The sequence below is a fragment of the Athene noctua genome, chromosome 1, assembly GCF_965140245.1.
Source record: "Athene noctua chromosome 1, bAthNoc1.hap1.1, whole genome shotgun sequence".
In the NCBI taxonomy this organism is placed as follows: Eukaryota; Metazoa; Chordata; class Aves; order Strigiformes; family Strigidae; genus Athene; species Athene noctua.
This window is the reverse complement of record NC_134037.1, coordinates 209455643-210609075: the sequence shown is the minus strand read 5'-3', so window position 1 is coordinate 210609075 and position 1153433 is coordinate 209455643. Positions and strand designations below refer to the sequence as shown.

Genomic DNA, 1153433 nt, shown 5'->3' with positions numbered 1-1153433 from the left:
GTTTTATACATCTTATTCTTTTTAGATTAAATAGAAGTTATATCTCTTATAACTTTCACCACTAACTGCCTGAATCCTATACCATAGATTTTTAGTTTATTTTCCCAGTAGGAACTAAAGTAGCAGGAAAGGTCCAAATTACTGCATTTATAAATCTCACAATTCCAGTTTATAGCATTTCATCCTGTACTGCATATAATCATACAAACTCTTACTATCTCCACAGGTCAGTATTATTTTATTTATCTTGTAAAGTATCTAGAGATTATTCTGTAAAAAAGTTACACATAAATATCATTTACCATCAAAAATATGAATTGCCATTCCAAATCATGTCACTGAGTATCCAGTCTTTTTCAGCGGATAGATTTAGATATTTTTCAAAAAGGACTTTCATTAAAATGTTCATGTGTGAAATCTGGTTTATATAAAGGCAGTAATTTTATTTTTTTTTTTCCAGGTACAGATTAATATTTTTTCAAGACATAGTATATTATCAACATTTTTCTTATGCTTACTATTTTTTTGGTCATGACTACATGACCAACTTCAGGAATTACAACTCCTTTGGAAACTCAAGTGACATAGCAATGGCTGTATAAATATACTGGATCATTCCACTATAGACTCTCCTGCTAGGCTCAGGGAGACCTGAAGATGAACCTTACAAGTGAACACTGAAGCAAGGAAGACACTCTATTCCTTAATCTTTTCCATGTCCTTGGTCAGTAGGTCCATTGCCCCACTGAATGGAAGGTCTGCACTTAGCCTTTCTTTAGCTGCTGTTGTACTTACAGTAGCTCTTCCTGCACTTCACAATACTTTATAGATTTGGCTCCAGCTTTTGGGCAATGTCTCTATTCCACTTCAGTAGCCCATTTCTGTTTCCGCTTTCTGTTTACTACTTTTTTTTTTTTTTTTTTTTTTTTTGTGGCTGAGCTCATTGGGGAGTTCCCTCTTCATCCATGCTGGCAGTTTGCTGAATTTGCTCAGCTTTCTTCATGTTGGAATGGATTGATCTTGTGCTGTGAGGAGGTTGTTATGTTGTTTTTGATAAGAAAATGGCTCCTGGGCCCCTTCACTCTCTAGTGCAGTTTCCCAATGGCTCTTGCCAAACTGAAATTCCCAGAGGAAGCTGAGACCTACCATCCTGACACCCAGGGCTGTGCTTCTACCGTTGATCTTTCTCACTTCTTCCAGGATTTTAAACTCCCTAATCTCTTTGCTACTGCTGTGAAGGTTGCCCTCAGCCTTCGTATCTGTAGTGGGATCTTCCTTCTTTGTAAGTAGCAGATCCAACAGAGTATCACATCTATTTCACCCATAAATCAACTGCATAAAGATAGCAAAAAGTTATAGTAACATAAACTTGCCTGGTGTCACTAACTTAGAAGAACCCTGACTGTGCATCTGATGAGGGTCTCACTCAATATACTTTTCAGAGAAATTATTTTCCGAATGTGATTTGTTCACAAGGTTATATCGATTACAATTCTGCTTTTAAATCTGTTGTGGAAAGATCTATGTATACATAAAATAGCTTTTAAACATTATTACCTTTTAAATTAGATGCAAGTGCGTTTTTGGAGAGGAAGTATAGGTTGACTGACAGTGAAATTAAGAAAGCTATGTGATTCAGTTCAATGTTATATTTATTTCAAAAGCCAATTCTGAGGTGAAATGGTAAACATTTTTAGTTATCACTCATCAGTGGTCTACAGGAAAAAATTTTATAATAAACTAGTCCAGATCAAAAAACCTCCTTTTCAGCTTTTATATTTTTCCTTCCTGTTTTACTCCTTTTAATTATTTTAAAGGCTACTCTATTTAGTAGCCTCTCTAAGGGAATTTAAATTCTCTCATTAAATTCTTCTTCACTATTATAATTCTTATAAACTGGAGCCAGCCTCTCACTAGTTTGTCATGCAGTCTCATAAGGGTTATCTATTTTAATAATCATTATTATTATACCAATAGAGCCATTAATTTGCAGAAATAATTACTACTCAATAGTAAATATATGTTCATTTTTCCTATAATTCAGTGGCTGTAGAGTACCACTGTGAAACATCTGGTTTTTGGAGCTTGTCTTGGAAGTATAGCAAATTAAACTACTACTGTGCTTGGCAATTTATTCATTCAGTTATTTATTTATATAGATAATTTCTTTAAGTTTTTAGCACTTAATTTACTCACATTGTACTTTACCTTATTCTTCTGTGGAAGATTCAATCTTCTCATGATTGATAGATTCCAGAACAGCTTATGCACACTCATCTAGATTGTTCATTGCTGTTTAAATGGAAAGGGTGACCTCTGGGAAAAAAAGAGGGTTTGCTTATTAAAAACTTTAAAATATTTAAGTTAATACAAAAACAATTCATACTGATGACAATACTCATTTTCTTTTAACAGTTACTTTATTTGATACACTCTTTTCAAAGGAAGAAACTCTTGCAGATAGTACTTCTGTAACTATTTCATGCTTAGCCTAGACTGAAATTACGATGTTTGTACAAGAGGTGTCTTTAACACTGTAATCCTGTAAATGTGTTAATGAATACATCTGTTTCCAAAACAAATAAATACAAATTCTAATGACCTTCAAATATTTCTTAAAAAGCATCAGTGGTGTATAAAATTGATAGATTTACAATCTGACTACTGTTTACATTTATATGTTGTCATGGTTTAACCACAGATGGCACCACACAGCTGCTTGCTCACTCTCCCCCAGTGTGATGGGGGAAAGAACTGTAAAGGGTAAAAGTGAGAAAACTTGTGGGTTGAGATAAACTCAGTTTAACAGATAAAGCAAAAGCCACACACGCAAGCAAACCAAAGCAAGTAATTCATTCACTGCTTCCCATCAGCAGGCAAGTATTTAGCCATCTCCAGGAAAGCGAGGCTCCATCATGCATAGTGGTTACTTGGGAAGACAAATACCACAGTCCCAAACATTTCCCCCTTCCTTCTTTCCCCAGCTTTATATGCTGAGCATGACCATCATATGGTATGGAATATCCCTTTGGTCAGCTGGGGTCAGCTGTCCCAGCTGTGTCGCCTCCCAGTTTCTTGGGCACCCCCAGCCTCGTCTCTAGTGAGGTGGTGTGAGAAGCAGAAAACACCTGTGTAAGCACTGTTTAACGATAACTAAAACCTCCCTCCATTAGCAACACTGTTTTCAGCACAAATCCAAAACACAGCCCCATACTAGCTACTATGAAGAAAATTAACTCTACCCCAGCCAAAACCATCACAATGTGTAGTAAAGAATATATGAGATCTTACAGCAGAAGTCAAATCCAAAATCTCTTCTGTAAAAGATACAGAAGACTGGATTTTTCCTCTTACAAAAAAGTTTATATTCTTAGAATATTCATGTCAGAATGCATATAAACACATATCCTGCAAGAGCAATACTGAGGTTTGATATACCTGCATCCTCAGTTTTGAAAGAGAGATCCAAATATGCATGTATTTGCTAAATTATTTTTAATGAAATATTGATTGTCATGAATAATGCAAACTACTGAAGATGATCAATGCCCTTAACAGATATTCAACTGCATTGTATTCAAGTGGGTGTATGATATTTAATAAAGTAACTCTGAATCTTTTTACTAATATCCTGGGGTTGAAGTGAATTTTTTAAGATAAAAAAAAAAAAAAGTGCAAATATATATACACAAAAACCTAATAATGTGTGTAATTACTTTGTAGAAACATGATGAGAAGCAAATCCAAACTCTGATTGAAAAGTAAACCTATGTACTTTGCAGAGGCTATGATCTCTCTTTTAAAGCAAAAAGAGAACCCACATATTTTAAAATCTAGGATTCATCAATGAGACTGGACATTACATGCTTTTCAGTGCTCTAGCTAGTCTTCTGCCTGATAAACCCAGATGGAGCAGAAACAATAAATGTTGCGTAAAACAGCCAATCATTAACTTGCATATTAGAGTTTAATAGAAGAAAGGCTGAGTGATCAGTTGGGAGTAGAGTTGGACCAAATGCATGCATTGTTCTTGACTTGAATATCCTGCAAAAAAACTGGTGGTTATTAACAGGAAAAATTAAACACACACTGTTATTTTCACTGTAACAGAGGGATTATTTTCATCCCATCTCATAATCTCACTTTCCCGTTTATTTTTTACCCTCTAACAGAATTTGGGAAATGGTAACAAAAGTTATATAGAAATTGAGACATCAGCTTTTCCAATTATTTTTCTTTGTTTTAATTTGCTTGCAGTATCTTTTACACCATCTTTATAAATTTTTATTAAAGTTGTCTTTAGTTTTTCTTATTTTGGATATAAATAACCTGCTTTTAGGAAGTTGAAGGGACAGTTGGGTCAAGTAGATTGAATAGAAGCTGGTCTTTGCTGTATCAAAGTGTCTCATTTTGTATGGCCTCTGGTTCTAATCCCAAATATCCCCTTATCTACACCATTCCTTTATCACAATGCTTTCTTAAGGGGAAAAACATGAAATGTGACATGTTGAAAAAAAAAATTAGAAAAACTAACGGCTGGAAATTGTTTGGGGAAGCTTTAATAGCAAGATGATAGTGAATATACTTGCATAAAGCACACATGATCAGAACTTACTCTGATGTCTTCATTGCCCACTCATTCACTTTGTTTGTTTAATTACAGATCAGATAGAGCCCTAAATCACATTTTGAAGAATAGTGATTACAGTAGGTGTGACAGTTTTTAACTTTATAATAATCATCTGGGTGTTCTGTACCATTTATTCCTCTATGCTTTTAAACAGAAAAATGTCTCAAAATATGCATCAAATTCCTGGCTGAAAGATGTGTATACATATATACATACATAATTTTATACACATATATAATACATATACATTTCTCTGTATATTCATATTATATGTGTGTATCACACACACACATATGTAGGAGGGCTTTTTAAGTCATTTAAATTGTCACAAATGTTAACCCATTTAGGCTTCAGCCACAAGGAATACGATCCTTAAAGAATGAAACTCATGTCTCCTACTCCTGGAGTCTGTCAATACTAATGGCAACTATGTGAATTACTGCAAATAATGCAAAAACAGAAAATTAAGAGAAGCTATGTGGGTCTCAGAAGATTCCTTAATTCATAGAAGAATCCGACTTCTGTATTATACTGAAATTTTCATAAACACAAAAAAATCTCAGATTTTTTTTTAAGGTATGCTTTTGAAAAGGATTTAACAAACGGGCAATAAACATTTTAGATTATTAAACACGCTGGTTTAGAAACATTCTTTTCCCAGGACCATCTCATGTATCAGATCACTCTCCTTATGAAGAAGATATTTTCTTATCCACTATGTTAAATTAAAAGAAGAGAGTGGAAACTTTTTGACTCCAAACTGACATTAATCACAAAGGATCTGAATGCTGAATTCTAGAGAAATCCAATTACTCCGTATTTCTCAGAAGTAGTCATCAAGTTACTTCCTGGCTCTTCTTCTAATATCTGCTTTACTTCTCAAGGTATAGGTGGATGTGTAATAAATATTAAAAATATTTTTATCAATGTTGTACATTTTCTGAAATGCCCTCTCTACGTTATTCATTCTTTATCTCAAGTCATCAAACTCACACACAGAAAACAACACACACGTATATGGATGCATATATACCCATATGCATGTTTATCTGTCCTTAATATATCTGTACATATAATTAAATTTTTTGAATAAAATATTATAAAATGGCTGATATAGACAGGTTTCTTTCAGACGCTGGGATAGAATGAGGAACTGAACTTCAAAAGAATTTTCTGAATTTATAAGTGATATCTCCATTGGGGTGTTTTCAGTGGAAACCTCTATTTAAGTTACACCTTTCTTGTCAACAAAGAGATAGAAATACTTTCAAAACAGGAGCAATCTAGCCTTTATATCTACATGCAATTGAGAAGACTCACTCTCTGAAAGTATCTTACAAAAGAACTAGGGGTGACCGGGTGATGCTTGGATGAAGATTCCTGCCCTGTAGTTACCTGCATTGTGCCACATGAATTCCATCCCATTTCTCCTGAGTAAGTTAATAGTATTTACAAAGGTCACTTAACTAATTAGATTTGCTGTCTTATTCATAATAGTTGTGTGCATAAAAATGACTCCTAGTTATGTATCTTAATGTAACATTACACTGTCATAACTCATTGAAGTATTACAGGGAATTGCAAATAAATTATTTTTCAGATCACCTATAGATTCAACAGAAGAGTATTGTCAATGAATTGTTACTCATTTAGCTGATACACATTAAGAAAAAGAATAGCATGGATAACTACACCTTTACAGTATAAAGTTTTCTCTTTTTCTTTGGTTGTCTTAATTTCTTTTTTTTTTTTTTTTTTTTTTTCCTCGATGCTTAGCCATTTAAGTAAGATTCCTTTCATCAGACCAGAGAATAGATGATGGCTGGCAGGAAGTTGCTCAGGTTTGATGTATGAGGTGACAGCAGTATTAAGGGAGAAGTGATATCTTGCGTCACACAATTATAATCTCATAATGAAGCAAAATTACTCAAAGGGAGAGACCCTTGTTGAGGAAATATAGTCAGTATGATCTCAAGAAAATAGATGGATCCACTGACCAGTTGAGTTATTACGTTATGTGTACATGCAATCTTATTTTTCCACAGTGTCCTGGATTCTTTCCACCCTCATTTTAGTAATTTAATTCAGGGTGGAAAGTTAATTTCTTAGTTATCCCCACTTTCTGAGTTTAACAGTCTTTGAATGACAAAAATACATTCTTACCAGATGTATTAGAAGTTCTATGCAGAATTTGGCCCATGGGAGCATTCTAGATTTAGCATAGATAACAATGACTAGAATTAATATAGCATGGGCTCTCAGTCCTCACAGCAATTATTTCACTCCATAGGTCCACTCAAGTTGTGCTGCACTACTTGCTAATTTAGGCGCAGTCTTTGACATCTGAGTTTGGAGGATAGTGTTGTTAACTTCCCATTGGAGTCAGTTGGAAAGAATGGATACCTTCAGAGTTTTTTTCCATCTCCATAATATCGGTTACTCTTCAAAATACTGCATATTCTGCACTCATTATGAACAGTTAGGCTAAGGTTACATGTCATTTATAAGTAAGTGTTTGAAGTGAAACATCTTGAAGCTGTGTCTCTGTTCCCATGTAGACCTACTCCTTCCTGCAAAACCTACATCTTAAAATGAAATAACCTACTCACATCCTTTGAGCTCAGAGTTCCACAAGTACATTCTGTAAAGCTGCTGCAAACCATCCAGGATAGATGATATTAAAAACCTTGTAATTAGATTCAGAGAAATGTGCTATTCTAGCAAGTGGGAAAACTATATAAACTAACCATCACAAATATAATCTACAAAGTAATCCAATTTTTATATTACTTAGAGAATAAATAGTCCCATACAGCAAGACTAGTGGTATTTTTCTTTGACAAATTTATTAAAGGCCGAGGGAAAATCCTTGGCAAGATATTGAATTAATCTGCAATTAAGATGCTGCATTAATATCAAAGAAAAATATGTCAAAAATATCAATTTTTTAAAAAAATTGGATGAAAATTAAGATAATCTCTCTGTTAGATTAACCTTTAACATAAATTAATAAAAGTGATCAGAACTGAGCAATAAATGAGCCTGCTTTCTCTTTTTAGTCTTTCATCTTCTATGTTAATACTTTCTGTAGTTCTTAAGGTACAAGTCACAAGAAGTCATTTAAGTTTACAGATACAGGTTTGGTTTTTTAACTTAAAGGAGCTATTTTATTTTGTACAGGCTCCAGGTAAGGTAGTTAGAACAGAAAAACTGGAGTAGGCAACCATCAAGTTCTTATATAGACAGTATACAATTCATATACTGAAATAATAAATTCATCACCAAGAGCTCATATATTTTTTGTTATGATTTATGATTCTATGCCTGAATATTACCTGAACATCAGTTTTTGCCAATCATAATAGTTTCTTATTGCAAGTGGACTTCCAGATATTATTTCTTCAAATGGGAATGCCATTGAAAGTACAACCTTCATAGTCTCTCCAGCCAATACAATCTTTACTACTTTACTCTCATTTCATTTTTATCTATAATTCATTACTTTAGAAGGTCAAAAGTCCTTCAACTAGTGTGAAAAAACTCCACAATTTAAAATCCCACAGCAGAAGAAAGTGAAAAAATATTATTTAAAGATCTTTAACTTTCCACTCCTCCTGTCTTTTGGAAAGTTGATCAGTCTTTCTATGACAGCAATGTTAATGTTGATTTCTTGAAGAGTAGATGTGCTCAATTATACAGTATAAATTGAAGGTAAAAACAAAACTCTATTAGTATGCATCCCTACAGTCCTTTGTCCCTCCACAGTTTCTTCATAACAATACACCTTCTTTTCTACTCACTGCAAAGAACTATTCCCTTAACTCCTCCAGAGACTTTGAAACAGTAATACATTAAGCTCAAAACCACCTAGATTTTGGTATTTGAATATCTCAAGGGAATTTTTAGTTCCCTTCATATTTTTGTCTTAAACAAAAGAGGAATATTAAATTCAATATTTGAATGTCACAAGTACTGAAAAATTATTCAAAAACATCACCTGTAGAGAAGCAAAAATTACCATCTGTATGTAATTTGAAAAACTTGCTTCTGTGTCATAATGTATTTGGTTTTATTTTAATTCAGATATTTGTAATTAATGAATATTATTCATTGTAATTAATGAATAGTGCTAAGTTTATGGACACATCCATGCAGTCATCTCATTCTTACCTTTTGTTCAATGATGGTCCCCCATAAAACGTGAAACCAATCTGACATGGCAGACTTTGGGTGCTGCAGCTGTAACAGAACCACATCACTCAGTGTCTCAAATTTATTTACTAAGTAGTATAGCAGCTGGTTACTGATTTCTGTTACAATGCACACACACTTTGCAGGTGTCAATTTAAAGGCTCCAGCCCCTCTGGTCCATTTTAGACCTCTACCATGGACCCAGGGTATCCCCATACATAGAGATAATTACCATTTTTACCTAAATCATAAGCACAGCCCCCATATGAGTGACACAAATCTAAAGTTGTTAAGAGTTACATGGCAGTTTGGGTCATCTGTGTTCTGTTGTTTGGGGTTTTTTTTCCTATATGTACCAGAGTAACCTAAAAAGGCAGAACCTGTTAGGCAAACCGGTCTAATTTACCTGAACAGTGATCTCAGGGGTAGGCTTTATCCCATTACAATAGCAAAGTTATGACCTATCTAGGTCAAAATTCAATACATAAGGCTTGCATGAAAAATTAATGATGAAAATCTAGAAAAATATATGGAATTATTGGAGTGAGTCCAGTGAAAAGCACAAATTGGATTAAGGGACTGGACCATCTTTCATATGAAGAGATGTAGAAAGGGCTGGGACTGTTTGGCCTGGAGAAGAGAGGTTCAGGGAAATGAAGAGGGAGACAGACACTTCTCAGTGGTGACAAGACACAATCTGTATAAATTGAAACACATGCTATTCCATCTGAACGTAAGAAAACAGTTGATTACTGTGAGGGTGGTTGAACATTGGAACAGGTTTCCCAGGGAATTTGTGGTGTCACCATCTATGGAGATAGCCAAAACCTGACTGAGCACAGTCTTGGGCAAAACATGCTGTAGGTGACCACACTCTGATTTGGGTAGGGGGTGGCCGAAACAACCTCCACAGATATTCTTCAAATATTCAGAAGATAAACTTCAAACATTCTATGATTCAGTGATCCAGGTTTCCAGCCTTCCTATCCACCCACACCAGTATTTTTATTGATGCTCTTTTATGTCTCTCAAAAAGGTATCAAAACCCTAGTGGACACACTTGCTTGAATGTCGTGATTTAAAGCCAGAGGGAAACAGAGCACCACGCAGCAGCTGGCTCACTCCTTTTCCCTGAGAAATGGAGCAGAGAAAAGTGAAACAAAAGTACAAAAGTCTCAAGGACAAGGAGGGATGACTCACCAGTTATGGTCAGGGGCAAAAGACAGACTCATTAAGGGGAGAAAAAAAAGAACATCAGTTTAATTTGAACACCAGCACCAATACTAATTTACCAATGAAACAGAGCAGGATGGTGAGAAATACAAGCACACCTTAAAAACACTTTCACCACCCCCTCTGCTTTTCCCAGGCTCAGCTTTGTTCACAATTTCTCTACCTCCTGCGCAGGGAAGCAGAGGATGGGGGTTGCAGTCAGCTCATCACCCATTGTTTCTGCTGCCCCTTCCTCCTCAGGGAGAGGACTCCTCACACACCTCCCTGATCCAGTGTAGGGTCCCTCTCATGGGGAACAGTGCTCCACAAACTGCCTCAGTGTGATTCCCTCATGTGTCACAGTCCTCCCAGCAACCAACTGCTCCAGCGGGGGCTTCCCTCAGAGTCCCGGCCTTCTTCAGGCACAGCCACCTGCTCTGGTGTGGGGGTCTCCACAGGCTGCAGGTAGCATCTGCTCCAGCAGTGACCTCCATGGGCTGCAGGGGCACAGCCTGACCTCTCACCATGGGCTGCAGGGGAGGCTCTGCTCCAGAATACCTCCCCCTCCTTCTTCTTCTATCTTCATCTGACCTTGGTGTTTGCATAGGCATCTCCCTCACAACTCCTCCTCCTCTGAGATTCCTCTTCTTAAATACGTTTTCACAGAGGCAAAGCCACTGTCACTAATTGGCTTGGCCTTGGCCAGTGGTGGGTCCAACTTGGAGCTGGGGGAGCTTCTAGAAGCTTCTCACAGGAGCCACCTCTGTAGCCCCCTCCCCCAATACTAAACCCCTGCCAGACATTGACACAATGTGTGCCACCTCTAATGAGTTCACACTTGTCAGTGGGACCCTAATAAAAAATGCACCGAGGTCCCTGGGCCAGTTTGCATGATCTGCATCATCCCCTTGGATTCTTGCATTTGCAACTGTGGAGCGGCTCAGCTTCAAAAAGCAGGGTGGGGAATGCCCATTTTGGAGTGCTAGAATGTTCCCTATCCCTAAATTCTTTTTATGACCACATATAACAATGTCAGGTACCTTAAGAACTTCCTGCTTGGCCATGTACACATCAAGGAAAAGATTCATCTTTCCTTAAACATAGATTTATTAAAGTGAGATAATCAAGTTTGCACTGGTTTAAATAGGCTCACTTTGAAGTGAATAAATACAAACTGAGTTCTGGAGGGTTAGAATTTCAGAAACTCAAGATCACGTATCAAAATAATTAATCAAAATCAAAATAATCAAAATAAAAATAATAATTTTGAGCTGACTTTACAAACAAACTATAAATTAGTATCTTGTACTACATTTTAAACTGTATTAATCAATGATTCTGATTCACAGCAGAAAGGCTGCATAATTACAAAACAGAAGTCACACTAAATATTATTTAAACGAAATTTTCATTTCTGACCAGAGTTAAAAATATGAATTAATCTATCAGTGATAGCCACTGTTTGGTTTTAAATTCACAAATAACTTCCTTATCTTGGTCACCTTGAGTCTTATTTATAATTTTGATTGGGTTTTCTTTCAAGAGATGATGAAATACCACTTCATCTGATGAATCCAGAGCTTGATTTAGCAAATTCTTGCTTATGCAGACAGCTGTACTAGTTTTAAATTATATGGGTTATGAAAAAATAGTTACATTGGTAATGAGTTCAAGATATTTCATGGAACAGAGATGATGTGAAGTGAATGCTGAAAATAATTAGCAATACTCATTGTTACGTTTGGTATGTAGTAGTAGTAAAGCAATTAAGACCTAGAATCAAATTTTCTAACTTAGGCCTTACTGTCATCTTATTCGATATTTAATCATGGATTAAATATGAAGCATTTATTTTTGAATGGTAAGCAAAATAAAATCTGTTTAGGTGGTTCAAGTGTAATACTTTTGGTATAAAAAATTCTTAGAAAAGAAACATATTTGAATAACAGTATATCACTTTAAAAAACATAAAAAGCAAATGAAAAGGAACACTGTTAGAATGATTGAATCTATCAAAGTAAAATTGTTATGTTCTTTAACAATTTTTGTTGTGTATGAAGCTAAAGAATGTTCTGAGTAAAACACTGTGTCATGATTTAACCCCAGTCAGCAACTAAGCACCACACAGCCACTTACTCCCTCACAGTGGGATGGGGAAGTGAATCGGAAGGGTAAAAGTGAGAAAACTTGTGGGTTGAGATAAAGACAGTTTAACAGGGAAAGCAAAAGCTGCACATGCAAGCAAAGCAAAACAAGGAATTCATTCACTACTTCCCACTGGCAGGCAGGTGCTCAGTCATTTCCAGGAAAGCAGGGCTCCATCACACATAACAGTTATTTGCAAATAAAAACACCATCACTCTGAACTTCCCCCCTTCCTTTTTTACCTCAACTCCTTATTGCTGAGCATGACATCACAAGGTATGGAATTTCCCCTTGGTCATTTGGGGTCAGCTGTCCCAGCTGTGTCTCCTCCCAACTTCTTGTGCACCCCCAGCCTCATCGCTGGTGGGGTGGTGTGAGGAGCAGAAAAGTTCTTGACTCTGTGGAATCACTGCTCAGCAACAAAAACATCCCTCTGTTATCAACTCTGTTTTCAGCTCAAATCCAAAACAGTGTCCCATACTAGCTACTATGAAGAAAATTAACTCTACCACAGCCAAAAGCAGCACACATTGGTAAACTGAATTACGTTGACAAGGTTTGATTCAACAACCCATCCTCCCTACCCTCCAATCCCAAATACTTAGTACTTCCACATTAAACAGATATAATTCTTCTGTAGTGTGAAGTCCAAAATTAAGACTTAAGCAGTGCTTAGCTGTTTCAAAATATGACACATACTTTATTAGACAAAAGCTACCTACAATTTGCTAATCGTAAATGTCATTTTAATATTCACATATAGGTGGGTAGATATAGATATGTAGATACAAAACATTGCCAGAGGTTGACATGCTCTTTTGGGAAGTGGAATACCTTGATCTTTTTGCCTTCATCAGACTGAAGATACAGGAATATTATTGCAAAACAGGTGTGTAAATTTCCACCAAATGAAACACTTTGGATAAATTCTACTTTCTGCCCAGTGTTTTTTGACTACAATAATATAAACAAAACACGCAAAAGAGCAATAAGAGTTCAATTTCTCATACGAGCTTCCTTACTGCAAAGACATTATTCTTTTCATCTTTTTATTTTTTCCCCCTATTTATGAGTCTTCGATACTTTTCTACATGTGACTTTGCTTCAGTAGGAATTCAAAATAATGATACAAGGGCTTCTAGCTTTTAATCACCGACCTATATCTACCACAACGAACCAAACATTTATAGGAGACCGGAAAGACAGAGTGAAACAAGGACAACTAAATTATTGGAAAAAAAGATGTTACTAGATGAAGTAATGTCTAAAGGTAGATAATTATCAGACTCAACATCATATACAATGGCAAATGTGAGAAGTATACAGGGCACTGCTTCTTTGCTTTCCCACTCTCTCACCCATTTCTTTTCTGTTCTTTAACAGAGGTGCACTACCAGGGAAATCAAAGATGTAGAACTACTAGGTCACCTCATCTGCAAAGACTGTATGAATCTTAAAAAATGCATAAGCAGGGCATGGTTCATTCTAGAACCTGTATTTTCTATTTCCTTTATTGCATTTTACAAAAATTAGCAAGCAGTACAGATGTGCTTATTAAACTAAAATAAGTTATTCTGTGTCTTCTGTTTATTTATCTTCTGTTGTAATTAAAACCTGTTTTTTTCAAAGATTTTAGCTCTTCTGAGAGCATCTGTGAAATGGTCTCCTTTTCCTTTTTAAGTGTACTGTGGTTTGTCTAAGACTTTTTCATGTTTCATCCCCATCCCTATTTTATCACTTTCATGAAGAATTAGACTAGCCAGTTTAATTTTGAAAGTGTTAAATGTTCTCATTTGAAATCTAATTGCAGTCCATCTGGCCTTAGTTAAAGCAACAGCTAAATAGAAGATATTATGTAGAACATAATCATATATTACTTTTCAAAATCTGAAAATTAGAAAGTAACTTGATTGAACAAACTGTGGTACAACAATATATACCCCTTGGAAAATGAATTCATTCCAAAAGTAACTGCTAACTAGAATAATTTATATAATCACTATCGTGTGCTTCCTCTTTCTGAATTTTTCTCTGACATTTTTACATTAAGAAATCATTAAGTTTTGTATTTTAATATAATTTTCAATTTAAATTACTAAGCAGTTACTCATTATGGTTCTGACTGTGCATGGCTTTTGGCGCTAATATATCTCTTTAAACATATTGTTTATAATTCCAAATCCTCAGCTTTAACATTTAAAATTTTAACTCCTCTCTGAAGCTGGAGTAATATTGTTCCTCTGTCTTCAGCAAAACTCGTCTGGTTTAGAGAAGCTAGGGAAATAGCTCTTTTTTATTGCACCTTTCTTTCTTGTAGACTTTAATTCAGTAAAATAGTTAAATATGCTCCTATAAGTAAGAAATGTATATTTCCTATACCTGCTCTAGAACTTCCCATTCTCCTTTCCAGCTGTGAAAGAATACAGACTCTTCTAAATGCAACATTTTAAACAATAGAAACTTGATAGAGGAGACAGCAGAATTTCTCTGGACTTCTCTCATACGAAAGACTACAAACACTTTAGATGCTAATCCACTCCTGTTTAACATCTTTATTGATGATCTAGACGAGGGGATCGAGTGCACCCTCAGTCAGTTTGCAGATGACACCCAGTTGGGTGGGAGTGTTGATGTGCTCGAGGGTAGGGAGGCTCTGCAGAGAGACCTGGACAGGCTGGAGCCATGGGCTGAGGCCAACTGCAGGAGTTTCAGTGAGGCCAAATGCCGGGGGCTGCCCTTGGGCCACAACAACCCCCAGCAGCGCTACAGGCTTGGGGAGGAGTGGCTGGAGAGCTGCCAGTCAGAGAGGGACCTGCGGGGGTTGATTGACAGCCGGCTGAACAGGAGCCAGCAGTGTGCGCAGGTGGCCAAGAAGGCCAATGGCATCCTGGCTTGTGTCAGCAATAGCGTGGCCAGCAGGGACAGGGAAGGGATCTGACCCCTGTCCTCGGCACTGGTGAGGCCGCCCCTCGATTCCTGTGTTCAGTTTTGGGCCCCTCACTACAAAAAGGACATTGAATGACTCGAGCGTGTCCAGAGAAGGGCAGCGAAGCTGGTGCAGGGTCTGGAGCACAGGTCGTACGAGGAGCGGCTGAGGGGACTGGGGGTGTTTAGTCTGGAGAAGAGGAGGCTGAGGGGAGACCTCATCGCCCTCTACAGCTCCCTGAAAGGAGGTTGCAGAGAGCTGGGGATGAGTCTCTTTAACCAAGTAACAAGCGATAGGACAAGAGGGAATGGCCTCAAGTTGCACGAGGGAAGGTTTAGACTGGATATTAGGAAGCATTTATTTCCAGAAGGGGTTGTTAGGCGTTGGAATGGGCTGCCCAGGGAGGTGGTGGAGTCCCCATCCCTGGACGTATGCAAGAGTCGGGTCGACATAGCGCTGAGGTATATGGTGTTGTTGAGAATGGTCAATGTTCGTTAATGGTTGGACTGGATGATCTTCAAGGTCTTTTCCAACCTTGATGATTCCATGATTCTCTGATTCTGTAATCACGACATATTCGAAACAGTAGGCTATAACTACCCCTGACATACTGTACTATTTTCATGTGACAGAACAAAGTACCAGGGAAGTGTATGTCAAAACTCCCATCAATTTTATTTATATTAGGATTTAATCCTAGCACACATATCTACATTTCAGAGTAGAAGTTAATGCTCAACTGTGTCTGCAGTGGTCTGTGTATCAGTTAAACAGCAAAAGAAACAAAAACAGAATGTAGGCACACACAGTATTTGGTGATTTATCACTTTAAGGTCCTGAAGCAAAGGCAACTGAGAAATTGCACCATTCACTGAAATGTGTTGCCTTAAATATGTTCCATAAAACTGGAAAAAAAAAAAAAAAAAAAGTAACTGAGAACTCTTCACACTTCATCAAATTTATCAAACTGTGTTTACAGAGAAAGATCTGAATATGCGCCAGGTCACAAAGAAGTGTTTCATATAAGCTAGTAAATAAGTGAACTGCTCAGTAGTAGGTACTCTTTTTCGTTTCTCCAGCAGAGAAGTTAACTATGTAATTTTTTAATGTTCAAAGAATGCTAGGAAAGTCTATTTTGTTTCATGTAACATGATTTTATTCCTCTTCTTAAAAAGAAAATATTATGTTCACCATTTGACTTAGTATAAGGCATTAACTTCTAAACTGATTACATACATAAAAGTCAAGGTTTGTTAAAGTATCTCTTAAACCAGGCATATGAATTTCAGCAACATGAAAGAAGTGTACATAATATATTTTCCTCAGAATTTTTAGGAAGAACACTAAAAATGAAGTGATCCATAACATGAAATAGGGGCATTTAAAGTATCAGGAGCAAAAAATACTTGACCTTGGAAGATTGCTGATGAGCCGAATGTTACACTTCTGCTCTGAAAAGAGAAAAGCCCTAAAGCCTGTTCAGATCTGCATAATGATCTGCTTTTGATTGTAACTTTCTGCTGTTACTGAAGAAATCTGTGGTGGCAAATCACATTTAAAAATGGGACTTATCTTTTTGGTATAAAAAGGGTTACGGTCTTCAAAGAAACACATCATATAAGTCAAGTTGCACATACAGAGGGTTTGTCCAAGGTTTTTGAGGTTGTTTCAAGGTAGCAATGTGGCTACCCTTGTTCATTTTTTGCAGTATTTTCTCACACTTATTATTCCATCTGTTTCCACTGAATGACAATCTAATTACATTCAGAAAAGTTTCTAAGGGTTTAGCTCTAGGCATATAATTTATGAGTGACATATGAATAAATGCATTTGTAAACAAAGATTAATTTAGATACATATCTGCTTTGCTGCACCAGTAACTCAGGTATTAGTACACTGGAGTAAGAAAATAGAATTCCATAACAGTTTGAGACACCTAAAAAAGTATGTTTCTTTATGTAGAATCAGAAGTACTCTCTAGGTCAGGCAGGTGTCTACATGAGTTTGGTGTTGGAAGGTCCAATTACTCATATCAGCAGCTCAATTACTTGCCTAAAGATGGGTATCTTGTGCTATTTGAGATGTCAGACTGATAGATAACTTCGACAGATATGCTTCAGGACTGACCATGACTTTCTGGGATGACAATAAGGAGCCAAGTAGGTCCATAACCACCACGGATGGCACCCGCATTTTGGCAGTTGATTCAGATGTAGACTGCCAAACGGCAAAATGAGTGTTTTCTTTTGAGCCTTTAAAAAGTTCAGGGAAAAAAGCAAAGAGCTTCAGATCAGTCAGTTTCTTAATCCAACTCAGAATTAAAATACAGAGGTTTAATCCAGTCTTCCTTTTTATTTTCCTACCTCAGCAAACAAACCAAACTAAATGAACCAACCAACCAACCCAAAAATCAAAAAAACAAAGAAACCTGCAGGTTCAGAGATATCAAATATAAATATGTACCATAGGACAAAAGAAAGACTTCTCAGCAAGTGACTTGCTTTTATATATATATATATATTTTATTTATTTTTTTAAAAAATTTTGTTTTAGGCTAAAAAATAAATCACACAGAAATAACACAGTAGAATTTCTCCACAATTTCATTCAAATGTGACTGTAGGCAGAACACAAATGGGTATGCCTGACTAGACCTCTGAATACCATAGTAAAACCTAAATGGCAACTAGGCAGTGTGGAATAGGAACCTATGACAAGAATAACTCGTGGGATGGATTAAATGTCTTCCAAACCTCTGTAATTACAAGAAATAGCATGTATCAGCAATGGAAGGGTCATCCCTGTTTCATGGTTATGGTATGAATGGGATGAATTGCCAAGTCATCCAATGATACCTTTTTTACTCTAACTTTCTGAAAATAGCGTACATTTAGCCACCAGCATGTATAGATTTTAAATATTTAAATGCTGCTGTGATATTTTAAATGTGGATCTAAAACACAGAACTTGCTAATATTTTCCTTGGTCTGTTTTTTGACATTGTATTGAAGAAAGAAGTCACATTCAGAATTAAACTTGGGGGAGAGGAAGGCATTTAGCCTGCATTACCATCTAGTCAGTTCAGTTAGAAGGAAAACAAACATGATGATAATGTGGGTTGTTAGTATTTTTCTCCTCTGTAGTTAATACAAATGTGTCTTTTTAAAATCTGCAATGCCTAAAGCATTAGTGTTAGGCAAAATTACTTAATGCAACTTGAAAATCAATGACAGAAAACACAGGAAGAAATAAAAGAGCTTGTTCATGAAGAGTGTTATAAAGAGATTATGGAAGTCAGGGCATGTTCATCAGAAGGAAAATTATGACATAAATGTATTGTCCAAATGTTCTGAAAGCAGCTTTTGGTTCTTGTACTTATTCCACTAGAACACTGTAGACCGTATTTTTTCTAGTGCTTGCTCTTTACAAAGTGGCCAAAATCCTCAACTGGCTGTAACTCAGATCAGCAGGGCAAAGTCCCCTAATGCCAACAAAGCCAACCGTGGAAAGAGTATTCAAGAGAGGTCTTCTACTAAGTAGCACAGAGATGACATAAAGAGTATTGAAGGGAAAAGGTATGATATCTGGTGCATTTTCCCACACTAACCTATGAATTCCAAGTGCTACATTTATCCCACTGTCTAAGTGGACAGAAATTATTACATTAAAGCATTTGGTTAACCAAAATGATACAAAAAATAAGTCTTCAGTTAACTTGAAAGCCACTAAAGTATTTGTGTGAGCAAACTATAACATGAGTTGATGTAATTATAAGGTAATCAGTAGTTGATCTATGAATTTTCTGTCCCCAGGATACTGCTCCTTATGAGAGGTATTAGCTTCACACTTGTGTGAATGACTATGGAGTTTCCCTCAGAAGGCACATTATCATCTGGGTATATCAGGCGAAAAATGGAAAATCCAGGAACACTTCAAACTAAAAAAGGGACTTCATTTATAGTTATGCAGAGAAGTATATTTCTTTGAATATCTATAGGATATAGATATTCAGAGAAATCGGGCATAGTTTGACAATGAATATTTGAAGTCAACAAAAGCCCACCCAGAAATATTGTCCTGATGTAGATAACCCTGACAGAAAATAGTAAACTAAGAACCACCAGAAAGGCAGAGGCATGTAATTAGCCTACTGTCTGTTTAAGCAGAAGCAGAATAAAACCAGGAATAAAATGAGAAGACCTTATTTACTTGGGAAAGGAAAACTAAAGGAAACTTTTCTCTAGAGGGCAACATTCTGACAGGAATGGAGGGAATGGATTCTCATGTTAGTATAAAATAGTGCAATAGATAATAATTGCAATGGATGCAGAAAATGAAAAAAACTACAGCCAAAAACTATAGATTTTTGAGGAGCTTGTAAAAAAGAGTGATAGTAATTTAAATGGAGCTACAAATATACCATCAGCCATTTCTTCAGGACTGATTTCTGATAAGACAAAAGCTGATTCTCAAATCTCAAACAAAAAAGTTACGGGATAAGAAAATGCTACATAAGAAATTAGGAAAGATGTAAAAGCCAGAGGACATTCATGAAATTAAGCACTGTGTTGGTTTAGGCCCTGCTGGGACCAGAGACCACATTGCCGTTGCCCGTCCCCCACCCTCAGCCAGTCAGGCTGGCAATGAGGCACAAACCCCAGGAGTTGAAATAAGAAGAAATTTAATACAACAGTGTAATAAGCAATCTGAACAACAACAGTAGTAATGATAACAGCGATAAACAGTAATAACAGTAAACAAGACAAAAGATATACAGAGAAATACCGCAACGGTTACAGACAGCCCAGTGCTCCCCGCGACCAAAGCCACAAAGGAAAAAAGTTGCCATGCTCCCACGCCCAGACCTGACGCCAGCATGGTATGAATAAACCACCTGGAGATCCCTTCCCCCTCTCTCTCTGCTGGGGAAACTTAACCCTATCCTAGCTGAACCAGGACATAATCCACCCCTTTATTCTATACCATCTGCGTCATGTCCAGCTGCCATTTAGCAGTTAACAATAACAAAGTAATAATTTACAAAGGCACAGCATATTTTACTGCATGTTCTCACCCAGAATCAAGTCCCCCTGTGGTACGCATCGGACCTCTCCATTGTCCTGCATCACCCACCAGGTACACTCAGGTCCTTGGGCTAAAGCAATCCCGTGGATGGGTTTGCCTTTACCTTTGCCTGGCGCAGGACTAAACCAGACCATTTTTCCCAATATATTCCTCATGCGCACCACAGGGACTTTATCCCCATCTACAGCACGTGGAGGTTTTGACTGAGCCGGGCCAGCTCGACTGGCAGATCCTCTTGTGTTGACTAGCCAGGTGGCCTTTGCTAGATGCATGTCCCAGTCTTTGAAGGTCCCACCTCCCAGTGCTTTCAATGTGGTTTTTAACAGTCCATTGTAGCGCTTGATTTTTCCAGAGGCTGGTGCGTGGTAGGGGATATGGTAGACCCACTCAATGCCGTGTTCTTCCACCTAGGCTTTTATGAGGTTGTTTCGGAAGTGGGTCCCGTTGTCTGACTCAATTCTCTCTGAGGTGCCGTGTCGCCACAGGACTTGGGTCTCAAGGCCCAGGATGGTGTTTCGGGCGGTGGCGTGGGGTGCTGGGTAAGCTTCCAACCATCCAGTGGTTACTTCCACCATTGTGAGCACGTGGCGCTTCCTGTGGCGGGTCTGTGGCAGTGTGATGTAGTCGATCTGCCAGGCCTCTCCATATCTATATTTCAGCCATCGCTCTCCTTTTCTCTGGGGCTTCACCCGCTTGGCATGTTTGATTGCAGCACATGTCTCACATCCGTGGATGATCTCTGCAATGGTGGCAATGGTGAGGTCTACCCCTTGATCTCGAGCCCACCTGTATGTTGCATCCCTACCTTGGTGGCCCGAGGTCTCGTGGGCCCACTTGGCTATGAACAGTTCACCTTTGCGCTGCCAGTCCAAGTCCACCTGAGCCACTCTAATCTTAGTAGCTTGGTCTCCCTGCTGGTTGTGTCGATGTTCATCAGTGACCCGACTCTTGGGTACATGGGCATCCACATGGCGCACCTTCACAACGATGTTTTCCACACGGGTTGCAATGTCCTGCCATACTTCAGCAGCCCAGACAGTTTCACCCTTACGTTGCCAGTTGTTCTGCTTCCATTGCTGCAGCCATTTCCACAGGGTATTCGCCACTGCCCACGAGTCGGTGTAGAGGTAGAGCCTCGGCCACTTTTCCCACTCAGCAATATCTAAAGCAAGCTGAAAGGCTTTCACCTCTGCAAACTGGCTCGATTCACCCTGTCCCTCAGCAGCTTCAGTGACCCGTCGTGTGGGACTCCATACAGCAGCCTTCCACCGTCGATGTTTTCCCAAAATGTGACAAGACCCATCAGTGAACAGGGCATATCGCTTCTCCTCATCCGGCAGCTCGCTATATGGTGGGGCCTCCTTAGCATGTGTCACCTCCTGTTCTGGTGACATCCCAGAATCTTTGGTCTCTGGCCAGTTCGTAATCATCTCTAGTATTCCTGGGCGGCTGGGGTTCCCTATTCGAGCCTGTTGTGTTATCAACGCAACCCATTTACTCCATGTGGCATCGGTTGCATGATGCGTGGAGGAGGCCTTTCCTTTGAACATCCACCCCAGCACCGGCAGTCGGGGTGCCAGGAGGAGCTGTGTTTCAGTGCCGACCACTTCCGAGGCAGCCCGAACTCCTTCGTACGCTGCCAGTATCTCCTTCTCAGTTTGTGTATAATTCGCTTCAGAGCCTTTGTATCCCCAGCTCCAAAAGCCTAGAGGTTGGCCTCGGGTTTCCCCAGGTGCTCTCTGCCAGAGGCTCCAGCTAGGGCCATTCTCCCCGGCTGTGGTGTAGAGCATGTTCTTAACCTCCTGCCCTTCCCGGACTAGCCCGAGCGCTACTGCTTGGGCAATCTCTCGTTTGATTTGTTCAAAGGATTGTTGTTGCTCAGGGCCCCATTCAAAATCATTCTTCTTACGGGTTACATGGTAGAGAGGGCTCACAATCAGGCTGTAGTTCGGGATGTGCATCCTCCAGAACCCCACAGCGCCCAGGAAAGACTGAGTCTCCTTTTTAGAGGTTGGTGGGGCCATGGCTGTGATCTTGTTTATCACCTCCATTGGGATGTGGCGACAACCATCTTGCCATTTTATTCCTAGGAATTGAATTTCCCTTGCAGGCCCCTTGACTTTCTTTTGCTTAATGGCAAAACCGGCCTTCAGGAGGATTTCAATTATCTTCTTCCCTTTCTCAAAGACTTCCTCGGCTGTGTCCCCCCATACAGTGATGTCATCAATATACTGCAGGTGTTCTGGGGCCCCACCTTTCTCCAGTGCAGTATGGACCAGTCCATGGCAAATGGTGGAGCTGTGGTTCCACCCCTGGGGCAATCGATTCCAGGTGTACTGGATGCCTCTCCAAGTGAACGCAAACTGTGGCCTGCACTCTGGCGCTAGTGGTGTGTAGGTTTAATTCCTGCCGGGATCTGAGAGCACGTTGCCGTTGCCCCTCCCCCACCCGCGGCCGGTCGGGCTGGAAGTTAGGCACAGACCTGGGCTAAAGTAACAAGGAGTTTAATACAACAGAGTGATAGAACAATCTGAACAACAACAGTAACAATGATAATAACAATGAACAGCAATAACAGTGAACAAGATAAAAGATATACAGAGAAATACCGGTAGCTGGTTTACAGACAAAGGATTCCTGCCACCGAGCCCGCCAAAGAGCAAGGTGAAAAAGGTTCCACCCCTGGACCTGACGCCAGCATGGTATGAATAACCCGGCTGGAGATCCCTTCCCCCTCTCTCTCTGTTGGGAAGCTTAACCCTATCCTAGCTGAACCAGGACAATAGGAATGGAGAAGAACGCGTTAGCAATGTCAATCGTGGCGTACCACTTGGCTGCCTTCGACTCCAGTTCATACTGGAGCTCTAGCATGTCCGGCACTGCAGCACTCATTGCTGGCGTAACTTCATTCAGGCCACAGTAGTCCACAGTTAGCCTCCATTCGCCATTAGGCTTTCTCACTGGCCATATAGGGCTGTTGAAGGGTGAGTGAGTTTTGCTGATAACCTTCTGGCTTTCTAGTTGACGGATCAGCTGATGGATGGGGACCAGGGAATCTCGGTTGGTGCGGTACTGCCGCTGGTGCACCGTCCTGGTAGCAATCGGCACTCGCTGCTCCTCAACCTTAAGCCGCCCCACCACTGAGGGATCCTCTGAGAGGCCGGGTAAGGTGGACAACTGTTCAACCTCCTCCAGGGCAGCTACACCAAAAGCCCACCGGTACCCTTTTGGGTCTTTGAAGTACCCTCTCCTGAGGTAGTCTATGCCCAGGATGCACGGGGCATCTGGGCCAGTCACAATGGGGTGCTTATGCCAGTCCTTCCCAGTCAGGCTCACTTCAGCTTCCAGTAGGGTCAGCTGTTGGTATCCCCCCGTCACTCCGGTGACGCAGATGGATTCAACCCCACTGTAGCTCGATGGCATCAGGGTGCACTGTGCGCCAGTGTCCACCACAGCCTTATATTCTTGTGGGTCTGACGTGCCAGGCCATCGGATCCACACTGTCCAGTAAATCGATTATCCCTTTCCTCCACCTGGCTGGAGGCAGGGCCCCTCTAATCCTGCTCATCATCACTCACTTCTTGCAAGAATGATTTACTGGTCCCCTCAAGAGGGTCAGACATAACGTTCACCATTCTGCGCTCCTCTTGGAGGACTCCCCTTTTGTGAAGGTCTTCCCTTTCAGCTGCTCTACTCGTGCAGCTAGGGTGGCAGTGGGCTGTCCATCCCACCTCCTCATGTTTTCTCCATGGTCGAGGAGGAAAAAAACACAGGATGCCTCGTGGTGTGTACCTTCTGCTGCCTTTCTCTTGGATGGGGAAACGTTTACTTCTAATGGCTGAGACATTAACCCGTGTAGGTGGAACGTAGGACATGTCCTCTTCCATTTTCTGGAGCCTCTGAGACAGTTCCTCCACAGCTGAGACCCAGGAATGCTGAGATGAAGGGAGATTTCCCTCATATTACCGGAGCTTGCCAACCACTCTATCCACTGTTGGAGTGTGGGTGTCTGTCCACCAGGACACTATTGCCGATGCTTTCGAGTGCGCTTCTGGTGCGCTCTTCAGGAACTTTCACCACATCAGGTGTGTGCAAAGGGCCTGATCTGGGTCCATGGGTAACTGCTCATCATTCAGATCACCATGGATCATCTCAAACACATCCAGTTCCCTGAGGTTCTGGATGCCTTTCTCAATGCTGGTCCATTTGCCTAGCTGACATAGGATATCATCCTCGTAGGGGTGCCTCTCCCTTACACTGAGCAGGAGTCGCTTCCAAAGGCTGAGGGTTTGAGGCTGCTTCCTTATTTCCCTATCAATGCCAGCATCCTTGGCCAAAGATCCCAGCTGCTTGGCCTCTCTCCCCTCCATCTCAAAAGCACTGGCTCCATTGTCCCAGCGTCGGAGCAGCCAGGTGCAAATCTGCTCACCTCCCAGGCGGCCGAAATCTCTCCGCATATTTCGCAGCTCAGTCGGGGATAGAGATCGGACGATCACCACTGGCCCTTCCTCCTGTTCCCCTGATGGGCCTGGCTCATACCCATCCCCCACTTTGCGAGCTGACTTTCTGGTATATTTTGTTTTCTGTATCGAGGCGACTGACACCGGCACTGGCTGGCTCTCTGCCTCAGTCGCTGTGCTGGTGGAGGTGACTGAGACTGGTTCTGCCTGTTCCCCCAGCCCAGATACTGTACTAGGAACTTCACTCTCAGATTCTGCAGCCTTTTCTCCCTCTTGAGGGCAGTGAGTGGTATTAAAGAGGACACAGTAGGCATGGGCAAGTCCCCAACACATTGCAGCGATTTGTGTCTCCTGGGTTTCGCCAGTTTGGTAACACACCCTTTCTAAGCACTCCATCAGCTTCTCAGGGCTCTGCACTTGCTCAGGAGTGAAGTTCCAAAGCATTGGGGGTGCCCACCGACTCAGGCCTTTGCCCATCTTTTCCCACACCCCTTGCCACTCACTATCATCTGACCTCGGGGCAGGTTTCCGGGCACTGCTATTGTTAGAGAAGTGCCACACGGCCAAAACCAAAATCAGGCAGGCATTCAGAAAACACAGTGCCGCAATCACACTGCCCTGCAGGCTCCAAGGGTAACTGAAACTCCAAAAAACTGAGAGAATCTCTTCCCCTGGCTCACCCATAGAGGGGGTGAGACCCCTAACAAAAGCCCAGACAGCAAACAGGTACCGCCCCCACCCCCCCACCCCCACCCCCCCCCAGCGATACAAAGGCATTAAAAGCAGTCAGTAGCCAGTACAGCAAAACAATCCCCTTTATACATTTTCCACTGACAACAAACACCAGCACTGGGAACACACAGTGGATATAAGAAATAATCCAGCCCCACCACGCAAACAAGTGGGCCAGCATTGCGAACAAATCTTATCAAACAAATACAAATAGAAAAATTACACCCAACAGATTGCTCTAACACACTCTGGTCAGGGTCTGTCCCTTTTTGATTCTTATTTCAGCCCTCTTGTGCCATCTTGTGCCCCACGCTGGTGCGCCAAAAAAAGGCTGTAGTGGTTTAGGCCCTGCTGGGACCGGAGAGCACGTTGCCGTTGCCCCTCCCCCACTCTCAGCTGGTCAGGCTGGCAGTGAGGCACAAACCCGGGCTAAAATAAGAAATTTAATACAACAGTGTGATAAACAACCTGAACAACAACAGTAGCAATGATATCAACAATAAACAACAATAACAGTGAACAAGACAAAGGATATACAGAGAAATACCGCAATGGTTACAGACAGGCCCGTGCTTCCCTCAACACAAGCCACAAAGGAAAAAGTTCCCACGCTCCCGTGCCCGGACCTGACATCAGCATGGTATGAATAACCCGGCTGGAAGGGAGATCCCTTCTCCCTCTCTGCTGGGGAAACTTAACCCTATCCCAGCTGAACCAGGACATAATGTAGAACTGTGGGAAAAAAATTAAGTCTCAGAAAAGGTGCAATTTTTCCCTTCATAAGGAGTTTTAGTCAAACTCGATATCAAACTTCAGAACTACACTTAGTGAGATTGTGTTGAAGCAGAGATTGCTCATTTTCAATTGACTAGGCAACAGGAACATAAGTATTTAATTTTATTTGAGGCAAGGTAATATTAGAATGAAGTATAATTTGAAATAAAACCAAATCTCAAACAGCATTTTCATTCATACTAAGAAAAAAAAGTTATCACTTTTGTTATAATAATTATGACTTAAACTCAGATGTGCCTAAAAAATGTAGGCAAAGGATAATCATTGCTCATATTTTGAGTTATTTCTGAACTAGATGATTATTATTGGTTTAACCAAGGTATTTGACAGCAGCATTCTGATTTGCCCTGCCACATTGTACATAGTATCCAGCTGCTAGTCCAGAAAGCACAGCTTTTCCTTAAGTCCTGTGTCTCATCTCCCAGAGCTGTTCAAATATCTTTGATATGCTACTGTGTACCAATGGCTCTAGACATTGTTCAAGCACGTGAATATTTTCTGTACCAATTAATGATAGAAAAGCATGGAAAAGAATGCTATGGCTGACACGCATAATCGTTATCAAAATAAAAACACTTTTTGTGCTTCAGAAAGTAGAAAACTGACCTTTTCACAAAGGTTGTCATGGCGGAATAGCCTCTGTCATAGTGTAGAGTGTTACCATAAGTCAGCATTTTAATTACCTGACTGATTTACACTTCCAGTTTATTTACCTCTTTTCAACAACAATCTCATCTTTCATCTTCTGTGTGCAATCACAAGCAGTGTGAAATGTTATTAAAATGCTTTGGCATAATTGATAAAGAGGCAATTTCTCAGCATGCTTAAATGACTTTCAGCAGGACTTGTTTTCTTAAGTTATTTTTAAGATCCTGCCCTCAAGGTTTTCTAAAGCCTGGCTTCCAAACTCAAGATAGCTGTGGTTTCCTACCGAAGACACTGCCTAATTCTGTGGATTAATGTAAGGGACTACTGCAGAAAAAAATCTCAGTACAGAGGCAGGGAATGCAATGCAAAAGAAACAACTGGGAGGGAGAAACAAACCTGTCACTCTTGCAAAAAAGATAATACAGAACTATACTATTTTGCATCATCCTAATTCATTTGCAATTAAAGAAACTGGGATAACTGCCTCCTTAATAGTGATTCCAGAAGTGTAGCCCTGCTTTGTCTTTTGCATAGCTGTCCATTTTCAGTCCAATGTGGTCCATAGTCTTACCTGATTACCTAAAGAGGTAGAAACAAATTTTCTTATCTTACTTCAGCTATTTTAAAACCATTTTTCCACAATATTCATTAAAGTTGATTTGTCTTCCAAAGTGATTCTCATTTTATGGTGCCATCAAGTGGACATAGAACTAAAGGCTTTGATCTGCATGTCTTGTTCTGAGAAGTATATTTCATTTAGACAAAACTAAGGTCCTATTACAAACAGTAATTTCTAATTACTACATTCTGAGTAAGACGCTGGTTTTATTCTTATCAGCAGAATTTTGTTAAATGGGAATCTACAGTCTTCAGCAGACAAGAAATATTATCTGAGCTCTGCCTTCATCACCTAATCAAAGCAGATTTCTAGAAAATTGTGTATGTCCAAGGGACTGAGTATTTTGTTGAAATGCCTGTATTGCAAAAGAATGACATTTACAACATCAAGGACAGAATATTACTAGATTTATAAGCTACCAGGCATCATAAAAAAATTGCTGGCTGAAGCCATATACTGTTTGCCATGTGATGTCACGCTGGATATAATGTAACAGGATCTGGCATATCAGTGATATGATTAAAGGATAATATTAGTCTTGTGCTTTTTTAACTAAGGATTAATTCAGTTGCTAGGTGGATAAATGAGGAGACTGAAGAGCTGGTATGCCCTGTGATTACTACAAGGAAAAATAGTTCATGACTCTCTCTTCAACTTTTATTTTATGACTGTACATCAAAAGTTGGGTTGATAATTGACATTAGCAACTACTCCTGAGTTTTAATTATGTATTTAGAATTTTCTTTTTAATTAGATTTACTTAAAATAGTAATTTTGTTAAACCTTGAAACATTAATTTTAGAAGAATCTGTGTTTAGAATGTCACTTGAAGTGATGGCACTTCAGTCTCTATTCACCAAGGAAGTCCATTTATAAAGGGATCACAATATATAACTGTGCTTCAGATCCCCAAGCTAATACCTTTCTCACAATTTTTTTCTGAAAGCCTCAGTTTTCTTGAAATGAGTTACGTCAGTAATGTGATGCTTCTTATAGGTAATTGCTTACTTCATATATTGAGATGTGAAACCTTAAAATATAAAGACTGATTCTCTCCCTTTGGTCACTGTATACATTTTACTAAATGTATAGTTCCTAGCATGTGTTCTGTGCTTACAGCTGTAGAGACAGTACATGATGCTCTAATAATACAGATAGCAGACTGGGAACATGTTTTACTGAGAACATAATCTCCTTGGCTTCCACTCTCAGTAGAATCACTGATTCTAGAAATAATTCAATCACAGGAAAACAAACCAAAGTCCTAATACTCTCAGTGGCAAAACTGTAATTATCTTCAGTGAATCTAGGAATATATCTTTTTTTTTTTTTTTTTTTTTTTTCCCCCTGCAGATGGTATCTATCAGCATTCAGGCCACTGTTAAGAAGAGCTAATCACATACAGAATCAATCAGCAAAATTAGGTGTATCTCAGCATATAAAGCATTTTTACCTTATGCTTGGAATAAAAACAACTATCCTGTGATACGTTAGAGTGACTAGTTAGGTACCAGCCCATTGCTAGTAGAGACAGGACTCACAGGGGAATTTGCACAGGTTCCAGTCAAGGCTGGCACCTAATTTTCCTCAGCACCCTCCCAGAATCAAGCCATGAAAACTCAGCAGCTGCCACCAAGAAATAACACCAAAAAAAGCATACAGCAACCACCCTAAAAAATGGCAGATAAGTAAGAAGCTGAACCCAATATTTCATAAATGACTTAGCTCTCAAATGATTTAGAGTGACTGGCACATGGGAAATAGAGCACTGCAATGGGATTAGGACACCATCACACTATTTCTTCTTCAGTTGCTGCTGCTGGTCTTAGAAGCTGTGCTTTTACTAGGAAAACTAAACAGCACCAGAAAATGTGCTTCTGCTCAGACATTAATTCAGTGTTATGATGAACTAGCATGACTTTGTCTTGGAGTAGTAGCCTCCTCTCAGACAATTCAGGGGCACTGTTCAAGGAACAGCATATACAAGATACTGTTGCTAATAAGCAACCTAAGGTGAACCATCATGGCTGGGGTATGTGGGGCACAGAAAAGAACCTGGGATGGAAGCTGTGCATGCTGTTTGGCCCTAGAAAGAGTTAAATGTTCCTGAACAGTTTATTTCACAGTAGAAATTTAGCCTGGAATTCACTTTAGTTCTCACTACTCTAGTTTTAAGATACTACTATCAAAGCCTTTTGCAAAGCACTTTGTCATTTACTTAGAGGAAAATATTGGTTAAAATGAGATTTTCATTATTATGTTCTTCCAATGCAGCTAACATTCTATTAAGGAAATTCTTACTCTTTCACTATATTAAGGTTTTATTCCCATTTTCAAGAACTTTCCTAGCTGAGCTCCCCACTACTTACAGATTTTAATCTCTTATGACATTGCCATCAATACATTCCCTCTGTTCTGCAGACAATGACAGCCTTAGTCATTTGCTTGCCTACTCCTGCCCAAAATATATCTGCACTTCCTACTGAGACAATGTACTACAGCTAGGTGATTAATTTACTACATTCCTACCTTCAGCTGTCTCTGAGAGCCCACTTTTATGACATTTTTACAGTAAGTCAGTCAATACATAACTTAGAAGGGGACAGCTAGAGAACATTAAAGTTTATTATGCAATCACTAAATAAAAAAAAAAATAAACAAACAAGATGTATGTGTTCATTTCTTGTGTTAAGTCCGTTGTTGCTTTTTCAACTTTAAAATTAAAAAAAAAAAAGTGACAGCTACCGTGCCTAACTCTTTAAGTTTATAAGCCTAGAAATTCAAAGGCTCCAGTCAGAGTGGTACAGAAAAACAATCATAAATTGCCACACAATTACTTAGTGCATTTAACTTTTCAACAAACTACCACACCAGTATGATCCAGTTGTAGACATAATATATATTCTGACTGTGTTCTGTGAGATCAGGTTTATCTACAAACCAAAAACTGCAAATATTGTGGGTTTAGGTTTATTTCAGATTTTTTTAACTAGAACTTGAATATGTTTATAACAAATTCATAATCACCAATTCCTTTTCCCAGTTGAGAAGAGTAACAAGTGTAATTTTGTCCTAATTTTCAAATCACTTGCCACTGCTTTGTTTTTAAGTTGCATGAAATGCTTTTACAATTTATACCTGCAGTCTGGTTCTTTGTACTTCCCAGTCTTTAATGTCCTTGTTATGCTTCTCTAATAAGTCTCCTTCCATACAGCTGTATTTTTCTTCTCAAATGTATTACATCTCCAAGACCTGTATTTCTGTTTCTTCTAACATTTTCTTCTCAACCCTCTGTTTTCTCATCTACATCACTGTTCTTCTGTGAAGCTTTTCTGACATTAAGGAAGAAACAGAAGGTTTTCTTTTTGGAGTTAAATATTTTTCTACAACTTTCTTGGTAATCAATAGTTTCTCTATTACGTGGATTTTTCATACTTTAGTCACAACTAGCCAAGTCCACCAATCACTCTGTGCAAAAGTACTATAATTACTTATAAGTTTCATATGTTATGGAATATATAGAATCCTAAAACATTATTTTTGGCCTCAAAGCATTGTTATTAAAAGTAGCTCCCAAGTGTCACTGAAATAAACCTACAGTCATTACATTACTGTATGTAACCTGCCATATCAGTTCACTTTTCTTAAAATTATCAGTGTAAAATATCATGATTCTGAAGTAGAGCTGAAAGCAAGGAGGAATACCCAAGGGTATCTCAAATTTTACAGGCTGTTTATCTCAGGATAATTGAATCCAACTTCTTTTGCTCTTCACTTTGGACAGGTGAGAATTCTTTCTGAGATTAAGACACCTAAATCTAATTAGCTACCTGTGGGCCAGGATATTTTCATTTGAAAAAAATAAAAATAAAAATAAAAAAACTCAAATAAAACAAACAGCTATTTCTACTCTCATGGGAGAAATATGAGGTCTGCTGAAAGAATACTTCTGTCCATAGTATCTAAAGTTATAAGAAAAAATGGAGTTACAGGAATATTTAATATGTAGTACTACTGCCAAGCATTAAGCAACCTCCTACCACCTCCTACTTTGTGACCATGTCTAATAATTTTCCTAATTTAGCTGTACAAATCAAGACCAAATTTCTTTAAAAAAAATGTTTTTTGTTCTTTTGAGAATATAGATTATATATCTTGTTTTATAATGAAGAATTATGTATTCAAAACCAAACATGGCTCTAATATTTTAAAGTAAAAGACTAGAGGATATTTGCTTAACTGCCCCTTTGCAGGTCCCTGTTTTAGGTCAAAGTAATTTCAGCCAATGCATAAATATATTTAAAGCTCAAGTACCCATATATATTTAAAATAGCATAACAGCAATAACTCTTACATGTATATTTAGCATCGTTGTGCATAATCAGATGCTCTAGACCTCTTAGTCAAAGCAGGTGATAGTAAGAAGGAAATAATGTGCTCTTATTCTATCCAGTGGCTGACGGCTTAAAGATCTCACACAGGATACAGATGAAGTAGTACTTTTTACGCCTGGTGAAGGGACTTAAGCCTGCTATCATCACTGAAAATACATAAAAAAGAGGATACTATAAGATGACAGAGGTGAGAAGATTCTTAATACCCTGCAACAAAACAGAAGCGTTGTCTTTGTATTCTGCTTTAACTGGAATAACTCACTATCCCCTATACGACTGTACCTAGGAGAGAGTGCTGTGTTACAGGTTCTATTTCAGTTACTTTAAAAATTGTATTCATAAAAATTCGGTAGTGCTGGAAATGGAAGTTGGAATGTTCTCTAATCACAAGCCCATAGAGGGATACTAGATAGGTAGAAAAGGAAATGGCAAACATTAAAATTATGCTTCTTTCCAGGACAGGACTAGAGCTGCTGTTGAATTCCTGCACCCCCCATACACACACACTGAACTGAGATCATTAACCTTAGGAACCAGAGGTGCAATGAAAGAGTAAACACTGCATGAAGGGAAGGAGTGGAGACTAGGAGCTGTGTGTGTAACACTGTCCTGACTTTTTTCACTGCATTTAGTAAAGACATTGTCCGTGCTTGTTGTTCTTTGAATGAGTACATACAATTGTAACAGCTGAATTAATCTGAAAAAAAGCACTTTGAAAAAGGGGGATTCTCATTCCAAATTCAGTGTTAAGTAGATTTCTGATTTTTCAGTTTTAACTTTTGCTGTTAAGTGAGAAAATATTGGCAAAATATACTCACATACACATCATACCTAAGAAAGGAAAGACATGGTATTTAAAAACAAACAATTCATTTATATGTTGCTTTTTACAGGATTGTGTTTCTGTTGAAACTAGATTGATTGCATAGACTCTAAATATTAGAGCTTCCAGTTCTGAACATTTTTAGAAATTGTATGTTCAGAGTGATAAAGCAATCACTAGAAAAAGCAAGGATTTTTATCCCAAGGACAAAATTATACTATTAAAAAAGTATTTAACATTATTGTCTAAAAACCATAGCTCATTTAGACAAAGGACCTTTTTCACCACCAGAGTTTCATATAGTTACAGTCCGGAATTTCCTTAAAGAACTCTTATACAGCTCTCTCTTTTTGGGTGGAGAATAGTTACTGCATGATTTTTATTTAAATGAACACATTCTGAAGGATTTTTCTTTCCTGATAAACTAATACAAGTCTGAGACATTAGGGAAGTGACTGTAAAAGTTATTCGAATAAATAATTTCAGTCATCCACCTTTCTTTGTAGATAACATTTCAGTTAATAATGGAAAAATATGGAACGCTGTAAAGTATTAAACCTCACAGAATATAAGAATACAAGCTGGTAGCTAGTTCCATCAGTTTGATACCTTAATCATATTGACTAGCATTTTGTTTTAAGGATAACACTGGAAAAAAAAACAAAAAGTAACTATTTGTGCTAATTGCTGCTTAGCATTTTTAAAGTTTCCACATTTTCATCCCTCTTATTTATACAGAACTCAAAGAATATATCAGTTCTAGAAAGTTTTAATTAAATTTGTCACATTAGGAACAAATTTCGAGAACTGAAAAGTTAACTTGGAGAACTGAACTTTTGAAATCAAAGTCTTACTCTGTGATTGCTGTTCTATGTAATGCTTGTATCTTCATCTTACAGGAAAATTGGAATAGATTATTACAGTTGGTTTTGATCATCCTGGATGCCATTTGCACACATCACTTGGATTAACTCTGCAAGTATATATCTTTGGGAAGGAGTTAGTTCATAATGGTGACAATATTTTTTTTTGACAGAATTGTTTGAGGCAGAGTAGAATCCAGTTTGATGAGGCCTTTGAAAGCTTTTCTGTATGTTTTGGCAGTTTCTGAGGAGTATGAATGACAATCTTTTCTACATAGCCCAAGACTAGTTTTGTATAAATCTTTTGAGTTACAATCTGTTTGTCTTATCTAGTGTTCTGTCACTGAGTGCTCCAGTTTCTATCCTCCCCAGCTCCATCCATTGTTAGAAGCAAGAAACTTCTGACCATTCTAAGAACGCAGAACAAGTAGCAATTTAAGATATAGTGTATAAATATGAAGCATCAGTGTGTGGCAATAAAGACTCACCACCTTTTCTACCATAGGTCTTTCCAAATAACATTTAAATGAAAGACATGTAATAAAATTATCTGTCATATTTTATTTCTTTGGTTATATCAATACTATAAAAAAAAAAAAAAAAAAAAAAAAGGGCTAGGAGTTATTCCTGGAAGAGGATGGCTTGCATCCATGCCTCTTAAAAAATCTCTCCAAAAGAGAGGGTCATGTCACTACTTATTAACCTGCTTTTGGCATGTTACCAGTGGGTCAATATTCCTACATTACGGTTCCATTTAATAATGACAACAATATAGTATAACCTTTGTATATATCTACACTCTGAGATAATAAAGGAAAAAGGAATTAATAAATCCAGAATTTTCCATGTTGCTTAACAACTGGCTTGTTCTCAGCTTAGCCTTGGGCTGCTCCAGTGTGGTCCTTCCAGTGCTCAGGCTCCACTCTGCTAGACCTCACTCTGAGGCTGCAAGCTCTTCATCAGTGTAGATGAGACTAAACTGAACCTGGCTCCCCACCCTCCAGTGGAGGATGTAGCTGTCTCCACCAGGACCTCTGTCAGACCTGTCAGTTCCATACATGTGACTTCACAGTGGTACTGCATGCCAGTTAGCACTGAATGCCAGTGTTTCTGAAGGTTAATTCAGCCAGTACAGCTGGTCACCTGTCTGCACAGGTCTCTCTGCTTCACAGTTAGATTGCCATAAATATTTGATACCCCAGAGGAAATTCTACCAGACCTTCAGCCGCTGCTCCTAAAGGACACAGACTTGTTCTGTGCCATATCTGCCAACCCCACACGGATATCTTGGTTGTTCCTTTCTACGATTTCAATAGCTGAATCTAATCCTTGGTTTCCACAGGGACCATAAAATTTTAATAATAGTTTACATGAAGTTCCATATGCAGTAGACTCCTATTCGAAATCTGGAATAGAAACCCATCTGTGACTGAAGACAAAATATGACAGTATTAATAAAACATTAACTTCTATCATGTGTAGTCCAAGAACCACAAACATGTCTGAGGTCTGATAAAATCAGTGTCATTACAATCATTACAATCTAATGAGATGATAAAGAAGTCATGTATGTAAGATAAATTATTATAAGTGCCTCTGCATATGAAAAAACTCTAGCTCTTCTTCTGTGTCCTAGCATAGCATGTAAAGAGTGGAGAAATCCATTAGCAGTGACAAGTTTCTCCTACTATGCAAATATTATTATAAAAGCTCACTGGGTGTAAACACAATTTCAGAGCCCACAAGCCCATGGAAGCCACTGTGAAGCAAAAACTAATTTACTAGATTTTCTTCACAGCTCCATGGTTACACCCGTGGTGTACTGTTCTATACAAGAGGATGTTCTATTCCAACATATCTGGTGAGAGTAATTTTTAGGGAATTACCCTGGTCTTTAGCTTCACTTCAGTACTTTTGTTTAACTATTATTTTTTTTATTGGAAAAGACTGTAGACAGATGATATCCAGATATAAAACTTTTTGGCTAAGTAACTCTGTGCTTTGGTGTTGAAAGTTTTCTTCACCACTATGCAAGTTATGCTCGTTTACACTTCTTATGATACAGTCACAATATCTTTTTTAGAGTTGCAGAACAAGAATATAGCTCAGAACCTCAGAGTACACTGGTTAATAAATTTTGTGCAGAGGTTTTGAGGTTTTTTTAGTAAACAACAGGATAAAACCAACAAAATCCTTTTTATTATGTTTAAAATGCAGATCACTGAACTGTTATTAATTTTAGGGTAGGATGAAGGGAAATAAAGACCAAAGTTTCAAAATACTCGGGTACTAAAACACTTGCAGTAAAACTAATTAAAAACCTTTATATCAAACATTGCTGCATGTCATGGGCATATTTTTTTATACTTATCTGCAAGTACCACATTACAATCTAATGAGTCAGAGATAAACAATTTTTGATAGAAGCCATAAGTTTCATAAGGGATACACTCATTCTAATATGTTAGGCATAAGCATAATCTGTAGTTTGTCTTCTCTTTAAGACACAAATAACCTCTAATGAGAAAAAAATCTCAGCATGTTCCAGTTCTTAAACATTTCTAACATTAGGAGTTCTCTTTGATAATGGCATATAAGAGCAATAAAGGTATCTCTACTTTCCATAAATGCAAGATAACTTGGAACACTGGGTAAAAATTGACATTTTTCTATCTTACTCAGAGTCTTGGGATTCTGAATTGAACCTTCTGATATTTAACTGACTTGCAGGTCACATGTCTTTTGGAAAACATTCTATGGACTCAAAAAAAGGTTAGGGGTTTAGTTTATATCCAGTACTACTTCATTTAACAGTTGCAAAGGTTTAACCTATAGAAATTATATAGCACACTATTTAGTATAGAATATTTTTGCTGTCACTGTTCAAAATCATATAATGTGTTTTTGAACATTCAGGCCCTGATTCACCTTTTGTCTAATGATAAATATGGTAATTCTTTCAGACATCTCTCATGCTAGAATGTAAGCATCCTACTAAATATTTACACTTCAACATCCATCAATCATAAAAGTAAATCCCCTTTATGGATTTTTGTCTCTTTTCTATTCTTTGAAATACAGGATTTCTGCCTCTTTCATTAAAAAAAAAAAAAAAAAAAAAAAAAAAGAGGTTTTGTTGAACACGTAGTTTTTTACATATATTTTCTGACATGTTTATTACTAAGAATTTTAAGTGCTTAATTGCCAATTTAATAAGGGATTTTTTTATCCTTTTATTGCAGAAGGGAACTATACAATACATAGCTCAATATAAAGCTCTTTTAACAGAGCAATCATCATTTTTTCTTCTCTATAGCAATTATCATCTATTCCTTTGCTGTCATTTTGTCCTACCTGTATAAGCCGTCTTAAACATCACTGTTGTATTTCTGAGTTGGGAATGATTTAATGAATGTTCATAATCAGGTTTTTCTGTGAAATAATTCCCTCCTTTGGCTATTCTAGAAGAAATTAATTTCTTAATAATGACATTAAACATAGAATAAATTAAATGTGTTTTATTATTGATCTATCCAGTGTTTTCAAGTTGTGTAGACTGTATTGTTACAACTAAGTAAAAATAATTTAAATAACACAGTATTTATTAATATTATACAACAAAATATAAAAGGTTTCATATAATTCCTAAACCAATAAACTTAGATAATGATAAATTTGCCACTATAGGTGACATGACGTTTGAGAAATTGACAAAATGGGGATATAATCCATACTCTTTGGTATTTCAGGTATGGCAGGAAAGCATTCAGATACTTTGATAATGACAGTGAACTTTAAATATATATGGAAAGCCAGATGATTTGTAAAAGCAAAACTTGGAAAAGTATGGAATGATGAATTAAGGTGATTAGTGTGAATATTTTGAAACTCTGATAAATCATACAATGACTACACTGTAGTGATGTTTTGTTCAAAAAACATCACACATCTGTTAAAATCAGGTTATCCCATTTTGAACTTTGTCTAATGAAAACATTGTTAGTGTGAACACTATGGACAGTCTATGATGAGATTATATGCCATATTTGAATGCACAGTCCTTAACATTCATATTAGAGTAAGTAAAAAACCCTCATCCTTGAGCTTCGGATCTTCATTGTGTCATTGCAATGGCACATAAAAACTCAAAAGTCAAGCAAAGGGCACTTGACATCATAATATAACTAAGAGACAGAAATTGGTAAAAATATTTAGCAAAAAATTTATTTGAAATAAACTGCTTTTAATTGGAATGCCTTGCAATGCACTTTAAAAAACTACCATTCTTGTGATTGTGGGAACATCTATAGACTTTACTGAATTATACAATGCAAAGTGATACAATGTAATAACAGAGCTCTAGGATTAAAGCGGTGGGTAAATGGAAGAAAACAGAGAAATGTGGGCAGAGGAGAAGAGAGGGTAGAAAATTATAATGGAGGCAGATGAGATTGCACAGGTGACTGCTCTAAGGGTCTCAGAATAACTGACAACAATCAATGGCAAAACAGAGAGGATACTCAACAAAATAAATTAGGGAAAAGAAAAAGCACGTGTGCAGCATCTGGCATTTTTGCACAGCTGCTACAGGATCCTCTTGCTGATTAGAAGAAAAACGCAAACAGTAGGTAGGTTGTTTCATCTTCAACTACACAGCCACTGAAGAAAGGGAACATGCTTTTCTCTCCTACCTCGCGTCATTTATAGTTTGCCTCCACAGCTGGTGGCTGAGATATATTACTGTACTATTTCTCCAAGCTTCCCTCTGACCTTTGGTGATTTGTATTCTATTAACTATCTTACTCTCTTGGATGCGTCAAGAAATTAACTGAATTGCCTGTCTGAAACAAGGGAAAAAACTAATACTAGCAAGGTGAGTAGTATCACTTGTTCACTGAGACTTGCAAACGTTCTCCTTACACTCATTCTTCCTTGGCTTTATTGTGTGGTTTTGACTTTTTTTTTTTTTTTTTTTTCCTCTCTCCACAGGACAGAATGTCTCATTACATACCAGGCACACTCTGCCTTTGAGCTCTACGTGAATAAGTGGCTTTGTAAGTCTGCATGATAGTTGCTGGTAAACTAAAAATCTGAATAATCAATGTTGTGCTTTAAAACTGGTTCCTTTACTCACATACCCTCCTGGTTTCTCACAAATAACATTATGGTCTTCCAGAGTTGGGAACTTGTGTCTGGCTCATGAACAATTCCAGTGTATGTTACATAATCAGAACAAATTAACTATATGCACAATTTAGTGTTAACTCATGTTAAATGTGAAAAGCTGTAGAAGTTAAATACATAAAATTGTTTAAATCTCATTATCTTGTATTGGGTAACCTATATAGTAACCTAATAGACGAGCAAGTTGATACATGTAGGAGTACCTAACAGGCAACCTGTTAGATTTTTTCACTGTTTTTTTTCACTCATTTTTGTATAAGGTATAAACAGCAACACAGACCGAAAAGACAAGTGATTGCAACAGACTGTCTTGGCTTGAGCATTACAATGGTGATCACACACAGAAATACATGTATTTGAATATGCATTTCAGTAGCTTACTAAGTTCAAAATTTGCACATGATAAAATGGAGAGGAAGACAGTCTCTTCTCTCTGAAAATATGTAACAGTAATGGAGTTACTTTGAGGATACTGCCTCATCAAGGATTAAATGGCAGCTATAATTCTGCATTTTCCAGTATTTATAATGTTCAATAGAATCTCTAAGTGTTTGCTGATTTGCTTTTGTGATGAAAGCTGCATAGAAGGATTATTTATTGCCTCTTGAGTTCTGTGCTGTTATCCTTTTGCTCTTCAAACCTTGCCAGGCCAATTAATATTCCTTATCTCCAAGAAGGGTAGTTCTTATCCCTAAATAAATGTGGTTTTACAGCAGCTCCCAACACACCAATTATTCTAGAATACCAGTATGATTCCATTATATTATGGATAAGTGCAGACTTTGCTCTACTTATCAAGCTAAAAAAATTCAGAATGTGTTACATAAAGCATCAATAATACTTGAACATTTTGCTTTTTGCATTCTACTTCAATTTTCCTATCTTAACCATTTTCTAAAAATGATTACTCAACAGAGCTAAAAGCAAGAATCTAAAATCTAAATATCTAGTGAAACTATAATGATTTTTTTTTTTCAAAAGGAATATTCTAATTTTCCGTTTGTTCATATTTGAAGCCAAACTGATGAGAAATTATTCAAGTAACTGACTGATGGGGAAAGGGGTACCTAAAGAGCTCAAATCGTGCACAGGAACTGATATTCAGCTTCACACATGCTGCTCAACCCAGTAACCTGGATTTTCAGCAGATGTCACGTAGCTCTTCTAGACCTATTCTAAAATGGATCTGTATTAATAATTCATTACTGCTTTTTGTCTCTAACCACTACAAATGTTTATGTAATATTAAGAAACTCCACCATCTTACATAAAGAAAAAGACAAAGAAATGTACGTTTACCCTACTTCTCCTTTCTCCAGGTATTACAACTGTGAGTACTTTCTTGGATGCGAAATGATCTTATCCCGTCAGTACTGATGAGAAATGAGCACCATCACTCGATAGCAGTACTGAATATGAATAAAACAAAAAATACATTATATTTTGATACCTTATAAACAGCTTGACAAAACAATGTTTGTAAATTGACAGAAGATGCAGATAAAATCCTGTTCCTACATGGGCACGGCACTACATTTTGCAGAATCCATTTTGTGTCTTTTTTTTAGACACCCTTTTACAAGTTTCTTGTTTGTACTCTGCTCAGAAGGCTGCATTATAGTATTACTTAAAAATTACAGTGGATTCACCCTAAAACATGAAAATCTCAACTCAAAACTATATATAACTTACATATAAAACCAGTCCAGACCACAACTTTATCAATGTGAGAGTTCATAGAATTAATTCTATGTAATTAATTATTAAAATTCACACTGGTTCAGAAATCTTCAAAATCATTACATATTCATCGAGGTATAACTATATTTAAGAGCTGTTTCTTATAGCACCAATCATTTCAAAAGGTCAGAATATAACATTCATTGCCCATTTTTCTATTTCCAAAATGTTTCAAAGTAATTTACAGTTGTGACCTTCTTCATACCTTTAAGTTTTAGGTATAAGTAACTAACTGAAAAGAAAAAGAATCCTTGTCAGTGATTTCCTAAGTTTTGCCACTCATAATGACCAAGGAAGGGGATGATAACCCTGGCTCTGCAATAAAATGAATGCATTTAGTTTTGAGAAGCAATAATATTGACATTTTATCCTATTTTTTATGTAAAAGCTGTTTAAGGCTACAAGTGTAACTATTTAAAACAGTGATTCAAAAAAACCCAGAAATTTATATTTACATTTATTTATATTTTTGTCCCATCACCAAAATTTCATGTCATGGTTTGAGCTCAGAGAGCAACTGAGTACCACACAGATGCTCACCTCCTCCTTCCCTCCCAGTGCTGGGAAGGAGGAAAGAAAAAGGCCCAGGAAATTGAGATAAGTATAGGGAGGGATGATCTTATCCTTTAAGGCACAGGCAAAAGACAGACTCATTAGAAGAAAAAAAAAAATAGAAAATTTAATACAGACACTAACAACAATACTTAACAGACAGAGTGGTACTATGAGAAGTGTTACCGCTTCTTGAAAACAACTTCCCCCATACATCACCTTCTTTCTGGGCTCAGCTTTGCTTCTGATATCTCTACCTGCCCCCCCCCACAGCGGTGCAGGGGGCAGGGAATGGGGGGTGCAGTCAGTCCTGCTGCTTCTTCCACCTCGGGAAATGGGAAACTTCTGGCATTCCTTCCTTCCCTGTTCTAGCACAGTCCCCGTCTCACAGGACACACTCCTCCACAAACCAACTCCGACATAATTCCCTCCCACAGCTGTGTGGGTCACCCCTGTGTTTTGCAATCCTTCCAGCACCCAACTACACCAGGACATTCTTCCCACAGTGTCCCAGCCTCACCTGCTCCACCGTGGGGCCCCCCACAGGCCACAGATAGGTATGTGCTCTGCTGCGGACCTCCATGAGCTGCAGAGGGTCGGCCCTGCCACCTCACCACGGGCTGCAGCGGAGTGTCTGCACTGGTGCACCTACCCCCCTCATCCTTTCTGTCACTGAACTGGGTGTTTGCATAGATATTCTCCTCACAACTTCTCACAACTCCCACACCCCCCTCCCAGGTGCCCCTTCTTAAGTATGTTGTCACAGACATGTAGCTCATTGGCTGAGCCTTGGTGTGAAGTTGGGTCAAACCTGGAGCTGACGGAGCTTCAGGAAGCTTCTCACAAGGGGCGACTGCTGTAGCCAACAACCTCTGCTCACTCAAACCAGGACATCTCACCAATATAGGTTTTTTTCTGTTTTGATGGAAACTTCAGATAGAAAATTTCCTCATGGGAATCACAGAAGGTATGATCTATCCCACTCAATTTGGGCATATAAATTCAGGCCACTAAGTTTAGTGATTCATCAAGCTCCATGCATATTCAGTGGAGGGAGCTAAGTACCTCCATTTACAGAATAAAAGAGATTTCTTTTTTCCTAAATGTTTTTCTCACTCTACTTACTGAAGTGAGGCTGGTTAATACTCCCCCATAAGAACAATTTGTCATTTTTAAAACATTTCCATTTCCCTCTACAAACTTTTCTTCATCAGTAGGACCTTTTTCTAAGATTTTCCTTCTGAAATAAACAATTTGACAATCTTTGTCTATGTACATTTATATTTTGTGATCCATTCTGAAAGTGTTTAAAAAGCATGGGGACTACTCCCTGTCTTGAAGGACCAAATTATAAAGAAAATTAAAATGTTTTCACACATTCTCTGTATCTATATCTGATTTGATATATGATTACATGTGAAAATACATCTCTGTGTGCAAATTATGAACACTCTCAAAGATATATATTCTGTTTTTCTTCTCTCTTTCTTCTGAAATGGCTTGTACTCCATTTATCTGAAACTGTTCTAGAGATGAGTACAGGATTTATGATATTACATCCAAACCAGAGTCACTCCTTATAACTCTGATCTGTGAAACGGAGTCACTTATTTTACATCAGAACATTCCTCTGTCTTCTATAATGTTTCTGTAATGTTATAATCTATAATGTTTTGGTTTTTTTTATTTTAAACTTTCAGTTCTTGTTCAGGAAAGTAGATTTCATGTCTTAGGTTCATGCTGCAGAATGCCACCAGCACTATCTATTTATATAGAAGAAAGTCCAGATGTTGTCACTTAAAAACACATGGATGGTAAATTGGAAGAACTTCTCTGTGTATCCATAGACAGGGTGTTAGTTCTCTTGCTCTGCATGGTAGCTGCATTATTCCATAGCATGGTTAGGAAGAGATGTTCATAGTGATGTCAGTGTAGGCTGACATGAAAAGGTAACGAAAAGAGAAGAAAACTGAATTTTAAACATTCTCTAAAGACCAGTTCTTAAACTTCAGGCTGGGGCACAGAAGACTGACATAAGTAAGGAAAGGACATACTAAATCATCTATGGGATAAGTGTTTTGCTTTTTGAATTCTGAAGAGTATACCCTTTTTTGGAGACCTTGTAAATTCTGAGGTTATCTGGGAAAGAGTGGAAGAGTGTTGACAATGGCCAGCTGGGAATACAAAGCTTTTCCAATATTTTCAGTTAAAGAAAGAGAGCCCAGCCATACTTTTTATTTTGGTGTCATCAGCTGCTTTAAGTTGCCCGGTTGTAATATAAATTTTTTTTGTATTTTCTGAACTCTCAACACTGCACTGTTAGAAGGTTGGAATCAATGTACTTTCATTAGCTGCTGAGACATCAGGAATATGCTCATCTGATGTCAAATATAGCATCGCAACCACCACAAAGGAAGCTTAAACAGTAAAAATAACATAGAAACCTGTGGGTTAATATATTGCACCTTATTGTAGAAATATCCATAGAAAGTTTGTGTCAACAGACATTTCACTACCACATCCAACTGTATCAAAGAAGCTTTAGAAGTGGTGGGAAGATGATTTTTTGAAGTAAATCTACAGTTTGACTCACCTAAATCATATTAAGAATTGGAAGAATAAGGCAGAAAGGTACAATTTTAATTAGTTATATGTATAAGCCATTCATTGTATAGGAAATGAGAGGTTTAGGAGAATTTTAAATGTTTACATTAATTACTCGTTTAGCAATCAAAATAAGACAAGTTATCACTTCTATGGGTAGGTGATGTGTTCCAAGAGAGAAAAGGGAAGCATGATCCAGTGAGCAAATTAGAGGGTGAATCATGTTCTAATTTATATTTTAATGGCAACTTTTATTTCCATGGATGTTAAAGCCTAGGTTTTGGGGGGGGGGGGGGGGGGGGGGGGTATCTTTTGAGATTAACTGTCTTTTCAGAAGAAAAATTATTTATTTGGAAGAGTTACAGTAGATTCTTTCAGTTTCTTGTTCTTTGAATATAGAGGTCATAATGGAAAGAAGGAATTTTAGGTTGCTTTGATTGTCCATGTAAAAGAGATAATACCTTCATTTTGGTTGGAACCTTATTTCTATAGAAAACAGCATGGGATAAATCAAAATTTTGAGAAGGCAGAGTACATGAGAAGGCCACTTTATACAAACCGCCTTATTCGTCTACCTTTACTAGTTTTACTGCCTTTTAAAATGTTGCAGGCTAGTTAGGTCTTTATTCTGGGCCACATGTTCATTATTTTGACTTCTACCTCCACATGCAAAACCCTATTCATGGTGTTCAGTTGTCATGCTTGTAATCACATACAAATGGGCAGATCAAAATCATGTATAAGGAGAACCACTTGTTGCAATGTATTTTCTTTGTATGGTGAAAGGGTTAACCTTAACTGGCCTGAAGTGGAATAGTTCAGCATCAGGTGTCAATACATCATATCATGTACAAAATTCTTGATTTCACATATGTACAGATTATTTCTCAATGTTACTTTTTTTCTTTCTTTCTTTAGTCACAGTCAGTGATATAAAGCAATAGTTCCTGAATGCTAAGGTGTTACTAAAGGAAATAGAATCATGTGTATAGTTAAATATATATGGTTTATATGTAAAAAAATATATACACCTTCAAAATAATTATAAAAATGCTCAAATTGACTTTTAATTGTGTTTTCCAACAGCCATTGGTGATTTGCACCCACTTTATGCTTTTGATAGCAGCAGATTGACAGTCATGTTATCTCATTAGAAAATTATGCAATAATTAAGATTGTTTTCAGTATCAGGACATTTCATAAATTCTAGCATATGAAGTCGTCTTCCAGAATATGAATTTATGTACAGGACACTAATTTATTTTTTTAACAATAGCAACAACATTACTCCTCCTGTCTTTCATGCAGGTTTTCATAGACTAGACTAAATTCAGATTTCTTACCAATGTTGAAAGAATATTTCAGAAATATATTGACAAGAGAGGGAAAAAAAAAAAAAAAGAAAAAGAAAAAGAAAATTAACACACAGGAGTAATATTTGTGTAAAAAATATTGTTATATGATCTGGACAGAATTATGAATTTTTATTCATTCACATTAATTAGGCATAACCTGTAATAAAAGGGGAATTATTTATCAGAAACTTAAATTGTTTGTTAATTATAAACCATTGGACTTTTTTTATTTCAGCAAAAGATTTTACATTATCTTCAGTTTGTAGGACTAATGCTAATTACTACACAGATTAATAGCTGTCAAGTATGTCCTACATTAGTCTTATATTTAGGAAATAAGTAAACCACACTGTACATAGACTGCTTTTAACTCCTACATACCTACATAGTCATGACACTCAGAGAAGGCATTCTAACATCTTTTGGATTTATAAAGGTAAGAAAATACATATCTTATAATGTCATAAGGCAAAGTAAAGTGACCTTGGCTCAAGGCTTATAAAAGAGTAAGCCCTGTTATAATAAACAGGCTCTTGCTAGTTTTACTGGCAGCTGCTTGTATAATCTTTATACTCTCAGCAATTTAATTCCATCAAGTGCTACTCTCATCCTTAGGATGGCAGAGACTAACTGCAGTAGTAAGCAAACATATGTAAGAAACTTGGTTAACATCCTTGTTATTCCTTTGGATTTTCTCCGTTTCATTATGAATCAGGATGTTATTTTTAAAGTATGCAGGTTCCCAGCTGTTATGCACAGGTATCCATGGGCATGTCCAAAACCACCTCAAGTTCCTATAGGAGCAAGTTATATAAACCAGCTTTCTCTCTTTGGATAATTGACTGCAGCATTGAAAACCATCCTTGAATACCAGTTTTCTAATCCATAAATTAATGGTCATGGTATGAGCTGGGAGTGAGAGGATGAGAGAAAAGAAGTGTGAAGCGACAAGTCTGGGAACTGACTTAAAAAAACCCAAAAAACTGTGTTCCTGTGAGAGAGAAATCATTTTTACATTTTTTCATCTGCAGTGAAATATATATGACAAGTACCAGCTGATAGTAATTTCTCTGCTCTACACATCAGTCTCATTTTTATCATTTTAGGCTATATTTTAGTCACTGTTGCCCATGCAGATTTGGAGAGGGTAAGAAGTAGCATTTTCAAAAGTAAAGTGGGTCCTCAGGTTCACTCAAGACCACAAATGAAAATACTCCTATGATTATTGCATAACATAATCTTGGGGAAAATTTAAATTGTATAGAGAATTTTACTGTGGTTTTCTACGTTTTAATAGTTTTGGAATCTTTAAGTACTCTTTTTTTATAGTTTAATTCATGGATAATAATAATATATTCCAATAATCATTTTGGAGAAAAGAGTTTGTTGTTTTGGGAGTTTTATATAAATTATTTACATTGTTTCACACAGTCTCTTACACTTAAATCTGCTACAATAGAGATTTTCTTTCTCTGGATTTTTTTCTTCCTGTCTGCTCTTTCTATGAGACCACAAAGGTGGGTATTATTTTTCCCTCCAGAGCTTTTTTTTTATTTCTCTTTTCCCATTATTGCCTGTCTTGAACATGTGTTTGCTCCTCTGGGCTTCTGTAACAACAAACCTAGAGGCTTGTTGTAGAATGCTTAGCCTCTGAATCTGACCTTTCACACATGGGATGAATTTCATATAAGAACTCTCTTCTAACAGGGATAGTCAGTCAGGTACAGAGCTTTAACTTGTGTTGAAAAAAATATTTTCAGTCTACATTTTTTGTTGACTAAAGCAGGCTGTTGTGTTTTGGTGGGATTTAATATCAGTGGGGAGATTGAAAGTCTTAACATTTGTGCACCACATACAAACAGACCACTTTGGGAATAAAATTTTTAAAAATATATAAAAAGATGTATCTGGGATATATTCAAAGGATGGTTCTATTTAGGAAAGAATTGTAAGGGGTTTTATCTTATTGGGCATGTATGATACAAAAACATGGAAGCTACATGCAATCAGACAAATTGTTATAAGCTTGCTACTATAATAATAATTTTTAAATGTCTCTGTATTGATAGTATAGTCTGTTCACTAACTAAAATGTGGGGTGTTTTTTCTGAGTCTGGGAAGAGAACATTTCTTTCCACTCAGTTGTAGAGAATAGAATCCATGTAAATAAAAAAGAACAAGCTTTATTCTGTGAGAGGAAGTGTCAGGGTTCAGATTTTGTGCCTAAGGCTTTTTCTCCCAGCCCAATGTGACCTCACCCAGACTGCATATTGGAGACAATCTCCAGCCTCTTCTGAACCCTGAAACATATCTATGTGCTGGCAGATTTCTAGCTGGCACAAACATAAACTGTGCTTCCTGACAGTTAAAGAATACACACAACCACAGGCTCATGCTTGAGCTGAATGCTTTGACTTTTGTAAGTTTCCCAGCATGGGTATCATTCTTCATACTGTAAATGGACCCCAACCTTTAAACAAAGGCAGAGCAGCCAGTGCAGGAGCACTGTCTCCTGTTAAATTTTTTTCAGTGTTGGAGAAGAAGAACTATAATCTGCAAGAAGATTCACACCAGCAAGGAGTAAGCCTTGAGTAATGTTGTTGTGATTCCCTCTGCAGTGCAAAGGCTTCTCTTCTTCTTCAGGGAAACATGGTAGTACAGCACAGGGGATCAGGATACTGCTTTTACTGAAGTCCACCTATAAACTTTGTCTGTTTAGTACAATGTAGTGGGTTAGAAAAATGCTGTAAAAATAGTCCTTAACAGTGTCATTTTCTTTGGTAATTGAGAATATGGCAGGGTATGGCAGCTGTTACTCAAAAATCAAGAAAATTGTTAATTATGGCATCTCTTGAAGGAATATTTAGTGCCTTGACATTGCCATTATCATCCATGGTTGAGAAAAGAGTATCATATTTTCCCAATACAGTGACCAGATCCTTCAGAGAAGGATCACTGTATTCCATAATAACAGGAGAAAGAATCACAGAAACACTGCAGGTTTTAAAATAAGGGCTGTAGCCCTACAGGGGGAATAATGAAAAGGAGGTTGACTGTGGTAATCATAGGACCACTAGTTAGGAAGACCTGTATTCCAGTTTTTGCTTCTCTGAAATATCATTGGACAGATACTGAAGGACATACAGAAATACGTAAAAGGAAGAAAACGCCTGCTGTTTCCAGGCAATGTGTAAATATGTATCAGTTTTGATGAAATCAGTTGATTTACACAAATTACAACTAAAGATGGTAAGTCTAGAAGCAAATTTCATGGCTTTGCCGAGTGTATCTTGTTGTTCCCTTTCTCAGATGAAGATGTTACAGAGTTAAATTTATATTTGAAAAAGTAGTAGACTTTGGAGTCTGTAGTAGACTTGTACAAGTAGTAGACTTGGCTGAGTCTGATGATAGTTGAAACACATACACACTTCTTGATCTAGAAACTTCATGTTTATTGGCTTCAGAAGCATTTGTTACAATGTAGAGGTTGTTTACAAAAGAAAAAAATAACATCATAAATCATCAGTGTCACTGTAACTTAAATAATGTAGGATGTGATAAGCTCTCATGAGTTGTATGGTTGAGACATAGAAGTAAAAATTCACTAATAGATTTTTTTTTGCCTCTACATGTGTCATTGGCAATATGGTCAATCAAAGAGGAGCTGTTTTCTCTGCAAAGTTACTCCATCTTTAAGGATAAAATATATTCATTTCACTTTTAGATAAAATGTTTCAAGTGTTTTAGAAGATAATTTCCCAAATAAAATTCTCACTATTCTGAAAAGTGCACAGATGTCTAAATAGACAATAGGGCAGAACTTGAAATTTGCTTACGCTTTTTTAAGTATATTTGAATGCTTGTACAATTTAAGAGTTTAAAAGAACCACAAACCCCATCAAAAACCTTGAAATGAATGTGTCCCTGAATTGTAACTAATGAGAACAATGAAATGGAGATTGTTCTCAACAGCCACACTGAGATCTTTAAACACAATTTAAACGTTCACTATCAGACAGGTGTTTCTGATTTGACACTATGACTCATTTCATAATGCAGTCCCTGAGGCTCTGTAATTAGATCCTCAGGTGGCAACGGCAGTGTGCTCGAGCGACATGAAAATACTTACTGTTAATGTACATTAGTTTAAGATCTGACAGTCAAACAAAATACAAAATCTCTTCAAGGAGATTGAATGTGAAAAATGAGATTTTGTGTGCAAGATATGTCAGAGTTCTGAATCTTTCCTTAAAGCAAATATATACTTTTTTTTTTTTTTTTTTTTTTTTTTTAAATTGGAATATGTGAATAGTATTTGTGTCATTTGCTTTTTATGTGTATGTATGGATTAGGATTCCCAGGAACAGCTGATAAATAAATACTGAGCTTGCTTCTACATAATGATAGAAAGCAAAACACACAAAAGGACATTGGCATTTTGCCAATTAAAAAATACTATATTTAAATAAACTTTAAGAAAGTTATATTCTTAAAGGTAGCAGGAAAGACTCTCCATTTAGGATAAAATCTCCATAATTAAAATGAAGACTTTATTATAATTCTTACTTACTTAATAGGCCAAACAATCAACATTATCCATATCCCAGGTGAATGTTTATACAAAGCCTACAGGGTATAAAATCAGCACCTCCTTCACTTTTATATATTATGTTTTGTATATTATGTTATGTATTAAAAACATGTTTGATCTAAAGTCACCTATGATATCAGTTCCTATAGACAACATTTAGGCTGTTCACTAGACAAAGACGTAAGAAACCTGACACCATCTTGAATATCAAACAACAGTTGAGTGACATTTATAAAAATCAACATTTTGGATATTTTACCTGCTGTGACAACCAAAATGCATTTTAATTTCACAATTTAATGTCACAATTAATTCACATACTGTGAATAGATTATCTGTGTTTAAATATGTATATATTTCTTCTCACTTCTTCTCTATATTTCACTCCTGTTTAACATCTTTATTGATGATCTAGATGAGGGGATCGAGTGCACCCTCAGTCAGTTTGCAGATGACACCCAGTTGGGTGGGAGTGTTGATGTGCTTGAGGGTAGGGAGGCTCTGCAGAGAGACCTGGACAGGCTGGAGCCATGGGCTGAGGCCAACTGGGGGAGTTTGAATGAGGCCAAATGCCGGGGGCTGCCCTTGGGCCACAACAACCCCCAGCAGCGCTACAGGCTTGGGGAGGAGTGGCTGGAGAGCTGCCAGTCAGAGAGGGACCTGGGGGGGTTGACTGACAGCCGGCTGAACAGGAGCCAGCAGTGTGCCCAGGTGGCCAAGAAGGCCAATGGCATCCTGGCTTGTGTCAGCAATAGCGTGGCCAGCAGGGACAGGGAAGGGATCTTACTCCTGTCCTCGGCACTGGTGAGGCCGCACCTCGATTCCTGTGTTCAGTTTTGGGCCCCTCACTACAAAAAGGACATTGAATGACTCGAGCGTGTCCAGAGAACGGCAACGAAGCTGGTGCAGGGTCTGGAGCACAGGTCGTACGAGGAGCGGCTGAGGGGACTGGGGGTGTTTAGTCTGGAGAAGAGGAGGCTGAGGGGAGACCTCATCGCCCTCTACAGCTACCTGAGAGGAGGTTGCAGAGAGCTGGGGATGAGTCTCTTTAATCAAATAGTAAGAGATAAGACAAGAGGTAATGGCCTCAAGTTGCACCAGGGAAGTTTCAGACTAGATATTAAGAAACATTTCTTTACAGAACGGGTTGTTAGACATTGGAATGGGCTGCCCAGGGAGGTGGTGGAGTCCCCATCCCTGGAGGTGTTTAAGAGTCGGGTTGACATAGCGCTGAGGGATATGGTGTAGTTGGGAACTGTCAGTGTTAGGTTAATGGTTGGACTGGATGATCTTCAAGGTCTTTTCCAACCTAGACGATTCTGTGATTCTCTGCGAGGCACTGATTGCTAATATTGCTTTCCAAACCATAGTATAAGGAGCACTAAATATCTCTAGTCCATGAGGTGAATGCAATAAGAAAAGGTCTTACATTGACTCAGGAAATCACAGTCTTTTGTATTTCTCAGCCTTTTTCATTCTTTATCTGTGTATTTGTTTTTTCAGGTGTAGAATTTTCTCTTTTCCACAGTCTAATAACATCTTGTGATCTCTGTATAAAATTGTCTGAAGTGCAGTGCAGATTCTGATTTGTTTAAAAAATCCCAAGATCCTTTCATCAAGCTATTGCTGTGATTTCACTATTCCCGCTCTACGTTAAAATTACTGAAGAAATATTCTGTGGTCAATTATGCCAAACCAATAGATTTTAAAATGTGAGTTAACAATCCACAAGCTGTATTTTTTCATTCGAGAGAGAATAGAATCCCTAAATATCCCTTCATAGATCACTTCAGATTTGGAGGATTCCCACAGACTTCAACATTATTATTCACCATGTTCTGTTTTAAACTGCGTAGTGGAATTGTTTTTGCCATGTTCAGCTTGAGGGAATGACACCCTTCCATACAGGATACTATTTGAATAGATGTTTTCGTTGTAAGAAGTATAAAGCATTTGGGGTTGGTTGTTGATGAAATGCAGAAAATAAATATATTTTAAGCATTTGCTTTTTTTAGGGGTTTGGCGTCAGGGCAGTAAGCATCTATGAAATCAGTTATATGTTTGATATCACTACTGTATATCATTCATTGCCAGGTTGCTGCTTCTGTTTCATTAGATTACAGGATGTTTCACCTAATAGTAGAGATATTAAGCATTGTATTAGCAGTATTAAAGAAAAAAAAAATATGTAGTATCTGTATTATGTTGAACTCATTCTTTTAATTAATTCCATTTCTAATATTCTCATCACAGTAAAAAATCTAATTACTGTAAAATTCTCCCAGAACAAGTAAAATGAGAGCATCCAAAGAAGACTTCCTGAACAATATCTGAGTCAGAATATATCACCTAAATCCATATTCAGTCAATCACCTACATCCATATTCTAGATCAAGCAGTAGTATAACACTTTGCTTCAACTAAGTATTGGTGCTAAGCAGAAAATTTGACCTGGGACTCCTATTAGCAGGACCTGTCATTATTATTGCTTTTCCTATCAGGATACATCTGAAAGTGGAATCTTCTGCTTGAAATAAGGAAATGAAAAAATCACATATGCTTCAAGGGTGACTGAGACTCCATAACATAAATAATCCAAATTCATATGCCAATATAAATTCTAGCTCTATATCCAAATACAGGATATAAAATGTATATTGGGTCAAAAATATCGTTTAAGCAGATTTAAATTTTATGTATAATAACATACTCATATCACTATATATTTGAAAATCTTTAAAAAATAAAGAATGTACAATGAGTATATGTTTAGGGTTTAAATTAGCAATATATCCTAGTCATTTTTCTTGACATCCATTGCCATTTAAACGTATTGTCTATAAAAAATAAGTTGTTAGACAAACTTTTAATTGGCATTTATATTTTAATGCAAAACTAAAATAACTCTCACTTTCAATGGACATAAAAACTTTGATGTGACATTTCTTTCTGGGTTAAGTTTTATAGTGCATTCTAAAATATCATTATTTTCCAGATGGCTGGAATAATATCAAAGATATAGGGTGCAAAGCTGTTTAGAGAATTCTTTATTGCACCTGAGAAGATGAGAGAGCAGGCAGCTGACATTTCCAATGCCTTGATAACATCTGTTTTTTTACACAGTATCACTTCACTAGGCTTGCATTTTTTTACCCCACTGCTACCAACTTCTCAATACTTTAAAAAGAATCATCTGCAACATGCATTTTCTGCCCAGATTGTCTGATGTTATCCTCAGTTTCTGCAGTAATTTATGACTAGTCCCTGACATTTATTAACTTCCTGTTACTGATGCATTTGTTTCATTTCTAGAAAATTGTTTTCACTACTTTTAATCTTCTACAAGGATGACAGTATTGCTCTTGTTCTTTAAATTACCTTGTTTCAAGCTTTTTTTTTTCTTTTTTTTTTTTTTTTTAGCTATTTTCTTCCTTGTAAATCATCAGTTTATGGAATAAAGGGCAATACGATATGACCCCTTTGATTTTGCAGAGAGCAAGGCAGTGGAAGTATTACATTTCAAAGTCATGTTCATTTTTATATTTTTCTATGCAGTCTTTCACCATCTTCATATTTATGTAATAATTGGCTGATCAAACTCCCCCAGGTTTTCTAGTGCAACTCAAAGACTTTGAAAATCACAGACACTTATGATTCTTCTCACTCGACTTTAGTCATATCGATAGCTTAAAGAAATATGTTGAACTATGCAAGACACTCTAGGCTCTCTATTTAACCTCCTGAAAAGAAAAAGGAATCTGTGCAGAGGTGCCATCCTGGACACTTATTCTGGGATGAAAAAAAGTAAACCCTTTCTAGAGGTTTTTCTCTACTTGCTAAGAAGGGAATCTGGTATTTCTATCTCAAAAGCAAATGCCTGACTTAGGATATCTAATACAGCTGGATTCTTTCTCAAGTAATTTAGCTTTATGCTTCTGCTTTTCAGTTATTTGGCTTAATTTTTTTAAAGTTTTATTTAAATTTCTGATAGGGTGTTTGTAGCTGCAGCTGAGATTTCCATACCCAACCTTTAAGAGTAAAATTGATTAAAAAAATGTGAGAACACCTTCATTGCCAGTTGGATTTTAAAAAGCTTTTTCAGAATGAAAACATTTTGAATTATGATTATACGTCTATTTATTCTTCAGTGAATTATTTTATCTGTAATTAGAAAAGGCATTTCATAATTGATACCCATTTTTTTTGTTCTGATTTTTTATTTAATGTTTTATTTAATTTTTTTTAGAGACATGTAGTATATAAAATAATAACATATGTAATTTGGTAACAGCATAATCTGAGTGAGTTATAATTAGCAAAATTCTAATAGGTAATCTGATACATGTTTGAAAATAAATTTTTGTACACTTATATATTTGGTACCCTTAAAAACCTAGCACCAAGCAATAATAATGTTAAGCACAAGAATTCAAGGGGAATTTATACCAGGTCAACTATACATCTTCATGAATTTATCCTAGCTAACTTTATATTGTTTACTGTCAAATCTGCTCTGGGACCTTGTCACCTCTCCACTACCTGTTTGCAATAAAGGCTCATGGTACAATTCTGTAAACTGCTTTTTTTTTTTGCTTTTCCCTTTTTCCTAAAATGTCTTAAGCAAAAAGGTAGTCTCAGTAAGAATAGCCTTTTCATTAAAAAAAAAAAAAAAAGATGTTTTTAAAGCATCTGCTTTCTTTCTGACTTTATGTTTCACAACTGTGTCAAGAAAAACAAGGTCAAGTGGACTGCTAATTAACAGAAGTCAAAAATTGCTGAGTTATGAGAGAGAGATGATGAAAAAAATAAAGGACCAAGAAAATAATACAAAATTTAAGATTATTCTTGACTTTACCATCTAAACAGTTGTCTACAGTTCAGAAAATGAATAAAATTACCAGATAATGAATAAAGATTTTTGTGCGTGTGTGTGTGCCTTGATCTAGATGTGTCATTACTAGATACAATTAATTGACCTCAGCTCATGTGTGACTCTTTTTCTATGCCTTAAGGGAAATAATTCAGATGTACACGTTGGTTATCATATGGCTTGAAGATGATGAGTCTTCTCTGGTTTTGAAGAACTGATTTTTTTTTTTTTTTTTTTTTTTTGAGCGAAAGAGAGAGAGAGAAGAAACAGACAATTAGGCTTTAGAGAAATACTGAATGTGTGGGCAGCAATTCAGAAATTAAGGACATCATCAGGATTAGATGATTAATCAATAAATTAGGGCTAATATTTTGAATTAAAGTGATGTTTCTTAAATCACTGACTGGTAGGTAACATTAAAAGTAATTTTTCTACTAAGAAAGAATAAATAATATTAATACCTAAGGTGTTTACATTTATATGTCATAATTTGAGCAAGTCTGAGCTGGTTATTCAATTTTTTCAGAACCAAAATTTTCATCTCTGTACCTTTAAACCATTCAAAAACAACAAGACCTCGCTGTGATGCTTGAGTAGTTCTACTGACTTAATGACTTCTGATATAAAGAAGCCAAAAGACCTAGCAAACTTAAGAGCTAAACTCTATTTAACCAATTTGCCAGAGACAACCAATCTGTATCATGTCACGAGGAAATGGGGTGGAAATGCAAGCTAAGGAGTAACAGGTGCAAAGATTTTAGATGTTATGATGTGGCAGAACAGGTTAACACCCACCTGTAAATCAAAAGAGATTTCAAATGCAGATTCAGTTTTCCTCTTTTGTTATGAAAAATCACTCTGTCTCTTTACCATCTGAGTATAAAATAGAGCAAATGAGAACAGTCCTGTATTATTTTGCACCTGAAAAATTTGTGTATATATACACACAGAAAGAAAGAACAATCCTGCTGTGATGAGAATGCTTAGAAGACAAATAAATCAGATCATTTAAAACTTTAACATAAATATCTGCTAAATTCATTAACAGCACATTTTGTGTTAATGATTAGTTCTTGCACGTTAAAAATCATCAATTTTGACACAGAATGTATCAAAGTGTCAATACAAACAAAGTGTCTTCAACACTTATATTCTGAATTAGATGTGTGTATATAACGCCGCATCACTGATGCCATGTTCTGATGCCACTGATGACTATGGTTCACGGTGGTCCCTGGTGATACTAAAGTTATCAGGCTTGAGAGCTCTTTGACAGGCTGTCAGAAGTGCAGTGTCTTGTCTTGTTTCTTCCACAATTTTCCTCATTTTCATACTATTTGCCACATCCCTCCACACCCCACCCTCATGGGGGGATATCATCTGCACCTGATACTACTCATTTGGGGTGGGGGGTGTCTTTTCAGTTATTCTGGTGTATTTGGTAGGAAGTTTGTGAATTTGCAGTCCCTTGTGGTTGCATTCTCCTCTGCAACTTTTTCTTACTTCATTACCTCCTATATGCAACTTGTCTTTTTTCCTTGGGTGGTCACATTATTCCCATACTTACGTAAAATGCTTAAGGATTGTTTCTGTTTATGCTGTCATGTGTTACAAAATGCTTACATACTGTTGTTGGTTACATTATTCCAGTATGCTTATATTTAGGTTATTATTAATTATACCCTAGTCAATACGTACATAATTTCTTGATGTCACAGGTCTCTGTTTTGGCTACAATTAGTTGTAATACACTGTCCTAGTGCCTGCTATGGAACTTACAGGCTTCTCAAAACAAAACAAAAACCTCTCTATTTTAGCTATTCAAACCACATAGAGCTTTTCTGGCAAAGGAATTTCAGCCATCCCTCTAAACAGAGTCAGTAGAAATCTCCATATTCTGGCCTTCTGTCTTGTCATAATTCATATAGTTTATCAAATGTTATTTATATTCATTTCCTCTTTTCAAAGATTATTTCTAGAATTTTGTCTAGACCACGGTGTAAATCATGAGGAACAAAGAAGCATGTGGATTTGAGTTGTACAGTTTAGATACTGTGAGTTCTTTTTGTCCTGAGGTTTTTTACTTGCCAGAAAACCTTTAGTCTTGCTATCTTGCTAAAATACATCACCTCCATCTATGCTATTGTAACTTGTCTCCCATTCCTTCTAAATAAAAAGCATATTATAGCATCAGGGACAATTCAGCATCAAACGCCAAAGAGATTAATGTCCGCATTGAAGAGTCTTGGCTGAGCAAAGGTGAGTGGTGAATGGAAGGTATGAGCCTGTCTGCAAACAGAAGGAGACTGAAATTGAGTGTGGAAACAAAAGTGGAAGTACAAATTAAATGTGGTATTTGTAATTCTACTGACCCTAATTTTCCTTTCAGTTTTTCACATTGAACCTGCACAGTTATTAGGTGCAAAGTGGTGATATCAGCTGCACTCTTTTCTTGTAATTTAATGGAAAAAAGCCATGAAACTCCATCCCATAGGTCACCAGTAGACCTGTTTATATAAACAACTAAGTTTTGCTCAAATTATCCTTTACAACTAAACTATGTATTCATGGTTTTTTCTCATTTAATAAAGAGCTGCAAAATTATTCTGGTTTCTCCGCATGTGTTGGAGATTTAGTTTTCAAAATTATTCACAAAATAGTATGAGTAAAGCAAATTAATCTCTGGAATTCTTCACAAATTTTGCACGTTAGGTATTTGCAGTCAGTGTTACATGTTTTTATTATGTGATGACCGATTAATTGTTTTTGTTTCTGGCTGCTTTGTCTTAATTAGGTGAGAAATAAAGAGTAAGCAGTGCATGAAAAATGTTATGTCCACATTGGAAATCAATTTTGTACCATTATAGAGGCTCTTTAGACCATAATACCAAAGGTAAAGTGACTACATTGGCAATATATGCAATATTTCTTATGCAGTATGGCTTTTTCTTCCTCCAGATTAGATTTTATCTGATCCACTGGATAAATGTCCTCACCATCCTTCTGGTTTGGAGATGTCCAAAAAGACAAATCATTGGCTCAGACAAACCACAACTATTCCTCCAAACACCTTATTTATAGGAATCTCATTCCTAGGAACTAAAAGGGGTGTGATCCAGGTTGGAGAATAAAAACATGTGCAATTCAAACAAATAATCACAAATTATCATATTTTGCAATTTCCATTAGTTTCTTTATTTTTACTGTTATTTTTTTGTTTTCTTTCAGGGGTATTTTAATAAATATAGTGTTATTACTTGTGGCATATCAATGCCTAATTTAACTTTTGCTAATTTAATGCAACTTCACATCTTGACAGACTTTTTATATTTTTAAATTCATAATTTCACTTAGTTTCTTTGAATTTGGAAATAATTTGGGCTGTCTTAAGAGTCTTCCTTAACTTTGTCTAAATAATACTTTAACCTATGATGATTAGTACATATAGCAGTCATTTAGTCAAAAATTGTAACTATGCCCTGAAAGATTAAATTAATTACCATCTTAGAATACATTTCTTTTCAACTTGAGCCATGATTTATTGAGCTAAAGACGCAGATGCATGCTTCTTTATGCAGCTTCTCAACACAGCTAATGAAATGACATTAGGAAAGCATCAATTACTTAACTATAGCACAGAACATAAAAAGTACATCTACAACAGAATTTATTTTGCACCTCATAAATTGCTTTTTTAGCTTCTTATATAAGTAGCACTCTAGTACTGTGTTCCCAGTGATAATCTATAAATTAATATACCATAATGCAACACTATCCATAAATGCAAAATTTTCATCAATAAAAGTAGGATAAAAGTTTGTTTGCATGAGTTTATAAAAATTGATATAAAATATAATGGGTATTATATTGGCAGGGATAATGTAATATTAAAAATATAGATGCACTTGAAAAATTAGTCAATATGGAAGTTTACTGAAAGTATGTGTAAAATGCTTTACTGTATGAAGTAATGTTCTTTTCTTTTTTCACTTTTGTCTATGAGTTTGATCCTTTTATGAATTTTTTTCTATTTTCTAGCAACAAGATTTATACTAATGGAATGATCTTCTGATAATTTTTATCTTTATGAAGTGTTTCAACTTAAGGCTAGAAACAGTTGAGATGCTAGTGATTTTATCGTCTGTGGAAATAATGTTGATTTAATATAAAACATATTTATTTAGTAGGAAGAAATACCTCAGTCTTTAGAAATACTTCTATTTATGCTTTCTCCTATGCTGAACTGTGTTATGGCTCAAGTCTTCCCACTGTCCTTTCCAAGTGCTGGCACCACTAACTTGTTGCCTCCAGGAGCAAAGGGAAGAGTGTTATTACCTGTATTTACTAAACTGTTTCACTCAAGATTTGAGTGTAAAATACATGATCTCAAAGGGAAAAAGCTGTTTCATGGAAAAACATGGTATTTCCTCTGGAAAAAATGAGATTTATTAAACGCACTCTTATGTCTTCCTCTGGGCAGTGCAAAGCTGTTTACAGATTACCAACATTAACATCCAGCTGGAATTCTGAAATCAATCCACTGAAGACTCTTTTTTTTTTTTTTTTTTTTTTTAAATCAGCACTCCTGCAAGTGATGTGGAGGAATCATTCTTCCATTGATTTTGCTGCCTTCATGCTAGGTTTTACCTTGTTTAGCCTTAGTTCAGTTTCATATTTTGTTGCATCAGCCCAGGTGCTCTTGCCTGCCATACTGTACTGCTGTAGTTGCAAAATCATCTTGATACTGTTAGAGAAATGCATCCCTCTTTACTGAAGCCAGGAAAAAGTTTAACAGTCTGTTTAAAATCTCAGCATATTCATTGAAGAAAGAGAGAGAGACAACAACGCATCTTTAATTCATCCTGTTTAATGATAAGTGTCTCTGAGAGAAGACATGAATCAGCCTTTGGAAGAGCCCTCTACACAGACGATCGAGAAAACCTAGGTGATTACATTAGATTCAATTCCTAGCTGTTACAAGGTTAAAGTGAATTAGTTTGAACAAACTTTTATGCCAAAGCTACCATAGCTTTCTCTAGCCCTTATCTTAACTCCTTCCATGCCTCTTATGTATTGGCTTCATTTTTAAAACTCTTCTGTCCTTTAGTTATCTCAGTCTCTCTCCTGCATCAACTTTTTCCATTCTCCCCTCTCACCATTCAAACGGGTCATAAACGAATGCTGAGTTTTGTTCCTAAGAAAATGTCTTCCTCTGTCCCTTGAAAAGTTTTCTGAATGCTGTAACAGCTAGTCTAGTTCTTCCTTGTAATTTCACAATCTGAAATCACTTTGATAATTTATTTATTGCAATTCTATAATTCTTCCTTCTGTGATTCATTTAATTCTTCATTACACTGCTATTGGAAATGGAAAACATTTTGTCTTTCAGGAGCTCTTCAATTTAACTCAGTGACCTGAATACCATTTCAACATATTGAAGATAAGCATGAAAAAAATATCTGTTTATTGAATAGCATTTTCCCTACAACATTCTTAGAATAAATGGTGTCATAAATGCATTAACAGCAACTAATCTCAGAGGATGAAGTATGCATCCCTAATAAGCTCTTTACTCATGTTAAAGGAAAGTGAATGACAGGGAGTGCAAGATCTTATCTAAAAGGCAAAATACATTACGGTGCATAATAATGCGCTTAACAGGTCTGCTCAGATATGAGCTATGGAAAAATGCAAGAAATTACTACAATAATATGCCTGAAGACAGAGCACTTATTCTAGTTATGGGTGAGTGTGCTGTTGAGATCAATTAGATCATGTAACTCCTGCAGACAGTGAGAACAGCAGTAATAAAACCTAAAGCAAAGAACATATTGCACAGTGTGCCGACAAGGTCAAATTGATAGTAATGATGTGTGATGGCAGCACTGCAATAAGGTTGTCTAATACTGTATGCATCTGATATTGGTTTTCATTACCTATACCCTGAAGTACAGTCAGAAGCTCACTAAAATGGTAGTGATTACCCAAAGGGCAAAGGCAAATAAGACAGGCAGTTCAGTACTTGTGCATCCTGCAAACTACATGAAGGCAGACAAAATTGTACCTGATGCTAGATCTATAAGGCTTACTACCACTGGGATCAAGTTGAGTTTATACCACCTTTTACTCACTTTTAAACTGATGCACTACTTTAAAGTGTATGCTTAGTGAGTTTATTAGACAGTCCATCAGAGACTGTGATAGCTCTCTTTGGAGCAAGTCTATAATCTACATTATAAGTATGTACTCTATATCAGTCTGTAATGTGTATCAGATACTAGATGTACTGTTGTTCTGGAAGCTCATGCTTCATCTTAATACTGGGCAGGTACTTAAAAGCTTGCGGTTGTGCCTAGTTTGAATAAACTCCAAATGTTTGGATGAGTGTCTGGTACTTTTGCAATACAGCTTCTTTTTCATTCTTTGAAACCTAACAAAACCAAATCAAACCCAAACCAAATCAATCCTGTAACTTTCATCCAATAAAAATACCTTCTATCACTCTCTGAAATCCTTTAGTATCTTTTCTTTACTTCTTTCTCACAAAAGAAGTGATTTAAATGTACGTAGCTTTAGTTTCTACTGAATAAGACATACTCCTAAACAGAAAGCTTAATAAAAAGTAAAGAGTCCCTTTGGAAGGGTATATCAAATGTTGCAAAGAAATACATCTGGGAAGTTACTTCTGGTTTTATCTGATATCCTCACAGCTCATGTAAAATGTGAATAGTTGAATAAAATTAAGCAAAGAAATTTCCATGGGGTACTTCTCTGACTCATTTAGACATTTAGACAAATAGTGAATTTCATAATATGACCATGTACATTACTCCATCCCCGACACCTCCCACCCCCCACACCCCCCCAAAAAAAAAATAAAATCCCAAGCTTGAAAATTTTGGAGTGAAATACAAAGCAGAGGTAAACTTTCAGAAAATGTGAACTTGTGAACTTGACTGCTCTTGACTTTTGTCCTCATACCAACAGTGACATGAACACTTGCTCTTTCCAGAACTGCATGGCATTTCCTGGGTGTTGTGACTCTTCTCTTTTCAGTGTTAACTGTAAAAGGAGTCAAGGATGGCATAACAGAATTTCAGTGAACTTTAATAATCGTCTGTGTGCATATACTCTGCATCATCCTGCCTGTGCACATGATACTGCTATGAAATTTTGTCTGGCTTCTCTGTCACAGCTTAGAGGATTTTTGTGGCTGTGACTTCTTTTACAGCTCTGAAGAAGTAGGGGGAAAGGAGTTGTCAGGTTGGGGGAAAGCCTCCTGTGAGGAAGGAGATGGATGATGACCCCTATTCAAACATGGTGGAGACGGGTAGGTGTATTGGGTTTGTGTATGGTAGGATTTTGGTAGCGAAGGAGGGGACTACAGCAGTGGTCCCTGTGAGAAGCTTCTTGAAGCTCCCCCAGCTCCAAGTGGGACCCTATCTCTGGGCAAATCTGAGCCAAATAGCGACAGTGGCTGCACCTATGTGATAACATATTTAAGAAGGGGAACCTGGGAGGAGGAATTGTTGGAGTTGTGAGGAAGAGTTGTGAGGGAGACATCTATGCAAACAGCAAGGTCAGTGGAAGAAATGAGGAAGGATGAGAAGGGGAGGTGCACCTGAGCAGAGCCTCCCCTGCAGCCCGTGGTGAGAGGTCAGGCCGTGCCCCTGCAGCCCATGGAGGTCACTGCTGGCGCAGATGCCCCCTGCAGCCATGCCAGAGCAGGTGGCTGTGCCTGAAGAGGGCCGGGACTCTGAGGGAAGCCTGCGCTGGAGCAGTTCATTTCTGGGAGGATTGTGACGCATGGGAGGGACCCACACTGAAGCAGTTTGTGAAGAGCTGCAGCCTGTGGGAAGGACTCCTGTCAGAGAAAGTTTGTGGAAGACTGTCTCCTGTGAGAGGGACACCATGCTGGAGCAGAAGAGGAGTGCAAGGAGGAAGGAGTGGCAGAACTGACGGAAACCCCCATCCCCTGACTCCCTGCACCACTGGAAAGGAAGAGATAGAGAAATCAGAAGCAAAGCTGAGCCCAGGAAGAAGGGAGGGATGGGGGAAGTTGGTTTTAAGATGTGGCTATATTTTTCACTGTCGTACTCTGTTTTTTAAGTGGTGGTGGTGGTGGTAGTGTTTGAATGAAATTATGTTCTTTTTCTTCCCCTAACAAGTCTGTCTTTTCTCTGACACCATAATGGGTAAGTCATCCCTCTCTGTCCTTATCTAGATCCTGGATCCTTTTTCTTCTTCCCATTCCTGGGGAGGAAGGAGTGAGTGAGTGGCTGCATAATGCTTATATTCCCTCTGGGATCAAACCAGGACAGTAGGAACAACAGGGAAATGGTGCCCATGGCATTTGGATTACCCAGATGAGCCACCTCAGGTATTCAGTTGTTACAGAAGGAAAATAAAGCAGTCTGGCTCCTTCATATTTCAAATCCTAATTTAATGTTTTAAATAAAGGCTTCTCTGTATCAGATGACTCATGCCAACTAGAGGCTTCTGGAGAGTGGGTCTTTAAACCAAGGAAAGTATATGTCACTTCTCTCTTACTCGATGATGGCCCCCTTTCTACCCCTCAACAGTCTTACTATGCAGCATTGCCATGACTGTATCTGTAATGCTATCTCCTACCATCATATTCATAACTCTGTGTTCTTGTCAATCTCCTGTCCCTTGCCTCCTTCAAAAACTTATTTTAAAAAGTGTGTGGGCTCTCTCTCTTCAGTCATTACTTAATTGGGTAATTATATTCTGTTTGGAGAATCATTACTGGGTATACACATTCAGGAAAGCCAATCTCATTGACATTATGTTATATGTTCTGGCTTAAATATGCTTGATATGCTATCTGAATGCTGATTAAGGTTATATTTTGCCTGGATATACCCTTTTTCCTCCCAAAGGCCTGGGTTTCTTACAGAATTTCTTGGGGAACAACAGCAAAGTCTTAGAAAATCCCACACTAACTTGTCCTTGTAAATAAGTGCCTAAGAATTAATTTTCGTATCTACATTCAGAAAAGTTCATGTAAATTACTTCTTAACTTAAGCACTTCTTAAAAAGTGTCCAAATTCATAAGTGCATAAAGTCTTTTAAAAGTATTAACAATTTTTCAATATTACTTTTTAACCTACACGATTCCTGTAGTAAATTATACATACTGCACTTTTATTACTAAGCATAACTTTTTTTCCCCTATGTTTTCTTTCTAAAAGGAGAAAAGCCACTTTCTAAATATGTGTGTTTTATTATTTTATTCTTTTTCAGCTTACCTGTAAATAGCCCAAGTCATCACCTATGCAGATACAACAGTTTGAAAATTTCCTAATATCAGTTTATTATCGACAGAGAACTATCTTAACATCTTCTCTTACATATATTATGCACCTTCAATTAAACAAAAAGCCTAAATAAGAGTTGTCAGCACTTCAGTTATTCTAAACACTCTGCTTGTAACAGCAGGTATGATTATGACTAATGTAGCCTGCATCAAGATCAGTTCCCCAGAATGCTGAGATTAAAAAGGAGAAACAAAACCACATTCATTATGTTGCAACTCCAAGTTTTTGTGCTGAATAAGAAAACATATACATGTAAGCAGTATTACAATGGTTGTAATTAGTTCTGCAGTAAGAAATGTATTAAAATTTACTGTTCTTTATTAAAATTTACTGTTCTTTATCAGCTGGGAAACTCTTCTGAAGCACTGTATATACTTCTGTGAAGGACAGAACAAGAGAGACTCCTGCTGGCTCCAACTCTATACAAATTAACCTTTTTTTGCTAACTTTATTTTTTTTCATTCTTTATGTACTTACCATTACTCATTTGTTCTATAATAACTCCCAAAGGCTATGAAAATTAGTAAGTGCACTAGACATTCTCCTGCAGCTGAAAACAGTTGACTATTAGAAATTTTTTCAAATTTCTGAGATGAAGTAGAAGGAAGAAGGGCAGAAGGTGAGGTAACATACATAAAATAACATAAACTAACATCTAGTAGCTTCTGTGGTCCTAAAACTTCTGTAGTGAACTATGAGGCTACTTATTCAGTGCATGCTGCTGTTAGTGTAGAAAGTTATTGTTTGGTGTAAATATTTATATATGTATACATACATTCTATGCCAAAGTAAGCTAAATCAAATCATCAAGAAGTGAACAGTTCAGAAAATTATTTTGTTCAACTTAATCCTAGTCTCAGGCTAAATTCTAACTTATTCTGACAATGTATTAGGAGTAGCAATGACATTATCACATACTGTTGTTTTTCTTATAGGATGTTTGCTTTATGCTGTGCACAGGATAATAGCCACTGCTCAGAAAATGAAGCAACAGCGGCTTGATATTGCCTTATCCTCCTCCTGCAATATGTTCCTACATACACTATGCAAAGCTGCACTGAATAAAGAATTATTCAGTTCCTCCTGGGCTTTTTTATAGTGCTTACCTCTGTATCTGAGGGCCAGATCCTTAAAAGGATTTAAGGGCTGTGTTGAGAAAAGTATTTAATATCCAAATCCCAGTTAATGTAGTGGGAACTACACTGTACAGAAATACTTCTGTGTCTTTGAGGACTACAGTCCAGGAGCGTGAACATCCACTAGCAGAGCATATACTGCACCACAGAAGCAGCACAAAGACACCTATGCAAGCCCCGAATCTGGGATGATATTTCTAAATAAAGGAGCAAATGGCTATGCAAAGACAGTAGCTGCACTCTACAAAATATTGAAAGTGACAGTCCACCTGAACTGCTTATTCCTGGTTCTCTGAAGGACAAGTGATCTCAGTAACACTTGCTTTTAGGGGTAATAAGTGTTTTTCCCCCTTGCTGGGTTTTGTACACTGCAAGGAGATACCCCAGTTCCAAAATTGAGGTTCTCAAACCATTTGTTCAGTCCGTTCAACCCTAGAGGTGCATAACCTTCACTGGTAACGTTTTTTGGGCGTGTCTAAGTATCTGCATCAAATTATTGTGTTTTGTCAACAATGAATAGACCTTGCCCACTTCTCAGCCACAACTGAAATATAATATTAAGAACTTTACTGATTATGTGAACTAGGGTGAAAAATACGTTTTCTCAGAGATGGTTAACCTCACAGAAAATATAGCTGGGAATAACATTTTATTTTATTGAATAACTTAGTAGTTAGGAATTCTTCTGAAAAATGGCACATTGTCAGTAAAAACCCTTCAATTTAAAGGGACGTGAATGCACATTTTCAGAGCCTTCCTGGCTCTCACTGATTTAGGATTGCAGTTGTCAAGATGAAACATTTCTGAAAATAAATTTTATGTACTCGGTCTTGAAAAATGCAACTCTACAACATTAAAGCAAAGGGAGAAGTGTCAGTGATTTGCTCAGTATCACATAAGATATTTATAAAAGATTTTACCACAGAATCCATTTTCAGAATATTTCAAAAACTTTCTTAAGTTCTGAGTCATCTCTCCCTCTCTTCCTCCCTCTCTCCTTCATCTTTGATGTCTTTCATCTTCTTCTAGGAATAGGGTAGTGACTTCACTGTCACATACAAATTACAGGCAAAAAGACAGCAGTCAAAAAGGAAAGATGATATAACATCATGCAATTAAATTTGGCATTATAGTGAAGAAGAGCATATGACTGCAAAAGGTATGGTGCAGTAGGGTTACCACAACACACGTTGTGAGGTGAGGAAAGGCTCAGACAGTTTCTATGGTCATAAGTGTTAGCTCAACATGTTACATCCCAGCTGGGAGATCTGAAAGCACCTCCAGGTTCCTCTGTTGGGGGCTGGCTGCACATGGCTTCCTGTCAGGATGTACTCAACCCTGTCAGGCCTTTCCTGGGGCAGAAGCTGCAAGCTACAAGCCAATGGGGAGCCTCAAGGCACAGGGTCCAGCTCCCCAAAGTGACAGCTGTCCCCAGCACTGCCACCACACGCAGCCCAGCTGCAGCTAACATGGTCTGCTCTGCCATCGTGGAGGCTTACCAAATGGGGCAACAAAGCTGGAGAAGGGTCTGGAGCACAGGTCGTACGAGGAGCGGCTGAGGGAACTGGGGGTGTTTAGTCTGGAGAAGAGGAGGCTGAGGGGAGACCTCATCGCCCTCTACAGCTACCTGAAAGGAGGTTGCAGAGAGCTGGGGATGAGTCTCTTTAACCAAGTAACAAGTGATAGGACAAGAGGGAATGGCCTCAAGTTTCACCAGGGAAGGTTTGGACTAGCTATCAGGAAGTATTTCCTTACAGAACAGGTTGTTAGGGGTTGGAATGGGCTGCCCAGGGAGGTGGTGGTGTCCCCATCCCTAGAGGTTTTAAGAGTCGGGTCGACTTAGCGCTGAGGGATATGGTGTAGTTGGGAACTGTCAATGTTAGGTTAATGGTTGGACTGGATGATCTTCAAGGTCTTTCTCAACCTAGTTGATTCTGTGATTCTGTGGAGGGAGAATGAATAAATAAAGAAGAGAGTCTAGAGCAACATGAGCATGGTGAGATATTCTGCATGAGGGGAAAAGTTTTTGTCTCTCCTGTAGCTCACGGATCAGAAGTGATGGTGAAGACAGGAAGCCAATTTTGTTTCAGGATGCTACTGATTATGTTTTTTCCAATTATGTGAACCAGGTTAGTAGTTTCTTTGTGGGTACAGCTGCCTGTAAGTTTACTACAATATATGATTTCTGAATAATTATTGGCTATTCTATTATTTAATATCACCAGATTTTATAACAATCAGTTAAAGTGTTGACTCACACTGCATCCATGGGCTAAACTAACTTTCAGCGACTCTATAACAGTAAATTATCTAAAGCACTACAGAGGACCTGGGTTTTCTTACTGCTTGACAACTTGAGAAACAGGAGATAAAGACTTAGTAAGGGTGGGAACTTCCATAACAAAAGTGGGAGATCACAAATATTTTCCTCCGAAGTCTGAAACAGCCAAGAATAAAGGTACTTGTGATAGACAGCTGACACCTGCTCTAATACATTTATGTTGCCTTGCCCTGGTGACATTGGAAGTGCAAATAGGCTCATCGAACTTAAGTCTGTATTTAGGTTTTTAACGGTGTGATATTTAGAGCTTTAGCTTAGCCTTCAAAGCAGAGCTGAAGCTAAATATATGTTGCCACCTAAAAAGTTAGGTGGAACCTTTATATATTAAATTGAAAATTCAGATTCAGGCAGGAAGAGGAATTCACTCTGCTCTAGGGAGTCAGGGACAGGGGCAGGGACAGGACAGTGGTGGGGAAGAAACTCTCTCTTGATCCTTTCCCATCGCCAAAAGAGGAGATGAAGAGAAGTTCCAGGTCTTCCCTCAGTTGTTTTGCTCTTCATATCCCAGAGGAAGGGCAGATGAATCTACTCAACACTATGAAGGAATGGTTTTACTGATATCAGTATTGCCATAAATACTTCAGAATTTGCAGTAGGAAACTGGTACTCCATGAGCAGGCTTGACATTGCTAAGCTAGGTGTTAATAAAAAGCTAAGCAAAATTTATTTGTAAACAAAAAAATCATTAATGTTAAAGTTTCAAAGGCACTGCTTAGATTTTCTCAGTCTGTGAAATTTCTGCAGTTGGGAAATTTGGAAGGGTTCATTAAATAAAGAAATGATTTTGTATTTCATAAAAGTAAGTTCATGTATAAAGCTCATTAATGTTGCATTATTTACAAATACATCACCACAGTAACAAACAGATCCTCTTGTAATGCTTTTCTACTTTTGCATGAGTGTAGTTAACAGCAAAAACTATTGCCAGTTGCCTAAGCTTTCTAAACATAAAAATAAACCAGAGCTAGGTCTTATATAAATGGGAACTATCATCTGCCATTGAAAAATTCTTAAAAAATACAAAAAATGTATACATTTTCCTATTACAACTGCTGGGCCTGATCCTGAGGCTTTTAATCACATCAAAAAGATGTTGAGATACTTTTTCTTGGCTCAGGGTGTAGCCAATAGTAACTTTAATATGCTACATGTGCTTATTAATCTTTGCCTTGCTTTGGATTAGAACTTCGGACTCATTAAAAGGAACAGTCTGGCTTTTAAATGGAGCTGTGAAAGTTAGGTTATAAATGTTATTGCTAAAGAAAGAGCAACGATGTATTTATTTCTGTGTTTGACCCAGAGGGATTGGCACACGTTTTCATATTAATGTTTTTAAAATAAATTATAGCATCCCTTAGGTCACCATAAATTTAACACTCCCTTGTTTCTACTGAGAATATGCTAATTTCAGATTTCTTGCTGATGTGCATCATATTGTATAGTAAACACATGAAATTTTATGTGAAGCAGCCTTTCTTTTCAGCATACTTGCATGCAGAGGACATGCCCTAAACAGATTCAAATTAAGAGAGAAAAAATACATGTTGGTTATAACTAAAAATTTATAGTTATTTTGATTTACGATTTCTGAACAGAATGGCTTTACAAACATTATTTTTAATGCAGTTGAGAAATACAAAATTAGTAAAAGAATTAGATTCACCTGCCTCAGCTAATAACGTGTTTGTCCTCAAGTAGTATGACTGAAATTGGTAGGACAACTTGAAGGGAACAGTACTGCTGAAGCTGACTAAGTGACATGACCTAGTCCAAACGTACTGTACTTCGATGATCACCCTCAAGTATTTTTATGCTGAAGCAAACATTCCAATTATATTAAGATAAAATGTTTTATTATAATTAATATTAATTAAATAATTAATTTTTTTTTTCTCATCCTAATTGTCAAGATGCTGCAAGTTCCATTCATGCATAGAAATTTTGGTAATATTCATGTCTCTTATATTTAGAAGAGACTGTACTTCCATCTGCACATTCGCAGCTCATCTTCTCAAATAAATAGGAAAACAAAATTACTATAGTTATCTTTTCCATTACATTTGAAACAGAGCTTTAAGAATTCTGGTCTGGAAGCAATAAGAGATGAAGTATGGGATAGAAAGATGTTGATAAAACTCAGACCTCACAGTAGCAGAAACATGTTTGGTGTCACTTTTCAAGAAGTCAGCACAGACTATATACAAATTTTCAGCATGTGAGCATAAGAGCACACAAATCAAGAATAATAGTCCTGGTTTCATACCAATTGTTTCCCATTACGAACGTGTAAATTTTGGTTGTAATAATGGGTGTGTGTATGTGTGTGTGTGTGTGTGAAACACCAAAAACAAAAGCAGAAAATTAAAAAAAAAAAAAAAAGTCTCATCATTTGCATTATTTGTACAGTATAACTTTTACAACCAGGATATTAAAAAAAAAAAAAAAAAAAAGAAGGAAAAGTAAACAATAGTAAGAGGAAAGAAGTATACTGTCTCGTTACTTATTACACTGTTTTGGTGTGTACAGATTTTTAAAAGGCTGTTTTTATCCTGTTCCAGGTAAAGTGCTGTTTGATAAATGAGTTTAATACGTAGACATCTGCCTCAGAGAAAATTCTCCCTAAGTTTTCAAGAGGAATTTGTGCATAAAATCTGCTTATCACATTGTCTAAGCCAAGATGTAAATGAGCTCTTCTACCATGGAAAAAAACAAACAAACTTCCCATTAGTCCTTACAACAACCTGTTTGTATATTACAGAAACTAAAATAAATATAACTAAAGACCTCATGCATTGAGAAACATCATGATACTTTTATTTATAAGTTGTTTCAGGAAACAGACACATATATATGTATGCAGAAGATAGTGCCTTCTTGGCAACCAACATACTAATCCAGCTCTCATTTCACAGGAGACCAGAGTAAGTGGAGCTTTGTTTGCTTGGGGGTATTTAGTTTGGTTTGTTGTGGGCTTTTTTTAATAGTACAAGGCCCACTTCCTTCAAAGTAAAAACTTCTTACTAGATATATCACCTCCAATAATAGTACCATCTATTACTCTTTGCTTTGTTGCATCTTCATATCACAAATCACAATATAAACAAGTTCCATAGAACTTGCATTTTGTGATTTTCCCTTGTTAAAGACATTATTGTTTCATATAGATCCTGCTCATATATTCTTAGTGTAACTACCTACATCCAAAAATCAGTGAAGACTCCATGTTTTTCAGTTTTCTGCGGTACTTCAGACATGGCTATTAAAAAAAAAAAAAAAATAAAAAAAAAAATGCTATTTTAGCAGTAGTTCTTATACAAGTAAGATAAAGCATATTGCTACAAAATCACATGCCTCTATTATTGCAACATAGTAGGTAATGCATTGTTTTTGAAACAAGCAGAGTACAGAATCAGAGGTTATAAAAAGAACTGGACATTACATCTCTTGATATACTTAAAATAAAACTCTACAAAACATTAAAAAAAAAAAACATTTGTAGAAAATAGATGAACTAGTGGAACTATTTTTAGGAACTCTGTAATTTAATATTTTAATACCTCTTGACTTCCATGTATGTCAAACAAGTCCACATTCAACATTTTCTCAATAATGACAATTTGTCTTTAATCGCAACATTTTAAAAATTTGGTTGATGTAAGGCTGACTGTGGTCTAAACAGTAATGGAGTCCAACAACTTTATAAAGTTTTACTGAGGCAGTAAGAAAGATGAGCAACAATGTACTCACATGGTGACTCACTCAATGGCCAATACCAATCAGAGGATCACAAGTGATGCCACACCCAGTGGACTGCCAGGGATGGTCATTGTCTGGGTCATCTGGCAGCAACAACCGATCACATGAATGGTGTGTGAAGGTAAGAGTGACACCACCCCTTGGCCCCACCGGTGGCGGTGTGATTTGATAGAAGCTTCCCTTACACAGTTAACGTGGGTGGCATCCGGGCTACGCTGCCAGTGTTGGTCAAAGGGCAGGGTACCAGGGGACAGAGTGTCAGCAGTCTGCCTATGCCGATGATGTCAGCCAATGGGCAACGTGTTAGGAGGCAAGGTGTCACTTCCACCCCTTGATTCTCTCAAATCATCACTTGACATCAAGTTATAGGCTAAGGTTAGCTATATAATAACCTAGGTGAGGTTAGCGTTCTGAAACCTGCAGGGTACAAGTTACACATAAGTTGAAAGCTGGTGCGTCACAAGATGAGTACCAGGAGCATCACATACCAAGTAACTCAAAAGTCTGGTATAGCTGTAAATCACAATGAAATATCTCTGAAAAAGCATTTTCTGTGATTTCTTATGATACTTAATGCCATTCTCTGGAAACTGATACTTATAAACTATGTAGCATGACTTACACATCTCAACACACAGCTATGTAATGTGGTCTGACTGAAAGGCAACTAAGTTAATTGACAAAATCCTGCTCACTTCAGTGGATCTTCATTGGTTCATATGATCATACATCCCTCTGATGAATGGGAAAAAAAATGCATCCAATGTAATTTATAGACATTTATGATCTTTAACTGTGACCTTCACGAAAATGAGGTCACTCATAATTTTAACTCTAAAATTTCAAATTTGGTAAACTCTTCAAATTCTGTTTTTCATGATAAAGATAATAATAAAAATTTCTGTGCACAAAAAGAAATAAAGGATGAGAATCTATTTAACTGACTTAATGTGTTTTTTTATGGAAATTGGTAATCACAGTTTCAAAATATTTTTCTCTAGGATCTTACATCAGATTCTCAGAAGATGTAAGCAACTTTTTAGCTCCTACTTTAACCGGGCATTTCCTAAGTTTTTAGTGATGCAGAAAAAAAAAAGGAAAAAAAAAAAAAAAAAAAGCTTTGAATATGAATAGTTTGTACATTATTGGTGAAAATACCAATTTGAAATGAAAACTATTTCTGTCTACTGTTGTCATCTTAGTTACACACATGCTACTTATATCTACTTTCCTTCAGAACTCTTAGGGATTCAGAAAAGAAAAAGAGTATTTTCTGCCTTTTTTCCTACATTCTTTAAAGAATTCTTCAATGGATTTCATCTTGCCTTGCAGTCTTATCAACTGCTAGATGTCCTAATTACTTCAGCTCTCCTGATGTGATTACTCTTCGTATATCTCCTTCTTCCTCCTCTGGGAAATTTATGTCTCTTTCTTTGAGCTATCCTCGGTCACCCTATTTAAACACTGAAGAGAATCCATTTTCTTTTAAGTGATATCTGCCTCTTTTGACAATAAATTACCTTTGCCATCTTTCACAGGGTGTGCTGTTCCTCCTGCTGAAACTTTGTTCCTCATATACTTGAAAATTTTCTTCTTAATCATAGCCCGTTCTGTGACCTTCCTTCTACCTCCCCACCTTTGGTTTTCTCATCTTCTTTTACACTCATTTTGTGGTCCTTTCTCTTAATTTTTGTGTTTGGTGTTTTTTACCACTTAGAAAAGTCTGGTTTACCCTTAATTATATTTGTCTATATTAATCCTCCTTCATTGCTAATGTGATTTCAGGTTTGTTGTTTGTTAGTTTGCTGTATTTGTTTTTTAATTCTACATAAATTGCACCTACATTGTCTATGTGCACATTTTCAAAACTTTATTTTTCCTTGTGATTTTAAACTATTCTCTTTCTATGCTTATTTTGAAGACTGGACACCCAACCTAGGTTTTAGAGATGGTATTCTTCCCTTTTATTTCTAATCAGAATCATTATTTTAGCAGATGAGTATCTTTGTAGTTTAAGGTGCAATTGAGTTTCCTTCTTTTAAAATATCACATTGTATCTGAGTAGAAAAAAATGTTTAGTGAATTTGAAAAGTTTTTCTTAAGATAGACAGGAACAGTATAGCCACTGATACACAATAAGTCTTCATTCTGCTAAATTTTCCACTAAAGAAAAAAAACAACAGAGGCACCATTTCAAAAAGTCCTTAAAACAAAAACAAGTGTAGAAACACTAATACATCTGCTTTTACAAAATAAGCCTCTCTAACTTCAGTTATGTTATTAAGTTGAAACTCTTCACTGAGGTAAGAACAGAGCTTCGCATGGAAATTTCTGCCACTTTGTCAAAATGTGTGCATTTTTGGGAGCCCTAACTTTCCACTGTCTTTGGTTTTGTCTCTTATGACTATATAGCAAGATGCTTTCTATGTCAGTCTTGAAGACTAAAGGTGCCAATAAAGAAGGCATGTAGCCTTCAGTGGAATTAAAATGCCACCACTTGAAATATGGTTATATAAGGATCAATTTCTCTTTTAAAATTAACCAAGGCAGCTAAAAGGAGCTACAGCTTCTGGGTACTTATCAGACCTTAAATAATGACTGAGGTTGGAGAAAGCATATCACTAAAACAATGAAACATTAGCTCTATCATTTTTGGACAGATTAAGTTTTCATTCTGTTTAAAGCAAAAAGGTGTAACAAAAAGTTATTGTAATGCCAAAAATAGAAAAGAGACATCTCTTCTTATCACTGTTATCTAGGGTTATCTAGGGTCTACATCCTTGCTTTTGATAGGAAACACACATGTTTTTTCAGAGGGAAAAATAGGAAAAAAAAAAAAAAACAAACTAAAAGGAGGTTGCAGAGAGTTGAGGATGAGTCTCTAACCAAGTAATAAGTGATAGGACAAGAGAAGGTTTAGACTAGATATTAGGAAGCATTTCTTTACAGAAAGGGTTGTTAGGCGATGGAATGTGCTGCCCAGGGAGGTGGTGGAGTCCCCATCCCTGGAGGTGTTTAAGAGTCAGGTCAACATAGCGCTGAGGGATATGGTGTAGTTGGGAACTGTCAATGTTAGGTTAATGGTTGGACTGGATGATCTTCAAGGTCCTTTCCAACATAGATGATTCTGTGATTCTGTAAAAAGTGATCATTTAAATCAATATTTTTTATTATTTTTAATAGTGAATTGGCTAAGGGGACAGAAAGCAGCTATTGACCTAAAGTTCATGTTCTGGTAGGTAATAAAGACTAAATTAATAAAATAATGGTTTTCACTTTAGCTTTAAACACAATATAAAACAGACACAAGAAGAACAAAGCAAACAGTATTATCTTTGGATTACTGTCTTACACAGAAGTCCAGAACTCTCAATATTACTTTTGAATATAAAAACAAATAACATGTTACCACAAAGGTGACTTTAGTTTCTTTGCCACTGAGTCCCCAATTACATAATCACAGCAAATGCAGCATGACTAAAATTGAAATTTATTATTTCTGATACTTTCTCCAAAATAGAGTGACAAGTTAGTAATAAAATACTTTAATCATGCATACAAATACTTTCATCATTTGAGAGTTGCTCACAGTATCTTGGCCAAAGATACTTTATGTCCACATGACCTGGATGCATGGTTGCACGCTAACATTTCAAGAGAATCATGTCCTTTAAAACAATTGGATTGAACAAGTTAAGTGATGAAAACTTTTATTTCATGGGTTCTCCTTCTTAGATGTGGACTCTAATACACTCCGTAGTTAAATCTCATCCCCACATAAGAAAATAAATATAGTTTTAATGACAACATCGGGAGTGGATCTGTATCCAAATATGTTTCTTATTACAAATACATGGTCAGAGAAAATCAGTTTAAATAGAATATTGATATTCTTCAGATATTTACTTCATTTTACTTCTAGGGTCATTCTAATTATTTTAGGAAGACTTATTCTACTGTTTTGTTTTCTATGTGCATAATTGCAATAGCCCTTGTTTTCTAATCCACTCCAACACCTTGGGTGTGATCCATGGAAACCATGGGGAGACTTTCCAAGGAAATCTCCAACTGAAGTTCTCTTAATCTAATTCTTCAGTGCATGGCAATAATTCTCCAGAGGTGAAGACGTGAGGTATAACTGTTATTCTATTTAGTTCTTATGAACATTTGGAACAGATATAATTTGTACTCCCACAAAACATCATAGTGTCTTCCTTTGTGTACAGCTTAAAATGAACAAATCAATCCAATAACCTTGTTGCACATGTGAAAATCCTTCGGTTTAATTTTGTCAAAATATATAACAGCAAATACTTGCTAGTTGACTATATAAGAAAAACTTCAAGGAGGGAAGAATAGCTAATTCTCAACACTGGTAGCTTAATCTAACTAATTTTCTGATAACTGAAAAATAATCCTGTGTTCAATTCAGAAACTATGAATCCACAACGCTGTATCAAATTACTGCTATAACTGTGTTTAAAAATTCTTGTTTAGAACTAGGATAGCAAGCTGTTTGTTTTCCTGTTACATTTAATAGCTTGATCCTGAAAACGCAGAATTCAGTAGTTCCAGTGAATGTAATGAGAATGCAAATGTAAGTGAAGTTACTTGCCTGAATATATGTTTGCTGAATTGGGTCCCAGCGTCTCAATTTTCAGGGTAGAGTGTGTTCATTTAGATATGTGATATATTCTAATGGGAGTCATGCTATTAAATCTCTGTGAATCCACTTGAAAATTAAGACATGGAAGAAAAGGTATTTGAAGCTTTTTTTCATAATAGTACCATAGTTATTATGACAGATAAATTGCTTATTTGACCTTCTTTATGAATAGGTCTAAATCAACTTTGTCCCTTTGCTACATAAAAAAAATGACTTTTTTTTTTTTCTTTTTTGAGAAGAATGGGTTGTTCAGTTTACCAGAAATAAGTTTTTGTATAGTGCAAATAGTGTTCACATTATGTAATTCTATACTACTTTTTTTTTTTTTTTTTTTTTCTTTCCTGTGTTTGGGATTTATATGGTTACTTAATAAAGTCTGTAATTTATAAAAGACTCAGAGTCTTGCATCTTGTTTAAATTATTTCAATGTTTTTCACTATAAATTTAATAACTTTGAAGACAAAGTTTAAGGCAATGGCAAACCAATAGTCTTGAGAAGATACAGGAAAACATTACTTTGTCTAGATTTCTCTCTAAACTTCTTCTCTTTAAATAATATTAGTCTGTGACTCTTGATGAATAAATAGCTAGTACTGAGTAAACGGGGAGGGTCTTATGTCTTTTTTATGTTTGGAGAGATTTCTTGCAATTCTTTGGCCTTCCAGCTACTTGCCTGACAAGTAGCTCATCTCAATTCAGCAAAGAATCTGTTGGACATTATTTTATCATGTTGTATGAAATGCTTTTCCTGCTAGCAAATTCATTTACTCTGAATAGTCTCAATAATATTGAATCAATAGCACCTGATGTATTTCTCTGTCATGAATACTACGTATTATTGCGCGCTCTTGGTGACTTGGATATTTTGGATATCGAGACACTGGCCTCAATAACAATGAGGTTAATGCCTTTTCTTTGTGTAGGCCTGGTAAACTGCAGATCACTTCAGCAATATTGTCCATCTGTGCCATTTTCTTAACTACAACTCAGCCAATGTTATCAGTACCCTTATACCCACAACATGTCTGGAATTTATCTACACCACCATCCGTACAAAAGCAACTTACAACTATCCTCAAAGGCATAGAAAAGATAAGTGCAGCAGTTACGTTTTTAGATATATCGACCATATTTCAGCTTTTACTCCTTTTTTTAATTTTTATTATTTCCCTTTGGCTAATGCCGTCCTGTTGCTGTTGCTGCAGAAATCTTCTCTGCAGTTTTCACTGTCTCAAGCAGAATACTTCTATTTCTCATTCATTTATGTGTCTTTATTCCCTTCTCATTTGAAATCTCCTATATCTTTTTATCTTTTACTAGAATAACATAGGTGAAATTAAACTTACTCTAGAAGTATTTATTTTCCTCCAATAGCAATAAATTAGGCCTTGGGTGAGTCACTGAGGTAGAGGTTCCAAGACTGTCGTTCTATTAAATATGTAAAATTAACATTATCTAAATGTCTTTCCAAATTCTAACCAAAAATTCCATGGCAGTAAGTCTTGATCAAGGTACACATTAAAATAATGCTTCTTCGTTGCCTTCTCCCTTGCATCTTAAAAGTTCAGCTCTGTAAGGAAATTGCTTTAGCTGAATTCATCTCTTGACACTAGTGTTTTAGTAAATTATTAGAGTACAAAAATGTTTCTGGGAATATTAGAAAATACTGCTAAAACATGGATTTTGAAATCAGTAACATGAATATTCAGTATAGAAATACAGTCCCAAGAGTTTACTTCTGTAGTAAAGGAATTCAAAGAGTTGAATAACCAAAAACCTACATTTAACTCTAACTTATTTATTGTCCCTGAGTAAAACCCAGAGTAGATCAGTCAACAAAGGAAGAAAGTGCAATCCATGTGTTCCTGATTGCATGATGCTAGTTGACCAAGAGGGAATCTGCCCCATCATAACATAGGTGTGTATATAAATATGTACATATACATATGTATATGTATATGCAGACTTATATGTGAGAATGTAGAAGGGAACACTTGATTTATGATTTTCTGGTATATTTTGCTCCTGAACTCAACTGCAAATAAATTGAAAATAGGAGAAAGAGAGTCTAAATCTCTAGTCATTAAAAAAATACTGATCACAGGCATCTGGTCCATTAAGTTATAGAGAGGTTTTTGTAAGTGCAAAGCCAAAGAAACCCAGAGATTTTTTTTAAGAAAGGAAGCCATAAAGGAGAAAGATTTCTTTTGGATGAGGCCTTGTATATCAGGGCTACAATGTGCTGCACATTCTTGTACTTCCAGAAGACTGTAGGAAATTAGATCTTTAAAATCACTTATTTGGCATGTCATCATTTCTTGAGGGCATCATAAATTGGTTCTGTTGGATTTATTTGAATGTGTTTATGCAGTTTCCTTTTCAGAGTCATAACTGATTGAAAATGTGCACTTATCTTTAAGATAGATATTTCTATTGCTGCTGTTTAGTATTAATAAATTAATTACTTTATCACATATGTCTACATTACATTCAGATATTAAAATTAAATAGTTATATGAAGACATGAATCACTTGCCAAAAAAATGCCCCTAGCAAAGCTAAAACACTAAAAAGAAGCTTTGAGAATATGCTTGTGAGGAGATATAAATAAGAAATATATCTGTTTCCTCTGCAACCTATTCTGTTTAGTTTTGAAACACTGTAGAAACTTCTCTACATAGTTGGCAAGTTACTCACATTCCAAAAGTGACTGTATTTTTTAAAGGAAGGACATCTTCAAATATTTATTGTGCTAAACAAATCCATCAGTAAGACTCTTTTTTCTTAATTAATTAACTTTTATTATCTGAAAAAGAAAAAGATAATATAATATTCTAGCAACCTTTTGCACAAAATCTTTTGTGACAGAAAATTGACTATAGCACAAAACATTTATTGCAGGACTGAAGAGTCATTTTCATATGAGGTGAAGAATTAGAAGCTATGTATATGTTGTTTCACTACTGCATGTTCCACCAACATATGATGGGTTGAGATGATATCTACTATTTTTAAGAACAAAGAAGGATTTGCATGTGAAAAAGAACTATTAACAACGAAGAGAGGAAATCAACACATTAAATGTATGACTTGCAGCAAACTTAAATGCCTTGATTTTTGTGATTAATACTAGTGTGAGAAATATTCCAACCACCACAATTCAAAAGCAGCAATATTGTATAAGAATTTTTACAGTATGGATTAAATTTAACTGCCTGTTTGGCAGCACAAAGTGCTTTCAGTATAGCCCTGGACCCTTTCCATAACCTTATTTCTGTTGGAAATTGCTCTCCAGTGTTACCTTGTACACTATCCGGCTTTGACCTCACCATTGAAAACAAGACCATGTCTATTCCCCCTTGTACTCTGACTATTCTCACACATCACAAATGTCCATGTGCCCTTTTCAAGTATATCTTTCATCCATCTTCCATCCCAAGACTGCAGCCCTCTCCTCAAAACAAAAATATCTTTTAGAGGATGAACTGAAACAACATCCTATACTTCATGCTACTACAGTCAAACTTGTACTACCTGCACTATATCCATTCCATTGAGAAGGAGGTGGAGCAACACTGATAGTCCAGCTGAGATAAAAATACCTTATCTGAAAAGAGCTAATCTGAATTCTTATACTAAAATACAAATCTTTAAATATTTTAAAATAACCAAATCATTGCTTAATACACGGTACTCTTTCACATAACTTGCATATTACTCACCCAAAAGAATTACCTAAAATGTAGTCTCTATTACTATAACTTTAAAAAAAAATTATTTACTGTTCATTACCTTTATTGGGTTTGCTTCTAAAATCCTGAGCCACTTGATTCAGCATACAATAAATCCTTGAAGCACAGTGAGGAAACAAAGTAGGAAGGCATTTTATTTAACAGTGGATAGTTTTTTTAAGAAAGTTTTATCTTGCTTGTTAAAGTAAGATGAGAAGTTTTCTATTAACTAGGCTGGGAAGCCTTAGGGGCCACTGAAAGCTTTTTAATTGCATATTTAATTAGAAATGTGCTAGAGAGCTGGTGTTCAGCTTTTCTGAAGCTCATGGCTCCTGACAAAATGTCTGCTTTTAAGCCATTTTGTCTCTTGAAATGTTTTTCTAAAAAGTGGGTTAAACAAAAGAAGCTTTAATTTTGGTTATTTTCACTTCAAAGGGATTTACTGTCTTATCAATCCTACTGTAAAACCAAGGTGAAATGACATCTTCAACAGTAAGCATTTTCAGGTAAAATAAGACCTCTAAAAGAACAAACTTTAAAGATTCTAACTTGTTTTTCTGTCTAGCTCACTAGCAATGGTGGTAGATGAAAGAAGGAAAGAAGAGGGGGATCAATGTCTGGCTACTACAGGTATAGAGTTTGCAAAAGCAAACCATCAGCCAGTTTATCCAGCACCCAGTGGCTGGAGCTGAAGAGAAATACATACATAAATATTTTCTTCATATTTATATATCTGTCAGCAGTGCTGACAGTACTGCCTGAAATTGTCAGGGTTCCCAGCATTTGCTCTAAACATGGACAAAACATGACAAGCCCAGTATGTCTTCTGCCCAGTGCTTAGTCACACTGCTTTTACAAAAAGGTTGTCTGACAGAAGTTTGCTTGAAATTTAGGTTCCCTCAGAAGTGTTACCTTCCCCTGAGGTAATTTAATGGATAAAGGAGGGCAGCCCCAACAAAAGCTGACAGCTCTTCAACTCCCAGCATTGCAGGTATGAATACACATTAGTTATGGCTGGATAAAAGTGCTTCTGAAACATACTCTAAACCACTAAAGTAAGCTGCTGGTTTTTTAATGACATGCAGTATTTTTAAATGAAACACAAACTTTTAGAGGAAGAATGGAAAGATGTTTGATTGTTTTACATGACAAGCCCTGGTTTCAAGGTGTTTGAATTAAATAAAATGTTAGAAATACATGGAAAATAGTTACTTAAAAGTGTGATTTTGTACACTGAAAAATAAATATATGCTGAAAGAGAACTAAATAATTAAATTACATGTTATATTAGACAGTACAGGTAAGTTAATAGAATGTGCAAATGTCTTTTGATACACAAAAAAGAGAAATCCACCAAGCTTGACATGATATATCAGTGGTCACAAAGCTTTACAAAAACATAAACGTACTAATGCATTACTGTCCTTATTTCACCTTCACTCAATAACACAGCCAGAGACTCGAGATTCCCTGGAGTATGTCTACTCACATAACTTAATCTATGCCTTTCACGACTAGTTAAATCCAGCAAGTAGTGTCCAGACCTTGTATTAACTCCAGAACAGGAAAATTATTTATTCTGAGTGAACCACATCCATATTTTAAGACATCCCATGTGTTTGATGATAGAACATGGTAAATATATTTGAAACATAGGAAATATTTGAGGATATAGGCTTGAATTTCACCCAATCCTAGGTTTTATAAGGCACACTCATTTCATTTCTGTAATCCACTATTAGTTATCCAAAATGAAATTAAGAAATAAAAATATTTCAGCTTTACATTTGAATGCTTAAGAGAGTAATAATATTTCGAATTTTTTCACACTCTGCAAATTTACTATTTATTTATTTATTCATTTACTCATTTATTTGTTAATTTATAAATGGAGAATGTCTTTAATATGTGTTTATACACTAACTCCAACAGTAGAGACTACGCAAATGCTTCAGACTTGGTTATGGAGAAAAGATTATTAAATCTGATTGGTAGATGTATTCACACAATAGCCAGAAATGACATTTTGTCTAACATTAAGTGTAAGAACAGTATTCATGTTTTTAGTCATGATTTATACAAAGTTAAATTACAGATCTGACACTTTTATGAAGTTAGAGTAGGGTAACTTCATTCATACCTTTTCTTATGGAATCAGATATGTTGGAATCAGAGAATGTCCATTCATTGTTCCTCCATTCTTAAGATTAATACAAGCAGCACTTGTACAGTTCAGTCTTGTCACTTGCCACACAAACCTGTAAAACACAGGTGTCAGGTGAGATGAGCTCCACTGTCATCAGTAATCCGGTGATGTTCACTTCTGTTTTCCACATCAAAAACAAACACAGCTGATTTTTCAGTAACTCTGTGTCTGGCATATAAAGAGTCCTGAGGGAAAGCTGGCTAGTTTAGCCTAAATCCTATTAAAAAGATATGATGAGGTCTGGCAAGAAAAATTCTTTGAAGTAGTGGCTCATGTCAATGACTGCACCTTCTGCTGAAAGCATCTGCCAATGTAGTCCCAAGGTTATGGACAGTCCTGAACTCTTACTAGATTAGTGTTGATCTTGGACACACAAATACTCACAATGGCTGAAAAAATGAACTCCAAGAGGCCAAGAGTGACTCAAATTTTGTCATATCTTTCCTTGTTCTCTCACATTCCCAGGCAAAGTTAAGTTTCTCTAAAAGTGTCTGGGTAGGATGACCCTTTTAATTACATTTTTGCTTATATGGGGTTCATTATATATTAGATATTACACAAAGAGAAATTGAAAGAAGTCTCAGGTGATTATGTTAGGCTTAGAGCTTATTGAGAGAGAGCAAATAATATTGTCATAGTGGCCCTCCAATTTAGGGACATCCAGTGCATCTACTGAAAACCCATTTGCAAAGATTCCCCAAAGCTAGTGCAGTATCCACTGAAAAGGCACATGCAATGAATTTGAAGTTATCATCTATCTGTATCCTTTTCATTAAAAAACTATCATGAATGAGTTATCCTGCAAAAGGAAGATCCACTAAGTATTTTGTTGCACCACAACAGCAGATTTGAGAATCAGACTCACTGTCTTAATCTCCAATATTTTTGATCTAGATTGACATTTTAGAGATGAACAATGGAGAATGAGATGAAGTTGAAAGCACTATGAATAAATCTTAATGGTTTACTGATTTCATATTAGTTCTACATTCTTAAGCCTATTAGTAACCAAATTAGTTAACACATCTCTGTAGATACGCTTAGTTCATAAGGCTTAAAATAATAAATGCCTTAAATGAAGCAGAATTAAAAAGCAGGCTAGTTGCTTGCCATACTGGCTTGGGTTACTGACATATTTACCCAGTGCTACAACATTGAGTTTTACCAGTTACAGATGGACAAAACACTGTCCTGACTAAAATCCTGCTTTCAAGTAATGACTTATTTATTCCCAAGATAAAACCTCACAACTGGGAAAAAAATCAGCCTGAAGTATTGAATACATCCCAGATTAAGTCCTTTATTTTAGAAAGAAATACTGTCTTAACACTGGATGAGAGCCTCAGGCATTGTACATCAAATTCAAGAGTACCCTATTGACATGTGTTGCTTTATTAGTAGGAAAGGCATAACCCTTTCAACATATTAAACAGGCTGAACACCAATGCTTCCTATTTTCAGTTCTTCTAAACTGTTCTGGATAAAAGAAGGTGATGCTATTTCCAATATTTTTTTTCTTGCTGTCTCTGAAGAAAGATAAAGTCTTCCTGGTTTTTTGGGGGGGTTTTTTTGGGTCTTGTTGTTTTGGGTTTTTTTTGGTTTTGGTTTTGGTTTTGGTTTTGTTTTATGGGCCATTGCTCCAGAGCTTGTAGAGCATGTTTCTAGTTTTAAGCTTCAGGAGAGAGGTGTGTCCCGATCCGATATCAGGGAGGGTTCTTAAACGATCCCAAGAGCAAGATTAAGACACAAACAAGGTCAGATGTCGTACAACCTTGTGAACTTTATTTAGTATACAACTGGTAATAGCGATAGGACAGAGAGGAAAAGGAAGGAAGGAAAAGTCAGAATCCCTAAGTAAGAAAAACAGCAGAGATGCAGCAAGGCTAGTTACAACTAGCTACATGTACCATTGGCTCGATTCTGGTGCAGATGATGGTGCTCCAAGTTTCAGAAGTGATGTCTGAGAGGGAGGGAGAGGAAGAGGTAGAGTACCAAGAGATGAATACGCAGTCCTCTTATTGTCCCAGAGTTCTCCAAAAGTCCGCCCATTTCCACGGAACTCATTATCTCATGGTCCTCCAAGTGCGCATGCCCTGGCGTTCATGGTGGTCATGCCGGCCTGCATGGTGTCTTCGTCCCAATTTAGCTTCAGGCGGATGTCGTGGTTTCGTCTGGGACAGTTCCTCTTCTCCTGAGTGTACTTCTCACCGTCCACAGGACACCGAGGCCAGGCAATGGTGGTGGTGTGATAGCAATGTTGAGACAGACAAAAAGTCCAGAAAGTCCCTTACAAGGTGGGTGCCTGCTCATTGCTCAAGGAATGATGTCCTAACATCAGCAAATAAAAAACGCTGAAAGCATAGCTCATTCATAGCCAGGTGGAATCTACAAAAGATTAGAGGACATCAAAAATATGTTAAGAGAAAAGTGAAGAAGCATACTTCTATATCAGAGATCTGAAATTAGGTATGGAAGCCAAGGAAAATCTGAAAGGATTCAGCATAGGAGGTGAAGCTGGGTGGTATATCACTCCACTTCATTTTTAAACAAAGATTTGGATTCTCAATGACAATTTCTGTATTTTTCCTTTTTTTTTTTTTTTTTTTTTTTCTGACAGCACACAGAGCTTTTGCCTCACAAAGAGAAAGGCAGTCTGCTTCACAGAATCGGCAAGAATTCAGCAAGAGTGGGAAGCCTTTCCTCTTCCAAGAACAGATGATTGTCTACATCTAACAAGGCACCTGCTCCTATATAATGGTTTCTATAAACTTCCCATTTTGCACAAACTGACAGCTTGTGGTATGAAAGGCAGCAGTATTCCCACAGACAGGAGCTCAGCAGGAGTTCTGCAGAGTAAGATACTGTCAATTAGTTGATCACAAGTCAGTAAGTGCAAGGGATGCTGCTTTGCACAAATCCCAGCATTATCTTTTTGCAAAACATTAGATATTGAGTCAACAGGAGCTCAGTGACATACTCTCACTTGCCCCCTTACCTAATTCATTAGAATTGCTAGACGAATTATAGCAAGCTGAACACCTATGTTTATATGTGTGCGCATGTCTTTGTGTGTATGTCTGTGGGGGGGTATCTCTGTACACAGACCTGTGCTTCCGGATATGTTGTAACTGGTTTTTTTTCAAATTCACTTCCTTGATATCAAAAAGGATGCTTGTAATATAAGTGATCTTGTTGTCTGATCATGTCTTCCATGTCCCAAATTCACCTCTGAATTCATCAGGTATTTGCAAGGAGAAAGTCAGAGAAGCCAGTGATTTGCTTTTTTTCATCAGTGTGGAGTTTTATTAGTGCTGGATTCCTAACACCTTTGAGACAGTGAAGTGTAATTTCATATATTCAAATTCAAATATTTGAGTTTTAAGTCATTTTACATTTTCCTTATTTAATTAAAAGAGAAGCTACCTGATGCACCACAATAATTTGCAAAATGTAAGTACTTTATTAAAGTTGATTGCAACATATGCAGTTGGAATGAAGGATTTTTGTTTTGCAATGTAACGTTCACTTCTTCCTTCCAGACCTATGGAGGTCTTGGATTTTGTCATGACATCTCTACCTTTCAAATTTATCAACCTTTTTCAGCTATACAGCCCCATTTTGTTGATTCAGTCTCACGGAAAAGTAGTTTTATTTTTTCTTTACAGTCAGCAATTATATTCTGCTTAGTGGATATTATGTACCAATAGATTACTTTAAATTATTGTATATGTTTCTTGGTAGGAGATATGACTTCATAATAGATTTTTTTTCTGGTGTGTTATTATTTAAAAACAAGAAACTTAATTTTAAGCTTTAGGAAAGTGTTGGGTTAATAGATAGAAACTGATACTTGTGGTAGCATTCTAATGGCTGTAATTTGTCCACTATGAGCTTAAAATGCATGACAGTTGCACTTATATATAATATGAAAGATAACTGTTAAATGCATTGATTACTTTAATCCAACTATCAATCATTTAAGAAGTGAATTATTTAAGAATTTTTATTTATCTTTCACTTGCTAATTCTCTCTTTTTTTTCCTCATATCACACCATTCCAAATAATTAAATCAAAATAATGTACATATATAAATTTGCCCCCGAAGTATGTACTAATTATTTATTTGAGGGCAAAGTGTTTCTGGAGGGATTCTTGGCAATGTACCAGATGCTCACTATGAAAAATACATGCTGTCTATTTTTGTAGGAAATTCCAAACTAGCATTTAAAGCCTTGGGACACTTGTGGTTTTTTTTTCCCTGAACAGCCAAGAACAGCCACAGATATTTCATGACCCCTAGATTTGCCTCAGTGAGCAAGAAGAGACCACACAAAGGAACTGTCACCCTCAATTGTATTAACTGTGTAAGTATTTGACCTCTGAAATGTAGTTGAAAAAGAAACACCTTCCCACTTTCCTGCTGTGACTGAAATTTTCAGAGCAAATGATGGTGAAGCTGCTTAGCAGGACTAATTAAAGACAGTATAAAAGAACAATTAATTATTAATTAATTAATAATCTGAATTCTACTAGCACTACACATGATATTTAACACTATGAAACCTTACACTTCAGGACTTTGATCCTGCCTGAGACTTCATACAGAGAGTATATAGCTGTACTCTGAAAATGAATAAGAGTGATTACTTATGCAAAACAAGCACATAAAATTTGCTACTGTGACAAGTCTAGAAGCTGTGGTATATTTAGTAGCAAATTAATAGTGATATGGCCTTCAGATTCCTCTGAATGCACAGTGGGGAGCAACATCAATCATTTTTCTTGATTCTATCCACTCTCTCAGTTGACTCCAAAGCATGCATCTAATCCATTTATATCATACTTAATCCTGGCATTCCCTTAACTGTTATTCTTTTCTACTCAATATCCTCTAATTCTCTGTCCTGGTCCAGCTAGTATAGGGTTAAGTTTCCCCAGCAGAGGTGGGGAAGAGATCTCCCGCCGGGTTATTCATACCATGCTGATGTCAGATCTGGCACAGCAGTGTGGGAACTCTTTTCCTTTGTGGCTTTGGTCGCGGGAAGCACGGGCCTGTCTGTAACCATTGCGGTATTTCTCTGTATATCTTTTGTCTTGTTCACTGTTATTGCTGTTTATTGTTGTTATCATTGCTACTGATGTTGTTCAGATTGTTTATCACACTGTTGTATTAAATTTCTTCTTATTTTAACCCGGGTTTGTGCCCTACTTGTGTCCGAGGGTGGGGGAGGGACAACGGCAACGTGGTCTCCGGTCCCAACAGGGCTTAAACCAACACGCTCCCACAAATTTATTAAGATGCATCAGAGAATAATATTTTGATTGTAAAAGAGACCATACAAATCTTCATATGATCTACATATGAAAAAGCCTATGGGAAACTGTATTTGTGATATTTTTTTTTATATTTGATAAATCATAGAATGATTTGGGTTGGAAAGGACCTTTAGAGATCATCTAGTCCAACTCACCTGCCATGAGCAGGGACACCTTCCACTAGATTAGGCTGCTCAAAGCCCTATCCAGCCTGAACACCCCCAATGATGGGGTATCCACAACTTCTCTCACCAACCTGTTCCAGGGTCTCACTATCCTCATTGTAAAAAATTTCTTCCTTATATCCAATCTAAATCTACCCTCTTTCAGTTTAAAACCATTGCCACTTGTCCCATTACTGCATGCCTTGGTAAAAAGTCTCTCTCTGTTTTTCTTGTAAGCCCCCTATAGATATTGAAATGCTTACAATAAAGTGCCTGGAACCATCTCTTCTCCAGGCTGAACAACCCCAACTCTCTCAGTCTGTCTTTGTAGGAGACATGGTCCTTCCCTCTGATAATTTTAGTGGCAGTCCTCTGGACCCACTCCAACAAGTCCATGTCTTTCTTGTACTGGGGGGCCCAAAACTGAACACAGTACTCCAGGTGAGCTGTCATGAGAGTAGAGTAGAACAGGCCAATCACCTCCCTCAACATGCTGGCCATGTTTCTTTTTATGCAGCCCAGGATCAACTGGCTTTCTGGGCTGTGAGTGCACAGTGCTGACATATCCAGCTTTTCATCCACAGGTACTCCCATGTCCTTCTCCACAGGACTGCTTTCAATCCATTCATCCCCCAGTCTGTATTGATACTGGGGATTGCCTTGACCCATGTGCAGGACCTTGCACTTGGCCTTGCTGATCCTTAAAAGGTTCACATGGGGCCACTTCTCAAACCTCTCAAGATCCCTCTGGATGACATCCCATCCCTCAAGTGCATCGACTGCACCACTCGGCTTGATGTTATCTGCAAATTCACTGAGGGTGCACTCGATCCCACTATGTATGTCATTTATGAAGATATTAAATAGTACTGGTTCCAGTACAGACCCTTGAAGAATACCATTTGTTACTGGTTTCCACTTGGACATTGAACTATTGACTGTAACTCTTTGGACACGGCCATCCAGCCAATTCATTACCATTCTAATGGTTCATCCATCAGTGCCATATGTCTCCAATTTAGAGGTAAGAATGTTGTGGAGGACCATGTCAAGGGCCTTTGAGAAGTCCAGGTAGGTGACATTTGTAGTTCTTCTCCTGTCTGATTCAGTGGACAAGGTAAAATGAAAGGGTACATCATTTTATTCCCCAAACTATTTCTATGTCAGGTAGCAAAGCTATAAATTAGAACTGGGTCATATCTGACAAACAAGCAAAACTCTTATACACAGTTAAAAGAGATGGTGAAATAATTGTGCAGGGATAGTATGGGATTTAATTATTTTTTTTTTTTTTTTTTAGCACATCAGCAGATAGATCAGAGAAGAAGCACAGAATAGGAATCTAAACTCTCTGGATATCTTCTACACTGTCATGGTTTTGCTCAGTTATTATTTTGGACAAACAGCTTTTACATTCCTGGAATCATAGAAGTTCTCTTTTGACAAAAAGACTGGAGTCTCATCAGATATTCCCTGTTAATGAAAAGACTAGTGACTGAATGAAAATGTGCAGATTTTAATCCTATCAAGACTATTAGAAAAAACATAGTTACTATCAAACTGCTGTGTTTCGAATGGTATTTCTGAACACAACCATACTTCAAAGACCTACAAGGAAGACCTCTACTTTGTGGATCTCAAACACCCTCAGACAGAAGATATTTGTCCAGATATCCACCTATCTCTCTCAGAGTTTTCAACAGAAGTCTTCTCAGATGTCAAAAAATGCTGCAGAGGTGAGGGCTTTTGTGACTGATCTAAAATCTTTCATAATTTAAATCTAAGTGTTCAAAACCAATTTGGATCTTATCATAAGTGCAAAGATGTTCTTTAATCACTAAAAATTACTTACAACATTAAGAGAAATTAGGCAATTGTGGATGCATAGACTGGCAACCAGATCCACTGATAAATCTGAGAAGGTAGTCCTAACTGGGAAGCCATTACAGACTTGTGTGATGTCTTCTTTAATAAATATGTGAAATAAAATCACCTGGGTTAAAATCTTATTTTAAGAGCCTTTAAATTCAATATTTATTTATTTATCTATCCATATAAGTGTAATCTGTATATTAAATCTTATTTTTATACTTTTTTTACTTGTTTTTAAGATATAGAAAATGAAAGGATTTCTATTTGCTCTATCATCCACAGGTTACAGACTCCTATGATATGGATCCTGTGAGTAAAAAGTTATTGGTTTTGGTGCTTCATTTTCTTCTGATTTAACATTTAACATATACACTGATAATAATTTCACAATGTCATGGGCAATGTCAAAGCATTTTCTAAGCTGAAATGTGACTTATACAAAGCCCATATTAACCTCTATTAAAATTCATCTATATTAACAGCAGTATTTGGCCACTCTCTAAGAATTTTGTTTCTAATAGAGCTTTAATTTATCCAGAAAGACTAGTCTGTAATGCATGCATTCAGGACATTGCACTAGGAATTTAATCATCTTTTGCATGTCAGGTAAGGAAGAAACAAAATGTAATTCAACAGGATACTACTTCACTAACCTAGATCTGTTGCCACATAAAAACAGAAGGCTGATGAAAATATTTATTTAAATTCCACAAGTGCCACAAATGTTTTAAATTTAAATAAAAGATTTTTTTTTTCCTACAAATATAATGTTGTTGAAGAGCACTCAGTTTTGAAAGATGCTGGCTGTTTGCAACCAGTTGAGAAACCTCCCTTCCTCCCCTGAAATTCAGCATGAACTGAAAGATGCTCAGAACCTCGAAGGAATAAGCCAGAAGAAATTACTCAGTATGAAATTTGTCCAGGTGCCTACCAAAGATGCTGGTGAGTGGGAAAATTTATTTTTATACTGTAAAAAGTGTGCTTTATGCTTCACAGACAGAATCAAGAAAAACTGTTTGCTCTGAAGATCTCACAGGTTACTTAAAAAAAGCTTTCAGTCTTGCACCTTCCGTGTGAACCCTGGGGAGTAAAGATACTTGAAAATTAAGGAAGAGTCAGAAAATATATAAACTATGTCATCAAAAAGGGCAAGAACAAGGGTTTGTATTGTAAATGCTAGAAACCCTTCCTGTTCCAGGCTGGTAAAAGAAATTGAACATAGGAGTCAAGAAATATAGAACCTGATATAAATCACAGAAAGAGAAATAAAAACCTCTCATTACTTTCCCTGAGCTTTGCACAGAGGCTACAGTTACCTGTTTAATCAGCATGTTATCCCTTCTGTTAGTCCCTCTGGAGAACTGGGAGCAGCTCCACGTCTTTCAACAGACACCTCCCAGTTCTCTTGATTAATCACTGTTTTACTCAGTGCTCTGGAAATAAAAATGAATACTTCTGTCATCTTTCTTTACAAAATAATGTTTGATACCTTTCTGATCCTTACAGAAAGAAAAAAGGAAGGACTTAGAGAGTTAAGAATATGTAAGTTTTTGCACAAATTATATTAACCTACATTACTAATGACTAGAAAGACAATTTCAACATTCCTGAACTCACAGGAAAATAGATACACATTTTGGCTACATTAAGGAAAGTTAGCACTTGTGAAGTTCATTGAGGATTATACTTTGCTCTAGAAACCTCTATTAAAAAAATCAGACCTCCCTCTGAATTTTAAAATCTTAAATGTTCTTTCCCACAGTTATACCATAATAATAATAATAATAAAAAAAAAAAACCCACACCAACCCAAACATGTATATGTTAATATTTTAAAATACTGTTGTATCTAAAACCATCTTAAAATCTTTAAATTAATACTCCACATTTTATAAGGTATATCTCTTTGCAGCTTACTATTGTCACATTTGTGAAGAGTTGAAATAACATTATAACAATTGGGATCAAATTTTCATCAAAATAGTCTCGATAGTTAGAGAGAGGATGACTAATTTTTTTCCCTTCTGAATCTGAAATGAGGAAATTTTAAAAAGTTTACTAGTTTTCCTCTAAATAAAAACTTGACAGCTGAGTTTTTACAAAGATAATATCTTTGTAACTACCTCATATGATCAGTACTTTTTTGTCCAGTGAGGGAACTGAAAATTAATGTGAAACTTAAAACTAAAATTAAGGAAATATATTTTACACCTAGCTTTATATTATCCTTCCACTAAATAGTCTTCTGAACAAAGAGGAAGACTACTATTTAATTTCCATCGTAAAGCATTTTATAATATCAGTCCACTAAGCTTATGGCATTGTCTTGACTCTCCTTTTTGTTGCTTAAACCTTTTAAAGTTGAAAAACTGACATCAATTTTATGTTTTCATCACAAGTAACAGAAAACTGTTGATTCCAAAAGCCTTGAATATTTTATCCTGCTATTAGGCAATGCTCATGTGTTCATAATGATGTTAAGGAATTACCAGTTAAGTAGAAGGAAAGAGATTCTCAGACCATAAGACCTTTCCTACAGGAGAGATGTAACATTATTATTTTTGAAATATGACCTTCCCAGCAGCATTTGTAATTATACTTCCAAATTAGGACTAATATACTCTCAAAAACAGTCTCTCAGTTACTGAGCATATCAATTCCATTCCACAGGAAAAGTAAGATTTCAGAATAATGTTGGACAATTTATACTACAGAGAAATGAAAATATTACTGAATTCTAAATAACAATATGTATCATCTACTTTTTGAGGCATTAGCAATGAATATTAAATGCAGAGCCATCTTGCTGTCAGACTTGAAAATAAGATGCAAAATGAAATAAAATTTACTATTAGGAACATTCTTTACTCTTCTGCCTTCTTCTATATATTAGTATAATAAATAGTGAAATAAAAATATCTGTATTGTTCATAAGCTAGCATATACAGTTACTTGTTGCCAGATTTCTTTTTGCAGATAATTGAACATATACTGCATTATATTTATGGTGTATAGCTGAATCCTGAATCGTAAGTTAATTGAGCCTTTATAATAGCAAAAGGATGAACAACACAGTGGAAAGACAGTGGGATATTCTAGATGTTGTTACTGTCTCCTGTGGTAGTGGATCTTCAGAGTAGAAAAAAATATTATTCAGGCTAGTGAAAAAAAATTTACTTTGTGACACTGAAATGATGGATTACTTGAGTGAGAAGGTAAATATTTCTGAGAGGTGTGCAAACCACTTTCTGTCTTTTTTATTTTTATTTCATACTATAAGATTTGGTTTGATTTATAAAATAGTAGGAAAAGAACATCTCTGTAAATTTTCTCAGACATTAACACAATTCAGATAGCGATTAGCGGTAAGAGATTTCATCTTCTATCTCTGAAGATAACCTGATGTTCAGCTTGCAAAAACGTCATGTGAGTACCAGGTACAGATATTACACACCCAATGGCACTCATCTAGCTTCCAAAACAATTATTGCACATACAAAGTCACATGCACTGTACACAATATATTTTGAACAAATGTATGTACACCTTTCACACATAGCCCTCAGAGTCTTTGACTGTAGAAGAGAGATACATCTAGAAGGAGGACACAAAAACCTTTCTCACTAGCTGTACCTTAGCTGCCAGGACTATAGACCAATATATCTGATCTCCTGCTCTTATTTTGTTCCTAACGTTCTTATATGTGCACCTCTATAATTATTCACCACAGAAAAAAGGCAGGAGACTATTTTGTAGTGCACAGACTAGTCTTTTAACTGCCAAGGGACTTTCTTGGAGGAAGGCAACAAATGATGTAGGAGTAGAATCAAGCTGTTACTCTTCTCAGGAAAACATTTTTACCAAGAGTCACACAACAGTATTTCATCCGTCTTTCTTTTGCATTGACAGCAAATGGAGCTGCTGTGCACCAATTTCACTACTACCTGGTGTGCATACACCTACATTTGAGTTTTAGTTTATTTTGAAGCGAATCTCCCAGTTTCCTCCACTTATTATGCTTTGTTTCATATCACAGAAATTAGGGGTTTGTCTGGAAATGAAACAAGAAAACACACTCCAGAACGATACCTAATGTGGTCTAGTTGCTAACAGACATTCAATTCCTGGGACCAGACAAGAACTACTCCAAAATTAAATACCACAACTGTGCAATGGGGACATCAGTTCTTCAGCACCAGCTGTTTTACTCTGTAAGTCTCCACTTATTCCACCACACTGCTTGCTAATGCAGACATAGCTTATGTGCATTGTCCACTCAGAGAAAGACTAATTAATATTGCCATTTCAGAGATGCAGAAAAAATTGAGGTACTTTTTTAGAAACTAATGCATGACAGAGTTCAAGCAGGAGCCTAGGAACTTGGATAAGCAAACTGGTTAACTTTTGTAGTGATTAGCATTTAGTGCTTAGCCTGTACTAGCAAATAAAACAGCATAAGGACATGGGTACAGACACAGGTACAGGGTCATCTTTACAATTTCATCATTAACATACTTACAACATTTTGGTCTGTGCAGGTTAAAACATCTCTTAGACATGGGCACACACAGAACAAGGAAAGTGAAGCCCAAAGACTCTTCCCAAAGTTGCTGATGACATATTCTGAGGGAATAGTTCACTCATCCATAAAAGGTGTTGAAGATACATGGTATCTTTCTCATGTAATACTGTCGTGATACACACCAATTCTTCTTCACATCAGCTGGGCTACTCCAGGAGAACGGGTTTTGAGACAAGGGGAAAAAGTCTGCAAGCAGGGACCTATAAGAAAAGAGTTCATACAGTCTGTGAATTCTTTACTAAATTCCAGTGGTTTATTTCTTGTATCTGCAAGTAAATTATCTGATATCTATTGAGAAACTTTTATGATACTAAATACTTAGCAATAAGAAGAGTGAAAACCAAATCATCCTCCCAATACTGGTCAACTTAACATTGACACAGAGTTAATATCTATCCATAAATAAGCTTTAAAGAGTAAATTAAAAAAAACAACCAAACAAACAAAAAAAAACACACAAAAAAAAAAACCAACCACAAAACCAAACCAAAACAAAAACAAACAGAAAAGATAAGTTTCCAGTTAGACAAAGATTAAAAAAAAAAAAAAAAAAAAAAAAGAAAACCTGAAAAATCATTAATTAATGTGAAAAAGGCCATTCTAAAAAAAAATATATGAGGCAGTATAATAAATCCAGTTTCCACAGCATGGCACTTATTTGGGATTCATGAGACATTAATAAGATTATTACCTCATACGTTCAATTTTCAAGTGCTTATTTTATTTAGAACAAAGGTTTCAAGCGTGTTTTGGAAATAGGTTCTGTTCTCCATAATATTGTTTGGAAAAAAATGGGCTAGCAATGTCTGCAGTCAATAAATGTATAATTAGTGCATATAGTAATATGTACCAGAAGTATAGCCTTGAATGGATACTTCTAAGCATTGTTTGCTGTTGCTTATAACTTTCAAAACAGACCATAAACCCTTTGAGCTAAATTTTTTCATGCTCATTTTCAACTTAAATGTGATTTTTTTTTAAATGTAGAAAAATATGTATTAACTACTTTAGAGTTACCTGAACATGAAAATGTGTTTTTCACACCTAAATATGATTTTTTTTTTTTTTTTTTCACTCTGATGATTCAAAAATAGTTTCTTTTTCAAACTTGGCACACAGCATGTATGTCACCTATAGGAAGCATATGTTTCAAAAAAAGAGTTGAAAATAAATATAAATAGTTATCTAGAGAAAAAATACTTTTTATATGAACCATAGTCAGTTCCTGAATTTGTTACTGTTGCTCTCCTTCTGTATGGTGGGAACAATCCTGCTAAAAAGTTTGTAACTGTAAAATCTGGTGCAATTTTACTGTTGACCATGTACATATTTGGAAGTAAAGGAAGCAAAACAACTGCATCTGTTGTTTTATCTGTGCCAAAATGCAGTAATGTTAGCATATAAACCAAGACAAAACAATCATATCTGCCAATAAACTAAGCTGTAACTTTCAGTACCTTGCCTTATGGATACCATATTACATTGAAGTGTTTTATTTTGTCGTGGGTGTGTTAAACTTTATAAATTATTTTAATCATGAAACATCTCACAATAAGCAAACCCTTCTTTTGAAAAATGAATTTATAAATTATACAACTGATTTAATGCTTGGACTTGATTATCATCAATAAATAGGTCAAATTTTCATAACTGGAACAGTCAGTAGCAAACTGTAGCATCTAAAGACACTGTGAAAATACTTTGAGCAACATAAGGATAAATCCATACTATACAATAAGATATTTTGAGGCATGCTGAAACAGTCTGGGGTGTGTCTCTAGCATCAGGTGGTACAACCAGATCTTGGCAGAAGTTGAATTAGCTGCATCACCTATGCTGGAGTCTCATCAAAGAACAGGACTGCACTTGGCAGCAACATTATTCTCCCACATGTTACGATGCTTGCAGTCATAGAGCTAGTGCCATTGTTACCAGCTGAGAATGAAGGCTGGGGTTGAATGCAGCATGTACCCCCACTCCATTATGTAGATAAAACTCTCGAAAGACAAGAAAACAGAATATGAGTAAAAGGTTAGTTGTCACAGTGTACAGAAATCACCTAAAGAGCTTCAAGGTTATTTTAATATATACATATAAGTACATACATATATTAAAATAGCTGTGTATATATATAAATTAAAATAGCTGTATTTTATATATGTGTGTATATATATATGTATAAAAACATACAGAAAGGTGAGCAAAGAATGGAAAGGCAGCTGATTTTATCAAGTTATTCAGTGGATTAAGGACATGGCAGATTACAAAGGATGTTATGAGGTGTTATAAATCAATAAATTGGAAGAACAAGTTGACTGTATATTAATGTAAAATGTAGCACACATGGAGAAACTATTCCAGCTTCATATAGAGCTTGTCAATGATCATTAGTATTCAGAAGCAAGTGTCCTGGTTCAGCTAGGATAGGGTTAAGTTTCCCCAGCAGGGAGGGGGAAGGGATCTCCAGCCGGGTTATTCATACCATGCTGATGTCAGGTCCAGGTGCAGCAGCGTGGGAACTTTTTCCTTTGCGGCTTTGGTCGCAGAAAGCATGCACGATGGGCTAGCTGTATCCTTGCTGTATTTCTCTGTATATCTTTGGTCTTGTTTACTGTTATCACTGTTTGTAGTTATTATCGCTATTGTTGTTGTTGTTCAGATTGTTCATTACATTATTGTATTAAATTTCTTCTTATTTTAACCCGGGGTTTGTGCTCTACTTGTGTCCGAGGGTGGGGGAGGGACAACGGAAACGTGGTCTCTGGTCCTGGCAAGGCTTAAAACTATCACACAAGACAGGGAGTTTCATAAAAACATCAGCTCAGTGCTTGGCAGAAGTCAGAAGAAAAAAAGTGAAGTGTAAAGAATTATTAGAAAAGAACTAAAGATTATAACCAGAACATTATGCCACTGTGCAAACTCAGTGTCTGCCCACAGTTGTGAGGTTCTTGTCCCTTCAAATCTAAAAATGAAACAGGAGAACTTGAAGAGTTCCAAAGGGCTACAAGAGCTAACTTAACCTAAGTTTATATTATAAAAAATTGCAAAATTAGTGGTTTTAAGAACATGGACAACAACCAACTGTTGTCTGTTTTCCCATGGAAATTTTAGGACCATGAAATGAAGGGTTTGAACACTATATAAAACATAATATTGGCTAGATGGATCCTTTATGTTAGTCTTTATTATATTTTGGTGTTCTTATTTAACAGACATTTTAATCCTTCCTAGACAGACCTTCATCAACCTAGACAAAGCAGGTAGTTTATGCATGAAAGGATAAGTTGAGATCCTTTTTATCAAGTGAATGCCCTAAAATAAAAATTTAAAAAAAAAAAAAAAATCTGTTTACGTTGCATGTTTCTTTGGCAACCATCAAAGTTTAGTATGGTGATGGCTAGGGTTCCTGAGTATTGAAGGCAACATATTACTGAAGTCCACAAACTGCAAGGCTCTGAAAGGAGCTGCATTATCATCATGCCCCTCAAATGAATAAAGTTATCAGTGCACATAGTCATAGAATGGTGCAGAGGGTTTGGTGGTCATCACTAGGTACTATTTCCACTTGCCAGTTTGTTTCCCATTTAATATTAATAATTTTGTGTGTACATTATACTGTAGAAGAATACTGTTCCTTTAATGGCATCTACAATAATCTTCACATTCGTGTAGCAAGGTAAAAAAAAAAAAAAAAGTGTTGGGTTTTTTTTTAAAAAAAGTGACTATCATTTTCCTATATGAGAAGACCTCAGATCCACCCACACAAATATCCAAAATTATTTAGTCATACCTGGGCTTAGCATTTCAATACTCAAGAAATTTGAAGAACAATGTCCAGAGACAAATTTAGGTGGAATACAGATAACTAAATCTGTATTGTGACCCTCAAGCTCTCTTAAGAATATTAATCCTTGAGATGCTCAAATTGCTCAGGTACCCAAAATTCAGCTTATCTTTTTGTGTAAAGGCACTTTGAACTTGACAGTAATGATTTACTGCCTTCTACATCAACCCTATCTTCCACTAGAATACACAAAAGCTTCTTTCTTTTACTTTTTTCACTTTCAAGGTCAGAGGATTGAGAAGAGCACAGTCAAGAGGGTGTTCATAGAATACATTTATTGGATGAGCTCCATAAAAAAAAAAGCAGAGTTAACTACCATTTCCCTGAAAAAGGAGACCAGAAGAGTTGTCAATGTCCTTTAGATAAGGATTTAGTGCTTAGGACATTCATCCAGGACATGAGGTATCTTGCTTTAATTTCTTCTCTGCGTGAGGAGACTGAAAACCAGAGTTTCTCTTTCTGCACTTTACACTTCAAAGACTTAATCAACCCTCAGAGCTGAATCCAAACTCCAGATGTCCCAGAGGAAAGTCTTAGCCACTAAATTACAGCCCTTATTCACTCAATTTTCCTTCATCCCATCTCCTTTTCTCCAACACAGTTAGTCCAGAATTTCTTTAGACCAAGTGAAAAGACTTCAGACAATGCAGATGGGACTCCTCACATATTCACTCTTCATTCCTCAGCCTAGCCCACTGTTACATGGCTCTAGAGGTCCAGCCCACTGCTCTAGATGTAAAAAAACCCTGCAACCCACAAGTTGTGCACTCACTGGGCACTGCATTGTTTCAGGACTTGCGCTGAGAGAGTTTTAGTCTATGCCTATTGCCTAGACTGTTTTAGCTTAAACTGTGTTTTAGATCTGTAAAAACCCAGCAGTCACTGCATAACTGCATCAAAAGTCCTGTTGTGCCAAGGGAGAGGGGGAGGCTGTTCTGCAGCTTTCACGGTTCAGCCAGCAGTTAATGAAAAGAAAGCAGGCTGTTTTAAGAAAATATATCAAAAGTCATCCAGGCAGACCAGACTGCAGTGGAATGGGCCCTCATGACCAGTACTGGACTCCTTCAGGCCAATACCTTTGGACACTGATGACTTGCTGTGTTGACCCATATCTCTTTCTGAGTAAGACAGTCACCACTGACCTTAAGATCCAGAGGGTCTTTGGAAGGGTGAGCCTAATGCAGAGAGAAAAGAAGACACAGTAGGTTCTGTGTAATTGTTTTAAATATATGAAGTTCTTATGTATTAATTCAAACTATGACTGTTAGAGTTACTGTGCCTAGACTAGTAAAACTATTTAATTTTTTTTAGACTACTAAAACATTAATAAGATTTACAATGAATTCTTGTCTACCTATACATGTGATGTTCTTTTGTCCATAATAAGATTTTGATTATAAAAAAAGAGAATTATTACTGTCCAATATTTAAAGAAAAACTGTAGGCTTTTGTTTTGGAAGAAGGATACAAGCTATGAGGACAAATGGAAGGAGATGCTAAATATCCATTATGAATACTTAGCATCTTCATTCCATTTGTTCCATTTCATAATGGAAGGGGATACTAAATAAAAACCTAATCCAAAAAGGACAGGGTTTAAGACACATCCTGTCTTTATTACTTTGCCTTTGGATTCCCATACAAAGTTCTTGATTAGTTTCTTACCAGTCTACCATTTCTTATTCTTACTATGTTCTTGTGAGAGACCTCTTCCAGCAGTCAGGCAACTGATACTTAACATTGTGGTGCTCAGTATTACACTATTTACATTGCTCTTGGGTTTGGACCTTTCTTTCACTTTCAGAAGTCATCTAAAGCTTACAAACCCATTCAAGATAGAGTTTTAAGTCAGATTTCTTTAAAAAAATATTAATACATTAACATTCACATAGACTAAGAGTACTTACAACAAAAATACTACATATCAATGTTGCATTTAAGGTAATGTATTAATGTGGTAAGAGATAAATCCCCTTGCATTCTAGCCGGTCCTAAGAGATTAGAGGGGCTAGGGGCAGCTGGATTTATCTCTTAATAGGTATGTCAATTATTGCCATAACTATAGGCCTGATACGAGATGCAGAAACAGCCGGTGTGCTGTAAGTCTGGTTGCATTCAAGAGAAGTTGCATTCAAGGCATAACCAAGGGCATAAATCTTTTCAAAAAGTGTCCCTTCTTGGGAGGGGTGAGGAGAACAAACCTGTCAATCTGTCCCTCTGATTTGGTATCAGATTGTCATCCCTCTGAGTTAGATATAAACTCAGTGTAGTAATTATCTAAGTATTTATTCGTGAGTGGGTGGAACTGTGGTCAAGCCATTGTTTCTTGAGTAAGGACACAGTACAGTCCTTGGTGCAAGGTGTGTGCAGTTTTTGTGGGTAAAAAAGGAAGAATAAGATAAGGTCCACAGAGTTGTGCAAAATAGTCCTTGGGAGAAGAGGAAGAGCAGGAGATAAATCTCCAAAGTTGTGTCAAATATTTCTTGAGAAAAGTGGAAGAAGAGGACTGCATGGCCTCCACCTCACTTTGCATTCCTCCTTGGTGTCATGGCAACACAGATCACTAGATCTTCATGTGTCCTGTGCTTGTTCTGGGCACCATGTGTTAAGGAAAAGTGTGTTTTGCAGGTTTTTTCCCTGTTTTGCTTTTCCCACATTTCCAACAATTGAAGTTGTCCTGAAACCGGTAAGAATTAGACACTTAAATAGCCAAATTGCACAAGATGGTCTTTATATTGCCTAAACAGTGGAAGTATCTAAACTACAATGAAAATACTAAGGTATCTAAATCATGTAAACAAATTTGAGTATTCAATTTCATATATATTGTCATATATTACATACTTAACAGTCCTCCATAAATTTGGAACAATCCTTGAAAAACATCATTGCACAGATTGATATACTATGTTAACTATAATTTAATTTGTGAACATATAGCTCTTATTCAGCTTGGAAAAAAATCAGGAAAGTATTTTGTGAAAGCTCCAAGTTTCAGAGCCTAGACACAAAAGAATTGTGTTTATTGACAAGTCTTTGTTATTAATTGCTTTTTTACTTCAAATATTCAAGCTGCTTAATCGGGATGCACAAAAAATATGTAAGCAATTAAACTTCATGCAAAATCTAAGTGGTGACAAATGTAAATTATTTGTTTGTAGACCATCTACTAGAAATTATTTATCTAACCTACACAGAGAATATTGAACAATGCACTCAGAAAAAGAAAATTTCCAAGAATTTGCAAGAGATTTGTTGAGAAAATGGACTAAATTTGGTTTAAATATTAAATATTGTTCAAACAACCTTTGTTATTATCTCCTTTTTTTATACAATGAAAGAACTACTGAAAGGTAGTTCTGGTTTGGGTTTTTTTTTAACTGAATTTCAATACCCCAGAATCACACTGGAGAGCATGTGTGGTCTGAAAAATAAAAATGGTTTCAGAATTCTCCTCAGGTCCTCTGTTACACAAACAAATGCAATTTAAAAACCACATTTTGTAGTCTAATATTAAAGCGATGATAATAAATGTCACTATAAAAAGAACATTCAGATACTTAACAAATTTGTAAGTCAATTAACTATTAGGTCTCTTCTTAAGAAATTGCTTCTCAAAATCTTTTGTTGTCAATTAATAGCTGGTATATTAGCTAATGGGCAGAAACAGTTCCAAGGGCAAAGATAATAATAAAAAAAGCAACAAAGTTTAGCAAAGATGGATTTTTCCAAAGACTGATAATATTGTACACAGTAGCAAATATTCTGTACAATGAGAGCATTTTGCAACAAGAAATACTGCAATGTATATATGTAGCATCATTAAAAATTTATCCGTTACAAAAATACAAATAGTTTTATTAAAGTTAAGAAGGCATCTTGATTCAAACATTACTATTTATATTTACTGTAGAATCTTGGACATTAATTTGATTCCAGTAAGAATATTCAGCTCTTTTACACATAAAAAGATTGTTTTCTTAAATAGCAAATGGTAACAATATTAATACAGACACTGTCAAAAAGGCAAACTTACTACCAGTGTAGTAATTTCAGCAGTGAACCCACAGTATGTTTTGTTAAAAGAAAAGTGTGCTAAAGTGAATTAAAACTTGGTATACTGAATTCATGGTTAGGTGTATCTTTGAAAATATAAGAAAATGAGTACTGTTTAAAATTAATACATAGGAATGAAAAGCAGGGTAAATGGAAGTAAACTTTAACACTGTTCTTAAAATCTGTTTGGGATTTTTCTTTCTTATTTTGACATTTTTCTATTTAAGAAAACCTGCAAACTGAGCTATTTTAAAAGTTCTAAACCTATGATGTTCAAACAATACAATGTAGGGGGTTTTTGTTTAAAAAAGTATATGTTCATACTGGGAAAAAACTTTCATTATAATTTATCATTCATTTTATTTATTCATTCATTATCGTTTATCTTCATCTTTAAAAAAGCAACAAGGGAGAAGAAGTTTGCAAATGTGAAAAGCATAAGAAGTAATTTCAAACTAATCCTTTTTTCCCAAAGTGAACAACTACAGTTTTCAGCCAGAATGTACCTTTTTGTTTTGTTTTGTTTTGTTTTGTTTTGTTTTGTTTTTCTCTACAAGGTTGAAACAACTAGCTGGTGACCACTGAAGCTTTATGTCAGATTTATAATATGGTTGCATAATTTGTTACCTCCAATAAACTTAAGAGTTACAACAACCAAGGGGTTGGCAGCTTTTTTCATGAATATGCAGATTTTCCTGGCAAAAAATAATAAGACAGCAAAGTCTGTTACATTGTCTAATAAACCACTTGATCCGTAGATTTTTTGCTCATATACCGTATATATTAAGAATAACCAATTAGTTATTTATGTGAACATAAGGGTTGCATTATATATCACCTCGTTTTATTTATTCACTGGAGGTCTGACTATGGAATGACAAAATTACATTTAACTTCCAGCAGAACTCTAACTGGTTGACAGCTGTTATTCTTCAAAATATTTTTAAAATGCAAGCACTGTAATAATTAATAATATTTATAATTAATAGTGTTGAGACAATAGAAAGTTAAATTCATAACTTCAAATAAAAATAATAGGTAGAATTTTGAGTCAAAGACAGCTTGATACTAGATTACCCAAGAATTCCTCAGTAAAGCAAAGAATGAAAAACTTTCCATCACTTATTTTTTGTTTCCAAGATAATTTTCAAAACCAGTTTTACTTTTATTTTGCAGCATGTCCTGAAATACAAGACAGATTTTCACTATGGGTCATAGCATATTTTGATGGTGTACCTCCATAATCACGTATGCTTCTGTTTCCACAGTGTGTAACATAAAGCATGAAAACATTGAGCTATTGTGATACTAAGAGAAGGTCTAAGCAAGTCATCTCACTACAGATTTCACAACTGATTTCTTTCCATGTCCTGACTGGTTTATTCCCTGACACAAGCAAATCACTAATTAATTCTTTAAAAATAAATGTCCAGATACATTGATTACTTCTAGAAATAAATATACATTGAAAGATGCTTAAAATTAGATCTCACATGAATTAATTAATTATTTCACCCTGTTATTCATATCTGAACACATCTGAAAGTAGCAAAAATTGTGACAAATGCTGTCACTGACTCTCCTATCTTTATTTCCTCACCAGTGTAATGAAAATATATGACCTACACAACACCAAACAAAATAGAACAAATAATCAGTATATTTCTATATTGTACTTGAATCTTCCTTTACACCTTTAGGAAGAAGTACTGCTAGCAGTTACAGAGATCTTCTGTCATTCTGATGTAGAGCATGTCCCACTTGTAGAACAGAAAAATGATACTAGAATAAGCAGTGCAATATTCTAGTTTGCCACAACCTTGCAGAGAAAGTTTTGTTCTCCATTTCAGTCTCCATCATTTGGTTCCTTATAACACCAGTTATATGCATGAGCACTGAAGTAAACCTATTATTGAACTGATAGGATATTGCCATCTGAGGATGTTCATTTATGTAACCATACCTTGAGTAATTTTTCTTTATTGCTTCATTAAGTCATAACTTTTGCCCAACATATTACTAAAAAATAATATATGCTTCCTTAATCCTTTTATGAATGATTATGTGAGAAACTGTAAGACTCATTAGTACCCTTTGCTTCTCTTGTTAGTTATGGTTAATAGTCTGGGAAGGACGTTATGCATATTATTTAGTTGTAGACACCTGTGTTTAAGTGGCTGAAATAAGCCCTAGTACACTAAGTACAAAAAGAATTTGCAGACCATAAATACGTGTAGACACTTCATTTTGATGTCTAGCTTTGAAACAAATCTCCTCATCTCTCTTTTCAGATGTTTAGATACATCACTCTTGTAATCTTTTAAGGATCTTTTTAACATCAAAATGCTGTGGAATTTCATGTCACACTGACACTGACATTTAATGCAAAGTTATCTGCACCATCAAGATATATCACCTGCCTGTACATCTGTAGCTACATAACTTCTAAAAAATAGACAGAAATACGAACAAAGCACATATGCAGTAGATTTTATCCAAGATTCTGAAATAACACCATAAATTTTGCTCCTTTTTACATTATCATAATCTATTTTAACATCATAATATGAGGTAGGAGGAGGCTTTGAACAACCTGATTTAGTGAAAGTTGTCCCTGCTCACAGTGGGGGTATGAACTAGATGATCTTTAAAGGTCCCTTCCAATCCAAACCATTCACTATCTATGACTCCACAATCTTTGTATAATTTGCAACACATGTAAATTACTTCTCAAAAGGCTAGAGGGAATTGAATTATACCTTCTCAGACAGGATTTACTGTTAATATCATGTAGCAATATCTTTTAATTCCAGTGTTAATTCCTATTATGAAAACATCTACCAAAGTGAGATAGAAGAAATCATGTTTTGTCCACATTTTTTTCTAGGTGAATTACGTCTCTCTGACACCAGGGGTCACTATGATATTCATTCGACCCTGAGAATAGCTAAAGTAGGTTGTCTACCTTCAGACAAAATGGCACACAGGAGACATAAAGACTATAGAGACTATAACAGACATGCATTTGATATCTGATTACCTTTTGTTCTTCCCTTTCTTATTATTGACCTTTCTCTGCTTCACAGGTACTAAATACCCATGTTTTCCTGTCGTCTAATATTAGACTAAGAAGAGTATTAGCATCTTATATTTAATAGAAAATTCTTTTTCAGACCTAGTGAAAAGAACATATCTGAAATACACAACTGTTTTTTCCAGATAAATCAGTCATTCCTCCAAACTTTTATTTTCTTTTAGGCTATCATGGCTACAAAGTTCTGCTAGTAACACCATGAAGAACAGTAACTTGCCTCTAGTAGATACTAATATGAGGAAGATAACAGTAGGTTAATTCTTTACTTATGACTTAATTCTGGCAAGTTCATGATTAAGGTAAGAGCTTGATAATTCTTCTGCTGGACTTATTTACAAATATTGAATAACCCACTGCAAATATGAAGGCCAAGGGCAGCCTTGGCTGCAGTGTCTTTGAGACTATGGAGCTAAAATCCTGAGAGATATGAGCAAGACAGTTGGCAGAATCACAGTCATGGACTTCAGGAGAGCAGATTTCAGCTTAGTGATACAAGTTGCTCAGAGAGGCTGCAGAATCTCCATTGCTGGAGATGTACAAAACTCCCCTTAAGACTATCCTGAACAAACTTATAGTTGGATGTCCTTTGATCAGATATCTCTAGCATTCTTTTCCAACATAAATTACTCTATGCCTCTGCAATAATTCTTCTCCTCTATATTGTTTCCTCAGGATATATGTAAACCACTCAGATTTAACTGTGCTAAAACCAGTAAAAGTTGCCTTTTCATTACGTTATTAGACCAAGCTATAAAATGAATGAATTACAAGAAAGCAAATTGAAACTAGGTTTGTAATATGTGGCATTATTAGCCATTTTAAGTGAATGAGGAGGCAGATAAACTTGTCATTATTCTTGTGGAAATTGTTCTTGGCATGTCTGTGGACAAGTGGTGTACTTAACACGTCATTGTCTGTGAGAAGAACGAAAGCGTCAGAACTCAACTTTTCTCAGAACCCATTATGATGCTAAACAGAAATCTGGAGAAAATTCTTGCAAAGAAACTTTTGCTGTCACAAACCTGATGGACATGGCTTCTTAAGAATGCTAGAGGCAGTAGAGGTATATTTTAACACTATAATTTCCCAAGGCCATTTCAGCTATTCCTGAAGTCTTGCTGGTATTTATATGGGAGAGACTATTAACTGACAAAATTGTCTACCCTGTACTTGCAGAACTAAGTACGTCTATACAATTAGCTCATATTGGACATTGGCCTATTTCAGCCCCCAAACTGTGATGCACAACTTTTTGACTTCTTTCAAGAACTGATTTCCTTTTTTTAATATGCATTTTACACCGATTGCATTTTTTCAGAATCACATACACTCACATCAATTACATCTGGGGCCAGGAACACAACCAAAACTGAAAATGAAGGTAAATATACTTTTTGGAAGAATTGGAACTTCTGAATGCTAATTTAAAGCATCTGTGTTGAGAGTAATAGAACAGGTAGGACAAGAATCAATGCATTTTAATATTATTATTATTATTATTATTATTATTATTATTATTATTATTATTATTATTATTTCTATTCACGGCTTGCTAACGGCTCATGTTTGGAAGTGGACTATGGATTTAATTTTTCAGTATCATCTAAATGAGTGTTTCATTTCTTAGTACAGCTGAAATCAAGGTCTTATTTTATTTCATTATATCCTTCACTATATCCTCAGCTCTTAAATCCCTAAGTATTAAAAAATATGCTGAAAATATGTATGAATAGGAAATATGCTCAGAAAATTCTGAAGCACATAGTACAATACATATTTCTTACATTGTCAAGTAGTCCTTTAAACTTTCTTACTTTGTTTAACAGTATTAACAGAATGTCCCAAAAATCTAAGTACTCAGCACATATGAATTTGAGGAAAGATCTATTTTTGCATAATACACCTTGTTAAGTCAAAGGTTTTTAATTATTGGGAATGTGATATGTTATTTTATGTTAAAATAATTAAAAAAAAAAAAAAAAAAGAATAATCCCTCAGCATCTCTGGGACAATGAAGGAATGTGAGGTACTTGTGAGAATTATTTTCTTTAGAATTATTTTAGAAAAAACAGCCAAAGGATAAATGCAATATTAACAGATATGCATGATTCAAATGCAAATTATTCTTAGGAAGAAGGGATTTGTTACTGTAGAAAGCATACCAAGTTACCAATTGTTCTACTATTCAGTGATGAAAAATGGGAGAAACAATCCCAAGGCTATTATTCCATAAACAACATCACTGACAATTTAAGAGTTCTGTGCCGCCTTCTAGCTCCACTATCTGTTAGAAAAAAAAATCTGATTTCCCATCATAGATAATTGAGAAGATACATAGATTCCATTGAAATTAAATTGAAAACCATATGAAAAAGCCTGAACTGAAAGTTTTAATCTGCTCTCACTTGATAATAAAATAATGAACTTGCATGAATTGCTACCATCTTGGAACTTCATGCTCTAGGGGAAAAAAAAAAAAAAAAATCAATCTGTGTATATGAGTTCATCTATTTGTGCAGAGAAAAATAAAATAAAAATATAAACTTTTTTTTTTTTTTTCCCAAGAATGGCAAATTAGGAGTTTGAACTCTAGATGGTAATCTTCAGTGGGCTAAATGTTAATTTCTGTACAAGATGGTTTTATGGGCAATAATAATATAATATCATCCTATTTTCTGTGAATTTTCTTGTTTTCTTCTTGGATATCTTTACCAGTTTTGACAACAAAAGTTACAGTGATAAATTGGGACCAAATAAATATCCTTTTCACAAATTAAATCTGATTTTTTGATTTGTATTCAAATTACTGGAAGTGTGGAGCTTTGCCCAAGGAGTATTTTGAGTGTATAATTTGAATTTCATATTTTAAACAGATAATTTCAGGGATAGAGCTGAACAACAATATAAATTAATGGCTTTTGCAATGTTTTCTTTTCTTTAGCTGGAATACTCCACTCCAATATGGAATAAAATGCCCTGTTTTAGTTGTAGATTTTTTTGTTTTAACTTCTACATTTTCCTTCACTATCTTCCCAATAAATACAATGTCCTGGTGGGTTAAATTTTCATCCTTTCAAACATTCCAGTTAGTAATGCATACCTCCACCTTAACACAGATTATATCAATGGCATCTTTCACCCTTATTTGAGTTTCTATATATATTCAAGTCTCCCATCTTAATTTCCATAGATCTGTCTATGGTAAGAGTAACACCTAGCTAGGCAGGAGACATGACTTTCCCTTGTGCCGGCACAAGTTTGAAGGGCCAGCTTCATCAGGAGCCCAGGACTTTCTCAAGCACCACCATTTTTTTTATTCTATCTCAAGAACCACCATTTATTCCATGACAGGCATATATTTTTAATCTTGCTTTATGTAACAAAAAGATATAATAAATATATCTGTAAACAACTCTTGTCATTTTCTCACCGAGAAGAAACCAAGATCACATCTGACAAACATGAATCACCAAATGAACAAGGCTTTCTGGGAGGGAGTAATAATAACTATATGAATACAGTAGGATTCTATTTTACGTTTTACCAGTTTTCCAAAATCAGTGTAGTCCATGCAATAGTATCTGCTTGCAGTAACAATTGTATTTTTTCTGATGATCGTAGAATTGCAGAATCGTAGCATCATTTAGGGTTGAGAAGACCTTTAAGATCATCAAGTCCAACCATAAAACTAACACTGCCAAGTCCACCACTAAACCATATCCTGAAGTGCTACATCTACACATCTTTTAAATACCTCCATGGATAGTCACTCAGCCACTACCATGGGCAGCCTGTTCTAGTGCTTGACAACCCTTTCAGTAAAGATATTTTTCCTAATATCCAAATTAAACTTTCCCCAGTGCAGCTTGAGGTCATTTCCTCTTGTTCTATCACTTGCTGCTTGGAAAAAGAGACCAACACTCACCTCACTGCACCCTCCTTTCAGGTAGCTGTAGAGAGTGATAAGGTCTTCCCTGAGTCTCCTTTTCTCCGGACTAAACAACCCCCACTCCTTCAGCCACTTCTCATAGGACTTGCTCTAGACCCTTGGCCAGCTTTGCTGCTTTTCGACAGACATGCTCCACCACCTCAGTCTTTGTTGTAGTGAGGGGCCCAGATCTGTACACAATATTAGAGGTGCCTCTCTTAATGTGAACAATTTCCACATTATGTATCTATGCATAGCTTTACTCTTGTCCTTGGTAGAAGTGCGAAACAGAACCTGATCACCATTTCTCAGTAAAGACCTCACATTTTCACTTTCTGTAGCAGAAAGTAAATTAATTTTCCTGTGTGACCATAAATTCCAACTGGATCACTCCTATTTACAACCTATTCTCCAATTTCAGAGATGTTATTACAATTATAATATATAATACCAACATTATCCTTGAATGAGCGATATTTATCTTTACCTATGTTAATGCATATTATGACACAGATGTTAAGTTCTTCACCATACAGAGTAAAATGACCCCACTGTATCACTCGCTTATCTCACAGGATGGGTATAATCAATTCCTATTTAGAAATGATTTTGTGATTTTCAAAAAAAATTGCAAAGATCTAACTACTGTTTTAAGAAGTCAAAATTATCAAAATAAATATAGAAGCTGAATTCACAAGGCTGAAAAATATATAAATTTAAAAGATAAAAAACTCTTTGCATGGTGACATGAATAAATCATAGGATTGACTAGGGAAAAAATAAAAAATCAGTAAGGCTCTACAATTTTATTTTTCAGTTTCCTCGTATTTGTTATTGATGAATGAATTACCTGGGATTCCAGTTTCCAGAAGAATTTTTAACCAGGTGTTTAGGTAACAGCAAATACATTGGTGCTTGTGCATATCAAGATCTATTTTACTTTTCTTTCAAATAAAAATTAAATTAAAGATATCATATTTATATGTGATATTAGAGTAAGCCTATTTATTCTAAAGAATGTAAATGTCTTGCCTGAAGCGAAGTGATTTGTCAGGTTATGCAGCTATTTAAAAAATCCACTGTGTAAATAAGTATATTTTTAATTTAATTCATATTTGTTTTCAGCTTTGTAAGCAAATGAGTTTGTGTATCTCTTTTCTCAGAGATTCTGTAATTTTCAGATGTTAGCCATGACTCATAAAAAAAAAAAAAAAAAAAAGTGCTTTTAGTACTGTCTTGTCACTAACTTAAGTAGAAATAATTGATTTAATGTAAGCAAATTATAATGCATTAAAACAGCTCACTAAGTCTCCTGTTGTAGAACTGAGCCAAAGTTAACATTTTTTTTCTAAGGCTGCTGTGTCAATTTTAAACTTTAAAAATATGCTTTTCTTCTGAGGACAAAAGAGTTACTGTTGCTTCTATAAGATGACATTATCACCTTTTTCTGGCAGAATTTTGGTCCAGTGACAAGTGTTATGTATGTTCATATCTATGTTTGGAGACTCAGAGAAGAAACAGTCAGAAGTTGTCATATCTTGGTCATTTCCTTGAGTTTCTTTGAGATCCACTAGGTATCTCTCTCCAGAGATTACTGGCAAAGTATGATGAACAATCAGTTGTGAACTTAAAGATATTTTTTTCTCTGAACAGGTGAAATCATATAAACAGAGAGTTTTCCGGAAGATGATATAATTTTTTCAGTTCTAATACCATTCTAGTTACATGAAAATAATTATTGAATTATTCAAAAGCTGAAGTTACCTTTTGGTTTAGTATTGGTCTTGGATATAATTTGGTTTTCCTTCAGAAACACAGGCAAAAATATGGCAGCCCTGAAAACTGAAGGGAAAAAAAAAAAAAAAAAGCATAAGTACATACAAAATGAAAACCTTGAAAAGTGCAAACAATTCCAAAGCTTGCATGCCCAAACAAACCTAGCCTCCAGATACTCCCAATTATTTTTTCTCCTTATATAAGGGATTCTGTTAATATCCTAATAATATCAACACATTTAATTCTAACCATACCATACTCAGACTGAAATACTTATGACTATCACTTCTGAGTCTTTGTTTTGAATATCTTTTTTTTTTTTTTCATATTTCTTCTCTATCGTTGTTCACGGTAAGATTTATTTGAGTAGCATATGTCTCCAGATGAAAAGATAGTTTCAAATTTTTAGTGGTATTTAGCCTTACGTGCTACATGGTCTGACATCTTAAAACTGAGGCCAGACCTTAGAAACACACTTTGTCATCATGATAACCAGGTATTCAAGGCCTAAAAGTTAGACAATTAGGTACAAGATACTTATATTTCATAAGTTTGAGTTGGACTATAACTTCTCTAAACATGAAAGAGGAGGTAGTCTAACAATCTGGGATTTGCAATATCCACTGGGTAAGAACCGTAAAAAAAAATCACAGAATCACAGAATGGTGGAGGTTGGAAGGTACTTCTGGAAGTCATGTTGTCCAACCACCACTGCTCAAGCAGAGTCGCCTACAGTAAGTTTACCAGGACCAAGTCCAGATGGCTTTTGACTGTCTCCAAGGATGGAGGCTCCACAACCTCTCTGGGTAGCCTGTGACAATGCTTGGTCACCTTCATGGTAAGAAAAGTATTTCCTGATGTTCAGACAGAACCTCCTGTGTTTCAGATTGTGCCTACTTTCTCTGGTCCTGTCATTGGACATCACTGAAAAGAATGTGACTGTGTCTTTGTTACACCCTCCAGATATTTGTACACGTTTACGAGACTGACCTTGAGTTTCCCTTCTTCAGACTAAAAAGTCCCAGCTCTCTCAGCCTTTCCTAATAAGAGAGATTTGCGAGTCCCTTAATCATTTTTGCTGGGGTCTCTGCAGTATCTCCATGTCTCTCTTGAACTGATGAGCCCAAACTGGACCCAGCACTCCTGGTGTGGTCTCACCAGTGCTGAGTGGGGGAAAGGATCACCTCCCTTGACCTGCTGCAATATTTTGTCTAATGCATTCAAAGATACCATTCACCATCTCTATAGCAAGGGCACAGGTGCTGACTCATATTCAATTTGGCGTCCACCAGGACCTCCAGGTCCTTTTCTACAAAGCTGTTTTCCAGCTGGGCTGCCTCCAGAATACACTGGTGCATGGAACTGTTCCTGCCCAGGTGCAGGACTTTGCACTTTTCTTGCTGAACTTCAAGAGGTTCCTGTCAGCCTATTACTGACGAGGTCCCCCTGGATGGCAGAAGAACCATTTGGTGGATCAGCCATTCCTCCTCATTTTCTATCATCAACAAATTTGCTGAGAATAGACTCTGCCCCATCATCCAAATCTTTAATGATGTTGAACAGGATTGGACACTGTATTGACCCCTGGAGTACACCACCTCCAATTAGGCTTTGTGCCACAGATCACAACCCATTGGGCCCAGTCATTCAGTCAGTTTTCATCCAGCCCATATATCATCAGCTTCTCTAAGATCTTAGGAAGACAGCATTGAAAGCATTAATGAAGTAAAGGTTCCTAAACCGGGTAAAAGTAGACACTAACAGATATCTCAGAGATGTCTTTCATGGACTGAGGTGTTTGTCTCAAACATACATATAAGTATCTCTGCATATGGGGATGTAACACCTAAAACTCAAATATAACACCCAGCTGTTTTGCACAGACATTCAGCATTGCAATAAATTCAACATTTTCCATACTAAACATAGTATCATCCTGAGAGAGTTTGAAGGTACTCTTTAAGCAATGGAGCACCTTGAGTAAAAAATATGTCCCCTCTTTTGTTCTACTCTGAAGCTGAAAAAGAACAAAGTACCAAAACATGGAGGTCCAAATAAAAAATATGTATTTGTCAGGATGGGAAAAGATGCTCATTCCTGAATTAGATAGTCTGGACTTTTTTTTTTTTTTTTTTTTTTTTTTTAATGGAGAGGTCATTGTTCTACCACATCATGTCTGGGCATTCTTCAGTCTGATCAGAGATGTAATTTCATCCTCTGTGGGCAGAAAAGAGACTTGAACACTGACTGCTATTTCATGGTTTATCAAGAAAAAGCATTGTTATCAGCATTTCCTCAGGCTTGGCTTCTAGGAAGGTTATATATAATTTGGCCATGCTTATGAGCCTGTAGCTCAATGACATATTCAAGAATACCTTCTGTCTTAAGTATGAATGGGCACAAAGTCAATCACATCACTGCTGTCAGGACTTCGCAATTTTGCCCTTTACCAGTACTGTGTAGGATTGCACAAGCAGTATTAGTTTTGCTATACAAAAACTATTCAAGTATTTCAGTGCATAGAAAAATATGTAACTTTTCATTTAACTTGCTGAATATATAACTTATATTTACATTTTTTCTTCTCCAATTCATAATAGAAAATAACTTGTTATAGAATAAGAAGCAATAGAAAGGTTTGACTCATAAATATCGGTACCTTTGTATTCTTCTCACTGCTATAAAAAGAAAGTTACAAAGTTATTTCATGACATAAAAATACAGAAATGATAAAAAAATTCAGTCCGATGGTTCTGAAATTAACAGCCATTTTAAACTGTCACAAAATAATGTTTTGTTTATTCACCTGCAGCAAAGTATTGAACATCAACTGCAGTATACCAATGTGAGACTAAAAAAATTAATTTGAGCAACACTATTTTAATAGATTATTAAGACTGTGTTTTACGAATGCACTAAAGACTGTTTGAAAAACAGAAGTTTATAAAGATGCCTAAATAAATATATAATGATACACACACCACAGAATCATATAGCACAATAGCATGCTATTTCTTTCAGAAACGGTTATAAGACTGACAAAATCAGATAATAGACATTTTAATACAGAATTACAAAATAAAATTATTGAGTGAAATTGTAAGGACTTCACATCTGAGATATGGGGATAGAGGGGCTAGCATGTTATACAAAGCTGTCCTTATCAGTTCAATTCTCTTGTCTCAGAAGTATTCACAGCACTGTTTGTTCTAGCATTTTCTATCCTTCCTGTTCTTTTACTTCAACTAAAAGATAATCTTTATTTCCTAACTCTGGTTTTGGTCTCTATTTCTTTGTTACACTGATTTACCTTCCTTTTAGTTCTGAGAGCAATCATGCCAGTTTTTACCACTAGAAGGAATGTATGAGTAAGAATCCTGAACCAGAATCTTTAAAAGCATTAAATTCCATTATTATTTATTTTTAAAGTTAGTACGGGTGTGGAATTTTGTTTACATTGTAATGAATACATATTGGCTAAGGGTGATCCTTTTCCTACTAAAATGAGTGGATGTTTCAGTAGATATAAATCTCTGAAGGAATCCAACAGGCTAGATATCCAAACATAGCAAGATATAAGTCATGTATGACATAGTATGCTTTAATGTTTTTTAAAAATTTCTAATTGGTAGTAAACCACATAACATGAATCTCCTAGTTAACACTGTTCCAGCTTACTCCACATCTGGAGTATCAACATTTTAAATCCTGCCAAACGTAAGTCCAATATCACTGAAGTGCTATGTCACTAGATTTGGAGTCAGAAATCATGCCTCCTTAGTAACAAAAGAATACACATGCATCTTTAGTGAAAGCTTTCTCATAATGCTCTCCCTGATAAATAGTCTTGGTCTTATACACACATATAATTAATTTCTTATACTCCAAGTAGTTCTACTGATGTCAATGCTACTACTAAGAATCTGCATGCTTAAGGACATGAACAAGTCTTTGTCTACTCCTGTACAAGGTTTCAAATAGCACCCTCTACAACAGTATCTGAGCCTTTTCTCCTTCCCTTAAAAATAAATATTTATTATCAGTGTCAATGGTGGCATGTATACCTGCTTTCTAAACACCAAGCTGTGATCTCAAGTCCATTTCATCTCTCCCAGTGGGGAGCAGCTGGCCCACAGGGCACCCTGGCAGTCAAATACAACCAGAGTGACCTGTCCCTCTCTCAGGACTGGTGTGTATTAGAGGATGGCTCACATTCTTTTTAATTCAAGTAATGAGGGTTTGGCTGGTTGGTTCATTTTCTTTTGCCAAAAATCTGTGTAACTAAAAATAACTCAAAATTCACAGTGTTGCCTTTGACTTTGAATTTCCACTACTTTTCCTTTGGACAGTTACAAACCCAGCTTTGGCTGTATCTTGTCTTGTATAATTTAACTTCTAAAACTGTGTGGGGCAGGCCAATCTTTCTCATCTTGTAAGCCAAAACCAAAAACTTGCATAGGACTGACAAGTCGTGTCTTGTTTGGTCCTATGATAACTCCTTAGGTCAGATCTTTGGTTATACCACAGTAATTTAGGAAATGTTTCATTCTTTTAGTGAAAACCTTATGCCTTCAGTTTTATATATTCCCTTCAGATACCTTGTTATAACTGTAAAAATGAAAACATTGTGTTGTGGCCTGTTTCTCTTAATCTTCCTAACACAATGCAAAACACATCCCTTACATCAGTGAATAACCTGAAGTGTTGCCAACACTTTGTTTTTTGTTGCCAACACTATTGTTTCTTTTAGCAAATACAAACTAAATATATTAATCCAGGGTAAAAAGTTAAATGTTGGAGGATGAAAGCTGTTACAGGTGTACATTTTACTAAGGTATTAACTGAGAAGCACATGGAGAAAAGCACATGTCACAAGCAGCATGCAAAAGGCTGTTAGGGATAAAAGCACAATGTAAATCTGGTGCTTGGGCCCACCAAAATTTAAGGTGAGTTAAACTATTATTCTCTGTTCTAAAAAATGTACATGCAGGAAGGTAGCTGCTATTCTTGAAGTCATGTAGGTTTTGTCTGTGTTTATATATCAGTTTAAAACTTTTGCTTAAATTGACACAAAGTAATTTAGAGGGATCTTTTTTTTCTCTGACCGCTTTTTGCATTGTAGATTAGTACTTATTGAAAAATGGTGGGAAAACCTCATTTTATATATTGTATGGATTTAATACAAACATGCTGTTTCTAAGAGGTATTTAATAATTGATATTCTGTAAGAGAGAAGAAGCAATTCCTCTGATGATAGAAAGGTAATAGAAAAAGAATTAATGCAAACCAGAGATATCGACAGGTGTAGAAGTAGTGATTAAAAGCAGTGGAAGCATTCTTTCAGCATCTTATGATGCTATGTGTAATATGATGGAGTCAAAGTATCACGTTTCTTCCCTTGGTTTCCCAGTCAAGAGATGTCATCCCACTGTCCTGAGATGCAATCTTTGCCAGCTTGCTGCATTTTTGATTCCCTTCTTATTTTTCCAAGCATTTAAATTTTTTTTATAATGAATACAAAGTCTTCAAGGAACTATACCTTACATAGTTCTTGTCACTAATGCAATTGTTGCATAATATTAAGTGAAATGTAGTGGAGTCTCAGATAAGAAGAAGAGAATGAAGAATTCAGGTGTCTATCTGCTTTTTACATTAGTTTATTAGAGATTTTAAAATAACATAGTAAAACCAAAACAGCAATTAAGAGATCTTTATCTCAGTTCTCCAGATTTGCTGGATCCAAGATCATTTATGTCTTCTTTCTCCCTAAATCCTTTTTTGACTCTGCAACCTTCAACAGGAACAATGGATGAAGTTCCCATGGAAATCATGTAAAACCCATTCATTACAGCACTTAAGCAGGTAAAGATTTCCCTTTTCCTCTGTGATTTATGTAACTGCTAGCCTCTAATTTTATGTTTTCAGTGGAACTTAGCTGACTTGCAGATGGTCTGTCTACTTAAATTTATTTCATAACAGAGGGAGAGGCAGGAAGATAAAAGCACCTTTCCACCTGTCTCTTCAGAATAAGTACTTCTAAATACATCTGGAAGACAACAGTGCATCATGTAGTCAGGAGCCAAAAGAAATATTTATAACATTCTTGTATAACATTTAGTAACACCACTTGGGCTAAAAAGACTACAAAACCTTGTAATGCTCACAGATAGCTTGGTTTTATTGTATTATTTGGTCATAAATCTGAGTTGGTAGAGTTGGCAAGAATCCAGTTTATAAGAAAAGGAAGAAGAAATTAGTCATGTGAAACACTGCAGTTAAGCTCTGTAAAGACTATGAAAGTCACACATCCTCTTTTGTGGAGATTCACACAAGTAGCCTTATTGTTGCATCATAAATTTGTGCATGTTGAAATGTTAAACACAGCCTAATCTGAGAAGTCCTAGTTTTATAGAACATTTTTCTTTATCATTTTGCTACCTTTCTGCATTTGTAAGTCTTCTCCCAAACTTCATTCTTGACACTGGGAACCTTGAAATCTGGATGTATATTATCTTTGGGAATTCTTACATAGAACCAACTGATACGACATAACAGTTTTAGAATGAGATCGTTAGTGTCTGCCAAATTATGTTATTCTGGAAATAACATGCAAGGTAAAAACACTTGACATGCATACTTAATCAGAGCCTTGACAAAGTTTAACTATGTTCCTATAAAATTATTCTAGTTCACAATGTAGAAGGATCATCCTACAGTGGCTTAAAACATTTGCATTCATTTAAGAGTGAATTCCAGTAATTCCCTTGTTATTGCTTCCTCCATCCCTTAGCAGAAACTATTCATTTTACATATTGCATATTACAAAATAGTTCACAAGATACACGTCAGAACACTGTTGTAAATGCTCAAAGTGTTAGATTCTAGCCTTTTCCTTGCATATTTTATGTTTCCCAAAAGGTCAGCTAACTCCACTGTGCTTCAAATCTAGCCCGCTCTTCAAAGGGGTCTGGCTGGACACGTAGGTCTCAGGATTTCCCTTCTCATTAAACTAGGTTTGAGACAGAAAAACACATATTTCCTAATATACATATATACATAACTAATTTAACTCTTTGTCTTACTCACGTGCCTATTTTTCTAATATAGTTTTCCATATACCACATATACCATTGTTGCAATGGAAGTTCCATGTAAATACAGGTAAGTCTCCAAGTCAATATTATTAATAAAATGTAGTTCATGCTACAAAAAAATAGCACTGTAATAGGCAGTATTGCCTAAAACCATCATCCTTAGAATTACATTAAATAGAGTGTACAGCTATATTTTTAATACATTTTAATACATTTACTTGATCTTCTTTCTGGTTTTCATTAAGCTTTAAAATGTTTAAGTTCCTTGTGCAACCCTGTTGGCCTAATGAACTATTAGGCAGAGACTGTGGATTCAAATCTTCTTTGGAATATACAGGGTTGAGGGGGTTTTTTAAGCATATGGAGTATTTTCCTTATTCAATCATGCAAGAGGCAGCATGCTTAAGTGAGTAAATCTAGTGTTTATTGTGGCCCCAGTGACCACTATTACGTTAAACAGATGTCTGATATTAAACCTGTTATCTGTATCTGTGTCTTTCTGTTCAGACATCCTACAAGTTCCTAAACTGGGGCTGATTCTTATTTTCACTAATGTTTTCACTCATAGTACAAGTTTGCGTAGAAGATAGTCTCAAGTACTCAGTCTGAATTTTAACAGAAGGCTAGTTAAAATGCTCAGGTTAGGAAGCTTCATCTTCATTTTCAAGACTGGCTAAAACCAAGACATGTCCTATACTTTGGCATTTCTTTCTGTTTATACTTCCAATTTTTTTTTTTTTATTTTGGGGAAAGAATTGTCTTGTATTATGTATATATAAAAGTGAGTCATAACAGTACACCAGTATAAATATTTTTAAGTATAGCAAGAAAATTTTAAATTAGGTGTCATTAGGACATCACTTCAGACAAATAATTTTTGGTATCTAGAGTCACTGAATTGCTCTAAGATATAGAGTTTGGCATTCAGGAGCCTGTCTGGAAAGATGCATGGTTTCCCTGGGTCCTTTGTTATAACTGCCAGACTGTGCAGTTGCTATCACCATTGGCAGAACTGGCAAATACAAGACAAGACTAGCCATCTATAGCACTAGACAACTATTCTTAAGCAACTGAATAAAAGCCCTTAAGTTCACCCATAAGTCGGATAGATATAGGCACCTCCATCCCAAGATAGGTATATATAAACTTCCTGAGCTTTTAAAGGTGGTAGTCTCTGTCTACATATTATTTGTAAAATAATAAAAAACTTCCTTATTTATTTTATGTTGGGTTTTTTTCTTCTGAACAGTTCAAGACAGTGAGATCAACTGACCATAACAGATTTTCTACTAATTAAAAAAATCAAACTTAGAAGGAAGGTTAAGAAAATTAATTTAGAACAAATAAGCTGACCCCCCAACTCCCAAACTCCTAAACATGAAGACTAAATAAACATGTGACTAAGATGTCAACTCTAAATTGCAGTTCTCTCTAGAAGTGACATTTTCTCCTGATCTAAATAAATATTCAGATTCCACCTTTCAATGCATGCTGTCATATAAGGCATATTTGGTCACTGAACTACTAAAGTAGTTGAAGGTTTCCAGAAACGTGAAAATCACAACAGTCACTCACATTCACAATAAGCACTTGACTAATGTGCTGAATTTGATCCGTTTTGAGGCTGAAGGTAATGCAAAGGAGGAATGTACTATAGCAGCAGCCACATGAATCCTGACATTTAGATGTATGTCTTTTAAAAAGCACATACCGTGCAAAATCTACTATATAAGAAGAACTATTAGATGGCCTTTCAATGCTGGAGTCTACCTTCCTCATCTCTTTTTTTTTTTTTTTTCCCCAAGGATATTATTCCATAGAAGATATATTTTTATAAGGTTCTAAATTAATTTATCAAAATTTTAATGGGAGCAAAGTGTAGTAAATTTCACATAATGCCAAATTACTTTTTAAAACAAAGTTTATGTGACTGCTTTATAACAGTGTATAACTTTTTAATTGCTAATAAGAGCGTCTTAAGAAATTGTAAAATACAAGAATGTAAATTGGTTGGCTCAATAAAATCAGCTTCAGACATTTTTGTGCATTTGCTCATTAAAAAATCAGGAAATATATTAAATCAAGGCTCCAATAAAACTAGGAAATCCTTGTCCTCAATTGAGGAAACTTATTATTGTCATCTGAGAAACAGATCATCCAATCTGATACTGTTTTAGAAAGCATATTTTATTGTTTATTGATATATGTAGACAAACAACACACATCAGATTAGGTCCTTATAGTAATACACCTGTGTTACTCTGCAAATGGCAAAGACTGACTAAAGAAAAGGGCATTCAGAAGGCACAGAAATCAGTACTAATTGGTAATTGAAAATTATGTGTTTTATTGGAAACTGCTGAGAATACTGCTTTGTTTCAACTGAAGAGAAAAATAAAGTAGGCATTAAAATAATAAAGCCTTTTCCTTCCTACGTTCAATTGATCTTAATTTTAAGAAACAGCAACAGAGAACAATGAGTACAGTTCTTCAGCCTCAAAAATCTCTCAAGACAACCCAGGAATGTTAGAAGACTTATCCTAAGATTAGCTAGATAGCATCAGACAATTCAGATGGAATTATTAGGTTATGGATGCATAGACTTAGATTCAGATTAACAGTAATGAAATATACCTACTAAGAATAATAGCCCTTTCAGAAAAGAGTACATCTAATCAAGTGTGTTACGCACCACTGAGTTTTTGTTCAAGAGGTTTGCTGTTTAATAGCTGTCTGGTGGCATTTGGAACTGGATGCAGTTATTAAACAATGTAAAAAGCTAATTTGTTTCTTGGCAAGAGGAGTTAGCCCTTTTACTTTCACTCAGATTCAAATAAAATGACCATCAAGCGAAATAACTACAGAGAAGGTAAAACATACATATGTGATAATGAAAAAACTGACAGCCTATTATTCCCAATCTTGCAATCTTCTGCTGGAAGATTTCACTAAAAATAAAATGTAGATATATTTCAAAGTACTCTGAACCTGAAAGCACTCTGAAAAAAAAAAATAAAGAGAATGGGGACAGAATAAAAAGTATTGTCTGTAAGGAAATTGGTTTGGTTAGTTTTCATTTGTCTAATGTGAATATTCTACAGTGTGGCTCATAATAGTACATCATAAGTTATCACAGTGACATCAAAACTATAAGATGGCAAGGTGTCCCTGGCCTGGAACCTTTATTTAAGCAAAATCCCTCTGAAATCAGTTTATGGTTATGATATAGGAACAGTATTCATAAGAAGTATACAACTCTTTCATTAGTGAATCCTTTCAGCAACTGAAAGATTTCATTTTATTTTTACTTAGCTTCCCAATACCAAACTAGACTTCAAAATCTAGGTGAAATGAAGTCACAAAAACAATTAGCTTCTTCCAGACATTCAGAAATAATGGAATCATTCCTGGTAGCTCCTTTATAAAATAATAATTTTTAAAAAAATAACTGATGACTGAAAATCTCATCACTTTCACTCAAAGATAGTCTACAAAGACAGTTTAGAAAGTTATGGTGAGCATTTCCTAGCTGCAACACAGCAGTGTGGCATATTTTTAATTTATCATATCAATTTTTGTGAAACTTGGAATTCATCTCACCAAAAGGTGTAGCTAAACAAGTCATTGCAAATACATTTCATTCTAATATGGATTTGAATCCAATGGCTAATTTAACATTCTAATCAAAATAGATCAGATTAATTTTGTACAAGGTCACATTCACTTGCTTAACCTCAGGTATCTAATGCTAACTGAGATATACTAAGATGTTCCATTTCATCATCATCTGCTAATTCTAAAGGTTGTACCTCGTAAAGGACTTCTTTTGACATATGCCAGTCCTATGCAGATAGACATCCTAAAGCTCTAAAATGGTTCAAGATGTCTATGTTTAGACGGTTGAAGTGAACCCACAGTGCCTATTCATCTCCACTTTATGAAAAGTTTGAAATGCCTAGTTCAGATTTCGCTGTCCACATTTGCTTAAACGACTTCCAGTCACAGTTACTATGTACATCTGATCCTGATAAGGTCAAGGTCAAAAATGGACAGTTTAAATTGCCTCTGAAAACTCACATATTTGATTTTGCCCTGAAATAGACCAAGAAAATTCACAGAAGCCTAGATTCATTCTATCTAACTGTGTATACTTAACTAAAGAAGGTCCACCTGATCTCCCTGTGTATGCCAGCCTGTCTAAAGCCCAAACTGATGGGGATCAGTCTGGCCTCACTGTAGATGATTGTGGTAACTGAAACTATGTGGAAGGGTTTGTCACTCACTCTTGTGTAAATGTGGATGCTCATATAATCTGTTTAACTCAGAACAAGTTAACCATCCAATTTTACCCCTCATTTCTATGAATATATTTAGTAATAAAACAGGGACAGACCACTGCTTTCAGCAGTAATATGTGGCTTCCATATTGTTAATTTCTTAGCATTGCCCTTCATTCAGTTTTAGCCTGTCCTAATTTGCAGTCTTGAACCAGTACCCAGGCAAGACTAAGTCCTCATACAACAGACATTATTCTCAACGGATAGTTCAGTTATGGCCACCCTGTTTGATCAACATAGACACAAGACACAAGTTTTGCTCTGCAAGTTATTTTTAAGGTCAGAGGACAGTTTCTGGTCTGTTTTATTTACTAATATAGGCATAATCTGTATGAATAACACAGTTCCTGGCTCATTTTGGACCTTTAAAACTAATTCTTTCAGAAGGCAGTATGGACTAGACTGTATCAATTTATGTTCCTTCTATCCTCTGCAATCTTCTAACAGGTGTTGGCCTAAGGCACAGCTTCCCTTTACTGCAGACACTCCCAACATGAACACACAGTTGCGCTTGAGCCTTAAGGTCATCACATATGTCCTGGAGGAAAACCATAGTCAAGTACCATGAAGACATTCAGACTTAAACTCAGGTTTAAAGAAGAGTGACAGGATCTGTATTACATAGCTGCCGATCCAAGTTTAGTTATCATTCATCTACACTGAATTATGTCGTTTAAAAGGCATGGATGGACACTTTACCAGGCATGCAAATCATCATAATGAGCATCATAAAGAACTTGAGACAGTGATTTTTTTTTTCCATATTTCAAGATTAATATTTTGGCATTACTTTTGCTTCAGAATTTAAATAATAAGTCAGAATACCAATATTACACAAAATTAAAGGTTTCAGCAAAAATCTGTTGAACAATGTTAAGAAATAGATGAAAATATTCTTTTTAATGATTACTCATAAATAAATGAGATCACAGAAATAAGAAATCAATGGTCATCGTGATTCTGAATAAGAGACTAGAAATTAGTAAACTGATTTACCTGAAATCACTGCTAACTGGGAAGGTCCCATTGGACTGGAGGGTGGCAAATGTGACACCCATCTACAAGAAAGGCAGAAAGGAGGATCCAGGAAACTGTAGACCTGTCAGACTGACCTCGGTGCCAGGGAAGGTCATGGAGCAGGTCATCTCGGGTGCCATTAACAGTCATATAATGGACAACCAGGGGATCAGGCCCAGTCAGCATGGGTTTATGAAAGGCAGGTCCTGCCTGACAAACCTGATCTCCTTCCACAACAGGGCGACCTGCTTATTGGATGAGGGAAAGGCTGTGGATGTTGTTCACCTTGACTTTAGTAAAGCCTTTGACACCGTTTCCTACAGCATTCTCCTGGCAAAATTGGCTGCTTGTGGCTTGGATGGGCACACACTTTGCTGGGTAACAAACTGTCTGGATGAGCCAGCCCAAAGAGTTGTGGTGAACGGAGTTAAATCCAGTTGGCGGCCGGTCACGAGTGGTGTCCCCCGGGACTCAGTTTTGGGGCCACTCCTGTTTAACATCTTTATTGATGATCTAGATGAGGGGATCGAGTGCACCCTCAGTCAGTTTGCAGATGACACCCAGTTGGGTGGGAGTGTTGATCTGCTCGAGGGTAGGGAGGCTCTGCAGAGAGACCTGGACAGGCTGGAGCCATGGGCTGAGCCCAACTGGAGGAGTTTCCATAAGGCCAAATGCCGGGGGCTGACCTCGGGCCACAACAACCCCCAGCAGCGCTACAGGCTTGGGGAGGAGTGGCTGGAGAGCTGCCAGTCAGAGAGGGACCTGGGGGGGTTGATTGACAGCCGGCTCAACAGGAGCCAGCAGTGTGCGCAGGTGGCCAAGAAGGCCAATGGCATCCTGGCTTGTGTCAGCAATAGCGTGGCCAGCAGGGACAGGGAAGGGATCTGACCCCTGTACTTGGCACCGGTGAGGCCGCACCTCGATTCCTGTGTTCAGTTTTGGGCCCCTCACTACAAAAAGGACATTGAATGACTCGAGCGTGTCCAGAGAAGGGCAACGAAGCTGGTGCAGGGTCTGGAGCACAGGTCGTACGGGGAGCGGCTGAGGGAACTGGGGGTGTTAGGCGTTGGAATGGGCTGCCCAGGGAGGTGGTGGAGTCCCCATCCCTGGAGGTGTTTAGGAGTCGGGTCGACATAGCGCTGAGGGATATGATGATGTTGGGAACTGTCATTGTTTGGTAAATGGTTGGACTGAATGATCTTCAAGGTCTTTTCCAACCTAGACGATTCTGTGATTCTGTGAAACTGTTTTAAGGATGCACGTTTTCAAATAATCTGAAGTCATGCAACCATGCTGTACTGCTCATTCATCCTATGTATAACCCTCACCATGGTTGGCCAAAAACCCAGCCTAGTTAATCAGTGGATAGATTAATTGAAACCCTTAGTTTAGGTGTGTTTAATAACACACCTGATTATAATATTTTAACTGCTATAGACATAAGGGTGATAATTAAAGAGTCTAGTTTTAATGTTCTTAAAGGTTATAATATTAACTTCTCAGAAATTAGAAATGTTAAATGGAACATCAAGAAAAGGTTGTGGAAGACAGATGAAGAAAGAGGGTTGTTTGTAGGTGGATGACTTGATGACCCTGAAATAGACAAATAGACAATGGGATCAGGAGCAGAACCAAAGACAAGAATGAAAAAGACTTGCTGACTAATGGAAATTTATGGACATTTTTGATCACTGAAATAATAAAGAATTGGAACATCAAGGGAAACTAACGTAGACTTTGTATGATGTAATGGTTTAGAATACCTATGTAAGAAGTACCAGGGACTGGTGAAAGTTGCCATTCACTGAGGTGGTGGCCCAGCTCCGAGTTGTGTATGTGATAGTAAAGGCAAACCCATTCTGTTACCAGTATAGTTTATTTGTGTTTATCAAATGTCATTAATTTTCTTCTTATTTTTTTTTAATTTTAAATAAAAAAATAGTTTAGGAATGCTTCAGTCTTGAAGGAGATGCACTGAGATATTTCATACATCCATTCTCTTTCATGTGTCAAACACTTTAGTCACACTATGTCTAAGATTACTGTAGCATTATGCATTTATTTTCCTTTGCATAAATCCTTATGCACCTATATGGAAAAAAAAAATCCAGTATGATAATCTACTATTACTATTAGCTTGGTTGATATTATTTACTGTGTGATATTTTCTTTTGAAGTATTTTAATGGATGTCTCTGAAAAAAATTCTGTCTGTGGGGTGTGGCACAAAGGAGGTGAAGATGGCTTCTAGCAATCACCACTTATGTCCTGATAACAAAAAATGCCAGGACTGCAGACTCAGAAGGCCCCGAGTTAATTGTCATCAAAGCCTCAGATGGTTTTTGATGAAAAATTGACACTGAAGAAACGTTGAAGAATAATTGCTTATGGGATTTACAAGCATACTTTTAGAGCCAGAAATCAGAAAGGACAGGTTAGTTTGAAAGGACACTTAGAACCATTCATTGTGTTAGAAGAAAACAATCCCTACTACGTCACAAAAACATTTCACATATAGGCTATTCTTTATTTTCTCAGTCCTTTCAGATTTTGTATAAGTCTTTTGGAAAATATTTAGTATACTGTAATAGTAAAGGGGTAGAATCCTAAAAGATTTGGATGTTTTATTTGTACTAATCTTACAGGAAATACAATTTCTGTCCTTGTAAAGTATTTACATCATGAGTATTTACATCCAAGATTTCCCAGACAAGAAAGCAAGACATTTCTAAACTTATCACCTCCATTTCAATACATAAAGGGATAAAATTTTGTTAACCTGGAAAATACACTTGTCACATTTTCAGCAAAATTTTACTGAAATATATTTTATGATTTACTCAAAAATTCACATGGGACTTTCTCCTCTTTTCGAAATGCCAGCAGTGAATAAGAAATTTTAGCCACTTCAAATTCTACAGAATATGGAATTAGGTATCACTTTACATAGAAAATTTATTCTTTTTAAAACCATGAACCTATTTGGAAAACAGTTTCCAGTCCTTAAGGGAAGCAACATCAATACAAAATCATCTGAATGGTCCAGAATACTTACAATGTTGAATTCCTTTTATAATTATTTCAAAGTAACGAGACACTTTGACAGTGAAATACGTTGTTTATCAGACTGATATTTATGACAACCAAGGAAGTCCTATTTGGAGAAAATCATACATAAACCTATTAGTCTCATCAAGCTGTCATTTTCTGTGGTATCTACCTCAATTGTATATAAGCATTGTTCTGTGAATCCACACAATATGTAAATTAAAATGTTAAGTAGGTTAGCTGGTTTTAAGATTCTGATATGTTCAGTAGGAATTCAACATCAACAAAGTGTGAAAGAATGTGTAATGTTTTTAATTATCAATTCTAATATTTGTATGCTTCCATTTAGTGATGTTATTGCCAAATTACAATTTGAAATGCAAGAGAATATATTATCTGATAAAAACTACATCCATTTAACAGATTACAAAGCAATCTGGCACCAAATATTAATGCTGAATATTGGGTGAGCTCAGCAATCACACTCTTAGGGATTTGATCAAATGTTCATCCCCATAAATGAAATAAATAAATGAGGTTTTGAATAATTTAATTAGAATACACCTGGGAAGAGAGATATTTTTTCCTATAAAACACAGTATTCCAGGCTCTCATATCAAGAGACAGCTAATAACACCCCCAGTTAGAAATACTGGTCTTGACTCTGCTTCAGTCTGAATTATATTTTTGTACCAAGCACAGTCCAGTAGCAATGCTATTATAACTCTATATTTCTTTTCTAGGTCATGCCCAAAATTAACCACAGACATGGTTTAGGATTGCCTACACTAAATCCCTTACACACAGTATTTAACTGTCAGCTCACTGTCAGGATCATTTTAGACTATCATTAAGAGTGCTCTTCAAAACAACATGCCACAGAAAAGCCCACTCCTCAGCAGTGTGGGTGCAAAGCAGCTTGTTGTCCTTTGGGTTTGGACCAAGGACCAAACGCCAGCCCTCCTTTATTTAGCAACATCATCATAACTGTAGGATTCTGCTGTCTCTGAGACATACACAGTGTCACAGTGTTTCGGCACATATCCCGCACACCCTAAAGGGAAACTCAAGAATATTTCTTTCCCTTGGCTTTATATCACCAGTGATTTTCATTTTATAGAGAGAGTTAAAAATGGGATTTTTCTGGTGAAAAGTTATAGCCAGAATCCAGACTGCAGAATACAAAGATGGTGGAACACAGTGCAAAGTCTAGGTGAACTATGTAAGAGACTTAGCTACTTTTTTCATCAGGTTTTCAATCATTTCCTGCCTCTTTATGAATATACTGCCTTTTTTCAAAATTGATAATAATTGATATTTTCCGTTTGCTTTTCAAGACAAACCTGTTTATCTTGTTAATGGCTATATTCCACAAGTATTCTCTTCTTCAATTTCTGCTGAAATAAAGTGAAACTGTTAGCAAAGACTGTCAGTTTTTTAAAACTGATTGAATTTTCATGATTTGACAAATTACTTGGTTTAGAATAATGTAGAATAGGTAATAATAGAAGTCAAGCATACATAGAATGATGTTTTAAATGCGTCAGCAGACTTCAAAGGCACCTAAAACATTTACTATTAGCTATTTTTTTTCATACTGAAAACTACTTAGTACTTATACTACTCTTGTGATGTCATGTCATATTTTGCAACTGTTCTTTTCCAAGTTAATTTTGCCCCCATGTCTGTTGCTCTTTTATTCCAGTAGAGTCATGTTGGATATTGATTAATACAAACCACCAAGAAATTTGAAGTCTAAAAGTCTAAACAAAGGGAGATTTTGCCAAGGCAAAATGTTAAACCATTTTGAATTTTCAAACCCAAGATATAAGACCAAACATTGTTCTCCATTTTAAGTGACTCTGGTCATGTGATAAATGTTCCTCCACTGTAATGAGATATTTTTAAACAGTAGGTAGAAGCAATCCACTTGGGGATTTCACTTTAGTCTATGTTCATGGTGGTGCAAATGATTAAAATGCAATAGACTAAGAAACATGCAGGAATAAGGATAAATCTTTGCTCAGGAGTGTTGTAGAACAGAAAAAATTGCATGAACAATTAACTAGAACAGGCATATAGTATTAATGGTTTTCAATTCTATTGCATAAATATAGCTTCTATTGCATCTATTCTACATTTTAAAAGATAGTTGTGAAACACTACTCCTGGAAGAGCCACTTAACAGGAAAATTAATGACTAGTACAATCAGCATTCACTTTTGTGCTTTTCTTTCTGACAGTCTCTTTGCAATGGCGAAAATAAGTAAACTGGAGACTTTGCAAAGTTTTTTTTTGCTCTTTAAGGCATTTTGCAACTTCTAGAAATCTGTTTCAGGGATCTGTCAATCTGACAGTGCTCTACTTTTTCTCATATTAAGCAGAAAAGATTTATCCACAAAAGAAAAAGATGCTAGTTCCATATGTAAAAGAATCTGAGGGACCATGTGCAAAATTCTCACAGATTATCAGGTTAATAGTGACTTTGTTACTAAAACTTATATTAAATATTTCCAGTTGTTTGGTTTTATTTGCTGTTCAGTACTTCACGTGTAACCCTGAGCAAGTGCATGGATACAGACACATGTAACAGAGTATGTTATTTTAGTTAAAATATTTTTTCCTTTAGTAAAACCTTATGTCTGAGCAGTATAGTATCATATTACTTTCATTTCATTGGAAGTGACATTTTTAATGAAAGTTTGTTTGAGATTTCTACAACATATTAGCTCATTATGTCATTTTATTGAAGAGAGAATATTTCCTGATTTTCTATTTAAAACCAAATTATTATTAGGAGGAACTGGAAATAGAACTTTCTTATGACTACTGAAAGAACAGAAAAAGAAAAAAATATAATGCTTTAATCTATCATGCTATTCCTTTCTAGACCTCTTCTTCCCACATGTAACTGTACATGCTAAGCAAAACTACCTCCATGAAGCATAGATGTCCTATAGGAACACAGATAGGGATGAGAGGATTTTTGCCCTTATTCATACACTGCAGTTCAAATTAATTAATTAAGAATTAATTTAGGGTTGTTCTATGACCTGATCACAGTGCTCCCTTCTGATTTGTTGTTTCAGGAGTACACAAATATAGAGAAGCATAACAGATGTCCCAGCTTTGTATAAAAGAACCTACCTACCATATATTTCTACAGTGTCAAGAAGATCTGTAGGGAAATGTCTAGACCATATGCTTGATGTTGCATATCAGGCAAGAACTGACCTTCTAGATAGAAATATTCAAGCCAAAAGCCTTAGCAGTGTCCTTTTCATTTTCTTTACTTACTTCATATTCAGTATACAATAAGCACACTAGAGGATTGAGAGCTGATGGCTGTCACATCAGAGAGGTGGTAATAGCTCTCATTACATCTGCCACTGTAACTAAAAATGCAGATTCAGCTGACAAACCATCTAAATTTGGCTGAAGGATGGAAAGCAACTTGGCAGATCAGAAATTAAAAATACTATGAACCTTCACTTTGTTACTCCAACTTTACACAAGTACTGGACAGAATTCAGCAAACGTACACTTGCAAAAAACCAGCAAGTCAGGCCTATATGTTTTATTATGGGAAAAGAACTGTATTTCTTAAAATACACCCATGATCAAAACCACAAGTGGCTCATTTGTAGAAATGTCAACTTTTTTTTAAATGCTGCCTTCTCCTTTGTAATGTCACATAATCAGTAAAAGTCTGTAGAAGTGTGGTTAAAAAGGCCTATACATTGCAAGTTGTCATAATCTTAAGGATCCTACTGTGAAGACTCAGGATGATGGACAGTGATTGTAAAGACCCTTATTTCAGCTTGGTAAAGCGGTAATCACATGTTTTCCAAATTCTTCCAAAGAGACAAAATGGGCTAAGGTGAGCAAAAAACACCTTCTTGTTTCATAGCAATACTACATCTATTTAAATGGATTCTCTACTGATTTATCTCACTGAGAAATGTGCAGCCTACAGACTTTCAACTATATGCAACTACAATCTGGCCATCTCATATTCCATAATTTGTTGGCATGAATGCATCCTGCTTGAGGGGTTAAGGGATGTCAAAAGTACTTCTCTGCGTCTCGGTGAAATATTTCTTAACACACATGTGGAATATTAAGTTGCCTTTTATTTCTGTCAGCCACTCTTTACACCTAGCAAAGTGAATGCACTAACTGCAGAGCATTCTAATTTACAGATTTTATTATCTGGAAGCTCTACCTACATATAAACCTGATGGCTGAGGTTTAAACTGTATGCAAAACCCTCCCACCCTCCAACAGGATTTCAAAGAACTCCAGGGAAGAGAACAACCCTAAAAACCGAGTAGCTTGAGTGGCAGATGGGGTTGTGGAAAACAAAATGGAAAGGCCAGTGGGTAGGCCTTAGACATGACTACTTTGATTGTAATGCATCACCATGTTTAAAAGGCATTCCTGTTAAAAAGCCAGCTATAGCATAAGAGTGTTTGCAAGATTAGCAGTGCACCTAAATCTAAGCCACTTAGCTCTACCTAAGTGTAGTAAGGTGAGTTTCCATTCAGCCTAAAGAAATAGCTTACGGTACTGGCATGCAAAAATCCCAGAGGCAAAGAAATCAGCAGCTTTCTATAAGTTTCCTTTAAACTGGGAGGAAATAGAAGAAGTTTTTCATGCACCTCCTGTGTGATGGGAGATGTCATTTATTTTTCCAATTCTGTGAATATTCTTTTAAATATAACAACACTTTTATTTTTAACTACATAAAAAAGTGTTAGTATATACTTTTGAGTTTTCTAGAGGCACCAGAAGAGTGTAGAGTCGATAGAGCCATGGATAGAAGACATAGCAGCGGCATAAGGGATGGGCAGCAGTAGCTGCTAGTAGAACAAAGAACATCTGGTAGAAGAGGCTATGTATGTGAGTACAGCTAACAAAAGCAATTCCCACCAAAAAGTTGTAAAAGATGTAAATGAAGGTTACTGCAAGAAGGGCAAGTCAACTAGATGGTCTAACTGCTTGCCTTCACAAAGGAAAGACTATAAACCCATTATGATGATATACTAAGAATTATTTATTATTACCCTGTTTATTTATACCTTTGTTAGTGTTTCATATATCCCTTGAATAAAAATATCATTTATTAAACATTAATTCATGTCTGCGCATTGGAGACTTTGAGTACCAAAAGCTTAATACAATTATCCAAGGTTTGCTGATAGATGCTTGAGCCGGTGTTTTAGAAGAAAGTTCTTAAATTTTATTCTAGCCCTTGTTGCTGTCTGTCAAGTCTTGGCAGAAGAGTTACACAACCACGTTTTTAGAAAAAGGATTATATCAAATTACAAAATTAATCCAATTATCACATTGATAATATCCTTTCTAAATTAATCCATTAAGCTCCATAAGACAGATTTGGATTCAAGTAGTTCTGCTTAGCTATGAGTCCTCAGAATAACAAAGTATTATTAATTCAGTGACATTTGATACAGGAAAGTTCCAGCCATGTAGTTGATGCAGGATGAATAAAGTCATTCTCAGGTTAAAGTAACTGTTGAGACCCTGGCTTAAAGGTAGCCTGCCTGACTTATAATTTGATTAGGGTCGGAGGATAACCTGATTTCCCAACACTGAACCTGCCTACATAGGGTGTATTGTAGGTAATATTTAAATGACTAATATAAATTGAAGAAATAATTAAATGGTACAGATTAATAAATATCTGCTGCTGAACATACAGAAACATTATTGTGTGAAAATGTTGAACATGGATCAACACTTCCTGCTGAACTTAGACTTTTGAAAAAGTTCTGGTCTACAAAAAGTCCATGCCAAACACAGTTAGAACTCATGTAGTCCATCAAAAAATAATAAAATATAGGCAATAAATAATGAAGGAAACAATGTGTCCTTAAAATGACTGGGGGGCAGGGTGGAGAGTGCAGAAGAAAACCACACACAACAGAGAGCTTGGTTCTTTTGCAGAATAGTGGTCACAGAAGGGGAAGGTCAATAACTTTCCGGAAATTGATAATTTAGAACTTTATCTAATGACTCCAGGATTAAATGTTGCAGAATATCCTGATTGGTTCAAGGTTATTTGCTTGCCATGTCTAACCACAGATGCTGCTGAAACCAAACAGAAAGCAAAACTGGTTTTGAATAGAAAATTTTATTTCTTCTTTCATTTTTAAAACAATGGTTTGGTTTCTCCTTGACGATTCTTCAAGCTCTGTTTAAAGAACTAGGGGCCACTCTTCTCACCTTAATAATTTCCCAGAAGAATAACTCAATATCAGAAAAGGTCTTCCCATTTCAGTCATTTGGGGTGAGAAAAAAAAAAAAAATAAAAAAAATTATACACACACACATATACACACACAGTTATATATGTATATATATATATATATATATATATACACAAAAATAGATTTATTGGATAAATTGGTTGTCAGAGAGATATTGGAAACTGGAAAGGTTATAGCATTATTTTTGTTTCCTTGAAAGCCCTAATTCAAAATTAAAGACTCAAAATTTAAAACCATTTTTAAAATACAAGTGAGCAAAACAAATTGCAACCAGAGGAATACACCAGTTATGCATTAATTCTGCTACAAAAAAAGACAGATAGTCTTTATATATATTTATGCAATGTGCTTTTAATTCTCCTTTAATTTTGGAACTCAGCTTTTCAACTTTTCAACAGTATGCTTGACATACAAAACCCAACAGAAATGTTATATACTAAGTAAATCAGTGTGAAAAGATTTTTCCCCTAAAATGATATTTTGAGAGCTTAAGATTTATACACTTGCATGCTTCAAAGGGACAAGATTCATGTCTGCTACATGTCTTGTAAAAATTTATCTGGTGAAATTCTTTTTTATGTCTCAAAACTTGATTTAAAAATAAATCTTCAGATTTCTTTTTCAGTATTTTTTATCAAATATCATTATGACTGTGATCATAAGCATAATAAAATTTTAATATTCCCAAAAAGGGACAGGCAAAATATGGATCTAAATTGCTAGCATGATTTATATCTGTGAATATATAAACATTTAAAATCACATTTCTGTTACACAGAAAAAAGATATTTCCCTAGTGTGTATGTTCAAATAAGGAAGACCAGACAAAAGTTATCTCACAGAGAAGATGGGAATTGTGAACTGCTTTTGAATTAAATGCAGTTTCCCTAATCTTCAGCAACCTAATAAAGTCTCTTGATGAAGCCTATTGCCAAGACAATCTCTTCTCAGCAAAGTCTGTAGGAAGTAAGTTTAGTCTGGAAATAAGTGAAAGGATCTTCCTTGCATTAGGAAGAAGCTTTGCCCTTTTCATTCTGCTATCCTTCAGCTCACATTTTAGTGGGCAGCTTTTATCTTATCATTCTCTCCAGACCTCCATGACTTTAAAGATCAAGCTGAAACACTTGCTAAATTAATTAGTACCACATAAAGAAGTTGCAGTCAGACTGAGAAGTAGTATAACACTCAGTATTTAACCTAGTATCTAGAAAGAAAAGGAAGGAGCAGCCTTCCTTCTCTACCCCATCTCTGCTTCTAGCAGTTATTCTCATCCTTCCATGCAGCTGAAATGTAGCTCTAGCTATAAGAATTTTCTGCATATTTACCCCTCTTTATAGATTCCTTTCACGCTGCTTTTACCACCACATCTCTGTCTGAAGGTACCTGACACACTTATTTTGTAATACACCTAAGTACAGAACAGTCTGGGTTTTCATCACTACAGTAAGTCCAGGATGATTTCTTATGAAACTGGGAACTGGGCTTTCAGAATTTTTCTCATTTTCCTCAAACCCCTGCTTGGTCCCACTTTACTGCAATTAAAACAAACAAACAAACAAACAAACACCTTTATTTTAAACTGTTACAATTTGGACACTAGATAGATTTAAGAGCCATAATGTCATAAATTATTTGCTTCACTGAATTTTGTAAATCATTACTATGGCACCTATACCTTAAAATACATTTACAAACATGACAAATTTTGCTGGTTCAACAAATATTTCCTATTGCTAGTTAATCTAGTCTTTGAGAAGTTTTTAATTGTCTCCCCTTTTTCTACCACCTGCCACTGTATTAGGCAGGTAGGTATCTTGTGGTGATTAAATCATACATAGTTTCAAAGTAAAGTACAGTCAGAAACAGTCAAATGTAAGAATAAAAAAGGTGGCTGTCATGTCAAAAATGCTACAAGCTCCACCTGTTAAAAGTGCAAGTCAGCAAACATTTAGAGGAAATCTAATAATTTTATATTATTAAATTGTGTTTCATAATTATATATAACTTGTATGTAAGCTAAATGTGGAGTTAGATCCATATAGAGAGAGATAGATATATATACAGCAGAGGCATAGTTACTGGCATTAGTGAGGACTGCTGTAGAGTTCCCTTTCTACAGTTAGTTCTTCCCTGAAGGATGCCACACGCTTCATTCCACATGATGGGAAATGCTGTGACACTGCATGATCTCCACAAATACCAGGCCTGTCTACCTCTAGCCCTGACCAATTTACGCTGAAATTCTTCATGAGGATACCAAAAAATACTCTTTTATATTTGATAACTAAAAATTTTTTTTCATTTCCTTCTTGTTAAAGATTAAAAACTTAACAGAAGCTTTCCTAATTCCTTTACTAGAATTATGACTACATTCAATGGATTTATAAAGAGAAAAATGAAAGGTAATTTGAAAAAAAACATAAATTTACAAATAAAGATCCTTAAACCGTATATATTTGACACATAAATAATAACAGATAAAAAGTACTGGCAATTGTAATTGAAATTATATAAAACTCATTTTTGCTCATCATTTTGCTACTCAGATATCTGTAAAGTTAACTATAAAATTCTCAGTGTAATTAGTTGGTCAATTCAAGCTGGAGATTTTTTTTTATGTGAATGAAAGTCCATACAGTTTGCAGTGGAAGAAACCAGAACTTTTGGGGAAGGTTTTTTGCCTCTTAGACCAAATATATTTAATACATTATTCAATCAATTAATGCATTTGAAACAATTATAAAACATAATTTTTAAAGCTTTAAAACAGTTATGAAAACTGTCTAAAATTATTGAACTGATTGTGTGAAGTTAATGAGACTTGAGATGCTTTTAATATGGAAAGTTTATATTGCATGGATGTCCAAGATTATCATGTATCAGCCACCACAGAAGAGAACTGCATGTATAAAGTCACACATATAATGTCAAACCTGAGAATGATTACAGTAGGAGCTTCTAGCACTAAAGACCTCCTGACATCTTTTTTATTTCCGTAGATTAGTCATGATACTTTTCTCAGTTATTAGTATGTAGGTTAGAAGACTAGCAATTATAAATTGTTAAATATAGTGAGTCTCATTCAGGCCTCAGTTTCATTACGTCACTAACCATTCATGCAGGGCAGAGGGTAATCACGTATGTCTGGAGTTAAGTCTACAATGATACTTCACACTTTGGATAACAGTCTTAATAAAAACACACAAAAAGGTAGATTAATAGGGGGTTTATGAGTTTTCATATCGTGTAGTAGAGTAAGACTGATTTTACTAGGCTTAATAATTGCTCTATTTAGGATTCTTTTAACAATAAAGCCCTTTTTCTTAAATAAGCTGTGAGGTTCACAGTAATTTTTAACTAAAAGGGTATGTCTCCTATAATTCTTATCAATCCTGTCATTACCTTATCAGTCAGGCATAAACAGCTAAATAATTAGAAGTTTTCTTTAGAGCAGTTCTATACACACTTCCGTGTCATTTAAGGGCATCTAATTCTATTGAACTACAAATTCGTCACAGAAAGATTAGAATCGTCTTTAATATTCTTTCCAAGAAGTTTCTAAATAACTTCTGTAGGATTTTGCTGTATTTTTTTTTTTTTTCAAAAGAACAGGACTTTCTTATTGTAGATAACATCAAACAAGCACTTGCTTATTACATTAGGTATCACTTCTACCTGGCAACCACAATTACGTTTGCTCAGGAGAGATGGAGAGAATTGCAGGACTATTGACTATTATGAAACAGTCATGTAACGGTTATTGTAGTCAGGACAAAATAACCTGTTATTGTCCTTAATTCAATTTTGGTTTTTAATACCAGCTATTCAATAGGACCAACAGACTGGGCCTTAAGGAAATTATTTTCACCTGTGATATTTTTATTTCAGGTGATTTGTAGCAATCATTTAAACTCACATCTGAAGGCATGTGAAAATCAAACACTTTGTTGTTTTCAGGTCTGAATAGTTGCACTTTCTATTGATGATATTTAGGCACTTTTCTCAGAAATCATACATCCATCCTCACAAGCTTTCACAAGCATAGCAGTATTCTGAATATTGGCTTGCCTTGGTCCAGATGAATAACCAGAAACATTATCTATAATAATTTTCAGTTGCCACTAACATATGGACATTAACAAGCTTTGACTTCCTTAAGGCATTCATATAGTAGATACTCCTCTGATAACATGAAAAATAAAATCGTTATCTTGAGAATCCTACTCCAGGCTCTGGGACTGATGCTAAAGTGAAATCTCAGAGAATAATCTCAAAAGCCAGGTGATTTGCACATGCTAACTGGCATGTACCTAAGGGACTGGGATTTGGCTAAATGGGGTGGGATTTGTTTCACCTAAATTTAAATAAATTCAATACACACATGTACATGCTAGCTAGGCACCTGTATCTCCACTGTAATTAGTAGAGATCACCAATACAGTCAGTGTAGTCTAGTCTGATGATAGTAATTCTCTAGAGTCCATTAAGTTAGATTCCTAGCCTCATAAGTAGATATATTTTAGATATTGTAGGCAGGACTACAAAATCTCTAAAAATTGATTTCTAATACATTTTCTGTACCTTATTACATCTTGTGCAGTCTCAGCTGCCAACAAGAAAGCCACAGGTCTTCCTTAAGTTCTGTGGGTTTGTTTGTTTTTTTTCAAACATCTGCAAGTGCCTCAGAAACTATTAGAGCATCAGTAATGATACTGAACAGAGATGCTTAGGCAGGTGAATCCCTCATGAGGCTATCTGGATACGAACTCTATTATTCTGGCTGAAAATCTCATTCCCAGGCTCATACTGGTTTAAATCAGATATTAGAGCATGAGGAGTTCAGCCATACTTTTTCAGAGCAGAGGCTGACAACACCCATGTTCTGATGACAGATAGCAGTGAGGGTTTATAGAAAACTACAAGAAAAAACTGTATGATGGAAAGGGTACTGAAGTACTGGTAGAGCTGATCTCAGTCTTCTTTACAAGACATTTTTAAGGGACAGATTAGTCAAATGTCTCTGACAATGACTGCAGGGATGTGAAATTAATGTCTGGGCTTGAATTAGATCATTTCTTGAAGTGCATTTCTCTTTCAGCTGTATGTTGCTCGAATGGCAGCTGAGTGGACAGCAGAAATTAAGATTATGGATTTGGCTTTGTTTAGTTTTTTTTTTTTTCTTTTTCTTTAGGCTGAAATGGAAAAGGCTTCATCAGACAGAATATTTTACATTCCTGAATAATATAACAAATATTCCAATGCTCTGAACATTTATAAAAATGTGAAAGAAAAGTCAAATTTTAAAATATAAATATACATATAAAAATTTACCACGATTCATTTACAAAATTATGATAAATTCTACTAAAAATCCTTACAATTTTTCAGAATCAATGGAGGCTGACCTTAAAAAAAGAATAACTCAGCAACAGTAGATCTGATGATAATGGTTATTTATACTCATCACTCCTGGAAAAGGACAAGATATTCACCAAATACTGATAGGTGAATTCATATTTCTTTGATTTAGACAGATAGGGCGTATTTAGGGAATTATTTATTTGCCCATGCGAAAGAATTTAAGACTGCAGATAAACCCTTCTTTTCTTAAATGTATTTTTAATTCACTCATGGAGTTCCTCTACTTTTTATGAAGACAAATATTTATGTGCTTAAGTCTATCCTTGAAAAAAAAGTGTTTCTACATAGTCCCCTAATTTTCACTCAGAAACTGAATGAACACAATACTGCATTCACCACTGTAAGTTGGGGAGAGGGGTGTCATGTTCTTTAATCACTTCTAGTTCAAGATGCTTGATAGAGATCCGCTTTATCTTTACAGTCAGGCAGTATTAACTACTTTAACAGAACATATGCTTCTGTGCTATCTTTTCTTCAGTGCCTTCTCTCTGATATGAAGAAGCTCTATCAGTTAAGAGTGTAGTTTCCAGTCACATAGATAGCACCAAATACCAGATATCTCTATATATTGCTAAATGAATCCAAGTTCCAACAGATCCTTTCCCTTCTTTTTGTCATTGGTTTTGTTCTATCTAGCTGGAAAGTAAAGCAAACTTCAAAATAATTACAGAAATACCGTAGAGTTTGTCTCCTCATATGAATCTATATGCTAGATCATACCTGTCAATAAACAGAAATAAACAAATTTACAGGATTAGAAAACAAAGTGTGTTATCTTCGGGAATTATATTTTTCATAATATCTAGGTGTGACAGTAGCCCTGTCTGATAGATATAGATATAGAGATAGATAGATAGATAGATAGATAGATAGATAGATAGATAGATAGATATACACACAAATTTGCATGTTCTATTTCTTAAAAAACAAACTCCATTTCTCAGCAGTGAATCAGGGAAAAATCTTATGATGTCCAAGATGAGACTAGAGAAAGGGCAGGAGACAATGAGTCCATGTCATCTTTTGCACATTCCTGATATTTGGTTGTTCCAGGACCTGAATGCCAATGTGCACACAAAGCAGCATTTAAAATTTTTCTTTGGCAGTTACAAGAAAGATCATCTTAATAGGAGAACCACAGCATGAGAGAAGAACATGCTTCTTATCAGAGAGATATGCTACTTTCTTATTCTGTAAAATGTATATAGTTAGTTGACAGATCTGCCAGTTCTTTGTCTTCTCTCTCTGTAATCATTTTCTTGACATTTAGAATACAGAAAATATCACATATTCTGTTTACTGTGTATATATTTGAAGAATCCATAACTACTTGACATACAGTGTTTTGCAAAGAGGCATTCATTCTTCTTTGTGATCTGGAACTAGCTACTATTTATTTTTATTTCTGTATTAAACCTCCCCACTAGCATACTGTTTAATTTTTTAGTAGCCTGAAGCTTGATATCACTTTTTATGTTCCTACTGATGTAAACTGACCTCTGTTTTTCTTTTTGCTCTTCATACTTCTCCGGTATACATTTCAGTTAAGGCCTTTCCAGCTATTTCTAGAATCAAAGCTGAAGCCTCTTGGAAAATTTTGTAATGCATTCTATTTAAAATCAATGACAATTAAAATATTAATGTTTGGAGACTCCTACTTTGTTAAAAGCATTTGGATAAAAATTATTTCTTTTCTTTCTAGTATTTTGCATGTTCTTCTTTCCCATATGCATGTCTGCTCTTTCTCTAGCTTGTAGAAATAAACATCTGTACCAGCAGAGATAGGGGAGCTTTTTAGTTCTTCAGCGTTTGTCCTATACAGATACTGATGCCACAACACAGAAGGACACAGTTCTCTGCAGGCTCCTTCTGGACCCTAGCTTCCACAGAGGGAATCTTGGACACATTTTCTAGAGGGAAGCCATAACACATCCCAAAAAGACCCTTCATCTTCTTTTCAAGCTGCTCTGTTAATTGTCTGACATACACCATTACTTGACACTGTGCCCATGTCTTCTCCTTCAACAATATTTTACCCTTTCCCCTCAAGCTGATCATAAAAAATATCAACGTAGCTTTCAGTCACAGGTTTTTTTTCAGACCCAGCCTATCTTTACTGACAGTTATTATTCTGTCTCATCCCCTCTTTCCAATGTTTTTTCTCCACTACTAATTTTAAGTATATATTTTTGGAGGGCTTCCCTTGACATTGCCTCCTTCAGAAGCATCAAAAGCAGCTCATCTAAACATAGATACACTTAGGCTTTTTAAGGTATTGATAAAGTTTATTAGAAGATATTTATACTAATTTTAAAACTTTCTCAAAATATAAATGCAGTACTTATTATGTCAAACACTTTTAAGAACTGACTGCTATCTCCCAAATACTCACCAATGAAAAATCATCATCAAAGGGTGGTTTCCCTGGGTTCCAGAGGAGTAAATACATTTTCAGTGTTGTCCAGAAAGAAAATACAGTAACAAAGAACTTCCTGATGCCAAAAGGCTGATAGAAAGGTAAAGAGCAAAGAGAACAGAAAAGTCAGACTGAATGAATTTGAACAAATTTAGCTATTCAAACAAAATTAATTCTTGAAGATCAGGTAAAAGCAATATATTTAGGAATAACTAATGCAAGCTAATGGAGTATGTACTCTGGAAATCCTTAACTAGCCATGCAATTAAACCTGAATTACTACAGCAATGCCATAGACATGTGACTAAATGTCCTACTTATTTTAAATCAGTGCAGAAGAGTACTGATTTTATCATTATATATGTCACTGATGATACAGTATGGAAAAATTGTTCCGGAGTTGCCATTTTCAAAAAGATATTAAGAAACAGGAGAAGGTGGAGGAAGAATGGGAGGAAACATTTTTGTTGATAAATATAAATCATTCTCTCTAGCATATTAAAATTGATGTTTCCTTGAATTGTCCAAATGTATCCATAACCAGAAAACTCTAATACTAAATAGTTTTTGCTCAAAATGCAAACAGAATATGAGAATACAGCAAACCAACAGTGAAGCACACATAATCACTTTTATAATAATAATGATCATGAGAAGCCCTTGGTTTTTTGTATCTGCAAATTCATCATCAAGTTTTGTGTATACATATATATATTGTAAAGGAGAGTTTACTGGTTCCATGCTTCTGTTGGGGAGCAGTCTCTCTGGATGTTCACAGTCAGCTGCTCTCATAGTGAATGTAATGAGAAAGCATAGAGGTTTAGCCTGAAGAATTAACAAAAGGGCAAACCAGACAGCATACAAAGTAATCTCCTGACAGCTTTTCACATCTGAGAGAATGGAATTAGACCATGTAGTTCTGAGTCACATCTTCATAGTAGTGTTTTCTGTGAGTGAGGATTTGACTGTGCTTTTCCTATGTTGACCTTGGACTGCCAGATGGAGGGAATGATAAATACACAGGTATTTCAGTTCTGCTTTATTCTACTTGTTCCATGACAAGTTTTCCATCTTTCTTCTATATTCCCTTCCTGTTATCTCTGACTGCAAGACTGTATGCTCTACATACTTCTATATTTGAAGGCTCATATTCCTTTGATATTATTTTGGTTTTTATCTTTCTCATTTACAGATTTCACTACAATTTTTACTCATTGTTTTCCATATCTTTTGGAAAATCTAGTCTGTCTATCACCCTGGATTACTTACATACTAGCTGGCTCCCATTCTTGTCACCTACCATCTCTCTTGGTGTATCTTTCTCCATCTGTCTTACATGATAACTCTTGTTCCATACAAAACAAAATAAAACTGATAGTGTTATGTGCCCAGAAAGCACACTGATATTTTTTTCTCTAAGTAATTTTGCACAAGTTTAGTTTTTTCTTCCAAACAGAAGAAACTACCATATTTCTAAAACAGGTAGCATATGATCATGTGAAAAGATATTTTTTTTTTAAAGGATACTAGCCCTAAAGATAGTTTTATCTGCCTGCAGCCATGGAGAATGGAACATGGAGAATGCATTTATTTCTGTTCCTCATTGACATAACGAGCAGTTGGAGGACCTGCAATTCAGACATTACCTGACCTAGATGTCTGGCCTATGCAAAAAAAAATGGAAGCAGACAGAGGTGGTGTAAGAGTCGGTCATAAGATCAGCATTGTCTCAACATTGTCATCAGGGACATGGACAGTACGGTACCTGACAACGGCCTGCTTGGCCTTGCCGATCCCTGGAGTGGGATGTGGTGCCGAGGCCCCTGAATGCAGAACTGTGTGGCACAGCGAGTGCTGGGCTGTTCTCCTGAGCACTGACCGTGCGGTGCAGGCAGTGCTGGGCTGTTCTGCAGTGCCTGAGCCGGGCAGTACAGAGAGTGCTGCGCTATTGTTTGGTGCCTGGGCCTAGCCAGAGCTGTTAGAGATAACCGCATAGCCACTCTCAAAAAAGATGGATCACAACTGTTGCCATAACATCGATGCAGAAATCATGAACCTTAGACGAACTTTGCTTCATTATCATACCAAAACACACCTCCTGGTGGAAGGCTGCCCGCCTCCAAGACTGACCACGCCTCGGACGCCCCTCCCTGCGCATGTGCGATGGCCTCGCTCGAGAAGGGCGGAGACCCCCGAGGCGGAGGTGGAGCAAGGTGTGTGACTGAGCATAAAAGGATGACTTCTGGACAACGAAAATTGGAAGCTTCCCCACCAAGGACCACGACGATCGACGACGCAGCATCAGATGGACCCGGGACCGTTAGGACGTCATGAGATCAGCGGTGGTAGCTATAACCACTCTCTCCCTCCTCGCTCTAAATCTTTACTTTACTTGTTTCTTTTCTTTCACCCATCTCTGTCACGTGCCACTTCACGGGCAACACAATCAAGTTTCACTGGTTTATTACTGCTATCCCCTTTGGTGTTGGTCACCTTAATTTTGCACTTTAGAGATCGTAGCAAACGAACCATCACGAGTACACGAGTGGACCGTGACAGGTGGTAACTAGCAGCTTAGTGCAAAAATGGCATTGTAAGCAGAATAAAAGTGACAAAAACCCCCACATTCATAACACTCCCCTACCAGTCACCTACATACAAAGCTGAACTATCATCCTTATTAATATTCCAATTCAAAAGTTGAGACATTTGGTTTTCCTTTGGTGTTGGGCATGTGCTCAATCCCTTGTGAAATCAGCAGCACTTAGAATTTGGTTATTGTGTTTTACTTAATAAAGATGAATTTAAGAATATACTTACAAGATATGATTGAACTGAGGTCTAAGACGATACACAAGATTATCCTAGTGTCTGAAAAGTCTCACTGACTGTTAAAAAATGGTAGACATTACTCCGATAATGGTAGACTGTGTGCATGTCTCAATTGTCTCTATGTGTAAATCAAACAAAATATAATCTGAATTATCTGAAGAACTGTCAAAGCAGAAGAGATTGGGTAAAGGGAAGATAAGAAATTTTTACTGAAAAAAGGAGACTGTAAAAGCAAAGCTGCCACTAGATAAATCAGCGGAGACTGACTTTGAGATCTAAGTCATAACCCCATCTAAGAAAAATACGGAATGGAACACTATCTTTCCATAAGACTAATTTTTCTTTTTTTTTTTTTTTATTACACAATTTCATATTAATCTTTTAGAGCAGGAAGATTGGCTTACTCTCTGCCAATACTATGAAAAGAAAGGAAAGCTTTTATAACTTTCCATCTGAAACCATGTGTGGTCTTCAGTAAGTTTAAACAACATGTGAAAGATGGATTCCCAAGGTTGGTAAGACATTGAAATATAGTTCATGAATACTAATGTGACTTTTCATGTGTGTCCCAGTATCTCTGAATTTAAATTTAATACCCTGATTAAGTAGAATTTCCAGTTTTGTGTGTCTCAAATAAGTATGCTATGCTATATTATTACTATTGCTTCAAAAAAGCACTAATAGTTCTGTTAGATTCTTCAAACTATCTTCTTGCTGTAAATTAGAACTGCTCAAATAAAGGGAGAAGGAAAATTTTCCTTTTAAAAAAAAAACCAACAACAAAACAACAAAATAATTGATTCTTCTCTTCCCCTCCTATAGTTTTGATTTCTGAAAATACTCTAATGATAAAGTTTGACGGGGAAAAATATTTAGAGCCAATGAATTCTTATACGAACATTTTTGCAAGAATTCCATTTTAATTTAACATGAGGAATATATGTGTCAGAAATGGTTTATACTTAATCAAAACTATTTATCTGCTCAATCACAGCTATAAAATATAAATAAAGCTTTGAAATATCACAATCAATGCAAAAAAGTTAAAACACAAAGAGGAGAGTAAGCCCCCAAAATTAAGCTCTGGCCTTAGATATGTTACATAAGGTGAAAGAACCTGAAAGCTAATTGCATCTATTTCTTGTGAATTCTTAGTGCAATTCTATGAGTTCTAAGCCTTTCTCCAGGTTTAGCTTTATCTTTTTATCTGCTTTTTGGTTTGTTTGGGGTTTTTTTTCTAGTTAGCTAACAAAGATACCAGCTACTAAATTCTATGTTGAATGTGTCAGCTAATTAGAAATATTTGAGAATACAACCTAAATTAAGACAATGTGCACCGTGGGGCAAAGATTCCTGTTTTTACTGTCCTTCCAATACTGTTTTATATATTTGCAAAACTAGCTTACAACTGCAGTAGTATAGAACACATGGTAATAAAAACTTTAAGGCTTACAAAATGTCATAAAAAGCTCATGGACTATTTCTAGAAAAATCATGAATTATTTATGAAGCAACTTTCAGAATTAGGTTTTTTTCCTGCTTCCATTTATACTGTATGTCTCAGGGTCATCAATTGCAGTTTATTTAAGTTATGAATTATAATCTTTCACTTTTGCACTATAAAGGAATAAACTATGGGCACAGTGTCAAATAAAAGGAAGCCAACCATTTATGGCATATATGTAAGATATGTATATTAGTTAAACATAGACAATTTTAAAGAGGAAAAATTTAAGTGTTCACAGCTTTAAGGCAGCTTAAAATTAATTAGAGCTTTTCTAAATTATTTATTGCAGTTTCATCTGATAATTGAAGTTGAATAAACAATTTGCAGCTAGTACTTTTATTTTATTTTTTTTTTTACTATCAAAATCATCCTCTTCTTCTGTTTGAAAACTGAGTCACAATATGTGGGTTCCTGTGGTGGGTTGACCTTGGCTGGATGCCAGCTGCCTACCAAGATGCTCTATTACACCCTCTCCTCAGCAGTACAGAGGGGATAAAATAAGAGGGAAAAAAAAAAAAACCAACACCTTGTGGTTCAAGATAGAGACAGTTTAATAAAGACAAACAAAAGCTGTGTGCAGAAACAAAGGGAAACAAAAATATTTATTCTCCACTTCCCATCAGCAGGCAATGTTCAACAACTTCCTGGGAAGTAGGGCTTCAGTACATGTAGCAATTTCTCCAGAAGACAAATGCCTTAATAACAAATGCCCCCTCCTCTCCTCCTTTCTTTTAGCTTTTATTGCTGAGCACAATATCATATGGTATGGCTTACCAATTTGGTCAGTCTGGGTCAGCTCTTCTGGCTACATGCCCTCCGCACCTCTTGCTTACCCCCAGCCTACTGGCCATTGGTGGACAGGTTTGGAGAGACAGCCTTGATGCTGTGCCAGCGCTGCTCAGCAGTAGCCAAAACACTGGTGTGTTATCAACACCTTTTTAGCTACCAATACACAGCACAGCACTATGAGGGCTGCTATGGGGAAAATTAACTACATTCCCACCAGACACAGTACAGTTCCCTAATAAGGTTGCATGCAAGTGACTTTGATTACATCAGCATATGAATAGAAACAGCAGAGTTTCTGTGGACTAAAATGCTAATATATCACATGGTTGAACAGACCAACCATGGTCCAACCTTACAGCCTAGGCATACACTTCGAAAAATATTGTTCCTCTCTAGCAGAGCTGTAGCACCAACAGGTGCAGGAATATCCCCATCAGAAACAGGCCAAAGACTAAAAACAGATTTAGAAGGCATGTTCATTGCTGAAATGTTAGCATCTCCATGTATGAGGGAGTTTTCAAGTTAAGTTCACGAACCATTTGAGGGAAGTTAGTGAAGGACTTGGGGATGAGAGAAGCCTGAACTTGAGAAAAACAGGATTCTCAGTGTTTGTGAGCTGAAAAAACAAACTCATCAGCTTTGCAGTGGGAGGGGAAGGAGGGTTTCTGTTTTCATTTTAGTGTAGACATGTATCTCGGATCATCTGTTTAGACTCTCCTTATAGAAAATGGAGAGCAGTTACAACTTCTACAGTACATTCTAAGGGGGATGGCTACATTGGTCAGATGAGCTATGTAACAGATGAACATATTTCACTCAGTTGAACAGAAACAGAGCTTAGGGCAGCCATGCCAACTGTAGATGTTTAAAGCCAAGTGAGATCAATCCTGCCTGGGGTCTTCGCCTTCAGAGTACACATTAACTTAAAAGTTCTCTTTCAGGATAACATCAAAATGATTTTCTAATAATCTCCATCAACTGCACAGACTGTAGCATATGGTAATGAATCATCAATTGCTGACTTCTGTTGAGTCATTGCACATGCAAACAACATTGTTTTGCACTTCTGAAAAGATCAGTGCTTAAGAACTATTCAAATAATAAAATATTTTGGTAACAAAGCAATGAAAATGAATTATTGAATAATTTAAACTTTACAGAATATATATAAAACATTCCTGGTACGAGTTGGCTAACTTCAGAATTCGATATAGTTTATTTAGAATCACCAGCCAAATATTTCAGAATTCTATATAGTTTATTTAGTGTCACCAGCCAAATATTTTTTTTTTTTACTCAAAATGTTCTGACCTATCTGTCTCAATAAGAAAATATCAAATTATACAGCACTAAATATAATGTGGAAGGAAGCTGAATTGTCTAGCTCAAACACTGAATTCTCTGACTTCTAGTTAATGTTGTAGTAATTTACCTAAATCAATCTAGGCATTGTAAAGTCATTATCAGAAATGGAAGCGGAGAGGAGGGCAAGCAGCCAGGAGTTAAAAACCTGTTACTAAGCTTAACATAGTCACCTTTCCTGCTGAACACAGGATTGAATTTCTCAAAGTAATAATGTGTTCTTTAACAAGAAAAGCAAGCTAGACCTGGAAGAATCATAAAGTCATAGAATAATATCTCAAGTTGGACAGGATCCATAAAGATCATCAAGTTCAACTCCCTCCTCCTCTCAGGACTACCTAAAACTAAATTATATGGCTAAGAGCATCATCCAGATGCACCCTGAACTCTGACAAGCTTGGTGCCATGATCACTTACCTGGGGAGCCTGTTCCAGTGACTGACCACACTCTCAGTGAAGAATCTTTTCTGATGTCCAATCTGAACTTGCCCTGACACAGCTTCATTCCACTTCTTTGTGTCGTATCACTGTTCGCCAGAGAGAGGAGTTCAACACCTCTCCCTCCACTGCCCTCCTTGAGGAAGCTGTAAACTGTGATGAGGTCACACCTCAGCATTCTCTTGTCCAAGCTGAAGAAACCAAGTGCCCTCAGACACTTCTCTTAAGTCTTGGTCTCAAGACCTTTCACCCTCTTTGTTGCCCTCCTCTGGACATACTTCATTTGCTGTCCTTCTTGTATTGAGACACCCAAAACTGCACACAGTACTCAGGTGGGCACCCACCAGTGCAGTGTAGAGTGGGACAATCACCTCCCTTGACCAGTTAACTATGCCATATTTGATGCACCCCAGGACACAGTTGGTCCTTTTGGCTGCCAGGGCACACTATTGACTTATATTCAACGTGCCATCAACCCAAACCCCCATATTTCTTTCTGTGAGGCTGTTCTCCAGCCTCTCATCCCCCACTTAGAATGTATCACCAGGATTACCCTGTCCCAGGTGGAGAATCTGGCACTTGCTCTTGTTAAATTTGGTATGGTTGGTGATTGCCCAGCTCTCTAGTCTATCCATACCTCTCTGTAAGGCCACTCTACCCTCAAGGGAGTTCATAGCTCCTCCTAATTTAGTATCATCAGCAAACTAATGTAATGTACATTCAATTCCTGCCTCCAGATCATTAATAAAGGAAAGGCAAATAGAAGTGGAATAAAGGGAATGGAAATAAAACTTCTTTCTTCATAAATACTATTTTTAAATGCCATGAAAACAGAAATTTTTGACTCTTTGATTACAGAAAATAAAAGAATGCAGTTAATTTATAAATTTAATTACTGGTGATGTTAGTTGCATTTAAAATAACATTGTAATTCATTTCTTCAGTTATTTCAGTATACATTTGCACGTACATACTATTCCAAATCAAAATTAGGTCTTTGATATTTTTACTACTGTCTTAAATTAGCTTTCCATTTGGAAGCTTTTAGGTAACCAAAAACTTTCCAGGAATAATGTCGTTCCAATCTTAATAAGTTACTCATACACGCACTAAAATAGTTAACTATAATAGCGCTAAATGATGATGATGTTAGAACCATGTATTCTGATTACAGCTTGTCAAAGAACTTTTCAAATAGTGATAAAGGGTAATGTCCTTTGAGTGATGTATAAAGAGGGTTGTCTAGTTATAAAAATGGTGTAGTATGTGTACATACTACATTATTCCATGGTTCTGCATTAAACTATAGATCCATCTCCATTATAAAAAGCAGGTAGAAATACTTCCCAAATTTCATATGGAGATACAAACACTATAATTATTAACAAAGTTATATTTTCTTTTTATATCTCCCCATAGAATTATAAACTATGTTTTTATCCTTCCACACTGATGAATTGCTACAACATATTACCTCAAGTACAACCAGAAAATTCTTACAATTTGATCTATTTATTTTTTTAAAAAAGTTTTAGTTCCCCTTCACCCCTGAATATTTTAGGGTATGGAGCCCAGAAAATCAGATAAGTCTACACCATTTTGAAGTTCATCTAATGTAGGGCCTGTCAACTTTACTTTGTTCTAACACTCTATTTGATATCCACTGCAACTATAGAATCCGAAATACACTAACTGCCTAAATTTTCTCTGCAATTTTGTAACACCCTGTAATTACTTTAGTCTATGTCATCAATGACTGCAGATCAGCTCTCCAAAATATTTCTTTTTTAAATTCTAACAGGCACATAGAAGTTTGTTTGCAGTATAGCAGCTTAGGCTTTAGACAGGGTTTTCCAAAATATGCATATTCAATCACTATTTCTTCACTCTCTGATATACTGTCAAAATGCCTCTAAGACATCACTAAAGAATTCTAATGACACTGTCAACCTGTTGCCCATAACTGACAGTTTTAACATTTATGTTTTGAGAAGCATTCAATAGTTCTTCCCATACCACTTCCCAATAATATCTATTTTCATGTTTCTGGAAGATGTGTTTCAGCCAGTCTCCTGCATGCCAGGTTATTCAAAGCTGCAATATAACCCACAGTTAAACAGAGAATTATATGACATAGATTTCACCATCTGGCATAGGAGTTTGGTCATTTTTAGATGTTCTAAAATTATTTGTCAACCAAGAATGTTTCATTAGATAGCTGTTATGCAGTCACGATACTCTTCACTATATGAAAGTATATAAAAATAGCACTAAAATTCAGGGTTTACACATTTTAGGCACATCTGTACAATTGGGTACAAAGACATTTGCAATTATTCCAAAATACCTAATGTATGTGGGAACTTAGTCCTGCAAACATTATAGCTACATTTGAATAGCAACATGCTAAAGTCTGTAAATCTAGTCTAGAGGGAAAGCTTACAAGAGTACAACACAATTTCATATTCACAATAAGTATATTGATTTCAGGTAGGAGTTGATCCAGACATTATTGTACAACACCATTAATGCATGCCAGCTCTTCACTAACTCAGAAATTTTTCAACCATACTTGAATGTGTAAACATGTTTTCTGACATCATTCTGAGTTGACAAGACTAATTAAAAAGCTAATATGGTCTAAAATGCTTGTTAAGGTGATGTCCTACGGTCACATAAATAAAATAACCCCTTGGATTTCAACAGAGCTGTATTAATTGAGTTCTGTCATTCACTGACTGAAAGAGTAAACCTATTTGAGCATTTATTTTAATTTGCATTACCATAAAGATGGGATGTTTTGCTTAGGAATCCAAAATTAGAAACAGGTCATCAGTGCTTTTTACTAGCATTACATGCTTTGCTACAGTACATTCTGGGGAATCACAGACTCCAAAAGTGGAATATGATAAACTGCTGAAAATTTTTTCAGTGTGTTTTTAGTGATTTAAAATAGATTTAAATACAAGAAGAACAATGGCCTCTGGTAGCAAAGAATGTATGGACAGTTTTCAAGAAATACAAATGTCTAAAGTCACAGAGAAAAACCTGTTAGAATTGTTCAAGATAAAACTTAGAACTTCCAAGGACTCCACCAAAAACCTCAGTGAGTTCTCATCTGCTCTTACAAGTACCTTAATTTCTTTAAATCTGGCTGAGAGTTCTTAAAAATTACACCGATCATGCCTATGCACATCATTCTCAGTCAAACTCTGACAAATCTTTTTAAAAGTAGATTTCTTAAAAAGTATACCTAGATATATTCTTTCAGTTCATGAGAAGTTATTTAAACTCCACAATAAAGAAAGTCAACAGATCAGTCAAATACCCTGCTGCTCTGGTGTCCTGACACTGCCAGACTGGTAGTTCTTCTCAGTAACTATAGAACAGTGGGTCCTGGTCCTGAGTAATCAGAGAGGAGGCTGAAACAAATAAAAAAATGAACTGTATAATGGGGGAAGGAGGGTAAGCTTCAGGCAGAAAGGGGGAAATTGCTTTTGCTCCAGGAATCTAGCATTCTGAGGAGCCATTGGTGCTTGAACAACTCATGACTGATTGCACACAGAAACAGCCAAGTCATTTGTACTATGAGTTGGCCACCTAGGAAGAAAATCTGAACACAGGTATGCTCATCTTCTCGACTGCAGTACAAGGGCTCCTTCAGCTCGCCAAGTACGTACGCTGTAAACAAATGGTACTGAATGCAAACAAACACGTGATGGATTCTTATTACCACCTCTAACCTAGGCAACTTCTTCACCTGGCAGATGGATAAATACAATTGGTATATTTTACCTGACCCTAAGACTGTGAAGACAAAAGCACACTAACTGACTACATAAAATCAATCCTCACTGCAATCATGAAATTATCAGGGCAATTACCTACACTGTCATCTCTGTTTTAAAATACATGATAAGTAGCCAGGAAAGTGAAGGCAGGAATCCTTCAATTTAAGCCTTCTTCTCCCAGCATGCATATCTTATTTCTACTAAAGCATTTATAGATTACTTTCTGGTTGTCTACAGAAAGCTCAAGATATTTTAATACATCATTAAAGATTCTGATGACCTATATCCACGTGTGATGGTAAAGTCCCATGTGCTCTTTTAAAACTCATATCATTACCTACTTTAACTCTACAAGATATTTAAAACACATCTGTTATGCTATTGCTTTTTTGCCATCAGGCATTTGACCTGTTCAATTATATGAATGCAGTCACCTAAATGTTGCTAATTTTTTTACAATTGTTCTCTGACATGACATGAATAGTATTTTGCTAAACCGAAGAAACTACATTTATGTAGTACCTGTGCTTTAAAAACAGTAAATATTGTTTCAGCTACACTATTTTAGAGTAATTGCCCTTCTATAATCTGGAACTTTTGAAAAGAAACTTCTCAATGTCCATGCTGAGTTATTAACATGAGTAAGAGTTTCAGCATTTGGTCCTCAATCCAGATTACATTTCAAACTGTAAATTTTTGCTAATGGACTTTTCAAAATCCATTTGATGCAGAAAAAAAGAAAACATTGTTCAAGATCCTGAACTACTTCTGGCAAAATGCCTTATGAACCTAATGAAAATATCTGAGCAATAAATACAGTGATGGACCTTTTTAGCTACATACAGCTGAAAATGAAACTAAATCCTTTGAAGAATCTTATTGATATGAAAAAAATAAATCACAAAGCTAGTATTCATAGCATGTCTACTTTCTATTGATAGAATTAATCTCATTTGTGCAGGAAGGTAGGGCAGGGATGAGTAATGCAATAGCATACTTTATTTTTGTACACAAACCACACTTTATTCGGAGCTTGCTTTCCTTGGCTGAAGCATGGCTTTGCCCAGTAACTAGTGTTATTAAACTATATTTCTTTTCTCACTTTCAAATATTTTATCCAGCTCACCACAAGTTTTAAGACCCCAGAGGGACCTAAAACTTCTAAGAGCTTTTGCAAAAATAGATGCCTCAAACCAAAGAGCATCTCAACAGGTAAGTTATTTGAAGTTGGTTTCTCTCAAAAAGGAGTTCATCTTTCAAGGTGAGCCAACGTTTTAGAAACATGAGTTCATTGTCAAACTCAAATTCAAAAAGTCTCCAACATCTCTGTAAAACTGGGAAAAATTTGTTCTTGTTTTTGATCTGAGATACTTGAATGTTTTTCTTGATATTTATTTGATCTTTTTTCATTTTGCAAAAATATGTCTTTCATGCTTACCTAAGATACTTAAAATGGATACAATTGTTTTCATTGCGTAAGTTTCAGAAGCACTTCACTATAATTGTACATCCTTGCTTCACCCCAGTGTCACTGAAAATGTCAGTAGTTATCTGGGATTAGTCAACTAACGTTTCAAAAGCATAAAAGGGAAAATAAGTTACTTTTTCTGGATGAATTTTCTTCCTCCTGGGGAAGAAATTAAGTTGAAACATTTAGGAAGAGAATTTATTCTGTCTTTTTCATGGTGATATAAGGGTACAAAGTGATATGATTAAAAGCAAGTGATCTATTCTACCCTAAATACAAGCACAGGAGAATCTGAACTAGAAGACATTGAAGAACAATTCTTTTCTGCACAAGAGATTAGAGAGACAAAGAGACTGCATGGTTAAAACAAATCCATGCAAGAAAAACCCTCAGCTGATCTTCCTGAGAAGAAGTCATCATCTTCAGTGTATATAAAGGCAATCGAATGAAATACAGGAAGTGTCTCACTTTTTTTCTTCTGACAAAGCAACTGTGTCATACAAGAACAATGGTTTTATTCCTCTGAAATAAAAGAGGACTCAGTCTTGCTCAAGTAATCATTAAATACTTTATTTAACCCACTCTATTTTGGTGAAAGCTGTTAGCATTTTCCAAATGTGGAATTATTCATAATAGTTCAAAGAAAGTCCATACATCTAAGATAATCTGTTTGCACAGATATGAGTAATCTCATCCATGTGATTTAAAAATGTTTGTAAAATTAATGTCTTCATACACATATTTAATGTGTGTTACTTAACAGGATTTTATTCTTGTAATCATTTTGTGGCAGGCTGAATTTAAGAAAAAATATTTCTTTTGAACAAAATAAATAAATAAGATGACATTTCTATCCTTCAGAGTAGAATAACCTACCTTTCAATCAGTATTATAGGTTTTTTTTAAATGTCCTGAATAATTCAAATGAAAACCATGTTTTCTGACAGCAACAATGTACAAGAAAACGCAGACAAGTAAAGCAAGGGAGACCCCTTGTGGCGATATTCTCATCTAATAAAAAAACCATTCAGAGATTCTAATATCGATTGTAATATACCATGGAAATAATTATATATTCTATAAGTAACTATGTTAAATAGTAGTCAAGCAATCCTAAACGCTTCATAAAATCAATATATAGATTTTTTTTTCACATAAATCAGCATATCTTGGTTTTACTCATGGAGTATATAGAAATATGTACTTCAGTCTTTAAAAATGAGATTGCTGTCAGATAATTCATCATCTAAAAATTCTAATTGATGTTGTTAACCGAAATGAAACATATCATTCCAGTTCCACGTTTTTAGGTGGATTTTTAAATCAAATTGTCTTTTTGAGGCTGTAAGTTAAAACATTGCTCATTAAAATATCCAAATAAAACTTTCTACCTTTTCTGGAAAAAATTGTGTGTGAAATTTTGCTCAGATACCATAATAAGCATGGTCATTGACAAAAATTCTCTTCACAAAATACTTATTAACTGGGTAAAAAAAAAAAAACAAACCAAAAAAAACCCCAAACAAACCCCAACCAAACACTTTTGCCTGGCAATTTTTCTGGTAAAGCAGAATGTCTACCAAAATTGCTTTTTTTTCTTTAACGTAACTAAAGAGAGTTTGCTGTAGAGAAGGAGATAGCCCATAAGCATTTAGACAACCTCAGGCAGAAAGACCGACCTCTGGAACAGAATGAAGGGAAAGAGAAAGCAAAAAGATTAGAAAAAGACTGTCAGGCCCTCAAGATGAATTCATAAGCAATAGAAAAGGGAATTCATGACTTTACAAGATGAGGAAGTATCTGATAAAAGAGTAACTATCATCCTATCTCAGTTAGGAGAAAAATTATAAAAGCCCGGTAGCAGTCAGAGATAAATGCTTTGGCAGTGCTAGTTAAAGCTACGGGTGCCTTAGATTTCTGAGCAATGTGATCTTCTCAAAGGGGAATGGGGGCATCAGAGAAATAAGCCATTCTGTTCTTAGTTAAAATGGTCAGCCTCCACATCTTTCCTCTGTGGTTCTGTTGTAGTTAACTCAGTTCAGACACAGGAGCAGCAAATTATAATTGAGGCAGTGTGTCAGGCGCACCCTCCCAGTGAGAGCAGAGCTCCTTGGGTGCTGAGGTGCCGCAGGTCGGGGCTGCCTTTGCTCTCAGGGCCTCGAGGTAGTTGGGGCCTTTGGGCAGTGGGAGCCGCTATTGACTGCAGGTCAGATCGGGCCTGGGGATCAATGGAGTCCCCTGGGGAGACATTGGGAGCTCATCCCCTGGAGCAGCAGCTGCGGTCGAGGACTCTCCCCTTGGGTCAGGACGCTGCCCAAGGAAACTCCTCGAGGGGCCTTGGGTCGGGACGCTGCCCTGAGCAGGCCCTCGAGGGTGAGAGCCCTCACTTGTCAGGTGAGTGATAGAGCATTTTGGTTTGCCGTTAAACCCTAGGTAGCAGGGCTTTGTAAAGTGTTTGGGGTTGCTGTTAAACCCTAGGGAGTGGGGCTTTGTTCTGTGGTTTGAGTTGCTGTTAAACCCTAGAATGTTGTTCTGTTCTCCTCTCACAGACATTTGAACCTGTAATTTACGGAGAGCTAGCTAATTGTGTTAATAATTTTTTTTTGGTAGTTGGTTGTTTATTTGGGAGCCTCTGTAACAGGGAGACCTTTTGAAAAGCACAGATCTCTTCTGACCACAGTTCTAGTCACTGCATTAACATTCTGCTTAACCCAACTTGAAGAATTTGAGGTATTTTCAGAAAAAAACACTTTAATAATTCATGGGGCACTAGTAAAACAAATAAACCGACAGACACTGCATGACTTGATTCCTAAGGCAATTCTGCTAACTCTTTGACTCTTGCTTTGCTTTATATAAGTATTCCGGTAAGAAACTGGTGGCTGTTGTTGCCACATAGGCCTGGAAAAGAAACATGTATAACTTAGGCAGATCACCTGCTGTATTATGTCTTCACCAAAGTAGTTACAGTGTACCTTAATCATGTTATGACTCAGACTGTCTTGGAAGTGTAATGCTATATGGAAATGCAAAGATCAGCTGCTGCATTAATATATAAAGTTAAGTTATTACACTATGAAAACTGTGTCTCTTCTTCAAGACCATCTCTATGAGAATTTTCTTCCTTCATTATTAATGCCAGGGAGCTACTCCGGTGTGATGCTCCAGGCCCTGTAAACACCTGTGGCACCAGGCCTGGGGCAGATCCACAGCTCTTGCAACACTCAGAGCCTCATTACAGACAACTGGGAACACACCACACATATGAGCCAGGAATTATTGCTAGCCCAGTTAATGTTTTAACAGTCCACATTATCTAATTATTACAGAAAGGCCCATTAAGCATCCTCTTAAATCTGTTAAAGAGAAAATCCTTCTTAGATTCTTCCCTTTTTTTCTAGTGTTACACTCCTGTGGGGGTCTGAAGGAGTTAATGCTTCAAACATTCATTGACATGGAAAGCCTCAAGGACAAATTGTGGCTTTTGTGGTTAGTCTAAGGAATTAATTATCTGACTAGAGAAGAGCAAAGTGTATCTAAGGGTGCATGGCTCTGCTGCCTTGCTGTTGCATAGACAAATTCCCTAGATAAGCCTCAAATGGGGTGGTGGGGTGGTGGTGGTGGTTATAGACTGACTAAAACCATATGTTCAGGTTAACGCCTACTTTAGTTTATGACTATAGCCTTGAAGAAGAGCTAGAAGATTAGTAAGAGAGAAAACATCTGACACCAGATGGAGCTAATGGCTGGATAATTGCCCAAGGAACAAAAACTAAGGAAAAGATGATAGGGGGAGATGATGACCACCAACTTAATTGGTCAAAAGTGTTAATGCACCCCATTCCCCCTCAACACACAATGCACATGCAGAACCCATGCTCCACCTTTTCCCTGTCTCTCATGCAAATGAGTTTGTGGAATACCTGCCTTTTTGTCTAGTGCGCTAACCAGCTGATAAGATCAACTTAAAAATTCGACAGAAAAGTTTGCTGGATATGCACCCACTAGCCAAGATTACTGGACCTGAGACAACGCTGGAACCTGGGGTGGTGATCTGGATTCTTTAACTCTTTCTCTCCCTTTCGTTCTTTTTCCCTTTCTTTCTTATATATCTATCAATAAGAGACCGCATTGTTTATTATCCTTTTCCAAATTTAAGTTGTTTCTACCTCAAGTAAAATATTTTAAGCGGTCATTTGGTGTTTTTTCATCTTAACCCACGGGGATCATGAAACCTTTACAAATCCCTGGGCTCCCTGTCTAGGTCATAAGTTTCCCTGTCCAGTGCTTCTGGAGCATTTTCTGTTGACCATTTCAGCCTCAGGAAGGCCAGGGCCTAGGGACATGGTCATGTTGCTGGTGCTCTGTGGTCTTTGCTGAGATGAGTGGGGCACACTCAGTGGGTGTGGACGCCTTGACCAGGGCCCTGCTTGTGTCTCTGGAGGTGAGTTTCTTCTTCCTCTGCAATTTCCATCTGGGGGCCTCTTGGCAGAAGGCAGCAGGTACTCCCCTCTCTGCTGGCAAGAGATAATACATCTGTCCTCCTTAAACTTCAGATTTTCATGGATGAGTATGCCTATCTTTCTCTTTAAGAGTCATGCCTTGCTTGCTTTCACATAACTCATTTGGTTAGGACTATAACTGCATTCGTATATGCACATCCATGCTGGAGCAACCCAATAACGACATTCCAGAAGTGACTTTTCATGGACTCCTATGAAGAGTAACAACTAGATAAACAGGTTTCCAGTACTCTGCCAGTCTCAGATTGTTTTCAGCTCACAAACACCATTGATGGATTAAGGGTTGTTTTAAGCCTGTTGAAGCTTCTTTACAGTATCCCACATTTGATCAGTCCTTGAATACTTGTCCAAGTTTCTTGAGTCTTGCATATTTGAATATGCAATACCCCTCGGCAGAGTTCCACAGGTTACAGGCAGACATTGTCCTTGAACACTTTTCTAGTTCTTGCCCCAGAAAAGACAAATAATCTTTAATCCACCCTCTTCATGCTACTTATTTCACAGTTGTTTGCCACATGTTTCCAAAATTGGGCCAGATTTTAAAACATTTAAGAAGATAGAAACTTTCTAAGCATTTAGAAACTGTTGTGCATGTAAGTCATGCCACAGAAATCCCACTGCATGACTTTCTTTATCTTGGTATGTCTAAACTCTTATAAAAAATCTGCTCAAGATGTGTAGAAAGATGAAAAGCAAAAACATGTCTCACTGTTATTAGCAGTTCAGATTACTTTAAGCTATGATACTGAAAGGGGTTTATATCAGTCTGACTGAATTTACAATGTGGCCAAATGATTGCTAGGATCAGAAAGACAATCCTTCTCAGAAGAATCCTGACAGACACTACTTCTGAGCTTCCTTTCACTGTGGTGGCATGTTGGCTTCATATATCCTTTATAAATTACATTGATTTGAAAATGAAACAGACTTGTGACCTCTAGGTTCTGCCATGCCTTGGTTCTCATTGTCCCCTCCCCTTCCAATTTACTCTGTTGTCTTCCAGACTTTATGAAATGGATGAAAAGCACTAACAATTTGAGCATAATCATATGGGACAGAACTAATGCAAACCGCACCTGAGACATAGACATGTCCAAGCAATCGTTACAAGGAAAAAAATTCATATGTATGCCTGTAATTTCTAGTCAATATTTATTCATCCTAGTTATATTTTCCTTTAATATGGGATCAACTGAATATGTTACGGAAAAAACAACCTTTTACTTCCTGTGTTTTCAGATCATCTATGAAAAGGAGATATCACCTTGAAATTTTAAGAAATGGCAAGGCAGAAATTCTGTTTGTGCACAAAACATAATTCCAAAAAGTGCAAGACACGATTTTATTGCATAATGTAGCATGCTGAGAAAGCTGAAAAATTGTTCTGTAGATCAATGTTACAATAACTAGTTTTGTTGTTCTGTAAGCTGCCTAGGAATTCTGATAACTGTGGTATCATTATAAAGTATAACTAATACTATAGTTTTGGAAAGTGTTGTTTCCTTTTTTGAATTTAGTCTGGACAAATATTTAGGTCTACACATTGCCAATGTTGAATCAAGGCAATAAATTCAATATACCTTTCTTTTCAAGAGTTTTAATGGCTTTGTAGCCAGCATGTAACTCTCCCTGGGGCATCACATATCTAGAATCTGTCTTTTGTGCTTGTATGGCCCTTTGCACAGCCTTTTTATGGCCCTAAATTAAGAGTGGTCTTATATGAGCATTCCTTGTTTTCCTGAGAGTACAATGTCCCAAGTACTACATGCACATTACCTGTGTAAGTCTCATTAACCTTTTTTTCCCCAATAAGTTGTTTTGTTGTTGTTGTTCACTGCTTTTAAGCCAAAATACTAACACTGAAGCCGCACACAGTCTGTAATACATGTAGAATTCACAGTTGCAGGATGTTGTGAACTCCACAAGCATATATGAGTTCAACTCAAGTAGACAAATTCATGAAAGGAAAATGCAAGTTGCCTATTAGAAACAGTGGGCAAAATGCAACATCTTGCTAAGGAAAACAAGAAACCTCTGACTTCTACAAGCTGGAATGATATATGATGTGAAGAATCAGTCTGTATATCTTTTGTTGGTTACAATATTTTTCTAATCATCTGTTACCATCTCCAGTAACATCAGTAATAGGCTGAATTTTAATCTTACCAGCATCTCGACTTTATATTCTTATGTTTAACAGAAGAGAAAAAAAAACCTTTGAGCAATAGGAACATGAATAGTCCTGATTAATTCAATAGGACTACTCAAATATTACAAGTTAAGAATGTGTGCACACCCTATACTGGATGAGCTTTTTCTCATGTTTGAAGTATTATTTGTTCAAAAGCCAGTATAAGGCAAAATTTTTATAACATCAAAACTATCATAGAAAGACAGTGCTTTCTCATATTTTTTTCACGGGGAAGTACTTCATTTGACTTTAAATATATGGTTGTAACTGAAGCTCAAATCACAAATTGATTTTATCACATCTCTTGACAGTAAAAGAGTTTTTCAAGGACTAGTAGTACCACAGATGGCTGAACTCTGAGTGGTTTGTAGTGCCTTGTTGTAGGCATTCTGGAAACAATTATTACTTCCTGTTAAACATTCTGTGACAACATTTTAAACTGCCCTCAAGGTAAAGATTTCAGTTCTCAGAAGGTGACTGGACTTCATTAACCAATTCATCTCCACGTAATATTCCAATAGAAGTCTGTTCTGAAAAAAGTCTACATTTTATTACTGTAATATGCAAGATTATATGCTAGTTAAGGTCATATATTGTGTTGTTTAAAGAGAAAATAAGAATGGTCAATGTCTTCTGTCACCTGAAGCCATTATAGACACCTGAAAGCACTATAGAGCTGTAGCGATTGATAAAAGAAGTGAAATCATTAAGTTGCAAACAATGCGAGATTGCTTATAACCAGATTGAGAAATCAATGAAACTAATGCAATATCAATGAAAACTAAAACTTTAGTGTAAAAACATAAAGAAAAAATACTATAATTGTTTTTTACCAGTGAAAGTGTTAGTAAATGTAATGAATATGTATGTTATTTACTTGTCAAAATACTGGTGTTTCTTATATTTCTTACTGATGGTAGCACTTAGGCAGAACAAATAATAGGTGTCTATTCAAGTGTCAAGTCACAGAATAGGTGGTGTGAATTATTAGTGACTAATAATTTGGCAGGTAGAGCTTTTTTTGTCTCAATAAATCCCTTATGCTTTGATGTAAGTTACTTTAATCATCATTAATATAATTGCAAATTTTCATTATTCATAAATATTGAAATAATAGATGGCTTCATTACCCAGGCAATTCCAAATTATTCACTTCAGTTACTAATACATGAATGAATCATTCTTGGAGATTTTTTTATTTCATGATGGATTTTTCTAAACAAGCTCAAAATCAAATGAGCATCTATAGTGTCTTTTGATTATATTCTGTTCAAAAAATAGCAAACTGCAGGAATATTTTTAAAAAAAAAAAATAAAAGATTTTTATTTATGTGTATTTCAGTGTGCTTTGCCATGTTTGATTTCAGAAAAAAAACCGTAGTTCAGCATATAGAATAAGTAGACAGCTTTTCTGCCAATCAGTGTGGTCACCAAGAAGCTGATGGTTCATTATTAAGGGAAAAAAAATTAAATTTACAAATACTCCAGGAACTGTTAAGCTTTCTAGCCCAATACAAGGACCCCCTTATTGAAACATGCATATTAATGATCACAAATTAGACTTACCTTGCATATGAAACATAATTGGTCCAAGTTAGCGTCTGGACCATACTAGGCCATTTTCCTCCTGAAATCAGGTGCAGTTTGCGGTTTTTTTTGTGATACAGGCTCTAATCGGTCATTTTCTACAGTTCTGCAATAGCTGGTATGTTTTAAGATTTGGCAGAAATAGAATAATTTACAAAACCTAAAAAACAAAAAAAGTTTGGCAACTGTTTATAAAGTAAGAAACATTCCTCATTGTTGTTACTTTTTTGTAATAATAAGAGGAAAAATCAAATCATAGATGAGAAAAATCTACCCTTTACAGGTATCTCTGTGGTGGTGCAATTCTTACCCCTCCCCACATGTCCTTGTTGGGATGTTTGGTGTCAGGTGTGATTTCACCCACATGCCCCGAGCTATACACCAATCTGTGGAGATTAGGACTACTAATGTTAAGGTGCCCCCTTAACGAGCCTGGCTCCTGCCCCTCCTGATTGCTCAGAAACGGTTATAATGGCCCATCATCTCCTGATGGCCTGGCACACCTGTGCCTGGGATGTGGTCAGATGGGAAAAATAGCACATTCATCAAGTTCTCCTGCAACTGCTGGAAGGCACCTGAAGGTATCTGACAAAAGTCAGATATCTTGGACCCTATGAATTGCGACCACCAGAGAGACCCTTTGAGCTCTCCTGGATCGCAGCGGGCCTGTGGCCAGCATCTCCCCTGAGCTGGGACACCTCTCACGTACCAAAACCCTTAAGGTATCATCTGCTGCCAGAGTTGACAGAAGGCCAGGGCAAAGTCTACCCACTCAAGTCTCAATTATTGCCCGTGGAGGAATACCAAGGCATTGTGAGTATTTGCTCTAAACTTGAGAGGGAATTTTTCTTTGAGCTAGCTTCTCTTTCACCTGTTCTTTCTGTTTATTGGTGGGTGTGTTTGTGGGTATGTACCCTTGTTCCAGTGTGTGTGTGTTTGTCCATTTTGTGTTCATTTTACTGAATCCAAACACCTTTGTTCCTGTATGAATATGTCCATTTTGTATATATGCATGTATATACATATATATAAAGTACCATTAAGTAAGTTACAGTGATTCTTGTAATTTTAGAATGTGTGAATAAGTCACTTTTCTTTCTGAATTATTTTGTATTGATAAATTGCTGTTAGTTATTAATAAATCTAGATTTCTTACTAAATCATTACTGTGTCAATACTTTCATCTGTGACAATCTCATAAGTATATTCAAATTGTAACTCTTAAAACCAGGCTTGTTCTTATTTTTCCCTATCTGCAATGCTCAGATGCATTTCAGTTGTTGTATTATTTTTTCAAAATTATGATAATATCTTCTAACCACTTTTCAGTTACACGAGCCTTCTGTAAGATTTGGCACACAGCTTACTAGCCTGGGCAGGACTGAATGCTGTTTCTCAGTACAACTTTACAAAATAAAATCCTGTGAGAGATATGCAAGTGTTTATTTGAATCTCTAAATGGCTTTGCACTGTAATTGCCTTCTGCATACCTGCTTGTGCCTCTAACACATAGCTGTAAATATTTGCCTATTGTTTTTGAACAGGATTAATTATTAACAGAAAATGACACTGCTACTTTGCACTCCTCATGACAGGCACTGCTGGTACACAATCCACTTACTTGGACCTACGCTGTTTACAATTCTTCCTCTCTCTAAACTCTCCAGTTCTAAATTAAGTTTTTGCTTGAAAGTGAATGTATTTTGGCTCCTCTCTCCTAGATTTACTTTTTATTGTATCACCTCAAAAAATAAATATCAAAACAAAGCCTGACAGAACTTTTAAGTCACTTCTCTAGCCAATAATTTTATGCTGGGATGTTGTTTACTGTTATATAAGTGTAACATTTATGGTCTTCCTTGACTTAGTAGGTCACCTTTCTTTTTCCAGAAGAGTCAAAACATGAGAAAAAATGTTCAAAGGCATTATGAAATTAAACGTTACATGGGGTTTTCATTTTAAGGATTTTTGGTTCGATCTCAACGAGAAACAGAAACTGTGTTTCTTGTTATACAGATACTAAATTAAAAATAAAAAACTCATTGGAGCAAATATAAGAACATCTATTTCTCAGGTGAATTCTTTACCTACTAGGTTACGCACAGGATTTTTCTTGTGTTCTTCATGGCCCCATCAATTTTTGTATGCTGATCTACTGATGAAGTGTAAATAGTCCTCAGTCTGGTTTTGATGATCTTCTCAGCCTAAGCAGGGAGGCTATAGGCATAACCTTGAATTTTCCTTTTTCTAGTACACAGGAGAAAGGAGTAATTTAACCAGACCTTGCACTTCATGCTCACACTGATACTGAATAGAGCTATGTACTGCCTTTTTTGAAAGTGGAGAGAAGACTCTTCCTTTTTCTGCAAGAATGGTTGTAAGTGTTCATCATAATAAAAGGATTCAAGGTAGATTGTCCCAAAAAATGTAAATGCCTAACCTCTTAGGACAGGTAGGATTTCAAATCAACCTGTGTGCTTAGCATTTATTCTAGGTTACACCTAATTCATCTAATGTCTGGTATGTAATTTGGACAAGTCTGAGACTTAAAACCCTACTCATGCACTGAATAAGGCACACTGACAGCATCATCAAGATACTGGATTCTATTTTTGAGGTGTAAAAAGTGAGGCACTGACTTTGAATTGAACTGTTATAACTTTTTAGCCAAATTTATTTGAGTAAGTTAAAGAAAACAATAGCAGTTTGCGTTTTGATCAAATCGTTAAATAAGATTGGGAAGAAAAAAACAAAATTACATTTTAAGTTAATTTTAATGATTTTTTACTTCCAGCTACGTAACCATTTAGCAGCAGTGAATTATGTAAATAATTTCCTTTGAAACAGAAATGCTGGGTTTTTTTAATTTAAATGCCATAGACAAGCCGGTGAGATGAGGAGTTAGGAAATTAAAATAGAAATTAGGCACTCAGGAAATGAAGGCATAACTAAGTTTAAAGATAAAGATGGAAGACTTAGAGATCAGGCTGGGAACTAGAGGCCCATTAGTTAAAAGATAACTAAGATTAAATAGGACAATAGATCATAGTTGATGGGCCAGAGAGCAGAACAATATAGAAACCTTGATTAATAGAAGCTGTGAGGGAACGCTTCCTGATGGAATAGAAAGAGCCCTAAAAACTGGTCAAAACCAACCCTATGGTCCAGCCTGAGTCCAGGAGGCTACAGAGACTGCACAAGAAACCACGGTAAAAAGTTCAACAGTGAGGAAGAAGAGCTAATTCATCTCTGTGACCCCAGCTCACAACCATTGGGACACACTGCGCAGATGCAACTAGGAGGAGACTGGGGCGGAACATATGGCAAAGACTTTCAAGCTCATTATAATACAAAACAGGGATAGGTTATGCATATGTATAGGTGTATTATGAATATGTGATACTTTGTAGCATAAAGCCAAGACAAGGTGCCATGAGAGGTGCGCATGTTTGTGGTGGAACGATCCCCCCTGTAAGCCTCAGCGCTGCATAAACATATCCACTTTATAACCTTAGGGGTTGTGGAGTCAGGTTTCTGCAAGTACACCAGGATTAGATTATTCCAAATCCTACATGTACTTTTTTCTTATTTATAAGTCATGTTAACTAAAAAATTAGACTGTCTCACCACTTTTTATTTTGCTTACAAACATTTCTAGTTCCTTGCTGTTAATTAAACAAAGCCAGAATTATTTATGGTTGTGAGTCTCATGGAGTTAGTCTATAATAATTAGTAAACTGTTTCACAAACACAGAAATGTCTGCCCTATCAATAGTAAGGGTCAGGGGGCAAGTCTGAGCAGTAGGCCCTTTGTCATGCCCATAGTTGTTAGTCCTTGGCAGGTTTAGGTCGGCTCTTTGCCTCATGCAATAACTGGACATGCTTTGTGGAATTGTTCATCACAGGAACTGCTCCTGACAAGTGATAGGGATAAGGGCTGCTCCTAAGCTGTCCTCTCACGCTGACTCAGCAGGCTTTCCACTCCTAAAAACTCTTACATGCTTTTATGTGCTAACCTACCCCCAGGATACTTAGCACTTATTCTTTGTTTTGCACTGCAGTAGGTTACAGTAAAGTCCTCACATTTTTTTCAATACCTGTAACTGGAGGAAAAAAAAAAAAAAACAAAACAAAAAAACAACAACAAAACAACCCACCCTGGTAAATAATAATTACATCATTGGGTCATTTGGCACCTAGAAAAGACCTAGGGCTAACTGCTATGAAGTGTGAATGAAACTCATCTGCTGCGTAGGGACCTAATATTCAGTTCGGGCATTGTTGGCTTTGAGGCCAGTAATTGATCCCTCTTTTATTTACCAGCATAGATGTAGTCTTCTGTGTAGTATAGTACATTGAGTGTAGAACAAAGTTTTCAAGCTGAATACCAACATATTTTTTGTTTGGGAACAGATATGAAAACACAGTCTTCCTGACAGTTCTATTGAGTAATTATCTGGATTAACTGCTCATTTTAATCAAATAAAATAGCATAGAAAAAAGCTTAATAGAATTGAGGGTTATCACAGAAGCAACAGAACATCCAATACCTTAGGACCAACAGCAAATAGAGTTTCAGAACTTCTGAATTTGGCATTAGCCACTTCAGAATCAATAACATTATCAGTTAAATTGAAACCAATATGATCCAGTGAAATTCAGAATGAAACCTGAAGCCTAAATCTTACAAGTTATATAGGCAGTTTCAAACAGAATTTTAAGATGTCCTGTTCATTTTCTGGAACTTCCCCAAGTCTAACCAACTATGTGTTATTATTATATTTTCCTTTTCCTTCTTTGACAATTTATGACAGCCAGTAGCCAAGGCATTCTCACCAGGGCCCAGGGATTTATTTTTTTTTCTTATCCTATCCATCTAGCTAATTCTATTATGATTCTTGAAAAGTACTTGTGTCTACAACAAGAGCTTCATTATTTTTCCGTGTACTTAGAGTGGTTGCACAATTCAAATTATATATTTGTATTTCTAACATAAAAAAATATACACCTTCACTTCAAATTGACCTAGTTCTTGAGAGAAAGAAAGTTAGGGGAAATAAAACTAAACAAAATGAAAGCAAACAAAAACCTTTCTGCTGGGATATTTCTGTAGAGTAATTCAAAGTGATTTACATTTTTCTTTGCTTGGTTTTATTGTGTTTGTTCTGTATCTCTTTTTCAAAAAATAAAATATTTTGTTTCCCATCTTCTTAGTCTGTTGTGTGAATAGCCAGAGATTTTTTTCCAGGTGTAACAGTGTAACTTAGTCTTGGAATAAGGCTTTGATTCTTTCTTTTATTTTTTGTCAGTTGTTTTCTGCACTGGTTAATGCCACTAGAAAAAGAGAAGAAACTTTAATCACCAATTTAGATAGGTTTCTATCCAGCTGGATCTCAGACTGACCAGGGACACTACTTATCAAAGACAAGACAAGAAAATTTTTCCTGGAACTGTCAAAAATCTTCATGTTTTCCATCAGTCCTTGAGAGAGAAACCTTTTTTCTCTCTCTTTTTAAAATGTTTTCCTCTGGCCTTTCTTGTTAATATATGTTCTCTGATCATAGCTGACTTTGGAAACTGATTTATTAAAAAAAGAAAAACATTCCTTTTTGAGTAGGCTAGGAACAGTTCAGTGTAACCCAGTTAACACTTCTACCATGTAGAATTGACTAAGAGAAAAATAAAAGTTTGCAGCCTGGTTATTTTCCTCTTATGGTAAGATTACACAGAAAGAAAGTTCACAGGGAGGGTTAATACTAATACCAGTTGCCACAGAACAAATAGAAAATTACTGTCAGGCAGATAGGATGTGATGGACACAGAAAAATAAACCAGACTGCAGCACTGTCTTGACTCAGCACTGATGAGGCCGCACATGAAATGCTGTGTCCTGTTCTGGGCTCCCCCAGTACAAGAGAATTATGGAGCTACTGGAGACAGTCCAGTGAAGTGCCACAAAGATTACTAAGGGACGAAAGAATTGTTTCAATGAGTAAAGGGTAAGAAAGCTGGGACTGTTCAGCCTGGAGATGAGAAGGATCTGGGGTAATCTCATCAATGTCTACAAATATCTGAAGACAGAGCCAGCCTCTTTCCAGTGGTGCCCAGTGACAGGACCAGAGGCAATGGGCACATACTGAACACAGAAGGTTACCTCCGAATATCAGGAAACACATTTTCACTGTGAGGGTGACTGAGCACTGGCACAGGCTTCCCAGAGAAGTTCTGAAGTCTCCATTCTTGCATATAGTCAAAAGCTGTGTGGACATGGTGCTAGACAACCAGGTCTAGGTGATCCTGCTTTAGGAGGGGGTTTGGACAAGATGAGCTCTGAAAGTCTCTTCCAACTTCAATCATCCTCTGATTCTGTGTTTGTTTACTTTTCATTTTTGCTATATATTTAACTTTTTTTTTTTTTTTTTTTTTTTTTACCTTTTCAGCAGTTCAGACATGTGGACTGAGCTGAAATGCTCTTTAACCAGAGCTGACCAACTGTTAATAGTTCAGAGGTTACATATAGCCATGGAAGAAAATTTATCTGGCTTCAAGGAATGCATTTCTCAGTACATGTACTGCATACAAAAATATTAATATAGAATTTCACTGTATTATTAACTATACCTTTTATTTTAAATTACTATGCCAAGAGTCACCAAAGAACTTACAATCTCCAAAGCTAGAAGATATATCAAATAGTATCTATTTTCATTAACAATAAATCTATATAAAATTATGTATTTATGATATAGCTATAAAACAATTCTTCTGTTATTGAACATAAGTTGGAAAAAGGTGCTGCAGCTGAATATATGTCTGTATACACATACACCAGTTAAAGAATTGATCATTCTCTCAGAAGGCAATGAATCAGGCAAGTTTTTAAAACAAAATCTTACTAAATGGATGTGATGGATGGATGACTCAGTGGATAAGGAATCAGCTGCGCTTAAAGTGTTGCAGTCAATGGCTCGATGTCCAAGTAGAGAGCAGTGATGAGTGGTGTTCCTCAGGGGCTTGTGTTGGGACCAGTGCTGTTTAACATCTTTGTTGGACATGTGGACAATGGGATTGAGTGCACCCTCAGCAAGGTCACTGATGACACCAAGCTGTGTGGTGTGGTTGATACACTGAAGGAAAGGGATGTGTCATCCAGAAGGACCTTGATGGGCTTGAGATCTGGGCCTGTGAAAACCTCATGAAGTTCAACAAGGCCAAATGCAAGTTCCTGCACATGGGTCAAGGCAATTCCAAGCACAAATACAGGCTGGGTGAAGAATGGATTGAGAACAGTCCTGCAGAGAAGGACTTGGGTGTTGTAGTGGATGAAAAACTGAGTATGAGTCAGCACTGTGTGCTCACAGGCCAGAAAGCCAACCATATCCTGGGCTGCATCAAGAGAAGTGTGGCCAGCAGCTCGAGGGAGGTGATTCTCTCCCTCTACTCTGCTCTCATGAGACCCCACCTGGAGTACTGCGTCCAGCTCTGGGGCCCCCAGCATAGGAAGGACATATAGACATGCTCAAGTGGGTCCAGAGGAGGGCCACAAAGATGATCAGGAGGCTGGAGCACCACCTTTTATAAGGACAGGCTGAGACAGTTGGAGTTGTTCAGCCTAGAGAAGAAGGGAGACCTTAAAGTGGCCTTCCAGTACTTAAGGGGGGCCTAGAGTTGGGGAAGGACTCTTTATGAGGGAGTGTAGTGATAGGACAAGGGGTAACAGCTTTAAACTGAGAGAGGGTAGATTTAGATTAGATACTAGGAAGAAATTCTGTACTGTGAGTGACAGTGGTGAGTCACTGGCACAGGTTTCCCAGAGAAGCTGTGGCTGCCCCCTCCCTGGCAGTGTCCAAGGCCAGGCTGGACGGGGCTTTGAGCAACCTGGGCTAGTGGAAGGTGTCCCTGCCCATGGCAGGGGGGTGGAACTAGATGATCTTAAAGGTCCCCTCCAACCCAAACCATTCTATGATTCTATGATCTCTACAGACACAAAACCACTAGTCTTTTAACAATCGTATCCCAAATTACCTGTGAGTATGTAATACTGTGGAGCAGATGTCATATAAGTAGCACTGATGGCTATGGTCTATGGTAGGTCTTAGTAACAGGAGTCAAGGTGATCAGACCTGAGAACTCTTTAATGAGATAATTTCAAACTGAAAAAGACTCATGTTCTTTAATTTGCATCTTCCCTGGGTCATACTTAGTGTTTTATGCTTCTTACCCTCCCTCCCTAAAAGGAGCACCTCAACTGTCTGTTATACTGCTTGTCTTGCTTTCAATTTTGCTGTGCGTCCTTGTGTTTTCAGCATGATGTTCTGAGTATTTGCAGTCACCAGTCTTTATGCCATCTTCCGTATTGCAACTTTTGTTACTTGGATATTTCCCACATGCAACTGAACACTTAATTGTTTAACACTTTTGTGAGCACATTGCTCACATACTTACATAAAATGCTTATTGATTTTGTCTGGGTGTGACAATATAGTGTTACAAAATGTGTAGCACTGGTGGGTGCACTATTTCAGTTTGCATATATTTGTATTCAACACACACTACATTACATATTGATTAGTGCATATTTAATTTATACTTGTCATATGTATCTGTCTTGGCTACAAAGGAACTCATTAAAATTGAGACAAATCATCTTCTAGATGAGACAAAACAATAGGTTGGACAACAATTCCTCCTGCCCACTATGTCTTCATGGGATGGGTTCTTCTCATCAATACTCAGTCCAGCAGTTTTCATGTTTTCCAAAGGCTGCCTAAACTCCACATATTCTTTTCCAGGTCACTGAATCTTTCTTATTGTTATATTCAAGACACATTTCTCAGTTCTGGGTTTACTTCCTTGTCGTGGTTTAAGCCCAGAGGGCGACTGAGTGCTGCACCAGCACTCAGTCACTCCTTCCCCCTCAGGGATGGGGAGTAGAAACATGAAACAAAAGGCTCCAGGATCCAGATAAGGTCAGGGAGGGATGTCTCACCAATTATGTTCATGGGCAAAAGACAGACTCCCTTGGGGAAGAAAAAACATCAATTTAATTTGAACACCGAGACCACCACCAATGATTTTCTAATCAAACGAAGTAGGACAGTGAAAAATACAATCACATCTTAAACACACCTCCCCCTCACCCTCCCTTCTTCCCAGGCTCAGCTTTGCTCCCACCTACCTCCTCTCCCTCAGTGGCACAGGGGTGCAGGGGATGGGAGTTGCAGTCAGTTCATCACCCATTATCTCTGCTGTTTCTTCCTCCTCAGAAGGAGCACAACTCACACTTTTCCCCTGCTCCAGTGTGAGGTCCTTCCCATGGGAGAGAGTCCTCGAGGAAATTTCTCTGATGTGAGCCCTTCCCACAAGGCTGCAACTCTTCACAAACTGCTTCAGCATGTGTCCTTTCTGCAGGCTGGATCCCTCCCAGCAAATCTGCTCCATCATGGGCTTTCCTCAGAGTCCCAGCCTTCTTCAGGCACAGCCACCTACTCAGGTGTAGGGTCCTCCATGGGCTACAGGTGGGCAGCTCCGCTGTGGGACTCCATAGGATGCAGGGGCACAGCCTGACCTCTCACCATGGGCTGCAGGGGATTCTCTGCTCTGGCACAGCTTCCCCACATCCTTTCTTCAACCGACCTCGGTGTTTGAAGAGGTAGTTCTCTCAAAACTCCTCCTCCTCCCACGTTCCCCTTCTTAAATATGTTATCACAGAGGCACAGCCACTGTTGCTAATTGTCTCAGCCTTGGCCAGGGGCATGTCTGATGTGAAACCAAGGATGTTTCTAGCAGCTTCTCACAGGAGCCACCACTGTAGCCCTCTTCCCCCACTTCCAAAACCCCACCACACACGAACCCAATATGTTCCTAATACTAGCAGGCAAGTAGAAATTTTCAAGAGATGGATGATCACTGCTTCTGTTGCAGTCTTTTTTCCTGATATCTTATTTGTTACCTTTCAGCCTGTCCCCCAGAGGTTCCCCAAAGTCTAACATACACAATTTCTTTCAGTTGAACCAGAGGGGTTTCAGCTAGCCAAAAATGCAATTTCATAATCAAGCCAAGCAAAGTCTGTGCTTCTGTACTTGGCTATCTACCTCACACTGTCACCAGAACTTGCACACAGTCGTGAAATCCAGGAACTGACCCAGCTGAAACACACCCCTCTAGAAAGTAAAAATAAATAAAATAAATGTTTATTTTCAGCCATATGTGATTCAGCTACCTTGCAGCCACAGAAACATTGGTGCCCAAAGAAAGAGATCAGGGGCTAAAGAAGAGGGAAGAACCACTTCTTAGCAACATGAATGCTGACCAACCGTGAAACAACACAGCTAGTTTTATTGTAGCCAGAGTGGTACAAAACATGCAACCCTATTCTCTACCACCCAGCTATTCCTGTTCTGAGAAAATGTCCTGCACCATGAACATGTAATAAGCCACAAGCAGAGAGTAAAACCATCCATAAGAAAGACAATTTTATTACATTCCCAGACACAAAAGAACTGTAGAGTCAGGCGTAGAGACATCCCAATATATGCAGTCAGCTTCATTTTAGCAAGGCTTATTATATTAGTTCTGCCTCAGTCTCAGCTTTGCAGGGCTCAGACAGCTTCTTGCAGAGCAACTCAACTGTTTCTCCTAAGCTCCACAGAGTCAGGAGGGCTCATTACCTGGGACACTGGAAAAATACACAGAGCCAGCTCTTCCCTAGTATTGTAACTGACCTAATAAGCTTGCTCAGAACTTAGTGCTCTAGAGACCATGGACAAGCACAGCTGACATTGAACCAGAGCTAATAAGCTGTGTAACTCTGAAACTGATGGTGTGTTTGGATCTGTTTCTGCCATTCTCCCTCATGCTCCTCATTTTAGGAACACACTAGACTGGTATCCGTGACTTTTTACACCTGAGCTACCTCTGGAAGTAATAAACTAATAAAGCATAATAAATGCATAACATATTGCAGATCCTTTATGAATGCATACACATACAGTCCAAAATGCTACAAGCTTGTTTGGTTTGTACTCTTGTTTCTGTGCCCCTCCATCATACTCGGCAGCACTCACAGCTGCAATAGCACAGCGTAGGGATACTTGAGCTGGCTGTGAAGTTCATGTAAAGGGAGGAATTAAGGGCTTCAGTGTCATGGTATACTGTGACTCCCAGTAACTACCGTTTCTACTGTTTTCCCTTCTCTTTTTCTTACCTATGAGGTTCTTGCCACATTTCCTCCAACGTTACCTTTAGCTTTCTCACAGAGGACAGAGAGGCAGATGGATTAACTGTGGAAAGAAGAAACATAAGAAGTTTCAAGACATGGAAGGGGGAAAAAAATGTAACAAAAGGAAACTGAGCTGCTAAACAATTCTATGCTGAGAAACCCTGAAACTGGCATCTGACACATGAACACATATGCTAAAAAGACAGTGTTGGATGAATGTAAGAGAGAAGTATATAATCCCATATAATAAAAAAGTTTCAACTAATATGAAAAGTCCTGTTAAGGTAATAATGCAATTAATAGCTATTATTAATTACATAGACAATTTTTATTTTTTCTAAATAAAATTTTTTAGAAGTTGCATTTACTTGTTGCACATAATCCTCTTTTCTTGGTTCTCAGAAATTTTTTTTACTTTGGCTTTCTGTAATCTTTCTTATTTCTTTTTAATCATCCTTGGTTTTACTTCAGAATGCTCAGCTATGGCCATTTTAACTTTGTCTTTTTTTATTTTTTATTCCATTTTTTCCTATACCAATTTCTTTTTTCCCTCCTCTCTCTCCAGTCACTTCTGTTCATCTGTGACATCCTCTGTCCTAGTCTTCCTTCAATCTGTTGCTTAGAACTTCTTTTTCCCTACTCCTTTTCATACTGAAACAGGTTCAGGAATTACCTAGAATGCCTGGAGACAAGAATTTAGCATTACAGGTTAAAGAAATAGGTGTTGAAGCTGACACAGACATCTGAAGTTAGAGACAGTTTGCCCTAAAGTCAGGAGCCAAAAGTATGAATCTCAGCATTCAGTATGCTACAGGGAAAGAAGTCCTATGTGTGGCTCCTTAGGAACTGAGAGCAGCAAACTCCCTAACCAGTTAACAAAGTTTCAAGGGTGAATTTCAGAGAGCTGTGACTTAATATAAATGCACATACTCCAAATTAGCTGGAAAGTCTGTGCGTATGAACTAATTTTGATGGGAGTGAACTTTATATTCAAACATGTCAGTGGCATTTTTTTGGGACCTAGCAGCCCTGTCAAAAACCTTACCATGGTGGGTTTTTTTTAAAAAAAAAAAACACACACACAAAAAAAAAAACCAAAAAAACACGAAAAAAACCAACCTAGGGGTTTTAAGTCAGGCCTTATAAGAGTCAGTCTACCAAGTGTACTGAAAAAGGCTGGAAGAAAAGTCTTTATTCTCTATAAATAATGTGTAGGGAAAAGAAATCTGGTATTTGAGAGTTCTTTGATCCAGAAGACAAAAGCAGAGTCAAATCATGTGGCCAGCTGTCACTACTGAACTTGTTTATCCTTGACATGAGTTATTTCCATCTTAAACTTTGGAGTTGGTTCCACAAGCACGGCGGAAGTTGTTGGCAGGGTATGTGCTTGCAGAACCACTTACTGAGAAAGGATATGAAGAGGAAGACTAAGTGACCATGCACCAGATTACACTATGTGACCTCTGACTTCTGGGGTGACAGAAAATATCACTGAATGGGAACACATCTGGGCCCAGAACTCAGCAGACCCCCGAAGAACTATGAAATTCCAGGAATATGCTTCTCATTTGGAAATAACTTATAGATAACAGCAAATAATGCCCTACAGTGTTCCCAGCAGGATATATTATCTCCCTTTATATGTATATTTCTGATTACAGATACCAAGTAAAGAAGCAAGCCTAACTGAAAATTGCTAAATAGAAAATCCCATGCCATTTATAAACTTGATTACGCTGTTTGTTATATAATTTTTCATTTTCAAAGACACTACAGTAAAACAATTAAGTTTGAGAAGTATCAACATGAAGTTCAGAAAATAAGTGTTTCTCATTTAGCATGATATTAACTGTAACAAAAATATGAGGAAGTAGCAATATATAGGGAACAAAAATTATAGCACACAGTCTAGAATCCTGAAGCAATCAAAAACAAGCGTGAGGGTGGGGGTGGGAAGATACTTATAGTAATTATTTTACACTGTTATGGTCAAGGTAGATAAAGATATCAGCCAGACTGAAACAATGCCAGTGAGACTTAGGAGGTGCTTAAGATGATGTAAAATGATGCCAGGGTCAATGGTATCTGGAGAAGATGTTAAATTGAGTAAAATGAGCCATGAAAGGACATTGTTAACAGCTTGAAGATGAAGAACGTTGCAAAGATTTTCAAGGGCAATGTTGGCAGAGCACTCCCATTTTAAATTAGCACTATTATCAGGAGATAGTAGGTATGGAAGAGAATCCCTAACTGTGTTCTAAAAACTTTTTTTCAGCACCTCTCTAGGAAAATTAATCAGTTCTGTTTACTGATAAGTCTTGTAATTATTAAAAATATTATAACACTTAAATTACAGAGGTTAATGTAGCTTTAACTATAAATCTATAAGGTATTACCCTCACTAATAGGAAAACAAAAATTAATGTATTACAAAGTAAAAACAAGACAAAATCGAGAGCAAATAATAACATCACATAGTAGAAATACAGGATAACTTCTTCCATCCATAAAAGGACTTAAATATTATAGAGTGCAGGTGCAAGGAAAAAAATAGATTTACATTAGAAATGTAAAAATTATCATAGTAAATGAATGTTTGAGCATTGCTAACAGCTTTTTGTGGATTATAAAAAATATATATGGGATACAATCTATTTCCTAATAGTCAATGAAATATAAAATCTGGTGTGTATTTTTTAGCTGTCACTATGTTCAGCAACATGAATGATGTTTCCACAAAACCCACAATATCCACTGCACAGTTGTTTGAAAGAAGATCAAGTAGCTCCATGCTAAGGACATAATCTTAGATGTATCCTGATTTAAATGGGTTAAATTCTACCTGTGTTGTCTCTGGGAGTGTTTACATTTAGGAGCTTCCACTGGCTTACAGCCCTCCCAGTGGAAAGATGAGGAACCAGGGATTTTATTGTAATTGAAGCCATTTGAGCTGACTACACAGGGAACATAGTACTTGTACACAATCTAGGCACTTCAGTCAGGTGCTAGCTAGCATCTGGTGTCACGGGCCTTATCTCAACTGTTCAGGACAGCTCTACAACCTGAAAACAGTATTTTTTTACAGTGAGAGTAATCACTCACTGGAACAGCCTCCTCAGGGACATGTTAGAGTCCCCATTGCTGGAGATTTTCAAGATGCTCTGGGAGAGGGTGCTAGCTAGCCTCATCTAGGCTCTCTTTTCCATGAAAGGTTGGACCAGATGATCATTTGAGGTCCCTTCCAACCAGGTACTCAATCAGAATTAAAAAAAAAAAAATGAAATGTTGATAGCTGGCTTTCAGATACCAGTTCCCCCTGTGTTCATTGATTCAGCCACTAAAAATCACTAGTGATTTTGAAAATCTTAATTATTACACTTATTTGGAAAACAATTGGACATAAATGTCTGGGAAAAAAAAAAAAAAAAAAAGTCATCCAGAACTCAATCTAAGCATATAAGTCTGAAAACCTGTCTTTTCTTAGTTACATATTCTCACTTACAGTGTTCTGAAAAAAGATATTTTTTCCTGACACAGACCAAATTACAGTTCCTAGAAAGAATTATAATATCAGTGTCATAGTGGCCACATCATAGTCAAAATTCTAGAAAAGTTAGAAAATTATTTATGAGACAATACTAACAGAGCAAAAGTTAATATTTTAAACATTCATAAACAGTAATCTGAAAATAATATTAAATATGTGTTGCTGTGGGTTGACCTTGGCTGGCTGACAGATCCTCACCCAGCTGTTCTCTCACTGCCCCTCCTTAACAGGACAGGGGGAGAAAATAAGATGGAAAAGCTTGAGCATCAGGACTAAGACAGGGGATCACTTACTGATTACCATAATGGGCAGAACAGGGGAAAAATAATTTGATTCATTGCTAATTAAAATAGATTTGGATCATGACAAACAGACAAATTGAAACTCCACCTTCCCCCTCATCCACCTCCTTCTTCCCAGTCCAACTTCACTCTCATTCCTGACTGCTCTACCTCCCCTCTACAAATGGTGCAGGGGGCTGGGGAGTGGGGGAGTTATGGTCAGTTTGCAACAGTTTTTCTCTACCCCTCCTTCCTCCTCATGCTTTTCCTCTGCTCCAGCTTGGACTCTCCACAGGCCACGGTTCATTCAGGGTATATCCACCTGCTCCAGCCTGGGGTCCTCCAGGGCTGCAGTGTGGATATCTGCTCCACTGCATTCCTCTCCATGGTCTGCAGAGGCAAACCCGCTTCACAGAAGTCCCACCACAAGCTGCAGTGAAATACCTCTTTCTCCATGGTCCTCTCCGCTGGCTGCAGGGGGATTTCTGCTTTGGCACTTGGAACACCTCCTCTCCCTCCTTCTCTGACCTTGGTGTTCACTGGGTTGTTTTTCTCACATATTTTCTTCAATCCTCACTGCTTGCACATAATTCTGCCCTTACTTAACATGTATTTTCCTAGAGATGCCACCATCTTGGCTGATGGGCTCAGCTGTGTCCTGCAGTGGGTCTGTTTTGGAGCTGGTCGGAAATGTCTGTATCCAGTACAGGGCAGCCCCATGCCTCTTCTCACAGAGGCCACCCCTTCAGCCCTCTGTGACCAGCCCCTTGGCACCTGAACCCAATAGAAGTGTCCAAACTGTAGTGAGTATACAATACTTTGCTTCTTTTTATTCTGTGGTACATTTGCATATGGTTATGGATATGATCACAGTATTTGCATTATTTTCAAAAATTCTTATTTCTCACCCATACGCAACTACTGAGGCTTTTTTTCATAGTCCACTTGTTGGGTATAAAGATCTGCAGCATATAAGCCCAAAGAAAGAAACACTGACATTCAAATTAAAATAATAAAATATTCTATTTTATTACCTGTGTTAATAGATATGAGGGGAAGATACTGAGGAAATAATGACCTTCAGTTCCTGCTCCTGTGGTCTCTACAGACAATGGGAATAAAAACAGTAATCTTGGAAATTTTGTGTAAATAAATATTTACCATTATAATATATTTATATTATGCATTTTCACAAATAAATGCTTTATATAACTCCTACCCTGGGACATGATAAATCTGCTTTTACCAGATAAATTCTTAATGATGACTGGGTATACAGGATACTCATACTTTGTTTAGACAGTAACAACATTAAACATAACTATCTATCGCTGAATTCTCAGTCTTGTAAACTTTTATTCAGGTACCCAATTTTACTAGTGAAAAGAATGTGGTTAGGTAATAAAGATAAGTGCACATTAAAGTGACTGTAACACCAGACCTGCCATACAGATTTTAATTTAAGAGTAAGTAGAAATCAATACAGAATACATATGGTAAGTGTCTAGATTTTCTCTGAATCCACAATGGTTTAGTTATGATAGTTATAATAACAAGTATCTGTGAGCTTAGGACAGTGTATGTTTTGTCTCCACTGGCACTGTCCTTTGTGAGGAGACTTAGTAGTATTTTTGTTGAGTGAAGATGTAGTAATAGTCGGTTTATAATTCTGTTATCTCTGACTCTTTCATGTCAGAATCAATTTACTGAATGTCATGCTTTTTGTTCTGTTTTAATAAACTACATCTCAGCTGATATCGTCAGTTCCTTGTATCAAGCCAACAGAATAAGTAAAACATCAAATACATGTTTTATAATAGAAATGTTGACAAACCATTAAATATAGCAATGCTGTTGGGCATCTCTCTTTTTCTTTTAGAGTTTCTCAGTAATAATTTGTCCTGTGATGAATGATGTTACAATAGAAAATATATCTATTCAATCTGAAATACGTCCATTTCAATTTCAAAGGAGAATTTGATATCAAGACTGCAAAGGAAGCAAATTAAACCAAAAAATAACATCACTTCAAGGCAACTGGTTTGCTCTCTTTTCTACTATTATTCTATTTGATGTTATAGATAAGCCCAAAGCAATATTATAAATTGGAACAAACTAAGAGCTTGGCAGGTGGTTAGACTCTGGAATACTTACGTCTCAACTGTCTCCAGTTGTTTTATTTCACATTTTGAGATCTGAAAGACCTTTGGAGGCAGAAATTCATTATCCAAACCTTCCCTGAAGCAGGCAGAGCCAGGAAAGATCTGGTACTAGAACAGAATGAAGAGAAGTGAGAAAGATCTGAGCAATTTTGTAGTTTCCTACCAGTTGTAGTCTCATCATCTGTTACTTCTTAACGGATAGATTTTGTGTATAATTTTGAACTCCTGTTCATAAAGTAATGATGTGCTGCACTTTGTGCTGTGGTTCCACTTATGGTATGCCAGCCCCATTAGTCTGTCACCACTCCAGGTCTTCCTTGTCCTTTCCTATTCACTATTATTATTTCCAGATACAGCTCAAGCTGGAGTTCCTCCAGTCTGTGCATGCTAAGTGCATAAAGCACAGAATTTTCCTGGGCACCTGTGCAGAAACACCAGGAAACCAAAAGATAAAGAAACAAACTTTTTTTTTTTTTTTTCTTGTGGGGAGCCATGTAAAGAGATAGCATCAGGTTTTCCAGTCTCTTAAACATGAAATAGGAGTGACAGAAGCACCTAAAATAGTATGCAAGCATTGTACAAAGAGTTCAGTTAATACTACTGCATATATAAAAGAAAACCTTGAAAACTGTGTTAGTGTGCTATTTGAAGGCATTATTCCTATTACTGGAAAGCAGTTTATTGTGATTTTTTTGACTTAGCTAGTAGAATTTCACTGACCCGAGGGACATTCATTTCATTCACCTGCAGAATGGTTTGAAAGAACAATTTATTTACAAAATTAATTTTTCTTCCTTCATGATGATGACGATAAGGTAATCATTTTACACACACTGAAGCAGTATTGCAGCTTATACCTTTCTTCACAGAATCATCGAGGTTGGAAAAGACCTTGAAGATCATCTAGTCCAACCCCTGACCTAACACTGACAGTTCCCAACTACACCATATCCCTAAGCACTATGTTGACTCTACTCTTAAACACCTCCAGGCATGGGGACTCCACCACCTCCCTGGGCAGCACATTCCAACACCTAACAAGCTGTTCTGTAAAGAAATGCTTCCTAATATCCAGTCTAAACCTTCCCTCGTGCAACTTGAGGCCATTCCCTCTTGTTCTATCGCTTATTACTTGGTTAAAGAGACTCATCCCCAGCTCTCTGAAACCTCCTTTCAGGTAGCTGTAGAGGGCGATGAGGTCTCCCCTCAGCCTCCTCTTCTCCAGACTAAACACCCCCAGTTCCCTCAGCCGCTCCTCGTACGACCTGTGCTCCAGACCCTGCACCAGCTTCGTTGCCCTTCTCTGGACACGCTCGAGTCATTCAATGTCCTTTTTGTAGTGAGGGGCCCAAAACTGAACACAGGAATCGAGGTGCGGCCTCACCAGTGCCGAGGACAGGGGTCAGATCCCTTCCCTGTCCCTGCTGGCCACGCTATTGCTGACACAAGCCAGGATGCCATTGGCCTTCTTGGCCCCCTGGGCACACTGCTGGCTCCTGTTCATCCAGCTGTCAATCAACCCCCCCAGGTCCCTCTCTGACTGGCAGCTCTCCAGCCACTCCTCCCCAAGCCTGTAGCGCTGCTGGGGGTTGTTGTGGCCCAAGGGCAGCCCCCGGCATTTGGCCTCATTGAAACTCCTCCAGTTGGCCTCAGCCCATGGCTCCAGCCTGTCCAGGTCTCTCTGCAGAGCCTCCCTACCCTCGAGCACATCAACACTCCCACCCAACTGGGTGTCATCTGCAAACTGACTGAGGGTGCACTCGATCCCCTCGTCTAGATCATCAATAAAGATGTTAAACAGGAGTGGCCCCAACACCGAGCCCTGGGGGACACCACTCGTGACTGGGCGCCAACTGGATTTAACTCCGTTCATCACAACTCTTTGGGCCCAGCCATCCAGCCAGTTTTTTACCCAGCAAAGTGTGTGCCCATCCAAGCCACAAGCAGCCATTTTTGCCAGGAGAATGCTGTGGGAAATGGTTTCAAAGGCCTTACTGAAGTCAAGGTGAACAACATCCACAGCCTTTCCCTCATCCAATAAGCAGGTCGCCCTGTTGTGGAAGGAGATCAGGTTTGTCAGGCAGGACCTGCCTTTCATAAACCCATGCTGACTGGGCCTGATCCCCTGGTTGTCCATTATATGACTTTTAATGACACCCGGGATGACCTGCTCCATGACCTTCCCTGGCACCGAGGTCAGACTGACAGGTCTACAGTTTCCTGGATCCTCCTTTCTGCCTTTCTTGTAGATGGGTGTCACATTTGCTACCCTCCAGTAGGTATCCTTCATGTGAACATGCATGTTCTTTTCATGAATCATCCTACATTTAATATTTTTCAAAGTATATATCCTGGAATTTTAAGAAAATTAAAGCTCTCTGCATTTATTTATTTATTTATTTATAATGGAATAGGTGCAAAGGAAATGCTGCATGGGAAAATATATCTCTCATGCATCTAAAAATTAGCAAGTTAAAAAAATTTGAAGCCTCAGAAATTGGATACTTTAATATTCTTACTATTTGATACTTTCAATCTTATAGTTGAATGCATCTCAATGCAAAATCAAAATGTGGGAATATGTCTGGAAAGCAAAATTTATAGGCATAGATTATCAAAATATTTTTAAATTATTTTTTGTATTTAACGTAGTTAGACGTGTAGTGTATAAAGTTTTGTGTCACTAAATTTCATATGTATTTCTGGACACTGTTAGGATTATTCTTGAAATAATCTTACTTGCTTCCTTAAAATACACGAGCAATTAAAGATTTCCTGTGAGTCTTTAATGAAGGTTTGATTTTAATTATATTCACTTACTATGTAAATTAGTTCTAAATTACTCAGTTTATTAATAACATATCTGGAGTTGCAAAATAAATGCCATTTAAATTTCATTAAGCATGCTTACATTTTTGAGCTTTTACAGAATATGCATATTTAATTATGTCACAAATTAACATTGTTTTACTGTTAAAACAATGTTTCTTGTTAGCTAATTTGCAGATATGGTACAGAGGTAGGAATTTTTCTCTCAAAGCTAATATGAAAGATACCTATACATTTCATTTTTGTTTCAAAATGCAAATTAAGCTACACTAATTTCCCTCTTGAATTTCAATCTGTAATCATATGAAATTAATACTATGTTCCTTCATGGTTTTCTGAACTACATTTTTTGATGTAAACTTTTTCTTGTGTGTGGATCAACAAGTTCTAACACTGTTGCATACTATTTTGACTTTTAGGAATGAAATATTTTGGATTTAATTTTGTCTGACCATTTTTTTCAGAATAAGTTTCATTTCAAGATTTGAAAATGGGGACAGATTATATATCAATGATGTAATACATGATTCAAAATTAAAAGTTAATTAATGCATTTTTCTATTTACTTATTGTAATAATGGAAAGAGATGATAAAAATAATTCTTTCTATTTCTATTGTAGTTTCTTTTTTAAAATCTGAAATTAATTGACAAATATTAAATAATCCTTTTGATTATATTCCTATTTTCAAACACCAGAAACTATTCTGAAAACGTTAAGAAATTTGTTTAATGCTTCAGCCAGCTAGTAGCAGAACTAACAATAAAATGTCCAAGCTCTTTAATAATAGGTCATACAAATGTTACCCCCAAAACACAGCAACTTCACTCTGGTATATGCAGACAAGGCTGCACTTTACATATTTGAATCTGTTCAAGTAATAAATCTAAATAATTTTTATATTTTCCCTTAATCCTGATTCTGTCTGTAATGTGGAAGATCTTAATCCTGCAAATTTTTCATGAGGTTCTACACAACATGTACTGCAGGGAAGATACTGGAGCAGCTCACAAAGAATAAAGCTCAACATATGCAAATATAAACACAGGCACAGCTTCAGTACCCCTATCATCTTCTATGTGCTGCAAATGACTTCTTTGCTGCTTTTTATAAACAGGTTTTCAGAAAGTCACTGTATTATATTGAAATGGTAATTAATATTTAAGTAATTTAATTTAATTAGGAATTAATGTGAAAAGTCTCTTATACATATCTGCATTAAATCAAATGAGTTCTTCATGATAAGTACTGTTACAGCACATGACTAATGAAGGCAGAATTAGAAGGCAGAATGAAATTCTGCTGATATTTTACTTCTACTTTCAAAGCAAATAAAGAGACCTTATGAAGCTTTTGTATCTCCATTACTAATATTAGTGCAGAACTGATAACAAGTATCCAGCCATTATTCTGTATCAGGAAGGTGACAGAGTAAAGCAGCTTTTCTCCTATCTCACAAAATATGTCCCAGTCTCCAAATCCTCCCATTTCTAAAAACTCTCCCTGATGTGATTCTGTACAGATAAAGGAAAGTTCAGTCAAGACATGTCTGACTAAAACTCATAGTATCAAGCAGCTATTCAGTCTGCCTGCTTTTTCAGGTTAGCTAACTGTTAATTCCTTCTTTTAAGTTAAAAGCTAATTGTGTCACCCAAGCATGATCAGACCTGCTTGTTCAGAGGAGATAGATGCCGGACTCTTAAAGACAACAAAACTGAAATTCAGGTTTAGGAAAATAGACACCTATTTTGTGGAATGTGTTTTGAAAAATAATCTCGTGGTAAAAATGCTGATCCGCAGTGAAGGAAAACCTGAGTTTTCCCCCTAAATTTGAGAGTGTTTGAAGATGCATAGCAGAATAGTGACCTGGAGCTCCTAATAGCACTCCCCTGAATGCAATTTACATTAGATGAATATTGAATACAGAGCAAAAACTTTCTCAGGAGTGAAACAGAGACTTAGATGTCTTTGACCACCCAGATGACTGACCTATGTATTATATAATAAAAGTGCTATATAATAACAGGGCTCTTCCTTACTGGTTTTGGGTTTTTTGTTTGTTTTTTACTTCATGATACCTGGTTACAGCAAAAGTTTTGATTCAGTTTCGGGTTAAAAACAACATAGAACTGAGTTTTTCAACTTTCAGAAGGAATGGTTCAATGAACTAAATGATTATGGGAAACGTGGAGCATACAGCCACTATGCTGCTTTATTGTATTGCTCTATATGACTTCCCTCACCAGAAAGATACTTACCTTGTACATGCCTACAGGACCGTTCTGACATATCTATGCTCCTCATAGTCAATGCAAAATTACTGCTGCAAGATTTCAATGAGAATAGAGAGAAAGTATTTACATAAACTAAAGAGTAATTGGGAGATCTATTTACAGACAGAAGAATCGGAACTATTGGGCTAATTTTTAAAAATCTTTAGTTTTCCTATTATTTAATGAAGTAAAACTATACTTAGAATTGTTGCCCAATTACTTCATGTTTAAAATTAGTGTCATTTTAGAAATTTTTGTTTAAATATTTAATTTGCCTCTTCCTCGGTAGTTTTGGTTCTTCATTTAGTCGTTGATCACACCACACTAAAAACACTTGGTGTGAAACTCCTATGTGAAACTAACCTAAATGTCAATACCTTGTATTTCTACCTGTGTATTTGTTTTGTGGGGTTGATATTGTTAGGCATATTTTAGCTGCCAGGTGACTACATGCTCAGAAATGGCTTCTGTCCTTCTCAAAGTGGAAGTTCATTTATGTTAATACGTCTTTGTTGAATATCTTTCTCTTTTAACTTTGTTCTTCTCAGTTCTATTTTCATTATTACAGAATCACAGAATCAATCATCATGGTTGGAAAAGACCTTAAAAGAACATCCAGTCCAACCATAAACCTAACATTGATAGTTCCCAACTACACCATATCCCTCAGCGCTATATCGACTCTACTCTTAAACACCTCCAGGGACGGGGACTCCACCACCTCCCTGGGCAGCCCATTACAACACCTAACAACACATTCTGTAAAGAAATGCTTCCTAATATCTAGTCTAAAACTTCCCTGGTGCAACTTGAGGCCATTCCCTCTTGTTCTATCACTTATTACTTGGTTAAAGAGACTCATCCCCAGCTCTCTGCAACCTCCTTTCAGGGAGCTGTAGAGGGCGATGAGGTCTCCCCTCAGCCTCCTCTTCTCCAGACTAAACACCCCCAGTTCCCTCAGCTGCTCCCCGTACGACCTGTGCTCCAGACCCTGCACCAGCTTCGTTGCCCTTCTCTGGACACGCTCGAGTCATTCAATGTCCTTTTTGTAGTGAGGGGCCCAAAACTGAACACAGGAATCGAGGTGCGGCCTCACCAGTGCCGAGGACAGGGGTCAGATCCCTTCCCTGTCCCTGCTGGCCACGCTATTGCTGACACAAGCCAGGATGCCATTGGCCTTCTTGGCCCCCTGGGCACACTGCTGGCTCCTGTTCAGCCGGCTGTCAATCAACCCCCCCAGGTCCCTCTCTGACTGGCAGCTTTCCAGCCACTCCTCCCCAAGCCTGTAGCGCTGCTGGGGGTTGTTGTGGCCCAAGGGCAGCCCCCGGCATTTGGCCTCATTCAAACTCCTCCAGTTGGCCTCAGCCCATGGCTCCAGCCTGTCCAGGTCTCTCTGCAGAGCCTCCCTACCCTCGAGCACATCAACACTCCCACCCAACTCGGTGTCAAACTTACTGAGAGTGCATAAAGATGTTAAGCAGGAGTGGCCCCAGAACCAAGCCCTGGGGGACACCACTCGTGACCAGCCACTGGCTGGATTTAACTCCATTCACCACAACTCTCTGGGCCCGGCCATCCAGACATTTTTTTACCCAGCAAAGCGTGTGCCCATCCAAGCAACAAGCAACGAGTTTCACCAGGAGAATGCTGTGGGAAACGGTGTCAAAGGCCTTGCTAAAGTCAAGGGAAACAACATCCACAGCCTTTCCCTCATCCAATAAGCAGGTCGCCCTGTTGTAGAAGGAGATCAGTTTTGTCAGGCAGGACCTGCCTTTCATAAACCCATGCTGACTGGGACTGATCATCTGGTTGTCCTGCATGTGTTGTGTGATGGTACTCAGGATGAGCTGCTCCATCAGCTTCCCAGGCACCAAAGTCAACATGACAGGTCTGTAATTTCCCGGATCAACCTTCCACCCTTTCTTATAGATGGACGTTACATTGGCCAATTTCCAGTCTGTTGGTACCTCCCCGGTCAGCCAGGACTGCTGGTAAATGATGGAAAGCGGCTTGGCGAGCACCCCAGCCAGCTCCTTCAGCACCCTTGGGTGTATCCCATCCGGTCCCATAGACTTGTGTGTGTCTGTGTGATGCAGCAGGTCACTGACTGTCTCCTCCTGGATTTCAGGGGGGGTCGTTCTCCCAGTCTCTGTCTTCTGGCTGAGGAGGCTGGATTCCCTCAGTACAACTAGTCTTGTTACTAAAGAGTGAGGCAAAGAAGGCATTAAGCACCTCAGCCTTCTCCTTATCACTTGTTACCATGTTTCCTCCTGCATCTAGCAGGCCTTAGAGACTCTCCTTCATCTTTCTTTCTCTGCTGACATAGAAACTTTTCTTGTTATCCTTGACTACTGAAGCCAGATTAATTTCCAGTTGGGCTTTAGCCCTCCTGATTTCTGCCCTGCATAGCCTCACAGCCTCTTTGCAATCACTGTGAGTGGCTAGCCCCTTCTTCCAAAGGCTGTAACCTCTCCCTTTCTCCCTGAGTTCCAGCCAAAGCTCCCTGTTTAGCCAGGATGGTCTCTGCCACTGCCTTCTCTTACAGCACCTGGGGACTGCCTGCTCCTGTGCCATTAAGACTTCCTTCTCCCTTCAGGACCATCTCCCAAGGTATTCTGTCAAGCAGGTGACAAAACAATTCAAAGTCAGGCCTTAGGAAGTCCAGGATGTCAGTTCTGCTTAGCCCTCTCCTGGCCTCTCTAAGAACAGAGAACTCTATTATTTCATGATCACTGTGCCCTAGTTGGCCTCCAACCGCCACATCATCCACCAGTCCTTCTCTGTTCACAAAGAGGAGATCCAGCAGGGCACCTTCTCTGGTCGGTTCTCTCACCAGCTGTGTCAGGAAGTTCTCTCCCACACATTCCAGCAATCTCCGGGACTGGTCCTGCTCTGATGTGTTGTATTTCCAGCAGATGTCTGGGAAGTTAAAGTCACCCACAAGAACAAGGGCAAGCAATCGTGAAATTTCTCCTAGGTGCCTATAGAATAATTCATCCACCTTTCTGTCCTGGTTGAATGGCCTATAGTAGACTCCCACTATGACATTTGCCCAGGACCTTCCCCCTGATTCTAACGCAAAGATACTCTACCTTGTCTTCACTACACTTGTGCTCAAAGCAATCGTAACAGTCCCTAACATACAGCACCACCCCACCACCTCTCCTTCCCTGTCTATCCCTCCTAAAGAGCTTGTAGCCATCAACTGGCACACTCCAGTTGTAGGAGACATCCCACCATGTTTCTGTGATAGCCACTACAGCATAATTTTCCTGCTGCATCATGGCTTCAGGCTCCTCCTGTTTGTTACCCATGGGTTGATGTCCCCAGCACCTTTTCAAATTTAGAGGTCCTAATTCCAGCCTGAGCTTTCACAGGTGTTACCAGAGTTACTGATCCATCAGTATCCCTTGCACCTTTGTTGTGCTGCTTGTCTCCATCCTTGCCTCCACGGAGATGGCAGGGTGAGGGTCGTTGCTGGCACAACAGCCCACAAACTGTGCTAAAGTACCCCGAGGCCTGTGTCTGGGAGTTCCAATTTTGTCCCCTTCCCCCTTCAAATCCAGTTTAAAGTCAATGAACCCAGCTAACTCCTGCCCCAAGATCCTCTTCCCTCTCTGGGACAGGTGCATCCCATCTGATGCCGAAATGTCTGGTGCCCTGTAAACTAACCTGTGACTGAAAAATCTGATGCCCTGCCGGTAACACCAGTCTCAGAGCCACAAGTTCATCTATTGAGTTCTCCTGTAATCTTCTTCATCCATCCCCACAACTGAAAGGATGGAGGAGAACACTGTTTGTGCCCCTGACCCCTTAACCAGTTTCCTCAAGGCCTTGAAATCTCTCTCCATTGATTTAGGACTTCTCCTGGTAATATCATAAGTACCTACTGGAAAAACCAAGAGAGGGTAGTAGTCCTTGGGTCTCACTAGAATGGGGAGTTTTTCCGTGAGGTCCTTGACCTGGGTCCCAGGGAGGCAGGAGACTTCCCTATGAAATGGGTCCAGTCTGCATATGGGGCCTTCGACACCCCTCAGAATGGGGTTGTCCACTACAATGATCAATCTGGGGTTCTTTTAAGTACTGGTTTTAATACCTGCTCTAGAGCGACCTGGCCTTGGTGGACCTTGATCTTCCTCCTTGTTTAACTCATTCTCTTCATCCTTCTCAACTTCATTTGAAAGTTCCAGGGCCCCATATCTGTTGTGAAGGGTCATCATGGAGGGTGAGGGAGGTCAGGAGGGAATTTTCCTGCCTCCCTGAGAGGGGACTTGTTTCTAGTCTCCCCCATTTCTTAGGTCCCCTCCTGCCTGGCAGCAAGAGGGTAAGGGATCGCCTGCGTCTTTAGAAGCCTCCATTTGCTCCTTTTGCTTCAGGCGTTCTAGGGTGTTACTCCACCAATCAATTTCCCTTTTGCACTCCCTAATACTTCTTAATCTTTCGACTTCTTCTCTGAGTCCCGCCACCAGGCTGAGCAGGTCACCCAGCTGACCACAGCGCACACAGGTGCTGTCCCTGCTGCTCTCCGGCAGGACCGACAGGCTCAGGCACTCCCTGCAGCCCGGGACCTGTGCTGCTGCATGTTTGCATGGCAGCTCCATCTGGGTTGCCACGTTCTTCCTGGTGGTGGTTCTGATGCAAGTGGAGACCATAGCTCAGTCTGCTTGGGGAGGATGATAACTTGACAACTAGTTGAGATGAACTCTGGACCCAGAAGAAGGGCCACGCCCTGCCTACACAAACTGACGCTCCACACCCTTCTGACGTGCTCCTGGCCACTTGCTCTCCCTGGGGGCTGCTCTTGTCTGTGAGGGGCATTGGGTGTCATGACTCCAGTCTCTGCCCAACCTGAGTCCCCAGTGCTGTCATTTCCAGCTCACTCCTCCTGCTCAGGGGGAGACTACTTGAGGCTCTCCCTCTTCCTTGGGCTTCTGCCTTCTCGGCTTGTGGTTTTGCCACGGGGTTTTTTTAGGGCAAGGTCAGATTAAAAAAATCCCAAAGTATCCATCTTAATAGTTGTGAAATTCTTTCATTAAAAGCTTCTGGAAAAGATTTTGAAGGGAAATCAGGTTTTCTATTTAGATTTAACAGATTTAATTAATTCATATTTAACAATCAAATTAGTCTAATCATTTAGGAAATTAAAGGAGCCATGACTGTTAATATTAGTACAACTTTAGGTCCTATGCCTAAAATTGCTTTTCAAGCCACCAATAGAAAAAACATGCTGTGGCACAGCACATTATTAAGCAGCCTTTCAGTCCATAATACTGCTAGTTTTCTACAGATGCTACTTTTGAAAGAAGTAATGTTAGAGATTATTTTTTTATTATTACTATTTTTAAAAACGTACTGCCGTTGTTCCTGTGAATTTTATGGTGTCAGTAACTTTTGGTTTGTATTTTGTGTAGGGTATGCTGTTTTACTTATTCCTTAAATGTAAAAAGAAAACAGAAATATTTGAAATCATTATGGATTAATTTATCTAATTATGTATATGCAGATAGGAACAAAAACTATTTGAAACCAATCATTTATGTGTCAAACTGTTATTCAGCAGCCATTATAAATGGATTTTTCAGACTTATATAATTACATGTATATCATTAGAATACTATATTCAACAACTGCCAGGCCACAGAATTTTATGTGCCTTGGACTACATTTCTTGGGCAGGCTATCAAAATAATTATATTCCATTGAGAACTGATAATCAGGAAAAAAAAAAAAAAAAAAAAAAGTAGAATACCCTCTCTAGAGTTAAACACAGTTACTATTTTCCCCTCTGAAATTAATCTTGCTCAGCATTAGACTGCTTATGGCATGTGCCCTTAATCACTGACACAGAACCTCTTCACAGACTTACCACTTGGAAGTGTTAGATGAGAAACAGAATGAGAACAGATTTCTTTGAAAAGATGGTGTAGCAGTGTCTTCTGAATATAAGTATATCAATTCTGAAAGGACAAAACTGTGATCTAAAAATGGCATTAGAAGGAATCAAGGAAGAAAACTTATATTTCTCAAAATGGGCAACCCCAAAGGGAAAGCTACAAAATGTAGATCTTTGGCTTCTGTCACTTCATTCATTCAAAATAATCATAACAATTACACAATAAGGCAATCCCTGTGTCTGTGAATTTCTAGATGATATAGTTGCTCTTATATTAGTCCCCAAAATGATGGTATAAGGGACAAAGCCAGAGTCTTGGCCAAGAGTTGAATGCCGTTGACTGCAATCGGTCTAAATGAGTGGGATATAAAATGTTCCTAACTGATCCCTTAAAAATATAAACATAGTATAAAACGTATATTTCATTTTGGGGTTTGTTTTTTGTTGTTGTTGTTTGCTTATATGTTTGTTTTTATATCTGTTTGTGTCCTAGTTACTGTATAGGCTCTAGCACTTTGAGTACATTTGTTGTAATTAGTCTGATGCAAAGATTAAGATGTTATTTTTCATTTCCACACAGCTTCACAGCTTATTGGAAGTAGTCACTCATCACTTCTCTGGCACAGATGCTAGCCTTACAGTCACATGTGGGATACCATTCTCCATTATTATAGGATATCCAAGCTATGTCCTTCACCTCCTTTTAAACATTTCTTTCCACTCTTTGGTTTTTTCTCTTCATTCTAACACAAAGCCTCAGTTAGCTCAAGGCACTGGTCCTGGAATAAAGAATCATTTGTTTTCAAATGGCCTTCTTGCTGTTCAGTGATCTGTGTGAAACCAACCAGTGGCTGAAATTAAATTCCTGCAACACAATTGATCCACAAAAAGTAAAACTATCACCAGTTCCATTGGAGGGATTAGGCATACCCTTACAGCCAGTGTTAGCACTGGGATATCTTTCTATTAAGCAACTTGCAATACTATTTCCTCTTTGTATTACTCTGTAAATACATGGAACACTGCAGCCATAAATATTGCCAATCTGTCAACCTGCAAAAGCAATACTGTCTCTGCTTCTTGAAATGAGTTTTTTGCTGTAGGCTTCAGCTTGTTTTGGTTTCTGAACAGCTAACATAACCTCTTGAAATTTAGGATTAAAAAGAATGCATACTGTGCTGGCATTATAATGTCAGAATTCCAGATATAATTATTGTCTTTAAATTTTTCTTTCTTCTTAGTTTTACATTAGTTGGTCTGCACACTTCCTGAAGGCTTGTATTACTTAATCGAGAAATGTATTAACAGTTCAAAGTTTATTTGACTTCAGTGATGAAGTATGTCTCTTGAAGGCAATTTATCACATATGGGCTTAAAGATTTCTAGATTTTTTTTGTTGATAGGTTACAGAGCTTAAAACATGCAATGAAAAATTACTTCAATGCAACTTTTGAAGTATTCTGTCAAAACACTTTATCATTCAGCTATTGGGACTAGCTTTGCTGCTGTGAATTAGCCCCTCCTTTCTTCTCCATCTTAAGATCTCATGATGTGAAAGGGTGAATGTTACCACATTAGTCATCATCAAAGAAAGGATCAAAAGTTTAGTATAACGTCCAATGTGAGATATATCAGGGTGCCAAGTGTTATTTTAGCAACATTAAAAGGAGATAAATTTCAATTGCTTAAGTATGAGTTATAAGCAATACAGTAACTAGATAGTACTGAGATAGCCTGAGAGCACATGTGCATGATTTCTGTTCTTGCCAATTTCTGAACTTAGTGGCTGTGTTTAAAAGACATCAGATCACTTATATATAACACATTAATTATATATCTATGTAACATGAGTTAGTTTAAGGTTTTTTTTTTTCTTTTTTCCTAATGATTCACAATGCAATGAATATAACACAGGCACGTTATTTTTCATACTGTGAATATAATTGAAAGACAGATATTGGAAGCTATGTTGTACATGGCCCAATTGTTTTAAATTACTTTTTCAGTTATGTTACTGCAAACTAAATACCAGTACCCTATTGAATATTAAATATTTTGGGTTTTCTAGCAGAATTACTAAAAAGTATATGAGTAAATAGGTTTGGAGAAATACAACAGGAGTGTAACAAGGCCTTCTGAGAAAACTATCTACATTCTGTCATTCAAATTTTTATGATCTTTGAAGAACCCGGGAAGACTGTAATAACTTCTCTGTGTGCAGAAGTCTTCTAGATCCAAATCTATAAACATTTTCCTTGTAGAATTCTCATTTAAGTCAATGTAGTTTTGAATCCTTATCAAAAGCAAGATTAAACCTCATTTCCTCTCTGTTTTCTACTCTATAATTATTTCTTTTTTACTTATTTAACACAAGTAGAAGCACAGAATTTAGACATTTTAAGGGAAAGACAAGTTGAAAGGTTTAGTCCCTCCAATAGTTTGGTAAATGTATCATTATATCTGAGTATCAGGTTCCTTATTTAGAAGTCTGGAAATAATCAGAGAAGTTATTCAGAACCCTTCTTACAAATTGAAGCATTATGACTGCTGTGGGTTGACAGCTTAAAGGAGCTCACTACTTGCTAAGAAGGACTGGCTGTCCCTAGGACTTAAGCCAGTCATGAAGAGAAGCGTTCCCAATGTCAGCAAAGCAGATTTTTCTAACGGAGTTACTTTTATTTAAAGCAAAATATTTCAAACCTTTAACATGATCAAAATGATGGGGATGTTACGCAACTCCAGTGTAATTTTTTTCTCAAATAAAAGGCAGTGTCTTAGAAACCTGTTGCCTCCAGTGTTGTTCTATACTATTACAAGATATCAACAGGATGTGCTGATGATAACTTTCCAGTAACCTGGAAAAGCCAAGATATTGAGCCTTTTTATGGAAGGTCTATAACTGAAATGCTCTGTGAATTTAATAATATTATTTTCTATCATTCCATAAACTAATTTGGCTATAGTATTGGTTCCTTGCTTACTGTGAGAACCTGTGCAACTTTCTTGTATTTAGGATTTGTCATCTTTTTCTCTCTGAGAGGAGGAATTTTTCTTTACTGTTTTTTTAAATCTTCTCAGGAAGGCTAAGTGTACACCAGTAAAATAAAAAGGACTCAGACTTGGACCCTAGCAAAGACACACAACTGTCCACACTTTTGACTATTAGCACAGGCCATGGCATATTTTTAGCACACGCAGACTGGAATTTTCCAGATTAACACATGGACAGGTTTGAGTTTATCTGTTAGAACTACTACTAACAGACAATTTAGGAATGAAGGAAAACGTAAGCATAATATATTTATGTCAGATGAATATATGTATGTCAACCATGTCAGTTGGCCCCAGAATCAAAAAAAAACTTTCCAGACCATATTAATAACTAGAATAAATGTAAAATTTCAGTAACACATTACACATTATAAAGTATTCTTTGTATCAATTTGAAGAAAAAGTAGTTATTGAATAATCTATGATAAATTTCCATGTTAGCGTTTTATCAATATTTGCATGCTAATTCTTTACACTATTTAAAATCAGTTGTAATGAAAAATAAATAAACAAACAAACAAATAAATAAATAAATGGACCTACAAATGTAGCAGTGGCATTATTCCTGCAAATAAGCTATTCAATCATTTTGTCTCTTTGTTCTCTTAGGAATTTGTTTGCTAACAGATGCTGATTTCTATGAATGTGGTCACATTTACAGATGAGCTGAAATACACAATACATTTAATGCGCACAATACATTTATTGAACAGGTGAAACAAAGTACAATTTGTCTTCACTGGAGTGGTGTGCACATAAGAATATGGCTAGTGGTTTGTATTAGAAATAATCAAAGATATATTACACTGAAAGGAATCTGCATTAAAGAGGAGTGTTATTTTTACAATGGTTTACTGCCCTTTTGTTTAAGAGTACACTGATACAAATGCAGATGTGTGATGTTTTTCGAGTTTATAACAATGAATTTGAGGTATCATTGATTTCAGTCTATGGGTGGAACTTAAAATCTTAATGTAGGAGAAATAAACAAATATTAGGTTTTGTGTTTGCATTTTTTTATTATAATGTCCTTATTCTCTAATTGTCATGAAATTTAAATTTTAATTTAAAATGTTCTGAGTTGAACTCTAAAGAAGGAGTTGAACATGAAAGGATTAAAGTTGCTCATTTTTAATTGATAGAAGTGATATTTGACACCTCATTCTCTAAGGAGCTATTGTGATACTCTTCTTGTATATCTTCAGTTAAAGTATTGCTGACATTTAAAAAATTATTTTCTGATTCAGCTCTCCTAATTTCAATACATAAATGGGATAAATCAATAGAAAGGGCTGGGATTTTTCAGAGGACAACTCAGTCAAAGGACATTTTTACACGTATTTATGTTGGATTTCCCCATTATGAAAATGTTGCAGAAAATGGGATAGAAACCAATAGAATTCTGTATGATTTGGTAGTAAGAATGTCCTTTCAGAAATTCTATGGATACATTTAGAAAGCAGTGCAAAAATAAAATGGCTATTACATTCTGTAATAGAAGAGTTCTTATTCCAGTAAGTTCTAAATGGCATGCTATTTCACCAAACATTTTTTTCATGGCAAACAAAATTATTCCTGTATTACTTTCTCAACATTTCAAATAATCTTCTAGGAGAGTTTTATTAAGTTGGAAAGTTTACAGCAAGTTCCTCCAGTCAGATCTACCAAGAGAATCACCGTTTTCAGTGCCTTTATTTCCACAAATCATTTGCACTTAAGCTGTTGAGCAACTTCAGTAGGGACTTAGGACCTAGGGAATTGACTGTGACTGGTAATAGGAATCTTCTTGCTTAACCTTTTGTTTACTTTTCTACATGGCTTGTTAAGTAGCCTGAGTCTGCATTAATCCTTCAGTATCTACTTTTGACAGTTCCTGTCAGGGAAAGGATAAGGATGAACATAATACGTGGTGGCATTGGCACCCCCGAGGAATAACAATTTGTTGCTCTTCTGATGCTCTGTAGGGGAAATTGCTGAAAATTGTAACTGAGTCCGTACTAAAGAAGTAAAATGCTTTATAACCTGCATCAGTTTTCCCGTTTTAGGCACCAAGTAGTTCCTGTTATTTTTCTAGTTTTATGAAATTCATAAATTCATGTACTTTTAATGAGACTGCAAACAAAATTGAGAAGTGATGGAGATTTTGACTTTAAAAGATATTATTTAACCAGTCTTTGCTAAATGGAAGTTATTATATAATCTTGTATCTAATAAGAATTTTTAACTTCAAATAAAATTGTTTTCAAAGCAAATTCTACCTTTTATTTTCCTACATAGCATTTTCTTCACACATAAAAATGTACATGGAGAAGGAAAACACATCTTTTCTTGAATCTAAAATATATATCTTTTCAATAATTGTGAGACTTTTTTAAAAAAAAAAAAATCTACAAGTAAATAGTCCACAATAAAAGTGAGGCAGCAGATAAAGAAGGGATTCTTCAAAGGAGACGATGGGGCATCACACAGTAAAAAATGTTCATGTTCCACAGAAGATATGAGTAGTAACAGTTTTGAGGTCTGTTCTATTTTACACTGAACTATGAAACCGAGAAACTATCACTCTGCTGAAGGAAAACCCACAGAGATCCAAGGAAGTGCCAAGGCTGAATAAAGTGTGAAGCTAGAATGAGACTCAGTGCTGTAGTTCCATAAAACCTACATATTTCTCCCCAAGATAGGCAATCTGTCAAACAAACACTATCATTGAGACTGCATAAATATTAATAAGTTATATGTAAAGGGAAATATACTATGCGTCCAGAAAATTAATGTATGAGTCTGCATGGGGAGAATATGAGAATCTTTATAAAGATCTGAATTATCGAAGAGGTATTTTTTTCACAAGTCTTTTATAATACTACATCAAACATCAGAGTGTAGAATTAAAAGAAATTTACAAAATTCTCAGTTCAGGGTTATTTATCTGCAGACAATATATCATATGGCCAATTCCATAACATAACCTACTTCATACTTAAAGCTCTTATCTTTCCCATTTTTTTGTCCTTCCACCATTGTGTTTAGAAGGCTGTTTTAAAAACTTACTCTTCTGACTATTACAAATATCTTTTTTCTCTCATTCTTTAACATTTCTCATGAAGTTTAACTGACTGGGTTAATTCAAATCCAAATCCTTTGGAAACAAAGCATCGATATCCAAAAGTTGTATAATTTTTACCAGTTTCACAGTTGATGTAACACGTTTGAGGCAGGAGACCAAGAGGGTGACAAGAAGTATGGTCACAACTGCTAATTGGCCTTAGATGTAAATAAAGCCCAAGAACTTGGCCTGAGGTTACATGATTAGTTATGCCATTGGAGGCTTAAGATGAAAATCTAATTTAGAAAGCAATACACACTATTAGGAGTAGACCTACTAACATTTTTGCTTCAAAAATTAAATTGAGTCTGAAAACTGGGTTTAAAAATCAAATTTCTGGACAACATTTCTCCAAATAGAAGAAAGAACCATCAACTAGTAACAGCATGAAAAAAATGAGAGTAGATCATGACACAAAACCAAAACATAAAATTTATTTCTAGAACTGAGAGGTTGTGGAGTACATTCATAGGATAAAGTTCTGTTAGCTAGTTTTTTTTCACCCTAGTTATCTGGCAAAGACTTACTATGAAAAGATACACTGTCACTTAATCATAGAAATATATTTTTTAGAATCAAAAATAATGTCCTTCCTTGTGCTATGTAGTGCACTATGGGATCGATTTAACAGTATATACTTGACTTGAAGAAATCCCTGTTTTGTACAGAAACAGTTTTAGAGCCCTAGTAACCCATAAACTGCACAAATTAAATGATAGAACTAGAGGGAAGTTACATTTACATCTAGTCTTGTTTTGCTGAAACTATGGCTGCTACAGTTTAACTGAAAATGTAGCAACATATATAACAGCAACATGACACACTTCAATAAGTACTCTGTGTATAAAATTGAGAAAAAGAAGGTGTATGACCTATCAAATAAATACAGAAAAAACACATACAATATATGTGAGTATTTATAAAAATATGCACAGGTCCTCCTCACCTGTGCCTCACAAGTTGCACAGCAACTCATAAGGCTGTTGAGAAATATGCTTAACCAACCAGAGTATCAAAAAATTCAATATTCATCCAGTTGTGGATCCCAAGAACAGTTGGCAGTTGTCTTCGAGTGACACTTGTGGCACTTCTTTCTGAGAAAACTGAAAGAATATTCGTGGCTAATCACATATTTTACCCATAGGTCTCTCTTCCAGAATAAATTTGTTGGTTGCTTAAGGAACTTAAGTGTGTCCATGATGTTTCTCATACCCATCTTTTTTTTCTAGTCTGAGTAAAATATTAGAGCAAATAATTCAATACTGACAATGACTTGATATCTTTGCAAGACACTATTAGGAACATTAAGATTAAGGTGATGGAAGGCAAGATCTGGTTCAAAGACCTGCAAATGGTATGTACCTATGCTTTATATCAAGGGTTCATTTCCACTTTTTCTGTGGATTTTCACATTTTATTCTTTAATTTCTGTCATGTGTACCTCCAGCTAAATTTTATTGTTTTGGATAATTAACAGTGCAGTACACCTTTGGAAAGATAGTCAAGAGCTAACTAACCCTTACATCACTTCTACTTGGTTGCCTTGCATAAACATTTCACCTTGCAGTGGAAGTCTACCTTCCCCAGCAAATAAAATTAGAATATACTTTCCCTACATTCTTTACTACCATTCCCATACTCTGCAATAAGCATGGAAAATGCATGATCAGTATCTCTGCTGTGTTCTCAGTAACCCAACAAATCTTTTTGCACAAGCATCCCCATTATCTGTGCATTAAAATTATGAAAAATGATCAGATAACCAGGTGTCTGCACTTCCACAAAAAAAAAAAAAAAAAAAAAGAAAAAGAAACAGCAGAAACAGTATTCTCTAATAAAGAATTAAGTTCTTATTTTTACTAGAACAAATGATGCATACTAACCCAAAATGTGTGATAAAGACAGCACCTAACCTTCTCAATCTGAGAGAAATACAAGGTGCATTTTAAAGCACAGCAAAAACTCTTGTACATCATCCATCAAAAGTTACTTTTAATTTATTCAGTAGGATGCCATGGTTAATAAAAAACAAATTATCTTTTAATATCCTACAGCTTTGAGATGTGTCTAAAGCCTCAGCAGAGATATTCGCATCATAATATAAAGTTCATGGTTTATTCAACCACAGCAGCTGTTGTAAACCCTAGGTTGTCATTTCTTTTCCAGCTCTTGAAAAAGATTTATAATCTGATTTATAAATGCAACACATATTTAGCCCTCAGATTTGCAGCAAAAACAGTCACATTGACACTTTAACAGGCCAAGAAAAAGAAGGGGGGAAATATCTTCATGGTAATAAAAAAACAAAGTAAAAATAAACGGATTTAACTTTTTGTTATCTTTTTAAACTCCTAAATCTTCAGGTAAAAGAGAAAAAAAAAAAATCCTCATTTCTTCTTTCTTTCCTAGTTAGAATTATTTTTATTTGGCAATCTGGGGCAGGCAAATAGAATCGGAAAGTTCTAAACCATGCAATGATGCAATTATGCTTCTCATCATTCTCATTATTCAATCGGATTGAGTAAGATTGCTATTTTCTCCAAACAGCATGGTCCTACATTTTTATATTTTAGAAATTGACATCAGATTGTACCTTTTCTCTTAAAGATCCATACCCCTGTTACTTATACGTGCCAAAATGTCTCATATTTCCTGAGAATTATATGCTATTTCTAGATGTTTTCCCAGCTGCAACCACTCCACAATTATTAGAGGCAAATCCATGTCCATTCTGTGTGGGCCTCTATCTCCATACCTCCATACCTAAGCCACTTTTTAAACTATTTCTAGTGGTTTTCTGCCACTGTAAAAGTTTCTTTGCTGTTAACAAGACAGGTTTATGTTAATATTGTTATACATCTGACTCTCAACTAAATCCATCCTTTTCCTGCACATATATGAGAGTTTTACTTCTGCTATAGAATCAATTACATAGTGGCTTCTCTAGGATTTAAAGCATACTGAGATATTACCAGAATGATTTGGTTTACTTATTGCCATAAAGTATGGAAAAATATGTTTAACAAGGATTTTCTCTGTACCTCTAAGTGATGGAGAGATGTGTTAAAAATCACAGTGATTTAGAATGCAAGCTGGCATTCATTAAAAAAATAGAGATGGATTTACATATTTTAAATAGATTTTTTTCTGTTTTAAAGTAAGAATTAAACCTTGATCTGTGATGCTTTTGGAAAATTTTAAAGGTATTTTAAGGAGTAAAGAAACATTCTCTAAGATCATTTTAACAGGGCAGCCTTTCTTAAATCCAGAAGGAAAGATTTAGTTGGAGAGAAAAAGATGTCTTGTCCGAAATAATAAATGTTTGTGCATGACTAAAGTTATAGGTCAAAATTTGGAACCAGCAAAAAAAAGCAGCATAGTATATGAGCAGTCATTACAGTACATACGCATATCCATCACTGTGTATTATCTGATGCATAGTTTATCATTCTGTGAAGTCTTGGCACCATGGTTCTAAAAGATCACACACACCGATGTAAAAACAATAAACTTTTATACATTAATCGACCAATTTTTTATATTAAGACATTCTGTTGAGTCTAATACGTGAAAATGTTAACAGGCATAAATAAGCTCCTTTTTACAGGAGACAGTACCTCCTGAAATGTGTGGAAACAGAAGTGCTCTTACAGATTGTTCTTCATGCGGAAGCCTCTATCCCAGTGACACCACAGCAAAGCCAGTCTCCACCTCCCCAAAGCTCAGCCCTGCCCAGACACCCATGGCCCATGTCGCAGCCTGGCCTTAGCACATTCCTGTCCCCAGGGAGGTGCCCGACATCTGAGGCTGGGGTTGCCCCAGTGCCCGTGGCTGCCCTGTTCCTGGCTGGAGTGCTGGGACAAGCCCTGGCTGCCAGACTCTGCCCTAACATTCCATAGGGACCCACCAGTGTTCCCAGCATCCCAGCAAGCTGACAGCACACAAGGTAACTGATAGAATAATAATTACAGTGACAGAGGGTAATCTGTACTTTAGACTACAGATTTTAATTACAAGATTCATAAACCTGCAAAACTGAGCTAAATACATCTAGGTTTTTTATGTTTGTATTTTTAAAGGATAAATGCCTAGAAAGTAATCATATCAAAACTTCCCAAAACATGATTTTTTGCTAATATAACCAGATATGCTACTATAGAAAAGCTACATGAATACTGACAGTAACTGTCAAATTTACACTGGGTTCAATAGCAAAAGACACGCATAAAATGAAAGTATTTTCACGTGAAGAATAAGAACATGTTGGAGAACGGCTTGCGGAGAGCAAGGCCATGGGTCTCTGCAGAAGCTGATTGCAGCCATCTGAGGTAAACAAAGGAAAAAACCCAGGGTACAGTTATGCTAACAACAGACTGTTATGTTAACAAAGAGAGAAACCGAGGTACACAATGGCCTTGATGGTAAAAACAACCTTGGGAAAGGAGGTAGGCCAGAAGAGGGAAGATGTTGTGACATGTCTGAGATGCCACAGGGGGCTGGGACATTATAATGTAGCCTTTTACATGTATCCAATAGATTTGTGAGTAGTATGCATGATTATTGTAGAGTGCTTATATAAGGTGTGATTTCTTTCAATAAAGTTGAAGCTTGCTCTATCATTCACATTGAATCGGCTGCTTGCTTCCTCCGCCCATCGCAAGAACATGCTGAAATATCCTTTCCATGTCTAACACAAGCTACAAATGTATAATTTTCATCTGTATCCCTAATGACTCACTCTAAGCCAAACCTCAGATCCATCCATGCAAGTGATCCACCTCCTTCCACAGGCCAACAGAAAGTTGATACACAGCAAAGCTTACTCTTTGGATATAAACAGTCACAATTCTGCATCTTCCCGTGCATTCTTAGAAGTGCTGTGGTTTAATTAATACTCCTTATTTGAGCATGTTTGGATTCTGTGGAGCAGTAGCTCAATAAACAAATAAATTACTGGGGTTTGTATTAATTTTCAAGAGGTAGAGGCATTGTTGAAACAGCAATACACAGCATACATAACATTTTCTCGATACGATTCTAAATTGGATGATTGCGTTTAAGCTTTTAAAAAATTATTTAAGGCCTCTAGGTAAACTGTCCATTTCCAAAATCATATAATGCAAAAGAATGGATAAAATGCATAGAATGAAAAACTAGGCTGTCACCTTCCTTTATCAGTTTAAAATAAGAAATATTTTCAGAAAGTTATTGAACTATTTTATCAACCGTGAATGAATTAGGCAATCTGGTGCTGGCTCCCCAGGTCATTTAATGAAGGAAGTTATGACCCTTTCAGTTACAGTATTTTCTCCAGCCTGTTAACAACTGTATATCAGAGCTGCTGATTAAAATAAATGTGTAATACCATAAATTGTCTTTTGCTTAGTGGCTTCAGCTACGTCACACGTATTTGTTATCAATTTACTTTTTTATCCTCATTTGGATAAATTAAGCAGATTGTTTTACTGTCTGTCTATATGAAGCAGGTTTTCTTGTGTATAGAATTTATAGTACTTTTCTGAATCCACATGTATTTCCAGTATTTTTCACATATGCAGCCAGAATATGTTCACTGGTTTAGAGACAGTGATAATGACACCTTCCTAGTGTTTTTTTCTCTAATATTATCTGTTTGCACATTTATATGTTACTTAGAACACCTGAATAAGAACTCTTTCTGAAGTGTTTACTGACAATCTAACAGACAGGGTGTTTTTTTTTATAAATGTGTTCATCATCATTCTTAGTTTGGATCTTAGAAATTGTAGGTCAATTTCTGTGTTAAATCTCAACTTTAGAAAGTTAGATTAGGTAAACAAACATAATGCTTCAATTTTACAGCTAAACCTCTGAATGAAGACAACAGAGGAGTCACAGGAAATAAGGATATGCAATGATGAAAGCACAATTATCCATCTAAATATATAGCTTTATGAAATAATTCAAATATTATATAAGGCTTCTACAGGAGATATTAATAAATGTTCCAAAGATCACTTTGGCAAAAATGTTGGTACTGGGTTTATAACATTGGGTTTATAATCTTAGTGTAATTCAGGATTAAAATTCTGATAACCTCAGTCCTTCAATTGACCATGTGTGGAAGCCTACTACCTTCAGTAGATTTCAGTATATGCACAGTATCAAGACCTAAAATGTTAAAGTTAGTAGGAGCCATAATCAGTTGATGTTCTAGATATGCAGCTACACCCCAGGTTCCTAAAGTGTCAAAGAAGTCTGTGTTTCATAGGTTTCCTATTCTCTTTCCTTCTGTACAGAATAATGAGGGAAGCAACAATCAAATAAACCACACTCTTCAGTAAAAAATAAAATGTGCTTTCTGATTGATTCCACTCTTACTCTCCCAAAACAATTGTGACCTGTTCTCCAAGTCTGAGATCAATATCAAAGCTTAGTGCACATAAGTATTAGTGCTTATCTCTTGCTTCTCCAGTTTTGATTATTCGGCAGTATCGCACAACATATCTTTTCTAGTGTTTTAATCAGTACATACTTATAGATTATTTTAGTGCTGTCTTTTGCCCTTTTTTTCTCAGAAGGGCTGTTCTACTCTTTTCACGCTTTTTTCTAAGGCATTCTGGATTAACCTCCTATTGCATACATTATATCTGTCATTTTCTGATTAGTATTTTTAATATACATTTTATGTCATTTTTCTTCCTGCAAATTTTTTTTCTTTCTTTATTTCCAAGTAACGTGTTTACTTTCAAGATTTTTTTTTTTTTTTTTTTTTCCTTCTGGAGCTATTCACTTGACAGAGGGGAAGAATTTTTTTCAGAAATATAATTTCCTGGCTGGAAATGAATAGTAAATGCAAATGAAAAATTCAAATCTGAAGTTATGTATCCATTATATTTTTCCCCTGATACACAGATGTATTTTTTATGTATTGCTTTAAAATGACTGAGTCTCCATGTCATAATCTATGTTAATCATTATATAATTTCATTCTTTGTCTTCACTAAATTCTCACTGCCTTTTTTTTCAGGATTGCTCTGTTTCATGAATACCACAAGATCATTTTCCCTATTTTTAAATTCTTTATTGTTATCGGTTGGCTTTCTTACTATTCAGCTTTTGATCTGCATGATTCCCACAAAATTTACAAAATTTTTGGGTCCTAGGGGGGTCCCTAGATTAAGGTCATAAAGTTCCTGAGTGTAGGCCCACCTTTATAGTTAGTAGAGGGGGAGACAGGGAGGGAGAGCTAAGATCAATACTGTTCATTTAAATCTTAATAGCCTATGTGTTTCTTTGCCTCTTTCTGCTGACAATGTGTGGTGGGTGAACTCTGGCTGGATGTCAGGTACCCACTAAGCCGCTCTATCACTCCCCTTCCTCAGTTGGACAGGAGAGAGAAAATATAACGAACAGCTCATGGATTGAGGTAAGGGCAGGGAGATCACTCTGCAATTACCATCATAGGCAAAAATTTGGGAAATTACTTTAATTTATTGCCAACCAAATTAGAGAAGGATAATTAGAAATAAAAAACCAAATCTTAAAAACATCTTTTCCCCATCCCTTCGTTCTTCCCAGGCTCAACTTCACTCCTGATTTTCCCTACCTCCTCACCCCAAGCAGTGCAGGGGGAAAGAAAACAGGGTGTGTGGTCAGTTCATCACACATTGTCTCTGCTGCTCCTTTCTCCTCACGCTCTCACCCTGCTCCAACATGGGGTGCCTCTCATGGGGTATCCCATGGGAGACAGTTCTTCTTCAATTTCTCCAATGTGAATCCTTCCCACGGGACGCAGTTCTTCATGAACTGCTCCAGCATGGTCTTTCCTGCGGGCTGCAGTCCTCCTAGCAATGAACTGCTCCAGCAGAGGCTTCTCATAGAGAAGAGAGAAGCTATTGCTTGATCTATCATCTTGCTCTGATGTGAGGTCCTCCAGGGGCTGCAGGGGGGGCATCTACTCCACTGACAACTTCCACTGAATTGCAGGGGGACAGCCTGACCTCTCACCACAGGCTGCGGAGGAGTTTCTGCTCTAGTGCACCTTCTCCTTCTCCTTTTCGCTTCACCTGACCTTGGTGTTTACATAGGTGTCTCCCTCACAACTCCTAAATTCTCCTTCTTAAATATGTTATCACAGAGGCACAGCCACCATCACTAATTGTCTTGGCCTTGGCCAAAGGTGGGTCCATCTTGGAGCTGGGGGAGCTTCAAGAATCTTCTCACAGGGGCCACTGCCGTGGTCCCCTCCCCTGCTACCAAAACCCCACCACACACAAACCTAGCATAGTCCCTCATGCCACACTTAAGAAAATGCAATGCATACATTAAGTTTCATGTTACACAAACACAACTCTGATAGACCAAAAGATAATTTTACATTATTTTAAGCACTTCTAACAGAGAAAAATCATGAGCACACACATTAATAATTATGACCTATGTCCAGAAAGGCACAACACAGGACACAAACGAGACCCAGGACCAAATGTTGTGTTACACAGATGTGATGAATCTCTTCTAGACTGTGTTAGCCCTGTAGAGCAAATGAGTGAGACACACTGAACCAGGGAGTTTCTGGTAGTTAAAGTCAGAGTTGCCTCAAGTCATTTCTAAGTTCCTTCTTCCCTTAGAAAATGCAATTAATCTAATACTAAATGGCTAAAAATCTGACCAGGTATTCCTTTCTGTTACTATTATATTGACTTTGGCAACAATGACTTTCGCAACTGTTGAAAATACTTACAATGAGTAATGAGTGAGAGAGAGGATATTCACTCTTCCAGATGAGATGAAAAAGCAAATTTCTTGATAACAGTAAATTTAATTCATTCAGACTCTGTGGATACAGTTCATCTCCAGTTACAGAGATCTAAAATTGAGTACCCATATGTAGTCAGCTAAGTACATCTTTAGATTACATTCACTAGGGTGTCTAGGGACTTGATTTACTTCCATTCATGTGGGCATATAGTGCCTGTTCATATATGCCGGGGAACAAAAGACGAATACATATGGCTGGCAGATGCCACACAGAACAAACAAAAGACCCGTGCTGTTCTGAAGATATGGTTAGAGAACAGTTAGAAGGATATCGTGGGGCACACCACAGGGTACTGGATGGCTGTGTTTGGGCAACTGAATTAAGCCCTTGACTTCCAATGACTGTAAGACCTTTGACACATAACTTGGATATAAATGCTTTTTTCCTAATTTGGAAGTGAATCCCACTCTGGGCATCTACAGTCTGAAGTTTATTTGAAAGCCTTAGTGATTGTTCCATTTGCATAAACACAGGCATCTAGATTAATTTCAGACATCTAAGGTATCCAAGACATATCACACAAGACTGTCATGGAAGGGAGTGCAAAGCCTTTCTGGTCAACCTGATAAGCAAGAATGAGTGAAATGGCACCAGACACATTATTACATCCATTGGCAGAATGAGATCTCATAAAAAGTGCCATAGGAACATTGCTAATAATATCTGGCAGAATTCACCTAAGTTTTGGTCAGCTTAATTTCAGTCAGTAAGTGTTATATCAGGTGACTCATAGATTCTGTAACATTTTATAGCAATTGTGCTAATTGAATTGCAATTCTCTAAATTGCAACCTATATACCTAAAAAACTCTCTGGGCACTCTATACAACTGTTTTTTCAGTTCCTTCCCTGAATTATTAAATAATTATCTTGCATACCTTCTGTAGTCAGCTGCAGATATCACTCCACTGTAGGTTGCATTTCAGTAATCAGCTGCATTATTTCTACATAGTCTTTATGTATCTCTAAGGGATGCTGTGAAACGTAAATAATGTGTTTGAAATATTTGGAAAAAATAAAATGAAAACCAATGGAGAAAATTAGAAAAAATTAAAAAGCAGATGAGAAAAATTGAGAATAATTTTTCAATTTCAAATTTAAGTTACAAAATTTGGAGTTCAGCAATACTTAATACCAATGGAAAAGTGGTGATGACATTATCTAGGCAAAAATGTCACAATCAATAGAAATTAATGAGTGGTTAGGGACATATGTACATAATTAGAAATTTTCACTTCCTTGTGAGGTTTCAGAATATGTAAAGCTGTAAGAATAAGGACAAAGAGAGATAGAAGCATTACTGTAAGATATGAAAGTGTTCCCTGACTATTCAAATGACAGTACGAATACATTTCTCTTGTAAACCCTTGGATTTCAGAAGCCTACAGAATACTGGGGAGAAGTTAGTACAGAGTACCAAAAATCACACGAATAAATATACCATAGTACAGCAAGAATCAACAAGGGGCAAAAGGAGTTGAACTCTTAACTTCATAGCAGTCTACATCTATCCCTTTTCCACTTTTGCCTTCTCTGTAAAACTGGCTCTCCCTTGTTAGTCTGTTTTCTTCCATTTCTTTCCTCTCTAACTCCTATAAGTTGATTCTCTTCACTTAGATATTTATTTCATTTATTCTGCCCAGACTTCCTGTCCAGTCTATATCACACAGTTTCTCAAAGGTTTCACTCCAATACTTAGATTTATCGGCATGGATGTTTTCTCCTTGCATTGATCTGTAGAGATACCATTGTCATCCAGAACAAGTGGAAATAATAGGAAGAAGCAATAGGAAATTTCACAGAAAAAAAAAAAATGAAACTGTCTCATATAACTTGATCTAGTCCTCCTCTCTGCTGCAAAATGTTTGAAGAAAACCTAAGAACAAGTAATACTTGATTATGTACTTAAAAAAGAGGGCCTACAGGAAAGATGAGGAGGTACTCTTTATCAAGGATTCTAGTGACAGGACAAGGGGTAAAAGCTTTAAACTGAGATGGTAGATTTAGATTAGATATAAGGAAGAAAGTCTTTAATATGAGGGTAGTGAAGCACTGGAACCGGTTTCCCAGAGAAGCTGTGGCTGCCCCCTCCCTGGCAGTGTTCAAGGCCAGGCTGGACGGGGCTTGGAGCAACCTGGGCTAGTGGAAGGTGTCCCTGCCCATGGCAGGGGGGGTGAACTAGATGATCTTTAAGGTCCCTTCCAACCCAAACCATTTTATGTAATTCATTAGAAATATCATGTACATTATATATTCTAATTTATATGTATATATTTGCAAATAAATTAATCAATATGGAAGAAAAAGAGTAGAAAATAAAACTGCACTACCATGGAGCCATGAATAACACCAAGAATTTTAAAAATACTTCACATCTCTATGTTTAATCATATTGAAAATTTTTAGCCTCGTTTATTATTAAAAAAAATAAAAAGCAATGCATCGATTTCAACTCACTGATGCTCTGAAAAGAAAATTTACTTTCCAATAATCATCTTTGAAGTATTTCATTTTAACTGACAAAGTTATTGATAGAATTTTATAGCTTGCTCTAAGACAACTTCCTTAACAGACATTTTAAAAGCAGGTTTCCATGGCTTCCATTTCTTCAAAATAAATGCAGCTAGTCAAATAGTATTCAAAAAGCACTCTCTCTTGAAAATAATTGCTAACATGGCAAATTGTTTTGAATAGTTCTACACTTTATACTATCAGTAAATTCACAAGTTTTCTCACATTTAATTTTATATTTATTGCTTTTTTCTGTAAGCTTACACCAAATGTCAAGAAAAATCAATGGGATAAAATCAACTTAAAGATACAGATGGACAGTTTCCATTGCAGTAAAAAGAAGTCATGTATGCATACCTGAGAGCAGAATTTGACTTACTGAAAAAACCTGCCAAAATTATGAATTTATGTGGACAATAGAAGTCAAAGAAGAAGCTCTCACTCCTTTTCCATATTCCAATCATTAAAGTAATATTCTAAATAAGAGTGCAGAACTGTGATGCAAGTATCATTTAATGGTAAATTCCATATTGTTGTATGTTTTTCTAGTAATCTGTTGCTGGTCTATGCTAGAGAGATAGACAACCTAAACATCTGGTCTGAAACAGTAAAGGAATTCTATTATTCTTACGGCTAAGTACTCAGAAATCAAGAAGTGTGATCTGTTTATTGTGCTACCAACTTCATATGAGAATGGTTGAAATGGAAGAGTGCATTGGCAGATGTTATTATGCAGGATTGATGAGGGAATTAAGGAGGAAAGTAAGGACTATTCATTTGTATTTAGAAGGCAAAGAGCATAGAACATTGCCTATGAAGCTGACCAGAATGGCCCAGATGAAATAGTTGGCTGCTATGTTGTCTGCTATGCTGAAAATAGATTGTGCTATGACATGGAATTTTGTTACTTGCAGACACAGACTATACAATACAAATAAGACTATTTTAAAATGTACTTTAATTTCTGTATGATTCTCTGACATTTCATCTACTTGTTTCTTACAATTTGCAATATTTAAGTATGGATCTGTTTACAGAGCTTTCATGTACTTTTCCATAACATTATTCTCTTATTCTATAATTAACCTTTTGTTTAGCAATAGCAATTATAATTAAATTATCATGCTGAACTATATAATATTTCATGTTTAGCCTGCACTGTTGACTTTATTTCAGTTTCAATATAGCCAAGGTACTGAAATAGGTTTTCACCATTTTATCTTATTAAAATAATTATAGACGTCTTTTTAAAAGTAAAATCTTAATGAACTGAAATGAACTTTTAATTTGAACAACTGATTTTGTCATTAATATATTACAGATGTTGTGGCTCACAATGAAACATCAAACGTTTAAGGAATTAAATGGAACACAATTGTAATTAACTTTCACTTACCAATATGATATACAATTGATTCTGCTTTAAAATCTGTGTTAAATCCACTGTTTGGTTTTTTTTGTCTAATCCCTTATAATTTCGCTTTCTTTTTCCCTTGTAGCCTTCTTGACAATCTCCTTTTTCACAGAACTGTTCAAACATCTGTTATTAAGACTGCATCCCATAACTGTCCAGTAAGATTTATCTGCTGAATATTCTGTTCTGCTACATTAGATGACAGTTCTTACTTCTAACAAGAGTCTTTAGTTCAAATCTGTTTTATTTTATATCACCTCAGCTGTCATTCACAGCTTCCATCCTCCAGAGTCATCTACGTCTACACACTTTTTTTTTCCCATTCTAGTTTTGTGAATGCAATATCTGGTTTGAATGAGTTCATTAATTCATTCTCAACTTTTAAAATATAATTTTATATCCCACCCACAGGGGGATACTATAATCCCTTCAAGCATCCGTCTGGCTGTCACATAGCAGGAAACTAAGAAATATGTGGGCTTACTGCTAATTACCAAATATGTATTCCCAAAATGGAATCTTCTTCTGCTGTGTAATAATGTTGTCAGCTTTTCAGTTCTCCAAGACATCCCACAGTTACCTACTTTGTTCTTCTAGCCACGATAAATTTCTTATATTTAAGCTTCTTTTTAGCTGAACCTCCACTGAAACCAGTCCACACTTACTGACACAAAGCATGAAATACATCTGACTGAATAGTAAGAAATATATTTTGAGAAACTCATTAGTATAGAAAACTAGAATAGGTTAGATGGCTCATATTCTATTTCTCCTATTCAATACAAAGGGACAATACATATTACATGAATTACCTGAAAGTATTCTGCTTTGGATAATTCCACAGTAGGATTTAGCTACTGGAAACTTTTCTGCTGTGTGATAGGTTGACCACAGACAGCAGCTAAGTAAACATACAGTTGCTCACTCATTTCCCCCACACCTCTAATGGGATGGGAGAAGGATAGGAACTTACCTGTTCAGTAACAGCCAAAACACTGATGTGTTATAACTTGGTTTTAGTCAGATATCCAAAACACAACACCACACTGGTTGCTTCAGTGAAAGTTAACTCCATCCCAGCCATACCCAATCCACACAGCCGTCTCCAAAACTCTTTGGTCCTTATGTCCAGTCACGGTAGTCTGAATGGTAGGGAGTGTGAAGGGAAATATTATCGTACAAGCCAAATTTCTGTGTCTATGGACACAGCTTTTGCCCTATCTCTCTCATGTTGTATGGCCCCTCCTACACAGAACATCTTTGTGCCCTTCCTTCTACTAGCAAAAAAATTGTTTTAAGCAAAGTAACTACTATTCTCATCTCCTCTATCCTTCCCTGTATCAAACATATCAAAGGCAGTAACAGTGAGCCAGTTTTCATGCAGAAAACCAAAGCAAGACTTTAGTACTTCAAATATAAAGTCATTACAGAGTTCTTTTTAACTGGGCATGTTTTCCAAATAAACTCAGCTATAAACCAGGTACAATTTTATAATTGAGTTATAAATCTTAGAAATTAAAAGCAGACATAACACCTGCCTATAGATAAAAGTTTTCAGACTTGTGCTTCCTCTCTCTATTTACTATTCACTGTTCTGTGAAGGTGCTTTCTAAAGCATCTCTGCTCCAGAAACAAATAGACAGTGCTCCAAAATGGTATTTTACTCTATAGTACAAATTGGTCTTACTTTGGGGATAGTTATGCTAATTGCATAAAACCAAACTGAGCTCTGTAATTCCCTTTTCCACCTCTTTAAATCTTTAGTGGACTTGACGACCAGCCTAAAATAAATAAACCAAAAATGCCTTTCCAGTAGGATTTCCATCACTCTGCAAAAGTTTCCCATCTGATTTCTTTGAATGTAAGTTACCCCTTTATTTTTAAGATTTCTTTGGCCATATTACTGCATGCTTTATTTTTAGACATCTAGTTGTCTAGTGGCGTCTCTTTTGATATATCCATGCTAAACATTCAAGCTCTGTATTCACTGCATAAAAAGAGCTATTTAGTTAAGAAAACAAGACCCTGCACGCTGCAAGACTCACATAGATGGGACAGCAGGGATGGAATTCAACTGCCTTATGCCCAAACTATGCACTCATTATAATCACTAGAATGAAATAGATATGTTCAGAGACTAATTCACCTGTCCTGTCTCAGCTTTTTGACTTACAAGGAGATGAATTACCCCCTAAAGACAAAAATTTCTCTCTTTTGAATTTAAAGGTTGAATGGAATGGCCTTTTAGACAGTGAATCAGAACAGAGGACTCTTGGGCTTAAGAATGCGTCTTACAGCATGCTTGGTCTATACTCGAATTCACAGCTTTAAGAGCAGAACAGCAATGGATATTTCAATCGTTCTTCTAAAAGGTGACTTGCTTCTTCCAAAATATTTCAGGAGCAGCTGGAAGTAAGATTTTAATTCCAGTCTTTATTCTTGGGTTTTTTTCATTTATGTACACACACAAGCATAGATATATAGTGATCTTTGATTGAACACATAATCTACCATGAAACAAGGACTTGGACCTGGAAATCACACTCTTTTTGCTTCATGAAAGTGCTTCAAGGAAAGTAAAATAACCTTCCAAGATGAATCACAATAGATTTATAATAGAATATATTATGATGTAACAGGGTATCTATTGGATAAAGTAGGTTCAACCAACCATAGCCCCAACAGAAAACGGGACTCCAGGGTCTGCAATTTTAAATCTAAGTATTCCTTTAGCTGTGGCACATTTTGTACCAAACAGACCAGTGGCCCAGAACAAAGCACAATTCTAAATGCAAAAAAGACTGTGTTGGATGCTTCTGTAGTGGTTCCTGTTGCTGGAGTCTCTACTTGGATCTTTCCACTGTCTCTCTTTCATCAAAAGCCTGTTTTATTAGCATCTGAAAACACAGGACAGATCTGACTTGGCAGACAAGATATGCAAAGGAGAAGGCTGTATATATTACAGTAGAGGCAGACTTATTCTGAAGAACTAGAAGTAAAATGTTTTTGGCAGACTGAGATTCTGGTATTAAAGATCATTCTGTTCTGTAATAACAAACATTTTCAGAGTCAGTCAGCAGCTAATGCGGGTTGAGATGCAGGAGTTAGCAGTTTTGTATCAGGAAAACATGAAGAGATAGTTACATACTTAAATCCCATGCAAGTCACCATATGGATCTAGCCAGTAGGCATTTTCTAATATTTAACACATAGAGGCAATTGTCTCTGGTCTGTATTGATTAACAGTTTATCCATTTCCATCTAAAATACTCCACAGAAGGACTAATTCCTTTTGAAGACAAGCACCGTAACCATTATGCCAAATGTTGACTGACAGCCAATCTGGCCAGGGTCAGTTTCTGAGCACTCTTTCTAAAAACATTTAAACAACTCAAGCCTCCACCTAGACACCCAGGAAATTACCAACAAGAGTTCAAAGTCATGTTAGCATAGAAAAATTGGTTGGTAATTACAGGTCACATATCAAACACTTAAAGAAACCAGTTCTGTTCTTGTTTCAGTGCCATATTCTGCTTCAGACCAAAAATTGTTGTTGGAGCAACACCACAGCGTCCCTGACTTGATCCTTTCCTTCCTCACTTAAGGGAGTCATTTCAACTGGATTATAAGGAGGGACTGTTCATTTTTGCGTTCAGAGACACCATTGGCAAGCCTCCCCTCCCCCAGCCAGGCCCATACTTTCTAGACATCACATCACAGGATTTACACATACCTCACTGAAAAGTATGGGCATACACTTTGAAATACTTCATGCTACCACTTTTGGTTAATCTATTCATTAATACATATTAAATATCATCTTTAAATCAAACAGATTGCTCCAGACATACTATTAAATATTAGTTAGAATTGTGCAGTCTTCCAGGTACTTGATGTAATTATTCTTGATTTACATCAGAATGACTGAAATTAAAGTCAGTCTAGAATACCAAAAGTTTTAAAGGCCAGGAGATCAAAACCTTATTCTTGGCAAGTTCTTCAGAAATTAAATGAGCAACACTGTTTAGAGGAAATTCCCTTACTAGCTACTTTTAAGAACAATTATATAACATAGAAACTTAGGACTGCTGTTTGTATAAATACTTGAGTTTAAAAAAGCATTTCATACTAATTATCTGCAGTTCAAGCTAAGAACTATTATGAGAAAGAAATAGCTTTTTAGCTGGCCTAAGTCATCATGGTCCATTAACATCAGCACAGATAACTTTGTATAGATTGCCAGATTTATACCAGCTAGTAATTTTAATTTGTTTTTTCTCCCTTCCCTGGAGTGGATTGGTAGTTTGGATAGATTTGAGGTCACTACCTAGCACTGCCTTGGTTTTTCTCTGAAGATGAGCTGCACTGTAAAATTAAATTATGCTGATAAAAAAGTGACATCAGATAGCTCTTGGGGAAATTGCTTTGTCATGTCACCCAGATTTAATTAGGCAATACTAGAAGAAGGAAAAAAGAAAAAAAAAAGCTTAGCTTACATTGAATGCCATTCATGTATTTCTAAGATTAGAATTCACTGTGGCTTGGTACTTAAAAAATAGGAAGTCATCTTATACTTCATTATGATTCAATTTTAAGAAAAAACTTTATTTTTTCAGTGTAATTATACTGAATAATGAAAAAGATATTCATCAATTCCATTATGAAAGTCTTTTTGCATCTCTCAGATTGTTTTTATTTTAAAGTATATGTTATCATTTCTGGGTTTTGGCAGGGTCAGGTTTTTCTCCCCATCTCTTTTTTTTTTTTTTTCTTTTTTTTTATAGTCTACATTGTACATACAGCACCTACAGAAATGTCGTTAGTATCCTTTCTTGCCCTTATGGAAAAGGATGTCACTGAGAACCTCATTCTAGCTCAGAACATTTGCATATTTGCTTAACTTTGGTTTCACATAACAGCCCGATTGAATTTATATATTAGCACTGAAATTCAGTGTAGATAATTTTTTAGTGATGATAGCTATACACCAAAAAAAAAAAAAAATCCTTCTAAAACAATGGGCTCTGAGATGATTATTGATATTCAAGAACAAGATCCCAATGTGTGTTTCTCTGAAAAGATCAGTCTAATGTTCAGTAGTAATCCAAAATTACTACTGAATTTTAGGAGTTTCTAGGAAAGATGACAGATAAAGAGAAAAAAAATGCCACTGCAATTTCGTGCTGCATGTGGATCTTTAATAGTTTGTACAGCTCTTGTGCTTCCATTTCAAAAAGGATATAATAAAAAAAAAAATGTTCACAGAAGAGCAAAGAGATCATCAAAGAAGATTTTAGATTAAGTTGGAACTAAGAATCTTTAGACTGGAGAAGTGAAAAGCAAAGAGAGAGAGATGACAATGATGATGAAATCTGTGGTCATGAATAGCACAAAGAAGGTGAACTGTGAGTATCCGTTCATTGCCTTTACTTTTCAAGTACTAGAAATACCTTTGACTTGGCTTCTGGTGCAGAATCTTGAGCCTTTCCACATAAGAAAAATAAAGACACATAAAAAATTTTTCAAATAAAGTGATCTTAATTTCTAACTTCTATGCTCTAGGCAGAGGCAGAAGTAATTTACACAGTATAGCCACTGGCCTAGTAAATCATGAAATTTGACATATTTGAGAGATATACTTCTTGAATTTGTTCAAAAACCTGTGAAAGTCTGACTTTTCATAGGAGCCTATGGAATCCAGATCAGAGATTTCAGACACTGTAGGGAATATGAAGACTTCATTCATTAGAATTAAATTTTGGTAGAAATTATTTGCAAGATCTTTTTCTCTACAATCTGTTCCTCTGTTTCTGAAGGAAATCAGGTTGTTCTCTTTCAGTCAAACATTGTGAACATAACAGATTTTCATATTACATGATTTGGCATAGGGTGCCAGAAATTAGGACATACTGGAGGGATAGTAAGGGAAGGACAATCTGGAAGAAAAAAATCAATAAAATAGATAATAGGAATGTGTTTTGCCTACAAAAAGTAATTTTCCTTTACTATTCCTTTACAAGCAGTAGTCAGTGTCACGATTATGGTTCCCAGCTCAGTCTTCCATGCTATTAGGCCAGATGCTGAGATAATTCAGGTTTACTTAAATCACAACAATGTAACAGTTTAATTTTCCAATGCTAAAATAGCTTTTCAAGAATATGATGTTTCATGTTATATGACTGCTACATGAGCTGGGAGGCCTTTTAAGAAATACTTTTTTTTTTTTCATTTAAGTAATTTCAATGGGGAAAAATTAATCAAATAAGAATTACTAATCTAACTCATTAAACTGAATGATTTCTGACATAAGCTACAGTAATTGCTAGATGGATAATGCAGTAGCAGCCATTCTCTTGGTTTCAAAACTGCAAGCTAAACATTTTGCAGAAGGACGCTATTACAGGAACACTCTCATCATATTCAAACACTTGTGGTTTTCTGTTTGTCAGAGTAAATTATCTGTGCTGGGTACCTCATGGACTTCACATAAATAAAGATCCTAAAAAGCCAACTGGACCTTTAATATATTATTTAAAAACATATTCTTCTATTTTTTCAACATTTTTTTTTTTAAATCTTGTGGGAATCGATTCTTATAGCTAATCTAAATATTACCATTTTACTTAATTATTTCCTTCATTATATGACAACTTTTTTCTAGAGAAAAAACAATGAATCATTATGAGTAGTATGTAAATAATGTGTATGTAGCCATTTATAAAACTTTTTTAAAAGTTTCATCATCAACATCAACTTTTTTAAAAATAGCTTACAGGAATCCATATGCTTACAGGAGTTGGCCACTTTTTTGTCACTACCACCATTATCTAGCAAATCACTTCTGTTACTTTTAAAACCTATGTGAATTTAGTAGCTTTGCAATTTGGTAATACTAGCTTGAGATTTGCTAAAGTGAGTGGCTGTTTTGTAAGCTTTCCTTGCAAATTTTGCTAGTCCATTCCCACTGGCGGCCCCAGAGGCTTGTTTATGTGCTCAGATCCAGGCCATCCTCTCTATTTAAAAACAAAAGCAAAGCAGAGATTTACACATGTGAATAGCAAAGAATCCAGTTGACTTGATGTACTCTTTGAAGCTAAATGCATAATAGGGATGAATGAGCTATGTGTCAGTTTAACTAAATTTGATTAATTAGTCTTATAGGCTAAACTGTGTTATGCTGTTTTGAAGAAGTTGTGCAAGTGTGCAAAGTTTCTTTGTGACTGAATGGAGGCATGCAGTTTTTCTGCTCTTCCTACATTCTTCATAGGCTTAAATAACTTAGACTGATAACTTCAGTTTTGGGTAATCCAAGGGTCTGTTTTTTTCTGCTAAAGAAAATATGTTCAAGCCTGTAATGCTGATCCACACAGCATTTAGAAACTGCATCAGTCCCTTGTTCTGTTCTGGGGTGCTGAAATGACTCTCCTGTCTCCAGATAGGGCACATTCTGGAGAAAGTTCATGCCACACACTGCTTTAAAAAGGGCCACTTGGAGAAGACCCATCCAGGTTTAATTCCCTTACCCTCAGTAGCTCTCCAACACTACTACAAATTTTGTGCCTGCAAACAACCTGTGTGCCTTAATGCCATATCAGATAACAATGTTTAGTATTGAATCCAGCCCTTCTTAAATTCAAGAGCAAATTTCAGCTCACTTATATGTAGATGACTATGTTTCTGTTATACTCAGTGAAAATTTAGTGAGTAGGTGGAATTGAGGCATATTTATCATACAATAAGACAGACTTCTGTTATCTGAATTTTTTGTTATATGACTATCCTTCTGAACTCATGCCTGTATTGATCAGGGGCTTATTTCTGTATAAAATACTTGAAGATATCCAAAACATCTGCCTGGGGCCGACAGACTCAAGATAGGACCTATAGGAAACCTATGCTTGCAAGTGAACCTAGCTCAATGGGGCCTGTGGTTGGGCAGGGCAGGGCTGTGGGGAGTTGAAGTCTGTCCCTCCGATGACATCCCTGGGGCAGGGACTGATGGCTCTGTGGGGATAGCATTGGGTCCTGGGCCATGGGCAGGGTGGGGGAGCCCCAGTGGAAGGTGGGCTGGGACAGTGAGGACTGGTGGTTCCCTCAAAGTCCTGACAAACTGAATCTTAGTCACCAAGTGATCGTGAACTGAATACAAAGCTAGATGTTTCCAGTTAAGTAATAGTCATGGATGAGAACCTCCTAAGTGTATATTTTGGATGTGGTATTTAAACACATTAGATTTTAGTTATTTACATTTAGCCCAAATGTACATAAGAACTAAGTTTAAGAGCAGATCTAATGGAAAAAAATACAGAGTGAAAGGAGATAATAACTTGAGGTTGTAATAGTTTGAGATTCCCATCAAAAGCAAGAGAAAGGAATGAGAACATCTCATTCAAGAAAGACTGAGATGGCTAAAGAAGACACAATCCCATAAACCAGGGGAACAAGACTTCAGACAGCAAATTTCTGTGTCAAAACATGTCAAAACACAAAAGTCTTGATATTAGACCATGCATAAATAACTGAAGTCTATATCTCAGTCTAAATTAGCTGTAAGGTGTCTGCATTCCAGTCAGTAGAATTTAGGATATTAAAAAAAAATCTAAAAACCAGTTACATGATACCCATATTAATATAATAGATTCTCACATAGACTGTTCAATGGAAAGTCAAAGAGATTTTCTGATGTAAGATTGCACAAGCCTAGACTCAGCTGATAAAATTTTAAGACACATATGGCCAAGATTTCCTATACATTTATTTTTCAAAAGCATTAAAATAACTAAAAATTTCAGAGGGACCAAAAAAGTAAATTTCAGAAAAATCTACTTGGAAGCTTCTTTTTATGAATAAGTATCTTACTCAGTGACAGAACCATGGTGTTAGTAGTTTTGCATTATTATATTATTCAAATTTTAAACATATTCTTGAGGCACTGAACAAGTTTTTTTGTGACAGGAAAAAATATAAATTCTTGCTTAGGCACCCACAGACATGACAGAGTTAAGCAAGAAGCAATGAACTGCAAATTTTACAGAAATACCCACTGTATATATCTGGAGATAAATTATAATTTAGAGAATACATCAGATGAATTTGAAAGAATCTGGAAACAATTTATAAAACACATGTGAAGGGATTCACTTAATTCTAGATCCCAGACTTAACAGCTAGCATATGGCTTAACAACTTGTGTAACATACACGTGTCGACTGTTGGAAATAAAGCATTTTTTTTAATTCTTCATTCATTTATGACTTACAATTTCTTTTACCTTTAAATGTGTACACAGAGAAGTGTTTAACACAATCCCAAAAAGATACCTATAAAAATTATGGCTCTTATCATGCCAAGACTTATTTGTGGCAGTAGTGGTTTGGTTGCTAGCTAGACAAAATGAATACTGAGAAACCTTGCTTTATAAATTGGAAATTTAAAAATATTTACTTCAATATTAGCTATTATGGCAGCTGTGATTATTCTAGCTACACCATCATTACTTTTACGAGGACTCTTTATTTCTGAAAATATTAGTGTAATTTTAAATTTGAACATTTTCTGTGCTTCTCTCTGGTTAGGTTCATACAGTGTTTATTTAATTTATAATGCTTATTTTCCACTAATTCTGGTACACTTGAAATGGATATAATATTGTATGTGTTATAACTTTTTTTTATTCAGTAATACTCTTTCATGTTACCTGAAATCATTCTGGCTGCTCAAAAACTCAGACAATAGACCTTAAAGAAGTTATTTTCTTATTATAAGTAATGTTGTTGACTTAAAAAAAAAAAAAAAAAAAAGGAAAATAAGACATTTTGGCAGAATCATGTTCAAGTATGCTGCATGCACAGAAGCACTGTGTATTTCTGTTATCATGTTACATCAAGAGCACAATCTTTTCTCAGGACTAACACAGGAAGGGAACTATAGTTTGCCTCAAGTATCGCTTGGTCTTCTGTTGATCTTTTCTGTTAAAACTGCACAGGTTCTTAAATATGTAAGATTACTTGCGTTTGCAGGAATGAACCTTTAAAAAAACAGCTATAATGCTTTCTTCAAGTCTTATTCAGTGAATTGGCAATTATTTCAATGAATTATTCTAATTAAACTCCATTTTTGTCCAGGTGAGGACAATAAAGTGTTGGAGGTCTCAATTACTTGGGTTTTAGTCTCTATCAGAACCTAGCCTTCCATATATTAACTCTTTTAACTTCAGTGAAATCTATCAAACAACCTATATTTTTCCCATAATTAATGTTAAAATATTAAATGTCGTGTTTGTTTTAAAAAGGCAAAATAAAGGAAGTAGTAACTTAGTTTTCCAGACCTTGGCTGTTCCATGGAGATTTCATATTGTCAGTATTTTTACTTACCTGTCTTCTGTCTCTTTCATCATCCTGAGTATAGTCTCTTCTGATTTTATCAGACTACCAAGTAATAGATTTTTATGCCCCAAAAAATTTCTTCGCAGAAACAGCATGAAGTTTAGCTGGGAGTAGAAGTTCAGCGTCTGATATTTCTTTGATAAACCTTCTTTGATCTGCTTAAAGTCACTGCTCCAAGTTTCTGTCCCAAGGTTAAGATTTGCACACTAAAAAACCCATTTCACTGAAATTATTTCTCTCTCACTTCTGACTGCCTATAAATCCTCTTATGGCACTAGTATTGATTAAAATGTCAATAAGTATTTTACCTGACTATTGTTCATGGTCTAATTGCCAATAATGGCATGTGAAATGATAATACAGAACAGAATGGAATTTGGTTTATATTTAGACTTATTTATGAGTACAAGATTTTTCATCAGCCTGAACCCAAATGATTTGATGGGTGAAACCTTATACTGAAATCATTCAGGCAGCCAGTATAGTGTGGTATTTTTAGTAGCATCTTCAGTCAGAACAGATGAATAATTGGGAGTGGTGGTGGGGTGGGTGTAGATACAAGATGTTAGAACAGAAAAAAAGAAATACGAAATTCTTCTATATGTAAAAACTTTTTTTTTTTTTTAATAGGAATATGGATAAATATTACAGTGGTATATTGTGTCTGACATCTGAAACTGATCTTTGAAATCTGAGTGAAACTTAATATAGATCTTACTATGACTTGTCTTCTTTTTAGTAAGCTAATAGGAATAATCAATGAATTAGTTTTTTTCCCAGGTTTTATGGGATTCAAAATTTCTTTCAGCACCTCTTCTAAGTCCACATTTACTGTGTATCATATTTCCAGATCACATTTTTCTTCAGTGATGACATTTTAGGGATTTGAGGGTCTCTCAAAAGCTAGACTAGAGTTGTAGACCTAAAACTCACTGTCAAAGAAATTGTTTGGTGGTTGTCTTTAGTACTGACCAACAGCTAATAAAGACGTTGAAACTAATGTCTTCTATATCTTGCAACTGTGTGGTACAATTTCTATATAGATTTCAGTATATGAAGTATTCCAAAAAGATAAATTGACAGAAGAGTCTTCTCTTCCTCACCCTGATAGTATTCACAATTGTGCTGAGTTTCTGTGGTGGGCTTTTTGGTAGCAGAGGAGGGGGCTACAGCAGTGGCCCCTGTGAGAAGTTTTTCAAAGCTCCCCTGGCTCCAAGTTGGATCTGCCTCTGGACAAGGCCAAGACAATTAGTGACAGTTGCTGCACCTCTTCAATAACATAATTAAGAAGGGGAATCTGAGAGGGAGTTGGAAGGACTTCTGAGGAGGACATATGTGAACACTGAGGTCAGTGAAAGGAAAGAGAAGGAAGGGCGGAGGTGTGCCAGAGAAGAGACCCCCCCTGTATCCCATGGCAAGACAGCAGGGCGACCCCCCAGCCACCCATGGAGGCAACCAGAGGAGCAGGGATTTGACTGTGGCCTGTGGAGGACTCCCAGGATTCTGTGCAAAGAAGAAGCCCCCGCTGTTGTAGTCTGGCACTGGAAAGATTGAAAAATGTGGAGGTGACCCATGCTGGAGCATCTCAAGAGGAATGCATTCCGTGGGGAGGACTCATGACAGAGAGGGTTCATGGAGGACTGTCTCCTGTGAGAGAGATGCCACATGGATCAGGGAGAAGAATGCAGAAGAGTGCTTCCCGCAGCCTTCGAGGAAGAAGCACCGAACTGACTGCACCCCCATCCTCTGCGCCCATGCTGTTGGGGAAGAAAGCAGAAATATCGGGAACAAAGCTGGGACAGGTAAGAAGGGAGGTATGGGGGGAGGTGTTTTTAAGATGTGGTAACAGTTATCACTGTCCTATTCTGTCTGTTAAATAGTGGTGTTGCTAGTGCTTTGAATTAAAGTGATGTCCTCTTTCTTCCCCTAACGAGTCTGTCTTTTGCATGCAAACATAATGCTGAGCTACCCCTCTCTGTCTTATCTCCATTCCAGAGCCTTTTGATTATTTTTCTCCTCTACAGCACCGGGGGGGAAGAGTTAAGTGAATGGCTGTGTGGTGCTCAGTTGCCCTCTTGGCTCAAACCACAACAACAATGTATTAGATATTTGTTGTAGCCTAGTCAATTACCGGGAGTATTATCAACAATTTTCATCTGTAATCAGGATGGGAGATAGATCCACTTACTTATGCCTAACTGACATTTACAGTGGAATGATAACATCACTTTTGAAAGATAAGAAGTGGTAGTAAACAATATTTCAGGAAACCTGACAGAGTTAATATTCATATTTAGCTTTGAGAATCTGTAGGAAGGAGTTTTTAATTGGTGCTTGCCATAACATGTGAATTTTCAAATCTTATTCAGGGAAATAGTGTATAAGACAAATACTATTAAAAAAAAAAAAAATAGGGATGAGGTATCAGCCTCAAGAAGCCTTTGTCATCATTCTGACTATTTGCTAGTTGAATGAAACAAAAAAAGAAACTCGGAGCTGATGTAAGGTACAGGTAGCTGTGAGTTTGATTTCAAACAGTGCATAAAGTGTAGAATAAAGTATTGTTTTCTTTCTACTCAAGATTGTCTCGTGTAAAGAGTAATTTCAGGATAAAATAGCGAAAAGTGGTACCTTCCATTCTTTAATGTAGAAAAAAAAATCATAAAACACAGGTTGTAAACCATCTTTTCAGTGTACAGTACTCCACAACAATCATTGAGCGTCACTGTTTTCTTCTTAATAATTTCTTAATAATTACCATGAAGCATTTTGTGTGCAGAAGCAATGTAGCATGCTGTTCTTAAAGAGATTTTTCCCAGTGCCTGATCGTAAACATAAATTTTTAAACATGTAGCTAGACACTGGAGAATATGTCTAAACATCAAGATTTCCCAGGAAATTTGTAACCCATATGAAAAGCAACCAGCTATTTTTCTGTTTTCTTTAACAAAAAGAAAAATTCTGAGGATTTCTTTTTGCCTTTTAAACTGTCAGCTCTGGCAATTTATTCTAGTATATGAGGTTAAACTGGGTTAATTATCATATACATAACATTGCCATTCTTTTCTACTTAATTTTTCCTCTTCTTTTAGCAGTAAACCCTTTTACCAAACTGCATTCTAATGTAACTATGTTGGGTTTACCATTATAGAGTTCTGAGTGCATACACTGTTAACAAAATTGCTGAACACAAAAAATGTTTCAAATTTTGCCAAGCACCTTCAGCATTTCCCTTTAAGACTTTGTCTTGACTCAGAATCCAACTTCCCAGTCAGCAGAAAAAGCCTACCTTAATACCAAATTGCTTAGTTCAGTTGTGAATTAAATTGTGTGAAGTCTCTTTTTATGCAACACAATTAATATGGCCGACAATATTTTCAGGTTCAGCAAGTTCTCTTTGAAGCCACCCCATGATCCTTCTGCCTCCACTAGGATTTAGTGTTTTCAGAAACATCAGCACCACTGCAGAGATATATATGTCTGCTGTTTATCTGCATCCACAAAAATAATTTTCCCATCCATTTATATTCACATGCCGTAATATTCATTTTATTTTGTGTAGTCTTGTAAGAAAAATTTCTTGAATAGCTCATTTAATTAGAACTTGAAATGATGCCTCTTAATTTATGCCATTAAGTGTACCATGGCTGTAAATTTTTCAGCTTACTAATATATATGATGATAGTTATAGGGGCTTTTAAGTCTCCTGTTGGAACATCTGTGGATAGATGTGCCACAAGATAAACATATTCCTTAAAAGAAGAAAAAGCGCAAGTTCAAAGAAACACAATCATTTTACAAAAATGTATTTGTTAGAAGCTATGTGATATTTTTTTTATATATATTAGCATTACTTAATGTGCTATTGCACATATACGTCCATTCATAACAGTCTATAGGTTCTTTATTTAATTAAATTATTTTGGTGTACCTAATGGATCAGATAGGTGATGCTTTATGATTTTATACATTTTAAGTATGAAATTCTCTCCTAGTGCAAAGGGAGCAAAACTTACCCAACTGACTAAAAATCATCAAGGTCAGTGAAATGGATTATTCATCCATCTGTGGGAGGTAATCTTACAGCACTGGTCTGTGTTCCAGTATATAAAGGGTGGCTACAAAGAAGATGGAGACTCGCTTTTCACAAGAAGTCACATGGAAAAGATGAAGGGTAATGGGTACAAGTCACTTCTGGGGAAATTTCGATTGGACATGGGGAAAAATTTTCACAGTGAGAACAATCAGCCATTGGAATAATTATTCCAGGGAAGTGATGGATTCCCCAACACTGGACACTTTTAAGACTCAGCTGAACAGGGTGCTGGCCCATCCTGTCCAGACCATGCTTTTGCCAAGAAGGGTTGGACCAGATGATCCATGAGAGCCCTTCCAACCTGGTAATCTATGATTCTATAATTCTATGCTAAAGCAAACAGTTATCAGTTTTGCAAAGCTTTTATCAGCAGCAAGACCCCATTAAAGTGCTCTGTGTTAGGTCTTTTTTTTTTTTTCTTTAATGAAGACCATCCAATCAATTGGCACATTTTTAAAGGGTTTCAAGAACATGTAATTAAGTTGTCAAGGAAGATTTAGTACTTGCACTAAGTAAGCAACTTTTAATGTCTGTATTACAGTGCTGCTAGCTTCACACTAGTCTTAACAAAAAATCTTTTAGTTCTACCAGAAATATATCTCTGAATTTCTTTTTCATGCAACCTGAAGAAAACATGCTTTACATGGCAAGCTCCAACTCCTTCTATCATATATGGTAAAGCACAGATGATTTACAAAAAAAAAAAAAAAAAAAAAAATCATACAAAATAGATTAACTAAATTATTGTGTACAGGACAGAAAAAATAAAGAGCTTAAAAAAAATCTCACAAATGTTCCATAACAATGAGAAAAATGAGAAAAAAAAAAAAAAGAGAAACATATTGATGACTTTTAGTTTTACTCAAAGCAGATGATTAGTGGATACTTTTAAAATAAAAAATAATTGACAATTATTGTTAGAGACAGCTATAACACTGACAAATGGCAAAATATAAAGGAAAAAAAATCTCATCATAGATACCAAAGTCAGAATAGGAACATGAACATAGGTGCAAATTTTAGATTTTTAAAGTCTTTGTCATGAACTACAGTCGGGGATGCATTTCAAATCCAGACCAAGACAGCCACAGTCAGGTTTTTAAAGATATATATCTGAGGCCCACGCTTGGAATCTTCACTCAAGCACCACTTTTTTTAAAGTTTCTTTTGATTATAGGTGTAGAATTTTTATTGGTACCCTTCTATATAGCTTTTCATAGGGTATGGGTACAGATCTGATTTTAGTAATGTGATTTAACTTGTATCACAGAAACCCGTACTACTGTCTCTAGAAGTCTCCAACTCACATTCCCAGGGTCTGCCAAGATAAGGGCTGATACATATAAATTTGTACAATGAGCACATATATACGCTTAGTTTGCCTTGGCTTTGCAAATTTATGTAAATTTTTGCAAATCTACTCTCTCAGCAAAGCTAAAGGTGAGACTGAAGGGCAACAACGTAATCTGGTTCTTTTAACATCTGGAAAAGAATTTTTAAAATTTTTCACCAACAATATCAAACTTAATTTGATCCCTTGTAGCTCTGCTACCTGGGTAACAAAAGAACCTGGGTATCAGCATCAATCTGCTGTCTCTTCACTCCATATTGCACTTGTAACACACAGCCTGAGTATGTCCTAGTATAATCATTCCAGGATGAGGTTTGGTGTTTGCAGTTGCAATGTTGACAAAGCTTGATCATAATGAGACTTCACAGTATTACCAATTAATAGTAAAGAGAAACACACAGTTCACACAAGAGTTTGCCTCTTTTCTCTCTACATTGTACATTATTTATATTAGATAATGTATGTTTCATTTCAGTAATATTCTCTTAGCCTAGGATAGAATACAGAATCACAGAATCACAGAATCATCAAGGTTGGAAAATACCTTGGAGATCATCCAGTCCAACCATTAACCTAACACTGACAGTTCCCAACTACACCATATCCCTCAGCGCTGTGTTGACCCGACTCTTAAACACCTCCAGGGATGGGGACTCCACCACCTCCCTGGGCAGCACATTTGTGATGGTTTGACTCTGGCTAAATGCCAGGTATCCACCAAGTCGCTCTATCACTTCCCCCCCCCCCCCCCCCCCCCCCGCCTTTTCCCTTTGTTTTCTCAACAGGGTAAAGAGGGGAAAGAAGATAAACTAACCCTTGTGGGTGAACCAAAAACAGTTTTAATATAAGCAAAGAGAAGCAAAAGTCCGCGCGTGGAAGCAAAAGCAAACAGATTTATTCTCTACTTCCCATGGACAGGCGATGTGGGGCCTTCTCAGGATCAGGGCTCCCATACGCGGAGTGGTTGCCTCGGAGGACCAAGGGTGACCCCACCCCCTTCCTCCTTTCTCCCAGCTTTATCCTGAGCAGACGTCATATGGTCTGGAATATCCCTTTGGTCAGTTGGGGTCAGCTGTCCTGGCTGTGTCCCCTACCAAGATCTCACCCACCCCGTCCCACTGAGGGGGGAAATGTCGGAAAGAGCCTTGGTGCTGTGTAAGCACTGCTCAGCAGCAGCCACAACACCAGGGTGCTACCAACACCCTGCCAGCTCCCAGCATAAAACACAGCACTGTGAGGGCTGCTACAGGGGAAACCAATTCCAGATCAGCCAGAGCCAGTACAACATTCCAAAACCTAACAACTCGTTCTGTAAAGAAATGCTTCCTAATATCTAGTCTAAACCTTCCCTGGCACAATTTGAGGCCATTACCTCTTGTCCTGTCTCTTCTTACTTGGTTAAAGAGACTCATCCCCAGCTCTCTGCAACCTCCTTTCAGGTAGCTGTAGAGGGCGATGAGGTCTCCCCTCAGCCTCCTCTTCTCCAGACTAAACACCCCCAGTTCCCTCAGCCACTCCTCGTAAGACCTGTGCTCCAGACCCTGCACCAGCTTCGTTGCCCTTCTCTGGACACGCTCGAGTCATTCAATGTCCTTTTTGTAGTGAGGGGCCCAAAACTGAACACAGGAATCGAGGGACGGCCTCACCAGTGCCGAGGACAGGGGTCAGATCCCTTCCCTGTCCCTGCTGGCCACGCTATTGCTGACACAAGCCAGGATGCTATTGGCCTTCTTGGCCCCCTGGGCACACTGCTGGCTTCTGTTCAGCTGGCTGTCAATCAACACCCCCAGGGCCCTCTCTGACCTCTCCTTAATATGCCAATTTAGGTTACTGCTTCTTCATGTGTGTATAGAACTCAGGTGAAATTTACTTGAGATTAAGAAACCTGAATATAGATAAGAATATCTATGTATAGGTACTCACAGTAATGAGTGGAGATCCATGGTTCAGTTCAGTTGTTTGGACATGGACCCTTAGTCCAATTTGGGATGCACTGAGGTGTCAAGATGTCTGCATGAAACTGTCAGATAGAGCAGAGTGTTTCCAGGGGTTCCCAGTCTTCTGGGTACAGTCGGAGGCCAGGTGAGGCACTTTATGCATCTCAAATGGCACTAAGTGCCATGCATAAGAAACTGAATCCCACCCTGAAAGCAGTAAAATGCAGACTGATAGGGGTGACCATCCTGAGAAAGGGTCCAAGGGAGCTGCACAAGCACAGTCCATTAGCATTGTCTGGAGTACTATCAGTTACCCTTCCTGACTCCTGGTGAGTGCTGCACAAGTCCCCATGCATATGTCTTAAACATTGAGATACCGCTAACATCCGCCTTGTTTTCACAGGGAGGAAAACTGTGGAGGAAGGCCGGAGAGGATGCCAGTACAGTCCTAATGACAGGGAAGGTGAGGGGTCTGGGAGCCTGTAACTCACTTCAGCTGACATGTGCAGCCTGGGTGCTAGTAAGGGAATGCACAGGACCTCCATTGTCATCATATGCATCCTCTGCAGCACTTACTATGGTATGTACTAGTAAACATAATGTGTTATACAGATTATGGACACAAGTTTTAGGGACTATTGCTACAAGAACATTTACAATATAATTCTAAAATTATGTTCAAACATTTATTTGGAAGAAAAAATGTAGGTTTATTGGCAATCAGAAGGAGACCTAAAGGACAATGCTTGATCTCCTCTGAACACTTATGTAACACGCATCATCTTTTTTTTGTAAATTCACAGGGATCAAGGAATGACTGCAGTCCTCAACTATGCAGATAGCAGACTAAGCAATAATATTACATTCCAGCTACACAACGAAAGCGTACATGTAAGGAATCAGGTAGAATATAATTAGCATGATGTTCAAAGTTGTTAAGATTTTTATATACATGCAGGAACATGCTGAAAATATGTTCAGAAACAATAAATTTTCTGTCTCAGAAAGATACTGTAAAAGATATATGGAATGGGAATACTGTTTAAAATTCACTTAAGAGTCTAAACCTATAGACTGTGTACCAACAGAAGAGTGAAGACATGAAATACCAGATCACAGAAAAGATTCAATAGATTTTAGTAAACATATTTTTATATTTAAATCTTGGTTTGAGCCCTTTAAATAATACAAGATAACCAAGAGTAACATAAACAACTGGAACTGAAAAAAATGCAATTTGTCTTAACTACTTCTCAGCAAACCAGAATTTTTCTTCAGTATTTTATTTTTTTCCTAGAATAGCATACATAAGTCATAGCATTCTGTATTGTCATTAAGAATTAATGGAAAAAATCCATAATTCAGGGAAAAAAACACAACAAACATGATGCTTAAGTCTCTATGTTTATTCTCTGCAAGATAGCATCTTATTTTATGATTAAAAACATAATTTGTTTCATAATTTCTAGATTTCCAACATATACTTTAAAAACAACAGAAAAACCTATACTGTCCTTTACATATAATCTAGAGAAAAACTTTTCATAGACAGAATTCAAAATCTGATTTATTCTGTTCAAATCCTCTCTCTCTTTTTTTTTTTTTTTTTTTTGGTAAATTTTAATTTGGTCTTTTGAATAAGAAAATTTTCACCATTTATTTCCTTAGTAGCTTTAAAAAATTGGTTAAAGGATGTTTGTTCTGCTTTGTAGCACTAGACTAAAGATTTTTTTTCCCTAGCATTTTTCCAAATAGAGGTTATCCTATGAAACTGCATAAAACTCTGCAACACCATTTATATTTCCATTGATATTTAAAGACCATCTAATACTCAAAATTTAAGAGGTCTATATTAAACTGTTTGCTGGGGAATTGACCTCAAAGGAACAATATATTTAGAATTATGCTGTTTCTTTAAATTTTGTAAAATGTAACATTGGTTCACACACAATGTTACCACTTTACAAAACTGAGTCAAATAGATCTGCAAACAAGGAAGCTGTAGTAAATGGAAATCACTGTGAATCGGTACACACTGACGCAAGAGAAAGAGGAAAAAACTATATGCACATTTTTGCCTCCTTATTTTGGGACTTAATCCAGCTTTCATTGAAACCTGTTGAAATTTTTTCAGTCTTCTGAGACTTTGGAAGAAAGTTTATTATGTCTGTCTTTGATATTTATAGTATTCATATCATGCTGGTACACAGGACTCACATTTTCATAATCACGCGAAATCTAATTTCCCTTGATCATTTTTGAAACCAGGGGAAATACCCACAAAATTAGATGCAATTTCTTATGAGTAAGAATATCAGAATTTTGTCCTGGTATTTTACAAGTTAAAAGCTCTAGTAGTTTGGGTTTATTTTTTTCTCTATTATTATTCTGCAAATAGACTAGAAGAGCATGTGTAAAATTATAATCTATCTAAACTAGCTATTACCTACAGCCAATGTGAGCTTGACAAAACCAAATCTATTAGATGAGCAGACCCTTAAACACTATTTAATTCAGACTTATAAGTTAAAAGATAATAGTTATTAGGTTTTTTGACCTCTGGTGCATCTCCTATTACAGTATAGAAATATTATTCTGCTAGAAATGCTATTTACCATTGGAGATTTGGGTAACCAAACTAGTGAATTCTCAGAAGAAAATTATATATGCTTTTATTAGTATTAACCTTCTAACATATGTTTAATCTCTCCTATTAGCACTACTTCTACCAAAGACACAAAAGGGTGATTAGGAGTGGAGCATTTACCAGTAACACAGACATGAGAAATGAGATAAACCCAAGGAAACTTCTTTGGCATTTAAATTTCTCATTGTGATTGAATGCATGGCTCAGAAAAGCCAGGCCACTAATTTGTTCATCCCATACACTTTTATTTCCTGTTAACTAATTGCCCTGAACAGCTTTATTACAAGTAAATGTTAATTACATAGTGATGGCTCCATAACTTATTTCTAGCATTACATACAGATTTAAAATCTCTGTTCTGTCATGAATAGATCCTGATTTTTTTTTTTTTTTTTTTTTTTTTTTTAAATAAAAATGCATTGCTAGTCCAATTCATTCTTCTTAACCCATACATAAGACTGCAGTCCTGGGAGTTCAGTGTGCGTTACTGAATTTTAGCCTAAACCAAATGCTCCACAAATATTATCTGGTTAATTTTCAGTCTCTGCATTCTTCAGTGTGAAACAACAGAGACTATCTTTGCCTTTCTTTTTAATAGCTTTTCAGCTTGTCATGTTATTGTCCATGCTCATAAAGGAACTTAGGTACCTAAATATTTTGCTAGGTTTAGCCCCTTAACCAGAGTTTAAACAAGATTATAATGTGATCATAGTGTGATTTAAATCCTCAGACCCCTAGCTAAACCTTCAGGCATCTAACTCTATATTAGAGATGTCAAAACCCCAGTCATTTTTCTCTGCAAGCCTGTAGTCTTCACATATATTTCTTTTTCTAAGATCTGTTGTTCTGCACAAATTGAGTCGACTTCTAAGTTTCCCCAAGAAGCTCAGTCTGGAGGGTATTATATTGAATCCAGCATGCTGTAGACAGTAGTTAAATTGCTTTACCACTTCAAAGGATTGATGTTTCTGCTTCCCATTTACTAGGAGCTTGCCCCAGCTATCAAGCATTCAGGCTGGGATAGCTGATTGGCTGTACTGGTTTTGGCTGGGATAGAGTTAATTGTCTTCATAATAGCTTGTATGGTGCTGCATTTTGGATTTGCGATGAAAACAGTGTTAATACTACACCAATGTTGTAGCTATTGCGGACAGTGCTTACACAGAGTCAAGGCCTCTTCTGCTTCTCACACAATGAGCAGCACCAGCAAGCACCACCAGTGAGCAGGCTGGGAATGCACGAGAATCTGGGAGGGGACACAGCTGGGACAGGGGACCAAAGGGATATTCCATACCATAGGACATCATGCTCAACAGTAAAAGCTGGGTGGGAAGAGGGAGGAAGGGACGATCTGTCTTCCCAGACAATCATTACATGTGATGAAGCCCTTCTTTTCTGGAGATGGCTAAACACCTGTCTGCCAATGGAAAATAGAGAATTAGAGAATAAATCACGAAAACTTCGTCTTGCTTGGTTGGGTGCATGGCTTTTTATTTCCCTGTTATAATATGTCTTTATCTCAACCCACATGCGTTTGCACTTTTACCCTTCCCTCTGGGGAAGAGTGGGGCAGATGTGTAGTGCTTAGTTGCCGGCTGGGGTTAAACCACGACATTCACTTTGTGTACAAGAGATGATTTATTGAACTAAAAGGCGACTGAAATGAAATGCAAGACTGTTACTTTCACCAAACATATGGGCTATGCAACTGTGTGGAAATCTGTTTCAGATTTCTGTCCCCTCTCCCAAGACTGTTGATGAAGTCTATGAAGTGTTTAGGAGTGAAGAGTTCAATTTGGTGCTTCTTGCTAAATGGTAGCAGAGTGGTAACAGAAGGCCTTAGAGCCTCCAGAAAAGATGGAGCCCTCTGTGAGGACAGTTGATTGAATGTGTCAGACTGTGTACCTGCTCTGTTACAGTTTAGGATAAATGTTTTTAAACTGAAAACACCAATTATTTAGGTTTGATAGTAAATTACATCAGGAGGGAAGGTATTGGCAGGAAAGATTACCCTACACAGTGCCAGTAACTGCAGTGATGATTTATGGGTGCCAGAAAGGAAAACCAGAAAGGGACAACACAAAATGCCTCTGTTCTGCAGTAAGGAGTCAGCTGGGATCTTGCTGAACACTTTTTTTGCACTTCAGAGAGCTGGCACACAGCAAATGTTGCTTTGGCTGCCCAGCAGCATTGGCACACAGATATTAGTAAACTAAGTAGAACAAGGAACCATTCTCTGGCCCTGAGGTCAACCGACATGTCATGGCCACCTCTGCACAGCATAGCACTTGGCTGCAGATCTTTTCTAGGTCTTATGTGGTGCATTGCTGGCAAAGAGACCTGCTTGTTACTTTTTATCTATTTTTATCAGCCTGAAATCTCTGGGAAAAAAAATCTACAGCTGACTCTGAGATTACATGATACATACGCTGAAGATCTTCAGCTTATAAAAACACATGGGGGAGTTTGAGGATTCAAAGTCTGCTGAGATAGTGCTGGAGCAGAGGGACTCAAACATGGAGCAGGGCTGTCCATAATGCCTTTTGGGAGTGTTCCTTGGAATCTACTCTCTCCAATCTGTACTCAGACAAAATTAGAGAGAACGCTGTTTTGCACAGCCAAAACTGTACCACTAAGAAATAAGTAGTGAAAACAATCACAGGTTAGTGCTGAAGACCATCCTCTTGCCCTGTTTTATTTTTTTAACATAGACATAGTCAGCGAGGGTTTCAATGAAGTCACAAAATGAAGTTGGTAAGAGCTGCCCTATTTCAACTAGGAAAGACAATAGAGTTATGCCAAAACTGACATAATTCTTGCTGATCTAGTAAAGTTTTCAGACTAAACTAAAGGCTTGGCGCGATTCATGGGACATAACCAGAAGGACAGATTGGATATATAGGGGTAGATAATATAAACGTCAGCATGCTGGCCTTTCCTCACAGTGTGTAAGCGCAGAGTTGTTTCAATGCAAAGAGGTCCCACAGACCTCTAATAGAAAGATACTCTATTCCCCTCATTCTCATGATAGTATCCTCAACCTTGCACTCTTTTTTGTACACTCTGTGTGTGAAAAGCCTTCGGTCTGTATCACAGACTCAGACCCACCCTCTATATATGTGGTAAACTTAGTCCATATAAATCCATGCAGCAGTGAAATAAAAGTAAGGTGAAAAAGTACTGTAAACTCTGGATTTAAAGTAACTGCAGGGGTTAACTGGATGTTCCCCTCACAACAAACAGTACGGACAGAATTGAATACATATTCTATACAAGTTCTAGCATGCAGTGGTTGAAAGGACAATAGAACTTTTGAGCTTCCAAAGCTTTTTAGGACTGACACAACGAATTCACCAAGATATACAGCTCTAATATATGTGGATTTATCACATGCTGAACTGACAGCTACATTAGAAATGGCCTTTGATTTTAGTTACTCTGTTGCATTTTTGGTGAGATGGGAGATCTGATGACAGTATCATTATTAAATTTTTACCCCTCTTAAAAACTCATCATTATTTTTAAAATCTTATTGTACAGATTCTGCAGATTCTAAAAGCATTCTTTATCACTATTCAGGTCTTTATCAGTAAATGCTTTTCCCTCTGCAGTAACTGTCCTTGTGATTTGAAAAACTAAGTCTTTGCATTAGCCCAGCTTAAAGTAGTACGAAATATTTTTCCTCTTTATTTAGTGTTCCCAGAAGACTTCTCATTAACTTCTTACCTCAGACTTCTTAGAATATCTTCCTCTAACATCTCTCTGCTTTATCTTAGCTACATTAGCAAGTAGCACACATTTTAATAACAGTTTGTTTATTAACTAGAATGGCTTCCTTTTCAGCCGAGCAACAACATACCTCTTTTGATTTATTCTTTATATTTCTCTTATCCTCTTTCATAAGCTATAACATTTGCTTTCTTTTGTCTATATTCATACACAGTTCCTCTAGACTGAGGGTCTTGTATTTTTTCTTCCTCTGACAAGGAACTACCCATGCCATTTTCATTTTCATCTACTGCATTAAGTGCAACTAGTATTGGCATTTAAAGCGCTAGCATAGAGCAACAATTAATTATAAACAGTCAAACTGCTTTGCCAAAGGACAGGAATTTCTCAGTTAAACCGTAGGAATGGACTATGAGGGCAACTAGTACTGCATAAGCAGGTCATCCGTATTATTGCTTGAAGATTGCTTGTATTAAATCAAACTGCTATCATTTTGGAACAAACCATTTGGCCTTCCACCTTTTCTGCTATAGCCTCAAAGAAGATGAAAACCATCCACTACCCAGCACTCCTACTATGACTACCAATAACTGAGTGCTTAGAAGTACATCACATGTCCCAAAAGTCAAAAAAATCACTTCAGTTTAATAAATACTGATATGAGTTGTAGCTTTTCACAGAAGCCATACATACTGCCTTTCAAAACATCCTTTCACCTCACCTTCTTCACTCTTTATCATTCCACATTCCTCATGATGTTGAACCTTTATCTGGTCCCATTTCTTTTAACCATCTTTCCTGTCCATTGACAGAAGTGCATTCTTAAAACTGAATGAGCAAACGAAATTCCTCCCAAGAAAAACAGTTTGTCTGAATTTCCCAACTGTTTTACCATTTGGCATTAAGAGTGTGAAAACCTCCCCTTTATCTGGGAATATTCTTTTGTTGTTTCTTGCTTCTCATGAATTGCCACTCTTCTGTTCCATTGTTCAAGCTTTAGATATTAGGAGCAATTCAGAACCTCTACTGATTCAAATTACACCTAAATGCAAAGTAATGAAGCACAATATAGACACCTAAAGGCGGATCTGGAAGGCAATGTCTATATTGGACCCAGGTCCAACAGTTTTCCTTATTTCCACACATTTCATCCAAAAGTTGAAATACAAGTATATGTATTGATGGCCTTGCTTGAGCAGGAGGGTTGAACCAAACTATCTCTCTTTCAACTTCAACCATTCTGTGATTCTGTGATATACCTGTTTGTTGACGCTGGGTTTATGTGGCCTGACTCTAAAAAAAGCTGTCTTAAAGAAGAGTAGGTGAAAGACAATGTTGGATGATACTAGATGACAAGAAATGGTGAGGTCTGGACTTCCAAAAAACACATCCTTCAGAATAAATTTCTGCAATAGAGATGTGTTTTCCCTTAGTTTTCTTTCTGTTGACAATAACTGGTGAGACAGAAGTTTACTGGAGCTTTTGAGTGGGCCTTCTGGCCAGTACATGAGCTGCCTATTACAAGTGTCTTGTGTATTGGAAAGCTTTCTGAAAGTGACTTGAGTCTTTCAGAATCTTTTTGAACTTGTTTCCGTCTAGTCTGATCAGTGCCAGTGAGATGTCCCACAAAGCTTCCAAAACATGTCACTCCAGTGTAGTAGATTCTGAGAAGAAGACTGCAGCAGAAGGCATTTAAATCAGTGCTAGTGTGGAAAAGGACCAAGAGTTCAAAATTATACTCTATATGATACGGCTAATGTGGATTTGTTAAAGCATTTGTATGAGAGGTGGTTTCTCCAGCTGGTTCCTCCTCCATCTCTCCAAGGAAGTTTTACCTAAACAGGAAATAAACTGTAATTTAGATTCATTGCTAGCAAAGAATAATCTGGGATATGTTCAAATGCTGATCATTTCTGTGCCTTTCCTACAAATTCTGTAAAATAAAACAGTAAAAACTGCAGAACCTTAAATGTCTTGGTAATGGGACTCCCATTTTGATTCCAACAAAATGTGTTTCAGGTTAAAATGTCAGAACTTTGATTTTAGGTTTTCAGACTATTTTAACCACGCTGTTTCTCTTATACATAGAGATAGACTGTTTTTCTTTCTTTCCTTTTAAACCAGATTATTTCTTTTCATGGTTTCGTCAGAGTATAAGGAAGATATAACTGTTAGAGCATGTATTGTGTTCAAACAAAATACTTTCAGACTTCTCAGATAAGTGGCTTATATGTAGGAAAAAAAACTATTAAAAGAACCCAAGGACAATGAAAGGGAATGCATACTAAGTGGCCTTGCATCACACAGGAGAAAGAAGAAATCTCCAAAGCCTGCCGAGTGATACTTCAGAGGAGTAATAAAGCAAACAAGAGTAGAGTGCACAATAGTAGGGTGCAAAAATGGCATGAGTAGATACAAATAAAGAGAAATTAATGAAATGTTCTTCTAAAAGAGACTGAATTATATGTACTATTCATATTTCTAGTTATCTCCAAAGAGAGCTTACTGGAAAGGAAAAGTAACAGCAGGGAACACAGAGGGTAATATAAGAATTCAGGCTGTTATAATAACTGTTCAGACAGTTAAGACAAAACTCTGTATAGGAGAAAAATGTGAGGTTGGCCTATTCTAGTGGTGGCACAATTCTGAAAACAGTTTAAATTACTCTGAATCTTAGTCATGGCTATTATGTACTAACACCAGAAAGTTACAGTGAAGACTTCTTAAATATTGTGAAATGTTTTCAAAGTAATTACACACATTTTTGAACAAACATGTATGCACTATTACAAATGAATAAAGCAAGATTGTAGTGTGTAGATACATACAACATACATGTTCCTGCCTTCAGATACACCACAATTCTAGGAGTCCACTTTTAAAAGATACAGCTGCCATTCTCTGGGTAACCGGGATGTGACAGCTTAAAGAGAACAGATCTATACAGTACTACATTCATTTACAGACTCATTTGATCTCAGGCCTCAAACATGCAATAAGGAAGAAGGTGGATGACTGAATACTTGCCTTCACCCCACACATCTTATACCTTACCATTGGAAGAAGACAGACTTAGGTATGTCCATGCTCCCTAGTGGAGTCCTCTGCTTACCAAAGTCTATTGGTCTGTCCTTGTATCATCCTGTGAGTGCTGGTGAAGCAAGTCACACAAGTTTTCATCTGGAAAAGCCTCCCGTATCATCAGATTTGTAAGAAGGGGCATTTCATGCATGTGAGGACATATTGACTATTTACAGTGATAAGTAGTAAAAGAGCAAGGGATAATCCTAAGCAAAGTGTCATCAACTGATTTGTATCCACATTGCTTAACTTTAAATCCCTGTACATGAGTTTTGCCTTGGGAGAGAGCCAGCCCAGCTCGGAGCCAGCGAGAAAGCTCACATTTAAGCAATGAGGGCAGTCATGGATCCAATCCCTGACTGCTTTTGATCTAGTAAGACATACATGCTTTGTGGAAGGCAGATCAGAGAAATAACCATTTGCTTTCTGAACCATTCATGTAACTGAATAACACTTGTAAACCAACTCTTTAATGTTTCAGCTGTGCTGTATCACAGTGCCTTTCTCTCCCCTTAAAACCATAGTCCCACAACAGCTGTTCTTTCTAGGATTAAACCATGTGGTTTTCCCTCCTTTCAGTGCACACCAGGTTACAAGTCCAGTTTTTTCAGATCTCTATCACTTCAGTGAATTTGTAACTAGTAGAAAAGGAGACCAGATATTTAAAGATACTGAAAAATAAGTTGATTAAAACTAGAGGAAGATGAAGACCCGGATCCCTACACTATCCCCATCAGAACTGAGCAATAACTCATGCTACAGTATAGAATTACAGTGGCTTTGTAAATTTAAAGTGTCAATGTGCAGCTGAAATATAAAACTCCTCCTTGTTTCATAGAAGGAAAGGAAGTGTAGAAACAGCATTTGTTTTTATGAGTTTCATCCAGAAGTCAGAATGGACACAAAGGTTCTAACATCGGACAGCACTAAAGTAATCTACAAGCAGAGCATCACTACCTGAAGGAATAAAGCTGACAATACTTTAAAGAGAGTGTCAGGCTTAAGAAGTCAATATGATCAATATGTAAATAAACCATTTCCTTTAGTTATTTACCTATTCCTAGAAAAAGGCTTTTTAAAATTTAGCTGCAATTCATCAACATCCTAAGGAAAACTATAATTTAAACTCAAGTATTTTACCCAACAAATTATTATCTCTGAACTAAAATATATTTGTGTATGCAGTGCAGAGGGCAATCATCTCCACTCTTTAGTTCCAGTTCTCTATAATACATGATTAATGGTCTAAAGTACTGACCAAGATTCAGAATCTTGCTTTATAAATTCAGCTTGAATGTTTTAACATAATACCATTTATATTCCAAGCACTCAATAAAAAAGATGGATTTTACCCATTATTATAAAGATAAGAGCTTATAAAATGATTTGTTTTTCATGAGATATAACTGAAACCGTAGCCACAGTTAATCATTTTGCTGTAGATTGTAAGCAAGCCTTCAATTTTATTTACAAAAATTATTTCATGAACTTTAAAGAGATTATTCTTTTATATAAAAGTATGCCTATGCATAATTATTGTTAGGATTCAGTACTGAGTCTGTGGTATTTTGGTGATGATTGTCCTTTTATTTTTGTTTTACTCTTTGCTTAGTTAGAGCTACTAACCTGATATTTCAACAGGTACCTTTGCTAACATTTTTTATATTTGCTAGCAGCAAATATATATACACACATACATATAAAAGCAAGGTTCTAACTTGACAAGAGAGTGGGATTTCACAGTTCTTAAAAAAACCATGGATTTTGCTACCAGTCAATGGAAAATATGAAAGAAAAACAATTCAATGACATCTTTATCCCAGCTGAAAGTTGAGGGAGGGGAAAATAATGTCATACACATTATTAAACAGATCTCATCACTGCAGATTTAATGAAAGATGCACCACACTAAACCCTAGCTTTTCATTACTTATAAAACACCTATATGCTTACATGAGGAAAATAAATGAGACTGAGACCGCCAATAATGCTGCAGCTTTAAAAAGTCTAGAGCAATAAAATAATTTTCATTCACTTCAGTCATATGTACATAATAATAGCTTTTACCAATTTTATTAATCTACTTTTAAAATAATTCATTTCCCAAAGCAATAAGGACAGTGATTGTTTTCTATCAAGAGTGAAAACATAATAAAATGAGAGAGATACATGGGCAAAAAAGGAACAGAATCCTCAGTTAGCACCCAGAGAACATATTGCTGAAAAAAAAGAGATCATTTTGTTACTTGAAAAGCACCTTTCTTATACAGAAAACTCAGTTAAGGTTATCTGTGAGGTAGGGGATGGATTTGCTATATCTGTTGTGACACGTATCTTTGTCCTCTGTTCCCAAGGCAGTATGTAGATCACACAGGTGGGAACAATCTGTGTTGTTCTATACTCTTAAACAGAACATCTGCTAAAATTATTCCTATTTCAAATAAAAAAAAAATAACTTGAAATTGGTCTTGTACTCTATCTACTTCTTCTGCAGTAGATGTTCATAATAAATCCATAGAAGACACATTTTTAGGATGTCAGAAAATCTATTGAAAATTATACCAGATAAAAGTCATGCCATGGAAGCAATGTACAACTAAAATGTTGATGCTTAATGAAAACAAAATGCATTTATTTAGAGCAAGTAAATAACTAAAGAGAGATAACAGCAAGGCTATCATTAATGTATAACAGTAATGGAAAGATATTTAATCTCTTTGTTGCTGTACATAAAATATCTAATCTGAATATTCTGAGATATAACTACTGTATGAAACTTGCTAAAGGTACAACACTAATAAAAAGATAAAACCAGCTAAGAGATGGTGACAAAGGAAAAACAAGGGAGGTAAAATATTTCCATTTAGTGACTTTCCAAACAGCAGTGTATGGTACCATGGTGTAATATTCGATTACTTTGGATTACATTTGGTTGTGATTAAAATGCATTAAAGTTTTCTTTGGTTATGGTAGGATATTAATGTTTTGAATTTGTAATTTTTATGAAAACACCTGAAAAGTTGAGATGTGGAATTCAAATATGCAGGGCAGTTCCTGCAATGGCTGTTATGTAATATAATTTAATGTATGTAATGGCATTTCATATCTAGAGAAATATATCTTCACAAAACATTCATTCAATAACTTGAGAACAATACAGTATAGGAAATTGGAAACTGGATTTCCTTCTGAATAAACTGAAGAGATTGGCAAAGAGTTTTAGCACTTCTAAATCTTATCTTGTTGTCAATTAAACAATACTGTAAGGATTATTCTCACTAAAGCTTTTTAAGCACCCTAGATCACCAAAAGTCTCAACTTCCAGCACTGGCTCAGGTACAACCTGTGTCAGAACAAGGGTGTAAGATTGCATTCTTCTTCAGCAACTTCATTCAGCAGCTGTTGTTTTGTCACTCTTCTGATTCAAATTCAAGAGGCATTCAAAAAACTAGTGAAAAAATTTTTAGGCATAGGGAAAAATTGTTTCCAGTGTTCTATTACCATTATTTATCAAAATTTTTTGGATAAAGCATGCTTATGTCTTGATTGTTCAATCACTCTGTAGTTATGGTGTTTCCTGGATTTCTCTTACTATTCATTCTCACACTTTCTTTTGATGCTATAATAACTTTCCAATATGTTTATGTAAGACTGCAATGATTTGATAGGCTATCATGACTGTCCACCCATTATGAAAAATAATAATGGGAATAATCAATTGTTAATGCATAGAAAATGTGGGTCCTTCATCACTGATACCTCACCTGGAAGAGGCAGTCAATACACAAACCTTCCACCTACCAGCAGTCTTTCAGGTTACCTGCTAATTCATACATTAGACTGGCAATCTTTCTTCTTTTCTGTACTTAGGAATTAATAGTCACTTTCATTTTATATGACCTTGTTCCTTAACTAAAGCTTTATACGAGTAAGGTTTTTCTCTGTTTTCAGACCCTCTGGATTCTTTGTTACACTTGATAACATCTCTGACTTCATAATCTGAAGAAAACTGCAGAAAGTTGTCAGAACATTCCTTCCTGCTTGGGGAACATGGGAGAACCACCATGCTTCATTGAACTGATTCTATGAAAATTACAGTGTTTTCCGAAGAGTAAACCAATTGTAAGATCCTGAACAATCCTAATGCTTCCTTCTAAACTACCAAGAGAAACCAGCATAGCAATTTGCCCCCATTTGATATGCAGTTTCTGTAGCCAGACAATCCACTACATTCCTGTTTCTGTATTTTATTCAACAAACTTATGACTTTTTCCTTATTCTCTCTTGCTTTCTCCTCTCATTTTCTGCCTTTTGAAACTTACCAGTCTTGAATTCTCTTTTGCATAATATTTCAGCTCAGCTGAAGAGCTGAAAGGTGACTCCTTCCATACTAATTTATAATCTCATACCAAATACCCTGTCAGGGAATATGTGTCTTCAAATACTATAGTGCTGAGTGCTGAGAAGAACACCAAATTCAACTCTCCAGTTCTCACCTTCTCTGAATTTCTGACTAAATTGAGTAATCTGGACTTTTATTAAAAAGCTAAGTAAGAGCACTATCAGAAACTTTCTTACAAGAGGAGATTGAAGTTATTACCCAAATTAGAAGAAATACGTTCTTGAGTGCAACAATCGGTTCCAGACCTGAATCCAGAATCACACGACTCTTAACTCAGAGGTAGTTACGTTTATCTAAGAGAGGAAGGTGATTTCAAACATGCCTTTATCTTCACATTTTTATTGGCTGACATAGTAATCTGCTTTTTATAAAATTTCTATCAAAAATTTGGGAAGGGTGTAAACTGAATATTTATGTTCTTTATTTTCTCTGGGTCTCAAACTTTCTCTTTAAATGAAGATATCTACTCTTCCACCTTTTATTTTTCCTTTGAGGCATAAGCAGTTTCTTTAAAAAACACAAAGCCCAGTGAGAACCACAACATCCATCAGGGTTTATACATGCTGTTATACAGCATTTACTTAACATTAATTGTAACCAGTCCATGAGGTACAGTCATTGACTGAGGTAATTAATGGTCAGTTGCTGGCTGATGCTAAGTGAAGCAGTATGATTCATAGATATCTATCCAAGTACAAAACTAATGATTCACGGGTCACAGCTGCATTATTTCTACATGCTTAACAAAAATGTATTGTTAACAGGGCAAACAGGGAATTTAAGGGATGGATGCTTTTACTACCCACTTCTACATGAGGAACAGCCAGGGTACCTGAAGAGCAGTAAACTGGTCTCTTTCCTCCTTCCAACAAATCTTTTTTAGCAATGGTAGTGGAAGATAGCCTGCTGAACTAATTTTCTGACTCTGCATCTTCTCTCATCTCCTCCACTGGTCTCCGTTTGCACAGAGGACTGGCCATAAATTTTCTGGGTGCAGCTCTCCACTTCTGCAGAGATGGGCTATGGCAGTGCAGTTAATTAAAACACTTTTGCTGCAGTTATTTTAATGCTCAGCTCTGTTTCTTATGAAACAAATAACATGAAGATATGCCTATAGAGACTCTGAGTGTTCAAAGGCTTCACTTGCTTGTGGCAGTCCTTTTTGCTTCTCTCTCCCATTAGATTCCTTATTCCTTATTAGACATTTCATGCTTGCCATGTTTAATAGGAAAATATTATTGCCGTGTTTCATATTGTCCATTTCTTTCTACCAGTTATAACTTCATTTTAAATTAGGCACTTTTCTTTCATTTTCACCCTTTGAGCCAGCCTTGAAAGATGTGACTTCCTGTGCCCCTGGTATTGAGACCACATAATCCAGTTGTTAATTTACCAAGATCCTCTTAAAAGTAGTGAAGCTGCTGGCTTCTAGTACTTTTAGCAGAAGGCTGTTCTAGGACTTCATTCTTCTCTTCTTATAATTAGAATCTTCCTGTTCTCCACTCTAAACATATTAAATGGCAATTTTCAACCCTGTTTCTGAGTCTTTTTTTAAGTAGGTTTTTCCCCTCCCCAGTATGCCTCAGGTTTATATAGAGAGCAGTCAGTCTTCTTCCCAATCTCCACTAAACAATATATGTTCTTTGAATGACTACTTCTTGGATTCACTTTCCATTCTCCTATAACATTCTAGCAGTCCTTCCCTATGTCTTTTGTAGTAATTCTTCTTTCCTAAGGACTTGTGACCAGCTTCATACAGATACAGTTGCATCCTGTGTTCTACAAAAGTATCAGTAATACTGATATCAATTCCGTTGGCAATATTTTGCCTGATGACGTCTGTCTCTCCTACCTCATTTACATCTGGTCTGACTACTTCTAGATTTTAGTAAAGGTGAGCTCTCCATGCCCTGCAGCTTTACATTCCCAACTACAGGGATTGAAGAATAATTTGGAAAAATCTATGTCCCTAAACTGAATTTTACAAATAAACCAGTTCATGGTTGTGGAGTCAGTCTGATAATAAATCAGAATACATTTCAGCACATAGCTGAAGATAATCATGGGAGCAATATCAAGTATCAAATGGTAAACCTATTTTTTTCTTTTTTTCTGTTGAAAACTCTGATCAAAAGATAAACCTGAGTCAAAAGTGTAAGTACACATCTTTCTTGTATAACACAACCCCCACCTCCTGAAAAGATCTTGTGGATCACAGCATTATCTAGTCAAGTTCAATCAGTCTTAACAATTAATACAGTTACCAGCATTATCTGTTTAATATTTATCAGATATTTCTGGAATTTCTATGTGGAAGTTAAAGCTTTCCAGGAAAAAGTGTCATCAAATAAAAACAAGTTTCAAATACATTTTAAGGTTTTGTTTTCAAACTCCAGTGAACACAGTAAAGGAAGTAATTATTTCTGCCTAACTATCTGTCCCCTGAGGATGAACAGTTGGTGGCATCGATTATTCAGTGAATTTCACATTTTTTTACCTGCAAAAAGATTCCCAGTCTTGCCACAAGCAGTCCTGATATATCGAGCAAGAAGCATGCACACTATAATTTTTCACTACATTATAATAAAGTGAATGTTTTCTAAATGTCACAGTTTAAATTTCATGGGGCATGAAATCTACTTTTGAAATTAAATTTAAAGCCATTTTCCAAATAAGAAGTCTAATCTTACAGTCAAAAACACTTAATATTTCCTGACATTATTAACCTTGGAGGGCTGTCTGTAAGATGATAACACTATCTGGCATAGTAAAACTGAATTTGCTTTTATATAATTATGTTACAGAATATTTAAAATAGATAAGGTTCCAAGAAAAAATGTTAATGTGCATTTAGCAGTATTTTCATTTACTAATAATAACTCTAACTGCCCTTCACTTTAACATGTTAATGTTAACATAAATACTAAAAAATTACTTCTAAAGAAAACTATTTTTGGACTAATCATGGTGCTTAATGTCAAAAAAGATAACACTGCAGTAATCTCAAGGAAGCTCAGCATTAAATATACTCACTCACCATTGAACCTAAAATACATGTTGCATTTTCTGTTTGCAAAAAAAGAACAAAGATTTTTATCATATTCTAAATAGCTGTAATAGCTCTCATATTTATATAGCAATCCATAGTTAATTTATTCATTACTGTGACACATAAAACGAGGCTTTTTTTATACCCCTTTTAAAATAAACATAAACAGAACTGTAGATTTTCACAGGCTTCAACTCTGAGTTTCTAAAACCCAGACTAGGAAAAAAATGATGATAAATGCATAAAACACAGATGCAGTAATATCTCTTTGGAGGCTATCAGGTCTTGATAAGAATAGAAAAATATTTTGCCTTTATTTTTGGTTTTGAACATTAGACTTAGTGCTATTTCCCTTTCAACATTCTGTTGTATAAGCAGAGCAGTAAGATGTATAAAAATAAAGATTACTTTTTATGTCAACATAGCATTCTTCTTTGATGCAGAAGACATAGTGAAGACTTTGATCCCATGTTATTTAATATCTTACTTTACCATAAAGCAGCCATATATTCAAGGATAACACAACTTGAGAAAATAAGCATGAAATATCAGTTGTGTTAACAGCTTTTAGTTTTAGTGGAAAAGTACTGGAAAGTTACCGACTTTTCTCATAGGTATCAATAAAATGTACTTCCAGTTAGAGAAACCAGATGTTTAACTGGAAAGGAAGTAGAAGTCTGATGGCTTAGACACCAGACTGAAATTTAGAAAACCTGGATTTAATTTCTAAATGCAGTTCTGCTCGCTCTCTCTATTCATATGGTTGTTAATTTTATCATGATCTTTCTCCAGCGAATTCTAGTAGATTGTCCGAAGAATTGGCCCTGGATCAGGTCCTTCATGGCCCGTCTGAGAGAACTGTGTTTCACTTGTCCCTTTAGACTTGCAGATTTTTTTACCATTTTTTGCAGGCAATGTATCCTTCTCAGTTTTGTCCAGGATAAAGCTGCACTCAAATCAGTCTGTTGGAAACAGGTACAGCACTCAGAAAAGCTACTACCACTGAATGTTTGTGTCTCAGGTCTATCTTTTACCTGGGGTGTAGTGGGATCCATCCCCATCAGAAGCTGATAGCTCTCAGTAAAATCTTGTGGAGTTTCATTTCCTTCTCAGGCTAAGGGCAGATGGCACATGCTAACACCAACGCAAACACCACAACACATCACAAGAGGAAGTACACAGAAGCACAGGGAGCCTAGACCTCAGCTGGGATTCCCCTGGCTGCCCCCAAAGTCAGAGATACGTACACAACAACATGGGCTGAGCATGAAAAACAGTGAGTTGCTTAGTCCTGCTACCCCATTTATCCTGTGATTTCATGCATGAGGTGATTTGTGAGACTGTATTTTCTAACTGTGTGCTTTGACCTTTCTTTTTATGATAAAATTTAATGACAGGGTTTTGGTGCTGAAAAAACAGGTTCAGCGACAGCACTATGGAGTTCCCACACTTTCATGCACCTGTGCTGTAGGCCTCAGTGCTGCTGAGGCCTGGCTGTCCCCAAGTTCATAGAAATGGGCATGTGGCATCATGGGCTGACCGTGAAAAGAGGCGAACAGGAGAAAGCAGCAATGTCTTTTAACTTCGATCAATGTCATGTGGGGGGGCTCCAACATGTTATCATTAAATATCCTCCTTGAGGTAGTATCATCATGACATGTGATTTATATTGTTCATGTTTCGTATGACAATGTTCTCTTAAATTTCCTGTGTCTTATACATAAGTGTGCTCAGGCACACACACACCTACCACAAAATATTCTTTTGAGATCCCCACTAGACAACAAGCACTTGAGCCACTGCCACTTGCAGACACCCATTTGCAGTTACCATCTCTACAACAGCCATCTGTGACAGCTACTTATCCCAATTAACAAAAAAGAAATTAACCAAAGTATAAAATCATCTTTATCAGCTGTTAAAACTCCACTGTATTTGACATGAAGCATTCACAAGATCCTTTGTTCCATCTTAAGTTTCTGGGGTCTTCAGATATCTAAGTCTGGAAGAACTCAAGGACAGGTTCAGCATAACTAATTTCAGACTTGAAAAAGTTACATTCATGCCTGATGCTAGAGGCTCCTTGCTGAGAGAAAGACATGCTTCTAAGCAATTCGGGGATTTACTTCAAACACCCCTTAGGAATGAATCGCCCTTAGGGAGTACTTATCTTTCTTACTTGTCTGACAGGGGAGTCTAGGCTGACTAGCTCATATTTAAGCATCTGCCTTTCAGATGCTTAAAGGACGATGAAGCCAACCTCATTTGTCTATGGCTTTAATTGACACAATGAATTGCTGTAATAGAAAAACCTAACTGTATTTCTAAGGAATGTTACTTTCCTGTCATTAAGAATTTTAGGTTCACCACAATGGTGATAACATCCATTAAAGAAAAAGATTTTATCCAATATCCTCTAAGATTTCTTATGTGATCTGAGATTCAAAACCTGTTATATGTGCAGACAGAGGACATCCTTTTCAACTGACAGATAAGGTAAAAAAAGACAGCAAGGTATAGGTTGAGACATATCTGCCTGAATGCTGTAAAACCTGCAGAAAATGTAAAGTTGTTGCAAGTTTGATACACGCCAAAAATGCGTGTGGCATGCCACAGGATATCTGTAAAGTATGGTAGCCAAAAATATTTTGAAGATGTCAGATCAAGGAGAGTACATTCCCATTTTATTGGAAGCATTTTCAAGTTACAGCTCTGTCTCACTGGCATGAATATAAAGCTGTGACTTCCTTTGGTTTTCTACATCATTTCATGCAGATTTTCTACAAAATGTTTGCAAGACATAAATGTTTTCTGAGACTAGCCCTATCACAGAAGCTCCAACTGAGCTTTCATGCAGATCAAAAAAGTATTCATTTGAGCAGCACTGACTTTTATCACATTTATTATCTGTTGTCTTTTCTGCTGCAATCAGTAAGGTGAATGTCTATGCAAATGAAACTTTTTCAGTGCTAAGCAGAGACATATATCCTGCAGGAGGTCACTATACAAGCTTTACCTATCTGATGCAAACTGCAGCATTTTGCTGTTGAAATGTAAGGTGCCTCTCAAACTCTTACTTTCCCAGACCATGCTGTCGAATAAAGAAGTAAAATTAAAGCAACCCATATTTGCTATAGTCCAGAAAATTGTTTGAATTTAATCTCCAGAATAATAGATTATTTCTAACCTGGTGTAAAAATAATCATTAAAAACTCTAATTGCACATTTTCAAGGTCCTGGTGGAAGTGAAAAGGGAAACAAAAGGTGACAAGCATTGCAAAGGGTGAAAATAAACAGAAGATCAAATTTGAGGTTTCTTTAAATCTTCCGAGAGGACTTTCCAAGGAACAGAGAAAGGAAACATTTCTTCTATGATCAATCTGTGATGACGGATCTTGCTTTCATTAGACATGCTTTATATCTAAAATCCTAAGTTAGTACTGTTTCACACTGTGCTTCTGAATATGTCACCCTATAGGCATAATATTACAGTTTAAATCATTTTTCCATATTCTTTGTGAACTCAAAAGATCCAACAAAAGTCACTAACTTGCCAAATAATCACAACTGAGCTAGATCTTCCACAGGCTCACTCAGTTCCAATGATTTCATACTATATCACTTAATGATATGATCAGAATATTTCAAGGTGTGGTTTTTTCCAATATTTCTTGATTTTCTCTGTCATCTGACTGATAGTTTAATTGTTGAAAACTGTTAGATCTTATACTAGTGGACCTTTATAGCCAGCCAAACTAAAGTCATATTACTGAATTAATGTGTTTTAAAGGGAGTAAAACAGAAAATAAGTTAATATTTATCCCCATATTCTGGAACAATGCAGAAAAGACAGAACTAAAGCTCTACTAAAGCCAGTGACCTACTTTTTTGAAATCATACCCTTAATCAAGTAAAATAAAGAATTAATTTTGCACTACCTAAAAGTCTCCCTCTCTTAATCAGATCAGGCCTGCAGCTTTATATGTTTCACATCTGTTTATACTGAAAGAGAGGTATAGTCTGTTGCTGTCTGTTTTTGTAGAGCCTGGCAAAATGAGTCTGTGAGCTCAGCTGGGGACTCAAAATGTTATTACATTGTTTTTCAACATATTATTGATCAAAATCATTGATGACAGTAATAACAAATAATTGATGCCAGTGGGATCTCTATACATAAGAACTCATGAAAGCATTACAACTCATCCTTCTAATTTATAATTAGAATTATAACAAAGATAATTATAATAATAATATTAACAACAACTAACACTAATAGTAACCAAAATTATATCTCTAGATGCCACACTTAAAGGCATTCTATAAATATATCTGCTGAAACTAAAAATAAAACTATTTTTAAAGTCCAAATAGTTGGACTTGATGCCTACATAGATTTGTGTGCCCTAAAGTCTGAAGCAGCTTCTTAAAATTTAATGGATGTAAATATCAAGAATTAAGAGTCCCCTTACCACCATTATCATGATTTACATGGTAATTGAGGGAATTAATCTGTCACCTGAAAACCCTTTTAGACCACCCTTACAGCTTCCAAACTGAAGAATACTCTGCAGACAGGTGTACGTAGCTCTTTGGACTTGTATTTTGCAGCCAGGTACATCATGTGCCAAAAGAAAGTGAAGGCAGCCTGTCTCCAATATTGGGATTTCACTTAAGTGTGTTCCTCCCTTTTCGAATAAGTCCCAGAATTTAGAATAAATATGTTGAAAATCCAGTTTTATATACCTGCCAAAAGCCCAGAAAGACTTTCAGTTCCTAAAAGAGGCTGCTGCTTCTCATAGTAATGATGAGCTTAGTGTGAATGCATCAGCTAAGCGCCCTGTGTAAGAGAACTGGCTTCCCTTCTTCCCCTTCTCAGATTTTCTCATCTATTCCTTAGTGGACTGAACACCTGAAACCAAGGCTGAGTACAGATAATTAATAGCCATGATTAAAAAAAAAAAAAAAAGTATTCATATATTTGGCTCAGATTCTTTCAACCTAACTTCAGCTTCCTAAATGTGTGTTATCATTTCATGTTTCTTCTGTTGTCAGTGGGAAGGAATTTCCATAGGCCAATTCAGATTTTACTTGGGCTGAGTTGTCCTCTGGCAGCGTCTCTCTATGGACTGTAGAGAGATCATGCACCTCTGACACCCAAAAGTTAGTTGTCTAAATTCAGGTAGGCCAAATCTGGGTCTTAATGAATAAAGTTTTTTGAATTAAAGCTTTAGTGTGCCTACTTTTAGACAAATAGGTATTTAGAATAACAAAGTAAATAAAGTTAAGACAAATAAAGCCAAAACATCTTTTTTAAAATATCCCCCTAAATCTTTGATTATCTTAAGTGTCATTTTGGTAATTAAGGCCTGATTTCTGAAGGAATGAAAACAGGTCAGTTAATGGAAACTGGTGACAAAAGGGACATATCCTCTTTCTAGCCGAGATTCTGCACTCCTGTTTCTGTTCCTGTATCTGCTAACTGTATCTGCTAACTCTTCACTTCAAAACATAAAGAATGTTCCTACATCAATGCCAGGGCTGGAGCCTTGTTTAACCTTCCCTAGTGGAAAGGTCTGACTACAAGGCCACAGCCCTTCTTGGATTGTCTCCTAGTGGTCCATGGCCCACATTTTATCTCTGTTAGTGGAACAGCTTCCATCAGGACAGGGAAAAAATATCCCCACCTCATCCTTGCAGTACCTTATATTTTCTATGACAGTGTGAAAAACATAAGAAGCTTACCAGTCTCTGCATCTGCTACTCAATTTTTAGAACAGCATTTTTATATTGGTGATTCTGAAAGTCTTCCCTGTCCTATTCCCACCTCTCTTCCCACCTCCTACACACACAGATGGGTGAAACAGTTTTATTGTTCACACAGCATTGGAAAGAGTTTTCTTCAAAGTCAATCTTCATTTTTCCTTTCTATTAGTGTAACTGTCTTGCATTGTTTCAAACAACTTTTGGACTAGGATATTTTGATTTCCTTTATGAATAAAAAAGTAATGTGTCTTTCTGAAAATACACAGGCAATAAGTATTATTCAGGCTCATGGTGAGGTGACTTGCGGGAGAGCTGAGCACACACACGACCAATGTGATCAAGCAATGCCCGTTTATTACAACTAAGAAAGCCCTTTTATAATGTTCTCCCACACACATGAGTAACATGCAGTACAAGTCCTCAAGACTGGACAGTTAACTTAGCCCGCGCTTTAAACCTTCTTATGATTGGATAAAAAGTGCCACATCAGCCTTGCCAGGCTTCCTGCCTTGTGTAGCTTCCTTTTCCATCCCAACCCCTTCCGGGGGTTGTTTGTCTCGTCGAGTTTCTCCCCCCTCATTCAGGGTCACATCCTTATCGCATTCTTGCTCAGGCTGAGGCTCTTATCAGTCTTGTTCTCACGCAGGATTGCTCACATGTCCATTCTCTCGCAGAAAGCCCTCTAGAATCCCAACAGTCACTTTCAGGTTGTGTCTACTAATGAATTCATTTCACATCCACAACATGTAAGAGCAAGCTCACAGTCCACACCAAACTACAGAGGAAGCAGGGCACTGGGCGATTTGGGCTCATCCTGTTCTTAAATGTAAGTCAAAGACTATTTCTAGCTGCAATTTAGACATGTACACACAGTCTGCTGAATTGTCTATACTAAATAGACATCCACTCAGTGTAATTGTCCTTCCCAGCAAAACAGCAACGCATAATATGCTTAAAAAAAAAAAAAAAAAAAAAAAGTGAAACAAAACCAAACAAAAAATCCTATGTAAACATCTGAAGATCTGATTCAGAATAACAGCCCAAGATGTTTTCAGCTATCCCAGATAATTATCTTCTTGCTTGAAGGATGACCATGAACAAAATACATTCAAGAATTTAAATACAGTGAGCAGAATTAAATTAGCATGACTGTGCAGAGTCAAAGCAGATGGACTAAATCTACAGGAATCTCAGTGTTTAATTTGAAATAAACATACTTCCAATTTATTTTCACAATCTCAAATTAATGTTGGCAGTAACATTTTAATATATGCATACAAATGGAGACATAGTTAAACATAGGGCCTGAATAGTCAGAAAAGTGAAAATAAGAAACCATTGCACAGTAATCCAAAGCAAATGAATCAGAATGCAGATTTTAAAAATGCACTACAATATGAATATGTATTTAAATTAAAAAATGCAGTCCAAGGATTAGATCAAATCTTTTCTCTTTGGGGGCAAGCATTAATGCATTTAGTTGCCTTTCTGGGAGGCAACTAAAATCAGCAGTCATTTTTTAAAATATCATTAACTTTTTTGGTCCATATTTTTATTCATCATTACTGAAAAGTGCTAGTGGCTGAAGACTACAATCTGTTATCTTAGTAAGAGACTGGATTACATTTGAGTTTTACTGAAATCTAGAATTTATAACTGAAAAAAAAAAAAAAAGGTGTTATTTTTTTATAAAAATAAGGTCTATCCTTCCTTAAGACAAATCTAAGGCCAGATTCTTACAAGTCTCATAAAAGGTGCTGAGATGGAAATCTAGACTACAATTACTATTTTACTTTCTTCTCAAGGCCATTTTGTGGTTTACAGGAAAGGATCCAGCTGTTCCACTTTTGTTCATGGAAAGGTTTATCCTATGAAGTCCCCACCACCACAGTAAATAGTCAGCAGAGGTGTCAAGAAACAGAGATGAGAGGCAACCTCTTACCCTAAGCAGCTCATGAAGGAAGGTTTAGCTTTATTATAGACATCATTGTATATGTGTGGGGTTTGGTGTTGGGTTTTCATTCTGTGGATGAACGAAAATCCATGATTGCCGTGCCTTCTTGTAATTGTATTTGAAATGTGCTTTAGAAGCTATAAAGCCCTCATTCAGACATTACAGGGAATAAAGACAATTTGACATTCAAAATGTAACCCTTATTTTTCTTCATACAAATTCACTTCTTGGTTTTTATTTTATATAGTGATTGTAGACTCTGAGAATGATTTTTGCTTTGTCTTTACAGTACCGTGTGTACTGGGATTACTGGGACTGTTATTCTTAGATTCTATAATAATACAAATAAAATAATTATCTGTAAGAAAAATAGAAAACAAAAAACCTGATTCAGTTATTCCATTTTCTTTTGAGGGATGAACAAAATATTTGCTTCTTTCTTTGTTAGCTGAAGGAACAAAATTACATTGAGATTTCAGACTCCGAATGGCCCTGTAACAGGAATAAGGCATACAAATGATCTACTTGATATTGCAAAACAATACAAATACATTCAACTGATATTAATTGTTATCAAGAATCTGATCAAATGGAATCATCTTTAATTTGGATAAGAAGAAGGTATGATGAAGAGTGAAATCTATAAAGAGAAGGATAATGTGCTTATTTATTTTTTTTTTTAGCATAATTACAGTAAAATACAAAAGAGGTTTGAATAGGATCCAGCATCACTGCTTTAACAGGTTTTGTTCTTGGTTGCAAGACTTCTCATCCATTCCATTCACAGGGATAATTTTTATATAAAGTGGTCATTCTGCTACCTAAACAAGAAGAATTTATTATGCTTACATATTCCAGTAGATATCCTTGGTTCCCAGCAATAGCAATCATACAAATGTGTATCACCCTTGGCTAATATGATAATACAACCATCTGATGAGCAAGGACCAAAGGAATGAAGAAAGGAAGAAAAAAAAAAAATGGAATGCATTTTCAAGATAACATACTTGCTTCCTGCTGTAGAATTTTAAATAATCCTTTCAAGAATATTGACACAAGACTGCAACAATTAATGACTTAGAAATTGTATAGAGTACAGTATAGAAGTTCCTTCCCATTCCCACTGTAATTCTACTGATTCCATTGCATACCTATTAAATAAGCATCTATCAGTTCTGTATTCACATACATGAGTTGAAATTTCTGTAAATATGCTCTCATAGGACAATGGTGCTTCATCCTTTTGCAGAAGACCCAAATGTTCAGAAAATACAGCTAAGAAAAAAAAAAAAAAAAAATAGATGTCCTACCACAGGAATTAGAGAAATCATCAGATTGCTCTAATTACAAGGCATATTTCTTGGAGTGCGCCCTCTCTAGCACGTATCACTGTGAGCCTGTGCATTGCTTTAATTGCCAGTAGAAACTCTCTCTCACACACACTTGTCTCCTTGGGAGAAGCCGACAGTACAAATGTGCAGTGGATGTTAATTATTCAATGCACTACCATGAGGCACTCAGGTATCATGATGATAAGCACAGTGTAAAAGCACATATAAAAAATAATAGAAGAAACCACACTGCAAGAGTTTGACAAAGTTTGTATAAATTAAAAGCTGAAGCAGCAAGCAAACATTAATATCTCTACTAGAAAAATGTTCTTGAACAGATTTCAAAAAACTAATGCCCATGCTTCTTTCCTGACATTCATATTAGCACTAATCTTTATTGTTTTTCAGAGCGATTCACTTTTTGTCTTTCAGAGTACATAATTATGAGACTCTGTGAGGTCACCTATGTCTCAACAAGACACGTACAATGCCTGCCATGTTTCCATTAGCTGCCACTGAAAATACATGTGTAATACTTTAATTTGGTCTTTAAAATTCTGCAAGTCTATTCTAATCAATAGGGGTTCTATACTGTTGCATAAAGCCACCGGAAGAAATTAAACCGGGTTCAGACAACATATTGCATGATAGATCTATTATAGCATAATGCTTGTTGTATATGAAAGTAAATGTTCTTTTACAGAAACATTTCTGCTCTTACTTAACTCCAGGAAAATGAAAACATAAGGAATGAACAAGTCTGACTTCAAGGTTAATGCAGCAGAAATAATTTAATTCCAATCCATTTTCTTCCTAACCTGTGATTTATTTTTTTTCTTTTCAGCATTTTAACCATTTAGTGGTACTTAAAACAGAATTATTTAGGAAGAAATTAGATTTTTAAGTTGCAGGTGCTCCTAAACACTAATACATATTTTTAGAAAATAGGATAGCCCTCCTGTTTAGATATTGAAAAAAATTATATTATAAAGAAATATGTAGTCTACATCTGCCATCTACTGTAAAAGGAAAATACTGCGGGTCTTCTACTTGAACTAATTTCTTTTTTTTTTAAATAGATTGTCTTGATCATTTAGAACTACTTCTGAAATCAAATTGAAATTCATTTAAATACACATCAATAAAAAAGGGATGACAGTATAGATGTATCATAAAAATACACAGAAGTCTGTTGTTTAAAAAAAAGACCACATTTTCATTTTGTTGTAAATTTTAAAATGGAGATTCAAACAGCACCAAAAAAAATCTTATTATTTTAGAGGTTTTGGCGCTTCTGAGAGTGTGTGAGTAACCTCTACAAGCATCACAGTGAAAGTATGAACTGCTATACTTTTTCTTCAATGCTTGAATACTTCTCAATATATAAATATAATTGAAGTTTTAAACCTCATTAATATCCAGATTCCAGAAATAGTGGGCAAAGATAATTTAATTTGTGGTGCATTTGGTTATTGGGCAGCCCTATAGATATGTCCACACTCCAAGCAGAAATTCAAGGAGAGGTTTCAAGCCCTGATTTCTCTGTCATCTATACCATTTTTTAGCTTTCTCCCTGGGCTTAGCTGGATCAGGCCAAATACATATCTGCAGGTTTATAGGCTTTGAGGTCATGAATCTTTCTCTGACCATCCTATTTAGCAGCAGAGACCCAATTGGTGTGAACTGACCGCAGTGACACCGAGTCATCAGCTTCTTTTACCTGGTTAGGCCAGTAATAACACAGCCTGGGAAAGAAGATGGTGTCAAAGTGTCAGAGTGCTGCAGAGCTTTCTTTAGAGTACAGGCAAAATTTTAGTGCCTACCTAGGCAGATTTGGGTATGTTCCCTGTTGCATACGCATCAAGGGACTCAGATCCTGAGCAGTGAAGAAGCTTCTTCAGCGGTCAGCTCCTCCTAATGACTTCTCACTGCCAACTTTGAGGAAAACAAAGATGATTTTCTCAGGTTTCAAAAATCATTTTTTAGAATCCCACCTGAAGAAGAGCATTAAAATAAAATCAAGTCAACCTGGAATAAGACTGTGACAAGCCTTCACAGAGGTATTTCTTCAGTGCCTCTTCTCTGCAGCATTCAAAGGTAGACATCTTTGTCTTACCACACAACAGAAATTTGAAAGCTACCTTTCAACAGACTAATGCCTAAAAAAGGCCATCTGCTATCTAATTTAAACTTATGCCACATCACACATATCAGAATTCTTTTTTTTTAATCACAAAAAAATTCTTCTAATCTCTTTCTACCTGGGAAGATAATATTTTGCATTTTCAATGTATGTATCTATAAATTTATAACAAATTTTTATGCACATAATAATTATAAGACGTTTATATCATTCTTTGTGTGTGTGAATGTCTCATAAATGAGCCGTCTACCTTGAAAAATACAATGTTTTTGAGAAAGAGCAACTTTTACAGAATGTGTTTCATTTGAAAAACGTCAACTGTTTCAGAAATATATATAGAATATATACATTTTTCTAAAAGCATCTAAGTTTTATGCGCTTTTTTTTTTTTTTTTTTTAAATACTGCTCAGAAATGCTTTTAAATTGTGATCATACAATGTGCCAGCTGGGGGGATTACATCAAGCAAAATTTAGTCTATTCTTTTCCTCCTCTGCTCTTGGTTAAATTTCAGTTCCCACCCTCATTGTCCAACTATCATGCTGGTCTCTTCTCAAGAATTAGTAAGACTCTCACTAAAATATCAGAATGAAGTTACTTCCATTATTTATTTCAGTTCTCCTGAGAAGGAAAGGGACACTGAGGATTTTGCTTTTGCTAACACTATTGGCAACAAGACAGATCAACATGACAGGCTGCTACCAGAGCTATCTGATGGGTGCTTCATGCTCCGAGGCACTCATTTTCCACTGTTTTGGATCAGGGAGATACTGAGACTCATTCCCAGCTCAGATAATCATCTTTTTCTCTTCCATGGAGATTGGGGAACAGTACTGCAGAGAGTGATGTACACTGCACATCACACTTTCATACAAAATCAGGACATGGCAGAAGCAGTCACCTGGACTCAAAAAGTAGTCTCAGGTCTAGCACTTCATTTCTGTCCCACTTGCTGCTTCTTCTCAGCTACTCAGTGAAAAGCCCAACCCCTCTTACATAGCACTGCACTCATTTTTACTATAAAAAAAAAAAAAAATCATACTAATGTCAAAAGGCCTATCTTTTGCTCAAAGACCCAATATGAGCAGAGTGTCTGAATTAATTCTGCATGACAAGAATCCCTCCCAAACATGGCAGGAAGCTACATTACCTGAATAATAAGGATTTCAGCTGTGGTAAGTCAGGGAAATGCATGGACTAGTAGATGCAAATACAATGCCTCATTTAATGTCTAGAACATACAGACAAGTCCAAGAAGGCTCAGTGTTAATCAAAGAACGTTAGAGGATTTTGAGAATATTCAAAATCCAATCACATTTTGCAAAAGACATACCTGTCCTAGAAATTCAGTATAGCCTTTAGGGAATTTACTGTATATTTCTGAGCAGCAGAGCAAGTAGAGCATGGTTTATAAAGATTTGCTACCATAAAAATGCAGAAGGCAGTGACCTGTATAACTGCTTGTAAGGTTGCTATCCAAGCTTTGCATTAAGAGGAATTTTCTCTCCCTCTGGGGAAGGGGATTTGAATTTCAGATAACATCACTTACTATAGTGCAACACTGCTAACCACCTGTGTATTTCAGGTAGTAGATACTAATTTCAACATAAAACTACTCTACCAGAAGATGTAACATCTAAGAAATACTCTCTCAGTTTTCCTTATCAGGAGTTTGCTTCTGCCTGGTCTTTCAATTTCGGAAGAGTTCTTCCTTAACCACTTTGCTTATACCAAGAGGCATTGGGAACTTCAATACTTATGGAGGGGGTTGCTTTGAAAATCACAGCTGAACACAGTCAAAACGCCCAGTCTCATGGCAGGGGAGTGCCTCGCTCCATTCACAATTCAAGTGGTAAGTGCATGTGGGAGAAATTATATGCCTAAACTTTTGCTGCCAGTGTACTGAGAAGACTACACATCTGGCTTTTTTCCCAAAACAATCATTCCCTCCAAAATAGTTCAAAATGTAAGACCACATAAGTTAATTGTTTTGATTTAGTTACCACTGTGAAGGACTTATAGCACAAATTGGTCTAAATACCACCTACCATTTGTTTTTTTTATTTTTCAGTCTGCAGGTGAGTATACAAACACCCTTTCTCACATACAGTTGCAGCATCCCTTTAAGACAGCCAAGTAACTGCAGTAACTTGCTCTCCCAACTGCTAAGTTTCTTAATAATTAAAGGATTTAAACACAAAAGCAAGAACAAGTTGATGAATTTCTCATTAAAAGAAGTATGGTTTGAAGTTATTTCAACCACTGACAGAGTTCAAAATACATAGTTATTTTAAAAAATATTTAAAATATTATCTGATATATATTTAAGAAATATTCACGATGTCATGAATCATAACCTGCATTGTAATTGCCGTAGGAGGTAGAGAGGAAAGTTGCTTCTGGTTTTTATCTTCTACATTTTGATCCAAGTCCTGACTTCTCTATTTCTGACATAGAACTCAAGTTTCTATCTTACATGCATGTGTAAACCTTGCTGCTTGTTTTGTTCCAGAGATCGATTCTTTATCACAACGGGTCTACATTTGACCCAGTACTTTGCTGCAAATCATGGCAAATGCCTTTTAGAATAGCTGGTGAGCTCCTAGGCATCTCTGTCTTTGGGCCTCTTTCTTCAAAATTGAACATACAACAAGTTAGCAATGCAAGACAAAAATATGTTATAAATAAATGATGCTTTAAAAAAATTAGGCTTCCGAAGCCTCCATCCCAGACTGACTTGTGCTTTTAATATGTCACTTAATTTAACCTGCAACTGAGGAAACCATGAGAAATAGATCAACCCGCTGAGTGTCATGGCCTCACAAAGACCAGACTATGTTACAAAAGGACTCTTTTCTAATAAATTACCAGGTCTCAGGGTTACCACTGGAGGATACAACAAAGACACAAATCCTTTGAAAATAAAAATGTCCATTGTTACAATCACAAAGAATGGACTAATTCCCTCCACTCCCTTTTCTCTAGTCCTTGGTCAGTGAAGAATTCTTGCTCCTAGTTACAAGGGCAATATAGTAGAATCATTCACCTTACCTTGTGCTATAAGGCTATAAAAAAATAAAGTAAAAATCTGGATGCTTTATTTTCCACATCTATTGATAAAGCAAGCCACACAGCTACTTTCTCACCTAGAATCCCTATGTGTATTTTATCATTCAGATTAAATGTATTATCCCAAACAAAACACAGACACACATATGAATCACAGTTTCCCTCCTGAAAAAAAAAAAAAAAAAAAAAAAAAAAAAAAAGCAAGCTCCTTTGTGCTGCTCTTGTGGAGCAAAATACTGACTGAATCAGTGAATCCATCTCCTTTAGGATCCCTGCTTCCACAGGGACAGCATGGATGGCACTCATTTACTGCAATTACTCCTATACTGCAAAACCCTTCCCTTTCCCAGTGAGGATGGAACTGCAGGGAGTACCCAACTGATTATACACCCTTATTTTAGAACATGAAGACTCTCAAGGAGAAAACAAGTCTTCAAAAGACTGTTAGACTCATCATCTGTGGTTTACCAGATGTTTTACAAAAAGTCTGCATTGCTTTGCTGTTAAATGAGAAATTTACCTAGAAAATCTATTGTATAGGAAAAATAAAACGCATTTTAATTGCCATAGGACAGGTCCTCCTGAATTCCCCTACATTTCATAGCTTTCTTATCCATAAGATACAGCGTTCAGATGCTACTCACTGGGAACCAAGGCTATATAAAATGTGGCTTTGCACGTATCAACCAGCAGAGGGGGCAGGATGAGCAGGGGACATTCAAATAGAGTAAAAGCAATTTGTCTGCGCTTTCATTTTCAGGGACAGTACTGAAAAAGTTATTAAAATAAGTTTTGAAAAGTAATTAGTTCCTACAATTAGTGGTGTCTTCTCTGTGTACAGTTCTGATAAAGCGTATAACTTCATGTCAGTAGTTCTGCACTAGCATATACACCTCTCAGTGTAAATGAAGACTGGAGGTGATGGATTCCACAGTAGATCCATACATCTGCCACATAAATGAACCAACTTCATCATGGTGTATTCAAAAGAGATAGGTAGTCACACACAGCTCTTTACATGCATTAAAACCTTTGAAGAATTTTATTTTACTTGAAGTGATACTTGTTTAGGTGTTTCTACTTTAGAGATAAGATTTATGGCATGAAATGTTACTATTAGTATTAAAATTAACAGAAAGATAATGTCACTTGACAAGAAATACTATGTAAATGCTTCTGTCTCAGAATTAATATTTCTAAAAGCTTAATCTTTATCATTACTGATTAAAAGTCAATGATGGAACACCTATGTGTTTTACTCCCTCACAAAGACTGTGGCCCGTGAGCACAGATATAAAACCACCAAAAAAAAAAAAAAAAAAAAAAAGTAGTATTATTATATTTTACTGTGCAAATACTTACACACAGAGCAAATTAGCAAGGGGGAAAAAACCCACATGCAGCCTACAGCAATGGCTAGATATCACAAAATCAATCATATTTATTATTATTACATACAGCACTACGACAGCGTAGCCTCCACACACACACATTGAGAACTGGTCCTTTTGTGTATTTTGCTCTGCCGTACCAACACAAAGGGCAGGGTTTGTCTCACCTAACGTGAGATGCCAACAGCGTGAGCTGCTCATTGAAGGCTCTGTATATAATCCAGTGAGACAAATAGGCAGTTTGAGACACAATCCATCTGACTTCACAGAATCACAGAATCATCTAGGTTGGAAAAGACCTTGAAGATCATCTAGTCCAACCATCTGTATTATCTATATTACTGAAGATTATCTAGTCCAACCATTTGTATTGGCAGGTCTTTTAGGATGTGGAATAGAGCTGTTAGGCTATATATAAGTAAAATTTTGTTTTCAAGACTTTGTTCAGGCTATATTTTAAAAACTGTAAAAAGAAGGATGGCAATATGAAACATTTTGCATCCAACAGTATTTATTAACTGTACTTATTTTATATTATATTTGAGAACAGTCAGTGTTAGGTTAATGGTTGGACTAAATCATCTTCAAGGTCTTTTCCAACATAGATGATTCTGTGATTCTGTGATTTTAGGCCTACAAATTAGGATAAAATGATCTTCACCCTAGAAAGGGGCCTAGGGTGATTAGATCAGAGGTAGAAGGCTGCATTTGGTAAATGAACCCCACCCACACTGCTCTGGAGAGTCAGTCCCCTCAAAAGACTAGGCAGGCAAAGGGCAAAAGCTGAAGCACTGACAAACCATAGCAGCGCTCTTCTGGCTCACCGTTCTATACACAGAACACACTGGCTTTGGGGGATTTTTGCACATAGTGTCTTTCTTATTTTTAATTAAAGGATTCCAACTTCAATGAGTGAATTTGTCCCAAATCCAAATGTAAAGAAATAAAAACCTAATAAACCACTATGATCTCCAAAACTGACCTATGCTCTAAAGCTGTCTTCATGCTTCACTGAAGAGCCTCCGACTAGAATTTTGCTCCAGGCTGGCTCATTTCCCAATACAGCTGTAGAGAAAGATTACAAATATGGTCACAATTTGTACTGTCATTACCCCTCTACAACCAGCGCATTAAGGTTGTAATTTACCTGCTATTGTGAGACTCGGAACATTCCAGCCACTATTTTAGTAAACTGCCTTAATCATCAAAGTGATGGAGTGATAAAAAATTTAAAAAGTCTGGGATTTGGGGATTCTGATGGTCATTTTGAACTCAGACTGAATTGCAGCATGATAGGCAGGGTTAGAGTGGGTAGAAAAATGATATATCTTCCTGTGATTGCAAAATATAAGAGTTGTATTCTATACTAAAGGGGTTTCTGAGGCTCAGAAGTTACATTTGATGCTAATGTTGAGCTAATAGTTTTGTCAGTTAAATCTCTCTGAGACATCCAGACATTCCCAATTTTTAATAGTGATTCTCCAAATAGCAGGGAGAATGTTGTGTAGTTTGCTGACTGCTTCATTTTTTTTTTTTTTCCTGCCAGTTTTAGAAGTTTATTTCCTTTCAGACAGTTTATTTCTTTCTAATAAGTCTATCTCAAAAGCAGTGGCTAATGTACTTATTAGGAGAAGTGGCTGCTATTTCTGTAGGACTGCTTTTTAATGATAATGTTAAGTAAAACATTCATCTGAAAGCAGAGCATAACACTGTTGCTTTCTATACAATATACAGCAATAAAATCATCACTAGCATTTTTAACTACACAGAAAATGTGTCTCTTTGCCTATGGTATTTCACATTTAGTGAAATCACTTTGAATATGCAGAGGATAGAGGAGTTTTGGCCCAATATTGAGAAGAGATCAATATTTATTAAAGAAGTATTGATTTTCTGCAGATCTTGTTGACATGGCATATACCATATGGCAATCATATTATTTTCTCAGGGTGCATTATTCTAATACTCCATTTCAATACTATTCTACAGCTGTACAGTGGCATAAAAGAGGTTAATTAATATCAAGGCTCTGCAAAAGCAACTCATATGCTAAGGTTTTGATTAACTGGGGAATGTTAACAGGTAGCTAACTTCAGGCACACACTCTTTAATTTCAGTGGGACTATTTGAAAATATTTGAAGTAATGTACCTCCTTCGTTACGCTAGGGAACTGGGACCTAAGTGAATAAAAGGCTGTTATGCAACCAAATATATCAAGGTTATTATGTGTTCTTATAGTATTGGTTTGGGTTTCAAAGAAGACAAATATTGTGCTCTCCCTGAAATCAGTTTAGTGGATGTTACATCCACAGAGTATAAGTGGACTATAACAGCTCTTCTAAAAAATCTGGAACTGGAGCTTTGCTCTAAAGGATAGCAAAATCCTTCCATTGAATTTTCATGAGGAAAATTACATTTTCAACCAGCTATATTCTTAAGGTGGCATGTAAGGAGATTTGAGCTTTAATGTACAGCACAGTCATATCTGTATGCAAATCAAACAGATTTAACTTTCCCAGAAACAGCTACTCATTTGAATTAGGACAGTTACAATTTAGACATACATCTACAGACACATGCCACTAGGGCTTTGCTCAGACAAAAGCTCAATACTAAGCAAGTTCCTCAGACAATGCACCATGCACACCAATGTAGTATACTTGTACAGTCCAGTAGTTCACATATAAGCTCTGTTTTTTTGTAATACTAATCATCCCACTGTTAACATGAATTATTTTGTACTGTTTTAGTATCAGAAAATCCTCACTCTAAGCATCAAAGAGTTAAGTTAGGTATTCATGGCTTCAAAAACGTGTAATCTTACTGTTTGAACTCCTTACCCAGGTCTTACAAAAGCATGTCAAGCTGACCCATAATAGTCAATTCTTATTGCCCTTATCTAAAAGGGTTCCCTGCTGCAGAACAGTCCTGTGCTGCAATGGGAATGGCAGGAAACTGAAAACAGACCCTTTTATAACAACAGGAGCTTCATTTATAGTGCACGCATACTGTAAGAGCAGTCCTGGGTTTCCTACCAGCATGCCTGAGCCTAATTACACCTGCTGTAGTCCTGAATCACCAGCCAAAGGCCTGGAGTAGTACTTCAGTGCCTTGCTGAATTCAAAGAATAGCTGAGATGGAGCCTGCAGACAACTAATGTGCTCTAAGAACAGTGAGACAGTCGTTTCATGGGGTGAACTGAGGGATTTTGAGGGAGCTGCTGCAGAGACTGCACATTGTTGCAGAGCAAGAGGTACTGTTTTGTGTACTGCACTTCACTCTAACACTTACACTTGAAAACTAAGCTATTCAAACCCAAATAAAATGCCAAGTCTCCTGGACTAATTTTTAACATCAGGGGGTTGGTCTGTTTGTTTTTACACTTGCTGCATTTTTTTTTTTCTGTATATACACCCATCATTTTTCTACCTTGTAATTAGGAGTGTCTTTCCAGTTTTCCTTTTTTCTCTAGTTTTCTATGTTTTCTTCAACTTCTGTGTGTTTGTTATGATTCCTAACACACTCACTGCTCTCAATCCCACTTGCTGCTGCATGGCACAAGTGAAAATTTGGGCAGCATCCTGTTTCACCCTCCAGAGTTATTTCTGTAGTCTGAAGCATCTGCTCCTTTTTCATTACACCTTTCTCATAATGCAAGGGTAGAAAGTCTCTGGCTGTTGGGTAACTTCTGACTCTTGAGATCTTCAAGTCATTTAAGACATTCAGGTTGCTACTGGCACAAGCAACATATCTTGCTTGTGAAGGCCAGTACCCTCCATGAGGTGAGATTCCCCATCTGGCCTGGCTTTAAAGAGGAGAGGGTCCCTCTCTTCAGGTAGTCATTGTAATCTCTGGTGTCCCTGCAGCTGTATTCAGCATCTGGAATGTGTTTTAAGGCTCTCAACCAAATAAAAATATTTATCCCATTTTCAGGAAAGTTGTGAAATCCTACTCTACTGTATCCTTTTTGTAACTGCCTCTTGACCATACTCTAACATAGGTATTGTTTGTGCTAGATCAGATAAATGATTCATTTTGTTCACAGTTCTGCTCTGTTAAACTTCTCAGTTCTTCATTCTGATAGAACCTTAGTTCTACATAAAACACAATTGTAATTGCTGACTGAAATCTCTCTTCCACTGCAAAAAATAACTGTTGCAAATGCAACAGAATAGAAACACAGACCATAGTGAAAAACACTGACAAGCTACACACAATTCCTGTTTTCATATGAGATTATACACAAACTGCAAAATACTCCAGCCAATACAGGATATTTTACATCTTCAAGGCACAGAAAATGGAACAGATATCACATTAAATAAATTTTCAAGGGTTTTTCTGGAACAGCAGACTAATAAAATTAAACATATATTCTAGAGAAGAAACAATGAAGGAGTAAGAGGGGATCCTCATATAAGGACTGAAAAAATATAGGGAAAAGGAACTCTCTGGTTAGCTTACCCTAACCTGAATCAACTTCAAAATATAAACATGTCTTTATGAATAAAAGAATACTTAACCATGCTTGACATGCATCACATTTTTATCTTCCCCAGAAACTGAAACAGAAGCCATATTATAACCTCAGTGAGAAATCAAGTTTTTATTTTATTTGTACATGTGAAATACTGCTAAATAAAAACACTCAAGGCAGGAAGCTTGAGCAGTGGTGGTCTCGTCATCTGAACTGCTTAACTCTTAGCTACAGAGGTCAGGTTTAGCCTGTGCCAAGTAACAGCTGCTGGGGCAGTGCCTGAGCATAGTTCAGGAGACAGCACATGCCGTCTGCCATTCACAATATGTAGTCTGAACTAGACTGCACCAGGTTTGGCTCCCTTCACACTCCATATCTCAGCAGGATTTGCAGAACCTCAAGCATCCCTGCTGGCCCTCATGCCACATCCCAGAGCTTGCAAAAGATATTGTCAGATTTATGGTGTGAAAGTACCAACCCAGTGGGCTGTCCTCATATTGTTTCAAACACTGCGGGAGAATATATTTAAAAAAAAAACAAAACAAACAAACAAAAAAAACAACACACAAATCTACCACAAAATGAAAACTAGGTCCCAGGGACAAAGAAAGCATGGCATGAAGCCCAGAAGAGACCCAGAGCCAAAAGAAGTTTGGTTGCAGCCAAGATGGCCTCAAGGCCAGAGAAAGGTCCCTTACCATGTTTTATTTATCAGTAGAGATTCAGTCATTGCATCCATCTAGACTATCATCTCCTCAACAGTAGCTAATAGCAGATGTTAAGGGGAAATGTGTATGAAAAACTTCCACAGGCACATCTTTCCAAATTCTAGCCAACTTCTCTTTTAGGATTTCCAGGTTCAGATGTTGAATCCAGACCACTGTGCTCAATTTTTGTATTTGTTCAATGTTCTTTTTTGGACTAACATACAGTTTTGGCTTCCAGAATGTCTTGCCACAGATGAGCCCTACAATTTAATTTTTCTCTCTGTAGAAAAAAAAAAAAAAAAAAAAAAGTCCTGCTTTTTAAAAATCTGCTGTGCAATTATTTCATTGGGTGACACCTTGGATTTTCTTTTGACTAAAGAAATTTTATCTACAAATCTTCTTTTCTCTGAAACTCTTCCATACCTTGGTCCATTCTTCCTAATATTTCTTATCTTCCCTGATTCTCTTGTGGGTCTTCTGTGTCTTTTTAAAATCTTGTGGACTTTGACTGTATGCATTAATCAAGATCTGGATGCATCTTGTATGGATGCACCATTGCACAACGATGTTCTTTTCCAATAAGTCTAATAACTCCTAACGTTGCACTGCACTTTTCGATTGAGCATTGAGTTGATGTTGTCAGAGAACTACCACAAGGTCTTCAAGACTTCTGCTGGGAGGTAATAGATAAATTTCACCTATATTTTACATAGAGAAGGTATTATCAACAGTCTATCATCTGCTTTTACTGTCCATTTTTAATAACTTGTAAAGCACATACCCAGGGAACTAATTAGGTTAAATTTATTGTCAATGTACAAGATTATGCATTTATCTGAAAAATATTGATTTTCTTCATGCTACTAAATTCATTGAACTAGTAATGTTTATCTACAACAATAAAATGTGTACTTTAGTTCATTAAACAATTATACTTCTAAGTCTTTTAAGTCTATGATCCTGTGTTGTACTGATGCCTTCAAGTTGATTCTGCGCTACTTGCAAGTGATATAAATCAAGAGTAGAATAACTTAGATAATATGATTGGTCAACACAATATACAAGCTGCAGCTGCACCTATTTATTTCTCTATATTACTCATAACAAAACAGTAGCATTTTCTGTTGCCTTTGCACTCATGCAAATTACTTCATAAGCAACAAAACAATGATGAAGTGCTCCTTTTTTGACTCTTGCTGTGTGCCCCCTGGGGCTGTACAAGACAAGCAATTTTGTCCCACATAACTTACTTTTAGATGGAAAAAACAGCAATATGTTAAAAAAAATAAAGATTAAAGGAGATTGTGTGAAGAAAAGATTTTCTTTTTAAACAAGTAGGAACAAAGAAAGAACTATCCTGGCATGTTATCAGCATGCCCTGGCTACTACTTGTTTTTCTTTGACTTAGACATTAATGTAAAAACACTAGTTCAGCAGCAAGAAAAGAACAAAGGAATTTCATGTGGCAACAGTTTCCCAAATAGAGGACCAAAGAAGTCCCTATGGACCTGTACATTCCTGACAGACAACATTAATATAAGGTATATTTGAAGCAACTGAACAGAGAGAGTATCCAACTTTTATTCAAAGCAAATTCATAATATATTTAATCATTAATTACATTTTTCCTTATCAAACTATATAATTTACTATTCCGAAACTATAATTCAAATATAAAATAAAAGGAAACATTTTTTAAAATTCATAATTCAACTATCATTTTATTTCTCTTCTACAGAATTACATTTCATCGAGCAATAACTGTCTTTATCTGTACTTAACTCATTTTTCATATTATCCAAGTGGTTTGGGGGTTTTTGCATTGTGTTTCTGGGGTTTGATTTTATTCATTTTTAATACAACCATTTTACAGAGTCTCCAAAGAATAATTCAGACAAGGAGTTGACACAATAAAGTGCCTCGCATTGAAAAGAGCTGATTTTTGGAGAGACGTTTACTCTGAGGTATGAAAGTTATCATTATCCTTATAGGGTCAATTCAATTTATAAATTCTGAAGTCAGTTATGCACTTTAAAAGGTATTCCAAAGAACAGAGGAAAGATTATTTGGAGCTTTCAGAAAATGTTGGTGACATTAATATGGAAAAATAACCACACTGTCATATATTTGTTTCAGCACATTACCTTGTGTAAACAGAACTATTAATTTCTATTTAGGAGTAGGTAAATACTAAATAAGCTCAGAAATTGGAGAAAGAGCTTTCTATGATTTTCTAGGTGACTTTACTGGATATCAAGATATTTAAAGGATCTAGGCAAAAAGAGTTGGTTTTAGTTCAGTCTTTCCTCACGGTTGCTTGTATTATATAAATGGACATTGTCAATAGGAATCACTACTTGCTCTTGCAATGCAGTGCATAGACTCATCATGTATTTCTTAATGTTTAAAAGAATATTTAAAAGAGGGATCAAAGCATAGTGAAATTCAAGTGCTGAAGTCAACCCAGGTGTGCCCAGTAAACACTAGGCTTGATTATATTTCACAACCTAAGGAGAAACCCACTGCTTATCCTCTTCTGTAGAGGAAGTCACTGCATACCTGAGTACAACATTCACAGTCCTGCAGGAGGAGCAGAGCCTGGGCTGCTCCCAGGCTATGGACTGCAGGTGGAGACTTGCAGGATCCTCACTTTCTGGATCAGAAGCCATATGTCATTTTTTATGTCATTTTTAGGTACACACTATTCAGATTAGGAGAATAGTTGCAGTGTATTAAAATCCCATTTTTTTACTAACCTTAAGACATACTTTTTCTTGAGGTTTTAAACACTATAAATCTAAAACAGAATCATAATAATTTTAAACACGTAAAGCTTATAAGGTATGTAAGAAGATATGTTCAGCCCAATGATGCTTAAAACTATGGCAATGTAACACACTCGCTGGTTTTCATTGTCCACAAAAAATTACAAGGTTTGGTTGGAAAACAAGCATAAAATACTTCACAATAGTGGTCTCTATGTATCTGGTGGATGGAGACCTAATCCATGTGCAGTTCCCCTATTACATTCAGCATGCCTGGAGCTTTTCAATCAGTGGAAAGCTAACAATGAGTTTGTCACAACCTTGTACCATGTAGTTAAGAAATAATACCAATCCTTTAACTTTGCTCTCAGGCTAAATTAAAGACCCTACACCAATGCACATTTATATATTTCATTAAAAAAGCATTTATACAATTTCTTCATAAGAAAAGACATATTGTTTAGTGCACCAGCATTCACCTTCCTCTTTCTTCTAAACATATGTAAACACAACCCGTTGGGGTGGTAAATTGTGTGCAACCTGAAAGATGAGAACTCAAATCTAAGACCAGGAAGAAATCAGTTTTATTTAGCTATTTCTTGATTATGTAAAAACAGACACCATATTCTTCCTATCTGCTGAATGTAGTAACCAACTTTCATATTTTTTTCCCAGGTGAAATGGTAAAATTACTGACCTCCAGTCTGAAAATTTAATGTTTACATACTGGCATGAGGCTTTTCCAGACATAGATTAATAACAGAAAAAAACTGCCCAGACATAATTACTGTACTAAAAGACAGCAGGTAGCAAGTTTTTTGAAGCATTTTTTATTTAGAATACAGCAGAGGATAAAATTAATTTCTCGGTTATCTTAAGCCAACCTGTTACTATAACACACTTCTGAGTCATGGGTACACTTACAACAGCATCAATTTTTCACTAGACTTCTCCATTTTTTCAGTCCCAAAAATGTTAGGTAGACCTACTGTTGAGCATTAATCACAGTTAACATTGTGCACTTTTTCAAAGTATACTTTTTCAAAGCCAAACTGTATTACTCAGTAGGAGTGAGAAAATATATCGAGGGGTTTTTTGCTATTCACTTTTCTCACCTCCTCCTTGTCTCTCCTCCCACTTGCCTCTCTCACCCTTCCACTCATCTTTCTCCAGGAGAGAATCACATAAAAAACTCCACAAGTTCTTAATTAAACTGTGGTTGATCAGAAATTATTTTTTAAAATAATATTACTGAAATCTTTCAGAAAACTAAATACACCTACTTATGTATTAAAATGTTTCTAAAGCTGATCAATTCTTTTTTTCACAACAAAACCCTGAATACCACAAAGCAAAATGACTGACATAGTACTCAGTATACAGGTGACTTATTCAGCACCTTGTTCATGGTAGCAACCAATTTAGTATTCTTTACATGTTCATGAGAATACTTATGTGAGCACTTGGCAAACTGTTGAACCATCCAGTAAACAACTTATAATATCTATAAAACATCTGAATATCTGAATTTTTCACTTTCTGATTTAGACAGCAGAGTGATGAAGATAATAGTCAAAGTAATCTGACTCTGGCAATCTTTATCTATGGAGAAGTCTCATTCAGTTGATTAGTAACTATGTGACCAGTTGTTGGAAGTGTGGGAAAAGCAAAACAAAAAAAAATCTGCAACACACTTTTCCTTAACACATGGTGCCCAGAACAAGCACAGGACAGGATGGACATCCAGTGATTTGTGTTGCCATGGCACCAAGGAGGAATGTGAAGTGAGGTGGAGGCCACACATCCAGGTACTTCTACTTTTCTCAAGGAACCACATGACTATACAGATTTATCTCCTGCTCTTCCCCTTCTCTCAAGGATTGTTTTGCAGTACTTTGCTGCCCTTATCTCTCATTCTTCCTCTTTTCCCACAAAACCAGTGCACACCTTGCACCAAGGAATGTGCTGTGTCGTTACTCAAGAAACAATGGCTTGACCACGGTCCCACCCACTCACACATACATACTTAGATAAACACTACTCCAAGTTTGTATCTAACTCAGAGGGATGATAAACTCATACCAAATCAGAGAGACAGATCGATGGGTTTGTGCTCCTCACCCCACCCCCCACCCCCCAGATGTTTTTGGTAAGATTTGGGCCCTTGGCTATGCCAAGTGATTACCCAGGAATTAAGTGTGTGTGATGGCAATCGGGTTTTTGTGTGTAGTGCTATGTGGCCAACCTGCATTTTGTGCATTTATCATAGGCAATCTCAAAGAATCTGTAGATGTTACATAAGAATAAACCATACTATTCGTGAACCTGACTGCTTCCCTTGAATGCAACCGGACCTACAGCACACTGGCTGTTTCTGCATCTAGTGTCAGGCCTATAGTTATGGCAATAATTGGCATACCTATTAAGAGATAAATCCAGCTGCCCCTAGCCCCTCTAATCTCTGAGGACCAGCTAGAATGCAAGGGATCAATCTTTTACCAGATTAATTCATTACCTTGAATGCAACACCAGTAAAAGACACAAAAGACAGGGAAATAAACGAATCAAAGTATTTTCAGAGTCACCCACGGGCTACAGCATTGTGACTTTGCCTAGGATTAAGATTTGCCAATTATGTTACCCATGATAAAAACTCAACTTGCCTTTTGAAACTAACATTTAAGACCGCAATTTCCTAGAAGAATAAACGCAACTCTGGAAGAAATTAACCTCTTCAGAAAATGTTTAAAGAAGCTTTTTATTAAAAACACTGAGACTGAATTATTGAAGTACTTCTTATGGGTTTTGGCTTGATTAATGTAGTCTGCAACTGAATAAAAATGGTATCAGTAGCAAAGTAGAGCTCAAAACCAGATTGCCAGTGGTAGATAAGGGACACTGTATATTCTTTTGGAAATGTAGGGAAGTAGCATATCAATAGAACCCCTGAAAACAATTAGTACTTCCCATATTTTTCTTTTCCCTGATAATGTGTGGAAGCCATCATTTAAGTGGCATATACTGAGAGGCAAAAAAATTAAGATATGACACCAGCCATGTTACTGAACTTAAGTGGGTGAACTGCTGACTTCACCGTAATTTGGTGGCTATTGAACAGCTTTGTGTGCTGCAGGCCCAGGAGCAGGGTCCCGTATGATCTATGGCTTGCATGCCTTATAACTATGGATGCAGCTCTACAGTGTCCATGGTGGGATGACACAGATTTATGTCCAGGTAGCCTGGGACAAGCTTTCCCAGGCCATTCCCATTGCTGCTCTCAGCTAGTACTTTCTATGTCTATGCCTAGATCTGGCACTGAAAGATTCATAACCGCAGTGAGGACTGCAAATGATTCAACTTAGAGAAGAAACTCTTCCTCCAGTTTTTCCACTTGTCTTAGAGCAAGAATGTTAACATTTCTTTAGTTTACCTTTACCATGTATAATACAAAAGTTATGCCATCCTTTTTAAAAACACTTTGCGATCTACTAATGTGAACAACTACAGAATTGCATAATGATATTATGCAGGTGGTTTACCTGCATGAGTTTCAGAGGCATCAATGAGAAGAGGCACACAGCACTGAAAACAGCATGCCACAATTATAGCCAATGAGCCTCTGTTATTGCATGCTTTAAATTTCAGCAGTCATGAAAATGATAATGGAAGATCCAACAGTCTTTCAGCTGAACAGAGATGTTAAAATTTACCTTTTTTTAGCTTGTGAAATTCTAGGTCTGAATACAGTATTTTTCTTCAGATTTTTAATGTGTGAATATTCAGTCATTGTATAGTTACTTACACAAACAAAAAAAAAAAAAATAATCCCAACCTGCTACTTCTGTTTCCATGGAATTCTTCCGTACATAAATATGTGGATGCACACACACACACCACAAAGACAATCTTGTTATGGTACCAACCTTCATGAAAAATAAAAAAGAAACAAACAGGAGTTATAAATTAGATACAAATTTTAATTTTTCAGGGCATATAATACTAATGAGGTTAGAGAAAAAACTTTTTCCCTTAGGCACACTGTATCTGATGTCTTTTTCTATCTGATTTCCTGCATCGAGTATCTGAGATGAACCAGATTTAATGTCAGAATAATGGCTGTGCCACAGGTACATTTAAATCTGACATTTCATATGATCCCAATCCCACGTATGAGTAAGGAGGAAATAAATATTCGTTATGGGGAAGTAACTTATCAGCCTTTTTTTACACATACCAAAGGGGAAATATGTACAGTAGAGAAGTAGTCTTGTCAAATAACCTCATTTGGAATACCAAAGTTATGTCCCGTGTCATGGGTTTTGATACAAAACCCAGTAATCACTTCATAGTCAGCATGTGACAGAAAGTGGGAATAAGACATTATGAGCAAGAATGTCATGGATTCTACTTCACTGCTGCTCTTTATTGAAAGAAATAGTCACCTTAGTTCAGTTTGATTTCTTACTTGTATTTGTAATACTCAGACATTGAACAAGCTCAACAGTGACATGTAGTTTGAGGAGCAAGACTATATCTTAATACTAATCTATGATTATCACTTAATTCTCAGAACACCTTTTCCTTTTCTTTTTTTTTGTTCCAGAAAGACTAGAGAGCAAGCATCTATCTTACACTTCAAGGGAGAAACATTACTTCCCTGCACAATTAATCCCATAATAATTTTTAGGGTTCTCAAGATTAAATAAAGGAATTAAGGTAATAAACCATGTAAATGGGCATTAGAGAAATAAGACATTTTAAAAATCAGAAGAGACTGGAAATTAAATGAAATTAAGAATTGCTATCAAATATAATAAAAGACAGGTGTTTAGCAATTAAAAGGGATGATTGTTGTAACTGAGGCAGCTGAAAATGGTAAGAGAACAGCTGTTCCTTAACATTTCTTCTATATTAGTTCTATATTAACAAAGAATGCTTGTTTTTCATTTGCTTTCCTGAAAATATTATATTACTTCTAACTCAGAAAAGAAATTGGAAGATAGAGATAATACTTTAATTAGCAGCTTCATAATACTATAAAATTGCACAATAAACATAATCTCTGAACATTTGTGCATTGGTTTTAAGCATCAGTTGGGTGGCTATTGCATAGTTATTCATTATACTGACTGAACATTAAACAATGCTTCTCAACACCAATTTCTAAAGAAATCATTATATTGTGGAGGAAAAAAAATATAGTCTCTTAGAGAATCATCTGTTGACTTAATGAATGTGCTTTCTTCCCTCATCCTTTCTCGTCCAAGCAAGCCCTAATGATATAATATCTCCCTTAGTATTAGTCGCTTTTTCCAGAAGACATTTTAATGACCACATATTTTACATTATTTTTTTTCCAACTGGTGAAATATTTAGAAGAATTATATTGCCACTCCAGCATTTCATAGTGCTAAACTCACAAGGATGATTCACATTTTATCAGGGTAGTTTGAGAGAGGTTGTCTAATGACCATTGCTGACATTATATACATCCAAACATACAACAATATAAGGTTAGATTTTTCAGCCTTAGCTTCTTAGTTTTGCAAATGCCATTTTGCACACACAGCTTGATTGAAAAGCTATTTTTATACTCTTGATTGACTACCCTACCACCAAAGAATCTGACAGAAAGATGAAAAGACTTCTGTATTGGGTCTGGCTGAACTGGAATTGGTTTTCCCCTATAGCAGCCCTCACGGTGCTGTGGTTTATGCTGGGAGCTGCAGGGTGTTGATAGCACCCTGGTGTTGTGGCTGCTGCTGAGCAGTGCTTACACAGCACCAAGGCTCTTTCTGATATTTTCCCCAGTGGGACGGGGTGGGCAAGATCTTGGTAGGGGACACAGCCAGGACAGCTGACCCAAACCGACCAAAGGGATATTCCATACCATATGACGTCTGCTCAGTATAAAGCTGGGAGAAAGGAGGAAGGGGGGGGGGGGGGGGGGTCACCCTTGGTCCTCCGAGGCAACTACTACGCGTATTGGAGCCCTGCTTCCTGAGAAGGCCCGACATCGCCTCTTCATGGGAAGTAGAGAATAAATCTGTTTGCTTTTGCTTCCGCGCGCGGACTTTTGCTTTGCTTTGCTTATATTAAAACTGCTTTTGTTTCACCCACAAGGGTTAGTTTATCTTCTTTCCCCTCTTTACCCTGTTGAGAAAACAAAGGGAAGGGGGGGGGGGGGAAGTGATAGAGCGACTTGGTGGATACCTGGCATTTAGCCAGAGTCAAACCATCTCAACTTCCCACTTCTATAGAAAGGAATACTGATTTACGTCTACATCCAGAAATCATATTGTAAATAATGTAGGTATAGATAACACAGATTATGTCAAAACCCTCTTTAAAAAATAAGTGAAATGTAATTAAGAAAAATACACATGAAGTAAAATATTTACCTCAAACTTATCTGTACCTTATAAGAATTTTTCTTTTTTTTTTCTTTTCTTAATTTAATTCTCCTCTACCTTTGGTGTCTCTGCCCAGTCTGCTTTTAAAAAATGTGTGAACTATACTGGCAGGATTGAACACACTGAGAAAAGACCTGTGCTGTTTTGTGATAACATGATCTAACATGCAAACCTTAAGTGAAAAAGTACAGATATCAGCTGTTGATTGTATTGGTTGCTCCAAGGAAGAGACTTCAGGTGGGACCACAACAACCATTTATTGACTCTTTTATGAGCTGATGTTGCCAAAAGTACAGCCCTAACTGTGACAGAACTCCCTACCAAACCCCTGGCAACCACTTACTGCTGCACACCGGCAGTCACCTATGTGTTCATGTCTTCACCACTCTTAAGCAGCATTTTCATTATAAACTTTATTCCTCATACCAGTTCTAATCTTTATACTCAGCCTATGAAGAACTGGACATGCTTCTCCTCTGAACTCACCTAACATGCTCTAACATTTATCATAGAAACTGGATCAATTTTATGTTGGTCTTTTCAGTCTTGGGTCAGGATGCATTTCAACTTTATCTTAGTTATTCACATAGTTATTTACAGTTATTGTATGCCTTTTTTTGTGTATGGTTGTTCACAAATTTAAGATAATTATCAGAAAACTATATCTAAATGTGTTTATTTTTATGCAATTACAGTTTATCATACATGAACTAATTTGAGGAATAAAACACTAACTTTTTATAAAATATACTAAACATAAATGTTCAGAAGTAAAATATCCATATCTAGATTTGGCCTGTTGAAGTGTATTTAAGATAAACTGAGATTTCTGTCTTCAGTGTCATTAGTTAGATCTAATACAGCACATATGTGCTTAAAAATCAGAGATGACAACACACAGAATTCAGATGCCTTGTGGGTGATTTAAGCTTATATACCACACGAGGAAAATGTTGGGACAAAGAAAATAATCCTTGTGTCAAAGTTGAACTGTTTTATTTTTTAATTTCCTGAAATTAAATTGAAAGTTTCATTCTGAAAATAATTAAACTGATGTTCAGTCAACAATTGGTACCATCAGGTTCTAATGCCAGTTTTTGGATGGGAGATAGAAGACAATGATACGATAATGGAAGACATGGGAAATGTTAAAGACAGGTGGGAATAATCTAAGGCAGAAGATAAATATGCCTAATGATTGAGCCAAAACTTTAAAGTGACATGGCTTTCTCAGTCTGCTTCAATGAATATGGTTAAACAAAATACATAACAATATTAAGAGGTCTTTTTGCTTTCAAGAATGAATTTCACTAATAAGTATTTAGAAATAACTGTTAAAAGCAAAGCAGCAGTATACTGTTCACATCATAATTAGCAATGTAAATTGGGACATAATTTAAACATTTAGTGATGCACAGATTGTTCCAGTAGTATAAAGAGACTTCTGGTATGAAAAGTAACTTGGCACGGAGATTAAATAATTGTATTGTCTAAGACTTCTATCTTAATAGTGGAATTTAAAAGAGATTCATATATTTCAGTGGTTCTAAATCAATTATAAATTACAAAACCAGTATATTTACATGCCCACCCTGAAGTGTTTGGCATTTTGTTCATATAGTTAATAGCACATTAAACATAAAAGGCCTTTCATGCAGTGATTCCAGTGTACTTTGCAGTTATTAATAAATTCAGATTTCTTAACACCATATGAACCAACAAATATCCTGAGATTAAGCCATTCTTTCTACTGATTATGGGTTTTGCTGGTTTTGTACCACTGACCTAAATGGGACAAATATTTTACACTTTTGATTACCTATACCTGAGGAAATATAATTTATTCTTTTTCAAATGGAGTGACTATCACAGAATAAGGAATAAGTGTGAGACGTCCCCAAACTATTTTTAAGACACTTTACAGTCTGAATGCAATGAGAACAAGGCCTTTTAGCAACTGCATTTCAGCACAGTGAGATAAATGTTTTAATGATTTCATACTGTTACTTTCTCCTGGTGTACACAATAAAAGTGAGTCTATGCCAGAACAATATTTATTTTGATTCACCAAAAGCCATTCACTTAACAGCAGGAGAGATGCCTATATGAGGTATTTGGAACAAAACTTACCTTTAGGGTTATGCTTTGTATGGGGAATATCTTAATTAAGTTCCGATGCAATATTGAAATCTGAGAATGAGGTCGTAGCCTGCTGTAGCATGAAAGCCTGTAATTTGCACACTTCTGTTCTATTGAACAATCAAGGAAAGTTTAATTGAGAACTCTAGAGCCCTGGGTGTTCAGAATTTCTGTGTACTTATCTTGTGTTCCCTGTGCTGTGGTTTAACTCCACATAGTTATTTAGGAGCTCATTTAAGGCAATTAAAAACTACAGCTGGGGTTTTGTTGGACTGGCTGTGCTCAACCTGGTTGGGTAATTAGGCTCAAATGTATACCTTGCACCCACTTCAGTCTTAGACTAGCAATGCTTTGTGTGTGAAACAGAAAATCTTTTTTTTTTTTTTTTTTTTTCCCAGTTAGAGTTTTTATTCTTACAAAGAACAAGCAAATATGTGTGCTTTACACTTGAGTCATAAAAATAATTTCTTCACTGCTGGTAGCAATTCACACTACAGTGACATTTTGAACAGAACCCAAGGTATCATATATTCAAAATATTTTGGGACCTCTTGGGATTTCTTAGTATTGGCCTAAATCCCATTCTAGATTCTGTGAAAAGCTTACTAGCTTCAGACCTCAATAACTTGAAATGTTAGCTGGGGCTCATAAAACCACAGAAGTGCCATTTATCTGTCAGTAGTTGCCTACGTCTAAAAAGTAGGTCCTCAGGAGCCTGTATCAGCTGTGGGGCATCCTCAGGGCTCTTGCATTACTTACACAAACAACTTCTGCAAAGCAGGTAGGCTGGCAGCTGAGCCTTTGCTTCCAGACATGCTCACAAATCCCCTGGCAATATCCTATTCATGGCCATTAAGATTATTTCACAACTATGTCCTACAGGGATTTACAAACTATATACTGTCCTACCTGCTCTTCCTCAAGCATCTGGGAGGCACAAAGAGGGAGGCACTCCAGGGACATCTGTGCTATGAGGTAGACAAGGGCCAGGGAGCCATCTCAAGCTCTGGGCTCTTGAGCATCAAAACTGCCTCTTCATTTACTACCTGGCCATGTTTTGTACCAGCCCAACTAACTCCCTTAAGGATAAATCTGCAATATAGGGTGCTAGCCCTCATTAGACTGGAGGCAATCAGCACCACCCATCTTGTAAAATGAGTGGTCAGTTTTTGACTCGTGACTGACCATAGCCAGTGAGACGCCACCCGTTGCACTGAGCTTCTTCCTAAGTGCAGCCAAGGAAGGCAGCCAGGTCCATGTCATGCTGTGATAACATTCAGAGGTTTAATTCCCAATTCTACCTGAGGAGATGTGGAACATCATCAGCCCACAGGTTATTTTAAGGCAGAAATCCCTTCCTGAAATTCCTTCCCGAAATTACTTAGGAGGTGGGAAAAAAATCACCCAGTAAGAAAAGGAAACACAAAACTGATTTTACAATCTTGGAGTCTGTCCCTGAGTTGACAAGATTCAGCTGGAACATAAGAGACATAAGATTATTAAAATAGCCATGTTCCCCATATACTACATATTTTGTATGAAGTGGAATGAATTAATCCAAGGTGATGCACTAAGAATAAGCTGCCTCAAAACTCCCCATATCTTGGCAAATAGTGAGCAGTTTTGGAAGGCTGCAGTTGGGATTCAAGCACCTACCCCAAATCAGTCAAAACAAAGGCTGAAAAACAATTTTCTGATATTCAAAACTAGCTGTCTTAAATCTTGTTGTGTTACTTCATTGAGGAAAAGCTTGAGGGACCTATGCTTCTCTTTAATATTTTCTGTTCATTAACTGATACGTCATCCTTCTCAACATAATGACCTCTGCTAAACTCATCCACAGAACCTGACTTTCCCCAGGCATACTCACAGACAAATGTAGCTCGGAGACTTCAAATGGCAGAAAACCTGCTTGCAGCAATTCAACACACTGCCATGCCAATCTACACTGAGTACTAGAAGTAGTATAGGTATTTTTTTCCCCATTTGAATTCACACAATATGCTTCACAGGGTTGGTTAGCCTGCACTAACTGCTGCAGTAATGTCACTATACTGCTTCTTGATCTGAGCTCCTTTGCATCTTTCCATAGTATTGTTATAATATATAGAATATATAGAGAAATTTCTAAAAATAAATCATCAAAATGTCTATATCAAATTTGGGCTTCTATCTTTAGTTTTCCGAAGAGCATATTTTTAGATAAAGGGTGTAGATGTTAGTTAAGTAAATAGTTAAGTAAAGAGCCAAATATTCAAAGGGTTGTCAAAGAGAAATATAGTAAGAAGAACAGAAAAATAAATCTAATCCTAAAGGCATATTTAAATGTTCTGAAGAGAAATAAATATAGGGGGACTAGAAGAAAAAACAAGATAGTTGCAATAGCAGGACAGAAAAAAAACCTACTCAAAGAATACAGGAGAGGATGCATGAGAGTTGCCATGAATTTTTTTTTTTCCTGTGAAGTACTGTAGTTATGACTTGCATCAGAATGAGATTGGATATTAAATCTTATTTGCTTTATTGAAGAGGTTTACGATTTCTGCTCCATTTAGTTATTCGTTATGATACCAAACTCTGAAGAAGAGAGATCAAACTGATAATCTTATGATGTAAGACAATATATGAATAGTAAATGTATCCAGCAAGGAAACAATAAAGGAAAAATGCTTTTTAAAAAAGATTCTTTGATGATTTCAAAGAAATATGAAGAATTTGTTTTCTTTCAAAGTCACAGAATTACTCCAAATTTATAGTAGTATAACTACAAATGCAATTTTGCTTAATCTTTCTGCTTGATTCTTTTCCTACATTTACTTTAAGAGATGTATGTAAATTGCACCAGTTCTGCATTGTTATTTTCCTCACAGGAAATCTAAGAAAATTCTGATTATAGCTTTCACTTTCATGTTAACAAGTCAAAATTAAAAGAATTCTGAAGGGAGATTAAAAAGGATGTGTATGTATCTGCATGCACATTCATCGTGACTTAGTTATGTTGATAGGGCAGAAAGTTGCAATAAAACTGAGGCAGCCCTAAAATCCTCCCAAACTGTTATCAGTAACAAAGTCATAAATCACTCAATTTCGTTATTAATTTCATACTCAGTAGCATCAGATCACACAGTTGTGGAAATGTAACTAGAAGTACACAACATCTAGGATTTAGAGATAACCAAAGAGAAGCCAATAAGAAACAAAAGATTTGTATGGAAAGTTTTCACAAAAAGAAATCTGACCTTCAGGCCAGCAGATTTGTCATTCAGCATTATAACAGGAACAATGTGCATTTTTTAATTGGCTTGTGATTCCTTTCCAATTTCCTGAAATTATGTTGATTGAGACAGTTAAGAATATAATCAAGTTTGCAACAGTAGCTGATAAATGACCTGTATGATTAATGTATAACATTAGGATTAAAATCTTAATTAAATAGACACAATTAAAAGACAGCTCGTGTATGCCCCAGTGTTCCACCAATGAAAAAGGATTTTACCAAATGTGTTCAGTGAAGGAGAACTTGTTTTTAGAAAAGAAGATTAGTTCGAAACTTGATTGATACTCTGCACAGTTTTAACTTTAAGGTCTTGAAAGTGGATAGTGCAAAACCTTAGCAGATTCAAAGTCCCTTTAACTACCAGTTAGTTTACTTCTCATTCATTACTTTCCCCTACATGCTTTAATATCTTCAATTTCTCCTCGCTTTTGGCCTGTACTCAGAAATGAACTGTTTATTAAATAAACATTGACTGTCTTCATACTTAAGAAAAGCAAACACTCTATGTGTTCACACTCTTATACTGGTTCAGAATTCATTGTTATGTATTATTTAGTACATGATGGGGCAACTGGATTGACTTGTCAAAAACTAAAGGGTAAGAAAGTGTAAGCCTTTTAATTTTATAAAAAAGTATTTGAGAATACTAGTTTACATCAAAGCAACTGACCTGTTCAGGACAGCAGTCAAAAATTCTTAAGACATATAATGTTTGCTAGGTAGAAACCAAAGAAACAGTGAAAAATGCAACTGTACGGGGTCTGGCTGAGCTGGAATTAGTTTTCCCCTGTAGCAGCCCTCACAGTGCTGTGTTTTATGCTGGGAGCTGGCAGGGTAGCACCCTGGTGTTGTGGCTGCTGCTGAGCAGTGCTTACACAGCACCAAGGCTCTTTCCGACATTTCCCCCTCCGCAGTGGGACGGGGTGGGCGAGATCTTGGTAGGGGACACAGCCAGGACAGCTGACCCAAACCGACCAAAGGGATATTCCAGACCATGTGACGTCTGCTCAGGATAAAGCTGGGAGAAAGGAGAAAGGGGGAGGGTGTCACCCTTGGTCCTCCGAGGCAACCACTACGCGTATGGGAGCCCTGATCCTGAGAAGGCCCCACATCGCCTCTTCATGGGGAGGAGAGAATAAATCTGTTTTCTTTTTGCTTCCACGCCTGGACCTTTGCTTTGCTTTGCTTATATTAAAACTGTTTTCGGTTCACCCACAAGGGTTGTTTTTTTTCCTGTCTTATTTTCTTTCCTCTCTTTTCCCTATTGAGAAAAAAAGGGGGAAGGGGGGGAAGTGATAGAGTGACTTGGTGGGTACCTGGCATTTAGCCAAGGTCACACCACCACAGCAATGCTGGCATAATGACAGCCTTCTGGTTTGCTACTCTTCATCTTGTGTTACAGTGAAGTTAGACCCCACTCCTACCTCAGCCCTATCACATCCATTTGCCTGAGTTCATATCCTATCCTTCTCTGTCAGTGGTGTTAACTTCAGCTGGAAAATGTATGTGTGACAGTGAATTCAAAACATTTAAACCTTCACATAGGAGTTCAGCACCAACATAATTTTATGTTTTTTGAAGGAGTTGCAGAATGAAATCTTATGACCTGCTCTGTGCAAGGGGTCGGCTAGCTGGCCTTAAAATCTATTATTACTAGGATTCTTCTTATCAGGATACATTTGAGACATCATGCACAGTGCATAGGTCAGGATTTTTTTGAACACAGCTTTTATTTCCTTGGGTAAGAAGAATACTTTCAGTTGTCATGAGTCAAGTCCTGTACAAGTGCAAGATATTTCCAGACGTGTTCACCAGAAAGCCAAAACAGTAAAAAGTCCATAGCATATCTTGAAGAGCTGTTGCTTTGCAAACTCAAGGGAGCAGAGGGCTTGGGTAACAGCACATCACAATGTCGGCGGTATATCCACAGATATATCCACTGTGGTGGGACATAACCTGTCCACACACAGCACTGCACACACTGTGTGCCTGAAATCTGAGCAGATCTGCAGTTATTCTCCTCACTTTACAAACACACAGGAGGTGGCTCAGCTCTGGCTCAGAAGACTATATATTACCAATAACTTTATAAACTCTAACTCTTTGGGTGTGATGTCAGCATTGCTGATGTCATCTCAGTGTAACCCTGCACTCTCACTAAGCTCAGATCTGCCTTATACCTGCACCCTGTATACTACATCACTCTACAGAAAAATAAGGATGTCCTAAAAGGCTGTATTCTCATCGCTTATTTATAGCTACTTTTTTGGCTACCTAGGGAATATTTTAATGAACATTAGGTAATAAGGAGAATAATTCTGATGCATCTTCTTTCATCAACTGCAAATGTAAGAAATGTCACAATTAAAATCTACTGAATCAAATCAGTACTTACAGGAAGTTAGAATGATTAAACTGGAAGAAACGTATATAACAGGAGCCACATATAAGAAAAAAGTAAAGCTCTTTGTTGAATATATAGAACTCCTAATTATGAAGCTTGGATAACTGTGGAAAAGTGAATGAGGTAAAATTCATTAATATTTTGAGCAATCTGTATTTCTGCAGAGGTAGTAAAATCACACAGTAAACAACTTACTTTTGTTAAGATAGAAGAATTCTGCCAGACACGAGAGAAAAATAATAGGCCCAAATATGTCAAAAGTATGAAGAAAATAGATGTAAATATCTTAGAGGTGTCTGAAACTCACTAGTTGAATAACAGTTAAAAGTAATAAAATTAGAAAGAATCTTCTATTTAAATGTGCTGTAGCTAAGGGCTGTGCAGGAGCAGTAGGCTGTACTGCAGTCTTCACATTTTGAAATATACATGATGACAAATTTACATTTTAAAAATATTCCCCAATCATGACAGTAATTCCTGTTCTGTGCTTTGGTTTAACATTAATGATTACTAAGACAGTCCTAACACGAGAGAGAGAGAGAGAGAGAGAGTATTTAATAAGCACATTTTCAGTTAGTGTTGTCTGCTGGAAAAGAACGAGAAAAAGACTGGTCTAGGGAATGGTAAAATACAGAACACCCTGTGTTTTCTTGTGATGAGAAGTCATCAAAATTTAGATCTGTAATTGCACACACGTTACTCTGGGTGGATATACTATATTCTTTGACAAAACTAGAAAATGTAGCAAGGTTGCAACATCAGAAACAGTTGCTAAGTCACAAAAAGAAGTTAGTGGCTACAAGCCTAAATTTTTAAGTACAAACATGGAAGACCTAAAAGAAATCTAGGAAGTATGATTAGAATGATACCAAAGCATTTAAATCCCTTTATTCTAATAATGTCCTGGAGTGCTTCTTTCTGCTTCACCTGGACAACTCAACATTTTATCTGACAAATTCTTCTGACATTTCCACATGCTTTTAGAGGACTTCGAGAAAGGATAGCTCATCTAGATATACCAGCACGTGGTCTTCTCGGGCAGTTTATACCAGATGGACCACAGAAGTAACTACCCAGGAAAACCAAACCATCAAGGTTTAAGTGGCTTTGCTTTTTTTCCCAAAACACAAACAAGTTCCTGGTGCTCTGGGACAATGACTGATTTCCCCATCACAATCTCTATATTCCTACACTTTTCAAATTATTTTGTCATGTCTGGGACTATTAGCCTACGTCAAATGCCTGTCTGATCAAATGTTGCCACAGGATGAAGATGATAACTTAGATACCAGGATGCTGGAGTATATTGAGTTTGCATGGCAAGATTTTGGTAGCAAAGGGGCTACAAGGGTGGCATCTGTGAGAAGCTGCTAGAAGCTTTCCCTATGTCTGATAGAACTAATGCCAGCCAACTCCAGGATGGACCTGCTGCTGGCCAAAGCTAAGCACATCAGCAACTGTGGTAGCATCTCTATGATAATGTATTTAAGAAGGGGAAAAAAACCTGTGCAGGGGCAATTGCAGACAGAGAGAAGTTAGAATATGTGAGAGAAACAGCCCTGCAGACACCAAGATCAGTGAGGAAGGAGGAAGAAGAGGTTCTCAGGCACCGGAGCAGAGCTTCCCCTGCAGCCCGTGGTGCAGCCCCTGGAGGTTAACAGTGGAGCAGATAGACACCTACAGACCGCGGAGAACCCCACACCAGAGCAGGTGGATGTACCCAAAGGAGGCTGTGACCCCATGCTGGAGCAGGCTCCTGGCAGGACCTGTGCACCTATGGAGAGAGGAGCCCACACTGGAGCAGGTTTGCTGGCAGAATTTGTAATCCCATGGGGGATCCACACTGGAGAACTCTCTTCCTGAAGGACTCATGGAAAGGTCCCACAGTGAAGCAGTTCATGGAGGACTGTCTCCCATGGGAGAGACCTTACATTGGAGCATGGGAAGAGTGTGAGCAGGAAGGAGCAGCAGAAACATCATGTGATGAACTGACCGCAGCCCTCCATTCCCTGTCCCCTTGCGCCACTCAGGGAGAGGGGGGAGTAGAGAAATTAGGAGTGAAGTTAAACCCAGGAAGAAGGGAAGGTGTTTTAAGATTTGGTTTTATTTCTCATTGCCCTACTATGATTTGATAGTAAATTAAATTTATTTCCCCAAGTTAAGTCTGTTTTGCCCATGACAGCAATTGATGAGTGATTTCTCGCTGTCCTCATCTGACTAAGGAGCCTTTCATTATATTTTCTGTCCCCCTTTACAGCTGAGGAGGGAGAGTGATAGAGTGGCTTTAGTGAGCACCTGGTGTCCAGCTTCTGTATGGAAGAACAGAAAACAAACAGTTGAGGGCCAGTCTGTGCAGCCTTCAGCCATGCAGTGTGGTACCTGTGATGGATGCAAGCTGACTGGTTTCCGACGAGTATAGTGTTAAAGACTCACTTGACCTGTTCTATTGATATACGTTACTTTTTGCCTATTAAAGAAATTCTCAAAATCAGTAGAAGTTTAACAATCTCTTTTTTTCCTTAGCAGGTTGCTCTCTACAGTCTGGCCCTAAATTAAGGTGATCCTCTGAATCTTTCAGTCCTTCCTGTCTCTGTACATTTCCAGCTGTGTTCTGCTCAGCAGGGGACCCCTATTGACCTGGGCTTACGGATGCGCTTTGACTAGAAATACCTCAGAGAAGAAATCTAATAACAATCCTACATCACCTCCGTAACAAAACTCAGAATACTTTTTTATTTAAAAATATTATAGCCAGCATCATCTGATTTCTACCTCTTCTGCATAATTTTTGAGGTATATGCAAGATTTTTACTATAAGCAAAAAGAATAGGTAGTACATATGTAGTTGGTTTATGTATAGGTGTCCAGATTTTGGCAATGTGGAGCTGCAGATGTGGCCTCCGTGAGAAGAGGGCAGGGTCTGACCCATGCCAGACACAGCTGGCTCCATAACTGACCCACTGCCAGACAGTGTTAAGCCCATGAGCCAGGCTTGTGGTGCCGCTGTGACAACATATTTAAGAAGGGGCAAAAAAGCTGCAAAGGCAGAGGGAAAACAAGCAGAGGGAGCACCAAGCTAGAGAAGAAGGAGCAGAGAAGAAGGAGGGGAAGGAGGTACTCCAGGCATGAGAGCAGAGATTTGCCTGCAGCACATGGAGGACCCACACTGAAGCAGATATTTCTCTGCAAGCGGTTGAGGACCCTATGCTGGAGCAGTTGGATATTGCCTGAAGGAAGCTGCAGTCCATGGGGAGAGCCCATGCAGGAACAGTGGAAAAGAGTGATGAGGAAGGAGTAGAACCACAACTCTCATTTGCCACCCACCCTGCTCTGCTGTGGGGGAGGTAGAGAAGTTGGGAATGGAGTTCAGCTTGGGAAGAAGGGTGAAGGAAAATTGTTGGTTTAATATTTGTCTTTTTTTTCTCACTACTACTTATTTTAAAATGTTTAAGAAAGCAAAGATGATAAAGACTATCATGCATAATATTGTATAGAAGAGTGTATTTTTGTCACCACAAATACACCTAAACATCCTGAAAACACTACAACATGATTCCTTTGATTTAGAGTGTCAATAACCTGATTCATTAAGCTAATGTAATGTGTGTCTCCTCCCAATTATTACTATAATTATTTAAAGATTAACGCTCCCTAAAGGTACACAATATGATAAACTACAGTACTTCCTCTAAAATGTACTGGATAAAATGTTAACAGATAATTTATGGTCTGTTGGTAAGATGTGCAATTCAATTGCACTTTGGAACATTCCTAAAGCAGCAATCATCATGTCACAGAGTACCTGCAAAATGTCAGACTCTAATTATTTCCATGACAATGTTTCTCAGATTTGACTCTAGTAATCCTTCACTCTGAAGCTTATCCACAGAAAATGAAGCATCAAATAAATTATGCTCAGCTGTCATCTTTACCATGTGCCATTTTGTCTAAATTTTGCCAGAGTGTGAAAACATGAAGGTGATCTGATCTGTTATGGAGCTAATTCTAATTCCCTTCACACTTAGCTTCAGTTAGTTTAGACAACTATGCTGGGGAATTGATAGGTAGATGCATAGACAGAAACTATATTTATCTGAGGAAAACAATAAACTCCTAATTTTTAGCCCTGTTCTCACATTCCAGCCTGTTTTCCTGTATTTTGACACCAATGGAACTGTACTGCTTTTAATGGAATTAAAGTATACACCAGTGTACATCCTGTCAGAATTAAGTCTACCTTTCTCAATTTCATCAGGAAAAAAAAATAAATAAAACCACCAAATTAGCCACTCTATGGTATTCCCATCCCCTTATCTCAGTCTAAGTTTGCAAACAAATTAATTCAGTCTATCATTTTCAAGTAGATTCACTGGCTCTCTCCCAGTGCTTCTCTATGGTGAAGTCTCTGATGCTTTTTTTTTCTTTTTTATTCCCATTTGGAAGTGCCCCAGAGGTTTCCCCTGTATCTCATAGCTACACTTTGATCTTTCCCTCACAAGATTAGCTCTTCAGCCAGTGCTGCAGGTCCATGCTGTGATTATCTCTGGATACACTCCTCCCTAGTATCCACATGGAGATTGTTACTGGCTGTCCTAGAGGCATGTTAGTCACACCAGTGCAATTCTAACAGGAGCCTGAAAGCAGATTTTAGTTTGAAATTCAGTAATTGTGAGCCTGCATGAATTTATTACTCATTGCTATATTTATGTCACATGCCTCTAAAAAATCTCTACTCATGGGCACACACCATAAATTTGGAATACAAAAATAACAACCCTGAAAGGCCTACAATCAGAAGAAATGGGGGGAAGACAGGAAATATTATCTGAAGGTCAGCAATAAAAACTGTGGCAGAAAAGTGCTAGGACTTGAGTTAAAGCAACGGTATTTTGTGTCTGAGCAGTGCAAATCAGTGCAGATGGCTCTCAGATGAGGCACTGCCCCTGTGTGTACACTTTACCCAGGAGTGACTTAATCACAGATATCAAAGGAAACAGAGAATTAGTCCCCTTCTTTAAAATCAATGACAGCTATGTGTAAGTTGATTTTTAAGCCATCTGAATATTGCATGAAGAACTGGTGGAAATGCAGAGGTCGTTACTATAAAGACATATTCTTACAACAGTTTATGCAACCAGATCTCAAAGAAATTCCAGAGACACTTTACACTGTGTTTGTCATTGCATGTAATACAGCTTGGTTGCAAAGGCTTTAAGGTTATATTTTGTGTAAAGTTTTTCTAATCAAAGATAAGCAAAACAGTTTCTTTCCAGGACTTACTGCTTAGGTGCCACTAAAGGATTTTGAATTAATCTTTTGCATGATTTGTTAGTGCTCTACCACTGACAAACTGAAGACACAAGGGAGAAGGAAGCATTTATCTGAGAGGAGGGCTGACTCACCTGGGCCTTGCAGGTGAGAAGAGTGGATAAAGTGTCCTGTTTCTGTATTCCACAGTGTTTTAGGCACTGTGCTGAACTGCACAGCAATATAAATAAAGGAACACAGAGAATTTTCCTACTGGGTGCATATTAGATACTAAAGGTGGTACAGATGTTAAACAGGAATTTTGAGAACCTACATTTTGCACATAAATTTCCTAAACTTCTTTGTGATTCTTCCCCTTATTTCTTACTTATGGCACTGTATAAAGACCTGTTCTTCATGTATGTTTATGTATAGGGAGAAAGAAAACAAGTCAATATTCTCAGCTGCATGAAACAAATGGTTTTCTTGTTACACTTTTATTGATGAGCTACCATTGTAACCCTTAAAAGAAACAATTAAAAACCATTTGAGGCAACAGAGGTATGTTGCAAGATAAGAGCATTTCTCACTGAAAAGTGTCCTGTAATGTAATATTAAGCTCTAGAATTTATGGCTGTTTTCTTCCTTGTGGTGTTTTTCAATACACTTTTATTACAGGCTCTAAATTATACTTTCACAGAAAAAGTCTCTCTCTAAACCTTTAGGTCAGAATTGTTCAGATCTTTTCCCACTGAATCAGTCAGTTTTAAAGCTGGCAAAATCCTTGGCAGACTTGTAAATCTTTCAAAAGATCTTATCCAATTACCCTTCATGCTCCACAGGCTTCTACAGTGTGACTGTTTCCTTCTATGTGAGGAATTAAGTGTTCATGAAAGGTTAGGAACCAATGGAGTTGAAAAGTAAGCCAGCACATTTTTCTACAGTTCAGATACTATGGCTATATCTACAGAGACAGTGTGGAGACCTATAAAGAAACTCAGTCATGGTCAAGAACATTGATGGCCCTTTGAGACCAAAATGCTAAGGCCAGAAATTTTTAGTTTACTTGTTTATCAATGACAATCAGTTATGTTAAAACTGAAGAATTCTGCATATGCATCTAAGGTCTTAAATTTTGCCTAGGACCACAAAACACATTTCATTTTATCTGTACCTATCATAAGCTTTGGTCTTTGCTATATGTAATATATATACTTCAAGAAACGTGGCAAGAGGTCACAGACATCCTAGGATTTTTAATATGGAAAGGAATATAGTGAGGCACGATCTCTGAAGAAAGTACTTTTTTGGTTATTTATATACTTATTTAACACCTTATTTAACTAAGGCAATATAAAAGATAAATATTTACTAAATTTTTTGTTAATATCAGAAAGAATTTTAGCTCTCAGCAGTTTTTAAACTGCAGGATTTAGTCCAGTGACATATAAACTGCAATTACCAGGCTATAGCAGAAAGGGAAGAAAATCACTAAATCAGTTTCATATGTAGCATAAAAATATTATTTGATGTCTCTGTGTTGGTCAGGATTAGTAGAAAATGCCCCTTCAAAAACATTGCATGGGTAATAAAATCACAGTTGAGAACAAATGAGAAAATTAATGTCTTTTTGAAGGACAGCTTAAAAAAATCCTTTTCTTTGTAATGTAAAAAAAAAGGAGGTTGCAGTGAGAGAAATGCAGCTTCATCTTGAACCTGTGTTAGTGACCTGTAACTAAACTTTGACATGCTGTAATTTCCCAAATATATATATATACACATATTAAGATATACATATTTTGTTGGTACTCATGTATATAATGTTCTTTTTTTTCCACTTCACAGTGAGAAGGACTTTCTCAATTGATGATCTGAAGAATTACATAGCAAACAACTTCTATGTCTGATTTTCAATTGTATCTTTTGTAATTATACATTTATGTTGGTGCAAGACAGAAGGATCTTGAAATGTGGAATTTCACACAGTGGAACTAACTGAAAAGCAATCAAGTCAAGCAGAATTAGGTCCTTGTTAGTTCTGCTGTTTCTAATACATTTCAATTCTGAATAGGGAAATTAAGTTTAAAGAATTTTCATGTGCAGCTTTTTAAAAGCTTTCAATTTTACAGCTTGTGTGCTTCATTGTATTGTTACCTCAACAGAACTTGTACTCATTTCAAACAAGAACATGAAATGGAGGAAATAAAATAAAAGCTTAATATGAGCCCAAAGTCTATAATTAGGGGGTTTATGTAGGTAAGGAAAATGTGGTTAGTGATTAAAAAAAAAAAAAAATAAAAGATATGGGGTTGTTTTCTGCAGAATACAACCTTTCTGTGACTTTCATGTTCATAGATAAAAAATGTATTTCATTTAGTGAAATTTTGTCCAATTCACATTCCAGAGATCTTGTCAATGTCACCTCTCCCAAGACTAAACTGCATTTATAAACTCATCTGCAAATAAATAAAAGGTCACTGCTTGGTTTCCAGCAAGAAATTGCTTATTATTTAAAAGGAAGTTTCCAGATCTAGTGGGAGAAATGTGCTGCATTCTGAAGAGAGGCAAGTGCATTACTAATTTTGTTGCTTGTGGTTATTTCACAAAATTACAAATTATGACACAGAGCTAGAATGAAGCAGGCACATTCTTTTCTACATGTTTTATTTACCAGTGCTGTACTTCTTCACATTTTGAGTTGCCACCATAATTTGCTGACAATTGCCCAGAAGTTTTATTTTATATGGTGTTTAATCATAACCTTGGAAATTTTCGTCCTGATCAAACCAGGAAAAGAAAAAAATGGAATAAAGAAATCTGCATGGGAACACTAGACACAGATTATAAATTTTGTGCTCAACAGCTAGATGAAGTATCTGAAACTTCTGACTACAATTGTACTTTATAAAAATCACTTGCTGTACTGGGTCTGGCTGAGCTGGAATTGGTTTCCCCTGTAGCAGCCCTCACGGTGCTGTGTTTTATGCTGGGAGCTGGCAGGGTGTTGGTAGCACCCTGGTGTTGTGGCTGCTGCTGAGCAGTGCTTACACAGCACCAAGGCTCTTTCCGACATTTCCCCCCTCAGTGGGACGGGGTGGGCGAGATCTTGGGAGGGGACACAGCCAGGACAGCTGACCCCAACTGACCAAGGGATATTCCAGACCATATGACGTCTGCTCAGGATAAAGCTGGGAGAAAGGAGGAAGGGGGTGGGGTCACCCTTGGTCCTCCGAGGCAACCACTCCGCATATGGGAGCCCTGATCCTGAGAAGGCCCCACATCGCCTCTTCATGGGAAGGAGAGAATAAATCTGTTTGCTTTTTGCTTCCACGCCTGGACCTTTGCTTCAATTTGCTTATATTAAAACTGCTTTTGTTTTACCCACAAGGGTTGGTCTATCTTATTTTCTTTCCCCTCTTCGCCCTGTTGAGAAAACAAGGGGAAGGGGGGGAAAGTGATAGAGCGACTTGGTGGGTACCTGGCATTTAGCCAAGGTCAAACCACCACACTTGCGTAAAGATTTCACCTCAACTAGTGATGTGTGTTACAGCAGGATCAAGAATTATGTGTATAATAGATGTAATCAAAGTCTGGTAGAATTTGGTGTTTGTTAAAGAAAAAAAAATGAAGAAGAATATTTCACTTTATGAATTCAGAAAGGAACATAATTTTAAAGAAGGAACAAAAATAGAAATACTTCCCCAAAAAATAATATATTCATGCTTTTATTCCTCCTTTATTTCCATCTCTTTTTTTACTAAAAAATAAGAAAACCATTATTGTATTCCATAAACATTTCCCCAACATTTTTCATGGGTTTGTTCTGACAAATTAGTTGAATGATGATTATTTAAGAGAAATGACTGAAGACTAAATAATCAGTTTGATCTTGATACTATTGCAATGTATAAAATTCATTCTGTGTCCTGTATTTTGAAGTCCAGATATAACCACTCTTGCCTCTCCTCTGACCAGAGATCCTCTGTAATCAATCAAATGACCCTGTTCAGTACTCTATAACAGAAAGAATCTTCCATGAATCTGAGACTGGGTCTCATGATCCAGTAACTCATTAGACTGTGTTCCATCTTACTGACTCTCTTACTGCTTTTCCAGGTATAAAATTTTAGTAGACTTTTACTCCTTGAGGAGCAGTTTGTTGAAATCAGATGTATCCAGTGGACATTTTTATCAGTGTTCTTTTCCCTACTAAGGTATTATGTACCATGAAAGATTACAGAAAAAAATGGGTAGATGAAGAAAACTTTGCTGACTTCCTTAAAAATCCTCTCTATCTTTTTCAAGTCTGGACTTATTTCTCACGACAATTGGACATCTCAGTTTATTTGGAAATAATTCTTAATTTATTCAGAAAATGAGGCAATCTTTTGAAACATTTTCAGAAATATTCTTAAATTTATTTCTTCTATCTAAAGCAATGAATATGATAGTTGAAATCTAAAACAGAATCATAGAGAAAATGATCAGAATGAAGTGAGCAACTGAATATTCTAGCCTAATTTTTGTTTTCTGTACTCTCAGACTCTGACTCAACTGATTTAAGTAAATATGGAAGCCCCAAGCATAAAGAAAACTTGTGTTTACCTCTTGTATCTACAGTCATTCTAGTTTCCTTACAAACTGCCTATATTAAGACACCTACAGTGCTCAGTTATCTGATTTTGACTATGCAGACAGCAAGATTAAGTTATCATTTACTAGATATGGTTTTGGGTAATAGCTTTTATTGTTATTCCATCCCTTTCCCTTGCTTGGATTGGTCACTGAATGAACCCTTAGTATATTACTTCTCTGGAATGGAAAAGGTCATAGATCCTCAAATCACTACTGTTTGATGTAAAATCATGTCACCATTCCAAAGATTATATAGCTATGCCAGTCATAAAGATGGAAAGTGTCTGTTCTTACTGTTAGCTTTTGCTAACACCTCTAGTCATTTGGAGTATTTTTTCACTTCGCTGAGGGTGGGTAATCATTGTTGATGAAAATGTATAAACTGCCAGCTCAAGCTGTATGCAGCTATCTGTATGTCATGGGAAATGCTCTACACATTGAAGGATTAGTCATTATGAGGAGGGCAAGCGCAAAACAAGTAGAGGCATAGCTAGACACACAAAAGAGAGATTGCAGTTCCCAGTATAATCCAGAATGGATTTTGAGCTAGTCCAACTTGTGAGTGGCTACTTACAACTCTAGAGACATTCAACGATGGCCAGGTTTTTGGAAGACCTATTTGCATGATCTTCAGCCCAGTGAAACAGCAGAATGTCATTTCTGTATTATTCCTTCAGTGTGAACATTCACTGTGAAATTGAACTGAGGTAATCAGGTTATTCCCCAGAGACTGTTTAAGAGGTACAAAACTTTTTATTCACACTTTCTACGATTTCAAACTGTCCGTCTGTCTTTTTTAATTGTTAAGTTTTGATTAAATTTAAGACAAAAAAAGCATTCCATATTTTGCCAAACTTATGACTGACTTCAGTAATTACTCTGTCGGTTTGTATTGTTTTATTTCATCTTTATTCTTGATTTATTAAACTGTGACTAGTACTAAATAGAGTAAAATATATAAAACGTCAAACAGCTTTTTAATGCGATCATTCAGGGAAGTTAAAGTTCATTAATTTATTCTTTACTATTTCAGAAAAGTGGAGGTAATTTATTTTTAATTTTAAAGTGTTCATTTCTTGTGAAATCCTGACTCTCTTCCTCATGCTTGTCTACGTATATCATTTATATTTCCCAGGATTCGTGTAAGGAAGGACTATTCTTCACTCCTATCTCACAGAATCACTCAATGGTTGGGGTTGGAAGTGACCTCTGAAGGTCATCCTATCTAATCCTCCTGCTCAAAGTAGGGCCAGCTAGGTCTGGTTGCCTAGGAGTATATCCAGTTGAGTTTTGAATGTCTTCAAGAATGGAGGCTCCACAGACTCTCTGAACAACTTTCTCCATTGTTCCATGGCCCTCACAGTAAAAGATTTTTCTTCTGCTTAAATGGAATATCATGTATGGGTTGTTTAGAAATTAATTGCCGATTTCAACCTGTATGTTTGAAGTGGTATATCTCAGCTTAGAGCAAAACTTCTGAATGAAAATAAAAACTGTTAGAATCCACACATTTTTGCCAACGAGAAACAAACATATTTATTCCGGTTGCATAAAATTCTGGACTTCTGGAGGCAATGAAGTCATCGAAGGCAGTTACAGCCTCCCCTTGGTTTCTGAAGCATCTCCCACACAGGAAGCTGTCGAGATGCTTGAAGAAGTGATAGTCGGTGGACGAGAGGTCTGGTGAGTATGGTGGATGAGGCAGAGTTTCGTAGCCCAGCTCATTCAACCATTGCAGCATCAAAAGTGCAACGTGTGGCCGCGTGTTATCGTGAAGAAGGATTGGACCCTTTCTGTTGACCAGTGCTGGGCGCAGCCATTGAAGTTTCTGGTGCATTTCATTGATTTGCTGGACGTACTTCTCCACCATGATCGTTTCACCCAGATTCAGGAAGCTTTGATGGATTAAACCAGCAGCAGACCACCAGATAGTCAGCATGACCTTCTTTTGGTGCAGATTTGGCTTTGGGAAGTGCTGCGGAGCTTCATCACGGTCCAACCGCTGAGCCGATCGTCGCCAGTCATCATAGACCATCCATTTCTCGTCGCACGTCACAATACGGTCGAGAAACGGGTCATTCTGGTTGTGAAAAAGAAGCGACAACGACACTTCAAATTGGCGATTTCTGTGATTCTCATTCAATTTGTGCAGCACCCATTTGTCAAGCTTCTTTGACTTTCCAATCTTCTTCAGATTCTCAGAAACAGTCGATATGCTTACCTCGAGCTCTTTTGCAAGGTCTGGAACAGTTGTGCATGTATCTGCTTCCACCAGAGCCTTCAATTCATCTTCATCAATAGCAGAAGGACGTCTGCAACCTTCTTGATCTTCAAGGTCAAAATCGCCATGTCAAAATTTTTGGAACCAAAGTCACACTGTCAGTTTGTTAACACTTCCCTGGCCATATACCTCATTGATGTTTCGAGCAGCTTGCACTGCATTACGTTCAAGTTTGAACTCGTAGATCTGTCGAAATTGCTGTTTTGACATCTGAACTTCAAACCTCTAAAATTTGTCAAAAGTGCAGTTTATATTATAATTTAATTATATAGCATGAAAGTTCATAACATGAGCTTTTCAAAAATATATAACAGTACACCAGTCGAGAAGGTACTATTCCTGAAACATATACAATGAAAATCACATTACGAAACAGAAATTAATTTCTGAACAGCCTATATTTTAATAATGCTCATTGTGGTGGATTAACCTTCACTGTCTCACAAGTTCCCACCAAGCCACTCTCTCACTCCTCCTCCTCAGCAGGAAAGGGGGACAAAATAAGATTTAAAAGCTCATGGAGTCAGATAAAGACAGGAAGATCATAGAATCATAGAATGGTTTGAGTTGAAAGGGACCCTAAAGATCGTATAGTTTCAACCCCCTACCATAGGCAGGTACACCTTCCACTAGACCAGGTTTCTCCAAGCCCCGTCCAACCTGGCCTTGAACACTGTCAGGGAGGGGGCAGCCACAATTTCTCTGGGCAACGTGTTCCAGTGCCTCACCACCCTCACAGTAAAGAATTTCTTCCTTATAACTAATCTAAATCTGCCCTCCTTCAGTTAAAAGCTGTTATCCCTCATTCTATCACTATATTCCCTGATAAAGAGTCCTTCCCCATCTTTCCTGTAGCCCCCATTAAGTACTGGAATGCCACTCTAAGGTCTCCCTGGATCTTCTCTAGAAGGCTGAACAACCCCAACTCTCTCAGGCTGTCCTCATAAGGGATGTGCTCCAGCCCCCTCATTGTATGTGTCTCTCCTCTGGAACCGCTCAAGTGCCCCAGAGCTGGGCACAGCACTCCAGGTGGGGTCTCATGAGAGAGGAGTAGAGGGGGAGAATCACCTCCCTTGACCTGCTGGCCACACTTGTCTTCATGCAGCCCAAGATACAGCTGGATTTCTGGGCTGTGACTGCACATTGCTGAATCACATTCAGTTTTCCATCCATTAATACTTGCAAGAGAAGGATCTCTGCAGGGCTGCTCTCAATGATGACTTACCAATTACCATCATGGGAAAAACAGACTCAGTTTGGGGAAGATTATTTGAATTTATTGCCAATTAAAACCAGAGTAGGATAGTGAGAAACAGAAACAAAACTCCCTCCCACTTCTTCCCAGGCTCGTCTTCAGTCATTCATTTTCAACTCTTCTGCCTCCTCCTCTCCCACCCCAAGCAATGCAGGGGGGTTGGGAAGGAGGGTTGCAGTTCTTAACACTCCATCTCTGCCGGTCCTTCTTTCTCATGATATTCCCCTGCTCCAGCATGGGGTCATTCCTACAGGATACAGTCCTTCATGAACTGCTCCAGCGTGGGTCCTTCACATGGGTTGCAGTCCTTCTTGAACAGACTGCTCCAGTGAGTCCCCCCATGTTCCACAGTTCCTGCCCAAAAACCCGATCCTACATGGGCTCCTCTCCACAGACCACAGCTTCTGTCAGGAGCCTGCTCCTGTGTGAGCTCTCCACAGGCTGCAGATTCCTTCAAGGCGGAACCACCTGCTCTGGCATGGGGTTTTCCATGGGCTGCAGTGTGGATATTTGCTTCACCATGGTCCACCATGTGCTGCAGGGGTACAACCTATGTCACCCTGGACTTCATGGGGGCCTGTAGGGAAACCTCGGCTTCAGCACCTGAAAAACCACCTGTCCCTCCTTCTCTGACCTTGGTGTCTGCAGGGCTGTTTCTCTTACATTTTTGTCACTCCTCTCTCCCAGCTGCTGCCCAACATTTTTTACCCTCTCTCAAATATGTTATCACAGTGGCACCACCAGCTTTGCTGGTGGCCAATTTTGTCAAGTGATGTGTCCATTTTTGTGCTGGCTGGAATTGGCTCTGTCTGACATGGGGGAAGCCATGGTCTCTTCTCAACAGAAGCCAGCCTTGCAGCCACCCCTACTAACAAAACCTTTCTATGTACACCCAATATATTCTTCCTAATACAGCCCATGAAATCAATCTCCTTTGTGATAAGAGAATGTTGCGAGCTCATGTCCAACTTGGTGGCCACGAGGGTGCCCAGATCCTTCTCTGCAAAGATTCCTTCTAGTCAGTCAGTCCCAGCATACTGGTGCATGGTGTTATTCTTCCCCAGGTGCAAGACTTTGCACGCACTTCCTGTTGTTGAACTTAATGAGGTTCATGCCTGCCCATTTCTCCAGCCTGCTGAGTTCCCTCTTAATGGCACCACAGCCATCTAGTGCACCAACCACTTTCCCCAGCTTTGTATCATCTGTGAGAACTTGGAAAGAGTATACTTGGTCCCATCATCCAGGTCATGAATGAAGATGTTAAACAGTATTGTCCCCAGTGTCAACCCCTGGGTTATGACAGTAGGAATTGGCCTCCATCTGGACTTCATGACACTAATCATAACCCTCTGAGCCCAACAGTTCAGACAGTTTTCAAACCACCTCACTGCCCACTTATCTAGCCCATGCTTCATCACTTTGTTAGTGAAGATGTTATGGGACGCAGTGTTGAAATCCTTGTTAAAAATAAATCTTAAAAAAATTCTACTGCTCTGCCCTTATACACCAAGACAATCATCACATCACAGAAGGTTACCAGGTTGTTCAGGCATGGTTTTCTCTTCATAAATCCATGTTGACTACTCTCAGTCACCTTCTTGTCCTTCACAAGTTTTGAAATGGCTTCCAAGATTGGTTGCTCTGTCACCTTCCCAGGGACCAAAATGAGACTGGTTGGCCTGTAGTTTTGCACATCCTTCCTCTCACCCTTCTTGAAGAAAGGAGAAAAAATTTGCTTTCTTCTAGTCCTCTGAAAGCTCCCCAGATTGCCGTGACCTTTCAAAGATAATTTAGAATGGCCTTGCAGTGACATCAGCCAGCTCCCTGATGGCTGTATCCCATCAGACCCTACAGACTTGAGTATCTACAGGTTGTGTAAATATTTCCTAGCTTGATTCTGCTCTGCCAAGGGTAGGTATTTCTTTCTCCAAACTCTCCCACAGGTCACAGAGGACTGGGATTGCTGAAGGCAAATCTTACCAGTAAAGACTGAGGCAAAGAAGGCAATTAATACATTAGCCTTTTCCATATCCTTTGTCACCAGATCCCTTGCTCCATGCAGCAGGAGGCCTACATTTTCCCTTAGTCTTCTTTTTGTTGTTTATGTATCAATATTAGCCTGTCTTACTGCCATTCACATACCTCATGTCTAGCTCTAGACCATTTTTGACCTTTCTTACCCCTTCCCTGGATGCCTGGACAGTGTCTCTATATTCCTCACCTGACTTTATTTCCAACCCTTGTGTGCTTCCTTCCCACATTTGAGTTTTGTTCATCTGTGCAGACCTCCTGCTGGTTTTGCATGATTCCTGCTTGGGGGAACGGACTGTTCCTGAGTTTGGAGGATTTTATCCTTTGAAAAACAACCAGCTCTCCTAGACCCCCATTCTTTCCAAGGCCATTGCCCTGTGATTCTTCCAAGCAGGTCCCTGAACAGGCTAAAACTCCGCTCTGCTCTCCTGAAATTCAGGATTGTGATACAGCTATTTGCCTTTTTTCATTCTTTCATGACGAACTCCTGAGAACTCTTCTATTTCATGGTCACTGCCAGGTCTTCCTTGTTTGTTAGCATCAAGTCCAGCAAAGCACCTCCTTTCATCAGCTCCTCAATCATATGTGTCAAGGAAGTTGTCATCAATCCACTCCAGAAATCTGCATTGCTTTTGCCCTGCTGTGTTTTCCCATCAGCAGATTTCAATGAAATTCATGACCTCTGAAAGGACCAAGCGAACTACAAACAGGAGACTTCCTCCAGTTGCCTGAGGAAAATTTCAGCTACTTTTTCCTGATCAGGTGGTCTGTAGCAGATGCCCACCACATCACCCACAATGGTCTGCCCACTAATCCTGATCCCACTTTGTCAGGTTGATCCTGTTTCTTACAAGCAGTCCTCAATCCTCTAAGATGTTTCCATGGTCACAAAAAAACCCCAAACAAATCCCTGTTGTTGACACCAGCTGTACAACCAGTTGAACGTGAAGCATCCATCCACTCCTCCACAACTCTTCCCTCCTAACCAGAAAGACTGAGAATACCAAATTTTCAATTAACAAATAAAGCACCGCTAAAATGAAGCAGGCAGAGATTCTAATCTGAGTTTTGAAGATGTAAATCTCATTTTAAAAGAAATGCTTTTGAATTATGGTGTTGTAAATCAGAATATGCTCCCTGAACTATTAAACAAAACAAACAAAATAAGATTTCTATTTTCCTCTATTCTAAATCCTTTGTTGTGAATTTTCTTCTTGGACTGTGAACTTGTTATTGATTTTTTACTATCTGCATTGCTCTTTCAATAAGCTTATCACCAAACTTGGCCCTAAAAGATGCCCAAAGCAAATGAGAAAGTGCAGTATCTATTCTCTTTCAGTAGTGACTGAATTCTCCTTTGTTTCAGAGGAGTCTTTATGGAAAAAATAAGACTCTAGCAAAAAGTTGGAAGATAGACTCAAGCATCATATTCACCAGCATGAGCACATGAAATCTGATCAAAGGATGAAGGAAATATTTTGCATGGATATACCCTTGAAAATAATATTTTGATAGTTAAGGTTTACTGGTTCTCCCAAAGGTTTAAAAGCTGGAAAAGGAGGAGTCTGTTTTAACATAAGTGAGTAGATTCTTTATGTCATGAGATACACTTGGATCATCCCCTTATAACCTAAACCAGAAAAATCAAGAAAAGACCTTACAGGGATCCTCCGGGATCACATGGCAGGTGACATGATGTACTGTCTCCTATGAAAAAATAAAAATAAAAATCCCCAAACCAACACATGGATAGTCCTTTAATTTTAGGAACTCTACTAAACCTGCATGTATCTATGGGTCGTTTACCTCCACACAGGCAGTCATAAATCCCCTGAGGTATTTTATGATTTATATTTTTTTTGTTTCTATGTAAAGTATTCCTAGTCTCTAGGTTTTCAATGTTTCACTGTGTATTTTAAACAGTGTTAAAAAGATACCCTTCCAAAATCCGTAATATCTTTAAAGATTTTTATAAATGTAAAATAGCATCAAAAGTATCAAGGTGCTAAAATCTTTCTCTGTGATGACTTTCAGATACTTGACAGCATCACAGAGAGTGAAGGATCTGTGTTACTTAAAATGAAAATCATCTATGATACAATTTATCTATTTGAAAAAACATGATTTGTCTGAACGGAATTATAAAAAAGAAACAAGCCAGAAATAAATCATGTCAGAGAGAAAAACCCAGAAGTCCAAGAAACCCTAAGAGATAGAAAGGGTGAAAAATCTTTATTTGAATTTTACTAGTACAGTGACCAGCTGATGTCTCCAAAGTGAGATATTAATGTTAGAAAGCAAGAAAGAAAACAAACAAAAATTCTACTAAGCTGTTAAAATTTCCAGCCTGTAGGTAGAGAGAGAAAAAAATTTTGAGAGACAGGTACTGATAAATGCAGAGCAAGGAGCAGATGGGTGGGAGCTACAAGCCACCTGAGACAATGGGATTCACTTTGTCTTGGAGAGAACTGAAGAGGTACAGATGAGTTGCAAACATCTCCGAGATGTGTACACAGTGGGTATCACCCTATCACTTTGGCTGTGTTCCTTTGAGTGAATAAATAGTACATCCATTTAGAATGAAGTAATCTGGATCACCTTCAATCAGCTCACAGGCTTCAGGAAAGGGGTGTCCTAAAGGTGATAAATACTGTTAGCAGACAAATATGACCATTATGTGAGAAGATGGAGGAGGGGAATGGTATTTGGTGTTCTTTATATGTAATCCTGACAAGAGAGCAAACGAGTGTGTTTGCAGAGGTGTGCTCCAGATTCAACCCACCAAGAAAAAGGTACAGGATGAGACCTGAAACTTGGAGGAAGTGTTCAGTGGGACTACAGTGTTCATACACTAAATTTTCCTGTAAGTTGTTACATGAACTAAAAAAATGTCTTATTTGTCTCTGTTGCTAAAAACTTTCAGAACTCTAAGAATCAGTTATTTGGTATGCTTGTAAAAAGGTCTTTCATCTACAGAAAAACTTTCTATACAGCTCTTTTTAGATATCTCTTGATGTTGAATATCTTCTGATTCAGTAAAGCACTTATTCAGCAACAAACTCCCTACAGGCAAATCCTTTGGGAATTTTCTATGTGGGATTTCTCGCAAGATTAATTCTGGCTTCTTTTTGTGAAGATTCCTTGGTTTCTTGAACATATCTTTATCTACAGACACTACTTGATAAAAAAAAAAAAAAAAAAAAAACAACTCTGAAAAATATATTTCTTATTTATTCCCAGGAGCTGAAGGGAAACTAACAGATATAATGTTTATTTTGATGACAGTTAGACTTGAAATTCTTTATGAGTTATTTATTCTAAGATATCTTCTATCTAGGCTTTACTGTTGGATACAAGGAAATCTTTAAGACTTATGTATGTGTGTAAATTTATATTAAAAAAAAAAATGCATTCTCAAAGCTGGGCAGAAGGTTATCATTGTGAGGAATTCAGGCAGGTTTTTCTACATAGTAATTGTATTTATTTGATACTATTCTACTAATATGCTTCAGTATCAGTGACAACAATTACTCCAAAATATCAGTGCAGCAAGTTCTTCTGCCTTGATGCTGTAGAGGCAATCCCAAATTAGGGAAGTTAAAAACCAGTGCAGAGTTGAGAAGTCCAGTAACAACCTATGTTTAGGTAATCACCACTACACCTCCTACTGGCCTTCATAACTTCAAAGGAAAAATTTCTATAAGAACTTATCTAGAACTGTTTTGTGCTGGTCAATGACTTCCTTATGTGACAACATGGAAATCTAAAGAGTTACAGAAATCTGACCCCTTCATTTCAGTACTGAACCTAATTTAACAAGCCTATTGCCAAAATAGAGAGTGACTCAGGTAAATAGCTCTAGAATCTACTGGTAGCACAAAAGGATTAGGGACTGATATTAAGATGTTTTGAGGCCCAGAAACTCCAGCTGAATAACACAGAAGATTAATGTTCAACATCTTTGGGGAAAGAAAAAAAAAAAAAAAAAAAAGCCGCTTTTATTGTGGCTAGCAAGGGAAATGCTGGTCTACTTATTAGGAATTTGCAGCTCTCTGTGTCCAGGGATGCTCACACATGAATACAGATTTGTGCAGGATAAGTTAAACCCTCCAGAACAAAAAAAAAAAAAAAAAAAAGGGAAATGGAGTCAATATTTTTGTGATCTTACAAGCTTTCTGATGGTTATGCTTCGGAGTATATAATTAATTATTTGTAGTACTGTAGTGTCTAAAATCTCTCTAAGGGATTATGAAAGGAGTCCATTGTGTCAGGAGCAGTCAAATTCAAAATAGAATACAGCCACCACTCCAGAGAATTTTCTACTGTGAAGATTAGATCAATAACCTTTAATCTACTTCTCTTGCCTTCATAATTCTGTTCAAAACACAGGAAGAGGAATTATATACTTACAGTACCAGAATTAAACCAGCTGAGCTAAAGTATCCTGTGACATGCCAATCATTTTCTCCCAACAAAGAACTAACCCACTGCTGGAGTGTCACCTGTGATCCAGGAAACTACTATCATAAAATGAGGCACCAAATATAATACATCACAGAGAACACCAGGAGTCATCCAGAAAAGGAGAGCAGAGAAAATACAGATGAACTTCACCAGAGGTCATCACCTTCACCTGTTCTGATGAACATTCCTCCTAAACCCATTTTAGCCTTGGATAACTTGTTTTATTTCCCACTGGACTCAAAAGAGATCCAGCTGGTGTTAAAAGAGAAATGTGAATTGTTCAGGTACTTGAAAGTGCTGAAGTGGCAATGGTCACATTGGGTGTAAGGAAAATGAAAACTTTTTTTCAACTGACTACTTCAATGACAAATTTTGTCACTAAGTCTTTTAAAATTCCTCAACCAACAAAATGCTAAAACTATGTTACATCTTTGTATGATCTTTTTCAGATCACCTGAGATCTTCCCTGAACAGTACAAGAAAATAGTCACTAAATAGTAAATTCTCTTTCTCCGGACAAAACAAATCACATCTCAGATTATTTGATATTAACTATTTCTCCTAGTTATCTGTTCATGAAGAAGATAGTGACACAGAACAAGGTAGTATGTTTTACTTCCCCTGGATTTTTTAGTCAGCTCTAGGATTTTTCTTAGGTAAGTTGGAAACCTTTCAGATTCATAGGAATAGATAAATCTCATGATTTTCAAGAAGGCTATAGAAGTCATATGAAGATTTCATTGACAGTCTTTTTCTTGACCTTAATGGATGGCAGATTATGCAGAGGAGCAGGTTATGCAAATTTTCATGGTGGACCATACCCTTTCCACACATAAAAAATATCACTGTGTTGGATAAATTCTTCAAAAGTAGAGACATACGGTCTTGGAATGCATTTGATTTTCCAGAGACAAGTAGTGGCAAAGACAGTTCATACATGGCCAGTTACAATCACGTTTTAAATCTATGGTTATGCTTTTCAGCATGATTTTACTTGCCCATGATTCCTGTGATAATCTCCCCTTAATTCCTTTATCTGAATTTCAATGGTCCTTAAACATGTTGAATTATCAGAATTGGACATTGGGTGATTCATGGATTTTAAGTCCACAAGTGACGGCTGGACACAGCTTTGACCTTTTCTTAACTGTAGATCACTAACTTTCACCTACTTATTACTGATCTTAATAACCTGCCTTCATTATATCACTTCCGTGGAAGTTCATGCTACAATTCGTCCACTCTTGCTATGAAAATCTTCTGTTTATCCTTTCCTTTGTCTTTTCCTGGTTGTCTCCAACACAAAATTACAGAGTACAGGCTATCTTCCCTCATGTGCCTGGATAAACAGTACTAAGCACAGTATCCATGGTCACCACTGCTGTAAGTCTAGTATCACCAATAATAAAAAGTAAAGCTCTGTCTGAGTGTGTGGGTTACTTCCAATACCAGCACTGCAGTCTTTTGGACAGCTAGCAGTCTTTTGGAGGGTTAACTGAAGCCAAATGAACCTAACAACTCAATGAAATTGTGGGCGGGCTCATTTCCTGATGCTGAGCATCCCCACTTAGGCTATTTCACTGAACAGGAGGCTACATTCAGGGTTTCTTGTAGTCAGACAAGTTCTGGAGAGGTCAAACACTCTGCTGCAGTGTCCGCCTTTGAAATTGAAAGCGCGAGGGAAGCCTCAGGGAGTCAAGCCTTTCCTGGAGTGAAGGCTGCAAAATGGTCTTTGCTCTGTATGCGCTACCATTTGATTATTGTTTCTTTTGTTCTTGTGTTAGCGGGCCTGGTCCTACCCATCTTCCCAGAGACAACCAGCTTGAATTCAAAGAACTTTTTGCTTTTCAAGACCAACAGGTTTGGGCTTAGGCTTTCTTAGTGGAGTGAAAATAATGATCTTGCTTTGCCACAGTGATGTGTTTTCTGTATCAAAATGTAGGTTTATTTTCTTTTCCTTGAGGATATATTAAGACAATACTTAAGCAAGAGGTAGAATGATCAAAAATTAACCAAAATTATTTGTATAATGTGTAGATTCATTACTTTCAGGAAATGTATAAATTCTATAAAATAGAATATATCTGAAAGTCATACTCCCATATTAGGTAAGATTTTTATTAGGCTTAATGACCCATGAATATATCTGTGTGACAGCATTTGAACTCATATTAATTTTTCATTAACTGGACTTAAATTTTCTGTTGCCTTTGTAACAACCAACAATAAACACTTATGAAGTGACAAGCCACTATACCACCTCTAACCTGATATTTTAGAAAGGGTAACCCTACAGCAAACTAGTAAAGTTAAAAATCGTAAACCATACCAGTATGGATTATTAAATCAGAGTCACTCAAGAAGCTTATTGCAAAATTCCTGTTGATTTGCTGGAAATCCCGAAGAGTTTTACTACTTGTGCTGAATTTCTAAAAAAGTCTATATTCCTCAGGAAAAGAAATGCAGAGGAAAGAGGAGGCTATTTTAAAGTAGATTTGAAACTGTTTTATCTACAAAATGAAAGGTTTGCTTTGTGCTTGGAAACAGTGTGGTAGTTTTTGTGTTCCTAAATGTAATGCAAAGAGATTGATACTAGCATTAATGTAATTCAGAAGAGGTAGCATGAATAAAAATGAGAATTAAAAAATGGAAATATATTCTACATAAACTCACTAATAATATGTTTTTGCTTTAGAATTCTGCTTTAGAAAAGATTAAGAGCATAATACACCTCTTTCTACAGAAAATAAAGTGGAATTACAAACAGAAATTTATAGCTCATCCATTGAGGGAGTGCCAGAGGTAAAGAGTATATTTTGGGACTCTCTTGGCCCTTGGACCTCTCTGGCACGCAGGAATAAGCAGAGATGGGACTTCCAAGGAAGTCAGCAAGGTAGAAACCCAGCCTTTTTGCCTTTGCTCCCCTAAATGGGAAAGTTTCAAAGGCAGCCACTGTTGCAAACCCTGTTTCCAAAATCAATGTGAGAGGATCACACCATAAAGACCCCAAAAGTAAGAGATTTTAATCTGAGTCATATGTGACCCAACAGCACTTATTTGGAAATGCATAACTGTATCTGAAAAACATATTTGTTACATTTTATTCAGCTGTCAAACTGTAAAAAAAAAAAAAAAAAAAAAAAAGACACATTATCTCTGACCTGAAGTAAAAGCATCTTGAAAGTGAACTTGACCTTAGAATAACACAGAAGACCCAATTAGCAAGGTATAAGCAACTTGTTCTTACATGAAAATTTTAAAGTAAAACTTTTGTTCATCACCACTTGTGCCCCTTTTACCAAATGAGAGAAGTAAGCATTTTTAGGAGGTGATACATCTAATTTTAAGACAGATGTGTGAGATAGATGTGCTGCCTTTAGGACGTGACATTTTTTCTCTTCATTGATCACTAAGGTGACCTAGGATGAAATAGATCGTGTTTTGATGTCTTCTCTGTAGATAAGTTTAGAAGAAATGTTTCTCAAGTTAGTTTTTTGCCATTTTTTTCTGAAATAAAATGTTTCAGTCCCTCCAATCACAGAGCAGTCATGAGAAATATTTTTCTTTAAGGCTTATACTTCTCTTTCCTGGCAATATTTTTAAATGTCCATTTACTCTTCAGGAATCAAATCACATACATTACCAAAAATATAATTAAAATGCTTTAAAATAATTGAAAATAAAGAAACATCTTTCACCCAAAGACCAATCTTCTCTACAATATTAAAAACCCTCTCCCAATCTTTTTTTTTCCACAAGCATATTAAGAGTTTCAGAAGATCAGCTGTGACAGAGTCCTAAGATATTGCATTTCTTTCCCTTATTCCTTTGAAAACACATTAAGGACTTTTACCATGATGCTGTGTGTTCATTAAAAAAAAAAAAAAAAAACACAACTCTATGAAAAATAGCTACTCCTATTGAATAGGTCATTCATTTACAACTATTATGGATTCACTTAAAAAATCCATTTTAAAGAAAAGTATGATTTTCAAAACAAGGAAATGTACAAAATATCCTATATTTTTCAGTGGTGAAAGAGAGTCAAGGGATCGTTTCTTTTTTATTTTTTTCCCCCATGTATTGCTGAAGGAGCAACTGAGGAAAATAAGTTAATAAACTCAGCTGATTTTTGCTTGTTAGTATAATGATATTGTGTGGCCCTGTGTGGAATACAGGGTTTTGACCATGTTTTCATTTTTCCCCCTCTTGATTCCAATATCTTGTACCACACTGAGGTGAAGTGAAAATTAGGTCCAAAACACAGCCCTTGATTTTTCTGCTGTTCTTGTTGAAAATGACACTTTCAAATTCATCCTACTTCTTGTCTGAGACTGTTTCTTTAGAAATCCTAGGATCTGGTGCTAGACCAGTTACAGCAAAGGAAAACGTCTGTTAGGAAGTCAGAGAACTTTTAGACTGTCTTTTTCAAAACTAGTCTCTAGTGGCTGAATCTCACTGGCACTTCAAAGTCAGGTGAACTAAAAAGATGCTTTTGGTAAACATACTATAAACTTACCACAAAACAGGATCATGAAGACCTTTTCTGATACAGCTTTACACTTGAGATAGAGGTGTACTAAAACAAAACAAAAAACAAAGCAAGACAAAACAAAACAAAAGCTATTTCCTGCCATTCATTATATGAAGATCTTGAGGGCTTCATATCAGAGGCAGAAAACCAGAACTTATTCATTTCTTTTGTGGTGGTTCTCTTTTGTCCATGCTTGATCACTCCATGTCAAAATGCTGTTGATGACGGTGGGAAATCTTCATAAACAACATTTGAAATTTGTGGTGTAAATGGTCCACTGATGTAAACAGTCACAGCTATAAAGTAAAAAAAACCAGGAGTGTTTATAACAGCAGAAGATCTGCTTCAGTTAAATATGTTATCTTCCTTTAAAATGGCTTGATAGCATGGATGAACCCTGTATTTCCTTAGATTTCTGAATGGATGGGTTTTCCTCTCATATGAGAAATTTATACAGGCTTTAAGGAAGATAAATGGATCTTATCCAGACACAAGTCCATACGGTAAGTCTTCAGTGTGATTTGAGAGGCTCTGAGTACATTTTTCTGATTAAATTATTTAGATAATTTAGAAAAATAAATAATGTAGCTAGTAATTTTTTATTTCTTGATTTAGAAGGTTCATTTCACTGTATTTAGTGCAGAAAAGAGTAATTGCTGTTCCAACAGGTGAAATAGCCTGAGGAGATAAAAATGTTACATGTTATTTTTCCCTAAGAGAATGCCTATGGCATTCCACTCAACAAGTTATGGATTTTTTTAAATGAAAAAAACAAACAAACAAACAAACAAAAACACCAAAAAAAACCCCACAAACCACCTTTAAAAAGAGAAAAAAGAAAGGAAAAAAAGAGACATCTATGAGTTTGAAGAATTCTGTGTAGTTCTTGGTAACTAAAGGTTATATTCAAATGCCTGGAAATTTTCTTGGTATGACAAGTTATGCAAATATTGCCAAAATGTGAAAAAAAAGACTGTATTTAATGGGTGTTGGCCTTAGTTCTGCATATGCTATTGCAATTGTCCTTTGCAATGATACATTATTTATTGATATACTTTTAATCTGAGAAACTTTGGCTTGATGCTTTCAATATAATAGTCCAAAACTTTAAAACATTTTTAGTTTGAAGATTTGTCTTCTCCAAAGAATAGGTAATTTTTATTTGAATATATATGCAGGAGAGTTCTTAACCTGACTAAAAGGAAGCAAGAAAAAAAATTATACAAAAGGGGAGTCAGTAGCAGGAAGGAAGGATGTTAATTCTTACTTTCTTCTTTCACAATGCATTCTACCTTTTTCTTAGCCAGAGAATAAAAAGAGGCACGTGGTGCTAAAAATCAAATAATTTGTCTTCCTCTTCCTAGACTAATAAAAATTTAATTAAAAGGTTAAGACTGAATTTTAAATTTCATAATTTAGACATAAAAGGTGTGATTTGTAAAAGGAAAATTACTTTGCAGATTCAATTTATCCTAAAGTATCCATTTAAAGCAGGTCAGCTAAACGGAACCTAAAAAGTGTCAATCACAGAATTACAAAATGGACCTCTGGGAGTCAGCCGGTCCAAACCCGCTGCTCAGACCACGCCACCTAGAGTCAATTGTCCAGGACCATGTCCAGATGTTTTTTTAATGTCTCAAAGGAAGGACACTCCACAACCTCCCTGGGTTGTCCCCTGGAGTTGTCTCACAACCTGTGACAACTCTCAGTCACCCTCACAGTAAAAAAGTGCTTCTTGATGTTTGAAGGGAACCTCCTGTGTTTAAGTTTGTGCTCATTGCCTCTGGTCCTATCACAGGGCAGCACTGAAAACAGCCTGGCTCTGTTCTCTTTACACCCTCCCTACACTTATTTATATATATATTTATACATCGATGAGATCCCTCTGAGCCTTCTTTTCTCCAAGCTAAAGAGTCCCAACTCTCTTAGCCTTTCACCATATGTAAGGTGATCCAGTCCCATAATCATAAGTCTATTTTCTCTATTTTCACTTATAATATTTTTTTAAGGATTCTGAGATTATTAACTCAGACATAGACAATGGGGATATCTACATTTAGTCATATTCAAGAGCTGAAATTACCATACTTCTTAAGACAACATTGACTTGATTAAATAGTGCAACTGTTCATTTCTGCTATATACTTCAGACTTACTATCATGTTTAACAGAGAAAGCTTTACTGGAATATTTGGCATATATAATGTACAGCTGTTCTAGCAGTGTATGTTTTGAAATGTACTAACTTATTTCCTTGCTCTAGAGGATTTCCTGTCTCAATGTTTAAAAAATGCCTTCTTTTCATGTGATTCCCTTCTGATCACCACAACGAATAGTCAGATACTTTCTTCAAAAATACTAGTTTGTTCTGCCTCAGTGGATGATCTGGTCCCTTCTTTGAAACTTACAGGTTGAGCCACAGACAAAACCCAACCAAGTATAGTTTAACATGACCACTGACCTTTCCAGAAGTTCCATTATAGTAACCTGGTAGTGAAGACACTGTGAATCCTGATATATGTGTGATACATGTCCTGATATATATGTGTTATAACATCTTTGGACTTTATAGTCTGTATAAAGCAGAAAGAAGCAACATATCAATGTAAACCAGAACCTTTTACTTTTAACATTTAAAAACTCCTGATGGTTTAATAATATGAACATATTAGAAAAACATAAATTGTAATCAAAGAACTTCAGAAATACAGAGAAATTAGATTACTAGAAATTTTATATTAAATTTTAAAAATATTAAAAAATCTAAGAATATCAAAGCTTAATCACATTGAGATCTAAAGAATAAAATTCCACTTTTTTTTAATTGTGTTTGCATTATGAAAAATCTGATGAAGTGGTGATGTGCTTTTGCCTCATGCCTCACTACACAGCTACGATGTGCATAAATCTGCACTACTTGATGCTCTGTCTGGCCTTGCCCTGATTACTTAAATGAAGGTTTATTGGGGAAACTATAGTAATAAAGACTAAGCTGTATCTCTGAACCACTTCTGCAATGTATGACATAACAGGACAAGGATCTCAGAGGGTTTTAGTGTGTGGGGTTTTTAGGCCTGTAAAAAAAATAGTAGAGAAGTGATAAAATAGTAATGTTTAAAATAAGAAAGAAATGAATGTATAGAAATACACAATGCCTTAACATTTCCACAGCGCTGCAAAGGTACTGACATGTGCGCAGTGCCATCTAATGGGGTTTTTTGAGATTAGCAGGCACTAATATTCACAAAACTGCCTTGAGCAGCATTCTCATGTTGTGGCAGAGCACCTATCTGAACGTTATTAAGAACGTTAAGAAAACATTTATTGGTAGAATCCTGCATTGTCATAATTTAGAGGAATGACATTTTCAATATAATCTTATTTCAGATACTGTTCTTATTTTAATATGTAATATTTAAACTTGATTTCAACATGAAAAAATCACATAGCTATTTGTTTTAAAAATAAACTGCAAACTTTTGAATATTGAAACCACCAAAAAAAATATTTTCAAACACTAAATAAACATATTTTTTGATCTAGAGGTCAAGAAATAAAAGGTCAGAGTGGAAAAGAGAGGAGGTATTGACAAAGCAGGAAAACAGGGAGAAACCTCTTAATTATATACATTATATATATATATATATATAAAAGTTTTTAGCTAAATGTAAAAACCGAACCACAATAACTGAAGCACTCCTACTTCTTCCCGACTGTTCTCAATCTCTAGCTTCTTACTCTATCTTCCTCTAACCCTAAAATATATACCGGGGTGGTTCTATTTCATTATTTTATTTCACGTTGATTTTTGCTGTGCAATAATATTTTCAGCATAGTGATGTGTTACAAGAATTACACAGCAGGAATATGTCTCTATTGCACTAAAATGGCTTAGAATAAATAGAAGAAGAAGCTTCCTATGGAGCTTTAAGCCACCCTATAGAATCAAGTATTGCTGCCACAGAGTTCTGTAAAAATCTATAGGGATGATACCATAATCTTAAGGCATACAGCATTTTTTCCCACAAGAGAAAAAAAAAAAAAAAAAAAAAAGAACAGTAGTCACAAAGTAAACCAAGGATGATCACTGTAATAAAACTACATGCCATGTTTTATGAAGCTATAAACACAAGCTTCAGCCACAAAATAAACTATCTGTCTTTAGCCTACTCAACAAACAAATACATTTCCAGACCCTACAAAATATCTCTGAGCTTCTAATTAATAAAATTTCAAGCTATAACCTGTGCACTTCAGGTAATTTGGTGAATATCTAATAATGATGTGTACTCGATGCTACTGATACCTATGTTGCCATATCTAGAGGAACTTTCACAGCATTTAATGAATTGTAATTATAGATGACCTTGCTCTTGAGGTCTTGAGCTGTGCATGCATTGTGCATGCATTTTAAGAGGAAATTCTATCACAGCATTTCTATTAAAGGAGCTCCAGTGCTCTTCAATCCTTACAATGCAGAACTGCCACTCATGTTAGAGGAATATAAAAAAACAGATGTGGTTCATATCTGCCATACCATAGAAATGAAGGTCTGGAAGATATTTCAAGAGATCAGAGAGTACAGAGGCAGACTCTTCTCAAAACTTACAGTATGAAAATTCAGCGAAGTACATTGCACAGTCTTACAGTGTTTCACCATTCTCAAACTTAGAATATTTCTCATACTAAATATAAAGCTTATTTTTCCTTCGAATTCAACTGTCATACTCTTCTTCACTATACTTACATTTTAGATACAGGGAACAACTGATCACTTCCTAGTAATTCCAGTCTTAAACGTCTGAAAGATCAAATTGTGCACACTGGGCTTTATCCACCTTCCCCCCCACACCCCCCCACACCCCCCCGAGTTCATACTTTCCAAATCTTTTAGCATTTTTTATTTCTCTCTTCTGAGTTCTGTCTAAACTGTCTATGTCTTCTTTAATATAGGGTGCAAAAAGTGGAAAGCGTACTCTGAGACCGCTCCCATTCTGGATAAGTGTGATAATTAATTTCTCCCCGTGGTTCATGTGCAGTGTTGCTGCTAATGGATCTCAGTGAGAATCGACAGTTTTGCAGTACTTGGTATGGATGACTCATATTTAAACTCTATTCAAGTATGATTTCAAAACTGTTTTCTTGAGTACTGCTGCAATCCAGGTTTTCCTCATGCTGGGGGCTCCCTACAGGGCAGGGGCCATCCCATCCCCTGAGCCAGGGCAGGGCAAGGTGGGGGCAGCTGGACAGGCCCCGCCCTGGGCATTGGGCACTTCCGTGGGGACAGTGACTGGCCAAGGCCAACACGGGACATCAAGTCAGCAAGACTGGGTCAGGCTCAGGATCAGCAGGAATAGGCCAGGCAGAGTCATGGTAGCTCAGGCCAGGATGGAGGGCCTTAGCTCCAGTGCTCCTCCCAAGAGCAGGAAGAGGGAGCACCACTTCTCTCCAACTTCTGCCAGCTGTTTCTCCTCCCACTCTTCCCCAGCAGTCTAGTTAAAGGCCACAGACCCATGTCGTATCAGAACTGACCTTGTGTGCAGGCTGCCAAACCCCTTTCTGGGGGCAAGGACCACAGACGTCCCCAGGGGTGGTGTTGATCGAAGCTGGGGCCCAGGACATGAACACTTGCAATCCCACCTAAAACTAACCCTCACTTTGACCAGAAGTGGCCAAAATCTCCTCTTTGTCTATGGTTTTGTGACCATATTGGACACTAACTTCATGGTAATTTCATCACCATCATGAAATTTTGATTCATCATCACAACTCATTTTTTGTTGAGAAGGAACAAGATGAAGAGCCTTGCTAGGTCGAGATAGCACATTTCTTATTTGCCCTCTGTTGAACAAGCAGGTTGTGGTCACAAAGAAAAAGGTTACCTTGGTTTGCAGTTAGAAATTCACAGTTTTGACCAGTTCATTAGGCTTCAGCTGCTTAGAGATTGATGGCTTAGCATGTTGCTCTCACATCTTGTTGGGAATTAAAATTTGGCCAGCAGTTCTGTGACAGGTATACAGTCAGATGGATCTCAAGGTAAAAGTTTCTCCTGAAGCAAGTGTTCCTAAGATTTGGGAGTGACTCAGCTGAGTGAGTCGTTTTGCCATCAAAGCATCAGCATCTCATGAGTCAAGCAAATAAATTATAATGACACATTTTTAAAACCCAGGCACCGGGCAATGACTGCATAGCTTAGGATTTCATCATTGTCAATTATAGAAACAATATGAAACTTGAATTCAAAAAGACTGATAATTTTTTATTTAAATAGTGGTAAGTCACTGAAGGTGAGTCAGTTAAATGACCAATACATCACTAATACAGATATCTAAGAAGTGAAATCTGCTGGTTTGATGCCCGGGTTCTTTACTCAAAACCCTGTGATCTCCCATGCTTTTTCACTAATCTCCACTGTTTTTTCTGGCATTCCCTGTCACCTCTCCAAACTTTGCTCTTCATTTTAAAATTTGTATACCCTTTATTCCTTTCACCTATATCAGTCCTGTATAAAGACGTTGTTCCTTTTCCTTCTTTTCATTCTCATGTCTTCTTATTCATGTGTTGTGGAAGCATTATTTGCCCTTGCCTGTACGCTTACACAAACAGAGATTATGCTATGAAGATATGTCCTGGAACCTACATACATACGTACTTACAATAAATATTTGATCTGAATTCTCCTTCAAAATAGGACAATAAAACCTATAAATAAATGTTTCACACAATTTTCTGAGAGTCTTTTTCCCTTAGTAAAATACCGTACTGCAATGAAGTCTTGAATAGGTTGATTAATACTGCCATCTAGCGTCCGTTAGAAAAATTAAGTCCTTCACTCAAATATATGCAGTCTTCCAGCTCCCTGACCTGTTTAAGAGCTATTTAGCTTTTTCCTAGACTCAATTACTTCAGAGCAGACATTCAGTGAAGTGTGTAAGGAGTTAGCTCCAACACTATCATTTAACATTATATTCTGGTTTCATGTGATTAATTTAGGTTTTGTGCCAAATAGTGCATTTGCTAGAAATATTTTAGGTTTTTTTCTCCCATAAAGGAATACAGACAAAATGAAAATAAAAGAAATCAACAACTTGATATTTAACAGATATATGTATAGGTTTATCCTAACACTTTGTACATATTGGTTTTCTTGGAGACCTATCTTTCCTACCATCAGTTTATATGAAAAAAGAGGTTTTCTCTTATGATCTGTGAAAAGAAAGAAAATCACAGGCAGATAAATACCATTGATTCCAGATGAACAAGACCAGACCTATCTCGAAAGCTATAAATTTTTTGCAAACATATAGTTTTATTTTAGAATAAATTTAAGGCATGTGTTCCAACTTTTTCATGGTAAAAAAAATCCATATTAACAATTTATCGATCATATTCTTTTTCTCCCAGGATAACTTAATTTTTGTCTACATTCGAAGTTAGAATATTGAACAAATATCTCTCAGGAGTCTTTCAATGACATCTGCTTTTCTCCCTTAATTTTACAGGTAGTTAAATGTTAACTTTAAGAGGACTGGATCCTAAAACTTGAAACGCCATATTCTAACAGAATCCCTGTTATAGTGTTTTTACCGCTAAGAGGCTCTGGCATAGATTAAAGGCATTTGCCTACTAACCAGTGCTGCACTCCTTACAAATATTTTATGTCAATGGATGGATTAACAAGCAGATAGTTTGGTGGACTGAAGAGAGACTGAAGTGCTGAACCTCTTCTTGGGCTGAAAGATCATAAAAATATTACATCCCTGAATGCATATGAAAAGCCAGAGCAGAATATACTCATTATCCTCCTAAAGAGGTTATAATTTGTTAATTCCAAAACTTTTTCATCACTAGAGCATTATTGGTCTTCCTCCTATATTTCTGTGATGACTTCCCTAGAAAACAAATCTTTACTCCAATTGCTATATTAGTAAACAACATAGACATTGCCAGTGCAGCTGCTTGTCATCAAAAAGTCATCTTCCCTAATTCATACAATTCTGGAATGGAAAGGGGATCTATTTTCTAAAAGCCTAGTTTCCATGCACTTCTGTAATGTAAATTGAACAGTTTTATAGAATTATACCGTGGGTTAACTTAGCTATAAGCCTAACTATTTGAGATACTTTTAAACCTAGTCATAATACTGTGAATCATTATTGCTGTGCTAAACAGCTTCTAGAAAAAAACAAGGGCAAAACAGTTCAGTGCATTTAATAACTAGGCTTTCATTCAGATGTGTTGTTTTATTCCTTCCTTCCTGACAACCATCAAAATAAAACTAGCATTAGGAGCAGTTCATAGGAAAGGGGATGGGAAAATGGCTGTTTCTATACCTATGGCTGTTTCTATATTTCTTTCCACCATTTTATCCACAGTGATGATAATCATCTGCCAAATGAGAAAATTGTGACAGGCTCAGACAGATGACTGGATGAAAGAGGTGACAAAGATCTCAACTATATAAAATCTAGTAAAACCTTTGATGTGATTCCACATTGAAAAGTTGTTCATTTAACCGAGGACACTGAGATTAGTAGATAAACTAGTAAATTAGTTGAGCTCACAAATTAAATTCATAAATTAACTAAGGGACTGGACAAAGTGGAGGGGGCAAGAGGCTATGCAGAAAGGGAAGCTTCACCAGCCAGATTGAAAGTAGGTGAAAAATAGGTTCTTCTAGGTCATTCTTGAACTAGATTTTGATTGTAGGAGCCTCACATTAAAAGTTGGTATTTTTAGATGGAATCTGATCATGATGGAGGTATTCAATATTGGTATCAATATCAAAGGCTGGACTACTGAAATGAGAAATAGAGAAGTAAGAAATGTTTGATCATGCATATAGAGACCCATACAAGAAACCTCATAAGGTAAACAGAAAATGTATCAGCTTAAAATGACAGAAGAAGAAAAAAAATGTGTTTCCCTGGATCTTATAAGTTGCCAGTGTAGCACAACCAAAGCAAATATAATCCTTTACATCTAAGAAATTATTAGTTCTGCCATCCTGCTGAGAACCTGAGGTACCGTGCATAATTCTGATTAACATGTTGAAGAAAGATTAACAAAATTGCAAATAGATATAGAAGACATCACATGGGCTTAAGAAGACAAGGAAAGAAGCCCAAAAGACCAGGCTTGCTTAATCATAGCTTTTTTATAAAGTTATTTTTTGCACTGCACTACCAGGATCTTGCGGCTTTCACTCTTCAGCTGTGCCTACCATGAGCTGAATCACAATGTAAATGTCTAATTATATCAACTAATGTCATGCGTTCAGACTGCAGATCTCTCAGTTATTCACCTAAGGCTCCCTTTACAGTCAACAGAAAGAAGTGGAACTTATAGGAACAATTTATCTGCCTCATCTTAAATTTGTGCTGCAACATTAGATAAATGGCATCCCAGAAGTGCATATTGGGTGATTATCTGAGAAATGGACTTCTAAAGTACATTAGGTGAGGTGAATCTCGGTGTATATTTCTAACATACACCTGTTAAAATGAAGGCTGTGTTGGGTACTGCACTCCCCAGGTACCACAGACTCAGGAGAAAATGAAAGCCATTCTGTGACAGAGATGCAGAAAAAACTCCGAACAGCTGTGGTTTGAGCCATTTATTTAGTACATATGCACATGCTATCTGCAATTCTCACAGGATAAAAAAATAGCTCCAGAATTAATGCCAGGAATGAAATTATTTAGGGAGTCCTTTTATCATCATAAGCTATCATCATGAGAACACAACTGAAATCAGTTTATATGAATCAGCAAATTCAAAGCAATGAATGTAGCTATGCATGCACTTTGGGACCATATTGTGCCTTTTATAATTTTTATTTACAGTTTGGCATTCTGAAGCATCATATGAAATCAACAGCCTTCACCATTCACTGTACGGGGCTCTGAAATGCCATGAAACACTATGATGAGCAGGAATGAATACTGCCCAATTAACTTCATTTATAGACACATTCTGTCCTTGCAAGCCCATTACATACAGACTACGCTTTTGATATTTTCCTTCTTTTATGCACAGACTGCAAAGGAATGAACATGCTTCTGTGTTTGTAGCTGTGATCACAAATTATTTTAACCTCTTTTTGTCAGCTGTATGTAAACAACAATGATAATGACTGTGGGTTGACAGACGAGCAAATAAGTGAAAACTTTCCTGTGCTATTAACAGTTGTTTAATTAGCTCTAAGATGAATTTTTAAAATTCATTGAAAAATATAGTCAGTTAATATTCTATAACTAGTAGTTATTCCTTTGTGTATGCATGTAGAATGTTGGTCACTGGAACTCTCATTTCACATTTTTTTTCTGAATTCAATACAAAACAAAATAATCACAATTATCACTGTGAATCAGTGCATCCCAACTACATACACCTGTAGATAAAAGGTATTGAGTGGATATCTCCCCATTATCTTTCAAGAATTTTGGGGGGTTGTAAAGCTCGATTTTCTGACACTTTATTTTCTATTTTGAGTAGCACATGAATTTGCCATAAACAATTTCTTGTTAATTAACAAGCTAATTTCTTGTAATGTTCAATGAACCTCAGAAAGAAAAGTCATGAGTTTGTGAAGAGCAACTACCCAAGTGGCCTATGATACATTTAATTTAATAAAATCCTATAATCTAATGAGGCAACTATTCTTAAAATTATACTCCTTGAATTTCAAATATCCTATTGTCTTTTATTGAATGAAGTGCATCAAAATAAACTTCTTTATGCAGTTAAAAAATGACATGCAGAGAGAACTATATGCCATGTGAAACTGAAGATATCTGTAACATCGAGTTTTTTATATTTTTTTCTAATAGACTGACAATATACCTAAGAGTTCATCCATCAAAATAAACTCTGTCAATATGAGATAATACGGTACTGTTGTAGAGCAATATATGTCTATATGCAAAATGACCCAGGCATTTAATTCCTCTGAGATCAGTAACAAGGTGCTTGTTTATGTCAGCTGAGGAGTTGATCTAATATAAGTCAGAAATTAAAATATTCAGTTGTCTTATCTCTCTTGTCTAGTTAACAAGGACCTCATGTATTTTAAAAATAACAATTTTATTCCTTGCATTTCATTAGATGATGCTGTGGGGTTTTTAAAAGAACACTTGTAGGAGAGCAGAATGGATCATACAGGGTTAGTAACGCCCTTTTCAGATTTCCTAAAATCACTAACTCTTAGCTTCAAAGAACTTAAAGACCAGCTTGCTTCTGATACCAACCTAAATGGATTTACATGCACATTTCCTCAGATTTCATGCTGACCTAAGATACTGGATGACTGGTTTTGAGATTTTTCAGAGAAATAACATTCTGAGTGTGGGGATTTTCTTCACCATAAAGTATTTGCTGATTAGTGGGAATAAATTTAGGGAAAAAAATATCCTTGATCTTGTAATTAAGTTATTAAAAAGCAAATGATTCCAGGTTCTGACAATCACAGAAAATAAAATAATTAGAAACTTACATTTTGATGTTCTGAACTAATTGTACTAAAGCAACTGATGTATTTTAAATCCAGGAAGTTTTCCCACATGTACTTTAAGTTTTGGTGTTATGCTAATTAATAAAACTGTAACTAATGTAAAATGTAATGTATTATCTAAATTATGTCATTACTCTGTTGTTTTTGTATGATTGTCCCAAGTTTTAATGGTAGGTCAATGATAAAACATAAATAAAGAGAGGGAAGAAAACAAAATAAACTGTGGATCAGCTCATTTGTGTTCATATTTCATATGAGATCAGAGCTGAATTCTAAGTGAAATCCAATTTGATCTCTCTTGCCCGGGTTATCCTGTCTAGAAACTACATAGCCAAGAAAAAAGTCAGTCATGTGGCTGATCAAAGAGCATGGGCTATGAGTTTACATGATCATAAGCAGCTTGGGTGGACTTTTTAGGTACTTGGTTTGGAAAAGACTTCCTTTTCTCAGCTTCTTTTCAGTTCTTATTCACAACTTGAAACATTTGGAAATTATGTTTGATGCAATCAACTAAAACTATCCAATTCAAGCATTAAATTATTATACTGGCTTTTCATACCTGGAAATGTGATTTTAAAGTCCTCTGAGATAAAACATGAAAACGAATCAGTAGATGGATCCAATAACTAGTTTTATCCACACTTGAAAAATATCTGTCTTTAGGTGAAACTGGGAGTTCTGTTGAGTCAAGACTCAGGAATAAAATGGAATTAAATCGTCTCAGGACTCTTAGCACAAAGTTGCAGTTTACAGCAGACATGGCCATATTAATAAGTACTTCACAGTTTGTCTCAAGTTTTAGTTGTTTCCTCCTATAAGACAGGAATGCATTTTCAAAAGATTATAAAATAGTAAGAGGAACAGTAAATTGTACTCCAAAACATGTTTTTAAATTTCTATTACAGCTAGTATCTGTATAGAATTATGGTAACATAAAATATTTACTCCACAGAAGCCAGGACCAGCTTTCAGCAGCTCTTAATAGTGTAACTTCCCTGGTCTGCAATTAAAAGAGGACAATTTACAAAAAAACCTGTGTTTCTTCAAATTCTCTGACGACTTTAAACCAACTGCAGGGACTTTGCTCTTGGTACAGAGATCAAGCATGAAACACTTCAGCTCCAAAGGGAAATGTTTCAGAAAGTTGTGAGAACACTGGAACATCATGGAAATTGTTCTATGACCTTCACAACAGTAGAGACAAGTAACAGATGTTGCAATTAAGGAGTCCGGTGGAAGCAAAGTGACAAAAATCAAACTGTGTGTCATTTCTGATCTCTGTGCAGTCCTGATGCAGAGATAATAAGCATGTGGGCCAAATTCTATCACTGGGATGTTGAGCTTCAGAAGAAACTCCCATTATACATACCTGTAAGATAATTAACACTTTGGGTCACACTGCCACCATCAGCTCTGACTTTAAGATAACTATTTTGTCCATTATATTGTGTGTGATGCATTATTTTCACTTCTATGAAAACGGATTTGTACATTGACAAATCTCTGCACATCAAAATCACACTTCTGTTTGTTTTAGTTGTATTCTACACAACCTTGAGGGTGTAATTTTGCTATTTAAAAGAATATATAAATTAAGTTTTGTTAAAAAATCGAGAGTTAGAAAAACTCTGTCAAATCAGAAAAACATGAAAAAGAGTATGGAATGGATGCAAATTCTAAGTGGATATTTAAATATTTACCTAAGAAATTATTAACATTTTTTATCTTCAAGTTCTTCTTATTTTTATTATTTTCACGAATTTTCATAAGTTTTCTTAATTGCTAAAAAATTTAAAATTTAACTCTATTTTTTTTCCACTTCTATTTAAACTGAATCCTTGAATCACTTCAGCTCATATTATTTTCTTTAACCAAATTTTTGACATTTTTCTCTACCCCACTTCTTAGACTTTTTATCACATGCAAAACAATCAAATCTATCCGGAATACTAGGCATATTTATTCTCCACATGACAACTGGAAAGTCAGAATCTCTCTTAACCACTTAATTATGAGGATTGTTCAGCTGTCTTTCAAAACTAATACCTCTATTACTATCTAAACCTGACCCTGAGATCCCACAGCTGAGACTCTGTGCAGGTAGTGCCAGAATTGTAGTTATTACTGCCAAGAATGATTTCAGATGTGCTGAATACATGTGCCTTCATGCACAACTCAACAGTTCCAGAAAATGTGCTCTCTTAGTGGTATTTGTAAATACTAAAACCAAATCGTATTTGCAAATACTGCTAAAAAATTTTAAAGTCCTGATCTGACAAATAGATTTTTCACCAGTGCTAATCCAGAATCTATTCCTAAATTTAATGGCCTGAGTAGGAATCCACCTAAACTGTCTTGAATGTGAAAACCTATGAAGTTACACCGCTGATGTAATGGATTGCCCTGCTGTGTGGTTCAGTGTTTTTCCCTCTGTCTCACTAGGTGGCAGACTCAAGTGGCTGATTTTGAAAGCATCACCCTTGCGAGGGTCAGAAGGGAGTTTCATTGTTACATAAAATATTGCTCAAATAACCAAATGTAAATGATTTTTTAAGACACCCACTTAAGCTGAACCAATTCATGAATACTCAGCCTCAGGTTACTGTGAATTATTTAACAGAGTAACTTCCCAAGACAGTTTATTACATCTGGTGGATTTTTGGCACGTGCCCACTACACAAATCCTGTGCGAGGACACACTGTACTACATCTTACACAAAATAGTCAGTCTTACCCTTAAAATAACTAAAGGTACTTTCAGCATTTTGTTAAGGGCTTTCAATCTCATGTGTAGAAAGACTGGCCTTAAATGACACTGAAGGAATAAAAATAACTATGGCTACTATCTTAGCTGAGAAAAAACAAACCTAACAACAACAAACAAACAAACAAACAAACAAACAAAAATGCATATTTTTTTCCTATTACTATATCGATTTTTTTAAATCTTATTCATGATTTTAAAAATCTTGAAAAGAAAACACATTCTGGACTTAAAGGAGTATTAATAAATTAGTTCCTTGAAAAAACTGTAGGTCTGAAAAGATGTGTTAATTTAGTGCTCCCATGCTCCCACTCCAGGCCTGCAACCACTATCTGATAAACAGGTTTTAAACTGAGGATTTTGTAAATTGTGAATGTGCCCAAACTCCCATTATTGCTAATGGAAGCTACCTACACACTCCCTGGCGCTTTTTTTTTTTTTTTTTTTTTCCTTGAAAAGTACATTATCCAAAGCACTTAGCACTGTGGTAGCTAATAGAAAACACGATTAAACAGAGAAGCACTAATAATGTGTAAAAGGAATCTCAGTTTGCCTGCTCTACGTGATTCTGTGCTTCCACAATCTTCTCTCATTTTTTTCTGTGATGTGAAACTTTTTAATTTACACTGAATTTATAAATGATACAAAAAAGCAAAATTACCATTAGCAATAACTTATTGCTCAGTTGGGAAAAGTACTAAGATTTATGGCCATGGATCGGATGTTTCTACTGTATTTTAAAATTTATAGCAGAAATTTATAACATTATCAGTGAAATAGGAGCCTCACCCTGTTTAAGCATAGAAGAGTTGTCCTACCAACCTCTGCCAGTGTGACCCAAGGAGCTCTATCCACATGGGGAATCTCCTCCTTGTAATAAATGGCATTACCCAAAAATCTTCATACACCTTGTACAAACACTTTCTTCAGCCAAACTGCAGGACTAGAAGTGTATGAAAGCCCTGTATCACTAACAGGAGAATATGGCAACGTTTTACTTAATATTTTTATTTTATCCCAGGGAGAACAGGTTTGTGTAATATATACATACCTCTAGACATACCAGCACAGGAAACAACCTACTACATCACCTACAAGTAACCATGCCTTTAAGAATCTACATTTTCAGGTCAATATACTTAATTTACATATTTGTATGTATCCTTCCTTCTAGTGCACAATTTTATCTCTGATCTTCCCATTCCGTGAGGGCAGGTAGGAGCCAGCAGTCCCTCCTCCCAAGGCCATGACTAATATCCCTTGCATGGCTCAGGGAAGATGATAGTCTTTCATTGTGTGGCATCTTCTCATGTAAAGCTTTATAAGATCATCACACAAGCTGGGCTGGCAGGCTTATTTCCCCCCAAAGAACAATGCATATGTCTTTAAAAAAAGTATGATGTGGGATCTGTATGAGTGGAAAAGAAAGAGGTACAGAGGCAAAAGGTTTATTATTCAAAAGAACTGTATATTCTTTTTGTAACATGCAAGAACATGCTTTGATTCAAATTGCAATGATTAAGCTATATTTTTTAGTATAAATTATTTTCAAGTCATATTCCTGAGAAGTGCTCCTTTAGATCTTAACCCAAATGTAAGTGGGTGATATGCAAAGATATTTACAAAGATAAGTTCTGAAACAAGCTGTTATTGCTGTTGGAAGTGAACCAATATTAATTGTCTTGACAGGTTGTCCAAAACAAAACAAAACAAAAGGAGAAAGAAAAAATCTTATTTCAGGTATCCCTTTAGTACAATTCTGCTTATTTTCAAAGGAAGATTACAGAGTCTCCTTTCTTCAAATAGAATAAACAATAGTAGACCATCTCTTTTTTCAGAAAACCAAGTCTGTTTTTGCAGTCAGTTCTGTGCCTAAAAGAAGCTCTCTCTGTCTCTCTCTTGGCTTCCTCCTGGAGCAACACTGTCACTGCTTCCCTCACTGTTGAGTTGTTTTCAGACCCATGTAAATATGCCCTGGCTTCATACTTGCTTACACATGGATACGGATGTATGAGTACATGCAGTCCTTTGTTCATTTTAATTTAAATACTGCAGTTACAGTCTCCATTTATGCAAAAGAAAATACCTTCAGCTCCTTGGGCCGGTTTCTGTTCACAACTTGCGATGCTGACGTATGTCTGGGCACAAGTGTCTTAACATTTCAGACACCAATTTAAAAAAAGCACTTCACCCTCAAATAGCTTGAATAAAACAGGGATTAGCAAGTTATTCTATGCATTAGACTGTCAGCAATATCTTTTAACACCATGATTTCCATCTTTCTGTCTCCCCACAATATTTGTCTGAAGGCATGTATTTAAAAATGGTTATTTATTTTGCAACAGATATGAAATATATCTGTATGAAATCCAGCCAGCATACAACAAAATATTTGATCTAATTTTTGTTTAATTATTATGTTAAAAGAAAAGGTGATTTACTGGAAATTACAAAGAAGTATTTTCTTAGGAAAAAATCTGGTTTGCTTTCTTTTATATTCTTTGTTACTTTTGTGGAATAATGGTGGAAAGAAGAAAGGTCACAGGGAGTTTGTTTGCTATATATGTATTTGTCTTTTATTTAGAATTGTTCATTTGCTATTGTGGTATGTATGTGTGTCTAGAATGGATGCTAACTGGGAGACACCTCACCTGTACTGTCCCTGTTTTCCCCAAATATTTTTTCATATGCTACTGTGATGGTTTTATCTCCATCCTACCTCTTAAGTCCCTGTACCTGCACAGAAGGCACTTCCCTCTGACTCTGGGCATATCTGCTGATCTATGCAGGTCTATTCCCTCTGACTCTGGGCATATCTATGCTGGAGCTGTCTTTATGACACCATGCAAACCTTTATGCCTTCTGAGGAAGGATGTCTCTGCATGGGATAGTCTTCTGAGCTGTTGATTGAAGTGGATTGAGACATGGACCCACAAGGGGGAAAAGGTAATTTACTGCTATCAGTGTAAAAACAAAAAAGAAAAAAAAATACCGGTAAGTGGAGACTTAAAGCTATTACTTGCATAGTTGACTTTACATAGGCTCATTTGCTTTTTAGGGTTTACCTGATTTTTTTACTGTCTCATCAGTTCTCAGTCTTGGTTACAGAATGAAACTCTTTCCTTGCCAACATTGTAGCTCTAGCCCTCTATTTTGATATTGGTTTTGATTCAGCAACAAAGGGTCTGAAAACATTTGAGTTTTCAGATGATCTTCTAGATCCTTTAGCTCAAATATAAATCAACTTCAAAAAAAAAAAAAAAATCTGCCTTCTAAATAACTAAAACTCCTGTAGTAGGAGGGAAAAAAATAAAATATTTATGACTAGTCATTTTTTAAAAGTCAGTTTTTTAAAAATTAAGTTAAAATGAGTCTGAACCATTCTGTTAAGAATACTTAGGGATGAGAGAGCAAGAGATACATTTACTTTTTCTTATATTCACTTTCACATTCTCAGCTCTCCTCTTCAGCATGAAAGGCTAGACACTTTCATGACCTCATTTCAGACCTTAGTACCTCTTGTTCTATTGCTCTACAGCTGAGAACTGTAGAAAATGGATTAGAAGACATGGATGAGAATTGCTGTGTCTAGAAGCAGCAATATGGCAATGAAAGAAAAAAGCAGCAGATGATAATTAGCAAGTAATGACGTAAGAGATGGTAATCAGCAAGGTTTTTTTATCCCTCTGAGTCTTGCTGTGATGCATGTATCTTGCATGTGATGCTGTACTGATTTTCCATTCTCAGCAAACAAATTTCATAATATACCTACAGGAGTACTATGCTTTCTGTCACACCCTGGGCTTCAGAAATTCTGGAAAAGTAAGTTGCCCATCTTGTCAGTGATGGAACCAGTCAGAATGACTTGGCTATATCAAGTGACAAAAGCATTTCCTTACTGGAAGACAAATTCATAGCAAACATCCCTTAAAATAAGTTGTCTGGCAAGGACTGAAACAAACACCTTTATTTCTATGATCATCACTGACATTTATACATTATCTATCGTACCACTCTGTTATGAAAATCTGACAGAAGATGAGCACAACTTTTATCCTTCAAACAAGTGTTGTCATTCAGTTCTGAGAACTTAAAACAATTAGTTGTCCTGCCTGTTCTTTGAAAATGCCATTGCTTGGCTTTAATTGCCTTTTTCTGTCTTACTTCTCTTTTCTTAAAGATCAGTTAAGCCAAAAACATCAGTCTTACAATTCATTCAGTTTCCAAGATCCAGTAATTACCAGATATCTGGGCATGGGCCCCAGATTTGTGCCTGTACTATGTAGAATTATTTAGTGCTGCAAGGGAGAGGTCCATATGGGCCGCAATCTAGACACCAGTGCCCCAAAGACCGTGCCTATATAGACATATACATGTTTTAACACGCTGCAGTCCTCTATTAAACCAAATCAGCAGCCTTGGGACTGGAGCAAATGTGCCAACTCACACTGAGATCATGCAGATCAAACATGCTCTTAGAAGTTCAGCCTGCTATGGACATAGCTGTTATTGTAAGAGTTTCCTAATGAAATATTAACAGAGTTAATAGATTATTACGAGAGTCAATGAAACCCTTTATATTAAGATATCAGTCTGCTTCTCAAATACACTTTTCCTGATGGAGTTCTTCTGAAGTGTACATGACTTTGTTCCTATCTAAAAGTTCTCATTACACTATTTAATTTTTCAGTACTGCATTCAGTTTATTTTTATTTCTTATTGTAACTTAAAATATATTTTTTCTCTATTTCACAACCTGGCATTGTTGTTGGAAGACAAGGAAGTTCACAGAAATGGGACAAAGCCAGGCAGATTCAAAAATCTAGTTATTTAACAGAATATCTAGCAGTCAGTACTGAATCTATAATAAGTATAGCATTCAAGTCACTACAGACTGTTGCATACGTTATTATGTGTATACACAAAGACTTTCTTTTTTCAATCTGTAAAATGGGAGAATTAATACCTTCTCAACTCATGGTACTGGGAATTTAGGGCTACTTCTGTATTTTAAATTGAACTTGAGACTCATGGATTCTAGTATAAAATAAATTAAATTACTCTGAGTAGCCTGTGTCAATGAGGTCCTTAAACTGATGTCATCAGGCCTCTGCTGAATGACATATGTAGTTATACGTACATAAAATGTGTGTCTCTATAAATAATGTACACAAAGTAGTTAAAAAATCTAGCATCATATGCTGACTGCTCAGTGTTTTTACAATGTACTATTGTACTTCTTTTTTGTACATTCAGTTTCTTTTTGCAAACACCAGTGTTATAGTATTATTTTATGCTGTTGAAAAACAACCATTAAATTAGTTACCGTTAGTAACTGTTGGATGCTATATTCATCAAGAATGCTCCTTATCCAAGGTGCATTGGTTAATTTTATAGATAGAATAAATATGCTGTTGCTTCCTTTCCTATTGGCTAAATATACAGGATGCATGAGTTACTGATTATTTAATGTAATGAGAAATGCTGAACAAGCTTCTGCAGTCTTGCTTCATTTTATGCACAGTTATTAAAACACACAGTTCTTAAAAGTTGCTAGCTAGTGTGGAGAGTCACTCTTTTTGAGGCAACTGGTCTTTTGATTTTCTGTGAATGCACCCATCTATGTTGCATTCAGGACTTGTCAACAGTAGGGAAAAAAATGAAAAGTAAAGTCTAAATTTTACTTGTTAGAATTTTTTTTGTTTTTCTTTGGCAAAATTATACCAAAATCCTTCATTTTGAAGGTATTTTTAAAACAGAATATTTTTTCTTAAATTTTGGAGATGTACATAACAATATTATTTCAACAGAACAAAAAATCAAAGTGCTTATTTAAAGAATGTGAATACATAACTTTTTTGTCGTTTCTTTTTTTAATAAGAACTCATGTTTTCTTTTTACTTAATGTAATTTTAGAAAGCCTATATGTATTCATAATTATCTAATTCTGGACATACAATGTGGGATGCAACAGGAGTGTAGTACTGGATACCACCCCATTTCATTGTTGTTATTTAGTTTATTTAGCAAAAAAACCTCCTAAACTTCTTTCTCTCCAGTTTTCTTTTTTTTTTTTTTTTTGGTAAATTACAGACTTATAATATTCACCCATCTCTCAAGACTTTGAAATATAAATTACTTTTGTTTTCTCTATAGATCATAAACATGTAGATGACTAGCCTGTAGATAACATAACATATTCATTTACTCTAAAGCAAAGGTCAACATACATACACCAGCAGTGGTTTGGAGCATTACAGGAGTGAATTAAAATCTTCATAAAACAGGAAAAGATAAGCATGATTGAGAATGTCTGGAAAATGCCTTCTGTGTGTCCAGGTCATTGTCCATGACTCAGTTGCTTCAGCATTAAAAATCAAACAGTTGCTGCCGTGCTACACTCAGCTGCAAGTTAAAAAGCTCAGTTTCTCATTTTCATCTCTATTACTGCATTAAAATTTTATTCAATTCCTAAATATCTGTCCAGAGGTTGTAGAAGGTGTCCTTCTGAGTCATCGAGATGTGTCTTGTATGCAATACAACTGAACTGAAACCCCCCGTCCTCCTGGAGACAACGGCCAGCAGTAATTGGATCCAGTGGTAACATGTTCTTCCGGTTGTGATTGACATGCCTCTCACCACATCCTTTAAAGTTTCCAGGTTTTATAATTACTTGGGTTTGAGGGTTCAGTTATGAAATTAAAGCAACAGTCTTAATTTGTGTTTACTTAATTTAGTTGGATATGCTAACCAAGCTAGATAGCTAACCAGCTAACTAAGGCTAAGACTGTTGTTAACATTCTCAGGAGTAAGAGGGTCAAAGAGTTTATATATACATAAATATATATATATATATATATGTATAGATATATAAAGATCAAAAGCAATCTGAAGATGGTTGTGGTAGCAGTGAAGAGGACCTACTTAACAAGACCAATGAAGTGTACTTAGCTCTGATTTATTAAGAACAATGGAGAATAATCAGTTATTGTTTTTTCAACTAGTCCTAATTACAAGAACTAAGGATGGGGAAAGGGAGGAAGAGATAAAGGTCTCCAAGGACAGAATGAGAACTATATCCCTTTTGGCATCTTATTAGCAAGTAAACATGTCAGGAACTAAGAATAACTATAGTAAAAAATCTGAAGCTCTAATTTTTTAATGAATAGGAACTTTTCAGCTGTGAAAAACCAATGGAAAACAATACCAAATTGGAAATAAGCTGGTTTGTTCCATTACAGTCAATAAACATAAGAGCTAAAGGTTTCCATAGAGCCATTAACTCATCAAATGCACAAACTATTCATCGAAGTACACAGTAGTCCAGTCAACAGTTGCAAACACTTCAGATCCACAATACTGGTAAACTACTATTGCTATGGAAACCTTAATTTGCAATCTCCGTTTATTTTTATTGTAGGTTACTATGTAAATAGCCCACAATATAATTTTCTATTTCACTTTCCCTTCACCGCCATCCAATTACTTAAAAGGAAAATGAAAAATTTACTAAAAGGTGGTTTACCACAGCAAACTATGCAAGTATTAAGTTTCCATACACTTTTCTTCAGCCTCAGCCTACAAAATGTTAGTTCTTCTCTTCTTATGGGTTCAAGTCTTCCTCTTAAAATGTCTGTATTTCTTCCACTTGATATCAAAAAGGTAAGATTTAGAAAAAGGAGAGAAATGGAAGGTATTTCTTTAAATATAGAAGAATCACAGGCTCGTGCATACAGACAAAATTGCTATCTGGGTTACTGACAGAGGCCAGAAAACCACTGAAAAAACTATTTCACCTAAAAGGTGGAAAGAGGGTCATGGGAGTCCAGAATCAGTGAGGAGTTCTGAGTTTAGATTACCACAGATTTTCGCCTTAATTTTGTTCAGGAATATTTTCAGGGATTTTTCATATTTCAACAGGATTTCAGATAAATCACAGGTAATGCATGGTAGCTCCACCAATATATGGCAGACACAAATGTTCATATTAGATAGGTGTTCCCACTGTAAGGTCCTCAAAGGAATAACTTTGTTGTGCAGGTGGATAGGTTGGAGAGTTAGTCTGATGCTCCCAGGAAATGTTGGTGGGGTTTTTTGTGTAGGGCATGGGTTGCCTGCACATACACTGGAAGTTCAGTGCTTCCAGGTGTGGATTTATCAGTCATGAAGAGAAGCACCTGTGCACTGCATACACAGTACCATACATTGAACCAATGCCATCTGTAACTTCCAGATTTATTGCACGCAATTCTATAAAGCATTCAGCACTATTTCCATCTGGGAATTCTCACAGGAAACATTCTAGCTTTAGCCTGTGCCAAGCATTCTGTTGCACACATGCAAACCAAAATCTATCAAATTATGCCAATGTAGGGACAAGCCCCAGCATCTCTTTGTGCTTCCTTTTTCATTAATTAGGGCCCATCCCTAATGACCTCTAAAATCCAAGCATAACTTCAGATGCTAAATTCTAATCACTCAATTCCCTATAGCACAGTATCTTGCCACTTATGGGCAGCCTGAGCCCAAAGCAATAAAAGAAAAAAATATCACATGTCTCTGGTCCATTTTCCCAGCACTTTTGGTTTTGGCCTGAGGATAGACAAAGCCTGCTTTGGTGTCTCCAGCTTGGTCAGTGATATCTTTTGATTCACAGCGAACTGGTTCATGTTAACTAATTATTAAGAAAGGAAGAACAAGTAAATCTACCACCATTATACAGTGCTTAAATAAAATCATGGAATCAAATCTGAGTGTCTTATATAAATCTTGCACCCTTCTTACACTTGTAAGAAAAGGCTTATTTGTTCAGTTAAATCAGAGATACCACAGCTGTGAAACTCTCATTTTATTGTGACATTTCATTTTCCAGCCAAAACCAAGAAATCTACAACTTGTGAAAGAGAAATTAAAATATTTTCCAGATCTTTGGTATTTTTGCTTTCTTTATTCTCACTGAAATTCACAGCCCAGTAAGAATTCAGTTCCACCTAACGGTCTGCTACTTCTTCTAATCGTTTCACAAGTTTCCTTAACCTGGAATATCATGAACAGGAAATGCCTTGCCACTTTCAACTAAATGTGTTATCATATCTGGAGGCAATGATGTTAGCAGATAATACATCAGAGCAGATGGCAGTTGGTGTTCAATGCAAACCACAGGTCAATGTGGTATACTGTTAGTAGCCATAATAAATCATTAAGAGGAACTACCTATGACACTTGCAGGATGTGTGTTAGCCCTACATGGAGTTTTTATATCACAAACCATAAATATCTTCTTAATTACATGCAAAGTGACAAAATCATGTGCAATAATCTATAGATGTTTCAGTTTTAACTAGAAATTACCAAAGAAACAGAAAAGGCTTTTAGGTTTTTGCCATTTTAACCTTTCAGGCTAAAATGTTTGACTTAGGCAATTCATTTTAACTGTTGAAATGAGTACTTGACCTATGTGTGAAATGTACAGTCCTTCTCTTAATATCTGCATGAAAACTAATTAAATGCAAATTGATAAGCAAATTGCCAGTAATCTTGTGTATAAATTCTTCCAAAGCTGACATCCCAATTCTGTTGGAATTAAAAGGGTCTTTTAACACTAGGAAAAGCCATTCCTAGGTCTAATATTGTAACACATGATGTTGTTATAAAATAAAGCTTTGTTTGCACAATAGCAAACACTCAGTAGATTCCTAGACTCTAACAGCTCAACATCATCGTTGGTGAAGTGCAAAACAGCTACTCTTCACCTAAATTAAAGGACTTTCCAGATACATGTCCTTGTGCTCTCTATTTAGCATTTGGTCTGTATGATCCCACATGCATACTGTAATCCAGTTTGGGTGGACTACCTTCGCTCTGTGAGGGACATCTGAATCTGCTGGACTCAAGGGGACCAACAACCCTGTAACCACTGCAATAGATTTCAGCATGAGTTAATTACTGACTAAATATTTTTAATACCCATTTTTTAATGGATAGAGAAATTTCATCACTTTGGATTATTTACAAAACTTTTGGCGTACTACTTAAATAGTACTTAATTATTACAGACATTTGTGCTTCAGTTATATTCTGAGATGCAGTCTCTGCTCACAGGGCAAGTAATCCACTTCCAACCATCCTGGTGGCCATCCTCTAGGTTTGCCCCAGTCTGACAATACCTTTCTTGCTCTGAGCAAGGAACTGTATGCAGTAATATGTATATGACCTGAAAAATGGAAGACAAAGAGGAGTAGTCAGTAGTCTGTCTACAGTCACTCTGATACGTTGTTAGCCTTCATTGCTGACAGGGCACACTGCTCACATTTGTTTAGACACCTATCACTTCCAGAGCTCCATGATTTTTCCAGAGACCAAAGGAAGGAATGTCCTGTGAAAGGACCACCCTCCAGTTCACCAGATATTGTCCTTTTTCCTCTTTTAAAAGATGGGTGCAACAGTTACCTTTTTCCATTCATCCATTCCCAATCTCCACAACCTTTCAATTACCATAGAGTAAAAATATCACATATGTTGCAAAGCAACAATATTCCCATGAAAGCATGTCTGTCTGGCAGATGGGTGCCTCCATGTCCTGCAGGAGCAAATCTCTGACCTCTACTACCCACCACTTCCTTCTGGAGCTTGTGCTCGCAGAATACTTTGAAAATCCTAGTCAGCATGTTAAAATTTCTAAGTAGAATTTTTTTTAAAAAAAAAAGCCTCGAGCTACGGTTTAGATCTGTTGCTTTTGAAACTGAATTACAAAACCTGCAGTGACCATGAGAAAATGAGTTGGATCAAAACTAAGAGCCCTTTGCAAATTCAACTCTGTGTGTGCAAGCCTCTTCCACCACTGGAGTAAAATAGTTAGCAACTACTTCACAGAAATTACTCTTATAATTTTGGTTGAAAAGTTTTAGCTAATTCTCACTTCAATGATTTCACAGTAAAAAAGGAAAAAAATCTCATTTCCCTGCTGTTCGACAATGCCTATGTGCTGTGAGTAACTACCGTTTCTCCATGTGTTTCATTTTCAACACATACTGAGTTCACAATGACTAGCTATTCAGACTTCTTTCCTATCAGGTTATTTTTACCTATATCTTCCACTAAAAAACCTGTCAGGCTCATAACTTCTGTGCACCATAAATTTTTACTTTATATACTCCACAACTGGTGTTGAATGACTTGACTTCAATGGTCTGTGGAATCAGCTTGAATTCTCTTTTGGAGAACATCGTATCAATCAAATACAAACACTTTATCTGCACAGGTTGTCCTAGTAAGATCTATGAGACTATTCATATTATTAAAGGAACTTATCCACAGATCCTAATACAAAATGAAAAGCATTTATTTGATTGTATGCATTGTACTCAGTCGCATTCTACAAATGCATAATATAAATGGTGCCTATTAATTACTTGGATTTATTAAAATTTTTTCCCTCTATTTCCCTCATTTTTTTACAGCTATCCATGACTATGAAATCTCTTAAGAAATGCAGTTCTGGTTTCCCCCACTCAATGAATTCAGTAGCACCATCTAAACCTTTCTAAACTTCTAAGGTTATTCTTTATTTAAATTGTAAGGGTTTCACAATATAAATTTCCTTCACTGTGTGCACACAGGGCCTCATAAATGACTGCCTTAAAAATAGTCATTTTTTTCCTCTGCTCAAACAAATCTTTCTGAAAGTGAGTTCATCCGACAGATAATGACAGGACATATTTTGTCTTCAGTTTTTACATTTATTGCTCTCAAAAATAACATGATACAAATATATTTAAATTGGAAGCAAGGAGAATGTTCCTAAGAGAAACGAATCTTCTTGGCTCCGTAAAGAAGCAATTGCACTGGAAAACAAAATAAGAAAAAGAAGGAGAAAAACCCAAACCAAAACAAAAACAAAACCCCCATAAATTTCAAAACGTTGAAGATATAACATATATTACATTTCTTCTTGGTGACTCAAAAATATTAAAACCATATATAACCAAAGAAATAGAGAAGAATTCTGATAAAACAAACTCTGATAGTTACAATGTTCCCACTTCTTAGCCTTCTCAAGACATCTAGAGACCTAGTCTCTTTAATACTTTGTAATCAATATATAGCAAGTTTAATTATTTTTCCAAATTAAGATATGACTCCTGGGATTTCCAGAGGTAGTCATAGTTCTAAGGTCACACCATAATACATAACTAGAGTTTATATGGTCTAGTTTCTAATTATTTTTCTTCATTTCATATTCTGTGTAATGGTTGACCTTTGGATTGATAATATAGTTCTAAGGCTTATTCCATTTCTACGGATATCATCTCCTGCAAAATAAGAAAAAGCTTCAGAAAGGAAATGTGTATTGGGTTAAATATTACCTAAAAGTAAACATTAAACAGTTTACCAGATAAACAGATAAATTTCACCAACTAAGAAATGGACTTCCAATTTTAAGACTTTCCCATTCATCTTCATAACTGTCACAGCTACTGCTAATTATTTGTTAGATGCACACTTTTATCCAGATATTTGTGTGGACTCTAAATTGATTGTGCATACACCATAAACAGTATGTTTCTTGGGCACTTTCTGGGAAATTATTATTACTTTTTTTGCATCTCATTATTTTATTATTCTGAACCCATACAGTTGGCCAAGATTTGCCTTTAGCTTAGTTTTCTTCAGATCTGAAGTACAGATTTGAAAAGGATAATGATGTAAAAAATACGGTTCTTCCAGAACCGTATGGAATAAGGTTGAGCCTTGCCTTCAGTAATTTCAGTCTTTTGTGACTCACAGAGACAAAAGACTCACACAATGACTACAGCTAGTGACTGACTGAGGTCCCAAACACATTGTGTTCTTGCAAAGACATAAACATGTTCTGTGTTCCTACTTGCTCTAAGGATAATAAGTACAATAGGACGACTCATGTAGGTTAATGCAAGCATTTGCAGTTTCTTAGTGCTCTCTCATTGTGTTAAACCTAACAACATATTCCCTTCTTTTACAGGACTACTTCTCCTGCTCATTATTGTAACATAAAAATTGAAAATATGGAGCTTCTTGGTTTGTTTTTGTACAGTTTAGCAAACCTCTGAATTCTGTTGAACTGTATCAATGGGCTTTGGATCACATCTTTTGCCCCCAGTCCCAACTAAATTGGATATCATACACAGTACATTGTTTTCCTAAAACATCCCTGTCCAATCAGTAAAAGCAAGATACAACGTCAGGAAAAAAGTGCATTTTTAACTGAAGGGGTTTTGTTCCCTAGTCCATAAGATGGGCTTAAACAAATAAATAGAAAGAAGAACTTGTGCTGAAGAGCCTTTTCAATTTGCTTCAGTTTAGCTAAAGTGGCAGATGGCAGCTATCTCTGTTCTTCTCCCAGTCCTGCTCTCTGTATGGCTTCTCTCTGCTGTTCAAAGGAACTCCACACTCTATACAAATTATTTCAGAAAAAGGAATATTAAGGTGCTAGCTGAAAGAAGTGCTTTCATGAAAAGCAGGAAGCTGCTTTGGGGAGAAAAAACAAGCTCTTTGTTGGTGGAACAGGACGGGGCAGGGGGCAGAGCAGTGCGGGTTTGAGTGGCAACAGAATGCACCAGAATTTTAGTATCACCCTAAAGCACTTACTAGTATTCTGACTAAGCCTAAACTACAATAATATTGAAATAAAAATTGATGCAAACATTCTGAGTCTTTTACTACACTGAGAACAAATGCTCACCTCACAAGATGTTGTGATGAAAATAAAATTCAGCTTCTTCATTTCTCAGGATGCATTGTATATTAATTTTTTGTGAATGTTCATTTGATTAAAAAACAAACAAACAAACAAACAAACAGTTCCATGTACTTCTTTAGTGCTCTTTAATTAGCATGATAAATTCAAACTCATGGCATTTCTTTCAAAGCAAGTGTAAAATTCTAATATGAGTATGTAGTGTCTTGAAATACTAACTCCTCAGAATTTCTTTAAGTAAAAACAGCTTCTACATTATTATTTCTACCTATTTTTGTCCATTACAAAATCATTAAAGATTGTATTTCCTACTGTTGCTTTATTTATTAACAGTTTTCTTCTGGCATATCTAAGGTTTTGAGCAGCATCCAGATTACACTGTGCTGGGTGCTGTACATATGCGATAATAAGACATCCTGAGCTACCATGCTTACACTAAACACAGGAAAAAACTAAGAGGAGAATAGAAAAAGATTATTTTTAAGTTACAAAAGAATATGACTAAATATGAGTTATGCAAAATGAATTTGAGAAATATTATCATTTTGAATTATTTTTAATTCTTCTAATTTTGAAACAACGATGTTTTAAAGGGGATGTTTTTCCTTCCACATTCACTTTCACTTATCCATTAGAAAGACACAAGACAAGCTTAATAAAAGTTAAATTAGAGAACAAAACCAAAACACTCTTTCCCTTTTCCTCACTGAAAAATAAAAAGTGTAACACTCAGAAAACTGAAAGACAGAGTAAGGATGAGAAGTAGAAGGTAAAAATGAGATTTGAAAGGAATGTTTTTAATTAGTTTTCCAGAAGATAGAAAAGGGCGGTAAAAGCATGGAAACAACATTTAAAATCTTCAGTTTTTCTCTGGTTATTTTTTGCCACAAATATAGCTTCTTCTCTAAGATAAAGAAAAATAACCATGAGACACAAGGAATCAATAGAAAGAAAAAGAAGCCCTGAAATTCTAAAAGGAAGTTATGATTTTAAAAATAAATATATTTTTCTGTTTCAAAAATATTTGTTATTTTACCATTTAAAGCAAAAAACAATTCAAGATCAAAGTGCTGACTAGACTATTTTTATGTGATTTACCTTTCTCATTAAGTTTATACAGCTACATTCATCCAACACCATTTATCTTTGAAGCTGATCAGGATGTACATAACTGATGGAACAAACAAAATTGCTTCTTTATCATTCAATTAGAAGAATCAGAGAAAAAAAAAAAACAAACAAACAAACAAACCAAAACAAAACAAAACACATTTATATCTCCCTTCCTGTGCTTTTCTCCATATGAAATTTCCTAAGATGTAATTTTCAGGAATCACCTGATGAGAGAGATAAGATAAACAAATTCTGAAGTATCAAAGCATCTTTTCTTTTTAAATAAGTTGTTTAAAGAAAACAAGCGTGTGTTACCAGTATTTGCATCCACAGCTTTTTCCATAATGAAAATTCATCCTCTTTTTAACCAATTAGCCAAACCTATGGTTTTATAAGGTTATTTATCTATTCGGTAAACATAAGTAAACATAATATTTTTGTGATATAACATCTGTTATTTCTAAATTATCTAAATAATACCTTTTTTCTCTAAATTTCAACAAATTAAAACAACCATCACTGCTTAGAATCCCAGATCTCATTTTTGCTAGCACTCTAGGCTCTCGTAGCTAAGCAGTGGGCCACAAGGTAAGGGTTTATGTGTCTGTTTCTGGGTCTTCCTTGATGTTTTCCATAGGTAGGTATTTTTTCGAGTTTGTTACACATATAGTCCAGAAAATATTGGCACAGTGCCCCATTTGAATTTCTGTTTTACAGAAAAGACTCCCAAAACAGAGTTTACTTCCACCTCTGTGGCGGCTGGTCTGTGTTTTAAATGCCAGCTCCTGTTTTTTCTGTTACCTATTCCATGAACCTACGTATTTACATCTCACATTTATCCTGAATATAGGGCAAAAATTATGTTCATAAGATTCAGAAATATTTCTGTTGACCCTGGGGGCAAATATTCTATCGCCCATATTTCAGGCTATGGTTTCGCAGCATGGCCTGAACTGAACAGCTTTCTCTTTCTCAAAGGAGAAACTTTGTGCTTCCATCTGCACTACCCCACACTCTTATAGCTTACTTAAAACAAGTGCTGATGTTAATCTGATCACAAGATAAACTGATTCACCTCATTAAAATGGCAAAAAAACCCTAACTTTGCAGAAAAGAAAAAATAATGGGGGCTGCAGGCGGGGGTTGGCAAGGTTAAAGAACTGAATCTGCTGCAATCACATAAAATGCTAAAGCCAGCACAAGGCAGGAGTAAATAATGAAGAAGAAGGAACCAAACAAAAGCTGAACCAAACGAACTGTAAAAAAAGGGAAAGATTTTTTTTTTTTTTTCATTTCTGTTTTCTTTTTCTGCTCCTGCTAGCCAGCAATTTGGCACAAATGTAAAGAGAAATCAATACAAATTAAAGTGAGCAGGTGTTGTCAATTCATATTTAGCTTTGAAGTCTGTTGCTTCTACACCAGATTTAAGGGTTTGTATGTTCTTTTTCCAACTATATAGGCTATTCTAAGAAATTACCTCTATCTACAAGCCATGTCTTTTCTCAGTACAACTGACTGATTGTTTTGGTTACTATGACAGGACTCATAAGGCTGCCTGTAATATGCCAATGTATGGACATTAAAATTGTTAATTTTTGTTGATGCTGTCAGAGTTTCAGCTGAAGGCATTAAGCAAGACAGTAATAGCTATGTCCTCCTTATCAGAGACAAAGCCTAGGAGTCACATTTTTTAGGATTAGGGACTGTGGCAGTTTGCAGAGGTTAACCAGGTACTGCTTAAGACTTCTATGAAATGATGCATGTTGCATTACCAGTGTGTTAGAGAACTCCAGGTAGATTGGAGTTTGTTAATACTTCTGTAAGCAAGCTTCAACCCTTTTCGGAAGTGTAGGAGAGGATGCATGAGGGTTTCTCGAAAAAAACAGGTGTAAAAAGGCTGAAGATGCAACTGAGGTATGGAATACGTTACAAGTGGGGAGCTAGTTGGGAAACTACAATAAAAAAAAAAGTGTGCCAAAAAAATTGCAGAAGTCTTAGTTAGTTGACAAGACCTTCTAGTTGAGTCACCAGAAGAAAACTATTGATAATTTTCTATGGGAATGTGTGAAAAAAAATGGATCTTGGTGTCAGGTAAAGAAACTGGTGGCTCTGCTCTCATTGACAGGGATATAAGCCTCACTATAGAGAAACAGTGAGAGTCTTAAGCCACCCCTAAAATCAACAATTCTAACCAACTATTCAACTTACCTATGTTGCCAAATTCATTTGATATACATTCTGTTCAGAAAAGGTCACGGAGAAGAGTGTGCCGGTGATGAATCCCATTGCTCTCCCCCTATGGCTTAAGGCCAAAACAGTTCCAAGGTCCTGACTATGGGAATGCCAAAGGTCATTCTCAGAAATGCCTGTTTGAGAAATGTTTCATAAATGGATTCTCAAAAGCATCACATAGGCAAACTCAGGAGAATTGAAGGAAACCTCAAGGTTGTTGACCGGGAGAACAAACAAAACAAGTCTTCTACAGCCCAGAGGGAGTGAAAGAAACAAAAAGTTGCCAGATTCTACATGTTTGGGGTTTTTTTTTCATATATGTAACAAACTTCTTTGTTCCATTTGATTTGGTCAGTTCTATCCCTGCTTTTTCAAAACTGCAAAACTCATCACTACAGTCTCAGAATCACATTATTTGTTTTTAGTAGAGCAAAAGATGTATGCTGCGGTCAGCGTTAAAAGACACTGAACCCCTTAAGCTTACAAGATAGCGCTTTGGGTAAGTTATATAGTCTTTCTTCTTGCCAAATCAGTATTGCTTGCTTTTATACCTCTACTACATATTTGCCAATTTGCTTTTAAAAATATCAAGTATTTGAGTTTTCACTGCTTCCCTTGAGACACTGTCCCACAGTCTAATACATTTTGCTGTCAAGAAGGAAAAGATTAATTCTGAGTATTTTCAGTTTCAGGCTGAATCTTTTGTTCTGCCTACATTCATACTCAGGCCTACATTAGCTACTTTTTATCCTGAAAATTTGTTTCAGAATTTTGCTATACTAGCATTGCAAGTCTTAAATAATACATGAGTAACCCACATCAGGGACCAACTGGAAGTACTAAAGCTGGAACTGCTGACTGTTTCTAAATATTGTATAATCTTGAGAGAACGAGAGGAAACACATTTTCTTTCAAAGGCCTCAGCAGAGGGAGGCCTCTTAATATGTGTCAGATTACATCTCTGACATCCCTCCGGGTGAGCCTCAACACTGTTTAACTTCCTTTCAGAGCAGTATGTAGCTTGAGGTAGATGTTTACTTTTTTTATTAAACTGCCTGCAATCTTTTTCAGTGTATTATATTTAATGTTGAGAGTTCTTTGGAAATGAAGTCCAGTCAACTTGAATGAATTTCTACTTTATATTTTATTTATCTCAATCTAATCAATCTAAAAATATAACCAAATTTTTTAATATATATTCAACATGATCTTTCAAAAGTTATCCTTTCAGTCATCCTTTAGACAGATTAAATACACAGAAAAAAATTTCTTTTTTCTTTTTGGTCTATTTTAAATAACTTTGTTCATTAACTCTGTGCTTAGCTGTTTTGTCTTTTACAATTTGGCATCTCCATTACTGCCTACTCATACTCTGGTATTATGTCTCAAAGTTTCACTGATTTAATGGATTTTTTTTTTTTTTAAGTATACATATTTTAAAAGTAAACAAATTATTCTGCCATATGATTCTTTCAATAAGTCAGAAAAAAATCATCAGAAAGTAAAGGGATGGATTTGTACTAACTAATTTCTGCTTTGCTTTAACAGTTCATGGCTGCTACAGTCTTAAAAAATAATAAAAATAGAAGACTACTTGACACATAGTAGGGATAAAGCACTGTGTCACTGGAGTGCTCTTTGGAGCCTTAATGGCATGAGAAGGTTCAAATTTCTGATTTGATAGAAGCTAGTATCTATAAACTGATACATTCTAGCTGATCAGACCCCAAGTTTTGGTTCATCCAATTTTAGAAATAAGGATCTGCCATGAAGTTCAGGGTTATCCAGAAGGATCCAACCCAGCCTCAGAGGATGCAAGGTCTATCAGCCAATTAGCAGCTGACTCTGGTCATGGTCAGTTCAATGAAGGCAGTAGTTGAAGGTTTTGGTCTCTTTTCAAAAGGTTCACCACTAAACTGTTCCTTGCTTAAAAACAATTATATATTTTCTGTGAGTAGTGAGATGTCTGTTCTCATATTTTAATTCAGAAAAAGTCATTAAATGTGTTTTGAAGTACTTGAATAAGAATATTAAATTAATCCTTTCAAAGATTTCTGTCTTGTTCTAAATGCAGAGAAGATTGTCTTATTACTCTTTTGTGACTAAAACGAACTTGTACCTTCCCAAATCTGTGGGTTTGGACCTATATCTTGGTGTTAAGTTTAACTGGAAGAAACCTAAATTATTTCTATAAAATAATCTGTCCAAGTGTCCTGTGAACAATGGCAATCTAAACTCTTGTCAGTAACTGATATTAAGGTTAACCACCTCCTCAGGAATTGCGTTAAGCCTGAGGTTGATAGATATAACCAAAACCAATTTAAGTAAAGTAATTTAACAGGCAGCAGATGATATGCGCAGATGGGATTTCCCAATTGTATCACTTAAGGGATACAGCTAGTATTATGAAGAAAATAAATGATAACATTTCATAGATGCCTTCCATAGGAACTCACCTAAAGAACACTGGAACTGACAAGATTTTTGTTTCAATAGATTTAATCAATGCTTTTTGACCTGGAGGGGGGACAAAGGTAGAAAACCTTTCCAAACAAATCAGCATTTAATCCAACTTAATTTATCCCTTTCCTTTTGGACAGTAATATGTCCAAACTGCAGAGAAAACATATTGATTTAGTTGCCTTCGTTGATTACTTTTTTTTTTAATCAGCTTGTTCACCCTTGCCTTACACCCTAATGAGCAACTGTCCCACTTAAACTCTTAGATAATCTGTAAGTAAAATTAACATCTAAAATTACATAGTTCAGATATAACAACAGAAAAATTATGTTTAAAATACAACCCCATATTTTATTCTAGATATATAAGTACATATACAGACAAGTATACAATTCTCTGACTTCCAGTGTTCTTGTTATGTAAGGGTGTGAATCTAAATAAGAACTGGGAATTTGTACCATCGAACCCAAAATATAAAGGACATAAATATTTATGGTCCTTATTTAAATAAATATAATTGCTTATATGAGGTAGCAACAGAAGATCAGGGTCCCAGTCTACAAAATATCCCACAAATACAGAAGAAAACACTTGGCATATCCCCATTCCCCAGAAGCAAGGATAAAAGCCCTCCTCATAACTTCCCAATGTTGAGTATTTACAGTTATGTCAGCAACCGTGTTTGTTTGTTTGTTTGTTTGTTTTTAAAACCATACCTATAAGACAAAGATATTGGATATAACATTACAATATATCCTAACAGAAAGACACACACACATCCCTCCTTACCCTGCTAGCTGAAACCTACATGTTCCCAAAACCTAACAATCCAGGGCTTGTTCACGCTGTAGATTGTGCTTTATCCCAGGCTTCACATAACATGTTCCAGAGAAGATGGTTGAAACCCACTCCAAGCCACAGTTGAGGCTTACCTTTAAAATAGGCAAATGCTTGGTCAGCAACATTTTTCTTTAAATCATTAACACACTGCAATTTATAATATTGAAAGAACATGACAAACCATGGGAAAACTAGCTTACCATTAGCATCAGCTCTCTACAGGCAGAAGTAGATTATTCATAACTTCTTGAGCAACTGCTGTTTTGTTGGTATTTCAGGTAAAGTTACATTACTATACCTGACTCAACCTTAAAACTCCACTGCAGAGTTTTATTTTCCTTTTATCTGAAGTAGACTCAAATATTGAGACTGCTTTACATTCTATGTTATGCAATTGCTCTTCAAGCATCTTAAAAACTTTATTATACCACCCAATGATCTGCAGAGTTTGCTTTTCCACATTTTTCCCTACTCTGTACAGCAGGACAAGCCTTTGAATTTTTCAGTGACAGAATATATTGAGCCTAATTTGCAACTGAATATCCCAGTTTTATGACAAATGGGGCTTCACTGAAATCAATGAGATCCAATTGCAACTCGAAATTGTTCTTTGCAGGCACAATGCCATTTGGAACAGGGAGGCATAGGGAGTAAATTACTTTTTTCTAGCTATGCTCACCTATGAGGGGAAACAATATGGGTAAATAGAGACCCCCCAGTGTTTATAATTGTGAACTTGAACTGAAAATGGTGTGCGTTATGTTTTACACACATGACTGTAAACTGCACCTGCTCAGGAACAAATGCAATTTTGTTTAGTATAATGCCATGAGAATGGCAGGCTTTGGGAAAAACAAGTGGGTTAGTCCCAACCAAGCTAAATCCACCCACATATTTGAGTCACTGTCCTAGCGGTTAACAGCTAACTCTTTAGAACTCAAATTAAATCTCTCCCATTCTGATTCTCTTCAATGGAGCCAGAGGCTTCTTTTTTCAAAAGCCATAATACACAGATTACCATTCAGTCTAATGACTAAACCAGAAATCTATCAAGTTAAATGTTGGTGTCTGGAGTGTATAATTGGAAGGTAATGTCTATAAACACTTCATTTTATCACATTGAACCTTATTGTGTTTCAGGTATAAAATAGAGGGGAAATAGAAAAAGAGTTAAGTACAAAAGAAAAAAGGGATGAAAGTGATAATTGAACACAACAGAATGACAGTGAATTAGCAAATGTTCTCACTGTACTGTCTTCATAACAAGACGAGAAGACATATTCATTTGAGTGAGGGGTTCATTTTGTAGACCAAATGATGTTAGGGATTTTCAGTAACCTTTTTGCGCAATGGCGTTGAAACTGGCACTAGTAATAGACAGTACTGCACTGTGCCATTGCAGCTGGGTATGAACCCGAGTGCTAGCTTTTTGAAAACCTAACAAAGATTCTTTTGGACTCTTTACATTTCAATTTAACTGAATTGAAGTACTGACACATTCCAGTTTATCTGCCATCCTTTCTGCCAATGTGGGAGCTTTAACAGTAATGGTTATTGCATCTTCCCTGGATAGTTGCTTAGAAAACATTAACATTTTCACTAATTTTTGTCTTTAATAACTGCTGTATCAACAAAATATGTTAGAATCAGTAACTGCTTTAAAAAAAAACAACAAATAAAACCCACAGTGAAATTCTTTGTGTACCAAACATATAAAGAAACAATGACGATAGAAAATTTCCCCTCTTCTTTGGCTATATCATAAAGAATTTAATATATACAATTGAAAAATTGCTCCTCTGATCATTTTTCCCAAGGTAACAAGATCTTTTCTAAATAAACTGTGCAAAGATACACATTAAGGACAAGATTACAACACCCTTACTCACTCTGAATAGTAATGTTCATCATAACTGGTTCCACTGTAGTCAAAGGGATTGCTTACAAAAAAAAAATGAAAGCAGATTTTATCTGAGGAAGAACAATCTAGATCTAGGAAAGTAATAAGAGTATGTGACTGAAAAAAAATACACAGATAAATACCATGGTGATATTTACTATTTTCTACAAATTGAACCATGAAACATCTTTCTACAGGCAACCAAAAAATATTGTGACAAAAACCAGGTATTTAAAGAAAAACATGTATGTCATACTCATCAAAGACAACACAAACACTTTATTTTGTTTTGTTTTATCACAAAAGGAGCAACAAAGTATAACTACGGGTGAGGGGGATCAATCCAAACCCCTATCTTTTAGTCAGGGGAGGAGGGAGCAACCCAAACCCCAATCTTTCAGTCACAGCAGCTTCTACACAACATCTCTTACAAGCCAACTTGTCTTCATTTTTTAAATTATGATGCCTAAGACATTGCTCAATCAAAACTCCCTCTCGGACTACTCTGTGCTTGGTGCATTCCTGTCAGTAACATGCAGAACAGTAGTACTATGAACTACTAGCAGAACATGCAGTAACAACCAGAAAGCTGTTGCTGAGTACTAACAACTCATTGCTTGCATGGCAGAGAGCTGTAATTCCTGACTGCACAGTCCCCTGAAGTGGCTACATGTCTGCTAGTGACTAGAGGGAGTTTAACTATACTCAGCCCAGTAGATGCTTCTTACTTCCTCACTCAGAAGGAACTGAGCTAATCCTAGAAAGAGATCAGAAAACATTTGTTTTCTTTTTATAATTTTTATAATTATTTTCACTTTTTAAAATTATCTAAAGTTTTCTAACACTTTGTGACTTGCTAGCACCTTCCTGTAACACCCTGGCATTGAGAAATGTAGCCCTTGCTGAACTATGCTACAAACAGAAAAATAGGAACCAGACTAATAAATTCTAGCTACTCAACAACAGTATTGTCTTTTTGCACCATTTGTTCTTAACAATCTCATAACATGGAAATTTTCATCAAGTTCCCTCTGGATCCCTAATAACAGACTGAGAAGCTCCCTCTTGCAGCAAGTCCAAATGATATGCACATCAATGCCCAAAGATCTATTGACAGGGAGAGATTATTTTTTAGAAAGCGATCTCTGTTTTATTAGCTAATCTCAGTTCCTGTAGCTTTGTTCTCAGCCACATTGTTTATCAGCCATTCAGAGGGTTCTTATAGACCCACAGGGATAGGGTCAGGATCCAACCAGCTCCTGTAATGTCATAAGATATACTCAGATCAGTAGTGTTTATAGTCCTTTCCAATGTTTGTGCAACAAATGGAAAGGCTATCTCTGCTCTTAAATGTTCCCATTATGTCTCTATTATAGATCAATGGCAATCCTTGAAAAAACATTACCTTTTCCAACTGTACAGAGGAGCTTGTTTCAAAGTCCAAATTTCTTTGACCCCTTCAGTACCTCCCACAGAGGAGTTGATGGGTTTCTTTGCTCGAACTCATGGATTGGGCGTAGAGGGGCATACAGGGTGTTCTTATTGACTGTATACTGGAAAACCCCTGGAAAGAAATGCAGCATACCAGCCCTACAATCTTATGCCCTCTTCAAGACAAGGGGCCATCTCAAACATTCAAACCCTACTGAGCCTCTTTAAGCATCATCACAGTGTAATGTCAATAGGATTAAAAAATCCAACAAACCCTAGTGATTTCTAGGTGACTATTTGCCAAATCATCTCCCAGACTACAATTTTGTTAGCATGATCCTGATTTTGGTAAGTTTTCATTTCTCTGAACACCATTCCTGCAGTCAGCAAGATGAGGCAGAAAAATTTTCAATTCTGAAATTGTAAGACAAGAATTAATCTTTTCTGTACCCAAGTAAACATCTCTTCCAGTAGTTTCTCCCTTTCTTGCTCACAGCATTATAATTAGTGTCGCAACAGAGCTAATCTTGTATTAGGTTTTTATGTGTTTTTTAAATCATTAAACATAGGTTTATTCTAGTCTCTTCATGAGTTGCCCTCATTATTATTTCTGTATTTAAAGACCTGTATTGAGATGCACATTTGACCCTGAACAAGAACTTTATCTCATGCAAACAGTGAAAAAAATGTTCCCCAGCTTTCAGAAGTCCTGAGAACTCTTTCATAGCATAATAATTTATATTAGGACAATTTAGAATTGTGTTATTAAAAAATCATTCTTGTAACTGCTCTCAAACTATAAGCAATAGTATTTGTTTCCAATACAAAAGGCTTCCTGAAGCAGTCACAAGAGTACTAGTAATGGTCAAATCCAAAACTGTTACCTTAATCTTTTAAAGGCATTGTCTTGCACTCACCTGTGCACTAGTTTTGCAACATGGGCAAATGCAACAGTCCATTTCTCTAACCAGTTCTGCAAACTTCTTCGTATCTAGCGTGTTTGAGAGTCTTCTTGTGCTGCCCAATCTCAGTCTTCTTTGTTTTATTTTTTTAATGTGCATTAATGAAAAAGACCTTCTCATAGACTGTTCCTTTTCCAGAAGCAGTTTACACTTTGAGGATTTATGGGTTAGAAAACTGTCTGCAAATAACAGTATGGTTACTACAGTGGGCCACTATTAACAGTCATTTTCCAAAACTGTAAAAAAACCCATGATCTGTAAAAAAAAAACATGATCTGCAATCAATGCTCTTTCTTTTTTCTTTTCTTTTTCTTTTTTTTTTCCTTTTTTTCTTTTTAAATAACTAGCCGTAAAAAACAGTCAGAGAAACAAATAGTTTAACTTGTTCCCCATTTTAGTCCTGTTAAGGCTTTGGCAATTTGGATTCTCAGAGATTCCTGACCTTGAACCAGAATTGCATCATTCCATATATAGAATATATAACAGTTTCTGTTTTCCTGGACTCATAAGAGAAAGGTAGGAAAGTATATACTTTACCTTTCCAACAAAAAAGCAGCTTACTAAACAGTTAAGTTTAGGAGATGAAGAAAGAGAAGGAAAGGAAGAAAGGCAGAATAGAAAAAAGTAAAGGTAGAAGGTAAGAAGGGAAACAAAACAAGAAGAAAAGAAGCAAGAAGAAAGAAAGCATGAAAGCATGAAAGAGAAGGAAAGAGAGAAAGAAAAAGAGAGGACAAGCATGAAAGAGAAGGAAAGAGAGAAAGAAAAAGAGAGGACAACAAAGAAGGGAGAGAGGGAGGAAGGGAGGGAAGAAAGAGAGAAATAAAGAGAGAGAGGAAGAGAGGAAGAGAGAAAGAGAGAGAGAGGAAGAGAGGAAGAGAGGAAGAGAGAAAGAGAGAAAGAGAGAAAGAGAGAGAAAGAGAGAGAAAGAGAGAAAGAGAAGAAAGAAAGAAAGAAAGAAAGAAAGAAAGAAAGAAAGAAAGAAAGAAAGAAAGAAAGAAAGAAAGAAAGAAAGAAAGAAAGAAAGAAAGAAAGAAAGAAAGATATTTTCATATCTCTGAAAGGAAAACAAATCCTAGTTAAGAGGAGGGTCAGGCTGTCTTTAATTGCACCCATGAAAATAGTTTGAAAAGAAGATTGCTTGTAAGAGCTGGAATAATTGACACCCAGACAAAGGCAGTCATGCAAGAAGCCTGCAGGTAAGGAAGGTCAGATTACTGAAGCAGAGACTTTACATGACTTTAGTTTATCTAGATTAAATTCATATTTTGTTTAATTTGTTCCCTTATGTCTTTTATAAAGAAATATTTTTCCTTTCTTTTTCCTTATCCTGGTTTGGTTTAAGCTATCTGTGTAAGAATAAAACATTCTTCACTAAAAGGTGCAACAGAGGTATGATTAAAAGTTCAGAGTACACCAGCTCCCCAGCACATCTCACACTATAGCCAAACGATAAGAGTGACAGCTAAAATGAATAATATGGGCTAGCAAAACAGCAGGTAACACGGACATCACAGAGGGCACAAGTATCTTCCAGTGGCTGTAGCAGGGACTAGAGAATTTCCAGCACACAGTAAGATACTCAGACATCCCACTGAATCTTGAAGATCCTAGAGGAGATAGTAATATAGTTTATCTTATCTGCTCAAATTTCCTTTCAAATATGGATTTTCAGGCAGACCATGCTCTATTTCTGCTCTTTACACTTACAACCAGTTGAATAGTTTTCTTTCATAACTATTATCGACTAGATCATTAATAAAGCTGGACTTAAAACCTTCAGTTTCTGCATTTGTCCAATATTTTTTAAGCTTTCCAAGATGTTGTTACACATTCCTATCATTATTATTCAACTATGAGAACTTAAATAAATAAATAATGGCAGAAGAATATTTTTTGGCCAGCCTCTGCTCCTCCAGTTTTTGCTGGTTTAAGATTTTTTAAAAACTAATGATGTTCAGGTCTGGCTGACTCCATATTTTTAACAGCCCTTTTTGTGGATATATTTTCGTCACTTACCAACTCTTAACTATTATATTTCCATTACTGCTACACTCCCTTGTTCCACAAATTTAATTTAATATGATTTGTCTGCTTATTCAAAAAGCCAAAACCATTTTCTGTCACAGGTCTGTACTTCTAAGGTTTGTAGCTTAGTAAATTTCACAACTCAGAATGACCTAATTTTATTTTCCATCAATTTCAAGTGCAATTCCAGTTCTACCTAAATATTTAAAATTGATTCACTGCAGATTGAATCTGCTTCAGGAAGGAAGTCTCAGTTTACAAAAAAATAGATACCAGTTGCAAAAAACCCAATGCTCTGCAAATTCTTTGGGTGGTCCAAATGTAAAACCAAGTAGTTCTTTTTCCATGAAGATTTACAATGGACTGAGTTTTCAACTCTGTCAGTCTTTTCCTGCAACTCATCTTTGTTAGCAATTAGACCAATTTTTTCTTTGGAGAAAACCTTTTCTAAAATGCATTTATGTTGCTGACCATCTATTCTATCTGCCTGTTGTACTCTGGAAGTTTTTCAGTTGTGCTCCCCTGGCCAGCTAGCGAAAATACAGTAGGCCACAATTTTCAAGAGATATTTTTCTTAAAGAAAATATATCTCCAATCTCATTAGAACACCAAGTCAAACAACATACCTCATGAAAGTGCAGAACCCATCCAATAGGACAGTTGAGACAAAGTATAGAATAGTCTTTTGCCTACAACATCTTTCCAGTCTTGCTCTCAATTTAACAACTTTCAATGGTTTGCACTGGTTGCAAAAAAATGTACACACTTCATCTCGCGTCGTCATCCCTAGAAAAACCCTCTTGATCACTGTCTTGAGTTTGGCAACTGCTCTGTTCCCTCCTTAGGGATCACCCTACACGTTTTCTTTAATTCCCCTCTTCCATAATACTGTACAGTAAAAGCTTCCCACCCAAGCCTACCCTGCCCCTGTTGAGTGGCTCTTCGGGAGGGTGCTCCCCAGCACGCTACCCTGGGATTTGCCTTGACCCATTCTGCTCCAGCCTGGACAAGGTAAACAGGCAAATTAGCCTTTCTGGCCATCCAGAGAAATTTCTGTATGAAATACATATCCAGTAAACAAATAAAGCAGATGCCTTTCATCATACTGTTCCAGGAAAGACTTTATTACATCTCTCTTTCTGCACCTTCCTTTGCCCATTCTAGATTCCCACAGCCATTTTCCCTGAATCACTTATCCATTTTGGTTCAGCAGAACTTGCTACCAGGTCTGGTTTTTTAAAGAAGTCCAATCAGTGACACTTCTGTTATCTTTTCTGTGAGCTAAATCAATAGAAAAAAAAATCACAAAACAAAAACTGTTTCCATTCAGAAAATAAACTAGTGGTAGATTCAGTCACTTCTTTGGTGTAATATTACTTTTTTATATATATAAAGAATGTACAAAGTCTTTCTCCTTAGAGTTGGAAAGTTGGAACTATTAGCATTCAGCATAAACTCTTTCTTTAGCCTTTCCTCAGCTGCAGATACATTATAAGGGGTTTTCTGTCATGCTTTGTTACTTCCTTCTTTTATGCTCTTGGGGATTTTCGCTCTCTGAGGGCACAGTTCAGTGACGGATATGAGCCAGTTGCTGCTACAGGAGGTGGCCGTGGACACCCAGCCTTCTCCTTGGCTTCCTCCTGCATACTCAACTGTGCAGCTCACACGCGTCTTTTGCCATGTTCTGGATCTTCCTAGAAGTGCCCTCCTTGCTGATTTCAGCTTCTAAAAGAGCTGAAAACTACTCCCTTCTTTATCATATTAATTTTCTTCTAATTTATCAGACAATTTTTTCAGCACATCTGTTAAGTGCTGGGGTGGGTACAGAGGGGGACCACAGGGGTGGAGTAGGCAGAGTAGAACCATCCCACTTTTGTGGCAGTTGGATATTACATTAACTATTTTGTTGATTTGTATCTGTATACATGCAGCTTTCCATTAGAACAATATCCACAATCTCTATACCTACTCTATGTATGCCTATATACCTACTTTATACCTATTTACATTTCTGTGAAATAACCTCACATTTGTGTTGGTTCTGGGTGCTGACATACAGGTATGTTTGAGCTGTGGGCTCTTTCTGTTATGGGCAAGTAATTATGAAGGATCTTAAGAGGCCCTTAAAATGAAAACTTTTATTATAAATGAAGAGCAAAGGCTTCACTCACACACCTCACTCCATGCACATTAACATATCCAAAATTTGCTGTGCTCCAATTGATGAGGCCAGTAGTAGGCATATGTTACAAATCTTTGTTGATAACAACTCACCACCACCAAAAAAGGCATTAAAAATATTCAAATAATACCCCCAAAAAAGCATGGAAATGAATATACATTGCCAAAAAATGGGTAACAGTGAAGACACAAAGTGGTATTTGGTGACAGTATAGAGGATATGCAGAATTCTCTACTTGGCCACATAGTGCCTCTTCCTTTTACTTCCACTGGGAATATTTTATCTCTGACCATGCTTTATAACATATTCTGGTTTTGGATGTGGTCCCTCCACTTTTATTCATTTTTGGACCACGTTACTCCCTCCTTGTTGTTGTTATTTTCTTTGAATGCTATTGTTTTTCTTCGTTTGCCAGCTTTAGCTCTTGCTTGATGCTAAAATTTCACTGTTTGGTTCTTTCTATTTAGCAATAAAATACAGCATTTAGCTAATGTGTTTGTGCCAGACATAGGTGGAGGAAGCTAGCTGCAGGCTAGTTTTTGTTCCCTGAAATCCTGACAAAAACCGAGGGCTCATCTGTGTGCTTTTGAGCTGTGTGGTGTTATGCCATATTGTATAAAATGATACACAAATAGAATTTTGGCACAGTATTTCATCCATTGCTTATAATGTGTCTGGTTCTTTTTAATATTTTTACTGATTTACCTTGTCATGAATAGGATAACACTATAAAAATAATTTAGATCTCAGTAACTAGAAAGCCAACATTTGTCTTGGGTTTTTGTTGTTGCTGTTGTTTTACATTCTATATTTTGTTTTCTTCACTTTTTGCCTCCTAAAATCAGGTACAACAGCTGGACTTGTGGCTAGCACTGCTTTCTTCCCCTTTAATAGGTGATATCTTTCATGACATAGATTTAGGAACTGGGACACTGTGTTAGGAATACAGTCAAACATAGAAGGAATACAAGTTCCCTATACACAACATAGGGAAAAACAAGCAGATTAAAAGGGTGATTCAACCCATTTACAATTACTCTTGTTCTGAAAAGTATTTACTTGGGTACTTAATTGGATATTCAGGGAAATTTGAACAATTAGACTCTCGATTAGGCACTTCTTTAAGTTAGCTGGGTCAATCTGTATTTAAGCACTGTTAGACACAAAATGCATCTTTGCCAGCTCCTTTGCTAATCAAAGTAAAGCTCTTGTTTTACAATTATGTGTTCAAACCTTGTCCAATGATGTTCTGTTCTGTAAAGGAAGTAACTCCTTTACTGTCTCCGAAAAGAAAAATCCATTCTCAACATATGGAAGATGAAGTTTCCTTCATAGTAATCACATGTCAGGTAGTTTCTGTTCCATATTAGGAGCATGCTTTTCCATTTCTGTTAATTTAATTAGTTTCCATGATGTACAGAGTTTTAGCAATTCTGAATTTGTTTTCACTTTTACAGATTGATTGATACTTACATATTTGGCAGAAAATTTTGGCAGAATATTATCCGAGTAACATACTCAGCTCTTTGGAACACTATTCATGTAGCACTGACTTGAAAAAATTTTCCATCTGTGGATTTCAAAGTATTTCCTAAATATTAGCTAATTATGTCTCTTTATACCTCTGTGAAAAATTATTCCCATTTTACAGCTGAGGAAACTCATGCCCAGATCATTACAAAAAACTTACAGAAACATATTCAAGTATTCTGACTTTTAAAATATGTGACTTTGAAATAACAGAAACTTTTTTTCCCTCCGTTAAGCAAGAAAGCAGCTACTGATAACAACTCAATGAAAATAAATTGAACTATTCTGATACATTTTATTTACTATCTCTGTCTGATGTTAGAATAATTTGTATCTTATTATCTGGGTCCTACTAGGGGAAACAGAACCCCTTGGCAAATGGTGTCTTAAAAAAATATCTGAAGTTATAACATTTTCCATCACTCCTTCTAGGCAGTCCTAATGATCTGTCATATATAATTACCCTAGAAAAGTAAGAGTTGAGTATTCAGCAGACAGACGGAAGCCCAAATGGGAAAACAGAGGAAGAGATTGCTGTCTGACCCACTGAGTTTGTTTTTTTCTTTAAATTAGAAGTATATTGTCAGAATGTTTGACTGATTTATCTTCTTTTTAACTGTGTTAAAGGACATTATTCTGAAAGTTTTAACACTTTTTTTCCACAGGGATTTTTAGTAGTATGATGAGAAGAACATACTGGCTGTGTGAAACTTTGAACTATGTTGATGCAGACTAAAGACACAGTTACTTTAAACTAAATTGACTTTGCTTATGAGAAGGTCATCCTTCCCTCCCTCCAACTGACTTCCTTGTGCATACAGAAGGATTCAGGCATTGAGACACTGGGAACTGACAGCACTGTGGCCAGAAACAAGCTCTTCCTTTGTGGTGCTAGGTCTCTGCCAGAGTAGCTCCCTGATTTGGCAATGGTCTTGCAAACACTAGTACCAGGAAAAGAAAAGTAGTAGTAGAAATTGTGGTGTGGTCAGGGGAGGTCAGACACCACTTTCGGAAGAGAAAGGCTAAGTATCATTTTCTCATTAAATACGTTAAAGATATCATGACAATTCACTTTAATACTTGCACAAAACTTCAGATTTAAGCATCCAGAGTAACATACTTAGCATAAATCGAGCCATGCTGTACTCTATCTACTTCTCTGTGTGGGGATAACTGTATGTAATCCTCTGGCTCAGCAGCTGGTATCATCTGAAACAGCTCAGCTGTGAACACTGCTGCCTAGACTTGGGATTTTGTAAAGACTCTGGTCAAATGCCAGACGTTAGTCCCCTTTTAAGTTCAATGACAAAGTCAAATGAGCCTATACATAAAATACAGAAGAAAGACCCTTTCTGAGCTGGTATTGCAGAAAGCTGTCTAGGATTTTAAGCAGTGGTTTGAAAACATGGATGAATATTGGTACAGCTCACAATCCTAACAACAGCCACCTTCTATAGGATCTACTCCCCCAAATCTATGTTGAATTTTGCTAATTCCTGTTATTTCAACCAGATGCTAGTATTGTACGTAATGCTTTGGCAACCATCTTTTACTTTCTTTTTAAAGGAGTCAAAGATGTTCCATACTTTCTAGAAACTGCAGCAGGTACTTAAATATGTATAGATAGTACATGAAATCTTTAAGAATATAGATAAGACATTGTGAATTTCAAGAAGGATACATTCACTGTTATTTCAGAGGTGACACAAGAAGAAACAGTTCTTCAAAGGGAATCTACAGGATGAAATTATCAGAAAGGATTATTTCAAGAGGAAAAAAAGTTTCTCAGTGAATAACTGCATAATAACTGATCTCGCACTAACATAAAAAACCCAGATTTCTTAAGGTATAGTTCATAGAAGTAGTTTCTCCTCTGAATATGGAGTAAAAAAAAACAATTATTTAATGAATTCATTCAATTTTGCACAACCTTTTGCAGCAAGGTAATATCACTGTTGTTATCTTCTTTGCCCTTTATCTCATTTACTACCCCTCTTCAAAACAAGTGTTAAGTGAGTACATACTGCTGTTTTACAGCATTTTACATTCAAACTTAGCACAGATGGAAATGAGTTTAAAAGCTTCAAGGCAGTGGAGTATTATTTTCAGAGCATCTAAGGGTCTGTCTTCATTAGAGAAATTTCCATATGAAAATATCTAACAAATTCAGTTGCCTTAGTGCAAAGCCCAATTCAGATTAGCAAGTGTATATTATGAACTAGTACTATTCCAAGTAAAATAGGGTGACGTTATTTAATGTGGTAGACGTTGTAACAATATTGCAAGCCAGCTCTTCCTCAGTGTGAACTTCTGTAACTCTGATGTAGCTTCATTAGAGTCATAATAAAAGTTCTCATATATATAGATCTTACAGCAGTTACTGGGATTTTTGACAATACATACCAAATCTGACTAGGGCTGTTCAGAGCAGACGTTGAGTGAGATTCACTTCAGCTAAATTTAGCATCTAAAACTAGTCAATAGAAAGAAATGGTCACTTTCTGGTCAAATCTGTCCTAAATGCTTAATTTAGGATGAAATTAATGACCTTCTGGATCTTCCTGTTTTTTCATCATAACAATCAAAGAAGTCTGAGGTAGAGACTTTCAACAATGGATGACTACCTCTTAGAAATCTAGTTTAGCCACCTCTAATTTATAGTTAAATTTAGATCACACATATTTTTCTAATTACCAATTAACACTTCAGCATAATAATTCCCTGTTCTAATCTAAGCAATGTATCTGCCAAAGATGGTGGTGGCAAAGACAGTTTGATGTTTTTGTTACACAGCTCACTAATTTCAGAGACAGGGAAATGTGGCAAGGTCTCAGTGCTGATAGGAGAAGCCTGAGACTTATAAGTTATACTACAGGGCTGATCTAGCAGCTGGAGATCACCAAAGTTCAGCAGGTTTCAAAATACATTTCCTTTAGGTGTATCGTAACAGCTGTACCACACCTGGGCATTCGTACCACCCTAAACCCTGAAGAAAGCAGCCTCTTGAGTCACTGGAGAAAGAAATGAGACAATGGGAAGAACAGGCATCTGGTAATTATATGTCTATATTCTAGATCAGGGGTTGGATATTTCCTTTATCCTAGTCCTTTTCACTTGCTCTCCAATAAATTTATACCATGATAAATATCCTCCAGATGTGCACTATGGCACAGAGGCCATGTGCATGACATACCTGTACTACTACAGCCTTGTACAAAGTCTCAAACAAAGCCTCATGCAAAGGGCTTCACTGGTCTGTCTTAAATGTGCATATTTCTTCACTGTCAAGGGCAAAATTTTATTAAGCGGTACTGTTGTGGATTAACCCCTGTTGACAACTATGCACCATGCAGCTGCTCAGTCACTCTCCTCCTCCCCTTGTGGGATGGGGAGGAGAACTGGGGAAAAAAAACACCTAAAAGAAGAAAAATCTTGGGGTTAAAAAAGAAATAAAACTTGGGATTGAGATAAGAACAGTTTAATAATTGAAATTTTAAAAAATATTATAATAATAATTGCAATTAAAAGAAAGGTAACAGAGAGAGAAATAAAACCCAAGAAAGACCAGTAATGCAAAATGCAATTGCTCTCCACCCACTGACTGATGCCCAGCCAGTTCCCAGTCACCAGCACCTCCCAGCCAACTTCCTCCAGTTTATATACAGATCATGAAGTTCTATGGTATGGAATACCCCTTTGGCTAGTCCAGGTTGTCTGTTCTGGCCATGCTCCCTTCCAGCTTCTTGTGCACCTCCTCATTGGCAGAGCATGGAAAACTGAAAAATCCTTGATTTAGGATAAGCACTATGTAGCAACAACTAAAACATCAATGGGTTATCAAAATTATTCTCATACTACATCAAAAACACAGCACTGTGCTAACTACTGGGAAGAAAATTAACTGTCCCAGCCAAAACCTGGTCACATACTTTGATGTTTACTTCCTACTAGCAGAAGCAAGATCACAGCTTTAACTCCTAATGGCAAGTATGGTATTGCTAATTCATTACACTAGATTTTTAAGGACTTTAAGAAAGGAGAAGTAATGCATGAAACATATTCAGACAAACACCTTCCACAGAAGATGCACCACCACAGCAATGTCACACCCTGTCTCTTCCCATAACTCACCAAGGATTTCACCACAGAGCTCAGCCACAGTGTTGCCTGCATTTGCAGTACTTTGTTGCTGGACACCACAGATTCCAGAAATCTGAATACGACACAGTAACTCACCATATTCAACAGTTTCCAAAAGTGCGACCATTCAAAGGGGGGGATTTTGCATTCTAACTAGCTAAGACAGACCCTAGAGTTCTACCTTTTTTCCTTCTTTTTGCACTAACTTCCCTGCTTCACTTTTTGTCCACAGAAAGATGTATAGATCTCCCTAAGCTATTTTTGCTTTACCCTGAACAGCTCAGCCCCTCCACTAATCTTTTAACCTCCAGGTTTTTATCTCAAAGAAACCAGCTAGCAAACTCCTCTACTGCACTCTTAACTCTCACAGATCTGTAGCTTTTATCTGTTTGCTACAATGAAATCAGCTAGCACTTTTTCCGCTCTTTTCCATGCTTGAGTCATCTTAAAATCAGTAGAGTCAACAGTCATGTCCTCTTCATCCTTTTGCTATCTCAAAGGAAATGCCTACAGCTTTTCCACTATTAGTATCCACCAATGCCCAGCTGTTTTGAACTGTGCCTTCTCCTTCCATATATATTAGCCTCAGATACCACCCATTCCTCCTAATCAGATCCAAAAGATAAACAATACCAGCTCAATACAAGACTTCTAGACACATCCTTTTCAAGATGGTAAATATACAGTGATGAGAAATCTAGCCCTAAACCCACACAGTTTTTCTGAGGCAAAGTATATGACTAACTTCTTACATAAATTTGCAGACGTGTTGCCATAAAACTGCCATTTCGGGCACCTTACCCTGCCTTCTCCCATTCTTTCTTATAGCCATACTTCACAGCTGTTTGATCTCCCCAGCTGCAGAGCTTATCCTCAGTGTTCTCATGATCATGCCATCAGATCATCTCTTCACTTAACAAAAGTGAAAGAAAAGCATTTCTTTTGAGTAATTCCTTGGGAATCTGTACCAAAAATTTCAGGGGAAGATAAACGACAAATAAACCTCCTAGGCTGATTTACTGTTCTGTCGGATTCTACTGAAAAGAGTGAAGCTGAAAATCTTCCAATAAAGTATCAGCATTTATTTTTCTTTTTATAGAGAAAAAAATCAAACACATGTATAGAAAAAAGGATATCTCAAGTGGGTTAGTATAGCTGAATTCAAATAGTGTCTCGGTTCATTTATTTTTCTGTAGGTGTATACAGTATTTTCTAAAAGCATACATGCAGATATATAAAATCCAGATGTCTACATGCTGGTGAATTGCGATCATGAAACCCCTGAGTTTCTATTTAATGTTTTCAAGACAATACAGTCTAACTTTTTAATTATAGTATGCTAGAACAGAAAAATAATAGCCAGGATTAAAATGTACAGACAAGGGGAAAATACAATATTACTATTTTTGACTGAGATGCCTAGAAACATGTCTATTTTAATGCCCTGCTTATATCAACTGGTGTAAGATACTACCTCTCCTGACACATTATATTTTTGCTATATTCTTAAATCATCACATCTACAACATTTCTACCTCTAATATATTGTAGTCATTTTTCATATTGAAACATTTTGAACAGCATTGAACAGTTTTGGAATATTATTTTTACTATGTGGTATTGTAATTAGAGATCAGACTAGAAAATGTAATGAGTCTGTATGGAATTTTGAAGTCTTGATATGAAAATGTACAAGCCCTATTTCTTACTGTAATGTATGTGAAAAATACTAATATACTTGGGCAATACTTATACAGGTTAGCTTGATATAAAAGTCCATATGACCATTGGTTATAGGTAAGTATTTAAGTATTGCCTGTATTATAACCGATGGTTTTATTTAATTCATTTACTTCTTCCAATTTTATACCTCTTTTCTTCATTATTTATGGTGTTACATTTATCAACCCTCAAAAAAATTCAAGCAAAAGAAAGAGTAATTTCACTTTAAATACCTTCTGGAGACTGTCAAATTCAATGTTTAAAAGTACTGCAAACAGATTGACAATATTTCTTGCAATACATTGCCATCTAGAGGAAAAAATGTATGTTGCTACAAAATATGAGTGTTTAGGTGTTATTTATAATTCCTATGTTTTACCCTCACATATTCCTATGTGAAAAACATACATTGTGTTTTCTAGGGAAAGTGATTTCATAAAATCAGCTGAACATAAATGCATAAGCACAAAACATGCAATAACACATATGCATGCATATGTTGAATACTGTATGTGACCCAGTCATGAATATATGTCAGCCAAACAAATGTAACTGGAATTTTCAGTCTGTTGCAACAAATAAAAGAAAATGCTTTCTAAATAGATCACTTTGTGCATCTAAAATCTGTAACTGAATTTCTAATTAAGGCTTAGTAGCACTCTTTTCTGATAGTGGCACCAAAAATATTAAACTTACTGATTAGATGAATGAAAATAAGAGAGATGCACTGCAGGATAGCTGTGTAGCCACAGAGTTGATTATACCTAGAAATAAATGGGATATACAAGTCTAATACAAATAACCAAAGGTATTAGGTATGAGTTCTGACTCTCATGTAACATAGAATTATACAGTACATAGTACTGAATCAGTTTAGACAATTAATTCATTTGGACTTGAAACTAAATTATGTATTTAAAGTACTTTGCTGAGTCAGGATCTCTATTTTCAACTGTGTTCTTGATCACAAATATGACTACCCTAAGTATATTTAGATATGAACTAATGGTTAAAAGAATTATTCTGTTTTATTTACTGTTCCTTTGTATTAAGCATTTCTAGTTATTTTTTAAATGATTGAAAAAATATGTTCAAGTATAACAGAACATTTTAGGAAAATAGCAAATTGAGTATAAAAACCTCTAAACCAGTATTAGGTCAATTAGCGCAACATATCTCTCATATAGCAAACTCCATTGCAAGTACTCTATCTCAGATTCCTAAAGTGCAGTTAAACACAGGCTGATCTGTATGTGTGAAGCAGTGATCTTACTTTTGCAAAAATGTGGCAAAATGTACATGTATTAACTGTCTCAAAGAAGAAGGAATGTGAATTGCTTCTATATAATTTAAAAAAAAAAAAAATAAATAAATAATGCAGACACTAGCATTTAACCTCATGAAGTTCCACAAGAGGAAGTACGAAGTCTTGCACCTGGGGAAGAAAGATCCCAGGCACCAGTACAGGCTGGGGGCCAATGAGCCAGAAAGCAGCTTGGCGGGAAAGGATCTGGGGGTCCTGCCTGCACACCAAGTTGAACGTGAGCCAGTGATGTGTCCTTGTGGCAAAGAAGCTAATGGTATCCTGGACTGCATTAGGAGTGTTGCCAGCAGGTTGAGGGAGGTTATCCTTCCCCTCAGCACTGTGAGGCCACATGTGGAGTCCTGTGTCCAGTTCTGGGCTCCCTGGTACAAGAGAGACATGGAGAGTCCAGTGAAGGGCCATGAAAATGATGAAGGGACTGGAGCATCTCTCCTATGAGGAAAGGCTGCGAGAGCTGGGATTGGTCTCAGAAAGGGGATCTCATCAGTGTCTACAAATATGTGAAGGGAGGGTGCAAAGAGTACAGAGCAAGGCTCTTCTCAGTGGTGGCCAGTGACAGACCCAGCAGCAATGGGCACCAATTATAACACAGGAGGGTCCCTGTGGACATCAGAAAACACTTTTTCACTGTGAGAGTGGCCAAGCACTGGCACAGATTGCCCAAACTAGTTGTGGATTCTCTCTCCTTGAAGATATTAAGAAAATACCTGGACATGGTCCAGATAAATCTGTTGTAGGTGGCCCTGCTTGAACAAGGCAGTTGGACCAGCTGACCTCCAGAGGTCCCTTCCAACCTCAGCCATTCTGTGCTTCTGTGATATGAATACACATATCTGGTATTCTGCCATTTCGAGAAGGAAAAAATCTATACATTGACAACCAGTGCAGACAGTGGGGGAAACCTCAACCTCCACTGCTTTTTATTATTGTCTTGGTATCTCTCTCAGAGGAGATGGAGAACTCACTAATTTTTACTTCTGGTTTCCTTCTGAGACATACCTTATAAATTTAGTAAATTCTTTTTCACTGATGCAAACCAATACAGGCATATAATTTTATATTTTGTCAGGAAATGAAGAAAATCATGCATCCACAGCAAGGAGTTTTTTCAGAGGTCATTTTGCTCCCAAACCCACCAACTGATAAGAACTGATGTCTTTTACAGATTGCTTCCTTGCATTTGAGGCTATTTGACTTCCAAAACGAAAAACCAGGCCACAGAGAAATGTGGATCTGGGTAGTTTAGCAGGAGACTAATAGAATGATTTGTGGATTAAAACACCTAGACTTTTTCAAAATACAGGAAAATAAAAACTTTCCTTTGTTGATATGAGTGCTGCATTTGGAATTTAGATGGCCTCTGGAAACTAAATTATTCAGTTACGTTTTTTTCACTTTTCTTAAAGCTGTTATTTTTATAAGATAATCAGTAGTATTTTAGGTAATACCTGTGACAGAGACTTCATGAAATCTGTCAGTATCTGTTTGGATTAAATATCAGTTAGTAATATAAAATAATTTAATCATAAAAGTCTAATTATATTCTTTTTTCACTTTTAATTGTCATGTAAAAGCAAATTTTATGTTTGGTTATCTAAAAATATCTCAAAAAATGACATTGGAGTTTTCAATGAAGAAAAATTCTAGCTAGTAGTATAACTACCTGAAAGAGCAGAGGGGGAAAGAAAAAAAAAAAATTAAAGCAAAAAGTCTAATTTTTTATTTCTTGTATTATTACTAAATTAAATAATAAAGTAAATAATTTTAAGACAGAAGACAGTAAATAATATACTTCAAGAAAACGTTATAAGAAGACAAAATAAAAACTGTTTTTTAGACAATATGCAGAGACTTACTGGGTGGTGATTAATATGTAGGATAAAACAAACTAGCAGTCTGAAACTAGCAAAAGGCACAATATATGTTACAGTTCTGTGGACGTAAACGAATACAGTACCCACCTAAACAAGAAGACAAGTGCATTTATAAATGGTTGATATTGGTTTGTTATCTTGCCTACACGTGCTTTGGCATTGCTAGGAGCTAACATGTCCTGACACCAGTTTTGAAAATACTGGAATTGCTACATTTTGTGATTCTTTTTAATTTTCCATAATATTTTCACCTTGTTTATAAAATATATATTGTATGCACATTTTATTTATTCCTGTGTTGTTATTACCATATAGAACTTACAGCTGTATCTAAACTGAAGGGAAAGGTACTCATGATATGCTCTGCAGTCCTGATCCTCCACCTTCCAGACCAAGACACCTGCTGGAGAGCACTTCGAACCATGCAATTTTTTCAGGGGCATCCAGAAGAATGTTAAGAAATTAGGTGTGATGTACAATCAGTTATTACTGTACATGCCATTGATCCATTGAGACTTGTTAAAAACAGCACAAGATTTGTTTTGAGTGCTGTAATTTGTACACATGAAGAGAAACATAAAGAAAATAAATGTTTTACATTCCAAAGCTGAGTGAATCTAAGATCAAAGATTGGCTAGGCTTGATAATATCCATTAATTTAATAGCACTGGTGTTTCATAAAAAACAAACCACAGCCATTTAATGCATCACTTTGCCAAGTTTAAGTAATCATTGCTTACAGAGCATATTCTGATAGTCAAAACCAAGTTTTTCAGAAGTTACTTTTGGCTGTAGTGATGTGGCTGTTCAGTCCTGAAACTGAGATGCTGTAACAGGATCTAACTAGAACAGATAGAGAATTAATTCCGAAAATCGTGGTCCTGCCTACCGGCAAGAAACCAAACATATAGAAAAAGATGAGGATAAGTACAGGGTACTTATGGTACTTGACAAACTGGTATGCTCTTGAAAGCAAAGATATATATAGGTATATAGCATGTGACTGAAGCACTCTCACAGTAAGTGCAGTGTAAGTTCCTTCACCTTGTTCAAACATCATCTCTAAACCTTTATCATCTCACAAGGTCTCCAAAGGCACTTCTTCCTTCCTTATCAGTTAGTTTAGTGATTTCAAAGAATAAGAGAGCTAGAATGCTTTATATATATAAACAAACTCATTATGTTCCATGTGTTTCTTCTTTTGTCATACCAAATCTAGATTTAGCATGGAGGTAATGTTTTCTTTTTTAAAAAACTCAGTGCAAAACATAATAATAACAATAACTAGCCATTTGATAATTAATAACTGGCTATCATAGAGGGTGCCAGTGAAAGAAGTGACAGTCAAGATCTTTGAACATTTTTCTAACAAGAGTCAGAAAACTCTAACAAGAGTTTGAATATTTTTTGTTCCAAGAGTCGCAAGTAACCCATGAGGCCTTTTCCCTCATAGTCCTATATGTCATTACAAGCAATGTTCCCCTTCTTGCTGTCTCTGCATAATTTTCTTCAAAGTGCTTCATGGCAACCTATATTTTTTTCCTTGGCTTCATTTTTGCATCTTTCTCATGTTTCGTGTGCCACCTTCTTTGCACTGTCACTCTTCTTCTGGGACTATATTTGCTGTAAAATTCCACCTGCACTGCTGCCCTCACTGTGCATCTGTAATTAGGGACAGCCTGCTTCAAATTTACTGGAAACAACTGACTGTAGTAGCCATTTTTCCTAGTAGAAAACCAATTTCCTTCTCCTTTGAATTGGGAAAAAAATGTGTCAGTTTTATCTGAAACCTTGTTTCAGTTCAATTGAAGACACTGCAAAATCATCTGCTCTAGAAAAGGCACACAGGAAAGATCCTGCCACTTCTGATACTACAAAGAAGTTTAAAAGAAAACAAAACAAAACCCCAAAACCTACATAAAACCATGTCACTCATGGTAACACTGAAGTATTGCCTGTTTTCCAGCTATATTTTATTGTTTTGCCACCTCTTATCATTATAAGCATGAGTATTGATGGCTTCAGCAAAAATCCTCCGAATTTCGTAGTCAACAGGGAAAGAGTAAAATAGAAATACCTTCTAGATAGGCAAATATACTTAAAATTACTGTTTATATCTTATTGGTGATTTATTTAGTACTCTGTTGTTTTAACTGCAGTTTTTAAAAGAACACTGAAAAGCTGATTTTCATACTAGAACTGAGTTCATCTTTACTGTTGCTTCCAAGTTAACTGACATTTGTGTGCACTGTGAGAAAAATTGCAGGTGACAGAGGTCATCTGGAGTGAAAGAGAACATGGGACTAAATTACCTGTCTTTAATAGTCGCATATAAAAAAAAACATGCCAATGATAGGGATGAAATAAAAAAAACAAAACAAAAAAAAAAACAAAAAACACACACAACAAGAAAGCAGATTAAAGGAGATCATACCAGAAACATCAGTTATCACCTTACTCTCAATGAAGTTTTAACACTTTATGGAAACTCTTGATTCCTTAAGGAAAATCTAAGTTGCCACTTGTAACAGTTTAATCTAATCAGGCCTTCTTTGTCCATAGATACATTATCCAAGCATTTAGCCATATTTTCAAGGAAAAGTAAGTAAATAGTACGGTAAACAGATAATATTCTTTTTAGGGATAAGGTGGCCAAAAGCACTGCACAATACCAGCCTGTAAATTCTCTAGAAATTTAACCTTATTATAAAAGCTATCCCAGATTGTTATCCTGCACCAATTCCCTTTGGTGGTCAAGTGTTGGTGGTCAGACTTCAGTAGCTTTGGTCCTCATTCCTTTATGGTCAAGGCTGAAGTCAGAACATGCCAGACTGAACTCCTCGTGTTGCACACTGCAGGTGGGGAGAGACAAAACCCGTCATAATTATGGTCTGGGTGCCTGTGCAATTCATACAAATACATGGGTGGAAATGAAGAAATGCTCTGGCATCTGGGTTGTTTTAGTTTGCTTGTTTGTTTCAGGTAGATCTCAGAATATATGCTTCTTTATGCTAAAATCCTCAAATGTCAAGAATATTAATGTTTTACACATTCCTACATGCTGCATAGCATATACAGCTCGGAGAAAGCATGCAATCTAAAAGAGTTTGAATGCACCCATAACAGAGTGAAGGATATAATTCCTTCTTTTTCTGTAGACTTCCTGTATGTTCTTCAAAAAACACTTTTTACCTGAGAGAAATGAGCAAATTAAAAATCAACCTTTAAACTTAAGGAGTGCTATAGTTATAGTAAGACAGCTGCAGTAGCCGTTACACTTCTTAATAGAACTGGAAAGCTAAAGGGAAATGTTAAAGGTCCTAATCTTAAACAGAACATATTTCCTGGTTTGGAAAATAATCTACTTTTCTAATATTTTATTTCATCCCTAAAATGAGTACCACCGATCTTTTCCAAATTTTAAGTTTACTGAATATCTGGGAGAGAAGCAGCAGCAGGAGAGCTGTTTCTGAAGAGAAACACTAATGGCCATGGTTCCTGAGAGTGGGCATGGTTCTGCTCTCCTGAGGCCATAGCAGAACTGGGATTGCACCAAAAAAGTAATTTTGTAGGGCTCCTCAACTGCTGTTTCTTCAGTTCTGAGTCAAACTTCAAAGTCCTGTTACTCAGGATCCCAAATCAGTCCTGGTCTAAGTAGTTGAGATGCTATTTCTAAAATTGCCAAAGAGGTAAAGAAGCCAAGTTTTAATTGTTAGATACCCTGTGGGGGGAAAAAAGTTCCAAATGGCAGGATATCTGTTATGCAACTACTTACCAAAGTAAATCAAATTTACTTTTATCATGAGTATATTCAGATCAAGAGGTAGAACCCACCCCCTTTTTTCTTCTGGTTTCCTGTTATTGTTGCTGCAGCTGTATATTTCTTCTTCCATTCCTCTTTGTGTTTTCAATAAAGAGCAGAGTTTTCACTCTTGGCTTAAAATTGTGTTAAAATTGTGAATACTGATTTTACATTTCTTTACTAACCGAAGATCGTTATCAAAGTGACTGTTTCTTCTTAAGAAAAGAGGTAAGAATATATCTGTTCTACCTACAACATGTTCAGATGCTTGAAGTTCCAGGAATCTCTTTTGGATTTGATAAATTGAACTTGGAGTGATTGATGAAAAAATAAGGTGATGATAAATACTTGTCTGTCATCAAAATATTTAAAACATCTTTCCTCAAAGTTTTCAGTTTATTACTAGAGCAAGTTAAAGCTTCCTTCTCGTGGGGATTTTTTCTGATCTTACAGTACAACCATAAAGATGTGGGTAGGTTGGTAATATCCATAGGAAATTGCTCTCATTTCCACTGCATTTTACTGACAATCTGTAAGATAAAAAAAAAAAAGTTAGTTTTAAAGCAAACAAAACATCTATATGTAATCTTTCTTGCTACGCTGTTTTTCAAGGAAAATGGTTACATTTCTTTCTAGACTGTTCTTTTCTGCCATAATCCAGATATTTTCACATTCTTCAGTTTATAATACAGGCCACTAAAACAGCTGACAACTGAAAAACATTAATTTCTTCTTTCACAGCATAATTGAAAATACATCTTTCACCTGTCACAGTTATAGCATAACATATGCAATCATATATCCATGCACAAATACAAATGTACATTATACAAATAAGAACATTTTCACATGAAAAGTTTAATCATTGTAGGAAAATATTTATTTGTTATACTTTTTCTTGGGTTTTTTTGGTTTGTTTGGTTTAATTTTGGTCGAGGATTTTTTTGTCTTAATATCTTATTTGAATATCATCATACCTAGAGCTTTTTCTTTACTGTTCTCAAATTAACTCAGTCATTTGCTGTGGAATGCTTTGAAATAAAATACTGCAGGTTCTTGACTGGTTGAAAATATTTTCAAAAGGAAATTAGTAGAACTTTTTAGGGGGAAAGTATTATGATGTATTTCCTCAGTGATCAGGAACGTGGGATTTGGAAAAGCAGTAACATTTGGAATCTAGACTAAAAAGCATACCACCTCCTATTTGGCTACAGCTAAGCAGTCAAGATTTTTATTTTTTTTTTCCCATTCCTTCAACATCTATGACTTTGTTTCCTTTCCAGATTATTCATCCAAGGGGAAAAAGACAACTCTTTAAACGTGTAAATACAGGTTGGCCTCATACCTCAAATGCTATCGGGCATAATATGACTTCCCCTAAAGAACACAAGTCCACTGACATCACAATCTCTCTTGTCATTTAACATTAGTCTAGGTCCACATTAGCAAGCATACTGTGAGAAGGAATAATTTTCTATCTTAGTATTTATTAAAATATTCTGAAATTACAGTTTCATGAATGTGAACCTTGAGTGCAATTCATATGATGAGGTTGTTTTTCACACCACCTGTGCAGCTGATACTTTCTTAGGTGCATAATGAGTGGTACCTATAGCTGATATGGGTAAAGCTGACAGGGTTAAGAATATTGAGACATGAGAGGGTCTAAACAGGTTGTTCTCTGACAGGCTTTAGATCATATTCAAACTGCCTAGACGCAGCTCTTAATTTTTACTTTGCAGGACATGCAGGGCAGCCATCTAAACCCAGCAACCTGATTCTTAGCACATGAATTAGAAGCCTGTATTCTGAACATAATCAGCAGCAAAAAAGCAACATAACTGGTTCTTGAAGAAGCTTTGGTTGAAATTTACCACCCACTATAACAAACTACATGTTGTTTGTTAACGTCAGAAGCTGGGATGACTGAGACATCTTTCTCCTTCCCTCACAAGCCATTTTTCCTGAATGTTTTTCTCCTACCTGTTGTTATATGAAACACTCATCAGAGTTAAAAACATTAATTCAAACTCTTTGCTAGTCTATCAGTGAAGAAAACTCTACAGCCTCCTCCTAAGGCATCTCTGAGATCCTACAAAGAGCAATTTGGTGTCTAAATTACTCAGCTTACTGTAAGCCTTGGTGTCTGCAGAGGGATGGAGTGTGACCATGCTGCACAGCGAGTTTCCCAAAGCAGGCCAGCAGATGTTAGGAGCAGAAGTGCAACTGAAAAAGGTCCTGACCCCAGCACTTCTCTTTATTCAGGAGGCAAAATCCTTTTTCCAGGGTGCGGTGTAAGAAAAGCAGGAGTATTGGTGGGGGAGATGCCCATGGTTATATCACCCACTAGGGAAATGGAGGACCTGTGGTGCTGACCTGCCTTCGTCAGAGGGAATTTCAGTCAGTAACTGTTTTCCTGGGAGGTGCCTTAAAAGCAAGTATGGAAAGGTCACCCCATGGGAAACTGTACCATGAGCTTGAGAGAGAAAGCCAGCGAGAAGCAGCCTCGTTCTCCAGGACCGGTGGGAAAGCGGAAGCCCTGGGGTCTGCTCACAATAACTGAAAAGAGCAAGTAGCTTGTGACTGGTAATAAAACCAGGATTGCTGGCAGCAATGGTAGCAGCATGAGAAATGTGAGCTGGGGGTACCAGGGAGCATAGGGCAGATTGTGGTTGTGATTACAAAGCTCCAGGAGCTGGAATAGAGGGTGACTTTTGGCTTACTTGGGTTCCCAGGAGGTGAAGGGGTACTGCTTTGCACAGCAAAAGGGCGTTAAAAGAAGCTGTGCCCCCATGGACAGTGAAAGCTGTGTTTCCTCCCCCATCCTGAAGTTTGAGAAAGGTCTATAAACTCTTTCACACCACATCAGCAGCTTGCACGGGAATAAAACAAATCATGATGAGCCTTTACTCCAGTCATTCTCAAGGGTTTATGAAAAAAAGGGGGAAACATAACCCTAAATCAGTAAGTATACACAAACTAGATCCCAACCAAAATTACACATTTTGTTTACTTTCTTGAAAACTAGCTTTTCCCTAAATTGTATACACAGATTTCTGGATTAAAAAGAGATTTAAGTAAGTGTAGGTAGTAGGGCAAATCTGTGGCTTCCCTATTACAGAGGAATAAGGTATCATAAAACACCTCCTACTCGCCTGCTGTGAGAACAAGAATACGTGAGGCAATTTTCCCCTTTCCCATGCATGTGGGCAGAGGGTGGGTTGGCAAGGGGAAAAAATAGGCGAAAGACTGATTGATACACTACTGAAAAAGGCAAGATAGACTAAATAGGGCTAAAAAACCAATTAGACCAAAGGTAAAGATAGACCAGTCTGCCCAGTGTGTAATAGGAAGAACAGAAATAATCCATTGGATAGTTCTTATCAGATGGTTACCGGAAGATTTATTTAAACCCTGAGTTTGATAAATAAAACAAAACTGTTCCATCTATTTAAGGGTGATAAATGAGTTTAAAAATGTTTGTTTATCCAAACCACTCCAAAAATGAAAGTTTGTAATAAGCAATACACCACTTGGACAAAATTACTTCAATGAACTTCCTTAAAAATCATTTTGGTGTCCAAAACTAATGTTAATTTGAGTAAAGTACTATATGGTAACACCAACGTTAGGCAGGATTTGTGTTGACTGATTTATGCCATCTGTTCACGACTCAGATGTCACTTTCTCTAGCTTTGAAAAAGGGAAAACAAAAACAAAACTTGCTCTTCCCAATTTCCATTAGGTATTTGGTGAACTCAGTTGCATTTTCAACATTTACCGAATTGTCGCTTTGAAAAGTAGCACTGATACCGTAACGTTGGGTTACACTTAAACGAAAAGCACGCTCTGCAAGATATCAATGTTTTAAAGAGCACGAAGGAATAAGTATTGTAATTAGCAAATGTTTTGCTAACAGCTAGAAATGTACATCCACTCTGTAGACTTGTTGGAACATAAACTGCTTTTTTTCCCTACATCTGGTATCCTTAAAAAAAAAAAAAAAAAAGGGACCTAGCAACGAAACTTTACACATAACATTTTAAAGAGGCAGTACACAATACATCACTCCCCTCTTTAAATAATACAGGAGCCTTTTCCTGAAACAAATAAATAGAAGTAACAGACCAGTGCTTATGTGAAGTGTCAACCAATTTAGATATAAAACCGCTACAGATTTTCATTTTGCTGACAGCAGTTTGAGTCTGGGATTACTGACAATCACAATTCGCTGACAAAATTCCCTTCTGGCTTGATTCCTTTGATTTCATCTAATTCCCCTGATTCCCTTTGAGCCGTTTCTTCCGAGGGAAGCCTGGCTGCCCTCGCATCCTTTCGCTCACTGGCGGCGGCGGGAGGAAACGATCCGTTACCGCAGTCCCGTAACGGGCACGTCCCTGCCGCCCGGTGCCCTCCCCGCCGCCCGGGGGAGGGGCCGAGCGGGCGGACCGGGCGCCCCGGCCTCTTCCCCGGCGCTCCCGCGGCCGCTGCCCCGCGGCGAGCGGCGGGGCCCTGTGGGGCAGCGCCGGGGGGCCCCGCCTGCATCCCGCCGCGGCCGCTGGGGGGCAGCAGGCGGCGGCGGCGGCGGGGCCGGGCAGGACGGGCCGGGCCGGGCCGAAGCGGGGCTAGGGGGTGTCGGGGCCGCCGCTGGAGTCGGCGTGGAGGCGCGTCTCGCCCGCTGTCGGTGTCGGCCCGTCAGCGCCGGGGAACGGGAGTCGGGCGGGGGTGCTGTGGCGAGCGGAAAAGGGCCGCGAGGTCAGCAGCGGGCGGCGTTTCCCGGACACTTTTCCTGGGCAGGTGAGGGCCCTGGGAAGGCAAAAGCGAGTCAGAGCCCGGCCTCGGCAGGGAGACCCCGACCGCTCCGTAACTGCGCTGCTCGCCCATGTCCTCACATCACGCTACTTTCAGTTTCGAGAACAAAGAACTCTTACTTTCAAACAGTAATCGCTTACATATTTCCCATCTGGTAGTGCTGCCAGAGTAATTAGTTGTTCCGTGTTAGAGCACAGGCCAGAAAGCCCCCAAGAGTGGTTGGGGCCGACAGAATCTGCTTGGGTTTCTTTCCCCGTCTGTGGAAGGACCAAGGTCTCCGCACAAGGCGGCATCACCCTGCGTGTGGCCCGCTGCTCCCTGAGCAACTGGCCCGGGCCTGGCCTCCGGGGAAGCACTGGCTGTTATGGCAGATGCTGTGGCTAACGTGAGCCCAGAACATGTTTTCACAGGCCGACCACATACTGGGCTCCATGATGAGGAGGTTGGCCAACAGATTGAGGGAAGTTACTGTTCCCCTCTACTTGCCACTGGTAGGCAGGAGCTGGCGTACGACAGTCAGTGTCAGGCCCCCCCAGTTGCAAGCAAAACTGGTCCAGTCATGTGTGACTGAGATGGTCGGGGCCTAAAACATACCCTACAAAAAAGGGATTGAGGGGCCGGGCTTCTGTGGCCGTGGGAAGAGGAGGCTAAGGAGGCACCTAGTGATTGCTGTGTGAAAGGCCATTACAAAGATGGCCATAGTGCCAGGTGATATAAAGCATGGGCAAATACTACACATTTATTCTTGGGAGGTTCAGTGTGGACATGAGGGGGAAAAAAAGTCAGGAGGGTTTTTCAAGACTAGAAGTTTCCAGGGACATCAATGAATCTGTCCTTGGAGGGTTTCAGAAAACAAATCTGACCTGGGAGTGGTGTTAAGAGTCCTGTTACAAGCAGGAGATTGGACTCGATGATCTCCAGAAACCTCTTACAGCCAGTGTTTAGTGACTCCATGATTTGTATGCTTTTCAAGTTTGACAATTTTGTCTTTCTACACAAAATAAGAATATACAGAAAAGCACAAACATCTACTGTAATTTACCAACAAGCTTTTATATTTTTGTTGTACAAAGTATACAGTATAACACATGGTTTACTACTGTTGCACACTACTGCTGTGCTTCCCAGAATTTGCAAATGCATTTATATCTGGGTGAATGAGATGAAGCATTCCTTTTTTTCTGTGATGGAGGAAAATTATTTTGAGATAAACCTTAACACAGGAGTTACTGGTTTATAAGCATCTCTGTCCTGCAACTAATGAAATAAATTAGTTGACCTATTTTGAATCTTTCGGCTAGATAGGTATGGGTAGGATTTTTAAAGCACTTTACATCTTAGTATTAAAAAGACCATAACTTTGCCTTAGACATCACATGCTGTTAAAAGACAATAATTCTGTGAAGTAGGTGTTATGTTTGCCTCCTGTTTGCAAGATGTAGATCTCAATATATACTGGGAGTAATCAAATAATAAATCTGAATCTAGACTACACAGAAATTTTACCTCAGTATCACCAAGGACCAGCACTACTGATGAGAAAGGTAACTATTAACTCCTGACTACAGAGCCTAATTTGTCAAGATGCCATATAAACCACAAAATTAATTCAATTTGTGATTATACACTTGACTATATTTAAGCTGTCTGCTCCAGAAGCAGACATGAATCTTGAACAACAAAAAAGCTAATAAAAAAAATCCAGTTTAGTCCTGAAAGGTGTGGTTTTTTCATGCTTTTCATCTTATGAAGCAAAATTAAGTTTCAGTTTCCTTTGAAAGTGTAGCTTGAGTTAAAAGTAGAAATTTGAAGCATTACTTTCGGCATCTACAATGAAAAATATCCAACTGCAGTATTTAGCATGGAAGGAAAGGGTAGGCAGCTAAAATCTTACATTTTTGCAGATAGTGTTTAACAGTGACAGTTAAGAAAGTAGGGTGTTTTTATCAAATCATTACTGATCGATAAATAACGGTCAATACATGCAATGAGGATCCCAAGTTTGCTGCATTTTAGCCAAGAAAAAGGGTCCTTTTTTGTAAGATCCAAAAGTGTGAGAGTTCATGATTGAAGTAACAAAGATTTGATCTGAGAAATTATCTCTTTATGATTCAATAGTCATGGACTCAACATACACTTAAAGGTGTTAATAAAAAATTACCTTACAAATTAAGTCTATAACTTAGAATATCTTTTTTTCTCATTCCTCAAAAAGCTCATTAACATAAGGGATTTAACACAGCCTACAATATTTTTTTCTTCAACAGCAAGATACCTGAAAATTTTTTTTAGGATTAGTGTCTCTGTGTTAATTGGAATGGTTGGAAGTAAAAATGAACTCATCCTACATCAGATCTCATGCTAAATAAAGTTTACTATTAAACAATTGTTTACTAAACATTGTTTACTACATCAGCTCTCTGCTCTGAGCCCTCAGATGGCTTCCACCAGGAGTGCTGTGGCTTAGTCTGTTAGCTTCATCCATGGAAGATCATGAATATCAGGTTTTCCTGAGGAAGTAGATACTACCTACAGAAGTTCCTTTCCAATATGTAAGATAACTAAGCAAGAAACATGCACTAACACACTTCTAAGAGATTAAGAATGGCCTATGGGGATTCCTTACCCATGGATGTGATGGCAATTCCCAATCCTCTCTGAAAGCAAAGTGGTAATAGAAAAAAGTAATATGACTGAATTTTTCTTCACCTTATTGACCTTAATACTATTCTACAGGCTGTACTGAAGCACAAAAAAATGCAGATTTTATTCAAGCACTATTAGTCATGTTAAGTATTTTTGAGGAAAGACTTCATGTCACTGCACAAATGGAGAAATATGGGAATATCTGAGAGCACAGAGTAGCATCAGAGAATGACAGAGGGTGGAAGGGTTGGGGTCCCATCCATACAGCCTCTGCAGTCAGCCAGGGGGTGGTTCTTCCTTTGCAGATGGTGGGGTCCATCCCCCTCAAACCTTTAGAAGCCCTTGTAGAAGCTTTTATCAGTGTGACTTCCCTTTTGAGCTATTATAATTGTAGACAGTGCACACACTAGCAACAAGCCTAGCACGGCAACACGTGGGAATGAGATGCGAACACCAGAACGGGTCTGTGCCGTCCTCCATGGGGATTTCACCAGCTGTTTCCAACTTCACCAAGACAGGCATACGGCAGCTCAAGCTCAACATGAAAAAGGGAGCATAGGAAATAGTTATAAAGTCCTTTACAGGATAAAGGCCATATTTTATGTTTTCCAACATAAACCAATGGAATGTTCTGGTTTTGTTAGGGTTGTGGTAATGAATAACCAGTACTGATTTTGCCTTGTACAGATTTGGTTTATCAAACCTCTGGTGTGGATATGCATTTGCATGCATGCACAAGTAGGCTACAAAGTTTTCTACTAAGAGCCATATAGTGTTTACACCTGAAAAACATTAGAACTGACAGTGTGTGTGAACTATCCCCAAAACTGTATCTGGCTTTATTTCAGAATAAACTGGATTATTTTTTTTTTCCCGGAAGAAAGCCCATAAATGAGCTAACGTTTACACTGTGTGAATGATGAGGAGATGAGGGCTCAGGGGGTATGCCGTTTGATACTGTAGATGTACCTCTTGATATTTAAAGATTTCCACAAGCATCTGAAAACAAATTTAAATAAAGTTTAATGGTTCATATGGATAATTATTTTTTTTCAGCTTTTCAAAGTAATAAGGAAATACCAACACATGAATGATCAAGTCAACACGTAACTTTTATAATGGAGAATGGAGTTGAGCAATTCTGTAATTAAACACAGCTGACCTGTAAGTAGCCTTAGACAGGTGTTTTTAATGACATTTGGACAGTGATCACTTTCCCAGTTACACCAAATGGAAATTTTTACTATTAATGATAGATTCTACTTTTTTTATATGGGAGTATATTTTTGAGGCAAGTCAACAGAGTGGTTTTATTTTAGAAATGTTTCAGTAGTTACTTAATAATTTCAAAATCCAGTCATATATTAAATTTTGAAAAGCTTTCTAATAATCAAAGGGTCGTTCTTCATATTTCAGAATGTGCCAGTTATTCTTCATATTTCACAATGTGCCAAAGGCCTTATGTTTAAAGTTTATGAAATTAATGAAACAAACACCACCTTATGGGTTTACTAAAAGACAATGTATACATATAAATATGGAAGAAATTAGGTTTAATGGGAAGTATAATGTTGGATCTCTTCGGAATATAAATAATTTTTAAATGGTAGAAGTAATTTTACAGACTGTATTATGTATTAAGACAGGAAGGTGGTGCTTACAAATATTAACAAAACAGTCTTTATTCATTATGTGGACAAAGTGGTAATTAAGAAAGGAATTTTAGAAAAAAATACATATTTGGAGAAATGCATTGCATTGTTAATTGTATAAATAAAACAAAGTTAATGCCCCCAGTTTATCCCAGCCACATAGAGAGCATAATTACACTCCATACATTATATGCATTACTTTCAAAACAGCTGGAAATAGTACCAGCTCACATCACTGCTTTTTAAAATTAAAACTGGAAGACAAACTATTCTTTCCATGAATAGGTTACTTTACATGTTAAATTAATCTCTAAATTAGTAAATTCAGGTTTCATTAGAAACCTTCATAAAGTTTTCAAATTTTTTACACTTAAAATTTTCAGGTATATACAAGTGATGAAGCTTCGTTCCATAGTGATTTTTAGGGTAAAATTTCTCTCAGAAGATTTTAGACATCAGTCTTGTAAACAACTGCGCCTGAGCTGGTCATCCTAGGCTCTCCCTGTAATCAGAGAGAACTTTCGGGGTACAATTCAGCTGCCCAGCTTTAGGTTTCTTTATTAATATGTGATAAATTACACCAAAGAATCACCTGTTTCTTTCCACTTACTGTAAAAGAAATGACTGACACACATCCTACCCTTTGTCACCCAGCTGTCCTTTAGTGCTTTGCCTTGTATCTAATCAGTAGAGTAGATTTTGCCTGCATTCCTAGAAAGCTATATTTATTGGATTATCTGTTTTGACATGTAACAGTTTCACCATCGTTTGAATTAAGTCTATTGAAGCCTAAATTACTGTGAAAATACACCAGCATTACTTTTATTTAAAGTACCTTGGATTAGTGAATATTAGCCTTTGTTTTGTTTTGGTTTTTTTTTTGGCTTGGTTTTTCCTCTGTAATTTTCAACAGTTGTTCTGAAATATTTACAGGTACTGTAAAGTAATTTCTATGGGTGTCTGTGTGTTTCAAATGAAATTCTTCATCACATCAAGAGAACGAATGCATGCATGAAAACCAAAATTAATACAGAAATACCTGAACAGGAAGATCTGTGTATGTAAGTGGAACTGTGCTATATGATCTAGTATTTGAGTGTGTGTTGTACTAAATATTGAGCTTGGGAAGGACATAGTGTAACCAAAACACTTTCAAAAGCTGCTTTTACCTGGGGCTTCTCTGTGCTTGAAAGATGTCGTCACTACCTCAGATACATATATATAAAAACAGTACAGCACTCACAGTCTGTAATTTTAAGGTATATCTGATCAGTAAAACTGACAGATATAGCCGTTTACAGAATTTTACCTTATAGCTTTATCTTGTAGGCAAAGCTAGAAAATATGAACACAGCTATTACAGACTGTTAAGGTAAAGAAGGATTACATATATATAAGCTTTTGTGAAGAGTGAGCATCCACTTGTACATCAACAAAATACAATTCCTTGTAGAAAAAGAAGCCTGAAAAAAAAAATTTAAAAGAAGATTTATTTTTATGTAAATGTGAAGATATATTAAGGCATCTACTTCACCAAAACCTAAAATACCCACCCTAGTAAAATGCTTATTGGCTTTAAAAAAAAAAAAAAAAGCATTAATGTCACATGACATTCTAACACAACTAATTTTAAACAGATCATATAGACCTATTTCCATGTTTCTATAGCAGTATGGAAGGAAGAGAGAAATCTTCAATAAAGTAAATCTAACTTTTCAAACTAAACATCCATCAGCCTGATGACCAGGGAAATTCTGAGAGGCAGTTGGACTACCTGATCGTTGTAGGTCCCTTCCAACTAAAATATTCTATTCTGTTCTCACATTATTCCCTTTTCTACTGTCTCCTCACAGTTATTTCCATGTCTGAGGTTCTGACTGCATTGTCTTGCTCTGCTCTTCTGTTTTATCCATTTTACATCAGAATTACTTCAACAAAATCTCAAGCCCAGACTTCCGGACACAAAAGGTTCAGAAGCATTCATCTTTTGAATGTTTTTTTCTGGTCCATCAAATTTTTAGGAGACTCACTAATCATGTTCAGCTATCCACTGATCAGCATGAGAAGCTGTTTCAGTCTTTGTTTTACAATACATCCATTCTGTTAATATTTCCCCTGGTGGAAAAACCTGCAATATTGGGTGATTATAGACTGAAATCTACTGTAAAGATAGTCATAGCAGGCATGGAGTGATCCATCAGATATCAGTTTGAAACTGATTAATACATTATTAATATTTTCATAGATAAATAAATATATCTGCTCAAGGCTGAGCCTTTAATTTCCCACCCTTGCAGCTCTAAAATTTTCAGTAGTACTGTCATCTTCCAGTGACATCTTTATCAAAATATTGCCAATAGAAACTTTCAAAAAACTATTATTTAACTTACTAGATTTCCTATTTTTAGAAAGCATAATTATAGAACTGACAAAGTATGTGCAGTGACTGTTGCTATGTCTGTTTGGAAAAGTAATTTCATTTTGGCTGGCTTTGCACCTACTTACTTTGCTTACCCTAAAATTTCTGTCTTTCTTAAACAAATGGTTGTCCAGAAACCAAAAACTACATGGATCAGTGTTACTTAGTTTCACTTCAAACTGCTTGAATTTTACACAGTGTCACTAGTAAATAGTTTTGGCTGAGGAATTAACAACCTAGTATCATACATATCTGTTAAGGATACTTGAGCTTATTAGAAGAAGTATTGTGTATATGACATAACAGACAAAACTTTGCCAACTAAAACTGAATTCCAGTTGAATTATTTGTTACCTATTCCTTTCCAATGAGTAAAAGAGAGATCCCGGACATTATAGGTTGAAAAAGCAAGCTACTGAATCCTTATATAAACGTTGAGTAAGATGAAATCCTGCTTTGTGAGTTAGAATCTCAGCCTTCAGACAGCATTGACAGTGGCAGCTCATCTGAACCAGATTCTTTAAAAACCCATGATGAGCTAAAACTCTTGATTCTTGGTTTCCAGCCAAAAATTGTACTGCTGAAAATATAGTGTTGAAAACATAGATCCATTTCCAAACATGTCTGTTCTTCTGTATATTTCATTATTTTTTTCCTGAAGTGTAGAATTTGATGAATGCAGTCACTTATGAATACTTTAAAATATTTTAGGTATTTTGTGACATACCATAGCTAAGACAAGTAATATGTTGTATATTATTAACCAAAGTAATTGGTTATTCTGAATATTTTAAGAATACAGCTATCTATAATGTAATGTAATTTAATATGTGGGGGTTTTTTCTCAATACCACTAATTAATAAAGCTGGTCTTTTTTACATGTTTTAAGTGGGAATTTCTATGTAACTCCACTGCTATTCTTTTTTGGAGCTTGGTTTTGGTTTGATATTGGAAATAGTGACTCTATGTTAAAGGTTGCCATTTCCCTCTATTTTTTTCTAGCATGCATTTGGAGGAAGGAGATGGAGTTAAAAACAGGCTTGGAAGAAACCCTAAAATATTCACGGGGAAGTGGACGGTATTGACATTTTGTATTTTAGCTCTACTTCATAGCTCCTAGTATGGAGAAGTTCTATTACACAACAGAGACAAATGCTGTAATAAGGAAATTAAGGAACCAGAATTGTTAAAAATGCTATCCCCTGAATCACTCCTGGACCCTGCTGCTTTGTCTACAGTACTAGTAAACAGGGTGAGAGCATACAGCAGATGCTTAAGTGCTATTAGTATGCGATCTCCTGTACAGTGTGATTTGCCAGCACATAAGCTCCTCCACTTTTGGTCCTTGCTAACTAAGGCTCTGTCAAGACAATATTTAGGTGCTGTCTAGGAAATACCACTGGACGGAGACTGTTCTCTGCTAGGCAGTAAGTAAGAGGCCGTCCTCTCTGAGAACGAGAAGTGATTTTATCTTTACGGGTGTGTTTGCCACTGCCATCAGGGCCAGTAGGCCAGCCCTTGTCCTTTCTATTTATTCGTATAGATGTAGCCTCGGGGTTTGCCCATGATGATTAGTAGTCAGAGGATGACCAAATAACAGAGCATGAATTTAATGGGAGTGCTTGTGACCTGTTTGTCATCTGAGATTCTGCTTAAGGTTGCAGACAAGGCTCAGTGAGCAAATTGGGAACAAAGTTCCAAAAGCCATATAAATAAATAAATAAACAAACAAACAAATAAATAAATAAAGGGCAAATTTAGAATATGCCTTAAAATTAAAGTCTGCTCATTCTTGTCCATAGGGATTTTCTAATGTGTATGTTAGCCATAAAAACTGAGGAAAAAATTCAGCTACAATCCATCCCAGAGTATTGCCTTTTGGAATTAGTTCCAAGCTTCTCCAGGGATGGGAAAACATTGCCATTTCTCCTAAGCCTCCACAGTGCTGCAGACTTGAGCAATTTTATTTCCCTTTGGTACAAATGTATCCTCTCTTTTTTTTTTTTTTTTTTTTTTTTTTTAAATCTGCTATTATTTTCAGCCTGACTTACCCTGCTGTTCAGAGCAAATAATTCATCAAGTAGGCCTCATCCTACTATCCTACTTTCAGGAAGGTTGTTTAATTCCTACTGTATTATCCACACATTGTTTCTAGCTTAAATGACCTTCTAGTTGACAAGATGTTTTCAAAACTCCTATAACATTTTATGAATGTACCTAAAGAAGTATTTATATATGTGTGTGTGTGTGTGTGTGTGACATCCTTAAACTTTTGTTTAAATCTTCACAGCCTAAACTATGAAGAAGGTGTGTCAAGCAAGCGGCCTTCTTGAATATACTACATCTTCTTCTCTACTCTTCCAAAGGGCATAATTGCTGTCACCCAATAAGGAAGCAGCTGGATTATACACATAGATCTGCTAGCTGAGAAGTGGTCCTATGTTCCTCAATTTGGAGAAGTCGTTAGGGTTAACAAGACAATTATGTTTATAATATGGGTGAAAAATTGGACATTTTGGAATGTTTTGTCTCCTCCTGCATGCCTTTTGTCATTTTTTGATTTTCTGCCATTGTAGTAACAGGTGGTAAAAAATTACCGTGTAAACATCAATTTTAATATTATATATTAAACTTTAATAGCTCTAATGATGATAAGGTTCTTCAGTGAGCACCAGAACTAATGAAGTCTGAAAGAGAAATCTGTTCACCTTTATCAGACACCTTACATCTAAATGCCCTGAGTTTGCTGAAGCAATCTTTCTAAAATAAGTGCTTAAGTTTCCTGGATAGTCAATAGTAAGAGTTTGTTTCATGTAAAAGCCTCAAGAGGGTGATTCTGCCTGCTTCAGTTTAACAGGCAAAGTTAAGCTAATTGGATTTCCTTATGGTATCTTCAGAAAAACCTAGCCTTCCTCATTGACTGTACAAGGAACACAGGTACCCTGAGAGCAGTTCAGTAGCTTACAGGATGGGATTAATCATACCTAATTTAAACTGTTTAAAAGCTGATTGTCTAGTCTAAGCTTATTGCTTACATTTCAACTATGATCAACAGCAGAGGTAAGTCTTTCTGAGGATAATTCATCTCACCCTCTGGAGATACCCATTAGCTCCACTGACTATAGATACCCTACTGTGAAACTGTAAGATTGTCAGAGAGTGAGCTCAAACACTGGATACCTACCTACCCACACTACTTAACTCTTTACTCTGTTCCTGGAAGTGCCTTAGATTGTTACAACTTGTTTTTTTTTTTTCCCCAGCCAAATCCACTGTATAAGATGCAGATGCAATTAATTAAATTAAAGTTGTTCACTGAGCACCAAAATAATTTAAAATCTGAAGCAGAACTCCATCCATCTTTATTATATTCCTTACACCTAAGTTTCATGTGTTTGTAGAAGCAGTCCTTCTCAAACAAATACCTAAGTTTCCTGGAGACCCAACAGTGCTATTAGTCATGGCTATACAATGCTATTCATTCTCAGGGACGAAGGCATGTCCCTAGCCCTGTTTCATTCATCACTACAGACGTAGCCTGTATGACTAGTTTGGGATAAATAACTAACTTTCAGATGGCCAGTGCTGGCGAGGTAACACTTACCTAAGCTGTAGATGGAAATAAGTTGTCTAAATCAGGTAAACAGAATTATCTTACTGACAAGTTTGTAACTGGCAGCGAATTGAGAGCCCTTACCGAGAGTGTTTGGTTTGTTTTTTTCCCAGTGGTACATATACTATATACATATACATATACATATACACATACTCTGCATTCCCTGGCCTTTATGACGGTCTGAGTTCATGCTGAAGCCTTTCTCTTCTTTAGATTAATATGGTCTTTTCTTCCCAAGTACCTATTTTTATGAAAACCATAAGAACTTACATATTTTTGATACTTCTAGCTCTCTGTCAGAAGTGACTGACATTAAGCAGTAAGTGACTGAAATTAATGTAGTAGCATATACACTACCATACCCACACAGTGACTGTTGCAACAGAAATCTTGTTTCCTATAGGAATCATCTGAAAACTTTTTACTAATAATCAGTAAAGGCAATGGCAATGTAATGTCCTGATAAGTATTGCAACTGGTTTATTGTGATGGTATAAATACCCTTATTACTTTTGGAATCTTTAAAATGTTGAGAATTACTTTCTTTCTGGCATTATCTCTTTATTGATAGCTGGTTTCAGACATCTGTGAAGAAATAAGTGTTCTTTCAAGATGCCTCTGGCTTTTATGAGAATGCATGCTCAGTTAGGCTGATAATAATCTACTATCATGTATCATGCTTGCTTATTTATACCAGTATTTTTATAAAATGGGTTTATTAAGAAAGAACTGAAGAAGAAAAACAGTTGGAATAATAAAGCATGTTAAACGTACAGAAAGGTATCAGACATTATATAATAAAATTTTTGGAAAGTTATCATCATCTACCTCCACCCTTCAAGTCACAGGAATGGTCACTCTGAAGGTTTTCTACATATATTCACTTACATTGAGTGTTTGCAAACTATTACAAGTGAGAGCCCAACAGGGTGATAATAGACTCAAACATCAGTACATTTTTTCCAAGAGTTACTTCAAAATGAAAGCTTCATAACTATAGTTGTTTCACATATCACAAAACACACAAAAGCCCTGAAATGTGCTTTTCTTCCAGCTTATCATGCTGTAAGGTTACTGACTCCTTTTAAAAGACCTTTCAACTTCGGCTAGTGTCATTTATACCATTTCATAAGACCAAAGGCCAAAAAAGCTGCAACCAGCTGGAAGCAGAAACATCCTATTAACAAGAATGGAAAAGAATTTTTTTTGTTTCCATTCCTTCCCATAAAACTTCTGTCTAAACCAATTCATTTTAAATTCTCTTACCTTCAGTTTCATGGTTCCTTCTACGCTGTCCTTTCTGTATAGAAGAAATTAATACCACTGAAATATTTCTTTAAAAAACTTTTATGCCTTTCAGCAGAAATCCATGTATAATCAAACTTAAAATAAGATGCACATGAATTTTAAACTTGGTCTTTAAACTGAACAGCTGGGAAATTTTCTGTTTGGACTGTGTTATCTGTCTAATTGAACTGCTTTCTGAGCAATGCAGACTGTGGTGGAAGGTGCCCTCTAGCAAGATGGCATTTCTAATTGACTCATCTGAACTGTAGCATTATTGCTGTCTTTCATTTGATTGGGTCATGGTGAGTACATCATGATGCTTATGATCTTTAGGGAGGGTGGATCACCTTCCTAAATTTAGGATGTTATGAATTATGGGCTACAAAATTGTCGTTTACATACAAACAACCAACTGAATTTCTTCCTGACATGGTCTGTTACTACAAAGACATTAGAGATGCTATTTTAAGTCACATGTGCAAGCTGCCTGGTGACTATAATCAGGTTGAATAATCAGGTGGCATGACAAATTTGGACTGTTGTATGGTACATTGAGCCCACTGTCTTTGTATTCAACTCTAATATTTTTTACTTACTAGGGAAATAAAATCTCCTTTCTCTTCACTTCCATTTAAATTCACTTCATCTAGAAAAGTGGGTATACAGTTACATTAAACTCTTGTCAGTTTTGTGTAAGCATCAGATATAGGATAAAACCTTGTAACTAGGGGCTCTTATGAGAATTATTATACTGCATCTGCTCTTCTTTCAGAGCCTTGAATAAAGATAGAATGAAGTCTGTGTTGCTAATGGTTTGTTGGTTTGTGGCTCATTTGCTAGTTCTCCCTTTCCAAAATATTGCTTGCATATTTTGTAGTCCATGATTATGCAGAAACAAAACCACAGATGTTTATATTACTGAGGTTTCCCTCTTCTAACTGCATTCTCTCTTAAGCACGTCCTGTGAAAAATCTGTGCCTTACCCAATCATTTCATAATCACGTTAGAGATCTTCTAGAAGCAGAATTTTATGGTCTTTTTGTGATTCTCCTCAATCTCTTTGCCTTCCATTCTTAATATCTTTCTTTTCTTCATGTCTCCTTCTATCTCATTGGCATGTCTGACTGCTGGCAGCACTGTCAAGTCATCCATCCTCTTCTGTTGCTGTGCTTCAGATTCATTATACAATCACTGGGGTGATTATCCAGTGGCTAAACCTTGGCTTGATGTTCCTCACAATGTCAAACTAGTCCCCAGTGGCACAGTCATACCAATGGTAGATACTTTGGAACAAAAAAGTTTTATTGTCCTCCAAAAATATGATATGAAGACATAAGAAATTTGTTTTTGCCTTCCATCTAATCAAAACATTTCTGGAGGAAAAGGGGCTTGGGAAGAATAACTAACGGCAGTCTAATTCCTGAGAATGGAATTAACATGGTCCAACTGTAGCAGTCTGAAACTGTAGCTGGCCTATACTAGTCATCCAGGCTTGTCAGTGTAGAGAAATGGGAACATCTAAGGGTGCTACATGCCAGTTATCCTAAACAGCTATCTTAGAAGACAGGAGTCATCCATTTGAAAGACCATGCATCACTGCCTACAGAGGGAACTAGCTTAAAATTCTAGTTGCATCTGCAACCTTAAAATTATGTTCTGCTTCAAGAACCAGTGGAGGAAAGGCTAATTATTCCAGACATCTTCTATGGCTCTTGGGAAAAAAGTAACGGGAAGGGATTTCAAGCTACAATGACAGCAAAAGGAAGCTTGCTTTATCAAATAATTTCAGAACTCGTGGATCTCTTACTGAGTTAAGAAAGCATATTTCATCACTGTCCAGAAACTGCCTAGAGTGAGAATAATGACAGAGCAACTGCTATGCTGACAAGAGGCTGTTGCATTATTCAAGGGGCTTGAGATAATACTGAGTGTATTTAATCACACTTTTCTTGTAATTTATTGTTTGATAAGGACATAGCTGTATACTCTTAAATGTTTATATAAATATTGTTTTTCTATCTAAATATTGTTCTTTCCATTAAAGTGCTATTGTTCTCTTCAGTTTCAAAATAATCTTGAAATACATTTTTCTTTCTCTAGCCTGAACAGCACACCTGAAAGAAAGAAATGAAAGGAAGTAGAAGTGGGGATGAAAGGACAAGCTTGTCGGTACCACAGCTACCCTCATCTGATACTGAGATTGGAGGTTAGTAACATGTCAAATTTTCGTAATACTGTCCATGGTAATTATAAAGAAAATACCTTCTTCTTATGGGAATGATGTTCCAAGCCCTTGCCATTTTTTTTTTCAGTCTGAACAATTTCTATCAAGTTATGTCATATCATATCTTCACAATCATTCAAGTTACAAAGCTGTATATTTCCTTGCTTTAAATGGACCTATCTGCTCACATCGACATTCTCCACAACTGATCATAAAACTAACAATGGTAGGGCATCAGAAGATCATTATTTCTGCCTCCGCTCCTTTCTGGTAACATACCTTGAGCCTCTTTATATTTTTTCCTACATGAACATCCTGTCTGTGTAGTCCTAGGCTGAAACTGTGGAGGTATACTTTGACACAATTCAGTATTCCTCCTCAAACTTTTAAAGCTGTACAGTTTTCTCACTTTAGTTTGAAGCTCTTCAAAATTCTTTTATATGCATACAGTAAGTACACTGATGTAGCAGTAATAATCCTTTTGTTTCAAACTAATAATCCTGTTGTTTCAAACCCTAGAGACATAAAACCTGAAGAAAAATTGAGTGAACTGGGAACTAAGGAACTTGGAAGTTGTACCGTATTTGGTCAGAGTTCAGATCAAATATAGTATATTGTATGCCAAAGCATAAAAAAGTGTTCGAAGATCCATAATATATCAATTATTGTGAATGCCTACATACAGTATTAACTTTTTGGAAACAAAGTGTGATCAAAGGTACTTGTGGTTTGCAGGGCTGAAAGATACCTTTTTTTTAGGTTAGTACTTGGTGGCTGATATGCAGATACATGAACACATGCTGTTTTGAGTGGAAAACAGAACAAAACGTCTTGCAGTATGTAGGAAATACATCTCATGTAGTTTTAGCTATCTACAATTTCTAAACTTGAGCTAGTCAGAGTAAACTTTCTTTATACTTAAAGGAAAAGTCACTTTTTTATGGACTTTAGTATATAAAAAGTCATTTACATATATGAATTTAATAAAGTTAATACCAGCAACAGTGCTGGAGCTGACTTCACCTGCCAACAAAGGTCTTGACTTACCTTATATTGGCTGACCACCTGATAGTAACTAAACACTGGAATTGTTTGTCATTTAGTGACTGATGAGAAAATGGATTGGACTTCACACTAACTCTACTTATTTTTTAGTGCAGGAAACATTTAACAGTTTGTTTGTTTGATTAATTGTTTTTTAATCAAGTTTGCAGTAGAACATGGGTACATAGTCCTTATTAAAAAACAACAAATCCAGCATGTATATAGCAAGTTAACATCACAAGAATATTAGAAGGTAGAGGTAAGCCCTGTAGATTTTAGAGAAAAACTAAGACGAATTCTGCATGGGGTGGAAAAACCACCAAGACAAAACATACTGGATTTTACCAAAAATTCAGTATGTATTAATGGCAACAAAGGGAACCATTCTGTAAAAACCACATACTATAGTACTTCCCACTTGGTGAAGTAGGATGAAAAGTGGGCAATATAGAATTCATTGAGTATTCAAGATCCACATCAAAAAAGTATCTTTACATGGCAAAAATTAATGCCTTCATATATAACTATAAAATGTGTGAAATGGTATTGAATGTTCTAAGCTAGATTCCCTTGGTGTTGATCGGAAGGACCTATGGTCCTATGAATTCCTGGAATGTGTGGGAGAGAACTTCCTGATGCAGCTGGTGGGAGAACCGACCAGAGCAGGTGCCCTGCTGGATCTCCTCTTTGTGAACAGAGAAGGACTGGTGGGTGATGTGGCGGTTGGAGGCCAACTAGGGCACAGTGATCACAAAATAATAGTGTTCTCTATTCTTAGAGAGGCCAGGAGAGGGCTAAGCAGAACTGACATCCTGGACTTCCTAAGGTCTGACTTTGTCATGTTTGGGCACCTGCTTGACAGAATCCCTTGGGAGATGGTCCTGAAGGGTATAGGGGTCCAGGAAGGCTGGGCACTCTTTAAGAAGGAAGTTTTAATGCCACAGGAGCAGGCAGTCCCCAGGTGCTGTAAGAGAAGCCGGTGACAGAGAAGACCACCCTGTCTGAACAGGGAGCTTTGGCTGGAACTTGGGGAGAAAAGGAGAGTTTACAGCCTTTGGAAGAAGGGGCTAGCCCCTCACAGTGATTACAGAGAGGCTGTGAGGCTATGCAGGACAGAAATCAGGAGGGCTAAGGCCCAACTGGAAATTAATTTGGCTTCAGCAGTCAAGGACAACATGAAACGTTTCTATAAGTATGTCAACAGCAAAAGAAAGACCAGGGAGTGTCTCTATCCCCTGCTAGATGCAGGAGGAAACATGGTAACAAGTGATGAGGAGAAGGCTGAGGTCCTTAGTGCCTTCTTTGCCTCAGTCTTTAATAACAAGACTAGTTGTACTGAGAGAATCCAGCCTCCTCAGCCAGAAGACAGAGACTGAGAGAACAACCCCCCCACAGTCCAGGAGACAGTCAGTGACCTGCTGCATCACATAGACATACACAAGTCTATGGGACCGGATGGGATACACCCAAGGGTGCTGAAGGAGCTGGCTGGGGTGCTCACCAAGCCGCTTTTCATCATTTACCAGCAGTCCTGGCTGACCAGGGAGGTCTTGACAAATGGGAAATTGGCCAGTGTGATGCCCATCTATAAGAAGCATTGGAAGGATGATCTGGAAAATTACAAGATTGTCAGCTTGACTTCAGTGCCCAGGAAACTGATAGATCAGCTCATCCTGAGTACCATCACACAACACATGAGGGACAACCAGATGCTCAGGCCCAGTCAGCATGGGTTTGTGAAAGGCAGGTCCTACTTGACAAACCCGATCTCCTTCTATGACAGAGTGACCTGCTTATTGGATGAGGGAAAGGCTGTGGATGTTGTTTACCTTGACTTTAGCAAGGCCTTTGACACCGTTTCCCACAGAATTCTGGCAAAACTGGCTGCTTGAGGCTTGGTTGATCACACACTTTGCTAGGTAAAAGACTGGCTGGATGGCCGGGCCCGAAGAGTTGTGGTGAACGGAGTTAAATCCAGTTGGCGGCCGGTCACGAGTGGTGTCCCCCAGGGCTCGGTTTTGGGGCCACTCCTGTTTAACATCTTTATTGATGATCTAGACGAGGGGATCGAGTGCACCCTCAGTCAGTTTGCAGATGACACCCAGTTGGGTGGGAGTGTTGATGTGCTCGAGGGTAGGGAGGCTCTGCAGAGAGACCTGGACAGGCTGGAGCCATGGGCTGAGGCCAACTGGAGGAGTTTCCATAAGGCCAAATGCCGGGGGCTGCCCTTGGGCCACAACAACCCCCAGCAGGGCTACAGGCTTGGGGAGGAGTGGCTGGAGAGCTGCCAGTCAGAGAGGGACCTGGGGGGGTTGACTGACAGCCGGCTGAACAGGAGCCAGCAGTGTGCCCAGGTGGCCAAGAAGGCCAATGGCATCCTGGCTTGTGTCAGCAATAGCGTGGCCAGCAGGGACAGGGAAGGGATCTGACCCCTGTCCTCGGCACTGGTGAGGCCGCACCTCGATTCCTGTGTTCAGGTTTGGGCCCCTCACTACAAAAAGGACATTGAATGACTCAAGCGTGTCCAGAGAAGGGCAACGGAGCTGGTGCAGGGTCTGGAGCACAGGTCGTACGAGGAGCGGCTGAGGGGACTGGGGGTGTTTAGTCTGGAGAAGAGGAGGCTGAGGGGAGACCTCATCGTCCTCTACAGCTCCCTGAAAGGAGGTTGCAGAGAGCTGGGGATGAGCCTCTTTAACCAAGTAATAAGTGACAGGACAAAAGGGAATGGCCTCAAGCTATTAGGAAGCATTTCTTTACAGAACGGGTTGTTAGGTGTTGGAATGGGCTGCCCAGGGAGGTGGTGGAGTCCCCATCCCTGGAGGTGTTGAAGAGTCGGGTTGACATAGTGCTTAGGGATATGGTGTAGTTGGGAACTGTCAGTGTTAGGTCAACGGTTGGACTGGATGATCTTCAAGGTCTTTTCCAACCTAGACAATTCTGTGATTCTGTGAAAAACTAACATTAGCATAACACATGATACAGATACTTATAACCAGCTCGACACTACCCATGCTAACTCTGTGGGCCAGTAGTCATTATTAAGAGCTCTCCAGAACTCCTGCTTTCCTGTAGCCTGGAGATGTTAAGCCGTGATGTACTGAGGCTGTGCAGTTCCACATGCTCTGAAGCTTTAAGGGTTAATTTATTTCATATCTCCACTTACTTATCCACAAGTAGAGAAGACTCTGGCACTCTTGCTTTCAGTTTCTGTTGAACAAATGTCAAGAGAAGACAATACATGCTTTGTAAGTGCCATTTCACAATTTAAATGGTAAATATGGACTCGAATTTGGTTTGCCATCCATTTTTACCAAGTACTTTAATAATGATCATATCATATTAGCTAAGGTAAATGTGGACTCATGTTTACATATCTAAACTCATATTTCAAATCAAAGAAAGAAATGTCATGATCATTAAATTACAATTAAATAGTGTCAAGCATCTATAAAAACAGATCAGACGTGCACTCACCTGTTTAGTTTCTAGTTGAGCTGTTGCTTGATAATGAGAAAAAAAGTCTAGAACAAGTAAAATAGTCAGGTTTCTATTATATTTTTTTTTAAATGTAGAAATATATATGCTTTGAGAGCATTTTTCCTCTGTCATCCACATGGATTCTTTCACCTCATTTCACTTGTATGTGGCCTTTACATTCTGTATTTATAACTATGAATAAATAAACTCCATATTCTCAGGGTACAGCAAAGCATTTTCTAGATCTTCTTTGGCAATAGTGGTATTTGTTTTCTGATTAATGTCAATTACTATCACATTCCCCTCCATAAATAGAAAGATTACATGCATGAAATAAAACCAAAATTTCCTCTCTATTTGAGCTTGCTGATGCTCAGGTATTGTTAATATTGATGCACAGGCCATGTGTTCTATTTCATCCGTACAAAAAGAGACAGTTTCTAAACATTTCTGGAGTCATCCAGCATCAACTTAGATAACTGCATGAATTTTCATATTATATCAGCATTTGGGCATCTAAGTTATGCCTTCAGTTTCGTAGCTTTTCCTAGCTGAAGATGTCAATCTTGCTGCTTACCTTCCATTTTCACTGGGTATCTTTGCACAGAAACAAGATCTGGTTGACAGTTAGTATACCAATATTAGTATAACTAATTTTGATGCACAGGTTAACACTGTAAGGATTTATATGTAGCATCCATTATTTGATAGCATACAATGCTTGAAGTGCTTGAGAATTATTTTTTTATTCTCTATCCATTTCCAGCTATGTATCTATAAAGACAGAATATTCAAGCAGGCTGTCCACCCTGTCTGGGAATCTTAGTTTATAATGGCAGTATCATAAGCAGCAGCCGTCTCCTATTTTTCCATTTTCAGGGTTTATAAGTTCTGATTTATTATCAAATTAGATATTCATATCAACCTATCAATTAAATCATTATTTATAAGAGATGATACATCAATACCAAATAAAAGATACAAAGTCACAAAGATGAAACATCAGTCAAAACTTGAAATCATACTAAGCCCAAATTGTTAAAAAATCACAATACAGAATCAAAATACAGCCCATCAAACCAAACCAAAACACTGATGCAAAGTAATAAGAATTAAAATTATTTTCTTATTTACATTCAGTTTTAAAGCATATAGGGCTTCAAGTTTTATTCTGCATCCAGGAAAATGAAAACTTTTAAAAATGAAAGTTGAACTATCATATGATTGAGGAGGCACCTAAAAAAACTACCACAGAAATTGTCTGTATTTGGTAAGACATGGAATCAAATAATGAGATAGCACGCTATACAAATTTTAAATGCAGCTCTACTTAGCAGCAATTCATAATTGGAGGACAGTTAATTCACAAAGCCACGACTGAAAACATGGTGAATTCAGAGAAAAGCCATAAGTAAGCTCATACAGCCACTTCCATACATTTCAAGGAAGTAAGTAAAACAGATTATTATGTAAAAGAAGATGCAGGAACGAGGAGAGCAAGTCTTACATGTGGGAAATTATATGTTTGAAAATTTAGTGTTGAAAACCTTGAATAGTACAGATTTGTTCATACTAAAAAATTCAAAGATTTCAAAACAAACAAGATGAAGATACCAGAAAATGTAGTGGCATCAACAAAAAGGGGTAAAAGTTTTGGGACAGTAGATTCTTTTTGTTGCTGTAAGCAAAGATGACAAAAATAAAATTACTATAATAAATAATTCTGTTTACCGACTTTTAAAGTCAGGAACTTGTTTTTAACATCCATGAATGTAGCACTTATTTGATCTGCAGAAGATTTCTTATAAAACAATAGGGAAGCAGATGCTGGTTTTGAACTCACACAGAATATCAAGCCAGGATGTCAGAAAAATATAATAGGCAGTTTGTAAAGGTTAAAACATTTGAATTAGCAAGACAAAAAAATATGTTTAGCTATTTGAATAGTAATTTACAGAAATGTATGTCTATTTATATATGTGAAAGGAAAAAAAACATTAGTACTTTCTAGACTATAATGACATTAAAGCCAACACTATCATAATGTAATGTCTGGTGTCTTTAAACATACATGTGCATATGCACATACATATTTTTCTGAATAGACGATACTTTGGAATTTGCTTTCCATAAAGCTATAGCATGGCTATTTGAAAAAATTCCATCCATGTATCATCTTTTTTTTTCAGAGAAAACCAGTAGCGATTAATGTCTTAGTGTATGTAAAAGTCTATGTTTGTTGTTAATTTTAATTGTATATATTTGTCTTAGAGACCCATAAATGCTGTCATTCTGGATCATTTGGCATATCTAGCCCAGTCTATTTGCCTTCAATAGCTGACAACAGATGTTGTTATGTCTTGTAACAGATGTTGTATTTCCTGTACATTAAAGTACAAGTGGTGCTGAAGAAATCATCAAAACAGAAAGAGAAGGTAGAATTCATTCTCAAAGATCATTTCTTAAGATCCACAGGTCTGAATAACAGCACACACTAAGAATACTACTTAGCTTTCTGTTGTGGATCTCTTTACAACAGACCCTGGGGACCAGTTCTGGCCTGACATCTCACCTTGGTTTCCTATCTGGTCACTTCTGGTGTTTTACTTAAGTTGTTCCACAGTGTGGGATTTTTGATAGAATCATCCTAACCAGAATCCTAACCAGATTACCACATCCTAACAAGAATCAAGGATTTACAAATGTGTTGAAACTCATTGGAAAATCCAGTTTAATTAATTAGTTGACCTTCTACTGAGGTCAGAATTTCTAGGTTGTTTTTTTTTGTGTGGTATTTTTTTTTCTTTTGTATGCATAAAGATAAATAATTAAATGCTGTGGGTGTGTGTTTTTTTGGGTTTTTTTGTTTTGTTTTGTTTTGTTTTTTTAAATAAAATCTGCAATTAAGTGGGAAATTTCTAGAAGACAGATTTCAACAGAGTTTTCCAAAGAGCTGTCTCCTCATTCCTCTTCTCCCCCCAAATCAGCATATTGGAAGTATGCATTTGTTCTGTAGTAATGAGAAGATAATTTACAGTTTCTTCACTCCTTATTTGGAGAAATCCATATGAAGAGAGGAATCTATTTTTGGTCTAGGAACATATGGAAAGAAATGGGAGAATTCACATCTCACATTAACCATGATCATCTAAATCAGAGGAAAGACAAAGATATTAAAGATGAATTAACTGAACATCTTTGTATCTTTTGAAAGTATAGTTCAATATCATCGTGTTTCTCCCATTGTTCTCTCCAGTTCTCCTTATTATTGTGATTACATCTACAACATTCTTATTCTCTTCTGTTGTCTACGAAAGTTGATTCTTCAGTTTGATAGAGCATAAGGACTTGGGTTGTAATTCACTTTATATTGTCAATATCAGTTTGACTACACCCTTTTCTACATTCTGCAAGGAATTTGTTTTTATCTTCAGTCTTGAATTTGTTGGATCAAGTTGCTAGCTACCATAAGGTGTCAAAAGTCTACTAAATTTATGCTATTGATAAATCTGTCCCACGTTACTGGCCAGGAAAAGCTATTGAGAAGACTCAATGTCATATTAAATATTTTGCTTAGCTACTGGGCTGTGGAAAAAGATAGAGTAGTGCAACTTTTTTTGGTAAAGCAGTATCTTAAAATGGTTTAGATTACAAAATGGAAAAAAAAAAGAGATAATTTGCACATATTCTACAAACTCATTATTTCATATTACTTATGTTTTTTGTTCACAAGAGTTTTGAGCCTGAGGTTCTCAGTTCAGAGGTCCTAAAAATCTTCTTCCTGATTGTGATAAAAATTAAACACTTTTGCAGCTGCCACAATGGCATAGGTATATTTCAAGCCTCAAATATATCCAGTTTATCCTAAACAGAATGCAAAAGTTTAAGTTCAGATTAGTTTTAAACTGTTTATATTGCTTGTCTGTTCACCAGTTAAACTTATTGGAGGAAGTTGACTGGTGTAATGGACCAAAGCTGAAATTGTTTTGGAAAACTAAAAGGTATGGATAATTTTCTGTGCTGTATTCACCAGAGAAAAATGAGACAATCTCTAAAAAAAATTCCACTTTCTAACCACAACTGTCACTGCAGATTTCTTGTCATCAATATTGTTTTATCAATAGCATATGCATATGTGCATTGTGAAAATAAAATTGTATATTTTTTATTTTGACATTACATCAAAACATCATTTTGCCTTTGAGACTGAAAGACACAGTAAGACATGGTGACCCTATCAGTGTGCAAATACAGGTATATGGTAAATATTCTAAGTTCATTTCTGAACTTTGTAATAATGAAGGCAGATGCTGTGGTCAAAATGTTGTGCTCGGATTTCTGATTTATTATTTGGGCACACAGGGAGGCAATGAGTGTATTTAGACCTCAGCGTGAGCAATCAGGAGCAGGACACTTAGCATCTTGCAAGTTACTGGTGCTCAGCACTTTTGAAAAAAAAAAAGGGCTTTGCAAGTGGGTCCACAGGGTTCTACAACACGGTGTGATGCTGCGGTACCTAAAGTAGCTGTTAGTGAGTTTAGTTTGTGTACCAGAAACAGTACTACCATGCTCGTTATGCTTGGGCTAATTATAGAGCTGAAAAGTTTTTTTGAGGGAAAAGCCTAAGGAGTGGGATGCAGATGGAAGGAGGGAAGATGATGGAATAAAATAAAATGAGAAAATACTTTGAGGATAAGTAGAAAAAGTATATATTTGAGACTTTTCTTGAAAATGTTTTCATTGAAACACATTTTATAAGGTGGAAAAAGATTTTCTCATTTTGATTCATGGGTTTAAAAAAAAAAAGTCAAGATACTTTTGGACAATTAGCATTTGATCAGAGCTGAAAATATAGAATATAATATTGTCTGCTCACATAGGGAAATAGTGGAGCTGAGGTCAAAAATAGCATTACTGTTGCTCCAAAAGGAACATAACTAAGCTTAATTAATAATTCTAAAAAACATTCTTTTTAAGGGTGTATCTAACAGTCAAAACCATTATGTGTCCTAATAACTACAACAATTTCTACTGTAGTTAGAGAGGGATGAGATATTTTTGTTTCTTTCTCTTCATAAAAATTCTGGTTTTACCTCTGCATTTGTCTTATATTTGTTCCATTTAAAGCATAGTGGTAGGTTAAGGTATTTCAAATTATTTGGTCCATCAGTTAAATTATTTAGCACATTTTTAATTTTTAGTGTATTAGTTCATGACAAAAAGAAAGATGCCAGATTTCTTCACTAACGTCTATAGTTTTTTTTCATTTTAATAATTCTGAGTGATCATAGTCTACGTATTGAACTTACACTATTGTCAGATTTTTTTTCCATTGTGAAAATGACTGAACAACCAATTGACACTGCAACAGCTCATTCATTTTCAAAGCTGCTCGATCTTTCTTTTTACATGCACACATGTATAATGCTGACGATTCATCATTACTAGCTTCAATTTTTAACTTGACAGTTAAGATTAACAGTTACAACCCATTGTCGCGCAAGTCTCTAACTTTATTCATGTACTTTCTTTCATTTAAGGAAATTCACCTATTGAAACATATGTAGTTAAATTTTCCTAAATAAAAAGATGAAGACAGGAAATGTAATTGGTTGCATAAAAGTTTGGGCTTTTTTTTAAATCTTTAAGTAGTGGCTTCTGAATGTTGAAATATATGAACCTATGCTGTTGGTTTATGTATCTGAATAAGTAAGCAGCTTTTGCAAATTAAATTCATTTAACAGCTCTGTTGATGAAAACAAAATTGAGAAAAATATATCACAATTTCTCATAGACTTTTTTTTTCTTTGAGTTTAATGAATAAGGATTATATCAAACAAATCTTGTTAATCAATACAGTAGATATGACATGAATTATATGCGAGGAGCAAATCCACTGAATAAGCAGAGCCTATTTCTACAATCATACTTCACACTATAAAATAGCATGGTCAAATTCAGTCCTATTGTAACAAAACAACTCCCTAAGTGCCAGCAGAGTTTTGCTTTCTTCCACTAAAACAAACTATAGGCTCCCTTATTGTCTTTGAAGACATGCATAACAAATTAAAAATTTTAAGCCAATGTTAAAGTCTGGTTTAAAATTTGAAGGAGTCTTTTAAAGCAAAAAACCGTTAACAGCATGTTTGAATAAACAAAATTATGTTTTAAGTTAATTCCGTTCTATTATAGCATTTAATAAAAAGATATCTGTCCTCTGAATATGGAAGTTGTGATTTCTGAATTTTTAATTTTCCAATAATATTTGTTGGATCCTTCAATACAGCATGTTTGTGACATCACTGTATCTGTATTTTCATTCAGTACATTCATATTTATAATTGTTCCTATACTTTCCTATGTTCAGATAAATTGATGAGATTAAAAAATGTGGATTTATTTTGTTCTGAAAAATCAATAAGATCCAGATTCAATTTTTTTCAAATTTACTCTGCTAATAAACACCATATGTAAAGGGTGTGAAAGTGACTTGTAGTATCTGAAAGCTTGCGGAACGTGACATTTGTTTTGCTGTAGTTCAATATTTTAAGTTCCATGCTACAATTTGGCACAGCTCTTGAACACACATACTATATTCAGTCAAGATGAATCTCTATTCACGAAAGAATCTGGGCTAGCTTCAGAGTAGCTGACTGCAGACTGTACAGCAAAAATGTTAACAACTGAGATGCAACAGGGATGTGCACAACTGGAGGAGGGTTTGCTGACAAAAAGATGATAAAATTTGCCTAAATGTAGTTAAAGATGCATCTTTATTTGTTTCTGATAAATATGTATCTATCTGCACAAATAGATTACATATCTAAAATATGTGTCACAAATGATCAAACTCATTAATCAAAGGTGCTGACAGAACCATTTTTTCTCCTTTTTCCCCACTCTGCCATTGCAACATTAGCTGACCAGATAGCTCTTGTCCAAGCCTCCCTCTCTGGCAGACACTGAATTATCTTTTCTACTAAAGCAATATGAATCATAGAAAAGGAGACATGGGGAATGGCAAGTTTTGTGTTGTCAGCACAGTGACAGCATCTAGTCCAGTATCTTACTTCTAAACTTCTCAGTGGTTTCTCTGCCACTCTGAGTAGGAGGAAATAAGAGGTGGCAAGAAATAGTCATAGAGTTAGGCAAAAAGTCTACTCTACACTTACTGAATACTATGGGCTAATCAAGAATAACTTCCAAGAAACAGAGAGTTCCTCAAGTCAGGTGAACTGACTGATACAGACAACAGAAAACCACCATTAGAATAATGAAAATATTTTTAGTTCAATGCCTGAGCCATCTGAAATGGGAGTTAAGCAATTCAGAAGAATTTCCTCTTATGAATGATCCTTCTCTTCTAGAATCAGTGTATTCAATCCAGCTTGCAACAGTCGTAAATTCACACATGTTGCTGACCTGACAAAGGTTATTCATCTATGTGCACAATGATGTCACCAAAAAACATTAGTCTCACTGACATGAAGCTACTGAGAATCTAAAATCTTGGCCAAATAGTCTACAGTAGACTAGGGGCAAGCTGAATGCTTATGGCATCACTACCATTTTTTATTGGTGAATACATGCCTCCATACTTATTTCAGTATAGTATTTTAAGAACAGTCCCACAATGAAGGGTAGACTCACTGTGATCTTCAATCACATATTACATATCAACAGCGATCCACTTGAATTTACTGAGTGACTTTCCTCACTAACAAGAGAGAGTGCTTTTTAAACGTCTGCAGACAGCTAGTCCAGATGCCCAGGTTATATTGAAAAGAATAAAATTACTATATTTTGCTGTGATAAAGACAGTTGAGATAAAGCTATGTCAAAAGAGGAGGAAGTAAGGGCGTTTTTTCTACCTGGACTAATTTCTTAAAATTATTTAAAATGAAAAGAAAATACAGGTGTGTGTATATCCTTTTCATCTATAGCCTTCTCACAGTTTTTCACATCAGAAGGGACGGTTGCATCACAGGGCTTTGTAGATGCTGAGGATGGCACGGGAGAGGACAGGAAGGACTGACTGTTTTCAGAAGTTCAAAATGAGGGTGTGGGGTCTGACATGATGAAGAGCATACAGCTTGCAGAGGCTGGACAGCCTCATTTTCCCTTGGGATGAGGACACCCTGCATCTACCCAGCTCCAGATGCACCCTTGAGGAGGGGTTGTCAAAGGGTGTCTTAGATGTGTAACAGTCATGGCCTATAGAGATGCAGGCAATAAGTGGAAGTATAACACTACTGCACATTCTCTGTGATCAGATGTTTCTCAAGTCATCTCAGTCCACTGTGCAGCCCAAATATTCGGGCCTCTGGTTGGACTGCAGGTTTATGCTTGATCAGTAAAGTTGCCAAGTACTTCAAAAAAACCCATCAGCATCGGCTTCTCTGAAGAATTACTTTGGTTCTGGTGCCATGGTGGTGCTTTACTCTTTGACTCATTCCAGGGTGAAAGGCCACCAACAGAGCAGGGATCTCAGAAGAAGACCTGAAGTACAATATAACATTAGTCCTGCAGATTCAGGAGACAACCAGAGGTGTCATATTCTTAAATATAAATATCAAGAGTTTATAGATATTATTCTGAAGAATATCTGTAATCATATCTGGAGGTGTTGTAACATTCAAAAGGCCCCACTGTGCCTTTGTATTTTGCTATCATACGAACATATAAAGTCTCCCAAATCCTCATTTTTTTTCACCACTTGTAATTTTCTCTTCATTACACAATAATTCCCTCTTTTATACTAATTCTCTCTCTCCCTTGGTCTATTAATCATCATATTCCCAAATCCCTACAGTTCATGTGTTGTCCCAGTCCTTCCATCTATCGTTTTCATCCTTCTCCACTCCTTCATTGTTCATCTTCATTCTCTAATTAATCCAGGAGATGGGTAGCTGTATGAAGCATTTGGGTTAGCTAACCCAGGCATCCCTGAAAGATAACCATGTCTATGTATTTCAGCAATTGTTCTTATACATCTGTGAAGGTACATTACATAATTATATGCATTAATGCACCAGTATTCATTCCTACAAAACAGTGGAAAAACTACCTCATGGAGTGTGGAGAGGGGATTTTGGGGAAGGGTACAACAGCCATTTTACTTCATTTCTCCTGGCATGTTCTTTTATTTAGCCTCAGTAAATCACTGTGAGGCTTCAAACCATGCTCTTAGTCATTCTGAATGTTCGCAAAGCAGAAAAAAAAAAAAAAAAGTACATGCTTTTTGCATGGATTAAATGGGAACAAAAGACATTAAAACTAGCAGTACCTAGAAAGGCTAAAGTATGGATGGGTTTACTGGACATTTGTAAAAACACTGTAAGAGCACAACTTTATCCTGGAGAGATCCTGTCCCTATTGCTCTCAAGTTTTTCTTCCCCCTTTTTCAGAGCCTCTTGTTTAGCATCTTTTTCTTACTTTCCAAATCCCTTCTTTATAAAGACCACCCTTACACCTGTGTTTCCTCCCCCCCCCCCCCCATGTTTTTATATCTGATTTGCTCAGAAGTAAATCCTGTGGCTTCTCCTATTTTCCAGATGTTCAGTGCTTTTCATGCTACCTCCTTCTAGACTGCATATTTAAGAGAGCACAGGGGAGATGATACTTAGGAACTGAGAGAAGGAAAGGCAGTGAATGGCTTGAAACAGTAAACAGTGAGCATTTCAACAGCCAAGAAAGTAAAATTGTGAGACGGAGGACAGAATGGCTGAAGATGAAGCCGCTTATCTTCAGTCTTTCTTCTCCCAGCAACACATTTGCTTCCTATAGCCGTGTCTGGATCGTACTAATGGTAACATCTCTCCAAATGATTTCAGAATAGCCCTACTTCTTAATGAGAAGGAGTATTTCCAGTTTCTCATTAGGATTCTCAAGAAACCTAAGGCACACCTCGAGCAAAACCTGACTCCGTAAAAAAATCACAGAAGCAGACACTTTTGGCCAGCTTGAGGGATTGGGGGTGGGGGTGGGGGTGGGGGAATAAGTCCTGCCTGTACCCAGACACTCCAGCCTCAGAGCATGCAAATCTTGAGCCGCAGAGGAGGACAGAGGTAAGGGAAACACTGCTGCAAATGTAACACTCTCCAGTTATAAATGTTCCTTCTTTCCATGCAGCTTCAGCTGTTACATTTTCATCTCTCCGCAGATGCTGAAATGTACCCACAAATTAGAGACTTCTATACCTCAGCTTAAACTAACATATAAAGGGGAACATTTTTACAAGTGAAATGAATAGGTAGAGTCTGTGCAAATGCTGATCTCTAGATAGGATAACATCATAAACACTGGGAAATAAAATTAATGGTTGAATGATAACAGTACTAAACTCCCAAGAATAATAATCAGATGTAGATGTTTAACTGCCTGTGACCGAGGATGCCTATCTCTTGTTATAACTCACCTCCCTACAGAGTACACGCCTCCTTCTAAATATAAATATTTGAAATTATGATTCATGTGTACTCGAATATAATAAAAAGTGCAGGAATTAAAGGCTTGATTCTTAAAAAATGGAATGACTGGAAAGCATATTTTAATCCTAAAACCAGAGAAGCTTCTTTATACCAATTTTTGTTTGCAGTCCTGTCAATTTCGTTTAGTGTTCTTGAAACTATAAATGGAATAGTAAGAATTAGCTCTGAAAAAGCAGTAATTCCAAAATTTCTTAAGAGAAGTTAATTATTTTTTAACTGGTGTAGGAGTGGTAGGTATATATAAAAGGTATTTGGGGGATTTTTCATCCTGTTTTCTTCTTTCTGAGTGAAATCTACTGAATCTGCAACCTCTGCTACAGATACCCAGTTTGTAAAATTTGGAAATAATAATACAACTTTTAAAAAGGAGAATTTTTAATGTCGGGAATAAAATACCAAATTAGAACACCTTCTGTTGGCTTGTCACTACTCAGTTATTTTTCCAGAAACAAATGACCTTAAAATCACCAAAACAATGTTGCAAATTCTTTAATAACCCTCACTCTTTCGTTTAGGAACTGCAAATGGACAAGAAGCTGGCATCACTTCTCTACATCTCATTAAGATAATGATGTTTGTTTAACAAACTTAAAAAAATTTAGTTTTACTTGAGATAGGGGTTTGGTTTTTTTTTTTTTAGGGACAGTTTGCTAAATTAGCTATTTCCTAGGATTTCTTAATAGCGTGTATTGCGTAACATACACACCACCTGTGATCTTCAGTGATGTATAAAGGATACTGACTCATTCCATATTCTTTATATCAATTAAAACAGAGAAAAGTGGCCTTAGTTAAGGTGCCAACCTTGGCTTTGAAATAGCTAACTTCTGTTCCTTATTATGTCAGATTCTTCAGTAATTGCCATGTCATACTGTATTGTGAAGGTAAATATTATAGATGTGGTGTGCTCAGCTACTGTAGTAAAGAAAAATAAGATGGGCAGCACTCCATAAACGACAGATGACTTACTACATGTTAAAGCAGAGTGACCATAGGCCTTCGTTTCTGAGCATTTTCTGCAAGATATGGAACAGTATTTACTGTTTTAAGAAATTTCCACTTTGTGGGAACTCATAGTGTTGTCAGTTTTTCTCTTAGGAAATCTGTTCTCATTTAGTGGATTCTACTCCAAAGCTATAGTCAAAGAAAGCAGGAGAATCCACTAGAGATGTGAAACACAAGTACAGAGACACGTGTGCTCGTGGATGATCTACGTGCCCAGGAGCTTTATGAAGACCAATGTTACAGTGGGAGCCAGATTGGGTCCTATGGGCGTAAGCATTTGGATCAGTGAAATAATACATTTAATACTCTACACCAATGGTAAGTTTCTTCTAGGCGTGGTGAGACACTTAGGTTCTGAACTCAGTATATCCTCGCTGTTGCAAATTAATAAAGTGACTGAAAAAAAAAAAAAATCAGTCTTGTACTCTTTCTTGCTTACACTTTCATTGGCTTTCAGCCAGTGGACCGTTTGGTATAAAGTGACATTACTTTCCCTATCACTTTATTTACTGTTGATTCTGAGGAGACAAGATACTTGCCCAGTTTTGCAAAAGCCATTTGGAATCTTTGGATATAAGAGAAGAATTGAAATCTTACCTGTTCAATCAGCAGGACTGTTGCCACCAACTTTGGTAAGGCCTGCAGTTCATCCAAAGTAGTAAGAACAAAAATATGCTCATATTTGCACCTTACCAATTACCTTTTGTTGGCCTTTTTGTCAAAAGTTACAGGAGAATAGCAAGAAAAAAATAAGGAAAGAAAAAAGGAAAAATAAAGAAATGGAGGAGGGGGGTGTGAATAGCTTGAGTGAGATAGGAGCTTCAGCTGCAAGGGAGAACTTCCAATATTACTAAAATACAGTACTAAACCAAGGACATTTTGTATTACTGTGGTTTTAAAAAGCAGCTATGAGTTTTCAGTTGAAATGATCCCTTATCAAATATAGTGTTGTAAAATAAATTTCTGTGTATATCAGTAAATATATATTTAAGGTAAAAAAAAAAACAAACTAAAGGGTGTGGATGAAAAAAACCTCACAACTTCAGTGATGTTCGACATCACATGTGATTTATTACTTTCTCAAGGCTTAAACACAGCAAAGCTACCTAAAAGACAATGTTGCATCTTTAATGAAATGTACTTACGAGCTTAGGAATGACTAGTGTCCTGTTCCAAACAACTACGAAACAAGGCAAACTGAGAACAGGCAGACTTTGTCTGCTGTATACTGAAGGTAACTAGAATAACTGATAAAAAACAAATGTTCTGTTACCTGCAGAAATAGTTGGAATGATACGACAACAAACAGCACCTCGAAGTTCTTTGAAAATGGCAAATTCAGACTACAATTTTTATGGTCTTTTTATTCAGAAGACGACACGATTTCTCCATTTATAATAACATAAGGAACTGTAGAAATGTCGATCTATAAAATATCATCGTTGTGTAAAATATACATAACTAAAGGTAGTTTCACCTTTTAAACCACAGAATTAAGCAAGTCTTTGTAAAATCAGCATCTATGTCATGGAAAAATCTGTTTATCTCCCACTATCGTTTTCCGAGTCCCAGAAAACTGCGGCGAAAGCAAAGATGACACAGGGCCACAGGAAATCCTAGCAATTTTTTTTGCCCACGTCACTTAAAACACTTTTCCCCGCTATCTACCCAGCTTTGCTGCCGAGAGCATCGCACGTGTCCTGGCACCTCTCGCTCCTGCAGCACCACGTTGCCCAGTTCCTGCTGCCCCCGGCCCCGGGTCCCCGCCCGCGCCGGGGGAAGCCGCACTTAATGGTGGCTCCAGGAAGGGCACATCTGCTCGGGGAGAGCGCGCTGCTCCCGGCAGCCCGCCCGGAGGGAGGGAGGGGAGCTGCGGACCGCGGCCGGTGCCGCCGGCCAGAGCCCAGAGCAGCCGCCGCCCCCCCCCGCCCCCCGCCCCGGGGTGCCCACCTGGGACCCGCGAGTGGCGGGTGGGACTCCCCAGCCGACAGCGGCGGCCCGGCAGCGGCGCGGGATGCTGCCGCTCGCCCTGCCCGCCGGCTCCGCGCTCGCATCCTTGCGATGCGGATTCCCTCTGCCCCTCCTTTCAGCCAGGCACAAGTGCAGGAGTTTCCCTCGGACAAGTGCAGCCACGCGCGGGACCACCCCTTCCCCTCCGCGGCTCCTCGTGGGGCCGGGGACGCGGGCTGGGGCGGGCGGGGGACGGACGGACACAGGGGCGCGGCGCCCCCCGCGTTCCCACCGCGCACAACTTGGCGGGGCAGCAGCGGGCGGGCCCGGCCCGGCGCGGCCCTGCCCGCCCCCCGCGGCCAGGCCTTCCCCCCCCCAGCCCCCCGGGCCCTCCCGCGAGCGCGGGGCCACCATGTGCATCCCCCACCCTGCTCCTGCCCTCCCCTCCCCTTCCCCACCGCCTGCGCAGGCAGGATGCGCGCAGCACCGCCATCCCCCAGCGGGAGCCCTGCGCGGCTCGGCGGGCACCGCGCTCCCGCGCCGCGGCCCGGCACCCAGCGGAACGGCGGAGACAAAGTTTGCGGCGGCGGAGGTGCCCGGGCGGGCGGCGCAGGCCGGGCGGGCGGGCGGGCGGCTGGCTCGATGCATGCCTGGTGTGTGGATGAATCGCAGCAGGCGGCGGCGGCGGGCGGGGGCGGGGGGCCGCGGCCGGCGATTGGGCGGCGCGGCGCTCGGAAGCACTTTGTTTTCTATTCTAATGAGGGCGGAGCGGGGCTTGTGGATATTTACGTTGAGGCGGGAGCCGCCGCCCTTCATTCACCCACATGGTCCCCGAGCCCGGCCGCCGCTGCCGCCGGGACCTGCCTTCGCGCCACTTCCCTCCCTCCCCCCGCCCCACCCCCCCTCTCCCCCCATCCGCCCCGCCGGAGGAGCGAGCGAGCGAGCGAGCGGCGCGGCTCCCCTCGGCCGGGCCGGCCCCGCCGCGCAGGGCGCCGGCGGGCGGAGGGAAGATGGTGGCGGCGGCCGCCGCTGGCTGGTGAGTGTCGCTGCCGCGCGCGCGTGTCGCTGACAGGAAACCTGTTGTGGGGCGCCGGCGGCTGCCCGGCGCGGGGGGCGAGCCCGGGGAGGCAGCGCGGCAGGGGGCGGGCGGCGGCGGAGCGCGGCGCGGAGGCAGCGGTAGCGGCGCGGAGGGTGCTGGCGGGCCGCTGTGAGTGGCCGGGGCGGCGGGAGGGGGTGTGGGTGGGCGGCGGGGGGGGTGGAGGAGGAGGAGGAGGAGGGGGGGGGGGAGCGGGAGCAGGGCGCATGGCAGCGGCCGCCGCGGCGGCGGCGCCTCCCGAGCTCGCACACGGGGCGGGAGGGGCCGGAATGAGGGAGATTTGAAAAAGCGTGCGCGCCGCTCGCTGCTGCAGTGAGTCCCGCCGCCCCCTTCCCGCCCCCCCCCCCCCCCCCCCGCCGCGCTCCGGGCCCGGGGCCGCCCGCCGGAGCGGCGCGGGGAAGCGGCCGGCGGCGGCCGAGCCCCCCGGGCGGGCAGGGCGGCGCGCGCGGCACAATGGCAGCTGCTGCCGGGGGCCGGGGGTGGGAGCGGGCGGGCGCTTCTGCCCCCGCGGCCGGCGGGGGAAGGCCCGGCCGGGAAAGTTTGCGCCGTGCCCGCCGCGGCTGCGGGGGGGAGTTGGCGGCACCAGAACAAAGCCGCACGTGGGGCAGAGGCCGCGGCGGCGCGGGGGCTCCGCTCGCCGCCCACGCCCATCTCGGGGAACGGCAGCGGCGGTAAAAGAGGCGGCGGCGGGTGGGGAGGGAGGGCGGGGGGGGGGCGGCTCTCGGGGAGTTCCCGGCGGAGGCGCTTTGTGCTCCGCCGCCCCCCGGGGGAGGGGGCGCGGGGCCCCGGGGAGGGGGCAGCGCCGCGGGCTGCGAGCGCGTCCCGGGCCCCTCCGCATGGGCTTTTGTTCGCAGGAGGGGCGGGGGCGGCGGGCCCTCCTCTTCCCCCCCCCCCCCCCCCCCTTCCCTGCCGGGGCGCGGGCGGCCGGGCGCGGGCTCCCCGCCTTTCGCGGGCAGCGGGCGGGGGGCAGCGGGCGGGCCCCTCGCCGCCGCCGCTGCTCGGGAGCCGCGGGTTTCATTACGAAATCGGCGCGGCGGCAGCTGCGGGGCCTCGGCGGCGCCATGTTGCTGGGGAGGGGGAGGAGGCGGGGGACATGGCGGCGTCTGCGTGCTGGGGCCGATTGTTCCCTGTTAGGCCCGGAGCCGCGTGTGGGCAGCGGCGGCCCGGGGAGCCGCTCCCCCTCCCCCCGCCGCGGCCCGGGCGGCCCCCGGGAGCGGGCGGGCCCGGTCCTTTCCCTTCCGCCCGGGCCGCGGGGCTCGGTGGGCCCGGCCGGGCGGCGGGCGGGGGGGTGGGGGGGGCGTCACGCCGTAGCCGGGCTGTGACCTCCGCGCTGCTGGGCGCGGCGCCCCCTGGCGGGCGCGAGGCGCGCGGCCGTCCCTCTGTTCTCGCAGGAGCACGTGCTGCGCGGTGAGGGGAGCGGGCCCGGGCCGGGGCCTGCGCCCCCCTCGGCCGCCGCCCCCCGCCCCGCCCGGCCGCCCTGCGCCCAGCCGGGCCGGTCGTGGGGGCTCCCCACCGGAGGGCTGGGGGACGACGACGGGAGGGGGTTTGGTTCTCCGGGAAGGGCGGGAGCCCGCGTGTGCGGCGTTGCACGGGGCGGTTTCTGGCTGCCTGAAGGGGTGCCGGAGCGTTTCGCGCCCTCCGCGGGGGTGGAGTGGGGATGGGGAGCTCGGGCGTTCGGGAACTCGCTCGGTGACTTTGTTCTCTCCTCAGCAACAAAAAGCAGATAACTTGGTGTTTCTTTTGCAGTATCGACACGTGCAGCAGGAAATAACGAAGCGCTCTGTGGATGTTGCAGTAGTGTATTTGTGGAGGAAGTTAACTTTTGACAGAAAGCGGTGAGTTCTTAGGTTTTTAATAATCCTTTTTAAAAATCGTAGAGCCAGAACTGGTGTGTTTAAGGCTGAGCCTGAGACTTTGGTTAGGAGCAGTACATTCCAAAGAGTTCCTTGGGATTGGAGGCACGTGTAACAGTTCACAATTTCACTTGTTTAGTGGAGGTTAATTGAAGTTTTTCAAGCGTTTGCTTGTCCAACTGAAAAAGCTGGACAGTGGGCGAATATTAAAAATGTTTACATTTGATATCTGTTGTTTGGGTTTTTTTTCTTTGCGGAAAGCTCCTTTTTAAGTCTAACAAAAGTTACGGTTTTCTTGTAGTTTTAAAGTATTATGTTAAGCTTGCTGTAAGTATCAGGTAAGAGACACTTCACGTTCACACGATCCTTTTAAGTCCATATTCCTCTTAAGGAATAAAGTGTGCTTTCAAATTTTCAGTACAGTGCTGTCCTGCTTTACTGAATCCCGGTCTGTGATAAGTAGCTCTAATTTAGTTGTTGTGTATTTTACAGCTATCATTAGAACCTGCTTTTTGTTGCTAGGTAGGCCAATCTAAATACAATGGTAGGAATTGTATTTTGAGGCAGGGTGTCTGTGGCACTAGCAGCAAATGTTCTAACCTGCCAGCAAAGCGAGTAATTGGAAAACTTGAGGGAGCACCTGGCGAGTCATAAGGTGCTTTCTGGACTTCAGAAAGCTGATGGTGTGATCTGTTCAATGTAATTTTTAAACTCCTGGTTACCTAGAATTGGGCATAAACTTTGTTTTAATACTTACTGGCCTGAGTCTTTTTTTATTGAGGAGAGGGTGATGGGAGTTCTTATCCTATTTCGCTCAGATTGGTTTTTGAAAAGTAATAGTTATTTTTATCTCTACAAGTTGTGATGGCCTTTTGAGAACGTTAATTCATTTTTACATTTTTTACAATTGGGCTCTCCTACTGTCAGTCAGCATTGATTTTAATACTCTTGGTATTCCGTATCGGAGTCCTGGACTGGGCCAGTGTGCTGCTTCAGCTTACTCTGAAAGAGGTCTTTAGCCCGGAAACAAAAGTGTGATTATTTGTTCCAAAGCTTTGTTGTCAAAGGTGTGCAATTCAAAACCTGATCAAATACTCACTTTGTTTTTTTCTTTCAGCAGGTACGAGGTAGACAACATACCTTGATTTACTAAAAACGCTGGTTGTGTCAGAGTAATGTCAAAGTGCTTACAGTGCAGGTAGTGACATACAGAACCTACTGCAGTGAAGGCACTTGTAGCATTATGTTGACAACTGCCTCAGGAGATCTTGCAGGACTTCAGAGATTGGAAAGGTACAGTGTGGTGGTGTCAAGTGCTTTTTGTACTAAGGTGCATCTAGTGCAGATAGTGAAGTAGATTAGCATCTACTGCCCTAAGTGCTCCTTCTGGCATAAGAAGTTATGTCTTCATCCAGTCACTCAGGTTAAGACTGTAGATGTTCCAGTAGTTCTCTGCTTTGCAGTCTTCTGTTAGTTTTGCATAGTTGCACTACAAGAAGAGTGTAGTTGTGCAAATCTATGCAAAACTGATGGTGGCCTGTTATAATCTACATCAAGGAGTTTGAATTACTTTCTGCTGGTTATGAGATATTTTGTGGCCTTCCTTATTGTAACAGCAGTCTAGCGAATGACAGCTCTTGTAGCACTAAAGTGCTTATAGTGCAGGTAGTGTTCACTAATCTACTGCATTATAAGCACTTAAAGTACTGCTAGCTGTAGAGCTACATACTCAGCATTCTTAAATTTTATTTGTTGTTTAATTGAACACTGTTCTCTGGTTAGTTTTGCAGGTTTGCATCCAGCTGTATGATACTCTGCTGTGCAAATCCATGCAAAACTGACTGTGGCAGTGACAAGTCAGTCAGTGAGTGTGGAAAAATTGTACCCCTTTCTACACAGGTTGGGATCAGTTGCAATGCTGTGTGTGTCTGTGGTATTGCACTTGTCCCGGCCTGTTGAGGTTGGTGGGGATAGAGGCTGAAACACCTTCGTAGCTTTAAGGAATTTCTCCTTCACTGGTCCAGGAAACTTAAGATTTTTAAGTTTCTTCTTTTTTAAAAAAAAAAGTCATGTAATTTCCTGTGTAACCAGACTTTCATTTTCTGTATCTAGCTTCTTGTTTGTATGTACTGGATTTGTTGCTGACAATATGTATTTACTGTAATCTTTGAGTGTGGATTTTTTTTTTTTTTTAAGGCTATTACTGGCTTTCTATTAAACTGAGGTGGATACTTGTGTACAGTTTATTGATGAATTTGTTGGTAAGAAATGGATCTTCGGTATCAAAATCTGGATGGAAGTTCTAACTTTTTCAGTGTAAGCTTGCTTCTCACACGAAAGATTCAGCAGCTTTTTTTTGTAATGCTTTTTATTATATTGAAACTTTGTGTATGTTCTAATTGGTAATAGAGCACATTTTTAGCCTTAGTTCTTCCATCCACATTTTGTCAAATTCAAGAGTAACAAACTTGTTCATGGGCAGGGCCTTAATCATTCCTTAGCTATGGAATCTTTAATACTAGTCAGGTGTCCGCTTCTTGTGGAGTATCTACATTGGTGGTGAGTGTAACAGTGGTCAACTAGTAACCTTTGGAGTGAATCACTTAGCATGTGATGCATATCAATGAAATAAACCATCTATTAAGCTACTTGAAGAACTTACCTGGGGGAAAACTCATCCATATAACTGCTTCAAAGAAGCTGAGGCTGGCGGGGGAAGATCTGGCTCCATAAGGAAGTCTCACTGTAAAATCTGCAAGTGGAGCGTTCAGCGTGTCCTGTTTTTTGAATGAGCTATGTGTTGGTAATCTATACTTGTAGTTCAGACATCAACGGTTTTATTTCCTAAAACAGGCTTTTAAAGGACTAAGGCTGTAAATTCAAAGCATGCAATTTGTTGCTTGTAGCTGCCAGACTATATAGTACTCTAAATTTCCTTTGTTGTAGGAAAATCGAGAGTATTTGGGTCAATGCTGCCCTTGCTATTCTTACTTCAATTTAAAACGGAATACTAAGCTAAATGGGTCGTTGTTCCTAAGAGTGTTCAACACCGTTTTCCAGAGTCAGTGAGTGCATATCGCAGAGCTGCCTCTGTCCTCTAACAAGACTTGCAAAATCCTTAGGTGGGTTTGGCATCTAGGTCTCTTTCTGAAGCAGCCAAGCCAACTTAGGATTTTACTATGTGCTGCTCAATTTCTGCCCCTTTTCCTACCCTTATTTCTAAAGAATGTATTGCTCAGATTGGTTTCTTATTCAAAATACTCGCAAGCTTAAAATTTTCTTTTTAGTTTTGCTCATTAGCGGAGGTTTGTGTTGGTGAAGTCAGCAGATCAAGATGTGTGTCTTGTCCCAATTTCTGTATGATAAGTTTCTGCAGTAATCTGGAGATGGCAGGTTTAACTCCTTGTTGAGTGTAAAAGTGATATTCTTACAAGTTGAAATGCAGGAAGCAATTTAATACGTAATCATGTTTATACTGCCATGTAAGCATCACTTTTTGAAATGCCTGAAGATGTATATTACAGTTAGACAATGGAGCTTGTTAAATCTGAGTGCTTGCAGAAGCAGTTTTTATGCCCATGAAGCCTTAAAATGTCCATCAGGTATTTTGTAGTGTACCTAGTTTTAATACCTTCATGTGAAAACAAACTATGTGACATTTGTTAGCGTTTCCCTCATTTAATCTCTTAATTGCCCAGACTCCAAAAAATAGTTTTACATGGTGCAAGTCTGTGAGGAATAGTTCTGTAACTGTCATATGGCATTTTAAAGATGTGGTGAGCTGTGCTTTAGTCAAGAGGCAATTACAACAATGCCTCTATAAACTGTGGTATCAGTCTTACTGCATGCTTTCAATATAGCTTTGTCTTAATAATTATGTAACTTATATTCCCAGAGGTTTCAAGTTAATCACACGTGCTCTATTCTGAAAATATCTGCAATATTTATGTATTCTGTTTCAACTCATTCTGATGTATCAGTAACTTTCTCATGGGTATGTAATGAGTGATACAGTCTTGCCTTGTAAGTCAAGTTCCATGTAAATTTTTTTTTTTTAGTTGCTTCAGTGTCTCTTAAGAAACCATTGTTAATCCTCTGTGTGTGTGTTAGTTTCAGTGTAGCTGAGACACTTAACTCTAGTTGAGAGAAGACTGTAGGGAGAGAAGTAATGCTGCTAAGTTTATCTGGTTTTACTGAAATAAGCTGAGCCTTGTCACTCATATTTCTGTAGAAGGTTGACTGGAGTGATTAGGTAGCCAAAACAAGTGCCAGTTTAAAAATCCTGCAGAAATACCAAGAAGCATTTTCTGCAGATGTGTTCAGCTGAGTCTGTTAAATCGCTGCCATGTGGATGAGCAGCTTATTTCTTTCTACTGGCTTTTATACAGGTAATAATTTTTTAAGTGAACTGCTGTGAATTAGTCTGAGCCATATCAACTTCTTTGAGCTTAGCACTAATGAAGATATGCCTTCATGGATTTTTAGGAATTTTCTAAAATGTTTTTTAATGTATATTTTACAGGAAAAGCATAACTTAGTCTGTCTTTCTAAACAAAAAGTAAGAAATTCCAAGCAGTTTTAATACTTGCCTGAATTTCTAGTATAGTACAGTTAGCCTTATAAGGAAAACCTTATCTGTTAACCATAGTAAACTTTTCTCTGTATACTCTTGGTATCTGAAAGCATACTGGGAAATTAAGCAGTTGTTTTTCACTAATTTGTCACTGGATGATACTGAAAAACCATCTCAGTTCGTTAGAACTGACTTTCTTGTGTTGACTTTAGAATATCAAAGCAGCTAGTGAGATGACTGTCAGGAGCAGACATTTTGAGTAATAGCTAGTTCATAGGCATTAAATGAACATAGGACTAGAAGGGGACATCCCCTGCTGTGGCGGCACAGCATTGTATCTCTCCTGCATAGCTGACATACTATCATGAGAAAATAAAACACTCCATGTCACTAATTCTCATCTTTTAAAATACACCACTTGTATTTGTGTAGTCTGTAATCGGTCTTGTCTACAATGTCTTACTTAAAGACCCACAGCTTTTTTCAAATCCGGGACTTGGTTTCCAGGGTTTGTTTCCACACCACCTTTCTCCTCCCTGCTGCCCCCTCCTCCCCCGCCAAATCTCTACACTAGAATTCATTCCCTGAAGCCTTCTCTCTAAATGTTTTGGTAGCTTCGGATGAATAGGCAAATAGCATTCAGTATATAAAACACAGAAATGTCATGGATATAGGAGATAAATCAACTTATCATAAATGGACTACATCACGTTGTGACTTCATCATAGCCTTGCTACGAATTACAGTTTTGTTCTCGGAGTCTAAATTCCTGATCATTCACTTTCCTGTTTGCCTTTTTGGCTGGTCTAAATGAGAAGGTACTGGGGGAAAATAAAAATGTGCCATTAGGATTCTCTAGTCCATTTACTACATACTACTATTCCTGGTGTATTATCTGCTGCGCTTGTGTCTTTTACATCTGTGTAGCAGTGTTAACAAGCATCTGTCTTTCCTCAGTTGATAGAGTCAGCAGAAGAGTTGAGACTGTTACCTGTTTACATGGTGCTTGAAGGAATCAGCGAGGCTAGACACATGTTCCCACCCTGGCATTGATGTATGCTACTGGTTCTGAAGCCTCCTGTTTTGGAAGGTAGTTTGAAACAATAAACAAAAAATGTTGCATACACTGAGTGAAGTTAGGTTTTTAACAGGATTTAATACAAGGCTGTTAATTGCTACAATCAGTAGGATTCCTAGCTGGAGGGGAACCGACTAGTGGCCCCACGAGTAGAGACAGAGTTGTAAAATGGATCTTCCCCAAGTTATTATAGATTTTTCCATCTAAGAAAAAAACAAAAACAATACAACATAGAATTTCATCATTACTGTTAAATAGAACTTGTTTGCCTAAGTGATTTAATGGATGAACAATTTTGTCAATTCGGTTTTAATTTCAGTCTCACCTGGGTTTTTTTGGTTTTTTTTTCTGGATTTTTTTGTTTGCTTCTTGGCGTGGGGTGTTGTGGGGTTTTTTCATTACACTTAACTCACTAGGGTGACATGACACCTGAGTAATTCAAGTCATAAGTGTCCAAATACAGAACGCTTGGTTACAGGCTGACTTCAGGCTCCTTAGGACTAGATTGGGTTCCTTAAATGCATAGCAAATGGTACAGACAAAGCTGTAAATGCAAATAGCTGTAATCTGGGTAGCCTTAGATGTCTTTCTGTGATTTGAAGAGATTAGAACTTGTGTTTATCATTAAAAGGACTGATTCTTTCAAGCATCACATTGTACCAAGTTTAGGCACCTGCTGTGGCTGAGGGAAGGAATCTCCCTAGTTAATTAAAAAAAAAATTATTAGTGGCTTTTACATGTGGCCAACATGCTTTGCATGAAACAGAATTTTCATACAAGTTTGGTGAACAGAGCTATGTGAGACTGCTCTAACTGGAGAAATGCTTAGTTTGGTGGTGGGTGTTTTGCCTGTATCTGGGATTCGGACTGTGATTTTGGTTACTGTCAGCTGGGCTAGCTTGTGAATGCTAACTGTTAATGTATAGTCTGAATTAGTGAAGCAATGTTTGATGAGTAGCCTGTGACAAATAACTTGAGTGTTAATCTTTGTATATTGTAGTCACTGGAAAATGCATTGCTCTCGCGAGTTTGGTTGGAGATGTGTTTTGGGGAATCTGACCTTCAGGTAAGGTAATGTCCCACCTGCAGTAGGAATACACTGGCATGTTTCCTGCTGGAAAAAGTGTGATGTTCCCTGGCAGATGGGATGTAATCAAGGATGTGATTAAAGGTAGGGAAGATGAAACCAAGAATGGATAGGAAAAGAATAAGAGCGGAAAGTTCAGTTAAGGCAGGAGACTAGTAGAACTTGGATTACTTAATCTGTATTTTCTATGCCTTGTACACTGCTGTGACTGACAAGAATGTTAGAGAAACTATCCTGCTGTGGGACATGTCAGCAGTTTGGATAGAAATGGTCTGGATTTTAACAATGGATAAGGCATTGTACAACAATAAGAAATCGTTTGGGTGACTTGTTATAGAATCGTTAAAAGATTCCAGATACCCACATCTTTTCAGTGTGTTTATGTCAGCGCTTTTTACTGCTATAGAACAAATTAACTAGTTCCCTGCTTAGTGTACTTGATGCAGAAAGCAAGCTGCTTCTACTTTGTACAGGACTGGCACTTCTATCGCTTCTCTCTGCAGAGATGTAAAATACGAGCACTTGGGAAGTACTGGGTCACTACTTGTGTGTAGAAGTGAAAGGTTTTGTAATGAAGCAAGAATGATTTAGGGACAACTTTCTTAACTGAATATGAGAATGTGTGTGTGAGATAAGCTCTGGTAATGTTTTTTTAATTTAGGTAAAAATCTTAATTCTTATCTAGCAAGAACTCTAAAAAAACCCATGCTGATTGAATGGTAACTGATACCTAGAGTTTATGATTGGAAGTTACTATATGTAGGGTGGAGCTCTGTGGTGGTGTTAATGTTAAATAGTTCCTGATAATGATGTAGTATAATGAGTGAGAGGCTACAGGTCTAGGATGTAGTTTTTTTCATTTGCATCAGTATTATCAGATGAAGCATAAAAGCAAGTCATGAGTATGTACATAATCTGTGTGTGTTATCAAAACAACTGTCCCACTGCAAGTCATTAATCTCTTCAGAATTATATTATGCTCATGTTCTCAAGGTCTGTGGCAGGAAATAGTCTTTCTTAGTGTTTTGTGTGAAGAAGTGTTCCCTTCTAGCCATCACATAGAAGTTCTGCAAGCCCCTGTTGCAGTATGATACTGCACGGTGTGTTTAGCTTTCATGAGAGTTGTGCCTTCTGAACTACTCAGTTCATAATTTGGTTCCAGTCTGAAGGCTAGACAGCTGGTTTTTAACATTCTTCTGTAAGTCAACAAATACGTGCTCCTTGCATTTGTCAGCATCTTCCAGTAGTAGATTTATCCCTGATCTTACAGTAACACATAGCTAGTGTTTCTCAAAGTGGATTTCTGTGCAGGTGAGTATGCTGTGAGAACTGGTTAGGTGTTAGAAAGCTCACATATGCTCACTGACATAACTGAAAGAATTAATGTAGAGAGTATTTTGGAGTTGTCATGATTAACAAACATACCAGAGGTCCTTGGAGTATTTTCAACAGTCATTCTGTAAGCTTGGAACACCTTCAACTTTGTGGCAAACTGGGACTAGAGATGCTGAAAAAATTGGCTCCTAATTCTGCCTTAGTCTCTTTGCTTTAGTATCTGGGTGCATGGGGAAGTAAGTAGGGAAGTAGCTCTTTCCTGTTCTCCCCATTCACGTCTCCATTTGCAGAAACTCTGTGATCCCAGGTGAAATCATATGGTTTAATTATGAATAGATCCTAGTAGACATTTGAGAGACTTCTTTAGCAGAGTAGTGAAAGGAAGTTTTGGTCAGGGAGACTGCATGAGCAATCTGTAATATGGGTTATCCATGGAGAACAGTGCAAACAAAAGTGAGGATGTTCTTTGTCTGGCCAGGTCTGAGTCAGCTCCTGTTTGAAGCTGTATTCTGAATTAGGGTGCTTGCTTTTTACCTTTATTTCCTAGCAGCTCATGTCTGATTGTACCAGTCACTTTGACAACAGATGTTCACTTGTTGGTATGTACTGTTCAAGTTATTTTTGTCCCTTTTAAAAGTTTGTTTATTTAATTCAGCCAATAATTAAACACTCAGTCGTAAGATGCAGTTATACATGGATTCAAGTATGTGCTGCACTTGAAATTTGGAGGAGAATAATACATTTATTCATATCATACTTGTGTGACTAAAGCATTTCTAAGCATGAAGAGGAGGTTGAGATGGATGGGAGTTAAAACTTGGGGCTAGAATAGGGGAGGAAAGGGGAGAAAAATATTTACTGGAAGAGAACTCTGTATGTTGGGGAGACTAGAATGAAGCTTTCTCCAAGAAAGTGTCGAGGTAGACTGCTTGGTAAGCAGTGTTTTGCCACTCTGGGTTTGTAAATCTGCAACAGTTGTACATATGGCAAAACTAGTTTCGTTAAAAGAGTGAAAGCCACTTTTGTGCTCAGTGGTTTGTTAGAAGTTTTTTGGGGGGGTTTTATGTTTTGGTTTTGGTTTTTTTTTTACAGGAAAGTGTGGGATGGAAAAAGCCTGTAGAGTTTTGTCTGCTGGACCACTGGACTATTCTCATTTCTTAGTCATTGTCACATTGTAACATGGCTGTTGAGTGTGCCGAGGAGTATTTTGACTCTTGTAACGTCCCATTCTGCTCTGGTGATGTATTATATATGCTTAGTGGTTTTGGTTACAGTTTTGTGTTTTGAGAGGGGTGTGGGTTTTTTGGCACACAGAGGAGGAAATTGGGGAGTGTTATATTTTTGAACTATTCCGTGAAGAGTTCCCATTGTGACATGAGTTGGTTTTAATTTCTTGGATACTGAGAATCCTTACAGGTTGCTACCTCAAACCGGTGGGTTTTGTAATTTTCACGGAAGTCAAAAAACTCTCATAATTTTTTACAGTGAGAAATGGAGAGTAGTGGTTAAAAAGAAATCAAAGCCTTAGAGAATCCATTCTGCAGTATTTTGCAATGCCGTGTTCTAAGACTGTCCTGGCTTCCAACTGAAGATCACTGTACTCTTGCATTAACACTACTTTTCTCTTTCTCCTCAAATCGCAAAGTTGTTTCCTGGTAGTATAGCCTAGTATATCAAAAAGTATGCCGCCTTCCACTGATTGGGTGCTTCTCCGGGTTACTTCCATGCAGCAGTTGTCAAAATAGCATGTCTGGACACAACCTGGAATCTGAGTTTTGCCCTTCATCTACTGGTATAATTCCCACCCAAACTCAAGCAGCATCAGTGGCCTTGACAGATATACTTTATGCTCTGACATGTGAGTGGTTACCTGGGGAAATAGTTTGTGGGAGCTGTGAACAGCACTGTATATACATTCAGTATTGACAGATGGGTAAGTGGTGTCTCTTTTGAAGCCGCATTCAGGTATCTACAACCACGTGTAAGTTACACTTGAAAATGATTTACACCCTCTGCATATGTGTAGTTCCACTTGGCAAGTGCACCTCTAGTCCTAAATTAGGGTTTGGTCTGAAATGTGTATGGATTTGTAGGCTTGTTACCCTTTGTGGATAGGGAAGCTATTGTACATTGGGGATCACCTACTTCTCGAAATCTACAGATTTTTAGGATGTTTAAATTGGGTTACATTCCACCTTTTATTCTCTTAAAAGAAACATGGGGAGCCAACAAGAATGTAAGCATATGCTTGCAGGCATTGCAGAAAAAAAAATGTCTAGCATTCAAGAAAAATTCTAAGTGATTTGCTTTATTCGCAAAATATGGACTACGTGTTTCAGAGTTCTGCTACTGATAAACTGAGTCTCCCCTCTGTAGCTTGAAGGATCTTGGAAAGTCTGCCCCTTCCTGCTCCTCTATAAAAGTTAACTGCAAGGGAGTCTCTCTAAACAACCAATGGGTAAAAAAGGCTGTTAGCAGTCTTCTAGAGAGTTCTGATAAAGCATAGTGGAACAATGTAGCAATGTAGATTGAAGTTGTATAAAAACGTGCATCTGTTTCTTCCCTGTCTGCTGAGAGACAGGGAGAGAGGGAAATAGAATAGCTAGATGCTGTAGTGGGGCTGCCAAAGTAATGTTAAAGTGTCTCAGCCAGAGACTCCATGCAGAGCTACATTGGGGGGGGGGGGGGGGGGGGGGGGGCGGAATGGAGGATAGTAAATGTCCCTCCTTGGTAAGGACTAGAATTTGGAGAAAAGCCATAAAAGTTAAATGAAATTAAGCTGGGAATTGAAATACCTGTCTCTTTGACCCTTCTCAAGTTTGTGGTTTGTTATGTTGTGGTTTTTGTTTTTTTTTTTTTATATTGGCCTCGGGCAATGAGCAACAGTGAGAAACATAGTTTTGCTTTGCGTCCAAAATGGAAAACTTGAGATATTTCACCCTTGCAACTACTGTTCTAACAGCTTTTTGTTACAGCTTCCACCAGATGGTACTCCCAGACCATGATTCTGTATAGGGACAAGGTGCTGCTGTGGTGGAAACATTCTTTGGGATTAAGTGGCTCTTGCAGTTGAGACCAGCCCTGAGCTTGGAAGCATGATTTCAAAGTCTCCTGCTCACACAGGTTGCCTTGAATTTCTTGTTTGTGGGTGTCTGGTTTTGGTCTGATGTCCATGTGCACTTGGATACCAATTCAGAGAAATACAGACAGTGCTTCAGGATGCCAGCACCTGAGCTTCTGTGCAGTGTGCTCCAGATACCAGAGTGCCACTTCCATAGGGCAGCAACACCACCTTGTGTTTGACTGGCCACACAGGGCATGTGGTATCTGTAACCTGTAGAATAGGTGTATTAATCAGTAATTGAATCTCCCATAAGATTTGAACTCCCTGGCAGAGCTGTAGCTAGCTGCCTCACTCTTCTGTTCGCTAATGAGAGATGTATCTCTATTTTACTCGCCGGGAACATCCTCATCTATTGACTCTTCATGACCCCAACAAAATCACAACTTCCCTGGTGTCTGGGTCTCTGGTGTGCTCCCAATTTATTGTTGGGAAGTTGTATACCTTATTCTGAGAGTCTTACGAATGATAAGGACATAGACTGATAATTCTGATTGACCTGGTTGGACTGTTCTGTTGTGCCTTTTGCTAAGAGTTCTCAGACTCCTTAGTTCTGCCAGCAAGTCTGAAAGTGCAGCATTTGTACCAGTCTACCTTGGCTTTATGTTTAAAAGTTTTCTAGTCCACTGTGACGCTAGTGTAAAAGGAGACTTTCTGCTAAAAATACCAGAATACTACTTGGCTAAATGTGGACGGGGACTAAGGACCAGTGCTTGGGTGCAGGTGCAGTGGAATGTTTTGTATTACTGTCTTAACAATAAAAGTGAGTTACAGGGGAAGGAGGAAGAGGGAACTCGGAACATGTTAGGCAAGGGAGTGCTGATAAAGAGGAGTACCTGTCACGTTTCTGATTTTGCTGAACAACCTCTAGCAAAATGTACATTAGGACTTCAGACCTAGAACTGATGTTGAGATGCCTTCATTTAGGCAGCCTAATAAGCAGGTAAAATCACAACTGACTGGTATCTTACCCCAACATGTTGCTTCCAACCCGAGTACCTTTGGAGCTTCCAGTCTTCCCAACTAGTACATCCAGGGATACCAGAAATGAACTATGAGATACCTGGCTATAATCTCATAGATTAAGCACTCAGACTTTGGAAAAAAAAAAGGTGATTTTTTGGTATGTAATTCCAAAAATGCACTTTGATTCATGGTGAACCCTAACAATATGCAAAGACCATTTACTGTAATAGACCTACTTAATGAAAATTGGTTACTTCTAAGCTGATAGGTTCTTTGAATGAAATGTTTGATACATGGCTTTTACTTGACGGCTACCAAATTGTCAGATTCCAATCACAGGATGTCCAGTACTGTCCAGTACTTTGAGCAGGTGATACTTGGAGCCAGTGGTTTTGTGTTCATATATAGAACTTGCACAACAATGAGTAACAGGTGTCAGGGTTGTAGTTTAGAAGGTCCTTTACCCACTGTATGGGGGTGTGGTCTGTTTAAATTTTTTGGTAAAGGTATATATCTCTTTTCCACAGGTTGTGACTTAAGGATTCTAGGGTTGAAGTTGAAGGGTATATTTAGACACCCTTCTTTCCCTGCTGTGTGGGGTTTTTTGTTTTTAAGATGATGGGAATCTTATTTTTAAATTTAAATACAACTGTGGACGTTCGTTTTCAATTAACGTCAAGTGAAGTAAATTATTGGATGTAAGCACTGCTAACATTTTGTGCTGTATTTTTGTTCTTATGCCACAACTGTGCTTCTCCAGAGTCAGAGTTTGTCATTGCAAGAAATGCTAATGTTGTTTCCCTTACCTATAGTTATCCATACTCTGTTCATGTATAGATAATTAAGAAGCTTTTGTAGCATTGTTTAGTAGTATTAAAGTGTTAGTTTAAACTTGCTGCAAGTTAGTCAGAATTTTAGTAACTCTTGTGAGTTCCAGAGAACATTTTTGGGAGGCATTTATAAGAGCTGATACTTGCAGTTTCTCTGACTTCCAAATTTCTGATTTCCCCTGCCTTTTTTTCAGGCCTAGCCTTTCCCTGAGCATACAGGGTCAAAAACTATGTTCACAAATAACATTAACATCTTTGTCATTGAGGGGGCTGAGAAATGTGTTATAAACAAACTAGGAGCTTTCCTACTTCCTTCAAAGATCAGGAAATGTTCTTTCTTCACAGCTGTTTCTTGTTTCCCTAGTCTAACATTTTTCTCTCTTCCCGTATGTATGTGTGTCTCCATATAGGTACGTATATTTAGTGTGCGTAAATATGTGTATTTGAATGCTAGTAATGTACAAAAGGTGGTATATGTCTACACAATGTAAGGCAAAGAAGAGGTTGGTTAGTAAAATGACTGCATAATATCTTCCTCATTCTCATTGGTGGTATCTATCAAACTAAATTCTTCCAGGAAAACCTGTTTGGGAGGGGAAGAAACTGTTTTTTGCTTGAATGCATTTTCTTACGACTGAAGTCAGCTGTGGACAGTGCAGGTGCTGAACCTGGAGGCATATAAGGTTTTCTTCTCTTTTTGAAATCCTGAAATGTTGGCAGTGTGAGCTTTTTTGCCTTAGCTGGATTGCAAACATGGAAGGATGCCCAAGTGTGTTGGGAGTGGTGGTGGATGCAATCGGGGGGGGGGGGGGCAGAATCCATTAAGGAATGTTTAAAGAAAGTGTAACCAGAAGTCACAGGTGGTTGGAAGGACATGGAGGGGAAGTGTGATGTCCTTCCCTAAGGATTTGCTATTATAGTCGGGATACTGAGTGAACAGAACTGTAGTATGACGTTGACATAGCCCTTACATGGTTACGGGGGGGGGGGGGGCAGTCTTGTTTCTCCATCAAGGAATTAGATGGTCATACAATAGTAACATACTAGATAGGATGGCTTAAATATCTGAAGAAAGATTTATGTACTGAAACTCTTAATGTCATATTTCTTTTTGCTGTGGGCTCTGCCTCAGTTTTATTTATAATCATTTTCTTAGGTGCAACATAGTGCTGAGATGAAGAAAAACTGATCTGGTTTGTAAGAAGTTCTGGGTTTCTCACGGTTGAGCTGTATGCTTGACTTAAACTGTAGAAGCAAGCTACTAGGTTACTCGTTATGTCTGCTACCTTAAGACTGCAGTGCTGTAATATAAACTCAGCTTGTTCCAAGATGCTTTGTAAACAGAAATTAGCACTAGATACTGTTTGTTGTACACTGGTTAAAATTCACAATAAACTTAAAAGTTTTCACTATCCAGATGTTCCTTCACTGGTGCTGACTGAATTCAGGTGAAAATAGAATAGTTCAGTTGGAAGGGACCTACAGTGATCATCCGGTCCAACTGCCTGACCACTTCAGAAAACTAAAGCATATTATTAAGAGCATATTCACTGTAGATATTCCAGGGCCTGCCTACTTTTTGGCTCTTAAATACTGGCAGGCTTGGGGCATTGACCACCTCTCTAGGAAGCCTGTTCTGAAGAAATGCTTCCTCATGTCTAGTCTTAACCTCCCCTGGTGCAGCTCTGAACCATTCCCACACATCCTGTCACTGGATAGGAGGGAGAAGAGATCAGCCTCCTTGTCTCCAAATTAGACATAACCAGAGTACTCAGCTGCTCCCCATAGGACATTTCCTTCCAGCTGTTGCACCAGCTTTGTTGCCCTCTGGGCACATTCAGATACCTCAACATCCTTCTTAAACTGTGGTGCCCAGAACTGCACACAGTACTCCAGGTGAAGCTGCACAAACGCTGAATACAGCAGGATTGTCACCTCTTTTGACTGGCTGGTTGTGCTGTTTGACACACCCCAGGATGTGGTTTGCCCTCTTTGGCTGCCAGGGCACACTGCTGACTCACACTGAGCCTGCTGTCGACCAGCACCCCAGGTGCCTGTCTGCAGGGCTGTTCTCCAGCCGCTCCTTTCCCAATTTATAATGGATGCTGAATCTGGCATTTGAACTTGTTAAATTTCATCCTACTGATGACTGCCCAGTGCTCCAGTCTCTTCTCTCTGCAAGGCCTCTCATACCTCCGGAAGGTCAACAGCACCTCCCAGTTTGAGGTTGTCAGCAAACTTGCCAATGGTGCATTCAACTCCATAGAATGGCAGAGCTCAGAACAGCTGAGACATTGGGCTGCCTCAACTGAATTGGTACAGCTCAATGACAGAAATTGATGGTTAAAGTAGGCACTGTGAGGAAATTAAATAGGGGGAATGAATACATATCTGATTTGAAGATAAAAGTTCAAAATAAACTAAAAATGAAGGAAAGTTTCTGGTAGTTGTGTTGAGGTATGCTTTGCGCAGAACGTGCAGGTTTTTCTACTAGTATACTCTGAAGTAACTTTACATTTTGCTGATTCACTTATTAATTAACTTCTGTTAAGTATTTGAAAATTATAGATATAATTGTTTGCGGTGATAAATTTGTAAAATTCCTTATGGAAGGCTTGTATAAACTTTTTTTAATGAATTAGTGCACAAGGAACTGCTTCCGCTGTATACCTCTATCAGTAACTGTCATTTGAGTGCCTAATCAAAGGGAGAACTGAAAGAGCTTCTAGGGTACTAAGTTTATGTCATATTTTTACAGGTAGCAATATAATAATTTGATAGAACTACATATTTTTTTAATAAAATACAAATTTTTCAGAATCATAACAGGATAAATATAACACTTTGTCTTATGTAATGAAGAAAACTCAGTGGTGACAGAACTTTGCACATTGTGTTTTGGATAAACTACTCTGCAATAGAAGGTAGGTAGCTGTTGCCATGTTTGAACAGTTGGTGGCTCCAATGCTTTGCAGCTGTCACTATACATAATGCCAAAACAAGTTAATTCAGTTCTAGCTGTATTGAACTAGTCAGAAATTTTGAAAGACTATCGGAATCAGGAGCTTAGCAAATAGCCAAACACTTCCATCTTGCATTTTAAGCCATTATGTAAATACCCTTCTTAGTTCTTAAATAAGCATGAACTCCACTCTTCCTGACTAGTTTAAGATAAAATATAAGGGGCTTCTTTGCAAAGTGCCAGTTCAGAATCAGTAGATTAAAACCAGCATAAGCTGACAGACCATTCCTGCTCCATATTGCAGGATGACAGGTCCCCTGACAAAAAAAAGTGGGGGCAGGGAATAGTCAAAGAATCCATTTCTGGAAGAGACAGAGGTGAGCAAATACCGTGTAGACATGTAAACTGAGACTCATACAACTGCTTATGTACTTAAAAAGGGAAGTGCTTTTGTTTAGACTTGGAAATAAAGTGGACAGTGGAGTCTGATAGAGCAATATGATAACACAGTAACAGGTGCTGCTTAGCTGTCTTTTCAGTTATTGCAGGAACACTTAATTAACACAAGACTTGAATACGATGGACAACTTTGTAGGAAGTGTTAGTCCTAGAAGTCTGGAGAAAGGCTTGGATAAATGTGTAGAAATGAGAGTAGAAACTTCCAGTGATTACTTTTTCCAACTTTTTGGCCCCAGATAATATGATTGGAGAGATGGAACTTTCCTCCCTGAGTTTTCCATGTTCTATGGAAAAGGAAAATGGAGATTTTTACTTTTTTTTTTTTTTTTACTGTTGGAAAACTACACTTTAAATATTTGTTATGCCATCTTAAACTACCATAGGTACCCTATGTTCCTGTTTTCCTTAGTCCCTTGTTTCTCATCTTAACTGTGTTACCATGCTTCGGTTTTGAAATTTCTGTAGCTCATGGTGGAAAGGACAGAATCATGGGATGCGCAGCCTTGCAGGTACAGCTTAGCCTTCTGAATTAGCACGAGGTAAAGAGCAGCTTGAAAATACACAAGCCAATGAAATTGTGTAGTTACCCAAAGTTACCTGCAAATGCAGTCTGCATGTAGCATTTTATTTGCATAGAGTTGAATGTTACATGATGGTGAAGTTCTGTTTGGGAGTGAAAAAAGTGAGGAGAGGGTGTGAGGAGGCTTTGTAATGTGCAAACAAAATTCCTTACCAAGACCCTTCACTTTTGTCTCCTGGAGGAGACAAGAACAAAAATAACCCTGCTGATCATAATTCTTATGTCAGTTTTGATTACTGTATAGCATCACACTATCTTAGCAATGTTTCATCAAACAATATATTCTAGTAAAGGGAAGCCAAAAAATGTATCATGCCAATACCTACCCTTCCATATTTTTTTCTTAGCTTTTAAAATTAAGATTTTGAATTAAAGTCATCTAAGAGTAGCACTTGAAGACAAGCCTGGAATGTAGTTAGAGGTACACAGTATTTGCTGGAGAACTGCCTTTGCTTTTCTTCTAAGCCTGTAAAATACTTTCCAAATACATTCTCTGATAATTTTTTGCCTAGTTATTCCTAATATTTTTGTTATTTTAAGGTATTAACGGTTCCTAAATTGACTGAAACCATGTAGTGCTAAGTACTAAAATTAAACTTACATTGTATTGTCCTTACAGTGTTCTGGAACAGTCAGTGGGTAACAGCAGGCCAACCTCTCAAAGCATTTACATGATTCAATGCCTATTTCTTGTTCTCACAGTGAACTTCTAAGTCCCTCCCATGTAATATATAGTTTCCCTGAAATGTATGTTAATGCTTTTGGCAAGACAGGAAAAACGCACAATTCGGAGATCCCCATCCAGGGTATGGCTTGAGCTAAGACTAGTCAGTTCATTAACGGCAAGCAGTTTGGTTCCAGTCTGTAAAAGATTTTGTTCCTATTTAAGAGCAAATAACAGTTTCTTTAGGTGGCAGTAAGATGTGGTCTGAAAACTGGTGGTGTCTAAGTGTCTCCTTAAGCACTCTTTTTTTTTTTTTTAAAATGAGGACCTGGGCCTAACTGTTTCCATACACTAGTTTTGTTTATCTGTTTAATACAAAGTGGGAAGTAGACTTGAAGTAAAGCTTCACAAATAGTTCAGGGGCAGCAGAATTCATGAAACCTTGTTGTGTGGTGATTGGCTTTAGTATCCAAAGTAATCAAATTTACACCTGAAGCTTTTTCTGTAACAGGCATTTCTGTTATCTCATACCTATAACACCAGAGAAACACCCATTATCAAGTTGTTATGAGCAGATAGGCATTAACATCATTACGCAGTTGGATTTTTATTTTTTTAAAAATGAAATGTAGGGTTGGAAATGGATTTTTTGTATTGTGAATTTCATTACAAAGTTCATAAAGGTTTCGTGTGCTGATGGAAATTGCATCTTAATACAGAGTGATCTATAAAAAGAGCATGTGGTGTAGCTAGGGAAGAGGTTCAACAGCCTTTCAATAGAAAGTTATGGCTGTATTTTGTGTATTTATAATGCAGAAAGAGATCAATGCTAGCACTTTAAGATTAAATACTTGGTGATCTGTTGAAAGAGATTGGAGACCAGTACTCCTTCCTTCCTTCCAGTACCACAACTTGGTAGACTGAGGTTCTGCTCTCCCCCCAGACCACTTGCTACAACTACTACAGTGCATGCTGGGAAAACCTTGGAGATTTTATTGCATAGCCCTGTCACTTTAAAAATACATTAATATCTCAAATGTTCACTTGGGAGAGGTGTGGAAAGTTTGAATCTCTGTCAATCAGAGACAGCCAGTCACTTGCATCAGGAATGTGTGAATGGTATTAAAGAAAATGAGAGTGTCTGCATTCATTTTCTTTGATACTCGTTTACAAAATAAGATGTGTCCAAATTACTGCCTTTTGGTCTGAATTTGAGATTTGGTAGGCGTTCTTTCACATAGTTTGTAGACTCAGGTGGGACCTAATGGTGAGGTATGTCACCTGCTCAACACTGGCAGCATGTAGCTACTAATCATCTAAAAATAAGTGCCTGGGAGTCAGTACTGATGGAATTTTAAGCCCTTAACTGACTTTTAGGAGTGCCTAGGTTTGCCCTGATTTTTAAATGACTAAATTATGGATTTAGTGCCAGTGAAGCACGCACCTGTAACTGCCTGGATTACATTGCATGAATTGGGAACTAGGACTCTGTGGAAAAAAGTTAGGAAGGAATAAAGTGTTGATCCCTAAGGACAAAACTCAGTGCAGAATTAAATTTGAGAGCTTTTCAAATAACACTTTGAAAAGCATGAGAGCTGAAGGAAAAAACCACCAAGGGTTGTACCTCTCTGGGCAGAGTTTTTCTATGAGGACCAAAACAGCACTATGGGCAAACACAGTGTTTTCAAACTTTGCTGTTCAGGGTAGCTGTACGTGAAAGGCTGCAGGGACATAAAGAAAGAACATAGACACTTTTATCTTTGAATATCTGTTTGTAAGACTGTGCATGACTAGTGGAAGTGGCATGCTGCTGTAAGATAGGGTCTGGAGTTCTGAAGGATGCTATGACCTGGGTTTTATTGTCTTATGGGGAAAGTTCTGAGGAGCATGTTTTTTCACTTTTTTTACTGTTGTTCTAAGTAGAATGAATGTGACTCCCGCTTGTTACTTTCCTTGAAGCTTGTATAGGTAAGTTTCACACATATAACTGCAAGACAAAACGGAGACATTTCTAAGATTTACGGTTGATTGGGATGTAGTGAATCAATAAAGACTTCGGGGGGCAGGGGGGATGCATCTTTTTGGATGTTTTGGTGTGTGTCCCCACCTGCTTGGGGGGAAAAAAGACAGAAAGCTAAAATCTCATACACTGTAAACACTTTGGTCCAGCTGCAGGAAGCTGAAACATCAAGGATGTTCTGTTTAGGTGCAACTCATGTGGTCTATACCTTTTAGGAATAAGTTTTAATGTGTTTCACCCACCCACAAAAACTGAGAATCTGGGCATCAACTTCAGAGTAAATGCTTCCCAAGTTGCAAGGGCATGAGGAATAGTAACAGAAGCTGTGAATGATACCATTTACAGTAGGAGTGTTTATACATGTGCATGTTGACTTACCTGATAACTTACTAAGGTGGTGCCTGGTCTTCTTGTTCAACAAATAGGCTTTGATTGTGTGGTCTCCTGGGGCATCATTGTTCTGATGAAGTAAAAATGTTGTGAACATCAGATATGGGCTAGGGGAAATTAATTTACATGTGTAGGTGTGATGAAACTTGAATTTGAGTTTATAAAATGCAAACAACATTCTTTTGTGATATGTAGGGAAAAGAAGACGTCCCCCCTGCGTATTCTGTGTTTAGATATGACCAAAGTTGTGTTGACCTTTTGTTGATGCTTCAACGAAGAATATTTAAATATTCACAGAGGTCTGGCTTTTTTTTTAATACTGATGATGCTAAATTGAAACTGATACTGAGCGTTGATTTCTTTCATATTAGGATCAGGTTGCAGAACTGTACTTCCTCCAGTTACACAGCAGATTCTTTCTCTTGTGTTACGTGCTACTATTTTGTAGAAGTTACTGCTTTGCTTTGCTGCACCCTCCTCTACTGGGCATTCCCCTTTAGGTGTTCTTTCTGATAATGTGCGAATTGCACGGGCTTGAATTAACTATCCTGCAAGGAAGACAAGTGATATTAATGGAAAGAAAACAAGGGATTAGGAGTGTTCACCCTAGAATATGAGTAAGTCACCATGGAAACTGTGTACCTAGCAGTAAGGGGAAGTACTTTTCAAAGTAAATGGCTGACTGCTGAGCTATGCTTGCAGTATAAGTTATTAAATAAATAAAACCTTTATGAATATATGTGCAAGTACGTTCTGCACAGAGTACTCCGAAGTGAATGCTTGAACTTTGAGTTACCGTAAAGAACGGAGGCTCTTTCTGCGCAGGCAGGATGCAACGTCTGCATTTTAAAACCCTTTTCCCTCTCACTTTAAGGGACAGGGCAGTAAGGCAGAGCCTTAGAGCAGCAGAACTCGGGGGGCGAGGAGGCGCCCCTTCCCCTGCCTGGGGGGGAGTCTGTCCCGAGCCCGCGGGACAGTGGCGGAGCGCGGGGCCGAGGGGCCCTGCCGCAGTCAGTGGCGGCCCGTGGCGTGGCGGGGGCTGCGCGCAGGGCCGGCGGCACGGGCGGTCACGCTCCCGCGGGTCTGCGCGGCGTCCTGCTGGGCGCGGTTTGCTGGTTTCTCCGGGAAGCTGAAGGAGACGAGAGGAGTGAGGCCGAGGCAGGGAGTGGGGTGCGAGGGGTGCTGGGGCCGTGGTGCGCGGCGGGAAGCAGCCCTTGAAGTTTAGATTGGAAGAGGGAAGACCAGAGGAGCAGCGTTATGCACTGGGGGGCGGGAGGAGGCGGTGCCGGTGCTCTGATACTCCTCCGTGGCCTGCAGCTGCTTCCCCAGCCCTCTCTCATCTGGCCCTACCTGAGGTATCAATGGACAGTGCTTTGTAATTGCAAGCATGAAACAAAATACTGTTTTCTAATTAAGGTTTCATAAAGATTAAAACGCATACTTATTTTTTTTAAAAAAGAAGAAAAAAAAAAAAGGTTGAGAATTCATCTCCAAACCGGGTCAAACTTTTGTAATGCTAGTATCAACTCTTCTTCAGCGCTACAGTTAATGCACCCTTAATGAGTGAGTTGTCTTAAGTTTTACTGGCCTCACTTTTAAGTTTATGGGGTCATTGGTAGCAGTGTGGTAGTGTTATGAACCCAATGCTGCATAACTCTTAGTTTACTAGCATAATTATCTCAACCTAAAATAAGAGGGCATTTCCTTTTTTACTTACCAGAGTACCTGTGGAAGAGCTCTGTATAACTGAAGGAAAAAGTTGATGATTTGGGTTTTTTATGTGTTTTGTTTTTCCCTGTGCTGTTGCTGTAACTTCAAGGAGCTTGATTTCAGTACTAGGATCCCTGCTCTGTTCAAAGCTGTATAAAAAACAAAAGGATGGTATCAGAACCAAGAGCCTACACAAAGCATGCATTAGACCAGACATAGGTAGAATTTGAGTTTGCCACTGGGGGATAATGTGATTGTACTGGTCAACACAACAGTCCTTAATTGCTGTGATAGGTATAAAAATAATAGTTAAAAGACTCATAGTAAACAAAGCTTTGAAGAATGACTTAGAAGAATGAGGCACCTTAATGGATATTTGAACCACTTTAAGATGTATGAGACAAAATAGGAGATAGAATCAAAGTATTGATCATTTCAGAAGTTAGTCACAGGTGCTGTAGTCCTCTGGAAGTGGAAACTGCCTTTCCATCCTGAGATGGGAACAGCAAAAGCATAGGCAATCAACGCTAAGTGACTTGTGTTTGACACAGCAAAGAATGTGAGGAAAGTTGGTGTGGTCAAAGAGAACACAGGTCAGAAAGGGTTATTTTTGTAGTAGCTTTCTGGGAGGATATAAACAGGGAAGATGGCACAGCCCTATAAAACCTTTTCAGTATTTAGAAGATGACAGTCCAAAGGAGAGTATCATCTATGTAGATGAACAAGAAACTTAGTGCTGTGTGCCAAAAATAATAGAAAGTTTCATTTTAGCTTGATGTGATTCAGAGGCATAAGTTGGAGGTGTAACCTCCTCTAGCATTGTGCCAGCATTTCAGGTAATATAGTGGTATTGCTCATGATGATTAAGAGGGAAAGGGATAATTTGTGGAAGTGGTATTCTTCGCTCATCTTGAGCTGACTGCTAGATATCTGTGAGGAGCCACCAAGGGCACACGTTAAGGCTTTGGTCAAGAAAAGAGAAAAGTCTGTAGCCAATGTTAATGTTCTTTCATCAAGTTCATACATATATATTCTTGTGTTAAAATTAAAGTTCCTTTCTTCTGCATATGCTTGCAAATATGCAGAAACCTTTCCCAAATATGCGATTCCTGAAACTTGTTAGCTAAAATATACATTTTTAACACAAATTAGGGAAGCTTTGAACCATAAAAACTGAAAGAAAATTAAATTCCATCATAATTTGTGCCAAATTACTTCCTTCGCAGTCCCTGTGCTAAAGTTATGAAAAACAAAAACAATCCCAAACTGACCCCCCAAATCCCCCAGCAAACAAATAGTCACCCCACCTTTTGGAGCAAATTAGAATCTTCCTCATCTTGAAAGAACTAATTAAAACATGTATGCTCTATTTCTTACCAAAAAGCTCCCTTTTCCCTTAGCCTGTAGAATTGGAGGGTAGAGGTTTCTTTCAATTGCTGCTAGTGGAAGATGGGAGGAAGTACTGATTCAAATTAAAGCTGTGGGGTTCTAGAGCTTTTCCAATATCATCTGTTGCTGTTGGCAAACTTCTGTACAGTTGTGAGGTAAACGAGAAACTTTTTTTCTAAGTAGGAATACTTTTCTATATTTCTTAGCCTGCAAGAATTTTTCACTGTCTCCTAATACTTTGTTTCATCTGTTTGTTGCGAGTGCTGCAATATCTTGTACTAGGTGTTGAGGTTGGCATGTTATGATTCCCAGAACTTTCTCTACCGTCTTCAAGTTGCTGAGTAAGTTCATATGTTCTCTGGCTCCCATATTTGGGTTGTTTTTCCCAGTGATATTTTTAAATATGTAAAAGTAACTGTTTAAGAAAGCATGTTTTACTGACGAAGGGTTTACTGCCTAATACCAATTTTCACATAAGATATTGCCTCTTTTATTATTTCTATTTTTTTGATCTAAACTATATCTTTACTTGCAACGGGATTCTCTGTTCTGTTTTCCCCTCTTTTTCCTTATGAAGGGCCTAAAATAAAATGTCTTGCTGTAGTTTGCTTTATCAAGATTGTAACCTGTCACCTGTGTTCACTCTTTATACATCAACAGTGTAAGAACAGCAGAACAAATTCTGTTAAAGGATATTTCATATAATAGATGCTGGAACTTGCTGACAGAAGGGAGTTGCCAAGTCCAGGATGTATCAAAAAAGGGGAATACTAGTCCTCTGCGCTTCTTAAGAACGAATGCTCAGTAGACTGCATAATGAATGTTAATGTAATGCCATTCTTTTATTGCTTTGCTCAGCAGCGAAATGGTTGATCCCTAGTGCAAATTTTAGTAAGTTTTATGTTTCAAGTTGCTACCCATATTCAAATGCATGCACAGAATAATTCACACTTAGAACTGTTTTTGCAGTCGAGTTGAAATTGCTGCCACAGATAAAAGATTTAAGTTGAAAGCTGGGATAGACTAGTGCTGTACAGCGCTGAATGACCACCAGCAGCTTCAAAATGGACTAAGAACAGTTTCCAGCTCTAAGGGGTAAGGTGTGACATTTAAATTTGTGCATGGGGGGGATTCTTAAGTCTGGCGTCGAGGAAGCTGTTTAAAAAATAACCTGAGGAGTCCCAGCTGCTTCCTTGGCTGCTCTGACAGATACCGTTGGACTTTGGCTTGTAGACATGAGAGGGTTTTGTAAACGGGTCCTTTGTCATTCTTGCCTAAGAATACTTAAACTTTTGAAGGCATCTCGAAGATAGCTGAATTGTCAGAAAAGCAGAAGTTTGGCATTTGAAGCCAAACTGAATTGTGCACGCTCCTGCTAGTTTGTAAGCCCATTGCGAGGGGTTCCTAAAAGCACTACCTATTAAGTCTGTCTCTTTTTCGTGTTTTTTGGGGGTTACTGCTTACATACCAACGCAGCGCCTCGTTTCCCTCCAGGTTTCCCTTCCCCACCGGAGGGTACGCGGGGTCCCCTCCCCTGCCCAAACGGGCCCCGCGCAGGGGGGGCGGGCAGCGCCCTCCCGCTGCCGCCCCCGGCGCGGGGGGGAACCCTCATGTGTCTGCGGGGGGGGCAGCGGGCGGGGGCCGGGCCGGGGGAGGGTCCCGGCGGGGGGCGGCGGGCGGCGCTGGTAGCCTTCCCCCGCGGCGGCGGACGCGGGCCCGGCGGCGGCTGCGGCTCCGGCTCTGGGGCGCCTCGGCCGCGGTCCCTGCGGCGGCCGGCGGGCCATGGCGGGGAAGAGCCTCCGCCTCGGCGTCCTCAGCCTCGGCGTCCTGCTCCTGGCCGGCGCCGCGGGGGATGCGGAGACGCCGCCGAGCTGCGAGGGCGTCCGGAAAGTTTTCCAGCTGCGGCAGCTCGGCCCCCTCAGAGGCATCCCGGAGTCCCCGCGGGCAGGTAAGGGACAACGTGCGGGGGGCAGGAGGCGCAAGGAGCGGCGGGCGCTGGGGCTGCCCTGCCCGGCTGCGGGGACGGCGGGTCGAAACGCGGTGCCGCGGGCGGCAGCGAGTGGGTGGTGCCGGCGGCGGGGCCGCGGCCCGGCCGGACACCGCCCGTCAGCCCCGGCCCCGCCGGCACCTGGCTCCCTAGTGCCGGCCGGGCGTGACGGGACGTTCTCGGGGCGGGGGGCACGCCCGGCGCCTTCCTCCGGAGAGAAAATGCTCGTCTCGGCACAAACTGGAGCGTCCCCACACCTGCCTAAAATCCCCCTGTGCCCACTTCCACGTCGCGCAGAGAGAGCCGGCTTGAGCTGGGGGGTCACCCTGCTTGGGTGGCGCAGACACATGGGTGCCGGGGCAAGGGGAGAGCCCCCGGTCTGCGCCTTGGGCTGGCGGAGTTACTCCTGTGTGAAATGCGCACGATTTACACCGCTGCAAGATGTGGATCTGCACGCTCTCTCTACTGGATGCCTGTCGCTGTAATTGCATACAGTTCCCGGGAAAGTAATGTCTGAATGGCAATTCGAGTACATCCTTCAATTATATCAACAACGAAACTTTTTCTTTAAGCAAGTACCGTATGACATTGCAAAGCATGTGTGTAATAAAACGTACCTTCCTAGATCTGGGGTTTGTTTCTAGCCTCGTGAGAACCTCAGTTTATTTCAGTAGTGCTAATCACAAAATTTAAACGCAGATGGTCAGGGATATAGGGTTGGAAAATACTTTTTTTTTTTTTTTTCACACATTTCTGTAAAGTGTGTTCGTGTTTAGATGACAAGTTAAATAATAAATGGGACTCAGTGATTTCCTGATAGAAAATTACTTTACAGTGCAGCAAAAGCTGAATTAACATCCCTCTCACTTTAAAGTATCAATAGCCTGTTCCTTTTTTTTTTTAAATAATCTGTGTGGTTTTTATTGACTTTGCGGGTTGAGATAAGGCATACTATGTTAATTCCTGAAGAAATCACTTCAAAATACAGCTTTTTAATGACTTAATTTTAAACGTAACAGATAATCCTAAATTTAGCCCACTTAATACTGCAATGTGTATTTTACAAATCAAAGTATTTAGGTTACCGGTACGGTTGAACAACATGCATTGTCTTCTTACATATTCCTTAGCTAAGTATTTTGCTACTGTCTTCACTAAAAAGAAAATAAGCACTTTAATTGGAAAGCTTGATTAAAAAGGTACCGTGTAAATGAAGGTGTCTGGAAAGTGAAATCCGAGTCAAAGCCCCCTCAGTGATTTAATTTTTTTATGCTGATTATTTGTGCGAATAACAGCAGTATGAATAATATGGTATCAGTTTATGTTTTCATTCTGTAGTCTAGCATAACTATTATACTTTCTCTGCCACTGTCATTTATTTTTGTGCTATACATTTACTTGCATACTGGGGATAGGGAGAAAACACATTGCCTCAAGAGGAGAGAACTAAGGTAACTTATATATGTTTCTGCTGCCCTGATCTCTGATTTCCTCCCTTCCCCTATAATAATTTTATAACACCACTCTTTTTTTTTTCTTTTGACTTTTCTGTATTTCCTGTCCCTGAAGCAAAAGCCGGTTTTGAATTATATGAGTAATGAAAGAATTCCTTTCTTTGCTGCTGCCCCAGCAAGCAGTGGTCAGCAGGAGGTGCAGCACAGCTGCATGGTCAGCAGCCTTTCACTCTTTGAAGGAATTGCATTGCTGTGGGCAGCCCAGAAAACACCAGCCCTCAAGGAGCCGAGTACAAGTGTCAGAGTTCTTGCTCAGAGTAGCTTTGATGTCAGAGGTACATGAAACAAACAATTGTGAACAGTGAAATCTATCCAGAATTTGAGATGACAAGAAAATGAGGATTAGTGAGTATTTTATTAGAAGGTTTAGGTGTGATTAAAGGTATTTGTAGGCTGGAAACATCATGTGAAGAGGAAAGAAATGTCACTTTTGCTACTGATCTTCTATACTAAGCCTTCGTTTGAGCCAAGAGATGAAAAATACTTTAAAATTGTTCTGATGGCACTTAGAAGTGTGTGTGTAATACACATAAACACTTTCTGTAGGTGTCCGCTTGTGGCAGTAGGTGTCAAAGCTGCCTTTATAAGGATTAATTCAGTTGCTTGAATGTAGTCATCTGTCACCATCTGAGTTTCCCTAGAGTCTCTGGGATATCCCCTCGGTGCTGGCAGATGCAATACCTCTGGGAGACTCATGTCTTTCTGGGGTGGCGGCAGGTGGGATACCTCTGGCGTCTCAGATGCTCCCTTGTGGGCACTGGAACTGCACAGTCAGTGCAGCCAGTGGTGTCTAGGAGCTACTCAGCTATCAAATGTTAAGGTGTCGACTTCAGAGCGAGCTGCCTAGGTCCTCTGTCTCTACTGTATTGCCTGCATTTCTTTATTTTAGTGGTACTTTAGACTTAGCTTGTATAAGGACACCTTAATTTAGATGTCATAAACCGAACCACACCTTTTACGTGGGGAAGGATCACTAGCTGAAAAAGCGTGCAGATGTTAGTTGGTGTATGGATTTATATACGGTAGAAGGCTACCTCTACAGTTAATAAAATTACAGGGATGAAGTTGGCTTATATTGGCTTTGTTTTCATTGCATATATAAAAATAAAAGAGACTAGCATTCACAATTGTATTTTTTCCTCTTAGTGGTAATAAAAGATAAACACTTCTGTATGAGTAAATCATGCAAACTGTAATTTTCTTTCATTCAGTGTCTGCCATGTGTCCATATTTTGGATATATGTTAGCTCAAAAACCTATGCATTGTTTTATGTAATTAGTTTGCAGCTATTGTATGCAGTTCATGTATCTTTATAGGACCTAAAATATCTCTGTCATCATATGCAAAAATGCCAGACATACATACAAAGTTGATTTTGAGGGATATAGGAACCATAAATTTGAGTTTGTGTTATCACCCACATAACACAGGATATCATGGTGTTGAAACTGGCAACTAACAATAAAGGTAAATGAATATCTTTAACAAAACCAAGATTTTTATTGCTATGCCCATCAGTGAAGAAACTTGACTAACTGTGCTCAATCTTTTATAGCACTGATTTGTGAACTATACTACAGATTCATGCTCAGCCCCATCACATGGTATATTGAAACATTAATCACTTTCATACTGATTTTAAATGTTAGTTGCAAAGATAGATTCTTTTTCCTGTCTGGTTCTATGCTATGAGTGCAGTGTTGTTCTCTTGGTTGCAAGTAAGACTTTTTCTCTGGTCTCCTTCTCTCAGAATCCATAGAACAGCAGAATAGGATGGACACTAAGCCAGTCACCCTTGACTTCTCGACAAAGGGCTTTCAGTAGGTACGTCAGTGAACAAACTGTCAGGCTTGTACCAAAAAGCTGAATTCCACGGCTTATAGAAAAAGGTTACATTTGCTGGAACTGTGGAATTGAACAGTTACCAATGAAGTAGAAAAAAGTGCTGGAGATATTTTTCCACGTTCTCAGCAGGTTTTTTTGGTTGTGGGTGGTTCATTTTTTATTTTTTTTTTTTTTTTCAAGGAATCAGTCTAGTTTTCAGCAACACTTGTGAGGTCATGTATGCAGTTGTGAGAACAAGAAGCATAAAAAAGAGTGAAGACTGTGTGATTAGTGTAAATTTTGTTGCAGAGGCTTTTTGATAGAGAATCGTTATGCATATGAAATGGAATAAATGAGACAAACTGCTTGAAGGATGAGATAATCTCAGAAAAAGTTGGTGTGTAATATTCTCGTTAGTTCAAGTAAAAATATTCTTGCAATGCAGTTTAAAGTAACAACAGAAGTAAGCTTAAAATCCAGAGCCAATTACTTTGATGCAACTCCAAGATCATCTTTGAATTTTAATTTGGGTTTCTAGTACGATATATATTCAGGTAATTTGGATTTTGGTTCTATCTGAAGTCAAATAAAGAATTTTTTTCCTTTTGGTGTGTGCAGGCAGGGGCACTTCTAATTACTCACAGTCTATCTGACATTTAGATTTTGGAAAAGGATTTCGACAAAAAGCAAGTTGCTCTGTCATATGTTACTGATGTTTGTTGTAGGTAACGTCTGTTTTTGTAAGGACCATTGCCTACAGCATAATTTTTTGTGTGTCTGAACCAACATACGCTGCTGGTTCCTGCATGCAAGTAGTATTTCACCTCTGGATCCACAAAATGATCACTGAAACGATTAACATTGAGATTAAAACCAACAGAAGAATGAGTTCAACTATGTAGCAGCTTCCCTATCTCTATCTCCCATGTTTCACCATTTCTAGGAAGTCTAGAGTGCTCAGTAGCCATAGGACTTGGTCTGGCTGGGATGACTTGAAAGGTGGTGTCCATACTGCTAAATAGAGGATGGAGGACCACTCGTGCTGAGTGGAATAGATTGGCTCATGTCTACATTGCTTAAGGCTGGTATCCCGTAGAAGGGACTGACTGTCCTCACTTGATGGGAGTTTGCCCTTGACTCTTCTCTAGATGCAGTGTGATGCTCTTGTAATGCCAGGGCACTGTGGATTTTTAGGATTCCTTTCCCCCGCAATTCAAGCAGTCTTAAAAATAGGAAGGCTTTCTGCAGGCAGCGAGTGTAGTGTAACGTTCTGTGCCATGAGCTGTAGCGTGGGTTTGCTGAGGGATGCCTGTACCTTGCTGGAGTGCCTGCTAGTAGGAGGATGGTCTTTGAAGGTATTAGGAAGGATCTAAACCTATACTGCAGTGTCGCCTGTGGTGTCCTCTGACAGCAGTGTGTAGAATGCACCATCTCTAGAAGTGCCGCTGAGAAATGCCGGTGCCTTCTGAACAGAGCCACAGAAAGAGGTGAGGTGATAGTTAAGCTGTGTGGACAGTCAGAGCTAGGTGCTTCAGGCTGATCCCTGCCTCTCTAATTTGGCAGTGTTGAAACACTTTAGAGCAATCATAATGATGGTGATTAATGATAGGTTTGGAGTGGCACTTGTAACAAAAATGAGTTAACAGATAAAGGGTGAGCATGAGAAGGATTTGTGTCTGATACAGGTTGCACATCTATTTTGCAGTAAACCACTGGTTTGAAGAACTGCTTGCAGGGCTTATGGCATTTCCATGCTGGCTTTTAAAAGACTATTTATTGTGACAATCCTAGGTCTGTTTTGGAGTTTTTCAGGCTCTTGATTTGATGTCGTGGAGGTATTTATCTAAGTAGACAGGCAGAAATTTACCACACATCTGGTATTTTCTCTTCCTGGTGATTAACATCCTCATCCTGTCAGCACTTGTTTATCTCAGGGTACTGAAAATATGGATTTGTATGGCTGAGATAGTGAGTGAAAGTTTGAAATTGGTTCCAGATCTTCTGGATATAGGTAAACCTATACCTCAGGATAATGACATTTTATTTTTACTAAACTGTCTTTTCTACATCCATCTAGATTGTTTTCAGTTGTAAAACCTTTTCTATATTTATGTTAATATATATATTCATTACAAGCTAAGTTATTTCATTTCTTGTGGTCTTGTGATCTTGTCTAAAAATAGAGTGCAGTGTAGAGCCTTCAGAATTTGGTACTGAAAAGAGCCAATATTCCTTATGAGAGCAGAAAATGTTTTCTCACTCTGTTTCAAAATAATTGGTTATTGACACAACAATTCTTGTGGAAGACAGGAAGACTTTCAGATGTGAAAACAGCGAAAATAAGTGTGTGGGTTTTTAACATTGGTCGTAATGAAATGGAATGACCTGTGTCGCTTGCTGTTTTACATACCCTCTTCTGAAACATTGCCTGTAAGCTGTTGCTTGTTCTGTAGCTCTAAAGAAACAACTACAAAGCCACTCTGTGGATTTTGAGCAACCGCTCCATTTTCAGTCAGTTGGTTTTTTTTGCATCTTGTATTTGGTTACTTTTTCCTGATCATTGAAAGCAGCTCCGTTTAATGAGCTGGAACAGAAGCAGGTCAATAAAATATACTTTATATGTACATGGTTAGCAGTCTTAAAGTATAAAACAAAGTTCCCTATAGGTTTGGGAATGATATCCATGTTAAGAAGATACTGCTTAAAAAAATATTTACCATAAAATCAAGGGAATAAAAGAAGATTGAAGACTCAGCTGAAACCATAAACAAATAATTCATTATTAGAGTTTTGCTAAAAGTCTAAATGTCTTCTTGAAGCTATTCTAATGCCCATAATAAGCCTAGATAAAATTTCATATTAGCCCCTGCTTTACAAGAGGCAAAGTGCAGAAGGTCTGAAAGCTAAACAGTGTCTAACATTTGTTTAAAATATTAAGCACAGTTGGAGTAATAGAGCTAATTTTCAGGTTATTTAATTTCAATACTAAACAAATACTATCCATGTCTATGCCTATATACATATGGAACTGTACGTGAGCAGATGTTTTGTATATTACTTGTAAATAAAATGTAGTAGTTGAAAGGTTGTACATACTGGAAAAATAACAAAGGTTTTGTGCAAGATTTTTTCTGAACCTCATAAGAGAAAGGACAATTGTAAGAAATAAAGCTACTGTTTACTTTTGAAAGAGATCAAGTCAGTAGGAGAATGAGGAATAGTACCACAAGCTCTAACTTTTGCTTGGTTTGACCACTCACCTGCACACTTCTGATCATGAAATTATAGTTTATCATACAACGTCATTGACTAAAATGATGCAGTATGCAACACAATGTTATTTTGTGTTTGAGGCAACTTGTTAATATCACTTTGCCAAGTTTTCTCTCTTAAATCTTCAGTTCCAAACAGAGAGAGGACATTTGCATGTAGTTACTATCTGCTAAGATAGGGAGGGTAAGGTAGGTCATCTTATATACATACTAGTGAGGTGGTTTTTACTGTTGTAAATACTTCATAAAACAAAACCAAACCCTCCCTAAACTCAACACAACTACATACATTTGAAATAGTTACAAGTCTCCTGCTGGCATTTGAGCCTGTATACAAGCTGTGTTAATGTTTGAATATTGAGCAGTTGTACTGGGGAGACTTCTGTAATGCACGGACTTGTATAATGCCTTTCTAATAAGTCATGTATCATAAAACTGTAAGACTATAGTGATGTAAGAGAAGCAAAATATATCTAGTTGGAAATTTTCCTTTTTTAGCCTTTTCATTTTTTTTAATTTCTTAAATTACTTGGTATCTAGACTGTGTAATAAGTTTACTGAAGATCTTATTACTCACCCACTGTAGTATTGTCTGGAGTACTATGAATTGTATACATTATGTCATTTTGTAGAAGGCAAACTTTCCCAACCTCTTTTCCAAACCTAGAAATAATTCTGGATATGTAGAAGTCTAACACTGAATTATCAGACCTGCTATACAGGTAACCAAGTAAGAGCAACTGGCCTGCAATTCACTCAGTTGCATTCTTGCTCTTTTGAAGATAGGTGCAACATTTGCTTTTTCTCAATCACTGGGGACTTGCACTGAGTCAGCAGACTTTCAAAAATAATAGGGAGCGGTTTGCAGTGACTTCAGATATCTCTATCAGCACCTCTGGATACATCTCACCTGGTCCCATGAGCTTGTATGGGCTAAGATTTCGCAAGCAATCCCACACTCGATCCTCTTCCACTATTGCTGGTTCCTCTCCCCCTCGTCTCTAAGTTTAGAGGCCTGGCCTTGGTGAATACTAAGGCAAGGAAGGGAGTGAGTACCTCAGCCTTCTCTGCATCCACAGGCATTAAATCACCCACTCCATTCAGTAACAGGCCCACTGTTCCTGGTTTATTCTGTTGTTCACATAGTGGTACAAGCTCTTGCCCTTGATATTTCTTGCCATACTCAACTTCAGTCGAGCTTTGGCTTTCCTAACACCATTCTTCCACACCTGGGCAATGTTTCTGTATTGGGCATTATAACTTGCCTGTGTCCCCACCCTCCATTTACATTTTTTTTTTTTTTTCATTGAAGCTTATTATTAGTAAGTTCCCTGTTTACCCCAGCCTGTCCCTTGCTAAGTCTACCCACTGGAGTGTCAGGATGGACTGTGTGAGATTGGATGAAGAATGGTCGTTAAAGACCTGCTAACTCTCCTGAGCAACCTCACCCTTCAGTGCTGGATCCCATTTGTCAGTTCCCTGAATAAGCAGGTCTGTTCACCTGAAGTCTAGGGTCTGTACTCTGCTACTCTACTTCCTTGCACCCCTTGGGATCTTGATCTGTAGTGTTTCATGGGCACTACACCCAAGGCTGCTATTGATTACCTTCCCTATGACTAGGTCCTCACCCTTTGTTAATATCCATCCAGAAGAGTGCTGTACCTGGTTGACCCATCTAGCTTCTGTGATAAGAACTTAGCCCCAATCCACTCCAGAAATCTCCAGGTTTGCTTTCATACCTCTGCATTCTACTTCCAGCAATTGTTGTGAGGTTTAAAGTCGCTCGTAAGAACCAGGATTTTGCTTTAAAGAAGACTCAGACCACTTCCTTATCCTGGCCTTGGACTGTATCAAATTCATACCACAATGTCATCCTCACTGTGCTCTTCTTAGGTCCTGGGTTACCACATACCATCAACCAGCCTGTCTTCTCCATACCTTCAATCTGCTCCTCTACTTAAAGAGCAGCCTTCTTTCTTCCCTGCTCATCTTCCCTGACAAGCCTTTATCTGTCCATTGCTGGACAGTGGTCACTCAAGCTGTTTCATTGTGTCTCAGTTATTCCAACTGTGCCTCGTTCTTCTGGACATGTGCAGACCTCCAGCTCTGCCTGCTTGTTTCCCAATGTTAAGATGTTATAGGAACTGCCAAATCCAGCAGATGCTGCTTCTGGAAATTCCTCCAGGTGCCTGAAGCCCAGCTGGGAGCACTCTGAGAATTCACTAGTGAAAACACCCCCTCCCTCTCCAAATCACAAGCACACTCATATTCATGGTTCCCATGAAGCATTGTGGCTTCCCAGTTTAGTAGCCATAACTGATTCACATTAACTGCTGAGCCAATCTCATCTCCCCTCTCCCCCCTCTCCCCCCTTCATCAAGTTAGTCCAGCTTGATGCTTGCTAGCAAACAGATGTGTTCACTCACACGTTTAGCTCACAAGCTCTTCCACAGCTCAGGTCCCTTGAATAGTAGCATAGGCTTTCCATCTCCCCAATACACATGCCCAACTCTGGGTCTCATTACCCACCACTGGCTCAGACACTGAGTCTTTGTAGGGGTAGGCGTCCTCCTACTCAATGGCTATTCCATTTTGAAATTTGCTAGTGAATTACACGTAAACACACACAGAGGATTAAATTCACCAGGGAAATATAAACACATCAGGTCTTTGCTATTTTTGACATTTAGACATCTCACACCTAAGCATGCACTTAATCCCTGGTCCAGTTGCTGATATATAGATCTTGCAGCACTCGCAAATAGGACAGAGAATGAAATTATACATAATAGTTAAGATAAAAGGATTTACTAAGAAAGGATAGACTGATGCTCCTGTGCAGTGCTCAGTGAAGCAAGTATACTAACTGGCCTTGCTTACATGTGACCAATGCCTTTTAGCTCCCCTCCTCCTTTATTTTTGCATGCTTGTTTCTCCTCTCATCCCACCTTTTCTCTCCTCTAGTATTAGACCATCCTCATGGTAAATTATTTTTTATGAAGTGGCTCCTTTGCTAAGGGTGGTATAAGTAGGTAGGTTACAGGAAAAGCAATAAATGAAATTAGTTTTAAATAATCCTAAACTGCATTAAGTTACGACACATCACATATTGCCTAAATTGTGCTTTGCTTGTTCTCTTTTAGGTAAAATTTGAGAAAAATTGTAGTTGCAAGAAATCTGTACCTTTTAATGAAAAGAAAAAACCCTCTAAAAGTTTATTAACTAATTTGATTCAGCCCTGTAAAATGTGAATGTTTTTATGTTGTTAGTAAAACAAAATGGTGTATACTACAACTGTGGGTAGCATCAGAAAAAGATAATGTTCTTTTTTTTTTTCTCTTTTTATTCTGTACTAGCTATAGAACTGAGTTAAACATAATGACCTTACCGTGATAAATGTATTCTCAAATGAATGTCAAAAAGAAGAAAAATTAGTTTTGATCATGAAATGTAGAGCCTAAAGCCAATCAGGAGGATATACAGTTTAACATTTTACATTTTCAGGGAAGGGATTTGGGGCAAAAGCATGATATCTCTGTGTGTATTTAATGTCACTGACTTTAATCAATGCTAGAAGCTAAACAACTATAGCACTTTGCCCTTTTTAACATCAGTGAATTAATCTTCACTACAGCAACAACTAAACTAAAGTACATAGTAGTTCTGAAATTACAGGAGAGAGGGGAGATGGAGAGGCTGTGTGAAAATTGCAGGGCAGGACCCTGTAGTTCTGTTTATCCACTAGCTGGCATCTGCCCCAGATCCCTCCTACCCTGTGTGGGTGGATCTTCTTACCCCTGTGCTGAATGGGTATGTCAAGTGCCTGGAGCTTGGTGTGGAGCTGGAACATGGCCAGGACCTGTGAGGACTCCACATCTGGGAAGTGCTGTTGCATCTCACTACTAAGATGTGCCTAGATCTGGCCAGAACCCAGACCAATAATTATCTAACAGAATTCATACTTCCTGAAGAAATCACGAATGAAATTATCATGAGATCCCACCACTGTGCTGCTGACAAGGTTAAAATTCAGGAGCCCCTTTTCTCTACGGATGTACTCTGATTACTGTGCACTCAACTCATAAGCAGGAAAAAAAAAAGCAGTGGGAACATCACAAGTTCATAGCTCATATGAGCACTCTGCATACTTTGAAGGGTTGCTTCATTAATTGAGTTTTTGTTGTGTTGTCTTTCTTGCCTTGTGGCTGCTGCCATCCTTTTCCCTAAGGGTCAGCAAGCCAAAACTTTCACTCTGACTCTTCAGTAATAGTTGAAGCAATTTATCTAACTGCCATTCTTACATAGCTGATTCTCCGCACATCCACACAGCAAAAAGTAAGACAGAAGAGAAAAAAAGCAGAGGATATTTACAGATGTCATGAACAAATGGGGGGGGAAAGAAAAAAAAAAGCAAAGCTTTGTCTGTGCTTCATTTGGAACTTATTCCAGCCACTTATGAACCTCGCTTCTTCATTTAACAAAGCAATAGCATATGTCATAGAGAAGTCAGAACAGTTGTTTGTAATACTCTGAATACCATGGAAACACTTCTGTGATACTCTAAAAAAGATATCCTTGATATTTCAGACTAGTATTTAAGATCATAGACCAAGTTCAAAACTCTAGTCAATATTAAGACCGTGATAGATCTCTGCATCTGTTCCCCTGAAGAACAGCTAGAAAATCTAAATTCTTCTTGATGGTGTTAATATAAAAGTGTCTAATTTTTAAAATTATCCTTCTGATTCTTAATGCTTTTCACTTCAGCTATAGTAAAATAGCTAACCTAGCCCTGAAAAACACTTGTGTATTCATTGTGTTCCACTTGCAAACTAACAGTCAAACTTTCTAAGTTTTTTTTTGCTTTTAAGACTTTCTATGCTTTATTAATTCATTAATTCTGTTCATGGCCTTGAAAACATTGATAAGCTATCTTCTTTGTCTAAGTTCATTTCTGGAAAATGTGTATATTGGACACCATCACTGCAGAGAAACAAGTTGCGAAAAGTGTAGCAGAGTGTGTGAGTCTTCAGTGTGACACTGCATAGTTCTGTTTTCTTTGTAATATATTTTCAGCTTGTGAAGAAGAACATAGAAAAGTCCTGATTTAGACAGTGCTTAGTAAAATTAATCTAGGTCTAGATTAATCTAGATGTATCTCCTCTTTGTAATTTAATTCTAGTCCAAACTATTACTGTGTTTCTTACTCTGGCAGATTTGTTGGGCTTTTGTAATTGTACTTAAAATTTTCTGAGATTAAAAAGAAAACAAGAATAGTTAGGCATATTAAACTTAAAAGTATGAAATCAAGAAATATGAAAATTACTAAGAATATATAGATATATACATATATTAAATATTTATGAGAGGTACATGAGATGAGTGGATAGAGGTCCTCAGGCTGCTTTGTGAAATTGGAAACGAGACAAGCATGTTGAGAATGATTGCTTCCAGCAGCTGGTAAAATAAACGAGTTTGGAAGCCAAAGCCATCATGAGGAATCTCAGTGCTAATGGTAAACGGAAGGAGCACATTGCAGGAAGAGTGGAAAGGCACCTCTTTTAGAATAATATAGGAGCAGTCGTTATCTTCTGGATATCTAGAAATGGAATAATTTGTTTAGTGTTTTTGTCCCCATAAAACTGATGCAGCTTTGAGGGAAAGCCATACTCAGGGTTGTTCTGTGTCAGCCTCTTAAGTAGGTGCTGAGCGTGTTTCTTGATAAAGATGGGCTTTGGTCAAGGTCAGACATGAATTTAACACGTATCATACAGTAAAATTTCTAATAGCCCTAGAGGTTTCAGCAACACAGGAATTCATAATTTAATGCAGATGTTAGTCTGATTAGGTGAATTGATGAAATGATGAATTTGTGCCTAGCTGTTCTGCTTCTGTTTCTTGAGGCCATCATCTAGGACAAAAATACTCTCTAATAGGATATTTCCACTGTAGAGTCCCAATTCAGTTAAAGTAATGGATATATTAGTTACCAAATGTAAAGTTGAGCAGCAGTATTAACAGTGATGTACCAGACACCTCAGAATTCACGCATGTGAGTTAAAAAGTCTCTCTGTCTTAGATTTGTAGTATCACAGGTGACCTCTCTCCCCCTTGCACTCTTTCTTCATAAGTCACACTGGCTAGAAAATTCTTTATGAAGATAAAAGACTTTCCTGGAACTGCAGAATTGGAGTTTTAAGAAAAAACAAGTACTGCAAAGAACTGTAAAATTACTTGGTTTGTCAATGTGAGACCAATAGACCAACAATAATATGTCAGGTTGTATGATTAATTAATTCTTTTTGAGTTCTCTGATGATTTGTTTGAGAGTTAGTAAAGAGAAATCATATGCACAAATAATTGAAAAAATTAAATAGATAATCGATTTTTCAGTAAGCAAACAAACAAAACCTTTCCTTTTAAAAAAAAGAAACAAGAACTTATGTAGGGGAAGAAAGAATACGGTAAGTCTGAAAATGGTATGGCATTGAAATGTGTTGAAACAACTTAGTAACAAGGTCCCTTTCTTACAGTGTCTATTACAGGACTCTGTAGCTGCCTGCCTTTTTTGACAGTAGCGAGTTAGTTTTTGTTATGAGCAAAAGATAATATTCAGTAACCAAATAGGAAAAAAGGCTGTTGTAATGCAATACTGTGAATATTGCTATCAGTATAAACATTTTCTCTCATGATGTTTGTCAGGTTTGTTGCTGCTGGTGTACTACAGCCTATGCTTTGGCTTGTCTCATACTGTGATAAACCGTTTGAGAATAAAAAAAATAAAATGGAGAGAGAGAACTGTGTGTCATACCTGTGAACAGACCTTTCTGGTATGATGAGTAAATATTGCTGCAGGCTTATTTATCATTCCTTTAATTTATTTGTAGGTGGGTGGTATATTAGTCCAGTTTGCTGCTTGCTGTTTTAACAGTATGTTACTTTAAGATACTCATTTACTGATAATATTTAAAATAATTAGTATTCAGTAGGACAGCAAATGTATCTAATCAGAAGCAAGAGGATTTAAAAGGATTAATAGAAACTTGCAGTGTTTTATTTCCTTAAACAATGTCAACTTAGACATGTTCTGCATTAGAGTTACTGCACCTGAATTTATATGTGGTCTATATACATGCACCGTAACTCACCCCTGGAACAGGTAGTGTTAACATAGCTTTAATCCTTACATTTCTTGATTTGAGTCATGCACCACTAATCTGTTCTCTTGACCCATTCCCTTGAGTAACCTGTTACCTTTTTCCAGAACCAAAATTTGCTGAAGCCATCGTCACTGCTCTGATAAAAAGATTTAACTTTTAAACAAGTATTGTAAGAGCTATAGGCTACAGGTTGCAGAAAACCAAATTTTCATGTAGTTCAAGTTCCAGCTTTGTCTGTTTTAAATCCTAGATGTGGCCAGCCTTAAGCACAAGCATCTGAAGTGGTTGCTTGGGGTCCCATGACTTGGTCTATTCCCGCTGCTGCTCCTTCCCCACTTTTTACTGGGTTTTAGTTGCACTGCAGCAATTTCCCTCTGCAGAAGGGCCTGTACCCAGAGCAGCTAATCTGCATTATATTGTGATGTAGCAGTTTCCACGTCTGCTTTGTTTTATTCCGGGCTGCAATTTGGACTGTTGCCGGACATGCCATTATTTTGTGAGGAAAAGTGGGGTGAGAGGAGTCTTCAGTATTTTGGGAGTGGGGTCATGGTGTCTAGGACTGGGAATGTGGGAATGCTGTAGGAATATAGGGATGGTCAGCAATCCAGGAACCTCAGTTTGGAGAGCTGTTGTGGACTGGGACATTGGAGTCAGTGGGGTCCAAGGATTGAAATCTGGCTTGGGAAAGCATGGGGCATGCACTGGAGTTGGAGAAGAGGGAAACTGTTTATAGATAGTTACATGCATTCTGAGGTTGCAAAGCACTGGTGAACTGTATTTTTAATACACATAATAAAAAATATTTTAAGATGCTCATTAATGTTGCTTGGAGGCAACTTTGTTAAAGGCTGGCTCTGACACTAAGCACTTTCTTTGGCATGCCTAACATAAATACTAGAGTAATAGAGTATTTAATCAGCTACCTTAATTTTGCATCTTTATTTTCATTCTTTGGCTGAATTAGAATGTCGGAGGATGGAATATGAAAGTTTTCACATGGCAAGAGTAAAGACAGCTGGCCAGGAGAAATCACTTAGTTTTTAAATTGTAAAAATGTGCTTACTGAAGAACATGAAATTCTGTTTTAAGATAAATGATGAGGATACGTAGCCTTCAAAAATGTATGAGAAAAAAGATATCTTGTAGCAATAGTATAACACTTAAGTAAAATTTCTTAATGCTCAGAAGTGCAGTGATTCATACCTGCATTAGAACGGAATTTGAACTGTCTGTTGTGATGGTAAAGGTGTTCAGATTCCTGAACTGTGGCTTGTAGCTATACTTATCGCTGTGTGTTAAACTGCTACTGGAAACATCTTCAAAGAGATTCACAGGGATATCACTTGCCTGAGTTCATTTTCACATCCAGAGGTTACGTTCTTACTTTTCCATGCTCCATGAAGGCAATCTCGGATATGTGAATTCTCTATGGTTGTAGGGTATCTTAAAGTATCTGCTGCTTTTCCTTTAATGTAGTGATATTTACTGCTGCTTAGGTCTGTGAAATGGATTTATTTCAAGGCATACATTTTTAACCACAGGCAGTAAACTGTTCTTGTGTATATAGAATTAAGTTTTGTCTTTGTAAATACAGAATTGTATCAATTCCTGAGCAGCAATCCTCACTAAAATGAATCAGTTTTGCCTCAAAACTTATATCATATGACCTAAAGCATGAAGCAGAAAAGGTCCTTTAAAAATTAAGAGAAATTCTATAGTATTTAATACTGAAGGTTCAAATGTATCCCACTTCCAACCTGCTTTTGGATGGAGGGACCAGGAATTATGAAGATGGAAACGACTAATGCCAGAAGGAAATGTTTAGCAAATCTGAGACCATGTCATCTGCATTAGCAAGGGAAATTTGTTTATTTGTCATGGGAATCAAAATACTTTTGTGTAGTATTGTAGAGGCAAGTGTTCATCCAGGACTCTCATAACTCCTGTGTTTTTTTTAATGGTCCGTATCATTTACTGATTTCATTCTGATCTCATGCTTTTCTAAACATGACTTCTAAGGAATCTTCTGATGTTTTCTACCCGTCTAAATATGACACAGTGGGTTCCTGCTTCAGGACTGAGATTTCTGTAGGTAAATAATAACATTTTTTCCCCACTGTATAGCTGAAATAAAGTTCCAGAACCAGGAATCCATTCAATAAGGTTGCTTCAACCAACACATGGAGAAAGGGACATGAGTTTGATACAATTAATTAAAACTTTTTGCAATTCTTTCAGAATGCTGTGATCCAGCCTTCAATAGCTTAACTTTTCTTTCTTAGCTTTCTGGAACATATTATTTAAAACACCTAATTTACATAAGAGAACTGATTGAATATTTAGGGTGAAAAATGTGTAAGGCCTCACTTTCCCCGTAACTATATTCATACTACCTTAGAAAGTTTTGTGAGAGAATTAGGGGGAAAAAAGATTTAAAAGGAATATTAAATCTTCTAGGTATAGTGGCAGGGAAATAAAAAGTTGCAAAGAGGTGGTGTAAGAACTGAAAGCAAGTATAGAGGCAGAGGCAATGTGGATTTAAGTTTTGAATTTGGAGTTTCTTTTTTTCTTCCAAAAATGATCTTACCTTTTTACCTATTATGAAGAGTGATGCATATACGTACAACCACCGAATTAGAATTTAGTCCACAAAGGAGATAAAAAAAGTTTCTCACTATGTTTGCTAGAAATCTTGTGATATTTGTCAGTGAAACAGCTTATCTGGAACAGAATTTGTATTGGACTGTTAAATTTTGTATTGATGGAATTTAAATTCTCACATCTTTCTCCTTTCATCAAATGTTTGTTTCCTCATTTTAGAAAGCGTTGTTTAGATACTGTACGAAAAAGATTTTAAGTACCACATGAAAACAAGGTATTTTCATGCTTGCTTATGCTCCAACTATAAAAAAAGTATGAAACGGACAGCAGTTACAGCAGTACTGAATTGCCCCTCTTGAATTTCAGTGTGCCCAAAATTTGAGAAAGTATTCCTTTCTAGAAATGTTTCCTGACCTGTTAGTTAAGTAGTGAATTGGCATGTCAGATACGTGGGAATGTTAGATGTTAGGGAGAGACACAGTAAGAGAGATTAGACTTGAATTTAAGACTGCTCCATATAGAAGTTAATATGGGAGTATTCGTTACAAACCTATCAGAGATAGGCTTTGCACTGGTGTGTTTATAACATTTAGCAGTAGTTAGCTCTTTCCAGTCTGAGATTTACAGAAGAGCAAGAATTCAGTCATGAGCTGGCCCAGCAGTTAAGTATTCTAGATGATCATAGAGTCATACAAGAGTTTGGGTAGGAAGGGACCTTTAAGGGCCATGTATAGTCCAACCTCCCTGCAATAAGCAGGGATATCTGACCTTGAATGTTTCCAGGGATGGGGCATCTACTGCCTGTACCGTGATGTGCAATGAATATTCAGTGTATTTTACTAGTATTAGTTAGCAGTGTTCACAGCTGGAATAAGATTAGAGTGTCAGAGAAATTATAGTAGTTAACAGGAGTAAGTGTACTCTTTCCACAGAATTTTACAGTTTCCACAGTATCCCCTTCCATTTTTTGTTTAACAAGACCGTATGGCTTTAAAGGTTTGGGTATTTCTTTTGTGTGTCTATACCTGTGTAAAAAAACCCAACCAACCAACCAAACAAAAAAAACCCCCAACCTGTTTTCTGTGTTATTTGTGTATTGTGTACTTCTGTAATAATCAATGTAATTATCTCTTTCTCTAGGGGTTGATCTCCAGGTTTGTAGTTCAAAAAATCCAACATGTTGTACCAAAAAGATGGAAGAAAGATATCAGATTGCAGCAAAGCAAGATATACAGCAAGTGCTTCAAACATCAAGTGCTACATTAAAATTTTTAATATCTCACAATGCAGCTGCTTTTCAAGGTAAGCCTTTCTGCTTTTTGTTTCCAACTGTTTGTACTTTTCTTGATTTTCATCTTTGATTAGTTTATGCATGTAGTAAAAGTTATCTGTAAATTTTTAGTTTCTCCCTATGCTTTTATGCTTTCAAAGGAGTATTAAATCAGCAGGTGATTAGAAACTGCATTGCTTTTAGAATTTGTGACTTCTTTTAAAAGATGATATTTGAGAAAAAGTAAGAAACCTTTTTAGTAAGATGATTTGATTTGAATTGTAAACCAGTAACTTGGCCTTCCTCTTGAACTTCTTTAATTGGGATGATACTGAAGTGCAAAATTATTGCATGGACTGCTACAAAAGAGAGATTTTGTTATTCCAGTATTTATGCCCATCATGTTCTTTGGTTTGTTCTAGTAGAAATACTTGGGTAGCTTGTTTTTGAGGTTTGTTCTTGGGATCTAGTTTTGTAAGCTTCTGAGTTTCTAAAAAAAATTTCTGTGTTTATAAAGAAAAATAGTTAGAGGTTGAGTGACAGTTGTTCCAGTGTACAATAGGAAGCTACCTGATAAATTGATAGTTATTTGGGCTGGTGGTGGAACTGCCTTTCAGCAATTACCCTGCATACTATTCAGTTTTCTCTGAATTAATAAGGCGTAAGTTAATGCAGAAATTGGCAAGGAGCTGGGAAGACATGAGATATAGTGGCAATATGAGGTTGTATGTGATAGAAAGGAATACGGAATTCACATGTGTTGAGGACAAAGCCTTACAGTCTTGTCATTTGTTTATTAGTGTATACTTACGTCCTTAATGACCACTTACTGGCCAGGATAAGATAATAATTTACAGGCTTAGAAAGTTGTCCTTCTGGTGACTCTCTTGTTTTTAACCTGTGAAGCTAAAGTGATTAGCAGAAGGAAAGCAACTCCTGGGGGTCATGAAATGGGCAGCAAAGTTGACTCTGGGGTCCTAAAACCTTATCTTTTTGAAATTTAGGCTGTCTAATGCTAAAATCAGATTGCAGTTGCTCTCTGCCTTATGGGAATATTGCCATTTAGCCTGCCTAACACAGGGTGTCATGATCAGGAGATCATTGGTAAAATGTGCAAAGAAACCTCTCCCTCCCTCTCTTCTGCCTTTATTCTTCTTTCCACCTTCTGTATGTTGGCTCTCTGTTTTGCACCATAGTAGTACAATATGTTGTATTGCTTTGCTGACTTAGGGGCTGTAGGCTCTGTAGAGCCCAGTAACCAACTCTACTTTCCTTAAGTCAGGGCTGTACTCTCTGCCTTGGTGTTTTAACACCTACTCCTTTCCGCTACCCCTAGAAAAAAACCAAAACAGCAATGCACAAAAACACCCTTAGGTCTCTAGGTAACATACTTGTGCAACCCTGAGGTTTCTCAGTCTTCACAAGAATAGGATTTAAGTGACATTTAAGTCAAGTTAAGTGAAAATCAGGACCCAGGAACTACATTTCTGTTGCTTTTATGTCCTGAGGGACTCAGTCAGTTGGGTATTTTCAGAGTGTGCGCAGCGTACTTCTCTCCTGTAGGTGAGTTCTCCCTGAAAGACAGTGTTACATGCACGCCTTTGAGGAGAAATGGTTGTGCTTCCCTTGGGTACAATCTGAGCAGTTACTCAGGGTGTGGGTTCTAGGCCCTTTTCAGCTTGTAAAGGTTCAAACTGTATCACCTGCCAGCCCAGGAGGATGCCCTAAACCACAGTTCAGAGGCTAATGTGGGACATGATGCACATTCACTCTCCCAGTAATGCTGTGTTACAGTGTCTGAAGGAGTTCAAGAAACATTGACCCAGAGAAAGGAGCCTGTCTCTAGCCTCGTGATGATGCATCCTCCCTATAGAGGAATGGTTTCAGGACTGCTTGAGAATTACAGGTTTTCATTTTTTTTGGTAAAACATGTGTGAGCAGTTCTTGCTGCAGAAATGCAACTCATCCTTCCCAAATATGTAGCCTGACACTAATTACTTCTCACACTGACTTTCTTCAATAATTTGCTTTTAAACAAGTACTTTTCAAAACCTATTTATTAAGTATACATATTTTATATTCCTTATACACTTTATAAATTTTTGAATTGCATGCTTTAGTATTTTTGTCTTTAATGTCCTTTTATGTAAAGAAATGTAATTGAGGGAGAATATTCCATGGATTATGGTATTATTTCGATTTAAAACCTTGTTTAACCTTGAAGCAGTTATTTGTGGAAAAATATGCTGTTGAACGTACCACTCATTTTTGAAGAATTGCTACTGTTGCTAACTAAAATCCAAGCTAAATGATTTCCGACTCAGAAACCATAAGATGCTGCTGATGTTTTTTGGCTTTTGAACTCTAGGAATACAGTAAGACATTATACCTGGTCTGAATTCAGTTTTGACCCTACTTTGAGCAGGAGTTTGGATTGGAGACCTCCTGAAGGTCCTTTCCAATCTGAATTACTCTTATGTCTGTCTCCACGTTCACCACCAAATCTGTAGGCTTTCCCTTTGTGTTTAGCTGAGGCTGGGCTGTGCAGCTAGGAGTGTGATTACCTCTGCTGCTGCTTTGGCAGCTGGACAGACATCTCATCAGTCAGGCAGAAAGCGTGAAGGGGATTGTTGGTGTGTGTACAGAGGGGAGCAGGTGTCATGGACTTTGCTACTGTTGTCACCTACCTCTTTCCAGAATCTGTTGAGGTTGAATGCCTTGGCCTAAAAGAGGTGGACTGGGTCCAAACAGAACAAATACCGAATGTTCTCTCTCAGTTCCTTACATATTCAGTAGAGAGAGGTAGGCAGTTAAAGTAATCTGCATCTGCCTCTGGAGGTCTTAAGAGGTGTGTTTTTTCTCTCTATTAAATACAGTCTAGAGATCCTGAGTACTTCAGGATGACTAAATACTTTAGGATGACTGTGTTCATGAAATGAGGCATCTGTCTGCCTGGCTATCTTTCTATCTAATAACTGTGTGTGTGCATGTATAGATACGTATTGACATATCTTTGTCACCTTCTAATGTTTGTTTAAATCCTATGGTTCTATACTGTGGTAAGTGCTGCCTGCTGACAGTAACTCTCTACTGACAATTTTCAAATGTTGCAAAAATTCCATGTCTCTTAGGTCATGTCAAGCTGCGTGGTGCAAATTGCACCACTTGTGTACTGCTTCCTGACAAGTAGTTACAGTTTTTTCCTTATATTTCAGGGTGTTTCAGAGTGTGTATTTTCTTTTTCACTGTGAGTCTTGTTTCTTTTTAATACTTTTCAGGAGTGGTAAGGGAACAGAAGGATAGGTGAGAATGAAGTTAAATAAAATATTAATCTGGAGAGCAAGAAATCATTCTTCCCTTGGGAAAGGTGACTGCAGAACTAAAGCTGTATGGTAATCATGTTTCAAGACAGTTATTCTGATAGGATAACATTCTGGTGCATCACTACATTTTTAGTATTTTTTATCTTAATAATAACAGCTGAGAAAAATATTGGGAATGCTGTACAGGGATTGCCATAGCATCTCCATTCTAGTGGTAACCATTAAAAAAAAAGTTTTTTTAACCATTTTATATGCTGTAAACCTATATATATATACACACACACACACACACACAAACATACTCCTTTTGCACAGTTTTTAGATGTTACTCAAAGTTCTCACTGACCTTTGCCTATACCACCAAGCAAAAGAGGAACAGCACCACCATGGTCAACCCTTGTATAATCACAATGCAGTGCCAGTTTTTTTGTAGGGAAGAAAAAGTCCCTATGCTTTGTAACAACTTGGAGAGGAATTAAACAGTCATCTCTAAGAATCTGGTGATTTGGAGTGGGATGGAGCTCTGTGCAACAGAATAGCAGATCTTGTGTCACTTCAGCATTTTTCTACACAGAGAGCTCATAACCCTTTAAAAGTGTCAATGTATGACATGCAACAAGATAGCAGCTTGTGTGGTTGAATGGGAAATTTAGAGATAATAACTAGGTTGTAGAGTCTGAAAGCAAATGGACTTCTCTTTGTGCTACATTTGGCAACTCCAGTACTGTACGGTTGATTTAAAAACATGAACCTGTGAATCATTTACGAATGTGGCAACCTGTAACCAAAAGAGTGAACTTGGCAAGTGTGCCTCTGTGAGCGAGCGGTAATGAACTGCATACGTCTATACAGCTTTTCCTGACACTTTTCTTATTGTCCGGGAAAACTCTAATCCCTTTGTGATGTAAGTTCTGGAGTAAATCAAATCAGGTTTTCCCGATAGTTTCATGTTCTTCTGTGAAATTATTACTGCACAACAGATCAATGTCCACTTTATCCTAGACCAGAATTAAGTCAAACGGTTACATACCATATTGTTTGAGGTCACAGTACGATTACTGCATTTAAATATGATAAACTTGTAGTCAGTAGCTAAAATAAATTGTGTGAACTAGAAAATGTGTTGAAATCATCTGAGCTGATTTCTCTGGTAGCATGGTGAGCCATAAGAAGTAATGGAATATCTGTTCATCCTTGTAAAACTAAATCTGCCCTGGCACTGATTCAATTGTTTTCCATTTGTGGAGTTTTCTGAAGAGTGATTTGAAGATTAGAAAACTTTCAGCAAGAGCTGCTGTATCTCAATTATGTTTTCAAATGATACATTGCCCTCTAGATCATTTGCAATGTGAAGAACTACTTTGAAGTTCCAACATTTTCTTCTTTCTTAGCTCCATAATCCTTTCTATTTTAAGTGTGATATAAATAAGCTATAATCCAAATATACCTGTGAATCCCAGCTTCTGTTAATTAAATGAAATTGAATTACTAAAAGTCAAAAATGTGACAGGCTACGAGACCTGATTGTCTCTCTCTGTTTTATATTGTGCGATGAGGGTCTCAAAAATGTCTGGTTCACCAGAGTTATGTTCCTCGTTCTCTGTTGCTCTGCAGACATTCCCTACAGCTATGACTGTGTTCCCCTATGGACTGAGGAAGTAGGGGTTTTTAATAATACAGGAAAATTATTATACCCACTGGTTGGTCTAAGGAGCCAAGGCTGTTATACAAAGCTTACTAACTTCAGAAATCGTCTGTTCAGATGGTATTTTGTTTCCTTTATAATACACAAGTAGGATAAACAGTGTGTGCCTATAACTTAGAATTGGACCCAGTATGTCCTTATATACATAAAACACATCATTAAGGCGCTGTTGTAAATGCAGAAATCTGGAGATTTAGATTAATACTTAAAATTTCATTATTAATCCTGAGTTTTATTTCTGTATTGAAAGCAAGTCTTTTATCATTCTAGAGGGATTTACTTCTGTTGTATCTCATTCTTATCTTTTCAATACTTATTTGCATACATGTGTGCTGAAGGCATTCCTGGGGTATATACACACACAGGGATTTAATAGACTTCTGTAATAACCGTTTTCACCACATCAGTCTTTTCTTAAATTATACTTTTGTAGTGTGCACTTAAGCTCATGGATTCTTGTTTGAGCCAATGTTTATTTACTATTACTTAATTATTTCTCCTAGTTGCAATAATACCTGAGTTACAATTAAGCTGACTATACTGTTCAGACTCACATGCTCTGTGAGTACTAAGATTTTTTCATAATCAGTATTTTTCTTAGTACCCAGCTAACTACTATTTTGGTTTCTGTCTGTGTAACACAGTGATCAGTGTAGACATATGCAAATTTAGGGTTTTTTTATACTTTATGTAGTGCTCATACATTAGAAAAAACCCATGAAGTACAAATTTAAAGCATCATTCCCTTGGGAGGATGGCTATAGAAAGTCTGCATTTTCACAAAACTGTGTATGCCTGTATCCTGTTTATTCTGAGAATCCTGGGAAGCTGATTGCTGGCAAAATGTAGGAGTTTGAAAGAAGACTGAACTCCGACAGAAGAAGGTGGCATAAAGTTGGTGGCTTCAAATGAGTGTTTAGTGTTGTTTCAAAGACAGCATTTTCTGTAGCTTTTTACATTTCCAAGTGCTAGTGGAAAAATTTTCATTTAGTAATTTTATTCTCTCTGTTAAGAAAATGAAAAAACAAAAGTCAGCAAGTCAAGTCCTGTTGAAAGACAGAACTCAAAATCTTGACAAGTTGGAGACAAAGTCTGAAAAACATCTTGTTCAGTAGGAACAAGTGCAAGATTCTGCATTTAATTAGGGGGATTATAACAGGATAAGGGATAACTTGCAGTGGATTTGTTTTGTAGGAAAAGTTATGGCAGTAATGATGGATCAAAAGCTGACAAAAATCAGCAGTTACATTCTGTTGTGAGACAGGCAACTATTGTTGTAGGGTTCTTAAACAGAGAGGCAGCAGAGATTTGTGAACTGAAATTTTTTTGGTTTCCACTGGTAAATTTGAGAACTGTGGTCAGTTTTGGGTTGTTAACCTTAAAGACATGCACCGATTGAAGAAAGGAGAGCATAAATGTGTTCTGAAATCTAAGCATTTAATTAAAAAACCGGACAATTCTAATTCCATTAAAATAAGAAATCTAGGGAAGAATCCTGCTATTTCTTAAAAAAACAGGTGACAGCTACCTAGAAGAAAGTAGTTATCTGTACGCTGTCATGTAGTAGAAAAACCCCAATGGTTTCATACTGTAGCAAAGAAAATGTAGGCTCAATATGAGGAAATATTTTCCAATGACAACATTAAAATGCTTTTGATTAAACTTTTGGTGGGTTTCCATGTCCACAGGTTTTAGAAACAAGCTGGACAAGAGAACAGCTGCCAAGTATTATGCTGTAAGTATGACTGATTCTGCTTTGGGGGCCAGGGTTTAGACTAGGCTGTTCAACAGACTTTTCTCAGCCTTATGACAGGTTTAAAATATGATTTACAACAAAAACTTAAAGGAATTGAATGCTTTAAGTAGTTTTCAGCTTAATCTGTGGGTGCTATGCTCTAACAAAACAAGGTTTATTCATGAATTTCTCTCCAAGAAAGTAATACAGTTCTCTACTATAACATAATGGGATGGACTGCCTCAGTCATAAAGTTGCTTTCAGAATGGGTTTAAATTTAGAATGCTGTATTTCAGTATTGAAAGAACACTAATTTGTTCCAAACTGTACACAGGTTTTTTCATTATTTATTATTCTTACAATGGAGCTGTTGTGTATAGAGCTACTAAATCTGTACACTGTCACTTGAATAGATACTTAGTAATTATGCTGTTATGATCTACATGCTCCACATGGGAAATTCAAGGAATTTTGCAGTTTTTACAACATAGTCTTATTTTTGCCTTTTTTTTTAAAAAAAAAAAAAAAAAAAAATTGCATCTCAGTGAACCTGGCATACTGCATAGAAAAAATGGAATTATGTACTGCATTTTCAAAGGCTGTGTGAGAGGCAAAACCAATTTTCTTTCCCAGCAAAAGTAAACTAAAATATTCTCGGTTTAGGTGGAATTTTTAAAGATAGATATGTTTACATCTAAAGCAGGTAAATCTGACTGCATTTTCAGTGACTTTTTAAGTTAGAAAACCATCTTGTCAAAACAGCAAAAAGGAAAAGTGAGGAATAGTAGAATTGCATATTAGAAAATTTAACAAATCAAGTACTGACTTTCCTTTATACCTGTACTTGGAAAAGTAGATGATGTGTAATAAAGACAGAATTTAACAAGGAAATCTGCAAGAAAGAACTGTGAAGTTATGAAGGAGAATTTTGCTCCCTCCTGTGGGGAAAAAAACCCGAAGTTATTGCTACACACCTTTGGGCTTGTCAAATGTCACTAGAAACCTATGGTTAGACAACTGAACTGAGCCCAGCGTCACCCTTGAGTGTAATGAAAGCTTGGACACTTAGTTAAATTTCAAATATTTAGATACCTTCTCTGAGCTGTCTGAAGCTGTGCCCCAATGTGTATATTATACACACCAAAGTAACAGCCCTCAGAAGTTTCCTGGTCTCTGACACCTTACATCCGCCCTGTCTAATGTAGCTCAAGGATGTGAGTAAGGTCTGGGAACACAAGCAGGTTATTGAGCAATAAGCTAATATTTGAGTTTCCAGCCTATCAACTACTTGGAGGTGATTGCTTTTATCCGGAAGTAAATGAAAGGTGGCTTACTGCTCGGAGCAAGCTGCTTCCCTCCTGCCAGAGGTAGAAATGTTCAGGTAGATTCTGTGCATGCAGTGTGAGATCTCTTGTTCACTTCTTTGCTTATCATGTGGCAATTTGCTTACATGCAAAATAGGCAGTGATTATCTACTTTCCTTTCTGTTCTTCTGGAATGAAACAGAAAGGTATATCTGCATTATATAATGAAGTGGCGTGTGATTTTAACAGTGGTAATGAAACAAACTTTTACTGATGTTAAAGAGATCAGCAGGCATGGGCAACTGTACTTTGAGTCCTAAAAGTTACTTGTACAGATAGTGTAAATTTTTAATAAATCTACAAATCTCAGCTGCATTAAGGTCTTGGATTTAGGTCTGTGCAGACTGGAGGAGTGCCGTGATAGAGATCTGCTGATCCTGGACTTCCATGTGCATAGCAGATCACAATACAGAATACTACAGATTTACTGTAGAACAGCTGCATAGCCATTCAGCACACGTACAGTAGCCATTTATGTAGGAGTTTTGGATAGCATTAAAAATACAGCAGATTACTGAGGAGAGTTGGCTGTTTTCTGGGTTTATTTTTATAATTTTTTATTTTGTTTATTTTGCAGTGTTTAACTCTTAAGACTTGCCCGTTGCAGGTGTTCTGGTCAATATAACTACTTAATATTAATTGGGTCAGAAGCAAAGTGAAAAATTAGCTCTGTAGTTCAGTGGTTAGGGTACTCATCTGCCACAAAGGAAGGTTGCATGCTGCTGCTCCAGTGAGTATTTTTAATTATTTGTATAATCTGTAACTATAGTCTGCACTGGCATAGTTTCACCTGCCAGGCCTGAATCACTTTGCAACAAGTGTTTTTCAAGGCATGTATGAACTCTGGACTGGATATATTTCCAGTTGTCCATAACTCATCTATTTTCTTGCCCTTTTCAATGGATCCTCTATGGTTACCAGGACTTTAAAAACAAGGAATTATGTGCTGAAGGGGAGCCAATTAACTAACCTCTCTTAAAGAATGAAGAGAGATGAATCAAAATTCCAGCGGATGTTCCCCTCTATTCCAATGGATGTTCCCCTCTACTACCACCACTGTGATAGCCGTGGGCTGGCTGCTGGTTTTGAATGAGAGAAATCTGTGCAAAATATAGCATAGATATTCTGCAGGATCAGGCTTATTATGTGGCTGAGAAAATGCCTTTCAAATCAAATTAATGTGTAATAACACAGTGTGTAATACTGGAGTATAGCATGTCTTTGTTCTGTGCTTGTGTAAAATGTTTTATGTATGTATAAATGCATTTAGTATTAGACATCTAAAAATAATTAAATATTTGAAGTATTGCTTTTTCTTTATGTTGTATCTACAAGGTCTTTGTGATTTGTAAGATGGGATAATGTAGTTATAATCTTCAAGGTTTGTAGATGTACAGAACGGGACTAGAAATTTTAAGTTATAGCATGGCTTTGCGTTGTGCTCTCATTATGTCATGACAATTTTAAACTTAAGTAGTTCGCAAGTTAATTTTCTTACTTTTGCCTAACACGGTTTTAATCTCATGTTATTTTAAACAAATTGCTGGTAACAAAAAATAATCTGATTATCACCAATGAGTATATAGTTTTGTCATTCTTGATATGTTACTTAAAAGCTGCAAGCAAGAATCCTGTAAGCAAAGTAAGGCCTAGTTCAACCATATTACAATTCTATGTACATTTTAATTTGCTTTCTGCTGTGTGACTGTGTTATACTGAAGCTATTACCTGGCTCAGTGGTCCCAACAGACAATTTCCCTTTCTCATTCGGATTTTATTGTAAATGATTGTCAGTATAGTACAGGAAACTGCAAATTCAATTTTGATCAGTCCCATGAGGGACTTGATTCTTCATGACTTATTCTTGTTGTTTTAAAAATAAATTGAAATAGCCATTTAATTTAAGGGTTTTCTTCAGAGTAGAGGATTAAAATCTGTAATTTCTTTTATGCAAGGGCTTTTCCTTTATTGTGCTATTAGGAAGAAGCTAATATTTAAGGAAATTTTGCAGTGATTGCCCCCTTGGGAAGGATTTAGTTCTTCATTTAATATTTCCATTTTATATTTAATGGTTCATTAAGCAGGCTTTTTTTCTTTCTTTTACACCCGGTGATCATAAACCTGCTGTTTTCTTTTAAAGATAATGTTTTCTTGAGTATTTATTATAATTTAAGATTTAAATATAGCCCTTCACTCACTGCACTTAGTCCTTACTGTGAAACAGATTAATGACCCATTTGGTTTAAAGAACTTTAATTTTGTTTCCTCTGTCAGTGCTGTGTTACTGTGAGACAAAATAGCCAAGAATGTGGAAGATGAAATAGTGCAAAGTTAGAAGGGGACTGTGAGGAGAAGAGAAGGTAACTGCATAAGAACAAAAAAAGTTAGTGATAGAGTGCAGTGTGACCCTCTCAAAGTCAAAGGTGTTAATGAGAAATCATCAGGATGAGATTCAGGGCTTGATTCAGCTGCACAACAGGCAGCTGTCTAGTGTTGGTTTAGATGTTATAGGGTGTCCTGTTTGTCCTCCAGGCCTACCTATCCAGAGAGGGGCTCATCCTGTTTGCTCTCTGTCATATCTCCTGAACCTGAGCAAAATGTCCTGCATAACCTTGAGAAAAGCAAATGACACTATATTTTGGGCAAAAGATTCAGGTTCACTCTTTCAGACTGTAGATGTCTGCATCTAGGATCTACACGTGAGGTAGGGATATTTCATCCCACAATGGTCAAGGGAAATAAGATCAAAGATGTCCATTTTAAATAGAATGAAGTAACTCCATTGACTACACCTATATTAACAGGTTTTATTTACATAAACTGTATATAGTGTGTATTTCTATTTTAAAAGTAAGGGACTAAGTTATATTAAAGCCTTAGACAACATCACCACTACAGAACAGTCATTGGAGCCTGAGGGGGAAGGGTAAAAAAAATCGGAATTCAAATTGCTGCTCTTCAGGAACATCACACTTTTTGAGTTAGATACAGAACAGAAAAGGTAGTAGGGTGAAAAAACGCCATGACTGTAGGTTTGTTCTTGCTTCTAACTACAGATTTGCTTCCCTAGCTGAAACAGTTCTTTGATACTTTAGCTTCCCTCCCTGCAGTTGCTATGGTACCTAATGCAACTGGAACAGGAGCATACTGTCAAGCAGATTTGGGAAGATGCACTGAGGCTCAAGCTTTTTACATATCTTCTTAAAACTCAGCTCTTCTTATAAAACCAATCAAGAGTACTTATACTAGTGACATAAATAATTTAAAATACCTATGTCAATTAAAGAGCTTCAAAAAATATCCAAGCATCAGCAAATGTGCATGCACCGATCGAGGAAATCAGCTGGGGAATGGATTAAAAAAACAAATAAACCAGAAATGAGTAAATCCTAAAAAGCCAAACCTTAGAGAAGTAATGAGAGATGTATAGAATTAGGGCACTAGGAAGAAAGAAGAGACGAAGGGGGAGATAGGTGTGGTCTTTTTAATTTCTTCATTTCTATAGATCTTTACACACTCAGTTCCTTTACCTGTGCCATGTACAACCATAACCAATAGTCCTTCCTTGAGGAGATTACAACCTAAAATGACTCTTAAGTATCAGAAAGGAAGGGGGAAGTCGGACAGGATTAAGAATTCAGTGTATCCAGTTAATCAACTGCTTGTTGTAGGGAATCTGAAAGTTTTTTTTCTGCTCTTCAAATGAGGACATTACTACTTATGTAACCTGAAATAAAGAAAATCAGATTGTGTTTTAGAGACTATGATTCCTCTCTTCTCTGCATCATCTAGCTTTAGATTTCAGTGAAACCCTTTATGGATATAACCTGTAAGGAGTAGTTCCCTGACTTGGTCCATTTATGTGCAGTAACTTCTGTAACACTGAAAGGATGGCATCTTCTCACCGTGTATGTTGAGAATTCAGAAGAAGTGATAGTTTTTTGACTTATAATTTGAAAATGTAAGATCTCATACAGTGCGAGAACAGCATTACAACATTTTCTTGAAAAGTTCAAATGAAAATTCTTAAGACCAAGCAAAGTTTGTTTGATGTTCTAGTAAAATGAAGCAAGAAAAACATTCTAAATAGAACATGTTAACAACTAGTAGACTACTGACATAGGCTTTGGAATCCCTTGTCACTGAAGCTCTCTAACTTATACTCAACATCATCTGTTAGGAAAGTTACAGTTGCTGTTTATCCTTTCTTGGGGAAGAATGAGAGATTTGATGACTTCTTAAAGTTGCTTCAATCTATATTCTGGGATTTTATTTTTATATCTTATCAGTAGCTACAATATTCTGGGTACTAAAGAGATCTTTAATAACTGAAGCTGTAACAACAGCCAGTGTCTGGGAGCTCAGCCAGATGGACTCGGATGAGAAATAAGCCATAAATTTTAATAGTCAAGGTGATTAGCCACTGGAACAGGCTATCTGTGGGATGATAGAATATCAACCCCATCTCAAGTTCTTCAGTTCAGGTATAAGCATCAGCTTTTGACGATGTGCTGTAATCAAATGCCAGCCACTGTCCTATTTTGTAAAGAAATACTTTGAAGGCCCGAGGTGTGTCACAGCAGTCAGATTCTACGATCCTACTCTGGTCTTAAAAATAGTGAGTATGAATGTATGAGGCATTCATCGTAGTACAGTCTGACAGTAGAATGGTTCCTTGAAAGATGAATAATGTCAATTTAATCAGAAAACTGAATACAGTTGACTCCCCACACATCCCTCCCCCCAGTTTTTTTCCTCATGCAGAGAGTTAATGGAAGACTATTGAGTTATTCAAGTTCTCCAGGCAGTTTTACAACTAAGTGGGATTTAGTTTGCTATGTGTATCATGAAATTCTTCTCAAGTGTAAATATCACATCAAATGTTTATGATTGCTTTGGATTCTCTTTGCATGCTTTATACATTTTTTAAGGACCTTAGGACCCATGCATTTTTGTGTCCTTAGTGAATCCCTTCTGGATTGCTAGGTGTAGAGGTATCAAGTGATGTTACACATTTAAGTCTTGAAGTCACTTTCACTTATTTCTTTTGACATCACAGACCTGTATACCACTGACATTATTGCTCTGTGCTGTCAGTTTTTGTATAATTATTCATTAAGGCTTTTTTTAAAAAACAGATAACAGCCAAATTTTATTCCCTTTCTCGTTTCACTCTTCACTATGATTCATACTGTCTAACTGAATTTAGCTCCAGCTTCTAAGAAAGTAGTGTTTAGAGCCTGAGATGCATCAATGGAACTTCAAACCATCAAGTTTTACAGTAAAACAGGACTTTGAAGATTTTGGCAAAGATTTTATTTTTTGGTTACAAATGGAGAAGGATTGTGCATGAAAACTACTTTATTTCTTACTAAGCTAAGATACTTTCAGCGTCTTGGAATCCTGCAACACTGGTATTTCCCCATGAAGCAGTAGTCCCTGCGCCATACACTCCCTCCCCCCACCAAATCCTCTTCAGGTTATTAGATGAAATCCATGGTATAATACAGGAAAAGAATAACTTTGGAAGCAAGCTGCCATGATTTATTAGTACTTGTTAAATGACTCTTTACCCTACATGAAATAATATTTTGCCTCCTTTCTTTAGCAGGCTGAAACTTAACATGCCTTATAAGTTACCTACATATTAGGTAAAACCAGATTATTTTTTATACCTGATTCTCTAGTGAATATTATTTTGAGCTGTTGTTCATTTTTGCTTTCCACTTTTGTGACTCATGACTCTGTTACTATGGTAAGTGTATAGGATTGAGAACATGCCTAGCTGAAGGAGGTAAACAAATGCTAGGATGACAAAATATGACTTTTATATCATATAACGTGTCATAAAATTCTAATTTTTGCTAAATTTTATTATATAAAATAAATTAGGCAGAAGTTGGTAGATAGAGATGATTTATCACCTATATTGAGTGGATAAACTTTCAACTACGTTTTTTGAGCTTTTAAAAGGATATTACTTCTATCTACAAATGTTAGTCTTATCTGTGTCATTAGGTCACCAGAGTTGTAAGAACAGTATGATATTAGATAGTGTACTTTAGATATATGAAAATTAATCCGAAGAGAAAATTTTTGTACTCAGTACTGTATCAATTAACTTCTACTTAGGAGTTTTTGAAAGAGTGTTTTACTTTATCCATTCCCAGATCTGTTTCCAACACTGGTATCTAGTTGCCCTGTGAAGAGCAAGGTCTGTTCTTATCTAGTTGTTGTATTAACCTAGTGAAGTTATGCTTCTGAGGACCTTTGAGAAATGCATTAGGTGAAAGGACTAGCACTTTTACTTGTGATTTACTTTTTCGTCTTGTCGCTTTGATAAGCTTTCAAAAATCAGATATAGCAGCTGCTTCTAAGTATTTACCTGGCGAGAGTGCAATGGTAAAAATCTTCCCTGATGCTTTAATTATGCTACTTTTATGCAAAAACATATTTTTGTCCCTTTTCATTCAGGGCCTTCCTAGAAATGGACAGTAGAGGGACTCTGTTCTCTGTACTATTTATGTATTTTATTTTAAACAACCAGTGGATTCAAAACAACAGTAAAAACTGGAATGCTTTTAACGCTGACAGGGCATCCTTGTTCTGTGACTTCAAAGCAGGGAGTAAACCACTAGGTCTTTCTGACCTTACTTGAGTTTTTGATGATGAAGGTAGAGCTAGGTTTCTTTGGCGTGCTCCTGCCTTGAGAATCTTATATCCCAGGCCAGAGGGTGGGTGGCTGAGCTTTCACAAGAGTAGTGGAAAGTGTTCTCTCCCACACTGCTTGGTAGTCCCAAGGAGGACTCCCATCTGGTTCTTTGCAGTTTTAAATAAGAGAATTTGTGTGTTTCCAGACTGAATCCAACTTAATGTTTGGATTTGTATATATCAGTGTATGTACATGAGTGGTTTCATCCATTTGTCTATTTATTTATGATGACCTTAATACAGGGGTTTTTTAGTAAGTTTTAAGTAGTTTGATTGGAAACCTGATAATTATTCTTTTAAATTTTACCATATCAAAATGATAATTATCTTCAAATAAAGTGCTAGACTGGACGAAAGTGCACAATCGTTAGTAATACCACAGATTTCCTACAGGAACTAAGCAGTCATTTAGTCACTCTGTGAGAAGACTCTCTGTAAGGCCTACCCACCTTTGAGTTAAGCAACTAAAAGTGCAGGTGGATTCTGGACATTGATACAGACCAACTATTTTTCACCACTACATCAGGATGTGGGTGCCTAAACTGAATAGGTATGTCTGTTCTTGGATGTATTTCTGCTTAGAGAGAAGGGAAGGAAATAAAACTATGTTGTTAGAATAGAGGACAGGAGAACTGAGAAAGTCTGATCTGTATTCTTGTGTGAGTGCAATTACATTAGCAATTTAGGTTGAATTAAGAGAACTGTTTTGAAGGGATTCTCCCAGCTGTCCTCATGGACTCTGCTTTGGTTTACATCACTCGGGAGTTGCACACTTCACAAGCTTGTCTCTTTACAGATTAATCTAAACTGAAAGATGCCTTTCAAGATTACATCTGATTTTCTCCAGCTACTTGTGGACATGGGATCTGTGGAACTAGAATTTATCTGAAATAAAGTCCTCCAAAATTCAAGTATTGTGAACACTAGATCATCTGCACCAACTGTTTCACTCTGTAGATCCATTCCTATTATGCTACAGAACTTATTGATGTACATAGCCTTGAGTAGAGTAGCCCCATCCAGCAAGAAATTTCCATCCTTATTACTGTTTTTGGAAGTGACATTATTTAGCATTTTTGGGGATCAAATTCTTAAAGGCTTCTCATTTTAATTAATCAAAACATCTTTAAGACTGATATCCACCTTTACGTGCATGTAAATTATATCATGATGATAAGATAGAGAAGGGCACTGAAGACATCTTCTAGTACTTCAGAGAGAGCTTTAAAGCAGGGTAAGCAGTTCATGTGTTTTGCAGTGACCATTTTACAGTAAAAAAAATTTGTGTGTTATGGAAATTTAATAATCTCTTTGGGTAAAATGATTGCTACTCAAATAGTGGAGAAAAAAAATGTTATATTTAAATGAAAAATGAGAAGCATGTATATTCCTGCAGGAATGTGGTAAGGTAGGTAGTTTTCAGAAAACTACTTTTGAGCAGAATCTTGGGGAATTTAATGATTGCTAATGGCCAGGATGTTGATTTCAAATCTTGTCCTTTTCATCAATTAGGATAGTGTGTTTTAGTAAAAATAAGAGTTACATGAAGGGGTAAGGCCCTGGAAGGAAGAAAGCAAGCCAGCCCAAAGAAGCTGGTTGATACTCAAGGATCACCTCCTCCCAGCTCAGGAGCAGCTTATCCCAAGAAGCACGAAATCAGGCAAAAATGCCAGGAGGCCAATGCGGATGAACAGGGGGTTTCTGGTAAAATTCAAACACACCGAGGAAGTATACAGAGGTTGGAAGTAAGGATGAGTAACCTGGGAAGAGTACAGAGAAGCTGATGAAGTATGGTCTGAATGAGCAGCCAGTGAGAGGTGGATTGAAAACTGGTTGAACATCCAGGCCCAGAGGGTTGTGATCAGAGGCATGAAGTCTAGGTGGAGGCCAGTAACTAGTGGTGTACTCTAGGGATCAATCCTGCTAACAACATCTTCATTAGTGATCTGGATAACGGTGCAGAGTTTACCCTTACCAATTTTGTCAATGATGCAAAACTGAGAGGAGTGCCTGATATATGAGAGGGTTTGCTGTCATCCAGAGGGACCTGGACAGGCTGAAGAAATGGGCTGATGGGAACCTCATGAAGTTCAGCAAAGGCAAATGCCAAGTTCTGCACCTGGGGAAGAGTTATTGCAGGCAGCAGGACATGCTGGGGCCAACTGGCTGGAAATCAGCTTTGCAGAAAAGGATGTAGGGCTCTTGCTAGAAACCAAGTTGAACATGAGCCAACAATGAGCCCTTGTGGCAAACACCACCAACAGCCTCCTGGGCTGCCTTAGGAGGAGTGTTGTTGAAATGTCAAGGGAGGAGATCCTTCCCCTCTACTCAGTAATGGTGAGGCCACACCTGGATTTTTATCTAGTTCTGGGCTCCCCAGTACATGAAAGATACAGAGCTACTGGATGAAGTCCAGCAAAGGGTCACAAAGATGACTAGTGGGCTGGAGGATCTCTCCTATGACAAAAGACTGAGAGGGCCAGGAATGTGTAGCCCAAATTTAACCATAGCCAATATTGCTGTGTTGATTTATGCTTTTAAGTTTTTAGAACTGGAGAAGGTGAATCTTTCCATAACATTATTGGTGATTGCACAAAATCTGACTGTGCTAGCATACCTAAACATAGGGGTGGGGTTCAGATGACTCAGTAAAGGTCTCTTGTGTAACTCTCCCTCTGTAACTCCAGGGCCTGTCTGCTATGGTGCAGCTGTGCATAGTGTTGGCTCTGACTTCTGAGGAGGTTCTGTGTACTGACAGCCACCTTCTTTAGTGTGCCACTAACATTGCTGTCCTGGATCCAGCAGTCCCCTGCAAAGTTCCTTTCCATCCTGTCTGCCAAGTCAGCATTAACTGCTAAAATCCACACCAGCATGCCATGGTGCCAGGGCTCCTGATTTCTAGTGCTCCCTAGGCATTCATGAAATGGGCAATCAGACACAGGCCTGTTCTGCCCTGCTAAGGCTGCAAGCCCAGCAGGCAGCTTCTGGTCTGGTGCCTCCTAACCCAGCTGAGATAGACCCACTGTGCAAACTCCCCTGTAGGTCTTAAGCTGCTTCATCTTGTGTTACATAGCTTGGGTCCAAAAGGGACAGGAACCCCTTAGCTGGGATTCCCTTCAGAACAGACATGCCCTTTAAACATAACAAAGAGACTGTGGAGGGTATCTCTCTCTCTCTTTATGCTTGAGAAGCATGTATCTTTCAAGCACTATAATAGTTTGACTGATGAAACAGCCAGACATACACAAGCTGGTCCATCTTTAAAGCTGAGCCATCTTCTGGTAGGCTTTAGTAATGGAGGATTTGCAAAAGCTAGCTGTTCAGCTTGGAATGGATTTTAATGTTAACTGAAATTACTATCTATGTTAAGAAAGAAATAGAAATTGACTGTAGTAGCGCTGGAAGAGACAAGTTATCCTATTGGATTGCCTTTTGCCTGCAGATTTTTTTCTTAGCATGACGCTATATGTGCAAGACTCCTTAAGAGCAGATCATCATATACCTGGTCCAGGCACTAGCTCTTCAGAACAGACCTGTGACTAAATAAGGATGTTCAGCTCAACATAAAAGAAAAGAAGTCTGTAAAAGGAATTCATGGGAAAATCTAAGTATCATAAGCTTCAGAAACCACAGGACAGAGAACCATAGCAGCCATCATTTTGGGACAACACATCTGTGACAGTGATTCATTTATATAAAAGGTGTTAAAGAAAGGCCAGTTGAGGCTGACAGGGAGGTATAAACATAACAAGGAAGGTTAAGGTATGAGAAGGAGGTGGCAATGGTCATAGGAACTGTAAGATGTCTTTGAGGGGAGCAGAGCCCTTATCCCTTAATTTGGGATTTGGAAATTTTTTTTAAAAAAATCAGTACTTATGTATTCTGTTGTTTTATAGCTTTACCTCTGAGTGGATGTCTGGGAAGAGTTAATCCAGTTTGGTTGGCTTTAATACATTTTCAAGGAGACAAGTCAGTGGTTTAGGTGTTAGATATTTTAACAACGTGGAGATCCCAGTCTGTTATATTGATGTTGTTTTTCTGTCTGTGTACAGCACAGATATCATATTCTTCTTGCCTGAGGAGGCCACAGACAACTGGCTTGGCTAAGGACAAAGCCAGGACTGTGCAAATAGGAGACCTTGAACAACTAGCTAAAAAGTGATTGAAAGCCTTGTTGCTAAGCTGGAGGGAGAAATGTGTTCTTCAGGGAAGATTAAACTTCATTCCCAAATACTGTCCTTGGAAGCTCTGGCATATCTAACTTTATGAGAATGCTGCGGTGTGTGTATAGACCTTTTCTTTAAATAATTTTCTTTTGTTCCTATGGATATGTGTAGTTTTTTTGTTGTTTGGTTGGGGTTTTTTGTGTTTTTTTTAATAGATTGTGGTCTGCCTGTCTCATCTTTACACCAATTTCAGAAAATAAAACTCTTGCAAAGATAAACCCTGTTATATTGACAAGGAAACACAGGTGGTAGTCACTCTCAGGTTAGAGAGAATCTTTGATAACGCCTTTGATAGATGTGCTGAGTTTCTCAGCAGAAAAAATGGGGAGGAACAAAGACATATCCAATCACAAAAAAGATAACAGTTCATAGCCAGCTCACAGAGCATGAGGAGTCCTGGTTGGTTTTTTACTTACTTCCATTTTTTTATATCAATCGTATTTCTTTAAGTTGAATACTTTGTTCTTTTGCTTATGCATGTACATTTCCTGTCTGATTCATGTGGTGTTCCTTCTTATGCTCATAACTTTCTGTTCTATCTATTTTCATTTTGGATATTTTTAGTTAATATTTGCATTTGACTCAGATTAATATCAGTATTATTAAAAGCAAAGCTGTTCTGTTCCTGTGTATTAGACAAATCAAGCAGGGTTTGTGATTGGATTTCCTAAGCACAAACATCGAATACTGTATTTGGTGATATGGAACCTCTTACCTGGCCACAGGGGCTCTTCTGGAGAAGTGCAGGTCTCCCATGGATTGTGTGCCATGTCTTCCTGACTATCTCAGGTATTCTGGGGCTCTTCCAGTGGCACTGTATATTTATGGTTAGGTAGCTGAATGCTATTCAAATTGCTTTTAAGCAGATTTTATGGACAGTAGGGTTGATGGCAGTAGTACTGATGGACAATAGCATTTTTAACATTGCTGTTTAGGAATTAGCTGAACACAATGAGATTGGGAGAATAAGCTATGTTACTCGACAGGCGAGAACATCTTAGTGTATGTCTGTATTTTAGTGGAATGCATATGGGAATCTGGCTTTCCAAGGAAGAACAAATAAGATACGTGATATAATGACATCCTGTTAGGTTCTTTGCTGAAGTTACAGGCTTTTTTCCATGTTGTAAGATGCCAACAAAGGCCCATAATTACTAGAAAGTATCCTTATCCCTGCAAAGAGAGATTTGATGTCAGAGGTAGAATTACACAGGTGGGCTAATACCTAGTCAGATAATTTTTGGAAACTTTCCTTTTCCAGGTATTGTTGCTCAATAAAATACCTAGGAGCCAGATTTCAATGCTGTCAAGGGGAGTGTTGGACAATGCCTTGATGTGGATCAAGACTTGAAATATGAATTCTGTTTGACATGCCACGTGTAGTGATAGAATCACATGCTCTTAATATTTAATGATAAAGTATCATAAACTCAAAATAGCATAATAAATGTACATTGTTTCAATTTACTTTTTTTTTTTTTTAACTAGACACCATGTGTTTCATCATTTAGATTGTTCTGATGGCAGTCCTTATTGTTGCCTTTTCCTGCATCCTTTCCCAAAAAGGTTTAGAAGTCAAAAGAAACAGCATTTTCTTAGCTGTCTCTGAAACTCTTTAAAGAAAATAGAGAGCTCCCTTTTTAGACAGTGAGAGCATTTCAGTCAAAACCAACTTGATCAAACATAACAGATGACCGAGTTTTTAACTGTGCTTTCAAAAGACAGCTTTGTTGATAATGTGAAAGTTAAGCAATTAGTTTGCTTTCCAGACTTCTCAGCTGTTATTCACAAGGAAAGTATTGTGAGTTCTACTCTTGCCTTTGACCCTTTCCTTCACACCTATAAATACATGAAAGTGAAAACCAATGTTCTCTGTTCTTTATAGATATTTTGCTTAAAGCTCTCTTAAGAATAACCGTGAAAGATTGCATGTAATGGTTTATAAATATAGTTTCTCTAATACTTCTCTTTCAAGAAGAATAAAGAAAACCATTGTGGTTATATTTGCTTCAGAACTTAAAACTACTTGAGTTGAATGCCTGCGGTATCAGTTTAAAGGAAAAGTAGTTTGAGGAACATTTTATAGCTAAACAGTTTTTCCTGCTGTAGCTGTGAACCTACAGGCACAGTAATCCAGCAAATTTCAAATTATGTTGTCTCTTCTGGTACAGAAAAAGCAGGAGTTTTTGCAACATACATGATTGCGCTCAGGTTATATATATATATATATATATATATAATTTTTTTTTCTTTTTTATAAACTCTCATAGAAAGGATAGGTATTTTTCCCATCCTCCTATTCATACACTGAATGTGTGAATACTTTTTCAATTTAGAGGTGGTAAGTGGAGGGTACACCTCACTGAAGTTAGTTTGATAGCATGGTGGTTTGGCATTGAGTCACCCAAGACAGCTGAGTGGTGGAACCACCGAGATAATTATTTCATCTGTTGAGGATGTGCTGGAAGGCTTTTCTGAGACAAGTCATCGAATTTGCCATTGAAAGGTACCCATTTCTTACTGTTGTCTGCTCTTACTTAGTGATTATAAGTTTTAGAAAATTTGCTGAAAGTATTTCTGTCCTAAATTAGGCAGTTTAACTCCCAGTGTAATGTGCAGAGAGAAAGGACGATGCAGCGCACCAAAGTCAGACTCCTGGAGATACCTTTCTCCATTAACAACAGAAAGAGCCTAGGGCCACGAGACTACTTACTACTGCTGTACTTAAGTGGAGTGCTTTGAGTGTCTGGACTAAATCCACAAAGGTATCAAAACCCATCTTCCTTCCACTTAACCTGGATACGTACCCAAGTTAGGAGCCTAGCTTTCCTGTGCTTCTTTTTAGTCAACTGTGAGAGAAAGGTACTTGCAGAGGAAGATGAGCCTGCTTCTTCATCTCCTGCCTCAGTGCCTCAGTTCGTACCTGAAGTTAGACAACATGAATTGAAGTATCAAATCTGGTTGATTTCAGCAGGAATGGGGTTACCACTGTGAATTTGGGTATTGAGGCATATCCACTATCTTGAAATATTTTGTTAACATCTGTGTTCAGTCTCCTTGTGCAAGTAGAGGCTCAGCTGATTCAGTTAGGAATCTGCTTCTCTCTGTTGGCTTTGTGGGGTGCCCTACAATCCTGACTTCCTTACTTAACAAAGGTTCCTACGTTGAGCCAGTGTGAGTTTCACCCTTCTGTGAGCATGGCTTTTATTTTCAGTTTCCATGCTTGCATATAATACCTCCTTACTGTCTAAGTGGCTGTGGTACTGGAAGGATAAAATATATTCAAAGGTTTGTGAGCCAGCTGAGAATTGGAGATGTCTTTTTAAAAAAGTAGCTAGTTTTGTCTCATTTGACTTGCCCCACTTCATTTTCGTTGATTCGTATCAGAAATATTTATGCTGAGGAATAGTTTCCTGTTGAAACAAGATGCGATAGCTTTGTCTGGCAATTTTTCAGTTAAGTACCAGTTTTGATCATGGAAATTCATAAAGATCTTTTAAATTTATTTTTAGCATTGATATGAACATTAAGGTATTCCTGTTCCTTGCTTCATACTCCTGCCTCTGACAGCATGTGCTGTGTTCTCTAACTTTCGTAGTAGTCCAAACCACTTTTGTGGCTGCTTTGTGAACTAGAGTGGGAAACTAATGCTGGATAATTTCTCCTTCTGTATTATATTTAAATTGGATACTTTCCCTGATCCGCTTCATGGAGCAGCTGTGCAAACAGTTGTGTGTCTGTCTGGTAGCGCAGACAAAGACTTGTGAAACTGTAGCCTAAATCACAGTGCTTTTGAGCTACTTCCAGTGCTTGTAATTAAAAGGCAGATAAGATTACAGGTCTGTCATAACTTCTGTTTTCACAGTCTTTCTTATTAGAATAGATACTCACATTCATCTCAGGGTGTAATTATTAACCACATCTGTTTTACTGTAAATCAAACGGGCTACTTTAATTTCAGGGAAGGGAAACTGTAGGGTGGCCTTGCCACTTCAGGTGCTTTGTATAACTAATGCTAAAATGTGTTTGATTAAAAGGTTGTCATAGTTTGTCTGTAGTATAGTATACTTTATATTGGATATTTATAATCAAGTAAATGCATATTCTACTTCATAAGGATTTGTTTGCAAATTTGTTGCATGACTTCTGTACAGTGCAGTCTGAAAATATAGTAATATTTAATTAATATCCAGCCTTCTCTCAAGACAATAGACAGCAACAATTCTAGTATAAAATGTAAGTGATCTGTAAATTAGATCCGTAAGTTAGTATAGAATTAGTGAACTGAACTCTGAAATTTAGCAGAACTTAAACTGGGAATAAATGCTAAGGTGCATTGAAGTTACGGTGAGGGAAGATATGACTAATATTTCATTTAAAGTGTGTCTTCTATTCCTCAAAGTTGCATCCATCTGAAGAATATGAGATTTCGAAGTTTAGCATCTATCTCAGCTTAAAGGTAGTAGAGATCTGGTTTATCCAATAAAAATATTCTGATTTAAGGTGATAATAATTCAGAAGACAGTTATGAATTAAAGGAAGAAGGAAAATGCTTCCTTACTTTTCTTGTAGCTGACCAGCAAAATCTCAGAAGTGAGAATTAATCTATAAGTTAATATATGTTTAGAAATCAGCCCAAGTAGCAGTAATTCTTTGCTTTGACTTTAATTCTGGTTTTTACATGTCTTTTAAGTCTTTCCCATCCAACTCTTGGTTCACATATACTCCAGAAATTCAGTGCTGGGAACACTTTTGGACAGCAGAAGCTCTTGAACAGATGTATGTTAAGTATTTTCACTTTTTGAGTCAGGATATAAAAGAGGTCTTGTCTTTTCATTTTATCAGTAAATAAGCATATGTATGTTGTCCTTAGCCAAAGTATAATGTGACTGTCTCAGCAGATCTGTGATAATCCTTAGTAATGTTTTACTCTTGAGTCTGCTTGGCCTTTGAACAAAAAGAAGCATAATTCATCTAGAGAGCACAAGAGTTAGATTTATGTTGACAGTTCTCAGTAAGGGAGAGGAGCAGCTCAGACACATGCTCACATGTGGTCACAGACACTGTATGACCGTGCCCTCAGCACCTGGGTAGTCTCACCCAGGGTGAAAATACTGTGATCTCAGGCTCATATTCATCCTCCCTAGCTTTAGTTTCAGCTGCATCTGTACTCATAAATAACACATAGCCTGGGAGGAAGACTGAAACTATTATTTACCTGTGTTGCCTGACCATTAGTATTTTCTCTGGTAATGTTTTGACTTGTGCCATGTTTTGCTCTCTGAAAATGTTCATCACAGAGACTAATCCCCAAAGGCCATGTGGATGATACTGTGGTGCATTTGTCTGTCTTCACCTCAGACATTACTGTCTTAGAAGGTGATGCTCTGTTACATGCTATGAAAAGACACTGCAACTGACTGTGACACACCTTCGGGCACCTTTGAACAGAAAATGAAAATCAAAGCGCTGATGCAAGCGCAGGTTCACCAGCTAGTTGGTGGGCAGAGCCTGTGCTTCCAAGGTGGTGCAGGCCACCCAAAGCTGACTTGATCTCTAGTATGCCTCTCTTCTTCCACTGGTTTAGGGGCAGTCTGAAGTGGCTATGGTCATCCTTTAGGCACCCCAATCCCAATTTAATGTTAGATCAACTCACTCAGAATTTGCTAGCTTCTTGAGTATATACAAAGTGGAAAATCGAGTGATAATGGCACAATTTTCATGTCTATACTTTCACTCCATCATGTATAAGAGCTTTCTGGCTTTCTATAGAGGTCTGTACTTGAGGTATTGACTAAAGAGGAAAAAGTCTTACAGTGAATATTGTTTTTTTCATAGTGACACCTGGGACTTATCAAACACATTTAGTTGACTTTAGCACCAATTTCCAACATTTCACCACCCCTCTCTACTCTCTTCTCCCCCAAAAAAGGCTCAGTTCCAGTCACCTATGCTAGAGGCGAGCTGACATGCTTGTTTCTCTCCCTTGATATTTCAGGGTCTAAAATGACTAGCTCAGGTGTAGTTGTTTACCGTGGAGGCATCTAAGATAAATGAGAGGGATCACGTATGATACGTCTGGGCATAACTTTTTGTCATCACAGTGGAAGTATTGTTGCTAGTGAAAGAAAAAAAAAATATCTGGGGTGGACAATATGGATTTGCACTTGTGATTGAAGTTACTATGATGTTAAATAACTTAGCAGTACACCTGGTAACAGTTGCATGGTATTTACCTTTATCTTTGTAGATCAAATCAAAGGGACTTTACCCTGAAGCAGTGATAGATGCAGTCTCGGAAATTAATAAATAGCCAATTCATGGCGATATCTCTGCTCTTAAAATTATAAACAAGTTGCAATCTTTGCTAAACATAAAGGAGTGGTGCTAGATAGAACAAAAAAATCAGCAGCAGACATTAGAAATCATGAGGATGTAGAAACTGCTTGTACACTGTGATGATGAGTATGGATAGAGAACCTGACTCAATTTTTTTATCCTTACTGCATTTCGTGGCGGGCATATCTTAAAGTATTCCTTTAATTTTTTTTTTTTTTTTTTAGGTCAGCATAATCTGGTTTCTTGTAGTTACTACATGCTTTTCTATTCCGCTTACTCACAATCACACCTAAACAGATGCACTGCATTTTTTATTTCTGTTAGAGTTGTTTTTTTTATCTCTAGTCAGTTAGCTCTATGCAACCTTTAGTAATGCATATTAAAAATGTGGAATCTGGAATACTAACCTTCTTAGTCTTACTGTGTTGTATGCAGATTCACTCACACTGCAGAACTTGATTTTAGAGCTGCCCATCAAATCACAAATTATTCCTAGAATATTTAAAAGTATATAGAATCTCTTAATTGTGTTAAAATCCTGCAGATTAAAATACATGAGTCAATGTTCCATGGAATGAAATATCAACATAAGAGAAAAGCAATATTAAATATTATGAGATAGGTTAAAAGTAATAAGAATGAGGAAGCAAATTTCCATCTTCTGTTGTAATAACTGCAAGTGTTCTTTCACTTACAGTGTTAATGTACAGCTTCCGGACTGTGAATTTGAAAGGACATGCATGCTAAATGAGGTCAAGGCTGAATCGTTTTTCTTATGCCCATTACTGTTTCTACAGAAATGCAGATGTTTTAAGACACATTTTTACACTACTCCCTGTGTCAGTTTGTGTGTCTTGCTCCACCAAAGCACTAATGTATAACTGTGGTGTATAGCTAATTTGTACTTTCTGATGACCAGCTGTAAGTTTTGGAGAGTCACCATCACTTTCACCAGCTGTGTGTGAGAAAAATATATTATTCTCCTACAGACCTGTCCATATAATTCCTTACTTGTAGTTTTTGGTGGCTGGACCCCTGTCTGAACTGTGATAAAATCTTTGACTAAGATGTATCAGTAGATCATCTAGTCAAACATTATGGGTTTTTAATCTATATTGAGTTTAATAAGTAAAATTTAGCTAAAACTGTTTTCCAGAGAGGTATCCAGTTTTGGTTTGAAGTTGTCAGGAGAAGGAGATGAACCCATTGTTTTCTTTGATAATTTGACCCAGCAGGTAATCACACTTCGTATGAACATTTTTTTCTGTTAAAGAGTTCTTTAATATCAAGCATTTTTTCCATGTGAATACAATTATATAATTCTCAGTAATAGTTTCAGTAAGCTAAGCAGTTCCCTTTACTGGTGAAAATTATGTATGATTTTATGATACAAATCACTATAGTGCAATCAACATACAGAAGTTAAATTCTTCATACTGCTATTGCATTCTTATTAATACATAATTGTATATACCTGGGCTTTTTCCTGAACCTGCCTGTGATATTTATTATCATATCTTGTATTACAACTTCTTCTATGATTAGATGAGTGTGATGAGAAGTGACTGCACTTCTTCCTCCAGAGTGTCATCTATGCTGTTTTTTGTCCTGAACAATGTAAAGCATTTACCTACTGCTCAGTGGAGCTTTTGGAGAACGTACAAGGAACAACATCTGCAATGTATAGAGAATGTTACTCTATTCTGATCCTGAAAATATGCAAAGTAGAACTGACACTAATAAGAAGGCTGAAAGTTGAAAACCCAACCCAGCTAAGTTACATACAAATAAAATTATCATCCTAAATCCAATAAACTGCATTTTTTTTCCTATAACCAGGAAGTATTAAGCCCCCTGAAAACATGGAGACCGTATGGGTTTATGGAAGACTGGTTGTGAGCTTTGTGTATTCAGGGTGAATGCAAGATGGGGTAATGGTGTGTTTTCACTGACATTAAGGGCAATATTTCCCATCATCTCTTCCTGATGTGATAAATGAAGTGCTCTTGCAATCCATCTGTCTACTTCCAAGGGCAAGAGAATGAGGAGACTTCCCTGTTTTTTCCCAGTATTTCCAACTTCTTTGAAGAGAAGCTAGCAGAACGGGGCCCACATTCTTTTTTCTGGTGTGTGTGAGGAAGGAGGAAGACTTCCATGTCCCACATCAGATGAAGAGAGGAAGAAATAGAATCACCAGGACTTTTTACATTGAAAGTATGTAATAATAAATTCTGGATCCTCTGAGGTATAAAGAAAATGTTGCTATCTGTTTTCCTGGAATTTCCAGCAAAGGTGGTAGCTGAGAGGTGAGGAAACACTGCTTGTTTTTTCATGGAGGCAATGGAGAAGAACATAGACTAGGGATCTTGTGAGGAATCTTGACTAGTCCCTGTTGTAAGGTTGAGATAATCAAATGGGATGTTAGAAACTACCGGATATGATGTGAAAAATGGGCATTTGTGACAAATGACAGTGTGTGAAGCTGACAGAAGTTGCAAATGAGGGATTGGCTGAATTTCTTAGGTAGTTAAGGGGTAGTTATGTGAGAAATGGCTGAATGTCACAGGTAATTGGAGGTGATCACTGAAGATCATTTAGGGGAGCAAAGTCTTGCTAGGCTGTCAGTACACAGGCAGCTGTACCAGTTGTAGCTACCTAGGTAATGGTATCAGATGGTCCAAATTTGAGTACGAATGTAACAAAACAGGGACCAAAGGGGAAAAGCTAAGGATGAGTTGTGTCTGTGAGAGGAGACAGTGCTGGAGAAAGGGAGACTAAAGAGTGGTGTAAAGGAAGACAAATAAATGTCAGAAGGGATAAGAAGCCATGTGATTAATGTCAAGGATGGTGGCCAAGGGCACCTGTCAGACAGCCCTGTGCCAGGTCACCACAGATGGAGCAGGACAGTAAACCAAAACCCTTGTTCTGACCATACCACAAGTCAAGCTTTTGTGACAAGGAGGGTGGGTCAGGGGAGCATCTTGTGTTTAATTTTTATTTTTCACAAATCTTTCTTAGTGTTTGCAGGCTTTTTACTTATAATTCCCTTCTAAAAATTTGGCACACTGAATTCTGATTTATTTGATGACTGAAAGTGGTCTGCCTCTGTGAACAATTATGTGTCTGTTGGTCTTGAATGGTAATATGTTACCAAAACCTCTGCTTTTTAGATTCCTATTATAAGTTTTTCTCCAAAGAATATATTCTATCTGCATCTAATACATTCACCTAATTCCCATTCATTTACATTTTGTTTTATTGAAATTAAAGTGTAGCCTTTGCCCTTAACTATTGCTCATCTTCCTTTTCACAGTCTGAATGAAAGGCATTTATGCATACATCATAGTAAATTAAGAAGCCTTTCTTTTGTAGGGGAGTATTAATGTCTTCTATTTATTAATTTACAAAGCTATTCTAATTCCTTTGGGAAAATATGATCTTTTATTTTCATTATAATCTTGCTAGATCCCTTTGTCTTCTGACAGCTTAAATCTCCAAGGAGAATATTGTGTAACGAAGTAATATTTGTCTGTAAAACATTCTCACAGTTATTTCCTTCTGAAGTTTCTGATATTCTGTATTTATTTGTCAGATGCAGGATGATTTAGAAAGAATTTGCATCATGAGCTAATTGATACCTCTGATAACATACTTCTTTTTTTGTGTGTGTGTGTGTGTGTGTGAGGGTTTTTTTAATTTGTTTTAAATTTTTAGGTAATTTATAGAAACTTAGTTGCTTGTAGCTCAGGAGTCCTATTCAAAGAAAGAATAATGGTTTTGTAAGGATCATAACTCAAATAGTGTATGTATGTTTCTGCTTTGCATGTCTGGAGAGAATTCTTTACGTATTCAGAGCCACAGACCATTTATTTTTACAAAGGTTAATGAATACTTGCTAAATGTTTCTCTAGCATCTTCCTCTTCTGAAATACTATATATGCTAAAAGTGACTGGTTTGGCTGATCATGGAGATTAACGTAATTTTTCAGCTAACAGTAACCTCTGAGACTAGCTAATAATTATTAAAGCAAAACAGGAGTGAAGAATCTAATGTTACATAGGATATATATGTACAGGATGTATGTGCAAGAATGTCTTGCTTGAATTTGGGTACACATATATCTTGTGTGTATGTATTTTCTTGACTTTGATTGCACAGTGTTGGCAGTTGATGTAAAAGTTTGCTTACTGTCATACTCAGAAATCCTAACTCTTTACCTTAGATCATCCCTATAAGATAGACCTTTCAGTGGATTTCTATTTTTTGCTCTGTTCCTTTCAACCCATAATGATTAAACAAAGTATGTTTTGGCTCAGAGTTTTGTTGTTTAGCGATCACCTCAGTTGTTTCCATAGAGAACTAAGGAGGACATTTTCCAAATCTTTAGAAATTTTTCTTGAGATGATAGTCAGATTTGCACAGTGAAAGAAAGCAATGTTTAAAGTTGGGCTGATAGTGGCAAATAGGAGTTAGCTTGTTAGCTCAATATTCATCTAAATTTGTCTTTTTTTATGGGTTAAAAGGCATTCATTCATAAGAAAATATCATCCTATGAGTGTTTCTATTTATAACAGAAGATATAAACATAAGTGATGCTGCATGTTAATGGAAATCTGCTCAGTGAAGTCTGACAAGTTACATTTATTACAATATTTTCCAGTTACTGTGGGAATGAATTTGGACTGAGAGACAGGATTTCTGAAACCACTGATTGTATGACCAAGCTGTTGTTAACATGAGACAGGAAGTAGTGTAGCTTTCCAGATAATATTGCAGATGAATGAGGATGGTGGGGAGGCAGCAGTTTGTACTTGAAAATAATATGAAATTCGATAAAAAATATGAGGACTTTTAGGTATTGAATCAGTAGATCGGGGAGCTTTGTTTTCCTGTAAGGTTTAATCAAGAGGAGCTTGAGGAGCTGTAGGCAATCAATGTCAGAACTGAAAACTCTTGTTGATTTCTGTTTTCAATCTTTAACACACTTGTCTTCTGTTGGACATCCACTGCTATATTTTTCAGTGATTTATAGGATACTCCTGTTCTGAAAAGCAGGCTGCTGTTACCAGTTAATGAAAGTATGATCAAGTGCTGATATATATTTCAGAACTACATAAAATAACAGGTGAGAAACAATTCTCCATGTCTGTACTGAAGAAAGCACTGTGATTTTCTGACAAAACTACAGCTGAGAGTCTGTTAATAGAAAAGATGGAGAAAACATTGAAATTTAAAATGACCTGAGGTTTCTCAGTGTAAAATACCATTTTATTTATAGATTGATTTGCAATTTCAACCTTTTAGTTTGAGAAGAAGTTAGTCTGTTCTTTTAGTATGGGAGCACAGGTTATAGCTGCCCCAAGGGAATTCATTAAGGGCAACTCATGTTGCTACTTATATCAAACAGTATATGGAGTTATCAGTGCAATGCAGAACACTTGCAAGAAACAAGTGCTTCACATCAAAGTGTAAAGAGAATCCTGGATATTTTCATAGAAACGCTTAACACTGTGCTACTACAGCGAGTAGCACATACTAGCACTGTGCTGCTACATTTTAGTATTTTATTGCTTCCCTAGACTGTTGTTTTTTGTTTGGATTTAGTTTTTTTGTAGTTTTTGTTTGGTTGGGATTTTTTAACAGATAAGTACAAGAATAATGTGTGTCCTTGAATTATGCATTGTAAAGTGTTATGTGATTTTATGAAGGGTACATATAAGAACATGTCTCCGTAACAGGCTTTTACTCACAATTTTGGTTTTCAGCTTGTTCTGTATTCTGGCAGGGGTAATATAATCTCTGTTACATTGGGAATCAATACTACTGAGCTGTGAAAGTTTTCTGTGTATTTAGGGGCTTCCACAATCTTTTCCATTCAGCTTAGGGTTTACAGATATTTTCCATCTGAGAAAAGATTTACTGGGCAAATTAGTAGATGCTGTAATAAGGAATAGACTAGTGAATATATAGATGAGTAATGTGGCGGGAGAGTCAACATGGATTTGTAAAGAGGTCATTCTTCACATTTATTGCAGTTTTCAGAAGCAAGCAGCAGCTAGCTGGATAAAGGGGATACATATGGTGCATATACTCTGCATGGGTCTCCAAAAGACTTTTGATGAATAACTCAGACATAATTAAAATGCAGGTTCTTGTATGGATAAACAGATAAGCAACAGGGGATAAAAATTAATAATTTTGAGAGTGGAAGGAGGTCACAAGTGAAGTTCTGGATGGATATGTTTTGGGATAGAGTTCATCATATTTCTAAGTAATCAGGAAGGGATAGCAAAATGGCAAAGTTTGCTTACGATACTAAATGTTTCAGGGTAGCAAAAATAAGGACCAACTGTGTGGGGCTGCAGAGGTATGTTTTGAGAGGTAGAGCACTACAAGTTAGAAGTTCAGATAAGTCTCTGTAAGTTTAATGGCATTATAGAAAAATACAAAATGTATTTTATGTAAAAAATAGTGGCTCTGAGCTGTTTCCACTCAGTACTGAGTTACTGGGTTTCTGATAGAATCTCTGTAAGTCATTTCAATGCCCCATAGCAGTCAAAAAAACAGAGTGCCCAGAAGGGGCAGAAAAAAACCCAAAACAAAACAATGAAGAAAACAGAGCATTAGGATGCTAAAGCAGAAAGCCATATCAGGCTTGCATTTTGAAAACCTTACAGCAGTCTCCAAATGGATACTGTAGAGTGTAGAACTGGAAAGGTTCGGAGAGAGAAACAAGGTAGTCACAGATACAGAAAGGCATTTGTATGAGGAATGCCAAAGTAGTTCTCGAATAGTTGTAATAACTTTTTGGTCTAGAAAATGGTTTAACAAGGAAGAATATGATAGAGATGTCTAAAATCCTGAACAGCATGGAGAGAATTAACTGAGATCCATTTTTCACTCTCCTCCAACACAGGAACTAGTATGAACTTGCTTAGAAGATGGTTCTTCTCACAAAACATAAACTGTGATACTGATGGCATCAGGATGGAGTGGTTGCAAAAATTTTACATCAGTTCAGTTCCACAGAGTAGTTCACTAATAAATGCAAAGTTGCCACCTCTGGCTAAAACTTCAGGTCTCAAATGACTGGAAACTGAGAAAGTACTCTGGAGTATGACTGCCCTATTTTATGAGTTTCAGTAGGGATCTATTCCACCGCTTCAGACAGGATATTGGTATAGCTGGATCTTTGCTCTCATCCTGTCCATATAGTATTATAAGACGATGCAGTTGTTTCCTTTACTTGGTATGGATTATAAAATTACATAAACTTTAAGTAGATTAAGGTAAAAATAAGGTAATGGCATTGTACTTCTAAACTCAACTATTTAAGGACAGGCAAATAAAAATCCCAAATAGGATAATTTGTCAGAGTTCTTTCTTACAGATAATCATTAATAGATACTTTTTTTATTTAGTCATTTTGAATAAAAAATTGTCATAGTGTAAAGAAAATTTTGAATATTTATAATTCTTTACACACTATAAAAAAAAGAGTTTGTAACTTTTCTTTTACTTACCAGCACCATTACTTTTTCTCTAAAATCCAGATATTTTTGATTTCTATGTTGAAAGACAAGCATGCAAAATCTTGTGAACTCTAGCCAAGTCTAGTCTATTTTAGCAACAAGGTATGTAACATCTTGCACTGGCATGTTGGCAGTATTTGTCAAAAAGAATCTTTTAGACATTTTAGTAAATTATAATCACAATCTGGAGGATTTGTTGATATTTAGTTTAAGTGGGTATTGATAAATACTTTTGGATTTTCATATTGAAGTATTGAGTAACGTATGATTTGTCAAAAAATTCACTTAAATTTGTTTGTGGAGTCAGATCAAATACTATGAGCAGGCCCCACCTGCAAATAAGGTTGTACAGTGCTTAATGATTTTACTCTGGTCCTTAGAGAAGAATCTTAAATGCAGATTGCCTTGGGGAGTTGAGAAGTTTAATTTTGAAATTTTATATAGTGATTTGGGATTGCCTTATATTTTTTCCTGTGTGGGTGTAAGATACCAAAAAATATGAAAGACGTGTATCTGATCTCTTGCCCCTTCGAAGTATTGTTGGTAAAGTGAAAACAGCAAGGAAATATCTCAGTCTAATAAGATGCAGACTTGCAGACTTTCCTATTCACACCAGAAACCTTCATTTTTTTTTTTTTTTTTTTTTTTTTTTTTAATACAAAGTATCACTATTCTTTTTAAAGAAAAACAGAAATAACAAGGGGAGGAAAACCTGATATTCTGCTTTGTGGTTGAGTGTCCTCACCTTGGTGGGTCTCCCTGGTATTTGTACTTTCTGTGCCATGAAGCGCTTGTTCTTTTTTCTGAAGCTCCATCCAGAAAGGTAAAGGGACATTTCACTTTCCCCGTCACTTTTTCTTTGCCTCTCTGAATGTTAGGGATAAGAAATTATTGTGGGTTTTGTCATTAGCTTCACTGGGAAAAAGATTTAACCCGTTATATCAAATATAATGTGGTTTTCTAATAGACCTGTAGAAAAACAAAAAACAGTGGATTCATAAGCTGGAGATAAGTTTTTCTTATAATTATTAGCTTACACATTGAAATACAGTGATTTTAAATATCAGTACTATGAACTAATTTTCTACTGATGGATTTAACAAGGATAACTTGTTTTCATAATCATGTGGAATTTGGATCCTTATCCTTGCCTTAAATAATTGTAAAATGGGTAGTCTGATACAGATCTCATATTTTGCTTGCAAAACAGAACATAATAAAAAAAGAGTCCTATTAGTTTGTTGCTGGGAAAGGATAATTTATTCTAAGGTGAAGGATCATTTTTGTCAGCACAGCTTTATGGGAATGATTACATGCCAGATGTTGAACTTGCACATCTTGGTGATCTGGGCAATATCCTTTAAAGCTCATAAAACTCTTTCCTTGGAAAAGCAAGAGTCTAATTATTCTATTCAGCCTCTGCATCAGCAGCAAGGGGAACATTTCAACAAAGGTGTGTTGTTTTTTTTTTTTTCTCTGTGAAAGAGCACTTTCCAGAGCATAAAGCAGAGTCAAGGGGCTCCCGACCAACATCTTTATATGATTATTTTAAGATGGAAAAACATTTTAGCACCAAATGTGCAAAAAAGACAGAAGCGGTACATTTTTATTAGTAAATTAGATAGTGTGCAACCCTTTCAGTTGAAAAAGAGTGGAGTCAACCAGGCTGTTACAAGATTAAATGGAATCAAGATGCCGTTTATATTCCTCTGAGTGGAAAAGTCATTATTTTCCTGTAAGTGTCACACTTGTGAGAACTACACTGAAAAATTAATTTACTTTTCTTTCAGTTTAGGTGTCATAATGTTTGCTACATGCTAATTGGGAAATTTCAGTGTAAGTTAAAATTGCACTATGATTCTTTAAAACAGGAGGTAATCAGGGAAAATACTTATGATTTTAAAATATATATAGTTTTTAAAGGATACATTTTAGATATTTAGATTTAAATTTACATTATTTAATGTTGCTGTATTAAGTTGAGGAATAATTTAATGAATACACATGGAAGCCATGTGTACTTGATACACATGTATACTTAATACACATGTATACTTAACATAATTTACACTTCATATATTTTGCTAAAGAGTTTAAAACCAGAGTATGGTAGGGATAGGTCATGTTACAAAGATTTTTTTTATTTACAAGCACTGTGTGGAGTACTTACTAAGTATATACTACATTAATGCATTTTTTGTCATAAATACTTAAAACTAAAGTACACTTCAAAAAATTTCAAGGGATTGTTGTGGTGAATCATACTTTTTCTTGCATTTATGTGCTAATTTGCAGCGTTGTAGGTGTTCATAACTGTTAAATCAGATATTTCTGGAACTAACAAGATTCTGTTCTGTAATAAAATCTGGCCAAGAATGATTTCTCTCATTATTATGTCAGAGGTCAATAGATGCTTATTAATGAAAAAAAACAACATGGCAATCTACAGTGCATTTGGATTGCTAATCTCATGCTTTGATGTATTTATCCTTATTTCCTTACCTTTTATTCACTAAATTTATTGCATTTCATCCTATCCATTATATCCTCTATGTGTCCTGTAAATAACTATTTTTTGGGGGGTACACATGTTCTTTTTTCAGTAGTGACCTATTTCCTTTTTGATATATTTCAGTTATTTTATTTAAATAGCCCTATATTTTAAGCTGCACATGTCTCTGAAATGAGAATCAGAAATACAGTGCATTGTCATCCAAATAAGAAATGACCAGCTACCCCAAATGTAATCTGTTTACACGTTAAAAATTCTTTTCCTTGAAAATTAAATCTAAGAATTTGAAGATATATGCTTCTTGTTTTCTTGAGCACAGGGAGTTAATGCCGTGCTGCTTCTTCCCTGAACATGGTGGAGGTTTTGTACACTGTTACAGCCACCACTAGTGACATTTTAAGGCTTAACTAGTTTGATTCGGAATTTCAGAAAGTGGTTTTGCAAAATATTTATGGCAAGTGGAGATACTTAATACGAAGTTGTGACTGTGGCACCGAAAGTCCAGAGAAGGTGGGAACTCCAAAATATTTTTGTGTTCAGGATTTTTCAGCATTTACTCAAGAGAAGTTATGTTTTGCAGTTTGTGCAGCTGAACAACTCATCTAGTCAGTGTTAATAAAATATTAGATCATTAATTATTAAATCATTGAATAGTTCAGAGGTTTACACCTAACCCTACCATTTATGTGATGTCTTAGTCGCTTACTGATGTTCTGTGAATCACCTTTTCAAAGTCAGGGGCCTAATTTATAAATACTATGTGGTCTAAGTTAAAGATGCTAAAGCAGTTTTTCTGGATTCATCATTGTACGTTTACTGATTTTCCAGTATGTTTTACTGTTTTTCCACTTGTCAGTCTTGACCTGTGCTCCATCCAAGTCTAAGAACTTTATGAAAATTAAAGCTATGCTTTTATTAATTAGTAAGAGAGTAACAGGGCGCATGCCTGTGTTATGGAATTGTCTATGTTGTTTAATTATCAGAACAGTCCCTTGATTGCTTGTTAGTCATGCCATCTAGCACAATATCAAAAACTTCTTGTGTAAAGTTCTGCAGTCAATATGGGTCAGGAACATCTACTGCTGGCAGTCAGCATGGTGGTTCAGACTGGATGTGGGTCATTCCATGTAAATTGTCTTCAGACACAAGGGCAGTTGCAACGGTGTTTAATTTATTAGTGGAGGTGCAGTTTACGTGTCACAGCTATCTGTAGAGTTGTTCTGGAAATTACTCTTACATCACTTTGATCAGTTTGTTCATAGTCTGCTTTTAATAAAACACTATTATGCCAGCACATAGTAATTAAAATTCTTAGAAAGTTTAAATACTAGCATTTGCATTTGGGGTTTGTTGGGGTTTTTTTGAACCATAAGAGGTTTGGGGCAATATTTTAATATTGTGCTGAATTGTGCTTTCTTCTTGCCTGTAATGTCTAAAGCAAAAAGCGTTTATGTGGGATTTTTATCAGAAGCTATATCTGATTAGCAATTGTGCTAATTCGAATTTCAGATTAGGTCTTTTCTTCTTTGCCTTTGCTCTCTTGACTTGTTGTGGTAGAAAGTGACTACAACGATGAAATGCTCTAGTTTTAATCTTCCCACTAAGAATCAAATGATCAAACTGCTACCAAGCAACAACTTGGTCAATTGAGTAAGTCTCCTAGACTTTGCAGAAGAATGTGCAGAGCAAATGTGAAGGGTTCACAAAGCCATTTAATAACAAACTGCTTGCAGAGCTGTTCATTATTGTTTGAAGGAATCACTGCTGAAGTATAGTGGTCGTATGCTTTGTATTTCATAAAGGCTTTTAAGACAATCCTCAATCCAAAGGTGAGCCTGACATTGTTCAGGAAAGATTTGCAAAATAGCATGCCATAAACCATAGCTCAGGTTTCGGTAACTTCAGTGGAATCCTCCTATAATTCATTTCTAACATAAAAGTGATTAAGTCTTAAACTTAATCCTAATGAAAAAGTAGTTAATTAGCAATGGCACTACATTATATCTGCTTCAGAAGTGAAGAACCAGTCATGGCTGAGAAAAGCAAGGGAGTAATCGGCTTGTTTTTTCTGGTAAGTTCTTGGAAGTCCTGTAATTTCTACTTATGTAATTAATATATTTAAATACTAAATTATTTATAATTATTTAATTACTTCTCAGTAATTAAATGATAGTTTAGGTGATTCTTGAGCCTTGTGGGAGGCTAGAATCTGTCTAATGGTAAGTTACTCTGCCATCTTTGCCAAAGAGCTAGAAAAACAGAAAACTTGCATTATACTGAGAGTGTGAAAAAACAAGCTTGAGAAGCAGTTTGGCTTTCTATCACCTTTACAGTCTGTCTAAAAAGAAAGCATGTAGCAGCATGTAGTAAGTCTTCTAAACTTCAGCACATATAGGATCCGTAATGGTTGCTTTTGCTTATATTCTGTTCTCCATTGAAGTTAGCTGAAGCATTGGACATGCCTCAAGTAGGATGAAGTTACACATATTATTTATAATCAAAGGATATGATCTCTGAAACGAGAATAAAGAAAAACATGGAATTGAAAGTGTGTGCACTCATATGAGAGAATATTAATAGTTTCTCCAGGTGTATAATAACAAAAACATATACTTTAGGCATTCTTGAAAATAACTATATACTTCTATAGCCTGTAAGGCTTAGATGATGTGGCTTTTCTGTTTATTAGCTTCTTTATAGCATATTTGTGGCATATATATACTGCATAACTGTATCATCTCAGCATTTTGTCAGAACTCACTTGTTTTAATATTTCTATATAATTTACAATTAATATTGAAGCATAATACTTAGAAAATGCAGTCTAACCAACTAAAAGAAAATGTAACCAAATAGGGTGAAGTTCATAAAACAATATTTAAACTCAGAAATTTATCCTAATAATCTCAGTTGATAAAAACTGAGCAGACAAGGAGATTTTCATAAAGATTATTTTCATGAGATATGTTCACACTGTTAAAAAAATTCAACCCTGCTGATAAAGCAAGTAACAATTTGTAAGTGATAAAAAAGCATGAAGAAAAGAAATTTGCTGCTTTAACTTGGGATGAGATTAGAAAGAAAAAAGTATGAATAAAATTAGTTTCATCAGGTATTGTGACCTCAGTCCTTGGCTGCCTGTCAATACTGCATGCAGAAAGAGTGATGACCTAAAATGTCTTGCTTCTTTTTTTTGTGCTTGAGATATTGAGACAGTGTATTACTGTCATCTGCACAGAGTAATCTCTACCCCATTGATCTCTTATTTCTGTATGTCTTTGACAATGGTTGAAGGGTGGATTTCTGTAACTGTTAAACACTGCAGAGAAAACATGGAACTTTGCAGGAGAGAATGTCAGGTACCTGAATTATATCTATATCACTTCTCAGCCTTGAACCCCCAATGTATTTGTAAGCTTTTTTATTAGCAGCCAAACTTGGATGTAGCTGGTACGGGACAAATGTGATTCCTTGTGTTGTGAATTAAATTTCTGGAATTGATGATTTAGTTTATCTAGTAGTATATACTTAGTCATGACATGGTTATTCTTTTAGATGCATATACAATCTCTCATAGGCTACCAATGTTAAGTGCAACTACTAAGAAATGACATTTCACAAGTTATTTTGTCAGGTGTTGCTGTAGTTGTCATTGTCCTTACACAGGCAGAGTCATATTATTTTTTTTCCCTTCCTATCATCTTCTTACAAAGAATCATTTCTCTCTTTTCCTGAAAGAAAGGTAGTTTCAGTTCATGTTATAGCCTCATTCTTATCACTTCTAAGAAGTTTTGGATTCTTACTGCAGTCATGTTAAATTATACCACAAAAAAAAGAAGCAGAAAAAATGACGAAACAAAGACACGTATCTGTTTTGTGAAAAGCAATGAGATACAATTCCATTGAAGAGTATGTAAGCATTCCGTTATATGTAAAACATTTTGGAAGCATTCTGATATTACAAAAGCATCTGTTAATCTAAAGGATTTATACAGGGAGCTTTTAAAAGTCAGTGGTAATATAGTGTTAATAGCTGCAGTATACTTGGCATGAAATTTCACCTAGTAATTTTTGCATGGACATTTGTAGCTTTTTTTTTATCTGCAGCATATCTTGTAAAGAGATTTCCTTGAATGAAAAATGTCAAATGATGAAGAATTTGTGGTATTCTTTAGGTAAGTTACTTCAGTGATTAATGTCCTTATTACTGAAAAATGTGTAAGTTATTTCTGATCTAATGTAGCCTAGTATTAGTTTCCATTCTCTCAGTCTTGTTTTTTGCCACTTACTGTGAGGCATCTCTTACCCCCATAGGTCAGGGTAAGAGATTTCCTAAGCATGTTTTTACCAAAAATCTGTGCAGGCGGTTTTGAAGATTCTGTACTTTCATCGCCATTTTCATGTGTTTGGAATTCTGGTGTATGTGTTATACCAGAAGAAATAAACTGTTGTTAATGCACTGGTGATGCTGGTATTTAGTCTGTAATGAGTTACTGTGACTTAGTGCAGATGTCTTGCAACCATGACACTTGTATACTCCTTAAATCTGAAGAATTCAGGAGACAAAGGAGTCACTATTCATGTTCCTCAGGGCTTGGTGTTGGGATCATTTCTGTTCAACATCTTTATTGATAAGGACGTGGAGTGTATCATCAGTAAGTTCACAGATGACACCAAGTTAAGCAGGAGTGTCGATCTGCATGAAGATAGGGAGGCTCTACAGAGAGCCTTGGATAGATTGGATCGGTGGACCAACGTTAATGGGATGAGCTTCAGGTCCTGCCAGGTCCTGCACTTGGGTCCCAACAACCCCATACAGGTTTGGGGAGGTGTGGCTGGAGAGCTGTCTGGAAGAGGATCTTGGGGTTCTAATTGACAAGCAGCTGAACATGAGCCAGCAGTGTGCCCAGGTGGCCAAGAAAGCCAACGGCAACCTGGATTGTATTAGAAATAGTGTGACCAGCAGGAGTAGGGAGGTGACAGTCCCCCTGTACTCTGCACTGGTGAGGCCACACCTGGAGTGTTGTGTCCAGTTCTGGACACCTCAATACGAGAGAGATATCGAGGTGCTGGAGCGAGTGCTGAGGAGGGCAATGAAGCTGGTGACGGGCCTGGAGAACAAATCTATGAGGAGTGATTGAAGGACCTGGGACTGTTCAGTTTGAGGAGGAGAAGGCTGAGGGGAGACCTCATCACTCTCTACAGCTGCCTGAAAGGACATTGTAGAGAGGTTGGTGCTGGCCTCTTCTTGCAGGTGGTTAGTGACAGAACAAGAGGGAATGGCTTTAAACTGCAACAGGGGAGGTTTAGACTGGACATTAGGAAAAAATTTTTCACAGAAAGAGTGGTCAGACAGTGGAATAGGCTGCCCAGGGAGGTGGTGGAGTCACCATCCCTGGATGTGTTTAAGGGTGGTTTAGATGAGATGCTGGGGATATGGTGTAGGGGAGAAATTTGTAGAGTAGCACTGATGGTTGGACTCGATGATCCCAAGGGTCTTTTCCAACCTGAATGATTCTGTAATTCTGTGATTCTGTGTGCAGTTAAAGTTGTAAAAATATGGAAAACCCTATGGAAATGTATTACTCATGGTGATGTTATCTATTGACATCTCTTCCTAAATTTGGGCTGAGCTTCTTAAATCTCTCAGTATAAAGCATGGGTTATAGATTTGATTTGATCTTGTTTCTGTTTTCTGAATCCTTTCTAACTGTCTTCCATTCTCCTTGAAAAGATGACACAGGATTTTAATACTGGTTTCACTGGTTTTGTGTATATGTGCACTAATTCTGACTTGATATGCTCCCAAGGACTGGGTCATGCTTTATAACTGTACTGTCAGTAAAGCAGTCATAGCTCAACTCCCTGTATGCGAATATAATTAGGTCCCTCAGTATCAGTTTAGTTCAAGACATTGCTTTACTTACCTTATATTTCTCTGGCCTTGCATTTGACAGCTGTATTTTGTCTTAGGCTGTGCAAATAACTGCCTATTACCAAAAGATATGGATTTAGCTCTATAACTGGCCTCACCACATCATTATTTGTATCTCCACCAATTTCATGTCAACTGCAAATTATATCAGCAATGATTTTATCTTTTGTTCTAATAAACGCAGTTAGTCACAACTCGGGACCTTAGAGAACCTAGTTAATCTTAGTGATCCAACAGGGATGTTTATTTCATTTTTACTTCAAACAGTGCTTGTTCTTGGTGTAATTATTAATGCAAATATTTTAGGTTCTCATCTCATTTACCTTTATCAATTAAAAGATATTGTGATCTTATTAAAAAATAGCAACCTTGCCAAGAAGACCTATTTTTCACAAAGTAACGCTTCTTGGAATTAATTGTGCTTTTTTTCTGCACCTTTTAAGAACATTCTGATTTCATTTTTTCAGAAATACTACAATCATTTTACCTGTAATCAGTATCAGGGTGCCATAAGTTTTATGAATGAGCTCTTCAGCTTTTCTTTTTTAATAATTACAATATACATTTTTTAAAAATCTTTCAAAAATTATGCAGAATCACTTTTTTTTTTAAAACATCCAAATTACTTGTTCTAGAGGGAATTTGTAATAACCTTGGATGAACACTGTGTAGTTCTGTTCACTTAGAAAAATGTAGTACTTGCTAGTCAGCATAGTTACTATGTAGAATAAGATGTGTATCACAATACAGTTTCATTTTCTATTTCTGTAGCAGAATTTTTCTTCTTCTGTCAGTACTTTTCCTTAACTGATGAATGTAAACCAGTTTGATGTTGCTCTTATAGGGAGGTAAGACCCTCACAGCAGATGTGTTTTTTTACTTTGTGTGGAATTTTGTCCAAATTTAGGTATCAATGATTTGGAGGTCCATATCTGAACTAGGTGTCCAGACTTCATTTAAAGTCACTGGAGAGAAAGAGACACTTACATAGTAACATGTTTTGCCATATCCTTTAGGAGGAGATGAATTGTGCTTTAAAATGACAAGTTTTCCATGTTGATTCTAGAAGTATAGACTTTTATGATCAATTCAGATGTAGATATTTGCGTCAGGGCAGATGAATCTTATTATCCCGCACAGTTTCCATATTTCTGGAAAAGTCTCTTTTTGGACCTACAGAATCATCAGAACTTTCCAATGATCAAATCATTTAAGAATGAATTGTCTTCTGGAGGTATATCTTTCCCTTTATTTACTATAAAGTCGATGTGTATGACTGATTTAGATTAAAACAACTTTATTAAACAACTGTATTAAACTAGGTGAGATGAAACTCATCCTGTCCAGCTGATTTCCATCAAGGATGGACATAGTTTGTGCATTGTTTGCTTAAGACAGAGTTAATTCAGATGCCTAGAATGAAGGTTCTTCTTCCCTGAAAACCTAAAAATCCAACTCTATTCAACTAAAATTAGTCTAGTGGTAAAATGTAGCACACTACACTAAGGCATCAAGATCCAGAGGTCTCAGAATGAAGAAAAATAAGTCAACAGCACTCTGCAAGTTGCTACCATAGTTCATGTTGTGGAGCTGCAAGGGGTATCACTGTCCTCACTGATGTTTCAGTTAGGATTTAAACTTTCATTATGGAAAACTGCTATTTTCTGTAATGAAATACTTTTTATTAAACTCTTCTTATTTTAAAATGCTCAAAGGTAAAAGGAAAAAGTTGGAAGAAATCATCAGAGGGCAGAAGCTGGCAGAACATCATTACAAGTAACTGTAACAAGTAACTTTGATCTGCTGTGGTTGAAAGATATTACATGGTTGCCACAAAGAGGAGAACCACACAGTTTCACTTACCCAGCATATGTGAAAAGATACTCAGATACAGGAACTACAGAGATTGCATAGGATTCAGTAGCAAAAATAGAGACAGTGCCATTTTAGACTCCCCTATAGTAAGTACCCTGTCTGACCTCTAGCTGTGGCTTCAGAAAGAGTCTTAGAGGCATTGTGTCATACCTGCCAGTCTCGTATGGAATTAACTCCTAAAACAGCTTCTGTTGTCACTCAGTGCTTTAGAGAATTGGACATACCCTCCTGAGATATTTTATTAGGAATCCATTTTCTGTTCCTCAGGACAGAATCAAATCCAGCTAAAATAAAATAAAGTCAGAGGTTGGTGTGTCAATACATGCCATGCCAGATTTCATTTGCAGGTGTTGTATTTATGTCACAGTAAGCAAAACTACTTAAGTGATGGACTCCTATTAAGGATCTTATTGATATATTTTATAGATTGCTTATAGAAAGGGAATGAAAGTGTTCATTGATGGTACTACTTTGAAAGGTGATATTGACAAAATTTAGAATAAAAATTATTCTTACTTCTCCCATTGTCCATGATAGATTCATCTGATAGGTCATTCTATAGCTTATCCTCTTGTGAGGTTTCTGGGACCGAGCTTTTGCAAAAACTGCATTTTATTGACAAAACTATTCTTTCTGGCAGGATGTTAATTTGTTTGGTACCATGGACAGAAATTCCTTTGCCAATCAAGGCTGTCATGCAGAAAAATGTCAGAGACCATAAGAACTCACTTTTCAATCTGGCAGCCTCCAAATATTCAAGCAGGATCTGGACTGGATGCTGTCACTGCTGTCAAAGATCTGTAAATACTTTCTGCGCTTGAAACAGGCCAGGCTCATGGTTAAGTACTGATAAATTTCTTCCTGTATGCTATTTACCCATGTGGTTTGAAGAATTCCTTGCTTTATTTATTAGAGGATTTAAGTGTGTGTCTTGGAGGTATAATGATCTTAATAGCTTGCTCAAAGTGAAAAACTTCTCATTAAATTACTCAGCATCTTCTTCTCTGTAAAAAAAAAAAGTATTCTCTGTTCAAAATCTGGTATTACATATGATGCAAATCATCACCTCTTTTATGATCTGTGGAAAGATTCTGTGTTATAGTGTGAAGAAGGAAAAGATGAACAGCACATTGGCAGTATGCAATGGCCATGAAATTTAACCGTTGAGTGCTTAAATGATATTCACCTCACTATATTTCTTTAATTGGACTTAAGATATGTTGGCTGCAATGGCAGTGTGGTATGTCTAGATTTTAAAACCACAAAGTGTATGCTAGCAAGTACTGGTTTTTGCTCTTAGAGGTAACTTTCCTGGCTTGGTAATATAATATTTGAAGCAGGAGTCTAGTTAGAATTTAGTTTGACAGGAAACGGACTTTTCCCATTACATTTTCATTTTTAAACAGCCTACAAATGATCTTCTGAGTCATCCTTATTAATAAATCTCCTACAAATATATGAAATACAAATTTGCAACATGTAAAAAAAACCCAACTTGGGAGCAGATAATTTCAGGAGAAAAATTTGCAAGCTCTTTGCTTTCCCTTCCACACTGGTAAATGCTTTATCTGACACCAGTGATGTTTTATCTTTTCTAATGGTATTGAAGTTTTAAAAAGTTTCTTACAAACTGTGTACATATCAGATTGATTGCACCTTCACCTGAAATCTTGATATGAGTTCTCATGAGATTCATAGCTTTTAATATTTCTTGTAATATTCCTTGTATTGTTTCACAGTTTTCTTAGCTGGCAGCAAGCATAGATTACAGGCATTTAAGGCTGATATACCCTACACAAAAGTTCACATAGATGAGAAAATGCTATCAACTAACCTAATTGCAAAAATGGTTCCTGACTTTCATCTGAAACATTTCATTCTGTATGTTATTTCTGAAGGTACCCTCTTGATGTCAACAGAAGTTGTTTGTCCTGGTAATTTCTAGATTTTTGTGACACAAGGTCAAAGGATCCACACCGTTCAATAGTTCATGCTCTGCTTTTTAACTAAAGGTTGACATTTTGAAGGTGAGGTCATCTTACTGCAGATTTTTGAAGCACCAATTACAGTGTAACTTAGTTTGCATGCTCTTGAGCATCTTCCCTCAAACAGATTTGCTTTCCCAGAACTCAAGCAGTACACTTCGGACTCAACTGAGATTTGAGTTGAAAGTCTAAGAAATCATTAAAGCAATCCAAAATTCACAGTTCAGGCAGCTGCAGCCTCATTTTATCAATTTAATGGGTACTGTGAAGCAATAACCTACAGTTAACTTACCTTTTCTGAATATATCTTGAGAAAGAAAAATGATCACGTCTTGTGTCACAGTGTGTCTCATCTGTTCATGTTTATCAAAGTCTATCACCACTAGCTTTGAATAATGAAATAAATAAGCGACACTCGTAAGTGGTCTGTTCTTTATACTTTCACACAAGCTCATGAGGTTGTTATGAAGAGACAGTGCTATTCAGAAAACTGTGATCACGTTATTTAGAATCCACACGAGAAGGTAAATAGTAATTTATCAGAACAGTGACTCCCTATGGGCATAATTAGTGTTGAGATCACAATAAATCAATTGCTGTCAGTTACTGACAAAGATAATTGCTCTCAACTGGAAGCTCAGGGAAAAGGTTTACTGTATTTACATGCACTTGTACTTCTTGATGTTAAAGACCTCTGTTGCATGCTCATTAACTTAAGAAACATTAAGGGCTCTATCTTCCCCTGGTAGCTACTTAAACAGAAGTAATGACAGTAAAGCTTTGGCTTAGAACCTGGCTCATGTAATTCTTAAAAAAATAACTGGCATAAGGAAGCTTATATATGGGGAAGATAAATAAGATTACTTCTCATTTGGCAAGAATTATTCAACAAAGTTATTTTTACGTTCATGTTGGTGGTCTTAATTTGCGTCATAAATTGAGCTTTTTCCATGCTATATGAAAGAAAACAAATACAAGGTTTTAGCCTGTAGAAGATAAAAGTTTTCAAATGAATTAAAAATCAAGTAATTAAGGAAAATTATGCTGTTTCATGTCACTCTTTTCTGACTACAATTCATTCTTGAATTGCAAAATCCAAACTTTAAAACAAGTGAGATTTTTCAGTGGTGACTATAGAAGAATAGTGACAGTTTATAGGACTTCGATGTTAGAGGAATTTGTGTACAAAATATCTGGGAATTTCTTTGATCCACTTTAAAAAAATATCCAAAAAGAGTTAGAGGAGAACTGAATGTCACACAAATTTTAATGCTCTCATTTCCTTCCCTTGTGCTTTTTATTCTTTGTTCCCAGTGGTTTCTGAATTTTGTGAGGTGGCAGTTTTAGGAAATTCAAATAAAACCAAAGCTCTGCATACAACAGATGACTAAAATGAGGAAAAAAAAAACCCTTAGGAATCTCATTTTATGAGAAAAAAAGAGAAACAGGAAAGGTTTCAACCAGAAGTAGCAAAATATTACAACTTTGAAAGGTAGAGACATAATCCTTACTTGGTGGAAACATACAGTTAAAACTGCTTCAAATCTGCTTCATTTTTGTGATCCTCAAAACTTTCAGTGGCTGTACAAATATTTAATCTTCAGTAGGGTTGTAGGACCACTGTACATCTGTGATTTCAACTTAGGCTTTTTCTTCAGTATTTCCTAGATGTTAGAGGTAGCACATAGTATTGGTCTAGATGTGGCTTTCTTATTTGGTTTTGGAGAAATGATTTATGAATATGACCATATGAAGCATGAATTAAAATCTTGTTTAATTATAAATCACAATTTGTTAACATGTGATGGTATTTTTTTTAGTTTAAGAGACAGTATTAGTTTGTTAGGGAGTTTCTTATCTTTATTATAATCATGTTGTGTTTGAGAAAAATAGAAGTCTAATATATTTCCCTGACTTTTTTGATACTATTATACATTAACAGGGGTTGATTCAGATTTGTGGAAGGCATTCTGTTTGCTTTTTAAGAAACTAAAGAGGAAAAAAAGGTTATGACTGTTTTGACCTTTTTTTTACCATCAGTCTGTATAAGCTTAGGTTTGTTACACATTTTTCCTTCTTAAGTTATACTACAAAATAAATAATGATAAAAAAATCATGATTGCCTTTGGGGTGTTTGCTTTGTGAAAAAGGTACTGGCAAATTGGTCTCGAAACTCTTGCTATCTAGGGGTCATCTCCCTTCCCTAGAAATCAGATGTAATCCATCTGCTGGCATACTAGGCTCTGTTTTATCCCACATAAATTCACCTGTTTCTCTATAAAAGTAAAATTCCTTATCATGTAAAGAGATTTACACCAATGTGTTGCAAAATTGGCTGCAAATATTGTGTTGTCCCTACTAAATTTTCATCATTGTCAATTATTCAGGAAGTTATACATTCAGTACTAAATTTGACAGTGAAATAATGCCAGTATGTTATTTTGTCCAAATTAGTAGCCTTTATATGTGCAGGTTTCCTGGCTTCCTTATTTTCAGTTTCAATTCTTGTTGTTTACCTTTTGATATTTTTGATGTCACTCTTAGGGAAGTGGAGTTAGTCACATTCTCTTAACGCATATCTATGGCTTTCAGAAGCTATTGTGTGCACTCTGACCTGTGTAATAAGGATGTTTACAGTTACAATATGTTTTTATAAAATGAAATGAAGCCAGATGTTCAAATCTTTATGTTGCATTCTTTATACACTTTAAATACATATCTTTAAGGTATGCTGGGAAAGGATGTGGTATTTGTCTGTTGTTCTCTTTCTGCTAACACTGAATTATTGAACTGCTGATTCTCATTCCTTGGATAGTAAAGTGAACCTGAACCCCTTCAAGTCTTATAAGGCCACTCAGCACACAGCTTGAAGTTTTAATTAATAAAGTAACCTTGTGGAAGAGAAAAAAAGGTCACAAAAAATACACTTTTAGAATACAGTTTGTCTGATGTAAGATACTAAGCTAGGCATTTTCTCACTTCAAGTTTAGGTCACTCAGCCCTGGAGGTAGGGATAATTCACTTTGCTGTGTAAAACTGTATATTTGTTATATAATGTTATGTTACGGAGTTAATGCAGTTAATGGAGATAGCGGCCTCAGGCAAACAGTCCAATCTGCCTAGTTTAGGTTATTTCTTCAGCTGAAAATACCAAGTCTGTCTCAGTGTTCAGGGTCCAGAAAGGTTCATTCTCCTTCAGTTTGCATAGGAGTTGGAACCTGTTTCTGACATCAAAAATTTAGTTAATGGCTGTTACCCATCCTGCTGCAGATGATGCACGTTTTTGGGATTTCCCTAGGGATCTTAGGTGCATTTGGATGCCTGTCTAGCAAAACGTGTGCTGAAATGCCATTCTAGGCAGGAGAAAAGTGCAAAACTCTCAAAAATAATCAAATGCAGGAGACTGTAATTAAATGGCATAAGAGCTTCCAGAGCAAAGACGCTGTTGCATGAATGAGCACTCACAAAGTTAGGCAGACCCAGAAAGTAGAGGGATGCATCATGTCCTGAAATATTTTTTGATATCTCTGTAGAAACTTAAAGAGGATTTACATAAACTAGTTCCCGTATCCATTTCCTATTCCTTAAGTCAAAGAAAAATTGTCATTTAAAATGTGGATGAATTAATATATGGCAGGTTTTTTGCGCTCATTTGAGGACTGGTCATTTGTCTAATGTGAGCAATAGTTAGTATTCATGGCCATCCTTTTAGTAAGTGACAACTTTTTAGTTTTCAAGGACAACAGTACCATGGAAAACAACTTCCCTCACACTCTTTTTGCCTTCTGTCCTTCTTTCCAGTTTTCCAAATACTGAAAGTGCATCTAGAAGCGAACAATAAATTTTATTACCAAGAGAATTAATGAAAAAGTCTTATAATGAGAAAGAGATTTTTTTTTTTTTTTCTCAGACTGATTTGCAGTTATCTGTGGCAACCATCACTCTTCATAGTCAGTTGGCTCACAAAGCTGTAACGATAACATGTTTACAGTGCCAGTACTTATGTTTCTTGTACCTTGCCTAAAGCTAAATGTAAGAGTGAAAAGCCATGCTTATATTATGAGGATCTATGTAAAGAATTTCATTTCCTTGCAGACTTTCAGATGTATAATTTCAAAATATTTCAATTATAATTCTTGCTATATTTAGTAATACTACTAACTTTTTTTCAGTATGCAGCGTGATTACACAGTGTATATTTTTTTAGGTTACAAAATGTAGACTTCAAAAGACTTCCATGATGACAAAAGGCTTTCAGTTTTCTGCATTGTAAAAAATAATGTGTTAGACAGTGATACAAATACTGTTCTTTCAATGTTTGGTACAATCACATAGGTTTACTTGTTGATGATTAATAACCATGATATTTTTATATCGCTTTCTTGCTGACCTCAGGACCCAGTGAAGCTGAAGAATATCAGGTTTTGTGAATAATGCCACTGGAAGATATTAATACAGAGTTTCCTTAATCCTAGAAACTGAAAACATCTGCTTGAATTCTGTAGTATGTTGTGTATGTCTTCAACATCAAGGCAGCTTTCAAAGAGTCAGCTGATTTTGCTCCCAGCAGTGGTTTTGCTTCAGCCAATGGGTAACTATTTCAGAACAATTTATATGGGGCAGGAATAATTGGTTTAGTAAGAAAAAATAAGTGAAAAGTTAAAATTAAGTATTTTTCTGCTACATTAATTAATTGCTTGTTACATCAACTGTTTGTCAGTAGACAAGTGTTATACCATATTTTGTTCTATTTCCTGCTAACTTAATGGCAGCAATAAAGGATAAAATGAATTACACCGTAGTTGGCTTCTCAGTTATTACAATATCATAATTTTAATTATAATTTTACTGGTGCACATTCTATAGTATTTTCATGATCATTAATTTCAGAATAAGGAAGACGTTCACATTTCATTTTTCCCTACCATTCTACAAATGAAAAGTACATAATTATTTATATTTTACAGAAAATTAGTCATAAAATTTGTTTCAAAACTGGAAAAAAAAAACAGATTAAAATAAAAATTTAATGTTCTAGAATAAAATCTTGAAAATACAATGCACTGGTGAGGCAAAGAGGTATTACAGGCAGAGAGATGCTAGAGAGAGATTACTACAGATAATAAGGAGTATAGGAGCAACTTTTTAAATTGGGGAGAAATTTCTTCTTCTCTTGTAGAAATATGTTTTTCTTGTTACAAATTTTCAAACAAAAATCTCCAAAGAGAGATTCCTCCTGCCTGAGTTTAGAGGTTAATTCTTTTAAGGAGATTAACAACATAGTATATTAATCAGTTTCTAAGTATATGAGGATACAAATGATGTATTTTCTGCATTTATTCCAATTGGTGATTTCAGGCCTCTGCATCATCCAAAATGAAGTGCTATTGCTGTTTATTTAAAAATGTTAATCTCTCTGCTTTTGTTCATTGGAAATTCTTAGAGAAAACTGAAGAGATAATTCTAAAATTTTCAGGATAGTATTGAAACTTTTATAGAGCTTGAAGCCACAGTCAGTACCTGAAGAGATGTGCCTGTCCATGCCTCTTTTTTGCCTGCATGTTAGTGCTTTCTTCCAGTGGCAACTGGGTAGTGACAGTTCGGACAACCATGATCTCGTCACAACATGCACTTAGCACACAGCCACGATACGTGACCCTGGAGAGCTGGAGATGCTCTTGAGCTTACCCACAGTTTGCCCACAACTGTAGAGACTTACACCACTGCCTCCAAAACAGCATTTTCTCTGTTTGCAGAGTACTGGTCCTCTGTGAACATATATATATATATTTGAAGAACACTTTTACTGAGTTCAGTAATTCAATATATTCTCTATTAGCATACACAGGTGTGTGTTTACTTGCATGTATATATATATTATGCTCCTCAGGTACTCTTTTACTGATACAGTATTTTGAAATAGAAAATCCTTTTTGCATCCAGGTTGAGACGTGTTTTCACTGTAGTGTCAGTTATACTGAATAATGAGTTAATTTCTGCATCAATATTTCTGGAAATTTGCAATATTCTTCAGAAAATTATTCTCTCCTCTGTGAATGCCAAGCCTTGTGGCCTATTTGTAGAATATATAAGAAGTATCTTGCCTTGTGGGAGGTAAATAGCTTTTTCCAATCATAAATGAGTAAAATACTTACATGTGGATATTTCTGCAGATATTTCTATCTGGCTTTTGGCATTAATTTAACCTTCCATTTCAAAGTTAGTGTATCTTGTGAGTGAAAGCAATGACAAAATTTTGTTTCAAAGTAACTTCCTAGAACTGTTATTGTCAATGGACCACGGCTTGCTGCTTCTTACACAAGTGACATGAAATGTTTGTTGTCTGGGGTCACTGTAAGAGTAATTTTTGGTGAGTCAGGCACTAGTTTTTAGATGGGGTGATAACAGTGGTTCCTTGTCGTGTCACTTGCTTTATCTTTCTTTTTGTGAAAATTAAGTACTTCATTAATATCTAGAATGCACAAAACTATGGAAATCCAGCTATTGAAAAATAAATATGAAACAAGACTTTAAGTATGTGCATTTATATCCATAGTACATGTACCTGTCACTCCCTCATATATATTACTGTATTTTGGCAACCTTGTGCTGACCTGTTACCAGTTTCCATTGATCTGGAGTGTCACAAAAGGAGCTCATAGCTTAACCGGGCCTGCTAATCTTGTTTTCTGTGTGCTAGGTTCACACTACTTTGTATAAGGAAATCAGGTGGCCACAAAACACACAAAACCAGAGTGAAACTTGCTTCCCTTTCACATAGCTGTTGTCAGACATGTTTTCTACTCAGTGCTCTACTGTTGTCTGTAAGCAACTGCTGTAAAGAATGAGTTGAAATGGAATACACTCTGAAGGCAAATTCACTTCTGAAGCTGACTTCCTGGGCAGGTAGTTGTCCTTTGTGTAACAGACTCTTCTCCTTAGTTGACTCACAAACGGTTTAAGTCTGTTACCTTACAGAAAAAGCAAAAAGTGACAGAATTATTGCTTAAGGAGAATGGATTATAAAATGAAATTGAATAGAATGACAGCAGAATGTAAAATACAGGTAATTTTATCGAAAAACATTGCACACACATTTGAACATTTAGATAATTATGCTTTTCCTATTGAAACTAAGGCAGTTCAGTCTGTCTCCTTTCCAACATTCTGTACCTTAACAAATTCATTAGGTGCTTTCAGATTTTGGCTGAAAATCACTTGTTAGCTCAAATTTTGTCTGTAACTGGCACATCTAGGAAAGGAAAACACTTGCCTTGTTTCACATTGGAGAAGTTCTACAGACAGCAGTAAGCAACCTCACACATGCAGGCCCTGGTCCTCCTGGGGGACTTCAACCACCCCAGTATCTGCTGGAGGGACAAGACATCAGGGCATAGGAAATCTAGGAGTTCTTGAAGAGAATTGATAACAACTTCCTGTCACAAGTGATAGAGAAGCCAATGAGGACAGGTGCTCTACTGCACCTCATGCTCACAAGCAAGGGCTCACTGAGGATGTGAAGGCTGAAGGCAGCCTTGGCTGCAGTGACCATGAGATGGTGGAGTTTGGGATCCTGAGAGGAGGGAGCAGGATCATAAGCCTGGACTTCAGGAGAGGAGACTTTATCCTTTCAGGGATGTTCTTGAAAGAAGGGGCCGAGAAAGCTAGTTGATATTCAAGGATCACCCCCTCCAAGTTTAAGAGCAGTCCATCCCACTGGGCAGGAAGTCAGGCAAAAATGATAGGAGGCCTGCATGGGTGAGCCAGTTGTTCCAGGCAAAACTCAAAGGTAAGAAGGATGTATGCAAAAGGTGGAAGCAGAGACATGTGACCCAGGAGGAGTACAGAGTTGGTGTCCAGTCTTACAGGGCTGAAGTTATGAAAGCCAAAGCCTGCCTGAAGTTGAATCTATGGAAGGTTATCAAAAGTAACAATAAAGGAATCTGAGTACATAAACAGCAAAATGATGATTAGGGAAAGCCTGTACCTCCTGCTAAATGGGCAGTGTTCCTGGTGACACAGGACATGGAATACACTGAGGTATTCAATTCCTTCTTCTCTCTTCTTAGTCTTTGGTAAGACCAGCATTCAGAAATCCAAGAATGCAGAGATCAGGGGGAAAGTCTGGAGCTAGGAAGACTTGCTTAGTGGAAGAGAGGATCAGATTAGAGAATACTTAAACAAACCGGACAGACATAAGTCCATGTGTACTGATGGGATGCATGCATCAGTGCTGAAGGAGATGACTGATGTAATTTTGAGGCCACTCTTGATTATCTGAATGATCATGGAGACTAGGAGAGGTGCTTGAGGAATAGAGAAGAGCAAATAACACTTCTGTCCGCAAAAAGGGCAAGAAGGAGGATGCAGAGATCTACAAGCTGATCAGCCTTACTTCCATCTCTGGGAAGGTGATGAAACAAGTAGCCCTGGAAACCATTTCCAGGCACATGAAGTACAAGGGAGTAGTAGGTATGGATTCACCAAGGGGAAGTTATGCTTGACCAACCAGATAATCCTCTATGATGAAATGGCTGGCCTGTTAGATGAGAACAGTGGGTATTGTTTACCTGTATTTCAGTTAGGCCTTTGACACTGTCTCTCATAAGCTCCTCATGGAGAAGCTGATGAAGTATGAGCTGGATGAGCAATGAGAAATGGATTGAAAACTGGTTGAACATCTGGACTCAGAGGCACTGCAGGTAGAGATTTTCAGTTTCCTAGAGACACCATAGGCAAGTTACGGACCTACACAGTATTGGGTTCATCTGGGAAACTATATTACCACCAGTGGTTCTCAATTTTGGTCAGAAGTTGTATAGAAGGAATCCCGAGGAACTGCATATCCCAGGGAGTAATATGTCTGTTTTGGAAATTTCTTCTTAATGTATTGGAGAAGAAGGAGGTGGACATTTGAAATGCTGTAAAAAACAGTAAATTGTATCCCAGTTAAAAAGTACAAGAATTTTGGAATTTCTGTGTATTGTTCACTTAGCTTTTTTAGTAACATCTGGATTATTTTTTGCGTGAAGAATTTCTATTTAATGTGACAGCTAATCATCTTGGCAAGAGGCAAAATAGTCCATTTAATTTCTGATTTTATGAGGTAACTGGAGATAAGCTACATTTGTGGCTAGTTTGGGAGCATTCGTGTGACTATTTTTAGGTGTTTCTTTATATTGAATAATAGTAACTAAAATAAACCCAACCTCAGAAGAGGTCACCAATGGTACTGTGGATTTTTGACTATACCTTGAGATCTTTTTAGTCTCAGTTCTGCAAATGTCTGAACTCTGAAAGGAGAGAGTCTCTTGGTGTGAGTTGAGAGCTGCACATTAGGAACCTCTCCTGGTAGAACTCTGCAGGGTCTTGACACTTAGTTAAAACTCTTCAAAGCATTGTATCTCCTCAATTATGACAGCTAAACAACCAAAGATAATAATGGAGTACGTGACTTTGGAAATGTTTAGAAGAGCTTGTAATATAAAGCCAACAAAGCACTTTGGGTTTGCAAAGATTATGTCGTGGCACACCAAGCATTTAACAACTGTGTGCTTCAATCCATTCTGAGGCAGCAGTATACATCAGCCTGTATTTAAATGCTTAGCTGAGCTGGAACCTTAATCTTGCCAACTCAGTGACCTTAGCAGACTAATGTAAGAGTTAACGCAAGCAAGACAGGTAGTGAAGCTAATGCACCTGAACAGTGTTACAGGCAGTTTCCAGGTGCCTCTCAGAGTGTTAGCTGTCTTCAGGGTGTGATTCTGCTCTCCATAAGGACTCCAAATGCAGTTAATGAGTACCCTTTGTCTGGGGTCTCTCAATCATTTTTAAGTGAAATTGTTCAAGAAAAACCAAAGAGGATTAAATTTTAAATTATTATCAATTATTGGGTGGGCTTTTAACACCAGCTGACGTCCAGCTTGGCAGTACTTAAAGGGGTCTACAAAGAGGAGGGCGGGTCTCTCTTACAAGGAGCCACATGGAGGAGACAAGGGGCAATGGCTCCTAGTTGCGCTGGGAGAGGTCTCATCTCGATTTAAGAAAGAATTTTTCTACAGCAAGAACAATCAACCACTGGAACAACCTCTCTGGATACGTGATGGAGTCCCCATCACTGGAGGTTTTTGAGATGCTATTGGGCAGGGTACTAGATAGTCTTATCTAGGCTCTCTTTCTCACAAAAGGTTGAACCAGCTGGTCTTTTGAGATCCCTTCCAACCTGGGCTGTTTTATGATGATGTGTCTTACGCAATTCTTCTCTTTGTTTTCTGTTGGTTTATTTGACCTTATCCAAGTCACCTTCTTAAGCTCACTGAACCAAATAAAAAATGAGTGTATTATCAAGCAAGATATGATATTTTCACCGTATCTCAAATAAATATAATTCTTTCAGGATTTCTAGGATGATAAATGGTGGAGCTTCAGAGATTTATTTCCTGAGTCTGAAATGAAGAAAAGACACACACACACACCCTTTATCTTTTCTAAAGCATTGGCTATTTACAAGAACTGAAAATAGAATCATTAAAGATTGTAAAGGAAAACCTTGATTTTATATTTGCAGATTTTAATTTTTAATTCTAAGATTAAGTTGACCTTCCTTGTTTAGTTTATGGCAATTTACCATGCAAAACATGAACTTTCACAGCTTTTACACAAGGTGAAACAGATGGTGATGTATTAAAAATATATCGTTAGACACTATTTTGCATGGTTTTGCTTTTGATGTTTTTGAAATATCTGGAGGTTCAGATGCTGATCATCATGTATATTTACCTGAATTAGAAACATTATTTTGCATGTATATATGCTTGATTTATTCCATTTACACTAAAAAGATAAATCTGTATTTTCCCACCCTCTCCTATCAAACCATTAGCATGTAAAAACATACTTTGTATATGTTGTAACTTTTAACTTAAATGGCTTTTGTTTTATAAATTCTTCGTTATCTTTTTCATGACCAGTCATTAACATAATATAAACTTAAACTGGAAATGAGAATTGCAAAATTCAATATTCTCTGTTGCCAAAAAAAAGAGAGAAAGAACTTTCTAGGTATGGATTGCTGCTAGCTGAATTTCATTCCCATCTGAGTGGAAAAAGTTACCATGTTGATAATCTGAAAAATACTTTTATGTCAAGCACTCAGAAAGGAAATCAGGAAGCCAGAGGCAGATGGCATTTTCTATCTGTGGAGTGCTTGGGCATTTTACATGAATCTTTGGATAGAAAGCAAAACAGAGTTTTAGTTTTCTCCCTTTCAGCTTAGTGTCCTTGCGACAAAGTCAAAGTCAAATTCCCTTTTTCTTGCTCTCCTTTGGTGCGATGATTGTTGCATTTCTGCTTTTGTCTCCAGTGTCAAAACGAAGGTTGATGAATCATCTGAATCAGTATAATGTGTTTTACGGCTGCTAGGGGTTATTAGGTTTACAGATTCAACCAGTAGCAAAGCTGAGCACGCATCGCAGGGACACACGCATGTGAGGACACATGCACGCACAGAGGACACCGACACGGCTGGTCACACAGGCTGTCACAGGAGGTCACTAGTGCAGCACACACACCACACTCTCCAGGTTCACAAGCAGACATGGATTCCCCAAGTACCAGCACGGCCCCTCTGCTTGCCTGGCACCCCTGCCCAGATCCCAGCCCCTTACCTGCCCAGCGGGTCCCTGACTCACTGCCTGGTCCATCTCAGTGCTCACTGCAAACATGCAGCACTCACACACTTGTCCCACAGACACCCCACACTCACAGGTATCCTCACATACCAGCACAGGCCCTTGCCTGTCTGATACCCCTGCTGGGACCTGAGGCCCCTCGACACTCACTGGTGAATCCAGCTTGAAGTTTGCAGCAAATACACTGGCACACCCAACGCACACCCAGTTTGGGGAGAGACAGACACTCACAGCCCCCCCAGCAGCCAGCACATGGGCTATGGCTCACGGTCCCTCTCCAGCCACCATCTCTGAGCCCCTCACTTGCTTCACCCCAGTACCCGATTTTTGGCACACAAAATGTTCACAGTGGCTGGAGGATAAACCCCCCATTGACTCCCGTAGCTGACACCAGCAGCCAGGGTTGCCCACACACCTGGTCTGACTCCGGTAGCTGCCCCTAAATTTCACTCACGCACGCTCAGGTCTCACCAGCAGCTGGCAGTGAGTCCTTGCAGGACTCACACACACGTGGGGTAGAGAGTGAGATTACAGAGAGAGAGTTAAGAAAAGATTTAATAAGAAGACAGAACTGTGGTGATCAGGTGCAAGCTTCAGACCGACAAGCCCACTGACCAGCTCTGATTAACATGCAGTCGACTCCCCTTTCTGCCCGCTCCTCTCTCTGCTTCCTCCTGCTCCCCCATGCCCTGCACATTGCCTCAGCTGTTGGCAGAGTCCCACCAACACCCTGCAACATGCAGGACTCCCAGGTTTGCATCTCATGTGTTGCAAAGTCCCAGTGAGCCTGCAGTTTTTGATAGCCCATCAATTAGTGTGACTGACCAAGATTGTTTCTGGTTATTGTTTGTTAACAGTAATTGGCCAGGTTTTATGTCTTTGTGTGTTTTGTCTCCCTCCCTTTCCTTATCCTCCCAACTGAAAAAAATAAATGTCTTCACACCACATATCCTTATCAGTTTATGCCACTGTCCAGGTTTGTTCTTACCATAACCTCTCTTATCATATGTTGGCCAGGTCTTTATGTCTTCTTTGACCAGACACTCTCAAAGGAGTAGACACTCTCCTTCTATGTACCCTGACAAGAGCATCCACCTGAGATGGAGAATTTGTGTTCAAACTTTATCAAGTTGAAGATGTACATTACAGTTGTCTTACTTTCTATGAAAATGGTCTAAAAACTGGGCGGTTAAGCAAAATTATGCCTAACTCAAATCACTTCGCAGATGTAGGTAGTTGTGGTGAAGACTGTGAATAATGGGGGTTGTTTCAGGCATTTAGGCAGGACGAGGATGTAATTTGATTTGACATTAGATTACTTTGGAGTATAAGAGTGAAACAGCTGGCTGTGTTCTTGGTTCAGGAACACTTCTGACCTAGGCTATGCAAATATCAAATGATGGCTATCGAGAATACTGTCAGGACAGCTGAGGAAGCGTGTAAAGGAGTGTCTGAACCTGTAAGATTAGGCAGTGCTGGAAAATAAATAGAAGGGCTCATTATGACTAAAATAGATATTGGATCACATCAAAGTTCTTATTTCTCTGAGAATCCTGTGCTTCTGGTGCTGTGCAGACATGTAATAAGAAAAGTCTCGATCATAAAAAGTTCACAGTGTAAGAAAATGAGGAGCAGCAGAGGACGACTAGTAAAATCATCTCCTTTAAATCCTACAGATCATCAATGGCAGATTAAAGAACAAAGCCAGTCTTTCTGAATTTTGACCTGGTGTCCATTACTTATATTTCGCTACATATATGGTATTATTGTTATTCCATTCTTCACCTCATATTCTTAATGAATGATGCAATGTAGTAAGAAATGTAGTAGAGGTTCCCTCTAGCGATAGTGACTCACTTCTTTTGAAATGTTGTTGCATGCATATTAAAAAGTGATGTTTTAATAGCAGCATAGTTTGGTGTTTTGCATGTCTTTGTGGTAGGATTTTTACTAATCTTTCCTGTCGAAGCTTGGATTATACCTGTCATGCTTCATGTAGATCAGCAAAGACATTCTTGTAATATTGCAGAATCCCTAAGCATTTCTTTGCATCTTTTGAACTGCACCGGGCTGGTTTTTTTAGTTCTTTTGTTCTTCAGATTTTCTAGTGAGCATGGAATTCCTTGAGTAAGCAGACTTTTGTCTAATATCCAGGGGTAGTAGGAAAATTCACATCATTGTGATTAACCGTGAGAATTTCCAGTAACAGTTTGTGACTGTGTCATTAAAAAAAAAGTCTTACTTTGAAAATGTTGAGTTAGTAACTTGTAAAGAGCAAGCTTATCAAGTTGTCCTTTACATCCCAATACAGCATGCATCAGTGTTTCACTACAGGGGAACCTGTATAGCTGCCCAGTCCTGTCTCCTGCAAGACTGCAGGTGTTCACCTTCAGAAACTGCAAAGATGTGGAAATTCTGAATATTTATGGTAAATGCAAAAGTATATGTAACAAAAGATTCTTAAACCAGGTGTAAATATCTAAACTGTAAGCTAGACTGCAATGTAGCTAACTGCTTTAGACTGTGGTATGCTATTTGCATTTGGCAATCAAGAGGAGTATACTGTGACCATGAAAATAATCAACTGTTAGCTTGTTTTGGGTTTTATTTTTAATATATAAGTGAATTGCTGAAGGTAAAATTTTATGGAATTTTCATTACAGAAATATGAAGGAGGAATAAAATCAGTTTTAAGATGCTGGTAACATTTTGGGTGTTTGTGTTACAAAAAAACCCTCTTTTGCTGTTAACTCGTCATCAACCATGAAATACCAATAAGCTGGTGTCAGAACTGAAATGAAAGTATATATCTGAATGAGTTCAAAAAAATACTCAAAGGAAGAAATAATGTCCAGACTGTCCTAGAGAGTCAAAATTACATCAAGCCCTGTAGCCTATGTTCTTATGTGCTTGGGAAGAGAATATGACAAAATTATTTACAGGTCCTTCTTATCCTTGCACCATCTGGCAAATGAGCCAAAGGCAGCATCCAAAGATTTCCACTGGTGGATGTATTCTCCCTGATTTGTCTAACTACTTTTGGAACTCATTTTTACTTTCGGTCTTCACAGCATCCTGTAAGAATGAGATATAATTATAGACTGTATGAAAAACACTTCCTTCTATTTGTTTAATTGTGCTCTGTGGGGCACCTCAGGAGGAAGTATAACCTCATGTCTGTGTTAGAATTTATGAAGACTCAATTCTCTATTTGTCTTCCTCATAAATCTGTGTTGATTTCCACCCTCCTGTTGTTTCTTTTTTCCAGATTGAAGAGTTCTGATCTGTTTAATCACTGTGGAGGAGCTAGTCCATGTTTGCTCATTATTGCCCTCATTTCTACCTTCTCCAGTCCTACCATTTTCTTCTGTCTGTGTGATGATTAGGGCTGTGTACTGCATTCATTGTTTGTAGTACTTCATGCCTAATCATTTATGCTGTGAAAGATGGTATTAGTTGTTTTCCTTTTTTTCATTTTCACAGTAATTCTGGATATCCCATGTTGGACAATTGCCAAGAAACTAGTCAACACTTCTAGCAAATGACAAATGAAAAAGATTTCTTTCCTGATGGGTTGAAGTCTATCAGTGTGTTTATTTCCGTCTATGCATGTATTTGCCATTTGGATAAATACCATTAAGATTCTGAGATCATTCTGAAATTCTTTTGTATCAGTCATGGTTTTGTTTTTTTGAGTGAGGCCCAGGGACCTGGACTATGCCATGGCATGTACCTGTGGAGGCTGCAGCTACATGCATTTCTGAGTTCATTGACCTCAGATGAGGTGCTTAGTCCCACCAGTCTGGCACAGACAGACCCTGAACTCAGGGTAAATCCTCTGCCATAATGGGGATGAAAGGAGGGGTGGAGAGAGCATTAGCTTGGAGTCACGGTTGTAAACCAGCCTGAATCAAACTCTGAGTGATTCAGACCAGTAGAAACATTTTATTTTGTGGTATTTTCATCTTACTTTTCTAGAGAGAAGGAACGATTCTTTGCATCTCTGGAAAAGCTGTATCAACATTTTGTTTTATGAGGGAAGAGTATAAGAGTATGGCTAATTTATGCTGTACAGACATACTAGTAATGTAAGAATCCTACCTACATATGTATTATCATCTCTCATTTACATTCATAATTTCAAATTTTCTTGTGTACATCTACATAAATCAACCATAATTCATTCTTTGTGCTATTATTTATTTATGTGTCTTTTTTAGCTTTTTGTCTCATCTTCACATGTTTGAATCCTGTCCAAATGCATCCTTTATTCATCCTTTCAGTATTGATCCTATCCTTCTGCCACACAGCTATATTACACCGTTTTTGTAGCTCCTTATGACAGCAGTCTGCTTATTGGTTAGAAAATGTTACTTTTCGTGTTCTTTTTCTCACGTAGGACATTAAGATGTTTCTGTTAGTGATTCTTCCTGTATCTTCACACTATAATTACCCCATGACTTTGAAGAAAATTTTAAACAAAGTGCATGAAGTAAAAGATAAATCTCATAACAGAAATGAGACAATAGTGCCATCAAGAATATGTCTTTAATGCTTGCACAGTAAAAGACAAAATATGGCTTTGAAGACCCACTGAGAGGACACAGAATACACTGAGTCCTCCCATTTTCTCATGCCTGTCCAGAGACACTGCAGCTTCAGGGCGTCTCTGACTGGAGCTGCATCTGTCCCAGCAGAATAGACCTAGCACAATAATTCTGTATGCCAAAAAGTATTGGTGAATATCAGTATGTATTTAGGTAGTTCTTATCTCTCACAGGGATTTAATAGGTTAAACTCCCCACAGAATCAAAGTATATTACCATTCTAGAATCTTTATAAGAATGATGCTAAGAATATTAAATAATCTGCGTGAGAATGATGATGAGAATATTAAATACAGCACAAAGCTAGATTTAAAAAAGAACAAAGGGCTAGGTAATTCAGGCCTATAGACAAAAACATAGAAGAAGCATACAGTTCATTCTTGTCCTATATAAAAGTAGGCAGAGAAATCAAGTCTCTAAAATATTTAATATCAATATTTTGTTGTGATAAAGTCAGCCCTAGAGTTAATTAGTTAAATGCAGGAGAAAAAAAAATCTGAAATCAGCTAACCTATTATTTATTGACAGTACTTGTTTCCTTTTAAAGATTACTGCATTGTCAAAGGTGATGAATCTAAGCGGTAAGTATTCCTATTTACCTCAAAACACATGCTAGAGTTAGCACTGATGATACTCATTTAAACTCTCTATATTTTTGCTGATACTTACTTGACACATAAGATCTATGAGCAAAGACAAAACTTTCTTACCTCTTCATTGGTTATTTTGTAATTTTAACTACAGGTGGGATGAAAATGCTGCAAAAAAATTATATTTTTACTTTTAAAAGAAAACTGGATCTCATAGTACAGCAGTGGATGCTATGGGAACATTGGGACTATGTGCTGGCATCATCTTGTCCTGACATTCATGTGGATTTAGGATACATGTTGTTCTTTGCTATTTTTTTTTTAAGTGTTAGTTCTTAGAAGAGATTAACACTGAAATGCTTGTGTCACTGAAGTAATCTTTCTAGTCCACATTCAAGGCCAAGATTATATGCAACACCGGAAAGTCTTTCCCTTCCCCTTTAAATTATATAGTCTCTTATCTGTTAATTAGAAGGCATCTTATGTTTTCTACGATGATGTTATGATAGTCATATTTATAGACATCAGAATTGTTATTTCTGGTAGGATTATGTTTTAGTAGAACTTCTATTTTTGAAGCTGTATGTGAAACTTTTATATATCTATTTTGACACATAAAATCTCATGTTCTTTTTTGCCATTTTCTGTTCAAGGTTTACACAGCAGTATACATAAATGCTTTATATCAGGGAGGTGCAATTATCAGGGGACAGTCAGGGCTAGCTTCTCCTTACTGCACTTACAGTTCAATGCTGCAAGTTTTTTGCCAAAGAAAAAAAGAGTGATTTTATTATCTTGCAATCTTGTGGAAGTATCCCTTAAAAATGGAAGGGAAAAAAAAAATCTCATCTTGCATGAAGAGGTGGACTTTGTCCCCAGAATATTCCAGATGTAAGAATACACTTCAAAGAATTACTGTTGCGTAAACAACATCTTAATTCCCGGAATCAGCATACATTTAAACCTGCAGAGTTGAAATCTTCATTAAATTCATTTCGCTCTTTCATCACTGAGATACTTTGTTATACCTGTAGGTTTTTTTAAAATCACTATGTTTTCACATTTTATTTGTTAAAAGATGCTGCTCATTTATTTATAGCTTGCTGGAAGAATGGATCCGTAATTGGATTAGAACTGATAATTGTTCAAAACTGAAAAACAAAACTGCAAGTTTCTTGATTCAGTGTCACATTTCTCATCCCATCTTACTGTTTTTATAATTCCATGGTCACAAAATTATCTGCTTGCACATAAACATTATCTATATCTTCTGCTTCCAGCCACCCAGGCTGGAGCTCTTTCAGCAGGTACCTTGCTGTGTGACCAGCAAGTAGATAATGGGGGGAGATGCTGAATGTGTAGATCAGTAAAGCAATTACTGCATATGCAGTCTTTCACCCTTTTATATAATGTGTAAACATGAGACTGTGCAAAAAGGGAGCAAGTAACATCTGCTTACTCCAGTCATTTCTTGGTGTACCTTTGAATAGATAGAGGGTCGTTTAAAAATCAGGGAAAAGGTAAGGAAAGAAAAACATGAGAGAAGATTAGTGTCATCCAGAGCAGTTAAGAGTCAATAAAATTTTTACAGGAATATCAAGGGAAAATGAAGGACTTGAGAGAAAGTAAGCTTATTAATAAATGAGAAGGTAGATTAAATTAATGATTAATGACTCTTAAGTAGCCAAGTGCCTAAGTGATTTTTAAAAAATCAATCTTGGGGAAAAAAAAAGGAAAGGCATGGGCAAGCAGAAGTGGGTTGGCCCACTGGGCTGTACCCCAGGTCTCAGGCAATACACAGTTGTACAATCCCAGGTGAAAAGCAGGTACTGAATCAGGAGGCCGAGATCCACAGTCTGGTCTTGGCTTATTTTGTGTTCTCAAATCATGCTTACACAGTTTATCTGCCAGTGCATACTGTTTCAGCTACACTGATTTGCACGCTGTGCAGCAAGGAGTGACAGCTGATGAGGAATCGCTGCCTCTGCGGCGGCCGACTGTTCAATACCTGGGTTTGGTTGGTTAGGTGAACTCCTTACACGGCTTCTCTCTCTTACAGCCTGCATTATGGTCTGGCCCACAGCAAGTAAGTGAGGTAAATGGTAGTTGGACTTACAGCAACTCAGACAAAAAGAAGTTTGCAAATTGCATAAATATGAATGGAACCTGTGGATTTAAACTCAGTTTGTTACAACTGTAATTTTTTCTAAAAAAAAAAAAAAAGTGAAGGCACTGGAGGATTAAGACAGAAAGCTAAGGTTGTATTCATCTTCAAAAAGAGAAGGGGAGGGAAGGTAAATGATCCTCATGAGTCCTGTTCTGTCAGTCTAAATTAAATCCTTAAGGGTAAGAAGAATACCTTTAGAAACAAATAGTAAATTAAAGAGTAGTAGGCAGCTGGGTTAGAAAAAAAACCAAACATGTGCACTAAGTAGAGTGATATTTTAAGTAGAGAATCACGTTCCCAGAATGTTTTTACTGTCAGTGATTAAAAAAGCAAAGAATGAAGGGAGGATCGATATAGTGTGCATAGAGTCCTTTTCCCTCTTTGATGGCAATTCATGCTACCGGTAGTTGTCTTCAGAGCCCTAAGCAGTCTATAATGAAATAACCAGAAGGCATCTCTCAGCCTGCATTCACTCAAAGCAGTTCTTTTTAATACAAGTTAGTTTTGCATTCATGGATGTATATATGCTTAAAATATATCTACATAGTTTAGCACTGTATATTTGCAGTATTTGTCTTTTTCCCTCTGCACATGTAGTATGTACATGTATTTATGGGGATTTTTTTCTCTCAGAATTTCTCAGGCTGTGCAGTTTGAATGGACAGTCAGATTAATAATGTTAATAAGAGGTAATAAATAACCTATTCATTTATTAAAGAGGAACACAGGGTAAGACAAATGGGTTTATTTTAAATCAACTTTTATTTTACGTATGTAATATATTTAGGTTTAGAGTATGCTAGGATGTCAACAATACAATGGGACTGAGAGAGGTTATTTTGGAAAGCAAAACAAATGAGGGAAAAAAAAAGCCCAAAAGAAAATCTTAAACACAGCTGAATGAGAACCTTTTTATTGGAATTGGTGTAGGAAAAATACCTCTCCTTCAACATTAACTTTTCTACAGTTATATCGTATGGTTTGGTGCTCTAAAAAACTTAAACCTTCATTTATTTCTATAATATTTTCATTAATCTTGATAAATATTTATTGAAATTGACATCACTTTTCTAGCAAATAATGCTGAAGGACATCTCTTTGCAGATTTCATTTGTATTGAGGAATATTTATAGGAATGGTATATATCCAGGAAATCCAAGTAGCTGTCCAAATTTTTTTACAAGAATACACTACTTGTTTTCTAGTAAAGGCACACAAGCATATGACACACTGGGGAAACCACAGGCTACATTAACTAACCAGTCACTTAAGGTTCAGTCCTGCAATATGATTAATAGGATTTTTCTTTTTTGTTTCACCTTCAAATAGCAAAGACAAACGTAGAAATTATGCATATCGTCAACCCTGTAGTTGTTTCCTCTTTAACAGATACTGGTAATTCCCTTTGCTTTCTGTAAGAAGTGCTCTGATAACCAACAGCAGTGCACATGCTGATGAAGCTGACGGTGTTACACGCTTAACCTCACTTCAAAGTACGACATGATATACTTGCTACATACACTTATACAGATATATCAAATGACTGAAAAGCCATCAGGCTCTTGGTTCTTGTTATCTTTCATTATTACTATTGGTTTGCTGCATCTGTAGTTCCTTCTGAGTTTACTTGTGGGTTTAGAGTTGTTACCTTAAGGTAACATGCATTCACAGTAATTTAAAAATCAAAATAGAGAGAAAGCGTCAGAAATTAAACAGCCTTTGTTGTTTGTTTGGGTTTTTTTTGTTAATTATTACATTTTTTTGTCTTTAAGCTGCTGCAGTTAGATAATTAGCTATTAAAAAAGCACAATGAAGTAACTTGAGAAGGAATATATGAATTGCTATCCATGCTGTAAACTGCTTTTAAAAATTCTTCTGGAGAAACTGGCTGCCTATGGCGTGGACAGGTGTACTCTTTGCTGGCTAAAAACCTGACTGGATGGCCAGGCCCTAAGAGTTCTTGTGAATGGAGTTAAATCCGTTTGGTGGCCAGCCACAAGTGGTGTTCCCAGGGCTCAGTATTGTGGCCAGTTCTATTTAATATCTTTAACAATGATCTGGACGAGGGGATCGAGTGCACCCTCAGTAAGTTTGCAGATGACACCAAGTTGGGTGGGAGTGTTGATCTGCTTGAGGGTAGAAAGGCTTCACAGAGGGATCTGAACAGGCTGTATCGATGGGCTGAGGCCAATTGTATGAGATTCAACAAGGCTCAGTGCCAGGTCCTGCATTTGGGTCACAACAACCCCCAGCAGTGCTACAGGCTTGGGGAAGAGTAGCTGGGAAGCTGCCCGGCAGAAAAGGACCTGGGGGTGTTGGTTGACAGCTGGCTGAGTATGAGCTGGAAGTGTTCCCAGGTGGCCAAGAAGGCCAACAGCATCCTGGCTTGTGGGGCCAGCAGGACTAAGGAAGTGATTGTCCCCCTGTACTCGGCACTGGTGAGGCCACACCTTGAATGTTGTGTTCATTTTTGGGCCCCTCACTACAAGAAACATGTTGTGATACTGGAGCGTGTCCAAAGAAGTGCAACAAAACTAGTGAAGGGTCTAGAGCACAATTTCTCTGAGGAGCGGCCAAGGGAACTGAGGTTGTTTAGCCTGGGAAGAAAGGAGGCCGAGGGGAGACCTTATGGCTCTCTTTAACTACCTGAAAGGAGATAATAGCGAGGTGGGTGTCAGTCTCTTCTCCCAGGTAACAAGGGATAGAACAAGAGGAAATGGCCTCAAGTTGTTGGTTATCAAGACAGGAACAGGCTTCCCAGGGAAGCGGTTGAGTCACCATCTCTGGATGTATTTAAAAGACCTGTAGATGTGGCACTCAGAGATGTGGTTTAGTGGTGGAGTTGGCAGTGCTAAGATAACAGTTGGATTCAATGATCTGAAGGGTCTTTTCCAACCTAAATGATTGTATGTTTAATTATTTGTCTCTAGATAAAAAATACATAAAACCTAGTGGTCCCTGAAAACAAGCATACTGAGATACCAGGGTGAGCAATAGTTTTTGCAGATATTCTACAAACAGCAGTTTTGTAGTTGAAGGGTAGTGTTATGGACATAAACGTTAACGGATTCTTTTCCCAGGACTATGGTATTAAGTTGTTGTACCAAGTGTATTCTAGGAAAAAAGTATGTAACTTTTGCCTTTGAAATTTACATTATATTTAACCATGATATTACAGTCCTCAAAACCCCAAAGTAAAACTCCCTAATCCTATGAGACTGACTCAAAATGCCTATGATAAAACTGAGAGCAGCAGGTTTTTTGAGCTTTTGCTATGTTATTGGGTCACAACCATCAAGCATAAACATCAGGCTTTATATGCAAGCTGAGATAAGTATTCCTATAACTGCTGTCCTATAACTCATGTAGCTTCTCAGATTGAGACTGCAGAAAAAGTAGAAAATACATGTAATTTTATTGCAAACCCCGAGAAAACTTCAAGACGTAGCAAGAAATAATTTACTTCCTAGGATCTTAATTCTCTCACAGTTGCCTTCCCTAAAGGAAGTGGAAGAATTCAGAAAAGGATTCAGTCTGTGTTGCTAAGGGTCCTAGTTAGCCCCTAAATTTTAGGTGCAGCCTCCTTATTGTACTTGTCACCAGTGAGGGAACCTGTCACTAAGTGAGGTATAAAAGGTATCAACTACTGAATAGAAAAGGTAATTCTGGTTCAGTTGTCTTGCACTGGTTGATTCAGGAATAGTTTGTTTGCCTTCAAAGATGTTATTTTACATTAATATCACTGGGACCAGGCTCTGGTCCTTTATCTCTTATTAGTATTTCATTTATTTCTGCTACCAATGTTCTCCTCTAGGTGTTTTTGTACAAATGGCTCCTACATTTTGGGGGACATGATACCAAATGACCTTCTTTTTGCCTTTTCAAGTGCCATAGCATCTAACTAAATGTATGTTGTCATCAAGTGTTCTATCAGTTTGCAAAGGGGAACAATCTGATCCCACAAAATCAACCTGGATTTAGAAAAGGATGCTGTATTTCCTTCAAAATAATTCTGAATTAAGTTATTTTATGTAAAAATTTAAAATAAATACAGTGTATATTATATGCAAATAGCATATAGATATATTTATTATTTTAAAAGATAGTATCTATTTAGAATAAATCCTGCATTTAAAATGAAAATGAATAGTGTCTATAGATAGTATTTTGAAATTTAATTAATATTCCTCTGAAATTAAAACTTCATTCCATGTATCAACCATGCAAATCTGGGTTTCTGCAGATCATAGCATGTATAGCATGCATCTGCTGTATGTGTAGACCAAAAAGATATATAGCATATACATGCTACAATATTATTAGTAACACCTAGTAGGGCAAATAAGCAAAAAAATTAATTGTAATAGGATGTGGTAAGTACATCATAATATCACCATCTTCATAAAGCCCGTGTTTTCACTGTAACTGAGAACATTTTCCAAGTAATTAATTTTTTACATCAAAGTTTGTCTTAAATATCTGAAGTTCATTTTCCTTTATCAATTGAGTTTAAATAACTAAAAATGCATTAATTCCATTCAGGAGAACACATAAAGTTTATGAGGGCTTCAATGAGGAGTCAAAAAGAAGCATAGAACAAAGTGTTTTATAGATTTAGATTATATACTGCACTATATTTAGGCAATGAACTGTATCTAACACATTTAATATTACTTAGCATAATGAGACTCTTATTCTGATTGGGATGAATGAGTGTTTTTGTAATAAAATAAAACGAAGTTTACTTAGGTAGTACAAAACTACCACTGAGATAAATTATGAATGAGAAGGATGAACTATGTTTCATCTTGAATGATAATATTGAAGAGTAAAATAAATTGATAAAACAGAGGAAACAACCCATTCTTTTTTTCAAATTGTGCTTCTGTGATATTATTATGAAATCATAGTTGTCAGTGCTTGAAGTTTATATTTTAGCATGTTCCTGTTAAAAAAAATTAAAAATTTAATGTATGTAAGACAGATCCCGGTTCATTTATGTAGTAAGTAAGCTGATTCTTATGGAGCTACATAAGTAATGCTTTTTCTAAAATAACCCAGAGAAGCTAATAAAAGTTCTGGATTAATGGCTTTGCTTAATTGCTGTGTGAAAGCAAAAATCCCATAATAATGTCACTGAGTTTATTATATGGCTGTTAAACTGCATTAATTTATTGCAGGTGGTTCCTTAGAGCTACTGTATACAAAACCATCATTAAGTCAGTAGCTCTGTTTTATTTGCTGCATGTCACTGGAATTTAAAATGAAAAATTGAAGAATTTCTTCTTTATCACTTTAATTTCTTTTTATATGTTGGTTTGCTAAAATATGTTCTCTACAAGATTTTTTTTATGATTCAGTAATGGGGCAAGAGGACACTATTAATTTTGCCTAACATTGCAGTCAACATCAGAAGGCAAATCTTTAGAAATCAAATTGTGAAAACTGACAGGATGAGTTACACTACTCACTGAAAGAGAATGTATTTTCAATAAGTAATTTTAATGTATTTTCAATATATAATTTTATAACTAAGCTTTACCTGTAGAGATTACTCTGTAGACAACAAACCAATTTTATTTGCCCTGGTAATTCAGGAAGAGAATAGTTCTGAGTTTATGCAAGATACATGTGCTGTATACATTTTGTGGGATCCCGGTTTCTGATAGACACTTCATACAGAAATTCAGTGGACTCATTTGTGCAGTGAAAGATAAACCAGGCTCTCTATTACTTGCTTAAACATCTGAGTCTTTCTAGACCTAACACTGACTTAATTTTTTCATGAAAAAATCTATGTTTACTAGAAGATGTAAAACCCCCTGGAGCTAAAATGATTTCATTTTCTTAAGTAAAATTGCTAATTTTTGATTTTAGCTTTTCAGCATGTAATTTAGATTTCTGTAGCCTTTTTGGTAGCAGCAAAGAGTGCAAGGAAATGCAGGGAGATACAGGTGGACATAAGGGAGCACTTGTATCTATGTATTTGAATTTTGTCCCAGCTCTGTATCAGAGAGAGTTCAGGCTCTAAATCTGAAGCACTAGCTGAGTAGTATGTAACACCTAAGAGAGAAATACACAGTGAATATATGTTGAAGAAAAAGGGTTGCAACAATAGTATACCCTGGAAAGACAAACAGCTAAAGATGACACAGCCTAAACAATAGAGGTACTTAAACTTTTTCATAAAAAGATGGCTACTGAGTGGACTCAAGAAGTATGTTCACATGAAGAAGCAAAGAATCTGATCCTGTGCTTGGAAATATGCATTAATTTCACATCTTTAAGCTCCTAATCATGCAATCAGCTCATGCAAAGAACTCCACTAAGTTAATGTTATTGCTTAAGAGTTTTGGGGATCGGGACCCTAATCAGCGTTTTCCTTCTTTCTCACTCTTGCAGCTAATTGGTGTTTTGACTGAGTCAACAAAAGAATGGTAACACCAACGAATCAAAGGAAATGTTCTCATTAGAATGTGAAGCTAAAGAAGTACTGCTTTCCAGAACAAATATTATCCTCGAAAAATATTCTCATTAAAACAAATTGCCCTTTGTGGCATAATAAAATTTGTGTAAAGAGAAACATCTGGCAGAATCATATAATCTATTGTAGCATAACATTTGGAATTAATTAATTTATTTTATTGTCATAACCTGCTTTTTGGGCTTATCCCCATTTTAACCAGATTTAAATGTATCAGTGTGTTGCTCTATGTCATTTTATCATACTCAACTTGTATTCCTTTAAAGTAATTTTATTCTGCACATAACAAACCCTGGAAGATAGGATTTGTTGGAATTAAAGTTCAGACAAGGTTTGTAGACCTTACTTTGTGTACAGTAGACATTTCATAACTGTTTTACAAATCTTCCAACATGTGGAGGCACTAAAGTGCAGGTGTCCCAGCGTTGAGAGTAAAGTTTGCCTTACAGTAAGCAATAGGAAAAAAATATGTTCAGGTACTTAATCTAGAATTTCGTTGTTTTACCCTTCATGTTTATAATATAAGTACTCCCCACTCCTTTTACAGTCAATAGAAAAAAATGAGGCATATTCTAGACTTACTCCACTGGAACTGTGTTGGATGCCACTGTGAAAAAGAATCTAGAATTGGTGCCTGAAATACACATCTACAGTGCAGATGTCTATCTTTACTTGGATTAATTGCACCATGAGTGATATACTTTGAATTCAGTGACGAGATGAGATAAAGAGGTGACTGATTTTTAACATTGTTAAAGTGTGCTCAGAAAGGTCACAATTTTTTCATCATGTGCCAACAGTTGCTGACCACTTAAAAATACTTAGTTCTTACAGATTTTAAAGTTAGCAGAACATATGCTGAGTAGATATCTAAAGTGTTTGTGCACAATAATAATATGGAATGTAAACAATGTAGAATAATACAGATGCCAAAGAGATGCCAGATTAACCAACTGAATTTTATACCTAATCTTATCAGTATTTCATACCCGAGCTGCAATCATCAGGCTACTCATTTTCTGAAGCAGGGGAGGAGGACACACATTGCTTATCCATCTCTGCTGTATGAGACAATGGTTTTGTGAATTAAGCACTGGTTCATGATACTAAGTACTGAGTGAAAAAAATGCTGTTAAAAGAATGATGGGTTGAGACAGAGAAATCTAGAAAGATTTAAATTCAAAATAATCTAGTAAATAGAGTAATACAGAGTAATCAAGTTCATGTGCTTATGATATTGGTGGTGTTTTAGCTCAGTTAATAAGTGTTACAAGCTGTGTTTCCACTGACTGTGTGTACAGTAGTATGTTCAGAGGTTTTAGAAGTTATACTTACAAAGCTATTTTTTGAGAGGAAGGAAAGGGAGTAAAATAACAATATTACATTATATGAAGTAGAGCTCTTCATCTATTGTATTTTTTAACAATCAAAGTCAGATCAGACACCCCACCATTTACCTTCTCATTGAAATTGGTCATCTGTTTTCCTTTCAGGTATGTTAAAAAAAATAAAATCCCTTCCTTGTGAACAAATCTTCAAGAACCATAGAAGTTTCTCATCATTCAAAAGATTCATATAAGGAAACATTTCTTCAAAATAATTATATATGCCCATATTCTAAATTACTTTTCATCTACTAAATGCCTTTCACTTGCTGCAGCTAGCAAAGAAGGAAGTGAATGTATATTTTCTCATAGTTCCTGTCTATCAGGCTGCTCTGGGCTCCTCAGCCAGCCATGCAAGAAAATGAATAAGCATGACGTTGATAAATCAGTTGTGATATGAGAATTTAAGGGTAAAAGAACTTCCACTAAATAACTCATATAGTGAAAACATACTTCCAATTATAATATCATAATGTCATTCAAGGACATGCCAATAGATTAAATTCTAATATAGTTTTTTAATTTAAAAAAAAAAAAATTGTGTGAATATAAAAAGGAGTTTAGTGCATAAAATTTTGTGCACTTTGCGCTTTAAAAATTATTTTGAAGTATATTTTTGGAAGAAAATCTAGTGTTCTGATAGTATTGCTCAACGTGGTATGTACATACTTCATATTCAGTGTATACAGAAGATAAAAGCAGTTTTAACGTCTGGTCCAAAGTCCATTTAAGTCAACAGAAAGAATTCCATTAATTTGAATGGGCTTCAGGGACAGAGCCCTATCCACATATGTTTGTTATCTGACTAGCTAACGTATACAAAGCCTAATTCAAATCATTCTTTCTAGGAACATGAGTAATTTATCTAGGAATTGTGCTGGGTTTTTTTCAATTCATGATAATTTGACCCTAATCATCCCAGTAATCACCCCACTCCCTATTTTAGAATACCTAAGGAGTATTTTGAAGTAACTAAAGTAGTGTGACTACTTCGCTATTGCCATCTTTGGTAACTGCAAACGCTTCTAGCAGTATCTAGCTTTATGTTCAAGAATATTATGTCAACCAATGGAAGTATGTATGAGTCAAAGTTTGAGATGAAAACAGATACTGTTTTTCTGTAATTGAAAGTGAGTCGTGTTAAAGCTGATTTTGTTATGCTTAGTTTTGGGTATTACTTCTGAAGCAAACTGAAGTATTTGAGACATTTAAAAAGTAAGGTAATAATGTTCTTAATAATTTGTTGAATGATGTTTATTGTTAGTGTATTTGGTATGTCTTGGTATCAAGAGCATGACTTCATGACACAGAGAAATGAGCACAGGAGAATACGTATTTAAGGATCTTTTAATATGGGTATAATATTGAAAATGTTATCTGAAAACAGCACCTATGCTTTATGATTTGCCTGTTCTAGAGAAGTTCTAGAAATACAATTTTGTGAATTTAAGAAGTTTCCTTTAAAATGCCTGATATAGAGCAGTAATTTCAGATGAGAGATGTTGTATTATCTTGGGTATTTAAAGTACAGAGTAAGTAATAAATAGAATATGTCTAGTAAAGTGATTTAACTAAATATTGCATTGGGCTTTCATAAATGGTTCTGATAATTGCTTTGGTGTTTTCTGATGAGAGTGAGAAGCAGGTGTAGAAATTTAGAAATTTAGCTTTACAAAGTGGTTGTCACCCGTTGATTAACTGTTTGCATACATGACTGATTCTGCAAAGCACAGCAGAGCAGTACTTCCAAATGACAATAGCAGAATAAACGGCATAATGTTATTAGTTAATGAGAGAAATTTCAATCCAGTATTGTAATAACAAATGCATGAGGGAGCACTGGCAGCTGCTGTTGGAATGCAAAACAACAGCATCTGAAGCACGATCTACTTACTGTCATGGGCTTTACTGGGTGATATGTGGAAGTTGTGTTGTACTCTTAAGGTCTCACAGGGATTTCATTTTTTGGCCATGTGAGTGAAAATGAACTGTATGAATATAAAAGAGAGCAGTAGTGAGGTTTTACAAATTGGCTTCTGAAATATGAATTGTAGGTATTCCAGGTCTGAATACACTCACTTGTTTGTGCAAGGTTGGCTTTCATATTTAATCAAGACTTAGGCACCGCTTGTGGCCCTGCAATTATCGATAATAAGCAGTCTAAGTTCACATAAAAATAGGAACATAATAATACATTTAAATTAAGAAAAAAATATGATCTTTGACCATGTACTCAGACCACAAAAATCTTAGTGATATTTCATTTTTATGACAACCACAAAAATATAGCTATTTAATTCTAGCATGAATTCATCCATTTCTTATGCGTAGCTTAACTACTAATGTACATGAATGGTTTTGAATAACGTTTTTAAAAGTGGTTTTGTGGTGCAAAGAGGTGGGATTCAGCTCATCTAATTAGAGATGTTTTCAGTCTAGATTTTTATACAACTGAGGTAATAATTTGGGGAGAACAATGGACATCTGCAGGTCATGACTGATCTATTCCTTATTAGTTGTACATTTAAGAGTGGGAGGTTTCATACAGGAGTATAGATCAGTATATTTCTGTCTATAAATAGAGGCTGTACATCTAACCAATAGCTTGATGTTTACCCAGAAGATATTAGGGGAGAGAAATATTCCTCATAAGTTCAGAAGCTTCTGAAATTGAGGCATCCCTCTAAGATTGAAATTCGGAGTCCTGGATGAGATAAATCTACCATATTCCCTATTAAGACCAGAAATAATTAAAAAAAAAAAAAAAAAAAAAAGAGAAATGTGTAAGGGAGGTAAAACCACGCACAATAAGTTTATGCCAGCTTGAGAAGGAGCTGTGTGGTTTTTTGATCTATCTTTATACCAAGGTCCTGGTTACAGATGGTTAGAGGTAGGAGGAAGTTTTTAAAACTCATTATTCTCCTGACCCAGAGTCTTTCACATGCCAAATCATAATTTTTCTGCCTTGAAGACTTCTCAGTGCAGAGGTTCACCAAGTCCCATGTAAGTTTTCCTTTTTTTATACACCAATAGCATATCTTTTCCTTTCCCACATGGCATAGAAGACTCATGTTCAACCTGATATCCACTACAGCCCTCAGATGTTTTCTTTCCTGCAGGCAGTTATTCTAGAGCCTGGATTTGTGCAGTTGACTACTTCTGCCCCAGTGTAGTATTTTTCACTTCCCTTTGGGGAAGTTCATCTTGTTTTTACAGAAGATGTATTCAATATACGGTGATCATTTTGAATTTTAGTTCTGTCAGCAAGAATGCTTACAGCTATCTCTAGCTTGGCAACACCTTCAGATTTCACAATTTCACATTTCTTAGAACTTTCATTTTATCATACTGCTCATTAAGGAAAACATTGATTAGGCCAACGGTAAATCCCCAGGAATCTCAAATCATTATATTCTTGTTAACAGGGAACCATTGACATCTCTCTGAATATAGTTTTCCAACTGGTTTTGCATATAAGAATGTTACTGTAAAACGTTTTGGCTTACAAGAGTAACTTAATTGAGACCATTTTTAGTCCTCTTATGAGAGCATTATGTTCTCATAATTCATCAAAATTCATCGGAGTTCATCAGAAGCTTCACTAAAGCATGTTCTGCCTACTAAACAAGTAAAATCTTGGTTTACTCTCCCTCTCTTACACACCCCCACACACCTACACGCCCCCACCCCACTTACAGAAATTGGTTTTGAAAAATTGTTTTGGCTCTTAGATCATCCCTTTTGCTAAGGCTTGCAGTCTTTTTGTTTGCTAATGTATTTCAGTATTTTTCTAGCGATGGAAAGCAGTCTGACTGATAGTTTTCCAGCTCTTTTTGCTTTCCCTTTTTTAAGGATAGATAGGTAACTTGTTGGATTTTTTTTTACAGTCTTCCAGAATCCCATTCATCATCAATGAGTTTTTTAAGTGCTTCTGAAATTGCTTCAGCAAATTCTCTATACTCCCTGAATTTCATGATGTCTGGATGATTTAAAGCCGACTAACATGTTTGTATTCTCTAACCCGTTTACTTTTTTTCTATCTGAAATGCTTTGTTGTTCGTGTTAATTTCATTATCTGCCTGATTGCATCTAACCTTTTTAGTGAAGACTGAAGCAGTAAATGCATTAAACATTTAGGTTTTTGTTAGTGCCATGTCTTGATAGCTTTTTTCCCTGTTGAGTAGCAGACCAGCTTTTTCCTTTGTCTTCCTCTTGCAACTAATGTACTTATTGATCTTTTCCTTTATTTATCTTGCATGTTCCTTGCTAATTGTTTCACATTTTGTGCCTTCTTTTTATCAGCGTGTCTTTCCTTGTTCCTGGTAGCTCTGTTATTATTTTGTTCTTCATTTCTCACCTTAGTGATTTGAATAGTACTGTTTTTTCTGTACATATTCTTCTTGTGTCTGAAGTAATGACTTTGTGATTTTACAAAGTTGGTCTCACACAGTTTCCATCTCTCTTCTGTGCTAGATAATTTACAGTCATATTTTAAATAGAATTTCTTTAAGGAAGTTCTTCATCGAATTTTTTCCATCGGGATCTTAGTTACTGTCTTTTCCGAGTTTCCTGAAGTCCTTTTTTTTTTTTTTTTTTTTTTTAATGTTTTCTGTATTTATTTTATTGTTCTTCCTCTTTCCCATCCTAAGAATTGAAAATGCTATGTTTCCCTGGACACTCTCCTAAATCTCTCAGCTAAATCTGTCTTCTTTCATAAGGTCTAGGTCTTCTTGCATTCTGTTTTGTGTAACAAGTTATTAGTCAATCCTAAGAGATTGTTGGATAGTCTGAATTTCACTATATTCCTCTGCAAAAAAATACATAATTAGAGATCAGAATTATCTCTGGTTTTATATTTCAGGCAATATAGATGCTTGTAAGAATTATTGTTATCTCTTCAGTCTTTCTGGTTTGTCACTAGTGCAATAGAATAATAGAAAACATGATAGTGATATACAAAAAGTCACATACTTCTACCTATTTTTTTTTAGTAGAAAACAAAGATGTGATATTAATGATGTTTCAGAGAAATTTCATGGCTTTGTATAGTTGTAAGTACCTAGAATATTTATGGCACAACATATGAAACATGCTGATCAAATAATAAATAATCCTCACAGCCTCCTTCTCATGCAAGTCAGTATATTATCCTAACAATGCAAAGGAACAGAAATAGAGTGAATTACAGGACATCCCCAGGTCTTCACAGCTAGCCAACCTCTGGTTACTTTGGGGTTCCCGGAACCTGAGGCTTCCTGATTCGCAGTACTAGTGAGTGATCCAAACTACCCTGCATTACTGTGGGAAATACTGTTTTACTTCTATTTCCATATCATCAATTCTCAGTCCTAAGTAACATATCATACATTTCAATCTATTATCTCAGAAGACAGCTTACCACTCTAACTTAACTATATTGTAGTACTATGAAACAGATTCTGTACCATACCCTATCATAACAGGTTATATGATAAGAGTACCTACTAGTTTTGATGGAGTCCGCTGGCATTTCTCTTACTGAAACACCAATGTAACATGTAGTAAAACCTCACTTGAAAATGAAGCCAGTTTTGCATAATACATAAGACTCCTTGTTTTGTTGGAGATTTTTTACAAAGTATTATTAATTGCTGTTAACACAAATAAGGATCTAATAGATCCAGTCTTAGGTTGGATAGCTTTTAATAATATAAGCAGTCTAACCTGTTCACTCAGTGAAAGACACAGTTCAAAGTGCTCACTATGCTGTAACTATGACGGGTGATTTGTGTACTCTATTACCACACAGTAAGAAAACCAGAATTTCTGCTCAGATTTTAATACTTTACATTCAGTGAAAGTAAAGCTTTTATGTCTGTAAATAATTTTAAAAACATTGGATCAAGAAGTTAAGTCCAGAGAAGCACTTAAACACCAAATACTGTAGTTAAACACCAGCCTCCATGGGTTCAGGCGTCTCTCCCATATTAAGATTGGACACACGAATTTCAGTGTGATGTGTGACAACCTGCTGAAGCATATATTCTATATCAACCCATAAACTGGCAGACATTCTTGATACAAGTGCATGAGTAGGTTTGATGTGTACAGCTGATAACTGACTTTCATGTGATGCCAGGAAGAAGTCAATTTGTATTGAACAGTAATGTTTTTGGATGACTCATTTCCAGATTTACCTTTAATTGTGAATACCAGTACCTGGAGAAAATCTGATTGTCTACATTCAGAAATGTAATCTGAAAACCTGCCACTGAGCTGGTACCTAACTGTATAGGTTTTGCAGTTTCTAAATTCCTGAAGGTGCTCAAAAAGTGTACTTCCATAAATATGTGGAAACACTTTGGTTTCTAATGTGTTAAAAGCTTTTAACCTAACTGTAGTGGCATACAAAAATCAGAGGTCCCCAGGCCAAAACCCCTTAGATCCCGGTTCTCACAGAGTGTGCTGGGTTAGGCTCACTGCAAAATACTGTAGCAGCTCTGGCTTTTCTTGGAGGCTGCTGTGGAATAGATAGTCTTATTTTGTGTACTGATCTAGAACACTGAACAGCATATAGGAGATCCAGATCCACTTGCTTTCTACCTGAAGGAATTAGGTAAGTTTGTTTCACTATTTTTGACTCATTCAGCATGAAAATGCAGGCTGAAACTCAAGCAGCTTTGAAAACTTTGCAGACTCCATTCTCCAAAAGATTTCTTTCCTGCCTGCTAAATAAAAAACAACACTGTTCTCACTATTAATCCAAATTATTGATTTCCTTCAGATAATCATAATTAACACATTATTTGGAAATGCAGTAGTTTTTCTTGTCAGCATTTGATCCAGGACCTCTCTGGCTAGCATCCCATGCTCAGTTTTTCATTCCTGGGAAGAAGTAATCACCAAGTTCCACTAACAGACAACATGAATGAATTTCCTGTGTGCTTCACAGTCAAGGATCAGACCGCAGTACAGCACAACAAAAAAGATCAAGGGCTGGTAACATCAATAAACAATGACTTCCTTATCACTATGAACAGTACGAGACTTCCAAGCTCATTCTCCCCTCTGGCCTTTGAGACCAAAGATCAACAAATGATTATGTGATAAAGCAGAAGTAGATGATCTAACCCAGCAGTGGCTTGCATCGTTTTTCTCAGACGAATTTAGCAACTCTTACTGGGTAATTTCTCTTCTGTCTGAAAACCATTATCCCTGGAGTGTCAGTGGAACCAGGATATTTATTCTGTCCCATGCCACACAGGAGGCCACTGTGCAAGATAGATGGATGCCACAACCTTGGCTACACTTACACATTAACAATGCATTACATTGTGTCTTATTTTCAACTGATGCACATAACTGTCAGAATATGTTAGCGATACTAGCTTTTAAATAATAAATAATCTCTCTCAAGCAAAATGCAAGTGATGGTCAGAAAAGGAAATACTCTGAAGAATTAGGTGAGGTATTTTCTCCATCTTCTACTTAAAGTAGATACTCTGCTGGCCAAAATGTTTGTAAAACTCAGTCTTCAGATTCTTAGTAAGTTAGAAAGACCAGATAGCATCTGTTAGCATTGAAAGAAAAAATGTTTTCTTTCACCTTCAGAATGCTAGGACACTGCTTAGAAATTTGCCTGTATAGCTGGCTCAGTATACAAGCGGTCTTGAAAAGTTGAAGTGTTATTATTTAATAATCAGTGGCTTCCTACCTTCAGGTCTTGCTCTCCTGGGTATATTAGTCATGGGCCTTGTTAGGGAAATGACTTGAAGTTTATTTGCTGGGACAGGGAATTGTTGCATACCTGGATTTTATCCCAACATAAATTCAGGAAATCAGGTGGTCATGCAGCCAGACCCAGGAGAAAATAATTCTGGAGTCTTAATGCACATAAAGATACTCAGAATACTTGATTGTAGGTGTATTTTTTAGAAGTAAAGTTGTAGTTCAGAAAATAATTTCAAGTTGGACTGCAATGGAAATAACTGTTTCTAGAAAAGGTACCTTAAATAAAGCACAGTATAGACTTTTTTCACTGCAGTATTTATTTTCCAGTTATCTATTTCTATGGGATGAATCAGAAAAAATCGTATCAATATGGTAGAGTATTCTTTAGGAAAAATACATTGAAATAACAGTGTTCTGCATCCTTTGAGAATGGAAAATGGATATTATTAAATTCTTAATTGGATGATAACTGATCTGTGTATCAACACACATTCATTAAAGTTAAAAATATATTACTGGTAGATAATAACTACAAAACACTAAACCTATAGGATATGTTTAATAGTATCTCAGTGAGTTGGATACATGTGATAGAATATCACGAAGAGGTGCTTCTGCCCTTCCTCTGATGCTAACCAAAGTTTCAGGATTTGACTGAATAAATAGTCAGTGCCAGACAAAATCAGTAGAGCCAGCAGGAGCAGTTTTTACCAGGTTTATTTTTTTCCTCTTATAATTCCTGAATTTTGGGGAATATTTGCTGTAAGTAATTTATTTAATCGGTTAGACCTTTTAGGCTTCATCAGGAGTTAGTATATAATCAGGTGAGAGTCATGTTTACATTTCATAATTGTGTTAGTCATTTGCACTTGAAGGCCCTTGCAAAATTCATTTAACACCCAAAGGTTCCCAAACAGCAGAGAATCTTACAGTAAAATACTTTCCTTTTTTTTTTTTCTATACATTAATTCAAAGAAAATATCTTTGTGTCAGTTGAAGACCCATGAGGTAGGTAAATTTAGTACTAAATTCACCTAGCACTAAACCTGATTGAATTTTCAGACCCTATGAGTGGGATTAATCTTTTCTAATTTTAGCCACTTATAAAATACCTAAAAGAGTAACTAATCTATTGCCTCATTTAAGTTCATCATAGTTCATAAAGAAAAGGAACTCCAGAGTGCAGTTCATCCCATCCTGAAGTGGATGGCTGCCATAATCAGGATGAATTGCCCTTCAAAGTTGTCTGAGTGGGAACGATGGCTTGCACAGTTAAAGCATCTTTTTAATTAATCAGTAATCTTACATTTGCCTCAGGGATAAAATATGAGGAGATGCCTATCTGAACCCATTGATTATCCAAATAGCTAGGTTGGGGGAAGTATCTGACTTTTAGATGGTAAAGGAAGATGAAATGAATCCTGCTTTATACTTTGAAAAGATGACACTTTGGCAGGAATTGTCTCGTTATTATGATACTGCAAATTATCATCCTGTGCATATTGAAAGGAGAAAATAGCCAGTTTATTTCCCCCCGTCTCAGAGCATCATCAAGGAAAAATACAATTGCATCATTACCTTGTGTACTTATATAAACTAAGCCATCTGGGAGACATTTAAAAACAATACTTACTTATTTATTATTAAAGACTATAGATTTGGTGGGTTTGTAGCAGCAACTTATTAATGATGATAAGTACTGCACGAACAGTTAAAAGACAGAATAAAGTCAGAACTTAGCAATTTTAAAATTCTGTTATTATTTATTATAGATTTAGAAAAGCCCAAGAAGCAGGGAACATTCTAATTAAAAGATAAAATAAAAGAAAAAATACAATTTTTCATTTGTGTAGATTATTTTTTTTACTTTTTTTATTACTCCTCTGAGTCCTTTTTTGTATGTGCTATCTATAAAGACATATGGCTGTAATATGAGTGTTCACACACCTGTGTCTGCTTAGTGGAATGGTATATGTTATGGTGCATTTTCTCACAAAAAATAGTTATGGGTGTCATCTTTTCTCAAGTAGATGAAAGTTTCCTAAATCCCATATTTCCACTTGATCCATAATGGTTCTTACAATGCTGCTTTCTTCCATGGTTCCTAAATGACCAATGATCATTGCTCATGCCATACAGAAAGTCAGTTAATTTATGCAGCTGAACCAAACCATGCAGAAAGATGTCAAGTGAAAAAAAAAAAAAAAAGAAAAAAAGAAAAAAACCCTCATAAGTCAGAGGCTCTAAGAAATAGTTGTTTAAAGAATGTTCTGATACTCAACTTCAGATAAGTAATGCTTATTGCAGCTTCAGAAGCACACTTCAGTGCTATTCATTGCACATGAACTCTGTGCTTGAGCCTCCTAGCATGTGACTAGTCACGTATTTATTATAGAGCATCATTAAGGTATATTAACGTATATTAATTTGCATTATATGACAGCTAGAGAAAGAGATCCCTTCCATGCTGTTTGCTTCAAGTCAAATGACAGGTTTCTGAGGGCAATTTCCCATCCTCAGAAAGAGTCCTTCATCAGCAGTCATGCTGGTTTGAGGAGTCTTCTTGAACTACTGATAACAATACACAGGAGTCTTAAGAAAGAGCAAGATGATCCTGTATCTCTGCCGTAAATGTCATCCCACTAAGGCCCACAAATAGAGAGAGGAAATTAATTCTCGCAACTGAATATTTCTGTAATAGTTAATATGCACAAACTTGCACTATGAACTTCTGGTCGGAGAAGAGGATAGCAGGGCACTTCTAAGAGTCTCAGGAGACTGAGAAGTTCCTTGGCTGTTCACCTTCCTCTTGTTGTACATGCAAATGTAGAAACATACTGTTCCTCCATGCATGGGATATGAGAAGGGAGTATTCTGTTATTTTCTAGACAGGTTAATTTCATGGTCATGGGCAAAACTTTTAACATCTTTTGAATATCCTGTGTTCAGAGTAACAGTCCGCGTTCAAGAGCTGCAATTATCACTCATCCCTTAGGATTAAAGGAGGACTAATTTACATGGCTTTCTTATAAGAGAAACATACCACGGGAACTGAGATGGAAGTTTTCTTTCCTTGGATGCTCACAGCAGATTGGTGTTGTTGGTTTTCCTTCCCCCACCCCATTCTCCATGGACTGCAGTCCGGAGAAGAGTTGTGGTCATGTCCATTTTGTCACTGCTAGGCAAGTGGCCAGTTCAGAAAATAGTTTAATATGTGATATTCTTGTGAAACTGGATTTGGAAAGGGATTGAGTGGAGAATAGGGATGTTACTTTCAATCTTTGGTAAATGGCACACAACATTTACTGTTTTTCTCTCCCATAATTCTTTTCTCTCTTTGATCTCTATCAGTAGAGGATGAGGGAGCCCCATCAGCAATTCTGGAGCTAAGTAAAAAATTCAGAAGTGAGATGAAAGGTGCACAAGAGAGAGAGAACATTACAGCACTGTTTTCCAGATTACAGAAGGAAAGTTAGCCAGGACTGGACATGTTAGCTATATCAGCATCACTAACTGTGCAGGTGTAGGGAGGCACTGTCAGATCACAGGCCAAATAATACAGTGTGGTTCATGTCCACACCACTTAGGGCTAACTCTTTCTAGAGCAGAATGACAACATCCTTCTTATGTACCACTTGGCTGTGTGTGCACTCTTGATTTTACATGTTGGGGGTTTTTTTTAAAGCATTTTTTTAGTCTGCAATAATATGAAGGATGCACCACGCCCACCAAAATGAACCCAAGGTACTGTGCTCTATGCCCAATAGCGTCAGAAGGATAAAGGGAATGGGAAGCTTTTTGGAGCAGTATTGAAAGTGTGTGGAGAGTGCTGAAGCTTACACAGTTTTAGCTATACTGGTTTTTTTGAGTGGTCCCTGTAGTAGACCTGTCTATAGAACCACACAGGTTATCTTGGAAAGCACTAGTAGGAGCAATCTGAAACAAAGCTACTAGTTTTGGGTCCAGTGGTCAGTATGCATATATAAAAGGAAATACACATGCGTTTACCTTGTGTGACTGTTAAGTCAGCATTAAACTGACTGTAGACATCAAAAAGAAATGAATCATCACTTTCAGCTTGCAGAGGTATATTTTTCATCTTCTGTGCAGGATGTATGGTTTTCTTCAAGAGTTCATTACTGTTGTGGTTAGGCCCAGATGCCTAGTTGGACCACACAGTGATAGGCTTTCTCCCAACCCCGCACTGTGGTGGCATGGGGATGAGAATTGAAAGACAGAGGTAAAAACTCTTGGGTTGAAACAAGGGTAGTTTAATAGGCCAACACAAGGAGAGAAGAAATAATAATAACAATAATAGTATCAAAAAAGTATACGAAGTGAGTTATGCACAATGCTCACCACCCAGAACCTGATGACCAGCCCCTTCCCGAACCACAATCCCTCCTCCTCCTTGGCCAGCTCCCACAGTTTTATACTGAACATTAAGTCATATAGTATCGAATATCCCCTTGCTAGTTTGGGTCAGCTGCCCTGGCTGTGCCCCTTCCAGCTTCTTGTGAAAATTAACTCTATCCCAGCTGAACCCAGGACAATTACTTTCACCAGAAAGTTGTTCTATGTTATAGATTTCATTAATGCAGTTGAAATTAGATTAATACATCATTTTAAAAACATATCTAGTTGCAAGAAAATAATCTCTGGAGGAGACAGAGTTTGATCTAATTTTCTACAGTAGAAATGCAGATATAGCTGTTACAGATCAGTAATGTGGAAGTTATAAGTAAATTTGTAACAAAGATATCCAAGATATCAGGGAGTGCCTGACCCTGTCAATCCTGTTGGAGGGCAGCAGTGACAACACCCGTGTGCACTGTGATCAGCTGGGTGACCTGCTCAGCCTGGTGGTGAAACTCAAAGAAGAGGTTGAAAGATTAAGAAGTATTAGGGAGTGCAAAAGGGAAATTGATTGGTGGAGTAGAACCTTAACACCGCCTGAAGCAAAAGGAGCAAGTGGAGGCTCCAAAAGAGGCAGGCGATCCCTCACCCTCTTGATGCCAGGCAGAAGGAGGGGACCTAAGAGATGGGGGAAACTGGAAACAGGTCCCTGCTCAGGGAGGCAGGAAAATCCCCTCCTGGCCTCCCTCACCCTCCATAGTGTCCCTTCACAACAGATATGGGTCCCTGGAACTTTCAAATGAAGTTGAGGAGGATGAAGAGAATGAGTCAAACAAGGAGGAAGATCAAGGTCCACCAAGGCCAGGTCGCTCTAGACCAAGAATTAAAACCAATACTAAAAAGAACCCCAGATGGGTCATTGTAGTGGGTGACTCGATTCTGAGGGGTGTCGAAGGTCCCATATGCAGACTGGACCCATTTCATAGGGAAGTCTCCTGCCTCCCTGGGGGCTGAGTAAAGGACCTCACGGAAAAACTCCCCACTCTAGTGCAACTTAAGGACTACTGCCCTCTCTTGGTTTTTCAGGTAGGTAGCAACAGTATTACCAGGGGAAGTCTTAAATCAATGAAGAGAGATTTCAGGACCTTGAGGAAACTGGTTAAGGGCACAAATAGTGTTCTCCTCCATCCCTTTAGTTGCAGGGATGGATGAAGAAGATTACAGGAGAACTCAACAGATGAACTTGTGGCTCTGAGACTGGTGTTACTGGCGGGGTTTTGGATTTTTCAGACATAGGTTGGTATACAGGGCACCAGGCATTTTGGCATCAGATGGAATGCACCTGTCCCAGAGGGGGAAGAGGATCTTGGGGCAGGAGTTAGCTGGGCTCACTGACTTTAAACTGGATTTGAAGGGGGAAGGGGACAAAACTGGAACTCCCAGACACAGGCCTCAGGGTACTTTAGCACAGTTTGTGGGCTGTTGTGCCAGAAACGACCCTCACCCTGCCATCTCCATGGAGGCAAGGATGGAGACAAGCAGCACAACAAAGACACAAGGCATATTCATGGATCAGTAACTGTAGTAACACCTGTGAAAGGTCAGTATAGACTCAGGACCTCTAAATGAGAAAAGGTGCTGGGGACCTCAACCCATCTGAAGTGCATCTATACCAATGCACACAGCATGGGTAACAAACAGGAGGAGCTTGAAGCCATGATGCAGCAGGAAAATTATGATGTAGTGGCTATCACAGAAACATGGTGGGATGTCTCCCATGACTGGAGTGTGCCAGTTGATGGCTACAAGCTCTTTAGGAGGGATAGACAGGGAAGGAGAAGTGGTGGGGTGGTGCTGTATGTTAGGGACTGTTACGACTGCTTTGAGCACAAGTGTAGTGAAGACAAGGTAGAGTATCTTTGTGTTAGAACCAGGAGGAAGGCCAACAGGGCAGATGTCATAGTGGGAGTCTACTATAGGCCACCCAACCAAAACAGAGAGGAGGATGAATTATTCTATAGGCACTTAGGAGAAATCTCATTATCGCTTGCCCTTGTTCTTGTGGGAGAGTTTTAACTTCCCAGAGATCTGCTGGAAATACAACACATCAGAGCAGGACCAGTCCCGGAGGTTCCTGGAATGTGTGGGAGAGAACTTCCTGATGCAGCTGGTGAGAGAACCGACCAGAGAAGGTGCCCTGCTGGATCTCCTCTTTGTGAACAGAGAAGGACTGGTGGGTGATGTGGCAGCTGGAGGCCAACTAGGGCACAGAGATCATGAAATAATAGAGTTTTCTGTTCTTAGAGAGGCCAGGAGAGGCAGAACTGACATCCTGGATTTCCAAGGAGCTGACTTTGTCATTTTTGGGCACCTGCTTGACAGAATCCCTTGGGAAATGGTCCTGAAGGGAGAAGGAAGTTTTAATGGCACAGGAACAGGCAGTCCCCAGGTGCTTTAAGAGAAGCTGGTGACAGAGAAGACCACCCTGTCTGAACAGCGATCTTTGGCTGGAATTCAGGGAGAAAAGGAGAGTTTACAGCCTTTGGAAGAAGGAGCTACCCCCTCACAGTGATTACAAAGAGGCTGTAAGGCTATGCAGCATGAAAATCAGGATGTCTAAAGCCCATCTGGAAATTACTCTGGCTTCAGCAATCAAGGACAACAAGAAATGTTTCTATAAGTATGTCAACAGCCAAAGACAGACCAGGGAGAGTCTCCATCCCCTGCTTGATGCAGGAGGAAACATGGTAACAAGTGATGAGGAGAAGGCTGAGGTGCTTAATGTCTTCTTTGCCTCAGTCTTTAATAACAAGACAAGTTGTACTGAGGGAATCCAGCCTCCTCAGCCAGAAGACAGAGACTGGGAGAACAACTCCCCCTGCAATCCAGGAGGAGACAGTCAGTGACCTGCTGCATCACACAGACACACACAAGTCTATGGGACTGGAGGGAATACACCCGAGGGTGCTGAAGGAGCTGGCTGGGGTGCTCGCCAAGACACTTTGCATCATTTACCAGCAGTTCTGGCTGACCAGGGAGGTCCTGACTGATTGGAAATTGACCAAAGTGACGCCCATCTATAAGAAGGGTTGGAAGGTTGATCCAGGAAATTACAGGTCTGTCAGCCTGACTTGAGTGCCTGGGAAACTGATGGATCAGCTCATCCTGAGTACTATCACACAACATATGTGAGACAACCAGATGCCTAGGCCCAGTCAGCATGGGTTTGTGAAAGGCAGGTCCTGCCTGACAAACCTGATCTCCTTCTATGACAGAGCGACCTGCTTATTGGATGAGGGAAAGGCTGTGGATGTTGTCTACCTTGACTTCAGTAAGGCCTTTGACACCGTTTCCCACAGCATTCTCCTGGTGAAACTGGCTGCTCGAGGCTTGGATGGGCACTTGCTTTGCTGGGTAAAAAACCAGGTTGGATGGCCGGGCCCAAAGAGTTGTGGTGAACGGAGTTAAATCCAGTTGGTGGCCGGTCACGAGTGGTGTCCCCCAGGGCTCGGTGTTGGGGCCACTCCTGATTAACACCTTTATTGATGATCTAGACGAGGGGATCGAGTGCACCCTCAGTCAGTTTGCAGATGACACCCAGTTGGGTGGGAGTGTTGATGTGCTCGAGGGTAGGGAGGCTCTGCAGAGAGACCTGGACAGGCTGGAGCCATGGGCTGAGCCCAACTGGAGGAGTTTCCATAAGGGCAAATGCCGGGGGCTGCCCTTGGGCCACAACAACCCCCAGCAGTGCTACAGGCTTGGGGAGGAGTGGCTGGAGAGCTGCCAGTCAGAGAGGGACCTGGGGGGGTTGATTGACAGCCGGCTGAACAGGAGCCAGCAGTGTGCCCAGGGGGCCAAGAAGGCCAATGGCATCCTGGCTTGTGTCAGCAATAGCGTGGCCAGCAGGGACAGGGAAGGGATCTGACCCCTGTCCTCGGCACTGGTGAGGCCACACCTCGATTCCTGTGTTCAGTTTTGGGCCCCTCACTACAAAAAGGACATTGAATGACTCGAGCGTGTCCAGAGAAGGGCAACGAAGCTGGTGCAGGGTCTGGAGCACAGGTCGTACGGGGAGCGACTGAGGGACCTGGAGGTGTTTAGTCTGGAGGAGGCTGAGGGGAGACCTCATCGCCCTCTACAGCTACCTGAAAGGAGGCTGCAGAGAGCTGGGGATGAGTAAGAAGCTATGGGACAAGAGGTAATGTCCTCTTGTTTTGCCAGGGAAGGTTTAGACTGGATAGTGGGAAGCATTTCTTTACAGAACGGGTTGTGAGGCGTTGGAATGGGCTGCCCAGGGAGGTGGTGGAGTCCCCATCCCTGGAGGTGTTTAAGAGTCAGGTCGACTTAGCACTGAGGGCTATGGTGCAGTTGGGAACTTTCAATGTTAGGTTCATTGTTGGACTAGATGATCTTCAAGGTCTTTCAAACCTAGATGATTGTGTGATTCTCTGAAGCTATACAGGTGAATAGAGTGTTTTTTTGAGCTTGTCACCATCAGCTACCTCATTAGAAATTTTAGTGAAAGGCACTTTTTTGGCATGATTCATCTTCCCATAAACATATAAATTGGGTCAGATGAATCATGCCTTAACCATCCCCGTAACTTTCTACTGTTGAAAAAAAGAGAATATGGTATTTAGCCGAGGTGGTAGCTGAGATGAATCACTGCTGTATATACTTGTGTGATAGGTGCGATAAGTTGATGTGATCTTTCACTGCCTTCTTCCTTGTGAGGTTTGGTTTTGGCTTTGTCATTGTTTAGTAAACTACTCTGCTTTCATCAGTATTGGCATGCATACATTCAAGGTTATATAGGAAGTGAACACTATGAATTGGAAGGCTTCATCATGATCCTTACACTTTGTTTACAGAGGTAAAATGTGTATTAGCTGACATCACAGTATATGTTACTCTAGGATCATAATAATATAAATCAGATTCTTATGCAGAGTCATTAAAAAATGCCAAAAAGGGCAAAACGTTCTCATGTGTCCTATCAGGTTCCACTAGAATTAGTTAATTCTGCTTAACACCAGCTGTCACCAATGCTGATCAGACTGTTAACAGATGAAAGACCTCTTTAGACGGCTATGGAGCTGCTGGTAACATGTAAAGGATGTTCGCTTCTGAACTGTAAATTGTAAAGGATGTTCAATTCAGAATTTCCACTGATTGGTTTATTTTGTCAATATGCACATTCTGAAGTGCACTAGTCTTTGGATATGTAGAGGTAGCAAAAGACTAAATATGGTGAATATATATATATATATATATATATATATATTTGTTACACAGAAAAAGGGGAAGCCAGAGCATTTTAGACTGCTTAGCATAATTTTCAGTTATTGGGAATAAAAAGCTCAAATATTTAGAAGCCAAATACAAGCACATACTAAGTTGATAAGTAACAATAAAACTGTATTTACTGGGGACAAGTTGGGTCAAACTAATCTAATTTCCCTGTATGGAAATGGAACAAAAATGTGGGTATGTGAGAAGCTCAGATATTGAGTCACTTGTCTTTCCTAAGTGTTTTTAGCTATTCAGCATGCCACTCTCACATAATTAAGTAGGGAATTGTTTTGATTAAATTACTGCTAAACAGAAGCAAAATTTTTTGGAAACCTGAATTTGATTGGGTAGCAAGTGTTCATGGTCAGAATAGAAAGACACTTCAGTTGTGGTTCTTGAGCAAGTACAGCCACCTCTTTCACTGCTGTTGAATGGTGAAATAATCAGTGTGCTCTCAAGAGGTAAGGGAGGGCAATAGGACCTCCTATGTAGGCTGGTAAGTAGAGCTAGAATTCAAAATAGTGGGATGCTATTTGATGGAGACATACGCAAATTCTGCATTTAGGTAGGCTGGAGACTGGAGAAGGAGTGGCTCAGCAGTTGTTCTGCTGAAATGATGCAGAGACCTTAGTGGTTCCCAAGGTAAATATGAGTTAGAGAAGCAATGCTGTTCCAAACTAGGTTTATCAAAATACTTTTGAAATACCTAGTCAGGCAGAGCTATATATGAATTTGGAACTCCTAAACATATAGCTTGTCCACTTATCTACCTATTTTGGGCAATTTAAACTTTCCTTTGGAAGTCTTTAGGATTAAATTCAACTACATAGAGGCAGAATGGGCACCTTTTATGACTGAAAGAAGTGGGACTGTTCATTTTTATAAAGAAGAGAAAATAAATTTGTAACAGTTTTCAGGAGTAAGAGTCATCACTAGCTACTCTCTTTCTCTGTATAAACAGAGGAGAAAAGCAGCATGATTCATCTTATTTCCATGTGGACACCTAAACTAGGTCAGATGAATCATGCCATCATCCTCTCTACCAATTAGCTGAGATGTAGACTCATCTACGTTGGAGATGCATTTGGTCTTTGGAGATGACTACAATCAGGTTGGGGGGGGAACTAATCTGAAATACCTAAAAGGAGGAAGAAGCAAATAATTTGTTCTCATTGGTGAGAGCAGATGGAATATGGGGAAGCACTGGAATTATTTTTTTTGGAGGTTGTGGCCTCTCTATTACTATGCATTTTTTAAGAATTGGTTAGATAAATATGTTCAGATGTGAGATCGTAAATCTAGTTGAACCTGCTCTGGGTTCAAAGGATGGATTAGAGGACATCTCAAGTTCCTCCTAGTCCTATGTTTCTCTGTGTTTTCATTGTTTAGTGAGAGATTCTCCACTCCTACATAAGCTAGGATGCATAGCTGTAAAGGGAATGGGAAGGTAACTGTCCAGTTTTGAGTGATGCAGGAGGTGTGTACCCCTTGTCACGCTGCATGATGGGGCAGATCACATGATGGGGTGGAAATCACAGTGTGGTTATAGTTTGGAAGAGACACATATTTCCAGCAGCTGTTATCTCCAGCTTCTTCCTGGAAAGCACTACGTGCCTTGAGAATATGTGTGTTGGCAGTGCTGCAGCAGGAGTTGCAAACCAGGGCTTAGTAGAACATCTACAAATAGTGGTAGAGTGAAAGGCTATTAGCACACCCAATAAAGCTGTATAGTAAAAATAGATAATATACTAGTTAAACTCATGGACTCTCTGAAAGTAAAGAAAAGTAGCATTTAAAAAGGCAAATTATCTTTTGTATACTTGGAAAGAATTTAGTGAAGGTTAAAAAACATTAAGGAAATCATTTCATGAACCAATATTTATATAATTATTCATACTACTGTAAACAAAATTGATTTACACTTAAATCTAAGATCTGTTGTTCTTTCATCCCTTTAGTGAGCTCTAACTAAATACTAATCATTAAAAAGTATCTTACCAAGCAAAACCAGAAAATAAGTGAGATTATCTCATGAAAAAAATTGGATTGCTATTACAGATAAGGATTTCAAAAATTTTTATAGAGTACACTGCATCTTGACAACATACATAGACTATAGAAGGAAATCCAGACTATATAAAGAAATCCACGTTTTGACTTCTTGTTCATTGGTGCCATGAGGCCAGAGATCTGGACTGAAAAATCAGATGGGTTTTCCCCTTGGCCAAGACCTGATACAAGCTACAAGTGCAGTAGCTCTTCCAGAAAGTATGGGGAGAAACATTGCTCTGCTGGGTGTTTTGGTTTGTTTTTTTTTTCTGGCATTTTTTTCCCCTACAGATATGCTCAGTGGGGGTATGCTCAGCAGTCTTAACCGACTACGGTTACTTAAATAAACCTCCCTCCTTTATTGGGTGTGGGGGGAAACATAGTGACAAAGGCTGAGGAAAAGGCTGAAAATGCTTAATGCCTCCTTTACCTCAGTCTTTAAGAATAAAACCAGCTATTCCCAGGGCACCCAGCCTCCTGAGCTGGAAGACAGGAACAGGGAGCAGAATGAAGCCCCCATAATCCAAGGGGAAATGGTTAGTGACCTGCTACACCACAGGCCTATGGAGGCAGATGAGATCCGCGCAAGGGTTCTGAGGGAGCTGGTGGAAGTGCTTACCAAAACACTTTCAGTCATTTATCAGCAGGCCTGGCTAATCAGTGAGGTCCCAGTTGACTGGAGGTTAGCAAATGTGACACGTATCTGCAAGAAGAGCTGGAAGGACAATCCAGGGAACTATATGCTTGTTAGTCTGACCTTAGTGCTGGGGAAGTCTATGGGGCAGATCATCTTGAGTGTCATGTACACACATGGCATGTACAGGACAACTACATGATGAGTGATGAGGCCCAGTCATCATGGGTTTATAAAAGGCAGATCCTGCTTGACTAACCCGATCTTCTATGACAAGGTGACCCACTTAGTGGATGGGGAAAAGGCTGTTGACGTTGTCTGTCTACACTTAAGTTGACACCGTTTGCCAAGGCATTCTCCTGGAGAAATGAGCTGCTCATGGCTTGGATGGGTGTACTCTTTGCTGGCTAAAAAACTGACTGGATGGCTGGGCCCAAAGAGTGCTGGTGAATGGAGTTAACTTCAGTCACAAGTGGTGTTCCCAGGGCTCAGTATTGTGGCCAGTTCTATTTAATATCTTTAACAATGATCTGGACGAGGGGATTGAGTGCACCCTCAGTCAGTTTGCAGATGACACCAAGTTGGGTGGGAGTGTTGATCTGCTTGAGGGTAGAAAGGCTTCACAGAGGGACCTGAACAGGCTGTATCGATGGGCTGAGGCCAATTGTATGAGATTCAACAAGGCTCAGTGCCAGGTCCTGCATTTGGGTCACAACAACCCCCAGCAGTGCTACAGGCTTGGGGAAGAGTAGCTGGGAAGCTGCCCGGCAGAAAAGGACCTGGGGGTGTTGGTTGACAGCTGGCTGAGTATGAGCTGGAAGTGTTCCCAGGTGGCCAAGAAGGCCAACAGCATCCTGGCTTGTGGGGCCAGCAGGACTAAGGAAGTGATTGTCCCCCTGTACTCGGCACTGGTGAGGCCACACCTTGAATGTTGTGTTCATTTTTGGGCCCCTCACTACAAGAAACATGTTGTGATACTGGAGCGTGTCCAAAGAAGTGCAACAAAACTAGTGAAGGGTCTAGAGCACAATTTCTATGAGTGGCCGAGGGAACTGGGGTTGTTTAGCCTGGGAAGAAAGGAGGCCGAGGGGAGACCTTATGGCTCTCTTTAACTACCTGAAAGGAGATAATAGCGAGGTGGGTGTCAGTCTCTTCTCCCAGGTAACAAGGGATAGAACAAGAGGAAATGGCCTCAAGTTGTGCCAGGGGAGGTTTATATTGGATATTAGGAAAAATTTCTTCACTGAAAGGTTTATTGAGCATTGGAACAGGCTGCCCAGGGAAGTGGTTGAGTAATGTATCCCTGGATGTATTTAAAAGACCTGTAGATGTGACACTCAGAGACGTGGTTTAGTGGTGGAGTTGACAGTGTTAGGTTAATAGCTGGACTTGATCTTAAAAGTCTTTTCCAATCTGAACGATACTGATACTGTGATTCTAAGTGCCAAAGCTACCAGCAACAATAGATCATTTAACATGTATTGTTTAGGTTTTTGTTTCTAAAGAATGGTTATGCATTGGTGTAGAAATGAATTGTATTAAAATCAGGAGTCATACTGGGTAAGAAAGGGTGAGTTAAAGTAGAGTTCACTATTCCAATCCATATCAATATTTGATCCCAACATATCATCAAAAGCAGCTACACAGAATATTCTGTCCAACCGTCATTAAAAAGTCCTTGTAGAAAGAATTTCTCTTTCCCGAGACTTCCTTAGTGTTGAAATATCTTCTGAATTTCACTTAAATTTGATAAGTTTATATACTAAAACTGTGTCTTTCCCTAACCAGTTTAGAGAAGTTGACTTTTATGTTGGTTTTGACAGGTGCTATTTTCCTCTTGTAATTGGAAAAGAGTGTTATTTGTTTGCATGATTATCCACCTCCTTTGAGTTTCTATCTTGTCAAGGTAGAAATGGTACGTTTATTAACCTATCTGAAACTTGGAAGTGAATACTTCCAATTCATTCCTTTTTACAGCATTCTGCAAACTAGGTATTGAAATATATGGCATAAACCAAAATGCATTTGCATCGCCTACATTAAGAACAATTTTGCACATATCACTAATCACTAATAGTGATTAGATTGCTATTCACTAGTATAACAAAGCTATGCAGAGGGTCATACAGTTTTTCTTCTTGATATCCAGTAGTTACAGAAGAGCACAGAAGTAACTTCAACATTAATAGAGATCCACTTATAAACGTCATTGTTCCTGAAACTTCTATGGAAAACATGGACATTTGTTTTAAGAAATGCAGCCTTGAAGGACATTTTTCTTCCCTCTCTTTTTTCTCAACAAAAATGCAGCGAAGTGAAGATAAAAAATGCATCTAATCCCTTACCAAACATTTTGAGTGCTCTTTGAAACCCATGACATGTAGTCAGATGTTAAGTAAATGAACTCCTCAAATTTCTTTGACTAGTGTGATGATTTTTAGTGTGGAATTCCTCAGACTAAGAGATGCAGGAATTCACCAAACTTCAACCAACACTTAGAAGAAAGCTGTCAGATTAAATATTCAGTGATACAAAATGAATATTTTTACTTGTTTGATGTGCAAGAAATGTTGATCTGTATTGTTGCATCTGCTAGAACCTGATTATCATTTCACTTTAACCTGTATAAATCAAAAACCAGCTCACTGAAGTTGAGTATTGCCAGCATAAAACTGGGATAATTGGGGGGGGGGGGGGGGGGGGGAAAGTTTCCAAACTTTCAAAATATAAAGACAAAAGTTTCATCTGATGTCAGTCATCATCATAGCTTTATGGAAATCTTCCTGAGGTTGTTCTTTCTCTTCATGTGTAATTCCTCTCTGATTCCCTGATTACTTTTTATAAAGCTAGCATGTAAAGTCGTGATGCTTAAGCAACCCCCTGGAAACCAAGTATATACTTTATTTCATTCTAAGAAAAACATGTAACCAGCTGTGCAGAAGGAAATATGATTTGCATAAATATATTAGAAGTTTGTAATTTATCTACTATTAAGACCACTTGGTAGAAGCATGATTATCTCAGCTCTTTATTTGTATAAACTACAGCATCATATTGTTTGATGTCACTTTCTTTTAATACTAGTTCCTTACAAAAATCTTAGGGATTCACCCTGACTAAATGTAGATCTTTATATACCTGAGCGATTTGTTCTAACATCCCTTTCTAGTCAAGGGAGAGGAACGAATGCTTAGAGCAGTTCATCTCAACCAGAAGTAATAATCTAAAGTTGAAGAGATGAGTCATGCCTTAGAAGTTCTTGTGTCTCTCACCTGACTTTAGGGAGCTTCAGGTGACTAGCTCCACATATATACGTTTGAAGTTACGTGAAATGAATTTTACCCTTCTAATCAATTAATTTTATGACCTTCCTATCTCAACACCATCCTGCTGTAAATTCCAAATTTCCCTTTTCAAAAAATAGCCTTTTCATACATCTGAGATTATTTGCAGTCCTTATTTATTATGGCAAATATTTAAAAATGCAAATTATAAATCATTATCAATTTAATGTCCTTTTGTAAACCAAGCACAACATTTTATGACAAAAGATTTTCAGACAACTTTGTTATATGATACCAGTTTTAAAGCTGTGATCCCCTGGAGTGATCTCCTTGCAACTCTGGGCATATTTCATTCCAAAGTAGTAAGCAATATATTCAGAATTTAGAAATATTTTCCTCCAACGAGAAAGCATTGCCTATGAAATACCCAGAAAAATGCAAAATCAGAGGGAAGATAAGCAGAATCCAAGAGGAAAAAAGGTTTAGGTAGAGCTCTATTGCTAGTTATTTCTTTTCCCGGTACCATACAAAACAATCTCCTCTTGTTCCTTCCAAAATGTCAAGGTGAATGGTCCCATAGTCATGGCTATTAAGTTTGAGGTGTATCACTAACACTTGGCAATACAAAGTTGGTTCAGCTACAGGTTTAATCTGTTCTACCTGTTTTCTTATTGACTTCAGTAGTGAGTATAATGTATGAAATGGATTAATCTGAAATATGTGTTAATGAGGAGCAGCTTTAGTGAGTCTCAAATATCTTCTGCTGGCACTTATCCTTTTGATCTCTCTTCCATATAACCTTCACAGGCAATCCCCTAATGAGTTCATTCTTTATAATTCATTTCTGTGTCTTGAAGACTTTATTCTTCCAGCTCATTTTTCTAATATGATAAATGATTAGGGGATTTTGCAGTGTATCTGGCATCGTGTACTACTTTGTAGTTAGAAATAATTACACTGAATTTCCCACATGTGTGTATTTCCCTGTTTGATATATTCTAAACAAAGATATGATGTATGTAATACTGGGTGGATTAATTTATTTTTCATATTCTTTTACATAATTTTTGAATGCCTTTTGTTTGCTAGGTTGTAAACTGTACCTGAGGCATTCTCCTTGACTCCAATAGGACAATGCATGCAAGATACACTTGATTGGATTATAAATCTTTAGTAGAGAGAGTTTGATGCTTCTGGATTATTTGCGCTTCCCATAAACAGAAGGAAAACATACAAGATCACCGAACATTAATGGCAACTGGCAACAAGCTAATACTTCCCCATATGCCTTTTCAAGGCATAATAACTTAAAAATCTTAGTAGGTTTTTCAGCTTTTGCTTAGATTTAGATATCTGGATTCCTGTATATTATGGTCTGTTACTTAAAGTTTTGGATCCCCTCTATAGTTTTGGATCCCCTTTGAACTGTGAAAGGCATTCTTGCTAAACACTATGTCCATAGTTCAAGGATGGATTTAAACCTGTTTCGTTATTGACTTCTATATGTTTACCCTAAGTGTGAATTATTTTGTAATATGTAATATAGGCTGGTGAATTACTACTGAATTAGAAGACTTCACAACTTGTTGGCCTAGTACTAATACTGGAGTTTTAATTTGTTAGACTATCTTTGTGTTAAGTACTATGGATGTTTCAGAAGGTAATACTCAGAATTTAGACCATGCATTTTCTCATTTAGCAGCTTGCATAAAACATTTATCTGTGTGAAAGATGGGTAAGCTTAAGAAAATGCAGTTGCTTTTATAACAAAAAGATTCCATAGAAATTTGTTTTAAATTAATTTTCTAAGGTACCTATAGTAGAAAGACACTTTGCCAAAACTATTAAGAATGAGAATTGCAGGGTTGGTTTAAAATCCAATCCAAATTCTATTTCATTCTGTGCAACATTTCCATTAAATCTGATTAATGTCCAGGAATAAAATCCAAGATTTCTTTTTCAATCTCTTTGTGAGTTGTTCTAGTAAACAAGGCACGTGTATACTTTCGTGTTGTCTTTTAAAGACACTAATCCACTGGACTGATTACTCTATTGTGTTATCTTTATAATTTAGAACTACCCTGCTCAGGAACAGAAAGGTTAAAGAAACTGAATGAAAGTTTGCAAATCTTTTAAACTAATGACCTAATAGTTATTTTACATAATTTTGTGATCCCTTTATTAAATAGACTGTTATCAAGAAAGAAAGTATATGTGTACTGATGTGAAGAATCAGCTGAATTTATGCAATACATGAAACAAACAAGTGCTTTTCTACATTTTTTCATAGCCTGTGTTTTGTTCTTTCTTAGCAAAACCAGGAAGAGAGACATTACTGTTTTGTTTTGTTTTTGTTGGTTGTTTTGTTTTTGTTTTTTTTTAAATAATGGGTTAATACATTGACAGTGCTGATTTTTGTCTTAGGAGTATACAAATCATAATTTTAAGTGTAGCCAAAGAAAAAATAAAGTTGACATGTCACCCATGGTAAACACTAGACATTATTCACAGTAGTGCTGCAGAAGGTATCTGTAGGACATTGTGTAGCAGTTACTATGAAGATCTCGTAAAGGATGGAGGTAAGACACAGTGAGCCTGCATATTAAAAAATCATTTAATAACAAAAAGAACTTCTCTGGCTCATCTTGGTTATATTTAAAATGTCTTTTATATGTATTGGATTTATACCGATTGAAAACTCACCACTTCTTTTATTTGGCTGAATAATTAAGACTGATGATGTTAGTGTGGGCCCATAGGCTTAGAAGACAGAGAAACACATTGCTAAATCTCTGATTTGCTTGCAGTAGGAACCAGCATAACTTGATTTGTCACTGAAGTCTCTGAAAGTGTTGTAAATTACATAGATTGCCATCGTAAGGTGTTCACAGGAGCTGTTCCGTATTGAAAGTAAACATAGGTCTGCTTTGCTCTCTGCCATTCTTTGAGCCATCTGAGAGCAAAACAAAATCTCTGGAACAGCTTTGGCAGTTATAAAGTAGGAAATGTTCCAGTAGGAAAACCTGATTAACTAATTTTGTAAGAAATCTTAAAATTACAATTAAACAGCATGATGCAGAATCATAAACACAAGTGGCCAGTATTATCATATGCTGTTTAGAAAAGCACAAATAGTCAATAAATCATGTAGTTGATTATTGGACTCATTTATCTCTGGATTGCTGGGGCACTAACAATGTAGTTCAGTCTTGAAGGTTTGTTATTGTTTAGACCGCACTGTAAAATCTGTGGATTAGCCATGTGCAGCATGATTTATTCTTTCATCCAGCATTTGTGCTCTTGGTAATAGGATACTGCAGCCATGGAATGTAACAGACATTTTAGATCACATACTTTATAGTTTTCATCTAGGAAAAAGTATTAATAAAAAATTGAGAAGGGTCATAAAAACCTTATTCATGTCATTCTAAAGAAATTATTATAACATCATTATTTTACTAACATTACTTACTTTAACAAATTTCATCTGGAGCATTGGCAAAATTTGTGCAAAAGACTGAATCTACAGTTACAAAAATAGCCATTTTCTTAGGAGGCTTTAATATTCTTCACACTTCATTATTTTAAGAAGAATCAATTTGACTTAATTTTTTGTCTTTGTTATTCTGATTTTTCCAAGCTTTTATATGAAGGGTTCTTGAGCCAGTGATAATTGGGTATCTAGGCCAGTTGTCTAGGCACAGCCATCTAGTACCATTTTAAATGCAAAGCATCCACACAAAGCCTGCAGATGTGACACGGGACCTGCAGGATACCCATGCCCTTCCAGACAGGCAGATAAACAGCATCTGCCATTGAAAACACACTTAAACAACTAAATAAAGCCTCCATAGTAGGACTACTTCCTTGGCATTCCTTCTTCCCTCCAATAACAATGAGACATAATGTACTGTAGGATATTTAAGGCTGTAATTTAGCTGTCCATGTATTTTTGCCTCCATGTGAGCTAGGGGTCCAAACTGCCTTTATAGCTGGTGGAGATTCATTTGCCTTAAAGGGAGCATCTTGTTCAATCTGATATGCCCTATCTGATATTTTGTGTCTCAATCTGCTCCTCCAGAAAGACACGGGGTGCAGTGCAGGTGTCTAGGTACGATCTGACATGAGGGCCTGAGGTTCAGAAAAGTCACAGAGCTGGTGGTGATGCAGGCAGCTATTACAGAGTCACTCAGCTGGCGCTTCTGCATGTCAGCTCATGGGATAAACTGAAGAGGCTTTGCTGTATCAAATAGGTCTCCATTGGTGGGAGCCTGGCTCCATGCAGGCTCCTGACTTTAGGAGTCTGACTTTTGAAACAAAACAAACCCTTTGCTGAATCACTGTGATATTTGGCACATATGAATATAGTGAAATTCACTTTAGGAGAGATGCACATAAGTATGTGCCATAGTAGTGAAACAAAAAAGACACATGGGATGCACTTTCCTACTCTTTACTGTGGGCAGTCAACACTTTTTTCTTACTTACGGTAATGTTAGAGGAGTGGTAAAGAGAGAGATAGCAAAATCAGTCTTAAGGAAATATGAAACTAAGTTAATAGTAGATAGCAGAGGAATAGAGATAATGGCTGATTTATAAGCATGTGTCTCATTTTTATTGTAGAAAACAAAGAATGCCTAGAAAGTATAAGCAGATTAGCTTAATATGTCTTCTCAGTGATCTTTTCACAAAGCGTGCAATTTCAAAACCACTGAAGCCAGTGAGAATCATTTCACTGATATGAACAAGCTTTTTATCAGAATTTATTCTTATGCACAGATATATTTTAAAGATGTGATAGCCAGTCTTGGTTATTATATTGAAATTATTCTCAGTTTTCTACTATTTCTTTCAGTCCGTGACTTAACATCAAACTTCAGATTGCTTCAGTAATTGCCAGACATAGTATAACACTATTAGATTCTGCCTATTTTTAACATCACTGTTTGGACAATATTAACTGTACTTCATATTTTTTCTCACTTTATTTCTATAGAGTGGCATTAAAAAAATAAATGTGAAAAAATAAATGCATGTAAAGCTTGAATGAATAAAAGAAAGTTACTGAGTCATAGCCATGCAGTGAATAAAATGGGTTAATACTTGGAATATGTGTTTCTATGTATTTTTGTTCTCAACTCTAAGGTAAGTTTCCTTTTGACCTATATATAGCTTCTTTGCTTTCCCTGAAGTGCAAGCTTCTCAGGCAGATCTAGGAAATTTCTCAGTGCAAACACTCTTTTTTCTGGTTTGAAACCCCAGCCTTTATCCTTACCTGCAAATCCCAGAATCCCAGAATTGTCTAGGTTGGAAAAGCCCTTGAAGATCATCCAGTGCAACCATTAACCTAATACTGACCATTCCCAACTACACCAGATCCCTCAGCGCTATGTCAGCCCGACTCCTAAACACCTCCGGGGATGGGGACTCCACCACCTCCCTGGGCAGCCCATTCCAACAACTAACAACCTGTTCTGTAAGTGAAGGCAGGAGAGAATACTTCTCCAGTATACTTTAACCGTTTTATTAAAAACTACTCGGTGTACTTAACGATTGCCACCTAACACATGAAATTAAGTCGATCCATTCAGGCTTTGCCAGTTATGCAGATCTTGAGGCTTAGAGAGGGTGTGTCCATCACAGTGCCCAAGGAGAGCAATTCTGCATGTTCTAGCACTTTGCTTGACCATAGCAATTCCCAGACCAAACAGCATTGTTTAAAAGCACGTTCTCATGTGTGTTTGGTACATCTCCTTCCATTGGAGACAAGAAGACAAAACTGATCTTTTAAAAGTTAAGTTTTAATAGAATGGAAAAGTTGTTTAAATTGTTTAATGTTACTTTTGCCCATCCATTTAGGATGGTAAGAGTAATGACCTGGAGTGACTGAGAACGTTTAACTTTCTCTTGCAACTTTCAGAATGAGTTGTGAGATTATAGAGCTTATGTGTGTCTATGCATAGACACAAACAGTAGGGTTTTGTTGTATTTTGTAACTTAATAACTCAGTTTATAATCTATTTCCTTTTATATATTTTTAGACTGTGTTTAATGTATCCTGCCAAGAAAATATATGGATTATTAATTGTAACATTACTTGTAAGGTGTTTACCTGTATACAAAAGACAGTTGTCAGTTTGTGAGGAGTTTTTCTTTTAATAAATTCTATTGCAAAAATGCCTTTGGGATAAATGTAAGGTATAGTGATGTAATTGTTTGAAGTCCTTACTCTAATTTCTTATTTTTTAAACCTTAAAAATAATGAACTTTTTATTTATTACAGAAACCTTTGAAATGCTTATCAGACTGGCTGAGAATTACACAAGCACCCTTTTCTGCAATGCATATAGAAACATGGCTGCTGAGGCTACTACACGTGTTCAGGAGTTTTTCACAGATGTTGGACTGTTCATATTTGGTGCAGACATTAGCACAGAGGAATCTGTCAACAGATTTTTTGACACCCTGTTCCCAGTAGTCTACAATCATGTGATTAATCCTGGTCTGACTGACATTTCACTGGAATATGCGGAATGCCTCCAAATGGTGAGAAGAGACATCAGGCCCTTTGGTAACATTCCCAGAAAGGCCATAGGACAAATGGGAAGAACACTGTTACCCAGCCGGACTTTCTTGCAGGCTCTGAATTTGGGGATTGAAGTGATCAATACAACAGATCATCTGCATTTCTCTAAAGACTGCAGCAGAGCATTACTGAGAATGCAATACTGCCCCCATTGCCAGGGGCTGACTTTAAGTAAGCCCTGTATGGGCTACTGCCTCAACGTTATCCGAGGCTGCTTAGCTAACGTGGCAGAAGTGGATCTTCACTGGCGGGGATATATACAGTCCTTGGAGGCGCTCTCAAGTGCCATGAGCGGAACATATGACATTGAGCACGTGCTTCTAAACTTTCATTCACTTGTTGATGATGCTCTCGTACAGGCTCGTATCAATGGGCCAGAGTTATCTGAGCAGGTAAGAAGCTGTTTTTATCCATGCTAGGTGCAAATGTGACACTAAGAAAAGTAACACTGGTAACTACTACTTGTTTGGCCATTTTTATGGTGATGAACACATTTGTATCTGAGTTCAGCTTTATTTGACAATGCATTTTTCCAGCACTGCCAGTTTTTATTTTAATAGTGCACATGACCTGCTAATTTCCGATATTCTATTCACAAGTTCAACATTGTGTGGAATTCATCTTTTCTCATTTCCCATGAACCCATAGCTCTTTTCAAGATTTTGCTGAGAGAAAATTTTTGTGACACAATACAGTGGAAACTTCATTCCTTTCACCCTCTTTATTTAGAAGTTAATGTTTTCAGAAGACTCACTGGTTTAGGTTAGATGCTTTAGATTTAACTTTGCAACTGCATCTTTTAAATTCTGCTGAACAAGGGTAAATAGTGGAATGTGTCATTAAGCTTGGAAGCTTAAAATATTAACAAGAGAAGAGTAGATTATCTGGGGAAAAAGTAATTTCACAAATATTCTATAAAAATGTATTAATACAGTGACATTTGTGTAAATGAGATTGATAAATCTCAGCAATAATATTTGCTTGCAGATTGGAAACTTTTTGTACAACATACTGAGAACAGTTCTCAGGAGCACAGAAAAATGTTTTTCATGAACATAAGAAAATTGTTTAATTACTTCATTGTTCTCTTATGTGCACATAATGGTAAATTTAAACAGTCGTTCTAGATACTGGTGGCCTGTCAAAGTACCTACGACTTTGCATATATTATTTGCATAATTTTGTAGGTTTCAGAGAAAGTGGCACAGTTCCTTTGTAGCATGAACTAAGTCCTTCCTTACATATACCTAAGAGGAAAAAGCAAGTTATGCGAGAGTTATGTTTGCTGTGAATGCATGAAGTGGGAAATTTTAAGATACTGTTAGGGAAAATGCATTGTTAATTAGCTACACATTAGAAAGAAAGCTAGTATATCTGTAACTTTATGAAGGTTATGTAAGCAGCAAAATTTGAATTATTCCTATGTTATATTTAATCCACAAAACATTTTATAATTTTATTTTTCTCTGTATTTATTCATGCAGACTTCACTGACAGTGATATATTCTGCACTTAATGCTGGATTTGGTATCTTGATCTGGGGAGATATGCCTTCTTTTAACAGTATACACAGGTCTAAATAGTGTCTGGGTGTCACTGTGATGTGGCATCAGCTGAGGTGCAGTAATACTTCTAGGACTGCCACAGCCTGCCTCTTTACTTGACTAACTGAAGTTGCAGCATCTTCTAAGCAGCTGATATGACCTCTCACAATAAACAACTTGACCTGATACAATAAATAGAGGATACTTCATTTCTTACTAAGGCCCACAGTCTACTAAAATAGGTTCTTCATCCTCTTTGTAGTCAGTAACAGGGAAATTGCCCATTTCTATGAATTTCCCATTTTATCTGCTTTATACCAGCCACCTACATTAGCCAGAATCTCCTGCTGCTGAACTTCTTGAGAATGACAGATTTTATTTTTTTTTTTTAAAAAGGTTTTTCACTAATGACAGTTGGGCTCAAAAGTGGCTCACTCCTTTCTGTCTTAATTCCTATTATGTTTCAGAGCTACAGTTGCCTTTTAGGGATATTCCCTGTTCCTCAGATTTTTGGGGGATCTTTTTTGGCTACAATTTTCAGGAACAAGCTAGGATAAGAAAGCAAAGACTCAGGGGAAGGAGTTTTATTTCATGTTTCATCGAGGGTCATTTAGTTTGAGAAGTTTTAGGCTTGGATCTTCAATGGTGAACCTCCATTGGCCAAGATTTAAAAGTCTCTCAACACAGTCATATTTTTAAAATGAAAGGTTTTACTCTCCAGAATAATATATTTCACTCAATTTGAATAAAAAATATAAATGGGTGAAGAGCCCTCCACCCAGTCTTTTGGCTTAATGAATATTTCATATTGATCCAAAATAAAATGCTTTGATATTCCTGAAAAATCAGTGCCTTCCATCTGCCCTCCCCTCATATGATGTAAGGAACACTAAAATGTCTTATTCAATGATATTTTGTGCTAAAGTGTTTGTTTGAAGATCAAGTGTTTACTTTTGTAAAGATCTGCTCATACAGAATGGCACCCAAACTTTAAAAACGAAATATTTAATTTTTCACTCAATCTGCATCTGACCTATGCATTTAGATGTATCTTTCATTTAATCTCTATAATTCTTTCTCTCCTTAATCTATAGTTTGACTATAAGACTATGATGCATTGACCCCTTGAAACATGGTGATCTAGTCAGTCAGTTCTGATTTGCTGAGTACGGCTTGAGAATATTTCATTATTTGCCTGTACGTTAGGTATCACCTAATACTGACATGTAATAAATACAGTCTTTCAGCTTTAAGAGGCAGAGGACATGAATTCTGTTGAAATTGGCTCATTAATATTTATTTATTTTATCTTTATAGTGACTCATGAACTGTTTCAAATTTTGATAAGCAATTAATGCATCAGTAATTCTAACAGACACAGAAAAGATGATTATGAGCCAGCAAATAATGGCTCGTTTAGGCACACAGTAGTCTCTGCAGTTTTAAAAGTAATTTTCATCACAGTAAGTACTTTTATGAGTTTTAAAGGAGAAGACAGAGAAAAAAATCTTTAAGTGTTTGGAGGTATGATATACACATATAGAAATATCATTATGAGAATCAACCGAGTATCCTTCTTAGTGATACATGTATTTGTACAGCTCTGTCTAATCGTGTATATTTGGGTAAATAACTATATGTAAAGGATTTTTTTCTAACATATTGCATGGATATATTCAAATATAATGTATATTCATACTTAAAGCTCTTCGTAGTGTGGAAAGACAACTCGTGCCTATATAACATGGCATCCTTTTACAGAACTTTCTTCTGGTATTTACAACTTGTTCCCTTTTCTGTTTGGGTCAGCAAAGCAGTGCCACTCTGCAGCTGGAATTTCTTTCCCTTTGTTCTTCCTGTTTCAAATTCACACCTTTAATTCCTGCCTCCCACAGCTCTGTTGACTGACCATTAAGTGCAGCACCTGTTCAGCATCTCTCTACCTGGACATTATTCTGCACTATTCTGCAGAATCTAGTGGAAATGTGTGGGTTGTGGAACTATTCACATATATATTTCACATATTTATACAGAGAGATATATTTATTACAGTTCTGTTCTGTGTTCCTGAAGTCTATATATGTCCATATATGTACTGTTTATGCTCAGTGCATAGTGGACCCTATGTTTTTTAGCTGGTAGGAGTTGGAACAGAATTTTTTTAGCAGACTTCTGTGTGTATGCTTATGCAGATATAATGTAATAGAGGTTTAAGAGAGCTGCCTGATACAAAATAAGAACAGTATTCATTATGAAGATAATCTGAGAAAGATTCTTAAGCATTGGATCACAGGCAAAAATGCTTATTGCTTCAGAGGACCTTGTAGATTCATCCTGTGTTTGTCTTTGTGCTCAGCTTGAGTTGTCGTGTGCCGGTCTCTGAGCTTGAGTATTGCTCGGGAAATCCCTACTGAGGGCAACTGTGCAGGCTAATGAATGCACAAGCACTTTTTAACACATTTAAGCCTTATTTAAGGAAAAACAAACAAACAAAACCCCCATGGAAACTTGTTTACAAGTTTTAAAGAATTGTTTCGTGTTACCTCCATTCTGTTATGCTACCCACTGTCATCATTACAACAGAAGGACAAAGAGAGATTTTAGACAGATTTTACAGTTTTGTGTGGATGGAGTGTACTGTCCCCAGCATAAGAGTGTGTTTTCATTCCCTTTATGTACAGGTTAATGGCACAGCCCCATGCCATGGAAGGGTTCACTGTGGCAGCTTAAGCTACTCTCACCCTGGGTTTCCCAAGTCCTTCTGTGGCACCATCCTCAGCTGTTTGTTTCCACCGCTTTCCCTGTGTGCATGCTGCTTTGGCAGCTGAAAGTGTAGCTGGTTGAGGGAGCTGTCTGTAAGAGAGAGTCTCTCTTAGCCACGGTCTTGTTTTGGTGTGTGAAGACTTGGGCTGTCATGTGTTGGGTAACACAGCAGCTGAGAGGTCCATCGGAGTGGAACAAACAGAGGACATGAGAGGAGGTGGAATGGGTCTGAGGTAAGAGCTGAAGGAAGAGGGGAAAGGAACAGGAGAGAAGAGAAAGAGAAAAGTCACAAGGCTTTATAATTAAATCTTTCCTCAAAACTTTACATTGAACTATTGTTCTTGATTCCCAAAAGATCATTGGTGTTTGGGATTAATACAGAATCACAGAATTGTCTAGGTTGGAAAGGACCTTGAAGATCATCGGTCCAACCATTAACCTAACACTGACAGTTCCCAACTACACCATATCCCTCAGCGCTATGTCGACCCGACGCTTGAACACCTCCAGGGATGGGGACTCCACCACCTCCCTGGGCAGCCCATTCCAACACCTAACAACCCGTTCTGTAAAGAAATACTTCCTAATATCCAGTCTAAACCTTCCCTGGTGCAATTTGAGGCCATTCCCTCTTGTCCTATCACTTACTACTTGTTTAAAGAGACTCATCCCCAGCTCTCTGCAACCTCCTTTCAGGGAGCTGTAGAGGACGATGAGGTCTCCCCTCAGCCTCCTCTTCTCCAGACTAAACACCCCCAGTTCCCTCAGCCGCTCCCCGTACGACCTGTGCTCCAGACCCTGCACCAGCTTCGTTGCCCTTCTCTGGACACGCTCGAGTCATTCAATGTCCTTTTTGTAGTGAGGGGCCCAAAAGTGAACACAGGAATCGAGGTGCGGCCTCACCAGTGCCGAGGACAGGGGTCAGATCCCTTCCCTGTCCCTGCTGGCCACGCTATTGCTGACACAAGCCAGGATGCCATTGGCCTTCTTGGCCCCCTGGGCACACTGCTGGCTTCTGTTCAGCCATCTGTCAATCAACCCCCCCAAGGCCCTCTCTGACTGGCAGCTCTCCAGCCACTCCTCCCCAAGCCTGTAGCACTGCTGGGGGTTGTTGTGGCCCAAGGGCAGCCCCCGGCATTTGGCCTTATGGAAACTCCTCCAGTTGGGCTCAGCCCATGGCTCCAGCCTGTCCAGGTCTCTCTGCAGAGCCTCCCTACCCTCGAGCACATCAACACTCCCACCCACCTTGGTGTCATCTGCAAACTGACTGAGGGTGCACTCGATCCCCTCGTCTAGATCATCAATAAAGATGTTAATCAGGAGTGGCCCCAACACCGAGCCCTGGGGGACACCACTCGTGACCAGCCACCAACTGGATTTAACTCCGTTCACCACAACTCTTTGGGCCCGGCCATCCAACCTGTTTTTTTACCCAGCAAAGCGTGTGCCCATCCAAGCCTCGAGCAGCCAGTTTCACCAGGAGAATGCTGTGGGAAACGGTGTCAAAGGCCTTACTGAAGTCAAGGTAGACAACATCCACAGCCTTTCCCTCATCCAATAAGCAGGTTGCCCTGTCATAGAAGAAGATCAGGTTTGTCAGGCAGGACCTGCCTTTCATAAACCCATGCTGATTGGGCCTGAGCATCTGGTTGTCCCTCATGTGTTGTGTGATGGCACTCAGGATGAGCTGATCCATCAGTTTCCCAGGCACTGAAGTCAAGCTGACAGACCTGTAATTTCTTAGATCATCTTCCGACCATTCTTATATATGGGCATCACTTTGGCCAATTTCCAATCTTTCGGGACCTCCCTGGTCAGCCAGGACTGCTGGTAAATGATGGAAAGCGGCTTGGCGAGCACCCCAGCCAGCTCCTTAAGCACCCTCGGGTGTATCCCATCCGGTCCCATAGACTTGTGTGTGTCTGTGTGATGCAGCAGGTCACTGACTGTCTCTTCCTCGATTGCAGGGGGAGTTGTTCTCCCAGTCTCTGTCTTCTGGCTGAGGAGGCTGGATTCCCTCAGTACAACTAGTCTTGTTATTGAAGACTGAGGCAAAGAAGGCACTAAGTATCTCAGCCTTCTCCTCATCACTTGTTACCATGTTTCCTCCTGCGTCTAGCAGGGGAAAGAGACTCTCCCTAGTCTTTTTTTTGCTACTGACATACTTACAGAAACGTTTCTTGTTGTCCTTGATTGCTGAAGCCAGATTAATTTCCAGCCGGGCTTTAGACCTCCTGATTTCTGTCCTGCATAGCCTCACAGCCTCTTTGTAATCACTGTGAGTGGCTAGCCCCTTCTTCCCAAGGCTGTAAACTCTCCTTTTCTCCCTGAGTTCCAGCCAAAGATCACTGTTCAGCCAGGGTGGTCTTCTCTGGTGTCGGCTTCTCTTACAGCACCTGGGGACCGCCTGCTCCTGATCCTTTAACTCTTCCTTCTCAAAGAGCGCCCAGCCTTCCTGAGCCCCTATACCTTTCAGGATCGTCTCCCAAGGGATCCTTTCAAGCAGGTGCCTAAACAAGACAAAGTCAGCCCTTTTGAAGTCCAGGATGTTAGTTCTGCTTAGCCCTGTCCTGGCCAAATACTGAATAAAAGAGATGAAAAGGAATATTGAGAAATTGTTCTTTGTGTATTCTGGGCACCGATGATTTGGGGATCAGGAGGAAAATGAAGTATGCGACCACGGTAGTAAAAGCTATATAATTTAATATAAAAATATGGGAATCAGAAACGCAACAGAAAAAAATAAAATCACACAGACAAATTATGACGTTTCCTACTTTTGAAAGTGAGGAATTTGTGCATTAGGTTTGGTAAAATTCTTGTATGTATTTTTATACGTAATGTAAGCGTACAAAGATTTGGAATGGGATTTTCAAAAGCACTGTATCTTTACTGTGTTCTAACCAATGTGGACTTTGATCAGATCAGTTTTCTAAACAGTTGGAGATAATGAAAATGCAAACTTACTGAAGTTCTCAAGTTCTTCTTTCACTGATCTTAGCCTAATCCTTAAAGAATATTTGAGTTACGTGTCTTCTAAAGAATATGCATAATTATATTGTATTAAAAGAGCTTTTTGTCTTGCTCTTTTTGAAATCTGTCATTAATACTGGGAAAAATATTTCTTGTGTCATAGAATGCTATCAGGAACTAGAATTTAATAAACTGTATTAGAGCTTTATTTTCTTACTGTTTATTTTTGCCTGAAATAGCTGTAAACACTTAAACAGTCAGAACTGCTATAATATACTGATGTTTTATGTTTAATATTCTCATGAAAAGACATATTCACAAACATTATAAATAGAATCTTTGTGGGGTTTCTTTTATTCCTCCTACAATCTGTTTTATATTGCTGCTTTTTATTGGAGTCTTTCTAGCGAAAAGTCACACAGCCTTATTCCTTCCATGCCATTCCAGAAAATGAAGTGTTGTAGAAGTGCGCTAAACCAATTAATTTTTTGTATTTAAAAAAGGAGTGGAGAGGTGATGAAAATAATCTTTTGATAAGCCCAGATACATAAAAAACTACATACACCTACAAGCTGTAGTATGATTTCAGGTTTTATTTTTGGGACGGAGTAAGCTTGATTGTCAATAAATGACCAGAGTAACAGCATTTCTAATTGTGGGAAGTGCTGCGCCTGGATATTTTGTTACTTTCATAGCTTTACAGGTTAAGGCACTTAAAAGAGATGCAAGAGATGAGCATTCTTTGAAGTAGCTATCCTGTGAACTCACTTCCTCAGTATCTAAAATCTATTTACTTACATGATTATATGCCTATAAATACAACAGTTTTATGCCTACTGCTTCATAGCTACTGCATTTTGATTTGCTCAGAGTGCATTAGTCAATCATGTGAAGTAAGTTCACAAACTATTTGAAATGATATTCAAATACAATTAATTTTGTTACTCTATTTTAAAGGAATTTTAATCTTAGAAAATGCTTTTTCTAAACCTTTTATATAAATCAGGTCATGAAAGAGATTTGAAATTCATAACTTTTTAAAATAAAGTTGTAGCTATCACAAAGAGTTGTAGTCATCACACCTGAAATGGACTTCTATCTCTATTCTATATTCATATAAAAATACACAGTGCAATGTTAACCAAAAATGGATATTGATTTGATAACAATCAGAGATATAATTACAGTATTTTTCTGTAATTGAAATATTAGGCTGTACTTCCAGGCATTATTTATGATGTTCACCCCTGATTTTGCTTGAAAAACTTAGGAGTTATCCATCTAATAAAAATTCAAGAAGACAGAAGAATGGAAGAAAAAACTAAGCATTTTCATTAAAACTGAAAATTCAGGAAAATAGGGTAATGGAGGAAAATATGAAACATTTCCCCTAAAACAATTCAGTCTGTCTAAACAACATCATATGAGTGTGCTAATATTTATTTCCATATGTTTCAGTGCACCTAGCAGTATGTACACAGAAGGAGCAGTATGTACATGGAAGGGACATACATTCATTATCAAATTTAGTGACTATTTTGCCACTAGCTTAACTTATTTTGCCTCATTAGTGGAAGAACCTTTCATCATTCTTTGATTCTGAGGTCTATGAATTTGGCGTACCCTTTAGCAAAATGGGTAAGGGCTTTAACCTTAATTTTGCTCCTTTGGATTTTGTTTTCTTGCCTAATAGTCTTAGTCATTATTCAAATGACTCCTACTTTTGGATTTTGAAACTTTTAGAAAGAAATAATGTACGTTTACTTTTGCCACCTTAATTTTCTCAAAGCTTTAACGTCAAATGAATGAAAAAATATGCCATTTTGAAGTGATGCATTCAAGGTTTTATTATTTTTAAAATAAATATTAAACCAATATTTTACAAATGGAGAGGCTCAGACTTGATATTAGGAAACATTTCTTTACTGAGGGGGTGGTCAAACATTAGAACAGGATTTCTAGAGAGGCAGTTGACACAAGCCTGTGTTTAAGAGGCATTTGGACAGTGCCCTTAATAACATGCGTTAATTGTTGTTCAGCCCTGAATTGGTCAGGCAGTATGACTAGATAATTGTTTGAAGTCCCTTCCAACTGAAGTAGTCTGATTCTATTCTATTCTATTCTATTCTATTCTATTCTATTCTATTCTATTCTATTCCGTTCATTTTTATGAAATGGCATAGACAGAAAATCAAAACCCTGGTTAAAAAGAAACAGAAGTTCTACACATTAGAAGAATTAATTATGTGAAAACATGATTTCTCAGCCTAATTTACTGTATATACTAGAGTAAAACTGGCAATTGTTATAGAACTTCCTAATCACTTATTATTTTACAAATTAAGCAGGTTGCACAGCATTGTATAATTTATGACTGCTTTGGTTTATTATCCATATTGTTTATATTTAAGCTGCACAGTAAATTTCTCTACTGCAATCATAGGTATACTTTATCTGATTAGAAATAGGTAAATTTAGACAAATATCTAGCTGGCTTTTCCAAATAGCTGACTGCATTTGTCTGTGATTCATCTGCTGTTGCTTATACAGCTTTTTCTATCATTTGCACAATGCAGAGACATGCAGATGGCATAATTCTGAGGGAGTTCTCCAGTGCTGCAGCAAAAGAAAAGCTACTTGAGGGCAGGGTCAATTTACTGTTACTCAAATCCCAGACTTCCCTCTCTTCCGTGCCTCTACACATGCTCCAGCTCTTTGTCATGACTGCTATGATTACCTTGGAGGATGAATCACTCTCCCTTCATAAGAGAGCCCTGTTTAACAATAAGGCTCAAGGTGTACTCAGCATGGGCAGACAAGAGAAGTATTGTCAGTGCTGCAGGCAGAGTTTTGTGCCTTAGGATGGTCCCAGTACAGAGAGCTGTCCTAGCTCCAGTCGCTACTCCCAAACTTTGGTCCTGTTGCCACTAGCAGTCAGGAAAGCAGCAGAGAGACAGGATGAATAACAGTGCCCTTACTTTTGGCATCAAACAGCCAAACCGCTCTGTGTATACATAAGTATGTGTGTATGCCCTTGTAGAGTGTATGGTGGATTGCTGGCTTGCAGTTTCTCACTGGGAAAGAAAAGGAGGATTACCTCTGAAATAAGAGGCAGAGAGACTGGGAGAAAGGGAGTGTGAGTAAGGGTGAGGGAAGTGGATTGGGGTCCTGGATAAGATATGCAGGTCCCCCACACTCCATCAACCCTCTTTCCAGGCTTAGGTTACAACAGCGACACAGGAGCCAGGGCACGGCCAGGCTTCATTGTCAGCATTCCTTATGCATTTCTTATGAAGAATGCGGTGTGCGTTGCAGATGGGATAATTTGTAGCTGTTTTTAAGCACCTCATTGACATCAACCAGGGAGAATCCCTCCTTAGCAAGAAGTGTCTGTCACCATAGGGGAGGGCAGGAAGGCTGGGTAGTTGGTAACAGGAGGTCAGCAGAGTACCCAGCACCAGCATCCCACTGCCAGGCCAGAGCATGCTGCTGCCATGGGGCATGATGTAGACACTGATGATTTTCAAAGAGACTTCGCTGAGGACAGACTGCAGTCTCCACGGGCAGAGACAACATGTGATCTGAAAGATACAGTAGCTGAGATGTGTTTCTTCTTCTTTAGCTATTCCTCTCATTCTTGAGATATGTGATACAAACTACTTCTTCACATGGCTTTTGTCATGTCTTTCTACCTGTGCTGTTTCCTTTAAAAACAGACACCTTCTGGGGTTTTTTTGTGCCTTGTTCCTATGGCAAAGTGTGTGGCACTGTTCTCTTGTCATCCAGCACATCAGGTCTTGAGTAGCATTGTGCTGCTGCTGCTAGGGCTCTGCCACAGGATCTGTTAGGACTGCAAGGGACAAATATCCTTGTTGAGCCTGTCACTGTTCACCCTTTCTTATTCATTCCGCCTGGGCTGTTTTCACCTTCTTCCTCTAGGTGTAATACTTCTTCTTGCTGGAAACTAGTGTGCAGAATGCTGTAACCACTGAAGATGTCATTGACACTTACCAGAATATTTTTCAGGGCACTGCCAGACAGATGCAGCCAGTGTGTTTTCAGGATGTCAATAGCCTTAATTTTTATGGTGATGAGGGGGCAAGGTCATCTTTTTATTTTTCCTTGGGTAAAGAGGGTGAAAAGTCTCATCTGGAGAGAATAGATGGAGTCTCCTATGGGAAGGCTTTGTTCAAAACAAGGGGAAAACGGGAGAGGACTGTGGATAGTGGACACTTGATCCTTCTGACAGTAGTCAAGGTAAGGGTACTGCCTGTCAATCTTTTCTTGCTTCAGATGTTGATTTGGAAGGGACACACAGCATGGGGGAATTCTAACCACCCTGGTATCTGCTGGAAGGACAACACATCAGTAAACAAGCAACCTAGGAGATTTCTGTGGTGCATTGGCAACAACTTCCTGGCATAAGTGCTAACAAGGAAGGGTGCTCTGCTGGACTTGATACTTGCAAATGAGGAAGACTGTGTCAGGAATGTGAAAGTCAGGAGCAGCCTTGAGGAGAAAGCAGTGCAAAAATGAGGAGGACTACAGCCATGGATTTCATGAGACCAGATTTCACCCTCCTCAAAGATGTGCTTGGAAGAATCCCATGGGGTATGGCCATGGAGAGTAGAGGGATACACCAAACGGTTGTGCCATTCAGAGGGACCTTGGCAGGCAGAACAATTGGCCTGAAGGGAGACTTAGGAAGTTTAACAGAGGGAAATGAAAAATCCTGCACCTGGGGAGGAATAACTCCATGCACCAGTACATGCTGGGGGCTGACTGACTGCAAAGCAGCTTTGAAAGAAAGGACTTGGGGGTCCTGGTGGACAGCAAGCTGAACATGAGAAATGCACCTGCACAGCAAAGAAGGCCAACAGTCTCATGGGCTACATTAGGCAGAGTGTCCAGCAGTTTGAGGGAGGTGATCCTTTCCTTCTGCTCAGCACTGATGAAGCCACATCTGGAATTCTGTGTCCAGTTCTGGTCTCCCCAGTATGAGAAAGAGATGGACTAACTGAAATGAGTCTAGCCACAAAGATGATTATGGGACTGGAGTATCTTTCATATAAGGAGAGCCTGAGAGAGCGGGGACTGTTCAGCCTGGAGAAGAGACTCAGGTGGAAGCTCATGAGTGTGTGTAGAGATCTGATATGAGCCATGGAAGAGGAAGGAGCCAAACTCTTTTCAGTGGTGCCCACTGACAGGACAAGAGAGATTGTGGAGTTTCCATTCTTGGAAATATTCAAAACCCCACTAGACATGAACCTGGACAACCAACTGTAGCTGACCCTGCTTGAATAGGGATGTTGGGCTATATGACCCTAGGAAGTCCTCCCAACCTGAACAATTCTGTGATTCTGTGAAATGCCTTAGAAGGTGGGTACATCAGGGGAATATTCTTACCGAGGAGCCAGACATCTTTGAGTCAGTAGCTGTGAAGGGATAGGAACCACATATGGGCATCGTGAACAAGGCAGGAACCTATCATGTTTGTGGTGTTATTCTCATGCAGAATGTGGGCACTGACTTTATCTCATGGCTTATGAACATTGCCATGCAAGGTATGCACTACCACAATATGCTGTTAAAACTGAGTCTACACAAGACAGTACACATTTTCTAGTTCACAGATCTTTGGTCAAAGGAGAAGTATATGAATTACTCCTTATACAATTTCCAAGTCTGGATTAAATTCCCCAGGACAGAATGATAAAAATAGAGGCTTTGTGATAGCCCAGAGGTTTTCAAAGGAGTTGGTTGCAAAGCTATATACCTCAAGAGAAGTGGAGGTATGGATGATAAACTGTGGAGGGAAAATAAGCCTTGGTTTAGAGATACAACCTAAATTGATGTTGTGGGAAAACTAATTATATTGTTCCTATCACCAAACTGTCTGACTGGACTCAGCCTTGTACTCCTTTAATTTTCACCAAGTGTGTATTCCCATTACCAATTTGTAAAAGACAAAGCCCAAGTGAGCAACATGCCATACAGTTTAAAAAAGTAAAAAATTAAATACGTAATTTTCAGCAAAGCAGACTTTGGAATAAAATTGTGGAGTTCTGCCTGAAGCTTTTGGCATATGTCTCTGCTGTAATTACTTTGCTGAATTTAAATTACTTGATAAATTGATGAATTTAAATTACTTCACAAGATCAATATAAACTGATTTGTGGAAACTGCTGAACAGTAATTGGATTTAAAGTCCTCATCTTATACATGTCTATATTCTAGTGTCATTGTGTTCTAAAGGAAGTTTTGATACCTAACCTAACACACAGTTGAATGCTATCACCTTCCATTTCTCTTCATTCACAGATATGCATCCAGCTGTAACTGTGAAAAACTGTGGTCCTTGTATAATAAAGTATGGCATATTTTTATACATCAGTCATTTTTTAATGTAGCATGAAGTGTACTGCAGTCATGACCTCCATCTAATTCAGATTCCTCTAGTGTTGTATTTCACTTCCACATTGTTTCAAAGTGGAAAAGCTCCTTGCTGCTGTCAAAAGGTTTTCTTCTGAGGCTAAACTGGGCTTTGTTCATCAGAAAAGAAAATGTAGAACTTTGAAAACAAAGTGAAAATCAACAAAGCAAGTTTTTATGTCTTGTAACTAATAAAAAGTTGCTTTCATTAAATAGTAGGCTTTCTTCCTACTTAAATATACCTCGTGATTTTACAGCTCTTCCCATCTTTTCTGGTTTGATCCATCCTGGTTATATATTTCAGTAGCTTGCAGTTACTGAGATCTGAAGTATTACCCTTATTTCTGTACTCCTGTTCTCTATACCACACACTATAAACTACCACTATAAATGCCCATGCTGTTTTACAGATTTGTAACGAAAAATGGTTTTTTTCAGATAACAACAAAATCTCAGCTACAATATTCAACATAAAAATACTGGTAATCACATCCCAGAGCATCTCTTGTATGTTGGAATCCCTGTTGCAAGCTCTGTGTTGCAGAATTCTGCTCAAATTTGGTGTCCTTTTCCAGTGAAATTGGTCTACTTGCTTCTAATGTGTAGAAAAAGGGCTTCAAGTCCGGCACAAAATATTAGCAGAGGCAATAATACATCCATAGTTATGCACACATTTTGGAAAAATGTATGTTAGTATATGATCTGCTCCTTTCATTTATCAGAGGGCATTACTCCTCAAGTGCAAATTTGAAAGAAAAAATGATACACATTGCTGTATATACACTTGCTAATATTCTGTTAGTATTTTTATTTTAAGGCTTAAGATACACTAGCAGATGTGTAGCAAGCACGGGAAGCTCTCATTTTTGTTAAGAACTTGTTAAATTTAAGAGCAGAACATGAAGCCATGAAACCCTGTCTGTCTAAATAAAGTCAGTTGCTACATTCCTCAACTTCTCGGCATTTGAGGATATGGTAGCACAGCTTTTGGTACCTGTTTCAAGATAACATCATTTCCAATTCCTTTTCTTTCAGCCAGTTTTCCTTTCATTTATGGAAATGAGCGAGGACGTATTTCTCACCTTCGGTGCGAAGAAGTTCAAATCCAGTGTCAAGTTCATGTCTCACACTTGTCTGAGAAGTGCTTTTTTTCAGTTAATTTGCCACATTGCTCAGGTTCCTCCCCTGCAGCTCCTGCAGTGGGGTTACTGGTACTGGGTGCAGGTGCCCCGGCCCTGGCGCAGGAGCTGCAGGGCGGCCTCTGTGGGAGAGGCCGCGGCTGCCCCGGGCCGGCAGCTGGGCCCCTCAGCCGAGGTGGTGGCGCCTCAGGGCGTGTGTTTAAGAAAGGGCAAAAATGATGCATGGCAGTGAGGAGTGAGAGAAAGAGTCCCGCAGACACTAAGGCCAGAGAAGAAGGAGGAGGAGGAGGAGGTGCTGCAGGCGCCAGAGCAGACATCCCCCCTGCAGCCCGTGGAGAGGACAGTGGTGACACATGTGCCCCTGCAGCCCATGCAGGTGGAGCAGCCACTGCAGCCCCTGGGGAACCCCATGCTGGAGCAGGAGAAAAGGGTAAAGAGGAAGGAGCAGCCAAGTGTGACGGCCTGACCACAACCCCCATTCCCCATCCCCCCTGCAGCACCTGGGGGGCAGAGGGGAGGCAGAGGAGTTGGGAACAAAGGAGTGAAGTTGAGCCTGGGATGAAGAGGGAGGGTAGGGGGAAAGTAGTTTTAGTTTCATCTTTGTTTTTCACCATCCTACTCTATTTTTAACTGGCAATAAATTAAATTAATTAAATTGATTAATTAATTAAATTAATTATCTTGGATCCTATAAACTGCGACCACCAGAGAGACCCTTTGAGCTCTCCTGGATCACAGCGGCCTGTGACCAGCATCTCCCCTGAGCTGGGACGCCTCTCAGGTTTCATCTGCTCCAGACGGAAGGCCAGGGTGAAGTCCCCCTGCTCGAGTCTCAATTATCCCCCATTGAGGAATGCCAAGGCATTGTGAGTATTTGCTCTAAACTCGAGAGGGAAATTTTCTTTGAGCTAGCTCCTATTTCACCTGTTTACTGGGGGGTGTGTGTGTGTGGGTACACATTAAATTAAAGTTGAGACTGTTTTCCCTGTGACAGCAATTGGTGAGTGATCTCCTTGTCTTTATCTCAAGCAATGAGTTTTTTCATCTTATTTTTGCCCCCTGTCCTGTTGAGGAGGGGGAGCTGAGAGAGTGGCTGGGTGGAGGTCTGTCAGTCAGCCAAGGTCAATCCACTGCACTTATCAACATGCACACATGGCTTTGGCAACCAATGCTGAGTAGTGCAGGTTTGCATAAGGTATGTTCAGTATAGACTGCCAAGTAAATAATGTAGGAACATATCATGGCATGCATTATGCATTCCTGTTTAATGTGTTCAGAGCAAATCCACTTCACAATTTGAAATGACTTTGAGTCTTTTGTTCAATCTTTCAGTTTGCTGCACTTCCTTCTTAAGATTGAGATCTGTTTTGTCAGGAAAGCATAGGTTCTTTAATATACCTCCCATTTTTCTTTTTTAACAGAAGGTTAGGCAAAATTTGGGCAAAATGCACGGATCCAGAATGGCCTTCCTCTTTCCATTGACTGCATAGGGACTCAGAGGTCTGAAAAATGTGGAGTAAGCAGTGTGGGCTGCCATCATGTTCTGGTTTTAGGTGACATGCTAGATGTCTAATTTTCCTTTGGCACCATGGCAGGCTTGTCTGAATGTGTCCACTGGGGAGCTGAACTGAAAGTAAGGAAGGCGCTTCAAGAGGCTGAAAATGCTGCAGTCCGGTTCTTCATCTTTGCAGAAAGAGAAGAAAGGAAGCTTTTCACTCCTTCTCCAAAGCCAAGTAAGAGGCAGGAACAAGTGTAAAAGAAGAAGTGAACTGAGAATCCTTTCTGTAGGCTGTGTATGTGTTTTCTTTTCTCTCTGCTCTTCCTTTTTCATTGTGAAGCAGAATAACTATTCACAGAGAGCTACTGAGCTGAGCAGACTTCTGGTGTCTCAGTTGGCCCTTAAATCACTACCAACCCTTTGTACTGGAAGAGAAAAACTTTGTAACAGCAAATTCAGGGATTTTGAAGCAAATGAGTTTTTCAGACTATTTTGGTCCCTGAAATGATATGAACATGTATAAGTAAGTGACTGTCCTGTACATCACAAAAGATCTTCAAAGGAAACTGGCTTGTCCAGATTCAAATAAGAGGGTGAGGAGACACTAAAACACTTACAGATACAGGAAAAAACCCCACTAATCTCATAAGAAAGGGGGAGAAACACAGGTTCTCTGAAATGCTGACTAACTAGATAGTGGGGTTTATCCCTAATTTCTTTTTCAGACATTTTTTGATTCCTTATTATCATGAAGAGGTGACTCTCCAGTTATCTAAATAAAGTCTTTGACAGTGTCTTATGCAAAATGAAATAATGCGTTATGACTGTTACTGTAAGTGTGCATGATTTTATTGACTTATATACTTTTGTTGCAGATCTTACTTACAAAACTGTTTTCCCCTTCACAATTTTGGAACATAAATTGCAGCCTGCCACGAAGTGTAAATACATTGTGCAGGTACACTGATGCAGCCAGCTTGTTTTGCTCCCTCGAATTCTTTATGTATTGTAAGTTGTAATATGTTTTTTGTTTTAAGTGAGTAACGTGACTGATAAAGGCTAGAGCCCCATTTCTGCTTACATTGACAGTCACATTCCTACTGAATTTCTTTTGGTTTACACAGGTGACCCTGGATACATTTCTTAGATTTAATGAACAATTCTGCCTGTATCAGACAAGAAGGCATAATATTCGCCCTCTACGTCAGAGCTGTATTTGCAGGGCATACAGGAGTAAGGAGCAATAAAGTATATTTTAGCCACTAGAGAGCATAGATAAATCAGTCTAACTACACACAGGCAGATGATCTTTGGAGAGGGCTACTGCCGGTTTTATATAATTGCTTTTCAGGGGAGAACCACAGAGTGTTTTCACTGAACATTAAATGAAACACCTTGGCATCCACCGAAGCAGACTTGGATCAGGAGAGCTGGCAACATCTCAGAAGAAGCAGTTTTGTTGAACTGCCTTTGAAGAGTTTGAACTGGCAGTGCTGTATTCTGGCTGCAGGGTAACTTGGCTAAGAACATTAGGATTTCCCCTGACATTAAGCCATTAAAAAAAAAATCATTTCCTTCCCTCCCACCCCCATTCAGAAGGAGAAACTATTTTTACTGCCAGACTTGCTGAGTGTTAGTCCCTCATGAAAGGAGCAGCAGAATTAAAACCATTTAAGGCTTTAGTAATTAAAGAGCAGAAGACACAAATTAAAAGTATATTAAATAACTCAAATTTAGGGGGCTATTAGATTTTATTTTACAATCAGAAGATGAAAAATTATGAAGGAAATCAGAGATAATTAAAACTGACAAGATATGAGAACAGTCTCAAGAACTTGGTCTGGAGCACTGGTTTTGGTAGATGGAGTAGTAGAAGGAGGATACACGTCTCAGTCACATGAAAGTTGTGGACTGTGGCTCCCAGAATCCAACAGCTTGGACAGCACTCTTTTGCAAAACTGTATTAAAAAATAAGTGTTTAAAAAAAAAAAAAAAAAAAAAAGGTTTGCAAACTCTTAGCATTTCTTAGCATTTTTGTCTCTTTCTTGGTCCTCCATCTTGACTGTAGATTTCCCATGAAAGGCATATGGCACTGAAGCTGTGCTAGTGCCAAACAGAGTGGAATAATTAGTTCCATATCTCCAAGTTGTAGTTTTATTTATATGTCACAGAAAATTATTTTCCTTTTTTTTTTTTTTTTTCAACATGTAATCCTCTCATTTTTTTCTCATGAGGGTACCATTGCCTCGCTGGTGGGTCTGCATTTTGTATATCTGCAGTTTGCATTTATCTTTTCTCAATACCATCTGGTTGGCATGGGGCAAACTATTAATTTAACAAAGTTGCTTTGAATTGAGTTGGTTATTTCCTGAGCTTGAAACCACTTCCAACTCTGTCTCACCTGAAAAATTATAAATGCACTTTTTCATGTATCACCTGAGCTTTTAATTACAATTTCAAATAAAATTGCTTTGAAATTATCTTTATTTGGCAAGTTGCCATTGTTTAAACCCAGCCAGCAGCCAAACACCATGCAGCTGCTTGCTCACACTTCCCCTCATGACAGATGGGAAAAAGAATTGGATGGATAAAGGGAGACTTCTAGGTTGAGATAAAAGCAGTTTAGTAATTGAAGTAAAATAAAACAATAACAGTAATAGATAGTACAAATGGGTAATGCACCACACGATTGCTTACCACCTGCCGACTGATACACAGCCTGTTCATGGCTAGTGATCCCGAAACACCAAGATCCTGCAATCACAGTCCTGGAAGCGAGAGAGAACCCCTTCCTTCCCAGCCAACCTTCCTTTATAAACTGAGTGTGACGTTACATGATAAGGAATATTCCATTGGCTAATTTGGGTCTGGTGCTCTGACCCTGCTTCCTCCCAGCTTCTTCTACACCTGCGCGTGGGCAGGACATGGGGAGTTGGAAAGTCTTTGATTTCTTAGCAATAACTGAAAACATCAGTGTTTTATAAGCATTCTTCTCATATGAAATCCCATACTGAATCCAAAACACAGCAGTATTCTGGCTACTAAGAAGAAGAATTAATTCTATCCCAGCAGAAACCAGAACACGAGTCCATTTAAGATTTTTCTTGCAGGTGATTATAAACTGAGTGTATAATAATTTGTGCAAGCATTATTTTAAGTATCAGCTTTACTCTGTAGTTCTCTAGGCTGTTGTTTAGAATGTTTGCCCCTTTTAGGTTGTCTTGGACTTCTCTTGCAAGTTCTGTAAAATGATTAAACCAATGTATAAAACTTACAAAACTGTAAGTTGCTGCTGTAACTCCAGGTGCTTGCTTAGAGTTCTGGATGCCTAAGATGTCCTAAGTCTGCAGAGTAGAGAAAGAGACAGCTAGACACAGAGATAGAACACAAAATTTACAGAGAAAACAAAGGAAATAGTACAAAATTCCTGCATGATTTTCCCGTGTTGTAAACGTTAGTGGTACACCACCACTCTTTCCTTAGACAATCTCATTAGTGTCTTTTTCCTGTTCTGAAGGAAAAACGGCCTGTTGTACCAAATGCTTGCTCTCCTTGTTTTCAAGAACTTGAATTTTGTCTCAGTAGGGAGTACTTTAATCTTCCATGCACATGTGCAAGCTCTCACATATCAAAATACATTTTTTCTTGCAACAGAAGTTAGATATTAAATAAGCAACTGTTCTAAGCAGCAAACGATAAAAGCCTGCTTAAGGGTTTGGAAATACTGAAATGCTGGTGCTCCCTCTTGTGGTTTAAGTAGAAGAAGACAAACCCGTGAAACGGGCTAAGTGTCGGTATATTGGCTCCTGCAGCAGGAGCTCAGCTGGAGATTATGACACGTTAAGAGGAGAAGCTATTCTTACTTTGAGATATCTTCATTTTCACCTGCTTAGATGATCAGAAAGTGCCAGACCCCTGTGTTGCCTGGTGACGGAGAAGTCACTCTCTCCTGTGATGCTTGCAGAGCCTGGCTGGCAGAATGAGATTCAAAACCGAGTATGTTGTATTGGTCTTGTTCTCCTCTGGCTGACACACAGCCATCATCTACCTGAAAGTATTACACATCCACTTGCAAGGATTAAATCTGTATAAGGAAATTTAATAAGTATTTAATGCATTGTTTTTCTGGATGGATATTAGTTTTAATAGCATTAGTTTGATTAGTAATCTGTTGCTGGAAATGCTTGTGACTCACCAAGAATCTGTTTCTCGAAGAAAGTATTCACTTGTGTATTCCTAGAAAATAAATATAATTAACCACATTTTTTTGCTAACAAATGTATTTTCAGCTAGTCCATCCCAGCCATCTCAATGTAGCTTTGTTTTAGCGTTATTAGACTTCAGCTGTCCTTTTGCTCATGAGTGTTTGAGGGGATTTTACTGTAAGGGATAGTGGCAAATTTGTGATCTGCTAGCTAGAACTGAAAGTCACCAGACTAATGACTAAAACATGCATTGAATAAAAGCAGTTTTAAATGCCTGCATGGACTACAGCCACACTGATGGCTTACAAGTCTCAGAGACTGTGTCCATCTAGTGACTACATGACACATACCTCATTTACAATTCTGGATATATATGTATCAAAAAATTACAGTGCTTGGTAAACTTACCAAAACAAGCATAAAGAAGGACAATTTTCAGACTACTGGTTCTGGTTCCCAGATAGTTTTGTACCTGGAGAAGTGTTTTCTCTCCTGTTACTCTATGCACAGCAATAAGAGCTAGTGAAACAAACTACAGACACACTGCAAGACTAGAAGATGCTCGACTTCTCAAGTGTATTTCACAACAGCCTATGACCCAAAGTAGAGCAGAAAGACTCAAGTTTCCTGAGACTTATTTCTGGCAGCATTTAAAGATATGGCATAGCTAATCACTGCATATCTAGTTTGAAGTATGCCACAGGACTGTGCATTCTGTTTGCTTCAGTCATTTGATGTAAGATGATTTCTGTAGAAATGCTGAGGTCAGAAAGAACCATTTCTATAGTGGAAAGAAACCCCAAAGAATGTGGTTCATTTCTCCTATTGAGCATGTGAACTTAGATGACAGTATCCCACCATTATTGATATGATGGACACACCATTGTCCAGTCCTGTGTAAATGTAAAGTTTTATGATGCTTCAGTTTTCCAAACTGTAAGTAACTATAAGTAGACATTCCATGGAATTGCACCAAGCAAAATCAAACTGCCATAAAGTTCATGTGTGGCACTAATTGCAATTTAACTGCATGGTTATTACAAGAGCTTTTAATTAACCCAGTCATCATGCTGTGGCATACAAATTGTGCATAATAACAGCGTGCTGAGTGTAATGACAATAGGTTTGTCTGAACTGTGAAAATCAGGAGTTTTATCATTTTCTGAGGTTTCTTTTTATGCCCTTAAATATTGTGCAGTATTTAAGAACATTTGACCAAAAGAAAAAAGAAACAAACAAAACCCCAGAAAAAAACGTAGTAAGTTGCTAAGGTTTGCCTGTTTGAAAATTTTATAGCAGTCTTTAATACTTCCTGAAATGCAGTGAGATGTGTAATTATCTCCTGAATAGTATTTTTGGTGATTTTTCAGTCTCACTTTTCTTACAGTATTTTCGGTCCCTTTCAATAGTCATTTTATACACTCTTCCAGGATTTTGTGTTTAAAGCCAAGAAAAATTCTCAGTGTGTGGAAACATTCAGTGGGAATACCCTTTCAGTGAAACTGGAAGATAGTAAGAATAAATTCTGATCAGATACTGCTGCAGAATGGTCATTTGTTAGATCACTAGTGTAATGAGAGCATTCCCATTCCTCAAAATGATGATTCCAGTCTACGTCTGTCAAGACTGGTGGTAATAGCACTGAATAACTTTTTACTTGGAAGGTTAATTTTACAGCCCAAAGACTAAAAATGAAGAAACAATGTAACTAATGGATATAGTTGAGTCCTTCAGAAAACACTGGAAATACAACTAAGTGGCGTTATACCATGTACTCATTCCTGGAGATCAAGAAAATGCATTAAAAAAAAAAAAAAAAAAAAAAAAAAAGCGACATTATGATGGAAAGTGTATTTTTCTATTGTTTTGGACTATCATCAGCCTTGTACTGGGAAATGAGATGCTGGCATTCTGGTTTTAAATTATTTGGCTCACAGACAGAACAGGCACCCGAAGGCAAGATAAGAGTATATGACCTTTTCATGTGCACAAGTTTACTGAAGAAACCAGGTGGCAATGAAGACTGGGCCAGTGAGTGAGGCAAAAGTACATTTGGCATGTGCATACAGTTAATTGTTTAAACATGACATAAAAGTGACAGCCACTAGTGAACAGTTAAAAAAAAAGACAGATTGTATTCAGCTGGGTGACTGATACAAGTGTGATGTACCAAACACAAGAAGAACTGACACCACACAAAGCCAGTCGGTCAGTCAGTGGTCCCAGGGGGTTAAATATCAGAGATGTGAGAAAGGTAACAGAGACAATAACATCATCATTATACATGCAGAAACTATGTCTGAAGAAGTAAGTGACTTTGCGAGAGATTGGTGAGGTAATTTTCAGCTGTGAGAGCTGTTGCTGTCATTGATAGAACGGAGTTCTCAGCAGTGTGATTACTGTCATGCATTTTTTGTGGGAATGGCAGAGGTGTATGTGCTGCTGTACAAACACTTTTTATCATTTAACTAACACTCTTTTCAGAATTTTCCAAAAATGGCTTTTGGAAAAAACCCACGGTTCTTAAAAAGATGTTTCAGATAATGACTTGATTTTGAAGGTATTTATATATATAAAGTTTACCCAAGGTTAACTTTTTAAGAAATATTTTACATTTGAAACTAAGGTTTCTTTTAAAATGTATCAGTATTGTACTATACATTTCTTGAGACATTCACTCAAAGAGAATAAAGAGAGAGAAATGTCATTAGACAGTATTTTGGAGCAACTGTATAATACATATAAAACAAGTATTATCCATATTCCAAGCTACTATGATTGCAAAAATTATTGATTTTCTTTATTTGTTCATTTTAGTCACTTTTAATTCACAAGATGAAAGCTTATTCATATGTAGTAATAATGCTGATTCTTTCTTCTTTTGGCTGGCCTAAGCAAGTACATTCAATGAGTCTTTCATTATCACCACTCACACCATGCATAAAAACAGAGAACCTCATCAAAATTAGATATGTTCATTTTATTTAAAATTTTAAACATCTTTCTTAACTAACACTACAGCAGTTCTTAGTTGCAAAGACTTGCACTTTTCTCTTTAATGTATGTGATGGTAACTTGAAAAATGAGATTTACTTGCTTTCTCTGTTCTTACATTTGGGGATATAAAATGCAACAGGAAACAGTAATCCTTGTTGTATAACATATGCGCCCTTTCCTCTTTCTCATGGTAGCATTTTGAATATGTTTCTGCTTCAAAAATTGGATCCCTGTCTTAGAGCCAACAGTGATCTCCTCTCTTCCTTCTTTTAAAAAGCTGATTACCTATTGAAACCAAGTTTTCATAAATCACATACGATAGTAGTTTTTCAGTGGTGCATGTGTGCTAGCTTACACAAAATATGTGCTGTTCAGTCTGCTTAGTATCTTGTCTGATGTGATCCCCAGCATGAAGTATCTCTTGTTTAATGAATATGTATGTCCTTAATTATTTTTATTCAGTGACTAGGAAGAACAATGAGCTATGAACATGAATTGATATCCTCTATCCTACAGGAAGAAATTGGGAGTTCACGTGAATTTGTATCTATTGACATCTAGATTAGAAAGCCAGACATATAAAATCCCTTGATATTTTCAACATCTATGGTCTGAATCATTAAACTTACATCTTGGATCATTAAATTTACATCTTGCAAAGTTGTAATGCAAGTTTCCACCATGCTAACTGTTCACTATATGCTCTGGGTAACTGTGCTGAACATGCCATAATAATTCATCAACCCTGAAAGAAATCACAAAGTTCAATGCATATTAAAAATGTGATTGGGGTATGTTACAGAAAAAATGGAAATATGCCTCTGTTCACCATGCATCGTGTTCTCTGAGGTTACTGTTACTGTCTGCATAACAATACACTTTCTTTACAGGAAGAACAAAGCCAGAGTAAATAAAATACATATGGTGACTTGTTTATACACCTGGTATTCCTTCAAATGGAGTGATTTTGTTTGAGATTTTTTTCTACTATAAAATGACTAATTATGTGTTTACAGCATTCATTATGGATACAGTGTTGAGACCTATGATAGTTAATGATACTTATCTTAATGTCCACAGAACATTCTTGTCAAAATGAACTAAAACTGAATTGAGAGATACTTAATAATTTTTGTTTACATGTGTTCTTTCTTTCTTGTGACCTTTTTTCCTTTTAGGTGAACAAGGTCTGTGGTCCTCCTGTAAGGAAGCCTACACAGTCTCCAGGTTGCCCCTTTGATCAGAACAAAGATAATCAAGGGTTGAAGATGTTCTCAAGAGACAGTGAAGAAACCCTCACCAACAGAAGAAAGTAAGGCATTAGTTTTACAGCCAGAAAGAAAGAATAAAGTAAGCCATTAATTTTACAACAGAATAGATTATATTCAATGCAAAGGCATGCATTACTAGAGAATAAAGACTACAAAAAATGAAGCATTTGAGCAACACAATCTGCTCTGTTGCATTTTGGAAAGAGTAATTTCATGACTAGATTTTGTTTTCTGAAATATTGGACATATGACCAGATTCATTTGGTGTGGTTTAAGGTATTTAAAAGAGTAAATAACATTGGTAGAATATGAACGTTATCTCTATGTGTAAAATTTCAAGTTACGTTTAACTTGCATATCAGCAGGCATTATTAAATCTGTGAAAAAGTGATTTGATTGAATAGACAGAAAAAAATGAGTGTTTTTACATACCTTTCTACTCTAAAAAATGAGACGACTAAGCATTTGGGGCTAAATCTTGAAATCCTCATTCAAGCAAGTCCAGCAGATTTTTTTTTCTCTGGGTCTTTTGCCACTGTGTAGGGAATTTAGATGACTGCAAAGACTCAGAGACTTGTTTTATACCTGGCTCAGCATTACAGGGTAAAATTTACCTAACTGCGTATGAACTAGGTGTTTAAGCTGCCATTATAGTCTGTGGAGAGGAGGACTCTGTTTAGCTGACCACACAACTACAAGCATCCAGTGCCACTTGAGAATACCCTCAGATACCCCAACTGATCTGCTGCTGCCAAGAAGGATGCAGGTGTCCTGCAAATTGTATCGTATATTTCAGCCTTCTGCAGATATCCTGAATAGTTGAGGATATCTCAAAGGCCAATCTATCTTTAGCCAAATAATCAAGTCTTTTTGACCATAAGGAGTAACAGCACTGAAAGGAGTAAGGATAGTATTACAGTTGAGAATCAAGGCCCTATTATGCAAATAAAGTACAAAGTTAAAATCAGAAATTTCATTTCTATCACAGTGTTTGCTAAAATACAGAGAGGTTTCCTTTGTCCTCTTTTTTCCTTTCATTTCCCTTTGCAGTGCAGAAGGAAACTGAAGTGTGAGAACTGCTGGGAATAAGTGCTCACTCCTGATGTCTGCAGAAGTGCCTCTGAGCTTCAAAGTCAGACTATTCTTGTTAGTATAAGGTCCTTCATGTTCCAAATAGTGGAGAATAAAACCCAACAAAAACCAAACACAGGTTTTAGAGAACATTGTGGGAATGGAAAGAGATACAAAACAGAAATTTGCTTTAGCCAGCACAGAAGTTCATCAGACAATACCCATTATACAGGCACATTTTCTCTGTCTTATGTATAATAGCTAAGCAAGTTCTTGATGTTTTGTGATTCCTAGCACTCAGCAAACATGAAACCATATTCCAAAATCTCACTTAACCCAGGACTGTTCCATGTTTCAGAATAAGTGTGTCTGTGCCAACCTCAGGGAGATTGCCCAAAAGACTTTAAGGGGCAGGAGAGGCAGTGAGCAGCACAGGCAATGCTGTTTTCCCATGATTTCCACCTGCCTGAGATGCTGGAAACACTTTATGGCATGCAACAGGCGCTACACCAGAAAGGGGAGAAAGTTTGAGATCCACTGACACAGATTTCAGTTTAACAACTTCATAGTTGATATCATCTTCATTTGCTGCCTCCTGGATCACCTTCCTTATTAGTCACAATTGCTTTATATTTCACTTTATATTCCCATGGCAACTGTAGCAATTCCTCACATGGAAGAGGGACTTCAGCAAATGCTTGCAGCCTGCTTTTAAGGAAGTGCTGTTGTCTGAGTCTCACTCCACTTTATTTACCTCCCAATGTACTTCTAGCATCATGTTGCTCTCAGCAACGTTCACAAGCTTTAGTAGAAAAGAATAGGCTTCTTCCAAACTGTGTAGACTTGATCAATGACAGTTATTTGAGGGAAAACGAATGAACAAAAGATTCCATTAAATGTGTGACTCCTAAGAGTTCCCTGATTTCTAAATATTTTTCAAATGCATCTCCAGATGAAAGTTTCCATTCTAAAGTACATGGTGGACTGCCTCTGTCTGAACCATCAGACCTAAGCTGGTATTTTCTAGTACTGTGTGGTACAAGAAGAAAAGGAAATTTCTCTGTCCTTTTGACACCAAACATTGTCAGATGAATTTAAAAAAATTCTAGGCAGAACCTTCGGTAGTAACATACAAACTTGAAAGTATATAATGCTTTTTCCTCCAGAACTGAACATTGCATACAGTTTTTAGCATGGAGAATAAAATTGTAAAAAAAAAAAAAAAAAAGAACATTTCCAAATAAACAAATAAGTATCTGCAGCTTCCACTGACTGCAACTGCGTATTTGTGCTCAGCTGCCTGTAATTACATGCTATCTGGTCTAGAGGATGATGATTTGAAAATTTACATTCATACCATCTGCCCTTCTAACTACTTTGGTCAGACATCAGCAGGGGCTGAAATCAGTTATTACTTCTGTATTAACTTTAGCTTTGCCTCAGGATGTATTTACTAATAAACTAAATGACCCTTCTGCTAGAATGCAGTTTGTCACAAGATACTATGACAGTTTTATTTATTTCAATTTCTGCGCTATACAGGGATTCATTGTGCAGAAGAAGAAATTCCAACTGTCTAATATGAGAGGACTCTCTAAACATGCATTTTCATCCAAAATATAAACCCAAAGCATAGAAAAAAATCAAAATCAATCGCACTCAATGGGAAATGGAGGAAAATTGCAAACGTACTGTGCACTCATGATGCAATTTGGGGGATAGAGAAATACAAGATATGACTATTCGTAACTGGGAGATGAGTCATATTTACATATTAAAATATATTGTGCATAGGCAATTATATGATGCATAGTCAAAATTGACCATACCTGAGATTTTCAGAAATGCAGTTTTAGACTTAATAAGGCACTCATATCACATTTAACAGGCATAGCAAAACAAAATAATTGTGGTTTGTGGAAAATATTTGTCCTACAATTACAAGAAAGAACATGTGGCTTTTTAAATGACAGACTGTATACAGTCGCTCATGTTTTATCTGTTTTAATTTGGAGTAAACAATACTTAAAAATTTAATTCCTTATGCCATTTTAGGCTTACATTGACTAAATATAAGGAAATGTATAGAATATATCTGGCATTTTTTCACAACTCCAGACACTGTACAAGAAGTTAACATGAAGTAAAGTTTGCTGGCTTACAGAGCAATGAGTACAGCATTTGCTGGTGTATTTGTGCCTGCAGGTGATAGATAACTCAGTATAGTGTGATGTTCTAAACCAGAATGAATAAATATTTTAATTTTTCACTGCAGGAATGCATCTCCCAGGAAGAAGTTTTCAATACATAAGTGAACAATTTATAAACATAAATATCACAATCCAGTTAAAAACATATTAACTAAGAAATCATTAATTTGTTTAAATACAAAAACTTATCATTAGCTCTGGGCTTCTTGACATTTATTTAAAATAGCAATACATAATTTAATACCTACCAGCATAGCACATGATAAAACTGATGTAATTTTTCCAGACATTTATTTAATATATCCACTAAATATTTAACACCTACATCTTAAAACAATCTTACCTAAATCTTGAGTTGCTCTATAACTCTGACAAATTTTGTAGTATTTTTAACACTGTGTAGGGGACTAATTGATAGCACTTACGAAAAACAGATGACTTACTCACATACACCTGTTTTTTTATTTGCTCTTCTTTTTTGGAGGAACATTTTGTGGTATATTTCTAGAAGTGTAGCATTGCAAAGTGTTGCAAATATGCAAGAAAATGTCAGGTTGGAGGAAAATAATTCGTGCTTCAGAGCATGAGTAAAGGTTTGGTTTTTTTTTTTAGTTTGACCAATGAGAGTGTCAGCCATGCAAACTACTGAAGAGTATTTGAGAGAAACAAACGTATCTAACAGGAAATTGACAAATTGATTTAAAAAATCATTGGAACCAATGGAGAGTAATAAAATAAGCACATTCTTTATCTTCTTGTAAAAATGCACAACAGCAGTACTGCTTAGTGTTATTGATTGACACTGTCAATTATTTCTCATCTTCCCCTGTGCAGAGAATTTATCAGCCACCTCCGGCTCTACAGAGCCTTTTACGGCGGCTTGGCTGATCAACTGTGTGGTAATGAGTTGGCAGCTGCTGATGGACTCCCCTGTTGGAATGGAGAAGATGTTGTAAGAAGGTACTTTTCTGGCTCACTTTTGTCTTTTCTTTTGTCTTTTGTATTCTCTGAGGTAGCTTCCAACTAGAGTCAAGTACACTGTTTCCCTAGGTGTGTGTCAAGTTTAATTCAAAAAACAAATCATCATGGGTTTCCTTCTCTCAGGCTTCACCTGTAAACAGTAAAAAAAATCTGGCAGCATCTCTGTTTTGAGGAAAAAAAAAAAAGAAGAATTATATTGTTCTTCAGACATTTTTCCTTCAAATTTATGGCACCTAAACATACATGGGAAAGAAGATGGATTGACATTTACAAAATACAGTTGGAGAAAAAGAATATGGATTTTTGTTTGAACTAGATCTTTATAAAATGCTCCTTTTAACACAGAGTGTGCGATAGCAGACTCAAGCTATTATTGGCTTAAAACTTTCTCTGGCTCTGAAGAATGAAGTAATCTCTTAATATAAATGGTTTCTCAGGAGAGAGCTAAAACTTAAAACATGGAGATAAAACATTTTAAAGGTGAAACACATGTATTGTTTTATGTATGCAGCGGCTTGGGAGACATCATTCAGCAGCAAAGGCAAAGAAGAGATAATAATAAACTGCTATGCTCCTGGATGTGTATGTCTGGAATCAATATATTTCACAGCTTACAAAACATGAGTATTTGTGGATGTCAGAAGGATTTTCAGAGAGCTGAACTCTCTGGTTTTGTTTTATTGCTCTCATGACCAAATCAAGTATTTCTCTGAGCAGGAAGTCCTTGTGATGGTAGAGACCAAAATGTGACAAGGTTCATTGCAATTATTTTTTTATCAAGATCATGCTGTTAATACATCGTTTATTACTGTGTAGTATCAAAAGTGTGAGGTGAGTTAATGAAGTGGGAGATAGCTGGTAACAAGTAGAAGGAACAGTGATAGCCTTCACCTTCAGGTATGTCTAAAAAAGGTTAGGTAGGAGCTGTAATTTATTGATAAATAATACCTAAGGAAACTTAATGGATACCCTTTCAGCAAACAGCTACAAGCCTACTTTTCTTTATCTTCTTGGGTAGTCCAGTGCTTCGGCAACACCAAGACCCAATAAGTGGTTGACTCCCGTGATAGTCTCATTGGGAACCTTTGTCCTAAGTTTTCAGTGATCTTCTCAAGATGACATGTTCCTTCTTTAGATATCTATGTTTGAGATTTAATCTCAGCTCTACCTCCTGGATTTTCTTTTGTTGCCCTTCCCCACATGAATTATACTGTTCCTACCAAATATTTCAGTAACAATTTGAAGTAAGTAACCTGTAATTCCAGATTTCATTACTTTTGGCTGCTTATACTATTACTATATTATATTATATAATTTCAAACCTATATTATATATTACTGTTATATTGTAGTTCTTATTATACTATTACTGTTTATGCTATAATACTATACTGTTTGATTTTGATTGATTAGATTGATTGATTAAAGTCCTTATACAGAAATGAAACATTCTACTGAATTCTAGACCATAGTGTTTTTTAAAAGTAGTTTAATTAGAGTACAAATATTTTATTAATGCAATTTTTTTATTTGTGGATCAACCTAAAGATATAATTGGTGACAAAAGCACTACATCTTAAAAGTAAGACCACTTTGATATTAGTTTAGCTTGCAGATTTCCTTACTAAAATATTTTGTTTTCATATGTATATTAATATATATATATATATATTTATTTTTAGTCAGTAAATATTGGTGTTAACTTCCTAAAAGAGCTGACATGTAGATAATATTTAGAAGTACAGTACTAATTAAAACCAAAAGAGCAGGATACTCTGAGGTGCTCTAAACTATCAGCTGGAGCTGAGACCTGCAGATTAATTCCTACATCTCAATACCTGTACTTGTACACTAAATATATGGTGGTACATATTCTTCTCCTTCAGTACATGTATGAAGGTGCTCACATCTGTCCTCTTCCTCCCCTTCATTTTGCCTTGTTACTCTGTCAAAATGTCCTTTGTTCAATTTTGTTTCTATTTGTTCATTTGTAACAGAAGGTGAAAAAATATTTCTTGCTCTTTGACTGAGATCAGGTTTATTTTACTAATATTTTTATAACAGAATTGTTAATCTAGGGAAAAATGGACACTCTTTTGTTTTTGTGCTTAGGCACATCTGTGTGTCTGCTATGAAAGTAAGGCATGTGTGACAGAAGCATGCGAGAGAGGAACATGTACATTTGGCGTGCAGTGCCTGGAGATTTCTCTTTGTTATGGAAAGTCAAATTCAGCCTCAGAAACACAGTCAAAAAAATACTGCAAATTTAGAAACAAGGAGACTGTATTCGAACAAGAAAGACTCCTGATCTACCCCACAGATTGAGCTGGGAAATGCCATTTGAAATGGATCAATGAATCAATCAACTAGCAAAGAGATCTAATGGGAGATGAGCGACATCAGAAGTCATTGTGTTGGGGATATTCTGAAGGGAAATGAAGATGCCAGGCTTTGGGAATGTGGACTGGAGGCAGTGAGACTAACCTCTGTGCAGACAAAACAGATCAGAAGGAACTAGTAACATGTAAAAACCAGGGTAAGCAGTTAAAAATGCTTAACTTAAAAAACTCAGCTTGAGCCCAATTTTAGCATTTTCAGGAAAACTGTGGCATATTTGTAGCATATTCTCAGAAGTATTATGAGATCAGTCAAGAATCTAGGAAACTCAACTTCAAAAAAAAAGAATAAAATAATTACATTTGTTTAACCTGAAAAAGAAAAACTGTTAGGAGAAAAAGCAATGTATAAACAGACTGTTCCTAGGGGGAAGAAAAGTACCTGTTACCTGCTTCCATAATGACTAGGACACATAGCAAACATTTAAAATATATTCTGATTAAATATTAGGGAGAATTTTCTAGTGGCAAGGACAATAAGGGACAAACAGAGGTAGTTTTGGGATCCAGTGTCTTCTTGAAGGAGCATATTTAAGAACAGGCAAGGCAAGGCACTGAGAAATCTTGCAGCAAAAGCCAGTTTTTCCTTAGACATGTGGAGATAAATTGGATAACCTCTTAAAATCTCTTCCAGCCCTCTGATTCTGAATCTAGGTTTATCTAAATCCTGTGTTGCTCAACTTCTGTTGCCATGATCCCAGGATACTGTGACATTTTAGAAGCAATAATGACCTGAGCGGGCATCACTGCTTTTCTCTGTAAATACTGGAGAACATCTGAACCTGTACGCTCACTCTCTTTTCTTCTTTTTTCTTCCCCACACCGCCACTAGTATAGTAATAAATAAAGATATTGGTGAATTCATCAGTATTCCTGGCACAGATGGGGGAAGGTCTGTGTTGTTCAAATTAGTTAAAGATAAATAGATTTTATCTGTTTTGAGATTCTTTATAATTTCTGTCTGATTTTGCCTTCTATTTAAAAATTATATGCCATAGCTGGTGGTGACTGCAATTTTGTCCTGACATGGGAAAGCAATATCATAAACTACATAACGCTGCTGTGAGTGTATCAAGACCTGAAGAGATTGCTATGACTGTTTGCTGTATCTGTGTTTCAAGTTGCAAGTAGCAATAAGCCCTGGAGACAGAAGATAGCTATGTTTTTAAAAAAAATCTTTGTGGTTCTTTTCTCCTTTTCTGTGCGTTTTTCTGAAGGAAGTAGTTCAAGGCTTTAACAGCTCTAATATCATATCTCAGATAAATCTTACAGCCTTTGCCATCTCTAATACTACCTAAGAGATTATCAAGCCTGGATGAGAAAAGGTCAGAAAAAAAAAAAAAAAAAAAAAGAGGGTATTATTAAAATGAAAGCTTACTTAACAGTTTATATTTCATATGCTTCCGCTGTTTCTTTTTTGGTTTAAGCCTTTTTTTTTTTTCTTCCACAAGTCATAATATCATGGCAATGTGGCCCCTGATTCTGAAACTAGAAAGTGTTCTGAATCTTATCCTATCACACAGTGCAGGCTCATACTTTTATCAAAAACTGAGATCAGAATCCCCAAATTCCTGTATTCATATCAGACAAGATTGGTAGCAGGCAGGACTTGCAGAAGCAAGACTACACTCACAAGGTCCACATCACTGCAGAATGAGGGAGAGGATGTCTCAGAGGAGTCTTCAGCCCTTCCACCGTTTCACCCATTTGTGTGACTACAGTGGTCAGGCATGAAATTCCAGCTGCAGTTTTAAAGGCATAACCGAATACCATGATGAAGTACCTGGAATTTAGTGTTATGGGATTCATTAGGTTCAATGGAAAAAGAGGAACTGCAATCAAGAAGTCATGCACTACCAAAGCGTACAATAATAATTTGCATGCATCAGGTTGGAATTTCAGTGTCATCTTAGCATTAAAGCTAAAATAACAGGAGTTGTGCAAGTGGACTGAGATTGTTCTCATTCATGAACATAAAGTGGTTTAACTAACATTTATACAGTTTTGATAGTCCAGAGTGCCTGGCTAGAATGTGAAGAGAAATGGATTAAAAATCCACAGAGGAGAGCAGAATAGGTACTGTACATTTTGAGACCAGTGATTCCACTGAAATAAAAATAGATGTGAGAGAAGAAAATAGTAAAATTATGTGTGTTGAAGGATTCAAGAGTAATGGAGATCATTAAAAACAGCTAATCAAGTTTGGAAGGAAGAGTTTCATATGAAACACATATATAAAGTATCCAAATTAAGAGGAATTAAACTGCATGATTGATTTTAATTGCTGAGCAAGTTGTTAGAAAGTGATTATAATAAGCATCTATCATCAAATAAATGCTTAGCTTTAGCACAGCTCTTAGGCTGGGGAAAGGAATTTTCTCTTTCGATTCTTAAACATACAGAAACAAGAGTATAATCCAGAATCTGTTCTTAGCTAACAGAAGAAGATAAATGGTGATATAAGGAGATCTAATTAATTCCTTTTAGTTTTCTTCTATTTGAGCTAGTCATCACTTTATAATGCCATCAAAGGCACCACTTGCCACCTATATAAAAGATTTACCTGAGCAGCTTGAAATGCAGGAACAACCCTTTATGGCTCATAATCCTTTTGCCTAATATGCTGTTGCCAACAAGGACCAGTGGCAGATGCATAGGAAAAAAACAATTGTAAATATGTGCTTCCTCACAGTCTGCAAAACTGGAGATGCCCGACCCAGAACTGCGAATGTTCAGTCTTCCCATGAACTCATAAAATCTTAGCACCAATAGCATTCTGCAGCAAGCTAACCAGAAATTTTCAGGTACCGAAACAGAGTCAGCTTAAGAGGTAAATTGTAGATAAAAGTTATTAGTAGGCTGAATGCTTTGTAAAGAAAATTAAAATTAAATAAACTGTTAAACCTGAATGCCTGAAATCTGAAGTATTTTTGGTTTAAATTGCTGATGCCCCTTTACGGGTGCTTGGAAGTGAAGTCACCAGCATATGGCACCGGGCTGTAATGAAAATTAAGGTCATCTGGCCCATAAGAACATGGAGCTCCAAAGGTCCTTCCTGAATTCAGGAGGATTTTTTCATTATAATTTATGCACATTCATTTGGAAAATTGTTGACATCAGGATATGTTTGAGGACTAATCAGCAACACCATTAATGTTACCACTGCCCCCTCGCAATCATAAATAATTTCTCACCAATCCTACTTCACTTGTCAGAAGAATGAGAGGGCCTTATGATAATTTTTTCAGTGTCAATGTAGAAAAAAAAAGGTTTTTCGAGTAATCGAGTAATAAAAAATAATTGTATTATCCCAGTTGCTGGTTTTCTGGAGGTAACTTTCTGTTGTCTTTTGAGAAATCTTAAATATTATTTTTAGGTTAGTTAATTTGGGAATTATAGTGGAGAATATGATCTGAACTATTTATTCCAGAGAAAGACAAAAATTAGAAGAAAGAAGGATATGGGGTTGATGACAGATTATATATAAAGACTAGGTAGTTTATATAAAATTTGAAATTCAGATCCCTGTGTCAGTTGGTTTTAGGAGATCCCAGTCTGACATCAGGGGAAAAAATGAAATAGCATATGATCCTTTTGTTTATATTTCATTGTGGAGTTTGTTCTCTATTTTGTCATGAGACAGAAATAAAATAATTTTTGCTTTAATAATGGTAATATCAGTTCTCAATATATACTTAGATAGTCTCATGACACTTCAGGATGGAATTTATTTAATTAAGTAAAAGCAGCAAAATATATATTGTATTTTATTACATTAAAAAAAAATACCTATTTTTCCTTTTGTTTGCTTTAGCAAATATATACTTTTCTGTAGTGTTTATCCTAGAAACATTTGAGTTGTTTTTTGTGCACAGCAGGAATTATAGTAGAAGGGTTCTAACACTAGGAGAATTAATTTTTATTAAGCTGGTACTAATTTACAAAATGTATTGACTTATAAATTGAAAAACTTGATTAGAGCCATGTTAAGTAAATAAAAGCATTTATAAAGTCAGACGAGACTGTTGAAAGATAGAACAGTGACCAAGGATATTCTAAGAGTTTGATTTATGGCATCATCATACCTTCATTTTGTGTGTTTTGTTGTTTCATTTTACACAGCCATGGAAAATAAACTTACTCCAGAATTTAGTATTAGTGATCTGATGGCTCTAGAGGTTTTCCTAGGGAATTCAGGACTACTTTACCATAGTTTATGACATGAAACAATGAAGGCAAAAAAATTAATCTATCATGTCCTTTTCATATAATAAGGTTTCATATTAATACCAAGGAAAACTCATGCAAGAGGCTTTTCTGCACCGTTCAAAAATAAGTCTAACATAGAATAAATAACCATGAATCATGGCGGATTATACTAGACAGAAGATTTGTGTGTTTGTGCCTCAATGAATTCTTATAAAAGAAAAATGATCTAACTGAATTCAACTTTGATATACAGGATATCTTTCAAATAATAAGTTTAGTGAAATTTTACAGTGAGGTCCTTTTCATACAGTGATGTTTTGAGACATTTTGTATTTCTAAAACCAAATTATTTATCGCCTCTAGCCACAGCAATTTAATACAACAGCTCTCTATAAAATATTTAAACAATATTTTGGGTTGTGAAATATCTTCTGTGGGGTCTTCTTTCACTGTAATGTTCACAGCCATCCTCTATACAGGCTTACCTGTCCAGACAGGAAACTTCTGTGTGCTGATGCTCAGCACTGCAGCATTTACATATGTTCCTTTCAGCCTTCATACTGATATGTCACATCTGCTGAAGACTTCTCTCTTGACAGCTATAGGTCAGATTTTCATTTAACATTTTGCACTGACTGTGAAAATACGCTACTGAAACTTAGATTATACTGGGGTTTTTGGTTTTTAGATTTTCACAGCTGACTTAGATACTCAAGCAGGGTGATTTTAGGGATCTGGAAATTGGTTGGGAGTCTTACATGAAAACCACTGATTTCTCCTATGTGTCTAATTGTGAAAGTTTGCACTAAGTTTTTCTCTATAGAAGAAAAAATTTGCTTTATATAGTCCTATTTTGGTAGGTATATTGGTATATTCTGTAGATTTGTATGTGTGCAACTTGGTTTTGTTAATGTCATTTATGTAATACGGATCATAAAAAATTGATTTACTCATGATTTTTTCTATAAATAAATATTATTCGTTCCAATTTTATCAAATTCTTCCTGCTGCTTTTGTAGTTAAAGGAATCATTAGGTCCTCTCTAATGAAGTAAAACTAATCTGCAATTCTCAACTGTGTCTGCGAGCATGTCCTTCAAAATACCATGTCATCTGTTTGCTTTAATAAAAGTTATAGTTTCTTATTTTCCTTAGCAGCTCAGCTTCTTATATTCCTTTAGAATTATATGATGGGAGGCACAAGTTGGTTTATATTTCTTAAAATTACTATTTTGTTCTGTTTCTATTCTAACACTGCATTCTTAGGGCCAAAGGCTTTTAGCATTCATCCACATGTGGGCACTCGGGAAAATTAAGCTGAATTGATGAAGACTGTGAATTTAGAAATCAGTGATGTGAGCTCATTTTTTACTCAGTTCATTTAATGAATAAACTAAACAGAAATTACTTTAATTCAGAAAGAATTGTAATTGTTAAAGTGTAGTATCTCACACAAAAATGTAATTATGTTTTGCTATCTCAGTTAATGCATTTGCATCTTTAATATGTTGTTCCAGGTGATGTTTTGAGTTTATCCGTGTAGACAAGTACATATCTGTTATGAGTGCTTCATGACTACTATCTCTGAAAAAAAGACTGAAGTGAAAGCTAATGGAAAGGAAACATGAACATGCTTATATATGTGCCTGCTGTGGGCTTAGTAAATGACCCAATCAAGCACTGGTTTGAATAGTCATGTCCAGATCTCAAAGGTTTCCATTTTTAGGCAGTGCCTAAAATTTCATATGAGAAGTTGTTATGAAGAACAGATTAAATCAGCAAAATTAAATTGCTACATTCATGCTACAGGACACTGTGCAGATTCTTCCCAAATACAACCTATGAGGCAGAGAAAAAAAAAAAAAAAAAAAAAAAAGCAGCATATGCCACTGTCCAAACTCACAATTAACTTTTCATTCCACAGCAAAAGACACCTCTCTGCTGATTGTAATAGGCAGGAGTACCAGCAAGACCTTCCCCCAAACTGTTAGGAATCAATATGTACATTTGAGAAAATCCCATGCCTATGGATGGAGAGATTGCACTATAGCATACTGCTGTGTAATAAGATGTAGGTTCTTCTCTTAAGGAATGTGAGGCATGAATCTGTCATGTTGATTTTTAAACACATTTATGTCTTACGTTAATAAGAGCTTGCCATGTTAAAATTTGTGATATTCTTCATCTTGAATATCTTTGTGATATTCTTCATCTTGAATATCTTTGTGATATTCTTCTTTCTTGAATATCTTTGTGATATTCTTCCAGGTATTCGTGTGAAGAAATGCATATCTGAATGGGCCTCTTGGCTTCTTTTAGTAAAGAGATAAATGGACTCTTGTAAGATGCAATTCATTTAGTATTTAAACAGTTGTATACAACTTCCTAGAAAGGCCTCGTTTTTCCCCTGTGGCTGTAAAAACGATCAGTCTAAAGGTAGCAGTAGAATTTATGTTATCTAAGTTCAAAATATCTAGAAACTCAAACTAATACAAAGTACCTATGCTAAGATTAAAAACCAAAATACCCTAACCACTAAGTGTAAAACTGGGGAGACTGACCCAGAACCATTATGCCTACGTGTTTGAGATGTTTCACTGGAAAACCAGGTCCCTGTGTTGATCCATTCTGGAAAAACAAGTATGTATGTTGATCCATATACTGCAAGTAATGTCATATAGCATTGTTGATCAGTTTTTGCTAGTGCAGATCTTCAGGTCAAAGTGATGTATGAAGGTAGCTGGGGTAAGCAGTACAAAGGATTGTGCAGGACCAAGCACCGCTCTAGCATCTCAGTACCTTTGATCGAAGGTGTAACATGTTCTTGAATAAGGTATAAAACTTTCTGTTTTGCGCAGTTTTTTAAAGTTGTTTTATTTTTAAAGTTAGAAAAATTTGGGAATGGATTTAAGGAGAGTTAGGGTGTTTATGGAAAGAATATAAAGTTTTCCTTAAATTTTCCCTGTGTTTTCTAAGCCTGTTTTTACTGTAGGAGAGGTTATGTCATCTAGAACTCCAGGCTGTAAGTCTTCAGTTCTTATAAAGTGCTATAAAAAATTGGTATGTTAGGGTCCTTTTTTCTAAATACGATGACAGCAATATTTGAGAGAAGCTTATGTTCCTGTACACAAGTATGTTCCTACTAACCATTCTTTTAATGTCTCACTTTCATATCCTGATGTCTTTAAAACCTCTGAATCACACATAAGCACAAAAGTAATAAAGGAAGTAATAAGTCCATCCTATGTTACAGTCTCATAAAAATGCTTTTTTTTTTTTTTAAAATTTAATGAAATACTTCTGGAATCTACAAAGATAACATGGCAGATAGCTAATATTACCAACTTCAGTTCAAACATCAAAGCAGCATTCCATTCTTCTCAGGGAAGAAAAATATATTATCAGTGCCTCCTGAAATCCTGGTACAGAAGCTGTTTAAAATAAATAAAAACTAATTAAAAAATCCTAACAAACAATGTTTTTGATATAAGGATGTTTCATTTCCCTTTGAAAAGTATTAAACATGGTCAGTTAACACACTGCAGTACTGAACAACAGTAGAAGAGCAGTACTGAATGGTACAGGGGTTCTAGACAGCAGCTAATGGAGAGAGACTACATAAACGGTTATAGTTATTTTTCTGAGCAAAAGCCTCCTGTATTTGCAGATTATCACTATATTTTCTTTAATTCCTTGAACAGGAATCCCAAGATAAGGGCAACTGGCTCTTGACTGCATATATTTCTAGCACAGGAAAGATTTGACTATGATCCAAACCAATGAAAGCTCATTCTGGAGTACTGCCCTTCAGCCTTTTGACAGCACAGACTGTATTCACAGAGATCTTGGCAGTAATCATTTAATTTCAAATCCATATTTTTATATCTAGAGAATTAGTTTTTCAAAGGAGAATTTTTTATCAGCCAGTTCAAGAGCTGGTAGCTAGACTCTACCACCTCTTCTGTACTTTAACTTGTTTAGTAAAGGAATATATTTGCAGGAAAAAAAAGAAAAAAAAAAAAAAAGTTCGGTCAAACAGCCAGAAGTTGTTTATCTGCTTAGACACTTGTGAAGAATTTAAAATGAAAAATAATTTAGCTCATGTTTCAGCCAATGCCATTGATTCTTTTGGATTCATATGCTGATAATGCCATATTTGAGTATACAAGAAAGACTTCGTTTTGGGGGTGAGATTCAACTGACATCTTTAGCTGTGGAAAACATAGGCATCTAATCTGGACTTCTTGAGTCTGCACAGTCAATGAAGAGAGACACATCCTACTTAGTGCTAGTGGACTGGCTGTTTCTAACCGCTGTAATCCCTTGGAGTGAGCAGCACAGTATCTGCATAGATGTGTAGCTGAATCTTGCCCTCAAGGACTTGTAAGTCTGATGAAAAAAGATTTGCAATCTAAGAGAACAAATAGAGACAATTCAAAGGATATTTCATGGCTATCAGAAAGTACAGAAGTGGGTCATTTCTACCCAGTGCCTCAGGGTAGATACAGGTGCACCAATGTGCCCCGTCCTTAGGTAAATGTCACCAGAAGATGACCACTGAAGGTAAAAGAAAATTCAGCTGAAGCTGAATTCTTTCAGATTCCTCTAGGCTTTGAACTCCTCTGTAGAGAGAGCCTACGTGGCAGATGCTTCAATACTGCCATTGGAACAGTTCACAGTGATAGATACAGCACATACGATGAGTCAAACAGATGCTCATGACAAGAAAAACTCTTGTCTCAGCTGTGTACACAAATTGTAGCGGAATACACGAAGAGAAGACATATGTAAAAAGATCCTACAGTTGTTGGTCAGATGAACAGTTTTCTCTAATACTTCTATCACCTCCAGAAAGGTTTAAACTATTTGGGATTTTCATTTCCTTTTTTTTTTTTTTCTTTTTCTATAAACGTGAAATAGACCTTGAATAGATAAGATACAATTTTGTAGAAAGAGAAAAAATTCTTTCTCTAGGGACAGAACAACTCATGCCCTAGAAATTCTCATCTTCTGATAAATAGGCAGTGTAATAAGTTCATTTTTCTCACTTACATGTGTGTATAAAATAATTCTGAGCTCATGCATTTAAACTTGTGTGCATCTGGGAGTAATGCTACTTCACCTTCACATGTCTGACTGAAATGAAGAGGCACAGATACATACTGTAGGCAGATTTCTTTTTTTCTGTCAGTTAGGTGCTGAACACAACTAAAAATACTCCACTGGAAGGAGCTTTTTGGGAGATGTGAAGGTGGATGAAGTCCCTAACTGTATTCATTTGGGGGAGGTTAACCTGGGGGACAAATGAAACCCATCAACTGAAGTCTGCTGAGATGACAGGACAAAAGTGAAGATTTCACTCTGAAGTTAGTTTCCTTTTAAAGAAGCTAAGCTTGAGGACAGACTGTCAAATTAATAGATCCCGGCTATGGGAAATTGTATTAAATGTCTTCAGGTCAGCTAGTAGCTGAAGGGAATACCGGGATAGCAAGCCATATTTCCAGTAAGGCATGATATTTTTATTATCTACATCTGTCTCAAAATATCATTGCTGTTCTATAAAAATTTACATTTAATAAAAGATATTTTTGCTTTTACCTTAGTATTTGTAGTGAGTTCAAACTAATTATAATACCTTGAGAGCATCAGAAAATTTGGGAAATAGAGAAACTTTCTCCTGCAAAATTTTGTTTACAAACAAGCAAAAAAATCAGCACCAATATAATAAAAATTTAAATAACCCACGATAAATCCACATTAAAAAGTATTATAACATGTTAAGACTGGTAACCCTGGGGCATGTTGTTCATCACCAAAAAAAATAAAAGGGACACCAGGGTAAATGTGACAAGTGAACAATAATATGTCCTTCTGAAACTGTAGTTTTCTGGTTTTTGGAGGTCTGACTCCAAAATAGATTTGCAGCACATAAACCTGAAAAAGTGAATAGGCAGTAGTCCTTTACAGTTACCAATAATAAATGGTGTCTGGCCAGTCAACTAAAAAAAGGAAGGTATTATTTACATACCGTTTAATTAAATCACAGAATCTATGTCCCAGGATGTCATGGAAGTCAACAGTGTATCTTTGTTCAAAGAACGACTAGACAAATTCATTGAATAATTCATTGAGGACTCTTGATAAAGTTACAGTATAATTCTGCTTTCTATCAATTGCCAGAAACTGTACCCAAGGTGGAGAAGGGAGAAAGTGTAGCAGTATGTTTATTCCAAGTCCCTGCTGACTAACCTTAGGGAGTGGAGATGTTTCTCCATTTGAACTTCTTCTCCGTGATATTAGGGATTTCTGAACCGTACAAAAAGAAGAAAAGATATTGTTGGTCTCTCGAATATAAACCAGGTGTAATCTAATGATTGCTCTCACTCGTGCATTCACTTCAAGGCATGTGTACTGTGGCTCCACAAAGTCCTTCAGAACTAGGAAGTGAGAGCCAGAAGTTATAGCAGAAATGTTTTGAAGTTTATGGGCTTCCCCACTGTGACAAAAAGATAGAAATGTTTTTCTCCTTGATTTTGTACAGTATAAAAGGCTCAGACTTACATATTATTTCCTTTTATTTCTCTGGAGGAAAATACCAGTGTGATTTTTTTTATTTCTCTCTAATCTATCATCCTCCTCTCATTTTTTCATAACATTTTTTAGTTTACCTCTTATTTGTACACCTTTCTCATCCAGTATTTTTCACATCTTTTTCTCATTGATTTTCATATTCCTGTCCTTGTCTTCCACTTTCTTCTTTGCACTCCATTTCTTCTTTTCACTCCATTTCTTTATTTTTACTTTATTGGAGTTACATTAATCATAGTACAACAATGACAAAGTGGACTTCACAATTTTATTATTCCTGTTTTTTCTTCTGATAGCCACAGAATAACTTTAGAAAACAAAGTGAGTCTGTTTACAAGTAGTTTGGAAAGAAGTCCTTGTTCTAGGGAATTTTGATAGGGGAAATGCATTCTGTGTTCTAAACAAATCAGCGCCATAGTGTTTGAGGTTTTTGCCCTAGTTGTATCTTGCATTTTCCTACTATAAATTCATTGACTACTAAAATCATTCATTCTAAAAAAAATTGCAGAACTGTAACCGTGATGCATGTAGGAAACCACTTATCAGAAGTCGGCATTAGTTTCAAACACTTCTAATGGCAACTACAGTTCACATTTCATAACCCTTTTATGATCAAATACAAACAGAAAATGGGATTTTTTGGGGGCTATGTTAATACTTGTGTTAACTGCATCCAGTCTGATTAGGCCTTAATCAGTCACCTTTTTTAAAGTTTCTTTTTTTTTTTTTTTTTTTTCCACATGTTCATAGCACTGCTAAGTGCAACATCAAAAGAAACAGAAACTGGTTTTTTGGTGGTCCTCCGGAGAGAGCAGTTCTTTCTGTTGCTGCATCCTAGGTTGCCACCCAGTGGAGAAGACTGTAAATTCTCATTACCACGAGCCCCAAACGAGAAGCCTTGTTACTCACTGTCTGTCAGCCCTTTATTCTCCAAGGAAATACCTGTGGGTGGTCTTTTGTGAAACCACTGCTTGCTTTGGTTGGTTCTGGTTTCTTTAATTTAGATTTAAAAAGTGAATTAGCAATAACACAGAATCTTAAGGTAAAGGCCTCTGGGTTTTGCCTCTTTATGTATTTGCTGGTTTTGACCAGTGTGTTATATGCCATATAACAGCATAATACAACAGTGGAGCTCCATTTATATTAATGTAAAAACCGATTAATATGGCAGCAGATCAGAGCTGTGATTTTCAACAGTGTCTTTAATTCTACAAAAAGATTACATTATTTTCAACTTCTTGTAAATTATGCCATGTGCTGTTAAAATCTCATCTAACACAAATTTCATTTGGCCTTAGCTATGTTTAAACAAGCAACTCACAGCTTTGAGGGAAAAAAAAAAAAAGCAGATCACCTAAAATTAGTTTCCAGTTTGTTACACTGAATTATCTGACTCATTCTGTACTTATTTATTCTAAGTGTTTGAAATTGCTGTAAAAAGCTACGTAGGCAAGTGTTGGCAGCCACCAGTATTTAAGTAGTGTATCATGAGGAAATACTTGGAGTATTTAAGGGAAGGAGGACACCATAGAAGGCTAAATAAGAGTACAGAAAAAAACAAGGATGCCGATTACTGTAAGGAACAGAGAAATAGAAGACTGTGACCAGCAACTTCCATATTGGAAGCAATTCTGAGTAGCCATTATTGTGCCCTGGTCCACAAGCCCAAGGGTGTCCAAAGCAGACCAAACACAAACAAAAGAAGATAGTGGCTAAATCCTCTTTCCTTTGGAAGTTTGTATTAGGCCATTGCCATGATGAAAGCCAAGTTACAAAGCACAATCTCAGAGTGCTTTCTTTCTTTAGGAAGATTAAAAGCAACAGAAACTCCAAGTCTTTTCAAATTGGTCTTCACATTTTCAGCTGAAAAAAAAAACAAACCAAACCCCAACCCCTCCTTATCTAGTTTATTACCTGGTATTTCCATTTTTCAAATTCTTCCCCCAAAACCTTTGTTGGGGGACAAGAAGAGAGGAAGGCAAGGCTGATTCTGCCTGTAGTGGTTCATGTAGGGTTTCCAAACTTGTGAGAGGTTCTGCTTCTTTAAAATCCTCCTTAGATTAACATACCTCTGTCTTTTACTGATGAAACTATGTAGTGGCAAATGTAGAAACTTTGGAGGACATAAACCCTTTGCCTCAGTACTTTTCTCATTGTCTGCTGTGCGAACCTAACAAATGCATACTGCTGTTTGTCTCTTCAAAGTAAAAATGCACAGGAACTGCTGCAGTTCAGGATTCCAAAGGGAAAAATAATATTTTTGATAACATTTTTTCACCTTGTGTGTAGAAATTCCATTGTTTGTCAGGACTCGGAAACAGAGAAGGGCTCTGGGATTACTGGACAAACTTCAGTAGAAGTCAGGGACATAGATTATGTCACTCAGGACTCTGTCAAGCTGTCTTCAAGATTTTCAGTGATGGAAATTTCACTAATGTCTGCACAACGTATTCCAGCCTTTAACTGATCACAGGGTGCATATTTTTTTCATATAGCCAGACAACATTTACCCTAAGCAACTCATGCCTGTTGCCTCTTGTTCTATCACTGTGCATCCTTGTGAAGAGTATCCCCTCCTTCTCCGTACCTGTGTTTTAGGTGCTTTATAAAGTGCATGGTGAGATATCCCCTTAGCCTGGTCTTTCCCAGGCTGAATGAACACAATTCTTTTGGACTTTCTTAATATACCAAGTTCTCCAGCTCCCTAATCATCTTGGTGGCATCTTAATGGATGCACATTGCTTTTCAGGCCTGTGAAGGTCCATTATGTTGCCACGACATTTGCGATTATGGTGTTTGGTTTGGTTTGGTTTTCTTTCAATGCAGTCCCTCAAGTGTAATTTGGGAAAGGAAAAAAAGCACACTCTGAAATCCACTGCTCAGCTTTAACATGACATCTGTCACACTTTGGACACAGATCTGGGTATTTTTCTAAGATCAATCAATTTATTAATCTATTTTATTAATTGCAAGAACCAGTTATGTCATTATTCATCTTTCAGAGGATTTTTATTCATATGTGTTCTTTAAGATTGCAATAAGGCTGTGAGATTTAGGCTTAATTTTGGGGGGTTTGTTTTTCCCCTGTATGTTTATAATCACAGCTGTGTAAAGTATAGCCAGATATTTTTAGATATACAAATATATAAATTATTAGCAAGATGCAACTGAGAAAATAAACAGTCAAGAGCTAAAATGTAGGAGAATTCTCAGAGGAGAAAAGAAATCCCACCCATTTTAAATCTTGAGTCTATGTGTAGAAACTGAAAAGGAATTTCCTCCTAAATTATGAACATGTTACCGACCTGCTTCCTACTTGAAGAAACAGATACAGATGCATCTACATTAGCATTTTAATTTGGATCAGGCGTGTGCTTTTGAAGTAAATCTCTCAATCATCTATAGTTACTGCACTTCAGTTTATGCTGTGGAGCAGTCTTGAGGGAAATAAACGGGATTCCTTTCAGATAAAATTCAACGGTAAAGTGTCCCTGAAGATTGCACCTAACTACTAATGGGCATTCAGACTGTTGGGATTAGAGTATATAGAATCAAGTATTCTCTTTCCTCCAAATAGATATATTGTAGATACTGGGCCCTAAGAACCAAGTTTTTAACTGAACAAATTTCTCTAAGTTTATCATTACAGAATTTAACTACTTGCTGTGTTGAACATGACTTGTTATGGCTCCCCACAGGGAACTGTGCATGTGTGTGGGAGAAGAGGAGGCTGGTAGGAAAACTACTGTACAAAATCTGGCAAATCCAGGCACATGAAGGGAATTGTCTGGATTTTGTTAAAAAAAAACAACAAACAACCAAAGGGGGGGGGGGGGGGGCGCTGGCATGTATCCTAAATATACTTGTATTCAGAGTATTGCCTCTTCATTATTCTACAACTCATTATTATATAACTATCAACATCTTTTTTTTAAAAAAAAATAATCTTGATATTTGTATTCAGAAGGGGATTGCTAAATTACATGCTTAATATATGCTTGTGATTGTTTGAAATAATCATGTTTGTAACAACAAAAACCTTTTAATGAGGCATGATGAACTGGGAGATCTACATCAATGGAAGAAAATAAAGTGAAACACTTTTCCTCCAAATAGAATACATGATCTGTTGTTTCAGTGGGACAATCATCCTGTACAAGCCACTGTATTGAGATGTTTTTCAGCCTTAATTGCCCTGTCAGTTACAATTAGAGGTGTTAATGTAACTGTGAAGTGCTACAAATTAGTTGTGGCTTTTGCTCCTTGTGCATTCTCAGCCTGTCTTGCACAAAAAGATATCAGAATGAGTGAGATCTCTTGCTGAGTCTGTTATTAAGGTTTGCTTGTTATATTCCCTGGGTACAGTTGTTCACTCAGTGTGGATTCAGTATTATGGGTGTAAAGAAGCCCGCAGCAGAATGGTTTAATTCTTTAAAGTAAGGGGAAAAAAATCTTCATGTATTAGGCATTTTTCCTGGAACAGCTGCAGCTATAATAGGGATTCTTATAGCCATACTCGTTAAAAAATTACTGGTTTTAGCCAAAGTTGTTATTAGTATGAAAACCTATGATTTTCACAATCATATGTGTGCTCTATAGGTATTTGCTTTTTTTTTTTTTTTTCTGTTATAATAAAGGAGTTGACATTTTCTGAAATCCTACTGCAGTGATCATCTAGAAGAAGGGGTTTGTCTTAGAAAAACAACAGAGAAATTTTTGACTGTTGGAAGAAACATGAACTTGAAAGTGGGCTTCAGTGGATAGTGATCTACTAGTCCTTTCATTTCAGTAAGTAGTATCAAAAGATTACCTGCTCCAACACTAATAAATAAAGCAAAGGAGACAAATCAAATGAATGAGTGAACGCTCTGATACTATACTCTTGAGAAAAAGATGAAATGTAAGAGATTCATAGAAGGGTGGCCAAATGCTCCTGGCTGTGCAGTAAGTTAGATTTGATTTTCTTCCATTACTGAAAAGTTACTAAGTGCAGTCATTCAGTGGACTAATACACTTATTTCCTCTTGTTTTGAAACAGCTGTTCTGCATTTCTGCAGTCTTAGAGATTTCATTGCTTTTGAAAGGGCAAATGTCTCTTGACAGTGGATTAAACTCCCTTGTGTTTGCTTCAGAGCTGGAAAAAACTTAAGACTGTGAGATGGTTTTATCCTGTTGCCTGAAATCTTTGAACTCTGTAAAAATTGTACACAGTGAGGGGCCCTTGGTATAATTACCAAGTGGTGGATAGTGGCAAAGTGACAGATCACCTGTTTGTTCAGTTTTGAAGTATGTACACTGCTTAGTGAATCAATTTAAAATAACAGTTGTCATTATTAGTTGTTTCTTTGGATTAACAACTGATTACTGAAACCCATCATTTATACGGCAGCATTTTAAATGGGATTAATCCAGATTAAATAGTTTCTCCTTAATATCTTTTTGTTCTTTACCTGTGCAGTACAAGTATCCTCTTAAAATGTCCTGACTTGACCCCAGAGGGCAACTGGGCACAATGAAGCAGCTCATTCACATCTTCCCCTTCAGGAATGGGGAAGAGAAAATACAACAAAAGGCTTGGGGATCAAGTCAAGGACAGGGACTCACCCATTATGGTCACAAGCAAAGGACAGATTTGACTGGAAAAGGAAAAAAAGGTCAATTGAATCTAAACACCGCTACCAACACCACTTAATTTTCCAATCAGAGTAAAAAACACCTTCCCCCCACCCCTCCTTTCCTCATGGGCTCAATTTCATTCCCTGTTTCTCTACCTCCTCCCCTCCAGTGGCACAGGGGGGCAGGGCATGGGGGTTGTGGTCAGTTCAGCTCCCGTTGTTTCTGCTGCTCCTTCCTCCTCAGGTGGAGGACTCCTTGCATGCTTCTGCTGCTCCAGCGTGGGGTCCCTCTCATGCGACACAGTCCTCCACAGACTTTATCTGACATGAGTGCTTCCCACAGGCTACAGCTCTTCATGAACTGCTCCAACACGGGTCCCTCTCGCGGGCTGCAGTCCTCCCAGCAACAGACTGCTCCAGCGGGGGCTTCTCACAGAGTCGGGTACAGCCACCTGCTCTGGCGTGGGGGCCTCCACAGGCTGCAGGTAGCATCTGCTCCAGCAGTGACCTCCATGGGCTGCAGGGGCACAGCCTGACCTCTCACCATGGGCTGCAGGGGAGGCTCTGCTCCAGCACATCTCCTCCTCTTCCTCATTTCTTCAACTGACCTCAGCGTTTGTAGAGATGTCTCCCTCACAAATCCTTTTCCTCTCCAGGTTCCCCTTCTTAAAATTTATCACAGAGGCACAGTCACTGGCAGTAATTGACTTGGACTTGTCTCAAGGTGGGTCCATCTTGGAGATGGGGCAGCTTTAAGGAGCTTCTCACAGAGGCCACCACTGTAACTCCCTCCCCTGCTAACAAAACTCCACCACACACAAACCCAACACATAACATAAATGTAAATTTAATGACTGTAAAGCCTGAGCCTTAAGATCTTTTCTTTCAGTCTGTGTTTACAAGGAGAGATGTCAGGATTTAAAATAGGAAAAAAGAATGTTCATTAGTGCTCAGAGACTTTTTTTTTTTTTTTTTTAATTTTGAAGGCAAGCACCTGTTCATATGTTAGGGAAGTTTTTGTCTTACATATTTTTTCTTATCTCAGCCAAACAAATGAGCAATTGCTAAAATTGTGGAATTGTTAAGAACAGTGAAGACAAAATGGTTTACAATTATTTAAGTCATGAGAAGTAATGATACTTTTATAAAATTAGTAATTACTAACTTTTTTTTCATAATGACAAGTATACATTTTTTTAGAGACAGAGTGGCACTGAGTTATGTATCCATGTTCTTTGTGTGCCTGCTGACACATCTGAGATAGGAAAAAAGAAAATTCTGTAAACTGAAAGCATTAATATATTCACCAAGTAGACTAAAAGGATTGTATTACTGGTATGTGACATAGTATATAAATGAAATCTAACAGGATACTTATCAACAAAAACCTTATTAGATGGCTATGTCTTTCTCAGATATGTGTGTTTGAGTGTATGTGTGTCAACTTATCATAGTATTAAAGACCAAGTAACAAATTTGACCTGTAATATGTAGAAATTAAAATTGCCTAACAGTGTATTTTTTTATATCATAATAGTTTGATTTTCAGTATTTCTTAGCTATGGAAAGTGGTTTGAGGGCTAGACTGCAACACTAACAGTATCACCATACTTTATGAAATATTTTTCTTGCTGAAGGGAAATGTTTCACAAACTGGCATGTATGCATGCCTGGCCTTTGAGAGAAAAAGAAAACAGAACCTTTTTGTGTTCTAAAATGTCTTGGGGATGAAGCTTTCATGTTTGCTACTCTAGGATATTACGTCTCTAGCCTAGTCAGAGAAGTGAACTTAGGGTCTAAAAACCCCTGCATTTTAATACTGCCACAACATGGTGGTTTATGCGCTTCAGCTGCTGGTCTGCAAACACTGGGAATGATGGAGCATGGTTTTAATGTGTGCTTTAGGCATCTGACCTTGGGCTTTTTCTTAGGATAATCTTGGTCTTTTTAAATAGGAAATGGAGCTAGGCAGGAAGATGACTTGAGAAGCCCTGAGTTAAGCTTCTTCTCTAAGCAGCTCTTCTGAAGAAGCACCTTTCTCCCATGATAACTTAGGAACCCTTGCCCAAGTCCCTCCAATTCATCTTTCTTGCAGGCTTCCTTTCCCTTGACTTTGTCACCTGCTTAAATTCAGACCATGAAAAGGCATTTTGGAAGGTAAGTACAGTCAGATGAATACTGCTGAAATCAAAGGAACTGCTTATGTGTGTAACCACACACAAAAAACAGTACTTACAAAGCTGGGGTGTTAGATAATGAAGTCTTTGAGAAAGAAGTTCTGTGTTTGGCAGTTATTTGTTAAATAAATAGTAAACAGCAGGCTCTACTTTTGCAATCAGTAACTACAGTATTTCTTTTCATGTTTGTGTTTAGATAAAAATGTATTTATGCTGAACTTTAAAAGCCACACAGTCACTCAAATATTTCACATGTTCATTTCACCAGAGGATGACAGTTTTACTTTTGTGTAAAGGGTCTTATGATAAACAGAGAAAGAACTATGCTAGTGTATTTCATAGATATGGCTGTATTTGTAAAGAATTTTCCACTATATTGCCACATCAATGTGCATATACATAAAGACACCATTTCTGTTTATTTAACACTGATGGTTCAAATACTGGACAGTTACACTTGACCTGTTTCTGACCTCTAGAGCAAAAAGTGATTAACTGCAGCTTTTGCTCCCCTTCTTGCTTGTAGATATCTAGAAGAAAGCTATAAAAAGACCTGTTCAAGGGAAAGAAAGAAGGTCAGGCACTCAATCAGACTGTAAAACCTGGGATTACTGTCAAACTGCAAAATCTTTTCTATAACACAATTTTATCTGTTATAGTTTTTTTCTATTATTCATAAAAAATTAGCATAGGTTCTGTAATATGTTCTTTTCTCTTTTGAATCTGTAATTGAACTATTAACCTGCTGACAGAAAGAGCAGGTTAAGCTGTGGAAGACCAATGGCACCCTGAAACAGGATGGAAGATATAGCATTGGTGTGTTTCTGGACAAAAGCCCTGTATGGATGTTTTGCTACTGCAAGGACTGGACAAGTAAATCTATCAGAAAAAAAAAAAAATACTGTTTTACTTTGTGTCTTTCTTATACCAGGCATCTACTTTCTTGTCAGTTTATTAGGATTGCTCATGGGCGTCAGTGGGTGCTGCAAGCAGAGTGTAAAACACCTAAGTCCTGATATGAAACAATATTAACGGAAAGTAATACTCCCCTCCCAAGAAAATTAAAAATTAGAGAGAACAAAAGAAAATATTTTATTGTTAATGCATCTTTTTCCACTCAATAGGTGTATTTACATCTCTGGATTAAAATGAGGAATCATAAGAGGAGTGACATTCATGAGGGTCTAGCCTACAATTCTCATATTTACTCACAAAATGCATGCAGAAACACATTCCTTACACTGTGCCCTTGGCATGTGCTTCATCCAGGAAAGTAAAACTTGGAGTGAGATTTTCTAGGCTTACCCAGTAGTTAAGTTGCATGTTGAAGAGGAGATAGGAAAGAAAATTTAAGTCATAATAAAATAGGAAATTTACTGGGACCTGTGCTGAACATACATTCATTTCTGAAAGGTATCCCGTTAATGACTGTTGGTCACAGTGCTAATCAAATAGATAATATGGAATGGGCAGGTCTGTAGTCCTAGTTTACTACACTCTGAGCCATCCTCTCTTTAACCATGCCTTACCTCTCTCTTCAGATGGGAATTTCATAGCAGATATTTTCTTACAGAAGGTTTTGAAATGCTACATTCTTCACATATAAGGTGGCAACTCCCAATCATCAGGCTTTATCTGATGTAGCTACTTTTTTTTCCTAGTAATTTTACATCTTCACATTGTCCACACTTTGGGTATTTGTGTAGGATCCCCAATGGCTGATGAAGTGGAAAACAACACTAAGATTTTTAAGTGATCTTGGCATACCAGAGAAAATACCTGAAAAAAAAGATTGAAATTTAATAGGGGAAAGTCGAATGAACTATGGGTAAACAGAAATAAGTACCATGCACTTACTGGATTAACTGGTTAGGTATTAGCTCTCCAGTAAAGAAGTTGTGCAGGATCACAGATTTCAAGAGAGACATGCTGTTGGGAAAGTGGCAAGTGTGTATCGCAGTATGCCTAACAGTCATGTATTTTCAACTCTATTCAGCATTAAGAAAGGCTCAGTCAGAATAGTGTGGCCAGCCAGTGTAAGCAAGGCATGGAAAGAGCAAGTCCCCACTGAGATCTGTAAGACGTGATATTCACACAACAATGTTGGGTTGTGGTATGCACAACAGAGTTTTGGGTCTGTTTAGCAGTTGCTCTTTTGTGCTATTTCATTATGATATGGACACTATAGATACTGACAAGTGAAGTTGCTGTAAGGAAAACAGAAGGATTACTGTGGGAAAGATATAGAAAGGAGTAACACTGGTTATGTTGGAGATAAATAATGAAGTTATGTCTGAGGAAAAAAAGTGGTGATTTATGGAGGCTTCACATATCTTAGTTCCTTGTAATTTTTTTCTGCCAGAGCTCCATTTACTTCACAGTAAATCAAGTATCTCTGTAACAAAATTAATAGATATAATGGCATTCTCTCTATATAAAGGCAGAATTCTTTTCTAAGTTCGCTGATATGCAAATCATTCAAGGTGCAAATTGCTGTACTTTGGTAGTCAGTTATTATTCCACAAGCATTATTTGCACCGGTCAGAAAAGTCTTTATCTGATTTAGGACAAAATAATTATATTCACACTTTCTTCGCAAAAGAAAAAGCCAGCATGAATCCTACACTGTCAGTGATTCCTGGGGAACAGAACAAGAAGTCCTTTGGAGTCATCCATGGCTCAGGGATTTTAAAGCTGTGTAGCAGGTGAGTACCCTGCAGTTATCACACAGTCATAGGATGGTTGAAGGGGCGTCTGGAGGACATCTAGTCTACTCTTCTGCTCAGAGCAGGGTCACCTCAAGCTGGTTGCTCAGGACTGCATTTTGTCCCATTTTGAGTATCTACAAGGGTGGAGACTCTATTACCTCTTTGGGCAACCACCTCCAGTGGTTCTCCACTCTCATGGTGAAAAAGATTTTTCCTATGTTTGAATAGAATTTCCTGTGGTTTAGTGTGTGCCCACTGCCTGTGGTCCTGTCACTGGGCATCACTGAAAAGAGCCTGTCTCCATCTTTGCACTCCTCCTAGTTCTATCAGCAGACTTCTTAGGGGTGCATTCTGCCTCATTGTTACAAACATTAATAAAGTTGATAAACTGTATGGGTCCTAGTTTTGACCCCTGGGTGTCACCACTAGTGACTGCTCTCTACCTGGACTTCATGCCACTGATAACAACCCTTTGATCCAATTCAGCATGTTTTCAGTTCACCTGACTATTCACTTACCTAGCCAATATCTCTTCAGTTTGCCAGTGAGGATGTTATGGGAGACAGTCAAAAACCTTGCTAATATCAGCATGAAAAGAATCTACTGCTTTCCCCACATACACTAAGCCAGTCATGTCATCATAGAAAGCTAAAGGACTTCTGTGTATGTCCATTTTGTTTAAATGTTCCCTGATCTGGTCCTTCTCCACAGAGGGCAAGTCTTCCTTGCTCTAGTTTTTTCCATGAGCCTCAAGGACCTGGGATTGCTGAAGGCCATTGTTACCCAGGTGAAGATGACATTTTTCCATGTCATTTATTACTAGGTCCCCCATCTCAGTCAGCAGCAGTCCCACATTTTCCCTAGGCTTTCTTTTATTTCTGTTACACCTATAGAAACTTTCCTTGTTGCCTTTTGTGACCCTCTCCAGATCCAACTCCAGGTGGGTTTTGACTCTCTTACCTCCATCTCTGCACCGTATAGCTATATTTATCCTTGGTGACCTGACCTTGCTTCCACCTTTTATAGACTTTCTTTTTGTGTTTGAGTGTAGTCAGGTGCTCCTTGTTCATCCATGTAGACCTCCTGCCACCTTTGCTTGATTTCCTGCACTCCATTCCAGGAGGTGGACTGTTCTTGAGCTTGAAGGAGGTGATCCTTGAAAATCAACTAGCTTTTCTGGACTTGCCCTTTCCCCAGAACCGTCTCCCATGACAATTGTCCAAGCAGATTGTGAACAGACCAAAGTCTGCTCTCTCTTCCTTCCTCCCTAGTTAAGGAGGAGTCTTGAGATTGACAGAAAGTATGTCTTTAGCTACTTTGTGATCTTTCAGGTGCCATACATGGGAGCTGAGCTTCAGACATTGCTACACAGCTTGCAGGATGTTGAGTTTAGTTCCTATTTCTTCTTGTACCACAATCGACCCCACTTTTAAATTGCGGTTATATACCTCAGGTCCATTCCTGGTTTTGAACACTGTGTCCATTCAAAAGCAACCATGTTCCCTTAGCCAGTGTGTTGCTCTGCTAAATGAATGAAGCTCTTTGGAGACGTATCTTCACTGCTCAAAGGAGTGCAATGCAGAAGGTTCCCAAGCTAGTGCCTAGTCAAGCTGGCATGAGTGCCCTGCACTGTATGGAGACACCTATCCATTGCAGCAGTATACCTTAATATAGCCTTTCTTAAATTAAGTCATGCCTACCAATGCTCTTTCTACTGTTGAATCTGAAGAACATATGTTCATGGCTGCAGCATTTGGTAGCTTACTGTGATTGCGTGATTGAAGTATACTTGATAGGGACCTAAAAGAATTTCTGTTAAGTACATGAACCTTAATCTTGGGAAAAATACAAATAGCATGAAGCGTAATGATACAGAGCTCCATTACTCAATTTCTGACTCCTTCTACTCTACTCATATTAATCACCTTTGACAATCTCTGGTAGAAATATCTGACACACAATGCAGGCAAACTGGATAGAATAAAATGAATGTTTACATTTCTGTTACAAAATTGTATTTATGTGACATGAGCTGATTGAGATTATCTAAAATATACCTATTTAGCTTTCTGTCAAAGGAATTTTAGAGCACATTAAAGATTTTTCTTTGTGTTGTAGATTAAATATCCATTCCAGGACTCCAATGCCATTAATTTCTCACAAGCAGTTTAATTACAACACACATAAGTTTCACAAAAGAGTAATTACTTTTTATTGTATTGATACACGTGTCATATGTAAAAATCAAGATTTTAATTTCATTCTAAAAGCATAACCTCTATATTTTGTAAGCTGTGAAGGAGACTTGAAAGTGACTAAAGTGATAAAGGATCCCCAAGTTAGGATTTTTTTCCTTAAGAAGATCAATTTCTCTCTTACTGTCCTATTTGCTCTTGCTGTCAGAGAAAACAACATGAGTTTTTCTCATCACCTTTACTAGTAGTTAGATGACATCCATATTAATTTGACTTTTGGAACTACTGTTGGTGGTAAAAATATTAAGAGATGAAGCATCTTTGAAGGCAGATGAAATAAATACAGAAATTATGGAATTTGAATGTCAGTCTTCCTGAGGAAATGCTAAAAATACTAACTCATATGAAGATGCAATTAAACTCTTGAAGTGTTTCTAAGTATTTTCTATGTAGTTGCAGGAGTGAAGTTCACAGAGTAGCAAAATATTACCTGAAAAATTGCTAGCAGTGGGAAATAATACCCAAATCACACACTTGAGAATATTAATATTGAAGTTGGTGATTTATCAATCTGTGGTCAACAGCTTTTATTTAAAACATTCTGTTTGAGATATAAAAATGTGCTCAAAAAATTACTATTAAAATATTTGTTTGTTTGAAATCTTCAGGGTTTGAAAATTTCAAGCTCCTTTGTTTAGACTCTATATTTTATGAAATTAAGATCTTTTTCTGCAGATTTGCAGTACATTATTTTTTGTATTTTGCTAATATTTTTTTTAAGTTTTCAGCTATCGGTTTGCCTTCATTCTGGAAGGAAATATCAATCCCTAATTACAAAAGTCAGCCAAGCAAACATTGTCATAAAACCCAGTTCTTAAACTAATTTTCAATATCTCTTCCCATTCCTCTTGCCTACCTAATCTATCCCTTTACCTAGAGAAAAAGAACGTTCAAAGCTTGCTAACATTTCCTGACCATTTTCCCCAAAATGCTAATTGTAATATCAAATAATAAAGTGCAGACAAGAAAAAAGATCAAACTAAAATCAAATACCTGCATATTATCAATCCCTGCATATTATTTATGATTAAGTTTGTAAGTGTCAAACATGCAGAATGGGGACCTCTACTGGGTTCCATAAATTATTGTATTAACTGTGGTTTAAATCCATCAGTTGAACAAATAGGTTAATAAAAATGCCTCCCAGATTCACTTGTAAATATCAGCTGTTTCCATCCTCCCTGACAATACCATAAAGCCTGGTCCAACTGCTGATGTTGTGCAGCAGTCACACAACTGCCAAGCTATGTTTATAGCAACATACAATAATTCAGGCTCAAGCCACAGAAGCTTTTTGGATGGAGTACAGCTGGACATGGCATCACATAATTTATTACATTTACATGTACAACCTTTAATTACTCTTACAGAAACCTCCGTAACTCTGCCTAATATCTTACCAGACACTTTGTTTTCAAAAAGTTTGATACAAAGCAAGCTGTTACAAATGGACTGAGCAGAACCAGAAAGCATGTATAAGGTCAACACTCCTGGTTGACTGCCAAATCCTTGGAGTAGGGTGATGTGTACAACATGATGCCATGGCCTGATGAAATCCCAGACCAGTTAAAGCAGTCCAGCACCTGAGGATCTGATCAGTGGATCAGCTGTGCTCAAGCTTAGCTGCAGTCATTGAATGCAAATGCACTATGGAAAAAGGCACCATTTAAGTTGGAGCAGAATACAAGTTGTTCGGGAAAATTACAGAGCAGAAGTTAGAGCAAAGACAGAACTGGAGACTATTGTCATGTTGTAGCAGGCAGGAAAAAGAGCACATATGTAGATTTTCACTACTTGTCAGGTAGGGGTACAAAAGATGAAAAATACCATAAAACAGATTATTAAAAGGACAGATGGACCAGCTGTATGGAGTGGGGAAAGAACAGGCAAGGAAATCAATTTGAAAAAGGTCCAGATAGCAGCCTCTGTATTGAAGAGCATTGTATAGTGGCAACAATTCTTTAAATCAGTTTAGTTTTCTAAATATGACATCTTTTCTTGGATTTAACTAGCCTGCTGCATGTGAGATAAGGGGTCACATCCATATTTTTAAAACTACAAAAGACTGAGAATTTAAGTCAACTTGTCAACATCTCATGGAGTTATACACACATAAACTATATATTATTGTTTCCCAGGGAGTATCAGAGAAAAAAAAAATGCAGAAAATGCAGAGAACATTGAGCAAATTTAATGACTGAACAGTGATGCCTACAATGTACAGCCAACCAAATACTTACACTTTTCCTTAAATATTTGTGTAAGATAATATTTCATAATGACTATTTTATTTCTTCCTGTACTCAGACAAAGATTCCTGAAAAGTAGGAGCAAATGTCCCAATGTACATTTAAATATTCATTTGGTACATTAACTCTTTTATATTAGCCAGGTCAGTGAAAGCAGAACTGTGCATTACCTTGAAATATGAGGGAGTTTGTTTCCTTACTGACTTCAGTCCTATTAATTTCTATATCAGTTTGTATCTTTCAGAAGTAGCCTTTTGACAGTCATCTCAGCATTTTAAGTGCCTATCATCTGCTGTGCTTGGTAGGATTGACTTTTGCCCAAGACCTTTATGGATCATTAAAGATGACCATTCAATCATCTTTCAAAAACATATTGTCAGGAGTTTTTACGAACATAAATAGTTAGTAGTTCTGACTATTATACCTAAATATAGCAGGACACATTCCATACAGTAATTTAAAATGCAATGGGTTAGTATACTTCTTCTGCAGATTTGCAGAGATGTGTTATTTTAAAAGGCGTAGATCATCTAATTCTTTCCACAGCAAGTTCAATTTTTGCATGTCTGTCTTTTCTGGGTGTTTTTTCCTGTGCATAAATTTTTTAGTTGTATAAATTTATTTTTTTTTCCCTTGTATTATTTCTCACTTGTAACCTGAAAAGTACCACCACGTGAGTATTACTTTTTGTAATACACTACATGTGTGGTGGGTGTGGGAAATGGGAGTGCTGAACACATGATGTGCAAATGTCCCAGTGAAATTGGGGCTGACCCCAGCCCTCAGTACTATATTCCATCTTAGCTGGGTGTGTTTGGATTTGAAGCAGTCTTTGATGATATCAGGGAAAGGATGATAGGAGGGAAGAGGAAAGGATACATTCCAGAAAATGAAAAATTAATGTAATGATTTATGGCTCATTAATGTTCATTTTCCTACAGTATCCTCAAATGTTTCTTTTATACCTGGAATAACATGCTAATGACTGTGCCATAAACTACAGTAGGGAATTCTCAAGTGTGTAGTCTCAGAAGAGGCCACCTTTTTCCCCTCTCTCTAAAATATAATAAATTCCCAAGAGAATTCAGAGAGGGTACTCAGAACCAGTCTGTGCTTTCAGTAACATTATCTCCAAGGTGCCTTTATTAGTAACATAGTGCAGTCATGCATTTTAAAGACTGGTTTACCATCGATCAGTATTTTTATTGTATGTTTTCAAGCAATTCTGTATATTTATATTTCACTTGTCATTCTGATCTCCAAATACAAAACAATATGGAATACTGGTAGGTCAAAGTATAAGTAGCATTTTCATCTTTTCTTCTGTCATGAGAAACGGGGAATGGTTGTGTCTGCAGTTTGCTTAGTTGCACTTTTTAAAATAGCAGCATTGCTCTTAGGGAGGAAAGCTGGCTTGAGGTTATTTATGGATGTAGAGTTAGACCATTCTCAAAGAATATTTTGTGGACAAAGATGTGATACAATAGGCCTTTCAGTGAGTACTGAGATCCATGCCCTCCCTTTACCCAGGAAGAGATCTGAGTTTACTGAGGAAAGTTGCATTTTGCTGTGATACCCTCTAAAATCTGGATCTTTTGTAGAAGCATGGCAAATAAATCTGTTCAGTGAGACTTTGGTGCTGGCATCCCAGCCAAGGAAGAAACAGTAAATACTGTCAGTGAGATTCACAGAAGTTTTTATATACGAATGTCTGAAAACTGAGTGTTTCTTTCAGTGAATTCACTATTTATAAGGTAATCATAGAACCATAGAATGGTTTGGGTTGGAAGGGACCTTAAAGACCATCTAGTTCCACCCCCCCTGCCATGGGCAGGGACACCTTCCACTAGCCCAGGTTGCTCCAAGCCTCGTCCAACCTGGCCTGGAACACTGCCAGGGAGGGGGCAGCCACAGCTTCTCTGGGAAACCTGTGCCGGTGTCTCACCACCCTCACAGTGAAGAATTTCTTTCTTGCATCTAATCTAAAACTAACCTGTTACAGCTTAAAATCATTACCCCTTGTCCTATCTCTATACTTCCTGATAAAGATCCTCTCCATCTTTCCTGGAAAGATCCTCTCCATCTTTCCTGGAGGCCCCCTTTAAATACAGAAAGGCCACTACAAGGTCTCCCTGGAGCCTTCTCTCTCCAGGCTCCAATTCCCTCAGCCTGTCCTCATAAGGGAGGTGCTCCAGCCCCCTGATCATCTTTGTGACTTCCTCTGCTCCCGCTTGAGCAGGTTCATGTCCTTATGCTGGGGGCCCCAGAGCTGAACACAGCACTCCAGGTGGGGTGTCACGAGAGTAGAGGGGGAGAATCCCCTCCCTCGAGCTGCTGGCCACACTTTTCTTGACACAGCCCAGGATACAGTTGGCTTTCTGGGATGCAAGCACACATTGCTGGATCAAAGTCAGTTTTCCATTCACTTAAACCCCCTGGTCCTTCACTGCGGGGCTGCTCTCAATCCACTCTTCACCCAGCCTTTATTTGTGCTTGAGATTGCCTCCACCCATTTGCAGGACCTTGCACTGGGCCTTGTTGAACTCCCTGAGGTTTGCATGGTCCCACCTCTCCAGCCTGTCCAGGTTCCTCTGGATGGCACATCCCTTCCCTCCAGCGTGTTGACCACACCACACAGCTTGGTGTCACAGATGAACTTGCTGAGGGTGTGCTCAGCCCTCATGTCCCCACTGTCCATGTCACCAACAAAGATGTTAAACAGGGCCAGTCCCAACACTGACCCCTGAGGAACGCCACTTGTCACCCCCCTCCACTTGGACATGGAGCTGTCGACACCAACACTTTGAGTGCAACCATCCAGCCAATGCCTTATTCACCGAGTGGTCCATCTGTCAAATCCATGTCTCTCCATTCTAGAGACAAGGATGTTGTGTGGTACAGTGTGAATGCTTTGCACAAGTCCAGGCAGATGACATCGGCTGCTCTGTGCTTTTACACCGATGCTGTAACCCTGTTGTAGAAGGCTATCAAATTCATCAGGCATGACTTGTCCTTAGTGAAGTCATGTTAGTTGTCACCAATTACCTCCTTATTTTCCATGTGCCCTAGCATAGTTTCCAGGAGGATTCACTCCATGATCTTGTCATACACAGAGGTGAGACTGTCTGGCCTGTAGTTTCCTGGGTCTTCCTTTTTTTCCTTTATAAAATTGGAGATTATGTTTCCTTTTTCCCAGTCATAACAATGAAAAAATAACCTATTCAAAATGTTAAAATTTTTTTTAAAAGCACTCAGAGAATCCTTTGATAGTGTATATGTTAGTACTGACATAATTTTTCCTTGTCCCAGCTGATGAAATCAGGTGACTAAAACTACAGGAATCTGCCATGCCTCTAGGTACATACTTTTTATTACTATCTGATGGAAGTTATAAATTGTCATTCCAAGTAGCAGGTTTTTCAGAGTCGATTTTTTTTTTGCGTTTAATGAAAGGCTTTAAACTGTATTATCTGAGTTTTCTGAAACAGAATTGTTGGACAATATTACTGCTTTGTGTTTTTTATACCTCTTGAAACAAAATAGGAGAAGGGTAAAAGCTTGGTGTAATGTGTCCTCATGTATTGTTTTTCTCCCTGCTTCTTGGAAAAGTTTTTCTTTTCTTTCTCTCACTGTTATGTACCCTTCTGAGTCAATATAGAAACTCTTCATTGTCCTATAGTTTCCTGAGTTACAATATTTTTGATGGTATGATATGTGACAGTATGATAATATGAAAGGAAGTGTATCCTGCATAATTAGTTTTATTTACCTGTGAATATCCCCACAGACTTCAGTGGGAAAATACCTCTAGTCCACAGTATGTTATCTCATGACACTCTCAGGATCATTTCTAAAATTGTTATCGGTTATCTGTGACTGTGGACTACTACTGAGTTGAAGGACACTATCCGTATGCAATATGATTCTTAATGAAATGAAAATGTTTAACATAAACGCATAGTTAATGCATCATGAGATTTGTCAGAATTTTATATGTTTCATAAAATTTTATTTGGAACCTGCCTTAGATGTGATTGAATGTAATTTCCTGCTAACATCTTCATTGACAGGTTTTGTACTGAAAGTACAGATTCATTAATAATGAACATGCTCACATGCATGTCTGTATGGAAAGGTAATAGTAATGGTGAATATTTCAGGATGTGCTAAAAATAAATGTTTTGACACTTAGAATGAGATTGTAGGTTTCAGTTGGAAAGGAGTGTGTGGGGAAAAGTTTAATCATGACCAGTTAGACAAAGACACTGAGAAAGAATATACTGTTTGGTAGGGCTCTGCTTCAGACTGTAGACTGGTGAATTACTGTTGGTTTTTGAGTGAGCTGAACCAAACTCCACTGTATATTGACTAGAGACCTGGTTCACCTGAGTAAAAAATATAGGTACCACATACCATTTGAGATGCCAAGGGTATCTGAAATATTGCACAGGGCTGGCACGCACAGTATCATACAAATATTGGTTGGAAATGACCTCTAGGGATTGCCTAGTGCAAGTCCTCTGCTTTTGGTGACACAAACCTATGAGAGACCCAGGTCTTTTTGGACTGGTAGCTGGAGGCCATACATGGTACCATCAAATGGCACTAGATGCCTCTGTTCAACCTTCTGAATCGAACCCTTTACTTTCATTTGCTGCAGCACGAGTGTAGATACCTACCTCCTGGGCAGCCACCAGCACTTGTGTGTCTGCAGTCTGGAACTGAATCCCTTCCCCACTCTTTGAAGTTGGCAGTATGGGAAGCAGAAGAGGGGATTAGCACTATAGACAGACTACAGCTGTGGTAGGAGAATGGGAAAAACAAAGAACGTAAGTGAATTTTGAGAAAACTTAATATGCCTTGTGTTAAGAACAATGTTCTAAGCAAAATGTTATTCGTGACTTGTGGTTTCATAGGCACATAAAAAGATAAATTGATGACAGGGAATATTTCTGCAGTAGCAGAACACTAATCAAGATAACCTACTAGTGTTTATTATTTTCTATTATATTGCTTTCTTATTTTACTTTTCAGCTAGGCATCCTCTCTCTTAGAATAAAATATATTGTTTGAATATTAAGTGATACCTGTGTTCATGTCTTCAAAGTTGCTTGCAAAATAAATGTACTAAATAATTTTTACCTCAAAGGCTGTCAAATGAAAAACTACATTAAAAAAATTCATTGGACATAGAAGAGTGTTGGAGATGTACTGCTATTATTACTTATATACTTATATTGGAGATCGCTGTAAAAATTACTTTGTAGTTAGGTTATTTACCTTTCTGGTTTTCAAGTTCCAGTCAGTTTTATGCTAACATTTTTAGAATTTCTTCCTTGATCATATTAGCATGTGGAATAATTTTCCTACTTTTTCAACCATCCATTCAAAAATGTATATTAGTTTTTTGTTGATTATATAGTTCATTACAAAAATACTCTAGAATTAGAGTATTTTGTGCTTGTGAAAAACTTAATTAGATATTATTTGATGGTTTCCAACAGCTCTGTTGTGGTGGCGTACTTAGTGTATTTAGATTTGTAGCATAGCAGAAAATTTAATGTTTTGCTTACTACCAAACAACAGCTAAGAATTTCATTAGAAATTTTATAACATTTACCAAAATCCTAAATATATAGTGGCTGGAATATTTTCTCTACTTAAAATGTTGTGTGTACTAAAATTGATCAGGACCCAAGATGTAATTAGACGCATTCAGGAAGATAAATCCCTTGAGTAATAGTAAATATTTAGAAGCAGGTTTGGGCTTCTATGTCCCCTGAACTGAAAGCAGACAGAAATGTTAGGGGCAAACTGATCACATCCATGCTCCCTCTTCTTACTCTTCTTAGTCATCTGTTTAAGGTCACTGTTGGACACAGAATACAGGCAATACCTTTAACCAAATGGCTGTTCTTATACTCTTATGTTGTTTTAGGAAACTGTTTTTTTGAAATAAATTTTCCGTTTTCCTTACATATTAGGTATTTATTGGGAGTTTTAGCCCTGGTTCTTAAAAGTTTCATATTTATTTCAGAGCTTGTGTATGTATGTTACTGTGTTACACAGTTCAGTGGGGTACTACTCTTTCCTTGGAGAAGGTGTCATAAAATGCTGATATATGTTTTATCAGTTTTTCTAGTATTTGAAAAGACATCCTCTTATTTAATTGCTGTAGTGAGGAGAATTCTATACCAAATGATTTTTAATAAAACGTTAAAATTTCTGAAGATAGGTCATATGTGGCGTTCCTAAATTGCTGCTTCTGTATCTCTGAGAGATCTCAATATCTCCTCTTTCAGAAACCAGCCAACACTGTGGAGAGTGTGTAACCAGGCTTTGTCTGAGTGTGTGCAGGCAATAAGCATGTTGTTGGTGTTCATAATTTTTATTTTTAATACAGAAAAGCAGTAACACCCCTCAGTCCCAAGGTGACCTCCCCTGTCAGGTGGCGGGTGATGGTTGTTCCCCCTGGCCTGTGAGGCTCAGGCTCTCTGGGGTCAGCCCTGGAAGGGCTGGGGCAAGGGCTCATCTCTCTGTCTGGGTTATTGGGGCTCCCTACCCGGCCTTGCCCCTCTGTGCTCCTTCGTGTTGGTAGAAATGACCCTTTAATTGTATAACCTAACATAAACTGTGGAACTTTTATTGATTTTTTGTAAATTTATACTGCTGTGCTCTACAAATATAATTTGTAGGTTGTAGGATTTTTGCTTTGTCTCCTTTTCATCTCTGAAAATAGCAGGGGTGGGGGCTTTATATACAGTTGTATAATGCTCGCAGCACTGAGATTCAGTGCCCTTTTTAGCTTCAGAAATTTCAGCTCTGTTTCTTTTGCCTCACAAGAACAGTACCCTTAATCAGCAGGCTGCAGATTTGCTAGATTACAGATGAGGTCCATCCCTGTGCAAAAAACCCAACCAACCAACAGGTTTCTCAGGCCAGAAGGAGAGAAGGAGAAAATAACCACAACTATGTTATGACTATGTTCATCTAGGAGTGGGGAGACCAAAACTGTGCTATTTTGGTTTATTTTTTGTTTATTTATTTGCTTTAACAGATGCATTGGTAGTGATGGAAACAGGCATTCTGCTGTTTATCTCTCTTGCTTGACTATTTTTCTCTTGCTTATTCTTCTTCTGACCTCAGATGCATTAATATCACTCTGCATGGGGCATGTTCTGTATAACAGGGTAGTTTAGGGGCTTGGATGTTCCTGGCTCTTGGTGGAAACAAAGCAATGCTGAGGCAGTTCTGGTCAAATAGAGAAGCATGCCGCTAGTTATCTTTGAGGTCAAATGCCATATTACAGATAGCTGAGCATCAGAGAGGACCTCCCTCATACCCACGTCCCACCTCCTGCCCCCTGCCAAAAAAACACCCCAAAGAAACCAAGCTCTGAAAAAGAGCTAATGTTAATAAGCAGAATAAAAGAATCTCTTGGATATAAAAAGACATCCTTCAAAAAAGAACTTTGGGAGAGCAGAGAAGTTAGGGTTTGAGTGGTTTGTTGTTTTTTGTTCTTTTTTTCACAAATAAAGTGGTAAAGGGCATAAACTCAGGTAAGCCAAGTCAGGCTAAAGCCAGATATTGAGGAGCAATTTGTGAAAAACCAAACCAAACACAACCAGGACAGTTATTTATTAGAGTAGAATTCTGTGCTGGATTTGACAACCCAAAAGAAGTGAGGCTGTTGCAGCTCCATGCCTCAGGTCCAGCCAGTAGCAAGGTTGAGTGTGTATTCCCTGTAGGCAGACTAGACGTATACACTACATATATACATATATACTCCACACACCACACAGACCGCAGGCAGACACACAAAGCACTCATGTGGACACAGATAGCACCAATGGTGTCACCCTGCTCCCCTCTCTGGCTAAGCAAGGTGGAGACCTACTAGGGAAAATGCATATTATATATGTGTATTCTGTATGTTCATATACATATATGTGTCTCTGTATGTACAAGGTAGACCCCTCCAGCAGGTGGGCTCAGGCACAGTCTACACAGCAGTTGCCCCCAGATCCCAGTCTGCCCTGTTGCTGGTACCTGGACCTGTGAGCCCCCGAATCTGCAGCCCCACTCCAGCAACTGGTACAGATGCACACACAGACACACACAGAGGGCTCAGCAGGGCTTCCCTGATCCTCAATAGCCAGACAAAACAGGAGAGGTAGTAATAAACCTTGTTTCAGTATCATCAGGAAATATAAAGCCTTTGGAAAGAAGCTGGGAGGAGAGCACAAAAATGATCCATACATGAAGTCGATGACAAGGAAATTAGAGACAGAACAGAAATTCTGAACTCCAAGAAAATTAAGAGACAGAACAGAAAATCTGAATTCCTCTTTGTCTTTAGTGTTCACAATAGAAGAGCCAGAAGCAGACTACCCACCCTAGCACTCCAGCAAAATGCTGATGGGGACGTGTTGCATTGCAGGTGGTGCAGCTGTACCTGTTGCTCTAGGATGTCATGGTGCCAGATAAATGGAATGTGGCAAATGCAGTTTTACAAGTGCCTCCAAGCTGGAACCAGGGCCAGTTCCTCCAGGAATGAAACCAAGTCTGTGCAAATGCCTCTGTGCAAATAAAGGAAAGCAAATGCTACAACAGATTTGCATTTTACAGATAAATACAGAGTTCCCAATCTTTTTGGAAACTGCTAACATTTGTCTACAAACCGGTTACATGTCTACAGTTAGGCATAGAAACTTATTTATCCTTCTATATATTTGTAGATATATGAATCTATTTATTTTTATACCTACTTATGTCTTGAAGCTATTGGAGAAATATTTTCCTCACTTCAGCAAACCACTTTCTGTTCATAGGCAAGATCAGTGTTTCTGTGCTGTAAGTTTCATTATTTTGTAAACTGTGCATTTCAAAATGAAGAACATCTACTAGAGCTAACACCAAGAGTGTGATTAATCTAATGTCGTTTTAGACCCATAGAGTGTACATCATTAGCTGGTAGCGATTGGAGTCCCTTTGGAGTCAGTGGAGAAAAGTGGTATTACAGAACTCAATTCACCATATCTGCTTTGGAGGTGAGATTCACTTTCCTACATATAGGCATCAAGTGTGCCATTTTAAATGACAAAAGTATCTTGCTTGGCCTCTAGGTGCTGCTCAGTTGTTCGATCGCTTCTGTCATGTTTGTCATCCCCATGGAAATGTCTCAGACACCCTGTGGTATCTGGAATGGCTTCACAGATACTTTAGGCAACTGAATTCCGCTCTAGATATCAATTCCAGGATAAAAAGCACCCTCTAAATCCCCTCACTATTAAGAAATCCTAGACAACCAATTTACAGGTAGATATTCAAATTGTAGATATCTAGATTTGGTCAGATTAATCCTACCAATCTGTTCTTAAAACAACCATTCTGCAATCATTCTAATAATTCCTGACTTTCTAACTATTGTGAATAGAATTAAGGGCTGAATTAAATTCTTTTATAAATGGATACAGCTCTGCTGAATTTTGGGGGTTTTTTTTGTAGATGCTGGTTTATTTCTAAGTCTGATTTTCTGCTTAGTCAACTGGAGCATTCAATAAAGCCTACTTTCAGTGATATTGTACATATGAAAGTCCGATAAGAAAGTATCTGTTTTGTTACTGTTTGTGAATCACACCACTTTTATTTACTTTTTTTGGTTTGTGTATAAAGATAAGATATGTTCAGTAATAGAAAGCTATGGGGCTAATATTCAGAAGCTGCTTAATGGTATTATAATGCATACTCTGAAATCAGCTTTGAAATTTATTTGTCTTTTACTGATACCAGCTTTACATTTCCAAAAGTTAATACAGAAAAGCTCAAGACTCCTAGATGGCAGAAGGAAAACTATTAATACTGGTATTTTATCTTCTGCTTAATATGTTAAATAATCTAAAAATGGAAAGGTGGTGTTTGTTTTAAATAGCCTCTTGTTACTGAAATCTCATCTAAAAATTAAAAACCTATACCATAATAACATTAGGACACTTCAGGGGGCATTTTTAGTGAAATGTTAAAGTGCTTTGGATGGTTGAAGACAGCTGTTCTGTTACTTTATGTCTCTGAACCCACCCAAGGCATATCTAAATGGATTAGCAAAACATGCCTTGGGGCATCCTAAAAATTTATAGACGGCATATTAAACTGTTGTTGGGGGAGCGTAATGATTATTGATACTCAATCCAGACATTGCTGAAAAATTTGTGCTGTTTCTTCACAATCCAGCCTGTGTTGATCAGTGTGGATGGGGCAGTATTTACTATAGAGAAAACAGATGGGACAGGACACATATGTGATAATAAACATTAATCTGGGTGTACTTTCTTCTCTAGGTAATGTAATCTGCAGCATGAGAAATAACTGATATGATTTGCCCTTATATGAGCTCCCTCTTTTGTCCATTTTCCAAAAGCTTTATGTGCCTTTTGTAATACATAATATAGCTCAGGTGACTACAGGTATAGAAAATAAAATATTTAGTGTTGATTATGTTTTTACTTTGAGGGAACTGGAGGAAAGAGAAGCTACATGTATCCTATGTTCTACATTTTGAATTCTATAAGATTATTTTTATTGAAAAAATGTGAAAATAGTTATTTAATACAGTGCAATTGAAATCAGGAAGTAGGATGCAGAATTCCAGTTAATTTCGTTTTGTCACTTTAAATTCACATTCTGTCTATGAAAATAGAGACTTCAGTAAAGGAGTTTGTGAACATTTGGATGGAAAAAAGTCAGCATTGAAAAGAAATATCTAAAAGACACTTCAAAAACTAAATATATAAAAAAGTAATGCACAAAATGAGTAGCAAAAATAAAAGTCAAGTTTTCAGTTGCCTATACTCACAGTCAGAAACTGATTTTCAACAATTTTTGATACCTTCAGCTCCAGGTAAAGGCAATGTAAGTCTCATATGGTTGCATTGCAGCACTGCAAAACAGATCTTGGAAGTCTAGTGGTGAAGTTCTCAAAATATGAGTTTTATCCATGAGCAGATAATTTTAAAGTCAACTAAAGTTAAACCTCTAAGGGGTTTTCAAATCAGATGATTGCACAGCAGGGAAAAAATGACAGAGACTGAGAAGAATCAGAAGTAACTAATGAAATAAGTCCAAAGAAACCACTGTCATGCAGTGAAACAGGTATGAGACAAAAATTGTAAGAGTTAAATATATTAGACAGGAGAGTAACACTGAAATAAACATAGAGGAGAAAAGGTAATCTGTCAAACAGATCAACATTAAATTACCTATGAGTGTCATACTTTTTTTCTATTTGGAAAAAATACTTCTCTACATTTACTAGAAGACAGAGAATAAATACGCCTATTTGCTCAAATACATCCCTCCTCTGTCCTTACTCATATCCCCCAGCATATACACACAACTCAGCCTTGCTAATTCTGCTGAAAATATTTTTCACTGTTCAAGCAAGGTTGTCATTTCTATCCCCCCTGCCAGCTGGCCCTCTGCTGATATATTGAAATAACCTGTCATCTGAATGACAGCTGGCAGTAAGAGGACTTCTGGTGATGGAGTTGATTACTAAGCTTCGTTGACAGAAATAAGTGTTTCTGCTCAGTCTTTCTCCAGCCTCCCTTTTGGGCAGTAGAATAAAGATAAATATTCATTGACATACTTTGAGTTTGATGAGAATACTCCGACATGTGGATTTTTTTTTTCCCTTCTCCTCTCTCTTTTTTTCTAATGGGATGATTTTTGGGCACAGCCTCTAAATGCTTTGGAGATTTCCTTCTCTGATGCCGTTTTTATGCTATTATTAAATATAAATATATGATGTGTTACATGTTAGTATAATATAATCAAGGTTATATATATATATATATATATATATGTATTTAATACAATAGATTTTTTTCCCTGTTTCAAAATCACAGAAACAAAGCCTGAATTGATATTTTTTCATGCTTTCGGACAAAAATGAATGCTTAATTATACAAACTAAAATACAGGGTATGTTCACAGCCTTTGAAAGCATGAAGTGACAATGGAAGATAAAAGGAAATGATCCACTCTTTACCACTGAAAGACACTCACAAAAAACATGCAAGCAGAGAGCTTATAAAGAATGATATGGCTGTAATTATCAGTGGAGCTTTAGAAATGTTAGACACTCTGTTTTCTATGACTTCAGCAACTGATCTTGGATGAGTAAATCCACAGATACACAGATAATAATAATTTAAAACTCAGCAGAACTATGTGTTTCCTTTGGCTAAGTATCACACTGGGAACTATTACATACAAAACCCTCAAAAAAACTAGTGCATAATTTTGAGGATTTTCTTCTAAAGCAATGTCCAATACATTTCTTTTTAGAACCATTTCTATTTCTTTCACATTATTCTCTTTCTTCAAAACGGTAACTTATTCTTTCTTTTAGCAATACCAGATTTTCCTGAAAACCTTTCTAAAACTAAAGTGTTCAAGCAAAACCTTCGAAATGAGGCAGGTGGGAGATGGCCCTACGCCCCTTAAATCAGGATGGTGTGCAGAGGGAGTCAGGCTATAACAAGGAATATGCTGCAGCACAGAGGATAAACAGTCCTTGATAAAGCTTAACTCCAGGGCAGTCTTCGTGAGATCCTATAAACTGAAGGGAAATGTAGTCTATAACTGTGTTCTTATAGTCTGATTTTGTACAGCACATACTTGTGATGACTGAAATTTTCTAATGTTTTTAAAAATGAAATTAGACATTTTGGACACATTTAATGAATGAATATTTTAGGATCTTGGTTGTCGTTCTGTGTATTCCATACAATGTAAACGTAAAACCAGCAGAAAAAGAGATGGCATTTTGTTACAGTGCTCCTGCTAATGGCATTTGCAGTGACTGAGAGGATGTCAGCAGATTGAGTAACAGCAACTAAACCCGAAGTACCCAAAGTGGTCTCAGAATGAACAGACTGACTTAGAAAACCAATGTTATTTCTTACAGTCTCTTTTTATATACAGTTATTTCACATGCCTGATGACAGGAAATAGTGTGGGTTTTATGTTGCTGGTGTCCCTTTAAAACAGACATTTAAAACTGTCATTCAGTCCCAAGTTTTAATTGACTGATATCAATCACAGAACTAAATATGAACAAAAAGGTATAATCTCTACAGTAATACACTTACTTTTATAAGTTGTAAAAGTATTATCCCTAGTATCACAGACTTTAATATGGAAGAATTCTGTTATGTTGTAAGAAAGACAGAAAGCAAAATTTACTGTTTTGTGCAATTCATTATTGTGCAGAAATTTAGTACTATAAATGACAAAAGGTAAATTTGTTAATAAATGATTTTTAAAAGTTATGAATTAAAATTATGTTTGACTAATAAATGTAGAAGGAACTATATTCCAGAAGAATGGGCATAGGGTCATGTCAGAAAAGCCCTGATCTTAATCTTGGGGTAGCATTAATTCATGGTACATCGTTTTGCAAGTCATTTTGCCTTTCTCTGTTTCCCTGACTAAGGATAATAACACCTATCTGCCTTATGGGGGTATAATGAATATAAATTGAATCATGCTTGCAAAGTGTTCTGATAAAGTATCATTACTGTTTTAGCTATCCTGAGAATAATCAAAACTGGGTGACCAAAATTTTACAGAACATTGTCAACTGATATAAGAAAAGACAGGATAAAATTTGTCATTGGATCCTTAACTTCGTACCCTTGTCAGACTTTGCAAGCAGACTCAGGATAATGTGTGATATTTCTTATCTAGAGATAGCAAGCTGAATAAAGAACAGATTGTCAGCCTAATATATATCACAGTAGCCCCAGGGCAGAGAAAATCTTTATGGTCAATTTATGAATGCCTGAAAGGTTTAACTAGGAATAAAATAATGCAAACTGGCAACCTTAACTGTATTGTAATTTCCCAGTTTAAAATTTTTCTTGCTTGAATGAATCAGTTCAGCAAGGGTGGCACAGAATTAACTGTATTCCTAAACTCTCAGAACATTCATCACTTTTGCAGTTAACAGTGAAGGAACTTTTAATGCATTTATTCTAATAGTTCATTGCAGTAAGTACTTATATTGAATGAACAATGGATCTGTATTATCTCCAATCACCCTAAGGGAATATTAGAATCTAAATCTTTGGTCCAACTACAGATTAAACAAGCTTGTGCACACATATAGATATTACAACAAATAACCTGAATGGATCTACTTTTAAGCTTTTCAGAGAAATAACTCACCACAAGAAAATAATTGTTTGTAAGAGAATTTAATGATCAATGACATGTAATTCAAAGTAATATATTTATCTCGCTTAGCAGATTGTTCCAGCAGAAAAAGCAATCATATTTACAGTGTTTAGAATATCCACAGTTTCTCTCCTTACCAGCCCATAAATTTGCCTGAAAAATGAAAAGCTGTCCTACTAGCAGACATATCTTTTGTCTTTGTCAATACTATATTAATTGTATTTACTTACTTATTGCAGTATGGTGTTTTATAAACAAGCCATCATCTTACAGGATATAAAAGGACATTAAGCTTCCTGAAGTTAATATTGTTAACTTCCTGAAGTTAATATTGGAAAAAAGCCCATTAGTAGATTGCATTAGCCTGTAATCTTTCCTGGTGGGAGACGAGGCTATGGACAAGGCTGTTGATGCCTAACTGGGGAATGTATGCACATAGCAAATGGAAAATCGTTGGAAATGTCTCTCCTTCAATGTATTCTTACATTGGCCACATTGTGGAGCTACAACTAAATGAGTCAGAAACTTTGAAGCGCCCTGCCAGGTCCACTGAAACAGCAGTATGTGAGGCAAAGCATTAGATAATGTGTAGTGTGTGCAAATGCATTTTAGTTTTATTATGAAATACCTTTTTTCTTTAAAATCATATGATACTATAAACACCTTCTACTATTTTTAACATGAAACGTTCTCTGGAAAAATAGGATGCACCTCAACTTGCCTCCTGACTCATGTGGCCGTATGTTTGAGAATGACATGTTACCATAAAGAAGCAGTATTACAGTACCAGAAGAAATCTTCCTTATTATCATCAGTTTACACCTAGAAAAGAGAATTAACAGTCTCTGTCTTAATTACTGTAGTTACTGAAATTACAGTTACCATTGTTACACAAACATTTGGTCATATTTTTAGAGAGAAATTAGGAAATTTTCATAGATGATGTCTGAGGTGGTTTTCCAGAATTCTTTGCTTTTTCTTGGTGTTTTTACTGCATTTCAGTATATGTGCATTACTTATTTTCGTAGGGTATACTTGAGGTCTTTAAACATCTGCTTCAGCTTTCAGTTAAAAACACTTCAGCCTAAGAGGCCCTGGCTCGGTGGCCAGACTGCTGGCTGAAGTAGCAGCAGCTTGGAGAAACTCAGGTCTTTTAAGAAATGCCAGGTGTTTGTTTGTGTTCAGAAGGTTCTGGGTTTTCATCTGGGTCTGAAAAATGATTTTGATTTATCAGACAGTTTTTCTGAAGTATTTGCCATGAAAAATCATTTGTCCCCAGGCTGACCACTTCAAAACAAACTGTTCCCTAAGCAAGCCTAGCTTGGGTTGAAGTGGATGGATCTGTAAGGACCGCAAAGTATACAAGTTATATATTTTCTGTTGAAATAAATAACAAGGGGTTTGTTGGTCGGTTGGTTGGGGGTTTTTTTGTTCTTTTTGGTTTGTTTGGTTTTTTTTCTTTCTGATAGGGCATAGTAGCTTCTTTTTGCTTTTTCTGTTTTCTTTCTTTCAAGAGTCCGAAGTGAGCAAAGCAGTTAAAGTTTGATAAAACAAAGGGGGGAGCTCTTGCTGCACTGGCTGTGACAGGGAGGCAGCTGTAGGAAAGCTTGTGCTGCTTATTTAAGCCATATAGCAGAAGGGGAGATTTAGGAAGGGTTTTGGAGTGATCTCTCTGGCGCTTCTAACCCTTGCCTTGCTCATGTGACTATTGGTGAAGTTACTGAAAGACTGATGCTTGAAATGACACTTTGGACCAGATTGAAGCGTGCCTTGCAGAACTGAGTTTTCCATCTCTGTTAGATTCCTTCCTCAATCTGCCTACTTTGTAAATATTATATAAAATGCGTATACATAGTAGAACTGACAGCATTGGTTTTGATTTTGTTTGTGATTTGTCTTTTCCTTTTCAAAATACATACAATATTAGTATCAGAAAGCTTGACTCATTAGTTTTGAATATAGCTTTTTCTATACAAAATATAAGATATATAGTACAAGTCTCATTTCTTAAGCATATTCAAGTCTTGGTCTTTAGGTCAATAAACTGAAAATTAAAAAATCGTCATGACAAATCAGTCCATAGATACATGGAAATTCATATAATTTTACTGTCATTTTTCTGAGCGGTATGTGAGGAATTTTAAATATACAACACAGTACACATGCAAGTATGGCATCTAATTCCCTTTTTGTCTGCAGGCTGAAAATATAGCTCCCTTTTTAAAGACCAGACTGTGGAACAGCTAAATATTTGCAGTTTGGGAAGCATTTACACTGCAGGACACAGAAAGACATCCATGTTTGTATGTTTACTCTTCAGTCCTGACAGGCTCTTAAATGTTTAATGTGAGAGGTATTTCTTCTGCCCTTAGAAAAAAAATAAAAATCACTTTCCCTCCTCTGCCAGTTCCTTTAATAGCAGCAACCTCCGGAGTATTGAGAAAGACTTTTTATCTTAAAATACATATAAACTATTTGTAAACTTGACTTTTAGTCATATGCAGAAAAAAAAAAAAAAAAGAGCTTTTTTTTTGGTGGTGTTGTTTTCTTTTTTATTTAGATGCCTCTGTTATGGTTCCACTGACAGCCCTGTCACTTTCTGCAGCTCAGAGAAGAGCCTTGTATCTTTGAAATTTTCATTACCTTTTATCTGACTGCCAAGATTTCTGCCACCGTAGTCTGGTGATGCAATAGCAGTATCTTGTACTGCCAGCCCAGAGACTCCAGATCAGAGGGAGAGAAGCTCCAGAACAGAGCAAAGGTATCAGCATTCTGCATTTTTTAGTATATTTTCACTGGCTGATAGTTTGCAGGGGATAGAAGCAGAGCAAGGACTCACAGCCTACTGTTGGCATAGTTAGCCACCAAAGAAAAGCCAAATGAAAACCCCCAAATCCCACTGGATTTAACAGTGACTGAAACCATTTTTACTCTGTCAGAGGTGAAAGGAAGGAAAAAGTGGAAGGCATGATGCCTGATAATGGGGATGGACACAGTATGTAGCATTGAATTAGGGATATATTTAGCTTCCTTATTGAAATGGATGAATGAAAAGCACCAATGGTCTCACTGATGACTATATCTCTATTATATTCAAGGCCATGACTCCAGTTCACTGTCCAGTATATGCGTTTGTATATATACTGCACAGGTTTAAAACTAGCAAGTGTGGAATCCATGACATGTTGGAGTTATGTAGGAACCTGGGTGAATAATCAAGTTCAAAAAATGAAAAAATGCAAAAAATGTCACTAGAACCATGTGCCTGTCAGGAGTCTATACAAGCTGAGGACATGTCTGTGATTACACTAATAGCATTAGATAGATAGTTATTTGCCAAAAAGCATCACATAGAGATTGCCCTCCACATACAGATTTCCCTCCACATAATGCCATTAAAGATGAATGGCTTCAGAGTACTTTGTCATTCAGAAAAAATACGGCCCCTGAAAAGGAGAGCATGAGGTGTAGCTGAGGAAATTAGGTGTGCAGTCATAGCACTTTCGGATGTACGTTGTAAGGAGTAATGATATTGGTAATAATTGCCTTGCATATGTCATATGCAGTGCAACCTCGGGGAAATTATTCTTATGAAGTACACTATCATTAAGCTCATTTTTGGTTTTCTGTATTTTAAAAAACTTTTTATTATTTAGTTTTAGAAGGTCCTCTCCAAAGATTACCAGTCCAGGGTTTGTCTATATCCCTTTTCAAAACACAAGAAAAAGCAGGTACAAAACAAACTTCATCAAGCCAGCAGCTTTTCGCTTTCCTTCCAGCCAGATGGTACTCATTAGCAGTGAACGGACTTTAAAAATTTCCCACTGTATCCCTTCTTTTTCCCAATAGAAATTCCACCCTAGTACTGGCTTAAAAACATGGACTGTGTAGCTTTTTTGAAAGATTATGGGGTGTGTTAGATCCAGGAATAAAGGGATCATTTCAAAGGGAAGAGGATCGCACATATGAGGCTGCCTTGGCAGCTACCTCGTTTGCATATACAGGGACTCTTTCACTCCCATTGTTTATCTTATGCTGCTTGAAGTGAGGACAAGAGCAGTCTGTCAAGTGAATTGCAAGACATTAGCGAATTTATAGATGAAAATGAAATTATATGCTCTAACCAAAATCCAGATAATTTATGTCTGAATATTCTTGTAGAAGCTGACATGTACCTCCCCTGGTGGTAGTTTTCTTTTTCTTTTTCTTTTTTCTTTTTTTTTTTTCTTTTTTTTTTTTTTATTCACAGTGATTGCTCATTTAGTATTTAAAATCCAGAAACAAATGAGCTGAGATTATTGTTATATTCTATATCAGTCACTCAGTTCCATATCCAGATGAACTATGCTTCTATAAATAGAAGTTCCCAGGTGAGCTGGTATCCATTCTCAAGTGTCCTGCTTCCCTGTTGGTAATTCCCTTGTCTGATAGGACAAGGTGGGCAAAACAAACTAATCTTTTGATACTTTTCAGTGGAGTTTCTGTGAAATTAGAAGCTCCTGGCCAAGCAGAACTTCTGGTCACATGAGCAATATATATTTTTATATGTATGTAATTATTTTTATATTTGTGTATAAAATAGTGTTCAAGAATGTACTTGGGCATTGGAAAATTATTATCTATCCTGTTCAGTTGTTAGAACAGTCCCTGAAAGAGATTTGTGTCAACTGGCACTTTCCCAAATAATTCCCAGGCGTAATTTGGGAGTTAGAAGGGTCTAGACACTGTTCCCAATAAGCAATATGCTGCAGTCACCCTGTTTTGAAGGCTAAGAGATCTCACTAGCATAAGCAAGGACTGTTCCACACCTGTTTATCTTGGTGTCAGAGAAGGTTCATAGCACAAAAATGTCAATGTAATACAATAGGGATAGATCAGGTATACCAGAGAGTGAATTGAAGTATTCAGGCTCTCTGTGTGTTGGATACTCAGCATGTCAGAGTAATTGTCTTTCCTTCAATTGTCCATCTCCCAAGCTCACATTGTCTTTGCTGGAGAGTTTAGCATTTAGTTTTCTCATTTTTTAATTAAAACAAATGGTTGCAGTGTCTCCTAAATTGAGTACGTCTAAATAGATGCATTCTGAATTATATTCTAAATTGAGACATGGCAACACCATGTGGCAACAGCATCCGTGGTGTCAATATTAGAAAATACAATATCTTTTTTTCTCCTTTTATTAGTGATACAGGGAATGCAATTGCATGACAATAAACTGATGTAGTATGTTTAGAATAATGAGCTCCTTTTTACTTCAGAAGCTTTTATATTGCACCCATCTTTTCAACTTTTGAGCTACATTGATCAGTCAGAGGAGTAAGAGGGTGGACAATATGCCCTTCTGTCTTACCTTGTAAACATTTGCAATTCAAAAAAATTCTGGACTGCACTTGAGAACTCACCAGAGTTTGTGCCTTGCATGGTCAGTTAAAGTATAGTTAGGTGGTCATTTATCCATTAACTGATTTGTCTTCCCAGCATTTCAGTAAGAGAAAGACAATTTTACTTCCACTCTATAGATCAAAAATAGAAACATCAAGAAATTAAGAAGTTTTCCCAGAATCATACAGCTGTGCTATACCTGCTAACATGCTTCTGGAATGTAATCAAGAGTTTAACGAAACATGTCTGGTATATCAGTTCTTTTCTTCAATTACAAAATCCTCCACCCTCCATCCAATACTAAATTATGGTCTAACTCTCCTGCTTGACCCTCAACTGCACCTTTGCTTGCACCCTTGCAATGCAGTTTCAGTGAGTTTAGTGCATCGTGGGTGCTCAGTGCAGACTCTATACAATGGAGGCACACAGATGAGCCTTAGATCTCTTGTTCTATTCCTTAATCAAATACTGAGCTTCAGCTCCAGTTTCCTGTTTGTTTTCTCTCTAAATTCTTTCTTTATTGTTTTGAATGGACCAAACAAACTATTTGCAACTTCCCATAAACTATGTGCTTCAGTGACCTCTATATCCATCTGACATGGCTTCAGTTTAGTGATACCCAGGTAGACTTTTGATTCTTTTGATGCATAATATTCATAATAGTTTCCTGCTTCCAAAAAAAGTTCCCTCTGCATTACCCATTCTCCTAATCTATCTTCTGGGGACAAAACTGTCAGCCCTTCTTCTGGCTGGGTAGTGGTCATTCCCGTATGTAGGTTATGGTCCGAAGAAACACGTGTGCTACACTAACAGTCTGAAACAACCAATATATATACCAAAATACCTTAAATTCATGCTAACCTGCTTCCAGTCTCTTGCTCACAGTCCAAATGATGCAGACTGCCCATTTTATATCAGTTCTGTAATACTCAAATCTTTGGGTGACTTTTATTTGGACATTGGTCACAATCGAACATCAGCTTCAGAGTTATGTTTTCATAACACAGAGGCAGCATAAATCTTCCAGATTGTATTGAAGTATATCATCGTCATCAAAAGGATTCCACGCAGGTATGCTTTTCCATTTTCATTGCTTTAACTTAAACATGTTGTGCTTAAAGTTCAGATCTTCAAGATCTCTAAGATGAAACAAAGTGATTTCCCTGGCATGGGAATGCCCAAGACAGACTCAGCATCCTGGTGACACCGTGTTGGTGCCTGTTCCTGGCCTGATGGCACTGGCATCTTGCCAGTCATTTCCTAACAGTAGGATATCCATAAGAGTCAAACATCTTATGTGCTAATACTTACTAAATTCAAATCAGGGGATTAAAAATCTATAGAAAAAAATCTAACGAGTGTTTATCTCTGATTTTTATCTGACATTAGATGTCTACCATATAGAAATTAGACAAGGAGACTAGTTGGTAGGCAGATGTCACTGGAAAGATAGAGGATTTCCTTTACTGCATATATACTTAAAAATATAGTATGCCAGTTTACTATAGGGATGAAATTTTTAGCCTTATTACTTTTACATTATTAGAACAAAAATTGGGACACTTTTGGCCTGTGCCATGTATGAGTGTCCCAGGTCATGTCTGGACATGCTTCTGATAATTTGGAGTTATCAAAGGTGGAAAAGACTGTTCACAATAATGAATCTGCATATGGCCACTTGTGTCTTGGAGTTCAAGATAGCTTCATCATACAGATCTGACTGGGCCCATGCTGGAAGAACTTATTAGCAGGAAGAATTGTCCTGTTAGTGCTACCCGGGCACACTTATTGTTCACATCGGGATACAATTCTGCAGTACTGTTCAAGGTACCTATTTTAGGTATCTACCTTGAGCTAAGTTAAATTGAACCTTAAAATATGCTGCAGATATTTAAACTTTGCTGATTTGAGGTCATATGTATCATCTTTAAAAAGAAATATAAATGCAAACTAACTGGTATATAATGTCCTTTCATTTATTAAGAATGAAGTGTTTAACAGTTAAATTTAGACTGAAATATATAATATAAATGTAGACTATGAACTTTTATTTAATGAATTCAATCGTGTTGCATGTATTTTGGAGGGCAGTTAGTATAGTAGCTCTTTACAGTCATGCTCAGAGTATTTTAGACATTCCCATTAACACTGATTCAGACAGTTTTCAGAGGTAATATTCCTCTGAAAGATTTTAAATTGCTGTCAGACATGGCTATTTACATATTTTTTACAAACATTATTCAATTTATATGACATCTGGCTTCAAGACCTTGTTAAATCATACTTGTTAAAGACTGGAAAATAGCTTGTGTAAAAGCTATATTTATGTCAGTAATCTCTTTAAGAATTTAAAATATAATTGAATGTTTACAGTAAAATGATCCCATATAATAATAGAGCTGTGAGAAGTCCAACTGTAGAAATATCTGTCTTCCATTCAAACATATAAATGTTTTGATTTAGATAGAGCATGCTGGTTATGGTCAGTTTGTAGCAACCATATGAATCTGGTTATTTAGTGTTTTGGAATGATGAAATTTTGTAGACTTTTTCAATTAATCACATCTTTTTTTGTCTTTCCTCTTAGTTGTTTTGCTGAATCTTTTTTGTTTCATTAATAAATTAAATGTCAAACAACTGAATAAAAATTTTCTAATGGACATTCCATAATTATTTACTGACTGAGGAATTTTCTGTCTAAAAAACCCGTTTCTTGTGATTTAAAACATTGGATGTAAATATTACATAGCAACATTTATAATTTGAATTTCAGAAAACACAACTGCCTCTATCTTACTGATCACAAGGACATTTTGACCAATAGAAATGTCAGTTTGCAATTTTAGGCTGCCCATTGGAGTAACTTCAACCTTCACTTTTTCATTGTGCAGTTCACGCGATTATGTTGCACTTCTGTCTCTAAACAAGGGCTAACTCCTTTTTACGTTTTCTCAGTTTCTTGGATTCTTTTATTCTTTGACAGACTTCATTGTGCAAATTGTCATATCAGTGCTTTGTTCTCAGTATTACTCATTACCAAGATTTTGTCTGAATTGTCCAGCTACATAATATTTTTTGCATGTTTTTTAATTAATTGGCTAGCCAGTTCATTTTGGGGCCAGTTTTTCTTTTCTTAATGCACAGCTAATGAAACCAGTCACTTCGCATTTGTGCTATAGTAAATTTTTATGCATGCATGCATCAGCTGAGTCTCTCTGTCTTTCTCCAAATTTATCCCAGTTGTGTTGAATCATAGGAGTGGTAGGTCTGACATCTATGCTTACATCTACTTTCACAATATAATGTGAAAAAAAAGGAAGACATATATGCTAGTATCCTTTTATAATACATGTTCCAACTACATACATATGTCTTCTTAAAAAGCTTCACCAAAACCTGTTCAAACTGGGAAAGTTTTTTCTTCTTTGCTCTGCCATGGGAAACAAAGCAGCCAGTTTCACAGCTCAATGATTTAGCAATTATAAAAAAGGGATGTATTAAGAAAGCACACTTTTTCATAATAGTATGATATAAAGAATTTGGATTATTTGGTTAATAACTATCTGAATATTGACTTTTCTATGTAGATGCACTTAAAGGGTGCAGGAATTTTTTCCTTTCCACCAGTTCGACAAAGTATTAGTTGTCATGATCATCAGACAATGAGGAAGTCCAGGGCAAGGGTGGAACAGCTAGTGCCTCTAGCAGTGCTAAGGCCTAGATAGCTCCTACTTTACTTTGGAGCTGTAGTCACTAATGCTTTGTGTTACATAAAGTGTGTTTAAAGAAAATTGTTACTTTCACCTGCTTATAAGTTTTGAACATTTCAGTCTGTATTTCCCTGTACTGTCTCTTCAAATCCTTTTTATTTAAGAACATTCTTGGTCTGTATCACAGATTCTGTCCTTACATCTCCCTCCATCATGAATGAAATTTGTAAGAGCCTCTAATGATTCCTAAAAATGCACATCCTTGCAAAACCAATATGTGAATGGGATCTCAACTCCTTACCCAGGTCTACGGAGTGCTTCTGCCTTTTTGGAAAAATAGTATAAAATAAGGTTTCAGCTTTAGATCCACTTTGGCAAAACATAAGAAGCAATGGGTTTGGTATAGGTGACTTTGATCACTGTACATGCTTTTTTTGTCCACAGCAACTGTGCTATATTAGTCCTTTCATAATCTTAATAAATTCTAGTTTAAAATTAATTAGTCCTTTTTCCTACATTTCATTTTTGGAATACTACTATTAGCTGTGTTTTTCTAATGGTTAATAGCATCTTCTTTTCCATTAATCTCTTTTTATTATCCAGTTTCTAATAATATTTTCTTTTGTCAACATTTTCCTTCTGTTTAAATAGTTCTCTCTTTCTGGAGAGACAACTATGACATCCTGCAGGATGTTTATTCCTTCCATCTTAGATTGTTCCTGAGATTTTAAAATAAAATCTTTCTTGGTATATATTTTGATTTGGTAGCATTAATCCGTACTTCATCATTCTCTTAGCCATACTCTAGTATTCTGGAATTCATCTCTCCAGCATGGTGATGATGTTAGGCACTGAACATATTTTTCCAGAGAAGACATTTCATGATGACTTTTTTTTTTTTTCTCCTGTTAAATACATCAGAGTTTTGTTTGCCTTTCTTTGTGATCCCTTTGTTTAATTTTCTTATGCTCAAGTAATATACTCAAGTTTTCCTTTTATTTCCAGCCAATGAGTTCTCAGTTTATGAGAGTTGCTTATTTTCTCATACCTCCTAAATCCAGCAACATTTTCAGTGTTCTCTATTACTCTTTCCTTGTTTCTCTCCTTCATTCCTTTTGCTCCTTTTGCTTTCCTCCCCCTTCCCCATTTTTCTTCTTTTTTTTTTTTTTTTTTTTTTTTTTTTTACTTCTTTCACAGTCAATGTTTTGCTTCTCTTGTGTTTCATGTTAACTCCCTTTTGGCTAATCCTATTCTTCCTAACAGCCTGTTTAACTATGTATAACTGTATAGTATCTGCGTCTAGCCAAACAATCACCAGACTTCCGTATTTACCAGGATCGCACTAAGTAGTGATGCCAGACACAGGAAATGACTTCCCTGTTTGCGATATCTAACATAATAAGAAATATGGGAAATAAGTTCATCCAGGCTTTAGCTGTTCCTAAAATATCAGTAGAAATCTTCTAATCAAACTATTGGCTCACATCTTGCTTATTTTTATTATGCTATGTATTTAAAAGAAAAATTTAAATACACACTTCTTAAATTTCCATACATCTGTAATGCAAAATGTCTAAAAATAGAGCATTTAGCTAGAGTTTTCCTTTCTTAGTAAGCTACAAAGCATGTACTTTCAAAGTGTATAAGCTCTTACTATCAAAGTATGTAAGTGTGGATAACTGCTTTGAGTAGGAGTTGGCTGTATCATTTACTGTTAAACACAACCTAGACTGTCCCACAATGGGACAAACTCTTCCATGAATTTAGGTTAGTTCAGGGTATTAGGATTTTTAATGTTTTCTTTTCCTAGTTTTTAACCTGCTGATATTAACATTGGGTCTAATAACCAGGAATCCCACACTAAGGTATGTGCTGTTGTACTACAGCTTCTCACAGTAATATCTTTATGTTCAGAATACATACTATAGAATTGCCCAGCTAGAAGTCTTAGTAGAAATTAAAGCATCTCTGTAACAGACAAAATGTGAATGAGGCACATAACAGTGAAAAATTATGGAATGATTTCCCTAAATATAAAAGAGGGTCTTTTGTTTCTGTTTTATATGTAAGATCCATGGATTTAGTGATATATTAAGACTGGTTTGCGGTGTTTGTAAGCCACAGTCATTACATGACCTAGAAATTGTTAGTGAAATTAGGTTGCATTTTTCATATATTTTCACTTTTTTTTTTTTTTTTTTAATTAACACTTGGATTCAGATGATTTTGTCTTGCCACTGCACTGTTAAGCAGTAAAAGAAGGAATATTAAGTAAATTGTGAAATAATTATGCATGGATAAAGTATATAAATGCATGTACAGCTTACACAGATTTGGGATACAAACAGTTTCATTACACAGAAAAAATAAAGTTTCATTAGAAATCCTGCTCAAGATTCATGGAGTAGTTTAGGTTGGAAGGGACATCTAGAGGTCCAACATCCGCGTCTGGCCAGGGACACCTTGCACAGGTTTTTCAAGGTCATGAGCATTTGAATTCTGAGCAACTCTGAGGGCAAAGAGTCCACAGTCTCTCTAAGCAACCTGTTCCTGTGGTTGATGAAATTACCTCTGAATGTCTTTTTGTTGGAATTCCCTTCATTTCACCTTGTGTCTGTTGCCTCTTGTCCTATCACTATGCACTTCTCAGAAGCAGCTGGCTCTGTCTTCTCTCCACCTTCCCATTAGGTAGCTGTAGACAGCAATAAGATCCTCTCAGGCTGCCTCTTCATCAGACTGAACACATGCACCTCTCTCAGACTGTACTTGTATGTCTTGTGTTCCAGCTCCTGACCATTTTGGACATCCTTCACTGGTTTTGCTCCAGCATTTACATCTCTTTCTTGTGATGGACACAGCACTCCATGTGTGGTCTCACAAGTGCTGAATAGAAACAGTCAATCACTTCCCTTGCTGTGCAGACTTCAGTCTTGCTGATACAGCCCAGGATGCTGTTGGTCTTCCTTGCTGCAAGGGCACACTGCTGACTTATTGATAATCTTGTCCACCAGAAATCCCAGGTCCTTTTCTGCAGAGTGTTTTTCCATCCCATCAGAGCATTGCCTGTACTGAGGCATGGGGTTATTCCTCCCAGGAGCAGGACTTTGCATTTGCCTTTCTTGAAGTTCAAGGGATTCCTGCTGGCCCATTTCTCTAGTCTGTAGGGATGCCTTTGAATTGCAGCCCTGCTTTCCAGCAGATTAACCGCTCTTCCACCATTTGACATCACTCACAAACTTGCCGAAAGTGCACTTCCTTTATTTGTTAAGGTCATTAATAAAGCTATTAAATAGCATCAGCCCCACCACTAACTCCAGTGAAGTGGTTTCCAATTAAACTTTGATCTACTGATCACAATTCCTTAAGCCTAGTGATCCAGCCAATTTTACACCTACCTTACTGTCCATTTACCCAAACCACATCTTGCCAGATAGGTTATAAGGACACTATGAGAGGCCATTTCAAAGTCTTTGCTAAAGTCAAGTTCTACAACATTCATTGTTTTCCCTCATCCACAGAGTCATCATCATAGACGACTACCAGGAGGGTCAGGCACAATTTGCCTTGTGTATACCTGTGCTGCCTGTTCACAGTGCTACCATATCTTTCTCATGTTCTACCCATATAGAAAAAAGAGGTTGATGACAGGTTTGACTTTGTAAGCAGTTCATAACATGAATGGTAATAAAGAATGTTAAATTTATTTACATTTTATTTAAGAAAGTACAGCCTCAGAGCAAGGGGAACACTGCAGTTATATTCATGCAGTCAGGTTTCCGATATCTCAGCTCGAACCTCCCTCTCTCATCAGATGTTGTACAGGAGACAGTACATTTCCAATGCCAATTTCACTAAAAATGCAAATAAACGGTATATGTGGAGAATGAACTAGTGACTATGTTTAGATTCAGGATATTTCCAGAAATAAACAGTCACAGGTTTTGCAATGCAAAGTATACCTTGAACAAAATGTTGGTGACAGGTGAGATAACGGAATTGCCTAGGGGACATAATGAAGGCTAAGAGAAAGACAAAAAAAAAAAAAAAAAAAAAAAAAAAGCACCATAAACCAGAACCCAAACCAGATCAGACTGCATTTGTTTAATATTACAATAGAGATAAGTAAGTGGAAGAGGAACCTTTCAGAGGTTTGGATGATCTGTGAATGTAAAAGCAATGTGGGGCTGTGCCCGAGGGTATGCATTACAGTGCTAGTCTTTTTTTGACATTTGTCAGGTAAAACTGTTTCCTTGGGATAATCTCAAGTAAGAGACAGTGTGATGAAATGATATATATAATGTAGCAGAAGAGTTTACCCCTCAGAAGGATTTGGTCAATCTGTCTGAATCAGACAAAATGAATCGTCTGCACACAAGGGAACAGGTTGTCTTGTGCAGCAAAATTAGAGGAAATAATTTGGTTTGCATAAGAAGGGGGGGTGATATTGTAAGACCAAAAAAATGTTTCAGGGGCTGATTCAGTTTCTGCTGAACTGGTTGAGAGCCTTCTATTTGATTTGAGTCAAAGGGGATCTGATCTCCAGTGGTTAAACTATTAGTATTCCAGTCATAGTCACTGAAATAAACATATTAATTAACATCCAGGAGAGGAGCTTCATAGATTGAATTAGACGCATTTAGAAAAGCTTTTACACATGTCTGTAGATGGCATCAGTGTACTGTATGCCAGGCAAAAATAATTAATTACGCTGATAAATCTTTCTTTCCTGACTTTTGTTACCAAGTAATCAACCTGGAGAGTTGAGCAAGTGCTGTAGCATCTAGGATACCAATTTTCTGAAGCAGAATGCAGGGTAACAAGAAAAGTAATGCATTCTTTTTTGTTGTTACAGATAAGCATGAGCTCCTTCCATATTGTTGGTGTCAGCATTTTTCATAAACATTGTCTAGCACGTACTCAGAGACACAAGTTTAACGTTTATTGATTTTTCTCCTGTTAGGTTATAATAGCAAATTCTTCCTGGACTCTGATTTACAAAAGCAGAAGATGGACTTGTTCTAATCTAGAATCTGTACAAATATGTTTATAGAATCAAAGGAAAGAAAAAATGCTGTTTGTGCTCTTCCTACCCTTCCAAAAGTGAATATATTTTACAACAAGTAAAATATCAGTAAAGAATATTTCAAATTAAACTTTTGACACTAGTGGTTATGTCGAGGTAGAGATTATATTATGCCCCTAAACTGGCTCCAGGCATTAGTCTTTTTCAGTGGCAGCTGTGAAATCTCCTATAGAGCACATAGTACAGTTTAACACCAAGTGGGAACTAGTGACCAGTCAGGATCTGCACTTTTGACCTGCACTGCAACAACTAAAAGAGATTCATGCTTTAAAATAGGCTGAAACATGCCACTTAATATCTTAAAGGCATTGACCATATGACCCTTAAAATTGTAACTTTAAAATGTATACACAAATGTGCAGCTCATCTTAAAGTGTCACAGTATGGAAGCAGTACTGTGAGATGTACAGACCAGTTTTTATTAAGGAGAGAAGAGATACTGCAAAATATTGGAAGAGATAATCACTTTTTATATTCATTGAATTATTTGGAGAGTCCTCTTAAAGAATCCTGGAAGCCTTTCAGAGCAGGCTGCACATTATCATCATTATTCTGTATTAGACTGAACGCAGTTAAACCACACAATTAATAACTAATAGTTAGGATCAAGGCTTTTTGCAGACTAGTATAGCAAGGATTCCCACCCAGGATGGTAACAGGAAGGACGCAGGAATTGGAGAATTGCTCTGAGCTCCATGCCTGCACTGAGCTGTACAGACCTGCATCATGCTTATTTTTCCCTGATTCAGGGATAGGTCTTGGTCCAGTTTGTTTACCAGTAGAGGGATAGTCAAGATGACTGGGATTCCCATATGCTCTCAACAGCATCAAGGAGCATGTACTTTTCTTCTAAATCTTCTAGATATTTAGTAAATCTAGTTGCCATAATTAGGATGAAGTCTTAAGAGGTAGACAAGTAGATATCTCTAATCATGCTAAACTTTTATGTTTAGGCAACTTAATTAAACCTCAACTAGCCAGACGTAATACCATAGACCTAGAAGAAGTCTGCTGAACCTCAGCTGTGCTCTGCCACAAAAAGCAAAATCACATGATCACCACTGCATGTTTATCAAGCTCTGTGCTGTGTGTGGTTAGGTCGTGCAATTTCTCCACTCTCTTGAAAAAGTATTTTTTTCATTTTCTCATTCAAGTTATTTCCATAAATTTGTCCTCAGCAGATCAAAGTATACTAAACCAGTATTACTGATGCTCTCATTGCAGTGACTGGAAACACTGATATTTATAGGTTTTCCTGTCTCCTGTGCCTTTAGCTTTTCTAGTTACACACATGTGGAGGTTTGACTTTGGCTAAATGCCAGGTACTCACCAAGTCGCTTTATCACTTCCCCCTCTTTCCCCTTGTTTTCTCAACAGGGCAAAGAGGGGAAAGAAAGTAAGATAGACCAACACTTGTGGGTAAAACAAAAGCAGTTTTAATATAAGCAAAGTGAAGCAAAGGTCCAGGCATGGAAGCAAAAAGCAAACAGATTTATTCTCTCCTTCCCATGAAGAGGCGATGTGGGGCCTTCTCAGGATCAGGGCTCCCATACGCGGAGTGGTTGCCTCGGAGGACCAAGGGTGACCCCACCCCCTTCCTCCTTTCTCCCAGCTTTATCCTGAGCAGACGTCATATGGTCTGGAATATCCCTTTGGTCAGTTGGGGTCAGCTGTCCTGGCTGTGTCCCCTACCAAGATCTCGCCCACCCCGTCCCACTGGGGAAATGTCAGAAAGAGCCTTGGTGCTGTGTAAGCACTGCTCAGCAGCAGCCACAACACCAGGGTGCTACCAACACCCTGCCAGCTCCCAGCATAAAACACAGCACCGTGAGGGCTGCTACAGGGGAAAAACAATTCCAGCTCAGCCAGACCCAGTACACCAACATTCTGATTAATTTTCTTTAAAGACATGGACTTCACTATTTCTTTTCAATAATAAAATCTCAGTGTTGTAACATGACAAATCATAAACATGACCTTAGTTTATGTGGCATCATTCATTCTGAGTAGGTTAATGTGACATTTTTTGCTGTTTCAGGTGATTTTTAAAATAAATCCTTCAAGTAGTAAACCCATAACCTTTACTAGGTTTACCTGTTCTAAGTGAACTGGTTTGTATCCATTCCTTTTCCTGTACTAGGGCTGAACGATATTGTCTAGTGTCAGAATTTTCCATTTATACTTTCATATAATTTTTACCATCCTGAAATGTCCGAATTGCTGGGGTAACTTTAATCTGCTCTTGCTTTTTCCTTACCTGGCAGTTAAGATAAATGACTATAATCTATCAAGGGGATAGTAGAAGGTAAATTAATTCCTAATAGTCAGCATTTGCTGATTGAAGTGAGGTGGTGTAGAGTCTATTTATTTTTTTCATTGTACCTTGCAGATGTTTTAGGAGTTTTTGAAAACAAATACCATACCACTTTCTCTTGAGTACTGTAAATATACCTGCTCAGTGTAGTGTCAGCAAATGCCCAGTGGCTTATACAGAACACCAGCTGTGCTATATAAATTTGTAATAAGTAATCTGAGGACAGAGATTGCTGCAATCTCTACAGAAAAAAACAAAGAACTTACATATGAACTTTCCACACACTCCAGCGTAATGGAAGCATGAGTATTCCAGTCACAAGTTTCAGAATATTAGAAGCAAAAGAAAAAAAAAATTAAATGTGTGTCAATTTCTTTTACATTTGCTTTTACATTTTGTCACAGCCTTAACCTGCTTGCAGCTATCCAAATACTGTTGTCCTAGAAGCTATCTGCTTTATTCAATACACTCAGGATTTTAAGAATGTCACCGTTAGAGAGCAAGAGGGCCTTCAGTCACACCTGCCAGCCTGTGAAGCTCACAGGGGATTTCCCAATGCATTACTTCCACATTTTCCATAGAGCACTCTCTTGCTCAGGTTTCTATTTAGCAGCTTTATTCACATTGTACACTTCTCTGTATCCTGAGATAAAGGACTGTTTTCACAGGAAAGTAGCCAAGGTCATAGATCTTATTTTCTTTGCTAATAAAGGGAATGGAATACACTCAACACAACAAACTAGGTTAGATAAGTAGAAAGAATTTGCTCTAATGAGTGGACTAGATTCTCATTTGGTGTAAACTGGCAATGTGGATTTACAGCAAGCACAGGAACTTGCCCAAGTATTGTAAACTCTCTCAAATGTACTTCCAGATTGCTAATGACACAGTAAGATTAATAAAATAGCAACACTAACTAGGAACACTAGACTGACATGTCTAATTTTGCCCCAGTCATTCATTCTACAAAGATCATTTACTTATATCATTCTTTGGCTTGGTCACTCTTTCTCAGTCTGCTTTCATGTCACGTCCACTTGCTCCATCACATCTCAAATGAAATATGCATTCATTAATGCTGATGGGGAACTTTATAGCAAAACGCAATATGCTGATTCCAGCAGAATACCAAAATATTTAAATAAAGCATATCTGGCAAGCCACTTGAAAAACCAGAAGTCCACCTCTTCATATGTCCATGGTCGGTCTTTTTCCATGACCATACCAATACCTTGCTGATGGCACATCTGTTTCCTGATTAAGTCTTGTGAGAGAAACCAGTGCACCAGTTCCCTCACAAATAAAATCTGGGGATGTTACCCAGATAGATACAACATTGCACTCAATTGCTTGAGTGATCTGAGTAGCCACGACCCTGGATACACTGCAGTAGGTAGGTTTATGCATATCTTCCTGTAATACCTGTGGTGACTCTAAGAAAGTTTGACTATTACATTGATATGCAGTCTCAGAGCGAAATAAAAGAAAATGTGAATGGAAGTCGAGGGGACATGCATCTCATTCACCATTTTAAACCATAGCAGTTCCACTGCCATCCACTCTCTTTCTGGTTGTAAGGAAGGCAAAGGGAAACAGCATTTCCTGTTGTTAGTGTCTTCATTTCTAATGCTTTAAAATTGTATGCATTTTGGGGGTTTTCTTTAGCTCTGCCTCCAGCACTTTGCAATATTGCTGACATGAGCGTGTATGGCTTATGAAAAAAGTATGAGTAGATCTGAAAAGTGAATAGCATGACTATTTGAGTGTTTGTCATTAGCAGTGTCTGTCATGACAGTAGAAAATAGATTCTGTGTCTAGGTATGTTGTTTCAATAAGTCTTTGTGATGAGTTAGTTTTATGATAGCAATGACAGGAGAAAACCTATTTTTTTATCTATTACTAGAAAGTGATTATCCCTTCTATTTTTTTGACCAGTTTTGCTTTGATATATAGAAATAGGTCAAAAGGCATGGAAATAATGCCAAGCAGATGGTGTCACAATGATTTAGTGAGAAGAAAAAAATTGCATGTTCATATTTTACACAGCAATATGTGTACTATGTAATGGATTTTCCCCTCTGCTCCAAGTTGCCATTAAAAGAACCTTTGGGACTGATATGATAAAAAAGATCTGGATCAATCTCACTGCATGCATTTCAGCTCTTTCATGTTTTTCTACAGTTTTGAAAATTGAACCAATGGGAACCTGTAGTAAAATATAAAAGTATCTAAATGGATAAAATTAGCAAGTTTTCTATGGAAAAGTGTCAGAGTCTACTACAGTATAAATTTTCAAAGGTCTTCGGGGAGCTTCATTTAAGCATTCCTGGTCATTTTCCAAACTAGGACTTAGGGTGTGTGTCACTTAGACATGTCTGAAAATGACTCTTGGATTTGCATGTCTTTTAATTTTACAAAACTTTCTGTGCTAGCTTCTGCTCTCTTCATTCAATGATCAGGGCGCTAGGGAATGAGTCATACGTACAAATGCATGGGCGTGCATGAAAATTGATTGGTGCTGTGATTTTGAAAGGAGACCAAAGTTGAGGTCTATCAGCATCAAAAAAGTGACTTAATAATTCGTATTTATTTATTTCTGTTTATATTTTTATGTGTAACCTATGTAGCTCATCTGATTATTCTTAACTCTCAGCATCATCTATCAGAAATAAGTTAAATTTTTCTCTGTCTTCAGATGCTGAGCTCAACTGATTTAATAAAATATGATGAGGTAGCAATAATCCAGAGAAATTTCTCAAGTACAGCGGACAGGTTTGGAGAATACTGTGGTTAGTATGAACTATTATCAAGCTTTTTTTTTCTTCTGTGATATTTGCTGAAGGACAGGATCAAGTCAAATAAAATCTGTGTTAATGCTAGGTACTGATGAAATGTTATCTTGTTACATTTTGAAAAGAAAAGAAGCTTTACAGGTGTTCCTATCAGGAATGCACTTACCCTTTGAACATCTTCTCTGGCATGAACAGCTTTCTAATTTAATTGGCAAATCAAACTGCACATTTACCAGTGGAAAAGGTCACTGTACATCACATAAATTAAAGGCCATCTAGCAACTTCTTTAAGAATTAAGTTTGGTACCAAGTTTATATAGGATTTTGAAAATTAATTATTTCAGCTGACATTAATGTTTCAGCTATATGTAAATTATGCATTAGAATGTAACTGCAGAACAGGGAGAGATTGACTCTTCAATTTTGGCTCAACATAAATTACATTTACACTCACTGAATGTCCCTTTAACCCTGCCAGTAACGTGTAAATGGCCTTCAGTATAAATGAGAAGCAGGCTTTGTCATAAGGAAGTCAAAGCTTTGCAATTTTTTGTTTCATTTTAGAACCTTAAAGATAAGTATTTCAAATGAGGAACTAAGTGTACAAACACTGTTACTTTTTCAGGGGGTGTTTTGCTTACACATACTAAGATATTTAAAATATAATCTTTAAATTTTGTCCGTACTGCATTATAATATGTAATGAACTTACAACTTCATGTGTAGTCTGTCAAGTGGTTATTGAAATATTGAAAATTAGGATTAGAGCAATTCAAATTTTTACCAAGTTTGTGCCCTAAGGACCACATTGTTTTGATTCTTTTTTCTATGATAAGAACTTACAGACTCTTAAATGAAAGGGTAGACTTTCAGTGTAGGACAAAGTTTGATAAAAAGCATATGTATTTGTTATGTAAATCCAAGAGAAGGAGTGTGTCTGTTGACCTATCAGGTAGGAAGACTCAGAAAATCTTAATAATTGCAGTCCACATTTCATAATAGAGTAAATATATTAATTTAGGATAACCCCAAATGTTTCAGAAAATTCTTATCAGAGTTATATGTAAACGAGAATATGCTGTACTGATAACAATTTTAAGTGGCTTTCCCAGGAGACTATTTTGGCCAACTTTTCTATTTAATGTGTCTCAGAAGACTTAAAATTAGATATTCACCATGCTGTGTGTACTGCATTTTACAAATAACTAACATCCCAGGTGAACAAGTGAAAACATCATTCAAAGTATTGGTAAGACGGAGTTTGTGGACAGAATTAATATTTTTAATTCAAATTATATAACTGAAAAAAATAGACATTTTTTGAGGGTACAGATATTAAACAAGTCAGTTGAATAGAAGTTGTGATCCCTTCCAGGGAACAAACTTGGCTGATGCTCATCTGGCTGGCTTGGCCTTAACCACACTACCACTGTAATATGGGACATAATAAAATTTTTTTCAAGAGGGTTCACTGCCCAACTGATAGAAATGTTCTCCTTATTAATATTATTTTATATATTTTATATACTATTAATATAAATAAACTACTCAGTGTTAAGTCTTCAATGACCTACCATTATTAAAAATACATATTTTAATAGCCTGTTGTTTTTAAGAATTGCCTGTCTTGTAAAATAGTCAGAAATACTCTGGAGTGCATTTTTTTTTCAAAAAAATGTCAAGAAAATTCATGATATTGTGAAAATTTACTAGATAACTGTCCATCTATTTATCAATCTATCTATGCATCTATAATAAAAGATAATGAATCGTTCCACAAACATATTTTAATGGGATTTCATTTAAGATTATTGTATTTTAAATTAAAAATTTCTTCCATATTGTGGTCTTCTTTCTGGTTCTCAGGATAAAACCTTTCCTCTGCCAATTATCATGAGCAATTTTTGTTGCAGTTTTTGCTCTGTTGGGAATGTTTTTAAGCATTTGGAGACAAATGCAACAACTGAGAGTTAAATAAATGTAGATATTTAAAACAGCCACAAGCATCAGGCTTTTTTTAGGTAGAATGCACATGCATTTTTTGCATTGTGGCTACTTTTCTAAGAAAAATAAGAAAGAAGGAATTCATCATCTGCCAGCAAAGGAACTGCAAAATATTTCAATTTTTCAATGTATGATGAACACTGTTTGTGGTTATGCACAGAGAATTATCCAGTAAGCTAGTGCGAAACCACGTATGGATGGGCTTCTCAAAGAAACAGATGAATTAAGATACTCTCTGAAAGGATTGTTACTACACTTCTGATAATAAAAATGGACTTTTAGTGCAGGGTTGGAAAATACCTGTTTTTTGAAATCACAGATTAGGGTGTAGAATTCAATGAATCTTCTCATAGATGGAACGTAACATCTAACTATGCCTTCCAATAGGTGGAGTTCTGCAACAGTAAGCATAGCAGGTAAAGAAAAACGTGTTATATTTAACAGAGAGGACTCTGGAATTAAGGTGGAAATGCAGTGTTATACTCTGCTTTAAATGTCATGGATTTTTATTCATTAATGCTGCCCAAATGCCTTTCAATCCTGCATCTAAAAAGCAGATCTGATGCTTAAGCAATATGGTTAATGCTGTCTAACTTAGAAGTCTATGATCACCTTTTTTTTTTTTTCCCAGAAAATGAAGTGCTTCTGAAAGCCTTTAAAAAGTAATTCAGAGAACCTGAGGTGGTAGCTTTCTTCTCCTAATTGTGTGTAGGGGAGCCTGGGATCTGTGGGACTATTCAAGGCTTCTTTTCTCTCAGTGAGGAGCCAAGTGGCACTAGACCTGCAAAACAGCAGTAATGATGAGCTTAGGACAGCTAAGCATTTAACCCTGAGCTAATGAACAGGTTGTGTATATTTCATCAAAAACTTAACAGAGGTAGCCACTGGATACCTATGGTACTTTATGGAAAAGGATATACAAATGGGAGATGAAATGAAGATGTTTAACTATGGCGCATCAAGATAAACAGCATGAAGTGCACATATGGTGTTACTACGCAAGGCTGTGGAATGCTTATGGACAACTTAGTTGGAAAATGAGAAATTTTCACGTGAGCATAATAATCTATAGAATACTTTGTTGAACTGATTAAATACATATATACATATATCTATGTATATAAAAAGAATAACTTGGCTTGAGGTTTCCTGTCACCTACACTTAGTTTTTTAGTACACAGTGGTATGCTTGCTATCTTCCATATGACCCTAAATAAGGAAATTTGTGAATGAGATGCTGATATTTGATATTACACTTAATTTAGCTATCTATATACATGTCTATGGTAATTTCAGTACTTGAACTTCTGTTACAGTCAATAAAACATCAACTTGGTCAGTGGTACCTGGAGGATGATCCCTCTGGTCAGACACTCGAGGCTCTCTTGAGTTGTCCAAAGAGAGGAATTTAGTACTGTTTTAGTTTCTGTAGTGTTTCCTGCCAAGCCTCTAGCTGCAGTTCATAAGGGTGTACCCTTATGGATGCAGGTGAGGTTCTGGGTCACATTTGGCAGCCCCATGTAGGTGCATTGAATACACTGGATCTCAGATAACACTCAATGCTTGCATTTACACAAGTGAATCAAGTTCCCATTGTCTATAACACAGCCTACATATAGACAATCAAGTTTAGGTATCCTGACCTCAGGCTGAATCCCAGCCTTGTGACAAATGCGTTTTGGAGTCTGATCCCTAAAAGTGGTGAGAATACATGTATACAGTGGAGCAGTCCACACTGACAATGGATAAACAGGCATATCTTGGAGTGCAAACACGGGACTGATTGCCTAGTCTGTAATGATAGTAGTTTCTTGTAGCCCATACAGTTGGAAAAATCTTCACCTTCGATTTTAGGTTTTATTAACAAGTCAACAAATGGAATTGTTAAAAGTAATCAATAGATCACTCAGAGAAATACTTATCAAACAGTAATTAACTTTAATTTATTCAGCAGACACAAGCTATAAAAATACCCTTAAGAATTTTTTCATTTAAAAAAAAAAAAAAAGAAAATTGAAACATTTGTGGTCAAGTAAGACTTCAGGTTCTAACTATGAGGAATTTTGTGAGAATCTAGTGAGAATAGAAGTTTCTTAGAAAAGCTTCATTTTCTTAAATAGTAAACACCATTTATTTATATTGATTTCAAACAAGGTTGTCTAATGCCTCATTTCTCTGTCTACTGAAGGCATGATTCTGCTTTCTTTAAGGGGACATGTTGCTTTTAAGTAAGATTGTCTTGCCTTTACTTTGAACTGAATGCAATATAAATTTAAGGATTAAGAGCTACATCTATAGTTAAAAAGTGTTAATATATGTATTTTAATAAATTCATTTTTATCCATGTAGCAAAACACACAGCTGGAATTTAAATGGATGGATTTTTTTTTCCATAATGCAGAACAACTGTGTTGGGTTTTGATGACCACAGTTTTTACATGAAAGTGGAGAGATAAATGGCATATTACATTTGAATACAAGAACTATATTTGTGATGGAGAAAAATGCATTTTTGAATGTGGAAAATACGCCAAGCCCAATATGACTATGTAGCCTGTATAAACAGAATGATTTACTATACCACTGTGTGTACTCATAGAAAAGTTTTTATTTCTAAATATAAGATGATGATCACATCATTTATAATGAGTTTGCATTGTAAGGAGTTATAATTAATTCATGTATATTTTATCTCTATAAATATGCATATCATGGCTTATGGAAAGTACTATGCAATAGATGATTACTAAGTCAAATATTTACAAGATTTTTTCATTTCAAAATACCAGCCTTTTATTGAAAATTACAGTCTTGTTCAGGAACCCACTGATTTTTCCAAAATTCAATTAAAAGTGCTAAAGATGCTTTTATTAATTTAAAAAAAAAAAACAAGAATAAAAAGATGGTTTGTTGTCTATGGAAAGAAATAGGTTTATTTGACTTTGTATTTAGAATTAGAAAACTGAATTTCACATTAATTCTTACAAATTAAATGGAACAAAGCATATAATGGCCTTACTTTCATTTCATTATCTATAGCATCCTGATTTTCAATTGGCTATTCAAACATTGTGATGGTGTTATTTGCAGCCTGGGGTATGAAAAATATTACTGTACTTAATGGTATGTCTGTAGAATATAAAGCTTCCATTTATTTTTTATGTACACTATTGTGCATGACTTACAGTTGTGTTCAAGTATGTGCAGAAAAATAAAAACATTATGGTTGTTCCACAGACTTATGTTTTAAAAGTCATATGCTATATATTGAACACCCTTTTTAAACTCTAGGTAGAATCTCAGGTGAGAAAAGATAATAATCAGAAAGATACAATTCTGTGTTTATTTAGTTTTGACTGTTTTTTGCAAGGGTGATAAGGACGATATTTTAGACTGAAGGTATTTTTATGCATATAAAAATTGTGCTGATAGAAATATGACTGAATATTCTTGGAAAAAATGTGGATTTTAAATAAATTTATAAGCAGAATAATGCAAAAGGTTTGCAAAACAAAGGTCAGTAGCAGAATGTGGGGCCCTAAGGTTTAAGGATATAATTGAGAGAAAATATGTGCAGGGAGAACATTCAACTACAATAGAAATATAAAGAAAACCTGAGGGGAGTGGGTTGAAAATGGATTGTCTAGGCAGGAAGCGACTATGTTGTGCTCTATGACCATATTTCTTTCCCATGTGGTCAGAAATTCAGAAGGAGTTCCAAAGGCTGCTCATGTGATAGCTCATGTAATGAATAGGTCAGAGAAGGACAGAGGAAGCCTTTACAATTCTGCACCTCATTGTAGTCACAGCACCATCAAAGACTCCTGATGAAAGATGTAAAGTTTCAATTGTTCTCTAAAGACTGAAAAAAAGTCTCTGCAGGCATTTGAAATGAATAGAACTGGGGGAAATTATAAGTCTACTAAAGAGAAGATTGCAAATTCAAAGTCCTTGCTAAGGAACAGTTCAAAATATGATTTGACCCTGCAGGATATAAATATTCTCTTTTCTGTTACAATTCCTACCTAGCTAATTATGTACAAACCTTGCAGTTTGACATGGCAGAAGGAAAAATCTTTTGTGATTTTCTAAAATGCATATGAAGAGAATATGAACATGAAGCAGGGAGGCTGTATCCTTTATATAATCTGGTGATACTGTGTTCGTTTTGCAATACCCAGACATCAAAAAGATACGACCAGTGTACAGAGAATTCAATTTAGTTTTGACTAATTGGATGTGATAACAAACTTTTATACTGAAAGATAAAAGAGATTTTTTCCAGTGCATTGCAATGAATATAAAGGAGATGAAAGTAAGAAATGAAATATATTCCTATTGAGAGAGATATCCTGTTATACTTTATAACAAAATGGAGGATTTTAATCAAATAAAATACTGTTAACTAGGGTCGAAATAGTACAAGAAACTATAGAAAAAGTGTGTTCTTGCATTAAGTGGGAAATGTACTAAACGTTATGTTTGGCCTATCCTGGTTTTATTTCATTATGTTTTTCTTAAACTTAATTTTGCATTTTGTCATCATAAGATAATTTATTTCAATTTAGGTAAATCCATTAAAAAATCTTTCAAATGACATTTATCAAGACAGACCTGTAATAATTCATTATGATCTTGGCTGTAAAACAGGTGGTCATTCAGATTTCTGCTGGAGCACTGAATGCAGAATAAAAGATGAGACAAAAACCAAATGTCTGCTTAACCAGTAGATCATGGTCTCTTAAGCACACATAGTTTCTTCTGAGTATCTAAAAGGAAAGCATGTGATAAATGTCATTAGGGTAAAGTGAAGAGTTGCTTTGCAAATGAGGCATTTTAAGATACAGATACTACCTTTAGTTTTGGCAATATTCCAAATAGTTGTTTCAGCTCTTACAGATTTTATTGCCAGTTGGATTCATTTTGTTAATCTTTCAAGTACTGGAAATGAAAAGCAGATGAATCCATGATGTGCCCAATTATCTACTGCCTTAAATAGCTCTATTAGTTGAAATAATAGCAAGGATACTTGATGGCTGTTCTGTTGAAACTGTTGTTTTATGAGGAAAAGATGACACACTGGGACAACTTGTCTTTCCCAAATGAGTCTCCCAAACTTTAATGTGGGGCTAGAGGAGTATTTAGTTGCTATGGCTTTTGCATAGTAAAGAGGATAACATGGGCTTTTGCATAGTAAAGAGGGTAACATGGGCAATAACAATTGGACCAAAAAAAAAAAAAAATCAAGATTATTAGATAAAACATTTAAACTTCTGTACCATTCATAAAAGTCCATTCTGCCATGTTTCCTGTGTGAAATTCAACTATAGATAATGCTACCACGCTCTTGTTGGCAACTTATGTGACTTACAGTGGCAAAACCAGTTCCAAATAAGCCTCCATATAGTGTTCAGTCCTAAACTGGCTACCAGATTGGAAATTATTATGGAAATTACCAAACAAGTGTTATGGAAACTAGAATTCTTAAAGGCTGGCACTCTTTTTCAGAAATACTTGTCAACTGATGAGCCTGCAAAATTCAGATTATCACCCTTATTCTGTAAAATGGAAAAATAACAGAAGGAGAAGCAGCTGGAAGAGGAGGAACAGCAGCAGGAGGGATCATAAAAGCACCAGTTTGGGGGTGATTTACACCCTGCTCACTGGCTCCAATGTACAAGTAATTGCAGAGGGGACTTGAAAGGACAACATGAGCATGAGAAGAGCAATGGGAAGCATTAAACCATGACCATATGTAGAACTGTTTTGAACTGACAGGTGATACAGAAACATATTTTTATAATGATCCTCTTGGGTGCCTATTCTTAGACATATCTTTTTGCAACATAACTGTTCTTAGCTTGCATGGTAAGGTTGGGATACATGCAAATGAAACCTTGCTGTAACTAGAAGTCATATTTATTTGGGGCAAAGAAATCTCAACAATTCATGATTAATTTTGGAACATGGGGAATATGTATTTATGATGTAGACTCTGAAGTCTGGAAATTGAGTTTTTCTTACAGTAGGAAGTGATTTTCTTTTGCACAAAACCAAAAATAAGTGATTTGCAGGGTGGTGAGATTGCTTTTGTGGTTGAGGGTACTTTTTCTAACAATCTCTGTTCTACTTTAGTTGTATTTAAACATATAATGCATTACAAGATGGAGGTTGTAGTAAGACCTTTCTACCTTGCTGGAGAATACTGAAATATAATGAAGACAAGCTTTCTTAGCCAGTGTTTGCTTTTAGGGGCATGTTCTTTTCTGCTTGGGATTGTCAGTCACAGAAGAACCTGCTTTAAAAAGTATTGGCTTAGCTTCAAGGTCATCCAGTATATATATACAGGCTTTATATGAGCTTGGTCTAAGCATCTGTAACACCTCTAAGGACCTTGTTTCTGTCAAAATTTTACTGCTCAAACCACAGAGTCAACCTAACTGCAATGTCCAGGGTCCTGCAAAATTCTCTTGTGCTAGTCTGTACCTACTTGGGGATTTTAACAATTATTATGATGCTAAGAACAGATAATAGAAATTGATAATAGATAATAATATATAATAGGTAATTCATAATAGATAATTGGTAACGGATAATTAAAAATAAATAATAATATGAGGCAGAACTGGCCAAAGATTCAATTTTGTTGAAGAGGCAAAATTCACAGGCTGTGAGGAAGAGTTGATGAGACATAGGAAAATGCTAAAAAGTTTCCCCATAATGTTACCACCTCATCAGCCCTGTCCTGGTTCAGCTAGGATAGGGTTAAGTTTCCCCAGCAGGGAGGAGGAAGGGATCTCCAGCTGGGTTATTCATACCATGCTGAAGTCAGGTCCAGTGCAGCAGCGTGGGAAACTTCCCTTTGTGGCTTTGGTCGTGGGGAGCAGGCGTGTGGGCTGGCTGTGTTCACTGCGGTATTTCTCTGTATATCTTTTGTCTTGTTTACTGTTATTACTGTTTACTGTAGCTATCTGTTGTTGTTCAGATTGTTTATCACACTGTTGTATTAAATTTCTTCTTATTTCAACTCCTGGGGTTTGTGCCTCACTTCCAGCCTGACCGACTGAGAGTGGGGGAGGGACAACGGCAACGTGGTCTCCAGTCCCGGCAGGGCTTAAACCAACACAAGCCCACAGGAGACCTATACTGTAAATTACCAAATGTTCTGTGTGTCAGCCTAAAATATCTCTAATGTCTGGGTCTGAAGCAAGCACCTTCTGTCTACCCTCTTTTTTCTAGTCCTCATTCCTTCCTTGAAGAAGAAATCTAGTGTATCATTGTATATCCTGTCTTCTGGACTCCTAACAGAACTTCCTCTTGGTTTTGCCTTTATTCTTTATGAAAGACACTGTCTGTCACTTCTGCCATACCTTTCACCTGATTAAAGTTCTTCCAGATGTCTGCCCAAAACCATACCCCTCAGAGCAGCCTTGGGGTCATTCTGTAATAATGCAGATGTTTGAGTTTCTCAAACTCTGCCAATCCTTGAGTGCTCTGCAGTATGACTAAGAAGTCAGCTATACTTAGTATCACACAGCCTTCCCTTTCTGGAGTATATAAGTTTCTAAGTGGGGTGCTGCTAGGAGGAGGATGAGAAAAATGATGAAAAGATGAAAAATGGGAAGTCTGTTTGGACTCTGTGTATGGTGCAGGGACAGGACCCCACATATGGTGGAGAAAGAACGTCAGGTGTTTGAGAGAAAAATCCTATAGCAAGCAGTCAGCTTAGCTAATCAGAAAAGACTGTCAGAATATTTGCTCACATGGCCTGAAGTCAAATTATTTTCTGGCACACCACGAAAGGATAGGATTCAATGGACTTTTAGATAACATGCAAATATAATTTAATTATTACAAACAAAAGAAAGAAGAGTGAAAAGCAAAAATGCACAAACAGATAAAATGTGGCTTTTTCTAGCCTGAAATATTTATCTGAAAGTAATAAAAAAGAAAATAATCAAATTAGGCTAGAAAGGTATAGGAGTATTTGCCTTTTTCGTCAGCCACTGCTTCTAACAAGGGATGAAGAGGCAGCAAGTGAGAAATGAACCAGATTCACTCAACAGTAGATCCATGCTTGAACACTAGCAATGTTTTCCACCTGATATATGTCTTTAGAGACAGAGGTGGAGTATGAACTATCTGGAGCAGTCTGGTAGACATACTTAAAAAAAAAATAAATTAAAAATTAGAAGAAACAAGAAACAGTCACTGTCTTTTTACAGACACTGAAGAAGGAGCTTCCAAAGTCTTTTTATCTAGACTGGACTGAGCAAGGATCATTCTTCACAAGCTGCAGAGCAGTGCCCATGGGTATAAATTGTGGACATGGCACAAGTGATAGAGGAAAGTGAAGAAATATGAAGTTTTTTTCTGTGAAAATTAGACATGATTAAGGCCAAACTGAGTGACAACTCCTGATGGATCATGGATATATTCCATCCATGCAAAACCTGCTTGTGTGTTTGAAACCAAAATACATATAAAAGAAGAAAAATAACACTTGTGGCATTGTTGCTCTTCAGTTGTTCAGCTTTTTTGGCTCGAGATGAGGAGTCCTGAATGTCTGACCACCATAGAACACTTCATCAGATAACCCATCTCAGCTCTAGGGTTGCTTCTTTACCTGTTTAACTGCTCTATACACATATCCTGTGCATGTCTTCCTTATCCTGAGTGTCACATGCAACCTCCATGGATATAAAAGGGCCTGTCTGTCATAAACGTGAAAATAAAAAGGCAGATGGCTAATTTGCAAACTACTGACTGACTAACTTAGGGGTGACTGTTCTGGGCTCAAGTGAAACATTCAGCTTCATTGCATCCTTTCTAATGATGTTTGTAGTTTATAATCAGTTTTATTCTGTTCTTTGTTATATGTGTTCCTTTTCATGTAACATTATTAAAACAAGTTTTAACCAATGAAAAGAGCCTCCTTGCTTCAAGAGGTTTTGTTTTATCTTCAGTGGTGAAAGAGTATGTGAGAGAGAAAATGAGATAAAACACACGCTTGGATTTACCATACCAGTCTTGCTGTTTCACCTTGCTGTAGTGCTGGGGGCTTGCATTGAACCCATTAGTTATAGCTAAGATCCAAGACCAAGCATGTGCTTGAAAATTAATGATCTTCTCATTTAGTCTGAATTTGAAATAAGGTTGGATGATACTTAAGATACTGAATCCTATATTTTTTTTACAAACACTTTAATGTTTCTACCTTTCATCTTTAACTTTTTTCTTTACCAAGCAGTAAGTTTTATCATGACTCAAAAATAATTAAAGTTGTAGTAAATTTAAATGGAGAAAATGATATCTTATTTGTTTATACATCAATGAAATATTTTCTTTTTGGCTCAGCAAGATTGAATGTACCATGTAGAATCTGTTCCATATCTTAGAACTAAGGATGTTGTATTCACAGTGTGTCCCATGAGTCAGAATAAGCTACAATACAACTCAGACATAATCTGCTTTTTTTCACAGCAGCAACTGATAGAGAAGGCTATTTTTGCTTGAGAATTTAACTGAGATATGTCTCTGAGCAATAGTGGGTTTTTTTCTCCCATGCTGCCTTGAAGTTAATTACTGGCATAGCAACATGCATGAATTGACTGTGACAGCCAACAATGTCTTCAACAGCTAATGAACGAAGAGTTTAGTTGTGTATGTTCGTAAAGGGTCTTAGATGGCTTTCAAGTGCTTTTTTACAAAATATAATTTTCCTTGAAATATTAATTTTTTTCTTTTGTCTTTATAATGTCTGTGCTCTTCAGTCTACAGTATTTTATGGATTTTTTATATTAAATGTTTATGTTATACAAGTTATATAGTTTTCAGTAATACTTTTCAGTTGGTCAGTATTTAGCTGATCCATGTTGGAGTCAAACACATTAAGACATTCAAAGGCTTGTACTGTAGAGAGCTGTTTCTAGGTCATAATGTTTTATTGTGTACAATCACAAAATGTGGTGTGGCTGGCAAACCCTGCATTGGTTTTTGAAATTACTGTGCTACCAGTATGTTCCAATCAATGAGAACCTCTGAGCCATGAACTATTATTGATTTGTATTCTCCTGGGTAACATGAATGGCCTTCCTTAAGTCTTCCAGTTTCACTATCATGATTTTTTTTTTCTGAAAACACAGCTGGAAAGAATGACAGGTTTATTTATGCAGTTGCTTTGTTATCCAACTCTTCCAGAGCCTGAAACAAAAGCAAGTGCTACAATAGGAACAGAAATGCATTGGTAACCATGTTTTTCATCTCGAGACCATTGGTTAAGACACCTATGCAGTAATGTCTGACTTCTGGAAATACGTATTACCACATCAAACCTTTTCAGCCTTTTTTGAAATGTTAAATTTTTCATTGTTTGAATTTCAATATAATGTTTTTATTACTTTAAACTGAAGAAGTGACAAAACAAAATTCCAGTCATCCTACTGCATTGTTTTTAGTAAAGATAAACAAACAAACAAATTTCAGCTTCACAGCTTAATCCCAATCAATAATGACAAAGACCAAGGGAACCATGACTATCTGCTATAGGAATGAACAACTTGCTGTTCTGATGCACAGGACTCAGTGAAGCTACCTTCCTTGCAAGATCTTATGTGCTAGACATACTGGCAGTACCAAAGGAGTAAAATTTAACCAGAAATACCATCTGGATTATGCCTGAATCGGAATGATGGAAGTGTCTTCAAATAAATACTGGGTTCATGTTGAGCAGAAAATAAGCTAATTAAATTGTATTTTTTTTTTTTAATGAGAAAGATCTCATAGCTACTGAAAATTATTTTAGATATTTTCAGTCCTGGATTTGGCTGATAAGAAAAAAAATGGAGTGAATTAGTTTTCAGAGATCTCTGTGCTTCACAGGTCTGTCTGTGTGTATGCAAATGCAGTGCTTCAGAGATTCACACCACTACCTTTAAAAGCTGGACATAGCTACACATATAAATAGATGTATCCAACAGTACTTGGTGAAGGTCACAGAAAGTTTGTGACAGAGCAGGGAATTAAACTAGCCATTCCCTTAATTCGAGATCAGGGCTATAATCATGAGCTGCCTTTGCATCTAGGTATCCAGTCAGTCCCTGCCTCTGCCAGAGATTTTCTGCATCACAAGTTGGTTAATAAATTTGGCTCTGATCCACAGAAGGATTTATGTGCATGTGTAAGAAACTGTGATCATCAAAATACCTACCTTGGCACCACCAGTCATCAGGAAATTTAACTGGGAACCAGAAGTTCTGCTTCTGTACATAGGCAAAATTATTTTAAGCAATTTCAAGCTGAGCAGCTATGTGATTATCTCATGTCAAATTGGAACAATGATCATTAAATTGGGCTTTCTTCTCACTAAATCCTCTAGGGGCCCTATCTGAAGGCATGTTCTCAACACACCTATCAAACACTTTCTGAATGAGATCCACACCTAACATAATAGTGATAGCCAGTTTTATTTTTAAAAAAGGTAGTAACTGCCACTTGCTTTGTTAATTCTCTTGAGCAATTGCTCCATAGTTCAGCACTGTAATGAAATCCCATTTCTAGTTGGGGAATAAAACTTAACAGTATTTTCCCCATTTACTGTTATATCTTATAGCATCTTTAAACAAAGTTCAGCCCTGCTTTATTTTTGCTTTATGCTGTATATAAGAGAATAAAGACCCAGTTTACACTGGATTATTTAAAGTGCTCTAAATGGTTTGCAGAAACACATTATGACAGTAATTCTCAGTCTGAAAATTACTTGTTATAACATGTATAAGGCAGCATATATACATAAGCCTATATAGATATATGTATCAACAAGTAACAGGTTTTTTGGCTGAACATTAACAAACCTAAAGGGAATGTAATAAAAATATAACAAATTTTTAATTATCTATAACTGTAGGCTTGAAAATAATGCCACAAATAAATATATCTTTTTTGGAGAAGAGAAATTTAAAATTTTCTTCATTGATGACATGTTTTTTCAAGTCTTTTAATACCATTTTTGGGTACAAATTACAGCTCTTCTTATTTTCAGGTCTGCTTTGGCTTTTGAGGTTTTATACAGACCACTTTTACTTCCATTCCTATTAAAGCTTCTATTTTAGACTTTATTTTAAAATAAAAACTTAAAATATAAAGTTGTCTTTTATTTTTACTTGTTTGGTAACCATATTGATAAATCCTATATAAATTTTAGAGTTCATCATACCATAGAAGAAAAATGTATTGTTGCATCTTTATTCTTATTAGTATTTTAGCTAAATTATTTGCTTCTCATTTCAAATGGCTTTTAAGAATATTTTTAATTGAAAACACAAATCTTCCTGGAAAAGGTTTTACATCTATTTCTTCCTCTTTCAACCCCTTTTCAAGGTTTTATTTAAACAAGAATTTTTTGTTTATATATCTGCTTTCCTACCTAATAATCACAGCCTGTTCATACACCCAGTACTATCTTTAGAAACACATAAATGCATGGAGCCAAGTTCCTTTAAACCTTATAACTGATTCAGCCAAGCGAGTAAAGAGTTCTGCTAGAACTTCATTATATGAAAGTTCATAGAAATGGAGTGGCATATATGTGAGGTAACATATGGTGTTGGCATGAATGACAGTGGTTGTACTGACAGTAGATAAAATTAAAAATTCAGAAACGTGGGGCAATCAATTCATTGGTCTGTAAATTACATGATACTGTGATGAATTTTTTCCCTGCATAATATATAGTTGCACTTTCTCTCCTCTGAATTTTTCTATTAGAACAAGCTATTTTGACAGTCAGAAGTATTGCTGAAGTGCAACTCCTGCACTGATAGTAATGTCAGTCTTTTTTATCATAACACACGGAACACTTGCATTTTCCTTAATGGAATTAATATAGGTACGTATTCTACAATGTGTATATTGGCCACTATTTGCTCACAGAACTATCAGGAAAATGTCTATTACTTGGTAGGGGTAAGTCCCAGATGAGAAAAAGAGACTTTTTCATCACCTTTTTTTTTTTTTTTTTTTTTTTTATTAGTGTTTACTAAAAGATAATTACCCACATAACATCATAAGCTCAAAAATGCTATAGGGAGACACCCATTTGGAAAAACATTGCTCAAATTGTGATTATGCCATATTCTTTCCTAAAGGCCTGTACTGTATTAATCAAACCCAGCTATGTGTAGTCCCTGAAATCCTATTAGGCACCAAGCTACTTAAAATCCAGTGACCTGAATCCTGAATATCTCATTTGGCCCTCATTCATCAAATCTTAATTAAAAGACTTGTCTGTCCCCTGAACAAGGAGTCTATGTGTCCTCCTGCCTCCTGTGTTCAGTGGTGTCAGTCTAATACTGTCTGACCAGGTTCTTTTAGATATTTCACATGAGTGAAGTGTTTACTGTTTAATATCAAATTTACTTCAAAGATAGTTGGCGTTACATGGGATTTTGATTTGATACAGCAATATACTGAAATCGCAACAAAAGCATAGTAGAATGATTGAAATGTACACAATACAAACCTGTTTCCCATTACTGATCCCTATATATTCACCTTCATGACACCGGGTGTCCCCAGTCACCAGTAAGAATTATGTGGGTAAAGGGCCAACTCAAGCACATTTCTTTCTTCACTAATTGTCGAGTTTTTATACTTTATTTTGGGTTGATCCACGTATACATTTCCCCCTCACCCCATGCTGGTCTGGCTAGCTCAGGAAGACATTACTCTCTACTAATTACCTCAAGAAGGCTGTTTATACAACCTGCAGATCCACTGGTAGTGCTCTGTATCTGCAACAAAGGTTACCCTGCAGTCCCCTGTGTGTTGAGATAAAATCTGCTTTCTCTACAATGACTGGTGGTCATTCCTTACCTTCTTCCCTGAGCTCATCTTTCTTCCCCATCTCCTCTGAGTCTTAATCCACTGCAGGGATGTGTTGGTTCTCACAAGTGGAGAGAGAGAGAGGCACTTATAAAAGCTGAATCAGACTTACATGGGATAATTTTCCCTTCAAAGTTGCCTCTGTCTCTTCACTAACTACAGAGGGACTCTTGGGCAACTGGGCGTATAGCATTAGCACTTTTAACCAATTACTTAGTAAGGCGGAATTAACCCAGGGTTATGTACCTCTAGATAATGACCTACCACTGAAGAGTCTAATAGCTGTGATAATGCCAGGTTTTTAAGCAGATCAAAAGTCTTTTTTTTTACTCTGTATTACAACCACTGTTTGACTGCTTTATTCTACACTTTGTTCTGTTAACAGTACATTATAGCAGACTAACCCAAGAAATGGTGAGTAAAATCCCACTTTGGGGATTTGGTCAATTGCTATAGTTTTAATTTGTTAGACATATATGTCTGTTCTTGAATATATATTTATTCCCTGGGTATGTACATGCTCACTGTATGTGTGGGTACTGGACATTTTGTCTATATGCTAGATGGTGAAAATATCATAGGATTACATCACAAGATATCACAAGCTTCACTGTAAGAAGTTTGTGAGAAACAAAAGGAATTTTTATATCTCTGTTCATTTAAATAGAGACATATTTTATTTGGTACATTTCCTGTGATTATTCACTTAAATAGTAGTCAAAATCTGCTGGCATTTTTTTACCTACTAAGTATGAAGAAGTCGATTGACATAAACTTACATAATTTTGCTCTAAGCATAAGGAGCTCTACTTAAAGTGGATGTTGATAATATAAAATCTGCAAATGTTATAATCAGTGGAAAAAGAACAGTTAATTCTTTATTATGTTCCTTGATACCACATTTTTAAAAACTTTTGTATTTTGACTTTTTGACTTCACTCTTACATAAGGAAAAAAAAAAAAAAAGTGCCATTTATTTCCACTACCCAAACATATATCATGGCAAACCAACAGAGAAGAAGAAAACTGCCTCTCTGTATGTAATGGAAGTGGCAGCATCAGTAGAATTACTATTCTCTATTTTATTATAATTAATATTTTATTATAATTAATATAAGTTCTTAACTGATTCTGATGAGGCTAGGTAGAACTAAAAACTTTTGCTGTGTTCATCTTTTATCAGCCACTAGAATTATTGTAAAAATCACAGGTTTCTTAGTGCAGAAATCAAAAGTCATGAGTTAACATTATTTTGAGTGTCAAGCTGTTATCTTCCATCAAAAAATAATGCATAATTACAGACAGAACCTTCTCAAGTCCTGTTATTTATGCTTATATACAAAATCTTATTTTCTCCTGTAATGTGGCTTGACAAAATGGGTTGTCATGATGGTATAAATATAATTTCTAATAACTGTCTATATCATATTTTATCCCCTGAAAATTTTTTATTTTCCAAACATTTGTAAACCATGTAAGTGTGAAATTAGGGAATTACATTTGCCTTAGTTATACAGGTAATTCAATTATATTTTTTGTCAAAACTGTATAAAAAATTGTCTATATCCAAGTACATCGTTATTTTAACTGAAGTGGCTTCTAAAATGACTGCTTGTGAAATAGTCCAGATATCCTGTCCACACATTCTAATGAATAAGAATTTTTATCATTGTACCTCATCTCCAGTTAACATAGTCTCTCTGGGTAAAAAAAGCTATATGTATAGTTCTTACATAAAATAGATGCTCCAGTTTCCTAGATCTCACTGGGACTTAATTTTTTATTCTTATACTTCTGTAAAGTTAGAAGTCATTATGTCATCAAAGGTCTTTTGATATATGCCACATTTATTCAAACATAAGCCACAGATGTTTTCACAAATTTTGCCCTTCAACACCTGGCTGTGCCAAATGTGATCATTTTATGAAGTTTAGGGAGTCTAGTTTGTTGCAAGTCACAACATATCTTCCCAGCCTTTTGCATACAAACCTACACTCATTTTACTTGTGCTCAGAGATGGCTAAGGGCCAGCAAACTTCAATCTGAAAGCTGTGCATCTTTGTTAGCATGGTGCTGTACTCTCAATAGGATCACCATATTAGCTTGAGCTCACAGCCCTCAGATCAGCGCTGGCTGACATCCATCCAACTTGGAGCACAGGCAAAGAGGTATGAAAGACTCAGAGAATAATACCGAAAATTAGAGAAGTTCTCATGTGAAGGTTACACAGATATTTAAAAACAAACAACACCCACAAAACCAAAGAAACACATCCAGAGGTTAAATAATTTATGTCAAATTGTTATTTGAGTGTGATCTTTATTTATATAGTAACTAAAAATCAACTGTCAAGTTCAATATAGATGTTGGAAACTACTGAATACATTGATGTTAGTATTGGTTTTCAACTATGGTTAAACATGTCAGTTTTTTCCACCATAGTTCAGGGATTCATAATACTGAGTTTTTCTTTAGTAAGGTATGATGCTCGTAGTGTTCTATTTGCAATACCCAAAATAGCTAGAACAACCTACATGGAGCAGGGAGATACACCATGGGAGATCTGCACTGTTCTGGAGCAGCAGCTGTTGACCAGATGTGATACCTGACAGCATCTGAAATAGCACTAGACACCTGTGTTTAGACAATTCAAACAAGTCTCTAATCAATACAATTAGTGATGCTTACAGAGTGGTTCGGCTGATGAAATGTACTTTTGAAGTGTGTTGCTTTCTTGACTCCACTGAGGGTGTCACTAGATCTCCAGGGCACAATTTTCTTCCTTAGCTATATGATACGGGAGTTGGGCACAGGCTACCAGGTATGGCACAGAGCCTATAAGGTACTTCTGTGTCTGGAGCAGCAGCTGGAAGATAGTCTGCATATCTAAATTTGAGTGTCTTGATCAGGGACTGACTTCCAACAAAATATTTTAAAACTTCATTTTAACCATTATATTAGTATACAATGTTTAGTTTCATAGAGATAATATATATATTGTGGCTTGTGTTTTTAGCGCATATTTGTTGGTTCTAGTTCAAAAGGTTAATTAAATGGGTTAAACTGAGGAGCATTTTGGATTAACTTGAATACCCTTCAAAGAACTAGTTTCTCTGACTCTCTGTCATATGTCAGCTCAGCTTCAGTCACTTGAAATGCCTGTGGCGTAGAAGTTCAGTTCAGACATGTAAGCATATATGGCACAGGGCCTGTTAAACTAAGGTGTCTCGTGCCTTTCTGACATCCATCCAGTAGTCTGCTACCTATGTTGATGAGATAGTTCTACATGACTCTTGTGCAGGTTTTGCTTGAGGTACCTAAACATCAGTGCCTTGCACTGTTGGAGACATTCTGGGTACCCTGCACTGATGTGCCATGCCAGAAGGGTGAAGTTCTCCTCTAGCACCTCTGTCAGACCTGACATCTGGTCTGTCTATCAAAAGCATCCTAGACTTTCAAAATGACACTAGGCACTTGTGTGTGAGGATTTGAATTCATCCTAGATGACTGCAGCTGAGCTAAGACACCTTAGATTGTCCATATATAGCTGAGGGAGAAAAATTATACTTCTGGACATGGTTGATATTCTAATTAAAGGAAAATAAATAGTTAAGTGAAATGACCTAAAAGCTTTTCAGAAAGAATTTAGCTCCTTAGATAATCAAATCCTAGCCCAGGGTGCGGCTGGGATTATGATTGCATATCCATGCTATTTGCAAGATAAACCTCTAAGTGTTAAAGACTGTGAAGCTCTCAAAACTCTAACATTCCTTCTTGATTTTATTTTCCATAGATCAGAGGTGGGTTGAGCCTGGCTGGATGCTAGGTGCCCACCAAAGCTGCTCTATCACTCCCCCTCCTCAACTGGAGAGGGGGGGAGGAAATATAATGAAAATCTTGTGGGTCGAGATAAGGACAGGAAGAGATCACTCACCAATTACCGTCAGGAGAGAAACAGACTTGACTTGGGAAGTTGATTTACTACCAATCATATCAGAGTTGAGTAATAAGAAATAAAATCAAATCTTAAAACACCTTCCCCCCACTCCTCCCTTTCTCCCAGGCTCAACTTCACCTCTTATTTCTCTACCTCTTCCCTCCAAGCAGCACGGGGGGACAGGGAATGGTGTTGCAGTCAGTTCATCACATGTTGTTTCTCCTTCCTCCTCAGGAGGAGGACTCCTCACACTCTTCCTCTGATCCAGATTGGGGTCCTTTCCACAGGAGACAGTTCTCCATGAACTTCTCCAATGTGGGTACTTCCTACAGGCTGCAGCTCTTCATGAACTGCTCCAGTGTGGGTCCCTTCCACAGGGTGTAGTCCTTCAGGAACAGACTGCTCCACCGTGGTTCCCCCATAGGACCCTGACAGCAAACCTACTCCAGGGTGGGCTTCTCTCTCCATGGGGCCACAGGTCCTGCCAGAAGTCTGCCCCAGCGTGGGCTTCCTAAGGGGTCACAGCCTGCTTCAGGTGCATCCACCTGCTCTGGCGTGGGGTCCTCCCCAGGCTGCAGGTGTCTATCTGCTCCACCGTTACCCTCCATGGGCTGCAGGGACACAACCTGCCTCACCAGGGTCTTCACCACAGGCTGCAGGGGAATCTCTGCTCTGGCCCTGGAGCACCTCCTCCCCCTCCTTCTTCACTGGCCTTGGTGATCTGCAGGGCTGTTTGTCTCGCATGTTCTCAGTCCTCTCTTCTGACTGCTGTTGTGCAGCAGATTTTTTCTCCTTCTTAAAAATGTTATCTCAGAGGGGCTGCCACCGTTGCTGATGGGCTTGGCCTTGGATCCGGCTCTGTCAGATGTGGGGGAGGTTTCTAGCAGCCTCTCACAGAAGACACCCCTGTAGCCCCCCCACTACAAAAACCTTGCCATGCAAACCGAATACAAGATCACAATATGGGATGCAATATAATATAGCTACACAAGTGGCTGACACCATTCCAGAAGCAACTAAAAATTAATGAATAACCACATAATAAGAAGGGCAAGCAGAAATACTCAATCCATGGTTGCGAAGAAGATTTCATATTAGTAAGCACTCTTCATAAGTTTCTCAAGTCAGTCACTCAATAATCAAACTTTTCAATGTATGCATGTCAAAGAGAAATATAGCTAGTCTGATCTTGCCTTTCCATCAGTTTCTATGTTTGCTTGCTCCTCTGGCAGATATTCTTTACATACAAAACTTGCTATTGGTTTGGCCCTTGACAATTTTTCAAAATACATCTCATTTTCAAGATACATACTATTTATTGATCACAGTCTATGATTAATAGTTAAACAAAATGAAGCACAAACTAAAGGGAAAAAAATGTTACATTCATTATGTCGATGTTGTCCTTAGGAACACTCTGACAAAGAAAACTATTATATAGTTAACATCGTAAATATGATATATCCCTGCAATTCAGTATAGAATGGGACTTTGTTCAAACATACTTAGAAAATATATAAACATATTTATATAAATTGTGGTAAAGATTGCAGTCAAAAACCACTGATAAAATCTTGCTCCATTATTATTTTTTTAATTAAAATTAAAAAAGGAAAAAAAAAAAAAAAAGACAAAGTTCCCCAAAGAAGAAACCAAGCTAGGACTCCTCACTTACTTGATAATAGATTCTGTTTCCTTTTACAAAAATAAAATAAAGAACAAGTGAAAAAGTGAATTTAGTATAACCATGTCTGAGAAGAAAATCTTGACCATACACATAACCTTTATCAAAGGTCCAATTTTATCTATTTGGTAAATAATTACTGTAACTAATTTTCCTTTTCTCTGGGGACTAAAAAGTTTCTGTTGATGTTCACATTGATGACAGTCATCTCATATGAATTTTATAATTGCAAAACAGCTTTCAAATTAAAAAAATAAATTTAATTTCCTTAGTGCACTAGCCAGTAGTTTTAATCTTTTTCTTTTTTTTTTTTTTCCCAATAATCTAGTGAAATCACAGAAAATAGAAGCATAATTGACCAATGTTTAGGTCACAGCTTGAGAACTGAGAAATTTTAGTTCAATTCTTTGCTTTACTCTGATTTCCTTTCAATCTCTTCCTTCAAAATATTTTTTTTTTTTGATGTGTGTTTCTTTCATAAACGCCGCCAAAGAGAGAGTGTTCAAAAGCACTGATAGTACCCTCCCTGCCTGCCTCTGCTGAGGGTTGGTAAAGTTCTTGGAAACATAGTTGAAATGGAAGATCTAAAGCAGGATGTCTAAAGGAGTCTGAAACTGCTTGTCACCATCTGAAAAATGTTTTTGATTTAATAAACTTGAGTGACACCTGACAAAATTAATGTAAGGAAAAAAAAAATTGGGGTCCCAGAGCAGGACATGCATACGCCTGTCCTGGTGGACACCACACATTTAATAATGTCAGAGGCTGTTTAGAAAGTCCTTGTTACATCTTCTGTTTTATGATATTGCTGCTATTTTAAAAAACACTCTAACAAATAAATAAAGAATCAGGATATATTGGCACCTCTTTATTTCAACATTTGTCTAAGATATCCAAAACAAGAGCATCACAAAGATAATCCTATTTGCAGTTGAGGTCTGCATTTTCCACTGTGTGTCTGGAGAGAGAGGCCCCTTTGAATAGACTCACTGAAAGATCAGGACCTTAAATAGAAAATTCCTTTGAATGAAGACCATAAGATTGGGTCCTGATTATGTCAGAAAATATAGATTGCATTAATACTGCTCTCTGTGAATGCTGCAAACTGAAAAAATTATTCAGTGCTATTTGGTGACTCGCTCCTATTCTGAAAACAAAGTAGCAAGATCAATGACCTGAATAATGAGTATTTCTGAGATGTGTCCTGAATACTTTGACTCAAGTATTCTTTCTGTGACTTACTCACTGTGTTCTTTCTATGTTGGTTGAAAAGATATATCCTAATGAAAATCTCACTCAAAATTAAGTAGGAAGTGGCCAAAAATATTGAAATAATAGACCGTGTTACTATAATACTTGCAATAATGGGCACATTATTGTGAGCATTATGCCTTACTATCTTGTGTGTAGAGCTTAGCAGTTCAGTTGAAGTTGCTGCTTCTAAGCCTTGTTAGAGCATTTACAGCAGACTCATGGCAGTTCAGGACTGCCAGCACCAAATCACAAATGGTAACTTGACAACTTCTCCAGAACTTGTTCCAGTGGTTCCCAGTACCTGTGATAAAGATACCCTAATAACTCGGTGTTTTAGGCTTTCATCTACTTCATAGTAAAATGTCTTTTGTATCATTGGTCTAATCAAGCCATATGCTATGAGGAGGATGCTGAAGGGAAGAAAAAAAAAAAATTATTAATTTGTATACCAATACTTTGAAATCGTCTAAATACTGTTGTTTCCACAGGTATTTTACTGGCAGACTGCAGTCTCCTAAGGAAAATATAAATTTAGTGGAGGGAACCCCAAGTCTGAAGAATGGCTCTAAGATGGTGGTACTAAGGCTTACTTATACAATAGTTTTATTCCCCCAGAAAGAGGAGAAGATTGTTGATAGCACTGCATTTAAAGAGGAAAGCACAGCAGTAGATAAATGTAATCAGACAGCATCTCTAAAGCGGGAGAATAAGCATGGAAATAGCAGCTGAAGTAGTCTAAATCACAGGTTTTTGGGTTTGTTTGTTTTTTTTTTTTTTTTTTCCGTGCACCATAACTGCAGTATGTGTTACACTTGTCTAAAAGGTCTATATTGGCCGAGTTATACAAGTGGGTAGTGGGACAAAGACAGGAAGATAAAATTGGATGGAGCTATCAGTCTGCAGAAGCCATCAAATAGTAAAAAGTTACCAGAAAAATAACTGGAGTTCATTCACACCATTAAGTAAGAGATGTCTGGGCAGCAAGCCTGAATACTATCCTGGTTCATCCTTATGGCTTATTTATTAGCCCACTTTGACTTTATTTTTAACAACTCAATGCTGTGCACAGTATATGACGAAGTTCACTCCAGGAACCATTTCTAAAATATATTAAGGCTAGAGGTCTGGCTGTGTCCATCCTACACCTCCCTGAGGAACAACATTATGAAGTGTTGCATCCTTAAATGCCTCCAGGTACCCTCAGGGTACATTCATTGCATACCCTCGGTTTCATGCAAAAAAATACCTCTCTGTCAAGTTGCCACCTAGTATTCAGAGTGTTTCAGCCAGTCTTTAAAAATCACACAAAATGATAACGGACCACAGGACCTCAACAGACCAAAAGGAAGCTCCAGGATCAAGTTCTGTGTAACATGGACAGCCAACCTGCTCTAGAGAGAGTCCATCCTTAGACTTGTGGCCACAAAAAACATAATTGCCATTGGGCTTATGGCCAGCAATTGGTCACAAACCTCTATTATATGACAGGATATGACAATTAAGTAAACTCAAGGAATGAGAAGAAATGCCCTTTGGGTATAAGAAAAGGTGAAAACTCTTAAGTTCTTAAAAAAATGTTCAGTCAATGCCCAGCAAGAGTGTACCAGCAGTCTGGTAAAGAGCAATGACAGTATGATTTCTAGTGAGGAGCAAAATCTTATCTGCAAAGTGAAAGCTTTCCATGAGCTTTCAGGTCTACAAATAGGAATTTGGGGGACAAGATGGGATTTGTCCTCAGCTACTACTAAGAACTAAAATAAGAGAATACTGCTATCCTGAATTTTTGCTGGCTTCAGAGTGACAAGCATTACCATGGTATTCAGACAAATTGAGAATATATCTCAGAAAAATTTCAAGGCTATGCCAGTGAGTCTGTGCAGTAAACACACATATACTGGAAGAAGACCAGGTGGCCTGAAATAAACAAAAAAATATTTATTTCCAGTTATGAAATATAGAACAAAATCATGAGCAGGAATGAGAAGAGCGGGTTTTTAGAAAAGTAGAATTAGCCATATCGGATGAATAAACAAAAGACTGACCAGAACTAGAAGTTACAATTCAGATCTCTATAAAGCATATTCAAAAGTATCAAAATTAAGTAATAACCAAAGTTCTGGGGAACTTTTAGAAGAAATGTAGAATTCAAAGCAATGTTTTTATGAGGGACAAAAATTTTCCTTAAGAGGCAGTTTTGGAATCACTCTTTAAGAGAATAAATCAGAAATGAGACGTCCTTATCTCATATTTGCATTCTGAAAATTACCGCATCAATATTATGAAGTTTTCTAAAGATGTGCTCGTTACTCTGAAACTTATTTGGTAGATTTATTCACAGTGAGAACCTTAAATCCAAGAAGAAAATGAGCACTGTTAACTTATTTTATTGAAAAAAAAATATTTAGGGTCTTGAGACAGGGACCATATTACTAGCACACAAATGTAGGTGTTTTCCCAAAAATATCCAGCCTGCAGTTCTGAGAACAAGCCTGGAATACAGGGATTCTTAAAAGAAATATGATTTGAATATGATTTTTTTTTTTTTTAGTGAATATATTCTAGTTACTTCTGTGTAGTTGCCCTCTGGTTAGATCCTCAGTATATTCACAAAGCAATCTGAGAATTAGATATCAGTGATGCTTTTGGGTTCAGAGGGGTTTTTTTCATATTTTATATATAGACATTGCTGTCGCTTTACTACCACCAGTAAAACTACTTTCAGATTGGATGGATTGAATCAAACCTCATGTCTGCTTTACTGGAGGGCTTAAGGAAGTGTTTGACAGCATATAGGAGAGTTTTAAGAAAATTTAAGGAGAATGTGTAGGAGTTACGCTTAACACTGAGCTTCAAGTATTTGAATGTCTGGTTGAACTGCAGCCAAAGAACTTATTCTTAATTCATCCACAGAGTCCGGTCCACTTAATGCCAACATTGAAAGCATATTGGAGAGCTGGCCCTATAATTTTCTGCTCTGTGCAACCTGTTCAGCAAGATCTTCATGCATCTCAATTACTATCCATAATTAAAGAATTACAAACTAGCTGATATGCTAATATATGTTTGTTATTAGCAATAGGTAAGTATGAGCAAAAGCTGTCTGACAAAATAGTTTTCTACAGGAGAAAGATGGTTTGTCAGAAATTAAATGTTCATAAACTCCTGTTTTTTTCCTTCATGATCTAGTCCATTGGAAACTCTCTTGCCCTGACCAGCTTTCTGCTGTCTCTTCTGAACTGTTGGTCTCTGGGTTGTTCTTAGTAACTGTGTGGTTTGACAGGTCTGTTGACCTCCTGGATACAAAGAGGTAGTCACTCTACTCTGGCAATGATGCTACTCTATGAAACAAAACATTGAGTTGCAGGTAAGTCCTCATCTCCTGGAACTTGCCTTGCAGTTTACAAGAAAGCAAAGTTCCTAGGCCATTTAGCATCCCATTCTATTATTTAAGAAAAAGATTTTCTGCTCAGACCTACTGAGCAGAATAAACTGCAAAATGATCTACTTTTTGAATGGGCTGTTCAATTTTCTGACTGCCTTAATGAATAAAAAAGTAGCCAGATAGATGGTAGCAGACTCTGAATTTTCAGGAAAAAAATCTTTTTTTAATAACAAAGAAAGCCTACATTTTTTCACAATATTCTAATCTGAAATAGAATTTGTGCACACACACACACAAAATCTGCCGAGGGAAATCCCCATTACCACATGGTTGCAATGACTGATCTGAAGATTACTAATCAATAATGAAGAACTGTATATATGAGTAAAGAAGAATGTAATACACAATTCAGCATCAAGAAATCAAAAATCAGTAGCTATACATTCACATAATCATAAAATGGTTGATGCTGGAAGGGGCCTCTGGAGATCAACAGGTCCAACCACCCTGCTCAGGCATGGCCAGCTGGAGCCAATTGCCCAGGACTATGTGCAGACAGCTTTTCAATATCTCTAAGGAGGAAGATTCCACAACCTCCATGGGCAGCCTGTACCAGTGCTTGGTCACCTGCACAATAAAAAAGTGTTTTCTGATGTTCATAGTGAACCTCCTGTGTTTTGGCTTGTGCTCATTGTCTGTCCCTGGGTACCACTTGAAAGAGCCTGGTTTCCTTCTCTTGGCACCTTCCCTTCAGGTATTTCCTTGCATTGATAAGATTCCTCCTGAGCCTTCTCACAGCTAAACAATCTCAACTCGCTCATCCTTTACACACAGGAGAGGTGCTTCAGTCTCTTCATCATCTTTGTGCCCTTCTGTGGCTTTCTTCAGTATGTCCTTGTCTCTTGTACTGAGAGCCCGGAACTGGACCCAGTGCTCCAGGTATGGCCTCACCAGTGCTGAGGGGAGAGGAAGGATCACCTCCCTCAACCTGCTGGCAACACTCCTGATGCAGCCCACTTAAATCAAGGGTGCACTTGCTGTTTCATGTTCAACTTGGTGTCAGTCTCTACGTCCTTTTCAGGAAAGTTACAGATACATTATCTTCTCTTAAGAAATACTTGCTAACAAAAAGGAATGTATTCCCAAATAACTGTATATTCTAGACAAATTCTGAAGTGTTATTGAAAACATAGGTAGTCTATTACAAGGTACTGAATATCTATCTGCCTTACAGTTTATTGTTCCATGGATTTATTGTTATTGATTCTATAGACAGCTGATTTAGTCACATCAGACTTTCAGTAAAATTAAGATAGAGTGCTCCTTGAGATTATTATCACTTAAATTCATAGACAAATGATACTATATCCATTTTAAGTATTATAAAAATAATAAAAATTGCATTCTAAATTGGGGCTGCATGTGTATTATTTGAAATGGGTCTAAAGAAGCACTTAAAAAATTCTAGAGTAATAAGTTCATTTCCTTTAGCAATCTATTTTTTTTAATATCAGAACAATTGCTTCTGAGCCATATATTGCTGCTGACCCATATGTTGGCATCTGAGCCACAAATATATGGAGCTACTTACCTCATTGTATAAGCTAGAGATTTCGAGGGGTGCAAAGGATATTTGTCAGGAACACAAACTAAATGCAGTTGTATTTGTAACCTGAATACCTTATATTAAGGACTCAAAATTCTACTTTTCCATTTCTTTTTACTCTTTAGATCCAGATCCATAATGATGAAATGTACCATTCTGTTTTTAAAAAATCTCCATGAACTTAACTTTTTCTTGCTGCTTTGATGCAGACTGATCATTCTGAGTTACTCTGTTTTATTCCTCAATTTCTAGTCCAACCCCCCATACATCAAAAGTTTGCATGGCTCTTCCTGCTACTCCATCTACTTGTTGCTTACCTTTATATAGCACTTTTTCTTTAAGCCTTTTGCCAAATTCTGATTCACCCTTGGCTATTAAAAACCTATTTCAGGGATAAGAGTGTGGAACAGCTGAATTCCAGCTCAAGCACCAACCTCTTTGGGCTTCACAATCTAAAAGATTTGGCTGTTTTATATGCAATATGCAATCCGCTAAGTGTTATCAGAGCACATGTAACTGATTAGGATGCATTTTAAAAACCCATTAAAAACCTGAGGAGGATTTGGTGCTGTTAAAAAGGTAGTTTCCTGCTTCCATTAATTCAGCAGTTAGAAACATGCTGCCGGGTTAGGGAGTACAGGTCATTTCTAGTGCCTGCAGGTTCAGGACCACTGCCTGTCTCAAAATGTACAGGGATATTTGCCACTGCAGTCATCAGACAAGGAAGTTCTCAGTCTAACCCACTAATATTTCTTCAGATTGTATGGAGTAATATGAGATTCATGAATTGCAGGAAAGACCATGAGTCTCTAGCCTAATGATTAGGATGACTTGCTAGGAACTAGATGTCAAAGTAACAGTTTCTGCAGTCATTAATATTTCAGCGTTTTACCCAGTAACTGTAAAACAAAAATGTACCTTTGTATAAAGACATGGGAATTTTTATCTTTCTCCATTTCCTCCCCAACTATTAACAACAAGCCACAGTCCTTTTTCTTTCTGGCTAAATTAGTCTATAAATGAATGACCTACTGATGTGACAGACTGATGAACATTCTGTCAACAGAGAAGAGAGATTCCTGTATCCAGCGCTTTCTTGTATTACAGTATGGAATAAGACTGAGGCACATCAGTCACCTGAATCGTTATGTTTAATCATCTCAGTTGACAAAGAAGTAGAGTAAATTCCACAGAGTCAATAGAATTTATATAAAATAGACCTCTGAAGAGAAACCTTTTTTAGGCATCTTGAAATTTGTATATTAAATAAAGACAAAATCATGTTTATCTCAAGAAACCTATTCATTCCTGTTTACTAAACTGACAGTGCTGGATAATGTGAATCATTTCTTAAACTTTCTCTCTTCAAAGATTTTGCATAAGAAATTAGGCTGTGGTTTTCCTGATCAACCAATGACAGAATTTATGACTAAAATGTCACTGCAACACACTTGTAGTGTTGAAGACCTAGTTTCCAGTTGCCTGTTCAATGTTAAATCAGGAATATGTAGAGAGACAAGTGAAACCCTACATTCCCAAGTCCCCTGATACTGAAGGATTTTTTTTCTCTCTGTGAAGGTCCTCGCTAATACAATGTTTCTGAAATCCAGCCATTGTTTATAAACACTCTGATCATTTCATTTGGGTCTCTGATACAGGACAGAGATACTTAAGTTTGGATCAGTATATAGATCATAACAGAAGTGTACACACTTGTACATATATATGTATATACATATGCATACAAATATATATACACAGAAATTATATATATTTTTGCAACACAAGATTCATTTAATATTTTCAGACACATAAGACTTGCTGCAGGGTGCTGTTTTCCTGAAGAACATTTTTGACAACACTTTGACCCCATTTTCTTGTCTTCTTTTGACAGCTTTTCCCAGAGGGAAGATAGCCTGTTTGACTTACATTATCCTTGAACCCCTTGTTAGTTACTTGACATTAATTTCTGTAACCAAGGCAATATCACAAGTGAAGTTAAAAATCAAATCTCTGAGAGTAACGTTGTCTAGATTGATTCTTCCTTCAGACTGCATGCTAAGCAGTCACACAGAGCTTTCAAACTTACAGTAGACGATAGACTTCCTCTCCTTCAGATCTCAAAGGAAGAAAGTGGAACCCTACTTTTCTTAGGAAGAGCTTTAACTTCCAGCAGCCCATTATAATCTGTATAAATATCATGTTTTGTCCTTCAATTAGTCAGGGTCTACTGAATATTTCAGTAAATGAAATACTTTGAGCTTCTTCAGGAAAAAAAAAAAAAAAAAGGAAGATAAAAGCTTGTCATTAGCTGCACTGTTTCCTAAAATGCACTGAACTGCAAAGTTCTTCAACATCCTAGTGATTCTTAGGTATACAGTTCCCATTACTGCAATAGCTAGACATATGCTAATATTTAACTCGTCTTTTCATCGTATCTTCCATGATGCAGACAAGTAAGAATTATGAAGACTTTACAAATGAAAAACTGGAAATTGGAGGGATTAGGCTTACCACAGGAAGCTTATGACTTCAGCAATGAGTACCCCAAGGCTAATGCCATCTCATTTCAGTTTAGTTATTTAAAAGTTTGGTACAGTGTCTAGACCAGTTGTCTAGAAGGCATGACCAATGAAGATGAAAGTCATCATTTCATTCTACAGTAAGTGCTGTATCCCTTGCTAGAAGCCTTTCTTTCTCTTTTTTTTTCTTTTCCCCTACTCTGTAAGGGAAGCTTAGGCAATAGATGCTTAGGCAATAGATGCCTTATTTTTAAATAGCTAAAGATAGGTAAGTGGAATACAATTGATAATAATTTTATCTTCCTTGTTATAGAGGCACGCTCATGGGAGAACTATGTCATATTTGTCTAAAGTCTAATTTTATTAAGATTTGGGTGAATGGGAAGAAGAAGGTGAAACTGAGTCACTGCCACATTTTTATGGTTTTTTTTGTTGTTTTTTTTTTCACAACATTGCAAAACAAAGAACGATTACAGATATTTATGTGACAATAAAACTGAACCAATTATTTTTATTAGAACTCAGAAACATGATCTTCTCCATCTTTCTGTAAAAAATATTTTTACTATTGTTGTTCTGTGAACCTTTATCTACTGAAGAGAAAATACATGCATTTACATCTACTCATTTATATCTACAAAAACTTAATATCTGAATGTGAAAAGTCAAATTTGCAAAAAGAAGACACAAAAAAAAGGTGGTTGCGAAGAAAGGGAAAACCAAAAGGTTATTAAATCTCTTAAATCTATAATACAATCCCTATCTTTAAAGAATTTAGCATTAGCTATGATGTCTTTCTTAGCTCATATATTTATTGTTGTACCCACAAATGGTAAAGAATTAGTTAGTCTTTTTAAAGAAACATTAAAAGATCGTGCTACATCATATATGAATGCAAGAAACGTTGGGCTGAAATGTTGCAGAAAACACTGAAACATTATTAAATCTGGGTTTTTTTCCTTCTTATGTCCCCTGTAACATCATGTGGTTTGTATATAGTGTTTACACTATTCCTATTTTGTCTGATATTAAGAATGGGCATCTAAAATATGCTTTTGTGGTACTGATATGATTTTCTAACAAATTCGAAATGAACATTCTATGTCAATTGACATAATCTATCTAGACTTGTGCAAAAGCATTTGACACTGTCCCACACGACATCCTTGTCTCTAAATTGGAAAGACATGGATTTGACAGATGGACCACTCGGTGGAAAAGGAATTGGCTAGATGGTAGCACTCAAAGAGTTGCCATCGACGGCTCAATGTCCAAGTGAAGAGCAGTGACGAGTGGTGTTCCTCAGAGGCTGGTATTGTGACTGGTGCTGTTTAACATCTTTGTTGGCAGGATGGTGAAATGCTGGGGTTTCAACCCTGAGCCCCAAATTAGGGTTGACATATGGGTGATTCCCACAGCCCTTCACAAAGGGGAGGTGAGTTTGCCTTTAGGCTTCCCTCCAGGGTGGTGCCGGCCTTGCAGACAGAGCCATTGGGTAAATGAGCCCCAGGGGTCCCACATTCAGTAACCAAAGGTCAGGTGTCCCACTGAGGGATAACAGCTGGGACCACTTGCAGGAAGGGCAGTGTCTGTCTGTGAGGTGGATGCACTTTGCAGAGTTCCCTGTTGGGGAAGGAGCTCCTGCCTCCCTGGAACTGGGCTCCAGTCAGGTCTGGCTTTTGTAAATGTGGGCTGTGTAGCGATTCAATATGTGGCTTCCTTGGTCTTATGTGTTTGGCTTGTTGACTTGGTTGTCTCCTGTCCCTTCTATGAGAGACTGTGTGTCACCATTTATTCCGCCCATTGTTGGCTGGGTGGTGTTGTTGTTGGGGTCAGTGGGATTGATGGTGGTTATGTATAATCTGACTTGTTTGTACCCCCAGTGCTTGCCCATGTACTGACCCTTTTGTATCACAGTTTGGTTATTGGTTCATCTTTATGCTGGCAGTGTCCTTTTGTGCTAGGCCTGATAGCTGGCAAAACAGATGGGGAGCGGAATTGAGTGCACCCTCAGCAAGCTTGCTGATGACACCAAGCTGTGTGGTGCAGTCCACTTTCATGAGACCCCAGCTGGAGTATTGTGTCCAGCTCTGGGGCCCTCAGCATAAAAAAGACATGGACTGGCTCAAGTGGATCTGGAGAAGGGCTGCAAAGATGATCAGGGAGCTGGTGCACCTCTCTTATGAGGACAGGCTGAGAGAGTTGGGGTTGTTCAGCCTAGAGAAGAGAAGCATCCAGGGAGAACTTATTGTGGCTTTCCAGTACTTAAAGTGAATCTCTAGGAAAGGTGGGGAGGGAGTCTTTATCAGGGGGTGTAGTGATAGGATGAGGGTTAATGGTTTTAAACTAAAAGAGGGTAGATTTAGATAAGGAAGAAATCTTTCACTGTGAGGGTAGTGAGACTCTGGAACAGGTTGCCTGGAAAGGTTGGGGATGCCTCCTCCCTGGAAGTGTTCAAGGCCAGGTTGGATGAGGCTTTAAGCAACCTGGGCTAGTGAAAGGTGTCCCTGCCCATGGCAGGGGGTTTGGAACTAGATGGTCTTTAAGATCCCTTCAAACTCAAACCATTCTGTGATGTCTTAATAAGCCCATTCAAATACCTTCCTAGTGGTTTCACAGACAACCCTTCAGCATTCTCCAGTTGATTACTCTGCTATAAATGGCTTCTCAAATTTCAGCTCCTTGAATATGACTTTATTTAAAGCCCATATTATTTGTGACTTGTCCTGAAATACTTCAAAAATTGCCCATCATGACTCTTATGGAGCATGAAAAGCATCAAATATTAAGGCAACCATATTTATATTTGGTATAATGCTAGTTAAGGATCAGTACAGAATAAACCTTTACTCAACTGTAACTGATAAAATATGGCATTCTAGAAAGTGCTTAATTTCCCATAAAGATTAATTAACACTAACACATAACTGACATTATATTGTAATGGGTTTTTTTTCTATTATTAAATAAAATACAGCATGTTGTAGAGATTCTAATCCTCAACTTTGTATGAGTTCTTCACATTAGCTATTCACTGCACTCATAGAAGAGGCAATGCAGGTATTTAGCAAATCAGGTAATACACATGCATCCAGCAAAGGTACTATGAATAATAAAGCTGTGAAATAAGAGAATGGTTATGAATTAGTAGCTGAACAAACTTCTTGTTGCTGAGGAAATTCTTCAGTAAAATGCCTGATATCTTTTGTATAAAAATGAAAGCAATCCAAATTGTATAATAATACAGCTGGGGACTGATTTTTGTCCCCCACAGGTATAATTGAAGTAAGCATGCTTGCATAAGTGTAAAACTGGTTTGAATGAAAAGAGTATTGCACCCAATATCTCCTCAAGTTAATGCTATATTCTCTAGGATTTAACAGTATTGAAAATGGGAATAGATTAGATGAAAGTGTCTTATTTGTAAAAAAAAAAAATAAAACCAAACAAACAAAAAACAACAAGCAACCAAAACCTCCACCATCTCACACAGTTAATATGAAGCATATAAATGTCATAAAACATTTAAGATTAAAAGTATCGTGTGTTGGATCATGTCATCAATTCCTAGTTTGCAGCAGCATCATCATGAACATTTAGATTAATTAGGAATATATAATGAATCCAAAGCCACAGAGATGGATTGGCCACTTACACTGACTTATTTATCCACTAATCTTTTGCGAACTCTGAGTGTACTGTGATAAGAGAGGGCCAGTAAGAAGCAGCTTCACTTTCACATGGAATTTCACTGTTTAGAATAAATAGGAAAAGATTTATTTAGTGGCTCATGTCAGTGAGTTTGCTGAAATAGCATTTCACTCTTGGCATTATGCAGCAACTTAGGTTGATTCCTTCATTTGACCTTTATTTGCTGAATGACCTTCTTTTAATTTCTCAATAATCATATTCAGGTTTATTATCTGCTTGATAGTCCTTTACAATAACTTAACTGTCATTTTGTGCTAATTTAACATAGATTACCTCAGAAAAAAACAACCCACCCAATAACAAAGAATGGACTGTGAGAGTGGACCTTTGACATGATTTGTAGTGCTGTCGTCCCCATGTGGCTCTAATATAAATATTGTGTCAGCACTGTGTCAAGTATCCATCCCAAAATTATCAGCTGTATTCCAAGTCCCTAGAGGATACTTTGGTTTGTGTGCTGAAGCATTATGTTGGACAAAATATGAAATGTTAGCCTTCTCTCTCCAAGGTTTGGTGTCCTACATAATGCCATAGTTACATTGCTATTTCCTTTGCCTTTGCCATTTCCAAGCAGGAAGATTTTAGTGTCCTATAGGGGAAGCAGGTTTCTCAATTTTAGACTAATTAGGCTTGATAGCTTTGTGTATCCAAGTTGTTTGTATTGTTTTTCCGAGATAATTCCTTTTGTTTTGCTAGCTATTTGCTATAAACATTTATGTGCTTGTTTATGGTAATTAATATATCTAATTTTATTGTTCTATTAAATGAAGGTACAATAGCATTATTAAGGTTGTAAGAAGATTTGGAGAATACTACCAGAAGGAAATATTTTTGTACTTATTTATCTAGATATAGTGCACTTGAATATGTCTGCTGTTTAGTTATTTTCTAATGCAACAAGAATCTATTTTCTTGATTTTAAACATGGGACTTACCCAAAGCACCTAGTTTAAATGAAATATCTGTCTCAAAGCTCGTCTTCAGTTCTTTTCTCTTCAACAGGGTTTGCAATTACTAGAACACATTTACTTGTTAAGGTGCATTACAGATTGATATCAGCTCCCTCTCAGATGTTTTCTTTTCTGCCTCTGTGGAGAATTTGGATATTGTTGGGGTGGGGAGTTCCCCCCCTGACGGTGTGTGATGCTCAGCAGAGCTTAATTTTCTGTTTGGAAGAACAGAGCTGTTGTCTGGGGTGTTTTGTCCTGTTCTTTGTGGTGATCGTTTTGCATCACATAAAAGAATAGTGTCTATGGAATTTAGAAACATACTGCTGAGATACATACACATAGATAAGTATTAGAGTGGTTACCATTAATTGACAAGAAGACTAATTTCCATGGTATCTTTCAAGTGAGAATTCTTCAAAAGTTCTGGAACTTTTGAAACGGTGTAAAGATTAAATTTTGAAGTGAAACAAAACAAATTTTTCTGACATTGATAACACGATATAAAAATTTTCTTTACAGTAGGAAATAGCAGTTACAGGGAAATGTATTTACACTTTCATAATATTTGGGCAGAATTGTTCTAGAATTCTTTGAGTTAATGTAGACTACTTCATTCAGGTGATATTCAAGAAGAGGAATAAGGAAAATCAGCAGGAAGAAACAGTATTTAAAAAACATTTTATATAACCTTAGCTTGAAATAGATTACCTTAATGAGTTAATACAGATCCAAGCAAATTTGGTGTATTTAAAAACTGTCAAAACCGTGCTACTGCTCAGTCTTTAAGTGTGATCAGAATTTATTTGCTGTGCTAAAAGAAAGCTTCAGAACATGATTTTTTAGTGTGTAGATTATAGCATTTCTTCTGAAGAAGAAAATTTAGCTTTAGTAGTTTTCACTTCAATAAAAGTTGTATTCTTTGCAAAAACAGTTACTTAATTGTCATACATCCTGTACTGAATTTTAGATGCTTAGTACAACAATCCTTCTAAATATATGTTCCATACATAGAAACTGGAGAGAAGTTGGTGCTTTTGGAAGTCTCCAGAGGGAGTCCTGTCTACTGAAAGAAGCCTTCAGGACATCTAGTTATTCCATTAGCACTTCTTATTGCTTATTAAGAACTTATTTTTGGAAGACACAGCTATCAAAACTATGATGGACTGGCTTCCAACCACTGTTTACAAAATCCTTTCAAAAAGGTTGGTCTTCAAATTAAGATCATGAAGGATTGGGGTTTTTTGATCTTTAGAAGAGTGATTATAGAATTAGAACATAATGGAAAATATTGACATGATAGATTCTATACTGTACAATATAACAAGGTCTGGGTCACACTTAGAAATTCATTAAAAGAGATATTCTGAAAGGCTCTGTAATAGTTACTTTATTGCATACTTCAGTGTGATTTGTCTTATTCCTGTGAACCTAGTTCCAAATAAGCAAGTTTTTGATGAAATATCTATTTTAAAAGGAGTATTCCAAAGACTAGTCACTTTTCAGGTGTAGAAGAGCCCAACTGCTATCTTTTACTTTAACAAGGCAGGTCTGGTTAATGATCAAAGGTTAAATACATATCTTTTATTAGACATGTTTTAGCCTAAGTGATTACAGGAACATATTTTTGTCTGAAGCACAAATAACACAATTTTTACTCAGTTGTTTTCTAAACAATATTTTCTGTAAATTGAACAAGTGTATATACAATCTTTTTTTTCAAGTATGTACCAAATTACAGATCTAAAAATAAATTCTCATTGAAAAAATAAAAGACTTTTTTTTTTTAAAAAAAGACTGATCCATTAAAACTTATTTAAAATGTCTAGGACGAATGAAATCTGTCCTAGAATTATTACAAATAGCATCTGTGATAACTAGGTGTAAAATATTTTTTGTGAGTTTTCTGAGGCTAACTTTGCAGTATCTACTCTTAAAAAACTATGTAAGACTAGACAAAACCAGCCAACACACTTGCCCGATCTCCAAGCATTATGATTACAGTGATACTTTGATTTGTTCAGCTTTGTTATTTAAAATTTGCACTACCACTCTTACTCATTTGTTGCTGAACATGTTTACTTTTTACTAGTATTCAGGTAATTGTTAATTCGCAGCTAACAGTTACCCAGAAATGTCCAGCAGTGATGAAGATGCTAGCAATAGCAGGTGTAAACCAGCGATTATCAGCAATCATAAAGTAAGCAAGCTGAGGAGTTGTTAAAAACCATATCCCAAGTTTGAAATAAACCAAAATTTAGTGAGCACACTCTGCTTTTTACCATTCTTAAACACAGTGAGACTCTATAAATACAGGTGCTTTCTTGTAACTTGTGTGTGCCAGCAGCCTAAGCTGTGAAGTAATTTAGAATTCAATTAACATGAGAAGCTGAACAAAACAAATCCCTTAGCAGTGCCAGTACACGAATGCCTACTTCTCTAAACTAGAATATTCAAACAAGAAAATCCAGTTTGTGAAGGAGTAGCATATTGAAGAAGTTGCATCTTGGTTACTGTATCAATGCCAGTTAGGAGATGAATACAAGAGAACAAATACAGTAAATAAACAGATTATTAAAAGTTATTTGGTCTCTTGTATATTATATTCTCTATGCCTGGAGCATACCAAAGAACCCACAGGAAGTGAACACCTAGTTTCAAACTATTTTGCTAGGATTTCAGTGCTTTACTTAAATCAGCTGATGAAAATTTAGTTTTTATGGAACTAAAACAGAGAAATAAGATCAGGCATACTAAACTTTTTTCAAACTCTACACAGCTGTGAAATCATATCAAGAGACTTACAGCTTTCAGAGACAGCAGTTCCCAGCTTTTTGGAACTGCCTGAAGAATACTTTTCTTTTGGGAGGGGGTATATGTTCTGTAGGTTTGTCCTGTGGATTTGAATCCTGCCAAACCTACAGGCAATCAGCATAATGAGACAGTCCTGGGAATAAAAAATATCTTGATATTTAAAAATTTTGCATATACATGTTAGGTATATATCTGTACATATTCTATTTTTCAAGTAAAACTGCACCTTGTCTTTAATCCTGAGTCAAAATCAGTTTATTTAAATAATTGACTGTTGTGTATATTCTTCACAGTTATTTAAGGATCTTGGCCCTCATTGCCATGACTAGATAATATGTATTATTCTGTTCTAACAATATGTATTTTTGTCAACATTTGGAAGGTATTTATCAGTTTAAAATCTTCCTGTACTTGAAAGATGCAGCTTTTCCACGGTTGAGAGGGTCCTACTGGTGCAATTTTTAGGAAGTGTTAAACTATGCCTGAGACCTCATCTGGACTTATTCATGACCATGCCATCTTTTTCTTGGCACTAAAACATTTCTGTCACTATGTCACAAGTTCACATTACATTGGAGAGGGTAGCTCACAAGATTTCTATTTAACTATTGGTTATGTTTTCTTTGGGGTTTTTATATCCATTAAGATGCTACTCTTCATAAATCATGACAGTGAGGTACTTTATGTCAGATTATTAGAAACAAATCTCTTAACTGTTTTTCCTTTACTGTTGTATTGCCTTTCCATCTCCAGTGAATTATCTCACTGTCTGTACGTCCCTCAGATTTACTGTAAGTCAACGGGGTGTGTGCCCTCACTTTACTTGTGTTCTTATGTGTCAGGGCTATGTCATGGTTCTGTGCCTCTATCATCATTAGAAAGCTCTTCTCCTTGCTTCAGTGTTTAACTTCAGATTGTAGCTGAGCAAAACAGAACAATCAAACCAACCAAAAAAAGAATCACAGATTTGAAAAAAGAATCCAGAATTCCAGAATGAGTATCTGGGAATGTGTGTTGAGGATATCTCTGGGACCTGTGTTGCCTGAGGGGCTACCTGTACCACGTTTGGATCATGGCCATCCTTACCACTTGTTAAAACCACTGACTCTTCAAGCTTAGGCTAGGGACTTGAAACACTTAGCGAGCTCAGTAGTGCCTGTTCTTAGTAGGTCCAGTTGTTCAGATCTACATGGTTCCACAGGCAACATGTAGGCATTTTAACTATTAGTTCCAATGAGATTCAACTGAAATGTTTTTACTATTTACAAATATTAGTCAGGGTGAAGCTCTGAACTTTAATGTATTTCTGTTTCAGCTTGAGTTCTGGTTCTAATGCACATCTGTATACCACAGTTCCAATTTCACAATTCGAAGAAATTTCTATTTTAAAGCACTGAAATAGATTTTTTTTTTCAACTCAAATTTCCATGTTTATTTCCATAATTCATGTTTCTTATTTTTGTTATTTGACAATTGATTTCTTAATATCTCTTTATTTGCTGTATGAAATGATGCCCTAAAGAAGATTGGCTTTACTTGAAACTAATCTGTTACTGACCAAGAATTTGTATTCTCTTCATTCTGAAGTAATAGCAGAGAGAAGTTGCAGCAAAGCAAAACGCTACTAGTGCGGGGAGTTGAACACTGGAGAAGTTTGGATCTGGATAAAAACTTTATGGCTCAGATCAATTTTTTAACATTGATTTCTTTATTTTATCTGTTCTATGCTGGTTACTCTAAAAAGCTAGTGTGAAGGAATGGCAAATCATGATCAGTTGTTGACAATAAATAGGATGTATCCTTTTTTTTTTCATCACAATATGATATATTTTTGTTACAGGGATATAGAGGTACAGATCTGCCTTAGGCATCATGTCCAAAATGGCTGATTCTTAAAGAATTAATATATTCATTACTTCTAATAGCTTTTCCAATTGCATGTACCAAGAAATTGGTGATAGCCAATAGAGCATGTTCTTCTCTTTTAACAGAGATATTGATACAATCTAGTGTAAACCCCACCAACTGTATTCATAGATAGAAATAGGAAATTTATATGAATATTCATATATTGAGCTCAGAAAATGGACACCTTGTTATTCATCACTTTAAAACATGTTTATAGAATACAAATATATTGGTACTTGTTTTTTTTCCTAGTGTTGATGAAAATGAATAGTATTTGGGGACCAAGTCTGCCTATTAAAGTGATGTGATACATTACCATGCTTGTACAGAAATGAGCACAGATGGCGGGTCTATTACTTCTCTAGCAAGAGATTCGTCATTTTTTTCCCCAGGATTCAAATCTGAACAACACTTGCGCAAGTCAGGCTACCTCTGTGGGGATCCTTAAAATGTTTTTTTCCATTACTTGTACATTAGGAGTAAAAGAAACAGTGATTAATGCTGTATTAAAACTTTGTAATGAATGAAGTCTCTCAAACCTCAAGTCTGAGTTTATGTTTTTCCCCCAACTAAAGGAAAACATATTTTGCATGTAAATGTAAGTCTACAGGGATGAAGTTTTGTGTACCATGCTCAGATTCCAAATAGCCTATTTAGCTCTGACAGATCATTTAGTTCACATTAGTATGTTTGAAGATATTAGATTTATAGACATTTGTTAATGAAATGCAATATGTGGAAAATAAACCAACAAGTTTATAATTTATGCAACAGATAATTTAAAGCAGCAAAAGAGCAGATTGAACAAAAAGAGGTTGACTTCCATAATCTTACTTTTATGATAAGAATCAATAAAGCAATACTTCATAAGACTTTGTCAATGCCTTATTATACACCTGAAGAAAGAAAAGTATTTTCAACCTGCCCTGTAACTTGTCAGAGCCTCTAATTACAAAAGACTCAAAAGTTAAATAATAGCTTTTAATGCCAGTTGATCAAAGCCAGATCACCTTGCAGTGAAAGCAAATTTAATATGGGTTAGGTTTTCCAATAACAGGAAAAAATGCAAACATATGCATTTATTTACTTTAGTATGTTGAGTATATTCACATTTGGGGATTCTATACTGAGATCCACCATCATTTAGCAATGCAACATCACATCAAAAATGTTCAACATTTATTCTGTGAACTGGTACACAAAGACAGTATTTCAAATTTGGTGTTGGTGGGTTAACCCCAGCTGGATGGCAGGTGCCCACCGAAGTTGCTCTATCACTCCCCCTCCTCAACTGGACAGAGAGAAAAAAAAAAAGACAAACTTATGGGTCAAGATAAGGACATGGAGAGATCACTCACCAATTACCATCACAGATATAACAGACTTGACTTAGGGAATTAATTTGATTTACTACCAATCAAATCAGAGTTAGATAATGAGAAATAAAACCAAATCTTAAAAACACCTTCCCCCCACCCTTCCCTTCTTTCCAGGCTCAACTTCAGTCCTGACTTCTCTACCTCCTCCCCCTGAGCAGTGCAGGGGGACGTGGAATGGGAGGTGCAGTCAATTCATTACATGTTGTCTCTGCCACTCCTTCCTCCTCACACTCTTCCCATGTTCCAACATGGGCTCCCTCCCACAGGAGACAGTCCTCCACAAACTTCTCCAATGAGTCCTTCCCATGGGCTGTGGTTCTTCATGAACTGCTCCAGTGTGGGTCCCTTCCATGCAGTGTAGTCCTTCAGGAACAGACTGCTCCAGGCTGGGTCCCCTGTAGGATCCTGACAGCAAACCTGCTCCAGCGTGGGCTTCCCATGGGGTCACAGCCTCCTTCAGGTGCATCCACCTGCTCTGATGTGGGGTCTGCCATGGGCTGCAGGTGTCTATCTGCTCCACCGTTAACCTCTGTGGGCTGCAGGGACACAACCTGCCTCACCAGGGGCTGCAGGGGAACCTCTGCTCTGGTGCCTGAAGCACCTCTTCCTCCTCCTTCTTCACTGACCTTGGATTCTTCAGGGTTGTTTCTCTCCTATTGTCAACTCTTCTCCTCTGGCTTCTCTTTTTTTTTCCCTTTTTAAAATATGTTATCCCTGAGGTGGTACCAACATTGATGATTGGCTTGACCTTGGCCAGCAGCAGGTCCATCTTGGAACCAGCTGGCACTGGCTGTATCAATACCATGGGGAAGTTTCTAGCAGCCTCTCACAGAAGCCACCTCTGTAACTCCCCTGCTACCAAAATCTTGCCACACAAATCCAGTACATTTGGAGGAAAACCATTCTTTCAAATGGGATTGCATTCTTTTTGTTCCATCCAAATTAATCTAATTTTTTGTCATTTACACCTTTATTTTCCATATATGATGCTTTATAAGGCATGCACCTGGGTGAAAATTGATATCCAGAACCTGGAGGATTAATCTAAAGATTGAATTTTCCCTGATCATAAAAATAAAAACTCTTGGAGGAATAAAAACTTTACAAAGCTTGAATAACCCAAGACTTTGAAAGCGTAAGGTTTTATGGAGAAAGAGAGAAGTAGCAACTCCTTTAAAAGTCAAGTTGGGGAATCTAGTAAACATCTAGTAGACCTGAGGATAAACCACAAGCCTTTGAAATGAGTAGTATTTATACTAGTCCTGGACCCTAATTTTTCTCTATGGATATAATCTTCTGTGTTATTTGGAGTCTGCTGGGGCCTGTAACAGACAAAAGGGTCAGGTGAATGGTCTGAAATGTGTCAATTGTCACAGAACAGGCTTTGAACTTTTTTTGAGCAGCCAGTGCATTTGTGAAGGTGGAAAGGTGCTCTGTTCTGCTTGGTAATATTGTGGAGGGTGAGGAGGCCTGCAGGCAGTGGAATGCAGTGGAAATCACAGATTCACTTCTCTCAGCTCTGGAAACAATCATGCTGGCTGCAGATGAAAGGTCAGGAGTGAGAAAGAAGGTAGAAAGAAAGGTGCTAAACAATCAGAGCAAGTAAGAACAGTATATATGGAGGTTGTTACTACCAGTACGTAATGATCTAATAGCAGTTCAGTGCTAATAGACTTAGAGTTGTGGTATTATCAAGCACTAGTGTGTTGCTTGTCATTGCTTTGATACACAAGTCACCTCTACTTCAGCTTCTTACCCTTCTCCACTCTCAACTGGACAAAGCAAACCCCTGCTCTGAGCAGTCAGCAATGATGCAGTTAGGGTAACTAATGTGAGTAGGTTCTTTCACAGGTAAATGACTGAGTGGATTTCCTTCCTGAAAGGAAAAAGTAGCCTTGTAGTGACTGTAAAAGAAGAAAATGCTTGCCAAACTTTCAGTTTCTCTACAAAGCTGCAAGGGCAGGCAGAAGAATGGACATGGATATTCCCAGACTTGAGCATGCCCACTCACACTGTACATCTGCTTTCCGTGCAGAGATGCTTTTTCTCAGCAAAGTAGGCAAAAGAGGTGAAAGTTAAGTGAGATTTGCTACAGGCAACGTTACTGGGTAAGAATATCTGGACTTTGTATAGAAAATGCCTCAGTCATGAGAACAGAGAGAATATTCATATGGATTTTGGACATGTTTCTGGTTTAACCTGAAGCTTCCAAGCCAAAATAGCAAAGAGCCTTTGGGCCACACAAGGTTGACAATGTTAAAAAAGTGTAAATCAGAAAAAGGGTATTTTTTTTGTGTGAGAAAGAAGACTGAATCATTGCTAAGAATTTTAGTATTAGATAACAGAGCTCCTTTACCTGGGGAGAAAATATGTATTTTGCCTTTGAGAGAATATGAAAAGAATGTGGAAACTCCATCCCTGGCAGTGTTCAAGGCCAGGTTGGACGGGGCTTTGAGCAACCTGGGCTAGTGGAAGGTGTCCCTGCCCATGGCAGGGGGGGTGGAACTAGATGATCTTTAAGGTCCCTTCCAACCGAAACCATTCTATGATTCTCTGTCTACAACAGAAAGACTAGGAGTGGGAGAGAGAGAAACAAATTTATTGCTAACACTTTTTACTGGTAAATATATCCAATTATTCCTTATGAACCACACTTGAATATGAATTTAGAGGATGACAGCTCTAAAGAGGTTGGAGAACATGACTGAAACTCCTAATATCTGGTCCACCCAGATATTAGGACACTGTTACTTTCCCAGCTCCTTCCCCTCATGTGAAAGGAATTCATCCTATGGTAAATGCAAGCTGTGTAAGTGCATGGATTTAATTGTGGAAATAGCTGAAAAAGAAATGATCGTCAGCCTTGAGTGAGTCACTTCCAGATGATAATTCCTAGATGAGTTAAATTAATAAAATTATAGCCTAGGCAAGTCTCAACTTCTTTGTGGTTTATTTCTTCCTGCATGGTTAGAGAAATGAGTATTGTCGACTGAATTAAAAAAAGATAAATGGTTTATTTTTCACATAGTAATGCAGTTCACAGGCAAATGTGCAATAGTTTGCAGCATTTGAAAAAAAGGTGTTAACTGAAGATTTTGAGTGACAGAAAGTGAGAACATAGGTTTTTCATGCTGTGAAACAGAAAATGAGAGCACTGTACAGAAAGGATAGCCATAACTTTTAAGTTTTTTTTTTTTTATAGTGTTATAGTATGAAGAAAAATTGCTATGTTACATTAAACCAGTTTGTTGAATTAATCCAGTTGTCCATTTGGTGAGTGCAGTATTGTTCACCTGGAAAGGGGAAGGAAGGAATGAGTTCCATATTGAATTGCCTGTTTTGATTTGGACAAATGACTTTGAAAGAAGAATATTTGAGGAAAAATTGGAGAAGGTTTTTAGGTTGGGGGTGTTTTTTTATTCTTGGAAGCTACCAGATTTGCTGACCCACTCAAATTGCTGTGTTAAACATTCTCCCAAGTCTAGCAGGCAGGCTGCAGATTTTGTACACACCCCTATAGAAAGCTTTACCTCATCACTACAAGCTGTCAAATTGTCCCATCACTACAAGACAATACAAAAAGCTGTCTGCTATAAACCAAAATACCATTTTGTGAAGAATATGAACCATTCATATATTGAATGTATTCAAAAGTGCTATGAAGATTTTTTTAAAACTCATTTCAACTACTATGTTCCAGTGAGCTACATTAAGCCTTTGCTGTACTGATTGTGCAGCATTAGCATCCATTCCAAGTAATAGCATGGCTAGTGAATCAGTAAAGGGCTCCGTAATGGCTTTTAGTAATGAGCTTATTATTTTTAGTATTTACCTTTAGCTGATACAGTGTGTCCTGAATATTGGATACAGGTGACTATTTTCTCAAATGAAGAATGAATAAAGGTGGAATCATTAACTTGTGATGAATCCTGGGTGATCATTGCTGTGATATCTTGATACATAATTGAATTTAAATTTGATATTATATCTGCTTCCAGTGAACTTGACTGCTTGCAGAAGAAATAAAGAGTGCATTTGCCCTAAACAGCACATGCAGAACTGTATGTGGAAGGTCTAGAAATTATTTACTGCAAGAAACTGAATGCTTTAAAGGACTTAAGTAATGAAAGACTGCTGGATCTACCTTCTGGGAAAATTTTGCCGAGGCTTAGAATTAGTTCACTTTTGAGGCATTTTGCAGAACATGTAGTCCAAAAAGTGTGTTCTCGTAATGGCTAAAGGAACTACTGATTTTTGTTACACATGTAGAAGGCAAATTGTGCTCTCTGTGGTCTGTTGAAAACTTAGAGTCTTTCTGTATGTCAGAGTTAATTTTTATCTATGAACATGGCCAATGTCAATTTAGGAATCGTATCTGGGTCCATGTAAACTTCCTTAGGAATATCCTTATTCTCACTTAATGCAATAATCAAGCAAAGATCAAAGACAAAAATATCATTGTTATGTGGCAACCTTGTTTTAATGAACAGTGTTCATGGCTTAGCGTACATAGAAGGTTTTCTGCAGAACTAAGAGGATCTTCAATGTTTCTCATAAAAAAGATTCTGCAAAATTTGAATATGCCGTGTTGTCTGTGCTCATATGCAGATCTAATAGGCGGGAATTAGGCATTTCTTTACTCCATTCCTGACAGGGTTCTTTGCTTTCTTTTCCTTACAGCATAACAGCTGGCAAAATATTTTTGAGACAGAGATATATAGAGCTATCCTCTTGTAGAGTGTGCAGACAAAACCTAACATATGGAGGGTATTTGCATAATGTACAGTATCAGTGATGAGAAGGTAGATACTCAGTTTTTCTTGCATAAATTGAGTATTGCATATCACATGGGAAGTTGAATGAAGAAGTGCACCTTAATAAGCCACAGAATTCTGCTAAATGGTCTATATATTTTGAGTTTTGATGTATTAGAAACAATGTTCTAGTTACTACACCATTTCTTCTTGAATCAGCATATATCTGGTTTCTATAACTTCCTTTTTACATAACTATCTATTAGGTGAATTTTGGCCTACTCTGTACTTACATCAGTTATGTAATGCTGAATAATTTGTCCACAATTTGGCTGTTGTCCTGCAATAAATATTCTATCTGCATGTGAATTCATGAAAGCATTAGGAAACTTCAGGTGCAGTTATGAACATACAATGTAGGATCTGGAGTTTGTTTTAAAAAACAGAAATGCCATGCATTTAAGCAGTCACCATGTAGTTTATATTTAGCAAGACCAAAATGGAGGACAGTCTTTGCCCACACAAAACACATGCATAGGGCTGAATGTTTGTTGCTTCAAAATGTAAACAACTCTCTTCTTGTTAAAGTTTGTAGTAAAATTAAAGCTATAATAAATAATACAACTTTGTGGAATGTAGTAATTATACTATGCTGTATTTCTTTTATGTGAAAAACGTGCACAAAATTAATGCATCTCATTAAAGTGGAATTGTTGATGCTATGAGAGTTAACACAAACTAGAAGATCACAGAATTACAGAATCAAGATGACTCTCTGAAAGTAGAATAACTTACCAAACCATTTTTGTGTGTGTGTTTGTGTATTAAACTAGCTATACTCATCGTGTGGTTGGCAGTGGAATCAAAGCTCAGTCTGCAAATCCAGAAGTAAAAGTGAAGGGAACAGATCCTGTAATAAGTCAAATTATTGACAAGCTGAAACATGTTATTCAGGTAAGCTGCTTTTACCTATAGATATAGTGTAGTACTAAAGAACACTCTGGTAGTGAAAGTATTAATTTACTGTACATTAATGGTTAATTTTTAATTCAAGTTGCTGCTCAGTGCACCTCAACAGCAAAACACTGCTTGCTCATTGTCTCACTTCAATTGTTAAAATGATTTAGTTAAAAGGTTTGCATATGTTATATAAGTGTAGGAAGTCAGATTCTGACAGCTGGACCATCTGTACCTGTGAGCACCCCATCTTGTCATTGCAGTGAGCGTAGAGTAGCACAAACGGTATAATTTAGGGATATTAACTGGTTGCATATGTTTAAAAAACAATAGAACATAATTTCTCTCTTCCCTCTTTACTAAATCTAGGTTCTTTCTTAGCTAGTCTTGCTGTGAGTTCTTTTGTTTAGATGCCAGATAGAAAAGCTAAGAAGTTTGAACAAGAATAGCATGCTTGCTAAAGGAGTTGGTGTTCATTACCAGATGTACGTATCTGTGAGTTACTAAATTTAAGGCTTACAAGACAGTCAATTCTGACATGGTTCTGCACATAACATTGTGATACATTTAAAGGATTACAGGTATATTTTGTAACGTGCGGTATCTATATGCACAGATAGGCTGAACTACAGGAAAAAAACCTGATTCTTTTGAAACCAACAATTTTGCTGACAACTCTGTATTTTGATTTAAAAACGTAAGTTTCCACTCTGATCTGAAGACGCAGTGAAAAGAAATGTTTTACTGAAATTTCTTGTCAGTGACCCATCTAACACAATATCCTGTCATCTGCTCTGGTAAAAGGAGAGGCTACTTAGGGAGGGCATGCACGCTTGGCATCTTTATGGTCTCCACTCCCCTTCTCTACCTCATTCCCCAAACATGAGAATTAGAGACATTAGACAGCTCCTCCTTGCCTAGTGCATTTAGTTCCATCTAAGGACTCGCTTTAATTTTGTTTTTCCATCTCCTTCGCAGCTTTTAAATACAGTTTCCCAAATGCTTTCTGGAGATGAAATATTACTGATAACTTAATGATAAACTCTCTTGGTTCTTATTTCTCTATTTCTGAACAATAACTCTTCTCTGACAACAAAGGAAAGAGTGGTGAAATAGGATAAAAACATAAAAATTTATTTTCTGTCAGTAAGGTTGTTTTCTGGGAGAAGTGGCATCCAGATTGAAGCTCAAAGGCAGTCATTATTCTTTCCTTCTTAAAAGAAATATCTTCTGTAGCCCTCCAGCCTTAGCATACTTTTGTCTCTCTTTATTAAAATGGTGACTAGAATGGTGAAAAAATGAATACAATTTTCCCTCCAAAGAGATACTATGACTTAATTAAGAACCACAAATTACTGTGCAAAGAAAACCATTGCAAGTATTACTGGATAAGTCTCAAGGTCCTTCATCTATCAGGAATGCCCTCTTTCTTTGATATTAAATCTGCACTGTACGTTTCATTGTGTTGTTTTCCTCTAGAGACTTGTTTCCTCAAGTGAGGATCTAAAAGAGTGGAATAGAACAACTCCGTTATAAGGTATTTCATTTTGAGAGCTTATATGCCCTTGTCCCAAAAGACTACAGTGGGTCTTGGGGAGAAGGACATACAATTTACATACTGCAAGTCTTACTAACCTCCAAATATCTTTCTATGGGATAGTTTCCTTTCTTGCAGCTGAGTATGGAAATAGGGTCAGAGGATAAAGAGAGAATCAAATTCCTCAGAGCCCTGACATATAACTGCTTTTCCTCAGATAAAAGGGCTGAGCAAACTGCAGAAAAAGCTTTTTTCTCTAACATTTGCTGCTTGGGAATGGAGGATGGGGAGTGTAAATTAGAGATACACATACAAAAGATCACCTTTTTGTCCTCTGTGAGATGAAAAGGATGAATCACATATTAAGCTTATGATGGACAGATTAAATAAGGGGAGTTTAATGGATTGTGGTGTTGCCTCAGAGATAGATGGTGTCATACTTAAGTCTAGCACTCTATGCAAGTAGTATTGCTGCACTGCAAAAGTTTAAATAGCTGATTTAGTAGAAAAAAATATTTGTCCTGTTTTTCAGACCTAATAATTCCTACAATTGGTAAAGTTTATATATTTTAATTTTACTTTAAGGTGGCATAGATTGGCAGGGTAATATATAACTTGCTATTTATGGAGGCAACTATAAATATTTTACAAAAAATCTATGTTACTGCAACCTTGCTTGCTAAACAAGTACATTTTTGTTTAGTTGTGTTTTGTATGTAGCCATTTGCTCTCTGTATTAGGAGAAAAGAAATATGTGGTAATTCAGGTTTGCATGACTTTTCACATCGGCTCTTAAACATTTCAAGATGCAAGATATCCAAGTAGCATTTCATTCTGTCTCATGTTGTCGTGATAGGATATGGTCCTTCCTTCTCAACCACAGTCAGAGCTCTGTGTATCAGTGTAGTATCAGTATAGCCTGATTTTCATTTCCTTGTACAGCCTTTCAAGGTTCCAAGACATTCAGGACTGAACAGTCTCTGCCACTTTGTAAATATCAGTACGTGGCAAAGAATCAGAAGTTTTGCTTCTGGTACTTTTCACAGTAAAAATGGTGAAATGCACTGAAATGTAATTTAATCAGTGATAACCCGTGGCATTTATTTGCAGCAGGGGTGAAATTTCGTTCTTTCATTAGACACTGCCTTTAGGTGTTTAAGCTTTCCTTATATATAGGTCTAGTCCCTGGCCCTTAGAGAGCTGTTCATTTGGCCATATGTAAATGTATGCTTCAGGATAAGTAGAACAGTAGTTCTTTAGTCTTGCACAATATAAAAGGAGTTTGGATACATTGCCCACATGTTGGCATCTAAACTGTAAATGCCTGTAGTTAGGTGTCTGGTCTGGAGGATTTCACCTTTGTGTCATGTTTTTGAGCCCTTTCCAAGAGGTTGTCAGTTTGAACACACAAGCTGGAAATGTATCACTTTCTAAAGAGAAATATTTAGCACACACATATACGTACATATATATATATAGATATAGATATGGGGAGCTCTTTAAAAAAAAATCTCATTTTATGATTATATATAATTTTCTAATTATTTAAAAAAGATGATTAAGCCATAGAAGCACTAATTTGAAAAGGATTACCAGTTTTGCATTTAGAGTGCATAATTTAAGTCAGATTGAAAAATATATCCTGATTACATTTTATCCTTTCAGACCAGAAAAAGTAAGTGTCTCTAGTAAATCCAGGACAGAAAAACTGTTAGAAAGCTTCATTGTTTTCTGAAACCTTTTCTCTTTCTCATCAAAGCAGATGACCCCCTTTCTCACCAGTTACACAAATTCCCTTCTTTCTTTCAAGAGTCCCAGCATAAGTGTAGGAAGGTGAATATTCTGAGATGTAAAGGAAGAGCCCATGTAAGAGATAGTGAGTGAACTCAGAAAATTAGACTGTATGTATTTATTGTACAAATGACTAAATATTACCAAATACCAAAAGAAGAACAGATAACTTTGTTGCATAAGTGTCAGTATCTCTTCCCAGCAGGCTGTCATTTCTGGTCACTTCTCCTTTGTGAGAGGCTCACAGTAATCCTCCTTCTTTTTCTGTAAATTGTGGATTTACCAAAAATCAATAGAACTTTTTGCTTCCACTGGACCCTGACTGCTATAATCTATACTCTGGACTCCACAGGTTTGTATTCACAGCAACAAGGTGCAATTAGAGGAACTAACACAAACTCTGCTGAACCAGTCTGTGCTGAAAATGGCTTGACAAAGTCACCTTTTTCTGTAAAAATCCTTACTTGTACAGGTGGGTGTTATGGAGTGTTTTAAATGATGGGCTCTTCTTCATTTATCTTCACGGTAGGCAAATAATGGGTTCAGTGCATAGTCTCTTACGTATTACTATCTGCAACTATCACTCTAATAGGCAACCATGATAAGCAGTCAGTTGCATATGGCAGCAATAATAATGGTAATTATTTTTCTTTCTTCCCCTGTAATTTAAAAACACGATTCATTTGTCTTTCCTGCAAGTCCAAATACTGAGGTTATGAGTAAGTTATGATATTTTGGTGCTGTGACTACAGGTGATTGGACATTTGGTCATTTCAGTGTTTTTCTTCCTTCAGAAGACAATCTCAAAAAGATACTGCTTTTGAAAAGAATAAATGTTACTTGGAGCTCGTATTTTTACTGGTGAGATAAAGACTTCATAATTTTAGAAAATGCTACCACAGTAGAAAACACCCCTGTGTCTGTCTGTCTAAATTAGTCAGACTAAATCTCCCTCTGGAGATTTCTAGAGGCACCTGCCACTCTATTGACTATACTGGAAATTTAAATAAGGATAAATGATTTCCTATTTCCAGATGCAGCGAAAGATGTGCCTCAACTTATTTGGGAGGGATCCTGTCTTGTACTGCTATACCACTGGACTGGTTGCTGATATACATGGAACTATTTACTTTGTCCACAAAGGACTGAAAAGTGTCACTAATGGAAGTGGCGCCTACATCCTTTAAGTGAATAGAGGCCACTACTACTTCATAAGACATTACATGTAGTTGACAATCTAATTTTTTCTTTACTACTGGTCATTATTATGGCATGATAAGCATGGATATGCACCATGCCATCATTTACCCATTTACCTTGCTCAAAAAGGTTACAAAAACAGTGAGGTGAGATTTTATTTTGACACTGATTTGTCATACTAACAACTAAACCTTTCTGCTGTGTTTTTAAAGCTTTTATCGAAGTACCGTATCACGGGAAAATAAATACATGTTTTCACAAGAGCTGTTCAAGTGTCTATTGGAAATGATGATGAATACATTACCTGAGTCCTCATCCGCACATACAAAGAACCATGTTTTTAAATTATTCATATGCAAGATGTGACACTTGCAGTTGTGCTTCCCTTTGATCGCCAATATCAAGTTTGTGCCTTCTTTAGTATTATGACAATCATCTAATAGTTAAAATCCCTCTGCCTCTTAGAATATTTCAAACTGCTGTATAAATTTAACAAATTATACATTCTGATTACTCTGTTGATGACTGAAATGAAATTCTTTCTTATGGAATAAATGAATTCTCAAGAGTACAGCATTTAACAGTCTCAGATACTTAGGGCCTTAGTTTGATACACTCTTCAGTAACGTGCTCTTGGAGACCCACTTTCAAAACATTTTTTTTTCCTTTCTCTTCTTGAATGTCTTTCCGTTGGTATGTTGTATCCTGCACTTTTCACCATTCAGTAACAGGTACCCCACAGAGGTAATTGGAAAGTAAAATTTCAGTGCACTTTGTGCAACAGCCATTCAACATTCACTGTTGTTAGAATTGCTTTCAGCTGTGTTTACTCCTAAACTGCCTATTTATTATTTTTGTTGCAACAGGAAAAACTGCCTCCCAAGTTTTGGTTTGTTTTTCATAATACAATGCATATTTAAATGTTAATTTTGCTTTAGATTTCATTTTTACTGCCTTTTTCACTTCTTAGTTTCTTCCAAAGTTAGAACAATCCTGCAGATACAGAGTAGCTCACTATCTTGTTTATGTTAATTTTTTCCCCAGTGATTTGTTGGCTCTCCCTTTCATATTTGCTGTGTTGGCTCCTTCTGTTTTATTTCTGGAATTAATACAATGTTACTGTCTTTTAAATCAATCCCTTGGACAAATTCCACCTTTGGCAAGGCATGATAGCAGAGTATTAGAGTGACATGTCATATTAGGATATTCGTTCTTGACAGAAAAGCCTATTTCATATTTGTTGTGTGAGCTGTTCCTGTCTTTTGGCACATGTATGGAGAGCTGGCTTATCACACTGTATTTTCTTGAACTCCCTCTGACTGCTAGCTGGTGCTGAAGATATGTTAAATACTTCAGTATTACCATTGCATGTAAGATATTGGCATAATTTCTGTAAAGATATTAAATAGCTAGAAATGAGATAGGAAATTATTTTCTGAGTTTCACCTTCTCCTTTTAAAATGCACTTAAACTTCTGACCTCAAAAATACACATTAGAGTGCAGGATCTCTGAAGCTTTTGTGTCTCTTGAGAGTGAAAAGGTTTTTTTCACCATTCTGTGATAATAATGAAGTTATATGCCCTTTTTGTTGCTCACAAGATGGCCTTTCTGGATTTATAAATCAAAACACCAGAAGTTATATGGACATTCCGAGGTGACCATATGTCCTGGAGAATTATGTGTAAACTCAAACCTACATATGGTTTACAGGTGGAAAGCAGAGAAGGAAAAAATGAATAGGAAGGCATGAAATTGAGCCTGTGCATCTCCCAGTGCTGGGTTGCCAAGGGGGTAAATTGAGAAGAACAGATCACCAGCCACGTAGTCCTTTTTTGTCAGTAATTTAAATAAAAGTCCAATAATATTTTTCCTGGTTTGTTTTGTTTTTCACTAACTAGCTTACCAAAGTTATTAAAGGCTAATCGGAGTCCCATTCATTTAGTACAAATGATCCTTTTTTTTCTGTACTTTCTTTTTAAATACAATTTATGCTTAAATGAAAAGCTTTTGATTCCTCTTAATGTGAATAACAAAAGGGCAAGAATGTGCATTGTACAGAGCTTTCTGAAACTAAGTTTAAGGTTCAAATTTGTATAAAACTCTAAATGATGAGCTAACTGAAAAAAAACCAAAACCACCTAACATTTTGCTTTTTGCTATTATTTCTTGTTCCATTGCTTATACAGCACTACACAGTACACAGGGAGAAAACATAAGCATTGATGCAACAGAGATACTATCAATTCTCATCCAATTAGTGCAGACAACAGTGGCACAGAAAACAAGACAGCCTTTTCTGGTTACATAGGTGTATAGTGGCACTAAACAAAGTATTCATTATGGTGCAGATGCTCTCTACAAAAGCCTACTTTGCACCTAAATTGCTTGCTGCTGTAGCTGGTAAAAACTGTTTGTGTTAATGTTTCCTAGCAAAACAGGAACATTGTTCTGTCTTCTCATTTTTAAGTACAATATTAAGTAAGTGAAGGAGAGGTTTGAGATTTTCAGAGAGTTACAGCTGTGACAAACAATACGATCTGGACACAGATGTTGTGATGCTTACTTTAGAAAATCTGATCTACTTTGCTATTAGGAAAACTGTGGAAAGGAAAATAGGTTTTGCTATTTATAATTTATCCTATATGCTCTTTGACTCTCTTAAAAATGCTGGTTTATTTTTTAATACTTTCTTTCAAACTTCCCGTAACTTTGGCTATGTATCTCAAAGAAAACAAATTATTTTCTCCCCTTACCCCATGGAAGTAGTAGCAATTCTGAAAGTGAAAAGGAGCTTCTGTTGTCCTTATTTCCCAGTCCCAATTTAGAAAAGGAAGGGAATATCTATTTTGACATATAATAGGACAAACTAGAAAATTCAATAGGGCTTCAGAGCTTCATATGCAGTAGTCACAATGGTTTTCACTCAACCTCTCATTAACTTTGGTGGGCTCCACGGAATCATAGGGATCAGTCAGTGAAGGCTGGACATTTTTGTTTTCTTCTATAATTTCATCAAAAACAAGAAAATCCTTTATTTTTGCAATGAGATAGTACCCCATTAGTTATGTAGGTAGATGTGACATATTGCATAATGTATTACAGTGTATGTACATAGCTAGACTTTTAACTAGTGTCCTGGTTTAAGCCCAGCAGGCAACTGAGCACCACGTGGCCGCTCATTCACTCATCCCCTGCTGTGGGATGGGGAAGAGAAAATACAACAAAAGGCTTGTGGATTGAGACAAGGACAGGGAAGGATGACCCCACAATTATGATCATGGGCAGAAGACAGACTTGATTTGGGAAAAAAAAGAACATCACTTTAGTTTAAACACCATCAATTTACCAGTCAGAGTAGGACAGTGAGAAATACAGCTGCATCTTAAAACACCTTTCCCCCCTTTATTCCCAAGATCAGTTTTGTTCATGATTTCTTTCCCTTCTCTCCTCCAACAGCACAGGGGGGGCAGAGGATGGGGGTTGTGGTCAGTTATCATCCATTGTCTCTGCCGCTCCTTCCTCCTCAGGGGAAGGACTCCTCACACTCTTCCCCTCTCCCAGTGTAGGGTCCCTCTCATGGGAGACAGTCTTCCATGAACCTTCTCTGACATGAGTCCCGCTCACAGGCTGCGGCTTTTCATGAACTGCTCCAGTGTGGGTCCCTCCCACAGGTCGCAATTCTCCCAGTGATGAACTGCTCCAGCGGGGGCTTCCCTCAGAGTCCCGGCCTTCTTCAGGCACAGCCACCTGCTCCGGCATGGCTGCAGGGGGCATCTGCACCAGCAGTGACCTCCATGGGTTATAGGGGCACGGCCTGACCTCTCACCACGGGCTGCAGGGGAGGCTCTGCTCTGGTGCACCTCCCCTTCTCATCCTTCCTCATTTCTTCCACTGACCTTGGTGTCTGCATAAGTATCTCCCTCACAATTCCTCGGGCCCTCAGGTTCCCCTTCTTAAATATGTAGCAGCTGTACTAAATGGAAATTAATGTAGCTCTATTAAATAGCAGCCACCATCACTAAATGACTTGGCCAGAGGTGGGTCTGACTTGGAGCAAAGGGACCTTCCAGCAGCTTCTCTCAGAGGCCAGCTCTGCAGCCCCTTTCCTGCTACCAAAACCCTGCCACACACAAACCCAACACTACTAGTACTTGGTTTGGGAGAATCTCTCATCCAAAATGGCTTCGGATTTTCTGGGAGCATGTGTGCTTTTCCATTATAATAAAAAAAAAAAAAATAAATGGCAAAATCCTCCTTAAATTTATTGTCTATTTAAATTATTTTAAAGGAGAGGAGCTGTCAATGACTAATTTCATATTTTAATTGAATAACTTATTTAACATTTGTGATGTCTTGAGTGGAGGGAGAAAAAAAATGGTATAGGAAATGCACTTAATTTTAAGTGAATGGCAGTTTAACAACTGGCTTGTCTCTGAATACTTTCAACAGAGGATTGTTTTAGTGAGCAGTACTGCAGATTACTTTTGCTGTTGGCCTTTCCATTTAGAGAATCAATTGTTGTGCATGAGCAGCCATGCCACTTAGCATATAATTAACTGGAAATGAGTTCAGGAATTCAGCTAGCAAGTGCCCTGCCTAATGGGATCTGGATTTGTGTAAAGAGACTTTCTTATGACTGAAGAATCACATCCTTTTTTTCTCATGTGGAACATTAATTGGACTTTGTAGAGATGTATACAAGTCTCACCTTGCTTCAGTATAAACAACATTATTCTTTCTGTCTTTTACATTCACAGGTCATGTTGACAGTGAACCAAAATGCAAGCGGTATGTCTATGATAGACAATAAACCAGGAAGGACATATTCTATTAATAGATTTTTAAAATTATACTAGTATTCACTCGTATTTATAACACTAGATATGATAAGAGTATCACTAATCTGGTTAGATTTTAATACAGTACAGAGAATCTTACTTAAACTAATAAATTTTGGGACTGCCCTAGCTTATTTAGCTACAGTCTGCTAAGTACACTGGAATACATACATGTCCAGTATTGTGAAACATGAATATTTGTTTGAGTATCAAATTTTAGCCATACTGGCTTGTGCTCTTCTTGTACAGCAGCAGAACTACTATTTAGTTAGTTTCTTTACAAAACATATTTTGCAGCAGTTTGCAGTTTGCTATAAAATATTTTTATCCTAAACGTCTTCTGAAATATTAAGATAGTTTGTTTTGCAAATACTTTATATGCAGCTTTCAATAAGCTTGATTACTGTTAAAAAGGTTGGCTTAATCACAGAGAGTTTAAGAATTCAATCAGCCTTTACATCTGAACTGTTTTTCCAGGTCTGTAAATAACTTTAACAGAAGTGATTTTGAAGAAAGCTGCATTAATTGAAGCTGTTATCTGCATCTAAACAAATACCATTTGTGGTGGGTTGACCTTGGCTGGCTGCCAGATGCCCCCCAAGCTGCTCACTCACTCCTCCACCTCAAAAGAACAGGGGGAGAAAATAAGATGAAAAATCTCATTGGCTGAGATAAAGATGGGGAGATTTCTTACCAATTACTGTCATGGGCAAAATTTACTTAAATTGGGGAAAATTAGTTTATTTTCTTGCCAACTAAAGGTAGAGTAGAATGGTGGGAAACAAAGGAAAAACTAGAAACAGCTTCTGCTCACATCCCCACGCCCACATCTTCTTCTAGGCTCAACGTCACTACTTTGTTCCTGGCTATTTACCTCCTCACACTGAGCAGTGCAGGGGCATGGGGAATGGAGCTTATGGTCAGTCCATAAGACTTCATCTCTGCTGCTCCTTCCTCCTCACACTTTTCACATGCTTCAGCATGGGTCCTTCCCATGGGCTGCAGGTGGAGATCTGCTCCAGTGTGGCCCTCCACGGGCTGCAGGAGGACAACCTGCCACAGCAGAATCTCCATCACGGGCTGCAAGGGAATCTTTGCTCCAGTGCATGGAGCCCCATCTCCCCCTCCTTCTTCTCCAGCCCTGGTGTCTGTGGGGCTGTTTCTCTCACATTTTTCTCCCTGCTGCTCCTCTCGCATTTTTCTCCCCTTTCTCAGAGCTGCTGGCCAGTGTGTTCTACCCTTTCTTAAATACATTTTCCCTGAGGTGCCACCACCTCAGCTGAGGGGCCCAGCTGTGCCCTGTGGTGGATGGGTTGGAGCCAGCTGGGACTGTGTCCGGCCCGGGGCAGCCCCAGTCCCTCCTCAAAGAGGCTGCTCTGAAGCTCCACTGCCAGCGCCTGGGCACCTGCTCCCAATACACCATTATAATACCTACTTCTGAAAGCAGTATGATTATTAGGAAGAAGTTCTTCACTGAGACAGTAGTCAGTCACTGGAACAGGCTCCCCAGGGAAGTGGACACAGCACTAAGCCTGTCAGAGTTCAGGGAGTGTCTGGATGACACTCTTAGTCATATAGTTTAGTTTTAGGTAGTCCTGCCAGGAGCAGGGAGTTGGACTCGATGATCCTTAGTGGTCCCTTCCATCTTGAGATATTCTATGATTCTCTGATTTTATTACATTAATAAAAGATAGAGGAATATTCTCAATTTGACCACATTCCCACACTTTGAAAAACATATTTGGTAAAAAGGGAAGAGGAATATAGACTTTATTATCAAATGAGACTTTAAAAAGGTTTAAGTAAAGCAGGAAATCAACTCTAGTCAGAAGTGAAAATCAAATTAGTGTTCTGATTTGAAATCTGATACATGTCACAAAACCATCCCATAGTTAGCTTCGTTGACAGCCTCTTCTGAGTAGAGGATCAGCAATTAAATATCTTATCAGGATGGAAGGTGTCAAAAAAAGTTTGAGGAGCAACTTACTGTTCCTGTTGGTACTAATTAATGGCAGTCTGTCAATATCATAAAACCATTAACAAAATAAATTTGAATGCAAGCAAACTCATTAAAACAGTAAAAAGGGAGTGGAGCAGTAACTGGAATTACAGTAGGTACCATTAAGATCTAAGTGTCACTTAGATGGTCTCATAATATTGGTCTCACCAGTACTGTGAAAATTACTGAGTGAGCAGTGCGTCTAAGCTAATATATTAAGGGAATAAGCAAGATGACTGTACTGTGCATACATTTCTACATTAGAGATGGCTGATTGGTGCATGCCCTGTGTTAGTTTACTGCATGTGGATTCTGCGCAGCAGCAGAGATCAATTCAAAGATAATAACATTTCTGAAGGTGTTGATAAAATGGAAATGCATTGCTTCTTGCCAGTCCATGTGTCACAGCTGAGGAAAACACTGCTGTGTGAGCTCATACTTTATTAAGACCAGGTTATACATGTGGAACAGTCATCATAAATGCTATGGCCAGAAAACAGGTTGTCATCAACTACAAAAGAAAAAGCATTAGGAAACAGGCTTTATCATCATTTGTAAAACTATTTCTTAAAATACATTCAATACTTTGTCTAAAACTCCGACATCTAAGACAAAACCGGTTCTACAGTAGTGCAAAACTCTGCAAAAAGGAAATGCAGCAGTATTTCATTGGTATGCGTGAACTACTGGGAGAAAAAAGTTTACGTCCACAGACTTTCTGGTCTGAAAAGTGATACATCCTTTTTGAGCATATTGAATGTTTCCTATTTGAGACAGGCTATTTCCTTTTACTCTCAGTCTTGGGAAATCCTCTGAGTCAGTGGCCTGTGGACAGCAATACAGAGCAAGTAATTTGCTGCAGGCATCATCATAATTTTTTCTCCTTGTCAGTCTGTACAATAAGCAATGCATTCTGCAAGCACAAGAAATATCAGTCTGGAAAACCATCTGTTGCTCTGAAATCTTATAAAAGGAATCCCATGTTATCTCTGAGGGCTATTTATTGCCTAAATAACTCATCTGCCTAGTCTTTTGCTCTCTGTAAGTGTAGGAAATTGTAGAAAACAGCATCAGAGTATGGCGCATTAAACTACTTTTTACTCCTGTAGTGTTCATGTGAAATCTGTGTGGAAAACACAACCCATATTTGAAACTGTACCATATATTTTAAGGACACAAATTTTGGTCAGCAAAACTGTGGTGTTGTCTTGAGAGAGTCAGCCAGCAAGTGGTTGAAGAATCAGAACCAAGGTGGAAGTATATGATTATGCATGAAGCCTCAACATAACTCTTCAGCACTATGGCTTAAAGAGAAGGGTCAGAAACAAGCTGTGCAATGCAATTTTTAATTTTGCCTCAAGAGATAATGCAAGTGAATATAAATATGTCCTGACAGAGTATGACTATTTGTTAGGTTTGCAGTTAGGTTTGTTAGGTTCCCCCCAGAAAGAGAAATATTACACTGGTCTGTATTTACTGGCCTGATACATTTTAAAAAAACCCAAACAAAACAACAAAAAAAGCCCAATAAATATGCTAATTTTAAATTCCTTCTAAAACAAGCACATAAAAAAGATGTGTTCATGAAAGAAAACTTGTCAAGATTCATTACATTTATAGCAAATACTAATTTTGATAGTAATATGATTGAACAGATATTTATATATCTCTTCACAAGGCAGGTTAGTTACTACTTCTGAAAAATACTTTTCAAATTTTGTCTTTAAAATGTAAAACCAAACCAATCTTGATATACTTTATTAAACAGATGGTGCAGTCTCATTTAAATTTACTTTAATGCATTCATTTCATTAGATGACTTACTAAGACCTGACATTCTAAAAGTAGTATTATTTTATTTGTTAGCTTAAAACTAACAGACTTGTGACTTCTTTAATGTTCATAATTTTCCTGTCTTTTGCTCTTCTTAAAGCCATGCCTGTTTCTGACGGGCCTTATCTTTAAATTCAGACAGATTTAAGTTTTTGGGGTAGATCAAGACATTCTGCTGTCAAGGTCCCACCCTAAGTTGTTGCAAAGTTCATTATCTCCATCCGTGTAGGTCATACTTTGTAGAGAAAATGGAGATATCTCTTTCTCCTTCCTACCATGGAGCTGGTGATAATTGTAGGAAATGCTGTTCTGGTAGTGGAACATTGATGAGACACTTTTGCTTCCTCTTTTCCCTGGGCTTTTTTTGTCTCGGGGAACTAGTTCAGCTTGATCTATAGACTGCCTCACTGCACTCACATAAACAGCAGTAGGAGAAAAAACCCAAACAACAAATAATGAACTGGATCTGTAAAGAGTGCCCTAAACCAATCCCATTATCTATAAATTCTTAAACACACCATATAGACTCCAGTTTTTCATGTATGAGAATGTTTTTATTAGAAGCTTCTCTTGTAACTTGCTTGTCGCTTCAATTGAGCAAAATCGTTTAAAGTAATCACCATCCATATCTAGTCTTACTTGACATCTGATTACTGTATAAATTTGCTCATAGTACACTGACCCATAATCCAGGCTGTGCCAATCACAAAAGAAACTTTTGGGGGGGCTAAAGACTTTTACTGATAGAAGTGCCGTAACTTAATTTTAGATAAAAGTCTTTCTTACTTTTCTGCCTGCTGAGGCATATATATTTTCAATAATGAAAGAATCGTCCTACCCTTCTTCCATATCCCTTAAAGTACTATTTTCCCAGGTCCAGTCCCCCCATATCATCTGATTGTTTTTGTTTCCTGACCCTCATCAGTTCCCCTTCCCACTTTCTTAAAGAATCCCGTGGCTTTCACCTCATTCCTTAAAATATTCACTGTAAAGTCAGCATTTCTTTCAATGTGTTTCTGCCCTTCTTTGTTTCCCATTGGTATGCAGGCCTGGACAGTAACAGCCTAGCTTGAACACGGAAATGTTACTTCTCAGTCAGTCATGACTACAACAGAAAGATCTAGTTTTAAATATCTGAATTAAGGTCTAACTGTTAGCTAATAACTATTCATACGGACAAGTAGGAGAGAAAATGTATTATAGTTTCTGTGAAAACTTTTGCCTTGATTGTGGTGAGAGATAGGCAGGCATTTTAAAGTGCAAATAATGAATGACTATGGTAAGACCACAGTGATAAGGTTGAAAGAGGTTACAAAGTTCAAATTCTGTTCCATTAAACTGTAATTTCCTTCTTAACTTAGCTGCTTTGCCATGACTCGGAATGCAATGGAACTATTTACTGAGGTCTGTGTTAAATTTGTTCTCTTTGAGCTTTAATGTCAAAGCACACAGATCTGTAGAAACATAACATTGAAGCACAATATGTCAATAAACATAACAACATTACTTTTTACTGAGCATATGCATACTTCTACTTCAGACCCGTATCACAGTAAGGCTACTTTTCATGACACTCGCCATCATTACTTTATTTCTTTATACCCTGATTTAACACCCTTGTAATATGCAGTGATGTAACAATCTGCTTTCCAAGTAAGTCTCATACTGATTTTGAACAGTTAGATATTCTCATAACTGTGGAGCATGACATTCAATAGTGTCATGGAAGCACTTCAGGAAATGTTTTTACTTATTATAATAATTTGATCCATTCCATCTGTTTGTCTCTATTTTCCATTTGACTCTTGCTATCCTTCGTTGAGGTCCTTCTCTAAATCTTTGCACCTCTGTGCCACAGTTCAACACTTTTTATCTGGTACATATTTTATTGTAGCTGTCAGCTTTTTCCCATTTTTCTGTTTAAGGACTCCTTTACAACCTTTTTGAAGCCTTGTTTGAAGTGCCAGCCATCTGGTTCCCTTACAGTTCAGCTGCAGTTAGTCCCTCCTGTAACAGCTCCCTAAATTTCTGAAATGTCTCCTGTTCTTGATTAATCTGAATGTCTTTGACTTGTGCTCTTTATTCAGTTGTAGATTAAAGCTTTGCCTCTGTACTTCTATTTTTGGCTCTATGTGTGATACTGAAAGTATGTGAAGAAATGCTATTTCAGGTTTGTTTTTTTTTTTTTCCTAACAGCTTAAATGTTGTCTCCAGAGCCTTTTTTTTTTTTTTTAAATCTGCATGAACCATTAATACTCATTCCTCTCCAGCAATTTTCTAAGATATCTTATCTAGACAACTCACAGGGTTTACCACAGCCAGGTACTTTAGTGTGATTTCCTCAGTGGCATCACACACTGAACTATTTGCCCACCATTTCAGCTTAAAACTAGTCCCCGTAGGGATCCCTTCTTCCAGGGAGAGGACGACTGCAAGAGGATGAGGAGGACTCATCATAGGGATTACTTTTCCCCTCGATAGCTCACTGCTGTTGTGGTTGATTTCTAGTGTTGCTAGCTCAGAGATGAGATTGCTATATCCAGATGTTCACTGTGGGCTTCCTATAAGAAAGCACATGCTCCTCAGCAACTCGGGAGATGAATGTTTGAATGTTCAGAGTACTGTTCATAAACCTCTCTGTCTCTCTGAAATTTTTCAGTTCTACAATTTGGTCTCAAGAATCAAGACTTTGTCTCTTAAGGCTATGGGCTGCTCATGCACTGCATACCCATCTGGTGCCTGCCACAATGCAGGTAGTGACATACATGTATGATGGATAGTAAGTGCAGTTATTTGGGAACTCTACTCCATCTTGCTGTGGGTCTGCCTGAAGGCATCAATGGCTTAATGTACTTCTGTGTCTGATTGATTCAATTGACTTCTCTTTATGTGACTAGACTCTGAGTTTAAAGAGAGAGAATGTTTTTGCTGAAATCTGTTTGTCCAGTTCCCAGTCTCTGGAAGTGCTGGAGCACTTCTTATTCAAGGAAGTAAGAAGGTAGGTTCTTTTCCTGCCTTTACATTTCTGGCAGCTTATCAGAGAAGGATCAGTCTGAACAGCTAGCTGTCATGTACGTATCCTCTTTGTTTAAAATGTTCTACTTTCATTAAATGTCCTTTTAATCTTGTTAACTCTGTTGTGGTCAAGGAGACATAAAGCCTGTGATCAGGAAGACATATGGCTCATACTCTGAAAAAACGGTGAAGGACTATGCAGATTTTGGCATCACCTAGAAATTTCAGGAATGTTTATTTTCTCAACTGTTTTTATGAAATGGGCCACTAAGGCTAGGAGTCAAATGTGCAGTCAGCCTCTCCTGGAATCCTTGATATGTTTGCAGTATAGAATATGAACTCACTGAACCTGATAAGAAGACTACCAGATAAATCAGAATATGAACCATAAAATACTTAAGATCCTTTTGGAGACGACATTTTTGTTCACACACAGAATTCCATGCATTTATTCAAAGGGGCTAAGATCAGAAGGAACTTAGGGTGTTCAAATATATTAAACATCTCCTATCAGAAATTCAGTAACTACAGGGTATTGCTGGAAAAATGCTAGGGATGTCCAGTCATGATATTCTAATTCCATTATCACAATGCAGAAATGTAGCATTGTTTATCTAGATATCACTGGAATACTGGGGGGCGGGGGGACCACAAAACCGAACTGGTGAAAGCCTTGATTGCCAAGTGTCAATGAATTACTACATATAATGTGAAGGCTGCATTTGTTATTGTTTATATTGCTTACACTGGCATTATGTTCAGGTCCTTCAAGAAATCACTTACTATGTTTGCTTGATTTTCTTTCATCCCTTTCAAGGAAGTCGTGTTTGAGGAAGTTGCTAAGATCAGAGTGTAAAGTTAGGATTTAGCTGGTGAAGTGCAGACATCTCCATTTAGATAGTTTCCAGAACATACTATAATAAACAAGGAACAGACTTGCCTCCTTTGGCAGTTCCAGGGCACTGGGTTGATCAGATTAAAATGTCTTTTTCTCTTGGATAACTGTAGCTAAACTCTGCAGATATTGCAAGCAGACATTGGTATTTTTGGTGTCTAGAAATAAGTAAAATTACACCTAATATAATAGTCAGTTTGATATATCATGAGGGCATGTATGTGAAGAAGTCACCTCAAAAAACTTCAGTTGTAAGAAAATTGTTTTCATACACATCAGTAAAAAGATTTGTGTGTATATATAGGAGGACATCTCTTCAGTTAAATGCATTTGTGGAACAAAAGTTTTATCAAGAAATGATGGTGTATGAAAACCTAGCAATTATAAAAATGAGTTTTGGGGAATTTTGAGGAAGCTTTTATTTGGATGTTTTAAAGAGGAAAAGTTTTAAATTATACTTTTAATTGAAAATATTGTTTTAACTTCATCTACTTTCCACTGCCCTCTCCTGTTTCCTATTTAATTAAATTTCTAATTTTCCCAATACTGCTTTTCAACATGAGGGAAAAACAACAGCTTAGATATAAATGACTAAGCACAAACAAAAATCTATTTAATATTTTTCTTGAAAAAAAGTAAATTAAATTGCTAACAATTGAAAAATATGAACGAATAAGAAGCTGTGAATATTTAAATTATATATTTATACGATGTTTGTATAACAGAATCACAGAATAGTAATTTCTCTAAAAATTTTTTTCTCCTTCAGCCATTCTTTTGATTTTTGATTCTATATTCAGTTTTAAAAAATAAATAGTTGAAGATTTTTAATTTTGACAAATTTGCATATCTTAGTGCCATCTTGTAATGAATTGCATGTCAGTATAATTCCCTTTTTTTGTGCATTTTGGTTATTATTTTTAAAATGTCAATAGCTTGCATTTTCTTGAACATTCCAGAATTTCCAGTTGAAGGTCATGTGAAGAAAAAAGCTTTCTATGATTTTTCTGGGAAAGATTTAAAATAGTTGTATTCTTCTTTGTATTCTTCTTCTTAATTATTTTTTTTTCTTTGCTAATATTGATGAGAAAGATATTATTGCTCCCTGTTAGGATATTTTATTTGATGCTGAGACTTCATTAGTGTTGTGTATGAAATTCACAGAATGTGCTGTCAAGATATCTTATAGTGCTTTTGAAATTCTGGGTTCTAGTTTCCTTTTATGTGCTGTGAATTATGAATCTTTTCAGTTTGTTCATGGCTCAGTGATCTGTCCTTTGTGTTCTGCCAATTTGTCTGTCTACTCAATTCATATTCAAATTTTTCTGAACTGCCTAGCCTGCATATCAGGCCCTTAACCATACTCTCTAGGTCCCTTGAATCTAACAATCTGTGTTTACCCATCTCCTTACACCCCAGGTATAAAATTTTCCACGTTAAAATTACCTTAGCACAATGTGAGGACTGATAACATTACCCCCAGCAGTTCTTCTTTATTGTCTCCTGGAAATGCTATTCAGAATCATCCCCCATTCCCTGCACTGCAGTCACCACCAGGTTCTCATCTTCAATAAATCCCATTGTTCTTCATTCCCTCCCACTACAAACAGGCTTTTGTTGGAAGAGCATCATTAGTGGGATGCAATGCAGCTTTCCCCATGGCACTAGTGGGCAACAGCTACAGAGCACCCTTATGGCTCAGATAATTTGAAATTGTGAGCAACAGAGAAGGGGAAAGAAGCGTTTCTTAAGAATCTAGAGGGAATATATCTGGGTATAAAGGTCCTTAACATAAATAAATTAAAAGTGGAGCAAGTGGAATTTATTATTTTTCAACTTTAGTGGTCTTAAAATGTTATTTGTAACAAAAACCCTCAAACAATTTTAAGAAAACATTTTAGCAATTTTAACTCCTGATGATTCATGTAATACAAAAAAGCCTCCTCAGTTTTGATGTTGCTACTAAATATGTTAATTTTACTGTCCTTTTTCTAAATGAGACTGGAAATTTTCTGAGAAAATGGAAGAGACCAGTTTTAGGAGCAGAATACATGGGAGTGTGTATATTTTTTTGGACTCTGCTTGAAGAAGTGAAATTTAGAGAATATGTCTTGTAATACTTTAAAAAAGTTTTAGACGATTTTTCTGACATAGAAAATATGTCTGTGTACAGGGACCAGCACCACAAATTATAAGAAATTATTTTCATTACTCTTTATTAGTTCTAGAATTTATAACTAAACCCTCATTTGATTACTTTTAAGGCTATCGTCCATAAGACATTCTGATATTGTAGATCATCATGGAATGTCATTTGTAGAACCTGAGATTGTGTTCTTTGCCTCTGTACTTCTATGTTGTACAGGAATGGGTGGCTCAGGTGAAAGGCTTAATTTTAGAAAATTCTTTTTAATGCTGCTCAAGTTCTTTCTCTTTTCCCTTTCTTCTCCCTCTCCCTCTCTGTTTTGTTTGCCAATGCACTTAAAATAATAATAAATTTCAAGCTCTAGAATAATTATTTTTGTGTCTTACCTTTATTGCTTTCTAACTTGTATGACAGTTCCATTATTCAGGGGGTGAAATATGTAAGTTCCTTCAGGATAGGAAAATAGTATATTGGCATTGTGTATATTTCTAGAAGAAAAAAAAATGACATGAATAACTATCATTACTTTGATATTGAAAGCAAAGTTGTAGCCTGGGCTCAAACCATCGTGAGTCATTTAAATCAACTGCTGAGACTTTCCCTGTAACAAAGGAAAAAAGACACCTCTAGAGGCAATTCAGACTTGAGAAGGTCTGAATCATACTCTAGAATGTCTCATTTTTCGATTATTTTGGCTTCCTAGAATGACCACAGTCCACACTGAGATATCTTTCTTAGATATATTTGGCCAAAGAAACAGAATTTCATTCATTGTGGGCAACAACAAATTCTGTTTGTGTCTTTTCATGTGGACAGACTACGTCAGGCAGCTGTCTTTCAAGAACAGATTGACCAGTTTTCAGCGCCACAAAAATCCCGTAGGTTCTTAAAACCTAGTTGCTAGCTCCCCAGACATTAATTTCATTAAAACCCCCTAATGAGCTGATTTCTTGGAAGTAATTTGAATGTATTTAATTAACTCAGGATATATTTTCATTACACAAAGTTTTAGCAGAAATACCAGTCTTAAGGTTTCCCATCTGCCAGACATCTTATTGCTATTTTCCTCATTCTTGATTGCTGAGTCTTTTGAATAGCTGATTTGGGGTTATTTGGAGGGATGAATAGGCAGGAGAGGACTGGTTTTATCCAGCTCTGATCTTCTATGCAGTATGGGACTCCAGTTATGTCAGGACTGATGAGATAAGAAAACAGGTTTTTTTAAACCAATAATGTTGCATACTACATCCTGTGATTCCAGTGGATTAATTACAAAGAAGAGGAAGAATAGGATTGAGATCACATTAAATAACTTTTGTTAATAAATTGGTCATTACAATGCTTGTCCAGGAAATGTTAAAGCCTCAACTCTAGATGATTGTAAAGCTGGAAGGAATGAACTGCAAAGTCATTCTATAAAGAGCCCGGGATTCTATAAGTCCAAATGGAACTGGTGGAAAGACTGAGTTATTTAAAAAAAACAAAACAAAACAAAACAAAATTATAACAAGAGTTTACAATAGCAATTCAGGGATGTATTTATTTAATTAGAGTGGAATGAGTCATCTGTTTTTCAAGAAAGGATACTTTAATTATAGACAAAGAGTAAGCAGAGAGAGTGTTGTCACTCCACTAAGGTTTTTATATGGTCTAAACCCTATTCACCTAAAAAGATGGTACACAATTCGGCTCTTCTTTACTAAAAGGAGTCTAAATGTAGTCCTGTGTGCTTTGCTGACAATGATATCAAGTGATCATTTCCCATGTTACTGAAGTGCTTTAGTCACCTTAAAAAGCTTTTTGACATTTTAAATTAAGATGTTGCCAGAAGAGATATAATCCATTCATATACAAAAGCTCTGTAACAAACATTTTTCTTTTTCAAAGGGCAAACTGAAAAAATTAGGGTTATGAAAGCAACTCTGCGGAGAAGGTAATGATTTTGAATACAAAATGTGTCTGAATTGTAGAAACTGTCTCTTACTTAAATGTCAAGAACCAGGAGGAAAAAGTAAAATAACAAATTGGTGATCCAAATAAAAAATGGATAAATAAAAATGAAAAAGCCTGGAAAAAAGGGGCCTGATGGAAGTCTGTAAGAAAGCACAGGGTTTACATGGAATTACCAAAAGTCAAGCTGTCTTAAACTTGTGTAGAACAGTAAAACAATTAGTAACAAAAATCTTCAGCAAGATTAGCAAAAAGCCAGTTTGAGAGAACTGAGGTTTAGTACATCTTTTTCCACTAACAAAAGTGATGTTGAATAAGGAACCTAAATGGGAGTAAATTATGGGAGTGAGGTCATGGAAATAAAATGTAGATGATCAAGATCAAATAAAAAATTTTAAGCCTCAATTCAGGCTTCTATATACCTGAAAGATAAACCACCATGACTCAATTAAGAGAAAAATGAGGAAGAAGGATGAAAACAGAAAATGTGCTAAGAGATAGCATGAGTTTACAGAGAGCCTGTCATGACAGAGCAATATCGTATCTTGTCAATATTCCACACAAACAACATGTTGTAGAATCTTTGGAGTATTGTAGAATAATTTCTGTACATCGGCAAGAAGGTCACTAAAATGTTAGATTAATTAAATTTGGCCTAATTGGAAAGATAAGGATTATAGAGTTTGTAGTTAAGAAATTAACTTAAAAATAAAAACAAAAAAGAAAAATAAGTCTGTCATCTGTGTTTAAAGACCAGTTATTAGGCTGGAAGAAGATTACTAGGCGAGTTCCTCAAAGGCTGGGACTGTAGCCGGTATTAAATGATCTTGACTTAAAAAGGGTGATGCTTTACAAATTTGGAAATGACATGATTTGGCAATCAGAAAAAAATCAGATTATATAGAAATAATTAAGCACTCCAGTAGTAGAAATAGGATGAAACATAAAAATGTGAAATGAGACCTTGTGCATAAGGGACAGTCTTCCAGTTAGATTTAAGAAATTCTATGAGGTTGAAGCACATCAGCTGGAAGCCACTGAGGAAGGTAAGACCTGGATCTGGTAACTAATCAAGAGATGAATTTGAACCACCTTCCCTAGTAATTTGGATTCACAGAAGGCTTATTGGTTTTGGGACAACTGTAGATCCAGAGGCAGAGTCTAACCGTGAATTCATTTTCTTCCCAGTTATTTTTTATATAATATTTAAATATGATGACATATGCATTCAGGCGAGGATGGGACTTCACTGCTTTTTTTAAAGCTACTTCAAATATAAATATTCTTTTACAATTATAAACCATTTAAAAATAAAATCTACTAAATTTTCTGTGCAAATTGCTATTATTCCTTACAGCATTTTATTTTTGTACCTTATTTTATAAAAGCTTGAATATTATTAATATAACTATATTTCAGTGTGATTGGTGAACCTTTGGGTAAACACATTAACTGATTATTTTGTGAACCCCGTTGCACTACAGAAATATTTTCAACATTTCCTAATAGTTTTCAGTCTATGTTTAATTTTAGTATTTTGTCTTATTATAAGGAAGAAATGGTAGTGCAAATATATATTTTCAGTTATTTCTGCTTCAGTTAAATATTTAAATATTTCCAATCCATATATAAATATTAAACTCTTTTGTTCTATTCTAAAGTTGGTTATGATAGCCTGCTTCCTGAAAATAAGAGATTACAAATCTTTTATCTACTTTTCCAGTATTAACAATGAAAAAAAGAATCATGTTAATTTTATTTTTTTTAAACTCGGGAAATGGTGATTGTGTTATTTTGAGGAGCTTTACATGAAACCAAGAAGATAATAATGACTGGGACTTAGAGAAAAATCAATACTACTTTAAAAATTACTGTAATAGTATCTTCCACATTTTATTGAATGCTTTTGAGATGCTGTTGATGAACTGATTTTATTTCAGTTTATTGCCTTGACAGAATCAATAATTCTACTATTAGTAAATTCAGTAAAACTAAAAGGCTCAGATTATTCCCCAAACTCCACACACCCCCTGAAATATATAGCAAGTTTTTATTAAAATTTAGTATCTGCTGACTCTTGAATAGATGTGCAGATTTATTTTAACCATTTTCTGCTCTATTGATATTTCTACATGTAGTTTCACAATTACATAGGTAAAAAAAAAGGTAGAATTGAGACATAAAGAATTTCTTCTCCCTCCATTGAACTTTTCATAGGAAAGAATTGCAATCAGAAATATCTCATGAAAGCTTTTTGTGAACATTTAATTTCTTTTGCTATCCTGATGTCCATGAATATTTTAAACTATAAGAGTGGTGAAATTTGAGCTGTATTTCTTGAAAAGTCTTGTAGGTGATGTGAGATTTTGCAAAATGAAAAAGGAAAAAATTCATCTTGCTTTTGTGCCATGATCTTGGTAAACCAATATATATTTTTTTTCCTAGCTGAATACTGTCTAGAGGCTTCAAAATCAAAATCCTCTTTTTCATTTGTAGAAATAAAATGATCATCCAAGGGGAAAAAAAAAAATAATCTGTTAGACTCCCAAGGTACTTTCCAACACTTAATTGTTTGGTTAAGCAGTTTTGACATGGAAAAAAAATGCAAGCAAGCTTTGAAGAAGACTTTACAGTATTTATCTCGTGTGATTTTCATTCACATCAGACTCAATCGATGGTTTGTCTTTCTCTCCCCTTCTTAAGTATAAAGCTTAATAACAATGAAAAGGAATAATTACAGTATCTACTTCCATTAGTTATGGCATTCAATGATTGTTTTCTTTTTCAATGGATGGTACGTAATGCAAATCTGGATTTCTTTTTTTTTTTTTTCAAAAGCTTGTGTAGCTACTAATTATGAATTTACTTTTACAGAAAAAAGTATTGACACTGCAATTCTGAAGTAATTGTTTTGAATGATAAATTTCTCAACTGTTGGAAGTTCATTCAAATATTATTATGAATGTTACAATGAAAAATATTTAGCAGTAATCTTTGTTTTGATTTAGTAGCTATTATTACTTAGGCATAGAGTTACACATCAGGTATCAGCATTTATGAATGCTAACTATTCTTATAAAAAAAGTTTTTCAGTATTTCTCTTATGTTTCTATAAACTGCTAATGATTTTTTTTGTTTACAAAACATGCATGAACCTATTCAGAAATCCCTTTGCCAGCAAGGGTTGACAGACTACTGGTTTGTAAAATTAGCATGGCTTAAAATGACTGTTTTTTCAGGCTATTTTCAAGAAGAATCCTAAATCTGAAATAAAATAAATAAAAAACTTTTTCTTCTCTATTTTTTTTTTTTTTTCCAATAAGTGCTGACCATCTTGCACATATTGTTACCTGTTTTGGAATAAAAATTGCTCAGACAAATCTCTATAATCACACTCCTTTTATCTTGTTTGTTTGTTTTTGTTTTTTTTTTGAGAAATAATATGAGTTGATATTTCACTTTATCAGAAGTCAGTTATTATTATGAAATTTAATTATTCTTTTAAAAAAATTGCATATGAACCCATTATTTATGAAAAAGCCTGCAGTTTCTTGCTTCTTTATCACAATGATATGTCTACTGTCAAGTACAAACAGTGTTTAATTTCTGATTTTAATGGAAGTTTGAATTAAAGTGTATTCAGTAAGACAACATAATGTGTGTGTGATAAAAAGAGGCAATAAAGGACAGTGTCAACAGGATCTGGAAGATGGGAAATTGTGGGTTCCTAATTGTTTGTGGAATTTGGTTTATTGTCTGTCTGTAAAGTTTTGATCTCTTTTGCCATATATTTTCATTTAAACAGTTCTGTAAGTACCATCATTTAGCTTAAATGTATTTTGTGTTACTCCATAATGATTTATATTAACACTTCTTTCTCCTTTTTTTTTATTTGTTCATTGTTCTGAGATACTGTTTTTCATATTAAATCTGTTTGGATTGTGAATTACGTCTTTCTGCAGTTTGAATTTCTGTTATGACTTTTTTTGGAATGGATGGTATTATAATTTGGAAAACAGTTGCACCATTAACATAAAAGTAAAGGAAATCCTGACAATTTCGACTAGAAAACAGTTAAATCTTGATTTTCCTCCCCTGATATGTATTTAAGGTGGACATGTACACAGTAATGAGATAGTATTAGACGGAACTCAGAAGAGTTACGAGAAAGGAAAACTACAAATCAACAGCTAAAAATGTGCTTTTACATACCACAACCATTCTTCAAACTGTATTGCAACAGCACAACAATACGCACAATCCAAGTGGAACTCAGACTAAAAACATTGGAGCCTTAAGACAAATTGTCACAGAATCATAGAGTGGCAGATGTTGGAAAGGACCTCTGGAGATCATATGGCCCAACCCCCCTAGTCAAGCAGGTATACCCAGAGCAAGTTGCCCAGGACCATGTCCAAACAGCTATTCCAAGATAGAGACTCCACAACCTCTTCAGGCAACTTGTACCAGTGCTCAGACACCTTCACAGTGAAAAAGTGTTTCCTGATGGTCAGACGGAACCACCTGTGCTTCAGTTTGTGCCCATTGCCTCTGGTTCTGTCACTGGGCACCGTCAAAAAGAGCCTGGCTCCCTTTTCTTTACACCCTCCCTTCAGATATTTGTACACATTTGTGAGATCCCCTGAGCCTTCACTAGGCTAAACAGTCTCAGATCTCTTAGTCTCTCCTTATATGAAAAATGGTCCAGTCACTTAATTACCTCAGTGACCCTTTGCTGGATTTTCTCCAGTAGCTCTCTCTCCCTTTTGTTCTGTGGTGACCAGAACTGGACCCAGTACTCCAGATGGCACCTCACCTGTGTTGAATAGAGGGGAAGGGTCACCTCCCTTGAACAGCTGGCAACAATTGTCCTAAAGCACTCCAGGAGACTGTTGATGGTCTTTGCCACAGGGGCACATCACTGGCTCATGTTCAGCTTGTCCACCAGGACCCTGAGGTCCTTCTCTACCAAACTACTTTCCAGCTGTCAGCTGCCAGCATGTACTGGTGCCAGAGGTTGTTCCTCCCCAGATGCAGGACTTTGCACTTCCCTTTGCAAAAGTTCCTGTCGGCCCATTTCTCCAGCCCATCGAGGTCTTTCTGGATGGCAGCACGACCCTCGGGTGTATCAGCAACTCCTCCCAATTTTGTGTCAGCAGCAAGCTTGCTGAGGGTAGACACTCAATGATCCAAATCATTAATGAAGATGTTAAGCAGGATTGGATCCAGTATTGATCCTTGGGGTTACACCAGTAGTTATTGGCCTCCAACTAGACTTTGTGCCACTGATCCCTACCCTTTGTGCCTTGCTGTACAGTCAGTTTTCAACCTCCTCAGTTATTGTTTTTACAGTCTTCAGATAGTGTGGTTCCGCTCTTATTATAACAAAATCTTTCTGTTTAAGTGTAAAATCTTCTTACCAAAAATAATAATATTTTATTATTAATTTTCTTAGATTTTTTTTTTTTTTTACTGTAACTTTTGCACATGTTTTGGAGCAGGTTATTGGTTGCTGTGGGTTCATGGGTTCATACAGTCATGTCTTGGCAGCATGTTTAATTGCACTGTATAATTGGAAATGCATCCACATAGACAATAAATAATACGTACTTGAACACTAAATGTGACTCATTTAAAAGGTATATAAAAATATTTTGGAAATAGTGACTATAGATACTACACCTGCAAAGAGGAAAATATTTAGGTAAATCTTCAATCTTTAAACTCCAAAACTAGTAACTGTTCATAACAATTGCAGCTCCACCTCTCCATTGCACTCTTATGCATTGCAATCCTGTCTCTCCAAGAAAAAGAAAAAAGAAAGAAAAGGTGTCTTATTTCTAGTGCATTAGTAATAGATGAGAAGTGTCCTCAAGAACTGTTTAGTAAAACAATTGTTTCTGCAGTATGCTATCTGACATGAAGAGGGGAAAAAAATACATGCCCAAGTGTTTATAGCACAGTTCTCTCCTAGAAATATCCAGATAAAATTAAATTGTTATCTTAAAAAGACCTTTATTACAGTGGTCACAGAGAACATTCTGTTGCTGTGTCCTATTGCTTGTATCTATCAAGGAAAAAATTAGAATAAAATGAACAGTAGAAAACAAGTAAGATAGTGAAGCTACTGTTAAAAGATCTCTGAAAATCTTCAGTTTGAAAAATCATTGATTTAAAGCTTCATGCTCCCAAATTTACATAAAATGTACAGTAAAAGAAGGAAATTTGATTCTTCTCATGCCATTTTCTTATTATTTATAGCACTGGTTTTTAAGCTTTTTTGATAATACATCTGAAAGCATCCAGTTTTGTTTTGCATTTGCTGCATATGAGGCAGTATCTAAGTTAACCAAGATATCGTCATCAGTGGCAGTTTGCAGAGCAGTCTGCAAGGATAACGCCAGGATGTTCCCATACAGCCTACCTTCTACGGAGTGCTGCACAGCATAAAGTCACAGGGAACACAGGTGACAGAATATTGAGAGGTGGGAAGAAGGACACCTGTCCAAACAGCATAACTGATGGTTTACCAGCAATAGTCTTTGATCTAGAGTTTGGCAGATCTCGACTTTGGTTTCTCAGCTTTCTTAATGACATAGCTTAACAGAATAGCAGAGATCTGCAGCTACTTGTCAGGAAACCTGTTGAACCCTTAACTGACTCCTCTGCATCACTCACCATCTCTCTCCGATTTTTGTATTGGCATTTGTAATGCAGTCTGTACATATTTTTTTCTAACTAGCTTAGCTGACTGAAACAAGATTTGTAAAATATGCTGACAGAGAGAAATAAAGCAAACATTGTCTTCATATTATTCTCATCTTTTGGGAGAAAGCAGTTACAATAATTTTATTGTTGATTATACACCTGTATTCCAGTGCATTTAGAAACAAAGAATGTTCTACCATTTATCTTAGTGGTTTTTAATCATTAATACTGTCTTTACAGGCTACCTTGTAAAAATCAAAATGTATTCAAGCTTTTTTAGGAAATTTCTCTAGAGATCTCTTCCTTTTCTTTTATAAGCATCTGCAAATGGTTCTCTTGTTTTAACCCAGCACCTCTTCTAAATAGGTCAGCTGCAGTGCCAAGACGAGTGATGATAAATTTGGCACCTATCTGGCTTGTTCAAGGAAAAAAGGAAACATTTTCATCTTTGCATGTGTGATTGCCTACAGAAATATGTTCTTTCAGGGTGCACATGGTTCATTCCATCTCTTCCTGTAATTTTCTCATGGTACATTGGTAAGAGTGCTATTCATGACTTTTCCCCTCTTTGAAACATGCGAAACAGCAATCAGTCTTCTAGAAAAGTCTCGTGCAAATGTTTCATTGTGCTTGTTTATAAATCTGACTGTGTATCTATCTTGTTTCATTAGACTGTTCTACTAAACATCCAGCTGACCTGGAAGGCAGTAGCCAACATAAACAAGTTGACTTCCTCCCAGCTGCATAACCATGACCTTTTTAATAGAATGAAGTAAACAAAACTTGTAGAAACTATAGAGCAATCTGAAAAAGCAAAACAAACACTACCCCCACCCTGCCACCCCAAGGACATACTTGCTGAATTCATCACAACAACTGAATAATTATTCTCATCTGTCTTTCTTATTTTACTCTGTGTCTGATCTCCATTAAAATATAGACACTTTGGTTGTTTTCTCTGTGTGATGTAGGCTGTTTGATAGGATCAAGTTTTCTGTTCAGATGCTCTGATGTCACAGTATCACAGATCAAGATCATGAAGCTCTGTTTACTGTTTTTCTTAAACTATGTTTTCTTAACCAAGACTAATTTCTAAAATGGACTAACTGTTCATCAGCAGTTGAGTCAACTCCAGGAAACGAATGAAATAGCAATTTGAAAGTGGAATTACTAATGAAGTCTTATGACATAAGTCTATTCCATGCTTTCATTTACACTATTTGTCTCACAGATACTTACGGGAATAAATATATGGTTGTATATACAAGCATAGAAAAATTCTAGTTAATGTTTGTTTCTGTAAAGGTTGACTTCTTATCAAGCTACTTCTTTTTGCAGTTATGTGTATATATATACACTTACATACATAAAATTATTATTTATAGATACACACTCATATATACTATACAATCTGCTTCTGTGGCTAGAGATATATAGCTGTGGTGGAGTTGTCCTCTGCTTGAAGGCAGCAGATAGCAGGGTCCTCTTATGTCTTTTCCCTAAGGGAAAAGAAATCAGCATTATTAGGAGTTTTATAGATGCTGCTGTCCTGTAATGGTGCCAGCCCAATAGCATAAAAGCAAATTTGTTTTCAGTAACTTTGGTACGAAACTGGTATCCACTTTCCATAGTTCAACTTCTGAATAATTGCTTTTAATCAGAGAAGACAGAAAAAACTCTTTGGCTCCTTGTTCTGTTCAGTATCCAATAACCTCTGTTTCAACCACAGCTTTACTTAGCAAGCCTAATAATATTTTGCACTTTGCCAAGATAGCATTTATCTACATTGGGGAAAAAAAAAAAAAAAAAGAAACTCCAAGGCCAGTAGGGCTGGCTGACAACTCTATATGGTGATTCTTGTCAAACCAATACTATGTACACTGGGAGTATGTCACTTGCTAGAATGCCTGTTACAAATACGGCAATACATGTCTGTGTATATTGCCCCCTAAACCATTCTTTCTCTCTCTAAAGGTTGATTTCTGAAATAGTTCTGTCTCTTTTCTGAACTGTTTTGCCTGGAATGGAAAATGTTTCCATTTCTTCTTGTTTACAATATAGGCTCCTGCAGACTTTCTTAGATTAAGTTTGATTGTTGCATTTAATTTCAGGAAGGCTTTAATTCTTGTGAGATGGCCTCACTTTTCAGTCACTCCCAGTTAGTCATTTAATCATTCACCTCAGTGCAAACAGTTCATCAGGTCTTTAACAACAGAACAATGACACAAAAAAATGGAAATCCATATTATGAAAGAGGTCCTAAATCAACCCTTACTGATTAATTCCCTCTATATTCACAAAGCCTAACTCATCCTGACTGAATCAATCAAAAAGCTATTACCTTCATACTTGCAAGTGTTACTTTCAAAATCAATAAAAACTGAGTTCATTTTTAAGATGCAATATATTACCAAAAAAAAAAGTTCCCATTTACTTGGGCTAGAGATTTATCAAAAACTGCTGTAGTTGGTAAAATCCTGTTTGTTGGCCTGTATATTTTTTAGTGTTTTGTAATTTTCAACTTTGTCCATTTTTTTCAGTTTCATTTACTTCAATAGCTAGATTAGTATTAGTTTTGTGAAAGTGTTTTTTCTGCTTCTGTACATGAGAGAGTTTGCTTTATGATTTCTCAGGAATTCTTTCTGCCTCATATACCATGTTTTCATTCTGTTTTTTAACAAGGCCACAGTAAAAGTGGTCTAAATTTGAGGACTGCTGGGTAAAGACGTGACTTACCTGGAAAAGCAGAGCAAAAGCATCTTTGCCAACAGGCTGACAAACCTGGTGAGGAGAGCTTTAAACTATGCCCAGTGGCGGAGGGAAATTACAACCCAGTTAAGTGTGGAAGCAGTGGCCAGGGGTGGAGACCAAAGGGTGCAACGTGACAAGAACAACAGATGCTCTAGGAACAAAGATACAGGGGAAAAGAAAGCCCTCCTGAAATACACACAAATGGATTCAGCCTTGGAAACAAGCAGAAAAAAACTAAAGCTTCCACGTGCAGATGCCAAACTGTGACATTATTGATGCTGCAGTAACTGAGATAACTTGAGTGCTGAGATGCATTGATACAGGCTCTTCAAGAAGGGCAAGCAGGGAATACATGGAGAGATTGCTTTTTATGTTAAGGAGCAGCTTGAAGGTATGTAGCTCATATATAGCAAACAACAGACTGATTGGGCGCTTGTGGTAACCTGGAATTAGAGGTTAGTGAACATGACATTGTGGTGGGAAATTGTTCCAGATCACCTGATCAGAATCAGGAAGCCAGGAAATTCTTTAAATAACTAGAGCAAGTCTCAGTATCACAGACTCAGGCTCTTACAAGACAGTTTAAACTCCCTTACAGCTGCTGGATGGGCAATGCAGGAAAACGTAAGCAAGACTTCCAGAGGGTGTCAGAGATAGCTTCTTGGTACAGGTACCAAGTGGACCAGCTAGGGGATGACTCACAGCTGGAAATGATATTCAGTAACAAGAACTTCCTAGGAATATGGCAGTCAGCAGTAGCTTTGGCTGCAGTCATCATGAAATCATGGGGCTCAGGATCCTAAAGGGAGTAAAGAAGGACAGTAGCAGAATACGAACCTTGAATTTTGGTTGAACAGACTTCCATTTATTCAGGAACATGTTAGGTGAAATCCCATGTGAGGCAGTTCTGAAGGTCAAAGGAGGTCAGGAAAGAGAAAAGGTTTTTAATGACCCAATCTTTCTAGCACAAAAACAGTTCATCAGTTCATCATGAAACTCAGGAAAACAAGTAGACACATCAGGATACTGGCCTAGCCAAACTGGGCACTCATGAGAGCTCCAGTGCAGAAGGCAGCATACCAGGTGTGGAAACAGGGACAGCTGCAAAGGAGAAATTTACTCATACACATCCTTGGGACCCTAAAGGAGAAAGTTGACTGATGTCCTTGCAATGCTGCTCTCTATCATTTTTGGAATGTCATGGAGATTTGGGCAGGTACCCAGTGACTGGAAAAAAGAAAAGTCAAAAGATCAATCCAAGGAGCTACAGACATTAACTTCACTTCATTCCCTGGGAAAATCACGAAGTTGTCTTACCAAGAGTAAATCATACCTTAACAACCTGATGTCCTTCTGTGTAAAAATGACTGTTTTCAGACAAGGGGAGAGAAGTGGATGTCATTTACCTCAACTTTAACAAAATATTCAACACTGATTCCTGTAATACTTTTGTATCCAACTTGGGACAATATTGTCTGGAATGGTTAAGCACCAAGAGGAGACTTCATAGCTATTGGTCTAGTTTAAATTCAACAAATATGTCAAAAAAATATTTAAATGAATTAAAGAAAACAACAAAACAAAACAAAACAAAAGGAAACATTTAGAAGTTGCCCTTATACAAGTTGAAAATTGTAAGTTTTCATTTTTTGTTTGCAAAGTCCTATTTATTTTTTTCTCCACTGTTGATAACAAAAGAGATAGAAAAATACAGGAACTTCCTGAGGAGAAGCTTTATATTTTGACCAGGTTTAATCTAAATTCAGGATCCTGTATTATCCTTAACTCGCCGGTTGCATTCAAAAATATTCCACAGATCTATGCCGTTAATCATAGAAGCAGATTTGTCTTTTGTTTTTCTATCTTGTCATGGTTGGAACATCTCTCCTATGAGGACAGGCTAAGGAAGTTGGGGTTCATCCTGAAGAAGAGAAGGCTCCAGGGAGACCTTCTACAGCCTTTCAATTCTTAAAGGGGGCTTATAAGAAAGACAGAGAAAGACTTTTTACTAAGGTCTGTAGTGACGTGACAGGGTGCAGTGGTTTTAAAGAGGGTGGATTTAGATTGGATATAAGGAAGATATTTTTTACAAGGAGACGGTCAAAGACTGAAACAGGTTGCCCAGAGAAGTCGTGGATGTCCCCTCCCTGGAAGCGTTCCAGGTTGGGTTGGATGGGGCTTTTAGCAACCTGATCTAGTGGAAGGTGTCCCTGCCCATGGTAGAGATGTTTGGACTAAATGATCTTTAAAGGTCCCTTCCAATAGAAACCATTCTTAGATTCTATGATTCTATTCTAGCCATTGCTGTTTCCTCCGCTGAAAATATCAGAAGAAACAAACAAAAAATTTGATAGCTCAACAGCAGTAGAATTCATTATAAGACATGGGTTTGACTGGTTTGAGTTGAAAAAGATGGTTTTAGAGATTTTTGTCTGTCCTTCCAGTAGTTCAACCTCTAATACCACTGTGTGTTAAAGCATTTCTGAGGTGAGACACTGTACTGCAGATGTTTGTGTCCTAAATTCATGCATACATGTGGCATAGCATATTACATGATCTGACATGCATGACTTATTATGATTTTGTGAATAAATAAGATGTTATATTCAGTTAAAAAATGTATTAATCATTTAAGCTTTGTACTCTGTAACATTATGTTTTTAAAACAATACATTTTACTTATTTATTATGCTTCTTTAAGAGGAAAAAAGCTAAAAATTAAAAATAAAACCCAGAATATTTTGTATTATCTCACTACTGGATTTACTCGCAGTGTTTAGAGATAATTTCTTTTCGTAATAATAGGATAAACAGATTATTTAGACACATATAAGAGTATACGTGAACAAGCATCCCAGAGGATAATGTGAGGTGAAGCTTCTCATTGCTGATTCGTGTCTTCTTTCTGTTGGACTTAGACAAAGTGTTATAGACTAGTTTCTCCTATTCCACCAAATACATAGAAGTAATTACTGTCCCCATAGGTCTATATTAAACTTAAAGTCAGACTACTCTGGCCTCATTATATGTTATTAAGAAAGTTATTTTCTGATTATATTGTGTTAATAATTTATTTTTAGGATATAGATAATCTTTTAGTTGTTTTCAGGGAACGTATATACATTTTCTCTTTGCCTACTGAGAGCACTTAAGATCTTTAGTCATACAGCTTACAAATGGCCACAGAATGTCAGTTTCAAATCAAATGAAATTCCACTCCCTGGGATTTAAATGGATCATTTCAGCTGTGCTCTTAGGCCTTTCTTGTTCAAGGAACAAAAAATACAGTCAAGCATCCAAAATTAGTTTTCCTGCAGTGTGCTATGAAAAGAAAGCACAATTAATGTATCATACACATCTTGAAAAAAATCCTGGTGACTGCGATGAGTAATTTCAGTGTATGTTTTAAAATTAAAAACATAAAATAATGGAAGCTATAGGATTTTTAGTTTGATTTGATTGAAGGCTGTAACTTTCAAGGGAGGAACTGCATTTTTTGAGAAAGAAGGCACAAGTTTTAACTGTTTTGTTACCTCTCAGACAAAATTTAAAAAATTATAGAATACTTTAAGAGTGTGCTAACTTTCTTGGGTCTCAAGCAGGGAGGAACAGAATAGAATTCACTAATGGTATCTCCTTCCTGTACATTAATGCAGCTAATGAGATTTTCACAAATAAATCAAAAAGCTTGGAAAACTGAAATTCGGTATCCTTTGACCAGTTAAAAAAGAAAATGTTTAGAAGCCATTTCATTTAATGATACTACTAATTCTTTTGTAGCTGAATGTTAATAGCTTCTTTTAACTGAAATTCTGAAATGCATGGCCTCACCAAAGCTTCAGGAATCACCTTGTGCAATTGTATGGATTTTGTGGCTTCTTGTCTTTCTTTCTCTGCACAGAAATGGGCAGAAAAGCATACAGTGAACGTGTAGTTATTACTGTTGCCTTTTCTCCTTTGTCAGGAACTGGACTGTGTTTCTCTTATCTTTATCCTAGTGGAATCTTAGGGCTCTTAAAAGAAAATAGCTGCTGTCTAGTACTCAGGACCCGCTATCCTTCAACTGTCCGTTGGGTTTATCTGGAATGACTGAAAAGATGATGACAAATACGTTCTTAACATGTAAGGTTTACAACCTTACACACAGAAGTATTTTGGGGAAGAGAAGAAAGAATCAGAGTATAGCTTCCTTGAGGATGCACGTATTCTCAAATCAAATTAGCTCAAAGTATATCCACAAACTAGGACTTGCTTTAAGGCTAGAAAACCAGACTTAAGCTCATCACACTTCATTCCTTCTATCTTCTTTCACAATGAAGTGTATTTTTTTATACATAAGTATGTACATATACATATATGTGTATAAGTATATATACACATAAGTGTACTAGCATCCCTAACGGCCTCTTCCAGGCTATTTTTCCTTGTTTTAAATAGCAATGATTTATGTCTTTATCATGTTAAAGCAGTAAACCACAGAAATTATGGCATTATCAGCATCATTAATATCCCTTAGACCTACTTCTACACCCAGCCTTTATCCAGAAGTGTAGTCATGTAAAACTGAAGACTTGTCATGTGAAGGCCTTTCTTAATTCTCAGTCAGTAAAATTTCCATTAAAATCAGTCGGGGTCTGCCCAGTGCAAACTGATAAGAACCTAAGAATTTTTTGACCTGTGCTGGGAGCATTTCATGATGAGAGCATTATACAAATAGATACGAAGATAATTCCTTATTTATTGGCTAGTGAAATGAAGGTATGCATGAAAGAATACTTGTTTGCTTTTTCCTCTTAAGGTTTTCAATTTCACTTTCATTTTATATTCTCAGTTGTAATTGTAATTTTAAAAAAATGCTTTTATTTGTCATAGTCAATATGTTATGTTCAAATATAGATGAATCTCAGTGGCAATAACAGCATTATACATGAGCTGCTGTCTTAGGCATCCAAATAACTTTATATAGCTTATGGAATATAGAAACCATGTAGGGTTGTAACATAGGAACAAGCATGTGTGATATTGATGACACAGCTCATTGTGGTGTTAAAAGAGGAAATGACAGAAATATACACCAGATGTTCCTTTGCTCCACAAGGGCACAAATGAATCCCATGTTGCAGCAATTATTCTGTCACCTAGCTGCACTCCTGAACACAATTGATGAGCAAGACCATACCTTTTAGGTTTTTGAAACACTTTAGGAAACTGCTGTTCAGGTAAACAAAAATATCTATTCCTTCTACTGAGTGAAAAGCATGTCTGATTTCCGAACTCCTGGCAGCTCAGAAGACAGATTTTTTCCTTAGCTTTCCTCAGGCAGCTGTATATTTTTTACTGAATAGCTCCTTTTCTGCACTGGTATGGTAAATTTGTAAAGTTACCAGTGTTATTATTGCTTTTGCAATTTTTCACACTAGAATTAAGAAAGATTAAAGTGAAGAAGAAAAGGACAGAATTCAGTATTTTTCACCTTGTGGAAAAATGAATAGTGTTTTGTGTCATGATGGTGCTAAACATGGCATAATGCTTTATTAGAGGGGATTCAGGGAGTAATCTTCTGCAAGGGGCTTTAAGAGAGGATGTCATAGCAGAATATTTATGGGATACTGGAAAGGAGAGGTTGTGGGTAATGCATGGTCCAGAAAAAGGTATGTGAATTAATAGAAATATTTTAAGTATTTAAAAGTCCTATTAATTCCCTCAGAAAGGATGGGGAGGAAAGAAAGAATGAGAAAAAGTATTACTACCTTAAACTGTCAGAAAGCCAAGCAGGAAATACTTTACCACTTGCTTTCCAAAAATGCAAATATTTGGAGGGTTTTTCTTTTGTTTTTAAATCATTTAGCTCAGTAAGATTTGTGAAGCACAATAACCCTGTATGCTCCATTTTACTGAATTTCCTGCAACAGCCACTGTCAGATGGTAGAATTTATAACCTTTTATTGGAACATCAGCATCTGAATGAAAAATTGTTATTTTGAAAATGCATTGGTAGAGCTGATGTATGATGAAGTACCCTTTCATGTTATTTTAGGTATGTGTAAAAAATACAAGCCCTCACACAACTGGTTAGTACAGATGTTCCAAACATTTGCTGTTTTAAAAAGAAAATATCTCTAAAAGATTCACTGCAAGATTTCTCAATGAGAAATTTTTCTTCTGTGAGAATGTTTTTCTCTGAGAAATATTTTTTCCGTAACCCCTCAATTTTCTTTAATTGATTTCTACAGCAGACTGTACATTACAGATATCCAAAAAGACAATGATTTAAATCCCCAAATTGAATTCCTTAATCAAAGTGATAATTTAAAATAAAATAAATCAGCAGAAACTACCTGAAAAATTGTGTTTTCCATATGTCCCCAAGATAATATGTGGTACCAATAGGAAAAAAAAAAAAAAAAAAAAAAAGAAAATATTTTTTCCATACAACCAAAATCATTTTGGGGCACATATCTTCCATGAAATAATTAAAATGAGACCCCTATTCAGAGTAAAGTTTGGCCAGAATTTTAGAGGAATATATGTTTAATGAATAAATATATCTTTCCCTTGAGGAAGCAGTTGGCTTACTTTAAGGTACTCCTTTTTAAAAAATGTTAGTGTAGTGTGTATGTGTGTCTGAACCAGCTTATGAATGAGCTATCAAGTAACAATCTGAATTCCTTTTATCTTAAGCTGTGGAGTTCCTTCCAACATGCTAAACCCAAGTTTTCTAGTTTTAAAAAAACCACATCCAACATCCTTGCCTATTATATATTCAGTATAATCCTACTATATTGAATTATGTTATAGATATAACATAGATATAATAGCATTATACTGAATATACAAAATCACAACTATCTGCTTTTATTGCATGAGGGTGGGGAAGGGCAGTTACGGGTAAGTAGCATCTCTGTTACTCTGAAAGAATCACTTGTAGGGTAAGTGAAATAAATTCTTGTGACCAGAGCTTTGAAATAGAGCAAACCCTTGCAGAACCTGAATTTCAAGCTTGTCAGGAATGAATTTATTAGTATTGTCACCCTCTGCCTCATTACTGGCACACATTAGTGTGGTTCTTCTGCTACACGGGACTTGGTCATGGCTGCTGCTGCTTCAGATGTTCAGAAATAAATATAAAGTTATAGATTTGCAACTGCCTATCTCTATTGGTATTACTTCAGTGAGGATGGCAGTTTTTCTTCCCTGTGCACAAGATATTGTACAGAATTTTACTCCACTGGAAGGAAATTGGAGCTCTCATATCTGCTTCTCCATTTATTCTAAAGTTCATTGAGTAGCACTGAGCAGAGTGTTCCTTTCAGGGTTGCTTGTGCATTAGAGGCATCTATCTTCACATCTCCATCCATACTCAAGGTAGCAGAAACATAGGCAGCACTTGACTCACATTTTGAAGATTTTTTTTAAATTTTAGGAAAAAAATAGTTTAGGAAAGCTACCTTTTAGACTCAAACAGTAAGATCCTTTCAAGTTCCTGGAAGACGTCTCATCAAATCTTCAATTTGATGCAATTTCATAGAGTCATAGAATCATGGAATGGTTTGGGTTGGAAGGGACCTTAAAGATAGTCGAATTGCAACCCCCCTGCCATGGGCAGGGACACCTTCCACTAGCCCAGGTTGCTCAAAGCCCCGTCCAACCTGGCCTCGAACACTGCCAGGGAGGGGGCAGCCACAGCTTCTCTGGACAACCTGTTCCAGTGTCTACCACCTTCACAGTAAAAATTTTTTTCCTTATACCTAATCTAAATCTACCCTCTTTCATATTAAAACCCTTACCCCTCATCCTATCACTACACTTCCTGATAAATAGTCCCTCCCCATCTTTCCTGGATGCCCCCTTTAATTACTGGAAAGCTGTTATAAATGTCTCCTCAGACCCTTCACTTCTCCAGGCTGAACAACCCCAACTCTCTCAGCCTGTCCTGACAGGGGAGGTGCTCCAGCCCCCTGATCATCTTCATGGCCTCCTCTGAACCCGCTCGAGCAGGTCTATGTCCTTCTTGTGCGAGGGACCCCAGAGCTGAACACAGTACTCTAGCTGGGGTCTCATGAGAGCAGAGTGGAGGGAGAGAGTCATCTTTCATGACCTCCTACCCACAGTTCTCTTAATGCAGCCCAGGATACAGCTGACTTTCTGGGCTGCGAGCACACACTGCTGAATCATGGGGAAGAAGGAAGGATAGAGGGGTATGGATTTTGGAAAGAGATTTATGGTTGAGGACTTAATTTTCTTGGCTAAGCCATGTTCTGTATCTATAACTAATGTCAAGAATGCTTCTGGATGTTTTAAAAGATAACAGTGCTCTTCAGTAAATTAAAATATCAACAATGTAAACACAATTTTTTTCTCTGTGCATCTGTTTTATTGTTTGGGACTCCACTCTCTTAACACAAATATTTATGTAAGTTTGAAAATTTAGTAATAATTCCCACTCTAGAAATAATACTTTTTCTTATTTATTTTGCACAAGGTCTACCTCATAGATTTTTTTATACCTGTAGTTCTTTTTTCTCCCCCAGTTTCTTGTTTATTATGACTGTTTTATACCTCCCACTAAATTTTTTCAGTCAGCATTTTGCAATGTATAGAGAAAATATAGGAAGTGATATGATGACATTATGCAGTTATAAGCATGTATGTCACCTATGTAAGAAGAGCTGGGCAAAAATGAGAGCTGCTTTAGAGAACAATGTTGTTTTCCTATTTGTGTGTCTGCCTACTGCTGTGGAAATGTTTTAATATAAGAAAAAGATCAGGGATAGACTGTATTTATTTGTTTTCATTCTGTGTTTCTTTTGAAAGACAGCACTGTAGCAGAGATCTCACTAAGGGGAATTAAACAGTCACTGAGGTTTATTTTATAAAGTAGAGGAAATGCCATAATGCATGTTTTCCTTCCCCTCCCAATGCTGTGCTGGTTAACTTCAGTTTTTAAAATACTAGATCCCGATATGGTTTAGCTATGCTGCCTGAACAGAGACTGCGTATTCATTTGCAAGGAAACATTATTCTAATTGTATTAATATACTAGTTTCTATTATCAATGTTATATCACATTTATTATCTATAAACCAGATTTGAATTTATGTTAAGAGCCAGTAAAGCATTGATCCCTCTTTATTTAATTTAAAAAATGAATTTTGGCTATTAAATGGCTTTGGTCACTCCTGTGAAGAATAGTGTCTGAGTCTCTTGGCTCTTGTTGTAAGCCTGTGCATAAGAATTATGGAATATGCAACAACTAGATATATTCTTAGATATGTTTCTACCAATGAATTAGCAGAAGCAAACCCACACATTTGGTTTGAGCATAGGGGATTTTAGCCAAAGTAAATGAATCAGAGTTTGAATTCACTTGGGTTCAAATTCATTTAGGCTCGTCATATTGAACAAAGAAAAACCATCCGCCATAAAGGAGCAGTCAGGCATGATATTAAACAGCTGAACTTGTCAAAATGATCAGCATGTAGTTATGAAGTAGCATTCAGTACATCACTGCTTTACAGCTATTGCTATTGTGTTTGATTTGTACATGTTTTAGACAAATTGATGTAGGGTGTTGGGTTTTTTTCTTTTTTTTCTTTTTCTTTTTTTTCTTTCTTTACTTGTACGATCATCATGGAAAGCAATCTTTATTTAGCTTTCGTCCACTGAGGTGAGGTATTGTTATTATAAGTGTTTTACATTTGTCCTGTTTGAATAGTTCCCCTATTTCCTCAAAGGCACACTAATGGAAAGATGCTCTTTTGTTATTTATTGATAGCTACAGCCAGTAGATAAGGTATTTACAATCAGTTGTTCTGAGCTTTGCATTTCGTGTCATAAAACCATATTACTCTGCTGAATTTTCCAGCCAACTAGAAGTATGCCTTACATGTGCATGTGCAACTCAAAATCAACACTTTATTCTATACAGCTGTATGAAAAATAATTACAGTTCTAGGACAATTATTGCTATTCTTTTTTGATCTCAGTGCCCTGTTAAACCTTAACATAAGAATTTTCTTTATTACCATAGTGAGATTTTCATAAACAGACAACTATTATTAGTAAGTTACTTCATGAATAGTAAATGGCTTCACTACAGTTCCAGACTGTGTATTTTCCTGTCAATACTGTTTACAGCATGTTGTGCTCTGCCTCATCAGAAGAAAGGAGGACAGCTTATGTAATATTAATAAGCAACTCATTTATAGATAGGAAGTTGCTAATCTTTGAATATTAATTGGAATCATTCTAAAGGAACGCTTATAAAACAGATGCGGAAAGAAGACTCCTTCCTCCAAGTGTTGAATAGCACATTATTTTTGGACTATGAATTATTTACATGGAATTATTGCTTAGAGCCAGGAATCTTTTATCTTTCAGTCCTTGTTTTAAACCCGATCAACAAAATGACATCTAACTTCACATTTTCTCTAGAGCTTGACAGTCGTGAAAGCACAGCCATTTTTAGGCAGATGTTTGTAGTTGATAAGGTGCATTAAAGCGTGGACCATTAGCCAAACTGATGTGTAAGTAAGTAAGTCGGGCCCATTAGACAAACTGTTGTGTAAGTAAGTCATCAAAGATTCAGGGTGTTTTACAAATTGGTATCTATGCAGAAAACAAAAGGCGGAGAAGGTCTATGGAATGCTGCAGTACCTCTTATTGACAGTCTTTGAGATCAACAAGAAGTGTTACATTGGGCAGGGTACAAACAGAATGACAATGTGACATGTTTCAAAACAAGCTTGAAATGGAATGAAATGGATCATTTATTAAAGTAATATATCCCCTCACTACAAATTCCAAATATGCTGAAGCAGATTTTTTCTGCCTAGTCTCATCTATTGCTGTCATATTTAAATGAATTAAAGTGTAACTAAAGCTTTACAGAGAAACCCTTCCTAAAAATATTACATGATACTTATATGTGTGTGCTGCATGCAGTTTAAAACTATGTATGAAGAATTGCATGACCCCCAAAAAATGTCTGACCTAAAGATAAATATTATAAATGGAAAGCTGAATAGTAATAACTAAATAACTGAATGAAGGAGGGGAAAAAAAAAAAAAGAAATCAGAGTCTGGAAAAGCATAAAAGATGAATAGAAGTGAAAAAAACTCACTGAAAGGTAGATAAAAAGCAAGGCAGGACTCAACAGAAGATCTAAGGGAAATATGAGGTAAATGCTATTAAATAATTAATGGGGCAAGACAAACAAGAAGAAAAAACACTAGGAAAATTGGAAGACGTTATATGAGAAAGAAAGAAAAGAAAAGAAAAGAAAAGAAAAGAAAAGAAAAGAAAAGAAAAGAAAAGAAAAGAAAAGAAAAGAAAAGAAAAGAAAAGAAAAGAAAAGAAAAGAAAAGAAAAGAAAAGAAAAGAAAAGAAAAAGAAAAGAGAAAAGAGGAGAAAGAAAGAGGGAGAAAGAAAGAGGGAGAGAAGGAAGGAGATAGGTCTGAAAAGAGAAACTGTACAAGAAAGGAGTAGTTGATGTTAGGGTGTATTCACATGCCTATAGAGAACAGAAATTTTCTAGTAAAATAAAGACTGTGCGTATATACATGTCCATGTCAGTTCATGACATCAGCTATGTCTGTATATAGTTGAAGTTTTTCATGTCCTCATGTAATTGTCTGATAGAGCTGAAAGGTAAATCTGTTTTTGACAAATGTTTTGACAGATCAGGTCATTTTTATCTTAACAATCCTCTAGTTCCAAGTTGATATGCATATCTAAATAAATATTTTCAATAAGAACCTACCTTTATAAAGAATGGTATTGGTTAGGAGCTTCAACAAATTAAGAAAACCAAACGAATTTTGACAGGGGATCAAATGGAAATTGCTTGTTTGCAGTTGTAGATAAGTGAGGTCATTAACGTATCCATGCTAAGCTCAGCAGTATCAACCCAAAGTTTCCTGTTTATTCCTCTAGGCTTTGGATTGGAGCCTGTGCCTGGTAAATAATATGTTAGCTCTGGACTTATTCTTGTCTTATCTTTTAATACTGTATAGTTTTTCTTCCTTGTCTTTTGCTACTAGAATCCATTATTGTAGATAAGGGGATAGATGTATTACATTGGTTAAACATTCATTAGTGCTGACATTCATTAAAAACACTTTGAATTTCACTGCTACTTCCAGCTGGAGTAGAATGGAACCCCTTATACTATTGCTGTGAAGACTTTGTTTACCATAATAGAAAAATGTTTTTTAAAGGGCATATACTTAGCAGATTGCTTCACTTTAACTTAAGAGGCAAAAGAGCAAACATTAGGAGAAAAGTTCAAGCAGGTACAGAGATGGGAACAAAGTTGAGTTCAGTTCAGGTTTGCAGAAAAATGTTACGTCCTTTTTTCTCCCTGTCTTTTCAAATCTGGACTATTCCTACTGATGCAAATGTGTAAGTTTTACCCAAGCCTGTGTTCCCCTCCTCTCCCCATTAGGTTTTTTTTCCCTATATGCTATGCTAAAGCTCCTTTAGGCTGCCTTTCGCTCTCTGCTTGCCTCAATATCTTTTGTGAGGGAATTCTTCCTCAGTTAAAAATAATGCTTAGGTTTTATACCCTTCACATTGTTCCAGTCCATAAAAGTTTATCGGTCAAACAATCTATTTAAAGACATCTGCTGTGTTAGCTGATTTTCTCCTAGCGCCCAGATTTCTCTGAAAAAGGTTTTCACTTGATGTCAAAGGCAAAACTCCTATTAACCTCAGTCATAGAATACTCCACTCTAAATAATTGTGTTAATGAGTAATTAAATGGTTGGGGAAAGCTTCCTATACATTTTTAAAGATTTTTAATGTCATTTTCTGGTTGAAAGTAATTTGCTAACTCAAATAGCTCTCAAATGCTCATGCTAGACAGCTAATTTCTATAGCAAGCATCTAAAGGAAGTGCACAGAGGAACTTTCTGTCTAAAACAGCATTCTGAAAAATTTCAGAAGAAAATGAAATAACAGCAAAATCAGATGGAGAGTAATGTAGTTGTGAATGCAATTCATAAAAACTGCCTCGGAGCAGATAATATGGAAGCCTAAGTGTCAACATTAATTTTATTTGTATTAAAAAAAAAAAAAGCTCCCAAACCTTACACAAGTCTTAGTATATTTTCCTACAGACTTCAAGATCTGTGACTAAGCATTTCATTGTGTAACTGACAAAGGCTATACACTAGAGGCTATATATTAGGAATTAATTGTCACTTTGCAAGCAGACAAGATAACAGTCAGGCTTGCACAAAAATTACACTGTCTTAAAAAAATAAATGATTCCTTGGAAAGTATAAATGAACTGATAATCATGCAGCTAGACATTATTGTGAAGAAATAAGATCCTTGAAATATCTCTGTACACCCAAAGAGAATTTTAATAAGATATTATAAGCTTCAGTAAGAAAAAATCAACCACCAAAAGAATGGAATCTGCCAGAATGATCGTCTTAGTCCTAACTGTGTCTAGAGAAAACCTGGGGGAATTCCTCACAACTTTTCTTGTCCCTTCCTTTAAATGCATAATTGAAAAGAGTAAGTTTCTTAACTATACCAGAGCAAGACTATTTTCAGATTTTGGTTCACTGGAGTTTTTATTACTCTGGCATAAAGTCATAAGCATTGCTAATAGTAGGTATATCAGAAGAAATGTAGAAAATTGACAGTAGATAAAACTTTCTTTATTTAATATTTGCAATGTCATCATGTAAACCAGCTTAGAAATCAGTATGATCCCATGACTACTGGAATTATTATGGGCCAGATTCAGTCTCACTAAAGCTGAATATAAACCTTTTCTCTGATTTGAGAGAAGCTGTAAGACCTTCTATACAGTTAGTTGACAGAAACAACAGCAGTCTTTCCCTAAAACCCAGGATGGTGTCATCTCCCAGAATAAAAGCATATACTGTCACTCATGGAAGACAATTTTCTTTGACCATTTTTTTGTGGAGCTCAATATTTCCCAGAAAAGGAAGGAAAAAGCAATAAGACTACAATACAGACAAAGATAAGGAACAAAGATTTGGATCAAGAATTGCGTGAAAGAGATCTGACACTAACCTTAGAAAGTGTCTCCTTTGAGCTGTATTGTATCCAGGGAAAGAGAGATATGTATATTATTTGTTAAAAAACAGGTTTTCATAGGACTGTTTGACCCCACACAGTCCCAAAGTTTGGGTAACCAAGGAGGTCAAAAAGGTCAGTACTGATAACGACCATAGGATTCAGTTTCCATGGAGACAGTGCATGAATCTGTACATCACTGAACCAAAAAGGGAACATGGTTCCCTTGGGGTAAGAGAGAAAGGGAAAATGGAGGCTGGAGAGTTCAAGCGTGTCCCAGAAAATTCAAAATAAGACTTAAATTTATCTGAAGGCTTCACAAAAGGAATTAAAACAAGGTCTGGATATTTTTCAATAAGGTGGCAGTAACTGCAGACAAACTCATTCTTCACACAATTTAAAAGGTCATTTCCCCCCTCTCTTCTGCTGTATCTTTCTCCAGAAGTTGTCCAGATGAAATCAGAGTTGCCAGAAGCAAATATGTGCCAGCTACTCCCGTTCATGGCCTGATAGATTTAAGTAAAATCAGTGTCATAGGAAATGAATGTGCCCGGCTGTGAATTTGAATGCCTCAGCAACTGGCACGTGCTCTTGGATTGTCAGTAAATTAGGAATGTTAATCTCTTGCACAAGAACAGACAAAGCCTGGGGGAGAAGATATTCCAATCAGTCAAATCAAAGCTTCCCAGGGAGCATTCTAGTAGGTAATTTACAGTCAGAGATTAAATCTTTGTTGAGGTAGCAGTTATAAAATTCTAGTCACTTAAGGACCCTCTACCTGCAACAGTGTCAACAAGGAAAACAGGATATCTGTAGCAGGGATTTACAGAGCTGAGAAATCACTGGGAGAAGAAATTTTAGAGGCATTGGTCAACATAGAAGACAGTTTCGGGATGAGAAATTGAGTCAAATCAAATACATGGGTAAGATGTACTGTTTACAACAATTTGTTATCGTCATAGGCTCAAAAAGAAGACCTTGGTCAAACCCCCTAACTTTTGAGAAAAAAAAAAACAACAAACAAAAAAACCCCATAAAATGTTTGAAGTAAATTATATTGACAAAGTCCAAAACTGATAAAATCAGGGATTTGTGTTCTGTGAAACATGGTCTTAGTGTTGGACCTTACCCTGAGAAAACAGACTGAGCTGTCTTGTCCATATACAGATTGTTGATCTGGAGGTAATCAACAGTCTAAATTGCCTAATCCACTGATGACTAGCAGAAAAAAAAAAAAAAAAAAAAAAAAGCAGGAAAAAAAGAGTCCTGGATTAGGATACCTTAATTTCTCATATAACCTGATATTAAAGAGGACTTATTAGCTATAAACAGCTAACTCAGCTTGGATACGCATCTTAAGATAAGCAATAAAACCCCAAGAGTGTTGTAAAATTTTTGTTGCATACTGAACCAGCAAGGAAGCAGCAATGAGTGAAGATGGAAACTAGTGCCCAAGAATGTTATAGATACACCTGTAAGTCTAGTAGGGAAGAGGGGGATTCTGAAGCCACTTACATTGTGATAAGGAAAAGCAATGCATTTAATTTGTGAAATATATGAAGTAGACATTAATCCAAATATTAAGATAACTAGTTCAGTGAACTGAAAAGTCAGCAATTCAGTTGTTATTTTAAAGAGAATTCCACAAGAAACAGGATCATTGCAAGTACAATTTCTGCTCAGTCAGCAGAGTTTAATGACAGTTTCTTTCATACTGTAAAAAACAAAACAAAACAAAACATAAAGAAACAAACAAAAATGGAATAGGGAAGCCAAAGGGGCAACCTTGGTGCTTGCAGAATAAGTGTCAGAACTCTTCTTTTTATCAAAAAATATTAAGGAGCAATAAAGTCAATTTTGCTTTTGAATATGTAAAATATTGCTGGCACTGGTTCAAATCTATGTCATTTGAACAGTCATGCTGCAAAAAGAAGGAATTAAGGCATCACAGACTATGTCACCCATTTGTATTGAACATAAAGAATGACCAGAGAAGTTTTGCTCCTCCAAAAATGAAAAACACTTTTTGTGTTGGACCTTTAACTTTTCCATAAGAAATATGGGTAGTTGAAACAGCTGTAGACAAAAAATGCCTCTGAGTTTTGGCTAATGATTTGAAGCAAAACTGTACTTAGCAAAAAGCAAGTACATTCTAATCAAAGGAGAAGGTGGTATTATCACAAGTAATTTAGATTGCCTTGTAATCAAAAATGGGATTTACCTCCAGATTCAAATACTATAAATGTGGGCATCCACACTGCAGGTTTCTACATGTACCCACATATACCCAGTGAAACAGCTTTGTCAGCTACAATGGGCAGGATTCGATTATCTGAAAGTACATATCTAGTGACATTTCAAATGCCTTCTTCAAGTGGTATCTGCATGGAGCTCAGATACCTTACAAATGCAGAACCTAGAGGATCCAAGTTGAGACTCATCTACAGGCACATGGAGCCTGGATAACCTGTAGCACTTACTAAGGGTAGTAGACACTTTAGTTCAGGCTTTGAGTTCAATTCTTTTTACTGCACATAGGTGTCCTGTGCCGTCTGAAATGCCTGTCCCCTAACTTCCACAACAGAAGTTCATGCGTGGGTGACATGTACCACATGTCTCCCAGACCTGGGTAGGTTTTCGATATCCTAGGGCACCCTTGGATATCCTAAAGTGCCTAAAAACTCAGATGCTTTTTCAGTAACTTCCACTGTAACCATCCACAAATTAACAGTAAATAAATAATCACGTAAATTATTAGAGCTTATCTTATTTTCTCCAAAGCAAAGGTAAACATGGCCTTTATGTTAAACTTCTATTTCCTCCAACATATTCTTAAACATATACTTAATTCTATTATCTTGGTAATACTGAGCTCTGCTACCTAATGTAAATACACATCCAGCAACATTTTAGCATGAATAAAACAATATATAGATCATTTTCTTGGTATCAGTAGAGTGACATCTCTATAAATTAAAAAAATAAAAGGAGTTTCCAAGTACTTTTTAGACTCTGCTTCTGCTTTTCTATGACCAAGTACTGAGTTAGAAAAAAACATATTAAACTGTAATTGTTAATGCAATTTATAGATATATCTAGCCCTTGCACAAGAAAGTACAGTTTTGGATCCAAAATCAAAATACTTCATTTATTCATTCTAATTCAATTTTGCAGATGAAAGTGAGGCACTGAGCTAGCAATTAAAAGACTCAAATATACATAAGCAAAAATAAAATTAGCTAGTTAGTTTGTTTTCATTGTCATAAATGAATCAGAAATTGCATTAATACTGAAAAAATTAATAAGGCTTCTGAAATTAAGTTTCAGTAATCTAAAGTACTTACTATATTTCCTTTTTATGTTAGATTTTGTAAAATCTAATAGTAAGGGGGTTGTTAATTGATGTTTGGGGAAATAGATTAAAAAATCCTGGTTTGGTATATTTAAAAAAATACTCAAAGCATACCTAAAGCTTAGGTGTTTAAAGTTATAAAATTTACAATTGAAGGCTGCCCTTTTTAATCCTCCAAATAAAAAATTTGCCGTCATGTTAATTTATACGTCACATAGAAGAATTTTGTTCTTACCCAAGCTTCCCAGCTGTAAAAGATTAATAGCTCCCTCATGTAGTGTGTACGGTAGAATTCCCAAATATAAATAGCTAAAACCCCACTTCTGTATGTTCCAAACCATACTGCAAATAATTAGAGTAAAACTAGTAGAAATAATTGATTTACTTAACGGAATAAAAATACATAATTTTTGTGGTGACTTTAAGTCAGTTTTGTTTATGGTTATGACTATATTACATATAGTGAACATTTCTGCATGCCAAATACGTTATTAATGTGCTAAAAGAATGCTTCAGAATAAGTGCAGATAGTATCGCTGGTCTTGCTTTCTAAGGCTTTGTGTAAATAGTGGTTGTTAGACAGTGTCTCATTTTCATGCTATAGAGTGTGATCTAGGACTCTAACCTGAATATAAGTTTTCCTCCTTGCCTCCCAAATCCTGATTCAATACCAGTGCTTGATAATGAAAGAGATTTTTGTGTCCCCAGATATTTTGGTCTAGATGATGGGGAGGGGAGAGGAGAAGTGTGAGGGGAAAACAGGCTATGCCATGAAATTCACCTCCTCTGCAATTGACATACTTGGACAGAGATGCTCAATTCTTCTGCTCACACACAGACCCGAAATGATTTAACAAATCTCAGACACCTGCATGTGGCTGGCAGATATGACATGGGACCTACAGGTGACATGCAAGAGCAACAGCTGGAGGCCATGCAGGATAGACTGTTGTCTTTGTCATCTGTTTCAGATGACACTAAATCAATACAAGGTCAAGCAAATTGAGCCCCTTGTCAGTACACCAATAGTATCTAGGGAACCAGTTGATCAAGTGCCAGTGTCTGGCTTTACAGTGGCACAAATAGCTCTGTAGACTCTATTTGTATTTACTGGATCTTCATTGACTGTAATGGTAGTTTAGATTCCTAGCTTAGAGATAAACACATGCCCGTTACACCTGCATTTCTAGCTATATCTGAATTCTTGCATAAGTGAATTTCCTCACATGGATGATGGAGTGAAGAATATTGCACTAGTCAGGGAAGGTATTGGCTTCTCATGCTAGCCTCCATTTTTTGCTCCATGCTGTAGCACAAGCAGGGCTTCTTTTTAAAATAGAGATTTAGAAATTCTCAGCGGCATCCAAATTCTTTTAGATTAAGTTGTACATCCTGAAAAATTCTGATCTCTGAACTGGGAATGTGAATGGTTCTGTGGCAAGGAACTGGGAGACGCAGGTAAATAGTTCCTTTCATCTCCTTCTTTCTCTTACTTTGCCCAGTAAACAAACAGAAAATTGTGTATTAGTTTGCAGCTAAGGGGTTTTTTTGTTTGTTTGGGGGGTTATGTTTTTGTTTGTTTGTTTTTTAAATGATGCGGTGGCTTCAGCAATAACATATCCAACCACCAACCCCAAACAGAACTGACATTAAATTCATCTTAAGAAGCTACAAAAAGGTGAGTTATTAGACCATTAGCCTTAAAATACATGTCTTTATGGGTTCCTGCTACAAGTAATCTGTGAGTGAAAATGTATTGCAGTCTTTTCACTAGCTAATGTTGTTTTATCCATTACTAGTAGGAAGAAAACCCCCAAACCATGCCCTAATGCGTCTTGGTTTCAGTAATATTAAATAAGCAATTAATTTAAGACAGTGTCTCACTTTTATGTTGCATAATTACTGGGGGAAAAAAAAAAAAAAAGCATATATTCTCAGGAAGTAGGCCATACCAACAAAACAGGTGACTATGCCTTTTCAAGATGTACCCCTGGAAAATGTTTAACAGTCTTAGATTACAGTAAGTGCAGACAGGTTTAATGTGATATTTGAATGAATAAACCAAGTTGTGTACAGTAGAGACAGGAAACAGTATTCTTAATTTAAATATGTCATTAAGGAGACCAATACTACAATGCAGAGCTGAAGTCAACATTTGAAAGGGGTATGAAAAAATACAGAAGAATATAGAGAAAGTTATTATGTTTAGAAAAGATAATCCTCAGTTAGAACATGTTATTTAAACATATTGAGTATATTATTTAAAGCAAGCAAATATGAAGATGGTTTGGGAATTCTTTTCCTGGTTTATAATAATTTTCAGAAGGAAAATCTGGAAATTCAGATTTAATCTTGAATTTATGAAAAATAAGGATAAGAGAAAGAAGCCAGACACTTTTGAGGGGAAAATGTTCACTAGTAAAGGTGGGTGACCAATGCAATAAAGTGAGGATTAATTCTTCATACTATGAGGCCAGGAAGTAACGAATAAATGCCTTTCTGAAATGTATACTTCAGTCACTCCAAAGTTAGTGAGTTTATTCCAGGCTCAAGTGGTTGAATCTTAAAAGCCTGGTTAAATCATTTTTTTATCTACAATCCTATGCATTATGCAGAAATAGCAGTATAGAATAACTTCTCCAAAGAGATATGCTCTATCTTGGTCTTACTGGAGTTTCTTTTCCTTGCACTTTACTTCTCTCAGCAGTGTTGTCTCATTATCCAAGAACTTGTCCTGTTGATACATCATTCAGATTTCTTAACTTTTGATATAGTTAATTTCGAGATCAGTGATCCTTGAGTTAGAGCTCACCCATAAAGCTTTCTACATTTAGTGCAGGATCCAAAAATGTAGAGTATGAAAGCCTAGGCAGAGGGGATAAGTAAGGGAGTTATCTGAGCTCTAAACCAGTGATACTTTTTTCCAGAATTTTTTTACAACCCTTTTTTGTTTTGAAAACAGTTTATCATACTTAATTTAAAATATAAACCATCCTCCACACACACAGACACAAGGACGCAGATCACAGCACTTTACAAAATGAAGTTAGCATCAATAGCACCTCTGAAATTTTTCTAGCAATTCTCTTTCTGACAATTTCAAATTTCAATATTGTTTTGCCTATAATTACCATAATATGCAAATGTTTCAAGGTCTGTCTTTTCCATTTTCTCTTTCAAGTGTTCTTTTTAAATTCAATTAAGGTCATCCCCCCTTCTCTCAAGGCTAGTTTATTTCATAATGGTTCACCTGTAGTCTTTACAGATTACCATGAAAAAACCCTACTTCTCTTAAACACCACTATTGACAATACCTACCCTTCTAACATTCATTTCTCTCTGGCATTACAATTTAATCACATATTCACAGTTTCCCTCCCATGTAATATATGAGCTTGCACTTAATACTCATATAGGTGGGCTAGAATGAGTGTCTTTGGAAACACTCAACTTGTCCTTGCCAATCTGCAAAATGCACAAGAAACCTGACTTGAAAATTATTGAAAAACTAGAAGCTGAAAAAAGTAGCAAGAGTACACTGACAAAAAAACTCCAATTTGCAAACATAATTTAAAATAGGTGGAGCTGTGTTTGTCCCAGAGGGTACTGAAAGCATATGAAACCATAAATCCTGGAAAAAGCTATGGAAAATCCAGGGAGTAGGCAACTTTACAAGACACCACCTGTGTATTCAGCAAGCATGAAAGATTCAATTTGATCAGTTCAAAAAGCACAATGAGGATGACACATGGGGGATGCCCTTGGGAATTTACTCAATTTGGCTGCAAGGGAACAAGGTTTTCATTATAGTTAACATTTCCACCGTTAACTGCACACTACAACAAAACCAGTAACTGATCTGTGGCACATAGCTAGAAGTTTCATTTTGCTAAACTTGTCACATTGAACCATTTCATTTTTCTAAATGTTCTGCTTTTTGAAAAAACATAGGAAAGAGGTAAATAAGAAGAGATAAACTCCAGGTTTATGGTGTCTGTCACCTTTTGAAAGAGTTTGTAAAGGGTTTTTTTGTAATTTCTCATTCATCCACTATATCAGCTGATTGGTTTTAATATAACAGAAGTGTAAAGACCTTTGCAATTATAAATTATTTTGCTGTTTTCCTTGAACATGTGCTTTTTTTTTTTTTTTTTTTTTTACTTTGTTTTTTCAAAAGGAAACAATTTTCTGGGAAAAGAAAGAAAATGGTTGGTAAGGAAATCTTCCTTTTTCTGTCACAGCTATCAATTACTTTCCACATGCAAAATGAAACAGAGTTTCATGTCCCTTTTTCTGTCATGTATAAAAGGCAACATTTTCCAAATTTTCCTTGCTTAATAAAATTTAGCTTACAACAGCTTAACAAGCTACAACAGAACCCCAGAATAAAATCTGTACTACTGATAGGTTCAGTTCTCTAGCCAATTGATATTCTTAGAGCTAGGACATTTATCAACAACTAAAATAGTACCTTTTTTTCTCTCTCTTATTTATCATTTTAGTCATGATTGACTTCACCTAATTTTTTATGCTCTTTTATTGATCCATAGTTTTGAGTTTCCTCTGGGCATCATAGAGTGAATGCATTCACTGAGTCAAACTAAAAGGAACACAGCATTTTCCTTTGCAATTACTACATATATTTTATGTATTCTTGCTGTCCTAACTACGTATATAGTAAGCTTAATCAGGTGGTTTCAGTCTGCAGTTCATAAACACAAATAGAAGGATCATAAATTATTAAAATCAATACATACATCTTAATGCTCTATACAAGCAATAAATTTTTGTTCATTTTTTATTAAAAGTATGAAATTACTGCAAAACAGTTAAATTTCTTATGCTGTACAGATTTAATGGAAATAGTCTTGTTGATTTCACTAAGATCTAGACCACAGCCACTGGGAATATATGAACATGAGTACTGTGTTCGTGCAATATGTATTCTGAACCTAATAGAAAGTTTTATTATGTATTATACCATCTGTCAGCTCTTATTTATCCATGCAAGTATTACAAGGAAATTATTCCCTTCCATGTTATAACTATGGGGAATTTCTAGTTGTAAAATAAGTAGGATTTTTTTTTTTTAAGTAAATCAAAACAGAATATCGTAGTGCTTTAGTTTAAATTACAGTGATTTAATAAACATCCCTTGGCGATCCAGCACAAAATACATATCTGAAAGTTTCCCTTCTTATTCACTGTGATGCAATATAAAACTAAAAGTAAACACAGTAATTGCTTTTGACTGATGTACTTTCATTTTTTGTACCTTATCCGGTACGGTGACTTGTGGCATACAGATAAAGAACCCCTTTGAGGAGGTTTCAGCTTTATTATGGCACACAGATGAACCATATCATAAAACTCAATATGGCTATCCTGGATCAGACCAAAAGGTCTGTGAAGTCCCATACCCCATCTTCAATATTAACTAAACCAAATGCTTAAAGAAGAGAAAGAAAAAGAAGGATACATTCGCTTAACACATATTCAACTACAGTGTCATTTTTACATATTCAATAACCATTCGATTCCATTAACAGGTCACATTTTTCCTCTAAATCCAGGTAATTTTAGTATTCACAGCACCATATATCAAGTAGCTCTACAGTTCTATGCTTCATTTCATAAAGTGCCCCTTTTGCTTGTTATGAAACTAGCTCCAGCTAACTTCATTTCATATTCCTGATTCTTGCTTTGGAAGAGATTATGAATAGTCAGTTTCAAGCCACCATATCTATGACAGTCATTTTTTAAATCTCTATTGTATTACCTCAAATGTCAGTATCTCTTTTCCTTACTGAAAATGCCTGCTTAAGTAATTGCTCATAGTACAAAAGTCTTTTTATACTTTTGATCATGCCACTACCCCTTCCAAATGTCTTCTGTTTTGGTTTGGTTTGGGGATTTTTTTGAGTAGGAGTGACCAGAACTGCACACAGGACTAAATATGTGTGTGATCCATGACTTTTGAAGTGGAGAACAGTGTTCTCTGAGGCTCTTTGTGTATTTTTTTTATTCTTTCCTAATAATTTCTAGCATTTGGTATGTGTTTTTGATTTATACTACTTATTGATCTGATATTTTGATGAACTAGCTGTCTAAGCCTAATATCCTGAACTGGTAATGAGTGTATCAAAAGCTATTGTCCTAGATATTAAGTTAGAAATTTTTTTTCCGCAATATGAACCAATTTACATTTATCTACATTAAATTTCACCAGTTATGTTATTGACAAATCACTCATAAGATACTTCTCCAGGTCATCACAGTTGAGTCTTTACTTTGTTATTCTGAATAACTTTGTAACATGAACGATCCTTCATCCTTCACTGCCCATACCCTTTTCAAGGTATGTATTCATGAAGACATTGAAAAACATAACCGTAATTTAGGTTGGCAGGGTCCTCCAGAGGTCAGCTGTCTGCTCTGCTTTTTAATTGCTCAGGATAACATCCAATGGAGTCTTGAATACCTACAAGGACAGAGATACCACAACTTCTCCAGGCAATCTGTGCAGATATTTAACCACCCTCACAGAATTTTTTTTCGTTGTATCTAATCAAAACTTCATATGTTTCAACTTCTGTCCATACCTCTTGACCTATCAATGTGCAGCCATGTGATGAGTCCAGTTCGATTACCTCTGTATTCTCTGATCAGTTAGTTGTAATCAACAGTAAGCTCTTCCCTGAGTCTTCTTTTCTCTGAGCTGAAGTCTCCCCTGGAAAGTCATGTGATCCATCTCCCTGACCACATTGGTGGCACTCTGCTGAACTGGTGCATCCATGTCTTTCTTGTTCAGGGGAGTCCAAAACCAGGCGCATCACTCTACATGTAGTCTTACAAGTGCCAAAGAAATGTGAAGTACTAGTTTCCTGGACCTACTGACATTCTCAATAATACAGCCCAGGATGCCTTTGACCGTCTGTGTTACAAAGGTGCACTGTTGACTCATGTTCACCTTGTTCACCAGGACCTCCAGACTCTAACTCAAAGCTACCTCCTAGACTCTACCATGAGCGTATACTGTTACATGAGGTTATTCCATTCCATTTGCAAGTACTTGCTCTTGTTGAACTCCATGAGGTGCCCATCAACCCATTTCCCCAGCCTATTGAGACGTCTCTGAATAGTAGTTCTGTCCTCCAACACATTGATTGCTCTCTGCAGGTTGATGTCAGCAATCTTGCTGAGAGTGCCCTCTATTCTGTCATTGAGGTGTGAGGTCATTAAAAAAACACTAAGTAGTAATGGTCCCAGTACTAAGCCCTGAAGGACCCCACTGGTTACTGGTCACAAGCTGGTCTTTGTACCACAAATCATAGTTCTTTGAGCCTAGAAGCCCAGACAATTTTCTGCCCACTTATTTTCCACTTATCCAGCCCATATCTCACCCATCTGATGATAAGGAGGCTATGGGAGACTGTGTTGAAGATCTTGCTAACCTCAAAGTATAAAACATCTTCTGTATGTCCTTTGTCTATAGTGGCTGTCACCTTGTCATAGAAAGCACTGAGGTAGATCAGGCATGATTTTCTCTTGGCTGGCTCTCTCAGTCACCATGTCTTTAACGTCTTTCAAAAGGATTTCTCTGAACATTTGGTCTGTAAGCTTCTTAGAGACTGTGGTGAGGCTTATGCAGTTCCCAAGATCCTCCTTCTTGTCTTTCCTGAAGATGGGTGTGGCATCTTTTCTTCAGTCTTCAGGGACTTCCATCAATTGCCAAGACCCCTCAAACGTGACAGAGAGCAGCCTTGCAATGGCATCAGCCCCTTCAACACCTTCAGGTGCACCCTATCTGATCTTATGGACTCCTATACAGCCAAGCAGGTTAAGTCATCCATTACCATACTGTGGGTATTGCTTCGTTCCTACAGGCTCAGGGACCTGGGATACCCAGGAAGAAAGTCTTACCGGTGAGGTCTTGTTTGTCCTCACCAGTGGTCAGGGCACTCAACCTATTCTGTACTTCATTTGGAGGTGGAGCAGGATCCTCTCTCTTGTTGCCAGAAGTCACAAGCTTCCAGGCTTTCCCATCAGCTACCTTTTACCAAGGTCTCTAGCTGTCTGCCTTCCCTTCTCTCCTTCCTTTGCTTGCTTGCTTAATTTGTGTGGCTCAGGGTCTCTTGCCTCTGCAGACTTTCTTCAAGGACCTTGTAAATCTTCTCTTCAGTTTTCTTCATGGTACATGGCCTGCTCATGTCCTCTTCACCGTCTTCACTGGACACCTTAGCATCTCAACTTCATCAGGCAGGTCACTTCTGCCCTACAGCCGCAAGAAGAAGCCCCAGGCCCTCTGTACTATCCCAAACCAGGGCAATGTCCACCTCCCCCTGGAGGTCCAACTGGGCTGAGGCCCATGCCATGCCCTGAGCAATATCCCCAGTGGATGTTGGAGCTGCCTGGAAAATCCATGCACAGTGAGGGTCAGTGGCAGTGACTCGAACTCTGACAACAGCCAAACCCACCAGATATATACACCATTATTATTCCATTACTTCTGTTTTCCTTTAAAGCCTTTGGTGAGGGATATAGTCAAAAGTTTCTGGGAAACTGTCTTTATCTATATGTTCTTTGAAGAGACCTCTGTTGAGTTGGTAAGATGAGATGTCGATTTAAAAAAGCCAGATTGACTCATCTCGTGTAGGTGGGTTTTTATCCAGCTGTCCACTTATTCTATTCTGTTTTATAGTTTCCATGGACTGGAGAGAAATCAGAATTACAGGCTTCATGTTCTCAGATTGCTGCAGAGGTACCTCTTTTTTCCCCAAGCCAACTTCGATGTCTAGCTAATATATGAACAGATAATCCATCCTGCTATTTTTAACACATTTTCCTATCTAATATAAATATAAAATATTGCTACATGCAGTTTACAGCTTCAGCTGTTTAGTTACATATGCATTTTCAAAGCTATCTAGAAAGGGTCCTGGCTGTTAACATAGTTACACGATTTAATGAATACAACTTAAAGAGCAATGAGATACTTCAACAGTAAAATGCATACAATCTCTAGGACACCCTTTACCATTTACTATAGTAAAAATGTTGGAGTTCAGAAACAGACCTAAAAATGCACACAGGAAGTATGTGTGTTTGAGTAAAAGTGGTGAAATAAAGAGGGGCTTTTTTGTTTTGTTGGGTTTTTGTTTCTGTTATTTTTTTAAAGGTTTCTGACTTGTAGCTAAAGCTTGTGATTACTTATTTATTGATTTTTACAGCAATATTCTTCAGTAGTAAAAATGGTTTATAATATATCAGCACTAAGAATCTGTATTAAATGAACACAGCGTAAACACATCAAATAAGGAAAAGAGCATCTGATAACCAATCATAAAGAAGCAGGTTTCAGATGAATTCTGGAGAAACATGTTCTAGCTCTTTTTTTGCTGTTCAGGTAATACTTTCTAGCATAGAGGAGTTCATTCTGGCATAGACAATAAAGTGTCTGTCGTTGACATTTTAAGGACTGTAAGAATGGAGGAAAAAAAAAGTATTAGAAAAGTGGCAGAAACCCCAGTGATGAACAATACAGGTAGAACATTGTACTCAGTAATTTGATTCTCTTCCTAATACTTGGGTGTTTGCTGTCATGGAAACATTTATAATAACCCCATTTAAAATAACAAAATAAGAACTACTAAAGAAGCACATCAAAACAGTATTTGCATGCTCCTTGGAGAAAAATGATCATATGACTCTGTTAAGCTTGAATCAGATCAGTTTTGGATAATGTGTAGTTGTCCAATACCCTAATAATAGTCGTGTTTTATTAACTAAGCTTTATTACTAGTTATATGAAAGGGAGGAGAACTCAAAATGAGTTTTAATTTCCTCTCCTTTGTACTTGTGTGGGAATCAAGATGCATAATATAAACCTTCTATTTATGATGAGCATTATGTGTGCTATCTAATGCCTTTACCTATGAATAAGATCAAAAGGGAAGAGGAATGGAAAAGAGAAGAGAATGACTAAGAGGAAATTATTCAGTATTTTATGTGCATATAACAAGCAATAATACAGTCTTTACCATTAAATAAATTAGCATTTGAAACAAGAAAATCATGGTTAGTTTTAACTCATTTAAACAGCAGATTCAGAAATGACTGCTGTAAAACTCCTCCCTTGAGTACGTTAATCAGTAAGAAACAAGAGTCATGCTTGTTCTAGCATAATAAATATTTGTGTGTGTACGTTAATGTGTGGAGGATGGGCTTCAGCTGCGGAAGTACAAAGTACCTTCCCTCCCACTCCAAATACTTATACCTGGTCGTTACAGCATTGTTAGGAGAAACATATATTTAAAGCCATAAGATGAAAAAAACCCTGACTCAATATTTTCCAAAGGTTGGAGGGGTGCTTCAATCATTTAACCTCTGGATTTAGGATAAAAAAAGGCAATGGAGTTTCATATAAGCAGTCATCCTGCGCTACCGATTTGATCTGAAAGTCATGTTTCCTTTTGTTTTGTGAAATAAAAGGCTTAACCAAAATCCAGCTAAGGGCTTTGGGTTGAAATTTTCTAGTAGGAAAAGAATGCCTTCTGGGAGCCTTAGGGAAAATGCCTTTGTTCAAAGACAGGACTAAAGCTGAGCAAGAAGGTTTCAAGATAAGAAATTATGTTCTTTGGTGTTAAAACTATAGGACAGGAATCCTATGTTATGGAGGTGTCTTCTTGGCCATGTCATGGACTCTCATTTTAATTTTTGTAAGATGTTTATAATACATATGCAGTAAGAAACTGAATTAAATCAATGTTGCAACCTTGATTCTGTTACTTTGCAACTGTAACATTTAAATAAGGTTTCCAATGTATAATGTTAAATACAATACCAAACTATAAAAGCAGGTGAAATACCTGACTGCTAACTCCATAGAAGAGCTAGGTAGTAAAAATGCTAATTTGTAAATGTGAAATATTTATTAAACTCTGCAATGAAGCCCAGCTTGAAAGAACTGATGGATTGGCAAGAGTGATGCACTGAATTCTTTTAGCGTTTTCCCAAGGAGTCTGGAAATTTGCCAGGAAAAAATCAAGTGTTAATTCCAATATAAAAATTAATATTAAAATATCTTTGCTTATGTATATTGCAGCACCTCTGTAAATGTATTAGAAAACACAACCTTCACCATGCTCTGTAAATGTATTAGAAAACACAACCTTCATTTGCAAGTGTTGACATAAATTATATAGAGGCCCAGAATTGACTGTCATTTTCCCCTGGAACTTTTTGAAATTAAAAATAACTAATTCCAAAATGAATTTTTCAGGTTTTGTCTTCTCTTTTTTTTATGTTAAAATACCACTTGATGTAGAACAGTTCTTATTCTATAGAAAGCTAAATCCAGTGGTTGGAGGCCATAGTAACGGAATAAAAAGACTCTTCGATTCAGTATATTTTGTACTGAAATGGTGCACACTGATGGAGATGCCCTTGGCAAGTGTCTATTGTGTCTGAGATATTAGACTACTGGAATTCAATCCTTGTTCCACCCACAGATTAATTTTATTTTAAATTGGCCTCATCTCACTCATAAAAAATTATTGTTTTAATGTCCTAGCCTATCCTTTACAACTATAACATTTATTACAGAGTATTAAGTATATTTAAAGTATAATTAACTTTAAGTGAATTTGATAATTAAGATAACTTTAAATTCAAATTACATTTTACAAATAGCATGATTTGCCACTATTTATTTCAGTAGTAAAAAACATCCCAGTTTCAAGGTTTTTTACTTAGTTTTGGGCTACTATCACAGTAAACTGCAGAACACTGTTTTGTCTCCTTGGCTAGTGAAACCATTGGAGTTGCAGCAGAATTGAATACGGTCCAAAAAACTTAATGGAAAAATGTTTATGTGCAAATAAAGTCACGTCAAACAGAGACATCATCATGTCTATCAAGCAATGTTCAGCATTGCAAGTTCATAAACTAAAGTACAGTAAGCTGTAATAAAGCGTGCTTGGTTAAAATACTCTCTGTAGAGACTTCAATCAATCAGGTCTTATCTCTCCTGAGAGCAAGTTCTTTTCTAAACAACATGACTGTCTGTGTATACAGAATGTTTTCTGAAGTGGTGATTGTGAAATGTGGGATGTTTGCTAAAACTGCCTCGTTGTTCAACCTATGTCACAGAATTATGCTAATCATGCACCACAGGTGCTTCTGTGCATATCATGTGTGCACAACAGATTGGTGTTTCATTCTTTCCTTTGACGTATGACATTGAACATATTTTTGTGCTGCCACTATCGGAACTTCAGGCAGGGGACTAGCAATATATTGCGTAAAGGCAGATTGATGAAACTTTTTTTATTTATGCGAAAGTCATTTGGAATAACACAATAACACAGTGACTAGAAGACGCTGCTGAAATGACAATATGTTTGTTTGGGCTTAGGGCCAGGTTAGTGATATGGTGATGGTGTTTCATATCAGTCTGTCCCTCTGGTTTTCTCAGAAAAGGAAAGTATATAGGTAATAGCTGGTTGTGCTTCAGGAGTTCCTAGTTGCCACAAGAGTGTCTAGGCAATTATTATTGGGTGCTGTAAATCTGAAGACTTTTAGCTGCTCAAGTTGATGCTGGGCTGAGCTGACTTCAGGTAGCCTCAGAATTTATGGGAACATAAACCTACCTTATAGCCATTTATTTCCTCAGCTGTGCCAAGTGGAATAAGTCACTCTTGCTTTTCTGGTCCCCCCCCATCATTGTCTACATCTTGGCACAGTAGAATCCAGGCTATATGGGCTACAACAGAAAAAAATGTAGTAAAGAAGTGAAGTACTAATGTCTGTTGTCTCTCAGTTATTGAGGAGAAAAGTCCAGGCTATTTGACAGTGGCCTGGATTATTCATAGTGCCTTCCTATGCACATAGTTTGGAAGTTCTGGTCTTTTGTACTTAAGGTTTTGCTATATGTCCTTTGTGGAGCACGGGGAAAGACTAGATACTCTTACAGCACCTTCTGGATTAATGTCTTTTGCATTCTCACAGTTTCAGAGAACTAGTGATGTGCTCAGGATAGACACAGCTTGGATATAAGTGGGCACAGCTGTACAGCTGTGTGGCTGTGCCTAGGACAGGTGATGTTTGAACACCAAAACAGCAAGTGCTTATGAACTATAGGGCCTTTACCCCCAACTTTTGCCAGTAGGGTTGTATTTGACCCCTTCCTGCAAAAGCAGAGCAGGGTTCTCCTGCACTAAATTTAGCAGCTCATTTTGTAACAGAATTATATTTTTTAATTTGAGGACTTCAGGTTGAGTGTGTACACTCTACTCTGGCACAGTATGTCTCTTGAACCTTTTGATTTCTACTGGTCCGTACAGATCCAACTAGGTATAGAGAAGCTGACTATGTTACTTTACATTTAGACTACTGCAACTACTGAAATCCAATAATCCAAAATGCAGAACAAATGTATCTTAGGCAATGCTGATGAAGGAGATATATCTTCTCATGAGTTATTTCACTAACTTACTGATAGTCATCTCTCAACTACACCTGAGAATTTTACCAACATTTCACCTCATTTCAGTCTCCAATCTAAGCCACCATATTTTGACTACTACCTGAAAATTCCCTACCAGAGAAAAAGGGGCTTTTTCTGTTCCCTTTCACCCCCATGAAAATCTTGTTTTGGGGATTTCAAATCCTGTTTCTGAGTATCTGCTCTGGGTCTAAATTATTAATTTCTAGTCTGCTATGATATTTTAACTTCTGAAATAAAAGTAAATAAACATGCACATGCATCATTTACTAGACTTTTCATAAATTTTGGATTAGGTAACTATTGGTATCATACAAACTATAACTAAAGTGTAACTTTGTGTGGATTAAGTTAAAACAATTCCATTTTATGAATAGGAGTTAAATAGTACTGTTTAATCAAGTTTTAACAATTCAGATTATTAACTTTCTTCTGAAGGATATAAATGCATTAAGGTGTATTTATACTTAAAAAGCTGGAGTACTTTAAGCAAATGTACATATACAGAATTCCTGTTTAAGTCTTTCTATCACTCACAAATATAATTTCTGCAAGACTGTTTTGTTTCTGTAACTGTCTCACTTTTGTGTGCACTCTGTTTTTCTGTGCAACTCAGGGAGAAAACCAAGATCCCATCTGTAATCAAGTTGTTAATGGGTTTTCAGTTATAGTCAACAGTAATCAATAAAACAAATGTGTTTAAGTCCTTTTTTTTTCCCTCTTATGCCTTGACCCGCTGCTATCCTTCATGTGTACCTGAAGTCAATGATATATTTTCCACTGATTTACTATAACAGGGAGAAGATCTAGCTGCCTGTTAACAAAGTGAGGCATACTGAAATCAGGTGGGGTGAATGAATTGGTTAAAGAGACACTATACAAAAAACTTCTTTATTTTTCTGAATATTTTTAAAAGAAAAAATTTATTGTCATACTTCTATGCCTGTATTATTTTTTAATTTAAAATTTAATTATTTGTTCCATATTGATGAATGAAGAAATAACTTTTGGGGAAAAAAAATGATTTTGCTGTTCTTATTCGGAATCTGGTTTGAGCTTACTGAAGTTAGTTTTTTCCTATTGGCTTGAATGGTTTCAGATCTATCAGATTTATGGAGTTTCTGGAGGTTGTTAAGAATCTTGTAAATAGCAGAATGACTATAGGAAGGAAAAACAGTCCCAGTTTAACACTGCAAGCCACAGTGTATCTAATTATCCTCAATCAGCTGAGCCTTAAATTGGAAGGCAATGACATGATTAACTATCATCTTCATTAAAAGGTGTAATTGTTTGGTTCACAGAGAAACAATTGAAGATAGATTTGCATGTGTATTTCTTCATACTTTTAAGGTGAATTAAGAAATACTAAAGTAATTGAAAATTAAAAGGTAGTAATTAATGCATAAAGCAGTTGCAATGTGCAGTGGATGAAATATTACATTACTTAACATAAATATTGCAATGCTTAATTGGGCTGATTTTTCACTTTTATCAATAAAAAAACCCAGCAAATTTATAGTCTACAATACCACAATTAATTTTCAATAATTTGCTTACATTCTTAAAAAAAAAAAAAAAAAAAGGTTAAAAACAACCCTGGAAAAAGGTAGTGGTTTTACAAATTCTTTTACATACTGTCTATTGAAAGTGCACATTCTCTTTTCCAGTAAACGTATTTTATCACTTACTGTTCTGGCAATGAAAATTTGTTTGTCCTTGTAGCATAATGATCTCGACCATTTACTTAATGGTAAGGAGACTTCCCTTGAGAAAATATATTTAGTATTTCATGACTACTTTGTCTTTGTCTACAGTCAACACAAACCAAAAATTTTGCCTGAGTATGGATCATTTATTACATTTACAATTTTTATGGATCTGTGATATTTTTTCTCCCTGTCATTGCTCTACCAAACTTTCCCCCCACACCTCTGGAAAAGAATCAATTAAAGGGGGAGAAAATAATATTTTGGGGGGTTTTATATGTGAAAAATACAAAAGTGTACATTCATTTTGAATGCCTTTCGTTTTGTTTTGCGTACAAAGTCAAAAGTTCGAGTTCTTTTAATTAAGTCTTAACAATATTTTGAACAAAACTTAAAGGTTTGAGTTCTTGTCTGATATTTTAATGATGACAGAGTATTGTAATATGTCTACTTTGTTTATATGTATTGTTTTCACTGCCTTTTTTGTAGCTGATATAGTTTTTGAGAAACTGCCATGGGGGCTTCTAATAATGACAACAATTTTGAAACAGAAGTTCTGCATCAAGCTGTATAATTTTATTTTAAGAACTGACATTGCCAAAATTGGTTGTAAATCACCTTTTTTACAATGATGCCTACCAAGTCAAATTGCTCAAGAGCTCTGCATATAAAACTATGTGCAGAAAAATCAGAATACGCTAATACAGTCAATAGTATTTTAATTATCCCCTTTATAAATCTGACATAAAATAACGTTGTAACGAGCCATCTAACTGTTTCTTAAAAATGTAATGTACCTAAGAATATACTTTTGTTATCTATCTTCCGACTTGGGTTGCTGACTAACACAATACTGAAAAGATTAGTGTTTCAAATGTTATTTCAATTTTCACTTTAGTAAGGATGCTAATTAACAAAAAAACACACTGTCAGTGCCACCAATTAAAGTAACCAGAGTTTTAGGCTTCACATACATGTTGTCTCTTTTACTTTTTCCCATTAATTGTTGATAAATAGTTGGGGTTTTTTTACTTGTGGAATAAATATCTTGTCAGTGGGAGTGTTTCTTTAAATTGCAAACATGAACAAAATGATTGAACTCTGTTTGTAGTAATCCTGTAACACTTACTAGATCACAAAATGAACTATTTTATTAAATCTCTTTGCCCATAACATCTCACAGTATATGTTATGAATTACACAGAATACAAACTAATTAAAAATATAATTTAGGGGGGATTTATATCATTTAAAATATCTAAAAATCAAATACTTGAGCTAGCACCCCTCAGTTTCTTCTATAACAAAAGGAAGAAATGGAAAACTTCTAGAAGAGTATGTTCTGATAGATAGATAGATAGATAGATAGATAGATAGATAGATAGATAGATGTGGTAGGACATTGGTCTTAAAGAGGTGAATTACCACCTGTAGATTCAGATTTCTTTCCAATATCTAAAAACAGTGGGAATGAAAGTAAAAAGAGAGATTTAGGTAAGTTAGGATGAATGATAATATTGTTATCCAGTTGTGATGATTTATTTTTTTAGCAATATTTGGTAATTTCAAGAGCAAATAAGACAACATAGGCATGATACATTAAAGTGATTAACTGGTTGGAGTTGAAAGGATTTGTTGCCATAAGATAGTCTTTACTTACATCTTCTGTCAAGTCTTTATTTATTTTTTTATTTTTATTTTTAAAGCTACTTGCTTACTGAGTGAAAGCAAGTTGTTTTAGCAAGAGCTTCTGGCTACTGCTGAAAGATTAATAGATAGGGTTTGGGATCATTGAATCTAGCTTCTGTCTGCCAGAATTAGGAATTTCTATTTCTCTGATAAAAGCTTGGGTGTAAAAAGAGAGAAAGAGAAGGGGAAGAAAATAAAATTTAAAAAAAAAAAAAAAAAACAAAAAACCACAAAAAACCACAACAACTTGGGAGAGGAAATTAACAATTCCATCTTCCTTAATTTGTCTTCATGCTGAAGAAATACAGACATAGCAGAGAGACAGAGGGCTTGACAAAATAATCTTCAGATCACAAAAATAGCATCAGTAAACACATGCAGTACTTTATGTGGTATTGAAGTGAAACTGAGGCCAGAAACTGCTTCCTTTTTTCTTATTTCCTGAAGGAGGCCTGAGCTAGTAGTAATGCTAAAAATACACCTAAAAGACAAAAATAAAATACAAAAAAAATATACAGATTTTTCTGTCACTTACTACAGTCACCTAGATAAAGGGAATTGCCCATATTATCATAACTATAAAAGGGCTTCACAGACCAGTGAAAATGGAGGTCACCAATTAAGTTTTTTCTCTTCCTGAAAAGGTTCAAAACCACCTGTCTCATCAATTAATAGATTTAAAGAACGTCTTGTGGTTAGAACTGAGCGAGATCTCTGACTATACTGTTTGAAGTGCCTTACTTTCCCACAAACAATAATAATATAAAATTACTGTGTGAATGAAAGAGGGCATCTTTCTTTATCCTAATGTTTGCACCTAGAAATGTGATAGGGCTTGCTTCCTGTCCCAGTTTCATTTTCTTTTCTTTTAGATGAAAGATCCTTTTAATAGTATAATGATTCCTCCATTAACATAATCTGGTATTTTGAGATCTGTTCAAAACATCTAACTCTTAGATAGTGACATCTGTATCTATCTCCAAATTATATATACAGTGTAATGATTCCAAAAGGGAAATAATTAATTTTGAGAAGGAAAGTAGATCATTCTTCAAAGTTTACAGTTAGCTCTGGTTTTTTAGTGAGTTTAATAGCATATTTGGTCTAAGATACAATTTAGGAAATGAAGCAAAAAACACCCTCAGCAAGATCCTCTGTCCACAACTAAACCCAAACATTATCTCAGTGCCTAGTGTTATAATATCCCATACTTGCAAGTCATTCTTCTTGATGTGTTTAATAATAAGTTATTGAAATGGCTTAAAAAAATCTTAAAAGTTTCAGGTCTAGAAAGGGTATCACAGGTTTTCATACCAAATCAACAACTCACAACTGTGAGAATTTCCTTTACATCTCCAGAAGCTGGTGCTGACTTACATGAGCCCCACGCTATGCTCATGGAAATAAAAAATGGGAATATAAGAAGTGGCATTTTTTTATGCATTTGTGGAACCGAAAAGTATTGTGCATGACATGCGGAAGGCACTGGAGAGCTTGCAGATAAGTAGGTCTATAAGGTAGGTAAGGTATCAAGCCAAGGATAATTCCTGGTCCGGGAGTGAGTTGTAGCCAGTCTACTCTGGAAGTATAGCAACAGTTAGTATAGAAACAATCTGTACTAAATGAACTTCAAAGAAGAGATACTTCTATAGTGGTTGCAAGGAAAATAAAGATGGAACCAATAAACCTAAAAATCAGTCCAAACAAAATCAAAATTAGTATTTATTTAAGCAAAGTGGATTTAATAAAGAAGTTCTGAAGTTCTGCTAAACCTAATACTTCAGGGATTTCAGATTGCCTTTAATGATACTGAAGGATCATTAAAGGAGAGGTATTTGTTTCTCACTGATTAGGTCGTAGACAAACCTAAAGAGTGTTTGCAAGGTCTAAAGAGTGTTTACATAGGTCTATCCTGTAAATGTAAGTATTGTTCTTCATTATTGAATGAGTTGAAGAATTAGACTTGCCTTTTATTTAATAGCAATATGAAGTTGTGAAAGATGTGTCATGGTTCAACATGTCTGACTGGAAAGCATGCATGGAACGCTGAAACTCCATGACGCCTATTTTGCTGATTAGGGATACCAATTAAACTCAGACACCAGAATGAAAAGAGCAGGCATATTTTACTAGAAATAACTAAATAATATAACAGAATAATACAGAAAACAGTAAGAAAAGACAGAATAGTGCACTCAAACAAATATGAAAACACAGGGTAATGCATCAAATCATTACTACATGAGAGAGAAAATAGTGACTAAGAAAGCTCCATCACCACTTGCATACGTTACCATCACCCAGCCCCGCAGTGGCTGGGCAGCCCCGGTTACAGCGAGGGTTGGGAGAGCCTGTCCCGGCAAGGGGGAAATCCTACGCGGTGCCTCCACCCATAGGTGAGGCTTCCAAAGTCCCTGTGAGCGGGTCCAGCCTTATATACCAGAGATCGACAAGCCAGAATAGCTGGCACCTTTGTTTTGAGAGGAAATACCTGGTTTCAATCTCACATTAGATTCCCCCAGAGCCTGGCCAGGGCTCAAGGAGAAGCTAAGGGAGTTTTTCTGCTTATCTGATCAGATTATGCTCAAGGTCTCACATCAGGCCACAGTGCCAGACAATGGTCTCCATGACCCTGTTATTTTATCTACACACAGAGAAAGATAAATATACATTCGAGATAGCTACATCTTCCGTACATGTTTCACTAGTGATTACATACTGAGTTAGCAGCTTCGGTTCAGGGCCTGTTCAGGTTTCAATACACATCAGAATAGGCAGTTTGTTATACCTTAGTATAATACCTATTGGGATAATGGTTATCAGTTATACAATATACAGGACTCATCTATAGGTCAGCTCTGGCTTGGGCCTGTTTTCCAAGCCTTAACACTTCAGATGCCATATTTTTTTCTTCAAAAAATTTCTCAAGCAGAATATTGAGGTGTGGACTGTAGGGGGGGCAACTGCACTATGCCACAACTTTGTATAGTGTTGAGTAGGTCTGTTTTGCCAGTCATTTCATGAAAGATTGTAAAAGTAATATCTACCTTTTATCAGAAAAATAAAATAAAAAGAAAAAAGAACTGCATGCACACTATAAGAACGAGCCTTTCTGCTTTTTATAAATATCTGTTGGTAGTAAAGGGAAAATTGGAAAAGATTTTATGTCCTCCTGCTATTATGAGTGAGTGTATTCTCATTAAGAACCTTCATAGATCAGTTTCTCAATTCTGTTAAAAAAATTTTAAATTACCTTTTAAGGCAGACTGATCCATTATAAAAGACACTTCACCACTTGTTCATAGGAAACAAACTACAGCATTCTACATAGGATTTTCAAGCATAAAAAGAACCTTGCAATGTACATGACTTCAGGTTTTTGAGGGGTTTTTTATCATATTAGTACATTTTTCCTCATATAATTAACAGATTTTAGATATGAATGAATGCTTTATAATTTCTAAATATTCACTTTTTAAAAAAATTGAACAGAAACCAAACCTTATTAAGAGAGAAAACTTATAATAGCGAAGATCACTTAGTTGATCTCTACAAAAGTTTCTTCCTGCAGGCTGCATTTCTTCTCCCAATGCTTCATAAGTCAAATGTTCTAAATAAAATAGAAATTTGGTACATACTTTAATGAGACTACAGTCTAGATCTATGTGAGGTACTGAGTGAAAAATAAGCAATATCAATATTCCTCTAAAATAGTATTTAGATCTAATTTAGCAATCCTAAAGAGATGAAAATTAGAACCATTCTCTGGTTCTCTAACCTTCCTTCTTCCTGCACTGACTTCACTGCAGAGAACAACTGCTTGATGTGAGTCTCCATATATTTATTTCTCTTGAGTTGACAACCTTTCTCCTTATCTTGTGATAACTTCTGCACACCTTGCCTACACTTGCTTTGTTCTAGCCCAGCTCTAAATTAGCTAGATGCATCATTTTAATCAGGAAGGTTTTCACCTGCATCCACAACCTTCATTCCATGCACAGCCTTTATTCCCTGTTCCTGCTTCACCTGGTCCTGGGCAGGAAATTCCCAAAACCACTGCAGTATTAATCTCTTTAGCAAGAAAATAATGTCTGGCCTCTACAGAGCTGGCTTAAAGTGGTTTTTTTTTTTTCTAGCAGAAAATGGCTAAGAATATAAATGTATTATGTTTATACTTCATTGCTTTATAAAAGCAATTAGGAAAAAGAAGGAAAGAGAAAACCAAAACACCTTTCTCTCCTAAGAAAGAAAAAAAATCTCCACATAACTATCACACAGGATTTTTTTTTTCTTGAGTCTCAATAAACAGCTAAAATGCTTCCCACCCTGAGATGTAAGCATAAGAACTTTTAATGTGATATTGCTTTGTTTGATTAGATGATTCATAGCTTTTAAGATGGCAAAAGAATAATTTAGTATAAGCTGCTTATTATTACGCCATGCAAGGCCGAAATGAATGGTAGGTAGGTTAATAAATGCCTTTACAACTGGAGTGGTTTATTCTATGAAAATCTTATTTTATCAGTAGATCTCTGTCTTGAATGGTGATCATGCATATGAATATATGCACCCATATAAATGATCGTATGTGCACATAAACATGAGTGTATATCAGAATACACATACATATGCCTTGTCTGAGAAGACATATATATATAAGCTGTGTTAAACTGGCAGTGATTTCACTGGCATCTGCTATGTATCTATATCACATATAAATTTTTTTTTGCTTTGTTATGAGATTGATGTGAAGCTAGCAGACCCATAGTCAACAAATTTCCCTTCTAAAATGTTGGTGAGAACATTAGCTTGTCCAAATTCCCCAGACCCTACACTCTAGTCTGAAATTTATTAAAGAATCAACATCAGTCATCCAGACTGCTCCTTGATCATATTTTAATGTTCTTCCCTATTCTGACCTATCTACTACAGCCTTTCAGTTTCCACTATGGTGAAATTCAATGCCCATATTTTATCATTTAAAAATAAGATGTAAACTGTATTTAAAACATCTAACAGTTGCCATTTAACACGATATTATTTAGTGATTGAATAGAAAGTATTTTCTTATCACTTATGATGGACTTTTCACCTGACTTTGTTCCAAACAGAAATATTCTTATACTATTTTGACATACTGTATTATGACTGATTGATGAGTTGGCCATCTGTGTCACCTTTATGTCATATATCAGTGCTAGAATATTTTTTGTTTCCAATGTAGCGTAGTACTTATTAGCCTTAATATTTGCCTTAGAAGTTTCATGAATACGTTTAGTTTCCTTTAGCAATTTCTTGTATTTCCCAGTTGTCAATATATACATATGGCTGTCAGTTTCTCCATTTTTCCATTGGTGATATATGTTGCTGGTGGTTCCTTGTCATTAAATTAAAACTGAATACAGCTTCTGGAAAAGTGTTTGTTGCATATTTGTCTGGTTATGTTTTCCCTACAGAAATCCTGGAGAGCAAATATTTGTTCCTATCAATATTCTGATAACTCTTACCAGGCTTCCACAAAAGCAGAGTATTGGAATGTATGGGTAACTTGCATGTCAAAGGAGCCTGCAGAATAGTAGGACATAGGATCAGTGTTAAAAATTGTGTCTTTAAAGAGCACTGTAGTAATTCCTCTTTCCTGTCTACTAAGCTATCATTATTTCACTTTTCTGCAGTTTCTTTTCAATAGAGATGCCCTGATTATATTTGTAGAAACAAGTAAGATAAAATCAAACACTGTTATTATTATTTATTACATTTAAAACGGTTGTGGTTTTGGAAAGTGTATGCAATCAATAGTAAACTGTAAACAAAAATTAATCATGATCTCATAACCAATGATAAATTCTATTTCCAAATTCTATTATATTTACAATATAGAAAAATGTGTATATTCTCAAGTAACAGTCTGCACACAGTTTTAATGAGAGATGATAAGATTAGATACTTATTCCAGATAGCACTTGTCGCCAGAAGAAGTTTCACTGAAACAGAGGGATATACAGAAATATACTGAAGGTTGTTATTCAGTTGTGATCACACATATTGCAATCTTGATTCCTGTTTTGATTTGCTTATTTATATGAAAGAAATAACTTTAAAATACTATTTTGTGAAACTTGTAAAAATATTGAAAGAAGTTTTTTGGATTTATATGTCATGTAATGTCATGAGGTTATTCTGTATACATACACATGCTTGTATATATAAGCAAATTTAAAATGAATGTGATAAACAGACATGAATCATAGATATTAAAGTTATGATTTAATTGCATGTCTAATATTTCTGATTAGGAAAAAGAAGGAGCAAGAAATTTCTAGATCCACTCATGTTAACCCTTTGTGCATTGAACTTGTATTGAAATACAGAGAAGCTTAACATGAGAGTTCGAAAAATCACCAGAAGAACTAGCTGCTAAGAATAGCATGCACAGTTCTTTATTTGAATAGTCATCCCATTGATTAATGATGGATTCCTGCCACTGGCTAACTGGATTATTTTTAACAGGTGAAAAACTAGACATATTTGTTATTTTACTAGTTTGATAGCCAGAGAGCGTTATATTGTGCAAGACTTAAGTTGTTATTGTTCTTTCTGTTTGAAATCATAGTTCTCCCATAAGTGATGGAGAACAAAGCAGTTTAAAGTAGGATAGCAAACAGAATGGGAAATGAACAGGACAAGTAAAAAATTTAAAATATTTCTGGAATATTACCAAATGCATTTTAGATAATGCGAAGCGCATTAGCAGAGGGAAAAAAAAAAAAAAAAAAAAAAAAGAAAGCACAGAAATAAGAGTGGATATAAAATAAAGAGGCAATAGATTTTAATATATTTTCTTGCAAATGAAGTCTTATGTTCTGCATGGTGATGTTTTCTATTGGGATTGATCTGGTTGCCTTAGAATAAAACATCCAATGTCATTTGGCATTTTCTGCTGGCTTCCAGCTCTTTCTGCAATAGATTGAAAATCTCAATTTCCTTCTGTGTCATAGCTTCCAGCTCAAGGTATATGTCTTGTATATCCTGTGGCTTCTCAAATAGTACTGGACACTTGGTTTGGATAGCTGAGCCCAAAATACGGTACTCAGCAATAATACTGGTTTATACCTTTTTAGTTATGTTTTATGAAGTATTTTATTAAAACAAGATTAAAAAAAATAATCAAGGAGATGAGGTGTCACATTATACAGAAACAGTACTGATGGGGGCAATTCAAAAAGCAGTAATGACCTGAAAAAATTAATTGTATAAATCATGAAACAATATTCAGTTGCAAAGGTTGGTCTAGGCCACAGTAAATATAGCAGTGAAAGGCTAGCCAAAGAGGGCAAGTATGCTATATTGCCCTTACAAGCATCTGGAAAACAATTAATTCCATTTAAAATGAATGAGATTTTTAAGGTGAATTGTAAGAATTTGGTTTTATTTGTTAGCTTATTTTCATAAGATTACAGAAGAGAATATACAGAAAGTCAACATCAACAAATCTAAGAGAAAATGTTTACTGTAGTTAATGAAAACTAAGATAGTCCTGAGTTCTATGTATACCCCTGAGACTGAAACTTTCTGCAGTGAGTGATATCAGAGCTACCCAAGACACATATCGATACGGAAAATTTTCCATTGCCTGGACTTTTCTCCCTCACTGTCTCTTTATACCATAGTTATTATTCTTGGGGTCAGAATATTCTGAGAGCTGAATGTTGACAAATTAAGTCTTCAACACTGTGTTTTAACAAAAGTTGTATTATCGTTCTCCCTGGTTTTATATAGATATGTGAAATAATTTAAAATGTTTTACTTTAGAAGATTTAATTCCATAATTTACTAGTATTACTAGCTTACCAGTATCTGACACAGTCCACTTACTGTTGCCATTTGCTCTTTTGAGGTAAAGCTGATGAACTATATGGGCTGGAAGAGCAAAACAGCCAGTCCCAGAAGGTGGAGAAGAGTAGCATGAAGTCTAAATGTCTAGTGGTGTGCACTATGGGTCAATACTGTATCAGGTCTTGCTCAACAACTTCATTAATGATCTGGATGATGGAGCAGAACATACCCTTGCAAAGTTTTCTGTTGACACAAAGCTGGGAATCATGGGTGATATATTTGAGGGTTTTGCTGCCATCCAGAGGAACCTCAGTATGCTGGAGCAATGGGCTGAGAGGAACCTCATTAAGTTCAATAAGGAAAGTGCAAAGTCCTCAGGTTATTCCCTGGGACGAATAACCCCAGACATCGTACATGATGGAAAGCACCTTGGCACAGAAGGACCTGGGGGTTCTGGTGAACGCCAAGTAGAACGTGAGCCAGCGATGTGCCCTTGTAGCAAAGGCAGCTAACGGTATCCTGGGCTGCGTTAAGAGTGTTGTCAGACTCCAGAGAAGTTGTGGAGTCTCCATATTTGGAGATACTAACAATATGTCTGGATATGGTCCTGGGCAACCAGCTCTAGGTGGCCCTTCTTGAGCAGGGGAATTGGACCAGTTGACTTTCAGAGGTCCCTTCCAACCTCAAACATTCTGTGACTCTATGAAAATTATGACTTTCAGCATTTCAACTTTGATTCTGAAACTCTGACATTATAACTTGATTTCACTTCTTGCTCAATAGCAATACTTGCTTGTCACTGAAACTTGACACCTTTCCTTCCTAAAAGGAGAGTGTTCTATGCTGTTATAGTGTGCTCTCTTTTTTTCTAACATTGCTTGTATCTTAGTAATGGTCTGTGAATTTTTTTCATTACACTAGTATGGTATTCAACAGCATCTTTCACAACTTGAAAGTTTTTCTCCAGTCCCATAATCTGAGAAAGAATAACATGTTTGGTAGAGTATGATTGCCAGATGCTTAAAAGCCTACAGGTGTTATGCTTCTAAACCAGTTAGGTGATTCAGAAAACAACACATTATTCCTTATAATAGTGGAAGACTTGCTTGTCTGAGATACTAAAAAATACTTTTTCTTTGGCATCTATATTTTATTCTTTACAATCTTTCCAGTGCAATTGTCAACAGTTTAGATAAATGGAAAACAATATTTTAAATAAAAGCAATTACATTTTTTATATATACAAACCTAGGTTGTTTTTTTTTTACCATGTCAGTATTTTTTGATGAATCCACAGTTACTGCAACCTTACCCATAAAGTCCCATTGTTAACCCCAGTCATTACAGCACAACTACTATACAGGATCACGCCAGAGGTAAAGATTCTTCTGTGATACTTCTGCCATGTCAGTACCACAGGTAGATCCTGCTCAGAGTTTTTTCCCCTTAGCCCTGGAACTCCCAGCCCCAGCCCCATCACTTTTTCAGCCACAGCTTATCTCCTTGTTTCAGGGCCAATTGTGCTTGCAGTTCTAGCCACTGGGAACAACAAATTTATTTTGTGAAGCGAACAGTAACATCTGTGCAGTGTTGTTCCAAGATCTCTGAGCTAGCTGGTAAATCTGTATAATGCAGGGCTGTGCAGAGTCCCATAGAAATAGTAAGTTAAGTCCCAAAATCAGAAATCTTGCTTTCAAATACTGACAGCTAATAATATGCAAAGTAACTTGAGTCAGCAAAGCTTATATATATATATATATATATATATATATATAAACAACACACAACAAAAAAACCTAGATGAACTCAGAGTGGCATTTTTATTTAGATTCATTTTTAGTGGGTCTTATTCCAGTAGGAATTTTGAAAGTAAGGAATGGCTTGAAATTATGTGAGTACATGTATGTGTCCCTATCCCAAACACATGTACTGAGTCAGAGAGGGAGAAAAAGTTTCTGCCACCCAGAAGTTAGATCATTTACCTAGCCAACATGGAAATCAACTACATCTCCCTTTTCCAGATGAGGTAGGGAACAGCAAACAGAAAGGAAAGAACACTCAATGAATTTGGGACTGGGATAGTTTTCTGGAGATGGAAAATAGTGGTTCTTGATTCAGATAAATCAGGCCATATCAAAACAAGGATTTTTAAAGAAAATATCAATTTTCTTGTGTTGGGGGTGGGGGGGAATCCTGAGCTGATGCTGCAACTCCTAAATTTTGCATCATTGCACCTTAAGCAAAATATATATCCTGTGGATACTTAGTGCCTCAGAAAAAGCTATATTATATGCAGCAGAGAGAGAAGTGTCTTAAACTATCTAAAGTAGAATATGTGGGCTGATAGTACTGTGTTTTCACTCTAGTCTTTCTCACAGCCTGGGGAATCATATTTATGGGTTGAAAGTCTGCCCTGGAGATGATGCTTATTCTGTCTTTCAAGTCAAGAAAGAGAAATGGTCCTTTCTTGTTCTAAAAGACATCTCAGCCTCTGTGGAGGTCTCCTGTGAGATTCTCTAGGCAAAGTTATTATTTAATCCTCTGGATCACACAGTGCATTGCAACGTGTGAAGATGAAAAGGTACATTTAGCCTATCTGCATTTTAATCGTATGCATTTCAATAGAATTACTCCTCTACATACTCTGGCATGCAATCTCTAGTATGTGACTTCTACAACCATGAATATTAATGATTTTGTCCAGAGAAATGTGCATTCTCTTCAGAGCTCGTGGTTAATAAACAGTTCTCAAGGCTTCTTTCTCTCTTGAGTCCTACACTTTTTCCAGAATTTCATGAATGACAAACTCCTGAAATTTAAAGGTCTTCTTGAGAAGTATTCTTTGTATGCTGCTATGTTTGCAACAAGTCAGTATTATAAGTTCCTGAAAAGTAATTAAACTGTACATGAACTACAAAAAATTCATGATACTTTCTCAGCCGTTTTTGTATACTTTTCTATAGTAACTGACAAGTACTATGGGAAATAAGATCCCTAAAGTCAATGCATATATGCCTGACCTGAAAATGAATGATGATGGATGTCAGTACATGGCTGTAACTATATCTGCTATGACTTGCAATATGAATTTCACTTTTCTGATATAAACCAGTTAACTCACTGACTTTTCACAAGAATGAACATTGTACTATGAGCAGTAGTTTTTCATAAATCTTGGCTGGGTTATGCTAAGTAGCCATTGGACAGCTTCCAGCCATCTGGCTAGCATCTCAGCTTCAATCAAGGCACAATTCAGCATGGTTGTGGGAGAATAACTCCTCAAGAATTAAAGTATGAATTATTTTGAATACTGGGGGAGGTGGGGAGTTTGGAAACTTTTAGTAAGACAAATATGTTTCTTTGAACAAGAAGATATTTTGGTACCAAAGATACATATCAAGCCTTTCTGTTTTCCTATTTGTAATGCCACTGATGTTCTTCAGGTGAAGTCTTTTCTTCTACTTCCCAATTATGGAAGAGCTAATTACATATAGTGTATTAAATATGCTTTACAATGTTCTCATTACCTATTAATTAAATTCTAATGTTAAATTCTAAAGTAATTGGAGTCCTCCAATTTTATTAGCTGGTCAAGTATTTTAAAACATATGTCATGGGAGCAGTCTAGAGCTTTGTCTGTTGTGGTGGGAGACTTAATTTGCAGAGAAAAACAAGTATTCTTAAAAAGCATTAAAATGTGTTCAGTCTTGCTGCTAAGTTTGTTAGATGAAACCCTTCTCAGAATTATTAACCTGAAAGACAGCGAATAAACAGTGCCATTCAGTATCCTGGTTGCTGAGGGAAAAGATCCTTGATTTTGATACAAGGTAAAGGAAAAAGTTCATTCTGCAGTTTGCTTTCATGGTGTGCTTTGATTTTACATACTTTTTCTGTTTAACGTATGTAAAAAAAAAAAAAAATTGTTATGCTTTAGTGGCATATTTTATATTTCTAGAACTAAGAAATGCTTTCCTAGTGCATTTCAACCTTGAACTTTGAATTTACCCTAAAATAAACACTTCCAGCAACTGAAGGCTTTATTACTAAACAAGAGTAAAAGGAGCAATGACTGCCTTGAGGGTTCTGTTTCCAGACATTTCAAGAAATTGAGCCTGGCAGCAGCAGGAGTAAGAGGCCAGAATAAAAGATGTGCTACCAGTAAGGCAAAGATAATTTTTGGCTAGTCAATCAAACTCTCTTCAGAGTTATAGTTATCGCTCTCTCTTCATGCCACTGTCAGTTCAGCTTTCATTTTGGCCTATTTCACAACAGCTTTCACAGACTACAAGGACGGTAGGTCTGGTTTGTACGTCTCAGAATGGATTTCTGCCAATGCATATAGAGCCTTCAATTTGAACACCAAATTAAGTGCAGAAATGGAAAATTAGGACCTTACTTCATTCTGCTCTGATTCAATGAAAAGTGCTCCATTGGGACAGTTGTTACTCTGGTCATCTGTGTTAATAAACTCTTTTCAGCAGGAAGGTTTGTCTTGATTGTAATCTGTTGGTTTGTTTATTTATTTGTTTCATTCATATATCTGGATTAACACTTTAGCTGCTTTATTGCATTTTTATTCAAAGAAAGACAGGTAGCTGAGGTTGGAAGGAGCGACCAGAATCATCTAGTCTAACATGCCTGCCCAAAGTAGAACCAACTAGAACAGGTTGCTCAGAACTTTTTCCAGATGGGTTTAGAATATCTACAAGGATGGGGACTCCCAACTTCTCTGGGCAATGTGTCCCAGGCTTTGATCACCATCACTGTTAAATGGATGGAATTTACTGAATTTCAGTTTGTGCTTATTGCCTCTCATTTGTCGCTGGGTGGTACCAAGAGATATCTGGCACCATCAGGTACAGATATCATTACCCACCCCCATCAGGTATTTGTTCGAATTGATAAATTACCCCTGAGGTTGAGAACAATATTCATTGAACATGCTAGGCATTTCTGTGTTTTCTAGGTTATGTGGATTGATGCCATATAAACAATTTTATAAGTTTATCTGGGCAACATGTTTGATCTTTTTTTAAAAAATCTATGAACAAATAATTTAAAAATTACAGGTGACACAAGTTAAAGTTAAAATTTCTATAATATTTTCAAAATTAAAAACATTAATTTCAGATTTTTTAAGCAAAATTACTCTTTTTTTTTAAGTTTTACAAATGAATTTTTTTTTTGTCCTGAAATAAAATGGTTTTCTTCCTTATAGTTTTCAGAATTCTGAACATGGATAGATTCAATTACTACATTCTCTCCACTTCATACGAGGCAAAAAATTTTAAAAGTATTAAAATCTGAATCCTTATTGGTTTTATTAAAAGCAAATCATAGTGTTCCTACATACCTGGAAATCAGAAGAAAAAGAGAAAGTTAACCAAAGTTTGCTCTTATAGCAGTAGGGAAACACATTGCAAATGTAGAGATTTATTATTATTATTATTACTGTTATTGTTATTATTATTTTACAGAAAATGCTCTTTTACAGTTCCAATAAAAGTGTCACAACCATGCTCAATGAATGTAAAAAGAGTGACAGACTGAAGCATATTACAGACATTTGAGACTAGAGGAGAGAGACTGCATGCAAGGAATAAGAAGATTCATATCACACAGTAATTCAGGGAGAAGACCAAGCTGAGGCAGAAATCCAGCCAAGCTGTGCAGAATCATGTGTACCTATCCTGGATGTTTCTGTATCTAGATATATTGACTATACTTTTCATTATTTCTTAACTTTCCCTATGGCATTTTCAGAAGACATTTTTTCCCCCAATTATTACTTTATCAGACAGTTTTAACATTCTAGTGAGGCCTCTACCATAAGTTTCTATTTTAATTTTCTGTGCTTTCAAAAGGTTAGATTCAAAAGAAGGACTTTAACATTGAAACACCTAACCTTTATCTGTCATGCTGCTAGAAATTTCAGGCCAGTGATTGCAAGCCTACAAAATACAGAAATGTAAGTAAGACATATAAGTGGGAAAGATATCCAACTAAGAATGGGAGCTGCTGAATCAGGTCTGTAGGTGAAACCATGTAGCTATATAGCTAGCTGAGAATCTGTTCAAGATAAGATAAAGTACCATACAAATGCCATCTCTTTCCATCTTTTCTACAAGGCTCGAACTTATAGCCTGTCTGTATTGTATATTGCAGCCATGTGGAAGAGACGTGTTTTTAAGAAATTAGCTGTGGTTTTGTTGTGGTTTTAGACCAAATGATAATGTGGAGACTGAAGGGATTCAGATACCTAAATAGTTTCATCACAGATATACACAGTTTTACAAATTACATGACTTTTCTGTTCTCTGTGAGAAAACATGAAGTTCAGGAGAGACTTGTAGGTCAGCACAGAGGTTCCAGATGTGCTGTGTGTCCTTCAAGTGTTCTTCTCCTTTCAGGCACCCCTGAAAGTGAAAGAAACGGTCCAAACCTTGTTGCAGGGCTGTAGGCTCCCTGAGGTTTTCTCCCCAAGCAACTCTGGACACTGTCCATGCTGGATGGGGTAGAGAATATCCAAATCTTGACTGGCCCATTCACATTCACTGGATGCCCGACAATGACTGGTTCTGGTGTTCAGTCTTCCTGTCTCAAAGGATCTCAACAGTCCCAACTTTCACGATGTTTAAATTATTTCTCTGCTTAGCTACTCCCTTATCTTCTAGAGTCAATTAAAGCTTATCCACATATGCTAAGACTGCTTTCAACTAGGCCAATTTTATGGTGATTGCTACAGGTTTCTATACCATGCAATTCAATAATGTCAATCACTAGTGTGGGTAAGATCTTGGGACATAATTCATCTCAGGGAGTATTAAAGGACTAAAGATTAGTCATCTAAGTTGTCTTTTCAATAGCTATTTCTCTTGACTGACTATGAAATGAGCCTTGTTCAGGTATAGATAAAATTTAGGTCACAGAAATCCCACTTTCAGACATCCCTTAAGCTTAAGGGAGAACTCAGAGACATTTTCAGATAGTATCCAATATTAAATTTCTAGGGAAACAGCTGGATTTTTTTGTTCTTTGCAGAAAATCTAAACCACAACTTTTCCCTTTTTAAATCCCATTGTTTTTCCTTCCTATTTTAAGGCATATATTTCATATGATTCATCACCTCTTTAGGTATGAAGCTGTTGACTGGTTTCTAAAAGTGTGTTCATGTGGTCACCCAATGCTTTCCCAGACCATTTTGCCATACATTTGGCTCCTAAGTCGACTGTTTACGCACTGCTCTCTCCTAAAGATACTAGCCTTCTGACAGTTTAGGACAGTAACAAAACATACATACTAATACCATTTCTTTTCACTCATACCCATGCACACATTTGTCATAACCTACAAAAAAGAAGCGTACGATAAAACAGGTGAGCTTTCTAACCACTGTGACCAGCACTGACTCTGTGCTGTTACTGGTAGATATTCTTTCTCCTGAACTGCTGAAGTCTTTTTCAAAGCTCTTAAGTGGGAAATATTTAAAACATTTTTCTTCTCTGGATGGAGGTATTGAAAGCTTATGCATAAGAGCATTCATGCCATCCCAGAACCTCATTTACTGTATTCTCCAGGGCATAATTCACATTGTAGTATTCAACAAGGACCTTCTCTAATTCTGCAGTAGTGCCATATTTTGGCACATATAAAAAGTGTTAGTCATTTATTTAAACAGTTTAAGGCTGAAAATGTCCAGGCTCATGTTATATTGCAAGTGCATGATTTGATATTGAATTCTTACCTTACTTCATAAGATTTAACCTTATACCTTGTGCATATATTATGAATTTGCTGCAACGGAAGAGAAGTTAATGTCTTTATATATTTGATGTCTGTGGGTGTAAAAAGTACAACTGCACACATTAGCATTTAATTTCCTCCAAATGTCTGCCAGTTAAAGATCCCTGAGGATTTTGTTTAATTTGTAAGTGAAAGCTGGAAGCCATTCTGCTTTCTCTGTGTCTGTCCTCCACACCAGAGTTCAATTAAACATCTCCCCTATGGTTTCCTTCACCTGCAAAAACAAAGCAAATGTACTAACAGAAAAAGGACCTGCATCTGAATTAGACAGGTGCTTGTCGGTTAGGTGGATATATATATGCAAGTGGGTAGCCAGGCTGTCGTTCCTCACCCTTACCTTCAGTGAAAATAAATCTTTTCTATTTACTTTTACTCATTGAATCATCCAAACCAGCATTTTTTTTTTTGTTGACTAAAACAGCTAAATCTTTCTTCTTTGAGTGTTGGAAGGTCATGTTCAATTTCTTTTTTTCTTTTGTATTTGTCATATTCTTTCTTAATCAACAGAAAAACATAAAAACTTTTTCAGCATGGGAGTACAACACTTTCAGACATTAGCCTTTTGTATCTCAGATGGTGAGACACAAGTGAAAGTTGTGACAAGAAATGAAGAGAAAAAATAAATACCACAAAACCAGAGATGTTTTAAGTGTCAAAAATTATGATGAAAATTATAAAAAGAGAAAATCATAATCTGAAAACTGAAATGTGAAAATCATAATAAAGAGATCTTTATTATATAACAGCAAATTACAATTTTGCAGGTAAGAAAGCTTCTTCAGCTAAAAAATAGTCTCTATTCAATCAATAAGAAATAAAAATAAAACTTGTAAGGTAATAAAAAATATATCTATATGAACTGGTATACCATGTAGCACTGGCAAACACCCAAGCCACAAAATGATAAAGAATTGCTTACTATTCTGCTTTGTCCTCTGATGGTATTATTATCCTACCCAACATTTTGAAGTTTGAGTTTGAAAGCTCTGCATGTATGTACAAAAGGAAATTGTGTGTGTCAACATACAAAAAGAACAAAATGGAGAAAATGTAAATAATGAGTTGAAAAATGTCATTAGTAGGTTAAAGATAATGTTCAGAAATATGTAGTCAATATGATTAGGAGGAGGGGCACTGAAACAGTGGAAACAGTGGAAAACGGAGAATTATATGAAGAACGTATTTTTGTACTGAAAGAAGAAGGTAATTTTATAATGTTGCACCAGTATTTTTCAAAAACATAAACAAGGTTCTGTAGGCAACTGTCCTGATACTGAGCCTTGACAAAAATTTGAAAGACTGAAAACAGATATTGAATATATATTAAAAAAAAAAAAAAAATCTGGTTTGAATTATTTATAAGAATGAGTAGGGTTTGAGTAAAAAGATATCTTCAGAAGGATCTTGGCATACTTTAGGAGATTAGTATCACTTCTGGAGAAGGTTATTATGTTACATATGCCAAACACTGGATTAAGTTGCTAGGTTAGAGTGGTGACATTTTCTTTCAAAAAAGTTGTCAGAGATGTGGCTTGAACAAAGACTTTTCCCAGATTCTCAGACATGACATGGTATCCAAAGTATATTGAGGCAAAATACCATGAATCCAAGGCTAGGAGCAAATTTTTGTTCTGGTGATTCATCATTTTTCATTGTTCAACGGATACTTAACAGTGTCTAGTCTTATTGTCCTCAACCCTTCCTTAGATACTGCTTACTTTTCTTTTGGCTATCATAATCCCAATCAAATTCTTCTTTGGTTTAAAAGAAGAGGAAAAGATGCCATCTCTCTTAGCTTTTTTATTTACCAGCAAATAAGTGTTCAAAAAAATCTCAGGATCACCCTTTGTTTACTATCCCTGAAGAGCCATATAAGCCAGTGCCAAGTAATTTGGTCTCCCTACCAGTTTTGCTTGACATTAGTATGTCTGATGGAGGTTTATCATCATGTTTGCTAACCACCCTTGACTAAGGGGCACTCGAATCTCTTTCTTCACTTCAGGTCCAAAGGATCTCATGCAGAGCCCTTTGCAACTTCTTTTGTGATCTTTTCTACAGGAACACATTAGGACAGTTCAGAGTGCAGTGTAATCAACTCTAACATTATCTCTGACCTCAGTGTAAGCACCTTTCAGTATTGTTTTCTTTCCTCATTAACCATGTCCCTGGCAACTTACTGGTTTTTATATATTATAATCAACCTTGCTAACCGAGGGGCACATTAGCAGTCAGCACTGGATACATCTCCAAAGTTTGATTTGTTTGTATGTGAGTAATGGAGTGAGACTTTCATACAACTTATGTGTATCTTCAATACACACATATAAACTAAGTGGCACAAATTCATCTGCTTATATCCCTTCCTTTTTTTAACAAAGAGACAAAAAACCACAAACAACAATTTTGAATGTTAGTATGGAAAATATGAAATTCTGCCTAAAAGAAAAAAAGTTATTATCAGAAATTACATCCTTTACCCTATAAAATATAATAGGTATGCACTGGCAAATAGGGCAAGTTTCATCCAGAATATAGATGGAGGTCTGCATAATTACAGAATCAGGAGCATGAGATGTTGTCCAGAACATGCACTACTCGTTATTAACAGAGAAGATAGAAATACATGATTTCAGCTAGCTTGCATGCGACATACGTTCCTGAGGAGAAATTATGTGTAACTTTTACCTCTAAGCCTGTCACTTAAAGCCTTACCTTTTTTTTTTTTTTTTTTTTAATTTATTTTAGTCCATATCTGCATCCAAACAAATTGGCATGTTAAATCCCATATTTGCAGACACCAGTTGTTACTATGACACTTAGGCAGGCTGTGTTATTTGCAATTAAGATGTCAAACTTAAGTCTGACTTTTCTTGCCTTTTTAGTTCTTGACAAAACTGCTTTGTAACTTAGTTATTTTAAAAAATAAAACCCAAACAACACAACAGAAACAGCTTCCTTTGCCACCCCTTTAGAAATCATCTCAGATTAACATCATCGGATTCTTTAAGTCTACATATAACATCTGAAGTTATGCAGTGAAATAAATAAGTGACATCAATAAACAATAGGCTATCCTCTTTGCATACTTTTAAGACTTAAGCTTTGCTAAATGATTCCACAGTCAATGTGTGAGCTGGCAAGTGGAGGAACAGTTATGGCCAGAAATCCTGATATGAGTTAGGGTTTCTGGAGGGGAGGCAGGATCTCTAAAATGGTAGTGTAGGAAGATGAATCTATGCAGTTGAATGGCTGCCAGCACCTTACAGGACTGAGAATAAATGCATTATATCAGGTGATGCCTGCAATAAAGGCTACAGATGCTCCAGCTCCATTTTTACTCAGGGCAGTCTGTACCTAGAAGTGATCAGAGCTTCAAATGATTCTAGTGGTCAAATCACAGCAGAACTTGAAACTTTGAACATGATCTTTAGACTATTGAGAGGTAAACACTCTTTGAACTGCCTTTTTTTTTTTTTTTCCCTTCCCATCTCACAAACAAGAACAGTCATCTTGTAGAATGAAACTCATCTTTTAGGAACCATGCAGTTTTTTGACAAAGAAATATTCAGGCAATCCTCCTGGGCTGAATTAGGAAGAGTGTTGCCAGCAGATCAAGGGAGGTGGTCCTTCCTATCTAAGCAGCACAGGTGAGGCCACATCTGGAATGCTGTGTCCAGTTCTGAACTCTTCAGTACAAGAGAAATGTGGACATACCAGAGCAAGCCTAGAGCAAAGAGCCATGAAGGTTATGAAGGGATTGGAATGTCTATCATATGAATAGAAGATGAGAAATGGGGATGTTCAGCCTGGAGAAAGCAAGGGCCTGAGGAATCTTCTCAGTATGTATGGATGCCTGATGTGGGGGTGCAAAGAGACAGACACCTAGTGAAACGGAGTGACTGAACAATGGACAATGTGCACCGTTAAATGTGGGAAGTTTTATTTAAAATTAAGAAAAAAGCTTTTGCTATGAGAATTGTTGAACACCGTAACAGACTGTCCAGAGAGGTTATGGATTAGTATCCTTGGTATTTTTCCTTAAGTGTACTGGTATCCTTGGAGGTATTCAAAACCTAACTGGATAAGTTACTGAGTAACCTGCTCTAGCTGATCCTACTTTTAGCAGTGGGGACAATTCCCAGGAGCCCCTTCCTGAAAGATTCTGTGAAAACTGCAAGCAGCCAAAATTAAATACTTCTTAGTATCTAACATGTGATGAGATAAATTTCTACCTTGAAGACCAAGCTGATAAATTTATTTAACAAAAGTTTTTAGTAAGTGAAACAAATTATAATGTTCATACATTGTTTATGTAAATCAGACATAATTTTCATAAAGATACATGAAATATGTATAAAAGGTTTTCTGTGTTTACAGAATTATATAAATTTTATTTATTAAATAGATAAAATACTCTTCCCAATTTTTCCCATTTCTTTGGAGAACCATGTAATGTTTCATTACAGCTTGTTTTTAAGAGAAAGCTTGTGTCTGGGCCAAGAGTGTTGCAGCAATTGTAATATGACTAAAATTGTCAGGATTTCTTGCTGCTTCTCCAGAGTTGTTACGAGTGGAGAAATCCCTGAACTTCCTTGGCTCTTATTTGAATACAAGTGATATTTGTGTGAGAGTTTATATGCCCACAGTATATAACCCTTTTCGTCTTTCTGAAAGCTGTGTAACTTAGGCTTTTGTGGCATTGGTAAGTGTACAACTTGTCAAGGCATATTTCATCTTCTCTTTACTTCCGACATAACAGAATACATGATCTCAACAGCATGAGTCATTGCATGAAGAAAGGTTTTCTACCTTTCTCTGTTTGGGCAAAATATAAAAATGGAAAATCTGTACACTTTTAGAAAAATTATTCTGTAAGAGATTTAGAATTTATTTTTTTTTTCTTGGATAACTTTTACATGGTATATAGTATTTATTAACCAAGATTCAAATCAGTAATTATAGGTGTCAACAGATGTTTGTATGTATTTGGAGACATTTTACTGCCATCAACAAGAAACAACAGATTTTGTCTTTGAAGTTCCCATTCAGTATTTTTCATATGGCTATATACAGATTACTATAGCGATAAATTCATACCTATTTATCTCCATGGAAGAAAATGGTCTTTTTATGGCTCACTGGTTCATTAAAATCAGTTAATCATAAACCAGCGATAGAGATGTAGTTGTATTTAGAAAGGACAGGGGCTGGCTTGTTAGTCAATATGTAGTTTATAGAGTTCAGTTATTCAACTTACTGTTATCTATTCAGGGAAATAGTTTATACTGAGAGTGTAGAATTTCTGTTTGTCTAAAAATTCCATACAAACTTACCAAACACTAAAAATCAGTCTACAACATCCTTCAGAGATAACTTTATACTATGGTAGTTCCAAGTGAATAGTCTCATAAACAATATATTCATTGTCTTTGGCTTGTTCTATACTTGTAGTATATATGAAGTTCCATCCTGATGCATACTGCCTTTACAAAGACATTTTAACCATACAATATATAGGGAATATGTTGCAGAAATAGCAAGGGGAAAATCAAAAGTTCCTATTTACATAGATCCTGTAGCACACCAGCATTCTGAATTTATGCAAAGGATTTTCTAGCTCAAACTCTCACATAAATACTGATAAGTCCTCCACTGGAGCGTTGAGACAATATTATGACTATAATGTATGTCTTAAGAACATTACTCAGAATTCGTTGATATACAGTCTCAGAATGAAATAAGCTGTTTGATCTACTAATGAAAAGAAAGTAAAGGAGAAATATAAGAAATATAGGAATTTTCTGGTCTAAAAGGATTATTATAAAAAGGAAGGAAAATATTTATTCTTGATTGCCATGAAGGATAAAACATTTAATAATAAGATGTGTTTTCTATGAGGAAGGCTCATATTACACATTAGGGAAAACTTCATGGTGAAGATAATGAAGTTCTCAAAAAAGACCAACTGCAAAAGAGTTGCATCTCTTTCTGACTAAAGAACGAACAGTGCCAAATTTCATGTATATCATATTGTAGTCTCATTATTCCCAACATATAGATCTTCACAGGAGACTGTGGACTGTTATAAATGGGAACAATATTTTAAAAACTCCTCTCATATATACTGACATTTTATATGAAAAATTTCAAGCATTTTAGAAGAGAATTATGTTTTTCAGAAGAAAATGCCTATAAATAAAACTACCTGAAACTTAAGTGGAATTTATATTAGAATTTTATTTACTATGAAAAATAGAACTTGCATTCTTGAAATATACAGTCTGCAAAGGATAGTTAGCTGTAAGCCATGTAAAAAAATAATAAATTGTAATATGCAACGAATATATTTATTTCGCTTGGGATCATCATGGTGATCACCTTGCACTGGTCTCCACATTTTCAAGTTCTTCTTTGCATTCCTTTCTTTTCCTGAATAAATATGTTCTCTTTTCCTTCCCAGTAATTCCTTTCAGGGTGAGGAAGGAAGTGCAGAAATAACCTGCTGACTGGGTACCACTTGTACCTCACTGAGAATAATTACTTATTTAATTTAGACGATATAATGTCTGACATAAATACATATCTACAGCTCCTATAATGCAGAAAAAATGGTATATCTCCCATAGTTTATTACTGATTTTCACCTTTGTGCATGACACAGCAGGAAATGAGAACTGGATACGGACCTAAAAGGTATGTTGGAACTGTAAACTATTAAATGAAGCTTAATATTTTATATGACCATAAGGTGTATGTTTTTTAAGAAGTTAGCCGTAGTTGAGGAAACTTCATATATTTGTGACATTATATTTTAGTTGCCATTCTGCCTAATGAATTTTCATATCTGGAATTCTTTATCATCTTGAAGATAGTGACATTTCATTTCACAAGCAAATTGTTCATATTTCCAACTTAGTCATTGCAAATGTAAGTAGATAAAAAAGAACTCATTAAAAACTAAGTTTTGCTTACTATCTTATTTATCAGTTACAGTTGTCCAGTAAATTTTTTTCCTCCCAGAAAGTGTTTTTTCTTTCTTGAAACTCTCTTTTGAGCAGAGAAATTAAATATAGTGTGATCTAGTGCCTACTGAATTCACTAGTCACTGAAGTGATCAGATATTTAATAACCCTTTGATATAGTTGAAAAATTTTCTATGTACTATAGGTGAAAAAAGTTACTATCAACGCAGATCCAGGGTGGGCTAATATAAAATCTTTGTCATAGAACTAAATTACTAAATACATGAATCCTTAACTAGATAACTAAAGTATTAAAATATCAGGGTTATGGAATAGCTACAGGATCTGAAACTTAGAGAGTTTAATCTCATCTAACTACAGTTTTATATGATGGTATTGTTTCCTGTTTCAGCAATTTAAACCATTTTTAGCTTAATTTTTTAGGAAGTATAAGGATCAGATAAGACTATTTGCTGCTAGTCATTGTGGGGCTTCTGGTAAAATCTTAAAAGATCAGTGGAGGTGAAACTGCCCTTGAAAGATTCAAGATTAGGTATCACAAGAGTAAGAACCCTCTCTCCACTGCTTAAAAACAAGGCATTCTTTGAAGCTATTAGAAAGGAATAAGATTGTACATCCTTTTCTGTATTTTACCTATTTAAGGTCCCAGCATAACTGACTGCAAGGTCAACCTAAGAGACAAATTTAATAATAATTACACAATTCAACTGTTTTTTCTTGAGTTTGTATAGAAGAGAGACAGATTTTTCTTGAGCTTGATTTGCCCTACAAATTTACTGGTGCTCCTTACAGTCCTGGTATTTTGAACATCACCCTAATCTTCCTCTGAAAGGAAACCCAGATGTGCAGGAGAAAGATGTATAGTCCAGTGCATTCCAAAGGGCTGTCTTTGGGAACAACACTCCCAGGAACACCATGATGCAGAGAATCTACTTGCCCTGTGACATAGACTCTCTTGCTTAGGTTCTGTGAATACCTAAAAAAAAACAAAATAGATTTCTGCTTTGATGGATTTGAGCAAGTCAAACAAAAGCCAGCAATGGGCCTTTGTGCAAAGTAGGCTAATAATATTTTTGGGTGCATTAAGAGAAATATTGCCAGCAGGTCCCATGAGGTCATCTTTCCTCTCTGCTCAGCACTGGTGAGGCCATACCTGAAGTACCGGGTCCAGTTCTGGGCTCCCCAGTACAAGTGAGACATGGACATACAGGAGGTAGTCCAGTAAAGGGCCATGAAGATGATGATGAAGGCACTGGACTGTCTCTCATATGAGGAAAGGCTGAGAGAGCTGGGACTGTTTGGCCTGGAGAAGAGAAGGGACAGGGTGAATCTCATCAATGTGTACAAATACTTGAAATGAGAGTGCAAAGAACAGGGAACTAGACTCTTTTCAGTGGTGCCAGGTGACAGGACCAGAGGCAATGAGCACAAACTGAAACACAGGAGGGTCGCTGTGACCATCAGGAAACACTTTGGTACTGTGTTGGAATAGGTTGTCCAGAGAGGTTATGCAGTTTCCATCCTTGGAGATATTCAGAATCTGTCTGGACATGGTCCTGGGCAACCAGCTCTAGGTTGTCCTGCTTGAGCAGAGGGGGGACCAGCTGATCTCCAGAGGTCGCTTCCAACCTCAAACATTCTGTGATTCTGTGATTCTTTAACGACATTTTTTTCTATTTATTTTCTAATAATCATATCACCCTTTTTATCTTCTTGATTTTAAGAATCACTCTATCCATAACTACTCTAGCTAATATAGATCTCAGTGTGACTTAGCAGCAGGTTTTTTGAATGCATATTACTTTGCATTTTTCAACATTTTCATTAGCTGTTTAGTTTCCCTTTTCATTCATTGTCTTCAACAGTCTCTGAAGCTCTTAATAGTCTGTGATTTTGGCTTGACTAGTTGATAAAAAGTTGAAGAAATTTGTGTCCACTAAATATTTTAATATTAAATATTTTGCCATTTCATAGTTTAATAGTTTTACACTCAAACATATAATACGGTCAAAATCTTATTCCTATATTAATCAAATGAGCTAATTAAATTTTTCAGTAAATTTTTTAAATGATGGTAGTATTCCTTGTGTTTTTCAATCAAAATTTGAAGTATTTCCAAACTCTGCAGCTAGTTCTATACTAATTTTTAGAAAAAAGGGATGCTCTTCTGACTATTTGGTAAAAATAATTTTTATAACATATGAACATGTTATACATTGTTAGAAAAATAAACCTTGACTACAGGAAGACAGCTTTTAACCATTAATAATAATACTAAATAATACTAAATGCCTTTCTGTCTCTACACATATTTAGCCAAAGAACAGTTGTATATTTTAACAAGTCAGATAAATAATTTGCTTGAAGAAAGATTATTATTTTCATTTTCATTATGAATAAACATTGAATTTTGAAAAGCCCAGACATCTCTGTATCTCAAAGAATGAAAACTCAATATTCTTCCAGGTCCAAAAACATAATTAGATGAATCTTGAATGCCTAGGCAACACACACTTGCTCTACATTTGAATAGTAAGGAATAATCACTGCTGGAGTTTTGTTTGTTTGTTTGTTTTGTTTTGAGTTTTTTCCCAATCCAGAGTTGAATACTAGTTTTAAATTGCTAATGAGATCTGCCAATATCTAATTAAATGCAATAGAGTTAAATTATTTCTTCACGTTCATTTTAATTTTTCTTCTGAGTAGACAGGAAATTTACTCCCAGCAACTATATTTAACTGAATGATTCTATGGATTAGTGCTTTGCTTTTATTTTGTAGATATAGTTATTATGTGAATATAGTATGAGAAGAAGTTATAAACTTATGAGGTAATCAGCACACAGTTGAAGTAATTTGGGTAATCCCTAAACATCAAGAAAATATACAGCCATTAGAGAAAAAAAATGCTGATGAGGAAATGTATTCAGCCCAATGCAGTTGTTAATATTGTGATTTTCTGATTATTCTGTATTTTACAAAATACAAACCATCACCTGAAACTGCCACTTTCATAGTGTGCTTCATTTTGGGATGTTGTAGGTTTTTGGTGTGCTCTGTGGTCAGTTGCAAGTTTTCCACAGCTGGCTCATTTATTATGCTGAATTTATTTAGTGATCCCACAAACCTATAGCAGGGTTTTGACTGATTGGTTATGAATAGATCTAAGGGGAGGAACACTTTCTTGTAAAAGAAGTGTTAATGATCGTGCTACAAACACTAATGTAACCATTTATGGTAAACCTTTTCCTGTTCTCTGCCTTCCCTCACCCAAGTCAATTAATAAACTGATGAGATGTCTCAGCAAGATACAAGGATGGCCATTTTTCCTTAGAACAAGTCATGATGATTCTCTCTGAAAAAAGCAACACTTATCTGCCAGAGAGGGGATTGCTAGATAATTTATGCTTATATACATAGAGAATGAAACTATACAGCTTTTAAGGAATCATGAGCATCAGACTTCAACATCAAGTGCATTCGTTATCTACAGAGTTAAGGCCTTATATGAAAAGGTGAGTGTTAAATGATTGAATTAATTGTTTGGAATTCAGGAAACATGGGTAACCAAAGATAAAATTCACGCTGACAAAGGCCCAAAGACATTAAATACGAATTAGCTACAGTTTAGACACCTAAATCCAAGCATTTTCTTCTCAAATACATGTCTAAATGTAGTTCTTTTTCTGTGTATTCTAAAACTATATAGGTTTTGAGTGGGCTGGATCCTCACAGTAAATGTTACTGCATGCTATTCTGATAGCAATCCTTAAAACACGTATGTCTGAGTACCTAGGCCCTACAAAAGGGTTTCTTCAACATTTCTCTGTGGCTGATTTCTGTGACACAGAATGTCTTTGGTGATTTACAACCTCTAAAGTAAACTGAGTCTAATGCATGACTAGGTAGAAGTCATGGAATTTAGTACACCAATGCTTATGGCTCTATGGATCTGGCATCTAGGTCAGGATGATAGATTTTTCATTTGTATTTACTGACATGAGAACTCCACCTTATTATCCTATTCTAGTAAATGTTTAGCTGGTTACAGAATCTCACTGGGTCTAAATTTAGGATTTCTGAAATGTGGATAGTAGTTATTTTTTCTATTCTTTTCCTTTGTTGCGTAAGCATACTTTTTGCTCTTTGAGGCAGAAACTTTGCAGAGTATTTATTTTATTTTCATGTCTGTAACATAATAGAGTTCTACTTTTGATATCTGAGGTCTACCTTTGGAAAAAAAAACCAACAAAAAACCAAAAACCAAAAAAGAAACACCTTTAAATCTGACTTACCTTTGTACCTTTGGTACTTATTGCAATGCCTATGGGTAATAAGTGGTTGGTTGAAGTTTCTGTATTATACTTGTGGCTGACTTTGTGATTAAAGGAAGCTGGAGATATCATCAAACTTATCACACAGACTGTAAGTTAGTATTCTTAAGAATACATATTATACACTGTGGCTTGCTGTAAACTTTTTAATACCAGCACTTGGAGGGGGCACAGGTGCAATTAAAGCATCACTAAGCACTGAACACCATAGACTACACATGTGAAAATAAAACTCTGTGTTTCACAGTGCTTCCTACCAGGCTGGTGTCTGCCACTTTCTGTAATGCTTCTCAGATGGCTAGGCCACCTTCGGCACTGGGGTGTGTTTTTCTTCTCAGTGAATTTATATCAGTTTTAATAACACTAACAGGAGTTCAGAGTATGCTTTAGAAACAGCCTACTTATTGTGTGTCTTTTTAGTAAGAACAGTTTCATTTATTTTTCTGAGTGTAAAACCAAAGAGAAGCAGGTTATTATAATTGAAAGGAGGTGCTTCAGAGTGTGTTTTATGTTGCTGTTAATGAATGACTGAAGACTGAAGGTTACTGACCCTTTGTCTGATCTGGCAGTCAAGAATTGTAACAGTGACCTTTTAAACTATTAACTGATATGCTTCTTGTATGAGTTTTGAGTCCCAATTCTATTTTTTTTTTCTTTATAATCTAATAGAAATTTATTTCCTTTTAAAGTGTGTTGTTGGTTTTTTTTTGTTTTTTGTTTTTTGTTTTTAATTAAACTTTAAAGAAAAGGAAACACAGCACTTAGTTATGTAGAAGTCTGAAATGTGTTTTACTTATTATATGTTTTTTTTCACAGTATCACAGTCTTTAAGAGAAAAAAAATAGGCTTCTGCTATAAATTCTACTTATATGCTGAGGCCTCTAAAAGCAGCATGCTGTGTGGAAGAAACTGAAATATCCTGAAATCAAAACCTGCGTTGTTAGAAGATATGGTATGATTCATTGACATTTCTATGAGATAGATTTATAGGAGTATCATTCTGTCTTTGAGTTTACAGGGATTGCTACAATTCATAGAGAAAAAAAAACAAACAACAAACCACCACACCGAAAAGCATGAAGTTGCAAATTTTGAAAGCAAACGAAGGACCTTGCACTGTGTATAAACGTCCTTTTTGGAAAAATGGGCTTGTTCCTCTGGTCGTGAAGAAGGGAGTTATTACTTTTTTTCCCCAGCCTTGTTTACTTTCAGGAACTGATAATGGTGATTTCAGGTCTGTTTGTAGCAACATGCCTTGAGATCACTTGCAGAAACCACCACTCAAATCCTTAAAATATATATTTTTTTTTTATGAAGCTTGTGGATTTCTCCCTGCACAGTTCACTTTCAGGTTAGTTCAGTGAATTTAAAATATTAAAATCTAAACTAAAACTAGAATTTTACCTTTTACTGATAAACTGAAGGTTTAATTTTACTTTAGGACTATGCCAACAATTTTGCTGTTGATCTACAGCTGCAGCATGTTGAATAGTGGGAGTCATGGCAAAAACTCCTTTAAATGTTCAGTTTCATAAGCATTGGTAACAGCAAGGGATACATATATTGCACAGGAATAAGTACCCAAATTTTTTTGTTACACAGCAAGTCAGCAAAAAAAATAAAGCTATTGTTAAAGGCCACCTATAGATGTAGCTGAAACTAGGGAAGAAACACACATTTTGTAAAAATGTATTATCCATTTATGAAATTGTATATCTTAATCTCTGAGTACAAAATCAAAAGATGGGTTGAATAAACTTTTTTTAACTCTCTGAAGACATAAACTGCATTTCTGTTTTTTGGTAACATAAAAACATGTTATTTGATGGAAAGTTCTGGAGAAGGGCTGGAAATATTTTTCATCACTGAATTTCCAAGTCAATAATTTAAAAACATCTAATTTGATAAATGAACATACTTTCCCTAATTTTGCTGTTTCTTGCAGATGTAAGTTAAAATTCTAGACTGCCATTTTTTTTTATTTACAGAACTTTTCAAAGAGTTCAACTAGATTGAGTTAGACTTTGGAGTGATAACGTTGAATATAATTTGAACATAATCTTTTTCAGATTAGAGAGATTCAGAGATTAGGTAATAGATGAAGTCTCATTTTGAACAACTGTGGAGTTTGGGATTTGGTGTATACTCAGTATGAATGGGCATGGTTAGAAGTACTGCTCGTGACTGATTTTTGCTGCTGTCTGGAGTGTATACACTGATTTAATATGGAGATATAAATAAAAAAAACCCAAATCTGTAACCTGGATTATTTTTAATTATTTAAGTGATTTATATTTTTTTCTATAGATTCTTTGTCTGTTTGATCAAGCAGTTTTCTGTAATTGCAGAAAAACATAGATATGGCAGGAGACATATGAAGGGAAGATTTTCACTAAAATCTAAGAGGCCCTGTTGACTTTCAATGGGACTTAAACTCCCAGAGTCAGATTTTGAAAACTCCATGTAATATCTAATTTTTGTAAGTTTGTCAAAATTATTAATTTTAGAGTAAAATGGCAAAACCAGTTAGTGGCTCTCAACACCTTGATGTAGAACACCAGAGGTAAATGTTCTTTATTCGCAAAGGAGCTATGATACGACTTTGTGTTCAGTACGTCAGTACTTTTTTTTTTTTTTCCTCTAGTTAAAAGGTACACTTTTGAAGATTAGTTATTTCTTCAGTATACAGAGAACTAAATATCTTTAAGTACTATTTCTTCTGGACAGACATATTTGAAAATTTGCTAGGGATTCTTGGGGATCTCGTAATGATTTTAAGAGCTCCTATAGGCTACATTTTTTTCTTCCTTATATTCAGACCTCGTTTATGCAAAAAGCTCCTGCAAGTGAATGGAACACGTTCTTTTTCATGTTGTCTAAAACTGTTAATTTTTGATAAACTCATTAGTGTACTAACCTGTAAAAATCTCTACTTCACTCTGAATAAATGCAACTACTTTTAATTGTGAAATATCTTTTTAATATATTTTACATGACATTTGCTAATCTATTAATTAAAACTGTGGAGTCTGAGTCCCAGCTGTTTTTAGCTAAGGGGTTGTTGTAGCTAACTGCTTCACTGCACAAATTGTTTTTAAGGGAAATATTTTGTCATGATAACTGACATTTAAACAGAGACAAAAGTCTTTTGTGGCCTAATGATCAAACTGAGGTTTCTATGGTGAATTTTCTGTTGTTTTTATTTTCCAAATAGAGACTTAAATCAAGACACCAGACAGCAGAATTCTGCAGTAGAAGTAAGTGTTAGTTTATTCTCCAACATACAGCTGAAATGCAAGGCCTCTTTGGCCTATGAAGTATCCTTCTGGCTAGCTTTTTCCTCCATTGCCTTCTACATTATGGCCTCTGACTATTTTCCCTCTTAACACAGATGTGAAGCCCATGGTGATTACGAGTACTAGCACGTGGTAATCTAAACTGAACTTTAAGCCACTAGGAAACCTGCAAGAGTAAGGCACAGAAATGTAGTGAAGTTAGAAAATAATTAGCAAGGAGACAAGAGTAAGAATTCAGAATCTTAACTGTGACATTTCTCTCTGGCCCCCAGCAAACCAATTGCTGCTCTATAATGTCATCCTGCTTTTAGCTCTTTGTGATTAAGCAATTTTACATTTTTCATATGTATAGGCTGATATTGTAGAACAGATTTGAAGGCCATGGGTTACAGGAGGTCAGTTCAAATTATGCTATAAGTAACTAAGTTTCATCCGGAAAAGTCATATCCACAATTGCTAGGTAATTCTCTACATTTTTCTTTTTTTCCTATTTTTTGAAAAGAGAATTTGTCTGATGTTTGGCACTACAAAAATAAAACTTACTTAAAATTTTAAAAAATCATTACTAATGGCTAATAATCAAATAAGTGCTACATACCATTTAGCAATTTACCTTAATTTTCCTATTTTTAAGATAGACATGTGACCACACCTGTAAATGCCAATTGCACCACTTCCCCTCGTGTAAACTTGATGAAGTCAGGAGAATCTGCCTATTAAATTGGCAGGGTTTAACTAAGACTGTTGTATGTAAATGTATCAGTTAACTCCTGTAACCTTTTATATATCACAAATTGCAGTGTTTTCCAAATAAAGCTTAGCTGATAAAAATACCTCACTTCATCAGGATGGTGACGTGTCCATTTGCACTGAATTATGTGTACCATTTTATTCATGACAAATATTTGGTAGAAATATTTTTTGTACACTAATGTAGAGAAAAACTGTGTTTCAACTTAAATAATTCGGGATCACATTTCTTATCTCATTTTCAGGGTTCCAGAATCCATAATGTAAATATGCTGTTCAGTGTTTTTATAAAATTTTACCCTAAGACTTTATGGCAGTAAAAGGTGAATTGAAAGTGAGAAGTTGAAGGGAAATAACATGTTGTGAGATGTTTGATTTAATTTCTTTTGACAAACTTCTAAAACTTCTGTGTCTCATATACACTGCATGAAGACTGAAAGCCAGAACAGATGCGTAACTTCTTTACTTTCAAGTAAATCTCTCCTGTATGTACTCATTTAAATCCTTACAGGTCTTTCATATGTGAACTCTATTCCATTCCCTGTTGATAGCCAAATTTCTTTGGTAGTAACAGAATCTTCCGTACTATTACTTGATATTTGCTCATCTTTGACTTTTGTTGGTTTAAGCCCTGCCGGGACCGGAGAGCACGTTGCTGTTGCCCCTCCCCTACCCTCAGCCGGTTGGGCTGGCAGTGAGGCACAAACCCGGGTTAACATAAGAAGAAATTTAATACAACAGTGTGATGAACAATCTGAACAACAACAGTGGCAATGATAACAACAATAAACAGCAATAACAGTGAACAAGACAAACGATATACAGAGAAATACTACAAATGGTCAGGGAACAAAGCCAACACGTGGGTCCTGCCACCAAAAAGCCAAAGAGAAAGTAAAATCAAAGTTTCCCACCCCTGGACCTGACGTCAACATGGTATGAATAACCCGGCTGGAGATCCCTTCCCCCTCTCTCTCTGCTGGGGAAACTTAACCTATCCTAGTTGAACCAGGACAGACTATACAACTGTAATTATTATTTCTCTATGAAAATATAGGCTAGGAAGGTGTCATATGGATCACTGAGTCCTGATGCTCACAGACCACAACCATACAACAGATGCCTGGGTTAGAAGGATCTGACAGAGCATCCGTTCCACTCTACAGGACCCCAATGCCATATTAGAAACAAATGTTTTCTTCCCTAAAACTCTGAGGAGGGTAGCACTATTAAATCATTAAGACAAAAATCTATTCCCCAACAGCTGAAAGCGTACTGGGTTTCTCATGATTGAGTGAAAGTTTCTGTCATTTCAGGAAACATACTTACTTCTTAGATGCTTGTCTTCCTTATCATTGACTAAATAACACAAATCATACAGCTTTATGTTATGATGGAAGTGTTAGTGCAGACTTACACTCCAACAGTATGAACAGATGGCCTTAACATCAAGGAGCTCACCTTGCAGCTCTGCACAGTCTAGGGAAAATCTTTAGCTGAGGCATCCTATTTTGAGAAAGTTTTGATCATTTTGTTTTAGTTTTCATTCACGTGTTCAAACATTAAAAAAGCCATGTGTGCACAAATATACAGGCAAACATAGGGAATGCCTGATTTCCTTTTAAAGTGTTAGGGATTATTTTTCTTCATTGTTGGTAAGGAATTTAATAAAAGCTTAGTAGAAATTTCTAGTTTCCAGTGCTTCTAAGTATGTGAGTGCATGAATTTATTGCAAAGATTTTTATGATCTAAAATACTCAGTATGTATAGTACTGTACTTTGAAGTTCAGGCAACAGCTGGGAACTTGTATTTTATTCTGCTTTGCTTCACTTGACATCATTATCATAAGTTAGGAGGCAGAATTTGTTGCTAAATGCAATACTAACATATTGAATGCTCTGAAATGAGACTTCATAAAAGAGAAATCATGTCTTGTTTATATTATATAATATTTTATTATTATTTTCTTCAAGTAGAACTGAAGAACTTCACAAAAATTGCCCATGTTTTTAGCCAAACCTATCAGAAAATGCCTGAATTTGAAATACAATCTGTATAAGGTCATTCTCTGTTTTATTTTCTGTCTCCAAGTGTCCAGTCAGTTACCTCATTTGGTATAATAGTGTGCTTTATGGAGAAAAACTGATTCATTTTTGGTTGTACAAAATAGTTCACCATTTGATGCACAGTTCACACTTAAAGGTTATAATTCACGCAGTTCACACATAAAGATTATGATTTCTCAGTTTGAAGTGACTTTTATTTCAGTCTTAGTTAATATTATTAATTTTAAGTAACCCCACAGGCAACTCAAAATTTTGTGGACCATTTCAATTTTTCCACAAAATAAATTTCAAACAACTTGGCGTACGTTTTTTTTTCTTTAACAGTTTTTAAGGCATTTTCACTGTATTTCCAAATCACCCAATATTAAAATTGTTACTCAGCTCTATCATGCTTATTTCTGTATAAAATTTGTTTCAGAAGTAAACTTCTTATTTGAAGAAATTACTATCTGAGGATCTGGTTTATTGGGCTTGTCTGCACAGCAGAACATGTACTGACTGCAGGCGAGAGCTATGTCTGAACTGTTTGAAGGCAAGGCCTGATGACAGGTATTTCACCATAGAAGAAGATATACTTGGAAGGATGCAAAATCATATTTGGTGTTGATATGTTGGATGAAAAAATCTTTGAGAGATTGTCTGGAAGAAACCAGTTTAATAAGGGTCTGAGAGCTTTTTGTTTACATTTTACAACAAAATCTTGCCTAAGTCATCAGTGGAAAATCTAATTTTATCATAAAAGAGCAGGAAGGAGGGTAGTATTCTAAACATCTTGTTACTGCTGCTATTATCAAAGTCCAATATTCAGAAAACCTGAAAAAGAGCAATCAGCTGAGGATTAAAGGTTGTCTGCCTTCCACTATCATGACAAGTATTAACTCCTCAGTAGAGTTTAGAGGTTTTCCACTGCCCATAACAATCTCTGTTACGTGCTTAGTCCGTAAAATAAGAAATACACACTTGAATTTATTCGTATCACTGTGATTGATATCAGTGTGATTAAATATCATCATTTTGAGTAGACTGCACAGATTTTCACACTTGAAATTTATATTTTACTCTTCTTTAGGCTTGTAATGAGATGTTGATGTATAACTACATTTTTCTACACCTCTTGGATACTTATCCTTCCTTATTACTGTTTAAGAATACATGACTAGTACTCTGCTTACCTCACTTATTATTGGACTGTCACATTTTAGGTTGTTATAAACAGAGATGGCTTCCGAAAAGAGGTAGGTTTTCCTCTCCCCTGCCCAGCACAGATGCACATTTTGCACCTGCAAGCACATTCATCTGACCATGCAGTGAACTGGATCAGGCAACTGATTCAAGTTAAAACTGACATAATTGGTGGGTTTCTTTTAGCAGTAGTTAATTTTCAGATTCAGATCCCTGCCTGGCTGCACAAGCTCAGTGAGGGAAAAAAAAAAAGAGACCAGTCAGAGGCAAGGTGGCATCTTTTCATACCAGTGCAAGATGATGATGATGATGATTACAGTGTTTGTGATGCTGGTAACAACATGAAGATCTACAAGTTTTGTATTAATTTCACCTCCTTTCCTCTTGTGTTTTACTGAGTAGACAATTATATCAATTTGTGTAGGGACACAGCTGCAAGATCAACAGAACGTAGGGGGAGCACGTGGCCAGAGACAAAGAGGAAGGGATGGAGTGGGAATAAGGCACGTGCACTTGCAGACTGAGAAAAGCTGCCATAAGGTCCCAAAAAACAGGAAAGGAAAAAATGAGGCAATTAATATCAATACCTGTTTTTTTTAATAATAAAATTATAATAATTATAATAATTATATAGACGAAAAGGGATTTGGTTTGTTGGTTCTAAAGTCCTTTGTATAAATCTATTTTGTCACCTCATATCTCAAAGTCATTTCAGTATATACTTGCACTTGTAACATGATTAACTTTTCCTGTTGAGAAGAAAAAAAAACATGCTGTTTTCTTACATTCAAATGAGTTTTATCATGCTTTGTGTTTGGTCTCAGTATGACCTGAAAGGAATTTCAGGTTTGTCATGTGACATTGTACCAGTGAAATCAGGGTAATTTGTGTTTCTGTCAGTTGTAGAGAAAAAAATTATTTATCATTTTCCCCATGTCTTTGAAAAGTAGATGAAAAAGGGGACAGTAAATCAAAATCAACCCATTCTGATACTGATTATGAAATACCTAAGCTTGATGTCATTTATTGAACTTGTAGATTTTATTCTGTGCTAAATAAAAACAGCTACCCGTTATGAAACAAAACTGTCCCATCTAAGTTTTAAAAAGTTCAGTAATCTTAACACAGAGATATAGTTGGTACAATTATTTATACAGAACAGATAATAATCTTTTAAAGAACTATTTCAAAACTAAATTGTTTTCATTTCATAGAATGGCCAGTAACTTTGTTTCATAAAAACATGATGTTAGGCATATCTGTAAGCACTATAGTGATGTAGTGTCCTTCTTTGAGACTTAATTACATATATTTACAGGCACTAGACACAGAAAAAAACAAACAAAAAAAGCTGTTAATGGTGATTAAATTCTAGTGCAGAAGTTTTGTCAACTTTGTAAATGAAAAGGAAATTATTTTTCAGTTCCTTGCCATCTACAGCTTCAGACATTTTGACAGAATTAATTTTTGTATACAGTGCCTGTTTAAGATTTTTACTGAATTCATGTATACAGGTTAAATACAGGATCTTGATGAAAAGAAGCTTCTGCTTTGGGGATGTCATTTCTCTGAGAAATGGGTAGTAAATAATACTTACAGAAAGCAGAGTAGGCTGCAATATATAGGCTCTGGGATCATAATCAATGGCACAACCATGGCCCTTTGCATATTTGAGATTAGAATGGTCCAGTTTTAGTGTAAAAAAAGCAATAAATTAGTTTTGAAAATGTCAGGCCAAATCATCTCTGCCTATGATTAAACACCATTTACTTTGCAAATAACCAGAAAGAAAATTACAATATTTATCCTAGAAAACATCATTTGAAACTCCATGAAAAGGAAAAAGAACTACCAATATGTGCAGAAGAGCTAACTATATTAGGAAAGAGAAAGAATGTGACACAGGGGGAAAGATAAAGCTGCGTAGAATGATACTTTTTTTTTCTTAAGTCATCACATCTCGGGAACTTTGTGGTGTCAGACTTAGCTGAAGTTCTGTGTACGAGGCTTACCCATGAGTCTTTCCTGTATATTTTCAGGTTAAGTGGCTAAGGGTTTGAGAATACTTATTACAAGTTGGATCACTTTTTGATGTTGGGCTCAAGTCATTGACCCTACATTTAATTTGGTTTTCTTCCTTGACTACAGTCTGGAGTGGCTGTTTAATTTCTATATTGTAGTCACAGATGAGAACTTCACCCAGCAGTGTCATGGCAAGGTCCGACTGCTGAGGTCCAGACAGGATCAAGGCACTAGTTTCAAAAGGTGAAATCTCATGCTTCCCCAGGCTTCACGACATTCACGATTTCCTGGCATTTGGAAGCTCAGTCCTGATGGCCACTGTCCAAGGGACAAGGTATTTCAATTCTAATCTATAAAATCTTGACGGCTGCAGAAAAGAAACTCTAAAAAATTGCTATCTGGTATAGCTAGGTGTATATGCTATATGAACTTTTATCAGGCCTTTGACTATAAAATCATTGCCAAAGCCCTACCAAGGCCTAGAAACATCTGGGATGTAAGTGAAGTATCACAGGAGACCCAGGGGCAAGACAGATGTACAGATAGTATCACTCACCTCATTTTAGCAGTCAGGCTGATGTATCACGTTCCTGATGCAGACAGGCAGATCGTGCCTTCTTTCCCCCTCCCTCCTCTTCTTTATTTTTTCCCAGCCAGACTGGCTGATCCTATAAGTCAATGACAGATTAACTAGTGCATAAATTTTAAGCTACACTAGCCTTTTAGGATGGTTTATTGTAAATCAATTTGCATTTTGATACTATGTGCTGTGCTGTGATTTTCTTCTCTGGAAACTTGTGAGACTCATTTCTTTTTCTCCCTGCAGTTATACTCCTCTGCATGAATGGGCAGCTTTCTTGGAAGGCATGAGCCCTCAGGAGCTCACAGCTACATAAATGCATAGATAGAAGAAGTAAGCAGCAACAGAGAAGTGTTGGTCTCCTACCTGTCTTGAGGGTTTTCTGATTTGGCATGTTGCCATTTGACCAACATTTGTCACATCAGACTGGTCTGAAATCTACCTCCACTGTGACTGGGTCAACTCTAGGTGCAGTGGGGAGGCCAAAATGCCATTGACCTTTTCCCCTTGAGAGGTTTTGAAGGTTTGGAAGGAGGGCCCATCTTACATTGCACATGTGTGCATTAATCCCACATGGGAGGGGAGTTGAGTGACCTCACATCATCTACCTGTGTGCACTGATTAAAAAGTAAAAAGCCTTTTGTTTGGCAGATATAGGGGCCTGTTCGATTTATCTGGTTTTGTTGCCTGGTATTTTTGTTGTGGATGGGAAAAGCAGAGTGTACTTGCTGTTCTGGGGAAGCATAGCAGCAGATAAAGTTTCAGGGCCATAGTTGTCAGCTGCAGTGGTGCTGTGTCCAGACTACCTATGCACATTCATATGTTTCATGGTGACATTCATTTGTCTTCCTTCCTGAATACAGGGAGCTGGCAGCAGTTGCTCCAGGCTTTATGAAGTTGAACTAGATATTTTGATTTCATGCACATGGTATGGTTCTCCAGACTCCTCTCAGAAATAAAGCAAGGTGCAATAAACCATGGTAATCCTCATGGTTTTAGGGATGCAAGTGTGATAACATGTCCCTAAGAGTCCTTCAGCATTTAGTTGTCTGAAGGTATGCATCCATCTTTATCTTCACAGGAGTTCAGCCTTGGCTGAAAACTGCAAGTACCAGACATGGGTGTACGGCCCAGAACAGCAGGAGAGTACTGTTTGCAGTGCACACTGATAACATGGAGGCTAATGTTTTTTGAGGAACATGTAAGCTAATGTGTCTCTTTGGAAGACCTAAGAGCTGAAGGAAATCAGGTATCTTGAATCTGGTAGTAGACTGTGTTTTTGAGTGCCCTGTTGCTTACTTAGAGTTGAGGAGTTCAGCTTGGACGAAGGCCTGCCTGATGCTGTGAATGTGATTGATGCAAACCATGTAAGTGACGTTATGAAGAACAATTTTTTTAGATTTTGATTACCACCAGGCCCAGGCTGAATTTGAACACCTCAGAAGGCTGTCCTTGCCCATGAAGAATCTAAGTCTGATAGATTGCAAAAAGTGGGGAGCATGGAGCAGGGGTTCTTGGAAAGTGGATATTAATGCTGAAGAGTGTATACTGATTCCTAGAAAAGGACTTTGAGTGTTGCCATCCCTATTTAAAGCCTTTCAATTGCTACTATTCTCAGAATAGTAGCGCAAGATAAGATCCTACATATAGGTACAGATGTCCCTTGTGCCAACTCTCCTGTCAAGAATAGAGGGAATTCCTGGCAGGGAGGGAAGTACTTAGCTGTGCAAAAGAGAAACTCTGCTCTCTCCTGGGGAAGGATTAGGATGTACCCATCATGGGTTGAGTAGGTGGATGTGTGGTAGGACAGTGGAGGTGGGAGGCTAGACATCAAGTTCTAGCATGTTTTAGGAAAATAATGATGTGTGAAAATGGGATGGATGATGTGGAGTTCTAGATGAAGCTCAGATGTGGTTTTGAAAGAAAAAGAGGAGGCTAGGTATTTGAGAAGGAAAAAATAAGAGCTTTATGGAAGTCTTCGTTGTAGCCTCACATTGTCTAATACTAGCCCTGATTGCCATGGTCATTCTTCCATTTTATGTGGCCCAGAGCAATTTTTCTGCAGGAGGCTATGATTATATGTCAATGGGAGAGAGTGTAACTTTTCCTTTTCTCAAGACCACAGAGGGGAAAAAAAGTAAATCGCGATTTACCTCCAAAGACTCATATAATTTTATCCAAATGGGACCTATTTATGTCAAGAAAATGCTATTTATTTTTGGGAACAGTTTTAAAAACCCAGTTGTGATAGAGAGAACAAACTGTATCAGTAACAAAAAGTTACTTGCTTGAAGCATAAATCAGTTTAAGATCATTTTATTTTTTCTTTACAAACAACTGTAGTTCTGTTGTGTTTCTTTGAAATGATTACTTTTTTTTTTTTTAAATCAGATCTGAAGTTTATTTTACTTCATATAGAGAGGATGCAATCACACAAATAATACACAGTCTCAGATTCATGTTAATGATGATCCAATAAATTGAAGAATTTACTTTGTTGTTCAATTGTGGTTTGTGGTTAAACTGTAAAGCCTTATTTGAAGTGATAATAATTTCAAAGCTTTCTTCAGGATTTATATCTTTGCCAGTAATCTTGGCTTGATGAATTGATAATCAATGGTTAAAACAAATATCCTGAGCTCTAAGATTAAAGCTGTTTATATATCTCTATCTAGTCATTTAATTTTATGCACAGTGAACTGATAAGGAAGGTGTGCACAGAACATCAGATACTTTTTATGAGAATAAGTAAAAGGAACTGAGAGGGGCAAGCATGACTTTAATTTACTGAATAATAATCTTGGGAGAAAATCTGTTCCTCTGCAGTTCTGGTAATGTGAATGGGAATTATTTACATGTATTAGGAGGCCTGTTTTCCTCAATGAGACCATACACTTTGTATCAATTTCTGCTTAAATAGGCATCTTAGAATAGTTCTTTCTCCTTATTTAGATACGGGAAGGCAGAGAGGAAAATTAATTTCAGATGACTTTAAGCAAATGTTAGAAAGGTTAACATTCACAGACTTCCAAATATCTTTTGGGCAGCTGACATTTTCAAATACTAAGCTTTTTCTTTGTGCTGAATTACAGTGCTGGGGAGAAAGCAATGGATGTGTGAAATGAAATATGCCATTCAAATACAGAAAAGAAGGGGAAAGCTGCTTGTAACTATTACAGAGAATAAAAGGTAAAATCGAAAGCCTCTGCTATAAGCTGAGTATTCTGTTTGAGGCATTTCACATGGACTTGATAAATTTTATGTATGAGAAATCCTTGGAAACTTTTTTTCTCTCACCAAAGCATCTCAAAGAATAATTTCTTTTCAGATGAGGAAAGTCCCTATTCAAATAAGAGAAAGATGTGGTTTAAAATTCCACAAAACCACATTGCAAGCTGAACCTAAACAGCAGGCAGTGTTACTAACTGGACTAACATGTCTGAGTACCACTTCAGATTCAAGACAGAGTCAATCTGGTGGGGTTTTTTGCTTTAAAACTTATATACCTGTAGCATGCATCTCTATTGTATGGAAACTGAGTATGCATCACCAACATGCATACATGTAAATGTAAGATACATATGATTATTGCTGGAATACAAAAACCCCACCATATTTCTTACTACAGTACAGATACATGCCAATCATTGACCTAATTAACAACGTGATAAAGAGTTTCCCAGCAACACTGCATCAAAATATTTTGAATTAATCCATTTGTACCTTTTGTACCATGAGTCCAAGGTACCTTTGCAGCAGAAAATGTTTTGCCTAGAGAAACATGAATATAGAAACTTTGATGTCTCCAGTCATATGTATTTGCTAATCAGTCATGAACATTTTTTCAGCCTCCTAAGAAACTGGAACCTGTGCAGTAGCCTTATGTCCACCAATGCTCCTAATAACTTCTGGCCCTTGTAGACTTCTTGAACCACATTTAACAAAGGAATAGATGTAATTCAGCAATGGGACATTGCAATGATTTTGACTAACTTTATTCATATACAAAAAAAATGAAGGCAGGGATCTAGTAGTAATGAAGCCAGAGAAACTACTGCTAGAGGGAACAGGGTTATTGTAGGGAGGATTTGGTGATGAAAGTCACATACATTATAACAAGCAGGGGATGTGCATGTAAGGAGAACCTGACGTTATTGTTATTGGATGGAGAACTGTCAGAGGATAACAGAAGAATTGCAGTGGAGTTGTTGTAAGGATAGGATGAAGGTGAGTTCTTGTTTTATTTCAATGAAAATATGCGAGGGAACATATGGGATGGTGGACATAAGTCCACTGCAAGCCAGGTATAACCATGGTTTTATGGTTAGTGAGATAATTTGGAAGTCTTTAATTCATAAAATAGGGATAATGACAGCAGCGATATCAATAGTAGTAAAATTTCCAACATTAAGATACTGCCTTCTATAAGTAAAATAAAGATGAGATTCTCTCCTACATTCATGAATTCGGCTGTAATATATATGTCAAATGTAAGAACCATGGACAATTCATAAAGATCATAAGATAAACAGCTCAACTCAATGTTTTATTTCAGGAATGATGAGTCCTTGTTTTAAACATCACCGTATAAAACATACACGCAGTTGTTGCAGCAAGAACTTATATCAAGTATTTTGTCAGCCATAACTACTGGGTTACCAAAATGACAGTTTCATATGTTTACTTATCCTGTTCCTTAAATTCTTTGCTGAGCAGTAAAAGCAGTTCTAAGAGGAGAATGAGGAGCACTGTACACATAGGATGTGGTCGCAACCTAAGAGTGGGTGACTGCTTTGGTTACTTATCTGAAAGAATTGTTGTGATTCCTGAGGAAGGAATCAACTGTGGTTACTTAAACTCTGAAAGAAGTGATGGGATTTCACACTCCTCCATTTTTGTCTGCATATCCTCTATGAGCTGTGCCATCTGTCAATGGACATTTCCATGCTTAGACCCTAAGAAACCTATTATTGTGAGCCCTATACAGAGCTCAATTACCCAACTCAGTGTTGATTCTGCTGGAGGCATAGAGACGTTTGATTTGGCCCTGTATGTCTTTTCCAGAACTCCATTTCTAGTAAAATCAGAAGAACCCTATGAGAAGAATATTGTTTTCTATAAATTCACAAATGCTTCCAATTACTTTTTATAGGAATCTGTTTAGACTGTTCAGCTTATGAGACCAGAGACAACTTCTTTCCTCCCTTGTTGTCTGTATCAAAATGAAAGATAAATTGTGGTGAGTATAGGTGTAAGTGCAATATAATTAATAGCTCTCCAGACTTAATCTTCATTAGTTTATACATCCCCTCTTTTTATAGTTGTGTGTCGTTGTGTGTTGACTTTGAGATTAAAAAATCCAGCTTTTGGCTGCGATTTGCAGCATGTCAGGAAGTATTTACTCTTCACGCTTTCAGTGTTAACTGAAAGGACCAGATTTGATAAATACATTTGTTTAAAAAAAACATGAATTTCATATAAAAGCTGAAGAATACTGTCTGTATAAAATCTGAGAAATACTTTAATCCCCTTATATTCTAAGTTAAGTACATAACTCTCAGCAATAGATTTCAACATACACTTAAATATTTGGTTGAATTATGCTCTAAATATAACTGAACATATGTCTGGTTCTTGGGAGCAGGAGCATTAAAGAGTAACAGCAGTCTAGACTTAGATATTGAGTACTAACTGTCTGAACAGCATAGCTCAGTGAAAACAATGTACATCTAAAATCAAAGCAGGGTTGTGTGACAAAAGCCTCTGTGGCTGTTGTTGGGGATTGGAAATGAGAAGTCATTCTTTACAATATTTTGATCTTATGGTAAATGTAGACTTTTTAATAATCTACTGAAGCTGAAATACTTAATCATAAAATCTCCCAGATGACAGTGAAAGTTTCTATCAGTTAATCTACTCTTTAGTAAAAAATAACTAAGGTAAATTTTAAACATTAAAGCATTTTCTCATTCTGTACTGGAATTAAAAAAAATAATAATTTTATGGGTTTGGTTTTAGTAACATGACATTGAATGTTTCATTTGCAACCATTTATCCTAATTATTAGAGCACTCGACTGAAGGTGGGCTGTTCACCTTCCTGTCTGTGCTCTGCTCATCTCAGAGAAGACTGGAACTTCACATTCTACCTAAACACCATAGTTATCAGCTCCTTGACTATTGTAATTTTTAAGTGCTATAGTGAAACCTGAAAAACTTAATTGTTGCAAATTTTACATTTGTTTTCATTTTTAAAAAGTTTTTTTGATACAAAATGAACAAGAGGAGTTGCCAGTCAGGTATCTACAATTGTCATTTTCTTTGTTGGCTCAGTTGCCTACTGTGGCTACAATTTCAGTTCCGGTCTCAGCTGTTGTTGTTGAAATAATAGGGTATAGTGTGGAGGTCTGTTTTTCCATTCTGTGAAATCAGATTTTTATTGGATAGTGGAGACATGAGGCATCAAAACTCTATTTCTGATAAAATGGTGCTGCTGTATAATGAACCTGAAATATTTAAATTATTCATTTTGCTTAATGATCTTCCAAATGTGTTTGGGTTTCTTTTAATCTTTTAATAAAAACTACCATTTTCTGTTTAAAATGTATATTGAAGGAAAAATCTGAGGTTAGGAAACAGGAGTAGAATCAGACATGAAGTAAGAAAGAAATGAGGGAAGGATTATCTAAAATAAAACTTTCCAATGAAGTTAGTGCAGACACACTTGACCCAGGATCTTATATTTTTGTGGTATCTTTAGACATCCTTGAATGTATATGTGTATGTGTGAGATATGTATATTAATTTCAAGTTATTACACTATTTTTGTTGTAAACTTATTCTTTTTTACAGCTGAAAGTGATTTGCCTAAAATTTATATGGGTGTAAGGATGCACTGGTAGGATCTATAAAAGAATGCCATGGGAAATATCTTCAAAACTAAAGTATTGCCATTGTATGCATTCTCACCTAATCTCAAAACAGCTGAAGTAAAGAACTTCTATCCTGACTTTGCAACAGCTTTGAGTCCCAAATATCACCTGATCAGAAGCATCAATACTATTCTCTAAGAAATAGATGTGCTGTTAATTGTGTGTGTTGCTATATCTAGCCATTGACAGGAAGCCGGAAATTCCTCTTTCTGAAAGAAAGTTTAGCGCAAGGTGGCCATAGCTATCATTGAAAGGTCTGATGAAGAAAATCCCTGTTCTCCGGCCCTGCTACCCAGGATTACTTATGCAGATGAGTGCTACAGTGAGGGCCTGAAGCAGACACATGAACCCAGAAAGCGAACTACCAACTTGTGTTTGTTTTCATATGATTTTTTTACTGAAAATTTGTATTGTTTTTATAAAGACAGCTAATATCCTGTGCAAAATATCAATGTTATAAACACAAATATCTTTGCAGTGAATGATGTTTGTGACGATAAGCTTTCCCCCTAAAGCACCTCAGAAAAACTGTCTTCGAAATTTTCAGTGACAACAGCTACAGGTATGCAAACATTGATATGAAAAACAGAAGTATGTACAGTATAGTAAAAGGGAAGGAAAGGATGAATAAGAAATAAAAGAAAGCTGAAGGACAAAGTGGGTGGGGGGGAAGGAAGGAAGGAAGGAAGGAAGGAAGGAAGGAAGGAAGGAAGGAAGGAAGGAAGGAAGGAAGGAAGGAAGGAAGGAAGGAAGGAAGGCAAGAGAGATAAAAATAAAACTAGAAAGATACGCAATAGGAAAAGGCAAGAAGAACAGAAGATAATAAAGACCTAGAAATATGTACCATTAGTCTGAGACAACTGGATCTTTCTGACTGGTGCTTTGAGAGAGGAGTACGAAAGAACACGAAGGAAAGAAAATTAATTAATATTGATGTCTGAATGGAGCGTGTATATACCATTTTGCAGGTTGAGAGCAAGAGGAAGCAGTAAGGATAAAATAATTTATGGACTTTTCTTGAGTAAGTAAATGCAGATTCAGTAACTACTGAGGACTTACAGTGGGGTCATAAGCTATCCTTGTAATATTAATTAAGATGAAGAAGAAGGCAAAGAGCAGCACAGTTATGTGAAGTTCTCTAGTAAATCAGGTTGCATTATTTTATAGGTTTGTAATAACATTTTGCATATGGTTTGTAAAATTCAAGGATATGAAAATGCTTGGTGATAAAGTCTTGAGTGTAGTGTCTGAGGCTTGAGTGCAGGGAGTTGTCAATTTTTCTTCCTGTCTAACAGTTGCATTTTTTTTTTATTTTCTTGAGTTTTCCCTCTCCCACTTTCCTTTTGCAGCTCTATTTGTTTGCTTGGATTTGCTGAACTACAGTGACCTTACTTAATGCCTCAGAGCATCCTCTGTGTTCAGTGGTACTTTGTCAGACCTGTTCTACTCATTTGTAGTATTTGAAAACATTATATAAGGAGACATGAGGTTTGACTTGTCTGTACTTGTTTCTAAAATTCTTTCTGAGATCAGTGAGAATACAGCCTTGGAGTGTAAAGGACTTTCACGCTGCCCTTGCTTTAAAGCTGTTTCGCTGTTACCATAACTATGCTAAGATTATGGAACCTGGATACATGTTCACTTATGCTGGCAAGAATGCACTGTCACTGCATATATGAGATCAGTTAGTAACTGTAAAGTATATTCTGCACAGTTTTAGGACCAGGCTTACTGTTTTTTACACATTCTGTTCAGCATATATCTGTCTTTCACAGCCTTTCACAAGGCTTTTTCCTGTGCAATAACCACTAGAATGTGTTTACAGCTTATCAGGATACTATCACTTTTCAGATCTTTCCCCTGTATTTTACTGCTATCTTTGCCAATGGCACTGCAAAAATGATGAAGTTTAATGAGACTAAGGGAACAAGAGTTCTCTTTGGAATAGGTTTTGATTTCTTGAAATATATATTGTATCAAATTAATAAAGTATTGTCTTACAGGAATCCTCTAGATGAGGCTGGTAAGGAATAGACATATAGTAAATATACTCTCTGAGTTCTGGTGCACTATTAAAACAAATTTAACTCTTAATTGACTAAACATCTGATACAATCTGATTTCTTATTGTCTTGTTTTAATTCATTTGCTTTTCATAATTTTATATTTTAGTTGAGCAATTATGGCAGGTCCTCACTAAGTGCTTTCTTGCTTCTTAACATTTCTATTTCAGTCTACATTATTGAATTTGTATGTCATCTGTAACAGTTTGGGGACACTAGAACAGTTGAAACACTAAGAACTGAGCATGACCTTTAAGTTTTATTTTTGTTAAAAAGACTGCCATAAATAATACAACAAAAAATTACTTTAGAAGCAGCAATGACTTCAAATTGATTTCCTTTTAGAATAGCCAAGTTCCATTATATATTATATCCATTATAACTTGTACTTTCACACTTTTGCTTGTAATTAAAAATTGTTCTGATGTTTGTCAAGCAGGATGCGAATGATATTAATCACTGGACTATAACATTTGCATGCCCAGAGTGTCTTGACTTCCCCAAAACTTTGAACTGCCATGAAGCATATATGCCTGGAAAGTTGTGTATGTTGTGTGTGTGAATAAAATTTATCTGTGAGAGGAAGAAATAACAAAAGACATTAATCATCTGAGTGGGAGTGTTATTCTTTTTGCTTTAGGACACAGATTGTGGATTAGGGGGCTATACTAGTTGCTATTCAAGTCAACAAATAATAGTCAAGGAAATTTGAATTTTGGTCTTCTTGCTGCTTAGGAATAGACTACAGATGCTACTAATTCTAATCTTGATTGCAATATTGTGACTTTGTTTTACACAGCCTGCAGCTCCATGCTTTTTTAAGTTATTACCGAAAGATATCGTTATGTGTTCTAATGTACTGTTGACTAAATGTGATTGGAAGGTCTATTTCATCTCTCACCAAAGAAAATATCCTTGCTCCTGGCCTAAGGCTATAAGGAAATGTCTCCTATGGTCACATTTTTTGTATGATTGTCCCTTGTAGAAAATAATGTTTAACACTTTAGAATTCTGTAAGCACAGATGATTTGTCATTTAGTTTAGAGTTCAAAAATGGGAATTGACAGGCTGCTTTGCTTTGGTATATGCAATTGCTAGCACTCTCTTAGGTTACTGACCTAGATAGTATCACATTTTTAATTTTGTCAGTGAGCTTGCCCACATATTGACCTCAGGCTTATGCATTTAGAGATTATATGTGACAGTAATTCACTTATTTTCTTTTGAGTATTTGAGCACTGCTCATATTTGATTTTTCTGCCTTGATTGATTTCTAGTAGGTGCTATCCATGCCTAATAAAGCTCTGTGAGACTTTTCTAGTTGGAGTGGGTTTATATTTCATTCAAGAGAAAATGGTATTTCAGTACCAGCCCAGATTACTTATTAAAAAAAAAAAAATTTACTTGAATTACAACTTCTCAACATATTTTTTATTTCTCTTCCTATTAGACTCCAACAATTTTTTGAACAAAGACTTTTTTAAGAAAACCTTGTAATCCTTTGGCATTTGTAAAACCACATCTGCCAATTCTCAAAGAATACTCTTGTTTTCTAGATGTTATGCACAATTTCTAGATGTTATGCACATATTAGACACTAAATTTAATGGAGAAAGGAAAACAATCATAGAGGTAAACATTTATAATTTCTAATTCGAAATTAGAGTTATGAAAAGAATAAAAGGTATTAGTTCATTAGACTGGCTAAAGTTTCTGATTACTTCTACACATTTAATGTGGTCCATAAGAATTTATCAATAATCCAGGCACAATTCTAACCCCTGACCCTCATAGGCATGTAACTAGTATATAGACATGTCCTCTGAATACTCCTGCTTCCTTCACCTAACAACTGTACTTCTAGCTTACCATTTTCCCAGCTGATTAGTTGATCGTGGCCAAACACATCTAAACTTTCCCTTCTGCTTTTTGAAATGGCTCTTAGTCCTTGATTTTCAAAGACATGTACAGAAATGTTGGACTCCAGTGCCTCTATCAAATTTGTCCAGAATTCACTAAGACTTTCAAAATTTATTGCAATTGTACTGGCAGACAGGCAATGAAACAACACAGTCTTCTTTTTATCTTCCAGGACAACAAATTTCCAGCTCTCTTGTCTTTGGGGAAAAGTTGAAATATGCAAATACGTTTTCCTCAAAAAACACTTGCAAACTGTTATTCTCAGTATTCTGGATTGGACTAGTCTGGTCCAGGCATGATTCTCAGGAACAGTATCCCGATTAGATTTTGAAATTCTGGGAAATAAGAGGATCATATGGCACCACTGGTTTATAAATCTTTTATAAAAGCTAATGGTTTGGCCACCCTACAACCTTCCCAGCCTATTTTAGCCCTGAAATGGCATTGTAGGAAACGTATCTATATGATCTCTCTGCCTATGTAGAGAAACTCACCTTAATTGCAGTGTAGATCCCTGAGATGACAGAGATATCAATGATTAACAATTACCTTTAAGGAGGTCCTAAATCTAAATGGCTGAGATTCAGCAGTCTCAGAGCAATAACTGACAGTCTGGAGATGCTGACTCTTGGCTGTGGGATTACATACCTTTCCACAGATGATTACAGGCAGGATGTAGGCAGAAAGTTAAATGAATGGAGAGGGTACCAGTTTGAAGGAGTGATAGGGCAAACTAGTGGCATGGGGTTAAGCTCCTACTGGGGGACTGTAACGTGAAGGCATGGTTAGGGTCCTAGTGCAGGAATCGGAGAGTGTAGGGTATGAAGGTTATGGTTTCCTCCTATATGGGAGAAGGAATCGACCTGGGACCCGTATGCTTTGCACCTCCCAGTACAAAAAGCTTTGAGCACCAGTATTACTTAGGAAGACTGTAGTATTTACTGTGGGTTTATAATTTAGAGGAAAACTTGGAAACATGCAATAAAATAATAAGTTTGGGTTTATATTTTTTCTGATTACTTCATGGTTTGGCATAAGAAGTTTTTGACATGCTGAAATTTAATTCTTGCAATTTTCAGTTTTACTAACAAAGCAGAACAAGCTGAATAATTGTAAAATTTGCTGTTGCTTTATAAAAGCTATTCTAAAATCAACTACTTTAACTGTTACTCATGGAATAAGAGGAATTTCTCAAAAACCGTGGTAATAGTAGACCTATCTATCTCTTGTCATGAATAAAGACTAATGCAGCAAAAATGTCCCAGGGAGTAAGATTTGGAATACAAAATGAAGAAAAGACTTCAAAGAGTGTTGTTATACTCCCATATGCATATTCCCATACACAGTGTGTAGTACAGGTCCTTTGTAAATTATGAGCACTTAGGTGATAAATTATGGTTAAATAATGAAAATCTATCCTGAAGTGCATGCAAAGTACTGAGTGTAATAAGGAATAGTGCTGGCATTCATTAGAGACAAGCTAAAATAAGAATGTAAAAAGGAAAAAGAAATTGAAAATGAACAGCTGATATTGTATTGTAAATGTAATGCTGTAGCTAGCAGAAAAGGCACAGTAGTTCCGTCTAGTGCCCTTATGTGACAGTGATTCCATGTGAAAATCAGTCAAATGGGAAAATGTAAAATGAATATGATAATGCAGAGATTGATTACATTGTTCAGAGAAAAAAGATGTAAGCAGGAGAACCTCACTGAATAATCTGCTGACATTTTCTTCTCCCTTTTCTCCAACTGGAATGGATTTTGGGTCCTTTTTTTTTTTTCTTTTTTTCAGTTCAAGAGAAACATTAAGAACCCCTCTTTCATTTAAAAGCACAGAAGCAGTGATCCTGCTGGGGAAAGGTTCCAGAGCTCAACTCCTGCTCACTTGGAACACTGACTGATTGCTCTTCAAAGTATCTGTATAATGGTGTTAGTCTTCTGGTAGTACAGCAGACTATATCATTTAAAATTCACAGGAGTGCTATCTGTTGCACAAGACAATTTTCTCCAAAAGCTGAATCAACAGATGAGATCTTCTCTTCCATGTCTTTGAAGATACCAGTAGTAAAATAATAATTTTAAGAAAACCTTATCTAGTTAATTTGATACAGTAAAAGTTATGGAACTGGTTAATGGATCATTTTAGATTTCTTAGAATGTTAGACTTGTTTTCTAAACGGTGAGCAACATATGATTATATTAATTTTTTTACTGAGCTATACTTTACAGCCTTGAAGATCCCCAGGGAACAAATGTACAATCAGAGACATATTGTCCGAAGTTCAGCCTATTAATTATAGGGATTATTTTAAGTTTAAAATGAGCTGTAATATATGAAAATAAAAACCTGATGTATGGTTCCTTGGCAGATCCCTGAACAAAATCCACGTATCATGAAGATTAAATTTGTAATCTGCCAATGAAATATAGCAACTATTCTCTCCTGAAATTGAATATGTATGCAGTTTCAAGCAGGATATCTGGAAGAACTAGTTAACTTGTTAAAATAAATATATGTTCAGTGTAATTTCTGAACATACCTTGCTAGAGTATTGTAGAGATGTAGAAGGCTATAAGCACAAGTGTACTTCACTGAAACCAGGTCTGAGTGTATTGTTATTGTGCACAAATAGCAGTAGTATCACCTGTGTTAAATCAGAGTCTTGTGTCAAAAAGAATAAAATTAAGGCTATGGCTGTGTTTGTATGCTGGAGCTGGCAGGGGCAGGATAGATCTTTGTCACCAGAAGATTCCAAATAAATTTGTTTTCCATGAAGAGGTTTTCCTTCATCTGTAACATGATCTCAACATCAGATATCACCCCTTTTCATCCCCAAGGATAGAGGCAGATTGACTGGTGTTAATGCCTAGTGCCCAGGAAATCAGAAATAGTCCCATGTTACATAGTCTTGATGTAGCCTAAATGTCTGTGGACTGTGTTGAGGAGATAAGATAACATAAATAAAACAGTTTTGTGCTCTTCAGCTTTCTTATCTGATAAACTACAAGTCAAAATTCTCTAAGCAAATTAAAAAATAAGAGTTACAGGGTTCAACTGCTGAGATAGCACATTGTACCGTTTCTTAAAGATGAGTATATATGACATGTAGATGTGCTTTAATCTTTGCATATAAACAAACATCTGAAACAGCTGGAATACCCATGCAACCTCCTTAAGTAGCTGTCATTCAATACTTATAACTTTGTCAGTGGTTTCTATTACTGTTTAATCTCATTAGTTGTTGCTCCTGTAGTTTCAGTAGGAGGACATGCCTCAGAGCATACTCCAATACTAACACTTCTGTTTCACAGAGATTACTTCTCCGTTCTCTGATATCACAAGTGTGTTCTTTTCATCAATACTGTAGGGATGAGTGGAAGTTCCTCAGCTTTCCTTGATTCCCCTGAGAAGCTCCTCAGCAATCTGTTCAAAATGGTACTGCCAGATGTTCTGGTCCCTGAGCCATCCAATAATTTGTTGAGTGTCCTCCTCAACAAATGACCAAGCAGGGAATCTGACAAGATGGCTCAAGCTCTGCATTTCAGCCTTCCATATGTCACTTCTACCTAGTCTGGTCACTGGTACCACAACATGGTGTGTGTGTGTCTCCATTCCCTACATTGAACTCCAGATGCTTCACATCTGGGGTATCCCCTTAGTGGAAATCCTTCTGCACAATTTGAGACAGACCTATGGATATTTCCAAATACCACAGGTATAGTAAGAAACCTTTGTGGCTGATGTGGATTTCTTAAGGTGGATCTTCTCTGATTAAGTTCCATCTGTTTCTTTCTTCATCTCTAGTGCCTGCCTGCAACTTGGTTCCCTTTTTGGGAAAAAGTAACATGATCTAGTGAGACGTTGCTATATTTGTATCTTTTGCATTCAACCCTGGCCTCAGTTTGTTACCTACTTGTCCTGGTTTAAGCCCAGAGGGCAACTGAGCACCACATGGCTGCTTGTTCACACCTACCCCCTCAGGGATGCTGCGGAGAAAATATAACAAAAGGCTCAGAGTTCAAGACAAGGACAGGAAGGGATGGCTCACCAATTATGGCCACAGGCAAAAGACAAACTCGACTCGGGAAGAAAGAACATCAATTTAATTTGAACACCACCACTACTAATTTACAAATCAGATCAGAGTAGGACAGTGAGAAATACAATGACATCTTAAAAAAACCTTTCCCCCACACCCCCTTCTTCCTGGGCTCAGCTTTGCTCCCCATTTCTCTACATCCTTCCCCCAAATGGCACAGGGGGGCAGGGGATGGGGGTTGTGGTCAGTTTATCACACATTGTTTCTGCTGCTTCTTCCTCCTCAAGGGGGAGGACTCCTCACACTCTTCCCTTGCTCTAGTGTGGGGTCCCTCTCATGGGAGACAGTCCTCTATGAACTGTTTTGATATGAGTCCTTCCTACAGGACTGCAGCTCTTCATGAACTGCTCTAGTGTGGGTCCCTTCCATGTGTCTTAGTCCTCCCAGCAATTAACTGCTCCAGAGGGGGCTTCCCTCAGAATCTTGGTCTTCTTCAGGTGCAACCACCTGCTCTGGTGTGGGGTCCTCCACAGGGTGCAGGTGGCATCTGCTCCAGCAGTGACCTCCATGGGCTGCAGGGGCACAGCCTGACCAGCTGCAGGGGGTTTCTGCTCCAGTACACCTCCCCCTCTTGTCCTCTTCTTTTTTCCCACAGACTTATGTTTGTTTGGGTATTTCCCTAACAGCTACTCTCCCTTTCAGGTTCCCCTTCTTAAATATGTTATCACAGAGGCTCAACCACCATTGTCAGTTGGCTCAGCCTTGGCCAGTGGTGGGTCCAACTTAGATCTGGGGGAGCTTCAAAAAGCTTCTCACTGAAGCCACTGCTGTATCCCCCTCTCTCTGCTACCAGAAACTCTGCCACACACAAACCCAACACACTACTCCACTGCTCTCAGCTTGTAGGTAGAGAAGTCAACAGAAAACCATTTTTCTTCCCAGTTGCTGTTGTCCCTTTTTTTTTTAGATTGAAAAGAAAAAAAATACAAACCCACAGTCAGCTCAGCATGCAAATCATGCCCGATCAAGATAATATTTATGGTGATTATGGAACTCGGTTATGGCAGATGCCAACAACAGCTTTTAATAAAGCAACTTTGCAAACAAGTTTGTTCTTGAACTTCCCAGGAGGGGACTTCTGTGGGTGCAGCATGCTTTTCCTGGTTAGATCACCGGTTGCTTCATTATAGATGCTCAGTGATGTGCGGCTTTATTAGAAACAGTGTCTTTAATGCTTTGAATGAATAAAGTGTCCAAAACAGTCTAACTAACTGTTCTTTCTCCCAGTCTTGTGAACTGAAACAGCTAAATCAATGACAGTGAGGTTTTAGGCTATTGACAATCCTCAACATACTCTGTCTATTTCTTCTCTTTGTCAATCTAGGTTTTTCATTGAATAGATCTAGTTGTCATTATTACTTTCACATAAGGAAGTACCCTGTTTAGGAAAAGAACAAAGTAAACCCTCAATTTCCCCAAAGCTGAGAGAGAATATAAATTAAGATTCTAATTACAATGACCAAAATTACTTATACAGTAGTAGTTCCTAGATTTTTATTTGGTCATTTCTAATTGTACAGCAAACGCAATACTTTCAAATCTACAGGTATTACTAAGACACATAACGCATTAGGTTGAAAGGAGAAGCACAAATTTATAATTAAAATAACAAAAATATATACACTCTGATTGCATCACCTGCTCACTGACCCAATATTTTGTAGGTTGCATATCAGAAGTGATCATTACTGGTAAATTTGAAGATTTTAAAGAATGCTTGCATACATAGTGATGGAGAGAAAATCCTGAAGAGTTGTCTTTACTCTGAGTTACTGTTCTTGATTCTGTTTTTCTTATAAATTGTTATGAAGCAGTATGTGATGAAAACAGGAAAAGAGGAAAAAAAAAAAAATCTATGTCTAAAGATATGAAATTTTAATGTTCTCTTTTTTGGATTAATTTACTGGTTTAGAGTATCACTCTGTTTAGTAAGAGTTAATTTTGATAAGAAAAGCTTCATGTGGCACTTTGGATGGTCCAAAAACTGATGCCAGCTTATGTTTTCTTTCAAATTGAATATTGCAATGCAGAATTTGAGCCAAATTCAGGGTTTTTTTTTAATATCATAATCTTTTGGATTTTTCAAAGTTTACACATCCCATATGAGAAACCATTAACTGGGGTTTTGCTTGCAATATTCCTGTATTTGATCACACTAAATGAGACTCTGTTCAAAGTGTATGTTCAAGATCCCTAGGAGGAAACATGTTATAGCCTAACTGCTAACTCAAATCCAGAAACACTTTTCTCTTCCTGTAGTCCTTAAATCAGTAATTATTGCAAGCTAAGTATTAATTTTATTTATTAAGATAATGTACAGATTTTGCATTACTGAAAATCACTACAGGTTTCATGCATAAAATAATCCAGTCTTTTACTCAGACCCAGTAGCACAGCTGGTGACACAAACCATTTCTGTCTCTTTGTACCCATCTGACAGTGAAGTAAATCAGATAAACTGCTCATGAATCAATTCTTTCAAACTGGAATAATTTAAAGCGTGGCATGACTCTAAAAGTAGCATATTAACATGTCAGTAGAGGCTAGTTCATACAGTTAATCAGAAAATAAGAAAGAAATAAATTCAGAGTTATATTCAGATTGTATTCTATAGTGTGACTCTACACACAATTTATTTCAGTGCTTAAATAATGTCACCTTCAAATCCCTTTTATTTTATTTCCATAAATTGTTAAGTCCTTTAACGTTTTCAAATTTCTGAGAAAAACTGTAGGTGACTGTTTGTTAATAGCGTAACTATTTTTCTTGTTCTTACTATATTATGAAATTTACAGAATCTATTAGCTCACTTTCAATAGGATATTTACCTTATATGCTATAAATGAATGGATTATTACCACAAAGTAGTGTGTAACCATGGCCTTGTTAATAGTTTTCTAAATTATCCTTTTACCTTCTTAGAGAGAAAATAATGATTAAATGGTCACTCTTTTACTGTATCTTGCATTTAAACAATTTTTAGTCCTCTATTTCTTCAGTGGCTGCAAATCTGTGTAGTTAAATTCAGGCGATAATAGCAATTTAAACTTAGTGAGTATCAGGTTAAAAATATTTAGGCTATTCATTGCTCTAACTGATTGTTCAGTGGTATAAAAAGGTCAACACGCTTATTTTATCCTGAAAGCATTTGAATTATTGAGTCTGATGGAAACAGAAAAGTTAAGCAAGATAAGTGTTTTGCTGCAGTAAGGGTGTGTATTCAGCCTGTTTAAAATTAAGCCCTTTTAAAGAACTACCAAGTGTCTTGTTTTCTTCTGGACTTGCTCCATTTTCTGCCTCAAAGGAGAGTAGTTTTTTTGCCTTTCAGTTGTGTTGTGACTACAGTAAAATACCACAGTAGACAAATTCTTTAAGTTAAGGACCCTAGCTATAACTTCTGTGATAAGCTCTGCATGAGCTACTAGCTACTGCATTTGTACCTCAATGCTGTATGGTCCAAGTTATAGTAAGAACTAAAGCTCACAACACAAATTGTAATAGAAACGTTGTACCTCAGATGGCCATTTCACTGTGTGGTTTCTGTCAAAATGAAGTATGGTTATATATCTTTTTCATAAAAAGATATTATATACAAAAACTTTTCATTTTAAGTGACTATATCTTTTCTCAGGTTAAATAGATTCTTGGTACCACACAGAAATGTGGCTGCCTTTCCATAACTGAGGGCTCCATTGTGCATTATTAAAGGCGATGGATATCATTCATTTGGATTGTTTTGGAAAAAGGCAGGTGTTTGGTTTTACTTTTTTGGTTTTTTTTTTTCCCTTCTCATTAGTGATATTACTAGTTCCACTGATAACTACTACTCTAAAGTTAGGACAAGATGTTTGTTAGGGGAAATATTTTCATTTGTAAATGCCATACATGTTTTAGCAACAGCTTAACCATACTTCCTGTCTTGCATGTCAGGTACTGCCACCAATTATTAGGCCTGTCTGAAAGGTCTGCTTGAACTTAAAGCAGTACATTATCATGAATGGTAGCAGCATGTTCTGTCTGCATTTTTAATATTACTATCAGTGTCAAAGGCTATCCTCTACCATTAAAAGATCTTTGGTCAGCCCTTACAGATACTACCACACTGGATATAAGGCTTAGATTGAAAAGGATTTGGTTTTATGCTGAAATGGTTTTTGTTCTGTTAGTTTGCATGCGATATGTGTATGTAAAGATAGTGACCAACAACAAATTGAAGGATATCAAAATCTGGATTTGAATATTTCCATCCATATTGCTAGATTTTAATCTGGTTGAAGCACAATTGTGTTGCATGTAGGAAGACTAAAGCTTAGGTTATCTGCCAATGGATCAACTGCAGTGTACTTGGCTTTGAAGCCAAATGCTTGAATCATCCAGAAGGAGCCTACAGAAAGGAGTGCATGAACCTTCAATGGAGGGAAGGGCAGGAACTGTTAATTCCTGATTATTGTACCATGACAGTTATTTCTATATGGGAAAATGAATTCTTGTAGGGATTTTTTTTTTTTTCCCCACTGTTGTATTATGTTAAATTATGACATGTATGTGGGAAAACAAAATATTATTTTTTAGTATGACTAGTTAGAATTTTATTAGAATAATACCACTGATCTGACCCTGTTTAAAAATTGCAAGCAACTTAGACTTTATCCTGTTATTTCCGGCATTTTATTCAGTCTTTTTGTATAATGTGTGTGTCCAAAGACATAAATGAATAATGCCATCTTAAAAACATTTCTGCTATTAATACAGTTGTGACCTGTACAGTAATGAGATTTATTGGTTTTTTTAAACTTCAGTTTAAAAACTGGAAATGAACAAAGTAATATGAGGAAAAATACGAAAGATTCAAATAATGGAGTTCCTAAGATCTGTCTTTTCTTTCAGTTTTCTCAGGAGATAATATCTCTAGTGTAAATTGTTCCTAGAATTCGCAAATGTTATTGTCATGCATCTCAAGTCATATTGCTGAAAGACAACTGCCTCTGGACTAATCTGCCTTCATCCCTCCCACTCAGCTTTGGTTCTTAATGCTGAAAAGTTCTTAATGCTCAAAAGCTGTTACAAATACAGATGTTCTTACTCAGTCACTTCTATGCAAATATTTGCCTTATATTTGTGTCCCAATGTTCTTATAATTCCAGTGTCTGAAGTTCAGTAAGGTGCTTATATACAATGACATCTGCATCATCAGATGCTGTATGCATTTGGAGAAAAACAGGATAGTAAGCCTATTTATATCCCCAGGCTGGGAACCAGAATGTGACATTACTCAGAAATAAGCTAGTTACGCTGACAATTTAAAAATATTACAATATTTGGAAATATAGCATCATCTTTATTCTAGCCCTAAATCAGAACACTTATTTTGCTTTTCAGAGTTTCTCTTCTACTTTTTTTTTTTTTTTCCCCTCACCACAAATCAATATAATATTAATTAATCTTATGTATAGGATTTTCTGTTCTGTTATTTCCCACAAATGTCTGTTTCTTCATTGCCTTCAAGAAGTGTTCTTTCCATTTAGATCAGTGATCAGTTGAGTCCAGTGCCCTATCTCTTACAGGAGCAATAGGAGATGCTATTTAGGGAGAGCATGATCCTGGACATCATCTGTGCTCCATTTCTGTTTTACTCTGACAGCATTCACACTAGTTGTATTAGAGGTATGAGAAGATATATTCCTGCCTGTCCCTTTGATATGGGTATGTTGTTCGTTTTAGGCCACCCGTAAAATTGTTGAATTCTTCTATGATACTTAAATTTTTCACCATCACAATCTCCTATTTTAAAAAGTTCCACAAATTAACGTCCTGCTCTATGCAAAGTACTTTCTCTTATCTGTCTTAAATTCTCTGTTATTAGTTCCTTTAAGTGCATTCTTGTGCAACTTTAATGTTGCAGAATTTGGTAACATCTTTGCATTCAGCATACCAACCATTCTTATGCTTCTGTCAGCCACATCTCTGTCTGCCACATTAGCATATCTCAATCACACCTCTGCTTGCAAATTGTAGTGTCAGCTTATTCAGGCTGTCTCTTGATGAGGCAGTCACTCCATCTTTTTTATCCCTTATTTGCCTTTATGTGCACCTTCCTCTAATTTTTTTTCTAGAGATATGGAGACTAGAACTGCACAAATGTAGGATGCCAGAATGCCAAAATTTGATATGACAACAAAATGGCACATTCATCTCAAGACCCTTTCTGATGATACTTGAAATATCATCAGAATTTTGCTGAGTCTTTTGAGACAGCAAATTTTCAGAAATTGTCAAAATTAACTTCAAAACCTTCTCCTTAAATTGTAACTTAAAGTGCTAGCATCATGTAGGCATGATTTAGATTATTTTTCTCTAGTTACATTACTTTCTTTTACCTATATTTAATTATAGCTACCATTCACTCAGTCTTGTAAAGTCTTTCTGGAATGCCTTGTCATTGATGCTGCATTTGAATGCCACAAAGACTTTATTATTACCTACATAACTGAAAATTAAGTACCTGGTTTTTGCTGGGGTTTTGTTTTGTTTCGTTTTGTTTTTTTCTGAATAAAAAGAAAACAGAAGATTACCATTTTTTGGCAGTAAGATGATACCTGCAAAGTCTCATGCTTTGATGAAGCAATATGATTCTGAAATACAGAAATGCTGAATGCTGTTGAGTTTTACATGCGGGAATATCTCAGATAAATGTTTCTAGTTTTATATTTTTGGGCATGAATTTTCATTGCGCTTGGGAGTTTTAATTTTGAGAGGATCGTATTTAGCAGTTTTCACAAGAATTGTTGTAGCTAAGATTCTGATTACATTTCCTTCAGAAATCCTTTCTAAAGATTTTTTTCCTTAGGCACTTTATATTATGCCTGCTGCCTACAATAAAAGATAAAGCAATTCTGATGTGTAAGTAAATCCTTACAGTGTGTACAATCATCTCGGGTCAGGTTTCTTAATGAATGGGTATCAGCTGTGTTCTTCACACAAACCATATATGATTTGTAGGAACTGAGAAGTCCAAAGTTATTTTTTATTACTAAAAAGTATGCCACAGTATGTCATGTATGTACCATCTAAGAGTGTGCTGCCTAAGGAAGAGCAAACCCTGTTCATTTTGCATGGACGACCTCTCGATGACCGGTCTTGTACTCAGCCATCTACTGCACTGTACTGATTTATTATGAAAGCTGTCGGTGAGGACTGTTAAACATAACAAATATATGTGTAAATGTCATTTGCATGAATGTATTTTTTACATATGTAAAAAACCAGTCTTTCTCCAATACATAGTCCAAGATTACTTTACTCTAGGAAGTGCTTTGTTTAGGCAGTTCTGCTTTTCACCTAAGTTTGCCTCCTTGGGTCTCCGTGGACCTTCAGCTGTGCCTCAGCAGGTTCTGCACCATCAGGCACCACCACAGAGTCACATGCCAAAACCAGGAATTTTCCACACGTATTTGTTTTCTAATGCATAAGACCCACAAATCTAATGGGCTGGCACAGCTCCCTCATGTGATTTTGAACACTGAAGTTAAAAAACTCCCATGAACGAACTGTTATTTTTTAGGGTCGGAGCTTGCTTAAAGCAATGTGAGTCTCAGAGGAAGGATTGGTTCTTAGTCCTCATTTAATTATCAGTGCCAAAGTCATAGACGTATCTCTTTTTCAGATATTTTTTCAATCAGTTCCCTTTCCATGGAAGATTCCTCCTCTATTTACCTTTTCAAGTGTCCTGTGGAAACACCTGTCTCAGAATAAACTCAAGTGAAGAAGTGCTCTGTCTTTTAACTCACAGTAAAATAGGGTAGGAAGGGAAAGAGTTGCAGCTGAGATGCTGGTGAGGAAAGTTATCTCATGCAATGTGCTCCCATTATCCTGCACTGTCTGTGCCACAGGGTTCCTAGAACCAAGTCATTTCAGAATGGGGCAAGAAGGTAATTCTGTCTGCCTTGACAAACAGCCTGTGCCCTCTACTCATTCCTCTGGCCTTATACAGTCACTTTAACTGGGGATTACTAAAGAGTGAATAAACCAGGAAAAAGTAGCAGTAGCAGTGGTGGAGGTTAAGTTAAAAATTTGTATTTGCACTAAACCATAATGTTGATTTCCAGGTCAGTTTGCCAGCATGTTTATTTAGAATGTGCCTCAGTGAGTAATTAGATAGTTGCTTCAGCTGGTGTGTTCACTTTGAAATGTGCATACATGTACATCATGAGAGGTTTTGGTTGCTTACAGTGTTTTTTTTTTTCCAACCCCCCTGCCCCTTTGAGGACTAGCAGACATGTAGAAAAAACCCTTAATATCTTGGAAAGCAATTCAGAATATACAGAACTCTGGGACAGTTACCATGGATCCTGCTCTTATATTTTAAGTGTTTTCTTCTTTCCCTCTGCACTCAGGAGGTAAATTGCCTTTGGAACATATGTTTCTCCTCTAAAAGTTTTTTTCACTAGTAATTTCACCAGTGGTCCATACTTTTTTCTTAACTGATGCAAATGGTTTAAAGGTCCTGACATTAGCTGCACTGATTAAAATTAATAAATAAATACATTATGCTCTGCTGATTTCTTTGGCTTCATACCTATAGGCAATAATGACTGATTAGAAGGTATTTCACTTAGAACAATATGAATCATTAATTCCAGACTGAGTTGTGCTGTGGCTTACTTGGAGCTCAAACAATGAAGATGAAGGTGAAAAAGATAATCTGAAAGTGAAAAAGATCATTTGAAAGTGAAAAAGAACAACACCAGATTTCAGTGGTATTTCCTTGTGCTTTGTCTAAACAAGTTTCACATAACTCAATTTTCAACTCTTCTCCAAAGAGGCTGTTGCACTTTTCTAATATAATGTATGTCTCCCCATGACTTCTCGCATATTTATTGATTTTTATTTCTCATAATTACTTCTAGTCTGAGTTCTGCATGCTAAATCTTGCATTTGCTTTTACAAAGGGTAGATTTAAAACAATTATGCTCTTCTACTTAAAATTTTCATTGTTTCAAACTACTCCTATTTCACACTTTCGGAGTTTGATTCACAAGCCACTGTAATCAGATAATTTTTTTTTTGACTGATTTCAACGAGCTTTGTATCAAGCCTTTTATTTTTAATTTTTAGGAATAGATCATCAATGAGACTAAGTATTGCAATAAGGAGTGTCAAAATTTACAGTACAATTGCTGATCCTTTTTACCAAGTCCCTTTTTCTATGAATTTGAGGTTCAAAACTTTGGGCAATCTAATCCTGGGTATCAAAAGCCATGTGATAATTACTGGCTATCTTAGCCATCTGTTTGCCAATATTTTTGTAATATGGGATTCATACTGATACATGAAATATCACCTTGCTAGATTGGATGGCTATACTCACACTAGGAAACTGCACAGGGACAACCTAATCACTCACATGAGATCAACTACAGGGTTTAAATTTTAATACGCTCTTTGGAAGTTAAGTCCCTTGCCAACCGTTACAGTCTAGAGGATAATGTCCAAAAAAGCAGCATTCTGGGGGAAGAGGGGATGATTATGGCTGAGAACTGAGCAGTGCCCACAGCTTGTTTATTAAATGGTATGGACATCCTTGTGTGGAGTCTTCAGAATAGAAGTAAATTACACAGGTAAATCCTCACAAGACTCTGTCTTGGGAGAAAATTCCTAAACTCAGAAGTAAAATAAGTATCAAGACAACACCTATTTCCCAGTCTTCCAAATATTTGTTTGTTACATTGTAGAAGTTATTCACATTTTATTCCTTTCAGCAAAATCCATTTCATAGATTCCATGGCAGTCTTTGAAAGTGTTCTGCATACTATCTGTGCCAGCATTAAAATGAGTCCTCTCTGTGTAGACTATTTAATACACCATTGATACCTCTAAAATTCACCTTTGTCAATATGTGGTGAGCTTTCTTTTACATTTAGAATAACAAATAGTAAAATTGCCTAGTATCCGTGATCAAATACTAACTTTTCATAGAATTCTATACACGCTGTCACAGTCTATACTTTCTACTTTTGTCTCATACAAAAATGTGATAATTCACTTTCATGCCCTGCATTCAAAGCAGAGAAAATAAAGTGGCTCTGAATTTGGCTGCAGTCTTTAATGGTTTCTCATGATTTTCTGAAAGAGTAAAATTAGTCCTGTACTTACTGTTCTTGCTGAATCTCTCAGCATGATGATTGTTTTGCAGAAAGACATTAAAGTGAGCATGGGTCAGCTTCAGGAAAAATGAAATTATGCTATAATGTTCAAATGTGAAGTTAAAGATTTTTGGTAAATTCTATTGTTTAATGTTAATGTATTTAATTTGTTTTTGAGGGGATTTATGAACTGTAAAACTGCCTGGCAGGAAAGCAGTCAGCTGTTTTGTCTACTGTTTTGTTTGCCAAGAGTTTATTCTGTTGTTAAATCAGACTCCTGGAATAAACACAGTATCCCAAAGGTGTATTTGCAAGGGTTAAGCCAAGGTTCTCTGCATGTTTTGCTCTAGTAGCATATCACACTGATATGTTTGGCTTTGTTTTTATAATCCTCATGTTGCAGGAAGAAAAATCTGAATAGCATGATAGTAATATGCCACAGAGATATCACTAAAGCAAATTGATGGTATTTTAAAGCTAGATAATTACCTATAAATGACTGAAGAAAATTAAAATACATGTTCTTGGAGGTTTTGGGCTGCATTTGCCCTTGAAGTAGTAATATCGCCATTGAAAGAATTCTTTCACTGCTGCATTTAGCTGCTAGTTAGATATTTTTTTTTCCCTATTAAATGTTTTCTTCAGGTTTGTTTTGAATTATGAAAATTAACAATTCAGAGCTAGAATGCTAGACCCATTTCTATTAATCCATTCACATTAGGGAACATTTTGTTGTCTTTACTGATGAAAGGTGGCTCTGATGTCACTCTACACTTTGGCAACATAAGTAACAGTCTTTCTGTATCTCTTGCACTTGAAAGTTAATGTGCATAATTTCTGTGTCCTTCCCTCAGTTGTCCACATCTACTGCAGGACATTAGTGTGCATTTATTACTGCTTCTAGAGCACTCCCTAGCAATCATTTAATGAAGCAGCCAAACAAACTGCTGTGTAATCTGTTAATATCAGCATTTACAATATAATTAAGATAAAGTGCTTGAAAATGAATGTCTTATAGTTTTATGTCTAATTAGTTTCTGCTGATTACCACAAAACACTTAAAACCGTAATAGCTAAACAGAATAATTAAAATCATAAAATGAGGCCCCAGTGTCTAAACTACATAGGTGAAATTATGTTCTTCTAGATCATCTATTGCTCTGAGGTCTCTTGATAGAAAATACTTCTGTTGCAATATTTGACATTTATTTTGATATTCCTGACTTAAGTTATTTGTAAGTTGTGAATAGGAGAAAAAGGATCTGGTAAAAGAAAATAACAGTGACTCAATTAAATAATAGAAGTAATAATAGTGTGAAAGCAGATGGCTTTTATTATGCCAGAATAAATTATATCTCAAAATCTGGTGGGCTGCTGCAAGCTGCATTCTTTGCCACACTTCTAATCACTTTGTTGGAGCTGAGTATTTGAAACTACCTCAAATGAACAATTTTTCTGTGTATTTTGCCATATGTATCCTCATCATCTTCTGTGACTACAGACTGGAGAGTAAAAGCTTTTCGTTTAAACACAGTAAAAGATGGCAAAGCAAATATAAATTACTTCCAAACTGTACCGGTTTTTGGAAGACAGGAAAGATCTGGATAACTGCATTATCATATCATTCTCTTCCTCTCTTGCTTTCCTCCTCTTCAAGTCAGTATTACAAAACAACGCACTACCAACATGGGCTTCTGTAAAAGTATACAATTATCTATTACATGGCTACTCATGTTGTTATTACAAATGGGTGTCCACTCGGTGCTATTTTAAGGCTTTTAAAAGTGTATCTGCATTAGTGTTTAAATTTGTATCAGGAGTCCACTTGGCTGATTCCACTGAATGTGCAGAGGAGTCTGGGAACATACAACTTGATCCCTCTTAGATGAAATTTAACTGGAAGATATACACCTGGAGAAAATCTAATGCAATGCTGCCACAAAGGGGAATCCAGTCCAAGCAACTACACCAGAGTTTCTCAAAAGCAGAAAATTAAGTGTATGAAGAGTAAGAAGTAGGATGTCAGCACTAACTGCTTTGCTATTTAGATCTGTTTCTGGCGATCCATAGAACTTGCTAATGTAGATGCAGCCTTACGGCAGCAACTATAATCAAAGTTGGGGACCTAAGGCTCAAATACAGGATTGAATTGCTATATACCATCTGAACCGCTTATTGTACACAGTGATTATCGTCGTACACAGTGATTATTGTCATACACATTCTTAATCCTTGACAAGAGTGAGATAATGTGTTAGTATAGTTTTAGTGGTAAAAAGCTAACTTAATTCAAGTAATACTGTATCAGCTAAAATAATTCACATAGACATCATGAATTTGCTGATAGTTAGGATGGGATTCACCTCAATTCAGCATATTGCAATTGTTGCAATATGAGAAGAAAAACAGATGCAATCCCTTCATTTGCTGCAGCTCATGGTCTTGCTACTGCTATAATGTTTGTAATGGGGATACAAATTTAAAACATTCAGGTATTACCACTTTGCTCATCTCAATATGATAATTGCTCATAGTTTGTTGTTTGGTTGGTTGTTGGTTTTTGGTTTGTTTTGTTTTTTGTTTTTTGGTTTTTTTTTTCCCTATATTATGTGATAATAAGGATAAATTTCAGGAACCTGTTTATATTTATGTTCTTATTTATCAGAAAATGAGATGACAGTAACTCTACCTAAAGAAAATAGGACTTTGTATCTTCAGAACTTTTCCTAAACATTTTTTAGTTTTGAAAACTACAACCTACCTCCCCAGCTTTCAATATTAACACAAGACCTCTTTAATATGCCCATGAGCTTCTTTCAGTTCAAGTGCATCAATACAGTAAAGTAGGCAATACTAAATTGACAGGAAATACACTGAGTGTATGTATTCTAACATAATTAACATGCTTGAGCTTGTTCTCTAGTGCTGAGATTAGCTGCTATGCAACAGCTTGGTTTTATACTCTTGCTCTCCTCAAAACAGGGAGGCTACACCCAAACTGACAACTGGGATTTGGCTTCTGAGTGTCCTAACTTCTAAATGAACCCCAGGGTTGATTCAACCTCTTACCAAAGAGGATACTTGGTGATTGTCATGAGGCAAAACCCTACTAGCATTTATAATAAACAGACAATTGCATTCTAATGCCCAAGATTGTCTCCTGGGCCGCTAAAGATGCATGCTATGGATGGATACTAGCAGAGATGTAACCTTAGTGTTCTGTTGCTTGTTGCTACTAGAAATGGGGACAGTCAGGACACCAGGACTGTGGGGTGCACCATGTAGTACATTTTCCCTGCACCTCAGGAGCAGCTACTGGGACTGGAGTCCTGCTTTACAAGCAATATCTCTCAGAGCTTGTGACAATTTATAAAGAACTGTCAACATTTATTAGAATTAATTATGTGATGATAATGTGCTTTAATTTTTTTAAAGTTATTTTTATATACTTGCTTTATATTTATTATTTATTATGTGATATATTTTCAGTAAATGAGGCATTCATAAATAGCAAATATGAAAGGTGTTATGTCATTTAAAATGGAATAAAAGTCCAGAGGAGAAAAATATCATAACATTTTGTCATGCTTTCTCTGTGATACATGTTTTCTTCATATGTTCCTAAGCTCGAAAACATGTCATTTGTACATTTATAGGCATCTAGAAAGTATTCTTTTCTCAATACCTTACTATGAATAAGGGAAAGTGCTATTTTTTAGGCCTTCTATAAAAAACAATTCCTAAATCACATCTTAATGTAACCATTATTATGATGTTGATATTATTTATTTCTCATTTATTTGTTCAGGAAACATAGTCTGGTTTCTTATGTAAGTGGTAGATGAAGTAGAGGTAGGTTTGAGAAGCATGCTAGTTGGATGGCTGATAAAAAGTTTAGGCTTCTTCTCATTGCATACTTTATCTTTCTATGGAGAAATCATTCCTTCTACATGAGGATCCAGAGTGATTCATTCTTTATGTTTGCATAATCAAAGGATTCTCCAAAGCAGAAACAATGCCAAATTACTATATATTAAATTAATTGAGATGTGGAATAATATAGATCAGTGCCTGAATTGAACTGTGGACAGTGACAAAACTATAGGACTAGAAATCTTGTGCTGAACAACATGACTCCACATCTCAATATATTATTTTATAATTAACTAGACAGCAAGTGCAAATGAAAAGCCTCTGGAGCCCTTGGTAATTATTTTGTTCTTTATTTTATTGAATTAGAAACTGAATATGTATTTCAGTCATGGATAGTGAAGTGAATTTGTACACTTGACTATGTGATCTCAAAATCTAAATTTTATCCAACCAGGGCTTTGTTTGATCAAACCAATAACTATTACTTAATGACATTTATATTGTACATATGCCATTTAAGTATCAAATACTAGCTACTTAATACTTTGATAACTGCATTTTATTTTCTCTATTGTTATGATTTAACCATCAAACATATGGAATATACCTAGAGTACTACTTACAGATAGTCAAAGCTTTTAGGAACTGATGTGAGCACACCAGAAGTTTAGGAAACATTTACTTTAAGCTATCTGTTAAATCCCTGCGTAGGAGGGAAGGGAGTAAATGTTAGGTACCCAACTGTGAGGCAAATTGTCCAATTTGTAGATAGAAGAATAAATGTGTAGCCACTGTGCACAGAAGTAGAATGAGGAGTAGACTTGCTTGTATATTATTACATTTTCAAAATGGTCTTAAAGCATTTTAATGGTTAAAGAAATTGCTTGGACTGTTTAGGAATTACATAAGAGAACCTGTGAGTGCATCCTCTCACACATGTTTTCTAGAGACCGGTGTAATATACTTGGGGAGAATATCTCATTCCTAGAGCAACAAAGGGTTAGTGGTCTGTCTTGAAAACAAATACTTAAGGCTGCCTTACTTTGCAACATCTTCCATAAATGTTCCACCTAAAGGATGACCTCCAGCTGTAATAGAAAAGAACAATAAAAAGTAAAGGTTACAGAATGCTGCTTTCAAAAGCCGATAGGTCTGGAATCATGAAACTCCAAACATGGAAGCAGAGGATCTATTGTAAAAGTCAGGAAGGGCAAAAATTAGACGTTTAGAAGTAAGTAAAACCTGAGATCTTTAGCTTTTGTTCCAAAGATACGCTAATTCTGGAACTCTCTCTGTATTTCCCCAAGGAATGTGAGGAGCTAGATATGGATTAGTTTGTCTCCTTCATTTGAACCCTATCATCCTCTACTTCTAGTAGTAAGACCTCAATTTCTTTAATGGGGGCAGAAGAGGGGAAGTTGATAACAAAATCCTACTACACAATAAAATTTATAATATTTTTCTTTTATAACAACTGCAAACAGTTGGCCTTTTAATGAAGTCACATACTCACAGAAAATTCGTACAAACAAAGCTAAGTTTAGAGAATTAATTTTTCTGAGGTAAGGGAGAAATCTGCCAGGCTGCATATGCTGAGAATAATTTGCAACCAGCTAGAGAACAGAGGTTTGAAACAAATAACCCATTAAATATGTAACTTGGACAGCTGTAACTTGGCCTGCAGACCCAGAAACACATTTATGGTATTATTCCAAGAATAAACAACGTTTTTTCTTTATTTCTAGCAAGTATAGCTAGACTAATATTTCAAGATGTTTTGTTTTCTTTGGAATGTTTGAATGAGTTTGTGCTGAATATTTGTTTTGGTAAAACTAGCAAATTTAATGAATAGAATATTAGGAACAATAGAAAATTATATTTTACATGCTCTATCTTCTCTTCTATTTTATTATAACGAGTCCCACAGTTGTTCTGATCCATGCATGAAAGAGTCTCTCAACCTGTCCAACTAAGGCAAATGAGCTTGGATGTTTACTTATTTTGTAGCCTTGAATATTAGCAATACTGTAAACATCCTTACTTGGCAATAAAGGAAAGATCTGAATTTAATATGCATATGCCAACTATCTGATCTCATGACTAGCTGAGTTATAAGCAGAGATTTTACCTTAAAGTTTATCATGAAATGACTTGTTAAATTGGTCCAAATCTATGCATAGATGATATCTGTCAACAATGCTGTATCTTTGGGCAATAATACAATATCTTTGCTACAAATAAGTGCGAGAACTCTTGTCTGGAATAGTCCTGTTGAAAAGTCATAGATCAAGGTTAATTTCAATTTGATTACACAGAGTTTATTTTTTTCCCATTATTAACAATTAATTTTTAGTGAAGAATAGATTATCTGGTTGTTATATAGTACAGAATAGAGACAAAATTCAGGAAATTCTCATTAACAAGCTACACAATATATGATTGTTTCAGGTTAAAAAGAGTTATGAAAATTCAATTTTACATAAGTAGGCTGAAATATAAACTGAAACAAACGTTTCCTTGAGACCTGTGTAGTAAATATAATCTACTCTGTCAATAATTACATTTTTATTAGTTTGGTAATGGCTCTGCTCAAAATGGTATACCAAATAAATTATTAATTCTAAGTCTCAATCCGCCAGATACTAACACTAATTTATGTTGATTTAGTGATCTGTACCAAATAGTGCACATCCACATTTTGCTTGGGAAGTAGAAGGAAAATGGAGGTTTTCCACTAGAGAAAAAGATAAGGTTTTAGAACTCTAGCATTAATTTATGCTATATATTTCACTATTCTTTACATGAAGAGGGAATAATGATTCCTTTCACCTTGTTGCTATAAGACTACAAGAGTTATGGTTTATACCAAAACTGGTTTAAAACAATAGATATAGGTTGAAGCGTATGTGGGCTAGCCAACATATAGCCATTGACATATGACAGACTTGCTAACAGTCTGTGTATGAACTCTTCAGAAATACTGTTCTGTGTATGCATTTAATCTTGATATTTAGGCCTTGAGCCCTTGCTTATTTGTTTATATTAGTTGGAAAAAAAATTAAAAAGGAAAAGCTACTTTTGAATTTTAATCTCAACATCAAGTATGGAAATTGCTCTGTGGAATGAAGTCTGACAAAAACTCTAGCTGTCAAGCCAGGGGGAAGGTAATGTGCCTCACAAAGAATGGCCATTTTTCTGATGTTGTCTTTATACTGTCATCTTATATTCACGGGTGCACAGGGCTCTAACAGAATCATAGAACTTGCACAGGCTACCGACCAGATATGTGTATCTGCTGTGATCTTAGCCACTCTTCAGTGTTCTGTTCATCTACCCTAAGGTAGATCTCACTTTACCCTGAAGAAAAATTAAACAGAAGGTGAGAATCTGAATAAAACTTCCTTTCCCTCATTCACTTTCTGTTTGTCTCAGAAGCACCTCGGTCACATTGACACTTCAAACTTTCTCAGGTTTGCAAAATGAAGTTTTGTGTATTTGTGAAGTTGCCCTACCCTGAAGAACTTTGTGGCTACCAATGCAGATACAGAAATAAGATATGTCTCTGCATAACTGCCCTGGAAAGCTCATTTTAGGAAGCATTCTCAAAGACTGTTGAACACACATAGACTGAGAGTGAGATGTCCTAAAAAAATGTGAATGCAACTGCTTTATTTTAAGGGTCGTCAAATCTGCTGCAATATCATGTCCCCAGGTCCAGCCAGTACCAAGGCCAAGCATGTGTTCCCAATATGTAAGCATGTACACACAACAAGGATACATACAACATAACAACACAGGTAGAAAACACAGTACTCATGTAAACACAAACAGCACCAGTTTCCTGATCCTGTTCACTTCTCTGATTGGTTAGGAGGAAAGCCTAGTTTTGGAAAATACATGTGTGTGTGTGTGTGTGTGTACACAATATCTCTCCAATAACTGGCCTTTGGACACCTAGCCTGTCCACTAACTGACCCTGGACCTTTGGTCTCCCTGGTTGGTGGCACTTGAGCATGCAACCCCACCCCCAGGCTCACAGCCCCACTCCTGCTGCTGGGACAGATGCCATTTGTCCACACACATCCCCAGACACACAGACTAGGGATCCCTTCAGTAACTACCCTTAGACACTCTTCATCTATCCAGCAGTCTTTGATCCTCTGGTCTCTAGTGGTCTCACACAGCAATATATACATGCAAATGGCCTCCTGGCCCCTCCACTAGCCAAATCACAGACCTTCTGATCCCTCCAGTATCCAGCCCAGACTTATGTCTGCTTCAATACCTGGCTCCCAGGCTTCTTATCTGACTCTTGAAGTAGTCTGATACAGTGATTACACACTGACATATGGGCCCATACAATATCAATGCACTCCAGTCTCTCCAGTTGCTAGCACCACAGACACGTAGACCTATGTGACCAATGGTCCCCACATCAGCAACAGGCACTCAGACCATCATACACATACATACACATAATACACACAACCTATAGAGTCTCTCACCCTAAATAGTAAGAGATGGAGTTGAACAAGAAAATAGGGCAGGCTGTGCAGGTCACATATGGGCCATGGCCAGACAAGTGTACAGATGAGATCCTCTTTACAAATGACTGGCCGTTTTCATCCCTTTATCCCTTTATTTTCCCATGCTTGTTCCTTCCTAGACCCCTCGATCTCTTCCTTTCCCCATCTTTGGTTCTTTCCCTAAGCATCCCAAATTAAATCTTGTACAATCCCAAAATGTTCTTCCCCTGCATCCCATAATGTGTCCCACATATTCCCTAGGAATTGACCCCTTCAGCCTGTGAAGTGATCCACGGACATCCTCCCCTACTGAGTCAGGGAGACAGGTGCCCCTCCAGCTCATGGACCTGAGGCTTTTATGGGAGGGCTGGGACAGGGGCTCATGTCTAACTGGCTTATTTGGGTTCCCTCCCAGCCATTGTGTCTGTGTGCCCCTTTGTATCAGTGGGGATGAGCGTTTAATCACATATTCTAAATAGTATAGTCTTTTATCTTCAACTTGAGAGAAGCTGCTACTCTTTCCCTTTCCGCTCAAATAACAGTTTGATGATTAAAGTACTATCCCGCAAGGTGAGAGATCCTAGTTCAGTTTCTCCCAGTGAGCATACCTCCACATCGAAGCTACAGGATCTTTGAGGAGGAAGAACTTTCATTTATTCTTCAGCGAGTATAACTTTTAGATCTTTAACTATGAGGTTACAAATCTGTGATATCTCTTCAGCACTTTGAGCCCATAAAATATTAAGAATTCATTCTTAACTGATGCATTTTTATAAGAAGAGCTTGAGAACACACCTTCTTTTTTTCTTAATGAAACTAGACTACAGCATAAGAGTTAGGACAATAGAAGAAAATGTGGGTATGTATCACTGTGGACAGAGAAAGGATTTCAGTCTGAATCTCTCAGTTTTTGCATGAAAACCCTAATAATTAAGGTATTATATGAAAGAAAATAAAGAAAATCAGTTCTTCTATTGACAGAACTTTAAGAAAAGGTAAGATGTGTAAATTATTGATTTCTGAGACATATCTTCTTCCCTAGTGCTGTACTTGTATTGATAGTCTTTGCCTCTTCAGAACATTATGGGGGTTCATTTTCTTCCAGGTTGGACCACAACTATTCTTAGTGTCCAACACTGCATTATACTGTACCAGTTCACCTTAGAAATGCTTTGTTTTCTTTGCAGTTTATCAAGTAGTATAACCCAGGCCTGGATGTAAAGAGCACTACAATAAAACAAAAAATCAAATTTTTATGTATCTGATAGACTGGAGATCTGTTAGTGAGTTTATAAATTTAACTTTATTTTACTAACATCATTACTATGCGTATCCAAGTAGTGTATTATTGAAATGATTGTATGCTAAACTCCTGACTTGAACATCTGCTAGAATTATAATTTATTAAACATTCAATTTTTAAAAGACATAAAGAGAAATGGGAACACTGAACTCTAGAAACTAAGTCTGACTTAATGGTTCTATATATTTTGGCTTATATTTTATTGAAGGCATTCTGTGCTTTTCTGCATTAATACTCGATCTCTTAATGATTCTAATTTCTACATAAATTTACATTATAGAACCATGCAGAAATGAATACATTGCAATGATTAAATCCTTGTCAGGCTAAATGCAATATATAAATTCTACCAGCGTTTAAAACAAAATTCAAACTCCATCTGTCATTTATTATCCCTAGAGCAGCTAGGACATGCACATATGTAATTGGATTATGATAAATTGAAAAACACCTGAAGTGCCTTACAAAAAGGCCTGTGATACTTCTTCTAAGCTTTAACAATGATTTCTTAATTTTATATTGAATTCTTTTATGTTAGAAATTCATACTTCTAATAAAATTAAATATATATAACTGCATTGAATAGGAGATTCTAGTGTTTTCCCAATTAGATGCTCTATGTAAGAGAAAATATAATACAATAAACGTGGTTCATCTCAAAGGAATTCAAGATTTTTGATGTTTTATAAAACCTTTAGATTGCCGACACATCTATTTCTGATGTTTAATTGTTAGCATGCTTTTTGTGAGATATTTCTGATCTGAGGAAAGAATTCAAAACTTACTGTTACTGTGCTAAAGAAATGCATAAAACTTGGCAAAACCAATATATATTAATTGTAAGGAAAATCAATAAAACAAATTATTCTCTAATTTAGAACTTTAAAAATATTTTTTCGCTACTTCTGAGACAGTAGGAAGACTGCCATTCCATGGCTGACATTTACTTTCTTTCCTTCCTTTCTGATAGATCCCTTCACCAGACTTTCAAGGAAAAAATTATCACGCCCACTTGGAAAGATTATAGTATACTATGACTTCATAGTTATGGTTTATCCAGTTAGATGCTATGGTTTCTCATTTTTACTATGTTCTTTTAAATTGTCATCTCCTCACTTCTTTTTCTGATTGAGAGTAATTTTCACCAGAATGAGCATTTTTTCAGGGGAAAAAAAATCAACCCTCTTTGGAATATATAGTGCCTGCTAATACCGTTCCAAAATCAGTAATGCATATGCCCATGCATTCTTACCTAATTTAGTTTAGGGTAAGGTCAGTCTTCTGAAGATACATATTTCTTTCCATTGACTATGAAAGGTCTAGTGACTCTAAAAGATGACTAGTATCACTTAACTAGCCTGCAGATATCTACATTGAATAGACAAATCATACAGTAAAAAAATAAAATAAATCTGACTTTCGATTTCAGTAAACATATTTCAGTTAACTTCAGGCAGAGATGAACTACTCAGTGGACTTGCCTGTCTTTCTGCAGAGACACATGTCCTAAAGTTTAGATTGCTAAAGCTACATGAAGTGACTCCCACTTTAACAGCTGAAAGATACATGAGCAATTTTTGTGACTTTTGTGACCCTGCAGACTTCATCTTATTATATGTGAGTTTAAGCCTACTCTAGGACATCTTTGGAAAGCTCAGGTAATTGAATCAATTTTCTATATGGTACTTTTTTAGTAAATGTTGCCTGTTTTCTGGTTGTTGTGGGCAGATTTTTAATAACCAAGTCTTTCATTAGATGTGATTTAAACAAGGATTTCTAAGATCTAAAATGAGGAACGTGCACTACATTCACATGTCAGTGAATGGTATTGTTGGATTGATCCTGGTTTTCTACACTGTTCTGGGGATTTGAAGGTTTCTTTTGATATCTTCTATGTAGGTGATCACTGAAGATGTGTGATTATGAATACACAGCACAATAGCAACACTTAATAATTGTGAGCACATGAGTTAATGCAATACAATGTATTGCTGAAAAAGTACTACGATTTCCAGAGTAATCAATATTGTCTGTAATTTTGCAGTATTCATTTCACTTTAAAAAGAAAATGGTCCTTTCAAGTCTTCAGATAACCTAAACAACAAAACAGTTATTATAATGGAAATCCTGAGTTTGCCTGTGCACACAAAGTGATTGAGAAAAGATAGACTATTGATAATATGTGCTGGAAGTTGTGTGTGTGCTAGCTATGGCAGTACATGTGATCTTATAAATATTTATGCAGGGTTCAAAGCCATCTGTCAACAATTAAAGGCTATGTCACGTTTAATAACATAGTCTGCATAGATTAGGATTACTATAATTAGACCATTGCGCACATATTACAGCTGCAAAATGGATGAGCCAGGCTTTCTCAGGAATTTCAGAAAAGGCTTCTTCTATTTGATAGTATTCTGCGTGGTATTTGATTGCATCTGAATAAGTAATGTCTCAGAAAAAAATCATAAGCATCTACTTGAACTTGAAGCTAGCTTTTCCGGGAAGAGTTATAATCTTATCACACATACAAATACCCAAAGGAATCTAAAGAATAGTTCTATCAAACCTTTCTGAGAAGGCTCTGATAGTAAATGGTCCACTTCGTTATGCACCAAGAAAGCTGTTCCCAACTAATTAAAGTGTTCCATCCTCCACCACTTCTGTACTTCAAGGATACCTTAATTCTTCTGCATATTTTGAGAAACAGGCGTGATACATTTTGACAAGACTAGGCAATAGCAACTATTTTAAGACTAGTTGGGGAGCAAAGAGGATTTAAAAATACAGCCCTTCACACATGACAAGTCTCAATTTATGCAAAGCAGCCTTACTACACGAGTATCACCAAAGTATATTTATAGAGAAATCATAAAAATAAATGACCACTCAAGGATGGGGTAAATTGTGTGGCAGGAAGGTCTTGCTTTAACCTCATCGACAATTCTCTTGCCTTCTGAAGAGTGTCAGCACACAATGTCCATGATTGGAAAACTTTTAGTGTAAGGCTTAAGTGGGGCATAAATGATGTACTAGAGTCTGTACTAGCATTCTGTCTGAAGGATATATGCTGGAAATGAAAAGAAGATATATTGCATCTTAAACAAAACTTGGTAAATAATGCAGAAGATTCTAGATGTATATTTTTGCTGTAGTGTGTTGTGTGGCAATCTCTTATAAGATTGGGCCAGACAAAGTCACAGATAAGGACTAGTGGTATGCTTTTGTAATTAATACTTCAGCTCACTAATGTAAGGAGACTCCTGCTTATTAATTATTTTTACATCCTGCTTAATTTCTTTTGTACTGAGGGGAACTATTTTTGTGTAGAGAATCCCTCCCCACCAAAACTGCTATAGACAACTGTCGAGGTTTGAACTCGGCCAGCAGCCAATCACCACGTGGCCAGTCATTCACTTCCCCCCCACCCCCCCCTCCCGGTGAAATAGGGGAGGGACAAAAAAAAGAAATTTGTAGGTTGAATTAACAAAATTTAGCAATAGTAACGAAACGACAGTAACAATAGTAAGTCCAATTGGGTAATATACAGTAGTTGCTCATCAGCTGGCAAATGGTACAAAGCCCGCCCCCACAGCAGTGATCCCGACTGCACCAGAAATCCCGCTGCTGACCAACCAGGAAACCGAAACCAAAACGGAAATTGAGAGAGCACCAGTCCCCTTGTATACTGAGCATGATGTCGCATGATATGGAATACTCCAGTGACTGATCTGGGCCTGGTCCTCTCGCTGTGGTCCCTCTCAGCTCACAGAAAGTAAACTCTATCCTGGCCATAACCAAGACAACAACATTGTTATGCTCCATTGTGAGATAAATCACTGCTGAGGGGTTTTGTTTCATAGTAATTTCAGAAGTAATTTATACATTATAGGTAATTTTATGCATATATAAATTTTATAGGTGTCTACTCCCACATATTCTTCTAGATTAATTTAGAATGCTCTGACCTCAGGAAAAAGTACATGTGCAGCTGATGAAGAGGGAAACATTTTTACTGTTTACATTTTGTTAAGTACGAGGGTCCATTTTTAAGTTGTATCCTCTACAGAACAATGGCTAATGCAAACATAAAGGCTTCCTTCTACTTTCTTCTTGTATTTAACATGGTTTCAAATGTTTCTGGGAGTGTACTAGTTTTATAAAGGTGCACTAAGCTTGAAATTATTTTTTTTTCTCGATGAAAGACTTTTACCATATGTTTAGAAACTATAAAAATCAGTCATAATGGGATGCAATGTCATCATTTGCCATTAATAATTCAGTGATAACTGTACATAAGAGTCTCTCAGTTCTCTGGATGCATAAAATCACTTGTGGTAACAACTTTTGTTATCTGTATACACCTCAGTTTTATTGGAGATAGCTGATCTGCATAAAATATTATTCTGTAAACTCTCTTTAGGTATAGAGACTATAAGGATCAATGATTCATATGCAGATAGATTAGAAAAAAAATTCCATATTCCTGATTCTGTGCAGGCCACAACTCTTCTGTGGACCTACCATCCTACAGCAGTTATAAGCTGGCAGACATAACTCTCTTGGAGGCATAGTCTGTAATTTGTGCAAGATTTCTGAAATGCTGAGAACCCTACACACATGGCTTCTGGCCCAGGTGGCTGTTGGTCTGAGCCGCTCACTTTCACTCTTGCTGTGGAGGTCAGTGGTGTGTATGCATATCAAGCCTACATTTCATATGCCACTTGCTGTTGTACTTATTTCCAGTATACATTACCCGGGGCTAAAAGCAAGATGTGTTTGTCTCCATGAGGAATGAAAAACTTTACTATGTCCTATTTGACAATAATTTGTTGATTATTCCCTGTTATGTGCAAGGCACCCATTCCTATCATCTCTCACTGATTGTACTGATAAACCATGGGTGAATTATTTCGTGCTGTCATCATCAGTTCTCAGAGAACAGGCTATATAACCATTCATTAACTTCATAACTGAACTATGTCATGCAGAATACCTGTCAGAACAACTGAGCTGCTAAGAGCCTGTAAATTAGTAAAATATTATATTGGCATGATATGTGGGCAGAAACAGACTTAATTATTTCTTTCTGACTCTCTTATTTCCAGCTGCAATATTATTTTGTCCTTTTCTTTTCAGAAAAAGTAATTGTACAAAGTGGACATGACTGCCTTGTGTGATCTGCTTATATCTGAGACAGGATTATGGGACAGGACTATGGACTTCCCTATAGTGCATCCTAGGAGGAGCTAGCACTCCTCATATCTGCATCCTTCATATTATAATTTGTTAACAGTCATGGTCCTGATGAGTTTGCCCAGAGTCTAACATCAAACTTTCAGATGAGTGATTTTTTAATAATTATTATTATTATTGGACAATCAGCTTCCATTTTATTTAAACAAACATACTGTTTCTCTTGCTTCTTGATTTCCTATTTATTCACAAAAATCTGGGTAAGTAGCAGCTCTGAAAATTACATGAAACTCTAGAAAGAACTTTTAATTTAGAAAGTGGCAAAAATTACTTCTGTAGCTGCTTCCTTAATATATCTGTACTCTCTTCCCAGATATATTATTGTTTTTCAAGCTCTAAGCAGCTTCATCACTACTGTGTGTTAAACACACAGAGAGCCTCAGCTGAATGGAATATACTTTTAATCTGTCACAAGAGCTTATTCAATTAATAAAACAGTATATGTGAGGCTCAATTATCATATTGAAATACATAGAAAATAACTTCTTTCTCAATCTGTCTACAATAATAAAAAAAGGGTTTTAAAAAGTCAGTAACTTAAATTAAGGTGCAAAGATCTCAAGCTGACCAAAATTCAGTCAGTTCTTTGTCTGAGAGAAACTGCGTAATTCTTGTGCCCTGAATTTATTTTTTTTTTGCTTTTCATACAACCAAGTAACAGTACAGATCAAACAGAAGTTGAGTTTTTTTTGTTTTAAGGCAATATTCTGTGCTGTGTGTTACAATGAGGAAAGTCCCATTGAAAGCTTAGTCAGCTCACGGACTTTCATGAAGTTTTTAAAGCCAGGAGAAAAATAATTACATTTTAGCAGGTTTGGATGTCTTTGACTCCCCAGGTCAAATGACCAGAACTGATTTCCAGCTGAATCAGCTGTGGTAGCATTTGACATAACAACAATACTGCATTCCTTATGAGATGCCTTAATTGCTGTTCGCCTCTTCTCAACAGTATTAAATTTTAGAATTCATGTAGCCGTATATCTACTCATATCTGAACTGCTCTTTCTTAACAATAGAAATAGGTGGTTCTAGCATGCAATCTGCCTTGTCCTATGGATAAGCCTAAAGCAAGTCAGAGGAGGGCCCTTAAAGATTCCTATTTCTTTCTGTTGTCCAGAAGATATCAGGATGAGTAGCTCCTATGTAAATATCTGTAATTCATTGAGGTGAATCCTATCCAACTATCAGAAAGCTCTTCCTCTTGATCTTAAATTTGTGTTTGAAAGATACAGCAGAAACTTTTAAAGGCACAATTATTAACATTCAAACATCTCCTTAAAAGTAATATTAGCCCTGCTGTCAACTTAATCTTCATGGATTTTACACAGCAGCTATTGCTTTTCCTCACTCACTCCAGAGTCCACTCACATGACAACTGGAAATGTTATCAAGTGAAAGAAGAAAGTAACTTTATCATGCTGCTGGTAGATAAGAGAAAGCAATGTGTGTCAGCACTGCTGGTGAGTCACCTCCGCTGACCATCCACTGAATTCCATTCACTGAAATCAGTTCTCTGGATAAATCACCAATTTATCCACTCACAATAGGGTGGCAATAGGAAATTTAATGTACCTCTAAAAATCCAGTAATAATTTTGCTCATGATGGCATCACTGATTATTGTAAGGGAGCTTTTTCTGTAACATCTGAATGGCCCTCCAGATGAAATGTCAAGTAACATGTTACTCTTATAAAGAGAAAAGCATTACAGAAGGTGTTGATATTTTTTTAAATCTTCCTTTTACTGGCTTAATAACATGGCCTTTCACCTGCAGATCTGTGAAGCATAAGGAGAAATCAGACCCTGAAATAGTTTCTCTGCAATTTTCATTATCTGTCATGATGTTTAATTCACTTCAGCTGTAACTTTAATCTTATGTTTTCACTGATACAGAGGGGAAACTAGGGTTTACAGATCATTAATTCTTCTTAAGTAACAATCCATGTCATAAAAGTAAGGGAACTTCTACTTTTGTAGATATAAGCTCAGAATTGCCACATACTGGAAATACACAGATGAGCAAGTGATATAGTATAGATAATTTGCTATAGAACTCAATCCTAACTTAATTTTCAGTAGCAATTTTTTATTAACATGCCTGTTGAAGCATGTTTTATTCTATGCATATTTTATTCTTAAAAGAATTTTAAAAATAAAAGAATAAAAATGCACATTTTATTCCTAAAAGAATAAAGTAGACATTTATTGTTTTGCGACTGCCATGATTTTTATTTCTAAGAAACAGCCAGACTAATAACTGTTTGATGCTGTTAACAATACAATCCAGTGCATGATAATGGTTCATGTTAATGTATTCATGTCTGTATACATGAATTCTTGCAGGTTGATGACTTCTCTGCCATTCCACAGCTTCCTTGGTATGCTTTGTTTCTCCTCTTATTTGAAAAACTGTTCTGTGTAATGACAGTCTTCAGATTAATTGAAACTGGCTGAGTTCAATGTATGTAATTGTGGTTAATTCTCCATGTGGTTTTGTAAGTTCTAGTTACTAGCACTGAAAATATTTGGTTTAAAACCCAACTGTATCCTGGGCTGCATCAAGAGAAGTGTGGCTAGGAGGTCAAGTGAGATGATTCTCCCCCTCTATTCTGCTCTTGTGACACCCTACTTGGAGTACTGCTCTGGGCCACCCAGTGTAAGAAGGACATGGACCTGCTTGAGCAGGTTCAGAGAAGGGCCACAAAGATGATCATAGGGTTGGAGCATCTCCCCTATGACGACAGACTGAGAGAGTTGGGGTTGTTCAGCCTGGAGAAAAGAAGTCTCTTCCAGTAATTAATGGGAGCCTACAGGAAAGATGGGGAAGGACAACTTGTAACAGTTTTAAACTGAAAGAGGGCAGATTTAGATTAGGTATAAGGAAGAAATTCTTTACTGTGAGGGTGGTGAGTCACTGTCACAGGTTGCCCAGAGAAGCTGTGGCTGCCCCCTCCCTGGCAGTGTCCAAGGCCCGGCTGGACGGGGCTTGGAGCAACCTGGGCTAGTGGAAGGTGTCCCTGCCCATGGCAGGGGGGGTGGAACTAGATGGTCTTTGAGGTCCCTTCCAAACCAAACCATTCTGTGATTCTATGATTATGGGTCATTTGCATGCACACAGATGCCTGAAGCCATTGCAGCTGCTCAGTGCCCCTCGGCCTCCAGGGACTCCAGGACCTTAGACACATTCTTACAGAAAAGCACCTATATTTTTCAACATCTACACTGAGGTGTATGAATCTGGAGCCAAAAGCCACACAAAATCCTGTGTAATCTTGTTCAAATGAGCTTTATCTGATCACAGTATGCCATGTTATTTAAATTAATCCTGTTATGTATTCTTGTTAGACATCAGTTGCTCATTAAACTGCTTGATATTAAGCTATTCAGTGTTTCACGTAGTCTGTTATGGAGTGACAGAATTTCAGCTTGTAAAGAATTATTGCAGTCTATTATTATGACAGAAAAAAATAATCTGATATATGTCATACCTATTAGTATCCACCCTTGACAAGGGAGAAAGGTCTAAAAACGTACATGAGGACAAGGTAAAGGATAAAATTATTTGCAAAATATCTGAAAAATTATTTGTAATTTCTAGTGGAAGGGGTCATACCAATAACCCTCAAAAGAATACAGTGAAATAGATGAACCTAAAAACCAGTGAAATAAAAAACCCAGGCAGATCCATGATCCTAAAGAAAAGATATTGAAGGCACTCATACTATGGCTTTAGAAATATTTTAGATGAAATTTTGTTGGTGATTTTTTTTCCTGAAATTTATATGTTTTTCTTTCTTTATTATTATCATCTATTTCTGCTTGTAGCTATGCTGTCTTCATGGATGAGTGAAACAGGCAAAGAACATTTGTCTCCAAATATTAATCATATGTAATATGACTTTGTTCTGTTACGTCAACTACCTAGACAGAAGGGAGAGTACAAACTATTCTGGGGTTTAATTTTGCTCTCATTTTTTATCTTAGAAATGCTTGTCTCGTTTACTTAATTTTCTGATCATGATTTAAATCTACAGTGAGATGTTACCAAGACATGCATTTTTTTAAGGCCAAAAATATGAAATGTTTTTTAAACAAATCAAGTTGATAGTGTACATAACTGTGCTAGCAGGAATTACACCAAGGGACAAAGCTAAGCTCTTGATCCTGTATTCACTTGGAACCAATAATAACTGTAAAGAAAAGTAATCACTCATGACAGAATTCATGTAAGGACCTGTGAGTTGAGGGGTTTTAACTGTAAAATACACTCCCAGATAAAAAGCAAGATTGTTACAGCAGAGGAGATTTTGTCTTCAGTAATGTAACAAATTAGGAAAAGGATATTTGTTGAGGGACAATTACATTTAGGATCTGTATCTATATTGCTAAGTAAGGAGAGGATCAAGGATGAGAGCACACACTGCTTTATGTCCTCAGTGCTTACAATTAACCTCTTTAATAAGATACTTACCTTAGGGAGTACTGGCTGGAACAATCCAGAACAGATGTTTGAGAAATGTCGACATTGAGTATCTATTGCTCTAGCTCATTCCCTGGTTATCTTTAATTCAGTACTGTAGAGATCCCCAAAAGTTGTATCTGTTGCATTAAATTAAACTGGTCAGGGGTTGCAAGTGTCCTACTTCCCAGAGCAGAATAACCATATCCAGACTGCCTGTTAGGAATAGTCCCTAGACTATGCTGACTTAAATTAGGGTCAAGCATTTTTGTGGATAGTGTTACTTGGGCCAGTTCAAATCTGTGATGGCCAGGAAGCATTAGATGGACACAATAGACAGTGTATTCTTGTGCTTGGGTTCACAATCTGGCTTTGTTTAACTGTGCCATCAGTGGAAATTATTAGTCATTTCTACCTAATTCAGCAGTTAGCTTTGCGTGAAAATTTTGTTTGCTTACTAGGCAGTTTTAAAAGATACATAAATAACTACTGAGAAGAAACATCTGGATTTTGAAGTAGCAATATAATAATAAGCTGGGGTAATTCCTACTTGTACTATTCAAGCAGCAACTGTTTTGATCCTGAGGTTGTAAAGGTGTACCAAGAAAGCACAGAATAGGTTAGAGCTGTGTGGTGCAGTGCAGGCTCACAGTCACCTTACTGATCCTTTCTTCTGCTCAGTAAGCAGAATGAATGTCTATTTCTTTCTGTGTTCAGATGAGCTGGCTTAGACTGCAGAGAAATGTTGTGTTACTTCCATTAGGATTTCAGGCTGCTGTTTGGTTGGTGATTTTATGGAGTGGAATGTATCTGCAGGCTTGAAATGCAGAATTTTTGTTCTGGATCTTGGGCAGAAAACAGTGGGTTTGACATAGCAGTGTATGCATTGCTTGTACTTTCTACATCATCATCTCAGGGATATGAAGGCTACAGCTGATTAGTAACGTCATGCTCTCTGAAAAATTCATTGAAAAATCAAAAAGTAAGAAAGGAGTTGATGTACTTCACACAAAGCTTCAGCTTTTTATTTATAAAAACACAGGGCACTGTCATGAGGGACTATAAGAGTTGTAATACTAGTTACCTAAATACTAGTCTCCAGTATAAGCTGGACTTCTAATTTGGAACACATGTTTTTGTTAAGGATCTTTCGCATTATTGGAAATTAAACCCTCAAGGAGGTTCTTGCCTTACAGAGGTATGAGTAGTTTTTTTAATGAGATCACTAAAGAGAAATGCTGTATTTTTAAATATTCAGGTGTGTAATGCTAAGCTGAGGAATAAACTTCAGCATAGTTTATTACTCTCATTTGAAAGAGTTCAAAATAGTCATGCTTCTAGAAATAACTCTTCCAGGTTTGATTTGATTAAGTAAATTGGATTCACTGCTGGGCTCCTTTGGGATTCCCTACACAAGTATTTATGATACCTACATAAATGAAAGAGAGGAAATATTATGACTGAGCTTAGTTCACATTTACTGCAATAGAGTATCTAGATATTTTTATTGAAAAAGAATAAAATAAAATTCATAGGCAATCAATATTTCTCCTGAAGGTATATGATGTGTAAGATAAGTAAATATGATACTAGATTTTTTTTGAAAGAGAACCAATACCACATCACTTTCAGTAGTGTAAACATAAGTTCATTTGCCTTTCAGTGTTCATCACTCATGAGAGATGAAATCACTTGTAACTTCTTGCAAGCACAGGAAAGTAAAAAAGAATCCAGTCTTCTCATTTAAATCACTTGTATGAATTCATAGATTTTTTTTTAAGAGCCAAAAGGGACCATTTTGGTTAGTCTAACCTCCTGCATACCCTGTCCTTGAACCTCTGAATTAATTCATATTTTAAGACCAAAACCTATTTGATCCAGAACATATACATTTATGTAGATTCTTAAGAACCTGACCAGAACTGTTAATAAATTATTTTGAGATAGAAGAACCCTCGTGTTTTTTGTTTTTTGTTTTTTTTTTAATGTATGATATTGATTATATGGATTTGTTTGATCCACTTTGAATGTGTAAATAAAAGCCTTTGATTCATTTGCTATTTCTGTATACTTTGGCCTGCTACACAAATCTGTCAAATCTGTGTTTGCCATGTAGGTGCTTAAAAGGGTAGTTAAATAAATTCTTGAGATGTTTTTGGTTTTTTGTTTTTTGGTTTTTTTTTTTTTTGGTGCACCAAAGGATGACCTTGATTAAACAGAAGTATTTTTTTGTTCCATTTTAACCACTGTAATAGAACTCAATTCTGTGCCACCCTTTCTGAACAGAGAAACAAGAACTGGATTTAGGAGTAATATAACAACCCTAATGTGACTTAGTATTCCTGTTTCTGTCCCCAAAGATATCCTATTAAAATCTTTGGCTAGAACACAACTCTTGATAATTCATAGTGTGCTGACTATCCAGGACACCCATGATTATTTTACAGAACAGAGTATTTTGTCTTCAAATATGCATGTAATACAATATTTAGACTTGCAAATTTACATTTATCTGTATTTTATTATAGTGTGTGTTTAAAAGTACATTCAATTGCCTGGCTTACCAGATGAGGTATTTTCTTAGACACTTTTTCACTTCTCTTTGTTATTTAATAGTTCTCTAGTCCTTGTAGCAGCTAAACGCTTATCATTACCATTTTCTGGTTTATACTGCTTTTCAGGTCATTGATAAAAATCTTAAATAATCTCAAAAAATTACCAAACCCTGTGGGAATCTACAACAACCAAACATTCTTAGTGCTAATTCTTCTAATAATGCTTATGCTCTAAGATTTGTCAGGAAGCTTCAGATACCCTTATAGATGCCTCTGTAGCTGCTGTAGGCAGTTCATTTTCTTACTGAAAAGTTATATAGTAATGTCATATATTTACAAAACCCTTTAAGTACTTTATCACAACCATGTAACTTCTGTCATGTAAACCTGCATTTTCTTTCTAAAAGATGAAATTTCACAAAAATTATTAAGGGTACATTTTGGCTTATAACCCTTTTCAGAATTGCTGTCAAAGAAAGTGCTCCATTAAGCCATCGGTGAAAATCCCAAGGGACTTTTAGGCAATTGGGCAGTGAAAGATCTAAACTGGAGGCCCAGTTTCCCACAGCTACATAGGCAAGGTGTGAACTTAAAGACTTCCAAGGACCTTTCAGTTGGCTTACAGCCAAATCATTCACCTGTGCACGTGTCCCACAGCAGTGGTAAGAAAACATGAGTTTTCTGTGAAAATGAAATGCCATCAGTAGAGGACATGTTTTTGATATCAAAATCACTTCAGTAAACTTTCATGAAAATTACGAGAAAGATCCAGCAAATCTAGCCTGGAATATTAGCATGCCTAGTGCAAGCTCACAATTCTGGTAACCTAACCCTTGCCATAACTCAGGCAAATTAATATGGTTGCCAATTGTATCTGCTGTTATTTTCATTGAAATTGAAAGACAATGATGCATGGTTAAACTCACAGCATTATTTTTTTTTAAAGATAGAAATTTGATAGAATGGAAAACTCTCTTGGACACCTATAAGAAAAAGAGATAATTTTAGCCTGTGATACAAAGTGAAAAACATTTATTGTGCTAGGTTTTTTTGAGCACACAGTATACAGCTAGTAATCCTCCTTATTCGGCTGAAATACCCAGTAAGTATATACAAAAAATTCTTCAGTTATAACCTGTTTCTTTCCCTCTTAAATAACAGCTTTCTAAAAATTGCAACACAACAGAATAATAATTCCAAATGCCTTTTTGCTTCATTTCTAAATTGAATCAAACTAGCTTTGAAGAATTACACGAATTGTATAAATTTAACAAAGAATTTATGTTAGATCTAAGCCACGCTTAGTAGAAAACCAGCATGGAGATTTGTGAATTTGTATGGAGACAATATTTCCTGTACAATTAAGGAGACTGAAGAGAATAACAAAACCCAAATTACAAATGATCTTGTCTATTCCTTAATCTCTACAACTTCAAGTACAGTGAAAAGTTTGGAAAAAATTGAAGAACAATTTTCAGTGTTGAATCTACATTTAAAGCAATTTAGTAGGATTGTCTAGGTTTTCAGATTTCTGGTCATAAGTCAGTAACACACAATAAGGAGAAAGGGAAAAAATAAGAGGAATGAGAACACTACTTTAGGCTGAAATTTAAAGAAACGGCAAAATATAAAGACCTTATTAAGTCAATATATTTTTAAGACAGAGATACAAAATATAGAGAGGGATGCATGTTCTCAGGCTGAAAAAATGTGTGTGCATATACATATGTACTATACCATGGAAACTTTGGCAGCAACTCTTGTTTGAAAAAATGTCTTGCTGGAGGTTCATTCCCGCATTTATGCCACAGAGCTCAGGGATAAAGAGTACTCTATCATACAGCTGGCTTTAGAGCTGTGTCATGATTTGAATTGGGCAAAAAAAGTAAGAAAATTGTCCTGTTTAACAGATTGTAGTTCATTAAACTGGCTGTGTTTTGTTTCCATAAATACTATGTTGACAGAAGTATGGCACAGATGACAAAATGAGCAGGGAGCAGGGCAGCTATACAAAAGAACTTTTTTTCTCTTAGCTAAGTAGCTTGTCTTTCAGGTAGCATATGATTGTCCAATAAAACTGTTGAATCAAAAGTGCTGCATAAATTGGTTCTGCTGATTCAGGGGTGAATAGCATTCTCTTGTTATTATACAGTGTTGCAAGTGGCTTTTCTAATGCTACTGAACTTTATCTGAGTGATGTCTTTGTAGTAGTGATTAAAATATTTTTGCTGGGCAGCAAACAGCACTTAACAGATCAAATAGTCTGGGAAGTGACTCCATACTCTGTAAATAAACTGAGTATATTGTCCAAAAATATGAACTCAGTATCTTGCTTGAACAACAAAACAACAATGTTTTTGAAGGTATAACACCATTGAGTCTGTTTCAAACTAACTAATAGCTACTTCCAGGAGAAAAAAACATCTGATTATTAAATTAAAGAGTTTGAGTGAGTGAATTCTTGTCCAGTGTAAAAAGGTCTTGCTAGATTGAAGCAAGTGCAATGCATGAGCCTGCACCAACTGATATTTTGGACTAGATAAAGTTATAAGGATTCTTAACATTGGTAGGAACTAATTTCTTTACAGATATGTTTGTATGTATCTGATATGTAAACTGAACTGAATTGGGATGGGGCATAGGGCACATTGAGTATGTAATGTATGACAGTCCTACCACTTAAAAAGCTGGATGGCAGCATTTGTACATTTGATAAATGAGATTAACATTGTTCAGGTGATTTCTCAGCTCTGCTCAAGAGAACAGACAAATTATTTATACTTTGAGATCTCTAACTCATGGTCTTGCTGGTCATGCTGGCATCATTGCTCGTGTCTCTAGCAATAAATAAAAAGAAACCAAAGAACAAGCTTGTGTACTGGATCCAACTCACCTACACTGCTTAGTCTAGTATCAGGTATCCTTTTGCTTTGTTTTAGGTCATCCTTGTTCACCTTTTAGGTTCACCCAAAACAATGTCTGGATGTGATTAGGAAAATAAATCTGTGTAGGCTAGCACTGGTTTGAACTGTACTAGCTTGGTCTGCTCTTCCCTGTTCAGGCATTTGATATTGTCCCAACACATTCTTTTCCTTTTACTTCTACCAGATGCCCATGTGACACACCCAGAGCACACAAGAAGTACAATTTGAATTCACCACTGTAGAGCTGCAGCACAGCTCTTGTACTATTCCAAATATTTCAAACTGAAAAATTCACAGAAAATGATAACTTAAGGGCATGTGGACACCACATGGGTCCTGAAAAGATCCAGGGCCAGTTCTTATGTAGTATGATTGCTGTCTGTCTGCTCTAAAGGGGATTAGCCTGAAGGACTGAGAACATGAGCTGGCAATGTGTTCTCTCAACCCAGAAAGCCAACTGTATCCTGGGCTGCATCAAAAGAAGCACGGCCAGCAGATTGAGGGAGGTGATTCTGCCCCTCTGCTTTCATGAGACCTTACCTGGAGTAGTGTCTAGATCTGGAGTCCTCAGTACAAGACAGACATGGACTTGTTGGAACAGGTCCAGAGGAGGGTCACAAAAATGATCAGAGGGCTGGAGCACCTCTCCTATGAAGAAAGGCTGAGCGAGTTGGGGTTGTTCAGCTTGGAGAAGAGAAGGCTCCAGGAGATCTTACTGTGGTCTTTCAGTACTTAAAGGGGGGCTTATAAGAAAGATGGAGACAAACTTTCTAGTGGGACCTGTTTTTATAGGACAAGAGGTAATGGTTTTAAACTGAAGGATGGTATATTTAGACTAAGTATAAGGAAAAAAAAAATTATGATGAGGGTGGTGAAACACTGGAAGAGGTTGCCCAGAGAAGAGGTAGGTGCCCTATCCCTGACAACAAAGGCTGGACAGGCTCTGAGCAACCTCTAGTTGAAGATGTCTCTGCTCACTGCAGGTCCCTTCCAACTCGAACTATTTTATGTTTCTGTGTTCATATCCATTCCTGGCCTCTGGCCAGGAATTGGTGCCTGATCTTTTTTTATCTAGCAATAAAGACACAAACATTTAATATTTTTTTAAAAATTAAAAATTAAATATACATCTCCAGATACCACTATTTTAAATCTGGCTGTAAACCGGGGGGGGGCGAAAAAAAAAAAAAAAAAGAATTTTCATTCTGTGTATCCTGGAGTTTTCTTTTTAAATCAGATAATTACTAGAGAGACATATGACATTTTGGGTATTCACGGAAGTTCTCCATCTGTACTGTTAACTTGCAGACTCTATCTTGTTTTCAGCTGTTGCAGGGCAAATCATTTCCTAAATATGATAAATGGGATCTCCGACAAACAGGCAGTGGTGGAGGTGTAGATGAACAAATCAGTGGAGATTGTGATGATGAAGATGGTTGCAGAGGATCAGGAAGCGGAGAAGTCAAGAGAGTCCTGAAAATTACAGACTGTAAGTCCATGATTCTGTTTCTTTCATTCATTTAAACAGTAAACTGGCATTGTTCCCACTAATACAGAATTGGAAAAGGTGTGGAAAACTTGTGGGTATAATTTTTCCAAGATTTACAGAAATAGAACTGCAATTACAGGATTTCTAAGAGCATGGTATGAATATGAGTATCAGTTTCGTTGTTGCACATGTTAAGACATATTTGACATAATGTAGACCGACCTCAACACAGTATTCTAGTCAAATAAAAGGTGTTACAATGACATGTCCTTGTGAGTTACTTCTTTAACATAAAAGGTTTGGCAGTTAAACGGAGAAATTGTTCTTATTTTTCATGGAACTATGGCAAGATACAAGGTTTAGTTGTGGTAGCTGAATTTTATAGAGAACTATTAGAACCAATGTACTATAGCACTCAGCATCAATGCCATTACTACTTCTTACACATCTTTCCGCTTTTCTTACTATTTTGGTTTCTGTGTTTTGTTTCTTTTTTCTTTCTTTTTTTTTTTTTTTCCCTTCTCTGAAACACATTTGTAACAATTTTCTTCAAAAAATAATTTGTGAACTTCAGTGGCATGGAACTGCAAGCATGAACAATTGGATTGAAGCACAAGTAACTTAACTACTTCTGTGAATCAGGAAGTTATTCAGCATCTCTTCTTTCTCTTCCCAGTGTAGAAATATAGGCAGAGATGATGGGAATAGATACCTGGTATAATTAAATTTGCATTTTGGGATTATTTATTTATTTATTTATTTTCCCCCCCTGTACTTTACACTGCTAAATTTAATACTTATAGGTAAGAAGTGAAGGTTGGTGTCAATCCCTGAATTTACTATATTTACTGAGTTTGAGTGTGCTTCATGTTTTCAAGCTCAGGTGAGAACCCCAGATCCTTCTTCACTTGACAGCAATTTAGAAATATAGCCATAGAAGAGCTGTAGTGTATGCTTGCTCAATTCTGATGTAAACAATCGGAGAAATGAGACTGAGCATTCTGGGGCATTTCTTACCAGGTCAGTTTGGAATCAGCCTAAGATACTGTTGCACTGATAGCTAGTCTATACATTTTAAAGTCCTGCTATAGCTTCTCTAGATGGGATTTTAAGAGATTAACAAAAGAGTTTGGACACTTACTTCCTAGGAGTGCTATTAAAGATTTAATTTTGAAAGAGGAAGTTATACATCAAATAATTTAAAAACAGATGTACTTTGGAATACTGGATATAACTATTTGATAATGACACTCTACTGTATTGAAAGACTGTAAAATAATCTTAGAATATGACTAGGCCTATTAAAAAAGTATTCAATGACAAAAGAATTGCAAGAATGGTACATTTTTCTTCACCCTCTTCTACTGCATTTGAATTTTCTTCATATTGATATATTTTGTGTAATCTTCAAATTGCCAAAAAATATAATTAGCCTTCTTATTCTCTTTATACAACATGTATTACAAATCTGTAGAATTATAAACTATATATTAGGCATACTGATGTTTACATGTAATTCGGTTTCATTTGAACCTTTTCTAAGATATTACAGGACAAAAGTATAAGTCCATACTGTTCAATATTATTTCTTGTGCATATATCTTGAGTTGCTAGTACATTTGATGACCTGCTGTGACTTTAAGGATTTCTGCTAGCATGCATTTATCATTTGGAATGCACCTTAAAAGGTGTCTTGAACGTGTATCAGAGAGTCCTAGACAGAACTACTTTGTTCTGGGGTATCACACATGTTTATTGACATGCATTTTCTGCTCAACAGAACTGTTAAAACATTCCATTTTGTAAGAATTTTGTTACAGTATAGGTAAAGAAAGTATTTTTCTTCATAAATTGTAAGATAAATGAAATAGGAACCTAAACAATTCTTCTTTCGCATCATTGTGATATATGAGTAGTATTTTGGGAATTAGAAATGAAACTGAAAGTTTAAAAAGTAAAATATATTTTAGTAAGAAAACAAAATTATCTTCTCAAGACTTATGATTTTATGTGAGGAACTAGAGTTAAAAAAATAAAGATAAGCATCATCATGGTTTAAGTTGGTGGGATTTTCTTAGCTTCAGGTGTCCAGTGTCAATTTCAAACTAAGTCAGATCCTGAAGTCCTTGTTTTTAGACTGAAAAGCTAGATTTACTCCGTTGATATTGCTTACTGCTCTTTGAAAAGCATGACTGAACTTCAGCTAAGCTTAGAGGTTGGCTACATTATGTTCAATCCTCAATGTTATTTTGTTATCTAGTGCGTTTTTGTGCATCTCATTTTTTTTAAGTTGCATACAAATAGCCAGAAATGTCTTAGTAGTTTTCTGTATTTAGATATGATTTTATTTTATCATATATGTCATGTAAGACCAACTAAACTTGACTTGTTATATAGAAACTCATTTTCATAGTCCTAAATAAACGGCTATAAAAAGGAAAAAAATTCACACTTGCAGTGTGAGCAAGATCAAAAAGTTAGATTTGTTCAAATCTAACCCTTCATAAGCTTCTGATCTGCAGATGCTTGTAATCTTATTCAGAAGTCAAGCACAAGAATTACTGTCTGTACAATACTACTTTGTTTCTTCTGGTATATAACAGATCATCCTTCAGGTTTTCCACTGTTACATTCTACTTCTACGCATTATAGAACACTAACTTGTCAGTGTAACATGACCACATTTTTAAACTAAAAAGCAGACCTCAGCTGTGGTAGAACTGTACAGGTAGAGACACAGTGGACTGAGTTGGCCAATGTCCATAGAGCAACTTTGGAGTCATGGCAGAAGAACAATTACACACATTAGAAATATCAGTGGCCTAGCATTTCATTGCTGTTAACTTCTAATATGTTCCAACCATAAAGACATAAGGCAGAAATAAGGCAGGGCAAACAAAACATAAATGTAGGCCACACTCCTCTATAGTACAGAGACTTAGTCTTCCATCTATGTTGATAAATGGGTGACAGTAGATAGACTTGTAAAACAGATGAATGACACCAGGATTGAACTGAAACACCACATAGTTTCAATACGAACATGAACTCAACCTTTAGTGTTGCAGTTTTAAACACATACTCTTGTTACAGTCATTTTGTCTAAGAAGCACTTTTAAGTAAAAAGAACTTTCAAGAAGTTTTCATAAACTCCAGAAACCAGATACTTACTTTCTTGCCATAGATATGCATTGTTATAGGACTTTATAATGCATTTATGATTTTTGAAGGTCAAATAAGAATTATGACTTATACAATGGATAAGTTATTTAATAATTATTTCCTTTTAAAGTGTCACATTAAAATGCATGAAAAAATATTCTTTGGGGGGGTTAGTAACATACACATTTAATTATATCCATTATGCACATGATTAATTAACTTTACCTTATACTGTTTTGATACATGGAGACATACAGATAGTATTATATTTTTCTCACCAAAGAAACTTTTTACAGTGTTTTCTTTCAGGCAAATTTGTGTCCTCTCCTAATCATCCAGGAAACAAAAGAGGATTGCTACCTATTTTTTACTACAATAGAGTCTGGAGGTCCTAGCCAAAGCCTAGATTCCTTTTTGTTGGCTGTTCCAGACGTTTTCAACAAGGAAATGATCCTGTCTGCAACAAATCCATGATCTTAATAAACTGATAAAGTATGGTACAGAAATAGCCCTTTTAAGTAAATAGCTTTGCATAAAGTGTAAAGACACATCTGCCTTTTTTTTCATGCCATGTCCTTACCTTCTGAACATGTGCATGATCCTCAGACCAGGAAGGAACAGAGGGGAAGGAAGACGGTATATTTCTGCCAGACAAAACACTAGCAGTTTTATGTGAACACATAGTCTCTGAAGTCGAAGATGACTTATTTCTACATTCAGTGCTACAGGTGTAAGAATTGCTTTCACTTAGTGTTGGAGACTGACAAATGTGTGGTGACAGGCTTTAGGCTTCGGAAGACCAGTGAAGAGTTTTGGTATTTATGACTCGGAAGCGATAGCCCTAGCATTACACTAGTGCTTAAAATATGTTCTATTTTGAAAAATTCTGTGTTTTATATCAGTCAATCCTTACATTACATTCAATATGTCAAAGCCCCATAATTGTGCTGACTGCTTTGCTCTTCATAAGAACTTCTAAAATATAGCAAATTGGTGCAGTTATTTGAAAGAATGGTACTAGAAAGGTTAGTGTACTTTAAATGTATAAAATAAATAGTAGTATAAAGTCTTGACACTTCATTTGCTAGTTTTATTCTATTCTAACCCAGGAGCTCCTGGAGGACTATTTCATGTGTCACAATGAATTACCTCCTCAAAAACCCCTGCAGAATGCAAGAGGTAATAACAACAAATACTTATCACCTATATATTGATTTGAATCTGTTTTCAAAAAGCTCTGTGAGGAAGGGCTAATCCTGATATCACTCCTCTGAGGTAATAAATATCATCTATCAAAACTCTCATAAGACTTTTAGCAAGACCACTAATTTACTGAAAAGTACTCTACCACTGCTTAGTCTTTCTTATTTTAGCATGCAACGCAGGTGTTTCTTTACTACAGCCAGAGATCTCCTAGTTCAGGGCTCATATATGTAGAAATACCAAGAGTGTCTTTGTGCTTAGGTATATGCAGGCAAACCTTGTGTCTCACTTTTTTTTAAATTTATTTTTCTCTCACCTGATATTCATCCTGTCTGAGGAAAAGTCTCCAAAATATTTAATTTCTAGGACTACTTAGTCTGTATATTTTCTTGTTCAGATTATGCAAGAGATAAAACCTCTTGGAAAAGGCTTTATGTTGTGATTTTCATATAAAAAGGGTGTACTGTGATCTAAATACACCAGTCTGTGTCTCTTATCTGATGTTATACTTCATTCTCAAGTCTCAAGCATTCTTTCTGCTCTTTCTGCTCCTTCACCCCCTTCAATATAGTTGCTTTTTTTTTTTTCCAATCTGATTCTGATGGCATCTTCTGTGACCAAAACTACTTACAGCTGGCAATAAAATTTTCATTGTGATGTTTGCCTTCTTACATGGTTTTAAACTCTCATCTGCATTCCGTGTTACCTCAGTAAAGGAAGAGATCCCTTATGTCTGAGTAGGATTTCAGGTTCTATTTTGTTTACACACAACAGTATTCTTCCTAATCCCCCATTGTCAATGTGAATTGTTCTTCAGGTATCTTTAGAAGGGCTACATGACTTCACTCTTTATATGTTCACTCAGTTCAGAACGTCGCAATTCTATTAAAAATTAATAAAAAAAACCTCTTGCTGTGAACACCGAACTTGGTCTAAATATTGTACTAACTTTTAACGCTTGATTTTATAATCAGATATTTTATTATGTTTTGTGGAATGGGTATGATTAACTGCTTCCTTTTTAGCTGGAAGAACTTATGTTTAATGATGGTGTTTGATGTAGTTTAATGTAATCAAATGCAAACTTTTTTTAACCTTACAAAATTCTCCAGAAAGAGACCGGGTGTATTCCCTGTCTCATAATTCTGTCTTATAGTTAGTGTTTGTCTTTGAGAGAACATGTCTGAAAGACACGCAGAAAATGAGGGATCTTACAGAACAATCCACCCCATATGGAAATGCAAGAAGAGAGCGCCTTGCCCTGCTGTAGCACCTGCTGTGACTTCTGCACAAATTCCAGGCAAAAACATGCTTTCACTTAGAAGGTGTTTTTACCTCCCACAGTTCATAGGAGTACCATTCAGAATTAATTTTATAGTCCACAGTGGGAGACTTGACATACTATTCACTGTCAGGTATATTTGAGCAAAGATGCTTCCTCTAATCGGCTTTCTGGTTCCCTGTAATTGCTTCTGTGCTTTTTGGCCTAAAATTAGGTAAAACAAGCAAATGGTGTATGACTTCTTCATTCACTATGTAACTTGTTGGCTCAGACAGTTCAAAAGGGTCTACATATTTTGAAGACTAATCAGAAGAATTTTCCCCTATCCAAGGAAACATCTTGAAGGATGCCACTGCTGGTGAAAAGGAAAAGTTAGAAGGAAGTGAATGAATCCATGGAGAGGAGTGAGATTTCCTTTCTGCCTGGTTAATTACAGCCCCACTATTCTCCAGGATGATAAATTCTGCTTTTATTAGTCCATTTCCACATAAAGTGACTATATTCTCCAGGATGTCAACTTTATTCCTATGTATAACCAATTAGTTTAAAGGTAGTTCAGATGATACACAACCTGCATCATACCTCGACGACACAATACCATATTCTGTATTTCTCTGATTATTCCAAAAAGTTGCTCCTGAAGAGCTCTAACCTTCACAGGAGAATCCAGATCAGCAAATGATATACCAGAGTATATCCTCTGTGCTCAGTGTTGTGAGGCAAAAAGCAGTAGGCAGGAGGGGTTTCTTTGAAAGTTGTTAAAAAGTGAGAATATTTTGGAATTTGTTCCATAGTTAGGTGGTGTACTCTAACACTTTTGTAAAAGTAGCACTGGATACTTTCTTTCTACTGCTGTGGAAATAAAAAGCATTTACACCAGTCTCTATCCAGATAAATACATATAACATTTATTACCTTACTCCTTTTCCTCAGGAAATATTAAAAAAAAAAAAAAAAAAAAAAAAAAGAAAGCAATATACACTGGTACTTTGCTGGAAAGTATGTTTCTTTACTGGTAACTCTAAGTGTTGGTTCAATGAAAGAATACATGCAGTAAAGGCTCCAATTTTCTGGTAACTTCAGAATTAGTGGTATAATTATAAGGCGATTCCCATCAAAATATAACCTCATATTATTAATGCAGGTCATTTGTAATAATTACACTGCTCCGATGTGTATTGTTTTAGACCAGTGAGTATGCTTGTTAAATGTTTTCTGGAACTTAAAACCTTTGAAGAGTAATTGAGCTTCTTTGTGTTTCTGGTAGGCTTTGTCATAACAATATTCATGTGGAGTGTAACATGTTAATATCAGGCAATGTGCTGTTGAAAAGTACAAAATTTCATACTAGCTGACTTTATTTCTGTCTCTGTGTGAATTCCCTCGGCAAATTTTATGTAACACTTCCCCTTATTTGTTTTTGAATTAAGGATCCAATCTGACAGTACAGCTTTAATCCATTACTCAGGATAAATTCACCACTCACAAAGTACAAATGTAGACTCCTGACAAAAGATTATGTTCAAGAGAGTCAATACTCTTTAAATGGAAAAAACTAAAAAATGAAATGTTGTCATTTGTTTTTTTCCAATGCATAATATGAATATACAGGTCACACCTTTTTGCAAGATAAGATACAAAGAAGTTGTCTTGAAACATTTCTCTTTTTTTACTTGTCATTTCAAATGGGATTATTTTGTTTCTTCTCTCACTGCTTCATGTCATTATATATCCAGCACATGGATATATATGTGTGTATATATATACATATATACATATACACATATACATACACATACACATGTACATATACATATACAATGCTTCATGTCATTATATATCTTGACCTATGCAAACTTCATAGGCTGGTGAAGATCTGTGCATAGGAGTCCACAAGTGATTTTTTTTTTTTTTTTTTTCTGGACATCATTGGAACTTGTGTTTCACTGTGGCTTTCTTTATGCTTCAATAATTTATATCATTATGTATTTCTGTGCCAACACTTGATCAAGCATACAGACAAATCTTTGAACTTCATATGTGTTGACAATATGTATCTTCTTGCTGAAAGGAAAGACTGATTTACTGAAATGTAATTTTTCCACAGGAATGTACTGATTACAATAAGCCTTTCTCTTCAAAAGATTTTCAGTTCCTCAAAAGCCAATAGGAGAGAGAAGAGCTCAGATTAGGACAGTCTTTCTGTGAGAAAGAAGGGTGAGATACCCCTAGCCTCCCAATTAATGTTAGCCTATGAGAACATTATCGATGTTTTATGTGGTAACGTGAAAGTTGTGTGATTTACTAATCCATTCCTCTCAAATAAGCCAGTGGAAAATTAGTTAAGGTTAGTCCTTCAAAAAGTGGCAGATTATGCCCAAGTACATTATCTTCTATCTTTACCTATTATAAATCCGTTTTTCTCTGGTCCAAAGGCTCTAGTTATTTGGATAGAGTAGGAAAAACTAGAGAAGGATAATTAATAATCAGGCTAAGTCTCTAGAATTGTCATAAAAGGTTAAAGCCATTCAGTTAGAATATGGGGAAAACCAGAATAACTACTTATGTCTGACCTGAATTTAGGTCTTTATTTACCTAAAACAACGTTTTAAAGATTTATATTTCATCCCATTAACAGATAAGAACTATGAGTATTTCATCAAAGGAAAATAAGATATTGTGTCCAACTCTTAAAAAAAAGAATGCATATTTTTAATACAAAACATTACCATTCCTTATCTACTTTAGATTATGTTCTATTTATTTTTGTATGTGCATCTGATGTACAAAATCAAGTCAAAATACACTTCCTGTTTATGCAAAGTCTTGCTGATTTGAAATAATAAGGCTAATACATGTTTAATTTTAAATGAGTTCTGATCAAATTCTTTCTGAATTTAGTAGACGTCATTTCACTAAATTCATAGGAGCTTGTATTTTCCAGAGACATAATGATTTTAATAGGAGTTAGAAAGTTCTAATTACATTTTAAAAGGAATTACCTTATAATAATACTACTAATTCTGAAGTTACCAGAAAATTGGAGCTTTTTACTGCATGTATCATTTCATTGAACCATTGTATAATATTATATTTCAATAATTTCTTATTAATAATTGATTTTAATTCAATCAATATTTTAAAAGATTTTAATGTGTTGTTTGAAATGTACTTTATAAGGATCTGAAGAAAATTTTTTACAACTCTTGTGAGCACTGTGATCGAATCACATTTACTCTTCTATCAATACTTCCATGAATTCAGTGGATGAGAATTTATGTGCTTTTCCTTTATGCAAATTAAAAATGATCATGAGTTTTCCCACAAAAATATGTTCCTTTCAAGCAACGGTGTTTATGTCAATCCCTTTCTCTAAGTGGTGTTGTGTAATCCTCAAAATCTATAAGTTTTTACTTCAAATAAGCATCCAAAAGTCAAGGTATTTTTGAAAACAGACCTTCTGAAGAGTCACTTTCATCTCCAGTTGGCCTCATGTGTGCTTTTATTATCTCTAAGAGCTCACAATTTTGAATGTTACTTTTTAATTCTGTCACAAGGAAATTGATCTTTAAACTCTTGTTCATATTTTGGAGATATTGGGTTTGGAGACAAAATTAGCAAACAATGAATATTTACTTTGGAATTTTGGCCTGCCCTGTATTTTTATTCCATATTTTAATATAATTTTATTTGATGGGGGAGGGGAAGAAGTAGCATCCCACAGTTGGTGTCACATATCTCATGCTGTCTGTCTGTGACAGCTTTCATTATCCACTTCTGAACATTCTTTTACTCTTCCATTGTATTTCTACTCTACTGATATACAGCTTCAAAGAATATGTAAGAGGGCTTTTTTCGTAGAAATTGACTCCTCTTATTATTTTGAGGGAAAGAAAATAAAATACTAACCTCTGTGCAGTTTGAAAGGATTATCAGGTTCCCTAAAATGATCTGATTAGCTACTTCAGTGTTACAGTAAAAACTAACTTTTCACCACACAAAATCTAAACATGAATGTTGGAAGACAGCTATACCCTACTGTTCATTACTTTACTTTCTTGACAATGTAACCTTACTTTAATATCGATAGATACAGGGACAGGATTTTTCTACATATTAGCTATTTATAATTTAAACTTCTGTGCTTGAACTATGAAATTTAGATTTTTTTATAGTCACTGTAAACAAATAAACATGTATCACTGGAAATAAATAAACACATGAGGGCAAAATTCATTAGGCCTACATTAAGCACCTGTGTTAAGATGCCGTGAATTGCACCCAATAATCCTTATTTCTCTCTCAAGTGACTGTAAAAATTCCTCAAACTTCAGTATCTCAAGTACAGATATCTAAAATTAGATTAGCCTAAGTTAGACTATTTTGCTCTGGTTTTGACTTCATTTTGCTTATATTTAGGTAAAGGTTAACTATTTTTTCAGTGTACTTTACAGTCTTATTGCCAAGATCACTAATGATTTGTTACAACATAAAATTGAGAGGCTACTTGCAAATACAGCCAGTAAGACCTGTAGAATGGAGTTCATGTTGTTTGAAAAGCCTCATTTGCTAGATGAAATAATTCTTTTTTTTCATCATCTATGGTGGAGAAAATAGTTACTGGTGCAAAAGGGATGTGGGAATGACTGTGAATCCCATGATGTGTTTGGTTATCAAAGTGTCTTGGTATCTGTTTTATCTGTTTACCTTTTTAGATTTAGAACACAGAAATATAAATGTCAAAACCATATCAACCCAAAACTTTCATGACTATTACATTAAAAATGAATTATTTCACTGAATTGAAAAGGAACTGTAAAAAAATTTAGTAACCTGATTATGAAAGAATCTGATTCTTTTTCAAAGTTGTGAATCACATCGTAACTTTATCTTTCAATCTATTTTTTAAACAGATTGTAACCGCAATAAATGTCACACTTCTGTGTACTCAAAGGTAGTTTATAATCAAAGGTAATTCTTCTGCCTGTCATGTGTCTCCAGTCTTTATTATATTCTTTAAAAAATCAAAGTGTGTGATCTCCTGAGAGTTCCCTCTGCAACCTGTGCAGAAACTTAAATTAGATTAATTTCATATTTGCGTCTTCCACTATTAATGATTATAACTCCAATGCCTGGAATAATCTGCATCTTGGTAATTCATGTTCAGGTAATTTTAAAACTTTTAAATAAAAGAGAATCAATTAATTTCTGTTTGCTACAGAAACTTAGCACTATTTTTTTCCTCAAAATAGTCTATAGGGGAGATGTGACTATGCAAGACCTAGCTCTTAAAATCTGCAAAATGTATGTGAATATTAAAAAAAAAAAAAAAAAGAAACAGCAAAACTTTCCCAAAGAAGGGTGAAACTATTCTAAAATACTCAGTTATGACCTGTATTCTCCTATGCAATGTATTTGCAAGGCAGCAACTGTTTCCTTTATCTCTGTTCTTCTAAAGGGAAGTGGTTAGACATCTCTATAATTCCAAACTGGCCCACAAATGTGATGTCTCTTTTCTAGAATTAGTCCACTAATAGGCACAAATACTATTTTTTTAATTTACAGGAAGAAATATCTGGAAAAGATAGTGCAAGGTAAAAGGTATTCTTTGTGTCCTGATCCTCTTGGAAGGATTTCCCTCTAGATCAGACATCTAATTTTAGCGGTGGGGTCACTTGCCTAGACATGCTGTCATTTTAGCAGATCATGTCAGGAGTCTGTTTCAGAATGTTCTCACTAGTTTCTTTTAAATGTATGAACTGTGTTTCCAGTGACTATAGCAGGAAATAGCTCACATTAGATCTTGTGTTGTAGATAAGTGAATCTATAAATAAATTCCACTCTGTGTTTTCAAAGGTTGGTTAAGTAGAACAACACTCTGCCAGATGTTGTTGGCCAGTAGTACTGAGATTAGACATGTTAAATATGAGTAATTTTTCTTACTGGAAGCCCCATTAAACAGATTCTGCTTAAGGCCAGTAGACATACTTAACGAAGTGAAAAATCTGCTGCTTCACTGTGATTTACCCAGTTGCAGAAACAGAGGGTTATGCCACAGCTCAATAGATAACAGACCTCATCTAAAGCATCCTTTGTGGTGCCATATAGTTACTAGCATTTTTTATGTCAAATCCATTAGGTCTCTGGAACATGGATCCCCACTTGCCTTCCTTTCTCAAGTTTATGTTGAATGCAGTGATTCCCAGGTAACTGCTTTTGTAGCGCAAGGTTAAATTAAGGGCTCCCTGAGTAGCTGCTGAGTAGCTGGTACATTTCTCATTCAGACATATGATTTGGGCTAGTTATGAACATTGTGATGATGGACAGAACATATGGAAAGGTGTGCCAGGTTTCAGGGAAGGGCATGGACTGCTTGGTTTTTTATTTTATTATCAATAATGCCCTAAGAATTATGGATATAAGTCAATTAATGCCACTAATTCAGGGCCGAACCTGGAGGAGCAAAAATATAGCCTTGGCAACAGTGGTAGACTGAAATAAAATGCCAAAGAATAAGAAATTAAGCCCGCAGAAAGGATTTTTTGAGGAAAAAGTCTGATTGAGATGTCTGAATAAAGTAGGATGTATGAGAAATAGGCAGAAATGCCCTTGTTCACTACTTTTATTGTGCCTGTTACACCACTTTTCTATTACTTTTTCAGTGTTTATAGCCTTAAATAGAAATGCTGATGTGTGTAAACCTCCATCTCCAAGGCCAAAGTGTGGATTCTGTGACCAGCTTTAGGGTGTGAGAAACAAGGTTTATGACACTTACACAGGTGACAGTGATATAGAAAGTATAACACCATTAAGAGAGTCTTACAGATTGCAACACTGACATTTAGAAAATATGTCAGTTGTTAGACAGAGTGGAGACAACTGACTGTTAAAAAATACTATTTCTAAAATACCAGGAAGCAATGAGTTGTTCTTAAAAGAAGATACATATGAGCGAAGTAGTTTCAAAATAAACAGTACATATTGTGTTGATACCTTACAGAGATGAAATCATTCATTAGCATAAAAAAGAAGGAACTATTCATTCAGGTGAAACTTTCCTAGTCAAATTGTTCAGCAAAAGCTAGTTATAGGCAAAAATATTGATCATACATTGAGAATTGCAGAAGTAGTTGAGACTTACTAAAACATTGTTTGTTAAACATTGGCTAGTTAAAAGTGCACATCAGGGATTTCATATTCAATAATTAAACATGTGAGCTAATGTATTTAAATTAATATAATAAGGATCTTGAATAGGTTTCCAGTTTACAGTGTGCTAGTTTCTGGTGGTTCCAAGACTTAGATGCATAAGACACTTAGACCTTAAATATAGGCAATCTAAGCACACCATCTATTGTTTGTAAATTCATTTAGCTGAGAAGGTGGCCTACGCTGTCCACATTGCCCATCCTCTGGTGCTGTTTCTCCTCTACCCAGTATAGTTGAACCACACATGATGCTGGCCCTTCACCATAACTGTTTAACAGACCAACACTTTAAGGCAAACTGAATGTGCTTCTGTTGTATATTAACATAGACATGATGGGTTGATTTAGCTGGTTGCCATACACCTAGCCAGCCCCTCTCTCACTTCCACTCCTCAACAAATGATTAAAAAAATATGAGAAGATTAAAAAATTAGCATGCGGAGATAAAAACAGAGAGATCATTTACCAGTTACCATCACAAGTGAAAAGAGACTCAAGTTGGGAAAAATTAATTTAATTTCCTGCCAACTAAAATAGAGTAGGTTGGTAAGAAACAAACACCTGATCCCTGTCACCCACCTTTTTACACTCAGTTTCACTGCTTCATTCCCAGTTCACCTCCTCTTGCCACCAAGTGGTGCAGGGGTGACAGGGAATGGGGGTTGCAGTCAGTTCAAAACAGCTCCTCTCTGCTGCTCCTTCCTCCTCACATTTTCTTCCCTGCTCCAATGTGGGTTCTCTCCATGGGCTGCTATCCTTTAGGATAAGATTGCTCCAGCATGGGCTCCTCTCAACAGGCTGCACCTTCCTCTAGGGCACATCCTCCTGCTCCAGCATGGAGTCCTCCACAGGCTGCAGTGTGGTTATCAGCTCCAGTGTGATGTTCTGCATGGGCTGCAGCAGGAGTAACTGCTCCATTGTGGTCCTCTCCATGGGCTGCAGGGGAGTTTCTGCTCCGGTGCCTGGAGCACCTCCTCCCTCTCCTTCTTCTCTCACCTTGGTGTTTATGTGCTTGTTCCTCTCACATTTCCCCCCCACTCCCCACACCCCATCTTTCCTCACACTGCCAGTCAGCATTTTGCCCTTTCTTAAATACATTTTCCCTGAGGTGCAACCATCTTGACTGGTGGGGCTCAGCCGTGTCCTGTGGTGGGTCCACTGGATCTGACTGGATCTAACCGTGTCTGGCACGAGGCAGCCCCGGTCTCTCCTCCCAAAGGCCACCATGCCTGCAGCCCCCCACTGCCAGCACCTGACCACATAAAACCAGTGTAATATCACACTGGACACTGGTGTGTCAGGTACCGCAGGGGACTCCTCTGTCCTTATCAAGGGGGAATCACTTTTGGAAGTGGGGCCAAGTGGACATGTTGAGGAAGTGCTCAGCTCATCTTAATCACTTGCTGCTTAATCCAGCCCTGATTGTGAGCCATCACTCTGGACAGCCCTGTGGGCTCAACTGTGAGTCTACTGCTGTACTCACACTTCAGAAAGGGCAAATTTTGGAAGGTTGGCCTGCCAGATAGCAAAAAATCATGGGTTTTTTACAGCTCTGTCTGCAGTAAGTTAACAAGTATATTGTTCCATGACTTCTTAATTTACTTTTAATTTCGTCACATCTTTAAAAGTAAAAGCCAGAGAGCTTCTCACAGGAGCCGTCGCTGTCACCCCCTGCCCCCATTACCAAAACTCTACCAGGCACACAAACCCAACACAATACTTCACTTGCAGATCTGCTTATGTCCGATCAGGATTTCAGTTGCTCCCGTTCCTATGCCAAGTATTTTTGATAGATTCAGGACTAGTTCTTTTGAGACAGTCACCAACTACCAAAATCCCAGTAGCTTCACATCATGAAAAATGGTCCTGTGACTCATACCTTTGTTAACAACTTCCACAGAAGAGGGGAAAAAAAAATCAATAGATGCTAGACGTAAATTCTAACTTCTCATGTCCTGTGCTGAGTGACAAAGGCCCAGGACTGAGCTGCTGGTGATCACACATTAAGTCTTTTGTCAGTGGACTGAGGAAGTTCCTGCATCTGCTTCTCAAGATTCACCACTTCTTTGAATCCACTGAGCAAGATGTGTGATGTATAATGTCATAGCATATATCATAATAACTGCATTAATATTGGGTTGATGGTTGGACTGGATGATCTTCAAGGTCTTTTCCAACCTAGACAACTCTGTGATTCTGTGATCATAAAAAAGAAAAATATGATATTTAATTACAGAGATTGTGATAAAATCTATGAACTCAGTAACATTTTTATGAAGTTCTAAAGTAGTTTTCTAGTAAAATATTAAATATAATATTCAGTTCATTAACAACTCGTATTATCCACAAATCCATAAACAATTTATTTTACTGAGCAGCAATTTCTATTAAAATGTAAGTAATAAAATGTAAAGGAAAATGTTTAGAGAGATGGATTGAAAATGAGAATATTCAGATTTTTTTTTCCTGTTCTAGTCAGTCCTATCTATTGTCTTCTTTCCTCCCTTTTTATTGCTTGTCCTTTTTCTAATTAAATACCATTTGTCATATTTTGTCAACTGATACAATTATAAGTCATTATTTAGGATACTAATAGCCCTAGAAGCAGTTGCCTCACCCATAAACTCTCATGCCCAAATGGCCACTTATCAAAGAACTAGATTTTATTTTCTCATCATTCATTACTGTTTCAATTGGTCTGAATGAACAGAATAACTGAAGAACAGCAGGTGCTTTTTATTTCAGTTCTTTAAACTTGTTTCTTAACTTACCCTTTTAATAACAGTCTTCTTTCACAGCAAGGCAATTAATTCTTCTGTATGCCAGAAGATGCCACTATAGCACTCGCTGACAAACAGCAAAGACTGATAGCAGGGGAGAAGGGTATGAATATTATCAGGTACAGCATCTGATTGATTGCTCCTGAACAGGTATTACTGTAAGTATCATAAAAGTATGTGGTCTTGATTTGGTAAAGGAAATTAGATTCTACAGTATTTTTTATTTTTATAAAAAAGAAAGAAAAGCATCTAGATATTGAGAATTAAAGGAAATAACAGTTATTTTATGGCATAATTTAATTAACTGAAAAGTACATTATTTACTAGATTGGATATTTATGTGCCACAGCACTGTAACAAAGATGAGTACATATTCTTTCTCTAAAAGGTTTTTCTGGAAAGGATTTCCTCACTGTTTAATATACTGTATAAATCAGTTTAAAAAAAAAAAAAATAGTCTCCTTAGGTTACTATTTCATTTTCTTCTACATCCAGTTAATCGCAGAGAGGTTTGATATCATCTATCTACTGCAGTGTCACGGTTCTTTTTTTTTCTTTCTTTTTCTTTAAAAAAAGGCTTGTAGTGAGCAGTCCATCACTAGCTTTAGAAACTAGTCTTTTTCCCAGGCAATAAAGAAACAGGGAAGTCAAAAAATACTTCCCAAAAATGTCTATCTAAATAGATGCTTTATTTTATTTTATTTTAGGAACAATTTGAAAATTTTACCTCTTGACAGCTATGCTACTTGCTGGTGATAGTGGAGAAGTGGCAGTAAGTTTACTGTGGAGCCCCACTGATGGTTAAAAAAGCTCAAATTGATAATCTATAAAGAAATACAATAGGAGGAAGCACTTTAAAAACACTTCCTTTGAACAAGTTCTCTATTAATTAAGTGTTTGTCCTCAGAGATAGAGTGGTGCCTACATAAGAAAGTAAACAAATATATTCAAAGTGTGCATGTATGCTTTCCAGTGGGACACTTCAGTATCAAATGTGAATGTCACCAAATGAATAACTAAAATGTGTTCTTGAAATTTAAGTTTTGCAGGGTTTTCTGCTACAAAATGTGGAAAAACAATCTTAATCACAAGCAACGTACAATGCAAATTCTATGCCAGGTATTATCAGTTAAAAAAAAATATTTTTTTCATTTATTACATACAGACTTCATGTCTTGAGGTCAAGTGGGTTTATCAGCTAATATGTAGAGTTGATTCTTCTGCCTGATTAGAAGCAGGCCTGGCTTAACTCTGTGTGGTGTTGGGGGAAAGAGGAAGGGTTTTTCAGTCAATTATAGAATCACAGAATATCCTGAGTTGGAAGAAACCTGTGAGGATTATTGAGTGCAATACCTGACTCTACACAGGGCAACCTTAAAGTTAAAACATATATATCTAGGAGCGTTGTCCAAATGCTTCTTGAACCCTTACAGCCTTGACACCATGACCACTTCCCTGAGGAGCTTGTTCCAATACTTGAACACAGTGAAGTCCTTTTCTCTAGTATCCAATCTGAACTTCTCCTGATGCAGTTTTAAGCTATTCCCTTGTGTCTTTTTGCTGGACAACAAAGAGAAGAAATCGCCTCCTTCTCTGCTCCCCTTCATGAGGAAGTTGTAAACAGCAATGAAAACACTCCTCAGTCTCCTCTTCTCTAAGCTGAACAAACCTAGTACCCTCATATCCTCAGCTGCTCCTAAGTCATACTCTCTAGTCCTTTCATTATGTTTGTTGCCTTCCTGTGGACCCATTCTAATATTCTGACATCCTTCTTATATTCTGGACCCCAAAAACTGCACACTGTGCTTGAGATGAGGTTGCACCAATGCTGAGCACAATCACTTCTTTAGACTGGTTAGCTACACTGCGCTAATCCACCCCAGGATACAGTTGGCTGCCCGGGCACATTGCAGACTCATATTAAGCTTAACATCAACCAAAACTCCCAGATCCCTTTCTTCAGGTCTGCACTCCAGTCTCTTACCCCTGAATCTATATATCCATCCAAGAATACACCATCCAGGTGCAGACTCCTGTATTTGTCCCTGTTAAATTTCATACAGTTGGTGATTGCCCAGCACTTTGTTCTATCAAGACCTCTCTGTAAAGCCTCTCTACCATTGAGGGAATCAATGGCTTCTCCTGGTTTAGTACTATCAGCAAACTTATTTTGTGTGCACCCAACTCCTGTGCCCAGGTCATTGACAAAACCATTGAAGAGAACTGGCCCTAAAATGAGCCCAGGGAAACACCACTGGTAACTGGTCACCAGCCAGGTGTTACACCATTTACTACAACTCCTTGAGCCTGACCCTTCACCAGGTGTTCACCCAGCATGTTATGTGTATGTCTATCTGTATGCTGAATATTTTATCCATAAAGACACTGTGAGAGACAGTATCAAAAGCTTTACCAAAATCCAAAAAACCCCATGCCCGCTGCATTCCTTTTGTCCACTAGTCAAAAGTGACAGTGTTTCTACAACCAGCACATCTATTCAGCCTGTTCAGTGTACTTAGCATCTCCACTGTTAGAAGTACCTTTCATTTCTTTAGCTGCAATAACAGAATTTCTCATCAAAATTCAGAAGTTACCATGTGGAATAAAGCCTGGTCTCTGCTCCATGGTTTTGAAAGACTCATTGAGCACTGCCAGGTGGTGGGGAAACTGGGGATGCCGTTTACAACACTGAAATTTATGCATTCTTAGCTCTCTTCATGAAACACTAGCCGATCACTCTGTCCGTTCTTTCAAATTAGTGGAGGAGTATGTAGAGAGGAACTGGAAAGGATATTTAATCATGTGACAGAATATTGAACTATTGATTACTATGAGACACAACTACAATACACGTATCATCTGCCTGTTACAATTTTGATTAAATAGTCTTATATCAAATGTTTTTTGCTGGAACAGTCAGATGAATACACTTAAGAAATTGTTCTAATAATAGCAAATGGTCTTACATGATTGCGGTCCTATGGACTGAACCTTAGTCTTCTTACTAGACTTACCATGAAAATGTTATGTAGTAATTACACACTAAGACTTTTTGTTTTGCTTCCTATCATGGTAACTCTTTTTCATTACTTCTCCACAGCATCTCATCTTTACATCTTTTGGTTTTGTGAATACTAAGCATGCACCCTAAAGCTAAGGCTATAAAATGCACTTACATTGTTAAGTTATATTTATATAATTAAAAGGCAAAATTATGGTTTAAATGAACCACCACAAATTTTTTGATGCACAAGTTTCTTTGCATTTTGGCAAAGAATGTAAAGTAAATAAATCGTAGTAGCCCATCTGCTTCAAACATAGGGTCTTGTTAACAGTAATTACAACAATTTTATCTGGAAAATAGGATTTATTCTACCTTACATACAGCCAAAAATGCCTCTGAATGAAGGTATATTTGAAAATAAAATAGAACTCAAAAAACCTAATTTTGATGCTAGCAAACACCTAACACAAATTTTACTATAGCACATGGGTTCCATGTTTACTGCTGTTCAGTGACCCATGTATTATTCAGAACTGCCAAATATTAGGTACCTATGAATCAGAGTACTGTGTGGCTGAGGCATTTAGTATGCAACAGAGAATTTTTTGATGACTCACAGGTAGGGCAAGTGATGTGGCCAGTCAATATTATGTCACTGTACACATCAATTTTGCAATGATAAACTGTTTATTTTTGCTTTTACTGCATTGGTTTCATCTTAATGCTTATCTATAAAAAAGTGTAATGCATCCAAAATAATTTGTGATGAAGCGTTTAGTCACAGCTGTGCCCATTTCTCAGTCTTTTCTCATTTTGGAAAACGGCACTAGTAAATATAGTGAGAAAAAATGACGGTAATTAAAATTAAATGCTTTGATGGACCACTTCTGAATACTCCTTTTTATGAAATTATCTATATTTCACTATGTAGTGGGTTGACCTTGGCTTGTCACCAGGTGCCCACAAAGCTGCTCTATCACTCCCCCTCCTTGACTGGACAGGAGGAGAAAAATATTACAAAAAACTTGTGGGTCAAGATAAGGACAGGGAGATCACTCAGCAATTACCAGCATGGGCAAAAGACATTCAGCTTGGGCAAATTAATTTAATTTATTACCAATGAAATCAAAGTACATAATGAAGATTAAATCAAACACCTTTCCCCTTCCTCCCTTCTTTCCAGGCTCAACTTCACTCCCAATTTCTCTACCTCCTCCCTCTGAGCAGCACAGGGGGACAGGAATGGAGGTTGCAGTCAGTTCATCACACGTTGTCTCTGCCTCTCTTTGCTCCTCACACTCTTCCCCTGCTCCAGTGTGGGGTGCCTCCCATGGGAAACAGTCCTCCACAAACTTCTCCAATGTGAGTCCTTCCCATAGGCTGCAATTCTTCATGAACTGCTCCAGTGTGGTTCCTTTCCACATGCTACAGTCCTTCAGGAACAGACTGCTCCAGCGTGGGCTTCTCACAGCATCTCAAGTCCTGCCAACAGACCTGCTCCAGCATGGGCTCCTCTCTCCACAGGTCCACAGGTTCCATGGGGTCACAGTCTCCTTTGGGCTTATCCACCTGTTCCAGCTTAGGGTCCTCCACAGGTTACAGGTGGAGATCTGCTCCACCGTAAACCTCCATGGCCTGCAAGGACACAGCCTGCCTCAGCAGGGTGTCCACCATGAATGAACTGCAGGGAAATCTCTGCTCTGGCACCTGCAGCACCTCCTCCCCCTCCTTCTTCACTGACCTTGGTGTCTGCAGAGCTGTTTTTCTCACATGTTCTCACTCCTCTCTCCTCTTACTGCTGCAGGTGTTGCATAGGTTTTTTTCCCTTGGCCTTGGCCAGTGGTGGGTCCATCTTGCAGCCAGCTGGCACTGGCTCTCACAGCTTCTTACAGAAGCCACCCCTGTAGCACCCTGCTAAAAAACTTTGCCATGCAAATGCAATACACACTAACATTGTATTAAATTATAAGAGATAAAAAGCAGAAAGCAAGAGAACACACATTTACTTTTAGTTAATTTTTCAGTTTGAGTGGGAGTGTTTCCTCTCACATATTTTGATAATTGTTAAAGTACACTGGGATAAAAAGAAGTCAAAGTTGAGATTGAAAGTAGAACATCTGAAGACCCAAATGATGAAGTTAACTTGACTAAATTTTTTTTAAAAAAAAACCCACCTTATTTTATCAAGCTTTTTTTTTTTTTTTTTTTTTTTTATTCCAATGTATACCTATTACCTCATGAAAGGTAGTATACATGTGGGAAATAGGAAGCAGATTGTCATTGCAACCTCTTTAACTTCCAAGTGGTCTGTTTTTAAACAAAAAAATACATCAATCTAATCGCAGTTCCAAAAGGCAAAGGGTAATATAAATTAATAGATTTTCTGCACATTCTTTCATTTGAAATTTTTAATTCACAATAGCCACAATAGTGAGACATTTTACAGTTAAACCAGTACTTTATGTACAGGACACCTACTGAAGTATTAGCATATTATACTCTTTTAAGAGATATATAAGAATCCTACAAAGAGAAAGGGGAATATGACATATTTTATTAAGGTTGTGTGTGGCAATATTTCATGGCATTATGTAGGGAAGCATACTGGTTTTTCAGACTGTGGTCCTTCTCATTCTTTTTTTGACTACTGCTTTACAAAGTATTTAATTTTCACCAAGAATGTCTTTATCCTTGAACTTTTTCTTTTTGTTGAAAGATATCCTATTAACATATACTTAGATTGTATCCAGTCTTTGTAATCCAGGAATTAACTAAAGCAACTAAAATAGTAAATATCAATTAAGTGATTGAATAGGGTATTTAGTATAGTAGGAGATTTAGAAATTAGTTGGTCATGTGATCCACAGTATTGAGAACGGCTATTCTTATATTGAAATATGGGGGGGATAATTTTTCTCCATTTATCTATTCTTGCTTATAGTGTGAATGGTTTTTTTTTTTTCTTATCATGGAAAACTGGAAATTTTGTCCTGTAATCTTTGACTTGTCAATTTTCATTATATTATCTGTGCTTCATTTTTCACTGTCACCTAAGTATTTAGTGACTTTTCAGGTGTGTGTTAGTTCATTTTCACAAGGAAGATAAAGTGAGACAGAAAGCAACCATTTTATTATTATTATTATTATTATTATTATTATTATTATTATTAATGGAAGTATGTGTCTCATTGTTTTCCTGACTATAGTAAGAAGTAAATAGCAGACTTTTTTGTTTTGCTCACAATTCAGAACTTCTGCCTTAAACATACTCAACCTCTTAATTCTTTTTCTGTAGTGTATTAGCAGTATGTTTTCTCTCCATATCATTTGCTTTCCTACTGCCTTCTTTGACTGTTCTTAGCACAGAACATTTCAGTTTCACTCACCTGTATGAAGCCAGTTACTAGTTCTCCTCTGCTTTGGACATAATCTCACTGCTGTTGTGTTTTGAACAAGGAGTCCCTCATGCTGCTTTAACAAGGTTTCACTGAATATACATTGCAAATATTAACAGCTCAGCAATCGAATTTCTGATAGGTTTGAATTTCTCTTGAGTATTTAATGCATTTTGTTTCTTTTTATTCCACTTTTATTGTTTTAAGCTGTTAAATTTTTCAAATTTTCTCCACAACTATAAACAATGCTAAAAATGTATGAAAGGACATTTTCATGTAATCCCATGTCTCATGGAGCTCTGCCTTTACAAGGGCAGCAAATATCCAAAACCAGATAAATTGAGACAGCTGATGCAAATTTAGTACCCTAATCCTTTCAACAGATTTCAGACTTGGGGATCATAAAGAAATATATTCCTTGTCATAACCTTTACTGTATTTATTCCCATTACCAAGCTTTCTTTTAAAATGAGTGAAATTAAAGTAAAGAAAGGAGAAAGGAAATATCACATACTGTGGTATTACCATGCATTCATATGTGAGCAAACAGCCCCATTCCTAAGTCACCTCCATCTTCAGCAAATATTGGTTAACAAAGTTGTTGTATTGATCATATTGTTGAATTCAGTGACTATAGAACACACACATCTTCTCTCTTCCTTCTCTTAATCTGTATAAACAAAACAGGTTTCTGACAACAGTTCAAGAACTGAAGAAATAGCTGTTCCTTTTTTTCCATATTTTTCTGAGGAAGAGTGAAAAATCAGTCAGAGTCCTAATTCTGTTTTTGTAAAAATTACCGCTTCTTGTGGTTTTCTTTTATTACTAGAGTATTTGGATGTGAGCTATACAGTATGGAGAATGAAGTTAGCTTGTTTGGTCTGAGTACAGTTGTTGGTATAAAAAGCAATCAAATTAATTTCTTTAGCACATTTAATATCAAATATTGATTTCTCCACTAAATTAATTCCAAATACCAGGTTTTGATTCTTTAAGGCTCAATAAAACTATAAATAAATAAACCCTAAAGATTTAATTGAATAAACTGTATTTATTGGAATTATTTTATTCTTTACATTGAAATTTCTGTCCTATTTATAGTAGTGATTTTGCAGCATATATACAATAGCATACACTGACTAACTATATAGATCCTTCTTCTTTTTTTATATAGGTTAATTAAACACACAGAGATAATTGGTATGATGACTCATAATAAAAATAAGACAATGCCTTTTTTTTTAAGAAAAATAGACCCACACTGAACAAGAATGTATTTTGTGAGGGAAGACAGTCAAAAATTGAAAATGAAAGTTGACTTTTCTGTACTGTAAAAATTATGTGGGTTAGTTTTATTCATTTAGGAATGCATGGTGTCTGAAGAAGCTATATAAGACAAAACTGATGCCAAAAAATAGATAATTCTGTTTTACTAACTGATTATTGAAATGAGAGTTTACTATTATTTTATTTTATAAAAAGGTTTCTGTATCATCGTTATCACCACAGGGTCGCTAGTTACCTTAAACAGCGTGACTAATAGTCTGTCGCATCATTGTTTTCCCCTTCTCATGGAAGGAGTATGTGAGCACTAGATTTTTTAATTTGCTACAAAACAAGGTCAAAGAATTACATCTAACACCTGAAGTGCAAGAAGCTGTGTTTTTGATGACCTTTATCCAGCTTGGCTAAGCACATCAGTAAAACCAGTGTTACTGAAGGACCAAACTAGAACTGCATATTTCCTTCTAACACCTCTATTCCCCTACCAGCATAAAAAAAAAGTTGCCTGTTGTACTGATTTTGGCTGAGATAGAGTTAATTTCTTTCACAGTAGCTTGTATAGTGCTATGTTTTGGATCTTTGACCAAAACAATATTTATAGCACACCCATGTTTTAGCTGTGTCCAAGCAGCACTTTGCACAGTGTCAAGGCCTTTTCTGCTTCGCACTCTGCCCCACCAGTGAGCAGGCTGGGGGTGCACAAGAGGTTGTGAGGGGACGTAACTGAGATAGCTGATCCCAACTGACCAAAGGGATATCCCATACCGTATGATGTCATGTGCAGTGATAAAAGCTGGGGGGAGAGGAAGAAGCAGGAAGGGGGGATGTTTGGAGTGATGGTATTTGTCTTCCCAAGTACCCTTTAGATGTGGTAGTGCTCTGCTTTCCTGAGATGGCTGAACACTTGCCTGCCCGCTGGAAGTGGTGAATGAATTCCTTTGTTTTCTTTGTTTGAGCATGCAGCTTTTGCTTTCCCTGATAAACTGTCTTTATCTCAAGCCCTGACTTTTCTCACTTTGAACCTTCCCATTCTCTCCCCCATTGCACTGGGGAAGAGTGAGTGAGTGACTGTGTGGGGCTGTGTCTGTTGGCCAGAGTTAGACCACAACACCTGTATAAAATTTTAGCTATTTACTCTAAAATTTTAGCTATTTACTCCCTTAGTGAATATAATGATCTTCTCTTATCTTCCACGGTTAGCTAAAATGTTTATACAGATAATTTGAAAGCTCAAAGATTGATATGAATGAATGCATGATTTGTAATTTTGCTCTGGTTTTTCATTTAACAGGACTTTTCAATGGAAGTATGTGCTTAGTGCAGTTCCCTCAGTTGAAGATGAAATGATACTTTTCCCCAGTGTACGTATGCAGCACTTAAAATAAAAATACTTGAAGTATACTAAGGCATGCTATCCATCACCTCTTCACAGGACCCTAAAAAGCCCAGCATATAGTTTAGCTTCTGAACAGAAGATACCCATATGTTTTTAAACTCTCTCATAGCAGAAAGATGATTAGAGAAAAAGTGACATTCAGATGAGTTCGTTAGAAATGAGAACGGGTAAAAATGGGTGTGAGGAAATATTAAGGCCACATATTTTTTTATTTCAGTGAAATGGCTGTTACTGCCAGTGATTTTCCTACTCAAAACCAAACCCAACCAAATCCCTCAAATGCAGTGTGGTATGTATTTGTCCAACCTACATAATTAAAGAAATACAGTCTTGAATAATATATTTTAGATATATTTTTATATTTTCTGATCAGATCTGGAGAGATTTTTCAAATCTTCACTTGAACACGTGTTAACATTCATTGTCTATAAAATTTTGAGCTAATCTTTCCTTCATGAATAATTGAAATAAAATGCATATGAAGGGAAATGCAGAAATAGAAAGGTTAAATTAAGTGAGAGGTGGGGTTTTTTTAACCAAATCAGTGTACATCTTTTCCTTTAGTGAAATTTATAAGCCACAGTTGAGTTTTAGGAGCCTGACATTTTATTGCTTCCCAGTTGAGTCTCAGCAGGTTATTTGTCAGTGTAGACTTTGAACCCTTCCCAGTTACAAGATACTACAACTTGTTTTGAACCTAGAATAGTTTCAGAAACATCCTTCCTCTGGCACATCATCCTTTACAAGTCAAGAAGAAATCTTCCAGGTGGATCTGCTACCAGTAAGGAATGGTTATAAAGACCAGAAGTTCTGTTTTTCCAGGAAGAATCTTTGCTTTTTCTAGTAAACACTTAAATTTTTCTCTGCACTACCCCATAGGAAAGCATTTTCAAAAATTAATCAACCAACATTAACAGGTCTCTGAGCCTTTCCCTTTTTATTTATTGTTTATCTGTTTGGGCTTTTTCAGTCCATTTATTTAACACAGGATGTGCAACATGGCACTGGTTCAAGTGAGGCAGTGTATTTCAATGTTGTGAACAACATTCTAGTCAGAACATAGGCTATTGCTGCTTTATGGATCTCATGACCTCATCCAATATCTGTGAATATAGTCATGTTGGTCCTTCAGAGACTGTTGTGCATGCACACATGTACACTTTCAAACTAAAAATGAAATAACTGTACTTACTTTGCTGTTACCCATTTCTTTTCAAGTACAGTAAAACACTGCCAATCTTGAACTCCCATGGTATTAAATTATATTTTCTACTTTAAATTTGTGTGAATCATCTAATGCTTCAAAATCCAGCACAGTTTATATTATCCTACTCAGCCTTATCCTTAATAAATTATTCTCTCTTTTCCAGACTTTTCCTTATATATCTTCCTTGATAACCTCCTTTACTATGTCCCAGCTTACTTTTAAACAAAATTGCCCTTCTTCATAAATTCAATTGAAAGACTTCTCGTGAATCTAAATTTCCATTTATTTTATCTTGATTTGTGGTGACCGGTGTGCTTTAGGCTTTCTGACATTTTTGTTTTGCTAAATCATGGCTAGTTAGAGAATCTTAGGAAGGAAGTAGGCCTTTACAGGTTTATCAGAAGTAACATCTAAAGGAATGGAACCACTGCTAAAAAACACCTTGAGATTTCCTCAGTTAGAGAAACTAAATTATAATACTCTAGAAGAAATGTACGGTGAACTTCAGTAACAGGATTTTATTTCTGCAACATTTGGAAAGTGAAGATATAGCAGGAAAGTGAAGATATAGCACTGTTGTACCTGTTCATAGTGCTGAATAGTTAAAAAATATGAAGATGGTGGTTTCCAAGAGTCTCCAGAAAATGTATTTGGTAACCGAGATTAAGTGACTTTGAAGCAGGTTTTTTTTCCCTGTTCCAGAACTTTGGATTAATATCTTGAATATTTAGTAGACATGGGATTGAATGTTTGTACATACATGTTTGTATGATAGTAAAATCGTTTTGCCCATCACCAAGCCCAAAGAGTATTAGACAGATAGATCACTTTGAAAGGCAACACAGATCTCCTAAATATAAGTAATTGCAGAGGTAAAAATGAATTAAGTTTCTTATTTTTGTATTTGTATATATAGCTTTATCCCTACAGAAATATTATTATCTATCCATATCACAGAGAAAGGTCTTCAAATAATTGAAGTTATTCAAGTCCTGAATTATATCCCAGAATATACAGTGCCACTAATATATTTTTCTAAAGTAATTAAATTCCAGAGAAAAAAACAGATATGTTGACAACCATATCTAGAAAAACTATGAAAACTCATTTTTAAAATTAAACAATTATTTGAGCCTGGATAGTCTGAAAGGATTTATGAACATCATATTGATATGAACAACTCACATTATTTGAAAAGGAAAATCATTACTTTTCAAAATTGTAATCAGACATAATACTCCTATTATACCTTATAACTTGAAGAGCATTATATAATCAATCTTCCTTTTTTTTTTCTTTCTTTTTTTTTTTTTTTTTTATTGAGCATAAGAATTACATCAGAAGACAACTAGAAATTAATGTTGAAATAATTTTTTAAAATTATAAAATATATAAACAACTACATAAAAGTATATAAATAGAAAAATTTAAACACAAGTATTTTATATTTGGCTATCAGAAACACAAGGTCATAATGGGAAAAGCTTCATATTTTCATTTATAGACTTTTTTTTTTTTTCTGTGATGTGGATTACATTATAGAAACATGGTGTGACAAACAGGACTCTTCTTTTTGTACAAGACTTTAAAAATTCTGTTTCATTCTTAGACCCAAAGACGCAGCTGGAGAGATTTTTTGGTATGCTTTTTGAAAAAAGAGTTATACTTTGTTTCTATTAGTTTCCATTTTGCCTGGAGTATATTATGTATTAACTACAGGTGCTAATGCAAAAGGAAAGATTATGTAATAGCAGAAATATATGACAAACTGAAGTCAGTGACAGAATTATGTATTTTCACTTACAAAGTTTGGTATAAATAAATTGCTTGTCATTTGGAATCATGCTGATTTGTAGACTTAGTAGACATAATTTTGCAAATATTAAAAACCTCCTTAATTCTGATTTTTCTGAGGCTGCTATGAACCCATATAATTTAAATATGAATAAGATGGAGCATTTGCCATAGAGCATTTTGGAGTCTGAAAGAAGGGATCTTGACATAATATGCTCTGTTTAATATCTAAGAGTGTTCAGCTTTAAAATTTTTTTTTTTTCTTTTTCTCCTCTAAAAAGGCAAATGAGTAGGCTATTCAATCACTGGTAGAATAATTGTCTCAGATTCTATTTTAGAAAGTTTTCTATTTGCTGCTTAATATCTCTCAGATTTCTTTTCTAAATCCTTATCTTTCAACAAACTGATTACATTTTAAAAATTTTTTTCCAAACTCTTAAAGCACCATTAACTTGCAAAGAAACCAAATAGTGTAAATATATTTGATAATCTACATTTCATGTAAAAGAAATATTTCCAAATAAAATTAAAATTTAATTAAAATTCCTAGAACAGAATTTTCTGGCTGTCATATAGTTTAGTATTTGCCACTGTATTATATTATTCTTACTGTTATCTTCTCCAGGTTTAGTTGCTCTAATTTCTGTCAATAATGAATGCATTCCCTAAAACCTGAAATAATGAAAAAAATAACTGACTCATGTAGACTTGTCCAGAGACTTTGTTCAAAGAAATCAGTGTTATATATTGTCATTGTCTTACACCCCAGGCCTTCTTGTCTTTCTTTTATTTTCTCTCTATTCTGTGGGAGAGGGGAGTGAGTGAGAGGCTTGGAGGGTGTTCAACTGTTGGGTGAGGTCAACCCATCACATAAACATTGACAGATATTTATATTTATACACACTAGTTATAAATACTACACCTTTAATCTCTAAAATCCAATCCAATGACATTTCTAACCCCTTTTTTAATCCACTACTTAATTTGTAAGGCCAGTTGTCCCACAAGAAAAATTATGACCTGCTTTGCGTGAGCTCAGCACATTCTTATTGAATGACTTTTTGTATTAATAATGAAACTTGAGTTATTAAAGAGTGACTTAAGATCCTACATAATGTTATGCTATGTCTTTGTCTACAGGAAAAAAATCTTCTTGCAGTTTTTATTTGCCTTACTCAATAAATAAGGCCATATGTTATGTTACTCTTGAGTTTAACTCTGTGTGGCCACAAGAGATGACACTTGAACATACTATGCCCTTATGAATGCCTACAATATAGAGAAAGATCTTTTTCCCATGTTGTAGAAATAACATCCAAAGTTGCAATGCATCACACTATAAGCAATCCAAAGTATTTGTTCAGAGATAAATTTGATTTTTTGCATTTATCAAACTTTTTATTAATCCTCTTTACAAATATATGCTCCAAATTTTATTATTAGCCAGCTTATGTATAACTAACCTTCACTTCAAGGATGAAAGATGTATAAATACTTATTTTTTATTCTTTTCATATTCAAACAATGAATATAAGTGATCTAAAGTTGAATTTGTCTCACTTTAAAAGTTATTTCCTAAGTCTAGAGTAGTCACTTTATATTCTATCAAGAAAATTGAGTAACTCCAAATAAAGTTTTCTTGATCAAAAGTTAGATAATTAAGAAAACTGGGATGAATTTTTCTCCATATGTAATATTTCTATAATGACAAGAGAGATTCTAGATCACTCAGAAAGCTAAAAGATATCTCAGAATTACAGAATAGTCTAGGTTGGAAAAGACCTTGAAGATCATCCAGTCCAACCATTGACCTAACACTGACAGTTCCCAACTACACCATATCCCTCAGAGCTATGTCGACCCGACTCTTAAACACCTCCAGGGATGAGGACTCCACCACCTCCCTGGGCAGCCCATTCCAACACCTAACAACCTGTTCTGTGAAGAAATGCTTCCTAATATCCAGTCTAAACCTTCCCTGGTGAAACTTGAGGCCATTACCTCTTGTCCTATCGCTTGTTCCTTGGTTAAAGAGACTCATCCCCATCTCCCTGCAACCTCCTTTCAGGTAGCTGTAGAGGGCGATGAGGTCTCCCCTCAGCCTCCTCTTCTCCAGACTAAACACCCCCAGTCCCCTCAGCCGCTCCTCGTACGACCTGTGCTCCAGACCCTGCACCAGCTTCGTTGCCCTTCTCTGGACACGCTCGAGTCATTCAATGTCCTTTTTGGAGTGAGGGGCCCAAAACTGAACACAGGAATCGAGGGGCGGCCTCACCAGTGCCGAGGACAGGGGTGAGATCCCTTCCCTGTCCCTGCTGGCCACGCTATTGCTGACACAAGCCAGGATGCCATTGGCCTTCTTGGCCACCTGGGCACACTGCTGGCTCCTGTTCAGCCGGCTGTCAGTCAACCCCCCCAGGTCCCTCTCTGACTGGCAGCTCTCCAGCCACTCCTCCCCAAGCCTGTAGCGCTGCTGGGGGTTGTTGTGGCCCAAGGGCAGCCCCCGGCATTTGGCCTTATGGAAACTCCTCCAGTTGGCCTCAGCGCATGGCTCCAGCCTGTCCAGGTCTCTCTGCAGAGCCTCCCTACCCTCTAGCACATCAACACTCCCACCCAACTGGGTGTCATCTGCAAACTGACTGAGGGTGCACTCGATCCACTCGTCTAGATCATCAATAAAGATGTTGAACAGGAGTGGCCCCAAAACCGAGCCCTGGGGGACACCACTCGTGACCGGCCGCCAACTGGATTTAACTCCGTTCACCACAACTCTTTGCGCCTGGCCATCCAGCCTGTTTTTTACCCAGTGAAGCGTGTGCCCATCTAACTATATTCACATGAAAATCCAGCCTCAAGAATAAACCGAATTTTCAAAAAACAACTTACATACTTTAACCAAACTTCTCTTGATTCCTAAAAGCCCACAGTTTTGGTTTCCTTCATGGAAATTAGGCTTCTTACAGACTACATCCTCAGAGATAATTACGTGCCTAAACTTTATTTACTTTTCCGGAAAGGAATCTAAATTATTTCTGAAAACTTTTGTGAATTAATAGGTACTGTATACCAAAATAATAGAAAACACTGGAAAGAATGTATTTTTATTTCTGATGAACCAAAGAAATATAATGAAAGCATAACCTGTAGAAAGGTTGAGTTTGGCTGATAAACACAGATTATAAATATGCAACACAGCAAAGCATTTTTAGAAAAGACTTGGGAGGTTTGGACTTCCAAACGTATGATGAGGTTAGCAATAGACATGACTGTTGTGGGGTTTTTTGTCAAAAGATTTCATGTTGGTGAAAACTACCTGATTTAATACATTGTCTAATGGGTCAGTGAAGACAATATAGCTAATAATAATTCTTTTTGGCCAAAGACAATTCTTGGTTTTTAAAAAATAATGACTTTAATACCTTGCATGCAGTACATTATGTAACTATGCACATGACATTTTAATCTTCCTTTTTCAAAAAACAACTATGTTTGTATTTATTTTACTAAACTATGATAGTGGATATGCTTGACAAGTTTTCATCATTAACATCTGAGAAGTCCTTTGAGAACTGCCTGTTTATGTACATTTTCTTAGCAATACTGGAGACCTGAATTACTAGTACATTCACGAGGAAAATTCTAAGAACATAAGTAAACAGAAGGAAAGTTGTTAATAACTCAAGACTGTTTCATGTAGTATAATAATTACTGCATGTCATTTTCTTCATACTTTCATTATAATATTGGTGACCAGTTTTACACTCTAAAGATGCATACGTTCTGTCTGATTTACTAAGTATAACTATTACAAGAACCTAATAAATCAAATCCAGGCTGTTACATTTCTTATCCTGGACGATATCAGTCCATGCCTAGAACTGAAAGTGCTCACATAGTTGATTGAAAAAGAGATTTCTAACTTAAACAGCAAAAATAGTCTTTACTTCTTTGCAAGGATAAACTAATTGTTAATATTACAAACGTAGAAGAATGTTTTCCACCTCTGAGGGGCTCCTACAGACTTGACCTATTAATTTTACTGTCTAAAACAGTTCCTCAAAGAAAATATCTCTCTCATAACTAAGAGTTTGGATGCCCAATGGAGACAGTGAAAATAAACAAACCTTCTGCAAGTAACATGAATTATCTGAACTATAAAATAAATAATATTTTAAAATGCGTTTATTTTTCCATAGGATTTAGTTTAATGTATTTTTTAACTTAGTTTCTTTTGAATGCAAAACTTAGCCTGTAGTGAAATTGTTTCTCTAGTTACATAGACAAGATGAACTTCTAGCGTCTCAAAATTTTTTTTGTATTAAGTTTTGCAAACCAGTAATATATTATTTTTCTACTTAAAAACTTCTTTCTTAGTGAAATTTCTACCTAAAAACTAAATTTCAGAAAACAATTTCATACTATGAGAATAGGAGATGAACATTTATAGGTATCAGTTACACTGCAGTCAGATTTCTTTAGCTGTTGCTCTGTAACAAGCAACTGGACTCTGTTTAGAAACAGAGTGGGGTTTTTGGATGGAACTTTTGTTTTTATTGTATTTGCAAGGGTTTGCTATGGTGTCTTTTTCTGGATGGATGCAACTTGCTCTTTCATATACCATTTCTCCGAGGATATTGTTATATTTCTAAGACTTGGCACCTTTCTTGAGTGTTCTATTTTAAAATGAGGTACTGCTTTAGGTGCTCTTTAATGCCCAGGCACTTAATAGATGTCCTCCAACCCTATCTGCTTGGTCACAGAATTTCTCAATGACCCTATCAAATGAATAAAAGGCATGAAGCCCTTCATCCCTTCTGAGCAAGTCTATAGTGCTGTGATGGTTCAGAACAGCTTCAGTGACCTGTAAGCCCCAGGAAGCTGACTATTTTTTGTGTGATGAACATGTGGAACATGGAAATTATGGCTTTATTCAGTCTATTGTGGAGTCAAGCACTGTGTTTTTTAACTCTAGCCAACAATTAACCCGGGGATCTTGTTTCTTTGTCTTGAATGTTTTCTAGTCACCTGTAAGAAAAAAGCTCATCCACATTAATATATATGTTTTTTCCTTTGGAACCTCAGTGTTTCTTCATGAAACTCTGGATTTGTTAATGTGATTTCACCTGTAATGATATTTTCAAACTTTATATAGCTCACCAATTTTCTGTATATTATTGTAAGGAGAATCTGGAAACTTTTAATAAAATTCTAAAAATCTGATCACGTTTTAAATATATTCATCTAAGGGTCTTTTTAACTGAACTGGAGTGCCAGTGCTCTCCAATAGTCTCCTATAGTCAATATATTTATTAATGGAAGCATTAGTTCTCAGCAGGAAAGTCAAGAAAGTATATGAAGCACAAGACTTTTAGCTTGTCACCTACTTAATGAAGCTTTATCTCTGTATTCTTATATTAGGATATGCTCTGTTCTGGTGCCTCTGGTTTTGGCTGGATCCAGCTATGTTTTGCAATTAATTTATAAACAACTTCGATGTGTCTGTGCCTTGCTTACATACTCTCACTGCACGCCAGCAGCCTTGGACTCTCTATATTAATTCTTTCCATTTTGTAGCCCAGGCGCCTGATGCCAAGAGCTCTCACCACTGTCTTGTCATGCTGTCATCTTTCCTGCTACTTATAGTGACTGCCTTAACTCTTCAGTGGAGAAAGGAATATTTTGAGTAGCTTGATACATCTGGACAATGATCTGAGGCACATTACACATTTCCTGGTTGCTATAATAGATTTTACTTGCTCTCTTCAGGCTTACCACTTAAGAACTAAACAACAAAGTGAAATATTTTCTTTGTATTAAGTTAGTTATAATCTGCATACTATAATGCTAATAATGATATGTAGCCAGACAGCAAGATTTCTTTCAGCCCCAAATGCATTTATTGCAACCAGAGGAGATAGTCTAGGGTGAATTAGTAATCATTAATCCAGGATTTCTAAACTGTCTAGAGACCTGCAGCTGCTGTAGGAGAAAGAAAAAGTTCTTTTGCTGTAGCAGCTCTTTTACTGCAGTAGCTCTGCTGAGATGGAAGATTTGGCAATTTGTCTTATTTTGTTGTTACTAAATACATAACTCTGCTGGATTCTTGTGGGTTTGTGCCCTGTACTCAGTATACTTGCTTAGAATCACTCCAAAGCTCAATGCTTCACAAAACTGCACCTCTCCTATCACCTAGAAATTATGTCATTAGATTATATTTTTTTTTAATTTTATTTTTCTTAGTTTCGTTTGGTGGAGTTGGTAGTGAGCTGATTCACATACTATCAGATGCAGGTAGAGACTGCCCTGTGACAAGACTGACCTTTGGTAATGGAAAACACAAATGGTGAAGATTAAATTAGCTTTTCCTTTCTTAGTATTATAAATCTAATGTTATTAGTAGCAAAGCAAATGACATCCACTTTAAAAATATGACATTTATCCTGCCAGTGTCCTTTTAACTTTGTAGTTTACACTTTCTTCTTTTTTTTCTTTTTTTTTTTTTTTTTGTCTGTATTGCTAGCAGAAAGAAAGTCTGGTGGCCTTTCTCTGGGTCATTTTTGTACAGTTAGTTTAATGCAATACTTCAAATGGAAACTTATGAAGTGGCCTGTAATTAAGAATTACTCTAAGCAATGTCCCTTCTTCAAAATTTGTGAGGTGCTTAAAATATTGTTTGCTTTTAGACAATGACTAAATAAAATAAAATGAGCTAGTTTTTTAATTGTGAAGCCCCTTATTTCTTTGGGGATAGTGGAAAGTAAAACTACTTGAGGAGGCAATGACTAGTGTATTGTGATGTGGCATCAACAGAAATGACAGTGTCCTCCCTATAGGATATGGGACTTCCAACTGTGGGCAGAAAAGCTTGGAGCTCATCTGGAGTTCTGCAGACTCAGGTCTGTTGTAGCGCGTGCTTAAATAAAAGCCACAGACTCACCAAGCTTTCACGTTAACTGAAACACAGAGCTGTATCACTCTGGAAGAAGCTCCCCAGTGCTGCTGACCACAACAGAGAAGTTGCTATGCATTTTGCTTTAGCAAATTGTGTTCTTTGCACTGAAGTTGTCCCTTAATCGTTGTTGGAGAGTATGGAATAGGACCAGACCCTTTACCTTCAAGTCCTGTCCAGTGAAAGCCTTCTAGTGCAGTCAAGGCATCCACTCCTTTGACTCAGTGAGTGTTCAAGGCCACATCTAACTCCTTTTAAGCTAATTATTGACTTTATGTTGAGTTCTCATCTGTGGTTTGGTATATGGTGCAGTTATTATACGATGAAACTTTAGGAACTCTGTAAGGATCAATATACAAAATAATAGCATTAATTTTAAAAAGCCATTATTCCTTCTTTAAAGGAATACATTTTTATCTCTGACTTTATTTAGTATTATTCATCTTCTTTTATGGATAACTGAACAAAAGATACAATAGAGACTTAAAGCTTGAGGTCAACCTTGACAAAAATACCCTTTGTACATATGGGCTTATTATTAACAGGCTAAAAGTCACTGCAGAATATTTGCTCACACAAAGTTGTGAATATGTGTAGAGGACTATGGACAGCTTAAAATACTTCTGAAAATTTTTAAATACTGTCAGTCTGTCATGATGAACCTATTTTCATTAAAAACCAGGACAACCATAAAAAAGCACACTAACCCTTAACATATTTCTTAGTTTTCAAATAGTAAAATAATTTTTAGACTACCATATTTATTTGGACTGCTTTCCTTTCAAAAACTGAAACTCAATTAACACGTTTTGTTGATATTTGAATTACTGTTTTCATGATTACTCTTTTGTATGCCACATTTCTGTCTGAAATACATGTTTACCATAGAGTTAAGAACCCGTGAAACCAAGGGTTACAGTAAAACTGCTGATGCAATGGTAACTAGACCAGCATGAACAATTTCATTATAACTTTAGTCATGATGAATATCCTTTTGAAGAATTCGTAAGACATTTGTAAAGGTAGCAGACCAAGGACTGTGGGCCAAGCCAATGAATTTCATGCTCTTGCAAACTGTAGCAACACCTTTGCTTAAATAGTGACCTTTCTTATATTGTTTCTCAATAATTATTTTTCCTAATCATTAACCTTCTTGTATGTTTTGACCATAAGTAAATAGTTACCCTATATAATAAGGTTTCTTGGAAATCTTTACATCTGCTTGGTTAGTCAGAATGCCACAACATGTATGTCTGTAGTTCTTGCCTTTATGGAACATAAGAAAAAAAATTTTCTAGATGGCAACTTGGCTAACTGAAGGCATTTTGTCATGGTAGAAAAGACTATTTTAACATGAGACATGTGTTTATATCATCCTGGATGACATTATCAGAACTTGACTGATCTTTCAATTTGGATAAGGGTGAAGCTACATAGTGGAGAGGTGATGATTTGTATTCTCAATGACTAAATATGAGGGTATTCTATCCCATTACTACCCATGCTTAGTACTTCAGAATTATATTAATTACTTTATTAAATAACAGAGTTAATAACTTGTTTGGATTCTGAATGTGGTACATGTTAATTATACACTGCCAGTTGTTTCCAACCCTAGTTTTGTCCTAACTACTCTGACTGCTTTTCTCTCACACATATTTTGCTGGTTTTCTTCTGATTTCTGGAAGGCAAGTTATTATATTTGTCAATCTACAGTAATTCAAAATAGGTACTCTAAAGGCAAATAAAACTAAAATTAGAAAGAAAAGAAAAATGAGAACAGTGCCAGAATAGTCCTGGAGGGAAATGTATGGTCAGTAAGGTGTTTGAGAGGGAGAAGTAAACGAAGATGAGGGAAAATGAGCCATAAAGATGCAAATTTGTTTGATCTCGGGTGGGAGATTTTGGATATCCTATTAATCAGTCTTGGAAGTAAAAACCAGAACTAATTTCCTTTAATTTTTCCATGTCTCTACTACTGAAAGCACTGCGTCTGGGAATCCTTATTGCTGGTAGATGATTTGGGCTTGTTGTGATATATATGATCAGTCACAAGACTGGTTCAAAGCATTCCTCTCAGTAATACTTCATTACTATTTCCCTCTAGATACTTCAAAGTACAGTCCAAGGGATACTGATAATCAGAGTGACACGAAGACAGAGGTATATAGAAAAAGGCACATATAAGATATAGGCAATTCACATCCCCTTAGTGACTCTTCTCACGGGTTTTAAAATTGATTTTTCTCCCTAATTTCTGCATAATTTTTCTAAAGATAATTTTTGTGTTTACTGATCCTTCTCTTTGTCAGAATTTTAACTTTATTAATGAAATAGTATTATGTTAAAATAAAACTTAGACCACTTTGCACTTGTCTGTATTTCAACAACCTATCCAAAAGTATTTTAAGTATACTTTAACTTAATTTCAAAATAAAACCCGCAATTATAGACTGCAGAAAGAATAACAGCTTTTTTTTCTGGATAAACACATATGTCAGTGAAATAACTATCAGCTTTTCTTTGTACTACTGCCTCAGAAACAGATCAATTAACCTTAAAAAACCCTCTCTTTTACTGCTGTGGCAAGCCTTTACTGCTACAGTCAGGGCCACCATATGTATAGGTGTAACATGCTCATGCTTACAGGGACAAGATGGATCTAGATTAAGGTAGCAACAATCCTGTGCCTATTTTCATGACTTTGTCCGAAGGGAGAAAGGCAAAGCATTTCTGGTAAAAAAAACACCCACCATACACCTTCTGCGTAAACAGCTAAACACATGGGATAATTGGTGACTGGTTGATGCTACTATGATAACAGTTTCTCAGCCTCATGTGGCTTTCATAAATCCTTCCGCCAGGTCTTTGATCCAGCCTATCCTTCCTTCTCATTTCCTTGAGTAGAAAAGCTTGAACCAAGATGTTGCTTCTGTGTCTACCTCATTTGAGCAGCTCTGTACTGGGAGACTGAACTGGAAAATATCAATATAATCTAATGGGCAGGTTTTGGAGAAGGGCGTGTTTTGGAGGAGAGTAGGCTTTTGAGAGGAAGTGGATCTCAGGAGAAGATGACAGAATCACATGTCTTTGAGATGCAGAAGGAGGCAGAATAAGCCCTGGGAATGGGGCAGCCTGGAGAAAGAACTCCCATAGCCTGGGATTTGCCTAATGCCTCTGAAACATCTCATAGACATATGATATTCCACTTGCTTCAAGCAATGATTAACAGAAAGTAGGAAGCACAATCAGTAGAGGATACATGGGATGGCAGAGCTCTTAAAAAGGAGATGCAAACATAAACAAACAAGAAACACGCAGAGAAAAATGAAAATCAGAAACAGAGACCTAGACAAAGAATGTAAATAATGAGCAGCAAGAATAAAATGAATAAATGAAAAGGCTATGAAAAGACAGGAATAGGTCTCTAAAGAAGGTCAGAGATTCAAGCAGGTGTGAGAATCCAATTTGCATTTTGAAAAAAAATTGCTTTGTACATTTGAGACCCCAGTTTGTCCATGTAGATGAGGAAATTGCATACTCAAGAGTGTGTTTGTATGATAACGACTGATTTGCATGCAGTAACAGTGATTCTGAACACATACCAGGTGGCATACACTTGTGATTATAGGCAATATTTTACCTATATTACTAGCTGGATGATTCACTAACACTTGGGTTTTTCTGAACACTTTCTTCTTGTGTAAGAGGAAATGATTTCATACATCATGTTTTACATTTGTATTATACAAATCTACTTGCGTTGGATATAATTATCATGATTTTTTGGAAAGCATAGCTGGACCAAGGTGAATAAAGGAAACTGAAGTAAAAGCAAAAGTGATTTGACATTAGCCTTTCTTCACTGTAATTTTATTTATTGAAGAAGCATCTGCTCTTAAACATGCCATTCTCGCTCATCACAGGCACAGATTCCACTTCTTGAGTTACACGACTGAAATCAGCAAGTATGCCCTCCAGTTTACAGTGATTCCAGAAATACTGCCCTTCAACACCATCTCACATTTAAATGGGGTTTAGTATCATATGTTGTTATAGATTATGCATGTTTTTATAGATTATATCAGATGTAACAAGAGATAAAAGTCATAATGGAGTCCCAAACACTAATTTAAACAGTGACAACAAAACCCCCAAAACAAAGTAAAACAAAAGTAGTAACATAAAGGAAAAGTAAGTAAGAGATGATAAGAATAAGGGAATTTTAGGTCACCTAGGTTCATAGACTTGTTGTTTGCAGATATCTCAGGTTGCGAGGTTTATTTCATTCTGCCTTTTAACTATAATCATGAAGAAATATGAATGGAATCAGGACCACAGACAATTTGGTAGTGTATTTACGGTTTCAGAGGTCCCTGCAATGCTCTTTATGCAGGTTTACAATGCTTTACTTGTTCTCCTAAAAAATCTTACAGAAAACATTTTGAATACTGTAATATTTCAGTAAGAAACTGTGTACTGCAGAAGCAGATAAGATAAAAGGAAGTGAAAGTTATTGAACACTGAAAATATTTACAGTGGATGGGGTATCAAGTTATTTCCTTTGGTATTTCTCTGTTGATGTGATGTATTAAGCAAATTCACATTGTTCAGTGTCTCAAATGTCTCATTTTCAGTGTACAATGAGGAGTTATATTTTCTTTTAATGAAATAAATCACAGTATAATTTTCCAGTTTGTCATTTTTCCCATTATATGGTCTATGGTTTTATACTCTTCTGTCTCCCCACCAATCCAACAACTCTCCCCCCAAAAAAAACAGATGAAAACAAGCAATCAAAAAAACCCCAACCTGTCTGCAAATGGGTTTATTGTATGAGTTACTAAATTTAATATATTCCAGTAATGGAAATATTTATACTTTCTTGGACTTAAAATTAAATTAAGCAGCAATACCTTTGACAAAGATCAAGTTCAAAATATCAAATTAATTAGACATGAGAAAAATAGATAGTTCTTAGTAGTTTTGTCTGTCCCTATGCCAATGTGGGAATGTTTCTTAACGTATATATTAAATGATAAATCCTGTTTAGCTTTAATAATTTTAGTAATGTAATTCCTATTCCTTCTCTTCAGGGGTAACAGCATAGCACAGGAAGTCATTTAGGACCTAATTCTGCAGTTTTACCCTGAACAGTCACTTAATCCACCATAATCCCATGGAAATTATTTTAAGGCTTTGCAGAGGAACGTGTTACTCAGAATGAAAAAATCTGTCCTATACAAACAAGTTATGATTACTGTTTTCAATTTTTCAAACAATTTGATGTTTCTAATGTATACTCGTAATTCAGAACATGTTGGGGGAAGACAATTTATTAACCTCAATTATTTACAAATCTCCATAGTTTTCATTTCAGCAAACTGTAGGTAATCAAGGTTATGTAGTAATTTCTGTTACAAATGATTGTTTTTACCTGCTTATAGCTTTGCCAAACATTTTACTTGCCTGATTATTTTTTCTGTGTGTGGAAATATGAAGGAAAAAGAAACATCTCAGTCATTTCCAAGACAGTGAAAAAATAAGAGCATTTTTGTTTCCCTCATTTTATTCCTTAAAGATGTCTTTGAAGAATCTTCACAATTTGGAGCAGCTCATGTGTTGATTTTCAGCAGATTCTGTTTATCAACCCATCCAGATCAGATGTATTTGAAACTGTAAACCCTTAAAACCTGTTAAGCCCCTAACCATTAAATTTCAACACACTAGTAGGAGTTTCCTGGTGGTGTACTGTTAATATGTATATAGGTGCAAAGCTAATTCTCCACACAGAGAAAGGTTCAACTTTATTAGAAATGCTTATAAATTTTTATCTAGGGGAATACTTGTTGGATTAGAAGCAGGAGACTGAGAGAAGATACAAGATAAGAAAATTATACTTCCATTTCTCTCTTCGGCTACTCATTAAGAGCTCATCTTCTTTCATTTGAGGAGTTAGGCAAGTAGTAGTCTCCCATTTTATAAATTTTTGGTGCTAACAGAAAGCCATTTTTGGCAGTACAGGAATAAAGCCCTATTTTGAATGTAGTAGAGGCATTTCTCATTTTCTAGCCACAGTACATTTGAAATGAAGGTACTTGTTGAGGACCTTCTAGAGTATGCATTGATTATATTCCTTTTTAGAGGCAAATAAACCTCACTGAAAAAATTCTGCTTTCTAGCAAAGTTTCTAGTTTTAAAACATGCAAATAAATTTACATATGATGTACAGAAAGTAAGATATCCTCAGGTAGTGACCCTATTTCACCATGTAAATTACAGAACGCTTTTTCTTTTCTATTTTAAATGCTGGACACAAGAGGAGAAATAAAAAGAGCAAAAGAGACAAAAAAGCAAGAGATATTACTTTTTTGGAAGCTTTTTCTTTCTTTTTATAATGTTGTGAAGTTCTGTAGCTTCCTGGAGGTAAGAAATGTGTTAAATATTAATTTAATTCAGTGGACGTTTTGGTTCCAAAAGCCACACAACCTATTTCCTTTCAGGCTTGAGTCCTTGCTTCCAGTTTTTCTCTCAGTACAGTGTCTAATTACTTTTAAATGACTACAGTGATTTCCCTCAAGAATACTTTGTGGACTGTACTTGATATTTATCTGTCTCTATGGAAATGTGTGCAGAATTACACTTTACCTATATATGTATTTCTGTATTGCACTACTCCAATGTGAGGAGTTTTCCCAGGTGCCCCCCTAGAAGTTAACATCTCTGTCAATTTTAAACACTTAGTAGAGATTGTGAGCTTTTCTTAAATATGAATCTTGATCAGAAACAATGGCTATTCTCATTTTCACTGTTTAAATTTGTAGACCATCATAATTTAATTTTTCATTTTGGAGGCTTACTTGTCAAAGCCTTAATACCCATGAATTAAATCCTACATTATTTCCTCACACAAATAATTGAAGTCATTAGTGGAAGAGAGAGCAGCAGAGTGAAAAGAAAGACCAGAAGGCCAGCAAGTTAGAAGGTTAAAAATAACCATGAAAAATAAAACGTAACTGCCTGTTACAAATTATTAGAATGAAGCTCAGAATCTGGCCTTCTCTTTCTCCAAAAGTAAGAGAAATTGGTAAGAATTTTTGGCTGCAGAACTGAAAGAGGTATGTTTAAGGCAGTCCTGAGCCCACATTTCCAAGCAGTGCCAAAGCACTGAAATGCTGGCTTTACCTGTCCTATAAACTATATTTTCCCCATTTTGTCATTGAAAGACCTTCAAAATAGTTTTTTGTTAAAATTATATCAATTTAAATTAAATCAGTTGTGCTCTTTTGATGATCTTTGATTTAATTATACATGTTCTTTGTATAGATTATTTGTATCTAATCTTTTAAAGGAACTGACCGTACACTGATCATTGCATATTCTTACTTTCTCTCCCAGGACATCCAGTCTTCAGGCAAATCCTGCAGCCTTCCTCCAAACACAGGGAGGAATAAAAGTATGCCAATTGTTACTTGATCAGAGTGGGTAGATGGAGGAGTGAGGGGGAAGAAAAAGAAAGAAACATTGTTTCTGAGTAACTCTTGCAGGTTATATTTTTCCCCAAAATATCTTGGAATCAGATAATAACCTGCTTAAATCCTGTCATCCAGATTAATTCAATGAAAATTTACCTCTGAAGGTGTATTAGTGTTACAGCTGTAACGATCTAAGTGCATAAGTGTCATGGCTTAGGCCCAGAGGGCAACTGAGCACCAAGCTGCCCTTCACTCACCCCTTTCCCCCAGCACTGTGAAGAAGGAAAATGCAACAAAAAGGCTCAGGAATCGAGATAAGGACAGAGAAGGGTCCCTCAACCATTTAAACTATCACAGGCAAAAGACAAGCTCGTTAGGGGAAAAAAAAACCAAGAACACCACTTTAATCCAAATACTATCAGAAACCAACACTTGACAGAATGGGACAGTGAGAAACACCTCCCCCCCACCCCTCCCTTCTTCCAGGGCTCAATTTTGTTCCAAATATTTCTATTTCCTTCCCCAGTGGTGCAGGGGCAGAGGATGGGGGTGCAGTCAGTTCGCCACTTCTTTCTCCAAAGTTGGGGGAAGCACTCTTCTGCATTCTTCCTCCTGCTCCACATGGCATCCCTCTCACGGGGGACTGTCTCCCACAAAGTCTTTCCACCATGAGTCCTCCCCACGGAATGCATTCCTCTCGAGATGCTCTGGCATGGGTCACCTCCGCATGTTTCAGTCCTCCCAGTGCTGAACTACAACAGCGGGGGCTTCTTCTTTCCATAGACTCCCAGCCTAGTGCAGCCACATACTTGGGTGTGGCGTCCTCCGCAGGCCACAAGTGAATCTCTGTTCCTCCAGTGAGCCTCATAGGTGGCAGAGGAGCAGCCCTGCCATCTAGCCATGGGATACACGGAGGCTCCATGCTCCAGTGCATCTCTACCCCTTCCTCCTCCTTCCTTCCACTGACCTCAGTGTTCACATAGGTGTTCCTCTTGTTCCTCCTCAAATTTCCCCTAACCCCCTCTCAGGTTCTTTAAATATGTTATTGCGGAGGTGCAGACTGTCGCCAATTGGCTCAGCCTTGGCTAGAGGTGAGTCTGACTTGGAGCCAGGGGAGCTTTCCAGAAGCTTCTCATAGTGTCCACCACTGTAGCCCCCTCCCCTGCTACCATAACCCCACCACACACAAATCCAGCACAATGAGACAGATTTAGGGGTAGATATAATTGCAGTAAACTGAGGAAAATGTTACTGTATTCTTTTTTGCTACATTCTAGAAAGAAACAGTACAGTGAGCCCCATCGTCAGGCTGAAAAAGAGAAGAAAAAAGGCACAGACTCTGTTATGGTATTAAATAAAAAAAATATCTTTTATTCTTATTCCTGATGGTAGATGTACCTGAAAACATTTCTTTGATACCTCTGGAGTGCCTCCTAGAAGTAAAATTCCTGATTCATATAAACAGTGAAACTTTTCAAAATTTTTTTTTCTTGACTTTTACTCTATTTACCTACATTAAATGTATACTTTGTGAAGGAAAGGGTAGGAAAGCTGACAATACATGTCTGTATGTATCTAATTTAGATACCTTAATTAACAACCCTCACTTCTTGTAATGTTGATGGGGCTTTCAGGTGATTCCAGCTGTGGCTCATCATTAACTTTTTGAGGTCTCTTTCATGTTCTGAATCTCTGTCCACCCCAGCTACCTCTTCCTGCCCCTGCATTGGTTCTGTGCTAGTATGGGCATTTGTGCAGCTGTGCAGAGATCAAGACTGGGAACTGAATCATCTGAAATGAAAACTGTGCAAAAAAATGTTTTTACTATGCAGCTACACAAACAGCCTTTCCAGGTGAACACAGAGCACTTCACTCAAGTAGATAAGAGTAAAGGACAACTATTTAAACTAGTACTGAATGTAAACCTACATTTTTGGAACACCAAGGATATATCTAGAGAATTCTGAGTTCCTAGATCTGTAAGATCAAAACATGCCAATATCAGGATAAGTGTTTGTTATTAACACTCACTTATTGTACACTTCATTTTTCTTGATATCACTTCTAGAGACTTAGTAAAAATGGTATTTTTTTTACACACAGAAGTTTTGGATTTTTATTTTCACTAACTCCCAATATGGTCTAATGCCTAAAACTTCATTTCTGAAATCAAAACTTGGTCATTTGCCTTCTTAAACTAAGATCAACATTTTGTTTAGTGTTACATATACACTTTTAAACTCCCTAAACGCTTTTGTTAAATGTTCTGAAAATGTTAATTTATAAAATCTCTGGTTAGAAAAAGTTATTTTCCACTACATTTCAAGTTTATTACATTAGTTTTCATCTCTGATTTTTAAATTAATTCATCTTAATTGTAGAAGATTTGGTACACTAATTCTTATCTTTTCATTAACTGGCAACAGTAAAATTTTCAGCGTCTGGTGTATAGCTTATTCTCTGTGATAATGGTATGATGTGAATGTTCCTTTTCTGTAAGGATATTTTACTGAATAGTCTGTTAAATTGTCTTGCTTCTGTTTAATTCATATGTATTGAGAATGTTTAAAACTGTATTACTTGTGATTTTTCATAGTACTTCTATACCAGTGCAGCCAGTTAACAAAAATAATTATGCCTGAGCTTTAAACATTTTCATTTCTGTACTCTAATTTTATTATTACTTTAAAAAATAAAAAAGCATAACTCTTCAATGATGGTTTTAAACAACTTAGAAATTTATGTAAATAATAAGGTATAAGGAATGATAATAAGGCATATCATATCTTCCTCATTCAAGTTTGAATTACTTTTGTGTTATTAACCAAAATTATGTTCTGCAAAGAAGCAAAAATAATAAAGAAGATATTACTGTATGTACTCAAAAAGAAATTGAAATTAGCAATTCAGAATGCTAAATGGTATTAACAGTTTAGATTTATCACCATTTACCTGCAAGAGGAGATTACAATATTTATCAATCCCAACACCACTGAAACTGTGTTTCAGTTTATGAACTGTTGCATTCTGAATAGTTATGTACAGGCAAGATCACTGGAAATCTAATCTAGTTGTTAGAAATATCCATTTCAAATGCCTATACTTTTATCTATCTTGATACTGTATTGAGCAACTTTCTGTAACTTCCAGAATATACAGAACTTAATATATTGCAAATAAAAATGTACAGCAACAGAGAAGAAAGAGGTAAGGGGAAGTTATTTCAGTATGCTTGTTACTATAATTTTCAATATGTATATTACTATAATACATGCCTCTTTTTCTGGTTAACTATTTAAAAAAAAAAAAACAAACAAACAAAAAAAACAACAAAAAACCAACAACGATTTAAAAGGTTAATAAAAGACCCCCAGCATGTTCTAGACTGTAGTCTCAACATAGCAGTTGGCCCTGTATAATCGAACTTCATTCAAAGAATAGCTCCTCATGAAAAGAACTTAAGTTTTGAAATTATATCTTCTTCTCTGGAACTTCTTTGGTAGTACAAAAGTGTATCTTTCAAAAATAATCTGCTCTGTGTTGATGCAGCAAACTAATAAAAGCAAATAAAAGTGTGACTAGTTCTGTTTATGAAGGTATATGGCAATCCTTATTTTTAAAGTTAACAAAACTTGCTATGAGGTTCATATATAAATAAAAACTTAATTCCAGGAAAATAGGAACAGTTCAACAGAAATAAAACACAGAACAGCTTAGATTTATAAAATCTGATAAAGTATTATCTATATTGAAAATGTGGAAATGGAAACTATATCACTTCCTACCTACCTGATTCATATACATTTATATGTTCCAGAATAAATGATGAGTATATATCTTCTAATAGCTGCTCACTTATTAATAAAACAGATATGCTGTGCAAGTTGAAATTAGAATTTATTTTCCATCACACTAAATCTTTTTGCACATTTCAGTTAAATTAGTGAAGTATATTAGCACTTGAATACTGGAAAATAGAAGCTGGATAAGCAAAAGCCAGCAACGAAAAAGAGGTTGCTGAGATTAAATGCGACAAAAATCTTGGTACATATTTCTGTCCACCTGTGATATGGTGATGTTTTCATTTAAAGAACAAGCAAAACCTGCATGCCAGATTGTGCTATGCAAGCATTAAATGATGTCTTCACTACTACGCTTTCATAGCATTTTCAGCTCTAACTCTGCAGGCTGACTTGCTTACCAGATGACAATGGCTTTTTTAGGCCGAGAGGAGCATGCTAGAGGAATAAGGTAGGCCAGTGAAATTTCAGGATTACAACCTGTATTTAAAGGTTTATATATGTGCTTTATAGACCTTAATAAAACTGTACCACCATTAGTGTCTGATCTTGAAAAAAACATGAAAATCAATAACCATGATGCTTCCAAGAGATTTGCAGACATACTTAACATTGACCTGGTTTATCTCAGCTTACTTGAAAAAAAATGTATAGCTGTGAGATCTGTTGTGATTAAGCCACATAGAGACCAGCATAAACAATTGTGTATTAAAATTTTTTATTTAGTAGTAGAGGTAACTTGACCAGGTATGGAAGTGACAGCTCAATATTTTTGGTACGTTAGCAATGCCAGATAAACCTTGGAATATTCTAAAAGTTTGGAGTTTAGAGGGTCAACAATTCATGCGATCTAAGTATGAAATCAGGGTAGACCTCTGCTTTGTGATGTGATATTTCATAGATCATGACTATTTATATATTGCAATTGTTTTTCTTAATTTGTATCTGAAAGTACTTTAAATGATTTTTTGAGTGGGGAGACCTAAAGAGAATATGTTGTCTTGTGATTTATAAAGCTGACCAAATTGTAATTTGCCTGAATGGAAAAATAGCCCAAGCTATTCTTTTATAGGCAGAGTTTGAGCTCATTTTAGAGCCATCTACTTTCAGAGAAGGTGCAAAGCAGTGGGAAAGCTGACAATTTCCAACAGTCTTCATATATGTTTTCAGGAGCTGTCCTTTTCTCTTGCAAGACAGACATTTTATCTTGCAACTGACATATCTGCTAGGAAGAATCCTGGAACATCTTAAAAGAGAAAGCCTCAGGTTATTCTTCCTGAACCCAAATATAAGCTCTGAAATTATATGGAATCAGGGAGCATATCTATCTTTCTAAAAGAGACCTGGGAAGCAAGCGGTTGCTGTACTCTCCAGCACCCTATTCAGGCAGAGTTTTGCCAGAGATTGTGCTGGTCCTCCCTCGAGCAGCATGAGCAGTGGAGAGTAGAGGCAAGTTTAGCTCCTGGCTTTGGCACAGCCTACCCAGTCTCTCAGTGCTATGCCTGCAGGTTTTATACCCCAAAATATCCCTAAAAGCATTCACCCACATCCTCATTTTCATGCTATGAAAAAACTGTTCCCATAGGCTTCAGCATAGCCCACAAATTATTTCTGTCCCTTTTAACAACAACAACAACAACAAAAACGCATAGAGAAAGTTCTAATTATATGATAAATCTGAGGGAGGGACATGTAGGACAAGTAGGGTCAAGTACAATGTGGACATGGCCCAGTGACATTTATTTGTCCTCAGACTAGAAAATTGGCCAAGTATGTCTGTGATTCATCTAGTAATATAAGCATAGCCAATACGGTGGGTAAAGTTTTTGCAGTACCTCACAGTCAAGGTAGGCCAGCTGGGCAGGTGAGCAATAATGACCTGAGATAACCTGAAGTGAGAGTGAGCAGATAAACTGAATCAAGAAGTACATTACAGAATTTAGAACTGGAAGACTATTGTATCTTGGGATGAATACATTTAGTATTAAAATATTGAACATTACGGAAGTATTAGGAGGGAAAAGCAGCAGTGAAAAAAAGGGTGCAAATAAATGGGTAATAGGTAGAATTTAGAAAACAGTTCATCCTGCAAAATTTGGCTTTGTTTTTAATACATATCTATTACAAAAATTACTCTCATTAATTTCTTTATAACAGTCATAGGTATTTTGACCAAAGAATTTTGAAAACAAATTCTTTTCATATTTATCTAGTAGAATAGAACAAGGGATTTACTCATATATTCTTAGGTTATTGATACTGCAAAATGAAATAGAACACATAATGAGACGAAGGATATCAAGCATATAATTTATCTAGCATCTTTCAGTGTGCATTTTGTCTCAGTTCATTCATTACTTCATACTTTTAATAGGGATTTTAATATAACAACTTGAGTGCTTATTGGGAGTACTTGCTCTAACAGAAAAAGGGCAAATATTAATAACGCAGGTAGAAATCGTGGGCTCAAGAAATTAAAAAGAGATTTGTTCTTTGCTTTACAATAGAAGTAATCTCATCTGTAATGGAAGAGGTTGAAGTGGTTCATGTTGTTTGGAGTTGTAAGTTCATTGCCTATACCATTCAACATGTGTTCCTTAAATAATATCTGTTAGAGTTCATTGTCAATTAAGTTTCACAATACCTGACTACCAAAGCCAGGCATCCAGTACATGTGGGGTGACAGAGGAACACAGATGATTTCCTTTTCAGTGTTAAGAGTCCCAGGATTTTTATAACATGAAATTAGAGGCCAACATCTTAACTAAAATTTTGTATGAAACTTCACTTCATATTGTATTCAGCCACATCAATGGTCCTCAAATCTACGTTGGGATCCAAAGTGACAAATCTTTTGGTCAGTATCTAAGCAGGTATCCTGGGGTATTAAGGTATTAAGGTATTACTTTCACATATAAATCCCTGGAGCCTTGGAGTCAATTACAATGGGATTCTGCTGTACCCCTTTGAACATAAGACCTGGGCTATGAATACTGATAATAAATGGCAAACAGTAATTTATCAGGTTTGATCTCTCCAGGATCTTCATCTTCATATTGGTGAAACTACAAATACAATAATTTCGATGCTGTATCAGTTTCTTCTCTCGCCCATCTGTGGTTATTGTAGTCTATACCGGAAAGGGATGTGCATGTTTAAGGACACTGTGTGTATCTGGTAATTTGGGAAAGCCTATTGCACATCTCTTGATAAAGTGATGAGTAATCTTGTCATGTTAGTATATGTAACATATCCCAGATATTCCGAGGCTGGTTTTCATACTTATACATGCATACTTAAAATTTTGCTTTAGAGTAAGCTATAAAACTGCAAGTGACTACTACAGAAGCTCTAAAGTAACACGACTGAGCAAACCACATCCCTGCTCTACTATTTGATGTGTACTGCTCTTCCTCACCTTTACCTCATGCACTCTGATACACTCCTTAACTCTTGTGACACAGTTTAGACATCTATTGAAGAACTAATTGGACTCTAGCAATACCTGTTTCTGCCCATGGACTGTACAGGGGACTATCACAGAAATATCTACAATGTCATATGTCTATAGTTGCTCAGATGAAGCAATTTCAAAGTGATGACATAAAAAAAAAAAAGAGAATGCTTTTCCACCTATTTTTAATCAGAATAGAGTGAACCAGTTGTCTCCCCAAAAGGAGCAATTTAATTCCTAAAAAGAATTTAACTGAGACTTCATAAATAATAAAAAGTCTATGGTAGAGACTTTATCAAATATTTAATGAATAATAGTATCACTGAATGCATCTCCAAAAGTCAGTAATACTGTGTGATTCCTAACAATCAACATGTTGGTGCTGACCATTGTGTGCAAGACATCATTGCTTCTTTATTAAATACAGAAGTCACTCAAAGTTTCTTAGATACAGTATATTTTGAGTAGGAAAATCTGGTTTTGAAATACACCTGGAAAAACACTCAACAACATAGTTTTCGATATCTTTGCAGAACTACAAACCAGACGACCAGCTTCAAGCAGGGCTTTCGAAAGTGCTGAATTTATGACAAGGAGGATACATGTTTGATTTCAAGATCTTCTTAGGGAATATCTGACTGCACAGCTAACTCTAAACAAAATTAGATGGGAAGCCTTGACTAAATTGACTCACTACCTGAGAAAATTTATTGTAGTTTAATCATCTAAGCTACTGCCTACAATATGGAATACCTATATTTTAAATAAACTAGATTATTTTGAATTCTATTTACATAAATATACAATTTAGATAATGAATCATCTGACCTATTTAACATCTTAAGAGAAAGACAAAGGGTTAGCATATTACTTGGAAACAAAGATCTAAAATTCCTACATATTGTGTGATATGGGGCAAATTACTTGTATGCTTAGTATTTTTCCTGCAAAATACACCATACATCATTACCTGCCATTCAGTATTTTTGTAAAATGTCCTATATATTACTACTGTACCATTAAATACTCCAGCAAAGTATGGGTTTGTTATTAGGATAAATTGCTAAAATACAAGTGTTCACTATTACCTTGGATTTAGATTTCTTTTCTGTTCACCATACTTTGTCAATGCCTTGTGTAGTCTTTTGTAGAAAATACTTAGCTTACAAAACTATTCAACTGTGCCTCCATTCAGCTATAATGCCAGTGTTCATGACCTGAATAAGAGAGATCAATTTATGATTAAAATAGCCAGACCACCCCCTATTTCCCACATCATTGATCTGTTCACTACAAAGTATGTTTTTCACATGCACAGCTCCACAGACTATCCTAATTTAATTAAAAGATACTAGGTGCCTTATATTTCAGATTTGTAATTTAATATTATTACTAAATGGTACTTTTGGATAAAAAATATGTTTTCTCAAATTAGTTACTGTTTGCAAAGTTATTTGTGATTACTCTTACACATATAGGTACATAAATATTTATTATGTATTCTGAAATTTTAAATATAGCTGTCTGAGAAAAGTTACGACAGAGTAAACGGCTTATCGTATTCAAGGTTAGCTAATTAATTAAAAAGGAAATGTTATGGTTGATCTTCTTTAGTAGTAGCTGTACTGTATCCAGTGTTGCAGAAAAGCTCCTGAAGATGTTTGCTATAAAATTTAAGTTGTTACTGAACAGCCACATTCTTCCACTCAGTGAACTGTTAAAACTCAAAGAACTGGTAAAGATAGGATGGCAATCGACTACTGAGCTTTATGGCATTGCCTACCCTTTTGCAAATTCAGATAAAAACAGATCAGCTTTAGCTTCAGAGAAAATCAAGCCTAGCTCCTTGATGATCTGTGCTTCTGTTATCATAGCTGCAACTATGATTAAAGGCTGCTATTGTGGAATTGTATGGCAGCTGAATGTTTCTGTTTTGTAAATTCTGTCTGTAACTGAACTATTTGAAAGAATTCTTTGCAGATGGCCCTACTTTTCTGTCAACACCAAAAGAAAATGAAATTTAAATTAATTTCCAAATAAGTCTTAATAAAATTGGTAGACGGAAGACTTCTGAAAAACACCTTTTAAGAAAACAGTACCATTGAGGCTAAAAATTTATAAATTCCTCATTTAACTATGGTTTATTCAAAATATAATTATTTAAATATTAAATATTTATGCAAACTATGTACTAATTCAGTATTGAACATATAATTTTGGTTTTCTTTTCTACAAAGCTAAATTATTACTACATTTCTGTTTTTCATCGGAAGACTGTTTAATGTTTAAAATTATATATAAATTAAAACACTGAAACTATTCTAAGGAAGTTTTTATGCATGACTCTTGACTTTGAAGAATAAACTTAATATTATAAGAAAATAGATGTAACTGATGTTTTTTCAAAGTCAGTTAACTGGAAATATGTTTTCACTGTATTTAAATGCTTGAAGGTGAATCTAATTTTCTGAAGGAGGAAATATCAAAAATGACAGAAAAAAATTGTGTGTTCTTCAATAAAGCCAGAAGTATTTGCATCATATGCAAACATACGGGCCTTCATAACCATTTTACTGAACATGAGACAGTTAGCTGGAATTTTGTTTTAGATTGTATTTGATGGGATGTTGTGTATTCCAATAGTATGTTTATACAAATTATGCCAGAATGTCACTTTTAAATATTAATCAGCTGTTCAAACATGTTGTATATCAAAGCACATCTGGTCTGTGGCAAAATGTGAAAAGAAATGGCACATCACCTTTTAAGATAGGTTGATAGGGTCACATAGATCAGTTTGTTTCTATCTCCACTCAGGGAGTTTCATCAGAATTTCATTTCTTATGACATAATTTGCATTTTAGGAGGCATTATAACATATGCTCACATGCCAAAATTTTCTTAACAGTTGTTTTCTGAGTGGTGGAATAGATCTTTAGGACTGGAGTATCTGGAACTTTTTTCTTCCTGTTCCCAGGGGGTTTAAGCTTACATCCTCATGAGTCTGACAGTTCTCAAGCTGCAGATGACACAGGCACATTGTGTCTCTCTGTTAAAGTCATACCATTGCACAGCTGGCAATGTTAGGCAGAAGGGGCAAAACTGAAATCAGGAAACAGAAGTCCTGATAACGTTGGATAACGTAAGTGTTCCCATGGGAGAAGGAAAAACTAGGGTTTTGTTTCTGTTCCCATGACGACTTCTTTGTCTTGTTCATCCAAAAGCTCCCCAATGCAGCACATAAAAGCAGACATAGACACCTTTACTGTAGATCAGTTGAACCATATACTCGTTCTCTGAGAGGTTACATGAAGGTGATCTCTTGGACTCTAGTCTACTGAATTTTACATAAACCCATTTCCAGTTTAAGGTCATGATATTTTGGTCCCTTAGATCCAAAACAATTCCCATAATCCTTTCACTTCCTTAGGTTTTGAGTCAGTTTCAGGACAAGCAAAACTTGTAAGTGAAGTCAGATTTTCATGTAAAGTGGAATTGCTATTTTGATTTGCAGTGATTTTTCAGCTCTCGAAATCCTCATAAAACATGGGACTAAAAATTGCGTAACACATAGGTAAGGGCATATCTGAAATAGGACTGCTACTACATAAATACTTTTGAGAAAAGTGGTAAATGATCAGGTATTTTTTGAGGTAATATCCTCCAAGATTATATGATACTAGCAGATATATTTCAGATAATACCTTTATTATCTAAGAATCAAAATTCAGTGTGTAGGTACTAGAAATAAAATACTGTCTTTAAATAAATGCTTCTTTTTAAATGAAATTATTTAGTATGCAATGCTAAGGAATTAATACAAATTAATTTAAATTATTCTGATGTTTTGCTGATTAGGGATATCAATTAAACTCAGACACCAGAGTGAAAAGAGCAGGCGTATTTTACTCAAAATAACTAAATAATATAACAGAATAATACAGAAAACATACAGTAAGAAAAGACAGAATAGTGCACTTAAATAGGAACATACAGGGTAATGCATCAAATCATTGCTACATGAGAGAGAGAATAGTGATTAAGAAAGCTCCATCACCACTTGCATACGTTACCATCGCCCAGACCCGCAGTGGCTGGGCAGCCCCGGTTACAGCGAGGGTTTGCAGAGCCTGTCCCGGCAAGGGGGAAATCCTACGCGGTGCCTCCACCCATAGGTGAGGCTTCCAAAGTCCCTGTGAGTGGGTCCAGCCTGATATACCAGAGATCGACAAGCCAGAATAGCTGGCACCTTTGTTTTGAGTGGAAATATCTGGTTTCAATCTCACATTAGATTCCCCCAGAGCCTGGCCAGGGCTGAAGGAGAAGCTAAGGGAGTTTTTCTGCTTATCTGATCAGATTATGCTCAAGGTCTCACATCAGGCCACAGTGCCAGACAATGGTCTCCATGACCCTGTTATTTTATCCACACACAAAGAAAGATAAATATACATTCAAGACAGCTACATCTTCCGTACATGTTTCACTAATGATTACATACTGAGTTAGCAGCTTCGGTTCAGGGCCTGTTGCTCAGGCTTCAACACTTCCACCTTTTACATCAGAATAGGTAGTTTGTTATGACTTAGTAAAATACCTGTTAGCACCGTGGTTATCAGTTATAAAATATATGGGATTCATCTATAGGTCAACTCTGGCTTGGGCCGGTTGTCCAAGCCTTAGCACTTCATCTGAACATTCATGGAGATCATACCAATTTCCTTGTGTTAATAGCTGGAAATAGAGACAACAAGATTATTAGTGGCAGAGACAAATATGAAAGAACAATAGTTTCCTTTACAAGATCCAGCAATAGCAGCACATACTAGAAAAGCTTCAGAATCTGATAGCTTATTTGCTACTACATGTAAACTTTGTCCAACATTAGAAATAGAGGTTGTGAATTTTTTTATATTTAGTCTGATTATACTATATTTTATGTATAATGTTAAGGGTTGTGCCAAAACTTTATTAAATCAGATTTGTGTTATCACTTAGATGTATTTTTCTGCTTTCTGAGTGCATTAATGTTCTGCTAGAGTAAGTAATGATGGGCAACTTTTCTAAATTATTCTTTCTAAAAGATGAACAATGATGCCTATGAAGAACAACCTGAAGTTTGCACTGATTCCTATGCAATGTCCTTCACAAATCTGTTAAAACATTTCATATATGCTTTAAAACAAATGTCTACCTTCCTGAAAAAGTAGTTCCTAAAATTTTGAAAATAATGTTCTTAATATATTTCCTTCATACTTCCCTTCCTCTTTTCTGTAGTATTCCAATTTTCTTTTCAATTAATTCTAAGAAAGATTAGCCAGAATTCATGTTTTGTGAACATAAGATCAGTTGTCGATCAAGTAATTGATTAGGTTGTAACACAAGTAAAACTCCAGATTGTAGACATCTACAATGAAGTAACTAAATGTAAGGCCTTGATTCAGTTGTCCAAAGATAATCAGGTAGTGCCACACACAGTTTTGGGGATCCACTGACTATACCAGTTATTATATCTAACTCACCTATAGGCAGTTATGACACGGTTCAATTGCCATCATTATGGTGTTGAATACATTTTGAAATTCAGCTGAGTTTCTTGGAGTATCTCCTTCTGCTGGTCCAGAAGTATACAAATGTCTTGCAAGACTTCTGCAATATATGCCAACGCCAATGGAGAGAGAATTAAGCCAATGGATACTCCTGGCTTCTCAAATGACACTTGGTGCTGCTTTTATGTATATATAAGGTAGGTTTATAAACTTTTACCAAACTCAGTGGAAATCAATGGCTTAGTCCACTCTCCAGATTGGAGTGGGCTTTACCACTAAAGCCAGTGTTTTATCCTAAATGTTGATGCCTAGTCCTGCTTGTCATGTTTTCTAAAAAAAAAAAAAAAAAAGTCTATTTAGTGAAAAAGCAGTAAATCTAATGAACTATCCTTGGGCATCAACTTCCTTACAAACATTTTTATTTCCTGAGAGGTTTCTCCTGACTTCCATGATCATATGCCTGAACCTTTTGCTGACATTAGAGGCAAAGAGGAGCACTTGGCAGCTGGGAGCAGGCTGTTGACCATAGAATAGTTCATATGGCCTGTATGTCATTCATATGAAGGACTATAAAATAAGCCCCCACTGCCATGTGTATGAGAGGGGCCTCACATAAGATGCACACTACTGATTTGCATTTTGCTTCTTTGGACTCGCCTTTCTGCAACTTCTAAATTTTTTCCTTTGGGTACCTAACCTCAACATTCTTTCTGTTTCAGAAAAGTATGGCCCTAAGTAGTGAAAAATAATAGTCCCATGAATCTAAAAGATTTTGACAGAGGCAACATATTTTGGGTGGGGATATAATATAATCATACAAATGATTCTTCTGATAAGCATTAAAAAGATGTTTGGAACAATAGCAATTTCTCAGTTCAGGTGAGAACTGGCAATGACACATGAATTAGTTACTCAATATCCCAGTAGTTTCATTAGCTATATATAACTTGTGCCACATATACTTACAAGGAGAAAGAGAAAGTAATATTCAGATGAAGAAATCACAATTATGGTAGTATAAGAAGTCTTATATGAGGAAGGTTATTTCCGATTATTAGAAAATTGAACACACTCCAATACAGCTAAATATAAAAGCTGCTTATAATTTTGGTCCTATATGGAGCTGTTTTAATCCAATAGTCACTGTTCTCAATGACAGTAAATCACTCCTTGTACTTTTTAGTGAATAAGCTCCCTTTTTTAAAGAGTAAGTTATTCTTAGGCACTTTCTAAATGGCTGCAAATGACATTTACAGTATGACACTCAGATGATTCATATGATATTTTCTGCTTATATTAACTGAATGTTTTGAAATGGGCGTTCCTGGTGAGAAAAGTGAAAGAAAACCCCATTTACACTACCAGGCAGAACTTCAGAGCTGGTTTCACTGCTAAGAAACTGAAGAACACTGTGAGGTTTTTTAAGTTATTAATATTTTTTCCTTTTCCCACAAGGAATAATATTTTGAGGACAGGTGGTAATGTTAAAAAAATATTTTGACTCCTAATATGGTGAATGTTCCGAAAACAGTCCAGGTGCTTCTTGAACAAGAATATTTTATATTCTAGATTATTTGCCACTTATCTTGGGGTTAATGATTTGTTGTTTGGTTTTTGTTGTTTGTTTTTTTTTTCCCCCGCAGGTGCTTGCTTTGAAGAATTATGGTTGAAATGTATATTTTTTCTTACCACTTTTTTTTTTTCTACTCAAGCAACTAACTTGCAATGTATCACAGCTGTCATTATAATGAGAGAAAACATCATGATGCAGCAGAACTTAGTCAATTCAATTATATAGAAGATGCAGTGGAATTATTTTTGATAGAAATGCACCTGCTGAGGCTGCCTGCTAGGATAGTCCACAATTAGATACTGCGTAAAAACTTATTTAAAAGTTCATTTAGACAATTTATCTCTCAAGTGTGGCAGGGGACTTTTTTCCTGAAGGAACGGTAAAAACTCTGGAGAAATGTTTATTTCAAAATTAAAGGTAGATTGCACAAACTTTTCAAGACACCAGTCAGCTGTAGAGACTTGGTCCATAGGTCTAACACCAACACAAAAATAATGATTTCTTAAAGAAAAAAAATTTCAAATATAAATCTCTCTAATTATCCACTGACACTGGATTTCATTGGTAGAAATGGCACAATAATAAAAGAGAAAAGAACCTTACTATAGAAAATGCCCCAGAAAAATGAGTGAAAGCATAATCTGCCTTCTATGAAGAGCCATACTGCCTGCATTTTGGAGACAAGTTCTCCACCCCAGTACTATGAGGAAGAATACATTTCACTGTGTGAATGATCTTCTGATGCAGAGCTCACTGTTCCTGACTGGTAGTGTCACATTCAGCAGCTGAGCAAACAGCTTATTGTGCTACCATGAAGCAAAAGGTTTCCATAAAAATACTCAGAATTAGTTTGTTACATGGTGCCCATTCAATTTCCCAAGAAGGTAATAAATCACTTCCAGATCTTAGATCTTTCTGACTCCTAGAGTCATTACTTTGTGATTTTTCTAGCAGCTTATTTTGCTTAAAAGTTAGGATAGCTTTGTGCCATTTTTCTCATAAATGAGAGTGCTATAGTAATATGACTATTTTGTGCAGTTCATATTTTGATTTTAAGAACTGCTGATTGTTTTAACCATTAGTTTGTAAAACTGCCCTTTTATATTGCTCCATCTGTGAAAATTTTGTTTCGGTAGTGGTTCTCAGCAGTGTGAAAACAATAGACAAACTCTTTTCTCTAGCATGGTATTATGAATGGCATGTTTTAAGTGAGTTTGAATACTGTCAATGTAAGGAGTGACTTGTACCTTTGGGAGTTGTTTTAAGTTTTCAAGAGCATTTGTCCATGAAGGATATATCAGGAAAAGAGTAGTAGCTTCTTAGTGTTGAGGAATGACAGTTCACTTCTTCAAGCTGGACAGCAGATTGCCAGCATGTCATTGTCATTATTTCTCTAGAAAAACATCTATAAAAATCTAGTAAAAAATATATACACAGGGTTCTTCAATAACTTCCCCAAAATTATGTTAGCAACCAAATAAGGTTTTCATAGAAGACTTCCTAGATGATCTCTTTTCATCAAATATATTGAACAAATGAATTAAAATATATACATATAAATTAACATATTTTTAAGTATATACTTAGAAAACATCTTATCTGTATATTTTTTTTACAGAGAATAATTTTAATGTGATACCTAAAAGAAGGCACGTGATAACTCATATTAATATGTTGTCTGCAGAAGCCAGACTTCTGTGGTATGTAGAGAAGTCAATAAATAAATAAATAAATAAATAAATAAAAAGCCTGTTATTAGCTTGATTTATTCAGAAAATCTGACTTTGAGTATGTGAGTGGAAGATGGAGTCTGGGTTCATAAACTCTGTTCATAATGGCTTCCCAGAAAAATTTGGTTCTTTTTCAAATCAAAAACAACACGTATTTGAACCTCTTTTTTTTTTTTTTTTTTTAATCTTTTTTTTTTTTTTTCCCCAGCTGTTGACACAAAGTGATTCTAGTCTTGCAAAATCTAATGAACTTTTGAGATATTTCTCTTTGGGGGCTAGTTATATAAGAAAGTATCACAATTTCTGGCATCTTAGAATGCCTTTCTGACACGTGATAGGTTTCAGCCACTAGCTGACATTTGCAGTTAATTCATATCTGGTGAAATGGTGGCCCATTTTCACTTATAAGTTTTATCAGATATTTTAATTTGCAATTCAAAATGAGAAATATCCATTTTCTGCTTAACTTAACATTCTTATTAATGCTACTGGTAGGCAGGGAAGTCTTATTTCCATGTAGAAAACACAATGTCATTTCTATTTGTGCATCATAGGATCATAGAATCATTTAGGTTGGAAAAGACCATTAAGATCATTGAGTTCAACTGTTAACCTAACACTGCCAACTCCATCACTAAACCATGTCCCTAAGTGCCACATCTATACATCTTTTAAATCCCTCCAGGGATGGCGACTGAACCACTTCCCTGGGAAGCCTGTTCTAATGCTTGACAAACCTTTTGGTGAAAAACTTTCCTAATATCCAATCTAATCCTCCTCTGGGGTGACTTGAGGCCACTTCCTATCTCATCCTCTCTCATCCTGTAGTATATATATAGAAGAGATTTGAGTAATTATTTGTGCATATACAGAATTCAAAATTATTCCTTCAAAATTATAAAGGAGTCTCAAACTAGACAGTAAAAATAATTATGTAAATACTGTTAATGATTAAATCATTGTTTATTCAATAACATTAATAAATCAATTAAATTTAATGGCTTTTTATAGCACAATATACGCTCTTGCATTCCAGAATAAATAATGTAAGAAACAACAATGACAAAAACAACAAAGACAAATAAACCCATAATATATGTTGGTTAACTCCTGAAAAGGTTAAGAACATCAAATTTTCAAATATCATGACCTGACTTTAATGACCCAGTAATAGGCTGACATTTGCAGTACTATTTTTATGTAATAACACATCACATGCAAAAATCAGCAAGTGCAATGTAACTGCTTATCTCAAAGGAGAAAAATAAGTAATAACGGTACAAGAGAGGTTAATAACAGGTACAGGTCCAGCCTGCCTTTTATCAGTCTCTTTAGAAAATGAATTGGGAATTGCTGTCAACTTGATTGGAAAACAGAGAGGAGAAATAGATACATATGGGAGACATCAGTCAGAGTGGAGAAGCCTGGTCTGTGTGAAGGTTGTTTGCAAGGTTACCTGCTCTGACGCAATGGAAAGCTAGAATTTGCATCTCAAAGCATTGTTCCTTTCTCAACATAGTGTCACATAAATTGTCCGCCCTGGGGTTTTAATTTCACAGATGTCTAAGCTCATTTAGAAATTAAAGTGCAATAATCTGTGATCCACACTGTATCTCATCATTCTGATTTTTCTCAGCAAATGCTAGATGGTGACTTTTTTGTTTACACATCAGAATTTTACTCAGAGTTAGGAATTCTTTTTTGGTTTAGTATATCTGTGCATTTATGTGAAGGTTAGAAAATTGTCTACTTCTTTTATTTTTTTTTACTTTTGTATGGGAAATTTTGATATTTTTTAAAAAATATTCTTATAATCTGTTGTCTTTTATAATCTCTAATCAGTATAGTTGGATGACAGATGCTTTGTAAAGATTTTAATTATCTCCTTTTTTTTTTTGTTAACAGAGATATTATCCTCTAAGGTACTGGCTCTCAATGAAAAAAAAAAAAATACACATTTTACTGTTCAGGAGGCTTTTCAGCAGTTTAATTGTAATGTGAATCCTAGTAAAATGGTCTATTGCTGATTTACTAAAGGAAATTATTTGATTAATTTTAGTTGTATGTTTTGGTTTTAGATTTACATAAAAGTATCATTATTGGACAGACAAAGATAGAAAAACAGGCAAGCAATTCATCAGCAAAACTTGACCCAAGGTTATCATGTAAGAATGCGGTTGCAACCTCCCCATAATTTAGAAAAATAAAATAATAAAATTTAAAAAGAAAAATAAAAGGAGATATTTATAGTCTTTTTTTATGGGTGCCCCAGCTCCAAAAATTCCAAGGAAATAAGTATACTTTGGAAATTTCCTTTGAAAGTCTCTTTAATTTGTCTTTGTGGGTTACATGCAACAGTCTGTAGCTCCAGAAACCATTCTGCCAAACAGGAGCCTTGTTATTATACTTCAAAGCTACTATTCAGTTTGAATAACCCTCTCTCTTGCAGCTGTAGCAACATTTCATGGACATGACCTCTCCAGTAATCTGTTTTGCCATCAAACTTCATAACCTGTATGCTTCAGTTTCTGAAGGGTATGTTTATGGATTCCTGTATTATGGAGTTGCACAAACAGACCTGATAAACATACCACTCCAGATCACCATGTAATGTTTTCTTAGACACTCAAAGGCCCTTTACATGTTTTTTATAGTCTTAAAAATAGTATAAACCGCAAAATTTCACCATTATCTCTAAGCATAATAATTAACTCCATTAAGCTGTGTCTGTTTGGTATTTTTTTCTCCTGTCTATATAATTTGTTGATGGATGGCCAGACAATCGTATTAGATCAACAGAATTGCATTAAAATGCTGATTCAAAGCAACAGTGAGGAGCATTTTTTTACTGCTGATTTACAGTTAAATTAAGAAAGGTAAGGAAGGAGTAAAAAAGTAAAAGGGATATTCTGACAAATTTTTATAGCTTTGTTATTGCTGATAAATTGTCTAGTCCCTTCTCACATATCTGTAAATGCAATTTGCTTAATAAAATCTTTCCTTAAGAATGAACAGTGCATAGTAATTAAATACCTTATGGTACGATTATAATGAAATATACCATATCAGAGGCAAATTACTCCCAAGCCAGTTTATTCAGACACCCCATGATTTCACCAGCATAAAGACCTGGAACTTCTGTAGTTTCGGTCTGTACAACATAGTTGCAGTCAGGGTAAGAGAGTAATAATAGAAGTGCTCCTATACTTTTTGTGGCCTGTATTTTTAAAAGCACTATATAACTACAACCGAGAGTGGTACTCATCTCACTTAACTGCAGTCATCTGTATCTGATCTAATTACTCTTGAATATCTTTGCTAAGGAGAGAAATAGATGTTCCTAGGGCACATCTCATTCTGAGCTAGACTTCTAGGGCTGAACTCAGTTGCCAAAATTCAAGGATTTAAAGCCACCTGAGATGCTCTAAGATGTCCGAAACTGGGAGATTCAAAGATATTTGAAACTGCTTTCCTGATATTTGGGGAAAAAAAAACCCAAACCAACAAACAAACAAACAAACAAAAACAACCAAACATGTTATTATATGTTCTGCAACAGATTTTTGCCCCTTATGGCACATCAGCGGAAGGCCATGTGGGATATCCTAGCCCAGATGTCACTAGACATGTTTGGGCAATTTAATTGAGTCTTTGGAATTATGGTGAATGATTTCCTAGATGAGCCCATTTCTCAACATTGTCTGTGGAAGGACCCTTCAGAGTTAACTTTGGTATATGTTGGAACTGATGAATCCTCCTTGGAAGCTGCAAAATGGCCTTTCTTAACACTGTTGAACTCAGTGTTAATCTGGAGTATGCATTTCCCCAGTTATAAGCCTTGTATTCCTCAGCTACTTTTGCATTTGTCCATGACATTTGAGCATGGGCTATAAGAGTACCAGTGACTGGACTGCAGTGGGAACCTAACAACAACTAAGTACTAGAAAACTTTTGTAGTTATAAAGTGGTGATGTGGCTGTTCAGCAGGATAGTGACAGGACAGGGTTAGAAAACAGTAATCTTAGTCGATGTAAAAAATAATGCATGAGGTCCAAAACTGATAATAAGTGCATTAAAGACTTTCTTTTGAGAACCTCAGTTTCACCTTGACTGTACTGAGAGCTGTAATACTCCTCAGATCACAGTATTGTGTTGAAAAGGCTTTTAATAAACATTGCAGCAATGTCTTCTGCAAGGCATAATGCTCTGAACTGCTGCTGGAATTAGTGAAAAAGAGGGTCTCTTGCTGCTGTGAGAAATGAGATTAATTTACTACAGGATCCTCCTACAAACTAAAGAATCATTCTTCTGTTTTCTTCCAAAAGATTTATTGCTTTTGAAGACAGGAGGTGTCTCTGGACATTAATGAAATATTGAGTAGGATTTTTGTGTACTTTGGGGTTTTTATTATACTGAATATAATAGTGAAATCTACAGTAAGCTACATAATTCATTCACTACTTCCCATTGGCAGGCAAGTGTTCATCCATCTCCAGTAAAACAGGGCTTCATCATGCCTAACAGTGACTTGAGAAGACAAACGCCATCACTCCGAACATCCCCCCTTCCTTCTTCCTCCAGGTTCATATGCTGAGCATGACATCATATGGTATGGAATATCCCTTTGGTCAGTTGGGGTCAGCTGTCCCGGCTGCGTCCCCTCCACACTTGTGCACCCCCATCCTGCTTGCTGGTGGGGTGGTGTGAGAATCAGAAAAGGCCCTGACTCTGTGTAAATTCTGCTCAGCAGTAACTAAAACATCCCTGTATTAGCAACACTGTTTCCAGAACAAATCCAAAATACAACCCCATACTAGCTACTCTGAAGAAAATTAACTCTACCCCAGCCAAAAGCAGCACATGTAAAAATAGAAAGATGGGATTACGTGTATAGCATAACAGAGTACTGAGAATGTGTTTCCATTCTCATTGATTTCAGCAAGAACCTGATGAAGATACGACACAACATGTTGTAATATATGTACTTATATATTTTATTTAGTAAATGAATAAGCAGAAATTGCTGTGACAGAAATATACATGCTATGGCACAGAGGTTAAAACAGATACATTCACTTTATATAACTGACAGTTGAAAGAATAATTCACTAGGCAGTTTATGGAGCAGAATAATGGTTGTTTTTCAGATTCTGGAAGAGTTACTGAAATAAATGTAAAAAAATATATATTTTCAAAACAGAAATACACACACACAAATATATGTCTATATATATGTGCTCCAAGACTAGATTATTAGGATAGCATTTGTCTATGACTGCAATATATAAAACTTGCATAAATTAAGACTTTCCCTTTCAAGGGAAGCATTGCCCTGTGTCAGTGTATCTAGATGTACAGTGTATGTACATTCCTCTGTATATACAATGTATGTCTATGTATCAATTCTTGTCCCCACACACAAGATCCCCCATAGATCCCAACAGCATAAGTTTTTCCCAGTTTGTTAACAGTTCTTCATTAGTAAAGACAACAAGCATCAAAATTATGAATTATCTCCATTGCTTATGCTTTACTCCTTCCCAGTCTCCAGATTTAAATTAACAAAAGGCACAAAAATTTTCTCCAAGTATGTTATGCAAGTTGGCAATATTTCCATCTTTTCTTTCATACACTCTAATATAGGTCTCTGCAAAGATACGTTTTAAACAATGCCTCTCAGCTCCTCAAAACCATCTATTGCATGGTAGACTTAAGTTTAGCTTAATCAATGTCTGATGTAATGAAAATCTCTTGACAGAAGTTGATATGCTTAGAAATAAGTCTCTGATGCTTCATTATTTATTCACAGAAAGGTGAAATTTATAGTGATTATCCACACCTCTGAAATGTGTCTCATTGGATTAAAAGCTATAAATAGAATTCACATTTATGAAAATCAGGTTAATAATACTACTTTTCCTACCGCAGGTAATATTCTTATTGTAAATATCTTATTCAATGAGCAAAACTAATGAAAATATTACTATTTCCAGAATAGAATATGCTGTACTTAATTTATCACTGATTTAAAAAGTCAAGCTTTTCTATCAGTCTCAAAGCCTTTGCTGATCTGAAGTAACTCTATATAGAAGCGTACATATTTTCCCCAACACCACCCCAAAAATGTTAGGGAAACAGTTTCAAAGAGCTACTTCCTATGCCAAAGAGACACTAGGAGTAGGGACAGTCACAGTAAATTTCCATAACCAAAACTGCAAGTGTGTACTTCACATTATTCTAACTAACAAAAGAAACTCCACACATTATAAACTTCAAGTAATGACTACTGAAGAGCACAGGTCAAATGTCTGTGTAATGCATTCAAGAAACATGCAGTGACATAACATTAGATCACCATGGTGTGGATTCAGCATTACTGAATCATCTGTCTAGTTAAGATACTTTGAAGGTATAGATCTATAGTTTTGGTGGTTTATATATGCAAATGTTAATTTAGTTTTAGCTTGGTTTGCTTCTAGTTTTAGAGTCTTGCAGTTTCTTGCTTAACTGAAAAGGTTTAATAAGTTTCCCAACGGACATACAGTGTTGTCTTACAACTGCTCCATTGAGAAGGTCGTAGATGGAGCTGCAGCTCCTGCTTGTGTTGCAGTGTTAGGTATAAAGCTTCACAGTCTCTACTCATTAGTTGTATGCTATTACGCTAAATGAAGTCAAAGCTTAGGTTGCAGCACTGTCACTTGACTATCCATGATATTGAAGTGCTAGCATGGGGACGGCACAATTTTGGCCTGAAATTATTAATACTCTGGGCACTCTTTGCATGTTAGCCCAAATGCAGGGTACGTGTGCTGGGTTTGTGTGTGTGGCAGGGATTTTTGGTAGAGGGAGAGGGTGCTACAGTGGTGGTCCCCTGTGAGAAGTTTCTCAAAGCTCCCTCAAATTAAAGCTGGACCTGCCTCTGGCCAAGACTGAGCCAATTAGCAATGGTGGCTGCACCTCTGTGATAACATAATTAAGAAAGGGAATCTGAGGAGTGGAAGTTGTGAGTAGGAGAACTTATGTGAATACCGAGGTCGGTGGAAGAAAGTAGGAAGCGAGGGAGGTGTGCTGGACCAGACTCCCCTGCAGCCTGTGGTGAGAGGGCAGGGCTGCCCTCCTGCGGTCCATGAAGGTCCACAGTAGAGCAGATGATGACCTGCAGCCCGTGGAGGACCCCATGCCAGAGCAGGTGACTGCTCCCGAAAGAGGATGGGAGTCTGTGGAAAGAAGTCCCTGCTCTTGCAGTCTGGCACTGGGAGGATTGTAACATGCTGGGAGGACCCACACTGGAGCAGCTTGGGAACGGCTGCAGCCCATGGGAAGGACATTAGAGAAAGTTTGTGGAGAACTGTCTCCCATGAGAAGGACCCCATGCTGGAGCAGGGTAAGAATGTGAGGAGTTCCCCCCACCCCAAGGAGGAAGAAGCAGCAGGACTGACTTCACCCCCCCATTCTCTGGCCCCTGCACTGCTTGGAGGGAGAAGGTAGAGAAATCATGAGCAGAGCTGAGCCCGGGAAGAAGGGAGGGACAGAGTGAAGGGGTCTTTAGGATGTGGTAATGTTTCTTACACTCCTGCTCTGTTAAGTGTTGTCATTGTTACTCTCTGAATGAAATTGATGTTCTTTTTCTTCCCCTAATGAGTCTATCTTTTACCGATGACCATAAAGGGTGAATCATCCCTTACTGTCCTGATCTCGATAGCCAGGCCTTTTGTTTTATTTTAATTTCATGTTCCTGAGGGTGAAGGAGTGAGTGGGCAGCTCCGTGGTGCTTAGTTACCCTTTGGGCTCAAATCACAACAGTAAGTCTGAATAGGGCATCTGCAAATCAAGTGTTTTGGGGAGAAGAGAGGAGAATTTCTCTGTGTGTAAGTGAGCTGTGCCATGCCTGCTGTAATCAGAACCAGTCTCTATTTACTCCAAATGTATAAGTTGGGAATCAGTTAGAGACACTGTGGGCAGTCAAAGGCTACCTTATATTTCACTAATAATTCACTGGTTTTGTAATGCAAGTTTGCATCCACCACATATAGTGGAAGATTTTACCAGAATTTTTTTGCTTTGCTAGTAGCATTTGATTCCCACATTACGGTCAGTTACTAAACAGTTGTTCTTGTAAGAAAACTGATTTTTAGCTTAACTAGATTTCTGCCTTTAGTTGTTTTTTATCCACTAGTCGTGTTTATAGAAATCGATATTTTATACAAGCCCGTCTTTTACCCGGGTAAAGAAGTAAAACTCTTTTTATCTCTTTACATAAATTCTTTAATTCCTTCTTCAGTGAGGTATATTTTCTATACTGTCTAATCTGAAGTAATAACTTTGATATTTCAAAATGTGATTTTGAAGCCCTGTAGAACTATAGTGAAAATACTTCATGCGATGCATCCAGAATAATACTTGCTATTCTCCACTAATGCCTTATCTTGATGGTTCATTGTCATCTTGCACTTAGATAATGCATGCCATTTTTCCTTATTGTTTCTTTTCAGTCCCTAAGTATTTCAGTCAGTCTATGCTATTGATGATTTTCATCCAATTGCTGTTATTCAGTCACCAGAAACATCCAGTTATTCCTGTGAGATATTCCAATCCTTCTCCGTACTGACGAGAATGTCATCAGCAGATCTCACGAGTACAGTCCTGGTCTTTGTGTCAAGGTCATTTAATCAAAAATGTTTAATGTCTTCAATCCTCAGAATGATTGTTAAGAAACTTAACCAAACACTTCCCTATGGGCAAAGCTTTGCATACATATGGTACCCAGTTGTCTTTTTGAAGTTTTATCGACTTGTTTAGACAGATCAGATGAAAAGAAGAAAACTGGTATATACTCATATTTCCAATAAACCACTGATGATGGATTTTTCATTAACTCCGGCTATCGAATGAAAATTTAAGGCTATAGTAAAGATGTAATTTAAAGAATATTTTTCAGCATCACAACATCCTTGTGTCACAAAGGTGAAAACACAGAGAAGTGCTGGGCTACTGTATGTACACATCTCTACCTGTGTTATTCAAGTGTAACAGAGAACCAGATGAGATACACAGCTTTTAATCGCTATCACTTTTATTGATTTTACAAGGAGTTAGTATTAGCTATACTCATTTCAATGTGAAAAGATTTTTTTTGTTTTTTTCCAGGGGTTCCATCAAACAGGATTGTATTCAAATCTACACACTGGCAATGCTTCATAAACCTTCAAAATTTTTGATTCATATTTGACACCGTGCCAAAGTGTTTCCTAAAATAAATTGATTTATATCCATTATTTGTAGAGTAGGGCTGATAGTTAGACTTGATGATCCCAAGGGTCTTTTCCAACCTGAATGATTCTGAGATTCTGTGATTATGGTACTTCTAGATTAATCTCTCTTTTGAGACACTTTCATGGAAACTCTATTAGAACAGTATTTTCTAGTCCTGATACAGGCTTTCCTCTTCTACAGATCTCATTCCTAATGTAACTTTATAAAATTGTATCAACAATTAACAGCTGTTTGCTTAATTTTTAAAGTATTTTGGTTTGGCCCTTTTTTTCTCCTCAGTATAAAGGCCACAAGATTTGTCACTTTCCACAGGAGTCTTTGCAGAGTTTTAGTGTAAGTGCCTTTTGGTTGGTGGGCTTCCTTGCTATTTATCTTTTTTAACACTTGCAAGTCAGATATCACTCCATCGCACTATGGTTTTGCCTACAAATTTTTGTATCTCTGTTTAATGTAATAGTCACTATATAAGGATACATAAGCAGTTTAAAAGTCAGCACCAAACAAGCAGTCTTGAAATAACAGAGATTTAAGTAGCCGTTATGAAATAACATATTTGGGTCAGTGTTTATCACTTTAGCTCAAACTCTAAAAATGCCCGTGCTCTGTGAACAGAAATGATTTATGTAGTGCTTAATCATATTGAATTGGGAAATACTTCTCTCTCCACTCTCCGTAAGGCATGCCTGGACCCCTGAAACACCAATACTCACCAAGGTGCATTTAGATTGCTCATTAAAGCTACCATATGGAAAAGCTCAGTTCTCATGATCTCTGTGAACGGCTTGTGTTACTCATCTCATTAGAAGCAAACAACTCCAAGATGGCTGAACTGTGAAAACACTGGTGTTACAAAACCAGGCACAGAGGATTAGTTTCAGATTATAGTTTTAGGAAGAAATAAATTGGGATCTGAATTTCAGTGCCTGACTCTTGCTATCACTTGTTTAATTTTCATGCCTTCATAATATATGATTGTAGCCTAAGGACTAGCTTTTGGGTTTGAATTTTCTATCATTTGGAACCCATTAATATAATACACTAGATAATTAGATGACCATGTCATATAAGTTTCTTTTTGTACTGCATATGTGCATTCAGTTAATATAATTGAGCTGCTGGAAATATATTCTGTATATACTAACATTGATCTCGGTGCAGTAAAAATAGGATAAAGCAATCCTTGTGTAAATCTATATGGTATTTTTCATTTCCAGAGTCCAAAATTTCTACATTTCTGGGGTATCTTTCTTCTCACATTAATTTGTGTATTTTTGCTGTCTTTAAGAATACTTTTGTGATGGTTTTGTTTGCTGTCAAATGTTATTTATTTCATATAGTCTTGCAAGTATCCAGTAACTTACTGGCATGAAAAATAATATTAGCTGCCCTTTATTATCAGTTATTTCTAAATGCCTGTTTAGTAGGGATGACTATATGACTTCACATTCTCCCAGTACTGCTTTAGGAGTTGCAGAAATCATACTCCCGTCAGGCATCGTTGGCTATTGAAAACACTTGACCTACTTGACTTCAAATGATCATTGAACTTGGAAATCAGTGAACTAAACCAGTCCAGGATAAGAATATATATAGGTTTTTTTCTTTTTTTTTATACAGTTCATTCATTAAAGTTTATGAAGACATTTTCCTATTAAAATGTACAATGACATTTACAGAAAGCATGAATTGAAAGTCCTCTTTTTTTTTTTTTTTCTTTTACTGTTGCTTTCTGGTACACAACAAGTTATGGTGAAATTGACTTTCTGTCAGTGTAACAAATATTAATGTATTGGATGCAGCCAAGCATCACTCTACATGATCCATCTTTAAAGGTAAAGTCATTTTGCAGGAAGGTCACAATTTATTTATTGTTCATGCATTCTTTCATTTTTGGAGAGGAATTGTTATGTAAACATTGAGCACACTCATGAATTGATAAAAAATTGTTGTGGGTTCTCTGCTTACAAGGTTAAGCTGGTAAAATCCATAAAGCTGCCAGCAATATTGTGAGGCAATTTTTTTTTTATTTCCTCTAGTGACTGATACTTTTTAATATTTTTTCAACAGGGAATTATTCAATTCCATTAAATGAGTCTATGTAGACATCTAATGATGTGCTCACATAAGTATATTCTTTAACAACTATATTTAAAATTTGTAGATTTACGCCAATATAAAAGTGGTCTGAAATCTAACGTGGATCCACATAATTCAGTTGTCAATATAATAATACTTTCAGGACTGATGCGTTGTTGTAAATTGTTAACATTTTGGAACAATTTCAGAAACAAAATCTTTATTAGGCTTTCAAACCGAATGCAAGCCAAATGCATTCCAGGTTCCAAAAGGCAAGGTTCGTTCCCCTTTGCACTCTATCTAGATCTGATACAGTCTAAGTGATAGAAGAAGAAGGACTATGACAGAAGGCATTTGTGATATGTTTTTTAATTTAATTTTTCAAGTGCCTTCATTAATCCTTATCAAAATGAAACAAAATCAAATTAATTCAGAGAGACAGAAACAAACTTCAAATTGGAATATAACAGCAGTGTTGCTTTGGCTGGCAGCCTTTAAATAAAATTTCCTACAAGCTTTTATTAAAAATTACCATTATGGTTTAAATTTCTTGCTTTGAAGTAATCAGAGAGTATTAGCATTCCACGATAAATGTAAACATATGTAAAATGGTTTGAGAAGGATGAAAAATCTGATTTGTCCTTGATGAGAGGAGCTAAACTATTTGCATTCATTTACTGGGCAAAGAGCGGTAAGTTGTTTTGACATCTTTCCACAGAAAACACAATGATATTCCTTTCTATTCTGCACACTGAAAGCAGTATTCCCACTTCTATGGTTTCAAATACATTTTGGTTTTCAAGTGCAGCACAGTTTATCATAAAATGCTTGTTAATGGGTAATTGATATTGTCTAGTGGACAAGAAGCTTATTGAATAATATGTTGCAAGAGAAAACAGAGTTCAAATAAAACTTGTTTTCTTGCTATAGAATTCTGTAAGATAAATTAAAACCTTTTTTCATAACTTCAGAACATTTTAAAATATTTTGGTTTAGAAGTTTAAGATTTTTTTTTTTTAAATTTCTACTATAGATTAATTTGTATTGAAGACTTTTCCTTAGAAAGTACTGTTCATTAAAGTCCCATTTTATAACCAAAGAGGACCTTCCCACAGTTTAGAGATGCATTGTGAGCATTCCCAGGAACTCCCTGGGAACAGCCATCAGCAATTGCCTTAGAAAGAATAATTTACACTGTATCTCGTCCTCACACTTCTGTCTTTGAATGGTATTTGCTTACTCTGGACCAAAGTTGAACAGAGGAAAGATTGCTTTCTCCCACCTGTGAAACTAGAAGGGTGCAGCAGCTGTAGAGTAGCCTGTGCCTTTAGAAGTTGTTAGAATAATATTAACAATATCTAGCACAGAACAGTGAGCTGCCAAAACTTGTTTATTAGAAATTGTGAGGAGAGTGACAGAAGTGTTTGCAGCTTCTCTCCAGGGACCTGAGTCAGCAAATCATATATAACCTTTATTCCTTGCCTTAGTGTAAGCATTTGAGCCCTTTTAGAGGAGGAAAGAAATATTTTATTTTAAAACAGTCTCTCAAAAGAGTAGGTGGGACAAATGGTGCTGGAAGCACCCCTTGTTTTCACAGCAGGTGATGAAGACTTGAGAGACCAAAGATCCAAGAGCTGCCACTTCCAGCTCTCAAGAGAACGTGCTACTCTCACTCTTTTGCCCTTCCTATTATGCCTTCATTAGTTTTAACTAGACTTTCCTCCCAGGCCTAGGAAACTCAGCATTTTCCAACTAGAAGTACGTTTGCCAGATATTCCCAGACAGTTCATTATTATAATGCTTCTTATACTGACCACTGTCTGGGTTTCCCTCTGTAAGAAATAAGAATGCACTAGTTACAAGAGAGCTTAAATTGCAAATGTTTCATAAAATCTTTATTTTCATGTCATACTTAGAGCATATTAAATGCCAGGAGACATGATTTAATAACTTATTAATATTTTTAGGGTTTTTTTCTTAGTTACTGCAGTAAAAATAAATGGTCCACAGCAATTTAGTTAGGCATTTTCCTGTAATCATTGCTCTCTGAACTTCATAGTTTATCAGCATGTGAAAAAAATTATTGGAAAAGATTTGGCTATAATAGTCTTATTTTTTGTTTAAACCTAGTTTCTGACTTTCTCTATGTGCATTTAGACTGCAGAAGTAAGAGAGGGAAAATACATGATTAATCCTTCATTTACCATTGGTATTCATTCAACTTCCCCCCAGTATTCCATCCATCTACTTTTTAATACTTCACACAATGTGACCATTTGTTGTGATACTGCATTGCAAATTCATGTGTTATTTTTCATTCATATATACTGTATCTTAGAATATATGGTCTTACGATAGCTTCAGATATGTATAACTGATAAAGTTTCTCCTTGGTTTTTCTACTTTTTGAAACCCCATGAACACAAATAAATCTAGAGTGATTGTTTGGCCTTAATATAATCACCCTCTCATGTTCAGAGCATATCTAGTTACAAAATGAGATATCGGGGATTGCCCTTTCTATGTGCTAAAAAGTGATCTTATATGTCCCCTTGAAGTTTTGCTGCCCAGCCCAGAGAACCACACCTGCTTCATTTTACTTACCCTGCCAGTTTCTCTCACATCAATTTGAGTTACAGTTCTTCTCTAGTAGATATGCACAGCTTTCATTCCAATTTACTTAGCTGTATTCTGCTCTTCAGCAGAAAAGCATTCCTTCAAGGCAAGACTGCACAGAGTGAATGAACTTGATTACACCTGGATTAGAGTCAGAATCACATAAACTTGCTGAGACTCAAAGCAATTCCTTCCAGGTATGAGGCAAGGCTGATATGTCACAGTATTATTTTCCTTCTCCAAAGAGCTAACAGGAAAACAGCTTTTAAAGACCTTCTTTTACAATACAGTGAACAAATTAGCACATTCTTTTTCTATAGAAGACGAAATATTATTGATATACGAACTCCACAAATAAATAAATCAGCTTAAATATGAACATTCACTAAGTATGTTATCTGTAATATGGCACATATTCATTGCCCTAAATCTCTGTAGATATGTTTTCTGAAATATAGTTGTCTGTATATGTAGTTTTCCTAGCTAATTTTCCTTCTATAGTTTTTCCTCCATATTACCTTTAGATTGTATTTCATGTGTTAGTTTAGTTATTGAAAAGACTGTGGAAATGTACTTTTTACTTGAATATATTTTTTTTTCCCTCATAAGTATTTTATTACAGTTGTAACGAGTTCCAGCTTGAGTGCTGTAAGAAGCTTTTTCTTATATATTGACCCTTGACACACGTAAAACCACATTGTCTTGAATCTCTCTTTAATCAGAGGAGAGGCCTCCTCATCCAGTTATTTGCCAAATAATTGTATGTGATCAGGAGCCAGATTAGCCTGAAGCCAGTGAATTAGAAAGATGCTCTCAAATGTTTGGCCCCCATCAAAGAACTAGTTGCCCTGGAGACTGCCACTCACACATGCACAAGCCTCAACCCAGCCAAACTTGATTTTGAGTGTTGAAACCAAAGTGAGAAATCTGTGTTGCTTGTTTTACTTGTTTACAGGAAGGACAGACTAAATCAGGTTCCCTTAAATCCTGACTACCCTGTACACTGAGTAGCTAAATTTCCATTTGGGTCCCAGCCACCACTTCATTCTGTTTACATCAGCACAGAACCCTTTAAGCGCAGATACCAGAAGGCCCTTTACCTCTACCTCATTGGTCAAAATGTGTCCCAGAAACCAGCTTTCAAACACTACCAAGGAGCACAGATGTAACCCGATCCTTTTCAGTCCAGGTTTAGGTAATGGTCCCCACTGGGCCACCAAAATGTCTGCTACAGTAATTACAACAGTCTTGACTTGCTGGAGCATGAATAAGCACAACAACTGATTGAAATCAACAATTTCTTTCTCCTAGAATAGTGTCCACATCCATGTTCCAAGGAGCAAAGACTGGAATCCCACTTCTGAGCATTCCCTTGTAAAAAGTCACTGATCCTTTTTCATTACTCTCCTGGTTCCTTGGCTGGCCATAGCAACAAAAGAAGTGGTGAATGCCCCATACTAGGAATCTCTTTAGAGGTCGGATTTAGATTTGTGAAGCTAAGGAGGACCTGGTGGCCCACTTCTAACGTGAATATGCCAATAGTTGTGTAAATGTTGTAGAAAAGGAACATTGTTGCTCTCTCCTCTTTCTAAAGGAACTGGCCCTGATTTATTGGTTACTGACTTTCAGTTAAAGATTTAAATCTTGAGTAAAGGTAGGACATTTTTACTGTTACTTATATGGTTAATAGGTAGAAGGAGATTCATAACTTGACTATGTTGTCATCTACAGATCTTTGATAAAGGCTATTTCTCTTTACTGATTGCACAGAAAATTTAGGTAACAAGATTTCTTATGCTCTGAAGGGAACATCTGTAATTTAGGCATATTATTAAGTTACGTTCTTGACTTGTTGAGAATAAATGTGAGCATGTGCAAGCCACGCTCTTTGCTCTTTTTTTTATGATCCCTATATAATATATTAGTGTTTGCTAAAACCATTTGCACTATTATATTCAGATACTGCACTTGGGCTAGGAGATGGTTGCTGAGAGGCAGTGATAAACTTTTTCTGAAAATGTCACCCTGTAACTGTATGAGCTCTCCTAGTTCATGTGAACGCAAGGATGACTTACTGGTTTAAATTAATACACTTGTTTTCATCCTGATACAGACTAGATATACTTATGTAGTCATTCACCTCCTCTAGGTTGAGAGACTCTCACAGCAGAGAGGAACCAGGTTCTCAGCCTCTCAGCTGTCATGACTGTAGGAGTGCTGTTTATCTATTTCCTAGGTAAGTCAAGCAGGGTTAACCTAAATGCTCTTTTCCTGTAGTTGGTTTTATCCTGAGACAGGCTGCAGCATTCAAGTATAGAGGTTTCAAATTTCTCCTGGGGTAGAATAAATGCAGGTGCAAATTGGACTTTAACTAATCAGTCATAGGACTAAAGCTTTGATTTTGTCCTACTTTACTTTCACTGAAGTTTTAGCCTTCTCCTATAGTAAAGCAATGTACTTTTAGATGCAAGGTGTTATGAACACTCACTTACTATAGCATTTTAGTTTGGATCAGGAATGCACATTACAAACATATTTCCTGATTTCTCCAGCCACTGCTCTTTTTTTCTCACGGTTGAGCTGCCTTACAATAAAAAACCTGTAATTCTTTTCAGAAGAAATCAAATTGGAATATACTCTCCAAGAGCAGCTAAGAAGGAAGGCAGGGCAAATGATACCTAATATAAAATAAAACATTCTGAAATGTATATAATGTGAACTTTGGATACACATTATCAGTTCCACAAATCTACACTCTAGAAATTCCACTTCTAATGGGCTACAATATTGGGTAATGTAGATACTGCATTAAAATGTTTCCCTGGGTTTGATAGTCTGTTAAACTGAAAAAGTAAATATGACCCAGGACAATTGCCTATATCAGTACAGACTGGGGGATGAATGGATTGAGAGCAGCCCTGTGGAGAAGGATCTTTCTAAATGAAAAAACGACTATGACACAGCAATGTGCACTCACAGCCCAGAAAGCCAACCATATCCTGGGCTGCATCAAGAGAAGTGTGGCCAGCAGCTCAAGGGAAGTGATTCTCCCCCTCTACTCTGCTCTCATGAGACCCCACCTGGAGTGCTGTGCCCACCTCTGGGGCCCCCAACATAAGGAGGACATGGACCTGCTTGAGCGGGTCCGGAGGAGGCCAAGAAGAGGATGAGGGGTAACAGTTTTAAACTGAAATAGGTAGATTTATATTAGTTATATGGAAGAAATTCTGTGAGGGTGGTGAGACACTGGCACAGGTTTCCCATAGAAGCTGTGGCTGCCCCCTCCCTGGCAGTGTTCAAGGCCAGGTTGGACGGGGCTTGGAGCAACCTGGGCTAGTGGAAGGTGTCCCTGCCCATGGCCGGGGGTTGAACTGTATGATCTCTGAAGGTCCTTTCTGACTCAAACTATTCTATGGTTCTATGACTGTACGATTGTATTACCTTATATACAGGAGCACCTTAAGTCAGGATATGCAGTCTTAAAAGCCATGAGACAATCACAATTATTTTAGCTCACAAAGGGCTCCACACCCTCATTGTTACACTGCTCTCAGTACCCAAGTTAACTGTTTTATTATTAGGTGAGTTAACAGTAAGACAAAGGTATTACAATCTAGCTCCTACACTCAGAGAAAATCTGTGGTAATATATGGTGATTTTAGGTGATCATTTTCTGATTTGCTTTTATTAGTATAACACCATATGAGCAACTGTGCAGTAAATGACACTTAAATCCCTTGTAGCAGATTACTAGTGACTGGAGATGGAAAGCAAATATGGTTTGTAGGTGTTTGTTTTATCACCACATATCTTACAATCCACACCAGCTAAATAATGAAACATAAGTAATATTATTTAAGATAGTTAAGCACAAAGGCTGAAATCAGTGAATCAGGTCTGCTTAAAGTATTTGTAGTTACCTTTAGGAGCTTCTGAGATAAATAAGCAGATTTCTTATTTCACAGTTTTTAAAAACAAAGATAGAAGCATTATGTAAAGAAAAAAAAATTGTGAAAAACAACTATTAAAGTACTCAAGTGCCTATTTCTCTTTTACAGTAATGAATTGTTCAATGCTCACTATAATTCCCTAGCTAATTCTCTAGTGCAATAGGCATTTCATGAAACTATATTTTATGTTAGTTCCACTGTACTCTTTCAAATCAGCATTCTTCCCATAATACTATTTCCTGTACCTTAAGTAGTTTCATGAAAATTCTGTTCAGTTCAATATTGTTTTAGGACACTAGTTGTTATTATTACACTTGTCTATAAAACATTTTTAAACTATGTATTATTCTTTACATTTCACTTCTGTATTTAGTAGGAAGTGAAACAATGGAGCATAATTTACTGGCCAGCTGTTCTGCACAGATTAATTCACAGAACTGGAAAACAGGTCTGCAATCCAGTGGAAAGACAATGTTTCTTATTTCAAAAGAACAGCATTTACTGAGTTATATTTATTTACCGGGAAACCCAGGTGACATTTTAAAATTCCATGATTGTGTATTTGAACTACATAAGAGCACGATATATTTGATAAGTGTTATTAACTGCAATAAAGGTATACCACTTGTACTTTCTGCCCATTGTGCAAAATTGTAACAATCTATTATTATTCAGATTCTCTTCATACAACTTTTATGATGATATGCAAGTCAAGGTTAACGTGCAGCAGGGAGATACCGCTCTGTCTTTCCACATTAGCTTCCTCCCACATAATCATGCACATTTTAAACAGGAAAATGAAACAGTGATTTCAGAGAAACTGCAACTAATAAATTTGAACTAGCTACACAATGTCATGGTTTAATTCCAGCCAGCAACTAAGTACCACACAGCTACTTCCTCACTCTCCTCCCTCTTGGTGGGATGGGGGAGAGAACTGGAGAAAACAAAAATAAAACTTTTGACTTGAGATAAAGGCAGTTGAATACGACATGAAAAGAAGGGGAAATAATAATAATAATAGAATTTACGAAGCAAGTGCTGTAGAGTACAGTTGTGCACCATCTGCTGACCAATGTCCAGCCAATCCCTGAGCCCCGGTACTCCCCAGCTAACTCCCCAGTTTGTATACTGGGAATGACATCACATGGTATGGAATACCCCTTTGGCCAGTTTGGATCAGCTGTCCCTGCTTGTGTCCTCTCTCAGCTTGTGCACTCCCAGCCTCTGCTGGCCGGGCAGCATGAGAAACTGAAAAGTCCTTGACTTACTATAACAACTGCTCTGCAACAACTAAACCATTGGCATCTTATCAACATTGTTCTCATCCTAAATCCAAAACCCAGAACTATACCAGCTACTAGGAAGAAAATTAACTGTATGCCAGCCAAAATCAGGACACAAAAATACATATATAAACATACTCCATGTTGTGGAGTTTTTAGTGATTGGCAGTCCTGTTGTTTCTATTTTGGAAAAGTAAATATAATTTATGTACCAATTATTAGTAAAATTTAACAGTTTGCATAGCTTTAGAAATTATTTGTTACACATAAAAATTGATATTGGAGGTAGAAGTCATAGATTGTCAAATTTACTGTAAATAAACAGATAAAGATACTATTATGCATGTGCTATGTGGAGCAACCATGTTACTTGAAAAAAATGGTAGTAAAAGCTAGTAATCTGTAATGGCTTAAAATATTATTTACTGCTTGAAAAAATGGACTTGCTTCTTGATATTTTTCTTTGGAAAACTTCCTATTTTATTAAAAGAAACTGGAATGTTGCATTTTCAACCTTAATAAATCGCATTTTCATCTTAATAAAGATTTCTAATTGTGGCAGAGCATATCTCTGCATTTGTAACTTCAGTGAAAAAAAAAAAAAAAAAGTGCTACTGCACCTTTGTTAAAAACAAAACAGCACTTTCCACAGGGTCAAAATATTTAAAGATAGGTTATATTTTGGAGTTTCACCCCATACTGTAAAAAACTATATCTGGAGCTTATAGTATTCTACTTGCATCTTTTGTGGTGCCTTTTTGTTATTTCCCTTCTTTATTTCAAAACAGGATATTTTAATTTCAGACTCTGATAGAAGGGTTAAGTTTCACAAGAAGCATCGTTGCTTTAAAAAGGCATTTTTTTTTCCTACACCATCTTTTTTTTTTCTCTTAATCTTTTAAGATTAGCATTTTAGACTCATCTGGACTAACAAACCAACCCCAAAACTCAGGAGGCAGTATTAAAAGATGAACCCCTGATCATCTTCATTGCTTAATTCTTAGGTTTATAATGTTATTTTGTACATCTTCAGTCGACTCTCTGAAGGTGAGGCTAGTTGCAGGGTCTAGCTCTAAGCAGTTTGGACACAAGCCAGCCCATGCCCCTATATTTAAGGGCCATAGACGCTTATAGACATAGCTATAATAGACTATGCCTGTTTTACCTGGTTATTTACTATTCTTCTTTATATGGCTAATTCTTACAACCTTTAGGATTTGTTTTCAGTAGTCTGCAGTATGCAATCTTTCGTACATTTTCACTTTGGTTTTTTTTCTGTTCAGTCCATGTATTTTTTTAGAACCTCACTTTGTGAGAGAATGGATTTAATGAAGTGCTGTTAAGTGGTGCTCTCTCTTTCTCTGCTCCTACACATGCCCTGCTGTGGAAATATTCCTGTTGTGTGTTTTGTTTTTGATATCTCATAAATGATTCTCTCATGGGAGAAAACACAATATTTGCCTCTTTCAGCTCTATAGTAACAGAGGGCTCCCAAGAGTCAATTCCACTTCTGTGTTCAGCTAGGTGCTCTTTCTTACATGAGAATGTGTGGATAGATACGTGCAGGTGAGTATTTTCATATATATGTAATAACAGGGAGATGTCCCAGGTCTTTGACTCTAGCTTCTTCCATTTAGAAGCCACAGAAACCTTATAATCTTACAAAAGTCTAAATCGAAGAATAGTATCTACTTTTCTACTGCTGCTAGAATTCTACACAAAACTGATACTTACACACTAAAAATAAATATTCAATTAAAAAAAGAGATATACATGAAATAATAGTTGTCTTTAATAATGAGATGGAAAAGTTTCTTTGTGACCTGTTATATAGGTTTTTTAGCCAAGTAGTCATTGGCAAAGGAGTCAAAATTTTTTCTTTTCGAAATTGTAAAATGTCTAGATACTGAAAAATTAATTGGAACTCACTCTGGGGAACCCTTCTGAGGTTTTTTTTCCACGTTGTATGGATTTTGGACGTGTGGACAGTGTTGCTTATTTCACTAACTCTCTTGACTTGGTTTTATTTAAATTGGATTTATCTTTGAACACTGCCCTGTGGTATGTAATTTGAGTAATGATCAAGTCTCAACAGGTGAACAGGGAGATCTGCAGCCTCAGCTGCAGATAAGGTTACACTGCACATAAGGTTATGTGCAATGTAAGGTTATCTGGTTTGTGAGTCTAGCTTGTGAATGTCTACTCAGTATAAACAACCAGGGCATGAAGCATGAGAAGTAAGAAATTAAGCAGTTAGGTACAGAAACTCTAAGAACTAGGAGGTAACAGAGAGGCTAGAAAAGTTCAGAGCTACCAGATCCCTCCCTGACAGGCCTTTGAAGGAGTCGCCCAAAACCTTGAGGAGGTTCAACCACAACTTTGTAACTGTTAAAAAGGGGAAAGCATCAATACAATGAATCTCATGGGGAAAGGCCAAAGTATACTGGGATAACTGAAGGAGCTTGTTGGATTGAACAAAACTTATTATGGGATGCTTACTGGAAAGACCAAAAGCAAGGTGAAGGAGAGGTCAAGGTAGATTGAAGACAAGAAACATGGGAGGAGAGGGGATAAAAGTGACCAGGTGCATCTAAACAAACTGCTGATTGATACTCTTCTGGCCAAGCCCTGGGTCTGATCACCCCAGTCTGTCTTCTTATTAAACTATTTCTAACTTTTTTTCCTGTGCATGATACTAGCAAACTTCAAGCCAGAGTAGCTGTTAAATAGGATAAGAGGTCTGGGCTGTTATCATGTTTTTAGCAAATGAACAGTAAAGCACACGGTATGTTTCTTGAGTCAGATATTATTAGCTCTTCAAAATAATTATGCTTAATTATCTGTTGGAAGAAAGAGTCTCAAAATTGTTTCTAAAGTTGGTCAGTGATCAAAACGATTTTTGTATGTATGCCTTAATTATCTTCTACATTGAAGTCCCATTTACCCCATTTTAATATCTGAGAGAATCACACCTCTCATGTCTAGAACTGTTTCACAAGAACACCAATTCATTTTCTGTTCCTTCTGATTTCCTTTCTTTTATGTTATCGAAGTCCATGAAAGAAGCTGGTATATGGCTCTGGTTCTGAAAAATCTAAAATTAGTTACAACCTTATATTGTTTGACATGTTGAACATAACTGGGAAAATGGAGTACCAAGGAGTGCCATTGCAGCCCTCATGGTACAAAGATGGATAAGAGGGGACAGAAGAGAGGGGTATTTTTAAAATGGTGGCTCACTCGGATTTAGCCTCTGAACTTGCAACTGCAAGTATGTGAAACTCAGTCCTATATTCAGACAGCTGTGTTCTCTGTTGCCATTTCTGACTCCGCTCTTTCTCATTGAAAAGGCAGCCTAATGGTCCTGACACAGCCAAAATGTTGTGTAGTAACCTTGTGTTTTTCAAGAGTGGAGACCTGAGTTTTGGATCTCCTTAGGAATGGGTTGGCAAATCCTATTATAAGTTAGGGTGGAGCTGGTGGGAGCTGCATCTCTATTTCCTGTTGAAACCAAATCTCTCTGCATTGATGAAGTTCAGATTCTCAAAGTCCTGGAGAAAGCTTCATGAAGCAAGGTTTCTGCAGCTGGTAATTAGGACTTTTAGCTGTGCCCAATGAGACCTAATATTTTCACCACTATTCCTTTGTTTGTGTATTTTATATAATTTTAATGTTAAAGAAAAGTTCAGCCTCTAAAACCTTAAAACAATTCAGTCATGACTTTAGGACTATGATGTCTGCTTGACACTTTTGGATAATGTTAATGAAAATTAAAAAGATAAAAGCATAATGCAACGATAGTACAATATAGACATTGCAATAATCTGTCTGGATGAACGACGATAACATATCTCATTAACATCCAGTACACTTCAGCATAGCACAATACAGTAAAGAATGCAGTATATCTTAAGCTGAACTCCAGAAGGGATAAATATACGTGATACATTATCAAGCACGGCAAGAGAAAGTTAGCAAGGTAAAAATAGTAATTGCTTCTATGCAAAGAGATAGGCAATGAGTTATTCTCTAAGCATTACAATTAGAGACAATTTGCAAAATCACACTTCTTACTTCACTTGTACAGCTTGTCCTACCAGCCAAAATAAAATGCCTAAGGAAATATGTAAACTATTGCATGAAGAAAGCATTGCTCTGAAGAATTCTCTTTGCTATTTCATTCCTTTTTTATTGTGGTAACCTCAGGGTCTCTTGACTTATGCTTCAATGAATATTTCAAATCTTTAAGGTTAAAAAGAGCCCATCACCTGCACATTTTGTTTTTTAAAATGTTGGATTGAATTGAAAATACTTCTTTTTTTTTTTTTTTTTTTTTTGATACTGTGAAACTGTAGAAGTAAAAGGAACATTTCTTTTTTTGAAAATAATTTACCCTCTTTTGCTGCTGAAGTACATTATGAACATCACAGACTGGATGTAGCTACAAAGATAATGGAAAGCTCTGCAGCAATCCCTTGTTTATAATCCTAAGCATTGTAAGAAAAAGAAGAGTAGAAGACTGCTGCTTTACTTGCCACCTTCTTTCTTCATCTTTGTTCTGGCAGCAGATCCCCTGATTCTTTAGTCTGTCTCTGTTATAGGCACCACCAATAGAAACAATCTTGAAAACTCTCCTCAAGTTTAGGCAGTCATCATGCACATTGCATGTGTCAGCTAATATAACATTTTCTTGGCTGACAGTGTTTAATGCACTTAGTACTTCACCTATATGTGCCCTTCTAAGTTCTTTTATACAGGCCATGAAATTGCTCAATTCCTACATTCTTAAGACTATGAGACTAAGTGTGGCTCTCTCTTTGGGAGAGCACAGCTCACTACTCCCATTTTTTTCTTTCTGGAACTGGAAACAGAACATCTGCCAGTTCCTGAGTAATCCCTGATGAACCCCTCCCCAGTGGGCTTCCTTCCTGCCAGCATGAAGTACATCTACACTGCCAGACCCAGTCCAAAGGCTTTTCTCAAGTATTTTGGGGGTTTGAGTTTGGGGTTTTTTTTAGTAACAGAAATTTACGAAACCGTACCATTCTCTACAGTCGGCCACTCTGAGCACTATTTTTCAGTAAAACAAAAAATGTTGGCATGCATATATTACTGTTCAGTTCCTGTGGAAGGAGAAGAAAGATACTTTGCAGCCTGTTCTATTCAGCCTCTTCAAAAACTACATTTTTCTCAGGCCTGCAGGGCCACCCAAAGGACTGGGAAAAGGATCATTGAGATGATGAACCATGCACAGGTGAATGTGGGTGAATCTTTTCTGCTAGTTTCATATCATTGCAGGGAGTAGAAAAATTACAAGAAAAAAGCAGATTGAGAAAGTGATTTTTTATGTCCTATTCTTTTGCAGGTTTGTTATAGTTAGTTATGTGAGTTTCTGTTGAGATTTAGCAAAAGCATTTGCTGTGTGACACATTCCCCCTTATTGCACACAGAGAAAAAATGAGTCATGTATTGTCTTTCAGTAGAACAAACAAGCTTGTGACAATGATGAGGATTTAACAGAGAGCTGAGATCATGCATCTTTTACCAAATAATAGGATGCATCTGTCCTCTGATCTTTGTCAATAAAGAGGAGTATGGGAATGAGGTAACAACAGGAGTGCCTAGGAGATTGAACTCATATCAAGGATTTGTTACAGTTACTTGTTCCTAGGAAGTCACATTCTTACGAATGAAAAGTATATTATGTACAATTTAGTTACCCACTAGGAAGAACATTGAGTTGTTATTTGTTTGTTTGTTTGTTTTTCTAGATAAAAGAAACTATATAGTCTTTGTTTCAGAATCTGAAAACCTAATTTCAGAAATAGGGCAATACTGTGGTACAAGAACTTCAGTATGATATTCTATTTATTTATTTATTTATTGTATGTGTGTGCTCTGACATAATACTTAGATCACAAGGGTTAAATAAAAGGAGGTAAAATACTTGAAAAAATGGTCAATTTTTTTTAGTTCTAAACTGAAAATAAAGTAGAATTCATAGTAAGGCTAGACTGAAAGTACAGAGGGAATTCATTTTTCTAGAACATAACTGAATATTAACAGTATATTTCTACATTAATTGTTATAGAGTAGATTTACAGATGACATTAAGGTCAGATAGGAAATTTGAACATATATCTAAATACCAGAGATCCAGAAGTATATAAAAATAATCATAAAACATACAATTAAACAGTTTACTTACGAACTATGGAGTTATTTTTATATATTTTTTAATATATATACCTATATGTACATATGTGAATATACATATACTCTAAGACTTTAAAAATGCTGGACATATAATAATGTACTGTTCTTGGATTTATTATAAACTATAGGTTTTGAAATCAAAAGTCAAATTAATTTTCAATACGCTGTAGTTATGGAAACAGTCTGAAAGATTAAGAAGCAGAAGCAAAGTAATTTTTAAGCCTTTTTTTGAAATACATTTTAAAAATTATTTTAAAATGAAGACTTTACATGATTTCAGTTTTTTAATAAATTATCCATGTCTTCATATCAGACCTTACCAAAGCGAAAACCACAAAAATCACAGAGAAATGTGGAAGGCCCTGTTTGTTATTTGTTCTCTAGACAATTACATGTCAGTACAAGTTTCATGGGTGTTTTGCATGCTTTATAGAACAAGAAGGCGTGATCTCACCAGAAGATTTGACATTATATTTTAGAAATTAAATATCAAAAGGAGCAATAGACAGTGAGAAAGGGATACATTGTAATTAATTGAAAAATAAGGTCTTCCCCCCCTCTTTTTTTTTTTTTTTTCTTTTCTAAATGAGCATTTGGAAAGAATTTGAACTCTGAAGAAGTAATGTGTTAACAAATATGAGAGTTAGCAGGAGAAGGTTAGAAGATCTAAATCTAGGAGGTGAAAACATAGTGTAGAGTGGAGCCAGCTAGATTGTGCAGCACAGTAAATCAGAAGAAATAGAGTGGTAAATTATTGAGAACTTATGGTTATAGTCTGTATTTGAGCAGTCATTGACTCTTGACATGCAAAATAATATAAACTTTGCAATCAAAAGGATTTCAATAGTAGAGATGAGACCAAAATGCACTGAAAAAAAAACCCTATATTATTTAATTTTCAAAAATTCTAACTATTTTTACTGTTAAATATGACTAATGGAAGAGGTTTATAACAACATGAATTTGTGACATTTTGATAGATAAGGTCTTCAGACTCTTAAATTAATATAGACACAGAATATTGTTTCACTGATATTTGTGAAGAAGACAGAATATTTTTTACCAGTGTTACCACCATGGGAATATGTTGTGTATGCACAATTACATTAGAATTCTTGTATAACAAAGCTATGCATTTTAAATTTGTCTCAGTCTTCATTATTATTTCAGGTTTGGTCCATCTTCTGTATAAGACCTTATGATATAGAAACAGCATATGTCATAAATGAGAGAAAATTTTCCTGGTGGGAAATTCTCCCTGGTGTTTTCCCTACAGGGATCTTCCTGTAATGTTCATTATAAAGAGGCTGAAATAAATGGTTCTCTTGGGTAAATTAGATCACTATATTTTCACAAATGAGTTCAAGTGCACAGTCAAGTAGTAGGTACAGTTAAGAATATGACATATGAAAATAAGCAGATGCATGATAATCTGGTCATCTATTTCCAAGAGAAAAATATTAGTTATTTACAGAATACTTAAATTGGATTATTGTGGTTTAGCAGAAGTAGAATCCCTAGATGATCCAAGAAGCCAGTAAGAGGAGAACATGATGCCACTATCTGTAGGGGTCTCCATGAAATCTAGCCCAGGTCAGCAGTGGTTAGGAATGTAAATTTATGTAAAAAGAAAATAAACTTTAACCTTCATTTCTGAACTGTAATATAAAACATGTTTCTTTAGGATCTCTTACAAAAAAAGTTAATAATCTGCCCTTTTATTCACAGATGACTAAGAGTCATGACCCACCTAACCTTTCCTCTGAGCCTGGCAGCAACAACTCTTTCAAACTTTGTGGAATATTACTTTGCTATGGAGCAATTAATGTGGCCTGCTAAAAGGAATTTATTAGAGAAAAACATTTATTTTGCAGGACCAGCACTATACACTTTTGAGTGGTTTTAGTCTAACTTGCCTGGTTCTGTAGACTGAATGATGATTAGCTGTTGGAGTGCTTTAGATGCACTCTTGGAGTGATTCCTCCAGTTCAATTTCATCCAACTGAACTAAAGCCAAGTAAAGGGGATGGCTGGAAAATTCCCTTCAAAAATGTATTCTGAGTTTAAAAAAAAAAACAAAACAACAACAACAACAAAAAAAACCCAAAACAACAACAAAAAAACCCCAACCAAAAGTTAACGCTAATCTATCCTTCAGCTATTTGCAATATCATCTCACCTTTCATCTCACACTGAAATCGTGAGAAGGAAAAACTGCAGTCTAATGGAGATATACTAGAAGTCAGGACTTTTCTTTTAACCCTTAAATGGATAGGGTAGGAAGACTATCCAATTTCTGACAAAATCTAATTGCAAAAAAATAACAGACCTGAATGAAAGGAAGACTTCCAAATTAATTTTGTGACGTCTGCATCATGTTTCTAGACACACTCACCTTTATAAAAAGCTTGATGTACTGAAAGAGGGCTGGGTGTAACAAGGAGATCAGCTGAATAGAGAGAAATAAATAAATACAAACAGAACTTATTCCACTTCTAGACTGGACATTTTTATCACAGAATCATAGAATGGTCAAGGTTGAAAGTAACCTCTAGTGGTCATCTTGTACAACCCCCCTGCTCAAGCAGGACCACCTAGAACCAGTTGCCCAGGATCATGTGCAGACACCTTTTGAATATCTCCAAGGATGGAGACTCCACAACCTCCATGGGTAACCAGTACCAGTGTTTGATCATCTTCACAATGACGAAGTATTTCCTGATGTTCAGAGCGATCCTCCTCTGTTTCAGTTTGTGCCCATCACCTGTGATCCTGTCACTGGGCACCACTGAAAAGACCCTGTCTTCCTCTTCCTTGAACACTCCCTTCAGATATATGTACACATTGATGAGATCCCTCTGATCCTCCTCTTCTCTGGGCTGAACAGTCCCATGTCTCTCAGTCTTTTCTTGTAGGAGAGACACCCCAGTCCTTCAATGCCATCTTTAGGGCTGTTTGCTGCAGTGTCTCCAGTATGCCCATGTTCCTCTTGTTGCACTGGTGAGCCGAGAACTGTACCCCGCACTCCAGTTGTCACCTCACTGTTGTTGAACAGAGGGGAAGGATCACCTCCCTCAACCTGCTGGCAGCACTCTCCCTAATGCAGCCTTAGGTAGTTACCCTTCTTTGTGGAAAGGGCACATTGCTGGCTCATGTTCAACTTGGTATTCATCAGAACCCCAGGATCCTTTTTTGCAAAGTTACTTTCCAACTGGTCAGCCTCAAGAATGTACATGTGCTTATTCCTCCCCAGGTGTAAGATTTTAGACTTTCCCTTGAATGTCACAATATTCTGTCAACCCAGGGTGTCAAAGTCCTTCTGGATGGCAACACAATGCTTCCGTGTATCAGCCACTCCTCCCAGTTTTTCATCAACAGCAAACTTGCTGAGGATATACTCTGCCCCATCATCTAGATCATTAAAAAAGATGTTGGACAAGATTGGACCCAGTATTGACTCCTTGAGTACACAGCTAGTTACAGGACTACCATGATCACCACCCTCTGGACTTGTCTGTCAGCCATTTTGCAGTCCACCTTACCATCTGGTCACCCAGCCCATGCTACATCAGCTTGTCTATGAGGATCTTATGGGAAATAGTACTGAAAGACTTACTGAAGTCAAGGCAGACAATATTCACTGCTCTCCCCTCATCTACAAAGCCAGTAACTTCATCACAGATTGTTATCAGGTTGGTCAAACATGATTTTTCCTTGGTGAAGAAATTTTGTGCCTAGAAATTTTTTCCAGGATTAGTTATTCCATCACTTTCCCAAGGATCAAGGTGGGATTTACCAGCCTATAATTATTACTGACTTCATTACTTTTTTTGAAATAGGAAAGTAGTAAGTTTATTTAGATTTTTTTTTTTTTTTTAACCATTGCCCGATGAACAAGAACGTAGTAATCAACTTTGGAGACTTGATATAATCAGAAACCGAAGTACAAACATCCACATTTTCAGGCCCTTATATAACTGACAGATTTTTGTTGAGGTGCACTTCTTGGTAATAGTTGCCTTAATATATATGTCTAATGAAAAAAATTCCATTTTAAAAATGTGCCAGGGAGAAGAAACCATCATTTTGTGAACTGACTTGGCATATTGAGTTAACATTAAATATTACTTTCTAAGCAGGTGTTTAAGGGGCGTTAAATTTGGAATTAAATGTTATTCTGTGCTTAGGTTTGGACCCACTGTAGAGTGATACACGAAAAAGAAAAAAAACCCAACACATTATTAGTATGTCAGCCCTTTCCCATTTCACTTATTACTCTTGTAGATAACTGTTAATCTTTAAAAGTAGGTTGCCAAATTTCCCAACATTATACTTTTCAAATATATTGTTTAGTTTAAATAAAATAAAAGTCACCAGGATGGTAAAATTGGACTTTTGTCTCTAAACTGGCTAATATAAAACTAGCTAGGAGAAAACGCTTCATATCATACAGCTCACCGATGTCCAATAACATACAGGATATATTCTGAGTTTATTGAGTTAGGCGATAAAACTTGTAAGTCATTGCAACAGAGGGAATATTTTTATTCATCTTGTTTGAATCTGATCAGCAGAATATCTGCCAGATATTGAAAGAATTGTTTTTAAAATAGCAGAAATAAAACACTGTCTAATCCTTAAGGTGCTGTAAAAAGAATTCTGAATGCATCTGTAAATGTTCTGGACACATAACACAAAGGGGATTACTTTTTTCTACAGCATAATAAAATGAGAAAAGAAATAGAATGAAATGAGGAAGAAACAGGTGAGGTAATAAAATGAAGACACAAAATTATTTTCTTATCTCTGGGGAAAGTGATGGAACCCCAAAGAACAGCAGTATTCTTGTAGTAACAGTGCATTTTTATTCCATGTGTATTTTATATATGCATTTTAAAATCAGAATTTGCTTTAAAACGTTCTTCTTTGGTAATCTGTAATTTTTAATACTTATGAAAATATGTCAGTAAATGAGGAAAGGTTTACGGAGGATGTGTTTTATTACATGGAAGTTATATATTTGCTGCAAATTAATACTGTTAAAAGTAGTTTTTATAAACCAAGTAAATAATCAACTTTAAAAAAAAAATATTAGTGAGGGAAAAAGAGAATGAAATTTAACAGGATACAGTGTGAATAATCTTAATTTTTTAGTATTTTTAGTATTTTCTTATTAATGCAACAAGTATGTTTAAATCAGTCATTCCCTTTTTGTTCTGGTTAAATGTTCTTATATGAATCTGTCAGAATATGAAATTAAATACAAGAATATATTGAATGTTTCAAACTGTTGTCTATCCAGCTTTATAAAATTAAATCTTTGCTTATGCATATCTAGAAAAAAAATAAAAAGAAAAATGCAGTACAATTTGAGCTTACTGGGTGAGAGTAATGAGAGAAAAATTATTTTATAGTATTTTCTTGGTTTTGAAGTCTCTTCAGATAGACTACTCAGTAATAAAAATAAAAATAAGAAATAGTGCATGCACAGTTTTTTCTTCTGTGGACTAAATCTTCCCCATTTCTTTTGCTAATGTGTTTCTCATATTTATAATTACTTTCTGTTAATAAGCTTCCACCTTATGCTGTCTGATTTTGCCTGTTAAAAACTCGTATTATGCTTTTGTTGAACAAATTAAATATTCATATTACAGCTGCATGAAGTTTTTCAGAAAGAATAAAAAAGCTCCATATGCAGAAAGATATTTTGTATTTAGAAATTATAAATCAGAATTGGAAAATTCCTAAATTTGATAGTTGATAACTTTATGAACATTTGTCAGATGATAGCAAATTTTCTTAATGTGAATTAATCTCTCTTCTATTTCTTAAGTTTATAGACAGAACTTTCTGACAAATTTCTTTCTGTATAATTTCACTCTAGTAATACTATGAATTTGACTTTATATTTCCTTGCAGACGATTGACAGATGAATACCTTCTGGGTAGTGCTGCTACTTTTGTGATTTCACTCTTTCATGAAAAGAAATTTCAGCTTTCTTGCTTCCAGATCGATCATACTGTTATTAAGGACAGAGATAAGACTGCCCTGAAAGATTATATCAGAACCTTTTGAACATGGGGAAGATCAAGGTTCTGATTTAAACTTTGTAACTCGGGCAAATTTTTACTGGCATTAATTTATTGATATAATATATACAAAAACTAGTTTCTTGTCACATTGATTCCTAAAAATTCAGGTGCTTACAGCACAGCATCGGAACTGCAAAACCTTTTTGTTTCAGAGCATTAGAAGAAGTTCTGTGGAAAAAAAAAAAAAAATCTAAAAAAGAAGCATTTCTGCAAACCCTGTCTAAGTCTAGCAAAATACTAATAAAAAATACTGAAAAATCTCTGGGCTAGAGGCTATATTCTTCCCTCTGTCTACAGAGAAAACACAGCTAATACTGATACTGTAATATAAGTAATAAAATTAGCAGTTGGCCAGCTTTGGAAAAGCTATTTGTTAGTTTGTTTGTTTTTAAAATGCTCAAATAAAATGCATACAGTGGTACTCAAAAGCATACTGAAACAAACACCCGTTCATGAATGAAGGCAACACTGAATGTTGAATACTCTTTGTTATGGATATAATACTTAACTAATAATCACAAGAACAGGCAGCCAGTCTTAATTACTTGTGTAACCTCCCTGTATAAACAATTAGGAGAATGGACAAATCTTGGGACAGGATTAATTGGTCTCTGAATTTCCCTCTCTTGTTATTGGGGAGTTTATCACCAAAGTTTATACAGAGCTGAGTTCATTAGTTCTGTTAAAGTACCTAACAAATAGCAGGTACTTAACACATTGACAATTAAAGCACTTACAGGGATTGCTTACTCTGATGCCTGAATTACCAGGCTTTTCTCTAGTGCTTGTTGCATTTCTGTTGGTTTAACAAACAACTGGGAGTAAATACTGCTTTGTTCTCAGTGGGCACTTAAAGTACCCCCAATCTGTATGTTTAGAAGTTCCCTATCAGAAGTATCTCAACAATACCCATTTGAAAACTGGCCAGGAAAGTTACCTTATTATCTGTCCTCAACACAAGAAGATATGCAAGAAGTGAGAAAGGTGTCATAGTAGGTAGGAATCTGTGACTCAGGTGGGCCTAGCTGTCACTGGGCGTTGTTGACTCTTGAAGTTCATGGTGTTATAACTACACAGAATAAATAATATTTTTTTACAGTTGGTTAGCTACGGAAATGTATCAACATTGTTGTAACAAAAAACATTGCACCACATGATTGTACAAAGCTAAGCTAAAGCTAAAACAAGTTCAGCAACAGCCATCTATATTTGCTCTCCAAGCAGACCCAAGAATATACTACACAAAGTCCAGGAAATCTTGAGGGCTGCTGGCAATGAGGAGACTATATTTTGAGCCTATAGGGTTGCAGAGTCTGACATTGTTGGGAGGCTGGGTTACATTCTGTACTTGGTTTCTGTCTCTGAAGTCAGAGCAATAGAAAAAGTCGCATTTTCCCCCACTGTTTAATCATGGGTAATTTTTATCTTTAAAACTATGTTACTAACTTTTTGAAGTGCAAAATCATACAAAACATGGTTTAAAATTTCTTCTCTGTTATGTATCTCCTATAATATTTTACATGACAAAAGTAATAATAGATACAAAATTAATAGATTAATAAAATATTTATTAATAGATTAAGAAAAATTAATAAATAGATTAATAAAAATAGATACAAAAGTAATAATTAGATTTTATTTTCGTATTTTTTGTTTATTTTTGTAAACTACTTGTTGGCTTATCTATGAAGGAGTGAAGGAGAATGTATTTGTTTATTTCAGTAAAATGATGGTCTGTCAGGAATCCTCTTTCTCTTCCCACCTCCCCCTCCATCTGATGAAAAGGGGAGAGTGTTAAAATACCACTCAGACATCTCTTGCCAATTGATGCTTTACTAACATTTTGATCAATATGTCTGCCTCTTCATCCCAGGAGCCATAGAAGGTAGGAAATTGCTAATTGGTGATGCAGTTCAAACGATCACATGAAATTATCTGCAATAAGAATATGAGCACTTTGTGCTTCACTACTGTTTGAAATTTGCCTTCTCAAACTGAACGGCAAAAGGTTTTTGTTTTTGTTTATTTCTGTTTGCAGTTAGAGGTTTTTTTCATGTGATACTCCTTGTTTTCTATTGTTTGATACCAGGAAATCCTTGTTTCTCTGGTAGCTCTGCAGTGTGATAAAATGGGTACTTTTCTGACACTGAAGCTCCATGGGTACACATTAATCCATAGATCTTAATTTACAGGCATTTCCTTAGAAGTGATGTTGACGCTTATTTATTATTGACACAACATAGCTGCTTTAGTTATAAACAATTAATGTTGTAAGTGTTCAAGTGCTGCACATATTCATTGCAGATATTTACTTCACTTAGATCTCAAATTTTCCTTTAACAATGTTTTTCATATATAAGCCCTAAGTAGACTAATATTTCACTACTGCAGTGTATTCAACACAAACTTCACTCTTTAAAATTAAATTTGGGGATATCTAATGACCTGAAATATTGCCATGAAAATTAGATTATGTGATTGCATAAAACAGTGAATTAATTATAATAAAATATTAACATATATCAATATCCACCAAAAGCCTTATTGTTCCTTAATTTCAGAGCGTATTTTGCAGACTTTAAATGCCGTTTCTGAGATTTCATAAAAACAGCTCTGAAAATGAAAACTGAAAAACAACCTCCCCAATTTTAACTGTTTTTGTATGGAGATAATCAGACTATTGGATGTTCTGAATACTTTGCGGGAGAGCTGAGCACGCACACGACCAATGTGATCAAGCAATGCCCATTTATTACAACTAAGAAAGCCCTTTTATAATGTTCTCCCGCACACGTGAGTAACATGCAGTACAAGTCCTCAAGACTGGACAGTTAACTTAGCCCGCGCTTTAAACCTTCTTATGATTGGATAAAAAGTGCCACATCAGCCTTGCCAGGCTTCCTGCCTTGTGTAACTTCCTCTTCTGTCCCAACCCCTTCCGGGGGTTGTTTGTCTCGTGAGTTTCTCCCCCCTCATTCAGGGTCACGTCCTTATCGCATTCTTGCTCAGGCTGAGGCTCTTATCAGTCTTGTTCTCACACAGGATTGCTCACGTGTCCATTCTCTCGCAGAAAGTCCTCTTGAATCCCAACAATAATTTATTGTTGTTGAGTTACAGAAAAGGTTTTATCATGATGAAGGAATTGATTCACTTGTCCAGTGCTTACTGGTAACTCTGTCTCAGCCAATAACAGTTGCAATTCAGTTCTGAACCAGAAACACTGGGCCAAATCTGGATCTCTACTGTGCAAGTAATTCAGGGACTTCAGCAGGCTAGGTGAAATTCATAGAAATTGACATGAAAATGCTTTTTCAAGATTCCCATTTGCGAGTGAATCAGACCCAGGAATCTAGTATGAAAATTTAACTTTCATTAATGTTATGAATGTTGTCCCTCTTTACATTGGCATTTGGTCTAGCTTCTAGACAGATGTCACACTGCATAAGCTGCAACTGAATTTTTTTGCCCAGCTATGTTTCTCTTGGTCATAGTGGTTGTCCATAGCCCCCACACAAATAGTGACTTCATACTCACTCATCTTGTCTAGATATTTTCTTAAGTATGATGATTAAACATTTACTCTTGATGTTTTGTTCTACTGCCTGAAATTATAAATAGATAGTAAATCTTTCATTAAATAGAACAATTTTCCATGAATAAAGAACACTGATTATATAAAAGTATAAAATTTTGAGATTTTCTTTTGTATTACACTCAGATGACTATTTGAAGAAATTAGATTAGCTAATGTGAGTTTAAAAATAAATCAGTCTTGGTTATGTTAGCTTATTGGGCAGATTTTGAGGGGGGGTTGGGTATTTTTTGAAACTGTGCCCTGAAGAATTAAAATAAAGTTGGCTCAAATTTCTTAGATATTGAATGGTGATGGGAGGTGTTTAATGAGAGTCTTTGTTTTCAAAAATCTAGTACAGAAGATATTCACATGGACAAACATAATATTCACATCCTAGTTCAAGATATACTAAACTGGTGCTTGAATACTGGGCATGTGTGTGTGTAAAATTATAAAATAAAATACTTAAATATGAGTCATACAGTGCCTACACCTATGCCTATGCCTACACCTAGACGTAGACATATTTTACCCTAGAAAATTATATGACTTTTTAATTTTTCACTGTTCTATATAAACATTATAATAAAGGGTATCTAATTTAATATTCCTTAAGTAACTGAAAGATGAGATCAGTGTAGGTATTCATTGATGGAAATTCCTTGGAATACTGCACCACTGATACTGCTTACTCTTCCTTGAAGCCAAAGGAGAAAAGCACAGATTGTTACTTACTTGGGCAAGAAAATTGATCCATGCAAAGAACATCTTGTTAGATGTCAGCTGTGCGTTCTGGAAGATAAAGCAATGCCCTAGGTGTTAAATCCATACCAGTATGTTTTTGTATACCCACATTTCAAAATTACTTGGACACCACCACTGGGTTTAGTGTTTTCATATTGTAAAACACCACCTCAGAAGTAAGTCACTGGAAGTATTAGTGGCTTTGTCTACAGACAAAACCTGGATGGCTAGTTTAGAAAAGATGGCTAAACTTGGACATAAATCCCATCCTGTGCTGCTTAGGTATTTCAACACATTCCTCCTTGAGTTAAATTGTACTCTCACACTTGGATCTCAATGGGTAGAACTCCTTTCATTGTTTAATTCCTTTCACAGTTATACAGGCTTGCTCCATAGTCATAGGGAAGAAATAGAACCTTGCAGAGGATGACTCCTTCCACCTGTTTTACATGTTTATCTTCAGATGGGGTGAGACACCTGGAGGGGTTTCTCTGTCTTCCTATAAAAGAAAAAAAAAAAAAGCCAAATGATAGGTTTAAATTAGGTTACTAATTTTCAGCAGCTAAATATATTTGTGATTAATTCTAATCAAGGTGAGATAGTCCTGGATAAGGGTCAGTTCCTAAAATCTGTATGCAACCTTGTTGTTACCTGTAGATAGAAAGATGCTTGGGCTACCACATGACAGGTAGGTGTCAAAAGGGACTCAAGTCAAATTTCATACCTATCAATAAATGTTTTCTTTAGAGTTTTGGTGATCATTGAAACATATAACTAACTTTTGCCAACTTCATCAGGTGAAAAGATGAAGATGGCATCTTTCTGTTAAGATCTGACTATAAATCCTTGCTAAGAAGCAGAAACATTTCAAAAATATTATATTTACTTGCAAATTATAATGTATCACAGATACTTATAACAATACTTTCTGATTCCTTTTGATTTACAACTTCCATGTAGCAGTAAGAATGATGAGATATGTAAATACACCTTTAAAATGCACAATTAAACCTAGTTATGTTGTGTTATATAGAATATATATTTATCATCTTTAAAAGCAACATTTTGTAAACACTTGAAGTTCACTAATCCAGATAGTTTTGCCATTAATCACATTTTCTTTGTCACAAACTTTGTCACAAAACTAAGCTGTGAGACAGATGGTGAGCTGGAATCACACTGCCACCTTCACTGGGAAAATAAGACTCAATTCCATGACATTTATAAATAAAGAATAAAGAATTTGAAATTATTCCTGGATGTTGAGAGAGTGCTTACCAAGGAAACAAATGTGAAAGGCACACGGAAGAGACAGAAATGTAAGATACACTGTGAAAACCCTGACTGTTTGAATTATATAGGTAGATGTATACTACAGACAGACTGAATTTTATTGAGATCCTACTGAGTGAGGAATAGTCTCCTTCGGCTGAAAACACATTATTTTTCTCACTGAAACTACAAGGAACCTAAGGCAAATGCTAACACAATTACTTACTTTTTAGATAGATAAAGTTATCTAAGATAAATCCCATCAAAGATAAGTAATATACAAGGTTTTCTGGAGATGAAAGAAACTAATAAATATGTTCACATTTCACTCAGTTATATAAATAATGACTTTCCCTTCCCACTTCGGCCTCTTCTTCACTATTCTTGCTCAGTTTTTAAATCTCCTAGAATGTCTCAGACTAAATGTTGATTAATGCTTCTGCAAAGTGTGTGTTGGATTTTTTTCTTCACATCCACCCTTGAAATGGAGCAACATGGACCAGTATAGGATGTGTTCAACAAGCTTAAGCTCAGACAAAAAAGCAAGAAAACTGGAGTAGTGTCATGAAAATCTCATGTCCAGAGTGAAAGAAAAACATCATGAGACAAGGATATAAAGGTTGCTAAATATATGGGTTGATTCCTTAACATTTTGTGTTGTCATTATGGTCTTTATAACATGTCTTTTTAAAAAGGCTTCTTTTTGAATATAGCACTCAAGCTGTTATATTCACCATGACAAATAAAAGTTGTGGTTTTCTCTTTTCTTACTGCAATCATTTTTTTGTCAGGAGAACAGATTACTTTGGTACCATTTGTCGATCTAACAATAATCTTAGTTCTGGGGTAAAATTCACAGTTCTTAAAGTACAGAAAAAGGCACAGAAGGGTCTGAAGTTTTCTGGTAACTGTACATTTTTCTCCAGACAATCTAACTCTTTTTCTTCCCAGTTACCTCACTCCTGTTTGAAATGGGAGCAATTATGTAATTCTGTTCACCATAGCCACACTCTGACAATGACCTGGAATTAAAATAACCGATTTTTGTTTTAAAATGTAATATTGATTATTATTCTTTTGACGTAATCAGTGGAAACTGATGATATGTATGGCAGGTGCAGCTTGCTTATCTTTCTCTCTTCCACAACTCACTTGGCTAATTTACTCCTGTTTAATCTTATCATTTTACCTCTGCTTATATGGATGTCTTAAAATAGTCAGGAGCAATCACTGCTAAAACATCTTAGACTACATTTCTCTCTCTCCTTTTCCCCTTTTTAAAAAAATTTCTCTCGTGAAATCACCAGCAAAACACATATTTTATGTAGACTGCATTCGATATGGCCTGGAAAAACATTAGAGGTACATCTTGCCTTTTGACAGAGTATACACTACCCATAGTTCACTTGTCTGTACCAAAAATCAGTAAAATTTCCTGCTTCATGAGAGCTGGGGAAAAAGAAAAGAAAAGAAAAGAAAAGAAAAGAAAAGAAAAGAAAAGAAAAGAAAAGAAAAGAAAAGAAAAGAAAAGAAAAGAAAAGAAAAGAAAGAAAAGAAAAAAGAGAAAAGGAAAGGAAAAGAAAAGAGAAAAAGAAAAGAAAAGAAAAGAAAAGAAAAGAAAAGAAAAGAAAAGAAAAGAAAAGAAAAGAAAAGAAAAGAAAAGAAAAGAAAAGAAAAGAAAAGAAAAGAAAAGAAAAGAAAAGAAAAGAAAAGAAAAGAGAAAAGAGAAAAGGAAAGGAAAAGAAAAGAGAAAAGGAAAAGAAAAGAGAAAAGGAAAAGAAAAGAAAAGAAAAGAAAAGAAAAGAAAAGAAAAGAAAAGAAAAGAAAAGAAAAGAAAAGGAGGTATGAGTGAGATTTAGCTCCAGATTTTAGAGATCAAGATTTGTCTGAGCTTCTGTGTACTAGGTCTGGCTGGAATTGGGTTAATTTTCTTCATAGCAGCCTGTATGGTGCTGTGTTTTACATGTATAGCTAACAGTGTTGATAACACAATAATGTTTTGGCTATTGTTGAACAGTGCCTGGCCTTTTCTGTTTCTCACCCCACCCCACCAGTGAGTAGTCTGGGGGTGGGCAGAAAGCGGGAGGGGACACAGATGGGACAGCTGACCCCAACTGACCAAAGGGATATCACATATGATAGGATTTTCAGCAATAAAAGTAAGGCGTAGTCTTTCCAAGGTAGCAGTTGCTCAGAGATCAGCTGGGCATTGCTCTGTTGGTAGGAGGTAGTGAGTAAACACCTTTGTATCACATGTTGAGTTTCCTTTTTTTCTTTCTTTTGCTTACTAAACTGTCTTTATCTCAACCCATTTTCTTGCTTTTGCTCTTCTAATTCTCTTCCTCATTCTGCGGGGGACAGGGAGATTGAGCAAGCTGCTGGGCAGGGTCAACCCACCCCATCCTGCTACAGTCAATGAAGATCAACAGTGTAGAGTTGGATTTAGCTACCTAAATGTGCCTTTTGAGATGCCTTAAGGTATTTGCCCAGACCATGCTGGATCTCCAGAGGGATACGGGCATGCCATACCTCCGCTGTTATACCTATCACACCCTGCTCTCCTTACCCATTTCCCCTCTTCCTAGTTTGGTTGGGGTTTTAGTTTTGGTGGGTTTTTTTGGTGGAGCTTAAGAAAATATTACCAGATGGGCACAGCAGAGTTTGGAGTTACTCCTCCATCCCTAAAATTGATCACCTAAATCTGGAGTCTTTGTAATCCATTGAGCCAATGAGCCTGGATATTGTTGTCCAGTGCCACATATTAGACATGAAAAAGAAGTTAGGGTGACAGCCAAGCATGTCAAATCACACTATGTGCCTATATTTAAGAAACAGAATAGGCCCTCAACTATCCATTGACTGTGATAGATGCATAGATAGTTTGTGAATAGTCAACCTACAGGCACTTAGATGTTGACAGCACAGAATGGAATCTAATCACATACATAATCACTGTTCAGTGGGCCAAAGAATACACTTTGTATTGCTTTTTATTATTTATTATTAGTTTTAAGAGGTAATATCTAGAATTACCTCTAAGGTTTAAAATCTACTTTGCTAAGGCCTCTACAAGGAGAAACTTATAGCAGTCTTTCTTCATTGCACACTGATATATGACAATATATACATCATAATTGGAGAAAAAACTGCACAGAGGATGACATGGTAACTATACATATTTTATCAACATAATCTATGTCTGTTCCCTGGGCCACAGAGTGGTATTAAATTAATATATCAGATTTTACTACTAAGATTCAATATGGAAGAATTTCAAAGCATCTGCCCTTTGTTTAACAGTACATTGAAATCTTTGACTTTAATGCAGCTGAACAAAATAAAACATCTTTTAAAAGGCGGAGGAGAAGCATTTATACTGGTAATAGGTGAAGGGGTTGTAATAGGAAAGTGAAATTTGCTGGATTGCTTCATGACCTTTTCCTAGAGAAAGTCCACACTAAAGGTATAGTCAGGAGAATATAATAATAGGAACTTTTATCAGAGAAGGTGAGGAAGTGGGCAGAGAAAATAAACTCAGTTATTAAATTATCACAATAACACAGCTGAATAAAGAAGCAGGTAGAAGAATGGCCATAGCAGAGTTAATTTGTAATTTCAAGACAAATAAACCAAGCAGGGATGAGACAGTAGGAGCCTAAAACTTTTTGTCACATCGTAGTCTGATCTGTACATGGGTAGTGTGATATCAACATCCCAGAGGTCTAAAAGTATTCAGACCTAGTTAAGACATGGGTATAGAATTTATTAAACAATACACTGTAGAAGATAAGATGAGAAAGGAAATGAATTTATTAAATAGGGCAAATGATTTTGACTCAGATTAACCAGAAAGGAAGAGGAAGAGGCTTTCACTGGTGACGTGAAGCAGAAGAAATTTAAAAACTCAGATGAAATGTGAAAATGTATGATAGATTAGATAACAGAAACTGAAATAAACCATAAAGCACATGATTGTGTGGTGAGAGTACAGGGAAACAATGAAATTACACAATGATTTTTTTAAATGCAAAGCAGAAACGAAGAAGTTAATACTTCCATATACACAAGAGTGGACTAGGCAAGCAAATTACCATGTAGATCAGTTGTGCAAACAGAAGCAAGAGCATGGAAGATAGCGATTATGTCTCTGTTATTACCCAAATGACTAATTAGATGGGATCCCAGACACTATTCCCTGTGGATTCATATGGAGTCTGTTCACAGACTGGACTTTGATGTGCTGGACTGTTGGTAAGACCATACTTTCTTAGTCTGTTTAAGCAAGAAGAATCAACAGGAATTAACTCTTGAGATGTATGCCATAGAGAAAAATGTGATTCATCTTCAAGATGAAGAGACAAGCAGAAAGCAAGATGTCAGTAATGTGATGGCTGTTTGTTTGGAATGCCTTCTTTTTGCTAGACTTACAAAAATTTGGTAGCTCTTCTTTTTCTGAAGAAAAATTAAGCAGAATTCATTATCTTTTTCCTCCAAAATGTAATTACATAATTTACAAGATGAATATAGACTTCATCTGTGGAGGAACAAAGTATATATTATTAAAAATGTTTTAATTTGGCTAACATGTAGTACTTTACAGTCTGTAATTCCATATGCATAGCTTTTTGACCTTTGAAAATGTAGCTAATAATATATCACAACACCTCTTGCAATAACTCAAACATTTTTTGTGCCATTTGTTTCTACACCATGTCCATGTGTGCACTGATAAATGTTTAAGTGTCTTGTTATAAGGAAAGCACTCAGATTTCATTCTCTAAAGTGTGTGAATAGACAGAGGCTACATTACAGTGTTACTACTGACATTTCAATTCAGAGCCAAGGCCACCAACACTTACAGCTACTGCCATTCTATTAAATATTTGTCAGCAAAAGAGACTGACGATTGCTTCTTTCATATTTCTTGTACATGCTGAGCTACACCAAAGACGAAATGTCAGGTAAAAATCAGTGCATACCCTTTTTCTGATAGCAAAACTCTTAGCTCGCATACAGAGACTGTGGCCTTTCACGAATATGCTATCATAATGCACACTCTGATCCTTTAATATGAAAAGCGGTGTAGGTAGATAATTGTGCAGATTAGAGACATATCCACGAAGTGTGCCAATTATGCCTGAAAAAAAAAAAAGAGACTTTGTATGACAAGGGGGATAAAATCAGTCTGATATAATCATAGTAGAGACAAACTTTCCCCATAACTCCCACATGAAATTAGAACTTGTAACTTTTAAGTGACGCAGTGGGGGCTGGTTTATTGCTAATGCTTCTGAATAGGTCCTGCAGGGCTTGTTCACTTTTTGTTTCTTGGTAAGTACTTTGAGCATAAGTGGAGCTTAAATGAACTGGCGTGATAGACTTTCATTTCTGTAACACCTGTAAAATTTGCACTATAGACATCCCCTGCTCTGTCTCATCCTCTTGATAACCCTGTGTGTGACAGTATAAAATTCAGAGATGGGATTTATTTGTTTATTTATTTTAAAATCTGGGAGAAGGGGAGAATGGGAGTTTCAGAAAACAAATTATTTAAAAGTAGCAACCATAATTTTCTCAACATACTGATTGCCTTCTAGTGAATAGCTCTGCTTTCACCAGCATACAGCATTTCAGCTAATCCCAAGTGTTATTTTCAATGCAGTCAGCCATAAAAGTCAAGTGCCAGTACAGTTAAGTGTGTCTGTGACATTGATGATTAGTGCCACTACTGATATTTAAGAGGTTAGACTTATTTTTTTAAAATTTATTTTATTTTCTAGATATTTCATAATTTATATTTATTTTTTAAAGTAACTTTTCTTCTCTCCATCACCCATCCAAAGAAAGAAGTATGTTTTGTTCTCCTTGGTCTTAGGGGAAGAAGACTGAGTTTTAGTGTCTGCTCTGTCAGGGAAGGATTGAGTGAAAAGGAATCTGAGAGTCTCACTGGGGTGATTGGGGAAGAAGCTGTGTGTGAGATAGGTTTGGGGGGAAATGGAACTCGGCAAAAACCAAGAGATTTGTTATTTTTCTCTTTGGCACAGTTTTAAGTGGGTAGTTCTCTGGGTAGATGTGGAAAGTTTTTCTCCCAGCCTTCTCCTAACCTTATACTGTAATTTTTGGAGAATTTTCAGATGCCGAGAACTATAAATTTTAGAATTCTCTGAATTTTCCTTTATCGTAAACCATAGTGAACCTCAGATACAGGCTTCATGCAGCTTTGGGAAAGTTTCTATCCTGTGCTTCATACATCTTTAGAGTCCCTATTAGATAGTACAATATAATATATTTTCTTCAGATGATTCTGTTCTGTTAAATCAAAAAGGGGGACATAGACAAATGGAGCACCCTTTGAGGTGAATGCTCATTCAGCACTATAGAAAACTAAAAACTTGATGAAATTATTAACATAGTAACTTCACAGTTTGTAATAATATAATATAGAGTGCATGATGTAAGTTGCTGACATAAACAACCTCTGTAGCTGTGAAATAAGGCAATGGCCGAATGATTACAAATAATGAGGAATTTCTTAAAAAAAATTCTATCACTTAAATGAATGTTATTTTCCACATTAAAAGACTTTTAGAAATAAATTAAAATATTTTTGTGTGGCTCTAAGCCATTTAAAAACTGGTATTATATTCTTTGAATATGAATAGTATTTGTACTATGCTGTAATTCAAGTGATATGCCTATCAATGTTCTTTACCCTTTCTTCATAGAAAAATGGGAAAATCAGGCTTTCAGAAGTAAAATTGTGTCAGTTATGTAGGCTCAGTTTCATCTCAGCTAACTTCAGTACTTAGTTGAAGTACAAAGATGAGAATTTATTTGCCCCTCAATTAGTGAAGCAGTTATATACCTGTAGACTGTAAGGGGCCTGACACATCTGAAGCTGCTATTTATTTCCACAGAAAATAGGAGTGTTCAGGAATGTACAGTTTTGAACTCACAATCTATTTAATGTTGCATAAGCCAATAGTTATACCAAAAGAAAATAGATGGGCTTCCTCTAGTCTTACTGGTTGCTCACTCCTGTCCCCCCACACACCAGCACATGTCACACCCACATAGGGATAGCAAAGAACATCCAGCAGCACCGGCTCCCCTGCCAGAGCTTGGCACTACAAGGCAAAGGGTGCTGCGGCGTTGTATTTTCATTTAATGCTCTGACTGTACTGGATTTCAGCACTCAGCATTAGAAATATTGAACCTTGTAATATAGACTAAACCCCAGAAGAACCTGCTGGAAGAAAAATAATTTAGATATGATGTGTGTGTATGCACTGGATATTATTGGTAATTCACCTATGAAAATCCTCGGTGAATCACATCACCAAATCAATTTTACACAACTGCAATTTCTCAAGTAACAGCAGGCTTTTCAACTTTTATCTGGACATTCTGCTTTGTCTTTATAATAATACACAAGACGTTACCACCTATCCGTAGGATGGGCATTTACTCACACATTTATTTATGCTGGGTACCCAGTTTTTCACAGATAATGGACAATAATATTAGAAAAAACTATCTGGAAAGAGCAAACAACACCACACAAAATTCACTAAACTTAGAAAATTTTAATGAAGACAAAAACTTATTTTCTGTCCCGCGCTTTGCAAGATCCCTTATGAAGCATAGGGGGAAAAACTGAAAAATAATGGTCAAAATAAAAAGATTGTCTTTTGTTTTCAATATTCAGTCTGTAAAAATTTAGCAGTAAGTTGTTCTTACTATTATTTAAATATTTATATGTATTTCTTACAGTTTATTCAAATTAATTGTTCTGACAATTTATATAATATTTGTTGATTCATACACACACTCAGCTACTTGTGGTATTTTAGAGTTATAAGTGAATGAGCTATTAAATGAATAGATGGCAAAAAAAACCACTAAACAGACATACAATTTTTAGGTTAACAGCAACCTTAAAACCCAACGCAGGCTGAAAACGTTATACTCCTGATACATAAAGAAATATATGTTCTTTATGTGCACTCATAATTCCCCAGAATTTTGTGCATGAAGAGATCATGGCCTATATGCACAACTATGATTCAAGAATTCAGCGGGTATGCTACTGTTATTATTTCAGGCGCTGCCACACACATGCAAGTACACACACCCACCTCTATCCAAGACTAAAATTGGCAGGACCAATTGCATTTACTTTTTTACTTTAAAATGTAATAGCAATCCATATTCTCTTATATAGCAGCATTTTATTCTGTTTTAGCATATTTTACTTTCATTTTAGGAACTTATGAGCTACAACCTTTAAACAAACTTGTGATTAAAGCATATTTTCCAGAAGACCATGATAACTATCAGGTTCACTTCACATAAATTGTTTATCACTCATTTCCTTCAGAGATTGTTGTTTAAAATGAATAGACAGAATGAATTATTGTCTAACAGGGAAAAAATTTGTCACATAGTACACCACACTGTTTTGTACACAGGCATTCATTTAAACAACATTATAAGATTTTAATGTGTCTTCTGAGAACCAAGTGATACATGTTAATAGGTAGTACAATTTGTTAAAAACTGCTTATCATATTATTAGGCAGTGAACTAAATATTTTAGATATTTTTAATTGCTTAATAAATAATCTCTAGGATATTTACTTTGTTTTCAATATTTAAGGATAAAAACTTCAAATTTAAGGGCAGTTTCAATGTGAAATATGTAGATGAAAAAAATACTTAAAACCTCTGCTTGTAATAATTTCTAATATGTTCTAAGTATGTGATGATTTAAAAGCTCTCTCAGCCCAAACCCCTCCCATTCTGTTCTCAGTGTTTGTTTCCATTATAGTCATTGCTGTGACAACATATGCTATAATAACACTAGTTTTAAATGAGCCAACTGTCATACTGATGGTCATGTGATTGTGGCGTGACAGGACCATCTTCAGGGTAAAAAATCTAAAGAAGAGCATAATAAATACCAAAATGGAAAAAGGAACCTCACATAATCTGGTTTGGGCTATCATTCTTCTCTTCTGTCAGAATCATGGAATGGCTTAATTTAGAGGGAACTCAGGAGATCTCCAGTCCAACCTCCTGCTTAAAGCAGGGCCAGCCACAAGGTCAGACAAGAACGCTCAGGGCTTTGTCACTGACATTCAGATGAATGCAACAGGTCTAAGTCTCTCCACAGTCACTAAAGAATGGTAGGCCAATTAATTAATTGTCCAAGATTCAGTGGGATGAACCTAAAATATTGGCTCACTACAAATTTTCAGTTTAAAGTACTAGCAGAGTAGTTTTCATGCTGTAAATTAATGTACTAGCTTACAAAACATGCCAAGGTAAAACCTGTTTCTACAGTTCTAGGGAATCTGAGAGAAAATATTTAGACTTCAGATTTTTTTTTTTTCTACATGTAAAAAATTTTGAATGCTTTAAAAAAATATATCAAAGCTCTTAAAAAATCCCGAAGAACCATCTGAGAGCTTTCTGAACACATTTTCTTATTCATTTTTCAAATAGTTTGAAATTTAGATAAATATTTTGCTTTTTTTATTAAACCACATCACATCTTAGTGTGTTCTGTTTTATTCTGTATCATTCTGATTGATCTCATCAAACTGCAGCAGTGTTCAAAGTTATAGTGATGTATAGCAGAATTACTATAGTCTCTGAGGAAAAATCATGGAGATGAAAAATTGACTTCCCACATGCATACCATAACCAATCAAATTTTAATTAAAATTGTTTTAAATTAATTGACTTCCAGTAGCGTCTTTAAAAACTCATTTAAATTAAAAAAATCTCATGTAGCTGTGACATAGATCTGTGAATTAAAGATGAACTTGGAGTCACAAATAGTACTTTCAAAATACAGTTCAAACTCTATTTTTACTAGATTCTTTTCTACTGTCACAGGTAGAAAAAAGTATTTCTGTGAAAACGCTCGTTAGTTTGGATGCAGTGAAAAAGATCCTGTGGGAAATTGTTTTTGAACTGTAACACATCCATTCTCAGGAATTACACATTCACGATTTATCTTTGATAAAAAAATATTTACTACATTCAGATAAGTAGGCCTGTCAAATTGCAATTCTTAAGGCTAGTGCTTCTGAAAATTGGCTTATGCATGTACAAGTTCACTGGAGACTGCTTGGGGTTTTTTCCATTACATTATTAAAAATAGCAATGTTTGACACATCTGTGCATGGAGATTTTTATGTTGCCCTGGCAAGATAAAAGGGCTGACACATACCTGTTGCTGGAATCTAGTCTCAGCTTTGCTCACAATTCAAAAGGGGCAAAATGACTAGAAAAGACATTTGTACAATAATAAAGAAGGGAGGAGGTTCTTATTACCTTGAAGAGCTTTGCTGTTAAAATAACATCAGAACATTTTCTAGCTGAAATAAAAATATCCATATGATGTTTAGAAAAAAAAATGTTTAGAGGTTATAGTACATGAGGGAAAAATAACAAAAATATTCAAAGCAAGCATCCTATTTACCCAACTGAAGCTTACACAGAATAGAATTTTCAATGTTTTTACCTACATCAAGTTTTATTTATACTAGACAGGACTGAATGTGGGTCAAAAAGTCAGAGGGCTTTCCCTGGTGTTTTATTTTCTTTGAATGCTCTGTTGAATTTTCATCTCCTGGAATGTGCTTTTAATGCATTTTTGACATCTAATTTTGGGTTGGTAAGTTCTTTAGGGATGGGTGTGAAATGTTGAGATATACATTTTCTTCTTCACCAAAAGTGTTTGAACCACAAAGTACTAGTTTGTGTGTACTGCACTGCAATGTTAACTGCCAATGTGAGGTATTGCATATAGTTCAATAGAAAAACTTTGATGGTGAAACAAGTACTTATATAAACAATTATGTTATCACAGTATGCCAGTATCCTGCATTTCTTTTGTAAAATAATAACCCTGACCCTCATATTTTTATCTTTTCTAAACAAAGCATTACAAAATTCACTTGCAAATAACTTCTGGCCATTCTACTTACATCTGAATTTTTTTAAGATCAATATACAAGTAAAGTATGAGAGAGCACTCAATCCATGGCCACAGCATAAAAATATATGATTTCTTTTTAATCCTTTGTCCACATGGAGAAGCTTGAAGGGAGTCCCAAATGAGACATGAAAAGCATTAGATATTTTGTTTCAAATCAGAAAACATTTCTGGAAGACATTGCAGAACAGATTGACAAAAAGAAATAAATTACCAGGACCACATGGTAGTCACCTAGGAGTTTTAAAACATTTAGGTGATATAATAGGAATGGGCACTTTTGCTTGAAATTATCTTGGCAGTGGCCAAGATACTACCACAAAGGTGCCAAATGTCGATCTTTCAAGACAGCTTCAAAGGAAATCCTGAGATCTACAAAAAATCCTGAGGAGTTTGTTAAGTAAAATGTAGAGACTTTAAGAGAATGGCTCAACCAGCACACAGACTAATGTGATACATTGAGAAAGAGCTGAAATTACTTTTGTAATGGGAACCCATGGCTCACAATGTCTATTAGAATGTTCTTGGATTTTCAAAAATAGTTGACCAAGCCACCACTAAAGACTTGTAAAAAGTCTAGAAGTGTTGTTATAAGAACAACAAAAAACATGGAGAACAAATTATTACTTCTTCAAGGAGATAATTATGGATCTGGATGTAGATATCCCATGCTGTTCAGCATATTAATAAAAGATATGGAGAAAAGAATGAGTACTGAAGTGAACACATTTATTAGTAATGCACAGTTGAGAGGTGTAAAAGGATCACAGCAATAAGTGACTGGCAACATTACTAAGGAATTAGATCTTAAGATTTTGATACATAGTTCTGTAAAGCTGACAGTGCTCAGTAGAAATGAACATGAAAGTAAACCAAACACTAAGAATAATTAGGAAGTTAATTGAGAACAAAGCAGAAAATATACTTAAAGGTATTCTGTAAACCCATTTGATGACTGAGTGTAGTTAGGGAACTTCTTCCCACCTTCCCTTTGCAAAGGTCTAGATAAGGTTCATAAAGGCAGCTAGGCAATCAAAGCTATGGTGTGCCTTCTGCACAGTCAATCAACCTAGAAAGTAGGGAGGAGTGAAAGGGAGAGATGAAAGAAGACTAAAATAGGTCTCACTAAAATCATGTATGGCACTGAAAATAGGAGAAGGGCATAACTGCACATACCTTTCATACATATAATGTAAATTAGCCATTAGCTACTATCTGCAGTTAAAATATTAACTCATAAGTCTGTGTGTCTAAAAGCTACATTCCAAGAAGGCTTTAAGTAGTAATCTGAAGACTTTAAGGAGTAGAGGTCTACCAGTTCCTTTAGTAATAACTAAACACCTTCACAGTAAAAATTATGTTTCTGTCTCCTGTATGAAAAGATCTTTTACCACCTGTTAGTTTTCCTGTATTGTCACGTCCCGCTCAGACAATGGGGGACAAGTGACTCAGATTTGCAAATACCCAGTGGAGCGCACAACAAGTCTCCAAGTCCGAACATTTATTAACTACCCACAATGTACTAATTGAACACGCGCTAATTGGCTAAGTATACAGCAAGCTGTGGCAAGTGATACAATATGCCTTGCATTTCTTAATGAGAAAAGGAAAAGAGGGAGATAGAGGGAATGGGGAAATACAGACACCAGTCTGGGTTCCTGCGCTGATCCAGCCGGTGAGGGTTCCAGGAGGAGGCCGTCTTTTTCACTGGCATCCATCTTCTTCGCTTCACTGCACTCTCCAGGGCCTCCCCACTTTCTTCTCCCACCTTGATTTATACCCACTTTCCTTGGGACCATCCCCTAGTTCAACCCACATACCTACGTATCCCATGTACGGGGAAGGGTAAGGTGTTTCATGGGATGATGTAATTAGCATGATCATGTTAGCCTTCGTTAGCATATTGAGGGGTGTTAACTTTAATATGCATTTTGTGGATAATGAAGCAAAGGTCATTCACTGGACAGATGGCCCTTGAAATTTGCCCCAGAGCAGGGTCATTCTGTCTCCACAGAGCTCCTTCCTTCAGCTGCATCCTGTGTTATTCGGGCAGCCTTATCAGCTTCGACCTCCACAGAATGCATCCCGGGACTCATAGTTTTGTCTTGCAAGTGTTTGAGGCATTTCTTCGATCAGCCTCAACTTTTGCTTTCCCAGGCTGTTTTTCTTAGTTTCTTGCAGACCTGGTTTCTCGTCTCTCACATATATGAAAGTGAAAATGCATTATAATCAGGCAGGAAAAAGAATCATGACACCAAATAAGGAAAGGGAGATCATAAAGTTGGGGTTGTTATATAGTTACGAATTCAATCATCAATGGGTCATCAATAAAAATGTCTTTTTATTTAAATGTTACCCAAACATATATATTTTTTATATGCTATAAATATATTGTATTCATACTTAAGAGTTTCATATGTACTACATTCTTTCCTTTCTTTTTTTTTTTTGTTTTTACTGCAAATCAACCATAGATTATAAAATTAAGAAAATTTAAGTACTGAATATTTCATTTAATAAAGTCCTCTTTGAGTTCTGGACTCAGAAACCGGAAGAAGAGGCAACCTGAAGATGGAAATTGCTTTGAATTTCTAAAACTCTGATTCTATTTCTTTGTAGTACAAGAAAGAAATATCAAGACAGACCACTGGCAATTTGAACATATACTCTACATGACGTATTCTGCCACACTGGAGACAGGCATGTGAGAGCTAAATTGAAACTAATATATTTCTTCTTCAAGCAGAAGCATATCTGAGATAAAATGTGTGGCTGACCTATAGTCAAAGGAAGAATTTTGCAGAGGAAAACCATGCTATGTTTGCCTTAAAGTTAATTCTTTTTCTCTTCTTCTTCAAGTACCTTGACAGTTATTTTGTAGTTCATGTTTTCATCTGTGAATGCAAACATGCTATAAACAGATTTAAAGACTCAAGTGATAAATATAAATCTTGCTAAAATAGCTACTTAAGTAGTAAAATGATTTTAGCTAATAAAGCAGTTTGTAAAACTACTTAGCAAGCTCCAAAGACGTCTCAGCCTAGATCTTAACATTTGCATGAATAATGCAGTCCTAGGCTGTCAAAGGCCAAAATTCTACCAATAACAGAAGAGCTGATAGGCCAGATCTAACTGCTGAAAAGAAAAAAAAAATAAAATAAAAAATAGTGCCTAATGCTTTTATTTAGATTTTTTTTCTTCTGTCATGATTTTCTGTCAGTTCTGTGCTGGAACAGAAAAGTTCTAGAGTAGCTCTGCCACAATGATTTCAGGGCTTTGTCAGATGATTTTTCTTCTAGAGAAGGCTGAACCATTATCAGAGAGAAAACAGTGTGCTGTGTGTGTTAAACACCCAAAGAAAGCAACTAGCATCACTAACTAGAGAAATGCTATTTGTCGTGGATATCTGTGAACCGTGTTAGTTCTTGAATTATTGCCTATAAGTGCCTTTAGTTCTTTTAGTTCGTTGTTTCTCATGTGCTACATTTCTCTAATAGCAACAGTGCATATTTCTAGCCTTTCAGTGTTTCAGCTTTTGTCACCATGAATGTGAAGTACAAATGGTATAGGCACCAAACCCAACCTTTTCCTCATTCATATATCCTCATTCCACATATTCAGGATATCAACACTTTTGTCAAAGGATCATCCCTACAGAAAGAAACTGTGAAACAAAATCATAACTGTTAGAAAATTGATAAAGTTGATAACAATGAGAGAAACAAGCCAAATAGAAATTCAGGAATCTCCAGGTAGCTTCATGAGTTGATGGACAGGAAACTGACCTTTGAAAAGTCATGTTTCAGCTCAGTCACAAAGATAATAAAACCTGGGAGAATTTTAACAAAAGTCTGCTTCCTGTACTCGTGGTTGGTTTAATACAGGAAATGTTTTTCAAGAATTCAATATACAGCTTTTTCATTCAGTCTAAATCAATGAAAAGAGAGCAATTTAAGATGCTTATCTTAGGACCTTAATAACAAAGAGCATGGACATTTCTAAATAAGGCTGCCTGATGATTTACAACTCATAGAGCTAAAAAAAAGCATCAACACAAGTCAAGAATAATCTCAACAAAGAGATTCGGCTTACTATATAGCCCCTAACTGCTAAGTGTGACTGATAGGTAGATGAAGGGATTTGTAAGAACATAAATACTTGCATTCATTAAACTTTCCACAGATATGTTAAAAAACCATACAGCAATATTATCCTTTGGTGTAGACAAGACTGGAATTTTGCTGTGGTTCAGCCAATAATTAAAGTCACTAGAAAGATCTGACTTTCAGTCAGAGATTACAAGATTTAGTACTTCACTACAACTGAAAATGTCTGGCCTCTGAAGGCTTGGAATATTGAGATAAATTACATAGGACTTACTAATGGTTCTATGCTTAAGTTGGTACTATAATTTACTCTTTGGAAACATGACGGATAAACCAGCAACTCAATTACCTAATTCTCAGATGAGAACTTTTACTTTTCTGATATGACTTTATGCCTCCTACTACTAACTGTGTATGCCATGTGACCCACACCCCAGCTTTGTGTTTGTTGTTTGAGACTTCTTTTATACCTTACGATTACTGGGGCTTGAAGTGATATGTTTGTAAATAGAGAAGTTCCTATTTCAGGAAATCATATTGCAGTGTAACACTGATCTTTCTTACATGGAAAAAAAGTCAAAATATGAGTTCAAAGTCTGAGAATCATTCCTGTCCAAACATATATGGTAGGCATGGAGGATAATCAACTGGTCAGAGGTATGTGTCTATGAGGTAGTCTTTTACCTGTGAGCTAATCATCTGGACACTCTTTACAGTCAATAAAAAGAAACAGGTTCTATAGGGCATGATTCATCTTCTAAAGCAGACTTAAGACTCTGACGATAGATGTATGAGAGGTATCTTAATCAAGCTTATTACAGGAAATTGCCTAGTACACTTTAATACTGTAAGATAACTACAATTAAATTACTGTAATTGCTGGAGAATATGTCAAGCTTCTTGCCAAGAGCTATTAGACTTCAAATTATCTTAAATTTAGCAGCAGTCCAGTTGTTTTAAGAGTTGAAAGAGACATTCTGCCTGCTCGGTGTCTTTCCTAAGTTTTTTCTGAGGCAGTTTTAGAGCTTGCTCTATGTCTGCCTTTATTCAAGGGCTTGATTCTGCGTCCTTAGGAATAATCAATTAGTTTTGTGGTGTGCAATAGCACCTGTTCAGCTAGATGGAATAAGAAACACATTTTGTTGCCCAGAAAAAATAGAATCTAAAATTCGAAGTCATAGAATCATAGACTATCTCCAGTTGGAAGGGACCCATGAGGATCATTGAGTCGAGCTCCCTGCTCCTCACAGGACTACCTAACACTAAACCATAATGATTAAGAGCATTGTCCGGATGCTCTTTGAACTCTGTCAGTCTTGGTACTGTGACCACTACCTTGGGGAGCCTGTTCCAGTGACTGACCACAATCCCAGTGAAGAACCTTTTCTGATGTCCAATCTGAACTTCCCCTGACACAGTTTCATTCCATTTTATCATGTCCTATCACTGGTCACCAGAGAGAGGAGATCAGCATCTCCCCCACCATTTCCCCCCTTGAGGAAGCTGTAGACTGTGATGAGGTCACCCCTCAGCCTTCTCTTCTCCAAGCTGAACAAACTAAATAACATCAGATGTTCCTTCTAAGTCTAGCCCTCAAGATCTTTCACCCTCTTGGTCATCCTCCTCTGGACACACTCTCATAGTTTGACATCCTTCTTTCATTGAGGTGCTCAAAACTGCACACAGTATTCAAGGTGGGGTTACACCAATGCAGTGCAGAGGTGCGACAGTCACCTCCCTCAACTGGCTAGCTATGCTGTGTTTGATGCACCCCAGGACACAGTTGGCCCTTTTGGCTGCCAGGGCACACTGTTGACTTCAACTTGCCATCAACCCAGACCCCCAGATCTCTTTCTGCAGGGCTGATCTCCAGCCTCGCATCCCACAATTTGTATGTATCACCAGGATTACCCCATCCCAGGTGCAGTATCCATCACTCGCTTTTGTTAAATTTCATACAGTTGGTGATTGCCCAGCTCTCTAGTCTATCCAGATCTCTCTGTAAGGCCTCTCTACCCTCGAGAGAGTCCACAGCTCCTCCTAGTTTGGTATCATCAGCAAACTTACTGTTCCTGCATCCAGATCATGTATAAAAACATTGAAGAGCACTGGCTCTAAAATTGAGCCCTGGGGAACCCCAGTGATGACTCGATACCAGCCTGATATAACCCCATTTGCTATAACTCTTTGAGCCTGACCCATCAGTCAATTGCTCACTCAACATATTATGGACTTGTCTAACTATATGCTGGACATTTTGTCCAGAAGGATACTATGAGGCAGTATCAAAATCCGAACCCACCACATCTACTGGCATCCATTGGAAAATTGGATGGGTGACCTTGTCATAAAAGGCAATATAGTGGATTGAGGAGGTCTTTCCCCTTAGGAACCCATGCTGGTTATAACCAATGACTGCATTGTCTCTCAAGTGCTCTTCAGTAACTCCCAGAATAACTTTCTCCATAAATTTTCCAGGCACTGAAGTGAGACTGACAGGCCTGTAATTATGAGAGTCTTCCTTCTTACCCTTCTTGAAAGCTGGAGCAACCTTTTCCAGCTTCCAGCTGACTGGGACTTCTACAGACTCCAAAGACCATTGAAAAATAATGGAGAGAGGTCCCACAATGACATTGGTCAGATTTTTCGGCACCCTGGGATGAATCTGATTAGACCCCATGGATTCATACACACCCAGCTGGAGCAAGTGTCTTGAAGTTCAGGGGCGGCTGAGAGTTTATCATTCCCCCCAGTCATGGCCTTTCAACACAGGGCTCTGGGGGCCCCAGGGCCCATCATTGGTGTTAAAGACAGAGGCAAAGAAGGCATTGAATGTGAAAGAAGGGAGGCTATCAAGTGAACATAGTCTTTTATGTTCAATTTACATATGAGCAAAGAATTCAAAATTCACTGGTGGGAAATTTACTGGTGGGAAAAGGGAAGAGTTTTAGCATTCCTTCTGATCATTAGCATTGGTCAGTGATGATCTCCTGTGTCATATGCCATATCAAAAAAATGCAGAGTTTGAGAGGCCTTTCTTCAGTCTTTTCTCATGTAAGGCCTCAATTCTCCTTTAGAAAATGCTTTTGCTGCAATGAAGTCAAGATATAAAAGTTATTTTAAGAATGGGATTGTGAGCAGCTTTTGAATATGCACTTTTTAAAGGTGTTTCCTTAGACATCTGAGAAATCATGGCTCCCAAATATCTTAAAATATTTTAGAAATTTAAGCCATAATGATCTTAAATATTAGTAATAATGATTCCCTAAGCAAACTTTTTTTTTTTTTTTTTAATATATAGTGCTTGAGTGCTCTTGCTTCAATAATTGCTTAAGAATACAGACCAGTGATGAAATTACTGGGATTTTTTGAGGTGCTGAATGCAGTTCAGATTCCAGCCAACTGACCTTCTTGTGAGGCTTGCAGATCTTCACATTTACTACACACGTCAGTTGTTTAGCTGTTTCCTCTCTCTAAAAGCATTACCTATCAGATATCTCAGTCTGTAAATATCATGCTGCAAACTATAAAACATTACAGAAAGTTTCTAAAAGAAGGAAAGCATAATTCTCTTCTTTTGTTCTCAGATTTCTTTTTTCTCATACCAGTATGTCAGTCTGATGTAATCCAGATGTAAGGGTTTTCTCTGTCTTGATGCTCCCTTGTTACTTCTATTTGTCCAAATCCTGCATGGGTCTGTGTGTTGCTTGTTCTTGCTGGTGTTGTGGGACTACACTGCTATAATAAGAGGTTATAACAAAATTTAAAACACTGATGAAGGAGCTGAGCAGTTATCACAATGTTTCTGTAACAAGAGAGATACATGTAAATAAATATCTAGTCCTGATTTAATTCTGTAGAGGAGAAAAAGGATTAAATTGTGTCAGCCAATCGGTCACTGTAGCAATAAACTGAAATTTTAAAATTATATTTCTTATTAACATAGCTTAATACTTTCTGTCACAGACACGTGGTGCTGTTGTATTTTCTATAGTTATGTCTATTTTCTTAGCTGACTCATTAGTAAAGTCAGCTCTTTTGTTTTTGCAAAATTCTAGCTTTCTCCATCTCATAACATTTTTGACTCAGAAAAGTTGATCTTACCTTGCTGTAAAATCCTTTTTAATTATCAGTATAAAGGTGAGCTTCAGGAGGAAATCTGTATCTTGGTAAGTATCTATGTTTAAGTTTTCTGTGGACTGTTTTTAGAATACTTAAAAAAGAAAATTTTAAGACCATTGCTTTTCTATTTTCTTTGGGGAAAAAAATGTGTTTTTTTTCTCCTATCTTTCTAAGGCAATTTGTAGCTTCTGTATATTCAAGTAGTGCCCAATCTTGTTCTCCTTATATAGCAAAATATCTACTGACTATACAAGACTTTAGTCTGAGTGAGGACTGCAGTTCTGGTACTTAGAATTTACAAGCTGTTTGACACTGTCTTATAATAATTAAATTACACTGTTGGCTTTTTTATAAACACAATCAATCTCTTTCAAAATGTAATGGGTTTGGTGTGGGGGAGGGGTTACAAGGTGAATGTGCTTTCACTTCTTGATTAATTGGTGTCATTACTGGTTAACTGCACTGATTAAATATCTATTTAAATACTTCATTTTAGAGTTGGAATATATTTTGTTTTTATACACTAGTCTAATACCTGTTTGACTTGCTCACTTCACAATATCATAGCTTGTGTTTGGACGGTACTTTAAATTGACGGTCTTTAGTACAATATTCATTTTTGGAATCTACATTCAAAAATAATCTGTATGTTAAAACAAGCCTGTTTGTGCATCATGATACTTAGAATACCAATTCGTCTCATCTCATTTGAGGGGCTATATGGAAGCAACCTATGCATATTTGTACATTGCTTTTACTTCTGAAGACTTTGGAAGGGTCTTCAGTTCAATAAAGAGTGCTAGTCTCTCAGTAACAATAATTCAGATAACTTATTTCCTCAAGCAGTCACCTAAATCATAGATCTAGAACTAGGAAGAACGAATCTAGTGCCTAATGAAATATAATCCTTATTCTGTGGGATTCAGTGCCAGACTAAGATATTTAAATGTTTTGACAGCATTTCAAAGTATTCATGATACTTGCAAAGGTGCCTGTTGTATCAAAGGATATCTAATCATGACCATTGTGTAGAGTTTGATCTTAGCTTAGTGATGAAGTTTTAAAAATTTACTCTTGACTGTGGCCAAATGCTGTGAGATTTTGTGATCCCTTTCACTCCAAAAAGAGCAAAGTTTTAACATGATATTAGGGACCAGTATTGAATCTCTTTTGAAAAGTATACACTGGTGCAAAGCAGCCTCTTCTATGAGGATTTAAATACCTGAACAACACTTCTAAAGCAAAAGGCACAGATTAAGTACCTCAAAAATAATAGATGCTGGAAATCTCTAAGGGGAAAAAAAAAAAAAAATCCTTCTCTATTAAATTACAAACTGTTTCAAAAATAGACAAGCAATGAAAAGAAGACTTTTTCAGGTTTTGGAAAGACTAGGTATACAGATGGGATCTTGATGCGTGTAGACTTACAAGCATATGAGATGATCAGGGTCACTAGGGAGAGGAAGTTTTAAAACTAAGTGAAGGGCATTAGAACATATGAGTTTGTACACAATGAACCAACAAAAGGAGAGAATGGGAAAGACTGAAAGTCTGAGGAGGCTCATGTCCCTTTCACAAAATACATTAATGTTAATAAACTTTGTTCTTTGTCTATGACAAGCTTAAGTTACGCAGTTACCTTAAAGTATATTGTAATTTACTTTGACTTCCAACTGATCATTACAGAAAATGCCTATGATCGCTCCAGCCAGAGAAAAACTACAAAAAAGAAACAACCCAAAGCCTCAATTATTTGAATATTAAAGCAGCTATTTATGTCAGCTAAAATAAAATAATTTGCTTATTCAGCTTTGAACATGTGACAGGAAGAATGTGAAAGGTTGTATTTTTCTTCAAAATACACCCAGGCTATGTTATTTTTTTCCTTCATAATCTTTTAGTCATATCTCTTTATAATGGAAAAACAGCTAGAAGACACTAGAAACTTTTTAACTGTGGCAAGAAACAAACATTATCAATCTCTATTATCTGGTTAGCTTTTCACATTGAAACTTGCATATAAATGCAGTAAAATTGAAAGATGTTAACTTAGTATATATTTCTTTAGATGAAACAACATGTATTTCAAGCAGGATATTTATTTTCTAATTAATATCCTGACAGTAAGCTACCAAATAAACCAACTGCTGAACAGCAAGATATCTAAGCAACATGAAATATTTTTGGAGTCAATTCCTTGCTACATTCTTTCTTTGGTGAAGCTTAACCTGAAGGACAGGGGACACCACAAACATATCGAACAAAAATGGCAATGTTGTTGTGAAATGCACTAAAGGATATTTATGCATATAAATTGTTGTGATTAATTCAGTTTCTGAAATCGATGCTGTTGCTCCCTCCTGAAACACTAGAGGTCAAGGAAATTCTATTTGCTAAAATAAATTGAAGACAATTTTCTTTTTATAGCAGGGCAAAACTAAATGCAACGGAGAAGGAAGCAGTAGTTTTCTTTGGTGGGGAAACATCGTGATAATCCACGTTAGTCTTGCAAAACCTTAGCTGTTATAATTTTCCTCATCTGTATGTTTTCGTGATTTAATATTTACATTTTTATACAGTCTGGTCAAGTGTTATTTTTTTCCGTATACAGTATTCTGTAAATATCTGAAAGCTTGGAAAGTTGTCTGCTTGTCATTTAGGTACTGTGTATACTTAGCTATTCTTCAGTAATATTCTTTTGGCAACTTACTATTTCTGAAAGAAACTTACCTATTCCGGCAATACGCTGTGGCCCAAGAGGGCACCAACAGGAGCATACAGGAGTTCTCGTTATGTTGAGGATGTATTGGGGCAGTTTTTGTTAGCACTTCTTAGAATTATCCAAAGTGTTTTTACCTGTCTTTCAGGATGTGTCTCTTCTGATACCAGAAAATATCAAAAAGTATATTTCATTGTTTCATTCTTTTTCCTCAGTTCCCAAAGAACTGATAAAATGATGTGTCATGATCCTTGATGAACTGGTTCTAGGATCTTTGTAGTTATTCTATATTTCTATAACCATAAAATTATTTATTTTCAGTGTGAACATGCTGTGTTTAATACTTATTTCAAAAAGACTATCTCATCTCTCAAGAAAGAATGAATGTACTTAAACCTAAATAAAAAGAAATGAAAGAATTTGAATTTTTGAACCATACAATATACTTTACCTCTGAAATATATATTATTTTTTATTAATCTTACCTTCCAAAACTCTGGCTTTTTTCTCAGTATCTCTCATATGTCATATGCTGTAACATTTAACTATTTTTGTATTAATTCACACCTCAGGATTCCTCTCTCCGACAGGGCCAAATGCAATCCTTATTTAATTCCTATATAGGTTAAAATTCCATGGCTTTTGAAAAGAATTTCTATTTGACTATTGTTAAATGAGTTTTTCCGAGTGGAAACAAACACCACCACCACCACAGCCACCACCCACAACAAATAATAATCTTGGAGGCAGGGGTCTTCATTTATACTCTTCTAATGTTGCTTTGGCTATGGTTTCTAGATTTCCATATTATTTGCTTATACTTCTGATATTAACCTTATATTTGTCTTTAAAAAACATGCATATAACTTTACGTTAAGATAACCTGGTCCTCTTTCAAAGAACCAGTGCTTGAAAATAACCTTATTCAGGATCACAGACAAAATCAGAGATTGAGAATTACTGCATTACATCAGGCTAATATGTACTAAAATAAGGATTTATATGGGAAATCCATGCTGTGGAGAGTAGAAGTAAGAATCCTAGGTGGGAAAGAGAGCTCTTGAATAAATCAAACCCAAATAAATAAATCTTGAATAAATAAATTCCTCTGATAATCAGGCATAAAATAACCAACACTACCATTGAATTATTTTCATTATTGATCTTAGGAGTCAAATGCATGATATTATGCTCTAAAAATAATATTTAAAGAATTTAACATATTTAGTTTTTATCTGAAGAAACATAAAACAATAGAAAGCAATTCCAGAATATGAGCCTGGATTTTTGTGTTATTTTTTGCTTCAGTGCCCAGAGCCTGGTCATAGCAGTGGATAAAGGAAAGGACTAAAATAAAAATTAAGATTTTCTGCTGTATATGTCTCAGGAATTAGAGATCAGCTGTGCTACCTAGAATCCCACTACCCTCCCAGGTTTCTGCTGCCAGTGCACATTTGCCTACCACCACAAAAAGTAATAGCAGATTTTTAGCTCTTGTTTACATGGTCTTCTGCCTCAGTGTTGAAGGAGAAGTTGGGCTAACAGGGTGATAAATACTACTGCAAAAGATAACCCCTCAAGCAGAAGGCTCAATTTTTCAGGCTTTTTAAAAAGTTTATTCAACTCAATAGAATTTCTTTCTCTTCCATTATTGGTCCATGGAATGCACTGGTGATAACTGCCTCTTTCCTGTCCTAGTAGCTCGTATAGGTGTAGCAGAGAATGAGACAGAAGGAAAAGGAGATTGCTTATTAAAGGGTGTATAAGATAAAGTAGTCCTCCAGTACCAAGACAGAAAGTAATTCCAATACCTACAGTGAGCTGGTGAAAGGGGTTTTGAGGACAGATAAGCTGAAGGAGATGAGCATTCCCAATGCTTTGGAGTCCCCTAGAAGCACATATATGGCAAGATCTGTGCTTTCTTATTTTAATGCCATACTTCCACTCTCACACACCCCAAAATCTGCTGAGACCTTGCAGCTTCTTTCTCCCACTAAGACTCCCCATACACTTTACCAGTTCTCCAAATCTTACACTGGTCTCACCACATCCCCATCTTAACCTCTCACAGGAGTCATACAATCCTTTCCAGTTCTTCTCAGTGACATGTTACTTACCTTACTCATGATGTTCTTGACCTCCTGTACTGATTTTGTCTAACTAGTATCCCATTGATTGTTCCTACTGCCATCCCTATTATCAGCATCTGATCTCCTTTTTAAAAATATCTTATTTCACTAAGGTGACCAAGGAGTTTGTTGAACATGTGCCAGCAATGTGCCCTTGCTACAAATAGGGCTAATGATATCCCAGGCTGCCAGGACCTCAAGGCAGGAACTGGGGGAGCAAAGTCTCTCCCACTGTAAGAGAAGATGAGATTCAAGACCACCTGAGGAACATAAATAAGTCTATAGGACCTGACAAGATTTTATGTTTGGACTCAATGATCTTAAGGGTCTTTTCCAACATAAATGATTCTACGGTTCTATGATTCTATAAGATGCATCCAGAGTTCTGAGTAATTGGCTGATGTAGCTGCAAAGCCACTCTCCATGATATTTCATAAGTCATGACAGTCACGTGAAGTCCCTGATGACTGGAAAAGGAAGCATTGCCCCCATTTTTAGAACGAGTAGAAAGGAGGACCCTGAAACTACCAATCTATTAGCCTTATCTCTGTGCCTGGGAAGACGTCATAGTTTAAATCCAGTTGGCAGTCAAACACCATGCAGCCACTCGCTCACTCTCCACCCCCCCTCCCCTCTCCGGGGGGATGGGGGACAGAATTGGAGGGGTAAAGAGACTCATAGGTCGAGATAAAAAACATTTAATAATTGAAATAAAATAAAATATCATGATCATGATGATGATGATGATAATAATAGTAATGATAGAAAATACAAACGAAAGATGCAAGGTGCATTTTTTACCACCTACCGACAAATGTCCAGCCTGCTCCTGGCTAGTGATCCCAGAGAAAAGAAGATCCCAAAAATGCAATTCCACAAGCAAGGGACAGAGCTTCCCAGACAACCCCCATTTATATATTGAGCATGACATTATACGATGTGGAATATTCTATTGGCAAATTTGTGTCTGTTGCTCTGTCTGTTCTCCCTACCAGCTTCTTGTTCACCTGCACACTAGCAGGACATGGAAAGCTGAAAAGTCCTTCATATATTAGCAACAACTGAAAATATGGGTGTATTATCAATATTTTTACACCAAATTCCATACTGAATCAAAACCACTGCACTATTCGAGATATTAAGAAGAAAAAATAGCTCTATCCCAGTTGAAAGCAGGACAGCATCCACCCATTATTCTATACCATTTATGTCAAACTCAGGTTCCATGTTTTCCAAAACATTTTAATAAATCACCATCCCTTTTCCTGTTTTCTGATGTACACACACAGAAGTAATTCTCTTAGTCTATGGGCCATCCCTCCAAAACATGTAGTGAGTTCATTTAGTCCATAAACTTGAGTTCCATTTGTCATGACAGTCTTTCAAGGCAGGAGTTGGCTCAGTCAATGGAGTGGGTGACATGGGACACAGCAGGAACATGGCATGTAGTCTGTCTGACATTTTGAGCTTATAGCTCATGGTGCAGTCCATGCTCCCAGTCTGTGGAATGAAGATGTCAATCTCAAGGAAGTTGCTGGGCACCAGTTGACTAACCAGGTGGCTTTTGATAAATGGGTATCCCAGCATTTGAAAGTTCTGCCCCCACAGTGCTCTCTGTGTAGTTCTTAGCAACACATCATACCACTCAATTTTCCCGGAGTCTGGTGCATGATAGAGGATGTGATATACCCACTCAATGCCATGTTGTTTGGCCCAGGTATCTATGAGATTATTTTCAAAATGAGTCCCATTATCTGATTCATTTTTTTTCTGGTTGTCATGCTGCCACAAGACTTGCTTTCAAGGCTCAGGATACTGTTCCAGGCAGTGGCATGGGGCACGGGATATGTTTCCAACCATCCAGTGGCTGTTTCCAACATTGTGAACCACATAGGGTTTGCTGTGCTGGGTTTGTGGGAGCATGGTATAATCAATCTTCCAGTCCTCACCATACCTACATTTCAATCATCGTTCTCCATACCAAAGAGGTTTTAACCATTTAGCTTGCTTGGTCGTAGCTCATGTTTCACATTCAAGGATAAACTGTGCAATAGTGTCCATGGTTAAGTCCACTCCTTTATCAAGAGACTATATATATGTAGCATCCCTTCCTTGATGGCCTGAGGAGTCATGGGCCCAGTAAGACATAAATTAGACAGTTGAATCAAGTGTACCCTCAGGAAGTTTGCAGACTACACCAAGCTGAATGGTGCAGTTCACACACCTGAGGGACAGGAAGCCATTCAGAGGGACCTGAACAAGCTCAAGAAGTGGGTCCATGTGAACCTCATGAGGTTCAGCAAGGTCAAGTGCAAGGCCCTGCACCTAGGTCAGGGCAACCCCTGATATCAATACAGGCTGGGGGATGAGTGGATTGAAAGCAGCCCTGTAGTGAAGGACTTAGGGGTACTGGCAGATGAAGAACTGGACATGAGCTGGCAACGTGCACTCACAGCCCAGAAAGCCAACTCTATCTTGGGCTGCATCAAAAGAAGTGTGGGCAAAAAAAGGTGGAGGGAGTTGATTCTTCCCCTCTACTCCACTCTGGTGAGCCCCTACCTGAAGTACTACATCCAGCTCTGGAGTTCTCAGCACAGGAAAGCCGTGGACCTGTTGGAGCAGGTCCAGAGTAGGGTCACAAAAATGATCAGAGGGATAGAACACCTTCCCTGTGAAGAAAAGCTGAGTGAGTTGGGGCTGTTTAGACTGGAGAAGAGAAGGCTCTGGGGAGATCTTATTGTGGCCTTTCAATACTCAGGGAATAAAAATAAATATCAGACCTTGTAATTCAGTCTTGACATGGACACTAAGGGTTTGTCATGGGCACTCCATACACTTTAATCTGCTGATAATATTCCATTTTCTGCTCCCATCTTGTTCATTCTGCAACAAATTTACATGAACATGACTAGACAAGATTGTTATGCTAAAAAATTCAATGATGCGACTCTACATGAAGGAACCTCATTGTATATACATGACCAGTGTAGTCATTTAGGGCTAGCTTTTTCTCCAGATTATAAATACCTATGCAACTCAGCCTAAAGTATGAGCAGAAGCAGAAATCATTTGGTTCATCCTAAAGTAGATCCCTAGATTTTGTCACCTCACCAGCATTGAGGTTGCATTCAACTTCGTGGGTAAATCTCCATTTACTGTGATGGAAAATTACACATCTAGTTCACATGAAACCCCTGTACATATACACTTAAACAAGGATGTTGAGAATATGGGACTGAATTGCCCCTGTAGGCTGTGTAGGCAATAGGAAGATATAAAAAATTCTGTTTTATCCTAAACAGGGTATCTGGGATATGTCAGGAAAACGCAGCTCAAAAATGCATCCTGCATTCTCTGTAGGGAACTAGCCCAGGTAAAAACAACCTCTCTGAAAATCTACAAAGCTGAATGACTGTTGTTTGACGCTTAGACAAAAAGGTGTGTAACTGGTAATCTATGAAGAAGCACATACTGTACAACATTTACTTGCTAATGCTTGAAGCACAATATTATTACCAGACAAAAAACAAGCAAGCAAAAAGACCTGCAATGTATAATAACCTTCAATTTCTGAAATAAAACCACCTTGGGACAAATATTTAAAACACAAATAATTTTTCAAGATGTTCAGAAGATACAATGTGTCAGACATTGTTAAGAATTAAAGAAAGTAAACTCTGAAAGTAATTTGCATGTTATTGTTGCTAGATTCTAACAATGAGGACATTATATTTTCTTTCAGAGTAATTTGATGTTATTTCTGCTATTTACTTTTAAAGTGTCTCATCTAAAGTACGTACTCATCACTATAAGGCTATTTGCAGTATCCAAGATCAAATCTAGAACTAGGACTTTTCAGGACTTTTCTTCATGTCTGAAAATCTCTCCTCCCTGTACCAGCCGAATAAATTTCTATGTTCATCTTTATACCAGCTAAACTAATTTTATCTTTCCTATATGCACGTTTCTTCATGCATTCCTTTCTGCTGTTTTATTCCTTGCCTCATAGTCTCCTTCAGGTCAGTGCCCTAAGTCCTTCAGGATTCTTCACTATTCACTTATGTGATTTCTGTACTCTTATAATTTTGGTGACTTGCATTTGATACATGCTGTGTAACGTGGAAAGAAGTGCCCGTTTATTCCTACCTCAAATATGTCCCAGTTCTCACCAAGGAATTGATGCTGGATGTGGAGACAAAGGCAGGAAAGTTAAGAGGAATAAATGTATAGAAATGAAAATTACCACTGGTAACAGAGAAATAAAACTAAAAAAGTGCAATACACTAAAATTCAGTTTCTCTGAAAAACTGATTTATATCTACTTACTATTCTGAAACAACAGACATCTGAAAGCAAAAGAAATTTTAATATAATTCTTTTAAAATCTGGAGTATTATCATATATTTGAAGACCAGCAAGTGCTTAAGAAGTTCAATGAAGCAACCCAGCATATCTCACTAGGCTGCCCTCTATAAGCTTTAGATAGGGAAGAAAAGAATAATAAAAGATCTAGAAAATAAAAATAAAATAAAATAAAATACTGCATTGGTTTGAAAATATAAATACCGTTGAGATAATCTAATATTTTTCTTTTTTTATATCACTGTCCTTGAGGACTGGAGCAGTGACAATGTCATGAAACATAATGGTGTTGATCACAGAACTAAGACATATCTACAAGGAGGACGTTCTGCTATAAATTGAAACTTTGTCAGGTGGAAATAAAAAAAATCAGAAAAGTTTTGTTATGATGATTAATTTGAGACATACGACTAAAGTGAAGCATCTGATGAAAAGTGTAATCTTAATTAGATTAAACATTTGTATTAAAAATTTCAGTACTGTGGTACAAGGCATTGTACTCTTAAGACATCATCTGGAGTCCTGTATGTACTTGTGGTCATTCACGTTCAAAAAAGGTTAATTTAAGAAGGAACAGATGCAAAAATGACTCAACACAATCAGGAGAATAAAGAGCATTTTATTTTATAAGAGGAACATAAAAGAATTTAATTTACTTCTACCAAAATTAAGGATAGGAGAAGAGATACAATTACCTTACAAAGACATCGGGGGAGTAAACACTGGGGAGAGAGGAAGATATTAAGCTAAAGAATGGTGTTGAATGAAAAGCATTTGTCACTGGTCATGAATAAATTTAGTCTGGAATTTCAGGTGATGATTTGTGAGTGATGTGTAAACAAAATTCCAGTATATCCTTGCAACAGAATCAGTATCAACTGGAAATCTAATTCCTTGTCATGTAAGCTCTGACAAATTTTTGATAGGGATATCTGTGACATAAAGGGACCAGATTCATCAATCCATAATATAATTAAAAAAAATTATCATCATGACAAGCATATAGAAAAATTACCCCTTTCTATTAATTTTTGTTTAGTATTTCCTTAGAAGTGTATCTTAATAAACATTAATGTTAATAGTACCACCATAATTTCATCATAATTCAGGTATTAGAAAACAGAACCTTTGCTGAGTGTAATGCTGTGTCTTGAACCAAGTAATGACCATTTTAATCTTTTATAAAAGCTTATTTGATTTGTTATTCTAAGAAAGTAAACCTTAATATTTATTTTATAGCATTCCAGTATGTCTTCAATCCTTGCTTTGTCAGCATTTAAATTAACATCGATTATGCTAAAATGTTCTTAATACATACTGTTTACAGGAATTAAACTTCTCAGAGTGAAGGATTAATTTTTAAGTAACTAAGATTATTGTCATGAGCTATGTAAACTTATTTTCCTAGATAAATCAGCCAAGTTTGTTCTTTGGGGGTTACCTCAAAAAACTATATTGTTAGTAAACTGTGAATGAAAAATAATTACATGTATGCTGTGCTGTTGAAGAATAATCTGATACTCATTACTCTGTAGGCTGAGGAAATTGGAGAGGATAAATGAATGTGTTAAGATATCAGCAGTAAAGGACATATTCACTTACACAAAACAAATCTGTACTAATATTAAACCCATTTCAAGCCAAATTATTCTGGAAGGAAATTACTCTAACTAAATTTTGTCATTATGGAAACTGAATGTTTCTAAGTGATTTTTGCTGCTTGTTTGCTTCCTCACTTAAAAGGATAGCTTTGTTATGTATGAAAAAAAAAAAAAAAAAAAGGCAGAGTATCAGTTTGGTTTTGCCAAAACACAGTTATCTATTTCTGGTGATGAAGGGGTTACTTAAAATCATACCAAATTCAGTAGATCCCTATTGCTTGACATTCATGAGAGCCAGTTCATCCTATCAAACTTTTGACGCTTAAGTGACCACCTATTATAGGAGCTCAGTCTCCTTCTGTTCTATCCTTATTTGACAAAAAGATAATTGAACTTGTTTAAAGTTGTAATTACCTTACTCATTCTTTCTTTCTTTCTTTTGACAACTAAGTGGCGGAAAAAAAAAAAAAAAAAAAAAAAAAGAGTGGGAAAAACTCAGACTTTAGACATTGATTTGACAGAATGTTTAAGTGCATCCGTTAATGCTTTACCATATAAGGCCCAGACATCTGAAGTTATTTAGAACCCTAAATGCCCTTGAAATCCCTGGGAATTGCAGACTCACCTTTCTTTATGGAGCTCTGCCTTATGACATATCTTTCAAAGAGATAAAATATTTTAACATAGATATGAAATGCCTTAGAGTTATGCAGTTCCCAAATGTAAGAACTATAAAGGCCCTTAACATAGATGGGTTAAAAGAACTGCTGAATGAACATATTTTTTCTAAAAAGTGAAAGCTGCAGGTACACCAGAGCAGATCCTGTGTCTTGGCAGAACCAAGTCTTTGAAGATGCAATCCTTAGAGTTGGAAGCACAGATTTTAAAATGTTGTGATGTCCTGCTTTTTCAGTCAATTAAGCTTTTTTTTTTTTTTTTTTTAGTCAATATGCATTAGAGAATGCATCCTAAGATACTTTTTAGAATATGATTTAAAATAAAAGTATGATGTTTGGTAAACCTACTCAGACATCTTTATCCAAGAGATTAGGAATCTGTTATGCAATCACAATTAAATGAACTAATTTCATAATTTTCTTGGTAATGACACCCAGAAAGCATGACACAAGTAAAGTTACCATTTATAAAATCAGTTTAGAGGTGTGTCCTCATGGCACATATAGGAAAGGTGATATCTGGAAGCACCTGGCTTTTATCAGATGCAATATTATTTGTCAATTACATCTGAGATGTAGCTAGCTTGTTTACTGGTTTCTAAGAACTGGTGAGCCATAGGGAAAAAAAAAAAAAAAAAAAAAAAAAAAAGTAGTAATTAAATAAGATACTAAACTAAGCTTCTTAGTGTTCAAAACAGGCATAATTCTATATTAAATATATGGAAAGCCTAAAAATGCAATTCAGACTTTCGATAAAACACCTTAAAAGTTGATTAAACAGTAAATGAAATATATCTAAGCACTGATGTAAGGTAACACTAGATGTGTTACTGATAAGATATGTGGTACCCCAGCAGTACCTTAGAAAAGAAAATATCCATCAACCAGCTGACCAATATTTTGGTCAGGCTTTTGTCACAAAATAAATGTTTTTCCCTTAGTAGCTGAAAGGCAACATTATACCCACATGTAATAGACTAAGAACAAATCAGTTTTACAGTACAGTGTGGCAAGGTGAAATACGTGCCACAGCTTCATGTAATGCCTGTGAACAGTGGACATATTTTTCATGGGAACAATTATACTCATATTTGACTTAAAGAGAGAAAACTGTCCGCTTTATATCTTTCCCTCTTTTTCCTCCCACTGGAGTATTTAAGTATCTGCACAGGCCCAGAATGAGGTAAAAAATGTAAGACTGACAACTGATGGATGATTTCTGTTTATATTATTCAATCTTGGGAGTCCAACATGCTGACTACTCTACACCACTGAAATTGTACTACTCAAAGGATTGTCACAGATATTTGATGATTCCTGTGGCAATGCCCAGAAAAAGCCAGATAGGACTGCATTTCCAGTTTACATCCAAATGTACATGTATCACCAGTTTAGGCTGTGGTCAGATTACTGCTGACTGTTTTGTTAATACGATTTAGTAACATCTTATGATTACTACATTCCCGAAGATACAGTTACCACATGTGGGTTTCTTACTGGTCTATCATTTTGTAAATAAAATGCATTTATTTAAATTATGTTGGTAGTGCTCTGAGCGTCCCTTAGACATATTTTACACCATAAATGCAACACCAGATGCATTTATAGTATTCTAAAAATTACTTTCTACCAAAAACTGATGACAAATTCATGGGGATTCCAGACCAAATTTGAAGTGTAAGCCGTATCTCCTTGGATGACTTGCATCTGTACATCTTGCATCTTAACACAGTGAAGTGTCCCCATCGTCTTAGTTGCTACCACAGAAAGCATTTTTTCAATATTGCCTGCCAGATGGACCAAAGTCATGAAATACAATTTCATAATCTCACAGAAAGATAATGAAATCTAGATACCTGGTGTTACTCTGAAATTCTGAAAAGAACACTCTGCATTCTTTAAAGTGTTTCTCTTTTTTATTTTTGTTGAAATAGATGTGAACTCTGAAGTTATCATCATTATATGGAGGACTATCTTTCATAAAGCTATTTTGTGAAACAGTATAATCTTTTGTATAGAATAAAAAAGAATGTTAGTTCTCAATTTATAAAGAGAATACGTTGTACATAATATATAAAAATTTAAAATAGCTAAAAACTAGCTTTAATTTTTTTCTATAAAATAAAGTGCTCTTGTGCTCCCAATTAGTACAGTTCCGTGTTGGTTTCAGCCCTGCCGGGACCAGAGACCATGTTGCTGTTGTCCCTCCCCCACCCTCGGACCGAGTAGGGCACAAACCCCGGGGTTGAAATAAGAAAAAATTTAATACAACAGTGTAATAAATAAAAATCTGAACAACAACAATAGCAATAATAACAACAATAAACAGTAATAACAGTAAACAAGACAAAAGATATACAGAGAAATACCGCACTGAACGCATCCAGGCCGCAGCACGTGCTTCCCGCGACAAAAGCCCAAAGGTAAGCTTCCTGTGCTGCCGCGCCTGACGTCAGCACGGTATGAATAACCTGGCTGGAGATCCCTTCCCCACTGCTGAGGAAACTTAACCCTATCCCAGCTGAACCAGGACAAGTTCAAAAACTGTATTTCTATTCAGTACCAAAACACATATTTCTTTGCAAAATAACAGTCCTCAAAAATATCTTTATTTGCTCAGTAGAAAGATGTCCAGAATAAATTTCATTCTAAGGTGGGTCAGATCAACAATCTACTGCATATTTTTCTCTACTGATGTAAAAGGGTACATTATTAACTTGTTCAGACTTAAACATCTAATTACTACATATCTAATAGCTGGTAAATTCCTAATAGATAAAAATGTAATTATTTCATTAAAAACCACATAAACTTTAAATACAGAAGAAAATAAAAAAAGACTGTATTGCAGGTGGGATTTATTACGTTTCTTTCCATTAATAAAGACCTTGTCTTAACAGTCTGGCAATACAGAACCTTGGATCAAATGCAACCACAAGATAGGTATGAAAGATTTCGAGAAGAGCACTGGTGGCTATACAAACAGGTCCACCCATTAAAATTCTCCCACTTCTTTCTATTAGAAGTCATATTGTGCTACACACACTCCAGATAATCAGCTATGTTGCATTAATATCTCACAGCAATACTGAAAGTATTTTTTGCTTGGACTTAAACTCTAAGGAAAGACGAAAATAACTGACATCGACTTTCTTTATAGTAAAGAACATATTGCTGTGTTTCAAGTTGTGGAAACTTGATGATCTGTAAATAAGGTTACATAATTATCACTTCATGCTGTAGAGTGTTGCATGAAATGGCAGCTAAAAAGGGAGTCTGCAAGAAAATTTATAAGGACACTCTTACCCGGAAGGCACTGGGTTGGGGACTTAGAGCCTTTGGTTCAGTTCCAGGGTCTGATGTAGTCTTAACTGTGTGGTCTGTGGCCACATCTGTAGAAATGGAGATGATACTTTCTTGTCTCTATGGGATTTTGTAATAACAAATTGACTAATGTTTGTGAAACATGAAAATACTGCACTGATGGTGGTCATGCAAAGTGCTGAACAGAATGTCATTTTGTTAGAAAATTTTTCAACCGTAGTCAAAATAAATATCTACATGAAGACCAGGAGGTAAAAAATTAAAAATGTTTTGTGTATGGTCTAAAGAATATAGACAACATAGATGGAGTTAATTTGGTTTTATCTTGTTACCACAGAGTCTATAGCTATTACAATCTTTTGTTATACCTACTACAGAGACAAATATCTGCCTTTGTTTCGTATAACAATGATGTTAATAGTCAAGCTCCCTAACTGAGCTAACTATATTAGCACAGGAATAGAAACCTGGTATTTCTTTAAAGAGGTAAAAACAAAGAAACAAAGGATTCTGATGAGAATTAATACGTTTCTTCACATTATACATAAGTTATACATAAAACTTGGGGTGGGGGATACTTGCTTAAGCTTATTAGTACAAAAGGCAGTAGACAGAGACTCTTTTAAGGACTGAACCTTTGAGGGGCATATATCTATTTTATGCAAAAGGTGTAGCACTGAGCCACATTTTAGCAAATATATACTCCTAAAATAATGATGCTTGCCATGCATTTCAAGTTAAGTTGTTCCTTTCCCATGAAAAGGGCCTGAACAGCACAGAGGGAATTTACTCCATGTAAAAGCAAAAATACCAAAAATACCAAACTTCTCACAAATACAGGCAAATTTATTTTCCATGAACATCAGAAACAATGAAGCCTATTTCCTACAATTCTGTGTCTTGTGATAGATTGCAGTTTCTAGCTGAAGTTTCCATTGTTGGATGAAGTATTTATAAGGTGTCTCTGGCTGTGTCTAGATGACATCTGGTCCAGCAGCCAAGGAGGGCTTCCAAGATTGCAGACCTGGGTTCCTCATCTGCCTCTACCAGGGCTATGTCCTTTTTTTTCGCTCTGTGTTATCCACACACATGAAATCTTTTTACACATCCCAAAGAGTTTCCATCATGAATGACCAGGGAATCCGAATTCCAGGGATATTTGCCAGGATGCATCAAAGGTCAACCAAGAAATATCCTAGAGTGTCAACTCATGGATAAGGTATTTGTGCATGCCTCAGCTTCTGTATTAGACAGGAAAACTGTAGGCTCCTCCTCCTCTTTCCATTTGCTGCTTTCACAAAACACGCCACCAATATCTTTTCAAAAATAAATCTTCAGCATTTTTTAGTTGAGGATTAGATTAAAAATTTACCAGGACAACACAAGTAAAAAAATTCTACACACACACACAAGCACGTACACAACATTAACTGCATGAACCTAGTTTCTATATCACACCAGTCTTCAAAGACAGATGGTGAATGGAAAAAACAGAATACATATCACTGTGATCAAATGCTTACCTTCCTTTTTCTACTAACTCTGACATCTGTGTGGTGGAAAACTCCACATATAGGTCTAAAAAATCTGCAACTAAAACCCACTGTGTAACTCCATCCAAAAAATGTGGTCATAAAACTGAGCGGTACAAAAAAATGGAGTTCAGTGGAACACTCAAATTCAAGTACCTTCCTGTATGAGAAAAGTATAGGTATATAGTTATGCGGGGCAGAGCAAGTTCCTGCAGGAAGTGTTGAGTCTAATTTAATTGTACTTATTTAAAAAAATAAACCTTCTGTGAAATCATTCAGTTGAAATTCTTCACTGTCTCACTGATGGATAAAATTGATTTTAGGCTTTGTAAAATGAAGACTACAAAAGAAACACTTGATTAAGTTTAAATTACAGATGCTTATGATATCAACTGTGGTGGTAGAGTGGTCATTGTGAATATTTACTAGATCTCACCATTTATTACTGAGATGCAGACCTTTCTATTTAAAAGGACAGCTATGATTTCTTAATTAAATATTCAGATACATAGGAGTGAATACTTCTGGGAAAGACAATTTCTAGTGTAATACAATTCCATGCAGGATGGACAGAGTGTTTATAAGTAGAGAGCAACATTGTTGAAACTATAGCAGTCTCATATATTTGTCACAGAGGCCTAGCAATGAGACAAGAATTACCTGCTGGTTCATAATTTCCTAGAAGGAGTATTCCTTGTGTCAGTGCAGGACATTTATTTATGTATTTATTTGACAAGAATTCTCAACAAGATAGACAAATTAAATCATACCAAATAAAATGTGAGCCTTCCTTGCCATTGTACCCCAATTCTGGAAATTATTCATTATAATATCTTATAAATGTTTGTGGGCAAAAGAAGATTAGGAGTAAGATCTGTGAGAAGTTGCACATCTGCAGTTCCACACACAAATTCTGCTGGTTTGGCTCTAGTCCTGATATTTAACTATCACTCTGGTAAATGCAGCTAGGTTTTATTACTATCAAAGGGAAATTTTGAAAGATTTGAGCCTACAACCAGGATTTTGTCCACTTAATTTAAAACAGAATATAAAGTGGAAGAATAACATAAGAGTTCAAAAGTGAAAAGTGCAAAGTGTTCTCCATTTTTCTAATCTAACAAACCTTGCCAAATTCTAATTAATTTTAGCAGAAAGAGAGGTAGTGAAATGCCTAACACATTAAACATTGAGCTAAAGAACTTTAATACTCTTTTCAATGTTAATGTTGCTCTTTCTTCTTAAGGGAACAAGAGTTAAAGTCTATGGCAGGAAAGCTATTATATTTCTCCTCAGAAAACCATTGAAGTCCTTTCCCCACAAAAGAAGAAAATGAAAACGAAAAAGAAATTTGTCAGTTCCCATGCAAATAAGGAAAATATTTCTTTGTCTAGACTGGGCAATACATTGTCACAGCCCAATGCTCACCAAAATTTTGTGGCATTAGCCTTGAGAAAAAGACAGGAAATGTGTTTGTATAGATCATGATGGATTCATTTCTCTTAAAGTGCAGTGTAAAAGCTGAGTTAGAGAAAGCACGGTAAACTGAAATCCTAACCGATTTGAGAGAAAGCCCGTATGATGATAGTCTTTGTTGCCAAGAGTAGGAAGAATGTGCCAAGGCCATATATTTTAGAGGAAGCTTTCCCTCCTAGAATTATAATCTGTGGCTGTCCAGACTCTTTTGCATTGTTTTCTTAACAAATTCTCATAACCTGGGCAGTACTAAGACCAAATGTAGTTAAGCCTCAGAAAATTCTAATGCAGTTCATTATTTTTTTGGCCTTATTAATGACTCCCCCCCAAAAATCTATAAATGTTTCTAGATGTTTTTAACAGTTTTCTCCATGATACTCGTGTCTGCAAATGAATTCCTCTTACCCTTTCTAAAATATTCGCATCAATATTTTTGTTTAGACTCACCTATTGATAGTGAGTGGAAAGCATGTGAAAGTTTTCTAGAGACTGATCTTAAAATAGATGATATTTTTGCATCAAATTTGAAATCACAAATATGTACATTAAAGTTCTATATGTACCCCATCCATAAACACTGCCACATTGAATCACTTTGGTAAGCAAGTGAAATATTATAGACACCTAAAAATCCATAGTTATTATTATAAAGGACCTCAATACAGAATGTGAACCATACATAAAGCTTTCATTTAGGTTACAAGAATCTAGGATTTCTCTCAGTGCAGGGCTGTACAGATGTTATCTAAATTTGAAAATGAACTCATTACTTCTTTGCTTTGCTTTAGAATCTAGGGAGAGATTAATGTGTCAGATTAAGATGTTCAGATTTAGGTGTCTACATGTAAACCAGATGCCTAAATCAATGGAGATCTACAGATTGATTTAGTAGCCTCAATTTAGGTATCTAGTTCCATTTCAGATATCTGATAGTAACCTCTTAGACCTTAGGCTCACCTACAGTAATCTTCAGTCCTCACGTCAGAAAGGATCAGATTCCCTCATGAATCCTCATCAAACTTGGCATCCTTATTTGGATGTTTTGAAAACCCACAGACATGTCAGATATCACTATATTTAGGCAACAGCCATTGACATAAAAAAGAATATGAGATCTGGGCAACCTGTTGACAATCAAGTTTAGGGTCTGAATCAGCAGTTTTTCCACTCAAATGCCATGCGTGTTGCATGTGCTGAGAATGTCTGGTGAAGATTAACAGGATCAGGGTCCACAAAATGTTGCAGCTCCCATTTTTTTTTTTTTTCACTAAACGTGGTCAGGTGATGTGATGTTTCTTCTCTTTTACATGTTACCCTAGTGGTCAGAGGAATAGAAAAGTGAAAAGGAGAGCTTCCTGCTTCAGCACAGTCTTCACTATGTAGAAACTTGTGTCTCCTATTCCTACCAGTATGCCTTGACCTTCAGTTTATCATGGGGCATTCCTCATTCATCCTCTTTAAGATATAAAGAAGGAAACATTGACTTGGCCAAAGAGATGGAATATTGCAGTTAGGGAGATCATCTGGCACATATTCCAGATATAGCAATTTATATTGCTAATAATGAATGGTTAAAACACACTTTCGACCTTTCCTTTTGAAGAAAATACCCACAGTTGCAGGAAACATTCTTAACAGAGAGGGGCAGAATGACATCTAAGGTGATATTTGCCAAATTTATAATGCAGATATCCACATCAAAGTCAGCTACCTGATGTTCTCTTTGAACTAAATAGGAAGAAAAAAGTTGGTCTAAGGCATAATTAATCTCCTGATAAAATAGATATTCATAAATAGATGATGATAGTCATCCCCACAATGAGATCCAGTCCATCAAATTTTAGAAATGTAAGTTAGGAAAATAAACCTCCCTCTGGAAGTATAAAGGGAAGCCATTAGGCTGATTGTACAAATTATATAAAAACTTGATGTAATAATTGTTTTCATTAGGTCCCTAAAATCAAGGCACAGGCTAGGCAGTATTCTTCTTCCCATTACTGCATCTTAATGGAACCCATTTAGATGGAAAATAAGTATTGAGATTTTTAAATTAGGACAGTTCAGGGCATGTTCAGAAACATAACTCCAAGTTTCTTACGAAATTCAGTGAAACGGAAAGGTATTGAGTAAATAGATTTTTTCATGTGAGAAATGTTTGAATCCAGTTCTGGACTTTAGTTTTGGACTTGGTTCTCTCTCTTTTATTAGTTATTGCCTTACTCTTTCAATACACTAGAGAGGGAGTTTACTGTATAATGCAGGATTCTAGATTCTATCCCAGTGACTGACTGCCTAAAAGATGAGATCTTTGTTTCAGGTGTTGAAGTCCTTGAATGGCTGTATTTCCAATATCGAGAGACTGATATGAAAAGTTTCAGCCCCTGAGGAAAAAAATATGAGACTATTATATACAAATGAAAACAGGAGACTCATACAAATTACAGCTTTAACTGTAATTTTTATTATCACAGTAAATAGGCTGGTTTGTACTCTGAAAATATGAATAAAATTGTCAGTCTCTTCCTCTGGCAGTCACTCATAGGTTTGATGATAGAACACTGACTGTTTATATATAAGGTCCTTTTGGATGTTTTCCTGAAAGGCTTAGTTGTTTGTAAGGCTACCAAGAGTTGCAATAAATTACAGTTGCTGTGCCAGTCTGTTTCTCTGATAGTATGATAGTATGCCTTATATGGATATATACAATAAGCTGAACCCCACATAATTTCTCTGCCTATTGTATTTTAATAACCATTATGAACTGGAGCTACAGCACAGATCTGAGGCTATTATTTCAACAGGTTGGTTATTTCTGTAATAATGTGTGCCATATGGAGCAGCTGATGATCAATTAATATTTACTGTATGTATTTTGCCACCTCCCACTCACTTGCAGATTGCTAAAACGTCTTGATTTGGATCATTTTATTCTGCAAGCAGTGCATGTAATTTTCCAAAATGCCCACCACAGTCTTATGGAAGTGAGGAAAGAGTCCATTTCCCCAACTCACGAGTATATTAAAATAGATGAGACTCCCTTAGGTTTTGGATCATGTTTGTAATTTTTTTTCTTCAAGTAATTTTTCAGTGAGAGGGCTCTTTGTAGTAGCTGATCTTTTCTGTAAAGGGTCCTAGACATTAGGTTCACCCATTTTTCTCTTAATTCTCAGTATGGAGCACTGACCTGATAAATTAATTTTGCCTAGTTGTTGGCCGGTAATTCCTTGTGTACCCCTGAGGATATATCCTTTGTGATGGCAAAAATGAAAATTGCAGTCTTCCAGAACAGCCAGATCTAAACATCTGTCCAAGTAACACAGGAAATTATCCATCTCCTCTTGTTTCTAGTAGTTCTGGGTAAATTCCTGAGATGAATTTTCCCTCTAAGACCTGGAGTGCATTTGTAACGTTAGATATGGCTCTGTTCCAACAGTACAACTACATCATCTTAGAGTTCATGCAGCTAAATGTAACTGCTTCTGAAAATAAAAAATGCCTCCACATTTTTATTGGAACCATTTGTGTATACAACATTCAATTCTGTTGATGTTCAAATTAACTATACCATTATTTAGAGCCTTGGAAATGTTTTCTTTCACACTGTGTAATAACCTTTTGGTTGATTTGGCCCCAATGGAAGAATTGGCCCAAAGTGTATACTTGGAAAAGATAACATCTGTGCCTGTAAAAACCCTGCAGAATAATTTTGAGAAAAGGTAACTAAATAATGTGGAACATTTGTGACTATGTAATCTCCATGAGGGATTCCTGATAGTATCAAGACTTTTATGACATAAAACTAATAACAATATACAGTCTTTAGGCAACAATTTCACAAAATACTCAGAGTATGAGTCTCAATAAAGAGGAAACATTTCAGAGGTGTTCATCCAAACAATTAAAATGTTAAAAGATTGTTTAGTTAGAGAAATAAGGAAGAATTTAATCATCATAGTAGGAAGACAGATTATTATTCGTCTTCACAAAGATGATAATTTACAAAGAACGTCAGATCCTCCTGACAAACTAATTCATACTGGGTGTCTAAGTTATTAAGAAACTGATTTGTGCCTTTTAAAATATGGAGAAAATTTGAAAATGTATTAGCTTTTAAGGTTATTTCACATAATTACAGAACATACAAAATTAAAATTCATTTTAAGAAATGGAATAGGTGACTGGTTTTGTCTCAGGTGGAATTTACATTGGTACTTGATACTAAGAGGAGTTAAATTTTGGTATATGACAAAGAACTTTGCCTCTATCATTTAACATGACATTTATAGAAAATGTGACTTTTTAGAGCTATAGTTCAATCTAGTAGTTCCCTTATCATAATTTAGATTTCAACAGAACAGATTCTGAGGTGGTAGTGCCTATTACCTAAGATTTCAATCTTGCAACATTTTACAAACAGGATTAGCTTCGAGCATATAACTACTCATGTTGCATATATATACACAAATGTGTGCGTGTTGGATCAAGACCTGAATCAATACAGTGGGCTAGATTCTGAGTTATTATTTGGCACACAGTATATTTGCATATAATATATGTTGTAGAAATATTTATGCTCACATATACATTTCCCTAGTCAGAATTTTTCCAGCTAGCTCCAAAAAAAAAGCATATTCTAGTATCAAGGCTATCTGACATCTCTTTCCTTCCTTTGATGTTTAATTCAGTCCTGTTTATAAAGAATAGAAAACTTAGACGGGCCTATAAAAGAGCAGTTTCTAATATAATGATCCTGGATTAGATTTATACTCTTCAAGAAAGTGTTCAAATCAGAGTGTAGCAGATGAGATTCAGCTGTTTAGCTGTATGTCTCTAGTGCCGTAATATATGGGCATGAGTGCTGTAGGTCCTATGTCATACATGCTGCCTGTGAATATCTCAGACACCATGTTATTACTTCATAGTGTGCTAGGTACCTATGATTAGTTGGCTGAACTGATCTCGCTATTACATGTAGGCACCTACACTGTGGACATATAAATTAAAGCAAGGCAAATCCCACCCATAGTTATAGCAAACTTAGACAATGAGAGACAATCACCTCAAATTGTTTGTGGGTGATAATAAGCAAGAGCCACCCATGTTACACATTTTTATCCTACTTAGATGTTTGTATGATCTATATTGTTAATGTCCAGATGGTACAGAAAGTAAGATTCAGTGCAAACTTACCCCTGATATAGGCAAAATAAAGCTTTACTTCAATGGGTCAATCTCATGGCTTGCTGCTGCCAACAACAGGGGTTCTTCTTCCTCCTCTCTCTTTCCTTATCCCTCTGTCCTTCCATTACCCCTTCTGGCTGTGCAGTTTCATCTCTTCCTCCATGCCAAGTACATCCAGACACTGCCAGGGTTTGACCAAAATTACTAATTCAGTTCAAAACTGAATTTGACTTTACAATTTAGTTTTGCACTGATTTAGTGTGCAGAAGAAATTCACAGGGGAGACCAAAAAGAGTCAGATATGGCAAATGAAGTGGACAGGGGAAGGGGAAGGGAGAGGAAGAGGAGAGGAAGAGGAGAGGAAGAGGAGAGGAGAGGAGAGGAGAGGAGAGGAGAGGAGAGGAGAGGAGAGGAGAGGAGAGGAGAGGAGAGGAGAGGAGAGGAGAGGAGAGGAGAGGAGAGGAGAGGAGAGGAGAGGAGAGGAGAGGAGAGGGGAGGGGAGGGGAGGGGAGGGGAGGGGAGGGGAGGGGAGGGGAGGGGAGGGGAGGGGAGGGGAGGGGAGGGGAGGTTTTGGTCTTCCCTTCTCCTCTATTTTCCCTTTCTCATTTAATCACATTATGTCCTGATCTAGTTTTCTAAAACTGTTCCAGAAGTTTCCTACAGTTTTAATGAGTTAAATCAGCTCAGTGAAGGGTCTGACAAAGGCCTATGAAAGCTAAAAGAGGGTAAAATATTTCTTGGCAGGAAGCAATAGGGAGAGAACAGAATGGGAGATGGAAGGGTGCTGACCAAGGAAAAGGAAGGAGCTGGGTTCAAGAAGGAGGAACAGGCCTTCCTCAGATGCATATGGTATCATAGACTTCACTTGTCACAATTTATTTTGTGGAACTTAGTCTTCAGTGACAAAGTAGAAAGAGAGAAATGAGATTTTTTACAACTCATTGAGGAAATGTTAATTAGTCACTACATTACTGGAGATGTTACCTAATCTAACAAAGAGATATCCCTAAGCAAGTGAAATAATGCTTAATTTAATTAAGAAGAATAAGCAAGCTGTCACCTGGATAAGGAGGAAATAAAAGTTTCAGCAAGAAAGATTAAAATTGTCTGGACCCTCAGAGGATTTCAAAAGAGAGATTGGTTACCACAATTCAGCAAGAAAATCTAATCTATAGTTAATGCACAGTGTGCAGAAAGCAGAAATACCTCAAAGCCATGAAAACTGACATAAAGTCAGATGGATAAGGGGGAGACAGAGTGTACGCAGGTCTATTTTATTGCTCTTCTATTTTTTAATTTATGGCTTACATATATATTTGTAACACGCTAATGTATTTTAGATGTTGTGGGAAAACAGTTTTCCTTACATCTGTTACTAATGTAGTTTGAATTAGAAATAATTTTACTGTCATTACAAACCAGTATTTCTAATGCAAGAATCTGATAAATATATAATTTATGCTTTTTGGACATTTTACCAAGTAACTGAAGTATAGGTTACTTAAGCAAGTAATTTTCACAATAAACAAATAACTTTATCTAGTAGAGTTTCCACACAAAGAGTTCTTGAAGAGTATTTCCCCATTTCCCTTGCATTGGCCAGTTGGATATCTGCCTTTATACAAACCTGGAGGGCCAGAAGATCAGCAATAACTAAGAAAACAGAGTTGCATATAGGAAGATTTTGAGCCGCATATTTGAAATCTAATGGTCCTCTAGCAGTCTGCTACAGATTTTCTTTTTCTTTCTCAAATTCAGAGGAGAAATAGAACATAGAATATGGAAATACTAGGATGAAGTTTAATATGCAGGAACAGATTGTCATTCAGATTAGTGCTCAATATTTACTATAACACATCTTAGATACTGTCTTGACCTCTGAAGAGAGGTTTTCCAATTCTCAGGCATTTAACTTGCTGATTTTGCTATGAAAGCCTATAAATTTTAGCAAATTCCCAAGAACACCACTCACCATTGTGAGAGAAGTCAACAACCTTAGGATCATTATTTTTTTTTTCATTAACTGCGGCGAGATATGTCTGCACAGGACTTTATTACATGGAAACATGCATCATACATGGATTATAGGATACCTAATGTATGTCTTTTACTCCCTGAAACCACTTTCCATTAAAAATATTAGATGATATTAAAGATCTGTTGAACGGACGAAGCCAATGTTATCTAAGAGTTCCAGACTGAAAACCAGGGCTGATATTTCCACAATTCTGGTGCTCAGAAACATTTCAAATAGGGAAATAATTTCTGCTGGGTATAAAACTTCCAGACATTCTGAAATTAATGCCTAGTGGAGCTAGGAGTCATCCGAAACCTTGCCACACCTCCTAAAAATGAAAGTCACCTGCCTCCCAGAATTACTTTTCCAGTTTAGAAGTGTGTTTGACAGCTGATTTTAGAGCAAAACAAAACTAGAGACGTTCAAAATGAAGCCGCATATATGTTCTTCTTAATGAGAGGATGAGAGAACACATCTCTGAATAAGTATTTCGTGACAGATGTCAGTATCATTGCTTAAAATACTATTGGACACACTCTGATACACTGAAAAATAATATTAAATAGGAATTTCTTCAGTACAGAAAAAATGTTGTTATTACTTCTCATTAAATATTTTTTACAATCAGTGGCCACATGTTTAAACTTAAGATAATGCTGGTTAATGGATTTACATGAAAAATAGTTTATTAATCACAAAATTTCACTCAAAGTCTAAATCCAGTCTAAATAAATACTTGCAGTACTTCCTGACAATTCTGTATCTAGCAATTGCTTGTAAAATTTCTTTTACACATGTAAAAAAATTAACAATACTTGCAGAGGATTTTTAGGAGAAACTAACATAATTTAATCTCGCACAGGCAAACAGGTTAAAAGTGAAAACATTTCCACCTGTTAAGGAAGTAGTCATATGTTTATTTTTATTCCTTTATATTCTTTAATCTTTTTTATTTTATTCATTTCCTGATGACATTCTTTACCTGTTATGACTTGTACACTGCACCAAGAGTCAATGTTTTTACAAATTATAGGTGAGCCCAATATAGTAAAGACATTTAAGATGTCAAGTTACATCATAGAAAAAATTGTTTATCTCTTGGTAGACAAACTTTGAATTAGTGGATACCTCAATTGTCCAGAAATCTATTCAGAATCTAAAAAGGTGAGCTCATCCTCATTTCTAATTTCACAATCCAGATATATTTTTGTTCATCATTTTATAATATAATTTGTTGGTTTGTGGATTTGTTTGTTTTTACATGTTGTGGCTCACTTCAGATAAATTTCTTAATTATTTCAACTTTTATTTTGATCTATAAATGTTATGTAGCATTCCCAATATTTTTTAATTTTACTTTAAAATTTTTCACATAAATTGTCGTTTTTCTTTGGGTTATAAAAAAGAATTTTCTTATGTTTAAAAATGCTTTGACTCAGTAATCAAGGCCTATACTGCTTCTTAAAGTGACTGAAACTAAAATGTAAGACCACTGTGTCTTCTTAATTTGATACTTGGACTGTTTACCCTTTCTATTCTAAGTAGACACTTGATAAAAAGCAGAAATAACTGAAAGTACAAGGAATTTAGCACAGTGCTGCATTTTTCTAGATGAGTTACTTAAATATTATGTTACTAAGTATGTGTTTCCACATCAGACTAGACCAATGTAAGTACTGGCAGCTGCACTCGCATCCTCTGTTGCATCTCTCATTCATGTGTTCCACCTCCTTTCTTGAGCTGGCATTGGGGTTTGCTGGGCCCTTATTCACCGTTTCTGTGTTCAATGCCACAAAAATCACTGTTTGACTCTCAGGAGGAACTCACAGTAACTGAACTGAGTGCCAAGACAGATGCATCAGCCCACAGTTGAGATTTGGGTTAGTGCAAAATTACAACATCTGGCAGCTATGGACTCATAGACTGCATCAGGCTCTTACTTACTGATTCTTCTTCCCTTCCCTTGAAATTTTTTACTCTCTGGAGATTTAAATTCAGCCAAAAAAGGCAACCTTCTATGTGATTTGAGAGAATTATCTGAATCTCTCCAAATTGAAGTAAGAATATAGCCTATGTTTTCCTCTTGCCAGTGAGTACTTTTAGTCTATTTTATTATCTAAAAGACTGATGACACTTCTTCTTTCCTGTCGTGGTTTGAGCCCAGATGACAACTGATCACCACACAGCTGCTCACTCACCCCTTCCTGCTCAGGAATGTTAAAGAGAAATAAAAAGAAGGCTTGGGAATTGAGATAAGGACAGAAAAAGATGATTCACCTATTATGGTCACAGTCAAAAGACAGACTCATTAGGGGAAGAAAAAGAAATCAATTTAATTCAAACACTAACAACATCAACAACTAACAGACAGAGCAGGACAGTGAGAAGCATTACCACAGTTTGAAAACACGTTCCCCCCATACCTCTCTTCTTCCTGGACTCAACCCTGCTCCTGATTTATTTACCTACTCCCCTCTAGTGGCACAAGGGTCAGGGAGTGAGGAGGTGCATCAGTCCTGCTGCTTTTTCCTTTTCAGGGGGAAGACTCTTCACATTTTAACCCTGCTCCAACATGAGGTCCCTCTCACGGGAGGTGGTCCTCCAAAAATTCCTCTAGAGTCCCTCCCACAGGCCGCAGAACTTCCTGGACTGCTCTGGTGGAAGTCCCTGTCATGTGTTGCAATCCTCTAAGCGCTGAACTACAACAGCAGGGTCTTCTTCCCACAGAGTCCTGCCATCCTTTGGGTGCAGCTGCTTGTTCCAACGTGGGGTCCTCCATGGGCTGCAAGTTGACATCTGCTCCACCATAGATCTCTACAGGTTGCAGGGGATGTCTCTGCACCAGTGCACCTTTTCCCCTTCCTCCTCCTTTCTTCCACTGACCTCGGTGTTTGCATAGGTGCCCTCCTTACAACTCCCACAACTCCTCCCATGTTTCCCTTCTTACATACATTATCACAGAGGCGCAGCCACCATCGCTAATTGGCTTGGTCTTGGCCAGAGGCAGGTCCAACTTGGAGCTGGGGGAGCTTTAAGGAGCTTCTTACAGGGCCACCACTGAAACCCCCTCCCCTGTTACCAAAAAATCCCCATCCCACACACAAACCCAGCATATTTCCCAACCAAGTTTTAAAGTGGGAAGGGCTATGCTTTGTGCTGAACATTGTGCTGTCAGATTTGCTAAGCCTGTTCAGTGCATGCTAAGTGGATTATGTCCCTTCAGAGACTTACATCTCCACCCCTACTTCAGGTCTGAACATCATCGCGGTTTGCATGAGAGCACCTCTCTTCTCAGACATTACGGAGCTTATTTATTTAAATGTCTGATGCTCGGTTTTACTGCCAAATGAAATTGGCGCTGTTTGGACATAATCTCCTCCAGGACTGTGTGAAACCAGACAGTAAATTTTCTGCATGGCTCTCTGACTTAGGTACCTAATTCATCTTAAGTATCCAAATCTTCCCTATGTTTTCTCAAAGCAAACAATGGTCCTGGATTTGGGACAGGCTGCAGTTGCTGCTTAAGAGACCCTTTGGAGTGAGAGCGATGAACTGTGTGAATGCTTTACATAGTGCTACTCTGCACTTTGGCTGAGAGTATTGGCCTGAAACCGTTGATCCTTTGCTTTCATGAGTCATCCAGGCACAGTCTGGGGAGGGAATTGTAGGAGAGATTATATCAAATTACTTAATTAAAAACTTTATAAAAGGTTTGCAGTGAACACACTGAAATGACTGCATACATAAATCTTTGACTGACAAGTAGATTCATGTTCCATTAGTGTAGGTACAGAGTAATTGTATAGGATACCAGTATTAGATTACCCCCTATTAGCATAATGTTGACAGTGTAATTGATATTTTTGTACAGTTTGTTTTCAACCTCCTCGCTAATATCTATTTCTATAATTTTTATAGTTTGGGCCACAAGTTTGTCTTGTTTGGTTTTGGTTTTGATCTACCATCCATATAAAAAAAAGAAAACTGTTAGAGATAATTTAATTGAATTATCCCAATAATTCTGTTTAGAGATTTAAGGAAACTAAATGGTGGTTTATACAGCAGAATATAAAGCATAGTGTCGATGATCAGATTACTTCATTTCATTCTAAAGAGATAGGTTGCTGTATCACTGATATTTATTTTACCATTTTATTGTGACATACCATAACAACCCTAAAAGCTCACTGAGCTGTTCATGTTAGTGAAAAGGCAAAAAAAGCCAGCACATATATAGATATTTAAAACCACAGACACAAACACCCACACACATGTATTTTAGATATATATATATAGCTATAAACACACACACACATATATATATACACACATTAACATGGAAGACTCTTGTTGGTGTAGTGCTCATTGCATCTGAACTCTGCATGAACTGTGTCTGTGCGATTCTTAGTATTTGAGGACAAAGAAAGTAACTCCTCACAGTGTGTTGGGTTTGCCGTTGAAATAATACCACAAAACTATTGACAAAAGGCTCACCTAACAGCACAGCTGAGATTAGGTGCTGAGGGTTATTGTCTTTCTCTAGTCTCAAAGCTATGTGAAATGTCAGTTAATTGAAAATGGTAATTGCTCCACATAACAACATCAACTGTTTCATTCCAGGAAATGTGCTGCTCTTAAATTAATAGCCATTGATCCAGAGGTATTTCATGATTCTTCTCCATCCTTTTCTCAAATTATCCAGCTATCAGTCCTTGGGAGAAAACCTATTTCACCATTTTTATTGACCATTCTTTACTGAGTGACCTGGCTTCCTGTTCAGATAGACTAAAATAGGTCTATCCATCTGAATGCATGTCAAGCAGACTGAGCCACCTGACTTTCAAAACACCTGCTGCTTCTTACTATAAATACTCAAAACAAAACCAGTTAAATAATAGCACAGAGCAGTTATGTGGTTATTACTGATTAATGTGATGAACTACTCTCTCATTCTGGTAAATTGATTTTGTGATAGTAAAAATTGTTCAAGTGTCTTTCAATGGTGCACTTCAGTCATACTTAAGTCTCAGTCTGATTTCTTATGAAGGAATGTAGGATATCTGGAGCTTTTGTTTGCCAGAAGAACATATCATTATTGCAACCTATTTGAGTAACAAATTGCAATGTCTTCGTTATTACATAGAGAACAATTGCAAAAGCTTTTGCATTACTTAAGTTCTCTATTAAGCTTTCAAAAGAACACTTAAGTGGTGCAAAGGGATCCTTTTGTTCCATCACAGAGACAGCTTTTCTTCCTTGTGTAGTGGTAAGTGGTCATTATAAAACCCCAGATATATCATTTGCATAAGCTGTTGAAAATTTTTATAGAGAAGCAACTCACAGTATTTTTTGTGTTTATAGTTTTTCAAATTATTAGTCTAATCAATTTAAAATTTAATTTCAAAAGCAATGGTAAGTTCTATCTATCTAATCAATTTTTGGAATCAAATTATTTTTGATAGTACTGAATGACAAGGTGCATATTTTTTCAAAGCTTTCATTGCCATTCTAACTTGCAACAGTTTCACCTTCAATGATATATGGAAAACTGTTGTCTAATTGTTCATAATATTTAAATTCCAGACTGAAATTTATATGGAAGAAAAAGAATTAAGAAAAAAGCAGACAGAAATACAGAGTTTTAAAATAAATTTATATTAATATCTGTTTGTGCAGTGGCCTAGAAAATGCCTCCTTTAATCTCAGAAGAAAACACTCTACATTTCTGTGTTCAAGGGCTTTTATTTGCAGGGGGTTGCAATTTAATGTAAACTCCAACAATTGCCAGCAGGAAAGAAAAAGAAATACAATATAAGACACCTTTCTATTATTTAAAAAATAATATCTTGGTTGCAAAGAGCTTCATGTGTGATCTTAAACTGCTGTATTTTTGTCTTCTCTTATTTATTAATAGACAGTTTTATATTAGAAATGGAAGAGAAATCTGATTAAAATTTCTAGGACAGCTACAGTACAAAATCAATTGAAATTACATTGCAACATAACATACATAATGAATTAGGTTGTTATATACCAGTTTTAATGATCAATCTGGTTTATAGTTAATCTAATGAAAAGGTAAGAGAGACAGAGATTATTTTAAGAAAAAAATTATATCACTTTGAAAGGGATGGAAAAAATCCCCCAGGGATATGGTTCTAAGCAAAGGAAAGTGAAAATGACTGTTGTGAGGAATCATGAAGGAGTCAAAAGAACTAGTCTCAAAAGGTGGGCACCTTTTTGCATCATTTATGCCTGTGGCAGTGAGCACATGCACAGTTCATCCCATTTCTTGCCTTTTTATACATACTTTCTTCTTGACTGAATTTCAGCTGCGTAGTTACAAAGTAAGTGTGAATCAGGTATAATTGAATGAAAGGTTTTGTGGCTATGTGTAGCAGGGCAGTTTTGATTTGGTTATGGAGTGAAAAGTTCCTTTTCAAAATCAAAATTCATATATATATATATATATATATTTAACAGATCCTGTGTAAGCTATTTGCCTCCATGCTCTATTTCATTCTGTTTTAAAATCTAAGATTTCCCATGTTTCATTCATTTTATTGGTTAAAAAATGAACAAGTGTTGCTTCAGATTATTAAAACTTCAACATCAATCCTCCTGTGACACTTTACATGCAATTTATTCCATCAGGTTGCCAGTTTATTGAGAGCTTTTGGAAATTTGAACCATTTATGTAAATTTGTACATCCTTGAGACTCAGTTTGGATTATCTGAAAATATTTGAATATGTAAGCACAGCTCTAAGTGTGTAGCTCCCGTTAAGAAGCTTTGAAGATCACAGCCTTTCCAGCCTATGGAGCTTTATCACTTTAAAGCTTATATTAGCAGCTAAAGGATGTCTTTCTCCAACCGATTTCACATTAAAATATCATAAAAATAACTTTAATTATAGAGATGAAGATTACAGATGTAGATAACAACTAAACATTAAAAGTGCAAAGCAAATCTACAAGATAACAGTAATGACTTCATTAAAGCAAAATGCATCTGTATTGGAGCACAGCAATAAAGAAAAAATGGCAATCCACAGCAAATAGTAATAAAAACATGAACCATTCAGCCGAAGTATGTAAGAGTAACATGTAATAGATTGGCTCAGGTAAGTATAATTTATGCCAACCTTAAACATTATCATTCTAATGGCTGCCAGAAATTTAGAATATGTTGCCTTTTGAGTGCCAGGTAGTTTAGAGGGTAACTACCAATTACCTAAAAACTGAGTCATATCAGAAATGACTTAATGTTTTATTTCCTCCCATGGTCAAGCCAAGCTGGCTCTGATACCTTTGCAATAGACTTCATTAACTCTGCTGCCTGATTTGAAGGGAAGCTGCCCCTTCCCAGTTATCAAATAGACTGTAATGACCTCAGCAGGGATCATTACAAAGTCAGTGCCAAGAAGCAGAGTTACGTTGAGGCCTGTTCACACCGGGTGATATTCTACCTAGTGCATATGGCCCACACTTGGCCCATGCATAACTGATCTCCTGTTCAAGTTTGTTTTGAAGAAACCCTTTTATGCCTTGTTCTGTATACTCCAAAAATTCAACCGTTGGTAATTTATATGCAACAATATCAATGTTTAAAAAAATATATTAATTTCCTGTAACAAAGGTTAAAGGGAGCAGTATTTTCTCTCCCTGGTGTGGAGGGGATAAAAAAGAGACTCCCCTTGTGTTAAGTTTTTCTACATAGTATTTAGATGGAAAAAGGATGCAGAACAATTCTCACGGGAGATACGAACAGCCACACTTGACATTGTTGTAATGATCATAACAACTACTTTTGCTGCTATGCTTCTGTCACAAAACATGACAACTGATTCAAGAAAGTACATAATCCTAAAAAACATATATGTTTGAAACATCACATAGTACTTGCTTTGTTTTAAACATGCACTTAGATTCCTGTTAGTGTCAAAGAGAAGGAGCCTGACTGAATAGTAGCAGAAGGCTTGTGCTGAATCAGTCCACACTGTATGCCATCTATGAGCAAATTGAGTATCTGTTTACAATTCATCTGATGTTGGTCAAGCAGAATGGATATAGTGCAGGAACATCCAAAATATCTGACTCTGCATGGATATATATTAATATAATCTCTTGAAATCACAGAAATGAAATTAAGATTAAGGCTTTACTGTTGGTAGAACTTGCATCAATTTGATGGTACTCTGTAGTTGTTGAGTAATAAGAGAGAAGAAAGAGGTACTTTATTTTACATGTAGTGTACACATTACTTTTATTTGCATTAATTAGGAGACTCACATTGAATATTATTATTAATAAAGAAATTTACTGACCAAGAATTTTTTAAAGTGAAAAAACTACACACTATATCCAACTCACAAATTAGCATTGTAATGGTAATTAATACCTTTCCTTCCCTGAAATATTTAGATATCTTCATCTGAAAAAAAAAAAAAAAAAAAAGTCTTAGCTTACATGTTTGCCTATTTGGATTCTTACGTTCTGACAGTATAAAAAATTATCTTTATGTGGGAAATATCCAATTACCTTTACAAAAGATAATGTAATTTTCTTTCCCTTCCATAAAAAATATCATATTTCTATTTGCAAAGTTATGCTCTGGAAAATGTAATCTTAAAATTAAAGAAAATTTGTTTCATGTAAAACAGGTGTTACTTTATCTTGAAAAAAAGAAGGAAATTTTGGTCATGAAATTTTCATGAAGGTTGATGTTGCAGTCATATCTAGAGTCATACACAGTTACCTGTACATTCAGAGAAAAACTCCATATGACTGGGTGAATGAAAAGGAAGTTAAGATTACTAGCTATGAAAACAGTGCAGATGCAGCCTGGACATCTAGGTCTGAGTTTAGAGAAATAAAAGAGCTAATTCGAAAGAAATTTGAAAACAGAATAATATTTTGAATCCTGTCTGTAGATGGTTGAGAAGGCAATAAATTAAGTCTGTTGAACATGTGCCAAAAAATAATGAGAATTAATGGTAGCACCAATCAATTCTGAGAGAGACTGAATATGCAAAACATGTAGCATCACCACTGCCACCAAGAGTACCCTCTCTGGAAGCCACCTACTTTCAAGTAAACTTTAGTTTCCATCAGTCTTTATTGTCCAGCATAATTACTTTGCCAGGATATCTGAACTGCATGTTCTTTTTCATACTAAGTAAAATGGTCCAATTTTCCTACCTTTTATATTCAGTGTCATCTTACTGAGAGAATTAGGTTTATGCTGCAGTATACTCTGAAGGAATATTAAGTAGATTCCATTCAATGTCTACTTCAGAGCTACTTCATTTCCAAAATATCACCAAGGCATATGTTAATTAAATTACATAAATTTAAGTCAGTGATGGAAGAAGTAATATTTGATATAAATAACTGTAAGTTTTACTTAAATCCCTATTAGAAACAACAACAACAAAAAGCATGGTGATATATCATCAATGTAATTAACAGTCTCTTTATAAGTCTAGGGGGAAGACATACCAAAAGTAGGTTAGCTGTTCCTGGGTTGGTAAGCACGATCATTGTTGTTTCTTCTTTTCACGCCTGTAGGGTAAAACTCATTCATAGGTCAGGCAGGAAAATTTAATGACGTGCAATCTGATATTAATTGTGCATATACTCATGGGTCACAGTAGAGTTTGTCAGACGTGGCACTTTGCCACAGGTGTTTAATGTCACATGATTCATAGTAATGACTTGAAGCTCCCAAGTATCTGCAACTAAAAATAATTCTGCTCTGTTCAAGTGCCCTCCAGAGCAGAGTGGCTATCTGTCAGCACAAGACAGTGAGTAGGAATTGACTCTAGTTAGCATCATCTATGAGCAATTTCTCGAGGATAAAAAAGTGATAATGGCCAACTCCATCATTAGAAACCATGTTCTTTACAGGAGGTTAATTTTTTATATTTTTACTTACTAGCAACATAAAAAACTAGCAACTATCTTAATCATAAAACTGTAAACAGCCCTATAGGCCAGACTTTAAGAATAGTAGCATTTTTTTTTTAAGCTTCTTCAGCCATATTTTCAAAGGTAGAAGCTCTCTTCTTTTTCTCATTTATTTCCTTAATTGAAACTGGAAGTTTTTCCTTGGGCTTCAATACACATCATGCCCAGCAAAAACAATGGGATGAGGGACACTGGAGATTTTGCCTAGTTGACAGTGCTAGGCACGTTTGAAAACCCATTCTTCTGAGATTTTACCTAAAAACCTCATGACATCTGTCTTGCTTGTAAAATTTCTAGTGCAACTTTTTGCTTACAGTCCTGATTAGAATTGAGAAGAGCTGTAACACAAAGCCTAAATAAAAATGGTAGAAAGTGGTTAAATGTCTATTAATTTGAAAAATATTGATCCTTTGTTACTGTATTTTTTTAATAAGAACCATAGAAAACATATTTCACATCAGCTAGCTCGCTCAGCCCAATATAGAGCACAAAATAATTCACAGAATATATTCTAAGATCCTATTTTCTAATTTATCATTTTAAATTTAAAATTCTGAGCATACAATAAATTTGAAATCATAACTTTTTATTCAGAAGCAACACAAATAAGCTTAAAAACATGTCAAATGACAGAAGAGTTTTCAGTGTGAGAGTTTCTAAAGCACAATTATGGTTAACCAGATTTCAGTGGTGTGTCTATCTAAGGCACACAAGGACCCCTTGGTGTTCAAAACACATAAAGAGGATACCTTCCAACACCTATCTGTCTTGCCACCAAGTAGAAACATGGTAGAACTGCTGCATCTTTGGCAATCTGACTTGGTGTCTGCAAAAGTACAATAGACAATCAAAGTTAATTGTCAGATGTTGAATGTTACTGCAGATGTGTCAGTGACAAGATTTGCATATGTAGACTCCAGTCTATGGGAAAGGAAAGAAGTGCCAGTAGAAGGTGATTTGGAAGTCTAGCTTAAATACCCTGAATTGCTCTGTTCTGACTCTCTTGAGCAATGTTTTAGCAGTTCCTACTGTAAGAATAAAGAGAAAGATTTACAATAGGAAGCTGCCTTTCTCTGGCTAGGAAGGAAAAATATAAATTGAATGTTGTATCACAAAGCTCTTTCAAGCAGAGCAGACAAACAGATTCATGTTTTGCTTTTAATATGGAAGTATGAAGTCATGCTACTCCTTGTACAGTGCATGTAATTTAGAGAAGTTTCCTCTTTCAGCTACCTCAATAGTTAATTGGAACTGATAAATTACTCCAGAGATTTTAGGTGGGCTAAAGTATTCCCTGTAGATGTGATTGGCTGTAGAGGAAAACCTTGGTGATTAAGGTTCTGAATTAGTCATTTCAATTAAGGAAATTGCACACAATGTAAGGAGATTAAAAAAACAAACAAACAAACAAACAACCAAAAAAACCACAAAAAACCACATTACATCTAAGAGAAGGTATTTATTCTGATATGTAACTGATATCACACATCAGTTGGAATTTTTTTCATTCTAATGGAAATGTTTTTTTTAATATAAACATAATGGATATATTTTAGAGAAATCTCAGACTGCCAAAGTTTTGAAATTATATCTGTATGTGTACCCAGTGTTTCATCTGATTTGTAAAATACTTGTTATTGGTTATTCTAGGCATTCTTTCCTACCACTGTGAGTTGAGTCACACAGACCATGAAACCAGTCTTAAAAGGGTTATGGTCTGAGACAGAGTGGAAAGGTAAATAAGTACTGCTTGGTCTTTGCTGCTGAAGTTGATGACATGAAATATGTTACTTACAGATTTTGACAAATTTTATATATGTAAATATATATATAAGAAAGGGTCTTTTTTGATGTGAAACCAAATGTGACCTTTAAAAAAAGAGGGGGGGTAGGAGAAATGATTAATGGTCTTAATGAATATGTAGAACAGGAGAGCTGGAAAGGTTACAAGTTAAATCGTTTTTCTGCCTGTAAATGCAAATAGTTCCTCATACAGTTGGTTATGCAACACTGATGAAGGAATATTTGCAAATATTTTCACAAATCCTGTCCAAAAGCCACAAAGTGCCAACACATACTGTTGGTCAGTAAACAGATTAGAAGACACAGAGGGCAGTGTGCAATTACAAGCCAAGGAAAGAACCAGAAGGCAGCTGAACTCTCTTAGCTGCTGTTAGAATAGAGAGGAGGCAGAACAGAGCCAAGGAACTGAAGAAAAATGATAGCCCAATGTATAAGAGATCTGTGGATAAAAATCTTGACAAAGTTTGCTTTCACAGCTTCTACGTGCTAAAATGTGCCTCAGCCACAGGACTGGTAGCCTGTTGCTGCTGGAGAACTTGCTCCTTCTTATGAAATCTTGGAAACTGGAAAGGTGAAAGCCTTCTTTGTTCAATGAAACACTTTAAGTAGTTTTTGATAAGAATAATCTAGTGAAACTAATTAACTCATTTTGCCTAGATCTACTATTGTTCTAACAGTCTTTGGAATGTTTATAGGCAGGCTTTGCAGATGTGTTAGTAATCTAATATCAGAACAGAAGCAAAAAGTTGTATAGAAATGTATATAAAACATTAGTGGCTACATTAGTATCTGGAGAAGTGTATGACAATTTCAGATTCTGAAGACAGGAGGAAGGAAATAGTCTTTTAAGGCACATTGTAGACTCTGTGATCTTGTAGTAGTCTTCTGCAGGCACAAAATATGGAAAAAGTTTAAAGATAATTTTGTAGATTGTCTTTAAGTGTGCATACATTTGAATAATTTGATTTGGAGATATTGGGTATACAATTTTCTTAAGTAGAAATGTGCTATATCTGTCATTAATATACTGATACTCTTAATAATTAATTTACTCTGCTTGTGTAGTTCTAGCTAAAAATGTAGTTCAGTGCACCTGATGAGTGAGAAGCAGATCATTCTAGAAGATCATTCATAGTGCTTAAGTGCAGTGTTTAACCTGACCATGACTGCTCTCAGAAGTCTTGCAGGCAGTTTTAACTTGGAAGAGGAGGTTCTACAGTCACCTAGTCTATCATTTACAAAGAGTTGAAGTGTAAGGCTACTCTGGGTACAGAAGAATCAGCTGTCAAAGATATATTATCTGGGAGCACGTGTCTACTCTTCAAACTCCACATTTCTAGAGATACGTGAAAGTTGCTTCATAGAATAGCATGCATGTGGATAGAACAGCTTACTCTTCAGATGTTATTATAAGGAAGTTACATTACTATGATCATAGAATCATAGAATAGTTTGAGTTGTAAGGGACCTTTAAGGGTCATGTAGTCCAATCCCCCTGCAATAAGCAGGGACATCTTCAAGTAGATCAGGTTGCTCAGAGCCCTGTTCAACCTGACCTTGAATGGTTCCAGGGATGGGTCATCTAACACCTCTCTGGGCAACCTGTTCCAGTATTTCACCAACCTCATCATGAAAGATTTCTTTCTTATATATAGACTAAATCTACATTCTTTCAGTTTAAAACCATTATCCCTTGTCCTATCACAACAGACCCCACTAAAAAGTCTGTCCCTATCTTTCTTGTAAGTCTCTTTTAAGTATTGAAAGGTCACAATAAGGTTTCCCTGGAGCCTTCTCTTCTCTAGGCTGAACAACTCCAACTCTCTCAGCCTTTCCTTATAGGAGGTTTTCCATATTCCATCCTCTGATGATTTTTGTGGCCCTCTGGACCTGCTCTAACAGGTCCATGTCTTTCCTGTGCTGAGGACTCCAGAGCTGAACACAATACTCCAGGTGGGATCCCATGAGTGCGGAATAGACGGGAAGAATCAGCTGCCTCCACTTGCTGGTGCAGCCCAGGATATGGTTGGCTTTCTGAGCTGCAAGCACATATTGCCAGCTCAAGTCCAGGTCTCCATCCACCAGTACCCCCGAGACATTTTCTGCAGGACTGCTCTCAATTCACTCACCCCCAGCCTGTATTGATACGAGGGGTTGCCCCAACCCCTGCGTAGGATCTTGCACTCACCCTTGTTGAACCTTGTGAGGTTCACATGTGCCCAGTTCTCAAGCTTGTTTGCATCATTCTGGATGTCATCCCATCCCTCAGGTGTGTAAAACACACCATTCATCTTGGTATCATCTGAAAACTTGTTGAGGATGCACTTGATCCCACTGTCTATGTCACTCATGAAGATACTAAACACAGTCCCAAAACAGTGCATTGGCTTTTGGAACCATTTCACCTCATGATCATTTTGCAAAAGAAATAGATGGTTAAAACACTATACTTGTAGGGTTTTTTTATTACGTGTTCTTAACTTACCTTTCAGATGAAGCACTTAAGTTTCATAACGACTATGTGGAGGAGTTACAGAAATCACAATTATGTGACATAAGAACTGAATGAGGAATAACATTTTCTATTATTATTTGTCCTTACATAAACACACAGTAAAATCTCAAATGTAATTTATGAAGAGCACCCTAAAGGGAAACACTGTTTTCTATAGCTGAGGGAAAGTTACAGTAAGAAAAAAAAACACAAACGGTTTTTGTTATATACTCTCTGTATTATGGCTTAATGTAACAGTTTATGAATGGTTGCATAAAATCTTGGAAATGTCAGTTTAGTAAAAAAAGTTTTGCTGACTGTGGACAATGCTGGAAAACTTAATTCTGAAAGCTTAGAAAACTGTCCATTATAATTCTTTAGAATAATTTTCAAATTACTTAACAGAACAGGAATAGATTTTAAAGGATTTTAGATATTTAGTTTAACAGAATCAAATTGTACTGCTTTAAAAATTCTCTACCCATTGCAGACATGGTAACTCGCTAAAAGCTCTTCATCCTGTCATTAAGCATCTAGAGGTTTGGCTACAATGCATTTGCAAATTCTTCAGGAAGAAAATGAATCTACAATGATCCTCTATTATGATGACAAGTAGCAATACTATTCTTCTCACTAAAGTGAGCTTATACATGCCTTTACATTTTGTGAAGGATTTATTATGCTTGGCTGAACTTGCATGGATAAAGTAGAAATCAGTCTGAATTTTAGTTAATACCTGAACTGGATCTTCTGTTGGGTTTGGGTTTTTTTGGGGTTTTTTTTGATTTTTTGTGGGTTTTTTGGTGGTTTGTTGTTGTTGTTGTTGTTGTTATTGCTGGTTTTGGTTGTGGTTTTTTGTGTTGTTTTTTTTTTTCCTTAGCTTAACTCAGGATTTTCTACACTGTACATATTGTTACTGGTCTATATTTATTGTAGAATCTTCACTTCTGTATTTGCTACCATTGCATGTTTTAAATGGCTACTCAGCAGATTTTCCAGTTGAGAACTGATGTTTCAAATTTGCTGACACTGTGGTTTAAAAAATATTGGATAAACCATCATGTGTGTAGCAGGACACTAATAGGAAGTCTTAGAATATATGTCTTTCCATTCTGGATCTGTATGTCAGTGTGTGTCCTGGAGAACAAGTAACAGGAAATCCCTTGAATGCTGGCAGATTTCCAACATATTCTACATTGTGCCAAACAGATGGAGAGCAAACTCACTGTACTTCCTTCCTGAAAGAGGCAGAGAGGAAGGGTCTAATAGTGATCATATAAATGAATGGCAATTGTGCTTGAAACATTTTCGGGAGAGCACTATAGACAAGAAACAAGCTATATAACTGGCTGCAGTCTTTAATTTAAAGAAATTAATACATCATAAAGTAGACCTGTTTTCCTTTCTAAAACTGAATAAGGAGGTCCCTGATTTAATTTTATCTAATGAGGTCTGTGGCAGGTATTTCTGACAGAGAGCTAGTAATATAATAATACCCAAATATTAACGTTTAGGAGATTAGCCTAAATCACTGTCTTTATTATTATTATTATTTTCTTAAAGTAGGGATCTGTTTCTTGTACATTCTTTTTAAGAAACTGGAAGAAGTAGTCACTGAAGCTATAGGATCCACTACCATTTATTATCCTTTTCAGAAGGATAACTTTAAGGTAAGCATTTCACCATTCATTGCATCAGGCATTTATTCCACTTGTTTTTTCTCAGCAGTTTAGAGAGTCCTTGTTTCCTCCACCATTCCTAGATACCCTTTCCCAGCCTCATTTGAACTAGCACAAATGTGAGTTGCTTCTCTGTGACATGATATGTGAATCTAACATTATTTTTTTTTTTCCCTCAGATGCACTTTTAAACTAAATCACTTTAGTTATCTGATACTGATTCACTGTAGAGCATGTTGTCACAAACAGTAATGTCTACTAAACTGAGGTGGTCTCTCAAGTGCAGTAATAGAAGAAACCAAATGTGGAACTATGGCTGCAGTTTCCCTGCCAGAGATAATGCAGTTGCTTTTCTGTAGTGTTTTTAGATCTAAGGATGAAAAGCTCTTTGAACTGGGAGGTATTTTCAGAAGATTATCAGAAATTAATTGCCAGATTTTGTGTTACATTCTAGTTCTGTCTGTAATGAAAACCTGAAACAGCATCCATATATAATTATAATTATGATTATTCTATAAATGAAAGCAGATAACAATATTCCATATTTATTTAAATTCACGAGCTGGAGCTTTTAAGAAAATGCAAATATTTCCATTGTCATATTCTCATTGTCTGAGTCATATACACTTGATAGGTATTAAATGTCAAGCATATTCCTTGCTGGTAGCTTTGATGTTATAATTTTTTTATTACTGAGATTGTAACTAGCTAGCCACAAGGTAGTCAAGTTCAGGTACACAACTCAAGGAAATATGTCTCCACTGCTATCCTGCTTCATTAGGCATTAAACAAAATCTTGATTAAGATCCTGGGATCATGATACTGCCATGTCAGTTGGGGCAAGGACACCGCCCACTGTGCCCTTCCAGAGTCTCTCAGCAGTTCTCTGGTCCATGTTGCACCTTCCACACACAGTGTTTTTGAACACTGTGTTTGTGGTTTGCATCAGACTATTAATGTAAACAGAATGTGCTCTGAATTGTCTTTGCCAATTGCAGCCTGCACAGTGTGCCAGTTTTGCTGTTCATCTTGTGTCAGTCTGTCTAAGACCTAGCTAATGGGTCAGTGACTGCAGCCAGTTATTCATAGATCTGATCGTCATAATTCCAGAGTAATATTTGGCTAGAATGTTCCATATGCAATAAATACTTTTTAAATTTATTTTCAGTTTATTTTCTGTTCTATAATGTACTTCATTAGAACACGTCTGCTTACTCCAGAGACCCCTCCTGTGCCTTACAATCTCCAATTGAGAATATGCAGACCCTTTTAGAATCATGAACCATGTAAGACAGTGCTTATTTCAGGACTAAACTCATGGATGAATGGATTAATGCTGGACAAGTAGGGCTGAGCATCTCAACGCCTTTTGTCAGCTGGGACCTCATTACCTTTTCTGAAGACACAAACCTGTTTCAGAGTTCTGATTTTTCTGTTGTTTTTATTCCTGATTGAACACAGAATTTACCTACATTCACCTTTCCATATGTGTGTGTTCCTACTGAATTTGAGAATTCCATATTTGGGACAAGTTCTGTCACATTAAAGGACACAGGAAATTGTCACAAAGGGGTAAATGTGCTTGATACATATATCATACATCTGCACACATATACATAGACTTACCTGCTATGTATTCCATGGCTGGGAGGCATACAGCTTAATGATGATTTCCATAGCGAACAGAACTAAATGGATGTTTTTTGAGATGGCTTTCAGCAGAAAATCTATTTGCTGAGCCCAAAATGTTTTATTTTTATTTCTATATTTTCTTACCACATTTACTTCTATGGATTTTATAATAATCCTCTGAAGTCTTTCTTGGTTACATTCTTGTCTATCTACCCTAGAGCCAAAAACTCACCACCTTTTTTAGACTTGGATGGTGCCTGGTTACCACAAGTGCCTGATTTGTGAAACCCAAATATCTTGTAATTTTAACCTGTAACTTTATGGCAGACAACTTAGCAAGATAATTTTGGACAAATATGCCAGATGAACGGCTTATGAGATGCCAGAAGCAAAAATGTCCAGGACAGCTAGAAATACAAGTGTATTTTTTGTCATGGAGAAAGGAAGGTGAAGTTCCTAAGAGACTTAAGCTTGGCTCTGAGTTCTGTCACAGGGAGCTTGGACATCAAGAGTTTTCTTTGATTTTTCAGCATATTATGACAGGTGTTTTGTATGCTCTCCAAATGGGTATATATACACACCAATAAGGAAACTAGCCATGAATTATATGGAAAATACAGTAGTCGAATAATATGTTGTGGTTTGAATTTGGCCGGCAGCCCAACACCACGCACCCTCCCCCTGCCCAGGGAAATGGGCTAAAGGATTGGAGGGGAAAAGGGAGACACATAGTTTGAGATAAAAAACAGTTTGGTAATTGTAATAAAATAAAACAAAACAATAACAGAAAGTACAAATGGGTGATGCACAATTCAGTTGCTCACCATCTTTCAACTGATACCAAATCCGTTCCTGGCTAGCAATCCCGAAATAACAAGATCCTACAGTTGCAATCCCAGAAGTGAGAGAGAACCCGCACCCTTCCTGTCTGCCCATCCTTTATATACTGAGCATAATGTCACATGATGTGGAATACTTCAGTGCTCAATATGGGTCTAGCGCTCTGGCTGTGCCCCCTCCCAGCTCAAGAAAAATTATCCCAGCTGAAACCAGGACATAGTGTTAATGCTCCTATCAATCAGTGTGTACAACCATGTAGGTATGATTATGACCAGAAATCACTGAAAAGGTAGAATGAAAGTACCGAGAACTTTGTTTTGACCTACAAGGTCTGTATATAATGCAGTTCTTGCTGTGAAGAAGCAAAATGCCTTCACTAAATTGAGCAAGATTAGAGGATTTGTAAAAACAAATTAACAGGGCAGTAGCAAACATCTTCACATTATCAGGATTACCTTGACAATGAAAAAAGAACAAATAGCACTCTGTGAATTTGAAATTGTTTCCCTAATGTTACTTTCCAAATGTACGTGTTTATCTCTTGATTATAGGAATTAACACCACATAACTTAATAGCAAAGGCTGACCTGTTGATTTATTTGCGGGGTTAACACCAGTGTTACCATGTCTTTTGCCATGAAAGGAAGAGGTGGGGGAGCAGAGGAAAGACTGGCCATCCTCTAACTGGCCAGATTATTAAGAAAATAATCTTAAACATACTACAGTCATTGCCATAATAGTTGTTATGGTCCAAGTTTAAAGGAAAAAATTGTCTTTCCAGGATTGGCAGACAGTTAAGAATTCAGGATTTGTTCCCCTCTCTAATATTGATACCAGGCTATCTAGTTTGTTTGCTCTAAGGTAGTTTATTTAGAAGAATTTTCAATGTAGGAAGAAGTGAAAACTTATATATGTGGCCTCAGCAATAACCTCTAATTCCCACTGTGATCAGGAAAAATGCCTTTTTTGAAGTCATAAGAAAATGAGACCTTGAGGGTTTATGTATAACAAGCCAGTGCACCCACATGTAGTATTTAAGACCCTTGAGTGGAGTCCATGAAACCACATAACTTTCCCAAAATCATTGCCCAGGAAAACTCATAATTAGTAAAGTAACTTGTTAAGTCTGGTAGTGGTGGCATGTTAGCACAGAGACGCACAGGCATAACACATGGTCTTCACCTACACTTTGAGGAGGCAGGATATAAAACAGACCCAGTTCAAAAACAGGTATATACATTACTCAAAGTCTGTGCCTGTGTATAGATCAATCATACTGATATTAATAGGTCACTATCATTTCTATCACCTGCAAGAATGGAGCTACGGGATTTTCAGACTGAAGATAGCTTGTCTTCTACCAGTTTGGGCAACTATCATCTTAAATCAGCTTGACCCATACTGAGGTACTCCAGATATCCCTTCAGCTATTGACAGCTGGTTCTCTACATTCACTGTGCGGCCACAGAGGAGGCAGAGGACCATGTGCACATGGCAAACTGCCTCTACTTCTCACCTTTTATATTACTACTCTTTCGAAAGGATTGAAATGTCTGGGTCCAATACCTTTTTGACCCAAACACATGCAATTTTTACCTCCCTGGCTGGAATACAGGCTGGGACAGAGGCACCGCTCAGGTTGAAGCTGGGCCATATTGCACAGCCAAGAATGACAGGAAGGTCTGGATGAAGAAGAAAAGTAGGAAAGCATAAATATAACATTGTAGACAGGTCTTGTGGGCATACCAGAAGCCATAAAAGGTCCTGTGTTCTGACTGGCTCTTTTAATCCATTTATGAATTTTATCTTGCGGCTCTTTTGTGCAAACTATGTACGTAATTTGACACAGTAGGAACTGAGGCACCTGCAAAAACTCAAACAAAATGTAAGGTGAAGGAGTCTGGATCACATTTTCAAGTGTTAAATTTCACCTAAGTTGCACTTCATGATTATAACGCTTTTGAATGTAGCCTTAAAATTCTTCTGAAGAAAATTGTGCTCAGAAATGATTTTTAAGTTATTTATGACTTTCTGAATATTACTCCTCTCTTTTTTCCTTCTTCCATCACATATGCTTCTTAATTAGGGCTCTTCCTTCTAGAAAATACAAGCTCTAGTTGGTTTGGTCTAGGGCTTGGATTTTTAAGGGAAAAAGTAAATGTATAAAGTTATTATTCAGTAATGTATACAGAAGTGTTTTGTAATTTGGTGCTGCTGCACTATTAAAATAAAAATTCTTGTCATTCCTTGAAAGTTACTGTAACACTTTGGGTACATATAATTTAAAGGCCTCGAGTCTCCAAAGATTTATTGTCATGATTAATTTTAAACATCTGCTTAGTTCATTGATTTTTATGAGGTTACTTATGCTCAAAGTTAAACATGTGAATATTTTATGTAAGAACAAGACCATGACTTACTATAGCCTAACAGGGTTAAATAATCAAAAAAGTTTAAAATGCAACAACAGTTGTACAAGCTACATTACAAGAGCTGTAGTACATTAGGTTACCCTGCTATTTGAAGTAATTGGAAATAATATTACTTTTTTAGATGTGGAAAAGCTGTATTTTTGCTATTTACAAAATTAAATAAGAAATTAAAATGTAAGTATAACTATATAAACTATGAGTGTTAAAATGTTGAAGATAATGTATACAAACAAATGGGGTTATTAGAGGATCCTAAGAACCCACAAATTTCCCCAACATTCTTTAGGTCAAAATGAGATTTAATGTAATATATATATATATATATATATATGTATATGCACATACATGTAATAAAAGTGAACATTTTATTTACTTTTATTGTATTTTTTTTTCATTAAATTTTTGTGGGTTAAACCCCATAGTCAGCTTAGACCCACAGAGCCACTCGCTCACTCCTCTGCAGCAGGATAGGGGAGACAACTGGAAGAATAAAATTCATGAGTTGAGATAAAGACAGTTTAACAGGTAAAGCAAAATCTGTGCATGCAGGCAAAGCAAAATAAGGAATTCATTCACCACTCCCCATTGGCAGGAAGGTGTTCAGCCATCTCCAGGAAAGCAGAGCTCCATCCCATTTAATGGTTGCTTGGGAAGACAAACACCAGAACTCCAAACATCCCCCGTTCCTCCTTCTTCTCCCCATTTTTATTTCTGAGCATGATGCCATATGGTATGGGATATCCCTTTGGTCAGTTGGGGTCAGCTATGTCCCCTTCCAGATTCTTGCCCGTCCCCAGTCTGCTCACTGGTAGGGCAGTGTAAGAAGCAAAGGCGGCCCTGATGCTGTGCAAGCACTGTTCATCAGTAACTAAAACATGGGTGTGTTATCAACACTTTTCAGCACAAATCCAAAACATAGCACCATATCAGGTACTATGAAAAAAATTAACTTTATCTCAGCCCAAATAGTACAATACTAAATCTAGGAGTCTGTCAGTGCAGCCTACTGTAAGAGAGTGAACATTCTTCTACTCATAGTATGCCATAAAATATAGTCTCAATAACACTATGATGCACAAAGAGGAGTAATTCCATTAACATAAATTTGACTGTCAGACATCTACCCCATGCTGGTTCCTTTCTTCCATAGCATTTCAATTTGAAGCTTATTTGCTCTTTTTGCAACTTTGGATATTGAGCATCCAAAGAGACATAAGAGGGGCACCATGAGAGCTGATGCCTGTCTTGCACATCCCAGAGGCACAGCCCCATCTGGGGCTGGACACGGCTCTCCACAACAGGTAGATAGTCAATCCTGTTGTCCCCAAGCACCATGAGAGCATGGCATATACCTAGGCATGTGCCCATCTCCCATAGACTGCCTTCAGCAGCCTGAAGCCTGTTCATGCTGCAGCTGACTGTTGGAAACAGCACCAGGGAGAGGAACCCCTTCCCTTTCCAGCTGCTTGTGGCATTTTTCTGTGAAGAGGGCACAAAGTCAGGCTGATCTAGGAAATGTTCCCAACCTGAGCTTTGCAGCCAGGAGGACCAGCTATGTCCACACTCAGTGCATGTTGCCCCCCACTGTGAGGGACCCCAGGGATGACCAGGCCCTCCCCAGTGAGCACCATCTTGCAGGGCCTAAACTTGGTGGGCAAAATTGGGGCGAGTAATGGGGTCACTGACTGCCACCAACACTGGCCCAGCATGAGGGGAGACAGTGCCAGAGATGCGGCTGAAGATGAGGTACAGTGCATGCCCTAGGGGGAGATGAGCTCCCCACAGCATCAGTCCCAGGCCTGGCTGTAGGCAGCACAGAGGGGAGGCTGGGCACAGGCACTCCCGTGGGCCAGTATGGGACCCAGCAGAAACAAAATGGGGTCTGTGGACCCTGGTCAAAGGATCCCAGCTAAGACCTGTCAGGCACAGCAAGTCTGGGTGGTGACCCCAGGGCCCCTGAGATTACATGTGGTTTTGGCGTGATTTCATGGAGCTCCTCAGGCCCCAGAACCAGAGAGGAACAAGGGATAGAGACACCTGCCCCTGGAGGAAACGCTCGTGTCCTCCCCCCTGCCATCACACAGCTTGGCTGCATGCTGAAATGGAATACAAACATGTGGTAAAAGTGTGACACTGCCAAGGGCTTGTGGTTCACAGAAGTGACACAGAGAGCAAGAGAAAGAGGCACAACAGTGTATGGTTAGCAGCAGGTAACTAATGGTGTGTTGTTTCCATACTCTCTCCCACATTATTTCTTCATTTGTTTCTTGGATGAGTATACCTAGGAGTGGGTTTTCATTTCCACAGGTAGTCTGTAGAATTTTAGCGAGATGAAGTAGTCTAGTATATTGCTGGAGATTATTAAAGGGTGTTTTCATAGTTGCTGCGTGTTAGATTCACATCCATTGCTGTATTATTTGGTATGCATAAATTTCTCTTTGATCCTAGAAGTATGAAGTCAGTAGAGCTGTTTATTTTGTACTGTATCAGGGTGTGGATTTGTTTCTAGGTTTGCTTTGCAGACTAACAAGTTTTGTTTCTTCTTTTGGTGGCAAAACTAAGACCTTCCAGACTTTTTGTCAAACTCAGAATTTATTTTGGCATGGTTGTGTGACAGTATTTGGTGTCAGTCAAGTACTGCCTTTCTCCCTTTTGTAACTGAAGTATCAAAAGGTGTTGTTGCTAAACTACTTTCGCCTTTACCTGAGTGGGGGAAGACTTTCAAGAATGAGTCATTTAAAGCACAAGAAAATAAATAATTTAGACAACAAGTTGAAGCTTTAAGATGAAAACTTGTATACAAACAGCAATTTGTTTTCAAAGAGACTGATTTTTTAATCAGTCATGGGGATAAAAATGTTATCTCCATGTAAATATATTTATTCTCTTTTGTGAAAGCTGAGTGTCTGGCAGTATTTAAGTATTAATGTATTTCAAGCCATGATTAAGACCATTTTTTCTTGTTACTTAATGGACATGTGCAATCTACTCCCAGGTGAAATAATGAGCTACAGTTACAGCAATTGGAGGGGTATCCTTTCACTTCATTGAGTTAATCTTTGCCAACTCAAGGAAGGTCATTCCTGACAGATTTTGCTAAATGTGTTCTTAAGGGCTGCCAATCTTGAGTTTCTACAATTTAGCTCAGTAACCTATTTTGTTCTTAGAAGACCTTCTAACAGGAAATGTTTCTTAAAGCCTAGCCCAAATTTTTCTTGCTTTAATTATGACAGTTTCTGTCTTCTCCACTATGAATATTGAGAACAAAATTTTTTACATACATTAAGACCACTACTGTGTCTTCAGTTTTCTCTTCAGTCTATAACAACTCTGCTTACTAAAATTATCTTATTAAGCCACAGGAGCTAGATCTCTTTCATGTTTATGTTTTTTGTTTTTTGGTTGGGTTTTTTTGTTTGTTTTTTTGTTTTTTTCTGGATTTTCCCAAATTGTACCATATCTTGGATCTGCAAGTATCATGAATATACTATCTTTACAATAAAGGACATGTATTTTGAGAACAGAAAGCATTTTTCTACAAGGTTAAATTGCCAATATGAAACTCAAGTGAAAAAAATTATGGAGTTTCACATGCAGAATTATCATAAAACTTATGGATAGAAAGTGTTAATTGTGGGGGTTCTGCCAAATCCAGCTTTAAGTTTCAGTTTCATTCCGTATGACAGAAATTCAGGGAACATTATTCTGTAGTCACAGATTCATCAGAGTTATGTAATCATGTACATCAAAAGTACTGTGGGAAAGAAGCTTATTTTTCATTAAGCAATTGGACCGATGAACTGATTCAGAAAAAAAAAAAAAATAGATCAATGGCTCCTGGGTTCCATATGCTCACAGATCCCAAGCTAGCTGATTTCTTCTCATAGATTCACCATCCTTGCCAGCACAAAGCTTGCACATCACCTTTGATCATTATACCACAGCCGGTTGCTGGTTGCACTTTCTGATTTAGAATTAAGTTCCTACATGGCAGGTGTAGAAGGAATGAAAGTTAGAGGAAAAGATTTGAATTGTCCCCTTTTCCTGTTCACTTTCACCCCACTGTTTGGGATCACAAAAGCAGCAGCATCTTGCACAGCAATGATGTTGCATGTTTATTGCATGAAACTCTTACCCATTTTTCTGACTAACAGTTCTTAAATTACCCTTTGTTAAATTTTGAGAGGCAGTCTAGGGAAGGATCAGGTTATACTTGCCCTGTGTCTTAAATTCTTTACCTACATATCTGCAACTGACCAAAGAAAGATTTTTGCTTTGATACAATATCATGGTTCTTGTATTCTTATTATACATTTCTTTTCATGATCACTTCATTTTGTCTCATTATTCTTCATTTCAAAAATCTGAACTTTTATCTAATGCATTTCCTTACATCTTCTTGTCTTCCCTAGTATCACTAAATCCCTTTCCTCATTCTTTGTTATTTTTTGTCTTTTTTCTACCAGCTGATCATATTCTGCAGTTTCCTTTTTTCCCCATTACCTCTCCTCTGTTTTATTTCACAGAAAGGAAAATAAAGACAAGGATAGAGAAAGCCATTGCCACTTTTTGCTTAGTCTGTGTTTATGTAATAATCTTACTTCTTTATTCTTCATTTGTTTATATTTCTCCTGTGTTTTAGGACAGTGACTGTGCTTGGTTTGCTACTGCTGTTAATGTTTGTAAACAACATGCCTGAAGTTTTCCTTCCCCTATTGCTGTTTCTATATTAGCAAAACCACACTAATAAAAAAACCACACTCGTACTGCCCTTTCCATCAATTCAGCAGGAACCAGTAATAATGTTAATATTGTTTATTTCGCTGATTACAGGACCTTTATTATTGTGCTGTCAGTGTTGGGAGTATTTCTTGTTCATGTGTTCAGCCTCTCTGCTAAGATGATTTTGAGTAACTGAGAGGAATTTTTGTGAATGTATAAAATGAGATGGAAACCTGTACTCTTTATGGCCTTTTATAATTAACCACTGACACTATAATGTCCCTCATTTTATCTAAAAGTTTGTCCTTGAACAAATTCCAAGCATCTTCTGTTCTCATTGTGCTTTGTGATGATCTTTGCCTTTTCATTGATTCAGCACTTACCTCTGAGCCTTACTTTTCAAATATGTTGAATTTGCCTTTTATCAGCTTAAAAATGTGGATCTCATGCATATTTACGTTGCAGGCTGTGACAGCTCTGGAAGAGGTCAGTTGGGTCAACTGCTCTATACATCCACAAGAAACTCTATTATCTGTTGAACAGACACAGCTTTACAATGTGTAAAACTAAGCATATTTTCTAATAATGTTAACTCCTTATTTTGGAACTAATAGTTTGGAGGTTTAGTTATACAGTTTTAAATAAGATTGGTCTCAAATTAATACTGAAAAGAAATAAAAGTAAAGTTTGAATGACAAATATTTGTTTTGGTGTTGTTTTGTGGCTGTCACCAAGAAACTGTGTTAGTTTTAAAATGAGAGCTGTGACTTTCTTGTCATTATAATACCATTTTTTCTGATTATGAGATGAGAAGGGCAAAGAAATTTCACCAAAAAAATCAGGCATTATAACTGTTGGTTGAGAAGGCTGTTGAATCAGTTATTTCATAAGTTAGAATCTGAATCAAAATTGTTCTTTGCAGTTCAAGGAGGACATAAAATATTTGCTTGTCTTTACCTTGAATTGTATTTCTCCTTTTACATACCTGGACTAATTCTTGATCTCATTTTAAAACTTGCATCTGTTGATGATGATCAACATTGATGTCAATTATTGATGAGACTGGGTTTTGGTCTGCGCTGGATTTAAAGCTCATGGGGGGAGTCAGGGCAAAGGAAAAATTACACTAGTACAATAGGTGAACCAGCCCTGACCTTTGACACTAGAAAGTAAGAGTTGCATGAAAGAGGAAGAGATGAGACTGGGACAGCTCAAAAGCTACAAAGAGGAGAAACAAGCCAAGGTTTACAAAACTACGTAGTAAAACTAACTCCTGGTGGGAACAGTTTTCTTTGTTTTAGACGAGCCCTAACCTATCCATAGAGATGTTCTTAAAGCAATTGCAGAGTACTGCCTGTACTGCTTCCTTTAACTTGAAGTAAAGCTTAGTTATTGTAATTTATATTTGCATTGGCACTACCGTTACTGTTACTTTGCTGGAAGTTCATGTGAGCACTCTGAGTGGTATCAGTCTCTTACTCTAATATGTACATTTCTATCTCTTTTACAGTAGCAAGATCTTTATTATATTATTACATTACAAAGAAAGTTATACAACAATATTTTTGTAGCCTTATGGTGCTCTGATGATGACAGGCTAAAATTAAACGGAAGGAAGTTCTAACATCCAATGAAACAGAAGCTCCAGCTCTTTCTAATGCTGAAAAAAAATATTTAAAAAGTAGAAATAACTGTAATTTATCACTTACGCCAGCATCTGGCAAACACTTCAAATGCTGTTGTGTAGCTTTAAACTGTATAAATAAGTTAGTAATAAAAAGTAGACATTTCTATCTTAAGAAAGAGGATAAATGGAGATATTTTAATGCAAAAATATAGAAAAGGATTTCAAAAGGAAAGGCAGTGTTTGACATTTTTGTCTTTGAGTTAGAATAGACTTGTGACAATTTCATGCAACATTCTGATAGGAGGAACACTTTCATCAGAATATTTTAATTTTTGTGTCCTTATTAATACATACCTCGGTCTATAGTTAGAGTATGGAATGCATTGTTCCATATTCTAATACAGTAAAATTCAGAAAGGATTTCTGTGGACTGTTACAATTAATGACACTTATTTTCTAAGGGAGTATATAAATTTCATGGTTTGGGTAATTTACCTTCATTTAAAGATTAAAAACTATAATGTTCTCTAGTATAGAAAGGAAATTATCATTCTTCTTCAAAAGGAGATGTTTGAAAAGACAGCACAGAAATCATCAGATATTATTTCTTGTGTCACAAACCCTAGATTTTTAGCAAATTCTGTGTTGTATCTTCCAATTCTCCACCAAAAAAAAAAAAAAAAAAAAAAAAGAAAAAAGAGGGAAAAGAGATTTTAACCATGCTTTAGACTTAAAAGATTATTGTGTTTTGAAATGCATTTTCTTTCCTCAGATTTCCTTGTGGAACTTTATCATTCCAGGAGATGCTAGGAAACAGGGCAACTAGATCTGAATGTAAGCTCTTCACCCAGGGCCCATCACAGCACTGGGTCACTTCTGCAGTCATTCACATTCTCACAGTTTTATCAGAGGTTCTTATAGTGATAGGGAAAGCATTCAACTGATACAAAAATCAGCAAGAAATACATCAGTTTATTGTTCTTTTTACCTATTATCCAAGGTGATATTCTGACCTTTTTGGCTTGCTTTAATTAATAAAAGATAATTAGTCTTGGTTTGTGTTTTGTATCATTACATTCATTCTTACTAAACCATAGGGTGTAGGGTTTAATATGTGTATGAAAAAACAGATGTACTTAAAAAAACCCAATCAAACAAAAAAATTATTCCTAATATCCCTGATAATTCTGTATATTTTAGGAAAAAATATTTGCACACATTTACAGACTCATCTGAAGCACTTTTAACATTTTTTCATTTTGAGTAGCATCACCCTTGTTAAAGAGTGTCAGTGAAACAGATGCTAAATTAAAGATGTTTTTCAGTATAAAAATCTGGTCCTTGCACATCTGGCATTGGTTTTTAAACTATTGGACCCTTAATTAGCATTAAAAAAAGATTAAACTTTAACCTTCTATGTAGCCTTTTCATTTTTAAGGAAGTGATTCTAAATGGTCAGAAATCTTGTGCTGTCATTGCCAATCACATGCACACTGCACCAATAAAAATGAGATAAATAATGAGCCAAGTGCAGTTTAAGAAGGACAGCTACTTCAAAGTCCCTTCTTTAGTTCTTTGATGTTTATAAACACTTCCACTAAACCAAGTGCTTTAGGGGGAAATATTAAAAAAAAAAAAAAAAAAAAAAAAAAGTTATCCTTTTGTTTCTGTTAGGAGGAAAGTGGAAATGGTATTGAAAACTTTGTAAATCACTAGTAAGGGCTCCATTTGGCCACTGCATCTTTTAACTCTGTTTCTTTCTATATTTGTCATTTGTGTTTTTTAATTTTTCTGGGCATTTTCAAATTAATAATTCAACGTGAATTATTCCTCTGTTAGATTTTCCAAGTTATCACTGCGGTGAATATTGTTTGTAGCAAAGTCTCTATCACAAGGCAAAGGAATTTTATTTCTTTGTGTATGTGTCAATTTAAACAATTTATTTGAAGATTTTCAGAGTGAAAGAAAAAGCTAAAAGCAAAAAGAGGCTAATAAAAGTCTGTATCTCCCCTTGGAGCGGTGTCAATCAATTTGAGTGAAATAGATTCCCTGTTTGTTCAATAAGAAAAGTACTTTGTGTCACAAATGACCTGGAGAATTCTTGGCTGTCCTCATTATCAAGAAATACCTGATGTTTTGGTCTTGTATTACCTACATTGGTAATGGTATACTCGTATTAAGCTGTATTTTTCTGTTAGACAATTTAGAGGAAAATAAAATTTTATTAAATTATGTAATACTGCACGATAGTATAAGTTCCCATGACAAAAAGTGCTATGGTAATCCTGGAATTCATTTGACATCAAACCAGCATGGTAAATTGGAAGTATATAGTGGATGTTTAATCAACTCAACAAAGACATAGGATGGAAATTTTTATAATTCTTTGTTCCACCCAGAGATAGATGCTATTATATTCTTCCTCTTATCTGGATGATATTTTAGTGGTAATTGTAGTAATAAAAAATAAATAGGAAAATGTAAATTTACTTTAAAGATGTTAATTTAGATGGTATCAAGCATTCAGTTTATATACTGAATCCAGCTTTCTTGAAAATATTCATCATCAGCCACATTAAACCTTTAAAGTAGAAATATCAGGTTTTAATAAATTATTCTAATGAATAATTTATATTTACTTAACTAATCTGCATCTAGTTACCTAACAAAGCTATTTTTTAACATAACATACAGTCACTATATAGTTAGCACATCAGGATACAAGGAACTTGGGGAATGCTAAGGACTACTTTGTCTGAACTTTTTCAACAGGCTTGTTCTATCTGGCTTTTGACTTAATATTTTTTTCATCGGTTTGTGTTTTCAGTTTCCAGTATTTCAATTTAGGCTTAAGTTTTTCCCTCTTTACTTTACAATAGAAACATACAACCTCTATGCAAAATAGTTTTAGAAAAAGTTTCTCTGAGGCATCTAATGAGATTTTTTGTTTGTTTTTAATGATATTTAAAATTATTTTTAGCCCTTATTCTACCAATCTTCTTGAGGGATTCAGGTGTTAAAAACCCACAACTTCATTTTCACCCCTAGCATATCATACAGTACACACTCTACAAAGCACAGCTTGACTATAATTTGCTCTCTTGTTGATAACAGGCTCCAAACAACTTGCTTCTGCCTACAACTGTCTGTCAAATTACCCTCTTCCTACATAGCCAACTGATCTGCTAAATTATGTATTACTAATACTAGGGTGAGTGTAGAGAGGAAATAAACATCTGCTAAAATTTCCTTATAGAAAATTGAAATAACACAGCCGTTTTCAGGAATGACTAACTTTTATCTATGGGCAATTGCAGATGAGATTTGTATTACCAAAAATATCTGTGCCTGTTGGTGACGCATTAAAAAATGTATTCTTAGGATGACTTGACATTTTATCTTCTTGTGCTGCTGCATGAAGAATGTTGTATTCTATACTACTTAATTAATGTTGGCCTTCTGCTTTATTATTCCTACACATTAAAGACAGGGAAAGACAACCAACCTACACAAAATTTTCCCTACAGACCAAAATTAGATTAAATGTCTTAAACTTCAAAGCCTTACTGGAAAGTTTGGTATTCTTAATCCACAAGGCTCCAGCTGCTCTTCTTATAGCCACACCTATAAAAAATAGAAGTAGATTAATGAGAAATTCTATTTTCTCGAGCACTCCCCATTTAAGGAAAATTCCAAGGTGACATTTCTAATTCATCTTTCTTTTTATCATTGTCAATGCCTTACAAAAACGCCATTCTGTCATTAGATTTTTTTACGGAGAAATGTGTATGTAGCTTGTCACATATGTGCTATAAATTTTAATTTGTATGCTGCTCTGTAAGTGATAACTGAAAAATGTATTTGATCCCTCCTAAGTTAAATGAACATTCTAGATGTTACCTTTTTTTGATTCAGCTGAAATATCTAACAGTGGGTTCATTAGTAGAACATGAGTGTCCAACCACTAGTAATTCATTTAGTATGTCTTGTGATAACATTACCTGTGATGAGTTCATTTGGTTTTACTGTAATTGTTATAAGTACTTTTGTAGGATTTCCAGAGTAATTCAGTATTAATTAAATGTATCCATGTTGTTGAGAGTGCCCTGATAGAATGAGTATTTCAGTATATGGAAAACATCAAAATCTTTCTCAGAGGAAACAAATCTCTTACTGTTCAGAAAAATAACTTTGCAAAAAGGGTAATAAAGAAATCAGTGCATTGCGATTCTTCCTCTCTACACTCTGCTTCAGGCTCTCAGGCAGATCTTTGGAGTAGGCATTATGATCTTTACTTGTGATGACAATAAGGTGGTTTTCATGGCTGAATTATAGAAAGTGCATCTAGTTCAATGTTGTCACAGGGTGTGTAAAAGTGCTGCTAGGTCTTACAGACAGATAAAGGACTTTTTCATGAAAGTGGGAATAGCAGGATCAGGACTTTTTATTCAGTATATTATACAAGTGACTATTACTTTTTTATGTTTAGATGTAAAACACAGGAAAAATATTTTTCTTTTCAAGTTGTTGAATTATAAGATACTGCACCTCATCCTTTTCACAAACAGGACAGAAGTTTACTGGCAGTCTAGAAAAAGTCAGAATTAAACTTCAAATAATTCAACCATTGCTTGAAAAACAGTGACCTGCAACTGACTGCAACAGACAGAGGGATAGGGGAAGGATACACTTGCACTGTTATTTTGAGTTATATGAGTATTTCAAGGAGCTATTAATATGCAGAACTAGAACTCTGTCTCTATTCTAGCTTTCTTAAGGGAAAAAGCCAAACCAAAGCAAACAAACAAAAAACTGCCGCGCTGTGCAGAACTGTAGAGCAGAGAAAAAGTGCCTTTCCAGTAATCTGCATCGACATCTCCCAGGGAACTGAGACATGTTTTGGAAGAAAATCTCTTTAAGTTTCTTGTGGCTATTGCACTTGCATGTCCCAAACATTCTTCCAACACAAACCTCAACATGTGGCACACCATCAGACTTAAATTTCTATTTTAATATTTAGTATTGGCTTTTTCAACTGTATGTTTTCCTTCAGTACTTTAAATTAACTTTTGCAACAAGGGAATAACAACGTGTTGTTCTGTTACATTGACTCCACTTCACAACATAAAATGATGATCAACTGAGTATATAAAATGAAGTGATTCAGTTAGTACTAGAAATTGAAGGGTGTCCCTGAAACATGCCATAAAAAATAAAACACCTTTGTTCTGTTCCTTTTAAGACACCTTTGACATGGTTTCTAAAGGAATGAGTTGCAGAATATTTACAATCTCTCTGTCTGGAGTTTGAGAACAAAGTAGGTATTATAATTTCAAAATATCTGAGGGTATCATTACATTTTGCTTAAAGAAAATAAGCAAACTACTTGACAAAGGAGAGATGGTATGGTGCAAAAGGATGTGGACAGAAGTAATGGATTTTCCAGAAACTAGAAATTAAGAAATTGATGAGAAATCAAGAAGAGGTTCCAGGAGGCAAATCACACACCTCTGAATGCACCTGAGATGCATGGGAGTAATGATGAGAATTTTGAGGGTAACTGCAGTGAAGACAAATGAAGGTGGATGACAATATACCCTTATCAAGCTGATAACAGAGATGGAAAAGAAAATATTGGAGGATGAAGGAAAGACCATAGAACAAATAAATCAGAAAAATAAAGTGTGCTTTCTGATCAAAGAGTGCATTACCTAACACTGAAGAGAATAGGGGATAATGGCAAATGGACTTAGGAGCTGAGAGCTCATCGAGTGATAGCAAGCAGAAAGAATAAGAATTTAAATATTTGACAAGTACTTGGAGAGATTACATCCTAGGCAGCTGGTTTTTCTTCTTAAAAGGACATTTCTATAATCACACAAATACAATTTAGTGAAGAATGCTGTCAAGGAGTAGTTACTCCTTTGTTGAGCTGGCTTCGACCTAGGGAATCTAAAAAAGACACATGGTGAAGCCTCTCCATTTGATTGAGTTTAAAGCCTCCCTTTTGCAACTATTACACTATATTTCTCTTCTATCTCTCCTTTAGAAAACATTGTATGACCCTGGGTGGTATATAAGAGTGCTATAAATCATGGAGGTGAATAGGGAATATTATCACTAAATCATACAGTATGAGAACCTGAAGAATCTAAAGAAATTACCAGGTTTAAAATAAGCAACTTTAATACTTTTTCACTCAGCTCAAGATGTTACACCTTCCAAAAAAGTCAAGAAGAGATTCCACAAGTTTATGGAGGAATGGTCTATCTGTGACCATCAGACATCACATTTCAGATACAACTTCCAGCTATAAAAGTCCTTCACTGTTGATTTCTGGAAATGGAAGAGCAAGGCAAGCCCTATACCTATCTTATTTTATATTCTTCCAAACATATAAGTTATGGCCTACTATTAGAGGTGTTGTACTTCACTGTGCCTGCTCTCATGGCTTTATACTCTTAACTTGGTAAAGCTTAAGTAGTACAGAATCTGAGAAATAATTTATTTTGAAAATAATAATTTTTTTCCAGATTACATTTTTTCGGGTACAACTCTTTTTTCTACTACAGGAAGTTTTTCTCATTAATATATGATTTATATTTGTTTTGACTGAAAATCATAGAATTATAGAATGGTTTGGATTGGAAGGGACCTTAAAGAGCTCTGTTTCAGCAGTGACTGATCTCATGTTTAAATCCTTTTTATTAATAGTTGTGTTTACATGTCTGGAATGATTCTTAGCACATGGTTTTAGGAAGGAAAAGCCTGATGTCTTTCACAGGAAATAACTGAAATCTCTAAAAGAAGAGCCAAATCAGGGCAAGTTATAAAACACCAGCAGAAACAGGCTTCATAAAGTAATATTTACAGTCCTAGTATTAGAGGAATTTATAGCATAGAGTTTCTATCGTTCCTAGGAAGATTTAAATGTACATTTGCAAATACTCCAAGGACTGTGAAATACTTAGCTACTCAATAGAGGTTATTCCTATCTTATGAGTTACCACGTAGAGATTTAAATTTATTAAAAAGTGTTTCTGAAGGATCTATGTTGACAGTAATAATGATTCTTTTATCTAGATCTTTTCCAGAAATACAGATGAATGGCTTGCTTAAAACAACAGCAACAACAAAACAAAACAAAACCCCACCAATGTGGGTTCAGATTGCCTTTATATAACTGTTAAGTAAACTGAGTTTCCCTTGGTGTCAAAGAACAAATTTATGTACTCTGAAATTGCCTGGACTTTATATCCTATAATGCAAATGAAAAATTAGATAGGCTCAGCAAAAAGTTTCTCACATGGTCACGCAAAGCTAAAGTCAAGAGAATGAAAAAGCAGTCTAACTGAGCATTTCATTTTGCATCTGTATTGCTAAACGGGTACACAGAGAATGTTTTCCTTCTAAAAGAATATCTCATTGTTTTAGCTCATCCTTTCATTATCTTGTAGAAAGATCACTTTCAACATAAATCTTAGTAGGGAAATAAGGCACTTGACTGTACATTTTCAAATGACTTTAAAAGAACTACATGTTCCCAAGCAACATTTATTTCCCTAAACTTTTTACATTAAACAACTCTTCATAATACCTTTCATTATGCCAAAAAGATGAATGGCTATCTTAATAACAATAATTCAAGAAGACAAAAAAAAACCAAACTACAGCAGTATTCTATGAAAGGTGAAGCAAAATGATACAGAATATGATTGGAAGTGGTATCATAATTTATGCACATACAAACTCTTGAATTTTTGGATGATGAATTTTACTTCTCCTACTGCATTGTCCTTGAGAACTAAAAGCCAGCATTTTTTTTATGATGCTATGTTTGTAAATGTTTAGGAAGATAACAACATATTTTGAGTTATTTTCTGAATTCAAAAGAGCCTTAGATATCTGAACACAAAAAAAAGTATTTAGGCAGGGAGCAGACATAAAATTTACATTAACTTTCTCTTACCGTCTCATGATGAGGAATATTACAAGCTTCTGGCTGAGTTATATTTGTTCTGCATTTCCTTCATAACAATAACCAGCAAAATACAAACCTTACTAACAGTATTGGATAGAGAGATTCTCTGGTATCTCAACTTGTGGACTTGAATTGTACGTTGAGTTCAGGAATATTTCTGGATCCTGGTGCATTATGCAACTGAGAAATATAGGGTAAAACTCTATCTGTATATTTCTTTATGTAGTCTACTTCTTCTAATTAAGGAAAAGTCACTTACATGTGCATGACCAGTGTTTAAACAAAAAGTGCTGGGAACACCACAAATGTCAGTGTTTTCCTTCCTTGGAACTCTGTCTACCTATTTGTAAGACAGGAACATGATCATGTATTATGAGAAACATAACTCTGAGAAGCCAATAGACCTTGAAAGACAGTGGTATCCTTTCCAAGGGATGGACTTCACAAGATTACTTCCTCTGACCTGTACAGGATGATCTGAAAGGAAATAAAACTGGTTTAAATAGATCTTTAAAACTGATACTTGGCCAGAAGGCCCCACTTCCTCTAGCTTTGTACTGGGTGTAGGTGGCATTTTGGTAGTGAGTGGACTGCAGAGTGGTCTCTGTGAGACCGGGGGCTGCCCTGTGCCAGCCACAGTTGGCTTCATCTGGCTCCAAAACAGACCCACTGCAGGACACAGTTGAGCCTATCAGCCAAGTGTTAGGTGCCTCTGTGAAAACATATTTAAGAGATGGAAAATCGCCAAAGAGCAGAGTGAGGAAGGTAAAAAGGGAGAAACAGCAGTACAAACACCAAGGTCAGAAAAGGAACCAGGGTAGAAGGTGCTCCAGGTGCAAGAGCAGAGATTCCCTTGCAGCCATTGGAGGAGAACATGATGAAGCAGGCTGCTCCCCTGCAACACATGGAGAACCATGCTGGAGCAGATATCCACACTGCAGCCAGTGAATGACCCCATGCCAGAATAGATGGATATTTCGTGACGGACTTCAGCCCCTGGAGAGCCCACTCAGGAGCAGGAAAAAATTGTGAGGAGGAAGAGAAGCAGAGAGGAGCTGCTCTGGACTGATTGCGAACTCCGTTCTTCATCTCCCTCTGCCATCTGAGGCAGGGGAAAGTAGAGGAGTTGGAAGTGAAAGAACGAAGGTGAATATGGGAAAAAGATGTGGGGGGAGGTGTGGTTTTAAATTTTGCCTTTATTTCTCACTATCCAAATCTATTTTAATTGACAGCAAATTCCATTAATTTTCATAAAATCATAGAGTGGTTTAGGTTAAAAGGGACCTTCAAAAATCATCTAGTATGACCCCCCCCGCCATAGGCAGGAATACCTTTCACTAGATCAGGTTACTCAAAGCCCATTCCAACCTGGCCTTGAACACTTCCAGTGATAGGGCACCCACTTGTTATAATGTCCTATCACCATCATCATAAAAAAAATTTCATCCTTATGTCAAATTTAAATCTACTATCTTTCAATTTAAAACTGTTGCTCTTGTCCTGTCACTATAGGCCTTGGTAAAAAGTCTCTCTCTGTCTTTCTTATAAACTCCTTTCTGAGTACTGAAAGGCTGCAGTAATGTCTCCCTGGAGCCTTCTCTTCTCCAAGCTGAAACAACCCCAGCTGCCTCAGTCTTTCTTCAAAAGAGAGGTATTCCAGCCCTCTCTTTGTTTTTCATGGACCTTTCCTCAAGTGAAGCCTGTTTTGCTCATGACAGTAATTGATAAGTGATCTCCCTTTATCTCAACCCACAAGGTTTTTCATCCTATTTTCCTGTCCATTGAGGAGGAGGAGACAGAGCATCTGAATGAATGTCTGGCATGCTTCTATGTATCGGGACATTAAAACTAACAAAATTCCAGTGCTGAGTTCCTCCACTTTTTCATTTACTATGTGTAATATAAACTTATTAACAAGCATAGATGAATCACTATAGTAACTTCACCCCCAGTCTCAAATACAGCTGGAAATAGCAAAGAAAAAGAAAATAAAAAACCCTAACAGCAAAAAGGTTAAAGTTCCCATTGTAAGGTAAATTGTAAACATTTTCCCTCTGGGTGAGATCTACTTGTTTTCTGACAGTGGTCTTTCCAGGTTCTTCCACTCCCCTCCCTGCAGTTAATACAGACTAGCATTATAATTTTGCCAGCAAAGGATTAGGTTGGTAAATCAACATGTTTTATTTGAAAGCAGAAGCCATCCAGGGACACAAAAACTGACAACAGTACCCATTTTTTATCAGGGCACTTTTAGGTTTAGCCTTCAGTAAGAACCTTATTTAAATAGAAAGACTTTTACTTGCTCCCTATAGGAGTCATAAGCTTCCTGTAAATTGATAGAGTTTTACAAATGATAATACATGGGAACTTCAGAACAACTGAAGTAGTTTTCTACAAAAGGTGCACAATACCCCTTTTATCTTTCTTTGATGTTAAAAACTGTAAAATAAACAAAAACTAATAAAACACACTGTAAGAAAAATTACAGTAAGTGAAACATAAAATTTCATTCTAGTTTAAATAATTTGATTGCTAGTTTAACAAAATGTTCTTCCTCCCTCACTGGCTGTGTTTCAACCAACATGAACTAGACAGCTTGGTAAGCTACACTGTAACCTGTATTTCTTTCTGCTTGTAGGTGTTTTTTATTGCTTTGCTATGCATATGCCAGTGGCAGGAGGACGCAAAGGAGAAGGAGGTATGGGCAAAGACTAAAGGCAAAGACTGCTAAAGGTAGCCTGCCAAATGATTAGAAGCAAAGCTAACACATGGGACTACGGACATGTCAATATATGCCTGAAGGCCTCAAAGTGCTAATTCAAGTCCCTCCAAAATTTTCTCCCTTCTCTGTCATGTAAGAACAGCACAGTCTTTCTGCAGTGTTGAGCTCATTCCAAACGTCAAGAAGATGGCAACCTGCAGGAAGAATTAACCTCTCTCTTTCCTCCCTCCCTCCCTCCCTCTTCACCTGCTCCATGCTGTATTACTGAATTACTTTTCATATTGTCACAGCAGCTAGCATGTGGCCACATCTTTTATAGTCCTATCTTCGACATCTTGCCAGCAGTGTTCTACATTAAACATTAAAGCATTCCTGTGTGATTTAGAGAAGGATTTACACACTATGGATCTTCTCTAATGTTAGAAAGGCTATAGGTGGCTGTTACTATGGTTTCACACTCTCCTTTCACTGCCAGAATCCGTATAATGGTACTGCATTGCACTGATTTTTACCCGTCTCTTCCTATAACACACTCAAGAATTACTACTCACATGAAGCTATAATAATTCTCACTACATATCACCAAAAAGGCAAGACTGATTTTCTTGGTTGCTGCTTTTCATATATAAGGTTACCTTTTATGTGCAGAAGGATCAAAAGGAAGACCGAGTGCCTAAATAGACTCAAAAGCAGATCCCAACTGCTCATCCCACTTAACTACAAATAAAGAAAAAAAACAGTCTTCCAAACACCAAGGAAATTAGTTTCTGGATCTCAAACTGAAATGTGAGACTTAAGTCCATTTCACCCTGTTCTAAGTGTTAGGGATGTGGTGACAGGTTTCTTGTTTATTGGAGGGGGTAACTGGGAAATTCCTTCAGTTGTGTCAGGAGCACTCAAATCTATCTAAAATGACTGATTCGCGAAATCTAATGAAAAAAATCTATACCTTATCACTTTTTTTATATTGTTTAATGACAGCCTATAGCTATGCAAGTATTGCACCTACACAAGCTTTCAAAAATACACTTTGTTAGGTAGATATTCATCAGTCAACAATTTTCTATTTCTCCTTATTTCTGACTCCACTGTCCATTTCCAGCCTATTAGAACATCAGTAGATGTGTCCCATTGACATACTATTCAAATTGCTATTCCTAAGCAACATCTATGATTATGAGGAAAGGCCATATTAGTAATGTGATTTTCTAGTTGCTATGTGAAAAGCAACCACTTAGAATCAGATGGATATTTTTGGCTGCAGCTCAGTTTTATTAATGTATGCTTCCTTCTAAGTATTACTAACCCTGGATTCTATAATAATGAGCAAAATGTTGTGAAATACAGAATTTTTACATAATTAATGTCCCATCTAGCACCTTTGTGACACATTAATCTCTGAATAACCTTCAACTCATACCATAACATGGATGTTAATGGCAGAAATTAGGGCTGAAAACACCTATTTGGTCTTCTATTTCATGTAGGCACTTGATTGTTCCCTAAAGATATTTTCCAGTGCTTTGTCTCGTCTAGATTTAAATGTACTTAGCAATAAAGCTTCTACTGCTTCCCTTTGGAGACTATGTCACCATGTAATAGATTTCACTATTGGGAATCTTTACCCTATTCAATTGTGGTAAGATATTTCACCTTCTCAGAAAGAGGAAAAACATAACAAAAGCAAAAATATTTCTTGGTTAGAAGGTAGCAAGAGAGTTTTCTACAAACCAGGGATAGTACTTCACTTAAAAGCTCATTCATTCTATGATGCTATTTTAATTTCCTGCAGTGTGAAATCTGCTGTTGCATTTTTCATCATGTTTTCCCGATGTAAAGGCAAATTCTACTTGTTCCCTTTGCCTGTGTCATTTAATATTTCTTCTTTGCACTTGCAAGGTTGTCTTGCCCTTGAAAATGAACTGCTGAAATATCTACATAACCGTCAAATTTAAGTCAGATTTATATATATAAAAAAAAATTATTTAAGGCAAATAAAGAGACTTGTTAAGTGTAACAAGATGTCATAACCTTCATGAGGCATTATCTTCCTAGCCCCCAAGGAGGGAACAATCTTCTGTAAGCAGTAGAACAAGTCCTGGCTCTGACTGACCTGTGACTTGCAAAGGAGAGTGTATGAAGACAGGCTATTTTTCAAATTAATAGGTCAGGGGCAAACATGAGGTTAGTGGTTACACACATTACTAGACCACTAGCCAGAAGATACCAAACTGACTGACAAATATACATGTAGTCACCCACTCCTAACACATTCCTGGCATACAGTGTGTAGAATATTTTGACTGGTACTAGGATTCAAGAAAATACATATTATGTGATGTAAAATAGTCTAGTCACTGTCAAACTATATAATATAAGACTACACGAAGATAAATGAGTCAGGTAAAGAGCAACGGAGGAAACAATAAAACTGCATTTGGATTTATGTATAATAAGGCTTTACTAGCAACTTAGAGTGTTAAAGAGTAGAACAGAGTGTTCGAGTGTTACACAGTGTTTGCAGGGAAAGACAGACAAACTCATGCATGCACATACAGACACACACCCCCCAGATTCCATGCATGATCCTGAACAATTGCCTTAGCAGGTCAAAAGGTTCTTGAGGAATGAAGGGCTCCTGGACCAGTCAGAGAGAGGAGAGCTGCTGCGCTTGGAGCAGACAGGGAAAGCAGGCAGCTCCCTCACTACTCCAATCATCTCACACCAATTCTGCAGAAACAGTTTATGTGAAACTACTTTTTATGCCTCCCCACTCCCATTACAAATCCTGACATTTTATACAATGCTTGTGCTTCTAGGCAGTTTTAGCTTTTAGCCTCTGCACCCTATGCTACGTGCTGCACAATGAGGGTGTTACTTTCCCGGGCAGGTGTCTTATCCTGTTGCTCAGCTGTTTTTTCTTGCTTACCTACTTCTTTTCTTTAGTATGCTGAAAGCAGTCTTTTCCCCACTGTCAAGGTTATACTTCTTCAATGACCAGTAATTAATTGACCATCTGTGGGTTGTTTATAGGTCTAGCTCCTGTTTGCACCTATATTTTCAAGGCACTCACTATTATCCCATGCTTAAACTTTACATCGTAACAAGAGACACCTGGTACCAAGCTCCAATTCACACAGCAAGTTCTCATAAGTTGATAACACGTTTAAAAGGTCAGGAGAGAGTCTTTGCACACCATAAGCTTTCATTTGCATTTTTACTGGGTCACTGTGTGGTGTCTCTGTCCTCTAAACTAGCACTTTTTTTTGTTGTTAGATATGTAGATGGTAAGGGATGGGTAGAAAAAGGAGAAGAAAAAACCTAAGTCACCTTCATTACCAGTGAGTGTATACATATTTGCAAGGAAATGCTGCATCGACTTGTCTAATCAGGTCAAAATAATTTTACTTCTGCTCTTGGAGAAGGCAGTTTCTTCAGGCTGAAGTTTTTCTGTTCCACACAAGTCAGGTATCTTGGTTAAGAAAAGAAGAAAAAGAAACTGGTGTTTCAGAAACATATATGGTTTGCATTTTCAGTTTTCAAGGAATTAGCAGATAGCCCTTTGTTCTCCCATTATAGAGAGATTTTGCATTTAATGCAGATCAGACTATGGAAACAAAGCCTTCTGGAGCTTATGCTTTTTCATAAAGCTAATTTATTACTTTTGTTATTCGGTGTTTAAAGAGAAAATAATCTTACAACATCACAAATTAGTGTGTTCCAGCCTTCATAGTTTTGTAGCTATCGATCCAAACTCCTTGACATAATGTTATGCATGTGAGTGAAATTACAGCTAAGGTAAATGTGAATGTTTTCTTTTCCTACTTAACAATTATGTGGTCATGACTAGATACAAAATATATGAATATATCTATGGAATATAATTCCAAAACCATTAATTTCTTTAGTTTACAATCAAGTTGAGAAAAGTTTCCTGTAAAAATCTGATTATAGCTAGTTCTAGTAACTTCAGCTGCTTCAGTGTGCTGCTAAATGCAGCAGGAAAAATTCTAATATATTCAAATTACTTTTCCAGTAGATATTTAAATAATTAAATTAATGTTATAAAATCTCACATCTGTTGGAGAATTTTGTTGTTAACTTCGCAGTTAGATTTCCAGTGTATTTGGATGTTTGTGACACTTTATAAATTCACTGAATAATGTTTTTCTAATATAGCCAAAGTGCTAATATAGATTTTGAAAGTATTATGAACACAATTTGCCTTTTCAGATTTTTTCTTATTAGGCTTTAACAAGTGTATTATATTTTTAAACAGCTATCTATGTACTTCTGTAAATTAATTCCATCTATATGGTTACTTTTAAAATACAGAGAAGCCAGTTAGACACAACCAGACCTGAATTGTACCAGCTGGTGACTTTTTTTTTTTTTTCCAGTACACAGAATTAAATAAGGATGCTGCAGAATTAAATAAATATGGAAGAATTGAGTGTTTCTTATTATGGGCATATTTTCTATAACTTTTGGGGGAATTATATTTTTAAAAATAGGTTTCTGTAAAAGCAAACAAGAATTTGTCACATATCCTAATATGATTATCCTTCTGTTATCTGAGGAAGACAGTTACAATCTACACAGTACAAAAAAGTATAGATAGTAATAGTTTAGTTGTAGCCTTGAATGCCTAGCACCGCTGTCAAATCAAAAGAGAATTATTTAATGCATTAACTTAGTAGGTGCAGAGGACTTCTGGAAGTCTGAGGGCACCAGGCATACCAGATTTTAATAGTGTTAGCTGTGGATAGGACATAATTCCATGAGAGTGAGATTGGCTGTGCTTTTTTAGCAGAGTGAAATTACGTGCTATGCCTGGAGAGGCACAATGTCTAGGATTTATGATCATGCACAAATTACCATTATAGCTGCACAATTCTGGACAGTTCTGGCAAATCTGAATGTGTTGGATAACTAGGTCCCCAGAAAAATCTTTGGAGTAGAGCTGCTAATTCTCTTTCTGATTCAAAGCACCAAAACAGTTTGAGGATATCTTGTTCCTGAGTAGCTTTTACAGTCAATATGAATGAGACAACACTGTCTGAGGTCCTCTTGTTTCCAAGAAATACCTCTAGGCCTTCAAAATACTTAGTATGTCTTCATGTCATATCTCCAGGATATCATTCGTGTTGTCTGTTTCATGCTGTAAAACCCAGCTTGGAAGGTTTCAGCACACTGCTCCCAGAGTAGCAGAGCATTTGGAGCAGTACACAAAGCTCACAAGAGACCCAGAAATGCTGAGCAACAGAGAAATATCTAGTCCTGAGCAGGGTGATAAGATCCTTTCTGCAAGGTTAAGCTTGAGTACTGACAGCTACTTGTAGCATAGATGAGGTTCAAAAACTGCAACCATCTGGAGGAGCGCTCCAGTGAGCATTTCGTACTGTGGCCTGCTCTGTCTTTCTTCCTCATCCTCCAAAGCAGGTCATAAGAGCAGAATTTAATGGATGTATTTCATAATGCAGCAGAGGATGAAAACATCTTGAACTATTACTTATAAAAACTCCCTTCTGATTTTCTTGCTAGTGTAAAAAACAAACAAACAAACCAACCCCCCAAACACCACCAGAAACCTGATTCTTATGGTTTAAGAACAAATCACAGTGTAGATGCAAAAACAACTTGGATACCAAAATGCTTTAATCATAGACATATGCAATTTTATGAATTGCACCATGTCCCTGTTCCATGGGAGAGACAAGGCAGTCAGGAGAGAAGTCAGGCATGTTAGTGAACTAGTCCCAGCCATGTGATGTGAGTTTCTGGGTCTGGGCCACAGGGTCTGCTAGGGTGTTGGAAAGATGGTCCCAAATCCTGGTGCAGGGTCATGGGTTCCCATCACAGGTTCTCTTGTTTTCTGGGCCCCCTCTGGAGTCCCTTCCTCTGACATCTCTGAGTATTCTTAGGTGTCCTCATTTATAGGGCTGGGTAGAAAACATATCATTGATCTGATCAACTTGCGCTGTCTTTCCCAATTTGCTGTGACTTTTGGCACTCACAGTCTGCTTGTTCTGGACACTCCAGGACGTTTGCACATGATGATCAGCGGGTTGTTTTTATAGTTTGGATATCTATCTCCTTGAGCTCACAAAAATAACATTCTGTTGTTTGGGACAGATGGTTGCTCATATTTTGTTTACCTCTACTACACCAAAAAGTTAGTACACAACTTCATGCTAACAGTTAGGATAACTAGGCTAAATTCATGCCAACTGTTACCATTTCACTCCACCATGAGGTCTGATATAAAGCACTGGGTAGAAGGGGAAAGAAGAGATTGTTTCTGTATGAAAAAATTTGAAGACCTTTTCTTTTTATTCTTTTATATTTTTTGTAGCAAATACATGTATGTCTTTCCATGAGTTGTGCTCCCACTCTGTCTTCTGCCCACAAACCATTGACAGTTCTCTCAATAAATAGAAAGATTTACGGTAAATAAATCTGTCCATTAATTACTTACTGAATGTGAAGCTTTCTGACATTCAGAGTTCTTTTTGTTGTGGAATGTATTATTGAAGGTACCATTGCATATCACAGTGAGACATGTTCCCAGTTGTTTAATACTCTTTCAATGCAATTTATATTCAAATCTCAATAAAATGTGAAATTGAACAGCTTTCCTCTTAATGTTTAAAGAATTAACCTTTATAACTTATGCTTCTTCACTAGTTCAACAACATTTAAAATTTAAGTTTTATCATCAACTTTAATTAGACAAGACATTGCTTTGGACCCTCTTTCATTTATCTGTGTAGCACATCTAGCACAGAAGACTCATACCTTGGTCTCAAAAAATTTGTATGACCTAACATTAAAGAAACAAGAAAAGTTTATAAAACTGTGTAATAAAGCATAGCTTTCACAATGACTTGATTGAATTGTTAAAATGAAAAACACTAAGCTGAAATTAACTCACGTATATTTGATTTAAAAACAAAAACTAGTGTTGTAAGAAGGATATTTACTAGTTTTGAACAACAATTATCTAATACATTTTCTTTTAATAAGAAGGAACTGAGATTGGATACGCAGGACATTTTTACTATGCACCTAAATACCCTTACTACTAATGACTTTTCCACAACTGTTCAATCTAATAAAAAAACCCCAAAACCAAAAAAAACCCTATATAAGAATAGTTGAATTGATCAGGTAAATGCCTCACATTTTTTTCTCATTTGCACTCTTTGATACTACTTTATGATCTAAACTGTGATACTTCAGTGAGAAATGTTCTCATTATGCCATCATACTAAATCCAATATGCTTTTATATCAAAGTATAAACAGACCTTTTGACTGCTAGTCTAGAATTTTGATGTTTGGGTGTTTTTTTTTTTTTAATTTCACTTAAACGCATGGTACATGATGTCTTCTTTTTAGAGTTCAAGATATGTAAAACTGTATGGAAAAGTAATTGAAATATGGAAAAAAAATTCAGTGTTGCCTGTGTATGATTTGTGAAAAATGTAGTACCTATTAATCTCAAGCAGAAAACATTTCTGCAAATAGACTCCATGTTCAATTTCATCCCAGTGGTATGAGTATCTTATCTGGACTATTGGGAGTTAATAAAATGTAGCCATTAGCGTGAAATAGCTGGAACTAAAGAACAGTCCAAGCAGAGTTATGATTTAATCTTCCTGAAAGCTAGTAGATTTTCTATTCATTTCTATACTTATGTGAAATTTGACAGTGTTACTTGCTAAATCAATGGGAATTACAGTACCAGGGCGAAAGTGGCATAGCTGGACTGAGCAGTAAATATTTTGTTCCCTTCAGTTTTTGTGAGATGAAAGTCCAGTTATTGATTCTAAAAACAAAACAACAGCAAAACATTTAAAAATCCACACTTCCCTGAGCACGAGTTCTAATACATTTCAACATTATATTTATTCAAAAACTGATTTTCAGAGACCAAGTTTTCAGTCACTCAAGTTTAAAGATAAATATTAAATGAAGTTTTATATCCAGCTTTCTTAAACCTAGATTTCTCCCATTTAGCATAAACTTCAATTTTCTTTTGTAAAAGAGGAAATCTTCAGAACAAATTTTGAATACCTGAAGATGAGCAGAAAGGAAAGAGCAAAGACTGATTCTGTTCACTGAAAAAAGATGTGGAAAGGTAAAAGCTTTATCACAATAACAGACCTTATATTTAATATAAAACCCAGAAGTTATGACTTTTTTTTCTTTTGTTTTTTTTTTTTTCAGAAAAAAGTGTCTTGATGCAAGCACACAAATTCTACCACGTGTATTGTATCTTATTATTGAAGGCAGTGATGAGTGGTGTCCCTCATGGGTCTGTATTGGGACTGTTATTGTTTAACATCTTTGTTGGGGACATGGACAGTGAAATTGAGCGCACACTCTGCAAATCTGTCGATGACACCAAGCTGTGTGGTGTGGTCAACACGCTGGAGGGAAGGGATGTGCCATCCAGAGACACCTTGACAGGCTGGAGAGGTGGGACCATGCAAACCTCATGGAGTTCAACAAGGCCAAGTGCAAGGTCCTGCACATGGGTGGAGGCAATCTCAAGCACAAATACAGGCTGGGTGATGAGTAGATTGAGAACAGTCCAGTGGTGAAGCACTTGGGAGTAGTAGTGGATGGCAAACTGACTATGATCCATCAATGTGTGCTCGCAGCCCAGAAAGCCAACTGTGTCCTGGGCTGCATCAAGAGAAGTGTGGCCAACAGGTGGAGGGAGGTGATTCTCCCCCTCTACTCTGCTCTCGTGAGACCCCACATGTACACTGTGTTCCGCTCTGGAACCCCCAACAAAAAGAAGGACATGGACCTGCTTGAGAGGATCCAGGGGAGTGCCATGAAGATGGTCAGAAGTCTGGAACACCTCTCCTATGAGGACAGCTGGGAGAGTTGGGGTTGTTCAGCCTAAAGAAGGCTCCAGGGATACCCTAGAACGGCCTTCCAGTGCTTAAAGGGGTCCTACAGGAAAGATGAAGAGGGACTCTTTATCAAGGAGTCTAATGATAGTGTGAGGGATAACTTTTTTAAACTAGAAGAGGGTAGATTTAGATTAAATACAAGGATGAAATTCTTTACTGTGAGGGCAGTGAGATACTGGAACAGGTGGAGGTGCTATAGTTGGAAGTGTTCAAGGTCAGGTTGCAAGGGGCTTTGAATAACTTGATCGAGTGGAAGGTGTCCCGGTCCATAGAAGGAGCATTAGGATTAGGTGATCTTTAAGGTTCCTTCCAACTCAAACTGTTCTATGATCTATGATCTAGTCACACTTCCACTGTAAAATGGTTCACTGTCTGAAAGCAGATGGAGCATGGCAATTTAGGATGTCATCTTACAGTCACAGAGGTGTAGCAGCACTGGCTATGTTACCAGAGGTGAATTCTCAGATGTTATTTTTCAGAAGCTCTGGTGCTGATATCTCTAACTGCTCAGACTTGAAACTATCTCTGAGCTTTAAATGAAGTTGAACCCTTTCTGACGTAGATACTACCAGGGATGCCATTACCTGCAAATACTACCATTTGTCAGGGGAAAACAGAGGAATAATATTAGATATTGAGTTCTTGGAGAACCTCTATAATTTCAACATTGATCAATACTGATACCACCTGTCTTCACAAAAGTAATGCTGTCATGGCTGAAACTGACCATTGTGTCTAAAGATAGGATGATTTGTGCTGGGGAAGAATAAAGAATATACTGTAGTATGGATGAAGATATATATTCTCTAATTAGTGTATTAATTTTAAGTAGCAGTTACTCGTCCTTGAAAATTCAGAATGTTTTGTCATTTAGGTTCTCATGTATGAATACATAAGGAAATGGGAGCAGATGGTTATTTTAGCACCATCATAAGAAAATAAGTACTTTTTTCTGGTTTTTGAGGGTTTGTTGGTTTGTTGTTTTGGGTTTTTTTTTAATAAAATATTCGACATTTAATCTCATCTCATAAAGTCACATCCCATTGTTTTAATTCAGGTATTTATTTTTCTCTTCAATTAATATTTTAAATTCCATTTTATCTTTATATAGTCTGAAAAATTTGAAACTTTATTCCATGAAAGGTTATACTGTGAAGAGTTCAATAGCATTTGTGTAACATTAACTGAAACTTGACACATATTGGAGTGGTTTTTTCAGTATGTAATTGAATTAAACGTATTATTACAGTTGTTATTCCAAAGTTATCATACCCTGCACCATTGCCAACTAAAACTGCCTTTAAACTCAGTAGGCAGGAATGTCCTTTGAGCTAGTAGTCTTCATCATTTATCTTGACTAAACATTTAGATAAAGATTTTGAGCAATTACAGTTCACTTTCTTCTGTAGTTTAAGACCCCTAGTGATTTCTTGGCAAGTTTTGTGTGTGCTCTCTGAAGTTTTTTCCTAGATCCTTCATTAGCTTCAGAAATTATTATGTGTTTTAGATTAAATTATATGGCTTATAATTTATTGCAGTTATATAGTGAATATTGTACATAAATGGGCAGCTTTTACAACCTTGACATAAAAGTACATTTCATGCTGGGTTTTTCACTTGTTTTCTCTAACAGTTTCTGTCATTTGCATGCAGTTTGGGGATTTTAATATAAACATTCAAACAGCATCCTGATAACCTTTTTGTTGATAATGCCTATCTGATCAGGTCTAAATTTTATTAGTGTAATCTTTCTGCTGAGTTTAAGATTGACTTTAAATTTCATATCATATTTATTTTATTTATTTTGCATTCCTGTTGATTCTATAAATAGCACTAGAATCCCTATAGCATGGTTTTTAGTTCTGTTAATAATGTGACAAAGGTTACTTCTCTCACAGTGCAGGGAAATAACACTAAGGACCAAATTCATTTTCATAGTAGTAGATGTGGTTTTTTGTGTACAAAAGTACACAATGATAAGAAACTCATTGCACTTTTAAGTTTTGCAGAAAATTAAGACTCTAAAACAATGCAGGACAAAAACTATTCAGCTTTCATGTTCAGCACTAGTAACTGTTTAAAAGAACTTCAATCACATTTTGTTGCTGCTCATGCACTATTCAGGAGGCATGTATTTTTAAAATACTTCCATGTCTTCTTAGTGATGAAAATAGTTTGTCTGATTCTTGCAAAAAAGGAATTACCTACCAGTTTGTATTAATTTATCCGCAGACATGTCAGAAGCTGAATATTTATGATGGATTTCAACGTAGTTCCCTCAAGAAAAACTACCTTGCAAAGCATCACACATCAGGCCGAATATGCATGTAAGGTAGATTTTCTATTCCTTAAAAAGTCTGTTCTGATACATAAAATTCCCTGGCTGTGAAGAATGTGTCACAGGTTTATCAATAAGTGAGTTTGTTCCCTCATCTTCAGTCTTAGAATGCTCATTAAGTAATTCTAAGGTTTGAGTACTGTTTTAACTCACCAAGCAGCTAAGTAAAGCAATCAGCAAATTAGTTGAAATACCTTGGCTTTAGTCATGTTTATGAATCTTTTGAGGAAAGTTTTGTCCGTTATACCACGTTTTCCTCCAAATTCTTTATCTGCCAGTGTATTTAAGGGCACTTTGAGCTACAACACTGGGGTGTTTTGTTTTGTTTTGTTTTGTTTTGTTTTGTTTTGTTTTATTTTTCCAGGAAGTTGTGAAAAGTCCTAGTCCAACTGTTTGAATGAATCACTGGAAGTGCGTAAGGGGACAGCGATCAGATATATACTTGCCTGTGTTTATACTGAACAGTGCATAAACTGCAACACAACTGAAATGTAATCTGAAACAATTCCCTAACACTTCTGAAACCAATCTAGCAAATTCTTGTGTGGATTACAGGGAAATTAAAAAAGCTGGAGGGCAAGCAGGAGGTTCATGTCATGGTAGGGTCCCTGATTTAGGAAGAACTTTAGGATGACCAAGAAGTACACAATAGGGCAGAAGTCACTGAGGCCTGTAAGACCAATTCTTTGCTTTCCAGTCTTGCTCCTCACCTGTACTGTAAACTAAACCCTCTCTAAAAGGACATTTGTTCCTCTGAGAAAAGACTGAGTGGCCTCTAAACTGTACATATCACTCTCTTGTTTTCTGGAGGCTACAGAAACAATGTGATTTACAGGCCAATGGGATTTAGGCAGACCTTTGGCCTTAAAAAGCTTTAATCACAGTGCTTCACTATTTTGTGACCAGGACATATTTCCACATCTTGCTTCTGTTTTCCTGGCACTAGGGAAGGAAGATGGTAAAGGGTGTTGTATGTCATCTGTGTCTCATTTGTGAACAGGAATGCTCTTCCTGAACCTGCCTGTTACAACTTGATAGCCCAAAAGCACTCTGGTCACATGGCTCAAAGTAATCATCTGAGACTTGATCCTAGGAGCCTCTGGTAGAACAAGTACACCATTTTGGTAATTAGCAAAATACTTGGCAGTTGAATTTGTAGGTGTCTTTAGCAATGAAAAAGAAATACAGTTTACAGACTCATTACGTTCTTAAATGTACTAGGATTTCTTTTTTTAATGTGAACTTATTTTTGCTCCAGTGAATCTCAAGACTACATGCATAGAATGAATTAAATTCACATTGAGACTAAGAGCAACAATACATCTCCCACATGGATCACTAAATTATTGAACACAAAGAAGAATGTTTTGCAACTTTGATTAGGGAATTGTTAATCAGGCCCATAATAGTATGTAGGTCAAAAACCAATTAAAAGAGTCTGACTGGAATTTATGATTAGGCAACCATTAAAAACACTGCTTATTAAAGAAAATAAAAAGATAGAATAGATCCATAAATATGAATTCTTTTTTTCTGTGGCCTGGATACAGTATGACAGTTTGAACAGCAATGAAGTAATGAAGTTTAGCGATCAATTACTAACTTCAGGAACAGATAAATAGTTTGACAGATTAAAAGCTTATTCAGCCCTTAACAAATATTTGACTGTCACAACAGTTTATTTGTTTATTTGTTTATTTGAAATACCATTGTGGCAACATCAGCTCTGGCTTTTATTTTTGTATCTTCCAAACAAATAAACTATGTATGGTTCTTTCAGTCAGGCTTTGAAGTTCAATCTTTTCTGGCAAGGCAGTGGTACTTCACAAATAGGAAAAATACAATTCCTGCTGTTACTTAGCCTGCAGAACCATTTTCTTATCAGAAAGACTTGCAAAACAAATGAGCAGCTGGATCTCTGCTAACTGTAGTTTTGTAAAACTGGATCATTGTGACAATAAAGAAACATAGCAACAGCTCCAACACTTCAAACGGCACAAAAGTTCCTAAGGAGAAATTGTATATCTCATCTGATTTTTGATCAACCGAGAAAAGTGACTAGTATATCTTTTCGTCTCGTTATCTCCAATAAAGATAATAATGATTCCATTCTATTATTTTGCAAATAAGGCTTTGCCAGTCAAACATGCCTGTGTATGCATAAAGCACTTACAATTCTATCCCTGAGATTTGGTAAACACGATGCATTTCACTTAGAAAAATAATACAATTGGGTTTGTTCAGTCAAAGGTTTTTTGGGAAAAAAAAAAAAAAAAAAAAACCAGGAGAAAAGTAATGCTTGATGTTAGGTGAAGAATGTTAAAGATGAAACATTCTCTTAAACTACAAACTGAAATTGAGTTTCAGGTAAATCCAAATTAAAAAATCCCAGATGGAAGTGGGACACTGAAGCCATTGTCATGCATGAAGTATACTTAGTTTAAAAGATTTACCAATAATGATATGCTCAAGATGTGAATAGAAGAGTTCAGAGGAAACTAAGGGTATCAAGTGGATGTTGAAAGAATTACAGGGTGCAACATGTATCTCATCTTTTTCCTGTCTAGTATGTTTATTCTTTCATAAAAATCCAATCAGGGAAGGTGAAAATGTTGTCTCCTGGTAGCTCCATTGTGACAGTAAATATATGAAATGTCAAGAAAAGTTCTGTGTTTTACAGAAATAAATATGCTAACAGGAAAAGATATTACAAAAGGTGAGTGGGAAAGAAATGCATGTCTGTTGAGCTTTTAAAAATTGTCTTCTGTAACTGATTTTAATGGATAACTATAGATTTATTCTCAAAACAGAAACTTGAGTTATTATGAATATACATGTTTATATCTGAAATAGTTTGGGGACCAAATCAAACCTGCAGAAGAAAGTAGCTTCAACTGAATTGTTCAGGGAGAACTGGTAGCAGATTTTTGGACATGGCCCTACAAACACCGTCACAAGATCTGAAATCAGTGCAGCACAAGTTTTTTAATTTATATTATAAACAGGGAGGAATCAAGCATGATATAAATGGTGCTGATTTATCAAAAATACAGTAGACTGGAAGCTAATGGAGAGGATCAAGAACATTTGAGATACTGTTAATAGATAAGGCCCATGAGGCCCTTTTTTTTCTGGACTTGAAGTCAGAGGGAAAATAGACTTGCTGTGTTCTCCCTTCATTGTATCTAGCCTGACCCTGAAAAACAACAGTGATCTTTTGTGTGTATTGTTGTTTCTCAGGTAGTATGAAGACTTTCTTTCAGTTCATCACAATGAGATTTTTCACAGCATGAGGTGAGGCTAGGCATGTGCAGGATGTCCTGGATATAGCATGAGATGTGTTGGAACAGCTGAAACTGCAAAGCCTGCTATAAATCCAGTTGGAGGACTGGCCAGGGTGACATGATGCCCGTTTTCACCAAAACTGTCTATAGATAGTAGTTTCATCCAAGTAGTTTTCTTTGAACTGTGCCTGAGAATTGCCCAGAAATGTGTTGACCAGAAGGGCCACGACTAAGCCAGGAACTTTGGCAAAAAGTCAGTGTGGGCAATTCCTGATTAAGGTTTCTCCTTCCTCTTTTATGTATAAGTACAGACATGTTTAAAGGGGTAGGGATAATTTCAAGCAGCTAATTACCGAGACTCCTCCTTTGATTAAAGAAGAAAGAGTTCAGAAATTTTACAATAGTTTTCTATTCTGAATATCCAGAAGCGTCTGTCTTTCTCTGATGACTGTAAGGAACAGCATTTGATATATTTTTCCAACTCTCTGAAGTGGCCTCAAGGAACATGTAAATAATAAATGTAAAAAACAACATTATTATATTAACAAACTTAACTTAGCTTTGCGGTAACGATCAGATGAGATAGGTAACTTTGCAGTAACAATCAAAGGAGATATGTAGGGTTTATAATAGCTTCTGTTTTGCTACAAGGGAATCAGGGCCATATTTGCACTTTTGGCTACTTCAGCTGTCACAAATAGCAGACTAAAGTTCAAGGAAACAGTTAATTTTTTATATCATGTATCAAAAATGTTGTCTTTATTGTCACTGCAGCTATGATGCCTAGGACAATTCTGAATAGGAGATGGCCCTAGTTAATAAGCATAGTCTTGAATTTGGGCATGATGATTCTAGCATTTTATGTAAATCCAAGTAAGACGTGTAGAAGTATAATATGCTCCACACAAGTAAACATGATATATGTCTGTGTGTATTTGAAAAGCCCCTGGTACTTGATTTCTTTTGTAAACATTAAATATGCTATATAAGGTTGAAAATAGGCAATTTTCATTTTAATGTTGCCCTGTGGTGACTATGAACTTTCCTCTTATGTCCTTCCAGAGACACAGCTGGAGGCCATGTGGACACCCCAGGGCATCTAAAGTGGCACTCAAAACCTATTCATAGGCATTTGAACCCACTGTTGGATTCATTTTATTCACAATTAGAATTTTACAGGAGGTGCTAAACAGACTACAGCAAGCACCAGCTCAGAAAATGAACTATACATCTCTATTGATCCTTTTCCATGTACATGCATTTTCCAAGGGAAATGTTTTGGTTACAACCTCTTGGCCATGTACATAACTTTCCGAAACAGAATTTTGGCTGCCTTTGACATCATAATAAAAGAGAGCTGTCAAGTCACACAGAACTCTATTGTTTTTCATTTTATAATATTAACATCAGCAATATTTCTGCTCCCTGAATTCTTTACCATAACATTAATTTCTGCCTCAAGTTACATAGTTTATTCTTTTTTCTATTTCCTCCTCCAGCTTTCTAAACAATTACATTTTTTTTAGACATTAGCTATGGCTCTTTACCTGTAAAAATCTACAAATTACCTTTCTGCTTTTAGTAACTGGTTTTAAAAGTCAACTTGAAGTTTTGCTGCAACAGTCCTGGAAAATATGTGTAACTATTTCAGAAATAATTATACTCCCATTTGTAGGTATTATACTCCCTATTTAGACAGTATAGATAAATAAGTAGTGTGACCTCTAACTGTCACGGTATGCATCAGCTAAAGGGAAGGACATGGAGAATAGATTACATGAAGAACAGATCAGTGAGACTGAATTTTTTAATTCTTAGTAAGGATATATGCATGCCTGTTGATTCAGCAAGTTATTAGTCAGAAAAAATATTGAGCTAAGAAAAAGCTATTCAGCGTCACATGTCTTCAGTGAAGCAAGTGATGAGAAAATTTCAGATTCCTTACCATACATTTATTCTTAAAAAAGAAACTTACTATTAAAAATTAATCCTGACAAATCAATAGATATAATTTGGTTTATATTAAAAATATAGGATATAATATCTACAACATTTCTATTGCAATAAATTAGATGCAGAAAAATGTGATTTAAGATTTTATTATCTATAACTATTTATGTTTTTATTTTCAGACATAGATGTTACTATAGAGACAAAACACCCTTTTAAAGCAATTGAATTTACAGATCATATTCATATCTCTTCTGAGGTTTGCCTGCAACAGGACTGCATGCTCAGTCAGCTCCATCAAATGGTGCACATTGAACCTACCTTGTGCTGCTAGGTTCTTCATCTAGAAATAGGAGAGAGGTGGGCCGTTCCACTTTTTAGGACAATATGTACGGTAGTATCTAATTTTTGTTCATGTAGGAAGGACAGAACAGAACATGAAAATTTCTCTGATGCCCATGAGTGAGCCCTGAGAAATACTGCCTATTACTCTTGCTTCTGGTACATGCTTAGAAATTTCATATTTTTAAATGTAGCATACGCACATGTACAAACCCAAAAGGTCAAGTATGCATCTGGTAAATGGCTATGATGTAAATTTAGCAGCTTGAATCCATCTAAATAATATGTATCTTGGGGATATTCTGTAAAAAAAAATCCTTTCTGCCCAGTGTTATGTAAACTCCCAAGTCACAGTATGGTACTATTATATGGACTCTCAAGCCTTTTGTTTTCTGAGTTAGAAAAGCAGGTAGGCACCTGTAAGTCTTGAAATAACTGCAGAGGTATTATTAAATCAAATTTTGTTTTAATAACAATAAAAGAAGCACAGGTAAGAGCAAATCACGGTGCTACCTATCTACTTTAATGCAGCTATCCAAAAGCTGCTATTTGTCATACTATATTTAAAACTAACATGCTGTTAAAATAATGTTTCTGATTCTAGTGGGTGCATGGAATGCTTTATGTGTGCTTTAATAATACACCCATGGTATGCTTTATGTGCGCTTAATAATACACACACTGGAGCAAGCTACAGTGCTACGAATATATTATGAACAGTTATGATCCTTGTCAAGTTGGTAGGGTCTGGCACAAATCCCAGCTGCAGGTAGCCCATGTGGAACCAGAATTTTAACCATTTAAACAGGATTAAGAACTACTTCCTACCTGTAACACTGCAGAGTTAATGCTTAGCGATATGCAAAGTGATATGCATAGTGATATGCATTTGGCTATTACATCTCATCTTTATCCATATTGAGTCACTCTCCTTTGTTTTTGGATTTGAAGTATGGAACCTTGCAGCATTGTTATGCCACCCACACCCATATATACATTTTTTTATGTACATACGTGTATTTATACTTTTTTTTTCCCCATGCAATTTTAAATATATACACATCCTCATACACACTAATAAACACAAGAGTGTCTATGAGCCATGGCACATATATTTACAAGCTGTGAATGAAAAAACTATGGAAAAGCCACATATCCTTGGAAAAATTGTAGTCTGTAAGACCAGAGAAACAAAGTGGAAATCATTTTGTAGATGTAATTTTGCACACCATCCCACAGACTTCTTAACTAACTAATCATTTTTACTTTTCAATATATATTAAAAATCTGGTAATTATTGTCTGAATAAAATAAAATAGTAACACTTAGGATAATTAGCTAGAAGCTCTCAGTTTTTGAAATGTTGAAGATGTAGTAGTTATTGTTGTATTCTGTTTCTTGCTTTTTTTTTTTCAGAAGAGAGCTGTCACCACTTGCATATAATAACCATAGGATTTTATTTCTGTATCATGTACCTCTAACAGACCAAAAAACAGAACATCCTGCTCACTGTAGCCTGAAGTATACTAGCATTTGATCTCTCTCTAGTCATAGCTGTCAATGGCAGATGATATCTGGTTTAGATGCAGTTGATTAAATTCATTCATGTTCTTTTAGTCTGTAGGCTAGGCGTCTAGCTGCAGTGTCAGCAGAGCATGGCCCTGCCATAAGACCTGTGTGATATCTGCCAGCTTTGGGCAGATGTTTTGGGTACTATGGGGTTAGCTGCCTGTATTTAGATGCATAAATTCCACTTCTGTCATCAAAACTGTTGCCCTGTTTAGCCAGAAACTAAAAGAGCCTGTGTCCAAAGAATTTCACAGAAGTCAGCTACAGTGTCTCCAGCTTGTTAATTTACATGTAAACATAGTTTTTCTTCAAAAGGAATCAAGTTTATGACCCTGAGCTTGTGGCTTATTTTATTTACTTTTAAGGTTCTTCAATGAAATATCTTACTGTCTTTAAACATTTAGTCTGGCAATTTAGTCTTTTTTTCTGAAAGATTCTCCTAGAAATCTTTCTTGCTTTCATGGGAACCAAAAAGGAAGAATATTTTCATCTCAAGCCATCTCTATACATGTCAGACTGACAGTAACTGCTTTAATAAAGTGCTAGATGAAAGCTGTTCAATGTCCAGCCCCTATGTAGCCACATGTGAACTGTATGATGTTTCCAAGGGATCCACTGAGAGTAATATGACAATCTTGCACTGATTTGCTTGAGAAGCAAAGGGGCAGCATCTTGTTGAGAAAAAAGGAATAGTCTTGAGTGTAGTCACATTCACAAAATCTGCTGGTGCACAGCCCCTGAAGAGGCAGCACGCCCAGGACTTCAGGCTTCATGACAGATAAATGCCTTCCTGAGTGTTCCTGGACATCCACCTGTCAGGCACTCCCTCCTCTTGCTGAAAATTTAGCTGTGAACAACCATATTTTAAGAGATTGTGATCATATTTTTTTTAAACATGAAACATACTTGATTTTCAAAGAGGGAGGGAAATCAGATGATCTTTTTTTTTTTCCAGTGTACCTGTTATCAGAACAGATTGTTCCACCTGCTTGCTCAAAAAATCACAGAAAAAGAAACAGAATGACGGAATGATTGAGTTTGTAAAGGGCCTCTGGAGGCCATCTTGACCAATGATCCTGCTGAAGCAGGGTGTCCTAGAGGTGGTTGCTCAGGACCCTGTCCATACAGCTTTTGAGCATCTCTGAGGAATTCCACAACCTCTCCAGGCAACCTATTCCAGTGCTTGGTCACTCTAACAATCAAAAAGTGTTTCCTGATGATCACAGGGAACCTCCTGTGTTTCAGTTTGTGCCCATTGCCTCTGGTCCTGTCTCTGGGCACCACCGAAAACATTAATAAGATCCCCCTGGGCCTTATATTCTCCAGGCTAAACAGTCCCAGCTCTCTCAGTCTTTCTTCACAGGAGAGATATTCCAGTCCTTTTGTCACCATCTTCGGGGCCCTTCACTGGACAGCCTCCAGTATGTCCATGTCTCTCTTGTACTGGGGAGCTCAGAACTGGACACAGGACGCCAGATGTGGCCTCACAGTGCTAAACAGATGAAAAGGATCACTTTGTGGGACCTGCTAGCAACACTCCTAATAATGCACCCCAGGATACCATTAGCTTCTTTGCCAAAAGAGCATATCACTGGCTTATGTTCAACTTGGTGTTCAGCAGAATCCCCAGGTCCTTTTCTGCCTAGCTGCTTTCCAGCTGGTTGGCCCCCAGCCTGTACTGGTGCCTAGGGTTGTTTCTGCCCAAGTGTAGGACTTTGTACTTCACCTTGTTGAACTGCATGAGGTTCCTGTCAGCCCATTTCTCCAGCCTGTGAAAGTCCCTCTGACTGGCAGCATGACCCTCTGGCACATCAGTCACTCCTCCCATTTGGGTGTCATCAGCAAACTTGTTGAGGGTATACTCTACCCCATCATCCAGATCATTAATGAAGATGTTAAAGAGCATGGGACCCAGTATTGACCCCTGGTGTACACCACTAATAACTGCTGTCCAACTGGACTTTGCACCACCAGTCACCGCCCTCTGGGTCCAGCCATTAAACCAGTTTTCAATCCATCTCACAGCCTGCTTGTCTAGACAGTACATAAACAGCTTCTTTACAAGGATCTTATGGAAGACAGTGTTAAAGGCCTAACATCAGCAGTAGACAGTATCTACTGCTCTCCCCTCATCTACCAGGCCAATCACTTCATCATACAAGTTTATAAAGTTGGTCAAGCATGACTTCCAATTGGTGAATCCATGCTGACTAGTTCTAACGATTTTCCTGTTCTTAATGTGCCTGGAAATTGTTTCCACCTTCCCTGGGACCAAGATGAGGCTGACCAGCCTGTAGTTCCCTGAGTTCTCCTCGCCCTTCTTGAAGACAGAGGATTACATTTTATTTCCTCCAATCTTTAGGTAAAATACACTATTGGATCTGGGCCTAAAGAAATATGTGTTCTGTATGGCCTTAAATGAATAAAATATTATTCTGGGTGCAATACACTCAGACACTAAAATATTACAAAGCTTAATGTTTTGTAGGCATCACTTTATCATAAATGAAATTTTTGGTGTGCTAATTTGCATTTCAATGCTTATCTTCTCCCTATATTTCCAATTTATTATCAGATTTCTTTTTCAAGTGGTTCTGTGTCTCACTGGATGCGTTATCAGAATTCCTAAAAATAAATACATTTAGAGAGTGCTGTAGTGTTTCAATATCTTTGAAAAGTATACTGTATTTAGATATTATTGTATTTAGAATCATAGGAAGAACAAAGAAAATATATAGTCCTTGCACATTACAAGCAAGTACTTTTTCTTGCAAACATCTGCATATGTGTCTAGTAATACTTACACGAGAACAAATACTTATCAGCTACTCCAGAAAAATTTAAAGGGTAAATTAGAAGATTCCTATCTGATCAAGCAGGTTCTGAAACAGCCTTCTCATCAAATTAGCAGAGACAACAAAGGTAGTTAGTTTTAAAAAGAGTCTAGATGCTTTTCAGATTGACTAATGTAAATGCACAGGTGTGTAAAGTACAGAACTCAGTGACTCAGGACATGTCCTCTGCTCTTATTTACCTAGACTTATGCACATAAATGGCAAATAGATTTATCTTTGTATGTCAGTGTTTGCAGGACCAGAGACTAGTTATTGGATAGTTCATTTTATAGCAGGTCTGCTGTCTTAGCTTCAAGAACAAATTGACAAATTTGTCCTTTTTGTGTATGTAGATTCTCTCTCATTGCATTTTCTAAAATACTTTTCAAGCTACTTCCAGAAAGTATATAAAAGGTTAATATAATACTTAATAAATCACCAGTGACACCAAGCTGTGTGGTGCTATTGACACGCTGGAGGGAAGGGATGTGCCATCCAGAGGGACCTGGACAGGCTGGAGAGGTGGGACCATGCAAACCTCATGGAGTTCAGCAAGGCCAAGTGCAAGGCCCTGCACATGGGTGGAGGCAATCTCAAGCACAAATACAGGCTGGGTGATGAGTGCATTGATTACAGTTCTGTGAAAAAGGACTTGGAGGTATTAATGGATGGAAAACTGACTATGATCCGGCACTGTGCACTTGCAGCACAGAAAGCCAACTGTATCCTGGGCTGCATCAAGAGAAGTGTGGCCAGCAGGTCGAGGGAGATGATTCTCCCCCTCTACTCTGCTCTCATGAGACCCCACCTGGAGTGCTGTGCCCAGCTCTGGGGCCCCCAGTGCAAGAAAGACATAGACCTGCTCAAGCGAGTCCAGAGAAGGGCCATGGGGATGATCAGGGAGCTGGAACACATCCCTTATGAGGACATGATGAGACAGTGGAGTTGTTTAGCCTAGAGAAAAGAAGGGTCTAGGGACACCTTACAGGGTCCTTCCAGTACTTAAAGGGGGCTTATGGGAGAGATGCAGAGGGACTCTTTATCAGGGAGTATAGTGACAGGATGAGGGGTAACGGCTTTAAACTCAAAAAGCGTAGATGTAAGGAATGAATTCTTTACTGTGAGGGTGGTGAGACACTGGAACAAGTTTCCCAGAAAACTTATAGATGCCCCCTCCCTGGCAGTGTTCAAGGCCAGGATGGACGGGGCTTTGAGCAACCTGATGTAGCAGATCGTGTCCCTGCTCATGGCAGGGGGGGTTGGAACTAAATGGTCTTTAAAGTCCCTTCTGACCCCAACCATTCTATGATTCTATGATTCTATTATTATTTTTAAGTTCACATTCCTATGAAAAAATGGTAATCTGACTGTATTCATTCTAATTTGAAACCAGATAAATAATGAATAGTTCAAGTGATAATTACCTTGTTTCAATATTTACAGAAAACTAGCACTTCATCACCATCAAAGCACATTGAGAATTGTCTTATTATCTACACAAGTGCCTGGTTTCTATAAATATTGAAATCTGGTAATTATCTCTAGCACTATTTCTTCCTTATCTACTTTTCTGAATTGAGCAAATAGAAATATCGTTTAGTCATTAATGGTTTTCAAATACATATCTGGTTTCTTCTTAATGAGAGTGCATAAGTAAGTTGCAAAATAAGGTCAATGAAACGGAATGAAATATCTTTGTATCAGATGCATCAAAAAAATTAGTTAAGGCCATGTTATTCAAATATCTGGATTTAGCCTGAGTTCATTCTTAAAAGGAAAGGGCACATCACTAACAATAGGAGAGTCTAACTGCAAAAAATGAGCCATTGACATATACGCATCCTGAAATGAAAAACCTCAATTTTTTTCTCTCTTGAGCCACGTTGTACAGTGCCATACAGCCTTTTTCACTGAATCAGGAAACAATATAACATTTCCCAGGTTGTTATCCCTTGTAAGTCTATTTTAGAGATGGTAGACAGGACCAGACAATCTATCTGTATGTGTTTTTCCCCGATGTTAGTCTATGGTCACAATGAACTGTATCTCAGATCATCAGTAAGAATTAATCCATAATAAAAAATGTATGGAGATCTTTTAAACTCTCAACCTCCATAACATACTGTGAAAATCCAAGTAATGGGACACTGTGAAAAGAATTTTGTACAGACTTTAGGGCACCATCCATACCCTGGATATAGTGCACGGACTACTCCACATTGGTATTAGCTGCAGTTTGTTGCATTCAAGGAAATGAAGTATCAGTAGATCTATTTAGTGTCCTAACTTCAAAATCCTTTGTTTTGTTAATGTATTTGGGCATGTTACGGAGTCTAGCTCTAGTCTGGAGGAATCTTTAGCTATGTCTGTACTAGTATATTAATCAAGGCCTGTGAACAGGTTCAAGCACCATCCAGTGTTTGTCCATATAATTTAATTGTTTGCTCCCCAGCAGATTTGGCCCGTGTCAGCTTGCATGCTTCCACACAGGTTGAGGCAAAACATATAAAGAATGTTCCTGAGAGTAATTTAGATGTTGTTCTTATCTTACTCATTCTCCACATTCACTTGTCTTCCTCTTAAACTAGATGCATTGACCACTAAACTTTTTAATGAGGCTGGTTAGATGACATTCACATCATCTATCTTGAGATGTCAAGAGACTTTTTTAACATGGTATGAAGTGTGATCAGAAGTGTTTATTTCAGTGAATATAGATGGAATCAAGCCATTTAATTAATATGTAGATGTCAATGACATATAGCGAGGGTGGATGAGATGAATCCTAACCTTCACTGCTTTCTTAGCTTCTCCTTTTATACTCTAAGTTGCATTATGGTACATATAGTCCTTAGAGATGAACACCCTGCATATACTTAAAATAGTTCCTGATTGTCTGCATTAAAGACGCTCAGTCAATCTGAACTTTTCAAATGCTTCATTAACTTAAAAAAAATCACTTTAAATAAAAGAAGTGTCTGATTTTTTTTACCACCTTCCACCACACAGATATCATAAAAGGGCTGAAAGGTAGTCACAACAGTGCCTGATCCTATAGGAGTTCAACGTAAAATTTTGCCGTGATTAAGACCCTACAAAATAACATTAATTCCCCTCCTTCTCTAGTATTCAAGTAGTTACAGACCTAGCTAAGACACATGTGTATTTTTGGCATTTATTATAACTTTCCATTGGAAAGAGCAATGTAAGTAAAGACCTCATTATTCGTAACTCAGAGATACATACCAGTCAAAGCTGTCTAAAGAGATACAAAATTACGGAATTATTTTCCCAAATTGCTGTCATAGTGAAAATAAATGAGAAGTCCTTATGTAAATATTGTACTGGTGAAACTGGTGATAAAATACTGGGGTATCCCTTTGCTGTCATTCAATTTTCAGTCTTCTACTGAGGGAAGGATGAAAGGAAAGTAATTTCCCTGATTATTCAGTATATTACAGAAGATAAATACTAGTCGGTCCCTCTGCACTTTTCAGAGCACAACAGGAAAGATATGAAGCCCTTATATTTTCTTCAGTGGCCTTTGAGGTAAGAAGAAGGAAATCAGGAAGACATAATTTTTGACCAAACATATGGAGAACAAGATCAGAGGTGCAATTTATTAAAGGAAACTAGAGGTTCAGAACACAGAGCATGCTTATCCTACAAGTAAATCCTGTTATTAAATATTAATCAAATATATAAAGCCAGTAACATACTAGGCCTAGGTTATGACAGTTTATGTCATATGACAGGAATAGGGCTGACGGTAACACCACTGTGAAAAAAATACTTTTACATTTGTGTGATAGCCTTTTTTTGGCCATGATGACTGAAATGTTCCTTAAAAAAATAAATCTGTGACTGTTATTCTATAAAAGAGTAATGACACATTTCTTAAAATATATGAACTTCCCTCCCATTCCTTCAGTCTTCTTAGTATTATTGTGGCCTTTATCTCACAGTTCTAGGCACAAGCATAAAAATGACTCTAGACAGGAAGTAGAAGATGGAAAATAGCAGGAAAAAGCAACTTGCTAGGTAATGATACATCTTATATGCAACAGACATAAGGTATGCTACCTTTCAGTAGCATAAGGTGTAATAGGTATCTGTACCTATACTTCTGCCAGTTCCTCAGTCTTAATTCTGAGATGCTTGTGTTGGTTAGAAGCAAGCAGCGGCTCTAGCAAGCAAGCCTCTTTGTCTGCAGAGCCTCATAAATGGGGCCTCACAAACAGCATTTCAACACTTCAAGGGCTTGGTCAGAACAAAGATCTATCTTGCACAGCAGGCAACTGTATCATAGAAATTTAGTCTTGAAGCATTTGCACAGCATCCCATTCCTGAAATTCTGCATCAACCGTAATCCACGAAACACTTCTCCAGTTCTACTAATATACAAGATCTATAGCAAAGTGTAAAATTATAATATGCCATAAAAAGAGACAAGAATCTGGGGGTATATTCAGCAAAGTCACCTAATAAAATGTAACATATTCCCGATTTCTATCTCTTTTTCCAAGGTTCTTAAGGCAGCTTTGCTAATATTGTGATTTTATTACTTTGGCATGGAAAGACAGTATGTCCAAATAAAGAACATTGCAAACATCCTGTATTTTTATAAGGAATCAGAAGGAGATATTCGAGAGTATCTTGAGATCAGAATCTCAAAATTTATTATAATTCCATGTATCCTTAGATGTGGAAAATTGGATTCATACCTTGAAAATTATGACAGAAAAATTATTTGTTTTCAAATTAAAACTGCATTATGTTCCTTGTTATAAATAATTCAAAAAAGTGTTCTAAGTTTCATATTTTATAGGTTTTTAAAATAAGTAGTGTTAGTTCCAAGTAATCATGCAATTTTAGTGCTATACAAGAAAAAATCTTGCTTTAACTGCAGAAGATAATAGACTTAGAAATACATTTCTCAAAGTATCTTAAGGATTGTCTGTCAATGAGTTACAAAAAGTTAATATATTTATAAACATGCATAAGATAACAGATTTACAGAATGGAATAATTTTAACATATTAACTACTGCTAATGCATTCTCTTTATTTAAAAGATGCGTATTTCATTATAAATGGCTTACTGAATTATGAGATGGCTTTTATATCTGTCTTTATTTCATTTTGAATGTGTTATGGTTTGTTCTAACCTGCCAGCAATCCCTAGAACTCTCCTTAATTCATTTTCAGAAAATGCCGTTTTCATTATACATAGCTTCTAAATATATTAAAGTGTTTAGAATTCATTTCGATATATGAAAATAGATTTTATGTTATCGCAGTGGAATTTTGTGTCAACTGTAAGTGCACTGTAGATTATAGTTTTTAGTTTTTTCTGTATTTTTACATTTATTTGCAAATGTTTACATGTTACTAAGACTGTAACTCTGTGATAAACTGTCTGAAGACCAGGACTCAACGGGTTGTAGTAAATGGAGCTACATCTGGCTGGTGTGTGGTCGACAGCGGTGTTCCTCACATCTCAATCCTAGGGCCAGGTCTATTCAATATATTTATCAGTTATCTTGATGCAGGAGTTGAATGTCCCATTAGCAAGTTTGTTGATAATACCAAACTGGGAGGTGCTGTTGACTCTCTTGAGGGATGAGAGACCTTGCACAGGGATCTACATATACTGGAACATTGTGCAATCACCAGTGAGATGAAATTTAACAAGTCCAAATGCTGGATTCTGTGTCCAGTATAAATTGGCAGAGAAGTGGCTGGAGAACAGCCCTGCAGACAGGGACCTGGGGTGCTGGTCGACAGTAGGATCATTGTGAGTCAGCAGTGTGCCCTGGCAGCCAAGAGGGCAAACCACATCCTGGGGTGTGTCAAACAGCACAACCAGACGGTCAAAAGAGGTGACAATCCTGCTGTATTCAGCGTTGGTGCAGCTTCACCTGGAGTACTGTGTGCAGTTCTGGGCACCACAGTTTAAGAAGGATGTTGAGGTACCCAAGTGCATCTAGAGGAGGGCAACAAAGCTGGTGAAAGGGCTGGAAGGCATGTCCTGTGAGGAGCAGCTAAGGACTCTGGGCTTGTCTAGTTTGGAGAAAAGGAGGCTGAGGGATGACATCATTGCTCTCTACAGCTTCCTGAGAAGGGGAAGTGGAGAAGGAGATGGTGATCTCTTCTCCCTTGTATCCAGTACTAGGATACATGGGAATGGTTCAGAGGTGAGCCAGGGGAAGTTTAGACTGGACATTAGGAAGCATTTAGTGAGAAGGTAGTCAAACACTGGAACAGGCTTCCTAGAGAGGTGGTCGATGCTCCAAGCCTGTCAGTATTTAGGAGGTTCTTAATAACATGGTTTAACTTGGTCAGTCCTGAGTTAGGCAGTTGGACTAGATGATTGTTGTAGGTCCCTTCCAACTGAAACTGTTCTATTCTATACTATGCTATGCTGTGCTATGCTACGGTATTCTTATTGAATGAAAATATAATTGATATTGTTGACAGAGTGTAGTCACTGATCACCTTATTCTCAGGGAAACACAGGATGTGACATTAAGTTGCTTAAACTTTTGAGATGATTCCATGCATGCTGCCAGGCCTCCAGCTGTGTGTTCAGAAAAATACAGTTCTGTTGTTGGTCTAGTATAATATCTGAGCAAATTCTTCTGGGCACTTCAAATGACACAAGATGCCTTTACTTATGTATCTGAAGAAAAATCCCATTGGTTGAATCATTCTCTTGCTCTTCATGGAGGTATTCATTGAGACTCTGTTGACTATAATGGTAATCTAGACAAGTATATCTCACGTGTAATCATCTGCACTTTTAGTATTAGAGCAGGTTGAACCACGTGCCCGCTACTTGCCATTGAGTCATTTTTCTAGGATTGTACTCTCCCATGTCACCTACAGCTGAAGTTAGGAGATGTTTGATTTCGTTGTCCCATGGATACAACGTTATCACTAATCTCCCATATTCCTACAATACAACGTAATTGATTGAAAAATTTGGCTGGGTAATAATACTATAATAAGCTATATTAGACCACAAACTTTTAACCTTAACCTTAACCTTAAAGCAATCTTTTAGGAATAAATTGATTTAAAGAAAACCTTAGGTGAAACACTTCACTGAAGATATGCTCAGAAGGGAGAGAACATGAGTTTTGTTGGGGTTTTTGTCAATAAATGCCTTCATTGTCTACATTCTTGGTTGGTAGCTGTCTTGTTAGATTTTGTAGATTTTGGCGTTACTGGGGCAATTGATACTAGGACATCAAACAAGGTTAACCAAAGGTTAAGTTAGCACAAGAGCTTGTTTCCAACAGCAACTAAAAGTAAATGTCCAGAGAAAAAACATAACAGCATATGGTAGTACTTCAAGCCTACAAGACTACCTGAGGCAAAAATGGTTTGTATGGATTTTTCTGACATGAATTTTTCTAGCCTTCCTATAAGCCCATTTACATTTTTATCATCCACAACACCCTGTGTCAAGGTGATGCACAGTCTATCTGTAACTGTGTTTTGAACCTGACAGCTGACAGCTTCATTTGATGCCTACTAGTTCCTTTGCTGTCAAGGGGCAGAGAACAATGGATCAGTTCTCTACATGCTCTATCATTTCCCTCTCAGTCATTTCTTTTTCAAGCAGAAGAGTCCCAGACTACTTATTTATTCCTTCTACAGATACTGTTTCATACTTTTCATATTCTTTGTTGCCCTTCTCTTAACCTTATCCAGTTTCTCTATATCTTTTTGTTTTCTGGGGACTTATACCACACACAGAAAACAAAATTATTTATACAGCTTTATAATTACATTCTCCATTTTATTCTGTTTCATTTCTAATAACTCAGTAGTTATTGTTACTGAAATTCACCTAATATCTTAATGATTTTTCTCTGTTATAACTTTAAGGTCTTTCTTCTGATTGAAAATGGTTTCTTTGCCATGAACATCATTTTATATTTATCTATACTGCATTTTGTTAGCTCTTTCCTTCTCCAACCCCATACGATTCTTTGGTGGACCCTTCATAGTTTTCTCTGGTCTTTGCTACTTCACATGGCTTAGTATCATCAGGAATATTTTCACTTTCCTTTTAATTTCTTTTCTAGGTCATACTCACCCTTTTTTCTAGGTCATTTATTAACATGTCAAATGATATGGGGCCCAGAACAAACTCATGAAATTTCATTGATGGCCTCCATCCACAGTGAAAACTGACCATTTATTGCCACTTTCTGATTCTCTTTTTATATAACCATCTTTAAATACTTGCAAAGACCTGTTATTCTGTAGTTTACCTGTAGTCAACCTGTGTTGATAGACATAGTCAGCCAGATCTTCAGCATTTGCTTGTTATAACCACTGAAAGTTAGTCAGTCATGACAATATAGGAGTTCCATTGTATGGATATCCACTTCCAAGAAGTGGGGCTAGGTGATATAAAGGCCTCTTTGGCCCAGAGCTCTGTGAAGCTCTGAAGACAGCTGCCATCTGAGAATGATTAAGAATATGAAGGGCATGAACATAAGGGATTCAGTCACTGAGACTTGAGAAAGGGAGGATCGTATTTATAAACTAACAAGCTCATAAAACAATTACATCTAGTACATTTTATTATTAAAATGCAATAAAATCATTCTGAATCTTCACATTTTTCTCTGCATGTCCCAGTAGGCCTTCTACAGAATGACTACAAGAACAGCTATAAATCAAGTATAATTCTGGCTGCAATAAATAAGATCAACAAGCAGCCCTAAGGGTAACTCCAGCACAGCAGTTTACCATCTTTTTTATTAGTTATATAAACAGCCTCAAGATATTTTGTCATATGATAGCCCCATGGCATCTTTAAAGAAAAAAACAAAACCTTTTAATCTGCCTGTAAAAGCTTGTAATGTGGAGCTCAGCCTTGCAGCCCTTTTCCTTATCTCCATGTACAGCAAAGGCTAATTTGTCCCCTTTAAGCCTTTCACTGCAACCTGATGCTCTCTTAATCACCCCCTGAAACTCTGCTCTGTTTATCCTCTTTTACAGAGACAGGTGCAAGGGATTTTATTAATGCAATACCTTCTTAAGTGGTTTAGTTTTATCCTTTACTATTGATCCAATGGTTTAAATCTATTAAGAGGGTGCAAACAGACACTTTATTTTTTGCTTAATAGAATCCACTCTAGAAAAGATAGGTCATTGCATTCTGTCCTTTTCTACACCTTTATTTTTTTCTGTAAAATCTGAGCAGATTACAGAACATCCAGCTGTTACGTAATTTTGGTTGACATTTCTTTGTCTGTAAACTTTAAGTGATTTATTCAGATTTTCAAAATTCATATATTGCATTTTTGTAATAATTTTAATATTCTAACTACAGCCACATACTCAAAACCTACTGAACTTTTCATATGGTCTATATGTTACACTGGATCCTAATGTTTCCAGACAATAATGCAACAGTGGCAACATTTACAGCAATCCTATGATAGTGCTTTTCAAATACATAGCATCTTCTATATGAGGATATTAAGAATAATCTGGATGATGGCGTAGAGTGTACCTTCAGAAAGTTTGCTGATGACACCAAAATGGGAAGAGTGACTGGTATGCCAGAGGGTCATGCTGCCAGTCAGAGGGACTTTCACAGGCTGGAGAAATGGGTGATGGGAATCGCATGCAGTTCAGCAAGGTGAAGTACAAAGTCCTACACTTGGGGAGAAATAACCCTAGGCACCAGTACAGGCTGGGGGCCAACCAGCTGGAAAGCAGCTTGTCAGGAAAAGACCTGGGGGTCCTGCTGGACACCAAGTTGAACGTGAGCCAGCGATGTGTGCTTGTGGCAAAGAAGCTAATGGTATCCCGGGCTGCACTAGGAGGAGTGTTGCCAGCAGGTCCTATGATGTGATCCTTTTCCTCTGCTCAGCACTGGTGAGACAACACCTGGAGTCCTATGTCTAGTTTTGGGCCCTCCAGTAGTGAAAAGAGACATGACCGTACTGAAGAGTCTGCAGTGAAGGGTCACAAAGGTGATTAAGGGTCAGGAGCATCTCACATATCAGGAAAGTCTAAGAGATCTGGGATTGTTCAGCCTGGAGAAGAGAAGGTTCAGGGGAAATGTCACCAATGGATACAGAAAACTTGAAGGGAGGTTGTAAAAAGGGTGGAGCCAGGCTTTTTTCAGTGGTGTCTAGAGACAGGACAAGAGGCAATGGGCACAAACGGAAACAGAGAAGATTCCCTGTGAACATCAAAAAACACCTTTTGACTGTGAGGGTGACCGAGCACTGGCTCTCCTTGGAGATATTCAAAAGCCATCTGGGCATGGCCCTGGGCAGACATCTCTAGGTGGCCCTGCTTGAGCATCACAGACTGAACCAGATGACCTCCAGAGGTCCCACTCCAACTTTTTTTTTTACTTTTTTTTTTTTTTACTTTTTTTTTTTTTACTTTTTTTTTTTTTACTTTTTTATTTTTTCTTTTTTATTCTGTGATTCCATGATGGAGTTAATGAAAATTTGGTCCTAGGCAGTCTGAACATGTATTATTAAGCATTTTTTGGAGAAAACTCAGAGGTCCCATTCGGTTAAGATAATACTGATTTTTGTCAGTCTACTTTCCACATGAGTTATGATACTTAGCAGGGTCAGTCCAAACTTATAGTGTGTAGTGCCCTAGAAAGAAATGCAATGATATCTTCCTGCCATGAGCATTTTAGCAGCTAAAGTAAACAAGCATAGTAAGAGATGGCTATAAACAAGACAGGAGTAATTATTCTTTGACTTTTTAATACCAATAAATAAAAATAATGTGGTTTTGAGTAGTATCTAAGCACTTGCATGTTTAGCCATGGAAAATGCCAAGTCTTTACGACAATGGCATTAGAACCAGCAAAGCACACTGTCTCCATTAACATGACCTCAGGGATGCAGGCTGGTTCACCTCCTTCCTTGGTGATTTTTTAAACACTTGTTCCAGCATGACTGTCAAAGAATGATGCATGTATATGTGTAAAGGAAGAGTTTTTAGAACAGTTCAGGCTGTTCTAATGAAAAGCAATATTCAATAGCAGAGAAAAAAAAATATACTGGTGTGCTATTTATAAATCCACTGGAGATGTAGGGGGGTATGTGGTTGTTCGCATAACAGATACATCTATTAAAGTTAAAACAGTCTGCATACGTAGCAGCAGGGCAATAGTTCTACCATGAAGCACCTATGGTTTGAAAGCTATCTATTTTCTTAAAGATATAAACTCACTGCGTAGAGGGGAAAATCTTGTTCTTTACCCAAACTGCATATTTATCTTTTTCCAGGAGTTTTAAAGTTCTGTTTGTTCTAGAAGGAATTTAATGTCCTCCAGGTTACATTACTCAGAAAAAATGTAGTCTTTCTACTGAAAGAGTCATACTCCCTTCCTGTAGGACAAGAGGAAGTTTGCAGTCTCTTGCACTTTAGCACCTACTCTCAATGAGGTTATTATGCTGCTGTTGGCTTTGTGACAGACTGAAACCTGGATAAGCATGAAATAGTCTACCTTAACTTGGGTTGTGGAGCTAGTTTTCTGAAAGATAATTTGGTGGTATTTTACATCCCTGCTCTCTGCAGGAGCTCTGTTTTTTCTTTAAAATCGTCTCAACACCTTGCAGTCTTACAGATGAAATAGCCATATATTTATACAGGTGTTCTCAATACCAGAATCTAGAATGGCCTACAAGTACAGACAGAAGCAGCTGAATATGACAGACAGTGGGATTATAGATATGTTCTTCTTCCCGCTCTCCCCTTCCATCTTCTCACCTTGCAGTCTGGTTAATGTCAGTGTGAGCTGACAACATGTAAGTCACACACACAAACTGCCATGAAGTCTGTCACGTGCCAGCTGACTGCAGCTTGTGCCAGTCTCACCGAAGGCAGCAGAAAGACTCCTCCCAGACTATTTCTTTGTACTTTAAACAAAGTCCAAAAAGTTCCAAAAGACTGTCTTACTAGAACACTGCAAATCTGAGCCATTAATAGCCACAGAATAAAACATGTGGAGGTTATGCATAGAGTGGCTAGTGAAAAGGATTAAGGAGAAACTGCAGCTTTTTTTTTCTTCTCTCAATGTACTTCTTAGGCTTCCACTTTTTATTCTGGCAGGATTTTTGTAGGGTGCTGACAATGCAATGCCAGTTGAACTACATGAAATCTTTTTTTCGCTAATGCAGGAATCAAGCATTGTATCAGCTCTTTTTTATCAGGTGTCAAGGGTATTTGGTTATGCTCCCAACTACTGGAATTGTAGGGGTTACTGCCTAGTATAATTGCAGCCTTCCTCCATTCTGTTATTGCTGCCAGTTTCTACGGAGCCAAATCAATCCTGACAGCTGGCCAGATGCTTCTTGTGCCAGTCAGCAGGACTCTGGTCTCAAAAGAGCATCTGGTTATAAGGAAATTTTGCAGCAAACTATACAGCCAGTCGTTTTCTAAAAATACCATCATAAACACTGAAAAAATGGTATTTAGTGACTTCATTAACACATTTATTTATTTTTTTTAAAGGTAAGGGTCAGCACTTTTGCACTACAAATACCATTTATACAGGGTTAATAGAGACTTGTATAAAGAAAGCTTTTTTTAGTAGATAAACTGTATATATTATATCTTTATTACAGCCTGTGCAGCCTACACACTTAAGACCAGATGCTTAGAGTGTAAGTCAACATCACAGAATACTTTTTTCTTAGTATTTGTTTAGTGATGTCACAACATTCACTTTGATTTGGGAAGTCTTTGGGGCATGGACTCTTTAGCTGCCTTAAACATTTTTTTTTTTACTACAATATAATTAGCATATAATAGGGTTTCTTTTTTTTTTTTTTTCTTTTTTCTGATCAAAGCAATTACAACAGTACAACACTTTCACAGAAGACATCACTGTTTCCATGCAGTTTCTTCAGATAAATCTGGACTTGTTTTCTTACAGCTTATTTTCAATTTTCTCAGTAAACCTTTTAAGGGAATAATGAAGAATGATTCAGGGAAAAGGATTCCTCCTTTTTCAATACTACCTTCACTGTTTCTGCTTGATGAAGTAGAGCACTTACATATTTCTGAACACAGTAAAAATGCTGAGTATGGATAGGCTGCCTGTTATTCATTTAATCTTTGTCTTTCCTCAATGGGAATGATTGGGATAATGATCTGAAAATATCTATTTATCCAAAGAGTGAAGAAGAGGCAATAAAAGTTCCGTACTTGACAAAGGCTACTGATGTAGTCACAATCAAGGGTATTTTTTTTTCCTATTTTATTAGTCCATATGTAAGTATATAGATACTTTGGATGCCTCTGCATGTGCTGAAACATATTCACACATGTTTTTTGCAAAACTGGAAAGCAGGTACAGCTGGTGAAACCCTAGTAAGCCCTCAAACAGGCCCCCCACTGCCGGCTTGTATTCAACTGTTCTAACAATACCACATAAAACAGCTTGTTCTGCTGTCATTTTGTGTCATGAAAACAAGACAATCTATATATTGCCTATATAAAAATTCCAGCATCTGAACTCCACATGCTGGATGTAGTTGTTCTTCTTTCCTGAGAACATTTTTATTGGGAAAAAAATTATTCCACAAAGTCAGAATATTTCTGATGGAATTTGTTTACTGAATTAACATAATACTTCTGTCAACAAAGGTGTTTACAAATTACAGCCTCTTCCTATGGGAACTTCAGGATTTCATCTTCTCCCTCTGTTGGACTTTCTCATTTTGGCATTATAAAAATGTCCTTTAGAGTCACTATACTAAAAAAACTCACATACAGTTCATGTACATGGTGCACATCAGGTCAAAGTAGGGGGGAGAGAAAAGGGGTAAAACAGGGAATTAAAACTTCTGGGTTCTCACTGTTCTTAGAAGTAAGTGCAAAATGCCACTGGATAAAACCAAGACTTTTGTGATCACCTTAGTCCTAGGTTTTCTCAAATTATTTTAATTATTTTTACCATAATCAAAAGGAAGTTGACATATGTTCTCTTTTTTTTTTTTTTTTTTTTTTTTTTCTTTTTCCTTTTTGTCACTGGGCTTGTACTGAGAGCATATGTTAAGTGAAAATTTCTGAAGTTTGTACTGGTGTTGTGAGTGCTGTCTGGTATTTCATGTCAGTATACAGTAGATTCCCCACAGTCATTTTTTTTTTCCAATTAATGGAGTGTCCTGATTTGCAAAGTTTAAATATATCTTGCATTTACATCACTTCACAAATAAGGGCACAGGAGTAAAGATCCTATTCACTTAACTTCATCTTTATTTCTCCATTTTCATTTTCTGACTGAAAGGCTGGAAATTTTACATCTGTTTACCAATGGCCACACACCATTTAACATAATAACATCAGCAAAATGAATCTCTCTTAAGTATAATGCTGTTACATATGTCAGAACTGAGCAGCAGTTATTATTACTCTTAGTTTAAAGGTAGTAAAATTAGCTCCTGGGGATAAATTCCTGTTAAGCACCAGTTAGTGTATAGGCCTTTGCCATTGGCAGCACAGTCTAGCGAGACCAGTGGACAGTGATTCAGAAGACGTAAACACGTCAGCCCAACATTTCTACCTTTTGTGCTGGGAAAGGAAATAGTAATTAATCTCTTTGCATTCCATTTCCTATTTGGCAAAGTGTTTCTGAGCTTTTATCAAAAAAAGTTCCCTATGAGTTGTGTATCCTCATTATTAAGCTTCTGTTTAAATATTTTGCCCACAATGCATGTTTTTGTTTGTTTCTTCTATGCCCCAACTCTGCACTACCTGTTTCACAGACAGGTTCCCTGCCCATCCCAGGATTAATCTATTCACATTTTATAGGTCAGGGGCAGCAGCACCAAGAGCAGCACCAGCTGATTGTAAAGGCTGGAATTCACTGCTTTGGAGACCCAGCTGAGGAAAAAATTCCAGTGGTTTAGTTTCATTTGGAGCAGGAGGCAGACCTATGTGAACAGGCCAATAGGTAAATCAGCACAGGGAAAAAGATCACCTGTGTCTTGATCCTGCACTTGAGGCTAGGAAGTCTGGACAAACTGATAGGAATGCTATGCCAGTACCTGAGAAAGCAAGTAGTATTTGGGAGGACAGCCTATAGCCTTGAAGAAATATAAGGGATCCCGAGTAAGATGATGAGCAGAAGGTTTTATTACTATTGCAACCCGTTGAGTACAACTGTCATTCCTTTCTACCTTCTTAACCATTTTCTGTATCTCTTCTCATGATCTTCAATAGTCACAGCCATTTTGAAGAGTGTTTTTAGCAAGATGGATGGGCTTTCTGCATGTATTTCTGTCTCCATTTTCCCCAGGGCTCTCTGATTCTGGCAGAGCATCATGTTTTCTCCCTCCCTAGTTCAGCAGACTGGCCTGAGTGTGAAGGCAGGTGTCTCTGCAGCTATCAAAAATGCTTTGTACAGCATTGGAGAGACCTGCTAATTTTCTTTCTACTTGTGCCTTTGCCTGCTTTCTAGAAGTTCGATAGCAATCTCTGCTTCACATAGCATTGTCAACAGCAAAGTAACATGCACAGACTGTTGCTGAGGATCATAACATCTGTTACTACTGTGCACTTTTAGCATCTGCGTAACATTTCCTGCCTATGAATATTACTGATATTTTGTATGAGTAAACAAAGTGAAGTGACTTATAGGAAGATCAAGAACAGATCTCTGACAAATCACAGTAAAACAATCCACCACCAAAAAACAGATTTTCCTTTTCGTTGGGTAAAGGACTTTCCTGGATAGCATAAATTGAGTTATAAATTACTAGTATGTTCTGTCTTGAGATAAGTCACTATGCATAATGCAAAGTTTAATTTATTGAACTTGGTGTTCATTTCCCTATAAGTGAGGCTTACTTAGAAAATCAGCATATTTCAGCTACCAGTTGAATGACTGGTGAAAATATGGACATGTTGAAACAGGCATGTTTGCAAACAGTAAGATTTATTTTAGTTTTTTTCAAAGGCCGATCCAAGTTGCAACTCATAAAAGAGTTTAAAATGACAGAACAAAAAAATATATTTATTATTGGTAAATATAGCATTTAAAATCTGCTATCTGTTCAACTGACAAATAAAATATTTATGAAACACATGATTTCATAAAGTTTGTTGTTCATACATCTTAAACAAGTTTTATATTCATTCATTATTTCATGAGCTCTATGCTATATATACAGTCATTCATTAAACCCCTGTATTGATTTTAATTCTGCCTGAAGATGAAAAAAATTTTGTAGAAAACCTTGTGGAAAATATAGCTAAAACATAGATGAATAAGCAGAAGCTAAATGAGTATAAATAATTTTAAAAAATAAATTAACTGTTTCCAGTTGATTTCTATGCTTAATAAAATTAGGAAATCTAAAAACATGGTTTATAAAACTAATTAGTTGGAGTTCAACTTAATTCTGTATGTATAATTTTGTATTAGCATAAAATCCTTGGTTGTTTTTAATCTCAAAATTTAATTTATCTTTAAATTTAATTAAGTTATGTTGGAAAAAAAAAAAAACATAAGAAAAAAACCCTATGCGACTCAAAGTCTCACCTCCAATGTACACAAAATATTTCATTGAAATTAATGTTGATTGACTGCTGCAGATGAGAAAGTTTGGCTTTCTGTAACTGAAGGAAAGAAAATGCTGGGCATAGAGAGGATTGCTGATGGACATCCAAATTCTTGTTATTGATTCTCCTCCGTATATTGCTGGTTTGTGTACACCTCTCTATTTTTTGCTGAAGATTTTCTTAGGATGTGACTTCTCAGCAAGGTATTCAATTGTGGGACTGAAAAAAAAGAAATTGACACGGAAACTGTCAACACAATCATATGGCTGTAATCAGATTGCCGAAGAGACTCATTAATCATCACAGCCCCCATAAATAGCAGGATCTGGCAAAGTACAGGGATGAAAAGCTGTTACTGTGATATGATTAATGCGGAGAAAGAGGCACCTCTAAAAGTGGTTCACTTGTATATGGCTACCATGAATTTACCAACAGCAAACAGTAAGAACGGGAGCATGTCTGACTGGGGCTGGCCTGGAGTCTTCACGATGCTTGAAGCTATCCATCTGGGGCCCATGGGGTTGAAGACAAGGCTTCAGTTTATCTGACAGAGACAGAAATGAAAACCTCTCCTCATGCCAAACTGCTGTGGTGAGAGCATTGATTCGGGAAGAGGAGACTGGATGGTTTTGTCCCCAGAGGGAGGAATGCTACAATCACTGGCTGGGTGGCAGATGACTTGCACTTAGTGGAGAATTCAAAAGATACAGAGGCAAAAAGGGAGAAGAGCAGTGGTCAGACACGCTGCAGCACCTACAAGTTAAGCCGTGTTTCTTCTCATGGTACCACATCTATTCCAGACCATAGGTTATTTCTCTTTTTGTTACTTTTTTTGTGAGGAAAAATAACTTCAGCCCATCTCACTGAGGCAATTTCAAAACCAGAAATGCTTTGAATTTTATGTCTCTATTTTAGCAAATATTTTCAGACATATTTCTGCCAATGACCTATTTCATATAAATCAAGCAAGAAGTGAGTTTCCAATTCATATTCAGATATGTTAACACATTAGATCTCAACATTATCATTCATCTCATCAGAGAACAGAAATATTCCATGAGACCTATCTAATCTATCCAAAATAACTTAGAAACTTGTTGAGATTCCCACAAATGACAGAGCAAGAATTATATTCTAAATTTTTGGGATAATGATTTCTGATCATTTATATCTTAAAAAATTACAGATGATTCATGTAGTAAAATGGTGACATTTGCTGAATATGTTTTGAGAATTACTCATCTGTCCTAACTTACTATGCTGTCTGATTAAAGTCATATGTTCCTAGACTGCTAAAACAAGAACTTTATTGTTAGGAAAAGGAAAACTAATAATCCACACATTTTTAATACAATCTCTTGCTAAATTTTTTCTTCAACTACATTTTTCTTTGAAGAATAAAATTTTACAGATTTCCAGAGGTTTGTGTTGCAATTCATTTCACCTAACTTTAGATGTCTAGATTGGTCACCCTAAGCTCCTACAGCCAGTGGAAATGGCAATTCCAAAGCATCGAAGGCATCTAACCTATTATCTCATGCATACTTCTCCAGATGAGTTTAATTGTCTTGGGAGACACTTTCTCTACATTGACATAAAGGCCTCTATAAACTTAGACAAATTGACACAGATATCTAACTTGTAGACATCTGAGTTAAATTTAATTAACAGCAGTTTAAGTGTATTCCTGTGAAATTAGTGAAAGACTTTTTTTATTTCATGTTCTGCATAAAGGCTTAACATGGTCTCAATTGTTTGAGAATGCAAGAGTAGGATGACTAATATCCATACTGTGTTTGATCCCCAAAATAGATAAGACATAAACTTATTTTCCTTGCCCACTCTTCTAGGAGAGTTCATCTACATTCAACTGTAAGATCAGTTTTCATACAGCTGCAATAGAGATAGCTCCTGCTGCATGGCTTTCATACAGCTTAAACAGAAGCTGGGCCATTCAGGAGTGCCAGGTAGGAGGACAAATGTATAGTCCAAAGGCTATATATATTCATCCCCAAATCACTGAAGAGAGATAACTTCAGAAAGCTACATGAGAGAAAAGTTGTCTTTCACTCCTTAATGTAGACCTGATCTAAAGCCTTATGATACTATATTGAATCTTTCAATATGAGTTTAATGACCATCCAGACATAATGGAAGAAAACTCAGTGAACTGGAACTCAGCTTCCATTTTCCTGCACAGCAAGAACTCACAGACAAGATGAAAAGGCCTGAAGTATAAATTTATCTCAACTGAGAACATTGTTTGACTTTATTAGTGTTTGTCCTCATTTTATTTGTTATAGCCTTTTCTACTATAATTGAAAAAGTAATGAACATTAAGAAATAAATTGACTCTTTTTCTCATGGAAAAAGGGATGAAGCTTTTCTTCAAGCACCTTCTGCTACCTTTGAACACTGAGTAATATCACTACTGAGCTTGTTACAGTTGTTGAAATAACCATGATCTCTGAATTGAAACAAATCAGCCTCCAAGCAATTGGAACTCCTTGTTCGTGTCAATACTATATCTATTTATTGCAAGTTCAATTAAGAGACAAAATTAGATAAGACAAGACCCAATTTCCTGATTTCCAAAAGTATAATATATTGCAAGACCATAAGGGTAAATGGCAGCCTTTAATTCCAGAGCATGTTTTCTAATGTCTCTGCAGATGCACACCTACTGTAGATAGTTTGAAATAGTGACAGAGGCTGATTTTTTATAGACATAATTAAAGAAAGTGTTCACTAAGGTTTGTAAATCCACAGATTTCACATACTTCACAGTATATAACTTTATTTTTTCAGCAGTATATCCAGTACTGGATATCCAACAGTATATCCAACAATAGTTTATGGAACAGGGTGTGTTGACCCACACTGGACTTAGATTTTATGAAAAGTGCAGAAATGGCTGTCATGAGATTTTACAAGGTAGTCATTATGGCTTGTAACATTAAATCTTCTTTCTGGTTATGATTCTTCCATTGTTCTGTTTTCTGCTGCTGAATCGGTGGATATATAGATAGCTACGTCCATTGCTAGAAAAATGAACAACATAATATTGCATTACTGTAGGTTTATGCAGAAGTATCCTTGCTGTTGTCAATGAAATTACATCAATATAAATTTGGTTTCTCACCAGCACAAATTATGCTCACATTTGTAATTTAGGTCTTATGGAATAGTATTCAGAGTTGAAAATTAATTATCTCCTATTAATGACAAGATTCTGTCTATATGTATTGAACTGATTTTAGTTCTGTCTAGAAATACTTAAGACTCACTCAATACTAAAGTTTTGTTTGTCTGCTTGTTTTAAATTTTAATATTTAACATCACCAGACTTATTTTTATAGACTTATTATAGTGGGATGGTAATTGTTTGTGCTAAGGAGTATATGAAAAGATTAATGGATTGTGACTCAGTACCTGCTGAGGCTTCAAGCAAAATCATTTATGCATTCTTAACACACTTATCTTTGAATTTACTCCCCAGCAAAAACTATTATCTAAGGTGAAAGCATTCATTGACTTGTAATGGTAATAATGTGATCTGGATTTCCAGGTAATATTATGCATATTATTGGTGTTGAGGATAAGATAAAGGCAGCAAAAAATCAAAATGTGTTGAGGCTAACCATAGAGGTCAATGTGAAAGAGACAGTCTTATAAAAATACATTAGTGGCAAATGAATTATTGCAGAGAAAGTAGACCAATTAAAAGGATAAAATAGTGCACATAATTAAACAAATGGTAATTTAAGAAGAGCTGACATTATTTTCATTTGAATATTCTCTTCAGAAATGAAGTAATATGAATAATTAGCAAGGAAAGAAAAACCTGTAAAGGTAAGGTTGAACATGTGCAAATCAGTCAGCTGAGATGCTGTGCTTCCCAAGATGTTAATGGGTCTCTTTAATAGGTCAAAGAGATTTTCAAAAGTGTAAAGTACAAAGGGTGTCCTACTCTCTGCAAGTCAGCGATAATCAAGAGCCCAATGACTGCATATGTTGGTATACTTACTAAATGGAGAGACACCAGTTAGATCTTTTCACCCCAGAGAAGAGAAGGCTTGAGTCACAGTTTCCCAGTTTTTAAAGGGTAGCTACAAAGAGGACAGAGGCTCTCTTTTCACAAGAAGCCACATGTTGACAACAAGAGGTAATGGATACAATTTGCACTAGAAGACGTTTCATCTTGATATAATACAGAAATTTTCTACAGTGACAACAATCAATAACTGGAACAACTTCCTCAGGGATGTGGTGAAGTCCCCATTATTGTAGGTTTTCAAGACACAGCTGGGCAGGATGCTAAATAGTCTCATGTAGGCCCCTTTTCCATGAAAGTTTGGACCAGATGATCTTTCAAGGTCTCTTCTGACCTGGACTGTTCTATGGTTCAGAGGAGTTACGGATAATGACAACCAGTAGCAGCAAACTAAATGCATACCTAAGTAGAAGTCTTTTAACTTTTTCTTTTAAAAAAGAGGAAGAAGTGAACATGGAGGGCGGAGTCCCACACATGTGACTTCCATTCAATCAATACTAGAACCAATACTCTAGGGCAAGTATCACAAACAGTTCCAACATATAAAGTTCTAGTAAGCAAATAGCATGGAATTATAGTAATTTCATTTTGCAAACTACATTCATTTCTGATACAGGATTTGTAGATAAAGTCTTAATTTATAAAGTTATGGTTACTGTCAAAGGTTATAGCTGAAACAAAACAAAAAAGTTGTCACACAAAAAGGAAGAGGTGTGAGATGAGAAAAATATTTTTTTTTATGTATGACATACTAGTTTACAGAGTTTGTTTTCATGTATCTTTCAATAAATTAGCTTTCATCAGTTGAAAATGTGTGACCAGCATCTTATCACTGATTGCAGTGCATGTGGTGGGTATCCACATCTTGCTCTCAAGAGAGTACTTACCTGTCCCTCCCATGTCTTGTGGTAGCAGTATGAGTACTTTTATAGCACTGCTCTAGATGTGAATCTAGCAGGGGATTTTTCTGAGGGGAGAAGATAAATTGTCACACAAATCATCTCCTATCGCACCCAAAGGCCTCATTCTGAATAGATCCAGAAACTAATGCAACCTTCAAGATCCATTAATGATGTATTGTCTTCTTATTCTCAGGCTGTTCACAACCTCTCCACTGAAATAGTTGTCTTAGCAATCAGGGTCTGGGTTCAAGCGACACTGCTGAGAACATGACAAATGTTCTCAGGAGCATGTTCTAAAAAGCAAGCTCTCAGTCCATGGCAGTCCACCTTTCTGCAGCTCTCTGGAGTGCACACTTCCAGAAAGAATCTATAGAAATATTTAGAAAGCTGCAAAGAATTTCAAGGGAGAAAATATTTAAGTTATTTGGACTGTTTAACTTAGGAGAAGAAAAACTTGATAGACGTGAACTACACAGAAGGTACCTTTTAGATTATACGGTAGTCTTTGATGTATGACCCTTTCTCATGGCGGAAAGACAGTATCTGGTAATGTCCAGTCTAACTGAGGAGAAGGGATTTTAACACTTGTGTAACTACATCAAATTATGAGAGATGCATCTCTTCCATTTCTGCAAATGTTGCTTTCAGGAAAGCTGGAAGTATGTGATGCAAAAGGCACATACAGTTAGCCTAACACATTGGGATGCACTTGAGAAATTGTGAGCTGCACAGATGGTCAGAACATATACAGTATGCTTTACATGTTCAGGATGCATTGCACTCATTGCATATGCTCAGAGGTCTCTTATTCAGAACATTGAAATACTTGGCCACAGATCAAGGTTGCATCTACTGCTCAGGCCAGGTCAGTGGTGTTCTGAAATCCTGGAGAACTGTTCTGCTGTCATTGGTTTGAAATGTAGGGTTAAGCCAACCTACCTGCCTTTCCCTCACAGGTAATGTGGCATGGTTTTGCACAATAAGAACCTGTGGAATATATCACTCCAAGTCTTAAGGGTGTGGCAGCCAGGTGATTTTGAAGATTCCAAACAAATGTGTATGTTAATCATTGTCACATGGACTGATTTCACTTTATTTTACATATTAGACACTGATGTTATTATATCGATATGTCTACAAGAAAATGCAAGAGAATACTCACAATTGTGCCCTAGAGATATGTATCTCTCTCAGGTACCACAAGAGTACTCTAAGACAACTCGAGACTCCAAAGGTCATTCCCTTAGTTAAATACTGGAAGTGATGATGGCAAACCTGATAAGATATGAATAATAAAGTCCTTTGTAGTTAAAATATTAAAGATTGAATTTTTTTTAAAAAAAAATGTTGATTAAAGAAAAAATGCTTTGTTCTCTGTTTGATACAGGAATAAACAGATAATATTCCATGCCCAAACACGCGTGTTTCTCTTTCATGTTTCTCCGAAGCTCTTAGAAATGGCCTCAGTTGGACATGACTTATCTAGGTCAATCACTCCTAACCCTGTAGAAGTTTGGGGGTTAATGTAGTCTAAAATAATGAAAACTGTTCATCAGTTGACTTGGTAAATTTGTTCCTGATTTATTTATAGCAAATAGAGAATGAGGATTAAAGTACCTAACACTTCAATTGAACTCAAGTAATTTTCAAAATTCCAGCGAGAAAAGCTCTGCTGTACCTTTTATCTATTGTGATATAATCTTTTATTATATCTGTCCTCCACTTCACAGTTCTTTATTAACTCCCTGTACAACTATTTACTGTTCAGAATTACTTCAGGTGCCTTTCTGAATACAAGTATCCTGGCTCTAATGAAAAGAGAAATAAAAAAGTCAAAGAAGGTTGCCATTTGTGTAAGGCACTTTAAAGAAAGTTACTGAGGCAACCAACATATCAAACAGAGATATAAATCACTCAAAAGAAGCATTTAAATATTCTTAAATTAATAATGAAGCTGACTCCTAAAATAAGAATATTAAGGAAAAAAGTATTTTGAAAACATTTATATTATTTGTGATTTTAATAATAAATCTGCATTTCAATATATTTTTTCTTCCTAAGTCTAAAGAACACTACTGATTTTGAAGACTAGTGATTAAAGGAATTATGAGTTTTGTCAAAGGGGCCAATGTTTCAACTGCTGCTGTAATTACAAGACTGAAGGCCTGGCCATGGTAATTTTCATAAAGGTCAGAGTAATTCACAGTCCAAGAGCACTGGCATTACACTAATGCTTTACTGGGTATCTTCACTTACACTTCTTGAAATCAGCATCGTTCCAAAAGTCACTGGCCATCTTTCCCTCTCTGATGTATCATGGTTACAAAGGACAAATCAAAGGACATATTTAAAAAGCTAAAGATACTATAAAACAGCGGTTTTCTTCTGAGGCAGATTTTAACTTACCTAGCCTTAACTTAAAAAATGGTCATCTGTTCTAACATTATATGTGATTCCTATCCTCTATCCTAGACATCTTATTTAACACTTCACAGTCATCCAGCAACATTTTAAGAAACAAAAGGATTTGGTCTTTTGAGCATTTTCTTTTGCTGAATCACTTATCCCAGACTAGCTTGATCAAATGTATTTTTGATCAGTTCTCCCCTGGATAGGGAAGTTCCAGGGCTGAATTTTCATGGCAGAACGAATGCATCTGTCTTTTACCCACATGTAAAGGAACGGTAAAGTAATTTTCATCTTCAGTTTCTTTACATGATGTCAAGTAGAATTTAAAACCTGAGAAGGTTATTCATTGTATCTAGGATCCAATCCTGCATGGAGCTGTGCCTGCCTTACTGATTACTCCTTTAACACTTATTGACAGTGGTGCTTAGGGTGTTTGACATCTGATAGGAAACACTTAGCTTTTTATAGATAGGGAAAGAAGACTGCATATATTAATATCCCATAGGACAATTCTTAATTGCTATCTCTACTTTTATGTCTTTACTGAATATATATAAATCCCCGTGCATAGGTAAATCTATTAAAAGGTGACCCACTAAGTTTTTAATTTAGAAAATAAAATTCTGCTGTCCCCCACTCTCCATTTTTTATGATCCTCAACTAAGAGAAAATAATGCACCTGGGATTAGAAATATCATAATTACCTTTTAAATACAAAATTAACACCTGAATACATTGAAAACCGAACAGCTTCTTATAAAAGCTCAAGTGAATAACTACATAAATGTCTCAGTCTAAGGCCAGCACTGGGGGAAAAAAAAAAAAAAAAGAACACAAATTCATGTGTTTATATATTTAGAACACCAAAATTATCAATTTATCTACCTATACTGCACTATTTTCTGATCTGAGAATATCTGAAATGACAAATCCACATAATCTGAATCCTTCTTGGGGGGTCTTGCTCAAAATCTCAGAAAACACACAGTGGGAAAAAGATTTCTTGACATCATTAAGCTTTTGATATGCCCTTGCAATATATTTCTTTTCTTTACATGGTGCTCTGTGCTGTAAGTATAGTTTATGTGTTTAGCATTTGTTACCAAATAAAACGGAGATTTTTTGGAACATAAACCAGAAAACAGAGATAGATATATATATATATATATATATATATATATTTTTTTTAACTGAGATGTAGAAGCAAATTTGCAGTGCATATGGTGTTTGTTTTTCTACACACTTTCAACTTTAGTGAATGTCTTAAGAATCATCTCATTTGAGTCTTTATCTTGGCCTAGACTTCTTCACACCAAAGAGTAGGGTACATGAACCTGCTTAAGATGAGAAAGACCTGGAGCACAGGTTTTCCTGCTTGTAGGTTAGACCTAAAATTATACTCTTTGTTTCTTCTCCTCCTTGGACATATCTATTATGCCCCTTTAATTATTGATAAAGCATATTAGAGATCCCGTCAAGCAAATGTATTGTGTAGCTTGAATGGCTGCATTGAGGAGGATGTTGAAAGCTAGTTTGAAATATATTTGCTTGCTGTCACACAGACAACTGAACAAACATTTCTCAGAGCTCAGATAACTACCAGTAGAAAATGGAAAACTTTGTTATTTAATCCCCTTGTCTTTATATTCCATATGGCTCACTGTATTTTGTCTCTTTGCCAGTGAAACATTAGAGTATCTTTCTCTGCCTTATTGTGTTGGGTTCTTTTCACTTATACTTCATGAGACCAAACTTATCTCTAGCCAAATAAGAAGGGACAATGTTTCACAATATTAGAATTTTGGTGGAATCTTCCAATTTAATTGGCAAATACATTATGTTAGTGGAAGTCTGGGTGACAGAGAGCTGCTGGGCTTATGTGTGCATGTTTATGAGGGAGGAAAGGGAGGCGGCCAAGTAGCAGGATCCTGGCTTGCTTCCATGGTAAAGCAGGAGGTAATTCTGGTACTGTCCAATTGATTTGCTCAGGGTGTTTGCTGGAAATGGCTGCTGTCTTACCCATATATTGCAGAGCGTGAACATTTACTGTGTGTGTTTGTCAGAAAGATTATTCTGGGTTTTCACAGTGCAGCATGAGTTCTTTCCTAAAACAACTGTCCTAGGTCTCCAAAGCAGATGGTGCCATTTTATTCAAAGTTTTGTTTGTGGACTCTCACTAATTTTGTTTTGCATCAAGTAATAAATATTATTTCAAAACGGATGTTTGAAAAGGAGATGTAAAAAAATCCATGTCAAAATGTTATAAGTCAGTGTAACTAGAACCCTTTGTGCCAGGAAAGTGATCAGATAAAAAAATCAGTAGTATTGCAGGCATAATTTTATTCTCTTTCTGGATCCAAAAAAGAAATGAGAGCAAAATCAATAAATGTTCTCATTCTCTCTTTTGCTTTCTTAATGCAATTCAGGGAATTCATCCTAAAACCAGAAGTGATGAGGTGGCCTGTTTTGAATGTCATACAAATTAGTCAGGGGTTGGATATGCATTAGTAAGTTTCTGTAGAGGAAAATCCCTAGTTGTTATCGTTTCTAATGGAAGCAAAGATTTCTTAAAATAAGTAAAATGAAGTTTCAAGAAGAACTATGACTTGGCTAAGCGTTCGAAATAAATGAATGCAGAAGAAAGAAATAAAATGGTTTAATGTGTCTAGCTTCTGCAGATGTCAATTAAAAGTGGACATAAAATGTGTGCAATACAAGTATTTGAATTAACTGATAGTACAGGTCTACAACAGTTGAAGATGATTTAATGTGGTGCTGCTGCAATTGCTTCTTCCCTCTTGTACCTGTTTGTGTATTTCTGACCCTCTTTTCAGCAGTTGACTCTCTTCTGTCCTTGTAGTTATTTCAGAGAACCAAAGCAGAAGAAAACTAATCTCTCTGGGTGGCAAAAGAACACACTCTGAAAGGCCAGAAGAATAAACAGTCTTGGGAAGGAGGAAGATCACCTTGGATTAATCTAACATAACAAATTATGCTTTAGTTTCAACTTTAAAACACCTAGGATTAGATCATGAAACAAATTATCTTCAGGAAGTCCAGGATATGTTAAATTTTAACAAGAGAAGGTAAACATGATATAGAGAAAAATCTTACACTGACTGTGAAAAAAAAAAAAAAATCATGCATTGTCACCATTTTATTATTTGAAAAGAGGAAAAATTGTAAGCAAGATTTAGATATTTCCCACCACCAGAAAGCTGGTGGAGGAATTGAAAGTGGGAAGAAGTGTTCTATCATTCAGTTCTAAAAATTGTCATTACCTTTAACTTTTAAGTTAGTAATAAGAAAATGTTTAAATAAAAGCCTGAGGGAAAAAACTTAAAGATATCCTGCAATATATCCACCCCAGATCCAACTGCATCGATTAATAATTATAACTGTTATTATTTGCCTTCATATAGAGAATCATTTAATTGTTTCCCTAGTTCCATGCATTAATATATTTTTTTCTGTGAACTTTCACCTTTTTCTTAATAGTACAAATGGAATACAGCATTCCATTTAAAGCATTAAGAGAAAACAAGTCATGGATTTGAATGACGTTATTCTGGATATATGCTGATATAATGGATTGCCGATGAACAAAAAAGAGCTTGGAATTCAGCCACTAAAATCCATCTGCAGAGCATTAATTTTATTCATAAAGGGGAAACCTGGGAAATCCTACCAAGAGAGAGTCAGATGATTCTGTGTGAATGAGGACAACTGAGAAATGACTGATTGTGCTGTCCTTGGAAGGAAGGACTTACAGCTCTATTATACAGCTTCAAGAGAGCAAGAATTAAGAGTTTTCCTTGTGAATGAAATTTGAACACTTCTTCAGCTGCATGCAGGGAACCACTGGCAAGCTCTGATAATTTAGTGGTTTGTAAATAAAAGACTTGTTTCTAGCTGTTCCTCTTCTGTCCCTATTCCTTTGGCTATGCAAGTACCTTCAGGGCTGTGCCACTGCTGACTTCTCCCTGCTGCTGTGCATCAGGTGCCTTGAAGGGTACACTGGGCAGACCTTCCGTGCCAGCCTCCTGGTAGCTTCTCAGCAGGAGTTACTCAGTGTGCATATTACAGACTGGAGTAATGCTTTGCAGAATCCTTTCCCTTGAGACTTGGGAAACTGCAAGGGAATAAGTTGTTAATTTAAGAGAAGTAATACATTTCACTTTCCCAGAATCTCCAGGCACCATTTGTTTTATTTGAGATACCTTCACTTGCCTATTGTTTGCATGGCAGAGGGAAGTCTCTGGTTTTTAGTTTTAGCTCTTTCCTCTGGTCTCCAAGATTTAGTATTTTATTTAGGCTACATCAACAGCCTCAGAAAATGATCCAATAAGAAATGAAGTATATCACATTTTGGGTAAACATTTTCTTCAATAGACTTCAGGCAGATCTGTCAAGGATACAAGCTTAACTCATTCTTCACAGAGTTCTGGCTATCCAAAACTCATCAGCAGTAATGAAGAGCAGCTAGATACCATGACTTCTGTTCAAAATGTGTTCTGATACAATCAAATTCAGATTTGTAGTTGCGGCTTTTGAATATTCCACCTTACTGCTGCTGAGAGGTATGAATCATTGGTCATCAAGGCTGCTGAAGAGAATAAATGTGAATAAGTAAATAATGAACGACTTTTATAATGCATATTATCATATGCATTTTGAGAGAGCAGCTAGATTTTATTAACGATATATTAGCTTGAACTGTTATTAAATAGTTCTCTTGGGCACAACACTGATAATGCCATATGTTATTTCTTTGTACCCCTCTCTCTCTCTCAGCATTTTTAATTAAGGGTGCATGGGTGAAAGCAGTGAAGTCTCGATTTAATTAATGGATTGAAAGGCCACATGACCATGAATTAACATGAATTACTCCACAGAGGCGACATTATTTTTTTCAGGAAAGAAACATTTCAATGACCTTTAGTCACCAAAGTAAAATGAACAGAGATAATCAACAACCAGGACTCACTAATTAACAGATTGGGAAATTTAAATACACTTCAGAACAATGTTTAAACCTGAATTTCTTCTAAAGTAATACATCAGGGTATAAAGATTTGAAGATACTTGTAGTTTCATTTCAGTTATCATTTACTATTCACTAATGTATTTGCAAAGGAGAAAGAAAGATTGCTTTTTAGTACAGCTAAGTCAATAAAAATCAAAATATCTGTAGGAATTTTTGTTTTACTTTTCCTGATAATAAGATGTGAGACTTGAGGAGAGATTTTTCTGTGCTTTAGTGTTCTCATCTGAAAAACGAAGATATTCATTCATAAACAGGTTTACTAAGCTGATAGTAAAGAAGAATGCTATACATATAGAAAAAAATGAGCACTTTTTAGCATTAAAACAAGGGTTAGAGCCAAAAAATTGCAATTTTTAAAGAAAGCACTTGAAAGATTTTCAGAAACTTCAAGACACCTCTTACTAGTTGATGCCAGCGTTTGACCACCTAAAGAATAACTCGTTTTTGTGGGTATTTTTCCTAAAATGTAGATGTGTAAAAATGTGACTGCAGGAAAACAGATTATTTTTTATAACAGATGAATATACACTCAACGGTAAAGTGGATTTTTTAAATATTTAAAACAAATAAATTTTTGCAGCTAATCAACAGTAAATTACAATAATATTTTTTAGGATGTACAAAATCCTGAAGATGAGTTATGTATTTGCCTTCTCTTTGTTTGATTTTTAAAAATAAATAGTATTATGGGATTTAAACTGTTTTGTTGTATATGTGTGACATTTGTCATGGATACACTGTTATCTAAATATTTGCACATCGGAGTTTTCTGTGCATCTGGTCACTCATTACAACATGAGAATATGTCTGAAATAATACAACTGCAACAGACGTGAGATTTATGTGGATATAATAAATATACCTGGGTCTTGTCCCAGAAACAAAGAGCAGTCATATATCTAATTACACAACAATAAGAAAGCATCTCTTCAGGAGCATATTCAAGTAATTCTTCTCAATTTGTCTTATTACTTGAAGTACTTCAGTGTTTGAATCAGCTTTTATCAGAATGTATGTAGTATAGACGTAATTATATGCTGGGGTTTTTTTGTTTGCAAAATGCTACCAGAGTCAGTTGTGGACCACTTACAGATGAATACAACTGAAGTTAGATCTGCATCTGAAAAATCACACAGAAAGTGCATTTATGAAAAAATACACTTGCTCTGCTGCTAGCAATGTTTCACATGCAAAGAACTGTTGCACCAGTCCTGCAATATTTTCTTGTCTTTTTTCCAAGTACAGTTCAAGATACTGTATTTTGCCCATAAAACCTTTTAACGTTTGACTCCTAGATAAAACCTATTTTAGTCCTAGAAACTTGTTCCATCTGTGCTTTATATCAGTAGTTGAGATCAGCTGGGACATTTAAACTGACAGCCTCTGTATTTAATTTAAATGTCATGGGGCTAGTGACATATTCTTAGAGGAAAGCCATAGATTTCTACAATTCACTTCTCCTGTTGCTACATTAGAGTTAATTTTAGGCAGACTTCACTAGCTATATTAAAATAGAGCAGGTTGTTTAAGATTTCTAATGGACCGGGGAATTCTTTTGCGTCATTTTCCTTTCTCACTGTCAATCTGTATTGAAAGACATGTCTTCAGAAAGTTTTTCTGTATTTGTGCCTACATTTTTTTCCCCATCATTGGGAATAAATCAGCTACACTGGGAACTTGCCAGGACAGCAAGAATGGCCTCCTGAGTAGGTACACAGAGCATTTATTTTGAGACCTTTGTTGAATGGAAAACAGTAGTAAAAAGTATTTTATAATTCTAACTGTATAAATAACTCAAAATATTCTCTTAGTAGACACAGAGTATGCCTCACAAAAATTAACCTGTCACTTCTATTTTGATCAGACTTCCTTAGTATTTACCCTTACCCTTACCCATTTTATACTCTCTTACACCTTCCATTACAGTTTGGAAGATGCTAAGCTCACCAGCATGTGAAATGTTCTTCATGATACCCAATGAGCTATTTCAGTTATACTATTCGACTTTCAGCTAAAATACAAGGAGCAGACATGTGACAAAGGGGTTTGGAAATTCTCTATGCAGTCTGCCTCTTAACTCTGTCTGCAGGATGTCTGTTGAGCTGTCACTGCCCAAATCCCATTAAAGTAAATGAGGATGATGTGAACAAAACCTCACAGATTTACAAGTCTACCCCTGATGGTATTTCTGACCTGGATTTTAGGGCATGACTATATGCTTTATGAGTAAGTCATTAAAACAAACAAGTTATCTTCTCTGATGACTTGTATGTCAACTTAGTTCCACTTGTTGTTATTTAATATAATGAATCTCTACAGGAGCTCTGGTTTTTATTGCTAGATGAGGTTAAAGTTATTAATATTAATTTTCCCTAAAGTAATTTCCTCTCTGCACTTAAAAGACTTTGACACTGTAACTCCTTAACAGTTAAATGGGAACAAAGTTGGGTTTGCCCAAAACTGAAAAATCTGTCTGAAGATCTAGCAAGTCATTGGAGACACATAATATCAACAAACGCTTCAAAAACTTCAACTTCTAACTTATTTGGTTGATTTATTTTCTTGATTCATTTTTTGGATGCTTTTGACAAAATTCATTCTGTTCATTCATTTTACCTGTTACTTTGGTTACCTACATTATAAACGGCCACCTGCCTTTTGTCCCTCAGAGAAGATTACAAATTCCTGTTGATTCAAAAAACCAGTAGAATTTATTTACAATTCCTTTCAAGTCAAACTGGATCTTCCCTCTTAAATATATTCTGCTCTCCAATAATCAGTTTTCTCTCCTGTTCTGTTCTGGTATAGTTTGGTAGACAACATAAGAAGTGGAACAACAGGGAAAGAAATTATGATTTTTGCTGTGCTGGTGGCATGGTATAAAATTATGGAAACTAAAATCAGAGGGGTTATATAAAAAGTAGGTCTACATATCTGTATGTGTGAACACATGCATATGTGTATACATGATTCTTTCAAAAAAACCTGGAGAGTATGTTTTCTGACATTTCAGAAAAAAATATATATATATATATTATATAAAACCCACATATGTTTATTTCATATGATAATTTTAGAATTAATAATATATAATGCAAAAACTATAAAATGCAGTTAATAAAGGACACACATATATAGCTTCATGGTGACATTTTAAATCATAAATCAATTTACCAGAGGAAAAAATTTATTTACTTTGTTAAATATTCAGTGTAACACAAAGTTGGGGGGGGGGGGGGGATTATAGGGCAGATAATACTGACATTGTGCCACAGTAATGCATATGGGCTTTTTATTTATTGTCTAAACTACAATGTTTTTAAGCTGTTTTCTTCTTAGACTCTGTTCTAATACAAATTATTATATTCTAACTGCATTTTACATACAATGTGATAAGTAAGAAAAAGTGTAGCATTTCAGTGTTTTCTTGAGAGTAGAATAAAGACTGCAGGATTTGTCACCAAATGCATTCTGGGATTCTCTAGTTTATAATATTGTAAGTCAACTTGCAAATAAATTATTTCGGAAACCTCCAAAGCCGTTCCAGCACTATATCATTAGACTTACTGTCATGAATTACATTTCATTCATCATAGTTTGTAAAACAAGAAGATAGCAGACCTGAGCTAGCTCAGCAGCATTCTGACGACAATCACTAATGGGTTGACTCTAGCTCAGAAAGGGGTTGACTCCCAGAAGATAAATGAGTCTCCAGAAAGAAAAAATGAGCATCAGTGACACTCCCTAAACCAATATGATTGTCTGACCTATGCAACACAATAGGCATTGTTCTTAAAGAAAATTTGCTGTCCACTGCCACCTCTCAGAGTAAAAAGCTTTAGAGAATAATAATGAAGTGTGTTTTAGAACACAATTCTTAATTCTGCCAGTGGGATTCATTAGCAGATACATGAAAATCAGATAACTGAAATGGGTTTAAAACTGTGGAAATAAAGTAAAGCTGTCATTGAACCTCAAGGTTGTCTGAACTTGCTGATGGTAGGTATTCTACAAGAACTTTAATCTGATGTTTTCAAATGTCTACTGCTAAGCCTGTTCTTAGTATCCTGGGGAAAGAAAAAAAAAAGAAACGGAGTACAATTTTGTATTCAGTAAAAGTGACGTCTAGTTAATATACATTGAGCGTCATAAAAATGTTAGGCCATCTGAAGCAGTTACCACCCAATCTGCACCACACACACACACACACACACACACACACTAAATGACTGTTGCCCTTGTGGCAGGGACAACCAAACTGCAGATGAAAATGCAATCTCACAGCAGTCTACATAAGTTGCATCAGTTTTTGTCCTTGCTACAGGATTTCTTACTTCCCGGAGAGGAAGAACCATCATTGGAGTGAAAACTTCTGATGCTCCAGTTCAGCTTGATGTCAATGAATGTTAAACACCCAAAGTCTCATACCTTCTGGGGTACAAGAAATTATAAGCATTTTACTCAAAAGAAATAGGTACAATAGGCACACACCTATATGTCCAGTACAGAAAGACTGACCACTAGTGGTTTTCCTAAGGTTATGTACAAAATCTATGGCAGAAACTGGGACAGAACAAAGGTTTGAAATCTTGGCTTATTTTAAAACAGTGGCAAAGATAAATCACCTTTAATATGGTTATTATTAATATTTTGTAATATGTCTTCTTCAGTTCAGTCCTGGGCATTGGTTTTAGACTGTATATGACATAATATATAAAAACATTATGCAAAAAGGAAAAGGTGGTATACCCAGACTTAAAATGAAATTGCCAGTCTGGAAGTCCTCTGTCCTGGTTCAGCTAGGATAGGGTTAAGTTTCCCCAGCAGAGAAGGGGAAGGGATCTCCAGCCCGGTTATTCATACCATGCTGAGGTCAGGTCCGGCTCAGCAGTGCGGGAACTTTTTCCTTTCTGGCTTTGGTCGCGGGAAGCACGGGGCTGTCTGTAACCATTGCGGTATTTCTCTGTATATCTTTTGTCTTGTTCATTGTTATTACTGTTTATTGTTGCTATCATTGCCACTTTTGTTGTTCAGATTGTTTATCACACTGTTGTATTAAATTTCTTCTTATTTTAACCCGGGGTTTGTGCCCTAATTGTGTCCGAGGGTGGGGGACCGACAACGGCAATGTAGTCTCCAGTCCCGTCAGGGCTTAAACCAACACATCCTCCCAAAGCCTGTGTGGAAATACCAAGGTTGTCAAAACCTGCTGATGGGATATTAAGAGATCTTTCATCTTATATTTTCATGCTGTCGTTACTGAGTATCTTCTGAATATCTAGTGAAACCATAAACACATTCAGTAAAATTTCATATACCCTAGGAGTGACAAAGAATACCTACTGCATTAAATTAACTGTGAAAACATGGTTTTGTACATTTTCTAGATGTTACCAAGTACCACCTTGAATGACAGTATCTTAGAAAACATTGATTATACCCTGTGTTAAGTTATTATCTAATGCCAAGAAAAAAATGTTAGACTGTGTGAATTATTCATCCTCTCCAATTCAATATGAACACTCTTCTAGCTGAGTGTTAAGCACTTCTGAATAATATCATAGAAGGTAAACACTTTTCTGACAATAGAATACCAGAGACTATGACCTGACATTTATAAAATACAGATCACAAAGAATCGAGAAGATATACTTCAGGAGAAGAAACAAATGTACAACTAAAGATAGACTTTGTTAATAGGGTTATATAAATATTTGCATAACATATTTCAGATTAAATCCATTGATAAGGGATTAAGACTCTTGAAAGTAATTTTAGAAATCTCTTAATATATGTGTTGACACTCTTCCAACAATTTTTTTCAGTTGTGTCTTCAGAGTTAATGTACATGCCTGGTTTGCATGTGCCCTTTAGAAGACTAATATCTTCCTTCTGCAAATATTGCTAGAGTAATTGCTGCTACTGCTCTGGTTTGGCAGCATTTTGCCTGTACTTTGCTGAGAATGCATATGCTGGGGAGAAAAATGGCAAAATAGGCAGCTGCTTTTTACATTTGTGCATTGTTAAAGTAGCTATATTTTCCAAAGTTAAATTATTAATGTTACTTAATGAAGGTGCTATTTGGATAAAACATTATTGTCACATGACTACTATATAAATCTTCACATTTCATATTGCACATTTTGCAGTCTCTTTTGCTGATTCAAATACATCCAGGTCTCACAGATCTCACTCTCCAGACTGATAATGATAGCATGGGAGAAAAAGTAAAAAATAAATACACAACTCAAAAAAAGAAAGAAAGTAAGTCACTATTATCAAAATCCAATTACTAAGTCACAAATGGAATTTAAAAATCCCATGATGACCTAATGACCTGAAAAACCTAAGGTGACCTGATGACCTGAAGTCTTGAAATTTCCTATCTAAATTGAAGTTATGCAACTCACTTTCTTAAAATTATTTTAATATGTTTAGGTTGTCTTTATTATAGCTTATTTTTTAAATGAATGTTAATTAATGTTTAGCAAATTAATGTGTATTATTTTATAGAAAAACATTAGATGTCCTTAATTCACCATAGTAAATACTGTTCCACAGAAGCTGCTTTACATACTGTTTAGAAAGTTATTAACTTCCAGCTGACCTTCAAGTTTGCCAGCTGTGAGGAAAGGCTATAGAGAAATGGAAGGATTCAACAACCATATGAAGTATGGCAAGAATCTTTAGGCCAGGAGAAACTAACAATGTCGCCTTAATGCTTGTGTTCTTTCTGTGTCATGCTGTGCATTACTCAAGTTCTGAAGTTCTCAACATTTTTCCTACTAGTTAGTTAGTTCTCTTTTAGTTCTCTATTAGGTTATTACAAAGTTGATGTTAAGTATTAGTGTGATATAGAGTTCTTCCTTTGCATCTCTGGATACTATGTCTAGCATGTGATCCCTGCTTGATACTATGTCTAGCATGTGATCCCTGCTTAATACTAAGTATTGAAACTTTGTTCTGAACCTTAAACGTAAAGTATTTTCACATAAATTAGAAGTAGGCAGAAAACCAAGAGGTCCCCTATATCATCAGTTTCCACAGAAAGATCAACAATCAGCTAGCTCTTCCCAACACTTAATCTTCTGGTAGAAAAATCTGGAGATATGGGAGAGGTATATGCAAAGAACATTTTTTTCTTTTTTTTTTTTTTTTTTCACGTAGAGCATTGACAGAAACCTGTGGTGCCTTCATCTTCCTCATGGAAGCACACACCTATACAGACAGCTAAGTAAAAGAGAGTTAGGGCGTGAACTTGAGCACTAGATGCTTGATCGTACTTGCTGATTACCTCTTAGCTCCCTCTTTATCTTTATTTTGGACCACCCTGACATAGCTGTTGGAAGAAAAATTTGTTATAGAAGCTAGCAGGCCTAGGCAGTGTAGGCAGAAGATGGTATGAATGGGTCAAGCCTGTTGCGCTTGACTCCAAGGCTCAGGAACAATGTCTAGCCCTGTATTATTTAGTAGGCCAGACATAATCACTCTCTCTACCTAGATTTCTAAGTGCATACCAACATGAAACAGAGACAAGCACCTGCAGAAAGCAACATATTCACATACTGAAGAATCTTACGTGAAGATAGAACTGTTGTTAAAATATTTCTATCTCTAATTTAGTGCTTAAAGCATGATGGGACAAATTTAGTGCCTAAAAGTAGATGGGACAGCCATACAATGCATACATTTAGACTCAAAATTTAGCAGTAGTGCTAGTGCTTCAAAGGAGTTCAGTTTGTAAGGCAGAGAAAAAAGGAGTCAAACTGACCAACTCTTAGGAAAAAAAAAAAAAAATTCAAAATTATGATAATGAAGATTCACTTTTATTTTATCATAATTTTTCCATTATCTGCTTAATGGAATTGTAGTTTGTGAAAAGCTTCCTAAAATATTTTTAATGAATCAAGAAACAGACATAAAATGAGGGACTTTCATACAGACGATAACCAGGCACTGCATGATGTATACTGGCAAGTTACTGAATCTGTTTTAGGTGATTGAGACCAAGGTTACGCAGCATGGACTAATAGTACATCTGCTATGGTTTATAGCTATATGGATAAATATTTATCTACAACTAAATTCTGGTACACTCTGAAACTTGAAGTAAGAGTTCTGTGTTAAAAGGAAAGTGCCAGAAAACACATTAATGAGTAAATTTATAGTTATTTTTTGCTTTAAAAGGTCAAGGGTTTAAACCAGCAGGCATATACAGAACAAAAACCTTATGTTATTTCAAGTATATCCTGAAAATAAAAACATGTATGCACTGATCTTTACATGATAATACAGCAGTTCTCATTGTCCTGGTAGAATTTTTGTACAAATGGGTAATAAAAGAAAGAATTTGGAAGTTCCAGAATCATGGGAACTGACTGCAATATCCTGAACCTACTGTTATGCAAGAGTAGTTCAGAATGGCAGACAGTATCTTCTTATAAAATATTGTAAAACTTTATCTGTATCTTCACAACATTTATTTTCTTTACAGAGGACAGTTTATTGATAGGTGTACACAGAAGCTTGATGCAGCTGTCCATATGTAAGCATCTGGTATTAACTGAGATGATCTAGAGAAGATGAGACAGCTGCATAAGTTTATCAGCTGTGACACAAGATCTGTAGGAGAACCTGCCACCACCAGAGGACCATCTAGGGACAAGCAGGCAGGCTATCACTCGGAATCTCACCTTTAACCATGACCTCTGCTTGGGCACCTGAATTGAACCCAGTGTTATCCCATTAAATAAGGATAAAATAATTAAAAGTAAAACTCAGCAGGGAGCAATTTAGTTTCCTGAATATAGGTGTCTCATACATTTTTAGGTATTGAGAGTTCTCCCACATAGCTTCCATCTCTAGAAAGTCATAGATCTCCTATAGCTCTCAACTCAGTTCTGTAGTAGATATCTAAACAGCCTCCTCAGATGTCCTAAGTCAGTAGGCACCTATGCTTGCACAACTGAATACAACCTCTAAAAACCTGTAGTCATAGGATGATTTGACGTCAAACCATCTCTGATGTGTCTTATATCCGCTCCCTCTTTTTTTTTGGTCGTTAGTTACTTATCTGTGTCTATGATCTTTCTTTTCTGAACTGAGACATATCTCCAGGAAAAACTGGAGGTGATGCACAAATATCCCAAACATTACAAAGATTTTAAATCTTTCTGTGATTCAAGAGTATAAATAATTGTATCAAAGACAACAAAAATTAGAAAAGTGGGGAAAAAAGCCAAATTGATTCTATTTCCTTATCCATTTTTTTTATAGTATGCTGATAAGAAAAAGACACAGATATGTATGTTTCCCATATCAAATAGTGCTTGTTATTCTGTTCTTGAGGCTGCCCCAGCAACAGTGACCTGTGTGAGAACCTGTGCTGACAAGCTCCACAGGTATCCAAGCTTAATGTAGCTCTGGAGTGCTTTTAATAGATAAGCATACTCTATCTTCTCTGGCAAAGAAAAATAGGGCAGGCAATCAGACAACCATCTTCCCTAACCTGAGTGGAATACTTAACATAAGTCAAGGGTAAAAAAAACAATGTTCCCAGAACAAAGCCTTGAAATGCCATTGAAAGAAGATTATCTGTGTTCATATATATATGTTTGTGTGTGTATATATATATATAGGTATGTGTGCATTAATAGCAGTAGGAATACAAAATGAGAGACTGCTCCTTTGTTTGCTTAAATATATTGCTTGAGAAAGCAGAAGCCATTTCTACATAATAGTCTAGATATTGTATCTAATAAAATGGCTAGGAGATTTCATATAAAACCAGAAAAACATCATGACAAAAAAGTGTTGACCCATGAGAAAATGAAGTTTTCCTTAGTCATTCTAGTTGTCTAAAAATGAAAATTCTAATGCTACTGCAAAAGATAACACACAAAAAAGTGGTAATATTTTTTTATCACATTTTCCCTTTTATTGAGTTTTATTCCCTGTTTATTGACAATAACAATCTATAGTAAGATGATTCTGATATAATACTGTGTATTGCAAATTCCCTGATACGGAATTGCTTTTTTCTTCCTGTTGATATAAACACGGATACATCTGAGAAGAAGCTACAATAGATTTTTTTTTTCTTAATTTGTTGAACTTTTTATTGTTTTTATAAGATTTAAGACCTGAGTTCTAAAGAGTTACTTGTTCATCTTTAAAATTTGACATGTACATTTCAAACAAGTTTCTATAAGGAATAGAGTCTACTATCATGAATTTAAAAGACCAGAAGAGAGCTTATTAGTTTATTGGTTACAGAAGCTTTAATCACTTTTGAAGTACAAGACAGCCTGCAAATTAGAAAAAAAATCTCTCCTTGGACCAATGGCGTTGGAGTACCAATAAGCTGATAAAAAGACAGAGAGGAATGACATGTTGTTTGGGTGTTCCCATTCTCTCTGAACTGTCATCTCACATGACATGATCCATATCTTAGTAACATCAGTGTGAATGTAAGATGAATAATTCTGTGGAAGTGGATAACTGGCACTCAGTCAAGTTTTTGAAGTGTTACTGATGGAAAATTGTATAGGAAAAAAAAAAAAAAATTAAAGATTGGCACAGAAAGAAAGCATCCTGGAAAGATTAAGTCAGACTCCTACTGAAATAGACCTTTTGATATAGGAGAAGACTGCCCAAGCATTCAGCGTTCCTGATCCCAAGTGTCTACAAATCATGAGATTTGAGAGCTAGCAAAAGGCTCTAATTCTTCTTTGTGTGGTGGGGCCTGATTAGATCTTCAGAGATGTAAAGATTAGACACTAGACATGCTTCTTCTCTTTAATGCAATCTGAAATACTTACATAATCATCTCTTTCAAGAGCTAGATATTTATGTAAAATATTAGCTATTAAGAGATTTATGGCAACAGCATAAGAGCTGACAACACTGTCTGTGCAAGTGAACAGAACAGATGAACAAAAGGCAAATTACATGTATGAGTTGTTGTTAGGGTCCTTTTACTGCTGGAATATAAAAATCAAATATATAGAATAGTATTCCTCAAACTCACTGTCACTCAACACATATTTACTACCTCTTAGGAAGCTATCATAGTAAAATAATGTATGCTTTCACAAGCAGAGATGTAAGAAAAAGAGTTGTGAATAGTGCTTTGTTAAAAAAGATAATTTTAAAAAAATATATATTGCTTTTCTCCCTGGCATTTGCTTTTATGATTCACTCAATATTTTAGACTCCCTTTTAGTGCTACATTCACTGAAACTTACTCTGAAATGATAACAAGGATAGGTTAAATATTGATAAGTAAAAGTGAGTCTGAAGCCTGCATCTGGAAGAGAAAAAATGTGTTTAATGTAATGCTCTTTAGTTGTCTCATTAAAGCAGTGATGAAATTCACACTCTGCTGAAATCAGGCAGAGCTTTGCCATTCTTTTCTGTGATGCCAGCACTTCACTTCCAGATTCAACACCCGCTGTATTTTAGGCAGCGTGTGTTGGCTCAACTTTTCCCTTTACTCCTTGTCCCATCTCTTAGACACGGCTATCATCATAACAGGAGATGAAGCTGATCCTGAAGTACTAAAGTTTCCAGTTTTATATATCACATACAGTGGTCATAAACTCATAAATACATTTAGATTTTTGAAAGATACAGCTTTAAGAACTTTATCTATTTCTAAAGACAATCTAGCACAGTGCAAATTCCACACCATATGAGATGGAAAACCTGGGACAGCTAGTATAGCTTGCAGCAAAGATAAGATGCAATACAGAGGAGGAATAAAAATTACCAAAAATAAATCAGTAAAATATATATTTTTTTAAACCAGCCAGGGAATACTTTTGCCATTTTTCTTTACCAGCATCACCGCCTGTTCCTTTTTCAGCAACAAGAAAAAGAAGAAACAGGAAAAAAAAAAAAAAAAAAAAAAAAAAAAGAAGTGGAAAACTAGGAGGAAAATAAAAAAAAAAAAGAGGTGAAAATATTAAAAATAAACAGATAAGTAAAAAAAATAACTCGAACTTTGAAGAAATTAAACTTTAAAAAGGAAAAATTAAATCCTGAGCTACAATCTAACTATTAAGGTATTATGTATTAAGGTAGAGCTCTGAGGTACATCTAGGCACTCAGACACCACTGTACTGTCCACCAAAACGTGCTGGTACACAATTTGTTATACACTAAAATCCAACAGTAAAAACATTCTTGTCATGGTTTTCTCTCCATTACATATATTTCAAGCATAGAGGTCCTGAAATGTAATCATTGTTCTTCTGTGAAACTTCCAAGGAGTTGTCATGTCTTCTTACTCATCACTAGAAGCAAGATCTGGTAGCAAATCCCATGCTGGTACTGTGCTGCTTTCCAGCAGAGGGGTTGCATTGTGTTTCAGATGGAGTTTATATATTCCGGCTAAATATCCTACAAGGCTTCTATCAGTAAATACTGAAATATTTCAAGAGCTCATTTGCTTAAGAGCACAGCATCTGAAGGAATTCTGAACATTTATGTGGTTTGTTGTAAGGTGAGGGAAAGGTGTCATCAGTTTGCTCCATGAGAGGTTTATTCAGCCAGCTTATTTCCGCTGCACGTGTTACCAGGCTCTCTAGCTCCCTGACTGGAGTATGGTTAGTTTTAAGCTGTCCCTTGTTACCTATCTTTTCCTATACCACTTTAATCTTAGGTCATTCAGAGGCCATACTAATGTATGTGTTCCTGAGATAAAACTGTAAGCCATATGAATGAAACAATATGCTAGTTCATGATTATGGACAAGCACAGTATACTTCCTCTTATTTTTTCTTTCAACTTTAATGAGGGTGAGCAAGCTAGATTTGTAAAAGCTACATTTTAAGCTTCTCCTTGGGGAAAGAGGTGGAAAAGTGAGATTTTATGCATGAACAAAGGGATTCATCTAAAATCAACTAAGCAAATTTTTTCCGAACTTACATGGCAGTCAAATATTAATGTGTGAGTCTTAGTGTTTTTATAGAACGTGATCTTAAGGATTTAAGAATCTCGATGTAAAAAATGTGTGTAGTTATTAGCAAATCCTGAAGTATATGAAAAAAATATAATTTGGTACGATTTTGTTAAATGATTCTGTAAACTATATGTAAACAAACAGCAAATATAATTTTATTACCATATGAGTTTAAAGTTATTGAGGTAATCTGTGGGGCAGAACTGATCCTGGATTCAGATCCTCTTTTAGTATGTCTTTTCTTAATAGTCATGCAACTTTATTTTGACACAATGTAAAAAAGAACTTGTCTGTCACTATCAATTTATCTTTCAACTACATTGTATAGCACCTTCAAAATCTTCTGAAGTTCTTTCTCTGCTGGGCCGTACTTGAGCAGATATTGTCATTCATCTTGATGACGCTAGTGTCCTATTTGATAAAATACAATGCATCCTACTTTGGACAGTGAAACCAATATAAAGCACATTTTGCCACCATTGCATTCTGGCATTTGAAATTACACATTCCAAGTCACATTGTGTAAGCCCATAATGTTCAGAAACAGTAAATCTTATTTATTTATTTTCTCCAAATGAACTATCCAGAAACTGGATAGATCACATACATGTACTGCTCAGTTGGTTACTACTTAACCATAATAGCAGCATTTACTTTCTTGTCAATAAATTCCTTGAAACGGTCAAGTCACTCACTTGGAATAAATGATTGGTTGACCTCTGACAGCTGTGGAAGAATTCCAATATCAATATATTATCAATATAATATCTGATATCAATACAAAGGTATCACTTATGTCTAAGGAACTCCCTGAACTGTAGATTGTTTAAAGCTGGGAAAATAGCCTGAAAAGTATCACGCTTTTCATATTTTTCCCTAAACATCATCTACAAGCCATTATTATAGAAAAGGTCCCATGCTACATGAACTTTTAGTCTGACCTACTTCACTCATGTTGTTTGCTGAGTGATTTGTTCTATTTTCAAGCTTCTGTTCCTTTACTGTTTAATTATTAGTGTCTTATCAAGGGTGGGGGCACAAAGGGAGAGGACGGCATGTGGAAATTAGAGCCAGTCCAGGAAGAGTAAATTCACGTTTTGTATGGTATGATGAAAGACTAAGAAATACAACTTAAACTCCACTTACTAAAATGTACACCGAAGAAGGAAGGTGTTAACACAGTTGACTACATACAGGAATCTGGTGTCATATGACATTCCTTAAGGCGTACTTGTAGCCCAAACAGCACTAGGCATACTTGTAGCCCAAACAGCACTAGGTATCTTGCAGTAGGTAAGGCAGCTGAGCCTGTAGTATCTTCATGTTGGCAGGGCACCTCCTTTTGCTCATTTATCACAGTGAACTTGAAGCTTTGCTCTGCAATCTGTCACTAAGTAGTTTCTACCTGAGCCAGGTCTTGCAAGTTTAAATGTTTTCCGGGGGGGGGGGGGCTGGGGGGTTGTAGCTTCATTAATTTATTATTACTCTTTCCTACTCCTTCATCTCACTTGTAGCCTTCTATTATCATGTCCACAGGTTATTTCGACAAGAGTACTGCATGTTGTTATTTTATGCCCCATGACAAGTGCAATATCCTGCAGTCCTGAAAACAGATTAATTTCTGTCCATATGCATTTCAAAGAAGGACCATCTTTGCTGGAGTTGTGTATTTGTGTTAGTGGAGACCACACTGATCATGGAATCAATAATAAATTTTTACTGATTAGTTTTGTATCTGGTAAAAGATGATAACTCTGACATTTTTATGCTGCCAAAGCTAAGCACAGTTTTATAAAATTTTGATAACCTCAGATATTTCTATACTGAATGACTCTTGCAATGCACTTATCTTTGCAGAGAGTAACTTCAGCCTATTGTGTAAATGTTTTGTGTAACTAACTTTATTCCCTTAAAGAGAAAGTAAACTTGATTGCAAATCTGATATGCAGGATTTTGCATTGCTTTTTACTTTCATGTTAAATTTCCCCATGGTTTCCTTTACTACTTTATTGGTTTTAATTGTCTTTTTGCTCAGCTCAGAGCACCATGAGCTTTACAACAGACAGCACCTTTCAGTGACAATGTCGTTTTCGGTTTTGCTTGAATAAAAGGTGGCATTTATCTTCTATTGAAAGAAAAAGGCCAGAGGATAAATGGAGGCTTTGCTTGCTTGTTTGCTTTGTTTACATTTTCCAGAGTCCGTTCTGGGATGCAAAACATAACACAGTGGTAGAGACTGCACTAGCCCTATGTGCTGCATTATGAAAACCTTTTATCACATTGAGGAATAAAGGCAGGAGATTGTGTCACAGTTTAAAGGACATAAAAGAGTCAGCCATCTCACTGTGATCGAGGGAATAGTTTATAAGAGCAAGTTCTCCCGGGTCTGTGTGCTGTGCTCTCTGCTGAAATGCCTTGAGCACTGGGAAGGAGAATTTGTCCTGCAGAGAATCCTGACACCCTTTTGTGACTCTTCTGTGAACTAAGGAAAAATATTACATCGCAAGGCAATTCCCTTTTCCTTTTACCTCCTTTTATAGAATATTCTTTTCTTTCAGCAAACAAGCAATAATATATTGCACTAAGACACTGTCATCTGAAATATCTGTTGCACAACCAGGCAGAGTGGGAGCATATAATAACGTTTACTTATCCTCTGCTGCTCATATATGGGTAAGGTCAATGATGAGTCAGACTTGGGCATAGCTCTGTTTAAATCCTGTTTTCTAATGCCAGCTTACTTAATTCTTGGTTGAAAGAGAAGCCAAAATTTTGCCTTTTCAGGGCTTATCTGAAGCATTACATGACGTTAACCTCCAGGGTTATTCTCCACAAAACTCTGATGATAAGCATGTTTTAATAGTTCACACTCAGCTAGAGTAAGACAGTCACAAAGAAAAGCACCATACTGTTTCTCAATAATGTTCACTGTAAATCGATAGTATTGAAAATACTAAATACTAGTTGCACTTTAAAAGGACGTACAGTCCTCTTTGAGAAAGGATTAGACACAAAGTTTATTTGTATTTTTATTCACATTCTATCTGCTTTTATTGGTTGAGTATAGTGCACCACTGCATGCTGCAAGTGTTTAAAGAGGAAACAGCTGTATACATTTACATCTTGCCCAAAAAAATCTGCTGTTCTTTTGAAGCATTACTTTCTAAAACTTCTACTTACCAACTCTCAGTACTCTGAGAAGGACTATCTCTTGTTTTCAAATCTTTTAAAAAGCTTTGCTAGAGAATTTGACAAGTCCTTGATACATGCCATCTACTCCATATTTGATTCAAAGTAATGTTAGAACAGCAGCAAGTTCTTTGTCCAAGTTTTAGTGCCTTTTTGACAGAGCATGTCCTTTTTTACATTAAGAATATCCTACCATTTTTTCTTGCTAGGTTTGAATTCATAATTATCTGACTATTCAGGAGCTTCATAAACCACTGGAATATCTGTCATTTTGTGGGAACAGTAGTTCATTGACTAGAAGTTTTCCATTTTATTAATTTAAATTATCTTAGCCACAAAATTATCCTTTCTTTTTAAGTTATTGCAAGTTTTGTTATGGAAATACCATTCTATTCCATATAGGAATTACTATTTGAGAGCTTTGCAAGCAGCCCAACTGTAAAATTTTTCTTGAGACAAAGTTTGGTTTCCAAAGACTGTATTAGCACAGGGGTTATTATTCACACTAAGACACAGCAGTAGATTTTGTTTCTAATGGCTAATGACAAACTAAAAAGCTAGAGTGCAAATGGTAACATACAGGAACTGTTAACCTGACAGCATACAATAACCATGGATTAGTTTCATCCAAACTTTGAGAATCAAAACAACCCTCCATAAAGAATCCTCTAATGTGTCATATGAATGTTAGGTATTCATTTTAATGAAAGGTAAGTTTGATTATGAATTCTGGAGCATTACGGAGACAGCAAATATCAGTCTCTTGATATTTGTACATAGTGTTACTATCCCTGGAAGAGTGGTTGTATGTGATCATGTTCCTCATTCTGTCTTTAGGTGTATCAACTTTCTCATTCCAGAGTAAAGTCCTTGTAAAATATGAGGCATAAAGAGTAAAAGTTTATACAACTCCCTGCGCTTAACTTTTTTTTGTTCATGAATCTGTAATGTTGTCCAAATAGTTGTAACGTTTGTAGAAGAGCAGAGATAATGGATTAACTACATAAAGTATTGCTTTCCTTTAATAATTGTCTCTTAGTGTTGAAGCTATATTAATTCTCTTCTTAATATTTAATTAATAAGTCCTTTTTTTTTTTTTTTTTCTGTGATATGAACAGTCCTCTGGAGCATCTGTTTGACACAGTTTTCTTATACTCTATTGAGTGTTTGTGGTTTGCCATCACCATATCAGGACATGGTAATCAGTGACAGAAATATAGCTGCACTAAGGATATATTAAGCAGAGAATATTTGATTCAGTTTCATATCGTAACATTTTAAAAAAAAAGTCAAACCTTTTGCTATTACATGGGCATCATCAATGATGTATAAACAAGGAATTTGGTGCGTAAAAAAGGTTCATAACATGTACAAGGTTTATGGTTGTACATAAAGTAGGACCATAAACATACATGCAAGAAGGTGCAAAAAACCAAGGACATGAAATTACATTACCTTTGATTTTGAAAACAAGTAATTCTTGTTTGTTGGGAAGAAACATCAACCATGCACACACTGCATAACAGAGTGCAGTACAACAGCTAACACAGAGCTGATTGAAGTTGTTAGCCTCAGGTATTACACCAGGCAGACCTAGCAGCATGCACCTTAAATATGCGCTGGCTGTACCAGCCTATTAATGCACCCTGGCAAACACACTGAATTTCTTCTTACCTCAGCACTACACCAGGCTTCTACCATGTTAATAAGTGTGTTGCATGTACAGCTTATATTTGGATGAAAGCTGGCTCACACAGCAACATTTTGGGTTTTACACAGCCAGTTTTACACTTTCAGTCAGGGGTGTCTTTCTCTACTTTTTGCCAGTAAGACTATAAACAGATTGGTCCAAACTGAAAGGTCATGTGAAAGCTTTGCACCAAGCCTCAGTGCAAAATTACTGTGAGGTCAGATCATCTTGTCATTAAGAAACTGTTTGTCCCAAAAGGGCATAAATCCTACATAAATCCTACCTCCAGCAGACGTTTTGAGCCTCCAAAATAGATGTAGTCCAAAGAAAGGGATTTCTTAGGTACTTTCTTAGCAATGGCCATCTCTGAAATAGACAAGTAATAGAATTTAGTGTCCAAATTCAGTTCAGACAAGAAATATGTCAGGCCAACACTCTACCACAGCTCTGTTGCAGAACTACTCCACAGGAGAGCATTTATATAATACAGGAATGGATCCACTATCTGGACTTTCATTTGCTTATGTTTCACTTTATATATCCATGTATATATTTCAACAATCAAACACATAGAGAAAAAAGTCCTAAAATGGAAAAGTAGGAAAATGGAACATCATTAATGTTGAAGTAAAACAGTGTTTGTATAATAAACATAATAAAATTGAGTCAGTGAAATAGAGGAATTAATTGGTAGATTTAAAACAGAAGCAAAAGTAGCGCTTCCTGCTCTGGTTTCTGCCTATAATAAGTACAGTTAAAGCAATTTTGAATTAAGATATTTTTCCAGTTTAAATTCAGGCAGAAAGGAAGATCCATCAGTTGTTTTTACAAAGCAAGAAAGACAGCATTTCTCTCCCTGTTCCTAGGCTGTAGTGTTGCTGTATGTGTCATCTCCTGGTTAATAATGTGAGAGGACTCCCTCTTTCTGAAAAGAAACTGGCTTTTCATTAAAAGAACCAGCACTGCAAGTACAAGCAGCTTCTTGCTATGTTTGCAGTCTGCTTTCTGTTGTGTTTGCTCCAAAAGCATTGCTCCCATAATTTGGGAGGCTTCCAGTGGGCAAGCTGTTATTGACTGCATTCTGCAAACCCTGTCGTCTTCCGAAGGTGGAAGAAGAGGTAGTTACATCTAATCTCTAACATGTGATCTGGTACCTTTCCTAAAAGGAAGAAACTGTTATAGCCAAAGAGCACTTTGGTATTTTTCTTTGTGTTCATAAAGAGGGCTAATGAAGCCCTCTAATGGGGACTCTGCTCCCATAGCGCATAGCCAGCAATGTGAGGCTGTACAACACTGAGACTCAGCACTGGCATGGATGTTGGAGGACATCCTAATGCTCTACAGCTGCTCTCAGATGTGCTAGATATGCTTTCAGGCCAGGATACCGGCATACGAAGGCAGCTTAAAATCAATTGTGCCCTGAGATTAAAAAGGAATGAGGATCAAGCAATGAAAAGCATAAAACACCAAGGTTGACGTTGGCATCAAACAGAGTTGCCCTTTTATTCCCCTAAGGCCTCCAGGCTGCTGGATCTGCCCAGAGATGTGACAAAACACATGAACCAAAAGTGACCCCTTCATCACCAGCATCCTTTCCCTCCTCTGAAACTTACTACTCAAAGACAGAATTTTGTGGTGGATGGATCTTTGGTCTAATCTTACTGTTGATATCATTGAATTATCTTCTGAATGTAGATATGAAAATATAAGAGCTCCTACAGCAGTGCCATCAAGTTCATAGCCTTGCGCATCTAATCCAGTAACTCGTCTCTTAAGAGGGTCCCCTATGCAAAGTTTAGGTAAATGTAAAGGAGCAGAATGTACAGTGATATTTGCCTGCATGGAACAGTCCACACTCCCAGTGATCTAAAGCAGATTGTTTCTTAATATTTACTAGCTGGTAATGTTCTTTTATGAGTTCAATAATTTCTTAACATTCTAGAATGATGAGTGCAATGGTTCATAATGTATACTTTTAAAAAAAATTCCACTACCCAAAAAAAAAAGTTGACCCTCCTTCTCTCACTCTAAACAACTGAATAAACCATTTCTAGTTCCATTTCTCATATAGGTGATCCTGATTCACATTCTATTCCATCTTTCTCTTCCAATTAATTTTAATATATTTAAGTTGTTGTTACATAGAAACCATTGTATAGAAATCTTCAACAGAACTTGTTTACTTTCTCTGTATCTCCTGTAGTTCTACAGTACTCTTTTCACAAAGGGGAATCAGAAGTCCATGTATTCAAGATTCAGCACATTATGTTATAAGGATGCTTTCAGGTTTTTTAGTTCATTGTCTAATAGTTCTTAAAATTTGCTTGTTTTAAACAATGAACATTAAATCAAAGTGTTCATAGGACTATCTTTAGTAAATCATAGCTCTCATCCCTCTGTGGCAATAGCTGTTTAGAGTCAGTCATTGTATATAGTTTGACTCGTTTTCCTATGTGTACTAATTTGCACTAATCAACACTGAATTTCATTTGCCACTTTATTGCCTAGTCAGTCAATATTTTGACATCTTTCTGCACATCTCCACAGTAATTTTTTACTTTTATTATCCTGAATAATTTAAGATTATCAGTAAATTATATTCTCACTACTTACCTTCTCTTTCAGATAATTAATGAGTATGCTGAACAACACATACTAGGAGAGAGACCTAATTTGAATGCCTTCTATTGGGAAAAAAAGACTGCTTATTTTATTAATTATTTCCTATTTTATTATCTGCAGTGACTGACATAATGAAGCTTTTTATGTTTTTTTGTTTTTTTTTTAACATTCTTTTTAAGATACCCTGAAATTTCTCTTCAAAAATTTAAAGTATATGATGCCATGTTTATATGATTTTTTATGGAAGACTCCCTCCTTCTAGAATAGCTTTGTTGACTTATCCCTGTTCAAACACAGCTTTTACTGAGATTTTTACTGGTAGGCTAGAAGACTATTCAGCTGTACTGATTTGTAACTGTGAATCATCTCTGGTTAAAAAACAACAGAGTTAATTTATTGTTTTCTATTCTACTAATCCCAATGGTCATCTAAAGGTTTAGGTTACACACTACAATCAATAAGTAGATTAATATTCTGAGGTCCTGGCTATTTGTTAGTGTTCATTTTGTCAATTCTTCCTACTATTTTTCTCCTGATTCTCCAGTTTGGTCAACTTCCACTCATAAAACCTTGGTCAACTCATAAAAAAGATGAAAGTGTCAGTGTTTGCCTTAATTCTGTCATGGTGATCATCCATGTAATGCATTCACTTAGCTTCTCAGCTACTGCCTTTATTTTTCTGAGCATTAATTTTATATCTTAATCATCTATTGGGTCTCCAGACCCCATTTCCTGGTTTTTATGTTCTTTAAAGGATTAATTACTGTATGTGGAAAATTGAAATTCTAAGCCTTGGGCTTTTAACAAGGTATTCCTCAGTGTAATTTTTGTCTTACCTTACTTTGTGGTGTTTTTTTAACTTGTTATAGTTTTCTTTATATAATTCTTTCCATGAAGAATTTAGCAACTAGCTCAGATGTATGTATCCATCCTCTAGAGATAAGATGCAGCTCCAAAATTGTGGGCCCCTAAATGTAGGTTCCTACCTGTGAGCTAGATGATAACTAAATGCCCTTGTAGTTAATGGTTGTCTAATTAATATAAGCACTAGTATCTGGTGAGTTTGTCAGTTTACCAAATTCCCCCAGATTTGGGGAAGCTGAAGAACTTTTCAGATGATCAGCTTGATTCAATAGCTCACATAACATACAGTGTGGATCTAAATCCCACCACAGATACTTGGCTCCAAATAATACCTTATGTTCTGGGATAATGCTGGTTTGTCCATGCAATGTCCTGCTGTCATAGCAACTTTTCAAGACCGCTGAACCCTCAATTTTGAAGACAACATACTGAGCAATAACAGTTAATAGTGGCATTCAAGGCTTCGTTACAATGTTTCTCAACTGGTTTAAAACATACATATACAGAATTATCCAGTTTCAAGACTACTGTTTTCTAAAATAATACAGAAATCCTATAAGGAGGCATTTCTTTCAGAAGTTGTTCATTAAATTTGAAGAATGGTAACTTAAACGAAGATGATTTAAAGTAGATATCCACTGGTACACCTACTCAATGTAAGACTGTTTGAAGCTATGATTTACTTACTGACAAAATAATTCCTGAACACCATTAATAGGTATAGGTAGTCATATACCCTGGAATAGTATTACTACTAATCTCTCTGTACTTGTACTAGTTGACTCAAAGCCTTATGTGGTCGAATGTGTTCAATGTTTGCAGTGAAGAGAAGACTGAATTTGTGTATATACAGTGTACTTCTAAACAAATGGTAACTTTTGCCTGATAAACTCTTCTTTGCTTACTAAGAACTAAACTGTTGGGAAAAAATCATCATCTCACTGAGGGAAGAACAATCTAAGAGGGAGGGAATATTCTGTTCCCATATAACTGACAAATCAAACAGAAAAGAAAGATACATTAGGAAAACGAACAAAAAAAACATTTTTTAATTGTAAGACCAGTGAAGTACTGGAACAGGTGGCTGGGAAGGTTATATAACCTCCTTCATTAGGAAGCAGGCTAGGCAAGCCTGTCAGGAATGATTTAAGGATATCTGAGCCTACTGTGGGGAGAGGGTATGGACTATATGATCACTTGCATTTCCTACCAACTAAATTTTTTCAGATTCTAATATAACTTTTAGTCACTGCCAGTAAACTCTTTTTTTTTTTAATGTTAAAAATAAAATCATGGCCTTGAGATAAACAAATTAGTAGCATGTTAACAGAGACCATGTGCATGTCACTACTTCTGCTTTTATCTGTAAGATAGATGCGATTATATCAGACCTATTTGTTTTGAAGCTTAATTTTTTAGAATTTGTTTCAAAATGCATACACCAAGCTTTTAGAGACTCTTGTTCTATGCATGTATTAAGCAAACCAAACAAGAGTTTTATCACACAGCTGGAAATTCATAGACTCATTTTACTTTCGCAGTATTTGTTCACAATAATAGACTGTAGACTTCTGGACTGTTTCCACAGAAAAGACAATCCAAAATCTGGTTCAGGTCATTTTGCTGAGGGCTGAGTTTTCACTCAGATCAAACATTCACCAAAGTTAAACCCTTGCCAGGATCAGAAGACCAGAAGTCTTTTCCCTTACATTTCTCCCTATGGGTTTCATATAGTATTTCTCCCTTGCAGAGGCATATGGGTGGAATTCATCTCAGGCACCTAAATTTAGTACCTAAATGAATATACCATATATCACTTTAGATGTCATAGTGTTTCTAAGATATCTACACAGGGCTGGCAAAAATGACACATAAGACATGGGAGTTCTACACCCATTGGAAGCAGCAGCTGAAAAGCCAGGGAGTATATCTTTAGGGCATCTCAATTGTTAGACATCTGTGGTTAGACATCAATTATCTGAAGATAACTGAAACATGCCCTTCAGGTCTTCATTTTACCATAAAGTTGGTAAACAGCAGTCAAATGGCAAATTCAACAGCTGATAGATCACTCACTGATTTTTCCTTTTCTTGCTTCACACTATCACACTCTGTGCTCTAACAGTTTTCCTTGTTGGAAGTGCTTTTGCATTTTTTACAAACGAATCTTGTTCTCTGCCACTTATACTCTTCTTTCTTGACTTCTTTATTTGTGGCCAGCTACATTTTACTGCAGAAGCTCTCCTTAAGTATCCAAATATCCATAGCCATTTGCAAGGTGCAAATCCACTTTCACGATAGGTCTGTGGTGATTTGCTTATTAATTATATGCAGACATAAATACATTTGTATTGTCTAACTAGCCCACACACTAAGAGTTTACAGGACTTGTCAATATGTCAGGACACAAGCAGAAATGCTCTTATGGCTCTAGCTGAAATAGTTTATGAAATTATCCCCCACAGCTGCTTGTTACCAGCCTCACAGCTGAGATGCCATAACTGATCATGTTAATTTCCAGTCCATTTCTGTGCAAAGTGAAATAGATTAGTTTAATCTACCACTGAAGCTGTTTTAAACAGATTTACTTCTTTGCATTGAAATGGAGGAGGTTTTTCCAGTGAAACAGCTGTGACTCAAATCATTGTTGTTACATGGAAAGGAATAAAACTAAGAGGAGAGGAGACATTGGGTAAACGGTACACTTCAAACTGAGATTTAGTCAAACAAAAGTAATGAAAGTTTTCTTTAGAGAAGAACCGCTCTGATTTCTTATATTGTTTGCCACACTCTCTGTATTGTCTAAACCACATTTTCTGTTTGATCACATAAATTGTTCATTTTATTAAGCCAAAATTAACTATGATTAGTTCTCTGAAATGCTCTTGACGCCAGCAGTATCTTAACACAACTGACATTTGCAAAGTCACAGAATAATGACATCAGATTTTTTTTTGAGCTGTAAAAAATTGCCAGTAGGTGGCCTGAACAACTAACCATAAATTGCCTTGAAAACATGTAGAACAAATAAATCCTCGGGGAAGAAGCTGATCATTATTGTTCCTCATTTCTCTTATTTTATCCTTTCCCTCAGGCTGTCTTGAATTATATTTCCTATGCTAAGGCTATATATTCCATTGCTAAACTTCTCCATCTAAGATCAAGGAGGTTAAGGGAACTGATTTCCCTGCTTTCTTTCTTCCTGGCCTATTTCATATGCTTAGTGACTTCCCTTTGGAAGTTGAAATTCAAATGTTTTCTGTGGAGGAGACAGCAGGGATTGCATATATCCTTCATCATCTTAAAGACCCTCTGTACCTGTGTACATTTATATTCACAAGCATGAACACAGACGACATGGTAGCAGAGATATCACCCTTGGGCACTGAGCAGGACTGGATCTATTTAACATCTAACATAGTTTTTATTGTGAAGTACTATAGACTCCAGTATAAACCTTTCTCATGAACCACAGATACTCCTCTGTCTATTCTTTACCAAACATAACCAACACCACTAAAATAAACCAGTCCTTATCAGTTACCAGTTCCCAGATCAAAAAATCAAGGGGTTGATACTGAAGAAAAACAGGGCAGAGGTTATGTCAAGCGTAGAAAATACTTGGATGTGCTTGGATCCAGCTACAGCTGGATGCTTCATGGCCACAATTAATTAGGTTGGGAGGGCTTCTGGATTGCTTTCTGAGACATTAGCAGTTACAAGAATGCACTGCATCCAGTTGCTCAAAGCCTAGCATGATACGACCTGGTCTCAGATATATGTGTTTTACCATCTGGGCTAAGACGATGCAACATACCTGGGCATGAAGCCTGTAGGAAACTCTAGCTGCTTCACGATTTATGGCACATCCTCTAATCAAATGACTCAGCAACTGCAAACATATCCAATTCTCTCATCTGTCTTTGCTTTCTCAGAATATTGAAATATGAAGGAGGGTGTTACATAAGCAGCAACTCCTAGAGCTCTGGGAGAGACACTGCACCTCATGAATTATGTTTTTGGGAACCTGCTGTGACTGATTGTAGACAGAGCTTAAGTGACAAAGTTGTCTTTATGGATGCAAAGTAGTGGGGTTTAGTCTATATATCAGTGAGCTGACTGTATTTCTGAGAAGCTGGCATTTTACAATAGCACTGGGTCCAATAGGCTGTGATCTAGATAAATATATAGCAAGTATATGCTTAGGATCTTGAACATTTCTTTCTCTGAGGTTTTATTTCTCAATTTCATTTTTATATGAACAAAAGAAATTTTTTCATATTCGCTAGAACTGTCTAGCAAGGAAATAATAGCAGTGAAAGGAGTAGTTAAGGTTATCTAAACACTGATTTAATCATGATATGGATCAGCTAGGTGAAAAGGGCTTATTGGAGCTCCCTTACCTTTCCCTTTCCTCTTCATTTTTTTACATTTTTAAAGCCTTGAAATAGAAAATAAAGAAGTTAGACTGAGACTGAGCTTAATAAAATGCTTGGGTTTAATTATTTTTTTTAATGCAACTGCTTTGAACATTGCTGCACCTTGCCTCCTAATGACCCTTTGTAGATAGATTCCAAAGACAACACTAACATATTAAAGTATAAGGGATATAAATACTGTCCTTTGAAGTTTATACCAGTGACCTCAGGAATGGGCAAGCAAAAGGTTTCTCTGAGCACAGCTATTTTTCTCCTCTAATCTAGTTTTTTTGACTTCTAGGTTGCATCTGCTCTGTGCTAGCCCAAGAATAAACTGTCTCTAAAATCAAGCATCCGCTTTTGATACACCTTTGAATAAAAGCACCTTAACCATTGTATTCTGTTTCTCAGGCTTGTAAAAGATTCTGTGATGGAGCTTTGATCTTGAAATTTTACTTTCCCTATTTGTCTGTCTACTTTCATTCTAAAATCAAATGCAGTTATCAGGCAAGTCCAAGGCTGCTTTTCATCTTGGATATAGAAAAGAGCTCAATCTGCATCTAAAAGCATGCTCAAACCATACAGTTTGTTCCCATTATAGAGACAGATACTGAATTATGCAACAAGTTCCCAGTGAGCAATTACATTTTAATCACTGTAAAGATTTTTTCTGCAAAGACACTCCTATAGATGATTTATTTCAAAAGATAGGAATTGTGCCCATATAGCTTAACTGGGAAAGTGTTCAGCTTCCCCAGACATTTCCTGGCAGGCAGAATGTTTGAGAGCAGTAACTAATATTTAAACCACTTCTTTAATTTCTTTTTTTTTTTTTTTTTTTTTTTGGGGGGGGGGGGGGGTGGTTTACAGTAAATCTTTAACACAGCATGACCCATAGTAGCTAAGTCTCAGTATGCAGTTCCATTTGGTCACTCACAGCTTTTTTTCTTGGATTAGAAACTCCATGAATTATTTTTAGTTTTCTTAAATGGTTGTGGTGTTTACAGTCGTTGCCTTCTGTGCTGCTAAATTGAAAACCATATAGTACTTCAAACAATGGCTGAAAATAGAAGTATATTACAGAAGAATGTTCTACTGCAGTTAATGTTATAATAAAGGTTTTACTCTAGGTAAATAGATGTGATATTTTTCAGAATTTAGTGATTTGCTTACCGTCATGCATAAGATATAAATTGTGTAAGCTAAGATTTAAATTCAAAAATACATTAAAGATGCTTATATACTATATCCATTTATTTAGGTTCTGGATACAGAAAAATTTCAAACTGTGCTGCTGCAGTACTACCAGGAACAGTGGGTACGTTTGACATGGAAAAACACAAAAGAGATGAGTGAATTAAAAAGGAGATGAGACCACTTCTTTTGCTGCTCTTTCCATGAAGAATTAGAGCATAGCTTATAACTGTTATTTGGAAACAGAGATCCCCTTATTCCATTGCTTGCACAGTTACTGAAACTCAAAAGCCTTTTTTGGTTTTAGTTGAAAAAAAAATTACAAACCATGGTAAGAAACATGCCAAATGAAGTAGTCCTTTGCATAGAACATGTTCTTATAGCAAATAATAGAATCAAGCTTGGCTGTGATTATTTGATCCATCTCTGGATTAAAGATCTGAAATGGTAAGTGCCAATCCTTTTAGAGTTTTACAGAGCAAACCTAAAAATTTCAGCTCCATTCAGGAAACCACTGTCCAGTGAGTGTTGTTCATGGAATGTAGATTTCTGTCAGGCTGCTGCAGCCTGCACCACCCTGAGACTGCAGAGACACTTCTGTGAAATATTTCTTAGCTGCCATATGTTGTATAACTAGTTGCCTGACTCCATGTGTATAGCCATTTAAATAAATAAATAAATAAATGTGTAACATGGACTAATGTTATGTATTGCATAATTATGCAGTTTTCATCACAAGAGGATTCAGGAGTTAAATTTTACAACCTGCAACCAATTTTATTAAGCTCTATAAAATGCAAATGGATGAAGAAATTTTATAACCTGGACTGCAGGATGTCTTCTGATCTTCTCTAAAAGCTCGATATTTCTAGTATTTTTGTACAGGGGAAAAAAAAAAAAAAAAAAAAAAAAAAGAAGAAGAAGAAAAGCTTTTGATTGTTGCAGTGCCTAGCTGTAAACAAAAGGCACACTAGGACATTGAGGAAATCCCTAAATCACTTAGTACAGCTTGTTCTAATTCTTTTGTATTCTGAAAGTGCAACATAATAAATAGTATTTTAGCATTTCTTTCTAAAATAATGAATATCAGCATATAATTTTCAAGAATACTATGTGAATATTCAGGAGTAATTAGAATTTAATTATACGCAGATGTACAACTTTCAGGACAAGATACATTTAGCAGTATATGTTGACCTTGATCCTTTCAAACCCATACGCTTGGCCAGCTGTTAGCAAAAGTCTTCACCTTTTCTTGATCTTTCAGTAATCTACATTAACCACACTCATGACTTTAATGTGTCAATAAAATTAAATATTTTTCTTCAGCTCCTGACACAGTAATCTGAGAATCTCATCTTTTATCTGTTTATTTTTCAAATATACTTAAAACTCTTATAATTATGAAAAAAAAAAAAAAGCCTGATGCATAAAGCAAGTGTAATATAACAGCTCAGTAATGAGATGGCAGCATACACAGAGACCTCAAATTTATTTGTGTCATTTCTCGACAATGTTATGATTTTTGTTCAGATTTCCTATTTTTTTGAATGCTTGAGCTTGTCAATAGGAAGCTGCAATAAAGCTGTGATTAAAGATCTTTCTGATGAGACGCATAACACTTGGTGCACCAAATAAAAATAAGCAAAACAAATAAACACACATTAGGAGCTAGAAGTACAAACAAACCCGGGGAATTGAAGCTAATGCACTCAGATGTTTAGCAGGGTTTGTTATGAACAGAAGTGTTGAAATTCCAAATGGTACTTTTTTTCTCCTGTTTACTCAAACTACTTCTCTCACACTTACTTATCAATTCATTTTTTACTGTTTACAGTCACAAACTCTATGCTAGTGGAAAAGTATAATTCTCTTGTCTGGATTTTTTTCTTTGCTCTTCTATAGACAACTTTTTCATCTTACTTTTTTAGAGGCTCCAGTTTTGACCCTTATATGTAGCTCACACTACTATAGCAATTTTCCTTACTAGTCTTTGCCATAAATGCTATTCCTTCACTTAATGCAAATTTATCAGCATACCTAGTGCACTTAGTCAGTGTTAACTCAAGACTTTAAAGGCAGAACGTGGTATGGAAAGGCTTAGTGCACAGTGTTATAGCCAGATTCTGTTTAAATCATATGCCCGCTATATTTATAAAATAATTAAAAGGTGCTTCAGTCCTTGAAATAACAGAAAAATGCTTAATTTTCCACTTACTATTGGGATACGTTATATTATTATTGGTGAAATATTCAATTTCACTGAAATATGAGGAAACCTCAACAGTGAAGTCAGTGCAAAGCTTTGCATTATAAAGCTCTGATATAGCATTATATGGCTAACAGTACAGGTATATCAGTTTCTCATTATGTTTTCATAATATAAGACTTTTAAAAGGTCACTAATAAAGACTAAAATACTAGCTGCTTTATGATTAATTAAAATTCTACTGTTGGATATATAGGGGCAGGATTTCATCCCAAACGTTTTGCTGTGGTAAATGAACTGATGAAGATAATGAACAGTTCATTTTATTTATAAAATATATTTTCATTACAAGTGTGCCTCAGTTTAGTAAATGTGAGGATTTCAATCAGAAGGACAACCCTAAGTGATACAATAATAGTGTTACTTTATTGTATGAAGACTACGCTACCTCAGAAGCTGCAAATTTTGGTCAGCCTCCTTAATTTTGAATGTTTTTTTCCATAGATGATTGCCTGTATTAAGAAACAGTCAAAGGAAAGGATATTTAAATGGCTTTTCTTCTAAAATTAAAAGTTGAATAATTACTATTTTCACTTTATTTATTCTTTTTGTCCTGTCAGCTTGTGAAGCCATAGTCACCCATCAGAAAACTTGCCCTTGCGATGGATTGCCTTTTTCCAGACGTTGTGCTGTATTTATTATACTCCTGACTAATGAGCCCTTTAAAATTTTATTCACAGGCACACTACAAACACAACTAGGAAATCTCTTTGTCTCTTCCCCTATTTTCATTTTGATCTTGTAAATACATCTAAGACATATTTGGATAACATAAGTACTTTGATATGAACTTCTTTGAATCTGTAATTTTTCTAAACGTTTTAGCATTACAATACATAGATGACATCCCTTCGGTTGCAAAGATTATTTAGAATGAAGTGATTATGTCACTAGACACAGCAGGTTTTGATTAACACCTAAAACTCATGAGACTTCATTTCAAACACAACCCCTCCCCCCCTAAACAGCCAAAACTCCAAGGTACATAGAAGTATCTGTTGAATCCCATAGACAGATATAAAACTGATGTGGGAATAAATTGTAATAAGAGATAGAGTAACCACTAAAATTAATTTACTTACAAAATTCTATTGTGAATTTTCCTCTTTATGTTAAAGGTAAGTGACTTTACTCTTTGGTCATCATCTTAGAATGAAGCAGAACATAGCGTGATTTTCTCAACCATTGCCAAGAACTTAGATGAAGTTCTTTGCTCAAGAAAAAGTGTAGGAATCATACATTCAAAATTCAAAGACTGTATATGGAAAGGTCATGAAAATAAACATAGCCATGAAAAGTTGTTATTCTTCTTTAAAAATTGAAAATATTTTTCAAATTAATTTTCTAATTATTCTAAGCCCTGAAAGTAATAGAAAGAAATCTGTTAATTAATTGATTCACTTACTTTGAAATTCTAAAGCATTGTTTTTTCATAAGTGGAAATATACACCCTTTTAAAAAACTGTCAGAGGACTTCTGCTGGGCCAGTGTTTTGGCATCCTGATGACACAGAATTATTTTGCAACACTGGATACTGCTTGAAGGTTTCTTTATTTCTTGTATGTTTTCCTTTTTTAATATTGCTGATTTTGTGAGCAGTTTGGGTTTTAGGGCCACTCTAACTTTCAAAATCTGCTTCTGTGCTTTCATTATGAGATTATCAAGAAATCAGACATTGCTAATGATGCATTACAAATAATATTACAGTAATGAATCATTGAGTTTAGAGTAATGTTTGTTTTCTGATATTCTTGTGATTTTGTTTCTTTCACTTAATCGGGAAATAATCTGCTCAGGTCACCCAGAAACAATCTTATTTTCTGGTAGAGTAAGGCAAATTAATATCATGTTTCCCATTCCTGTTCAAAATCTCTTTTACATACTAATAGTAATGGGAAGTGCACAACAGTACCTGGAGCAAGGGCCAGGACCTAGTGCTGTCCTCCTCCAAATAACATGTCTTAATCATGAGGTGACAGAATCAGGCTCTTTATTTATGGTCACTCAGCTGTCCTGGGCTGAAACTATGCCTGTCTGGAACAAGAAAAGGAAAGCATTCCTGCTCTGCACACACAGTTCAATGCGTTCTCAGTGAGCACAAATACAAATTCTCTCAAGCTGAAAGAAGGTGGGGCAGAACACAGATTTTCTGTTTCTGGAGTGCTCACCTGAACACATTTGTCTGAGGGTATTTGCAATAACTGATTTAGTTATTTTCAGTGGTGATGTTTGAAAAATAATGAGTCTGAATTGCCTTCTGCAGCTCTGAATTTACTTTGTCTGTTCTCCAAACTGTCTAAATTTAAACCGAGTCTGGTTCATGCTCCACACACATTAACAGCATGCTGTAACAGAGTGGATATTCTTTACTGAGAGGCAAGATGCATTAGCTCAGGGGCAGGACAAATGTAACTTGTATGACTTCTGGGCTGGACCGTGGCTGTTCAGCTCAAAATGCAGAGAGAGAAGCTTGTGTCCATCCTAACCCATCTGCAACTGAGGCAAATATGTCCAAAGTCTGCCTGTACTAGTCTTGGGCAGAATATGATATTCTAAATGTCACCTCGAGGGTTTTAGTATTAAATTCTTCCCTCCATGTGAATTAATATATGATATCCATGGCTTCGCTTAAACTTTTGAAAATATGGGATTTGGGAAAAGATAAATGTGATTCATGTCAAATGGTGTGAATAATTTCACTCAGAAATCATGAGAGTTGAACTTTAAAATGGGGGACACAGTACTGAAATAGTTCAGTTTTACCTACAGCATTAAAAACTAGGTATGTGTAACTGACAGAAGGTAGAATCACGCAAAGAATTATTGTTACATAAAAATTGTCAAGACAGAAAACACTGTGCTATAACCTCACACAAGAGTCCACTTTGAGTCCAGTACCATTTTCATTAAGAGTTTTTTTGGGGTGAAACACTGAGAGTACTCTAATCCAAAGAGGAAAAAAGGTGAGAGAAAATGCAAATACTTTGGGAGCAAATTTTTTTGATGACAGAACTTTAGAAAAGTATTATCTCAGTAAACTGGAATAATTGCTAATGTGGTTGAACTTATATTCAATTACAATTTTACAACATTCACTTTTCTCTTAAAGAAAAAACAAAACCGGGAAAACTTTATTGCAAAGGAAGTCAAGAAGCAAGGAATTATTATAACTAATCTGATTTTTTTTTCTTCCTTCACTCATATTTAATAAACATTTCCTGTAGTTGTGATCAAGATCTCATTTTCTGAATAGCACTTTATAGTGAAGTACTATGTGAACAACGGATACCACAGGAGTAAAATCAAGCTCTGAGAAAATGTGTGTAATACCCACCATTTCTAAAGCAAGCAGTTGTTTTACACCGTTGCTTCGATTAAAATAAAACATGCATGTACATGTAACAATATCATAGATGTTGCCAAAAAGACAGATCATATCTTTTTTGTTTTCACCTTTCGAACACTAAAAATCTGCAGTAAATTTTGAGGTACTATAGCTATACTGACACCTCTGAAACCACTCTTGCTGAATTGTGATAGAAGTAGCAAGATGCTCATATTTTAATAGAACAATCTGTTTAACTTACAGAAATTTCATATTTTTCTTCGAAATAGAAAAAAGTCAAGCTTGTACACTTAGTACTGTACTAGAGAAGGATATATTTATAGCTAATAACATAACCCTTTTATAAACCTGTGGCAAAACCTTTGTATTATAATGTCAGTGATTACAAATTCTTAACTATGCCATTGCAAACACTCCTTTAGTTTACTGTAGTAATAAACACCTAATCAATAAAAGCTCATTAAAAAAGCCCAAACAACAACAACAAAAACCCAACAAAAAAGATCAGTTTAAGGGGAAATCTGCATGTTTTAAATAGCCGGTTGAAGGTCTTGTCCATCAATGTCTATGTCAATTCAGAGGGCACCACTGACAAGCAGCTCTGTGCTCCACTAAGAGACATCGGTGTGTGGACTGGTTTGGAGGTCACCTGTCATTTTAAAAATGAGATCAATACAATCCTGAAATGATCCTCAGATTCATTTAATAAGTGAGAAAGGAATAGGTCAGTTATGCCCCAGTGAGTTGCCTGTTATTTTCTGAAAGGCTTTATTTTTTTTATCAGTGTGAATCAGATTCTCCTTGTGTTTTTAAAAATAATGGCATTTGCATGTTTTCACACTGAGAAATTCCCTAATGAAGGTATATTAATATATTCATTAATAAAATATGGCTGAGACTTCGCATATTTTCACATTCATGAACTTTCTTTTATTTCTAAAATAAAAACAAGCCCTTTTGCTGATTGCTAAACAGTTTGTCAATCTTGCACCTGGGAAAATAACATGAAATTAATATAAGAATGCAATATGAACTTAAACAAAATTTCTGATTTTATGTTTGAAACCACCAACCTCTATAGGTAATAGCTGGTGTTTAAAATAAAGAAGACAATAGCTTCCTTGACCTATTGTCAAAAACATTGTTTTCTGTAAAATGTGCCTGATAAAAAGAATACCTCTTTTTCAGTTGAAAAAGTTAATTGAAGTTCTTGGCAATAAAACATTTTTATTGCTTCTTTGTGACAGATGGAAATAGAAGTTGGCACAAAAGTCAGAAAAAGTGGCTTTCCACCTGTGATACCTAACCATTAAGTTGATTGCTCCATGTATTTTTGTCTACAAGTGGAGATTTTAAAATTACACATTTTCTTGGAAATACAGAAACTATTTTTGGGAATGCTGTTAGAAAATAGCAGCAGGTCACCAGCCCTCACTGCAGGGGCAGCAGCCTTGAGTGGTGGCATCAGCAGCACAGGTGGTCCCAGGTGAGGACAAGAGATAGTCCTCCTTTTCCACTAGCTCTGGTGATTCAGCAGGATCTAGGCATAAGGGATTAAGGAATAAGGGAAGAAACCAAAGGAAGAGTGAGCCCAGCCTGTGCAGCTCCAAAATATGGAGTGCTCTGGACCAGTGGGAGATGCTCACAGTAGCTGGCCACAGTGTGGTCTCCTCCCTTCTTCCCCACCTTGCCTCTTTCAGATATAAATGAAGCAAAGCTCATGTTCCCATAATCTTGACAGATGCCAAAACACCTCACTCACAGCTAGCCATTAAAAACAGCCTGCCTTGCACCTGGAATGCAGCTGACTCCTCTTAAATCTGACAAGATTTCAGAAACTTCTTAACAAAGTCCAATCTTGTTTGCATCCATCATCCCTCATACCCTGCGGCACTTACTCCCAGAAGTTTGACCAGCCCTGAACTTCTTGTTAGATGCTTTTGGTGAATTGCCTGCCGTGTATGAAAGGTGGGAATTTACTGTGGCATGTTGTTAGACCTCCCTCTTGTTCTGCAGAGACAGGAATTTAACACTGTGGGAAGAAAGATGGCACACACAGTGTGTCTGCCAACAGTGCTGCCTTTCCTGGCCTCTTTCTCTCAGACCACAGGTCTTCAGTCCCAGTGACAAGCACTGGAATAGCTCACATACCCTCATCAGTGGCTTCATCCTGATGTTTTCTAATGGCTTTTGCTCAGCCTGCCCTGGGATGCAACACCCATGAGGGACTAGCAGAGCCACCCCCTGTCAGAGAGCCCAGCGCATGGCCACCTCAGTTGGTGAAGATTTCCCCTGCATGCACAGGAGAGTACTGACCCAAATGCTACTGGCTTTTACTCAGGACTCCTTTTACACTTCTTTCTAAGCCACTTCATGTTGTCTGAGGGAGTATTGGATGTAAGATTTTAGGACTGGTACTTTCATTCTGATTTCCTTAGCTTTTCCATTTTGTTTCTCTTTTCTGTATTACAGCAGCATGTGTTAGCAGGCTCAGGGGTTGCTTCAGATGTGTGTGTACTGGGAAGGATAGCTTGGCATCCTTGTAACTCACTGGATTCTTTTCATATCCCATAGACTTTGCTCTTCCTTTGCTGTTCATGTAAGCCAGAACTTCTCTGCTATGTAACATTAATGAGCATTTGCCCTAATTATGATCAGAGACTAAGTCTTTAATAGCTGGTAATGAAGCAGCAGCACCTCTTCTTCAATTGTTCTACATTGTGATCTTGAATCCATGCACATCTTTTGATCACCTGTGAAATTTCATACCCTTTCTAGGCTTCCAGGTACACTTTGATAATTTTTAAAAGATAAAGTAGTGTTTCTTCTTACATTTCCCACATAATCATCTACAAAGATGGTGACATGGGACACTTCTCCTGGCCTATGCCTAACTTTTTTCTCTTGTAGCCTATGCGCCGTTTAATAATTTATGTTGGTGGCTACAGCATTTAAGTTGGAATTCAAATAAAATAAAAACAAATTCCAAAGAGAAAATAAATCTTCATATTTACTGATTTTTTTTTTATTTTAAAAAGTTTACTAAGTCAACTATCCATACATGCTTGCAAGTATTTCCATTAGGAAAGCAGACTATTGTTGCCATGTGAGAAGAAACTGGTGCTCTGACCTCAATAACCAGGCTTCAGTACTTGAGATAGGACACAAATTGTTGTCCTATGGGGTACCTTTGCCTTGCCACACCAACTCATTCAGGACCACAGACCAAGAAAGGTGCCGTGAACTCATGGACAGGGGCTAAAATTGTGCAGTGTTGAACAAAAAGAACAAATCAATTTGAAATGTTGTGTACTGGGTACAGTAATATTTCTTCTTTTATATCCATGTCAGCAAACACATGAGACTCCATATGGCAACTCACATAGTTGACTCACTATGTTCACTCTCGTTTAATACTGAGCCATATTGAAGGCAGGTGCTGGTGTTCAAAACTTTTGTCCACATGCAGCAATACATGCTTTGATTAGACTATTCAATGGTAGCTGTACTTCAAAAACCTTCCATATTTAAAAATGTTTGTGTGTGTAAGTTTTGTTCCCTTTTGCTTTCATGTAAATTAACCTACTATTTTAGTAGGAAGAAATTAAAATCAGTCTAGTGGATTCACTTCAAGACCTGTTAATATTGCTAAAGTAGGAATCTTTCTTCAGATGACTAAAATGGCAATGTTCTGTTTGTTATTAAGGAAATGAATGTGATTTATATTGACAATTTTGTACTTGCTACATTTCTATGTTGTAAAAGTACAAGTATTTTAACTAACAAAATAGCTGTAGCTATTTTCTCTTTCTGTATAAAATAAAAATCTATAGACACATTTTCACCACACACGTCTTTTCTTCTCAACTGGTGGTTTTCCCAGATAAAAAGACAGGACAAAAAGAGTAAGTGTTCCCTAAAGAGGGGTAATTGCACCAGGAGCACTACAGCAATACCTCAAACTCAGACCCATCCACTTAAATGTACCTGAGCCAGGCAGAATTCTAAAGATACACTAAAGCTGTGCAACAGCCAAAACAGCTGTTCAGGCAGGCAGAAATAAGTGGGAGGAAAGGGAATAAAAAAATCCTGAATGTCATTGGATTTCTCTGCAGTGGTAGTTCTTGTGACTCTTACCCACAATATTAACATGCTAAAATATTTGGGGAGACTCACTTCTGTAATGCTCTCACATCCATCTCTACCTTTTATTTTTCTCCTTTTCCCAAAATCCAAAATATACTGACAAATTACACAGTTAATAGTGCTTTCTGGATAGCTGATGAGCCTTCCTCAGAACACTTGCAAATCTATTCATAAATTCCTTATCCATGATTCATGGCAGTAAACTCTTGCTCAAAATCTGAATACTATATTCATAAATAATATGATATGAGATGGAGAAAAAATAATTTGTTTTGGTTTATTAAAACTCCAGGTGGCACAGTGTAGCCGTCTATAAATACATTTCAGAAGTTTGTCGCACAGTGTAATGTGTGTTATACGCATGAGAGACAGATTGTTATTCTAAAAACATCATGTATTAATTCAGCGTGGATTTTCTGGTATGAAGCATGGGGGGTTTATTATTGCTGTGGAAACCTGGAGCCTCTTCATCTAGCGATAGTCCTAGCTAGACTCAGCCTTGCTTTGGATGCATCTAGACTACACCAGGATCATATCTGAGTTAAGTGCCATGGTGTCTCATAGCTCTTATAGCTCTTTATCAGGAAAGAATGGCTACACCCAAACTGCTATCATCAGGAAGAGGTAACTTGAGTGACTAACCATTACGGAAGGACAATTAGTTTCATGGGCCAAAACTATTCCAGGGTATCTACCAATAATTAACAAAAAATCTATCAATAATTTCTAATTTACCAGTAATTAATGATTTATGTGTAAATACTGATGATATAGACAGTCCCATCCCCATACAGGCCCACGCACTGGTTCTGTTTTCTGCATGGGTGCAAGGCAGGAGGAGAGGACTTGCACGCACTTGCCCCCACTGAGCTGCAGGTCCATAGGAGCAGGAGGCTGTCTGCTCCAAAATCGCAAGAGCTATGGCAAGCTGTGACAGGTCCAGCAGGTTATCTCATGTGCCCTCCAGCTGGTGTCCCCCTCACCTCCACCCTCCACCCCAGAGCTGATGCAGCTGGTTGGGGTCTGGGGACTCAGGTGCTCCCTGGGAGAGCCTGAGAGCCCTGCACAGCTAAAAGCGATGCTCAGTTGCTGAAATTGCACCAGTTCCTGATGCTCTCTGCTGCTTAAGTAGCATACAACAGGGAAGATCTGAAAAACTTCCTCAGCACAATGATATCTGCTAATAGTGTTGTTTTAGCTGTGATAATATAAATGCAAGAAAATCTGTAGGGGGTATATCTATTATTATGCCAGCTGCTATAGTTGAAAAAAATGGCCAAAACCAGAAGCTGCCCTTGATCTATGGGTTTTAGTTATTTTTCAGAATCCTAGTGATTCTGAACATGCAAACATCACCTGTCTATTAATTTCAAGTTATTATAACTAAAGCAAAAGGGAAAATGTTCAAATTATTTTCTCATCAAAAAAAAGAGGCTTTTAAATTATATTATTTGTTTGAAAATCCTACTGAAACACTGTCCTTTCTAAAATAAACAAAGCAGAAAACACCTGTCTTTAAATAAACCAAATATGAGTAATCCCAGATTAAAATGCTGCTTCTTTTGTTTGTTTTGAAAAAGGTGCTGGTAACCAAAATACTGAAAATGGAAAGAGATCTTGCAGTTACCGAGTAAAAGATCTTTTTTCAGGTCCTTTTAAGGGGTTTTTTCCACACTCTTTTAATACTGTGTTCACTTTAACTCTGTTCTTGACCCATTGTGTCTTTTTAAACCATGTAGTGCTTTGCATCTTGTGTGCAACATTCAGCACTATGTGAAGATTTCCCAACTTCCCAAAGCAATTTCCACTTTAAGCATATTTCATGAACATTAATGTTATTTTACAAAACTACTTTAATGTTTTGTCTTTGATTTTCAAGGCAAGATTTTTTTCTTTTGCAGTTTTTTCTCCACTGCTTTTAAGATATAATGAAGTCTCACCCTAGCATTTTTTTTTTTTTTTTTAATCGGAGAATTAATAGATTGGCAAAAGGATCAGAAGTACTCATTTTATACATTTTCTAAAAAGCTTACTCCTTTGTGGTGCTGACTTACTAATTAAACTGGGATTTTTCTCTACTGTTTTGGAAATTCATTTGAGGGATTCTGAGAAACAAACAAACTTAGCACAAGTAAAATGGGTCACCAGACCATTGAAATTCCTCCATTTGGGCTTTATCTGTTATATCTGAATATTTCCAGCAATCTGATGAGTAACTTGATTTTCCACCACATTCAAAAGGAACTGAAGATGCTCCACATTTTGCTGGACTGATCATGTCTTTGAGAGTTTCTGCCACTCTCACTGAACAGCATTAATGACATTCTGGCTGGGGATTTGAACTTACATTTGCTAAGTATTTTCTACTAACAAGATATTTCTAGGCTTCTTATAACTTGCCAAACATATCTATTTAGAAAAGAAAGAGCTAAGTTCCTAGGTCTAACAGCCTAAGATGATTCATATACTTCCTGAATATAAATCAGTGCTTTGGATAAGAGGGCTTCAACACACACTGGCGGTCAGACAATGAAACAAAGCAGATGTCCAGTGACACTTTGCATTTAGCCTGGCAGTTTATGGTAGCTATCTTGTTTTTAGCAAAATAAAATATATATTCATAAATAGATTTTAAAAAAGGAAATGAACCAAAGAGTATTCCTGTGCATACATATGCATTTATTCCTGGGTTTGTGTAGGTTATATAAAACAAGTCTTTCTATGGTTATGAACCAGGGAACACATTTTCCCCTTCTATTAGTCCAGCCTCATTGTTTTGAAAAGCAATGACATTACACATTGTTAAATACATTTCAGACACAACTGTCTGAGTGTATTCACACATGATTAAAATATAGTAATATATTGAGATTGCTTCAGGAAATATATATTCAGGTAAATTCTTCCAGCAGTGTTCAAGAAGGTATAGTTTCATCAAAATCTCTACTAGAAATATTGTATAAACTATTGTAACTTTCATATCTGGCATTAATGTACCTAAAAGTGTTACACTTTAGGTTGAATTAACATCTGCTAAAAAACATTTGCAGTACAAAAATATAACATAAATCCATGACAAATGCTTATTTTTCTCCCATTATGTAACAATATAAAAATCCCAGGTTTTTTATTTGCAGCTTTTTAATTTTTAATGTTAAGACAAATAGGAATACAAATACTAATACTAATGTAAATAAAGTAGGAACAAGTAATATGTATGTGAATATATCATTATGCATGTTATACTGTATTTGTATTACTCACGTACTGATGCATGTTCAGGACAGATTGCAGAAATCTCCTTGAGATGGCCCAAACAAGACATGCTAGACTTCTAGTATTTTTTGGCATATGGGATGACATGACATCTTCTGGCCCAAACAAGACATGCTAGACTTCTAGTATTTTTTGGCATATGGGATGACATCTTCAAAGAAAATCCCTAACAACCAAATAAGCATAGTCCTCGCTCATAGATAGATAGCTTAGGTCTGGGAACATAAAGGTCTTTCCTCATCACATGAAGATAATTAGGAGAACACCCAAATTAGGCAGTAACTAGTGCATTTATTCTGCTTACTATAGGGATTTCACTTAGGATTACACTCACGTTAAGTTCTTAGATAGGGATGGAGAAACAAAATGCACTGTTGCCTAAAACATTCTTCTACAGCATCCTAATTTGCTCTGGTGAAGTCTTTACTACCTCCCATTAACTATATATGGAGCTGTGGGTGACTACACTCCTGCCTTAGGGACCTATATTAGGTGCTACAAATAGGTGGAATGAATCAGATCAAAACAGTCAAGTACATGAAATAGGTAGTGTTGAGATTTCTGAGAATACATCAGATGTAAAGCACTTATACATCACTTTTTGGAGTCATCAAAAGCAGACAGGCAAGCAAATCAGTCCATGGTGTCATACAAGGTTTTGGCAAGTGCTTACAGAATAAGGCAGAGACCAGAGCAGTAGGATGAAAGTGTCACAAGAGTAAATTTTTTGAGTAAATATTGCAGTGCCAGAGCAAGTACTAAACTGGCGGAATTGACGTCCATGTGTGAGGAAGAAAAGTAAATACCGAAATGCTGCAGAACGTGCCTGAACACCCGAGGAAGTGTTTAGTATGATTCCTTTAGTTAATTTTGAAGTGGGCAGAAATTATAAATTTGCAGAGGACACATATCCCACATTGACAGAATACCATGAGCATCACAATCTGTAACAGAGGACTCCTTCACAACTGCAGTTGGGAAGGGGCTGGTGGGAACCTTCAAAGATGATGCCAGCAGTGACTGGAAAAAAGGTTGCATGCTCTAACCTTTTAGCACTGTCCTCAGTGGTCAGTAAATGTAAATAGCAAAGGCAGCTCTTCAAGTCCTGTGTTAAGAAAATTATACCTAAACTGAGTTTCCTACACAAGAGGTATATTTATAGAAATGTTTTTGTTGGTACAGTTTGAACGCTATATTCATAGAATCATAGAATGGTTTGCATTGGAAGGGACCTTAAAAATCATCTACGTCCAACCTCCCCGCATTGACAGGGACACCTTCCACTAGGTCAGGTCACTCAAAGCCCTGTCCAACATGAACTTGAACACTGCCAGGGAGAGGACATCAACAGCTTCTTTATGGAACACATTCCAGTGTCTCACCGTCCTCACAGTAAAGAATTTCTTCCTTATTTCTAATCTAAATCTACCCTCTTTCAGTTTAAAACCTCTAACCCTCATCCTGTTACTACACACCCTGATAAAGACTCCCTCCCCGTCTTTCCTGTAGCCCCCATTAAGTACTGGAAGGCCGCTATAAGGTCTCCTTGGAGCCTTCTCTTCTCCAGGCTGAACAACCCCAACTCTCTCAGCCTGTCCTGATGAGGAAGGTGCTCCAGCCCCGTGATCATCTTTGTGGCCTCCTCTGGACCCGCTCAAACAGGTTTGTGTCCTCCTTATATTGGGGGCCCCAGAGCTGGACACAGTACTCCACATGGATTGTCACAAGAGTAGAGCAGAGGGGGAGAATCACCTCCCTTTGATCTGTTAACCACACTTTTTCTGATTAATATTGTGTAAATCAATTAGGCAAAGAACATTACTTGCAATATAACATACACACTTAATTGTCACATTTTCTTTGTGAATTAAGAACTCCAGGATACAATGTGCAATTAAGAATACTATGAGCAGATTCACTTTGAGACTGCGAAGAGTTAACTCCCTCTGTTGATATTGGGCATGATTTCATGGTTCAAATTCCTAGTATTAATTGGGCTGGTTTTTTGATTTTTTTTTTTTTTTCTTTCAGAAATTCTGCTGCTTGCATTAAAGCAGGCAGTATTTTCCCCATACCCTGCATGGCCCATCCTCCCCCACTCCCAACCCCAACAATAGGCTGATTAAGAAAACACTGTTTACGGGGAACATAGGTATAAGTGTACTTTAGGGAAGTATCCTCAGCAAAACAAGTAGCATACATCAAAGTGTTCTACCATCAAATAAATGAATCACCACTAAAAATAAACTCTTAAACATTTTTTTTCAGAAGTTATGAGGCCACTTTTTCATGCTGACAACCTCTATTTCTGATATGAACATTAGAAACAGTCTTTTGGAAGTGTTGACATTCCCCTAGTTACATTCATTTAACTGATACTGAGACATATGTACTGTCAATAGCAGGAATCCTGCCCCAAAGCTGCCCTTTTCGCCTTTGCCAGAAGCTTTGGGTATCAGATGTTTTAGCACTGTGAACTGCCTAAAGCACTGATTTCTATTTCCCATCAGTACTGTACTTTGCTTTTACAGCTGCTGCCAAGGGCAATACACAATGTCCTGATGGGTGTCTTGGTGGACTGGAGGGATCAGGGGCCCAGGCTGAGCTTAAAGGAGCCCCTGGGCTATGGACAGAGGTCATAGGGGAGGCTTGCTGCCCTCAGGAACCCAGTGCTCTTTCCCCTACCATGAACGTCCTTGGTCTTTACAGCAGCTTCACAGCCTGACCAAATGCCTCTCAAAATCTGTCTGATTCCTTTCAGAAATCCTTCACCATTGCCCACTCCCTTCAACTCTATGCCTGATCTGCCGCCACAGATTTGTACTTTGATTCCAAGAAGAGGAAAATAAAGCTTATTTTGCCTTCATATTGGGGAAAGCAAAACTCAATTTTGTCTCACAGTGCTGAAAGAAGCTTTGTACTGGCTTTGAAATTAAAAGTAATTGATCTGAATTTTGAGTAATCACTTCAAGGTTTAGTTTAAAATAAACAGTTGTCATCAGACTAGGCACAAGAGTAAAGGACGAAATGTTAAAAAAAAAAAAAAAAAAGAAGATAATTCATCTTGATTGAAAAAACATCTATAATTTTTAAATAACTTGAGTAGACAGGTTAAAGCTGTTTCTTGGCTGTTTCAGATGCCATTTGACTATTAAATGATAAATACAAGTTTCAGGGATATCAACATTTCCAAAGGATCATTTGTTTTTTAAAAATATGTAAGCAGGCTTTTCTGAAACATCAGGGTAAATCTCTTCACATTCTGAACAAATTCTGGAGCAAAAATACTAGTCACTGAAGGAAAATCTCAGCTTCCAAAATACATCTGTGGTGTCTCTTTTACAGTATCCAGGTTTGATGATCTTAGATTAAATTAATCATTTTACACATTCTGACAGTTCTTTCAAAGGTTCTGCTAGTGTGAAAAGGATATCCTGGCACTGAAATCCAAATAAATCAATAGAGCAATGACAAATAATTTCAAATGGCCAAACACTTCCTCTTAGGAGTCAGTCTTTTTGGAAGGTTTTATGGCTTATTTTGTGGGCGCAAGTATCAATTCCTTAGACAGTGTTAACCAACAGAATTCTCTGATATCTCAAAAATGTGCTATGATTTTGAGAGACCCATGAAAAAAAAGCTAAAAATTCTAGGAGAGTAGAGCTAGAATTATAATAATGCTGGCTTAGATCTCAATAAAAATAGCCTGATTCAGCTAAATTGAGTTAACAGCAACAGTAAACTTTCTGGAATTATTCTGTGCTTATGCTTGTGTAATTGGGAGCTGGAATCAAACCTCAGTTGGGCAGCATCCTGAGTGTTAACAACACTCAAGACTACCCATCTGTCATCTTTCTGTTGCATCTGCCTACAAGGAGGTTACATCTGTTTTTTAAATGGAACTAGGGGTGAAACTTACACTATATCCACTGTTCTGCCCTGCCCAGCTTTCCAAGAATGAGGAAGATTTTCCATGGTATTAAACCAGTTTATCCTGACATCTCATTGCCAATAATCCAATGTCCTTGTACTTTAAAGGTTTACTTTGTTAAGTAGCCTTTTATAGTGTTGAAGTATATATATAAATCTAACAGGGGTTTTTTCCTATAAATATCAATAAATAAGCTTTTTTCCCGATTCAATTATAACATCCATTAGCTTTTTCAGTCTTTCCTCATTAACCATCACTTGCAGTCTCTTCACTTTATTGTTCTTCCTTAGGTCCTTATCAGATGTTGGTCCAGAACAGTTTCTTTCCTGTGAGCTTAAAACAATATGAGTGACTACAGTGTAACTCCAGTGGTAGGAACTTCTGAAGAGATAATGGGATATTGCTGTGTTTCTATATTTGCATTTGTATTTTGTGTGCATGACATGTTAAGCACATCTTTAAACAGAAATGCATAACAATTCAGATTTTGCAAGAGATTCTCTTAAAAAGGTAAAGAGTCTGTACTACCTAAATCAAGTTTAAATAGATGGTTAAAGCATTAAACAGTTACGGTGAGATCCACAAAGAAAGGTTAGCACTGTGACATTCACTTCACCCACCTTCAGTCTTCTAACATTAGTAACCTCAGTCTACACTGATAAACCATTGATTATAGAAAAAATCAATTTAGAGCTACAGGGTGATTCATGCCACGTACCTAATGTGACATCTAAGGATGCTTCCTTCTTTTCTTGTCTGTCCTGGGTTATGCTCATGGCTTATACTTAAATGTGCAACTTTTATCCAGCTGAAAGTGAGCTGGAGGCTGTTCTAAATATGCCCTCTAGCATCTGACTCCTCTTAAGTCCATTTTAGGCACCAGGTTTACTAATAAAAGGAATAGGAGGAATTATTTCTTTTCTAGTAGACTTGCAGCAGCTAGGTTGCTGCAAGATGAAGTGCAAATGATGGCAGCAAGAACAATGAGGAGGCAATTGTGTTTCCTAAATCGGGCACCAGAACTTAAGTTCCATGTGCGTTTACTGCCAATAGCTTCACCCCTTTTGCTGTTTTGGCGCTTCTGTTTAAAACGTGGGCAATGGCAATGTCTTAAAAGCTTTAGTAGCAGACCTTCTGTATACTAAGCTGGAGGGATGAGCACTGAATGGGAGCCCAGGAGGCCATTCCCTCTTCTACTTGTAGAGGTCAAATGACATGCCCTGAAAGACTTTTAGCACTTATCCACTGAAGCTATATAAGAATTCATAAAGGAAAATTACTCAGAAAAGCAGAGGTGAGGAATTAGCAGTAAGGACAATAAGCTACTGCAGTAAGAGTTCCCTTCTCCCATTGCAATATTAGCTTTTTATCCAATGGCTACTGGAAATAGAGTCTGGGTTACACACCCTTTTTCCCACAAGTAACTGACCTTGGAATCCAGGAAAATATTGTCGGCAGCTGGACTAAATTATCATTGTAGGTCACTTCCAATGGAAACTGTCTATTCTATTCTACTCAAGAAATGCTTCTTTCTTATTACAGTCTTGGAGTATATCTATGTTTATAGAATCATAGAATGGTTTGGATTGAAAGGAACCTTTAAAGATCACCTAGTCCAATCCCCCTGCCATGGGCAGGGACACCTTCCACTAGACCAGGTTGCTCAAAACCCCATCCAACCTGGCCTCAAACACTTCTAGGGAAGGGGGACCCACGACCTCTCTGGGCAACCTGTTCCAGCCACTCACCACTCTCAACATAAAAAAATTTATCCTCATTTCCAACTTAAATCTACCTTCTTTCAGTTTAAAACTATTTCCTCTTGTCCTGTCACTTCAAAGCTTGGTAAAAAGTCTCTCTCCATCTTTCTTATAAGCCTCCTTTAAGTACTGAAAGGCCACAATAAGTTGTCCCCAGAGTCTTCTCCAGACTGAACAGCCCCAAGTGTCTCAGCCTTTCTTCACAGGATAAGTGCTCCAGCCCTTTGAAAATTTGTGTTGCCCTCCTCTGGACCCATTTTAAAAGGTCTGTCTTTCTTGAGCTGGGGATCCCAGGACTGGATGAAGTAAGCATTTAAGCTTAAATCAAACCATACTTTTGGGTCAGTTGTACTGTCTATATCTGGTGTGACTCAGTTAGCTCTTTTGGTAAGGATACTGAAGTACGGGATGTATTGTCTAATGCTCTGTCTTTAAATGTTGTCAGAACACAACAGTATTACACCAGCTGGCTCTGAAAATTCAAGCCAGAAATTAAAAACAGTTACCGAAACCACTCTGTGCTTCTATATATTGCCACAGTTTTAATGTTTTTTTGCTATGGAACTTGCTTTCCCTGTCCTGTGTGACAGCAAGGCAAACAACCTTCAGAACTGCATCTTGCCCATGAACCTTAGAGGTCAATGAAGTTCCTATGTAAGGAATGCACAGAAGCACCTGATCACTGGGTGGATAGATTTGATTTCAGATCCTGACACAGGTTTCAGAGGTTTCCAGTTACTGGTGTGTCAGCAATAGAGCAAGGACTAGGATGGGAAAAGAATAAGGAGATAAGGATCTTCACTGCTCTCCCCCAAACAACTAGAGAAAATTCAGTGATATGCTTCTTTACGTCCTCACTTTCTCAATGGGTTTGCAGAGAAATTTAAACAATTCTGACTATTTCCAAGTTACACAATCAAACCCTTAGAGCTGTTGCAACTGATCGGTAAAGTTCTAACAAAGATGAAATGACAGCATTCTCCATTTTCTTGTTAATAGGGAAACTGAACAGTACAAATCAGATCTGTATCTCTAGTTCATTTTTCTTTTTTTTTTTTTTTTTTACTTTACATTGAGAACAGGCTTTCAATAGTAATTCTCTCTTTCTTTATTGAGTAGATCATTGTCTCTACCAAAGAGAAGATTTAAAACCCCCCACATCGTTAACTGAATTCCTATAGGTGTCAGCACCCTGTGATGTGTGAATGCTGAGCTGCAAAATACATGCCTCAAGAAGCAGAAAAATACATTCCTTCAGGTACCTTTGACCTTGTTACCCACCTTGTTCAGATTCATTCTTCTTGCACTGTGAGACTGGGCTCCCTAGGGCAAGCATTGACCTCTTCCTAGCAAAGCATAAGCAACCCATTCATTGAAAATTAAGTGGAAGAAGCATCTTTTTCCTTTCTCGTGGAATCACTTTTATTTAGGAGCAAACAAACATAGAATCTTTTAATCAACAAAATAACCGTAGTTCTGTGCTTGCCAAATGTTAAATAGAAACAGACTGAAAACAAGAAGAAAAATTAAACTTTTCTTCTCGCATGTTTTTAACAATCTCCCAAAATAAGCCATTTATTTTGGCATTTTTACCAGCAGAACTCCCAGCATTCTTCTAAAAAGTGCTTATGTTTAGGGTGTGGCTTCTCACATTTTTGCATTACTGAAGAGACAAATCTAGTCCCCATGCAAAATTTGGGAAATCCTGTGTTATCAGACAAGGTAGGTTATCACCAGTTGCAAAGTGTAGTATTTTCATCCTGTTCTTTCTATGATGGCAGTTTTCCCCAGAAATCTTTTTTGAAAGCATTAAATTCTTATTTGGATATGCCTAGGCATAAAGGTAAGGAATTACCTGCCACTGTCTTTTCCTAGTCTGTGCAGCATTAGAAACTCTAGCAAAATAGGATAGGACACAATTCTGGTAATTTGCAGATGGCTCCAGCAGAGCTGGAGCTCTGGGAAAACATACTATCAATGTTGTTGGTCAGTGAGACTCAGCTTAGTGTAGCATCTTCATCTGGGAGTGTAGCACTGGGCTATAGGCGTGATGTCCTTAGATCCCTACCAAAGTGACATGGAGCAGGCCAGGGAATTGGGAATAAAGACCAGGGAATAATCAGGCTCTGTTCCTTCTGCCTTTTGTTTGTAATCCAACAACAAATGGCTTCCTTGTGCTTTTCCTTGTGCCAGAGTTTTAGTGGAAAAAAGAAAAGCCTCAGTAAAGTCACTCTGAAGTATAGCTGCATCAGTAATGATGCAGTTTACTCACTACCTACAGCTCTGCTTACAGTCACCACCCAGATTTACAGTGCCTTTTTTGTGTTCTTTAAAGATTATGGATTTCTTTTTTTTAGGAAAATGTTGCTTTGAGTTGCAAACAACTTCCCTTTCTCTGTTACTATGGATGTTACCCTCAGCATTGCATGAATAGTTAAGTAAAAGACTGAAGGCACACTCCTGCTCTTCCATCCAGCTGCTTCTGAGTGCTAACTAGTGCTGCAGCTAATGGTGTACATGGACATCAAGTCCTATGACATGTGATGTCTTTGAATCTTCAGTAATGTTAATGCAGCTGGGAAAAATGACACAAAGGACCTCATCATTGACAGGATATGACATTTCACTGTATGATAAAATAATTTAGATTTTAGTATAATAGAAGGAAGCTGTTTCAGGCCTCTAGCCAAAGATTCTGCAGCTAAATGAGTTTATGGGAGGTCTGTCTTTTGTATTTTTACTTTTCTTAGAGTATCTTTAATATAAATTGTAGTTTATCCTTGGGTGCTGATATCAACGTAGTGTCAGTAAAAATTATTGGTATTCTTTTCTTCCAGTACTCTACACAACGAAACTTTTTCACTGCTAAGAGAAGCGCACATTAAAGTAAAAATATCTCTTACTTTGAGTTACATCTCAGTACTGATTCACACAATGTGTTAAATTGAAAATATTCTACAGAGAAAAACCCAGTTAGCTGCAAGTGAAAACTGAATATGAAGTGAATTTAAGTGGTATCAGCATTCTATACTGCTAAACTGCTTTTAATTCAGAGACAGGCAGTATTTTCAATTAATCTTTACCATATCAAATAATGGTGAAATTTATAATTCCATTGAATACCTCCAGAAAACATGAATTTCCAGAAATACTGAACTCTGCCACTCTGTAACTGGCAACAGTATAGATATGGGCAGAAACCAGAACTCTCCACTTAAACATTCATTACATTTTAACGCATCCTGTGGATAGAAGGAAAGTTGTCGTGTACATATTTTAGAAGAGCTTTGGAAGTTATCACATGACAGTCTTATAAACAATCAAGGGAAATACTGTCCAGATTAAACAAATGTAATATGAACACGAAACTGTGGAAAACTATTTTAGGAAAGAATTAACTGTGGCTCATTGTCAAAGTGAAAAGATGTTTATTGTGTGATATCACAAAAGTCTATCCAAGGCTGGGCAATATTTTTCACTCATGACAGTGGAAGAAAGAGCATCATTATTAGATTTTCAGATGTTATGAAACTCTCAGTCTGCAAGTACTTTGGAAGAGAAGATACAATCTAAAAAAAAAATGACCTGTTGTAGTAATATGCTTAAGATATAACTCAGTAGGATGAAAGGATTGTGCTTAGGCAGGAACAAACTATGATACAAATGCAAAGTGGGAAATAACAGGTTCTGCAGAAAAGGACCTAAGTGTTATTATGGACAGCAAAATGAACATTTGTCAATGTTTATTGCAGTTTTGTGAAGAAACAGCTTCTTTGTTGGGACATACAAACCACAATGTCATACAAACCATTTTTAAAAGAGTTTTGACGTTCTTTTCTTCCTTTCCAATTCTTTACTTTGAGCATGGATACAAAGAAACAGAATAATTCAGACTGGAAGGCATCTGTAGTCAAATCTCCTGCTCACAGTAGAGTCTCAGCAGTACTCCACTTGTTACTGGCCTCCAGGTAGTGTGTGACCCATTAGCCCAATGATCCAGATGGTGTTTTATCCACCTGGCCTTTCACTGTTTTGAGTCCAATGTGGTTGCAATTTTAGGAAGGATTATGATCTGGACAGGGCATGGGAATATTTATAATTGTCCAAAAGGAACCAACGAGATGTAGAAAACATGGTCTATGGAAAAGAAACATTTGGGCTGCAGAGTCAGAGAAGGAAAGCCTGGAAGGTGCTGTGATAACAACCTTCAGATATGTTATGGTAGCTCACAGAGGAATTGTAGCAAAATTACCGTAATCAAACTCAAAGCAAGGTCTTCTAGAGAAGGAAGGTGCTTCTTTTTTTTCCCCCTCAAAATATATTGAAAAAATAGAGTGATATTTCACACTTGTACTCTCGTAGACTTGGTTCACTCAATGTACTCACATGCTCAAAGTGGTCTGTTCAGGATCACAAGACTGAGAACAAAAGACAAGTCTTTGTCCTGTCTGTTTTTCTCTTATTTATGGCAACAAACATTTTTTGACAGATCTTTCATACATTCTAGGAGTCATCAGCTGGGTAGTTGTTTGTCCCAGAATCTTGCTTAACTCAGCTTCCCTAAATCTAAGGCCGCTTTTCTGCCCATTGTAGGTTTTTCCTTCATCAGTATACTGAGTTTTTCTGATGGGCTAAAAAGACTAATATGTATGATACGCTGCAACCTTGTTGGCATTGTCTTTGTGTTTGTATGTAAGTTCTTCACTGACATGACACCTGTTATCAATACAGGCCACTCTTACAACCCTGTGATGTGCAGTTTCTTTTGGTGCTTTCAAACACATATTTCCATCCATACTTCATTCATAGCAACCTCCAGATTTCTCTGCAAAAATTTCTACAGCAGGTAATAATAAAGTTGCATTTATGTTCACTGGGGATAGGGCAAGAGTTGATGGGCTTTAAGTTGAAGCAGGAAGAGTTAAACTCACATCAGGAAGAAAACCCAAAACCTTTCTAAAACGCCAGCCCTGATCCAGATTGCTAGTGATTTATCAACACTGCTTTGTTCACAAATCTAAAGCATGGCAACTTACAGGCTGCTGTGAAGGAAGTTAACTTCATCCCAGCCAAACCTAGTACATCACTTTACACAAATATATTCAAAAGATATTTTATGTTTAGCTGTTCTTTTTTTGGGGTACAAAGATGAATGAGACCATCCCTGCAATTGAAGCTGTAAATTGAAACAGACTAAGGTAAGAACAGGGCATAAAGTCACAGGTACAGTTTTGTTCACATCCACACAGCTAAACCCTCTTGCACCTAAAAAAGATGATGACTGTGCCTAACATTATGGGAAATATTCCTGGCATAAGTTTTCTCAGGAGCTATGCCCAGGCATGATCTGGAACTGCAGTATCTGGCAAAGACCAAAACCATTAACAGGAACCATGTTAGGAATTAAACAATAGAAATGGTCAGGAACTAGACTTTTTATTTATTTGTATGGACACATCTTCAAAGTTCCTCACAATCCGTGTTTCTATAAATACAATACATTTAAATAAAGATTTGCATATTGTGTCCTCTTTTGATAAAAATTAGGTGGGTTGGTTAGTTGTTCTTTTGCCAGAAGGAAAGTCTTTACCTTACTACTATGATAAATTGTCCAGTGGTGACACACAGAGTATAATAGTATTTTGGAAACAATTATTCATTTTGGGGAGGAAAAAAAAAAAAAAAAAGAAAGAAAAAAACACTAATAAGTATTGCTTTTGACTGACATGGGAGACAAAATATAAGTAGTTTTATACGTCTCTGGAGAAGTTTGCACAGTAGACAGTACAGCCCAGAATTCCTTCTAATCACATGTCTGTACCTCTGTGCATTCTGCAGGCAGTATTGACATATATCTGGGGAAGGTAGGGAAGAAGTCCCCACTGTATATCTGATATGAGATGATAATTACACAATGCTAGTTTAAGTACACCTTTTATTTTAGGATTTAGTAATTTTTTATAACTTTTAGGGAGGAATTGAATTTAAATCCATTCTAAATATTTTATCCATTCTGTGTGTTTACTTTCAGAAAGTTCTGTTTGATGAAAGAGGTCTAGACCGTTCATGTTTCTAGTATGTCCTAACTTCACATACTGAATAGTATGTGTAGTATGAAGTACATAGTATGAAGTACATCGATACATCATACAGAAAAAAAATAATATGCAGTACAATCTAAAATTAGGACTTTCCTCCTTTAATAAATTAAGTAAACATATTTTTAAACTGGGGATATTTAGACTATTTAAATATTTCTGACACATACCAAAGAACATTAAGTTCACTACCCTCTGAATTAGGCACATAGGTACATGCCATCAGTTTTCACTGATTACTTTCATCTCCAAAATCTGTTTTCTATGATTAACATCCAGATCTTTACGCAAGCTAACATGCAACAGATTAATTGATGTAATTTCATCTGTAACTTGCTGTATTTTGCCTATTTATATTTTGTTGTGAAAAAAAATGAAAGCAATTTTGCATATACTCTTCTAATCCTTGTTGTAAATTAAAACTTTCTATTTCCTTTGGAATTCACCATTAGCACATTTTAGGTCCACTCACCTGTTGACTTAATAGGTGGTCTGTTATCAGGAACTAGCACACAGAGGGATTAAATCACCAGACATCATTGTTTAAATGCAATTTACTTATTTTAAAGGGCAAAAGACTGTGTACTGTAGCTTACCTGTCAGCTACATCAATAATACAACTGAATGTTAGGAGCAATGCTCTTTAAATTTCCTGTTATTTTATTTGGGAATTGATACTGTATAGAGGAAATATAATTTAGCTAACTTTTAACAATATTTCTCCTTTTTTTGAAATCTCTTTTTCCGTAACATGACTTTCACAAAGAAGGAAATGTTAAGCCTCTCTGAAAATGTTTGATTCCTTGAAAGCAAAAGTAACCCAAGTTCCCTGTGGACCTTAAAAGTGCATTTAATTGGTCCAACCACATAATTTCTCAAAGAAAATCATTACTTCAGTAGTGTAAATGAAGGTCAACTTGCGATTCACTAAGATTTTCTATGACAGAATTCACAGTTGTATCTGCTTGCAATTTTTTCTTTGCAGATCTTGTTGAATTAAAAACTGCATGTAGTTTAAATAACTGTTGGCAAAAATAGTTAAAAAGAGGTTTGTGATTTCTTTAGTGCACGATACTTTCTAAAATATCTGCTACATGCAATCATGTGAGAAATAGTTCAAATCACTTATCATGCAGGGTCAATCAAAGACCCTATTAACACTTCTCCTTTAGTGCCGCAAAGGCTATAGAAACCACTGTATATAGTTGGGAACTTTTGAAAAACATTTTATGAAAAAATGAGATGATCATGTAATAGTTCTCTATATACGTTTCCTCCCACACATAAATTCCCAAGTTTCTTGAGTGAACAACCTGTGGTTTATGAGAATCTTCACAGTAGCAACCTGGGAAATTACTTCCATTATGTCAGGTTTTTAAGATATTAACTCGTTCTTTGCACTTTAAAATTTGTTAGAAATGTTGTTTTCTTTGTTACTATCAAATATGCCCATGATGATTGCAAAAATGTAAGTATTCATAAACAATGGCAGTCTTTAACAGATTAATGTTCAGATTTATCACAGTAGCATACATATTAGTACATAGAACCCAGTGTACATATTGGTGTTGTAATACAGTAGCTGCATTGATTTGTTTTATCTCCATTTCAGTGCACATCAGTGGGTTAGGCAATTTATGAGAAAAGAATAAAAATATGTTGTTTCCCCAAAGAGTTTGTTCTTTACACTTCTAGAGATAAAGCTATAACTTTTTTTGGTGCACACTTTTCTGAGAATCCATGCATTATTTACAGGAAATACCTTGTCTTTGTACTGCATCGTGATGCAGCAGCTGTTATTAAAAACCAACTACCTTTGTGAGGAGAGAGGATTACAGCAGCAGAATGCATAGGCTCTACATCTGAACTAGTTGCTTCACAGAAAACACAGTGGGGTTTTGTATGAACATTAAGATAGACCTAGCCACCTGAAGTTCATGGTAGGATCAGCCATAGAGGATAGTTAGAACAAAAATGTGAAAATAAGCACAAGGAAAGCACAAGGTAAGAGAGAAAATTATAATAAACCTGTGATATGTTCTGGTACCCTGGGGTAGCTTGGAGCTTTGCTTGAGTGATTTAAAAAATTTTTGGAAAAGAAACCCCACTCATTTACATCTGCATCAGTAACTAAAACATGATAAATCCTGATTAGAAGATAAATGTCAAGGCATTTTAAAGTCAGATGGGTAAGCTCCTCCTCCTTCTTACCCCAAGAAACAAAAGTATTATGAATCCTGCCTGTTGAGGACAGCTTGTGGTGTATATTTTTTCTTCAAATGACTTCTAGGGCCATCTGGAAAAGTGGATCAAAACCATGCCAGGGACTGTGCTAACCATTACCGAGGACAGGAGCTGCATGCCAGTAATCAACCCTGTGCTCTTAGTCTGTGTAAATTGTTACTATAAATGGAGCTTGAGGGAACATGTACAGAAAGTGTTGGAAATAGCTGTGAGGTAACAGTACAGACATAACTTATGAGACAGAATGGGGAAAATAATCTACTTCAGATATGTAGACTTGGTAGTACCTTGATATTTTGCATGTGTTCATGTCTTCACATAAAGTAGATCAAACAATGCAAGGCACTACCTGGAGCAAGTAGTTCCTTTATTTTAATAAGCCTCCAACCCCTTCAGGAGGAACAATTTGTTTCACACAGCACACATTTAAAATCTTTTCTTCTTTACTGATCTCACCAATTTCATTCCAATTTCACTGGATTGCTTGATAATCCATTGTTTGGATTTGGGTTTTTTTTGCTATGCTGATTTGATCTTAGTACCTAAGAATACACAACACACTATATTCCCAGAGAGCATAAGCACATCTATGTTGCTATACTAAGACAGTTCAGGGATCATCAATCGCATCTACTTTACCTATCATCTATATCCACTGGCTAATAGTAGCTGTTTAGGTAAGGATTTACAAAAACAACAAGAATCCAACGATCATTGATCATTTCCTGGAATATTTTCCTGGTTCTTGTCAGTCTGTAACTCAGGGATTTCTTGAGGCAGATGTCGTTGCTTCTGTTATTTAGCAAAACTTTCAAATACTTTCATTTGGATGTCTCCATACAACTGCTAAGATGTGAACTAGATATCTAAGCTTTAATTATAGTTAATGGACTGACATATAATTAATGAACTGTCTAGTCAAGACAGTCAATAGAAGAGATTCAGTAAACTAAAGTAAACGTCTGGAATTCAGATGCATAAGCATGAATATTCGCCTGGTGTCATTTGAAGTACCCAAGTTTATCTCACTAGCTCTGGTCAAGAAAGGAAAGCTCTCTTTCATGTTTAACATCTACCTGCAAGTTTCTAGGGTGTCTGAAATGACAGTAAATGCCAAAGTTAAAGTAAATAAGCTGAACCTTTTGTATTTAATAGTTCCAGATGGACTTTCCTGCATCAGGTTTGCCCAGCTCCTTCTAAACTTCAGTAATACATCAAGTCAACAACATCTTGTGGCAAGGTGTCCCACACAGCTCATGTATGTTTTGTGTGAGGACATGCTTCCTTTTCTTTTTTTTTTTTTTCTTTTCCATCTTACTATGTTTTGCATCTAATAATTGTTTATTTTGTTCTCTCTGATTCTTTTTTTAGCAGGAAGATTGAACAATCATTTTCTGTTCAATTAATCATGATTTTGTAGACTGCCTTATTATCTAGCAACCCCTCTAGCTACTAGGACAACACACTGATGACCATATGTAGAATATCCCAGACATATTTTTTTGTAAACTTTGAAACACATCTTGCAGGTTCAATTACAACTTTCTAAACAACATAGTTGCTTCTAGACTCTGCTCATTCAGTTTTGGCCAATTTCCATCTGCTTGATTTTTGAGGCTTTATTCTATTGCCAAATTCTAACTGTCTTGGGATCTTTTGCTTTTTGAGACAGTCTTCCACATTGTCTCATGCACTGTCTGCTGTCTGTCTTGAATGAAGTTACTTTTCTCCTAAGCACACATTTAAGTGCTTTTCTGAAATGATGCCCAAACTGTTAAGTGTTCTCAAACAATGTGCTTTCTTTTTCTAATTTTATTCTATTAGTTTATTTATGTTAAATCATCATTAAAATCACAAATATTAAATCTAGAAATATATTTTAAATGAAACTGGAAATAATTTAAAACTCATTTTTGGCTAATATATGAGCTAGCTATTGGGCATAATTTAAGCAAAAATTTTGGAGCCTATGAATATTTAGTGGAAAATCAAACTAAGCAAAACCTTCCTTTCTGCCTCTTTAAAGAAGCATATGTTCTTAAAACAAGACATTGACAGTCTTAAAAAAAATGTAAAATCTAGACATCAAAACTTAATAAAATTAACCCAGGCAAAACATTAGTCACTCTCATGAAGCCTTGTATTCAGGTAATTAGAAAACTTAAAGCAAAAGCTAAACTTTAAAACCATAGATCCTGTGATTAGGAGGGAAAAGAAAGGTGTAAAGCTCAGAAAATCACACCCGTGAAGTTTTGTACAGATCTCATAGTCCTTTGGATGCCTATAGCTTTAACTCAAAAATATTTTTAGAATTGATTATTTCAGTTGAAAGCAACCTTCAGTGATCACCTAGTCCAACTGCCTGACCAATTCAAGGGTGACCAAAAGTTGAAGCATGTTACCAAGAGCATTGTCCAAATGCCTCTTAAACACTGACAGGTTTGGGGCATTGACTACCTCTAGGAAACCTGTTCCAGTGTTTGACCATACACTTGGTAAACAAATGTTTCCTAATGTCCAGCCTAAACCTCCCTGGCACAGCTTTGAACCATTCCCATGCATCCTAGAACTAGATACAAGGGAGAAGAGATCAGCACTTCCCTCTCTACATGCCCTCCTCAGGAATCTGTAGAGAGCAATGAGGTCACCCCTCAGCCTCCTTTTCTCCAAACTACACAAGCCCAGAGTCCTTAGCTAGTCCCCATAGGACATGCCTTTGTGAGAGACTGAAATGCCATATGACTGTCTCAAAGCTTACTCGGTCTGTGCAAACCTCAGGGACAAGCTGCTGTGGCCTGTGGATTGGTCTGGAGAGTGTCTCCCAAAGAAGCGTGAGTGTATTGAAGGATGCACCACCCCATTCCTTTGCAGTTGCATTGCCAAAGTCCTCAAAGGAGCAGAGGTGTGCTGAGCTGGCCCCATCCTGTAGCCGTTTGTGGCTGCATTGTGTAGGCCAGACCCCATGCATGCATTGATAATGGACTGACAAGAGGCAAACGTTCCTGCCCTGAAGCCAGATGCAACAAAACCTGTGGGACCAGAGGAAAAAAAAAGTAAAGGTGGGCAGATATGCTAATCAGCAGATACGATGAACTTAAAAAGGCAACAGAAACTTTTCTCTGTGTGCATTCACCATTGAAGCCAGACCCGTGTGCACCCACCACTGAAGAACTGAAGACTGAGGACCAACGGGACACCGCTGGATCCATGGTGGTGACTATTATTGCAGCCCTATCCCACATCCTTGCTTTATTCCTGTCTTTTCCTTCCATTCTGTCCTATCTCTACCCCTCTTCACTTTTTAAATAATAAAAACCTATTCTGGGTATACGGTATTTACCTCATTTGTGTCTTAATCTCACTCTTGGGATCATATCCAAACCTCCCCCAATATTGGATTGGGACAGTGTTCCAGCCCTTTCACCAGCTTTTTTGCCCTCCTCTGGATGCATTCAAGTACATTCACATCATTCTTAATTATGGGGTCCAGAACTGCACATAATACTCCAGGAAAGGCAGCACCAACGCTGAATACAGCAGGATAATCACCTCTTTTGACCAACTGGTTATGCTGTTTGATGCACCCCAGGATGCAGTTTGCCCTCTTGGCTGCCAGGACACATGTTTTCTATTTTTTGCCACCCTAATTAGATATCTGAAATATTGTAATGAGAACAGGGCCACTGCATTCATGTTCTTGCACATAGATTTTAAAATATATTTAAAGAAATACATAGTAAGAATAAAATATCTTTCAAATTAAAAATGAAATTATGAAACAGTGTATTGCCTAAAGCAAAGCCCAAATGAAACATACAGAGTAAATGGCATATATATGTACACACAATATATGTACAAATATACAATACACACACATATATATGTACATATATATGTACATATATATGTACATATATACATATATATGCATATATATACACATATGCATATAGATAAATAAGTAGGCGGGCAGGTAGGTAGGTAGATACAAAAAAATCTCATTGCCAAAAGAGACAGAGAAGCTTTGCTTATTAAATCTGGCTATTTTATATTGACATTCCTCTGTAGCATAAAAATTTGGAGAATTCTAAGGGCCCTTCACAAGAAGTAGTGTTTACCATGAGGAGGCAGAAAACACGTCTATACCTAACTCCTCAGAGATGTAGCTTGATTTGCATCCTGTACCAAAATATTTCTGAAAAAAAAGTACAGCAAAGTGTAATAAATAGGTTCTCTAGTATGAGATATTCTCTTGACCCATGCTGAATATATTTCTCACCTAACATTGTTTGATGTATCACTGAAATCCATAGAAACATCTTTCTTTCACATAAATGTCTAAATTTACCTAGAGAAGTGTACTTGTCTTGAACTGTAAATATCTTCTTTTAAATTTCCACATGTAAATTAGATTCTTCCTGGTGAGTAAAATTAATTGAGAGTAAATGTAGTTTTCATATGTCTAACAAAGGATTTAAAAAATAATAAATAATAGAAGCTTTGCATAGCTGCAAAATATCCATGCTATACATAAAAACCTGTCGTTTTGAATATTTTTTTCTTTGATGACATAGAATTGTGATTAGCCATATTTACCCTCAGTAAATGAGCAGAGAAAGTTGACAACAACAACTTGAAATGTATGATAAATAGCAGAGGTTCCTCCATTCAGGAATATGACTGGGGCAGGATGAGAAGTATCAGAGACTCTCAGAACAGAAAAGTTTGATTCAAAAAATAATGTACTTTTCCAAAACACTAGCCGAGTATTCTAGGCACAGAGCACATAAAATCTTAAATTAGGAGTTCGTCCAGTCTCCCTCCTATTGTTCCTACAGATTCCGATTTCATCTCCTGAATAATGAAACAATAACAAAAAAACCCTCACAAACTTAAGGAAGCTTTCATTATAAGGAGAAAATGTCCCTTTCATGAAAGTGCTGTGTATTTTTTCATTCTCACCAGATATGAAGTTATATTATGTGAGCAGTGCATCAAACTACACTAAATCTTTGAACATCTTGAAGTTATGTTATGAACACTGTTCTATGAAGGTGGACTAGAGTATAGAGAAAGAAATTTTGTGCAGCATTATTTTTTCCCAGTTCTCCATCTGGGACAATCTATGTCTTTTTTCATTCCTGTAGCCTTAGAGATGTGTCAAAGTATGACTTCATCATTCTAAAAGTGTTGGAAAAGAAAGCTTTTTATTAACTCACCTCAGTGGCTGATAATGAAAGAAGATGCTTTTGTGATTCTGGGTTTTTTTTTGTTGAGGGTCTAGGATTGTGAATGTTGTTATCACATCTACTCCTGCTGTGTAGTTCGTTATGGTTTTGTTTAAATCTCTGCATTAAAATATGATTTAGATTCCAGTATATCTACTTACATTTAATATCTGCTTGGTTTAAAAAGTCATCAGTTTTTACTGGATTTTTCCAGATTATGAACCTGCTCAGAAATAGTGAGACAATGAGAATTAGTCCCTGTCATTCCATTATGACTTTTAAGATGTCATGGCCATGGTAATCTGTTGCTCTATTGGGTTTAGCTGCAAAAGTATTGCTCATATTGACTGTTTTACCACTCTGTTCCTGAGGGAAATGCAATCGTAATCTACTTTATTCCAAACGCGCTGACATTTCAGCTTGTGACTTGTTTACAGGACAGGCTGACCAGTTAGGAAGATGAAAAACTATTCCTTCTCTTCCTGGAACAACATCATTCAGTATGACAGGAGAAATGATAGTTCACACATGAGACAATACTTTTTTTCTGTATTAAGGCAGGTGTCGCAAAACAATTTTTAAAGAGCAATGTAAAAATAATATGACAATTCAAACGGACATGAAAAATACTCCTGAATTTTCTGAAATACACGCCTCCAAATATTTTTATTTATTTATTTAAGAAATTAAATATTCCTCAAGCTGTAATCAATAGCAGAAACAAGGTGATTTATTTATAAAAACCTCTTATCAGTGATCATTCTATGGGAGATTTAGGCTACCCTTCCTATTACTTTCTGAGAAAAGTGAGTTAAGATTTTCTGTGTCGCCTTAGTTGTGATAAAGTTACTTTCCATGGTAAACGTTATTGTCATGAATGAAAACATGACAGAAACTTTATTACTGGAGTTTTCATAATGGTTTAGAAGAGAGACAGAAATAATAATAATATGAACAATAACTTACAGACTAGGGCTCTTTATGGACTGGTGGATGCTAAACTTCAAGCCCCTTTTGCATTTGGGGTGGATAACTGAACCTAGGTTTCCCTCTTTTCAAGTAATCTACCTACCTATATTTATTCTGGCATTTATGTCTTTGCTACTTTTTGTGGAAAGAAAGAACAAAGCATAGAATTGTGGAATGAATTATGTTGGAAAAAAACTTTAAGATCATAGAGTTCAACCATTAACTTAGCACTGTCGAGTCCATGACTAAACCACATGTACCTGTCTTTTTAAATACATCCAGAGATGGTGACTCAATCGCTTCCTTAAGAAGCCTGTTCCACTGCTTGATAACCCTTCTGGTGAAGAAATTCTTCCTAATATCCAATCTAAGCCTCCCCTGGCACCACTTGAGGCCATTTCCTCTTTTCCTATAAATTGTTACTTGGAACAACAGGCCCACATCCACCTTGTTTCAACCTACTGTCAGGTAGTTGTAGAAAGCCATAAGGTCTCCCCTGAGCCTCACTTTCTCCAGGCTAAACCACGCCACTTCCCTCAGCCACTCCCCATAAGACCTGTGGTCCAGAGCCTTCACCAGCTTTGTTGCCCTTCTCTGGACACGCTCCAGCACCGCAATGTCTTTCTTGCAGTGAGACCCCCAAAACTGAACATGGTATTCAAGGTGCGGCCTCACCAGTGCCGAGGACAGGGGTCAGATCCCTTCCCTGTCCCTGCTGGCCACGCTATTGCTGACACAAGCCAGGATGCCATTGGCCTTCTTGGCCACCTGGGCACACTGCTGGCTCATACTCAGCCGGCTATCGACCAGCACCCTCAGGTCCTTATTTTCCAGGCAGCTTCCCAACCACTTTTCCCTGAGCCTGTAGTGTTGCATGGGGTTGTTGTGACCCAAGTACAAGACCCATCACTTAGCTTAGTTAAATCTCATACAGTTGGCCTCAGCCTGTTCAGACCCTCAAAACACTTATATTTCTTCCTTAGCATAGTAGGAAAACAATGTTAAACTTGGATTTTTTTAAACGAAATAATATTCTGGCTGTAGAGACTGCCCTACATTTTTTTCTACCTTGAGCGTGTAGTCAGATTTTTAAAGGCTAAACCTATTCTTAGATTTCTTTTCTGCTAAAGTAACAGACTCAGTTGGGTAGCTGTGAGCAATTATTCCTCGCTGAGTTTAGAAAAAGGCTCCCATCCAATTTCTCCAGTTTGCAGAGTGTCCAATTCATGCTTTCTGTCACTATTGCAGGCATAGTCAAAGTGCATGCAGTTTTTTCTGGCAGATTGGTGTCATTGATCGTCACCTTGTAATGGTATACAGGGGACTGTTACAAAAGGTACATAATAGAGGAGCAGATTTATTCTAAGTGCCATAAAGGCACTTCCAAATTCCAAATCCAATTTGACATCTGGGTCTTTAGGATTCTTCATACTTGTCATGCACATCTCACAAACTAGTTTGATCAGTACTACTGCAAATATAATTTTCCTTGTTTTTCTGAGCATGTTTCATTATTAAAAATAAACTTGAATTAGTTTAACAATGAAAACTCTAGAAGCACTGTTGTGATAAACTATATATAATCTGATTACTTATTCAGCATAGGTAATATTTATCCTTGCAATAATGGACAATTGTAACTGAATATGGGCAGAGAGAAAAAGTAGTATGTGAATTTGAACTTAAAACACTCTTTGTCTAGATAATAAGGCTTTGTCTATACCCATAAGTAAATGTGTATAGGACTCTTATACAGCACTAAAGATAACTGGCATAAAAAATTTAAACCCTCTTGCCCTCCAAGACAGAGTGGCCATATCCAAAATGACTATTTGGTTACATGTCTCTGCTTGACCTTACAGCCTATGCCTGGAAGTTTGGAGAGTTCTGGTCAACTCAAGGCAAAAATTGCCAGGGGCCATTCTGACAATATAGAATTGCAAATTGTCTCTTTTCAGCAGCTCAGAACACTCCTTCACAGTGCCTAATTAGTAACAAAGGTGTAATAAAAGATCCAAATCAATTTTGTAGAATTAACTTTGATTCTTACATGACATTTTCTTAACTGGTTGACTTTTCAGTCAGATAATAATGCTCTAACCCATTTATGCTTTTATGCTTTTTGCAATATTTTGTCTAAAAAAACAACTAGAAGAAACTACCCCAGAATAAAAAGGAAACCCATAGTTTTTTCCCTCAGTTTTCATACAGCTACTTACATTGACTATCAGTGTGCCTTGAAGTTTCAGATCTACTGCTAAAATTCTGTTGGAACCAATAACAACATGAGAAGGTAATCAACAAATTCTCTACAGCAGCAGTTAGACAATCCCACTGCCTCTCCAATTCCAGAAGATAATTCTCCTTTCTAGTGCTGGTTTTGGTACTCAATTAACCAAACAGTAACTGATTTTGTTTGATCTCTCTTTTCAATCATTTTCAGTCTGTTTCAAAAATTAACACTTTTAATGCACTTCTCTTTCAGTTTCCACCTTATTCCCACTCCTTCACCTTCCCTTTCTATCTTCATGTCAGTTTGTCCCACAAGCTGATCTACTCCCTTTTATCAGATTCCCCTCTATCACTGTTTGCTCAGCTACTTTCTTCATTGACAAGGATGATTTTCCTGTCAGTCCCACCACGTCCGTTATCACTTTCTTCTTTTGAACTGAATGTCCTTTTCCAGGCAGTTTACAGTCTTCATTGTATTTCCCCCAGGTTCCAAGTTTTTCCTTCCCCTTCCCTAGTTTCATAGTCTTGGTATCAGTTAATGCTTTACCCTGTGAATTCCCTTCTCAACAAGATACTTTTTTCCACTACGTTTGAATCAGACTATTTCCCTGTCACAAATCTGTGCTGATGCCACCACTGTTACAGAGGGAACCACCCTTGTTTCCATTGATGGTGCTCAGACTATGGTATGAATTTCAGCTCAGCAAATGACAAGAATAGGGTTTTTTGGGGAAAAAACAAACAAACAAATAAAACAAACAAACGAAAACACACAAAAAAACCAACCTTTGGAAAGTTTTGGAAGTTTTGAATTTGAACCCATGTTAAGCAGGAAGCATGGTCAGTTATCTGACTGCAATGGTGGGGGAAGAGTTTAGTCATAACCTGAAATGAATGGATTCTTCAGAAATGTTAAGTGACCAAATCAACTTTATAATACATAAATGTACTCAAAATTTATGTAATAGGGCGTAGTCATAGATTTGCAGTGGGAAAAAAAAAAGACATTGCAAGTCACGAATGTGCAGTTTTTCAACCAGTGGAACCCCTTCATAACAAAACTTGACTGATGATCCCACAAGAGAAGATGTAAATGTTTGGGAATTAATGTATTTTCTTTAGTTTGTCTTACAGATATAGTTGAATCATTATGACTGAATATTTCCAAATAAATAAATGAATTGGAATTCATCTTACAGCCGATACTCTGACATTTTTAAGTATAAATAACTCAATTTTGGCAAGAATGAAGTTTTTCATCATTAATGGAAGGTCCAAAAAGCCTTAATTACAGGTATATTGCCAACATCAGTGAACATCAGATAGCAGAAAATATTAAGCTTCTTTCAAGACATATATTACTACTTAGGTATTATTCAGGATATACAATCTTATTCGATATGTATTCAAAAAAGATGCTTTTATGCAGTTTTAATAATTATGTAAAATTTGATAGCTCAGTGAAGGAGTTCTGGTAAACTTGTGGTGTCATATATACTTAAAATCAACATGATCCTAGAAAAATAGTGTGCAAGACAGTGGAAAATAAAATAAATTTTACCCCATGCAGAGATTAAATTTACAGGAAATCTTAAAGAAAATTCTATAAACACAGGTTATACCTGTATATGGAAGCAACTGGAGCAGAAATAAAATGAGACCCTCAGATGCTCATTTTGCTCCTAATACTCCTACTATCCACTGCTCTTGATGTACACAATATTTTTTCAGGCACTATAGAGGGAGAAAGCAGGAAATAAATCAGTTACTGTAATTTATGCATCACAATGTACTTCAAAAAAAGGAAGAAACAGATGTTTCTTGTGCAGGTATAAAAATCAAAAGGATTATAAAACTATCAAAGAACGTGTAATGAAGTGTAGAATAAAAAGCGCAGTCTTGTCGTTACAACATATGTTTCGAACTTTCATGAGATAGGATTGTATAACACTAGACATGTACTCTTGAAAAACAAGGAGGTTGAAAGCACCTGCAAAAGAAGTGTTCTCTTTATGTACTGAAATGTACAACTTGCAAAAGAGGATGAATGTAGCATTAACGTGCCATATGAGTTGTAGAGTTGGACTGATGCATAAGCATCCATTTTCCAGTTCTCTGCAACTGCAACTCAATTTGACTGAACATCATTACAAGATACAGGTCGTAAAAGTTCTTGAAATTTCTTTTGGTAGAAACAGTGCCAATTCCATCATATAACAGTTTATTTTGATTGGTATTAAAAGGAAAGACTCATTTCAGCTATCTCATTTTTTTTTTCAGACCTTTTGGGTAAGGTTAATTTCAATTACAGGTGGAAGGATCTGCCAGTCACTGATTATTGTGCCTAAACACATGTCCTCATGTACCTCTGTGTTAACTAGACAATATAGCTGTCTAGAAAAAATTAGATTTACTTAGCAGCTTATGGGTATTGGGATAAAATCCAGGTGTCAGTAACATATGTACATCAGAATGTCATTTTTCATTTTATCATCATCACAGATCACTTAGGAAGATGCAAGAAAATCTGAGTTTCTAACTAATATCAGTGCTTTTTCCAAACTTACAAGATCATATCTGTAACCGTGTGATACGTGATTTATAGCAACTGATCATATACCATATAGATAAACAATATATAAATACATTACAATCCATGAATGAGAAAAATATGAGCTAAAAATATATGAAAGATAATAGCTTCATTATGTATGAAACATTAGAAATTCAGAGTCCTCTTGTACATACTTCCATATAGATACAAATTAATATCTTCAAATCATAACATAATCTGTGAAATGAGGAAAAATAGGAATCCACCTTAACTCTTTAGAAACCAGTGTATTATTTTCTCTCATAACTTCATGGGTGCTTCACCAGTATCTATTGCCATCCCATTTGCGAAAGCCAAGGATAGCAGGCAGTCAAATGATCAACAGAACTGCACATTCTCCCAGACAGATACTGAATCTGGTAGACTTGGAAGAAATTTAGAAACCTTTTGCCTCTGCTAAATGTTCATTTGGATATTCAACTGAATGATACATCTCTTTACTTAACCTTAATCATCATCTGGTGAAACTGCTTCATTCACAGGCAAAGAGCAAGCCCAGTTATAAACTATAATCATGTCAAAGAGCAGGAATATCTATGATACTCATAAACATTGGTGACCAGAGAGGGATCATGCAGAAAATCCATATTAAATATAAGCAGTGTCATGATGCCAGTTCAAATTAATGTTGGTTAACACCAGAGTGGAAGACAACTAGAGTGAGATTGCTCTATGCCTCTATTAATAGGTATATAACATCTTCCAAGGTATGCAAGGGTATCAAGATATGAGGCTGATGATAGTTAAAACACAGGTCTTACAAGAAGTCACCATTCTTCTAGACAGTAAGTAGCTAAGCAGGATACCTGACAGTGCCTGAAATAACCTCGAGTATCTGTATGCAGGTAACTGAATCACTTTGTGTGTGCCTACATTCAGGAGATGAGTGCTGCTGCTATTTACCAGATGAAGTGACTCCACATCTAGAAATCACAGAACATCAGAAAGGCCTTAGGGACTTATCCATTTCCCAGGGAGATTCATCCCTTACCCTAGTTTCTCCCCTGCTGTGCAGTTCTACATGTCAGGTAGTTTCCATGGTATTATGTGAAACACCTCCCTCTGCAGCTTGCTGCTCTATGCATCAAGGCCTCTATCGCAAAAGCAGATGAGGAATGTGGGAATCCGTATTCTGTTCCGTTCCATTTTGAGTTCATTCAAAATCCTTGTACTGTCAGCTCTATCACCTTTCCTTCTAATCGCAACAGGCTTCTTGGAAAATTTAAGGTGCTGCCTACAAAATTAGAATACTCACTTGGAAAATAGCAGACCGTGAATGCACAAGCAGATGTACTAGAAAAAAAAAAAAAAAAAAAAAGCAGCACAAAAAAACAACCAAAAAACAAACAACAAAAAAAAAAAATCAACAAAAAAAAAATCCAAAACACCTAGCAATGAATCACAGGGAAACTAAGTACAGCTGGAACAGATATAAAAGCATGTATAAGTCTAAAGTATATATCATGTCCAGGTTCAAATGGATGAATCACCATTGAATCACCAAGAGGATTGCTTGAAAGCACTAAGTCTAGTATCTTTGTTCAGGAATTCCAAAAGCTCAAAGTTTACACTGCCAAAGAGGTCTGGCAGAAAGGTACATGGTACTCTTTAGCATCAAGTTATGAAAACAGCCAAATGGTAGGAAAACCTTGAAATAATTTCTGAAGATCCTATCCATCTAAAATATTCTCATCCCAAACCAACTTAATTTGGCAAATATTTCCCTTTGCTCTAAACTATTGTCTCCCTTGTTCGGCCCCAGATGTGTTCACAAGCATGTATTTTCTTGAATGAGGCTTTACTTCTTATCTAAGTTACTTTGCTTTACTTATGCATATGCTGACACTTCATTCCTTCTTATTACATTGACTGACCAGCATGATCTTTCCATACTGTGTCTATAAATCTGAGACATGATAAAAAATCTCCTATGCACTGAGAAGAAATGCTTCAAGGCTCTGTTTTCTCATCTGTATTCTTTGGCTACTAGTAAATTCAGCAGTAACCAGGAATATTGCTGGGCAGTGAAATTTGGAGATCAGTATTGGTAAATTGAACAGTGCCCAAAACAGGCTTAGCCTGTACCAAACTTCCCCAGTAAATCCACAGCTACTGAATTTGGTGTGCTGTGCTGAAGATGCAAGAATTACCTATGTCATGGAAGAGACCTGTGGGCATGGAAGCCTGAATCCATTCTTGCTGCCTAGAAATTATGCAGATAGCTCTGGGCTTCTTTGCAGCTAAACACATCTTCCAGCTGAATAACATAAAGTTGCAATTCATTATTTTTTTCTGTTGAAAGTTTCACCTTAGCCTGCAATGCTTGCAGTTTATTCACAAATTGCTTTAAAAAACAGTGGGCTGTAACAAAGGGTCCAAGGCAACTCTACCCTGCAGACACCCTTTTATTATCGGCTGTAAAGGTGCCTTCAATGCTCAGGGTCACTAGGCACAACTGATCCCATCTTTCAGGATATCTTTGAAGGTCTGAAGTTTTGAACCTGTCAGGTGTTCAACCGTCTCCCTAGTTTGTACAGTTTTTGTAGTGTGAATGGACTCCTGTCCCCATTGTCATCTTGGTGCAGTCAGCAGGCAGCACTGGGGCTCTTCATGATCTTCTTGGCTACCCAGGTCCCAGTAGTCCAGTCTGACTGTATGTGTGCAGAGGCACTCAGCAGTAAGCTCACAGGTTCAGTACCAGTTCAATATCAGAACGTATCAGTTTCTATCTGTAAGTATCTGAAAGCCTATCTTCCTCAAGAAAAACAAAACCAAAAACCAACCAAACAACCATGATCAAACCAAATAAAAACACAGCAGCTTTTTAATTTGAATAATTACAACATTTGTATTTCAGTTGGAGGGGGTTTTACATCCAGTTTCACTTAGTATTGAAACAAATGTAAAAATCTTTCCCCAAATATATTTATCTTTCAGTCAAGAATATAATTTGCCTAATGTACATGAATACTCCCAGAAGGCAAGGTATACATAGATTTACACAATTACTTGGATTGAATATTAGGAATCCCTCTTGCCCCCAGAATTTTTCTCCAGATGTTCTGACATAATTACATTCAGGTGAAAGTATCCATAGTTGTTCTGTTGGCTAAATTTGTTTATTGCGTACTTTGAAATTATTGAATATTATTCCTGTTTCTTCCTCTGTGAATCCTTGATTTTAAATTACTCTGTGCCAGAAACAAATTGAAATACATGTGCTGAACACATGGATAGGAAGCAGTCTGCCCAGTAATAATTGCTTCATGACAGCTTTCTATTCTTCCAGTTCTTCTCCCTTTGGGATAATTTAGTGGTTTGGATAGGATTAGTAATAGAGAGACAAAGTACTGTCTCAAGCTAGATATTATTGCTGCAGACTTGATAAAATCTAAACATTTTTGAAACAATGGTTCTCCAAATAATTAAATGGATTCTGAAAACCTCCAAACTTTGCTGATTTTTACTACATTTCACATTTTTAAAAGACCACAAAGGAATTCCAGTCTTGGAGAAAAATCAGATTTGTACTACAATTGAAAATATTTCAAGAGCAGCAGATATTCAGGGCACGAGTTCTTTTTAATACACTACTTTTTAACATTGTCAATTCAAAAAAATTACATAAATGTTACATAAAAGTAAAAGTTTTATTTAAAGTTACTTTTCAGCTTTTACTGACATGTAACAGAAATATTGTGGTCAGGAAATTCTCTTGCTTAGATTTCAGTACAAGACAAAACACAGTCACTCAGTCTCTAAATAAATAAATAAATAAATGCCAGCTGTTAATAATTCTTGTACATCAGCTAGTCATTGCTGTGTAAACCAAAAATAAATTCTGGCAGGGAACTATGAAATCTATTTAATACACAAAAGTTTTATAAAAACTTACTTGAAAAAAAAGTTTTCTGTTTCACTAAGCTGCATTTTGGCAGCTTTACAACAAGTTTGTCTAAAAAGCTGAAGAGAATTCTTCAAGTGTCATGCTTGCTCTAGGTTTAGGTCTTGATATTAATCTCATTCTTTAGCTGAAGGGGTCATTTTTAAAAAGTCTTTACAAATAACACTGAAATACTTCTGCTGTAAAGATTCCATCAGCAGTATTTGTCTTACAATTTGGCATGGAAAGAACTTGGTTCAAGTTTCATCAGGTAATGTGAGAAATTCATTACTTCTAATAGATTTAAATTACTCAGAGTAATAGACTTAATACAATGGAGAGTTATATATTAGATTATGATATTTCTTAATTACAATGAATCCACAATGAAAAGTGTTAATATTAACATTACTTTGGTTTACTAAAATTTATTTCCAAAACAAAAAGTACTTCAAGAAAAGTATCCTTCTCATTATATTTTATGATATATTACATATTTTTTAAATTTCTCTTTAGTGGGTTTTTTGATGTCTGTTAAGAAATAGCACGGAATGTTTTTTCTATAACACTGAAATACAGCAGCATATGTATGGAGATGTCTCGGGCTGAGACATATAACAACACTGCTCCCATATTGTTCTATGTATTAGAAGAACATAAATCTGAATAGATCTTACAATGTTTTTCAGTACAGTATTTTGAAAGCGAAGAGTATTTCTATGGATAATGAAAGAGTCAAAATAGTAAAATATTTCATAATTAAATAATTCATAACAACATTTAGATGTTAACTTTCTAGCTTGGTTTATATATAGAAACCTGTACTGTGCACATAAAAGGCTCAATAATCAACAGTTTTAGATGTTGATGTTAATATTTCAATAGTTATAGAAGGATAGATATTGAAAGTATATATCCTGGCACAAAAATATATATGCTACTGATATAACTTTGACAAAATCTGTGCATTCAAAAAATTGTAAATTTACTGTATTTCTGCCCCATGGCAAGTTAACAATTTTGATCAGGGAAGGAATGTCAGTGCACCTCACCAGAGAGTAATTATGTATTTCTTTTAAGAGCAAACATTGCTAAAATATCAGCATTTTAACACTTAATGCTTGGAGGCAGTCAGTATAACGCTGACCTTGTAAATCCAGTCTTGCTGTCATTGGTATAGTCAAAAGTGGATATAATGAATCCTATGGTAGACTTACTGTCACACACTCTGCTTTCCTTGACCTTCTGTGGAGGCAGAGTGACCACTGGGCTAGGTTTTCTGAGTTTTCAGTCACTTGAATGTCACACAAAAATGTTATAGGCAGTATGTCTGTGCATGCCTGTATGTTTCTCTATGGAGACAGTTTTGTAGGGAGTAGTCATAATTAAACCAAATGATACAAACATGAGCAAACTAGACAATCATGCAAATTTTGCACCTTTCCAACATATACCATCCTTAATATTAATCTTTACTTAAATATGCCTTACTTGACAATTGTAGCCTTTTTTCTTCTCTTTGTTTTGTTTTGTTTTTAATAAGGAAGATGATTCCTTCTTCCACTTGCAAAATACCTGGATATATGTCTGGGAACTCTGAAATTATTACTTTTTTAGAATAATGAAACTCCTTAAGCCAAATGATCACCTGTAGTTGCATTTCAGTTTGAGCCAACTATGTCAGAAAACCTGGGCTAGATTCTAAACCACACTGTTATGCTGAGACCACAGTGTAATGGAAAAGATATTAAAAAAAAAAAATAAAATCTCATACCTTCTGTTACACAAGCTGAAAGATTGGTCTAGGTGATGTGGATTTGGGTAGACCGTTTTTTTCCTTCATACTCACTCCACAGGGCAAAAATGCTGAGCACAACCTAACTGTATTTTCAATAGTGTTATTGAACATTTAGGCCATGAACTATTTTAAAATACTAATTTAAAAATAGAGAGAAAGATATAGAACAGTTACACAATAGGCATGGAGGAAGGTTACTTATATTTAATCATGTTTCTCAAGTTCTTAGCACCAATAAAGAACCCACAGAAATCACCTACACTCCCAGATGTACAGTATCATTCTGGAGAAAATACTTGCACGGAGGAGCTCTTTGAAAAATATCTTCTGAATACAAAGCATTGGGAGAAGACTAGGTACAGAATTTCTAGTGCCTAGGTGGTGCTTGGGGACTTGGCTATGACAGTGCTGAGTGCAGTGCTTCGTGTAAGTTTCTGTCAGCATTCAGCTAGTAAGGCCCTATTTTCAGGAATTTATCTCCTTAGAACTTATGAATTAATTTTGAAGTAGAAGTGCTCCTGACATAATAGTGTCTCATTATGGGAACTATTTTAAATTATTTTTAATTTTGAATGACTTTGAAAGATGATTGTCATTTGCAAGTTCTAAAAGTTCAACAAAATATGTCAAACTGAGAAAATGTAAGATATTTATGGGAAACATTGAGCACTTAAAATGTCTGCATTGCTTTCAATTTTGAAAAAGAAAATTATTTCAAATTACTCCAAGAATTAAAAATCAGTTCCATGAGTGCTCAAGAGAAGCTCATCAGGTCAGCCTATCCTGTTTGTGATCACTTATATCTGATTTCATATAATTAGAGAGTTTTCAGTTGGAGAGTTAACGTGGAAGTCTGGCTAATAAGTATAAATCTCACTTCAGGAGGATTCCAGTCTGCACATAGATTAACAGGTCTACAGCCAAAAGGATTCTATTTTGGTGATTTAGCCTGGTGTTTTGCATAATGCAAGCCACTGAATTTCATCAGCTTCACACTGTATTAAGATATCCATAAACATTCCAGATGTGTCATCTAAAAATATGCTTGGGAATGTGTAAGTATTTAAGTCTGTATGTATTCATTTTCCTGTTTGCAATTTCTTTTCGTGTCAAACAAAAATTTGAATGAGATTGATTAATTGTCCCTAACATGTTATTTTGGGTATTAAAGTTCAAATGTAAAACAATAGGCAGTTTTAAATACTACACAGTCAAATAGTGTGCATCTATAATATTTTTTTTTCTTGAGTTTTCTATGTGCCAGATTTTAAAAAATCCTAGTTTATTGATTCATTTTAAAATAACATTAGGGTTGCAATTCACTGAATGTAGAAGTGAATTTTTTTTTTTTACATTCATAATTAAATCAGTCCTTAAAGTCTCAATTTTGTAACAATGCCTAATCATACTTTCTTAGGATTTTGATTGATATAAAGTGTAAAATATACTAGATATCCACTGCCTATTTATAAATTAGACCACCTGTGTGCAGAAAACTCTTGTATCATCTCCTTTATTTATTCTTTCACAGTCCATATGCAGAGAAAACTACTAAAAATAGTTTGATCCCTGTGACAATAAGAGGATTAAACAGCAAGATATCTCTCTGCTTTCAGTAATGTCTAGCAATACAGAGAATCTATTTTGTTCATTATGTATACATCATTCAATGTTTTCAAGCATGACCACCATACCTTTCTTTTTTTGCCCTTGAAATACAACTGTATTGTTACTATATTTGTTACAAATAATGCTTTATGAGAAGCAAAAAAATCACTGAGAAAGCAGAAAACTTACACAATTTTCTTAAAATTGTCAAACTTTCAGACATTATTTTTCCCAATAAAATTATTTTAAAAGCCATTTAGCACATAATTTTTTCTATCAAATTTTTATTATTTTTTTCATACACCAAAAATTGTAACAGGGATGTAATTATTCATTATGATGAAAATAATTGTGAGATTTTTGTTTCCTTTTGTTCACACAACTTTCTGCTTGATAGTAGTATATATAAAACAATGTTTGTAGAAACCTACATAGTCTTGTCTGATTTCAATCCATTTTCATTTAAAATGAAATTCAAGGTTTAGATTGAACAAAGCACTAGGTTCCCATGGAAAATACTGGGATTAATCAAGTAAGAAGCCTTATATTATTTGCAATAATTTCATCTGCCTTTAATCTCAGCCAAAGATATACTATAAATCATATCTAGACTGAGTAATTTAAAGAAAGACTTGGGGAATGGAAAGTCTACAACATGGGGTGATTGGATCAAATGGCAGGTGCACATTTCAGTGAAAAATATCAGCACACATTTGGCTAAACAGCCAGACTACTGAAATCATCTTTTGCTATGAAAAAGCATGAGAAATATCAGCAGTTTTGCTCAAATAGCTTAGCATATTGTGATAAGATTATGTTCTCCTGCACGTTTGGTGGAATCAGCAAGTCAGAGTAAGGCTCTGGAAGGCAGAGGTGACACCCAGGACTAGGGTCAGAGGAGCTGGCCGCATTCACTTGCTACATTCCTACACTGAGGTCATCTCCAGATACGGTTCTCTCTAGCTGTTACCCTTTTTCCCACACACCAAGTCTATATAGCAGGGAACGGAGCCACAGAGAAAGTTCCCTCAGACGAAGAGCTATGAACCCTTGAAATTCCTAGCATGTTTTATATATGCAGTGGATAATTTGGAACTGAAAATGAAAATGAAAACATGGTCATCGACCTAAAAGACCTTGAGAAGTCCCTTTTCCTCTTTCAAAGCTGTGTAGTCCCAATACAGGCACCCTGATGTGAGGCTGACACCTAGAAAGGTGAGAGAGAATGCTTGGGCTTCACTTCTTCAGGACAACATAGGAGATATTTGGGGCCAAGACATGGGAGAGAGACACCCACTGACAAGTTCTTAGGAAGAGTTCATAGAGAATAGCTTTCAGAAGGACAGCTGGATATAGTTCTTAGTCTCCCTTTTCCCTCCCCCAGACTTTCCTGGAAAGAGATTCTGACTTACTGCATATTGGCAGCAGACAAGTTTCTCAAAAGCCTCCATATTTTTTGGAGGACTGTGTTCCTCAGACAACTCTGTTGAATGTTAGCTAGGAACATAGATGCAGTCCAGGAACAGCTGGATACAGGATCTCTCCTTCACATATTTTTTACGAATTAAAACTAGCATGTATATCCTTCATAATGACTGACTACTGTATTTCTGTCCCCAGATGCTTTCTCACTTTCCTCCCAGTATGTTTATCAGGAGGACAAAGTTCATAGCAATGTATATAGATAAGTGGATCATAGTTATTCACAGACAGATTGTATTCTAGAAAAATGGGTTGGAGATAATCCCCAGACAGTGCCCTACCACATACTGGCATGTACCCCCAATGCCAGCAAGAACTCCCTGCAACTGGCTCTAACAATCTCTCCTCTAAAGCCCATTGCTGGTACTACAGTGGAGAGGGCTGAGAAGGGTGCATGCAACAGGAAGAATTAAGGGAGACTTGTGCCGTGTGAAGGGCACTGTACCAACCACTCATCAAAACTGTGTGCCTCTGCACTTCTTAGATGAACAAGAGGAACAAGAACCTTTCGCGGTGTTAGGTACCCCTCTGGAAAGTGAATGAGCTCCTAGGATGTTCCTTGGGAACAAGGGGTGCTGAGAAACATACACAAATGAAGAAGTACTTTCAGAGAGTCGCTGCAGAGGTATAACTATGTTCCCTATTCCAAGCCTTAATGGCCCTGAGTAGCCTCACCTGTGGTTTCCACCCATGCTTTCTTGGCTATGGATCCAAGAGCCCCATCTCAGCTCAGTTCTGCATACCTAGGCCTTCCTTGAGCTATTCTGTGACTATAATTATCTCCAGTTCTGTCTTCAGGATGTCCCTAGAGCAATGTTGAAGGAAACCTCTTCTCCAGTCTTGCCTCTGGCACCATTTTCTGCTGTTGTTCCTGACTGTTGCTCTTCCTGGATGGATCTGGCCTCACCTTGCCTGGGGATCACTGGCCAGTTGACAGAAGCTGTTACTGCCAGCAACCCAGGCCTGCTCAAGTGCTGCAGGACTGCATCCCACCAGCAAAAGCATAGCCTGTGCTAGGGGTCAACCCCAGTGCCCAGATAGACATAGCAGCAGCCCCTGGGAGTATTCATCTCACCTATCAACCTTCTATAACCCTGCTCTCAAACTCAGACCTGTGTTTCTTGACAGTTTTCTTGGCAAAGTGAGGAGACACCGTCTTGATCTGGTGTCCAGGAGGGTGTTGGAGTTTGATACTTTTATCCTGCTACACACATTGAACATCTCTCTGCTCCCTAATTCCTTGCTGACTGTGGAAACTGCTGGAGCATGACCAGAGTGTACCGAACATGCAGTGGGACTTTGTGGAGGAGGAGTACGACATGATATGACTCATTCATGAGCCTGAAGGAAAGAGAGGGCACACAGGAGGAGGGCGGACCACAAGGGAGGAAAGAGATGTCATGACTACCACTTAAGCTTACATGATATTCCCAGACTTATAGTTTTATTGACTTATTAAAAACCTAGAGTCTGCCTCTTCAGCAGTTTAGTTCATCTGCTTATTCTGCTGAACTATTTTTGGAGAATTCCCTTTGTCATTTAACTTACATTAGCGTTTGAATTCATTCATTCATTCTGCTCCAATTCTGCCTTTTTAGTTGTGTAAGAATTTCCACTCTTCATGCCCAGTTTCTAGTTTGGGTCATTTCAGTCTTGGTCTTCTTACACTGGTTGTAGATTTTGATGGTACTAGTTCAGTAGTCTACTTTTCTTACTGTCTCCATTACTACCTTATGTTAAGGCATGACCTCATCTGCCAATTTTGCCATAAGCCTTTAAAAAAATATATAACAGTGGTAAAATAAAAATAAAACCAACTTGGATATAGTTCCCAAAATCAAATGTTTTAAAGTCTACAAGAAGTTATTTTAACAATGAGTGTGTAAGAGAAGATCCAAGTAAATAACTCACTTGTTCCTAAAATGTAGGCTTTTTTTTCACTGCATAGCGAATTTCTGTTTTTAACTTTAGGACCCAGGCACTCTAATCCTTCACCCTATACACATGCTAAATTCCCTCAAAAGGAAAGGTCCAATTGTCATAAGATAGCTTGCTTCAGGACTGACTGTATTGCTAGAAATAGATATAATTTTCACCAGGCTTTGCTTTCTCCATCTTGAACAATCACTCAAATCTATGCCAGTGACTTTACAGCTTGTAATCTCTTCATAAAATCACAAATCCCTTATGTCAGGCTGAAAAACAAACGTCTGGTTGTCTGTGAAGCAGTCTTCTCATTATTCAGGCACCATTTTCTGGAAGAGGACTATTTAAAAACAAAGTCAGTTTCAGGGCACCAAGAGCTATCATATGCTTTAAATTGTCTCACATCCAGGCTCTACTCCACTGGAAGGATTCCCCTCTACTAAGTCCCAAGAAATTATAGAGGTGCTACAGTAGGCACCTCAACTTAAAAAAATTCTAGGAAACATACATGAAGGACAGAAAAGTGAATTATTGTTCTTGTGTTATCTGGCAGACATTCATAAGGTTTTTTGTAGAGACTTCTTACAAAGCTTTCTCTGCTGCACTGGCCGTGGGATTTGAGTCCAACCTTCCTTCTCTTCATCTAAAAGGAACAAGAAAGTAGTGTTGTCTGCCAAGGTCACTCTCTTATCATCTCCCCTTCTCCTGTCAAATGCTGATGCTTCAACAGAGAACAGAAGTGTGGTGGAGGAGGTGGTTTTGGTCTGTTGATACTTAGGCTCAGGAAGAACATTTATGCTTAAAGGAGAGTGAAGGTCAAGATAAGAACTTGGTAGCTTAAAATGAAAAGAAAGTTCACAGAACGACTCCACAGTGTGTCTCCTCAGCTCCCATGATTCATCCATGAGTGAAAAACTAGTGTCTTTAACATTTTCACATGCCTCTTCACTGACAACGGTACAGCTCAACTTAGTGTGTCCCACTGGAAGTAACTCTAAAGCCAAAATTAGTGGCTTTAGACCACTTCCAACCAAAAAATGTGTGCAAACTTATGGTGTCTTTAACCTACAGGTCCACACAGGATTTCTTTAAATAGAGGTCACCTTTCTCTCTTCTCTTTGCTTTCAACTCCTATTAATTTTTTATTTAATTCTTCTCTCTTGAATCAGTATCTTTAGGCTAAAAAAGTAAACTGTGAAAGTTCAGCTCGTTCCCATCCACTTCGGTTAGAAGTAAGGAGGAGACACAGTTTATGTATTCTTAAGAAACTCTTGAAAACATATGGGTTTTCTTTTCATTTTGACTTCCCTCATATCAACACTGCCAATCTGGAAAACAAAGAAATCATCTTTTTCTTCAATATTTCTTTTCCTTTTTCCCACATGTTATCTTAAGACTTGTTATTACATTACTCACTTTTTTGTTACAAGCCTGGAGACCAATACCTTGGTTTAGTTAAAAATTACTTTCCCCTAGTCAGTCAGCCAAAGCCAATCAAGTCAGTGGTCAACCTTGTTAGGCTATGGGAACATGAAAGGGAGAGCAGGTTTTTTTCTGTTCAGGGACAGATACTTGGGAGCCAAACAAAAGCAGCACTACTTGTGTGTTGCTGAATGGACACTGTATATTTGCATGAAATCTGCATATTGATATTAATTCTGCAAGGCCAGCTTTCCTAGGGAGAGGTAAAAGTGCTACAGGTATCAGGTTTAATCTTTGAACTGTCTGATGGTTATCTCTGAACTTAAAGAATGCACTTATTTTGATGTTTAACTGTCCGTTTTTTGTGACTTCAGATCAAAGATCTTGTACTTGTGAGATACACTGAGACATAAGACTTCCAGTGGCATTTCATAACACGAAACACACTGAGATGCAGATCAATATTCATCAGCAAGCCCCACAGTATTTATCACAGACATTCATCTAGCCTGCAAGAAATGGAAATGTTCTGCCAGAAAGGACTGTCACTGAAATGAAAATCAGAGAGCAAAATTTTCTATGAAAAATTGTATTTTTAAACCTTATAATCTCATTAGAAAGTGCATTTCTAAGACATCAGGAACTAGATTCTTTTGAGTCCTATGCTTTTGATACATTTTCAACATAATAGCTGAGCTAAAACTTGGGGAACCAAAAGTTATGCCAGAAAGGAAGAAAAATCAGTGTCTGAAGATAATATTTGTGTTGCATTCTTATTTATAAGGAGAAAAGCTGTGACTTTGTTTACAAGGAATGGAGATAAGGACATCTACCTTCTTTACTGCTCCACACTTCTTTTTTTTTGTCAGTAATTCAGTCTTTGATGTGGGTTCAGGTCAGATATCAACAGTGGATTGTATATTTTTCTCAGTCTGTTTCTGGGTGCTTTACAATGTTATGGTTAGCTGAGAGCATAAGTCCTTTCTCAGATTATAACAGCATGATCCTTCCTCTTGCCAGCACTTATCTGATCCCACTGTGGGGCGGTTCTAAAAGTAAGCTCAAGCTGCAGTAAAACTAACTCAGCAAGAAAAATCACCTCTGGAAACAGGTTCACTATAGGGATCTTGCACGTACCAGTTCATGGCAACAGGTGGGTTTATAGCACCCACTTGGAAGACAAGATGAGGAAATGACTGCAAGCAGTCCTGTCTTAAATCAGCTTAAATTGTGAAAATATGTCATTAAATACATTTTACAGCAAAAATTGAGAAGGACAGTTTAATGCATCAGTGTTTGGAGGATTAAATTAACCTACAGGCTATGTTTATTTTAACAGAAAATTGAATGACTGGAATTCTAGGTGGGCTGACTGGAAAAAAATAGTCAAAGTTACTTCATCATCTTAACAATGGAAATAAGTTTAGTTCAGATTTGTCTTCCAGAAAAGACTGAATCTATACTTTCATTTTAAAACCAGCATCCAGACAAACAGTAAAATAATGAAATAGTGAAATTGAGCCATAAATCTTGAGAATCTGAATGATTTTTTTTTTTTTAAGTTGAAAAATATTTAATTTTTAATGGGCCTAATTGGTAACATTACACCTCAACCCAATGTGTAAACACATTATTTTCAGGAGTTTCAGTTCACATTAATATCTCTCTTGTAGATGGTAATTTTTCAATTGTTGAATATAAATCTCCTACATCTAATTGAAAAGGTTAAAAGGGAATCGTGTGGGTAAATTGCGTCAAAGCACAGTAATTTATATGGGACATCTGACTCATAGGAGTGAAATTAGTACTGATCAGATGAAAATTCCAAAAATGAAGAATTTGCTTACTTTTACCCAGTGTGATTTATAGGACTTTAGCCCTGTTATAATTTTGTATTGATTACAAAGCCTTTGCATAGGTTAATGATAAAGGTTAAAAGTTCCTCGATAGTGGAAAGGATTTAAAAGATGGATTTCTTTATTTAAAACAGGCATTATTGACAATGCTGATTCCAGCACCCTAGAGCATTGAAGTTATAATGAACATATCTTATAATGAACATGGATTTACAACATATTGCGTGAGAAAGCAATAGGAATAGATCTAATGAAGGTTACTGTGGTTGTCTACCTCAGATGAAAAATACAGTTATATCAGTCCCAGTATGCAAAATAAACCCAAGTCTTCTAGACATCTAATACTTTGCTATATATTAAAGCTGACCTACAAGTAAAAATGTATACATTAAGCATTTCAACAAATAATGTTATCTCTTTCTGATTCTTAAGAATGCAAAATAAATGGAAATGTTTTGGCTTGTGGCACCATTTGTTTGTGTTACATTGACTCATAAAAGCTTTGTTTTCTAAATGGAAATACTGAGTTCATTAATGTATAATGTGAAACAAATGCCACTGTTAACTTTGAAAGAAAACTTTCAAATACTAGACTAGAGACTTAATGTCTGCTGCTCTTGTAGTTAAAATTACTTGCCAGACTTGTGTTAAGATCATTGGTTACACTCTATTTCTCATATATACAGATTTCATATAATATGTGCAGTTAAACATGATATGTTGGATTCATTTCCTAATATATGGTTAACCATGCGCAATTCTCTTAGTTAATGCCATTAGGCACACCTCTTAATTGCTTTCCTGCAATAACAGTAATACTATTCCTTTGTTTGTAGGTGAGATTACTTGCATCTTGATATTCCCTGTGCATTTATAATTGCTATTTGTGTTGATTTCTCTATTATTACAATGATCATTAGAATATATGAACTCAGAAAGGAGGTTTTTAGATCAGATTATTTCCTCCAAATATATACCAATTACCTATTCCAGAAACTTTCTTCATAACACTATGTTTAGTGCATAGACAGTGAGCAAAAACTGACAACAGCTTAGTACACTATGTTTCAGAGTTCTTACCTGCATCATGCTATGATTGTATACATTATACAGACAGTGAGATAGTTTCCCCAGGGGAAACTGGTGAAAACTGGCATTTAAGAATAGAATGGATAAAGCACAAGAAAGTTATTCTGAGAGATAAGAAATCTAATGGTGGCTTGATCATCACCACACTTCACATACGGACATGAAAATCTTAGTCGTTGATGAACCCCCTTTGTGGAGGCAAGCTAAATGTAATTTTTCAATTTGCTTGGCTCCTAAATTAGCATCATCTCCCTGTTCCACGTCACCTTGTGGCATATACATCACGTTCAGTCCTTTCGTACCCATACTCAAGTTCCTGCCCGAGATCTGATACAGATTTCCTGAGTTATTTTTCTTAGGAACAGCCATGAAAACCGACAATTGCATTTCACTGAAAGAAATGAGTGGCCAATTGCAGAGGTGAGACTCATAAGGATATTAAGAATTTGCTGGTAGGATTTATATCACAGTACAGAACCTTCCTATGATACTAAGCAGTTCTCCAAATTTAAGTGATTTCACTGGCTGTGTCTACTCTGTCGGGTAACACAGCTTGTGAGTTGTCTCCCGTTATACACATTGCATAAACGTTAGTTCACTCCATGGCTCATCGTTAAGGAAAACCATCTCCACCCCTCCAAAACAAACCTCAAGTTCTGTGGATAATTCATTCCAAGGACTGCTTCCAAAAGGCAACACAAGCCAGACGGCTGAAGTCTTGGATTTCTCTGCCCTACAAAGTCCTTCAACAGCAGGCTTTTTATTTTCAAAACACTTTCCCATGTCTGGATATCATATCTCAGAGCCTGTAATGCACTCCTTGAGTTTCATGTTATAAAAACACCACCTGGTGGGTTGCAGCAAAGCCCTCATGGTTTTTTTCAGGCACTTTGAACTAAAAACAAACAAACAAAATGATAATTGGGTCTTTGAGCCAAGGACACCACTGTGTGTGGATTAAAAGAGATGCAGGACACTGTACTGCATAGTGGAGATTTGGTTAGTGGTTTCTTCTAGGTATTGGTATCTCTAAGCACAGTGGACAACATTTTGGCTGAAGTGCCTCCTTCTGCAATGTGTATTTAGCTATGTGAATATAGCAGCACTGACTTTTTCTGTACTTTACCAGGAAACACTTTCATGAAGTACTGGCTTCTCAGAGATATTTGCACACATCAGACATTCACTATTTTCATGGCAATATGGCACCCCTTCATCCTGCCCTTCAACAGTCAAAAATGCTTAAAAGCAGGGTTTTAGGTATAAAAATGAAAATTAAAGACTACAGGTGAAAAAAACCCCATGAACTCAAGAAATATCCCACTTCTTTTCTTTTTTTTTTTTTTTTTTTTTTATTTTTGTACATAAAATTCCTAAAATGTAATCCCTTTGACAGAGCTGCATGATTTGGTATTTAGTTATATTTCTCCAACAAAGATATAAAGCATAGTGGCAGGGAATATGTTGGAAAATATTTACTGGTCACTCAGTGGTGAACCTATTATGTGACTAAGTGTCAAGATTTATCTGTCAAAATTCAGACTAAATATCTACATCTGAGTACTCCATCTCATGCATTTATTTATTTCTCTACATGCATTATAACCAAGCTGCAATAACTAACTCAGATGCAGGGCAGGTTTCAGTTGTTTAAACAGAAGTGCCAAAAGCCACTGGAGATGCTCTAAGATGGCCAGGACATCCTTAAAGGGTTTTATAAGAATCAGGCTTCTTTTGGGTGGGCAACTGTCTGCCAAGTGTGATATTCCCATCCCTTGCATCTAAAATGCCTGTAGAGGACTGTGTTTAACCTGTAGAACCCTATCTGTAGATGCAGACTGTACAGATACGAAAAACTAAGTGGAATTAATCACACCTTACATATAATCTGTTATTCTTAAACTCACCACTTCAGCATCAACATAATGCTACTCTATGCTGCATTCGGGATGGTGCTCACACTTAAGCTTATAATTTCTGACACAAACCGACCCATACAACCACCATAACAAAGCTGATGAAATTCTGCTCTGCCAAAATATAAGCTTATCTGTGATTTCAAAAAAGCTGTACTGAATTGTTTTTAATGGATATATTTTAAGGATTCTGGCTTTCATAGTTAAAAATGATCTCATACAACTGAGAGGTGAGCACATTTTCAGTTTGGGTGTTTTGTTTTGTTGTTTTTGGGGGTTTTTTTTGGCTTTTTGTTGCTTTAGGTTTGGTTTCTTCTTGCATAAGGCAAAGTGTCTGTAGAAAAAGTAGCATGAATTATGACAATTATGAGAATAATTTACTTTATAACGATAATGTATTCCTGTGCTCCAAAGCACACATTAATTAGTGAATGCCAGAAGTTAGGGGGTCCCAGTGGATTGATAGTTTAACTTTTTCACCATATCTTACTGTTTCTCCCATCTCAAAAGCATCAGGCAATGGTCAAAGTCAGACTCAAATAGTGAAACAGAGACGTTACTGTTTTGGCAAAATCTATTCATTTTGGTTTTCAATCTTCTTTTGTCTTTCATCTTAGCTTTACTGACAAGCTATTGGAACTAACACATTCGGATACAATAATTTATTGCACCCAAATTAGGTTTTTAGACCTCACAGAAAGACAAGGGGATAGGAATCAAAACCATTTTACAACATACAATTTTAGTATCAATGAAGCCTGCTTTCTGTCCTAAGCCATTTTCATTGATAGGGCAGCAGTTATATGTGTGTTTATGTAACAGTAAGTTCCATAATGTAAAAACCTTCATTTTTTCTAAATGAATAACATTGACTTTTCTGTTCTTCTATCATGAGCCTTGTAGCAAACAGCTTCACTGAAAAAAAAATTTGGAGTATTAAGAAACTCAGCTGAGTAAACTGATTTATAATTCAGATATGGCAAACAAATGTGCAATGCTAGATAATTTATTTTTCTTTAAAATTAAAGCCTAAAAATCCCCAAAGCTTCAGTGGAAAAATGTTTGAAAATTTTGACATTTCTTTAGCCTCTGTGGATCAGCTGTTAATTTCTCCTTCATTAGATGAAATCTAAACAAAATAAAGCAGAGATACATTTTTCACTAGGTTGATTCCTCACTTAATTATCAGCAGAAAAATCCCTTATATCGCTTTTCACATTTTCAAAATTGATGTAGTCAAAAATGGTAAAACAATGTAGGTTCCTTCCCTCTGTACTACTTGTTAGTGAAATCCAGTGGGGTTTTTTGTCTGCTTGTTTGTTCAGGTCTTGTGCTGATTGTGAATCATTTAATACTTATAGAATCACAGAATTGTTGAGGTTGGAAGGGACCTCTGAGATCATCCATTCCAATTCCCTGTTCTTCTCCATTTCACTTACTGTGCAAGGGAGAGGGCAAAAGTTTCACTACATCATAAAAGCACACACATTTCCTGAAGAGCGTGAATACGTGCACTGCTGTATATGTACTATAAGAAGGGCATGTGTTCCAGCATAATACAGCATATATTTTCTTTTCAGGGACATACCTTAGCTTTTCCGAGTATAGATGTAGTCATAGAAAAATGAAAATGGCCTCAAGAAATTAGTCCTTTGCCAGGTACCCTTCATAATACAGTTCTTCCCAGACATCTTTTTCTCCTCTCATTGAGAATTCATGGCCAACATCACACGAACTTCACATGGAAGAGACTTTGAATAGTGCTAGAAGTAGTCCCTTGTTTCTACTTTTCTTTCTAAGCACTGGATGTTCGTAAGTATTTTGTGATGTTTTTAAGATTAATAGCTTAAACACACTAGCTACTGTTCAGTAAAGGAATCTATATCTATTTTAACGTAGGAAATATAAGTTTTCACAACCACTACATATAAACTGAAGCATGCCTGAGCTATTTAAACACAGCTCTGTGATCTAGTTAGTATGCTTTGAAACATTTTCATGATATTATGTTATAAATAAAATATGGCAAGAAAACAGTTAAAGAAAAGGAGGAGGAATCCATTAGAAGCTTTAAAAGTTCCAGATGGCAAAAGATTGGCCAATGAAAAAAAGAAGGTTTGGTAATTAATAAGTCATTTTCATTTATGGAATGACAATGAAAAGTATTTTTTTTTTTCTCCTCTTATTTTCTGTTTAAATCAAGTTATGCTTTTTTTTAAAAAACAAACAAACAAACAAACAAACAAAAACCTACATAAAGTAATTATTGAGACCTTATTATTGTGAATTGCAGGAATCAATCTAATATTATATCTTCCTTCATGATAAAAATATATGTTGATATTAGTCAGTGTTGGTATTTACTGAACACAGTAAGGAACTCATTGCTCTGATATCACTTTCCCTTCATTTCTCTCAATCATTATGCTAGTCTTCATTTTGCTTTTTCCTACAAATTCTTCAGTTTAATTTATCAGTTGCATCCAAATTTATCTTCCCCAAAGTATTATAGCTCTTTACTGATACTTAAAATTCATGAACAACATGCCTACATGTCAACCTTTCCCAGGTATCTCATTATTGTAAATTATATTTAAAACTTCTAATTTAAACATTCATCTACAACACATCAGGTTTTTGGTATATTCACCTGACCTTTATGTATTTCTTTAACCTCTCATAAAGCTTCTTTGCTATCTTATGAGTTTTGGGACAGAACATCAACTAGTTATCAGTGCTTTTCTTCACAGCTTGTGTGCTATAGGATCCTAAAATTTAGTTTACATATGATGGGAGAAATAATTATCTGCCCTTCTAAGAAAAATTTTGCTTACAACTTCACAGAAATGTTGTCTTGTAAAAGCCTCTTTCCACATTTTTTCTTATCTATCTGAAACACTGTCCCATCCTTATTTAAATTCTTGATAAAGGAAAATGTGTAGGGTAATTGTGAACATTTTTTTAAAACACTCTTTTCAGGAAGTTCCAGAGTCTGCAGTTTTCATTTGAGGCTGAAAAGAAAAAAACAAAACAAAACACAAAAAAACACAAAACCAACACAGAGATACAGAGATGACATTTCCCATGAAATTAAATCTTTTTTTCCTATTTTCTATAATATTGTCAATAAAGTTTTCACTAGAAATTAAACCTAACTCTCCAGTCAGTAATTAATGTCTAATCACATGTAATGTGATTCATATCGCATGTATCACATATTCTAACTGAAGCCAGTTATTTTCTTTAACTTCAAGATCTAGGAATATTTTTCTTTTTATGATAATTGTCTTTTATAATAAGTGCTGTCCTAGATGTTTAAGATAAAGCCATATCTTTCACTACTGTGATAGCGTACTTGTAAATACACTGGGAAATATCTGCTTCATTATACCCATATCACTTAGTGAACTGTTTTGTTGTAGTGGTGAGAGTTTATTTTTTCACTGTCTGTTGAAATTAGTCTTGTTAAATATGGGAAAACTTCACTAATGCTCTGGAGAAATGACCCAAAACATTTTTTGGTTGTTCCACTTACAAAACTTCTCTGAAATAACACCTTGACATAACATCTTTAATGATCCACCAAGCATCCATTTAGTGAAGTGTTGAGTGACTGATCCTTTTCTAGACACATTATGGTATGTGCATGATAAGGAGAAGTTGTATTCCCTCCTCCTCAACATCTGTTGTCACTCTTCCTCCTCCCATGTCCACTTGCATTGTACACAGAGAGCTAATTTTCAAATTCCAGGCAAGAGCACGGGATCAATAAATCTACAAAAAATAGCAATACAGTCTGCTGTATAAATATGGCAGCAAAAAGACAAATTCATTCTAGTAGGCTTTTCAGACAACATGATTGACTTTAGCTGACTCTTCCCTTAATGCATTTTTTCAAAGCTACAGGAAGGAGATTTGAGTACATACAGCAAGTTCACAAAGAACAGCTTTGAAGCTGCTTTTAGAGAAGAGCATTTTTAACAAAAACACCCAAAAAGTTGTTCCTTTTAAAAAAGAGGATTCTCTGTATCTTCTTTAAACCAGGATAACAAAGAGGATAATACCATGACTAAAATATTTAAACTTCATCACAGTGCTTTTGAATAATAATAATAATAATAAAAAAAGGATCACTAGTTTATTCATCTTTCCTAATGATTCAGAGGAAAGAAGTACCTAAACAATGAATAATAATGCAGAAACTCGACTGTAAAATCAATATGTCAGCTCAGTAGAGCTGAGCTTCTTTCTAATGCTGCTGTTCCAACAGTAGTTTACCTTCTGAATTATATATGTATTGACCTAATTACATAAATATTGACTTTGCTTTATATGAAGCCTTTTTCAGTCTCAGTGTAATTACAATGTCAATATTTGTTGCATGTAATAACACCGAATTTAGACTTGTTAATTTTGATTGATAGTGGCATGCCACAAGTTATTATATGGGATAAGACAGTCTAGAAATATGCATAGCAAATACAAGCAGCTGACAATGCTACCAAATCTGAAGGTGTCTCCAAGACCTTCTGTTTCCGATTATTTAACTAGGCAGAGGAAATATAATGGGTGTTTACATCCTTGTTCCATATAAAGCACGGTTTTGAGATGGAGAAATATTTGCTCTGGTCCAAAAAAGTACAACTATTCAGCTGGAAACTCAGTAAAAGTGTTCCTGTTTAAAGTTAGCTTTACAATTTTGCTATGCAATGTTGTAAAGTCTGTTTAAATTGTGCCAAAATGAGGTTTTATATAGCAACAAGTATACTTTGCTGCATACCTTCTAAGAGGTATACGTTATTTTGGAATAATTTTGGGATCCAGACACAAGCAATTTCACATTAAATTATTTCCCTTTTCTTTCAAATCCAAGAAAGATGTGATCAGTGGACTTTTAGGTACTGCTGGGACTTGCAAAACTGTTCACTTCAGTCTGAAAATGTTTGTTGAGATATATTTCTACAAGAACAACTTTGTTCAAAGCTGGCAGACTTCTGAATTACTTTTAATGATGAATAGCCATATAGTATAATGTATGTTTCTAGATGCACTTATAAAGGATTTTGAATTTGGCAGTAACATGAGAATTAGAAACCAAACTGTGACTGTCTGTGTGCTGAGGATATTTAAATTTGTTCTAGCTAAAACATGTTGCTAGTAGTGACAAGGCATGCATCATACTATATTTTCTTATTTGTCTCAGCAGGGATGCCAGACAAGACGAACCTCAGTGACGTAAAGCAAATCCATCAAACCAACGATGGCAGCACTTTAGACACAACTGGAGCAGGATGTACAACAATGGTTGATTATATGACATTTATGCTGATTAGTTTGGTAACACTATTTCTCAGTCTTTGGTAACTGTTTAGCTCTGGCTTGATATATATGTCTCATTGTCATCTGTTTATCCCCACTCACAAGCCTGGAATAAAGCATCTGGTGGATATAACAATACTTATGATAGTTTGTATAATATCAACCTCTCTGATCTAAGGCCTGAATATTAACAAAGTTGTTAGTGTAATATTTATCCTGTGGGGTTATTTTAATACCTGTATAGTCATGCAAAATCATGTTTCCTTTTAGAATATTTTATGTTAAAAATAAGTTGACTATGACAATCTTTCTCTTAAAAACAATTTGTAAAAAAGAGATGACAGAATCACCAAGTCATGCAAGGGGCCCCTGGAGATCATCCAGACCAACCCTGTGCTCAGAGCAGAGTTAACTAGAGCAAGCTTCCCAAGGCCAAGTCCAGCTGGTATTTGAATGTCTCCAAGAATAGAGACTCTATAGCCTCTCTGTTTTGTGCTTGAACACTTATAGCAAAAAAGTTTTTTCTTACATTTAAATGTTACCTATTGTATTTATGTTTGTGCCCATTGCCTCATGTCCTGTAACTGGGCACTACTGAGAAGAGTTTGGCTCCATCTTCTTTACTCTACTTATCAGGTATTTGTACATTTTGGTAAGGTCCCCCTGCATCTTCTCCAGGCCAAACAGTCCCATCTGTCTCAGCCTCTCCATGTATAAGGCTTGTTCCCATCCTTTAAAAATCTTCATGGCCTTTTGCAGCATTCTATCCAATATGTCCATGTCTCTCTTGCCCTTGGGAGCCCAGACCTAGACACAGCATTGTAGGTATGGTCTCACCAGTGCTGAGCAGAGGGGAAGGGTCACATCCTTTGATCTTCTGGCAACACTTTTCCTAATTCAAAACAGGAGGATGTTGGTTGTCTTTGTTGCCAGGACACATTGATGGCTCATGTTCAATTTGATATTCAGTAAGACCCCAGGTCCTTCTCTCAAAGCTGCTTTCCATCCAGCATGCACCAGGATGCACTGGTGCATGAGGTTATTCCTCCCCAGGTGGAGGACTCGACATTTCCCTTTCTTGA

General features: G+C 36.7%; 1 protein-coding gene across 1 annotated transcript; it reads left to right on the top strand.

Moving 5' to 3' along the window:
* Window positions 1-426450: 426450 nt before the first annotated feature.
* Window positions 426451-1152396, top strand: GPC5 (glypican 5). Its single transcript, XM_074930948.1, has 8 exons — window positions 426451-426616; window positions 444168-444329; window positions 546072-546766; window positions 571104-571237; window positions 575312-575437; window positions 683789-683909; window positions 837111-837273; window positions 1152239-1152396. Exons 1-8 carry the CDS (start codon window positions 426451-426453, stop codon window positions 1152394-1152396), a joined length of 1725 nt encoding a protein of 574 aa, XP_074787049.1.
* The last annotated feature ends 1037 nt before the right edge of the window (window positions 1152397-1153433 follow it).

Bases quoted from the DNA above. Each gene is read 5' to 3' on its own strand.
- GPC5 (XM_074930948.1), top strand. From the start codon at position 426,451: ATGGCGGGGAAGAGCCTCCGCCTCGGCGTCCTCAGCCTCGGCGTCCTG. The intron at 683,910-837,110 runs GTAAGCTGCTTT...TCTTGTTTTCAG, and splicing joins AGCTGAAACATGTTATTCAG to CTGTTGCAGGGCAAATCATT. The intron at 837,274-1,152,238 runs GTAAGTCCATGA...TTGTCTCAGCAG, and splicing joins AGTCCTGAAAATTACAGACT to GGATGCCAGACAAGACGAAC.